This window comes from Aquarana catesbeiana, linkage group LG02, assembly GCF_042186555.1.
Source record: "Aquarana catesbeiana isolate 2022-GZ linkage group LG02, ASM4218655v1, whole genome shotgun sequence".
NCBI lineage: Eukaryota > Metazoa > Chordata > Amphibia > Anura > Ranidae > Aquarana > Aquarana catesbeiana.
In genome coordinates, this window is record NC_133325.1 from 326948091 (window position 1) to 327906224 (window position 958134).

A 958134-nucleotide genomic window follows, 5' to 3' on the forward strand; every position below is an offset into this window, starting at 1 on the left:
CCACCTTCCCAAAAAAAGGGCCAGGAAGGGGATGGTCACACAGGACGCATCCCTGCGCCTCATGCAAGAGGCCACCCGTTTTTTAAGGAGCCCCCCCGAAGCGGAAGAATCCTATGGCTGCTACTTAGCCAGCAGGCTTCTTCAGATGAATAGGGAGCAGCGCCTCATTTGTGAGCGCCTATTTGGGGAAACAATCCATAAGGGGCTGCAGGGCACGCTAACACAAAACACCCAACTACATGAGGCAGCCCCCCCTCCTCCTCCTCCTCCTCCTCCTCCTCCTGCCACAACTGAAACACCAGAGCCACAGCCTCAAAAGAAGGCTACAGGGAAGGCTGCAGGGCAGCGTGGAGGAAAGGCTGCAGGGAAGAGAAGAAAATGATGACCTGGGTTCAGTCTGGTCTGACAGAAGACGCAGGCTGTTGTAGGACCACAGTCTGGGGACATCTAGATCATCTGCTGGTGCTGTTGATCTCTGGGATTCTTGGACCAGATTGTGCTCCCTCTTATATGGACTCCGCAAGATCCCAATTTTCTGGTACACCGACTTTTTCCAGCGTTGACTTCCTCTTTATTTTATTTTGACCATGAATAAATGGATCATTTTTTGAGTTTAGCAAAAGACTTTTTATGTTTTTTCTTTGAAATCATTGATTTTACACACAATGTTAAATTAACAAGGGACAACAATCTCATTGAGTTAGAAAAAAAACACACCAAAAATACATTACTAATGTTAATAATGTTCAAGTGGTAAGTCTTGAAAATCCAAAAATTTACGTAACCAAAAACGGTGCTTTGGGTTAACTTTATCTAAAAACTAAAAAATAATCACTATAAAAAAAAAAAAAACAGAATAATGGGTTCTTTGTGGTAACTTTACAAACCTAAAAAAAAAAAAGGGGAAAAAGTATTATTAGTATGGAAACATTGTTTTTAAAATGCATACTATATCATTCATGAGATCAAAGAGAAAAAGAATCCAGAAATCAGTTTGGGAGAACTCTGATTATGAACAGCAAAACACCTTCGTTCTTTATAGAGCCTTCGTAAAGAAGAAATAAAATGCGCTGCATTCAACGATCCCAGATTTTGCAGCGTGATGAATGTGCTACCTACAATACGAACACTAGTTTTACTAGACCGAGTGCTTCCGTTTAGTTTTTGCTTATGAGCATGCGTCGTTTTTTTGTCCGTCGGACTAGCATACAGACGAGCGGACTTCGGGGTCCGTCGTACTTACGACGTAAAGATTTGAAGCATGCTTCAAATCTAAAGTCCGTCGGATTTGAGGCTAAAAAAGTCCGTTGAAAGTCCGGAGAAGCCCACACACGATCGGATTACCAGCCAGCTTTAGTCCGTCAGCGTCCGTTGGACTTTTGTAGACGAAAAGTCCGACCGTGTGTACGCGGCATTAGAAGCTTATGTCACACATCACCCACTCTTCTAACCACTTGAAGACAAAGCCCTTTCTGACACTTATTGTTTACATGAAAAAGTTTTTTTTTTTTTCAAAAAAATTACTTTGAACCCCCAAACATTATATATTTTTTTAAAGCAAATGCCCTACAGATTAAAATGGTGGGTGTTTCATTTTTTTTTTTCACACAGTAATTGCGCAGCGATTTTTCAAACGCATTTTTTGGGGAAAAAACACACTTTTTTAAATTTTAATGCACTAAAACACACTATATTGCCCAAATGTTTGATGAAATAAAAAAGATGATCTTAGGCCGAGTACATGGATACCAAACATGACATGCTTTAAAATTGCGCACAAACGTGCAGTGGCAACAAAATAAATACATGTTTAAAAGCCTTCAAAAGCCTTTACAGGTTACCACTTTAGATTTACAGAGGAGGTCTACTGGAAAAATTACTGCACTCGATCTGGCCTTCGCGGTGATACCTCACATGCATGGTGCAATTGCTGTTTACATATGACGCCAGACCGCCGCTTGCGTTCGCCTTAGCGCGAGAGCAGGGGGCGACAGGGGTGCTTTTTTTTTTTTCTTTATTATTTTTTTGCTTTTTTAATCTTACTTTTAAACTGTTCCTTTCATATTTTTTTTTTTAATCATTTTTATTGTTATCTCGGGGAATGTAAATATCCCCTATGATAGCAATAGGTAGTGACAGGTACTCTTTTTTGAAAAAATTGTGGTCTATTAGACCCTAGATCTCTCCTCTGCCCTCAAAGCATCTGACCACACCAAGATCGGTGTGATAAAATGCTTCCCCAATTTCCCAATGGCGCTATTTACATCCGGCGAAATCTAAGTCATGAAATACTCGTAGCTTCCGGTTTCTTAGGCCATAGAGATGTTTGGAGCCACTCTGGTCTCTGATCAGCTCTATGGTCAGCTGGCTGAATCACCGGCTGCATTCTCAGGTTCCCTGTTGAGACAGGAGAGCCAGAGAAAAACACGGAAGACGGTGGGGGTGGGGGGGGCATTCCCTCCCACGGCTTGTAAAGGCAGTCTAGAGGCTAATTAGCCACTAGGATTGCTTTTACATGAAAGCCGACCGCTGGCTGAAAAGAATGATACCAAGATGATACCTAAACCTGCAAGCATCATTCTGGTATAACCACTCAAAGTCGTGAATGGCGTACCTGAAGACAAAAAAATGGTTAACAATGGTTAACAATAAAGCACAGTAAACAGTAAAGTATAAATAATTACACACCTGAAAAACAAACATGATAAAACATAATAACAATAACAATAACAATAAAACATTGCAGAATAGAATACAGTAAAAAAGAGCAGAACAATAGAGAGAGAGAATAGAGAGAGAGAGAACAATAAAACGACAACTATTTTTTTTTTATTTCATATTTTTTTTTTTTTTTACACTTTTTTTGTAACTAACTTTTATAACGGTAACCGGTTCCAGGTTCGGGTCTCTCAAAATGCGATGGCATCTTGGGAGACCCTGTGAAAGTGTGCCTAGTCTGTGCAATGCTGTACTCTACGCTAATACTCAACTAGTGAATGGTAGCGTTCAAAACATTCACCAATGCAAAGACCAGGATTGTCAGGACAGGAGGGACAATAATAGCGGGTGTCACGCCTATATCCGCGCTTGCTGTAGACACAACATCTTTTTTGGGGGGTTCGTTGGGTAGGGGTACTCGGGAGGACATAAAGAAAATGCCTCTCATGCAGCCGACTGCATTTGGTTGGGGATGTGAATGGGGGAAGTACGGGCGCTGCAGAAGTGGTGGGTTCCCAATTAGGATTGGCGAATGCAGCAGGAAGGGCATTATGGGCACGACGGGCCTGTGTTTGTCTTTTTGGTGGCAGCGGGACACTACTTGTGCTTGCCACCTCACCAGCTTGAACTGCACTTATGGGACTCGCCACGTCACCACGTGTTACTGCAGTGCTGGTTTGACTACGACCGGGGTGTACTAGGCCGCTGGTGCTTGCCAGTTCCCCAAAACGCTACCAAAAAACTGTTAGCGATCGCAGGGATCAGGCCTGACTCTGCGAACGCTGCAGTTATGCGTTTAGTGTTTTGTAAGTGACAGTGATCAATCGATACTGCACTTGGGTGGGCTGGGCCGGGCGGAGGGGCAAAACGCAGGTGCTAGCAGGTATCTGGGCTGATCCCGCTAACACTGCGTTTTTGGGAACCCTAAACTGCTGGTGACGCTAGTATAGATCTGATCGGATCAGATATTGATGCGATCAGATACTATACCACTAAGGGAGGTGTACGGTGCGTGCGTGGGTGTTAGCGGTACTGGCGCTAACCTGACGCTGCCTGGGGCTGGTGCTTGCCAGTTCACCAAAACGCTACAAAAAAAACTGTTAGCGATCGCAGGGATCAGGCCTGACTCTGCGAACGCTGCAGTTATGCGTTTAGTGTTCTGTAAGTGACAGTGATCGATCGATACTGCACTTGGGTGCGCTGGGCTGGGCCGGGCGGAGGGGCAAAACGCAGGTGCTAGCAGGTATCTGGGCTGATCCCGCTAACACTGCGTTTTTGGGAACCCTAAACTGCTGGTGACGCTAGTATAGATCTGATCGGATCAGATATTGATCCGTTCAGATACTATACCACTAAGGGAGGTGTACGGTGCGTGCGTGGGTGTTAGCGGTACTGGCGCTAACCTGACGCTGCCTGGGGCTGGTGCTTGCCAGTTCACCAAAATGCTACCAAAAAAACTGTTAGCAATCGCAGGGATCAGGCCTGACTCTGCGAATGCTGCAGTTATGCGTTTAGTGCCTTGTAAGTGACAGCGATCGATCGATACTGCACTTGGGTGGGCTGGGCGGAGGGGCAAAACGCAGGTGCTAGCGGGTATCTGGGCTGATCCCGCTAACACTGCGTTTTTGGGAACCCTAAACTGCTGGGGACGCTAGTATAGATCTGATCGGATCAGATATTGATCCGATCAGATACTATACCACTAAGGGAGGCGCATGCTGTGTGCGTGGGTGTTAGCGGTACTGGCGCTAATCTGACGCTGCCTGGGGCGACGCATATCACCGCCGGGTGATCAGGGGGCTAAACCTTTATTCGGTAATAAACGGCGGGTGCCCTGACACTATAAAAAAAAAAAAAACTAACCAGCGTCAACCGTAACGGTTATACGGTGATCAGTGGTGAAAGGGTTAACTAGGGGGCAATCAAGGGGTTAAAACATTTATTAGGTAGTATATGGGGGTCCCTGTCGCTATAAAACGCTGACGGCGAACCTAAATATTTACCTCACTAACTAGCGTCACCAGCGACACTAATACAGCGATCAGAAAAATGATCGCTTAGCGACACTGGTGACAGGGGGTGATCAAGGGGTTAAAACTTTATTAGGGGGGGTTAGGGGGGTACCCTAGACCTACAGGGGGGTAACAGTAACTGTGCTAACACTGTAACTGTCACAAACTGACACAGCAGTAATCAGAAAAAAAAAAAAAAAAAAAAAACTGCTGGTGTCAGTTTGTGACAGGGGGGGGGATCGGGGGGCGATCGGGGGGGGGATCGGGGTGTAATGTGTGCCTGGCATGTTCTACTGTGTGTGTGTGTGTTAGTGCAGTCACTCACATGCCGTCTCTCCTCGGGCCGGAACGGAAACTACCGACCCAAGGGGAGAATACATCACTTCCTTTGCTGCTGTTTAGCATACAGCAGCAAAGGAGTGTTCCCATTGGCCGGCGGCGATCGCGAGGGGGGGGCCATGAACGGATGGCCTCCCCCTCGTCTCTGATCGCCGGGGGACAGAACGGGACCGCCTCGGGCGGCGGGGGGGGTCCGATCGGACCCCCCACCCGCGGAAGGCAAATCACGTACCCTGTACGTGATTTTGCCTGTCCGTGCCGCCTTGCCGACGTACATCGGCGTGAGGCGGTCGTCAAGTGGTTAATGTACACACAGCACCCCATATTGACAGAAAAACACAGATTTGTACTCGGAGTCAGCCTGTGATAGTGGAGAGTTAAACAAACCCAAAACAAAAAACATTGACCTGAGGTGTGCCGTGATCACGTGGTCAGTATGCCTAAAAGGGGGCATACCCAAGTATGAGAAGAGAAAGAAATCAATTGAAATAAAGAAAGGGGAATGGGTGGGTGGGGAACGAGCGCCAACGACCATGAAGGACAGAGGCAGAGGCGGGCCGGCTTTATGCAGCCTGACTCCGCCTACAAAAACAGGCTGACCTGCGGTCAGCCTTATACTTGTACTCGGAGTCAGCCTGTGATAGTGGAGAGTTAAACAAACCCAAAACAAAAAACATTGACCTGAGGTGTGCCGTGGTCACGTGGTCAGTATGCCTAAAAGGGGGCAAAAATAAAACAGTAGGATGAAAGTTAACAAAAGTTTATTGTACACTGAATCACATTTAATCAGCTAAATTGACAAAAGCCTGCGACATTTCCAAGACAGGATCTGGAATATACCTAGAAAAGCAATCTGACCTCCACCTGCCTAACTTCTTTATGATATGAGCAGGGACCCCCTGACGTGAAGCTGCAGAAGCTGCTCCTATCCTAAATGAATGACCAGAGTATGACTTTGGGTCCAAACCCAGGTTAGCCCAAAGAATACGACAATGTAGAGTGAATTGAGCTACAGAGAGGGGAGCACAAGGGAAAGGCAACAGAGGCCCATCCCTAGGTTTATCAGCCGTAGCCCTGACTAACTGATCTAATACTGATACCGGGCACCATGCCTTCCCAGTCTCAAAAAACCTAATGTCCGTACCGCCTCCTGTTTGCTGTGTCTTGCACGCATGTAAATGTAAACAAAAATAACCTGGGTGCCTGACCAACTGATTGGCTAGAAGTATGCGAGACCCTGTACCAGAATGCGCAAATTCCCCTGGCCTTAAAAACCCGAAAAAAGCCAGATAAATTGCTGCTTTAAGCACCAAGCTTGGTAAGCACCCAAAAGGTGATCTAGAGAGAATATCAGACATGTCCCGGAAAATGTGACCAGTTATGGGAAGTCTACTTAGCCTGCTAAGAGGCCTACCTTTCTGGATTCCTTTGAGGATGGCTCTGATAGGATGAGCTGAAAATATGGAGGGTCTATTAGGGTCTTCTAACAACATAAAGTGTTGAATACCAGCCAAATATGTCCTAATAGTACCATGGGCCAGTTTAAGTTGAGAGTGGCAAAAAGCGGTGAAAGCAAGTAGGTACTGGATATTGTAACTGTTTAAGCAAGGAAATTTTGCCTGGAAGGCCTGAAAGACCCTCCAAGCTGTGGCATAGGCCTTCCTGGTATTCAGAGATAAAGAACTGTTAATTAAATTAACCGCTTCAAGCCAATGAGAGTCTAGTCCATCACCAATTGTTGGAACTGCGGGGACGGTGTGGCGTAAGCGTCTGCGTCCGGGACCTGCTGAAAAAATAACGGGTAATTAAACCGGGACAAAGCATCGGCCGCTATATTATCAATACCATTAATGAATCTACCATTGATGTGAAAATTAAAATGAAGAGATAACCAAATGAGCCTACGAACAAATCTCATGATCAGCAAGGATCTGGATCTGCCACTACTGATAACCTCAGAGATTGCTTGATTATCAGTAGAAAAAACTACTGTCTGACCTGCCCATAAATGCCCCCATACCTGAGCGGCTGCCACTATGGGATACACTTCGAACAAAGCCGAAGTCTCAGTGAACCGAGGAATTGCCAAAACCTCGTCCGACCAAGATCCCGCTATCCAATGGGAACCAAAAATGGCTGCATAGCCCTTGGTGGCCGCTGCGTCTGTGAAAACTTGGGGAGAGGAATTAGACACAGCCGGGATAAACATAGCTACCCCATTCCAATGTAGCAGGAACTCATCCCACATCAGAAGGTCAGCCAGTGCAGCAGAATCCAGGAACACCTGAGCATCAGGGTTGGGGGCCGAAGGCAATAAAGCTAACAATCTAGATATAAAAGCTCTCCCCTGGGGAATGATCCTCATCGCAAAATTTAACATACCGAGAAGTGACTGTAATTCCACCCTGGTACAGACTCTGGAGACTGTAAACGCATGGATGCAATCTCTGATTCTCACCAGCTTATCTGTGGGAAGACTGGCCTGCATAGATTGCGAATCCAGCGTAATGCCCAGGAACATGAGTCTGGTAACTGGACCTTCCATCTTATTGACAGACAGCGGTATGTTAAGTGCCGAGAAAAGTGAAGTAAGTTTCCGCAGGTCAGAAGGGACTTGCTCACCACCTTCAATGAGGAGAAAATCGTCTAAATAATGGATCACCTTAAGACAATTCTCCCTGAACGTGAGAATCCAGTTAAGGGCCTGAGCAAAAACGTTGAACAACCAAGGGCTACTTCTAGACCCAAATGTAAGCTTGGTGGCAAAATAATAAACCCCTTTCCATTTGATACCATGCCATTGCCAAAGAGACGGCAGAATAGGCAGAAGTTTAAAAGCATCCGCAACATCTGCCTTGGACAACCAAGCTCCTGAGCCCACCTCAATAATGGACTGAATAGCTTGATCCACTGAAGCATATTTGAGAGAAAACTCTTCTGACGGGATCAAAGAGTTGAGGCTAGCAACATGCGAACAATGAGGAGCAGACAAGTCATAAATTAAACGTGGTTTATTTGAAAATTTCCCTCTAACAAGCCCCAGAGGGTTAACCCTCCATACCTGGAAGGGAGGGGAAGTAAAAGGCCCGATGACAAACCCCTTATCCAGTTCTGACTGTAATAGCAAATCTACCGCTTCAGTATCCACAGTAGATGACCTAAGGTTTTTACACTCATAACTATCAGAAGGTAAAGAGACAAACCCTGTGTGGAAACCCTCAGTGAAACCCCTGACTAAAAAATCGCTCCAAGAAGGTGACGGGTGAGCAGCTAAACACTCCTGCAAAAAAGGAACATTGATACGGCTTAGTCATGACGTTTTACTCTGTTTAAGTGAACAGGCTGACTTGGGGTGGGCCCTGAAACACCCAGTACAGATATGCAGCAACCGGCATTGACTAAAATTGCATACCCCAAGGTTGTAGTTATTGCAAATCTGGGATTTCCCCAAAAAATGAATAGGACGGCCTAACTTATCCAACGGGGCTGGATGACCAGAGGAAGGGAGCATCAAACCTGACCCCCTGGACGTACTGGGTACTGCAGGAACCTCCCAATTGGGGCACCAATATGCCGTGTGCGATGAAGATTGACAAGAAGCACATACCGGAGACCTGAGCCCGGCGAAATGCCGGCAAAACAACTCGGTATCCATGTTGCTCCAAACCGTCACCACCTGAAATTGCGCAAAACGGGCCGCAGCTTTAGCGGAAAAAGACCGGTGATAATCATAAAAATAGGACCCCCCCATACTTGTGGCCTAACTCAACCACCGTATACAGGTACAGGTCCAACTCTTCCCTCCTAAGTGGAGTAACAGAGCAGATTACATCTCTGTAGAGACTAAAGGCCAGGACAAACTCAGGGATAGACAACTTGCGACTAAGTCTGTGATTCCTGGTCTTCACAACCACCGAAACATCCCCACAAGCGTAGGACCTATTGTCCGCAACATCATGAGCAGCAATTAATAAAGATGCCAGGTTGACATCCTTCCCTTCAAGAATGTCCTTCCTAATATTAGCCGGAATAAAATGTGCTGGGTTAACAGAGGGAGCACACAAATTATTACCTGGACCAACCGAAACCGGCCCGGGTACCGAGGAGGACCCAGAATCAGCTAGAGCCACCGAGCCAGCTGCTGCTGCAGTAACCGGACTCGGCTGATTCTCTAAAACCTCCACCCTACTACGCAACTCGTGGCAAGACGTGGCCAGAGAACTGAGGGTAGTGTGGATCTCAGCCAAAGACGCAGCCACAGTCCGAAGGGTAACTTGCTCCGCACTTGAATCAGCTGTACGAGGGAACAGCAACCTAAAAAGCTGGGCTTTCCGAGCCGATGCTGGGTATGAAATTCCCCTGCGCTGGAGCTCTGCTATGAGTCTAGGAACAGTCCAGGTTCTGAGAGATTGTACGCTGCCGAGTTCCGACTCCCTTGCTGAAGAAGGCGAGATGGAAACGAAATCCCCAATATCAGCTGCTTGCGACATTATCTGTAACAACAAAATAAACTTGAGAAACCAAAACAAGTGACCCAAGACTTACCTGTGAACAAACCGCCCCCCCCCACACCCAACTAGAACCGACAGAGCATGCCGGCCATGGAGTTGAAACCGTAACCTCAGAACTGCACCGAATAATAGTGAAAGTATGTGATGCAGATGATAAGAAATTGACAGAAAAAGCTCTTCTCAGTACTGCATGAATTACCACGTGTCAAGTGACTGCAGTGGAATTGACAGAAAAGTGCGTGAATCTATACCAAAAAAAAAAAAAACTTGGAAGCAGCAGGTGATATGCAAGCCATTAACGTCCAAGAAATATCAGCTGCGTGAAAATAAAATAAAAAGGAAAGTATGAAAGAAAATGAGCATAAGAACGTGAAAACCATGCGATTACACCTGTCACGAGAATGCATACATCGCATGATGCTAACACATGATAAGAAAACATCAATACCACCAACAGGAAAAAACCCCAAACGCCTAAAAGCGAGACTGACCGTAAATACGAGTTGCACGAAAAACGTGTCCTGTATAAAAAACGAACCTTGCATAAGACAACGAAAATAGCATAAATGCATGCAAATTGCATACAGACACAACTTGCGTAAAATTACGTAAAAGAAACTAAATTGCATATATGAACGACAGCTTGCCATGAAACGTAATTACTAAAATGAAAAGAAAAATTGCAAAAAAAAAAAAAAAAAGCATAAATGAAAACTAAAAACCCTAAAATGAACGTAATTGCGTAAATTGCTTAAAAACGTACATTGCTTAAATAACGTAAAATTGCATAACATGACGAAAAATTGCTTACATAACGTAAATTGCTTAGTAACGTAATATTTAATAAACGTAAAATAGCTTAAAATAAACGGATTGCTTGAAACATAAACCCTTAAATAAACGTAAATCCCATAAAACGTGAATTGCTTAAAAGAAACGTAAAACTTCACCAGGAACGTAATAGCTTACTTGAAACGTAAATTTGCAAGAAAAAACATGCATTGTATGAATTAGACGTATCGCAGGAAACGACATAGTATGAACGACACGTATAAAACCTGGACTTGCGTAACATTGCAACATACGTGCCAGATAATGTACATGAATAAGCAAAACGAGACCCGCTAAAAATGAAAATAATACCCTATCATACATACCTGAACTGCCAGGGAGACACCAAACAGAATCCTGCCTTGCTGCAAAGTGGAAAAACTACTATAGAAGAAAAAATAGCCACGTGAGGTTTTCAATTAATAACATTTTTTTTTTTCAAACCTCTTGCCCAGAAAACCAGACACAGCAATCTATAAACATTAAACCGAGTGTCCCAGTGAAGCTGTCCGTCCTTCACCGCCCCCCTCCAGCCAGCTCCTGAATCTACAGTCATGACATGGAAACAGAGCTGCAAACCCCAAACCAGATCACCATACCTGCCATAATTTCATAAAAACAAATAATACAGTGTATGCCACATTCACCGCTACCCATCCACACAACCCCCCAGTGACACTACCCCGCGTGGGGTAACCAAGAAGGGAAGCCGAGACTCCCCTTACCTGCCCTTCTACCGACTGCGAGAGGACGCCGAGCTGAGACACGAGACCCGTTCCAAACCCGGAAGTGACGTCAGCGCCCGGGAATGACGCTGAACGAGCGCCAACGACCATGAAGGACAGAGGCAGAGGCGGGCCGGCTTTATGCAGCCTGACTCCGCCTACAAAAACAGGCTGACCTGCGGTCAGCCTTATACATGTTGACATTTTTGCAGATTTATTAAAAAAGAAAAACTGAAATATCACATGGTCCTAAGTATTCAGACCCTTTGCTCAGTATTTAGTAGAAGCACCCTTTTGATCTAATACAGCCATGAGTCTTTTTGGGAAAGATGCAACAAGTTTTTCACACCTGGATTTGGGGATCCTCTGCCATTCCTCCTTGCAGATCCTCTCCAGTTCTGTCAGGTTGGATGGTAAACGTTGGTGGACAGCCATTTTTAGGTCTCTCCAGAGATGCTCAATTGGGTTTAAGTCAGGGCTCTGGCTGGGCCATTCAAGAACAGTCACGGAGTTGTTGTGAAGCCACTGCTTCGTTATTTTAGCTGTGTGCTTAGGGTCATTGTCTTGTTGGAGGGTAAACCTTCGGCCGAGTCTGAGGTCCGGAGCATTCTGGAGAAGGTTTTCGTCCAGGATATCCCTGTACTTGGCCGCAATCTTTCCCTCGATTGCAACCAGTCGTCCTGTCCCTGCAGCTGAAAAGCACCCCCACAGCATGATGCTGCCACCACCATGCCTCACTGTTGGAACTGTATTGGACAGGTGATGAGCAGTCCACACATACCGCTTAGCATTAAGGCCAAAAAGTTCTATCTTGGTCTCATCAGACCAGAGAATCTTATTTCTCACCATCTTGGAGTCCTTCAGGTGTTTTTTTAGCAAACTCTATGCAGGCTTTCATGTGTCTTGCACTGAGGAGAGGCTTCCGTCGGGCCACTCTGCCATAAAGCTCTGACTGGTGGAGGGCTGCAGTGATGGTTGACTACAACTTTCTCCCATCTCCCAACTGCATCTCTAGAGCTAAGCCACAGTGATCTTTGGGTTCTTCTTTACCTCTCTCACTAAGGCTCTCCTCCCCTGATAGCTCAGTTTGGCCAGACGGCCAGCTCTAGGAAGGGTTCTGGTCCTCCCAAACAGCTTCCATTTAAGGATTATGGAGGCCACTGTGCTCTTAGGAACCTTGAGTGCAGCAGAAATTTTTTTGTAACCTTGGCCAGATCTGTGCCTTGCCACAATTCTGTCTCTGAGCTCTTCAGGCAGTTCATTTGACCTCATGATTCTCATTTGCTCTGACACAATTTTAGCAAAAGGCTGCAATATAACAAAGAGTAAAAAATTTAAGGGGGTCTGAATACTCACTGTAGAAGGGTCAATAGGGGCTTGGATAAATCAGCCCTCTTATATAAAAGGGTGAGGCCACAGCAGCATTAATGACAATGTGCTTTATAAGGGATAGGGAAAGCATAGGGGGTGATGCAGATAAACTATATACGGAGAGATAAGTGTAGGATTTTCAGCCACTGACAGGTCTGTTAAAGTAGATGTAAACCCCTACTGAATACCATGTAGGTAGCAAAATGCTGTGTACCTTTGTTACATCCTTTTGCTTGTGGGGAGATGCAGAGTGGTGTGGTGGCAGTAACTACACAGACTGTGGTTGTAAATAACAGACTTGTATTAATGCAGAATCCAATAACTCACAACAAACCCAGCAGGAAGGCACTCACAGCAAGTAACAACAGTATGTAGCAGAGCAGGTCTCAGATGTGCAGATAGCATCTGTCTTATTTATTTATTTTAGGTACTTATATAGCGCCGTCAATTTATGCAGCGCTTTACATATACATTGTACATTAACATCAGTCCCTACCCTCAAGAAGCTTACACTCTAAGGTCCCTAACTCACAGTCATACATAGTAGGGACAATTTAGACAGGATCCAATTAACCTACCAGCATGTCTTTGGAGTGTGGGAGGAAACCGAAGTACCCGGAAGAAACCCACGCAGGCACAGGGAGAACATGCAAACTCCAGGCAGGTAGTGTCATGGTTGGGATTGGAACCAGCAACCCTTCTTACTGCTAGGTGAAAGTGCTATCCACTACACCACTGTGCCACCCACAGACAAGCAGGAGATGATCAACAGGTGAGCCACTGTGAAACGATGAGTACTGGCAATTAACTGACAGCTGAGCAACCTGATCACAGAGAAGGAAGGACTGAGAACCCAGCCCTAACAGAACGCTCAATAGCCCCTTGGGGGAAGAGCTCTCCGGGAAGTACAGTTCCTGCTTTCCTTCCGGCCCACTTGGATGTAACCACTGCAGATTTCATAGACCCTAGCTTTACAGTCGTGTCTCTACCTGTCTCCCCTCCAAGCTATTCACAAAACACACAGCTCCAGGCTTTGGCTTTGTTTCATGAATGGCCAGAGACCCTAACACTGGGCCGGCTCTCCTGTGATAACCGTATCGGAGAAGTACTGATCCTCGAGGACACCGGTGCCTGTTCCAGTCTCTTTGCTGACCACTTCAGGACACTTCGAACTGTTCCTGCCCACATTGAGTTTCCCGTTATCCATGCTTGTTTGATCTGGTGTCGCTGACATCCAGATCCACTGGTTAAGAGTACCCATTTATTTTCTCCTGTGACATCTGCTGTCAACATTATACCTGGTGTTCCTGACTCCTTGCATTAAGATATCTTCGGTTTGATGTACTCCTGGCCCCTATATGAACCATTCTTTACCTGTGGTTTATTCATCACCCTTTAGGATTGATTCACTTAAGATTCATCACTCATTGGGACTTGTTTACTTGTTGATTGCATTTTTTTTTCATATGTTTATTCATATGTTTTTCACATTCTAACATATTTATTTACACAGCTTTTTCACACAGTTTTCACTAGCGCTAAATTTCTACTCACCTCCAGTAATTTTACTTGAGCAAGCGCCGCTCATGCACACTGGTGTGCTCCCTGGGGCGCACAGTGGCGCGATCTGCGGATTGTGGTGCTTGGTATCAGGCTGCTGTGAGCGGCCCAGATACCACACGATCGCTGTCCATGACATGACATCTAGTAAACAACAGTTATAAAAAAAAGACATTCATGGCATCATTGTTTAATACTGTGCATGGTACCTGGGCCAATCACAGCACCCTGTACCATGCAATATCTGTGGCAAATCACAGCATCACAATAGTAAAGAATGAGTTATGAATGAAAGCCATTCACAACAGTTCAAATGATTGCTGTTAGAGTGATCATCACTGTAACAAGCAATCACAGTGTAAAAAAAGAAATCTGTGATCACCTGTCACTGTCAGTAGTCAGTATCCCTGATCCCCACCACATCATATGATTATGCTGTACTACACTGATGACATTATGTAAAAAAAAATGTGGAGAAGAAGAAATGTTTAATTTCTTCATTTTCCAAACAATTGTGACAAATTGGGCTGTCTACTTTGCAAAAAGGGGTCATTGGGGGGTATTTGTACTGTCCTGACATTTTAGGGGCTCAAGAAATGAGATGTCAGGCTGTCAGTACATCAGGATTAACCACTTCAGCTTCAGAAGGATTTGAAATTCTATAAAATGCTTTTTAAATACTTAACGACCGGAACTATTTTCCCCCTTAATGACTAGGGCATTTTTTGTGATACAGCACTGCATCGCTTTAACTGACAATTGCGCGGTCGCGGGATGCTGTACCCGAAAAAAATTTACTTCCTTTTTTCCCACAAATAGAGCTTTCTTTTGGTGGTATTTGATCACCTCTGCGGTTTATATTTTTTGCACTGTAAACCAAAAAATTCCTTCATCAGTTTAGGCCAATATGTATTCTTATACATATTTTTGGTAAAAAAATTCGTAGTAAGCATATATTGATTGCTTTGAGCAAAAGGTAAAGCGTCTACAAAATAGGGGAAAGATTTATGGCATTTTAATAAATGTTTATTTTTTACTAGTACTGGCGGCGATTTGCGATTTTTAGCGGGACTGCAACATTGCGAAGGACAGATAGGACACTTTTGACACTTTTTTGGGGCCATTGACATTTATACAGAGATCAGTGCTATACAAATGCACTGATTACTATGTAAATGTCACTGGCAGAGAAAGGGTTAACACTAGGGGGCAATCAAGGGGTTAAATGTGTTCCCTCGTGTGTGTTTTTTAACTGTGGGGGCAGTTTACTGACTGGGGGACGAGATAGAACACTGTTCCTAATTAGTAGGAACAGACAATCTGTCTCTCCTCTCCTGTTGATGTCATAGACGACGAAACCGGTCAGGGTGTAACTATACGACTAATTAGAACCATGTGTACAAACCATTGAGATTCAGACCTGAGTGTTTGGAAATCGCGCTGCTTTGTATGGAAGTTATTGTAACACGACCTCTTTTGGATGTAACGTTCAGTTTTAAAGTTTCCCTCACTTTGATACTTTGTAAGTGTATCTCCTATAGGGGGATGTTTTTTGTTTAATAAAATTCATTAGTGTTTAACTGGATTACGCTATGGAGCTTTTTCTTATCTCTCCATGTGAATGAGCTTGTTAAGCAGAGGACCCGACCCACCCTGGCAGCAGCAAACCTATTGTGCATTATCTCGAGGAGAAGCCAGCAAGCACAATCTAAATAAAGCCGATTTTCCAGCTTGGTCTGGTAAGAAGTGAATTTATTAGGGGGTTTACCTCCAATCTTCGCTATTCTATCGGATGAATTTATGGGCTGCGTTTGTGCCAGTATATAAATGACTTTTTTGCGCTGAGTGAGATCTTCACTTAATAATTAACGAGGATTAAATACACTATTACACATTTGGAGTGAACTTCTACCTGAAGAGTATTAATTGTTATCTTATGGATTGAGTTTTTTGTTCTCCTTCCTTTATCAGCTGCACCTACAAATGTGACCTGTCAGCACACCGCAAGATATTGCTGGTTATGTAGCGCTGCCTACACAGAATTTAGGATTTGTGTTTGCTTTAATAATCCTTCTAACATACCTTACTGCAACACTGTGTTGCACATACTGTAAATCTATTCCCAGTGTAGCGCTACCCCCGTAGGAGCTGCTTGAATATTACACTGACAGTCCTCACTTCTTCATTGGCAGCCAGGCATAAGGTATTTTGTGCAACCAGGCACACACACACACTACACTCGATGTAGTCAATGACCAGTCTAGAGGTGTTGTTTTTGTAATTTTTTTTTGGAGAACTTGGATAGGGTAGGGGATTTTAGTAGGATACTCCGGAATAAAACTATATACAGTATAAATTTAGGACTCTAGCTGATCTAGAATTGAGCAGTAGGTGAAGTCCCTTGCTGATGAGCAGATGGCAGACTTCTCCTGTGTAGCAATGTAGAAATCAGCAGGATAGGTAGACAGAGCTCTTCAGGTACAAGCCAGTTACGGCAGACTGCTCGGCAGTTCAAAAGTAGTAGAACTGAGCAAAGTCCCATGCAGTAGCAGCAGTTGGGCAAGCTCTTCAGATCACTAGCCAGCGATCCCTTTTTGTTGGACCCTTGGCTGACTGTACTAACACACAGGGGTGGCCAAAAAGAACAGGCTTCTAGATCATTGGTCTGTATTCACTGGAGTTGCAAACAGATCCTCTCTGGCACGGCTCCCTCTTTCAGTCAGCTCTTCAGAAACACCAGGTTCACTCTTCTGTTTTGTTTTCGGCCCTCGGGTCAACAACCTAAGGCCTCGTGGCAGCAAGTGTCAGGGGTGGCAAGCCTGCCTCAACCTCGGCTGGTGCACTCCATCATCTAGGCACGGAAGGACCCAGAGATCACATGTTCTCTGAATATATAGGCCAATCCCAGGATGCTCAGGGGCACCTCTCCTGTAATTGGCTGAGACTGCTACATACTCATGCTGCCTGTTTGCCTAACTCCCACCAATGTTCTAGAAAGCTCTACTAGTTTCTAGGAGGCGGGCGGAGTCCGAGCAAACTCAACAGCACCAGAACACAGGAACAGCCTTAACTAACAAATTACAGCATTCTGTTAAGCAGATCTGCTAAAGATAGATTTGCCTCTAGCCCCACCGTTAGGTGAAAAACCAAATTGTACTAGTCTATTTACATCCGAGCAACTAAACTAGGAGGGTAACTACACCAGTAACGAGTTTGGCTTTTAATTCTCTTTCACTGGAGAAATGTACAAGCACTGAGAAAGGGCACGCAATTCTAGAGTTACAAGTAATTATTTAGCCACACATCTGACACCAAGGAAAACAAATAGCTGCATATTACTTGAAATAGAGAATATATTGAGGCTTTTAGGATGTGTTTCCAGTAGCAGCTAGATAAGGGAGAAAATCAAAAAAGTAAGAAAAGCCATGCTCAGCTTTCATGTACTGCTTTCTCTAACAACTCACCCATTGGAGCTTAATAGTTTAGAGTTTCAGGATAATACATATGCAGGAATGGTCTCTATGCCACTGTATAAAACAAATAGAGTAAATAAGCCATTATATTTGGTTTTCTTTGCACAAGCAACATTTTGTGCACATGCATGAAGCTAATCAAATTCACTCAACAAGGGCTTAAAATAACTAGCAATTATAAATCATAATAGTAATGAACCCTTAATTGAACAGAACATGCAGTAAAGTTACAGCTGCCATTTTATCTGAAATGTGCCTCACATCCTTGTATGCATGCACACTGTTTTAATTTCATAATTAATTTTACACGCTCTGTTGTGCTTCCCCATAGGCACACAAGAAAAAAGATCCGTGGACATGAAACTCAATAAACAGTTTTAATGCTGTAATTGAATCTCATGAAATGTGGTTATAGCAGCTGCAAGACGTACTGGTAGTGACCTTATCTCAACAAAACAGATAATACAATGCAGAAATAATGGAATATATACGGTTTGTTTTATCACGTGTGTGTTAGATAGGACTTTCTGCTTTCCCTCTCAAACTTTATTAGCTCGTCACAAGATCCTCCGATCAAATGTCAAAACGCAACATCAGCTCTAGTCCCAAAGGGCTTCTTATTCTCTTCTTACACTTTACACAAGTGTGCTATTGTGTCTCCTACATCTGGAACATGTACAAGTTAATGTGCATTAAGAGTTTATTATGCTTTTCTATTTACAAAAGTTCAATGAGTTCATGAATCATACTTGCTTTAACTCTTGCTCTGTTTTAAAATAATGCAGATTTCTGTTTGAGGCACTCAGATAATTGAATTTAAGCAACCTACCCAACCTTCTGAAAAATCAATGAAGGAACATTTTTTTTAATGTAAATGTATTCAAGCTAAAGAGACATGCTTCTAGCAAACCATGAACAATGCATGAACACTTTTTTGTGTATACCAATAGTCAATGGTCAAACGCAAAAAACAAAAAACAAAACAAAAAGTAAAAATTGCTTAAGCACTCTAGTGTTTTTTTTTACAACTATTCACCGTTATATTAGCACCTGAATATATGAAAATAATTAGAGGTTCCGCATGACATTTAGAGCTGAGTAAATATTTTAGTGATAAAATAGTACAGTCCGTAATGCAACTATACTAGAGGCACTGTTTTGGAAAATACCACTACAGTGGTGGTAAGTGGGGGGAAATGCCAACCATGTACATTGGTGGTCAATGAAATGTGCCCATTTGGTAGAGTGTTAAAAATGTCCCCCATTATTCACTGCTGGTCAATGAAAAATATCTCCTTTAACAGCAGGAGTAGAAGCCCCAAGGGGGGATTATTCAAGACACTGCAAACTCTACTTAGGCCAGGCTATCACAGCCGTTATGCCACTGGATGTTAACATAACTATTAAGAACACTATCTACAAGAAATCAGACCCCCCCCCAAACTCTGCAGTTTTCCTCTATGTGGTTGGCAGGGTTTAAACAGAAGGTAGTTTACATTTTTCACTGCTAATTACTAAGCAACAGTGAGATCAAATTAAAATAAAAACATACTACTTTTTTATACTCTATACCTTTTTGTTTTTTCTAAGAAGTATAATGTAACATCTAGGTCTTGCACGGTCAGGGTATTGGCCAGCAGTACAGCATTTGTATCTTGGAACTTCAATTTTACATCTTGTAATGTTTTCCAATTATCAACGTGATTCTAAACACACACTGTTTAATTTCCATTATCCCTTCAATTTCTGTATGTGGATGATGGCACTGTAATTATTTTAATAAAAAAACGAAAAAGTACCTTTTTCCTAATAGATATTCAGCTGTCACAAGACCAAGCTTTTTCCCAGCCTGTCTGCAGGGAAACATAAGCAGGAGGAGCTTCTAGTTATCTGCTACTGGTCACATGTTCGAAATAAAAATGAAAAAAAAAAATCCTGTGGAATACAGAGAAAAAAAATTGATATCAATAAACTGTTTTAAATCATCATACAAATATATATTCAAAATCAAAACTTTATTATTTTTTTGTAATAACATGGTGTAGGCAGATTTTTGTCATGCCCCTCCAGCCTGTGTCTTAGAATAAGAGGGAGGTGAAGCCTTAATCTACATGTAATATCTTGCCCCAATTGTGTTTAGCTGGTTAGTGGGCATGGAGGAGGAGGGAGGGAGTGGGCCTGTCATTTACCACTGTGTATACACCAACATGTGTGACTCTATAATCACATGGGCTGCTCAGATGTTCAGCATAGAAATCCACTGAAAACTGACCATGTGTAGAGCTGCCAACACTGCTCTGCAAAATCCCTAGCTGCATTGGGGACTTGGACAGAAGGGGGAGATAGAGGGCAGCAGGATCAACCAGGTTTTTTGCAGAATACAGAAAACAAATCTCATAGTGACTGAGTGCATACGAACAACATGTAATACGGCATTTACTGATAGTTTTTTATGATGTGGGTTTAGTGACCCTTTCAGATTCAACATTTATTTATTTAATTAAAGTCATATTATTGGGGTTTCTGAAAATAAGGAGAATAAGAAGTTAAAACCAAACCATCCGAGCGTCTCTGGGTGGAGACGTAAGTGTTTGCAGCTACATGGAGCACTACTTTAAAAAATATGTGGCCTACACATATTAATCCTTATATACATATAATTCTTATATTTCAATCAAGCAGCACCTTCCAAATGTATCTATCTTCATCCTTTTAGAACTTCAGGTAAACAAATAAATATTACTTAAAAATATTTTTGTGATCTGTATTACCTTCCAAAAATGTTGTAATTCTGTTCAGCTGATCTTGTGATAAAGGCACCACTGCCAGATAGCATGGTTAGGCTGATGGTCTTGCTTTTCTCATCTTCAATTATAATGTAACTTGGCCAGCGTGCCCAAGCTTGTGACTGGATCATGATGAAGAAGCAGCACACTGAATAAGTCATCCCTCTGCAATAGATTGCACTGTACAATAGAGCCATGCTACCTCTTCCCCTCATAGTCTTATGCCGCCTACACACGAGCGGACTTTACGGCAGACTTTGCCCAGCGGACGGGATTTCGTCGGACAATTCGATCGTGTGTGGGCTCCAGCGGACTTTGTTTGCTCAAAAGTTGGACGGACTTAGATTTGAAACATGTTTTAAATCAATCCGTCGAAATCGAGTCCGGTCGAAAAGTCCGCTCGTCTGTATTCTAGTTCGTCGGACAAAAAGCCACGCTAGGGCAGCTATTGGCTACTGGCTATGAACTTCCTTGTTTTAGTCCGGTCGTACGTCATCACGTACGAATTCGACGGACTTTGGTGGATTGTGTGTAGGCAAGTCCGTTCATTCAGAAAGTCCGTCGTAAAGTCTGTCGAAAAGTCCGCCGAGCAAAGTCTGCCGTAAAGTCCGCTCGTGTGTACGCGGCATTACTGATTATAGGTTGCAGGAGACTGATATCAGGTACAGGTATTTATAATAGTTTGATCATTAAAAATATGTTTCATTATTTTTTAGTTAATACAAAACTTTGCTTCCACTTCCAACATGGGCCCTCATGGGAAATCTCTGCACATTTAAAACTATTCTGCAGCCTCTTGGTTTCCCATGTCTTTGGCTGAAGTTTAGAGACTATGGTAATGGGAGTCTTTGCTCATAGTTACATATAGTTAGTCAGGTTGAAAAAAAGACACAAGTCCATCTAGCTAAACCATAAAAAATAAATAAATAAAATAAAAAATATCATGCAATCCCATATACCCAATCCTATACCCACACTTGATCCAGAGGAAGGCGAAAAAACTCCCAGAAAAGCAGGATCCAATTTGCTACAGCAGGGGAAATAATTCCTTTCTGATCCCAGAGAGGCAATTGGATTTTCCCTGGATCAACTTTATGTATAAATGTTAGTACTCAGTTATATTATGGACATTTAGGAATGAATCCATGCCTTTCTTAAAGCAATCTACTGAGCTTGCCAGAACCACCTCTGGAGGGAGTCTATTCCACATTTTCACAGCTCTTACTGTGAAGAAACGTTTCTGTATTTGGAGATGAAATCTCTTTTCCTCTAGATGTAAAGAGTGCCCCCTTGTCCTCAGTGTTGACTGTAAAGTGAATAACAACACCAAGTTCACTATATGGACCCCTTATATATATGAACATGTTGATCATATCCCCCCCTTAATCTCCTCTTTTCAAGAGTGAATACATTCAGTTCCTCTAATCTTTCCTCATAGCTGATCTCCTCCATGCCTCTTATCAGTTTGGTTGCCCTTCTCTGCACTTTCTCCAGTTCCCCGATATCATTTTTGAGAACTGGTGCCCAAAACTGAACTGCATATTCCAGATGAGGTCTTACTAATGATTTGTACAGGGGCAAAATGATATCTCTCTCTCTGGAGTCCATACCTCTCTTAATACAAGAAAGTACTTTGCTCGCTTTGGAAACCGCAGCTTGGCATTGCATGCTATTATTGAGCTTATGATCTACTAAAACCCCCAGATCCTTCTCCACCATTTATTCCCCCAGTTGTACTTCCCCTAGTATGTATGATGCATGCATATTCTTACCCCCAAGTGCATAACTTTACATTTATCAACATTAAACCTCATCTGCCACATAGTCGCCCAATTAGACAGTGAATTGAGGTCAGCTTGTAAATTGGAGACATCCTGTAAGGACGTTATTCCAATGCATAGCTTGGTGTCATCTGCAAAGACAGAAATGTTACTTTTGATCCCAGACCCAATATCATTTATAAAGATATTAAAAAGTAAGGGTCCCAGCACTGAACCTTGGGGTACACCACTGATAACCTTAGACCATTCAGAGTAAGAATCATTAACCACTACTCTCTGAATTCTGTCTTTTAGTCAGTTTTCTATCTATCCATTTACAAACTGATATTTCCAAGCCTGTAGACTTAACCTTACACGTGAGCCGTGTGTGTGGAACTGTATCGAACACTTTTGCAAAATCCAAGTATATCACGTCCACAGCCACCCCTCTGTCCAAGGGTTTACTTACCTCTTCATAAAAAGAAATCAGGTTTGTCTGACAACTTCTGTCTTTCATGAATCCATGCTGTCTGTTGCTTAAAATATTTTTTTTCCAGCAAGAACTCGTCTATGTGGTCTTTTATTAAACTCTACAGTATCTTCTTTGCTCGCTATTTTGTAAACCTGGACCTGAATTTTTGTAATAAGAGGAGCCAAACGTAGGATGGGGAAGTGTGAATGCCTCTGCCTTTATTATTTGAGGTTGAACTCAAACTAAAAGTGGTGAAAATGGGACTTTTTAAAAAATAAATTAAAATATTTAAAAATCTGTATTTTATTTAACAAACACACATTTCTAGTCCATGCCATTTCCTTCCCCTAGACCATGACACCTGGAGATATACAGATTTTGACTTCCATCAGTACTAGGCACCAGTGTTTTGAGAAGAGCATAGAGTCATACTGGCTTGTGCACCTGTGCATATACTGGGCTGGTATATTTGGGGAGAGAGGAAGATACACTTGAAAAAAAAAATCATCACTGCTCTTGTAAAATGACAGTAGTCAATGTGATACTAAATTTAAAGGTAAAGTGATTTTAAAAAATACATTTAACCAAAAAAGGGTCTTTTCTGTTTCTACAGTATGTTAAAATCATTAGTCATAACTAATGAGCACCAGAAGCCTATTACAGCTTATACCTTTACCACTAGGATTGCAGTGTATGTGTGTGTGTGTGTGTATGTGTTGGAAGGGGACACTGCATGTGAATTTTTACAAAAAATACCAGGGTTTAATTTTATTATACCACTATTAACATGCAGTGCGTAATGTGCATACTGTGTATAATCGCAAAATAAAATGTATGTATTGCAAGTAGTTCTAAGAAAAACCACAAGATGGCTCTTAAACCATCCATTTAGCCATCGCAACATATTTGTAATGACAGTGATTTCTGTCAAATTAGCTTTCTATAAGTGCTGCCATGAATTATCCAATGTAGAACCTCTGCATTATGTAGACGCCATAGACAAATCAAAGGCCATTTGTTTCAAATGAGGGCAGTGACTGTCGCACCTTACATTCACATTAGAATTGCTGCTCTAATAACCTGTATTATTTTTCTTCACTTTAATTGGCCCTACTTTTCATGAGCATTGTAAAATTATTTTTCATTTAAGTAAAAAAAAAGAAATGTTAGAACCTACTATTAACTATACCACTGGAGTTGTTTTTCCTTTTTCTGCATAAGTGACTCAGAAAATAGTAACCGTTAAACACTCAGCCAGTCTACATGAGTAGGTAGCAGGCTTAAAGTTGTCATAGTACAAGAACTCCCCTGTCATATCTTTTCATATCCATCAGCAAATAAAGTGGAATGCCAATAACATGACCTTGAACACCATTTAAACTAAATCCCCCTGGATTTTTTTGGCCAGTCTGGTGACATCACAGTGCATGTCCTTCCTCTTGGACTCAGCAGTGCATTTGTAACGCTGTGTGTGTCCTACTTAGCCCAGGAGTACTGTCAGCCCAGGCTGCATGATGATGTTCCACCAGGGGGTTTGTCATTGAAAGTACAGATCACGTTAAGTGAGTTGAATAATGGTGATTGTTGTTCAGCCCAAAGAGGACCAGTGCTGGATGGACGAAGACACAGAGGACAGCACTGGAGTATGGAGAGGGCAAGTACAGCTTGGCAACATATTTTTTATATGCAGGGGGAGTTGGGGACCCTTTAAAAAAATTATATTCTGGAGTTCTGCTCTAAAAAGGACTTAAACTGTTGAGTCTATGCCCAATAGAAGTCAGGAAGAGGGCAAAGTACTAATTGCTATTATTACCTTTGGGTTCCCTGCAACATATCTTTTGACTGTTACTGAATTGCAATGCCTTGTTCTCACTGTGTCACTGTGTGGAGGGGCCAAATTGGAAGATGAACAGAGCTGGGCTTAGGTCCACTTTAATAAATTCTTTTGCCATTGTATACATCACTAGACTGGACTAGAATGTAAGTGGGATGCAGTGCAGTGCGGTGGCAATAGCACACAGTCAAAGTGCAATGAAAAAACTCGTAATGAGATAATGCAAAGACAGTTCATAATAAACCCAATGGGAAGACAGTGCAACCGGGAACACATGTAGGGAGCAGGTTTTTAGCTGCACTGGCAGCACCTGTTGAGAGGGGCAGAATACGGCCTGGCCATGTCATGCTCAAGCAGCAAGATGTCCAGAGAAGTTGCGAGCCCTGCGCTTTTCCTCCTCATAAGGAACCTTTCCTTGCCGCTAGTTCTATCCCTACCAGGGAGGGAACCTGTCCCTACTCTACCCACTCCTGCCAGGCCTGAGAGCCAGGGTCTTAAATAGGCTCTGCCTGACTCAAGATGGCTGCAAGAGTCACATAGTGAGGCAGCATCCAATCTGATAGCTTCCCCAGTGACCCAAGAAGCCATAGAGGAACTATGTTCCTCTTGACTTCCTCTCCAGCTGCAAAGAGCTGCAGAAGAGCGTCACCCACAGTAGAGAAAATAGACTGCACCTGCGTACACCCCCACCCCCCCTATTTAACAGATGCTATCCTCAGCATCACAACAACATGGAAACAACAAATAACAATGGTTAAGGTAGAATAATAAACAGTTTAAAACAACATAGTCAGAATATCTTGCAGGCAGCTGACCACGGTTAGACCGCAAAGAGCACTGGCTCTCTTGAGTCTCTGTAGAGTCACTTGGCAAAGGTTCAATTGCAGACAGTGACTCAGGAGCCTCAAATGGCATCGGATCAGGCGCAGCTTCTATTTTTCTCTTCAACTGAGCCCAAGGTTGAATTTTCAGATGAGTCAGTACAGTCTGTGGTACTAGATGGGGTGAATGGGCTTTCCGGGCTACCAACTCCAATTTCATCAGGCTCGGGTCTGTAAGAGCCTGGAGACTTGAGCATCAGAGGTGGCAGAAACCAGTCAAGTGGTGCATCAAACCCCGGGGGAAGATCTGCTTAGTCAAACAAGAAAGCAGGGAGAAACAGCAGCGATTATCTGAGTGTAGTAAGTTAGTATAAGGTGCATAATTTACTTTAAAAAAGTTTGGCAACTCACAAAGGTAGGATAGATATAGGCATGTCACATACCATGGCCTCTCAGTACGATCCCAGTCCGTGTAGCTGGCGGTATGGGGCGCTGGTAAACTAACTTACTACACTCAGATGAGCACTGCTGTTTCTCCCTGCTTTCTTGTTTACAGAGCCATTTCCTCCTTGTCAGCTGGCTGCACATACTAAGAGTATAATCAGCATTAACTCTTTTAACCCCCTATTGTTGAACTTTGTATTGGACAATTTTTTATTCTTATTGTTATTGTTCTGACATTTTTTATTTGTGGTCTCAGTTGCCCATGTTCAATGGCCCTTACACTTTGACCCATTAGAGGTTTTTTAACTATCCACAAGCCTAACTTCTTTGCTTATATACTGTTGCTGGCGCTCCCCAGGTGCCACTGCACACTCCAAATATCCCTGCTGAGTCAAATGCCTCCTGGCAATCGGTAGGTTTCCTGGGGCAATTCCCACCCAGCAGACCAGGCATATTTAGACGTTCTTCACGGGGTCAGGCCCCTCTTAGACCAGATCATAGGCTGGGCTGCCCCACCACCCGGAATGGGGTGTGCTATAACTTTGGCTCCTGCTTGCTTCCTTGGGTGTGCTTGTTTAACATGTTCTTCAAATGTCTTAGAAAAGATGATGATATCATTGAGGCAAACTGGCACAGTCCCTAAGCTGAAGTCTCCAAAACATTCTATGCACGAAGGTAAAAAAACTTTCTGTCAGCCCCCCTCAGCCCCTCTAATACTTACCTGAGCCCCCTTTCGATCCAACGATGTCCATGAAAGCCTTGCCTCTCCGGGGACTCACACTCCTGATTGGCTTTTGGCAGCAGCGGGAGCCATTGGCTCCCATTGCTGTCAATCACAGCCAATGAGCAAATCAGGAGATGGAGGGGGTTGAGCTGTGGCTCCATGTGTGAATGGCTTGGATGCCCCCATAGCAAGATGCTAGCTGTGGGGGCACATGGCAGGAGGAAGGAGCCAGGAGGGCCAGCGTTGGACCCTAATAGAGAAGGATCAGGGGTACTCTGTGCAAAACCATTACACAGAGCAGGTAAGTATAATATGTTTGTTATTTAAAACAAAATACAAGACTTTAATATTGCTTTAGCTCATAGTATGTCTGCACTTTTTACAAAGTGGCTGAATTCCTGCAATTCAGCTTTAATCATCTTTTTTAATTAAATACTTAGCTTCAATTACCTGGGTTTATGTCAGGTTTACTTTAAGCCCACTCATGTTTTTACTGAATTTAAGAAAATAGTAAATCTAAGTCATTAAAAATACAGAAAGATAAAATACTATATGTTGCAAAGTCAGCAAATATTTCAGTATAAGCATCAGCACATGTGATACATTGATATTTTTTTATAGAGCTTTAAATAAGATTCAGTGTAGCAGATGTTCAAGTGTCACTCTATCCAAACTGATATTTATTTTCAATAGGTTTTATTAGGGAAAAAAAGTACATAAAACTATGACATTTGGTATAGTCTCCATACACTGGGTGAAAATTACACTGTATAAAGGTGTACAGAAAAACACGTTTTGATAAAAGGAGCAAAAAAACACGTTTTGATAAAAGGAGCAAATGGTTTTCTTTTTGCCTAAAACAATTTAAGTAGTAGAAAGGGAAGATGGCAGAGGTGGTTCAAGCATGAGTGGCTATAATACCGTCTTGGTATCTCATGAAGAATATTAGAACTCTAAAGCTCTGGCTTGCAGACCTATACCGCTATAATAATCCAGACAGGATAATCAGTTTTTAAGAAGGTTTCTTCAGAGATAGTTGTAATGCTAGAATTATTTTTGAAAGCATAATTAAGTTGACTTTCTGAATAACTGATTCTTATGGTTACAGTGGTTCTAAAGGCAGAAAATTTTTTACCTTAATGTATTCTTTTCTGCTCTCTCTCTCTCCTCATTGGCTTAGACACAGCAGCGGGAGCCACTGGAGCCAACTTGGGAGCATGGAAAGCATGAGTGCCCCTATAGCAAGCGGCTTGTTATGGGGACTCGCTGTGGGGGGGGGGAGCGCTGGCGAGAAGAGGAGGATCTGTGCAAAACCTGCACAGAGCAGGTAAGTATAACATGTTTGTTATTTAAAAAAAAATAAAAAAAAATATTTTTTTAGAATCACTTAAGTATTTGATAGCCACCTGGCATTATACGGATCCAGAAAGACATTGCCATGTGCTAGATCGGCCTGTAAACAATGATCTCATCCCTAGAAGTTTCTCACTACACAGTAATGCAGCAGGATCCCACTGGATGTTCTCTAGAGAGAATTGCAAAGAGAAGTATGGTTAACGTAACCCAGAGACCAAAAACTGTTCTACAAGTCCATCTAATACAGTTGGCTGTGGCTACATAAGATACCTTTTTTGTATCACCATCAAAGTTAGGCTTTGCAGGGCCATGAGACTTGATTTGAATTCCATCAGTTCAGGTTCTGTGCAATTTACCCTGAAACTGACTGGTTATTTGAAGAAAACACAGGTTGCCACAAAATAAACCTTTAGTAAATCAGCTACTAGAAAATGTCTTAATTAGCCCTATAAAAAACATGTTACCGATGTAAAATTCAAGCACATGACCTGTCAATGCAAGTAGAAATACCCAACATAAATCTCAGTTTATCTCATTAATTTTTTATTGAGCCACCAGTGAATCATCCAGTGAAATTAGAGAGTGGTTATAAACATGTCCAGTGAGAATGAGAGACAGACATCCTTCATGACTCCATATCAAATATTTAAGAACTGCGGCATACGGGACATTATAAAATAGAATGGTGTACATAATCGGCAGATCCCTAAAATTTGTTTGCAGTATTTCTGAGACTGACATATTTGTATAAAAAAACTATGATAAGACTAGACATGGGGTGGGTAGAAGGGAAAGATAGATATCCTGGTGCCACCACGATGTTCCCCCCGATAACAGGAACTCATTTCAAAGCAATCTGCTTCTTTGTCAACCTGTCAAAAAACTGGGCTACCTGCCTTGAAATAGAGCTGATCCAGGAGGGCGGGTCCAGTATGATCTCTGCAGCCATCCTGGGAAAAGATCACCGGGGAGATCAGCGCTTAAAAAATGATATATATTATTATACAGTCAGGTCCTTAACTATTGGGACATCGACATATTTCTCATCTTTTTGGCTTTATACATCACCACAATGGATTTAAAATGAAACGAACAAGATGTGATTTAACTGCAGACTTTCAGCTTTAATTTGAGGGTATTTACATCCAAATCAGGTGAACGGTGTCGGAATCACAACAGTTTGTATATGTGTATTCCCACTTTTTAAGGGACCAAAAGTAATGCGACAGATTAACAATCATCCATCAAACTTTCACTTTTTAATACTTGGTTGCAAATCCTTTGCAGTCAATTACAGCCTGAAATCTGGAAAGCATAGACATCACCAGATGCTGGGTTTCATCCCTGGTGATGCTCTGCCAGGCCTCTCCTGCAACTGTCTTCAGTTCCTGCTTGTTCTTGGGGCATTTTCCCTTCAGTTTTGTCTTCAGCATGCTCAATCGGATTCAGGTCAGGTGATTGAGTTGGCCATTGCATAACATTCCACTTCTTTCCCTTAAAAAACTCTTTGGTTGCTTTCGCAGTATGCTTCGGGTCATTGTCCATCTGCACTGTGAAGCACCGTCCAATGAGTTCTGAAGCATTTTGCTGAATATGAGCAGATAATATTGCCCGAAACACTTCAGAATTCATCCTGCTGCTTCTGTCAGCAGTCACATCAGCAATAAATACAAGAGAACCAGTTCCATTGGCAGCCATACATGCCCACGCCATGACACTACCACCACCATGCTTCACTGATGAGGTGGTATGCTGTGGATCATGAGCAGTTCCTTTCCTTCTCCATACTCTTCTCTTCCCATCACTCTGGTACAAGTTGATCTAGGTCTCATCTGTCCATAGGATGTTGCTCCAGAACTGTGAAGGCTTTTTTAGATGTTGTTTGGCAAACTCTAATCTGGCCTTCCCTTTTTTGAGGCTCACCAATGCTTTACATCTTGTGGTGAACCCCCTGTATTCATTCTGGTGAAGTCTTCTCTTGATTGTTGACTTTGACACACATACACCTACCTCCTGGAGAGTGTTCTTGATCTGGCCAACTGTTGTGAAGGGTGTTTTCTTCACCAGGGAAAGAATTCTTTGGTCATCCACCACAGTTGTTTTCCATGTCTTTTGGTGTTGCTGAGTTCACCGGTGCGTTCTTTCTTTTTAAGGATGTTCCAAACAATTGATTTGGCCACACCTAATGTTTTTGCTATCTCTCTGATGGATTTGTTTTGTTTTTTCAGCATAATGATGGCTTGCTTCACTGATAGTGACAGCTCTTTGGATCTCATATTGAGAGTTGACAGCAACAGATTCCAAATGCAAATAGCACACTTGAAATGAACTCTGGACCTTCTATCTGCTCCTTGTAAATGGGATAATGAGGGAATAACACACACCTGGCCATGGAACAGCTGAGCAGCCAATTGTCCCATTACTTTAGTTCCCTTAAAAAGTGGGAGGCACATATACAAACTGTTGTAATTCCAATACCATTCACCTGATTTGGATGTAAATACCCTCAAATTAAAGCTGAAAGTCTGCAGTTAAATCTTGTTTGTTTCATTTCAAATCCATTGTGGTTGTGTATAGAGCCAAAAAGATTACAATTGTGTCGATGTCCCAATATTTATGGACCTGACTGTATATTGTAAGGACAGACATCATGGTATATTAGCATATTCTACCGGGCTGTAGAAAACCATTACGGTGTTATAATATGTCTATCCACCGGGAGGAGCTGCACAGGTTCACAGAACATTTTTGCCAGCACCAAGGGGAACGGGGTATTTGGGTAAACCCTGTCATGGTAATTTAGCATGTTGAACAATATTTTACAATGTTTTGCAAAATCATTGTAATTTATATCATGTTTTAATAACTAGTAAATGAATAAATGATCCAAATTTAATCAGGTTGACAAAGAAGCAGATTGCTTTGAAATACGTTCCTGTTATCGGGGGAACACCATGGTGACAGCAGGAAACTTTCGACTGCAGATCACAGACCTTGCAGCAGCTCCATCCATCCCTGCCGGCAGTGTCATCTTCTCAAGCAGTCCATGCTATCCCCGGATGGTGGCCAAGGCGGGGATTCTGGCTTTTCCACGCCAGCAATCTGCTAAGTCTTTGCATCCCCTTTTTGAAGTTTGCGAGTGTATCCTTTTATCTCCTAATTTGTTCATTGCTGCACTATGAGGTGTGTGCTGTTCTCTGTCTCTCTCCCTATGAAAAAGAAAAAAATTGATTTAATTAAATAGGCCACAAAAAGCAATACAGGGGGTCCCCGACTTACGAACATCCGACTTACGAACGACCCCTACTTACGAACGGGGCCCGAATGACGTCACTGCTGGCCGAATCTTCCTCTCCTGAGCCTTTCCTCCGTTCCTGGCTTGGCTGCGGGTCCCCTTCGTCCTCCTGCCTGCCCATCCACAGGCCTGGTATGGTCCGGTGGCTTTCCAGGCTGCTGAAACTGCCCGTCGTGGCCGAGGCCTTGTGCGGCCTATGAAGCCTCCACGATCCCCGGTCTTTCCTATGCCGCTGCCCCGCGATGGTGCACCGCGGCCGGCCGCCCGGCCGGCCAGCCTGCCTGGCCTCTGATGGCTGCTTTCACCATCCATCTCCCTGCTGTGCCATACAGTGTACCTCTCTGCTGTACACAATAGTGAGAGGGGAGAGCTGTGCTCAGCTGCGATCCTGGACTCCTGTTTTGGAAGTAACAGGGTCAATAAAGAGAACCTGTCACCTCCAATTGCTATCACACAGGGAATTGTTTCCTCCTGTGTGATAGCAATAAAGTTAAGTGAAAAAAAAATTGATAAAAAAAATAAAAATAAGAAATACAGTAATAATTAAATTAATAAAATAAAATAAATAATTAAAAAATGTAAAGAATAAGAAAAATAATATTAAAAATAAGAAAATTATACAAAAATAAAAAAAAAGTAAACGACAAGCTACAAATAAATACAAATAAAAGAAAGTGTTTAAAAAGTAAAAAAATAAAAGAAACAAAACATATTTGAACTAACCATGCCGCCCCTGCCATCCGGTTGCCTTTCTCTGTTGATTTGGGTTTACATCCTGTCTCTGAGACTAGATTTGCACTTAAAAAAGGTACTGTTCCGACTTACAAACAAATTCGACTTAAGAACAAACCTACAGTCCCTATCCTGTTCGTAACCCGGGGACCCCCTGTATGGATATTTTATTCTAGCAGTAGTAAGGGTGTGGCCATGTCTGTCTTTATCACTACCTGTCATAAGAAAATGTTTGAATTAGGAAATGATCCATATATATATAATTTAGGATTAACTAACTGACTTAACTTGGCTGTATAGACGAACTTAAAAAGAAGAAGCATTTGATAAATTTTTTATTAGATACTTCCTTCCTTATTTTAACAATTCAGCCAAAATCTTTCCAGTGAAAATCAACTTAGCAATGCAATTTTGTGTTAAGAAATATATGATGCTCACAGTTTAATTATTTGCACTATTAACTTTGGAGGATAAAGCATTCTACTCACTGTGGTTGGATTAATTAGTGCATTAATCCTTGTGTTAGAAACATAGAGAGAGTCAGAACAACATGTTAATTATAGCACATAATATCTGGTTAATTGTATATTGGGTATTTATATTTTAATGAAAGATATTTCCTAAAACTATGAGGCATGATACTTGACATTGTTCCAACCTTTACACAAAGACTAATGTTTTCTATCAGGCGGACAAATTAGTGGATTAATTCGCTTGTAAAGATTTATGTATTACTGTATATGATTTATAGCATACCAGCACAAGCTAGTGCATTATACAGGCTTGAGTGGCTGTTTCTATCCTCTTTATGTAAAAGAGCGGATCACAAAAGACCAGTTTCCCATTTAAACTTTGCCTTCTATTAAAGTTAAAATACACCTGTGGACCTGGAACTATTTACAGTACATATTTTTAACAAAAAGTAAAATAGATTTAATCACTTCCTCAGGCCTTTTAATCTCTTAATGCCCTTGGGTCCTAGTATATTTTGTTGTTTTGGTGTTGTCTCGGCTCCCGATATTATACAATGTGTGGTCTGCTCTAACACTCCCCAGCCACTTTCCATGTTAGCCACCTCCCTTCAACTTATATCACAGGTGACCATTTCCCAACCTGCAGATGACAGACCCTACTCCAAAAGATATCACTACTAGTTACTCCCCCCCACCCGCTGATTGATATCCCTCTGTGACCACCTCACACCCTCCTGCTGACAGACCTCTCTCCCCAGCCTGTCCCCACACACCTTCTCACCTGCTGACCCGTGGATGGGGGAATCAATCCCGCAGTGTTATTGTGTTCTGCCAGTGGGGAGCCTTCCCAACCCACAGAATACAATGATCAGTATTGCTAACTATAGCTGGCAGCAGTGACTATTTTATGAAAAACCTGACAGGCTGGTTGTACTCAAGTCGATTAATAGAATGACTTGTGTACAACCAGCTAGCCCATACATAGATCGACTATAGCTGGTCTCTGCTTAATTGGCCCACTCAACCACTACGCAGTCCCTAAACATCCTTCCACAAACCTTTACATTTTTCCTTCCCAGATTCCTACATCCTCCTCACCTGTACATAGTGCCCACTGTCATACCCTCCACACTCCTGTCCTATGCATAGTGCCCACTGTCATACCCTCCACACTCCTGTCCTATACATAGTGCCCACTGTCATACTCTCCACACTCCTCTCTTGTACATACTGCTCACTGTCATACCCTCCACATTCCTCTCCTGTACATACTGCTTACTGTTATACCCTCCACTTTCCTCTCCTTTACATACTGCCCATGGTCATACCCTCCACACTCCTCTCCTGTAATACTGCCCACTGTCATACCCTCCATACTCCTCTCCTGTACATACTGCCCACTGTCATACCATTCACACTCCTCTCCTGTGCATACTGCTCGATGTCATACCCTCCATATTCCTCTCCTGTACATACTGCCTACTGTGATACCCTCCACACTCCTCTCCATACTGCCAACTGTCATACCCTCCACACTCCTCTCCTATACATAATGCCAACTATCTTTCTCTCCACACTCCTCTCCTGTACATACCACCCTCATAATACCTTCCACACTCCTCTCCTATACATACTGCCCTTATAATACCCTCCACTCTCCTCTTCTGTACATACTGCCCCCATCATACCCTCCACACTCCTCTCCTGTACATACTGCCCACTGGCATAACCTCCACACTCCTCTCCTGTACATACATAGTGCCCACTGTTATACCCTCTACATTCCTCTCCCTCACCTGCACATACTTTCCACTTTTATACCATCCATACTTCTCCCCTATGCCTCTTACACACAAAAACAGTTGTTTAAAATTATATTGAATATCCTCAATGTTACCAGCTATAGAATGGGCACACTTTTGTTCCATCTTCACCCTGTCTTCCTTCCGGGTTCTGTGCCTTCGGTCACTTGCCTGGGTGTGTTGCTGTCACTTCCACGCATGCTCATTCACATCCTCTCTCTCTAATCCCCCCTCTATCTCTCATCCTCCCTCCCTTACCCCTCACCCCTCTATCATCCCCTTTTTCTCTCTCTCTCATCCTCCCTCTCTCTATTTAATTTAATTTAATTTGTTATAACAAAAAATAGTTTGCATTTTTAATTATTATTTTTTTAATGATTTTTTTAAAATAAAAAGCCCCACCATAATCCTCAGCACCAGGCCCATGATGTTCTTAATCTGGCCCTGGTGAGCAGTAGGACACAGTGGAGCTGATAATGGTGCAGACTGCACACAGCAGGAAACAGGTTGCAGTGGAAAATGCAGCAAGCTGGATACAGCAAGTGGGTATTGCAGGCTGGAGCAGCAGGTAAGTTCTGCAGGTAGGTAGAGCAGGCTGGGCACTGCAGGTAGACACCAGGGTGGTTCAGAGCAGACAGGGTGAAGCAGGAAGTGTAGTCAGGGACAGATGCCAAGGTTGGTAAGCCAGTGGTCAGCAGACAGAAGAACAGAGACGTGGTCAGGCAAGCCAAAGTGATACACAGGACAGGAGACAAGAGCAGATTTGTGGGCAATCCGAAGTCAGAGCTGGGAGAGAGACAAGAGGTACCCAAGGGCAGGCCGGGTCAGTAACAAGAGATCAGAAGCATAAGAACACACACAGGAACACGGAGCAGGAAGCTTAAGACCAGTCAGCAATGTCCATGTGCTGCAGTCACTCTTTAAAAGGCTAGAGAGCGACAGGATCTGACAAGCATGCACACGTCTTCGACATGGCGAACGTGCATTCGCAATACGTGTGCTTTCGGACGGGCGCGATCATATTGGAAATTGGCCACTGTGCCAGGCCTATGGACAACTCTCCTCTGGCTAGTCTCCTGGTAATAACCCTCTTGCCAAAGGAAGCTGTAAGCTTAGACTGGAAAAAGTCAATTGTAGTGGCAAGATAGGAGTCCATCCAAAATGTAAGCACACGGGCAGGATAAAAGATTTAAGCAGAAAAGGGAAACATTTCCATTATTGAAGCTTATTAAAAGATGCTTTTAAGATGGTACCTGGTATCTACAAAAAATTTTTTGTATGTCCCAGCAGCCTACCCTAAGCACTTTAGTGGATGTGGTCAGGAAGGCACAAGCAACCATATTTGGGGGAATTTCTGGAGAGTTAAAAGATTTTGCATTCAAGTTCATAACTTTATTTACTCTTTACCTCAGACTAAGCTGATAAAAATCCCCCTGGTAAGCCGGGAGTGGCCGGAGGTTGAAGTATACCACAAGTGATGTGAGAACGGCGTCCAGACGCCATATTAGCTGTTTATGCCTGTTTTTTTAAATTTTAATGTAAGAGCCCAGCTTTACCTTCTAAATAAAATTTATTTATCGCTAACATAGTACACCATTGGAGCTTTATCTCTCCCATGCTTACCCATTTCGATCCCCCCCTTGCTGTGGGCACGAGATTACATGAGGACGTTGGTGTGGAGTACCCATTCAGGTTATATACTTAGTGGAATGCAGGATCCCCTGGTGGTGGATGTTAAAATAGGGGAATAGATTCCTGTATATGGTTTATGCTGACATTTCAAGATATTAAGGATATTACACTTAATGGAACGGAGGACCCCCTGGTGGTGGAAGTTGGAATAACGGAATACATCCCTGTTTATTACCTTATGCTGACATGTCAAGATATGGAGGTGAGGGTTCTGTGAGCTCATTTATGGGATTATAAACTTCTCGCCTGCCTACTGTGCAATTTATTCAAACATATTTTTGCATAATTTTTTTTTTTTGGACATTCATTGAAAAAATGTTTAATTAACCACTTGACGACCGCCTCACGCCGATGTACGTCGGCAAGGCGGCACGGACAGGCAAAATCACGTACAGGGTACGTGATTTGCCTTCCGCGGGTGGGGGGTCCGATCGGACCCCCCCCCGCCGCCCGAGGCGGTCCCGTTCTGTCCCCCGGCGATCAGAGACGAGGGGGAGGCCATCCGTTCGTGGCCCCCCCCTCGCGATCGCCGCCGGCCAATGGGAACACTCCTTTGCTGCTGTATGCTAAACAGCAGCAAAGGAAGTGATGTATTCTCCCCTCGGGTCGGTAGTTTCCGTTCCGGCCCGAGGAGAGACGGCATGTGAGTGACTGCACTAACACACACACACACAGTAGAACATACCCCCCCAATCACCCCCCCCCCCCGTCACAAACTGACACCAGCAGTTTTTTTTTTTTTTTTCTGATTACTGCTGTGTCAGTTTGTGACAGTTACAGTGTTAGCACAGTTACTGTTACCCCCCTGTAGGTCTAGGGTACCCCCCTAACCCCCCCTAATAAAGTTTTAACCCCTTGATCACCCCCTGTCACCAGTGTCGCTAAGCGATCATTTTTCTGATCGCTGTATTAGTGTCGCTGGTGACGCTAGTTAGTGAGGTAAATATTTAGGTTCGCCGTCAGCGTTTTATAGCGACAGGGACCCCCATATACTACCTAATAAATGTTTTAACCCCTTGATTGCCCCCTAGTTAACCCTTTCACCACTGATCACCGTATAACCGTTACGGTTGACGCTGGTTAGTTTGTTTTTTTTTTATAGTGTCAGGGCACCCGCCGTTTATTACCGAATAAAGGTTTAGCCCCCCGATCGCCCGGCGGTGATATGCGTCGCCCCAGGCAGCGTCAGATTAGCGCCAGTACCGCTAACACCCACGCACACAGCATGCGCCTCCCTTAGTGGTATAGTATCTGATCGGATCAATATCTGATCCGATCAGATCTATACTAGCGTCCCCAGCAGTTTAGGGTTCCCAAAAACGCAGTGTTAGCGGGATCAGCCCAGATACCTGCTAGCACCTGCGTTTTGCCCCTCCGCCCAGCCCACCCAAGTGCAGTATCGATCGATCGCTGTCACTTACAAGGCACTAAACGCATAACTGCAGCGTTCGCAGAGTCAGGCCTGATCCCTGCGATTGCTAACAGTTTTTTTGGTAGCGTTTTGGTGAACTGGCAAGCACCAGCCCCAGGCAGCGTCAGGTTAGCGCCAGTACCGCTAACACCCACGCACGCACCGTACACCTCCCTTAGTGGTATAGTATCTGATCGCATCAATATCTGATCCGATCAGATCTATACTAGCGTCACCAGCAGTTTAGGGTTCCCAAAAACGCAGTGTTAGCGGGATCAGCCCAGATACCTGCTAGCACCTGCGTTTTGCCCCTCCGCCCGGCCCAGCCCACCCAAGTGCAGTATCGATTGATCACTGTCACTTACAAAACACTAAACGCATAACTGCAGCGTTCGCAGAGTCAGGCCTGATCCCTGCGATCGCTAACAGTTTTTTGGTAGCGTTTTGGGGAACTGGCAAGCACCAGCGGCCTAGTACACCCCGGTCGTAGTCAAACCAGCACTGCAGTAACACGTGGTGACGTGGCGAGTCCCATAAGTGCAGTTCAAGCTGGTGAGGTGGCAAGCACAAGTAGTGTCCCGCTGCCATCAAAAAGACAAACACAGGCCCGTCGTGCCCATAATGCCCTTCCTGCTGCATTCGCCAATCCTAATTGGGAACCCACCACTTCTGCAGCGCCCGTACTTCCCCCATTCACATCCCCAACCAAATGCAGTCGGCTGCATGAGAGGCATTTTCTTTATGTCCTCCCGAGTACCCCTACCCAACGAACCCCCCCAAAAAAGATGTTGTGTCTACAGCAAGCGCTGATATAGGCGTGATACCCGCTATTATTGTCCCTCCTGTCCTGACAATCCTGGTCTTTGCATTGGTGAATGTTTTGAACGCTACCATTCACTAGTTGAGTATTAGCGTAGAGTACAGCATTGCACAGACTAGGCACACTTTCACAGGGTCTCCCAAGATGCCATCGCATTTTGAGAGACCCGAACCTGGAACCGGTTACCGTTATAAAAGTTAGTTACAAAAAAAGTGTAAAAAAAAAAAAAAAATATGAAATAAAAAAAAAATAGTTGTCGTTTTATTGTTCTCTCTCTCTCTATTCTCTCTCTCTATTGTTCTGCTCTTTTTTACTGTATTCTATTCTGCAATGTTTTATTGTTATTGTTATTATGTTTTATCATGTTTGTTTTTCAGGTGTGTAATTATTTATACTTTACTGTTTACTGTGCTTTATTGTTAACCATTGTTAACCATTTTTTTGTCTTCAGGTACGCCATTCACGACTTTGAGTGGTTATACCAGAATGATGCTTGCAGGTTTAGGTATCATCTTGGTATCATTCTTTTCAGCCAGCGGTCGGCTTTCATGTAAAAGTAATCCTAGTGGCTAATTAGCCTCCAGACTGCCTTTACAAGCCGTGGGAGGGAATGCCCCCCCCCACCCCCACCGTCTTCCGTGTTTTTCTCTGGCTCTCCTGTCTCAGCAGGGAACCTGAGAATGCAGCCGGTGATTCAGCCAGCTGACCATAGAGCTGATCAGAGACCAGAGTGGCTCCAAACATCTCTATGGCCTAAGAAACCGGAAGCTACGAGTATTTCATGACTTAGATTTCGCCGGATGTAAATAGCGCCATTGGGAAATTGGGGAAGCATTTTATCACACCGATCTTGGTGTGGTCAGATGCTTTGAGGGCAGAGGAGAGATCTAGGGTCTAATAGACCACAATTTTTTCAAAAAAGAGTACCTGTCACTACCTATTGCTATCATAGGGGATATTTACATTCCCCGAGATAACAATAAAAATGATTAAAAAAAAAATATGAAAGGAACAGTTTAAAACTAAGATTAAAAAAGCAAAAAAATAATAAAGAAAAAAAAAAAAAAAAAAAAAAGCACCCCTGTCGCCCCCTGCTCTCGCGCTAAGGCGAACGCAAGCGGCGGTCTGGCGTCATATGTAAACAGCAATTGCACCATGCATGTGAGGTATCACCGCGAAGGCCAGATCGAGTGCAGTAATTTTTCCAGTAGACCTCCTCTGTAAATCTAAAGTGGTAACCTGTAAAGGCTTTTGAAGGCTTTTAAACATGTATTTATTTTGTTGCCACTGCACGTTTGTGCGCAATTTTAAAGCATGTCATGTTTGGTATCCATGTACTCGGCCTAAGATCATCTTTTTTATTTCATCAAACATTTGGGCAATATAGTGTGTTTTAGTGCATTAAAATTTAAAAAAGTGTGTTTTTTCCCCAAAAAATGCGTTTGAAAAATCGCTGCGCAATTACTGTGTGAAAAAAAAAAATGAAACACCCACCATTTTAATCTGTAGGGCATTTGCTTTAAAAAAATATATAATGTTTGGGGGTTCAAAGTAATTTTTTTGCAAAAAAAAAAAACTTTTTCATGTAAACAATAAGTGTCAGAAAGGGCTTTGTCTTCAAGTGGTTAGAAGAGTGGGTGATGTGTGACATAAGCTTCTAAATGTTGTGCATAAAATGCCAGGACAGTTCAAACCCCCCCCAAATGACCCCATTTTGGAAAGTAGACACCCCAAGCTATTTGCTGAGAGGCATGTCGAGTCCATGGAATATTTTATATTGCGACACAAGTTGCGGGAAAGAGACAAATTTTTTTTTTTTTTTTTTTTTTTTGCACAAAGTTGTCACTAAATGATATATTGCTCAAACATGCCATGGGAATATGTGAAATTACACCCCAAAATACATTCTGCTGCTTCTCCTGAGTACGGGGATACCACATGTGTGAGACTTTTTGGGAGCCTAGCCGCGTACGGGACCCCGAAAACCAAGCACCGCCTTCAGGCTTTCTAAGGGCGTGAATTTTTGATTTCACTCTTCACTGCCTATCACAGTTTCGGAGGCCATGGAGTGCCCAGGTGGCACAAAACCCCCCCAAATGACCCCATTTTGGAAAGTAGACACCCCAAGCTATTTGCTGAGAGGTATAGTGAGTATTTTGCAGACCTCACTTTTTGTCACAAAGTTTTGAAAATTGAAAAAAGAAAAAAAAAAATGTTTTTTCTTGTCTTTCTTCATTTTCAAAAACAAATGAGAGCTGCAAAATACTCACCATGCCTCTCAGCAAATAGCTTGGGGTGTCTACTTTCCAAAATGGGGTCATTTGGGGGGGTTTTATGCCACCTGGGCATTCCATGGCCTCCAAAACTGTGATAGGCAGTAAAGAGTGAAATCAAAAATTTTCACCCTTAGAAATCCTGAAGGCAGTGATTGGTTTTCGGGGTCCCGTACGCGGCTAGGCTCCCAAAAAGTCCCACACATGTGGTATCCCCATACTCAGGAGAAGCAGCTAAATGTATTTTGGGGTGCAATTCCACATAGGTCCATGGCCTGTGTGAGCAATATATCATTTAGTGACAACTTTATGAAAAAAAAAAAAAAAAAAGTGTCACTTTCCCGCAACTTGTGTCAAAATATAAAATATTCCATGGACTCAATATGCCTCTCAGCAAATAGCTTGGGGTGTCTACTTTCCAAAATGGGGTCATTTTGGGGGGTTTTGTGCCACCTGGGCATTCCATGGCCTCCGAAACTGTGATAGGCAGTGAAGAGTGAAAGCAAAAATTTACACCCTTAGAAATCCTGAAGGCGGTGCTTGGTTTTCGGGGTCCCGTACGCGGCTAGGCTCCCAAAAAGTCCCACACATGTGGTATCCCCATACTCAGGAGAAGCAGCTGAATGTATTTTGGGGTGCAATTCCACATAGGCCCATGGCCTGTGTGAGCAATATATCATTTAGTGACAACTTTTTGTAAATATTTTTTTTTTTTTTGTCATTTTTCAATCACTTGGGACAAAAAAAATGAATATTCAATGGGCTCAACATGCCTCTCAGCAATTTCCTTGGGGTGTCTACTTTCCAAAATGGGGTCATTTGTGGGGGTTTTGTACTGCCCTGTCATTTTAGCACCTCAAGAAATGACATAGGCAGTCATAAACTAAAAGCTGTGTAAATTCCAGAAAATGTACCCTAGTTTGTAGACGCTATAACTTTTGAGCAAACCAATAAATATACGCTTATTGACATTTTTTTTACCAAAGACATGTGGCCGAATACATTTTGGCCTAAATGTATGACTAAAATTTAGTTTATTGGATTTTTTTTATAACAAAAAGTAGAAAATATCATTTTTTTTCAAAATTTTTGGTCTTTTTCCGTTTATAGCGCAAAAAATAAAAACCGCAGAGGTGATCAAATACCATCAAAAGAAAGCTCTATTTGTGGGAAGAAAAGGACGCAAATTTCGTTTGGGTACAGCATTGCATGACCGCGCAATTAGCAGTTAAAGCGACGCAGTGCCAAATTGGAAAAAGATCTCTGGTCCTTAGGCAGCATAATGGTCCGGGGCTCAAGTGGTTAAGAGGTTACCATCATATCGAATTTAATGCCCCTAGATTGATTTACCAACTTATGGACTAATCACTTTTGCACTCTTAAATATCCCATTTTATTGGACAATATTTACACAGTGTTTATTTATTGAGCACTTTTTGCACATTATTTCTGTAGCGCGGAATCACTATAGGATTGTTGCACTTCCTGACATGTCACTTTATGCAGGAATTGCTGTTCTGTAGTCTAAAAGCGGTATATCTATCTGTAGTGTGAGATCATCCAAGGCACTGATTCCTCTAGCTCTCGTTTCATGAGGTTTGGTTTTCCTGAGGACTTCCTGGAGATGAAGCTGTACCCAAGCATGCAAAGATCTCCTTGTTCCTGATTCATTCATTTTAGGGAACTGTGCTTCCACTGATAAATGGTGGAGGAATAATCAAGGTCTCCAGCTGCTTCCCGAATATTGCCCCAGTTGGGGGGCAGCTCTGACATGAGATAGCAAAGCCCTACTTCTCTACCAAGATGGGTGCCCCTACACAGGGACACTGCTTTACAAGTCATGGTAAGTCAGCAGGATCAGCTGCAGGGAGCCTACAGGCAATACTGTTGACTAGTCTTTTGCACTCTGCTTGCCTTGTTGGGCAAAGCTTCCACAGTTATCTTTAAAGTGTATATATGGTCAAAATGTAAAAATCATATATTAATTTCCACATTGTATTTCAATTATTTCAAACCTACTCGTATTAATCTTAACGATTTTGAAGTTTGTACACTAACTTTTGTGGAGACCCCCCACACATATACTTCCAGTGAGTAGACACTAGCATGTCACCGAATTCACACAGCCTGCCTTCTGAACTACAGAGGTGCTGAAAGGAGGAGTTCCAGGAGGTGGAATCAGTGTAGAAATTACAGCTTGCAGGCAGCAATGTACCATGGGATATGTAGTCCTTAGAGATTGAAAGCAAACAGCAGAGGGAAAGCTGCAAAGCATGCAGGGAATGCAGAAAGTTGTAGAAAGAGATAACCAGCAAACAGGCAGTACTTAAAGAATGAAAGGGGATTTTTCAAGTAAGCTTACATTGGATTGTCAAAAATAACTATTGTATGTATTACTATTACAATGCTGATGTTATGAAATGAAAATAAAATGTGTATGTTGCAACTATAGATTTTCTTTAAAGGAGAAGTAGGGCCAAAGCTTGTTTGGCCCTACTTCTCCTATTAATCACAGGAGTACAGTTCATTCTGCACTGTTACCCATTTTCAGCCGGCAGCAGGCTAAACCCCGCTGTCGGCTGACATCACTCAGCTGGCAGCTGGCTCGGCCTCTCAGCTGCACTGCTGGGTGACTGAGCCAGCTGCTCCTTCCCCTCCCCAGTCTTCTCTTTTAAAGTACATGTGAACCCTCATCTTGTAAAACAACCCATTCAGTTTAAAATAGAAATGAAAGGCAAAATGTTTGTGTATAGTTTCTATAACTGATTACATAATCTCTGTTCTCAGCTGTGTAAGGAGCTTTGAGAGGTGAAGAAAGAAGAAAGAGCAGCACACTGATCTTACCAGTTAATGGTCTTGGCCTTTGGAGGACAGACAGGCTGTTCTCCCAGCAGAGCCATAAAACTATCCATGCTCAGGAAGGATGTGCCCTCATGCCTAGTGTGGTCAGTTTGAAATAGGAAAGCAGAGGGACTTTCGGGATGAACAAGTATTTCACACAAGGGAAGAAATACAAAGAGAACAGGATACTTTTCAACACAAGTACATGGCACAACAGGCACGTACCAGGAATCTGAAATGTTGGGGTAACATAAACTTTAAGTGCAAGCAGACTAATCAAATCCAGCTTAAACAAAAACGTTGTTAAAGGGGTTATAAAGTCAGAAGGTTTTTTTATCTTAATGCATTGTATGCATTAAGATAAAAAAAAACCTGTGTGCAGCAGCCTCCCTCACCCAATCCCCCCCTAATACTTACCTGAGTCCAATCTCTGTCCAGCGATGTTCACGAGTGTCTCGACCGTCTGAGACTCTCCCCCGGATTGGATGAGACACAGCAGCCGCGCCAGTGGCTCCTCCTGCTGTCAATCAAAGTCAGTCAGCCAATCAGGAGAGAGAGGGTGCAGGCTGGGTCACAGCTCTGAATGGACACACGTAGCGGTGACTCGGTTTGGGTGCCCCCATAGCAAGCTGCTTGCTGTGGGGGTACTCAACAGGAGGGAGGAGCCAGGAGCACCAAAGAGGGACCCAGGAAGAGGAGGATCCAGGCTGCTCTGTGCAAAAGCACTACACAGAGGAGGTAAGTGTAACATGTTCGTTATTTTTATATATATATATATATATATATATATATATTAAATATATATATAAAAAAAACTTTACAATCACTTTAAAATGATATGAGCAGATAGCTTGCAATATCAGTATTAGTTAAAAGAAAGATCATACACAGGAGAATAAAGTTTAGAAATATTGAATCTACATACATTTTGCAGTATTTGTAACAAATAGGAGCATTTATGTGACAATTGCATGAACCTCATAACATATCCACCTATGAATTATGCAAAGAGTCAACAAGACTACTTGGCACAAGAACAGGTAGAGTAGGGCCTGTTATCTGTTATACCTAATTGTTAGAAACTAGAGTGGGTTTGAAGAAATGTTGAGTATAAATGAAACTGCAGTATTGGTCCTGGTGTTTGAAGGACCATGACTGAAAGAGGAAACACATACAATTCTATTTTCATTCATGCTGCTACTACATCTCTATAAAACTTTCCTGTATTGCAAAGAATTTTTCAATAATTTTTTTAATTATTTAAAGCCACCTCCCACATACAGAAAAAATGGTACTTATTAAACTTTCTAGTCATTCAAATGCAAGTGAATGCATGCTGACACATATCCTATACACGCTGCTCAGTGCCTAGAACTGCTCACAGGCATTCTAGGATTGACCAGGGCATATTTGCATGGAGTATTTACCTTCTTCACACTAGCATGAGTACCCTGCAGGTTCCCAGGTTTTCTTCCACACAAGAAATATAGGTAGGTTAAAGTGGTTGTAAACTCTTAATTTTACCCAGTGAAGAGACTGGCCTCAAGTGATACACAGAGATTAAACAAACCCTCCTACATAATTTGTACCGGTTTATCTGCAGTCTTCTCTTCTCTACATCTGTTCAAAGTGCCAAATTTATAAAGCTTATCTGAGCTGTCAGGAAAAAAGAGGGCGGAAAGCTGAAATTACACTCTGCAGAGCTCAGTGAGGAGAGGTCTGAGAGCTGATTGGAGGGAAGGGACACATCCCCTTTACACAGCAAATAGGAGCACAGCCGAGACTGTCAATCAGCTGGAAAATCCCTCCCCTGTCACCTTTTTTCTCTTGCTGCCAGGAACTTGTCAGAAGTGATTAATGCTGATAGCAGAGGAATGAGGCAGCAGACAGGAATTATACTTAGTGCTCTTAATTGAGACAAATATGCTTTGTTCATATTTCATGTCTGAAGTTTTCCAACCACTTTAATTTGATTTGAATAACTTACAAGGTGTTTGTGCTTAAGGGACTACTACAGCCAGGTGGTTAGATTGTGAGCTGCCTGGGAGACGTGAACAGTACAAAAAAAAATAAAAAATCTGACAACAAATAAACCTTTTTATGCTCAACTTTAAAAAAATCAAAACAGATTGCCTTTAGTTAAGGGATGTAGTAAAAGTTAGTTATTAGTCAAAAGTTATTAAAAAAGTACACTTAACACATACACTGTATTGTTCAAAGTATTGGGATACCTGCCATTACACACACATGAACTTTAATGGCATTCCAGTCTTAGTCCATAGGGTTCAATATTTAGTTGGCCCACCCTTTGCAGCTATAACAACTTCAACTCTTCTGGGAAGGCTGTCCACAAGATTTAGGAATGTGTCTATGGGAACGTTTACCCATTCTTCCAGAAGCGCATTTGTGAGGTCAGACACTGATGTGGACGAGAAAGCCTGGCTCACAGTCTCCGCTCTAATTCATCCAAAAGGTATTCTTTTGGGTTGAGGTCAGTCAAGTTCCTCCACCCTAGACTCACTCATCCGTGTCTTTATGGACCTTGCTTTGTGCATTGGTGCACAGTTGTGTTGGAACAGGAAGGGGCCATCCCCAAACGGTTCCCACAAGTTTGGGAGTATGAAATTGTCCAAAATGTCTTGGTATGCTGATACCTTAAGAGTTCCCTTTACAGAAGCTAAGGGGCCAAACCCAACCCCTGAAAAACAAACCCCACACCATAATCCCCCCTCCACCAAATGATTTGGACCAGTGCACAAAGCAATGTCCATAAAAACATGGATTAGGGAGTTTGGGATGGAAGAGAGTCCTGACCTCAACCCAATAGAACACCGTTGGGATGAATGAGAGTGGAGACTGCGAGCCAAGCCTTCTCATCCACATCAGTGCCTGACCTCACAAATGCGCTTCTGGAAGAATGGTCAAACATTACCATAGACACACTCCTAAACCTTGTGGACAGCTTTCCCAGAAGAGTTGAAGCTGTTATAGCTGCAAAGGGTGGGCCAACTCAATATTGAACCCTACGGACTAAGACTGGGGTGCCATTAAAGTAAGGTGCCCAAAATTTTAAAATGAACATATTTTTTTTATTGACAAATAGTAAACTATTTTATAAGCATATTTTCCTCAAATGATATATGCCGTGTTTATGGAATAATTGTTTGATATATATACGTTATTTCTCATATTTCATCCATGAGATTAAAAAAAGGTTAAGGCAGTACAGTGACAGTATACAGCAGGCTAGTTCAGTAAGTAGTGACAGTATACGGCAGTATACGGCAGGTTAGGGCAGTATATATCGACAGTATACGGCAGGTTAGATCAGTATATAGTGACAGTATACGGCAGGTTAGGGCAGTATGTATTGACAGTATATGGCAGGTTAGGGCAGTATGTAGTGACAGTATACGGCAGGTTAGGGCAGTATATAGCGACAGTAGGGCAGTGTAGGGTGAAACAGTGACAGGCTAGGTCTGTATGTAGTGACAGTGTGCTCAGTCACTTACAGCATGTCAGGTGATGGAAATTCCCGGGCTGCTGTGCTCTCTCCTCCTCATTCTTCTTTAGCTGCAGGATCAGCCTAAGGGAAGGAGTCTGCAGGAGGAGTGGAGGAGGCAGCCACACCACTACCCCGCCCACCAACTCCGGCTGCCTCGGGAGATAGTGAACATCCCCGAGGGACAGCCTAAGCTGATTAGACAACAGGGGAGTGTTACAGACATCCTGTCCCACACTACTGGACTCTCTGCTATTCCGATCGACTTTTTTACAAACTGCAAGGACAGGGAAGGTGCAGCCCCCCCCCCCCATGGACCTTGTTCCTGTTCATTAAGGGTATTGTACTGGCTTAAAAGTGGCCCTGCCTGACACCACCCCTGTAATACGGGGACAAATCCGGTGACAGATTTGTTCCGGGGAGAGTGTTCTCAGTCCGGGGACTGTCCCTGGAAATCGGGGACGTCTGGTCACCCTACATTAAAGTTAATGTGCGTGTAAAAGCAGGCGTCACAATACTTTTGACAATATAGTGTATGTTGGCAAGGGATGTTACCATTACAATGACTGCAGGGAATCTAGATGACATTTCTGACAAATAAAGGGGAAGCAACTGGGTGATTGGTCAGCAGGATTGCCACTGAGAACTCAACCACCAATCTGCGGGTAGGTTGACCCTTTCTTTCCTTGGTAACTCCAACTGAAGGTCACTTCTTTCCTGGCTGATAAGGAGAACAAGCGACAGTAGCCACAAACTCTTTTCCTTTGACCCAGAAGCATTAAATAAAACCAATAAAATAAAAAGGAGAGGAAAGAAAGGAAGGAGGGGGCGCATCAACACCACAAGGCCACAGCTTTAATTGCCATGGTCTTTACCTATGAAGACAGAAGTAGGAGTAAAAACCAAAACTCCAAGGTGGATATGAACAGAGCCAGAGCTATGGCAGAGAAATTCATTTAGGATGAACTGACCTTTTCTTTCCCCTGTACATTAATGAATGTTATTCTAACAAAAGTCAAAAAATAGATTTGGAAATTCAAAGTAATACTTCAAGTGCTGCCATAATTGCGTCTTGTGTGGCAGCCACTCACAAGTCAGTATATGGAGGGATGTGCGTCTCACTGATTTTCTATACTACTTTCTATTTTGATCACGCTGAACAAGCAACATTATGGCTGCTTTGATTATGTTTATTTTTTGAACTAAAGTTGTTTAACACTCATCAGCGCAGTTTGCCGCATGGAATTTATGCATGTAAATTACCTATGCTGATGTATATATTGAATGCAGAATGCCATTAAAAGGCAATTTCTCAGTAAAAGGAGCACATTTTGTAAAATTGCAATTTAATAAACTTAGTAAGACCTAAAAGGTTTAAACTAGCTTAAAATACACTCTGTCTAGTCTCTTATTTTTTTCTTCTGCGTGGGCTACTGTTTTATTCTACAGTACATTACTTTCTGAAAACCCTTAGCTAAATAATGCACGATACAAAAACACTAATCAGAAAAACAATGTGTAGATGCTAGTCAAAGTAAGCCATAGAGAACATTCCGGATAATTTAACTTTGCCTTTACAGAGGCATCTTTTACATGTTTTAGGACTGGGCGGCAGTTGATAAAGGGGTAAGATGGATGACTGACTTCCGATCGCCCAGCCAATTAAATTCAAAATGCTAACTACAACATACAAAGCCATTCACAACTCTGCCCCCAGCTACATCGCCAATCTTGTCTCCAAATATCACCCAAACTGTCCACTCTGCTCCTCTCAAGACCTCCTTCTCTCAAGCTCCCTTGTCCCCCCTCCCATGCTCGTCTCCAGGACTTCTCCAGAGCCTCTCCCATCCTCTGGAACTCTCTACCTCAATCTGTACGGCTATCTCCTACCCTGGCTGACTTCCGGAGATCCCTGAAAACCCATCTCTTCAGGGAAGCCTATCACGCCTCCAACTAATCTTCTACCACTTCTATCAGCTCATTCTCCACAGTTACAACCTTTTGTACTATTTGCACCACCCTATTAAATTGTAAGCTCTTCTGAGCATCTTGTATTTTATTGTATTGTAACTGTAGTTTCCCTTTTATATTGTAAAGTGCTGCTTAAACTGTTGGCGCTATATAAATCTGTATAATAATATTAATAATGACTCATTACGCCCCCTTTCACACTGGGGTGGTTCGAGCGTTAGTGGTAAAGCCAGAAGGGTTTAAAAAGGGGTTAAAAGGGCCCGCTTAGCACTGCTTTCAAAGAGTTTTTAAGATGTTTGAAAGCAGCGCCCATTTATTTCAATGGGCAGGGGCGGTGGAGGAGCTGTGTATACACCGCTCCCCCACCGCCCCACCGACTTTTTTTTCTGTCCTGCAAGCGCAGGAAGAAGAAGCAGTTTTCAGGCCCCTCTTTAGCGCAAAAATATCTGTAAAGCGCCTCAGTGTGAAAGGGGTCTACAAGCTAGAAACATCTTTTATTTTTTTGGCAACACGATTTTGCCTTTGCTACATGATAAATACAGATTTTAAGCTCCAATAGTTAAATTAGTTTAATACTTCAGTAAGGGGTATAGTTAGTGTGTATATGTATACCCAAACCTTGTTTGTACTTTAGCTTCGTAAAGAAAAGGGAAAGGTTAGAGCCCCTGTCAGGTTTTGGGGCTCCATTAGAGAGAGCCTCCAAAGGCAGTAAAACCTGGCAGGAGTTTTAATCCTTCCCCATTCTATCCAAAACAAGATACAATATGGTTTTAAATACACAATAAATAGCTATTAGCCTTTCACCCTTTGCATGCTTTAGACCTGGGGTCTCCAAACTTTCTAAGCAAAGGGCCGGTTTACTGTCCTTCAGACTTTAGGGGGGTCAGACTGTGGCCATTGGGAGTAGAAAATGTCCCAGCATCAGTGGGGAAAAATAATGCCCTATCATTTGATACAGTGGGAGTAATTGTGCCCCATTATTGGTGGAACTGTACTCCATCATTGAATTTATTAGGCTCCATTGTTGGCATCGTTGGGAGGAATTATGCCCCATCAGTGGTGTCATCGGAAGGAATTGTACCCATTCATAGGCATTAGTTGGGGGGAATTAAGCTCCATTGTTGGTATCAGTGGATGAAATAGCGCCCCAAGGGCCGGATAAAAGCATTCAAAGGACTACATCTGCCCCCCCGGGCCGCAGTTTGGAGACCACTGCTTTAGACACTAATATCACATGGCAGTTTTTTTTTTAATCCCCAGAACATACATGATCATGGTACAGGGTCATCAAGTTGGCATACAAAATGAAATGCTGCAAACCCAAGAAAGAATATTTAATACAAGCCTCTTAAGTAATCATCTATTTTGATTGCTTTTTCTTAGGTAAATATAAAATATTCCCTATAAATATTTTGTATTTTGAGCAAGTGGCTTGCTGTTGGGGGCACTGGCTGAAGAGGAGGAACCAAGAGCGCCAGTGCCTCCAATAGCAAGCTGCTTTCTCTGTGGGCACTGATGCATGCTTGCTCCTGAGCCCCGCTCTATGCATCCACAAGACACACAAAGCTGCAGATCGGCCCACCCCCCACCCCGCTCTCTCCTCATTGGCTCACTGGGTGTGATTGACAGTAGCAAGAGCCAACGGCTCCCGCTATTGTCTCAGCCAATTAGGAAGGAGAGACCCGCGGGGAAGCTCAGCTCTTGTGCACATCACTGGATTGAGAGGGAGATCAAGTGCATATTAGCGGAGGCTGGGGGGGGCGCTGAACACAGAAGGCGTTTTACCTTCATGCGTAGAATGCATGAAGGTAAAAAACCTTAAACCTTTAAAACCACTTTAATTTTTAATGCTTCCTTTGCATAGGGTATCAAGTTGACTTTTGTTCACTTTTGTCACATCAGGAAACCTGCCTTAAGAAATGCAATGTAGCCACTGCTAGAGTGAATGCATTTAGAAAGGAGATAGCTGCAAAGAGGTTACAGGAGATCGGAAGCACCGAGATGTAACAAAGAATGAAAAAAGTGAACCAAAAATACTTTAAAATAAAAGACATTTGTTTAATATTGCAGCAAGCTAACATTCATTCGGTTAGGGAGTATAGCTTTTAAAAAAATGTAAGCTACTACTGTAATTGCTCTTTCGTAAGTACATTCATTTTATAAAAGTTACCGATACTCTGTATGCAATATTTCACAGTGACTCTTGATTTTAGTCAGTAGGGGGCAACAGAGTATAGATGACGGAGCTTCTTTATTCTGTAAGTGCAACAAAAAAGACTGAAGATAACTTTTTGGAAATGTAAGTAAGCAGTCTTTTCTTGGATTTTCTATGTCTCAGCTTTCCTCATGTTGGCAATAAGGAACTTAAATTCGAAATGAAATATGAGAAACAAAGAATCAGGGGCATTCAAAAGCAAACTCAGCAGTAGCCGAGACTTCCAGTGACAGCTGTGTTTAGGATAACAGTTGGAGATGGTCACAGTCGTAACATGCTATGGCTTTTTTTATTTTATTATGTAAGTGTTCACAGACTGCTCCAGTTTATAGAAGCCTGGGAGGCTAGCACTCTTTGCCTGTTGGAACTGTATAATAAACAGGGCAATGGCTGCATGCCAAAACTATTAGTGTTGCAGAATTGCAGCAGAGAAAAATCAGGTCTCCTGTCCTGTTAGAATGTGCTGGGCTATGTGGCAGAGTGTGTCAATCCCTGGACTGGATGGACAGAAATACAAAATATTTAGCAGGTAAACAACTCCCATATATGTATCTACAGGAGATCAGCAGCACTGGGATGTAAAATAAAAAAAAATAGAATACAATACAACTGTTTAAGACCCACAGTAATTTAGCAAACCAAGTTTCAATCAGTTAGGACTTATATCTTTTTTTTAAATTTTGAAATAAGCAGCCTTTTGCTTGGAATTCGGCTTTTAGTTTAGAGTTGTAAGTGGTTATTCAGGCCTACCCTCTATTGGCTTTTTAACCTGCTCTAAAGGATGCAATACGGATATGTTTGTATCATGTAGTCTGCGGTAATTATACATAATGTTTAGACTACAGTAAAAGTTTGGGCATGGTTTCATAACTTTTGCTAATAAATCTCTTAGCTCATCTTCATGCTGCCAATGTGCTCCTTCATTAATTCTCTGTGGTGTCCAGAGAAGAAACATCTGGCATTGTGGATAGATACTTAAATGGCTGTGGGCATGCACGCTGCTACTGGAAGTAGAAGGAAGAAGACTGACAGATGATAAACAGAAGGGTCAACAAAAGAGAAGTACATGAGAGAGGATTGGCAGAGCAGTAGTACATGAGAGAGGATTGGCAGAAGAGAAGCACATGAGAGAGGATTGGCAGAAGAGAAGTACACGAGAGAGGATTGGCAGAAGAGAAGTACACGACAGAGGACTGGCAGAAGAGAAGTACATGAAAGAGGATTGGCAGAAGAGAAGTACACGAGAGAGGATTGGCAGAAGAGAAGCACATGACAGAGGACTGGCAGAAGAGAAGCACATGAGAGAGGATTGGCAGAAGAGAAGTACACGAGAGAGGATTGGCAGAAGAGAAGCACATGAGAGAGGATTGGCAGAACAGAAGTACATGAGGGAGGATTGGCAGAAGAGAAGTACACGAAAGTGGATTGGCAGAAGAGAAGTACACGAGAGAGGATTGGCAGAAGAGAAGCACATGAGAGAGGATTGGCAAAAGAGAAGTACACCAGAGAGGATTGGCAGAAGGGAAGTACATGACAGAGGATTGGCAGAAGAGAAGTACATGAGAGAGGATTGGCAGAAGTACATGAGAGAGGATTGGCAGAAGTACATGAGAGAGGATTGGCGAAAGAGAAGCACATGAGAGAGGACTGGCAGAAGAGAAGTACATGAGAGAGGATTGGCAGAAGAGAAGCACATGAGAGAGGATTGGCAAAAGAGAAGTACACGAGAGAGGATTGGCAGAAGAGAAGTACATAAGAGAGGATTGGCAGAAGAGAAGTACATGAGAGAGGATTGGCAGAAGTAAATGAGAGAGGATTGGCAGAAGTACATGAGAGAGGATTGGCAGAAGAGAAGTACATGAGAGAGGATTGGCAGAAGAGAAGTACATGAGAGAGGACTGGCAGAAGAGAAGTACATGAGAGAGGATTGGCAGAAGAGAAGCACATGCGAGAGGATCGGCAGAAGAGAAGTACATGAGAGAGGATTGGCAGAAGAGAAGTACATGAGAGAGGATTGGCAGAAGAGAAGTACATGAGAGAGGATTGACAGAAGAGAAGTACATGAGAGAGGATTGGCAGAAGAGAAGTACATGAGAGAGGATTGGCAGAAGAGAAGTACACGAGAGAGGATTGACAGAAGAGAATTACACGAGAGAGGATTGGCAGAAGAGAATTACACGAGAGAGGATTGGCAGAAGAGAAGTACATGAGAGAGGATTGGCAGAAGAGAAGTACATGAGAGAGGATTGGCAGAAGAGAGGTAGAGAGGAGAGGATTGGCAGAAGAGAGGTAGAGAGGAGAGGATTATCAAATGAAAAGTAGAAAGGCGAGGAATAACAGAAGAGAAGTACATGAGAGAGGACTGGCAAAAGAGAAGTACATGATAGAGGATTGGCAGAAGAGAAGTAGAGAGGAGAGAGGATAATCAAATGAAAAGTAGAAAGGCAAGGAATAATAGAAGAGAAGTACATGAGACATGATTGGCAAAAGAGAAGTACATGAGAGAGGATTAGCACAAGAGAAGTACATGAGATATGACTGGCAGAAGAGAAGTAGAGGGGAGAGAGGATTATCAAATGAAAAGTAGAAAGGCAAGGAATAACAGAAGAGAAGTACGTGAGAGAGGATTGGCAGAAGAGAAGTACATGAGAGAGGATTGGCAGAAGAGAAGTACATGAGACAAGATTGGCAGAAGAGAAGTACATGAGAGAGGATTGGCAGAAGAGAAGCACATGAGAGAGGATTGGCAGAAGAGAAGTACATGAGACAGGATTGGCAGAAAAGAAGTACATGAGAGAGGATTGGCAGAAGAGAAGTACATGAGAGATGATTGGCAGAAGAGAAGTACACGGGAGAGGATTGGTAGAAGAGAACTGGGATGTAAAATAAAGGGGAGGATTATCAAATGAAAAGTAGAAAGGCAAGGAATAACAGAAGAGAAGTACATGAGAGAGGATTGGCAGAAGAGAAGTACATGAGACAGGATTGGCAGAAGAGAAGTACATGAGAGAAGATTGGCAGAAGAGAAGTACATGAGAGAGGATTGGCAGAAGAGAAGTACACGAGAGAGGATTGGCAGAAGAGAAGTACATGAGAGAGGATTGGAAGAAGAGAAGTAGAGAGGAGAGAGGATTATCAAATGAAAAGTAGAAAGGGGAGGAATAACAGAAGAGAAGTAGGTGGGGGGCCCGGGGCTTACAGAAGAGAAGAAAAGGGAAGAGTATTGACAAAGAGAAGTAGTAGTTCTTTATAATTCAGTTTAAGGTGAATCTGAATCCATATGGAAAATGTTGCTGTTCTTAAGTTATCATTACACATTATAGAACACATTTATGTGCTTCTAAATATAGTAATTGTTCCATCTGAATATGATTAAAAGTACATTTCTGCCAGGTAGAGCAGGGATTAGACTTAAAACCTACGCTGACATAAATGATACACCACTTGACAGAAGAGAAGTAGAGAGGAAAGGGCTATCAAATGGGAAGTAAAGGGGTAGGGGTTGACAGAAGAGAACTAGAGGAGAAAAGACTGACAGAAGACAAGAGGAGAGAGGACTGACAGAAGAGAAGAGGAGAGAGGACTGACAGAAGAGAAGAGGAGAGAGGACTGACAGAAGAGAAGTAGAGGGAGAGGACTGACATAAGAGAAGTAGAGGGAGAGGACTGACAAAAGAGAAGTAGAGGGGGAGGGCTGACAGAAGAGAAGTAGAGGGGGAGGGCTGACAGAAGAGAAGTAGAGGGGGAGGGCTGACAGAAGAGAAGTAGAGGGGGAGGGCTGACAGGAGAGAAGTAGAGGGGGGGGGACTGACAGGAGAGAAGTAGAGGGGGAGGGCTGACAGGAGAGAAGTAGAGGGGGAGGGCTGACAGGAGAGAAGTAGAGGGGGGGACTGACAGGAGAGAAGTAGAGGGGGAGGGCTGACAGAAGAGAAGTAGAGGGGGAGGGCTGACAGGAGAGAAGTAGAGGGGGGGGGACTGACAGGAGAGAAGTAGAGGGGGAGGGCTGACAGGAGAGAAGTAGAGGGGGAGGGCTGACAGGAGAGAAGTAGAGGGGGGGACTGACAGGAGAGAAGTAGAGGGGGAGGGCTGACAGAAGAGAAGTAGAGGGGGAGGGCTGACAGGAGAGAAGTAGAGGGAGAGGACTGACAGGAGAGAAGTAGAGAGGGAGGACTGACAGGAGAGAAGTAGAGGGGGAGGGCTGACAGGAGAGAAGTAGAGGGGGAGGGCTGACAGGAGAGAAGTAGAGGGGGAGGGCTGACAGGAGAGAAGTAGAGGGGGAGGGCTGACAGGAGAGAAGTAGAGGGGGAGGGCTGACAGGAGAGAAGTAGAGGGGGAGGGCTGACAGGAGAGAAGTAGAGGGGGAGGGCTGACAGGAGAGAAGTAGAGGGGGAGGGCTGACAGGAGAGAAGTAGAGGGGGGGGGACTGACAGGAGAGAAGTAGAGGGGGAGGGCTGACAGGAGAGAAGTAGAGGGAGAGGGCTGACAGGAGAGAAGTAGAGGGGGAGGACTGACAGGAGAGAAGTAGAGGGGGAGGGCTGACAGGAGAGAAGTAGAGGGGGAGGGCTGACAGAAGAGAAGTAGAGGGGGAGGGCTGACAGAAGAGAAGTAGAGGGGGAGGACTGACAGGAGAGAAGTAGAGGGAGAGGACTGACAGGAGAGAAGTAGAGGGAGAGGACTGACAGGAGAGAAGTAGAGAGGGAGGACTGACAAGAGAGAAGTAGAGGGGGAGGGCTGACAGAAGAGAAGTAGAGGGGGAGGGCTGACAGGAGAGAAGTAGAGGGAGAGGACTGACAGGAGAGAAGTAGAGAGGGAGGACTGACAGGAGAGAAGTAGAGGGGGAGGGCTGACAGGAGAGAAGTAGAGGGGGAGGGCTGACAGGAGAGAAGTAGAGGGGGGGCTGACAGGAGAGAAGTAGAGGGGGAGGGCTGACAGGAGAGAAGTAGAGGGGGAGGGCTGACAGGAGAGAAGTAGAGGAAGAGGACTGACAGGAGAGAAGTAGAGGGGGAGGACTGACAGGAGAGAAGTAGAGGGGGAGGACTGACAGGAGAGAAGTAGAGGGGGAGGGCTGACAGGAGAGAAGTAGAGGGGGAGGGCTGACAGAAGAGAAGTAGAGGGGGAGGGCTGACAGAAGAGAAGTAGAGGGGGAGGACTGACAGGAGAGAAGTAGAGGGAGAGGACTGACAGGAGAGAAGTAGAGGGAGAGGACTGACAGGAGAGAAGTAGAGAGGGAGGACTGACAAGAGAGAAGTAGAGGGGGAGGGCTGACAGAAGAGAAGTAGAGGGGGAGGGCTGACAGGAGAGAAGTAGAGGGAGAGGACTGACAGGAGAGAAGTAGAGAGGGAGGACTGACAGGAGAGAAGTAGAGAGGGAGGGCTGACAGGAGAGAAGTAGAGGGGGAGGGCTGACAGGAGAGAAGTAGAGGGGGGGGCTGACAGGAGAGAAGTAGAGGGGGAGGGCTGACAGGAGAGAAGTAGAGGGGGAGGGCTGACAGGAGAGAAGTAGAGGAAGAGGACTGACAGGAGAGAAGTAGAGGGGGAGGACTGACAGGAGAGAAGTAGAGGGGGAGGGCTGACAGGAGAGAAGTAGAGGGGGAGGGCTGACAGGAGAGAAGTAGAGGGGGAGGGTGACAGGAGAGAAGTAGAGGAGGAGGACTGACAGGAGAGAAGTAGAGGGAGAGGACTGACAGGAGAGAAGTAGAGGGGGAGGGCTGACAGGAGAGAAGTAGAGGGAGAGGACTGACAGGAGAGAAGTAGAGGGGGAGGGCTGACAGGAGAGAAGTAGAGGGAGAGGACTGACAGGAGAGAAGTAGAGGGGGAGGGCTGACAGGAGAGAAGTAGAGGGGGAGGGTGACAGGACAGAAGTAGAGGAGGAGGACTGACAGGAGAGAAGTAGAGGGGGAGGGCTGACAGGAGAGAAGTAGAGGGGGAGGGCTGACAGGAGAGAAGTAGAGGGGGAGGGCTGACAGGAGAGAAGTAGAGGGAGAGGACTGACAGGAGAGAAGTAGAGGGGGAGGACTGACAGGAGAGAAGTAGAGGGGGAGGGCTGACAGGAGAGAAGTAGAGGGGGAGGGCTGACAGGAGAGAAGTAGAGGGGGAGGGCTGACAGGAGAGAAGTAGAGGGAGGGGACTGACAGGAGAGAAGTAGAGGGGGAGGACTGACAGGAGAGAAGTAGAGGGGGAGGACTGACAGGAGAGAAGTAGAGGGGGGGGGGCTGACAGGAGAGAAGTAGAGGGGGAGGGCTGACAGGAGAGAAGTAGAGGGGGAGGGCTGACAGGAGAGAAGTAGAGGGGGAGGGCTGACAGGAGAGAAGTAGAGGGAGGGGATTGACAGGAGAGAAGTAGAGGGGGAGGACTGACAGGAGAGAAGTAGAGGGGGAGGACTGACAGGAGAGAAGTAGAGGGGGAGGGCTGACAGGAGAGAAGTAGAGGGGGAGGGCTGACAGGAGAGAAGTAGAGGGGGAGGGCTGACAGGAGAGAAGTAGAGGGGGAGGGCTGACAGGAGAGAAGTAGAGGGGGAGGACTGACAGGAGAGAAGTAGAGGGGGAGGGCTGACAGGAGAGAAGTAGAGGGAGAGGACTGACAGGAGAGAAGTAGAGGGAGAGGACTGACAGGAGAGAAGTAGAGGGGGAGGGCTGACAGGAGAGAAGTAGAGGGGGAGGGCTGACAGGAGAGAAGTAGAGGGGGGGGACTGACAGGAGAGAAGTAGAGGGGGAGGGCTGACAGGAGAGAAGTAGAGGGAGAGGACTGACAGGAGAGAAGTAGAGGGGTAGGGCTGACAGGAGAGAAGTAGAGGGGGAGGGCTGACAGGAGAGAAGTAGAGGGGGAGGGCTGACAGGAGAGAAGTAGAGGAGAGAGGACTGGCAGAGAGAAGTAGAGGAGAGAGGACTGACAGAAGAGAAGTAGAGGAGAGAGGACTGACAGGAGAGAAGTAGAGGGGGAGGGCTGACAGGAGAGAAGTAGAGGGAGAGGACTGACAGGAGAGAAGTAGAGGGGGAGGGCTGGCCAGAGAGAAGTAGGGAGAGAAGACTGGCAGGAGAAAAGTAGAGGAGAGAGGACTGGCAGGAGAGAAGTAGAGGGGGAGGCCTGACAGAAGAGAAGTAGAGGGAGAGGACTGACAGGAGAGAAGTAGAGGCGAGAGGGCTGACAGAAGAGAAGTGGATGGGGGGAGGTGTTGGCAGGAGGAGAAGTAGATGGTATAGGACTTATAGAAAATAAGTATAAGGAAGAGGACTGGCAGTAGTGGGGAAAAGGAAAGAGAACTGACACGAGAGATGTAGAGTGAAGAGGACCAACAGAAGAGAAGTAGAGGAGAGTGGATTGACAGAAGAGAAGTAGAGGGGAGATGACCCAAAAATGAGAAGCAGAGAGGAATGACCCGGCAGAAGAGAAGTAGAGGGGAAAAGACTGACAGAAGAGATGTAGAAGCATCCTGGTGGAAGGAAGAGGACTGACAGAAGAGAAGTAGGGAGAGAGGACCGACAGAAAAGAAGTTGAAGAGAGAGGACTGACAGGAGAGAAGTAGGGGAGAGAGGATCGACAGAAGAGAAGTAGAAGAGAGAGGACAGAAAGAAGAGAAGTAGAGCTGAAAGGAGCGACAGAAGAGAGCAAGAGGAGGAAAAAAATGTCAGAGGAGTAGTAGAGGCGAGAGGACTAATATAAAATATATAGTGGGGAGAGGATGGACAAAAGAGAATGAACAGAAGAGTAAATGAGAGAGAATTGACAGAGGAGAAGTAAGGGGGAGAGGAATGACAAAAGAGAAGTAGAGGAGAAAGAAATGACAGAAAAGTAGAGGGGAGAGGACTGACACAGGAGAAGTAGAGAGGAAAGGAATGACAGAAGAGAAGTAGAGAGGAAAGGAATGACAGAAGAGAAGTAGAGAGGAAGGGAATGACAGTAGAGAAGTAGAGAGGAAAGGAATGACAGAAGAGAAGTAGAGAGGAAAGGAATGACAGAAGAGAAGTAGAGAGGAAAGGAATGACAGAAGAGAAGTAGAGAGGAAAGGAATGACAGAAGAGAAGTAGAGAGGAAAGGAATGACAGAAGAGAAGTAGAGAGGAAAGGAATGACAGAAGAGAAGTAGAGAGGAAAGGAATGACAGAAGAGAAGTAGAGAGGAAAGGAATGACAGAAGAGAAGTAGAGAGGAAAGGAATGACAGAAGAGAGGTAGAGAGGAAAGGAATGACAGAAGAGAAGTAGAGAGGAAAGGAATGACAGAAGAGAAGTAGAGAGGAACGGAATGCCAGAGGAGAAGTAGAGAGGAAAGGAATGACAGAAGAGAAGTAGTGAGGAAAGGAATGACAGAAAAGAAGTAGAGAGGAAAGGAATGACAGAAGAGAAGTAGAGAGGAAAGGAATGACAGAAGAGAAGTAGTGAGGAAAGGAATGACAGAAGAGAAGTAGAGAGGAAAGGAATGACAGAAAAGAAGTAGAGAGGAAAGGAATGACAGAAGAGAAGTAGTGAGGAAAGGAATGACAGAAAAGAAGTAGAGAAGAAAGGAATGACAGAAGAGAAGTAGAGAGGAAAGGAATAACAGAAGAGAAGTAGAGGAGATAAGAGAGGAAGAACAGAAGAGAAACAGAGGGAAAACAGAAGAGAAATGAAAATGAGAGGATCAACAGAAGAGATTTAGAAGCAACCTTTTGGATTAGAAAGGATTAACAGAAGAGAAGCAGCAGAGACAGGACTGACAGAAGACTGGAAAAGAAAAGACTAACAGAAGAGAAGCAGAGGGGGGGGAGGAGTGACAGAAGAGTGGAGGGGAGAGGACTGGCAGAAGTAGATTGAGGACTGACATAAGACTGGATGAGAAAAGACCAAAAGAAGAAGAGAGGAGATGAGTGACAGAAGAGGGGAGGGGAGAGGAGTGAATGAAGAGAAGTGGAAGAGAGAGGACTGACAGAAGACTGGAAGAGAAAAGACTAACAGAAAAGAAGTAGAGGATAGCGGACTGACAGAAGACTGGATGAGAAAAGACCAAGAGCAGAGAAGTAAAAATGAGAGGAGTGACAGAAGACTGGAAGAGAAAAGACTAAGAGCAGAGAAGTAAAAATGAGAGGAGTGACAGAAGACTGGAAGAGAAAAGACTAAGAGAAGAAAAGCAGAGGGGAGGGAGAGGTGTGAAAGTAGAGTGGAAGGAGAGGTGCAACATAAGAGTGGAAGGAAAGGAATGAAAGAAGAGTGGAGGGAGAGGAGTGACAGAAGAATGGAAGGAGAGGAGTGACAGAAGGGTGGAGGGGAGAGGAGCGACAGAGGAGTGAGAGAGGAATGACAGAGGAGTGGAAGGAGAGAAGTGACAGTGGAGTGGGAGAGGAGTAACAGAAGAGTGGAAGGAGAGGAGTGACAGAAGGGTGGAGGGGAGAGGAGGGACAGAGGAGTGACAGAAGAGTGGAAGGAGAGGAGTGACAGCAGAGTGGAAGGAGAGGAGTGGGAGAGGAATGACAGAAGAGTGGAGGGGAGAGGAGTGACAGAAGAGTGGAGGGAGAGGAGTGACAGAAGAGTGGAAGGAGAGGAGTGACAGAAGAGTAGAAGGAGAGGAGTGACAGAAGGGTGGAGGGGAGAGGAGGGACAGAGGAGTGGAGAGGAGTGACAGAAGAGTGGAAGGAGAAGAGTGGAGGGAGAGGAGTGACAGAAGAGTGGAGGGAGAGGAGTGAGAGAAGAGTGGAAGGAGAGGAGTGAGAGAAGGGTGGAGGGGAGAGGAGTGACAGAAGAGTGGAGGGAGAGGAGTGAGAGAAGAGTGGAAGGAGAGGAGTGGGAGAGGAGTGACAGAAGAGTGGAAGGAGAGGAGTGACAGAAGAGTGGAGGGAGAGGAGTGACAGAAGAGTGGAGGGAGAGGAGTGACAGAAGAGTGGAAGGAGAGGAGTGACAGAAGGGTGGAGGGGAGAGGAGTGACAGAAGACTGGAAGGAGAGGAGTGACAGAAGGGTGGAGGGGAGAGGAGGGACAGAGGAGTGGAGAGGAGTGAGAGAAGAGTGGAAGGAGAGGAGTGGGAGAGGAGTGACAGAAGAGTGGAAGGAGAGGAGTGACAGAAGAGTGGAGGGAGAGGAGTGACAGAAGAGTGGAAGGAGAGGAGTGATAGCAGAGTGGAAGGAGAGGAGTGGGAGAAGAGTAACAGAAGAGTGGAGGGAGAAGAGTGACAGAAGAGTGGAGGGAGAGGAGTGACAGAAGAGTGGAAGGAGAGGAGTGAGAGAAGGGTGGAGGGGAGAGGAGTGACAGAAGAGTGGAGGGAGAAAAGTGACAGAAGAGTGGAGGAAGAGGAGTGACAGAAGAGTGGAGGGAGAGGAGTGACAGAAGAGTGGAGGGAGAGGAGTGAGGGAAGAGTGGAGGGAGAGGAGTGAGAGAAGAGTGGAAGGAGCGGAGTGACAGAAGGGTTGAGGGCTGAGGAGTGACAGAAGAGTGGAGGGAGAAGGGTGAGAGAAGAGTGGAGGGAGAGGAGTGAGAGAAGAGTGGAAGGAGAGGAGTGAGAGAAGGGTTGAGGGCTGAGGAGTGACAGAAGAGTGGAGGGAGAAGGGTGAGAGGAGAGTGGAGGGAGAGGAGTGAGAGAAGAGTGGAAGGAGAGGAGTGAGAGAAGGGTGGAGGGGAGAGGAGTGACAGAAGAGTGGAGGGAGAGGAGTGACAGAAGGGTGGAGGGGAGAGGAGGGACAGAGGAGTGGAGAGGAGTGAGAGAAGAGTGGAAGGAGAGGAGTGGGAGAGGAGTGACAGAAGAGTGGAAGGAGAGGAGTGGGAGAAGAGTAACAGAAGAGTGGAGGGAGAAGAGTGACAGAAGAGTGGAGGGAGAGGAGTGAGAGAAGAGTGGAAGGAGAGGAGTGAGAGAAGAGTGGAAGGAGAGGAGTGACAGAAGGGTGGAGGGGAGAGGAGGGACAGAGGAGTGAGAGAAGAGTGGAAGGAGAGGAGTGGGAGAGGAGTGACAGAAGAGTGGAGGGAGAGGAGTGACAGAAGAGTGGAAGGAGAGGAGTGACAGCAGAGTGGAAGGAGAGGAGTGGGAGAAGAGTAACAGAAGAGTGGAGGGAGAAGAGTGACAGAAGAGTGGAGGGAGAGGAGTGAGAGAAGAGTGGAAGGAGAGGAGTGAGAGAAGAGTGGAAGAAGAGGAGTGACAGAAGGGTGGAGGGGAGAGGAGGGACAGAGGAGTGAGAGAAGTGTGGAAGGAGAGGAGTGGGAGAGGAGTGACAGAAGAGTGGAGGGAGAGGAGTGACAGAAGAGTGGAAGGAGAGGAGTGACAGCAGAGTGGAAGGAGAGGAGTGGGAGAAGAGTAACAGAAGAGTGGAGGGAGAAGAGTGACAGAAGAGTGGAGGGAGAGGAGTGAGAGAAGAGTGGAAGGAGAGGAGTGAGAGAAGAGTGGAAGGAGAGGAGTGACAGAAGGGTGGAGGGGAGAGGAGTGACAGAAGGGTGGAGGGGAGAGGAGTGACAGAAGAGTGGAGGGAGAGGAGTGAGAGAAGAGTGGAAGGAGAGGAGTGAGAGAAGGGTGGAGGGGAGAGGAGTGACAGAGGAGTGGAGAGGAGTGACAGAGGAGTGGAGAGGAGTGACACTGCTCCTCCTTCTCTTTCTCTCTCTCCCAGGGAGGGTGAGTAGTGTGATCAGGTTACACAGCTCACTATGGAGCAGCCAAGCAAGCTGCACACTGTACTAGCAGTAGAGGGGGTGAGGGACAGGTCAGAAGAAGAATCCCAGCCTCTGCCTGTTGTCTCTCTGTGGTCAGCCCTGCTATTCTGGTGATCCCAGACACTAGTACACGGACTTTCTCCCAGAAGGAGTCTCTATGGTATCCCTATAGAGTGGCATGGTGATGCCAGCTGTCTCTAGGAAGGCATGTGCTGCCATTTCTTGTAGTCTACACGTGAACTTGGACTCGATGAAGTTCCCTGGTGGTCGTGGTGTTGGGGAGAGGAGCCAAGTTGGGTTGTGAGTAGAGGAGGTCGGTGTGGTGATGGTGGTGGTCCCGGTTTAGGTTCCTCAGCTGGCTGTGTTGGCCAACCCCGCTGTTCTAGATGCTCCTCGGGGCGTCCTGGCTGTGCACCTCTAAAGGACCACAGAAAGCATCTAAAGGGGAGGAGGAGGAGAGGAGACGGGAGAGGAGACGGGAGAGGAGAGAAGAAGGAGAGGAGATGGATGAGTCGTCTCTATTGGATTTATTGGAGTGCTCGGTATGTCTGGAGAGACTGGACACCACGGCCCGGGTCCTTCCATGCCAGCACACCTTCTGCCGCCGTTGCCTGCAGAGTATAGTGAGCTCCAGGAACGAGCTGCGCTGCCCGGAGTGCCGCATCCTGGTGGAGTGTGGAGTGGATGATTTACCGGCCAATATCTTACTGGTCCGCCTGCTGGATGGCATACGACAGAGACCTCGGAGCACCCCCACCGGGAGTCCTACAGCGAGCAGTAACAACAGCAACAACTGCGGGAGCCCGGGGTGCTCTGCCACCGGGGGGAACACTACGACACCCCCACACCATGCTGCATGCACCCCGAGTCTGAGGGATCTGGCTGCTGCCAGTCAGAATGCCCTCCTGCTGGCCAAGGTACGTCAACTTTCCGGGACTGGGTGCACCTGTTCTGCTGATGGAATGCCAAGGCAGCTTGGGTGTCACAATTGCTGCTCGCCCAAACCTGCTATATATAGAGACTGCTAGGGGGGTATGACACTTTCTGGGGGGCTGCATGTCTGATCGCAGCACCCAGAAGCACCAATCAACTGGGCATAGGAACCAATCAGCTTCTAGCTCCTGCTTGTTCAGTTTACCTCTGGAAATGAAAGCTACAAGCTGATTGGTTGCTACACACAGCTATTCCAGTCTTAGTAAATCCCCCTCAACAGCTTTGAGTGATTTGGGCATAATATTGCTGATCCCCTGTGGCATATAGTTTCATTGGTGAGATGAAGCTGAAGTTTACATATGGCTATTTTTACATTCAGGTTGTACCAACATAAGTATGTATGTGCCGTTCCTGTGGGATCCCCATGGAAATCTCTGTAGTCCAGCTTGGGCCAACATAAGTACGGTATGTAACGTACCTGTGGGATCCCCATGAAAATCTCTGTAGTCCAGCTTGGGCCAACATATGTATGTAACGTACCTGTGGGATCCCCATGGAAATCTCTGTAGTCCAGTTTGGGCCAACATATGTATGTAACATACCTGTGAGATCTACATGGAAATCTCTGTAGTCCAGCTTGGGCCAACATATGTATGTAACATACCTGTGGGATCCCCATGCAAATCTATGTAGTCCAGCTTGGGCCAACATAAGTATGTATGTGCCATACCTGTGGGATCCCCATGGAAATCTCTGTAGTCCAGCTTGGGCCAATATAAGTATGTAACGTGCCTGTGGGATCCACATGGAAATCTCTGTAGTCCAGCTTTGGCCAACATATATATGTGCCATGCCTGTGGGATCCCCATGGAAATCTCTGTAGTCCAGCTTGGGCCAAAATATGTATGTAACGTACCTGTGGGATCCCCATGGGAATCTCTGTAGTCCAGCTTGGGCCAAAATATGTATGTAACGTACCTGTGGGATCCCCATGGGAATCTCTGTAGTCCAGCTTGGGCCAACATATGTATGTAACGTACCTGTGGGATCCCCATGGGAATCTCTGTAGTCCAGCTTGGGCCAACATATGTTTGTAATGTACCTGTGGGATCCCCATGGAAATCTCTGTAGTCCAGCTTGGGCCAACATATGTATGTAACATACCTGTGGGATCCCCATGGAAATCTCTGTAGTCCAGCTTGGGCCAACATATGTATGTAAAGTCAAAATGCCGGCAACTCTATTGCTTCTCCTTAAATCTTTATTAAGCACTAACAGCAGTCATCTAAACAACAACTAAAACGCTTCGGCAGGAGCCTTCCTCATAGCATACAGATTTACAATAAAATCAAGTTTATATAGAAAAGATATCCATTCCTCCAAGAAAGGGGGTGGTACAATTCAACTTAAAATCAATTAACAATTAAAATCATGTGAGGTTGGCAGAACCAGAGAAAAAGGGCAGGGAAAAATGGAAACACAGACTGAAAACTCTAGGGGAAAAAATTAACCGATTGTGGAATCAAATTGTATTATTTTAAAAACAAATTCACATCCATTCTACTGTTCATTCCACTAGGAAATCAAGTCCTCAATCTGTGTATCCACCACACCTCCCACTGAAGTAGGGTATGGTGTGTATCCCCCCCAACAGATCTTCTCACCGGTTCCAGACCGCAAAAAGAAAAAGACTCCAGATTACCATCATGAACTGTTCTAAAGTGTTTAGACACATTTGAAATATTTTTTGCATTGTTATTAAGAGTATCATTGTAATGCTCTGATATTCTAATACGTAGATTGCGAATAGTGCATCCCACATACTGTACTCTACCAGTACTGCAATCAATTAGGTAGACAATCATCTTTGAATTACAATTTATAAAACTGGATATGTTTTACCCGTTGAAAAAGAAATAACAGACTTGCCTTTTCTGTGTCTTTTACACTGTTTACAGGTGTTATAACCACAGGGATAAGAACCCACTGTTCCCAACCATGAAATGGAAGGGGTAGTGGAACGAAATAAAGAGGGGGGAAAGCATAGTACCTACAGTAGGAGCTTTCTTACTAGAAAAACTGCATCCCTGTATTAAAATATCATGCAAAGTTTTGTCCACATATAAGACAGGGAGGCAGTATTCAATGATAGAGACAATCAGGTTGTATTGTTGTGAATAAGTGGTCACAAAGTGAACTCCTCCCCTCCCATGGGACCGTTTCTTCTTTTACTGATGGAAGAGGAATTTCCAATCAGGTCTCTACACTCTCTATTTTCTGCCTCTATCTATCAAATGTCCCCCATATCCCCGTTCTCTCAACCTACTGGAAACAATGTTACATTCTTTAGCAAAATCCTTATGAGAGGAACAGTTTCTCCTTGCTCTAATGAACTCACCTGTTGGCAATGCCCGCACTGTATGCGCTGGGTGACAACTGGATGCTTGCAAGAGTGAGTTACCACATTGTTTCCTGTAGGTTTTGGTAGAGACCATTCCACTATCCACACATGAGCTTGGGTGAGTTTTTGTCTACATTACTTAATATGTATGTAACGTACCTGTGGGATCCCCATGGAAATCTCTGTAGTCCAGCTTGGGCCAACATATGTATGTAACTTACCTGTGGGATCCCCATGGAAATCTCTTTAGTCCAGCTTTGGCCAACATATGTATGTAACGTACTTGTGGGATCCCCATGGAAATCTCTGTAGTCCAGTTTGGGCCAACATATGTATGTAACATACCTGTGGGATCCCCATGCAAATCTCTGTAGTCCAGCTTGGGCCAACATAAGTATGTATGTGCCATACCTGTGGGATCCCCATGGAAATCTCTGTAGTCCAGCTTGGGTTAACATAAGTATGTATGTGCCATGCCTGTGGGATCCCCATGGAAATCTCTGTAGTCCAGCTTGGGCCAACATAAGTATGTATGTGCCATGCCTGTGGGGTCCCCATGGAAATCTCTGTAGTCCAGCTTGGGCCAACATAAGTATGTATGTTACATACCAGTGGGATCCTCATGGAAATCTCTGTAGTCCAGCTTGGGCCAACATAAGTATGTATGTGTCATACCTGTGGGATCCCCACATAAATCTCTGTAGTAGATACCACTACTCCAATGATCTCTGCTCGCTTCCAGTTTCTATGTCCTGCTCACTGAACACTACAGGTGACTCGCACTTGCTATTTAGGGAACACTTTGCATTTTCTCAATGAATGCAAAGTGTTCTCTGATTGGATGAGGGGGAGATCATGATCCCCCCTCATCTAATTAGAGAACACTTCATTGAGAAAATCCAAAGTGTTGCTCAAATAGCACCTGTGCAAAGTAAGCGACCTCTTGTGGTCAGTAAGCAGCAGGGCAACTGCTCGGCACAGGACCCGGAATTGGTGGAGTTTACTACAGTGATTTCCATGGGGATCACACAGGTATGGCACATACATATTTATGTTGGCCCAAGCTGAGCTACAGTGATTTACATTGGGATCCCACTGGTATGGCAAACACATACTTATGTTGGCCCAAGCTAGACTACAGTGATTTCCATGGGGATCACACAGGTATGGCACATACATTCTTATGTTAGCCAAAACTGGACTACAGTGATTTCCCTAGGGATGCCACAGGTATGGCACATTCATACTTATGTTTGTCCAAGGTGGACTACAGTGATTTCAATGGGGATCCTACAGGTATGACTCATACATACTTATGTTGGTCCAAGCTGAACTACAGTAATTTCCATGGCATACCCACCGGTATGGCACATTCATACTTATGTTGGTCCAAGCTGGACTACAACGATTTCCATGCGGATTCTACAGGTATGGCACATTCATACTTATTCTGGTCCAGGCTGGATTACAGTGATTTCCAGTTTCCACACGGATAGCACAGGTATGGTACTGTACTGTATATGCTTAGTTACATTGGCACCTAAAATTCAGCATTAAAGTATATATAAACCGAAGAACATTAATTCTACATATTGCAGCTCACTGGTCTATACTTAGTCCCCTGTTTTTTGTTTTTTTTGTTCACGCTTTTGTCCACCTGGCAAACCTTTCAGTAGCACACTTCCTGTCCAAGGTGACAACGCTCAGGCATTGTACTGTATCTATAGAGGAGCAGTGTTATCACCTTAGTCCGATCTCATGATTTGAATCAGAAACGCTTCCCCATCTCCATAACAGTGAAGAAGGTGTTCTGTAGTTACAGGAGACAATTGGGAAGGCTGAAAATATCATTTGATATTAAAGTTCAGTGCACAGGAAGTTACAAGGACATTTGAATTCTGGTGGGATCAGCGGGTATTTATCTATACTTGCAGAGAATGTACTTAGCCTGAAAACAATCTTTGGACTGGTAAGCTGCAGTATATTAAATGTTTGTTCTTGGGTTTAGATACACTTTAACTATTTAGCTAATACTGCAGGATTTTCTTCTTGGCAAGACAGAGTTAGTGTGTATTTGGGTCAATGACTCTCTGAAGAGTAACTGTACAAAGCTCTGCCAATTGTGAGGCTGATCAGTCAATCTAATGGTGTCCATATACGCTTTGATTTGTGCAATTTGAAACAACTGAATAGCCGTAACTTTCCTTCCGATTGCTTTAAGCTGGCCATAGATGATACAATGTTCCTTCCTGCAACCACCAATCAGTGTTGATAGGGAATCCCTCCCACGGAGCCATTGTGTTGTCCCGGCGGCTGGCGCAGGCAGCTGTCCCTACCGGGAGAACACAGTGATTTTGCTAGCAGCTATAGCCACTGGCAATAAATTCATCCTAAAAATCCGACATACTGGTTGTACCCAAATCAATCAATGGATCTTTTTGGGTACAATCAGCCTGCCCTTTAATGATTAAAATCTTTGACGGTCCCTGCTGAGCCAGCCGAGATTCTAACTGTCTATGGCTGGCTTTAGACTCAATTTAGGATTTGATCAAACTGAGTAGAACAGTGAAAGCAGAAAATTATTGATTGGATTGCATTGATCACCATACTGAGATGCTTTGTTCATTAATTCAATTTTTTTTTTTTATTAATCAGACTGTGAGATTGTATTGTGAAAATGTAGGTGTGATTAATACCTTACAATTGTATCTTCCAACTATCTAAATTCACTTCCCCTGTGTGTATCATATCTGTTAAATGGGTTATTTTTTCAAGAAAGATTGATCAGAAAAGAAAACAGTTATTTACTGAAGCATGTATAGCCATCATAAGGTGGTCACACATGCATCAATATCATTCAGTTGAAGAATTGTCGACCACACACCCTCTGTTCGATTAACTTAGTGAGCTTGTGGTTGATTATGCTGCTGGTAAGTTGATCAGTTGTGGTGGAATTTTATAGATAATTTCTGATCAATCAATTGAATATCTGTGTCAAATTGAATGATCATTTTCAATAGACTGACAATACAATGTATCAAAAACAACACAGTATGCGTTGTATCATTCAGGTGATTACATTTTGCACATAAACATTAAAGCTAATACTGACCTGATGAATAAGTCAAGCTGGTCTAACGCTAGGTGCATATAGACTATTTTTAATAGTGCAATCACACTACCACAATCACTAGAGATTAATCACTAGCAGTCACAATCAATCGCCATACATTTGGTACAAATTACTCCTTATAGAGTGAGGCACACAAGCTACAAGTAGTAGCTTGTAGTAGCGATTAATGGCACACATTTGGAGCAATGAGCAGTTATTAGTTGCTACTCTTTGCTATTAGTGTTCCTCACCCCATAGGGAGCCATTTGTTACATTTTTGTAGCAATCAATCACTACTACTAGCCATTAATCTCTAGTGATTTTACTGGTTCAATCCTAATACTAAAATCGTAATGTGCTTCTTGGCTTATTTTCATCCAAACTGAAATTCGATGTGTGCTGGAACGTTGAATTAGAGTACTTTGATATCATAGATCTCCTAATTGGAACAACTTTACTGCTACAAACCCTGACATCGTATGCATTGTGTTATTATTATTCAGGATTTTTTATAGCGCCAACAGTTTACAACATAAGAGCAGACAGTACAATTACAATACAATTTAGTACAGTAGGAGAGTATCAGAGGGCCCGGCTCATTAGAGCTTACAAGAGGCAGGGTCAAGAGATACAAAAGGTAATGACTGTGGGGGATGAGCTGATGGAGAAAATAAAAGTACATTTGTTAGGTGTGGGAGGTGTAGTCCTCTTTAATAAAGATGGGTTTTCAGGGATCGTCTAAAATTGGACTGAGTAGGAGATAGTTGGACAGATTGGGGTAGGGAGTTCCAGAGGATGGGAGAGGCTCTGGAGAAGTCCTGGAGGTGAGCATGGGAGGGGGAGGTGACAATGGAGCTAGAGAGCAGAAACATCTCCATGCCTGTACTGAAACGAACATGCTTAATATTTATGTTACTTTGGTGTAGGGACACTTGTGCATGTGATGACAGTTGTCCGTTTTTTCTATGGGATTATTGGACAGAAAGCCTATTGTGTTGGATATGTGGTCTCACCTTGATTTGAAATGTTTTCTGGTTTTATAAACATCCTGAAACTATTACATACATATTTACCTAACTCCAGCCAAAAAATTTTTATTTTTGTTTTGGAAAAAGAGGGATATTATATATTATAATAAGTACAAGAGTGTCATGTCATGTGTATTCCTATTTGAATCTTAGTGTGCTTTGTGTATTTTTTCCAGATCTGTGCAGTAATCCAGTGTGAAACGTTCCCTCTGTTCAGGAGCTTCCTATAATAATGACCTGAATCTGTTGGTCTCTCAACTTGTGCATGGTGACTGGTCTTGACTCCGCCACCTTCGGTAGTTTTCTGCAGGCAGCCTGTAGTGGGTGGGGCCTGCTGGGTTCCTCCCACAGCTTCGCTCTCTGCACAGGCTATGCACAGCGCAGCACATTTGTTAGACAATCTACTAGTGTATGGCCTGCTATAGGCATTGAAAATTAAAGATAGCGGCTAATTGGTTGCCATCTGCTCTTCATTCTGCCTGCTCCAGTTTTTATTTTTTAATTTATTTTTAAATTATTATTTTTAAGTTTTCAAAGAACAGAACAGAAAGTAGTGGACCACAGGCAAAAACATATCTCATATGTCTGCTCCAGTTTTGATAAATCCCCCCCACAGTATTTTTTATTAGATGTTTAGTATCATTTTTATGCAAGGCTGGCCATAAGCTGCTCGATTTCCTCTCATTGAGCCTATGACCCGAATGAGAGAAGATCAATCTTCTTCCCCATCCATGCTAATAGCATGGATAGAGGTATCGCCAGTGACATCTCAGTGTCCGTGGGTGCCTGAATTCAATGGTGCTGCCAAAAAGTGACGGCATCTGATAGGATGCAGAGCATTGTCTGAACGGTGCTTGTGCTGAGCAGTCGACCTCCTGTGTTCACAATACAGCAGGGCAGCCACTCAGCACATGACCTTGACCCAAGTGGAGAACCCTGGCCTAGCTGTGTAGCCTCCTGGGGCATTGGCAAGGTATGGTATATACTGTTACATTAGGCCAAGCTGGATGGATGTATCTATGTACAAGTTAGTCATACCTGGAGTTCCTCTTTAGGTCGACTTTTTGCTAGCCAGGTGGTGCTCACAGGGCCACACACAACTCAGATTCCAGCCAATTCTGCGGGAATGGCCCAAAATTTGAGCTGTCTATGGGAGCCTAATTGTGGCTCACTTGTTATTTATGATAGTGTCTCCTGAGCAGTCACTGGGTATTGATCACTGGTGTAGAGATTTGATCTCAGTTACCAATGAACTGCAGGGCCGAGCATGTGAAGATGTTGTCTAAAGCAACCAATTGGTTTCCAGCTGTTATTTTTCAACATCTGTTTTAGAAAGGAACAATCTGTTGAAATGGGCTACATTTCTTATTTCTAAATTTTTATACTGCAGAGCAGTGGTCCGGGGGCCAGATGCGGCCCTTTGCTTACCTTTATCCGGCCCTTGAGACACTTTTCCTCCAGCTGACGCAATTGATGAGGCACTATTTCTCATACTAAAACCAATGACAGGGCATTGTTTACTCCCACTGATGCTGGGGCAATTTCTACTCCCACTGGCCACAGTCCGGATCCCCTAAAGCCTGAAGGACAGTAAACTGGCCCTTTGTTTAGAGAGTTTGAAGACCCCTGTTGTAGAGAATCTATTCTCAAACAGGGTTCAATGGAATCCTAGGGTTCCTGCAGAGGTTGCTAGGGGTTCCTTGAGCTGTAGCTAATTTATCTCCAATTTGATGATGCCTATATAGTGCCAGGGTCAATGCCACTTGGCAGAACCAGCTGGAAGACACCAATGATCTTTTTAGCTATCTGTAAGGGTGGCATTCTAACCACTGGTGTAAAAGGGGCATTGTTCACATTGACCTCTACTGAATTGGTTTGAGCAAGAGTTCCCTAAGATTCATTTTCAGGGTTCCTCTTGGATAAAAAAGTTGTGAAAGGCTGCTGTAGGATTGCCCCATTTTATTGGTGCAGGTGTACCAGTATAATGCCATCTGTGAACTAAAAAAATGGTAAAATATAAAGAATAGCTCCAAGGTTGTGTTGTTATGTGTAGCAGTATGTGTACATTTTCCCAGTGTTGAGAACTCCTGTAGAAGCACAGTAACTTGCCTTCACACAATGACATTTGGGAGCTACCCTGTTACATCTGCTAACGACATACTTAACACATTCCACATGTTTCTCCCACTGACAAGTATATCTGAAATACAAAAATACATGCTCTGCATACTCAAAGAGTCACCCTGCATTGATATCTCTTTTTTATAGCTGACAGTTCCTGAACACATCTGTCACGTCAGGATAATTCCTCATTACCCAGTGCTGAACATGGCACAAAAACTATTGTCTCCTAAACTGTGAAATGGGGGTTTAACCAAGTCTACCTGTCATTTTTAGCCTGGAAAATCAAATTTGTTAGGCTGGATTCATGCTGTTGTGGTGTGTTAATGCACATTATATGCCATTTGTTAATGTGCATTTTGTTAATGAAGCCCTGTTCATTCGAATGGGCTGTCTAAAGCACCAAGGTGCACCAGAAAGCGTACATGGACTATCTCATGTAACACAGCACACCATAGTGTATTTCCGTGCATTATGGTGCAATACAGATGCGTTGGTAAGGTGCACAACAGTGAGCCAGTCAGTCAAGTTTAGGAAGCATAAGAATCCAGAAAAAATACACTTTAACTTATAACAAGATAAATACCTCAAAAAGGCACAACATATCATTTTTGCCTGGTTTCTGGGATTTTTCTTTCCTTTTCTTGTAGTTGCTGCGAGTTGCTGAAATATATATTTCGTATGTCAAAGTGCAATGTGAATAGCGAGGAACTCACAGTAACCAATCAACATTCATTTTTCACTGTTTTGACTGCCCTTAACTAATTTAACATGAAATCTGTTTGCCATGGGTCACTAATTTTGCTGCACTTTGCAGTGCCTTATGAAATCCACCAAATGACCTAAGATCTCTGCTGAAGGGTGATGTGTGGGCAGAGGCAGCCACAGAAGTGTTTTAGACTTAAAGCGGAACTAAGCTCTTCTCTACTTTACAGCCAAGAAAGCTGCCATCTGAGCCTTTGTTTAATTTACAGTTGTCATGGTGCTGCACATGTGATCAGTTATGACACCAGTCATTTGATGACTTTGGTTGAGAGCACAAGCAACTGTGACAGTTGTCAATCACGGCATGCCTTCAGTGGAACAGTTTTGGGAAACAGTTAAATCTATGGGTCTAGTTCCACTTTAAAGATTCGCCTTTTCAAATATGTACTGTGCAGTCAAGGGGCCACAGTAATGAAAAGAACATTGTCCAGCTTAGAAAAATCAAGCCTAGCTTACATGATGTACATGAAGGCCAGTCTCTGCTGCCCTACAGCCTGACCAGAAAACTTCCAGTTTTAAAGATCTGTCCTGTCCTGGCACCTGGGACACCTTAAAGTGGTGTTCCGGCCGAAATTATACTTTTTAAATGAAAATACCCCTATAATACACAAGCTTAATGTATTCTAGTAAAGTTAGTCTGTAAACTAAGGTCTGTTTTGTTAGTTTATAGCAGTAGTTTGTTATTTTATAAACTTACAGCAGGCTGTGGCCATCTTAAGTCTGGGCATCTGAAGCCAGACTGTATTTCTTCCTGGATCTCATCCTTGCAGATCTCGCACATGCTCAGTGCAGCACAAGCAGTGTAATAGGTTTCAGGTCAGGTTTCCATAGCAACGGCAGTGTCAGAGGAAGTTGCCGCCCCTTCCCAGAAGGCATTGCAAACAGGAAATGATGCGATGGGCCGCGGCCAGGGAGGAGGAAGTGAAAAATGAATACAGCAGATATACAGTAAGTGCCGGTTCACACAGGGGCGACTTGTCAGTTGACCTAGTCGCCTGACAAGTCGCCTCCTGTTCTGTACAATGGAACCGTTCTAATAGGAGCGACGCAAGTCGCTCCGACTTAGAAAAAGGTTCCTGTACTTCTTTTAGGGCGACTTGAGGCGACTTGCATAGACTTCTATACAGAAGTCGTTTTGCAAGTCGCCGTGGATGTCGTGTGCAGGTCGGTGAGGCGACCTGCAAGTCGTGCCTCCCCTAGTGTGAACCGAGCCTTAGTGCTGAGAATAAAAATTAAAAAAATATCCAATTCGTTTACAGTGCACAGTTTAGTGAGGGATGCTGAAGAGTTGTAAAAGTGGGTGGAACTCCACTTTAAGTGTTAAAGTTGAACTAAACCCTCCTATCCTTTTCAGCCAAGGAAGCTGCCACCTTGGCCTCCGTTGGATCTTCAATTGCCATGGTGCTACACATGTGATCAGTTGTAACTCAAGCCATTTGATGATTTGACAGTTTGGAAGAGAGCACAAACAAATGTGACAGTTATCAATCCTGGCATTCCAGAAATATAACAGTTTTTTTAAACTGTTAAATCAATGGGTTTAGTTCTGCTTAACCACTTCAGTTCTGGAAGGTTTTACCCCCTTCATGATCAGGCCATTCTTTGCTATGCGGCACTGTGCTTCTTTAACTGATAATTATGCGGTCATGCAACGCTGTACACAAATGAAATATTTTTTTCCACACAAATAGAGCTTTCGTTTGGTGTAATTCATCACCTCTGGGTTTTTTATATTTTATTTTATAAACAAGGATAGGGGGGCAGCGCCCGTGTGTCCACAGCAGACGCGCTGCCCCTGATATTGGTCGTTAGTGAAACTACCCCATAGGATAGCATGCAGGGGCATTTAGATGCATAAAAGAAAATGCCCCTAGGTGCAGCAAAATAAAATGTCCAGTGTGCATGAGGCCTAAAAATTATGCAGAATATGTATAGAGCAACAGGGAAGATACATGTGACATAACATGACTGATTTTGAAGCAGTAATTTGCAACAAAACAAAACAACTGAACTACAGCCAGTGAAAAGTCTGTGTTTCTGTAATTCCAACAATAGTTTAGTTGCTGAGCGACTTGTGTGTTTTTTTTTTTTTTTTTGCAACATTTGGAGTTATCTACCAACACTTTGCTTTTGTATACGTATGTACTGTAGCCTTCTACAAAAGCAATCATGTAGCACATCCCTGGTACAAAGTTGCTGGTGTGACAGCATGACGCCTAAAGGATATTATGGTCAAAACCTCTGTCGGCTTGTCAGTTTCTCTGTTTCTCTTGGTCATCCAAACATATAGAGAGGGTGAATCCCCCCAGAAATTGAAGGGTAATCCAACATTTTGGGGCTCATTCAAGCCAGCTGGGGGTGCATTGTGATCTGTATAATATGTCCCCGCTAGTGTGTATTATGTTGGAGCAGTGCAATGTGTTGGTACAATTTTCTTTATTTTTAACTTTATTGCAATGTCACAAAATGACATTTCATTCAACTCTATGCCCCGCAATGTGTCGGGCTGCAGTGCGGTGACAAGCCATGAGGTGAGTTCAGCTGCTTAGCATATGCTGCAATTTTTTTGCAGTGCATACCAACCCACATGTAAGTTATGACCAAAGCACCTAGAAAACAATTCTATGGGGTTGATTTACTAAAACTGGAGAGGGCAAAATCTGGTGCAGCTCTGCATAGATTCCAATCAGCTTCAGGTTTTTGTCAGAGCTTAATTAAACAAGCTGAAGTTAGAAGCTGATTGGCTACCATGCACAGCTGCAGCAGATTTTGCACTCTCCAGTTTTAGTAAATCAACCCCATTGACGTCTATGTGGCCTTGCAGTAAGGACCAGTTCACACCACAGAAGCACAGTCTGGATGCGTTCAGGATGCATTTTTTACCCTTTTTGTTTTGTTTTTTTTTCAAAGTTTCTTTGTTTTCTTTTTTTTCTGTAATGCTATCCATTGCACTGCAAAAAATGCAGCATGCTCAGTTTGCTGACTGTACTGGAACATACTGAAGTGGTGTGAACTTTGTCATTGAAATCCATGTAACCTACTGAGTTGCCACCTCATCCCTTTAATCCCGAACACATATTAATTACACAAGTTCTGTGGCTGATTAAGGTGGTAATTAAACTCACTTGGTGCCGTAACTGCATTAAATCAGCCTCAGAACCTGTGTAATTCATATGTGTTCCAGGTGGCAACTCTAACTGTACATACGTTTTTGATGAAAAAAAAAAACGCACTGGACTGCATGTGGTGTGACCTGACCCTGACTCTGTGTTGATCTATGCAGATTAATGCAGCTCAATGGACATAGTATGAAAGAACCTGTACAGGGGTCACTGGAGCAGGAATAGAGAGCAAATCTTCTAATGGGGGCACTTGTTTTGGTTACAACTGTCTACATGGGGATCTTCATTCCTTTCCTGTGGTGTCTCTGCCATAAGACAAGGGTTTTTTTTAAAAAAAAGTCAAAAGCACAAACACTTAAAAAAAGTTTTGGCTTTAGATATACATTGTACACTAAAGTAGAACTAAAGATGATTTCCCTAGAGGGTTTAGAACACCTTTCAGGTTTTTATTGCAGACTGCCTCCCCATTAGGTAGATGATTCCTCTCTGTATGTCCTGTTTACCATTATCACAGTAAGTGACAGTAAAAGAAAAACCCACATTTTGACTTATTCCCAGAACAGGAATACAGGAGAAATCTTCCAGTGGGAACACTGTTCAAGCGTGCCAATAGAGGAGGGAATGGTTAGAACTACTGTCATGTTTTTGTTGATGTTTGTGACCCAGTTGGGAAGCTTTCTGGCCATATGGTATCAGAAAGATGGTTTTAAATTAGAGCTAAAGGTAAAACTTTCTTTTTTAAATTCTGTATAGAGTAAGGGGGGGGGGGGGGGGGGGTTATAAGCCCTGTCAATTTTATTTTTGTAATTTGCATGCCATTGGGAATATTTTCCTTCATTTCCTGTCCCATAGCCAAAACAGGAAGCATTGCTTCTCACTTCCTGTTTTGGCTATGGGACATGAAGTGAAGGAAAATATTCCCAATGGCATGCAAATTATAAAAATAAAATTGACAGGGATTATAACCCTCCCTTACTCTATCCAGAATTTAAAAAAAAAAGTTTTACCTTTAGCTCTAATTTAAACCATCTTTCTGATACCATATGGCCAGAAAGCTTCCCAACTGGGTCACAAACATCAACAAAAACATGACAATGGTTTTAACCATTCCCTACTCTATTCAAAACTGACAAAAAATGGACTTTAATAGGGTTGCTGGTAGATGATATGTCTATTGTAAAGAATATGGTTATTTTTCATTACTTGGCTTTACTAAGATAAATTACAGGGGGACCTTGTGTACTACTTGCTCAGTGTCTCACGAGGCATGAATCCAATTTAAAGCTTTGTTCATAGCTTTCTTAATTTTTGTCCACTGACAATGATTTAAAACCTACATGCTGCTGGGTTTTGTGCATTACCTCAAAGCTACTGATTTAATTCATATTTTTAATATTTTTTTTTTGTATTCAAACATTTTATAGAGTCTGAACTTAGTTGACAATTTCAGAAAAACAATGCGTGCAATCCCATGTTTGCTATTGATAGTGCAAGCTGAAAACACGCCAAGCTAACTTTGCTTACAAGCATCTCGAATGTGCATCTATTTATAACTGTCGGTCAAAAGTGTGTCTCACCTGTTAATGAGCCGCTTTACAGAGGAATCATCTTCACTCTAGCATGTGTTTACTCCGATCCCCCCATTAGATTCATGAGAATTAAAAGAACCTTGGAAATTGCCCAGTGATTTTGTGTTTAAAGTGTGAGAATTGCTCCAAGTTCACAGCAGCCTACAGTGCTTAAAGTACTTACATATACCCAATGAAGTGACTGGCCTCAGGTGATACAGAGAGATAGATCAAATCCCCCTACATAAGTTTTACCTGTTTATTTAGTTCAGAAGTTACGCTCAGCTCTGAAAAGCAGGGGGCGGAGATCTGAAGTTGCACTTAGTGAGGAAAGCTCTGAGAGCAGGTTGGAGGGAAGGGACCCCCCCCGCCCCTTCACACAGCGCACAGGAACAGAGTTGAGGCTGTCAAACAGGCTGTGTGCTGGAGATCTCTTCCCTGTCACCTTTTTTCTCTTGGTGTCAGGAAAACTCAAAGGAAGTGACTCATGCTGCAGAGGAAGGAGGCAGCAGACAGAAATGACAGTGCTCTGGATTGAGACAAGTACACACTATAGAAGTATATGCTTTGTTCATATTTAATGTCTGAAGTTTACAACCACTTTAAAGTATAACGAAAGACACTATTTTTTTTAGGTTTGGATAGAGTGGAGAAGAAGTAGAATACCTGTCAGTTTTGAGTGCTGTCTGTGCCTCTGTTGGGGACAATCATTCTCTCTATTTGTCCTGTTTACCATTATCATCTAAAGTGAGAGGAAATCCGAAATTTATGGTTGTCACCTGAACAGGAATAGAAGAGAAATTTTCTAGCGGGGGGGCACTCCTTCTGGTGACAACCAGAGATTCCCTTACTTTGGTGGGATTTCCTCTAACTTCCTGTTTTGGCTATAGAGCTGACAGGGGTTCCTCCCTTACTCTGTTCAAATGAAATAAAAAGTTTTGCCTTCAGTTCTACTTCAAAGCTCAACTGAAACCTTCATATGCATTACTGTACTACAATTAGACTGCATGTATGGTTAATAGGCTGCATTATATGCATAATAAATATTCCCTTATTTAGTGTATTCCTACATGCTATTTGTTGCAGCAAGGGTTAAGGTATCTGTGAACGCACTCTATGCAAAGAGCCTTTTTGAGAAGTTTCCCAAAAAATAAATCTGGTACCTTTTTCTTTTCTTTTAATCCAGCAGTCACATGACTGCAAAGCCTCCTCCAGGTTGTATCCTGGGTTTGGAGGGAGGGGGCAGGATTGGAAGGAGGGTGGACTGTTAGTGATGTCTAAGGCTGGGTTCACACTGGTGCACTAGAGTTTGGGTGCAGCTCAATTCATGCACGTTTTACACACTGTGTTAGGTACACTCCCATTGACTTCTACTAGACTTTTGTGCATTTATAGACGATTGTGCATTTTGTAAAAGCACACCAAAGATGCAGCATGCAGGACTTTGATGTCTGTTCATGAAAATGCATGGTCTCATAGAAGTCAATGAGAGTGTACTTAAAACGGCATGTAAAGCTCACATAAATTGCACTGCACCCAGACTGCAGCGCATCGGTGTGAACCCAGCCTGACACAGTGGGGAGTACTTTCCTCACTACTTACCTTGCATTCCAGCAGTGTCATATACAAAAAGAGTCACGCTGACAGTTAGTTACTATTAGTGTGAAAACATAATTTATATATCATGTGCTAAACAGCCCAAGCATAGAATACAAAAGGGTGCTGCACAAATTCATTGTTAAAAGTAAAGCCCTCCTCATATGTGACCCAGGTTGGAATACATGCAGTCACCATCCATCACCATGTGCAAAGTCTGCAGAAGACACCACCACCTTGGAATGGTAAAATTTCCTGCTTAATGGCTAGAATAGACTTTTACTCTAGAAAGGTCAAAGCGCTTTTGGCTAAATACCCAGCCAGGGCCTCACAAAGATGTTCCTGCGGGGTTCCCTTGGGCCAAGGTAGAGATCATCCAACCACACTCTCCATTGTATCATACCCAAAAATACAAGATGCCCCACATAGTGTACAAACTTAACGATAATTTATTAAAATGTAGAATCACACTTACATCAATGTAGAAATAACACGCTAAACAATCTCGCTGGCCGGCATAGAGAAAGCAACTTCCAGGAACCGAGGTACGCGATGACGTCAGCACGTCGCTCTGCCCAGGAGTGTGCCTCTTCTGCGCTCCAGACTGGGAGTGACACACTCATTGGGGAATTACTTACCCAGTCTGTGTACATCTTCTGCTGTCCACACCCATGTTGGCTGCAGCTGCATTAGGCAGGCTGTGGTTATCTAATGGGTCACAGTCTTATTGCAGCAGCAGTGCTGGCCAAGGGGCATGTCTTTAAATCTGACTACAGAGACACAGGGACTGTGCCTACACATGGCGTGCCTGTATCTCTAGTTAGATGCAAACTGACCACGACAGCACAGATGTGCTTCCATACTTAGCGTGCCCAATTTTAAAACAGTATTTGAGAGGGACTGACAGAATCCCCAGTTATTTGTATCTGAAGCACATACTAAAACACAAGAGGCTACTCTTTGCAGCAAAGACATACAATAATAGACACATATGTGCTATATTAATTTTAACGGTAACATACACTTTAAAATTTCCTGTGCACGCTGGATAGTCAGACCACTGCTCCCACACGCAAAAATCATGCAGAATGCCAGCGGTCTGGCACACCCACCTGCACGCACTGCCAATCAACTGTACTCAAGCTCAATGATCACTGGAAGCAGTGTGCAGGGGAGGAGTGTCAGACCGCCGGAGACCAGAACACCCTCTAGCGAGGTGCTAGCATAGGGTATTTTTCAGCACTTTGTATGTAAAATGACACAGAAAGGAGAGCATGGTTATCGTTGTATATGCAGCCTGACTTTGTTACTGCACAAACAGTACCCACTAAGGCTGGCCATAGATTATACCATTTTCTTTCCTTCAACCATGGGTTGAAGAAAAGAAAATTGCCTGATTCCCCCATTAACACAGTCAGTTGATGGGGGAATCCCTCCTGCTGCCATTTTGTATTCTGATAGCAAGAGGTATTCTAGCCTTCAGAATACATTGATCACTGCTGGCGGCTATAGCCGGCGGTGGTCATACAAAAGAAAAAGCTGACTGGCTGGTTGTACTGTGGATGATCAATGGATCATCTTCACTTAGACTAGCCTGCCCATAGATGGATTGAAGTGTGACCGGATGCTGCTGAGCTGGCCGAATTTCGATTCCTCTATGGTCGGCCTTAGTTTTTAATCTGGACAGGCGTACATGATAGCAGTCTTTGTTCTTTAATAGGGATGTCTTTGCATTTATTCCTCAACAATAGTCTTATCTTGGGTTAATAATAGCTTTTAGCTTGAACTGGTGTCTGCTAATATCTGAAAAGCCAGGAACAGGCTTGGCTGCTGAAGCCTAGCAAAATTGTCAAGATCAGGCGATGATAATCTTGTGTATGTGGGTAATCTAAAAACGTACCATGTGTATGCACTTGTGGTAGAGGAGCTGCTTCTGTGACTGATAAATGCCTTGTATATTCTTCTTATTGACAAGAAGCACTTTCAAGGCCGTACATTTCCTCTGCCATTTTCCTTGCCTTATAATGTAAAAGCTATAATAACTCGCTATTTTCACCTGATGTAGCAATTTTTCTGCCATAAAATCTTAATGCTTTTTATATACTCTTTATTTATATCTAGTACTGCGGGAGATGTTGCTGCTTTATAAATCAGTAATTATAATGTCCAGCAATGATATTTTCATAAAGTTTCATGTTACATTTTTATGGGAAGAGAAATAGCCTACATTACATTCTCAGAGCACTAAGTGTCATTTACCAGGGCTGATATTAGAAGAGGATCCTGTTAGAAACAGCTGTTAAAGATAATATTGTTACTTTCTCTGTGAATCGGATGGTTTATATACTTACCATTTTACTAGATATCTAAGTTCTTCTTGGCATTGTGATTATCCGCTGAGTGGATGTTTAGCTGGATGTCTAGTTTGATAGTTATGAGACCTGAAGTGCCCTGCTTTCATTAAAGGTCTAGTGTTGCAGGCACTATACAGTGTGACAAGGGCGCCATATTTATCATCTGTGCTGATACTTTTAAGGGGGACAATTTGAATACAGTTTTGGAGTTCTCAGCAGTTCTCACCCATGCAGGGTGAGAGGTTCTGGTTAGAAAGGGGTAAACTGATTTACATTCTTCCCAAGATCGTTATGTCCTAATACGGGATCCTGGAACTCGGAGGCTCGGAGAGACTTTGGGTGTGAAAGTGCCCGATTTACAGGGACTTTGGTTCTGAAAGGGTTAGTCCACCTGTAGGAGAGGCCTGAAAAGGAGCAGGAAGCATTCAGCAGGTGTCTGTTGTCAACCCATAACATAAAGTGCTTGAATAAGGACTCCCATGGCAGGATCACCAAACATTATTTTAATGAAATCTGCACACTTTGAAAATAATGTGTTATATGAGTTTTAGTGATTGGTTTATATCTCCTTTTTATGATTTGGAAACTTTTATGAAAGTGTATATGTCTTTGTGCACATATAATTGCTATACTGAAGACGAATTGAGAGTTGCAGTGCCTCATCAGTTCTCCTCCTCCTCTTGTGTTGTGAGCTGTTGACTGATGTCATCCTGTGTATTAAAACCGAATTCTAATAATATTGCTATGAGCTACTCTTGGGAAGTAAGTTAAATGCGCTGTGCCTTATGGCAACAGCAGTGCCTGTCGTAAACTTATCAGAGATGATGAATGTGACAGGAAAATAGTATGTTATGCATACCATAAATATATGCACAAATGTATGCCTCTGTACAGAAAAAATATGTATAGCAAAGGAACGCACAGTAACCCTAATGCCCTGTACACACGATCGGACATTGATCAGACATTCGGACAACAAAATCCATCAGATTTTTTCAGACGGATGTTGGCTCAAACTAGTCTTGCATACACATCGTTCTGAATGCGGTGACGTAAAACACGTACGTCGGGACTATAAACGGGCCAGTAGCCAATAGCTTTTGTCTCTCAATTTATTCTGAGCATGCATGGCACTTCGTGCGTCGGATTTGTGTACACACGATTGGAATTTAAACGATCGGATTTTGTTGTCGGAAAATTTTATATCCTGCTCTCAAACTTTGTGTGTCGGAAATTCCGACGGAAAAAGTCCGATGGAGCCCACACACGATTGGAATTTCCGACAACACAATCTGATCGCACTTTTTCCATCGGAAAATCCGATCATGTGTACAGGGCTTTTTCACACTATTGGGGAAATTCAGTAAAACACCACAACAGTTTTCTGGTGTGATGTCTATTTAAAATGGTCTATGCCAGATTAAAAAAATCTTTATCAGTCATTTCGGTAGCTTTACCGACAGGTATGACAGGTTCAGATCGTTCTTAATAATGCCACTTTTACAAAGTGGCTCTATTAATGTACAAAATCATTATTATTACCAAAAATTAATTACCTCCAGTCCATGGATAACAAGACTGGAGCTACTCCAAGTTGGTGTACAGAGACAGGCAGAGTGCCTGTCCCTGTACGCAGTGTAGTGGAGCAGAATATATATCACTGCTACCTCCTCCCTGTCACTGGTTAATAAGGATAAGGACGCTGTTAGCTTCACAGCCAAAGGCCTCCTAGTAACCAGTGAAGGTGCAGTGGGTGCAGCCTGAGGGGGAACTAGTTCCCCATAAGATCTGCTCTTGCCTTTTAGTTGACAGCAGGCAGTGGGAAGATTCTGTAGCTAATAGCAGGCTGTTTATTGGTTAAATATTTGCCCACTGCCTGTTTTCAATCACAAGGGGAGCAGACCTGAGGGGGAACTAGTGTCTGGGAATCCTGATCAAGCTCCACCACCCCAGGTACAAAAGTAAGCACAGTTGCACCGAAGAAGGAGTGTCCATATGGTAAAATTTTGTGGTTTATTATACAGGTTGGTGTGAGCATAGCCTTACAGCTGTATATCTTAACAAGTGCTCTCTTTAATTGGGCATTTTTGCTTGTACTGACGCATCAGCTGTTTCTTTGCAATAAAAGCCGCTAAGTTTGTTTCCTGAACTTGAAGCATGTCATTGTAGTGCATAAACTCAGCAATGAGTTTAGTAAAATTTTAAAGGTCAAGGTATATACTGTATCTTATAAACAAGTATAAAGAGTCTGTCCCTTAAACCAATAATTTTTGTAAATGTATTTATATTTTCACTATTACGTAATCCCTGTGTTTGGGTTTCCTCTGGGTACCCTGGATTCCTCCCACACTCCAAGACATACTGCTAGATTAATTGACTCCTCTATAAATTGGTCCATGGAATGTGTGTACAAACCAGCTATGCACATGTGTTATCACATCCCTAGTCAAGCAATGGGGAAGGCTTGAGGAAAGGCCTGGTGACCTACCTCATAAATTTGACAAGAACATTTTATGGAAAAAGCTTTCAAGCGTATAAGACAAGGCGCCCAGAGACCTGACCCATAGAGCTGCCAAGAGTCGGATATGACTGAACAGATATATACATACAAAATGTGCTCACTTGTTGTACGTGTTCTACATGGTAGGTGTTTTGGAATGGGTTAAAATGTGTGCGGTTATAAAATGAAAGAGCCTGACTGGGGAACTTCAAGTAATAAGTAATTGTTTGCAATATTAAAACACAGCAAGATATGAATTCCTAAATACATGCAAAATAAAACTCAAAAGACATTTTAGTATAAAAGTGTTCCATTTTGAATTAAAACATAAAGAGTTATCAATATTTATCTATTAAAGGACTGAGAAAAAAAGGTTCACAGTCCTAGTGTAAAAACGACCAACCTAGGCAAGCCAGGAGAAGTGGAGCTCTATGTGAACAACATGGAACACTTTACTAAATGTTTGTAAATGTGTGTGAATAAGTCAGTTAAATCATTTAGGTAAGTACTGATCCTCATGGCGACCGGCTGTATTCTAGCTGGCTCCCTACTTATTTTGCTCACTGAAATTTATCCAAACCTGCTCTAATGTGTACTTTTTTTTTATAAACACTTGGACTCTAATTTAATATAGAGTTAATAATCCCATTGCTCACCTCAAATACCCACATCTCTCTTAAACCAGACATGGTATTTGAATTGAACAAAGCTCGGGGTGAAAATTGCTTGTTCGGTGAATTTCCCCCTTTTGCTGGCTCCATCTATTTCCTAGTGAATTGATTGGGTTCAGTTCACAAGATAATACATCTTCAGCTCAATTATTCTTTCACAGAAGTAAAGAGCACTTCAAGGAAGATCAGAACTGTCCAAGTAGATAGTATACCAATGACTGCATAAAAACTACGCAGAGAAACAGCTTCACTAAAGAGTCCACCAGTCACACCTGAGCAGAGCAATTTTCAGAATGTTTTTATTAGAGTATTTTTGAGCATTTTTGCAAGTATATATATATGAGCATTTTACTGTATTATAAGAGTTTTACATGTGTATTCAAGCTTCGGTTGTTTTTGTTTTAGCCAATGGAAAGCACTAGGGGGCAGAGATCAGTTAATATAGGTTAAAAAATGCTGAAATACACTTGAAAAACATTTGAATAAAGTGTTTTCAGGCATTCCCTTTGAAGTCTATAAAGCCAAAAATGCTCAATTCTGCATGAAAAGTAGCTCATGTACTTTTTTGAGCGACAGGCATCCAGCTACAAGCAACTGGGTGCTCAGATGTGAACAGGGGCTATTGAAGGCAGTGGGATTTGGCTTGTTGAGCATATTGGAGCTTTAAAAAGCAAGCTACAAAACGCTCAGGTGTGAATGGAGCCTAAATGATAGACTCAGTAGACCTTGAGATAATTATCCAAGAGGACTGATGTCTTAAAGTTAGACTCCAGGCAGATATATGTATTGATTAAAACTTCATGAAATGTATTCTTAAATGCCACTAGAGTATGTGCCTAAGTGGAGCGTGTACATTTGCCTTGATATTGGTCTTTTGTAATGCAACATTCTGCTGCAGTCTATATGTGCTGACAAGCAACATGCTGACAAGAGGAGAGAAGAGTGTTGACCTTATCACTCAAGTCAGTGAGCCTGGGTGTATTTTGCCCTAGCTAGACCAAGCTGGGCTGCTAGGCTTTAACTGTATTCCATCTATATAACTGTATTTTTTTCCAGCTGTCAACATGGTCAGAAATCTAAAGTAGACACCTGACTGATTGATTGATTAGTTAGTGTATTAGTTACCCATTGTGATATAGGGCATGTATAGTTCATTAGTAGATATGTTTAGTGACATCCATGCCACTCTGATTCTGGTTTATGATCAGGATTTTGTGTTGTTTTTATAGTTTGCTTGTATTGTGTTTGTTATTATTTGGGGTGGTGTTAGAGAAAGTGGTATATTATTTTATATTTGGTAGTTCGATTGTCTGTTATTTTAATCTGTGTTATTTATTCTAAATTGTATTTTAATTGTATGGATGTTTTATTTGTAGTGTAGTTTTAATTTTGTTTATTTGGTGCTAATGGCTGTTATTGGTAATTTTGTTGTGTTTTTGCATCTTGTTTAGTTTATTGTTGTGATCTTGTGTTGTCTTTGTTAAGTGTGTCTGTGTTGTAACAATTTCCCAACTTTCCTTTGGGATTATTAAAGTGTAGCGGTTGGCTACCACTAGTTACTAACATCCACCAAATAACCCTGATGCTAGACCCCCATCTATCACATCTGAGACAATGAGCAGTCATTTGTGTAGTTTTGTTGTATTTATTTAGCACTCACTCCTGCAGAATATCATTCCTCTAGATTCCTCGCTTCTCATACAAATCCTCCACTGAAAAACTGTTAGATTCCTGTTGCTTCACTTTCAGTAAGACAAGAAGGTATCACTCTGAATAACCCCAGCTTGCTGGCTGCAATTTGTTACTGTAATAAAGTCTCCCCGGTGGCTCAGTGAATTTGGTAGCTACACAATCTCTTGGATGATATTACCAGAATGCTTTACCAGGCCAGAGATACTCGTTACCTCTCCCCAGTGGCCTAGCACATGGTAATAAGCGGACTACTGTTCCCAGCCCGTCCATGACTGAAAATGCTGCGTTTCCCGGCCACAGCATTCTGCACTACTCTCAACAATTCTCCTTTTGCTTCTTTCACACTGACCTTCTCCAAAGGGCAAGCTCTGTGTTCCCCGTTCACAGAACTTTGTTCTACTCTCCTCGGTCCTACTGTTGCTTCTCCTTCACCGATCTTCTCCTGTGTGAAAATCCTGTGTTGCCCGGTCACAGCAGCTTGACACCAACTCCATAGTGAAGATCTTTATCCAGGAATACATCCTAGCAGCTCCTCTATCCCTCCTCCACGCTCGGTGCACCCCCCCACTTGGGGACGCTCTGCAGCAGCTACCTACAACTCCATTCTCCTTTTCCTGCACCGTCAGAACTCCCTCAGCAGGATGTGACCCCAGCTTATATGGGAGGCCTGCCCCCTGCCAATACCGAATGGTAATTGGTCAGAGCTCCTCACATGAGCTGCCTGCCACTCAAATCTCAGGTCCAACCCCTGTTCCAGAACAATCTTCCTGAAAGCAGGAGAGGAGCCCCTGAGTGAAAGCACAGGTGGTCACACCCACCACTACACTAAACACTCCCAATCTCAAATCAAAACAAACAGGCCTAACCCAAAGCACAGGCCTGTCTAAATTTGCCTACACTGATATCTTAACCCAGAAAAATCTTATTCTAGCACCTACCTTATGGTAGAGGGTGCTACAAAAGTATTCTGTATTCTGTGAACTCTGGTTTTAAAGGCTTGCCAGTCCACTTTTATTGAAAAAGGAAAAAAGTTCATATGTCGGGTTGTCTATGCAGGGGTTTTTCACCAGCAAACAGTCAACAGAAAAATGCTGAACCACCTGGCTCCCTTGTCAGCAGCACTGCTGCTTCTGGTACCTCAGGCCCAGCTCTCTGGCTCTGCTGGCATACTCAGCCTTAATTACAGCACCTCATTGCACGGGCCCACTCCTGGCCTCTAGATAGGGGTTCTCCTGACACCCCAGGCTCTCTCACTCTTCCGGGACTTACAGAATTCCTCCAGCCCCCTGGACTCCCTAGTTACCTCAGCTCTCTCAGTCTTGCAGGCTCCCTCAGCTGTCCCAACTCTCCCAGCCCTGTGGATAGGAAATCTCTTCAATATGGAGTTCTGTCATCCAAGTGGATCCCCTCTCCTGGCTGGAGCAAACACCTACAGTATCTCACAAAAGTGAGTACACCCCTCACATTTTTGTAAATATTTTATTATTTCTTTTCATGTGACAACACTGAAGAAATTACACTTTGCTACAATGTAAAGTAGTGAGTGTACAGCTTGTATAACAGTGTAAATGTGCTTTCCTCTCAAAATAACTCAACACGCAGCCATTAATGTCTAAACCGCTGGCAACAAAACTGAGTATACCCTCTGTGAATATGTCCAAATTGTGCCCAATTAGCCATTTGCCCACCCCGGTGTCATCTAACTCGTTAGTGTTACAAGGTCTCAGGTGTGAATGGGGAGAAGGTGTGTTAAATTTGGTGTTAACAGGACAGGTTCCACTCAGAACAGGCCTCGCCATGGTCGACCAAAGGAGTTGAGTGCACGTGCTCAGCGTCATATACAGAGGTTGTCTTTGGGAAATAAATGTATGAGTGCTGCCAGCATTACTGCAGAGGTTGAAGGGGTGGGGGTCAGCCTGTCAGTGCTCAGACCAAATGCCGTACACTGCATCAAATTGGTCTGCATGGCTGTCGTCCCAGAAGGAAGCCTCTTCTAAAGATGATGCACAAGAAAGCCCGCAAACAGTTTGCTGAACACAAGCAGACTAAGGACATGGATTGCTGGAATCATGTCTTGTGGTCTGATGAGACCAAGATAAACTTATTTGGTTAAGATGGAGTCAAGCGTGTGGCGGCAATCAGGTGAGGAGTACAAAGACAAGTGTGTCTTGCCTACAGTCAAGCATGGTGGTGGGAGTGTCATGGTCTGGGGCTGCATGAGTGCTGTAGTTCATTGAGGGAACCATGAATGCCAACATGTACTGTGACATACTTGACATATCTTTAAATGGAAGGTGGAGGAGTGCAAGGTCTCTAACATCCACCAGCTCCGTGATGTCATCATGGAGGAGTAGAAGAGGACTCCAGTGGCAACCTGTGAAGCTCTGGTGAACTCCATGCCCAAGAGGGTTAAGGCAGTGCTGGAAAATAATGGTGGCCACACAAAATATTGACACTTTGTGCCCAATTTGGACATTTTCAATTAGGGAAGTACTCACTTTTGTTGCCAGCGTTTTAGACACTAATGGCTGTGTGTTGAGTTATTTTGAGGGGACAGCACATTTACACTGTTATACAAGCTGTACACTCACTACTTTACATTGTAGCAAAGTATAATTTCTTCAGTGTTGTCACATAAAAAGATATAATAAAATATTCAAAAAAAATGTGAGGGGTGTACTCACTTTTGTGAGATACTGTATATCTAAACACAGACCCTGACCTATGGCCAGCTCCTAACTTATGACAAGTGTGTACACCTGGACACACGCACCCTGTAGGTCCCCAGGAAGACCTGGACATAGGATTGAAGGCTTCGTCCCATCCAAGACACTTTGAAGCCTTGAAGCTTCAGGCCCCGATTTGGGATTAAAAAATGCTGAATGAGAATGCTGTAAAGACAATTTTTTCTGCTCACAAACAATGCTTTGGAGCTTCACACTCTGCCTTAACATGAAACCTGGGTGTTTTCTGCCTATTCTCACACAGTGGCAGGGCCTGGCACTGTCACACCATGTAAATGCCCCATTTGATTACTGACTGGTGATTTTGAGGCTGAATACGAAAACCACAGCTATACTTTTATACTATGCTCATCCAACCTAACCTTATACCTCTTACTGAGCTAACCTTAAACTAGCACCCCACAACCCCCAGCACAAATTCATTGTGTACTGAACCCTCATAGATAAGTATGAGGCTGTCCTTGATATTTAAACTGCTTTTTAAGATGGCCTTTACAATTTATGACATTTACATGTGCAGCTAGGGCTGAATAGGACTTTTGCCTAAGGGAAAGTAAGCATTGCAAGGACACAGTTTTGGTACATGGGTAAGTAAGAAGCTGGGGTGGGGGTTGTTAGTGCAGGTTAGTTCTGGAATGGTGGAGAATGGATTAGAGGAGTTTAGTATAAAAGCACAGTTGTTCCTTAAAGTGTTACTAAACCCAAAACAGTAAAACCAGTCTGTATATGTAGTAAAGCATGCTTGGTATACTCACTGTGGAACCTAAGGGGTTAATCCTCCGCATTGTGTAAAAAGACTGTTTGATCCTGTCTTCTCTGATCCTCCCCTTTTCTTGTACTGTCCAGTCTTGGGGGCGCTCTGCACATGCTCGGTTTGTTGTGTATTGCTAGAGAGGTTTTTTTTTTGGGAGAGTACATGTGATCAACACAGGGCCAATCAGCAGGAGTCATGCAGCCTCATAGGACAGTCAGAGGAGAATGAAAACTCTTCCCACAAGTTGTAACCAGACACTGATAGAAGTCACAAGACTGCTATATACTGCTGATGAGAAAAGGTATTTAGCAGTTTATATTTACTAAAATAATTGCATTTCCATGTTCTGTGTACTGTGGAAGACCAGATATAGTGAATACAGGGTCCTGGGTTTAGTAACACTTTAAAGCTGAACCCCAGGCAAGAAGTTTAAAAAAAATGCCTAAAACCATCCCTAGTTCTGGCTTTCCCTCTTATAATCACACTTCTACTGCATGGTGGATTATGGTAGCCTAATACTGCATACAATTCAGACATTAAGACTAGTTGTATTAAATAAATACATTTACAGAAACTTTCATGAATAGACAACTGTAATAAATGATGGTTTCTCAGTCTTAAGTCCAGCTTTGACTTACTTGGCAGTATTACTCACAATACCTCTGATGAGCATGTCTGCATTTGTAACATTATTTAACTTAATAGCTGAATTTCTGTTTAATGCCTCTAAAATATTTGTATATATGTTAGACGTATATGTGCCTTGTGAAATAAAATGTGTCTCTATATAAAAAAAAATGCAAAGCTGATAAAACAAATACAATCTTTTGGTTAGTTTTGTAATTTATTTTGCAGGAAAAAATAAAATATTTGAAATGCCTAGGACTGCTGGTTTGTTGAAGACCCAGTTGGCTGCTTCTGATAAATGTCCTCCTGGAATTCATATGATTGAATAGTTGGTGACTACACTGTGAAGCCTTAAAGAATATTTGGCTTGGTTGCTATTGCTTGACCTTCTGTGAGTCTGGACCGCTCTCATCAATCAGAACAAATCTCTCCAGTAGAGGAAAATAGAATACAAGCAAACATTTTTGTTTTCTGGAGATGAATTAAGGTTTTTTTCTTTCTTCATTGCTTCTGTGTTTCTTTCTGTTGAAGTGATGCTAATGAATTGCTTGGTTCAGAAGCCTCTTAATGAGCTTTGGAACTTGTGTTTTCAAATAGCCGCATGAAACAACATCCATGGCCAGAATAGCTAGAATGTGCATTTCTGATCAGCTCAGTGTCAGAAGATCACAAACCCAGAGCTCCTGCGAACAGGGCAGTGTAGATAATTCATACATATCATTCCTTCATGGAGCAAGGCTATACAAACTCTGCAGGCTACCACAGTTGATTGAAGCTCAGCATTTTCCTAAGAGGAAATTGAGTCTGGGTAGACAATCCCCTTTGGAAAATGTGTTTAAAGATCTAGGTCAGCTGCAAGCTCTTTGTCATTGGGAAGATAAGTGTAGTTTGATACCATCGCTATGGGAAGAAGAGGGTTAACGGATAACATCAGCCTGTCTGCCAGATACAGATGGCAAAACCCATGCAGTGTACTATAATAAAAGCAACATACCGGGGTAGAGATTGAAATGCATGCTTCAGCTTCCCGGAGATGTATTTGGTCCTGCAAGCTTTATACTCGTGAGAAGATGTTTATTATGATGTGAAGTGTAGGGATGCACAGCTGACCATGCATTAAGGTCACTTCTAGGAAATGGAAATGAATGTGTCATGCTTACTGTAATGTTACTTTGTCTTTGTTACCTTGTTTTACGATATTGATTTGTGTGGTTAGTAAATTGTCAGTGCTTCAATGAAGTTATAGATTGACCTGAGTTCAAGATTAGAACTCCCCTTCGATGAAAGTTGCCAGTGTAAAATATACTTGGCAGAAATCAATAGCGTCTGGCTTTCAAGAGGAGGTTCAGACAAGTTAGAGTACAGTCTGTGTTAATGTTGTGTATTGAATCCACTGCTGTACCAAGTTGTATATGGAACGGGCTTTATTAATAGTCAGATTTGTTTTTCTTTCATTTCCTGTCCATAATAGGCCATGCAAAGTTAAAAATGAGACTTTAGAATACAACCTTGGTACGTACTAAAACAGAATGTTTTTATAAAAACTTATAATATTCTAAATTAACAAAAAGTTGAGAAATTGGTTCCTTAATTGAATTCAGTTTATAAGAAGATTCAATAAAAGACCTTTATTGTTTTTGGCCTAATCATGTTGGAATGAAGATGATAGTGCAGAAATCAGATTAGCTTTAAATAAATAAATATATAAAACTTAGTAGGGTCTTTGAAAGAAAATCACATTAGTACCCAATTCTTGATGAATGTATAATGTAAACAATTTAGGGAAAGTGCAATATCACAGCCTCTGTTGAAGTTTTGAAAATATTTCCTATACGGTATATATTCCTGTAGCGGGTATTAGCTCTACTTCTAGTGGGAGAAATGAATTACATTTTTTTATAGTTTCAAAGTACTGTATAATTAAAGGCATTTTATTTAGTTTTGTGCCCCTGTTAGGGAGATTCACTCTCTCTATTTGTCCTGTTTACCATTTTCATTAAAAGTGAAAGTAAAAGAAAATTCCAAGCTTTGGGTTGTCCCCAGAAAAGCAGTAGAGGGGAAATCTTCCAATTGGGACACTAGTTCTGGTGAGCTGGAGGTCCTCAAGAAATTCCTTTAATTTTGGGGATTTCCTTTCACTTCCTGTTTAACTATGGGACAGGAAGTGAAGGGAAATCTCCGCAATGAGACACAGATGGTGAAAAAAAAAATCTAACAGGGGTATAACCCTCTTTTACACTATCCAAAATGAGAAAAAAAGTTTTGCCTATAGTTTTGTTTGAACTCTGCTTCATGTGCTCCATTTGAAGCCCTATTCATTTTCAGTAATGGGCAAAAGGAAGTACCTGCAAGTAGAGGGCCTGGTCAAATGACTGAACAATATCATGTGACCAATCCAGTGGCGAACTGACAACTCATGGGGCAATAGGAGATTATGGGGCTCCCAGGCACACAGTATACACACACACAGTATACACACACACAGTATACACATACATGTACACACAGTATACACAGACATGTTTCTATTGGCTGAGAAGGTACTGGAGAAGTGGGGCAGCTATAATCTTGGGATTTTTAGACCAAAAGAATGTCGGTAAGGGACATTTCAGAGACAGATGTGTAAAAAAAAGCACAGATTTTTACATACTGTCCCTGGTTTTACTGAGGCTGGTAACCCTGATGGGGTCCCCTAGTGGCTCAGGGCCCTCGGACAGTGTCCTAGTGGCTCAATGGTCAGTCCGCCCCTGGACCAATCTCTCCTATCACAAAGTGTTCTGCACAACGTTTTGCATAGAGCACTTTGAGGGATACTACAGGCTCAGTGCTGTGGACTGCATTTAATGAATGCTTTGATAAATGTAGGTGCAGTGTGGAGTAAACACTGATATGTCCAGTGGAGCATGAACAGTGATACTCGTTCTCCACTTTAAATAGGCCCCTAAGTGACCCATGTTGGGTACAGTGCAGTAGCCTATAAGATGTTATCTTAATTGATTGGTGATCAGCTTTATGGGAACCCCAAATGTTTGAAGAGCTGTGGCTTGCAATAGAATGCAATATCTTGAATGGTATAGCCAATAGCAGGGGTACCCCAAAAGTTCATTGTGGAATCCTGGCTCATGATCGTCCTGAAAATTGTGCACATCTGCCTTGAATAACACACAAATCCCTGAGCAGGAATGTCATTGCAACGTTAAAGGAATAATAAAAATAAAAAGAGATGGAAGAAGAAAAATATCTGCAGATTTTGTTAAGTTTGTTTTATGACATCTGCTTTCAATTAGTCATCTCAATGAATGGAGTGTTGGTTTTTCAAACTATTCCAAGTACTGTCATCCTGGGATATTTTTAATATGTCTGGATTCTACTTTGGCACTATGTCTAGAAGCATCACATTGGAATGCATGAACAATCCTTTATTGGATAAGTATTGTTTAGAGCTGTTTTCTTCATCTCTGTAGAACTCTCTCTGGGACCTGTTCGAGTAAGTTTAAATGTGACAGAAAAATGAACGTGTTCTGAATCACAATATGCATAACAATATGATTTGGCAGTAAAATGATGGACATATGGCTTTAGAATTCATTAACATATATTAACTTAATAGGTTTGGATATTAATGTATACAAAGTTAAAGCAGATCTTGCATGGAAATATTACTGCCCCCCCCCAAGCACCAAATAAAAAGCACTAACTAAAAGTTGATAACACCCTAAGGTTTAGAAATGTAGAATTAAAAGGTAAAAAATATTCATCTTAAAGCCTGGCTCAGGTCTGCTTCCTCTAGTTACCAGTGATGTCACTTTGTAATAATGCATTATTGTGCGATGTAGAGTATTCTAATTTATGGTAATCCTTTGGGTGGTTTTAACCTTTAGTTAGTGCTTTGTTTTCCCTAGAAAGGTGGAGGGAAGGGTCATTAATAAATGCATCTTGCATTTTCATGCAAGGGTGGCTTTAAGTAGAATATGTGATTTGACTCAAATGGCTAAGCAGTTAAGTGGAATTATAAAGCCCAGTCATAAAGTGGGTGAAATAGAATTTTTATTAGTAAAGCGTTTAGTAATCAACTTCAGTTAGATAAGTCAGTGAATATTATTTTCACTCATGATCTACCAATATTTTATGTATCAGAGCAATAAGGACCAGGCCACATCTGTTAAGAGTTGCAGGATAACGTTGCTATGCTGCACTCTTAGTTCTTTCTTATGTAAAAATGCAAGTTTAACTAATATTTGAAGTAGGACTTCTTTCCTTCATGCCGCGTTCTGTTATGTGCAAGCTGTTATTTTGCAGCATTCATTCTCTCCCCTACCCAGCTTTATACTGTAGGCCCAAACAGGGCTGATCCCCCTCAACGTGGTAATTGATGCAGCTTTCCCCTAGTGGAAAACCCTACCAACCCGTATCCAGGTTGTGTTCCTTATATCCATAGCTTGCCTTGCTTCATTGTAAAGTTTTTGTAAAGCTAAAACATTTTTAGTTTTGGATAGAGTATTTTTTTTTTAATTTGCTGCTCCCCTGTGGAGATTTCTATTTACATTTTGACACAGCACAAGTAAGAAGAAATCTCTTAAAACTAGATATCCCCTCTTAGTTGAGATCAGAACAGGTTTGCCATTGGAAGATTTCTCTTTACATCCTTTTTCTGTGACATGTTTTGGATTTTCCATCACTTTCTGTAAGGGTGCAGTGGTCACCAGGACCAATAGCGAGGGTAATCTCCCCAGCGGGGACAAAGACAGCAATTAAAGGTCGACAAGGCCTGGCCGAATTTTGATCCATGTGTGGGTAGGGTGGTTGTACAGAAGTCAATCAACTTCTGCACATCCGCCTTGTTGGAAAATTTCTACTATAGATGGCGGTGCTGATCAGTGTATTCTGATGGTGGGGAACTCTCCCTACTGTCAAAATACAAGAACACCATCCACATTGAATTTTGGATGAGCGAAGCAAACCATTTTTTTTCATTCAACGCGCTGGTTGGATGAAATAATAAAATCATCTATGGGTTTGTCTAACCTTTTCATATTTCATCCAAAACTAACAGCTTGTTCAGACAAACTATAAACCAAAGGCAGGAGCATTGCTTTGATATCAGTATGCAGTTTCCCAAGTATTGGCAAGCATGAAAGTTCCAGTCATTCAGCATAATGAAATGCTGCCTACACATGCTAAAAGAGGCGATCGCACCAAAGCTGCATATGTAGTCAAATGTGGTAATTATCAAACTGGATTTGTCAGCCTTTTCAAATGTTAAAACAGAAAGTCATGCCTAAGAGCAAGCAGCACTTTACATTATTACCCTTCATTTTGAACACTCTAGATCAGTGGTTCTCAACCCTGTCCTCAAGGCCATGTTTTGTGAATTTCTCTTAGTTAAAATAGGTGTCCAAAATACCAAGCCATTGACTCTGATTTAAAGCACCTGTGCAAGATAAAAGAAAACCTGCAAACATGGCCTTGTTGGGGGTACTTGAGGACAGGGTTGAGAACCACTGCTCAAGAACACTCTAGATCTTAAAGTATTACTAAACCCACAACACTAAAATCAGTCTGTATATGCAATAAAGCATGCTTGTTATACTCACTGTGGAACCTAAGGGGCTAATCCTCTGCATTGTGTAAAAGGACTGTTTGATCCTATATGCACAGATCGTCCCATGCTCCTACAAGCTTTAACCAGGCACTGATAGAAGTCACACAACTGCTATATAATGCTGATAAGAAAAGGTATTTAGCAGTTTATATTTACCAAAATAATTGCATTTCCATGTTCTGTGTACTGTGGGGACCAGATATAGTGAATGCAGGGTCCTGGGTTTAGTAACACTTTAAATGGTGCTGTTATTCCTGTTTTCTACATGGCCTTTGATTCTAGCCAAATAAAACAAAGATCAAGCATTCACAGTTTCTGAGCACTGACCTCTGTATTCACTTAGAGACAGATTTTCTAGCACAGTAGAACTTCAGACTTTTTTTTTTTATTTAGTTGGTTCACGCTAGTGTGATGCATTGTTGAGGCGATTTGAAGTGCGATTATGTAGTGTGAATTGTGAGCAATTTTGACACAATTATACCCTTGTGCAATTTTGATGAGATTTCATCCCTAGTCAAGCCCCTGCTGATGCTGATTTGTCTGTAAGGAGAGTTGAAGGTTAAAAAACACATTAAATCGCTTTCCAAACATATACATGAGAATTCTGTGCAATTTCTTTGAACTCTATGGGGCCTAAAATGCACTGTAATCGCACCAAAGTAGCACAGGAACCTTTTTCAAAGCTCAGCTGCATTGATGTGAATGGGCACCATTGAAAATAATGTAATTTCCATTGTCATGCGATTCTCTACGACTCACACTAACCTGTTGGATTTTTCATTGTCCTGTGATGAGATGTCATATATCAAGGACTTGAAAATGTTTTATGCACCTGCTGGTTTGTGAGTATAATACTTACTGATTTTTTAACAATAAAATATATTTTTTGAGGATAATGCGCCCTCTGCTTTGTTCTATGGTTTCAGTGTATCAGAGACATCCCCGGTCTTGAGAGGGCAGCAAGGTGTGGCATGTCCATAATAGCCAGGATGGGAATATAGGCAACTACCATCTCTGGGGACCACTCTCAGGAGGTTGTGCACTTATTTTCAGTTTGTACTCCCACTAGTATGAACCAGGTCCTAGCGCAAGGAAGGGTTATTGTTAATGTTGGGGAGATTCCCACCACAACCTGTCCTGGTGACACACCAAGTAAGAAAATCTGAAAAGGAACATAGACAAGAAAGAAAACTTGATAGAGCTAACCTTTTGCCACACTGCTAATACAGTATTTTAATGCTTTGTATTCATTGCAAAGATTCTTCACTTCCTACCCGTGTGACACAAAAAGAAGTGAATGGAGTTTTCCACAGCAGGGACACAGAAATAAAATCATGGAAGGGTAACTGTTCTCCATTCTAAACATTTAAAAAAGAAGGTTTTGGCTGAGCTTCTTTAATAAAGGGACTTTCTAGAATTTCTATGAAAAGCCTGCTGAATCAGGATACAATGGATTGTATACAACTGGGTTTAAAGGATATCCTCCCTTTCTCCTAAATACCCCCCCTTACATTATTATTATTATTATTATTATACAGGATTTATATAGTGCCAACAGTTTGCGCAGCGCTTTACAACATTGGGGAAGACAGTACAATTACAATACAAATCAATACAGGAGGGATCAGAGGGCCCTGCTCGTGAGAGCTTACAATATAGATGCATCTGTCCCCACTCACCTCCATGGTATGGCCCACTGGGCTCTGCCCAATTTCTTTTTTCATGCTGGCTCTGTATCTTCCGCACATGCAACCTCTATTTTTCCATGTAGAAAAACCTCCATCGTTGGGATAAAAGATAGATAGCTTTTCCATAGAAATGAATGAAGATTTCAGAGAACATTTGTGCAAGAGGATCCTTCTGCTTAGTGTGGGCCATATAGTGAAGATCTCACAGGAGGGACACAAGTCAGACAGATAAGGAAATAAAAAGGAAAACCGTACTAACAGTACTGTTAGGCATCATGCACACGGGCGTAGAAATATACTCCAAATATGCTGCCAGAAGATTGTAAAAATATGCCTTTAATCTCACGTATTTAAGTGCATGTATGCATGTATTTATGTGCGTTTATGCACCTTTATGCGCATTTACCAGCATATGGCATTTAGAAGTGTATGAGCATAAACTCATTCTATTGCTAGAACAGTGGTCTCCAAACTGCGGCCCAGGGGCCGGATGTGGCCCTTTGCTTGCCTTTATCTGGCCCTTGGGGCACTATTCCACCCAACTGACACCAATGATGGGGCACCATTCCCTCTACTGCTACTGACACTATCAATGGAGTACTATTCTCCTCATTGATATCAAGAATGGGTCAATATTTCTCTCATTAAAACCAATGATTGGGCACTGATGCCAGGGCATTTTCTTCTCTCACTGGGCACAGTCCGGCCCCCTAAAGCCTGAAGGACAGTAAACTGGTCCTTTTCTTAGAAAGTTTGGAGACCCCTGACCTAGAATATTCACTTTATTATACTAGAATAAATGTACGAGCATACTCTCATGTTTATGCAGGTTTAGGTGAATTTATGCACATGCATTTGTAAATTATTCTTATCCCTCTCCAAGTTTTTTATCTTTTTTATGCCTCTAAACACTGCATCCAAATACGGCATAAACACCCGCATGTTCATGGCCACATTACATAACATGTAGCATGTGTTCAGATGTCGAGTAAAAATATAGAGTCGAAAAATACATTTAGTGAACTTCTGACTAGTATAGTAGCATTGTTAATAGCATTGCTTTAAGCTGCCCAGAGGTGGAATTGAAATTTGGCCAGATCAGCAGGCACCGACCGAATTTCGATTCATGTGGGCACTGTGGTTGTACAGAAGTTGAGCCACCTATCGACTTCTGTTCAACCACCCTTATTTGATCAGCTATAGCCTGCAGTGCTAATCAGTGCATTCTTACGGCGGAGAAGTCTCCCCGTCTATCAGAATACAAAGACACAACGGCGAGGATTCCCCTATCCACCTCAAATGTGTGGATAGGTAAATTGGGCCGTTTTTTTTAAACCCTTTGGTTGAACTAAAAAAAAAAAAGACTCATCTCTGGCCAGCTTTACTATATTACTGACTGATTTTACCTTCTGTGTGCATTTTTTTTAAGCAAAGTACAAAATGTATTGACTAGCTCTACAACCCATTAAAGCATAGTGGTAATAGTACATACAATTCTTTTCTTAGAACATCATGCAGTGAACTGCTACTGTATAAAAAGTAAATAAAAACTGTCAAAATATAATTGCCATTATGCTTGCTTCGAAAAAAAAAATATGAAACATCATGATCATTGTTATTTTTGCAGTAAGATTTATGTATGTCTGAAATGAGCCAGACTTGAAAGAATTTGTAGAAGCACCCACATACGTGCGTCAACTTTCTATATCAACACAGCAAAGTCAATGTAAAATCGATAACTACAATGGAGGTCATTTCATTCAAGTTCTTACAAAAGAGTTTGCAGTAAATGCAAGGAAACAAACATAACTTTGTTGATCTTGTTTATAATGAGACAGACAGCTTAGATTATTTTTTTTATGCGAGTTATAGTCTTATTGCTTAGAATACACACCACTCAGCTCTGTGGATTTTGAAGGAAGCTTTGCACAAACATTTCTGATTTAAAGTAGAAAAACTGCTAAAAGCTACTTTTCTAATAATAAAAAAAAAAAAATCAGAAATGTTTGTGCAAAGTAGCTTTTAGCAGTTTTTCTACTTTCTCTGCTGGTTTTGTTAGGACCGGGGTTGTGTCAAAAGAGCCAACTCGCCAAAATCTCCAATTACGTCACTTCTGGTGACTCTCCAGCAGCAGTAATTGCAGACTTCGACGACTTGCCTGTTTTCGCAGCGGCAGCGTATACACTATGGTATGCGATATAATGAGTGGACATTGTTAGTCTGCCCGCTAGTAACCAACAACATGGCCGCCTCCGAGGCAGCGACAACTTTCTTACTCCTTAGCCGGTGTTCCGTGAAAACAGTAGTACCGTAGTATATACTTTGAAAACAGCCAAGTCGTTGTGTACCATAGTATATACTGTGAAAACAGCCATGTCGTCGTGTACCGTAGTGTATACTGTGAAAACAGCCATGTCGTCGTGTACCATAGTGTATACTGTGAAATCAGCCAAGTCGTCGTGTACCGTAGGATATACTGTGAAAACAGCCAAGTTGTCATGTACCGTAGTATATACTGTGAAAACAGCCATGTCATCGTGTACCGTAGTGTATACTGTGAAATCAGCCAAGTCGTCGTGTACCGCAGGATATACTGTGAAAACAGCCATGTTGTCGTGTACCATAGTGTATACTGTGAAATCAGCCAAGTCGTCGTGTACCATAGGATATACTGTGAAAACAGCCATGTCGTCATGTACCGTAGTATATACTTTGAAAACAGCCATGTCGTCATGTACCGTAGTATATACTTTGAAAACAGCCATGTCGTCGTTTACCATAGTGTATACTGTGAAAACAGCCATGTCGTCGTGTACCATAGTGTATACTGTGAAAACAGCCATGTCGTCGTGTACCATAGTGTATACTGTGAAAACAGCCATGTCGTCGTGTACCATAGTGTATACTGTGAAAACAGCCATGTCGTCGTGTACCATAGTTTATACTGTGAAAACAGCCATGTCGTCGTGTACCATAGTGTATACTGTGAAAACAGCCATGTCGTCGTGTACCATAGTGTATACTGTGAAAACAGCCATGTCGTCGTGTACCATAGTTTATACTGTGAAAACAGCCATGTCGTCGTGTACCGTAGTGTATACTGTGAAAACAGCCATGTCGTCGTGTACCATAGTTTATACTGTGAAAACAGCCATGTCGTCGTGTACCATAGTGTATACTGTGAAAACAGCCATGTCGTCGTGTACCATAGTGTATACTGTGAAAACAGCCAGGTCGTCGTGTACCATAGTGTATACTGTGAAAACAGCCATGTCGTCGTGTACCATAGTTTATACTGTGAAAACAGCCATGTCGTCGTGTACCGTAGTGTATACTGTGAAAACAGCCATGTCGTCGTGTACCATAGTGTATACTGTGAAAACAGCCATGTCGTCGTGTACCATAGTTTATACTGTGAAAACAGCCATGTCGTCGTGTACCGTAGTGTATACTGTGAAAACAGCCATGTCGTCGTGTACCATAGTGTATACTGTGAAAACAGCCATGTCGTCGTGTACCGTAGTATATACTGTGAAAACGGTCATGTCATCGTGTACCGTAGTGTATACTGTGAAATCAGCCAAGTCGTCGTGTACCGTAGGATATACTGTGAAAACAGCCATGTTGTCGTGTACCCTAGTGTATACTGTCAAATCAGCCAAGTCGTCGTGTACCGTAGGATATACTGTGAAAACAGCCATGTCGTCATGTACCATAGTGTATACTGTGAAAACAGCCATGTCGTCGTGTACCATAGTGTATACTGTGAAAACAGCCATGTCGTCGTGTACCGTAGTATATACTGTGAAAACAGCCATGTCGTCGTGTACCGTAGTATATACTGTGAAAACAGCCAAGTTGCCGTGTACCATAGTATATACTGTGAAAACAGCCAAGTCGTCGTGTATCGTAGTATATACTGTGAAACAGCCAAGTCGTCGTGTACCATAGTATATACTGTGAAAACAGCCAAGTCGTGGTGGTGGTCACTGCTAAAAATATGCACTGTCACTGTACTAATGACACTGGCTAGGAAGGAGTTAAACATCTAGGGCGATCGAGGGGTTAACTGTGTGCCTAGCCAGTGTTTGTGTACTGTATGTGCTGCTTTTACTAGGGGAAGTGATGGATTTTATTCCCTGCTTTGCAGGAAAAGGAAATTCATTACTCCCCCCCCCCGTCAGAACAGAGCTCTGTATTGTTTACATAGGCAGAGCCCCAATCTGTGTCACTGCCTGACGATCAGCGGGTGCCGGCGGGCATCCATTGTGATCAAAAGCCATTTGAATTAGGGCAACATCTTCATATTACCACGCTGAGGGGTCCAAGTGTGACACTGTTGCAAAAATAATTGTCAGAATAAATTATTTACCTGCAAAGAAGAAACAAAATTCTTACCTTTCGTGCTGCCTACAAAATGCTGATCCAGTGAAGAGTGTTGATCTCCTTTGTCTCCTGTTGCTTTCTATGGTTGCTCCTGCTGCACATATGTCACTAAGAGACGAAGTAGCGATGTAGGAGTCAGATGGAGGAACCATTGTGTACAGCAGGGGACACGGGAGAGTGACACCCCTAAAAAGTCAATGTCTACATAGATTTTGGGGGACAATTTCTCTGGAAATTTGGAAGAGGTAAGTATTTAATTTCTTCTTTCCGTGTAAACCTTTTTATTAGAATTTATTTTGTGATAGAATTGGTTTAAAAATAATTTTCAGCTAAACCCATGCATTGCCTGTGCAACATAGAGATTTTTTTAAGATTTGACTATATTTGTAGTTCTTTATCCATGCTTAATAGACCAACATCACAAACAGTAAATGTGAGGGACAATTCAGAATTCTGAGCTGTTTCCAGAACAGGAATAGGGTGGAAATCTTTCAATAAGGGATTCATTAAGTGGAGAGAGAGAGAGTTTATTGGACCTTCTGTTTTGTCAACAGAACAGGAAGTGAAGGGAAATCTCATCAATGGGAGACAGATGACCAAAAATATATCAATTTCACTGTCTTGCCTTTAGTAAATATCTGCTCTGTGTCTCTTTCCTGAACTTCTGAGTAAGGGAATGTGCTTACTGAGGAAAGGAGTAGGAGTAGGGAGCAGGGGATTGACTTGCCATTCTAGGCTTAGGGGATAGCTGTGTCAATGTATGCATACCAGGAGTGTGCATATAAGGGTGGCTCCATGGGACCCTGTAAGACAGTGGTCATCAACCCTGTCCTCAGGACCCACTAACAGGCCAGGTTTGCAAGATAACTGAAATACATCACAGATGATATCATTTGCTGCTCAGTGATTTGCAGTATTCTAGTCTGCATCTCCCCAAGGTAATACATAAAACCTGGCCTGTTAGTGGGTCCTGAGGACAGGGTTGATGATCACTGCTGTAAGACAAGGGTAGGCAAGCTCAGCACTGCAGCTGTGGTAAGACTGCAAATTCTATCATGCCTCTAGGCCTTGGCGGCGACCTGCCGCATATTTGCGTGCGTTAGTGCAAATAGCAATGTGCCAAGACCATGCGCCCTGTGTACTCCCAGCACAGGAAACTCCTGATCACTGCCCGCCCTGCCTCCTGGCATCTAAAACCCCTTAGGGGGCCGGCTCCAAGGGGTTAAAATAGAAATAAAAGGCAAAACATCGGCATATAGATATAAAAAACGTGAATACTGTTTTTCCCCTGTTTTATAAGAGTGATCACTCTCTAAGCTCTCTGTGCAGCTGAGAACAGAGAGCTGGGGGAAGGGAAGCAGCAGCACACTGGTCACGCCAGTGAATGGCTGTGCGGGGGGGGGGGGATGTCAACACAAGTCTGATCATTGGAAGAGAGCACAATGAGTTCTCAACACAGCTAGAGAATGGACTATGCTTTGCTCTCATGCCTAGTGTAGTCAGTTTATAATAGGAAAGCAGAGGCATTGATACGAACACAACATACTTTCTCATACAAGTACATGGTACAGCAGGCACCTATCAGGAACATGAGATGTTGGGTTTACATGCTCTTTAAGTGAGAAACATATATGAAAATTATTTTGCACAATTGACACCCCAAAAATGATTTGTAGAGCTCTAGAGATACAGTATATATTTAAGTAATTTTAATGTGTATTGGAATCCTTTACTTAATATAATTCTGTTGTATGTCATTATCTAATTATCTAATATTTCATCTTCTAGTAATTTTCTTAATTTGTTATCATTTATTAAAGGCAGTGTGTTACAGAGCTTTACTCGCTGCAGAGAAGGAAAGAAGATCTGGGGAAGATTCTTGTTTATATATACATTATTATGAGCTGCGCTAGAGTCCCAGTCATTGCTAATATGATTATTAACATCTTTAAACGATCGTTTGTCATGATAAATATGCTGAAATACACAGAAACTGTCTTAGACACAAGCAATTCATTAAATATTCAATTAACAATCTCTGGCTTTACTTGGCCTGCTAATCCCCAGCACAGCGCATTCATAATTAATCTGTTACTTTGTAAACAGAACTGACCGCTTTTAGTCACGATTAGTCACATTCAGTGTAGCATTTGCAGATTTACATGGCAACACTTTCCATCAGTTAAAATGTGTACTAGCCGATCCCTTTACTATAAATAAATATAAGCAATCGAGTGATTTAAAAAGAGATTTTAATTGCACATAATGGACAAATAATGGGACGTTTCAGGAACTAAGATTTGTCAAATGAAGGTGGTATACTGGGAAGTGATATATATTACAACAACGAAAGGAGTAATCTGCAATTCCATAAAGGAATACTACTAACTAAAATTTGGATAACATAATATGATGCACAGTAAAGGTATATAAATAACTATATTAACTATAATACATAAATATGCATTTATAAAAAATCTATTATACCTTGCAAACAGAAAAAAATAATATTTACACTAATCTATTGGAGCAGCTTGTGGTTCATTAGCTTTTTTGGGACTTTATATTTTGCAAAAGTTGGGATACCTCAGACTGGTCATCTTTTTATTTGGGTGGCTAATTATTTTACTCCTCTTTTTCCATTTTTATCATATTTGCCCCCCCCTTCTGTGCATCCATTCTGTACCATGTAGTAGGGTGTTGCATTAAAAGTGCCCCTTGTTGTATTCCTGTATACCCCCGAGGTATCATGAAAATACATTTATGGTGGCTATACAAACCAAAAAATGATCACCATTTCAGCACATTACCCATTCAAATAGGGCTGGGGTTAGAGGTGAGATACCAAGCAGCTACTTGGGGTTCCTTTCCTGTCTATTTATGCAGAGTTTGAGGGCCTGAACGTATTATGTTCTGGCACCTGGTACACAGTCTGGGATGCAGCTAGAGTAAGTAAAAGGCTTTGGAGGTTTGATCATGCCTGAAGAAGGACCCGGTATTGACGTCACCCGTCATCCAGGAGTGTGTCCGAGTCTACTGGGAGCCACCAGCAGTTCGGAAGGTCCGGTTCCACATGCACCAGCTGCACGGCATCCAGCTCCAGAGTGGAAGTACACTTTTGCATACCAAACGTTTTCATGCTTTTATCTTGTAAGCTGCTTTCTTATCACTGGAATGAAGATCTTTTACTGCTACACTCAGATGGCGCTGCTCTCCTATCTCCCCTTGGAGATTTGATTGGTGTTTATATGCGTTTATAAAATCCCAGTCACATCTCAAATATGTCAATCTAAACGCCACATTGAGAGAACCGTCTCCTTGGTTGTAGGATGTGAGGTCTTGGGGAATCTTGTATGAACCTCACCAAGCCACCAATGGGCTCTATTGATACCAGTGTTAATGTTGACCTCAGATTTTGATTTAGCATAAGTCAAGTCATACACAGTTCGAATCAACTGAACCATTTAGGATTCGAACCGGTAATGGGCAGGCTGAACGTACCAAGTTGATTGATCAACTTGGGTACAACCAGCCTGCAGGATTCTCTTGTGATTATTGCTAGCGGCTGCTATAGCTGCTAGCAATAATCACTGTGTTCTCTCAGCGGGAATGGCTTCCCCTGCCCGTCCCCCTACTGGGAGAAGACAATTTCTGATTCCCCTGTCCACACTGTCTGTGTTGAGGGGAGAATCGTGCAAATTTCTTTCCTGTAACAGCGTGTATAGCCAGCCTTAGTCATAGTCTTTTGACTAAAATGCCATTTTAGTTCTATTCAAATTTTAGTCATCAGAATTGTTTTAGTTTTAGTTGTATTTTAGTCGAATGTCCAGCACATTTTAGTTTACTAAAATTGATTGTTTTTTTTAAATTGTAATGAATTGTTTAGGCATTCTCTAGAATTTCCAAACTCATTATATACTCCCAGAGTAAAAATCTAATAACATGTTATTTCTTATGGTATTAAGGTTTGAACATGCACTACAGACACAGATTTTGATATATAACGTCTTTATAAATAAAACCAAGTTTTATAAACAAACAAAAATATTGCTTTCTGACAAACAGAAGTGCAAGTTTAAAATATAAGAAAAAAAAAACTGTAACCTCTATTGGCTATACTGTCATTTCACATATTACCTGAAGATATTACCAACATCAAAAATTAAGAAAAAAAAAAGAAAACCCTATTTTTTTCTTTCATCAGCTTAGTAGATGCCCCCTACTAATTCTTATGTGGCAGTACAGTGTTAATTTTGACACCCAATTTAGATTTAGTTTAGTTATAGTCTTTTGACTACAATACCATTTTAGTTTTAATCGTATTTTAGTCATCTGAATTGTTTTAGTTTTAGCCTGGGTTCACACTAGATGCCATGCGAATTCACAGCGAATTCGCTGCAGATTCGGTGCTGCCTCTAAATCGCAACCTGTCCATACAAACCAATTGCGGAGTGTATGTTAAGTTAACGACACCCCGCAATCGGTTTGCAAAATGCAGCGCGATTTGGAGTAGCGGATCGCATGGGTGTGAACACCATTGCGATCCGATTCTGGTGGGGACAAAAAAAGAGCTCTACACCAGTTTGGTGCAAATGCAGTGCGATATGAGACATACAAATCCATGGCTCATATCACACCCCAGAAACACTGCATGCAATTCGCACAGGTATGAGCTGTGATTCTTGTGCAAATTACATGCAGTGTTTTGCACCGCAGCAATGTGAACCTGGGCTTAGTCATATTTTAGTCAACTAAAAAAGTGTTCATTTCGTCTATGAATATATTTTTCTTGACTAAATTCTTACTGATTAATACATTATAGTGCTTTTATCTTCTGCCCCAACAGGCTAGAATTATGTATGTGTGTATTCACACGCAAACTACAGATGTTGAGTGGTCTTTTTCATCATTAAAGTATTTCAGATCTTGTCTAAGAAATGTAACTCTGAATCTTATTCAAACGGATTTGCTCTTCTCAGTTTTAATCAACAAATTGATGTAAAACCACAAGTTGTGGTAGACCAATTTAGTGTAATGCTAAGGTGCACTAAATTCTTATTCTAGCTGCAATGGTGTGGACATAATTGACTATGATGTGGTTGTATAGCATCTTACGCTGTGTGTTGTCATATTACCGATGTCCTAAAACAATTAAGTACTTGCTTGTGAAAACATAGCATATACTTTTTAAATTGCTTTTGTGTATTGCTAATGCACAGGTCTGTACAAGCAAAGGTTTTAACCCCCTCCTCCACTCAGCCCCTTGCAATTAACTTTTGCATACATCATTGCTCACTGGATATGCAAAGAACGTATGCCTTCTTGTATACCATATAGCACAATAAAATAAGACACCTTCCCAGAAAAATAAAGACGCAAGTTATTTTGTTCCAGATCTTTGAAAGGAAAAGTATAAAAATCGAATGCAAATGTCAGCATGTAAAGATGATGTTACCAAGCTATTTCGAAATCTACTCTCTAGTTCAACAAATTATTCATTTAAAAGAAGAAGCCAGAACAGCGGGCACAAACTGTGAACTGCTGTGACTGCAAAGACATTGTTTAGCTCATACACTTATTCCATCAGCTCTCTTACTCAATCAATGTCATGCACAGCCTAAAATAGCAGTGCTAGCACCCTGTACTCCTGTACCTCGGCTCAGTTCATCCTGAACTGAAGCTACAAAGATATGAAAGTATATACAGTAGATGTGACACAGCACTCTGTGAGATAATAAGCATTATTTCTTGCCTTGGGCAGACGGCGACTAATGGTGCACAAGTAAGTCTTTTCAATTTTGCTGATAGTAGTGTTTTCAACTTTTACACTATTAATGGGTTAGTATGATTAAATTTTTGTCTATCTATCTATCTATCTATCTATCTATCTATCTATCTATCTATCTATCTATCTATCTATCTCTATCTATCTATCTATCTATCTATCTATCTATCTATCTATCTATCTATCTATCTATCTATCTATCTATCAAACCAATGCAACCAACGTGCAACCGTTTTAAAAAAGAAGATGTCATTGGTGGCCATATTGTTCATCCTTGGTCTTTGGGTATTAAAAGTGAAGTATGTTTTTTTTTTTTTTTTTAATTGGCCCATCATACTTACCTAGGTGGATGCAGCATCGGACCGATGTCCCCCGCTGTCTCTTCACTGAGAATGGAGCCACCGAGCACCGCCGATGGTTCGGTACTCCCACCTCCCCGAGCGGAGAGCTGCTGCCTGTCAATCAGCAGCTCTCTTGCTCTGCTTCTCCACGCTAACTGGAACGCTGAGCTGTGGAGGGGCGGGGACCCGCTATCTCAGCCTCTCAGCGGCTCGCTGAGAGGCTGAGACTGCCATCAGTCCAGGTACCTGGCAGATCCAGACTTCTGAAGTTGGGATGACGCTGTGCCTGAACTGATTCTGGTGACGTTAGCAGAGAGCGGACTTCAGACCGCTTTCTGCTGAAAAAGGGGTCACAGGAGTGCAAAACGGATTGCACTCCTGTGACCCTTAGGAGAAGCCCAGCCAAACGAGCTCAGGCTGGACTTTAAATAATAACAGGCTGTCCATGATCTCGTATAACACATACACAAGTTCAGGCGAGATTTCCCTGGAAAGCACTGGTGACATGGTGCACGTGTGAGGCCAGGGCTACATAACCAGTGTTTTAGGGAAACCTAGAAGACGTAAAAAAATGTAAGTTTAATAAAAAGCATTTAACAAATGGCGTTTATGATGCAGTGATGCATTCACCATCAGTGTGTCTGTTTGGGGGTAAAGGTCTGCTTAAACCTTTTTGTCAAAATGGATCTGTGCTTGTCCCAAGCATGTTCAGGTTTCCTTATGTTGACTGTCTCGCTATGTCTGATGGAAGTCTGTTCCAAGCATTTAAAACCTTCCCGCTGCTGCCTCCAGGCACATTAAAGTGATAGTAAAGCCTCTTTTTTTTTTTCTTTAAAATAACAAACCTGTAATACTTATCTGCTCAATGCAGTGGTTTTGCAGAGAGCAGCCCAGATCCTCCCCTTCTTGGGTACCACGCCTGCGCTTCTGGCTCCTCTCTCCTGCCTAGTGCACCCACAGAAAGCAGCTTTCTGTGGGGGCACCCAAACAAGCGTGGCCTCTCAGCGTTAAACCCCACCCGCCGAGAGGCTGCATATATGTGTACCATCGTCGGGAAGAGGTTAACTATTATTTGGTAAAATAATACTTTCGAAGATTAGATTCTTAGATTTTTAGGATTTTAACTTTGCTCCTGCTAATTTGAGGTCATGTTTCCATGTTCTTGATCTTGCCTTTATATTGAAAATAATGCCCTCCTGAACATTATCTACACATCATTTTCATTCTTTACATGGATGTAGCTGCTTTTCATCTGACAATTTTCTGTCTGGCTTCTTCGATTTTTTTAATCAAAGAATGTCAGAGCTTCCCACAAATTTTGGTGGGTTCATCAGGAATTGGCTGAAATACACATACTGTATGACCAGCCTAAGGCTCCTTACACATGGGACCGGCTCTGTTGGAGTCCGCTTGCTCAGCGGGTAATCTATTCGCTGATCCCTGCTGACCAGGCGAATGGCTGGTCTGTGTCCACTCCGCTTATGCAGAGCAGACACAGCCCGCTCTCCTTTATGGTTGGTCGGATGTAAACAGACCACCTGTTCATTTACACCCGACTGCCATCCAATCCGCCAGATGGATAGGGAATGGACCCCCATCCGTCTTTTTTTAGTGGATAGGAAATGGACCCCCATCCGTCTTTTTTTAGTGGATAGGGAATGGACCCCCATCCGTCTTTTTTTAGTGGATAGGGAATGGATCCCCATCCGTCTTTTTTTAGTGGATAGGAAATGGACCCCCATCCGTCTTTTTTTAGTGGATAGGGAATGGACCCCCATCCGTCTTTTTTTAGTGGATAGGGAATGGACCCCCATCAGTCTGTTTTTAGTGGATCGGATGTTGGTGGGTGTCAACGGCACATGTCCCTTGACACCAGCCACTCCATAGAGGAGACTAGATAATCCAATCGGGTCTGCCTAAAAAACTGACAGGTGGACCCAATCGGTCTTCCCTTGTGAAAGGGCCTTAAGGTACATCTTATACTTCAAGCACTGATAAGACCTTAGAACTGAAATGAAAAGTTGTTCAACTACATTATTTAAGGTATTTTTTTTTCTGAACATACAAAAGCAAAGATCATTTAGTGTCACAACAACATTTTAAATAAAATTCCATTCATTGAACTGCTCTACAAAATAATGTTAAATATGATCTCATTTAACAGCTGTAAATACAAGCAGTGTTGGTTTCATTGAATTGTTTGCCCCCCGATTCAGCTCCATTATTAGCTGAATTGCATGCCATGCTGAGCAATGTAAATGTGATAAAGCATTTCTAAAGTAGATCTAAGCTCAAAGTGAAGGACTTTTAGGTTGGGTAAAGCTCATTGTATCATAAACAATAGCAATGTTTTCATAAATACTGTTTTCATGCTTTCATTTTTTGCTATTGATCTTTTCCTTTTCAAGAAGTATCTAAACAAGGACCTTTATGGTAGGTATCTATTGATGACAGTTGCAGATTCAAAATATTAAAAAACAGCCATGTTAAAAGAGAAGTATGTTTTCTTTTTTGCTTTTCATACTTACATAGGTGGATGCAGCTTTAGACCGATGCTGCATCTGTCCCCGGCCGTCTCTGCATTGAGAACCAAGCCACCAAACATCACCGATGGCTAGATTCTCTCACCTCCCTGAGCAGAGAGCTGCTGCCTGTCAATCAGCAGCTCTCCTGCTCTGCTCCTCCACGCTAACTGGAGCACTGAGCCCTCCTGCTCTGCACCCGTGCTCATTAGCTGAGCTGTGGAAGGGCGGGGAGCGGCCATCTCATCGGCTCGCCATCAGTCCAGGCACCTGGCGGATCCAGACTCCCATTGTCAGGATGACGCGCTGCTTTGACTGATGGCAGTGACATCAGCAGAGAGCGGACTTCAGACTGCTCTCCGCTGAAAACAGATCACAGGAGTGCAAAACTGATTGAACTCCTGTGACCCAGAGGAGAAGCCCAGCCTAAAAAGCTCAGGCTGGACTTCTCCTTTAAAGCTTTATGACATTTTAGTGATTCGCTTTAGAATTACTTTGATATTGGTCTCTAACGTGCATTTGAAAAGGACTTTTAATGATGGCACTGACCACAAGCTTTCATTAGGCTGCATAATCACACATTTTATGGATACACATAGCAAAGGGAAGACATTGCAGCTCCTTCATAACCTAAAACTTTGATCAGTGGCAGTGGGGAGTAGAGCTGCTTACCAAAATATGAGACATTGTTTGGAAAAATATAAGCAAATTTACTGTTTTAAGCATGATTACAGATTGTATTACCTTACAATGACTATCAAAATGGAAAATTAGGGTACTTGTGCTTTTTTTTTCCTTTTTTCCAAAACTATTTTTATACATTTCCAGTTTTACAGAGCTTACTTGTAAGTGTGTTTTTGGCATTGGTCATGCAGTGGTATCTACATTGTGCAAGACTACTCATTGGGAGCTTCTTTGGCTTCCTTGGTGGGCTTTCCATTTGTACGTGTACCCAGAAATAACCCCATATTCCCCCTACTTCTGGGAAAGCAAACCTATGTCTTCATATAGGGATATATTAGCCACTGGAGAAATAATTGTGCCATGCTTGATCCTGAGGTTTTCCTGGGCAATGTGTTTACTTTTAGTTTTAGCTGTATGCAGCCATGTTATTGATTGTTATTGTATCCATGTACCTTCCATTGCTATTGAAATAAATAGGAAGGTGGTTTTTGAATTCCCCCTATTTAAATTATAACTACCGTATTTATCGGCATATAACACACACAGGCATGTAACATGCACCCCAATTTTAAGAGTGAAGTTTAAGGAAAAAATGTTTTCACAGCCCCCTTTACAGTACACAGTCCCCCTCCCCAGTACACAGCCCCCCATCCAGTACACAGCCCTCATCCAGTATACAGCCCCCCTCCCCAGTATACAGCCCCCCATCCAGTATACAGCCCCCCTCCCCAGTACACAGCCCCCCATCCAGTACACAGCCCTCATCCAGTATACAGCTCCCCTCCCCAGTATACAGCCCCCCATCTAGTATACAGCCCCCCTCCCCAGTATACAGCCCCCATCCAGTACACAGCTCCCCTCCCCAGTATACAGCCCCCCATCCAGTATACAGCCCCCCTCCCCAGTATACAGCTCCCATCCAGTACACAGCCCCCCTCCCCAGTATTCTTCCCCCCATCCAGTATACTGCCCCTGTCCCCCTGCACTCCCAGGAGACCCCCAGTCTCCTGGGACAGCGCTGCCAGCATTATCTACAGTTAAAGTGAATGTAAACCCCAATTTTTTTTTTTTTTTAATATATCATACTGTAGAGAATAAGATTTCCTATCATTTGAGCCCAGTCTTGCCACACAGAGTTAATCCAGCTCTGAGCAATCCCCTTTTATTGTTCAGTGAGAGAAATCTTCACAAAAACTTTGTCAAATTCCTCTCCCTTGCTGTGAGTGACGGGTGATTTACATATCTCGTGCACTAGCCTAAGACATGCATTGTTTTTTAATTCCCACCCCTAATCCTTTCTTCAGCAGCTCTGCAAGGATTGGCTGTTCCACACCTCAGCATGTGGTTACTTTCCTGTCTTTTCACTGGATGTTAGAGATCATAGCAGAAGTTCAGCAGAAATTCAGTGTTAGAAATAAACAGGAGAAAATGCATATTGACAAGGGGAGTGTAGAGGTGGGCGGGGAGTCTACTGACATCACGACTCCACCCACCGAGCTCCAGACAACAGACCCACCCACAGAATATGCAGTTTTTCAGCTCTCATAACTAGAGGTCGACCGATATGGGTTTTTCTCTGGCCGATGCCAAAATATAGAAATCGCGGTGGCCGATGGCCGATATGTGATGCCGATTTTTTTGGGCCAATATATTAGGCCGATTTTTTTTTTTTTCCTTCATCTCATAAAATCTAACAGTTAGACCCCTTTCACACTGGGGCGTTTTTCAGGCGCTTTTGGGCTAAAAATAGCGCCTGTAAAGTGCCTGAAAAAAACGGCTCCCCTGCAGTCTCAGTGTGATATCCCAAGTGCTTTCACACTGAGGCGATGCGCTGGCAGGATGTTAAAAAAAAGTCCTGCAAGCAGCATCTTTGGAGTGGTGTATACCGCTGCTCCACCACTCCTGCCCATTGAAATGAATGCGCACCGCTGCCGAAGCGCCTGCAAAGCGTTTCGGCAGTGGCGCTTCAGGGGTGCATTTAACCCCTTCCTCGGCTGTTAGCTGGGTTATAAGCGCCCTGCTAGCAGCCGAATAGCGCCTCTAAAATGATGGTAAAGCACTGCTAAAACTAGCAGAGTTTTACTGTCAATGCATGCCCGCTCCAGAGTGAAAGCAACCTTAATTGATACAAAAAATGTTTTACATTTAAACATTTATTAAACAAAACAAACCTCCAATCAGTTCACTTGTATGTATAATTTAGATTAAAAAAAAAAAAAAAAAAAAAAAAACTATATCTTAAATATTAAATACACAAAAACAGTTAATCAAAACTTTTGGATGAAAAAAATGGGCTAACTTTACTGCTTAGCTTTTTTTTTAAATTTATTAGTGTATTTTTTCAAAAAATATTGTGTTTAAAAGACCGCTGCGCAAATACCATGTGACATAAAATATTGCAACAACCGCTATTTTATTCCCTAGGGTCTCTGCTAATATATATATATTTTATATATATATATATATATATATATATATATATATATATATATATAATGTTTGGGGGTTCTAAGTGATTTTCTAGCAGAAAATACAGGATTTTTACTTGTAAGCAACAAATGTCAGAAAAGATTTAGTCTTTAAATGGTTAAACTGAGAACTTCTACACACTGAGTTTAGTCCATTCATAAGTGTATCACTTCAGGTTCTTTTTATCAGATTTGGCAGGCTGCCCAGAGGAGGAGAGAATTGCTTCACAGAAGATTTCAGGCAACTTGTATTGACTTCTATTACAGAAGTCATTTGCAAGTCCGCTGATATCGGCCTTTTTTATCAGCACAATCGGCCGATGCCGATTAAGTAAAAAACACCAAATATCGGCCGATATATCGGTCAACCTCTACTCATAACAGACAGAGGGGAGACATTTGACAGGTAAAGATACATGCAGGAGGCATGTATATCCTTATAGATAACCCCTATGGCAATAGTTTAGAAAGGATGACATTGGGTTTACATCCACTTTAAGAAAAAAATCACTGCCAGCCTCTTCCACACTGCTCCTCCTGTGTCACTCATATTGTAAAATGAAGCTTCTATATACCTCAATAGCTCTGTTTTTCCCACTGACCTGGTCACATGACTGCTCTCACTGACGTTACATAGATGGTCATGTGACCACTCTCCTCCTCCAATCTAAAGCTAAAGCTAGGAGGAGGAGGAGCGGAGGAGGAGAGCAGCCCAAAAAAATGAGCTATTGAGATATTTACAAGCTTTGTTTTATAATGACACTGACACAGGAGGAGCGCTGTAGGAGAAGGGGCTGGCAAGTGATTTTTTTTATCAACTTTAGATTATGCAGGCAGCGCTGTCCCAGGGCCAGGAGAGGCGGGGAGGCCGGCCTGACACCCCCCCAATGGGTGGCTCCTGGGGCGGACTGCCCGATCCCTGCTCCCTGTTGATAAAACATAGTATCGGCGTATAACACACAGGCACTGCTTGTGCTCTCAGGGGAAAAAAGTGTGTGTTATACGCCTATAAATACAGTATGTATTATCTTGTCTGTTCCTATAATTAGCTAGTCTATCAAAGCTCTGATAACATTAATGATGATGATATGATACCAATATTATCTATAAAAATAAACACAATGCTCAAAGAAGCAGAGTCTTATTTATTTACAAAGAAAGTAGAACACTAACATAAAATCCAAGAATAGTAATACGGAGCAAAAAAAAAAAAAAAAAAAAAAAGATCAGAGATGATATGGTACGTAATCTTTCTTCAGTGTTCTGTATGTTGGCTGGGCTCCAGGAGAAAAAGAAATGATAGCTTTCATTGCTGGCCTGCACATTTTAACCACTTCAGCCCGAATAGGTTTTACCCACTTCCTGACCAGGCCATTTTTTGCGATACGGCACTGCGTTGCTTTAACTGACAATTGCGCAGTCGTGTGACGCTGTCCCCAAACAAAATTCATGTACTTTTTTCCTACAAATAGAGCTTTCTTTTGGTGGTATTTGATCACCTCTGTGGTTTTTATTTTTTGCGCTATAACCAAAAAAAGAGCAGCAATTTTGAATAAAAAAAATATTCCTTACTTTCTGCTATAAAACATTACCAATAAAAACATTTTAAAAATCAAATTTCTTCATCAGTTTAGGCCAATATGCAGTCTGCTACATATTTTTGGTAAAAAAAAATCCCAATAAGCGTTTATTGATTGGTTTGCACAAAAATTATCGCGTCCACAAACTATGGGTTAGATTTATGGCATTTTTTTTTTAACTAATAATGGCGGGGGTCAGTGATTTTTTTAGCAGGACTGAGACATTGTGGCAGACAAATCTGACCCTAAGTGACACTTTTTGGGGACCAGTGACACTAATACATTAATCAATGCTAAAAAAATACACCAATCCCGGTATAAATGACACTGGCAGGGAAGAGGTTAACACTAGGGAGCAATCAAGGGGTTTAGTGTGTCCTAGGGATGTGCTTTCTAACTGTGCGTGTGGGAGAGAGCGGCAGCGGTGCTCTGGTGGCGCACGCCCCCTGCACCGCGTGCACAAAATCATGTACAGCTACGTGATTTCGCGCAGTGGGGCCGCCCTGCCGCAGTATATGTACAGTGGCCGGTACGGAAGTGGTTAGAGCACACTCAGACACAACCCACACAAGCACTCTGCCCATCCGTGTAGTCCTCTGTCCAATGAGCAAAAAGGAAGTAAACTTTCAGGAAGTCTGTTGCTGTCCTTGATGACCACCAGATGACATTGCTATATTGCCATCGAGCCCTTGACCCAGGTCAGCATCACAGCCTACATCTGGTGCCTTTGATTTTCTGGTTGAAAGTGAGGCAATTAGGCACTGTAATCTTCACATCACCAGGAGGTCCAAGCTCATGCTCTCTTATTCCCATACCCCATCACATGGGGGTATGCGTGATTCCTCTCCCACATGAAGTGCACCCTTCTGCTATGCACACCCTGCTGGGTAATCTTGCTCTGCTTGCATTCAAAGGCTAACTCCAGCCTTATCCAGATGGCTTCAGTATAACCAGGTCTCAACAGTCCAGAAACATCTGATATTAAAAACATGTTCACTTCCAACATCTATCAAAAAACAATTCATTGGTGGTCATTGGGAAAGATGCCCCTTACATTGGTGGCCAGAAGGAAGAATTCCCTCTCCCTTTACAGTGGTGGTCAGAATTCCACCCATAATGATAGCTAAAAAAACCCTTGGGTATATGCAGCCTTTCTGCCAAGTGGCGTTGGCTCCAGAACTATGCAGGCACCAATTAAATAGGAGGTCAAACAGCCACAGATTAAGGAACCCCTACTAACCTCTGGAGGAACCCTGGTTGAGAATGGCTGGCTTACACTGTTGCTGTACAGCCAGATAGCTGTGTTACCAGACAAAACATTGTTTCAAATCTTGTATCGTGTATCTTTCTTAATAGGTTTAAAAAACCAAGCAAAATTAGTTTTGTTTAACATTAATATTTTCATAGCCATCACATAAAATATGTAATAATGGGGGCATGGCTCATTTTATTTTGTTCTGTTGGGAATGTCAGATAAGTTTTCAGAAATTCTCAGAGGCCTAGCAGCTTTAGGATACGCCTGTCTGTCTGCCCTGGTCCTTTGAGAGCTGGTACAGTAATTTAGGTGTTTCTTCATGGCTGTCCATTAGCCCCTGCTGTCATGGCTTCTCTAATTGCTTTCATAATCACTGCTGTGCAGCATAAAGCTTCGGATTTCAAATGGTCTACAACTAAGGGCACATTTCCATTGAATTCATTATAAATTGAAGGAAATGTGCATTTGGATCAGCTTCCTTAATTCAGTCTACATGGTAGCTTCATTTTTCATACCACCCTTTTGCAAACATTTGGTTGCATGCTGACTGTATTGACAGCAGGAGATTGAATTGAAGGTTTAGTAAATAAAGTCTCAGGAAATTAAAAATGTGCAAATGTGGCAAATGTAATGTTTTCAGCTCTGGATATCTGGAGATCATACGTGAAACTTTAGAACAGAACACCCACGTTGTACTAACCAGAGAAGCAGGGGAGGTGAACTTGGACATGTGCAAGTGTCCAAAACTAACAGAACTGTCTGTACATTCTATACGGCGAAAGAGACAGGCTGCCCTGTCTGTCCGGTAACAAGAACTACAAACAAACATGACTTTTGAACTAACAGTGGTATATGGGAATTCTGACAAGTGCTTGTGCTGTGTGCAGTACATACAGGACAATAGAATAATTACAATATAATGCAACAATAACAATATAGTTAAGATGAGTATACATGTTGAGTTTTTTTTGTTCGACCAGGGGGTTGAATGAAAAAAACTTGCAGTTTCTCGCATCCTCGCAAATAATGTGGATGCAGGGATCCTGTATTCCTCCAGCAGAACACACAGATCAGCACTGCAGTCATTGACTGCAGCGGCTAATCTAAAGGTGGTTTTCCAGCAGGACCATTTGACAGAACCCAGGGTAATGACTTGCTTCTGTTGAATTGAGAGGGGTACACACGTATTGAAATTTGTCTGGTTCCTGCTGAACTGGCCAACTTCAGTAAGTGCTTTGTAAACCAGGCTAAACCAACTCAAATACAGGACTGTAAACTAGGCTAAAGCTGGCCAAACATAGATCGAAATTCGGCCAGTTCAGCGGGGACCGGACAAATTTTGATCCGTGTGTGGCCACTGCGGTGGAACAGAAATCACTCTACTGATCTACTTCTGTCCAACTGTCCTATTTGATATAAATCAGCACCGCAGGCAATAGGCAGAAGTGCTGATCTATGTATTTTGACAGTAGGGGAGTCACCCCTCTATCAGAATACAATAATGCAGCGGGGAGGATTCCCCCAACGCGTTACACATGGATGATTAATATTTGCCCTTTTATCTAGCTTTATCTACTTTATCTGTGTCTGACTCTTCAACATGGGTGTCAGGAGTCAGAGGTCACCTGAAATCTAACAGTCACTATCTTTTTTAACATTCCCATTAAATGCTGAGCTTTGTAATTCATTACTGTTCAATGTTATTGTGTTCCTTCATGAACTGGGGGACATTTTTTATGTCATATATTAACATGCTTTGCATTAAGGAAGCCCATTCACCATAAAAGGTGCATGTACCACTTTTGGCAGCGCACCACAACACGTTGCCATGTGTTGCACTGCAACACATAGTCTGTTGGCAAGGTATGTTGGGGTGCTCTTTAGAATGAATGGCACCACATTGGATATTCAAATTAAAACGTGACTTCATCTTATTTACTAAGCTAAATAAATGTACACTTTGCTAAGCGAACAGTCTCTATTTATTTAGTAAACCAGCCCCAGTATGTGAGGCCAGGCTAGTGATAGGCCAACAACTGATAGCGGTTGACAGCAATAATTTATTTTACAGATAAGACAGGATTTGACTTAGTTCACACTATTGGGTGTGCATTTGCACACAAATGGGTTGCTGTGGCCACAAGAAACGTGGGTAAAGAAGTCCTGAAACTTTTTCTAAAAGTGAACCATGCGGTTTCACACAAGTGAAAAAGTAACATATTTTCCGATGCGTGGGGGTGCCATTGAGAATGAATGGCATCCCAGCACGTTTGCTAATGAGCAGCGCGTTTTGCCTGTGTGTCGCGAATGTGCTGATTATGCATGTGTTCTCAACCCACACAAATGTGAACCTACACATATAACTAAATATTGAGATACATGCTTTTGGCTAATCATGGCTGGTTCTCTGTAAAGGGTTATGATAGTAAGCATTCCCTGAGCCCAGCAGTGTGATGCTGTTTATTTATCGCATTATTATCTATTTTGCATTGCTTTGACTCATCATTGATTAAAAAATGTATTATTGTTGGTGGATTATAGAAGAACATTGGCATGCATAGTTTAGCATGAATACACTAATAAAAGCTGATATGTGATTGGTTATACAGGTTTCTTAACACCTGTTCACTTTGCACCAGTTTATAATAAGGCCAGTTGATCAGAACTGATACATGTCTACAAATAATATACATAGGGGAATACTGCATCCTTATCAACACTTCCCATGCAGTCATAAAACTGTTTTCTGTGAGAGAGCTAATAAATTTGATTTGCCTACGGCAAGTACAGGCACCAGTGAATCTTTGCTCCAAACTAAATATAAATCGAATAAATCCAATGCCTTTGGCAATTAAAATTATATCCACATGAGCATTTTTCTTGAATGGTTAATATGAAGACAATGCGTATCAAAGTGACTTTGTTTGGCTGGCTCATTAAAAGAATAAATTATTGCACAATCCATTTCATTTGTTAACGGCTAACAGGTGCGTTTATGAAATGTGCCAAGACGTTTTTTGTTTTTTTTCCTTTGATTGGCCAAGAATGCATATTGGATATCTTACAGCTCACATTCTAAAATGAATTAAACAGCTGCAGATAGCACGTGAAATTGTGTTGGTATTCCACATTCCTTCTCGGAGTTAGTGTAGACTTTACTGTTTGCATGTGCTGTGATTGTTGATGACAGTTTAGAACTACACTGCCTTGCAAAAGTATTCACCCCCTTGGCATTTTTCGTGTTTTGTTGCCTCACAACCTGGAATTAACATGGATTGTTTGAGGATTTGCATCATTTAATTTACAGAACATGCCCACAACTTTGAAAATTTTTTTTTATTGTGAAGCAAACAACAAATAGGACACAATAACAGAAAAAGTCAATGTGCATAACTATTCACCCCCCTAAAGTCAATACTTTGTAGAGCCACCTTTTGCGCATATCACAGCTCCAAGTCGCTTTGGATAAGTCTCTATGAGCTTGCCACATATTACCACTGGGATTTTTGCCCATTCCTCCTTGCAAGACTGCTCCAGCTCCTTCAAGTTGGATGGTTTGCGCTTGTGAACAGTAATCTTTAAGTCGGACCACAGATTTTCTATTGGATTGAGGTCTGGGCTTTGAATAGGCCATTCCAACACATTTCCATGTTTCCCCTTAAACCACCCTAGTGTTGCTTTAGCAGTGTGTTTGGGGTCATTGTCCTGCTGGAAGGTAATCCTCCGTCCTAGCCTCAAATCACACACAGAGTGGTACAGGTTTTGCTCAAGAATATCCCTGTATTTAGCACCATACATCTTTCCCTCAACTCTGACCAGTTTCCCAGTCCCGACTGCTGAAAAACATCCCCACAGCATGATGCTGGCACCACCATGTTTCACTGTGGGGATGGTGTTCTTTGGGTGATGTGATGTGTTGGGTTTGCTCCAGACATAGCGTTTTCTTTGATGGCCAAAAAGTTCAATTTTAGTCTCATCAGACCAGAGCACCTTCCTCCATACATTTTGGGAGTCTCCCACATGCCTTTTCTCAAACTCAAAACATGCCATTTAGTTTTTTGCTGAAATGGCTTTCTTCTGGCCATAAAGCCCAACTCTATGGAGCGTACAGCTTATTTTCGTCCTATGTACAGATACTCCAGTCTCTTCTGTGGAATTCTGCAGCTCCTCCAGGGTTACCTTAGGTCTCTGTGCTGCCTCTGTGATTAATGCCCTCCTTGCCCGATCCGTGAGTTTTGGTGTGCAGCCTTCTCTTGGCAGGTTTGCTGTTGTGCCATGTTCTTTCCATTTGGTTACGATAGATTTGATGGTGCTCCTAGGGATCATCAAAGATTTGTATATTTTTTTATAACCTAACTCTGACTTGTACTTCTCAACAACATTGTCCCTTACTTGTTTGGTGAGTTCCTTGGTCTTTATGGCAGTGTTTGGTTAGTGGTGCCTCTTGCTTACGTGTTGCAGCCTCTGGGGCCTTTCAAAACAGTGTGTATATGTAATGACAGATCATGTGACACTTATACCCTGTACACGCGGTCGGATTTTCCGACGGAAAATGTGTGATAGGACCTTGTTGTCGGAAATTCCGACCGTGTGTGGGCTCCATCACACATTTTCCATCGGAATTTCCGACACACGAAGTTTGAGAGCTCGCTATAAAATTTTCCAACAACAAAATCCATTGTCAGAAATTCCGATTGTGTGTACACAAATCCAAGAGCACAAAGTGCCATGCATGCTCAGAATAAATTAAGAGATGAAAGCTATTGGCTACTGCCCCGTTTATAGTCCGTATGTGTTTTACGTCACTGCGTTTAGAACGATCGGATTTTCTGACAACTTTGTGTGACCGTGTGTATGCAAGACAAGTTTGAGCCAACATCCGTCAGAAAAAATACATGGATTTTGTTGTCGGAATGTCCGATCAATGTCCGACCGTGTGTACAGGGCATTAGAATGCACACAGGTGGACATCATTTCACTAATTATGTGACTTCTGAAGGTAATTGGTTGCACCAGAGCTTTTTATGGTTGTCATAACAAAGGGGGTGAATACATAACGCACATGCCAATTATCAGTTTTTTATTTCTGAAAAATAGTTTTATGTATATATTTTTCTAATTTTACGTCACCAACTTAGACTATTGTGTTCTGATCCATCACATATAATTCAGATTAAAAAAACAATGAACTAAAGGCTGTAATGTAGCAAAATAGGTAAAAAACCAAGGGGGGCAAATACTTTTGCAAGGCACTATATGTAAATTTGCAAAGTTGGACCTACTGTACAAGGTTCTAGGGCAGCTACAATGTATGGTAGATAGATTGTTGTCAGAAGAAGAGAAAAAACGCAAATCCATCTGATTTCAATTTACTATTGTACAAAACTGCTCATACAGGTAAGGATCAGGCTTCTTTCCCGCCTTTACTGAAAAACTTTGAAATGATCCCTTGCAGTGGGGTTGTACCACATTACAAAGGTTATTTGCTTGTTTAGGTATATGGGACATAGAAAAGAAGATCTACTTACTTACTCCTCCACTCCCCACGCTGATAGACCGGTCCCCATGGTATCCTCTCTCCCATGTTTCAGCGGCATAAAGTACTGATGTCATTACCACCAGTGTCCATATCACTACATTTTAGGTCAGTGATGGCGAACCTTGGCACCCCAGATGTTTTGCAACTACATTTCCCATGATACTCAACTACACTGCAGATTGCATGAGCATCATGGGAAATGTAGTTCCAAAACATCTGGGGTGCCAAGGTCGCCATCACTGTTTTTGGTGATAATGTGGAGATACAGTTCACTGCTGGAGCATGGGGAAGTTCCATCTACCGGTTAAGTGCAAAAACTCTCCCCAGACTAAACAAGTCGTTAACTCTTGCAGTGTGGCCGCAGACCCACTGCAGGGATAACTTTTAAGTTTTCTTTGGACTTTATACTTGGGCAGTCCACTCACCTGTAAGATCTTGACTTTCATCACATCTGTCAAGTGCCAACAGTGGGATCATGTCTGGGAAAACATGACTATGTACATAGTTAGCTGCAATTATCACGCAATCAGATCTGTTGGGAACATTTAGAAATGTTAATTGTGTTTAAGCAGCACCTCCTGAGCCTACAGTCTCATAGCTGTATATCTGCAATGTGAGATCTAAGGCCTCTGACTGCTGGTCTTTGAAGTGAGGTTTGGTAAAGTCACTACTGTGTTGCTTATTGCTTTTCTACTTGAAGGTGCTGTCAAGTGGAAGTAAAGCCCTGCCTGTTTTAGCACAGCTTCCACAGTTTATTTCTTCTTCAGGTTACCAAAAAATGATATCACAGTATGGACATTTTATCACCCTATACTCAGGACAGACACTAGAAAAATCCAAACTTATTTAAGCAGCAACTGGCTTGTATATAGGCATAACTGGTCTGTCATTTGTAACTCATTGAGTAGTTCTTATACATCCGGGTTTGCATGTTAGACCAGTCTTCTCAACCTTGTAACTCTAGAGTAACCCTTGCTAAAACCAATTCATTTGTAGCCAGTGGGAAGAATGTCTCCCTTATGCCCCGTACACACGGTCGGACTTTGTTCGGACATTCCGACAACAAAATCCTAGGATTTTTTCCGACGGATGTTGGCTCAACCTTGTCTTGCATACACATGGTCACACAAAGTTGTCGGAAAATCCGATCGTTCTAAACGCGGTGACGTAAAACACGTACGTCGGGACTATAAACAGGGCAGTGGCCAATAGCTTTCATCTCGTTATTTATTCTGAGCATGCGTGGCACTTTGTCCGTCGGATTTGTGTACACACGATCGGAATTTCCGACAACGGATTTTGTTGTCGGAAAATGTTATATCCTGCTCTCCAACTTTGTGTGTCGGAAAATCTGATGGAAAATGTGTGATGGAGCCTACACACGGTCGGAATTTCCGACAACAAGGTCCTATCACACATTTTCCGTCGGAAAATCCGACCGTGTGTATGGGGCATTACAGTGGTGGACAGAATGCCACTCATACAGACAGCTAAATAAATGATTGGTGTCATGCAGCAGGCTCTGCCAAGTGGTGTTGGGCCCCAGAACTATGCGGGCACCATCAGGTGGGAGGTTAGTCAGCCATGGCTCAGGGAACCCATAGTAAACTCTGGAGGAAGCCTAGAATTCAACAGAACCTTGTTTAAGAATGGCTGTGTTAGACAAATCATTGTCCACATCTTACATAGTTAGTGGTAATTAGTAGCCACATGTAGCATTTAATTGCATATCCTTGCAATAAATAAATTATATCCATTGCCATCTAGTGGTAACAGCTTATATGCCAACAGTGACCCTATTCTTGTTTTCTTCTAGGTCTGCATACACATGGGCATCTTTTGTGGTCACCCCTAAGCCAACTGTAAATATGTGCCACTCTAAAATGTCAGTTTTACTGGATGTCAGTTCTCAGACCCCCCTCCTCTTTCTGCTCATAGGCAGTATTATTATTATCATTTGGTAAATGCAGTTATATACAGTACATATTTCCTGAAGCCAATACTGGATGTATATTTGCGCTATATTTATCCCTCAATATTTTATTGTTTTGCTTTGATAACTACACTGTTTCTGAGCTGATGGTCTAATCTACTGTATAGCAGCAAAGGTACCCTTTTTTATGTCACCCTGTTTCAAGTACCTCTTGTAATATGTGAAGCTGTCTAATTGATTGCTACAGATACTACATTTTGCATTTCACTTTGCACTGCTTAGTTGAATAAGCCTATTATTGTTAAGTTCTTTAATTAAGACGAAAATTCCAAAAATGTACTCAAAAGCTGGTATTTGTTACAGGATGAGTAGATGACGTCTACCCATAGGTCAAAGTTAGGCACTGCTGGCCTGAACCATTTAATTTTTTTTTTTTTTTAATTAACAGAGAATTTGACCTTGCTATTACATTTATGAAAACATGTCTGACTGTCTTAATCTAGCTGAGCTATGTATCTGACTTGTAATTCAGACAGCACGCAGGCCTGCCTAATGTTGTTTTCATTATTGCAGTTTCCTCGTTCTGTCTCCCCTCATTTCATTACATCAGTTCAGAACCTCTGTTTGTTTCACTCCCTGCCAACACGTTCCATTCCTTCACTGTCTATGACATCATTTCTTCCTGAAAGAACCAAGGAGTAGGAACAAATCTTAGGATCAAAGTGAACAAATATGCCCGAATGTTTTCACATTGTAAATATGGCTTTTTAGTGTATATGGCTGTCATAACGTACATATTACTTCTTCCTTACTTAGTTAAAATGGTATTAGAGCTTTTTTTTTTTTTTTTTTTTTTTTATAACAAACATGTTACTTACCTGCTCGCTGCCATTTTTTTCCCCACAAATAGAGCTTTCTTTTGGTGGTATTTATTCACACTGCGTTTGTTTTTTTTTGCGCTATAAACAAAAAAAAGACCGACAATTAAAAAAAAAATAAAACATTTTTACTTTCTGCTATAAAACATATCCAATAAAAAAAAAATTAAAAATCAAATTTCTTGATAAATTTAGGCCAATATGTACTCTGTTACGTTTTCGGTAAAAAAAAAATCCCATTAGGTGTATATTGATTGGTTTGTGCAAAAGTTATAGCAACTAAAAACTATGGGCTATATACTGGAATTTTTATTTATTTTTACCAGTAATGGCGGCGATAAGTGACTTATAGAGGAACTGCGATATTGCGGCAGACAATTGGAAACTAGGGCTACTTTCACACTGAGGCGCTTTACAGCGCCTGCAAATAGCGCCTGCAAAGCGCCTGTAAAGCGCCTCTCCTCCCACTCCAGTGGGAAAGCCCGAGGGCTTTCCCACTGGAGTGGTGAGCTGGCAGGACGCTCCAAAAAGTCCTGCAAGCAGCATCTTTGAGGCGCTGTAGAAGCGGTGTATACGCCACTCCTAAAGCACCCCTGCCCATTGAAATCAATGGGCAGCGCTGCCGAAGCATTGGCAAAGCGTCGCCGAAGCGATGGCAAAGCGCCGCTTTGCGGGCACTTTGCGGGCACTTTGCGGGTGCTTTTAACCCTAAGTGACCCTGCTTTACAGTGTCCGTGCGGCCTTATGTACATAGGCCGCACTGAAAGTTCTCTGGCTAAAGAGGTCTCTGAACACATATATAATATCTTGATTGGATTCAAGGATTGCAGTGTGTCGCTACATTTCAGACGCAAACACAATAGAGATCCTTCGGGCCTTTTATTTTGGGGCATAGAGAAATTGAGCCCCTCATGGAGAGGTTCAAATATGGTCAGAGAGATATCCAAGAGTGAAACCAGATGGATATATCTCACCAAAACTCTACAACCCAGTGGGTTGAACGTTGAACTCGATCTAAGTTGTTTTATAAGTGACTATTAGTCTAGTTCACGGTATTGTGAATGGGGCATTCTTAGAACGTTTGTTGTAAGATATCTATTCGGTTCTTTGTTCAGGACTACCAGGGTGTAACAGGATGAGTATATGATAACCAGTTTGCACAATTAATACTAATGTTAATCCAATTAATAGATAGACATAAGGCATTACTATTTTTTTTTCTGGTTATTTTACTTACAACTAATTTTCCATTATAAAGCTCGTCTTCTTTCCTCGAAAAACATGCTCAAATAATTTTGCGTTTGGATGAGGGACCATTTCCTTTTGATCATTATTTATCAGTGGTGCTGTAGTGTCCAACCCTGTAAGGTTAACTTTGAGCCGATTTATATGTGTTTTTTCTGCTTTAAAGTTATTTGGATTCATATATTTATATATTCATATCGTTTTGATGTTAGGAATGGTAAATTTGCTATAACTAAGTGCACAGATTATTAGACGTAACAATTAATTAAATGCAAGTTTATGTAGATGTCGATGTAGTACTGACCAGCGTTAATATTTTAAATTTGTTTAGGTAATCAATGCAATTACATACATATTTTATAATTTTTATATTTTGGATTTATGTATGTTTATTATCTGCATTCTGGCGGTGTGTGGGGGTGTCGGTGCAGGACATTCCCCGTAATTCCGCTTTGCAGCCCTGATCGTCTCTGGTGAGAACCGCTGAGCACCTGACCCTGAGCTTCAAAGGGGTTAAGGTGTAACATAGAGAGGCTATAAATCTGCAAGTCCGTGCTGTGCGGCCACGCCTATTGATAAAGACGGAATGACAAAATGCGTCTAGGCGTGACCACATGGCTTGCTGCATCTGTTACCTGTCACCATCTCCTCCCGGGAATCACTGCGGACTATCAGATCTCAACGAGTGGTGAGAGAATATCGAGACACAGTATACAGTGCTATATGTTCACATATAATGCGATTCTTTTATATTTGTTTGTAAGTGCATAGGGTTAATGGGGTTGTCTTCCTGCTTGTGATCGAATGGGCAAACGTACCCAAAAAGGCTATATTTTAATATAAATCCGGTGAGTGCAATTCCTAAGGGGGTGGAGTCACGTGGTGCGGCGAAGGTGTAATCCCCACACAGCTGACGTTTGCCAACACGAACTGTTGTTCAAACACTTCCTGATAAGACTCTGCCTGTGTTTTTATTTGTATTTTTTGGAAATGTTTCAGAACATGATATATTCCCAGTATGTTATACTATATGTTTGGACTTTTTTGGCTCATGTTTTATTAAGAGCCCTGCCTATGTAAACAAGGCAGAGCTCTGTCCTGTCAGTGGGGAAGTAATAGATTTTCTTTCCCTGCAAAGCAGGGAATCCCCTTGTAAAAGCACCTCCTACAGTACACCAAAACACTGGCTAGGCACACATTTAACCCCTTGATTGCCCTAGATGTTTAATCCCTTCCCAGCCAGTGTCATTAATACAGTGACAGTGCATATTTTAGCACTGATCACTGTATTAGTGTCACTGGTTCCGACAAAGTGTCAAAAGTGTCAGTAAGGGCACTTTCACACTGGGTCGGCAGGCCTTGGCGGCAAAGCGCCGCTATTTTTAGCGGAGATGTATCATCATTTTTGCGGCAAAGTGGCCCCGTTTACTCTGGATTATAGGCAGGGCTCTGTCCTCTGTAAATTCATGATGATTGCCGGTTGCTGGTGGTAATCCAGTGGTGGTCACCTGGTGATCGACATCTAGTGTGTTTAATCACATCATGGCCGGTCGCAGGCGCCCCTTACCCGGAAGTGTCAGATCACATACTAGGTACGTAATCTGGTGCAGCCGAGCCACCGTATAACTAGGTTATATGGTCAACAAGCGGTTAAGCTGGGTATACACTAGTAAAATTTCACTTAACATTTTTTGTTGTAAGAATGTTAGTTTATTTTTCTCGAATGTACGAATTTCTAAGGCCCCTTTCACACATGCGGACCGTATGTCCGTATTTCATCCATCCGTTTTCGGATGAAATACGGACATACATGCATCCCTATGGGATAGCGGGTGTCAGCGGATGTACATCCGCTAACACCCGATGTCGTCCGCCTTCGCTCTTGTCCGATTCTGCGGACGGAAGAAAATCCTATTTTTCTATCCGTCTGCAGAGCGGATTGGAGGAACACGGACAGACGGTCCGTGTTCCTCCGATCCCCCATAGGGGAGAGTGGAGATCTGACAGGGCGGTCCCTGCACAGTGTGCGGGTCCCGCCCTGTCATCTGCCTGCTCAGCTGGGGAAAGCGGAGCGATCCCCGCTGAGCAGCGGATAAACACGGGGCGGATCAACACAGATCCGTCCCGTGTGAAAGGGGCCTAACAGTGTATGTGGGTTTCATTTGGTAAAATCCATTCATTCCCAAATCAAATGTTAAAAGCAAATGAAATCTTGAACTACTTTCTAATGACAATCGAATGTCCTGAGAACTTTCTCCGAATTTCCATACAAATTCCGTACAATTCTACTGCTGTATACCTAGTTTTAGTTTTGGCAGCCTGTGTACCTAACCAATCCAGTCAAAATAAAGAATATTCATCCAAACAAAAACCGCAGCACCTGAGAGACTTTGTCTAGCAACAGATTCTCAATGCCATATGCACAAATTACTACTCAGCGTGACTTATTTCATTAGATATGAACCAGGGAAGAAGTCTCAGGATGCAGCTTGAGCTGTCTCTGTTTTGTTTCTACATGAGTTGTACTATCAGCAGATTGTAGACATCTCCCATTTCATGGACAGTAGATTGTAGGGTTACCTGGTTGTACTGATCGATTTTGGCTGCCGTTATTTTTATTTTAGGATGAATTCTGATATAGCTGTCAACAAAATAGCAAAGGCTAGTCGTTAGCTCTTAGTTTATATTATTTGCCATTTGTTTATAGCATTCCTTTGTATCATTGTGTCACCAAAACTTTTTTTGATGAGTTATGTGTTTATAAAGTGAAAACCAGCCTACGCTCAGCACAGAGCTACTACATGTGTTTAGGATTTTAATGCTAAATGGTGTAAATAACTTTCTGTCTTTCTGTGTACACAATAGTCAGCAGTCATGCAAGGCATTCAGACTCAGTTTATAAAATGAATGTTATATTTCGGTAAGAGGCTTAGTGTTAGGCATCCATTTACACCCTGGTGCCAAAAGAATGATTAGAAGGCTCCATACTCACATTTATTTAGGACAGAATTCTCACAAAGGAGCTGCAGTCCAAGGATACGATCACACTCCATTAAGGGGTTAAAAGGTACTCAAACCCTAAAAGAAACTTTAATAAATAGATCCCTATAATAAAATGGTGTGTTATTTTAATCGTAGTAGAAGTCATGAGGGTAAGGAGGGGGATTTACTAAAATTGGAGCACACAGTATCTGGTGCAGCTCTGCATAGTATCCAATTAGCGTCCAGGTTTTATTGTAAAAGCTGAATTGAAGAAGCTGAAATTAGAAGCTGATTGGTTACTATGCACAGGTGCACCAGATTCTTTGTGCACCAGTATTAGTAAAGACCTCCCTTACCCCTATGAAATACAACAGTCTATTGAAATGTTGCAGCCTATTTAATTTTCATCTGAACGCCTTTTTTTATGGGGAGGGCACCCACCTGGCTTTATACTACAAGATATCATTAAAGGTATATGCCGGTTCCAGGGGTCACTCTCTAACCTCTTGTATAATCTAGAAATCTAATGCTATCCATATATATTATATATTTTAGATTTCCATCTTTATGTATATAATCATCCCTGCCTGACAAGATTTGGTTGGGTAAATAAGTTGGTTCCTTTCAGATAGATTCAGAAGATATTGGATGTATAGCTCTATGTAGGTATATTTGATTTACATTTAATGATGTTCGCCCTATGTGTTGGCATTATATGACTCTGAATGGCAATCAGCGAAATGTGTTGACCAGCAGATGAAATACCCACTCCTCCAGGTTCTTAATGTGAAATACGAATATACCAATAGGTGGTGTTTGTATAGTGGTCCCAAGCGGGACCTATGTATCATATTATTATACCTTTGGTTTTATCCAGTTAGTTACGCATTATTGTTTTAAAATGTGTTTAATAAGAATTGATATTTTTTTTATCATTGGATTCTATCTCATGTGGGTGCCAGTGAAGTCCAGTATTAACAGGACTGGTTCCTGAAAATTGCACATGTACTACCTATTTTGGATGCGGCACAGGTGGAGGTCTTCCTATTCTTTACCCCCCCCATAGTAATTACCTGCCGATTATGCCATTTTCTTTTGTGTCTTTGGACTTCCTTTGATAAGGTGAGAACGCTAAACACAGGCTACTAATGCTGTAGCATTTGCACCCTCAGATGCCTACTGCAGCTGTGGAGCTGAAGGAAACTTTGCCTACGCACAATGTGCCTGCAAGGTTTTGTTGTTAGTTTGTGCTTCAAGGATGCCCAGGCCACAAAGTCATGGAGCCTCCAGTAACTTCACCAGTAGTGTTAAGCCCCTTGCGGCTTCCCCAACTCCACAGTTCACAACCCTGCAGACATGAAAAGCATGACATAGCGGTCATGTTTAGCTTACAATTTATTCACATGGGAGTAGAGGTCTGCACACAAAAAAAAAATGGCCGTATTTCTGTACCCAGGAGTCACAGATGTTGCACAAATCAATGACAGACAAACAGGTGTACACTGATAAATGCGTGTATGATCACATACATGCGTTTCAGTAAGGATGTGTCCCCGGAATCAGGCAGTTTGCATCTAGGGCAGTTAATCCATCACTGTATGCATGTAAACACTCTGTGCTGTTACACCCATACATCTGCAGCCTATCATTTATTTGTATAGGCAGCTGTGACTCCCAGGCACAGAAAGATGGCCATTTTTTTACAGTGTAGCGACCCCTGCGTCCATGTGAATGAATCATAAAGGGTAAGTGAACTTTCCCTTTTTGCCATGAAAAAATCCTAACCCACCCTAGCTTCCCACAGCTGCATATTTACTTTCATTGAGCCGTGACCTCCAGTGTTTGCTTATATCTACTTTCACTCTCCTGGCTGCTCCTGTGTATTACCGCCCCATAGACTTCTATGTGTTCCAAGACAAGGGAACATTGTCCCATAGAAGTCTGTGGGGCTGTAATGTGCAGGCGCAACCAAGATGTAAACAAACATCGGAGGCTACAACCATTGGATCAAGGTAGGTATACATCTGTGGAGAGGGAGGGCGGGGGGAGGTTAGGTCAGGGCAAAGGCAAAAAAAGGATACTTGCACTTATCCTTTAAGTGTTGGGGGGGATGGGCTTACAGCTTGTTTTAAGGGTTAGTTAAGTGTTCAGGTAGGTTAGTGCTTTATGTGGTAAAATCAGGGATTTTTTTTGCTGGAACCTGGGGGAACGCAGTTTCGGCACCACCAGCAATACATGTATGTAATGGCTAGGAGTGCTGGAGTATGCTGGAGGGACTATTAATGCTGGCTAAAGGAGGATCTATGGTTCCTGGTGGGGATCTATTTTTGTGTGGATGTCTATTGTTGCTGGTGGGGGTCTTATGGTGCTGGGGTTGGCTATTGTTGCTGGGCAGGATCTTCTGTTAAGGGAGTGGTCTATTGTTGCTGGCTCCTAGAGGGTCTGTTGATGATGGCTGCTGAAAGATCTGTTGTTGCTGCTGTGGTCTATTGTTGCTGAGGTGGTATTTTGTTGCGGGGGGTCAATTGTTTCTGTGGGGGAAGTCTAATGTTGTGTGGGGGATATATTGTTGCTGAGGTGGGGCCTATCATTGCTGGGGGGGGTCTATTGTTGCAGGGGGGTCTATTGTTGCCCACTGCAGGGGATATATTTTACTGCCTTTAGTATTATTGTTAACAAAATCTGTGCAAATCACTTAGTAGCACAAAATGATACTTGGTTCTGTATTCTCTAAAAGGGGCGGTACTGGGAGGTTGGATAGGAGGTGGAACCAACGAATGGTGCTCAGAGGTGGGTAGGGAGCAGAAACCAAGGGTGGCTGAGAAGGGGGTGTTCCTAGACCTATTCTGTGGGAAAAAAAGCCCTGAGTAGAGTGATTTATTATATGTACAGTATGCATTCATCAGTGTGCTTTATTGTAGGCAGTAGCCATTCATTCACAATGAATTTCAGTGTTAGGAGCTTTCAGCTGGCCATAGATAAATTGAAACTCAGCCAGTTTAGCGAGGACTGGTTGAATTTTGAGCCATCTATGGCCATTCCCGCTCTACATAAGTCAATCTAACAATTGAATTCTGTTGATTAGGAATGTTGGAAATTTTTTACTTGATCAGAAGCTGCAGCCAATCGCCTGCATCACAGTGTATTCTGACAGTGAAGAGTCCCCAATGACAGAATACAATAGCACAGGAGGATTCCTTCACCCAGCCCGCTTGTGTGGATAATGGAATCCATTCACTTTTTTTTGAAAAACAAAATCAATATCTATGGCCAGCCGTAGTCCTAAAGAGGAAGTAAACGCTGCCTCTTTTTTTGTTTTTTTTTGTTTCCTGACCTGCAAAGTAATGGCACATGGTATGCATCGCATGCTAGCACATTATGTCAAACGTACCTGCAAACAAAGCCCTCGTCACTGCTGAAGGCCACATCCATCTTCGCCCGTCTTCCTTCTGGGTCTGGGGACTCCGGCTGTGTCGGAGTCCGTGGCTGTGCCGGAGCCGTGTGACGTCACTCCCGTGCATGCGCATGGGAACCGCCGGTCACGGCACAGGAATCTGAAGGTACAGCATGGGGGGCTGTTCCTTCAGATGACATCATAGGCGGCATATACAGTAAATATCTCCTAAACAGTGCAAGTTTAGGAGATAATTACAGTTCCTACAGGTAAGCCTTATTATAAGCTTACCTATAGGTTCAAACAATCCATGGAAGTTTACTACCTCTTTTAGTACCAGCACCAGTCAGTACTGAAAAAAAAGCATCATATTGAGTAACTTGCAGGACAAGAAATAACATTTTTTCTTCTTGTCTGAATATTTTGGTTTCAAAGAAAGCTTGTCTTTTCTTCTTCGTGTAATCAGCTTTTTCTGTTTAGTTTCTATCACCTGATATGTCATTGTGACATTCTTCACCTCCCCACGTATATAGAATAGCATGATGTGGCAATTGTGGTATATTCTGCACATTTGAACAAGTTTTTCTTTGTTAAAATGTTTGCAAAGCCAAAACTTTATTTTTTTTTTATAGTTTTGAATGGAATGGGTAAGGGTTAAAACCCCTAGTAACCGTTCTCTTTGGTACAAAAAGAGATTGGAAATCTCAGACTTTGGAGTTGTCACAGGAGCTGGAACGGGAGGGGAGAGTAAATCTTATAATGGGAACACCTGTCCAGTGACAACTATCTAAGAAGGGATTTACTCTGGCTTTGGAGCGATTTGCTCAGTGCCATGCCTTTTGATAATGCTTGGCACCCTGTGTTACAGCATCATTGTGCATTTTGCTATATTAAAATGTAGTGTAGCGCACTGAAAAAATGCAGTGAATTCTAAAATACAATAAAGGCAATCATATCTTAGATTGTAAGTTCTAACGAGCAGTGCCCTCTGATTCCTTTTGTATTGAATTGTATTGTAACTGTAATGTCTGCCTTAATTTTCTAAAGAGCTGTGCAAACTGTTGGCGCTATATAAATCCTGTATAATATTTCTTAACGGCTTACAGAGCACATAGAAATATTCACATTACCCAAAGCTTAGGGTGGAAGACATTCTAATGTCTTAGGGCTTGTTCACAACAGCCGCTGGTGTGTGGTGCGGTGGGGTTGAGATCAGCCCATTGATGATTCAGATGCACTGAGCTCGGTGCAACGCACCATTTTCTTTTTTTTAAAATAACTTTTATGAGATGTCACACAGACATCTCATAAAGTTCAATTGCCTGCCATGCAGTACGAGGCAGTGGATTGCCTCGCACTGCGCTGCACCATGTCTGCGTCACACCTCAACGTAGTGGCGAAAACTGGGCACAAAAGAGCCAAGCCATTTTGCCTTGTTTATGCAGTGGGACTGCGCTGGAATAGCCACCAAACACAGTCCTACTGCTAGTGGTGTGAAAATACACAAATACACACTGTAGGGCTGGTTATGTTAGAAACCAATTCATTTATATTTTTACCATGTGACAAAACTGGAGCTTCTAGAGGAATCCCATTTAAACATGGAAAGAACATGCACAGGGCATGCTGTTGTAACCACGTTAAAAGAAGCAGAAACAGAGAGGTTGACTATTATAACCAACAAAATGGCCACATTGCACAGTAATCACTTTTCCCCTGTGATTTGGCTGATGCACTGTATATGTTTAAAAGGGCACTTACAGGAGAAGTGTTGCATAATCATTAGGGTTGGTAATGATGAAAATGTGACCCTTTCTATCTACTGAATTTATAAAACTTTGTCACAGACATATGATATGCAGTGAAGGAAACTGAAGGACATCTGGCATCGGTAGCATGAAAGCATTTGCTTCCTTCTTTTTACTGTTCTAACTGCAAGAAACATCTCAAGAGCTTATAAAAATGGATGATGAAGAGGTTTATTTCAGCTACTCCTCAAGTGCTTGAAGTGTCATGATTAGCACTATACGTTTTGCCTGCTTATGATAACCAAGGTTAGCTTGATTGAAATTTGAATTAAATTGCTATAGGCAAAAAAAATTGTGATAACAAAACCCTCTGAGCTGCTTTATATTTTAATTCAAGTTTATATCTCAAATGGTAAGTGTGAGCTAAAGGATTCAAAGTGCAGTAGTTCCAGATTAGCTAACTTGTAATTGCCCTTTACCTTAATCTGTAATGGTTGAATGGACCAAACATTATACACAGAACATTTGTATAAAGCCTACCTGCTACACACCACAAACACAACCTCACAATACAGCTATACCACTAATTCAGCTCATCAACTTAAAGGGTTAGTCCACCCAAAACATATTTTTAGTATGTGGAGGAGAGTTAAACCTTCCATGTCTAGTGGTCTGTGTGGCCTTTTGCAACCATTGAGAGGGTCTTGATTTCATTTTGGCGTTTTCATTTATATTAAGCAAATACAAAAGAAAAAGTGGACAACCCCACAGTGGGTAAGAACACTTTCCCTCTTGCAACAGTGGTTGAGTGTAGCCTGGTGCTTCAGAGGGAGACTGCACATGTGCTAAATTTAGGAGGGCCCAAGCCTTTATACCTGTGGTGCTGGGAGCGTGCTCAAAATGGTCAGTCATCTAGACCAGGGCTCAACATTTCAAGTCCTGAGCTACTAGCCAGGCCTTAAGAGCTACTCTCCACCAGTTGCCCCACCCAACCCCACCCCTAATTCCACCCTTAAACGTGCCCTCATAAATGATCTCATGAAATGACACTGTTAAATATTTTATGCAGAATAAAGTTACAAAAATACATTTTAACAACAGCAACTTTAACAGTATTAGCATAAAGTATGTTTCATTGATCTGTGATAAATAACATAAGGATAAAATATGATTGGCTACTATAGGCACTGTATACATCATTACTGGCTTGTTAGGTAAATATTTTAATGCTATATTAAATATAGCATTAAAAAATGTAAAACCAGTCAATGACACTTTTACTGATTTAGGATTCAGAGAGACTTACAGTTGAGCACAGGACAGGGGAGCGGGAGCTGCCAAAGTTAATTTTCCTATAAACAAGCTGGTGATTGGTTGCTCGATGGTCCGAGCAACCAATCACCAGCTTGCTAATAGGAAAAGTTCACTTTGGCAGCTCCCGCCCAACTCCTCTCCCTGCCCTGCCCCCACCTCATCTAGGTGTTTGCTGACTCCCGCTGTATGCCAGGCCCTGCTAAGAGAATGACCCGGGGCGGAGGCTGGGAAGAGAGTCAGCTCCTGTTTAACCCTGTCTGCTGGCAGCGTGATCCTCCCCCCCTCCCCCCCCAATGTGGCTTCACACTCGTCCTCAACTTATTTCCACTTAACTATTGCAAGCAGATGAGTGGAAATTTTGAGGGCTAATCTAGACAGTATAAAGGGAGGGTCGTGGAGTCTTTGGGGACATGTTTGGGAGAGGCTAAAAAATGGCCCGGTGGTATGCCATTGAAAAGAAACATAATTTATCAAACTAAGCAATGTTTAGTAATGTATGGGGGACACAGGAGTGCATGAGCAGTTTTATTGTAAAGATGAACCTTTGAATAAAGCAAATGCATGAGGTCCACGTGAATGAGAGTGTCCACAGCTACATGTCCTATAGAAAGAAATTCATGTTCTGACTCAATCTTTGCTGTAATTGTACAAGCATAGGGCTGTAGGGACTCCCATAACTTGTGAGCCAAGCCAAAATCAATGATTATTTTATAAGTGAAAGTGTGGGGCTCGATGCTGCTTTGCTGACATGATGTGGATCCAGCTGACACAGGTTAAGACCATTTCTGTAAAAATGCCTGTGGCCATAACATCACAGTGGTAAAATTAAGCATGGATCTGCAAGTATCACACTGGCATGTGCCCTTATAATAACTGTGAATCTGCTAGAAGACTGGAAGTACTTACAGCAGGGAACCTGTTTACTGATGTATTTTTCAGGGACAAGAAATTATGTAATAATACAGTGAATGCTTCACTAGAATTGAAGGGATTTAGCTCAGCTCTGTAGATTTTCTGACTCTTTTTGGAATTAAGAAGTCTACCAAGGGCTGTTTTGAAGGAGAGTACTGGCATCAGGAGGCCCATAACTGTTTGCAGCTGTGTTTATTTTCTTGGATTTTGACTTTTCTTGGCTGAAATCCATTGCTGAGAAATGAAATACTTAAAGATGCAGTTCATTTCCTACAGGCTTCCATACAAAATGAGGTCACTCTGGTATTTATTAATAGGGAGCATTGGTTTAATGGTTCCTATAACTGTAAAAAGATATTTCAATATATTAATACATTTTATCATCAGATATCATGAATACAAAATAAAATTTCAGTTTCAATTTGCTCTGGAGGGTAGCCCACTTTGTAAATGTGAGAGCTGGTTGCTGTCCAAATCCTGCAAAAGTGTTACACGACATAGGTAAGTATAAGGAAATGCAGGGTCACAGGAAAGGCAGTCAGGGCCATGCCCAGCTAACCAATCCGAAAGCTTCCTTCCTTGCATTTCCAGGCTCACAAACCTCCCACCCACATCCTCATGGTGCCGGATGCCCTTTTATAACCAACACCCATGTTTTGCAGTCTTCATTTCCCACCTGGGTTTCATTTTCAATGCAATTTAACATTGAGGGTGTCCTTGGGGAAGCAAAGAAAATCAGTGGCATAGAGCAGCCTAAATGTAGCAGTTCATGTTGGCTGGGTGGGATATGGGGACTAGGAAAGGCAGAAGTGTGTGTTGATCCATTTGGCTTGGTACAACTGGCAGTTGGGGATTGCTAACAATGCCTGCAAGGTGTCCAAACTGAAGCTCCGAATTTAGTTTTAGAACAAACCTTGCCATTGCTTGTAGGTATCTTCAAGCCCCCCATATTTGAACAGTTGGAAGAAACTTCCTGTAAACAAGTTAATATTCTGTTAGATTATTTAAAGTTAATCTAAGTTAATTTAAATTAAAGTTATATAACGTTAATTTAATGTCTGAGCATGTACATGATACACAAATCCCAAATAATGTTTATTCTGGTCAGGATTTTGTATAGCTGTTTTTTTTGTTTTTTGTTTTTTGTTTTTTTAGATCATATTTGCAGAGCTTTAAGAACTCCACTGAGAGCACGGTTAGGATGGAGAACAATTAAACATTTAGTAACATCCATGGCTCAGCTCGGAAGATTTTCTACTTTAAAAGTCCCCCTCCAAAGATGTACTTTATTTACTTTTTCTGCCCAAGAATGAATGTGCGATTTTCTGTTTGGATGAATCTGAATGCAAATTTACAAAATATTTTCCTTATGCCAAATCACTTCAAACCAATCTGAAAGCCAGTATTGAGGATAAAATAATTTTGGATATGAGGATCACCTAATATGTGAAATGTACTTGAACCTTTCAGTATAAGAAAATATGCGCTTTGAATATAAAGTATGACATTGAAGGCTATCTCACAGGTTCTTCATGCTTATAAGGCTTTCAACACACATAAAGGGATTTTTATTCTGAATTGGGTCTAGCTTAAAAATGCTTTCCTTGTCAGTGTGACTTGCTGGCAGAATCATTTAGAAAGAATATGCCTTTAACTTCACACACAGTCAAATATGGCATTGCTTTTCATTTACTTTTGGGCCGTTCACTTGGGTGTATGGATCCTCTTTGGCGTATGAAGCCACCACTTGAGTGAATCACTTTCCCTGGCAAATTTTGGTTGGTTTCAACCGATTGCCGACCAGCCGCTAAAGTTATACTGCAGCAGAATGGCACGGGCAGGCAAATCACTGTCATGTTACGTCGGCTCCTAAGGCGGCCACTAGGGGCGCACGCGTGCCGCCGGAGGCGCACGCTGCTCACCCCAGGAGCTGATGTGAGTGCGTGACTGCCGGGCTCCTGCGATCGCTCGTAACACAGCAAGAACTGGAATCTCTTTGTGTAAATACAGAGATCCCGGTTCTCTGAGGGGAGAAGTGACAGATTGTCTGTTCATACAGAGTATGAACAGCGATCTTTCATCGCCGCTAGTCAGTCCCCTCCCCCCTTCAGTTAGAACACACAATAGGGAACACATTAACCCCTTGATCGCCCCTTAGGGGTTAACCCCTTCACTGCCAGTGACATTTTTACAGTAATCAATGAATTTTTATAGCACTGATCGCTGTATTAATGCCAATGGTTCCAAAAATGTGTCAAAATTGTCCGATGTGTCCGCCATAATAGTAGTAAAAAAAAAAAAAAAAACAATAAAAATGCTATAAATCTATGCCCTATTTTGTAGACCCTATAACTTTTACAAAAAATAGAAAAATACATATCGGCCTAAACTGAGAAAAAATTTGCTTTTTTTAAAAAAAATGGGGATATTTATTATAGCAAAAAGTTCAAAATATTGTGGGTTTTTTTTCAAAATTGTCGCTCTTTTTTTGTTTATCGCACAAAAAATAAAAACCACAGAGGTGATCAAATACCACCAAAAGAAAGCTCTATTTGTGGGAAAAAAAGGACATCAATTTTGTTTGGGTACAACGTCGCAAGACCGCGCAATTGTCAGTTAAAGCGACGCAGTGCAATTGCAAAAAGTGCTCTGGTCAGAAAGGGGGTAAAATCTTCCAGGGCTGAAGCGGTTAAGCTAATCAATCAGCTTATCAGTAGCTAAATTTATTTGTTATTGGTTTAATTCTCTCTCAGCTAATAGGCACAGCAAAATAATCACCTTTTAGCCATGGGAAACTTAGAGAAGAGCTCATAGTCAAAATATGCAACACCGGTCAGCCTTCTGGGTGGCTCCTTCATTGGCCATTTGTCTGTCTATCAGGTTTATCAGATAGGCAGCCCAACAACCAAATACAGGAGGACATGTTGACAATGCTGCTGTTAGGCTCGGTTCACACTGCTGCGCTGTAAATTTGTTCTGTTTTTTGTCCTGTGTGAGGTGCGAATTTACAGCAAGTTTACTGCGATTTTACCACGAATTTCAGGAGTTGGACATAGCTGCGATTGATGTTCTAGCCAATGGAATTATAATGTAAAAAAAAAAAAAAAAGGTGTTAACTTCCTGTGTACTTCCTGGTTTTTGTGGATAGTAGTGTGGTGGAATTCGCACATATGTGAACCATCAATGTGATTCAAGAACGATTTACACTGATGTCTATGGAGACTAAATTCGCAACGCAGTAAACCCGCACAAGACCCTTTTTTTTAATCGCATCGCATTCGTAGAGGAATCGCAATGCATGTATGTGAATGACCGTCATTGAAAACAATGACTTTAGGGATGACATGGGAATTTAAAGTGTTTTTGACGCATCGCATTCGGTATGAAATGCAAGACCATGGCTTAGTGTTGCCATTCTGGAGCAGGAAGTGCTTTTACTGCCACAATTTCCTGATAAGAAACTCTGCAACAGATTCACAAAAAACTATTTGCTTAAGAAAACTGTATATAAAATGAGACATGATGCCAAACATAGTGAAAAATAGATTTAGGGCTTACAGAAAATATACTTTAACCTCTGTCCTCGGTGTAGGAAATGTACTGGTGTCACATTTGACAAGTAATTGCAGTGTGTGTGAAATTCACTTTCCCTTTAAAGCATGGTGTAATTCAGACTGTTTACTCAAATTATGGTACAAAAATGGATTTGCTTGATATCAGACTGACATTACATACTCCGGTGAGAATAGTTGCTAAGTAATTAGCATGGCAATGATAGGGATTCAGCTAATTGCATGGGAAGCAGCCAGACCTCATAATCCTGGAAATTCCTGGAATATTACACCTACGGCATTGCTTGCAGTAGCCATAGACCATGTTTGAGTGGGGTGAATGTACAAAAAAAAAAAAACAGTCTTGTGTTTTTAAACAAAGTTTAAAATAAAATGTGAATCAAAATGAACACGTCAGGCAAGATGCAGACTGACAGAGTGCAGAAATCACTCTTTAAATGCATGCTACCATTGCAAATAGCCATACCGAGTAAATAGCCATGGAAAATGAACAGTTTGCCACTATTTATTTAAATATTCAACACTCAGACAGCTGGTCGTTAACTGCCTAGAAGCTTCTTTGTGCTTGCATACAATTATTTAACGTGACAATAGATGGGAAGAATGTATTATTTCAATGTAACATTGTGTCTTTTGCAGGTAGTGAACTGCTGTCCAAATGCAATGTCCAAATGTTCTTTTGCAAGTGACATTTTTTCTTTAGAGACATGTATTTTTCTAATAGCTAAAAATATTCCTGCTTTGAGAAGTCTTTGATGGTTCGTTACAGAGTTTATCTTTGAGTATGTTCATTATTACTGTTTTCTGGAAATTATTTCTTTGAAAAGTGGTAGGTAGTCTTACTTGCAACAAAGTTTTAGCACATGAATTGGGCTTTAGACAACTGGTAAGGTGAATAAATAGGCTGCTAATATGCAGTCAATATCATGTCAGGCACAGAGGTCTATTTAAAAAATTAGATTTGCGAGCTTTTTATCATTCGCGCAAACGTAACAAATAATACATGAAATGTTTGTAACTTGTGTATGTTAGTTTCTATTTGTAACCTTACGCCGGGCAAATGTAAGAACATTCAACCAGCAGGGGAAATATGAGGAAGACCTCCGCACTGTGTACAGTCTATGGAGAATTCTGTGTGAATGGCCAAAGGAATCTCCAGCTGCAATGTGAAGTGAAACATTTAGTAGCAGTATTACCACCACTGCTAAATGTGATAGCTTCCTGCTCAGGGCTATGGGTTGTTAGGGAGCTGGCACCAGCAGGCGTGACTTATCACAGCTTGGCACATTCAGCTGTGAGCGGAATGTAAACAAGATGATAATGTAAAAAAAATGGCCCGAGGAGCCTCCTCAAAATTCATATTGGGCCCTTTGAGTTTGGAAAGCATTAAAGGGGGAATCCCACTCAAAATGAAAGAGAAAAAGCATGGGGTACCTCCGATATCCATACCAAACCCTTATCGGAGGACATCAGGAGGCTGTCGTATTTAGGCTTTATGTGAACTACAGCTCCTAAACTTGAGTTTAGGATCTTTTGGCTTTTTTTGCCAAAGCTTCTAAACTAAAAAGCCAATGTGTCCATGTACACGTATGCCCTCTACACACGATAGGATTTTCCGACAACAAAATCCATGTTTTTTTTCCGACGAATGTTGGCTCAAACTTGTCTTGCATACACACGGTCACACAAAGTTGGTCGGAAATTCCGAACGTCAAGAACGTGGTGACGTACAACACATACGACGAGCCTAGAAAAACTAAGTTCAATAGCCAGTGCTGCTCTTCTGCTTGATTCCGAGCATGCGTGGCACTTTGTGCGTCGGAATTTTGTATACACGATCAGAATTTCCGACAACAGATTTTGTTGTCGGAAAATTAGAGAACCAGCGCTCAAATTCTGTGTGATGGAAATTCCTATGGAAAATGTGTAATGGAGCCTACACACGGTCAGAATTTCCGACAACGAGGTCCTATCACATATTCTCCATAGGAAAATCCTATTGTGTGTACATGGGCAATAGGGGTTGATTTACTAAAACTGGAGCACTCAGAATCTGGTGCAGCCATGCATGGTAGCCAATCAGCTTCTAGCCTCAGCTTGTTCAATTAAGCTTTGGCAATAAATCCTGGAAGCTGATTGGTTTCTATGCAGAACTGAGCCTGATTTTGCACTCTCCAGCTTTAGTAAATAAACTCCATAGGTTTTTACCAGAGTTTAGGAGCTGCTGCGGTTATGGGAGCTTCAACCTCCCTCTCCTGAACACAGAAGAATCATGTTCAGGATAGGAACGTTTTGAACACCGGCTGCCGGAAAACGCAAACTGCAGTAAAATTGCGGCACAACTTTGCAGCGTTGTACATCTTCCTGTGGCCGGGGGTCAAAGAAGGTAGTGTGTACATGAAGGCTTAGTAATAATACTGCTAAAAACTGCTAATTGTTTCACTTCGCATTGTTGCTGGAGGTTTGACCGGCTGAACAACCATTAGTTTGGCGCAGTAATCTTCATAGACTGTACTTAGTGCAGAGGTTTGCCTGGTGTTATTTCTCCTTCTGGTTGAATGTTCTTAGCCTATAGTCTTAGGCTATTTTCTCTATTGGTGAATGTTCTTTAACTCTTGTGTTCAAGTGTTCTTGTGGCTATTTTTCTCTTAGGATTGAATGTTAGGGAATGTTACATTTGTTCGGCTAAAAACAACAAATAGAATCTGACGTTACGTTTGCAAGTGATTTTTTTTATAAATTGACCCAATAACATATACTACATTGCCAATGGTTCCCTTAGTCACTAACTAAAGGTCCTAGAGTTCAGACTATTCAACTAAAGAGAAAAGGTTAAGATCATTTCACCAGTTTATCTAATTGAGTGAATTCCTCGCAGATCAGGAATCCAGCTAAGGCTCATTAATCTTCTCATTGGTAACTGAACAAATTTGTTTATTGTTTGCACATTTCCTACATTTTTCAATATGTTCTATTTTTTTCTTGATTCATCTGTTGGAAATGTTTGGTTTCCTCTGTTAGTAAAATCCGCATCTATAAGAAACCTGGGGGAAATAAATATATATTTTGTCCTTTTTGGAATATGTTCTCTGTAGAAAAGAGGCGAGAGAACCGATGTGAGGGTTGAACATCTCCACATGAGCAAAGTGGTGGAAATGACTAAGGAAGACTTTCATTTGAATGAATGTAGCTTGCATAATGATTTTTCCATGAAGATATGAACAGCAGGTTGAGCGGAATAGAGAGATGGTAGGGATGCTCTGTAGTCATTTAAACAACATAATGAAACAGCAGGAGGATGTGAGGACTTTCAGAGTTCCCAGAGAACCCAATGTCTGGTCCAGTTAAAATCAGCCTCACTTGTGCGCCACTTACTATTCAAAATTGAAGTCACCACAAAATTGCTGCTATCAAAGGCAATTTACATTGCAAAATATTTCTCCATAGCTCTCATTTGCTGACCTCTGGCAGCTTGTTACCGCTTATTTTCCGCTGGCATTCTTCCTAAAAAGACACTAGCTCCAGTGCTGTCATTAGTCAGAGTGGTTACATTTTGTGATTGGGACTTTTTTCCAACATGTCATTTCAGATAAAACACACAAAGTAACATCACTGCTGGGAGTAGATATCATCAATAAAATGGAATATTCTACTTCTATAGGCAAGCTGTGTCACGGAGTCTCAGCTGAATCACCCAGAATATTTATGAGCTATTTACATCTTATTGTGCTGCAGTTTTCAACACTGTATTGAAGCTGGTTGTCATAAAATTAAATATACAATGTGCAATAAGGAACAAAAACACAACGGGTTGAAATTCTTTGCATTGAATGCAAAGAAAAGATAGTTCTTGTTGTCCTCCTCTTAAATATATTTAATTGTTCCAGCTTATTCCAGGGGTGCTTTTACAATATAAATGGGCTCCAGCAGTGTAGTGCAGTATCTAATCTTACTAAATTAGTAGCCATGTTACTCATCCGCTAATATCCACCTCTGAGTGGTCATGAGGTACCCTCCTCAGTGTTCATGAACGTGAGGAAGATCCAAGAGCTTCACACTTGCATTCCTTTAGTGGTCATTGACTGCCAAGAGATATAATTTCATCTATGTGATAAATAGAGGCTGATCCACGTGCATTTGGCACTTGCTGCTGAACAGTCCTGTACAGACATATGACGTGCCAAGCACAAATCTGTGTTCATCATGGAGATGATCTGATGTCTGCTGAAAGCCCATGCCAACCGTTACAGTCAGCATAGTACTGGAGTTTTATGGATTCTGAACCTTCACATTCGTTTAAGAGCACCTTTAGAAATGCAATGGCTGCTTAGAGCATAATTCTACCTTTTTCCTCCTTTAGAGTAGAGTCACATAATAGCTTTACATGTCTTCCATGTCATATAATCTTGACAAGATTATAACACATTCCATGTTACACAAGATAGGAGCGTTCTCCACGCCTTCTCCGGTAACCATTGTGCACATTATTTATGTTTGCTTATTGCAGTTTAGAAACGGTAAATACATGGAAGTAACTGTGCAGATAAAAATATAATATTTTTTTATTGGACACATGGCAACAAGCGTGGTTCTGGCGTTCAAAACAGAAAAATGGAATTGTGCTTTAACCATATCACACCTGGAGACATTTATTAATGTTTCGCTCACATGACACGAATATATTATGATACCCAATGTTTGGTAAAAAATAAAGGATGTGTTTGCAAGTATACATCAATAGAAAGGTCCTTTTAAAAAGTGTCGAATCTCCAGTCATCAAAAGTACAAGAGGCAGAATTTTTGAGGCACCAGGAATCATACATAAAATAATATCACTCTTATTTTGGTACAAAGATTAAAATTGTCAAGTTAATAAGCAATCCATAGACATAGATGAGAGAAAATTCAGACCTCAAAATGCAAGTATTTTCTGTCACCCACCAAACTTTACCATAATGCCCCATACACACGGTCGGATTTTCCGATGGAAAATGTGTAATAGGACCTTGTTGTCGGAAATTCCGACCGTGTGTAGGCTCCATCACACATTTTCCATCGGAATTTCCGACACACAAAGTTTGAGAGCAGGATATAAAATTTTCCGACAACAAAATCCGTTGTCAGAAATTCCGATTGTGTGTACACAAATCCAACGCACAAAGTGCCACGCATGCTCAGAATAAATAAAGAGATGAAAGCTATTGGCCACTGCTACTGTTTATAGTCCCGACGTACGTGTTTTACGTCACCGCGTTTAGAACGATCAGATTTTCCGACAACTTTGTGTGACCGTGTGTATGCAAGACAAGTTTGAGCCAACATCCGTAGGAAAAAATCCATGGATTTTGTTGTTGGAATGTCCGAACAAAGTCCGACCGTGTGTACGGGGCATTAAGGTGTTCACATAATGGTTATGGCAGACACCATCAACGCAACATGTTTTTCCTGAATCTACAAATTCCATCTCATAAGGAGCTTAGAAGATTAATACATTTAATAGAACATAAGAAAATCAAATTTACATAAAATACATTTCACATCTCTCTCTGCCTGCAATTAAAATACAGAAGACTATCGGCTCCCCCTAGAGGCAGGGGGCAGAAGGAGGAAACACTACCCTAAAGCCTGGGACATCCCAGGCAGGCCAAATAATGTTTCCTTGCAATATGATTTCTCTCCCAGGGTAACTGAAATAGGTAACCATCAGGTTCTAATGTTTTTAAAGTAGTATCTGATTGCATTGAGTAAATGAATTTCAGATGTGTGCTCAAAACTGCTTGCGCTAATGAAATGGTGAAAGACTACCCAAAGTTGTTCGTATGCAGGGCTTTAAAAGCCTTTACAGCTAAAGTTAGGCATGAATGATAGCCCTAGAATTATTGCTCTCACTCCAACGTTAGCGGCAATACTTTACATGTGTGGTGCAATAACTGTTTATATACACATGCACGCCCTTTTTGTGTTTGCACTCCTGTGTGCAGTGATGGGGTTGCAATGAAAATGCTTTGGTTATTTTTATTTATTTTATTATAATGTACATTTTTAAAAACTTTTTTATTTAGCTTTATTGCTATCAAAAAGGGGCTAATAAGCCCCCTATGTGATAGTATTGGCAAGAGACAGGTTCTCTTTTGGAAACATCAGTGGTCTATGCCCTTTGCAGGACTGTGCTTGAACGGCTGTTCACCTGGCATTTCAGCTTGAATTCTAACAGCTTTGAACCTGGAAATTTGCAGAGCTGAACTCTTCAGAGAAGATCTGGGGTGCAGCACTACAAGGGACCATGAAAGGGATCTCCTTTACATGAAAGCTAGGTGCTGGCTAAAAAAACAGTGCCAAGCTTATGGCTGCTGCTGTAGCCTTGAGCTTGCTTTAACCATTGATGTCTAGGCTGTTTATAAAATACCCCGTTAATGGAAAGTGAATAAAAAGATTTTGTCAGGAATAAAGGTATACATTGCAGATAACTAGTGGTGGCTGCACATATCTGCAGCAGTCTCCAAATTTTGCAGTTTATGCCGGGCCACTTTTCAAGTGGTGTCAGAGTTTACCACTTCCACCAGTCCCCACACATTTCCGTTGGCCCATCACTATGGTTGGCTACTTTGCTGTCTTAAAAAAAATGCACAGGTAAGGGTGGGTAGCAAGGCTGCAGCAAGGACCTGTCACAGCAACCATATATTCGGCCATACTGCAAGCTTTTGTTGGCCTCTGCAGGTATGTGCAGCCACCTTTGGCACTTTATATTTGCAGCCTTATTTGTTTTCCTGACAGCTTTTCATTCAAGCTGAACTTCTGGTTGATATAAAAGACCCAAGTTTTTATATGCTTTAGTGCATTGTGCATTAGGTGCCATTTAAAATGAATGGCATTACATTTGCTCTATTCTTTGCAAAATAAATAAATAGAGCTTTGGCATTAAAAAATGCATACTTTCTTTAAATAAAGTCATAACTTGCCTCAATGTAGTCTTGGGTGGGGACCTCAAGTTTTGCCTAATTAAACCAAAGTTTCCAACAGGCTTTTCTAATGTTCTCAGGTATTATATTGTGGTAAAGTAATATTTAATCAGGTTTTTTTTTTTTAATTTGAATGATTTAGAGAATGTATAATTGTAATAGCCAGTGCAGCATAGGGCCTATTTATCATGTAAGATTAAAGTGGTAGTAAAGGCTGAAGATTTTTTACCTTTATGCATTCTATGCATGAAGTTAAAAATCTTCTGTGTGCTGCTCCCCCCTACAGCTCCTCTAATACTCACCTGAGCCCCCTCTCGATCCAGCGATGTGCACGGGAGCCTCAGCTGTCCCGGGTCTCTCTCTCCTCAATGGCTCAGACAGCAGCTTAAGCCATTGGCTCCCACTGCTGTCAGTCACACCACGGGCTCGCTATTGGGAGCACTGGTCAAGGGGAGGAGCCAGGAGTGCCAGTGGGTGATCCGAGAAGAATAGGATTGGGGCTGCTCTGTGCAAAACCATTGCACAGAGCAGGTAACTATGCATGCAGTGCAACTAGCACTACAACATATCCAAAGCTGGGGTTCCTAGCACCAAGTGGCCCCGAGATACGGGGCCCCAAAGTCGGTTCTGAAAATGTCATTCTCTGCTGCAGAAAAGTGCTTGACATTTTCCGAACCGATTTTGGGGCCCTGTATCTCAGGGCCCCACCAAATTTGGGGTTCCTAGCACTAAGTGGCCCCGAGATACGGGGCCCCAAATTCGGTCAACTGTGTCCATGTGCAGCAGTGTCATTTCAGGATTCTTTGGGTCCAGAGACCCCAAATTTTGGCTGCAGCTAGGGGGCATCTAGGAACCCTTAACTACCAAGTTTGAAGTTCGGGGGGCCTATGACTGCAAATGGGCACAGTGAGGCTGCAAATGGGCATTGCTGACCCTCTTTTCCACTTACAGTAGCTGCGAATTTCTCACCCTAGGCTTATAGTCAAGTCAATAAGTTTTGCCTGTTTTTTTGTGGTAAAATTAGGTGCCTCGGCTTATATTCAGGTGGGCTTATACTCGAGTATATACGGTAATTACACCCGCAGGAGTTCGCAGAAGGCAATGTGAACTGCCTGCGGGAGAGATGCGATGCAGGAACCAGCGCAATTACAGCACTGGTTCCTGCATCGCATCTCTCCCGCATCAGTGGGAACCTAGGCTCAGAGTGATCAGTTGACCCAGAATTTCGCGTTCCGGGTCCCTATTGTTAGTACAAAGTGAGATAAGAAAATATGCTGAGCCATGTTAAAAAAGCCCAGTCTTGTGGGGCCGCACATTTGTGTTACATCAGCGTGAAGGGGTTAAAAACACAAACAAAGAAACCTTTAATATCACTTTAAAATCGCAATTTGTTCATTTATTTTCTGTTAGATTGGCGTTGTTGTCTGCAGTATGAATAGTAGGGCCGCGCATTTGGCAAATAGTAAGCTCCTGCAGTATTTTCATGCATGCCTGAGGCTCACATTCCAGCCACATTTGAGTTGGCAGTATATCCCTTCTATTTCCAGAGTCTATCCAAAATTAAACTGATCTTGAGTACAGCTTCAATAATATTTAGTTGGGTGAGTTCAGTGGCTGCAATCACAAATATCTATGCGAACGCTTCACGTAATCCTTAGATCTATTGCCTCACTCTCCTCAGCTTACAGCACATCTTTATTGTTTTTCAGGAAGAAAGGCAGTAGATTGCTGTTGCTCTGATTGCAGCTTTGGGGTTAGTGCACAAAAAGCTCAGTTTATTGCTTCATAACGTAATCATTTTGGGATGGCGTAGAACATTTTATTGACAGCACAAATAGCTCTATTAGATCACATCAGTTATTTTGATTTGTAGTAAGTATTGGCTGTGAGACTTATGTACGACAGTGTTTGACAATAAAAGAAAAGAAGACTAAAAATGAACATGCTAAGGTAACTAGGCCCGAAGGTGCAGCTCACTCCATGTCCATGAGGCTGCATTGGTACCTAGATGCTATCTCCTGTGTTACAGCAATGGAGGGGGCCTCTGCACATCATTATTGTACTTGTATTCAGCTTTCACTATAAGCTTCCTCATGCACAGGGACATGATATGCAAGCACAGTGTAAAAATATCATTATTCTACCTATGACGTCTTCATTTTCTACTCTGCATGTGGAGTGTACTCCAGATTGCCGATCACAGATAAAGTGAGGTTTTATTTTCAGGTTTTTTAAAATAAAATATGAGGGGGGAAGTCGGTCCTTATGGCTGTTACCTGACAGAAATTAGGTTTCTGTTTAGTACTGAAGGCTGTCATGGCCCAGCATCTACTGTATACACGGTGCTAGTTCTGAAGCAGAACAAACCCCATGCAGCAATTTTAGGTAACCTTTTCACATGTCTGTTCTAAAATTAAAAGGAATAAGGCAATTTTATCTTGCTTTTATGTGTTAGAGCTTATTTACATGCTCAAAATACTGACGCTTATCAAACGTGCCTATATCGTTAATGCACGTTAATAGGTGCGGTTGATAAGCATTTAATGAGCATTAAAAAAGCTCCCCCAAATGCTAGGTAGAGGCAGCAGCACAGGACACAGAGCATCCAGGTAATAAACCCATTGAGCACCAAAGCTAGGTTGATTTTCACTCTACTACTAAAACTAACGCCAGGGTTATTTTCCTCATACAAATCAATAGCGTTAGGACCTCTTGTTCCTCCCGCTGACTACTAAAGCTGGATGATTTTCTACTTTTATTGACACCAACATCAGAGCAAATTTTGTCCCATTGACCATCAACAGTAGAGCATTTGATCCTTCCATTGACCACCAATGCTAGGGCATTTGTCTTCCCCCAGAGTATATAATGTTCAATACAGCTTATAGGATGGAGTGGTCAGTAACCTTGCATGCTATATGCTTTGTTGTCCATTACATAGTCCTGACCAATGCACTCTACACTGTTGCTTACATACGCTGGGCACTGTAAGCTGTGCTGTACTTTTCATATTCCTGATTAAGGTGTTTATTGTCTCAACAGTTGCTAATTACCAAATAGTATCTAGCTGTTGTACTGACATTATTTTTTAGGATAGGCTTGAACAAAGTGTTAGTTGTCTATCTATATTCTGTGTTAGAAGAGCAAATTTAGGGGAAGGGTTTTTATTTTCAAATAAAAATGCCAGGACATTAGAACACACACATTTCTTTGAATGAAGAAAAATGACAATATTATGGTGGTTAAGGTAATACCCCTAAAAGTAACCTACTGCTGCCATGTTTTGCTGTGACGTCATCGAGACACTGCTCACTGTTCTGGGTTCAGCCAGCACGTCTCTCGATGATGCCGCACTAGGCCCGCCCCCTCCTCTTTTACTGATTTAAAGGCTTTGCCTACTGGGATATGTGACCTCACAGGAGAAACAGGGCACATCTATCGCCTAGGCAAACATTGACTATTTTCAATCCTTATGCTGCGAGCATTGGTAAATATACAGGAAAGTGTATTATATTTTTTTGTTTTAAACTTTTTGTTTTTTTTTTTATGTTTCTTCCGTTACTTCCTGGTTTCCAAGCTTAGGCAAATGATATAATACAACCCAAGAGTCTTCAGAAGGAAATGAGGGGTTTTGTCAGCCAAGCACACCCTCCTGTCTACATGTCGTAAATGCTACATAAATCATCTGCCCTTATGCCTCTTTCACACATGCGTCCGATGACATCCGCCACTCCATAGAGAATGCCGTGTCCAATCAGGTCCGTCTGAAAAACTGACAGGAGGACCTGATCGGACCCGTCATTCTCTATGGAGTGACGGATGTCAGCAGACACATGTCCACTGACACCAGCTGCCATTCGATCCAATCCTGTCTGCCAAAAACAGACGGATGGTGGTCCTATTTTTGGATCAGATGGCATCTGATGGAAATGGACAGGCGATCAGTTTCCATCCGATTTCCTCATAGAGGAGAGTGGGACTGTGTCCGTGTGAGCAGACACGAACCTGTCATCCACCTGCTCAGCGGGGTTCAGCGGAGAGATCTCCCGCTGAGCAAAAAGATTGTTTCGTGGAGGCACCCATGTGAAAGGGGCCTAACGCAAGGTGGTCATGGCCAGAAATGCTAGGGGTGTTTTTCAAAGTGATTTCTCAGCAAAATAAAGCAGAGAGACATGGAATAATGGGTGAGTTTGCTTTGAATATTAAAAAATGTATTAAATAGTGTTTTTGGTTTGTGCTGCTCAGGTGCAGTGTGGTTATTATTATTGGTTATTATTATTATTATTATATAGGATTTATATAGTGCCAACAGTCTGCGCAGCACTTTACAACATGAGGGCAGATAGTAGTTCTACTTTACTAAGCCTGCAACCATCCAGTCATCAATAGGGAAATAGGAGATTCCACTGAACATGATTAGATGTTCACACATTTTTTTGGACCGATAGTGCAGATTTATTGGAGTGACAAAAACGATCACATATATATACCCACACTATGCTGAGATTTCGATTCCACAGACTATTGTGCAAAAGCCTTATTATTCTTTTAAGATTATCCCAAAATAGCAAATTATTGATCAAATGGAGGAAAATACTTTGTCATGCTCAACACACAAAACATAAAAAATTGTATAAAGGAGGATTTTAAAAGTGGTTCTACAGCCTTAAGATTTTCACATTAAAGAAGTTGTAAAGGCAAAAGGTTTTTTATCGTAATGAATTCTATGCTTTAAGATAAAAAACCTTCTGTGTGCAGCAGCCCCCCTAGCACCCCCCTAATTACCTACCTGAGCCCCTTCTCTCTCCAGTGATGTCCACGATCCCCTCAGCCATCCAGGACACTCCTCCTGATTGGCTGAGACAGAGCATAGGCGCCATTGGCTCCCATGGCTGTCAATCAAAGTCAGTCAGCCAATCAGGGGCCAGGTCAGGGCACCATGTCTGAATGGATACATGGAGCTATGACTCAGCTTGGGTGCGTCCTGTAGCAAGCTGCTGGCTGAGGGGCACTTAAAGGAGGGAGGGGCTAGGAGCAGTGAAGAGGGACCTGAGAAGAGGAGGATCCAGGCTGCTCTATGCAAAACCAACTGCACAGAGGAGGTAAGTATAACAATATTTGTTATTAAAAAAAAAAAACAAGCCTTTACAATCACTTTATATGCATTAGGGTGAAATACCCAGACCCCCCCCCCTTTTCCTTACCTGAGCCCATCCGACCCAGCGATGTGCACAAGCGCATTGGCTCCCTTCGCTGTCTCTTTCCTCATTGGACAAATTGATACCAGTGGAAGCGATTGGCTCCTGCTACTGTCCCGCTGTCTGTGCCAATGGACACAGCAGCTGGACTCAGAAGCGAGCCTGCACTGGTGCCCCCAGGGAAAGCGGCTTTCCGTGGGGGCACCCGATGAAGAGGAGAAGCCAGAAGCGCCAGCGGGGGACCCCAGAAGAAGAGGACTGGGGCTGCTCTGTGCAAAACCATTGCACAGATCTAGTAAGTATAGGCATGATTGTTAGTTAAAAAAAAAAACATGAAGCTTTATAACCACTTTAGAGATTAATTGACATTTGCCAGCATTTGCCCTATGCACTCGCCACTAGAAGGAATAGAATGATGATAAATCATTTTGAATTTAGGCACAGGTATATGCTTGTATTCATGCTTGGTATTTTTATATGCTGTGTGTCTTCTAGGGCTAACTTCACTGTTTTTGCTTAGTTGTTTTCTTGAATACACCCAATATGTGGCAAACTGAACTGTTTGTCCTAGTTTTGATAGGAACAGAACATCTTCATTCTAATAACATTTTCTACCATTTTTGCTGCTATATTAGGCACACTGCATAAATAATGGTTTTATGTGCCCATAGTGTATTGGTAGAAAGAGATAGTGGGAGCCTGCTTCTCTTTGCCACTGCAACTGTGTATAATAAGGAAATAGTTACAGTAAGGAGAAAGTAGTGGATGACCTCAGCACAGCCAGTCAGCATGCTACTAAATCACCTTGCAGCTTGCTTCATTACTGGCTGGAATTTGATGGATTACTGGTTTTATCTCCAAGATCCTCTTGTGGGACATTTGAAGACTTTGATGAATGAGAGTTGGAGGTTTCAAAAAGGAACACATATATTTCTAAGCAAAATATATTATACTGCAAATGTGATTTGTAATAAGTCTGGATATTGCTCTATTTGGTTCAGTGACTTGCATCATAATTCTGCATTCCAGCTCTATTTGAAACGGAATGTTATAATGACAGATTACTTCTTTTTTATGAACTGCATGTTTTGCAGATTTTTATTTATTTAAAGAACCTGGGTGCGTTGACAGGTTGTTGTTCGCTGTTAAAGTATTTCCTGTTGTATATTAGTTTTCTGCATAGTGCTTAATGGGGTATGTGCTACTAAAAAGCTCTCTTGTCTTTATTTATATTAATACATTTAATACAAATTCACCTAATTTTATATATGTGGCTGACAGTTGACAATACAGTTAGGCTCAATTTTTCTAAAGCATTGTGTTTTTAAATCTTGACTTTGCTAGATACGCCTGCCTTTTATCCCCCTGACTTACATAACAAATCAGATATTCAGTGATAGGATATCTTATGGATTTGCTTCATGTGTTCCACACAAGATTATCTAACTTCCAAAAAAACGGTAATAGCACTGTAAGCTGTGCATTGAAAAGAAGTGTCATAAAAATCAATCACAACACAAAACTAGATCACCAAGACCAGTTTCTTTGGAGAAAGCTGAAGAAGCTGGAGCCCAATATGTACAAGAAAACCTGGTTAGAACTAATGGAGAGGAGACATCAGAATACCTTCATGAGAGGGTAGAATAGGCTGAAGGTAGTTGGAGAACAACACCGACAATGGTATGAGGAAGTGCCTGTGCTTGGGCAAACATTTTCGATTGAAGACAGTAGGTTTTGCAAATGTAAGGCTTGGACAGTTGTTTCCAATCAGGCATTCGGCAATCTGAAATACAAACCTTTATTATATTGCCCAAACAAAAAAAGGGGACATTTTTATTTTTGACTGGAATTCCACTCCTAACTTATGTAGGTTGCTCAAATTTTACATGTTGGTAGAGTAAACCTTCCAAAAAAGGGCACTACCTAACGTAGTCTCTATCACAAGTGATGCATTTGCGCCATCATTGAACCCAACTATTGAATCCTCTTTGAAAAAATGTAGGTGTGCACTGTTGTATCCACTTCTTTTCTGCCACTATAACCTCATCGATGTCATCAAATTGTTGTCCCCAAACAAAGTCCTTCATTGGACTGGACAAGTGAAAGTCAGAAGTCGCTAAATCTGGGCTGTATGGTGGATGGGTGACCACTGATGAGCCGAATTTGGCAATCACCTGATTTGTTGCCAAAGTTGTGTGTGTTTGCACATAGTCATGGTGCATGTGGATAATTTGCAGATTCTTGTTTGGTCTTTTCCTCTTAATGGCTTCTCTAAGCTTCTTAAGTATCTTAATGTACTGTTTGCTGGTCAAGGTATGGCCACGCTCTGGAAAATCAAGAAGGACACTCTTTTCATCCCAAAAAACAGTCACCATGACTTTCTGTGTTGACCGCTGACAACTTTTTAGGCCTTAGGGTAGAAGTGTGACACCATTTGGTGGACTGATTCTTCATTTGTGGATCATAAAAACCCGCTCCAGTGGGGATTTGTCACTTCCGGGTCCCTATGTGATTACCCATTAAGGCCCATCACCGAGAGTGAGGCGTGGATCACAAGTCATACATGGATAAATGTCAGTGCAACTTTTATATGCTTACTTTTTAACATCAAATAAAGACTTACTATAACATAAAGTCCTTCTCTGTGTCTCTGGTGGATAATATCCCTATATCTCCAGCCTTATCCTGAGGGATTATTAGAGTGGAGGGATGCAAGCCCAGAAACCAATCTGGTCTCCCAAAAGCGTATTTTGACCTTCTGAAAAAGGGTTCAAACACCTCTGGTGAGTTGCCATCTACCGCATGAGCACCTGCCTAGAAGCACTTTCTTATTTTTGGTGTTGAATATTGTCACATTGAATTTTATGTTTTGCATTTTTTTTCCATTTCTTTTTTTTTTTTTGATACACTATGGGGTTGATTTACTAAAGGAAAATCCACTTTGCACTACAAGCGCACTGCAAGTGCACTTTAAAGTGCACTGAAAGTGCACTTGGAAGTGCAGTCGCTGTAGATCTGAGGGGAAGATCTGAATTGAGGGGAAGCTCTACTGATTTTATCATCCAATTATGTGCAAGCTAACATGCTGTTTTTTATTTTCCTTGCATGTCCCCCTTAGATCTACAGCGACAGCACTTCCAAGTACACGTTTAAGTGCACTTGTAGTGCAAAGTGGATTTGCCTTTAGTAAATCAACCCCTATGTGTAAATTATTCGTCATCTATTCATCACCTATTCATCAGATGTATACTTGCACAAGAGCTATATATGTTTGCTTATGATGCCATATTGCAAGGGTGCCCAACCTTTTGAAGAGCGAGGGCCACTTAAGCGACTTGGTAACTGGTCACGGGCCACAATGAGTGGAGCGGGCGGATGACAGGTTTATGTCCACTCTGCATATGCAGAACAGACACCGACACAGCCTGCTCTACTTTATGAGCCTTCTGATCTGCCCAGATAGAAGGGGGCGGATTCCCCCTTCTGTTTTCTTTTTTAGCAGATCGGATTGGAGGTAGGTGGGTGTAAATGGCCACAAGTCTGTTTACATCTGCAGGTTCCATAGAGGGGAACGCAGGGTCCGATTGGGTCAGACCGATCGTGTCAAAGGGGCAACCCGCGATCTGGGCTTTCCAACCCACCATCACAGAACAGGAGGTCGCAAGCCACATCAGAGGGCTCTGCGAGCCAAATGTGGCCCCCGGGCCACTGCTTGGGCACCCCAGCCATATTGTAAACACCAACACCTTTACTGATTGTTGTTTACACACCCGGAATCTAGCAGTTCAAAAGCTTTAAAAAGAGCAAACCCTAACTAGTCTGATTAGAGTACTAGGGATATAAATCTCTAAAATTTTTAATTTCAAAATGTATAAAAATATATAATATTTAAATATCACAAGAGAGCTTCATATTTCTCACAGTTTTATTAATACCATAAATGATTAACAATTGTCCCAAATGCAAAAACATATGCAGACAGTGGTGCTTTAATAACATAACCACTGCCCACTGGCAAGGTCCAACTCCTTCAAAAAGAGCCAGGAAAAAAATTACTTTGAAGATTTCAAAAAATCAGTGTGCAAAATGTATTAGGAATGTGACTAGTCACAGTATACTTGATGGTATAATAAATTCCACATGTACATCTGTATATTGGTTTTCCTTTTGTTTTATGAAAAAAGGGGGCTATGACTTTTACTCCATCAATAGCATGTGTCACTGTTTTCAGTGATTAACACAGTTCATACAGAACCATCTCAGATGTAGAGCATTTACTATTTATTTGGCAGTAAATTCCTGAATGGCTTTCAATCTCGTTTGCTCACTATAAGCAAAATTTGAGCAGTAGTACTATATATAAGATTCCCTCCTGGGGTTATAATATTCATACTTATGAGTACCTATGCGGTGGCTACGAATGTGGTATAGTAAAATGGGATTTTTAAATATTCATTCAAAGTCCATAACATGTGGAGTAGCTGGGTGTCATTCTTTCCAAAAGCATCTCAGTCATTTATAGTGGTGCTCAATGTCATCTTAAAGCTGAAATTTAGTATATATATTTTTTGAAATATAGCACCATTCATATTAGTTATGTTTCATGGTGTGTATATCCATAACCTGCAGGCAAATGATTCTGGTTAATAAAATAATCTCTGCTGTGCATCCTTCAGAGCTGCTGGAAACGGCCCTAAGTAGCTGTCCTCCGACCCTGTGAGAGTTAACAGCAGCCACTGCTTCTGAGGAAAGTTGGGCTGCTTGCTCGGTTCTTTCTGTCCTCCTCACCATACATATTGCCCATATAACTACTCTCACACAATGCATCATGTATTGTAAATGAAGGAGGAACAGTTAAATGTCAGAATCTCCCGTGCCCATCGACAGAATGAGGTGCCATGTGGGACAATGAAAGTAAGAGTTCTGTGATTGGTGGAGAATGCAGAAGGGGGCTGTTAACTCAGGGCAATATTTAAGAGCTGTGAAGAAGACACAGCAGGGAAGATTTTTACCAAAAACAGCAGCCTGCGGTTAATGGGGTACACACCATTACAGATAAAAAGAGCAAAGTGCGCAGAGTAAGTGTAGTGGGCATGTAGACTTTTTTTTTAAGGAAGACAATTAGCATAAAGCAAGACAAATTATGCTTATCGTGGTACTCAGAAGGATTCACAGCTAGGGAGGACACCAAGGAAACTGTCACAATGGATACCCTGGATATAGTCTAAATGGTACCTGCAATAGCTAAGAGAGACAGCAAGGGGGCGTCAATCTAAGTGCAGCAAAGTGGAGAGGTGGACACAACACACAATGTTTGGCAACTCACAGTGTGTGGAAGATCTCATGCAGGAGGAGGCACCCAGAATCCCAAGATGGAGCTGCTGCTGCAAGGAGTTGAGTGTGGTATCCAGGGTGCCAAGGCAGCCTCAGGAAACGGGAAGCAGCACGTGTGGATCAATGGAGCACAATCCATGAGATCATCAACACTGTGAGTTGCCAATTATTGTGTCCACCTCTCCACCTCTAACGGAATTACACTATGTGGCCTCCCTTGTGTTTTCCTTGATATATGGCGGCATGCCATTTCTGTAATTGAGCTGGCTGTCCTCGATGGGTCCTGTGAGTGGTGTGGATCTAGCAGGCTGAGACATCCTCATTACATAAGCATTAGTGACCTCCTATGATCTAAAGCAGTGGTTCTCAGCCCTGTCCTTAAGTATCTCCAACATGCCTTGTTTGCAGGTTTTCCTTTATCTTGCACAGGTGCTTTAAAACAGAGTCAATGGCTTGGTATTTTGGACAGCTATTTTATCTAAGAGGAATTCCAAAAACATGACCTGTTGGGGGTACTTGAGGACAGGGTTGAGAACCACTGATCTAGAGGTCTATTCTTTTGGTAAGGAGTTTGTACACTTGATGTTTTGTGAAAGATTGAGGTGGCACTCTGGAACTGAATTGGAGCTCAGTAGAGCACAGCACTCTTTATGGACCTTTGTTTTGCACTTTATATTTGGGAAACCATTGCAGCATGGCACTTTAAGAATATTGTGTTGCACTTTTGTAATTTTGTGTTACAATTTATATTCACAAATGTACTTTTTACACTTTTCACATAAAAGATAGATGTTCACATTTATTTTATGTTGCTTATTTAGATGGTCTGATATTTAAAGGGACAGCGCACCTGTTTTTTTCACAATTAGCACCTCCGAAAACGGGAATATTAGCTATATGTGGAATGATCCTGCAACTGTTTATAAAGATAATAGCTATGCTGTACTTTTAGTTTGGCTTCTGTTGTTCTATTTTCTCCACTGTATGTTGAATTTATATGTTATATGAAAGAATAGATGCCTTATCTTCATTATCTTCATGTGTATAGGTTTCTTAACCATCTGGCACAAGAGATATAGGTCATTAAGAGGACTATTGATATTCTTTCATGTGTGATTTCTTAATTCTGATCCATGCACTGATATGTTCCAAGATATAATTAGGACTAATTGTGCTACAGGATCTCTTTCACTGGAGAAAAAAATACAAGAATTACATCAAACATAACAAAAATAATTAGAAAAAAAAGGAAAGAGGTCTGACTTTTTGCAAAACCACCATAGGATGTGACCTAAGGTGACAGGAACTTATGCCGCATACACATGAGCGGACTTTTCAGCATCAAAGGTCCGACGGTCTTTCCGACGGGCTTTCGACGGAGTTATGACGGACTTTTGAACGACCGGACTTGCCCACACACGAACGGACTAAAGTCGTTCGAAAGTCAGTTGGTTTGAACGTGATGACGTACGAAGGGACTAGAATGAGGAAGTTCATAGCCAGTAGCCAATAGCTGCCCTTAAGTCCTTTTTCGTCCGTCGGACTAGTATACAGACAAATGGATTTTTCGACCGGACTCGAGTCCGTCGGAAAGATTTGAAACATGTTCCAAATCTAAAGTCCGTCTGACAGAAAAAGTCAGCTGAAGGTCCAATGCAGCCCACACACGGTCGGATTGTCCGGCGGATTCGTTCTGTCGGACCAGTCTGGTCGAAAAGTCCAGTTGTGTGTACACGGCATTAGAGGTGGCACATACATCTACAGCTTACTGTATATTTTTGTTTGCCTTGTTTTAGCCAGTGGAAGTCTAGGTATTGAGACTTGGACAGGCGAGAAATTGCTTGGAAAATGCATGTTACACACATTTCCAGGCATTTTTCTGTCCTTTTTTGAGGCACTCCCATTGAAGTCTATAGGGGCCAAAAATATGTGATTTTGCCCCAAGCTCATGTACTTTTTTGAGCTTCAAACAACAAGCTTTCTTGTGGTTGTAAACCGCAAACATGAAATATGAACAAAACACATCCCTCTATAGTGTGTACTTGTCTCAATTAAGAACACTAAGAGCCATTTCTGTCTGCTGCATCGTTCCTTCTGACAAGTTTTCCTGACACCAACAGAAAAATGGTGACATGGAAGGGACCTCCAACAGAGTGATAGCTTCAGCTCTATTCCTGTGAGTTGTGTGGAGGGGCGTGTGTCGCTTCCCTCCAATCAGCTCTCAGAACTGTCCTCAGTGCGTTTTGCAGAGTGCGGCTTCAGCTCCCCACTCTCTTTTTTCGGAACTCTTAGACAAGCTGCATAAATTTGACAGTTTGAATGGCTGTAGAGAGGAGAAGACTGCAGATAAACAGGTACAACTTATATAGGGGTTTTTGTTTCACATCTGTCTATCAACTGAGGCCTCGGTTTACACCGTGTGGCAATGACATCTGAGTTTGTTAATATGCTACTAAGGATAATTTAACTAGACACCTGTAGTAGGAGGAACAGAATCAGAAAAATAGTTATCGGCTATTTTTCCTTTTTCGCTCTTACTCCTGTTTATTTAGAACAAGCAGTGAATATTAGTTATGGTCATAAGCACTGCTCTATGCACACTACACATCCCATAGTCCATCCCAGGAGTGAGCAAGAGAGGGTGGTTACAATCTTACATATAGTAAAACCATGGAAAATTAGGAAATCGGACCAGAGCAACAACAAAGGTATTTCTTGAGTTAAAGTGGTTCTAACAGCTAAAGGTTTTTTTTACCTTTGTGCATGAAGTTAAAAAAGCCTTCTGTGTGAAGCGACCCCCCCAGCCCCACCAAATCCTTATCTGAGCTTCCTCCGATCCAGCGATGTTCACGATAGCCTCGGCTGTCCCAGGAGACAGCAGCGGGAGCCCATTGATAGCGCCTCGGCTGTCCCGGGAGACAGCAGCGGGAGCCCATTTATAGCGCCTCGGCTGTCCCGGGAGACAGCAGCGGGAGCCCATTGATAGCGCCTCGGCTGTCCTGGGAGACAGCAGTGGGAGCCCACTGATAGCGCCTCGGCTGTCCCGAGAGACAGCAGCGGGAGCCCATTGATAGCGCCTCGGCTGTCCCGTGAGACAGCAGCGGGAGCCCATTGATAGCGTCTCGGCTGTCCCAGGAGACAGCAGCGGGAGCCCATTGATAGCGCCTTGGCTGTCCCGGTAGACAGCAGCGGGAGCCCATTGATAGCGCCTCGGCTGTCCTGGTAGACAGCAGCGGGAGCCCATTGATAGCGCCTCGGCTGTCCCGGTAGACAGCAGCGACCCCCCCAGCCCCACCAAATCCTTATCTGAGCTTCCTCCGATCCAGCGATGTTCACGATAGCCTCGGCTGTCCCGGGAGACAGCAGCGGAGCCCATTAATAGCGCCTCGGCTGTCCCGGGAGACAGCAGTGGGAGCCCACTGATAGCGCCTCGGCTGTCCCGGTAGACAGCAGTGGGAGCCCATTGATAGCGCCTCGGCTGTCCGGTAGACAGCAGCGGGAACCCATTTATAGCGCCTTGGCTGTCCCGTGAGACAGCAGAGGGAGCCCATTCATAGCGCCTCGGCTGTACCGGGAGACAGCAGCGACCCCCCCAGCCCCACCAAATCCTTATCTGAGCTTCCTCCGATCCAGCGATGTTCACGATAGCCTCGGCTGTCCCGGGAGACAGCAGCGGGAGCCCATTGATAGCGCCTCGGCTGTCCCGGGAGACAGCAGTGGGAGCCCACTGATAGCGCCTCGGCTGTCCTGGTAGACAGCAGCGGGAGCCCATTGATAGCGCCTCGGCTGTCCCGGTAGACAGCAGCAGGAGCCCATTTATAGGGTCTTGGCTGTCCCGTGAAACAGCAGAGGGAGCCCATTCATAGCGCCTCGGCTGTTCCGGGAGACAGCAGTGGGAGCCCATTCATAGCGCCTTGGCTGTCCCGGGAGACAGCAGTGGGAGCCCATTCATAGCGCCTTGGCTGTCCCGGGAGATGGCAGCGGGAGCCCATTCATAGCACCTTCGTTGTCCCGGGAGACAGCAGTGGAAGCCCACTGATATCGCCTCGGCTGTCCCGGGAGACAGCAGTGGGAGCCCATTGATAGCGCCTTGGCTGTCCTGGGAGACAGCAGCGGGAGCCCATTCATAGCGCCTCGGCTGTCCCGGGAGACTGCAGCGGGAGCCCACTGATATTGCCTCGGCTGTCCCAGGAGACAGCAGCGGGAGCCCACTGATATTGCCTCGGCTGTCCTGGGAGACAGCAGTGGGAGCCCACTGATAGCACCTTGGCTGTCCCGGGAGACAGCAGCGCGAGCCCGATGGCTCCCACTGCTGTCACAGCCCGTGAAGCAAGTGAGGGGAGAGCAGGGGGGCGGGGCCGGGCCACGGATCTATGTGTCTTATAGACAAATGGAGTGAGCACACAGCAGTGCCCCCGGGGCAAATGGCTTTCTCTGGGGGGCACTGCTCGAGGGGGAGAAGCCAGGAGCACCGGTGGGGGACCCGAAAAGAAGAGGATCGGAACTGCTCTGTGTAAAACCACTGCACAGAGCAGGTAAGTATAACATGTTTGTTATTTAAAAAAAAAAAACACACATGATGGATGCTTGATACTTTTAAAACATGTATCTTGAAAATATTATCTTATTATATTATATTATTATATTATGATTTTTGTTTGAAGTTCTGCTTTTATTACCGTAGAATCAGACATGTGCACTGTGTGGTATTTTATTTGAATTATAAGAGCGACATTAGAAGCCATCTAGAGCCTCATAGGCTCCGTTTTCACCTTTCTTCTCTAGGGGGCTAACATCTTGAATTTTAATACAGAAGTGAAGAAGGAGTGAAGGATTTCTGGCTGGCCTGCCAATGCGGGTCACAAGGGAAGGAGGCAAGGGTTTAGTAGAAACTTCTAGCATGCAGATGAGCTGCCTGCTGTTCTCAGCAGGTGGACCTGGCTGACCTGCTGCGCTCAGCTGACACTGTGTGACCTTATGGGAAAAGAATCATTTCTCTGCAACTGTTCCCATTTCCAATCCCTTATTAACCCCTGCAGCTCACTTAGCTTCGGATTGCAGCCCTGGGTTTTCTAGTGCTGATGGATGCTGCTGAAAGCACTAAGCAGCGGGTAATTGGAGTGCTCTGGGCATCTCCCTTGCCAATGCTTCTCTTTACATGTTATTGGAATGAAATTATTGTTACTTCTCACTCAAAACAGAATCAGTGTTAGGTGTGGAAAAACATCAGGTTTCTTTTAAAACTGTTAGAAGCCTTTTGTAAAAATAGATAAAATAATTGTTTTTATCACTGCACCGTGCCCCCTAAATTTCTTCTGTTTTCTTTCCAGTTTTAATTTTAAAAAATGGCCACAAAAAAAAAAGTGCTGTGAAATTGCAGTGTATAAACAGAGAGAGACTCTTTAACAAGTTCCCACCCGTGCTATAGCCAAAAGATGGCTACAGCGTGGGCTTACTTTGCCAGCGCCAGGAGAGGAGAACCAATAACCAGCTTGTGTGAAAGAGATATCTGCACCAGGGATCAAAATTGAGCTACTAGCCAGGCCTAAGGGTTATTCACCACCAGTTGCCCCATCCAACCCCTACCCTGCCTCGCCCTTAATTCCACCCCTAAACACGCCCTCATAAGTTATCTCATGAAATTACACTGTTACATTACAAAAATAAAAAATTAACAACAACTTTATCAGTGCCCATCAATGCAGCCTCATCGGTGCCCATGAATGCAGCCTATCAGTGCCCATCAGTGCAGCCTATCAGTGCCGCCCCATCACTGCCCATCAGTGCAGCCTCATCATTGTTACATACATGGTAGGTGAGGTTGAAAAAAGACACAAGTCCATCAAGTCCAACCTATGCGTGTGATTATATGTCAGTATTACATTGTATATCCCTGTATGTTGCGGTCGTTCAGGTGCTTATCTAATAGTTTTTGAAACTATCAATGCTCCCCACTGAGACCACCGCTTGTGGAAGGGAATTCCACATCCTTGCCGCTCTTACAGTAAAGAGCCCTCTACGTAGTTTAAGATTAAACCTCTTTTCTTCTAAATGAGTGGCCACGTGTCTTGTTAAACTCCCTTCCGCAAAAAAGTTTTACCCCTATTGTGGGGTCACCAGTTCGGTATTTGTAAATTGAAATCATATCCCCTCTCAAGCGTCTCTTCTCCAGAGAGAATAAGTTCAGTGCTCGTAACCTTTCTTCATAACTAATATCTTCCAGACCCTTTATTAGTTTTGTTGCCCTTCTTTGTACTCGCTCCATTTTCAGTACATCCTTCCTGAGGACTGGCGCCCTGAACTGGACAGCATACTCCAGGTGCGGTCAGACCAGAGTCTTGTAGAGTGGGAGAATTATTGTTTTATCTCTGGAGTTGATCCCCTTTTTAATGCACGCCAATATTCTGTTTGCTTTGCTAGCAGCAGATTGGCACTGCATGCCCATCAATGCAGCCTTACCAGTGGCCATCAATGCAGCCTCATTAGTGCCCATCAATGCAGCCTCATTAGTGCCCATCAGTGCAGCCTCATCAGTACCCATTATTGCAGCCTCCTTCAGTGCCCATCAATGCAGCCTCATCAGTGCAGACTGATCAGTGCCCATCAATGCAGCCTCACCAATGCCCATCAATGCAGAGTCACTAGTACCCATCAGTGCAGCCTCATAAGGACCCATCAATGCAGCCTCACCAGTGCCCATCAATGCAGCCTCACCAGTGCCCATCAATGCAGCCTCACCAGTGCCCATAAGTGCCCATCAATGCAGCCTCATCAGTGCCCATAAGTGCCCATCAATGCAGCCTCACCAGTGCCCATCAGCACAGCCTGACCAATGCACATGGATCAGAGAGAGAAGAGCCGACCAGATCATCACACAGAGCGCGAATCGCCCGGTGTGATAGCTTTTATTTCTATTTCCCGGTGCTCACAGTCACAAAAAGTCCTGCTTCCTGGATCGGCTCCTATGATAGACATCACATGTCCCAGAATTGGACCTGTGTTCTGTCTATTAAAGGAGCTTGGCCAGGAGATGGGAACTTGTGTGAATGCGGCCGCCAGGCAAAACAAATCAAAGATGTCCCAGCAAGCGAACCCTGCTCTGTGTGATGATCTCCTCTCCTCTCTCATCCCCAGTTCCTGGGAGAACGGCCCTATTCAACCCCTCCTACTGGCGGCACTCACCCTCCCCCCTCCGAGGCAGCCACACACACACTCGCCCTCAAGATTTTTCCACTCGCCAAATGCGAGCAGGCAATTTTGAGGGCTGATCTACAATGATAATCAGATTATCAGTCTAGTCCCAACAGTGCCCACCAGTGCTGCCAATCAGTGTCCACCAATGCCTCCTCATCAGTGTCACCTATCAGTGCTACCTATCAGTGCCCATCAGTGCCTCCTTCTAGTGTCTATCAGTGCCACCTATCAGTGCCCATCAGAGCCACCTATTAGTGCCCATTTGTGCCACCTATTAGTGCCGCCTATCAGTGCCCATCTGTGCAGCCTATCAGTGCCCATCAGTGCAGCCTCATCCCTGCACATCAGTGAAGGGGAAAAGTCACCTATTTGCAAAATTGTATAACAAAATATGAAAATCTTTTATTTATTTTTTTCCAGACGTTGTTTTGCAAAAAATTTAAAACCCAGTGGTTATTTATTCACGCCAAAAAAAGCTCTATTTGTGTAAAGAAAATAGAAAAACTTCATATGGGTACAGTGTAGCATGACCGTGCAATTGTCATTCAAAGTGTGACATTGCTGAAAGGTGAAAATTGGCTTGGGCAGGAAGGGGGTAAAAGTGCCCAGTAGGCAAGTGGTTAAAGTGGACCTTTCCCCACTTTCCACTAAAAATCACATCAGTATGCAGCTCTGCACACGGATATGCGATGGTCTTATAGGGATTTGTTAAATTCAAGATTTTAGCAGTTATGTACCTTCAATGTAATTCTGCTTCCTGGTTTCTTGAGGCATAGGTGATGTAGCTGTGACCTCACCAATGCCCACTGGAAAGGCCATGTCACCAGTACTTTCTAGAGAGATTTTGTCTCTAAACTGCTAGATCTTACAAGATTTTACGTATTTCATTTCATTCCTTGCAAATTCTTAGAAAATCCACATGAAGAGTTTTTTTTTTTATTGTTTATATGTTGCATTGTTTTGGAAAATTGAGCACTGCGTAATGTAATTCTGCTTATGTTGCTGCAGCCATAGCAATACATAAACAATAACAACAGTGACAGATCTCCCACTGTGCATGCACATGATCTGGCACTGACATCATCGGTGGCTGGCAGCAAACAAGCGCTAGAAGAAGCTGGCCGCCAGTGACATCTACGAGGCAAGATGGTGGTGCGAGCTTGGAGGAGGAAGAGAAGAGGTGCATTAGCCTGCAGCAATTCAGTGGCATAGTGAGCAAGCAATCATTAAATGTGTTTAATTTGCAATAACAATTATAGTACTGGTGGCTGTTTTAAATGAGTGGGCAGAGAGATAGGTCTGCTTTAATAAAATGTATATAAGGATATAAGACCTATTCTAGGGACAACTAGTCACATCCACATCTCTGAGTAATATTGGAGAAAATAGTTATGAGAACCCACTCTCCTATCAGGTAATGGGACTTTAAAGGACGTGTAGTTGTCACTGAGGTGAGCACACTAATATATAATGATAAAAATTCATTTTATTATACATTACATCAATAGCATAAAAAATGATATTTAAAATTTAATAGATTTTTCCTGCGATGCTGTGGGTCACACAAAGCTAATATTTTGTAATTGGTTAGCACCTAATACATGTCACATTTATTTTGATAAAGCAAATGAATCGTATGTAAATATGACTATATTGATGTTTTTGTAATCTGATTGACAAATCTAGATACATGTAGAGCTGCCCAGAAGAAGCAGACTTATGATATCTGCCAAATGCGTCGGCACACTCCATTCACGAGCTTTTTTCAAGTTTTAATAGTATCTAAGTATTGTCATTGGCAATTGCCATATGAAACTTAGTGTTCTTGTCAATTTTTATGCTATGGATGTAATGTATATAAAAAATTTATTTTTATCATTATATATTTGTGTACTCACCTCAGTGACGACTACACGTCCTTTAAAGTCCTATTACCCGATAGAGAGTGGGTCCTCATAACAATTTTATCCAGGTCTGCTTTAATAGATGTGTAACAGCAAAAACCTAAATAATTATGTCCCTTTGATAATTTTATTTTTTTTTCTGCATCCTTTTACTGAAAATATATCATGCTTTTCAACATAATAAATCTGAAAAGTGTTTATAAATATGGAATATATAAACATTATTTACATTTGATTATTTAAACCGTTGTTATTTGGAACGAGGGCAAAGTAACTGGATAATTTTAGACATGTTAAAACTAAAAAATGAAGATCACTAATTTTCCCCTTAAAGCAAAAGGTTTTTGATAATCTCTTTAACCTCAGTGGGGAGATTTCCTGTCACTTTTTGAACCTGTGACACCAAGACAAGAACCTAAGGAGAACAGGGGTCACTGGCAGTGGCGGCTGGTTCTAAACTTTGGAGAGGGGGGGGTTTGCGGCAAACAACCCCCCCCCCCCCGGTCTGCAGTCACCCCTCCACAGTAGCAGCACCGTGGCTTCCTCGGCTTCTCCTCCCATCCAACCCAATCCACCTCCTGTCCTGATTGGCCGGGAGGAAAAGCCAGAAGACAATAGCGAATATTGATTCGCTAGTGTCACAAGTTGGTGAGTGCTGCGCCCTGAGCCCAACCTTTTTCAAGCCAATTATAGCCTCAGGCTCTAATCATGTGGCTTGGAAAAAAAAAACTCATAGAAACATAGGAGTCCGGCGCCCCCCATGCATCCCCGCATGCAATCTAGGGGGGCGGCTCCCCTGCGCCCCTTATGGACTGGCCGCTCCTTGGCACTGGAACAGGAAGGCACACATAGCAATACAAACATGGCTGATATTCTCAGCTTGACCCACTGGGTTTCACCCTCTTTCCAAAACAATGAAAAAAGTTCTATCTGGTATTGAACTTTAACAAACTCATATCCTTTGGACTAAATAAAACAAACTGAAAAATATGAAAGAATAAATAGATAAGACTTATGAATAACATTTACAAATGCACAGTTCATATTTTTCAGAACTAAAGCTGTTTAAGGCAGAGCTGTGCTTATGAGGAATGATAATTTCCAGGGCACAACTGACTTCCTGTCTGGCAAGATCAGCCTCTTTTCATTCCCTCCATAGACTGAAATGGCTGATAATGTGCAGTATTTAAAAAGACTCAGCTATATAAACAACAGGGTTAAAAGTGAGATTTTATAGCAATAATATATTCTATTATATTAAAAGACACAGAGAACCACTGGCTTTCCTCAGATAAGTAATTATGGATAATATTTACAGACATCCATATATCCATATATAAAACAGCTTTGCTGGAAAGGAAGTGAATGTGATTTGTGGAATCTGTTTCAACATACCTCAATAGATTTACTAAAACGTTCTGCAAAACTTCATTTATGTCTGTCAATATTACTCGAAGGTCTGTTATTTTTCAGCTTGTGTTTTAATGTTTTTTTAAAGCCCAACACCACCTTTGCGATTAAATAAAAATAGTAGCCCACCAGGCTGGCTGTTCTACATGCGAGAGCGTCTTCCAACCCACTTCCCGTGAGCATAAGCCATTATGGATGGGGTTGCAACCTCATGCGTCAAGTAGAATATTCCCATTGCACACACTCCTGGAGATGGCTTGATACAAGTGGGTGCTGTAGCAACTGCCAGCTGGGACTCAATAGCTACACAAGTTAAAGCATACACCACACACACCACAGATCTTCAAAATAATGTTGCAAAATGTATTAAAGGGATAACATCACAACATTTTGGGGCCACACAGGACCCATTCATCATGCATGTCATGCTGGCCTGGACTCCCTGTAGTACCACACAGAACAGCACTCACATGCCATTATGTGAATGACTCTCTGTCCAGGAGTAAGTTTCGTCCACTCAAGATGCTGGAAAAGAAAAAGAAAAAAAAAAAAAAACGTATTCAGTACATTGCTGCAAGTAAGGCACATTTCCCATATTTATCCCTCTAAAAGTGCTACAACTACAAAAAAGTACCCATCGATCTGCCAGAAATCCTCTTATCTCCTATTTGAGCTGCACTGAAATCCCAACCAGCCTTATCAGCCCTGCCTGCTGGACTACAGTACTCCTTCTACCCCTCACCCCTGTATGCCCTTCTCCACATGTATATGTAGCACTCACTCCTGAAGGAGCTGCACTTTAAGGTCCCTAGGGTTTTTTCCCGTAGTTGTACCCACAGCCAGACACACAGTCACTCCTTTGGCTCAATGAACAGTCTAGGGCAGTGATGGTGAACCCTGGCTCCCCAGATGTTTTGGAACTACATTTCCCACAATGTTCAACTACACTGCAGAGTGCATGAGCATCATGGGAAATGTAGTTCCATTGGGGTGCCAAGGTTCGCCATTACTGGTCTAGAGGTATGCTTTTCTGATGCTTTATTGCAGAACTTGAACCTGGATAGGAGTGCAGTAACTCTGGTAGCAATTTGAGGACACTAATCTTCCTCCTATTATTGTGAGCAGAGCCCTTGCACAGGCATTTTGTGGACTGAGTTACACCAGGACACCAGGTACAATGTGCCCTTTCGAGCAACTACGAGGGATAGCAGCTGCACACAGTCTCAGGGATCTCTCACTCCAGTCTGTACTCACTAATGTCCTTGGATAGTTGGAAGCCTCTTTTCAATATCCCCCAGACACCTTTTGCCAGTGATACTAGACTAGATCCCCAGAAGAAAGTCCCTCAGTCAGCTCCGGTAACTTTCAACAGAATAGGGCCTACTGTTAGTGTAGCTGGGACCTCAGTAAACAGCAGACTCATGGCAAGACTGCCCATAAGGGGAGCAGCCCTCCAGGCTGGGATCTCCCCTTCTGGGAAAAGAACCCCTCTGCTTCTAGTCTCAGAGTTTTTATTCTCCTTCCCAGCCACCATCTGGACACCTTTTCCCAGGGATTGGCCAGGGCTGCAAAAATTTTCAGCTGCTGATTTGATTTTTCCTTATTCAATGGACATTTTCCAGCATTTACCCTTTCTATTAACCAGAGTTCTGACAGTTTGCAGCATTGGAAGTGAATCCTGGCACACGCAGAGAGTATGCAAATGAGAATTATGTGTAAAATCCAGACAAAGATTTGCCGATTTGAAGATTTGGATGTCCAGATGTTGGGCAAATAATAGCAACCTGGCTCATTGGGGTGAATGTGTTTTATAAATGTGGCAAATCCTCTGATCTGTGCTCAGTGACAACAAAGTAGCGAGCAATCAGCAGATCAATCATTTGCCTCTTTAAAACCAAGCCCCAATGTATTAAAATGAAAAATATAATAGGAAATCTATTATACATCTCTGGCTGATGTTATGCAATCATTTGTATTCAGGCATTATTGTAGCCACTGTGACATTTTTCCTTTACAAGCTCTTTGTAGCAAGCTAAAATCCAATGGATTAATTAAGTTCTTGTGACTTGTGTAGTGTTAATAAATCCACTGTGCTCCGGCAGCATGAAAGAGTCTGCCAATGAATGTATAAGTAATGGTAGTCGGTATAGGAAGTCTTGAGCAGATTGGCAGTCTTTGTATATTTTAACACTGCAGTGGCTGGCATCCAGTGTTCATTTCAACTTTAATGCACTTTGATGGGGTTTTAACTGCATTTTCTCTGATAAGATGAGGTGAGGTGCTAGAGAAATTCAATAAACTGGTCTGCGAACAAATAGATTTATAAATGTGTCAAATGCACTACCTGTGGAGCTCTAAGAAGCTAGAAGACAAAGCGATGTGGATTTGCAGTCTGCAATTAGAGCCATTTCCTTTGCTGTTTAACATATGGCGATTCTTGTAATGCACAGTAAAGAAGCACTTTCCTAAAACTGCGTCTCACAAGGGAGTGACGGCTCCCACACATTGTTATCAACATCGTCTGGACTTGCTTTCTTCATATTATGCCTTCTCTATTGTAGACGTTTCCACCAATATAATATTCTATATTCCCTCATTCCCTGTAATCTGAATGAGAAGAAATTTGTAATGAGAAAAAATCCCTTCAAAGTGAAGGGAATTCCCATCTTAGAGAGTTGTCACTGGACAATGGCCACCAGGAAAAATCCAGGAAAGAGGTGAATCGCCTCAATAGGGATACCGATGAAAACTTGACAGATGGGTCTAACCTTTCCCACCTTGTTATGTTTACATACACTCCCCGGCCACTTTATTAGGTGCACCTGTTCAATTGCTTGGTAACACAAATTGCTAATCAGCCAATCACATGGCAGCAACTCAATATGACTTGCTGAAGTTCAAACTGAGCATCAGAATGGGGAAGAAAGGGGATTTAAGTGACTTTTAACCTGGCATGGTTGTTGGTGGCAGACAGACTGGTCTGAGTATTTCAAAAACTGCTGATCTACTGGGATTTTCACACACAACCATCTCTAGGTTTTACAGAGAAAAAGAGAAAATATCCGGTGAGCGTCAGTTGTGTGGATGAAAATGCCTTGTTGATGTCAGAGGAGAATGGGCAGACTGGTTCGATGATAGAAAGGCAACAGTAACTCAACCACTTATTACAACTAATGTATGCAGAATACCATCTCTGACTGCACAACACATCGAACCTTGAAGCAGATGGGTTACAGCAGCACAAGACCACACCAGGTGCCACTCCTGTCAGCTACAAATGGGAAACTGAGTCGCACAGGCTCCCCAAAATTGGACAAGAGAAAATTGGAAAAACGTTGCTTGGTCTGATGAGTTTAGATTTCAGCTGTGACATTCAGATGGTAGAGAGAATTTGGCATAAACAACATGAAAGCATGGATCCATCCTGCCTTGTATCAACGGTTCAGGCTGGTGGTGGTGTAATGATGTGGGGGATATTTTATTGGCACACTTTAGACCCCTTAGTACCTTTTGAGCATCGTTTAAATGCCATGGCCTACCTGAGTATTGTTGCTGACCATGTTCATCCCTTTATGAATACAGTTTACCCATCTTCTGATGGCTCCTTCCAGCAAGATAATGCACCATGTCACAAAGCTCAAATCATCTCACCAGTGGTTTCTTGAACATGAAAATGAGTTCACTGTACTCCAATGGCCTCCACAGTCACCAGATCTCATGGATGGGCAGCCAACAAATCTGCAGCAACTGCAAGATTAAAGCAGTTCTGAAGGCAAAAGAGAGTCCAGCCTGGTACTAGCAAGGTGTACCTAATAAAGTGGCCAGAAAGTGTATACTTTAACCACTTCCAGCCCAAGGAGGTCATATGACATCTTTGACTTTCAGTGGGGATATCAGAATAATACCTGCAGCTACAGGCATCATTTAGATATCATCTTTTAGAGTCAGCGATTCTGTGCACTGTAAGAACAATCAGTACCAGTTCTTACAGGTGCCGCCCTCTGCTGCTTCTCCGGGCTCGTCCGTGTCATTGGCGACCCGGAGAAAGAATCCACCACCGCTGTACGATCATCATAGAGATTTCTGGTGACCAGATGGTCCCCAGTCATCTCTCTGACCGTCGGAGGCCCGGGTGCGACGTTATGATGTCACGCCCGGCCGGTGAAAGTAAACTGAGATCTGGAAAGAAAAAGATCGGTCATTTTTTTTTTATTTATCTCAATCTTTCCAGCCTGGAGGAAAGCTGTAGGGTCTTATAGACCTCACATCTCTCCATAAAGAGGACCTGTCACTCACCATTCCTATTAAAAGGGATGTTTACATTTGTTGTAATAGGAATAAAAGTGATACAAAAAAAAGAAAAGAAAGAAAGAGAAAGTGTAAAAAAAATTTAAGTAAAATAAACAATAATAAAAAAAAAAAAAATGAAAGCGCCCCCATCCCCGTGTACTAACGTACAAAAGCAAGCGCTCACGTATATCGAGCCCGCATATGTAAACGCCGTTCAAATCACACATGTGAGGTATTGCCACGTGCGTTAGGGCAAGAGCAACAATTCTAGCCAAAGATCTCCTCTGTAACTCTAAACTGGTAACCTGTAAAAAATTGTAATGCGTCGCCTATGGAGATTTTTAAGTACCAAAGTTTGGCGCCATTCCACAAGTGTGCGCAATTTTAAAGCGTGACATGTTGGGTATCTGTTTACTCGGCATAACATTGTCTTTCACATTGTACAAAAAAATTGGGCTAACTTTACTGTTTCGTTATTTTTTAATTCATGAAACAGTTTTTTAAAAAAGCGTTTGAAAAATTGTTGCGCAAATACCGTATGACGTAAAAAGTTGCAGCAACTGCCATTTTATTCCCTAGGGTGTCTGCTAAAAAAAAAAATATATATATATATATATATATATATATATATATATATATATATATATATATATAATATTTGGGGGTTCTGAGTAATTTTCTAGCAAACAAATGATGATTTTTACATGTAGGAGAGGAGTGCCAGAATAGGTCTGGTATGGAAGTGGTTAATGTTTTCTACTGTACACTAGTTTTATGTGGTTCCTGTGGTCACTCATAAAATGATTACTTACTACTATTATCAATGTGTATAAGAGCCATCAATGCATCATTCATCAGTGTTTTATGTACAATGGAATTGCTGAATAGAAATGTATGATCTACATTTTTTTTTTTTTACAGCTGAAATATTGTACACATTACCGTTGTGGAAAATATGCCTTGAGAATGTTTGTATGCTAATCTAGGATTGCCTCATTGATATGCTCTATATAATCAATACATAAGAAAGCTTTTCTGTCTAACTGATCTGTAAACTGCACTTTAATGTGTTCTATGTGAAGAGTAATGGGTAGCATGTGTATACATTCTGTAGGTTTACCAGAAATCAAAATCTTTAAGTAGCATTTTTATTGATAAATTAACTATTATCCATATAAACATTAGGAACTCCAAGCAATCAATTATATCCATATAATGAATCTATAAACAATCTAACAATGAAGGGTTCAAACTCATTTTTTTTCTGCTTACATTTTGCCTTCTCTGGTCCTTCCTTTCCACCCTCATGAACAATAAAACTTTTCCTTTTTTATTACATACATTACTTTAGGCATAGTGATGTCATCACTGGGTCCTTGTGCTTTTTTACGCAAAGCAGACAAATCATGGCTGGTGTGAGGGACAGGCAGGATTCTTTACCCAGCTGTCTAAAAATGTCACTGCACCCTGCCTCGGTGCACTCTGCCTTGATGGGTGGAGGAGTAGCAATTTCTGGGCAGGCGGCGTTTACATGCAAACCAGCCTACGTAACTCCCACATTTGATGCTGAGCCTTCATGATTGAAAAAAACTGAAATCTAATGTACAGTATCTCACAAAAGAGAGTACACCCCTCACATTTTTGTAAATATTTTATCATACCTTTTCATGTGACAACACTGAAGAAATTACACTTTGTTACAATGTAAAGTAGTGAGTGTACAGCTTTTATAACAGTGTAAATTTGCTCTCCCCTCAAAATAACTCAACACACAGCCATTAATGTTTGACTCGCTGGCAACAAAAGTGAGTACACCCCTAAGTGAAAATGTCCAAATTGGGCCCAAAGTGTCAATATTTTATGTGGCCACCATTATTTTCCAGCACTGCCTTAAACCTCTTGGGCATGGAGTTCACCAGAGCTTCACAGGTTGCCACTGAAGTCCTCTTCCACTCCTCCATGATGACATCACAACATCACAGAGCTGGTGGATGTTAGAGACCTTGCGCTCCTCCACCCTCTGTTTGAGGATGCCCCACAGATACTCAATAGGGTTTAGGTCTGGAGACATGTTTGGCCAGTCCATCACCTTTACCCTCAGCTTCTTTAGCAAGGCAGTGGTCGTCTTGGAGGTGTGTGTTGGGGTTGTTATCATGTTGGAATGCTGCCCTGCAGCCCAGTCTCTGGAGGGATCATGCTCTTCTTCAGTATGTCACAGTACATCTTGGCATTCATGGTTCCCTCAGTGAACTGTAGCTCCCCAGTGCCGGCAGCACTCATACAGCCCCAGACCATGACACTCCCACCACCATGCTTGACTGTTGGCAAGACACACTTGTCTTTGTTCTCCTCATCTGGTTGCCGCCACACACGCTTGATGCCATCTGAACCAAATAGGTTTATCTTGGTCTCATCAGACCACAAGACATGGTTCCAGTAATCCATGTCCTTAGTCTGCTTGTCTTCAGCAAACTGTTTGCGGGCTTTCTTGTGCATCATCTGTAGAAGAGGCTTCCTTTTGGGACAACAGCCATGCAGACAAATTTGATGCAGTGTGCAGCGTATGGTCTGAGCATTAACAGGCTGAACCTCCCTTCAACCTCTGCAGCAATGCTGGCAGCACTCATACCTCTATTTCCCAAAGACACCCTCTAGCTATGACGCTGAGCACGTGCACTCAACTTCTTTGTTCGACCATGGCGAGGCCCGTTCTGAGTGGAACCTATCCTGTTAACCCGCTGTAGGGTCTTGGCCACCGTGCTGCAGCTCAGTTTCAGGGTCTTGGCAATCTTCTTATAGCCTAGGCCATCTTTATGTAGAGTAATAGTTCTTTTTTTCAGATCCTCAGAGAGTTCTTTGCCATGAGGTGCCATGTTGAACTTCCAGTGACCAGTATGAGAGAGTGAGAGCGATAACACCAAATTTAACACACCTGCTCCCTATTCACACCTGAGACCTTGTAACACTAACGAGTCATATGACACTGGGGAGGGAAAATGGCTAATTGGGCCCAATTGGGACATTTTCACTTATGCCGCGTACACACGGTCGGACTTTACGGCAGACTTTGTCCGGCGGACTTTTCGACGGACTTTACGACGGACTTTCTGAATGAACGGACTTGCCTACACACAATCCACCAAAGTCCGTCGAATTCGTACGTGATGACGTACGACCGGACTAAAACAAGGAAGTTCATAGCCAGTAGCCAATAGCTGCCCTAGCGTGGCTTTTTGTCCGTCGAACTAGCATACAGACGAGCGGACTTTTCGACCGGACTCGATTTCGACGGATTGATTTAAAATATGTTTCAAATCTAAGTCCGTCCAACTTTTGAGAAAACAAAGTCCGCTGGAGCCCACACACGATCGAATTGTCGGACGAAATCCCGTCCGCCTTGCAAAGTCTGCCGTAAAGTCCGCTCGTGTGTACGCAGCATTAGGCTACTTTCACACTGAGGCAGTTTTCAGGCATTTAGCGCCTGAAAATTGCATCTCATGCCTCCCCAGTGTAAAAGCCTTAGTGCTTTCACAATGGGGCGGTGCCCTTGCGGGACAGGAAAAGAGTTCTGCAAGCAGCATCTTTGGGGCGGACTTGCACATTGGAATTAATGGGCAGCGCTACCGAAGCACCTGAAAAGCACTTCATAAGTGCCGCAACACAGGCGCTAATAACGACGGCAAAGCGATGCTAACCGCTAACAGACCCGCCGCCCCAGTGTGAAAGTACCCTTAGGGGTGTACTCACTTTTGTTGCCAGCTGTTTAGACATTAATGGCTGTGTGTTGAGTTATTTTGAGGGAACAGCACATTTACACTGTTATGCTAAGCTCACTGTTAAGCTGTACACTCACTACTTTACATTGTAGCAAAGTGTCATTTCTTCAGTGTTGTCACATGAAAAGGTATAATAAAATATTTACAAAAATGTGAGGGGTGTACACATTTTGGTGAGTTACTGTACTTCTGAGTTCTGGGGAAGCATGTGATTCATCCTGCTTACCATAATGCCACACAATGCATAAAGATTAAATTAATCTATGGAAAAAAAAATCTTGCAGGGATGCCTGTCCTCTTCCTGTCTTCCCGTCTTTGAATTTCCAGTGCTGCAATGGTTATTATCTTTTGGGTCTTTAGGCAGGACAGCAGTATAGATGGTCTAACCGGGACCATCTGTACTGCTGAATACGGCAAAGAATCCTGTTACTCATCAGACACTCCCCCATTCTCAGATTGTGTTACATGCGGTGTAATCAATGAAATATTTTTTCTCAATGGAAGAGCAGGTCCCTGTCGGACCATCTGTACTACTGTTCTGCCTGAAGACCTAAAACTATTAACCGTTGCAACGAGACCATGTGGCGTGCCCAGGATGCTGCAAAGTGATTGTGTTTAAACTGTGCTGGATATTGGATATACTGTAGGTAAAATTCAGTATAAACTTACTCACAGTCCACCCTGCAGTCCTTGTACCCACAAAATACAATAAAGAATATGTAAACCCAACATTTCATATTGCTGATATGTGCCTGCTGTACCATATACTTGTATGAAAAAGTATTCTCTTCTCTCTGTATTGCTTCCTTTGTGTAACATGCCTGGTGTTCCTGCCAGTCCCTCTGCTTTTCAATCGAAAACGGATCACTCTAGGCATGAGAGTACCGTGTGGTCAGTTTTCTGGCTGTGCTGGGAGAACTCAGCCTTCTCTCCTCCAATGATCAGACCTGTCCCCCCCCCCCTGCACCACCATTCACTGGGAAGACCAATGTACTGCTGTTTCTCCTCCCCTAGCTCTTTGAGCTCCTTATGGAGCTGAGGACAGAGGGTATGTGATCACTTATAAAAAAGGGGAAAAAAGGTAAACCACTACAGTAGATAAATTTTGACTTTGGATTAGGGAATGATAGTTGGTTGGTGGGAAAGCTGTTTCTATACCTTACCTATACCTTTTTAAATAACAAACATGTTGGTGCAAAACAATGGTTTTGTACAGAGAAGCCCGATCCTCTTCCTCTCAGGCCCACCACCGGTGCTCCTAGCTCCCCCCCTACGAGTACCCACCATAGCAAACCACTTGCTATGAGGGCACTGGTACCTGGCCCTTAGACATAGACACATGGATCATGGCTCCGCCCTGCTCCCTCCTCACTGGCTGTGATTGAGAGCATTGGGAGCCAATGTCTCCCGCTGCTATCTCTGAGCCTCTGAGGAGGGAGAGAGCGCAGAGAGACACTGCTCTTGTGCACATCACTGGATCAAAATCAAGCTCAGGTAAGTATGAGGAGAGGGGAGCTGCGCTCAAAATATTTTTATCTTAATGCAGAGAATGCATTAAGGTAAAAAAACTTCACCCTTTAGAACCACTTTAACTGCACAGGGCACATTATTTCCAGTTATATCATTACAAACGTCCCTACAAGCATAGCATATAGACACGCAGAAAGATATACAATCTATTGTTTGCAGAACAGCAAAATGTGGCTCTTAAATCAATCCATATGAAGGAAACGTAAAATGAGCAATTAGGAGAGATTGGATTTGCCAGCTGGATGCATTACAAGGCTTTCCACCAATTGTCTCTGCCTACAGCAACTGTTCACTTTCACTGTAATGAGAAACATGTATGAAACTGTGACTTCTCCAAACTTTTATCTGTATGCCTGTTAAGTGTTATGATGTGTAATGCCTGGGTTCAGAACATTTTATTGGATTTGCTTTGTCAGTTTTGGTCTAATATATTTTTGTGAATACATTCATTCATAATTAAATTAAAAGCGATTGGCTAATTAAACACTCAATATGATGTTACAACACTAAATATGTATTATATCCAGCAGTGCTACATCCCTTAACAGTGCTTCCATGTAAGCTCAGTCAAGCAGAACAAGCCATATATAGTTGGCCCAATTGGAAGCAATCCATTCCAATCATATCATTCTTTGGATTTTTAGTGTCATTGGAGCATTTAAGCATAGTCAGCTACCCACACAAGTCAACATGTTTATGTTCCTGACCCAAGTATTATTATTATTACTATTATACAGGATTTATATAGTGCCAACAGTTTATGCAGGACTTTACAATATAAGTAACCCATTTTTTATCTGGCACAGCCACATGAGCTGTGTTATTTATTTATTTATTTTTTTATTAAGGTCATTTTTATCTATATAAAAAGACAAAAAAACAAGCATACGTTTATACATCAAACATTTACTCTTTCCCCCCACCCCACCAACATTTAACACACCCCCCCTACATATACATAATACACTTTAGTTCACCCTTTAATTTTTATCTCTAAGTTATTCTAATATATCCATTTGTCACAATTCAAACAGCAAAATAAAAAAAATAAAAAAACGAGGAAGAGAAAAAAAAAAAAGGGAGCCACAAAAAACAATTTTTGATGTCTGTAGGAGACGGGACCCCTTTACCCTTAATTCTGTAACATTTCTCCTCTCGTCCAACTTTACCAGATTTTTTTAAACAATGAGCTGTGTTATTAGCCCGGGTATTGTTTTTTGGAACTTTAAACTGTGAACAAAAAGGACCACCGGCCATACAAATTTCTACACCTGGTATAATAAAAGTATATGGGAAATGTGAGAACGAAAATGGGAGTTTAAAGGTGCAAAAATAATCAAATTGGAAACAATAACAATTTCATATTTTTATTTAAAGAGACATAATTAAAATTAGTTATATTCAAAACCAGCACATAGAAATCATGCGGTCGCAGTACAAAAGTTGGTTGCCCCTATATGTTTCGCCATTATCATGGAGAAACAAATCCTGCAGGTATCAGACAGGGTGAACTGCAGGATTTGATTTTTTGGGTTAAAGGGTTCAATTGGATCTTCCCTGTCGTAATGGTATCACCTTGATGTAGAGGAAAGGAATCTGGTTACTTTTGATGAAGGAATTTTTTAGATGGCATAGTCCTTCTTAAGTTTAACATAGAAATGAAAGGCAAAACATTTTTGTATAGATATAAAAAACCTTTTGCCATTTTTTATAAGTGATCACATTCCCTCTCTTCTCAGCTGCATAAGTGCTGGGGGAGGAGAAGCAATAGCACACGGAGATTCCCAGTGAATGGTGGTGCAGGTGGGGACAAGTCGGATCATGGGAGGAGAGAAGGCTGAGTTCTCCCAGCGCAGGCAGAAAATTGACCACACGGTGCTCTCATGCCTAGAGTGATCAGTTTTCGATCGAAAAGCAGGGCGGAGCCATGATCTGTGTGTCTATGGACACACAGAGCCACCTCGGGAGAGGGCCAGGTACCAGTGCCCTCATAGCAAGCCGCTTGCTATGGTGGGTACTCATAGGGGGAGCTAGGAGCACCAGTGGTGGGCCTGAGAAGAAGAGGATCGGGCTGCTCTGTACAAAACCATTGTTTTGCACCAACCTGTTTGTTATTTAAAAAGGTATAGGTAAGTTATAGAAACAGCTTTTCCACCAACCAACTATCATTCCCTAATCCAAAGTCAAAATTTCTCTACTGTAGTGGTTTAACTTTTTTCCCCTTTTTTATAAGTGACCACATATCCTCTGTTCTCAGCTCCATAAGGAGCTCAGGGTAGGAGAAACAGCATCACTCTGGTCTTCCCAGTGAATGGTGGTGCAGGGGGGGGACCAAGTCTGATCATTGGAGGAGAGAAGGCTGAGTTCTCCCAGCACAGGCAGCAAACTGACCACACGTGCTCTCATGCCTAGAGTGATCAGTTTATCGATCGAAAAGCAGAGGGACTGGCAGGAACACCAGGCATTTTACACAAAGGAAGCAATACAGAGAGAAGAGAATACTTTTTCATACAAGTACATTGTACAGTAGGCACATATCAGAAATATCAGGAGAAGCAGTAGCACACTGAGCTTCCCAGTGAATGGCTGTGCAGGAGGGGCGTGTCAGGACAAGTCTGATCATTGGAGGAGAGCACACTGATTTCCCAGCAGAGCTAGAGAACTGACCATGGTGTGTCCTCTTGCTTAGTGTGGTCGGTTTTTATTAGGAAAGTAGAGGGACTGTCAGGAACACCAAGGATTTCACGCAAAGAAAGCAATACAAAGAGAACAGGATACTTTCTCATACAAGTACATGGTACAGCAGGCACATATCAGGAATATGAAGTGTTGGGGTAACAAACGCTTTAAAGATAAACAAATGACCCTGCATGATGATACATTTTTAGAAATGTAAAAAAAAAAAAAAAAAAAAAAAAAGATCCTGTGCCATAGGAAGCACCTGTCCAAGGAGCTCATTATTGTCTTCTACTTTGTCAGAAATGTTCCTGTCATTGTAAACGGTGCTTAAAGTTACGTTAATCACTTGCTTTAAACAGGATATCAAATAAAATCAACACTGTTGCCAAAATATTATTTAAAAAGTTAAAATGATGCTAAGGGCACTTTCACACTGGGGCGGGGGGAGTCGGCGGTAAAGCACCGCTATTTTTAGTGTCGCTTTACCGTCATTTTTTTTGTGGTGCTTTTTGCCTGCTTTTAACCCCTGCTAGCGGCCGAAAAAGGATTAAAATTGCCTGCAAAGCGCCGCGGCAGCGCTGGCCATTGATTTCAATGGCAGGGGCATCTTAGGAGCGGTGTATTCACTGCTCTGGCAATGCCCCAAAGATGCTGCTTGCAGGACTTTTTTTCCCATCCTGCAAGCGTACCTCTCCAGTGTGGAAGGACTCGGGCTCTCACACTGGAGAGGCAGGGGAGGCGTAGTTTTGTAGTGCTCAGATATTTATCCTATTGAGTCAGCTACTGAGGCTAGTGCTTGATCGTGTTGAAGTAAGTCAGTACCTGCTAGATAAGGTGAGACTGCTACCATTTTAAAACAGCACAAGGACAAATAAATGCTAAACTGTTTTAAACTGGGATTGAGAATGCAAGTGGTTACATTTTGCTTCCTAAGCCATTCCTTTAGGCCGGGATCACACTACTGTGCTGCGGTAACGCACATTACTGCAATGAGCAAAAAGGAACTTTGGCATGTTGCTTGCTATTCATTCTTAATAGCACCCAATTGCACTTGCATTGCACTGTACAACACACAGCGCATTAGATAACCCATACAAATGAATGGGCTGCCCTATTTCAACACATTTTAACATGCATGTGTTACCGCAGCATACAGACTTAAAGCATTTCTTACCCCAAAACTTCATATTCCTGATATGTGCCTGCTGCACCATTTACTTGTATGAGAAAAATATCCTGGTCTGTTTGTATTGCTTCCTTTATGTGAAATTCCTGGTGTTCCTGCCAGTCCTTTTGCTCTCCTATAAAAAAAAACTGACCACACTAAGCAGGAGAGCACACTGTGGTCAGTTCTCTAGCTATGCTGGGAACTCAGCCTGCTCTCCTCCAATGATCGGACTGAACCCCCCCCCGCATAGCCATTCACTGGGAAGCTCAGTGTCCTGCTGCTTCTCCTCCCCCAGCTCTAATACAGCTGAGAACAGAAATTATGTGGTCACTTAAAAAAAAAAAACATTATAAATACCTTTTTCCCCTTTATCTATAAAAAAATGTTTTGCCATTAATTTCTATTTTAAACTGAATGTATTGTTTTACAAGGTGATCACTTATAATCACTTTCCGATCCCCTACAAGTATAGACATGGACTATAGAATAAGGAAAGAGGATATGTTTATTTTCTTTCTTATCCTGTAATTCTTTCCTTTCTTATTCTACCATTCAAAATAATAATCAATGAAAATAAGAGGATAAAGCAGTTCACACACAATGTTCTCTTATAAAAATAACAGAGCATTTGACATATGTGCTGTTATACAATGTTACCAATGCACCTGCAAAAAAGGCAAATAGTGAAATAGTGTTGAAAATCATGAAATCCCTCTTGGCATTCTTTTTTCTCCGAGAACGTTGTGATTGCGTTGATGTTGTGCCAAGCTTCCCTCTCTGCAGAGCATTGTAACACAGTCAGAGACAGGCTGCCCTTGGTGGGCCTATTCATAGACAGTTTACTAAACCTGACAGCATCCTTCCACCTATTTCCATGTGTTCACCTGTTTTGTCAAAACCTGGACCAATGTAACTATGTAAAAATATACCATACCTGGAATTCTTCTTTAGGATTCTGTTAGGCAGGCCATATGTAGTTGTATCTTTCTCAAAGAATGATGGCTGGTTAGAGGTCTGTCAGTGCTTGCTAAGATAACTGAACTTTCAGTACCCACTGTGACTTATCTTCAAGGATAAACTAACATCTTGATTCTGCATATATGCAATTAGTAGACAGGTTTCTTAAAGGATAGGTTCACCTTTGGTAACATGTTACACCTGTATTTAGGGTGTAACATGTTACCAAAGAGCATCTGCCTGTGCCCCTCCGACCCCTGCTGTGACAGCAGGTGGGGGATCTTCTCTCCGCACATGCTGTCACAATTTAAAAGGAGCATGGCCATGCGTGGCTCTGCCCACACGGCCATCTGTGAATGAATGAACTACAACTACCATCGCCGCAGACAGCTTGTAGTTCTCAATGAACTGTGAGGGCGCTCCTGAGAGTTTGCGTAGTTCAGTGATCTTTCTTCTCTCCAGTAATTGCCTGCTTGTACAGAAGGTACAGACGGACAGCTATACTGAGATTGTGTGGGTGCAATACCCTGCAGTCACCAGAAAAACAAATAAATAAATGCACATTTTTTACCTGCAAAAAAAGTGTATTTTTTTTGTATTATTATTTATTATTATTATTTTTTAAAGGTGAATTTAGCCTTTTAGGAGAGAATAGAAAGATTAACAGAAATCTTTGCAAATTGTCATTATTGCTCAAGAGATAATCTCAATATTATCTGATTATTATAAGACAGTCATTCTCTTCTAGAGAAGAGAGGTTGCTGGGGGTTGCTTGAGCTGTGGTTGATTAACCTTCCATTTAATGATGCTTGCATAATTTTGAGGTCAGTGTCACTTGACAAGAGCCAGTAGCATGGCACCAATAATCTTTTAGGTGTCTGTAATGGGGACACCATTCAGACCACCGCTGATCTTCAATTAATGGCTTTTATCAGGGGTTCCCTGACATCTGAAAATTATTTCAAGGGTTTCTCTGGAGAAAACAAGTTGAGAAAGGCCTTTGTAAGGGATTTAGAAATTGGTTGCACCAATTGCGGAACTCAGTAGAGGTACTGTATGGTAGCCCATAGTTCTCAGAGAAATCTATCATCTTTGTTTTTATAAACAACAGCCTTTTCCATGTTTGGTGCATTGAAAGCTGTTTGGAGTAAGCCCATTTTTAAAAGTACTAGATATAGCATCACAGCTGCTCAAAAACATATACATTTCTGTTAGTATTATTAGCGCTGATGGAACCGGCTGGGAACCTGATCACAGAAGATGGTAAAAAGATAATAAAGTAAGGCATGGGCTATAATAGTGGGAGACGTCTATGTTTATAAATTGTCTTCCCCCACCTATCTGACAAACTGCAAAAGCCTTGCAGCCAATATGTCAGAACACCATTCCATCTCATATGCACATTGTCAGTATCAGTTCACCCAGTATTTGTCCTTGTTATAGGTTTCCATGCAACCGTTCACCAGTTCATATAATCACTCTCAATACACTGCTGTCATACATTATCTGTCCAGTATAATTCTCAGGCATCTTTTATCCATACAATACATGTGTTTTTGGCACTTAATGCTGAACTCTAGACAGATGTAAACATCCACCAGTTAATCTAGTTAAGAATTCTTTGTAATGTTAAAATCTGTAGTATTTATTTGTTCAATATGTTTATTTGTTTTATGGTCTTAGCAATCTTTGTTACCATCATATTGGCATGCAACAGGGGAATGGGGTCATGGATGGCGGGGAGTCTCCCTTGGTGTGTCTCGTGGGGGACCAAGACTTCTGGAAGAGCAAGCTGGGGAAATAGCAGGGCTTGGATAGAGGTAACATCATGAGGTAAGGGAGAAAGGAAAAAGAAGAAAACAGGGAAAGGGATAGGGAAGGGAAATGTTTCTCCCATAGATGCGCCTCAGTTCAGAGGCCCAAAACGCCCCCATTTAAAATTCTGCAGAATGTTGCTCAAGGGTACCAGATTCTATTTTCTTATGAAGCATGACTAAGTGAACATAACCAATGGGAGAGTGTGTGATTTATAGGCTTTATCAATTGTTTGTTTAGCTGTAGTTAAAACATGGAAAAAGTCAGTTAAATTGAGACTTGGAGAGGCCTGGAGGCTTAAGGTGAAGAAGTACATATTGAGTCAGGATAGGCTCCGTGAAGATCATTAGTTCTAACATCATCTAAAATATTCCTCCCCACAATTGCTAGGTTACTGTGCACGACCACCTTATGTGGAAAAAGGTTCCTTCTAATTGACTACAACCTCTAAAACAGTTGGCTGTGCAGGTACATAATGGACAATTCAAGTCGCCACTTGTTGGGGACCTTGATTGGTCTTGACTGTGAGAACAGGATTTCATTGTGCCTAAATTTGAGGCTAACCTTGTGCATCTAAGTATGTCACCAGATCTGCTGCCCGTTTCTGAATGTACTTAGGGAGCTGTTGAGAAGAGGGAGTTAACAGCACGGTGTACTAAATCTATAGTACTTTTGTACATACTTTTGGCAAAAGTACTTGAATCAGTATTTTAGTCTTCTATAATCCCCTACAGCAGCAGTCAGACAGGAAGGTGCTCTGTAGGACTGTCAGACTGTATTACCTTGCATATTGTTGTGCGTTTTTAACACTGTGAGACTCCTAAAGGGAGGAGAAAGTAGAGTGATAAATTCATGAGTATACTGCTACTGCTTAACTATCAACTTACACTTTACTGCTCATTCACTCTGACAAGCTGTCTAATGTCTGATAGAATCTACTACTTCTTCAATCGCATTAACCCCCTTCATACCGAAGGGAACCTCAGCCTAGGTCTGGGCAACCTCCTTTTGCACAGAGAGAAAATATTATTCTCTTTAAAAATCATGCAGTCTTTTTCTGGTTGCTAGAGTATTTAAGTTGTCAATGTTTTGTATGTTCAACCATGACCTTGACTTTTTTTTTTTTTTATTGCACAGGGCTATCCACCATTGTTTACTTTGCCCTCATTTATTTACCTTTTTCAATGCTTTATCTTTTTTTATATTTTTCCAGGGTCAGCATTTTTATTTTCCATTCTTGCCCCCTCTTACATGCTTAATTAAAGGTCCCAGACATGTTAAGAGTTTCTTTATTAGTCTCATTTGTCAGTCTCATCTTTCTCTGCCTATCCTGTCAGTTTTGCACATCTTCCTCCATCCTGTCAGCCTCTAAATATCTGTTATGCTCGTCACTCTTGTGTCCTGGCTCGTCCCATTTATCAGTCTTGAGGCTCTCCAACCATACAATTTTTCCTCTTGTTCTTTCCTGATAATCTTTTTTTGTTGGCCGTGTCTTTCTTCTTCCCGTGTATCAGTTTTGTCCTCCTATTTTCCTTATGTTTATTGGGTTAGTATACTAAAGACAAATAGGCTGGGTCGTTACACTTTGCGTGGGAATTTTCCCCAGAGCTTAGTGAATGCGGTGAAATTTCACTTTGCAAAGAATACTCAATCACCTGCATTTTTACTTGTATGATTGGATGATGGAGGTTAGCAGCCTCATTCATTAAAGCTGGCCAAAGATATTTTTTTTTTGTTCTGCCAAATGGCTGATAAAAAAAACAAAAAACTGATTCCTCCATCCATACAAGCGAGGAGGATGGAGGACTCCCCCCTGCTGGGGCATTGTATTGTGACAGCGAGACTATCATGTGCTCTAAAGGGACGGCATACCCATGCTGTCCCTTCAGAGCTCCGTGCCGGAGCCGAAATCACTGCGACTCCGACCATTCATACATCCAGAGTCTGTGAACCCGGAAGGAAGACCGGGTGAAGATAGCTGCTCAAGGGATCGGTGACAGCGCTGCGTTGGAGGGATCCACTTTACAAGTAGGTCTGTCATAATGTAGTCACAAAAAAGTGCAGCGCTCTCCTTCAATAAAGTGCATTCAAATTACAGTGCATAAATAAATATCTGAAAACAGTGTAAAAATCATATATATATAATACATTTACGCAAGTCCATCTTTTCTTTTAAACATACCTACAGTCCATAAATAAATGATTCAATATCCATGAAAAAAAGTGCGGTCCCATAAAACAGAAACTCTTCAGTAATTGCCTCTGATCACCACAGTGCCCTTCACCCCACCTATGGGTGTCTTCTCATCTGCTTGAATGGACCTCACTAATTACAGGAGGTCTATATGCACTTTGCAGTGTTATAAGTGGCACTGCTCCCACTGGCTGTACACTCCAAGTCTTTGGCTCTCAGCAGCTCTCAGCATGGTGTCAAAGCGAGGTGCAGTGCATACTAGTAGTACATTATGACTTAACCCTGCTGGGGGGCCTGCTTATTTTTTATTTCAGTGGAGGTTTTCTACTGCTATAAAGAGGAACTTTAGCCCCCTGCAATTTTTGTTTTGAATCCCCTTGTACCTGTTATGCAGAGTTGTCCTTAAATCCCTTACTCACCTTGCCCAGCAGACCCAGCATTGTCCTGCTGCAATCCACTATTCAGGTGTCACAGCTTGGGTTCCATGCTGCCATCTTGATATTCCTTGGCTGGCTGCTACTTTCAGGTTCAGGCAGTTGGCTCATGATGATGTGTTAAGCCCCACCCACTGACTGCTCTGTGTCCTACTCCTGAGACTTCCTAGGATATATGGCCTGGTATCTCAGGAGGCGAAGGAAGCAGGGACACATTATTCTTGGCTAGAAAAGAAGTGGTGGGGGTGGGCTGGCAAAAAAATTAAAAAAGTAAACAAAATAAAAACAATTAATCACCCTTTTATACTGCGTTGGGAGAAGAGAGGTGCAAGGAAAAACAGTGACTCTAGTGCAGGGGTCTCAAAACTTTCTAATCAAAGGGCCAGTTTACTGTCTGCAGACTTCAGGGGAGTGGACTGTGGCTATCAGTGGTAAGCAAGCCTTCACACTCTAGAGCAGTGGTCTCCAAACTGTGGCCTGGGGGCCGGATGCAGCCCTTTGCTTTCCTTTATCTGAACCTTGGGGAACTATTCCTCCCATTGACACCAGCGATGGGGCACTATTTTTCCCACTGACACCAATGCCTCTTTGACATTAGGGGGAGGAATAGTGCCCCATCATTGAATAATAGAGAGATGATGTTGCGCTGTCAAGTATCAAAGTGCCAATTGAAATTAAATAAATAAGGGTATAAGCATCCAATACATCAATAAATTAAAAATAAAAACTCAAATCAACATGTTCGTGACAGCATTAACATGTGCAGTGATAAGTAAACCATCCAGATGAATACACAACAGTGTTAAAAAAGTCAGTGAAATTCCAATTAAACAAATGAGAAGAACATTGTGACATAAATAACTATAAAGTCCAAGTGTAGACACAGGTCTAGTGACTGCAGTAGGTGAATTATCATTTCCAAAATAGGTGAGTGATGTTTAATCCTGGTGGTGGTTGGTGACACCTCAGTGCTCTCTAGCAGCTCACCTCACTGCAGTAAGATAACAGCATTAAAGTAGGCAGATCTTTCTCTAGGTGTCACGTCCTTTTTTTTCTCACAAATAGAGCTTTCTTTTGGTGGTATTTGATCATCTCTGCGATTTTTATTTTTTACGCCATAAACAAAATAAGAGCGACAATTTTGAAAAAAATGCATTATTTTTTACATTTTGCTATAATAATTATCCCCAAAAAATATATAAAAAAAATTGTTTTTCCTCAGTTTAGGCTGATCCGTATTCTTCTACATATTTTTGGTAAAAAAAATCGCAATAAGCGTTTATTGATTTGTTTGCGCAAAAGTTATTGCGTTTACAAAATAGGGGATAGTTTTATGGCATTTTTATTCATTTTTTTTTTTTACTAGTAATGGCAGCAATCAGCGATTTTTATTGTGACTGCGACGTTATGGCGGACATGTTGGACATTTTTGACACATTTTTGGGACCATTGTCATTTATACAGCAATCAGTGCTATAAAAATGCATTGATTCCTGTATAAATGACATTGGCAGTGAAGGGGTTAACCACTAGGGGACGGGGAGGGGTTAAATCAGTACTAGGGGCGTGTTTCTAACTGTAGGGGGGTTGGGCTGTGTGTGTCACTACACTGATCTCTGCTCCCGATGACAGGGAGCAGTGATCAGTGACACTTGTCACTAGGCAGAACGGGGAGATGCTGTTTACATCAGAATCTCCCCATTCGTCCTCTCCGTGAGGCGATCGCGGGTATCCCCACGGCGATCGAGTCCTCGGGACCTGCGACCAGTCTCACGGAGCTCGCGGTAGGCACGTACGTTACTTTGCGCAGCCGTGCCATTCTGCCGACATATATGTACAGGAGCCGGTCGGGAACCCGTTAAAAAAGTAAAACAGATATTGATCCACGAGCGCTGAGCTTGTCCTCCTGCATCACTTCCGGTATACCTGTAGCCCAATCCCAACACGTATCGTCAAACCATGTGACTTCATCAGGGGAATGCCCCATCATTAGTGTCAGTGGGAAAAATAGTGCCCCATCGCTGGTGTCAATGGGAGGAATCGTTCCCCAAGGTCCAAATAAAGGCAAGCAAAGGGTCGCATTCGGGCCACAGTTTGGAGACCACTGCTCTAGAGTGTGAAGGCTTGCTTACCTTCATGGTATTTGTATTTTCTCCATATATTCTAAAACTGTACATCTAAAAAAATTGGCTTATTGTGTCCCGTACGTCCAAATGATGTCCTCTATAGTGTTTGCAGGACTGTGTATTTAAGTGACATAATGTTGTTTAATTGGCCTTAGCTGTTTTATTTCATAGATAGTGTTTAGTTCTTTAATCCCAGATACAGATGTACTTCTTCAAAGAATGCATTTCATAATTTATGCACATACATTATTTACTAGAGAAATGTAACATACAAACATATGAAACATATGTCACTCCTAACAGCACTTGCTGTGGATATATGCCTGGCTAAATTACTGAGGCAAAAACGCACTTAATCACACAAGAGTGAAGTCAAAATGTGCACCTAAAGCACCCTTCTGTTTTATAATGGAAGCCATTGCAGTGTCTGAGATTAGCTTCAATTCTTTTGACTTACTTACAAAAAAGAAATGCTTACTCAAAAATAGTTTATTACAGAGTGAGAACTCAATGTGGAAAAAAGGTTACATTCACTTGACATCTGCTATGGTGTATATATTAGACATCAGGGAAGCTTTTAAGCAAATATGGTTTTGTGCCTCCTGATTACTGAAACACGCAGAAGTGATTTACATTGCCTCTAGTGTATATTTTGTCAGTCTCACCTGAAGATGAGTGGTTGGTTTCTATGGAAACAGTGTGAAGAAGGAATGTACACCAAGCACACTGTGCCTTCATCATGCTGTCACAGGCACACATAGAACAATGGCAAGTTACTGAGCAGATTAGCCATTTCATTCTACAGTGGTGTAACTTTCAATGCTATCACATCAGCTGTGCTTTTATGATCTTTTAGGGTGATTACTTCCAAATTCATTTTTTTAAAGTGGAGCATGACGGTTGACATGAGTCAAATATACGCTGGAGCACAGAGAATGATACTCCAAACTTTAAATTGTGTGGAAAAGTTGGTTAAGTATTTAGGGAAGGAGTTTTTTTTCTGAAGCATTTGTGTGGTTTTCAAAACCAAGAGGAAACCATGGCTAACTCATTTTTTGCAAAATGGCTAAGTTCCACGTTAATGAGCTTTCATGGTCCCCAATGACCTGTATAGCTGCAGGCACTGTGGAGCAGTTTAGCCTCAAAGTTCATAGCAGAAGCACTTAAGTCATTATCTCACAGGAAGCTCAGCTTACCCTTTGAGGATAAGAAAATGTCCAAAACTGCTGAGAATTTCCATAGCCTGGACATAGATTTATTTTGAAGACATACCTTATACTGAAGCTCTTACAGTTTAACACCACAGTGTTAATGGCATTTTGCAAATCATTGCGTAACATTTACCACAGTTCATGCATTGAAGAATATGTGATGATTTACTATTACATTAATTGTGTTTTATTGAACTCAAGGAATAAAATAGATAATTGAAATAAATCTAAGACATTTAACTAGCTTCCATGAGGACAGTTTGCGTTCTAAATGGCCACAGAGAAAAAGTTCACATCCCATAGTGTCAGTATCTTTATATGAACAAAGTCCTAAGCATCAACACATTACATCAGTAACAACATATGCAACAATATTTGATATAGGAATGAATGTTGGGACGATGATATATTCTGTACGCGTTTTACAGACCAATGGTCGTCTTCATCAGGGCGACAAAGGAGGTGCGTAAAGGAGGTACAGCATTGGTCATCAAAAAATTTTTTTACTAAAATCTTATGTGCGAATTCACGTGTGCAGCATTGCAAATGTCTGCAAGGAGGGTCCAAAGGGGGTAACAGGGGGCACTGTTCAAAACCATGCTCTAGGCTAGATGTTAAACATGAGGGCAGGAACACCTAAATAGGTTAAAAAAAAATAATGCAGGAGGCAGTAGGTGCACTCAACAGGACTTACAGCTGGAGGAATTTTCCAACATAGTTTAATCAATGTCAATATTTAGGCAGGATACAGTCCGCCTTTCTCAAGATGAGGGCAGGAGCACCTAGGTAGGTTCAAAGAAATCATAAATGGTAACCAAAAAAAACGGGGGAAATCTTCAAAAGCAAACTGGTCTACTATGATTTAAGGTTCAGTTGGTCACCCCTGTTTGCTTAACTGAGACTGATCATGGCTTCAAAGAACTCCTTACTAGGCTCCTGTATCCCCCTAAAGTAAGCAGCCAATGCAGGTAGCATAAAAAGCACATTGAAAAGTTAACCCTACCATCCTAATTCTTTTGCCCCTTTATTATACTTACTGGTCTTGGAGAAATTAATGCATAGGCTTCTTTTGGCTGCCAAAAGGCAAGACATGGCCACTTGAACTCAAGTGAAGGAGTTTAGGGGTCTGACTTTCAAGTACAACTGACCAGTCATTGACTATTTCTGAGTTCTGATTTTTCTCTTCAGCTGAGATTACATGGCTAATTTCTAGGATAGTCCATTGGAGTCCATTAAAGGTTTTTTTTCCTGTTAATATTTTTAGCAGACCGAATGGTCAGGATGAGAGGCTATGTTCATTTTATAAGTTCACTTTAAGGCAGTTCATATCTTATAGCAGTACTCACTGAATTTGTAAAGAGTTCATGGCTTTTTAATGCTCTTGTTTATGCATACAGATTATAAGCAAATGGAAGGCTGCATTAATCATGAAATCAGTGACTGAATGAATTCCGCTGCTGTAGTTTCTAGTGTTTAGAGGTGTCACAGTGGGAGCGGGAAACGGGGTATCATTGCCAATAACCTCAGAGAAGAAATTCCATAACCTGCCGAGCAGAAAAGGTCAAACTCATTTTTGCAAACAGGAGTCATGTTTAACCGTGCATTGCAGAACTCAGCTTCATTACTAGTAATTAATCCTCAAGGTTCTTGAATGTCAGTTCAGGGAGGCCATAGCATAACACAGGTAGGCTATGAAAAGTAATTGGTATTTTCCTTTGCTGCTTGTGACCTAATTGAGAATCAGCCCCTCCCTCCCATTTTCTCTAAAGTATTCATAGTTAGGTACACAAGCAGAAGTGGATGAGTTTGATGAATAAAATTAATGTTATGGATAAACATAGATGGGCTGTATTACAGTTTCCTTATTAAATAGTAAAACATTTTTGTGTTTTTTTTATGAGGCAGTCTAATGTGTTAGCAGAACCGAATCCTACATGGAATGATATCTGCACTAAATTATGTGGTACTAGATTGTAAAATAAGTGTTCTCTTTACCTATTGCAAAGATGATTTTTTTTTTTTTAATATTATGGCATAGACTTTTTTTTAAAAGGAAGTTTACACATTGTTTTTTTGTGTGGCTTATTATTATTATTATTGTTATACAGGATTTATATAGCGCCAACAGTTTGTACAACACTTTACAATATAAAGGGAGGCAGTACATTACAATATAGATGAATACAGAAGGATTAGGAGGGCCCTGCTTGTGAGATTTACACTTTAAAAAAGGTGGGCGAGGTGATGCAGAAAGTAATAGCTGTGGGGGAATGAGCTGATGGAGGTGGCCGACATACACCTCCATCAGGTGTACAATTAGTTTGTGACCTTTTTTTTAAAGGAAGTTTCTTTTGCTTTTTCGTGTAGGTTACAGTAATCTATGTTAACCTTATCTCTAGCAAGGATGTAATAATATGTGTGGATGCAGAATGCAGTCTGATTAGCCTATCTCTATGATGCATATAGTCTAGAATAATAATGAGCTTGAATGACTATTATATGCAATTATCACAGTATTTGGGATCGGTTGTTTTACAATTGTAGTATATTTTAGTATAGTCTGCTACTGTATGGATCAATGTTGTCTAATTTTAACTGAATGAAATAAATGTTATTTTTCTACTAAATGCTGTGCCTCAAAAGTCCCATAATTATACTCTAAATATAGTTTTGATGGATCAAATTCAGGGATGTGGCATATAAATTAAATTATCCTTTTTGATTGGTTTAGTTCAGGTAAGTTCAGTTTAAATCAGTTTGCACTTCAGTTCAGTTTACATCAGTTCAGTTCAGTTTACATCAGTCTACATCTGTTTTTGCATTCATTCTTAGTTGTTGTAGAGACCACTTAGAAGTGATAGACGTATATACAAAAAATGTTTCTTGCCTAAAAACGTTTTGTCAGATATGATGTCATCAGGGGTACCCCTGATGACGTCATATCTGACGAAATGATCGTTGGGACGCTACGCACACACGCTCTGCGCATGTGCGATCGTCCTCACATGTTAATGTGATTTTTTTATCTGTTTGGAATTCCAATTTTATCTATTTCAATCCGTTGATTGGTTTGTGGGTCATTTCGTTTACATGCAGCATTGCATTATCCTACATTAAAACACTTTAAAGGCATTATTGCACTATTGGAGTCTTTTTATTTGCATATTTTAATATTAGTACTCTGGCATTGATGCTATTGGATTGGATTTGACTACCGCTCGGCATCTGTGGAGGTCTCCGGTGGGGGACGCCCTAGACATCAGGACATCTCTCCAACGGATCTCAGATCCAACAAGCGTTTTGTGACCCTCTTGAACAAGGGTGGTCACTGGCTTTCCGGTAAGCCTCTTGTCTCTCTGTAGTGATGGGTTTCACGTGGTCACGTTTTAGATTTTATGCTTCACGCTTCGCAAGTGATTTGTATTCAATGCATGTGATTGACTACATTGAATGCATGTCACAAGGATTTCTCCTAACGGACTTAAATCACCTATGAGCTTTTGCATATGTGTACAGTTTGTCTTTATTATTTTTGCACTTTATTTATTACTGGATTCACATTTAGGCCCCTTTCACATGTGCAGATCCGCCTGTCAGTTTTTTCAGGCGGATCTGAACGGGCGCTCCATGCACCTCTATGGAGCGTCGGATGTCAGCGATGACATGTCCGCTGACATCCGATCCGATCCAGTCCGCAAAATCCAGATGGATGCAAACCCTAATTTGCATCCGTCTGGCGGATCGGATGAAAACGGACAGGCGGTCTGTAATCATCCGATCCCCCCATAGGGGAGAGCGGAGCTCTGACAGATCCGTCCCTGCACAGAGTGCAGAGGAGGACTTGTCATCCGCCAGCTCAGCGGGGATCAACAGAGCGATCCCGGCTGAGCAAGCGGAGGAGTAAAAATGGATCCACACGTGTGAAAGGGGCCTTAATGTGTTCTTGTTTTGCACTGTGTTGATTTTATATGAATATTGTACAACAGTCACGGTTAGTATTTGCACATTTACACTTTATTTTTGGTACACACATATATGTATCATTTGATTAACTGTATAATGTTGTCATGCCTGTGAACAAAATGGGCATGATCAAGTATATTGTCATTTCAAAAATATCTCCACCAATAATAGATTTCTGTGCAGGTAGAGATGACAGCTGTAGAGTGTTAGCAGTCAGAGGTGATAGTGATTGATCTGTTCATTACTATTCATGGAAGGGTGTCTGAAAATTGTCACTTAACCACGATTGATTCATTGTGGTAATTGTTCATCTCTTCATGCTCAATTTACACCTGGGGCAAAGCAAGCAAGCGCTCGATGACTGAGTGAATTCATGCCACATTCCTACTTTGCACCACTAGTAATCTGAAGGTTTATGGTTTACTGCTTCAAGAATCAGAAAGCACTCCAGGTACATGCTACCATTTGTTTCTGACGTGTCTTTGTAGATGATGACTACAGTTTAATGGCCGTTTGCTCTGCAAAACACGACAGCAATTATGTATATAAATATTTGCATTAACCTAGGTGACAGTAGGCATGGAAGACTGTCTGTCTGGACCACTGATGCCTGCGGCATGACCAAAGCACTAGGGTAAAATGTTGTCATTGTAGCATGAAGGTTACTTGACTGCAGCATGAAACCTTTCCTAAGAGAAATGTACACTACCATTGCTGACTGCTCATTCCACAAATGCTAGCTGCCTGACTTTCATCCTGACACTTTTGCTTCAATAGTGTGTCGCTTAACCCAGAACAAGTATGCAGATAATGAGATCTGACTTTCCTGTGTGTCGATTACCTCGTCCCCTGCTGCACTTTGTGGCTCTTCTGAACTATTGAGGGAAGAGGGAATCAAGAAAATGATATACCCAAAAGTGTCAGGACACTGTAGTGACATAGTGGTCAGCAGATTATACCAATGAGCAAAGTAGAGAACCAGGAAAGTGTCAGGAGATAGTAGTGACATACTGTAGTAGCTGGCAGATCATACCAATGACTGCAGTGGGGGGGCCAGGAAATCAATACTCATACGTATCAGTTTCTGAATAGTCTCCAGGCCGTGGTTTCTCTTCAGTGCTACAGAGATTGACAGTTTTGGCCACAGGAGAGGAAAGCATTTACTATCTTTGCAGAATTAACTTGGTTTGTGCCTTTATAATAGAGACAGAGTTACTTTAAAGTGGTTGTAAACCCTTACATATACCCAGTGAAGTCACAGGCCTCAGGTGATGCAGAGATGAAACAAATCCTCCTACATAAGTTGTACCTGTTTACCTGGGGTATTCTCTTCTCTACATATGTTCAAAGCCCAGAATTTATAAAGCTTGGGGCCGGGGGTTAAAACGGAATTCCACCCAAAAGTGTAAGCTCCGCTTACCTGCCTCCCCCCCCCCTCTGGTGCCACATTTGGCACCCTTCAGGGGGGATGGTTTTGACAGGTACCTGTCCCCACTTCTGAGAGATCTTGCTGCAGCGAGATCACTCGGATGTTTGGCATCCTTCCTCTGCCACCGGGCCATTCAGAAAGTGCAGCGCGCTTTGCGTATTCACATTAGTGAGCCGGCTGTCAAGCTGAAAGTCTTCACTGCCGGATTCCCTTACCACGAATGGCGGAGGCAGCACCCGAGAGCCGATGGAAACATCAGCTGGGGTGCCGACATTGCTGGATTCCAGGATAGGCAAGTGTCCTAATATTGAAAATCAGCAACTACAGTATGTGTAACTGCTGACCTTTAATTTTTTTCTGGGGGGAGGGGGAAGAACTCCGCTTCAAGGTTACACTCATTGAGGAGAGGTCTGAAAGCTGATTGATTGTAGGGAAGGGATGCACCTCCCTTCACACAGCACACAGGAACAAAGATGAGGCTGTCAATCTGCTGGAGATCAGTCCCCTGCCACCTTTTTCCCCTTGGTGTCAGGAAAACCTGTCAGAAGTGACTTATGCTGATAGCAGAAGAACAGAGCAGCAGACAGAAATGACACATATTTTTAAAGCAGTAGTAAAGTACCGCAAGTACCGTCATAATGTGCTAGTATGGTACTAGCACATTATGAAAGACACACTTGTAAAACAAAGCCCTCTAGTGGCACACTGTCACTGCTGACAGGGCTTCCATCTTCACCCGGTCTTCCTTTCAGGATGGGGCGCTCTGGCTATTTGAATTATGTAATTCCTGCACATTCACACGGGAGCCACAATCACGGCACACCACTCTATTCAATATGCTGTCCCTTCCAGAGCACAGAGTACATGAGTCGGTGATATCACTGGCTGCAAAGCAAGTGAATATCTCCTAAACGGTGCACGTTATTCATTTTATCTACAGGTAAGCTTTAATATAAGCTTACCTGTAGGTAAAAGTTGCAAAGCATAGTTTACTACCACTTTAACTGAGACAAGTACACAGTATAGAGGGATATAGTTTGTTCATACCTGTTTATGTCTGAGGTTTACAACCACTTTGAAAAAGGGCTAGCTAAAGTGTGCCCATTTATTGACCTAGATGAATATAAAATAAGGGTGCGTCACTATTGTAGAGTGAAGGATTGTGCCTTGGTAGTGCGTAAAGAAGTGCACGCTATTACAGCGGCTGGGTGTAAAGAACCTGGTTCAATGGTGGCGAGAGAAGAAGTATTTGTCATTGTCCTGGTGGAGTGAGAAGTGCGCAGTGGTTCAGTGGTGGCAAGAGACGTGTCCATAGCTATAGTGGCAGAGAGTGAGCTAGTATGTGTCAGTTCAGTGGCTGTGAGAGAATTTCATGATGGTGCAGTGGCATTGAGTAATGAATTATGCAGTGGCGGCTCGTGGTTTTTTTGTTTGGGGGGGGGGGTGGCAAACAACCCTTCCTTCCCCCGCGTCACCTCAAAGCCCCCTCTGCTCCCTGTCTGCCGGTCAGTCCACTTATCCAATCTAGGTGGCGGGCATCAGGCAGCGGGGGAGGATCGGGCAGCAGCGGACATCAAGGAGCTGCGGGGATCGGGGGATCGGTAGACATCAGGCTGCGGCAGGCTTTGGGTAGCAGCTCCTGTGTCTTCTCCTCCTCCCTTCACCTAGCTTCTGCCATGCGTCTCCTTCCCTCCTCCTAGGCGTCCTTTTTGTCCTTTCAGCCAAGAGGGTATCAGAGGAGGATCAGTGTTGCAACAGAGAATATTCATTTGCTTTTGTTACACCTGGGTGGACTTGTAGCTAGTGTTAATTTCGTCTAAAACATTGTAGTCGACTAAATGAATACTATTTTAGTTAATTAAATATGACTAAAATGGGACTAAAGCTAAAATGCCATTTTAGTCAAAAGACTAAGACTAAAACAAATTTGAAATTTGACTTCAAAATTAACACTGGTCTGCGTTGCATGTTCATACCTCAATACCATAAATAATAACATATTCGATTTTTCACTCCAGCAGTATATAAAGAGTTTGGAAATTGTAAAGAAATGTTTAACTAATGCATTACAATTTAATTACACACATTAGATTTTTACATTAAAAAACTCATTTTAGTCGACTAAAATGTACTGGAGATTTATGCCGCGTACACACAGTCGGAATTTCTGACAACAAATGTTCAATGTGAGCTTGTTGTTGGAAATTCTGACCATGTGTAGGCTCCATCGGACATTTGTTGTCGGAATTTCCAACAACAAAAATCTCAAATTTTCCGACAAAATCTGTTGTCGTAAATTCCGATTGGCTGTACACAATTCCGATGCAAAAAATTCCACGCATGCTCGGAATCAAGTAGAAAAGCCGTACTGGCTATTGAACTTCATTTTTTTCGGCTCGTCATATGTGTTGTATGTCACCACGTTCTTGGCGATCGGAATTTATGACAACATTTGTGTGACCGTGTGTATGCAAGACAAGTTTGAGCCAACATTCATCGGAAATAAATCCATGGATTTTGTTGTTGGAATGTCCGATCGTGTGTACATTAGTCGACTAAACATGACTAAAACTAAAACTATTGTAGAAGACTAGAGGTCGACCAATATGGGTTTTCCTCTGGCCGATGCCGATATTTAGAAATCACGGTGGCCGATGGCCGATATATGATGCCGATTTTTTTTGGGCCGATATATTTGGCCGATTTTTTTTTTTCTTTTTTTTTTTTCCCTTCATCTCATAAAATCTAACAGTTAGACCCCTTTCACACTGGGGCGTTTTTCATGCGCTTTTGGGCTAAAAATAGCGCCTGTAAAGTGCCTGTAAAACGGCTCCCCTGCAGTTACTCGGGCTTTCACACTGAGGTGATGCGCTGGCAGGATGTTAAAAAAAAAGTCCTGCAAGCGGCATCTTTGGAGTGGTGTATACCGCTGCTCCACCACTCCTGCCCATTGAAATGAATGCGCACCGCTGTCGAAGCGCCTGCAAAGTGTTTCGGCAGCGGCACTTCAGCCGCGCATTTAACCCCTTCCTCGATGGGTTATAAGTGCCCCGCTAGTAGCCGAATAGCGCCGCTAAAATGACAGTAAAGCGCCGCTAAAACTAGCAGCATTTTACCATCAACGCATGCCCGCTCCAGTGTGAAAGCAACCTTAAGGGCCCTTTCACACTGGGGCGGGGGCGGCGGTAAAGCACTGCTATTGTAAGCGCCGCTATACCGGCGGTATAACCGCGCTGTCCCATTGATTTCAGTGGGCAGGAGCGGTGAAGGAGCAGTATATACTCTGCTCCTTCACCGCTCCGAAGATGCTGCTAGCAGGACTTTTTTTCCTGTCCTGCTAGTGCACCGCTCCAGTGTGAAAGCCCTCAGGGCTTTCACACTGGAGACAAAGCAGCGGCACTTTCAGGTCGGTTTACAGGCGCTATTATTAGCGCAATAGCGCCTGCAAACCGCCCCAGTGTGAAAGGGCCCTAAGTAATAAGTGATACAGAAAATTTCTTACATTTATTAAACAAAACAAACCTCCAATCAGTTCACTGGTATGTATAATTTAGATAACAAAAAAAAACTATATCTTAAATATTAAATACACAAAAACAGGTAATCAAAACTTTTGGATGAAAAAAATGGGCTAACTTTACTGCTTAGTTTTTTTTATTCATTAGTGTATTTTTTTAAAAAAAAATTGCGTTTGAAAGACCGCTGCGCAAATACCGTGTGACATAAAATATTGCAACAACCGCTATTTTATTCCCTAGGGTCTCTGCTAAAAAAATATATATATATAATGTTTGGGGGGTTCTAAGTGATTTTCTAGCAGAAAATACTGGATTTTTACCTGTAAGCAACAAATGTCAGAAAAGATTTAGTCTTGTTTAAATGGTTAAACTGAGAACTCCTCCACACAGAGTTCAGCTCATTGATAAAAGAACCTGAAGAGATACAATGTTTCTTCTTATCAGATTTGGCAGGCTGCCCAGAGGAGGAGAGAAGAAAACTTCAGGCAACTTGCATTGACTTCTATTACAGAAGTCATTTGCAAGACACCCTGAAGTTATAATCTGCCTTTTTTATCAGCACAATCCACCAATGCCGATTAAGTAAAAAACACCAAATATCGGCCGATATATGGGTTGACCTCTGTAGAAGACTAAAACTAAAATGCCATTTTAGTCCTAATGCCGCGTACACACGAGCGGAATTTCTGTCAGAAAAACCATCCAAGTTTTTTCTGATGGGAATTCCGCTCGTGTGTACACGGCATTAGGACTAAAATGGCTTGCCTTGCATACACACGGTCACACAAAAGTTCTCTGAACTTTCGACCGTCAAGAATGCGGTGACGTACAACACTACGATGAGCCGAGAAAATGAAGTTCAATGCTTCCAAGCATGCGTTGAATTGTTTCCGAGGCAGCATTGATTTTTTGCACGTCCGAGTTACATACAGACAAACGCATTTTTGGTTAGGAACTTTTTCTGACCGAAAAATAAAGAACATGCTCCCATCTTTTGCTGCCGGGAATTCTGCCAGCAAATGTTCGATGGAGCATACACACGGTCGGAATATCTGACCAAAAGCTCACATCCAACAGAATTTCTGATCGTGTATATGGGGCATAAGGCTTATACCCCGTACACACGATTGGATTTTCTGACAACAAATGTTGGATTTGAGCTTGTTGGCTAAAAGTCTGACCGTATGTATGCTCCACAGAACATTTGTTGGCGGACTTTCCAGCAACAAATGTTGGCTAGCAGGTCCTCAAATTTTCCGCCAACAAAACTTTATTGTCGGAATTTCCGATTGTGTGTACATAAGTCCGACGCACAAAAGTTCACACATGCCCGGAATCAAGCAGAAGGAGCTGTACTGGCTATTAAACTTTATTTTGCTCGGCTCGTTGTACATCTTGTACATCACCACATTCCCACATTTGTAATTGTTAGCCAACATTTGTGCGATTGTATGAATAAAACAAGGGGTGGTGGCGCTTCCTAGTTTGGGTAAGGGTGCCAGGTGTGAGAAAAAGAAAATTAATTTATAATATTAGTACTTAGTGACCTATGAATACGTGACTGGTAAGCAGGCTACTATTCACTTAACAAAGTGATCCTGCCAAAAACATGACTCATCTTAAAATTAGTGAGTGTCTTCTATTGGTAAATATGTTTTAATGTACAAATCTCCAAATATATACTGAATAACTAGCTCCAAAGTGCCCGTGCTATATATTAGTTCTGGTATATACCAAAATAGGACCTATACCCTTAATTATAAAAAAGGAAATATATATGTACATTGAGCATATGTGCAGAAAAATAATAATATAAACAAACATATAATTGTACATAAAAGCTTAGTAGTGGTCCATAATAAAATGTAGAACCCCCCACGGGGTTAAAATCCCAAATTAGTAAGTGCAATTATTCCAACAAATCTTGATGCGTGTAGCTAATAGTTCATCAGGTAAAATGAATCTCCATTCATAACCGTTGACGTAAACACAGTGACTGTGAATGTTCAAAAAATTCAGTGGCTGTAGGTGTTCAGACAATTCCACTTGTGACTTCGTGCTCCCCCTCAAGTATCCCCACTCACCAGATCCCCTCGCCCCCACAGGGGCACTGCGCTTATCTTTAGGCCCACCAAGGTTGCTCCACTGAACTCATCCAAGGGTCTGGGGTAATTCACCTTCCTGCAGGTATTATCTCTATGGTTGGCTCCTCACAGAGGGAAAGAAGAGATATAGGCTCCCATAGTGTAGTAAAAACGCTGAGTTTTATTTAAGACACAACAACTTGATCCAAAGCAATAGCAGTTTTTAAAATAAAATATAAAAATAATCTGTATATATTAAAAAATCCTGGATAGCCTAAGCGTAGCTCACAAATTGCACATAGTGCCACTATGGTTTGATGGGCAACCAGTGCAGAGTGTATCGGCTAAACGGCAAAAAACGCTAAGGAAAAGTTTGTGGAATCAGCAAAGGCTCGCTGCGTTCCACCTGCGTTCCAGCTGCCTCTACCAGGAAGTGACGTAGCGACGCTGAGGACGTCTATGACGAAACGCGTACGACGGCGCCACGCACGCTACGTCACTTCCTGGTAGAGGCAGCTGGAACGCAGGTGGAACGCAGCGAGCCTTTGCTGATTCCACAAACTTTTCCTTAGCGTTTTTTGCCGTTTAGCCGATACACTCTGCACTGGTTGCCCATCAAACCATAGTGGCACTATGTGCAATTTGTGAGCTACGCTTAGGCTATCCAGGATTTTTTAATATATACAGATTATTTTTATATTTTATTTTAAAAACTGCTATTGCTTTGGATCAAGTTGTTGTGTCTTAAATAAAACTCAGCGTTTTTACTACACTATGGGAGCCTATATCTCTTCTTTCCCTCTGTGAGGAGCCAACCATAGAGATAATACCTGCAGGAAGGTGAATTACCCCAGACCCTTGGATGAGTTCGGTGGAGCAACCTTGGTGGGCCTAAAGATAAGCGCAGTGCCCCTGTGGGGGCGAGGGGATCTGGTGAGTGGGGATACTTGAGGGGGAGCACGAAGTCACAAGTGGAATTGTCTGAACATCTACAGCCACTGAATTTTTTGAACATTCACAGTCACTGTGTTTACGTCAACGGTTATGAATGGAGATTCATTTTACCTGATGAACTATTAGCTACACGCATCAAGATTTGTTGGAATAATTGCACTTACTAATTTGGGATTTTAACCCCGTGGGGGGTTCTACATTTTATTATGGACCACTACTAAGCTTTTATGTACAATTATATGTTTGTTTATATTATTATTTTTCTGCACATATGCTCAATGTACATATATATTTCCTTTTTTATAATTAAGGGTATAGGTCCTATTTTGGTATATACCAGAACTAATATATAGCACGGGCACTTTGGAGCTAGTTATTCAGTATATATTTGGAGATTTGCACATTAAAACATATTTACCAATAGAAGACACTCACTAATTTTAAGATGAGTCATGTTTTTGGCAGGATCACTTTGTTAAGTGAATAGTAGCCTGCTTACCAGTCACGTATTCATAGGTCACTAAGTACTAATATTATAAATTAATTTTCTTTTTCTCACACCTGGCACCCTTACCCAAACTAGGAAGCGCCACCACCCCTTGTTTTATTCATACAATCTGTGGTTATAGACCCCTGGGGGGACTATATTAGGGAAGGCAGCATACCGAGACAGATCCGTAAGCGCGATCATTTATTTCCTTTATTTGTGTGATTGTGTATATGCAAGACAAGTTGGAGCCAACAACCTTCGAACAAAATTCCACGGTTTTGTTGACGGAAAGTCTGATCGTGTGTACGGGGCACAAGACTAAAACTAAATAGAAATTTTCTGCCAAAATTAACACTGCTTGTAGCGCAATGCTCTGCGCCACAAGCCCACCCTATTTTGAAGCCTATTAGAGCCTCTGTCTATAATCAGGTGCTTCAAAAAAAAAAAAAAAAACACCCCGCCGCTGTAATTCAGGTGCCCGGCGTCCTTAAAGGGGCCGGACGCATGAATAGGGGGTGGCGGCAGCGATGGATAGAGCATCACATCACCGCATCGCTAGAAGGTGGAGGGGGTGGCAGCCCTGGATAGAGGGGGTGGCGCTCGGGCCCCCCTAATGGACAAGCCATCACTGGAATTATGTGTTAGCGCAGCAGTGGCTAGAGAAGAAGTACGTGTGCGTGCAAAGTGTGCATTGGTAAAGTGTCAGTAAGTAAAGAAATGCGAATCATTGCAGTGATGGCGAGAAATAAATGTGCATTATTGCAGCAGTGTCAGGAGACGTACAGGTCTGTGAAGTGGGGATGAGAAAAGTACATTACAGAGCGATGGTCGGTGAGAGAAGAGGCGCCCGTCCATGCTGTAGTATTGAGGGAAGTATTTGCTGGTACAGCAGTGATGAGAGAAGAAGTGCGCGATGAAGCAGCAGTAGTGAAAGAAGAAGTGTGCATCAATGCAGTGAAAAATTGCAAGTCAGTGCAGTAGTGGCGAGATAAGAAGTGCGTGATGGCGCAACAGTGCCACGAACCTAAATCGGTGCATTGATGGCGAGAGAATTAGGGCTGAACCAATGAATCGATTAATCGACAATTAATCGATTATGAAATTAATTTCTAAATCGATTAATCGGGCAGTACCATAATGGAGTTAAAAAAAAGACAAAAAATTAGCCCTTTATAGTACAAAAAGAGCAAATAATCGCTACTGTAAATATTACTTTCACTGTTCAACAGTAAAAAAAATGGAACCCCTTACAGTAGCGATTATTTGCTCTTTTTGTACTGTAAAGGCCTAATTTTATTTTTTTACCCCGATTATGTTACTAAACGTCTTAGGCCTAGATCACACCTATGTGTTTTTAGTGCTTTTTGCAGAAACCCACTACAGTTTATATAACATGGTTTCCTATGGGACACTTTAACATCTATGCTTTTTTCAGCTGCTGTGTATTTGGAAAGGGTCAAGGACTTTTTTCAAACTATTTTTTTAAACTTTGCATAATAACTAAATTATACACCGACACTTTTTTTTATGGTTATTAACTGATTAATCGAAACAATAATCGGCCAACTAATTGATTATGAAAATAATCGTTAGTTGCAGCCCTAGAGAGAACTGGAACTGAATGCAATGGTTGTGAGAAAAGAGGTGCATATCATACAGCGAGTGAATTCAGAACAAACAGGAGCCATTTAATCTTCACAACAACACTGCAAATAGAATTTTCAAAATGAGGAGGCGCCAGTGTCATCCTTTGTGTTTGTCTCAGTACAGATTTCCTTTAAATGTACACTTCAGTGAGATATAGAGAGCACAGCCTGCTTTCTTCATTTTTTTTTCATGCAGGCAGAGTTGTAATGCACCAGTCCACTCCAATCCCTTTATTCTGCAATCTAATGATCTTGAAACATACTTGCTAATGATGCTCGAGCATCCCATCTGCTACACAGTAAAAAAAAGAAATACCAGTACTTAGAACTTTGTCACAGCCGTCGTTTAGGTTTAGACCTGTTTGAGTGTGATTGGTGATGGAGGTAGCAGAAACAGAGGGCCTTACACAGCATAGACTTCAGGAATCTAAAAACCTTCTGCTCCTCCTGCTGAGCTTGTTAGTTTAAAAATATCTAGGTACAGTGGGTTAAAGATTACCAGATAAAAGTAAATCTCTTTATTTTAGCATAGTTGTAGAACTTACTTGACAGCATTAGTTAATGACTTTAGGGCTCATTCACACTATGTGTAGTGACTGGCATTTTCCTTCTATAAGGACTATAAGGACTCATTAAAAATAATTGTTTTCTATTTGTCTTGTTTACACCACGACTGGTTGTGATGTTAAAAAATCCAGACATGCCGCACAACACCAAAGCTCTGTTGCATTAGATAGATGTGAATGATGGATAAATATTATAATAAAGACATAAATGACATAGACATTTCAATAAAGTTTGAAACAAAAAAAAGTAAACAGTGCCTTGCGCTGTTACATTGCAAGGCACTTCTCCCCACCATTGGCTTAGAATAGGTACCGCCTGCATGCTAAATTGGATTGTTTTAGCGTGCAGCCATTTGTGAACAGGCCCTTATTGCTTTCTTCTTCTTCTTGCCAAGAAATGTTTTTTTTTAATGGTCTTTACAAATAAAGAGTTGTGATTTTTTGCACTTAAATGATTTACGCGGCCTAAGGGCTCATTCACATGGTGCTCAGCCCTGTACAGCATGAAGAGCTCATTGTTTACTTTTCTGTCCTAGCATTGAGCTGCATGCAGACAACCCAAATTAGTGAACAGACATGCATTGGTTGTACGAACTTGCCTACACAGCCAAGTCTGACAAGTACACAGGGGCAGGTCAAGGCTCAGGCTGTATGAACTCACCTGCGCAGCCAAGTTTGACAAGTGCACAGAGACAGGTGCATGGCCCAGGCTGTACGAACTCACCTGCACAGCCAAGTTTGACAAGTACGCAGAGGCAGGTGCATGGCCCAGGCTGTACGAACTCACCTGCACAGCCAAGTTTGACAAGTACGCAGAGGCAGGTGCATGGCCCAGGCTGTACGAACTCACCTGCACAGCCAAGTTTGACAAGTGCGCAGGGACAAGTGCATGGCCCAGGCTGTACGAACTCACCTGCACAGCCAAGTTTGGCAAGTACGCATGGACAGTTCAGGACCCAGGCTATACGAACTCACCCACACAGCCAAGTTTGACAAGTACGCAGAGACAGGTGCATGGCCTAGGCTGTACAAACTCACCTTCACAGCCAAGTTTGACAAGTACGCAGGGGCAGGTGCATGGCCTAGGATGCACAGACTCTGCGGCAGGGTCTGTGCACCCGTCCCTGCATACCTGTCAGAGTCGGCTGTGCAGGTGAATCAGTACAACTAGTGTGTGTGAGGGTATGGGGGTACCTGTTCGGGCGGAGCACACTCATCAATGCCTGGGACAAGGTGGGGACCATGTTCATGTGCGAATAAAACATTATGGGGGTTGCCCGGCATAAAAATGGGCCTTATGCAGTGTGCAGTAATTCGTTACACAGTGTCCCTCTGTAAAAATGCTGTCCTGTGTCTCTACACACTTTAGCTTGATGTATGTTGCATTTAGGAGGGATACTGCTGAGCCCATACCCCCTCCACCAGTCCAGCGTACCTCTGCCACCTCAATCCAAGTCACAGAATGGGGTCCCGCTGTGCACATAGCACAAACCTCATTCATGCACTTGTTAATGCCTTCACTCTCCCATACTATGCGGCTAAACTATGAGTCTCCGTAACGTGGGTTCGGTCCTGATACCTTCACAGCACCGAATGCTGGGGAGCAGGGCCTGGCACCAGCATAAGGCATTTGCCAGGAGAGGGGGGCACTAACGCAGGGCCAGGGTCCCTCAAGAATTGCTTATGGTGGCATCGGCTGTGTTTACACATTTACCTATCTAATCACAACTCAGCAGACACGGCGCATACCGCATACCGCATTTGACGGGCATACCTGCCTCCACTGTCACTAATGTCCACTTGCTCTCCTGCCCCTACTCCTCCTCCTTCTCTCTCCGAGATAAAGGGCAGATGATTGCCAACACACCAGCTTCTCTGCCTCCAGCCCCCACCATGAGCAAGCCCCTCCTACCAGAGCGGTGAAAGGCCGCTCTTGGGAGAAAACTACTATACCTGCAGTGTTGCTTTTTGGGTGAAGCAGCTGAAAATATCAGGCAGATGACAAGCACGTGTGACCTCATAAGTTTAAGCAGACGGTGGGTGCTCTGTCTTGCGATGGTACACTGAAATCAGTGCAAACAGGTTGCAGGGAATCTGCGCGTTTATCACGGCACAATTTTATTGGACTTTTTGTATAAAATGTATGTTTTATGCATATTATTTATTGTGCTAGAACTTTGGAATGTACATATCAGAGTTGCCAGCATTCCCCTTTAAATCAGGGTGCCCAGAGCACTCTTTTATCAGAGTTCTTCCTTACAGTGTAAAGGGGAATTCTGCAGATTCTAAAGAAAGGGCTCATTCAGACACATTCATTCAGTCCCGTCCTCCATGCAGAGCTGCTGTCTGCTGTGTGTCTATTCATCTTGGAGCTGTGCGTAGGCAGCCCATAGAGGTGGATGCAGGCGCAGCAGCTGCTTTCAGATCCGTGCATCTGTTCCTGTGCACATATCAAATTTTGGCATGCAATTTTGTCCATGCAGCCTCTGCGTCTGCATCCACTTCAATGAGCTGCCTGCACGCAGCTTCAAGGTGGATGTATACACAGCAGACAGCGGCTCAGTATGGAGGACTGGTCTGAATAAGCACTAAGGGGGACTCTGATGCAAAGTTGGAACTCTGCAGACTCTGATGTAAGGTGGGCTCTGGGAGCCTTCATTGTAAGACGGGAATGTTGGGGACTTTGATGTAAAGGGAAATTGTATTGTAGAGGAGAAGCTGCTGCAGGAGGACGCTTAAGGGGGGGGTTGGGGGTATGGGGGGGCACCAAAATGTACCTTCACCTGTGTAGACATAAATCATTGCACCGGCCCTGCTGGAGAGGGAGCCAGATCACTGACCCCCACGCTACTGGAGATCATGCCAAGTACCCCGCTTTATGACCGGCTGCAATGTACTTTGCACTAGTTCTTGTTTACCCATAGCAACTGCATTGCTCCTCCTGCTGGTTTTGCTGAGTATACTTTTCGCAGTGGCATACTTCATATTCCACTTGTGCTTCACTAGCCCTTGTTTTTTCATAAGCCAGAAACCATCATACACCCCTTTAAATGACTTCAGACCAGGCTTAAAATGGTTAATTCACTTTTACTATACATTTGCGGCAAAGTCCAACAGGTACATTCTAAATTTCTAAAGAAACAATCCCTATCTAACTCAACAAGGCAGCCCAGATGTATCTCAACAAGGTAGTAGTCCATTATTGGCATCCTCCAAAGGTTGTCAGTTCTCCAGGCTCCTGGTGCCTTCCGATGGACTGCTGGGGGCAGCTGCTCCATGTCAGTTTGGCATCTCCAGGAACAGGGATAAGAAAAAGTCCCCGAACCTGGCCTTCCCCTTATATTTATATCAAAGGGCAGATAGGCAGGGTCCAAAAAGCCGAGGTGCAGACCATTAACCCCATTCCCCAGCCTGGGCCAGCCAACTACCTAAGTAACATACTGTAGGCAACTTACCTACACATGTTTGTTCACTAAGAGTGCTAGGACAGAAAACAATGGTCTCTTCACACTATCCAGGGCCGAGCACCGTGTGAATAATATATTTAAGTATGAGCCACCTACCAAATGATAATAAAAAAGTGACAACAAACACAACTTTCATAGACATTGGATTCTAAGTTTGGGCCCTGCCTTTGAACTGGGGAATTGATTGTGTTTCTGCTGGTAGGTGTATGATCTCCTGTCAGAATGCACTACAATTGCTGTCGGTTAGCTGAGACATGTAAACAACATATCTGCAGGCACGCTTTGTAATGACACAGTTTTGCAGCTCTGCAGGTCTGAACTTAATTGGAGCAGCTGTGAAGGGGTTACTCAAGCTGTTCATGTATTGACAGACTGAGCTGAGCATGTGCACTTTATTTTATTTATATATTGATGCGGCTCAGTCTACGCTTCACAATTAAAAAAATACATTACAGCCACAGTAAAGAAGTGTTGGATAAACACATAGCAGAGGAAAATCTTCAAAGAGAAATGTGTATGAGCTAAACTAAGAGCTATCATTGTATAGGGGGAGAAGTATGGTGCTTTCCAAAAGTCTTTCAATAAAAGTAAGGCTATTGTATGTCCCACTTACTCAATGGCCATGCTTTTTTTAAATAAAATAAACCTTTAGTTTTATAATTTCTTACATTTTTATTTCTTCATCATATATCGTATATATGGCAGACAGTATAACTAAATGCATAATCCTGGAAATTCTTTGGTGGGCAAGGGACTTTGTGGCTGTAAGTACAACAAGACTGGTGTCATTTGCAGTATGTTTTATATTGTTCCACAATGTACTATTCAAAATTTGTATCCGTGTAACAATGTAGTGCTTAGCTTTGTATCAGTCTGCTTCCTGTACATTGTCATTGGATACCTTTATGTTGCTCATTGGTAATCAGAAACCTTTTTCCTTTTTATTACATTCCATTTATTTATCAGTTCTGCCACTTGCCCCTCTTAGCCAATCTTTTCTTCTGTAACAAGTGTGGGATGAGGAGTACAGGGCTCAGCATAAATGAGTACACCCCTTTTGAAAAGTAAGATTTTTATCAATATGTCAATGAACATAAGAACAATTTCCAAAATTTTGACAAAACTGAGCTTTATAGAACATTTGTTTAGCTCATTACATGAAAGTAAGGTTAATAATATAACACTTTTACTCAAATTAGTTGATGCAAAAATGAATAGACCGCACAACAAAAAATACTACATCTAGTATTTTGACCTCTGTGATTTGTAAGGACAGCACCGAGTCTTCTAGGCATGGAATGAACAAGTTGGCGACATATTGCAACATCTATCTTTTTACATTCTTCAAGAATGACTGCTTTTAGAGCCTGGATGCTGGATGGAGAGTGATGCTTGACTTGTCTCTTCAGAATTCCCCATAGGTGTTCGATGGGGTTCAGATCAGGAGACATACTTGGCCACTGAAACACTTTCACCCTGTTCTTCCTCAGAAATGCAACAGTGGCTTTAGATGTGTGTTTTGGATCATTGTCATGTTGGAAAAGTGCATGGCGACCAAGGGTATGGAGTGATGGTAGCACCTACTCTTTCAAGCAGTACATCTGTGAATTCATAATACCATCAATGAAATTCAGCTCCCCGACACCAGCAGGACTCATGCAGCCCCACAGAAGGACACTGCCACCACCATGTTTCACTGTAGGCACCATGCATTTTCTTTGTACTCCTCACCTTTGCGATACCATACAGTTTTGAAGCCATCAGTTCCAAAAATATTTATCTTGGTCTCATCACTCCGGAGTACAGAGTGACAGTAGTCTTCTTCTTTTTCAGCATGGGCCCTGGCAAATCCTTTGTGGCTGACACCCATGCATGTCATTCCTCTGCAGCATATGCCATATTGTGTCACGGGAAACAATTACCCCAGTTTGGCTTTCTACTTCTTTAGCTAACTGCTAACCCTTCTCATCAGAAGGCACTCTTGTCGAGGTGTTAACTTCTGTGGATGGCCTGGATGTCTGTGAGGTGGTTGCAGTTCCATCTTTGTTAACCTTTTGTATCACTTTTGCTACAGTATTCTGACTGTTAAGTAAAGCTTTGCTGATCTTCTTGTAGCCTTGACCTTTCTTGTGTAAAGAAATTATTTACTTTCTAATGCTGCGTACACACGAGCGGACTTTACGGCAGACTTTGCCCGGCGGACGGGATTTGGTCGGACAATTCGATCGTGTGTGGGCTCCAGCGGACTTTGTTTTCTCAAAAGTTGGACGGACTTAGATTTGAAACATGTTTTAAATTAATCCGTCGAAATCGAGTCCGGTCGGAAAGTCCGCCGTCTGTATGCTAGTTTGGTGGACATAAAGCCACGCTAGGGCAGCTATTGGCTACTGGCTATGAACTTCCTTGTTTTAGTCCGGTCGTACGTCATCACGTACGAATTCAACGGACTTTGGTGGATTGTGTGTAGGCAAGTCCGTTCATTCAGAAAGTCCGTCGTAAAGTACGTCGAAAAGTCCGCCGGGCAAAGTCTGCCGTAAAGTCCGCTCATGTGTACGCGGCATTTGGCTTTGTGACATTTCTCTTCCATGTGGTGCCATTGCTGACAGCATGAAAAGGGAAAGGGGTTTTCTTTGTTAAGTAACGCCCTATTATAATCAACTGTCTGCTGGACACCTGTTTAATGAATAATTAGACTCACCTGTAGTTGAATTTTTGTTAATTAGGATTTTGTTGCCCAAAATGTAGCTTTGCTCCTAAGACTTTCATTGGGGTGTATTCATTTTTGCAACATGTCCCTTGTCCAATGGCCCACATTTGTGGGAGTATTTTGTAGTATATTGTTCCTTGGAAAATGTTAATTTTGAAAGGAAAGTAAAGGTTTTCTGACAAATATGTTGGGGTGTACTCATTTCTGCTGAGCACTGTATATACACAATAAGAATTGTAGTGACTTTATATTTATTAGACTTTGGCCTCATGTACATGGACACAAAAAACACTACTTTCAGGGGCGCTTTGCATTTTTTTTTTACACTTCTGAACACACCTGCATGTTAGCTAATGTGCCCATGCACATGCAGGAGTTTGAGCATGTTTTCATGTGCAGACGTTCAGAAGAGAAAAAAAAAGGCCAGTCACGTGTTCCTGGAAAAAGTTTTCACTTTTTTTTAAACATTAATGCGCCTGTACATGTGTAAATGTGCGTGTTAACGTATACTAGTGGCTAGAATGCTTGAGTATTCCAGCCAATGCAAGTATTTATGCATTTATGTATTTATTTATGCTCAAATACTTCTAAACATCTAAATGAGGTTAGAGGCATTTAAAGGCACTTCTGCCAGCAAAAATGTGTGCATAAGGCCTTACACAGTGTTGAAAATGGCACATTCATTTTCAGATTTTGCAAATTTGCATGTTTTTTGGCAAGGGTCGGCTCCGGGTGCTTAGAGGGAGTTCTCATTTTATGAGTAGTGATTAGCTGAACTGAGTCTCTCTTGAGAAGAGGAGAGGGGGGATATGATCAACATGTACAAATACAAAAGTGGTCCATATAGTGAATTCAGTGTAGAGTTAAGCCTCGTACACACAATCGGATTCACCGACAGGAAATGTGTGATGACAGGCTGTTGGTGGAAAATCCGACCGTGTGTATGCTCCATCGGACAATTGTCAGATTTTCCACGGACAAATGTTGGATAGCAGGTTTTAAAATTTTCCACAGACAAATGTCTGTTGTCAGATTTTCCAGGCGTCTGTACACAAGTCCGTCAGACAAAAGTCCAAAGTACAAACACGCATGCTCAGAAGCAAGGATGAGCCAGAAGCGGTCGGTCCTCTAAACTAGCGCTCATAATGGAGAATTAACATTTGTGACGTGGCAAATTATGAAATCTCGAAATGCAGTGCACAATTCTCTTCTTCTTTGATGGGATAATAATAAAGCTGCTTTGCTGGTGATACTGATGGAGTTATTGCAAACAAATTTTCAAAGGCTTTTTTTCTAGTGATATCAAGAATAATATTATTATGCTTTTTATTTTTTTTTTATTTTGGCAAGTTAACACAACACCATTATCCTGTAGTTTTAAAGATCAAAGATACAACTATGTTGGTGTCCCTTGTCAATTTTACATGGTATTTTTTAAAATGTAACTGCCTACTCCCAAACTGTCATTTTGATGTAAAACACATAGCCAAGTATTATTCTCCACAATTTTTTTATTGTGCATTAAAAAAAGAGAACAAATACAATTAGACATGCTATCTGCCAATAGAACTTAACCAAAAAGTGCATTCTATGCATCCAAAAATAAAGAAAATATAACAAATCAAATCATTATTCAACCAAAAAAAATGTCAAAGCAATAACTCCAAGGCCAATAATAAATAACACGTTATCTCCTCCAATTCCGTATCATGGCTGGTTGACGAACGGCTGTTCAGAAATGAAATGAAAAGCGCGAACTGAAAAGTGTGAAATGAAAAGTGCGAAATGAAAAGTGCGAAAAGAAAAGCGCAAATCAACACTCATCAAACTTCTACTAACATGAAATTAGCAGAAGGAGCTCAAAGGGTGGCGCTAAAGAGCTGAAAAACAACGTAGTACGTCATTACGTTCGTATTTGTTGGCCAACAATTGAGTGGCCGTGTGTATGCAAGACAAGTTGGGGCTAACGCCCTTCGGACAAAAGTCCACGGTTTTGTTGGTCAACAATCCGATCGTGTGTACGAGGCTTTATTCACCTTAAGGTTATCACAGAGGACAAGGGGGCACTCTTTACGTCTGGAGGAAAAGAGATTTCATCTCCAAAATACGGAAGGGCTTCTTCATAGTACGAGCTGTAAAAATGTGGAATATACTCCCTCGAGAGCTGGTTCTGGCAAGCTCAGAAGATTGTTTAAAAAAAAGGCCTGGGTTTTTTCCTAAATGCACACAATATAACTGGAAACAAATATTTATAGTTAAAGTTGATCCAGGGGGTATCCGATTGCCTGTTGAGGCATCACAAAGGAATTTTTTTGTCCCCTGCTGGAGCAAATTCGATCATGCTTTATTGTTGTTTTTTTTTTATAAGTATTTTTATTTTTCCTGTGATCTACAGCAGTTTTTTCTATATAAAATGTATTGTCATTTTAATTATAGGCTGATATATTGAAGGTATTTCGTTTATGTCAGGACCCATCATTCACATCTATAATATCTAAGTGGGGTCAAAATTATGCACATAGAATACGAGTATAGCTGTTATCATTTTTTTCTAATGGAAAACAGCTGTTTAAAAATACAAGATTTAAATTACATATGCATTTCCTGAAATGTAATCATGGTGTAAATGAAGAGCCCCCTGTATGTCCCTCACTTAGCCATATGTTCTGCTTTTAGTACGTCTAGCTTTTTTCTATGTGCTGGGCAGTCCCCATGTAATGAAGAAATCTGGCACATTGTACAATATAGTCAGACACACTTCACTGTCCAGTGGGATATGCAGCCCTGGTAATTACAGGGCTGAAAGCAACAGACATGTGTAACATTAGACAGCCTTTCAGAAGCAGTCACTACTGGCTACAACGTGGAATGTTGCTGTTTGTCTCTTTGAAGTTAGCATTCAAAGGAGAAAACTCCAATCCCAAGATGCCCCAAATTTCTGATACACTGCCAGTTTGTTGTATTAGGTCTGCTATATCAGTCTGGTATGTCTTCTCTTAAACAACTGGGACGCAAAACCAAATTCAGCGTCTATGTGAATATGGAAAACATTTAAAAGCTTAAAGCGGAACTACGCTGCATCTAAGCATCACAGACCAAAAACACTATTTAATTCATTTTTAAAGGCAAAAGTCAGCCCTATTTAGGGTGGAATATGTAACATGTTCCCGCTCCTGACGCCACTCCCCCCCACCCGCCCCCTCCCCAGTGTGACAGCCGATGAGGTATCTTCTTCCTGCACCTGCTGTCACAATTGAAAAACAGAGCAGCTGTCCGGGGCTCCGCCCACACAGCTGTGCCATTCATTCACAGTTTCCTGTGAATAAATTAACTACAAGTACCATCAGCCACTATGGCACACAGCATTGATGAGCGCCCTTGTAGTTCATTCACAAGTCCTGCAGCTTTGATATTGACAGCCTGTATAGAAGTATGGGCAGAAATCTGCAGGGCTTCTCTGCAGAAGCCTGACATTGCACCCCTGATCCACTAATCACAGGCACAATACTTTCCAGGCAGTTATTTTTTTTCTAAGAAGGTGACCTTTACTTTAATATTCAAAGCAAACTCACCCATCCATCCATGTCTTCATGCATTATTTTGCTGAAAAATCACTCCCCCCCCGCTAGCATTTCTGGCTATGGTCATCTTGAGTAAGGGCAGATGATTCATGTAGCATTCACTTCCTGGAATTCATCTGCCCTTAGCTCAGAAAATCCCTCCTTCCCTCCTGAAGACTACTGGGATGTATGACATAATTTGCCTAGGCCTGGAAACAACTGAAGAAATGTTAAAAAAAAAAAAAAAAAAAAAGCTTAAAACAAGTAAATAAAATTTAGAAGAGGATTGAGTGGGACTTTAAATGAGGTAATGATACAGTCATTTGCCTCCATTCCGAAATTTGTATATTAAAAAAGAGAGCAGAAAAGGGCAGGACTTTAAATGAAGTATGTGCAGGATAGGCGCACCCATCCCCGTAGCCTTTTGTTTTTGCTGGTGGCTGCTTGTTGGATGTGTTTTTTATGTGCCCTATTGGTCACATTTAGTTTTATGTCACCTGCCCTTTCGTTTCCCTTATTCCCTTACCATTTTCACACATTAAATGTTAAACATCCTCAATTTAATACTTCACTATTTTACAGCCATTACCGGCCATTAACCTTATGTCTACACATCAATCTCTGCCTGATGCCTGCCCACCCTGGGGGCATCTTGTTTTGGCTACCCGCCATGGAGCACCCCATCTCAGTCCCCATGGGGGGAGCAATCCCCATGATTGGGGGCTTGTGTGGCCCGACGTCCTGGCCGGCAGTACATGGATATCCCATAAGTACCAACTGGGACTCTGATTCCTGCTCCCAGTTTTTTTATGTGTGTGGATGCATTGGATCAATTTGAAATTTATCTATGTCTTTGCCGACACAACACACGTATGCTCCTGATGAGCGACAAGAAATCGTGAAACGCGTAGAGCCAACAGATAACGTGTTCCAAATATGTGTCCCAACAGCATTTTTCATACTGTATCAACTGTTTTCTGCTTGGGTACTGTATTTCTTGTCCATTTCTCTTTACGTTTATTTATCGTATGGACTGCTTTGAACCATATATTGTTTTTACCCTATACAAGAAAGCTGTTCAATTGTAATTTCATATATTTTCCTGTCCTTTCCCATTATTAGTTGGAATAACTCTAACCAAGCTGGTATTTATCTATGTTTATATTTATGAATTTTTCTGAAGAATATAAAGTAGCTATTTATGAATCAATTATGTGAATATATAATGTACTAGAGATATGTCCACTACTAAAATAATCAGACCCCTATCCCGCACATACTTCATTTAAAATCCTGCCCTTTTCTGCTCTCTTTTTAAATACGTAAATAAAATACTCTTTTCTATCTATTTACTAATGCTAGCAGCATAAGGATTAAAAATAATCAATGTTGATTGAGAGTGAAGTTACCCTTTATATTTTCCTTTAATGTTGCAACAAACTGTGTTGTAAGCTGCAATCTTAAATACTGTCAAGTGTGCAATAAAAAAGTAAGCTGTTAAATGTTATTTTGTGTTAAAGCATGATACTTAGTGTAAGATCAAACTATATATGTGATTCCCATGTAAAATAGTGTCTGATCTCGGGTGGGTTTCAGGTCAAAGTTGCCTAATTTTTAAATTCTCATTTGACCAATTGCATTCCTTGCCAAGGATCTAAACTTAAAATAAGCACGAAAGACATTATACATATTTGAAAAATGCACAAATGAGAACCAGCTATAATGAATTGTACCAAAACCTGTCATGCAGCAAACAAACTGAATCATGCACACAGCCACTACATATGTAACTGCATTGGGCAGATGCACAAATTCATTGAGCTAGCTTATAGAAGAACATACCAAAGAACCATTTTGCAAACTGCAGCAGGAACAGAATTTCTATGAAAAAAACCCTCAAAAGTAAATAACAATAAACCCTCTTTTTGTAATATAAATCTATTATTGTACAGATCAGTAGTATAATCCAAGCTTGATACAGGAGCAATAACTAAGGTTATACCATTTGCACTAGTTCACTGCCTAAAGCTGCGTACACACGACCAGAATGTTGGACAGAAAAAGTCTGACGGAAGCTTTTCATCGTATATTCCGATCGTGTGTATGCCTCATCGGACTTTTTTTTCGAAAATTCTGACGGACCTAGAAATGGAACAAGTTCTAAATATTTCAGACGGAACCAATTCCTATCGGGAAAACCGCTCGTCTGTATGCTGTTCCGACAGACCAAAAATGACGCATGCTCTGAAGCAAGTACGAGACGGAAGCTATTGGCTACTGGCTATTGAACTTCCTTTTTCTAGTCCCGTCATACGTGCTGTACGTCACTGCGTTCTGGACAGTCAGACTTTGGGTTGACCGTGTGTAGGAAAGACCGCTTAAGTGGAATTCCGTCAGAGTTCCATCGGAGAAACCTTCGGAGTTTATGCCGGCGGCAAAACCGGTCGTGTGTACAGGGCATAACAACCCTCATGCATCCCAAACGCGGCATAACTTTTGTAAAAATTGAACCCAAAAGCACAGTTTCTCATAGTAGTGCCAAACTAATTCTAATTCATTAGGGGATGTCCTAGAAAGCAAGCGTTAAAGTATATCTAAACTAGAATAACAAAAATGTAATGTTTTTGCAGATTACCAATCTATAAATGTGGTGGTTGCATTAGTTTTCCATGGGTTAGGTCCCTTCCACGTGGGGCAGACTCCGTTGGAGTCTGCTGATCTCCACTGTGCAGACAGATGGCTGGTCCATGTCCGCTCCATCTCTGCAGAGAAGACACGACCCGCTCTCCTCTGTGGACGGTCGCATGTTAATGGACCGCCTGTTCGTTTACACCTGACTGCCATCCAATCCGATCTGCCAGATGAATGGGAAATGGATCCCCATCTGTTTGTTTTTAGTGATAGGATTGGATCGGATGTCGGAGGGTGTAAAGGGACACATGTCAGTTCACATCCCGCCGCTCCATAGAGGAGACTGGAGGGTCTGATCAGGTCCAACTGAAAGACTGACAGGCAGACCCAATCAGTCCATTATTGTGAAAGGGCTCTAAGGTAGGCACCTTTGGACAGCACCTTTGTCAGTCTGGGGAGAGGGTAGTGTTGGATGCACTAGCAGATTTAGATGGAGTTGACTAACAAATTAAAGCTGAACCCCCTCATAACGCGTAACTAAAGGCAAAACTTTTTTGTTGTTGTTTTGGATAGAGTGGAGAGGGATTAGAATACCTGACCGTTTTTATTGCTGTCTGTACCCTGTTTAGGAGATTCACACTATTTGTCCTGTTTATTATCGAGAGTAAAAGTAAAAGAAAGTCTCAAATATTGGGTTGACATCAGAACACTAATAGGGAAAATCTTACTATGGGGACACTAGTTCTGTTCACACACCCTGAGTGATTCCCTCACTTTGCAGGGATTTCTTCTCACTTCCTCTTTTGGCTATGGGACAGGAAATGAAAGGAAATCTGCCCAATGGGACACAGATGAAAAAAAATAAACAGTTGCGGTTATAACCCTATAAAACTGCCCCTATAGTTCGACTTTTAGCGATTACAGCAACAATATATTCCCATTGTGATAAAAGTTTTATAAATGTAACTATTATTGACCATCGTAAGAACCCCTGTTGATTTTAAATGGTTTGCCTCCACTCTCTAATTTTTGTTAGACAGTTTAGTCTGTTTAAAGAGGAGGTCTAGCCCACCACCCCCAAAAATTAAAAGTCAGTAGCTACAAACACTGTAGCTGCTGACTTTTACTATTAGGGCACTTACCTGTCCAGACATCCAGTGGTGTCCTCACCTAAATCGGCTCTGGAGTGCTGGCGCCTCCATCTTGACTAAGGGAAACCAGCAGTGAAGCCTTGCAGCTTCACAGCCAGTGTCCTACTGCGCATGCATGAATCGGACTGCGCTTTGTGAATGGGCCAGGGGAGGGCACCTGGAGGTGGGAGCGGGTACTTGTCAAAACCAGGTGCCCACTTCCCCCAAAAGGTGCCAAATGTGGCAGCAGAGGGGGGAGGAGGAGGCAGGCAAGTAGAGCTTCCCCTTTTGGGTGGAGCTCTGCTTTAAGGAAGTTAAAAAATATCAGATTGACTGGCTGGATCATTAGGTGAGGTTGTTGAATCAAACAGGACAAGGGAGCTACCCTTAGGAATAAGGTCTTGTTCACATGAGGTGTATCTGTACGTATCTCTTGCGAGGGCCGCGTTTGCCCGCTTCAGGATGCACAGGTGTTTTTGAATCTCTGAACAGGCAGGCCCATTGATGGCTATTGGGAGGCAGCAGTCGCTGCTCCCAATTTGTGACCTGTGCAGAGTGTGTTTTTGGGGCCTTGCACCCGCACCTACACGGATGTCAGATTGGGAGCAGCAACTGTGTCCATACAGTCACTGCATCCCAACAGACATCAATAGGACTAATTTGACATGCATAGAGCCTGTGCATCCCCGTGGAGGTAAACATGGGCCTTACATGGGGCATGCATTGATATGCCCTATGTGAACAAAGGCAACAGAGTGCTTGTGTAGAGCATGTATTTGTAGATGGAATAGACTTTAAAATTGAACAATCTTAAATGAATGCTAATTGCAGGTTATGTAAGGTGAGGTTCATGTGTAGTGTTCCTGATTGCAGGATTTATTTTTATTTTTCAAACTGCCTTTGTTATTTTTTAGTCATCCATAAAACTGTGTGGGTGGAAAGATAAGACAAACAATTGATCCCAAACGTGTTTGGTTTTGTTATTCACATCTCAAGTTTTCACGTAATGTTGCTGTAATTATGTAACCAATTGCTGAAGTTTACCATTTATTTTTCTTGCATTCGGTGCCCAGGAATGAACTGACATATTTTAAAGTGGTCGTAAACCCTTACATATACCAAGTGAAGTGACAAGCCTTAGGTGATACACAAATATGAAGCAAATGCTCCTACATAAGTTGTACACGTTTATCTGCAACCATTTGTTCTGTACAGCCTTCTACAAGACACAGATGAAAGGGATTTTCTTAGCAGCAGAAAGCAGGGGGCGGGGATCTGACATCACACACACTGCAGTGCTGAGTGTAAAATGAGAGCTGATTGGAGGAAAGTAATACACACCCCTCTTCACAGGCTCAGAGAAACATACACATCTGAGTGTATGAGGCATCTGCTGTGTGCTGGAGGGGGGGCATCTCACAGGAGGCTGAGGTGTCAGCTTCATCTATTAGGTGTGAGCCATGCAGATAGCAGAGAGAGGAGAGATCAGAGAGGCATCGGACTAGGTGCAATTCTGCAGTTTGAAAAGGAAAGGTCATTTTAATTATATTACATTGCAATGTGTCTTGTGTAGCAATTGTATATTCTATATCAAGGGTGTCAAACTCAATTTCAATTTATCATATTTAAAGTGGAGTTCCGCCCTCCCCTCCCCTCCAAAAATCCAAAAATTAAAAGCCAGCAGCTACATATACTATAGCTGCTGACTTTTAATATTAGGACACTTACCTGTTGTGGAGTCTAGTGATGTCGGCACCCCAGCTGACGTTTCCATCAGCTCTCGGATTCTGACACCGCCATTGCCGGTAAGTGAACACGACAGAAAAGCATTGTGGCTTCATGGCCGGGTCCCTAGTGCGCATGCGTGAAGTGCACTGCTCTCTCTTACTGGACTGGAGGCAGGGAAGGAAAAGGGAGGAGGAAGGAGTCAGACCTCTGACAAACCTTGCTGTAGCAAGGTCCAGCGGAAGTGGGTACAGGGTACCTGTCAAAAACAGGTACCCCTCCCCCCAAAAGGTGCCAAATGTGGCACCGGAGGGGGGGAGGAGACAGATCAGCGGAAGTTCCACTTTTGGGATAATTGCCTCTGCATTTGATTATCACTGGTTTTAGTAATAACTGAAAGTAGAACTATAGGCAAATTTTTTTTTTTTCAATTTGGATAGAGTAGCGATGGGTCATAACCACTGTGAGATTGTTTTTTGTCATCTCTGTCCCATTGGGGAGATCTCCCTTCACTTCCTGTCCAATAGCCAAAAACGGAAGTGGAGATTACTGCAAATTAAGGAAATCAGTTGGGGACCCCCAGGTCACCAGAACTAGTGTCCCCAATGGGAAGATTTCCCCTCTATTACTTTTCTGGGGGCAACCGAAAATGTGGAACTTTCTCTTACTTTCACTTTCAATGATAATAGGACAAATAAAGAGGTGGAATCTCTCTTATGGGGACACAGACAGCAATAAAAACTGACAGCTGTTCTAATCCCTCTCCACTATGTTCAAAACTAAAGAAAATGTTTTGCCTTTAGTTGTACTTTAAGCTGTGAAGGGCACGTGCAGACTGGCAGGGAACCCTCTCACACTACAAGTCTGAAAAGGAGGGTCGCACACCGCTGGGGTCATCCACAAGAGACTTTATTAAAGGCTCCTCAGATGACATGGTTCTGTCATGGTGTTCTATCTGAGCAGTCTCCAATAAAGTTTCTTGTGGATATTACAAGCAGTGTGTGACCCTCCTATTCAACTGGCATCGAATTGTATTATTTTCTTGTATTAATTATAAGCAGATGCCCAAACCACCCATCCCCCTGTACATCAGATTTCAAGATGTTGTCAGGAAGAAGCTGGGGGTGGAGCTGGGAAGCAGAAAGTGCAGGGTCTGGAGGAGGGCTGGCATCAGTTGCCAGAGCCTGCTGAATGTTGAGACCAGGGGAGGCGGAGACGAGGGGGTGCTATGGCTGCAGAGTGAGGCACGGGATCTGAAGGAGGAATTCTGTCCTCCTCTCTGCTGCCAACTTCTGAGGGAGCGGGGTGTGGGGGTGTGGGAAAGAGATGAGCCTCTCTGCGGCTGCATGGAGAAGCGCAGGATCTGGCAAGGGAGTTCTCTCCACCTCTCTGTTGCTGACTGCTAAGACAAGGTCGGGAAGGAGATCAAGGGGTGTTGCAGCTGCAGGAGAGGTGTGAGGACCGCATGAAATGGCCTGGAAGGCTGGATCCGGCCTGCAGGCCTAGTGTTTGACACATGTGTTCCATATGTTTATTCTATTTTTTTTGTGTGCTATATTTGTTTTTCCACAAAAGCGGAGTTACCCTTTAAACAAGATCTGTGTATATTTCCTGTAGCAACCAGTAATTGTTTCCCTTTTGTTTACTTAAAGTGCTATTAAAACCTTAAGACCTCAGTACTTTAAGTACATGTAAACCTAATATTTCATATACCTGAGATATGTCTGTTGTACCATGTACTTGTATGAAAAACTATCCTGTTCTGTTTATATTGCTTACTTTGTGTGAAATCCCCGGTTCCTGCCAGTCTCTCTGTTTTATTATTAAAAACACCCCACACTAAGCAGGAGAACACACAGTGATCAGTTCTCTGGCTGTGCTGAGAACTCAGCCTGCTTTCCTCCAATGATCAAATTGTCCTGACGCTCCCCCCAGCGCAGCCTTTCACTGGGAAGCTCAGTGTGATGATGTTTCTCCTCCCTCAGCTCATATGCAGCTGAGAACAGGGGGAATGTGATTACTTATAAAAAAGGGGAAAAAAATGCCTTTTTTTTATATCTACAGTATACACAAATGCTCTGCCTTTCATTTCTATTTTAAACTGAACAGGTTGTTTTACAAGGAGAGGGTTTACAATCACTTAAACTTGTTTGCAGGTCTGCTTTTTCTTTAATGCAGTGGCTGCTTTCAAATCCACAGTATAAAATTCCTTCCTCCCTGGTTCATGTCTTTGGGTTGCTCCCCGCCTTTACAGGGACCCTGTGGATTTACCTTTGAGTGCACGCAGGCTTTGTGGATGAGTTTCCTTACATCATAGAAGCTCATAGCCCAGCAACAAAACAGTCCCCTAACCCCCTTCCTGTCTATCAGCAGCTGGAGTCTGCGCTGTCCCTGCTGTACTGTGCATGTGAAAGGTATAGGGGGAAGCAACTCTGCGGACCTGTGAGCGGGGAGGGTAAATAAATGTTTGGACACAGATATAAGGAAAAAAAATGTACTGAGTGATGTTGCAATGCTTGACATTAAGCAGTACATTTATACTTGCACAGGATTTAATTATGATATGTATAGGACTTTTTTAATTTTAGAATAGTGGGAATGGTTTAAATCCTTGTCAGTTTATTTATTTTTATTTTTTTTACATTCATTTTTATTAAGAAGTTTTCAAGATATAAACAAAGTATACAATTGTATAAAATATACAAAAAATGAAGAAATGGTCACAGCAAACGTCTGGCAAATCTGCCATAAACATTAACAAAATACATCAGGTAACGAGTTCAATTGGGTTCAACATACGAAGATAAAAAGCAACCAATTAGAGAAAGAGATGCTTGAGGTATGTTGCAGGAGAAAATAGGTTTAAGGTAAACTGACATAACATAAAGTAAAGTGAAGATAAAATAAATGAAATGAAATAAAATAAAAAGTAATATAAAATAAAGTTGAGATGGACTTTTTCAAGTTATCAAGTGGTTAAAGGATGATAAATAATGATAGGGTAGTTATGTCAGTTTACTTTTTTATTGTACATATCCTGTTATTTTTATTATTTTGTTATTTGTTTTTTTTTTTTGTCATGAAGATAGAAGAGGACATGAGATGAAATCACCATGAAATGACATGGGATTGTAGGTTGCACACTTACATTGACTAAACATAGTATTAAATATAAAAAAATACACGACACAATAAAATTTGGTGTCTAAAATGGCCACGGCACCTTTAGTGGTATTTAAATTGAAATCTATTAAAACTGTATTCAAATATCAATAAGAGAATAAATATATCTTCAAAAATGTAAACAAACTTTAAACTCGCTCGGTCATAGAACTCGAACTATAAATTAATAATTCATAAAACAAAGTCCCCCCTTGATTCAAGGGTGACATAACCACATAATGGTGCCAGCGACAGGGTGGGAGGGAGGGGGCTCGCCAAGCCGATCCAGGACAGCTGCAAGCGGATCTGTCAAGCGGGGCCTTTTTATAGAACCATACACGTGCGTAAAAACGTGTTTCCCGCCTAAAAGCCTCGTGACAGGTGTTTTTTTTTTTTTTTTAAATATAGAATTTAAAACTTTATTAAAAAACGTGGCAGCCACAATCCCATGTTGTGGACTCTTAATTTGTGCCCACTTGTCAGTCACTCTGTGACAGTGGTTACCAGGAGAAATAGAGGGGCGCACTTCTTTAGTGGGGACACAGGTAGCAATAAATACTTGACAGGGGTTCTCATTTTTTACCACCTCTTCCAAAACTAAAAACAGTTTTTGACATACACTTTAACTCTTGCAGATAGTATTAAAGAAAGGAGATTCCAAGTTTATGAAAATGGGTAAATTGGGGAGAATGGTTTATGGCAACGATTAGGCTTTTCAATTTAATTTTTAAGAAACTGAAACAAAGGAACAGACTTGTTGCCATAGACATCATGTCCAATTGTTCTGCGTTTTTTTGGGGGTTTTTTTCTTCCCAGGTTTGATCAAGCAAGTCTGGAAAGTTTTTTCAGACACTTCTTACATCAGGCCCAGCAAGTTTTATTTATAGAAACTAAAATTGGGGAAAAAAATATGTATCCTTTTATATTGTGACTAGAAACATAACTGGAACCTGATTAGTCTTTTCTATCCTTTATATTTTATACATCAATCTCAGTGTTTTCTAATTGAATTTATGCTAGACAGTGATATTATTTGGGGAACCAGAGAATCAATGTGATATATTTCCAAATGTGAACCAGGCAGATTGTTAAAGGTGGATCTTTTTTATCCAATAAACAGCAGTGTTGATAAATATAGATTCCACGCGGTGCATTATTGCTGTATAGCAACAGCAAATTCTTTTAAATAGAATCAATTTTCCCACATTATAAATGATCGGAAAACACATTTGTACAAATGTATCTTACTCTATTCTCTGATAGACCATCGCATTTATTAGACCTAAATTATTAATCTGCCTTTTTCAAATGCTTGTGCAGTTTACCATAATCAGGAGGATATTAAACTGTCTCAGCCTTTTATCTTGTATCAATAAACGTGAATTGTAGTCTTCTGCTTTGTGAAGTTTACATAATCACTAAATATTTTCTAAAAGCATCACTGTTAATTCATCCAAAACTGACATGGCAGCTTGAAGTGGGAATGCAATATCAATAATGTGTGCTAGAAGAATCAGAATTTCAAACAAATAATTGCTAGCTAGCTTGAGCAAATAAAAACCTATAGCAGAGACTTCTTCTCTGGTTGTCCAACTTATGCGTCCACATGCTCATCCTCCATGCTGAAGATTTTTTTCTTAGCTGGCTGTAGAAATATGAATGAGAATACCTACAGATGCTTATCACAGCTTACAAAGGACAAGCCATGAGGTTATCATCTGATATTGATCGCAGAAAGGCTGGCAAATCTAAATTCAGCAAAGCAATTGCGAGTGACATAAGTGTAATGTTTTAATAACTTGTACAAACCTGCTTCTGTTTTTTCAACAGAGTTCTTTGAGGTTCTGTTCAGTCTTCAAGAGCAGTCAGTCATTGGCACCGCTAGGCCTCAGCTATAGGGTGGTATTTGGAAAATGTTCTTTACTTGGTCAGAGGAAGGCAGTTGCCAAGGGATCTCTAAATTGATGGTGACCATGACTTTAAAGTGACCGATCACTGAAATCACAGTGAAAATATGATCATGGAGAAGAATGTCTTTAATAAATGGTATATGTGGTTTGGGATGCATGAGGGTTGTTATGCCACGTACACACGACCGGTTTTGCCGCCAGAATAAACTCCAAAGGTTTCTCCAATGGAACTCTGACGGAATTCCATTCAAGTGGTCTTGCCTATACACGGTCAAACCAAAGTCTGACCAAAGTCCAACCATCCAGAACACGGTGACGTACAGCACGTGCGACGGGACTAGAAAAAGGAAGTTCAATAGCCAGTAGCCAATAGCTTCCGTCTCGTACTTGCTTCAGAGCATGCATCATTTTTGGTCCGTCGGAACAGCATACAGACGAGCGGTTTTCCCGATAAGAATTGGTTTGGTCGAAAATATTTAGAACATGTTCCATTTCTAGGTCCGTCAGAATTTTCGAAAGACAAAGTCTGATGTAGCCCACACACGATCGGAATATCCGATGAAATGATTCCGTCGGACCTTTAATGCTGGAAAGTCCGTTTGTGTGTACGTGGCATAAGACCACTGTTGCATTTCTTTTTCTGTTGGACATTCTGCTCGTGTGTGCGTGGCTTAAGACATAAGTCCAGTTGCCTCTAGAAAAGGAAAAATATAGGTAGAGACCTGTCAACGTTTTAATATCCAGTCCTTTGTCATTCAATTTAAGGTAAATCTGGAGCTGTATGGAAAATTTTGCTGCTTATTAGTTATTATTACACCTCATAGAACAGATTTATATGCTTCTTAATATAGTTACTTATTTGACCCAACTGAAAATGAAAGTACATTTCTACCAGGTAGAGCAGGTTATTAGACTTAAAAGCTGCCCTGACATACATTATACATCAGCCAACATTTCTGTGAACACAGCAGGACATATATTTGCTATAGATAGTAGAACGATGATGTTCATGCATTTGCACCATGGACTGTTTAGCCGAGACCGTGGCAGAATACCAAGATTGCGGCACATTTTCCTTTATTACATTTACTAAGATTGGCTGTCTGGAAGCTGAGCACCCCATCAGAGGTCAGAGCAGGACACTAGTACTCTAATATACGCCATCCCTAGAGTTTTGCTTATACCAACTGTGGATTCTGAAGCAATGAATTTGAAACAAATTCTAACCAATATATATATATATATTTCAGTATTACTATTTGCAGTGCACTAAGAAGTTTCAGTGTGCTTTTTCTAGCGGTTTTCAGCACTTTGGTGTGAACTAAGACTAGAAGAGAATTTTATAAAAATGCATGTAGATAGATAGATAGATAGATAGATAGATAGATAGATAGATAGATAGATAGATAGACCTTTAACTTTTCTGTAAAGTAACCCCTAATAACTGAATTTGTCACTGATGTTAACTAACTGAAAAAGAATTGTGAAGTTGTTGCTGTGGGTTGGTATACTTTACATGTTTCTATGCACCTTACTTTATAAACTTTCTTGCGAGACCAGGGATCTTTCAGGGTATTATAGTTTATCTTGCATTAAAGACTAGTTATGCCCAGAACTAATATTCTAGTTTTTGATAGGTATCAGTTTACTGAACTTAAAATACTTCACAGGCTTCAGTTGTTGTTTGTCCCCTTAGAAGATTTGCATCTTAGTTCCTACCCACAAGGCCAGAGCAAAGGCATCACCTTCTCAGAGCTGGACTTCCAAGCTATAATGAGTTTTGAGTGCGGCACCATCATTTGGCTTCATAATGTCCATTGTATTTGGGCAGAAATTCTGGGCAGAATATCTTGACACTAGAGTCCATGCAGTCAGACCCAAGCAGTCAGCATGGAATTCCACTTTAGCAAGAACCACACTAAACTACAATTAGAATTTAGGTGATGTTGGCCTTTAAAGTAAACTTGTCATCATGTCTGTAAGGTTTTAGGCCTCACTCACACCATAGTGCAGAGACGTTAGTTTTTCTGCACGCGTTCTGCAATTACACAAAAAAAAAACCAAAAACAAGTGTTCTCTATGTGCCCTGTTCACACCACAACACTGGTATCACGTGCAGATTTTTTCTGTGCAGGAACATGCAACGTGTATGCAGATTTCTGTATGGGGAAAAAAAATAACAACATGAAATCAATATTATATATAATATATGAACAGGGCACAAAACTGACATGCTTGAAAACTGATGTCAACGTGCATAAAAACTCACTGAACCGCGCATGAAAACTGAGGTAAACGGATGTCTGTGTGGTTTTCCCATCAGTTCCCATCAGTTTTCATGCACATAAGATGTGCACGAGCACTTAATCTATCTAGGTCATAGTAAAGCTAACTGTTTGCTACACCTGATGTCATTCGATACAGTGTAAATTGGTAGTAAAATTTAGACACGTAATAGCCATGCGTCTCTCTGCATTTGTCGTGGAAGCTGAAAAACCAGGGCACACAATTTTTTTAATTCAAATCATTAAAACGCGCATAAAAACTGATGTAAACTTATGTAAACTGATGTCTATGCAAGTGAAATCTGTGCAGTTTTCCCATCGGTTTTCATGCACATATGGTGTGAATGAGCCCTAGTTCAGTGCGAGTGCAGATCAATGGGGAGTGGGGAGGGAGGAGAATTACAATCAGGCATGGTTCAGTTTACCTACCCTGTTTGCCCGAAAATAAGACCTAGCGTGATTGTCGGTGATGGCTGCAATATAAGCCCTACCCCCAAATAAGCCCTACCCTGTTTCCCCGAAAATAAACCCTACCCTGAAAATAAGACCTACAAGGACTTTAACTAGGGCTTATTTGGGGGGTAGGGCTTATATTGCAACCATCACCAACAATCACGCTAGGTCTTATTTTTGGGGAAACAGGGTAGTCCCAGTGCAAGTCTAGGCCACTCTTGTGTTTCTACTAGTACTAGTCCATGGTGAGCCATGTGATAGGCATATGCCAACATAAAGCCATGGATAGGTTGTTATTGGGTATTAGGTACTCAGGAGGAGATCTGATAGTATGTGGGGAGTTCTGACTGCATTTCCTTTCTGATGCTAATTTACACTATAGGATGTATAGCAGAAATACATTAAGAAAATGGTTGTTTCATGTAAACAAAATTAAAACAATAGATAAAGCAAATAATATAACTCGCTTTGAAAACACAGGAAAGATGATTGGATCAAAACGAACGCTGATAAATAATAAATCACTTTACCTTCAAGTATTGTGAAATGGTTTAATTATAGATCCCTCAATTAGATTAGCTGTATTACATTCCGTAATTAAAACTGTATCCAAAAAGCTGCTTTAAAAAGAAGAAACACAAGCATCTCCTGAAATGTATTGCTTAATTACATATGACAGAGTGTTTTCTAAATTTTAACAACCATATAATGAACAACAAGTGTTGTGAAGAAAGCAAGAAGCTATATACATACTTGATTTACATGCATTGTGTACCTGTTTCTAAGTGCTACTCCACCTTTACTTCTGCAACAAACACTTGATTTACATACTTGATTTACATGCATTCTGTACCTGTTTCTAAGTGCTACTCCACCTTTACTTCTGCAACAGTCTGGATAATGGATTAAGTTATTCTGCTTGCCTATCAACATTTCTTGTTAAAAATGATAGCCTTCCACTTTACATTGGCCATAACTCAATGAGTACAGCCACATGTACAGTGTTTTTGAAGATTCTCCCCAAACGCTCAGACTGTGATAGCAATTGGCTGGCCAAAAATGTCAAAAGTCCCATGCTATTGTACATAATGTAGAGTTTACAGTATCTCTATTAAGTCTTGCCAAGATATCTAGAGGTATGAATTCTAGCTAGCCAGGGCAAAAGGGAACACTAAAAATATGATGGGAAGATATGTATTGTATTGCCGATCTAAATTAAACTGGATACATATAAGCACAACATTGTGAGCTTCAGTTTATTCATAATGATGGACTAAAACATGAAAAATGTATATCATCTTTGACCAAGTTGAATTCAAAACATAGTAATAAAATTAGGCTGGTGTCTTCAAAGTTCTCAGAGTTCTTATCCTGTGACTCCATTGCTGTAGATCAGGTGACTGTTGAACTAGCTAACTTAAGAACTGGAGAGTCTTTGGACTGCTGTCTTGAAGATGTTTGCAGAACTTTTATTTAACCCTTCTATACTTTACAAAAAAATGTGGTTTTTTTTGGCATTGCCCCTATTGGGGGGATTTCCACAACTTCCTGTCCTGAGGGGAAGTAAAGGGCAATCTCTCCAGAAAGGATACAGATGGCAAAAAAATGACAGTTTCTAACATTCCCATTCCTAAGTTTTGGTTGGAGTGTGGCCTTAAACATGCTCCTGCATTAGTAAGCTTGTACTGTATGAACATGGCTCTATGACTATTGCAGGTTACTTTCCATTCCTTGCAGCATCTAAGCAGAGCGGTATTCGTTTTGTCATTGTTTGCAGCTTCAGCACTGTTTTGCAAGTCTTTATTTTGGAAATTTTTTGTTGGTTCAAGGAGAACAGTTCTCAATACTCCTCCAATTTGCATCTGTCCAGATGTAATATTTGTATCTGAGATAGATCTGTTATGTAGATGGAGGTTCTTGTATTTAAAAGAAAATCCCACTCTCATTAAAAATTTCATATAGCATATGAAATTGTTACACAAGGCAAACTATAATTACATTTTTTTTATTTAACAGAATAGTTCAATGTTATTAAAAATTAACTTTCCGCTCAGATCTGCAGCCGCTGTAAATTTCTAAAACTGTCCAAGCATGCTTTACAACATGACAACCCAGAGGTGTTCTGCACAGTTTTGATGTACATAATGCCTTCAGAAAAGTACTTTACTGCTTCTGTAATTGGGTGACTGATTTTCTTAGAAGTGTGCACTAAGATACAGGCACATTTTTGGGCATCTTCTGTTATAGGAATTTCATTTTTTTGTGAGATACTCTGTAAGAATGTTATACTAAAAGGATGCAGGTGATACAGAATTCCTAATTAGAACACTGGGAGTGCACCATGTGATTATAATGAATACAGACCCTCACATTCAGGAATCAACCTGGAAATGATTTGGTGAAACAAACAATAAACAAAAGTGGAGTTACATTTTAACTTTCCATGAAATTTAGACTGCCTAAAATACTTTTTCAAGTTTTATTGTGCAAAAAACAAACTTTATATAAGACTATACATGCTTTTGCCCACCACTGTATGCCAGTTTTCAGACCTGACAATCAGACTGTCTGGCTGGTTAGAAGTCATAAACTGAAGTCATATGTATTTGTCTGCTGGTAATAAGATGATTCTAATATTACAGTATGTAACTGAGTAATGTTTTTTGTATTAATAAACCATAAGAATTGGAAGTCCAGGTCCACAAAATGAAATTGAAGTATCCATACCTTCTTTTGATTATCTGTTTATTATGCTTATAAACTAATAAAAATTATTGGAAAAGAAAGCTGGCCATAGATGAACTGATTTTCTTTCCTGCAACCATGGGAAGCTGCCCCGGCCAGGAGAACACAATGATTATTCCTAGTGGCTATAGTAGCTGCCAGCAATAATCGCATGTACAATCCAACAGGCTGGTTGTACCCAAGTTGATAGATCGATCAACTTTGGCACATATAGCCTGCCCATACATTGTTTGTATTTCGTCCGGTTCCTACTGAACCACCTATGTCTGACTTCAAAGGATTGACTAAACTGTGAAAAAAGAATGGATGAATAAAGTGACAAAAAGCCCAGTTGTAAGTTATTTGAAGAAAGGGCAGGCATGCCAAAACTTTTGGTAATATAGTATATATATCTATATCTATAGATATATATCTATATATCTTGTGGCAGAGCAAGGCTCTGTCACTATGAAAATGGGGTTAAAGTGGACACAGAGTCTGCATATTGTCTGAGTGCAGAGCTACAGAGTGTAGGTTTGAGGTGGAGAGAACTGCTCTGGCAGTTTTCTCCAGGTTTTGCTAGTTCCTTATGGGGCTCTGTAGTTTGGAGATCCTTCAGAGTCTTGGGTGGGACGGGATCTCCAACCCTGTGTCCGGGTCTTGTGGACAGCCAGCAGGGTGTGTGCCCAGGTGCACACAGCCCATATAACGAGGGACTGGTGAGAGCAGAAAGGGTGGAGGAAGGTGAAGTTGGAGCAGTGGCTGCTAGTAACTGTCTCTGTGTGAGAACAGATGCTGTGTGCGTTGAAGGGCTTCAAAGCTATGTGCGTCCAAGGAGCCAGATGCTGTGTGCGTTGAAGGGCTTCAAAGCTATGTGCGTCCAAGGAGCCAGATGCTGTGTGCGTTGAAGGGCTTCAAAGCTGTGTGCGTCCAGGGAGCCAGAAGCTGTGTGCATTGAAGGGCTGTAAAGCTGTGTGCGTCAAAGGAGCCAGAAGCTGTGTGCATTGAAGCTCTTGAAACTGTGTGTGACCAAGGAGCCTAAGACTGTGTGCATCCAAGCAGCTTGTTTGAGGGGCCTGTTCCCTATAGCAGCAATACTGCTGAAGAGTAGCCAGGTGGGCTAGCATTTTCATTTGGATTTTCTATTGTATTTACTTGCTGAAGCTTGGACCCCTGCGTGGGATTCCTGGATGGACTTTTGTTGTTTTTTCCTTTAATAAACGTGGGCTACCAGGCCCTTAACTATAAATGCCTCTCTGATGTGGACTCACTGCACTAAAACGCATCTATCCACTTGAGCTGAACAATCCCCAATGTCACAATCTATAGATATAGATATATCTATATCTATAGATGTATAGATATATATATATATATATATATATATATATATATCTATGTATATCTATATATACAGTATCTCACAAAAGTGAGTACATCCCTCGCATTTTTACAAATATTTTATTATATCTTTTCATGTGACAACACTGAAGAAATAAATGACACTTTTGTTACAATGTAAAGTAGTGAGTGTACAGCTTGTATAACAGTGTACATTTAGTGTCCCCTCAAAATAACTCAACACAGCCATTAATGTCTAAACCGCTGGCAACAAAAGTGAGTACACCCCTAAGTGAAAATGTCCAAATTGGGCCCAAAGTGTCAATATTTTGTGTAGCCACCATTATTTTCCAGCACTGCCTTAACCCTCTTGGACATGGATTTCACCAGAGCTTCACAGGTTGCCACTGGAGTCCTCTTCCACTCCTCCATGACGACATCACAGAGTTGGTGGATGTTAGATACCTTGCGTTCCTCCAGCTTCCGTTTGAGGATGCCCCACAGATGCTCAATAGGGTTTAGGTCTGGAGACATGTTTGGCCAGTCCATCACCTTTACCCCCAGCTTCTTTAGCAAGGCAGTGGTGATCTTGGAGGTGTGTTTGGTGTCGTTATCATGTTGGAATACCGCCCTGCGGCCCAGTCTCCAAAGGGAGAGGATCATGCTCTGCTTCAGTATGTCACAGTACATGTTGACATTCATGGTTCCCTTAATGAACTGTAGCTCCCCAGTGTCGGCAGCACTCATGTAGCCCCAGACCATGACACTCTCACCTCCATGCTTGGCTGTAGGCAAGACACACTTGTCTTTGTACTCCTCACCTGGTTACTGCCACACACGTTTGACACCATCTGAACCAAATAAGTTTATCTTGGTCTCATCATGGTTCCAGTAATCCATGTCCTTAGTCTGCTTGTCTTCAGCAAACTGTTTGCGGGCTTTCTTCTGCATCATCTTTAGAAGAGGCTTCCTTCTGGGACGACAGCCATGCAGACCAATTTGATGCAGTGTGCGGCGTATGGTCTGAGCACTGACAGGCTAACCCCCCACCCCATTAACCTCTGCAGCAATCCTGGCAGCACTCATACCTCTATTTCCCAAGGTCAACCTCTGGATATGATGCTGAGGACGTGCACTCAACTTCTTTGATTGACCATGGTGAGGCCTGTTCTGAGTGGAACCCGTCCTGTTAAACCACTGTATGGTCTCGGCCACCATGCTGTAGCTCAGTTTCAGGGTTTTGGCAATCTTCTTATAGCCTAGGCCATCTTTATGTAGAGCAATAATTCTTTTTTTCAGATCCTCAGAGAGTTTTTTGCTATGAGGTGCCATGTTGAACTTCCAGTGACCAGTATGAGAGAGTGAGAGCGATAACACCAAATTTAACACACCTGCTCCTCATTCACACCTGAGACCTTGTAACACTAACGAGTCACATGACACCGGGGAGGGAAAATGGCTAATTGGGCCCAGTTTGGACATTTTTTACTTAGGGGTGTAATCACTTTTGTTGCCAGCTGTTTAGACATTAATGGCTGTGTGTTGAGTTATTTTGAGGGGACAGCAAATTTACACTGTTATACAAGCTGTACACTCACTACTTTACATTGTAGCAAAGTGTAATTTCTTCAGTGTTCAAACAAAGATTCGGGGGGCACACCCTAAAAAATGCATTAAAGATGGTGCAGCCATAAGACCATACAGACAGAAAAAAAGATTACAGCGCACACATACAAAAATGACATTTAACCCCTGCAAGGCTATTTAAAAACATCTGAGCATATTCAGAAAATAAGGGGATTTAGTTACACCATATGGCCCTATAGTGCTAAGCTCACTACTACTTCAAAGTACCCCAATATCAGTGGGTCCTACGCTATCCATAGAAGATCCTGCTTCTCTGAACCATGGGAGAAATACACTCCTCTATATGGGAGAACTAAAAGGATTCTTCAGTGTTGTCACATGAAAAGATATAATAAAATATTTACAAGAATGTGTGGGGTGTACTCACTTTCTCTCTCTCTCTCTCTCTCTCTCTCTCTCTCTCTCTCTCTCTCTCTCTCTCTCTCTCTCTATATATATATATATATATATATATATATATATATATATATATATATATATACATATATACATATGTACATATACATACTAGAACTTTCACACAAACCAATTAATATACACGTATTGAATTATTATTATTATTTTTTTTTTTTTTAACAAAGACATGTAGCAGAAAACATTTGGCCTAAATTTATGAAAAAAAGTTGATTTTTTTGGATACGTTTTATAACAGAAATTTGAAAATATTGTTTTTTTTTTCAAAAATGTTGGTCTTGTTTTGTTTAGGAAGCAAAAAATAAAAATACCACCAACAGAAAGCTCTATTTGTGTGGAAACATCATATAAATGTAATTTGCGTACTGTGTTACATGACTGAGCAATTACCAGTTAAAGTAGCGCAGTGCTGAACAGCAAAAAATGCCCTGGTCATGAAGGGGGTAAAACCTTTTGGAAATCAAGTGGTCAAGTGTTTCATAAAAAGGTAAGCAACAGCAAGACATATGTAACTAGAAGGATGTAAAGTGTCTATAAAATAATGTATTACCAGTTTTCAAATAGCTGTGTTCTTCTGTCCATTACAGTAGAGTTAATTACTGTGCCTTTAAGACAATGGGATATTGTACAACACCATCTAAGCTATTTTCCAGGGCACTGCAAAACTGTTTTCAAGCTGCAGGACTATTTAATAATTAAAAGGGGTGATTTATCTTTGTGACATACTATCCATTTATTTACTCTACCATATGTGCGGATTTGTACAAGGTTCTTTGGGCACAGCCAGAGACTTCTACGGAGATTAGAGGGTTGACAACAGTCAGCAAATGCCGCCTAACAAAACGTAGGAATGCAACATATGGATGAAAAGCATAGAAAATGATTTTATCCTTCGATGCAACCAATGAATTTTGCTTTCTGACTTTGACAGTATTTGTAAAGGGGAAATCTAATGTGCTTGCTGTACAGAGAAAGAGACACAAAAAAAAAAAAAGATTCTAATTTCAGTATAATGCCTCATTCACATTAGCACATTTTAGGTGTGGTGTAGTAAAAAAAAACCTGCTTGCTGCATCTTTGATGAGCTTTCACCAAAACCCACGTTACAGAGCGTTCAATGGTAATGCATGTAAAGAGCACCTAAAATGCTACACACCTAAAACTTACACACATAATCTACAAAGGTGTGCTATATAAAGCTAAATCCATCCATAATGAGGTAAAAAATGTAATCATTAGCCACAAAATCCGCAATACATCAGTAAAGTCTACTACATCCAATTGAAGAACTCCTTGTATGCATTGAAAAAATACAAGCATTCTATGAATGGTGGTAGTGCTGAGCAAGCAATCCCTAGAGTGCAGAAGAGAAGTCACTCACACAAAACCTGAGAAGGACCTGAAAGATTGCAACTTTCTCTGTAGCGTCTGTACTGACTTCTACAATCATTTTCAGTTTCCCCAAAGGCCCATCGCGTATGAGCTTTGCATACTCACGTTGTGCCAAGCTGGACAAATGTAAGTATGCAATATAGATAATTCCTGGGGTTCAGCTTTAACACCTAATACAGTTAAAAACAAGAGAACTCACATTCTGATTGCCTCTAGCATTCTCATATCGGATCTGAATCATGACAAGGGTAGTTCACATAACCTACCACCATACTCAAAATTGTACCTTGCCACCCCCCTATATCTTTAATAATGACACCAAAACTGTGTTGGAGTTAAATGTCCGGTTCGACCTTTTATTAAACCAAAAACCATAATTAAACATAAAACATTTGTAAATACTCCAGCTCAAAGATGAATAACTGGTTGCAGATCCTTGACGACCGCATCTCCCACAACTTTGGAATCTGTGGTACCACTAAGTTAGGTTCTGTCCCCAGCTGTCAAACACTGCCTCGAGGACTACCCTAACTGATCACAGACCCCTACCACCTTAACTACCCGCTCAGTCTAGACTGAACCAGACCAACCGGGAGGAGTCCATACCTGAGATGGGTCCCACCATTTCATCAACTACCTCATGCTGTATACCTTCGTAAAGGACCCCAACCGCCAGCGACCATCTTCTTCCAGAACTGTAAACAGACCTCTCCACCAGGGCGGGAGGGAGGGACGTTCCTCCTACAATTTCCAATCTGTAAGTGACGCCCCTTCGCTCCTCCCCTTAACTACTATCTATCCGGCACCTCCCCATCACCCCATAGTTCGTCCAATCAGGTAAGAGCCTATTTAGACTTTTATAACCAGCCCCATAACTTTAACCTGTTATAGCCTGTTAGTTGCTTCCACCCTGTCATGTATGTCCTTTGCTTACATTTTATTCCAGCTCCGTATATGTCTGTACTATTGTAATATACAGTATTTCACTGTGAGGAATTTCTCTTTCAACTTCTGAGCAATGTGTGCTTTCGGGATAGTGATAATGTGGAAAAAAAAATATTGTCCCAGCTAAATCAAGTGATTCTGAGGCCTTGGAGACGAGAACATAAGTGAGTTTCCACTAACTTGTAATGAGGCAGTCATAGAGTTTTGTTGGGTTCCGGTCTATGTGATGGGGATTTAGCACATATTGGTTGATATACACCTAATTAACATTAGGTCTATGATGTTAATGGAACATTAAATGACGCCATGGGGTTCATTTACTAAAACTGGGGAATGCAAAATCTAGTGCAGCTGTGCATGGTAGCCAATCAGCTTCTATCTTAATCTTGTTCAATTAAGCTTTGGCTAAAAAAAAAAACTGGAAGCTGATTGGTTTCTATGCAAAGCTGCACCAGATTTTGTGCTCTCTGTTTTTAGTAAATTAACCCTGAAGACTCCACTGCATATAATTTTGGAAGAGATTGCATTTCAACTTTTGGGAAGGACTTTGTTTCATTAAGTGAGCTACTTTTAATAGATACAATATTACCAAAAGTATTGGGACACCTGCCTTTACACGCACATGAACTTTAATGGCATCCCAGTCTTAGTCTGTAGAGTTCAATATTGAGTTGGCCCAACCTTTGCAGCTATAACAGCTTCAACTCTTCTGGGAAGACTGTCCACAAGGTTTAGGAGTGTGTCTATGGTAATGTTTGACCATTCTTCCAGAAGCGCATTTGTGAGGTCAGGCACTGATGTGGACAAGAAGGCCTGGCTCACAGTCTCCACTCTAATTCATTCCAAAGATGTTCTATCGGGTTGAGATCAGGACTCTGTGCAGGCCAGTCGAGTTCCTTAGACCCAAATTCATTTATCTATGTCTTTATGGACCTTGCTTTGTGCACTGGTGCGCAGTCATGTTGGAATAGGAACGGGCCATCCCCAAATAATTCCCACAAAGTTGGGAGCATGAAATTGTCCAAAATGTCTTGGTATGCTGACGTATTAAGAGTTCCCTTCACTGGAATTAAGGGGCCAAGCCCAACCCCTGAGAAACAACCCCACACCATAATCACCCCTCCACCAAATGATTTGGACCAGTGCACAAATCAAGGTCCATAAAGACATGGATGAGCGAGTTTGGGGTGGAGCAACTTGACTGGCCTGACCTCAACCTGATAGAACACCTTTGGGATGAATTAGAGTGGAGACTGCGAGCCAAGCCTTCTCGTCCACATCAGTGCCTGACCTCACAAATGCGCTTCTGGAAGAATGATCAAACATTGCCATAGACACACTCCTAAACCTTGTGGACAGCCTTCCCAGAAGATTTGAAGCTGTTATAGCTGTAAAGGGTGGGCCAACTGAATATTGAACCGTACGCACTGAGACTGGGATGCCATTAACCTCCCTGGCAGTATGATTATTTCGGATTTTAGGTGCTGAAAGCGGTACAATTATTTGACATGGAAATTTGGCGTTTTATATTGTAGGTCTGTAATTCTTAACAATAACACACTTAAATCTGTCCAAACCAGAGTCTAGTAGATATCCCGGGTATGATAAAGTTTGAAACACAAAAACATAAATTATAATATAATAAATAAAAATAAATAATTAAAAAAAATAAAAATAAATAGTAATAAAATAAATTTCCCCACAATTCACTATTGCTCAATTCTGCAAATGTTCTAATTTACTATCGCTGTTTTCTAGCTGGTCTAAAGCCACTTTTGACGTAAAGGGACACTTTTTGGTTGCTATGGACAATCTCCAGTTTCCAGGCAGAAAGAACAGTATATATAACACAAAACTGCATGCAGGGCATGGGCCAAAGCATTGGGGACAAAAGAGATGTGAAATCATTTCATACAGTACTGTAATCTGTAAGATTACAGTACTGTATGTGTTATGATTTTGACATTTTTTTGAATTTGCCGCCAGGCTCCGTCCCCGTGCGTTGCGACGCTCGCAGGGAACGGAGCCTGGGAAGGAGAGGCTTCGGGGGAGGACAGAGCCCACGGACACTGCGGGGGACATCGCAGGATCCCGGGGACAAGGTAAGTAAAGCCACACCAGGATCCTGTGATGTAATCCCGAGTGTGGCTCGGGGTTACCGCTAATGGTCCTGATTTTTAACCCCGAGCCACACTCGGGAAAACCGCCAGGGAGGTTAAAGTTCATGTGCGTGTAAAGGCAGGCGTCCCAATACTTTTGGTAATATAGTGTATATGGTTGTGACTATGTCATACTTGTACCTCCACCTAAAATGGTTCTTATATATTATAAAATGTCTTTTGGTTGTTCAGAAATATGAACATGAGGTCATTCTTTGGAAATGTTAGCTTTTCTTTAGTTAATCAGGAATTTATAGTGTTTTTTAGAGAAAAACAAGAAATGCGCTCATCTCAGCAGTTGTGGGAGAAGAGCCAGGCGAGGGTGCTGAACAGACTCTTGGCACATAAGTGGAAGACAGAAATGGCTATACTATATAGCAGACAGTCAGGTTTTATGTTTGAGCCTCAGAAGAGGGGAGATGTGTAATTGTATATGTTCTGACATGTGCATTATTTTGGCCTAATCTGAAAAGCATTTGCAGATGTTGTTTTATTATGACACCACTATTTAATATAAAATTGGGGTTGTACAGACAATTTCTTGGCACGCTAAGGCTTCAGTGATATACAGTATTGTTACTTCTGATTGCTTGATTAATCCTTGTAAATATCCATGGAACAGCTGCATAATGCTCAGCTAAAACATTATTTCATTGGAGTTTACAAGATTATTTAATGTCATATGCAAGGGTGAGCGGTAATCAATTATACATTAGTATTGAGTATCTTAAATAGGTCAGTGAAACCAATCATATCTCACCTTTATTGATTTCAGAGTAGACAGGCTGATGAAAGCTATTTTTTGATTGGTTGTTGTGCATTACTATGGACTTTTATTTTAGAATTTCTTTTTTAAATGCATGCTGAATGCTTTTAAATGGCCTGAATGGAGGACCTGGCAACCCAGAAATATGTATAAAATCCTTGGAATAGCGGTGTGGTTTTATTTTGTCCTACAGATTTTCCTGCAGTCGCTGCACTTTGTCTTATTGAAACATCAGTCCACGAAGGCAATCTCCTGTAGACAGGCAGTAAGCAGCTTATCTGTACTCTGTACAGTAGAGCAATAAATAGCAGTGTACTCACACCAACCACTGTCTAGAGGAGAAACCTCAACCATTTCAACAAACAGCTTGCAAAAACATTTGTAATTAGCATTGGTGATGATGATTACAGTAACATGCCTGCTGCACACCACGGGGAATTCTTCTCTCCCAGACCGTCTTGCAGTTTTCTATCTTTCACAATGTCGTGAGAACGGGTTGAGAAAAGTGAGCTCTCGCAAAGGCTGCAGCCCATTCCCTTTGACCACTAACAGCTATGTGGTGTGTCCCCATTGCTTAGTGATTTATTGGAAATGTTTTATTCTCCCCAGAGAATATTGTGTGCCCTGTGGATTGTAAAACAATGTATAGACTAAAATAACAGGCATTCCGTTCATTTATCAAAGGCAAACAGGCTGCTCACTTTGCAAGGGAATTTACCATAGCTTAGTGAATGTGGGGAAATACATGTTTCAATGCAAAGTGAAAATTCCCTTGCACAGCTTATTTTCCTTTAGTAAATTATTCCTAGTAAGCAGTAATTGTCAAATACAAAAATGAAGCTTTGATGTATAAATATTGTAGAACTTGCAATTTCTTAAAAAAAAAAACAAACCACTACAGTTTGAAGCCTTTTGGTTGGTTACGTTTGTGAACTGATAGGATGAATAAAATAGAGGATGTACTTGAGTATATTTGGTTCTGTACTCTGCCTCATAACCCCAGGAATAGCTACAGCCCTTCTGGCACACCTAGATAGTAGAGCTGCACGATTCTGGCCAAAATGAAAATCACAATATTTTTGCTTAGAATAAAAAGATTCTCTAACGATTCTCGCGACATAAAATCTTTCACACTATACAAAAAAAAGGGCTAACTTTACTGGTTAGATTTTTTTTTTTTTAATTCATTAAAGTAATAAAAAATAAAAAAATTGCACTTGAAAGACCGCTGCACAAATACAGTGCGACATAAAATATTGCAACAACCACCATTTTATTCTCTAGGGTGTATACTAAAAAAATATATATGTTTGGGGGTTTTAAGTAAGTTTCTAGCAAAAAAAAAAATGATTTTAACTTGAAACCAACAAATCAGAGAACAAATCAAGTCAGAAAAAGGTTTAGTGTTTAAGTGGTTAAACTTTTTTCACTTACACAGGAAGTCTATTCCATTGGCAAATTGTTACAATGTTTATACTTAAGTTCAACTGATAAAGAATGTTTTGATTCTTGGCAGACTGCCCAGTTTTTCTCTTCCTTTCCTTTGAGGGCTTTGGCTTCAGAAGAGCAGAGAGAATTCTTTGCATAGAAAGAATTGCGAAACACTTTAGTCAAGATCGCGATAACGATTCTTGATGATTAATCACGATAACGATTCTTGATGATTAATCACGATAACGATTCTTGACGATTAATCATGATAACGATTCTTGACGATTAATTGTGCAGCTCTACTAGATAGCAATATTACTGCAAACACGATAGTAAAAAGAAACACAGGCAGTATTGAACCAGAAGTCTGTTATTACTGAACACTTTCTTTTGGCACAACTATATTACTATATTGCACAACTCCCCAAAAACACCATACCAACAGTGAAGTTTGGAGGTGGGAACATCAGGGTGTGGGACTGTTTTTCAGCATACGGTACTGGCAAATTCCATATTGTTGAAAGAAGGATGAATAGAAAAATGTACCAAGACATTCTTGATAAAAATCTGCTGCCATCTATCAGGATGATGGAGATGAAACAAGGGTAGACATTTCAGCAAGACAATGATGACAAACACAAAGCCAAGGAAACTCTCAATTGGTTTCAAAGAAAGAAAATAAAGCTGCTAGAATGGCCCAGCCAATCACCTGACCTAAATCCAATATAAAATATATGGAAAGAACTAAAGATCAGAGTTCATAGAAGTGACAATATAGTAACATGTCATATAACATATGTAACTCAAATAGATCAACTGTGTCTTACTAAAAAAAAGATTTACACAATATGATCTGGCTATTTTCAGGGATCTCCTTAAAGCGAATAACCCTGAAAGCAGAGATCACCACACAAATAACAACAGATTGCAGTATGATAAGAACACTTCAACAGATTAACCACCAACTCTAATTAACCAGTTACCAACCGGCCCATAGCCGAATGACGGCTGCAGGGCGGTTGGATAACTCTGGGTGGACGTACTATGACGTCCTCCCAGAATTCCCCTCTCGCGCGCCCCCTGGGGCACGCACCTGAACACATCTGTGACCTGGACTCGGCGCATCACGGATCCCGGTAAATGGCCGCTGATCGCGGCCGTTTACCATGTGATCGCGCCGTCAAATGACGGCGCGATCACATGTAAACAGACCGGCGTCATCTGATGACGCCGGTTCCTCTCCTCCCCTCCTGTGTACCGATCGGTACACAGTGAGCGGGGAGGGGGATGGATGGATGTCTGCAGCGCTGTGGGCTGTATGTGTAGTGCCCACAGCGCTGCACAGAGACATCCATCCATCCATGCTCAGCCATCCCTAATGCTCTGCAATGCTGTGCAATACTCTGCAATACCCCCACAATACTCTGCAATACCCCCACAATACTCTGCAATACCCCCACAATACTCTGCAATGCTGTGCAATACTCTGCAATGCTGTGCAATACTCTGCAATACCCCCACAATACTCTGCAATGCTGTGCAATACTCTGCAATGCCCCCACAATACTCTGCAATGCTGTGCAATACTCTGCAATGCCCCCACAATACTCTGCAATGCCCCCGCCATACTCTGCCATGCCCCCGCCATACTCTGCCATGCCCCCACCATACCCCGCCATACTCCGCAATACCCCGCCATACTCCGCAATACCCCGCCATACTCCGCCATACCCCGCCATACTCCTTCATACCCCGCCATACTCCGCAATACTCCGCCATACTCCGCCATACTCCGCCATACCCCGCCATACCCCGCCATACTCCGCCATACCCCGCCATACCCCGCCATACTCCGCAATACCCCGCCATACCCCGCCATACTCCGCCATACCCCGCCATACCCTGCCATGCTGAGCCATGCTCAGCTGTACTCGCCCTCTGTATGTGGCCAGGCTGTGGAAGTCTCACACATGGGGTATCGCCGTACTCAGGAGGAGCAGGAGAATCTATTTTGGGGTGTCATTTTTGGTATGTACATGTTATGTGGTAGAAATATTGTATAAATGGACAACTTTGTGTTAAAAAAAAAAAAAGCGTTTTAACCACTTCCCGCCCGCCGGCCGTCATACAACGTCCTTGACTTTGTGCGGGGATATCTGAATGATGGTTGCAGCTACAGGCATCATTCAGATATCAGCTTTTTCAGCCGGCGATTCCCTACACCATGAGAATGATCATAGCAGCTGTTCCACTGCTTGATCGTTCTTACGGGAGGCGAGAGGGGACGTCCCCCCTTCCCGCCGCCTTGCGGTGCTTCTACCGACTCACTGCTATGATCGAAGCCAGGATCTTTTTTTTTTTTTTTTTTTTTAATTTCAGGCTTCCCAGCCTAGAGGTGAGATGTGGGGTCTTATTGACCCCATATCTCACTGTAAAGAGGACCTGTCATGCCATATTCCTATTACAAGGATGTTTATATTCCTTGTAATAGGAATAAAAGTGGTCAAAATTTTTTTTTTTTTTGGAAAAAAGCATCAAACTAAAATAAATAAAGTAAAATGAACAATAAAAAAAAAAAAAAAAAATTTTAAAGCGCCCCTGTCCCTGTGTGCTCGCATGCAGAAGCGAAAGCATACGTAAGTCCCGCCCACATATGAAAACGGTGTTCAAACCACACATGTGAGGTATCGCTGCGATCGGTAGAGTGAGAGCAATAATTTTGGCCCTAGACCTCCTCTGTAACTCAAAACATGTAACCAGTAAAAAATTTTAAAGCGTCGCCTATGGGGATTTTTGAGTAGCAAAGTTTGGCGCCATTCCACAAGCGCGTGCAATTTTGAAGGGTGACATGTTGGGTATCTATTTACTCGGCGTAACTTCATCTTTCACATTATGCAAAAACATTGGGCTAACTTTACTGTTTTGGTTTTTGTAAAGCACAAAACAGTTTTTTTTCCAAAAAAAACGCGTTAAAAAAATTGCTACACAAATACCGTGCGAGATAAAAAGTTGCAACGACCGCCATTGTATTCTCTAGGGTCTTTGCTAAAAAAACATATATAATGTTTTGGGGTTCTAAGTAATTTTCTAGCTAATAAATGATGATTTTTACATGTAGGAGAGAAATGTCAGAATTGGCCTGGGTGCTCCAGAACGCCTGAAGGTGCTCCCCTGCATGTTGGGCCTCTGTATGTGGCCACGCTGTGTAAAAGTCTCACACATGTGGTATCACCATACTCAGGAGTAATAGCAGAATGTGTTTTGTGGTGTAATTTGTGGTATGCATATGCGGTCTGTGAGAAATACCCTGCTAATATGACAATTTTGTGGAAAAAAAAAAAAGTAAAAAAAAAACTTTGATTTTGCAAAGAATTGTGGGAAAAAATGACAACTTCAAAAAACTCACCATGCATCTTTCTAAATACCTTGGAATGTCTTCTTTCCAAACAGGGGTCATTTGGGGGGTATTTGTACTTTTCTGGCATGTTAGGGTCTCAAGAAATGAGATAGGCCGTCAGTAATTCAGGTGTGATCAATTTTCAGATATTCGCACCATAGCTTTTGGACTCTATAACTTTCAAAAAGACCAAATAATATCCACCGATTTGGGTTATTTTTACCAAAGATATGTAGCGGTATAAATTTTGGCCAAAATATATGAAGAAAAATTACTAATTTGCAAAATATTATAACAGAAATGAAGAAAAATTTATTTTTTTACAGATTTTTCGGTCTTTTTTCTTTTACGGCGCAAAAAATAAAGAACCCAGCAGTGATTAAATACCACCAAAAGAAAGCTCTATTTGTGTGAAAAAAAGGACAAAAATTTCATAAAGATACAGTGTTGCATGACTGAGTAATTGTCATTCAAAATGTGAGAGCACCAAAAGCTGAAAATTGGTCTGGTTAGGAAGGGGGTTTAAGTGCCCAGTTGTCAAGTGGTTAAAGGGGTTATAAAGGCTTGTGTTTTTTCACCGTAATGCATCCTATGCATTACGGTGAAAAAAGACCTTACAGTCACCGCCCCCCTAGCCCCCCGTTTTACTTACCTGAGCCCTGAATTTCCATCGACGCGTCCCCGCCGTCCCTCTCTCCACGGGTTCTCAGCTCTTGATTGGATAGATTGATAGCAGCGCAGCCTTCAGCTCCTGCTGCTGTCAATCAATTCCAATAACACGGACGCCAGGGGGCGGAGCCGAGTCCTGCATTCGGCCTCTATGGACGCCGAATGCTGGACTTGGGAGCGCGCCGGCAAGGTAACCCCCTCAGGAGAGCGCTTCTCCAAGGGGGTTATATAATGCAGGGAGAAGCCGCAAGAGCTGCCAAGGGACCCCAGAAATTGATGTTCGGGGCCACTCTGTGCAAAACAAGCTGCACGGTGGAGGTAAGAATGACATGTTTGTTATTTTAAGAAAAATAAAAAACGATCCTTTAGTATCACTTTAAGATGGGCTCTGAGTCCAGGCAGGAGGAGGGCAGTGGAGTGACCCCTTCTTATGTCAGACCTCTCCCTTCTGTCCTCAACAGTCCCAAAAAAACATTTAAACACAGTGTTTAGTTCAATAATGTATCTTAACCTATAAGTTGTATTAACCCGCTCGTTTTGTAAATAGATTCCTGGATAAAAAGTATGAGCATTTATGGCACCAATTTAATCCCTTGGGATATGTTGTAGTTTCTCAGAAGAAATGAAGGCCATATATCTTCAATTAGCTCTTTGTTGGTGCACATGGAGTCCTGTTTGGCAGAGTGAACAAGGTATATATATTTGAAGATGTTCTGGCAGGCAGAGGTGACGTGCAGTATGCTGGCAGTATCCAGGAAAGCAAAGTGGATACTGTAACTACTCAGCAGTGTATAAGTGTAACACAGATTCTACAAGTAGGCAGCGTTATCTCCATGCAGTATCTTTTGTTTGTATCCGTAAGATGGGCAAGTGTCCGCTCACCAAACCTGCGACCAAGGCCCAAAGGAGAGATGTCCCGGAATAGGTTCCTCAGGTTGCCTGACTGGCTACCTAACCACTGGAACACACTGCGACGTCTGTGGAGATGCGCCTGGAGATGCACCCGGGTCCTTCTCTTGGTGAGATGTCCGCGACCTGACTGTGGAGCTGTGGCGGGAGACAGTCACACCAACCCTGGATGGCAGCACCTCTCTCCTGCGTTTGGTCTTCTCCTCACCTCATGGTCTTTGCCCTTCTCCCAAGCAGCCTTGTGGTGTGGACATGCTGGGCTGTGTAGTTCTGCCCCCAGAGATTGCCAATATAAAGGAATAGTAGTGGTAATAAAAGCACTTGTGGGTTTAACCACTCTTGGTTTTTTGTACAATTCTCCTTTTAAGGGGGGCGTGGCAAGGGGTGTGCCCTATGCCTGCATAGTTTTGCTGATAAGTGTCCCTCAGTCCCATCTCAAAAAGTTTGGAGGTATGGTTACTGTGGAGGAGTGCGGGGTGTAGCAAGATGGCGATGACTAAATGACACATTCTGACGAGTCGCCTAATCTGATGAAACACCTGCTCTGTCCTTCAATTACCTGAAAGCCATTGCACTCCCTGACTGGAGGTTTGTGGAAGCTATGCCTAGGGACCAGGGACATGTGTTGGTGCATGGTATATGAAGAAAGTGTTACATTATGTGCTGGGGCAGGTCTACCAATTGACTTATTCAAAAGAAAAATAGCTGTGAGGGATAACAAAAATTCTGTCTGTAGTTTCTGTAAGTGCTTTTTCCCCTCATCATAATCTTCTTTTGGTGCATAGTATAAGATAAATTTGATTCATATGTTTGCACAGAGCTAGCACTCTTCTTTTTGCTTCATGCTTGAATTATGATAGAAAACACATGACGACATGCCGCTGCATTTCTGTAATATTTATGTGTTTAATTTGAACAACGGTATATGTAATTCATTCGCTCGGGGAGACAGTTCTGTCTTACATACATTTTTCCTGCTGATGTTTGAAACCATTGTTAATTAGATGCAGGTAATAGCCTGCACATTTATCTCTATAAATGTAAATTGTTAGGGCAATAAGTTAGTTCAGAGGGTCAGCGGTACATGGGTTTGCTGTGTAAAAATGAAAAGTTAGTCTGAACTTTATTAATTCATTAGAAATTCCCATGACACTGTATTATTAAATATGTTTCTGTTCTAAGTGTAATAGGTTGTTTCACAGAATTATGTGTGCTGGAGATTTCCGGTGCCGGAGGATTTTTAAAACACAGCAAATAAATTAGACTAAAAATGTATAAGTGGGTGGTGCTGCGCTAATCCTAAATAAAGACTAAAAACCTAAAGTATATGAGTAAATAGATTGTGATCAAACTTTACATCACAAAAATAAAATCAATATAGGTGGTAGATGGCAATGGCCAGAAAAAAAGTGAAATAGTAATTGAAATGTATCATAAAAGTGAAAACGTGTACATAAACACCATAAATATATAGTATATCACCATAACACTTAATTCACTAATAATAAGTGGAATAAAAACTTCTTAATGAAGTGCAGATAAAAATAGAGCATGTGATTGACAATGTGTGCAAAAATAAGCAATAAATAAAGTGACAATGTGCAGCAGTGTATCCAAATAAATACAGCATGGATCTCAAAACAAGTTGAAAACATGCATCATACAGCGTGCAAAACTACATCCAAACAAATTCAACAAAGATAATCCCAAAATAACATTCAAAGTGCTTCACCAGAAAAGTCCATCAATTAATTTAAAAAAGTGACAGCAACGTCCTAACATGCAATTGTTGCAATTAAGGTGCTCAGAATGGATCACATCATGTGCATCTTCGTGTACACACACACAAGTGGGTAATGGCCCCTTACCTTGAGGTAATAGGGCAAAAGCATATGGCCAATAAGCCTTTAGTGATGTCCACCTATGGGCTCCAGCGCATCCCTCACCATCCTAGGTCCGGGGTATGGTTCCCTCAGGTGTAAGGCAAGGGAGTATATAAGGTGACAAAGCAAGAAGGATCCCAATAGTGTGATTCCATTTTGGTAAAATAGTAGCTTTTATTTAAATAATATGGTACTCACATAAAAGTTGAATACACAGCGGTACAATCCAACGAGCGGCGAGCTCGTGAGCCTCTAGCAGTATGTGCAGCCTGTCCCGTCCCTACGCGTGACGTCACACCACACGTGACTTCATCAGGGGATCCCCTGACTATTGGGATCCTTCTTGCTTTGTCACCTTATATACTCCCTTGCCTTACACCTGAGGGAACCATACCCCGGACCTAGGATGGTAAGGGATGCGCTGGAGCCCATAGGTGGACATCACTAAAGGCTTATTGGCCATATGCTTTTGCCCTATTACCTCAAGGTAAGGGGCCATTACCCACTTGTGTGTGTGTACACGAAGATGCACATGATGTGATCCATTCTGAGCACCTTAATTGCAACGATTGCATGTTAGGACGTTGCTGTCACTTTTTTAAATTAATTGATGGACTTTTCTGGTGAAGCACTTTGAATGTTATTTTGGGATTATCTTTGTTGAATTTGTTTGGATGTAGTTTTGCACGCTGTGTGATGCATGTTTTCAACTTGTTTTGAGATCCATGCTGTATTTATTTGGATACACTGCTGCACATTGTCACTTTATTTATTGCTTATTTTTGCACACATTGTCAATCACATGCTCTATTTTTATCTGCACTTCATTAAGAAGTTTTTATTCCACTTATTATTAGTGAATTAAGTGTTATGGTGATATACTATATATTTATGGTGTTTATGTACACGTTTTCACTTTTATGATACATTTCAATTATTATTTCACTTTTTTTCTGGCCATTGCCATCTACCACCTATATTGATTTTATTTTTGTGATGTAAAGTTTGATCACAATCTATTTACTCATATACTTTAGGTTTTTAGTCTTTATTTAGGATTAGCGCAGCACCACCCACTTATATTTAATTACTTCTAAGGTCTGGTGTGTACCTGATTCGGTGCAAGCAGCTTTTCCGCTTCTAGATAATTTTCATACCTGATAGCGCGGGAATAACTTCACTAATATAAAAATGACTATAGACATTAGATGGAGTGTGGACATACAAGCAGAACCTGACCACTGAAGTAAAGCTATTTATTAAAGTGGTTGTAAACTCAGACTTTTTTTTACCTTCATGCATTATATGGGTAAAAAAAAAAGGTAAACAGACCTTCTCAGTGCACCCCCCCCCCCCAGTTTCCCTTATATTTACCTGAGTCCAATCTCAATCCAGCGATGTGCACGAGAGCTGAGGCTCTCTCTCGGCTTTCTCACTCCTCATTGGCTTAGAGACAGCAGCAGGCCCCTGCTGGTGTCAATCACAGCCAGTGAGGAGGGAGCAGGGGATGTGTCTGACCTGTGCACGAGTGCCCCATAGCAAGCGGCTTGCTAGGGTGGGCATTCAACAGAGAAGGGGGGGAGCCAGGAGCTCCTGAAGGGGACCAGAGAAGAGGAGGATAGGGCTGTTCTGTGCAAAGCCAACTGCACAGAGTATAACATGTTTTTTAACCCAAATAAAAAACAAACATACGTTTAGTATCACTTTAAGGGTCAGTCAGCCATCTTTACCAATTTTGTGTTGAACGCTTCATTTTTCCGTGTACACCAGTTAACTGTTTGGAGCCTGTTTACAAAGATGTGGTTCCAAACGGCTAAAAACACTGATGAAATACAAGGGATATAAGGGAGCCCTTTTGCCTGCCAAAGGATTTTATATTTCTGTATATCCCGTTCTGACATATACTTTCTTCTGACACATCACACAGCTTTGTCTGGAAAGTAATGAGACCTGTTTTTTTCTCTGTTGCAGTTCAGTAACACTTGCAGGTCTCCTTCTCTCTCCAGCCTGTGACTGGACAGTGAAAAGAGAAGCAGCACACTGATGAGCTGATGTCTCAGTCACATCCTATCAGCATGGTTCTTGCACTGCAGCACAGACCTTCAGTCTGAGCTTCTTTGTAATGGACTGTGAAAGGCTAATACCGGGCCAAATTCAGGTACTTAGATTGCATACATTTAAACAAACATGTAATGATGTAATAATCAATACAGAGTTGCATTTATCTGTGTCTCTTATATGTGGTGCCTGACATTCAGCTTTAAAGTGTTTGTTACCCTAGCAAAATTTTTTTTATCCTGTTCCCTTAAAGCATGTTGTACAGCACAGTGCTTTTGCTGTGTAATTTGGCCCCCTGTATCACCTGAAATACCTGGTTGATCCTGCCTGGTTCTGCCCTCCCCTTTGTAAAGTGACCACGGTTTATCATGGCTGCTGAGCCCTGACACCATCTCTCCTGTCCTCCTCTGTTCTCCTCTCCCCCCTCCCCTCCCCTCCCCTCCCTGCCTGTCAGCTCATGACAGTGCCACTCCCACTGCTATAAAACGATTGTACTATCATGCTATCCCCTCTGGAAAATAAGGACGTGTGCCGCACAGTATGTGTTTTATAAAAAAGATGTCGATTCTACCTGATTATGGCCCCTTCAGTGCTCACTGGAACATTCAGAAGTTTAGAAATCCTTTTGTAACCAATGCCATTAGTATGTTTTGTAACAATAAGGTTATGAAGATCTTGAAAGAGCTCTTTGCTTTTACCCATCATGAGATGTTTCTTGTGTGACACCTTGGTAATGAGACACCTTTTTATAGGCCATCAGTTCAGACTGAACCAGCTGATATTAATTTACACTGACAAGGGTCAGGATAGCTTTCTAATTACTGAGAGATATCAACTGGTGTTTTGACTTTCCATGCCTTTTTGCACCTCCCTTTCTTCATGTGTTCAATACTTTTTCTTTGTGTCACTCCATTTTATAACACATAACTTAATTTCTTTGTATGTATGGATTGCATGGGTTGTTACCGACGTGTGCTGAAAATTTCATGTCACTAGCACCTTTAGAAATATATTTACTTAGAAAAATGTTGACGTGTTCAATACTTATTTTACCTGCTGAATCAACTTCTAGAATGATACACCTAATATCATTATTTTAGCTATTTCTATTAAACTGATATTAAACCCTCAGTTTTTAAGCACTTTCAGCAGCTGATTTAATCAGTTGCTGAGTATGCAGCTTCTTCATCTTATAATCCATGCTTATGTTCCAGTTTAAGCTGGTGTTGTGGTCACTACCAAAGGTTTCCTGTTTCAGGGAGGCTCCTTTCTCTTGCTGAGCCCTATAGAGCAACCCTTGCATGCCGGGGGCTAGAGTTGTGTCCCCCTACACTCCGTACATCAATAGAAACACATAGCCCCAAAGCCTAGGATGGTAAGGCACTTCCCTGCTTTCCTCCTCCTTCTCCCCACTTCCATCTCAAAGCTAACAGACTGGCTGGAGACTGCACTGCCCACTGTTAAACCTTTCCTGTGAAGACAGGAAGCTCAGGGAAGTGGCACTGAGAGAGCAGGAGCCAGCAGCATTGAAAGTTGTAAACTTCAAGTTACTGAATAGGAATTTTAACAAATAGTTTACTGGTGAATGTCTGTTTTGCTGTGCTCAATGCATTAACAGAAAAAAATGCTGAGAGTTTAAAACTACTTCAAAGTTAAATGTCATTTGAAATTTTGCTGACCTTGTATTACATGACTTGCTATAATAAATAAATGAAACATTTGGCCACATCACTGCTGTTGTGCTCTGTGTAGGTGTATTCTTGTGATTGTTTTTAATCTCTTCTGTGCAGCCAAGTTTATTAGGCAATTAATAGACATTAGTGAACATCTGCCAAGTCTAAAAGCACGTGTTACTTTAAAATAAATCTTTCTTCATACTGTGGTTGTTAATGCTGATCCCCTTCTGAAAATGTTACTGTCATTAATACTTGGAGATACTTACCCAAAACAAATATGCAGATTAGGAAAATTAGAAGTTATTGTCATGGACTGGGGTACTGAGCAGGGCCAGACGCCATTGGCTCTCGCTGCTGTCAGTCAAATGCTGTGACGACCAATCGGGGGAGCGGGGCTGAGCCGTCAGCTCTGTGTCAATAGATGCAGACAGGGCGGTGCGGGAGCAAGCACGCACGGGTGCCCCCATGGAATGCACCTTTCCATGTGGGCACTTGCCAAAGAGGAGGAGACTGGAGAGCCGCTAGGGGACCCCAGAAGAAGAGGATCAGGGCTGCTCTGTGCGAAACCGTTGCACAGAGCAGATAAATATAACATGTTTGTTATTATTTTAAAAAAAAGGAAGCTTTAATGTCGCTTCATGCGCAAAAAAAAAACTGTTTATTCATTTTTTTATTCAATATCCTCAGATAGACAGCACATAGAATTGTACTTAAGAAAGTTACAGAAAATAGAAGTTACATTGTAAGACATACAAATACAAACAGTATTGGAAAAAAAAGGATAACATTTACAGGGCTTGGATAGAAAATGAGAACCATATCATCCACATAGATGGGGCTCCTCAGTTAGGATGAAGATTTGTTTGCAGATCTACATTTTTATATTTTGGAGTTCAAAGTGAGTTGCCAACTTACTCATATTACCCAATAGGATGGAAAAGGCTGGCCGTTGCATCTTACTCAATTAGGACAGGTATAATTTTAAATATCAACTACTCACAACTGTTGTGGGCTATGTATTACAGATCTGAAAGAGAGTTTATTTTAGCCTCATGCGCATGGATTTTTTTAGGCTGCAGTGAAAAATCCATGAGTTTTTCAGCTTTTTTCCATGCCCAGGGAGCTGCAGGTGACACATACATCTGGCAATAGAAGTGAATGCCTATATGTGGCTGTACTCAGGTATACATAGATGAGTATTGACCTAAACACATGCATGCACATATGATGTATTCCCTGAATTTAGGAGTACAGAGGAATTCATTATATGCACATGAGCATGTTTGCGCGAAAGCATTGCCATATACCCAAGTACAACCATGTACAGTTATTTACATTTATGGCTAACTGCAAAAACCCCATGTGGCTTCAAAGGCACAAGAACTGTCCGTATTTTATGGTTCTTCAAACATTCATGTTCATGAAGCCTTATGGTTTTAGCTGTTGTTATGCCATGTCTAGACACCAAACACAGACATTAAATTAATTGTTTTTTTCTGAACAAGGCTCCCGCCGAAACGCGTTAGACCTCACCGTTTTGTACATGGTTATATTGGAATAAACATTATCAAGACTTTTTCTCCACAAGTGCCAGCTCCATGATGCTTTGATTTAGTTTGTTTCTGTTTGGGCTGTTAAAAGGACATCCTAAGCCAGAGCACCTGGACTGGGTGTGCCATTTACTATCCTCCTAGCAGCTGCACTGATAAAGAGCAGTGTTTTCCCTGAGCTATAAACACAGACATTAGGCCAAGCAGAACTAGTACCAAGGTAAAATGCTATGTTTGGAATCTAGAATGTAAACCGTAAATACTGAAATTTTGGTGGGCCAGGAATTCCTCCTAATGACCACAAGTGCAAGGAGAATTCTTCCCAGTAAGCACCACATGAGTTGTAAATGCAGTAGTTAATAGCAAAGTTATTTTAAAGGTCTCTGTGTTTTCAAAAAAAGGTAAAAAGCTGCTTCAGGTGTTGGGGATGGGGTTAAAAATTTTTGGCTCATTCTAGGGATTGGGGAAATGTTAGTTACTCAGATAGGGAAACGGTTAGGTGTGAGGGAATACTTTTGTTTAAAGGCTGTGTATGCAAACCCAGTTTTTGTTTGATTTATGGTCATCATTTATGGAGCCATATTAAACATTGCAAATTCAAATATATCACAATTAAATAAATCTATGTATTTTTATAAAATTCTTTAAACGTTCTTACACTTAGAGCAAACAGTGATTGAATTATAATTCATAACCTCCTACAGCTTCCAATAGACACCCAAATCTATCTCTCTACTCCACACCTCACCCCTCCAGTCTCCTCTCGCATTACTAACTCACTAACTGACATTTCAACCACTTTCTTACACAAGATCTCTCTAAAATCGAGCTGATAATATTCCCCCCACGCGTGCCCCCCTCCTTGACTTTTTCATCAAGATCAATAAAGCCACTTTCAGTCCCTCCCCTCACGCCCGGGTACTAGGTGTAATCCTAGACTCTGACCTGTCCTTTGTGCCCCAAATCACATTGTTGTCAAAGCTTATAGACTTCACCTCTGTAACATCTCTAAAACTAGCCCCTTTTTAACTAATAAAACCACCAAGCTATTCATTCACTCCCTTGTTATCTCCCTCCTTGACTATTGCAACTCCTTTATTATAGGTCTACTTTTCCATAGGCTATATCTTCTTCAGTCTTTCATGGACGCTGCTGCCAGGCTCATCTACCTTACCAGCTGTTCAGTGTCCACCACCCCTCTCTGCCAATCCCTCCACTGGCTTCCAATTGCCCAGTGAATTCAATTCAGAATACTAACAACAACATACAAAGCCATTCACAACTCTGTCCCCAAGCTACATCACCAATCTTGTCTCCAAATATCACCCAAACTGTCCTCTCTGCTCCACTCAAGACCTCCTTCTCTCAAGCTCCCTTGTCTCCCCTCCCATGCTCGTCTCCAGGACTTCTCCAGAGCCTCTGCCATCCTCTGGAACTCTCTACCTCAATCTGTCCGGCTATCTATTACTCTGGCTGCCTTTCGGTGATCCCTGAAAACTCATCTCTTCAGAGAAGCCTATCACGCCTCCAACTAACTGAACTTTTATCACTTCCATCAGCTCACCCCTCCCGTTATAACCTTTTGTACCACTTTCCCCACCTTATTAGATTGTAGCTTCTAATGAGCAGGGTCTTCTCAACCCTCTTGTACTTTATTGTATTGTAACTGTACTGTCTCCCTTTATATTGTAAAGCGCTGAGCAAACTGTTGATGCTTTATAAATGCTGTATAATAATACTAATAATGTTTTTGCCCTGTACTGCCCTGCACAGCAGTACTAAGATAGGCAGGGTCAACACACTGATTAAATAATTACAGAACAAGAGACTCACCCTGCCTGGAGGGGAATCAAAAAGGGACACAATCACTCATCTACCATTCCATCAAGGTCGAGATGGGTCAACATACCAAAAAGTAGCAATGTGTCAAAAAATTGGGAAGACATGCCTGAGATGGTCTTATAAAGTGACAAGAAGTTCTGAAGAAGCTTGCCGAGTTTGTGGGCGGGTGAAAATATGTCGACCAGGGGATGCACCAACCACGGCCCATGAAGCACTTCTCTCTATCTTGATAGAACACACAGAACTAGGACCCAGAAACTTATGTAGCCAGCTACCTGACTGTCCATACGCACACGGAACCAGCCAGGTGGAGCGTGACAGTGGAGCTCTAATCCGAGCATGGTATTGACTGGTGAGACACTTCAAGTGGAGTCGGGATTTACTGTAAGCTGGAAGAAGCACAACTGTAAGTCAGTCGGTGACTTTTTACATTTCTTTATCCAGCCGCCAAATGCATTGATTATGGATTCCTGGCTCTGTGCCACACCGCAACCACCTTATGCTTGCTGGCCCCATATCAGATGATTATATTGCTATCCAAGCTTAGACTGGTTTGAGCCTGGTGATACCTGACACGTCTTGAACTGATCACCCGTACATTTGTTTGATAGATAACTCTGATACAACTAATGCTGGCCATACACTATACGGCCGAAATTCAGTCATTTAGACCGTTTGTTCGTTTTTCGATCGATAATCATTTGGACGTTTTTGAGCCGGAAAAACGAAGGACAAGTTTGGAAGTTTTCTGCCGAACGAACGATAAATTGAAAGGTTAATGTGTTTCCCCTCTGCACTAGGTATTTGTAAAAAAAAGAACAAAAAATGTATTTGTCCACTGATCAATTTATCGGTCATTACATGATAGCACTATCGTTTGCGCTCACGGCCGAACGTTAGTTTTTCAAAAATGGGTTCGGCCGATTTTTCGTATAGTGTATGGCCAGCATAAGTTTGTGATCGCTGTTCCTGTGACTGAGATTCCTGGATGAATAGTCTGACTCCCAATGCCCCAGTTGCAACGAGGGGATATCTTCATTATTAAACATGAGTGTCTCATACTCATAAAAAAGTGGGGTTGATTCTACTGTTCCTGTTAGCCTATCCACAGCTGGGGTAGTTACTGTCCAACAAGGATACAATCATGGTGTATACTTAAATTCAACAGTTGTTGATTTTTACTGCTCCATTGAGCTGATCACCTGTTTTATACCTTGAACAGATAGAGTACTTTTTACCCCTCGATACATTGTAGTGATTGAAGTAGCCCTAGTGTGTGCTTATTTTTAACATATAACAATGTTGTTATAGTGGTGATTGGTGGAGGTTTATATTTTTGTTGCTGTTGATACATTGTTTGAGTCCAATAAACGTGTACTTTTTTTGCAATTGCATATCGCCTGGGGTCACTTTATATCAGCATCTCAGGGATGTCTTCCCAATTTTTTGACTCAACACACTAATTACAGGAGAAGAAAGCACAGGGATGATGGCCCCATTCATGTGCCAGAGTTACATTATTGTCAATTGTAGGCTGGCATGGGTCCTGGACCAGGCTGCATTGTGGAATTATGTTGTAGCATTCAGGGAGCTCCAAGATCTGGCCTTGCTGATTGACAGGGGAAATAGATCACAAAAATGTCAGAACAGAATGTGAAGTCTGTGTTAAGTTATTTGCCTGGAGTTCAGTTTTAAGTTATTACATGGTGGCCTAACTATTACACAGTGTAAAGCTGTCTCCCTAGACACCAGTGTACAGTGTAAAGCTTTTATCCATCATTTTGTTTTACTGCGCCAATGAATTGTTTTGTCCAGGCAGTGTACAAAGAAAGCTCTTAAACTGTTGATTTTTACAGTATTATAAGTGCCACCAACTTCCAGTATGCACACATCTTCTAAAATCATTGTAAAAGGAACTTCTCAGATTATCCCATGTATAATCTCCAGCTGATATGTCATCCATAGCCTTCTGAAGGCAAATGTAAAGTTCAAAGAGCGGCTATGATTACTTTGCATTTAAAGTATAAGCCTGTGATGAATGATCAGTATACACAACAGAATATATCTTTGATGTCCACCATATGGTTCAAACTAACCCCAGTAATCTAGTCCAGGAGCCGCTGGTTATACTGTAACCTCAAGTGTCTGTGTCTGCTTTCTTAAACCCCAGTCATAAGTGTGCCATTGTCTGAGTCACAAAAATGTGTCTTTTAACATGAATTTCTGTTTACTGTTGTCAAATCATTTAGAAGGATCTATCTGGTTGGTAAGCAGCTACCCCAGTTTGTACAAAGTCACTGTTATTTTCCTACTTTAATAATAAAGCCCACTGTCTTACATTGTACAGGCTGGGGTCAGAAAGGTGATATTTCATAGCTCCCATGAGTTTAATGAATACGAGATAGCTGAAGACGTTTATTCAGCATGAGCAGGCGGTATTCTTATTGTTCTCCGCAGACACTGCTGGGCCGCTCTACAGTCTGAGTCATTGCTGTAATAGCACAAACTGTATCTAAAATAGAAAAAAGGGAAATTATAAGATAGAATTATCATTTGATTATCAGTAAAACTCTGCACAACAGTTCATATTGGCTTTGGGCAAACTAGCCTACTGTCCATTTTGGCAGTTTGAGTGCCATGAGATGAGTTTCTGGCCCTGAAATTGCTATAGTAAATAACTGTACAGTAGTTACTGTTGGTGCAGCAGCTACTGTTGAGAAATGGAAGAAAGTTATGACAGTCATTTTAGCTTATAGTCAGTAGAAGCTTTCTCTATTCATAGTTCCAGAGTGCCACAATGACTGCAGCCTACAGGGAGAGTTCAGTGCTGTACTAAATCTAAAAGCAGCTGATTTCAGAGGCTGATGTGTAGGTATGCTGAGAACAATGATGAAAAAGTAGAAGATGGTGCGCACACGCTCAGACAGGCAATCCTTCTGTTACAATTGTGTGTTTGATCTTCTATAAGTAAAACATCTGATCCATGTTTTATATGTAAGCTTATAGATTTCATTTCTTTTTACTAAGTACTTAGCTTGCCTTAAAAAAGGCAAAAAAGACAATAGGCACCAATTTTTCCTAACAATCCTAATTTATTGGTGGTACTTAGTACGCCTGGGAAACAATATCACCCTATCCTATTATTACCCATTTTTACCAGCCAGGTGGCATCCCTACTGGGACATGATCATTGGCAAAATATAGTTACGCATATCAAACAGTTCCTCCTGTCTTTATTTAGAACATCCTGATCAGTTACTAATAGAATCATGTGGATTGTACACTGCTATTGTGCCTAAATACATTTCTATAAGCAGAAGCTTTGGGTTGCTGGCGATTTCTTTTACTATGATCAGTTACTAATGGTTCCTGACTAATTGCTATGGGCTACTGCAGTTTGCACATTGCCCGATGACTACCAAAAGTGTGCTTGTGTTGAAGACCAGGCAATGTTAGCGATATTACAATGTACAAATAGTGCTAAGGAAACAAATTACCAGGCAGTAGGGGAGCAAAGCATATCAATGTGTACAGTATGTGCAGGAGAAGAGTGCAAAGAGTAGGACAGTGGGCACTATGTGCAGGGGAGGAGTGTGCAGGGTATGACAGTGGGCAGAATATGCATTAGAGAAGTGTCCTGGTTATGACAGTGAGCAGGGGAGAAGTCTACCGTGTATGGCACTGGACGGTATATGCAGGGGAGGAATCTACAGTTTATGAAACTGGGCAGTATATGCAGGGGAGGAATCTGCAGTGTATGACACTGGGCAGTATTGGTAGGGGGGGAATTTGCAGTGTATGACACTGGGTAGTATATAAAGGGGAGGAATCCACAGTATATGGCACTGGGCAGTATATGAAGGGAAGGAATCCACAGTATATGGCACTGGGCAGTATATGAAGGGGAGGAATCCACAGTATATGGCACTGGGCAGTATATGAAGGGGAGGAATCCACAGTATATGGCACTGTGTAGTATGTTTATGAAGGGGAGGAATCCACAGTATATGGCACTGTGTATTATGTGCAGAGGAGGAATCCACAGTGTATGACACTGGGCAGTATATGAAGGGAAGGAATCCACAGTATATGGCACTGGGAAGTATATGAAGGGGAGGAATCCACAGTGTATGGCACTGTGTATTATGTGCAGAGGAGGAATCCACAGTATATGACACTGGGCAGTATATGAAGGGAAGGAATCCACAGTATATGGCACTGGGAAGTATATGAAGGGGAGGAATCCACAGTATATGGCACTGGGCAGTATATGAAGGGAAGGAATCCACAGTATATGGCACTGGGAAGTATATGAAGGGGAGGAATCCACAGTATATGGCACTGGGCAGTATATGAAGGGGAGGAATCCACAGTATATGGCACTGGGCAGTATATGAAGGGGACTAATCCACAGTATATGGCACTGTGTAGTATGTTTATGAAGGGGAGGAATCCACAGTATATGGCACTGTGTAGTATGTTTATGAAGGGGAGGAATCCACAGTATATGGCACTGTGTAGTATGTGCAGGGGAGGAATCCACAGTGTATGACACTGGGCAGTATATGAAGGGAAGGAATCCACAGTATATGGCACTGGGAAGTATATGAAGGGGAGGAATCCACAGTATATGGCACTGGGCAGTATATGAAGGGGAGGAATCCACAGTATATGGCACTGGGCAGTATATGAAGGGGACTAATCCACAGTATATGGCACTGTGTAGTATGTTTATGAAGGGGAGGAATCCACAGTATATGGCACTGTGTAGTATGTTTATGAAGGGGAGGAATCCACAGTATATGGCACTGTGTAGTATGTGCAGGGGAGGAATCCACAGTATATGGCACTGTGTAGTATGTGCAGGGGAGGAATCCACAGTGTATGACACTGGGCAGTATATGAAGGGAAGGAATCCACAGTATATGGCACTGGGCAGTATATGAAGGGGAGGAATCCACAGTATATGGCACTGGGCAGTATATGAAGGGGAGGAATCCACAGTATATGGCACTGGGCAGTATATGAAGGGGAGGAATCCACAGTATATGGCACTGGGCAGTATATGAAGGGGAGGAATCCACAGTATGTGGCACTGGGCAGTATAGGAAGGGGAGGAATCCACAGTATATGGCACTGGGCAGTATACGAAGGGGAGGAATCCACAGTATATGGCACTGGGCAGTATATGAAGGGGAGGAATCCACAGTATATGGCACTGGGCAGTATATGAAGGGGACGAATCCACAGTATATGGCACTGTGTAGTATGTTTATGAAGGGGAGGAATCCACAGTGTATGACACTGGGCAGTATATGCAGGGAAGAAAGCCACAGTGCATGACACTGGGCAGTATGTGCAGGGGATGAGTCCACAGTGTCGTCAACATGCCAACTGAATGTGTGAGGACCTCTGTGAGCTTATTCTTATTCATTTTAATTTTTATCATTAATTTTAATTTTTATTCATTAGGTCCCATTCTTATTCTAATCACTTTCCCTCCACCATCCACCCCCACTCCATCCACGCGGTGTATGTATCTTAAAGAGTTAGAGTGCCACCTTAATGGATCCTAAGATGGCGTTTTGTGTGGCCTGAGGAAGGAGCACGTATGCTCCGAACGTGAAGCCACCGCCTCCTCTCACCCTGCACCCGGAAGTGACATCCTCTCCGATCTCCCCTGTGTTCCCCGCTGTTGCCAGAGGCTGCGAATGCTGGATTCCACCTGCACGAGTTGTCAGCTGCACTCCAGAGACACAGACTTTCAGGAGAAAACCACACCCGAATCCTGCTGCAGGATTACTACTACAATGCTTGTGTTCATGCTCCTTTTCTGAGTATTTTTACTTTTGCCTTATCATTAAATGGTTTACTCATATTGCACTTAGAGGCACTGTGTTTATTTCCATTATTATAGGGGGAATACAACCACTTTAACTACTATATCACCAGTGGTGTATTTTGATATTGTACTGCCCTAGGCAAGACTAAAATCGGGTGCCCCCATCTAAATTGATCCCATCCCAGCCACTTTAAAATTGCGCATGCCCGTGCATCTGTGACAACTGACGTACATTTTACTATCCATAGGTGACGCTTTAAAAGCCTTTACAGGTTACTACTTTAGATTTACAGAAGAGGTCTGGTGTTAGATTTACTGCCCATGATCTGACATTTGCAGTAATACCTCACATATTGCATGCATGCGGGACCGACACACACTTTCGCCTTTGTGTGCGAGCATAGGAGGACGGGGGCACTTGAATTTTTTGGTTTTTAAATTATTAATTTATTTTTATTTTTTTTATCTTTACACTTACTTTCATTTTTTTTGTAATTATTTTTATTGCTGTCACAAGGAATGTAAACATCCTTGTGGCAGCAATAGGCATGTGACAGGCACTCTTTATGGAGAGATCTAGGGTCTAAAAGACCCCAAATCCCTCCTCTGTAATTAAAAGCATTCAAAACACCAATATCTGTGTTTTTAAATAGCCTTTTAAAATTGGTGCCGATGGTTTCTGAGCAAACCGGGAGTGCTATCATGTCATCAATTCTGGTTTACCGTTACAAACGGCCGACCAAATCCGATCCTGGCTTTCCTTGGCTGTCCAGCCAGCCAGCGGACCCGCCTGCTGGTCGCTTGGGTCTCCCGATGGGAAGCTAGCAAGCCACTCCGATTGCTATTACAAGAGAGCTGACCGCCGGCTCTAAAAAACGATGCCTATCATCCCAGTACAGGCGCCGCCCCCCTGAAAAATGCCACCCAAGGCAAACGCCTTATTTGCCTCCCGGTAGATACACCCCTTTATATCACAAATGTATTTCTTGTACAATAGCTTGCCTGTCCATCATCAGTTGTACTAGAGAATCATAAGCATCAAACATACAGTAAGAATTATGTAGAGTTCAGTGTGTATGATGTAAAAATATACTTCATTTAAAATACTCAATCTATCCATATCAAATTAAGTAACTTTTATGTAGGGAGTTATTTAACATTTGTTAGTTATTACCAGACGTTTGATTAACCACAAAATACCTAATCCACCCATTTTCAGTTAAAAAAAAAAATGTGCAATGTGAAACTTTTATAAGCATTCTTCTTTTTTGTTCAGTGTTCATACTGTAAATTGCCAATATGTGGTCAACATGAGGGTTTTAACCAGAATTTCAGGCTAACGTTTTTCCTTATTGTTGTCTGACCATTGAATTGTCATGACAATGTCATTGCTATTATACATGCGCTATACCATTTTTAACATGTAGGCCCAGTCTGAAATAAGCAGTCTAAAAATGTGAGCATAAATATTTATATTCTGCAGTGTGAGATTGCCTAAGGCACTGCTGCTTCTGATTAGTCCCAGGAGATTTAGAGTAAGATTTTGTGATGTCACTATTATTTGGCTTGCTGTTCTCCTTGCTAGATAGGAAGCTGTACTTGTGGACCTGCAGACAAGTATCCCTCCTCTTCTTTTTTTTTTTGTGTATCTGTACTTTCTGAACCGCTCCTGCTGCAGCTTGATTATTTCACCATCAGACATCAGAGCACCAGTAATCGGAGGGGGCAGCTTTAGCAAGTCATGAAAATGAACTGAAGTTTTTCTACTTGCATGGGAAAGACTATAGATGGCTAGTTTCTGATTGGTTTCTACACTATATTACCAAAAGTATTGTGACACCTGCCTTTACAAGCACATGAACTTTAATGGCATTCCAGTCTTAGTCTGTAGGGTTTAATATTAAGTTGGCCCACCCTTTGCAGCTATAACGGCTTCAACTCTTCTAGGAAGGCTATCCACAAGGTTTAGGAGTGTGTCTATGGGAATGTTTGACCATTCTTCCAGAAGAGCATTTATGAGGTCAGGCTCTGATGTGGACGAGAAGGCCTGGCTGGCAGTCTCCGCTCTAATTCATCTCAAAGGTGTTCTGTCGGGTTGAGGTCAGGACTCTGTGCAGGCCAGTCAAGTTCCTCCACCTCAAACTCACTCATCCATGTCTTTATGGACCTTGCTTTGTGTTTGGCATGTATACCAAATGTCCCCTTATTAAAAGTTTGGGAATAACATGCTTTTGGTTTCTGGATTATATCTTGTTAAAACGAGTGTGAAACCTTTTGATCTTTAGATAGAATATATAGCAATTTACACTACAGTAGTGCTGCTTTCATTTTGTACTTATCAGAGAGAAGCTGCAGGTTAAGTAACATAATATTTCTCGAATTGTGCATTTTGATCTCTTGAACCAAACTCTTAGATCTTTAAATATTGAAGAGTATCATTTATTTTTCTGAAATCTGAAACATTGATTTCCCCCTCCCCGAACAGCAGTTCTATAATAATCAACAGAGAACATTTTGATTGCCTCGATAATTAATTACACCATGTTCTTTATAGTGCAAACAATAATTACACAGACTAATTAAAAGGGAACTGATGTTTAAAAATAAATATTTTTTACGTGTCTTGCATTAGTTAGAAAGTTATTTAAAAAAAAAAACATGCCAACTGACATAAAGATTTATGTAAGATTTCATTCTTTGACATCTTGCACTCTTGTGGATCCTGTTCAATACTCATGGTTTTTAAGTGTATAAGAAGCCTGTGATCAAAATTACATAGCTGCCAAATCCAGATGTCATCATGTCCACTCTAGCATGCAGACATCACAACTCCAGCCATGCCTGGCCAGGTTCCTGTCACATTGAGCTCCGAACACTTGTTTGCATTGTCTTTATGGACCAAATAAGATTCTTGGTGTCGATTTGTTAGCTAGATAGAATGTTTAAGGAAACCCCCATATAACTCACTGGGGCTGATTTACCAAAGAAAATATGCCTATACAACAACTATGTACTTGCAAAATCGAAGAAGAGTATCCATTTTTTAAAACCTTATGCACCATACACACGATCGGACTTTCCGACGGAAAATGTGCGATCGGAGCGTGTTGTCGTAAATTCCGACCATGTGTAGGCTCCATCGGACTTTTTCCATCGGAATTTCCGACACACAAAGTTTGAGAGCTGGATCTAAAATTTTCCGACAACAAAATCCGTTGTTGTAAATTCTGATCATGTGTAGACAATTCCGACGCACAAAGTTCCACGCATGCTCGGAATGAAGCAGAAGAGCCGCACTGGCTATTGAACTTCATTTTTCTCGGCTTGTCGCACATGTGGTACGTCACCGCGTTCTTGACGTTCGGAATTTCCGACCAACTTTGTGTGACCGTGTGTATGCAAGACAAGTTTGAGCCAACATCGGTCGGAAAAAATCAGTCGGAATGTCAGATCGTGTGTACGGGGCATAAGTGTGTGAGAGGGAGTGGGAGGAACTGGGTGCAAAAGCAGGTAAAGATCCGCTTTAAGATTTTTTTGGAGCTGCTTGCACCTTTAATACCTTAGGAAGCAATCATTTTGGTTGCCACATAATTGTCTTTTGCTTTTTTTTTAGGGCAGATCCTTACACACAGCGCAGCGTACCTTATCGGCATATAGGGCACAAAAACTGCCTTATTTCAATGATCAATGCAATCAGGGGCCTTGATGTATTCATTGCATTTTGGCAGATAGGTTAAAAAATGATGTTTGCTGGGGTGGGAACATCTGCAAGCTCATTTGAACCTGCAGCTCAAGCGTGCTGATTTGTTCATGATTTCTTCATGCTATCATACATTTTATGTTAGTAAGTCATACCCACTCTAAATGTGAATTTTATTTTGGCATTCTTTTAAATATCAACTGACCAAATAACATGCTGACTTCCTATTTTATATCATTTGATCTACAAGGGGATATTTCATAATTGACACTGTTGTGGGAGTGCCATTGCTTTAACGTTTCATTTAAATAAAAAAGTTTTAGAATTTTAACACGTGTTGCTTGTTGTTTAATAAAAAAAAGGTATTTAATATATTTTGATATATCTGTTGCCATTCTAATGTCTAATATTTGCTCTCTTTTGATATGTTAAAAATACAAAGTAAAGTGTTTTGTTTAATAAGTGCAAACCTAGGAAGAAATATTGTGGGCTCCTAATGACTTGTGCTTCTAGACTGTGCTGACTCTGTGTCCAGTTGAACTACAGAACACCTCACCCTTGTTATGGAGCAGAGGGGGAGATGTTCAGTGGCCCTTCCCTAAAGTGACATTAATCTCCTTTATATACAGTATACTGGATGAATGATGGTACTCTAACACAGGAACTGTTACTGGCAGGATCAGCAGTTAAAAATAAAGCCTTAAAAAGCAAAACATTCAAGGGCAGGTAAGCTGCTTTTCGCCAAGAGGAATGGGCATCTTTACCATTTGAGAAGATAAAGAGCCTCATCCATAAATACCATAAAAGACTTCAAGCTGTCATTCATGTTAAAGGGGGCAATACACGGTATTAAGAACTGGGGTGTGTAAACTTTTGATCAGGGTCATTTGAGTAGTTTCTGTTATCATTGTAATTTAAAAATTTATGAGCACAACTGTATATTAAGTAACCACCCATGCCAATTAGCAGTGATGGGAGTAAGTCACACATGTGCAAGTCACAAGCAAGTCTCAAGTCTTAACCTTCAAGTCACAAGCAAGTCCCAAGTTACTGTGGCGAAAAGCAAGCAAGTCGAGTCCCTGCTAGAAGTCAAGCAAGTCAAGTCAAGTCATTTATTTTGGTCAAGTCACAAATTAAGTCAAAATACTGATCTACCCCGAAGCCGGGACTCGGGGGGAGCTTTCTTTTGTGGGGGGGGGGGGGGGGGGGGGCTTTTGCCTAGGCCAAGACACAGCACTGGTGGTGCCAAGTCATTGCAAGTCAAATAGCCCAAGTCAAAGTCAAGTCGCAAGTCATTAGTGACAAGTCAAAGTCAAGTCGAGTCATTTATTTAATTTTGTCAAGCAAGTCGCAAGTCCTCAAACAGGTGACTCGAGTCTGACTCGAGTCAAGTCATGTGACTCGAGTCCCCCACCTCTGCCAATTAGACACCTTGTGATGTGTTTATGCAGCTGCAATCTCATACCTTAAAGGCTAATTGCAGAAAAAATATAAACACTAGATAGCGCTTGCCAGCAAAGACAATGTGAAAAAACAATATCAATAAATAAAACTTTTTTATATATAATAAACGTCAATATACTGTATAGTATGTGCTCAGTCCATAATCAAAAGAAAATAGTGAAACTCCTTAAAAGGATCCAATGTAATAAAAGTCTGTAGAAAGTGAAGAAAGTGCTTGTATCTTGACAGCAAGATCACCCTTTTACTGATATTTCACCATGTGTCCATATAGAACAATCCGGAATCACCAGAATGCAAGAAAACAAAAGAAAAGTCAGCCGCACTTTGTGGTCACCAAAGCGCAGCTGGTGGATTCCCAATAGGTTGTACACACATTGCCTGTATGTTTTTTGGCAAACGTTTTTTATGTAAGTGATTTTAATGAATGAATAAGCGGTTTTCAGACTATGAGAGGATTCTTCTTCTCTTTTTAATTTCTTTGCCATCTGAGCCCTTGGGAAATTCAGTAGGTCTATCTATCAGCCAGGAAAAGATATCTATGGAAGGTGCCAGCTAGGTGGTACGATCCTGTCCTTTGGTGACCACAAAGGTCGACAAACTTTTCTTGTTATAAAACAAGGGGGTCATTGTATTCTGGTGAGTGCAGATTGTTCTATATGAGCATGTGGTGAAATAATCAGTAAAAGGGTAATCTTGGTGTCAAAATACAAGCACTTTCTTCACTTTCTATGGATTTTTATTTCTGTTTGGATCTTGTTAAGGAGTCACTCTATTTTCTTTTGATTATGGACTGAGCACATATGTATATCAATATTTATCATACATAAAATAGTTCTACATAGTTAGATTGAAAAAAGACACCAGTCCATCCAGTTCAACCATAAAAAATAAATAAATAAATAAAATAAAATAAAAAATATCATACAATCCCATATACCCACAGTTGATCCAGAGGAAGGCGAAAAAACACAGAAAAGCATGATCTAATTTGCTACAGCTGGGGAAAAAATTCCTTCTTGATCCCAGAGAGGCAATCAGATTTTCCATGGATCAACTTTACCTATAAATGTTAGTAACCAGTTATATTATGTAAATTCAGGAAAGAATCCAGGCCTTTCATAAAGCAATCTACTGAGTTGGCCAGAACCTCTGGAGGGAGTCTATTCCACATTTTCAAAGCTCTTACTGTGAAGAAACCTTTTTGTATTTGGAGATGAAATCTCTTTTCCTCTAGGGGTAAAGAGTGCCCCCTTGTCCTCTGTGATGACCTTAAAGTGAATAACTCAACACCAAGTTCACTATATGGACCCCTTATATATTTGAACATGTTGATCATATCCCCCCTTAATCTCCTCATCTCAAGAGAGAATAAATTCAGTTCCTCTAATCTTTCCTCATAGCTGAGCTCCTCTATGCCTCTTATCAGTTTGGTTGCCCTTCTCTGCACTTTCTCCAGTTCCCAGTTATCCTTTTCTATTTATTGATATTGTTTTTTCACATTGTTTTTGCTTCAATTTCAATGGACTTTTATTACTGTCTGGATCCTGTTAAGGAGTTGCACTATTACTTATACTGATGTTTATTTTACAGTATATAAAGCTGTTTTATTTATTGATATTGTTTTTTCACATTGTTTTTGCTGACAGGAACTGTCTAGTGTTTATATATTTTAAGCTGCAATATATTTATTTGTTATTTCCAGTTTAGATATGTTTGATATTGATTTAAATACCAACAGATTTAGGCCACCCTCACATCTATACAGTGTGCATTAATGTATGCACCTTATATAATATGTTAATGTATATTAGTGTTCATTTAAATTGGCTGCCAGCACACCACAATGCATATAAAATTGTGTCTGCGCCATTTTAGCTGTTATCATGCGTTATGGTGTACTGCACTGTAGTTGTAATTCTTTAGTGTTTTTTTTGTTTGTTTGATTGGGTCTCTTATGTGTGCACCAGGTTGCTGTCAGTGGGGTTTTGTTATATGCCATTCTCTTTTTTATAGTAAATTTGTTTTTTGTTTTTTGTGTGAAATCATTACATTCATGATCTAATTTTGCATAAATATTTAATCCTCAAGTAGTCTATGGTTTTCAAGGTCCCCTAGGGAGCTGTGGAAGGCAATTATAGTAGGCTGTAGTATTTGTATGTTATGTATCATAGAGATTGAAATATCTGAATTTCTCTCTTGCATTAATTTGCTTCCAAGTTAACCAAGATTTATCATATCTAAGTGTAGCGTAATACAATTCCCGATGGGTCTGTGTCTTTGTTGTTAATAATAGATTTCTTTTATTTCTACATATTAAAGTTGCAGGTGAAATTGAAATATGATAACATCAGCTGTCTCACCATAATTCAATAGTTTATCACCTGTCTCGCTCTTGCTTGCATTTTTTGAAATATAGAAGCATGAATTAATTATGATTTTCAGGTTTCTGATAAGATTTTTTTCTCTAATGTTAGAAAGATGTTTTCAAACATTCCTTGTACGCAGCGTGATAACTGTGTTTTTATAATATCATTTTGTAGTATATTTGAGTCATCTGCATAAATGCCTTGGGTGTTCTGCACCATTTAGCATTTCTTTATGCATTAATTCAACCAGCAATGGCGTAGAAATAAGGCATTATACTGAAATTGGCACTTCCATCATGAGCAGTTCAAACACAACAATATTATTTAACCTTTTCAGTTCTGGCTTCCTAACTTTTTGTGCTTCTTGGTGGTTCATCCAGTCTTCATATTTTTCATATGCATCATTAAACTGAGCATTACACATACAAATATTGCAACATTTAATTAGAACCTATTAATATCCCTGCTTTGCTATGTAGATGACAATCACAGACCCAATTTACAAATTCAAATGCTCTAGGTCAGCATTGGGACTGACAATGAAACCAGAATCATTCAGGGATGAGAACTTCTGGGCTTGCATTATATAGAAGAAGAATGTGCTTTGGACTGTGAGCTAGTCAATTGAAGAACAATAACCTGCTTCCTTTTGAGTTTAGTCACCAAGGCACCAAAACGTTGGCTACTGTCAATATACACTGTAAATAATTTAGCTACAATTAGGTAAAATATGATAAAATATCAGGTCATGGATCTGCACCTTAGGTTACATCACATTCTCACAGCTGTGTTGCTTAAAGCAGGACTTTACCAATAACAACTTGATAAAAAATAATATTCTTTAGCAATCAACATACATTCCACATTAATAATTATTCTACCAAAATTAGTGTGTGCTGTAAATTTCATCCAGCATTGCTTCTGTTTCTTCTTGCTGGAGGCTGCCATTTTTCTGAAGCTCTGAGCAGCAATAAATCTTTCGGCTGTCAAGAGAGTGGCCTGTACAAATTTGGCACAGTACCTAAAAATGGAGAGCAACTAAGCATTTGCAGAGCAGAGTGAGACAGCATTATATGGGATTTTAAACTGTATAGGCACTTATTTTTAATGATTTACATAGATATACCTGAAAAAGGGGCCAGCATGAGGTGCTCTAGCAGGATTTAATTTTCGGACAAACGTTCCACTTTAAATAATAGATTTGACTGGAATCTCACATTGGAAGGCATTACATTTTCTATAATGTCGACCTGGCATCCAGATCTTAAAGGAGGACTTTGATGTCTGCTGGTTTCAATCCCTGGCCCACATTTTTATAGGTTGTTATGTTTTTTACTATACATATTTATAACTGAGTATTGTGTTTGTCTGGTCTGTTTCTACATTGATAGTGTAAATTCTTGGTAAAAGTTCTAACACAAGATAATATAATAGGATATGCTAAGATAAGTTTCTGTCTACACTTCACACATAGTTGTTCCTAGGCTTCTTGGCTCACCCTACCCCTTTGGCTTGTAAAACCCCATTAGTATTCTTAAAAAAACAAATTTGGAATTGTGCAGCTACCCTTCAATCCTTTGATTCAGCTATGACAGATGCCTTCTCAACTAAGTAATTTCTCAGAATGTTATACACTTAAAAACCATTGGCCATGCTATTATATTTGTTTATAGTGTCTACACCGTGTAGTACTCTCTACCTGTGCGGCGTGCCTGTAACAGAGACATGTTCCCAATTAAATTCTATGCTTTGCTTATTTCTCCTCCCTTACCCCACATCCACACTGCTGTCTGACTTAAGGAATGTCTTTTTAATTGTCCCAGCAGTGATTGGACCTCAGAGTAAAATGCAGGTTTTCCACTGGGGTACCTATTAACATAAGAAGTATACAAGCATCTTTGAGTCTGTCACACTCCTTTCTAGGTTTTCATGAACATTTGTCTCATTGCTTACATAGCATGCCATCGGGCAGTGCGTTTTTTTTTGTTTGTTTTTTTACCTGTTTAGAAAAACTGACAATTACTTAATTTTTTTTTTTTTAAATCAACTAATTTTTATTAGATTTTTTCACATTTTACAACAAAAAAAAGAAAAAAAAAGGAAAAGTACTTATAACATTACCATCACATTATCCCACCCAACAACAGTGCAAAAAAACAAAACAAAAAACACACATGCCCTCCCTATCTGCGTTTATCAAACCCTAATTCAATTCCCTCCTTCACATTATCCCAAGATGGTACATATTTTATATATATTCATTTCGCTCCAGTATTATATTTCTTTGTTAATTTTCCATGTCATTAATATACTCATCTGAATGCTCAACCAGATTAGACACTAACCACCAATGCCAGATCTTTTCAAATTTCTTAGGACATCTCTTATGTTTATAAGTCAGTTCCTCTTGCTTTAAATTAAGATTAGTTGTTTTAATCCATTGATCTGTCATTGGTGGACAGTTTGATATCCATTTTTGCAAAATAAATTTACGTGCCATATACATAGTTTTCAGCCACATCATGTGCACTCCAACTGGGAGAGTATCTTCGGGTATAACCCCTAGCAATGCTATTTTTGGATCAGACTGTACATGTGTAGAGCACAAGGAATTCAAAATATCAAATATGGACTCCCAGTAGCGGTGCAATTTGGGGCATCGCCACAGCATATGTATAAGTGTACCTGTACCATTTGTGCATCTTGGGCAGCTGGGTGTATTTGCTTTACCCCAGGAATACAGTTTTAAAGGAGTATAGTGAGCTCTATGGATGATAAATAGTTGAGTCAAACACTGTGCGGGGGATAAGGATACCTTAAATACATTTTTCAAGACTTGCCCCTATTCCTTATCACTAAGTGTCTCTAGATCTCTACGCCACCGTCCTAAGCTTCCCTCTTGTGAATTGATTCTAGTTATCATTTGAATAGAAGAATATATCTTTCCCATTAGTCCCTGTTTAGCATGTCTTGTAGTAACTGCCAAAGATAAAATTAATGAAGCATTATATTTTAATAAAAAGGTATTTGCTTGGGTCTGCAAGGCCAGCCGTAACTGTAATTATTGAAAAATAATTTATTGGACAAATTATATTTCGCTACCAATTTATCAAATGATTGCATTATCATAAAGTTTTCTAAGAAACAGAATACTTGCCTTTTTCCACAAATCAAAACGTTTAAGTTTCGCCACTTCAGACAGTTGTAGATTATTCCATATGGGCTTATATTGTGTATAACCCTCATAATAAGTTTCTTGTTGAACAGTGGTCCAAATCCTATGTACCAAACAGAATGTAGGATATCTATGTTTATTATAAAAATGGTAAGAAACTATTGACCGAACTAGTGGATCTATCGGCAATTGAAAAAAATATAATTTGTTGTATGGGATCCTCACAATCTATAGTATTCCATCCATTTAATTGCTGACAATTACTTTTAATAGCGTTGTGCTTAAAAGGCTGCGTGCTATACTACAACTGTGTATTAAACATATATTCTAACTCATACATGTAAATTGGAATTTTTTTGTGTGTTCATAGATATACGGTAAATTATATACTGGTTGAATTTCCCCCCTGAAAATTGCCGTGTGTGTAGATAGTATTTGCAGAATACACAAGTAGTACCATAAACTAAAGTATTAAACAAGTAAACAAACAAATAGCGCAGGTTACATGGTTAATGTCATATGCAGATGTTGCTATAGGAATGTCCTTTTGAGCGTTGCGCTCTTTGTGAGATGCAAACAGTCTATAGATAGGGCAGCCTTTTGATGGGAGGTGAAGCCACTCCAGATATGCAAAGGAAAATATCTAATCCAACGCAGATTATAGAAATGGATGCTTCTATTCCATTAGATAAATCTAGTCATGAAAAAACCCTAAACACTACTGATACTGTTATCATACCCAGTGCAGATAGTACTAAACCCTTTTCCAGAACCCTACCCTCCACCCGATCAGCATCAGACATCTCTCCTATCCATTTCCAATCTGCTTCACAAATCACAAACAATATACCCATTACCTTTGGCTCCCTCAGCACAATAGATAATTCACCTTTTTTATCCGTAAACCCCTCTCCAGCCATACAATTAAAAAGAAAATTCACCGGAGAGGCTGCAGAGGGGGCAGAAACAGAAACAGAAATAGAAGCACAAGCATCCAACAACCGGAAACGGTCAAAATCTTCAATCTGTCCCAACATATCCTATCCCCAGCCGAAGTCTCCTTGCTAAACCGTGGCCTAAATTTCTCTCCATCCAATAGACCAGACCCGTTTATCCTGTTCAAAGATTTGAATAGATACATCAGAAATCTAACATTGCAGAGATTTTTCCAAATCAAAAATGCAAAAGAAAACAAAACCAAAAATAATACCAATAGTCTTTGCCTGATAAATACTATAGATCCCTCATTAGAAACCCAAGAATTCAATTTTGATACAGAAATGATCGAGATGCTTGAGCATCTCTATCACGACGACTCACTTACAGGATTAGACCTTTTTACTCAACATCTTCACACCTCTCCACCAGTACAACATTCTGGATTAAAACCCAAATCAATCTTCTACCCATATCAATCAAAAGGCCCACACCTCACCACATTCTATAATATGGTATTCTCAGACCTAAAAAAGATGTGTGGTCAAGGTGAAACAAGTTCCACCACCCTTGGCAGTCTCACTACAAAAGAAAAACTGGCCCTAAAAGCACTAACAGATAATACCAATCTAATCATAAAAACTGCTGACAAAGGTGGTGGAATCGTAATCCAAAACAGATCAGATTACATAAAAGAAGCAGAACGTTTACTTGCAGATAGCTCTACCTACCAAAAGTTACGGTCTGATCCACTACCAGAATTCCAAAATGATATAAATCTTCTCATCAATGGAGCTATTCTATCAGACATCATTGATAAGAATGAGGCATCCTTCCTACGGAAGGATTATTACCGCACCCCATACTTTTACCACATACCCAAGGTTCATAAAGACCTGACCAATCCCCCAGGAAGGCCCATAATCGCTGCCATGGACAGCATCACGTCTGGCCTATCCAAATATATTGATCACCATCTACAGCCCCTAGCTCAGGGACTGCAGTCATACATCCGAGATGGTACCCATCTATTAGACCTATTGAAACCATACAGATGGGAGGATCAATATATTTGGTTATCACTAGACGTGAATTCATTGTACACGTCTATTCCTCACACCTTTGGAATATTAGCCCTCAATCATTTTCTATCCCAAGACCCATATATGAGCAACAAACAGGCAACGTTTATCTTAGATTGTGCTAAATATTGTTTAACCCACAATTATTTTTCCTTCAACGAACAGTATTATCTACAAATCCAGGGGACAGCTATGGGGGCCAACTTTGCGCCCTCATATGCTAATTTAGCAATGGGACTATGGGAACACGGATATATCTGGCAAAACAATCCGTTCCTCAGGCATCTTATTTTTTACGGTCGTTACATAGACGACATTATTATTATTTGGGATGGTCCAGCTGATGTCGTTAACCAGTTTGTGGCCCACTGCAATAATAATCCACATGGTCTGAGTTTCACTCATGTCATGGACAAAGAGAGATTAGCTTTTCTTGACCTTGACCTTTTTCACGTTGGCAATGAAATACACGCAAGGAACTTCTTCAAACCTACGGCAGGAAATTCCTTGCTGCATTACAAAAGTTGCCACTATGAAAAATGGAAAAATAATATCCCTAAAGGGCAATTTTGCCGATTACGGAGAAACTGTACACAAACCTCTGACTATATAGATCAAAGCCGTCTACTAAGAAAAAAACTTAAAGACAAAGGGTATCCAGAGTCATTGGTTGACCAAGCGCAAAAACAATATTTGCAACCCACACCTGCTACCAAACATCAAAACGAAAACACATCAAATCCATCAGGACGTTTTATTACTAGGTTTCACACAAAATTCTCCAAAATGGAAGCAATATTTAGAAAACATTGGCCCATCCTCCTTGAGGACCCATATCTCAAACCAGTCCTACCTAATTACCCCAAAATCACTTACAAAAAAGCCCCCAATATAAAAAACCAAATAGCACCTAGCAAACTAAAGACCATCAAAAAAACCGCACCATCACAGGCCCACATGATTCCTCTTAAAGGCATGTTCCAATGTAGAAAAACCATGTGCAAAACGTGTATGTTTGTAAAACATGGTAAAAAACAATTCACTACTAAAGGGAAAACCTATTTACTTGACAATTTTTATAATTGTGGTTCGGAGTTTGTAGTTTATGGCCTAAGTTGCCCATGCAATCTTATCTATGTGGGGCGCACGATACGCCCACTTAGGCAAAGATTCGGGGAACATAGAAGAAAGATAGAAGGCGGGAGGGACAAACATAGTGTCCCCCGCCACTTCTGTGAACACCACGCTAATTCCACTGAAGGTCTTGAAGTATGGGTTATTGAACAAATGCCAAAAAATTTACCCATAGCTGAAAGATTTCACAGATTATGTGAAAGAGAAACTTTCTGGATTTATTCTTTGGACGTTCTAAATCCCGGTGGAATCAACGAAGAAATAGAGATATCCACCATCCTTTAATAACACTGACCTAGAGTGAATATGAACACATATATATGAAGTAAGAATCCTGCCACAACCCTGCCATATATCTAATAGGCCCTCCCATTAGCAGTTGAGGCTCATCTTAATATAAAGTACCACCTTTTTTATATATAGTTTTTATATATATTTAGTACATATATATATATATGCTCTAATTTTAATTTATTTTAATTTATTTTAAATTAATGTTAATTAATTTCTTTTATTAATTAATTTTTATTATCAATTTATATTAGTAATATTTCATCAGATAGTGCCATTGTGCATAAATGTGCCCATAACCCCATTACTATCTATTTGCATATATTGCACATATACATGGGTATTTAGTCCATTTAGTTAATTACACAATATTTAGCCCAACGTGACTACAGTTATTTTATATAGTGTATGTATTAATAATGGCCATAAGTAGTGATAGCATGCATAACAATATTATCTTACACATATTAATATCTTATACCTACAATAAGTAGGCACACAATTACCTAAATTGCAATGCTAACATACAGTTCTTTCCGTTTGGCCCTTTTTGTAACATTACCTGTATTCCCTATGCAATTACCATTATATCCACTAGGTGGCGGTGCCACTAGAGCACTTAAATAGGCTGCAGTTTCTTGTATTCCCTAGCTTGAGAAAGGAGCGCGCCCGAGTGCGCATGCTCTGAAACGCGTCGCCTTACGGCAGTACAGCACATACTCTGGATGTGCGTTCCAGCGTCCCAGCCTCCCAATTGACTACTCGGCGGTGCCCAAGCCTCGTTTTGGATCTTTACTGATACCGGAAACTTCTACCACACGGACCAGCCGTCAGCAATAGAGGAATAAGACTGTGGACATAGGAGGACGCAATCCTGTTTGGCTATACTGAACTCCCCATGCCGGACTATCTAAGTTTTTAATGTGAGTGTTTTTAATGCATATATTCCATTAAATATACAGTTTTACTAAGAGGCGCCTTTCCTGTTGTTTTTCCATAAACTAAAGTATATGCTTCATATTCCAGCCTTGTGTGTTTCTTACAGCTTCTTGGTAATGCAGACTATAGTCAGAAAAGAAAGCACAGTTATCGTTGACTTTATAGAATCAATAAATGCAAACATAATTAACTGAACTGCGGTCCATTAACTTTATGGGCACCACAAGACATTCTTATATATAAAAGTGCAAACTTTATTAATGCACAATCAAATCTTAAAACAATTTAAAGTATAAATAAAGTAGCATCCTTTACCCTATGTCAATTAGGTTGGTAGCCCTGATCATGTATCATGGTATAATCACAAAAGACAGATAATCAAGATCATAAAGTATACAATATGCTGTAGATAGTAGAGGGCTCCACCACTCATTCAACATCTCTTCTAACAGGCTTCTCATACCCATCTATATGTAACAATTGAAAAGGGTGTGCTTAGATGTGGGCCTCTGGCAAGCCTGGAATTCAGCCTTTGGAAGGAAAATCACAAGAGTCAAGTTTCCATATTGTTGATCTTCTCAGGCTCAGCCACTTCTAAAATAAATGGCATACAAAGCTCTGTTTACAAAGGACACATCAGTGACCTAAGTGTGTCTCACCAATGCTTTCTTTTACACTGAGGCATCCTCTTTCTTGTTACAATTCAAAAATAACAAAGGACACCAAAGTGAGGTGCCTCACATGTTTCCTTGGTTCAACAGCTCTCATATTTGGCTGGCAACCATTCAACTGTATTCCCTATATCGCAGGGATAGAGAGGGTAGAAAAGGGGTAGGGGTATGCCTGTATATCAAAAATGATATACAAGTGAATGTGAGAGACGACATCACTAAGGGAGCAAGGGAGGAGGTGGAATCTCTATGGGTAGCGATACAAAGGGAGGAAACTAAGGGGACAGTAATACTGGGAGTATGCTATAGGGCCCCTAATAATAGGGAGGAGGGGAAGAGGGCACTCCTATCACAATTTGTGTTAGCGGCAAGGATGGGAGGTGTCATTATAATGGGGGATTTTAATTATCCAGACATAGACTGGGTGGAAGGAACAGCACACTCAGCTAAAGCTTGCCATTTCCCAAATGTCTTGCAGGACAGTTTTATGGGTCAGATGGTAAATGCACCAACTAGAAACAAAGCGTTACTAGACCTACTGATTACCAACAATACAGAACTGATCGCGGATGTGAAAATACGGGGCAATTTAGGAAACAGCGATCACAGGTCCATTAGTTTCAGTATAAATCACACAAATAAGAAACATAAGGGAAACACATAGACACTGAATTTCAAAAGAACCAACTTCCCTAAACTACGATCCTTGCTGGAAGATACTAAATAGGATAAAATATTAGGAACAAAGAACACGGAGGAAAAATGGGTATGTTTTAAGCGCATATTAGATAAGGGTATTAGCCAGTGCATCCCAATATGAAATAAATTTAAAAGGGCTAATAAAAGTCCTGGGTGGCTTAACTCCAATGTAAAAATGCATATAAAAGCAAAGGAGAAGGCCTTCAAAAAATACAAGGCTGAGGGATCATCAGCAGCATTCCAACTTTACAAGGAATGCAAAAAGAAATGTAAGGGTGCAATCAGGGCAACTAAGATAGAATATAAAAGGTACATGAAAGTGGAGGAGTAAAAAAAAAATCCAAAGAAATTCTTTAAGTATATAAATAGTAAGAAAGGGAGGTCAGATCATATTGGTCCCATAAAGAATGATGAAGATATTGAATTTCTTCTTCTTCTCAGTCTTCACGAGGGAAACGGGGGGCTTCAGTAACCAAAACTGCAATGTTTATCCTGATGACACGTCACAGAAAGCACCCTCATGGCTAACGGAGGATAGAATTAGAAATAGACTTGAAAAGCGTAACACTAAGAAGTCACCAGGACTGGTGTGGCTTTACTTACCTTGTCCCCAGGATCCTGCGATGTCCCCCGCTGTGTCTGCGGGCTCTGTCCTCCTCCGAAGCCTCTCCGAAGGCTCCGTTCCCTGCGAGCAGCGTGACACACGGGGGCGGAGCCTGGCGGCAAATTCGAAAAATTGTAAAAACATAACACATACAGTACTGTAATCTTACAGATTACAGTACTGTATGAAATTATTTCACATCCCTTTTTTCCCCAGTGCTTTGTCCTATGCCCTGCATGCAGTTTTATGTTATAAATACTGTTCTTTCTGCCTGGAAACTGGAGATTGTCCATAGCAACCAAAAAGTGTCCCTTTACATCAAAAGTGGCTTTAGACCAGCTAGAAAACAGCGATAGTAAATTAGAACACTTGCAGAATTGAGCGATAGTGAATCGTGGGGAAATTTATTTTATTATTATTATTATTTTTTTATTTTTTTTTTATTTATTATATTATAATTTATGTTTTTGTGTTTCAAATTTTATCATACCCGGGATATCTACTAGACTCTTGTTTGGACAGATTTAAGTGTGTTATTGTTAAGAATTACAGACCTACAATATAAAACGCCAAATTTCCATGCAAAATAATTGTACCGCTTTCAGCACCTAAAATCCGAAATAATCATACCGCCAGAGAGGTTAAGGAACCCAGTCAAGTAATTGCCAGACCATTGTTCCTAATATTTACAAACAGTCTACTGACTGGAATGGTACCAGCTGTTTGGAGAAAAGCCAATGTTGCACCAATATTTAAAAAAGGGCCAAGATACATCCCTGGGAATTACAGATCAGTTATCCTAACATCAATAGTATGCAAGCTCTTGGAGGGGATGATAAGGAACTATATACAAGATTTTAGTAATGACGACAGTATCATTAGCAGTAATCAGCATGGATTCATGAAGAATCGTTCTTGCCAAACCAATCTATTATGTAACCGGAGCAATCTGCGCTAACCCCAAAACCCTACAACAATATTGAAAAAAATATTTAAACAAAATAAAAATAGTGACAAAAAGTGCTGCAACCCAAGAAAACTTGAATATCTAGTTTTATCAAATAGTTAAACCAATTTATTAACCTTCTATGAGGAGGTGAGCTGCCATCTAGATAAAGGAAGGCCCGTAGACGTGGTGTATCTATTTGGATTTTGCAAAAGCATTTGACACAGTTCCCCATAAACGTTTACTGTACAAAGTAAGGTCTGTTGGCATGGACCATAGGGTGAGTACATGGAATAAAAACTGGCTACAGGGGCAAGTTCAGAGGGTGGTGATAAATGGGTAGTACTCTGAATGGTCCAGTGTGGAAAGCGGGGTCCCCCAGGGTTCTGTCCTGGGACCAATCCTATTTATTTTATTCATAAAAGACCTGGAGGATGGGATAAACAGCTCAATCTCAGTATTTGCGGATGATACTAAGCTAAGCAGGGCAATGATTTCTCCACAGGATGTGGAAACCTTGCAAGAAGATCTGAACACATTAATGCATTTGGGTGGCAAAAATACAAATGCAATCTACTCACTAGGGGAGAACCTTTGGGGGGAATCTAGGATGGAAAAGGACCTGGGGGTCCTAGTAGATGATAGGCTCAGCAATGGCATGCAATACCAAGCTGCTGCAAACAAAGCAAACAGAATATTGGCATGCAGTAAAAACAGGATTAACTCCAGTTCTCAGGAAGGATGTGCTGGAACTGGAGAGAGCCCAGAGATGGGTAACAAAGCTAATAAAGGGACTGAAGGACCTTAGTTATGAGGAAAGGTTATGAGCACTGAACTTATTCTCTCTGGAGAAGAGACGATTGAGAGGGGATATGATTTCAATGTACAAATACCGTACTGGTGACACCACAATAGGGATAAAAATTTTCTGCGAAAGGGAATTTAATAAGACGGGGCCATTCACTAAAATTAGAAGAAAACTCGTTTAACCTTAAACTGCGTAGAGGGTTCTTTATCGTAAGAGCGGTAAGGATGTGGAATTCTCTTCCACAGGTAGTGGTTTCAGCGGGGAGTATTGATAATTTAAAAACTTATTAGATAAGCACGTAAACGACCACAACATACAGCGATATACAATGTAATACTGACATAAAAACACACACATAGATTGGACTTGATGGACTTGTGTCTTTTTTCAACCTCACCTACTATGTAACTATGTCATGCAGAAACAGTTGCTCTTGTCTGTCTAGTTAAATCTGTCCAGGATAAAAAGAGATGCCAGTTAGCAAAATTCATATTAAAAATATGAAAAATATTTTCTGCTTACTAATTTGAAAGGTGAATTAGGAATGTAGCAGTATCATGAAAACAAACTACTGTACTTGTTAATAGACAAGTTTAACATATTCCTTGCATTTATATACTGCAAAAATGTTATGCAGTGTTTTACAGTGTGCCTAAAACCATTCATGTCAGTCCTTGCTCCAAAAGAGAATAAAAGTTATTGCACCTGCCACACTCTAAGGCCTCATGCACATGGGCAGAAATAAATGATGCTTTTAGAAGCATTTTGTTTGTTTATGCCTCTGAACACAGCTCTATGTTAGCCAAAGTGTCCATGTACATCAGGCATGTCCAAAGTCCGGCCCGTGTTCCAGTTTCAAATGGCCCGCCTGGTAATTTGGACATGTATATCTTTTGTGACCCCCAACGAAACCCCGAGCGCCGGGGGCCACAAAAGATATTAATGCTGGCTGCCTTGGAGGGGACAGGGAGGGGGCGGGATGAGTGCAGTACATACAGGTGAATTTCCTGTTTACACGGCGACCTCTGTAATAAGAAGTTTCGTCTCCTGCGCTGCCATTGGACAACTGATCTCTCCATCATTGGAGGCAGGCCTTTGTATTAAAGAGGTCACTGAGAAAACACATTCTCCTGTATGTAATGTGTTGGCACTCGTCCCGCCCCCCTCCCTATCCCCTCTGAAGCTGCAGATGGCAATGGTGAGTCTGCATTCATGTCAATGGGGGTGCTGCATTCATGGCAATGGGGGTTCTGCATTCATGGCAATGGGGGTGCTGCATTCATGGCAATGGTGGGGCTGCATTCATGACAATGGGGATGCTGCATTAGTGGCAATGGTGGGGCTGCATTCATGGCAGTCGTGAGTCTGCATTCATGGCAATGGTGGGGCTTCATTCATGGCAATGGTGAGGCTGCATTCATGGCAATAGGGGTGCTGCATTCATGGCAATGGTGGGGCTGCATTTATGGCAATGGTGGGGCTGTATTCATGGTAATGTGGGTGCTGCATTCATGGAAATGGTGAGTCTGCATTCATGGCAATGGTGAGTCTGCATTGATGGCAATGGTGAGTCTGCATCCATGGCAATGGTGGGGCTGCATTCATGGCAATGGTTAGTCTGCATTGATGGCAATGGTGAGTCTGCATTCATGGCAATAGAGAGGCTGCATTCATGGCAATGGTGAGTCTGCATTGATGGCAATGGTGAGTCTGCATTCATGGCAATGGTGAGGCTGCATTCATGGCAATGGTGAGTCTGCATTCATTGCAATAGTGGGGCTGCATTCATGGCACTGATTAGGCTGCATTGATGGGCACTGACCCTTATTTAGCTTCACAGTTCTTTATTTAAAATGTAAGTTTTATTCCTGAAGCTTCCCTCTTAAAGTGAAGGTGCGTGTTATACACCGATAAATACGGTATATCCAAATAATACGCCCAAGCTCATGTCTTCACCACACACAGCCTCAAAGGCAAGAGAATTCTTGTTGAGCCGTGTATTAGTGCTCGGACAAACACACTTAGACCAACTTTTAATGGTTCAAAGAATGTCAGGCAAAATGATTGGCCCTCACGCATGTTCACTTCATCAAATCTGGCCCTCTATGAAAAAAGTTTGGACACCCCTGATGTATATTGTTGTGTTCAGATTCATATTTTAGAGCAGGGAATAAAAAAATCCCTAAACTCGCATTCAGAGAAAAGCGTATTGGCATAATTTATGCATATGCATGCATATACACATGCATATTTCTAATTTCTAGTGGCTACATAAAATTAATATTCTAAGCACTAGAATAAAGTTACAGGCATAACCACATGTAAATATGTGCCATGCCAAGCAGTTTTTACGCTGATTTTTTCTGCCAGCTCCTGACAGACAGATCTAGGGTAAATAAGATTATTTTAACACACCTATGTGTAAACAGCCCTGTAGTCACAGACATTACACAATCTAACACCAGTTAGGTTACGTAGCTAACTTTATTTGTGGATTGTGGGAGGAAGCCAGGGGACTAAAAGTTAATCCTAGAAAACATTGGGATTTCTTACATACCACCTTTAGATAGTGCCCCTGGAGAGATTTGAAATCAGGATGTACCTCTGCAAGATATGAACCTACTTATCCAAATATTGGTTGTCTTATAAAAATGTTAGTACAAATCACACATGAAATCATACTTATTCAAAACAATGTCATAGACCGTGGACATAAAGGTCATTTTTTCCTGTTATCTATCTAGGAACACTTCACCCTAGATAAAGTTTGGCAATGCAGTCCTCTCAGGGTTCATCCTTTGGCAGGAAACTGACATTGGTCAGATTTCAAGAGACAAGTCACAGGAAATAACTCATTGATTGAAACACTTGGTGCAAATATTTATGTGCCTCTTAAACCGCGATTCTCAGGGAAGGATGCCAGGAAAGAAATGTTTCTATTGCATGACAATTAATCTTCCAGCAAATGCATTACATGCTGTTCAGCTCTTAGAAAGGGTTCTAGTGACATCATAAATAATTGTAATGTGTGTAAATCTAAAGAAAAAAAGCCCGTTGACTGCCAGTGGAAATATTGTTTTCTGTATGCTGTTTCCCTAACAGCATTGTAGTTAAACTTGATGTGTCCATGCATGTCCATACAGTTTTATATAGCTATATAGCTTTAACATTATGGCAACTGACAGGTAAAGTGAATAACATTGATTATCTGTGACAATGGCATCTGAAAGTGGGTTGGATATATTTGGCAGCAAGTAAATATGTTGTCCTTGAAGTATTGAAACCAGTAAAAATGGACAAGCATAAGGATTTGAGCGATTTTGACAAGAGACAGATTGTAATGGCTAGACGACTGGGTCAGAACATCACCAAAATTGCAGCTCTTGTGGGATGTTTTCGGTCTGCAGTGATCAGGACCAAAGAGGGAAAACCGGCAAATCAGCGGCAGGGTTATGGACAGCCAAGGCTTATTGATGTATGTGGGGAGCGAAGTCAGACCTGTGTAGCCCAATCCAATATAAGAGCTACTGTGCTGTGCACTTTGTTGCGTATGGGGCTGCTTAGCCACAGACTGGTCAGGGTGCCCATGCTGACCTGTGTCCATAGCCAAAAGCGCCTACAATGGGCGCAAGAGCGTCAGAACTGGACCATGGAGCAATGGAAGAAGGCATCTTTGAGGTGATCACCAAATTCTCCAGATCTCAATCCCATTGAGCAGCCATTGGATGCACTGGAAAAACAAGTGTGATCTGTGGAGGCCCCACATCACAACTTACATGACTTTAAGGATCTGTTACTGATGGCTTGTTGCCAGATACCACAGCATTCCTTCAGAGGGCTAGTGGAGTCTGTGTCTTGAAAATCAGGGTTGTTTTGGTGGCAAAAGGGGGACCTACTCATTATTAGATGGGTGGTCATGTTATGGTGGATGATCATAATGTTATGGCTGATCAGTGCATGCCTTACACAGTATATTAAAGGAGTCTTTGATCCTACCTGGTAACTTTTAGAACTCCATCAAATAATGCATGAGGGAACAGGGCTAATAACAGTGAAGGCCCCTTGAGCCCTTATGGAAAGGGAGCACTGACTGATGGAGTCATGGAACAGCAAGTTGGTGTGGACATAAATGTTACTCCAAGGTATAAATGTTACTCCAAGGTGATTGGCTACTTCACGGGGTGATGAGGCGCACCCTGAACTCTGTTAAAAGTTTATGTTGAGGCAGACATTGCTAACCAGAGGATGTTCAGCTTCAGAAGCCATGCTGGTCCATCCACCCAGTTTAAGAATGATTGCCACAGATTATTTGGTCATTTAACCTTGCCAGTATTTATTGTTGCCCTCAAGTGGACATTGGGCCAGTTTAATGCCTATCTGGCACTCATGATAGAGACAGGCTGTTTAGACTAGGTCAATTTACTGTTTATGTGTACTCACAGTATAAATATAACTGACATCGGTTAAATTGTTACCTTAGAGTTTAATAAACCTGTGGCCTTGTCCTTTCCAATGTAATATGTCTACATATCTTCTTTGGGCAAGGCTAATGGTTACGGTAATTTTGGCTTTAACCCCATGCTTCTCAGCAGCCATGCAATGTAAACTAGGGCCATTATGGGGGGGTTGCAATTGACCCAGCATTGACAATAAGTATACAAAAAGCTGACAATATATAGACCACAGATGTTTAGTTTGGCAAAACATGGACAACAAATGGAGAATCAGTACATGCGAGGGTAACAAAAGGGTAATCATTACAATATGTAGTCACTGAGACCCGATCAAACCCAGAACACCGCTTGAAGCGCCACCAAAGTGGCCCAGTTGATTGAAACCCCGCCATGTGCTGCCTTTCCAATGGCCCGTCCCTATCACCAACTTCGTTCAACCCGCTCCTGTCGGAGCCACTGTACTAACATTCTGACGTTAGTGCAGCGATCTCCCCTGCTTAGCTATTGTGTTCTGACAGGAGAACAACCCCCCGACAGAACACTCAGATCAGCGCTCTCAGCTGATCAGGAGCCAGTTGGCCGCTGGTTTTCCAGCATGCTCATCTGAAAGAAGCCGGCCAAATGACCGGCTTCGGTTGGACTGGCTGACATACACCGAGCCCAAATTTCGGCTGGTTTTTATTGGACCGACCGATGTCTCCCGACATTCGGCCCATGTGTACTAGGCATTACTGTCCATATCTGGTATTCTGTGCTCAATAAAAAAACATCCATGTTTCCAGTCTTTCAGTCAATAGTTGCAGTGAATCTTGCCCTGCTCACTGTGAGCTTATATTCTAATCAGATCACTGTTAGTGTTTCAGAAGTCAGTAGATAAGGTGTGTTGAAGGCATTTAATGATACATAGTGCTTAAACACTGTGCTGTCATACAAAATAAAAATAATGTATTGTTCAGCCAGCACAGTGTACAGTGTCATAAAATGCCTATCTCTGTTCCAGTAATGTCATAGCACAATTTACATGCATTTCGCCTCTGTCTTCTAACCCACAAGTACCAGATGGCCCCATTGATATTATATACTGCCTGTGTAGAACTAGTACCACTAAACTGGCTTGTCTTCTGTCAAAATAGTTCACAATCTAAATATTACATGATAGCATGGGGTAGGGTTAGAACCTCTGTCAGGATGTTGCTGCTGTCTGCATTTAGTACATTTGCCCGCACTTCTTCTTCAGGTCTCGGGTGTCAAACAGAAGAGTAAGTAAGTGACAATGTTCTCAGTGGGGATCATACTGCAGTAAAAATCTGAAGATGATCAGTCCCTTTATCAATGTCTCCAGAATTTTAAAAAAATGTAAGTAAAATAAAAACTTGTTTTGGCTAGAACATGGCTTTAAGCTGTTATTCTGAGTTTACAGGAACCTACCACGAGTTATGCACATTTGTCACTGGTTTAGAAGCAGTGGATTTTTGTTTTAGATATTGGGCAATATACTACAAATAGCAGTTAGGTACAATGACCAGTCAAAAATGTTTAATCAAGCTACTGAAAAATGTAGCTTACAAAATGAGGTCTGTTGGCATCGACGATAGTGTATGTACCTGGATAAAAAATTGGTTACAGGGGCGTGGCCAAAGAGTGGCGATAAATAGCATAGCATCTGAATGCTCTGGGGTTATTAGCAGGGTTCCCCAGGGCTCTGTCCTGGCACCAATTCTGTTTAACTTGTTCATAAACATTAAAAAAGTTTGCTATAAACAGTCAGTATACTGCTGTCCACTACAGAAAAATACGACAAGATATGGGAAGTCTGAAAGACCTATAAAAACCTACACATCCCCATTAGTAGTACACAATCATTCTACTACTAAATAGCTCTCTGATGCCTAAAAGACCACCCCTCCTTCTTCTTTCTTTTCCCTTTCCTTCCTCCTTTTACATTACATGTGAACACCAGGGGATTGTCTGTCACTGACAATACTGCCATTCTAATGCCCCATACACACGGTCGGATTTTCCGATGGAAAATGTCCGATCGGAACGTGTTGTCGGAAATTCCGACCATGTGTGAGCTCCATCGGACATTTTCCATCGGATTTTCCGACACACAAAGTTGGAGAGCAGGAGATAAAATTTTCCGACAACAAAATCCGTTATCGGAAATTCCGATCGTGTGTACACAAATCCGACGGACAAAGTGCCACGCATGCTCAGAATAAATAAAGAGATGAAAGCTATTGGCCACTGCCCCGTTTATAGCCCCGATGTACGTGTTTTACGTCACCGCGTTTAGAACGATCAGATTTTCCGACAACTTTGTGTGACCGTGTGTATGCAAGACAAGTTTGAGCCAACATCCGTCGGAAAAAATCCTAGGATTTTGTTGTCGGAATGTCCGAACAAAGTCCGACCGTGTGTATGGGGCATAATTCTGGTAAACTTTAGCATCTTGTAGTCCAGTCAACACATAAGTTTAACAGGTGCACTGACTACTCTTACCAACTTCTTACCTTCCTATCGTGTATCTCCATATTATTCAAGAATTAGTTTGGGACAGGGACTAAGTGGGGCACATAAGGTGTCAAATCTACCTACTGGATATTGAATGTTTTTATGTTTCCTATATTTTGTATTATGAACCAGTGGCAAATTCTCTCTCACCTTGACACAGTCTGATACCACTAGGGGTGTCGGGACGAGGAAGAAAGAACGCAGTTGTAGGTAGGTCGATCAACACGAACCCCACAAGTTTCCTTCACCACTTGGTGTTCTATGCCTTCCTGTGTTAAAGTTTCGTATGTATAACAGACATCCATTCAGATATCTCTTGATTAATGCTTTTGTCTTTCATTGCAAAATCTCAATAAAAATATTGTAATATAAAAAAGTTTGTTATAAATAGTTGAATCTCGGTATATGATGACAATGCGAAGCTAAGCAGGGCAATAACTTCACAACAGGATATTGAAACTTTACAAGACCTCAATAAAATGGAAGGGTGGGCAGCTTAATGGGAAATGAGGTTCACTAAAGGAAAATGTAAAGTGATGCAAAATATGAATGCAGGCTACATGCTGGGTGGAGATCCCCTTGGGCAATCAATGATGGAGGGTCCTAGTTAAAGTGATTGTAAAGTCTCGTTTTTTTTTTTTTCTATAAGAATAAAAAACATGTTATACTTACCTGCTCTGTTTCAGTGGGTTTGCATAGAGCAGCCCAGATCCTCCTCTTCTCAGGTCCTCCTGGTCCCTCCCTCCTGTTGAGTGCCCCCACAGCAAGCCATTTGCTATGGGAGCACCTGAGCCGAGCTGCAGCTCTATGTGTCCGTTCAGACACGGAGCTGCGGTTCGGCCCTGCTGTGTCTCAGCCAAGTTCGGCACCACTGCTGTGTCTCAGCCAATCAGGAGGGAGAGTCCCGCATGACTGAGACACTCATGGACATCACTGGACAGAGATGGGGCTCAGGTATGTATTGGGGGGGCCGAGGGGGGGTGCTGCACACAGAAGGCTTTTTAACTTAATGCATAGAATGCATTAAGATAAAAAACCTTCTGACTTTACAAACCCCTTTAATGACAGATTCAGCAATAGCATGCAATGCCAAGCTGCAGCAAGCAAGGCCAGCAGAATATTAGCATGCATTAAAAAAGGGATTCACTTAAGAGACAAATCTATAATTTACCACTTTACAAAACTCTGGTTTGGCTGCCATGTTGAATAAGCTGTCGAGTTCTGGTCGCCAGTTCTTAGGAAGGATGTGCTGGAACTGGAGACAGTCCAGAAAACAGCAAACTAATAAGGGGGCTGGAGGACCTCAGTTATGAGGAAAGACTTCACACATTAAGTTTGTTTTCCCTGAAAAAGAGATGCTTAAGAGGAGATATGATCACAATATATAAATGTATAAATTGTGATTCTAGCATAGAGAGAAAACTGTTCAATCTCAGGTTTCTGAAGAAGACACGTGGTCACTCAATGAAGCTGGATGAGAAGCAGTTTAACCTCAAACTGCGTGAGGGGTTCTTTACTGTTAGAATGGAACTCCCTTCCACAGTCGGTGGTGTCAGGGGGAAGTGTCAACTGTTTCAAAAAACTGTTAGATAGGCATCTAAGCATACACAACATACAGAGATATGGAAAGTATTGGAGACATAAGTGCATACACCAAGTACACAGGTTGAACTGGATGAATCTGATGTCTTTATTCAACCTTACCAACTATGTAACTATGTAAAAAATGGGAGTGGGAGTTACAGGGGTTTTGAGGAGCATTCACAAGTACAATAACATTGTATAGAGGTTTTCAAATTCTCTCTTATTGTGTAGTGGCAGCTTGAGCCCTGCAATGTTTGCAGTCTAAACAGTACTGCTCCCCCTGAGTGCTGGCTTGACCACACAATTTACAGCTCGATTAGAATGGGTAAGTTACCAGTCTGCCTGTTAAAAACTGGACTTTTAAAATAGGAAAAAGGTCAAAACACAGTTATCATTTTCCAGAAAAGGTGGCAACTTTAAGTCAGACAGTACAAACTCCTTTAGATTTACCAACAACTATGTAGTGTGATGACGTCTGACAGAATGTGAAGTAGCCTCTCTGGTGGTATTCCCGAGTGTGGCTCAGGGTTAAATTTCAGCACCATTAGCGGTAACCCCGAGCCACACTCGGGATTACATCTCAAGATCCTGACGCACAAGGGCGAAGCCTGGCGGCAAATTCAAAAAAGTGAAAATTCATAATACATACAGTACACTATAATCTTACAGATTACATTACTGTATGAAATCATTTCACATCCCTTTTGTCCCCAGTGCTTTGGCCCATGCCCTGCATGCAGTTTTATAAGATATATACTGTTCTTTCTGCCTGGAAACTTGAGATTGTCCATAGCAAACAAAAAGTGTTCCTTCACATCAAAAGTGGTTTTAAACCAGCTAGAAAATAGCGATAGTAAATTAGAACACTTGCAGATTTGAGTGATAGTGAATCGTGGGGAAATATATTTTATTATTATTATATTATTATTTTTTATAATTATTTATATTTATTTATTATATTATAATTTATGATTTTGTGTTTCAAACTTCATCATACCCTGGATATCTATTAGACTCTTGGTGGATAGATTTAAGTGTGTTATTGCTAAGAATTACAGGCCTACAATATAAAAAGCCAAATTTCTATGCAAAATAATTGTACCACTTTGAGACGCAAAAATCTGGCATAATCATACCGCCAGGGAGGTTAATGGCACTGTGTCTGTGCACTTTGCACTTAATTGTTGGAGATTGTACAATTAAATGGTAACGTGCCTGTTGGACTTTAGCCATACCAGTATTCAGACTGGCTGCCATAGCCTTCTGTTCCTGCAGTTTCCTATTTTACAGTAATGCTTTTGAAAGTTGAGTACATTTCATTTTCAAGATTTCAGTCTGTACTTCAATAGAAAGATCCCCTACCTGCTCTGCAATTGCTCCTTTAATTCCCCGAAGAACTAAAGATTATGTTTGCTTGAAGCATATCATCTCCTACAATGTTACTAGAGACTTAAACCAAGAGCAACAAGAATATAACATCATTCAGTGTTTTTCTCCAAACCCCAGAAAGACCTGACATGTCGAGCTAAGCGGTGACCTGGTAATAAAAGGCCAAATGATGAGCCGTAGGAGCCTTAATAGTGAGGTTTGCAGGTCTCTAGAGCACTTCGCAGGAGGAATGCTCAAAGTACTGTTCACCTTTCCAGCACTTAAAAACCACTCTCACTTGCTATTTGAAGCAGCAAAAATATTTAATAGAGTATAGCAAAACTGAAATATGATAAAGGGCTTCAAATCTGACCTTGTTTTTTCTGCGTTGAGCTTTCACCTGTAGCAAGTGAACAGAACCTGTATCTTGAGTCGTCTCATCAGAGGTATCAGAGATATTTTGCCCACCTAACAGGTAACACTATGAAAATCCTAAGCCTTGTATTATATCAATTTATTAACCTTGCATATTTTAAGATAATGTCATCTACTTAGCCAAAAATTACTTATTACTTTTGTCATGCTGGTTTCAGTAGTGACATTTGTAGATTTTGTAGATATACAGTATATATATATATATATATATAGATATATATATATATCTATATATATATATATATATATATATATCTATATATATATGGATATATATAGATATATATATATATAGATATATATAGTTCGGTATATATCTGTGCTGACCAAAAAGAATGTTGTGTAAAATGCATTGCAAGTAGAGCATTCATACATTTTAATAGCATGCTATTAAAAATATTCCAGGCAGGCTGCCTTCATTGTTGTGGCAGCATTGAATGATGACCCATTATAAGGCAGGTGCTGGAGAAAAATGTGTGCTTACTATTCCTAGCTTTTCCCATGAATATGAAAACAAAGGAAAATTGACATCAACTTGTGAGAAGTGGCCTTTCTACATTCAACCCAATTTACTTACCTGTAGCAGACGCTGAAACAAATTTGACACCAAACAAAATGTTCAGTTCCATGGGTTGTACCGGTTCATCAATTTGCCTGTAAATAGAAATGGAAGGGACAACTGTGACTAAAATGTTACACTTTAGATTTCAGACCCTGCAGAGTTAACAAAACTATTTCCTATGGGGTACCGACTCCTATGATTACCTTGGAAATGAATGTATGACGTGTGTCACACATGAACAGCATTGGATAACTACTAAGTGCATAATGTTCAAAGCCACGGCAGCTCATGCATTTCTATTCACAAAACAATGTATTGATATTAATTTGAAGCAGATAAACATACAGTAGCACTTAAAATCTGCTTCATTTATTAGTTCATTTATTAGTTCATTTATTAGTTCATTTATTAGTTCATTTTGCATATGTTAAGGATTCCAACTAAATCCACTTTCTGCTAGTTTTAATCAAATCAATTAGTGGGCTATCCTTATTTTAATAAACTATGCATAGATAAGCATGCATATATTAACTAAATTCACAATTAAATTTCCACTCCTGTTAAAGTTGAAATATAAAGTGATTCTAAAGGTTGTTTAAAAAAAAAAAGTTATACTTACCTGCTCTGTGCAATGGTTTTGCACAGAGCAGCCCCGATCCTCTTGTTTTTGGGTCCCCCCCCCCCCAATGGCTCCCTCTGCTGCGTGAGTCAGTGAAGTGAGAGAGACCCAGGAGAGCCGCTGCTCTCATGTACATCACTGGATTAAGTTGGGGCTCAGGTATTTTAAGGGGGGTGGGCTGCATCCAGAAGGTTTTTAAAGTGGAGGGCCACCCTAAAAAAAAAAAAAATACATTAACATTCTTAAAAAGAATATAAAAAAAAACATTTGAAAAAAAAAAAATTTCACTCACCAGAAAACCCCTGTTGCTAGGCAGTCTTCCTAATCTGCCTCTTCCTATTCCGCGGTGCTGTTTCTTCAATTCCTCCTCCTCGTTGAGTGGCTCCGTTGCCTTCTGGGACATGTGTGTGTCCCAGGGAACAACGGGGCCATTCACAAAGCGATGCGCGGCTCGCGCATGTAGGAAACGGGCAGTGAAGCTGCAAGCCTGTTTCCCTTACTTAGGATGGCGGTGCCGGCAGCCGATCCGATGGATGTATCGGCCTTGGGGGGGGCCGACATCGTGGGCTCACTGGACAGGTAAGTGTATTTATTAAAAGTCAGCAGCTACAGTGTTTGTAGCTGCTGACTTAAAAAAAAAAAATTAAAAATGGCCGGAACACCCCTTCAACCTTATGCATAGAATGCATTAAGGTAAAAAAAAACGTCTGCCTTTAGAACCACTTTAAAGTATATGTGAAACCTTATGCCCCGTGCACACGATCAGACTTTCTGACAACAAAACCGTGGATTTTTGTTCGAAGGTTGTTGGCTCCAACTTGTCTTGCATACACACTGTCACACAAATGTTGACCAACAATTACGAATGTAGTGACGTACAAGACGTAATACGTGGTTTTTCAGCTCTTCAGCGCCACCCTTTGGGCTCCTTCTGCTAATTTTGTGTTAGTAGAAGTTTAGTGAGTGTTGATTTGCGCTTTTCTTTTTGCGTTTTTCATTTAGCGCTATTATTATTATTCTTGATATCCTTTGAAAAAAAAAAGCCTTTGAAAATTTGTTTGCAATAACTCCATCAGTATCACCAGCAAAGCAGCTTCATTATTATCCCATTAAAGAAGAAGAGAATGTGGGCTGCATTTGGAGATTTCATAATTTGCCATTACGAACGCTAGTTTACAAGACCGACCGCTTCTGTTTCTGAGCATGCGTGAACTTTTGTGGGACGGACTTGTGTACACACGATCGGAAATTCCGACAACAACGTTTTGTTGGCGGAAAATTTGAGAACCTGCCATCCAACATTTGTTGGCGGAAAGCCCGCCAACAAATGTTCGATGGAGCATACACTGGAGCTGTGGGGAAGGCTGCGGGGGGGTCAGCAGGAGGCAGAGAGGGAGCAGTACACTAATCTTCCCAGTAAAGAGCTGTGCACAAATGTGGCCATTGAAAGACAGAAAGGCTGTGCTCCCAGCACAGCCAGAAAACCAGCCACACTGGGATGGATGAACATCCATGTCTTGAAATAGGAAAGCAGAGGGATCAATATCACCAGGCATCTCACATAAAGGAAGCAATACAAAGAGAACAGGATACTTTTTAACACAAGTAAATGGTACAATAGACACATATCAGTCAGGAGTATGAAATGTTGGGGTACCATACACTTTAAAGCGGACCTTCAGTCATTTTTTCATCTTTCCATCTAATAAATCTTCAGCCCTTGTTGTTTTAACTTTGGATAGTAAAACATTTTTTTTTCTGCCATTAATACCTTATACCGTCAACTTCCTGTTTCTTGTTTGGTCATTAGCCTAGGCTTATGACATCATGCACAGCTCTCTCTCACTCTCCTGAAAGTTTGCCAGCAAGGGAGGGGGGATGAGTCATAAGAGGGCCAATGAGAGCTACAGAACTAGAGGTGTCCCTCTGTGTAAATCCAGAGAGTGAACAGGCAGCAGCTTCACCTGCCCACAGTTAAAATGGATGCAGCCAGACTTAGTGGAAGGAGATTTCTGCAGCATATTTTGCAAGTACAGAATCACAGTATATATAAAATAATATGCAAAGTGATTAGAGGGAAGCTTCAGAATGGCAAAGATGTTTTTATTACAAATTATGTGAGCAGACTGCAGTTCCTCTTTAAGCATTGGGATACACACATTGAGCACAATCTACCTGCTGGGTTGTCCAGTATTTCATTTTGACATAGCTGTAGTACACCTTTCCTAACTTTTTTCACGCGTGGGGGTGACATTCAGAATGTATGACAGCCTGACAGCCCTGCGCACTTTCACGCATTAGCGCATTTTCACTGCATGTGGTTGCAGGTGCGGGATTACCGCATCCACAGCCACATGCATAGGTGTGAACCTAGCCTAAAGCTTGAGATTTTTTTCTCACCCCCTGTTAAGACTCAAATCTGCTATGGGAATTGCATTGTTGTTTATGATGCAGGAAGCAGAGAGAGCAAAGCTAGCAATGCACAACTGGAATTTCAGCTGATTCCTGCTGTATTGGCTAACATTCCAGCTGTGTCTGGCCCTGTTGGGGCACCATCTGGCTGGACAAGCTTCGATTTGAATAATCAAAGGAGCCGGGGGAGAATTGTTGGGCAAACAGTGACTGGATCCCATCAGATGCAGTCACTGTTCAGGTCTGCAGCTGCCTGCATACAATGGATGGCAGTGCAGATTCCTTTACTATTTAGCATGTATGGATAAATCTACATGTACATGGCTAGCATTAGATATGCCGCACACTCCCACCTGTACTGTACCATACACTCTTACTGTACTGTGTGCTTATAGCTGCAGGTGTGATTAGAGGGAACTTAGTTTAAAGTGTATTTGTAGCCTAAACATTTCTATGTATTATAGATAAATTAGAGTACATAAGAGATGGAAGCCCTGCCAGATTTGTTTTTTGCTGTGTGGGTTTGATGGGGGAAATGTCCCTTTACTTCCTGTTGCAAATACAGGAAGTGGGAAGAAATGATAGAAAATCTTCTTTTAGACAGTAGTCAATGTCACCAAATTCTCCTAATGCCGCGTACACGCGATCGGGATTTTGGTCGGAAAAAGATGTGATGGCTTTTGCAACGGTATTCCGCTCAAGCTTGCCTTGCATACACAGGGTCACACAAACGCTGAATACAACGACAAGCCGCGAAAATGAAGTTCAATGCTTCCGAGCATGCGTCGAATTGTTTCCGAGCATGCGTAGAAATTTTTCATGTCGGATATGCTACAGATGATCGCATTTTTGGGTAGGAACTATTTCAGACCGAAAAATTGAGAACCTGCTCTCAATCTTTTGCTGGCTGGAATTCAGCCAGCAAAAGTCCGATGGAGCATACACACGGTCGCATTTTCCGACCAAAAGCTCTCGTCAGTCTTTTGCTGGCTGAATTTCCGATCGTGTGTACACGGCATTAGTTTCTGTTCTGATGTTAACCTAAAAGTTTATATTTTACAGCTCTTTCTAATCCAATGACAGGGGTCTCCAGTAAAACTAGAGATGGAAAATCTTCCTATCCCAGACATGGACAGCAAAAAAAAAAAAAACAGTCCATCCAAAAATAAAAAAAAACAATTGTGGCTTTAAACACATTTTAATGTAAATGGAGTAAGATTTCTGATTTTAGTATAACAATCAATAAAATATAATGTGACGATATATAAAAAATGTGAAACAAATCAAAAATGTCAAAAGATAAGCTAAGAGTATCTCTTGACACTTTTGATTTGTTTCACATTTTTTATATATTGTCACATTATATTTTATTGATTGTTAATGTGGCAAACCCACATCTTTTTTGCCAGCAGCATTCTTGATCTACCAGTGCAGTCATTTTTGATTTTCTGATTTTAGCATAGTTATAGAAAAAAATAGTAGACATTATTAGTAGTGTATTCATCAACTGGAATTGCCCTTTGACGTGTCTATAAATCCAAAATAAAAATGTAATATTTTTACTAGGCTTTGGTGTGGGGGCTGCATTCATTTTCTTTTTTTCAAGCTTCCTTTGCTTTATTTTCATCTGGTGATCCTGCGACTAACAAACTTCCTGTCCCTGGGTGGCTCGTCGTTGTAACCCTAGAAAAAAACACTATGCCAAAAGAGTTTGGTATAGAAAGTGCCAAAACGTAGAGCCTTAGAGATATGGGGGGTTATTTACTAAAGGCAAATCCACCTTGCACTACAAGTGCACTTGAAAGTGCAGTCGCTGTAGATCTGAGGGGGACATGCAAGGAAAATAAAAAAACAGCATTTTAGCTTGCACATGATTGGATGGTGAAATCAGCAGAGCTTCCCCTCATTTCAGAGCTTCCCCTCAGATCTACAGCGATTTACAGCGACTGCCCTTACAAGTGCACTTTCAAGTGTACTTGCAGTGCACTTGTAGTGCTGAGTGGCTTTGCCATTAGTAAATCAACCCCATAGTGTCTGAAAAAATAAAATAAAATTATCAAAAATGAGAATTTATTCCAAAAAATATATATACAATTCATGAAATCATCGATCCTCCACCTCAAATTTAGCATATTTCCTTGCAGCAGTGTATTTACATGGTCTCCATTGCAGATGCATATGAAGTGTTCAGACGTTTTGGTTGTTTGTTTGTCCTGTTCATCCCCAGACAACGTTGTCTATGGATGGTGATTGGTGGAGGATCGATGATTTTATGAATTGTACTTGGTTCATTGCATACATATTTTTTGTAATAAATTCAAATTTTTGATAATTGAATTTTATTTTTTCAGACACTATGGGGTTGATTTACTAAAGGCAAATCCACTTTGCACTGCAAGTGCACTTCAAGTTCACTGCAGATCTGAGGGGAAGATCTGAAATGAGGGGAAGCTCTGCTGATTTTATCATTCAATCATGTACAAGCAAAAATGCTGTTTTTTATTTTCCTTGCATGTCCCCCTCAGATCTACAGCAACTGCACTTCCAAGTGCACTTTTAGTGCAAAGTGAATTTGCCTTTAGTAAATAAACCCCTATATTTCAAAGGCTATACATTGTGGCACGTTTCTATACCTATCTTCTTTTGGCATAGCGTTTTTTTTCTATGTTATTTAGCCACTGAGCACCACCTCTGTATATATGGGGTGAGTGGATGAGTGCCTGGCGGTAATACCATTTAATTTGATTGGTTCGGTTTCCAAATCTCTTTATGTTCTTATGGTTGTAACCAGGCGCATTACTAGGTGTACAAAAGATCTGGGGCTGGAGCCCATAGCAGCGTAGTAAAGAAAGTCATACGCTTGGGCGGGCATACACATGTATATACAGTAATATACTTGTGTGTGATATATATCCCCAGAAAGCCCCCCCCTTACATCAGGGTCCCCAGAGAGCCCCCCTTACATCAGGATCCCCAGAGAGCCCCCCCTTACATCAGGGTCCTCAGAGAGCCTCCCACTTGCATCAGAGTTCCCAGAGAGCCTCCCCTTAAATCAGGGTCTCCAGAGAGCCTCCCCCTTAAAATCAGGGTCCCCAGAGAGCCCCCCACTTACATCAGCCTCCCTTCCCCTTGGGGACCCCTGCAGAGACTCGGGGCTATGGGCCCCAGATAGATTCGGGGCTATAGCCCCAAAAGCCACCCCCTAGCAACGCCCCTGGTTGTAACCCTAAGCTGCTCTCCTGATATGGGCTAAAACATGTCCGCATCTCTTTGTTTTCATGACATGGACGACAGTGACCTGGTAGTTTACAGAGGATAGCTAGGAAGGAAGATATGCCTCAGTGCAGCACACAGCAAGTGACAAGGACACTGCATTTCTGGCAAGATCAGCGGGAATTTTCTATATTTGCTGAGGTGATTGTAGCCGTAATTAGTGCACTTGCAACAGAAACAATTGAACACTGTCTGTAATCATTTTTTTTATTTGCACTAACATACAATTTTTCAGGACAAGCTTTTGGGGGATGTCCCCTTCTTCAAGGTCCAAGCAGTACGAATTGATAAAAGTTAAAACTTTTGTCAATTCGTACTGCTTGGACCTTGAAGAAGGGGACATCCCCCGAAAGCTTGTCCTGAAAAATTGTATGTTAGTGCAAATAAAAAAAATTATTAAGGATAGTACTCAATTCTTTCTGTATTTGCTGAAAATTTTCTTAGCTTAAAAAAACGAATGCAGCCACCGCAAATAATTACTGTAAGCTGCAACATATTGCCTTTTTGTTCTTGGGCCTAATTATCCTTTGCCAGATAGAATAATACCCATATACTGTGTGTATTTCAATTTGCATTTAGCTGTTTACTTGGATTTCAGCTAAAGCATCAGTTTTCTTTTTGTGGCACTTTACTTATACTATGTAGAAAAAAAAAATCCTGAAGGCCTGTGGTGTTTTTAAGGTAATAATAGCAGCTGTTTTTATTTTGTTACAGGTTGTAGAGAGCTGTGTTTAATATGCACAGTTTTCACAGTAGCAATGAAAGCTTTTCATTTGATAGTGACAGGTTCCTTACACCATACTAGGAGTTGTTAAAAGGATCACTTATCTTTCTTTGCACATTGTGCAATTAGACCTGTTAATACGCCATCACTCTACATTGAGGGTCATGCTAACTCTGCAGAGTACATGATTTCAGCGCTGAAAGTGATTGTTTAGGCATTGCACCCTAAAAAATACTCCACATGTATTACACCGGAGTGAAAGGCACAAATCAGTATTGCAAAGTCTTTATAAATTGGTTACGTTATGTTCAAAATACATTCTAGTCGATATTTTTAAATGTAAAAAAATAAGGCAAAGCAATGTTTTCTGGAAATTGTAGCACTTTTGACCTAAGCATTTACTATATTACCAATAGTATTGGGACACCTGTCTTTACACACACATGAACTTTAATGGCATCCCGGTCTTAGTCTGTAGGGTTCAATATTGAGTTGGCCCACCCTTTGCAGCTATAACAGCTTCAACTCTTCTGGGAAGGCTGTCCACAAGGCCTAGGAGTGTGTCTATGGGAATGTTTGACCATTCTTCCAGAAGAGCATTTGTGAGATCAAGACAAGAAGGCCTGGCTCAAAGTCTCCGCTCTAATTCATCTCAAAGGTGTTCTATCAGGTTGAGGTCAGGACTCTTTGCAGACCAGTCAAGTTCCTCCACCCCAAACTCTCTCATCCATGTCTTTATAGACCTTGCTTTGTTTGAGCTGACCCATTCGGGTATGTTTCCATCACACATGTATGGACGATATCCTTGGGCTGGGATAATAGAGTTACATAGTAGGTGAGGTTGAAAAAAGACACAAGTCCATCAAGTCCAACCTATGTGTGTGATTATATGTTAGTATTACATTGTATATCCCTGTATGTTTTGGTTGTTCAGGTGCTTATCTAATAGTTTTTTTAAACTATCGATGCTCCCTGCTGAGACCACCGCCTGTGGAAGGGAATTCCACATCCTTGCCGCTCTTACAGTAAAGAACCCTTTACGTAGTTTAAGGTTAAACCTCTTTCCTTCTAATTTTAATGAGTGGCCACATGTCTTGTTAAACTCCCTTCCGCGAAAAAGTTTTATCCCTATTGTGGGGTCACCAGTATGGTATTTGTAAATTGAAATCATATCCCCTCTCAAGCGTCTCTTCTCCAGATAGAATAAGTTCAGTGCCCGCAACCTTTCCTCATAACTAATATCCTCCAGACCCTTTATTAGCTTTGTTGCCCTTCTCTGTACTCGCTCCATTTCCAGTACATCCTTCCTGAGGACTGGTGCCCAGAACTGGACAGCATACTCCAGGTGCGGCCGGACCAGAGTCTTGTAGAGTTGGAGAATTATCGTTTTATCTCTGGAATTAATCCCCTTTTTAATACATGCCAATATTCTGTTTGCTTTGTTAGCAGCAGCTTGGCATTGCATGCCATTGCTGAGCCTATCATCTGTTGTTTGATTCCCCCATTTCCTGCAGCTGGCATCTACCTAAAAATGTTTAAAAGTCTATGGCTGTAATTATTGAGTTTAATTCAATTTGCTGAATAACTCCATCGGCTTTTAAAAAGCTGTGTATTGTATAAACTTTCTTGACTAAAATCCTTTTGAGACCTAAATCTTCCCATATGTTTTGGGATTAGTATCCCCGAATCATTCAAAGAGTATTTACATTCCAGCGAGCAATATGACAATAATAAATATCAGTCTGATTTTGTGTAGCTTATGGTGCATATTTTCCAAATCTGTGTACAGAAAAATTGACCTTTTCTTGAAATAAAGAAAATTAAACCAAGCTCAACATCATCTCACGCTGACAGATTTTATTAACAGACACTGCTATGGAATTTTTTTATTTTTTTTTTGTATTTAAGACTTTTAGTTGTTCATTAGCATCATAGTGTTCTTAAACTTTTGGAATGTGGTCTCCTGGATCATCTAATAGAATACTAAAGGACTCTATTTAGGAGCTATCCTATCACTTTTTTTCATGGTGACAGCAATCCAGAGAGGAAGTGAAAAAACATCTACAACAGGGACACAGGCATAAATTATTGTTGTTTTATTAGAGTGGGCTAGACCCCCTGTCAGTTTTATATTGAGTGTCCCTGTTACAGACTTTAACTCCCCCCCCTGTCTGGTTAGGTTGTCTGCAAGTGCCGGAAAATCTTTCTAACAGAGCTCCAGATAGGAGTAAAACCCAAAAGAGGCTCCAAGCCGTCTACACTCTATCCAAAACTGCCTGTAGTTATTCAGCAATGTTGCCCTTCACAGTCCATATCACTGTGAAAGGGAGATTTTCCTTTAAGAGATGATCACACATCTAAAAGCCATTTCTTTTCGAATGCGTATTAGGGCTCATTTACCCCTGTGGTCAATGGCTGACGAAAACATGTAGCTGATCCATATTTTTTCAACCCCCCCTAAGCTACAACGTGACCTATTCAAGTGAACAGGGCCGTGCTACAACTGACCTGCAACCACATGCAATGTATCTGGTGGTGTGTAATTGACAGGGTTAATACAGGTGGTGAGGAGATGAACTATAACCTCCTCACTGCTTGTAAATGCCTCTAAAAAAAAAAAAAATCCACCATGGATCACTTTTCAGAGAAGCAGCAAAGTCTGCCGCATGTGTAAACTAAAGCACACGGGTCAAATATTGGCTACAATCAGCCGGTACAGTACAAACCAGCTGATTGGGGATATTGCTGCACTAACATCGCTTGTGTTGGTACACTGGGTTGAACGAAAAAAAAATGTATAGTGCGTCCCAGGATTAAGCTTTAAAGTGCACCTGTGGCCAGACCCTTCCAGCAGTAACTCTGCATCCTTCCAACCTTTTAATCTCTAATGTAAACAGAGAGCAAGTGCTCTGAGAGGGGGAGCTGGGTAAGCTTAGCTGCTTTGAGAAGAACTTGATTTCAGTGCTTCTGCTGTAAATCTGTTGATGAATTGCAGTTACGTAGAAAGGTCAGTAAGATGTAGGTTCTAAGGAGCGGGGCCTTCTGATTCCTACTGTATTAAAGTGTATTGCATTTGTACTACCCTCAAGTTGTAAAGCGCTACATAAACTGTTGGTGCTATATAAATCCTGTATAATAATAATAATAATAATAATAGTGTTTTAACGCCCATTTAGTGCTGCCTATATTTAAGGTTTACTTAACCTCCCTGGCGGTATGATTATTTCAGATTTTTGATGCTGAAAGCGGTACAATTATTTTGCATAGAAATTTGGTGTTTTATATTGTAGGCCTGTAATTCTTAGGAATAACTCACTTAAATCTGTCCAAACAAGAGTCTAAAGACACACCAGTAGTAAAATTGCGCTTGCTCTAAATTGTGAGCCGCTAACACAGCAAAGAGAATAATTGCCAAATAAACCAAATAAAAACCAAAACGTGTAGCGCTAAGTAAATAATGCACCTTCAATAAACAAATAATGAGGTGAATATCCAGTGTTCTAAACACAAAAAATTGTCAGAAAAGAAAACAAATAAAGGACCATCAATAGATTGAAAGATAAAGTCCATACACATAGGGACTCTAATGATCACCACCTGTGAAGAATGTGTAAAATGCCATCACCAACATGTAGCTTTATGAAAAATGTTCAGAGGATAATGCACAGCTGGTTCTATAATAGTCCAACATATATATGTGTTGAATGATATATGGATGGACCAACTCTATGCATCACACCGCAGTGTCTTCAAGAGAATGTGCAATTCCCGCAGCCAGTGAAGGTGGAGGCTTACCGGAGGGTTTGAACCCAAGACAGTATATACTGTAAGGGTCAAACCGGCTTGTATTGCTCACTGGCAATAGGGGGAAGACCTTGACAACCTGGAGATGAAGGGATCCCAGGGGGCTTCATAGACGTGTCTTCTCCAAATATAATGATGAATCTCCCAACATATGGCGGGAGGAGACTTAGAGAAGAGCCGCCAGAACCGCTTTCTAGTCTAGTAGACATCTCGGGTATGATACATTTTGAAACACAAAATCATAAATTATAATATAATAAATAATTATAAATAATTATACCAAATAATAATATAATAATAATAAAATGTATTCAATAATGTAATCAAATCAAAAACACTGAAATTTGCTCAGTTGCAGAATTGTCGCTGTCATTACTTTCAGTGTTTGATGACGGATCTCCTCACAAATCACTATCACTCAATTCTGCAAGTGTTCTAATTTACTATCGCTGTTTTCTAGCTGGTCTAAAACCACTTTTGATGTAAAGGGACAGTTTTGGTTGCTATGGACAATCTCCAGTTTCTAGGCAGAAAGAACAGTTTTTATAATATAAAACTGCATTCAGGGCACTGGACAAACCACTAGGGACAAAGGGGATGTGAAATAATTTCATACAGTAATGTAATCTGTAAGATACAGTATACTGTATGTATTGTGTGTGTTTCACTTTTTGAATTTGGCACCGTTCTCCGTCCCCGTGCGTCGCAACGCTCGCAGGGAACGGAACTCGGCTCCGAGATGAATCGAGCAGAGGACGAGCCGCTCACACTGCGGGGGAGAGATTGCAGGATCCAGGGGAAAAGGTAAGTAAGCTCTTCCTGGATCCTGAGATGTAATCCCAAGTCTGGCTCGGGGATACCGCTTTTGGTTCTGAAATTCCACCCCGAGCCAGACTCGGGAATACAACCAGGGAGGTTAATCGGTGTGTATAAGGTATATCATTGACGACCCTTACCTTGACACTATTAGTGGAGAGTCAAGAAGCTGACAATAGACAAAGTAGGTACACTATATTACCAAAAGTATTGGGACGCCTGCCTTTACAAGCACATAAACTTTAATGGCATCCCAGTCTTAGTCCGTAGGGTTCAATATTGAGTTGGCTCACCCTTTGCAGCTATAACAGCTTCAACTCTTCTGGGAAGACTGTCCACGAGGTTTAGGAGTGTGTCTATGGAAATGTTTGATCATTCTTCTAGAAGTGCGTTTGTGAGGTTAGGCACTGATGTTGGACGAGAAGGCCTGGCTTGCAGTCTCCATTCTAATTCATCCCAAAAGTGTTCTATCAGGTTGAGGTCAGGACTCTGTACAGGCCAGTCAAGTTCCTCCACCCCAAACTCGCTCTTCCATGTCTTTTTGGACCTTGTTTGTGCACTGGTGCACAGTCATGTTGGAACAGTAAGGGGCCATCCCCAAACTGTTCCCACGAAGTTGGGATCATGAAATTGTCCAAAATATCTTGGTATGCTGTCGCCTTAAGTGTTCCCTTTACTAGAACTAAGAGGCCAAGCCCAACCCCTGAAAAACAACCCCACAACATAATCCCCTCTCCACCAAATGATTTGGACCAGTGCACAAAGCAAGGTCGAGTGCTGTGCACGTCTGCAGCAGCTCTTCTCCCTTATCCCTGCTCTCATAGGCTTGGCTGAGAGCAGCAAGAGCCAATGGCTCCCGTTGCAATCAATCATACCCTGTCAGCAGAGAGCGAGGGCGGGGCAGAGCCAAGCTGTGTGTCTGAATAGACGCAAGCAGCCCATTTTAGGATTGAACACGCATGAGTGCTCTCATAGGAAGCTCCTTTCTATGATGCACTCGGTGGTAAGGAACAGCCAAAAACGCCAGCAAGGCACCCCAAAAGAGGAGGATCAGGGTTGCTCTGTGCAAAACCATTGCACAGAACAAGTAAGTATGACATGTTTATTATTTTTAAAAAATAAAAACCAAACCTTTACAATCATTTTATCATCCAAATTTTTAGGACAAGGTCCAAGCAGTGCTAATACAAAGTTTTAGCAAAGTAAGACCATTTCTCAGGGGAAAAACACTTGACATGGACAGTACTTAAAGTATCATGGACAGTACTCAGTTGTTTCTGTTGCAAGTCCACTAATGCAATTACAATCACCTCAAGTATAATTTGGATAAAACCCAATAATTGCATTCAAATGTTGAGAGAGCTTTCTTTGAATTACAAATCGTTTGCTAGGTAAAAAAAATCCAAATATATTTGTTCAGCTGTTTGCTGAGGTTCAGCTACACATTATTGCTAAAGTGCATGTACTAATGGATAATAAAAATGGTAAAGTTATAACAAGGAAAAAGTCCATATCCTTGTGTGACAACTTTTGGTTTATTTGATTGAGGCTATATAGATAGTTCTTCTGTCAGAACAAAGCTTATAGTAATGTGAATTTTATAGGAATGAATGGAAGTGCAGGGTACACTCTTTGGCCCAGCCAAGAAGATTTTGACAGTCAGCTGTGCAATATGATATGTTAAGTGATATTGCACTTGATTGGCAACAAGTGATTATAATACTGGGGAGGTGAGTTGCTGGTGTTGGCAAGGCCACCATATAAGTGTAACTGCACCATAGCTGAAGTTAAATTCTAGGCACTATAAAGCAAACCTCCCCCCTCAGAACTCCCTGAAATGTAGGTTTTAAGCTGACCCCTGGCAAGTGACTCGGGCTCACTCAGAGTACCAGTTGGCCTTCACTAAAGTTCCTGATTGTGGAGATGGACCAGAAATCCTAGTGGTGCCTGGTTTTCTTTGCAGCAAACTGCCACTAGGTCATGGTGCTCAGGATCACCCCACCAAAGAGTTGCTGCGACAAAAGGTCTATATATATATATATATATATATATATATATATATATATATATATATATATATATATATATAAAATATACAATGATTTTTTAAAAATATTTTCGTTGTTGTGGGTTTTAGGTCTGGTGGCTCAGTGTGGTTCACCGTGGTCAGCAGTGGTATCATATGCACGCTGTGCCTCATTGGGTTGTGCTTGAGCCACTCTTGGACCTGCATTTTACAAAATCATATATAATCAGGTGGGTAGCCCTGGGATAGACAGGCTGAGGAAGAAGCTTGAAGCTTTGAAATGCATCCCTGTATCCTACTGAGCATGTGAACATTGGCTTTGTCCAGTGACCTCCACTTCCCGGGCTGTTGATGGGTAACAGTGTTCATTCAGTGATAGTGGCATTATTCCATCACAAGTGCGCTTTGACATGGTTGCCGTTGGCCAAGGTAGGGGTCCTGGTTCACACTTCATTTCTCCCAGCTTCCAGGTGAGTTATGCCTAGCGCATGCCATTTTACGAGTGCCATTTTATCCATTTAATGAATGCTTTCTGCCTAATATACTACACTATGGGGTTTTGTGCTCTTGCCTTTCCTTTTGTTTTTCCCTGTGAAAGCTGGAAATCACTGTATTAGGCAGTGCTACCACAGTGATCTCCACTAGGTTCCTGGGACATCACTGTCCCTCCTCTCCACATCATCCAATCTGAGAATGCTTTACATTCTTTGAGAAAATGCAAACTGTTCTCTGCATGGTGCCTGTGCCGAGCGAATGACCTCCTGTGTTCACTATGCAGGGGGGCAGCCGCTGTAGTAGTGGTGCCTACTAAAGTGATGTTCAATTTCAGACGGGATCAGTGAGATATGGAACTTATATACCTACGTTGGTCCAAGCTGCCCAAGGTTTACTTTAAAAAGGTAACAGTGTAAGCATAACACTGATTTTATTTAGAAGTAAATGTGAAGACTTTTTTGTTTTATAACTGTTCCTGAATTCATAGACGTCCACCCACACCCAGACTTTCAAATACAAATTAACATTAAACACAGCTTACTGTGCACAGATGGAAGAACCACAAAGCAATAAACTGATAGTAGTATGCAGGGTGGTTGGTTTACATAAGGGATAGAAAAGTATTCAAACATATGTACATCATAAGGGATTTATATAATTGTATACTATACTACTACTATAGAATACTATTACAGAATCCATGTCCAATAAAAAAAACAGACAAGAAGGACTAACTTTCAATGATTGTACAAATCTTGGCATGCAGAGCTTAAATAATAAAGTTAAGAGACTTAAATTGCATTTCCACATTTGCAGCCAAACAGGGATAACACCTACTTTAAAAGTTACCCAATCTCATAGCATACTATTTTTAAGATTTCTACTTAGCATTTTATATGCTCCTTTCTGATAACTCACACACTGGAAATCCTATTTAGTTCTCTTTGTTTATAAGGGGGCAGTGGAGTTGTGTTTGCCATAATTAAACATGCCTGTACTGTGCTGTCAGATCTCATTATCAGTTTCAAATTGGATTTGAAGATCTAGAAGTTGGACTTTTTTGTTGCATGTTAATGAGAGAATACTCAGCCTGTCTTTAAAGCGGGATTCCTTCCCTGAAAAAAATAAACAAAAGTCAGCAGCTATGAACACAGTAGCTGCTGACTTTAAATAAGTACTTACCTGCCCTGGGTGCCCGCAATGTCGGCCGCCTGAGGCTGACCCGTCCCTCGGCTCTCAGGTCCCGGCACCACCATCGTAAGTAAGGGAAACAGGCAGTGGAGCCTTGCGGCTTCACTGCCAGTTTCCTAGTGCGCACCGGCGCTCTGTGAATGGCCCCGTGGTGTTCTGGTAACACACACAGTTCCCAGAAGACAACGGGGCTGCTCACCGAGGAGCAGAACACGCTGCGGAATAGGAAGAGGCAGATTAGGAAGACTGCCTAGCAACAAGGGTTTTGGTAAGTTTAAAAAAAAAATTTTCAAATGTTTTTTTTTATTTTTTTAGGATTTTTGGCCCTCCACTTTAACCTATTTATTGGTACAGATTCACCCTGTGCTTGTTTAGAAATTCTTGCAGTCTGCCAAGACACCTTCTCTCAAGAAACGTCTAAAAAGTAAGAAACATTTTAACCCCTTCCTGCCGACATCTCCCAGCACTTTAAGGGTTCTAAATGCCAGGAGCCAGAGACAGGCATTCAGGTCATGTGACTGCCGTGATTGGTTCTTAGATCAGTCACATGATCAGAAAGCTCCTGATTGCAAGTATGCATCGGGAGCTTTCCAGTGTCCGCTGGTGACTGTACCAGAAGCACGCAGGGTGCGCTCTATCAGCACAGTTTCATGTTCACACAAGACCTCATATATGCGGCAGCTTGGCGTAAAGGCCCACTCTCTTATGCCACGTACACACGAGCGGACTTTTCGACCGGACTGGTCTGACGGACCAAGTCCGGCGGACAATCCGACCGTGTGTGGGCTTCATCGGACCTGTAGCAGACTTTTTCAGTCGAAAATCTGACGGACTTTAGATTTGGAACACGTTACAAATCTTTACGTCGGAACTCTGCCGGACCCAGTTCCTATTGAAAAGTCCGCTCATCTGTATGCTAGTCCGATGGACAAAAAACGACGCTGGGGCAGCTGTTGGCTACTGGCTATCAACTTCCTTATTTTAGTCTGGTGTATGTCATCACGTACGAATCCGTCGGACTTTGGTGTGATTGTGTGTAGGCAAGTCTGTTCATTCGGAAAGTCCATTGGAAGTCCGTTGAAAGTCCGTCGGACCAATCCGTTCCAGAAGTCCGCTCGTGTGTACGCGGCATAAGAGGCCGCATATGTGTGTTTGGCCGGCGGCAAGAGGTTAAGGTATGCTGTGAAAATAGGAACAAATAATGTTTTTTTTTTCAAATTTGACTGCAAAAGTTGAAATACTATTTAAAGCTCAACTCCAGTAAATTATCCTTTTAGTTATGGATAACGCATAAGAGGGTTAACTCGCTATTGAAGGTTTTTTTATGTATCCTTATTAAGGAAATTTCACCTTAATTACTGTTTGACAAGTGTCACACAGAACAGGAAGTTAAAGGAAATCTCCCCAACTGGTAGACAGGCAGCAATACAAAACCCCATTTTGAAGAATTGGAAAGGGTTAGAGCCTCTGCCAGGATGATATTACTGTCTGTGTTCATATTAGGGATCAGGGATGAGCTTCGAGTTCGAGTCGAACTCATGTTCTACTCGAACATTGGCTGTTCGCAAGTTCGCCGAACAGCGAACAATTTGGGGTGTTCGCGGCAAATTCGAATGCCGCGGAACACCCTTTAAAAGTCTATGGGAGAAATCAAAAGTGCTAATTTTAAAGGCTTATATGCAAGTTATTGTCATAAAAAGTGTTTGGGGACCCGGGTCCTGCCCCAGGAGACATGGATCAATGCAAAAAAAAGTTTTAAAAACGGACGTTTTTTCAGGAACAGTGATTTTATTAATGCTTAAAGTCAAACAATAAAAGTGTAATATCCCTTTAAATGTCGTACCTGGGGGGTGTCTATAGTATGCCTGTAAAGGGGCGCATGTTTCCTGTGTTTAGAACAGTCTGACAGCAAAATGACATTTGGAAGGAAAAAACTCATTTAAAACTACCCGCGGCTATTGCATTGCCGACGATACACATAGAAGTTCATTGATAAAAACGGCATGGGAATTCCCCACAGGGCAACCCCGAACCAAAATAAAAAAAAAAAAATGATGTGGGGGTCCCCCTAAATTCCATACAAGGCCCTTCAGGTCTGGTATGGATATTAAGGGGAACCCCAGCCAAAATTTAAAAAAAAAATTGACGTGGGGTTCCCCCTAAATTCCATACCAGACCCTTCAGGTCTGGTATGGATTTTAAGGGGAACCCCGCGCCAAAAAAAAAAAAAAAAACGGCGTGGGGTCCCCCCAAAAATCCATACCAGACCCTTATCCGAGCACGCAACCTGGCAGGCCGCAGGAAAAGAGGGGGGGACGAGAGTGCGGCCCCCCCCCCCTCCTGAACCGTACCAGGCCACATGCCCTCAACATTGGGAGGGTGCTTTGGGGTAGCCCCCCAAAACACCTTGTCCCCATGTTGATGAAGACAAGGGCCTCATCCCCACAACCCTGGCCGGTGGTTGTGGGGGTCTGCGGGCGGGGGGCTTATCGGAATCTGAAAGCCCCCTTTAACAAGGGGACCCCCAGATCCCGGCCCCCCCCCCTGTGTGAAATGGTAAGGGGGTACTTACCCCTACCATTTCACTAAAAAACTAAACTAAACTAAACTAAACTAAAAAAGAGACAGTTTTTGACAATTCCTTTATTTAAATGCTTCTTCTTTCTTCCTTCATCTTCTTCTTCTTCTGGTTCTTCTGGCTCTTCTGGTTCTTCCTCCGGCGTTCTCGTCCAGCATCTTCTCCGCGGCGTCTTCTATCTTCTTCTCCTCGGGCCGCTCCGCACCCATGGCATGGGGGGGGGGGGGGCTCCCGCTCTTCTCTTCATCTTCTTCTCTTCTTCATCTTCTTCTTCATCTTCTTCTTCTCTTCTTCCTTCTTCTGTTCTTCATGTCTTCTCCGGGCCGCTCCGCAGCCATGCTGGCATGGAGGGAGGCTCCCGCTGTGTGACGGCGTCTCTTCGTCTGACGGTTCTTAAATAACGGGGGGTGGGGCCATCCGGTGACCCCGCCCCCCTCTGACGCACGGTGACTTGAGGGACTTCCCTGTGACGTCACGGGGAATGCCACAGGGAAGTCCCGTCATGTCACCGTGCGTCAGAGGGGGGCGGGGTCACCGGGTGGCCCCGCCCCCCGTTATTTAAGAACCGTCAGACGAAGAGACGCCGTCACACAGCGGGAGCCTCCCTCCATGCCACAGCATGGCTGCGGAGCGGCCCGGAGAAGACATGAAGAACAGAAGAAGGAAGAAGAGAAGAAGAAGAAGAAGATGAAGAAGAAGATGAAGAAGAGAAGAAGATGAAGAGAAGAGCGGGAGCCTCCCCCCCATGCCATGGGTGCGGAGCGGCCCGAGGAGAAGAAGATAGAAGACGCCGCGGAGAAGATGCTGGACGAGAACGCCGGAGGAAGAACCAGAAGAGCCAGAAGAACCAGAAGAAGAAGAAGATGAAGGAAGAAAGAAGAAGCATTTAAATAAAGGAATTGTCAAAAACTGTCTCTTGTCATTTTTTAACATTTTTGACAGTTTTTTAGTGAAATGGTAGGGGTAAGTACCCCCTTACCATTTCACACAGGGGGGGGGCCGGGATCTGGGGGTCCCCTTGTTAAAGGGGGCTTCCAGATTCCGATAAGCCCCCCGCCCGCAGACCCCCACAACCACCGGCCAGGGTTGTGGGGATGAGGCCCTTGTCTTCATCAACATGGGGACAAGGTGTTTTGGGGGGCTACCCCAAAGCACCCTCCCAATGTTGAGGGCATGTGGCCTGGTACGGTTCAGGAGGGGGGGGGGGGCCGCACTCTCGTCCCCCCCTCTTTTCCTGCGGCCTGCCAGGTTGCGTGCTCGGATAAGGGTCTGGTATGGATTTTTAGGGGGACCCCACGCCGTTTTTTTTTTTTTTTTTTTTGGCGCGGGGTTCCCCTTAAAATCTATACCAGACCTGAAGGGTCTGGTATGGAATTTAGGGGGAACCCCACGTCAATTTTTTTTTTAAATTTTGGCTGGGGTTCCCCTTAATATCCATACCAGACCTGAAGGGCCTTGTATGGAATTTAGGGGGACTCCCACATCATTTTTTTTTTTTAATTTTGGTTCGGTGTTGCCCTGTGGGGAATTCCCATGCCGTTTTTATCAATGAACTTCTATGTGTATTGTCGGCAATGCAATAGCCGCGGTAGTTTTAAATGTGTTTTTTCCTTCAAAATGTCATTTTGCTGTCAGACTGTTCTAAACACGGGAAACATGCGCCCCTTTACAGGCATACTATAGACACCCCCCAGGTACGAAATTTAAAGGGATATTACACTTTTATTGTTTGACTTTAAGCATTATTAAAATCACTGCTCCTGAAAAAACGGCCGTTTTTAAAACTTTTTTTTGCATTGATTCATGTCCCCTGGGGCAGGACCCAGGTCCCCAAACACTTTTATTGACAATAACTTGCATATTAGCCTTTAAAATTAGAACTTTTGATTATTCATGTTCGTGTCCCATAGACTTTAACGGTGTTCGCGTGTTCGAACGAATTTTTTTCCTGTTTGCATGTTCTGGTGCGAACCGAACAGGGGGGTGTTCGGCTCATCCCTATTAGGGATATTGACCTTCACTTCCTATCCGAGATACGGGTGTTAAGCAGAATTGGGTGTAAAGGAAAATCCTGTTAAAGCATACAGAGGCAACAATAAAAACCTGACTGTGGATCTACCTCATAAATGTCCAGATAAGATATTTTTATAGGTATGACATTGCTGGTGTTAAATTATAATTTATTTATAGGTTGAGTGTGAGTTAAAGAGTGATATAGAGGCCTATTTATAAAATGAAGGTGAATATTACATGCATGCTTTCTTTACAGCAACCAGTCATGTGCTTGCTGTAATTCTTATGTTGCTATTCAAAAATTGAGAGCTGGAATCTACAGGTTGTCCTTCTATTATTTTGATAATCAGTCCCATCATAGTGAATACTATTGGAATAGGAGTAAAAGCAATTATTTGGTTTTAGGCTCTCCCAATATTGGTTCAAATAAATGTATTCATGTGTCATTCCGATTTACAATGTAAAGAGGATGAGATCAATGTCCTTAATTGTACAATTTGGCCACCTGCGTTGGGTTGGGAAATGCAATTAGAGCATTGCAGCAGGGTGTATTGATCTGGGTTGGAGCGAAACTCACCAAGTTGGTGTCGTGGTGGTTTGGAGTGATACATATGTTTTAAAGAACGTTTGCACTTTCCAGTAAGTCATCATCTTTAACATAGAATATGCGACAATCATTTGCAAAACAGAAAAATGTTCAATTTTTGGATGATTTTCGTTTTGTTTATTTGTCAGTAGTCATGAAACTATAGCTGTCTTTAAACTCTCTTTATAACAGACTAATAGGTCCACCAATATAGCAAGGTACAGTTTATATCATTGATTGGGTAAACACATTGGAAATGGTTAATTTTGGTAATATTTTATTAATTAATGCTGCGTACACACGGTCGGAATTTCCGACAGAAAAAGTCTGATGGGAGCTTTTGGTCGGATAATCCAACCGTGTGTATGCCCCATCTGACTTTTTCTGTCGGCATTTCCGACGGACTTAGATAGAGAACATGCTCTAAATTTTTCCGTCGGAAATGCCGACGGAGCTTGTCCCGTTGGCAAGTCCGACCGCGTGTACGCGGCATAAGAAGAAGCACACTCCCATACCACATATCCTAAAACATGGAAATTTAAACCGTAAGACTTTTGTTGAGAAAAAACATTCCCCTCTGGGTGATTTATGTACATTGCAAGGATTTTAACACACTTTGCTGCAGATACCTACCTTTTTGTTATTCTGAAGAAATCGCTGTTTGTTCCTCTGTGCCCCTGTGCTGAGTGAGCCTAATGGGAGTGGTTTTATAATTATCAACCAGCTGATGCAGAATCAGGTCTGCATCCCTTTAGACGTGATTTTCTATTTGTAGTATCTTACCAAAAATTAAATTTTTGTTGCAGGGGATGCCAAAATCTGACTTAGTGCAGACCGCTGGAAAATCAATGAAACAATCACACAAGCAGGAAATTATGTTTCTGGGGGCTGTTCTGTACACATTCTGTGTACTGAACACCTCCAAGTAACCATATTACATTGCACTTTACAGAAAAGGACAGAGCTGCAGATTGAAAAAGGGTCATTTTTAATAACATTTAATTACAATTTCACTTGTGTCGCAATTGTATATGCTATAATATTTGATTATTTTTTATTTGCTATTTTTTTTCCCCATGAAAGTGGAGTTACCCTTTAAATAAAATTGAGCTTGAATGGGTAAAGCAGAAAGCATTCAAAAGTTGGCATAGGTTGCAGGCATGGAAAGCAATTGAAGTGCGATTGTGGTTGATTTACTAAAGGCAAATAGGCTGTTCATTTTGCAAGAAAATTTTTTAATGCAGGGGAATTTTCCCCTAGCTTAATGAATGAGGTGAAGCTCTAATGATTTCAACATTCAGTCATTGTTCATTGATCATGGATGATACAGCCAACCCCATGAGTAAGTCGTGATGACGAAATGCGCCTGGACGTGGCTGTACGGCAATCAGTTGTGATGTTTGACGCAATACCGGAGGTGACGTTATGAGGTTTACGATCTTGTGTGGGTGAGATACAGATCACACACGCTGGGTCTGCTATGACCATATCATGCCAGTACTTGCTGCTGCAAGTGGATACATACATGCTTTTACTTACTGTATTTATTGGCGTATAACACACACTTTTTCACTCTGAAAATCGGGTGCATATAGTGTGTGCGTGTTCTACGCCGATACTTCAATTTTAGCTGCCTCGGAGGGGACAGGGAGCGGGGCGGGACGAGCGCAGTCAGATTACATACAGTCAGAATCTCCTGTTTACTTGGTGGCCTCTGTAATAGGAAGTCCCGTCTCCTGGGCCACCATTGGACCAGTGTTCTATCTAGCATAGGAGATTATTACTGTATGTAATCTGTCGGCGCTCGTCCCGCCCCCCCTGTCCCTTTTAGGCTGCAGATGGACATCGATCAGGCTGCACTGATAGCAATGTTGAGGCTGCTGCATTGAACGCAATGGTGAGGCTGCTGCATTGATGGCATATGTGAGGCTGCTCCATTGATGGCAATGGTGAGGCTGCTGCATTGATGGCAATGGTGAGGCTACTGCGTTGATGGCAATGGTGAGGCTGCTGCATTGATGGCAATGGTGTGGCTACTGCATTGATGGCAATGGTGAGGCTGCTGCATTGATGGCAATGGTGAGGCTGCTGCATTGATGGCAATGGTGAGGCTGCTGCATTGATGGCAATGGTGAGGCTGCTGCGTTGATGGCAATGGTGAGGCTACTGCATTGATGGCAATGGTGAGGCTACTGCATTGATGGCAATGGTGAGGCTGCTGCATTGATAGTAATGGTGAGGCTGCTGCATTGATGGCAGTGGTGAGGCTGCTGCATTAAGGCAGTGGTGAGGCTGCTGCATTGATGGCAGTGGTGAGGCTGCTGCATTGATGGCAGTGGTGAGGCTGCTGCATTGATGGCAATGGTGAGGCTGCTGCATTGATGGCAATGGTGAGGCTACTGCATTGATGGTAATGGCGAGGCTGCTGCATTGATGGCAATGGCGATGCTGCTGCATTGATGGCAATGGTGATGCTGCTGCATTGATGGCACTTGTGAGGCTGTAGATGGGCATTGATCAGGCTGCATTGATGGCAAGGGTGAGGCTGCAGATGGGCACTGACCTTTATTTTGCTTCAAAGTTCCTTATTTAAAATTTAAGTTTTTTTTCCTGAAACTTCCCTCTTAAAATTAATGTGCGTGTTATACGCCGATAAATACAGTATTTGCTTTCATGTGAGTGCAATGTTTGAAAATGTTTATTTAATTTGATAAATTTACCACCACATTACTGCACTATTGGAGCACTTTGTTTTATTATATGTGGAGAGTTTATGACATCGGATTCACGATTGGATATTGGTGGATGTTCACTGCCGCGTACACACGACCGGACTTTCCGGCAGAAAATGTCCGACAGAATCATTTCATCGGATATTCCGATCATGTGTGGGCTTCATCGGACTTTTTTTTTCAAAAATTCTGATGGACCTAGAAACCGAACATGTTTTAAATCTTTCCGACGGAATCAATTCCTATCGGGAAAACCGTTCCTCTGTATGCTGTTCCAACGGACCAAAAACGACGTAAGGGCAGCTATTGGCTACTGGCTATTGAACTTCCTTTTTCTAGTCCCGTCGTACGTCATCGTGTTCTAAACGAACTGACTTTGGTGTGATCGTGTGTAGGCAAGTCCGTTTCAGTGGAACTCAGTCGGAAAGACCATCAGAGTTTATTCTGACGGAAAAACCGGTCGTGTGTACGCGTCATTACTCTGTGAGGGTTGATGCTGATTTGCCGAGCATGGGAGCGCCAGGCATGTTCATCTGGTGAGTGCATATCCAGAGGGGAGTGGAATCACCAAGTGCACGTGGTGTGGTGGAATAATACAAGAACATTTATTGCTGGAGACATGATGTCTTACATGATCATATTGTTATACATTACATTTTTGGTATCATCAGTTTATCAGTTACTGGGTGTTATATTATTATTTGAGTCATTAAGCGCTACTATTTACCTGTATTTGTTATATGGTACATTTTTTTCACATTGTTGATTCATCGTTCGATCAAGTGCAAGCAAAATGACATTATTTTTAAATTCCCTTGCATGTGAATAGGTATTGTTTGCATCACCGCAATCCCCCTGCAAAGTGAACTCCCTATTTGCCTTTAGTAAATCAACCCCTTTCCGTCTATATGGCAACAGTTGCATTGTGTTCATTAGGTAGGTGTCTCTAAAACAGCGATCCTTCTGTTCCCTGGAACGAAGACAAAGGATCAGATGCTGGATCTGCTTTTGCCTTGTCTAGGCAATTTTGAACTGCAGTTGTCACACCTTCTATTCTTTCACAGTTATTGTCAGCCTTGTAATTCATTTTTAAAATCAAGCTTGTTCGGTAAAGCCTTTTGTCAATAAAGGTAAAGCTGAAATTCTTGACGTCAGATGACTGAAATATAAATTTTTATTGATTGCTAAGGGTATGCACTTTACTTTTTTGCTTACGGAATAAGCTACAGAGTCAGCTGAAGTTCATCATTTATGGCAGGACATTTGGTCAGAGACGATCCCTTGGAATGGTTATGTTATTAGAGGCTGTATAGTATGAAGTTTGTCCTCAGTGATCTCATGTACGTCTACATCCTTTTTTCATTAGCACATTTCTTGCCTGTCTGTGTTCTGATTACTGCAAACTCATTGAACTACCTTGTTGTCTGTATGTTTATCCATCATTGCTTTCCAGCTAATGGTAATAGTGCGGTATATGGCATGGATCAGGCTGTACTGATCGAAGACAAGCTCTGAGCTGGCTCCTGACAGTACAAAATGACTGATTGTCACTTTTACATGTCAAAGTGAGGGAAGAGACTCATTTTTCCCACTGACTCAAAGGTTGCCATGATGTTCTCAGATGTTCTCAGACGTGACAGCTCTAGCAGTAGATTTGCTTATTTAAAGGATGGGGTAGATTTGTTTTTTTTAGGACAGCCACCAGGTAATTTGACAGTGTGTGTTCTTTCAGTATTATTAGAGAAAGAAAGGTAAATAACAGCAAAAAAAAATTTAAAAAATGACCAATTATTTTTGCTATGTTCCAGTTCACCCAGGGCAGAATTCAATCTACATAAATCAATAGGAATGATCAATCAATGATCTGATCACTGCACAGTATATTGCTTTCGTCTCATAATCCTGTGACCTTGAAATTTCCTTCACTTTGATGCCGCAAGATAAATTATGCTTTGGTACAGTGTGCACCCATCTTTATGGGTAAGGTGAACTACTAGGGGCATTATTTATTACAGGTACTTATACAGTGCCGTCTATTTATGCAGCACTTTACATATACACTCACCAGCTACTTTATTAGGTACACCTTGGTAGTACCTGGTTGGACCCCCTTTTGCCTTCAAAACTGCCTTAATTCTTTATGGCATAGATTCAACAAGGTGTTGGAAACGTTCCTCAGAGATTTTGGTCCATATTGACATGAGAGCATCACACAGTTACTACAGATTTGTCGACTGCCCATCCATGATGCGAATCTCCCTGTAATGACACCCCGAGTATGAAATGGGTTAGAGTCATTTAGGACATTCCATACCCAAACACAAAGGCAGCTACAGAACATTTCAATCAGCCGAAAAAGGAACCCACACAAATAATTCTCCCCCAAATACGAGACAAGATGCTTTGTCTTGAGGTTCAAGCAGGAATGAATCTTTATTTTGAGATCTCACACAAATATATACCGCAGGATGAAAATACAACCTGTAAGCAGACGCCTAATTAACATGAGCTAATTATCTAATCCTTTAGACAGCCTAGGTGACTCAGGGACATGACCTTTAGGACAGACTTCATGTCTCCTAGTTCACCAACTATACAATACACATTATCATACATCTCAATACAATTGCAGGGTTAATTAGCACACTGGATGAAAAGACTCTTTAGAAGCTGTGACAAGTCATACTAGACTAATTTACATTATAGCAGACACAGACAGATAGGTGGCTGGAATTGACATCAGCATCTCCTCACAGTATGTGTCCCAACAGTATGAATCAGTCACTATTTGTAATATGGCATATCCAGGGTCCCTAGAGTCTGTGCGTCTTGGGGAACATGGACCCGAATCTAAAGTAACTCCACCTCAAGGGTCCCCAGGCATACAGCTCACAACGAGCACCGTTCCCCCAAATGCCAGGGCCCATAATCGGTCAGCAAGAGGCTAGTATTCAGTCCCCTCCAAAAGCCTCTGTCCCGGCTAGGTCTGTCACACCCCCATTCCACCACATTCCAAAGGTACTCTATTGGACTGAGATCTGGTGACTGTGGAGGCCATTGGAGTAGAGTGACCTCATTGTCATGTTCAAGAAACCACTGGGGAGATGATTTGAGCTTTGTGACATGGTGCATTATCCTGCTGGAAGGAGCCATCAGAAGATGGGTACGCTGTAGTCATAAAGAGATGAACATAGTCAGCAACAATACTCAGGTAGGTCGTGGCATGCACAATTGGTACTAAGGGGCCCAAAGTGTGCCAAGAAAATTTGCCCCACACCATTACACCACCACCAGCCTGAACCGTTGCTACAAGGCAGGATGGATCCATGCTTTCATGTTGTTTATACCAAATTCTGACCCTACCATCTGAATGTTGCAGCTGAAATTAAGATTCCTCAGACCAGGCAATATTTTTCCAATCTTCTATTGTTCAATCTTGGTGAGCCTGAGCAAATTGTAGCCTCAGTTTTCAGTTCTTAGCTGACAGAAATGGCACCCGGTGTGGTCTTCTGCTGCTGTAGCCTATCTGCTTCAAGGTTCAATGTGTTGTGCATTCAGAGATGGTATTCCGCATACCTTATTTGTAACGAGTGGTTATTTGAGTTATTGTTGCCTTTCTATCATTTTGTCTGCCCATTTTCCTCTGATCTCTGACATCAACAAGGCATTTTCGTCCACACAACTTCCGCTCACTGGATCTTTTTTATTTTTTCAGACCATTCTCTGTAAACCCTAGAGATGGTTGTGCGTAAAAATCCCAGTAGATCAGCCTGTCTGGCACCTACAACCATGCCACATTCAAAGTCACTTAAACCCCCTTTCTTCCCTATTCTGATGCTCGGTTTGAACTTCAGCAAGTCGTCTTCACCATGTCTAGATGCCTAAATGCATTGAGTTGCTGCCGTGTGATAGGCTGAATAGCAATTTGTGTTACCAAGCAATTGATCAGGTGTACCTAATAAAGAGGCCAGTGATTGTATATTGTACATCAGTCCCTTCCCTCAAGGAGCTTACAATCTAAGGTCCCTAACTCACATTCATACTAGGGCCAGTTTAAACAGGGGCCATTTAACCTTGCAGCATGTCTTTGAAGTGTTGGAGAAAACCGCATTGACAAGGGATTATAATTGGTGTCATACTTTGTGAGGAGTTGGGTAGATCTGTACAGTTTAGCTAAAGGTTTTATAGATATGCAATGTATAGTGCATTATTTAAAAAAAAAACAGTATTTTGTTAATAATCATTTTAAACTGTCCATTCCAAAGAGTTCAAGCATATCTATGGTCAAAATGTCAAATCATAGATTCAGTTCAACATTGTATTTTATTTATTTGTAGTCTACTCCTTTGATCTGAACAATCTTGGGAAATGTATAAACTTACTTTGTGAAGATCATCACACATTTACTTCCTTGAATCCTGTGAGTAGGTACCGCTGTGTCACATATTTCACAGAGCCTGCTTCTAAACTACAGAGGTGCAGAGAGGAGGAGTTTCAGGAGGCGGTACAGGAATCATGGCTTATATGCAGCAAGGTACTATGGGATATGTAGTCCTTAGAAACAGAAAGTAAACAGCAGAGGATAAGCTGGAAAGCATGAAGCATGTTGTGAAAAGAGAAGGCCAGCAGACAAGCAGCAATCACAACATGAAAGGAGGTTTTTCAAGTAAGCTTATATTGGATTGTCAAAAATAACCAATGTTTGTATTGCTATTATGATGCTGATGTTATAAAATAAAAGTGTATGCTGTGACTTTAGAACTCCTTTAAGCCATCACATGATCTCTGAAGGGAAAGATCAGTCTGTCAATCAGAGATTATGTGACTTGCCTTTTAGGCCACAGCAGGATCGAGCAGAGGTATACTGCATAAAAAGTAGGCACAGATGAAAAAAAATTCAGCTGCTCAGTGAGGACTGGCCAAATTTCCAACCATTTATAGCCATTCCCACTTGACAGAAATTGACCTAATGATCGAATTCTGTTGAACGGGACCATTGGAAAACTTTCATTCAATCGGTGGCTGCAGCCAATCCGCTGCAACTCTGATCAGTGTATTCTGAATCTGCATTTTCTGACTTTAAAGCTAGACCCCAGACATAACCTTTTCTATACTTTTGTAGCATTTAGAGATATAACAATGAGAACTTATTGTTTTCCAAACAACATACAAACCCATAGTGACAAAAAGAACCCCTGACACCAGCTCAAAATCCTGTTGCGTCATCTGAGGACATCATCGTTCAGATAGGCTGAAGGACTTTGCACATTTTACAGCAAACATACAAGATCTTTACTGAAAGAAATGTGGGGTGTGCTCAGGTGGATTTAATTTAAATCAAGTCAATTTTAATCACGATTTAAATCACTAGTAAAAAGGCTTGATTTAAATCAACTCGATTTAAATCATAATTTTTAAAGAGCAACTGTCATCTCTGTCCTGCAGCAGCTCCTCCTCTGTTGTCTCACCAACATTCCTATTCACTTAAATGCAGTGACACAACAAGGTGAGTGGATGCCCGCTAACAGGCGCTGCCATGATGGATCTGAAATGACAGGTGCTCTTTAAATGTAAGGACTCGTTCTTACTGGTAGTTAGAATCTTTAATATTTACAAACAAAATGAAGGTTTCCTATTTAGAATAATAAGCTGTCAGGTTAGTAAAACAGTGATATCAGAACAATCAGATTCAATCATACAGTTTGTAGTGTACATAGATTTGCAAAACAATGGGATAAAGGAATATTCCTGAACTTTGTTTTATCTCATGGTTACTGTAAAATTGTGTAAATGCATCAATGCAGTGCATGTTATCTCAGCTTGCAGAGCTTGGATTTATTGAATGAGTTTACTAAAAAATGTAAATATTGCAGAACATACAGCCTCGTGATACATAACTAAGCTCCATTTTCATGCTGAATAAACTAAATTATTAACGAATCTTAAATAGAAAACTATCTATAGATAGATTTTTACTCCAAAAGCATTTTATTAAAATAAATTTGATAAAAAAAAAAAAAAAAATCTGATTTAAATCAAAAAGATCTGATTTAAATAGATCAGTTCAACCCTATGTGATAACTATTAAAACCCATATGTGAAATTCAATTTTTTAATCACAATGGGGTTGACTTACTAACACTGGAGAGTGTAATATCTGGTGTAGCTGTGCATGGTAGCCAATCAGCTTCTAACTTCAGCTTCTTCAATTAAGCTTTGACAATGAAACTTGAAAGCTGATTGGTTTCTATGCACAACTGCACCAGATTTTGCACTGTCCAGTTTTAGTAACTCAAACTCCATGTGTTGCTGCTCACACTGAAATGTGCTTCTCGTATCTAACAATGTAAATCCAACAAAAAGTGCAGTGCAACATATAAGCTTGCATGTATCCCCATGTAACCATGTCTGGTATCAAGTATCATCTTCTGCAATATACCAATATATCATATACTGTATACTATACATACTCAAAGCAACACTTAAAAATGTAAATATGTATCAGCTCTGTTGCATGTAACATATATGTACTCCAACAATACACGGATGTGTAGTACATATTTGTTACATGTAAAAGAACTGATATATATTTTAATATTTAAGTATTGATATGAGTATGTATATATGATATATTGGTATATTGCAGAAGGTGATACTTGCTAGTAGACATGGTTATGTAGGTTTATATGTTGCACTGCACTTTTTTGTTGGAAAACTCCTGACCTGCATTGCATTGCATTGCTTTTTCTGGGCTCAAAAAGTATTAGATGCATTGGATCATTGTGACTGGCAGGCAACTAGCATATCCAGAAGAAGATCATAAACAGGAGACATTTATCTTGGCTTTGGATGCCTTTAAATTCATGTAATTAATTATACATGGGGATGGCATCTAGTGGCTGTGGAGTTAGCAGTGGTGGTGCGTCCATGAGGGTGCACAGGCACCGCCTCCTCTCTCCTGCCACCCCCTCTAGCACCGATAGATAGATTCATGCATTGCATGAATCTATCTATGGCCGCCGCTGCCACCCCTTATTCAGGCGCCCTGCCCCTTTTCTGGCGCCGGGCACCTGAATTACAGCGGCGGAGGGGGTGTTTTTGAAGCACCTGATTTGAGCCATAGGCTCTAATAGGCGTTAAAAAAGGTGACCTGTGAGCGCCACAGGCGCTCGCAAGTCACTCAGCTCAGCTGGGTCAGCTGTGTTAGAAAAGTGAATAAATATTTGCTTTCCTAATACTAAAATGCTTGGATCTGTTACCCGTCACCTGATTGGCTGAAACCATAGGTGCTGTGATTGGACGCCTACAGGCATCCAATAGCAGAGGAGGGAAAGAGAGGATGGGAGAAGACATCAAGGAGCATCGAGGAGCTGTCCCACGAGACAGGGTAAGTGCAGACGGCAGGCAGGGGGGCACACTGGCAACATTAAATTTGGCACACTGGCAGCATTTGATATGGCACAGTGGAAGCATTTGATGGGGCACAGTGGCAGCATTTGATGGGGCACAGTGGCAGCATTTGATGGCACAGTGGGAGCATTTGATGGCACAGTGGCTGTGTTTGATGGTACAGTGGCAGCAATTGATGGGCACAGTGGCTGCATTTGAAGGCACAGTGGCTGCGTTTGATGGTACAGTAGCTGCATTTGATGGTACAGTGGCTGCGTTTGATGGCACAGTGGCGGCAATTGATGGGCACAGTGGCTGCATTTGATGGTACAGTGGCAGCAATTGATGGGCACAGTGGCTGCGTTTGATGGCACAGTGGCTGCGTTTAATGGCACAGTGGCGGCAATTGATGGGCACAGTGGCTGCGTTTGATGGCACAGTGGCTGCGTTTAATGGCACAGTGGCGGCAATTGATGGGCACAGCGGCTGTGTTTGATGGCACAACAGTGGCTGCGTTTAATGGCACAGTGGCGGCAATTGATGGGCACAGTAGCTGCATTTGATGGCACAGTGGCTGCATTTGATGGCACAGCGGCTGCATTTGATGGTACAGTGGCTGCGTTTGATGGCACAGTGGCGGCATTTGATGGGCACAGTGGCTGCGTTTGATGGTACAGTGGCGGCAATTGATGGGCACAGTGGCTGCGTTTGATGGCACAGTGGCTGCGATTGATGGTGCAGTGAGGCTGAAATTGATGGGGTTTTTTTCAGAATTTTTCAGTTTGTGCCCCCCAAAAATTTTGAGCACCATCCACCACTGGTAGTTGAGAATGAGAAGTCATGGCAAATCTTGTAATTTTCTGTTGATAATGCATTCTTAGACTCCAGCATCTGGTAGGGTGGTCATTTTTTCTGTATACCTATAGACATATACAGTTTACATTCTACCCAAGCTCCCCTCTCCAATTCACATACATACACCCATTTAAGTGGGATCATGCTCCTTCGCGTTTGTCTTCAGAGTTGCATGATAATGTAGAGTATCCAAACAAAAAGTCACATTCCTCTGATCTGAATCAGTGAACCAAAGCTCTAGGAAAAACAAAATCCAGTGCAATGTTACAGTCATCAAACAATCTGTTTCTTTTGAAAGCCTACCAATCTGTGCTACACAACAGCTTTAGCGTCCGTCTCTGCAAGTAGCATACATTTAGAATTGTAGCAGTAGACACGCAGAGGCAACTTTACTTTGAAGATCACATTGAATTTATCCATTCTCTTAGTATATTTCCATTATTTCCATAAGTTTGTTCTGTATGTATTACAGCTGTTGACATGGAAAAGATAACATTTCAGCATGTGAACCACTAGAGGCTGAGTTATGTAACATTATACAAAACTCTAATTTTCTCAAGATGTTTTGGTAGATGAATTTGTTAAGCTCTTATGTCAGATGAATATCTACCGTAACAAATCTATAGACTAGCAGCAGCGTGTTTGTATTCAGTCCATGCATATTTTCCCACTCAGTGACCCTGGTCGGAGAGATAGGAGCATCAGGTGTCTACAATGTATATTGGTTCCTCTGACTACTGTAATTCAATTATGTCCACAAGAGAGCAGTTGTAGAAACTGGATAGAAGACAAATTGATGTCATACGGTTCTGACTCTCTTCTTGGCTGAAAATATAAAATTGGTATTTGAACACTGCCTTTGGTAGATGGAAGTAAACGAAAGAGTTAATGGTAGCAGATGGCAGTAAAGCTACAGAAAAAAAAATATAACATGGCCAAAATGAATACATTTTTGGAATCTTAATGCATGTGTCAAAAAAGCAGATGCAAGCCCTTGCATTTAGCAAAGTGGAAGAGATTACAGCTTGTCTTTGAGCCCATACCTATGAATAAATTGACAAATATATTGTAGGCTTATCTGATTTGGTTGGCAAACCTTGACTGCATTCTTTTGTGATCTTGGGTTTGGCTGCAGGCTCTCAATTGGTGTTAAATTGTATTGAAGTAGCTGGCATTATAAAACCTTATAGGTTTTTTTTTCAAGCTGTCACATGTGATGAAAATATATAATTCTAGAAGAAACGAATCGCTGTCATTGTGATGTCATTTAAAAGACATATACTAAACCCATTCTCTTTTCTTTTGGCCAAGGCTGAAATACATTTTTTACCCAACATCCCTGGTATGATTATGAAAGTGCCTTTGTATTGTTTGGGGAACACTCAGTTGAGGATTGTGCTGAAACAATACATTCATTTCTGGATACTGAGCGGATGTCTCTCTGGATGCGAAGAGGATATAAAAGAATGAGCTAAAAGACTGCAAATCATTTATTCTGTTTGAAAATAGGCTTGAAAGCCTAAGCCAGGTTTTATGTTGCTGCTTAGGCGAATGCATTTTTAGTAATCTCTTGAGTTTCAAAAAAAATTATCAAAAAAAAAAAAAAGGAACATTTTACTTGATAACCAAGATATTCAGAATAATATGCTCATGTATATTATATATGTGGCACAATCAAACTGAACCACGAAAAGGGCATTGAGTAAAGTGCAATGGCTCACAGCAACCAGCGGAGCACCAGACTTCAGGAAACACAGATAGGGTGTTATGGCTGATTGCACTTTTGATACAATAATACCTCTTTGCATTTGTTTGTTGATTAATCCTTTATGTGTGGCCACATTAGATGTCACAGTATTCTAAAAAGGTAGGTAAATGAGTTTTTTTTTTTTTATCTTTCTAAATATAACTTGTGTTCTCTCATTTAACAATGGTTTCAGATTATGTAATTAATCACTTGCTGTGCTCAGTCTTATGGCATCTTTAGAATCATTCATCTGAATTTAGCCACTGGGATTTGGTGACTTTAGCTCCAATGGTACATGTAGGCAGAATTGACTTTGCTAGACAAGCATGGGTCTGTAATTTTATTTTCCCTATTGTTTTTTTATTGTAGTATTCTTAGTTAAGGTCTGCATTTAAAATAAATAAAAAAAAAAAAATAGAGGTTTTGTAGATTGTCAAAATACCATATAATCAGTCATTTATTCTTGTTTTATTGTTTACATGCAGCTTTAAACTGTTTGTAAAGGCTGAAGTTTTTTTACTTGCATGAAGGTAAAAAACCTTCAGTGTGCAGCATTCCCCCACAGATCACCCCTAATACTTACCTGAGCCTGATCTTCTTTCAACGATGTGCAGGGGAGCCTCGGATCTCTGAGGGCTCTCCCTCCTCTTTAGCTAAGACAGCAGCAGGAGCTCACAGCCAGCGAGCCAATGAGGAGAGAGGGGGCGGGACAGAGCCACGGCTCTATGTGTGAATGAACACACAATGCTGCGGCTTAGGAATGAGACTGCTAGGGTGCCCACATTGCAAGCTGCTTGCTGTGGGGGCACTTGGCAGAAGGGAGGGGCCTGGAGCACCGGTGGGGGACCTGAGAAGAGAATTATTGGGGCTGCTCTGTGCAAAACCACTGCACAGAGCAGGTAAGTATAACATGTTTGTTAATACTTACCTGAGCCCCATCTTCTTCCAATGATGAGCGCGGGAGCCTCAGCTCTCTGGGGGCTCTCCCTTCTCATTGGCTAAGACAGCAGCAGGAGCTCACAGCCAGTGGGCCAATAAGGAGAGAGGGGCAGGGCAGAAAAAAAAAGGATTTTTTTTTACTTTAATATCACTTCAATATATTCCACATTGCTTCATAGAGTACATTCAAGTCAGTCCCTGACCATGTGAAGTTTACAGGCCACAAGATTTTTTGCACACATTCCATGGAAAGCATTTGGGTGGAATCTAGTTAACCTGCCAGTATGTATTTATTGGGTAAGGGGACACCCTAGCACCCAAAGAAAACCAGGGAAAACATACATTAGGCTCTGTTCATAAAACTAAAACACAAGTATAAAACCTTATTTTCAAAAAGTGTAAGTCATTTCAGTCCAATGCGATTTCAAAATTACAGTCACATGGCTAAAAAAAAAACCCCACACTCTTATCCTTGGGTACTTAAGATAAAGTCTGTGTGGTTAGTGCCCTTATGCCCTGTACAAACGATTGGACATTGATCAGACATTCCAACAACAAAATCCATGGATTTTTTCAGACGGATGTTGGCTCAAACTTGTCTTGCATACACACGGTCGCACAAAGTTGTCGGAAAATCCAATCGGTCCGAACGCGGTGATGTAAAACACGTACGTCAGCACTATAAACAGGGCAGTAGCCAATAGCTTTTGTCTCTTAATTTATTCTGAGCATGAGTGGCACTTTGTGCTTTGGATTTGTGTACACACGATCGGAATTTAACCGATCGGATTTTGTTGTCTGAAAATTTTATAGCCTGCTCTCAAACTTTGTGTGTCAGAAATTCCAACAGAAAAAGTCCGATGGAGCCAACACACGGTCGGCATTTCCGACAACAGAGTTTAGAGTCAGTAGTTTTGTTTAGAGTCAGTACCCACAAATCATCAGTGATAGGTAACAAAAAATGTAAAGAATTTTAGTTTTTGGTTGCTCACGTTACACTTTAGAAATGAAAAAAAAAAAAGCATATGTGCGGGTTTAAAACACTGTAATACATGATATCACATATTGTTTTCCAGGACAATTTCCGTCCTAAAAAATACCTTCTTACAATTGTCTGCTGCGTGGTAATTCTCACATCGAATTTCAATTATACTCAGGAATTAAATCCTCAGAGAGTTAAAACCAGACAGAGTTTGAAATATTGCTGTAGGAAAGTTCAAGCAATCCCGTTAACCAATCTAATTTGTATTCAAATGTATAACCTGGTTTTAAATGGCACCTATGCAATTTAATATTCATTTCTTTTGTTCTGTTTCACAAAAGACCAGAGCGTATCAAGAGATGAAACATTCGTTTTCAGTTTTGGAATAGCAGTTTATACTGGTTTTAGCAACACTGACATTCACAGTGGATTTGGCTGTACTTCTAGAATAATGAATAGGATTTACGTGATTAACATTCAGCTGCTTTTCATCAATTATTTGGTGAATAATACTTATCTAGCACATTTCTATTGTTTTGCAGTTTGTAGAACCTCAAATCAATATTATATTAACAGTTCAAATATTGTTTTTAAATTGCATTGCATTGTAATTTGCGCTGCACAGCTACACTGTTATTATTTTTATTGCAGATTTTTTTTTACTATTTTTAAATCATAGCAATACTGGGATTTTTTTCATCTAGCTGTAGCCCATCTGCCTTGCTTTGACAACTTGTAAAGTTCGTATTTCATAGCCATAGAACAGGCTGAAAAATGCACGAAAAATACATTTGTAGTGCTATCCTCATAGGAGCCATTGGTTATGATGGGCCCTCTGTTCTTTGCCTTGACTGCAAAAAAGAACTTCAGCCCCTCTGACACACTAGGTTTAGTGTACAAATCATGCAATACCACAGAAATTCACTGAAAGTTATATCCGGTAAATGTAATAATACCATTTCCAAGAAACAGGCACTGAACCAGTTAGTAAAAGCAAACTTAATATAGGGGGTTATTTACTAAAGGAAAATCCAGTTTGCACTGCAAGTGCAATTGGAAGTAAAGTCTCTGTAGATCTGAGGGGGACATGCAAGGAAAATAAAAAACAGCATTTTAGCTTGCACATGATTGGATGATAAAATCAGCAGAGCTTCCCCTCATTTCAGATCTACCCCTCAGATTTACAGCGACTGCACTTCCAAGTGCACTTGTAGTGCAAAGTGGATTTGCCTTTCATAAATAACCCCCATAGTGTCACCTGATATAGTTGGCAAAGAGGCAAGCATGAACATGGATTAACAATTGATGTCAGGAAAACTGATCAGTGACATGTGCAGATGAAAAATGAAGCAGCAGACAGAAATTACACTTAGGGGTTGATTTACTAAAGGCAAATAGACTGTGCACTTTGCAGAGTGCAGTTGCCCTCTGCAAGTGCAATTGCTCCAGAACTTAGTAAATGAGGTAAGGCTTGACTTTGCAAAGAGTACCCATTCCTGTGCAAGGAAAATTAAAAAAACTGCATTTTTGCTTGCACATGATCGGATGATGGAAGTCAGCAGAGCTTCTGCTCATTTACTAAGCTCTGGAGCAACTGCTCTTGCAGAGGGCAACTGCACTTTGCAAAGTGCACAGTCTTTTTCCCTTTAGTAAATCAACCCCTTAGTGCTCTGGATTGAGACAAGTACACACTATGGAGGGATATGCTTTGTTCATATTTCATGTCTGAGGTTTACAACCACTTGATGTTCACACAATCAATTGTGTAAAGATTCACTTCAACTATCCATTCATGTGCAGATGAAATAAGTAGTGGGGAATCTCTGGTCATATGATTGGATAATTGAAGTGAATTTTCTCCAGTTCCATAGTAAATTAGCGCTATTTCATCTATCATTGTTATTACATTTTATGTGGCAGTTTACAAAGGTTTTGTGGTACTCTGGAAACCAGTATGCATTGTGTTGTAAATGAGTTTATTGACAGGCTATCTTCAATTTTATAGCTGAGTCTTTGTTTATTTGCAGTAACAAATGTACAGACATATCAAATATACTGTATAAAAGATACAAAAGACACATCATCAGAGCTAGTCAGAGATAGTAATCAGATGCATGCTATGGAAGTAAAATTAGAAAATAATATCCTTATTCTGTGTTGTACAGGGTAAATACATGTGTCTTTATAAACCTCTTTAGGCTGGGTTCATACAATACTGTGGTTGTGAAGTGCATCAAAAGCACACACTCTTTTTCACATAAACATGTGCTGCATCGGCAAGGTACATTGGGGTGCCATTTAGTGAATAGCATCACATTGCACTTTCAAAAGTAGCGTACAGTGCTGGCTATTGCTATAACGTGAATGGGAATGCGTACCTTCCTACAACACTACAGTGTGAACAAGGCCTTAAGCCAGAAATAGAGGTTTGAATCCTGCTGATCCTGCTAAACCTGTGGTTTCAAAAATTAAATTTACTCCATCTATGGAGTCAGATCAGTATTAACCACTTTAGCTGCTTTTGTACCTGTACCTCTGTTGTCATCGATGGAATTGATTGATTTTCTACATTAAAGGCGTTTAATTGGAGTGTGGCTGTCCAGACATTTCCTTTTTACCATTACATGTGCAGAGCCAGCACTCACGGCCTTCACTTCAAGGAGGGTGTAACCACAAGTCCACCACCTTGAGCGGTAAACTTTTTAAGTATTAATCGCTTGGCGACTGCCCCACATACAAGCACACGGGGGCCGACACAGGGAGGGGAATTAGTGATGGATTACAATTGCAGAACTCTTCCTCCAGCAGCTGAAAGCTGGTCTCTCCCCCTCTCCCTGCTGCTAGCTTTTATATGCTGAGAAAGAGACAGTGGTATCTCACCAATCCCCCTACCAGCGCTGGCTCTAATGTTAGCTCTGCTCCTGAGTTTGTTATCTCTGTAACTTTGTTTTTCTCCCTCTGTCTCTCTGATCCCAAAGCTCCAACTGCCCAGCCTATATTTTTTTTTTTATTTCATCCCAATTTTTATTTTATTTAATAACTCAGTTTTGTCTTTTAGATTTAGCAGAGATTCTGTGAGTTACCGGTATGTTGCATTTGTGTCTGCTAATAATAATTTTATTGTATTTTAGCGGAATATATCTTTACTATTTTACTTGGGGGGGGGGGGGCTGTCAGGTTGTCTGTATGGGGCCCTGTGATTTCTTTCAGCAGTCCTGACTGCGAAGCAGCGACTACTCTGGGCAGAATGACAAAACTGTATGTTATTCTGCCCTTCTGGGTCTGGCGACCCGCTCCCGCTCCCGCTGTGATTGGATACAGCAGGAGACAATCAGTGGGTCCGCCAGGACCCGCTAATCATTCCCGACAGAGGCAGAACAGCGATCTGCCTATGTAAACAAGCCAAATCGGCATTCTCTGACAAGGGAAGACAGAGATCCTGTGTCTCTGCTAAGCAGGAACACGGATTTCTGCCTCCCCACAGTTAAAGCGCCCCCCACACAGTTAGAAAGCACCCTCTAGGAACACATTTAACCCTTTGATCACCCCTGATGTTAACCTCTTTCCCTGCCAGTGTCATTAATACAGTAACATTGCATATTTTTTAGCACTGATCACTGTATTGGTGTCACTGGTCCCCAAAAAAGTATCAAAAGTGTCACTTAGTATCCAATGTGTCCGCCGCAATGTCGCAGTCCGGCTATAAGTCGCTGATCACCACCATTACTAGTGAAAAAAAAATTACATAAAAATGTCCCATAGTTGATACTTATCAAAATTAAAGATCAATTATTCGAAATCTGAAGCCCTAAATGTCTCTCTCCCAGACACGATTCTTGAACAGACTAAAACCAACTCCACATTTAGATGGAAACCCTCAGCTCTCAAGTATTTAGGGACTTGGTTAACGCCCCAATTACAGTCCGTTTTCAAGAAAAAGTATACTTCACTCCTCAGGAGCTGCGAGAGGAATCTTACTGGCTGGAATTTAGGCTACTTTTCGTAGTTTGGCAGGGCAGCGATCATCAAGATGGTGATATTGCCTAGATTCCTTTACCTTATGTGTACTTTATCAGTAAAAATACCACAGAAATTTTTTAAAGCACTGAGTTCCGTCGTTCTGAGGTTCCTCTGGCAGCACAAGAAACCTAGGATAAAATTGGCTAAATTGACACAACCCAAGGAACTAGGAGGGATTGGGCTTCCGAACTTCAAACACTACTACTACGCATCCCATATAGCTAGGGTGATTGACTGGCACTGCCACGCACATGCGAAAGACTGGGTCTCGTTGGAAGCAGACCTAAGCCCAATTCCACTCACATTCTCGCTCTGGATCCCGCGGAATAAATACCCACGCGTTCTAAAGAGACATCCCCTCACAGGAACCACCCTAGAGATATTCCATAACCTAGCCAAGCAAAAAGATGTTACCACACTTCCCAGTCCATTAACACCACTGAAGGACAACCCTGACTTTACACCAGGTGAACAAAACACAACACTACAATCCTCAATGGACAAGAACCCCCTACTTGCAGGAGACTGCTTTCAGGGTGATACATTCAAAGACTGGCTATCTATCAAATCTGAAAGGATTTTTTTCCTCTTACGCCAATGGACATATTTCCAAATTCGAAGCTACCTAGGCAAATTTAAGAGTTCACGAGACATAAGCAGACCCCTAACTGGTTTGGAGTCGATCTGCCATGGCAAATCCCCACTTGACAGGGCCACTTCAGTTGCCTATACTTGGCTACAGTACCTGAAGAGTCTGGAGGCGGACACACACAGGAGGAGGTGGTCGGAGGACCTGAAAGAGATCATATCAGAGAAACAATGGAGGTATGCATGCATATTGGCACATAAATGCTCTATGAACACAAGACAACAAGAAACGAGTTGATGCACTGGTACCATACACCTGACAGGCTTCATGACTGGGATAACCAAAAATCTGAGATATGCTGGAGGTGTCAACAAGAAATAGGAACTCTGATACATGTGTGGTGGAACTGCAAACTGATTACAGGTTATTGGACTGAAGTCCAGAACTTAATTAAATTAATCACAGAAACTACACTAAATTTGAATGCGGCATGCTGCTTATTACATATATCTAGTTTTTCACTTAGAAGGTATAAGCATTCTCTGACCAAACACCTGCTTAATGCAGCCAAATCACTGATCCCTCTGCACTGGAACTCTTCCAGGGTGCCCTCTATCCCGGAATGGTTGCATAGAATACGAGATATATGTGAGATGGAGGACACCTTGGCCCAGGACAGGGGTACTGTGGAAAGATTCAACAAGACCTGGCAGCCATGGTTCAGCTTCAAATACTCTAAAACTTACAAAAATAGGTACTTCAAGAGATAAGAATGCATAATATAAGACGTTACTACAAATACTCAGTTGTTTATGATGATAGACAATGTCAGTTTACTGCAAAGAGGTCTAACAGATCTTTAATATGCTTAAACTTGAATTTTTACGGATCATTTACACTAAACGTAACAACAATGTACACTACACAGTTGCAATTGTTTATAATAGACACTTAGGCCACTTTCTGCTTACGTAAGATGTATTGAAAAACATGTGCAGTTGCATCTGTGATTCAAGAAATGTGCATTTTGTAACTTTCATTATCTTTCAAAAAAACTGGCACTGTAAATATCAGGAAATATATTGGGGACTGTGGGAGAAAGAGATGATTAGAGGAGACAGGATTGAAAAGCATTTTTACACAATGTAGAGGATTAACCCCTTAGGTTCCACAGTGAGTATAACAAGCATGCTTTACTGCATATACAGACGGATTTTACTGTTGTGGGTTTAGTAACACTTTAAAGTGATACTAAAGTTTTTTTTATTATTATTAAAATAAAAAAGATGCAATACTTACCTGCTCTGTGCAACAATATGGCACAGAACAGTCTCTTACCTACTCTTTGGAAGTCCCCCGCCGGAGCTGTTCACTTCTCCTTTCTCCGAATGTCTCCTTAGCAAATTGAGTGCCAAGGGGCCACCCATGTGTGCTCCCAAGTCAGGCTGTTCGCATCCATAGGCATACACAGCACTGGTAAGCCACAACCCTGCTTCCTACTCAGAAGAGTTTGACTGAGAGCAGTAGGAACCTATGGCTTCTGCTAGTCTCAGTGTCTTCTATGAGACCAGGAAGAGAAGAGATCGGTGCTGCAGTTGGGACATCACTGGAGTGGTGGGAGGAATCAGGGGTTTATGCCCTGTACACACGAGCGGAATGTCAGACAGAAAATGTCCGACGGAAGCTTTTCATCGTCTATTCCGATTGTGTGCAGGCCTCATCAGACTTCTTTTTTCAAAAATCCTGATGGACCTAGAAATAGAACATGCGCTAAATATTTCCAATGGAACCAATTCCTATCGGGAAAACCGCTCGTCTGTATGCTGTTCCGACGAACCAAAAATGACGCTTGCTCTGAAGCAAGTATGAGACGGAAACTATTGGCTACCGGCTATTGAACTTCCTTTTTCTAGACCTGTCGTAAGTGCTGTACGTCACCGCGTTCTGGACGGTCGGACTTTGGATTGACCGTGTGTAGGCAAGACCGCTTGAATGGAATTCCGTCTGAGTTCTGTTGGAGAAACCTTCGGAGTTTATTCTGATGGCTAAACCGGTCTTGTGTATGCAGCATAAGGGATGAGGGTGGGTAGGATAGGTAATGAGGAGTCTTTTTTACCTTAAAGCAGAGAATGAATAATGGTAAAAAAAAAACATTTTGACTTTAGAACCACTGAAAGGAAAATGAGTATAAAGAATGGCTGTAACATTTTATAACAGCCACGCCTGCTACAAACAAATAGCATCATGGTGTTTCTAATGGCACAGCAACATTAAACAATATAGTGGCTTATGTTTATATATTGTGTCTATCTCATCTCTGTTACCAGTAATGGCGCAGAGAGCATAATTGGTGCACTTCTTCTAACAGGTCTCATGGGGTAGCTAAGTGCAATGCCTCATTACTGATAGCTCTATCAGCATGCAAAATCTAGCATTTCTTTCAGTTATCATAGAAGAAACATTCTAATGCCCCCCGTGATTCCTGCTGCAGGTGAGTTGGAGGAGAAGTAGTTTAAACTAAGAATTCAGACCCCTGGTGGGTACAAGCGAGTTTTTTGAGATCACTGTTTCTGCCTGTTTTGTAATCATTGCATAAAAGTCTTATAAGTGAGACTTCCGTAATGTTGTGTAAAATGAAATGATCAGTTACTCAAAACTGACATCCAGCTTTGCTTGACTGCTGGTGGGCTGAATCACCTGCTGCTTTCTAGAATCTCAGTGGGAATAAAAAGCCTGTGTATATAGTCTTTTAAAATAACTTCATTTATCTTTTTTCTGAAATAAAGATTCAGAACCACTAGGTTGATTTTAAAAAATTCTGAGTGATGTAGAGCAGAACTCCTGGCTATAGCAACCAACTGGTTTGCAGGTGCCTTCGTTCTATGCATTTTTGGAGAATACAAGCAAACTAATATAGAACAACTTTACCAATGCTTTCTTCTACCTTCTGTATTGAAAGGCTTTTTTTTTGCTGTTTCCTCTATACTTGTATTTTTAGTCTGCATGTGTGGGTGTTGTATAATATAATTTGCACCCTATTTACCTGTGTTAGTACAGTAGGTTTGTATTATTTAGTTAAAGTGTTACTAAACCCCCAATAGTAAAATCATACTGTATATACAGTAAAGCATGCCTGTTATACTCACTGTTGAACCTAAGGGGTTAATCCTCTACATTGTGTAAAAAAGCTGTTTGATCCTGTCTTCTCTGATCCTCTCCTTCTTCCACAGTCCCCAATCCATCTGCTGATAGAACAGAGCCTCGGGGACAAGCTGTACATTTGTGTGTATTGCTAAAGAGTTTTTTTTTTTCTTGGAAGAGTGTATGTGATCAACACAGGGCCAATCAGCACTGTCCAGACAGAGGGTCAGGGTCCTGCAGCCTCATAGGACAATCAGGGGAGAATGAAAACTCCTACAAGCTTTAAACAGACACTGATAGAAGTCACAAGACTGCTCTAATTGCTAATGAGAAAAGGTATTTAGCAGTTTATATTGACTAAAATAATTGCATTTCCATGTTCTCTGTACTGCAGGAGACCATATATAGAAAATGCAGGGTCCTGGGTTTAGTAACACTTTAAAGTAGTCTATTTGCAGTATAGTTTAAAAAGCCAATTGAAATAACCATTTTTCTATCAATTTATTATAAGATGTGATTAGTATAATAGAAAAGCATGTGACACTTATGTTATATGGTTTACTCTTTTCAGTCTGTCTATTGTCACTTTGTTGCAGTTGTGTGATTCCTGTTATTCCAGGCTAATGCATTAAACTGAAGTTGCTCAGCATGCAGTGAGCACAATGTTCTCCATTATTTTATTTATTTCAGGTACTTATATAGCGCTGTCAATTTACGCAGCGCTTTACATATACATTGTACATTCACATCAGTCCCTACCCTCAAGGAGCTTACAATCTAAGGTCCCTAACTCACATTCATACATACTAGGGACAATTTAGACAGGATCAATTAACCTACCAGCATGTCTTTGGAGTGTGGGAGGAAACCGGAGTACCCGGAGGAAACCCACGCAGACACAGGGAGAACATGCAAACTCCAGGCAGGTAGTGTCGTGGTTGAGGATTCGAACCAGTGACCCTTCTTACTGCTAGGTGAGAGTGCTACCACCACACCACTGTGCCGCCCATTACATCTCAAATTAATAAATGAAAATGTTCATCTAGGTAAAACTTTTTTTTTTAAATTTTGAATTCATAAGAAATGGTTAGAACCATTGTCTTTGTCCCAATGTTGACATTTCCCTTCCGTTCCTGTCCAGAAACACAACAGGAAGTGAGTGAAAATCTTTTCAAAGTAAAGGGAAATCCCTGTTTTGGTATTTGTCACTGGAGCAGGCGCTTACCTCCATATGTGTGTCTGTGGCAGAGTTTTATATTTTCCCACCACTTCTGCCAAGGTGGCAATCATTACAAAAAATAAAAATGACAGGGTACACCCTGCCCCCAGCAGGAAGAAAGGCAGCATTAAATTCCTGGCAGTGTTCATAAAGCTACCCAACTCTATCCAAAACTGATAAAATAAAAAGTGTTGGGCCAGGACTAATTAACTAATAACAGTACCCGAGGGAATAATAGGTGCAGTGGAAACAAGATTCAGATATTTGAAATAACAAATTGCAGCTGTAATTTATAACGTTTTTATGTACACTATATTAACAACCACATCGTAAGAAGAAATGGCTTTTTTAGGAAAACTTTCTCTTTGAATCTCTAAAGTTGGTTAAAAAAATAAAAGTTGTTTTTATGTACCGGTAATTAAGAATTTTCCTTCTACAGCTCTTCCTTTTACCCACACTAGTAATAATTGCTATCTGCATGCAGTACTTGTTTCATTATTAATGCAATTCCTTGTTAAATGATAAAAGAGGAACATTTGCATAAAGAATACATATACTTTCAGTGCCAATTTTTTTAATTCTTTTCTGTCCCAGCCGCCTGCTTAAAAAAAGCCAATCACAATTGCAGTGTGTTATCTTCTCTTCCTGCAGAAGCTGCTCACGTCCACCACAAGAGGGAGATGAAGAGGAGACAGGAGACAAACTTTATATTGGAATAAATGAGCAATGTTTTTCTTGTCTTCCCTTTAACTCCCTCTAACAGAACAATTGTTGTACAGTACATTATAGATACCATTTGTAGGTATAATTCACATTTCATAGCAATACAAAAAGCATGATAGTATATGTAAAATAAGTGCAATTTACAAGTTTCCTTGATGCTATATATATTTCAAGTACCGTCCGAGTATTTTATCTGCGTTTTAATAACATTTGTAAGGTTTGTAGAGGACACAAAGTACTTCAAAACATAAAAAAATCTCTTGGTAGAATAGATTATGGTTTTCAAAGCTTGACATGATTTGATAAATAGTACATCCCTGCAACCCCTGGCACAAGCAAGAGAAAAATGGTTACAGCCAATGAATCTATATACAGCGTATATTCTTGAAGCATTTGATTCATGGCAGAAGGTTGCGTGACACTATTCATTACAGCAGTCTTCTTCCAAAATAAATGACCATAGGGAAATAGTGTTAGGTAGTTAGTGCACCAATTCTGCCAAACTACCTGTGACATCTAATGGTAAGCATTTAGGCAATATATTTTACTTTTCAAGTTCATGATCTACAATTCCAAGTATGTAAATCCATAGGATGTGTTAGTAACTCTTTTATGATATACATGAACAAATGGCTGATGAAGAAATGATTTTAGGAAAAAAATTTACCTAAATTTCACTGTACTTTTATGAGCTCCAAAAAAACAAAAAAAAACATAGCGTGAGCCTCCCAATAATCATGCAGATAAAAGCAAACCGAGTGAGGAAATCTGTGATTTTGACAAAAAAACAAAAATAAGAAAATGTAAATTTGTTATATTTTGTTTGTTTATTTGTGAATAATATATATATATATATATATATATATATATATATATATCACATGTACCATATAAACCATGGGTGCACAACCTATGGCCCTCCAGCTGTTGTGAAAAACTACAAGTCCCATGAGGCAATGCATGACACCCACAGGCAGAGGCATTATGGAAACTGTAGTTCTGTGACAGCTGGAGGGCTGCAGCACCCATGATGCCAACAGTCAAAAGGCAAATAATATACTTTAATGTATTAAGGAAACTGCTGATAAAGTCTTTCCCTTCCTTCCTAAACCAATAAACTTGAAATAACCTAACATGATTTACTAAATTGATTGATAAAGCAGATGAGTGCCTTTGAGTATGTGCAGAAATACTGAAGCTTCTATTTGCATTCAGTTGGTTGCTTAGAGCAACAAGAATGCTACAAAGAATTTTGAGGTCCCTGGAAGCCAATTAGATGGATTTGTCTTTCGTAAACCATTCCCATTTGTGCTACTGATGTAGAGTAGAAATAATCTTTAAAATTGGCAATTAGGCTACTAATGATTACTTGCGATGATTATGACGGGTGAAACTAAATTGATGAAGAATATATATCATGAGCTTCTAGCCTGCTTTTTTCATATATCTCAAACTGACAGTTGGGCAATAATATCAATAAAATATAAATGAAGGAATGGCATCCAGACATGCCACGTCTTTAGTAATTAGTATGAGCTTCTGTAGACATAGCAGAAGTGCCAGATAAAACCACTTACAGTATTCCTTGTTATTGCACACTTTGCCCTACGTTGCAAGTCAGATGCTTTGTCAGATGCTTGGTGGCGCACCATTTCCAGTTGTTCTTAATATTTTTATACTTATACACACAGAGGAATGCATATCTCTGTTAATAAGTCAGATGGCAGTATATATAATGAAATGTAAAATATGTTGAATTTTGCATACCTTTTAAGAATGCAAAACTGTAAGATATAATTATTCAAAAATAATTGGCAGACACGTAATGTGCTCTGAAAGTATGTGCACTCAAATGAAAAATATGACAGTATATGCAGTGAAATGTAAAATGTATGGATTTTTGTATTTTTTAAAAGTTTATAATAAGGTCATTCAATATAATTGTGAGACACAATATAAAAATGTTCAGTGAAAATCTGTGTAACCTGCAGTATGGTCTGATGATATCACTTCTTTGTCTTAAGCATTCCCTATATTTTCTTCCTGCTGAAATCCTAAGGTTTCAAGCCAAAGTAGGCTTTTTTGAGGCTCCCTGATAAAAAAAAGGTGTTAGCTCACATGAAAGAAGGTATAAGGGCTTCCTGATTGTTTTGGGGTACTCATAAGGGGGCACCCTGTTAGTCAGAAACTGGCTCAGATGAGGAGATGTTTGCTTGTTTTACGCTATGCATTTGCTGTACAAAGCCCTTCTGCATTGAATGTGTGATCTGCTTTGCAGGAAGAAGCTGCTTAGACTGTTTTTGGGTACCTCTGGCAAATGCATGGTTTACTGCTGCCAATACCAATTGAGCTTGTTCCTTTTATAAGTTGATACTCAGCTGTGAGCAAAAGAATCACAGAAATGGTTGAATGAAACAGAGTAGCTTGTAAAACAGCTTTTATTAGCAAACACTAACAAGCGCCAGGTTAATCAACTACTTCAAGAGGTGAACCACCCAACAGATGCAATAGCCCATTAGGCCTCCTTAGAGTTAACCTGTTTCTACAACAGTAGATACAGGCCCGGTCAGAAAGACAGATGGTTGTAAAATAGTTAGTATTCATACCTCGACAGCTGTTATGAAAATTGTCCTTGGAGGATGATGTTGAAGCCTACCTCTGCATCTTTGAGAGAGTTGTGGATAGCAATGACAGAGCAGCAGAATTCAGTTCAAGGCAGCAAGATCAGAGTCTGTGTAACAAACCAATGTTATAATCTAGAAAAATTATATTGGTAATAATTTGACACTGGGATAAGCTACAAGCTGCCCACAATGATCTGGCTGTATGATCTAGTCATGAATTATACATAAGATGAGCCAAAGACTCGTTGCAGAAGTGTCTAGAACATGACTTTAGACTTGTGTTTGAGGAGATCTGGAGATATTTGACCACTAGGTGTTAAATAAAATGGACAATAATATGTGTTTTCTTGTTAAACTCTTTGCCATACCCTAGACAATGTTAGATGGCTTTCAGAATAATAAATTACAATTTGAAGTTTCTGAAGCCTATATTTTGGTCCTTATGTAGTCAGAAATTGCAACAAAGTGAAAAAGACATATGGGCTTTACAGTGCCAACCATAACCCCAGAAAAAGAAGAGAAGTGAACAATTGCTTAAAAGCACAACATTTTATTACATCACATGTTAAAAGGTTATTAAAACATCATATGCAATTATATGAACAAAACAATCAGTTCCCTGATAGGGCACTAATCTGTCTTGCCCAAAGTAACATGTACATATATTGTACTGTATATCATATAATTATACAGCAGACAAGGCCAGAGATACAGGAAGAAGTGTAACGGTCTCGGTGAGTTTCACAACTTGATTGCTTCATCAGGAGACTTTAATCTGCCAGGGAGTGAATTACAGATTGAATTATTACAAATATAAACATCCATTGACAGATTAGCCCATAAGCATCTAGGCACTTCATACTGACATAAGGAAACACCTATCAGCCATGTATGGACAACACTGCATCTGATGAGGGAATATCCCGAACAGCCCAGACAAAAAAAAAGAAGAGATTGTATACTAAAACTGGTGCACTCAGAACTGCGTCCAGCTGTGGATAGGAGCCAATCAGCTTCTAACTTCAGCTTGTTCAATTAAGCTTTGACAATAAAACCTAGAAGCTGATTGGTCTCTATGCAGAGCTACACCAGATTTTGCATGCTTCCATTTGAATAAATCCCCCATGTGTGTTTTTATAGATTGGTGTCTTTATAAATTGCCTTAATCCCTTTGTTTGCCTCTGTTGCTTTCGTACAGGTTAAATCATCAAAAGTTAAAACCAGCATAAACTTTAGGTATAGACACTTTGGAGGAGATTTTCTAAAACTGGTGTGCACAGAATCTGCATGCATAGTAACCAACCAGCTTCCAGTTTTTTTGTCAAAGCTTAAGTGAACAAGCTGAAGTTAGAAGCTGATTGGTTACTATTCACAGCCGCACTAGATTCTGTGTGCACTAGTTAAAGTAAATCTTCCCCCTTTTTGTAAGGATCTTCCTATGTAGTACCTTCAGTATCTGTTTTCTAAATAAGGAAGACTAGTAGGTAGAGATACTGTATGCAACAGAAAATATAAATATGTATAAGATCCTCAAAGCTCTTTTAAAGATTTAGGTCACTTTGTGTAAGACAGATCTGGATGTTTCCCTGAAGGACAAAAAGTTAAATTAATTATACACAAGTACTTTTCATTATAAGTTATTTAGACATTAGGATTTTGCCATGATACTCTTGCATAATTGTGTCATGATATTTGTATAAATCATATAGTAATTATGAACTTTGTGATATTTCTATAATGTTGCAAATTATACAAACTGGAGGTTGTGCATCGTCCCATTCATTCATTCATTCATTCTTCTTTCTTAACTTGAACAGGCAGTTATTTCTAAAGTGACCTTTATTTGTCTTACAGTAAGTTTCATCAAGACCACCTCAGAGAATGAGTTTAATTATTTATTTTTTACTTGATTTCTTGAAATATTGAGTTTATTATTCCTAATCTAAGGGTCTTGCATGCACTAAAGCCACGTACACACGATTGGATTTTCTGACAGGAAATGTGTGATGACAGGCTGTTGGCGGAAAATCCGACCGTTTTTACACTTTTTACACGTTTTTACACTGCAATTGTTGTCAGATTTTCCTCGGACAAATGTTGGATGGCAGGCTTTAAAATTTTCCGTGGACAAATGTCTGTTGTCGGATTTTCCAAGAGTGTGTACACAAGTCCGTTGGACAAAAGTCCAAAGTACAAAGACGCATTCTCGGAAGCAAGGACGAGCTGAAAGCGGTCTGTCTTGTAAACTATTGTTCGTAATGGAGAATTAACATTCGTGACATGGAAAATTATGAAATCTCGAAATGCAGAGCACATTATCTTCTTCTTTATTTGATGGGATAATAATGAAGCTGATTTGCTGGTGATACTGATGGAGTTATGGCAAACGTATTTTAAAAGGCTTTTATTTTCTAGTGATATCAAGAATAAAATTATTATGCTATTCTTTTTTTTTTTTGGGCAAGTTACCACAACACCATTATCCCCATTTTTAAGATCAAAGATACAACTATGTTGGTGTTCCTTGTCAATTTTACATTGTATTTTTTTAAATGTAACTGCCTACTCCCAAAATGTCATTTGAAGTAAAAAAAGAAAACAAATAAAATTAGACATGCTATCTGCCAATAGAAATTAACCAAAAAGTGCATTCTTTGCATCCAAAAATATAGAAAATATACCAAATCAAATCATTATTCAACCAAAAAATAAAATAAAAGCCTCATGCATGTGTCCTGCTTCTTAATATAGGGGGTCAACAATGCCAAGAGTTGGTGAAAGCAGGGGTCCGTCATCCGGAGATAATTCCGAAAAACATCTGGATTATTCTCCTGGAACTCCCCCAGCAAAGGCATATGATATAATTGGTCACGATTAATAAAGCAACCAATTTTTGGTCCAAGAAATCCTCCTCCTCCTGTTCCTGGACTGGACTTGGGTCAAAGCAATAACTCCAATGCCAATAATAAATAACACATTATCTCCTCTGATTCCGCAACATGTCTGGTTGATGGACGGCTGTTCAGAAACAAACTGAAAAGCAAGAAATGAAAAGCGCAAACTGAAAAGCGCTAAATGAAAAGCGTAAAATGAAAAGCGCGAATCAACACTCACTAAACTTCTACTAACTCGAAATTAGCAGAAGGAGCCAAAAGGGTGGCGCTAAAGAGCTGAAAAAACACGTAGTACATCACTACGTTCGTGTTTGTTGGCTGACAATTCCTTGCCGTTTGTATGCAAGACAAAATCCAGGCACACGCCTTCGGACAAAAGACCGAGGATTTGTCTGCGGAAAATACGATCGTATGTACGAGGGTTTACACTGGTCAGTATACAATACACAACATATTATTTGCATCAAATGTGTTTTACTGCATGGATATCTGTCAAAATGGCACCTTCACTGGCGACTGCCTGGATGGCGCCTTTACCAGGATGGTGCTTTAACCAGCATGGACCCTTTTACAGTAATGTGCAAGGTTCCTAAACAGAGGTACTCAAGAAGTGTAGACCAGCAGTAGAGTCTCAGGAGAGTGCAGAACACCAGAATGGAGAGGGACTGGAAGCCAGAACTGCAGAGCACAGCCCTCGCTGGATCTCTGTCTGGACAGGAGAACACCAGATAGCAGAGTACTGGAACAAATGGCTGGATATTGGGTGGAGTCAAGGTGGGCAGTGAACACATATAAGCAGGATCCAAGCTGGAGGTTAGGGCAGGTGGCAGACTTTCTTAACCAGAATACAAGCCAAAGGTCAGGGTAAGCAGTAAACATAGACAACCAGGATACAAGCTGGAGGTCAGGGCAGGCAGCAGAAACAGATAACCAGGTTTCAGCAGGCAGCGAAAACCAAAAGACAAGCTGCTGTTGGTACACGGAAATCACACTGGAGGAGGGCAGAAGAGCTCATTGGGAAGGGAGTTGGGAAGGCAAATCAGGCAAATCAGGAGATGAGTTGCGCTAACTGGCTACAGCCATAGGGGGAAACATGTACTGACTGAATGCAGCTAGTGGCTGTGGTTGGAAAAATTAACCCTTTTTTTAAAATTTATAAAATTTGTTGATTGGTTGCATACATGCTTAAAAATCTCTGGGAATTATGTGATGGAGTTTTATACCATCTGCACCCCCTCCCCCCCAACCTATTATGTTAACATTTTCACCCACATCTTGCCCAGGTATAGGAAATAATGCTGTGATTGTTTTAGCACTAGTGGATATTGGGTCATGATTGGCTGTTGGTTGCATTGGATACAAATGTACATCTATAGTTCCAGTTTGGTGCCTGTTATTTAGGTATATTCAGTGTTATTTTTTTAATTTCCTGTGATATACAGTCAGGTCCATAAATATTGGGACATCGACACAATTCTAATCTTTTTGGCTCTATACACCACCACAATGGATTTGAAATGAAACAAACAAGATGTGCTTTAACTGAAGACTTTCAGCTTTAATTTGAGGGTATTTACATCCAAATCAGGTGAACGATGTAGGAATTACAACAGTTTGTATGTGTGCCTCCCACTTTTTAAGGAACCAGAAGTAATGGGATGCCTGGCTGCTAAGCCGTTCCATGGCCAGGTGTGTGTTATTCCCTCATTATCCCATTTACAAGGAGCAGATAAAAAGTCCAGAGTTCATTTCAAGTGTGCTATTTGCATTTGGAATCTGTTGCTGTCAACACTCAATATGAGATCCAAAGAGCTGTCACTATCAGTGAAGCAAGCCATCATTAGGCTGAAAAAACAAAACAAACCCATCAGAGAGACAGCAGAAACATTAGGTGTGGCCAAATCAACTGTTTGGAACATCCTTAAAAAGAAAGAATGCACCGGTGAGCTCAGCAACACCAAAAGACCCGGAAGACCATGGAAAACAACTGTGGTGGATGACTGAAGAATTCTTTCTCTGGTGAAGAAAACACCCTTCACAACAGTTGGCCAGATCAAGAACACTCTCCAGGAGGTAGGTGTATGTGTGTCAAAGTTAACAATCAAGAGAAGACTTCACCAGAGTGAATACAGAGGGTTCACCACAAGATGTAAACCATTGGTGAGCCTCAAAAACAGGAAGGGCAGATTAGAATTTGCCAAACAACATCTAAAAATGGCTTCACAGTTCTGGGACAACATCCTATGGACAGATGAGACCAAGATCAACTTGTACCAGAATGATGGGAAGAGAAGAGTATGGAGAAGGAAAGGAACTGCTCATGATCCAAAGCATACCACCTCATCAGGGAAGCATGGTGGTGGTAGTATCAAGGTGTGGGCATGTATGGCTGCCAATGGAACTGGTTCTCTTGTATTTATTGATGATGTGACTGCTGACAAAAGCAGCAGGATGAATTCTGAAGTGTTTCGGACAATATTATCTGCTCATATTCAGCAAAATGCTTCAGAACTCATTGGGCGGCGCTTCACAGTGCAGATGGACAATGACCCGAAGCATACTATGAAAGCAACCAAAGAGTTTTTTTAAGGGAAAGAAGTGGAATGTTATGCAATGGCCAAGTCAATCACCTGACCTGAATCCGATTGAGCATGAATTTCACTTGCTGAAGACAAAACTGAAGGGAAAATGCCCCAAGAACAAGCAGGAACTGAAGACAGTTGCAGTAGAGGCCTGGCAGAGCATCACCAGGAATGAAACCCAGCGTCTGGTGATGTCTATGCGTTCCAGACTTCAGGCTGTAATTGATTGCAAAGGATTTGCAACCAAGTATTAAAAAGTGAAAGTTTGATGGATGATTGTTAATCTGTCGCATTACTTTTGGTCCCTTAAAAAGTGGGAGGCGCATATACAAACTGTTGTAATTCCTACACCGTTCACCTGATTTGGATGTAAATACCCTCAAATTAAAGCTGAAAGTCTGCAGTTAAAGCACATCTTGTTCGTTACATTTCAAATCCATTGTAGTGGTGAATAGAGCCAAAAAGATTAGAATTGTGTCGATGTCCCAATATTTATGGACCTGACTGTATGTTTTTTAAGCAACCTTTATCTGTTAGCAATATCCTATGTATGGCTCTAACTGCCCACTGTACTCAATAGTTATGTCTATTCTGTGCTGGGATTATCATGGATGTACCTCCCTGCTTTTGCATAGCATGTTCTCCCCTCTTGTTTCAAGCTGTCGCATAAATAGAGCTTCAGCTTGATTCACTGAACTTTTAACTCTGATATAAATACAGTCTGACCATAGTGATGGCAAATAAGCACCATTTTGCCCTTCGCTGTCAGCAGGAGGCTGAGTTATGCACGACATATAACTTGCTGATGAAAGGGTCTTGCAGGGCAAATTAGCTGCTGGTTTAGGTTAGAACCCATGAATCCTCTGAATATCACCTCTTGTGCTTCATCTTAGAAAAAGATGAGCTGCTATCAATGCTATGCAGCTGCTCAGATTAAAACAAGAAACCTATTACTGCTTATTGATTCTCTTACAGCTAGAACGTGAACTCCTGTTCAGGTTGTTCTTTTCAGTGGATTACAAGCTGTTAAAGGCTTACTAAATACAGTATAGCTGCCACTTTAAAGTTATAAATGCTTGATTGCTTGTGATGATGATTGAATTCGATACAGAAAAAAGCCTTGAACCCCTAGTATTTAATATGATGGAGAATCCAGTCACAATTTTATTTTTAACTTAGTTCTGTTCCTCCGTGAATTATTATTCCTTATACAATTTTTCCCTCACTGTTTTCCTCTCTTTTTTTCCTCCTTCATTTTTTACCTATTATCAGTACCTATTTACTTAAAATAAGCACAATTTTGCACTGTCATTATTGTGATAATGACAATCATTATGCAAATAAAACAGATATTTATGAACAATAAAAGTCCATTCATGTGATCCACAAAACTTAGTAATAATTGAAGTGAAAAAGAAGATCCAAAACACCAAAAAGTCCCTGTTGTGAAAGAAAATAGTGATGTCCTTCCAAATCAACTTCAGGTGTTAAACCTTGTGCTCCCCAGGGGTAATTAAAGTGTAAGTTCACCTTTACAGAAAAATCTGTATGGTGAACTTACACAGGACCCCCACCTCACCCCCCCAAGTCCTGCTGGCCTGAATGGCGGTAATCGCCCGTTCTGAGCCCCCGTATAGCCGCCTCATGGCTCAGGGACTTAGAAATCCTCTCAGCTTTTTCCTCTTCTTCCTCCCAGCTGAGAGGATGGGCTACTCGGCTTCTGATTGGTCGCGCTGCCCATGTGATGGTGCTGACCAATTAGAATGCTGCTAAACGTACCTCCTGTCGAGTACATTTAGGAGATTAAGTTCTGGGGATTTCTAAGTCCGTGAGGCGGCTATACCAGCGTTCAGAGTGATTACCGCCATTTAGGTCAGCGGGACTGGGGGGGGGGACAAGGTGGTCCTGTCCTGTGTAAGTTCACCTTACAGATTTTTCTGTAAAGGTGAACCTACCCTTTAAAGCAAAGTTATCCTCTTACCAGATATCACGACCTTTCATGACCGTCACTGCTATTCCTTGGTTCGCCGATGTACGTTTCGTTCAACAGAACATTATCAACAGGCAGTTGATAATGTTCTGTTGATGTTCTGTTGAATGAAACGTATGTTGGCGAAGCAAAGAATAGCGGTGACGGTCTCAGTACACGAGCAGAGAGTGGGACTGATGTATATTCCGATATGCCTGTATACTAATCCTTGTTGTAAGTAGAATTTTGATAAAACTCGTACTTGTGCTTTTAACTGGATGTTGCGATAAGAGGTGTTTCCTCTTTTTCCTGACATATGGCTTAATTGGATCTGAGGCTTGTGGGAGATCGATAGACACAATATTGGCGTTCCCTATAATAGGTAGAAAAGCTGAGCTGGATATACCTGTAGTAAGGGGTAACAACTCACTGATGCATTTATCGGCCTTGAAAGGTCATGATATCTGGTAAGAGGATACCTTTAGTTTAATTAACTCCTGGGGAGTACAAGGTTTAATAACTGCAGTTGATTTGGAAGGACTTTTTGGTGTTTTGGATCTTCTTTTTCACTTCAATTAGCGCTAAGTTTTGTGGATCACATGAATGGACTTGTTCAATAAATATCTGTTTTATTTGCATATTGATTTTCATTATCACAACAATAACAGCGCAACATTTTGCTTATTTTATTTGTTTTATGGTGTGTACATACATATGAGTGCAGCTGTTGGGTCATATATTTACATTCATTGAATCACTGAGCGCATAATTTTATCCTTTATACACCTATTTACTTAAAATGCAACTGTTCTTGGCCTCTGTTTGTTGAGCTTGGGAGACCAAATCTAGTAGTACTTTTGTATGACGTTCAGCGGCAAAAAAAAGTTTAAATTCAAAGTAGATGTAAACACTAACTGAATAACATTTTGTTTGCTAAAACACCTTTGTTGCATCTCAGTGCTGATTTATCTACTTTAGCTTCTTTGCAGCCATTTTCCTGTGTACATACATTCAGTCCAACAATATAGCATTTCTCATGACTGATTACCTGATGGCGATAACAGTTGTCTATGCCTGTGTAATGTGTGTTAAAATGGCTACATGTGGTCTTCATTGGAATCATGTTTAACTAGGTGACAATGCAGGAGCTTAGTTGGGAGACCAAAACAGAGCATTGTCACACAGATGTAAAAAGGTTGCAAATTACATGAAACATGATGTGATGGTAATCTTGAAAGGACAAGTATTAAGAAACAGTAGTACATTGCATACATTTTAGGCTGGCAATAGATGGGGAGATGTTTTATCAAGTAGGTGCAGAAATATGTGCCCACCCGTGGACACCAAATTATTTTCTCTCTGGCCTTTTCCAGTGGATGAATTTGGCACACCTATGGGGAAATACTTTCTCTTTTTACACATAGAAAGGGAGATTTTCCAAACCAATAAATTGTATGTACAATAACTAGCACTTCCAGTGCTTGAAATTACCTAATATCACCCTCTAGGGAACCCCTATATGGTCTAATTATAGCCTTATCATTGCAATTGATGCTTAGACTGGGCGCATTACATGCAGAGATCGTTCTCTGCCTGTTCACCATTACTCATTAATAGTGTACAGATGGTGTATTCTTCACATGTCCAATTTTATGCTGTAGCTTTACAATATATAGTTAGCTTTTATCTTTTTTTGATTCTGCCTTTCAAGAAGGAATGTGCCAGACCCAATTGCTTTTCTTTATCACTCACTTTGATGACTTTGAAACTAATTAGTCAGCATTGATGGAATTGTTTATTAGAAAGCCCCTGCGCTGATGATTAAAACCTTGCTTGAGATCATCTGAAATGAAAGGATAATTCCTCTGTAGCCACCTAGCACAGAAGGGAGTTAGATAAATAACTGCACTGGTGTTACCAAAACCCTGTTTGAGATGTGTTTGCATCTATAAATCAGTCATTCTATTAAGAATTATTAACCATCAATGTTTAACGGAAATAATTTTTTTTTGCTGTTGTATTAAAGTAACAGAGTATTTCAAACTTTTTGCCCCTTACTATCTTGCTTCATTTATTAAATACACTTAAACTAATCACATTTTAAAAATTGTTTTATTTATTTCAGGTACTTATATAGCGCTGTCAATTTTGCGTAGTGCTTTACATATGAATTATACATTCACATCAGTCCCTGCCCTCAAAGAGCTTACAAGCTAAGGTCCCTAACTCACATTCATACAAACACTAGGGCCAATTTAGATGGGAGCCAATTAACCCACCAGCATGTCTTTGGAGTGTGGGAGGAAACCCATGCAGACACAGGGAGAACATTCAAACCTCATGCAGGTAGTGCCATGGTTGGGATTCAAACCATTGACCCTAGTGGTGCTAGGCAAAAGAGCTAACCACTCAGCCACTGTGCTGCCCATCTGCATTTGCATTCAGGCAGAGCCCTGGATTGGCTGGTTGTGCCTAGATAGCACCTATTAACAGTGCCTGCATGACCCACTATGATGGTTGCAGCCAAAGAAAACCCATAAGAGCTCATAACTATTACTCAACTGTGCTTAATAGATAAGGTTATATAACAATGGAAGGGTTCATGAAACATGTAAGGGTTACATTAAAATTTTCCTTTTATTATGTATGCTGTACTGTTTCTGTTTGGTACACGAGGTAAACTTAAATTTTCAGAACTGTTTTGCCAAGTACTAGATGAAGGTGAATAAAGCACGAGACCAGATGGCTTGGATTCATATGTCCTCAAAGAGTTGAGCTCTGTTATTTTAAAACCATAGGTTCTAATTTATAAAGACCCTTTAATGGCTGGCTAGGTACCATTAGATTGGTGCAAGGCCAATGTGATGCATATATTTAAAAAATGTATCAAAGTCTTTACCAAGTAATTATAAGTAAGTATACAGTAGACTGGTTAGTTTTAGTTCTATAGTCGGGAAGATACTTGAGAGTTTGATAAAAGACCACATAGAAAAGTTTTGCTAGAAAATATTGTAAGCAATAGACAGCATGGATTCATACAATGTAAAAGACCAAAGTTGTCAAACAATTCTGATTTCTTTTTATGAAGAGGTAAGCAAAAAAGTGGCTAGTGAGATAGTATATTTGGATTTTGCACAAGTGTTTGACACAGTTTCCCACACATGACTAATGTGTAAGGTATAGTTTACAGGCTTCGAAAATTAGGTTTGTAAATGGATAGAAAAATATGTATTCAGAGAGTGGCGATTCATGATTCATACTTTGAATGGTCTAAGGTTATTTATAACCTTGGTGTACCCCAAGGTTCAGTGTTGGGACCCTTACTTTTTGGTTACATATTTTAAAATACTCTCCAGTTTGGGACAAAAAGTACAATTTCAGTTTTTGTAGATGACATAAAGCTATGTAGTGGAATAACATCCTTACACATCTCCAACTTACAAGCCAACCTCAATGCACTATTTATTGGGTAACCATGTGGTAAATGGTTTAATGTTGATAAATGTAAAGTTATTCACTTGCGGTCTAAAAACAAACATGTGTCCTATATTCTAGAAGGAGTAAAACTGGGGAATCAGTGGTCATGAAGGATCGAGGTATTCTGGCAGATCATAAATTTAAAGTATTGCTAAAATCAGAACCCTGCATTCACTATATCTGGTCTTCTTCAGTACACAAAACATGCAAAAATATTTCAGTGAATATCAACTGCTAAATACCTTTTCTCATCAGCAGTATATAGCAATCTTGTGACTTCTATCAGTTCCAGGTGAAGCTTGTAGGAAGGGTTTTCATACTGCACTGATCTGTGCTATCAGGATGCAGCACCCCTGACCCTCTGTCTGGGCAGTGCTGATCGCCATGTAAAAATAAGAGGTCCATGTAGTGAACTTGGTGTCAAATTATTCACTTAAGGATCATTACAAAAGACAATGGGCACACTTTACATAGTTACATAGTAGGTGAGGTTGAAAAAAGACACGAGTCCATCAAGTCCAACCTATGTGTGTGATTATATGTCAGTATTACCTTGTATATCCCTGTATGTTGTGGTTGTCCAGGTGCTTATCTAATAGTTTCTTGAAACTATCGATGCCCCCCATTGAGACCACCGCCTGTGGAAGGGAATTCCACATCCTTGTCACTCTTACAGTAAAGAACCCTCTACGTAGTTTAAGGTTAAACCTCTTTTCTTCTCATTTTAATGAGTGGCCACGTCTCTTGTTAAACTCCCTTCCATGAAAACGTTTTATCCCTATTGTGGGGTCACCAGTATGGTATTTGTAAATTGAAATTATATCCCCTCTCAAGCGTCTTTTCTCCAGAGTGAATAAGTTCAGTGCTCGCAACCTTTCCTCATAACTAATATCCTCCAGACCCTTTATTAGCTTTGTTGCCCTTCTTTGTACTCGCTCCATTTCCAGTACATCCTTCCTGAGGACTGGTGCCCAGAACTGGACAGCATACTCTAGGTGCAGCCAGACCAGAGTCTTGTAGAGTGGGAGAATTATCGCTTTATCTCTGGAATTAATCCCCTTTTTTAATACATGCCAATATACTGTTTGCTTTGTTAGCAGCAGCTTGGCATTGCATGTCATTGCTGAGCCTATCATCTACTAGGACCCCCAGGTCCCTTTCCATCCTAGATTCCCCCAGAGGATCTCCCCCCCAGTGTATAGACTGCATTCATATTTTTGCCACCCAAATGCATTATTTTACATTCTACAGTCTCGAGGAAAATACATTTAACCTCCACATATGGAAATGCTTCTTCACAGTAAGAGCCGTGAAAAGAGCTCATGTGCAAGTTCTCAGGGCAACCCTTGATTCCTATTTTAGGTGTTATTCTTTTTTAAAGAAAAAAAACTGTGCGGATAGTTTAGAATTTTTCTTTTCGAGCAAGCAACAGAGTACCATATTTTGATGTACTAGTGATCATAGCAGTACTTTTGGTGAGAATAGACTGTGATACACACAAGCTTCTACTTGAACACTCTGTTTAAGCTGCTGACATAAACTTAGAACATTACTCTGAATTCAGCCTCAGTCTTGAAAACTAAAATTGATTTAATGTGTTTCATGAATCATCTTGTTCTGTCATAAACTGTGATTTGAACTGTAATTTGTGTATCTATGAAAAACTTTGAGGCTAACATGCCTGGGGCATACCCTAGATATAGTGGTATAACTCATTCATTTTATTCATTTCTTTTCAAAACTCAAAAGGTTTATTGGGATCAAAGAAAATATGAACTGCAAATTGACTTGCTCTGTATGGATGCTTGATGATTGCTTGAATGCTTGATGAATATACTAGTCAGTAAAAAGCTTTAGCAAAATGAAAAAAAAAAACCCAGAAAACTAAAAGTGAGCAAATATATTGTTGCCAGCAACCAGTAAGATTGCAGTTCTTATTTTCTTATGGCTGTTGAATTAATCTTTGGTCAATTGTTTGCTTTACAATGATCTGGCATTTTGTCACTAAAGTAATCCCAAAAAAATTGGAGATTTACTAAAACTGATGCACACAGAATCTGGTGCAGCTCTGCATAGTGACCAATCAGCTTCGAGTTTTTATTGTCAAAGCTTAAGCGAACAAGCTGAAGTTAGAATCTGATTGCCTACTGTATCATGCACGGCTGCACCAGATTCTGTGTGCACCAGCTTTAGTAAATCTTCCCCTTTGTGTGATATGGGTATATGAAATAATTAACTTGCAAGTCCATAACCCCGGACACTTGCATTGGATCAAGTGGTAAAGGTTTGCATCTTATTTCATGGCTTTTGTTGCCCCATTTTCTATGCCCCCATTGTATCTCAAAGCATGTCTTTAAGCTGAACATCCAGTTTCACTTTCTGCAGTAGATTTTTCATATACTCCTCTGAACAATTCACCAGGGGGCTATTGACAGTATTGCTGGCACATTGATAGATTCTCCATAGAAATATATTCAGAATGCATTCCAGAGAAGGAATACAGGCAGTTCTCCCCAGGGGTCACCAGGAAGTGTGAGGAAAAATTTCCCAATGGGGACAAAGACACTAATTAAAACCAGAGGACTTAAAGCGGTAGTAAAGCCAGCTTTGTGATTTTTACCTACAGGTAAGCCTATAATAAGGCTTACTTGTAGGTAAAATTTACACTGCATGCAACTTTAGAAGTCAGCGGTGCATGTGCTCTGAAGGTCCGGCTTACCATGTCGGAACTTCAAAGCTTCTTGCCTGAACCAAGGGCTCCCGCGTGCATGTGTGGGAGTTACGTCATCATGCCTCCGCACTCACAGCGCCAGAGCCCGTGATCCCGGAAGAAAGGATAGGAAAAGATGTCAGCCCTCTCAGCGGTGACCGGGTAACCTAAAGTACCTTTTTCAGCCGTAATGAAGTTTTTTGAGAAAAATTCTGGACAGCCGCACTCCAAAAATTAGCCTTTATTTGTTAAAAGGAATCAAAAAATACATGCCACAGCAGAAGGGACTTTTAACAAATAAAGGCTAATTTTTGTAGTGCGGCTGTCCAGAATTTTTCTCAAAAAACTTCATTGCTATATGCATTGCCAGCACCTGTGGCTTCCAAATAGGAGGAGAGGTTCATTTCAATCTGACCTGCCTGGAGCGGTGACATCCCTTTCTCTGTTGTCTCTACCTTTTTCAGCGGTACCTTTGTCTTGCACTAGGTTTACAACCGCTTTACCTGTTACGTTTTTCTTTAATCCACTACCTTAACAAAGGCATGTATTTGTGAGTGCTTTTATTCATGAGCTTAGTTCAGAATAAGTTTAGTATTAAGAAAATGAACACCCCCCCCTCCCATTCAAGTAACCTACTTGGTATTAGAAGTACCACTAAATTAATACAAAAAGATAGACATATTTTAGAATCTTAAAAGCCATTGCTATACTCTTAGGTGTGTGGGCATCTATGTCTGTGTCCAATATGTGGGTGTATATTTCATCATTTGGGGTATGCCTTTGCATTGAACCAATTAACTGCCTTTTGCATGATTGAAATATACAAAACCAATGTGTTTTCTGCTCTGGGCCTTCCTAGTATGTGCAACTCCAACCCATTATTAGGCAAGATTGTTGATTTAAACAACCAACCTGTTGGTGTGATGCAAACAATGTACTCCTTGAATGATGGCAAAAAAACAAAAGTTTTGCTATAGTAGTAGTTTCATAATGAGTTCAGATAATCCTTTATATGCTTTGAATATAAAATGCTGCAACTGAATTGTTTCAAATGAAAATAATTACAGCACCAGGAGAAAATGTTTCTTATATAATAGCAGAACATTGAAATTGCAGCCTCAGTTCATATATTTGTATATTTATTCCACTTAATCGGCTCTTCATTTTAATCACTTTGCTTTGTTAAGCTCTTAGTGAAGAACACGATGTTTCTCACTTAAAAAATAAGTAGTGCTATTAGCAAGCTGAGGGCTGCCAAAGTCAGTGTCTTAATAGCAACATCATTTGAGCTTTAACAGGTTCAGACAAGTCCAGTGTTCTACTTTGGGTTTGTTATTGGTCATGTACATGTTTTTTTTAATAGAATAGAGTTTATGTGAACTTTTATAATGTATCATGTGATGGCCTAGCATGCTGTTATATTTGTTTTTTTAATTTTCGTGTATGCTGGTTTTAATTGCATAATCCTTCTTTATGTTTTTCTGAAATTAGAATACCATAAGCTTTAAGGAGATTTATTGAAAAGAAACAAAAAAGCTCTCTAGGAGCTAATTACTCAGAGCAAGCTCTTTCTTCCCAAGGCCTCACAATTCATGTGCCCATATGAAAGATCTCATGTTTGTTTGTCTTTGTATAGGTAATGGTCCTCATAGAATAATGTAACTGATGAATGGAATCTCTTGCATAGCAACAGTGGCGGTGAGATAGGCACACCTAGTGGAGTAGTCTTCCGCTGTCTATTTCAGTAGGCTACCTGCATGGAATCATGATGGTTTTACAACAAGAGAGCTAGTATCAAAAACAAATCCCGGAGTACATTGCAGACATATATCTGCTGTCTCTGAAAATATTTCTCAATATGACAAAGGTGGTTTGGAGATCTGCAGTGTGAAATCTGTTCTCCCTTCTTCAATAAATCATCCTGACACCAGTACGGAGCACAGTAAATCTATTCACAGGAGGTATTGCCAGGGGCAGTCACACTTCTGCACAAAGTGCTTTTGGATTACAAAGAATTCTGTATTAATGACCTAGCCCATACTGAGAGTTTAATCAGCAGCTCCCACTCCACAGATATGTGAGCTCAGAAGAGCATGTCTTTGTCAGGCTGGCTGGTGACAGTTAATAATACCTACTGCTTATATACCACAGATGTATCCGTCACTCATCATTTGAACAGTTTTTATTCACTACGCAAACTGCGTAGGATTTCTTGGAGCGAAAATTAAATGTTGTATCAACAAGTACTTTGACATGCAATGGTTCATTAATCCATGCAATATAATTCTGATGATTCCAAAGAAAAGGCCACTCGTCCATGGCGCTATGAACATTCACATTGCATCAATAAGGAATCTGAGATCTGAGCGCTAAGTACTGTGGATGACTGGACTTTCCTTGCATTATTGGTATATACTGACTGACTTTGTTAATCGCAAACAATCCATGGTCTGCAAATGTAGTGAGGCAAATAAACTCTCAGAAACTGGCTTTTAATGATTATCTTTTTAATACAGCAACATGCATTTTTATCTAATTCTTCTTGAAATAGGGCACTTCAAAGTATTTAGCTCTCTTTACCTTTTTCTTTTAATAACACCTAACCCCAGCTCCATTGTTTAGTCAGCACTGGGTGTGCAATCTAACCAATCTAGTATGTGTCAGAATTGCTGGGATGTCTAAAGCCGGCCATACATGGTTTGAATCTTGGCCGGTCAAGCAGGAACCATTAATGGAACATGACTGCTGAGGCACAATGGGCTTAGGTCCCACTTGACGTAACACCAAGGGATCAAATCCCCCACCACCCTTGCCCTTTACTCCATTAAATAAGACACTTACACCCATTAGGTTGGAAAGGGCAAGGCCACAGTTTTATTCAATTCCAACACATAACATGTGAACATATTTAACCAGTGCCAGTCACAGTCATACTGTGAGCACTTGACCAAAGAGGGAAGTGGGGCCTTTCCTTACCATAAGTGCTGGACAGACAGCCTACTTCCAATTTTCCATCAAGGGCATAGCCCAATACAGGAACTTTAACTGCTGGCAAGGTCAAGAAAACCGCAGCAAGCTGTGACATACCAAACTTAGGAAAAAAGGGGCGGGAGGGAGCTCTTCCAGCGACTCTTCCGAAAGACCCAGAATTCCCTGGGGCACACATTCCCTGAGCTCAGGCCCATCGCATCCAAATGTCCCAACCAATCGTTCCCCTTGTCACGCACCTAGCCATGCCCCCATCAGTCAAGGCTCTCTTTCCCTAGGGAGGGGCTCAGGAGGCCTTAAGAACCATTAATGGGCAGACTGAATGTACCAAGTTGATCAAATGATCAACTTGGGTAGAACCAGCCTGCCGGATTCTCTTGCGATTATCGCTAGCAGCTGCTATAGCCACTGGCAAAAAATCACTGTCTTCTCCCAGCAGAGACAGCTTCCCCTACCCACCTCCCCATCGGGAGAGTACAAATGCTCAGCGGGAGGGATTCCCCTGCTAACCCTGTTGACATGGTTGCAGGAAAGAAATTCACACCGTGTATGGCCAAATTAAGGCTGGCCACACCTATTTTTTTTTCATTCAGCCTGTGAGCTGATTAATAAAAATCTAACAGATTCCTCCATTGACTATACAGTTCAGGTGGACTAATCTCTTTTGCAGCAGCTGTCAGACTACCCAAACAGCAGATGCATCTGATTAGATGAAGCTGCTGCTCAGCCTAAAATTTCCCATCCTGCTCCTTCAGTTTTTCACTTGAAGGATGTCAGGTGGGAGGGGGCTGACAGAGCCACCCATGTAGTGAATTTTGGCTACTATATCAGGAACCAGCTGAAATTCAATCAGCGTATAGCCAGTTTAGGAGGACTTGTTGGATGTTGAGAATTTTTTTTTTGAAGCTATATTCAAATATAATAAGAAACCTTCTTTTACATTCTACGAATGGACCATAAAAAGAACAGTTTTCATTTGGTTTCCATAAAATTTATCAGCAAGAATCTAGAATGGTCAACCTTATTTGATCAATCTTATTAATTTTTATCAAACACCCTCACTTCTCCTTAAATGCCCTTGCATCACAATATTGGTGATAAGATTCCTTGAGCAACCCAAATTGTGTATGGCTAGTTTATGGTGGCATTTGCATTCCTGCAGAGAAATTAAACTGTATTTTCTTGAAAACAGTTAGGCTATACATTAATGTTGGCCTTGTGTTTTTGGCAACAGAAGCTTGGCAACCTACCAATCTTCTACTGTAGGTGTTGTAGGCTGTTACAAATCAACTGAAACACAATGTAAGGCCTGGCTCAAACCTTTGCACACTTTACTGCAAAACATGGTATCACGCCATCCACATGTTAGTGTGCTGCCGTGCCATTTATTTTAAATGGCATCCCTACACACTAAAGCAGTGTTTCTCAACCTTTTTCAGTCAAGGCACCATTTAAAATTCTACACAATTTCAAGGCATCCCATTCTAAAATGTAAAAAACGTAACTAATAGTTTTACGTAACACAGGAACAGCCACACACAGCACACTCAGTGTTAGGGATTATTTATTCTTTCAAAGCAAATACACCTTTGCACACTGGTACTGACTAGTATCCCAATGTTTCTCTTCTCCGTCAGTTTCTCACTCAGCTAATGTGACCCCAGTGCTGATGGAGAAGGGCAGGGGAGCGGGCAAACCAAGCATGCTGTGCAGGCACCCAACATGCTCCTTATCGACTGATGACATCATTGGTTTGTAGGATGCCATTAGCTAAGCTAAAAGGCTGTAAAGGTGCAGAATGAAAACCTGTGGCTTTGTGTAACTAAAAGGAAAGCTTGATCCACCTGCTGATTGGTATACATTTTTGGACAATTTTTAGTCATTTTGGGCACCCTGGTTGAAAAAGACCGCACTAATACAACTCACCTGTGTTGCAGTACAATGCAATACACCGTAAAGCATTACTGTGCATTGTGGTGTGTTGCAGTGCTAAAAAAGGTTCACATTCTGGTGCATTAACAGACAGCAAAGTATGAACCTGGACTCAGTGTCTTTGTTGTACTTTTTAAGGATGGCTTACTTGACAGTACATGCAGCTATGAAGGTTAATGAGGGCTTGTTTTAACGCTCTTTTGATGCTTGAGACTTTAAGTTACAGGTGGGAATTTCCACAGCAACATTTTCACAGCATATATACTGAATTAATGTAGCTGTTTCAGCAGGAAAATATGTTTGTTGTAATAAATGATCAGGAAGGCACTTTGAAGCCTTATCATTAAATAAGGATAACTGGCATTGGAGTAAAAACAACACAGAGATTACCAGTAAGCAGTCATATAAATTCTCATCCTTAAAGGCTGCTTAGGTTACAGAGTGCATCATGCGGACACCATTTCCCAGCATACGGCCTGCTTCAAAATCTATTTTGTTTATTAAAAAGATAATTATAAGCAAAAGTCAAAGAATAAATGCAATATGTATTTCTTTACTCTCTTCTTCTCTGCTGGAATATTGTTTTTTATTGCTGTATCATATCACTTTAGTTCCTGAAGAATGTTTTACATTATATTGTAGTATGCAGACTGGAATTTCCTGAGAACACTGTGAAATAATAACAGATACTATAATATTAAAACACCAGTAAATCTGTGTGCTTAAGTAGCTTATTCTTGACATGACAATTGTTCATCTGCTTCTACCTGTTTTATTATAGCCAATGTTTCTATAGGCATATGAGTTTCATATACTGAGCTATTACGATGCCTGGACCCACAGCAACAATTTGTTTCATTTAACATTTTTTTCCCCTCAAATCACCATAATCATTTTACTGCAAATCAAGAATTATTTTGCACCTAAGGTTGACCATATTTTTCTGCCTTTGTCCGCTTTCTGTATTTTCTCTCAATGTTTCGTTACTTTCCCTGTCTCATGTATTTGTGTTTGTAGTCATACTACTAAGGAGAGTTCTGGGATAAAATGTGGGCTGTGTCCTTTGCAATCCATCAGAAATGAAGTAAGGAGGGCTAACAACATTAGGATTTCAGAGCTGTGTTGTCGGGTCATAAAGGAAAGTAGGAGAATACTATATTTCCGACACATCAACAGTTTTTTTCTGCACGTAACCACTTGACCTCCGGAAGATTTTCCTCCCTTCATGACCAGGCCATTTTTTGTGATACGTTACTGCGTTATTTTAACTGACAAAGTCACGGTTATGCAAAGCTGTACCCAAGTAAACATTTTTTTCACACAAATAGAGCTTTCTTTTGGTGGCATTTGATCACCACTGGTTTTTATTTTTTGTGCTATAAACGAAAATTAAAAAAAAAAAAACAATATTTTTTACTTTCTGCTATAAAACATATCCAATAAACAAAATGAAAAAACTGTAATTTCTTCATACATTTGGACCAATATGTATTCTGCTACATATTTTTTTTATTTTTTTTTACCTTGACTGGTTTGCACAAAGTTATAGCATCTACAAACTATGGGATATATACTGAAATTTGTATTTATTTATTTAATACTACATTGACATTTTTTGGGAACCAGTGACATTAATACAGGGATCAGTGCTAAAAATATGCACTGTCACTGTATTAATGACACTGGCTGGAAAGGGGTTATACATCTAGGGTGATCAAAGGGTTAAATGTGTGCCTAACCAGTGTTTTGGTGTATTGTATGTGGCACTTTTACTAAGGGAAGGAATGGACTTTAATTCCTGCTTTACGGGGAATGAAAAAACATTATTTCCCTGCTGACAGGACATGGCTCTGCCTTGTTTACATAGGCGGATCCCTGTGCTGTGTGTCTTCCCGGCAATTGGCAGGTGCCTGCGGCCATCCATTGGAGGGCACCTGCTGATCGACATCTGCTGTGTTTAATCACAGCAAAGCCAAGTTGCCAGCGGCACACCCTAACCAGATATGCCGGATCACGTACCTAGTTCGTGATCTGGTGCAGGAGAGCAGTCTTATATGTAAGTTATACGGTTGGCAAGCAGTTAAAGTATAACTAGGTGGAGTAGCAAGAGATTAGAACCAATGGAAGTTTTTTTGGCTGCCTGTGTCCTTGCTAGGAAGATTCCTCCTCTCTATTTATTCTGTTTACCAAATGTCAAAGTGAAAGAAAAACATCCAAGAATTTCCTTTCCAGAGAGATGTCCTTGCACTTCCTGCTGTGGCCATGAGACAGGAAGTGAAAGGAAATCTCCCCAATGGGATGGCAAGAAAACTGATTGGGGTTAAAACCCTATCCAGAATGAAAAAACGTTTTGATTGTAGTTCAACTTTAAAGATATAAAGCATGGGGAATGTGCATGTGTTCTAGAGATGTACTCAATGTTTTTTTACTTTTATTTTGCCTTGAAATACGCTTTAAGAAGAGGGAGATGTAACAGCATCCTTAGTAGCACCAACTCTTGAAAAATGTAGGAATGGTATTTATATATAGAGCAAAGAGATGTGATGCAATTGCAGTGTAGATAGCAAAGCACAGCCCAGCTAGTTTAGAGAGCACTAAACTCAACAAGCAACCCTTTGGTAAATACTATACCTAATGTTGATTCTTGACTTTTTGCTTTATATTATGATAAGTTATTATCTGATTCTGGAGTAGCTGTCTAAAATCTCACAATAAGCTTTAATATATTTTCAAAAGACATTTTACAATATATTTTCAATTTTTAAATATACATTCTGAAACATGTAAAAAGTATATCTATTTCCCCACTATATAGTGCTTGAAATATGACAGGTTAATATTATGCGGTCAAACTAAGATCAGAGTTTTTTGGTCAACATTGTCCTTGCAGCACATTCATCTATTATCAAAGAAAGGCACAGAGAAAGTTACATGAGTAATGAAGGATGAGGCAGAATAGTAAGACTGTGCCTGAAGGAGGAGCACATGTCAGCAGATTCACGCTTTAAAGTGTCTGTTAATCACTGGAAAAACCGCATGTGTCAGGAAATTACAATTAATGAGCTGCCTCTGATAAATCAAGGAAGATAAAAATACATGACTGGGTTAACTTAAGGCTTAGACAAAAACATTATTATTGACAGCGGCTCTCTATATACATTATTGATGTAGTTGCTTGATTGTTTTTTATTTTAGCACATTTATAAACCAGATTAATTCCTCTAGGCAGCCAGATTATTTGTTTTATTGTGACAATCCTATATGTCCATATCTCTGAATGAAATGCTAAATTGATCCATGAGTTCACCTGTAAATCAAGGCCTTTATATCTCCCATTGGTGTTGCTGTCCAAGGTACTGAACTGAATAATTCTGTATGTTTTCTATTCAAATATTCTGCAAAATACAAAATAACTTGTCACATGTTTTTAAAGTTCTTATTATTTGTAAACATGATTCTTTTTTGTGTTTATTTTCTTAGAATGTTATATTTTTATATATTATGCGTTTCCATACCCTGAAGATAGTAATATGATTTATTAAAGTTAATATTCATATGATAAAACAATGAGCTCATGTTTCCAACTTTTGTAACTTTTTTTTTTTTTTTAATGATTTTATTCAGGGTTACTCATGCATGAAAAAAGATCGACACTGAATATTTTATACATTAAAACAATATGCTGTATAATAACAAAGACAACAAAGTTTCAATACAAAGTGTAAAAAAAGTGTCATGTGTTAACAAAACAATTTGGATGTAAGTAAAGAAAACAAAAAAGGGGACGAGGTTGGAAACTTGATATAAAAGAAGAGCTGTGAGCCCTGTGAGAGTGTCAATGCAGACTCAATAAGCTAATAAATATGCAGTTATGAAGAACCTATAGGAACTGGCTGGAAAAACAATTCCCATAGGTTAGATAGTGTATATAAAACAGACTCAATAAGCTAACAACTATAGAATTATGGGGAACCTATAGGAATTGGCTATAACACCAGTGCTCATAGGTTACCTATTATATATAATGCAGACTCAATGAGCTAAGAAATATAGAATTATGTGGAACGTATAGGAATTGTATGCTAATATATAACCAAAAAAAGTCTAATGCCCCGTACACACACAGACTTTCCGACAACAAATCCATGGATTTTTGTTTGAAGGTTGTTGGCTCCAACTTGTTTTGCATACACACAGTCACACAAATGTTGACCAACAATTACGAACGTGGGAACGTGGTGACGTACAAGACGTTCGACGAGCCAATAAAAAGGAAGTTGAATAGTCATGTGATATCTCCTTTACGAATGCTAGTTTTACAAGACTGAGCTCTTCCGGCTTGTACTTGATTCCGAGTATGCGTAAACTTTTGTGAGACGGACTTGTGTACACACGATCGGAAAGTCTGCCACCAAAGTTTTGTTGGCGGAAAATTTGAGAACCCGCTAGCCAACATTTGTTGGCGGAAAGTCTGCCAAAAAATGTTTGATGGAACATTCACACGGTCGGACTTTTAGCCAACAAGCTCACATCCAACATTTCTCATCGGAAAACGTAGTGTAAGGAATTGGTGGTAAATGTAAATACATTATTTGTGATCTTAAAAGGTGCTTCTAAGACAAATTTGATTTAAAATATTTTAAACAAACTTTTAGACTACAATGCACAAATGAATTGAAAACTGCAAACATTCTAGCGCTGCAGTCAACAACTTGAAAATGGACTCTATAGTCTGAAATGTGTAGCAGTTACTGTGTTGCTTTTACATTTGCTGTACACAGCAGGGGACACATAACCTCAGCTCTGTATGTTTTTCTATGTCAGTGTGTAGAGGGGGGTGTATTCCTTTCCTCCACTTAGCTACCAGATATCAGGGAACTCTGTGCTCTAGCTTTGCAGTGTGTGTGTGTGCTGTTATATACCCACCTCCTGTAATCTGCTGCAGAGAGAAATTCTTTGATCTGTGTGTTTTAGAAGGCTGTACAGGAAAAATGGCTGCAAATAGATAGGTACAACTTATGTAGGAGGATTTGTTTCATCTCTGTGTTTCACCTGAGGCCAGTCATTTGTATAATAAGAGTTTACATCCACTTTAAACATACTTGTCTGCAGGTCAGAATTCTATATGACACCATAACTATTCAGTTCAGGTCCTGGTAGAAGCTGGTTACCACATACACTAAAAGCACTTTAGATGTGCCAGTCAGTATTAGTGAAGCATTTACCTATATTTTTGACAAAGCTGAGAAGATGAGGAAGCTTGCGTGTTATCGGGACCAAGTCAAGCAGTGTGAGGCTTACCTATACAACCATCCACACATCATTTTGCTAACACATAAAGTGTATAACAGATTATTCCATACCCCCACTCAGCCTGTCAGTGCAATTTGGCTGGATTCTCTTTGTTTCTATATCTACACAGGGGGGTTTATTTACTAAGGGCAAATATACTGTGCACTGACGTGCAGTCGCTGTAGATCTGAGGGGGACTTGCAAGGAAAATTTAAAAAAAAACAGCATTTTTTGCTTACACACAATTGAATGATAGAAAACAGCAGAGCTTCCCCAAATTTCAGATCTTCCCCTCAGATCTACAGCGACTGCACTTCCAAGTGCACTGGCAGTGCATAGTGGATTTGCCTTTGGTAAATAAACCCCAATGTGTGCATTTTTGCTTGTGAAAGAATGTGCTGGGTACATACAGTTCACCTACTATGGCTTCAGGCACCTAGAACTGCTCTGGTAGCAGAAAAAGTGAACCGTTTTCAGTTCTAGAGGTAGTTACACAAAGGGGTTGATTTACTAAAGGCAAATTGACTGTACACTCTACAAGAGCAGTTGCTTCATAGCTTAGTAAATGTTCAGAAGCTCTGCTGATTTCCATCCTCCAATCATGCAAGCAAAAATGCTGTTTTTTTTATTCTCCTTGCATATGATTGGGTATGCTTTGCCAACTGACGTTTTACCTCATTTACTGAGCTCTGGAGCAGTTGTACTTGCAGAGTGCAACTGCACTTTGCAAAGTGCCCAGTTAGTTGCCTTTGTCTCTTTTGTCCTTCTTTCACCCTGCCTTGGAGTGCCATGTGTTGTTAAAATGTCTGATCTTGTTATTATAATACTATAATAGTAGTATTAAAGTGTAACTAAAGGCAAAACCTTTGTTTTTGTTTTGGGTAGAATGGAGGGGGATTAGAACACCCATCTGTTTTTATTGCTCTCTAGGCCCCCATTAGGGAGATTCACTCTCTCTATTTTTCCTGTGTACCATTATCATCGAAAGTGAAAGTTAAAAAACATTCCCAAATTTTGGGTTAACACTGAAAGAATAATAGAAGGGAAATCGTCCAGTGGGGATAGTTCTAATGAACCCTGGTGTAACCACAGGATTCCCTCAATTTGGAAGGCTTGTATCTCACCTTCTGTTTTGGCTATTGGGCAGTACATGAAGCAAAACTTTGCTTTTTCTACATTTGTCTATTATCTGCATAGGCAGTTTTTTGGTAAAGGTGAACTAACCAATTAAGTTTAGTCAGTTTACTGAAGTAGTAAAAGGAAGGCACCAGACAGATGGCTTAGGAGGGCACAGAAGTATTAAAATACTATAAGTAGACTTGCAGATACTATGAGGCTGCTATACTAAAACAATTGAGAATGTTCATTCAAAAAAGTGATTATTCACTTCAATTATGCAGATACCTGTGGATGAAATGAATAAAGGTGAATTTGCTTTTCACATGCTTGGATTAATGAATTGAGTCTTTACTCTTTTTAAAGTGGAAGTAAACTTCCAACATTAAATTTTACCTATAGGTAAGCCTATAATAAGAAAATTTGATTGGCAATCACTGCCCTAAACCAATAAATAGTGAAAAAGCAGCTAACACTCAAACAAACAAAGTCCAAACAGAATATAAAAATACAGTGTAGCGCTAAAAACATTAAGGTTATAGTGTACTGAAACCATAACAAATGTGTAAATTATGGAACAATATTCATTGTGATAAACTAGTGAAGGAAAAAACGTGAAACTTAAATGTCCATAGAAATACAGTGATGATTCTTTACTCAAAAGTGATGGTGAACATCATACGATTAGCAGTAAGACTATGTAGATGAAAGAAACGATCCTCTGTCATAAGGCAATAGATGGATATTCTTACCAGATGTGGTGGACCCGCTTACAGGCGGTAGTGGGTCAATCGAGCTTGTGTGGGCCGAATGCCTCACAATGTAGATCTAGATGGAGAAAGGATCACCCCCAGCAGGATACACTCGGACTTTGCCCATGCTACGCATGCTCCTCATATTGCTCTTTTGATTTTATTTTTACACTTTTTTATGTACTCATTGAACTTTGATGTACCGCCATTTTAAATAAACCTTTCTGGTTTGACCTGCACCATATGGAGCCTTTTCCCTCTTTTCTCCTTTTTTGCCCTGGTTGGTTGAGCCTCCTTTACATATTCTGACATTCTGAGGGTCAGTACATTGAGTGAAGATTTGGTGTCACTACTGGAGAATCACCAGGATCCAGGTATTGTGCCAAGATTGTCATCACTGAAGTCCGAGTGTATCCTGCTGGGGGTGATCCCTTTTCCATCTAGATCTACATTGTGAGGCATTCGGCCCACACAAGCTCAATTGACCCACTACCGCTGGTAAGCGGGTCCATCACATCTGGTAAGAGTATCCATCAATCGCCTCATGACAGAGGATCGTTTATTTCATCCACATAGCCTTACTGCTAATCACATGTTGTTCACCATCACTTTTGAGTGAAGAATCATCACTGTATTTTTATGGACATTTAAGTTTCACGTTTTTTCCTTCACTAGTTTATCACAGTGAATATTGTTGCATAATTTACACATTTACAATAAGGAAAAGCAAACAGGGTCACTTATCCAGCGCTCAAGATAAGAAGTAAATTAAACTAAGCAGCTGCTATAGTCAAATATAACATTAAGGAGAAAGCAAAAAAGTTCCAAAGAGATTAAGCTGGAAAGAACCTATCTCTTTGGAACTTTTTTGCTTTCGCCTTAATATAATTTACACATTTGTTATGGTTTCAGTACACTATAACCTTAATGTTTTTAGCGCTACACTGTATTTTTATAAGCCTATAATAAGGCTTACCTATAGGTAGTGTAAATATCTCCTAAACATGCACCGTTAAAGAGATCTTTAGTGTACATGCAGCCAATGACATCACTGGCGCATGCGCTCTGAAGAAATGACTGCACGGCTATTCCTTCAGAGCCCTATGCCAAGGACGGCAGCTCCCACACACATGTGCGGGAGTGACGTTATCGTGGCTCCAGACAATCACAGAGCTGGAGTCTGTGAACTCAGAAGCAAGGCGAGTGAAGATGAAAGTGGCCTCGCTGGAATGCTTAGTTTTCAGGTAGGTTTCACATAATGTGCTAATATTTATTGTGCAGGTAAGCAAAAAAAAAAGTCCAACAGAAGATTTTCAACTGTTAGGAAAAATATGTGAATAGTAAATTTTGGTGCTGCTGCCTCTTTCCTGCAGCCCTAAGGATAGGCATACACATAGGCCATAAGTGTCTTGAGATAATAATGGCCCTGGGTGCTTGAATATTATCTCACAATGCCTTTGCTTCATTTTATTTGTACGATTTGAAATGCTGCAGGAAACATTTACTGTGCATGTTATTATGGTTTCTTAAATAACATTATATGTGCTTGTATAATATATGCACTTGTTCCTTACTCTGATTATTATACCTTGTTTTTCCCATTCTGTAAACCACTTTTTACTCTGTGAGAACATAACTGTCAGAATATTTTTCAGTAGTGATCTAAAGAGGCACATTATGTTTGATATATGATATTTATTAGTTCATGCAGTTACACGAAGCACAGTGGGGTACGCTTGTTATGGTTGCTTTTCTACCACAGCATGAGGCCATCATTGTCCTATTATTTTAGTAATAGGAGAAAATTACAAAAGAGTAAAGTTAAAAATATATAGATTTAACTAGTTCAGGCAATGTACATGGGAAGGGGGTTCAAAACTCATTTGCTTTTTGGTGTAGGGAAATTCTGTAATTAAACCCATTTCAGTGTTCATCGATAAAAAAAAAATTATATATAATAATAAGAAAAGGCTTTAAATATATACATATTGAGATTAAAACAGAACTGGACTGGCCTGTTAAAAGGAAACTATAATGATTTGGGGTTATGACCTTCTAATTTCATTGCTTTTTGACTCGTAATGGACCGAGCAGGCGGGAGGAGGTATGCATCATTTCTTTAGTTTGTTCAGTTGTGTGTGTATCTGTGAGCTTGTGCCATTGAGCTCTGTGAACAACAGGCTTTTTCAGCAAAGCAGCTAAGATTACCATAACAAAAAACACAATCACCATAGCAACAAATAAAGAAACTAAATACAAAAGCACTATCCATATCCCTTAACACCCATGATGCCCCAACCAACTTCTATGGTTGGGATAGAGTGACTTTATGATGAGCACAATATCTCCACAAGTCTGGGGACTTTGCAAACTTGGTGCTTTTTGGGTTTCCTTCCACAGTCCAAAAACAAACTAATACACAAATTTGCTTTAGCGTGTTTTTGCTTTTACTGAGACAGGGAATCAGAAGTGTTTTTGATTGAGAGCCTGTTGTGAATAGTCTATGAAAAAAAAAAATCTGTTTTAATGTGGGCCAAAATAACAAAATTACAAAACCTAAAAAAGACTGAGGTTTTAAGGATTATAGCATGTTTTGAAGGAATTTTAATCATTTGAAAAGCTCTTTCAGATAAGACATGGCAGAGAATAATGATGTACTGTAACCTTTAGCAATCACATATCAGTTGTAAGTCATCCTTGTTCTGTAGCCAGATCATAGAAAGATGAGTAATGATATATTGTTATGTGTTATAGCACATATCATTATTAAGTACCCATAACAACAGTGCTTTTCTTACTGTCGTCTCATATTTTTTTCAGCTTATTATTTTCTTCCAAGTTGTACCCTGAGATCTTACACATATTCTCTAAATTGAAAAGCACAAATGTGTGAATGTGTTAAGCATATTTCTTGCATTTCCATCTGATTCAAGTTTCACATACACCAATATAGTGCAGAGTCCTGCATGTTCTTCTGCACCTGAAGTTTTACATTTTGCATAAAAAAGCAAAGACATATGTCCGTGCTGATTAGCACACCTTGTTTAGATTGTACTAGTATCCGAGTTACATTTATATACAGGGAGAACTTATCAACAATCCATCCTCCTGCCACTGAAACTCTTCCCAAAGCCTGTAGAGAAGGCTCCATCTTGCTTATTTCTTGTTTGATGTTTACTCCAAGAGAAACTAAGCTCAATTTAAACATTAACAGCTGAAATTAATGGTACTGCATGGCATAGATGGGCACATAATTGGCATGTGTGAACTTTTCACAACTATAACGTGCAAGCAAAAAAAAAAATACTTATGATGATTTTGGTGCATGAAATTATTAATGAAACAGGTTTATTTGAAAAAGTATGTGGCAAAAATAAGACGTGCACTCATTTCACCCTCATTTCGGGCTGATAGGCTAACAACATGTAACTTCACTACACGGCTCTTCTACGGCAGCCAGTGGCTACCATTGCGCAGGTACACTACTGAGCAAAAAGAAATCATCAGGCGGCATTTTATTAATGTGCAGGGATTGCGGTGATAAGAAGCCCATCTTATTCCCTAATTAGCCCCACTTCCTTTGAACTCTTTCATGCCATGGGACATTCCCTATATTTCAATTATGTATATTTAACTTTTCAGTAAATAGCTAAGCTACTAGCAGTCTTAAAACATGCAGTATATATACCCACTTTTTAGATTTTTGGATAGGGTAGGAAGAATTTAAATCCCTGTCATGTTCATATTGTTATCTGTGTTCCCGCTTGGTAAATTTACGCTCTCTGATGGTCTTGTGATCATTGTCACTGAGACAAAAACTGATGGGTAATCCAAAATGTTACAATTGTCACTAGAACAAGAGCTGAGGGCAAGAGTTGGGAAAATGTTCCAAAGGAAATGCCTGCTTTGGTCACATATGGTATCTCACAAAAGTGAGTACACCCCTCACATTTTTTGTAAATATTTTATTATATGTTTTCATATGACAACACTAAAGAAATTACACTTTGCTACAGTGTAAAGTAGTGAGTGTACAGCTTAACAGTGAGCTTAGCATAACAGTGTAAATTTGCTGTCCCCTCAAAATAACTCAACACACAGCCATTAATGTCTAAACCACTGGCAACAAAAGTGAAAATGTCCAAATTGGGCCCAAAGTGTCAATATTTTGTGTGGCCACCATTATTTTCCAGCACTACCTTAACCCTCTTGGTCATGGAGATCACCAGAGCTTCACAGGTTGCCACTGAAGTCCTCTTCCACTCCTCCATGACGACACCATCTTCCGTTTGAGGATACCCCACAGAGGCTTAATAGGGTTTAGGTCTGGAGACATGCTTGGCCAGTCTATCACCTTTACACTTCTTTAGCCAGACAGTGGTCATCTTAGAGGTGTGTTTGGTGTCGTTATCATGTTGGAATACTGCCCTGTGGCTAAGTCTCTGAAGGGAGGGGAACATGCTCTGTTTCAGTATGTCACAGTACATGTTGGCATTCATGGCTCCCTCAATGAACTCTTGCCCCCCAGTGCCCCAGACCATGACACTCTCACCACCATGCTTGACTGTAGGCAAGACACACTTGTCTTTGTACTCCTCACCTGGTTGCCGCCACACACGATTGACACCATCTAAACCAAATAAGTATATCTTGATCTCATTAGACTACAGGACATGGTTCCAGTAATCCATGTCTTTATTCTGCTTGTCTTCAGCAAACTGTTTGCGGGCTTTCTTGTGCATCATCTTTAGAAGAGGCTTCCTTCTGGGACGACAGCCATGCAGACCAATTTGATGCAGTGTGCGGCGTATGGTCTGAGCACTGACAGGCTGACCCCCCACCCCTTCAACTTCTGCAGCAATGCTGGCAGCACTCATGCGTCTATTTCCCAATGACAACCTCTGGATATGACGCTGAGCATGTGCACTCAACTTCTTTGGTCGACCATGGCAAGGCCTGTTCTGAGTGGAACTTGTCCTGGTAAACTGCTGTATGGTCTTGCCAACCGTGCTGCAGCTCAGTTTCAGGGTCTTGGAAATCTTCTTATAGCCTAGGCCATCTTTATGTAGAGCAACAATTATTTTTTTCAGATCATCAGAGAGTTCTTTGCCATGAGGTGCCATGTTGAACTTCCAATGACCAGTATAAGAGAGTGGGAGTGATAACACCAAGCTTAACACACTTGCTCCCCATTCACACCTGAGACCTACTAATGAGTCACATGACACCGGGAAGGGAAAATGGCTAATTGGGCCCAATTTGGACATTTTCGCTCAGGGGTGTAATCACTTCTGTTGCCAGCAGTTTAGACATTAATGGCTGTGTGTTTAGTTATTTTGAGGGGACAGCAAATTTACACTGTTATACAAGCTGTACAGTCACTACTTTACATTGTAGCAAAGTGTCCTTTCTTCCATGTTGTCACATGAAAAGTTATAATAAAATATTGACAAAAATGTGAGGGATGTATTCACTTTTGTGAGATACTGTATGTCTAAGATCCCTTCCACACGGGGTAGGCTCCATTGGAGTCCACCTGCTCGACAGGGAATTTGTCCGCTATCCCTGCTATGCAGGTGGATGGCTAATCCATGTAAGCTCTGCTTATGCAGAGTGGATACAGAATGCAAAGTGGACACAGACAGCCCGCTCTCCTCTATGGGTGGTCGGATGTAAATTTGCCACCTGTCCATTTACACCCGACTGCTATACGATCCACCAGACGGATGGGGAACAGATCCCCAGCCGTCTTGTTATAGCAGACAGGACACATGTCCATTAACACCTGTCGCTCCATAGAGGGCAATGGATGGTCCAAGCGGGTAGACCTAAAAAACTAACAGGTGGACCCAACCGTTCTGCCCGTGTGAAAGGGGCATTAGGGGGAAATTCTCCTCACTCTGTAGAGAATACATTTGAGTCCCAAACTTGGATTAAACATGTTGCAAATGAGTGTCAGAAAAGCATCAGAATTCCTTTTCTCCTCGTTCCAGGTCAGTGACTTAGAAAGTATTAAAACCTGAATCATAAGCATGACAACCAGGGAAAGAACATTTGGAAGAGGAGAAGGCAGCAGTGGTAGCCTACATAATTGTCTCATGAAAAGTGCACTTTAAATGAACCAGATTGTTAAATTTAGAGTCAAATGGTTAATCCAAAATAGAAATCCTTGCTTGGCCAGCTGACTCGATATAACTTAAAATTGCCCACCCAACTGGAATCACATTGTCTTGCAACTGGAATAGTCCTAATAAATGTTGGTGAAAAAGGCTCCACTGAATTACAGATAAAGTGGCAGCAAACTTTCTCCCCAGCAGATACCTACAGTTAAAAACCTTGAAGACAAAAATATAGACATTGCCTTAGTTTTTCTAAGGTACAGTTTCCAGGGCTGTCATTCTGACCCCTGTTCGCTCTGGTGCAGCCTACACATTTAAAGTCCATCTCCACTTTACAACCTAAGCCAAGTTAGCACCCAACCCCCCCCCCATCTTGCAACTGTGTTTCTTTAAAATTCTGTTAACATATACCTTCAGATGTCTTTCTCCCCACAGCATGTTTGGTCCCAAGTTCTACAAAGAATGGTGCGTTTATAGTGATGTCAGGGCTCTGCTTTTTGTCATTCCTCTGTGAATCCAGGCTGGCAAATTAACTCATCCAAAGGTGGCAAGTATATGACAGCCCAGGTACACAGGGAGGGGATTGACTGAGACATCTTGGGACCTAGAATAATTGGGCAGCCAGTTTCTAAAGAGGGCAGAAAGAAGGTGAATATTGCAGCATAAATTATGGTGTGGTTTCTAATGCATAGAGGGGGCAAAGACATTTGTTCTTTACATTCAGCAAAGACCTTCAACAGTATTGGTGCAATTAGTGAAGTATACATTCTGTACCATTCACCAGGTAGGCCATTCGGTCCTAGTGTTTTACTACTGGGGAACAAGCAAATTGCTTCTTTTATTTCCTCAGTAGTAAAATCTTTGTCCAAAAATTCAAGATCTTCCTGCGAGAGAGTGGGTAGATGTAAGGATTGCAGAAACTCCTTAAGCCGTTCTTCAGGCCAGCCAGGGACTGCCCTGTATAGGTTTTCATAGAAGGATCTGAATTCTTTTAGAATTAGTTTGGGATCAGAGATCACCTGGCCATCTGAACAACAAATCTCTGACACTACTGTCTGCATTTTAGAGTCAGCAACTAGATTCACCAGGAGTTTGCTGTTTTTGTCTCCAGACTCAAAGATCCGCCCAGCCAGTGAATTTAGATCCAAGTGTGCAGTCGAACCGAGATGCAGAGACAATGCTCTTCTTGCCTCAGCTAGCTGGCTGAAGTGATCCAAAGTCGGGGAGCCAGAAGAAGCCTCTGCAGCCGAGGTCTCTCCCTCCTCAAGTACCTGCACCTGAGAGGACATTTCAGAGCGAACCGCTTTGATAGCTAAAATGTACTCTCCTCTGGTATTGGCCTTAAAGGCTTCCCAGACTACATGCGTCGAGGCTGAATCCTCGTGGAGCTCCCAATATTGTTGTAGTTTAGGAGAGACCATCTCCCCAACCTTAGGGTCCTGTGACCATTTAGGTGCTAAGTGCCAACAGTTTTGACCTTTGGTGTCCAACAACTCCAACGTGACCTCAAGAGGGGCATGGTCAGAGAGGCCCCTTACTTCTGCCAGGGCACAGGTATTGCCAAAGACCAGGTCAATCCTGGAGCCTGATTTGTGAGTGGTGGAGTGAAAGGAGTAAGCTCTAGAAGTTTGGTGCTTCCATCTCCAAATTTCAGTATAGATAAAGGCTTGTGCCCATTGAAGTAAATCAGGTGCATACACTCTATTTGGGTTGGACGAGTCCAGAGACGGATCCAACATAGAATTGAAGTCTCCAGTTATATATAGGGAGAGGGAACATATACATTCACCAGAGAATATACCACTGCTTTAATCTTTAATAGGGATGAGCTTCGAGTTCGAGTCATACTCATGTTTGACTCGAACATCGTTTGTTCGCCAGTTTGCCGAGCAGCAAGCAATTTGGGGTGTTCGCGGCAAATTCGAAAGCTGCAGAACACCCTTTAAAAGTCTATGGGAGAAACCAAAAGTGCTAATTTTAAAGGCTTATATGCATGGTATTGTCAGGGGAAACATGCGACCCTTTACAGGCATACTATAGACACCCCCCAGGTACGAAATTTAAAGGAATATTACACTTTTATTGTTTCACTTTAAGCATTATTAAAATCACTGCTCCCGAAAAAAATGGCTGTTTTTAAAACTTTTTTTTGCATTGATCCATGTCCCCTGGGGCAGGACCCAGGTCCCCAAACACTTTTTATGACAATAACTTGCATATAACCCTTTAAATTAGCACTTTTGATTATTCCTTTTTCGAGTCCCATAGACTTTAACGGTGTTCGCACAAATTTTTTGCCTGTTCGCATGTTCTGGTGCAAACCAAACAGGGAGGTGTTCGGCTCATCCCTAATCTCTAATAAAAGAATTATGAATCAACCTTCTGGGTCAGTCTTTAGATGCAGGACCTTATATGCAAGAGATTTGTTTAATAAGATGGCCACTGCCCTTGCATAACTGGAATAGGTTGCATGAAAATGATTGCTATACCCAGGGTCTATGAAGCTCCAGGATCTTATTGCCCAGAAGATGTCTCCTGCAGGAACAAAATATGGGGCCTGTGACTATTTAAATATTTAAACATCAAACAACAACATCAACTTGTCATTTAGACCCCGTACATTCCATGAGATAAGTTTTAGTTCCATAAGAGCAGTAACGTATGATGATATAGCATAATAATACATATTTGTGGAGGCTCAGCACCCTTGGGGACCGAGGGGAAATACAAAAAATAATGGCTCTGAGCAAGGTGAGTACTAACATAACACTGGACATAGAACACATCATCCAGTGGATATAGAGCGTACAAAAAAATAAACATTAAACTGCAAACTCTCTACTGACCATGGAGTACCCCCCCCAAAAAATATGGACAGTTTAATACCCAAAACCTGAACTCCATCTCTTCTTTGGCAGCAAGATTCAACCAGAATCCATCCTGGAAGAAAACTACTCAAGCAGGGGGCGAGGAAGTCTTGCAGTGTAGAATAACAAACCGGTGTCACAGTGCTAGAACTCCTGATATGAACGAAGGCAACTTGGATCCAGTTAATGGTTAAATGGTTAATGTAAAGCACAGGAGACATAGAGGGCAGGTCGACCACCAGTGTGAGTTGGTAAGTGGTTTACCCCCAACCATATAACTCCTGCCCGTGTTTATAAAAAATAGAAAAATAACAAGAATAACAAGAGGGAACAAGAAAAAATAGTTCCTCCATCAGGACAGGCAGATAGCATGTATCTACTCGGGCACCATGCGGTAGCAGAAAATGGAAGGGAACCGCAATGGAAAGAGGGGCAAGAAGGGCTTATCGCAATCTGGCAAGCCAGGCATCCGCTTCATCAGGAGTATCAAAAAATGTAACAGTACCTTCATGTTGCACCCACAGACGACGAGGGGATAGCATGCTGTATTTAAGGTTGCAGTCACGAAGGCGGTGATGGACATCATTGAAGGTTTTACGTTTCTTCCGGAGTTCTTGGGAGAAATCCGGAAACAGCATTATCTTAGCATTCCCATGTTGGAGATTCGGGTGTTTCGGGGCTTCAGACAGGATACGGCTGCAATCACAATAATTTCGGAAACGGACTAGGAAGGGGTGTGGTGGGGCCCCTGGTATTTGGGGGCCCATAGGCACACGATCAGCCCCCTCGGAAAGATCCAACACCTGCACATTATTGTGACGCATTTGATTTACAGCATCATCCACTTTGTTCAGCAGATATTTGACCGATTGCTGCAGCTCAGTAATCATACCAGTCTGTTGTTCTGTGCGGTTCTCCACATTTGAAACACGTGTCTCCAATTCCTTCATGTGGCCTCTTATATTTTCCAGGTCATTCCTGATGAGGTTACATTCCTCTGATAAATGGTCAGTGCTGACTAATAATGATGTCCTGCTCTGCTCTATAGCTGCCAGGATGAGAGGTGTATCCGGCGGTGTCGGCACCTGCACCACTGCGGAAGCAGAGCCCATTGCGGTGTCCCCCTCCATCTCTGTGAGCAGAGCGTGCAGTCTGTTAAGCAAGATGGAGTCGGTACACGAGGGGAGGGCTGGAGCCACGCCTGTCTGTGGCTGTGATGTGTTGGAGGATCACCGTTTAGGTGCCAGGTAACCGCTCCTCCTCAAGGTAAGGATCTCCGCTCACCCACAGTGCCAAAGAGGCTGATTATCTGGCACTAATCCATAGGATAAACTCAGGATGGCAGGAGCTCAGCACAGGCACGTCTGCTCAGGTCTTCATCAAGTCACCCCCCACTACCGCAATATTGGACACATCAATATCTGGTTCCATGGATGTAGCATTCGAAAGACAAAAACAGAACATTCCATAGCCCAACTCACCAACCAGTCTGCCAACTGACCAAATTAACCTGTCCAACAGTCTGCGTTAAAAACAGGGGTTTAGTTAGCACGCATTTGCAAACGCATGCATAAGCTGCAAGGCCTCTTCACGGCACCCTGCGTATGCTTGCAGTCCTAACACTACTGAATTTATAAGCGTCTCTACAATGGAAGCACATGCATTAAATGGCTAGATGAGGGGCAGGTGGGCCTGGAGGCAGCCCAATCCCCTTTAAAGGAACAGGAGCACACTGGGGTGCCTCCAGGCCCACCTGCTCTCATTTATCCATTTAATGCATGTGCTTCCATTGTGGAGACGCTTATAAATTTAGTAGAGTTAGGACTGCAAGCATATACAGGGTGCCGTGAAGAGGCCTTGCAGCTTATGCATGCGTTTGCAAATGCGTGCTAACTAAACCCCTGTTTTTAACGCAGACTGTTGGACAGGTTAATTTGGTCAGTTGGCAGACTGGTTGGTGAGTTGAGCTATGGAATGTTCTGTGTTTGTCTTTCATGTGATAGCCCTTCCATGTGCTCCTTGCTGTGAAGGCCAGTTATAGGTAGGGGCAGGGACCATTTCTTTGTTAATGTAGTAGCATTCTCAATGAATTCTCAAAGTGCTCTTTAGATATTTTGGTTCTAATTTTGCCTATCATGTGATTCATCCTTGAAAATAGTTGCACACAAATATATGTGCTGCTGAAAACTGATGACATGAATAAGGTGTGATTGTGAAAAGTGGGAGATTTTTTTGGGGGAACATACAAATTTATAAAGTCCAGGAAATGAGACACTGAGAATTTTTTTTTCGGCCGCATGTTTTTCGCTAAGTGTAAATGCATTTTTACAAAGAACTCTAAAAAAAATTAACATTTTTAAGTAAGCTTCCGATTTTGTGCTGGGCCTCATTCATAGCCATCTTGGGCTGAATGCGGCCCACAGCCCACAGGTGGAACCCCCCTGCATTAAAGGCTAACTCTTTTAGAACATGTATTTAATATTTTCATGTATACTAAGCAACCTAGTAAACATAGCCTCTTACTGCTGCCTTTTATTTCCCTGGGCTTTGAGAAAGAATGACCATTTCCATTTGAACCATCATGCATAGTAGTTTGGTTTTGTGATACATTCTCTTTAAAGAATGCTGATCCCTTAATCCTTTAATTCTCTTTTCTTTAACATTTCCTATGTAGCCTCTCTTTCAAGGATACATATATGAAAACCCTGCATTTTATGGTCTGCATTTATTTTTTATTCACATGTATATCTTCAGTGTGTTGAGTGTTGTGCAAATTATTACTTTTAGGCAGTGAAACTCATTAAGGTGGCTAATAAAGATACATCTACAGTTGGAACAAAACATTTCTTAGTTGTATTTGCTGCCTTTATTGCTGCATGTTCATTACTTAAAGCTTTGCAAATCACTAACGTTGATTAAAACAGCAAGAAACATACAAAAGCTTCATGTCTGTGAAATAAGATAGAGAGAGAAGAACCCATAAGATTTAATGCCCAAGATAAAGTATGACACTCATCATTCACAGACGTTGTGGAATTCAATTTACAGCACATTAGTACAAGGTGAAGGTGCTCGCCCCATTCACAGGAGCATTGACAGAAGCTAGAGTAGAAATGAGAGAGAGGATTCCTGGGACAGACTATATGATCTGTGAAATTACACCTACCTTGCATCATCAGCACTTTCTGAAAGTACAGTCATTTCCTTTTTACACAGTGATAAAGCTTGTATTTTGTTTTCATGCAGTTCTTATTAAATCTATTACACAAAATACAATAGTCACACTATGTATGTGTTACCAGTTCATAATGAAACTCCAATAACTACACTTGCCGTGTTTGTTAGACTTTTTGCATTGGTGGCATTTCTTAAGCTTCATTTATTGTTAGTGCTTTGTGTCTCAGAAAATCCATTTCCTTACAAAAGTGCATTTTATGTTCTTTTATTTACAATTTTTGAGTAAAAAGGCTGGTGTAGTTTTAGAATCAATCACAAACAAATAATAAATAAGGGGCTGGAAAGCTCAAAACTTCTATTTCTGCAGTAAAGTACGGTAAAGCTACCAATCTTGAAGAAGACTCCTATAGTTATCACCACAGCTTGCCTCAGATATTCTTTTAATTTAGACATGCATGCTAGCTACTGGGTGCTGCAGACTGAAGCTGTGAAATCTGCTAAAAATTGCTTGAGCATGCATTTTTAAAGGGATGCCAGGGATGTGTTCTTTTATGTAATGGCCAGGAATAAAATGATTGATGGCAAGGAAAGCTAATAGCTGTGAGAGGTGGACAATGACAATAGGGATTAGGAGGAGCATGGATTGATTGAGAATTGAATATGTTCAAATAAATGGAGATGAGCTCAAGATGGCTTCTGCAACTTCAATGGCTTATATTGTGGAGATGCAAGTTTTTTGAAGGAATTGGGAATAATCAGGTTCAGCACAGGAGAGGACTTGCTTTAACCACTTCAATACCAGGCACTTTGACACCTTCCCACCCAGGCCAATTTTCAGCTTTCAGCGCTGACGCAATTTTAATGACAATTGCGCGGTCATGCTACACAGTACCCAAACAAATTTTTTATCATTTTGTTCCCACAAATAGAGCTTTCTTTTGGTGGTATTTGATCACCTCTGCGGTTTTTATTTTTTGCGCAACAAATAATAAAAAACTGGAAATTTTGAAAAAAAAACCAAGTTTTTCTTAGTTTCTGTTAAAATGTTTTGTAAATAAGTAAGTTTTCTTCTTCAATGACGGGCACTGATATGGCTGCACTGATGGGCACTGATACCGCAGCACTGATGGGCACCGATGAGGTGGCACCAATGAGGTGGCACTGATGCGGTGGCACTGAAGGGCACTAATGATGGGCACTGATAGGCGGCACTGATGGGCACTGATAGGTGGCACTGGTATGTGGCACTGATGGGCACTCACAGATGGCACCGATGGGCACTCATAGGCGGCACTGATGGGCACTCATAGGTGGCATTGATTGGTACTTATGGGTGGCACTCCGCTGGAGGCTCTTTACCACACTGCTCCACCGATCGCAGCGATGCGCGCCCCCGCGGGCACGCAGCGGCATGTTATCCTGCTGGACGTCATATGACGCCCAGTCAGGATAACAGAAGTGGTTAAAGTGGAATTGTAGTCAAATGGGCTTACGATGGGGTATTCTGTTTCGGGTGTCCCTCCTCTACACTGAAACCACCACTGGAAGCTGGTCATGTGGTCGGAGCAGATCAGCTACAGGAAAGGTAAGTATACACATCTTTTCTTTTACAGGGTAGATAGAATAGTCTTAGAATGGAGGTGGGAGTAGATTTAGCCTTAGAATTTGACTGATATTACACTTCAAATCAAGTTAGAGCCTGGCAAAGCATCAGAAAGGAGGAATCCCAGTCTTTGGTAATGTCCATGGGTTCCAGACTTCATGCAGTCATTGCCATTAAAGGATTCTCAACAAAATATTAAAAAATTAACATTTTATTTATGATTATATTCATTCAAATTTGCGACCCTGAAAATGAGGGGACTGTTTAAAAATGGTTGCAATTCCTAAAATTTGTACTTGATATTTATGTTTAACCCCTTGAATTAAAGCTGAAACTCTGCACTTCAAATTCATTTGGATTGTTTCGTTTTAATTTTTGGTGGCATACAGAGCCAAAAGTATAAAAATTGTGCCTGTGACCAAATGTATATGAACCAGACTGTATATTTTGTACATTCACGTTAGTGCCTGCCCTCAAGGAGCTTACAATCTAAGGTCCCTAACTCACATTCATACATACACATACTAGCGCCAATTTTGAGAAGAGACAATTAACCTACCAGCATGTCTTTGGAGTGTGGAAAGAAATTTTAAAAGCATTCAATTACAATATGACTTGTGTAGCAATAGTATATGCTATATTTTATTATTGTGCTATTTTTTTTTGTTTTTTTTTGTTTCATGAAAGTGGAACCCCTTGAATATACATTCCATTCATTTTGGCTTGCTGGTTTGAGTTTGACATGCCTGTAAATGTAAACCCTCTCATCACCAATTCTGTATACACTAATTCTGTCTACTGTCATATCATGTTTGACAAATGTGAAAGCCCAGAATGACAATTTATTCTTATTGACTGAATATTCTTTTTATCAAAGAAAAACATTTTTTTTTTTAAATGAGCATCTCGTTTTATCCTTGAATTGAGCTAAATCTAGTTAAACATCAATGTATATTAAAACTGAGCGCATTCAAGCATTAACCTATGGCAGAAGGATTCTTAACCCGCAAGGCATGAGTGAAAATCAATGCCCTCAATTACTAAAGACCATGTTCTGCAGAGAGCTCTGGTATTGTTAATCTATGGCTCAGAACAATGAGATTTGGTGAGCATGTTATGGATATATAAAAGAATTTAACAAGCCAACTTGACCTATGAAATTTAAAGAAATGTTTCCTATTCTTTAGTCTTATCAGTTAAGGACTAACATACTTTTAGAACAATAAACCTGGTGCTACATCCTTTTCATAGTTATAGACAAAAGAATAGTTAGGTTTATAAAGCACTGTCACATGAGCAAATCATTTTCTTGTTGAATAAAATAGTTTTCCCTTTATTTTATTCTGTAGTGTGCACCCCAGTGCCAGCTAAACATCACAGTTTTATTGCAGTGTCAATGGCGGAATATGCCAGCACTCAGTGCAGTGGTACTGCTGCTTGTAGTTTATCTGGGGAACATGCAGGAAAAAGTGATGACAACTAAAATGTTGCATGAAAATGAATCTTTAACCACTTGTCGTCTGACCCAGAGCAGTTTTACTGCTACAGGGCAGCTCTCCTGTGCAGAATCACATATACATGATTCTGCACTTCCGCCTGCAGGGGATGTGCGTGCACCGTCAGTGGGCCCCTTCTGCTGTGAACATTCACAGCAGAAGCCGAACTGCGGGTGCCAAGCAATCAATATCCTCCGGCACCCGCTGATCATCGGTGATACAAACAGAACTGAGATTTTCCTATGTAAACAAGGCAGATCTCTGTTCTGAGCAGGGGGAAGGGATGGATTTTGTGTTCCTGCAAAGCAAAGAATACAATCCATCTCTTGCCTTAGTAAAAGCACCTAACACAGTACAAAAAAACACTGGCTAGGCACACAGTTAACCCTTTGATCCCCCTAGATGTTTAACCCGTTCCCAGCCAGTGTCATTAGTACAGTGACATTGCATATTTTTAACACTGATCACTGTATTAGTAGTGTCACTGGTTCCTGCAAAGTATCAAAAGTTTAAGTGCCAGATTGCCTGCCGCAAAATTGCAGTCCCGCTATAAGCTTCTGATCACCACCATTACTAGTATTAAGTTATAATAATTACTAGTATTTAAGTTATATAAATACAGTATCTCACAAAAGTGAGTACACCCCTCGCATTTCTGTAAATATTTTATTATATCTTTTCATGTGACAACACTAAAGAAATGACACTTTGCTACAATATAAAGTAGTGAGTGTACAGCTTGTATAACAGTGTAAATTTGCTGCCCCCTCAAAATAACTCAACACACAGCCATTAATGTCTAAACCGCTGGCAACAAAAGTGAGTACACCCCTAAGTGAAAATGTCCAAATTGGGCCCAAAGTGTCAATATTTTGTGTGGCCACAATTATTTTCCAGCACTGCCTTAACCCTCTTGGGCATGGAGTTCACCAGAGCTTCACAGGTTGCCACTGGAGTCCTTTTTCACTCCTCCATGATGACATCACGGAGCTGGTGGATGTTAGAGATCTTGCACTCCTCCACCTTCCATTTGAGGATGCCCCACAGAAGCTCAATAGGGTTTAGGTCTGGAGACATGCTTGGACAGTCCATCATCTTTCCCATCTGCTCATTTAGCAAGATAGTGGTCGTCTTGGAGGTGTGTTTGGGGTCGTTATCATGTTGGAATACTGCCCTCCGGCCCAGTTTCCGAAGGGAAGGGATCATGCTCTGCTTTAGTATGTCACAGTGCATGTTAGCATTCATGGTTCCCTCAATAAACTGTAGCTCCCCAGTGCCAGCAGCACTCATGCAGCTCCAGACCATGACACTCCCACCACCATGCTTGACTGTAGGCAAGACACACTTGTCTTTGTACTCCTCATCTGGTTGCCACCACGCACGCTTGACACCATGTGAACCAAATAAGTTTATCTTGGTCTCATCAGACCACAGGACATGGTTCCAGTAATCCATGTCCTTAGTCTGCTTGTCTTCAGCAAACTGTTTGCGGGCTTTCTTGTGCATCATCTTTAGAATAGGCTTCTTTCTGGGATGATAGCCATGCCGACCAATTTGATGCAGTGTGCGTCGTATGGTCTGAGAACTGACAGGCTGATCCCCCACCCCTTCAACCTCTGCAGCAGTGCTGGCAGCTCTCATATGTCTATTTCCCAAAGACAACTTCTGTATATGATGCTGAGCATGTGCACTCAACTTCTTTGGTCGACCATGGCGAGGCCTGTTCTGAGTGGAACCTGTCATGTTAAACTGCTGTCTGGTCTTGGCCACCGAGCTGCAGCTCAGTTTCAGGGTCTTGGCTATCTTCTAATAGCCTAGGCCATCTTTATGTCAAGCAACAATCCTTTTTTTCAGATCCCCAGAGAGTTCTTGCCATGAAGTGCCATGGTGAACTTCCAGTGACCAGTATGAGAGACTGAGAGCGATAACACCAAATTTAACACACCTGCTCCGCATTCACATCTGAGACCTTGTAACACTAACAAGTCACATGACACCGGGGAGGGAAAATGACTAATTGGACCTAAACTGGACATTTTCACTTAGAGGTGTACTCACTTTTGTTGCCAGTTAGACATTATTGGCTGTGTGTTATTTTGAGAGGACAGCAAATTTACACTGTTATACAAGCTGTACACTCACTACTTCACATTGGAGCAAAGTGTCTTAGTGTCTTAGTCATACTAAAGTAACTTAGTATGGTATCGCAAAAAATGTAGTCATGAAGAGGGGTAAATCTTATATTAAGCCAAAGGGGGGGTTTACTAAAACTGGTGCACACAGAATCTGGTGCAGCTGTGCATAGTAACCAATCAGCTTCTAACTTCAGCTTGTTCAATTAAGCTTTTACAATAAGCCCTTGTTCACACTGAACGTGAGTTTGAAATCGAATTCAGCTGAACTCGCACAATTTCAAACCCGCAAATTCAGTGTGAGTTTGGGGGCGATTTGAAAGTTCATGCACAGATGTCTATTGAAATTGCCCCTGAAGCCGCCAAAAGTAGTGCAGGAACCACTTTTGAAAATCGTTGCGGCGCTGCAAAGTCATTGGGACAGTGCCGTTGCCAGCAATAGGCTGCGCTTTGGCATGCGATTTGACATGTCAAATCGCATGTCAATTCACGCCGATGTGAATGGGGGGCCAAAACCTAGAAGATGAATGGTTACTATGCACAGCTGCACCAGATTCTGTGTGCACCAGCTTTAGTTAATCTCCCCCCTGTTATTAATGATAATAATGTGTGACAACTCATAGCACTACTGGGATTTCAGTTACTATACAAAATGTTATGTACTTTATTAAACAAGCCCATGTGTGTACCTGTACTAAATATTTACTGGCTGGCAGTAAAATTGTGTCTGACAATGGTGTGGGAAAATGATTATTGTAAATATGTCATTGGAGTAGCAGTGTCAGATTTTCCATGGATCATTAGTGTATTTCAGATAATTCCTTATTGTATGATGTGATGTGAGCAGAAAGATAAGCATAACATCATGGTCACCGGGTGTAGGGACCCCTTCCATTTATTCTGTATTTTATATATTCATACCAGATGAAAAAATATATTCTGGAGTCACCAAATAATAATCTCCTAGCTAATGTGTGCAAGTCATGATGAGAGTAAAAAATTGTAATCTAAAATCTTGTGTATGGCTAAGGCAGTAAATAGCTTAAAATAGTCAAATTGATATCACATCCCATATAGTGTAAACAAGTTACTGGCTAGAATAATCATATGCTCTACTATATCTACAAATCTGAAAAACAAAGAAATTTAATTAAGAACATTACAATGTGATGATAAATCAATTGTCAGTTGGTTGCCACAGGCTTAATCCTGTTTCAGTGCTGATTATCCTACTGTTCATCCACCGTATTGTTTTGAGTTATTGCCGAAGCTTGACAACATAAAGGAGTTTATAATAAATTATCCTACAAGAGAGTGTTTGCATTAACTTGGGTTGAATCACTTTCGGCAAGTGTCACTGATTTAGTTTTGAGCATGATAATTACATGCCAGTATTTGAACTATTATGTTCTGGGAGTCAACCAGCACGTAGATTCAAAAGAAAAATCTGGGTAATGTTATGACAAACTTGATATTGTAAAGTAGGACAGTAGAAAGCCCCACTAAGCTGTATGTGATACACCTTCACTTCAGCATTTCATTAGCCATCAGAGGTGGGAGTGGGTGCATATGCAGCATGGGTACCATCGACTCCCAATGATCTTAAAAATGAGTAAGCGCAGAGTTAAAATAATTCTTAGTCATAATTAGAAATTTAAATTGCTTGCCATTATAATCTACTAAGATGTTCGAGAACCAAGTTTTTTCTTTAAATATAGCTATTTTAATTTGTTTTAAAATGAACTCATACTCCATTTAAAACTTTCCAAAATAAATATCCCTCCTAAGACCAGACACTGCTGGCTGCTGATACCGTTATTAACCAATAAGGTATCCTATGTACCTAACCAATAAGGTATCCTATGCACCTGTGGTTTTTATTTTTTGGTCATGCTCCAGGCCACATGTTGATTGCAGTTGATTGCATCCATTCTTCGATGATTCTGAGGTCTGGTTGACCTGGACATAACCACCCTTCATTGGTCCATTTACTTGTCACATGACTAGGAGCGGGACGCATTATCCGTGAACCCGGAAGTTAGATTCCACTAGGTGCTAACAGGATTTTTTATTCGAGAAGTTTTTTCACTATTGAATTCATGCACCTGGAAATATACAAATCACAACATGAATTTGGGAGTTTTCTTGTTTGACTCCACTACCCACAATCTGTTATTAAGATGTCTGTGAAGACTACTGCTCCAGCTGTTCCATCTTAGTGTTAAGTAGAGCTGGATCGTCATGTGCAGTGGGCGTCTACAAATCCTCCAATCAAATTCACTTTATGCGTGTATATATATCTGGTGAGTGCGATTTCAACAGGGAGTGGAACACAATCACATTTGGTGTGGTGGAAGATATATACATTTTTTATTGTTCTGATTTAAGAAGATTTTTTTCTGCATATGGACCTCATCACTATGCATGGACTTTGTGCTTGATTCATTTCTGGACACTTCCACACGTGGAGATTTCGTATATAATTTTTTCTGATAATAATTATTAGACACTATGTTTTACTCATGGATTAACATATGCAGCGCCACTGTTTTTTCTTTAAAACACTTTATTGATTCATTTATTTATATTTAAGTTGGCAGCTTTTAGGGGTTAGTATTATTTTGTTCATGAGCGCAGTGGTGACACATTGAGTTCAGGAGCGCGGGAGTTGTGTATCAGTTATTTATGTATCTCTTGTACCTGAAATTCTCAGCTGCATGACTAAGCTTTACCAACTTTTATTGTCCTGTCCAGTGAGATCAACCTTGTTGGATGATGAGATGGTCTTAGTGGATTGTGGAAGTTGGCAGAGCTTAGTCAATAAATCAAGTCCCCGCTAATGAAATTAAACCTAACCAGAGGAGAGTACACAAGAGGCTGTTCTGGCTTATAAAGATATTAGCAGGTATTTTTTGGTATCTGAACATAGGCATATTTTTTCCTTTAAAAAGTCAAAATGAGGTACAGGTGTACTTTAAACATGAATATGTAAATACTGAATACACTTTACACACATTGATATGTCCCAAACTGGCTCAGCGGGGGTGGTGGCCTTCGACTCCGTGGAGTGGGGGTACCTTTAGGAAGTCCTCTCTAAATTTGGATTTGGCCCTAGTTTAAATCCTGTCTAGAGATGCTATATGCTAATCTGCGAGTGAGAATTTGTACTAACAGCACCCTATCAACTCTTTTTCCCTGGGGCGGCGTGGAACACGACAGGGGTGCCCATTGTCCCCTGGACTATTTGCCCTAGCTCTAGAACCCCTGGCTATCCTCATAAGAGCACATAGGGGGTTGAGGGGTATATAAGAGCAGATAGGAGGGTGAGGGGTATATCTGTGAGTTCAATAGAAGAATATGCAGACAACACCCTACTTTACCTTGAAGATGCTTCATTATTTCTGCACTCCACACTGGCCCTGTTTGTTCAATTTAGCCGGTACTCAGGTATCTGTATAAATTGGGACAAGTCCATTCTGTTCCCACTGCACCCCTCAGTCTCTCGTGCTGATACCCATCCTCCCCTCCAGTGGGTGGATGGGTTCACGTACCTGGGGATTAAGGTGACTGGCAAAATGGATGAATATGTAGAGAAAAATATACACCTATACAACCTTAGGACACAACTTACTGCCAAACGTGCAGAGTGGCGTACTCTCCCATTGACCCTTGTGGGTTGGGTCAACTTACTAAAGGTGATGTATCTACCCAAATTTTTTTTATTCTTTTCGGAATACTCCCTCACATATCCCTAAAACTTTTTTGGGGAGGCTGGAGGGAGTGATGGGGGCGGGGAGACCGCCCAGAGTGGCGAAGCGCATACTGTACCTTCTCTTGCCTGGAGGGGGATTGGCACTCTAGAACTTCCACTATACACTATACTACTGGGGGGCTGTCCTTGTTACGGTGCGGTGGTGGTTCTCTCAGCCTAAACAGAATCCGGCGGTTATCTTAGAGGCAGGTATTCTGGGATCCTATGCAGAGCAGAGTAACTTGGTGTTTCAGGGAGTTAGGGCACACCCCTCTTTGATGGCTTTCATGAAGACTACAATAAAGGTTTGTCAGGATGCTAGGGCGATCTACAGGAAACCCTCTCATGTATTTCCTCCTAACACACCCCTTTGGGGAAAACCAATGCTCCCACACATGAATACTGTCCCTGACCCCTCCATGTCGGCCAAGAAGGGGATCACTACTTTAAAGCATGTGATTCTGAATGGTAGACTCATGTCCTTCCAGGAACTGAGGAGATTTTACTCACTTCCTGGATCCTTTCAGTTTAGGTACTGGCTATTGAGACATGCCTTTGGGGCACAGTTCGTAGAACTGGTGGTCCTTGAGTCATATTCCATTGAACGCCTCCTAACCTTTGGAGTGATGGGGAGACCCTTATCTTCCCTCTACTCATACCTGATGGTGTCTTACGACACCAAACCGTCACGCTCTCTGGATAAATGGAAGATGTATATTCCAAACCTAGATGATGACATTTGGGAGGATTGTGTGTCCTCCTTTATTCCCTCTATGATAGCAGCCAAAGACATATTCATACAATTCAAGTTTCTCCACAGGGTCTACTACACCCCACAGAGATTGTCCCGTATATACCCTCAGATGGAGCCGACATGCCCTTGATGTACACGAGAAATAGGCTCTTTCTGGCATATGGTCTGTCGTGCTGTAAACTTCGTCCATACTGGGAGGCAGTAGCCATGTCTTTGAGTGACCTGTTTGGCACAAATGTACCACTGGACCCTCTGGTTATGCTATTGGGTCATTTGGAGGAGGTAGAGGGGGACAGATATACTAAGCTCTGTATAACCTTCTGTCTGTTTTGCGCCATAAGGGAAATACTTTTAAGGTGGAAATCAGTGGAACCTCCCACCCCTGCCTCATGGCGACAATCGATGAATGCAGTACTGTCCTTATATAGACTCACGTATGAAAGCAGATAGTGTCCAGGTAACTTTGATAAGGTCTGGTCTGGCTGGATATATGCATGTGGATCGCATAATTAGGTTGGGAGGTTCTCCTTTTCCTCAGCCCTCCCTCCTCCTCCCCTCCCTTCAGAGATTCTCTGTGCGGTGGGACTCTTCCCCATCTCTTCCTCCCCCCCCCCCCACCACTGATTTCCAGCCTTTCGGGGTTTATTTGCTGGTCATAAGGAATTGGGATACTGTTCAATTTTTGTGAGATAGGACATGCTCCCTTTTACCATGGTTAGATGTTCTTTAAGTCCTGTATGGTTTGTTCTTTGGGGATTGCATCCCCTATGGGAATAAATGTTGTTGGTGAATATTTTGTCATGTACTGTGTTGTCTTCAGCCACATCTCTTGTATTGCTGATTTGTTTATAAAAAATTCTGTTAAAAAAAAAATGAATACACATCTGGTACTCGCAGCAAGCTTTCATAATACAACTATCTTCTACTACTATCTTGTAAGAGAGTTCTGCACCATGTGGTTCTAGAGTTTCAAAACGAGAAAATGGCATTACTGTGGCACAAGCTTGTAAGCCAAGGCTTGTTGGTGTATGTATGAAAAGGAATCGGGGATTTCTAAATGCTGTTGTAAAGGCTGTTTTTTTTGTTTTGTTTTTCATTAAAATAAAAAAGTTGTACTCGCCTGCTCTGTTCAATGGTTTTATTTAGAGCAGCCCCAAACCTCCTCTTCTAGGGGCCCCCACTGGTGATCTTGGCTCCATTTCTTCGGTTTCCACCCCCAGAGCAAGTATTTGCTATGGGGGCAGTAGTGCAATCTTGCTCTCGAGCCAGGCTGTGTGCATCTATTGATGTGCACAGCGTGGCTTGACCTCAGTGTCCTGTTCTCTGCTCACAGCATTTGACTGACAGCAGTGTGAGCCAAGATTGTGGGAGCATGGGGCGAAGAGTGGAGACCAGGAGATGGGCACAGAGCTGGATCAATACAGGACTCAAATAAGTATTTAGAGGGGGAGAAGGGCACAGCAAGTAGCAAAACTTTTTTTTTACCTTAAAGCGGAGTAAACTTAACCCTTAATAACCAGGCCATTTTTTGTGACACGGCACTGCGTTACTTTAACTGACAATTGCGCAGTCATGCAACGCTGTACCCAAATAAAATTGATGTCCTTCTATTCCCAAAAATAGAGCTTTCTTTTGGTGGTATTTGATCACCTCTGCATTTTGTTTTTTTGCATTGTAAATAAAAAAATAGTGACAATTTTGAAAAAAAAAAATATTTTTTACTTTCTGCTATAAAACACACCCAATAAAAAAAATGTAAAAAAAATTGAATTTCTTCATCAATTTAGGCCAATATGTATTCTGCTACATATGTTTGGTAAAAAAATCCCAGCAAGCGTATATTGATTGGTTTGCACAAAAGCTATAGTGTCTACAAACTATGGGATATATTTATGGCATTTTTTTTTTTAATAGAAATGGCAGCGATCAGCTATTTTTAGTGGGACTGCGACATTACGGCTGACAAATCGGACACCTAACTGACACTTTTATCACTTTTTTCGGAACCAGTGACATTATGGCAGTGATCAGTGCTAAAAATATGCACTGGTACTGTACTAATGCCACTGGCAGGGAAGGGGTTAACACGAAAGGGTTACATTTGTCCCTAGGAGGTGCTTGCTAACTGTGTGGGGGATGGTCTGACTGGATGAAGACAGAGATCGATGTTCCTGCTTGTCAGGAACACAATACCTCTATCTTCTTCCCTATCAGAATGACAATCTTTTATTTAGCTTTCAGAAAATAATAAATAGGCTTCAATAAATTGCAAATATAAATTCAATGTCTGATTGTTACAAATTCTATAACTAATAGGAATGAAAAGTTATCTAAGATATTGGAAATTACTTAAGGGCTTTAAAAACTAGACCTCTCTGCCAAGGTTGCCAGCTCTACCACCCTCTTTCATGGAGTTACACTTGATTCTGCATTAGTTAAAGTCAATTAAAAATCATAATATGGGGTACGAGACCTCTTGTACTTGCTATAACAAGTGACCAAAGATCGGATGTACAAGTAAAGAATGAAACTATTATAAAAAAAATAAAACCTTCAGTGATCTTACCCTAGTAAAACCTACCAAAAACTGAAAAAACTTTCTGAGAGGACTGATTCCATAATGTTTTATACAAAGTGTACATTATGCATAAAAAATGTTACTTTATGATGTAACTTTTTCCCAGTGTGACAAGCTAGCTACAGTTCTAATGAGGCTGTCTTTAACGTGATATTCTCTTTCTTTGCCAGAATATTTCTCAGTTGCCATGTGGAAGAGCGCTGTATACCTATGAAGGAAAGGAACCTGGGGATCTGAAGTTCAACAAGGGTGACATCATTATTCTGAGACGGAAGGTGGATGAGAACTGGTATCATGGAGAGTTAAATGGAAACCGTGGATTCTTCCCTGCCAGCTACATCCAGTGCATCAAACCACTTAACCAGCCTCCTCCACAAGGAAAAGCACTTTATGACTTTGAGATCAAGGATAAAGATCAAGATAAAGATTGTTTAACATTCACCAAGGTATGGAAATTAGTTTTATGGGTATTTGACAAGTATACTATATTATACTGACTTCAACATACAAGTTCTATACTCAGTGCTAAGATTTATAAAGTTATTTGTACCAGATCAATTTCAAAACTTCTTGGTTAATATTACTTTAAATCAGGTTAAACAGCACTGACTATATGCAGGCATCCAAGGTGCTTGCTCCAAATCCTCTTGTGTAAGACAGGAAAGCCTCCCCATCTCATAAGGGTTACATTATCGGTGTCTGTGCTGTCATTGGTTGGGGGAAGGTACAGTAGGAACCAGGGAATAGCTTTGTAGAGAATGCAAGACCTCAGTTACAGTTTGCTTGCAGGATAAGAGGCTCTCTGTAGATTATTTAAAGGTTAAAGAAGTACTAGCAGTCACCTTGATAGGGCTGTAGAAAAGAGCTTGTGTACATTTTTTAAACTTTGGTAACCCAGACAGGTCCACTTTAAATGATGTGTATGAAAACATACACTACATTGTCAAAGGTTTTGGGACACCTGCCTTTACACGCACATGAACTTTAATGGTATCTCAGTCTTAGTCCGTAGGGTTCAATATTGAGTTGGCCCACTCTTTGCAGATATCACATCTTCAACTCTGTTGGGAAGGCTGTCCACAAGGTTTAGGAGTATATCTATGGGAATGTTTGACCATTCTTCCAGAAGCGCATTTGTGAGGTCAGGTACTGATGTTGGACGAGAAGGGCTGGCTCGCAGTCTCCATTCTAATTCATCCCAATGGGGTTAAGGTCATGACTCTGTGTAGGCCAGTAAAGTTCCTTCACCCCAAGCTCACTCATTCATGTCTTTATGGACCTTGTTTGTGCACTGGTGCACAGTCATGTTGGAACAGAAAGGGGTCATCTGCATACTGTTCCCACAAAGTTGTGAGTAAGAAATTGTCCAAAGTGTCTTGGTATGTTGACACCTTAGGAGTTCACTTCACTGGAACTTAGGGGCCAAGCCCAATCCCCCAAAAACAACCCCCCACCATAATCCCCCCTCCACCAAATGATTTGGAACAGTGCACTAAGCAAGGTCCATAAAGACATGGATAAGCGAGTTTGGGGAGGAGGAACTTGACTGGCCTGCACAGAGGCCTGATCTCAACCCGATAGAACATCTTTGGAATGAATTAGAGTGGAGACTGCAAGCCAGGCCTTCTTGGCCACATCAGTGCCTAACCTCACAAATGCGCTTCTGGAAGAATGGTCAAACATTCCCATAGACACACTACTAAACCTTGTGGACAGACTTCCCAGAAGAGGTGAAGCTGTTATAGCTGCAAATGGTGGGCCAACTCAATATTGAACCCTAAGGACTAGGATGCCATTAAAGTTTATGTGCGTGTAAAGGCAGGTGTCCCAATACTTTTGACAATATAATGTAGTTGTGGATATGCATTTACAGTTTTTGTTTTTTTTAACTAAATATTACAATCTGCAAGTTACATAATTAAAACTGAAAGCTGAAAAAAGTGTTATCTGGGACAACACATTGCAACCGAAAAAAACAGAAAAAATTATTTTTAGTTTTAGTTGGACACATGGCACTGTGTGGGCACAAATAGGGTGAAGCAGGACACCAGGTTAATGGCAACAAGGCATTTCTCGTGAACATAGTGCCGATTATACTACAGCTATTCCTAGACAGAATTAAGAAATACTGGGCAGGTAGACTTTTTCTATAGGACTGAACACTACACTGTGCACACAGAATTGGGGATAACTTGCCGCCCTATTAGATAAGGGAGTAGAAGTAGGCTCTCAGTGCTGAACAGTTTATGAATATCGATAAACTACCCCAGGGTGTTAAAAGGGAAACAAGGCACAGTAATTGGTCCAACTAGCTATGCCTTTTTTTTACCAGTGTTGTTGACCAATGAAAAGTGAGAACTCTATAATTTAGCTTAAAGAAAGTTTATCGCTTTTAGCAGAACTGAAAAGGAATGTACGGAGAATAGGTGTCTCTTTGAATCATAATTTCAATAGATATAGCCAATTGACATCCTGCATGGAAGATGTATAAGGCTAGGAACAGACTAAAATATTGTTGAAAATACCAGAAGGAGATTGAGTAACATAAAGGCAAGCAGCAAAAAAAAAAAGCAGAGTAGAGCATTGTACATTGCAGAGCAAAGACAAGGTGAGATCAGACGCTTTAGTGACAAATCTCATCTTGGAAGGTCAGCCTCAGTACAATGAACAGGCCAGAAGTTTAATTGGGGAAAACTTTCAAAAGCTGAGCTGCTGATCAAGTGAATCTGAAAGACAAGCCAGAGACCAGATAGAATTAAATAAAACGACTAGTATGTGACTGTAAAAAAAAGAATTCTGAGGAAAAAAAAAACATCAATTGTAGGCAATTCTTTAGCAAAAGCATAAATACCGAGAAACAAGACTAAAGGTTATACGTAAATATGGTTAAATTTAGCTTGTCCTTCAAATAACTGCATCTATTGGTGCAACGCTTTATTTTATGTGCTCTAATGGAAAAAGTTACTGTAAGATTGGGTTTATTTAAGTAGAGTGTCTGTCTGGTAACACTGTATATATAATCTTGCCTAGCCTAGTAAATGCCAGATGTATCCGTGTATACAATCTACACTAAGGCTGTATACATCCCCATATTTATGTTATAACACATGGCAGACCAATATTATAAATTACTAGAAAAGCTATTGCATGCTACAGTTCTCAAAGGCCACATATCGACCAGGATTTTTATGGACACACGATCGCTTGGTTTAGTGGCAAACTGATTAATCTCTGTAAACCTAAAACATTGGAAAGATTGTGGCCCTTTTGAGGACAGGAGTTACCGCAGCACCAGAGGCGGCTCTAGGCTTTGTGAGGCCTTAGGCAAAACTTAGACATGAGGCCCCACTCACGCTCATAACGGGAAAATTAATTCAAGCGATACAAATTAACTGTGTGTAACAGATAAAGTGCGCAACAAAAAATCAATTAATTAAATGGAAAAAATTGAATAAAAAAACTCCCTGCATTTATAAAAATGCAAAACGTGATATAGCCATATAATTGAGGTACAATATTAACGTGTAGATTGTAGTCCACAGAGTGCTTCAATTGGTGCAAATAAAAGTGCCGGACATTCAGTAGATCAATCAGTTGTTCTGTTCAGCAAAAAACAAATCAATCAGCGCCGCTTACCGGAATTGTTGGATCTCAAATTATAGAGATCAGAAGGGCACACACAGGGGGGAATCACTCAGCCGAGGAAAGCACATCCACAGACTCATCTAGCAACGGGATCCTCTCTCCTATAGCGAACGCTCCAATAATGCGATATTCCTCACAGGTAAGGCAGACCTGATGCATTTCCCCATACATATGCGTCGGGTGGAGCTACAGGTCTTGACGTCACCACGCATCAACTGGCTGGCTTGAGCCGCGGCTGTTTTGAAATGTACTGAAGACCGTTATTTGGATGTTAGTGCCTATGATTGTGAATACATCTTTTTAAAGTGGAGTACTGCACCATGAAGACTCATCTTTTTATCTTATGGAATACCCCACGGTTGGAGATTACTTGGAGAAAAGTTTTCTGCCTTATCTGTTAGGAATATTGCATTATTGCAGAGTTGGCACTTTAGGAGAGAGGATCCCGTTACTGGATGAGTCTATGGATGTGCTTTCCTCGGCTGAATGATCCCCCCTGTGTGTGCCCTTCTGATCTCTATAATTTGCGATCCAACAATTTCGGTAAGTGGCACTGATTGATTTGTTTTTTGATGAACAGAACAATTGATGGATCTACTGAATGTCTGGCACTTTTATTTGCACCAATTGAAGCACTTTATGGACTACAATCTAAACGTTAATATTGTACCTTAATTATATGGCTATATCACATGTTTTGCATTTTTATATATATATAGGGAGTTTTTTATTCAATTTTTTCCAATTAATACATTTTTGATTGCGCACTTTATCTGTTATACATATCTACCAGCTGAATATTGGGGGGATGGAGAATAAAATAAAGAAAGAAGGGGGGGAGAGAAAGAAAGAAAGAAAGAAAGAAAGAAAGAAAGAAAGAAAGAAAGAAAGAAAGAAAGAAAGAAAGAAAGAAAGAAAGAAAGAAAGAAAGAAAGAAAGGAAGGAAGAAAGAAAGAAAAAAAGGAAGGAAGGAAGGAAGGAAGGAAGGAAGGAAGGAAGGAAGGAAGGAAGGAAGAAAGAAAGAAAGAAAGAAAGAAAGAAAGAAAGAAAGAAAGAAAGAAAGAAAGAAAGAAAGAAAGGAAGGAAGGAAGAAAGGAAGGAAGAAAGGAAGAAAGGAAGAAAGGAGAAAGAAAGAAAGGAAGATGGAGAAAGAAAGAAAGGAAGATGGAGAGAGTGGGATGGAAGGAGAAAGAAAGAAAGGAAGATGGAGACAAAGAGAGAGAGAGTGGGATGGAAGGAGAAAGAAAGAAAGGAAGATGGAGACAAAGAGAGAGAGAGTGGGATGGAAGGAGAAAGAAAGAAAGGAAGATGGAGAAAGAAAGAAACAAAGAGAGAGAGAGTGGGATGGAAGGAGAAAGAAAGAAAGGGGGAGCAGGAGGACACAGCACGGGGGGGGTGGTAAATGGACACAATACAGGGGCAGGATACAGTACAGGGGGACCAGAAGAGCACAGTACAGGGGGTAGGTAAGTGGACACGGTACATGGGGCAGGAGGGTACAGTACAGGGGGGAGCAGGAGGGCACAGTACATGGGTTGGTAAGTGGGCACAGTACAGGGGGCAGGAGGGTACAGTATAGGTGCAGTATTGAATAATACAGATATGGTCTCCTCAAGCAGAGCTGCGCAGGGAAGCTGCTCTCACAGATTCTACCTGTCACTGGGCTAAATCTACAACTGGAATGACAACTCCCCCTGTACCTTCCCCTCCAGAGTTTCTGGCTTTCTTCCGGCACTTTGCAGGGGTTAAGGAAGGACCCTGAGGTGAAGCATCTTATTACTGCTGCTGCTTATGTGGGTGGCATGTGTACTGCTCCCAGGGCTGCTGATAGGGCAGTACAACCGGCCCTGTTGTACCGGCCCCAGCCACATCAGCTCCACAAGGGGGCCCAGCAGTTCATTTCTGCATGTTAAAGGAAATAGGACTTTCTAAACTTTTCCCAAACTTTTAATTGCTTGGGGGTGTATGTACATTTTCCTGGGCCCCATGAGGTCAACAGAGGGTCCCAGAAGGTGAGTGCAAGGGATGGACTTTTTCTTCATTTTCGGGGGGTGCATGTGTATGCTATAGTCCTGCGGTTGCTCTGTTACCTGCTGCCCCCTGCCTTCCCTGGTGGAAGGATACAGTAATACTTCGCTCAACTCCCTCCTCTCATCCTCAGATGCTGAGACTTGTGTGAGGTGACAGGCGGCTCAGCAGCTGACAGGGAGCAGCAGGAGGACAGCGTGGCTGCACTGGACACAGGCAGTGAAGAAGAAAGGATAGAGCCCTCATTGTGTCCTATAATCACACAGGCAGCACAGTCAGCAGGTGCCTTGTCACAGTGTGTCACGTGGCTGCTGGGGGTGCCGACTTTATTAAGCTATGGCTGTACGGAGTGTTACAAACTGTAACAGTACAGCCATAACAAAGTCAGCACCAAGAGCCATGTGACACACTGTGACAGGGCACCTGCTGACTGTGCTGCTTGTGTGATTTTTATTCTGATGATCATAGGACACAATGAGATGCTACTTTACAATTGCGTTTGGGGGTGGGGGGATGTTGTAGTAAACAAGTGCAACTGAACTGCTTTTTTACCACCCCCACCCACCAACACTCCCCTTTAACCGCTTCCCACCCAGCGATGCACTGATACGTCGCTGGATTGGAAGGGTAAAATCTTGGTTATCGCTGCAGTAATGATCACAATATTTTTAGCTACAGTGATTTTGCACAAAGTGTAAGTATTCCTAGTGGCTAAGAAGTCACTGGAATACTTTTATAGGTTGCGGAAGGAGGTCCCTCCCCCCTCCCACCATGACCTTTACCGGGCTCCCCCAAGCGATCGGGAACTCCGGTAAGAATGCGACCACAGCATTCGGTTCCTGGGACACACTGATGTTGTTCCTCTCACTGTGTGACATCATTTCCCGGTTTCTATCTTATGTAACCAAGCCGTTACCAGTTTGAACAAGCATCTGATCATACTGATTTTTGTTTGATCAGATGCATTGGAGACCAGAGGAGAGACATGGGGTATAAGAGATGCCAGAAGTCTCCATAAGACCCCTTTCACACCAAGGCGTTTTTGCAGTGTTTTAGTGCTAAAAATAACGCTATTAAAACGCTCATAAAACGCTCCCCACGCATCTCAATGGACCCTTTCACATTGAGGCGTTGCGCTGGCGGGGCGTTGAGAAAAGTCCTGCAAGCAGCATCTTTGGAGCAGCTTTTGGGCGTTGAAAAAAGCGCTTCAAAAACGCCCCTCTCCATTGAAATGAATTGAAAAACGCCTGAATAGCGCCTATAATCCGCCCTGAGCTGTAGAAAATTCACATGATCTCACAAAAAGGTAAACATGCAAGCAGAAAAGAGAGCATCTACAACAGGACTGAACTTGTGGAAAGGTCAGAATGATTAAACAGACCAAAGTGGCAAAAAAACAAAAAAGCCCCCATTCCCTCATGCTCTTGCTCAGTTGCAAATGTGCACGTTGGTCCCGCAAGCATATGTAAATGATGACAAACCTGCATTTTGTTTTGAGGCGGGGTCAGGGGTTGGCTCGAGGGTGGGGTTGAAGGGGGCCCCATCAGGTAGGCTGTACATAATTTCTAACAGCAGCCCTGAATGCGCCAATCAAATGGGATGAATAGGAGAGGAGGGTCAGCAGGGATTGGCCCAGTACACATCCTGCTTACACTAGCAGCAGTAGTAAGATGTTCTGCCTCAGGGTTCTTTCTTAGGAGTGGGGGTGGGGCTAGGGACCATGGGGTAGAGGAGAAAGAGGAGAGGTGGAGAAAGAAAGAAAGAAAGAAAAAAGGGAGGGGTGGAGAAAGAAAGAAAGAAAGAGGGGGATGGAGGAAAAAAGAAAGAGAGAGGGATAGAGAAAGTCAGAATGAAAGAGAAAAAAAGAAGGAAAAAGTAAGCAAGAAAGAGGGGGATGGAGGGAGAAAGAAAGAGAGAGGGATAGAGAAAGTCAAAATGAAAGAGAGAGGGATGGAGGAAGTCAGAATGAAAGAGAGAGGGATGGAGGAAGTCAGAATGAAAGAGAGAGGGATGGAGGAAGTCAGAATGAAAGAGAGAGGGATGGAGGAAGTCAGAATGAAAGAGAGAGGGATGGAGGAAGTCAGAATGAAAGAGAGAGGGATGGAGGAAGTCAGAATGAAAGAGAGAGGAATGGAGGAAGGCAGGGCACCCCTTACATCGGTGTATTCCCTGGGAGGCAGGAGGGACAGGGTGGATGGATGGATCAGACTCCATCATTCCTTTTTGGTTGCTGGGATTGAAACTACATGCCCACACATTTACTTCTTCAGAACATTGCTGGGGAGTGTGGGTGGGGCAGACACACGAGGAGAGGACATGAGGAGGAGGAGCAGAAGCAGCTCTCTCTCCTCTCCTGTCTGTTTGTGTGGGCGGGGGGGTTGGGAAGGGGGGAGAACTGGCAGCTCTGGCTCTGCTGAACGGCTGCTGGGCTGAGATCTAGGGCTGTCGATGAGCTCTGATCACCCAGTAAACTCTTCCCACTCGCAGCCTGTTTTCTGTCCCTGTAGCAGGAAGTAGAGTCTGCACTGTGCTAATGGCGGGGGATCTCTGCTGCTAGCAGAGGCGGCTCTTTAATTAGGCAAACTAGGCGTCCACAAGGCCCCTGTGAGCGTGACCGCCTAATTAAAGAGCCGCCTCTGTGCAGCACTGCTGCTAAATACTGTAAAAAGTTCCAGAAATGGGCAAATAAAAGCATGGGTAGCCAGTTTTTGATGTAAGCACTAATAGGGCTTGATTTACTAAAGACAAATAGACTGCACACTTTGCACTCTACTGTGCACTCTACAAGTGAAGTTGCTCCAGAGCTTAGTAAGTGAGGTAAAGTTTTATTTCACTAAAAGTACTCAATCACGTGCAAGGAAAAAGAAAAAACTGCACTTTTGTTTGCACATGATTGGATGATGGAAGTCAGCAGAGCTTTTGCTCATTTACTGATCTCTGGAGCAACTGCTCTTGCAGAGTGCATGGGGAAAAGATACTCTTTAGCCCAGGTTCACACTGAGCTGCAGGAATGAAGCCGCGTGAGTTCAGCTGAACTCGCACAATTTCAAACATGTCAAATGCCAAATCGCATTTCAAAACGCTCCAGTGTGAACCAGGGCTTAGGGGCCTTTGTTGTAGTTACAATGAACAAAGACAATTACAAAACACCTACTTTGATCTTCTGATTGAAATGAAGCTAATGTTCTTTTCAGGGGAACGTTGATCAAAACTATATTTGTATAGCAGTAGATGGATATTTCTTAATTACTACAGCTAGATTTTATGTTGTACTCCTTTTAATGAGAATCCATATTTCAATGAGGCAAAATAAAATAAAATAACACATTTATTATTGAGTATTCAGCTCAGCTGAGTCATCAACCAAATGGCCTTCCCAAGACAGATGTAAAAAGCTAACATGAGTTTCCCATTTTCCACGTGTGGTTACCAGACTTATCCTGATGGCATTGGAATTAAACCCACATAATAGAATCTCTCCCAGAAAATAGGTTTTCCTAAATAGCAGTACTGTGCATGTTATTGGGCAAGAGAGCACAACAAATGGGAAAGCAATTACTAAACCCATTTGCAGTCTAGGACATGATGAATCATTTTAGTGAGAACTTACCTTACGCATTGAGATTGTATTGCATGTTTTCTGCTCTAATTTTATGATGTTTAGTTTATACACACGGGCAGATTGAAAAAAAATGGCTAGCGGTAAAAAATAAAACATCCAGGGATTTCAAGTAATTAGTGAAAAGGGTACTTGTAACTTATTTACCAATGAATTGATGTAATTTTTACTCTAGTCTACAAACTGTAGTTCTTCATAGGTTAGTCAGGTTTAAAAAAGACACAAGTCCATCTAGTTCAACCAATAAAAAAAAAAAAACTCCGTATTTAAAGGTAACATGACAGAATATAAATACACATAGTAAAGCAAAGACGGGAATAAAGCTTCAAAAATTATTTATAATCAAAAACCTGGCAAACACCAGTTTTCAAAATCACACCCTGATAGATTCTTGCTTTTTTTTTTTAAATGAGTCCAATACTTTTTCTCATCACATATCTGATTTTGCAGAACCTGCAAGCTTTTAATTTGAGACAACTTTGAGACACAATCCTGTTTATGGCAGGCTTGGTTCTGTTTTTGATACATTCCAAATCTTCGCTCCATTTTTTTTTAACTCCAGGTCTCACTATGTAGTCTCTGTGACACCTGTTATGTTTTCTCATGCATGGTCAGAAATGACAGTGATCCTCTGTTTGTCATAGTAAAGTGTGATATATACCGTTATATGAAATAAATTGCAAACAGAACACAGCTCATTATTTGCTGCTAAAGGATTAACTCCACTTTTTTGGCAGGTATTATAGGGTGTATCAAATTTATTATATTGCGAGCTAGACTTTTTGGGGGGGAGGGCCTTGTGTTTTCAAAAAAGCCCATTATTTTTTTTTTTGTTCAATAATTTTTTTATAAATTTTTCCCAAGTAATTTTTGTTTCCAAAAAATAAAGTATGGTTAGTTATATTGCAGAACATGAGTTATTTGACTTTGTACAACATATGCCATCAATGGGAAATACTTGAACTAAGCAGTAACAACTACAGTAATTCTGTAAAGCAATGCAAAGAATAGAGAGTCAACATACGACGTGGTTCCAAAAAGAAAAAGAGAGATGAGGGTAGAGGGTAGAGGGAAGAGAGGAGAGGGTTAGCTTGTCAATTCCATGCCTTCTTCACTACCAACATAGGAAGAAAGTAAAGAGAGAGATAAGGGGAAAGGGGTGGGGCGAGGGGAGTTGTACTGTATATGGGACAGAAGAGCAGTGGGACCCAAGTGGCTAAAAGGTGTCAATAATCATAGGGTTAATGAGCCAGCGCAAAAATTAGGTGGATAATAAGACACTATCTATGGCTCCCAAACCTTCTGGATTTTTGCCATTGTATCAGTTTGTTTAGCAGTGAACCTTTTAGAAAGCCAATTATTTTAATGTTTAGTTTTTTTTATGTGACTTTCTCATTTTTCTCTTTTTGCTCTTACATTTCTCCATTGTTGAAAATCAGGGAAATGTGTAATTCACTATAGTCACTCAGACTTCTTGATTAGAGACTCTTGATATAACAGCGTAGATAGTGCATTTTTCCCATTGAGTCAGTCTTGATTGACACATGAATTGAGAGAGATGAACTGTAAAGCACAACTATTATGTAGTGCAACAAAGTGGGAAGCAGAGTCTGATTATGTAATGGGCAGTCATGTATTTCCACATGAACATATATAATTACCACGTAAGCATAGAAGTTTTTTTACATCTTTACTGCACATTGATAAAATTGTTCGCATAGCACTCATCTCTTTCAACCGCATATCTAAAAATGTAAATACTCCCCCAGTTATAAATGAATTTTAACTCTGGACAACTGGGTTGACTCACACAAACACATTGATGTTATGTGACGTCATATCGTAACACCATGCACTGTTTAATGCGTTCATTTAGAATGGCACCACATTGCACAAGCAAAGTAGCCTGCAATGCACCCCTGCTGCAGCACACCACAACAATAATGCTGCAGGGATGTTTTTTCTCCTGTTACTGTGCAATGGCAGCCCATTTGGAATGAGACAGTTGTGTTAAATCAAAGCACACTAGCTCTCGAAATAACAGGTGTACAGTAGTGCACCTCAATGGAAACACATGTGTAAAGGGGCCTTTAAAGAAGAATTCCAGGTATGGATATTTTATACATCGTTACATTGGTCCAGCTTGCAACTATGCATTTACCATACCTGATCAATGGCCACTTGGCATGGGTGCCATTCAGAGAATGTTTTGGATTTTCTGAATGTATGCAAAGTGTTCTCTGATTGGAACATGGGAAGTGGTGCGGTGGTGATGTTGTGCTCTCAACCCTGTCCAATCAGAGAATGATTTGCATTCATTTGGAAACGGCAAAGCATTCTCTGAATGGCACCCATGCCGAGTTACCAACCTCCTATGTTCACAATGCAGCAGGACAGCCACTCAACATGGGATCCAGAAGCAAGTGGAGATCATTGGAGTAGCACTGTCTACTTCAGTGATTTCCAGGTTCCAAGCTTGACCAATGTAACTACAGTATCTCACAAAAGTGGGTAAACCCCTTACATTTTTTTAAATCAAACAAGGTTTTATTGATCAACTGGGGCATACATAATATGTTTGCGGTAACACATGAACATGGTAACAGTACATTCATTGTTGTAAGTTCCGTACTTGTGATACTGGGTATAAAATACTTGTCATGTGGGGATATTCAGAGTATATACATTTGACACATGTAACCATACATCTAAAAATAGATCACCCTGTACCCATTTAGTTACGTTAGACACAGGTAGCAGATTCTTGTAGCCAACGATCCCATATTTTATTGTACTTGGTCGGGCAACCTCTATTAATATATATGCATTTCTTGTATGGTAATGTATTATTCACCTCCACCTTCCATTCCACCATTTTAGGAGGTAGGAGGCACTTGTCTCATCCATTTTTTTGGCAATAACCTTTCTTGCTGCGAAAAGTGTTTCATGTAGAAATGTTTTGGTGTATTTATCAATTGTATCTGGTATTATACCTAGGAGACATTGTTTTGGGTCTAGGGCTAAGGGTGATCCCATTGTGTCATGTAGAAATGTCACTATTTGTTCCCACAGGCCTTAAATCTTAGGGCACGTCCAGATCAAGTGAAAGAACGTGCCCGTCTCCCTCCCACACATCTGACATGTGGTGGGTTGTGTGCGTTTATATCTTGCCACTCGAAGGGGTGTAAGATATGCCCTGTGAAGTATGTAGAGCTGCGACAAGCGGTCTGATAATTTAGGGGACACAGTTTTGCAGGACTCCAATGCCTCCCCAAACCCCTTACATTTTTGTAAATATTTTATTATATCTTTTCATGTGACAACACTGAAGAAATGACACTTTGCTACAATGTAAAGTAGTGAGTGTACAGCTTGTATAATAGTGTAAATTTGCTGTCCCCTCAAAATAACTCAACACAGCCATTAATGTCTAAACCAATGGCAACAAAAGTGAGTACACCCCTAAGTGAAAATATCCAAAGTGGGCCCAATTAGCCATTTTCTAACACCGATACTTTTGCGGTGTGATTTGAGCCCATACAAAATAAATGGGCTCAAATCCCACTGCTAAGTATCGCAGGTGATTTCAACAGGAATGCAGCGACTTCCTGACCGAATTACATGCAGTTTCCCGCACCGCCCCTATGTGAACCCAGGGTTGTCATAGTGACTTCAGCCTGGGTTCACACATGAGCGTTGTGGGAAACTGCATGCGATTTAGGCAGGAATCAAATCGCATGTGATCCTTTGCAGTGCAAAGCCCATTCATTTTGTATGGGCTCAAATCGCACCACAAAGGTATCGGTACTCATTATTGGTACTCGTACTTGCTGGTAAAAAATTATATCGGTGCAAACCTAATATAAGTACCAAAAAGTGGGGGTTAACACCCCTATTAATTAGTACAAAAAAAATCACACACACAATAAAAAAAAATTTCGACTGTTGGATCTCAACAAGTTATGGATAGGAAAGAATCCATAAAGGGTAACTCCACTTTTGTGGGAAAAAAATAGCAAATAAATAAATATATATATCGTATACAATTGAATGTTATTAAAATGACCTTTCCATTTCCATCTGCTGCACTGTAATTATCTGTAAAATTCAATGTAACATGGCAACCTTGAGGCCTGAACTTCCCCAGAAAAGCATTTCCTACTTGTGTGATTGGCTCACTGATTCTCCCAGAAGTCTGTACCAAGATGCAAGTCAGATTATAGGCATCCTCTGCAACAGACAAACTCATTTTTGGTGAGATGCTCCCAAAGGGTTAATCACTTCTGAAGGGATTCAGACCCAGCAACTTTTCACATTAGAACATCAGCTGATTAATAATGAAGAAAGCCATTCCCATTCGAATTCACTTTGCAAAGTGACATAACCAAACAAACAGCTTTTTCTTCAGAGCAGAAACAGATAGGAATTTACACCAAAGCTTGTTAACAATCCTAGCAATGTAGGGGATTGTCTTTTTCTACTCCACTCAGCAAAAGTGGAGTTACTCCATATATATATATATATATATATATATATATATATATACACATATATATATATATATATATATATATATATATATACATGTATATATATATGTTGAAGTGTAGAGGAGAACCGCACACAGCTTTCAATCTAGTGCCAGCAAACAGGTCCTCCCACCGACCTTGTATATATAAGAATAAAGTTCCAAAGGTTGCTGCACTTAAAAATTTGTTGCTTTATTCCATCAAATCTTTGGAAAAAGATTACAAAGCAAGTAATCTTGCAGTCGTTACAATCATCTGTTCAGACAAAGGTTACGTTTCGGGCTGATTTGTTCGCGCCCTTCCCTAGATCAGTCAGAACAGATCTGTGTTCTTTTTCCAAAGATTTGATGGAATAAAGCAACAAATTTTTAAGTGCAGCAACCTTTGGAACTTTATATATATATATATATATATATATATATATATATATATATATATATATACATACATACACACACACACTATATTTTCAAAAGTATTGGGATGCCTGGCTTTACAGTGCCCAAAGCAAGGTCCATAAAGACATGGATAAGCAAGTTTGGGGTGGAGGAACTTGACTGGCGTGCACAGAGTCCTGACCTCAACCCGATAGAACACCTTTGGGATGAATTATGCCCCGTACACAAGGTCGGACTTTGTTTGGACATTCCGGCAACAAAATCCATGGATTTTTTCTGACGGATGTTGGCTCAAACTTGTCTTGCATACACATGGTCACACAAAGTTGTCGGAAAATCCGATCGTTCTAAACACGGTGACGTAAAACACGTACGTCAGGACTATAAACGGGGCAGTGGCCAATAGCTTTCATTTCTTTATTTATTCTGAGCATGCGTGGCACTTCGTCTGTCGGATTTGTGTACACACGATCGGAATTTCCGACAACGGATTTTGTTGTCGGAAAATTTTATATCCTGCTCTCAAACTTTGTGTGTCGGAAAATCCGATGGAAAATGTGTGATGGAGCCTACACACGGTCGGAATTTCCGACAACAAGGTCCTATCACACATTTTCTGTTGGAAAATCCGACCGTGTGTACGGGGCATTAGAGCGGAGACTGCGAGCCAGACCTTCTCATCCAACATCAGTGCCTGACCTCACAAATGTGCTTCTGGAAGAATGATCAAACATTCCCATAGACACATTCCTAAACCTTGTGGACAGCCTTCCCAGAAGAGTTAAAGCTGTTATAGCTGCAAAGGGTGGGCCATCTCAATATTGAACCCTACAGACTTATGCCCCGTACACACAGTCGGATTTTCCGATGGAAAATGTGTGATAGGACCTTGTTGTCGGAAATTCCGACCGTGTGTTGGCTCCATCACACATTTTCCATCGGATTTTCCGACACACAAAGTTTGAGAGCAGGCTATAAAATTTTCCGACAACAAAATCCATTGGATCGTGTGTACACAAATCCGACACACAAAGTGCCACGCATGCTCAGAATAAATAAAGAGATGAAAGCTATTGGCTACTGCCCCGTTTATAGTCCCGACGTACATGTTTTACGTCACCGTGTTCAGAATGATCGGATTTTCCGACAACTTTGTGTGACCGTGTGTATGCAAGACAAGTTTGAGCCAACATCCGTTGGAAAAAAACATGGATTTTGTTGTCGGAATGTCCGATCAGTGTCCGACCGTGTGTACAGGGCGTAAGACTGGGATAATATAGTGTGTGGGTATATCATGTTTATCACTATGAATTATATTTCTCTAGACTTGGACTTCTGTCGTTCTGGTCCTTTCAGACATCTGACTGGTATTATTTGATCACCAGTGGTAGAATCTCGCTATGACATCTGCATATCATTTCTGACATGATAGATTTATCGCGTACCAAGAAGGAAAAATAATGCAAGAAATCTAGAGGAGTACATTACTTTTTAAAGTAGGTCACTTGCAGAGAGACCAGAAATCCCACTGAGGAAAGAGCTCCAAGTGAAATACAGAAAAGATATTGAAAAATAGTGGAAGCAGGCTCAGAGCTGCAGTGTATAAAAGGCGTCCGTCCTCAGTCTGCCAGGCAGTCCTCTGCCTTTGATTACCGAGCAGTGGGTGGCTATTGAATGTTATTTCCTAAACTACAAGCAAAGTGGGTTAATATGGAGCTTGTCATGTCACTCTCATCACTCCATACAGTGAGATGAAAAGAGACCTTCTCCTGTGACCTCACACACTGCAGCTCAACTCTATTGTGCACCGCTGAGCGCCGGCATGTGTGCTGGTGGAGCACGTTTGGCAAACTTACTTTAGTTATAGCTATTCCCGCAGACACATTTTTGTCGTTTAAGCTTTAGATAGCCTTATTGTTGGGGAGATTAATCATATTTCTTTTTTCTTTTCCTTTTATATTACTATATAAAGCGGCACAGCAGTGATGGCAAAGGGTCCTTTTGGGAAGAGCAATGTCATTTTTACACGATCATTTCGTTCTGCCCTCTGGGCGTACAATGTATATCCTCAAATAGAAGCTATTAGTGGCAGATTTTATTCTGTAAACATACCGACAAGGGAGAGCATGAGGGATTGCCAGACTAACAGCTGCTGAATGATGCTGCTGGGTTCTTGGTTACACCCCTGTCATGTTAATTCAATCATTATGAAATATGGCGTGTAAATGTTTATTTTCTCAACCTTTGCCAAGGGACTGCTTTATACAAAGTACATTAACTAGGCCAATATTGATGGAAAAGGAAAATAGCTGTATAGTTTTAAAATGTGTGGGAGAAGTTTAGTAAACCCATCGCTGTTAAATCTGAGCCAAAACCATGGCAGACTATTTTATTCTGATTAATATATGCTGTACAATGTAAAGTTTTTATTGTAACTAGAAACCATAGGTCTTTCCTATCAGTGCTGAGATGTAGGATATTTTATGTATTCGCCTAATATTTAACCGCGTCAGCCTCGGAAGATATTACCCCCTTCCTGACCCGAGCACTTTTTGCGATTCGGCACTGCGTTGCTTTAACTGACAATTGCGCGGTCGTGCGAAGTTGCACCCAAACACAATTGTCGTCCTTTTTTCCCTACGAAAGGAGCTTTCTTTTGATGGTATTTGATCACCTCTAAGGTTTTTATTTTTTGTGTTATAAACAAATGTATATTTGTTATATGGATCCATTGAGGCTTTTATGGAATTGTATTTTATATTTTTTTTCAATACATTTTTGTATTAATTAATGATCTCTGTGTTACTGTGCCCACAAAGTCCAAAGTCCCATCTCCCTTTTTTCTCTCTATAAAAAAAAAAGAGCGATAATTTTGAAAAAAAAACGCAATATTTTTTACTTTTTGCTATAATAAATATCCCCCAAAAATATATAAAAAAAACTATTTTTTTCCTCAGTTTAGGCCGATATGTATTCTGCTACATATTTTTGGTAAAAAAAAAATCGCAATAAGCATATATTGATTGGTTTGCGCAAAAGGTATAGCGTCTACAAAATAGGGGATAGTTTTATGGCATTGTTATTATTATTATTTTTTTACTAGTAATGGCAGTGATCTGCAATTTTTATTAGATATGTGCGCCGTCAATAAACTTGTTTAATTTCTTTCCAATCCATTTCGTATTAGGATTAATTCGAATTTTCGTTTGTTAACTCTTCGTAACAATTACGCATGTTCGTTATGATGAATTTATCATTATGAGGGGCTCCCACCATCCCTGTGCTGACTTCCTGGGTTTTTAACTTTTAGGTTTGTTAACTTTTCGTAACAATTACAAATGTTCGTTATGATGACTTTATTGTGAGGGGCTCCCACCATCCCTGTGCTGTGCTGACTTCCTGGGTTTTTTAACTTCATCCTAACGAATAATTGTAATTAACGAACATTCTCGTTTCCGTTGTAACGGAATTTGGATTCGAAATTCGTAAACAAAATTTTGTATTTCATACAGAATTCGGAAGCATAGCAATTCGTATTTTGGATCCTCCTGAATGTATGAATTTACGGAAATTCGTACGAATTTTCGATTCGTACGAAACTAATCGCACATGTCTAATTTTTATCGGGACTGCAACATTATGGCGGACACGTCGGATAATTTTGACACATTTTTGGGACCATTGCCATTTATATAGTGATCAATGTATGGCTCCCACCATCCCTGTGCTGTGCTGACTTCCTGGGTTTTTTAACTTCATCATAATGAATAATCGTAATTAACGAACATTCTCGTTTCCATTGTAACGGAATTTGGATCCGAAATTCGTAAACGTCGGACAATTTTGACACATTTTTGGGACCATTGGCATTTATACAGCGATCAATGCTATAAAAATGCACTGATTACTGTAAAAATGTCACTGGCAGAGAAGGGGTTAACATTAGGGGGCAATCAAGGGGTTAAGTGTGTTCCCTAGTGTGTGTTTGAACAGAAGGAGGGATGGGACTGTATGGGGGAGATGACGAGATGACAGATCGCTGTTCATACGCTGTATCAACAGACGATCTGTCTCTTCTGCCCTCAGAGAACCGGAAGCTGTGTGTTTACACACACAGATCCCAGTTCTCGGTGTGCCACGAGCATTCACGGGAGCCCGGCAGTGATCACGACCGCCAGGCACTCGCATCGGCTGGGCGGGCGAGCAGGGGGTGCGCGCGCCCCTAGTGGCCAAAAAAGGAAGCGACGTAACATGACGGCGATTCACGCAGCCTAGCCATGTTTCCACAGTCCAACTGCGGCAGCTGGTCGGCTAAAGGTTAAAACAGAATAAAGAAAAAAATGTATATTTGTTTTGTTTTATTTAAATTGGCTTTAGGGGTCTAAACAGCAAAGTAGTAAAGTATATACCTGTACAGTGGGTAAAATAAGTATTGAACACGTCACCATTTTTCTAGGTACATGTATTTCTAAAGGTGCTATTGCCGTGAAATGTTCATCACATGTCGGTTTCAACCCATACAATCCATACATACAAAGAAACCAAAACAAATACGTTCAGAAATTAGGTTATGTGTAATAAATTGGAATGACACAGGGAAAAGGTATTGAACACTAACTAAAATGCATTTAATACTTCGTACAAAATCCTTTGTTGGTAATGACAGCTTCAAGACGCCTCCTGTATGGAGAAACTAGGTGCATGCATTGCTCAGTCAGTCAATTAGTTGTGATTTTGGCACATTCTTCCACACAGTCTTCAAATCTTGAAGGTAGGTCTCTTCTATGAACTCTGATCTTTAGTTCTTTCCATAGATTTTCTATTGGAGGTAAGTAGGGTGATTTGCTGGGCCATTCTAGCAGCTTTATTTTCTTTCTTTGAAACCAATTGAGAGTTTCCTTGGCTTTGTATTTGGGATCATTGTCTTGCTGAAATGTCCACCCTAATTTCATCTTCATCATCCTGGTAGATGGCAGCAAATTTTGATCAAGAATGTCTTGGTACATTTTTCCATTCATTCTTCCTTTAATGACGTGACGCCAGTACCGTATGCTGAAAAAGAGCCCCACCACAGAATAATGTTCTTACCTTCAAACTTCACTGTTGGTATGGGGGGTGTTTTGGGGGTAATGTGTAGTGCTATTTGACCTTTAAACATGATGTGTATTATGGCATCCAAAGAGTTTGTCTCATCTGACCATATTCTCTCAGTATTTCACAGGCTTGCATAAATGTTGTGCGGCAAACTTTAAACAAGCTTCAACATGCTTTTTCTTTCAGCAATGGAGTCTTGTGTGGTGAGCGTGCATACAGGCCATGGCGGTTGAGTGCATTACTTATTGTTTTCTTTAAAACAATTGTACCTGCTAATTCCAGACTTTTCTGAAGCTCTCCACAAGTTGTCCTTAACCCTTGGACAACTCTTCTGATAATTCTTTTTACTTCTCTGTCAAAAATCTTGTGAGGAGCACCTGGTCATGGACGATTTATGGTGAAATTATGTTCTTTCCACTTCCGGATTATTGCCCCAACAGTGCTCACTGGAACATTCAGAAGTTTTGAAATGCTTCTGTAATCAATGCCATCAGTATGTTTTGCAATAATAAGGCTGTGAAGGTCTTGCGACACCTCTTTGCTTTTACCCATCATGAGATGTTTCTTGTGTGACACCTTGGTAATGAGACACATAATGAGACACCTCTTTAGGCCATCAGTTGAAACTGAACCAGCTAATATTAATTTGCACTGACAAGAGGTGGGATTGGTTTCTAATTACTGATCGATTTCAGCTGGTGTCTTGGCTTTCCATGTCCTTTTGCACCTCCCTTTCTTCGTGTATTTAATACTTTTTCCCTGTGTCATTCTATTTTATTACTCATAACTTAATGTCTGAATGTATTTGTTTTGGTTTCTTTGTACATATGGATTGCATTGGTTGTTACTGACATGTGGTGAAAATTACACGTCAATAGCACCTATAGCATATATTTACAGAGATAAACACTTATGTTACTTGCTGTATGTAAAGATATAAAGAGTGTAAGTTAAAGTATTCACAAATTTGCTAGGGATTTATTTAAGGTTCATTCACTTAGATGGCTCTATTGTCCTCTCTTCTGTTCTACAAAATGCAAGTGAATGAATACAGAATCACAATACTGGTTACTGGGGTTAAAAAACAATTCTCAGCAGCCACACAGATTTATAGCCAATAGTATGTATATTTCACTTCTGACTCTCTGACTCTCTGCAATTCATGTTTGGTCCACAGTTCAAACAATCAACCTATCATAGAATGGAATTTGGTTCAATAATAAATTGAAAGGATTTGATTTACTAAAGGCAAGTAGGCTGTTTACTTTGCAAGAAACACATTTTTTTGCAATTTTCACCACGTTCACTAAGCTAAGGAAAAATTCCTTTGCAAAGTGAACAGCCTGTTTGTTATTAGTAAATCAACTCCAAAGAATTATATATACATACATGGCTGGTCCCATATATAGTAGATGTATAACTACAATTGATACCCAGAAATAAGGTTTTTAAAACACATTAACGGCCAGCTCGTACCACGGACAGAAACAGGATCACATGGTACTACTAACGAACTGCATTTGTAACCTGCACTTGGGGTGTCGCTAAGTTAACATTGACACCCTCTGCGGAACGCAAATGCAGTGCATTTTGAATGCGGTGAGGGAAATGTGCACCTCGTTCTGGTGTGAACTATCCTTAATAACATCATTTTTGTCATTCAGATCTCCTTTAACACCCCTGGCGGTATTCCCGGCAGTAGTCTGGCTCGGGGTGGATTTTCAGTACCAAAAGCGGTAGCCAGACTCGGGATCGCATCGCAGAATCCATGTAGAGGTTACTTACCTTGTCCCCTGGATCCTGCGATGTCTCCCCATTGCGACGCACGGGGACGGAGTTCGGCAACAAATTCAAAAAGTAAAAAACACAGTATAGATACAGTATACTGTAATCTTACAGATTACAGTACTGTATCAAATAATTACACGTCCCCTTTGTCTCTAGTGGTCTGCCCAGTGTCCTGCATGCAGTTTTATATTATATATACTGTTCTTTCTGCCTGGAAACTGGTGATTGTCCATAGCAACCAAAAAGTGTCCCTTTATGTCAAAAGTGCTTTTAGACCAGTTAGAAAACAGAGATAATAAATTTAGATCACTTGCAGAATTGAGTGATAGCGATTTGTGGGGAAATTCGTCGTCAAACACTCAAAGTAATGACAGCGACAATTCTGCAACTGAGCAAATTTCAGTGTTTTTATTTTGATTACATTATTAATAATTTTTATTATTATTATATTATTATTTCTTATAATTATTTATAGTTATTTATTATATTAGAATTTTTGATTACATTTTTCAAACTTTATCATACCCGGGATGTCTACTAGACTCTTGTTTCAACAGATTTAAATGAGTTATTCCTAAGAATTACAGGCCTATAATATAAAACGCCAAATTTCCATGCAAAATAATTGTACTTCTTTCAGCATCAAAAATCTGAAATAATCATACCGCCAGGGAGGTTAAGGGACAGTTCATACCAGAACGTTGTGCGGAAAACCCATGTCCCATATGACTTTCCGTCACTACCTTCAAAGTCCACTGCACTTGAGAAATGCAGCAGATGTCAGTGTTAAAGACAATACATATGCAAGTCTCCTTTCCCTGCATTAGATTGCATGATAACAGTAGCATTTGTTTTGTTTTCTTTCGGTTCCATTTATTAAGTAAATCAGTTTGCTTAGTCATATTCATTATGTTAGAGTGATTCGCTTTTGAAATTTGTTTTGTATGTTCGGATTAATCTCACATATTCGTTGTTCTGAATTGATTTGTATTTTCGTAAGTTATTTGGTAAGATTGGCTATATTCACTTTAACATGTTAAGTCATTATTTTGGGAGATTGCTTATGTACTCTGAGCCATAACTGCTAGTCCACCTGTGTAATATTGCCTTGTGGTTACGGGCCCCCCAGGCTACCTATCACCAACCATAAGGGAATATTACACAGGTGATTTTTCTCATATATTCCCACCTAATGCAAAAATGAATTATATTACAAAATGTTATTCACCTTTTTTCATGATTTTTGGATCATTGGATTTTTGGATTTTTGCAATGGAATAGTCGCGTTGGCCATACAAAAAATCAGATCTCAAGTTCAGGACAACTGGACAACCAGTTTGCTAATTTGTTTAAAAAAAAACAAAATTCTTTTAAAAAATGGTATAATGTTGTGAATAAAGATATGTGAAAAATGATTTTATAACTATTTGGTCAAGTGGTTATTAAACCTAAGGTACATGGAAAGTCCTAGACAATTTTTTATTTTTATACTTACTGTATTTATTGTAATATGTTTCCATTCCATATGTAGTGCATTTTTTTTTATAATAATGGAAAATATTAATGCAAAATAAAAGCGAATGGATATGAAGCAATTTAGGTCCTTTCATATGTTGTCTCGTTATTTTGGATGTTTCAAACATTAACCAAAGCCCCAAACTATCGCATCATGTTATCCGAATGAAACAAATGAATATGAACACATTTGTTGTGTTATAATTTATTTCAGAATAATTGAAAGTTGTTACTATTGTGATTCAGAGATTCGGATACATCCAAATCTCTGAATAATGTAAATCTCGCCCAAATTTTGACTTGTCACGAAATGAATTGCACATGTCTACTGAAATCTCACTGCACCCAGATAACGTGAATCGCACAGGAACGCACAGCACGTTCCTGTGCAATTCATGAGTGTGAAATGGCCCTAAATGTATAACCAAAAAAAAAGATAATAGATTCTGTTTAAGAGATCCCTACAATTGTATTTTTTCTGATGTTTTCTAGGATGAAATTCTGACTGTGATTAGACGTGTTGATGATAACTGGGCAGAAGGAATGTTGGGAGACAAGATTGGCATTTTTCCCATTCTGTATGTAGAGGTAAGAGAATGACCGTTATTACTGCATGTCCCTCTGGTTTGGGGACAAGCAAAGTCAGACTGAACAAGAATGCTTAAACTTCCATCATGGATACCAGTGTTGAATGAGAGTATCAAATTGTGAGCATTGTATGGAGCTTGAGCAAAATGAATGCTGCTTTAGTCTTTACACTTTTCCTTTACTCATTAGAAACATCACAGGACCAATTTGTTCTATGAGGTAGTGTGAGAAATTCAGACAGAAACAGCTGAGAACATCCAAGAGTTTTACTCCCTACATTCTGTTTTCTAACTCTCTCCTCCATTGCCTTGCTTTTTTGACCGGTGGCTGTGTGCTTAACTACTGAATGCAAGGAGAAGTATTGTGACACATATCACTTGCCCTTCTTCATGCCATCAGTGTGCTGTGTCTACAAAAGCTAGGTGTTCTACCTGTTCCATTTGATTTGGATTTGTTGTCAGCTGCATACATTGAGACTGTCAGGACTGCAGGTGGCTGTAACAACACCATAGGGGTTTCTATGGATGGTATAAACAGAAAGGACCTCTTAGCTTTATACAAGATAAAATGATCATTCTTCAATCCTCTATAAAATTCCAACTTTTATTGATTTCAGACCAAATAATTTACAGGATGTGAAATTATATATGACAATCAAATTCAATATATGGGGTCACCTTGCTGCCTGACAGATGAATCTGTATACCGCTACTATTGCTTGTCATCTCTTAAATCAGACAGCATACTTTAAACAATACACTATATTAGAGGGAGCATAACTTTTTCTTCTTCTGCAGCATATATAATCATCCTAACCAAGCTTGAACAACAAATATTCCTTTATTTACTTGTATATTAGCACTTTTTATGCTCTTGGGATGTGCACCATTCAATACACATACCTGATGCTGCAAGCTTCATGAAGCCATCCGTGGGATATATTGGTCTAGCATATTATCAGAGAAAATTTATCATACTGTGTTTCCAAAGATACTAGAGGACAAGAAAATAATTTGCTTGTCATGGCTTTTCCATCAAGATATTCATGAAAAAATGTGTTCAGAATTTACAAAAACTAACAAGGAGTAAATTGCTTTAATAGATCATTGCAGTAATTCCTGCTGAAGTTATAGCAAAAGCTTGAGAACATACTTATTTGACAAATGAATTATTGTTGCTGCGGTAGACGGATTTCATCATTAACTTTTAAGATGATCACCTCTCTTCTATGAGTCGTTTTCTGCACCAAGGTCTGTGTGCTGTTACATCTCAAAGTAAGACCAGTAGTTCTTGGCATAGATACCTCAGCCACTAGACTAGTTAAGCGAGGTTCTGCAAGGATTCATTTATTCATAGGTATTAGGTTAGGGGTTTAAAATTAGGATAGGTTAAGTAGGCATGTCAAATGTAACAGTGGGTCAAAATGAATGGAATTCTTCAAAGGGGCCAAATTATGTTGGAAGAAAAGAATGGTTGCACACCACAGGGTTTGAAGAAGCACTGAGGTCAGTGTGAAACGCACCCAGCACCTCCTGGGTTCAGACACTCTGTCTTTGTTGGCTGTTTATTGCTATGTTTTTTAAATAAAATCATTGTTACGTTCCTGTGGTGTGCAGCCATTCTTTTCTTCCTATTGATCATCGTGGTGGGCCGTGGCTTGCACCCAGCGCATTCAGACTGTAGTGAGTGCTCACCTGGAGCGGCGTCTTCCTTGTTTGAATCTTCTGCCAGATTATGTCCACTGGGGGGGGGGGGCAAACCTACTTAACCCCATGAATATATATATATATATATATATATATATATATATATATATATACTGTATATATATATATCCCATATACAGTGGGGCAAAAAAGTATTTAGTCAGCCACCAATTGTTCAAGTTCTCCCACTTAAAAAGAGAGGCCTGTAATTGTCATCATAGGTATACCTCAACTATGAGAGACAAAATGTGGAAACAAATCCAGACAATCACATCTGTCTGATTTTTGAAAGAATTTACAAATTATGGTGGAAAATAAGTATTTGGTCACCTACAAACAAGCAAGATTTCTGGCTCTCACAGACCTGAATCTTCTTCTTTAAGAGGCTCCTCTGTCCTCCACTCATTACCTGTATTAATGGCACCTGTTTGAACTTGTTATCAGTATAAAAGACACCTGTCCACAACCTCAAACAGTCACACTCCAAACTCCACTATGGTGAAGACCAAAGAGCTGTCGAAGGACACCAGAAACAAAATTGTAGACCCGCACCAGGCTGGGAATCTGCAAAAGGCAAGCAGCTTGGTGTGAAGAAATCAACTGTGGGAGCAATAATTAGAAAATGAGACATACAAGACCACTGATAGTCTCCCTCGATTTGGGGCTCCATGCAAGATCCTACTCCGTGGGGTCAAAATGATCACAAGAATGGTGAGCTAAAATCCCAGAACCACACGGGGGGAACCTAGTGAATGACCTGCAGAGAGCTGGGACCAACGTAACAAAGGCTACCATCCGTAACACACTACGCCACCAGGGACTCAGATCCTGCAGTGCCAGACGTGTCCCCTTGCTTAAGTCAGTACTTGTCCGGGCCCATCTGAGGTTTGCTAGAGAGCATTTGGATGATCCAGAAGAGGATTGGGAGAATGTCATATGGTCAGATGAAACCAAAGCAGAACTGTTTGGTAGAAACACAACTCGTCGTCTTTGGAGGAGAGAGAATGCTGAGTTGCAACCAAAGAACACCATACCTACTGTGAAGCATGGGGGTAGCAATATCATGCTTTGGGGCTGTTTCTCTGCAAAGGGAACAGGACGACTGATCCATGTACATAAAAGAATGAATGGGGCTATGTATCATGAGATTTTGAGTGCAAACCTCCTCCCATCAGCAAGGGCATTGAAGATGAAACGTGGCTGGGTCTTTCAGCATGACAATGATCCCAAACACACTGCCCGGGATATATAACAAAGTATTGAGATGAACTTTTGATATTGACCAAATACTTTTTTTCCACCATAATTGGCAAATAAATTCTTCCAAAAATCAGACAATGTGATTGTCTGGATTTGTTTACATATTTTGTCTCTCATAGTTGAGGTATACCTATGATGACATTTACAGGCCTCTCTCATCTTTTTAAGTGGGAGAACTTGCACAATTGATGGCTGACTAAATACTTTTTTGCCCCACTGTATATCATTATAGTAGGAATCAAGTTTACAACTACAAAGGCGCTTCAAAACATTTACCGAAGTACAAAGCTCTGGGTTTTTCTTTAGGGATTAAAATATGTAGGGAGGTGATCCAGCTCTCTGGGGAAAGAGTGGGTGGATCCGGTGAAATTATTTTTTGGTTAAAGGTGAATATCTACTTTAAAGTGGTTGCAAACCTCAGGCATGAAAAATGAACACATCCAACAGTACAGGGCTGGACTGGGACAAAAGTTTGGCCCTGAACTTCACCCAGACCAGCCTTTAATTTTGCAAACATGCACAACTCACCTCTTTTATTATTTCACTTATTCTCCTCTGTATTTTTCTCCTCCGTTCCTTCTCACATCACTGCGTGGGGGGGGGGGTAGTGAACGGTGTCAGTATGGCAGTAGACGGTGTCTAGTTTTTAATTTTTATTATTTTATCTATTATTCTTTACAATTTTGTTGTTTATTACTTTTTTTTAAATAATTTTTAAATATTTTTTCCCACAGTGCTTCTGGGGAAGGGGGTGGGGGGGTATAGGGTAGTGAGTGGTGTCAGTAGGTTTTTATTTTTATGTATTTCTTTTTTTACAAATTAATTTGTATTACATTTTTTTCACAATGCTTTTTGGGGGGAGGGGGGTCGGGGCAGTGGACAGTGTCAGTAGGGCGGGGGGGGGAGTGGTGTCAGTAGTTTATTATTTTTTACATCTCCCCTCTGAGACAGAGAAAGGGACTGAGGACACTAATTCTGCTGTCTCAGAATTGAAGATGAATGAACAGGAGACATTGGCTCCTCTTCATTCATAAACTGATGTAGAGTTTACTCTGCTCAGTTATCAAAAGACACAGGAGTGATCGCTTTGTGTCCAATTGAGAAAAGGAAGGGGCCAGTAAATGACATATTTACCAGCCCCTTCCTCCGCTCTGTATCCTGACACATTCCCCCAGCAGCCGGCGGGAGAGGAGCGGAGGGGAGCCAGCTTCTGGGGGGAGGAGGACAGGGGACCGGAGGAGCGGCCAGAGCACACGGGGTGGAGAAGGAGGACAGGGGACTGGAGGAGCGGCAGGAGCACCCTGGGGGCAGAGGAGGAGGACATGGAAGAGGAGGACACGGGGAACAGCCGGGGATGATTGGCACGGCGGAAAGTGCGCAGCCATTACTTTGACAGGCTCAGGTTGTCACTGAAACCAGCCCACTGAGCCATCGGCCCACCAGAAGACTCCCGGTAGTCCCGAATGCCAGTACATGCCTGTTCCACTATAGTGTGTACTCACCTGAATCCAAAACACAGTGTCTGGTTCCTCTCTGATCTGGTATGCATGATTCACTCCTAATAGATTAAGCTGAAACCTCAGCCTCCTGGAAGACATGCCCGCCCCTCTCCCCTCCAGAAAACACAGCAAATGACCTATACCTTCATCTCTGTATGTTTCTCTGAATCTTTGAAGAGGGGATGTCACTTTCCTCCAGTCATCTCTCAGATTACCCTCAGCTCCATGATCTAGCTCTGAAGTGCTTGTGATGTCAAATCCATGACCTTAGCTTTCTGCTGCTGAGAAAAAATCCTTTCATCTGTGTGTTGTAGAAGGCTGTACAGGACAGTTGGCTGCAGATAAACAGGTACAACTTTTGTAGTAGGATTTGTCTCATCTTGTATATCACTTGGGGCCTGTAACTTCACTGGCTATATGTAAGGGTTTGCAACCACTTTAACTGCTTCGGCAAAGGTTAAAATAAAAGTTAGATTGTCACAAGACAAGTTCACTATAACCGACCATAAAAACTGAGGGGAAAAAATTGCTGAAGCATTATGCAGATCTCAACTTTTTCTGTAAAAATCAACATTGTACAAATTTCAGCCCACCCTGCTTCTTAAGTGTGCGGATGACTCACAAGGTGGCAGGGATAGGGGAAAAGCTTGATGTTTGTGGGCTGTTCCTCAACGTTAAAAGCTTATATCTCTGGATCTACTGATTTTATGTGTCCTGCAGTCCCTCTACAGTCTGTCTTTGTCCACATGCATTACAGTGAAAACAGGCTGCATGTGTTTTTTTTCACAGGGAATAGTTCCTGATTGTAGCTGGCTTTTCACAAGCTTGTATTTAAAGTTCCATGAAAATAAAAGGTTCACTCTGTTTGAAGCCTCCCACTCCCAAAATCAAATGACCTGCAAGGGTAATTCAAATTAAAACTTATGACAAAAAAAAAGAAAAAAAATACTTATCAAGTGAGAATATACCTTATTTTCTATTGGCTGGGGTCTTTTCCACTTTTTTTAGATTGTACATTTTAGCTTGGGGTGATTAGAGCACATCAGGCAATTGTTACTGACAGTCTGTTCAAGAGCTGCCTTGTTTTAGCATCTCACTGCATCCTTTGAAAAAAAATGTAAAAACACTGTGCATCCAAAGCACTGCACACATCACACCAGGTGAATTGCAATCCCCTGCCCCATCCCTATATACTCAAAAAGCATTTGATCATTTCTTACTTAAACATAAATAAATAAATGTATTGATTTATCAGTAACATCTTCACTGGGTGTTTGGTAGTTCTCTGTGATCTAAGTCTGATCCATTTTAGTTTCAACAGTGTTTATTCTAGTTTTCACAGTACAGTGAGTAAAAGACCTTGGCATTATTTTTAACAGTATACAGTTTTCATAGTTCGTGAAACATACAGCATAGGCAAGGACAATCTGCCTCCTGCACTTTGGAGGCCAGATACCAAATTTCCTGGTGTCAACATTGCCTTATCTACATTGTAGGTTTTTGATCTATAAAACAAACTATTCGGTGGACTATCCTTGAGCTTTACACTATACTCTGTATCCCTATGTCATCGTCATAGTATGGGCCCCAGAGCATGCCTCCCCCACGTCAGGAGACACATGCCCCCCCAACAGTCAGTCGGGGATGCCCCGTCCCCCGAGCCTTGGAGGGACGCAGGCCAGGCCCCACAATACCAGGGTCCCGAAAGAGAAGAAAAGGATAGAATATGAGAGGAAAGGAGGAGGGGATCAGAGAGTTTAAGAGGCAGGATCAGTGGAGGAAAGGAGGGAGGGGGGAGGGAGGACTCCACGCTCCATACTATGTCATTTAGGGAAAGTCGTAGTCAGTGATTGTCCGGGGATCATTCGTTAAGTATCCGATTCATGGGTCCCATACTTTATTAAACAACTTCATTTTATTCTGCATAATTGCCGTCAGTCTTTCATTTAGCATGAGCCAAGAAAGTTTATGTTCAAGTTGATCAAATGGTGTGGCTGCTGATTTCCAGTTCTTAGCTATTGTGGTTTTGGCCGATATGACTATGAATGTAAGAAGCTGTCTATGAGTTTTGGAGGCTTCCTCTACCTTGCTACCCAAGAGTGCATGCCTCGGGGATCTGGTCAGGTTGGTCTGGTTGAGAGTATAAATGAAGTTATAAACCCTGATCCAGAATCTCTCTACCTTGGGACATTGCCACCATATATGGTATGCTGTCACTTTCTGACCGCAGCCCCAAAAGCACTTAAAAGAAGCCCCAGGAAAAAAATCGGCCAGTCTAGCCGTTACCAAATACCACCTCAGTAAAACTTTGTAATTTGCTTCTATAATTGAGGTGTTGATGAGTGATCTAGAAGCTGTCATTGCTATCAAGTGCCATTCTTCGAGGTCCAGAGTTTCTTGAAAGTCTTGTTCCCATTGAGTCATATAGGTCAATTTTACTGAGACATACGTTAAAATAGTATAAATTGTGGATATGTGACCCCTAATTTTATCATATTGTAGACACGTGTTCCATAGGAGTCATAGTCACGAGGTCATCTTTGCGTGATAGGGTTTGCATATAATGGTGTATTTGGGTGTACCTATAGAGTTCAGAGTTCAGTAATTGGTGTTTTTCTATCAGCAATCTTTTGGATAGCATACCTTTTTGATCACAAAGATCTGCAAACCGTATAAAGCCCTTATTGGACCACCATTCAAAAGCAGGGGGGTGAGGCCTGGGGTGAACTCTCCATTTCTCAAAAGGGGAACTAGTGGATTGTGGGGCAATTTGGATTTCTCAACAGTCTGTCCCAAATGTCTAATGACAAGGAGAGAGAGGGGCATAAAATCGTTGGCCTCTCTTTCAACGGAAACCACATAATATGAGAAATTGGTTTGGGATGACAGGAATAAGATTACATGGTCATCCATAGTGCCTGGGGTTGCTGGGAGTGAAATTTAGTAAGTTGGGCAAGATGGGCCGTATAGAAATATTTCTTCAGATCAGGCAGTCCGAGACCCCCCTTCTGTTTTGGTGTGAACAGTGTACACTTGTTCACCCTGGGCCTCTTGTCTCCCCATATAAACTTAAGAATCTTTTTTTGGAATGTCATCAGGTCAGATCTGACAAGCGCCACTGGTATAGTACAAGTACAAGTACAAGATTTTTGGAAGAATATAAATTTTTATTGAGTGTAGTCTGCCGAGCCACGATGGAGGGTGGATTTGCCATCTGGCTAGGTCCACTGTCAAACTTCTATACAGTGCAGGGTAATTGTGCGAGCATAAGGTATGTAAGGAAGGGGTCAATTGTATACCTAAGTAAGGTAGAGCTTCCGGCTCCCAATGAAATTGGTAGGATTGTTCGAGTGCTTTCTGGGTGGAACTCTGCAAAGAGATATTCAATGCCCTTGATTTATCATGGTTGATTTTAAGGCCTGAGATGCCTGAAAACTGTTTCAGAATTGCATATAGGTTGGGGAGGGAGGTGATAGGTGAAGACAGAACCATCAAGATATCGTCAGCAAAAAGTATGCACTTATGCTCCCTGTCTCCACATTCTATGCCCTTAACATCTGGACAGGAGTGGATCTTTATTGCCAGTGGTTCTATTGCAAGAACGAATACCAGTGGAGATAAAGGGCACCCCTGCAGAGTTCCCCTTCGAATATCCAGGGATCAGGAGGTGTACCCCTGAGCATCAAAGATGCCGTTGGTGTGTCATATAGTGTTCAAAGGAGAGCCAGAAATCACTCGCCAAACCCAAAGTGGGATAAAACATTGAATGGATAATCCCAGGATAGGGAGTCAAACGCTTTATGGATGTCCAACAATAGCAACATGCCCTGTCTAAGTCCTTTGTGGTCCCAGTCAGAATGAATGGCTGAGATTATGTTTATGATTTTGAGGGTCTGATCTGATGCCTGGTGGTTAGAGAAAAAGCCCGCCTGATCTAGATGAATGTATTGTGGAAGAAAAGAGTTTAATCTATGGGCGAGTACTTTTGTCATTATTTTTAAATCCACCTTTATCAGAGAGATTGGACAGTAATTAGAGCACTCTCCATGATCCTTTCCCGGTTTCGGTATAACATGGATGTATGCTGCGTTTTCATGCTTAAGGATGTTGCTCCCCTCTCTCAGGTCATTAAAATAGGAGCACCGATGGGGGATTAGTATTTCTTGATATTTCCTATAATAATGACCTGATAAGCCATCAGGGCCTGGGGTCTTAGAGGGATGTATAGTTTTTATGGCCATTCTTATCTCTGATTCCGTGAATTCTTATCTATCTTATGACTATACAGATAATTATCTAAGCATAACTTTGAACTGAACAGGAAATGTACAACGGGGACGACAGTGGCGGATCCACTGCCAGCAACAGGTGTTATCTAACTGGAAGAACTTTATCAACCCCTGTATAGGGAGAAGTAGAGTCATGCTAGATTCAGATGATTGGGGAAGATCTTCTAGCCGGAAATGTTTTTCGGTCTTGCCACAGTGCGGAAAGAGGACGATTTACTTGGCGGGAGGGGGAGGCAGTTTGGGAGTCCCGTGTGATGATCCCCAGTTCCAGTAACAAATCTTCACCATCTTGGAATGTAGAAAAGGAGTAGGATCTACCCTTGTATGAGAATGACAATTTAAATGGGAATGCCCATCTGTACTTTATCTGTCGGTTCAAGAGCTGTTGCAGTAAATGCTTCATGTTCCTCCATTTTTGTACTGTAGATGGGGCTAGATCTGTGAAAAGCTGGATAGGTGCTCCAAATAGTGACTAATCCGGTCTATTGCGTGCAGCAAACATCAACTTCTCCTTTATGCGGTAATAGTCCGGCTTTACTATTATGTCGCGTGGTAGGCCATCCGACCTGAGGGCAGTTAAGGCGTGATGGATTCTATCAATTTCCATTTGGTGCGCATTTATGTCAGGAATCAGTTCTTTCATCAGCTCCCTCATGGCTCTGTCTAAATCAGTGGAAGTTCTGGAAGTCTCCTTATGTGCACATTGTACCTGCAAAACTAGTTTTCCAGATCCTCAATTTTAGTATAGGCCTCCTCTAATCTGCCCTGGAGATCAGTAATCATGGTGGAATTCTGCTTAACCTTGATGACTGTGCTGTCCATCTTGGACTCAATCATCTCAAACCTTTCTCCTATGCCCTGAATGTCATGTTTGAGATCAGTGGTAATTATGGAACATGCTTTAGATAGTTCTTGCTGCAGCATTGCAGAAAAACATGCTAGCAGCACAGCATCTCCAGTATAGGGTGTAGGTTGGGGTGCAGGCAGCTCTCTAACAGGGCTGGATTGTCTGAAGATTAGATCTGTCATCTCTGCCACGTTTCTATCCATGGAGGACACCGGGGAGTCTACAGGCTCTTAAATGTCCCTGTATGTGACAGGTGATGGGGGCTGCGATAAGGACTCACCCTGTTGTTCTGCATCCAGGTCCCCAGAGGATTGAGTTGAGAAGGGGTCCCTGATATGGTCAGGCTGGGTCCGTTTGGCTGCCTTCTTCTGCAACCTGGATGTATCTGAGCTCGGGCCGTTCCCGCGCCATCTTGAACTGAGGCTTCTGGCCGGGCCCCGCCGCTCCATTCTGGCTTTTCTGCTTATACAGCCTTCTTTTGGGCTGACCCGTTGCCCGCCGTTGCATTACTGACTAGGGATGTGTTCCAGTCAAGCCGAGTGTTCGTTACCGTGGGTAGCACTGTTTATAGCTGCTTTGGGCCGACGTTGGGCCGACGTTTATAGCTGCTTTGAGCACGTCTGTTCCGAGTCAGCGCGCATGCGCTCTTAGTCTCATTCATTTTAATAAAACTCAGCTTCTCAGTCATAAATTCCACCTGCTGCACCACAGGTCTTCTCTGACATGACACGTTCAGCAGGACAGACTGGTACCTCAAGTGCATATTGAGTCACCTGCAGCCAGCGGTACATCCTTCACACCTAGTAGTCATTATCACTTGTAAGCGTTTTAGATACCTTTTTTATTTTTAGGCTGCCCCTGACCTGGTTAAGCAAACATATTTCGCCTCCTCCACATGACAGTGTTCAAATCAGTGTCACATAGGAGATTTTACAAGTTTCCCTCAATAAAAGGAAGAACTGCTCTGTTGCAGCAGTGGAGCAGGGAGATGACGAGGTAGAGTGGATTGAGCTTTTGTTGCTGGAGGGCTATATGGAAACACTCTAGAGAGTTTGCAAAATGCCAGTGTCCCTTTACATGTATAATTTATTTGCACATCTGTTCATTGGTCATTATTAAAATTATTAGTAAAATTTCCTTTACAATCTACATATGTAAAAAAAGTAGTCAGGGACCCATTTTCCCCAACTGTATTTTATCGTATTTACCCTAATGAAAAAGGTTCTACAGTGAGTTATAGAGGGCTTAAATGTTAATGCCATAACTTGCTTAATTCTAAGACAGCAGCATATGCTGATTATATACTTTTATTTCTTACACATCTCATCTCTGCTGCAAATGTTTAAAATTGTGCATTCAATGATGTAAATTAAATGTATCCAAAGCAGGAGATGTGTATATAAATACCCCTCAGATATATATATATATATATATATTTAATAAGCCTTTGGATCTTATAAATTACATTTCATTCCCCTTCTCAAAAATGTTAAAGGTTTATTGGATGTCAGATACACCCTGTACAGGTTTCAATGTGTTGGCACAACATAAAACTAAGATTATTGATTATAAAATCGATGACTGCTTTTCATCTACACCTAATTATTGGCACCTAGAAAGAGTATGAAAAGTATGTTATTGAGTTATAAACTCTGGCAGAACTTGAATGATAATGCAGTCTTTACAAAGTAACTACTTAGGGGTGCCTACACATACATATAGCAGGCTTCACTGCTTCTGCTATGCCTAAACATCAGGCCTCTCTGAAGAGGAAAAGCTTAAACTCTTAAACTCTTCTGATGGGATACTTCACTGACCAAAAGGAATGTATAAAAGTTTTTGTTTTTTTCAAAAACAAAAAACAGGATTTTGCCTTACACATGATAACCCCATAAACATTTGATGTCACTGGGTCAACTTTTCATTTAAATACAGAATATACAAAAAAGGTGATCGTATGATGTTTCTAAGAAATTACTTATTATAATAAATAAACTTAGTTTTCTTTGCTTGCCATAGTGCATGCAGTTGAGTTCGCTGTTGGATGCTGTCCTAACAGTCAGTAGGATTTAGCTGGTAAGGCAAAGAAGAGTTCTTAAAGAGAAGCAGCCCATGGAAACCAGTCATGGGGCTTCTTTCTGAATATCACAGTAAACGGACATCTGGTTGCTTTTGGTTGCTGTAACCTCCACATCATAACTGGCCTATGAACTTAGTTAAGTCATTCTAATAGCAGTATCAGTGTAATATATTTAGAGCAATTGCAAATTAAAAATGAAACAGGATTTTCGTCTAAGATGCTCATACAAGATCAGCAACCACAGGAACGTAGGCATTCCTACAGATTCTTTATCACCAAATGCTATCTTGTGACCAGGTATCTTTTTTTTAATATATGTAGGTAGTTGGATTTATTATTCTATGCTTAATCTGGAGTCACACAAGCAATACATTTAACGTTGGAAAATACCTTGTATAACCAGCAGCAAATCTAATCATCATGAAAAATTTAAATGCCAATGCATTTAAAATATGCTACAGTATCATTGAAATATAACGTTTTTTCTCATTATCTGAAATCAATACTTTTTCTACATTTTCACATAGTACCCAGTAAATATTTAATTTGTTTTAAAATTAATTCAGTAGTGAGATACATCACGACAACTTGTATAATAACAATTTCTATTGAATATCACTTTTTCAGCTTTTTATATTTTCTCCTGTCTCATGAATCACCATGCTTCTGAGGTTCACAGAGTTACTAAAGGAGTAATGTATTTATAATGGATTTTGTTCCCTTCAAATAGCCTGTCCAGTTCCAGGGATTTAAAAGAAAACGACATTGTAATCATTTAGTGTATCAGCCCCAGGGTCTCCTATGCCCTATGTCTTTAGTTAGTGTTAATCACCAAAACTACCATTTCATCAAAATGTCTATGAAAATCCATTCTGTTCAATATACCTCAAACTGTCATGTATGTTGTTGAGGAAAAAAAAAAACACTTGTAGATTGTGAAACAAGTCCTCGGGCACAATGACCCTGGTTCATGGTTGCTGTAGTCTTTCAAGGATATATCCACCTCTACATTGTCTCTCTAGAATTAGAATTGTCTGTAATAACTGTCAGTCAGTGAGAGCACTGCTGGCAATTTCAGGTGTCACAAGACTTGATTCTTTTAGCACAGATAATACATTTAGGGCTGGACATGATAGATGTGGTAATTGCAGTTTAATGTTCAATGGTTTCTCTTGTTAGAAATTTGGAGACAAGCAACGATACCCAGCAATCCTTCTTACTAGTATCAATTTTTATTGCTCTGAAATGAGAATTTTCCTTTTCAATAATTTTTCTTGCTTTCGCAAGTCATAGAAGAGTGATGCAATTGCTTTAATAAAGCCGAAAGGAGCAACCCAAAGATATTGATAAGTAAGGTACCTCCAGTTACACCTGCTATGACTTTATGTGACTGTTGTCCCATTCTCTTTTGTGCTATAGGCTTGTACATACTGTATAGGCAGAAGAGGCAAGATGGCAGCTTTTCACTGTGTGATTCCACACATTTTTCTTTTGCTATCATTAGAAAATATATTGTCATCTTATACATTTTTTCTTTACATATTTTTTCCAAGCTTCTTAACCAGTTTATGTTCAATAAAACAAGAAAAGGTTTTATGCAAAAAAGGGGATATTGTTGGCTCCAGTGATGGAGATTTGTTCCTTCTTGCCACACATACCGATTACATCCATAGAGTTAATTAAAATGATAATAAAGGATATATATATATATATTTTTTTTTTTTCCTTTAAAATAAAAATTGTATTATACTTACCTGCTCTGTTTAGTGGTATTGCACAGAATGGTCGCTTACCTTCTCTTTTTCAGTCCCTCCAGCGACGTTCCCTCCTTCTACTTCCAAGTGCCCCCTCAAAAAGTGCATTGTTAAGTGGGCACCCGTGTGGGCGTGCACCTGAGCTGGGCTGTGTACATCCATAGACACACACAAAGCACAGTTAAGCCATGTCCGCACCCTCCTCACAGGAGTTTTACTGACAGCAGCAGGAGCCTATGGCTCCCACTGCTTACAGTTTCCTGTGATACCAGGAAGTGGAGGAGCGGTCCTGTACCTGGAACAGTGGTGAATTGGTGAGAGGAGCCATGTAAGTGTCTAGGGGTGGGGGGAGAACAGATAGAGGGGCATTTTTTTATGCTAATGTATAGAATGGGTTAAGGTAAATAATGAGTAGACTTTAGAACCACTTTCTAAAAAAAGTCAAAAGTCATTAAACTGAGATGCAATCCTGCTGCTTTTGTTTCAATCAAAACAATTATAGGTGAAAATTCTTTAATACCAAAACATCATGAGCAACCAGTAAAGTAAATCACTGGTCATATTTTACATAGTTATGATAATATTCCAGGCTTCATAGGAATAAGTATCTGTTATTGTATGCACAACATTGGCTTGCCACCTTCTACATAGATCAACATACATATTTTGTGATATGGGTCTTATTGAAGAATAAATAATGCAGCTGTTTGCAGCTCATGTATTTAAAGAAAATAACTAAAGCTGTGCTATGTGGACCTCTTCTCTAGATGAACCTTGGAAATCCTGGTTGCAAATACGATTATGATTGCTAGTGCACACTTTAGAACCCACGGAGTGCTAGGCAGCAGTGAAATAAGACCCATGATATTGTATGAGCCTCATTTACTTGAAGTCCGTAATTTACCAATGGTTTCTTTTGGAGGAATCGCATTGCATTATTTTTTTTCTCTAGGCTAGGTTAAATTTTAGTTTGTATGTGTGTATATATATATAATTTATATATATATACACAGTATAATGTATATAAATGTGTATATATATATATATATATATATATAGTTGTGGGCACCCTCATATTTACCCCAAGTGAGTGTATATACCGTTTTTATGACAAATGACTATTGACGAACTATAAAAGCTGGTTTAAGTGATGTCCTTTGCTCTATTTTGTTAATAGAACATCACTTAAACAATCAATATTTCCCAACACTCCAGTCAGAATAAGCCAGATATCACAAAATATTTGACATTGTCTACTTCTTGCCAGCTACAGTAGGTTAGAACATAATATTTCAAAAGAAGCCAAAGCTTTAAAATATAGAGTAGTATGACATTAAATTATGTGAAGATACACTCATGTGAGAAATAAAAAATATGTTTTACAGGTTCTTACATCCCAACTTTTTCTACTCTCCTATAGCAGGTGTGGAATATATTTGTTGATGATAAATTATTCTTTCTCAGAATGTATATGGTAATGGAAATATTTTTCACTTCTAGTACCCAGGATACTTTTGCAACTACTTAATTACTCTAGAGCTTTGATTCCAATGAGTACTGAACAATAGTGCAAAGAAAGACTTTATTAAAGTAGGATTTGGTTGTTAATTGCTTTGAGCAAAAGTGGACCAATTAGCCCACCGGAAGCCCTTTTATTGAGCAACCCTAATCTACCAGTGTGTTCTTTCTTCATAAACCTGCACAAAAATTCATATAATAAACAGAAAAGTATGGGAACACTCTCCGTCTCTATAGATGTTGGTATGTTACTGCATGCTGACAATCTTTAAAACTTCTACTTAGGTATCTTCAGTGTAGGTTTTATTAAACAGAAACTGAAGTTCAAATCATAGAAATACTGTACACTATGGTAGTACTAATAAACTCTGCATTTACTGTTATTTTCTCAACTAACAGCTCAATGACAAAGGCGATTTGCAATGACATCTGGTATGTTCAGTGAAAACTAAAATTTTTATTTTATTTTTTTCTTCCATTTGATGACACAGTGAGAATACTAACTAGAAAACACATATTGTTTAATGGTTTTCTGGCATTATTTCTTCATGAAAAGGGAAAACCTCTTCACCTGTAAACCATTGTAAATTTATCTGAGCCTGGAGCTGTATTGTGGTGAAAATTGTGACTTTGGGGAAAATTTGTGGTCTTGTTTTTTGTTTTTTTTGTTTAATTGCAAATCGATGGCAAATACAAAATGTCAAACAGTACGTCAAAGTACAGGGTGAGCAGGGAATACATAGTAAGAAATGTGATATTAGCATGTGGTACAATCAACATTAAGTAGTCATATATCGCAGAACAGATGATAAATCACCATATTCAACAATATATGAGCAAAAATCAATGGAGAGCAGGAAGTTGTCACATTTATATAAAACGTAAGAAGGGAATAGAAGCCGAGGAATAAGGGAGCAATAGAAAAGGAAAAAGAGTAAGATATGGAAAGGGGAAGAGGGGTATAGGAAAGCTGATCGCCTGCGATTGTTTTCGTCTGAGGAAGACATCTATACAACAGAACGTTAACTGAGTAAATACTGTATAAGTGTATATGTTATGGACCGTAAATTATATCAAGGTACATATTAGAAGATTTGAACTTGAACCAGCAGGCCCATATCTTGGAGTGTTTGGTAATAGTACCCCTAGCAATATGTGTCAGTTCCTCTAAGAGACATATTTCAACTACTTTATGAAGCCATTGACATAATGTGGGAACCGTTTTTTTTGTCCCCAAAAGGCAGGGATAAGGATTTTAGATGCGTTCACTAGGTGGGGTATTATTGATCTCCTATATTGGCATATTGGTTTGGTTGTACAATGGAATAAAATTGACCAGGGGTCATAAGAGGTGTTAACCCCTTCTTAAACAGAGATCGTTTGAATCACATCTTGCCAAAATGAGCAGTTAAATGGGCAATCCCACCAGATGTGGCCATGCGGGACACAACTGCCAGAATTTCTCCCAGCACTGAGGTGAAATGGATGAGAACATGGCATGAAGCTTAGCTGGAGTAAGGTGCCAATATGTGAGAAGTTTACTATTTGCCTCTTGGAATCTAGAGGAGAGGGACAAGACATGTGAAAGTTGCAGAATTTTATCCTTATGTTTATTCTTAAGGTTAGATCGTAGATCCATTTCCCAGTGTGAGAGATAAGATGGGTAGGATGGACCTTGTAGGGAAAGAAGGGCCTTGCAGAACCGTGAAACACAAAGTAATGGTGGATCCAGAGGTTTGAGTGTGACCTCCATGGGAGTCAAATCCTGGAGGGTGGCCTTGTTTTTTGCACATGCAGAAAGCATATGGTTGTAACAAATTCAAGCAGTACAATCTGTACGGCTTAGCATTATCATGGGTGTGCAGGGGATACTATGTTGTTCCCGAAAGGAGAAAAACCCATTCGTTTTGGACAGAGTAGAAAAAGAGCAGAAATTCAGTAAAATTTTTATTTATAGTTTGTGGAGGTTTCACCTCACTTTCTCTCAACACAAAAAGTGATGGGAAATCACTTCAGCAAGCACAAAACAGAAATAAAATCACATTTTGTGTGTGTTTTCCTTACTGTTTGTGTCTTCTCATCACAGTGACAAGCATTGCACTTCTGTTACAGGGAAAGGAAGTAATGTGAAACCTCACAGGCAGCAATGAAAATTTGATAGAAGTGTTTATTCGCTGCAAACCCTGTAAATCTAAAATTTAAAAAAAAAGCTGCTTTGGCAGTTGGGCTTTAGGGAATTTCATTGTAAATAAAGCAGTCCTTTGCCACCCACTAGTCCAGAAATTATAAAATGTTTTTTTTTCAGTCTGCCCATTTCACCCACATAAAGTCTGTCTAATCTTAACAGCAAACATGTAATATATAGCAGCTTACCATTGCTAGGTTATAGTGTCTGAGTTAATTTTTTTCAGGATTGTTCCCTTTCTTTTTACCTTGTGATCCTGTCAGTAACACACTTCTTGTCCAAGGACAACACTCACTCACTGTACTGCATCTATGGAAGAACAAATATTGTCAGACAGGAAGTACATTAGGACTAGTGAACAAATCCTCCTCCTTACTATAACATATGTGGGAGTTGTTCTGTAGTGGTCTGGAATCAGGCTCAGAGGTCAGTGGCTGTAGCAGTATAAAGGTTCACTCAGTAGTCAGTTGAATTAACACACAAGTAGATCCCCCTGGTGGATGACGTGGGCTCACCCAAGGTGCGGGGTCTAAGCACTAGCCAGGATTCACCAGAGCTCCTGATAGTGGAGATGAATTTCACTGCAAGCTAATGCCAGGTGGTGGAACTCTGGATTTCCTCAGCAGGAATAGGAAAAGCGGGTGTCAGGCAGTGGATGAAGCAGAGAGTAAACAATCAAAACATAGTCGATGATCATGCTAAAAGGTCAGTAATGAGTGGTAGCTGGATGGGATCAGGCAGAATTGTAACAGAACAAGGGTGCACACACCGCTTCAGGCAAAAAATGGACACACTTGATCCAAGGTGCTAATCCCGGCTCATCACCGTAGGCAATATCAAGAAGAGAAGAAAAGATTGATCGCACACTGGAATCCAAAAGATGCTGCAGAAATTTCTTTATAAAGATAAAAATTTATAAAGAAATTTCTACAGCATCTTTTGGATTCAAGTGTGCAGTCAATCTTTTCTTCTCTTCTAGGCAGAATTGTAGTTGGACAAGCAAAAAAGTGCAGTAACAAGTAGTAGCTGGATGGGATCAGGTGAAACCCTGGTCAATGAAAAAGCCAAGGGTCGATAATAATTTGTAGCAAAGATAAGGACAACATCAGGTGTGCAAAAGAGCAAGATATCAATACTGAAAAGAGCACAACAAACTGGCAAACAGAAAGGGCAGATATATTACTGGGAGGAGCAAAAGTTCAAGGTTTACCAGGAAAAAAAATACATAGCAAGGTTGTTCAAGGAATGAGACAGGGAGCTGTCCAGCATCTTACGTGGCACAGTTAGAAGAGCCACAGCCAGACACTGTAGAGGTGCCAGGTTCAGATATAGATCCTGACAAAAGGAAACAATGCTGTCTGGTAAGAGTGCAGGATAGACAGAGAACACAAAAGATTTTTGACATGACCAACAGGTATTTTTTGCACTTATCAAACAGATATAACAATGGTATCCTTAAAAAAAACAAAAAAAAAACAACAAAATAATAACCAATAAGGTTTACATACACTTTAAGTTCAGTAGCATAGTCAAGTATAGTAGTTCCAGCTATGCAGAAGTTTGGTGCTTTAATAATATTTAATGTGCCTTTCATATGTAGACTAAGCAATGAGTCCAATCATTTCAGTCATTCAGAATCAAAATCTGTTTGATGGAAAATGCAGCCTATTTATTTTTTCAAAATGCCTACCTCTATTATATAAAACAAAAATCGGGTTACTATAGATGTAATATATTATTGGTAGCATTACATAAGCATCACCACTATGGCCTGATAACATACTGTTTAGTGATCCATCTACATTGTATTTCATACATTGTACATGTCATACATTGTATATAATTAACAATTCTATAGCTGACAATACTTCAGCAGGAATTATATTTACCAGTCTTTTGAAAAGATACTATGATGGAGTTGAAGAAATCTAGCATTTACATTGCTCAGCACTTGACGTTAGTGACATAATTGAGCTTATCAACCACTACTCCAAAATAAGTGAGTCTTTTATTGACTTGTCAGACAATAACTCTGTGATTACTTGTTCAAACTGTCTTTTACCAAAGGTCATTTTAGCAAATGTCAATTTAAAGGCTCATTTTATCTCTGAAGTGCTCTACTGCTAGAAATATACAGACGTTGCATTCATTCTGCCACTGTGGTTTTTGTTGATGAGTCTGTGTAGTGAGGGGTTAAAAAGGCTTAGTTGGCTTTTAAGAGCATTTATAGCCCCCCAGTAATTTTAGTCAAAGTTGTGCAATTATTGGGGACAAGCAGTACTTTATTGATTCCAGGAATGACTTTTTCATATTAAGCAAAGTTTTCATGAAGTTTGAAGGGGATTATAGTCAAAGGCAGGCATGTTTTTTGTAGGAATAAAATCGTATGTCCAACCATTACCCAAAGAAGTTACCCCCCCTCCCCAAACACACACACAGCTGAGATGGCTCCAGCATTATTTTTTTCTTTTACCTTGTTTCTGTAAAGTGAAACAGATTCTTTTCTCTCTGGAATATTACCAAGCTTTTCAAATTCTTGCAGAGTCAGGTGCTGGGAGGTCAGTTTTTATCAATGTAGGCATGTCCCCATAACTACATTTTTCAGGAACCCTTTCTTTAAACAGGGCATGAGGGGGCTTTGGAAGTCAAGGCATCAGCATTGTTTTGCTGGGAAAGAAATCAGCGCATGCATTTAGAGTAGAACTGAGAGGGGTAAAGGAATAGGAGGAGTTCTGTAGTTTTGCAAGCCAGCAGGCAAGGTGGGCAACGTTGGTTGAGATTTCAGCACAGCAAAGGCACTGGGATTGATTTATTAAAGGAAATCAGACTTGTGGGGGTTATTTACGAGTGGCAAATCTACTTTGCACTACAAGTGCACTGCAAGTGCACTGAAAGTACACTTGGAAGTGCAGTCACTATAGATCTAAGGGCAAGATCTGAAATGAGGGGAAGCTCTGCTGATTTTATCATCCAGTCATGTGCAAGCTAAAATGATGTTTTTTATTTTCCTTGCATGTCCTCCTCAGATCTACAGCGACTGCACTTCCAAATGCACATTCGGTGCACTTTCAACCCCCTGTGTGTTTTGCAAAGTCCAATTGCACTCTGCAAGAGCAGTTGCTCCAGGGCTTAGTAAATAATCGGGAGATCTGCAGGCTTCCATCATCAATCATGTGCAAGCAAAGTGCATTCTTTTTTACTTTACTTGCACATTATTGGGTACTCTTTGCAAATTGAAGCTTTACCTAATGTACTAAGCTCTGGAGCAAATGCACTTGCAGGGTGCAACTGCACTTTACAAAGTGCACAATCTATTTGGCCTTTAGTAAATTAACTTCACTGAGTTGTCAGCCCAAACAGAAATTTTGGAGCATGTGTATTTCTGGCAAATCTACAGGTATTTTAATATACCTTTTAAGGATAAAATATGAGGAAATGTGCATGTGTTGGAGAGCTGTACAGAATATACCTGTGTATTTTTTGCCTTTTCATATATTTTAAGATAACCACATTCAACTTGGATGACCCAATGTTAACCGGATTTGCTCTAAAACCCCTTTCACACGGAGGCATTTTTCAGGCGATACAGTGCTAAAAATAGCGCCTGTAAAGCACCTGAAAAAAGTGCCGAGTGCTTTCACACTGGGGCGCTGCGCTGGCAGGGCGTCACAAAAAGTACTGCCAGCAGCTTCTTTGCAGTGGTGTAGGAGCAGTGAATACACCTCTCCTGCCCATTGAAAACAATGGGGCAGCGCCGTGATACCGCCGGCAAAGCGACGTTACAGCGGCATTTTGCGGGCGTATTTAACCTCTTTTCAGGCACTAGCGGGGGGTTAAAACCGCCCTGCTAGCGACCAAATAGTGCCGCTAAAATGCCGGTAAAGCAGCTCTAAAAATAGTTCTGCTTTACCGCTGACGACCGGGGCGGCTCAGTGTGAAAGGGGTCTTACATTTGAAATTACTTGAACCACTGTCTAGTAGTGGACACTTTGAACATTTTTCATTACCTGTACTCACTAGGTGAGATATTTTGAGTTCTGTGACCCACACATCTCAGAAACAAAGTCCAGAAAACATATCAAACTAGTTTATTCAAGGCAACTATAATTTACTGGTAAATACATGATTATGCCTTCCTTGGCAGTGAAACATTATAATAAAGATAATTAAGACATCGATGCAACTATTTTGAAAGTTTATAAGTAGGTTCTTATGTTAGGTATTGAACTGCTTATTTTTCTGCTTTAAAAATCATGTAATATTGTGGCTATGTAAGCTTTAGTAGGGAAGACAGCGATCAAGCGTGCAAAACCCTGTTAATGTCTCTGTCCATATGCTCCAGGCTACAAATCTGTCAGTAGGAAAGGTCATTGTTTGTTGCAGTATAAAGTGAGATAGCAAATGTTAGTGGAATAAATAGTAATAGAAATCATTAACTGACACAGATAACCTGAATCTGTATCTTGTCTCTTCTAGGCTAAGGCTAAACTGCTGGCTGCAGAACACATGCAGATTATTTGTAGGATGATTTTTGTTTTAGTTTCTGACAATAATTGCTGCATGTATTGATTACCTCTGGATAGTTCCTAACTCTTTAATCATTGGGCATGGTAGAAGATGGGGTTGTTTAAGGACTACGTCAATGCTTGTATAATTCTTTTGTGTCTAGGCAGATCTGGATAGTTGGTACTTGCCTAGATAATTCAACGTTTTCAGCTGCATATTAGACTGCCTGCAGCTAAGAATGATAAGTCCTAAGTGATGTGATCTGCTTATACAGTATGCAATAAAGCAAGCCCCTCCTCCCCAAGCTTTGCTTTTTATGTCCCAGCCAATAGTGCACAAAATTAAATAAAGACTGGAGTGTGGTGCAGCTGCTCAGAGCCTTGGCTTGAACATAAAAAGCAAAGTTTGGGGCAGGGGCTTGCTTTATTCTCTAATCATATTTCCTTCTTATATTAATCTTTTGATAAACATATACGTTATGGGCAAGTTAGAATTTAAAGCCAATTTGGTCATTGCATTCTAAACAGGGGAATACTGTAAAGAATTCAGTTGACTTTCAGGCCCCTTTAAACAGGGAGAGTGTGGGTTTTTCAAGGATTGCGAAAAATTCTTTTTTGGAAGACAATTTCATCAAAAAAAAGCTTGGTGTGTTCTTAAAGCGATTTACCCCCTTCCTGACGAGGCATTTTTTGCGATACGGCACTGCGTTGCTTTAACTGACAGTTACGCGGTCGTGCGACGCTGTACCCAAACAAAATTGATGTCTTTTTTTTCCCACAAATAGAGCTTTCTTTTGGTGGAATTTGATCACCTCTGCGGTTTTAATTTTTTGAGCTATAAACAAAAAGAGCGACAATTTTTAAAAAAACACAATATTTTTTACTTCTTTCTATAATAAATATCCAATTTTTAAAAAAAAAAACTAATTTTTTCCTGAGTTTAGGCCGATGCGTTTTTCTACATATTTTGGGTAAAAAAAAATCGCAATAAGCGTATATTTATTGGTTTGCGCAAAAGTTATACAAAATATGTTATCGATTTATGGCATTTTTATTGTTTTTTATTTTTTACTAGTAATGTCGGTGATCTGCGATTTTTATCGGGATTGCGACATTGTGGCGGACACTTTTGACACTTTTTTGAAATAGCCACTGATTACTGTATAAATGTCACTGGCAGGGAAGGGGTTAACACTAGGGGGTGATTAAGGGGTTAAATGTGTTCCCTCACTGTGTGTTCTAACTGTGGGGGGAAGGGACTGATCAGTGTTTCTATATACTAGGAACACACAATGTGTCTCCTCCCCCCTGACAGAATATGGATTTGTGTGTTTACGCACACATATCCCTGTTCCTGCTCTGTCAGGAGTGATCGCAGGTCCTGCACGGACATCACGGCTGCCGGGCACGTGCATCGGCTCCTCGGTGATGCGGTGGGCGCGCGCCCCCTATACCCCTTAAAGTGGCCGCCGTACAGCTACAGCGATTTGCGCAGGGGAGTCATTCTGCCGCCGTCAAACGATGACAGGTGGTCGACATGTGGTTAAAGTAATTTTTTTAACGAACATGTTATACTAACCTGCTCTGTGCAGTGGTTTTGTATAGAGCAGCCCTGATCCTCCACTTCTCGGGTCCCCCACCGGTGCTTCTGGCCCCTCCATCCTGCCAAGTCCCCTCAGAACAAGCAGCTTGCAATAAGGGCACCCGAATAGGCTCACTCCTGAGCCATGGCTCTGCGTGTCCATTCACACACAGAGCCATGGCTCAGACCCGCCCCTCTCTCTCCTCATTGGCTTACTGGCTGTGATTGACAATTCACTGCTGTCTTAGCCAATGAGGAAGGTGCGTCCCCGGAGACCTGAGGAAGATTGTGCTGAGGTGAGTATTGGGGGGGGGGGGGCTGCTGCGCACCTTTACCAACACTTAAAAAACAATATATGCATTACCTTGTTATGATATCTAATGACAAAATTATTGCTGGATAAACAGGTCCATAGTAGAATTTTAAAATTTGCTTTGGGCCAAAGGGGGTGAACAGGTGTGAGAGGGGAAGTTGATAAACACACACAAAAAAATAATCGGAATGTCTTGCTACTAACTTTTGATTTTTGGGAAAATGAGGGCGACATTGTGTTCAGGAACACTTACCCATTCTCAGACCTCACTGGCATCACAGTTATGGGTTGTTGGGACTTTGTATGAAGCACAGCTAATGGATTTGAGACAAATATGCATAGAATAATAAGGATAACAAGATAAACAACGATAACACCTTAACAATTTATTGTACATAATGACAACATAATTCACAATATAATGATGATAATTGCATAAATATAATAAAATCATTCCAATTCATAATGAACATAGTTATGTTATTAGTGATAATAAGATCTATATTGGGACAAATAATGCAGAGTGAGCAGATGGTCTGCACCAATACTTAATTGCTAATTGGGGACTACACTATCATGTGATTTTGATATTGATCAATATGGACTTTTATTATCACCAATAACATAACTATCTTCATTATGAATTGGAATGATTTTATTATATTTATGCAATTGTCACTATCATATTGTGAATTATGTTGTCATTATGTTCAATAAATTGTTAAGGTGTTACCGTTGTTTATCTTGTTATCCTTATTATTCTACGCATATTTGTCTCAAATCCATTAACATGTGATTGCATATTCAATTCCCTTAGCTGTGCTTCATACAAAGTCCCAACAACCCCCCTCTTGTAATATATAACAGGGATGGAGGCAGATGAACCTACCCACTCATCACCTCATTGAAAGCGGAGTTCCACCCGTTTTTTTAGTTTATTAAACGTCAGCAGCTACAAAAAGCATAGCTGCTGACCTTTAATAAACACACACTTATCTGTCCCACAGTCCAGCGAAGCGGCCACCTGGAGTCTCGCTCCTCTCCCCCTCCTCTCCTTGGCACCTCCATTAATACTGTGGGCACCCGGCCGTGACAGCTTACGGCTTCATGGCCGGGTGCACACTGCATGTTCGCGAGTCGTGTTGCGCTCTGCTATTGGCCAGCCAATCTTCTGGGACCTGTGTTGTGTCCCAGAAGATCGCTGGCAGGGAGGGGCCGCCTAGGACGAGAGAAGGAGTTGCCTAGGCAGCTGAGAACCGGAAGGAGGAAGTGGGACAGGAAGTTCCCCTAAAAAGAGGGTACACCCCCCAAAAAAATGATATGCCAAATGTGGCATGTCAGGGGGCGAGGAGTGCTTAAAGCGGAAGTTCCACTTTTGGGTGGAACTCCGCTTTAAAGTCCCAACCCTCTTTCCCCCTTCTTTTCAGTCATCACAGTTGTGAAAGTAGTTTTTTTTAGTGTAGTAAGTGGATAACACATTTGTGTGAAAATTTTGCCACCAAACTAGTCCATAAAACAGGCCGGAATTTACAGTGCCTTGAAAAAGTTTTCATACCCCTTGACATTTTACACATTTTGTCATGTTACAACCAAAAACGTAAATGTATTTTATTGGGATTTTACGTGACAGACTAACACAAAGTGGCACATAATTGTGAAGTGGAATGAAAATGATAAATGGTTTTCAACAATTTTTACAAATAAATATCTAAAAAGTGTGGCGTGCATTTATATTCAGCCCCCTTTACCCTGATACCCCTAACTAAAATCTAGTGGAACCAATTGCCTTCAGAAGTCAGCTAATTAGTAAATAGAGTCCACCTGTGTGTCATTTCATCTCAGTTTAAATACAACTGTTCTGTGAAGCCCTCAGAGGTTGGTATAGAACCTTAGTGAACAAACAGCATCATGAAGGCCAAGGAACACACCAGAGATATTAGGGATACAGTTGTGGAGAAGTTTAAAGCAGTTTAAAGTTTAAAGCAGGGTTAGGTTATAAAAAAAAAAAATCTCAAGCTTTGAACACCTCACTGAGCACTGTTCAATCCATCATCCGCAAATGGAGAGAGTATGGCACAACTGCAAACCTACCAAGACATGGCCGTCCACCTAAACTGACAAGGAGAGCATTATTCTGAGAAGCAGCCAAGAGGCCCATGGTTACTCTGGAGGAGCTGCATAGATCCACAGCTCAGGTGGGAGGATCTGTCCACAGGACAACTATTAGTCATGCACTCCACAAATCTGGCCTTTATGGAAGAGTGACAAGAGTGAAAGAGAGCCATAAAAGTTCCCATTTGCAGTTTGTGAGAAGCTATGTGGAGGACACAACAAACATGTGGAAGAAGGTGCTCTGGTCAGATGAGAACAAAATTTAACTTTTTGGCCTAAAAGCAAAACACTATGTGTGGCAGAAAACTAACACTGCACATCACCCTGAACACACCATCCCTACCGTGAAACATGGTGGGGGCAGCATCATGTTGTGGGGATGCTTTTCTTTAGCAGGGACAGGGAAGCTGGTCAGAGATGATGGGAAGATGGATTGAGCCAAATACAGGGCAATATTAGAAGAAAACCTGTTGGAGTCTGCAAAAGACTTGAGACTGGGGCAGAGGTTCAACTTCCAGCAGGACAACGACCATAAACATACAGCCAGAGCTACAATGGAATGGTTTAGATCAAAGCATATTCATGTGTTAGAATGGCCCAGTCAAAGTCCAGACCTAAATTCAATTGAGAATCTGTGGCAAGACTTGAAAAATGCTGTTCACAGACTCTCTCCATCCAATCTGACAGAGCTTGAGCTATTTTGCAAAGAAGAAGGGGCAAAAATTTAACTCTCTAGATGTGCAAAGCTAGTATACCCAAAAAGACTTGCAGCTGTAATTGCAGAGAAAGGTGGTTCTACAAAGTATTGACACAGGGGGGCTGAATACAAATACACGCCACACTTTTCAAATATTTATTTGTAAAAAAATTTGAAAACCACTTATCATTTTCCTTCCACTTCACAATTATGTGCCACTTTGTGTTGGTCTATCACATAAAATCACAATGAAATACATTTAGTTTTTCGGTTGTAACATGACAAAATGTGGAAAATTTCAAGGGGTATGAATACTCTTTCAAGGCACTGTAAATGACAGAAGCTCACACACCAAGGCTGCAGTAGATAATAATAATATGTTTTATTTTAAGACCTAAACATCTTCAATCTATCACTTTAAAGTTTTTTTAGAATAGTTCTTTAAAAAAATGTTAACATATTTATACACCCTTAAAGAGGTATTAAATCCAAAAGCAAACATTTATTATATTGCAGCTCACCAATTCTTAGATGTTATCCTGCATTCATTTTATTTTTATGGCTTTCTTTCTTCTATTTCCACCTGGTAATCCAGCCATTAAGTCTTGTTTTTCAACAGAACAAGTTGTCCTGCAGAGGTAGCAGTTAAGAGTGTTGAGACAAACCATTTAAGGCCCGGTTCACACTGGTGAAACACGAAAGCGGAAGTGCGACTTTCGATCCGACTTTGCCTTGCAACTTCGGTCCGACTTCCATGCCACTTTAATGAACGGGATCTGATTTTGATCCGACTTTGAGATGAGTGCTACTTGTTCTTTGACCAATCAAAACAATTCCTTTGGTTCTAGTATGGATGAAACCTCATGCAAGATTTATCAAAAATGGTGTGGGGTATTTTGGGGGCATTTGGGGGGACCCCATGGCATTTTTTATATAAATTTGGCATGAAGTTTCATCTATACCAGCTCCTTTGGGCCTGATATGGATTATGAAAGGGAACCCCATGTCAAAATAAAAAAAACAGGGTGGGGTCCCCCCCAAAATCCATACCAGACCCTTATCCGAGCATACAGACCGACAGGTCAGGAAAGGGGGAAAAAAGTGAGCGGCCCCTCCTCCTTAGCCATACAAGGCCACATGCCCCCCACCTCAAAGCACCTTGTCCAGATGGGGACAAGGGCCTCTTCCCCACATCCCTGGCCAGTGGTTGTGGGAGTCTGCAGGCAGTGGGCTTATCAGAATCTTGAAGCCCCCATTAAGAAAGGGATCCTCCCAGATCCTGGCCCCGTCCCCCATGTTAATTAATATGACTAAAAAATGCTCCTCCTACTGTTCTGTCAGGACCCCACCTCCTTGTGATGTAACCCCCCTGCCCCAAAGCACCCACCCCCAGCATGTTGAGGGCATGTGGCCTGATATTGTTCTTGGGGGCACTCACTTGTCCCCCCTTTTCTGACCTGCTGGGCTGCATGCTTGGATAAGGGTCTGGTATGGATTTTGGGGGGGCACCACAATGTTTTTTCTATTTTTGGCGTGGGGTTTCCCCTCAAAATTCACACCAGACAGAAGGGTCTGGTATGGTCTTGGGGGGGAACCCCACACCTTTTTTTTATATTTTGAGTGGGGTTCACCCTCAAGATTCATACCAGACCCAAAGGGCCTGGTATGTATTGTGGGGGGGGACCCCACGCCTTTTTTTTGTGAGTTTGTATTGCTAACATTCCACACACTTGACCTCGGACAACATGTCGCATGCTACAAGTCGGATCAGTTAAGATGGTGATCTGACTTGGATGCAAATTCCATTCAATTCCATGGGCTGAAATCGCACCCAAGTCGGACCAAAGTAGTGCAAGAACTTTTTCCAAAATCAGACCCACACAACTCGGACCAGTTAAGACAGCTCTCATAGGGAACTGTTGTCTTTTACATGTCATGCGACATGTACTCTCAAAGTCGAAACGCATGTCGCTCCAGTGTGAACCAGACCTAACACTATCAGGAGTATTTGCCATGATCAGCTTTTTTTTTTTTTTTTTTATTCATGTAAAATCTTTATCCCCCCAAAAAAAACTGCACTCTAATACAGTAGATGTGTAACTGGCCAGATCACCAGGTGAAATCAGAGGGAAAAAAGCTTAAAAAAATAATTAATGCAGCCAGTACATCTAAGGATTGGTAAGCTGCACTGTATTACATTTTTGTTTTTGGGTTTAATACTGCTTTAATACTATAAGTGAAATTATATGTGACAGTTTAAATATTATCCAGCTGTCATGTTAAACTCCCCGTGCACAAATAAGTGATTTTGTTATTTCAGTCTTTAAGGTTTTGGAGCCTTAATATATGAAATGGACAGAATCCAAACTTTAAAAATGCTTTACAGATCATAAAGTGTATATGACATCTTGGGGAAATGTCAGCTCAGGACTTAATCTAACAACAATTTTATTATTCTAAATACAATTTCCAGGGACATTTTAATACTTGGCAGGTGTATCTACACATGTCACTTATAGCACTGGCTTGGAAGAAATGGTGTATTTTATATTTACTCTACCAAAAAATGTGATTTGCAGATTTGCTAATAAATCACTATATTGTGTTTTATTATAATCCAGATTATACAAGGGGACATTTTAGGATAAATTTTATAATGTATGTGTAATGTAAGTTTCTATTAGCTGCCTTTTGCTTTAAGGACAATCGGCCAAAAGAGTTAAGCAATCCTCCAGCTGCAGTGGGAAGTAAAGTATTTAGCTGTGATATTTCTACTAAATGTGACAACTTCCTGATCAGGGTTCCTGGTTGTTAGGGAGCTGACACTCATCTGTGTTCTAGCAACTCATCCCCACCTGGCACATCCAGCTGTCAGCAAAGGGATGAGGATAGTGTAAGAAAAAAACAACATTGGATTCCCCATAAATCCATACCAGACACTTCAGGTTTGGTATGCATTTTAAAGGGGCACTCGATGAAAAAAGACTACCTGTCATGCCATCTTTCTTTTCTAGGCTTGAGCAAAATATTCAGGTGCATACCTTTAAGCCTCTTCTCGTATACCCTGAATCGCAGTGTGGTCTAATTTAAAAATGTTGACACCTCCAAGCATCGTGAAGAGATGGTGATGGTTCACCGCCTACTGCATTTTTAGCTGCCCCATCACGATAATGAGTGGCCCTGTTGCCCAGTATGAAAGCATGTGAAAGAAGGGGATAGGCAAGCTCTCAATACAGGTAATAAGTATACAAAATATGCATTTGAAAAAAACTCTACAATTCAAGGATCATGTAGGACGTAGAAGGAAAGCTAAAAGTATGTGCAGCCCTCACTTGGTTGTCTTCATTTTATTGTTGAGATTCTAGTTAGTAGGTTGTTGTTACTGTAAGGTAGACTTGTGTTTAGCTCACACAAAAGGGATATATTAAATAGTTATAGAAACTGGTGAGCTGAGGTCCCTGTTAGCTTCTATTTAGTTTTATGCCCCGTACACACGGTCGGACTTTGTTCGGACATTCCGACAACAAAATCCTAGGATTTTTTCAGACGGATGTTGGCTCAAACTTGTCTTGCATACACACGGTCACACAAAGTTGTCGAAAATCCGATCGTTCTAAACACGGTGACGTAAAACACGTACGTCGGGACTATAAACGGGGCAGTGGCCAATAGCTTACATCTCTTTATTTATTCTGAGCATGCGTGGCACTTTGTCCGTCGGATTTGTGTACACACGATCGGAATTTCCGACAACGGATTTTGTTGTTGGAAAATTTTATAGCCTGCTCTCAAACTTTGTGTGTCGGAAAATCCGATGGAAAATGTGTGATGGAGCCTACACACGGTCGGAATTTCCGACAACAAGGTCCTATCACACATTTTCCGTCGGAAAATCCGATCGTGTGTACGGGGCATGAGGGTCTCCAATGTTAAGATATTCTTGTCATAGCTGTTAACTTTGCGCTTTTGGGTTAGCTGCACTAATTATAATGGCTTTAACCGCAATGAGGAGTATAGCACAGAGGTGTTTTTTAAAATATTTTTATAGTGTATGTATAGCCACAAGTTTTTTTTTTGTTTATAGTTTTAGGTTGTGATAAAATGATAAAACACCTGTCAGATTTCTATTGCTCAGTTTGAGCTGGTAAAATCCTATATTTTAAAATTGTAACAGAAACTGAAGGCAAGTAGAAATCTTCAAATGAAGATACCTGTTTCATGACTGCTATGATTTCCTCCTAACTTTGAAAATATTTTCTCTTACTTCCTTTTGTGTTTCTGGGATAAAAAGTGAAGGCAAATCTCCCCTACAAGACAGGGATATATAATTAATTATCAAAATTACACTTTTATCATGGCGTATCTAACACCTGGGGACGGACATTTTTCAACAACCCATTCCCCCCTGTCCCCCAACACACACACAAATAACTTAAGGAACAAAGCGGCATATGCAAATTTCACTAACAATGAGAGGGGCTTAAAGGGTCATTGTTAAATAAAACCTGAGTCTACTCACTGTATACTAAGCACACATATGCAACAGTACTTTTACCTATACTCTCACAAGGCAGAGAGTGCTAGGCTCATGACTGCGTAAGGCAACTGCACAGACCACAATCAAAAATTACTCCCTCCTTCCAGTAAAAATCCCCCAACCCCCAAGCCCATTTATTGCAAAGTACAAATCTCAAACAACAGACCTAATCTCCCCCAAGTACAGATCTTCTTCTATAACCCCTAATCCCTACCACCTTAGTATAAACCCCCCATCACAGCCTAACCCTTCAGTGTAGGTCCCCTCAGTAAAGAACATGGTCAATGGAGACTGCCCTCGGCCTAACTGCTCAGTCCAGACCCCTCTCCCCCTCCAGTACAGAACCCTTTAGTGTAAGTCTTCTTCAGTAGAATCTCCCTCCCCTGCCCAGCTGATTGCCTCAAAACAGAATCCTATCAGGTCCACCTGTCAGTTTTTCAGGAGGACCTGATTGGATGGCCCATTCACCCCTATGGACTGACATGAGTCCGTTTACACCCACTTACCTCTGACCTTATCAGGTCCACTAAAAACAAGCGTAAGGAGATCCATCCTTCTTTGTTTAGGCTGATTGGATCGGAGGGCAGTTGGGTGTAAACGGGCAGTGAAGTCCGTTTACACCTAGCTGTCCAGAGTGCAGGGGCTCTGTCTGTTTCCGCTCTGCAAAAACAGAGTGGGCATGGACCTGTCATCTGCCTGCTCTGCACTGATCAGCAGACAGATCCCCTGCTCATCAAAACGGTGTCCTGCCCATGTGAAAGGGGCCTAACCCTTCAGTACCGACACTCCCCCAGTATTTTGTTAAGCGCTGCGCAAACTGTTGGCGCTATATAAAACCTGTATAATAATAATAAAGACCAACCCTCCCAGCCTAACCCCCTCAGTACAGATACCCCTCCGTATAGACCTGCCCTCCCAGCCAAACCCCCTCAGTGCAGACACACTAAGTACAGACCACCCTCCAAGTCTAAACCCCCAGTACAGACTCCTTTTTAGTGTAGATCTCCTTACCAATCAGTGGAAGTTCAAAGTGAGAAATGTCCTCTCCTCGGCTGTATCATATGACTGGGGGTTATTTGCGAAAGGCAAATCCATTTTGCACTGCAAGTGCACTTGAAAGTGCACTTGGAAGTGCAGTCGCTCTAAATCTAAGGGGTAGATCTGAAATAAGTTTAAGCTCTGCTGATTTTATCATCCAATCATGTGCAAGCTAAAATGCTGTTTTTTATTTTCCTCGCATGTCCCCCTTAGATCTACAGCGACTTTACTTCCACGTGCACTTTCAGTGCACTTGTAGTGCACTTGCAGTGCAAAGTGGATTTTCCTTTAGTAAATAACCCCCAGTGTCTACAGTATGATATTAGCACTACAGCACTGCTTCTGCCTATCTGACAGCTACATAAATAAAATGATATTGGGCAGGAAGCTAGCACCCCCAGAGTGCCATTGTGGAGTGTTCAGGTGTTCTGTCAATCTGAATGGACACAGCCAGTGCATTCAATTTGACATCCGTGTAGGTGTAGGTGCATACCCCTGAACTCACACTTGCTGCATTCGACACCCACACCCACGTCAAACTGGGAGCAGCAACTGCAGCCTCTGCATCCCAATTGACATGAATGGGAACACCTGTGCATATCATGCTCCTAAACACAGCCCTCATTTGGGCCTACACTTCAGTACGCCACAGGTGAATGAGGCCTTAGTGGGAATTTGACAGGAATTTTATAAGTTATGTCGTGTTTAATCTTCACTAATAATAATTTATTATATTTTTAGTGAAAACAGCAATTTGATAAACATTCAAAGAATTATTGAAGGGCCTAAAAAATCATCTATTTGAATATACTGGGGAACAGATTGACCTGGGGGGAATTATACTGGAGGACAGACTGACCTGGAGGGGAACCCTCTGGTTGAACAAGAAAAAACTAACCTTCTATGGACAGCTTAACAGGCTCCTGCACTATATATACTATACTGTACATCACATACTCCTGCACCATATACACTATTTTGTACATAACACACTTTTGCACTATATACACTATAATGTACATTACAGACACCTGCACTATATACATTATATTGTATATTATAGACTCATGCACTATATATGCTGTATTGTATGTTACAGACTCCTACACTATATTGTACATCACATACTCCTGCACTATATACTGTTCAATATATTGTCCATGACACATTCCTGCACTATATACACTATAATGTATATTACGGACTCCTGCACTGTATACACTATATTGCACATTAAAGACTCTTGCACTATATACACTATATTTTACATTACACAATCCTGCACTATGTACACTATATTGTACAATGCATGCTCCTGCACTATATACACTATATTGCGCATCACATACAGTACATCTGACCAAAGTGTTCATTTTCTCAACAGTTGCTGGTAGTTAAGCAGTCCCTGACTATTTTAAGGAAGTTCTTCTGTAAGGTAGGCTCAGACAAAATGTTAGATCTCTGTCAGTATTCAGTGTACACAAAATCATATGTAATGCAAGAGTTTTATTTTTATTTTGAATTATTGTATTGAGTTTTATTTACAACGTACATGTCTGTCAGACTTTTATATCTGCCACAGCAATCTAAGCATATTTTATGGGTACAAGAGGGCTTTTGTTTTACTTAACCACTCCCCTTAAGCTCCTCCCAATGTTACCACAATTTTGCCACACCCACTGGCTGCTATGACACTTGGTGTGCCCAAAGGTGCTCCAGGTCTTTTGCAATCCTAGCAATGCCCCTGGTGCAATAATAACCATGCCTACTCTTCACTGTGGCACACTAAGCACAACACATTTTTTTCATCAAGCAGTGGGGCCCAATTTATGATCTTGTACACAAGCCTACTGATTTCAGAAGTCACCCCGTCTCAGTGTATTGTTGGGCTTGAAAGGAACAGGGATACAATATTTGTTAAAGATCCTTCTGAGTTTTTCCAACACTCCATCTACATATAGGACTATTATATTACTCCATACGTTCTGTGCCTCCCATCTGTTCAGTGGTCCCACGTCTTTGCTGCAGTTTGTTGTTACAACCACAGCCTGATATTACAGAGTTTGTGTTCACCAAAAAGCTTGTATTTCTGTTGTTCTAATATTGACTAACATATCTTTCATATACTTGAACCAATGACTTGGTGTTATTCCCCTGAAGGAGTTCACAGTTCTTTTCTCCATCTATTCCATGTACAGGTTAGTGACAATGGGAGATACAGGTGATTCGATAGCACAGCTATGTTTCTGTCTGTAGAAGTTATCCTTGTACATGAAATTGGTGGTGTTGAGCTGCTTCCAAAAGTCTTGTCTTATTTCATATTTCCTTTACTTGGTATATAAGTGTAAAGGTATGTGACATCAAAGGACACCATTATCTCTTCTGGCTCTAACTTCAATCCATGCACCTTGTTGACAAGTTCTTGTCAAGAGAAGAGTTTTGAATTTGGTGTATTGTGTTGCCATTTAAGGGTGATAGGTTAGTAGCCAGATACCTAACAATGTTATATATGAGAGAGTTAATGCTGGTCATTCTTAGATGGGCACCTTTTTGTGCATCTTAAAGCGGAGTTCCACCCAGAAATGGAACTTCTGCTGTTCGGATTCCTCCCCCCTCTGGTGTCACATTTGGCACCTGTCAGGGGGATCAGATACCTGTCAAATCCAGGTATCTGCTCCCACTTCTGAGGAAAATGTGCAGCGATCTACACAATGCCTGTCAAATCCCCCCCCCCCCCCACTGTCTTCTGGGTGACACACAGGTCCCAGAAGACAGTAGGGACCAATCAGAATGTGCAGCTCACAAATGCGCAGTAGGAAACCAGGAGTGAAGCCAAAAGTCTTCACTGCCTGGTTCCCTTACCAGGAATGGTGGTGGCAGCACCCGAGATTCGACCTGAAGATCAGCTGGCGTGCCGACAACCTGGGCTCCCTGGACAGGTAAGTGTCCTTATATTAAAAGTCAGCAGCTACAGTATTTGTAGCTGCTGACTTTAAAAAAAAAATTTTCGCCGGCGGAACTCCGCTTTAAGAAGTCTGTACAGGCATGTTGTAGCTTCCCTGGGGCAGAAACAGTGGTACAATGTCTGATCAATGGCTTTTCTTGCTGTTGTAAATAGTCCATCACTTTTTTCCCATAACAGCTTCTTAAGTGAATCATAAGCCTTGGCATCATTGAGAAGAGTGCTAACATCTTTCATTGTCTGCTGCCAGGATTGTAATTCTTGGATCCCTACTAAGGAATTTAAGAGTCCTTTGCTTTAGTGGGTCAATTTGGAAGGTAGTGCTCTGACATTGGACAGGACCACCGAGTCCCTCAGATGAAGTTTTTCAGCCTCCTTTACCAATATGTGGTTGGGCCCTACAGTTTTTTTCTTGTTTTTTTTTTTTTTTTAACCTTGATCAATATAGTGTACCTGAAATGCAAGAATTAAAGATTTTAGAGTAAGAGTTAGATAACAAATCAGTTTCAGCTGTGTAAAAGCAGAATAAAGCTAAAATAAAAACATCAAATGTTATAGAAGTCCATAATTCTTTATTGTCGATATTAATTTGATGACCAAAAAATTTGTGGTAGCTATCCAGTGGCCAAATGTGGTATTTCCCTTTTTGTTAATTGAAAAGCATTTGTCCAGCACAGAAAATAGCCTAATAATCTTAATTTTTTTTTTTGTCCCATTCGCACAGAACAAATATTCATATACAGCGTACTTTCACTGGGCATAAGTGTATGGTATAACTGAGCAAATACAGTAAAAAAACAATTGTAAAGGACATGTGGATGCTTGATGTTAAATATGACAGACTCTAAAAGTTGTATAAATTCATTCTTTTGACTGCCTTTAGGTTTTTAGGACACAATAAAGCTATCTTTCTAGCTCTGTATTTATGAGCAATACACAGTGTATTGTGTGATTAATGGCTAAAATGGGACGTATAACGTTCTTGGTTGCTATTTCAGCTTCTCTGTGTGCTTTTTCATTTGTGTTATTTAGTTAGTGAATGATGAAACAATTTTTTTAGCACATGCTGTTCCAGTATAAAACATTTTTTCATTCCCGCGATACAGATGAAATCATTGCCAAGATAAAGTACAGAATTGTTCACTACAAAAGTGCAGATAAAATATGCCAATATCTCGGTAAGTGCTGACAGTTTAAAAGATAACAAAAGACATATTTTAGATATCAATTGTCATAAGTTTATGTGGGCCCTTTATGTCACCAGTGTCAGGCATAGGTACTTCAGAGGCTCACAAAGGAGTGTCCTGCATTTTGCCAATGACCCCAGCAAGGAAGTGAAGATTTCAGTGTGAGACAGTCCTAGGTCCTGGTTCCTGTCACTAGGGGTAAGAAGAAATAGATGCACCATATCCATGAACCAGTCAAGCATTAAAATCTAGAAAGGTCTAATATGCTAGTTCAAAAAAAGAGATCTTTAGAAAAGTCATCAGGAGAAACACGAGGAAATAAAAATGAAAACCGTATTTTAGATTGACAGGTAACTTCATCAACTAAACAGTGATATGTTTGGACAGGTATTAAATTTAAGTCACCTCAGGGCACAGAACACTAATAATTGATACAAGTGAACAATCACTTCCCCACTAACCCAGAGGAGAGCCGTTTGAGAAATATGGTCGAGCTAGTTGTGCTACCTGCATAGCATAGTAATGTATAGTAATATTAGGAACCTCAAGGCCTTGTTACAATCTATGTTAATTTATCAAAATGTGTGCTTCTCTAGGTACTCTAAGTCCAAAGTAATAATTTTCAAAGCCAAGACATTTTAATTATGTTAATCCAACCTAACCCTGTAATGTGATACTTGCTAAAAGACTGCAAAAGACACTTTGAATGACATAAGAATGGATGATGCTACTTGAAGTACAAGAAGATTAAAGTATATTTTTTTTAGATAGAAAGTTAAAACCCTTCTCAGGTTTATATTGTTTTCTATCTTCTCTGAGAAGATTCACCCTTCACATTTGTCCTAGTGACCATTGAGCCTGGTGTAGAAAGTGATGTTATATAAATGAAAAATAATAATTGAAACGCAGTTCATGACTTTAAAGGCACAACCAAACCAAGTAAGAAAAAATATTAAACTTTATTGAGACACAAAAAAAGTTTGAAACTATTCAGGTTGAAAACCGTGTAGCATGTGTCAATAAGGGTGGTGGTGCAGATACAAAACTGTTTGATTATCCACTTCAGCCCCGGAAGGATTTACCCCCTTCCTGACCAGAGCACTTTTTACAATTTGGCACTGCGTCGCTTTAACTGCTAATTGCGCGGTCATGCAATGCTGTACCCAAACGAAATTTGCGTCCTTTTCTTCCCACAAATAGAGCTTTCTTTTGATGGTATTTGATCACCTCTGCCGTTTTTATTTTTTGCGCTATAAACGGAAAAAGACCGAAAATTTTGAAAAAAAAATGATATTTTCTACTTTTTGTTATAAAAAAAATCCAATAAACTCAATTTTAGTCATACATTTAGGCCAAAATGTATTCGGCCACATGTCTTTGGTAAAAAAAATGTCAATAAGTGTATATTTATTAGTTTGCGCAAAAGTTATAGCGTCTACAAACTAGGGTACATTTTCTGGAATTTACACAGATTTTAGTTTATGACTGCCTATGTCATTTCTTGAGGTGGTAAAATGGCAGGGCAGTACAACCCCCCCCCCCCCCCCCCAAATGACCCCATTTTGGAAAGTAGACACCCCAAGGAAATTGCTGAGAGGCATGTTGAGCTCATTGAATATCAATTTTTTTTGTCCCAAGTGATTGAATAATGACAAAAAAAAAAAAAAATTAAAAAAAGTTGTCACTAAATGATATATTGCTCACACAGGCCATGGGCATATGTGGAATTGCACCCCAAAATACATTCAGCTGCATCTCCTGAGTACGGGGATACCACATGTGTGGGACTTTTTGGGAGCCTAGCCGCGCACGGGGCCCCGAAAACCAATCACAGCCTTCAGGATTTCTAAGGGCGTAAATTTTTTATTTCACTCCTCACTACCTATCACAGTTTTGAAGGCCATAAAATGCCCAGATGGCACAACCCTCCCCAAATGACCCCATTTTGGAAAGTATACACCCCAAGCTATTTGCTGAGAGGCATGTTGAGTCCATGGAATATTTTATATTTTGACACAAGTTGCGGGAAAGTGACAATTTTTTTTTTTTTTTTTGCACAAAGTTGTCACTAAATGATATATTGCTCACACAGGCCATGGGCATATGTGGAATTGCACCCCAAAATACATTTAGCTTCTTCTCCTGAGTATGGGGATACCACATGTGTGGGACTTTTTGCGAGTCTAGCGTACGGGGCCCCGAAAACCAATCTCTGCCTTCAGGATTTCTAAGGGTGTAAATTTTTGATTTCACTCTTCACTGCCTATCAGAGGCCATGGAATGCCCAGGTGGCACAAACCCCCCCCAAATGACCCCATTTTGGAAAGTAGACACCCCAAGCTACTTGCTGAGAGGCATGGTGAGTATTTTGCAGCTCTCATTTGTTTTTGAAAATGAAGAAAGACAAGAAAAAACATTTTTTTTTCTTTTTTCAATTTTCAAAACTTTGTGACAAAAAGTGAGGTTTGCAAAATACTCACTATACCTCTCAGCAAATAGCTTGGGGTGTCTACTTTCCAAAATAGGGTCATTTGGGGGGGGGGGGGGGGTTCTGCCACCTGGGCATTCCATTGCCTCCGAAACTGTGATAGGCAGTGAAGAGTGAAATTAAAAATTTGCGCCCTTAGAAAGCCTGAAGGCGGTGCTTGGTTTTCGGGGTCCCGTACGCGGCTAGGCTCCCAAAAAGTCTCACACATGTGGTATCCCCGTACTCAGGAGAAGCAACAGAATGTATTTTGGGGTGTAATTTCACATATTCCCATGGCATGTTTGAGCAATATATCATTTAGTGACAACTTTGTGCAAAAAAAAAAAAAATTTGTCTCTTTTCCGCAACTTGTGTCACAATATAAAATATTCCATGGACTCGACATGCCTCTCAGCAAATAGCTTGGGGTGTCTACTTTCCAAAATGGGGTCATTTGGGGGGGTTTTGAACTGTCCTGGCATTTTATGCACAACATTTAGAAGCTTATGTCACACATCACCCACTCTTCTAACCACTTGAAGACAAAGCCCTTTCTGACACTTTTTGTTTACATGAAAAAATTATTTTTTTTTGCAAGAAAATTACTTTGAACCCCCAAACATTATATATTTTTTTAAAGCAAATGCCCTACAGATTAAAATGGTGGGTGTTTCATTTTTTTTTTCACACAGTATTTGCGCAGCGATTTTTCAAACGCATTTTTTGGGGAAAAAACACACTTTTTTAAATTTTAATGCACTAAAACACACTATATTGCCCAAATGTTTGATGAAATAAAAAAGATGATCTTAGGCCAAGTACATAGATACCAAACATGACATTCTTTAAAATTGCGCACAAACGTGCAGTGGCAACAAAATGAATACATTTTTAAAAGCCTTTAAAAGCCTTTACAGGTTACCACTTTAGATTTACAGAGGAGGTCTACTGCTAAAATTACTGCCCTCGATCTGACCTTCGTGGTGATACCTCACATGCATGGTGCAATTGCTGTTTACATTTGACGCCAAACCAACGCTTGCGTTCGCCTTAGCGCAAGAGTAGGGGGGGACAGGGGTGCTTTTTTTTTTTCTTTTTTTTTCTTTATTATTTTTTTGCTTTTTTATCTTATTTTTAAACTGTTCCTTTCTTTTTTTTTTTTTTACTCATTTTTATTGTTATCTCAGGGAATGTAAATATCCCCTATGATAGCAATAGGTAGTGACAGGTACTCTTTTTTGAAAAAATTGGGGTCTATTAGACCTTAGATCTCTCCTCTGCCCTCAAAGCATCTGACCACACCAAGATCGGTGTGATAAAATGCTTTCCCAATTTCCCAATGGCGCTGTTTACATCCGGCGAAATCTAAGTCATGAAATGCTCGTAGCTTCCGGTTTCTTAGGCCATAGAGATGTTTGGAGCCACTCTGGTCTATGATCAGCTCTATGGTCAGCTGGCTGAACCACCGGCTGCATTCTCAGGTTCCCTGTTGAGACAGGAGAGCTAGAGAAAAACACGGAAGACGGTGGGGGGGCATTCCCTCCCACTGCTTGTAAAAGCAGTCTAGAGGCTAATTAGCTGCTAGGATTGCTTTTACATGAAAGCCAACCGCTGGCTGAAAAGAATGATACCAAGATAATACCTAAACCTGCAGGCATCATTCTGGTATAACCTCTCAAAGTCGTGAATGGCGTACCTGAAGACTTAAAAATGGTTAACAATAAAACACAGTAGACATTTTTATCTTATATATTTTTTTTTTTACACTTTTTTTTGTAACTAACTTTTATAACTGTAACCGGTTCCAGGTTCGGGTCTCTCAAAATGCGATGGCATCTTGGGAGACCCTGTGAAAGTGTTCCTAGTCTGTGCAATGCTGTACCCTACGCTAATACTCAACTAATGCATGGTAGCGTTCAAAACATTCACCAATGCAAAGACCAGGATTGTCAGGACAGGAGGGACAATAATAGCGGGTGTCACGCCTATATCCGCGCTTGCTGCAGACACAACATCTTTTTTGGGGGGGTTAGTTGGGTAGGGGTACTCGGGAGGACATAAAGAAAATGCCTCTCATGCAACCGACTGCATTTGGTTGGGGATGTGAATGGGGGAAGTACGGGCGCTGCAGAAGTGGTGGGTTCCCAATTAGGATTGGCGAATGCTGCAGGAAGGGCACTATGGGCACGACGGGCCTGTGTTTGTCTTCTTGGTGGCAGCGGGAAACTACTTGTGCTTTCCACCTCACCAGCTTGAACTGCACTTATGGGACTCGCCACGTCACCAAGTGTTACTGCAGTGCTGGTTTGACTACGACCAGGGTGTACTAGGCCGCTGGTGCTTGCCAGTTCACCAAAATGCTACCAAAAAAACTGTTAGCGATCGCAGGGATCAGGCCTGACTCTGCGAACGCTGCAGTTATGTGTTTAGTGTTTTGTAAGTGACAGTGATCGATCGATACTGCACTTGGGTGGGCTGGGCTGGGCGGAGGGGCAAAACGCAGGTGCTAGCAGGTATCTGGGCTGATCCCGCTAACACTGCATTTTTGGGAACCCTAAACTGCTGGGGACACTACTATAGATCTGATTGGATCAGATATTGATCCGTTCAGATACTACACCACTAAGGGAGGTGTACGGTGCGTGCGTGGGTGTTAGCGGTACTGGCACTAACCTGACGCTGCTTGGGGCTGGTGCTTGCCAGTTCACCAAAACGCTACCAAAAAAACTGTTAGCGATCGCAGGGATCAGGCCTGACTCTGCGAACGCTGCAGTTATGCATTTAGTGTTTTGTAAGTGACAGTGATCGATCGATACTGCACTTGGGTGGGCTGGGCCGGGCGGAGGGGCAAAACGCAGGTGCTAGCAGGTATCTGGGCTGATCCCGCTAACAATGCGTTTTTGGGAACCCTAAACTGCTGTGGATGCTAGTACAGATCTGATCGGATCAGATATTGATCCGATCAGATACTATACCACTAAGGGAGGCGTATGCTGCGTGCGTGGGTGTTAGCGGTACTGGCGCTAATCTGACACTGCCTGGGGCGACGCATATCACCGCCGGGTGATCAGGGGGCTAAACCTTTATTAGGTAATAAACGACGGGTGCCCTAACACTATAAAAAATAAACGAACTAACCAGCGTCACCCGTAACGGTTATACGGTGATCAGTGGTGAAAGGGTTAACTAGAGGGCAATCAAGGGGTTAAAACATTTATTAGGTAGTATATGGGGGTCCCTGACGCTATAAAACGCTGACGGCGAACCTAAATATTTACCTCCCTAACTAGCGTCACCAGCGACACTAATACAGCGATCAGAAAAATGATCGCTTAGCGACACTGGCGACGGGGGGTGATCAAGGGGTTAAAACTTTATTAGGGGGGGTTAGGGGGGTATCCTAGACCTAAAGGGGGCTAACCCTAACTGCCCTAACACACTAACTGTCACAAACTGACACCATGCAGTAATCAGAAAAAAAAAAAACTGCTTGGTGTCAGTATGACGGGGGGGGGGGGTAATCGGGGGGGATCGGGGGTGTAATGTATGCCTGGCATGTTCTACTGTGATGTGTAGTGTTGTGCAACTCACATTACAGTCTTCTCTCCTCGGCGCCGGAACGGAAAATGCCGAGCTGAGGAGAGATGACATCATTTCCTCTGCCTCTGTGTACAATACAGAGGCAGGGAAATGATTTGATTGGCCAGGAGCAATCGCGAGGGGGGGGGCCACGAATGGATGGCCTCCCCCTCACCACCGATCGTTGGGGAGGATTTGCCGACCGCCGCAGGCACCGGGGGGGGGGGGTCCGATCGGACCCCCCACCCGCGGGCAGGCAAGTACGTACCTGTAAGTCCTTTTGCCTGCCCGTGCCATTCTGCTGACGTACATCGTCGTGCGGTGGTCAGCAACTGGTTAAAGATACAAATTGGTACCCTGAGTCTTGCGGCTTAGGCATTTTGCATTGGTCCTCGACCTGGGTCAGTGGATCATGGTTTGTTAATAGTCTGTACTTTATGACACGTCTTTTTCTGTGCTTTCATGCAAATTCTGCATTGTGTCTAATGTATCCCCTGCATGGGAATTTCATAACTGTTGTTTCTTTATATAACAATAAAAATAATTGTACCAGGAAAATACAAATTGGTAGAGGGTTCCACCACCCCTTCACATAAAGCTCAGCTTGTTTTACATATGTTTCTTCTTCAGGAGCCACAGGGTGCTAACATAGAAATGTACAGTATGTCACACAAAGAACTGCACACAAAAGGCCAAGGTCCATATAATATCAAACATCAGGTAAATGTGTAATTAATCTATATGTAGTTATGGGGAGTAGACCTCATAATGGATTCAACTATTCCCAAGCAAGTGGTGAATACAGCCCACCCCCTGGAGGCCACAGTTGTATGGCAAAATGAGGGAAAAAAAAGGAGAAAAGGGGACTAAACAATCCTGAAAAGTCTTTCTAGACACTAGTTCTCAATATAGGAGACCACCAGAAGCATAGCTAGGGACAGGCCATAGGTAGAGCTTGATTAAAAGGATCTCAATAGAGTCCCCTTCCTGTAGAGTTCCCTCACCAAAACCTGAACGGTTTTAAGCTTTTATTGTGGCTCAATAAAGTTTTGTATTTTATCTTACTCAGTTTGGTTGTGCCTATAAAGTCCATGAACTGTGGTTCAATTATTATTTTTCAGTTAAATATATAGAATATCTTGGGATGTGCCACTGTTGTATGATCAGGGGTAAGTGTCCATTGTGCCTCCCAGTGGTTCCACATTTGATTTGTTTCCAATTCTTTAGAAGGTAATAGGAAATCCACAAATACATTTGTAGGAACAGAGCGTATGTTTCTTAGAAGGCAGATTTCCCTTCACTGAGAAGGGATTATGTCTTACTTCCCTGTTTTATCTCTGGGACAGGAAGTTTTAAAGGGTAAGTTCACCTTTTTCTGATAAAAAGTGTGCATTTATTTTTATAAGGAGCCTAAAGAGCATTGCACCCGCGATCAGCAGATCACGTGTGCAATCTCAGGCTCCTACAGACTCTCAGCACAGCTGTCTGCTCATGCCTCATGCGGACAGGCAGTTACCTGAGAGCAGGAAGAATCAATGAACTGCTAGAGCGCTTACCAGCACCCTCATAGTTCATTGAGAACTACAAGCCGTCAGCTGCAATGGCTGATGGTACTTGTAGGCATTCATTCACAGAAAACTGTGAATGAATGACGTGGACTTGTGGGCGGATGCACGGCTGTGCTGTTTTCCAATTATGACAGTGGGCACGGGGAGTGGATCCCCTTCCTGCTGTCACAAAGAGGGGGGATCATGGGGGAGAGGCTGCAGATGCTGGAACATTTTACATGTTCCACACTAAAAATGGGTGGAGCATGTAACATATTCCAAAGGTGAACTTATCCTTTAATCACCTCAATACCGGACACTTTCACCACCTTCCTGCCTAGGTCATTTTTCAGATTCAGTGCTGTCACACTTTGAATGGCAAATACTCAGTCATGCAACAATGTGCCCAAATTATATTTTTATCATTTTTTTGGTGACAGATATAGCTTGTTTTTGATGCTATTTATTCACCACTGTTTTTTTTTTTTTTTTTTTTTTGCTATACAACTAAAAAAAAACCCACATGATTTATTTTGTCATAACATTTTGCAAATACATAATCTTCCCTCATAAATATAGGGGAAAATGTATTCTGCTACATTTCTTTGGTAACGATAACCCAGATCAGTGTATATTATTTAGTCTTTGTGAAAGTCTACAAACTATGGTATATACTGTATATTTTATAATTGATTAGTCCTGATGTACTGACTGCCCTTCTCATTTCTTGAGTATTTTGAAGTTGTCATTTTTTTGTCACAATTTTTTTGGAATATTAAGAACATTTATAAAAAGTTGCCTATTTAACTAGGTTTTTCTCCCACACAGCATAGTCATACTGAGAATTACACCCTAAAACACATTATTCTATGCTTCTCCAGTATGGGGATTAGGGATGAGCCAAACACCCCCCCTGTTCGGTTCGCACCAGAACATGCGAACAGGCAAAAAATTTGTTCGAACACGTGAACACCGTTAAAGTCTATGGGACACGAACATGAATAATCAAAAGTGCTAATTTTAAAGGCTTATATGCAAGTTATTGTCATAAAAAGTGTTTGGGGACCTGGGTCCTGCCCCAGGGGACATGGATAAATGCAAAAAAAGTTTTAAAAACTGCCATTTTTTATAATGCTTAAAGTGAAACAATAAAAGTGTAATATCCCTTTAAATTTCATACCTGGGGGGTGTCTATAGTATGCCTGTAAAGGGGTGCATGTTTCCCGTGTTTAGAACAGTCTGACAGCAAAATTACATTTCAAAGGAAAAAAAGTCATTTAAAACTACTCGTGGCTATTAATGCATTGCCGGTCCGACAATACACATAGAAGTTCATTGATAAAAACGGCATGGGAATTCCCCACAGGGGAACCCTGAACCAAAATTTAAAAAAAAAATAACGTGGGGGGTCCCCCTAAATTCCATACCAGGCCCTTCAAATCACTGCTCCCGAAAAAACGGCCGTGTTTAAAACTTTTTTTTGCATTGATCCATGTCCCCTGGGGCAGGACCCAGGTCCCCAAACACTTTTTATGACAATACCATGAATATAAGCCTTTAAAATTAGCACTTTTGATTTCTCCCATAGACTTTTAAAGGGTGTTCAGCGGCATTCGAATTTGCCGCGAACACCCCAAATTGTTCGCTGTTCGGCGAACTTGCGAACAGCCTATGTTCGAGTCAAACATGAGTTCAACTCGAACTCCAAGCTCATCCCTAATGGGGATGCCATACAGACTTTTTCCTAGCCGAGATGAATAACAGGGCCCAAAATCCAAGGAGCACCTTTGGGATTTCAAGGAGCATAAATTATACATACATTACAAATATACTTTCCTTACTACTTATCATATTTTTGGAGACCCTGGACAGTGGAAACACCCACAACAGTTCCCATTTTGGAAAGCAAATACTCCAAAGTATTTTCTGAAAGGCATAGTGAGTCTTTTGAAAATGTAATTTTTTCCCACAAGTTTTTGGAAAACGCAGAAAGAAAATGAAAATGTATTTCTTTTTATACAACAATTTACTATTTCTGTTATCCTGACAACTTGGCAAAATAGTAGACTGAAGATATAAATCAGATACCAGACATGAATCATTAGTGTAGGAAATACAATTCTTCGCATGTGGCTTTAACTAGATACTATACAATGTATGGTAGCAACTGTGCAGTGAGTGTGTACTGCTTGATGGACTTAGAGCCCATTCACACTATGTACTGTTACCTGGGTTTTTACCTGTTTTTCTTTTGTAAAAATGCAGAAAACTGCATTGACACACAGAAAACAATTGTTTTCTGGGTCATGTTCAGATCAATATGCAGTGTTACACTGTGTTTCAGATCGGTGCGATATTGTGCAACATGTTTGCATAATCTCGCACTACTCTGCTTGGTCCTACATGTAACTGAACAAAAGCGCCCTGCACCCCACTTCTGTGCAGTTATATAAATGACGTGTCAAATTTTACATGTCAAATAAAGTTAATTTTAAAATGTGCATCACTCCGCCCTTGCAGCACTGCTTTACAGCCCAAATTGCAATTTGTAATTTGTGTTCTTTTTTCTGCTCCTTGGCTCCAAGAACAACCTCAGCCCCTCTGACACACCTGGATGAATGAAATTTTACTGCAAGCACTTATAAGAACACGACCGTTTAGTGGTAAATTAACTCTGCCAAGGTAACTTAGAATAGTGTTCTGTACCACTAGACTGAGATTAACTTATGAATCAGCATAGTCAGAAATAAACAATGCATGTAAGTATTAACTGCAATATGAATACTTATACTATAACTAGTCTAGAGTGCACTCCAGGAAAATGGCTAGGATATGGTGCAATATCCACTAAAAGGTACCTCTCAGCATAAGCAATAGATGAAGGGCTCTGTGGAGAAGCCGTAAAGTAATAGTCTTTAGTCCTAACTCTTCAGCCGGCTAGCGTTATGGCCCAGTTATACTGTTGGCGCACGTGAGAATAGTCCCAGTCAAGCCTTCAGGCAGCAGTAAAGCTACTAGATGGCTGTATTTTCAGTTTCTAAAGGGATCAGTCCCTCTAACAGCAGATAGTAAATACCCATAGCAGGAGCTCACCAGTCCCAGCGATTTTGCAGCTCATCATCCAGTTACACATAGCAATTGGTCAACTTTCCAACGAGCGTACTCTGGCTGTCGGCTACCCCTGAACTCAGCGCTCCAGATTACGCTTAGGCCACCGATATACAGCAGTGGTGCTGCACGTTGGACAGCAATGTGCACTCTCTGGTCTCCCTTATGGCAAGAGGAAGCTGTGTCCTGTACAGCCTGAGAAAATACAGCTCTTTCCAATCCTCCTGGCAATCTCTCTTTGGGAAATGCAGTTAAAAATCTCTTGATTACAGTGAAGTCTCTCTCCTCTGGACTACAGTTCCCACAGGAACAGCTCAGCAGCTCCCTCCACTTCCTGATATAGTTGTTGACCAGTCCAGCACCACAGAGCAGCAACCACAGAGAGCAGCTGCAGCCAGTGTCTTTCACTCTCCATTCTTACCCAAGCACCTAGCTACATGCACAAACATCCCCTCTAATTTTTTTTTTATTTATTTCTGCACTTATCTTAAAATCTGTGTTGTTTTGCTAAAAAATTATAAATTTTCTGAAAGCAGAAAGCTAAAAAATAAAGTGGTGTCAGTAAAAATTTTTGTTGCACGATATTTGTACAACTGTTTATCAGATCTTTATTCTTAGGAAAAATACAACAGAATGAATTTTAGCGCTTATAGGCACAAAGCACAACATGATACCCAATTTTTTTGTCAAATATATAACATGGGGTTTCACTGAGCAAATAGATACCAAGCATGTCAAGTCTTAAAATTGCATGCCTCCATGAAATGGCAAAAAAATGACAATATCCCAAATTGTGTATAGGTGATACTTTAAAACTATTTTCAGGTTACACACTTATGTCCTGTACACATGGTCGGACATTGATCAGACATTACGACAACAAAATCCATGGATTTTTTCAGACGGATGTTGGCTCAAACTTGTCTTTCATACACATGGTCACACAAAGTTATTGGAAAATCCAAATGTTCTGAACGTGGTGACGTAAAACACGTACATCGGGACTATAAACCGGGCAGTAGCCAATAGCTTTCGTCTCTTACTTTATTCTGAGCATGCGTGGCACTTTGTGCGTCGGATTTGTGTACACACGATCGGAATTTCCGATAACGGATTTCGTTGTCGGAAAATTTTATAGCAAGCTCTCAATTCCTATGGAAAATGTGTGATGGAGCCTATACACGGTCGGAATTTCCGACAACAAGGTCCTATCACACATTTTCCATCGGAAAATCCGACCGTGTGTACAGGGCAAAAGAGTTAACAGTCAATGATGGCCCTAGAATTATTTCTCTCATTCCATCATTTGTGCTTACCTAACATGCTTTGTGCAGTCACTGTTTTTGTACTCTTACGCATTTACATTTTTGTGTGGGGTGACAAAGCTGTAACATTTTGAATTTAATTTTTTTGCCACTTTTTCATTTAATGTTATTGCTATCATAAAGGGGCTAACAAAGACTATGCTTGATCAACTTTTTTACCCAGCATTTGTACCCAGGATTCTGACAGCTGTGAACTGGGAAATGCTTAGAGCTGGATGCTTATGGATTCTTTAATCTCAGAACAGATCAAGGAATTCATAGCAGATCGGGGACTTCAGAGTCCCATGATGATGATGGGGCAGTTCCATAGCCTCCTGAATCACTTGTGAACTTTTTTTAACCCCTTTAGTTCCAGGGCATTTATAAATGGCCTTAGGACTGCAAACAGCTAAAATAAGATTTCTTCCAAAGGAGGACTTTCCTATTTTCTAAACTTAGCTCTTGCTGTTCATCTCCTGTGCTTATTGTTTAATACTGTGAAACGAATAGTGCAGGGACCCATGTATAGTGTATATGCATGTATGAGCCTTGAGACATAATAAAGTGTGTGGTCTGGAAGTTGTTATTTATTGCTGTTCTATGGGGTGTATTTTTCTGTTCGACTTTGAATGGTGGAAAGCTCTGTCCTTTGTCTGCAAAGATGAATAGTTCATAATATTTTGGAGATTAATTTTCCTTAACCTAGTTTACAGTCATTAATTAGCCATGTGTGCAGGATAAGGATGAACTTTATATTGCCCTATGCACATTTCGTCTGTGCTTTCTTGTGTCAGTTGGAAAGGCTTAATAATAATAAAACACAAGGGCTGCATTCAATGGCACACCCAAGCTTTCTGCATGTTCTAGTAATTTGAAATTTGGACTATATATGTTCTATAAGTATGGAATTATCGTTTGTTGGGTAGTTTGCTCCCTGTCTTTTTTTAATCTTTATTTTCTTGTTGACTTCTTGTGCTCATTTAAGCCAGTCATAGATGGATTGAATCTCAGCCAGTTGAGCAGGGATTGACTTGGGCACAAGAAATATGTTGGATTTGTAGTATATGATTATTGGCAGCAGCCATAGCCTCTAGCAGTAATCACTGTGTTCCCCCGGAAGGGACAGCTATCCGAGGCTCTATATTCTGTAAACATTTTAGTATATGTATCATAGATAAGAAAAATACATGTTTTAACATGTTGCCTTTAAAGTATTGCTAAAAAGATATTCAAGTTTCTTACTGCAAGGATTTCAGATATGTAATCATACATAGGCTTTCCATAGTGCACATTTTACTTTAAATCAATATTAAATATGAGACTAGTACATATGAGATGATGAATCAGCTCTCACTGTGGTAGAAATTGTATTGATTTACAAAAGACCTGTTTTCTTAGAATTATAGGTAATAATAAGTGCACAATAAATCTATAGGCTTTCTAGTGGCTACACCAGTTTAACGTAGAACTACATTCTATCCTGCTCCTGTTTTTTTGTAGAAATAATTTTACAAACACTTTTACCTGGTAGCATAGATTAGCACCAATTGAATGCACCATTTTATGAAATGGCAAGGCATCAAAACCCTCATTTATGCATCTGAGAATAGAAATGCCCCAATATGTGATTCCTTATAGTTACCACATTCACCCTTTACAGTTTGGGAGATGGAAAGGAAGAATCTGAGTTTGCTATGTGCTAGCACAGACGGTTTCAGACTGTACATATTCTATCAGAAGAACTCCAAAATCAAAAGTCCAAAATCAAAATCCCCTTTAAAAATACTGTATGTATTGAACTTCTCAATACTTTAGTTATTTGTAGTATTTGTAAATCTATTACTTGCTTGAATAATAAATGGAGACATGGAAGTCTGAGGTTTTGGCAACATCCTATAGCTATGTAAAGGCAAGATACACAATTTAGATACCCATCTACCCAACAGATCCAGTGTTGTCCTGCTGAGATCCACTTCTCTGCTGTCACCGCCCGAGTTCCGTGCTGCCATTTTCTTCTGTGATGTCCTTGGGAAGCTGCCATCTATTTCAGGGTTCAGGTAATGATGCACCATTAGGCTCACTCCCCTCCTCCTTTTATGAATGGTAGACTATGGGTGTTATTTACGAAAGGCAAATCCACTTTGCACTACAAGTGCACTGCAAGTGCACTTGGAAGTGCAGTCACTTTAGATCTGAGGGAAGATCTGAAATGAGGGAAAGCTCTGCTGATTTTATCATCCAATCATGTGCAAGCTAAAATTATGTTTTTTTATTTTCCTTGCATGTCTCCCTCAGATCTACAGCGACTGCACTTCCAGTGCACTTTCAAGTGCACTTGTAGTGCAAAGTGGATTTGCCTTTCATAAAGAACCCCCTATGTCTCCTAGGATTTGGCATGCATATCTCAGAAAGCGCATCATTTGCCTAGGTGAGAATAGAGCAATGGGGAGCAGGACCAAAATCTCTAAAATGAAAAAAAAGGTTAAAACAAAGAAAGACAGAGATATTTGTATAGTGGAATAAAGGAGGGTTGAAGAGGAGGGAAGTTTTTTTTCAAGGTGAAGATCCACAGCAGTAGAACAGGAGTTCAGGTCCCATAAATGAGACTACTGCTACACACACAATGACCTATTGCAGTCAAATCTTTATCATTAATACGGCATTCACATGCCTGGCTCATCATTTCTGATCTAAGTTTTCAAGATTACAGTGGGTGCTAATTTTGGAACCACAGTTTAAATTATCATAAGTGTCACAAATCATTTGTAAACTCAATAGCTAAATGTTTTCTATACAAAACATTTCTGGACCATCTTCACTTTTTACTGGGGTGGGTTGCTGCAAAAATTGAGTACGGAGGAGAATCTTATAGTAGCATGTTCTAGGATTGCTGTGGAACAGATTTGGTCTGTACTTAAGCCTTCTTGTTGCAAGATAAATATACACTTAAGCGATTAGGCTGCAGCAATGGTGTATTTGTGTTTTTTGCGCATTTTACTTGCGGTTTTAGCTGTGGTCCCATTGGCCTTCTTAGAAGGTTGCACGTTTTTGGCACCTTTTCTCAAAGCGAACCAAAAGTCATGCATGCTACATCTTTGGTGCACTAGAAATAGAAAGTCTGTGGGACTGCAGCTAAAACTGTTGGGTGCTTGAAAACCACAGCGCAGCAGTGTGAAGCCAGTCTAAGTACAGTATATGTATAATCTTTTGACTGTATATAAAGCTTACATCTTGTCCCTGCAATTCTTCTAGCCCCTGTCTGCTCCCCAGAGCCTTCAGAAAATGTCCACTGTAATCAATCATTTACATGGCTAATGGTGTTGCCCAATCCCAGTCTGGATCTACAGTGTTTACTTTTTTATCCTAGCATTTGTCTTTAGTCTAGCTCAGTCAAGTATTGTTCAGTTTAATCCAACATTTTACCCATGTGTTGCAGGTTAGTTTAGATTTTTGTCTGACATGGTCATGTTTTGTCATAGTCTTGATCTGACTTCCTGTCTTCTCTAGACAAAAACTAGAATCATATCCCAGTGCATTGCTTCCTGTTTCCCTTGACGGGCAGTTTGTAATTTGTGGCTTATGCCATTATTTTCTACCTGTTTGATGTTATTGTTTTGAATGTATTTGTCTGCATGTTGTCTATGTGCTTTAGAGTGGTCAAGTATCAACTAAATAAGCAGCTGCTGTCAGACCTTACTTTTTCCTGACTCCTCCATACCTATGCAATCCCACATTCTATGTATATACACGTGTTGAGGAAACTGGCGCTTAACAATTACAAGTCACTGGAGAACAAAGCTACGTAGATTGAGACTATCCAAACACTGTTCATTGAGCCTCAGTCTTTCAAAGTTATCGTTGGTAGTATACACGCAGCCCAAATATCTACACATTTTCTTGTTATAGCAGATAACCTAATAGTGCACATCTAATGTGCTCAAGTGTCTTAGCATAATGATTCCCAACTCTGTTGCTCATGTACCCTCAACAGACCATGTTTTCAGAATATGGTAAATCTAGCACATTTGATTTAACTTGTGTCACTGCATCGATAGTTTCATCAGCTGTGACTACTGGTGGAAATCCTTGGTTATTATGTATTATTTTCTCTAAATTACTTTGACCTTGATTCAAGATTGTATGTGTTTGAGGTCCTGTCTCCTAATATCCATCCCTGTATCTGAGGTATTGTTGTAGGACAGCAAAACACTATGTTAGCTGTGTTTTCTGCATAGAAAGTTAATGCACATATCCCCCCATTAAAATCAATCACTTCAGAATAACCACAAATGAGTACTACATGACTGATAAGAAGAATCAGCTCAGTCACAAGCAACTAAAAAAAATACCTTGCCTTAAAATGCCTTGCCCTCCGCTCTGCCCTCCCCCCACACGCTCACTGGAGCGCTGAGCTGTGGAGGGGGTGGTGAGTGGCTGTATCAGGCTCTTAGCGGCTCGCTGAGAGGCTGGGACGGGTATCAGTCCAGGCACCTGGCGGATCCAGACTTTATTGTTGTGATGACGCGGTGCCTGGACTGATTTCTGTGACGTCAGCAGAGAGTGGACTTCGGCTTGCTCTCTGCTGAAAACGGGTCACAGGAGTGCAAAACCAATTGCACTCCTGTGACCCATAGGAGAAGCCCAGCCAAACAAGCTTAGGCTGGACTTCTCCTTTAAGTTGGAGAAGGGCAAGTCCAAAGCTGTATTGAACTTTTCCAAATGTAACAAGTAACCAGTGCTTGTCACAGTTATACTGTGAGAACATGAAAACCATAAACTGACATAGGCTAAGAGGCCTGTCCTTATCATGTCAGACAGGCATTAGACTGATCCTAAATTCAAATAAAGGGCATAACCCATTAAAGCAATGTAAAGCAATTCTAAGGTAAATTTTTCAATTAAAATAAAAAAATGTTATACTTACCTGTGCTGTACAATGGCATTGCACACACATAGCGTGGCCCAGCCCTTCCCCTCCACTCCCTTCTCACACTACTTGACTGACAGCAGCAGAAGCCAATCGTTTCTGCTGCTGCCTCATTCCCTGTGAGTAGAGGGAGAGAGGACAGAAGAGATGCAGCTATGCACAGCGCTGGATCGATTGAGGACTCAGGTAAGCATTTAGGGCGGGGGAGCACAGCAAACTATACATTTTTTTTTACCTTAATAGAGGGAATGCATTAAGGTAAAAAAATCGCTTTAGAACCACTTTAATTGCTGGTAAGGTCCAACCACCAATTAAACTGTGACAAATTATCACAGAGTGGGTGAGTGGGCAGACAACTCTTCCGAAGGCTGAATTTCTCCAGGCCTTAGTGTAGTCTTTTTCTAGAGTTTGGGCTCCGTCCCTTCACCTCACATCCTTGTAGCCAATACAGATGGAGCCACTTAACTTTCCTACATTAGGTCAACTTTCACTGCATAGCCATGTTTCTATTAGTCAAGGATCCCTCTCGATAAGGGGTTTGAGGGGCCTTCATTCTCAATGTCACACTAGCATGGAGGAGAGCAGTAAATTTTTAATAAAGTCATGCTGCTGTTAGCATTTTTGAAAGCTGATCGTTCTCCTCTGCTCATTTGACAGAGGTAGAAATCCCCAAGGACAAGAAAAGCGTGTAGTACTGCCTGCTTGGCAGAGACACAGAGTGGTATGTCAATCACCACACTATATATAGTTATTGTCAGTCTGTTAAAGGATCAGCCTAGCCAATATTGATATTTCAGCTTTTGGTAAATGCTGTAGAGTAAAACAGTTGGGTGTTAAAACAGGGAGATTTTGCTAATGAAGTACAAAAAAGCTATGCGTTGGCTGCCCGTAGCTAAAATATCACTTTTAGGTGCACTGACCCTATACACATTTGAGTCTTAAAGGGCACACTATAATGAATAGGATATTTATCTATTTATTTATGTTGCATCTCTGGCAGCAGGGGCGTTGCTAGGTCTGCAAAGGATCAGGGGCTAGAGCCCATAGCAGCGGTCACCAACCTTTTTACAGGCCTTGGGGGGGGGGGGGCACGCCGGCGGTAAGCAATTTTTCGTGGGCAAAGGCAGGTGTTGGCGTTTCAGTCATCATGGCACCATGGTTGATATGGTGTCAGGGTGATCGAAGCGCATTGTTTCTATTGTTACATTCTAATACATAATGAAGTGGTTCAACTCACCATAATGCAGAATCAATGGGAGCCCTGGGCGTATCACTTGCCATATCTCCTGCTACCAGATGCATCATGTCACTTGCCACCATCGCCTGTCACCAGATGTGGATTGTCACTTGCCACATCACCTGCCACCATTTGCAGATTGCCACGTCGCCTGCCACCATTTGCAGATTGTCACTTGCCACGTCACCTGCCACTAGATGTGGGTTGTCACTTGCCAACTGATGTGGTTTGACACCATCAAATGTGCATTGTCGCTGCATTAGTGGCAGGCTGGCAGCACTGGTCCATTTAGTGAGGGCAGGAGAGCGGAGATGCGAGGCGAGCAGTGAGAGATGATGTAATCTCTCTGCTCCCTGCCGCACATCGCTCCCACATTGACATTGGCACATTGGCTGTGAGGGCGGAAGAGTGGTGGAGCAGGCGGAGAGAGATGATGTCATCTCTGCTCGTCCGCCTGCTCAAGTCTCTCCTCCACCTCTAATGCAGCCTGCCAGCCACAGCCTTGAACCTGTGGCATACCTCACAACTTTTGAACTTCAGAATGAGGGACGCTTGAGGGAGGAAGAGACCGGCGGCACGCTATGCGAACATGCTACGCGCACTACAGCATAAGTGGGTGTGGTCAAACTTAACAGTGGGAGGGGCTTAATGGGCATGGTTAAACAAAAGGTTAATGCAAAGTTGACCTGGGCCCCCCCCACTACCACCTGCCACTTCCACCGCATGTCAAGATACTCCGCGTGGCTAAAGAATCATTTCAGATCTTTATTTACATATTGAGAGAATCATTCAAAAGAACTTGGAGGAACAGTATGTCAAAATGTGGACAGTTTCTCCAAAATCTTTTGACTACTCTGGAGCAGGGGTAGGCAACAGATCAATCTGAACAAAATGAAAAAGATCACCGGGGTTTGCCTCCCTTTTTTTTTTTAGAAATTACCCAGCAAGGCCTAAAATAGGGAAAAAATATAATAAAACAAAATGTCGCAGTTAAAATATAAACTTAGCCTACCATAAAAGTGGACAGTGTCAGAATGGGAGTGAACAGTGTCAGTAGAGCAGTGGACGGTGTCAGTAGAGCAGTGGACGGTGTCAGTAGAGCAGTGGACGGTGTCAGTAGAACAGTGGATGGTGTCAGTGGGGCAGAGGATGGTGCCAGTAGGGCAGAGGATGGTGCCAGTAGGGCAGAGAATGGTGTCAGGGCAGAGGATGGTGCCAGTAGGGCAGAGTTTGAAGGTAGGCAAGTGTACACGGACACAAATCCGTTTACATCTGCCGCTCCTTAGAAGTGAATGGAGGGTCAGATTGGGTCCACCTGAAAGACAGGCAGACCCAATTGGACTGATCGTATGAAAGGGGCCTAAGGCTGCTTTCACACTGATGCACTGTGATTCACACCGTGGGTGCAGCGCAGTGTACCTGTGGCTTTCCTGCAGGTAGATAGAATTCCATTATATACTGCAGGTGTGATGGATGCACTTTGTGACAGCGCACCAAACCTGCAGGTAATAACAGAAGTCTGCACCTGTGGAGCAGTTTGAAAGAAGCCCAGTGTAGAAAACAGACATGTCCATTGCTGTTTGCTGTTTGATTTTATAAAAAACTGACCTCAATCTTCATGGCTGCTGCTGTCCTCCAGGGTGGGTATGGCTGGCAGCTGCTGCTGTCCTCCAGGGCGGGTATGGCTGGCGGCAGCTGCTGCTGTCCTCCTGGGCAGGTATGGCTGGCGGCAGTTGCTGCTGCTGTCCTCCAGGGCGGATATGGCTGGCGGCGGCTGCTGTCCCCAAGGCAGTTATACCCACCCTGGGGAACAGCAAGCCAGCCAGCTATACCCGCATGTAGCCCGCGGGCCAGCGGCTGAGCACCCCTGACATAATGTGACAAGGAAGTGGAACAGTCCCCTGGAGCATGGGCCCAGCACTATGCCATTATGTCCACAGGGGTCCCGCTGCTGCCTGCACACTACAAGTTCCAGCATGTTCAGAACTTATCCCTTTCACATGCTGGCTCCTGTCATACCAGGGGGAATCCAGGGAAGTCTCCGTCCTCCTCCAGCCCTGTCAGTTTCCTGGACAGTAGAATGTACTCAGTCGCCCTCATCCTGTGCTCTCACCATAAACATGCTTGCTTGTAGGATCGGCTGCACCCGCTTAGAGAGCACTTCCCCCGGCCAGATCCCCCCATTACTGAGGACAGGTTGGGGATGAGAGGGAAATAACGAGGCCAGGAGAGATCAGCAGGGAATGAATTGGAGCGAAAGGTGAGGGGAGGAGACCAGCGAGGAGATGGGACCAGCTCACGGAGGGGGCGGGATCAACTCACAGAGGGGCGGGGCCAACTAACAAAGGGGTGGGGTCAACTTGCGGGTGGGTCAACTTGTGGAGGGGTGGGGCCAACTAACGGAGGTGCATGGATAGGGAGAACAGGGAGTTTAGAGGTAGCGTCATTCTAAGCAAGAGAACGGCCCCTTAGCAGATGACCCGCCTCCTCCACTCAGCAGCATTCCAACGGCACCTTACAGGGGAGGGGAGTGGTCTGTCCTATAACATACCGGCCCCTCATGCGAGCCCTCTGCCCACACACAGCAGTGACATAAAAACAAATGTAACAGGGAGCCACACACCCCCCCTGAAGCATAGGCGGGGTCACAGTTGCAACTCCACACGCTACACCCATGACCCTGACCCTCTGCAACTTTGTCCCGGCTAGCAATGTAGGATTGCCGGCTCTGCACTGCTTGGATGACAGAGGGGTGGTTCTGGGTAGCAGTCCCGCCCATACCCGACATCGCACTCTCGATTTGACAAGTGAAGTCTTACTTCCTGACTACACAGTGTACATCCAGCTAGCTTGTCCACCAATCCCTGGCTGTGCTGGATGATCACACTGCTGCAGGTCCTACTGAGCCAGAACCTGCAGCAAGAGACTCGGGGCTATGGGCTCCAGATTCGGGACTCCAGCCTCGATAGACACCCCCTGGCAACGCCTATGTCTGGCAGTATACTTTGATTATAACTGCAAGCACTGGTGATGTGTCCACTTAGTGGACATACCTACAGCCATACAAAATCCTGTGATTAGACTGGTCTAGAATACAAGATCAACAGATAAGAAATATTGGGAACTAATAATTGCATCAACCTTTGATCGTGTCTTTATGTTTTTCTGAAAGGCATTCTCTAATGAAAAATATGTTTCAAGTAATTAGTTGTAGCAATTAAAATTGTATGGAACATGTATAGGTTATAGAATGTAAAGGTTATTTTTGTATTCAATCTCTTTTTATTAATTTTTTACACAATTTATACAAATACATATACATTCATATACCTTACTTTATAACTATAAATAACATCCTGTGTCACTGACAAAGGGCAATATTTCCTTATATTGGTATCCATCTTCCCTTTCTATATCCTTCCTTTTTAATAACAAATTCATTGACCTTGGCACTGCGTCTGTTTATCTGTTCTAATCTGTGTATCCGTTTTTCAGATAATGTGTTATTTTTTTCTGCTTCCGCATAAAGCCTTTAAGTTGCTTTCAGCTGAAAAGGACAGAAACAAGCAACAAGATGCAAGATGACAGCAATTTAACTTATATTCTTTTTTCTTCCCCTTAATGTCCCCCTTCTACACTCAGCTGAACAAGACAGCCAAACAACTCATTGAGAAGGACAAGACAAGCATATCTACAGCACCAGGCTATGAGGTCCCTATCTCACTTGATGCCAGCATGGTAGTCAGGGTGACCTCAAGTCCTCCTTTAAGCAGTACCGGAGCTGTCAGTGCTAACCAGAGGCATGTGGACATCAAGAAGAATGCCAAGAAACGACACTCCTTCACAGCCCTGAGTATGACGCACAAATCCTCCCATGCCATGAATAACAGGCATTCCATGGAAATTAGTGCTCCAGTATTGATCAGTTCTAGTGATCCGCGCGCTGCTGCCAGAATCGGAGGCGGGGCTCAACTTTCATCCAGTGCTCCAGTCCAGGTAACTGTTTGTACAGTAGCCACATGAGGGCAATAGTTGGAATAGAGCGCCCATGTAGATGGCATCTGATGAAACTGAGCTCATCAGTCATGCTCTAAGCTGGTGAACTTTGTGATGACATGTATGCTTCAATACATGTGCCCACAATGGCCATTGTCTACATGCTGCTTTGACTTTTCATTTCAATGTCTACTAATCCTAAATCTGACAATTCTAATTTTCTAATCTGTACTAAATTTGTGTTGCCCTCATTTTGACAGCATACCTAGGATCACACTACATGTGGCCAGATTTATAGTGCAGGAGAGAAGAGTGTCTGTATTTCCCATTGCAACCTATCAAATTCCAATTCTTGTTTTTTAACTCCCCCTAGAAGAAAGGCAGCTGAAATCTGATTGTCTGCTCTGGGCAACACAGATACTTTTTCTTACTTCTTTTTTTATAAATCAGCCATAGTATACTGTAGATGCACCTTGTTATTCATGGCTTTTGGAAGGTTAGTTGGCATGATATTTAAAAATTATTGTTCACATATTAACATGCTCAGTAATTTGATGTTTATTATCCTAATCTCCAAATAAATCAGGCTTTACATTTCTAAGTAGTTTATATCTAACCTTTCATGTCTTCATCCCAATTACAAACATACTAAAAGCAGTTTTGAATGTCACTAACTCCTTTATTTCCCTAACCTTTTGCTTTTGAAAGTGCAACTGGACCGTTAATACTGATCTTTTTCTAACAAACTCACAGCAAATACCTGCTTCCATCTGCAACCTAACAATTTTGCTGTGAGAAAAGCTGATGTTTTTTTTTAAATTCCTAAAAATGTCATTATATTTAAATACTGTTTGAAATAATTCACAGACTGTAATGTCAGGGTATTGTCTGACAGGAGATGTCCATGGTTGAACCTTTCTAATGTCCGCTATTCCCCATGGTATTAATGATGTCTGGTCTCAGATGGTACATAGTGCTTCTATTTCATTCACACTTCACTATTACTGACAGATGCACAGAAGGGTGAAGGGTTACATTTATTCCTCAGGCATTTCATGAATATTGAGGCCTTCTTACTTCTCACTCTAGTTACATTGTGTCAGTCAGATTATCCTATCAAGACATCTGGAGCCATGCAATACTAGTAAGCTGTGTGCTTGGTCATTGTTTAACCACATATGTATGATTGTACGTTTCAATATTTTGTGCTTTTACACACACCTTTCTAAAAAAACTAATGGCTTACATTTATATCAGGGCAAAATTTAAACCGGAAGTCTGGTCAAAACCTAACCTGCTCCCACCTCCATTCTAAAACCTATACTAACCACTCTGTATACTTACCTAATCTAAGGGTGCTCTGATACAGTCACATGATTTCCCTAGTTCCGTGCTTCTGAGGAGAGAGCAGCAACAATGGCTGCAGAGCCTGCGTGGTGACGTCACCCATAGATGGGTTGTTGGCTGTCCCTCCTCTCCCCTAAAGCTGGCACTGGGAGCCGATCACATGACCTTAGATTAGGTAAATATACACATCTTTCCTTTACAGGGTAGTTAGTATAGGGCTTAGAATGGCAGTGGGAGCAGGTTTAGTTTAGCTTAGTTAGGTTTTGACTGAACTTCCACAATAACATCATTTTTACTGCTATTTAATCTAGATCAGTTCAGCTGAATCTATACCATAATGTTTAACTAAAGGCAACTAAAGACTTTTTTTTGTTTGTTTTGGATAGGGATGGAGAGGTATTAGCACACCTGTCAGTTTTTATTGCTGTCTGTGCTCCTCTTAGCAAGATTTGTCTCTATTTGTCCTGTTTACTGTTCTCAGCAGAATTAAAAGTGAAAGAACATCCCATAGAGGGGAAATCTATTAATGGGGACACTCGTTCTGGTGACCTTGGTGGCAACCAGGGATACTCTCACTTTGGAGGGATTTCCTCTCACTTCCTGTTGTAGCTACAGTACAGGGGGTGATGAGAAATCTCCCCAGATGATACAGATGGCAAAACAAACTTGACAGCAGTTGTAACCCCTGTTTACTATATCCCAAATTAAACAAAACGTTTTGCATTTAGTTCTGTTTTAATGAAATTTTACCTTTGTTTTACATGCAATTTTATGGCTGAGGTTTGTACAGAAGCTCCTTTTCAGTCTTTAGCTGGCTACAGAGCTGCTGCATTAATTGGACATACATATACAGCTACAAATTACTCATGTGCTGTGGACATCAGCTATATTTTAAATTAAGGAAAGCTACTGTAATTTATAATTCTTAGGCAGCTCAGAATACTGCTTATCTGTTTTTGATCTAGCCTTGAGAAACTGTTCTCATGCAAGAGTGCCTCTTGGAAAGTTGTTAGGAGGATGTGCTTGTTTTAGAGAACAATATATCTGCAAGCTTTTGTACAGTGTATATACATTTTCTCTGTGCTGCTTTCTAGGGTTGGAAAATGTAATTGCTATTATTATTGATATTGTTATTACTACTTAATCGCGTAATACATTTTTTACATATGTGGTGAAATTTAAAGACCATCTTTAAATAATTGGTATATATGGATTGTATGAGATAACTCGAACATATAAAGTTATAATTTCATCATTACAGGGATGGTGATAAAAGGTCGCTGATAAAACAGTATTCCTATTTTTCAAGTTTTTGGTATAAGACATTTACCAGTAAATCATTGTTCTATGAATTGCTTTTTTTTTTAGTTTCAATTGTTGGTATATGCTTATGAAATACAGGTATATAAAGATGTTTGGAGCACTGAAATTTCTCTTTCCTAAATCATTTTAATCATGCCTTAGATGTTAAATACCTGTCAGGCAAAACAATCTGTTCATTAGGTGTAGCAAAATAAAAAGCAGTCATAGTTTCCTTAATATTTACTCAAGCAGCTGAATGCACATATGTAGTGAGGTCGCTTTTTATCCCACTTGCATGGACATCTTGAGTTTAAGCATGTGAGGTATTTTAATATGTGGCAAGCAATTTACCTAGGTAACTGTGCAAATTGCATCTGACATCTCAAACGTGAGCAGAGAGAAAGAGGCTGAAAAGGAGGAGGAGGCTTTTCAAAGTACAAGTCACATTAATTCAGCAAATGCATCAATACATCTGTTCTGTGTGATATCTTTTAATGGAATAACGACATTGACAAGCTCTACTGAGCTAATCTCCTTTTAGCAGGGCAGAGATATGCTTCCAATTTTAAATACTCTTTACCTGGTGTGAGAACAACAAATACTTGGATGGTAAAAAAAAAAAAAATAACTTTAATTTTGACATTACATAAAATTGTAGTACCCGTTGGGGGGGTTGTCCTTGGTAGAAGAAGGCTTGAAATGAGATTATAGAGGCTGCCTGAGGTGGGGAACTTACAATGTGATGTTAGGTATTTGAAAAAGTAAGTGTGTTCTGGATTTGGAATTCATGGATATAAGACTAAGTAGTTATATCAAGTGCCTCTGTAAGATAATAGATAAGCATACTTTTAATACCCTATTGAATACATGGCTATATATATTGATGCACTGGTGAGATATACTTCTTTCTAATTGTTGAGACAACCTTGGAGAAACTGGCGTGAAATGTTGTCTAATAAATAGCTTTGCTAGCCAATGTAAGCTAATTTGTCTATTGAGAAATGTAAATAGGGAAACAAGTAGTGCATCAGGGCTGGTTAATCGAAGGACAAGTGCTGAATTTGAAGGAAACCTGTAGTGAGAGGAACACCAGAGCTACCAGTTGCATATCTGTCTCTGACATTAGTATATTCTGAAGCAATGACCTAAAGCAAGCATGAAGTTTTAAAAAAATCATACAGAAAGCAGACTGTATACTGTGCTTGTTCCAGGTCGGTACATAGAAAGTATAAAGTAATTGAAAAAATATGATAGGCAGACAATTTTAAATTATTTTTATACTTATTTGTTTTAAATAAAATGTCTTCCTAGTCAAGGTTTCTATTTATAGGCATATTTCAAGTGAACAAAAAATTTTTTTCCCAATTTCCATTGTTTTCCTATTGTTTACTATTTTACCTATTACTTTTCACTTTTCATCCAACTTTCAACAAATGTGCATGTATTCATTGTGTTCATGTGTGGTCCTAGCAACACCTGAATTGGAGGATGGTTACATCTTTTGAATTAAAGAGGTCTTAAGATTTCTCATTACCACCTAGTGGGCAAAGTGGTATTAGTTTATTTTTCTCAATATTTATGCACATTGGGTTTATCTAAAAAAGGAGATAGCATTTATTAAAAATTCCCTCTATTGTCTTTGGATTTGGATGGACCTTTAATTTAAGACGGAAATCAGGCCACAAATGTTTTTGTTTGAAGTCTAAAGCAGGCAAGAGTTAGAAGAAAAGAAAAGGTCTGCTGCTGTCAGTACTCAATGAGCATCCCTTTTCATCCTGTCCCAATACCACACAATACATTTGGACAAACTCGCCCAATGGGGACACATAAAGCAATACTGTATAAACTTGCCAGATGTTCTAGTCCTTTCAAACATTGTACAAATTAACAAATGCATTCTGTGCTTAGTTTTTCTTTAAAGCAACCCTTTTGGTATGTCACAAAGACTGCAAAGCTGATTTCACCCTGTAAAACAAGAAGACTTACGTTTCCACCAGGCAGTGACTCCAGTTTTCAAGTCCCTGCAGAGGTATGGCCACTTTGATATCTGACATGTCCGGGTGTGTCAATACCAGGTCTCCCAACACAAGCTGTGGCTCCCCCCGCCAACCCATATGCCACTAAATGTCACAGAAATGATTTCCAAGGTGTATTGACCCATCTTAAATGCTAGCAGTGATTTTAGAGAAAACTGCTTTCTTGGTAACCATGCATTAGCTCTGAATCCCCATTGACCCACCAACATTATTGGGAGACATTTAGTTATTACAAGCACCAACCGTTTTGTATTCTCCATGAATATACCTTCTGCATAAGTAACAGTAAACTCTGTCCAGGAAAAATGTGCTTTAAATATGTTAAGGTTAATTGGTTTAATGTTTTTTATATCCTGCAAAGTGTCTAGCTAGACTACCCAAAAGGAGATTTAATTTGTATTTGGAGCTTTCATCTGGCCTTTATTTGAAATAAGGCTGCTGTGAAAGTATGCATGCTGAATATTTTTCTGGAAGCCACCTTAATTTATATATACCGGTAATTCATTCACACTAAGCAGATAGAAGGCCTTAAAGAGATTATGCCCCATTAAGCTGTATTAGTTTCCTTAGCTGGTTTAAGATCAGCTTCTACACTGTGAATGAAAGATCAGCTTGTGTCACCCTACTGGTCTCTATAGTGACAGTAACTGTTACACTCCATTAGGTGAACATTATGTGTGCAAGCATCTTCTGTTCGGCTTGTTTGTTGCTTGCTTCCATAGAATGGCTTACAAAATATACCAATGCAATTTGCTACTACTGGATTTTTAAAAAGCCATGGAAAATATTTGTATTTATATTCTTTATAGAGAAACTATAGTATATTTGTAGTGAGTACATATTTTGATCTAAATTTTTTTTACCACTGACTAAAGGTAATTTTTGATGGTGTTTTCACCACTTTCAATGCTTGTTAATTCCATTGTTGCATTTTGCATGTTGAGCTGTAGATTTTTCCTTTTATTGGTATGAGTATGAGGTATGAGTAAGTATGAGGCTTTTTGTACAGCATACCAGCTTAAGGACTGTTGAGATAAAGCACTTAACTGAGTGTTCGTTTTAGCCTTTCTGAGCACATTGCTAGGCTTGCATTGACAGGGAATAATAAAGTACAATCACCATGCAGCTGTACTAAGCAGAAGGAACATTGTATGATTAAACACAGCTTCCTGAATACACAAACCTAGGAACTCTGTAATGTGGGAAGCTGTAATATTACCCAATCTTCTCTTGTGTATTAATCTACCACTTATGATTGTAAAGGATTACATTTTATTCTTTAAAAATGTTATATTCATCTGCTCTGTGCAGTTTTTCTTTAGAACAGCCCCAATCCTCCTCTTCTCAGGTCCCCCACTGGTGCTCCTGGCTCCCCCCCTCCCACTAAATGCCCACCATAGCAAGCTGCTTACATAGATACATAGAGCATGTCTCCGCCCCGCCCCCACTCCTTCCTCATTTGGTCAATGGCTCCTGCTGCTGTCTCTGAGCCAGTGAGGAAGGAGAGAATGGAGAGAGTCTCTGCTCTCATGCACAGCACTGGTTTGATACTGGTCTCAGGTAGGTTAAATGGGACTCTGGGGGGGAAGGGGGGGGTAGCTGCATGCAGAAGGTTTTTTACCTTAATGTATAGAATTTATTAAGGTAAAACCTTCAGCCTTTACAACCACTTTTAGCTCATTTACTTCTTGGAGCGACAGGCATTTTGCTACAGGTAAAACTCATGTCAACAGGTGCCAATAAAAGAATGGGATTGCTTGTTGAGTGTCTTTGAGCTTTGAGCTACAAAATGTTTCGGTGTGAATGAGGCCTAAATCCTTATACTCAGAGACATTTTGTAGACTTCCTATACTACAAGTGATTGTTATGCTATCTCTTTTCCATAAGTACTAACAGTACATGTAGACATATGAAGGCTTCTAGGTGTAGCTTGACTTTTCCTAGGTCACTGTGTCATGATAGTGCAGTCAGAGATTTGGTGTAATGGCCTTGCTACTAGTATTTTCAATAGGAGTTCAGCAATGGCAGCCTGCACATTTTTGTTTGAAAAGGTTCACTTTAACACAGGATTATGTAGGCAGATGAATCAAGTGATATTTTAGGGTTGATTTACTAGAGACAAAGCAGCTGTTTACTGAGCAAAGTAAGTGTTGACTTGGAAAGTGTGTGTTCACTTTACAATGCGAATTATAGTAGATAAGGTGAACTCACAATACTCAATCACGTATGAATGAAATTAAACAAGTAGGATTTTTGCTAGCAAATGATTGTTCAATTAAAGTGAATACAGCCCTATCTATTTATTTTCGGCTCAGTGAATATTAATTTTGCTAAGTAAACAATCGCTGCATCATTAGTAATTTATCCCCCATTTCTAAATGTTTCATGATTGCTTTCCAAGTTACTATACTAGTAGAAGTTTAGTTGTTGAGAGACATTATGGGGGAAGTGTTTGAGTCATCTCCTCTACCTAGGCAGTGTATTGCTCCTTAAAATGCAATCATGCTCTTTAAGCATACCATATTTTCTGCTCCAATTGACTCTTTGGTAAAACCAGACCAAGGGAGGACTGGGAGACACCATTGGACACCGTTGGTACCTTTGATATAGTTTAATCTCCAGCCAAATGGTAAATGAGTGAATAAAATTACTGAATAGTTTATTGGTGAACTGTATATGTAAAATTTTAGTGTCAACAAACAGTGTATTATCATACATGTACCTGACTTTAACTTCAGCCAACTGGTGGGGGTTCATAATGTGCCACTCAAAAAACAGTTATGTTTCCTAGCAATCAGGAAATCCAATAAAGATGAGGCCATTTTATAATCATTTGAAGAGCTAATGACAATGCTGATGTTCAAAATGCAGCAAAGCGGAAAATGATTTTTAGACATTGCTGGCATGAGAATAAGACAAAAGTGTGGAAAATCATGAAAAAGGCTATTTTAGTTCTTTATTTTAATTCCACTTGACTAGGCAAGCTAGAAAAGACTGATTATTTCCTAATGCATATTTAGACTGCTATAGTAAAGTAAAGAGTGCGATACAAAAACTCACAGGAACCCATATTTAACAACCACTGAGCAAAGTACAGTAACCCATCTGAACCAATAGATAAAGCTTAACTCTACGCACAGCTAAATACACAAATGACATGCATATATGGGAGCAATTTTACCGGCCAAAGGATTTTTAATTTTATCCAGCATTGACATTCCCATAGCCCTGACACACTTGGACTGGGCAGAAGATCTTAAAGTGATACTAAAGTCTTGTTTTTTTTTTAAAAAAATAACAAACGTGTTATACTTACCTGCTCTGTGCAATGGTTTATGCACACAGCAGCCCAGATCCTCCTTTTCTCTGGTCCCTCATTGGAGCTCCTGGCCCCTCCCTTCTGCCAAGTGTGAACACAGCAAGCAGCTTGCTATGGGGGGCACCTAAGCTGAGCCGCTGTTCAGACCCATACCCTTTCTCTTCTCATTGGCTAACTGACTTTGATTGACAGCAGCGTGAGCCAATGGCGCCCCGCTGCTGTCTCAGCTAATGAGACTGAGATTGAACTGAGACTCTCATGCAACATCGCTGGATGAAGATGGGGCTCAGGTAAGTATTAGATCATACTGTGCAGTGGTCTTGCACAGAGCAGCCCCGATCCTCCTTTTCTCGAGTCTCCCGCTGGCGCTCTGGGCACCTCCCCCTTGCTGAGTGCCCCTATAATAGCAAGCTGCTTTCTGTGGGGGCAGTCATGCATGCTCGCTCCTGAGCTGGCTCTTTTGCCTCATTTCCACTGAGCGGATCGGTTCGGGTCGGTACAGTTTGAATGGCCTAGAATGGTCCGGTCTATTCTGGTGAGCGTTTCCACTGCAAGTGGGACCACAAGGGGCCATAAAGGGTTTAGAAAAAATGCCTCAGCATAGCACAGCAGAGGGTTTTCTGTCAGCCAATCAGTGGAATGTATCGTAGCTCCGCCCTAACCGAACCCTTCCATTTTCTATGGCCCCACATCTGAAGCAGGACCCTGAATGGAACGGTTCGGTTCGGTTGTATGGGCCGCTTTCATAATGGAAACACCCAAAATAGCGTACCGAACCGAACCGATCCGCTCAGTGGAAACAAGGCATTTGTGTCCATAAGACACAGAGAGCATGGCTCAGCCCTGCCCCGGCCCCCACTCCCGCCTCACTGGCTGTGAATGACAGCAGCGGGAGCCAATTGCTTCTGCTGCTGCATCTCAGCCAATGAGGAGGGAGTGTCCCGGACAGCTGAGACTCTCGTGCAACATTGCTGGATCAAGATGGCGCTTAGGTAAGTATTAGAGGGATGATAGGGCTGCTGCAAACAGAAGGTGTTTTACCTTAATGCATAGAATGCATTACGATAATAAAACCTTCTGACTTTAGAACCACTTTAACTTTCTGTGCAATAGTTAAGTAACTATGGCTCTCCCCCCAGTCTGGGAGTGGGAAGTGAAAGAAAAACGTTAAAGAAAGAAACAATTACAAGATGAGAGAAAGAAGCAGATTTTTTTTTTCTTTTTTTGCTGCAAAAAGTTTAATTAACTTTCTGTCTGAACCTTGGACGTTTAACGGAAAACTTGTTCCTCAAAAGCACAAACAATAAACTGAATTTCAAAAACACATTCCATTTAGTTTCTTTAGTAGAGTACTCTTTAAAAAGTTCCTTAGAAATCACAAAGAACAAAAGTAAACCTTTTTTTGACTAGAAGAAAAGAATTATATGCTTTAAAATGCTTCTTCTTATGCTTGAACTATGTCACCGTTTTTTTTCACATCTTATAAACCCTAAAGTAACAAGTGCCAAAAAACAAAGATATTAAGAACAGAACATGGCACTACATTCTAAAAAAGTATCAGACATTATATACCTTATTTATCGGTATATAACACACACTTTTTTCCTCTTTGCCTGCGTGTTATACGCCAATACTATGTTTTACCAACAGGGGGTGGCCGGCCGCCCTGGCCCTGGGACAGCGCTGCCTGCATAGTCTAAAGTTGAGAAAAAATCACTTGCCAGCCCCTTTTCCTACACCGCTCCTCCTGTGTCAATGTCATTGTAAAAACGAAGCTTGTAAATATCTCAATAGTTTAGTTTTTTCTGGCTGCTCTCCTCCTCCCACTCCTCCTCTGAGTGTAGCTTTAGATTGGAGGAGGAGAGTGGTCACATGACCATCTATGTAATGTCAGAGGAGAGCAGTCATGTGACCAAGTCAGTAAAACTGAGCTTTTGAGGTATATGGAAGCTTCGTTTTACAATATGAGTGACATAGGAGGAGCAGTGTGGAAGGGGCTGGCAGTGATTTTTCCTTAACTGTAGAGTATGCTGGCAGTGCTGTCCCAGGAGACTGGGGGTCTCCTGGGAGTGCAGGGGGGCTGTGTACTGGATGGGGGGCTGTATACTGGATGGGGGCTGTGCTCTGTGCAGGGGGAGGGGGCTGTATACTGGATGGGGGGCTGTGTACTGGATGGAGGGGCTGTGTACTGGGGAGGGGGCTGTATACTGGATGGGGGGCTGTGTACAGTGCAGGGGGAGGGGGGCTGTATACTGGATGGGGGTTGTAAACTGTGCAGGGGGAGGGAGCTGTGTACTGGGGAGGGGGGCTGTATACTGGATGGGGGCTATGTACTATGCAGGAGGAGGGGAGCTGTGTACTGGATGGGGCTATGTACTATGCAGGGGCAGGGGGCTGTGTACTGGATGGGGGCTGTGTACTGTACAAGGGGAGGGGGCTGTGTACTGGATGGGGGGCTGTGTACTGTGCAGGGGGAGGGGGCTGTATACTGGATGGGGGCTGTGTACAGTGCAGGGGGAGGGGGGCTCTGTACTGGATGGGGGGCTGTATACTGGATGGGGCTATGTACTATGCAGGGGGAGCGGGGCTGTGTACTGGATGGGGGCTATGTGGGAGGCTGTGTACTGGATGGGGGTTGTGTACTGCGCAGGGGAGGGGGGCTGTGTACTGGATAGGGACTGTGTACTGTGCAGGGGGAGGGGGGTTGTATACTGGATGGGGGCTGTGTACTGTGCAGGGGGAGGGGGGCTGTATACTGGATGGGAGCTGTGTGCTGTGCAGAGGGAGGGGGGCTGTATACTGGATGGGGGCCATCTACTGTGCAGGGGGGAGGGGTCTGTGTACTGGGGAGGGGGGCTGCGTACTGTGCAGGGGGAGGGAGATTGTGTACTGTAAAGGGAGCTGTGAAAACATTTTTTCCTTAAACTTCCCTCCTAAAATTTGGGTGCGTGTTATACGCCTGTGTGTGTTATAAGTCGATAAATATGGTAATTACCATCAGGCAGAAAATCTTCAGGGAGTGAGAGCAGGAGTTGGGTTGGCTATTCTTTTCCACTAATAAAGTGTTCAGGCTATTACTTCCTGTAAACTCTACAGAGAGATTGCCACTAAGGACAGCAGGAAAATATCACACACCTGATGTTCCCTTTAAAAGTGTAAGGCCCCTTTTACATATGCGGACTGTTCATTTCATCAGTTCAGTCACGTCAAAACGGATGAAGTATTCATCCGTTTTTCATCAGCTGCTCATCAGTATTTCATCAGCTGCTCGTCCTTTTCTCAACAGTTTTTTTTTTTTACATCCACTACCAATGCAAAAACAGATGGAAAACAGACTGTTTGTTAGTTTACATCTGCTTTGTCCGATCCGTTTCCCTCACGGAAGAAAAATAGAGCTTTAATCTGTTTCAAAAAACCGATGTTGACAGAAGCTGTAATAATCATCCATTTACATCCGTTTTTCCATAGAGATGCATTAATGTCCGTTTTTCATCCTTCAACAGATTAATGAAAAACGGACAAACGGTCTGCGTGTGTGAAAGGGGCCTTACTTTTTCTTCTTCTGGGCTGCAGGAATCTCTGGAAAAAACAGCTTTGTAACTTTCATAATTATGGCCAGAGACATTCCTCCAACATATGCTTTCATGGAGACTGCACCTCTAAAGAGGGATGTTTGTATTAATTGATATAAAAGTTTGCCAAGCACATGGCGAAAGAGAGGACGTAGTAAGGTGAAATGTTAAATTGGTGATTTAATGGGACAATAGGCAGCAGTACCCTTAGAAGAAATAATAAAAACACCACATCTTTGGATAAAGATTGGCCGCAGCCATTTTATTATTGGCTTAAATAACAAATAAAATGTTTAATAATTTAATCAAATATAATTTAACACGCAAACCAGCTGAGCCACTATGGCTCAATCTGGGACATTCAAAAAGTGAAATATACCCCCAAGTTTCCAACAAATACTTTATTTAAACATATAAATCCCCAAAAAACACAGCCATTACAGCTCAGGTTATATAAAACTGTCTCCCTTAACTTAAGGTGACACTACCACATAGGGATGAGCCGAACATCCCCCTGGTTCGGTTCGCATCCAGAACATGTGATCAGGCAAAAAATTAATTTGAACACATAAACAACGTTAAAGTCTATGGGACATGAACATGCATAATCAAAAGTGCTAATTTTAAAGGCTTATATGCAAGTTATTGTCATAAAAAGTGTTTGGGGACCTGGGTCCTGCCCCAGGGGACATGGATCAATGCAAAAAGAAGTTTTAAAAACGGATGTTTTTTCGGGAGCAGTGATTTTAATAATGCTTAAAGTGAAACAATAAAAGTGTAATATTCCTTTAAATTTCGTACCTGGGGGGTGTCTATAGTATGCCTGTATAGGGGTGCATGTTTCCCGTGTTTAGAACAGTCTGACAGCAAAATGACATTTCTAAAGGGAAAAAAAGTCATGTAAAACTACTATCGCCACTATCACTACTACCTGGGGGGTGTCTATAGTATGCCTGTAGAGGGGCACATGTTTCCCATGTTTAGAACAGTCTGACAGCAAAATGACATTTCTAAAGGAAAAAAAGTCATGTAAAACTACTATCGCTACTATCACTACTAACTACTGTAAAACTACTATCGCTAGCACCGGCTATAATGAATTGTCGGTCCGGCAATACACATAAAAGTTCATTGATAAAAATGGCATGACATTCCCCCACAGGGGAACCCCGAACCAAAATGTAAAAAAAAAATGCGTAGGGGTCACCCTAAATTCCATACCAGGCCCTTCAGGTCTGGTATGGATATTAAGGGAAACCCCACGCCAAAATTAAAAAAAAAATGGCATGGGGTCCCCCTCAAAATCCATACCAGACCCTTCAGGTCTGGCACAGATTGTAAGGGGAACCCCGCGCCAAATTTTTTTTAAAAAATGGCGTGAGGTCCCCCCAAAGATCCATACCAGACCCTTATCCAAGCACACAACCTGGCAAAGGAAAAGAGGGGGGACGAGAGAGCGCCCCCCCTCCTGAACCGTACCGGGCCACATGCCCTCAACATTGGGAGGGTGCTTTAGGGTAGCCCCCCAAAGCACCTTGTCCCCATGTGGATGGGGAGAAGGGCCTCATCCCCACAACCCTTGCCTGGTGGTTGTGGGGGTCTGCGGGCGGGGGGCTTATCGGAATCTGGAAGCCCCCTTTGACAAGGGGACCCCCAGATCCTGGCCCCCCCTGTGTGAATTGGTAATGGGGTACAAATGTTCCCCACCATTTCATAAAGTGTCAGAAAGCTTAAAAAACACAAGAGACAGTTTTTGACAAGTCCTTTATTAATTTCTTCTTCTTCCATCGTCTTTCTTCTGGTCTTCCTTTGGTGTTCTTCTTCTTCCTCCATCTTCTTCTTCTCCATCTTCTTCTTCCTTCGCTCTTCTCATCCCGCATCTTCCTCCGGCTTCTTCTCCACTCCGTCCGCACGATCCGCCTCAGTGGGAGTCTTCCGCAGTGTGACGCTTCGGTTCTTCTGACACTTCTTATATAACGGAGGGCGGGGCCACCCGGTGAACCCGCCCTTCTCTGACGCACAGGGACTTCAGGGGACTTCCCTGTGGCTTTCCCCATGTTGTCAGAGGGGGCGGGGTCACCCGTTTACGTAACCGGATGGCCCCACCCTCCGTTATATAAGAAGTGTCAGAAGAACCGAAGCGTCACGCGACGGAAGACTCCCACTGAGGCGGATCGTGCGGACGGAGCAGAGAAGAAGCCGGAGGAAGATGCAGGATGAGAAGAGCGGAGGAAGTAGAAGATGGAGAAGAAGAAGATGGAGAAGAAGAAGATGGAGGAAGAAGAACACCAAAAGAAGACCAGAAAAAGAAGATGGAAGAAGAGGAAATTAATAAAGGACTTGTCAAAAACCGTCTCTTGTGTTTTTTAACCTTTTTGACACTTTTTTTGTGAAATGGTGGGCCATTACCAATTCACACGGGGGGACCAGGATCTGGGGGTCCCCTTGTTAAAGGGAGCTTCCAGATTCCGATAAGCCCCCTGCCCGCAGACCCCCACAACCACCAGGCAAGGGTTGTGGGGATGAGGCCCTTCTCTCCATCAACATGGGGACAAGGTGCTTTGGGGGGCTACCTCAAAGTACCCTTCCAATGTTGAGGGCATGTGGCCTGGTATGGTTCAGGAGGGTGGGGCACTCTCTCGTCCCCCCCTCTTTTCCTGCGGCCTGCCAGGTTGCGTGCTCGGCTAAGGGTCGGCTCGGCTAAGGCTCGGCTAAGGGTAAAAAATTTTGGTGCGGGGTTCCCCTTAAAATCCACGCTACACCCATGCCATGCCTGCTCTCTGTTTGGCCCCTGGTGGGGTCCCATCTGACTCCGCCCCTCCAGCTCCCTGGTGAGGCATTTGCTGCCGCCGTCTTGGAGCTGCACACCTGTTAGCCATGGTCAAGCTCAGGGCTGAGTATGGGGACCCATAACCCCTCCTACCCTGTGCCTTTATAATCAATACTGTGCCATATTGCCAAATATATACTTTTTTTTCATCCTAGGTACATTGTTACACACATCCACCCCTGAAGAGCGAGCTGGATCTTGCGAAACTAGTCGGATAGTATGATGTTCCTGTATTATGACTGCCATTACATCTATGTACCAATATCTCTTGTTTATGTATCTTTTTTTAATTGGCAACTGTTGGTGTTATCTATGCATGTAAACAATTTTACTTGAATAAACCTTATACTGTATTTACTACTGCTATGTTTACTGGCGGAAACGTTACCCACTTCATTTAAAGTCCCGGGGCGAATCCTTTGTTTTCTTCATGAATTTAGGCCAATATGTATTCTGCTACATATTTTTGGTTAAAAAAAAATCCCAATAAGCGTGTATTGATTTGTTAATGCAAAAGTTATAGCGTCTACAAATTATGGGATTAATTTTTTTTTTTTTACTAGTAATGGTGGTGATCAGTGACTTATAGTGGGACTGTGATATTCCAGCGGACATTCTGACACTAACTGACACTTTTGACACTTTTTGGGGACCAGTGACACTAATACAATGATCAGTGCTAAATATATGCACTGTCACCATAGGTGTGTGCAGCCTATTGCATTAGGGTGTGCACCTCAACACATATACCTGTGTATATATACTGCCGGTGTCAGTAGAGCTGTGGACAATGTCTGTAGGGCAGAGGTAAGTGTTAGTAGTTGTTTTGGTTTTTTTTCGAATTATTTTTTAACATTTTTTTTAATTATTATTATTTTTAACAATTTAATTTTTTTAATTATTTTTTTTTCCAATTCTTTTCTTCTGGAGCCCCAATAGGGGGGCTTTGGTAAAATATCACGGGTCATCCACAGCACACAAAGCGATTAAGGGTGTGCCCAGGCACACCTGGCACACCCTGTGTGCACGCCTATGACTGTCACTATACTAATGACACCGGCTGGGAAGGGGTTAACATCAGGGGCAATCAAAGGGTTAACTGTGTGTGTATCCAGTGTTTTACTACACTGTGGAAGGTGCTTTTACTAGGGGAAGAGATGAAATGTATTCCCTGCTTGGCAGGGACACAAATTTCATCACTTTCCTCCTGTCTGCCTTGTTTACATAGGCGTCCTGCCTCTCTGCTCGATAAACAGTGGGTGGTGGCGGACATCGAATCACGGTACCTGCTGCTTGGCTCTCGCTGTATGTGATCCGGTGCAGAGGTTCCGCCCTGTAGCAGTAAAACTGCTATAGGGTGGACCTTAATTGGTTAAAAAAGTATACCTTTTGTTGTCTGTTTAATATCCTCCAAAAACTTGTACACATTTTAGAAATGTTCAACATTTCTGGAGATATTCCTTCTGTGTTTTGCTGAGAAAGTTAAGGCAATATGTTTTTTGAAGATACAGTGATCTACAGTCAACTAGACACAGAGATGGATCTTTGACAGGAACAAATGTACAAGATTTTTGTTCTACTTTTAAGTGTAATGTGAAACCTCAGGGTAGTTTCCTGAAAAACATGAATCTGATGTAAGGATCATAAATAACTGCACCCCTGGATACATAATGCAAAGCTATTGTGCGTGAAAGCTTAATAGCTTCAGCCCACAGGAGTGGATATCAGAGGAAGAAAGACAAAACAGCAGATAGCTAGCCTGGACGACATTATTTTCTTTAAAAGTGCCTTTACAGGTGATGTTTAAAACAACCTAAAAAAGGAGAACAAAAACAGGATTAAGGCTTAGACTAGACTTATTTCTTGTACTACAACGTAGAGCTAAGAAATTTCACTTCAAAAAATGGTCAGGTAGTCACATGTGAGGTAGTAACCAAAGAATATTTTGTTGACTGAAAACAAATAGGTTAGAAAAAAAAGGAATTTCTGTACCAATGATCGTTGCTTACATAATACTATGAACAGCCAAGTTGAATACATTATAGATAAACGGTAAACCCCTTCTGATTGAGAAATCATTTATTTCTTTTTTGCCTTTGACAAAATATCTCATGGGATCATTTATTAGAACAAAGGTAGAGATAACAAAGCAACTCCTATAAGTAAGCACATCAGTTATCTAATTTTGTGTGACAGGAATGTATTGCACAGAAATTGAATATTGCAGAGTTTCTTGGTAAGGGCTTTTCTTTCTTGTCCATCCCATTTTGTGCTTTTACAAACATCTACATTTTGGAATTCACCAGGTCTTGTGCTGCTAAGAAATCCAATCCTCTACTCCAAAATAGTGATATGAAAATAAGATTCCAAAATTGATTACGACCCTTTTACTCCCTAGCGCTTGTAATGCCCACCCCCCCTTTCCCACCCTGAGAAAGGCTCATCTGTAGTAGTCATTAAGCCTAGGAAGACAGAAAGACTATACTGTATATGGATCAGAGTGTGGAGATGGGAAATTCAAAAGGGTGCTGCAATTACCTTCACACTTTGGGAGCACTTGTCGCATGACGTGTTTAAATCAATGGTTCCCTATGAGAGCCATCTTAACTTGTCTGACACAAGTCGGTCCGACTTTGAAAAAGGTTCCTGCACTACTTTGGTCTGACTTGGGCATGATTTCAGCCCATTGATTTGAATGTAAGTTGCATCCAAGTCGGATCATCGTCTTAACTGATCAGACTTGTGGCATGCGACCTGTGCTCTGAGGCAAAATTAAAAAAAAATGGTGTGGGGTTCCCTCCAATATCCATACCAGACCCTTATCCAAACATGCAGCCCCCCAGGTCAGGAAAGAGGAGGGGGGCGAGTGGGCCCCCCCCGGACCATACCAGGCCACATGCCCTCAATATGGGGGCATGGGTGCTTTGGGGTATGGGGGGGCTCTGCACTTTCCACCCTAAAGCACCTTGTCCCCATGTGGACAAGGAGGGGGGGGGCGCTCACTTCCCCCCCTTTCCTGACCTGCAGGACTGCTTGCTCGGATAAGGGTCTGGTATGGATTGTGGGGGGAACACCACACCATTTCTTTTTTAAATTTTGGCATGGGGGTCCCCCCTCAAGATTCATACCAGACCCAAAGGGCCTGGTATTGTCAGATCCCAGTCTTTGAAGTCGCATGGAAGTTGGACATAAAGTCATAGGACAAAGTCGGATCGGAAGTCATCTGACTTCTGTGTCGGAGCAGCGTGAACCTGGCCTTAATGACCTAAAGGCAAATCCATAGAGAAAATAATAGGCGCATATGATCTCCTATAATTAAGAGATCCATAAGAACTTGTAAGTGGCAGTTTGTGTGGAGGTGGAAGGCAGCCTCTTTTCCTTTTATCACTACTCTCGGGTGTTGTGTGTGATATCTGCACGGAGGAGATCAACAATCTGAATGGACTATCAATCATTCACTATTTGATTTGTCATATATTGCACGGTCTTATTTACATAAGGTCACAGTATTTTATTTGTCACTTTTTTAGTTCACAGTGAGGCTTGATATTGGAAAATTATTTAAAATATGACTGCAGAGTGCACATCACAGAACTAAATTTCTGATAGGATCAACTTGCCATGTTTGTACTTATTACAAAATACTTTTAATTATATATTTAATAGACCAAAGTAGAGAAAATAATTATAAATGTAATAGACCAAAGGAGAGGAAATAAGAGAAGTCTATTATTACAATTTGCATATACTTTAAGCTTTATTGTTTAATATTGGATGAATAAAGCCATTATGTTTGTGAACCATGAATAACAGACTTACACAGCCCTCTCTTTGGAAATGGTTATTTCCCCTCCTTTAACATTAACTTTAAAATTCCACCAATTAACATAGAATCAAACTCACCTCTGGCATGAACAGCTGTGTATGAGGCAAACCAACATGTATGCAATAACAAATTCATTGGAACACACTAGAGTTGTTTTGAATGCCAGGTGCATAAAGTCATAAGCTACAGAGTATTTATTTAAATGAACTCTTGATGCATTGAACTTAGCTGGAGGTTGTCGTTTCAAGATATTATTTGCCCATCTGGCTCCCACTCTTTTTGCCTCTCTCACTTGAAGTATATGATAATTCCACCTTTTCAGATTAACATTTCAGCTGATTCAAGAGAAGGACCTTAGGTCAGAATTAAATTCAAGCTTGTCATCAACTTAATTAGCTACAGAGGCAAAACTCCCACCAAGCTTACTCACAGATTCTGAAGTAAATTACTCTGTCACAAGAAATACTAGTATACCAAGACAACCAGGAAGGAAATAGGCTTAGATTTTTTCTTGCCTACTGTAACATCAATAAATAGCACTTTTGATTATTTTATCATACCTTTTAAGAGAGGAAGAAGCGGAAAACAAGAGTTGCATAAATTTACAAAAAATCCGTGCAGGTGGATCTGCTACAGCCATCCTAACAACCCCTCCGCGCTGCTTAAAGAGGAGGTCCAGCCTCCTTCAGAAAAAAATTAAAGTCAGCAGCTACAAATACTGTAGCTGCTTACTTTTAATATTAGGATCCCGTGATGTCAGCACCCCAGCCGATTTTTTCCATTGGCTCTTGGGTACTGCCGCCACCATTGCTTCTAAGGGAAACCAGCAATGAAGCCTTGCGACTTCACAGCTGGTTTCCTATTCCGCATGCGTGAATCGCGCTGCTCTTTCTGAATGGCTGTGCGGCGTGGGAAGGAGGAGGAGGCCAAATTTCTGGGTGATTTTGCTGTGGCGAGATCACCCAGAGGTGGGAGCAGGTCCCTGTCAAAAACAGACACCCGCTTCCACCTGAAAGTTGCCACATGTGGCACGGGGGGGGGTGGGGGTGATAAGCGGAGCTTACACTTTTGGGTTGAGCTCCGCATTAAGTAGTGCTTGCTGTGTTGTACCATTGTGAGATGATCTCCTTTGGCTCTCAGCAAGTACTCTGTTGCCAGGGTCAGCCTTCTAGTTGAAATAAAATTATATAACTACGGTGACATTTGGCTGTAGTTAACAAATTACCAAGCTTTGTATGCAGGCAGTATGTCACAGGTATAATCAATAACATGCTGAATATTGTTTTGGTTGGAGAGCCACCACCATTGGCTCAATCTTTGGCCAGTTGACTTGGAGAGCCACAGGATAGTTGTATATTGTACTGGGTCTGCCCCCCCTTGCCTCTCTATCAAAGCACAGCTGCATGAATAGGAACTCTAGTTTCCATTTACTGCAAAATTCCAATGGAAAAAATGGTGCTGCCCCTTGGTGCTGTCAACTGGACTTGTTGCCTGTTGCTGCAGGAGTAACAGGTAGACACTGCAGAGTATAAGTATTTGCTACCCAGATGGGCCAGTTAGAAGGAAGATGAAGAAATGATATACATGTGAAGTCATAGGACAGATATATTCTTGAATACTAGTTTTAGCTGCTGCAATTTTATAGAAGAGCCATTTTACATATTATCAAGCCGTAATGATCCTGTGTTCCTGAAGCAATTAAACATATGTAGCTCTGTGATGATATAGGAAGAAGCTCATAAAATTGTAGCTGATACTAGACTAGTATGTGTGAATTAATCAGTTCCATGAAATAATACTAATAAAAAATACATGTTGGCCTTAAATGAGAAATGGATTCATCAGACCAGAACTGGTACCAGATTGTCATATTGGTGGAATTTCTTTACTTATTTATAGGATTTCATGGAACAGGTTCCAATTGATCATAATGTTTTCAAGCCGGCAGAACAAAATAGAGAACATTAGTACACTGCTGATGTTGGCAAATCTCATTTCAGCTTTTATTTATAGATACAAAAGATGTTAAAAATCAAAGAGAACATTGTAAGTTGATTTCATACAACCAAAGTATTTCTAACTATGGAAGAAACAAATCTTGAATTCAAAGAGAAGTGTGTAAATAAATTAGGACCATGCAAATTTTATGATGTTGACGAACAGATCAAACACAGATTATATCAGTAAAATGATCTAAACTACACAGACTTGAAAGAGGATACATTCAATCTCAATATATTACCACAATGTTTAAAAGTGACATTTACAGAAGCTTTTTAATTTATTTTTTTATATGCCTATGTTCCAAAGAATATAAGCATATCTGCGCTAAGCAGAGCTTTCTGACTCATGCCCCATATGTTTCTATTACTAATAGGATGAAGGTTAGCACTTTGCTTTCTTAAACCATGTGCAACCAATATGTATCTACTATTATAAGTGTTGAATAGGGAACACTTTCTTGGTGTTCTTCATTCAACTGATCATGTTACCATGCATTGTATGTAAAGCCTAAACTTTTTTTGTACTGGATCAAGTAAGGAATGTTAAAATCCCCAGTGATTTTTTTTTTTTTAAATTTGTTGTCTGTGTCCAGTTGTTGAGATTTTCCTTCAGGCAACACAGGAAGTAAGAGGAAATCTCATGAAAGATCTCCTGACACTAAGGAGTCACATCACATGACAGTTGTCACCAAAATAGGTTTATACATTTGTACATTTTCTACATTCACCCTCAGTTTCTTTTCCTGTGACAACAAAAACATTTTGGATAAATGGTCCAGGGCCAATGATTATCCAGACAAATGTTGAGGGCTTAAATTTCTCCGTTAAAGACACAGACAGCAATAAAAACTGACAGATTTTCGAACTCTTTCCCATTCTATTCAAAACTAAAACAAAGAACCAAAGATTCCCCTGGAAGCGGGACTTTAAAGGCACTAGACACAAGTATAGTGAAATAGATATAAAATATGTAATTTTATTAAACACACATCAATATAAACATTTTCATGGAATGTATAAGACAGAAGTGACTGAAGATGTACAAACTGGTAGATGAAAAGATGACAGCATAAGATGATCTCCACCCAACGTGTTTCAGAGTTACATTACAGCTCCTTCATCAGGGATAAAGGAGTGTGAAATGGTTTGTCTCACTGCACGCTCCTCTACAAACCATTTCACACTGCTTGACAGTATCCCCTTTGAATAGCAGTCATCACGGGGGTTCTATCCTAGCAATGGATGTATGAGCGCAAGCACTTTTTAATTACTCTCACAGGATCTTGTCCCTTAGGTCTCAGTGAATTCTGGTTTCCCTCTTATGAGGTGAGCATTTGGCAATGCTCCTTTAGAACTACGACTTCATTACTCACTATACAACTTGTGATATTTATGAGTTTGGACTAGATAAGCAGGAGCTCTTGAGACTGTGTCTTTCTTTTTAATACAATGTGGAATGTTGAAATGTGCATTTTGAAAGTGGCTACACTGGGTATCTCCTTTACCCCTGATGAAGGAGCTGTAATGTAACTCTGAAACGTGTTGGGTGGAGATCATCTTATGTTGTCATCTTTTCATCTACCAGTTTGTGCATCTTCAGTCACTTCTTATACGGCTTATACATTCCATGAAAATGTTTTTATTGACGTGTGTTTAATAAAATTACATTTTTTGAATCTATTTCACTATACTTGTGTCTAGTGTCTTTAAAGTCCGGCTTCCAGGGGAATCTTTGGTTCTTTAATTATCTAGGGATGTGGTACTACATGGAGCTAATCACTGAAGCCCTTTAAAAAGATAACAAAGTTTTGCTTTACATACACTTTAACCAGTTGCTGACAGCCCTATAGCACTTTTAGTGCTATAGGGTGGCCGTGCTGCGCAGGATCACGTATTTATACGTGATTCTGCATTTCTGAGTATCGGCCACGAGTGTGCGCTATGGGAGGCTCGCTCCCACTGTGATTCTAAAGAGTAGGAGCTGATCGGCTTGTCCTGTGGAGCCGATGTCCACTGGCACCAACTGATCATTTAAGACCCGGGAAGAACAGCGATCTGTAAACAAGGCAAATTGCCATTCTGTCAGTAAGGAAGGCATTGATCCTGTGTTCCTGCAAAGCAGGGACACACATATATGCTTTCCCTTAGTACAAGCACTCCCCCCACTACAGTAAAACATTATTTGGGTAAAGTTTTGCATAACTGCGTAATTGTCAGTTAAAGTAACACAGTATCGTATAGCAAGAAATGGCCTGGTCACGAAGGGGGGGTAAATCTTCTGGAGCTGCAGTGGTTAATCAAATTTTTACAGAATTGTACACATTGATATGTTTGCCATGGACTGAGGAATTAATGTCTCCAATATGGCTGCTATTTTCCAGTGCAGTACTGTATATGCTTCAAGTAATGCATGTCCATTAACCTGGACGTATATTTCTGCAAACCCTTTCCTCAGAATTTAGTAAATGACTGCAGCTGCATGAACGGCATGGAGTATAAAAAGTAGATGTAATCATGATTGCAGATAGTGTACATATATTTTAGACATCTTGCCATTGCAATTATCTTTATCTTTCCTTTTTTTATTATTACTATCAGTTTCTGTCCAGGCACTTGACATGCATGTTCATTCCAGATCATTGACTCAAAAAGTAGTAAAGAAAGGATAAAGATTACTTCCCATGGGTTTGCATCTTCAAGGCAGCTTTGTCCATCCTTACATGTTCTACAGTCAGTCTTGTCCTCTTTACTAAACCATCTGACAGAGCTGTGTTTAAATGTCACCCTGCCCTAGGAACACCTGATTGATGACACTTATTTGTACAAGCTGCACATGTGTGTAAACTTAAAGATGAAGAAAAGCCCTAATGCTTTGAATGGGACACTTCAACCTAACCAATCATTAAGCTTCCTGGTATGCTCTAAAAGCTGAAAATTTTTTTTAGTCATTGTTACTCCCATCACACATAATCCCACTGCACTGGTAAACACAGTGCGCCCGATGGGTGAGTACATCATCTTCTTATTCAAGAGAATGCATGCGAAAGAAAGGGGAGATGAGAGGGGGGACTAAGTGGGGCAGAGCAGAGCAGGCTGGCTGGGAGAACTGAAACTGACTACTGGAAGAACTGGGACCGACATTGGCACACGGAAATAGCAGTGAGCCGTTGTGCAAGCCAATCATTGTTGGTCCAAGAGAGGAGGGGTCCTGAAAGGCTTGATTAGATAGTTTTTTCTAATCAACCGTGTAGAAAACTAAGAAAGAAGTGGATAATACAGAAGAGAATATCAGTAAGCACACAAATCTGTGGGAGATTATCATTCTTGCCTGGAACTTCACTTCAAATGTTTTAATGGGGATGACTTGTGGTCTGCTTGATATGCAGTAATACCTTTTACCTTTAACATTGGTTGAACTGGATGGACCTGTGTCTTTTTCCAACCAGACTAACTATGTAACTATGCAACTGTACAGATCCAGATCACCAAACAAAAAATGGAAAAATGGCTTCCCTGAACTATAAAGAGTCTTCTGGTCTCTCTAAAAAATCCCCTCTACCCCCTATCCCATCAGTTCTATTACTGTATGTAGCTGCATATGTCAAAATCTGTATAGAAGAGGAAACCTAAAAGAGGAAAATGTATTGCAGTTGTGTGTTATAGTTATATAACTTATAGTTATTATGGATATATTAGTTATAGAGTGGGTGGACACACTGTAAACCACAGAGGCAAATAAAAGTGGAAGTAGACCTGGAATCATGTGTAAAGCCATATTTTTTGGATTGTTTTGGATAGAGAATGGTTAAGACAGTTCCTTTTTTTTTTTTTTGCCTCTGGCAGGTTCCTTCCCTTCCTCTCCCAGATACACAGCTAAAAGTGTGAGGTGGTCTCCTCAAAGCAGACAGCTGTCACCAGAACATTTAGGAACATTTTGGATTTTGGTTTCGTGTCACTTTAAAATCTTTACCCCAAGAAAAAAATCATAACTGTTTTTGTAACTGCTCAAAATGTGTTAGCTGGAGTTAGACTTTATTAGTCAGTATATAATGTTCATCTAAATCTACTAGTCTATCTAACACTACCTTCTCTACAGGTTGATAATTTTGCTGTCTAAGGGTGAGTATGTGCTCCTCCATAGATACAGTAGAACAGTGAGTGTAGCCATGCTAAGACAGGAATTGTCATACCAGGAGAAAACTAATGACATGACATCTAAAGACTGATAAGCTGCAACATATTACATTTTTGTTTCTGGGTATATACAGTATGTCACAAAATTGAGTACACTCCTCACATTTTTGTATTTTGTATCATGCTCTACTTCAGTATGCCACAGTACGTGTTGGCATTCATGGTTCCCTCAATGAACTGTAGCTCCCCAGTACCAGCAGCACTCATGCAACCCCAGACCATGACACTCCCACCACCATGCTTGACTCCAGGCAAGACACACATGTCTTTGTACTCCTCACCTGGTTGCCGCCACACACACTTGACACCATCAGAACCAAATAAGTTTATCTTGGTCTCATCAGACCACAGGACATGGTCCCAGTAATCCATGTCCTTAGTCTGCTTGGCTTCAGCAAACTGTTTGTGGGCTTTCTTGTGAATCATCTTTAGAAAAGGCTTCCTTCTGGGATGACAGCCATGCAAACCAATTTGATGCAGTGTGCGGCGTATGGTCTGAGCACTGACAGGCTGACCCCCCACCCCTTCAACCTCTGCAGCAAAGCTGGCAGCACTCATTCGTCTATTTCCCAAAGACAACCTCTAAATATGACGCTGAGCACGTGCACTCAACCTCTTTGGTCGACTATGGCGAGGCCTGTTCTAAGTATAACCTGTCCTGTTAAACCACTGTATGTTCTTGGCCACCGTGCTGCAGCTCAGTTTCAGGTTCTTGGCAAACATCTTATAGCCTAGGCCATCCTTATGTAGAGCAACAATTATTTTTTTCAGATCCTCAGAGAGTTCCTTACCATGAGGTACCATGTTGAACTTCCAGTGACCAGTATGAGAGAGTGAGAGCGATAACACCAAATTTAACACACCTGCGTTCCATTCACACCTGAGATGATCTTGTAGCACCAATGAGTCAAATGACACCGGGGGGGGGGGGGGGGATCGTGGCTAATTGGGCCCAATTTGGACATTTTCACTTAGAGATGTATTCACTTTTGTTGCCAGCGGTTTAGACATTAGTGGCTTTGTGTTGTGTTATTTTGAGGGGACAGCAAATTTACACTGTTATACAAGCTGTACACTCATTGCTTTACATTGTAGCAAAGTGTCATTTCTTCAGTGTTGTCACATGAAAAGATAGAATAAAATATTTACAAAAATGGGAGGGGTGTACTCACTTTTGTGAGATACTGTATATACTTAAAGGTTTAATTCACCTTTACCAAATAACTGCCTAAGCAGATACGAGGCATCTGTAGATAAAAACGAACTGTAAAGTTTTGTCCAAAGTTGAATATAGTGAATAATCGCTCACTGTGCCGGTAAAAGTAAGCAGTAACTCTAAGCTTCTCTTAGCAATGTCCTTAACAATGTCTTAGACGTTTTCCAGTCAGGCTTCAGGAGGTATCTAAATGGCCTACATCTATATCAACGGCATTATTCAACTTTCATTTTATTCAAAGCTGCACAACTTGTTTTATCTACAGACTTTCCTTATCTGCTTAGGCAGAATTTTGGTAAAAGTGAACTACGCTTTGGAATACTGTAAATACCCTCATGATACTTGAAAAAGTACCGGTTGAGAAATGTATGTTTCTTGGATAAAAATGCATATTTTTTGGTCCATTCCCTTTATGCTCCTCCACACACAGAAGCCAATTTTGAGGACGCTACTGCACTTTTGTGTAGTTACTATGCATCCATGGTGTGTGTATTAAATTGGAAGGGGAACCTCTTCATATATGTACACAGACTGGGCATGTCTGTCGAGACACTTGCATAGTAAGGAAGGAAGATAAAAGAGCTGTCAATCAAGAGGCGTGTTGTCTTTGTAGAACGTTGCTGGGAATCAGGAGGATACACTTGAACCCTCTGGATCTCAGTTTGTACAGCACACAGAAGCATGGGATAAAAAAAAGACACACTTTGGAAATTAGGCGGTTGGGATATTCCCTCCCACCTCCAAAAAAAAAGCAAGGCATCTTCTTTAAGGGCTATTCCTGTTATAAGAAAATGTTGAACTCATTGGGGCAATCAGCAGGTGGAAGCAGAGGGCATTCTTTCGTTCCTCCAATCGCTGATCATTGGACATGCCTGTTACTGGCTGGTACACCTAATTACCACATGGAATTGAAGGTCAGAACTGTGCATGTCATTTGGCTCTGTACTGGCAAAAATGTTATCAACATGAATCACATTGAACAGTGCAACTGATATATTTTAAGTGGCAGATTGGTCAGGATTGCCTATTTTACAGCCAGATGAGCATAATTGTGCAATGTCTGCCATGGTTTGGTCTGCTGCTGGTTAATAATGACAAAAAAAAAAAAAAAAACACGACCTTGGCATTTGCATTGCTGTGTGTATGAAATAATATAGGAGACTTGACCAGCTCAAGTGCAAATCTGAGCCTACCTTCACCCCCAACAGAAAACAGCTTCACATGTATTTCTCCAACTCTCATCTCACTAGATTTGCTGTATTAACTTTTTATCCATTACAGAGTCCTAAATTATTATTGGGCTTGGCATCATTTTGCTTTTGTAGCAATCACATAGTCAAAATAATCAGTCTGAATAGCCTGGATATTGAGCCTAATCGTGCTTTATTGCTTCAATTAAACAGTTTATGCCATGAGCACTTAAAATGAGGAATACTAACACAACATTATTTTGCCTTATAAATAAAGAATAGCAACAGTGTGTGTATTTACGGAACTGCTTACCCCAATCATAGTATTATTATTAATGAATTAATTATCTAATTAACAATTTATGCGGTTCCCTAGTGGCACAATATTGCACACAATGGGCCGGATTTGAAAAATATGTGCATACGCTGGCGGATTGTGTGCAAACAAGGAAACTTTATGCTTACAGAATATACTGTGCACATAAAAGTGCATGCACATGCTAAAGCATATTTACATGGAATTTACTAACAAGTATAAGATACTATGGAATATGATCTCCAGTGATCAAATACATGCCAACTAAGCTGTGGCTTACTTATTTTTCTTGCTGTTGTAAGCATTTTTAAATGCGAATACTATGTAGGAATAAAACCATGTAAAGTACTCACAGCTGTCATTACAGAACACTCCAAAGGCCCACCCCCCCCTTTATTTTTTTAAGGGATGTGGAGTACTATTCAGTGTAGAGGATTCCGTATGCTGGTGCTTTGAGATTCCAGTGATGGTGCATAGAGATTCCAATGATAATTACCTATACAAATGCTGCCATGCTGCCTTTTTCTATAGCAGCATAGTATTTTTTATGACTGTATTATGCCATTGAGTTGTGCATTTCTTTACTTAGCAATTACAATATTTTTTTTTTCAATTCTCATTTGTGAATAACACCTACTCCCTCTAATATGAAGATAAGGAGAACAGAAGATGTTCTGTTGTCTAAATTAGAAGTGCAGCATAGGTTCTTCCACTGTCCCTCCATAGATAAAGTACGGTAAGTGAGTTACCCTAGGGGAGGGAAATGTGTGTTGCTGGCAGAATTACCAGATTAAAAAAAAGAAAAAAAAAACCTAAACAGATGAAAACTAATGCCGCAACATCTAGGGAATAGTAAGCTACAATAAAAAAAAAAAAAAAACTTTGCACTTTGCTACAATGTAAAGTAGTGAGTGTACAGGTTATATAACAGTGTAAATTTACTGTCCCCTCATAATAACTCAACACACAGCCATTTAGTGTTTAAACCGCTGGCAAAAAAAGTGAGCACACCCCTAAGTGAAAATGTCCAAATTGGGCCCAAAGTATCAATATTTTGTGTGGCCACCATTATTTTCCAGCACTGCCTTAACCCTCTTGGGCATGGAGTTCACCAGAGCTTCACAGGTTGCCACTGGAATCCTCCTTCATTCCTCCATGATGACATCATGGAGCTGGTGGATGTTAGAGACCTTGCGCTCCTCCACCTTCCATTTGAGGATGCCCCACAGATGCTCAATAGGGTTTAGGTCTGGAGACAAGCTTGGCCAGTCCATCACCTTTACCCGCAGCTTCTTTATAGCAAGGCAGTGGTTGTCTTGGAGGTATGTTTGGGCTCGTTATCATGTTGGAATACTGCCCTGCGTGCCGTCTCCTTAGGGAGGGGATCATGCTCTGCTTCAGTATGTCACAGTACATGTTGGCATTCATGGTTCCCTCAATGAACTGTAGCTCCCCAGTGCCGGCAGCACTCATGCTGCCCCAGACCATGACACTCCCACCATCATGCGCTGACACCAGCTTGACACCATCTGAACAAAATAAGTTTATCTTAGTCTCATCCATCCACAGGACATGGTTCCAGTAATCCATTTCCTTAGTCTGCTTGTCTTCAGCAAACTGTTTGCGGGCTTTCTTGTGCATCATTTTTAGAAGAGGCTTCCTTCTGGGATGACAGCCATACAGACCAATTTGATGCAGTGTGCGGAGTGTGGTTTGAGCACTGACAGGCTGACCCCCCACCCCTTCAACCTCTGCAGCAATGCTGGCAGCATTCATACTCCTATTTCCCAAAGACAACCTCTGGATATTATGGTGAGCACGTGAGGTCAACTTCTTTGGTTGACGATGGCAAGGCCTGTTCTGAGTGGAACCTGTCTTGTTAAACCGCTGTATGGTCTTGGCCACCGACCTGCAGCTCAGTTTAAGAGTCTTGGCAGTCTTCTTATAGCCTAGGCCATCTTTATGTAGAGTAACCATTTTTTTTTTCAGATCCTCAGAGAATTCTTTGCCATGAGGTGCCATGTTGAACTTCCAGTGACCAGTATGAGAGAGTGAGAGTGATTACACCAAATTTAACACACCTGCTCCCCATTCACACATGAGACCTTGTAACACTAACAAATCACATGACACCGTGGAGGGAAAATAGCTAATTGGGCCCAATTTGGACATTTTCACTTAGGGGTGTACTCACTTTTGTTGCCAGCGGTTTAGACATTAATGGCTCTGTGTTGACTTATTTTGGGGGGACAACAAATTTACACTGTTATACAAGCTGTACACTCACTACTTTACATTGTAGAAAAGTGTCATTTCTTCAGTGTTGTCACATGAAAAGATATAATAAAATTTTAGCAAAAATGTGAGGGGTGTACTCAATTTTGTGAGATACTATATATATATATATATATATATATATATATATATATATATATATATATAAAATATATTTGTTTTGGATTTAAACATGCTTTAAATCTCAATTGCCATGGGAAATGTCGATCCAATGGTTTATTCACCTCCAAAACAGAAATAGAATTTAGGAAGATTTTCCAGCAATCCATAATGAGAATACAGCCAGTAACTGACTCATTAAGCTAGATCAATTCAATATCGAAAAGCTTTATTAAATGAGATTTAACCTCAAACATAGAAGGAAGAGAACTTTTATTCCAATGTATTAGCATCAATCTCTTACCTATAATTAAGATGTAATTGATTAAAGTTGGTTTATTTATAGATGAGCAATGGGAACTTCCAGTACAGTTCCAATGCAACAAGAGCAAAAAAAAAATATTAGGGTATTCAGGAATATTCATTTTAAACATTAAATTAATGTATCTAGCCTTTCAGAGAGAGAAGTATAAATGGGAGTTTTAAGGTGCAATTTAATCAAATTGAGAATGTAATGGAAATTTGTAAGTTCTGTATATAATTGTATTGTATTTTGTATGTATTGCACACTGCCCTCACTGTGCACACGGCACTAATAATGTTTTCAGTACATGTTTACATTCTTTTGAGTCCTGATTAGAATAAGCCTGCCTATGTAACGCCCCTTGTTACGATAAACCTACAATTGTAATATTAATGTGATACCTACGTAATCATGTGCATAAAAACCTTCAATTGCATCATAATAAAGCAGAACAGTAATTTGGAAAGATGCTGAGCGTATCTTTTGTGTCTGTTCCCTACTGCAGTAGTTATTATTAATTTGGAACCACTAATCAATATGAGGATAGGAGTTGCCTATCATCAATTTAACTGAGTCAAGAACAAAATCAAATTCAAATTAAAATATATTATATTAAAACCAACATGAAAGAATTCATATGGTCGTTGTACAAAAGTTTCTCTACTCTACATGTTTCACCACATTATGGCTTCCTCAGGAGCTCTTGCAAGACTTTATATACAGTATCACCCAAATGTAAGCTCAACTCCAGAGGACTATCAAGACCTCCAGACAGGCATCCCAGGAAAGTATCAGTGTGTCATATATATTGTTCTCAAGTTGATGTATATTAACCACATGCCGACCAGCGCACGACGATGTACGTCGGCACAATGGCACGGCTGGGCAAATGGGCGTACTGGTACGTCCCCTTTAAATCGTGGCATTGTGGGCGTGCGCCCCTGCCACATACTCTGTGACCGCGCCTGCGGGTCCCGCGGTGGCAGAACAGGGAGATGCAAACAAAGCAGATGTAAACAAAGCATTTCCCTGTTCTGCCTAGCAACATGACAGGGATCTACTGCTCCCTGTCATCGGGAGCAGTGATCTCTGTCATGTTGTAGTGAGCCCATCCCCCCTACAGTTGGAACACATCCAGGGAACACACTTAACCCCTTGATTGCCCCCTAGTGTTTAACCCCTTCCCTGCCAGTGTAATTTATACAGTAATCAGTGGCTATTTGCAGCTCTGATCTCTGTATAAATGACAGTGGTCCCAAAATAGTGTCAAAAGTGTCCGATCTGTCCGCCATAATGTCGCAGTCCCGCTAAAAATTGCAGATCTCCACCATTACTAGTAAAAAAAAAAAAATAATAATAAAAATGCCATAAATCTATCCTCTATTTTGTAGACACTATAACTTTTGCGCAAACCAATCAATATACGCTTATTGCGATTTTTCTTACCAAAAATATGTAGAAGAATACATATCGGCCTAAACTGAGAAAGAAATTTGTTTTTTTATATATTTTTTGGGGATATTTATTATAACAAAAAGTAAAAAATATTGCTTTTTATTCAAAATTGTTGCTCTTTTTTTGTTTATAGCGCAAAAAATAACCGCAGAGGTGATCAAATACCACCAAAAGAAAGCTCTATTTGTGGGGAAAAAAAGGATGTCAATTTTGTTTGGGTGCAATGTTGCACAACCGCGCAATTGTCAGTTAAAGCGACACAGTGCTGTATCTCAAAAAGTGCTCTAGTCAGGAAGGGGGTAAATCCTTTTGGGGCTGAAGTAGTTAAATAAAATTCATCAATTTGATTTTGTTCTCAATTTGATTAATTTGCACCTTAATACTCCCATTTCTACTTCTCTCTGTTTCTATTATGGGGAGGTGGTGCATGTGAATAAGATCTCCTATCCTTGGTTAAATCTATTTTTCTAATGTAACTGCCCATTTTTTTCAACCATATAGCATGTGCTAAATTTGTGTTGAAGAAGGTTTCACCTTTTTAAAAGAGATATTGAAATTTATAAATGATGATCCTTCCAGAACTCAATAGTTATAAGGTTATTAAAAATAGAAATGCTTTATTTGAATGCCTAAACAGAAAATGGATATATTTAATTCCCTAGACCACTTTAGTGAGGCTTGCTTATAAGGACATACTGTATGTTCTGAAAACATATATTGTATAATCTGTGTACACTGTAATTCAAACTTTACCCAAAGTAATAAAATAAATCTTGCAATCTAAGTCATTAAATTAAAAACTCTATTTTTATTATCATATGCAATGGATACAATTATACCTAATTTAAAAAATCAGAATTCAGTATGCTACTTCATAAAGTGAAAGATTTCATAGAGTAGAGTCCAGATTTTCATGTAATAAAAAGTAAATATACCACCTGTTACATGTTGATAAACTTAAAGTAGAAGGAAAGGCTTAAACTCATCCTTTGGCAATAATATACTCCAATAAAATTAAAGCGTTATGCGTTATGTTTAAAATGTTTAAATATTTTTTTTGTACTATGTTTGCTCCCGTCATATGACTGCAAAGCCCATCACTTTTTTTTTCAGGCAACATGGCTGTTGGGTGTGTCCACTACGTTCTAGTGGCGTCATTTCCAGCAGTGACATACCTAATTGGCAGACGTGAACATTGAGGACTAGGGCTCTCACTTCCGGAAGTGACGTACCCATGTGCCTGGTGCGCTTCCATAGCAATAGGATGCCAGGCTGAATGGCTGGGGGCTGGGCTATGTTCTAATGATTACACCCACAACCGTTGAAAGAAGTGTCTGTAAGTGAGGTACAGCTCAGGAGATTGCTAATTGTCTAGGTTAGACTGTTGTCTCTAATATAGACAATCAGTAATTATAAAAATGAATAATATACAAGTTTTAGCTCCTAAACATACTAAGCAAGGCCAGAATTAGATTTTTAACTGGAATTCCAGTTTACATAATGAAAAAAAATATTAAAATCCAGTTCACTGATAATTTGGCAGTTAAATCAATCAGCACCATGGAGGACAAAATCTGTTGAATTTGTTCTTTTCATGAATATTTAGAGGTAAAAATTACCAAAACAATTAATTTTTTTATGTTGCATAATCAGGCATGTAATAAGTTACCAGAACAAAAAACGGAAAATTTATTATCAAATAGTTACCGTAAATTTCCTTTTCTGATGGACTCCATGGCAGACTACGTGTGGGTTAACCCCGCCTCCTCTCCAAGGCATTTCCCCATTCTGTCTAGTGACATGACAGAGATCACTGCTCTCTGTCATTGGGAGCAGTGATCGCTGTCATGTGAGTAGTAGTCCATCCCCCCCAGTTAGAATCACTCCCTAGGACACACTTAACCCCTTGATCGCCCCCTAGTGTTTAACCCCTTCCCTGCCAGTGTCATTTACACAATAATCAGTGTATTTTTATAGCACTGATCGCTGTATAAATGGCAATGGTCCCAAAATAGTGTCAAAAGTGTCCGATGTGTCCGCCATAATGTCACAGTCACGATACAAATTGCAGATCGCTGCCATTACTACTAAAAAAAAAATTATAAAAATGCTATAAAACTATCCCCTATTTTGTAGACGCTATAACTTTTGCGCAAACCAATCAATATACGCTTATTGTGATTTTTTTTTTACCAAAAATATGTAGAAGAATACATATTGGTCTAAACTGAGGAAAAAATTTGTTTTTTTATATATTATTGGGGATATTTATTATAGCAAAAAGTAAAAAATACTGCTTTTTTTTCAAAATTGTTGCTCTTTTTTTGTTTATAGCGCAAAAAATAAAAACCGCAGAGGTGATCAAATACCAACAAAAGAAAGCTCTATTTGTGGGGAAAAAAAAGACATCAATTTTCTTTGGGTGCAAAGTCGCATGACTGCGCAATTGTCAGTTAAAGGGACACAGTGCTGCATCACAAAAAGTGCTCTGGTCAGGAAGGGGGTAAATCCTTCCAGGGCTGAAGTGGTTAAACCAAAGTTCACAGCGGATAGAGAAGCAGGTTCTATGCAATAGTGTGACATAAAGGTATTATTGGAGGCCCACGAGGCCGCTTTGCAAATTACATCAGGAGCCACATGCCGGACTGCTGCCCATGAAGCCGCCAAACCCCTGGTAGAGTGTGCTGTCACCGCCTCTGCAGGAGCTCGCTTCCCCTTGTTGCTGCCAGAGTGTAGAACAAAGAGGTAGTTGAAGCATCTAAAGGAGGAAGTAACTCGCAGGTATTCCATCAGCATTTCGCCTACATCCAGAGGTTGAACACTAAAGAGACTTTCGGGTTTGAGCCGAGCATAGGGATGAGGACTACCCGGTCCGAGAAGAAAGTCAGGAATGGTTCTTCATGACCCAAGGACCCAATCTCAGAAACTCTTTTAGCCAAAGTGATCGCTACTAGAAAGGCAACTCTTGCAGAAAGGTCTTTAATAGAAAGTGGGGCAGATCCCTCGGTGCTTAGTCTGGACAGTGAGTCGAGGACACAGGGAAGATCCCATTTGGGGAATCTTGGTCTTCTTTGGGGCCTGAGTCTTGTTGCCCCATGGAAAATCTGCCGAGTTAGAGGGTGAACAGCCCATGATGTTCCAGAGAAGGCCGACAAGGCAGAGACTTGGACCCTGAGAGAGCTGATAGACAGAGACAGATCTAGGCAGGGGCCGGATTGAACGAAGCTGAGGATGTCCTGGATTCCTGAAAGATCTGCCCGTAGAGGATGAGAATTTGACAAACTTGGCCCAAATTCTTTCATAGACTTTGTTCGTGCTCGCCCTTCTCAAGCCCATGAGGGTGGAAATTACTCCTGAGGTGCACCCGAGAGATTCCAACCTTTTCCTCTCAAGAACCAGACCATCAGTCTCAGTAATGCCGGACAAGGGTGCAGGACTGTCCCCTGAGAAAGAAGGTCCGGTCTGAGCGGAAGAGGCACCGAGTCCCGGAAGCTGAGCTGGGTCAGGAGGGGAAACCATGACCTGTTCGGCCAGTAAGGCGCTATCACCACCACCTTGACCGCTTGAAGCCTCCGTAAGAACCTGAGGATGATTGGAAGCAGGGGAAAGGCGTATGCCCTGTTGAAGCTCCACTGATCTGTCAGGGCATCTATTCCAAAGGCCTGGCTGCAACGGCCCCAAGTGTAATACTTCCTGATTTTTACGTTTTTTGAAGGGGATGCAAATAGGTCTGGTTCAGGATTGACTCCCAAGGACAGGATCCACTCGAACGTCTGCACATGAAGTGACCACTCGTTGTCCAACTGTGTGCGAGACAGAAAGTCTGCTTGGATGTTCTGGACTCCAGGGATGAAGACCGCTGAAATATTGGCCAGATTTTTCTGAGCCCAGGACATGGTGGGCTCGACTTCTTGGAGCAGAGTAGAGCTCTAAGTCCCCCCTTGCCTCTTTACATAGGAGACCGTTGTGGTGTTGTCCATCCTCAGTAAAACTGACTCCCCCTTCAGGAGATGAGTGAAGGATTGGAGGGCACAGCAGGCTGCCTGTAATTCCAGGACATTTGAGCCCGGGTTGTGAAGACGGGCATCCCACTTGCCTTGAGCAAGTTCTGACCTGCAAAGGGCTCCCCAACCAGCACCGCTGGCATCAGTCGTGACCGTGACCCGTGAGACGGGAGCGATGGAGTGGCAGGTGAGCAGATTTCTACGCTGAAGCCACCAGAAGAGGCTGTTCCTCATTACTGAAGTTTAAATGGACTGATTGTCCTCCCACGAATTCCATTCACGAAGAAACCCTGTCTGAAAAGGGCGTAACCTTCACAGAGACCACTTGACCATGGGGGTCGTAGAGACCATTGTGCCGATAATCTTTAGGCATTGCGAGGCCTTTAGATGTGAGGAGCTCAAAGCTCGTGAGATTCTTCCTCGAATGACTGGGACCTTTTCCACTGGGAGAGAGATGGTACTTTTCACCGTGTCGAACTGGGCCCCTTAGTATATCAGGTGCTGGACTGGATGCAGATGGCTTTTTTCCAGGTTTAGGTGCCACCCGAAGTCGATCAGTGTGGCGATAACCAGCTCCCTGTGGACTAACAATTGCTCCTTGTCTTGAGCCAGTAAAAGGAGGTAGTCGAGATAATAGTACAGACGTATCCCTTTTGTGCTGCTGAGGGCCACTGCAGCCAGAAGACCTTTCAAGAAGACTCGAGGTGAAGTTGTCAGCCCAAAATGGAGGCAGGGCAACTGTAGATGTTTTCGCCCTACTTGATAACTGAGGTATTTGTGGAATTCCTCTGCCACAGGCACGTGGAAATAAGCATCTTTTAAGTCGATTGAGATTAGCCAATCGCCTGGTTTCACAGCTTGCTGGATGGTCAGCAGAGTCTCTATTTTGAATCTCTCGTACTTTATAAACTTGTTTAAGTATGTTAGATCTATCACGGGGTGCCATGAACCATTTTTCTTCTGCACCAGGAAGAGAGGGGAGTACACCCCTTGGAACTTTTTGCCTTTCGGGACAGGAACCACGGCCTCCTGTACTATCAGTGACTCCACATAGGACAGTAACACCTGTTTCTTTTCTTCTGACTGTGGAAGCAGAGTGGAAATAAATCTGGGGGAGGGGTACTAGTGAAGGACCATGTGTGGCCTGTGGAGACTGTCTTGATGGTCCAGTAATCCAAGATTGAGGCCACCCAGACGTGCCGCAAGAGAATCAGCCGTGCCCCCACCTGACCCACCTGGGCGGCCCAATCTCAAAATGGCTTAGCCAGCTCTCGTCCGCTGGACGCCTGGCTCTTATCGGGCTTCTGGAAGGATGTCTGTCTTCTGCTCCAATTCCTTCTGACGTCTCGGCAGGTGGATAAGGTCGATTGATGCCTCCCCCAAGAAGGCCACTGCCAACTTCAGCTCCTGGATTGCCGAGCCCCTGGCCAGTTCTTCTGAGACTCCTCTGAGCACGGAGTCTACATTCTCTGTTCAGACCTCCATGGCCTTGGACATGACCACAAGGGCCAAAGCGGATTTGCAAACCATCCCGGCTGACCCGTAAATCCTTTTAAGGTCTTGGTCTATTCTTCTCTCAAGCCCATCTTTGAAGGATACCGCATCTTCCAGGGGAAGAGTGACGTGTTTAACTAGTCGCATCAAAGCCATGTCTACGAGGGGAGCGTTTTCCAGATATTTCACTTCCTTAGCTTTGAAGGGGTATAATCTGGAAGTTTTACTTAACATAGAGGTCTTCTTATCTCCCTTGCTCCATTCCTCATCAATAATATCCTTTAATTCAGAAAGGAGTGGAAAATTGGAACGTTCTTTCCCCAGATGTTTAAAGAATTTTCTCTGCTTAGTCAGGGGAGTAGAAGAATCTTCCCCCAGGGCCTCTTTGACCACTTTAATTAGTGGGGAAGTCAAAGCCTCTGACAAACTCATCTCCCTCCATCTCGCTGTGCGAGGAATCAGGGGAGGAATCATAAGGCTGGGATGGGCTCGGATCCTCCTGAGACTCGTCAGCCAGGGAGCCAGATAGTGTGGTGGACTGGCTCTGCGTGTAAGTTGCACCACCCACTTGACTAGCTACTCCATTTGCCGGCTTTCAGCTTCTTTTTCCCGGACCGCCTTGGCATAACAAGGATCGCATAAGGATTTGCCTTCCGGGACTCGGGTCCCACAACCCCAGCAGGTTCTGCGATCAGAGCGGCTGTCATGGTGGTGGTCGTGGTGTTTGGAGGAGGAATGGGAACATCTCCTCTGTTGGGAGGAGGAATGGGAGCACCTCCTCTGCTGTTGGGTCCTAGACGGAGAGTCACGTCTGGACTGGGATGAAGAAGGTGTGCGTTGTGGCCTGGCAAGGTCCCTATCGTCTTGGACAGTAAGCTAATGGTCTGACCTAGAAGGGCTAAAAAGGGAGAAGGGGAAAACATGATGTTAGGGAATCAGTCCATTTCCACGTGGACCTGGCCCCCCCTTCTCATGCCCCGCATACCTAGAACGTGAGGGCTGGCTGCACGGAGGAGGAATACAGATAGCAGTGCAGCCGCCCCTTTAAGAGGCATCCACCCCCCCTCCCATTGAACCATGGCCCCAGGCCGAAGCTTACCTTGACCTGGGAGCCTGGCGCCTGGAGAAGCTGATACAAACTGTCCACAGTATTCCTCAGTTTGATAGGGCTCACAGGGATTCAAATATGCCCCCTGAATGACGTCACCGCCGCACCCGGACTGCACCTGTGCAGAGCTGACCCGCTGTAGAGTGCCTGCGCGGCCACCGGGTCCCCGACTGCACTGCGCATGCGCGAAACCAAGCCTTGGCTTTGCCCGAGGATCACGCATGCGCCGTATTGAGCCAGAGCCACGACCCAGAAGAGGAGCCAAATCCTTGCACAATAGAGGAACAAAAAAAACAAAAAAGAAAAAAAGCAAGGCACATGAGGGGGAGACAGACAGGGGCATTTACATACAGAAACTGCTGCCATGGAGGATCTTAAGACCTGCCAGCTGATCCACTGCGCCCGGGCAAACAAAGGCTGTCCCCACCACAGGACACAGGGGCCTGGAGCCACACACCCGCCGATGGCTGGGCCCTGGGCTGTCTTGATACTGCTAGAAGGTATGCCGGGCATCAATCCTTGATCGATTTGGACTTCGGTAAACGTAAGTGCATAGCTTGTAGGTCCAAAGAGGAGGAGGACAAAAAAGGAATGCAGTCTCTAGTGGTGAGCTCAAATTTATGGGAGTGGGGTCCTATAGCATTGGAGAGGAGGCGGGGTTAACCCACACGTAGTCTGCCATGGAGTTTGTCATTAAAGTTGTATTTTTTTTATTTATTTTTAAAAAGTAGCATTATGTAGCTCCTGCAGGGAATTTGATAAGGGGTAGAAAAAAAAATCTTTTTGGAAGATGTGGTCACTGCAGGTAGCACCAATAGGCATCTAGTCTGGGCAAGGAACAGTAAATAAAATATAATATCGAAATTTACTGTGTATGCACAAGCAATAGGTGTATGTACACTGTCTCCCACATGGTAACTTTCTCATCCCAAGTGGAACAATGTGATACAGTGGCGTGGCATGCACAGGGTGGCTCCTAGAGGACAGATTGCTGTCTTGAGAACATCTGCGTATAGCTGTGTGCTATAAGGCTTTTCACAGTCTGTCCTTTCTTGCCTGCTGAAACTTTTGTAGCTCCACTAGATGAATCAACTGATAAATCAGAGAAGTAGTTGATGTTTCTCTGCCTAAGCATAAATGTGAAAGAATTTTCAACTGAAAAAACAGAGACAATGCACAAGAACAATTCCTGGTGTTTATTTTCTATAATCACTCTTGCTATTCAGCTGGGTCTTGTAGCAGCCATTTTTTCTGTTTTCTCAGTAGTTACATCACTAGTCTGCTATGCCAGCAAATAAGAACTAGTCTGCTAATACCTTAATACTTTGTTATAAGTTCCAGAGCTGTAGTTGTCCATATGCTTGTTCTGCTGACACTACTTTCTCCTTCACTCATGTGCGCTGATGTGGCTGCACAGATGGGCACTAATAGGCTGCACTGATGGGCACTGATAGGTTGCACTGACGGGCACTGATGAAGCTGTACTGATGGGTACTGATAAGCACTGATGAGGCTGCACTGATGGGCACTGTCACGTACCTGACGGTAGAGCCTGATATGCAGAGGACGGCCTCTCTTACACCTCTGAATCGAGGCCCCCTGGTAGAGCAGACAGGAGGCGCAGGAGTGCAGAGTTGCACGAGTGCCAGGTGGATCGCACACAGTGAAGCCAGGACAGCTGCAGGAGGGATGGTAGTTCAGTAGGATTCTTCAAGCAGAAGAGAAGGCAGGTACAGGCAGGCCGGGTCGTACACTGGAGGGCACGTGAGGAGCAGATGCGAAGGCAGAAGCGTAGTCAGGATACAGGCCGGATCGGTGATGGGCTGGCAGCAAGGTAGCAGAGGGAGCAGGCAGATACGGACTCAAACAAGCCAGGTCAGGTACAGGCAGGAAGCAGGAACGTCAGAGGCAAGCCGGGTCGGTTAACAGGAACAGGTATCAGCTACAAGGCAACGGGAACGCTGTAGAGCAGACAGCACTGAGTCTGGAAACTGGCTGAGCTTAAATAGCCTGTTTGGGCGCCAAAAGCTGTCACAGGGTGCGTGCGTGCACACCAATTGCATTCTGACAGAGGCAGAGGTAAAGGGTTGTCTTCTTCGGCAGCCATCTTGGGTGCTGGCATGCCCTTCCTGACAGGCACTGATGAGGCTGCACCAATGGGCACTAATATTCTGCACTGATGGACACAGATTGGCACTGATGGGGCTGCACTGATAAACATAATGTAAATGACCTCTGTCACAGGAAAGCTGGTTATCGGACTTTGTTTCCTCAAACACTGACAGCTCTGAGGAAGGAAAATGCTGATAACTGACATTTGTTTAAATGGTATCAACTGTGCTTGGACACAGCTGATCACATGGTAAAGAGCCAATATCATTCGCTCTTTACCCTGATTGATGTTGTGTTGTGTCTGAGGGACACAGGTCTCTACTGATTGCCGTGCTGCAAAACCCTGGGGGTGCACATGAGGGGAGCGACTGGGAGGACATCATATGATGTCCACCTGAAAGAAGGAGCGTCCTGCCTGGCCGTCAATCTGCTATAGGTCGGGCAGGAACTGGATAATAAAAAAAGAAAGCATAATTACATGGGCAGTTACAAGCATGACTCCCACAGGCAGAGGCATGATGGCACCTGTGCAAACAGAAAAATCTGTGCTACTACCCATACAACACAATGATGGCATAGCTCCCAGGGGCTTGATCCACAGTTACTGGCTGAGTAGAATGATGTAGGAAGGATGATCCACACACCGGTTGTTGCTCTTAAAGAATCTTCATTTTACTGAAAAGCCACAGTGTGCAAACGCAGATAAAATCAGTTGACACGTTTCAGTCTATGAGGCCTTAGTCATAACCCATAACCTTATGACTAAGGCCTCATAGGCTGAAACGTGTCAACTGTTTGTACACTGTGGATTTTCAATAAAATGAAGATTCTTTAAGAGCAACAACCGGTGTGCGGATCATCCTTCCTACATGATGGCACTTGTAGTTCCGCAACAGCTGGAAAGCGGGGCAGGGTTTATGATCATGTGACCACCGTGATCGGCTGTCACATGATCGGAAAGCTCTCGATTGCAAGTAACGTAGGTCACGCACTCTGCACAGCTGCATTTACAATACGGTACGCAAATATGCAGCTGCTCGGCGTTAAGATCCACCTGCCAAGAGGCCTCATATTTGCATACTGTCGGCATGAAGAGGCTAAAATAGTTGCTGTATCAGTTATTTGATAAGTAGTAGCAGTAGTAAGTACTTATTGGCAAATGCATATCTAAATTTGATTGTGAATCTGTAAGTATTTGAGTGTGATCTGTAAGTATTTGTCTGGGTACTTCTACTATCTAAAACATTATCAGACTAATTTAACAGCTAAACAGTAGGCAAATACCGCAGTAGTGATTGACCTGTGTTTTGCAAAAAAAAAAAAACAGCCCTTTGACAGTGTTTCCCAGACCCTGAATAATTTACTATGCAAACACCAGCTTTTTAAAAGCCAGTCTTTGCATAGGCTTTGACAGACCTTCTGCCTTCACCCAAATTGATCAAAACTGACAATTTACTTTTTAGGCATCTACCACTACATTGTTGAAATGTTCAGAAAGCATGGCTTCTCCCAGTACCCTAAAAGTTAAGCAGTTTATGGGGGCTAAGGTGCTGCTGGCAGAAGTTGTTTCTTTCACCAAACAACAAAGTATAGTATCTCACAAAAGTGAGTACACCCTTCACATTTTTGTAAATTTTTTATTATATCTTTTCATGTAACAACACTGAAGAAATTACACTTTGCTACAATGTAAAGTAGTAAGTGTACAGCTTGTGTAAATTTGCTGTCCCCTCAAAATAACTCAATACACAGCTATTAATCTAAACTATCAGTCTAAACTGCTGGAAACAAGAGTGAGTACACCCCTAAGTGAAAATGTCCAAATCGGGCCCAAAGTGTCAATATTTTGTGCGGCCACCATTATTTTCCAGCACTGCCTTATCCTTCTTGCACATGGAGTTCGCCAGAGCTTCACAGGTTGCCACTGGAGTCCTCTTCCACTCCTCCATGACTACATCACGTAGCTGGTGGATGTTAGAGACCCTGCGCTCCTCCACCTTCCATTTGAGGATGCCCCACAGATGCTCAATAGGGTTTAGGTCTGGAGACATGCTTGGCCAGTCCATCACCTTTACCCTCAGCTTCTTTAGCAAGCCAGTGGTCGTCCTGAAGGTGTGTTTGGGGTCGTTATCATGTTGGAATACTGCCCTGTGGCCCAGTCTCCGAAAGGAGGGGATTGTGCTCTGCTTCAGTATGTCACAGTACATGTTGTTGGCATTCATGGTTCCCTCAATGAACTGTAGCTCCCCAGTGCCGGCAGCACTCATGCAGCTCTAGACCATGACACTCCCACCACCATGCTTGACTGTAGGAAAGACACACCTGTCTTTGTACTCCTCAACCTGGTTGCCGCCACACACGCTTGACACCATCTGAACCAAATACGTTTATCTTGGTCTCATCAGACCACAGGACATGGTTCCAGTAATCCATGTCCTTAGTCTGCTTGTCTTCAGCAAACTGTTTGCGGACTTTCTTGTGCATTATCATTAGAAGAGGCTTCCTTCTGGGACGACAGCCATGCAGACCAATTTGATGCAGTGTGCGGCGTATGGTCTGAGCACTTACAGGCTGACCCTCTACCCCTTCAACCTCTGCAGCAATACTGGCAGCACTCATACGTCTATTTCCCAAAGACAACCTCTGGATATGACGGTGAGCATGTGCAGTCAACTTCTTTGGTCGACCATGGCAAGGCCTGTTCTGAGTGAAACCTTTCCTGTGCAGCTCAGTTTCAGGGTCTTGCCAATCTTTTTATAGCCCAGGCCATCTTTATGTAGAGAAACATATAACCATTAACAGATCCTCAGAGAGTTCTTTGCCATGTTGAACTCCCAGTGACCAGTATGAGAGAGTGAGAGCGATAACACCAAATTTAACGCACCTGCTCCCCATTCACACCTGAGACTTTTTAACACTAATGAGTCACATGACACCGGGGAGGGAAAATGGCTAATTTGGCCCAATTTGGACATTTTCACTTAGGGGTGTACTCACTTTTGTTGCCAGTGGTTTAGACATTAATGGCTGTGTGTTGAGTTATTTTGAGGGGAAAGGAAATCTACACTGTTATACAAGCTGTACACTCACTACTTTACATTGTAGCAAAGTGTCATTTCTTCAGTGTTGTCACATGAAAAGATATAATAAAATATTTACAAAAATGTGAGGGGTGTACTCACTTTTGTGAGATACTGTAAGTATTGTTGTTTGTTTTTTTTAGGGTCCATTTACTTGGTCACAGTGCATTAATACATGTGCGTTATGTCACGCATTAATGTTCATTGCACTAAGGCAGCCTGCTGATAAGAATGGGCCGCCAACTACCCTAATGTGTTTTAAACCAGATTAATCTTTTTTTTTGCAACACAATGCACTATTGTGCAGGGCAGCGTGCTGTGGAATGCTGCATGCAGGTGTATCACCTTAGTACATTAGGGTGTCATTCAAAAAGAATGGCATAGCAATGCAGTATCAAGTGTTGCCTGTTTTTCCGCAGATTGCAGTAACATGCACATTACATTAAAATGGAGCGTTGGTGTAATTTGGCTCCCCAATTATTTTTTTTCTTTACTTCTAGACAGATATGCTTTAGATATTGCATAATTTAACCATGTATATATAACAGTACTGTACTATCAAATGATCTGGCAAACAGCTTCCAAACAATTGTTCAAATCTGAAATTTAACACAATCAAAATAGACCTTGAAGTTGGTTGTCCTTCAGTAAAAAAATATTTTAGTGATTTTAAATTTGACCAATTGTTTGGAAGCTGTTTGCCAGATCATTTGATAGTACAGTACTGTTATATATACATGGTTAAATTATGCAATATCTAAAGCATTCTAGGTTTTCAGTAATTTAAAAGAACCAACAGAAAACTCTCCTCTATTCACCTGTCTATAATTTCCAGTTTTACTGTCTTCTATACTCTGTCCCTTGTTAACTACTAGACTCTGTTTTGACACTTGATCTGTTTATAAGAAAGAGGAATTCACAATGAGCCACTAAAAAGGCAGAAGAAATTGAGAATAATGGCAGCTTGCACTAAGCTAGCAAACGCCTGTCAATGACTGTGGGGAAAAATAGGTACAAAATAATGGCATCTGTTACATAGTTACATAGTTGGAGAGGTTGAAAAAAGGCACAAGTCCATCAAGTCCAACCTGTGTGTGTTATATATGTTATATGTTAATAGTACATTGAATACCCCTGTATGTTGTGGTCGTTAAGGTGCATATCTAATAGTTTTTTGAAATTATCGATGCTCCCCACTATAACTACTGCTTGTGGAAGAGAATTCCACATCCTTACCACTCTAACAGTAAAGAACCCTCTACGCAGTTTAAGCTTTAACCGCTTCTCTTCTAATTTTAGTGAATGGCTTTTTAAATTCCCTTGCGCTGAAGAGTTTTATCACTATTGTGGGGTCACCAGTACAGTATTTGTACATTGAAATCATATTCCCTCTCAAGTGTCCCTTCTCCAGGGAGAATAAGTTTGGTGCTCGCAGTCTTTCCCCATAGCTGAGATCCTCCAGGCCCTTTATTAGCTTTGTGGCCCTTCTCTGGACCCTCTCCAGCTCCAGCACATCCCTCCTGAGGACTGGTGCCCAGAACTGGACGGCATACTCCAGGTGCGGCCCGGACCAGAGTCTTGTAAAGTGGGAGAATTATCTTTTTATCTCTGGAGTGAATCCCCTTTTTAATGCATGCCAATATTCTGTTGGCTTTGCTTGCAGCACCCTGGCATTACATGCCATTGCTGAGCCTGTCATCTACTAGGACCCCCAGGTCCTTTTTCATCCTAGATTCCCCCAGAGGTTCTCCCCCTAGTGAGTAAATTGCATTCATATTTTTGGCACCCAAATGCATTATTTTACATTTTTCAACATTAAACCTCATTTGCCATGTAGTTGCTCACCCCATTAATTTGTTTAGATCTTGCAAGGTTTCCACATCCTGCGTAGAAGTTATTGCCCTGCTTTGCTTAGTATCGTCCGCAAATACTGAAATTGAGCTGTCTATCCCATACTCCAGATCGTTGATGAATACATTAAATAGGATTGGTCCCAGGACAGAATCCTGGGGGAACCCGCTTTCTACACCAGACAATTCTGAGTACTCACCATTTATCACCACCCTCTGTACTTGCCCTCATAGCCAGTTTTCAATCCATGTACCCACCCTTTGGTCAATGCTGACAGACCTTAGTTTGTACATTAAACGTTTTTGGGGAACTGTATCGAATGCCTTTGCAAAATCCAGACATCACGTCTACAGGCCTACCTTTATCTAGATGGCAGCTCACCTCCTCATAGAAGGTTAATAGTTTGGTTTAGCAAGAAAGATTCTTCATTAAAACCATGCTGATTACTGCTAATAATACCATTTTTATTACTAAAATCTTGTATATAATCCCTTATCATCCCCTCCAAGAGCTTGCAAACTATTGATATTAGGTTAACTGGTCTATAGTTCCCAGGGATATATCTTGGTCCTTAAATATTGGTGCTACATTGGCTTTTCTCCAATCAGCTGGTACCATTCCAGTCAACAGACTGTTCGTTAAAATTAGGAACAATGGTCTGGCAATCACTTGACTGAGTTCCATAAGGACCCTCGGGTGTAAGCCATCTGATCCCTTGACTTATTAATGTTAAGTTTCTCAAGTCTATTTCTAATTCTATCCTCTGTTAACCATGAGGGTGCTTCCTGTGCCATGTCATGAGGATAAACATTGCAGTCTTGGTTACTGAATCCCCCCCTTTTCCCTCGTGAAGACTGAGGAGACGAATAAATTCAAAACCTTCGTCATCTCTCCATCTTTTGTAACCAGATTGTCTTCATCATTCTTTATGGAGCCCATATGTTCCTTATCTTACTATTTATATACTTAAAGAATTTCTTGGGGTTTTTCTTACTCTCCTCCGATATGTGCCTTTCGTGTTCTATCTTAGCCGCCCTGATTACACCCTTACATTTCTTATTACATTTATTGTAAAGTTGGAATACTGATGATGACCCCTCAGCCTTGTATTGTTTAAAGGCCTTCTCCTTTGCTTTTATATGCATTATTAAGTTGAAGTAAAGCCACATAGGACTTTTATTAGCTCTTTAAAATGTATTTCCCATTGGGATGCACTGGCCAATACCTTTATTCAATATGCTCTTAAAGCACTCCCATTTTTCCTCTGTGTTCTTTGTTCCTAGTATTTTAAATCCATTTAATATCTTCTAGCAAGTTTAGGGAAGTTGGCTCTTTTGAAAATCAGTGTCTTTGTATTACCCTTGTGTGATTTTTTTTGTGTGATTTATGCTATTTGTGTGATTTTAGCTGAAACAAATTGACCTGTGATCGCTGTTTCCTAAGTTGCCCCCCTAGCTCCACGTCCACGATCAGGTCTGTATTGTTAGTAATCAGTAGGTCGAGTATTGCATTGTTTCTTGTTGGTGCATTTACCATCTGACCCATGAAATTGTCCTGCAAGACATTTAGGAACTGGCGAGCTTTAGCCAAATGCACGGTTCCTTACGCCCAGTCTATGTCTGGATGCTTAAAATCCCCCATTATAATGACACTTCCCATCCTTTCTGCCATTCCAAACTGTGATAGGAAATCTGCCTCCCCCTCCTCCCTCTGGTTAGGGGGCCTATAGCATAATCCTAGTATTACTTTGCCCCTTGGTTTCCTCCCTTTAAAGCTTTACCCATAAGGATTTCACCTCCTCCTTGCTCCATTAGGGATGTCGTTCCTCACATTCACTTGTACATCATTGTTGTACATCATTCTTGGTATTCCCTATATCTCTGCGATATAGGGAATACCCTTGAATGGTTGCCAGCCAATCATGGGAGCTGTTAAACCAAGCCTCTGAAATTCCCACAAAATTTAAATCCTTCTTATACAACAGCAGCTCTAGTTCTCCCATCTTGTCAGCCAGATATCCTGGCATTAGTGAACAAGCCTCGTAGTTTTGATTGGTCGCGTGCTATCTCCTTGTTGGTTGTTCTGAGGCTGCAATTAGGACTTATTAATTTACTTTCCTTGGGTTTAGGTGCTTTAGTCAACCTACCTACTAATGCCCCCAATACTACCCTGTGAACTTTGTTCCGCACTGGCTATCTCTATGTCTGGACCCTCCCCTCCGTCGCCTAGTTTAAATGCCCCTGTATTTGTCCTGAAAATGATAATAGGGGAAAAGAAAATGCACTGCTTCCAATAGTGGTAAAGGCTCTGAAATATTTATGTACTGATTTAGAAATTAAAAAGCCATGGGACTATTGGTGAAGGCACAGAAGTTTCTACAGTCCTTTTATACTGTAGTTTTAATTGGGAATATTATTGCCTAGTAAACAATATAAAAAGGCAAAGGTGAGGCCAAGAGAGATCTAAGACAGCTTGTTGGTGCTCATCGGAAATCATCTCAGAGTGAAAATGGAGGCTGTAGTGGGAACTGTTGCTAAAACTGCCAAAACCGAATGTCAGCTATATGCATATCAACCAGGTCACTGTAAACTTCAAACAACTACTTCATGTGTTCTGACCTTTTAAGACATTGCAGATTTTGGCACTACCCATCCTCACTTCCCTTATTCATACCTATAATACTTGAATTTTGATTATTGGATTAATGGAACTTGATGGTGAATGTACCGTGATTTAAAAAAAAAATCAAGCTTCATTATTAAATGATTTGTTGAGTGCAGCAATGTTATAAAATAGTACAATTATAACCTGCTAAAGACATGCCATGTTTATGATAACCCTTGTGCATTCCACTACTTATACATGCAGCTCAGGCTCCTACGATATTTTATTGTATCGGTGTACAACTTTTCTAAGCTTTTTATAGAGTGGTTTAGGGATTGGAACCTCTGTCAGGTTTTCACTGCTGTCTGGGGAAGACTTGACTTCCTCTCCTAGTGACAAGGTTCACAACCTTCTCACCAGGCCAGAAAGTCAGGTAAATCTCCAACAGGGAGATTTAAGATGAGGCTAGGACACCTTTTGTATGTTTTATTCCTGCTTGTGTCCTGCTGCAGATTTTCCATTATGCCCCGTACACACGGTCTGATTTTCCGACGGAAAATGTGTGATAGGACCTTGTTGTCGGAAATTCCGACCGTGTGTTGGCTCCATCACACATTTTCCATAGGAATTTCCGACACACAAAGTTTGAGAGCAGGCTATAACATTTTCCGACAACAAAATCCGTTGTCGGAATTTCCGATCGTGTGTACACAAATCTGAAGCACAAAGTGCCACGCATGCTCAGAATAAATAAAGAGATGAAAGCTATTGGCTACTGCCCCGTTTAGAGTCCCGACATGCGTGTTTTACATCACCGCGTTCAGAACGATCGGATTTTCTGACAACTTTGTATGACCGTGTGTATGCAAGACAAGTTTGAGCCAACATCTGTCGGAAAAAATCCTAGGATTTTGTTGTCGGAATGTCCGATCAATGTCCGACCGTGTGTATGGGGCATCAGTGTTATTACCAGGGTAGTAAATGAAAAGTAATCATCCGCAGGAGACCTCAGACAGCAATAAAAAACCTCCTCCCCTAATCAAAATGGAAAAAATAGTTTGTGCATTAGGTACAATTTAAATAATAAAAATGCTCAGACAGTTGAATTGATGTACTATTAGGTTGCTTTTGAAATAATATAGTAATTGTTAAAATACCGCCCCATTGGAATTTAAGTTAAGTCTAATTCCTAATGAAGGGATACATCGGAATGCCTCAAGTAATCTGGAGGGCCCAAGTTTAGGTTAGATAACACATTGAGCAAAACCATGTTGTTTTACCCTGAAAACATATCTATAATTTTTAGAATTGTTATGCCACTTAACTTCCAATTTGTTTTGGACTGCCGAGTTGAAATAACAACATCCAAAAAGTGAAATGCTTTGTGACAGAGAGAATATTTGTGCCATAGAAATGCTTTGCCAGGCACAGTTCTATGAAACATTAAAAAGTGATTGCCTATGTCTTTGTTTTATTGAGCATGGAAATTACTGAACTGAATCTCAAAGGTCATTAGAAATTTACCAAGTCATATTTTGTTATGGAGCAGCCTTTCCTCAAGCCGTGAGCCAGCCCTGTCTGCATCATTTATATAGCGAAAAAAATTAATAAATAAGCAAGAGCACAAGATAAGATGTAAGTAAGCATCGTAGACATAGAAGTACATTTCTCTCTGAATTAATGAAACTGGCAGTGGCCTGCGGTGAGACAGTTCCAGATTTGCTTTGAAGTTAGAATAGAGATTTCAGGCTGGTGATTTTATTGATGATAGCAACACTCAGCTTATTGCTGAAGCAATTACTTCTAGTGTGCTACTGGAATTGCTGCTGTGTCTTGCACTTGCACACTTATCACTTTAGCCATCAGAAACCTCATTTGGGAAAAAGATGCATTAAAGGTAGATGTGTTTTAAAGCAGTCCTGGAACAACATATAGCTGTATTACCTGTTTGGCAGAAATCACAGAAGATGCAGGCAGAACTCAATCTCTTTTATGGTCAAATCACCGTGCTAAAGTTCGACACTCAGAATTATGTAATAACTTTCAATACTGACTTGCTTTAGGGATGACATACAGTTTAAACTTTTAACACACAAGGAAGAGATGGCAGGCAAAAGAAATCTCTGCCCTTTGTGATCCCTAAAGGGGGAAGTTATTTAGAATCATAACTTCTGATATTCTTAAATGATAAGCAAGCACGGATATCACTTGGATATGGAAATCCTTTTCAGCCCTTTCCAACCTCATTGTGTTTCTCAGTTTGTAGCGCTTTAAAAAGCTTCTGCCTACCAAATACTTTCTGCTATGGGTTGGTTAATCTCAAGTACCTCTTGACATTTTTAGAATCCCTAAAATATTTTTTTAAAGCGGTAGTAAACCATAGCCTTAAAAAAAAACAAAAAAACCCTGCAAGGCAATGTTATAATGTGCTAGTATGCATTGCATACTAGCACTTAATGTGAAACTTACGTGAGAAGAAAACCCTCCAGCGGTGCTCTCTCTCCGCTGACAGGGCTTTCATCTTCACACGGTCTTCCTTCCAGTTGGCAGGCTCCAATCCTTTAATTGGACGAGCCATGATGACGTCACTCCCGTGCATGCATGTGGGAGCTGCTGTTCACGGCACAGGGCTCTGAAGGAACAGCATGGGTATGCCGTTCCTGAAGAGTGCATGTGCCGGTGATGTCACCAGTGGCTTTGCAAGTAAATATCTCCTACATGGTGCACGAGATATTTACTGTATCTATAGGTAAGACTTATTACAGGCTTAAAATCAACCAAGGGAGTTTACTCCCACTTTAAATAGATTAGTAGTGAATTATTGCTATTGTATCATTTTTACTGCAGAACCACAACAACTTGTATTGCCTAGTGGCAAAAGCAGCAAGCTTTCTCCTGTCTCCTATACAAAACCATGGGAAGAACTTCCACTCAATTCACCTTTACAGAGTTGTGTCTAATCTACCATAACTAGGTTCATCTGGTTTTTCTCACTGCATACTGTCATATGGTCCCCCGTTGCACTTAATGTTCATGGTTTCTCCATGTAGCAGATTTCCTGCGCAACATGGTCAGTGTTACTTCTGTTTATACTGAATAGAATTTTTATAGGACAACTTAACCAAAATCTGTAGAACAGCTTTGAGTGGGTGTTAAAAGTTTTATTCATCTTTTGGCCTTATACTGTATCTCTACAGAATATTCCAATGGTGGAAAAGTCCACACAGTAGTTTGTTTCTCTGTCCCCTTCCAGCCGTAGCACCATTATAAAAGTTCTTCTCCCTTTGCAGTACTTTCCAGTGCTTTGTTTATTCTACATTATGGAAAATCGATTGAGGGAATGCAACACCATTTGGCATTGTAACCATGGGCAGGAATTCTGTGGAGTACATCTCACAACTAGAATCCCTAGAAGTTATAGCAGGCCAGCACTGGATTCAACTTCTTGGCAACCACAAAACCAAAATATTATATTTGCGTTGACTCAGCTTTAAATAACAGAACAGTCTATAAACTTGCCAGATTATAAATTAGCAAAAAGTGTTACACAAAACACAATGTTTCTTTGAATAATAACCTCACATCTACTGTTAAAATTGTTACAGTTTTCCTTATTATTAAAGTGCAAGGGAGAGATAGAGTTAGGGATAGATTTAACCCCTGTTAGGTTGTTGCTTAAAGCAGTGCACATCTCCAAGGTTGAGGGGGAAAAGGAGGTGTTCAGAAACTTACAGAAGGTGTTACAAGGAGGCAGAAAAACGCAGTAAGAAACTATTTCATGGAAAATTATTTACAGGGCCATTAAGCAGTGTATAAGAGTGGATTATTTGTGGAGAATAAGGATATTGTTTAGTGTCACTTTAAACATTACTGCCTGGTAATTAAAAAAAGGAGCAGCACACTGATGAGGCCATAGCTGCCCCCCAATTTTTTTCCAGTTAGCATGTTCACAAAGAGCACTTTGCAAAGCAATAGAGCCCTCATAGGGCTGTTCCTCTCTTAGGGCTCTTTCACATGGGTGGACTCTGCCAGCAGACCCACCTGCTCAGTGGAGGATCTGTCAGCTAAACCCCGCTGAGCAGGCAGATGACAGGTCCATGTCTGCTGCACCGATACAGAGCAGACACAGCCCACTTTCCTCTATGGGCAAGCTGGTCCGTTTACATCCGACCACCCATAGAGGAAAGCGGGCTGTCCGCTTATCCCCCCGCTGAGCAGCCATATGACAGTTGCGCTTCGCTGCTGCAGAGCAGACAGCCGCTTTCTTCTTTGGGCAGTTGGATGTAAATGCACCACCTGTCTGTTTACATCTGACTGTCATCCGATCCGATCTGCCAGACAGATGGGGAACCTCTGTTTTTAGGGAATAGGATCTGATGTCGGTGGGTGTAAATGGATACATGTCTGTTTACACCAGCCGCTCCATAGGGGGCAATGGATGGTCTGATAGGGTCTGCCTGAAAAACTGACAGGCGGACCAATCTGTCTGGCCGTGTGAAAGGGGCCTTATCCAGTACCAAGTTCCACAGGGCAGTATATTAAAGTAGGCTGATATAAAGACAAATGTATGCGCATGCTCGTAATATGTAAAAATTCTTCTATTTTTTTGAAGATTACATAACTAAATTAAATGGTATTTTGTATATCTCCGGAGAGTTCAGCTTTTTTCATTGTAAGTTCTGAGACTCTTGGGCTACTGAAATCCCTTCCCTGATTTTTCTTATGCAGAGTAGCAGCTGCTTATCTCAGCTTGCAGACCATGTCAGCCACTGCAGCATTAATAAGTGAACATCAGTGTCATTATTACATCCTGGTGACTTCATAGAGAGGGTGATGAGTGTTTCTATCAGTCTTCTGGGACTAGATTGCATTTTTTTTCATGCCTTTTTACTTTTTTATGGAGTAGATGACTTGCACATAATGAATGCTTGCAGTTCTAGTTATCATCATTCAAGATGTCATCTACACTAATTGCAGGTTAATATCATTAAATATGTAATAGTCCTTTGAATTTTCTGGCTGACTTTGCATTTACTGTCTGACCCTGAAACAAGCATCATAAATAAACCCACTTCTATACCGAACAATCATGGTGATGATACAGTATAAGTAAGTGTAACAAGGTTAAGAGGGGTTAAATACAAGGGCACAACCAATACACACACACTCTGTCCTGCTAACACACCAAAACTTTACATAGATTATTCCGTTTTCATGATAGAGTTGACTCATTGCAACTGGCACGAACATTTCTACAGATCTGTAGGGCAGAATTTCTGTTTAGCCATGGTCTAGGCTGGTAAATCTGCTAGGGTTTTTATACACCCACCTATACAATATGGTGCTGAGTCTGTACACCTAAAATCTTCTAGCAGAATAGAAAAACAACTATCATTACTCTTCTAGTTCTAGGTGTACTAACCAGTAGACTAACTGTCTCTTTTTATCTTTCCCTCTCTAGTGTGGCTATGACAGCTCTGCCTATTAGTGTGCTGGTGCATAAAGGCTAGCCAGTTCTTGGAGAAGTGGGGGACAGAATAGGACAGGTGAAAAAGTGAGGGGGGGGGGGTCTTTCTAACGAGAGCAGTAAAACATATTAGTAGGATGAGGTTGGGTTAGAATGTCTGCTAAGGTGCTTAGTATCATGTAGTAACTCTGTAGTGACTCACACAGGTAACATAGGGAGGAGCAGGGACGGACTGGGCCCCCAGGCAATCAGAGATTATGGGGCCACACAGTATACACACACACAGTATACAATCACACAGTATATACATACATTTACACACAGTATACACAGACAGATTTAAAAAAAACACAGATTCATACATACTGTCCCTGGTTTTACTGTGGCTGGCAACACTGATGGGGCCCCCTGGTGGCCCAGGGCCCTCGAGCAGTGCCCGAGTGGCTCAATGGTCAGTCTGCCCCTGGGGAGGAGAGATCTGAGAGAAATTACACTCTTTGGACTGAGGGAAGTATGCACTATAGAGGGATATGACCTGTTCATTTTTCATTTCAGAGGTTTACAAACATTTTAAATGTAAAAGAGAGTGTGCATTGATCATACCGTTGAATAGAAATGTGTATGGCTAGCTTCAGGGAGAAATCTCTTCATTTCCTATCAATGTGATTGGTGTCCTACAAAACCGAAAATTTGTGGAAATACCCCAAAGGTATCAGTAACAAACTGCAAGGGTTCAAGCTGTCCCTCACACTATTCAAACAATAATAATAATAAAAAAAGCTGTGCATCTTTTCTATTATGCCAGAAAAACACTTACATTTTTCCATCTTAGCCTAATATTTCAATATTTATTTTACTAAGTCCCCTTTCACACTTGTGTGACTTGTCCTGCAACTTGGGACTGCAAGTCGTACCCAATGATTTCCAATGAGTACCACTCGTATCTATGGGACTTCAAGTCGCACCGACTTTAAAGTAGTCCCTGTACTACTTTGGTCTGATTTTGATGCAAATTGAGGTCCATAGACCTCAAGTTTACAAAGGCATTCCCTGAAATTGTGGCAATATCACGTCAAATTCACGGCCGCAAAATCGCAGTAAAATCGCGGCAAAATTGCGCAACTTTCAAGTCATGGTAGTATGAAAGGGGCCTAAACAAAAATGCATGCTGTCATGGGAGGACTAAAGCCAAGTCATTAGGTAAATTAGTATTCCGGAGCTTTATATTAAAGATTAGTAATAATGATCATTTTTAACTTTTACCTCATTCATGCTCTTTCAGGTCACAGATTGAAAAGCACAACATTAATTTTCTCATAGAATATTTAGCAATAGATACTGTATGGGTTTGCAAAGTACCATAATGCGTGTTTATAGCCCTCTCTATTCAGCTGTACATATCAGCTGGGAATGCTTTATGTGCTGTCTGAAGCTTTGCAGATGCTGGAAGATGGCTTTGAGAATTGGGAATATATGCTGTAATACTTTATCTTCTAGGGTGTAGTTTTTTTCCTTTCTTCTAATAAATCAAACTTGGTCTGTACATCCTTTGTAAGCCTAACTTACATACAAGTTGCACTTGCATGTTGTAATTAAAGTGGAAGAAAAGGTTAACTCTAACTATTGTCATAAACATTCCCTTCCCCCTCCTCCTACCTATCTTGCATACCCTGTACAAAAAAGATCTTTGTACCTGCCAATTTTTATCACAGTCATGTGATCCAGTAGCTCCATCTCCCCTGTGTGAGTGACCAGCTGCTGAAGTGGAGAAAGAAGAGCACCTACAATGGCTGGGCCATGGGAGCCTATGGGTAAACTCATGGCTCTGGGAATTCACAGTTGTTATTAAGGTGTCCGTTTATGAAGCAGTGATCAGCGGTGATCCCGAGGATCACCGCTGATCACAGTCCATAAACAGTTTATGAAACAGTGATAATCGGGGGAGAACATGTTTGAACTTGTTCTCCCGCCGATTATCTCTACACACGGAGAATTCTCATGAATGACACAGTAAGGGCCAGTTTATGAAGCGGTGATCTCACCGCTTCACTGGCGATCTGAGTCAAAATTCACACTCCCAGGTTCACCAGCTCAGAGGTGGTGAATCGGGGAGTGAAGAGGAAATCTGGGGGGATCTGAGGGGGAAGGAGGAAGATTTTTAACTTCCTTATGCCTCGTTCAGACCCCCCAACACTGTTAGCATGTCCCCCTGTCATATTTATGTGTATACATATATATACATATATACATATAATGTGTATATGTATATATATATAATGTGTGTGTATATACATGTATATAGAATGTGTGTGTGTGTATACATATGTATATAATGTAGGGGGACTCATTATTAATCGTCCGTGTATTGAGCGGTGATAATTTATCACTGCTTAATAAACTGACATCTCTGTATTTCTGGTGCTGTAATCTCGTAAAGTCTCACGAGATTCCAGTATCAGGGGCCGTTCTCCACTGTTTGAAGCATTTGTAGATCTCTTCACTCCTCCGAAGGTGAAGCGATCTACAAAGCTTCATAAACAGGCACACAGAGGAGAAAGATCTTCACTGTGAATGCCGGAGAACGAAGCAGTGAATACATTTCACTGCTTCATAAACGGACACCAAAGCGTTCCCTTATGTAGGGGAGTGAAAGCTGCTGAATCACATGACTGGATCGGACTGGATTAAAAAAAAGGTAAGTACACAGATCTTTTTTTTTATATAGGGTATGCATGATAGATAAACGGGGAGGGGGGGGGGCATTTTTAGGAATAGTTATAGTTAGTCTTTACCACCACTTTAAGATTTTAAAAATCTAGCAAAACTACTTATTCATGCAATTATGTGCAAGTGTTTCTTTATTGCTTTCCAAGTGACCAAGTTTTTCTTTAGGATTTACATATACCTGTGCATATTTTTTTTATAATTTTTCAATTCTGCAAACCAATTATTTCCACTTGCTTTTTCTGTTCCACTTTATAGTAAAGTTGAACCACTTATAAAAAGCTTTCTTTTAACACCTTCAGTTTTCTGGGGGTCAACGATGATAATTGGTTTTAATGTAATTGAAAGCTAATTTTTTTAGGCAAACAAATTGATTCAGAGTATAGTCTCACTTCATTTAAATGCAATTTTACTTCACTTGAATTTAGTATGCACAATCATTATCTTCTTCTTCACCAAGGTTTATTTTTTTTTTAAAAATATGCACAGGTATATGTAAATCCTAAAGAAAAACTTGGTCACTTGGAAAGCAATAAAGAAACATTTGCACATAATTGTATAAATAAGTCATTTTGCTAGATTTTTAAAAGGGCCTGTTTACAAAAGTGGGCACACATTATGGTGTGTATAATGAGCGTGTGCTGATGTGCATGTGCACCTAGAGTGCAAGGTGCTGTAACAATCCATTGCAGTGTTTACTTTTTAAACTGTATTTAACACTAATGCCCCGTACACACGATTGGACATTTCGATAACAAAATCCATGGATTTTTTCCGACGGATGTTGGCTGAAACTTGTCTTGCATACACACGTTTATTCAAATCTTGTCGGAAATTCCGAATGCCAAGAACACAGCGAAGTACAACACGTATGACGAGCCGAGAAAAATTAAGTTCAATAGCCAGTGCAGCTCTTCTGCTTGATTCAGAGCATGCGTGGAACTTTGTGCGTCAGAATTGTGTACACACGATCGGAATTTACGACAACGAATTTTGTTGTCGGAAAATGTGAGATTCCAGATCTCAAATTATGTGTGACGGAAATTCTGATGGAAAATGTCCGATGGGGCCTACACACGGTCGAAATTTGTGACAACAAGCTACCATCGAACATTTTCCGTTGGAAAATCCGACCGTGTGTACGGGGCATAACAGAAAAAACAGTATTTTAATGTACACCAACATGTTGTGATGCACTGCCATTGCTTTGACATGCTGCATTTGTATGCAATAAAGACCAAGGCATCTAGCTGATCAACACGGCTCAGCACACTTATGCCCCGTACACACGGTCGGACATTGATCGGACATTCCGACAACAAAATCCATGGATTTTTTTCGACGGATGTTGGCGCAAACTTGTTTTGCATACACACGGTCACACAAAGTTGTCGGAAAATCCGATGGTTCTGAACGCGGTGACGTAAAATACGTACGTCGGGACTATAAACGGGGCAGTAGCCAATAGCTTTCGTCTCTTAATTTATTCTGAGCATGCGTGGCACTTTGTGTGTCGGATTTGTGTACATACGATCGTAATTTCCGACAACGGATTTTGTTGTCGGAAGATTTTATAGCAAGCTCTCAAACTTTGTGTGTCGGCAATTCCGATGGAAAATGTGTGATGGAGCCCACACATGGTCGGAATTTCCGACAACAAGGTCCTATCACACATTTTCCATCGGAAAATCCGACCGTGTGCACAGGGCATTAGTGTGAATGAACCCTAAAGGAGTAAAGTCTGTTCATTTAGCAAAATAACAATGAGAGTTGGAAGGTACATTCTACTTACAGGTGCTACTCGAAAAATTTGAATATCGTGCAAAAGTTCATTTATTTCACTAATGCAACTTAAAAGGTGAAACTAATATATGAGATAGATTCATTACATGCAAAGCAAGATAGTTCAAGCCATGATTTGTCATACTTGTGATGATTATGGCTTACAGCTCATGAAAACCCCAAATCCACAATCTCAGAAAATTAGAATATTACATGCAATCAATAAAACAAGGATTGTATATAGAACAATATCAGACCTCTGAAAAGTATAAGCATGCATATGTGCTCAGTACTTGGTTTGAGCCCTTTTGCAGCAATTACTGCCTCAATGTGACGTGGCATGGAAGCTATCAGCCTGTGGCACTGCTGAGGTGTTATGGAAGACCAGGATGCCTTAATAGCAGCTTTCAGCTCTTCTGCATTGTTTGGTCTCATGTCTCTCATCTTTCTCTTGGCAATGCCCCATAGATTTTCTATGGGGTTCAGGTCAGGTGAGTTTTCTGGCCAATCAAGCATAGTAATCACACGGTCATTGAACCAGGTTTTGGTGCTTTTGGCAGTGTGGGGAGGTGCCAAGTCCTGCTGGAAAATGAAGTCAACATCCCCATAGAGCTCCTCTGCGGAAAGAAGCATGAAGTGCTCCAAAATCTCCTGGTAGATGGCTACGTTGACCCTGGACTTAATGAAGCACAGTGGACCAACACCAGCAGATGACATGGCTCCCCAAATCAACACAGACTGTGGAAACTTCACACTGGACTTCAGTCATCTTGCAGTGTGTGCCTCTCCATTCTTCCTCCATACTCTGGGTCCTTGGTTTCCAAATGAGATGCAAAATTTCATAAGAAAAGAGGACTTTGGACCACTGAGCAACAGACCACGACTGTCTTTCTTTAGCCCACGTAAGACGCTTCTGACGTTTTTTGTTGTTCAGGAGTGGCTTGACAAGAGGAATACAACATTTGACGCCTGTGCCCAGGATCCGTCTGTGTGTGGTGGCTCTTGATGCACTGACTCCAGCCTCAGTCCACTCCTTGTGAAAGTCTCCAACACTTTTGAATGGCCTTTTCCTGACAATCCTCTCCAGGCTGCAGTCATCCCTGCTGCTTGTGCACCTTTTTCTTCCAAACTTTTCCCTTCCACATAACTTTCTATTAATGTGCTTTGATACAGTACTTTGGGAACATCCAACTTCTTTTGCAATTACCCTTTGAGGCTTTCCCTCCTTATGGAGTGTGCCAATGATGGTTTTCTGCACAACTGTCAGGTCAGCAGTCTTTCCCATGATTGTGATTCCTACTGAACCAGACTGAGAGACCATTTAAAGGCTCAGGAACCCTTTGCTGGTGTTATGGCTTAATTAGCTGATTAGAGTGGGACACTTTGAGCCTAGAATATTGCACCTTTTCACAATATTCTAATTTTCTGAGATTGTGGATTTGGGGTTTGGGAGCTGTAAGCCATAATCATCACAATTATGACAAATCACAGCTTGAACTATCTTGCTTTGCATGTAGTGAGTCTATCTCATATATTAGTTTCACCTTTTAAGTTGCATTAGTGAAATAAATGAACTTTTGTACGATATTCTAATTTTTTGAGTATCACCTGTAAGTAGAATGTACCTTCCAACTCTCTTTTCCTTTGTTTCATCTCTCAAATGCATGTTTTCTTCTGCTATTCTTAAACTTCCTGTTATAGGGTGGCTATGTTTGTTCTCCATTCCCCCTTGTGTGTGTAAGAATGTAGCCACCTTTTCCCTGAGATGGACTATACATCTATGTGCAGACACATTCAGCTCTACAGGATTTGTAGTACGTATAGAGCAGAGCATGTGACCTGAAATAGCTGCACTGCACACGCTACACAAGTAGTGATGGGGTGCATCAACGGAGGATCAGTTGCATGCACAGGACAACAAAGAAGCCTAAGAACAATGATAAAAGCATTGCCATGGTATACTGTGCTTGATGTTTTAGAACAATTGATGTAAAAATAAAATAGTTTAAAGTCACTTTAATAAATCTGTTTAAGCCGTGTTGACTTTATTTACCAATCACGTAAAAAAGGAAATCTTTTTGCACACAAATGGTGGATCAGAGTGAACTCAGCTTCCTCTTCTTTATTAAACTCATAAAACATTCAGTTTTTTGTTAGAACATGAATATTTAATTAAAATAAACACAGTTTCCTCTTATTTATTAAGCTCCGTGTATAGTCACTATGGGGTTGATCTACTAAAGGCACATGGGCTGTTCACTTTTCATGGTAAGTTGCACTCTGCAAGAGAATTTTCCCCAGAGCTTTGTAAATGTGGTGAAGTTCTGCTGACTTCCATCATCCAGTCAAGTGAAAGCAAAAATGCAGTTTTTTTTTCCATTTCACATGATTGTGCAAAGTGAAATTTCACAACATTCATCAAGCTCTGGGGAAATTTCCTTGCAAAGTGCAACTTCCCTTGCAACGTGAACAGCCATTTTGACTTTAGTAAATTAACCCCTATAAATTTCCACCAGTACATAAAATTCCAGGAGTAGGAACTGTTGAAACATATTTGTAATGTTCATAATTTCTTTGTGTAGCAAAAATATTTTATTGGTATACTTGTACTCTCTTACTATATAGTAACATAAGAAGTGGTAAAAAAAAATAAAGGCCCTAAAACAATTATTATTCTACAAATGTTTCAATTTTTATTTGTCTTTTTAAAATATACAAAAATCTGATTAGTTGAAGTGGTTTTTAACTCATTACCTAGAAGAGACATCTAGATAAGATTGACTTCCAGTCCACCTCGGGACCCCTATCTGCAGAGTAGTGAAGCGGACACACTAATGAGGTGTTTGACTGCTTTCCATTTAAGTTCCAGGAGAGAAGCTTTACAGTACCTGCAGAGAAGTTGTTAACAAGCTGACGTCCCTTGTGGCAACATGGGATTGCTGGAGTTTCTAAAGAGAGCTCGGAGTCATGCTGATATGTGTCTTGCATTGCAGTGACAAATTGGCAGATCAACCCCCCTCTGCCGCAGAAAGGAGCAGACAATTTTCTACATGTCCACAGCAATAATGGCCATTCATTCAGAGTGATATTGCATCTGAATGAGGGCTTAAACATCTTGGTTATATTTTTTCTACCTAGGTGATGCTTTACATGCAGGGAACGCACTGTGCTACTCTACTGCTCTCACTATTGATATAGTTTTATTGATTATGATGCAAATGTAATGAGCCCTACTTGGCACATGTACATAGACTGCCTAAAAGCACATTACATTTTTGCTTGGTCTCTTTCCAGTGCCTGTTTTGCAATATGTCCTTTAAACAGAAAAATCATATCTATATGCCTCTTTCTACCCTATGTGAGGGGTAGACCCATTTTCAGTGACATACAAAACACTTCAGAAATTGTTAGTTTTTCTAGAAGTAAGAACTAGCATTATAAAAGCGTAACTTCACTTTTGTTGAGAAAAAAAAATCTCCCCTGGTGATCTATGTACATTGCAAGGATTATAGCAAATGTTGTTGCAGATTCCTACCTTTTGTTTTTCTGAAGAAAACACTGTGTGTTCCTCTGTGCCTTTGTGATGAGTAGGTCTAATGGGAGTGGTTTCATAATTATCAGTCAGCTGTGTGCCTGCAGAGCACTAATGAGGAAAGCTTCTGGGCTTGCATCCTTTTAGACGTGTTCCTTTCGAAAGTATCTCACCAAAAATGACATTTTTGTTGCAGGGGATGCCTGAAATCTGACCTGTATTTTAGGCAGACTTTTGGGAAAATTGGTGAGCCAATCACACAAGCAGGAAATTATGTTTCTAGGGAGTGTACTAGGTTTCTAGGTGTACAGAACAACTCCAGGTAGCCAAATTACATTGCATTTTCAGAAAATTACAGCAGTTGCAGATTGAAAAGTTAAGGTAATTTTTAATAATATTCAATTACAATATGATTTGTGTCACAATTGTATACACTATAATATTTTTTCATTATTAGCTTTTTTTGCCCCACAAAAGTGGAGTTACCGTTTAACAATTTGATTTGTAAGCGAGAAAGGTTTATTGAATGGCTTGCTATGGCTCTATCTATGACATAATATTTATGTGCTAAAATGATATAACTTTAAAAGACTGACACAGAAAAAAGCTGTAAAATACAAGATTTTTTATAACCTTTCTGTATACTCCACAGTGCCATACGTATAGGTTATTGCATAAAGCTGTCTCACTTATCCATTGTCTCTAAAGGCCCTCTAAAATATAATTGTGAAACCATTGACAGTTGAGCTCCATCATGTTAAATGTCAGAGGTGAATGTCTGTTCCAGTAAATTGTTCTATATAGTGTTTCAGGCTCGGTTCACACTGGAACCCACTGCGGATCGCACAAGAGTGCCGTGCGTCCCTGCTCCCCATTTCAGGGACAAATCAGGGCCAATTCTATGCCTGAATTCGGCCCTGAAACTGAGCCAAAGACGCACAGCGTTTCTGTGCAGTGCGCTCCGCAGCCGCAACGAAGATATGTGAACCGGCTCCATAGGGAACCAGTCACATTCTCCTGCTATGAGAATTAGAAGGGGGGAAACCCGCATCTAATTCGCATAGGTGTGAACCAAGCCTAAAGGGTAACTTCACTTTTGTGGGGAAAAAAAATAGCAAATAACTAAAAAATAATTTAGTGTATGCGACACAAATCATATAGTAATTGAATGTTATTAAAAATTACCTTTCCTTTTCAATCTGCAGCTGCGGTCATTTTCTGAAAATGTAATGTAATATGGCTACCTAGACTTTTTCTGTACACAGAATGTGTACTGACCACCCTCAAAAACATAATTTCCTGCTTGTGTGATTGGCTCAACAATTTTTCCAGATGTCTGCCTAAGATACAAGTCAGATTTCAGGCATCCCCTGCAACAAAAATTTAATTTTTGGTGAGATACTTTCAATAAAAGCACGTCTAAAGGGATGCAGACCCTGCAGATTTCCTCATTAGTGTTCTGCAGCTGCACATCTGACTGATAATTATGAAACCACTCCCATTAGACCCATTCAGTACAGAGGCACAGAGTAACAAGAAGTGATTTCTTCAGAATAACAAACGGTAGAAATCTACAACAAAGTTTGTTATAATCCTTGCAATATACATCGATCACCCGAAGGGGAATGTTTTTTTTCTCAACAAAAGTGGAGTTTAGCTTTAAAGTTAATGCCTGGTGTGAAACGCGTCAGCGGCTGTACAGTTAGTCTGTACCCATTTGTGATGCTTTGATATCCATTTTTATTCAACAAAGGTGAGTTTTTTGGAGTGCGGCTCCAGCGATTCATTTTTCCTAACATTTGCTTTACAGTTAGATTCTGTAGGAAGTGTTGCCACCTTCTAGTTAAGAGCTGTTACACTGTATGCAAATGTATACATAACAAGCCATTTTCTTTCATTAAAACTGTGGTTATCTGGCCATTTAATTTTAGAAAATACGGATGACGTCCTCTTTTTGTTCACAATTTATAGCAAAAGCTGATTCAATGATGGTAATAGTAAAGTATGTGGGTTCAGTCAACGCAAAACAATAAATATAAATGAATCCGAAATACAAGCTGCTGTACACTAAAGGTCAATATATGGTAATCCTTTGAACAAATGGTAAAAAGAAAACAGTGCAGCACTAATGATACAATAATAAACAAAGATGTTAATACGTTTTAAAAAGTCCCCTTTGATGAAAGGAAATAAGATAAGAGTTGAATGATAAGTTCTCCTCAGCAGTGATAAGGGTGCTCATAAAAATTCAAATGGTGCATCTTTATCAGTGCTTCCTCCACCATTAAGCCAAACCGCTCACCTCACTTTCTGGACTCCTGAATTAATAGATGGGTCTAAAAGACATTCACTGCTAGAGTAGTTACAAATGAAAATGAATAGCCAGGTGATTGGAATACTCTACCAGACCACTTCAGACAGCCGCACGTTGTCACTCTTATAATCAATATGCCGGACCGTGGTACCATAGAAAATCAACAAAAAATATATAGTGCACACTTGGCTAAAACATACTTGCTTTATTCATAAAAACGGGTACTCACAAATGTAGCACTGTTAACCCAGTGCCAAGATGAATGACACATGGTCGTTTCATCAAACATGGATAATTTCATCAGAAAATGGATAAGGTGGCTGCAGTGATGTCACAAAGTCCTCTCGTACGCGTATCGTCCCTGGGCGGGACTTCCTCAGCGATAATCATTCGTGACAACGTGCGGCTGTCTGAAGTGGTTTGGTATTGTATTCCAATCACCTGGCTATTCATTTTCATCTGTAACTACCCTAGCGGTGAATGTCTTTTAGACCCATCTGTTAATTCAGGGGTCCAGAGAGTGAGGGGAGCGGTTTGGCTTAATGGTGGAGGAAGCACTGTCAAAGATGCACCATTTGAATTTTTATGAGCACCCTTATCACCGCCGATGAGAACTTATCTATCAACTTTTCTCATCTTATTTCCTTTTATCAAAGGGGACTTTTTAAAACTTATTAACATCTTTGTTTATTATTGTATGATTAGCGCTGCACTGTTTTGTTTTTTACAATGATGGTATTAGAGAGCGTTTTTTTTTTATCATTCATGATTACCTATCAGAGTTTTATTTGATTCAGGACAATTCGAATGCCCGTCTACAAAAAGTAGATGTATTTATGATTCACAGAGTATATTATCTCAAGGAGTATGTTAAAAAATAATTAGCAGTTCCAAGAATTTCAGTTAGTGTTAGGCACATTATTTCGAAAAAATAACTACAGTATATATATATGGCAGGAGGACCAAAATGCATATTTTGTATATACTGTATTTTTTTCATTTAAAAATTGTAAAATTGATTCTGAAACATACCTTTCATGTGCTTTATTGAAACACTTACATTGCCACATACACATAAGTCTCTAATTGTTTTCTAACCCGCAACAGTTGAGTAAAGCTATATGTATCCCCATAACATACAGTATGACTATGTATTGAAATGAAACATTTCTTCAAGTCATGGATTTACATTGTATTTAGTGAATGGTTTTATATTGCGTACTTATTAAACACATTTAATAACCTGATCATGTTTAAAATCAAAATAATTGTCTTTCACACTAAAATTAAATATTTTTTTTTGGTCTTTTTTGTACTTTACTCATAGGAAATACAGTTTATATTTTCTGGCAGTATATATTTATGTGTGCTGTTTCATTTACTCTCTTTATGCAGGATTCTGCAACATTTGGTACTTCGGCTGGAGCAGGAGCTTCAAGTCCCAAGACAAGTACACTTAATGGAGAACAAGGGACCTCAGCAAAGGTTCAATTACCTCTTAATGTGTAAGTTACAGCACAAAAGCTTTGAAAAGATCCATAGAAATAGGGATGATGTACAATGGAATAGGTATAGCTGAGCTGAATGAATAAATTAGCTGAGGGTTCATATATGATCGGAGGCACAGGTAAGAGGATGAAAGGCATTTTAATTATTTAAAAATTTTCCTTGTGTACAAATATCACAATATTTGTAGTCTGTAAATGCCACTTACAGCTCTGTGACTATTTACAGTTTCAAAGGATGTGCACATTTTTTTCCATATTGTACACTGCTGCATCTACTTCAATTGCATTTTCTGATGTTGCTACCTATATGTTTGTACTCCTTCCACTCAATGCAGCTGTCAGGGCTCATCCTCTAGACTTCCAGGAATGTTAATTCTCTGCCATACATCAGTGAGGCACAACTTTGGGGGTTAATTGCCTAAAGGAGTGGGATTGATATAATAAATATGAACTGATTTCACTACATCAGTTTCAATCATTATTTTTGTTAACTGCAAACATTACCTGAAAAGTCAAAATATCTTTTTTTTTTTTTTTATATTTCAATCTTTTTTTTAATTTTTTTTATTTTGTTGAACCTTTTTTTTTTTTTACAAAAAATAGGATGGGATTCCCCCAAGCTTCTACATAGAGGGATAACAACCCATATAGGAAAACATAATAGTGCATGCAAACCATAAGAATACATTTAAAGTGGAAGTCCATGCTAAAACTAGAATCCCTGCATCTATAGACACCCATGATCTAACACTAACCTATCTGGCCCTGTAAAGAGAAAATCTGTATACATACCTTTTCTGAAGGTGAGCTATGGAGGGGGGTGCAGAGGAGACATCTGACAACGGAAGCCCCATAGTAACTCTGGGTGACATCACTCCCTATTCATTTCACAGACGTTGTCGGCCGTATCCTCTGAAGATTTTCTGCCACTGGAGATCAGGTCGGATTGGCTTCAGAAAACATATTTATACTCATTTTTTCTTTACAGGGCCAGAAAGGTTAGTGTCAGATCATGGGTATCTATAGATGCAGGGTTTTTGGTTTTTAGCATGGACTTTAAATCACTTTAAATCAAAAGTCACACTGGCACAACAGATGCATACAGTTGTAGCAGAGGCAAATACATTTTTAGGTGTCTTGTATGGCCTTGGATCAGTAAGAGCCTATGACCATGTCATTCTAAAACATATAAATGTTTTTATTCCTCTCTTACATCTGTCTAGTTAATAATACCCTTTAAAAATGCACAAATGTGTTATTAACTAAAAGTAAAGTGCAAAGTAAAAATAAGCATTTGTCCTTGCAAAACTAGTAAGATTTTGTTCTTTTTTTGACTGACATTTTAATTAACATCAAGTCAGTTGGTTAGTAAGCATGTAAGAAGAAGGTGTGACATGATGGTACAGGAAGCTGACTACACGAAAATAGATTTCTTAAAGGTTTAAGCTGAATTCCAGGCAAACAGTTAAAAACAGAGTATGTGGACTGTTTTAGCTGCCAAAAGATTTATTATTTTGTTCAGCCAGTCTTGTGATTGAGCCATTGCAATCTGACCCCTGCCCTTCAACATATTAGGATTGGGAGGACCTATCAGGAGCATAAGCTTCTGGATCATAAGGGCACATGCACAACTCTTTACAATAATAAGATTGCAGTCTCCAAAGAGAATTATACACTATATAAACATGAAGTAGTCAGTCAAAGAGCAAGTATTTTCCTGCTTAAGGCCCGTACACAGGATCAGAAAATCGGACAGAAAATATCGCTTTTGACGTGACTGTACGATAATCTGATCATTGGTACACAGCTTTCAGAGATGATCACAACAGTTCATCTGATATTATCCTAAGGGACAAACATGAAAAATTTTCTCATACAATATGTACGATTTTGGTTTTACGGTTTCCAGACTGCCTCACGCAGATATACTGCGGCAGAAGGGCACGTACAGGCAGAATCACATACCTGTATGTTGCCCTTTAAGAGGCGGGTTGCGGGCACTTCGTGAGCGCGATCGCGGGTCCTGCGGACTCGATGTCCGTGGGGATACCCGCAATCGTCTCACGGAGAGGAAGAACGGGGAAATGCTGATGTAAACAAGCATTTCCCCGTTCTGCCTTCTGCCTAATGACACTGTCACTGATCACAGCTCCCTGTAATCGGGAGCAGTGATCAGTGTTGTGTCACACACAGCCCCTCCCCCCAACAGTTAGAATCACTCCCTAGGACACACTTGACCCCTTCACTGCCCCCTAGTGGTTAACCCCTTCACTGCCAGTCACATTTACACAGTAATCAATGCATTTTTAATTGCACCGATCGCTGTATAAATGTAAATGGTCCCAAAATCACGCCAAAAGTGTCCGATCTGTCCACCATAATGTCGCAGTCAGGATAAAAATCGCTGATTACCGCCATTACCAATAAAAAAAAATATTAATAAAAATGCCACAAAACTATCCCTTATTTTGTAAACGTTATAACTTTTGCGCAAACCAATCAATAAACGCTTATTGTGATTTTTTTTACCAAAAATATGTAGAAGAATATGTATCGGCCTAAACTGAGGGGAAAAAAAGTTTTTTTATATTTTTTTTATATATTATAGCAAAAAGTAAAAAATAACGTGTTTTTTTCAAAATTGCCGCTATTTTTTTGTTTATAGCGCAAAAAATAAAAACTGCAGAGGTGATCAAATACCACCAAAGAAAGCTCTATTTGTGGGAAAAAAAAGGACATCAATTTTGTTTGGGAGCCACGTCGCACGACTGCGCAATTATCAGTTAAAGCGGCACAGAGCCGAATCGCAAAAAGTGCTCTGGTCTTTGGCCAGCCAAATAGTCCGTGGCTTAAGTGGTTAATTAATACAGTTTTCCTCCAAAAATACAATACTAATATAATATAACACATTACATCGCTTTGTTTGATAATCTTATTGTGTGTACCAGGCTTTACGTGCAGTTGTTCATAGGATAAACAATGATAGAAGTACAAACCTATGGAACACATCACTGAGATAACTAGACTCTGCCACTACACTCATGCTTGCAAGCACCATTTTGATGTTCTGATGACATTTGGAGATAATGGGTTGCAGAAGGTGCAGCCTTGACCCCTCTGCATGCACCCCTAAAGGTTGCAGGGGGTCAAGGCTGCCCCTCTAAAGAATATAGAGCATTGTTCCTCCTTCCTTTGTGGTGCTGGGACTATTAATGCAGGTGTGGCCCACTGCTTTAGAATGAAGAAGTAAAACTGAGGTACTGCAAAATGCAAGAATTGGCACTGGAATGCAGTGCAGGTAAGTGTGTTAAACAGGCACATATCAAGCCTAGGTTAAAATGCAGATAGTTGTCATGTGAAACACATTGAATATGATATTAACAAAGACTCAGAGAAACAATGATACAGACAAGGCTACACAACTTTTTCTGACCATTGCCATTAACACCCTGAGGGCAACATATTAAAACTGCAGCAGAAAAGGCTGATGCCCATAGCAACCCGTTAGCTTTTTCATTTTCATTCCTGACAATAAAAGTGACATGTAAACTGGTTGTTTTGGGCACCAGTTTAGTTCTAGCTTGGATTACAGCACATCAAGTTAAAATAACATCTAGTTGTCCCTGTGTTTCTGTTCTCACTGATTCATAGTGGCTTTTATTTTTAGAATTTGTGTTTAGTGAGCTAAAGTTAGTTCAATGTACAGTATCTACAGTATACCATAAATAAACATTTACCAAGGGTGTAAACATTTAGCGATTATTCACACCAAATCAGTTAAGCTACGTTGATCTGCAAAGAGCAACACAGGCTCATCCTCAGGGTACATAGAAACAAATGTTTTCTGGATGCCCTGTTTATACCACAGTTCTGCGTAAAGGTGAGTTTTGGTACACTGTGAAATAATGCAGACAAGCTGCATTTTTTACATCACACCTCATGTCAGTGCTTCTCACCACATCGAAGCTCCGCTGTGGTGCATATACACTATATTGTCAAAAGTATTGGGACACCTGCCTTTACACGCACATGAACTTTAATGGCATCCCAGTCTTAGTCTGTAGGGTTCAATATTGAGTTGGCCCACCCTTTGCAGCTATAACAGCTTCCACTCTTCTGGGAAAGCTGTCCACAATGTTGGACGATTCTTCCAGAAGCGCATTTGTGAGGTCAGGCACTGATGTGGACGAGAAGGCTTAGCTCGCAATCTCCGCTCTTATTCATCCCAAAGGTGTTCTATCAGGTTGAGGTCAAGTCCTCCACCCAAAACTCACTCATCCATGTCTTTATGGACCTTGCTTTGTACACTGGTGCACAGTCATGTTGGAAAAGGAAGGGGCCGTCTCATCCCCAAACTGTTCCCACAAAGTTGGGAGCATGAAATTGTCCAAAATGTCTTGGTATGCTGGCGCCTTAAGAGTACCCTTCACTGGAACTAAGAGGCAAAGCCCAACCCCTGAAAAATAACCCCACACCATAATCCCCCTCCACCAAATGATTTGGACCAGTGCACAAATCAAGGTCCATAAAGACATGGATGAGCGAGTTTGGGGTGGAGGAACTTGACTGGCCTGCACAGAGTCCTGACCTCAACCTGATAAAACACCTTTGGGATGAATTAGGGTGGAGACTGTTAACCAGGCCTTCTCGTTCAACATCAGCGCCTGACTGATGCAAGAATGGTCAAACATTCCCATAGACACACTCCTAAACCTTGTGGACAGCCTTCCCAGAAGAGTTGAAGCTGTTATAGCTGCAAAGGGTGAGCCAACTCAATATTGAACCAGGGCTGTCTTTAAGGTATGGCAAAAGGGGCAGCTGCCCAGGGCCCTGTCATTGTTGTGGGGCCCAAAACAGCTACCTCATACGTGCCAAATATTCCCGTTTAAATCCCCTCATTCCTTGAGGTTTTAGTACCATGCTGTGTCCTGATATCTCAGTTTGAAGTTCTGTTACTAATTCTGCCCAGCTCTGCCCTATTGTTGTGTACAGATGACTCACCTGCAGACCCTGTGTTTACATGTAAAAACCGGCATTGATATGTAAATAGCAGCAGTAATTATATGTAAATAAGGGCGGACCGGCAGCATTCATATGTACATAGAGGCAGTATTCATATGTATATCATGCCCCCCCTGAGGTTACAGCCACCATCACCTATACTGAATGCTGCCCACTGGGGAGATAAAGGAGCATACTTGAAAGTCCTGCCTATGACTCTGGTCATCAGCCTGTTCTGCTTAAGCAAATTAGTGATGGGGGGGGAGTAGTGTGGTGTGTGCAGAGGTAGGCAGAGAAGGAATTACAGTTTGAGGTGCAGAGGTGAGCAAGAAAGGGATGTATGGAGGTAAGGAAGGTGGGTGCAAAGATGAGTAGAGGAGGCAGGTAGAGTTAAAGTGGAGGGGGATTGGAGTGGAGAGGATGGGGGAGGTTTGGGGTGCAGAGGTTAGCAGGGGTTTTAGGATTGCAAGGGTGTACTGACAGGGTGGATAAAGATGTAGGTCACATGTAGGGCAGCCCATTCATTTCAGTGGGCTGCTCTATGCGCTACACATGCGGAAGAAAGTCCCAAACCCTTTTTCAAAATCACACGGTGCCAAGACAAATGTCAGCAGATACGTGAGAATGTCATTAACGATTAATGGCACTGCTGTGTATCTGCTAAAAGGCAGCATGTTTCTGTGGTGTCAGGAAAGTGATTTTGCATACGTTCCCGACACACACACAAATGTGAATGCAGGCTAAATGTCTCAGTTACATTTGTGGTCAGTGTAAATCTTCTCATTACATTGGTGCTTGGTGTAGAATCCTTTCATTCACACTAGTGGCCAGTATGAAGGTCCCCCTTACATTGGTGGTCAGTGTAAATCCCTCCTTACATTGGTGGTTACTGTGAATGCTTCTATTACATTAGTGGTCAGTGTAAATCCCCATTACATTGGTGGCCAGTGTTGAAACTCCTCTTTATATTTGTAGTCGGTAAAAAAAAAATCAGCATTACCATTGATCGAAGCAAGAGCAAAACTGCATGGGGGGGGGGGGGCAATAATTTTTTTGCCCAGGGTCCAATCAATATTAAAGACAGCACTGTATTGAACCCTACAGACTAAGACTGGGATGCCATAAAGTTCATGTGCGTGTAAAGGCAGACGTCCCAATACTTTTGACAATATAATGTATACATTAATGAAATGTCATTTGCTATATTTCAATTAAAGAAAAGGTAAACAGTTATTTGTGTAGCAAAAACAGAATGCACCTCCCCTCACTGCTGCTTTATAATGGACACTAGCCCACATGCTATACCAGCCCTTTAGCAGGCAGTAGAAAGCAGAATTGCATGCACAATAATATATACTATATTGCTTTGTTTTTGTTTTTTTACTCATTTGATCTTCTACCTTGTAGTTAAATGCACATTTAAATAACACTTACTGTTTCCAATTGTGAAGACTTGACTGAGAGTAATTAACCTGGGTTATTCCATTAGGTTAAATTGAAACCAGCTTTGCCTTTGTCATCTAGTTGCTCACTAACATTAATAGTTAAATCATTTTTAATTAAATAATACAATACAATTTGTGCATCGTCAATGCTGCAATTGAGACAACAGGGTCATAAGAGTGAAGGATGGAAGTGTTTTCTTCTTTTATGTTCCAGTACATCAGGTATGACTCGTTACCAGCATCCATTCCTACAGTCATAGAGGAGAAAAATAATGTGAAGGATTTAATTAGGTTATAGTGTAGGATAGCAACATAATTATGATAGCAGGGGAGATAGTATGGGAAAAGAATGGTATCTAAGAAGTCCAGTCACCTGTGCAAAATTTAAGCACATACTTGAAAGAAGAAGCTACATATGGGAACATTACATTTGAGAAGTATATCCTTTTATGCTATTTATTCATTCATCCAGTCTTTTCATCATAATGCCTTTACAGCATGATGAAGGAGAATAAACACATTAAAATGTTGTTATAATTGGAAATCCATATTTAGATATAATGAATAGGGATGAGCCGAACACCCCCCGGTTCAGTTCGCAGCAGAACATGCGAACAGGCAAAAAATTTGGCAGAACACACGAACACCGTTAAAGTCTATGGGACACGAACATGAATAATCAAAAGTGCTCATTTTAAAGGCTTATATGCTTATATAAGTTATTGTCATAAAAAGTGTTTGGGGACCTGGGTCCTGCCCCAGGGGACATGTATCAATGCAAAATTTTATTTTAAAAACAGACGTTTTTTCGGGAGCAGTGATTTTTTTTTAATGCTTAAAGTGAAACAATAAAAATGAAATATTAATTTAAATATCTGCCTGGGGGTGTCTATAGTATGCCTGTGGCACATTTTTCCCATGTTTAAAGCAGTACCACAGCAAAATGACATTTCTAAAGAAAAAATTGTCATTTAAAACCGTGGCTGTAATGAATTGTCTGGTCTCAGCAATATAGATAAAACAAGCAATATAGATATATAGATAAAGCATAGGATCCACCTCCCCCAGTCCATTACCAGGCCCTTTGGGTTTGGTATGAATATTAAGGGGAACCCTGAACCTTAATTAAAAAAAAAATTGCGTAGGGGTCCCCCTAAAATCCATACCAGGCCCTTCGGGTCTGATATGGAAAGTAAGGGGAGCCCTGCGCCAAATATAAAAAAAATGGCATAGGGGTCCCCCCAAAATCCATACCAGACCCTTATCCGAGCACACAACCTGGCAAGCCAGCAGGAAATTAGGGGGGGACGAGAGAGCGCCCCCCCTCCTGAACCGTACCAGGCCACATGCCCTCAACATGGGGAGGGTGTTTTGGGGTGGCCCCCCAAAGCACCTTGTCCCCATGTTGATGGGGACAAGGGCCTCATCCCCACAACCCTTGCCCCGTGGTTGTGGGGGTCTGCGGGTGGGGGGCTTATCGGAATCTGGAAGCCCCCTTTAACAAGGGGACCCCCAGATCCGGCCTCCCGCCTGTGTGAATTGGTAACGGGGTACAAATGTACCCCTATCATTTCACAAAAAAAGTGTCAAAATGGTAAAAAAGAAAAGAGACAGCTTGGGACAAGTCCTTTATTAAAAAATAAAAAAATAAAAATGTCCCAGTGTAAGTTCACGCTGCCCGATGGACCAAAAATGTTTTTTAAAAAGCAGCAACTGATAAGCCTGCATGGGAGGCTCCTGCTGACTGACGCGTCTTTGCTGTGACAGCTCTTATGTAAATGAGGGCGGGACCACCCAGTGATGTTACCGGGTGATCCCGCCCCCTCTGATGCCACGGGGGCTTCCCCGTGGCGTCAGAGGGGGGCGGGGTCAACTGTTTACGTCACCAGGTAGCCCGGCCCCCCTCTGACGCCTCCTCCATCCATTTGCTCTTGCTAGAGACTTGCCACGCAAATTTGCTACAAATTGGAAAAGGGGCAACTAGAACTTGTGCTTCAAGTGCTCTGCAAGTGTACAACTTGCTAGTGAAAATGTGCAGCTAGTTAACAGACTTACAATTCAACACTGCCTCAAATTTGTGGAAAGTTATCCTTGCTACCAGAGTATGGGTAATTCTGAAGAGACAAGTTGAGCATCACTCTCCATCCAGCATCCAGGCTCTCAAAGCAGTCGTTCTTGAAAAATGGAAAAAGATAGATGTTGCAATATGTCGCCAACTTGTTCATTTCATGCCTAGACGACTTGCTGTCCTTACAAATTATGGAGGTCAAAATAATAGATGTAGTCGTTTTTGTTGTGGGGGTATTCATTTCTGCATCAAATAATTTGAGTAAAACTGAAGATTTTGTAATCTAAGTTATATTACTAATCTTACTTTCATGTAATGGAGCTAAACAAATGTTCTATATAACTCAGTGTTGTCAACATTTTGGAAATTGTTCTTGTGTTGAGATATTGATTATTGATATTGATTAAAATCTTACTTTTCAAAAGGGGTGTACTCATTTATGCTGAGTACTGTACATACACATATCAAAACCTGACCCAAAGAAAGTAATGAGATATTTTTGCACATGCTGTATAATTTATTATGTCAAAACTATTGATTGTTTATTTTTATTAACAGGTATTTGTGATACTGTATGCATTCATTGAAATAACTAAAATTTTAAAAGAGAATTTCAATTGGTGCTCTTGTTTTTCGTTTCTTGCACTATTTAGAAGTTTGGCCTTTCCCTGAGCTGAAATTTGATAGGGCAAAACACAAGACACCAGTATCAATACCTAAGCATCTCATACTGCACATTCATTTTAGGGAGAATACTTATTCATATATTTCTCTACACTGATCCATTATGTAGATGGCTCAATGTAGACAAGTGTTTTAGACTTGGGAGACACATTGGTTTATTTTAATAAGAATGTCTATGTTTATACTTGCCTTATAGATTTATATCAGAATATTAAGTCTATTCAATCTCTATACAGATATTTAGCCCTATATGCTTACAAGCCCCAGAAGAATGATGAGCTGGAGTTGCGTAAGGGAGAAATGTACAGAGTCATAGAAAAATGCCAAGATGGCTGGTTCAAAGGCACATCCCTTCGGACTGGCACATCTGGAGTTTTCCCAGGCAATTACGTTACCCCAGTTTCTAGGTAAGTCAATTTCTATTTCCACCATATAATAACAGCAATTTGCATCGAATGTCACAAGATGTCCTTTAATAATTCCAAAGAAGCTCTGCTGCTTGTTATTATCATTCTGTAATAACTGACATACGGTCCTTAACAAAATGATCAAAGAATAGGGTGTAAACTTGGGTCATTAATAGGCCTTTAACCACTTGACATCCGCACTATGGCCGAATGACAGCTACAGCGCGGACCTGTCATACGATGCCTCCCCTGTGCACGCACCATGCGCATGCCCCACAGGGTGCGTGCCGGACGTGCTGTGATCACCGAGTCACTGAGACTCGGGTGATCACCTATACGAGTAAGGGGCCGGTCCCAGCCCCTTACCATGTGATCAGCTGTCAGCCAATGACAGCTGATCACAAGATGTAAACAAAAGATTGGTAATCTTTTTTTTTTTCTACTCACGCTGATAGCGTGAGTAGAAAAAAGAGTCGATCACCGGCTCAGATGCGAGGGACATCGGTCCCGAAGTGGAAGAGGCACATCTGCCTCATCTGTGCCACCTAACAGTGCCCACAGTGCCACCTATCAGTGCCCACAGTGCCACCTATCAATGCCCACAAGTGCCACCTATCAATGCCCACAAGTACCAGCTATCAATGCCCACCAGTAGTGCCAATCAGTGCCACCTAGCAGTACTGCCTATCAGTTTAACTGATCAGTGCCCATTATTGCCACCCATCAGTGCCCATCACTGCCACCCATCAGTGCCCATCACTGCCGCCTATCAGTGCCCATCAGTGCTGCCTCATCAGCATACATCAATGAAGGAGAAAAATTACCTGTTTTAAATTTTTTATAACAAAATATAAAAAAATATATATATTTTTTTTTTAATTCAGTCTTTTTACATTTTTTTAACAAAAAATAAAAACCGCTGAGGTGATCAAATACCACCAAAAGAAAGCTCTATTTGTGGGGAAAAAATGATAAAAATGTAATTTGGGTACAGTGTTGTATGACCGCGCAATTGTCATTCAACATGCGTCAGCGCTGAAAGCTGAAAATTGGTCTGAATAGGAGGGGGGTTTAAGTGCCCAGTAAGCAAGTGGTTAATGTATGACATTCCTTATAATGGTGTAGATGTCATTGAAAGTTACAAAAAAAAAAAAAAATATGAAAACCTTTGAGAGAAAAATTAAATGACAATTTATGCCACATGTTTCTCAAACATTTTGAAAGAGTGCAAAGAAGGTGCAAAAAAAAAGTCTTTAGTGCAGTCTTGCGTGTTGCGTGTTTAATTCCAGAGTTTCCCCCTGTATATTACACCACATGCTGTAATGGTTGCACACTGCAGCCACCAGATGTCAATGACTCCCTTACTTTACAGTAAGAAGAGTCAACAAGGCTTGTACAGTGCCTTGCAAAAGTATTCACCCCCTTGGTTTTTTACCTATTTTGTTACATTACAGTCTTTAGTTCAATGTTTTTTTAATCTGAATTATATGCGATGGATCAGAACACAATAGTCTAAGTTGGTGAAGTAAAATTAGAAAAATATATACATGAAACTATTTTTCAGAAATAAAAACCAGATAATTGGCATGTGCGTATGTATTCACCCCCTTTGTTATGAAGCCCATAAAAAGCTATGGTGCAGCCAATTACCTTCAGAAGTCACATAATTAGTGAAATGATGTCCACCTGTGTGCAATCTAAGTGTCACATGATCTGTCATTACATATATACACCTTTTTGAAAGGCCCCAGAGGCTGCAACACCTAAGCAAGAGGCACCACTAATCAAACACTGTCATGAAGACCAAGGAACTCTTCAAACAAGTAAGGGACAATGTTGTTGAGAAGTACAAGTCAGGGTTAGGTTATAAAAAAATATCCAAATCTTTGATGATCCCTAGGAGCACCATCAAATCTATCATAACCAAATGGAAAGAACATGGCACAACAGCAAACCTGCCAAGAGACAGCCGCACACCAAAACTCACGGACCAGGCAAGGAGGGCATTAATCAGAGAGGCAGCACATAGACCTAAGGTAACCCTAGAGGAGCTGCAGAGTTCCACAGCAGAGACTGGAGTATCTGTACATAGGACGACAGTAAGCCGTACGCTCCATAGAGTTGGGCTTTATGGCAGAGTGGCCGGAAGAAAGCCATTACTTTCAGCAAAAAACAAAATGGCACGTTTTGAGTTTGCGAAAAGGCATGTGGGAGACTCCCAAAATGTATGGAGGAAGGTGCTCTGGTCTGATGAGACTAAAATTGAACTTTTTGGCCATCAAAGAAAATGCTATGTCTGGCACAAACCCAACACATCACATCACCCAAAGAACACCATCCACGCTGTGAAACATGGTGGTGGCAGCATCATGCTGTGGGGATGTTTTTCAGCAGTCGGGACTGGGAAACTGGTCAGAGTTGAGGGAAAGATGGATGGTGCTAAATGCAGGGATATTCTTGAGCAAAACCTATACCACTCTTTGTGTGATTTGAGGCTAGGACGGTGGTTCACCTTCCAGCAGGACAATGACCCCATACACACTGCTAAAGCAACACTTGAGTGGTTTAAGGAGAAACATGTAAATGTGTTGGAATGGCCTAGTCAAAGGCCAGACCTCAATCCAATAGAAAATCTGAGGTCAGACTTAAAGATTGCTGTTCACAAGCGTAAACCATCCAACTTGAAGGAGCTAGAGCAGTTTTGCAACGAGGAATGGGCAAAAATCCCAGTGGTAAGATGTGGCAAGCTCATAGAGACTTATGCAAAGTGACTTGGAGCTGTGATAGCCGCAAAAGGTGACTCTACAAAGTATTGACTTTAGGGGGGTGAACAGTTATGAACATTGACTTTTTCTGATTTTTTGTTATATTTGTTGTTTGCTTCAAAATAAAAAATAAAAACATCTTCAAAGTTGTGGGCATGTTCTGTAAATTAAATGATGCAAATCCTCAAACAATCCATGTTAATTCCAGGTTGTGAGGCAACAAAACACGAAAAATGCCAAGGGGGTGAATACTTTTTCAAGGCACTATATATATATATATATATATATATATATATATATATATATATATATATATATATACTCTGCATTTAGCATAGACTATATATTCAGTGTTTACTCGATATTCAGTCAGTGCAGGCAGTGTATATATATATATATATATATATATATACATATATATTGTCAGCGAAATTTGGTTGTACGCAAAGCACACAGCCAAATCTCCTGTTTCTAATCATAATAACAATTTTGTCTAATGATATAAATGCATCTCACCTTTTGATCGTATGTCTTTCCTCTGGTGTAGCTCATCCTCTGGTGTGTGCCTCATGCTCACAAATAATCACATCCTCATTCTCCAAGTTCCAAAAAACACACTGCAGCCAGCCTCCCTCAGCTGTCTGAGTGAGCCACTTTATTAGCATATCAATAGCAAGTCACAAAGCTTGAGGGTTCGGCCTCCAACAGCCAATAACACCTCTTACAAAGCTTGTGACCTCACAGGATATGACCTCACAGGATATCAATGACCATATAAGGATTTAACAACACAGGAAAATGCAACAACCAATGAACAATGACTATAGGAGTCTTATGGATGTGTCCTTCCACTGCAGCCACAAACAAAATGGCGCCTTTAACACATGAAATTTAGTTGTTGATCCTGCCAAAATCGAGATTTCTTAATAAAAACCTAAATGATTCTACTGGAACTGGATTTCAGTACAAAACCAGAGATATTTTGCTCGAGACTAAAATCAGCAGACACAAAAAGGCAGTTGCTGCAATCGAAAATCGGTCCATGGCAAAATGGTGAATGAAACCCGGACTACAGAAAAATGGCCGACATTAACAAATGACAAGACAAACCAGGATTTCTTAGACAATACACTCTATTTGACTCTGAGAGTTAGAACTCCCCCATGCTATTACCTAGAAACCTGAGACCCCCACAGGGTGTAAACAGCTCCTATTGTGCTGTCCCAACAATGCATGGGCACTTGGATATGCGACAGGCATTTCAACTTAAAACCAATATTCAATACAGAAAATGCAATAGTTTCCTTGAAAAGTATGTAAACAGTACAAAAATAGAATTCACAAAATGGTGCCTAGAAGCCAGATTGTAGCTTAAAGCACATGGCTTTGCACACACAGAGGAATACACAATGGAGCAGCTTCCCCTACAGGAAGGCTCACAGGTCTTCAAAATGGCCGCCGATGCACATGGTGACCACAACAAAGGCCAAACCCCAACAAAATGGCGCATTTTCCCGCCAAAACTGACCAAGATGGATAAACATTTCAAAGTTCACACACAAAGGAAAAGAAAATGGCCGACCATAGTCACATGGTAGACAACAACAAGAGAACAAAAGGAAGTAGCAGACAGAAAACATTTTCCTGCCAAAACCAAAAATTTCTCCCCAAAATATTACACATTTGAGATACTAAATGAATGCTTAGACAAACATTTAAAAGTGTTAAAGTTACAAAAAACACAACTTAGGAACACATGCTATCCAATGAAACAACCAAGCCACATTACCCACAATTACACGGCTGAAACATACACTCAAACTCAGTTCACATCAGTTTTCACAGGAACAAGACACAGAGATACAGACAGTGAATGCTTGTATGTCTGTTCAGAACATTATAGTTCCCTTCCCCCAGGGCGTAACCCCTTTCAACACAAACACAACAATGCCTGCCCCTTCACTAAACTCATGGCATCTTTACAACCAGGTTCAGCTACTTACAAAACTACTCAGCCACACACACACATTGCAGGCTGCAAATAATAATACATTTCTATTTCTCATATGCATTACAAACTTGTTACACAGCATCAGTCACACACACACACACAGGCACACACCAGACATATGATCAAACTTCCAGCATTATTTCAAAAGATGAAAAATTTGTTCTTTTCGCGAAGCAGACCCTCCCCAACACATCTTAATGATCCGATTCTGAAGGAGGTTCTGTTCACTCCTATGTTCTGGCTCGCCATTCTGTCAGCGAAATTTGGTTGTACGCAAAGCACACAGCCAAATCTCCTGTTTCTAATCATAATAACAATTTTGTCTAATGATATAAATGCATCTCACCTTTTGATCATATGTCTTTCCTCTGGTGTAGCTCATCCTCTGGTGTGTGCCTCATGCTCACAAATAATCACATCCTCATTCTCCAAGTTCCAAAAAACACACTGCCACTTTATTAGCATATCAATAGCAAGTCCCAAAGCTTGAGGGTTCGGCCTCCAACAGCCAATAACACCTCTTACAAAGCTTGTGACCTCACAGGATATGACCTCACAGGATATCAATGACCATATAAGGATTTAACAACACAGGAAAATGCAACAACCAATGAACAATGACTATAGGAGTCTTATGGGTGTGTCTGAGCAGAGACAAGGTGCATGTATGTTTTTAGAAGCCACATGGCTTTCAAATATTAACCCTGTCTCCAACCAGAACAACCCAAAAGACTCCCGTATTTCCGTTGATAGAAATCCCTATTATACATTGTTCCAGAGAACAATGTATACCTGGATTATTCTACTGTCTTTGTGGACGAGAGATTATCGGCAGGCGTACACTCATTGGGCCACAAATGTGTTGATCAGGCACACAGGGGCAACATGAGAGCACATTTGTTAAACCGATAATGTCTTTGCAGAGCGAACACACCCCCACCAGATGATCGTTCTGTGCATCGCACAGGGGCCCTTAGCCGTCCCCACTTCGCAAACATTTCTCTACATCCCCAAAGAGCTTTTCACTACCAAACAGGTCTCAACCAGCATTGGTCTGCCCCAGTCAGCTCTTTAGAGCGGGCTACGATTGAACACACACTGGGAGACTTATGACAATACATTAATATAACATTTTCCACAACAATATATATATATATATATATATATATATATACATATATGTATATATATATATATATAAATATATATATATATATATATATATATATATATATATATATATATATATACTGTATATATATATACACACGGTCTATATATCTAATATCTAATACAGTGTGTACAATTTCTACTACACTTCTGGTACACAATTTAGTGCAGCCATAGTACAGTTTCTAATACAGTGCAGGCGGTGTACACAGTATCTAATGTGTGTACAGTTTCTACTACACTTCTGGTGGTGTACACAATACACAATACAGTGCAGCCATAGTACAGTTTCTACTACTTTTCTGGTGGTGTACACAGTATCTAATACAGTGTGTACAGTTTCTACTACACGTCTGGTGGTGTACATAGTACACAGTACAGTGCAGCTGTAGAACAGTTCCTAATACAGTGCAGGCGGAATACACAGTATCTAATACAATGTGTACAGTTTCTAATACACTTCAGGCAGTGTACACAGTATCTAATATAGTATAGTGTGGTGTTGCAAAACAAAAAATGCATCATATCCGGAAGGCCACCAAGGAGAGGCAGATGATCACAGGCCACTAAAAGAGGGCAAGCAGCCTCTGTGTCTACAGTCAACAGTGGTGGTTGTGGACATGGTGCATCCTCTGCAGGTGGCCGTGGGGCACGCTTGTCCCTTCTTTCTGCTGTGGCCATGTTATTGAACCACAACATGCAGAAGAGTTGGTGGAGTGGATAACAAAGCCGTCCTCATCCTCCTCATGCTTTGTCATCCAGGCTCAGAGTAGTTTACCTTCCAACGCAGCTGCCAAAGAGGCCTATTCCACTGGCTCCTTTTTCACAGTCACTCCTTCTGTAGCCCCACCATCATGCACAGAGGAGTCCCCAGAATTATTCGACCACATTGTCGGATACATGCTGCTGGAGGATGTGCAGCGATTTGAAGGCTCTGGTGTTGGTTCCCAGGTTGAGGAAGGGAGTAATGTGAGCCTAGAAAGAGGGGGTGCCACAGAAGGACAAGAAACTGGCAGTCATGTTACCCCAGCTGCAGCATACTGCCAAGTTTGCTCCAGTGACGAGGAGGGAGGGGATGATGAGGTCACTGACTGTACTTGGGTGCCTGCGAGAAGAGAGGAGGAGGCACAACTCCAACGAGGCAGGATGTCCTCTAGGGGGCAGCTTAAGGGCAGCCACCCTATTGCATCACACCGCAGAGCTCCGCAGGTGCAGGGTGCTGCTGATTCCCGGCTGACTTTTAAAAGTTCCTTGGTGTGGGCCTTTTTCGACACGTGTTCAGCAGATTGCACCGTTGCTGTTTGCAACCTATGTCTGAAGCGGATCAAGCATGGCCAGAACAGTAGCCGCTTGGGCACCACATGCTTGACTAGACATATGACTACCTGCCATAAAGTCCGTTGGCAACAGCACTTGAAAGACCCACATCAAAGAAAAAGGCGGAGTTCTCCTTGCTCCTCATCTGGGATCTCCAACCCTACTATACCTCCAGTCCTCTCAAAAACCTGCACTAAGAGGAATGAAGGTATAACAATAGGTGTCCCAAGTACGTCAATCTGCTAGGAGTACACCACCATCTGATTTTAGCAGGCAAATTCCCCTACCCCAGTTGCTAAACCGTAAAAATAAATTTGGTCCCAGCCATCCACATACTCAGCGTCTAAATGTTAGCTTGGTCAAATTGCTAGCACTGCAACTGCTGCCTTTTCAACTGGTAGACTCTGCCCCCTTTCGTGAATTTGTGGAATGTGCTGTACCTCAGTGGCAGGTTCCAAAACGCCCTTTCTTTTCATGGAAGGCCATTCTGGCTCTCTACCGGCATGTGGAAGGCAATGTTTTGGCCTTGTTGGACAGGGCGGTCAGCAGTAAGGTTTATATTACCTCTGACTCATGATCCAGCAGACTTGGGCAGGAACGTTACCTTTCGTTCACAGCACACTGGGTAACTCTGCTGGCAGCTGGGAAGGGTGCAGGACAGGGTTCAGTGTTGTTGGAGCTTGTTCCGCCACCACGCCTCCAAAATGTTAGTGGTAATTCTGCCACAGCTCTCTCCTCCACCCCCTCCTCTTCTTCTTCCTCTATGGCCTCTTCTGCAGACTTGTCCTCTGAAACAGCGGTGCTCCGTAAGCGTTCAAGGGGCTACGCAAGAAGTCAGGCCAAAAGATGCCATGCGGTGCTTGAGTTGGTCTGCCTAGGGGACAGGAGCCATACTGGGGCAGAGATTTCGCTAGCTCTGTAGGGGCAGGCTCAGAGGTGGTTGACGCCATGCCAGCTTTAGCCAGGACTGGTTGTATGCGACAATGGCACCAACCTTCTTTCCACCCTCCAACAGGAACACTTGACCCATGTTCTATGTTTGGCACACGTCCTGAATGTGGTGGTGCAGTGGTTCTTGAGCAGGTACCCAGGCTTTATAGGATCTCCTGAGGTAGGCCAGAAAAGTCTGCGGTCATTTCCGCTGGTCATACAATGCCAGTGCTCGGCTGGCTGACATTAAAAGGGAATGCAACCTGCCACCAACCGCCTCATTTGTGACATGCCCACCAGGTGGAACTCAATGTCGGCAATGCTGCAGTGGCTTCACACACAGCAGAGGGACATCAATGAGTACCTGTGTGAGTATGGCACCAGGACAGGGCCAGGGGAGCTTGGCTTCTTTTTGCCACACCAGTGGCTACTGATCAAGGATACATGCACTGTCTTGTCACCATTGGAGGAGGCCACAAGGATGGTGAGCAGGAACAATGCATGCATTAGTGACACTGTCCCTCTAGTCTTCCTGCTGGAGCACACATTTTGTGGGATCATGGACAGGGCACTTGAAGCAGAACAGAGGGAGGAAGAGGAGGACTTCCTTACCTCTCAAGGCCCTATTTATCCAAATAGCATTCCTACGGGCCCGCAAAACACACAGGAAGAAGAGGAGGAGGAATGTGTCAACATGAATGTAGAGGATAACACTCAGCAGCAGTCTTCAAGGGATGGTTTTCAGTCCCCAGAAACCCAAAGAGTTGTACTTGGATAGGAGGAGGTAGTTACAGATCATGTGATCCTTAGTGACCCAGAGAACTCAGAATCAAATGCTTCTGCAAACTTAAACTGCATGGCCTCCCTGATTCTGCAAAACCTGCGAAAGGACCCTAGGATTTGTGATATCAAGGAGAGGGATCATTACTGGCTGGCAACCCTTCTTGATCCACGTTACAAGGGTAAGGTTGCAGAACTCATCCTGCCTTCGCAGAGGGAGCAGAGGATGAAACATCTTCAGGAGGCCTTGAAGAAAGGTTTGTGCAATGAATTTCCAGACCCTGGGAGGTTACAATTTCCTGGTTCTGGACAACATGTTACTGAGGCTTCGTTCAGTCAGAGGAAGAGCGGTGGAGAAGGTGGCCGGCTGACCGATGCCTTTAAACAATTTTTCAGTCCTCAGTGCCAAGGTCTGATTGGTTCAAGCAACCATCACCAGTGTCTGCATTACATGGTGCAGGAATATCTAGGGGCAAAAGCAGACTTGGAGACCTTTCCAACAGAACATTCACTGGGTTACTGGGTCTTGAGGATGAACCACTGGCCAGAACTTGCTCAATATGCAATTGAGCTACTGGCCTGTCCTGCATCCAGCATGCTTTCTGAATGCACATTAAGTGCTGCTGGATGGTTTGTAATTGATCAAAGAGTACGCCTGTCCACAGACTCTGTTGATAAGCTCACATTCATAAAAATGAATCAGTCTTGGATCAGCAGCTATGAAGCACCTGATGCTGATGTAACTGATTGAATTTGTTATGGATGTGGGATCCCTTGAAGACTGCCTATGCTGACTATCCTATTCCTCCTTAATCTTGATGATGCTAGGTTCCAACAATATTTTTGGTGTAGGGCACCACCACCACCCAAGGCCCAATTTTTCTGCCACTGTTTAACAGGGGCATGTAACTGCAATTTTTGATCTAATATTTCAAAGCAGGTGTCCAGTCCTGCGCCCAACAAGAGTATCTGTGAGGGGTTACAGTGTTGTGGCACCACCATCACCACCCCCCAAGGCCCAGTTTTCTGCCCCTGTTTAACAGGGGCATGTAATTACAATTTTTGATGTGATATTTCACAGCAGTGCCTGTTCCTGTGCCCAACAAGAGTATCTGTGAGGGGTTACAGGGTTGTGGCACCACCACCACCGCCCAAGGCCAAATTTTTCTGCCCCTGTTTAACAGGGGCATGTAATTACAATTCTTAATATAATATTTCACAGCAGGGCCTGTTCCTGTGCCCAACAAGAGTTATGCCCCGTACACACGGTTGGATTTTCCGATGGAAAATGTGTGATAGGACCTTGTTGTCGGAAATTCCGACCGTGTGTAGGCTCCATCACACATTTTCCATCGTATTTTCCGACACACAAAGTTTGAGAGCAGGCTATAAAATTTTCCGACAACAAAATCCGTTGTCGGAATTTCCGATCGTGTGTACACAAATCCGATGCACAAAGTGCCACGCATGCTCAGAATAAATAAAGAGATGAAAGCTATTGGCTACTGCCCCGTTTATAGTCCCGACGTACGTGTTTTACGTCACCACGTTCAGAATGATCGGATTTTCCGACAACTTTGTGTGAGCGTGTGTATGCAAGACAAGTTTGAGCCAACATCCGTCGGAAAAAATTCTAGGATTTTGTTGTCGGAATGTCCGATCAATGTCCGACCGTGTGTACGGGGCATAACTGTGGGGGCTTACAGTGTTCTGGTACCACCAACACCTAAGGCACAATTTTCTGCAGAGTATATAGGGCAGGCCGTATAGTATACTGTATATACTGCTGTTCAGAGTATATAGTGCCTGGGGGACCCCTGAAGGGCCTGATATGGATTTTGGGGGTGACATCCACCCCATTTTTTTTGGTATTTTTATCTATATTACCGTGATCCGACAATACATTACAGCCACGAGCAGTTTTAAATTACATTATTTCCTTTAGAAATGTAATTTTATGGTGGCACTGTTATAAACATGGGAAAGATGCGCTACTTTGCAGGCATACTATGGACACCCCCCAGGCATGATATTTAACCACTTGCTTACTGGGCACTTAAACCCCCCTCCTGTCCAGACCAATTTTCAGCTTTCAGCGCTGATGCACTTTGAATGACAATTGCGCGGTCATGCTACACTGTACTAAATGAAATTTTTATCATTTTGTCCCACAAATAGAGCTTTCTTTTGGTGGTATTTGATCACCTCTGCAGTTTTTATTTTTTGTTAAAAAATTTTTAAAAAGACCGAATTAAAAAAAAATAATAATATTTTTTTTATATTTTGTTATAAAATTTTGCAAACAGTTAATTTTTCTCCTTCATTGATGTACGCTGATGAGGCGGCACTGATGGGCACCGATAGGTGGCAGTGATGGGCACTGATGGGTGGCAGTGATGGGCACTGATGGGTAGCAATAATGGGCACTGATCGGCACTGGTTGGTTACACTGATAGGTGGCACTGATTGGCACCACTGGTGGGCATAGATAGGTGGCACTTGTGGGCATTGATAGGTGGCACTCATGGGCATTGATAGGTGGCACTGGTGGGCACTGTGGGCACTGGCAGGTGGAAATGGCAGGTACTGGTACTGGTGGCACAGATGAAGCAGAATTGCCTCTTCGCGACCGATGTCCCTTGCACATAAGCCGGTGATCGGCTTTTTTTCTCCTCACACTGTCAGCGGGAGGAGAAAAAAAAAAGATTACCAAGCTTTTGTTTACATCATGTGATTAGCTGTCATTGACTGACAGCTGATCACGTGGTAAGGGGCCGGGATTGGCCCCTTACTCGGATCTGTGATCAGCCGAGTCTCAGTGACTCGGTGATCACAGCGCGCAAGGCGCGTGCAAAGGGGAGGCCGTCATATGACGGCCTCTCGTAAATTCAGGTCTGCGCTGTGGCCGTCATTCGGCTATAGCACGGACGCTAAGAGGTTAAAGGAATATTTCTTTTTTATTGTTTCACTTTAAGCATTATTAAAATCACTGCTCCCGAAAAAAATGCCCATTTTTTAAACTTTTTTTTGCATTGATACATGTCCCCTGGGGCAGGACCCGGGTTCCCAAACACTTTTTTATGGCAATAACTTGCATATAAACCTTTAAAATGAGCACTTTTGATTTTTCACGTTCACATCCCATAGGCTTTAACGGTGTTCGTACAATTTTTTTGCCTTGTTCGCATGTTCTGCTGTGAACTGAACCGGGGGTGTTCAGCTCATCCCTATGGATGATACACCACTGTATAGCGCTTGTCACTGATCTTGTGCTTGCCTAAATTCAGCTATGTTTACAACACAGTTATTTGGTGATCCATCACAAACAGAACTGTGACCCAATGTGGGTACCAGCTCATAGTTTAACAAACAGTGGCCTATATCACTAATTGTGAAAATTACATTGTAATGATCTAAGTTGACTGCAGGAGAATATTTTTATCAGTTGAAGAAATTTTGTGTGCTGCCCCAGCTCATTCTTCATATGTGGACATACAGTATGAATGAAGAGCTGTATTAAGGACCAGAGGCCCCTATCCACGACCGCCCTGTCTATCCATGCACCCAGCCCCTTTCAGGATGCTGGATGCATGAATTCCAATGGGGTTGGAATGTTTTTTTGAAGCACCTGATTAGAGCCAGATGCTTTAATAGGCTTCAAAATAGGGTGGGCTCAGGGGGGCGGGGGGGGGGGGCAGAGCATTGCGCTACGAGCCCACCCAGGTGTGTTACAATAGCGAATTAATATTTGCTATTGAAACACTAATATTCCTCCCGGCCAATGAGGAAGCAGGTATGAGACCCGTTTCCCGATTGGCTGAAAAGAGAAGCATCCTGATTGTCCGCCGAGGAGTAGGGAGAAAATGAAAGCAACGGAGAGCAGGGGAAGCCCGGGAGAAGCACTACCTGCCAATAGATGGGGTAAGTGCTCTGGAAACAGCTGACCGACCGACGGGGGGGGGGGGGATGAGGTGATGGCACTGTTTGCTGCTGCCCCCCCCCCAAAAAGAGATTTACCATCGGTCGCCACTGTTAAGGACTGAGAGAAGACATTGCTTTGAATAATCCTTTGAATCCCATAGCCTGCGCACCTGTGTGGATCGTGTTTAGTGTGAAAACAACAATCAGATATAACTTCATCTAGCTATTTTGTGATTCAAAAAATATGAGAACTCCACAGAAGCTCTTTTCATACATGCTGTTGCCACTTACAGACTTATTTAACAACAGAAAGAGCTGAAACAACAGAAATTAAATGTTAGGATTTGGATCACCTGCTGATGGCACTGTGGTTCCCAGAGCTGAAGAGTGCAGTTCTAGTGGCCACCAGTGGGTGTCTCCCAGCAGCCAGCAGATCCTAGTAACTAGGCTCCACCTGATGCTGGTTGCTGGAAAGTTAGCCATATACCTGCCTGCTGATCCCTGCCGTATCCTATACTTTGTATCTGGTAGCCTGTACTCAGTCCTAGTCCTGCTCATGTCCTGTTTATGCCAGCTTCCTTCCAACTTGTATATAACATATATAGTTCAGTTGTTGGTTTCATTTTGCTTGACTGCCATGTTTACTTTTCACTTTTGCTTTGCTTATAGTCTATTGAAGTTGGATTGGTGTTGCGTGCATTATTAAACTTATTGTGATCATACTCAGTCTGATTCCAGTTTGCTAAATACAGCTACACTAAACTGGTCATCTCTGCTGTCATTGGATGCCTGCACTCGGTATTCCTTAGATTAACGTTCATGGACTACAGTGAATTCAAATTGAAATGTTTGATGTGATTTACTGCATGTTACACATGATTATAGCTTGCTGCATTACATTGTTAACCACTTCCCGCCCGCCCTATAGCGGATTGACGTCTGGGAAGTGGTTCTGTTATCCTGACTGGACGTCATATGACGTCCAGCAGGATAACATGCCGCAGCGCGCCCCCGGGGGCGCGCATCGCAGCGATCAGTGGAGCGGTGTGTCAGCCTGACACACCGATACACCGATCTTGGTAAAGAGCCACCGGCGGAGGCTCTTTACCACGTGATCAGCCGTGTCCAATCACGGCTGATCACGCTGTCAATGGGAAGAGCCGTTGATCGGCTCTTCCTCACTCGCGTCTGACAGACGCGAGTAGAGGAGAGCCGATCGGCGGCTCTCCTGGCAGGGGGGTCTGCACTGATTGTTTATCAGCGCAGCCCCCCCTCAGATCACCACACTGGACCACCAGGGATCACCACTAGGACCACCAGGGAAGGGGCAACATGGATGGCCAGGTATGTACCCCATGGCCATCCACATGTGCCCAATCTGTGCCAATCAGTGCCCACAAATGGGCACTGATTGGCACCATTATGTCACTGATCTGCCCAGCAATGCCCAGATCTGCCCAGCAATGTTTTATCAGTGCCACCTGTCATTGCCCATCGGTGCCACCTGTCATTGCCCATTGGTGCCATCTGTCAGTGCCCATCTGTGCCCATCATTGCCCACCTATCAGTGCCCATCAGTGCCACACATCAGTGCCACCCATAAGTACCCATCAGTGCCACCCATATGTACCAATCAATGCCACCTACAAGTGCCCATCAGTGCCGCCTATGAGTGCCCATCGATGCCACCTATGAGTGCCCATCAGTGCTGCATACCAGTGCCACCTATCAGTGCCCATCAGTGCCACCTATCAGTGCCGCCTATCAGTGCCCATCATCAGTGCCCATTAGTGCCACCTCATCAGTGCCACCTCATTGGTGCCCATCAGTGCCGCCGTATCAGTGCCCATCAGTGCAGCCATATCAGTGCCCATCATTGAAGGAGAAAACGTACTTATTTACAAAAAAATTTTAACAGAAACAAAAAAAACTTGTTTTTTTTCGAAATTTTCGGTCTTTTTTTATTTGTTGCGCAAAAAATAAAAACCGCAGAGGTGATCAAATACCACCAAAAGAAAGCTCTATTTGTGGGAACAAAATGATAAAAAATTTGTTTGGGTACAGTGTCGCATGACCGCGCAATTGTCATTCAAATTGCGACAGCACTGAAAGGTGAAAATTGGCCTTGGCGGGAAGGTGTCTAAGTGCCTGGTATTGAAGTGGTTAAACAGGCCCAGTTGTCATCTCCATTTGCAGGAACATTGACCTGCTGTATGACTGCAAGAGTTGAACAAACTTCTCTTTTCTTCACAGATGAGGTCATATTTTCATGATATATGAAAATGTGATGATATGATTTCTGTATATATACACATCTTTTTTTTTATGCTTATGTATTTGTTTTGTTTTCTTTGGCAATAAACGCTTCATACTATCATTATATTCATTTTAGTATCAATGGGACCATTTCTCGTTAGGTAAAGAAGAATTTATAGTTGTCAAAATGCTTAACACTTTGAGAAGGGTTTGCAGTTTATATTCTTTCACTTTCATCACATTTTGGCAGTATCAACCTGCAAATGCCAGTGGATTATCTTTATTTGCTTGTTTAGTATTTCAGAACTGTCTTATCTAGTTTATGTGTTTGTAATGGCATTGGGTTACTATAGAAACAGATTGTCCTGTGGGATTTATATTATTATATGCATTTTTTCACAGTTGGTACTAGTAAAAACATGGCAAACAAAATTAATTCCAAGGGGCCAGTTTATCACTAGCACTGTTATTATGTACAATTGCTGCAATTTTACATCTCAAGTACAGTTTCAATATTACAGGCTTGAATATCACATATATCAATGTTTTTAGTAACCCAAAACTTACTGTAGTACATTCCGTGTGTGTGTTTTAAAGTTAAAACAATGCACTGCTTTCATCAGTTGCTATCGTTTTACTTGCCACAAAGAGGACTTAATGAGTCCCCTATATTGTCAATAGAAAAGGCAGCAAGCTTGCTGACCTAATACCCTTAAAGGGAACTGCTGGTTTGACCTGACTGATTCACTCAGGGGTCCACCGCATGAGGTGAGCAGCCATTTCCCTTGATGGTGGAGGTTGTCACAAAAGTCACCTTATATCATTGACTTATCACTCATCTCACTGGATATTCGCTGGTGTTCTTTCAATCAACATATTTTTTTATGAAGAAGATTATGGACTGTTTTTGTGTCAATTTTATCTATTTGTTCTTATCATAGTTTTGTTTTATTGGTTGCGCTGTACTGCCTTTTCTATTGACAATTTGGGGATTTGATCATTTTACCCTCAGTATTTCAGCTGCTATATTAGGTTTTTTATGTTGCGCTGGTTGATTTCTCTTTATTTATTCCCCTATATTGGCAAAAAGGGGTTCCATCTTTCTACATGATGTAAAGCACTACAAACTCCTTTGCAGCATATACAGGAAAGGGTAATCCTTCACTGTTTGCTGCCTGGCACTGAGTGCAGAAACACATTTCCGTGTATGAGCTGTTGCTGTCACATGATCCTGAATGTCACACCATGTTCTACAGTGACTGCATTGAATAATGATTACATGCTGTGTTCTGGACAGCAGTCATTAAAGGCGTACTCACACAACTTTTTCTCAGTTACTCTGGTACCCAAGGCAAAAAAAGTGTATGTATTATTATTTTTATTATTATTATTCAAGATTTATATAGCACTAACAGTTTGCGCAGAGCTTTACAATCTAAAGGGAGACAGTACAGTCAAAATACAATAGAATACAAGAGGGTTAAGAGGACCCTGCTCATAATCTAGTACGGTAGGACAAGTGGTACAAAACTTCATAACTGTGGGGGAAGAGCTTGATGGAAGAGTTAAAAGTTCTGTTCTTAATTGGCAGCGTGATAGGATAGAAGAAAAGGATGACCGTAGTAGTTGAAAGGGAACAGTATCCAATTGGTTAGGCGGGCATCTGAGAAAGTTTTGGTAACCTATTTAGTGGTAGCTGGTTCAAAATAAGAAAGTGATGAATGTGCTGTTAGACAGGGTATGTTAATTAGAGAAGATAGCTGTACCATGAAAGTGTACTTGCAATATGCATCAATCTTGTTTTTGAAGTGATTGGCAATCTCTTGGGCAGTGAGTGAGTTAGCGGGTAGAGAGGGTGGGGCACAAAGCAGAGTTAAAAGTAGAGAAGAGCTGATAAGGACTGGGTGACAAGGTATTATTAAGAATGAATAGTAGGTTTGTTTGGCAGAATGGAGGCAAAAATTGTATTTTAGGAGGGCAGATTTGTATAAGTGGAGGTCCTGCAGTGATTTGGTTTTACACCACAGTCACTTAAGAACATGGCTATTTCTCTTGAGATTTCTGGTGTTGTGTCGTGTAGAACTTTGTTCTATCCTTATAGGTCATCTCTGCCCACTACTGTTTGACAATGTAGCTAACAAGGAGACAAATATGTAATGAGCATATATTGATAGTGCTTGTCTCTGGCACCAGACACTTGCCCAAGGCACATGCCGTCACTAGGATTGCAGTGGGAGGAGGTTATGAGATAGTTTGCCAGTGAAAAAAACTCTTTCCAAGCACAGCTATGGACAGCTATGAAAATGGTCAATGTCAATAATGCCAATGTTACCAACAACAGGTGCACTCACTGAACACAGGAGGTGGCAGAGACTGTACTCTGACTGAGCTTACCATCAGCAACACCCACAAATAGACTTCTGGCAGCGAATAGCTGACAGGCAGAAATGCAAGAACTAAATAAGAGGTTTTCTTTGCAATCCATTAGAATTTAACTAGAGAGGCAAAGAGAGGTATTTCTATATGAATGTATGGACCCGTATATAACTTTTTTAATGCTAAAAAGAGGAAACACTCTTTTCTGTACACTTTGTGTGTATGTTTATTGATATCCCTGCATCAGACATTTGTATTGCTTCTCTAGCTTGCTAGATGGTATGTGGCATGTGAACATGATCACTTTTAAGGCACAGATTTTATGGGTTTTTTTGTGTGCCAGCACTTGTATTATTATACAGGATTTATACAGCTCCAACAATTTGCACAGTACTTTATGAAAAAAAAAAGGAGATACAGTTATGTTGTGGATTTTCTTTGGAGGTACAGCTACAGCTACATATCCTTAGTTAGTCAGTGAGACCTAATTGGAAGACACCAAGTATGGGAGATCAGACAGAGACACCAAATGTATGCTGGAACTGTCCCAATTTATTGTATGATAGACATGGGTATTTATAATAGAAAGGGTGCAAGTCATGTAGTCTTTTGATCATTGATCATATGGCGGTGGCAATTGTCAGATGTTGGTGACGATTGATGATAATTTAGGAGACTTCTGGACTTTCCAATATTGTAATCTTATTTTCTTATTTTATACATTCATGCTATAATATCTCAAGATTTGGCATAGATCCTTTGTGGTCACGGGTTTTGACCATCCGGTGAAATAATCTCATGTAGGTAAATGAAAAAATAAAAAAAATAATTCTAGCAAAAAAAGCATCTTATAATGATAGGGAACAAGTAGAGTCTCAGAGGTAGCACAGAAGGGCTACTTTCCAACAAGTGGTAATTCCTTGCTGTTCAATGCTCTTTGACTATACCCTTTATGTTTCTAACATGTTACTGGAGTCCTAAAGTGATTGTTAACTCTCCTTTTTTTTCTATTAAAATAACAAACATGTTATACTCACCTGTCCTCTGCAGTGGTTTTGCGCAGAGCAGCCCGGATCCTCCTTTTCTCGGGTCCCTGGCCGGAGCTCCTGGCCCCTCCCTTCTGTTGAGTGTCCCCACAGCAAACAGCTTGCTGTGAGGGCACCTGAGCCGAGCTGTAGCTCCATGTATCCATTCAGACGCTGAGTTGCAGTCGGTCTAACACCGTCCGCGGGCTGGGCCCTGCCTCCTCTCTCTCCTGATTGGCTAACTGAGTGTCAGGGCTGGGTTCAGCTCTTCCTTCTCAAAGCTGGCAGCTCAGCTGTTGGCTAATTGCCAGCTCATATCGATCCACAGTGACTCACCTGTTGATGATATCCTGCTCATCAGTCCAGATGATCTCTGCCTTCGCCTTGGTCACATCTCTACAGATACTCTCCTGTGTTCCTGTTAAAGACTTGTTTGGCTGACATTCCTTCTGGCTCCAGATCCTGCTTGCTGTTCTACTACGCTCTTCTCTGGCTCCCTGACGTTTTGGCTTGTCTGACTATCCGTTCCGGTTCTTGAACTCTGGCTATGTTTTGACTACTCCTCCTTCTCCTAGTTTCTTAAAGAGCAATTCATGTCAACAGGCTGTTATTACATTCCAATAAATCCTGGAGCTGTACTAAAATCAAAGAATCCACTTAATTCACCTTAAATAGGACCTCCCACCTATTTGTCTAAATTGTAAAAAGCTTTTATTGATTTAATGAACTTTATGTTTTTAAATATACTATCCTTGCATCATGTTGTGCCAGTAAAGTCCACTTTTTTGGAACTGTAACGGAACGTCCCACACTCCGCTTGAGTGTTTCCGCCAGTATATCGCTTCCTAAGTTCTGAAACGCGAGACCAATGGATCTGGCTATAGTAAGCCCCAAGAACCAGACAACACCAGTCTTGGAGTACATCAGAAATTGCCTGCTTTATTTGAGATCTCACACAAAGAATGACACTACAAACTGTAACCAGAAACCTAATTAACATGAGTTAATTAACTAATCATTTAGACAGCCTAAGTGACTCCAAGGCATGACCTTTCAGGACAGACTTGCTGTCTTTTAGCTCAAAAGACACAATCAACATTATCATAAATGCTTTTTTACCGTTATCATAAATATAAACACAGCAAACCTTCTCACAATAGCAGAAGCTAATTACAATTAACAATACAAACAGTGATCTCCCCCCTCCTCAGCCTATTAGGCAACAAACTATAGTAGGAGTAGACTCTCCGGCTCCTACCCGGTTCTAGAGGCCTGTGATCAGCTCTTTATATATATATTCTGGGAGATATTGTGGATAATTATTACTGTTATATTTAAGTAACCACCTTCTCATTGTCCATTAAACAGCTGTACATCATTTTTCTCATTCACCCTGTGCCCCTAGAGGACACAGGGTGACTTAGACATAGGAGGTGCATGGGGAGCTGAAACAAGGGTTTCCCAACCTTTTCAAGGGATTTTGGGTTCCACAGTCCCTCCCGTCACAGGATATATATAAAGTTTTGGATGTGGCACAGTAAAAGTCCCTGTTTTTTTTGCAAAGCACATTACATTAAAAAAGACGCACTTCTTAGTCCATGTAGTCTGTCAATGTCTTTTGGATTCTGATCTATTGAAAGCCAACTCTTACTTCCTAACTTTCATGGCTGACCCCACTGGTGATGTGCTACTAGATTCTATGTATGCATATGCCGTCATCCAGCTCTCTGTCATTTTATTTACTTACCATTGTGCGATAACGTTAGTGCAAGGTTGCACTATGATGCAATGGCAATCTGGTGCTACCTTGAACTTACATGTCTTAGAACTTCTGGGATATGTGATGTGAATATCAAAGGAGGCTGAGGGCGGACAAGGATATGTCACTTTTGACAAGCGAAAAAGGAGGTAATGCGAGGGTGAGTTGAAAATATAGAGTATTTAGCAAAAAATAAAGGGAAAAGCTCTGCTTTTTTGTAATATTGTAATACTAAGAGGGCAATATGATAAAGATAAAAAAAACATATGAAAGCTCTGCTTTAATCTGAATTTGGTGTAATCCATGTAACCAGACCCTATGGCGCGCTTTATGTGTTTAACGAGTGTGTACTGAAATCTGTATTGTGTAACTTCTCATCTTGCTCTGCTTCCTATGTAACCAATCACATTCAAACTTCCAGCAGGTTTGTATATGGATTTTGGCTGTGAAAAACAGTGCCAAAAGGCTTTTGTATATGTGAGGGGCAGCAAGGAAACTACACTGAAAAGCACTGTTGCTTTCCTGTGCCACAAGCAGGCTTTCTCAGATCTTCAGATGTCTGTCAAACGGGGTGGACAGAACTGGCGCACTACAGCTATTATATAAAAACAAAAAACAAAAAAGTAAGTAGATGCTATGCTCTCTATATATATCTCAGGTTTAATTTTCAAATCTGACTAAAATCGCTTTCACCACAAGGACCCTTAAATTACATTGACTGTCTGCTAGCTATATGCTTGATTATTCAGAGCCAAGCATGTCTGCTAATTCATTTTGCTTGATTTTACAAGTAATGTTTGGGAAAAAAAAAAAAAAAAAAAAAAAATATATATATATATATATATATATATATATATATATATATATATATATATATATATATATATATATATATACATATATATACTATAATATAACTTATAAAATAACTTAACACCCAGCCATTCATGTCTAAACCTCTGGCAACAAAAGTGAGTACACCCTAAAGTGAAAATTTCCAAACTGGGCCCAAAGTGTCAATATTTTGTGAGGCCACCATTAACCTCCAGCACTGCCTTAACCCTCTTGGGCATGGAGTTCACCAGAGCTTCAAAGGTTGCCGCTGGAGTCCTTTTCCACTCCTCCATGATGACATTACGGAGCTAGTGGATGTTAGAGAGCTTGTGCTCCTCCACTTTCCATTTGAGGATGCCCCACAGATGCTCAATAGGGTTTAGGTCTGGAGACATGCTTGCCCAGTCCATCACTTTTACCCTCAGCTTCTTTAGCAAGGCAGTGGTTGTCTTGGAGGTATGTTTGGGGTTGTTATCATGTTGGAATACTGCCCTATGACCCTGTCTCATAAGGGAGGGGATCATGCTCTGCTTCAATATGTCACAGTACATGTTGGCATTCATGGTTCCCTCAATGAATTGTAGCTCCCCAGTGCTAGCAGCACTCATGCAACCCCAGACCGTGCATCTATTTCCCAAAGACAACCTCTGGATATGACTCTGAGCATGTGCACTCAACTTCTTTGGTCAACCATGGCGAGGCCTGTTCTGAGTGGAACCCGTCCTGTTAAACCGCTGTATGGTCTTGGCCACCGTGCTGCAGCTTAGTTTCAGGGTCTTGGCAATCTTCTTATAGCCTAGGCCATCTTTATGTAGAGCAACAATTCTTTTTTTCAGATCCTCAGAGAGTTCTTTGCCATGAGGTGCCATGTTGAACTTTTAGTGACCAGTGCGAGAAAGTGAGAGCGATAACACCAAATTTAACACCTGAGGCCTTGTAACACTAACGAGTCACATGACACTGTGGAGAAAACGTTTGACCTCTGTCATTGCCAACAAAAGATATATAACAAAGTATTGAGATGAACTTTTGATATTGACCAAATACTTATTTTCCACCATAATAAATTCTTTCAAAAATCAGACAATGTGATTGTCTGGATTTGTTTCCACATTTTGTCTCTCATAGTTGAGGTATACCTATGAAGACAATTACAGGCCTCTCTCATCTTTTTAAGTGGGAGAACTTGCACAATTGGTGTCTGACTAAATACTTTTTTGCCCCACTGTATATATATATATCTATATATATATCTATATATATAGATATATATATATATATATCTATATATATATATATTGGATATAAAAAAGTCTGCACACCTGTTGAAATGTCAGGTTTCTGTGATGTAAAAAAATAAGACAAAGATAAATCATTTCAGAACCTTTTCCACCTTTAAAGCACAGTAAATAAAGGTGCACAGCTCTCTCTCTTACTCTTGTGAGAGTTTGCCAGGAAGGTAGGGGGAATGAGTCATAAGAGGGCCAATGAGAGCTGAAGGGCTGCAGAGCTGGAGGTGTGCTTCTGATTGCTGTGTAAATCTAGGAAGTGATCAGGCAGCAGCTTCAGCAGCCCACAGTTAAAATGGATGCAGCCAGACTCAGTGGAGGGAGATTTCTGCAGCATATTTGGCACATACAGAATCACAGTATGTATAAAGTAATATGCAAAGTGGTTGGAGGGAAGCTTTAGAATGGCAAAGATGTTTTTTTTTTTTTTTTTTTACAAATTATGTGAGCAGACTGCAGTTCCCCTTTAATGTGACAGGGTTGACAGATACCACTTTTTTAAGACTGAGTACAAGTACAGATGCTTTTTTTCAAGTACCCGCCAATACCGATACTTTTTTTTACCACCTCAATACAGGCCACTTACACCCACTTCCTGCCCAGGCCATTTTTCAGCTTTCAGCACTGTCACACTTTGAATGACAATTGCGCGGTCATGCTACACTGTAATCATGTGAAATTGTTATCATTTTCTTCACACAAATAGAGCTTTCTTTTGGTGGTATTTAATTACTTCTGGGTTTTTTATTTTTTCCTAAAAAAAAAAAAAAAAAAAAACAAACATTTTGAAGAAAAAAAAAAAGGTTTTCTTAGTTTCTGTCAGTAAATAAGTAATTTTTCTCCTTCACTGATGGGTGCTGATGAGGCAGCACTGATGGGCACTGATAAGCTGCATTGATGGGCACTGATGAGGTGGCACTTATGGGCACTGATTAGGTGGCACGAATATGCTGCACTTATGGGCACTGATAGGTGGCACTAATATGTGGCACTGATAGGCGGCACGGATGGGTGGCACTGGTGGGCACTGGGCACAGATAGGTGGCACTGATGGGCACAAATAGGCCGCACTGGTGTTCACAGATAGGCGGCACTGGTGGGCACAGATAGGTAGCATGGATAGGCGGCACTGATGGGCACTGATGGACAGCACTGATGGGCATTGATGGGTGGCATTGATGGGCAGCACTTATAGCCAGCATTGACTGGCATCACGAATGGCCACTGTTTGCTTGCACTTGTGGGCACTGATTGCTGGCACTTGTGGGCATTGATTGCTAGCAGTGGTGGGCACTCATTGCTGGCACTGGTGGGCACTTAATTGTAATCAGGGCACTGATGATCAGTGCCCTGATTACATACCTAGATGTCCCCTGTGAGGAGATGCTGCTGGTCGGCTCTTCTCTCTTCACACTCTGTCAGTGTGAGGCGAAGAGCGCCGATTACCGGCATCTCCGTGTTTACATGTGACCAGCTGTGATTGGACTCAGCCAATCACATAGTTAAAGAGCCGCGGCTCTTTACAGGGATCAGGGTTGCGCTGTATCCTAGCAACATGGTGCGATCTCCATGCTGCATGCCCCCGGTGGCGTGCAAGAGCGGTCGTTCTGGGAAGCCGTCATATGACCTCCACTCAGGTCACTGGACCTGGAGCATATATATACTCGTGCAAATGCCTGGTATCTGCAACGATATTGATATAGTAAAACCTTGGATTGCAAGCATAATTCATCCAGGAAACATGCTTACAATCCAAAGCACTATTACATCAAAGCAAATTTCCCTATAAGAAATAATTTAATCTCAGATGATTCTTTCCACAACCATTTATTCATAAGTCCTTCGGGTTATAGTCTATATAAAAAGATTATAGCAATGTGATAGATTGTGTAAAAAATGTCCATCCACAAATGGCAGCCTCCACAAGGGGATTAGAAGCAAAATCCAGCAGGAACTACAGAGTATAAAAAAGAAGAGAGGCGCCAAAGGTACAACATTTAGCAACTCACATGGTTGATGATTTAAACAGGCACATCTAAGTATGCAGGCATCCGAGTAAAGCTGTCCACATAGACCATCCTCTGCACCGCCGGCTACCACTGCTGCCAGTCTGCAGTCATGACTGGGAAGACTACCCTGCAGTAGAGTGATCTGAAAGCGAGGCTTGAAGGGCTCATGGAGTGCATTGTGGAAGGGATGAAATCGATGGCGGTGCAGAGGACGGTCTATGTGGACAGCTTTACCGGGGATTTCTGCATACTTAGATGTGTCTGTTTTGATTATCAACCATGTGAGTTTCTAAATGCTGTACCTTCATTAAATGTAACCATATTGCTACACTAAGAGGCGTCTCTTTTCTCTTTTATACCCAGTTGAGACATGACGCTAATTGTATATCAAGACATTGCTTGTATATCAAGTCAAAACTTATTACAAAAATGTGCTTGTCTTGCAAAACGCTCTCAAACCAAGTTACTCTCAATCCAAGGTTTTACTGTAATAGTATTGGTATCGGTGCAACCCTAAATATGAACTATAAGCTGTACAACTCAATTGAAAGACAAAATGAAATCTTTGGGGGGGTAAAAATAAAAAACTAAAGTGTGATTGCATAAGTGTGCACACCCTCTTATAACTGGGGATGTAGCTGTGTTCAAAATTAAGCAATCACATTGCCATCATTTAAAGTGCCTCTTATTAACCCCAAATAAAGTTTAGCTGTTTTAGTAGATCTTTCCTGACATTTTCTTAGTCGCATCCTACATCAAAAGCCATGGTCCGCATAGAGCTTTCAAAGCATCAGAGGGATCTCATTGTTAAAAGGTATCAGTCAGGAGAAGGGTACAAAAGAATTTCCAAGGCATTAGATATACCATGGAACACAGTGAAGACAGTCATCATCAAGTGGAGAAAATATGGCACAACAGTGGCATTAACAAGACTTGGAGCCTTTTCATATGAAGAAAAACATCCAAGCCCGCTAAATTTTGCAAAAACACATCTGAAGTCTCCCAAAAGCATGTTGGAATATGTGTCATGGTCTGAAGAAACCAAGATTGAACTTTTTGGCCATAATTCCAAAAGATATGTTTGGCGCAAAAACACACCTCACATCACCAAAAGAGCATCATAACCACAGTGAAGCATAGTGGTGGCAGCATCATGCGTTGGGGCTGTTTTTCTTCATCTGGAACAGGGGCCTTAGTCAAGGTGGAGGGAATTATGAACAGTTCCAAATACCAGTCAATATTGGCTCAAAACCTTCAGGCTTCTGCTAGAAAGCTGAACATGAAGAGGAACTTCATCTTTCAGCATGACAACGACCCAAAGCATACATCCAAATCAAAGAAGGAATGGCTTCTCCAGAAGAAGATTAAAGTTATGAAGTGGCCCAGCCAGAGCCCAGACCTGAATCCGATTGAAAATCTGTGGGATGATCTGAAGAGGGCTGTGCACAGGAGATGCCCTCGCAATCTGACAGATTTGGAGTGTTTTTGCAAAGAAGAGCGGGCAAATATTGCCAAGCCAAGATGTGCCATGCTGATAGACTCATACCCCAAAAGACTGAGTGCTGTAATAAAATCAAAAGGTGCTTCAAAGTATTAGTTTAAGGGTGTGCACACATATGCAACCATATTATTTTAGTGTTTTATTTTTACTTTCCTCCACCTAAAAGATTTCAGTTTGTTGTTCAACTGAGTTGTACAGTTTATAGGTCACAATAAATGTGGAAAAAGTTCTGAAATGATTTATCTTTGTCTCATTTGTTTACAACTCAGACATGTGACATTTTAACAGGAGTGTCTAGGCTTTTTAGATCCACTGGCTTCAGTGTCACTACTGGTAGTATGAGGTGATACCTGGACCCTATAGAGGTTGCACAGGAAGTCCAACTTCTCCAGGATGGCACATCAATACGTGCCATTGCCAAAAGGTTTGCTGTGTCTCCCAGTACAGTCTCAAGAGCATTGAAGAGATTTCAGGAGGCAGGCAGTTACTTTAGAAGAGCTGGACAGGGCTGTAGAAGGTCTTTAACTCTCAATCAGAAACAGACTTCATGAGAGTGGCCTGAAGGCCCAATGTCCTCTACTGGGCCCTGTGCTCACTGCCCGGCACCGTTGAGCTAGATTGGCATTTGCCATTGAACACCAGAATTAGCAGGTCCACCACTGGCGCCCTGTGCATTTCACAGATGAGAGCAGGTTCACCCTGAGAACATGTGACAGACGTAAAAGGGTCTGGAGTATGCTGCCTGTAACATTGTTCAGCATGGCCGGTTTGGTGGTGGGTCAGTGATGGTCTGGAGAGGCATATCCATGGAGGGACGCACAGACCGTTACAGGCTAGATAATAGCACCCTGACTGCAATTATGTACAGGGATGAAATCCTTGGACCCATTGTCAGACCCTACGTTGGTACACTGGTTCCTGGGTTCCTCCTGGTACACGAAAATGCCCGGCCTCATGTGGCGAGAGTATGTAGCCAGTTCCTGGAGGATGAAGGAATTGACACCATTGAATTTCCCCCACGCTCGCCTGACCTGAATCCAGTAGAACACCTCTGGGACATTATGTTTCAGTCCATCTGACACCGCCGGGTTGCACCTAGCACCTCAGTCTGTTCAGGAGCTCAGTGATGCCCTGCCCTGGTCCAGATCTGGGAGGAAATTCCCCGGGACACTATCCGTCATCTCATTAGGAGCATGCCTGGATTTCAGGCATATGTGCAAGCATGTGGGGGCCTTACAAACTACCAAGATTAACCAAGAGTACCAAAGAGTACCATTTTGAGTTGCTGCAGTTAAATTTCAGTAAAATAGACTAGCCTGCTGCATAATTTTTTAACTTTGGTTTTTCGGGGTGTCTTTGAATTCAGCCCTCTGTAAGTTTATCATTTTCATTTCCATCAAATGACGTGGCATCCTTTTGTTCCTAACACATTACACATTACCCAGTCCATATCAGTATAGATATCCAGCATGATATTTTTCCTCATTGAGATCTGATGTGTTTTTAAAGTGTTCCTTTAATTTTTTTGAGCAGTGTATGTATGTGTCTATATATATATATATATATTTACTTGCTTATAAAATCAGACTTGGTTGCAGTTTTTATTTTAATTAGGATATAATGACATATACTTTCATAATGTGCATCTGGCTTACCACTGTGAGCAAACCGCTTCATTTGCATACAAACTGCTTGAAACGTTGGGCATCCCAACTACAGTACCTCTGCTAATTTTAGAGGTATGTAGTTTGTCTTATATATAGCTGGAGGTATTTTATGCAAACTGTTTTTTCTTTGTAACAATATGCTGTGTAAAATAAAGCATTATTTTATTAATTCTACCCTAATTCAGAACTTACTTTAAAGTGAATGGATAAAAGTCTTATGATTGTATATCATGTATCTTTATACCATTAGCTTTTAAACCATTAATACTTTTTGAGTCTGGACAAAACATTTTTTTTACATTTATGTATAAAAGGTTTAGAGACCAAATGCAAATGTATTTGGATTTGCTGGCAAGGGGAGGACTGGAATTTTATGATTTTTTTTTTACCCCAGGCCAGTACCTGTAAAATACATGGGCTGGTGGCCCTCAGTTGATATGCATCATCATTTAAACTTTAATTTCAGTTAGACCTACAGTTAGTGACCCAGTTTATTATTTACTTGTTCGCTGTTGAGACCTGTAATCACAGTATCTGGAAGATATCATGTGACTGCTGAAAGCCACAAAGGAAGCTGATTTTGATGGATGGGTTACAATAATGCATGACTTTTAGGAACAGACGCTTTTCTACATGCTCACCAATTAATGCAGCATTATGGCACACTTTGCATGGTACACTTTCTTTAGCCCACAAAAAACAGTTCCTATCATGAAAGGTCCGTTGGTTGTGTTTACCCCCCAAGCTAAAGTCCTCCTCTGTTACCAACCCAACCCCTTCTAACCTTGCTGGAACACAAAACCCAAGTGCAAAATGTGACAGTGTATTAACGTGTTTGCTGACAAATGCCAGAAGTCTGCTAACCAAAAGATGAGAGTTGGAAGCTTTGGTGCATGAAGAAAACTATGATTGCATTGGTATTGCTGAATCTTGGCTTCATTCTTCACGAGTGGGCTATTTATATTCCTGGCTAGAATAAAACAACAAGGTGGAGGTGTTTATCTCTATGTGAGAAGTGATATCAAAGAGTGTGAAAGAGGACCTTTTTGTTGGAGAGTGTGATGAGGCTGAAGCATTATGAGTTGAACTGTATATCGGTGTGCACACACTTCAAAGTTATGTTATAAAGTTTGTTAAAGTCCAACTGGTGTTAATGAGAAGGTGGAGACTCAGCTCCTTGCACAGATAGAAAGGGCAAGGAGGGCTGGGACAGTGATAATAATGGGGGTTTTTAATTACCCTGAAATTGACTGGCACGGCTCGAACAGTGAAAGGGTGGAAATTTATAAACCTATTACAAGAACGTTTTATGGTACAGTTCATAGAGGTCCCAACTAGAAATTATGCTGTGCTGGAGCTGTTAATCTCAAACCATGTAGACCTTATTACTATTGTTCAATTAAAAGAACTTATGGGTAGCAAACATACTGCACAATGTATTTCCATGGGCAATATGTTTAAAAGGCTAAAAACAAAACCTATGTGGCTCACATCCAAATTTAAAATAGCTATAAATAATAAGAAAAGAACATTTAAAAAAATATATACAGTATCTCACAAAAGTGAGTACACCCCTCACATTTTTGTAAATATTTTATCATATCTTTTCATGTGACAACACTGAAGAAATGCCACTTTGTAATGTAAAGTAGTGAGTGTGCAGCTTGTATAACAAAATAACACACAACCATTAATGTCTAAACGGCTGGCAACAAAAGTGAGTAAATGAAATTGTCCAAATTGGGCCCAAAGTGTCAATATTTTGTGTGGCCACCATTAGTTTCCAGCACTGCCTTAACCCTCTTGGGCATAGAGTTCACCAGCGCTTCACAGATTACCACTGGAGTCCTCTTCCACTCCTCCATGACGACATCACAGAGCTGGTGGATGTTAGAGACCTTGCACTCCTCCTCCTTCCATTTAAGGATGCCCTACAGATGCTCAATAAGGTTTAGTTCTGAAGATATGCTTGGCCAATCTATCACCTTTACCCTCTGCTTTTTTAGCAAGGCAGTGGTCGTCTTGGAGGTGTGTCTGGGGTCATTATCATTTTGGAATACTGCCCTGCGGCCCAGTCTCCGAAGGGAGGAGATCATGCTCTGCTTCAGTATGTCACAGTACATGTTGGCATTCATGGTTCCCTCAATGAACTGTAGCTCCCCAGTGCCGGCAGCACTCATGCAGCCCCAGACCATGACACTCCCACCACCATGCTTGACTGTAGGCAAGACACACTTGTCTTTGTACTCCTCACCTGGTTGCTGCCACACACGCTTGACCAAATAAATTTATCTTGGTCTCATCAGACCACAGAACATGGTTCCAGTAATCCCTGGCCTTAGTCTACTTGTCTTCAGCAAACTGTTTGCAGGCTTTCTTGTGCATTATCTTTAGAAGAGGCTTCCTTCTTGGATGACAGCCATGCAGACCAATGTGATGCAGCATGCGGTGTATGGTCTGAGCACTGACAGGCTGACCCCCCACCCCTTCAACCTCTGCAGCAATGCTGGCAGCACTCATACGTCTATTTCCCAAAGACAACCTCCGGATATGACGCTGAGCATGTGCACTCAACTTCTTTGGTCGACCATGGTGAGGCATATTCTGAGTGGAACCTGTCCTGTTAAACCGTTGTATGGTCTTGGCCACCGTGCTGCAGCTCAGTTTCAGAGTCTTGGCAATCTTCTTATAGCCTAAGCCATCTTTATGTTTGAGCAACAATTATTTTTTCAGATCCTCAGAGAGTTCTTTGCCATAAGGTGCCATGTTGAACTTCCAGTGACCAGTATGAGCGAGTGAGAGCGATAACACCAAATTTAACACACCTGCTCCCCATTCACACCTGAGACCTTGTAACACTAATGAGTCACATGATGCCGAGGAGGGAAAATGGCTAATTGGGCCCAATTTGGACATTTTCACTTAGGGGAGTACTCACTTTTGTTGCCAGCAGTTTAGACATTAATGGCTGTGAGTTGGGTTATTTTGAGGGGACAGCAAATTTACACTGTTATACAAGCTGTACACTCACTACTTTACATTGTAGCAAAGTGTAATTTCTTCAGTGTTGTCACATGAAAAGATAATAAAACGTTTAAAAAAATGTGAGGGGTGTACTCACTTTTGTGAGATACTGTATATATATATATATATATATATATATATATATATATATATATATATATATAATTGAAGGAATACAATCATCATTTCAAAGTTACAAAGATCATAACAAAATATGTAAAAAGGAAATCAAGGCTGCAAAAATGTAAATCTAACCTCAGATTGCAAAAGAGGGTAGAACAAGCCCCCCAAAATTCTTCAAATATATTAACAGTAAAAAGGTCAAGTCTGAGCATGTAGGCCCTTTACTAGATAATTTTGAGTTGGCTATTGGAGGCATCTGTGGAAACAAAAGAAAATGGGGTAGCTCACGTCCTTAATGGGGATAGTATTCTGATAACCCCACATGGTCCATAATGACTCAAAACTGACATGGTCCAGAAACATTTAGACAGAATAAGGGGGAATAAAGCTCACAGACCAGATGGCTTACACTCAAGGGTCCTAAAAGAGTTGAGCTCTGTTATACCTAAGCCATTTTTTCTGTTTTTTAGAGACTCTTTAATGACTGGCATGGTACGACTCGATTGACGTAAAGACAATGTGATACCTATATTTAAAAAGGGATGAAAGTTAGACCAGTTAGTTTAATTTTTAAAGTTAGGAAGATACTTGACAGTTTATTAAAAGACCACATAGAGGAATTTTGCTAAAAATGAATAGTTCAAGCAATAGTGAGCATGGATTCATGAAAGTCTGAAGTTGACAAACAAATCTGATTTCTTTTTATGAGGAAATAAGCAAAAACTTAGACAAAGGAGTGGCTGTGAATATAGTATACTTGGATTTTGCCACACATGGCTAATGTGTAAGATAATGCCTACAGGTTTAGAAAATTCAGTTTGTAGAAGGATCGAAAACTAGCTTAAAGACAGTATTCAGAAAGTAGTGATTAATGATTCATATGAATAGTCTAACTTTATTAGTGGTGTACCCCAGGGGTTGCTTTTTAACATATTTATAAATGTTATAGGGTCTGGGATTAAAAGTAGTATTTCAGTGTTTGCAGATGACACCAAGTCACAGAGTGGAATTATGTCTTTACAGGATGTCTCCAACTTACAAGCCGACCTTAATACACTATCTAAAGTGGTTGTATAGGTTCGTTTTTTTTTTTTAAAATAACAAACATGTTATACTTACCTCCACTGTGCAGTTCGTTTTGCAAAGAGTGGCCCCAATCCTGCTGTTCTGGGGTCCCAGGGCGGCTGTCTCGGCTCCTCCCCACAATAGATAACCCCCTTGGGAAGCTCTCTCCCGAGGGGGTTACCTTGCGGGGGCGCTCCCGTCCCATACACTCTGCGTCCATAGACACAGAATGTATGTCTCGGTCCCGCCCCCTGGCAGCCGCATCATTTGGATTTGATTGACAGCAGCGTGAGCCAATGGCTGCACTGCTATCAATCTATCCAATGAAGAGCCGAGAAGACTGGGCCAAGAAGAGCCGAGAAGCCAGCGTGTTCTCGATGCTGGACTTTCGAGGGCTCAGGTAAGTAAACCGGGGGCTGGGGGGCCTGTAACCATCAGATGTTTTTTCACCTTATTGCATAGGATGCATTAAAGTGAAAAAAACGGAAAGTTTACAATCCCTTTAACCACTTGATGACGGGGCCATAGCCAAATGATGGCTACAACGCGGTGGGCTAGTTCTTGGAGGGCATACTATGACATCATCTCAAACTTGCGTTTTCTGGAAGTGTCCATGATCATTGGGTACCCTAGACTCAGCGCATCATGGATCGGGGTAAAGGGCTCTTTAACAAAAATCGAACTGGGGGAAAGAAGACCCCCCAGAGAAAGGAAGTCATGGGCATACCAAGTTGCTTATCAAGGGAATTTTATTATTGCACAATTAATGAAAACAAGAATACAAAAACTAGTTACCCACCACCAGCACCTAGACTAATATTAAAATAAGGCAACATTGTCTGTATAAAAACAGCTGCGTCACGTATACATCAAGCACACACACCATGTACACCCAAGTAAATAAGCGGTTAGATAGGCATGTAAGTCCTGGTGGCTAGCACCATCACTATACGTGCATATCCTATCACTATTAACCATCAAGCCCCCAGCTGGGGGATAAAGAGGTATTATATTGGGAATCCACACACTTGAGAAGTAGACCCTATAAAGAGCGATACCACTGGGTTAGCTTAGTTGACTCTTATTCCACTGGTGATAAACACTGTATAGAGGGTGGCATATAGCCACAAGCAGTCAGTAATTCAGGTTTTCAGCTTAAGGCCAAGCCGTATAAGCAAGGGTAACCCAGTGTAAAGTTTATTTAACTAGGACAGTGGGTAAAGCTCATCTGCAGGTCAGGACAGAGGTATTGTGTAAAGATGTAAACAGTTACAGCACCAATGGTCCGCTCACCCCACCGTTGTGGACAATAGTCTCTAATAGCTGGCAGGTGTCCCAGGTGTCTCCATAAGATGCCGTCTATAAGGGGATCTTGCACTGCACAGATCCTGTAATGCAGGGTGCTTGATTACCACACAGAAGTCAGGGAGTTCCACAGTATACATCTACAGTATACATCTGCTGATACCGCTGTAGTGATGTAATGTTGTGAAGCTGTCTAGGCACGCCATCCTGATATCTCAGCTGGAGATAGCTCCCACTATCCTCAATGTGTGGTGCGCTTGCACTGACGTGACACGGTGCATCATCCGTGACGTATATCATGTCACTGCCGTGGTGTCTTTGCCGACATGTTTCACCCAATCACGTGGGTTTTTTCAAGGATGGGAGGGATCAGAAGCAGTCGTCTATTTATATGCTTTTTCCACGTCTTCTTTACATTTGCTTATAAGCGCTGCCCCCTCCCTCCCAATAATCAGTTGAGTTATTTGAACACAGCATCAGCCACTTGCCCCTTGATGATGTCCAGCCATTACTAGATTCAGATGTTGGTTCTGAGGTTGAGGATGACAGGAACATGGGCCTAGAGAGAGGGGATAACACTGATAGACAAATTGGCATTCATGTTCCCCCAGCCACAGCGTATTGCCAAGTTATCTCCAGTGGTAATGATGATGATGGAGGAGATGGAGATGATGATGATGATGATGATGTGGTCACTGATGCGACTTGGGTGCCAGATAGAGCAGAGGAGGAAACTGAAGGTGAGGGGTCACAACCCCAAGGAGGCTGACATCAAGAAAGAGTAGAGAGAAGCCACCCTATTCCATCACATGCTGCAGCTGTTATCTCCCGGCCCACTCCCCAAAGCTCATCTGTCTGGGCCTTTTTCAGCACATCTGCAGCAGATCGCACTGTTGCTATCTGCAAGCTGTGTCTCAGGCACATCAGACGTGACAAAAACACCAGCCATGTGGGTACCACATGTTTAACAAGGCATTTAACGTCCAACCACTCAGCCCATTGGCAAGAGCACCCAAAAGCCACACAAAAGGGGCACAAATCTGTCCCTCCTGCTCCCCCTCCTTACCCACTTCAGTCTGCCCCTGCTATACTGAGTCATTGCCTCTCAGCAGCCTCCACTGACAGGGATGATGGTATAGCACAGGTTGTCCCAGGTCCTAGCAGCACATCTGCCAGCAGCACACTACCAGCTGTAGACTGTAGCCAGCAAATTTCTCTGCACCATCTGCTGCAGCGGAAAAAAAAATACAGTCCCTGCCACCCACATGCCCAGCATCTAAATGCAAGCTTATCAAAGCTGTTGGCTCTCCAACTTCTGCCTTTCAGCCTGGTGGATTCTGCCCCCTTCCGTGAATTTGCACAATGTGCTGTACCACAATGGCAGGTTACCAGTTGCTACTACTTTTCATGTAAGGCTGTTCCATCTCTCTACCATCACGTAGAAGTGAATGTTCTGGCATCATTGGGCAAAATCCACCTTACTGTTGACACGTGGTCCAGCAAGCATGGACAGGGACGATACATATTTCGTCCACAGCACACTGGGTAACGCTGCTTGCAACTCAAAAGGATGCAGGTCAGGGCTCTGTGCTGCAGCTTGTTGCGCCCCATGTCTCCATATAACTGGTGGTGATGATGCCAGACCTGTGAGTTCTACCCCCACCTCCTCCTCCACCACCTCCATGCCCTCCTCTGCAGAATTGTCCTATGAACATCAGGTACCCCCTAAGCGTTCAAAGGGCTATTCTCAGAGTCAGGCTAAAAGGGGCCATGCAGTGCTTCAGTTGGTGTGTTTAGAGGACAGAAACCACACCAGAGCAGAGATTCTTGCAGCTCTGCAGGGACAGGCCCAGAGGTGGTTCACACCACGCCAGCTGGAGCCAGGAATGGTGGTGTGCGATAATGGTTCAAACCTCCTGTCTGCCTTTAGACAGGGAAAGTTGACACGTGCCATGCCTGGCACATGTCCTCAATTTGGTGGTGCAAATTTTCGGTCTTTTTTTAGTTATGGCGCAAAAAATAAAAAACCCAATGGTGATTAAATACTACCAAAAGAACGCTCTCTTTGTGTGAAAAAAGGACAAACATTTCATATGGGTTCAGTGTTGGATCACTGAGTAATTGTCATTCAAAATGTGAGAGCACTGAAAGCTGAAAATTGGCCTGGTTAGGAAGGGGGTATAAGTGCCCAGTGGGCAAGTGGCTAATTGGGCAACTACTGTATGTGACAAATTAAGTTTAATGTTGATAAATGTAAAGTTATGCACTTGGTGGCTAAAAACCTGCATGCATCATACATACTAGAAGAACAGCTGAGGGAGTCAGTGGTGGAGAAGGCTCTGAGTGTTCTGGTAGATCATAGACTTAATAATAACATGCAATGTGAAGCTGCAGTTTCTAAAGGTAGCAAAACACTTTCTTGTATTAAAAGAGGTATAGCCTCCAGAGAGAGAGAGGGAGACATCATTTTGTCCCTGTACAAATAATTAAAGAGGAATTCCCACCCCTCCATTATTTTTTTTGCCCCTCCCCTTACCTGATGCTGAGCTGGCCACACTTCAGATATTCACCCACACAGAGGATCCCACGTTATCCTGCTGGGATCCTCTTCTCTGCAGCCACAGCTGGGTCCAGCACCACCATGTTTATCTGTGACATCATCGGGAGGCTGCACAGGATCTTCCAGTTTCTGGTGCAGCCTACTGGTGATGTGCCATTAGACCCACCCCCCTCCTCTGTTGGTAAATGGGGTGACATGTGGGACTCCCAGTTCCTCCTGTTTTATGTACGTCAAATATCCCAGAAGGCGCCTGGGGCACTGACCTCATTCACCTAGCCGAATTAAGGAAAGGGGAGGGGCCGAAAGGAAACTTTAAAAAACAGTTAAAAGAAAACGAAAAAAGAACCCAATAAAGGTGCAAATGATAAATGTGGGCAGGATGCAGCGGAGATAAGTCATCAGAAGATCCACTTTAATAGGAACTCATCTGGAATATGCAGTTACAAAAAAAAAAGATATCAGAGAACTGAAGAAAGTGCAAAGAAGTGCAACCAAACTGATAAGAGGCATGAGGTGCTCCGCTATGAAAAAAGACTCTTGAGAAGAGGTGATTAAGGAGGATATGAGCAACATATATAAATACTGTACATAAATGGTCCATATAGTGAACTTGGTGTAGAGTTATGAATGTTCAGGTCATTACAGAGGACAAGGGGGCACTCTTTACATCTGGAGGAAAACAGAGTTAACCTTCACATAAGAAAAGGCTTCTTCATTGTAATAGGGCGTACACACGGTCGGACATTCCGACAACAAAATCCATGGATTTTTTCCGACGGATGTTGGCTCAAACTTGTCTTGCATACACACGGTCACACAAAGTTGTCGGAAAATCCGACCGTGTGTACGGGGCATAAGAGCTGTGAAAATGTGGAATAGACTCTCTTATCCACTTCAGCCCCAGAAGATTTTACCCCCTTCCTGACCAAAGCACTTTTTGCGATTCGGCACTGCGTCGCTTTAACTGACTTCAATTGCGCGGTTGTGGGCAAAAAACAGCGGTTTTTTGCCCACATATAAAGCTTTCTTTTGGTGGTATTTGTTCGCCTCTGCGACAATTTTGAAAAAAACGCAGTATTTATTAGTTTTTGCTATAATAAATATCCCCCAAAAATATGTAAAAAAACTATTTTTTTCCTCAGTTTAGGCCGATATGTACTCTTCTACATATTTTTGGTAAAAAAAAAAAAACGCAATAAGCGTATATTGATTGGTTTGCGCAAAGTTTATAGCATCTACAAAATAGGGGATAGTTTTATGGCATTTTTATTTTTAATTTTTTTTTATTAGTAATGGCGGCGATCTTTTTATCGGGACTGCGACATTATGGCAGACACATCGGATATTTTTTACACATTTTTGGGACCATTGTAATTTATACAGCAATCAGTGCTATACAAATGCATTGATTCCTTTGTAAATGACACTGGCAGTAAAGGGGTTAACCACTAGGGGGCAGTGAAGGGGTTAAGTGTGTCCTAGGGAGTGATTCTAACTGTGAGGGGGAGTGGCTTGAACACACACAGGACAGTGATCACTTCTCTCGATCACAGAGAGCAGTAGATCACTCTCCTGTCACTAGGCAGAACGGGGAATGCTTTGTTTGTTTATCTCCCCATTCTTCCTCTCCGTGGCACAATCGCGGGCACCCAGTGGACATCGAGTCAGCGAGATCCGCGGTCACGTTCAGAGACCGCAGCAGAGCGCGCACCTCCGGCGGCGCGCTCGCGACACCGCTTCTTAAAGGGGACGTACCTGTACGCCCTTTTGCCTGCCAGTGCCATTGTGCCGACGTACATCAGCGTGCACTGGTCGGCAAGCGGTTAAGAACTTGTTCTGGCCAACTCAGCTGATTGTTTTAACTGCTTAGGGACCAGCCGCTGTTGTTATACGTTGCTACTTTGATGTTAAATACTGTTGCTATGACAGCAGCTAGCTGCCAAAACCCTGGTATTTTTAAAAATGTCGGACTGTCCTCTTTCAGATAAAAGTAGTCTCAGTGGCAGATTCGGCACAAGATCACTTTTATCGGTGGCGGGAGGGGGGTTCCTGCCCGCCGCGCTCCGGTCGTCTCCGCCGCTTACCTCTTGGCTCCATAGCATTGGAGGGTGGAAGCGACATCAAACGTCACTTCCGCCCAATGCTCGTAAAGGGGAATTTTTTATTTATTTTTTTTCAAATTACATTTAATTTTTTTTATTGCATTTTAGTGTAAATATGAGATCTGAGGTCTTTTTGACCCCAGATCTCATATTTAAGAGGTCCTGCCATGCTTTTTTTTCTATTACAAGGGATGTTTACATTTCCTTTAATAAAAATTTTTTTTTTTTTAAAGGACAGTGTCAAAATAAAAAAAATAAAAAGTAAAATAAATAAGAAAAAATAAAAATTAAAGTGCACCGTTCTACTGAGCTCATACACAGAAACGAATGCGTATGTAAATTGTGCCCGCATATGAAAACGGTGGTCAAACCACACATGTGAGGTATGGCCACGATCGTTAGAGGGAGAGCAATAATTCTAGCCCTAGACCTCCTCTGTAACTCAAAACTGGTAACCTGTAGAAACTTTTAAATGTCGCCTATGGAGATTTTTAAGGGGGAAAAGTTTGTAGCCATTCCACGAGCGGGCGCAATTTTGAAGCGTGACATGTTGGGTATCAATTTACTCGGTGTAACATTATCTTTCACAATATAGAAAAAATTGGGCTAACTTTACTGTTGTCTTATTTTAATTTTAATTTAATTTATAAAGTGTATTTTTTCCCCAAAAAAGTGTGCTTGTAAGACTGCTGCGCAAATATGGTGTGACATAAAGTATTGCAAATACCGCCATTTTATTCTCTAGAGTGTCTGAAAATATATATATATATATATACATATATATATAATGTTTGGGGGTTCTAAGTAATTTTCTAGCAGAGAAAATGATTTTAACTTGTTAACACCGAGTCTGAAAAATAGGCCCGGTCCTTAAGTGATTAAAAAAGCTGGATGCACAGTGACTTGAAAAAGTATTTATACCATTGAAACTTTCCACATTTTGTGATGTTACCACCAAAAAGGTAAATGTATTTTATTGAGATTTTTATGTGATAGACCAACACAAAGTGGCACATAATTGTGAAGTGGAAGGAAAATGATAAATGGTTAATTTTGTTTTTAACAAATAAATATGTGAAAAGTGTGGTGTGCATTTGTATTTAGCCTCCTTTACTCTGATACCCCTAACTAAAATCTAGTGGAACCAATTGCCTTCAGAAGTCACTGAATTCGTAAATAGAGCCCACCTGTGTGTAATTTAATCTCTGTATAAATATGGCTGTTGTGTGAAGCCCTCAGAGGTTTGTTAGAGAACCTTAGTGAACAAACAGCATCATGGAGGCCAGGAACACACCAGACAGGTCAGGAATAAAGTTATGGAGAAATTTAAAGCAGGGTTAGGTTATAAAAACATATTCCAAGCTTTGTAGATCCCACAGAGCACTGTTTAATCCATCATCCAAAAATGAAAAGAGTATGGCACAACTACAAGCCTACCAAGACATGGCCGTCCACCTAAACTGACAGGCCAGGTAAGGAGAGCATTAATCAGAGAAGCATCCAAAAGACCCATGGTAACTCTGGAGGGGCTGCAGAGATCCACAGCTCAGGTGGGAGAATCTGTCCACAGGACAACTATTAGTCATGCACTCCACAAATCTGGCCTTTATTGTTTAAAGAAAGCCATAAGAAGTCCTGTCTGCAGTTTGCGAGAAGCCATGTGGGGACACAAAAAGCATGTGGAAGAAGGTGCTCTGGTCAGATGAGACCAAAATTGAATTTTTTGGTCTAAAAGCAAAACGCTATGTGTGGCGGGAAACTAACACGGCACATAACCCTGAACACACCATCCACACCGTAAAACATGGTGGTGGCAGCATCATGTTGTGGGGATGCTTTTCTTCAGCAGGCACAGGGAAGCTGAGTTGATGGGAAGATAGATGGAGCCAAATACAGGGCAATCTTAAAAGAAAACCTGTTATGCCGCGTACACACAAATGGTTTTGCAGTCGGAATAAACTCTGAAGGTTTCTCCGACGGAACTCCGACGGAATTCCATTCAAGCGGTCTTGCCTACACACGGTCAACCCAAAGTCCAACCAAAGTCCGACCGTCCAGCACGCGGTGACGTACAACACTTACGACGGGACTAGAAAAAGGAAGTTCAATAGCCAGTAGCCAATAGTTTCCGTCTCGTACTTGCTTCACAGCATGCATCGTTTTTGGTCCGTCGGAACAGCATACAGACGATCGGTTTTCCAGATAGGAATTGGTTGCGTCGGAAATATTTAGAACATGTTCCATTTCTAGGTCCGTCAGAAATTTCGAAAAAAAGAAGTCCGATGAGGCCTACACTTGATCGGAATAGACGATGAAAAGCTTCCGTCTGACTTTTTCTGTCGGACATTCCGCTCGTGTGTACAGGGCATTAGAGTTTGCAAAAGACTTGAGACTGGGGTGGAGGTTCACATTCCAGCAGGACAATGACCCTAAACATACAGCCAGAGCTACAGTGGAATGGCTTAGGTCAAAGCATATTTATGTGTTAGAATGGCCCAGTCAAAGTCCAGACCTAAATCCAATTGGGAATCTGTGGCAAGACTTAAAAAATTGCTGTTCACAGACACTCTCCATCCAATCTGAAAGAGCTTGAGCTGTTTTTTAAAGAATAATGGACATAAATGTCACTTTCTAGATGTGCAAATCTGGTAGAGACATACCCAAAAAAACTTGCAGCTGTAATTGCAGCGAAAAGGTGGTTCTACAAAGTATTGGGCTGAATACAAATGCACTCCACACTTTGCACATATTTATTTGTAAAAAAAAATGAAAACCATTTATCATTTTCCTTCCACTTCACAATTATGGGCTACTTTGTGTTGGTATATCATATACAATCCCAATACAATCCATATACAATTTTGGTTGTAACATGAAAAATGTGGAAAATTTCAAGGGGCATGAATACTTTTTCAAGGTATGTATTCCTAAATGCACAAAATATAACTGGATACTAATTTTTAGAGGTAATAACACAAGGGGTAGTTGATCCAGGGAAAACTTGATTGCCTCCTGGGGTATAAGAAATGATTTTGTTACCCCACTAGAGCAAATTGGACCATGCTTTACTTATGTTTTTGCCTTCCTCTGGATCAAGTATGGGTACTATATAATATAACTGGATACTAATTTTTAGAGGTAATAACACAAGGGGTAGTTGATCCAGGGAAAACTTGATTGCCTCCTGGGGTATCAGAAATGATTTTGTTACCCCACTAGAGCAAATTGGACCATGCTTTACTTATGTTTTTGCCTTCCTCTGGATCAAGTATGGGTATAGGCCAGTGTATATGGAGGTTTTCTATTAGTGTTCTTTTTAAGGTTGAACTATATGGACTAGTGTCTTTATGTGACTATACAACTTGAGCTCAAAAATCTGATTAATTTGATAGTAAATTATATCACTTTTATTACTATCATATTTGCAAATGAATTCAAATCTATTGATATATGTTAATCAATAACTTCAGAGGTAGACACAAAGGTCATCTTGCACAGAAACCAATTAGATTTGCTTTGATGTCCAGTAGCTGAGTCAAACAAATAAAAGACACATTTCTGCATCAGTGTTTCCATATAAATTGAATGCAGACTGCTTTGGGTTAAATGTTTGTCAGATAAATACTAAAATCCTTTATTTTCCTTAAATTACTAAAATAACAATTTCCCTCAGAAGATTCCCTGTAGCTCTTCTCTAGAATTTTGGTGTAACGTACAATCAAAAATAAATGAAAATATAAACATGTAATAGGATTAAAGCTATGGAAAACAGCTTATACTGTATGGCAGGGGATATAATAATATGTTGTAGAATAAAGCTTGCATGAAGGGGAACTCAAATTGAATACATTAACAGTATATCTTCTTGCATAAATGAGGGCCTACATGTTAGAACAAGATGGAAATATATTAAACTAACCAGCTCTGCACAGAATAGGCTATGTGTTTTATCATGGAACAGTATTTAATGGAAGTCTTCATTTAAAACATTACATCAAAATTCTTCTCATATTTTCTTGTTTGTGCATAAGTCATGTAGTAAAAAGTAGACTACTTACATCTACAAATCATAAAATCTCTCTTTATTAACACAGCTGGGTAATGTAATTGTTTATAATCAGGTATATCAGAGAAGAAATCTACTGGCTATGGATATATAGAATAGTAAATCTTGTAATACTTATACTCGTATTATTTCATGGTCTTCGATAGTATCCCAACCAGCTCACACATTAACCATACATTTATTATGCAAAAAGCTATCCAGTTGTGTGTCTGTAATAAGGAATTTGATGGTGAAAGTGGAAATTTGTGATAATTTGCAAGTGACTGTATGTATAGCCAAACCATTTAATTTATTACTGTGTATATGCAGCCTGACCGTATTACAGTAATCAATTAAGAAGGTGTTTAGCACAAGTGGACAGCTGTAACTGCACTCAGATATTAAGCCCCTTGGTTCAAACAAATTGTATCTCATGACGGAACTTCAGAGTATTACCTCCATTTCTGTCCACTTGATTGGCTAGCTGAGATGGCACTTCCACTTTTCTATACGTTCTCAGTGCAGTCTACAGAGAAATAAGGAACCTAAGTAATACTCCTGCTTTTTTTTGTGAGTGCATATTTTTTGCTGTTATATTTCTTAGTGTGCATATTTATTTGTTTCCCTGGTACAGGATGCCTGCTGGACTTCTCCAGGCACGAAATTGCGCTATGGGAGTCCCGATAGCAAGCAGAAGTTCTCCACACTCTTCACATTCATCCTCTGCTGGACTAACAAACTGCACAAATGTTGTCAGGCCAATGCTCCCTATTACTGTACCTCATCAGTCTCCAACATCCTCTCATAACAGCTCCTCTAAGATGTCTGCCCAGCAATCTGCCAACCAGTCACGAATCGCTATGCACATGGGTAAGTGCACTATATCACTGGTCACAAAATATTGTTATATAATAAAAGCAAGGTAAAAGCAAGGATTTTTAAAGGTCAGTAAATCATATCAACATAGAGCTAACAGTGCATAATCAATATTAATATACATAACATAAATAATAGAGCAAACACGCAATGTGTAACAAAAAAAAAAAAAAGTTCAGGTGAATAAGTCTCACAAGTGACTTCTTATGAATTCAGTCAGTTCATTCAGGTACCTCAGCAGTGTTCACACAGCGAACAGGATTGTGTATCAGTACACCTCCCATTGGTGCCCACACACTTCTTACCAGATAAACAGATCCCCAAATAGAGATCAGTATATGCCCCAAATAGAGATCAGTATACGCCTGGCTGCTTCACAGCTATAAGGAATTCCGCTGTCACATTTACACAGTAATCCTTAGGGTGACAATCTCAGCAGAGATATTAAAAAGAATGAACGAATCCCATAGTGTAGCAGTAAAAACAATTAATACATTTATTTAAAAATGCATTTACAGTGAGAGGAAACAGATCAGCACATGAAACATAGACCAGCATAGCTGCATTCCACTTCGGCATGCACAGTGATGTCACATATCAGGCCCCGCTCAATGCGTTTCTCCCGAACAGGCATTGTCATGGGAACAGAGCCACAGATGGCTGCAGATAGACAGGTACAACTTATGTAATCTTGTTATTTCACTGGATTTGCAACAGGGTTTTTTTATACTTTATAGTGCTACAGCCTTTAATTAATTGTAAATTAGATTATATATTACTGATCTACACAAAATAGTCAATAATATTAATGCGGGGAAAAAAACTATGTATATAATTTTGCAAGTAACATAAAAGCCACAATTGCAAGCATCACCCCTTTTGTTGTGAAACCTATACAAATGATCTTTCAATGCCAAGAGATTTCACATAGTTAGTTAAATTGTATCACTCTGTGTACCTTGGTCTGAAAATGAATACCCTTTTCTCTGGAAGGTCCCAAGGTTTGTTAGAAAGCATTACTAATTACCAATTCTAGAAAAGCTCCAATCTTATATTATTTTGAAAAACATCCTAAACTTTACAAAACTCTTATATCCCCAATAAACCAGTTAATAAACAATACAATGAACACTGGTCAGAGAAACAAAAGAGGCACCTTCAAAGTTTCATTGTTTTGCTAAGAGAAACTATGCATAGGACAACTATAACCTGGATTCTCAATAAAGCTGGACTTTACAAAATAGTGACAAGATGAAAGCAATTGTTGAAATCGTCTCATATCAAATTCCACTTGGAGTTTGACATAATGAATCAGGTTATCCATCCAGATGAGGCCAAAAAGTAAACTTCTAGCCTTAGCCAAATGCATGGGCTTAAAAGACGTGTGTTGGAAGGCCAACCATGCTAATTACCCGAGAAATACCATCTCCATAATAATCCATATGGGGTTCCATATTGCAGTGGGGGTATGCTTTTCCAGCAGGGACTGGGAAACATGAAAGGATTCAGGGTAAGTTAGATGGAATCAAATACAGGGCTGTCTTTTTCAATCTGCAAGAGACCAGAGACCTAGACAGAAATGAATCTTTCTTTAGGGTTAAAGACCATAAAAGTTACAATTTCACCTGAGCAAGCGTAGCGGACTTTAAAAGTTGCTTTTCACCAGCAGTTCCCAATCAGAGCTAAGGCAGCGTTACCAAGGAGAGTGGCTAAATATTGCCAGATCCTTATATGCAGAACTTGTAGGCATACCCCAAAGCTGTCCTTTTTTTCTTCTTTTTTCCTTTTTTGTGTGATTGCAATAAAATAATTCCAGGTTTAAATTGTTAAGTATGTTGTAAAAACCAAGTAAACATCCAAATTAAATCCATTTTAATTCCAGGCTGTAACATTAAAACAAACAAAAAGTCCAAAATGTTGTATTTGTGTTTTAAACATTAGGGAATTCAGGGTTTCACTTTCTCCTGTTATAATCACATAAGTCACTAATTTGAAGTTTGTATGTACAGAGCACCAGCAGGTAAGAATCAGCAACATTTGCTAAAATCTTGACGCTTTATATAAATGACATGAAAGAGACTTTTTTTTAAATTCAAACAGAGTTTCACTTTATAGACTAACTGAGGAGGCAGACAGCCTTTCCCTCCTTCTAAGCTCTTCCTAGGTTTAAAATGGCTTGAAATGAAACCTTGTCAAACCAAATATATAGATTAGACACTGATATAGAGACCAGATTTTTTCAGCATTTTCCAAGAGAAACGTGTACAGCTGTGATTTTACTTGATCTGCAGCCAGGATTTTTCTTCAAAGAGCCAACTACAGCATGCCAGCTTCTTGTATCGTGTAAATAATGCCAGAGGTTCAGTAATCATGTTGTTCACTTTCATCATTATCAAATGTCTCAGAATTGTATGGCCAGCTCCAGGTTTAGGAGTTATTTGTAAAAACAGCATAACTGGAAGGAATTCGGTTTTTGCTTTGTACAGTGGATGGAAATCCAACTAGTTATTCTAATTAAAAAAAAAATCTAATGTATACAAAAAATAAATAATGATATTATAAGTGAATGGTGAATACACCAGGATGATGTAGGGGACCAAGGAACAGCAAGATAACATTGCAAATAGCATCTCAATGTTTGCACATAGATTTTGATTTAAATAAACAAAAGGGTTGGCCTATCCCAAATTAAACACTTAGGCTGGGTTCAGACTGGTGTGATACAACAGCTGTCCTACTTTGGATCCGACTTTGCCCTGCGACTTGAAGCCGACATGCGTCCGAATTTCAATGAATGGGTATCCGACTTGGATCCCCGCCAATACCAGGCACTGTGTTTGGTATGAATCTTGAGGGAGAACTCCACGCCAAATTTTAAATAAAAAAAGGCATGGGTTCCCCCTCCAAGAGCATACCAGGCCCTTCGGTCTGGTATGGATCTTAAGGGGAACCCACTACGCCGAAAAAACGGCGTGGGGGTCCCCCCCAAAATCCATACCAGACCCTTATCCGAGCACGCAGCCCGGCCGGTCAGGAAAAGGGGTGGGGACAAGCGCCCCCCCTTCCTGAACCGTACCAGGCTGCATGCCCTCAACATGGGGGGGTGGGTGCTTTGGGGCAGGGGGGTGCCCTTCGGCCCCCCACCCCAAAGCACCTTGTCCCCATGTTGATGAGGACAAGGGCCTCTTCCCGACAACCCTGACCATTGGTTGTCGGGGTCTGCAGGTGGGGGGCTTATCGGAATCCGGGAGCCCCCTTTAATAAGAGTGCCCCCAGATCCCATCCCCCCACCCTATGTGAATGAGTATGGGGTACATTGTACCCCTACCCATTCACCTAGGAAAAAAGTGTCAATAAAAAAAACACACTAGACAGGTTTTTAAAGTAATTTATTAGGCAGCTCCAGGGGTCTTCTTCCGACTTCAGGGGTCTCTTCCTTCTTCTCCGTGCTCTCCGGCCTCTTCTCCACCCTCTCTGGTTCTTCTCCCGCTCTCCGGTATCTTCTGCCGGGCTCCTCCACTATCTTCTGCTCTTTTGCCGGCTCTTTTGCTAGCGGTGGCCCGGTCTTCTGTGCCGTCTTCTTCCCTCTTCTCTTCTTCCGATGTTGACACGACAGTCTCTCCCACTGTAATGCCATGTGCGCCGTCTGCAACGACTTATATAGGGATGGGGGCGTGGTCACCAGGTGATGTCACCCGGTGATCCCGCCCTTATGACGTCACAGTCCCATCATGCCCCTGGACTGTGACGTCATGAGGGGCAAGACGGTGATCCGACTTCAGTGATAGTCAATGGGCTGAAGTAGAATCAAAGTCGGACCAAAGTAGTACAGGGAGCATTTTAAAAGTCGGACCGACTTGTGTCAGACCAGTTAGGACAGCTCCCATATGGAAACATTGATTTTCACACGTCATGCGACATGAGCTCCCAATGTCGGAGCGTTTGTCGGACTAGTGTGAACCCAGCCTCAAAATAAAGCTTTTATATTACATGTGGTTGCTGTTTAACTCTAAATTGACCAACTTCATATCAAATATTCTTATGTATGGCTAGCTCAAGAAATTTGGTTTAAAGTCTTATTTTGTATACAGTCATTTTGTACTGTTAAATGGTTATCATTCTGTATTAGAAACAAATGGTGAACATTTAGACCATTTTGTTTGGTCTCTTGCACAGAGGTATTTTATATGCATCCTAAAAGATGCCTTTTCCTGCCTGGTGTTCTCACATTCAATACAGCACACATTTGCCTCTGCGATGAATGCAGACTGTAGTACACACACCATGTAAGAAATACAAGTACATAAATGCATTGACTGTACAGTCTTGCAAGCCTCATAGTGTTGTTCTCTGTGTATGTGCATTACAGCCTTTTCCAGACTATTATGCAGATGTAAGTGAAAAAAAAGGAAGACTTGGACCATACAATATATCGAAAATGCAAACATGTAGGGCAAAAAGAATCTCTGATTGGTGTAGGAGTCTGTTCATGACCCTAGTTGGTGTGAGGAGGTGTTGGGGTTGGACAGCCATTAGCGGCATTGTAGTGTCTGGCAATTAGTCCAGTGCATTGGAGCACTTAAAAAGATAGTGCCTATGATGGTCTCTAATGAAGAACACATGGCACTCATTAACAAGGTGCATGAGGAGCCTAGGAATCAAAGAATGCTGCAGTGAGAGGCAAGCATAAAATAGGCAGCTGGAGCTAAATAAGTTAGCCATCAACTATAAAATGCATCAGTGAGAGAGCACAGAACACTGGGGCAGAAGTGCTGCCAGAAAACGTGGTGCAAAAAACAGCCTTTGTCATGGGTTACAAGGGCAAATTGGGACATTCTGTGAAAATATGTCAAGCATGTCTGCTAGTTTGGAGCACTGCTACAGAGAATGATCAATAGAAGGAGCTGACTCTGTTAGAAAGTTGCCAGACAGTGTTTGAGATAAGGAGCTAATATTTGAAATACAGACTTTGTTTTGTTGGTCTGTAGTACATTTGTCAACATCACCTCTTGTGTCCATGCCATTTCTCCACAGAAGGGTGTGATTCATAACACACATGTGGGGTAAGGAGGTGAGGTCAGTTAGAGAAGGGCCAAAGTAAGCCGCTTATGACCAGACCGCACCAAACATTGGGATTTTGTGGGGAAGTTCTCTGTAGAGATTCTTTGTGAAAGAGCCCTATGAGTCAGACCACAGAACAACTTACTTTAAGTGTTTGAGGACTTTTGCATTATGTACTTTACATACATATAGATAAAATTTAGCAAACATATTCCTATGTGTAATACTGCTTCGGCTTATGTGTTTTTTTTACTCTATTACCTTCTAGCACACTCATCAGCACAACCCCAAGAACGTCCCACAGCTACTGTATCACCTTTAAGGACTCAAAATTCTCCATCACGACTCCCAGCTAGCCCAAACAGGCTACAATCCAATGTCTCTCCACAACATATGCATCAACAACAGCAGGCATCTGTACAGACTTCCCCTGCAATCCACTGTGCCAGAGCAATCATTCCTCTAACATCAGCTGCAGCTGCCATCACACCCCCAAATGTTACTGCTGCCAACATTAATGGTGATGCTGTCAATGGACAAGTCAACTGCCTGCCTACTGGAAGCCCATCCAATACAGGCTGCAAAGCAGACGAGAGGAAGACTGAAAAAGTAAGCTTGTTTTTGATAGATGGATATAATAATACGTTGTACAAAGTATTATATATTGTACATTGTACCAAAGAAGATCCAGTCTGAAACTTTGCAAGCCTCCATCTTTAAGTTTTTGGCAAAGCTAAGGTGTAGTGCTGGAAGTAGCAGGTTAAGCAAATGTTATATATTTGGTACATTTATGGGAAAATCTCTTCTACCAGACACCAATGATGATTTGGTCATAAGCGCCTTTCAGACAATAACGTTTTGAAAAATTTTCACTATTTCTTCTACGTCTATAAAGTTCAAAAGAAATGTGAAAGAGAGCCATCAACATTAAACTGGAACAACCACCCATAAACAAGGTTGGAAGCCTTTGACACTGTATACCACCCACATACTGTGTAATCTGGTTTTGATATCTCTACCCTGTCAATTTGACAACAATTCACACTTTTAAGCTGGCCATACATGGATCGAAATTCGGACGGTCCAGCAGATACCGGTTGAATTTCCATCAATGTATGTGCAGGCTGGTTGTACACAAGTTGATCGATGAATCAACTTGTGTACTGCCAGGCTGTGGGGTTTTTGCCGCGTGATCAGTGCCACTGGCTATAGCCAGCAAAAATGATCATTGTTGTCTCAAGGCGGGAATGTCTTCCCACTGTCAGAATACAATAGCTCAAGAGGAAGGATTCCAACATCCATATCGAATGTGTGGATTGGGGAATTGGCTCATTTTTTTTAATGAAAAAAAAAAAAGAATCATGTATTCATGACTAAAACAGTTAACATGTCTCACAGATCTCATGGCACCATGGTGATTAAGCACTTGACATCTGGGCCCTTCCTAACCAGACCGATTTTCATTTTTTTTAGTTTTCGGTGCTCTCACACTTTGAATGACAATTACTCAGTCATGCAACACTGTACTCATATGACATTTTTGTCCTTTTTTCACACAAATAGAGCTTTCTTTTAGTGGCATTTAAACACCGATGGGATTTTTTGCGCTATAAATGAAAAAAGACCGAAAATTCTGTAAAAAAAATTACATTTTTCTTTGTGTTATAAATTTTGCCAACTAAGAATTTTTATTCATAAATTTTGGCCAAATTTTATACTGCTACATATCTTTGGTAAAAATAATCCAAATCAGTGTACAGTCAGGTCCATAAATATTGGGACATCGACACAATTCTAATCTTTTTGGCTCTATACACCACCATAATGGATTTGAAATGAAACGAACAAGATGTACTTTAACTGCAGACTTTCAGCTTTAATTTGAGGGTATATACATCCAAATCAGGTGAACGATGTAGGAATTACAACAGTTTGTATATGTGCCTCCCTCTTTTTATTTGATCTGTGTGAAAGTTATAGAGTCCACAAGCTATGGTGCAGATCACTGAAAATTGATCACACCTGAAGTACTGACGGCCTAGCTCATTTCTTGAGACCCTAACAAGCCAGCACAGTACAAATACCCCCCAAATGACCTTTTTGGAAAATAAAGATGTAAAAAATGGTACACTCACATTTTAAGGTGCCTATGCTTGGCACCCAGTGTGATCAGCATGTGTAATGATAAGGAAAACCTGGCCGGTCTCCGTTAGGACGCTGCTGGTTTGCAGTAAGCAAAGGATAGTTTTTCAGGGTGAATATGTGGTCGCGATCACATATCCGCCCTGAAAAACTACATCTTTATTTTAATGAACAAATGTTTTTTCACTATGGGAGCCTCCCTCTGCCATTTCACTTCCCCTATCTCTGGAGGACCATTTCAAGTCTAGCTGATGTGCATATACCATCTAGGGGTCACATTATCCCCATAAAGCGCAAGTGATCATTCTAGCGATAGATGGTCCATTCATAAGGGTGAGTGCACATCCATGTGGGGCACCTGCATCTGCACATTGAATTGGAGCACCTTTTATCTGATTAATGCATGAGCACTTTACTTCACCACGAAGTGGGACTGGGCCTGTTCATTTATATAATTGTGATGTATAATTGTGATTGTATTGCAATTTCAATGGTCTGTAAGTTTGTAATTTGCACTAGCTGAGTGCAGTGTTCAACTCTTTTTACTACCTCAACATAACAGGCACAAGTCATGCTGTAAAAACAATAAGGGAGCTTTATTTCTTGTATAATTAAGTGCCCAACATTTCTAAACACTTTGCTTCCCTTTTAATGCAACTTCTGAAAGTTCTGGGTGTGTCAGGCATCTTCACCTTGTCCGTCCTCAGCTGTCCCCCTCTCTACAGGTCACCGGAGCTCCCTGCTGCTGCAGTTACTTATAAAAAGGCAGCATCAGTAAGTGTTCATTTACTATTATGTGGCACGGAATATGTATGCTATGTTTTAGGTAGTGACAGTGTCTCTTTAAACTGCAAGATTCACAGCAGAGTTATAAAAAAAAAAAAAACATCTTACCTGTCAACACTGAGCTCACTTGACATTATTGATTATAACTCTTAATTAGGCAGAGAGGAGGCATGTGGTTTCTTGGTATCCATCTGTGCATGATGTTCTTGGATTCCTAACTCATACCTTTCCGCCTTTGCTGACCTTCAGTTACAAGCTCTCAGTTTTTAGATAATGTGTATAATATACATTATTGTCTAAAGGCAGGAAACATTATAAAGATTTAAAGTGGGTTATAGCCCACCTGGCATTTTGTTTGCCATAAAGTTTCAGCAAGAGCCAGCTGGTTTATAGTGTTTAATGTTAATTTTATACATCTTTGTTTTTACAATTAGATGAGTTTTGCTGCAGTGCAGCAATTTACCAACTTTTCTGATTCATCTTAAATGATGCTTTCATGAATTTATTTTTTTGTATGATATCCATATGCTAATTTCATGGTCCCATACAAATTACACCTGTATATTTGAAGGCTTTTAATTTTGTACAACCAAAATTACTTAATCAACATCATCACTTTTTTAAGGGTCTTGGCTAGAAACCATATGATAAGGCTTAATTAAATTGCCTTTTAGGATGAAGAAGACATATGGCCGTGCACTTTTCAATTTGGGACAAATTAAAAAAAGCACAAGGACACTTGTCATGAAAGAAGAACAGAGGCTGCTATTGCTCTCCTTTTCCTTTTGGAAGTGCTAGTTACTTGGCCATCATGCTGACCCTCTATCTTTAATACTTTAAGCACTTACTAGGAACACATATGCAGTTAAGGTCTTTTTCACTCTGCAAACCTGTTTGCGGGTCAATAACTTAGGCTGGATTCACACCTATGCATTTATAGTGCTTTTTTGCAATTTGCAGATTTGCATTACAGAACATGTTCCAAAGGAAACCATGTTAAATGGGCTGTAGTGCAAATCTGCAAAATGCAAAAAGCACTAAAAATGTATAGGTGTGAATCCAGCCTTAGACTGTACTGAAGCTAGAGGGACAGCCTAAGCCTTTGGGTAAGTAGCCTTTTCAGTAGATCAGCAATGCAATGACATTCTCATGAAATGTCTACCTTATTAATGACAAGCAGGGCCGGATTTACATCTCAGGAGCCTATAAGCAGAGAATTCTGAAGCCATCCCCCCAAAAAAAGACAGTATGACTGACTTTTTTTTCTTAATAAATTACTGCAAAGGTATAGGAAATACAACATTTCAGTAGAAAACACACGATTTTAGGGCAAACAAATGCAATAATCGTATCGTAAAAGCAAACCCTGTTGCTGTTAAAATAAATAAATCAGTGCTGCAGCTGAATGGCGTACCTGCAAAGCAAACAATGGTAACAATAAATCACAGTGTCAATAAAACATTAACTCAATAAAACAACTTTTTTTATTGGAATCTGTGCCAAAAAAAGAGTAAAAAAATATGCCGAAGCATAGGGGCAATCTGCCCCTAATGTCCACCACTGCCGTATCGTGAGAGGAAACCCTGTTGCTGTCAAAATAAATAAATTTGTGCTGCAGCTGAATGGCGTACCAGCAAAGCAAAAAATGGTTAACAATAAAACAGAGTAACAGTAAAGTATAACAGTAGAATGACATACCTGCAAAGCAAACCTGATAAAAGACAGTAACAATAGAACATTACAGTATACCTTAAAATACAGTAAAACAGAGCAGAACAATAGAGAGAGAAGAAAAATTAAAACAACAACTATTTTGGGATTTTTTATTTTATACATTTTAAAAAAAATTACTTAGTTTTTTTTTTTATTTCTTTTTTTTTACACTTTTATTATAGCTTTGGATGTTCCAGCTTAGGGTTTTTCAAAATGCGATGGCCATCTAACATCTTTTGAGACCCTGTGTGAATATGTGCCGTAGGACTGTGCCATGCTGTAGCCTATGCTAATACTCCACTAGTGTGCGGTACCGACGGGAACAGTCTCCGATGCAGAGACCAGGTTGGTCAGGACAGGAGGGACAATAATAGCGGGTGTCACGCCTATGTCTGTGTTTTCTACAGACATGACATCTTCTTTGGGGTGCTCTTTGGGTAGGGGTACCAGGGAGGACATCCAAAAAATGCCTCTCATGAAGCCGGCTCACTGCATTTGGATTTGGAAATTGGGCCACAGCACCTTCTGGATACAGAAGGGCTGTGATGATCTTTTCCTGGAATTTTAGGAAGGATCCAGTTCGTCCAGATGCTTTGTATACTACATAAGCGTTGAACAGAGTCAATTGGAATAGGTATACAGCCAATTTTTTATACCAGTGTCTGGCCTTACAGGCATTAAAGTACGGCGCCATCATCTGGTCATTGAAGTCCAGCCCCTCCCATTTTAAGGTTGTATTCGTGGACACAGAGGGGCTTCTCAACAACACCAGTCGCTGTTGTAATTTGGACTGTTGTGTCTGTGTTAATGGAAGACAGAACGAAAACGTTCCGTTTGTCCTTCCATCTGACAGCAAGCAATTTGTTGCACCTCAAGCAGGTTCTCTCCACTGTCTAAATCGGGTATCTACAAGCCATTGGGGGAAGCCCCAGCAATTAGATCACACGGTGCCACGTGCGCCAGTTTGTATTCGAAAGAGGTGTCTAAAAAGTGGCACGCTTGTATAAAAACTGTCCACATATGGATGTGTACCCCTTTACAAACAAGGGTGACACCAAGTCCCAAACAATCTTGCCGGTGCCCCCTATGTAGTCTGGGCAGTTGGGGGCTCCATGCTTCTATCTTTTCCCTCGTAAACCAGGAAACTATATGTATAGCCTATGGCCCTGTCACAGAGCTTATTCATCTTGACCCCATATGTGGCACGCTTGCTGGGGAGAAACTGTTTGAAGACAAGGCGGCCAGAAAACTTAATCAGGGACTCATCAATGCAGACATCTTGATTTGGGATAAACAAGGCTGCAAATTGTTGTTTGAAGTGGTTTACGAGGGGCCAAATTTTGTGGAGCCAATAATAGTCAGGGTCACCCCGAGGATGACAGAGTTTATTGTCGTTGAAGTGCATGAACCGCAAGATTTGCTCGTATCGAGTCCTGGCCATGGCAGCAGAGAACAGGGGGATATGGTGAATTGGGTCAGTGGAACCGGATGACCGCAACTCACTCTTTTCAGTAATGCCTATGAGCAGGGATAGCCCCAGAAAGGTCTTAAATTCGGGAATCATTATAGGTTTCCAGCCAAATTCTCTGGTGAGGGTCAAATTTGGATTTGCAGTGATAAATTGACAACTTATAAATTGCTTTGGTCCACAATAGATCTGTACGGATCTTTCATGAAAAACATAAAAGTCAAGAGAAGTAAAATCCACTGTTTCCACCTGAATTTCAGGTTGGCCAGTGAATTTTGGAAGTATGGGCGCTGCAGAAATGGTGGGCTGCCAATCAGGATTTGCAAGCACAACAGGAAGTGCACTATGGGCTCTACAGGCCTGTGTTGGAATTCTCAGTGACTGTGAGGCACTACTTGTGCTAGCCACCGCACCAGCTTGAACTGCACTCATGGGACTCGCCACGTCACCAAGTGATACTGCAGTTCTGGTTTGTCGAAGACCAGGGTGTACTAGGCCGCTGGTTCTTGCCAGTTCACCAGAAGGTTGAGCGGCACTAGTACTGGCTCTCTGCTGCATAGGAGAACCATGCGGTTGTTGCACCTCAGCAACAGAAGAACGGGGTCGGGTACGCCTAACCTTAGCAGGGACCACTACTCTGTCATCAGAGCTATCTGTCAGGGTGCCGCAGCTCTCTACAGGTTCATATAGTGAGCCTGAATCAGACTGTGATTCTGACAGTGAGGCTTTCCCTGCACTCTCATCTCAGTATCCTATAGGCCTCTTCACTAGTGTACCTTGCGTTTGACATTTTGGCCACTAAATTTACAGGTACAGCTAGTGTGATTCACAGGTAAAAAAAAGCACCTGGCTGTCAGAGACTGCTTGAATTGCTACAAAAAAATTGAACTGTTAGTTCTAGCAGGGACCAGGCGTGACTCTACTAACGCTGCAGTTTTGTGTGCTGTGTTTTGTAAAGTGACAGTGATCTATCGATACTGCACATGAGTGGTCTGGGCCGAGGGGCTAAATGCAGGTGCTGGCAGGTGTCTGTGCTGATCCTGCTAACGCTGCATTTTTGGGAACACTATACTATTGGGGGCGCTAGTATAGATCTGATCAAAGATATTGATCCGTTCAGACACTATTCTAGTAATGGAGCATAGTTGCCAACATTGTAAAAAAAAAATGTGGGACATTTTTGTGGCTGTAGGTGGAGCCGTACAATAATTAGGGGGCGGGGCATTCGTTTGTAGGCGTGGCTTACGGAAAATGTACAAATGCGGCGCACAAAGCGCGTCGCGGCGAAAAATGGGTGTGGTTTACGTGACATAGTGGGCGTGGCTTAAATGGGCGTGGCTCAAGAGGGTGCGGTTAGAGTCTGAGATGAATGAGGGATGCAGAGGGGGAGGGATGAAGAGGGGGAGAGGGGGAAAGGGGGAAAGGGGGGGAAAGGGGGAGAGGGAAATGACGGGACAGCAGCCCCAGATCCTAAACAATAAAAATGTGTGTATTCTAGAAAGTTTAACAATCAGCAGATAAAGATACTCCAAACACCTGGTGTTAGCACTTCAATCATCCCGGCACCATGGTTGTTATGGTGTCAGGATGATTGAAGTGCATTATTTCTATTATTAATATAAAATGAAATCATTCAACTCACCATAATGCAGAATCAGTGGGATCCCTGAGCGTGTCACCTGCCACGTCGCCTGCCACCAGCCGTCTGTCCTTGCGTCAGATGTCCCAGCAGAGTTCGTCCTTGCATCAGGTGCCCCCAGCGGAGCCCCCCCTTACATCGGATGTCCCCAGCGGAGCCCCCCTTCACATCAGATGTCCCCAGCGGAGCCCCCCCTCACATCAGATGTCCCCAGCGGAGCCCCCCTCACACCAGGAGTCCCCAGCGGAGCCCCCCTCACACCAGGAGTCCCCGGCGGAGCCCACCCTCACACCAGGAGTCCCCAGCGGAGCCCCCCTCACACCAGGAGTCCCCGGCGGAGCCCACCCTCACACCAGGAGTCCCCGGCGGAGCTCCCCCTCACATCGTGTCCCCAGCGGAGCCCCCCTCACATCAGGTGTCCCCGGCGGAGCCCCCCCTCACATCAGATGTCCCCAGCGGAGCCCCCCTCACATCAGGAATCCCCAGCGGAGCTCCCCCTCACACCAGGAGTCCCCGGCGGAGCCCCCCTCACATCAGGTGTCCCCGGCGGAGCCCCCCTCACATCAGGTGTCCTCAGTGGAGCCCCCCTCACATCAGGTGTCCCCAGTGGAGCTCCCCCTTACATCAGGTGTTTCCGGCGGAGCCCCCCCTCACATCAGGAGTCCCCGGTGGAGCCCTCCTCACATCAGGTGTCCCCAGTGGAGCCCCCCCTCACATCAGGTGTCCCCAGTGGAGCTCCCCCTTACATCAGGTGTTCCCGGCGGAGCCCCCCTCACATCAGGAGTCCCTGGCAGAGCCCCCCCTCACACCAGGAGTCCCTGGCAGAGCCCCCCTCACATCAGGTGTCCCCGGCGGAGCCCCCCTCACATCAGGTGTCCCCAGTGGAGCCCCCCTCACATCAGGTGTCCCCAGTGTAGCCCCCCCTCACACGAGGAGTCCCTGGCGGAGCCCCCCCTCACATCAGGTGTCCCCAATGGAGCCCCCCTTGCATCAGGAGTCCCACAGCGGTGTGCCCCCCCACCTCAGAGGTGTCCTCCGCATGGCTAGAACCCCCGCCCCTTTCCATTTTAGACTGGCAGCGGGGCGGGGGGGTAGGCGGGGCGAGGCAGAGTGGGGCGGGGGGTGGGCGAGGCGAGGCGGGGCGGAGCGGGGTGAGGCGGAGCAGGGCGGAGGGTGGGCGGCGACGCAGGAGCTCCGTCTCCCCCCAGCCGTCTTCCTAAAATGTCTACAGAAAAATGGCGGCCGGCGGAGACAATGTCTCCACCAGCCGCGGACCACTAGCGGCGGCAGCGGCGGCAGCTGCGGAAGCAAATTCGTGAAGAACCGGATTTCTCGGGACATTTACCGGGACGCCACAAATCCGGGAATGGCGTCTAAGTCCTGGGAATGTCCCGGGAAATCCAGGACAGTTGGCAAGTATGATGGAGGTGTATGGTGGAGGTGTATGGTGTGTGTGTGTGTTTGTGTGTGTGTATGTTAGTGTTACTGGCAATCAAAGGTTTAAAATCTGACACAGTCTGGGATTGACGCTACCACTAACTGATGCTAACTCTAACTGATGTCATTAGGGAATTTATGGGGGTACCCTAAACCTACCTGGGCCTATCACTAACTACCATTAACACTAACGCTGTTTAGTGTCACAAGTGACACCAACACAGTGATCAGTGAAAAATCTAAAAACTGCACATGGTGACACTGTGACAGGTTGTGAAAGGGTTAATGGGGGGGGGGGGCAATTAGGGGGGATCATGGGATTAATAGTATGCCTACGTGTCCTGGTGTCAGTGTAGTGCTTGGTGCACTCAATGTAGATGTCTTCTCCTCACTTGCTGGAACAGAAAAGGGCTCCAAGAGGGGAAATTACATCACTTCCTCTGCCTGTGTTTACATTACACAGGCAGAGGAGGCTTTTCATTCGCCAGAACTGATCAGCAGGTCCAGAGGTCCAGGCCAGAAATCATTGGCCTGGACCTGGGGATTGATTGCTTCTGTAGTGAATCCCATCGCCGCGGGGGCAAGTGCACACGCCCCCCACCTGCGGGCGCGAGTGACATACGGGTATGTCGGCTCGCTCAGCTGAGCCACCTTGCCGCAGTATATCTGCAGAAGGTGGTCTGCAAGTGGTTAAAGTGATATTAAAGGCTTTTTTTTTAATTTAAAAAGCAGCCCAGATCCACCAACTTCTGAGGTCCCCTGCTGGCGATCCTGGCCCCTCCTTCCTGCCCATTGCCCCCAGAGCAAGCAGCTTGCAATAGGGGCACGCAAGCACACTTGATCCCGAGCTACAGCTCTGCGTATTCATTCACATACAGTGCCGCGGCTCGGCCCCACCCCGCCTCATCTCTCTCCTCATTGACTCACTGGCTATGATTGAAAGTAGCGGGAGCCAATGGCTCTGCGGCTGTCTCAGCTTTCAAGGAGGGAGAGAGCGTACCACAATTACTGGTGGCTAACAGAAAGATCCCGATCGATGCTTGCGATTGGGAGCATTCCAATGATGTGACCGTTGTGACAGCCAATCACTGCAGTCACATGATCATAAACCCCGCCATGCCTCCAGGCATCCTAAACCCCTTAAAGGGCTGGGAGGTGCAAAATTCAGCATAATTGGTACAACAGAGCATACACCTAAATATAACGTTATATAAAATTAAAAAACATAGCCCTTCCATGGGCTTATGATATTGACATCTGTCATCAATGGTTGTGCTGCTCAGGTAATTTTTCTGGTCTGTATAGAGTCTCCACTCTTTATTTTACTGGTCATATTTTTTAGTAAGAGGTAAAAGTAAAAGCAGGCAGTAGTGCTAAAAATACCCATTTTAAATTTATACTGAAATATGCGGTCAGCAGCACAGTGCAAACCTCAGCAGATATTTACACAGAGATCAGAAAATATATCGCTTCCTTTTGGAGGAAATAAAAATATGCCTACACAAAGCATCGGAATGTATAATACAATTTTAGATGTTATATTCAAATATTTCTTGACCTTAAAGGCATTTTAAATGGTAATCTAGAATATTCTGATTTTTATATTCTGTTTGTGACTTGATTTTTGTGAAAGGGTTTTGTTGTTCAGGGAAATGGTTGAACTAACAGCTATTAACATACATTTATTGTAGTAATAGTGGCTATATAAAGTACAGTATTGAGTGTTTCACAACCATTTCTAGTCATATGCCCCATACACACGGTCGGACATTGATTGGACATTCCGACAACAAAATCCTAGGATTTTTTTCAGACGGATGTTGGCTCAAACTTGTCTTGCATACACACGGTCACACAAAGTTATCGGAAAATCCGATCATTCTGAACGCGGTGACGTAAAACACGTACGTCGGGACTATAAACGGGGCAGTAGCCAATAGCTTTTATCTCTTTATTTATTCTGAGCATGCGTGGTAATTTGTGCGTCGGATTTGTGTACACACGATCGGAAATTCCGACAACAGATTTTGTTGTCGGAAAATTTTATAGCAAGCTCTCAAACTTTATGTGTCGGAAAATCCAGTGGAAAATGTGTGATGGAGCCTACACACGGTCGGAATTTCCGACAACAAGGTCCTATCACACATTTTCCGTCGGAAAATCCGACCGTGTGTACGGGGCATAACAGTATAATCCAGATAAGGCCAAAAAAAAATGTTTTAAGTAGGTGCTGCCGTTCTTTAAAACTCTTCATGCTGTCACGTGGTAAATACTAGCTATTTTATTAATGAACATGGATTGCAGTCAGGACCATATTACCAAAGCAAGAGTAACTGCCATTATACCAAAGGCAAATTAAGACAATGTGGCAAAAACCATGATTAGTTGATTGTCATTAGACTAAAACTCTGTCATGCTATAGATTCAATGCTGGTTTTACACAAAATGGGACCTTGGGTAGAATGGACTTCTTATGAATGGGCACTTTAATACTGATGCATCATCATTTTTAATAATAATAATAATAAAAAGTATTCTGTTCCTTTAAAGCATGAATAGCAGCACACTGCTTGTGCTGTGTAATTTGGCCTCCTGTATTACCTGAAATACCTGGCTGAGCCTGCCAGTTTCTGCCCTTCTCCCTGTAAACTGACCATGGTATATCATGGCTGATGAGCCCTGACACAGTGCTGAGTTTACGTGCCTCCATCATCCGCAGCACTGTTCTCTGCTCTCCTGTGTCTCCTCTGTCCTCCTCCCCCCTCCCCTCCCTGCCTGTCAGCTCCGCCCACTCCACAATCCTCCCCTCTTGCTCTAAAAAGAACAATGTTTTCCTATTATAGTTCCCTCTGTTATATAACATTAAGCTCCCCAGTGGATGTAATTTATAAAAATATGCTGTATAATAGCTTATTTTCACGTGAGCCACTCACGTGACTGCCCGCTGGTCTCCTGCTCTCTTCTCCTGGTCCCGGCTGATGTCAGCAGGGCATACCCATCACTGACCCCCCCCCCCCCCGTGGCTATCAGATCAGGGGAAGAGACCAGCGGACAGTCATGTGAGTGCAGAGCAGTGCTCGGATATAAACTATTATACAGCATATTTTTATAAATTACATCCACTGAGGAGCTTAATGTTATATAACAGAGGAAACTGTAATTGGAAAACAATTGGCTTAACAAACACTTTAATACTTTCTTTCAAGTAATCTTAGGTCCTTAATTTATTGCTGTGTCACTGGAGCAATGGTACCAGAGGCAGGAGACATATGTTGAGAGCCATAATTAACCCGTTACCGGAACAACAATGCTCAACACAACAAATCTCTAAACCCCCGAAAATTTAGTCTTACTAGATGACATGCACAAATAATTCTTGCTCCTTGTCTCTTCTTTGCATCATAAGTGACTGTTCCTGTCTCTTGATCAGAATCAGAGCATAAGCACCAAATACATACAGTGCCTTGAAAAAATATTCATACCCCTTGAAATTTTCCACATTTTGTCATGTTACAACCAAAAACCTAAATGTATTTTATCGGGATTTTCGGTGATAGACCAACACAAAGTGGCACATAATTGTGAAGTGGAAGGAAAATAATAAATGGTGTTTAAATATGGCGTGCATATTAAATATGGCGTGCATTTGTATTCAGCTCCCCTGAATCAATACTTTGTAGAACCACCTTTCACTGCAATTATAGCTGCAAGTCTTTTTTGTGGGGATGTCTCTACAAGCTTTGTACATCTAGAGAGTGACATTTTTGCCCATTCTTCTTTGCAAATTAGCTCAAGCTCTGTCAGATTGGATAGAGGGCGTCTGTGAACAGCAATTTTCAAGTCAATTTTAGGTCTGGACTGTGACTGGGCCATTCTAACACATGAATATGCTTTGATCTAAACCAGTGGTCATCAAACCTGTCCTCAGGACCCACTAACAGGCCAGGTTTTATGTATTACCTTGGGGAGATGCAGACTAGAATACTGCAATCACTGAGCAGCAAATGATATCATCTGTGATGTATTTCAGTTATCTTGCAAACCTGGCCTGTTAGTGGGTCCTGAGGACAGGAGTTGATGACCACTGATTCAAACCATTCCATTGTAGCTCTGGCTGTATGTTTAGGGTCGTTGTCCTGCTGGAAGGAGAACCTCCGCCCCAGTCTCAAGTCTTTTGCAGACTCTAATGCCCTGTATACACGGTCGGATTTTGTGAAGGAAAATGTGTGATAGGACCTTGTTGTCGGAAATTCTCCATCGGAATTTCCGACACACAAAGTTTGAGAGCTTCTTATAAAATTTTCCGCCAACAAAATCCGTTGTCGGAAATTCCGATCGTGTGTACACAAATCCGTCGCACAAAGTGCCACGCATGCTCAGAATGAATTAAGAGACAAAAGCTATTGGCTACTGCCCTGTTTATAGTCCCGACGTACGTGTTTTACGTCACCGCGTTCAGAACGATCGGATTTTCCGACAACTTTGTGTGACTGTGTGTATGCAAGACAAGTTTGAGCCAACATCCGTGGGAAAAAAACATGGATTTTGTTGTCGGAATGTCCGATCAATGTCCGACCGTGTGTACAGGGCGTAACAGGTTTTCTTCTAAGATTGCCCTGTATTTGGCTCCATCTATCTTCCCATCATCTCTGACCAGCTTCCCTGTCCCTGCTGAAGAAAAGCATCCCCACAACATGATGCTGCCACCACCATGTTTCACGATGGGGATGGTGTATTCAGGATGATGTGCAGTGTTAGTTTTCCGCCACATATCCCTGACCTGTCTGGTGTGTTTCTTGGCCTTCATGATGCTGTTTGTTTACTAATGTTCTCTAACAAACCTCTGAGGTCCTCACAGAACAACTGTATTTATACTGAGATTAAATGACACACAGGTGGACTCTAATTACTAATTAGGTGACTTCTGAAGGCAATTGGTTCTACTACATTATAAGTAGGGGTATCAGAGTAAAGGGGGCTGAATACAAATGCACGCCACACTTTTCAGATATTTATTTGTAAAAAAAATGAAAACCTTTTTTCATTTTCCTTCTACTTTACAGTTATTTGTCACTTTGTGATGGTCTACCACATAAAATCCCAATAAAATATATTTACATTTTTGGTTGTAACATGACAACATGTGGAAAATTTCAAGGGGTATGAATGATTTTTTAAGGCACTGTAGGTTGCAAATGAAAGATAAAGGAATGCTGCTGCAGGAAACTGCAAGAGAGGAACTGAACAGCACTTGTAATGGCTTTTAAAGGGCAGTAGTGGGTACAAAATATCTCTTGACCAGCTGCAGGATGGAATTTCTTTGGTAGCAACTGAGTAACGTCATGCATTCCAAAACACAGAAGAGAGAAGTAGGACATAAATTATATTGCTATTAACAATGTCTTTGCTAGTTTCTCCACATGGTATCGATTTAAGCCCTGTATAGGAGGAACAGCTGTGCTGTGTGACAGGAGCCGTGCCTGTCTGGTAAAGGAGCCACAGCTGTGCTGTGTGGAAGGAGCCATACCTCTTATATGTTCTAGGTTAGCAGTGTAACTATGGTATACTACTAGACACAATAGGATAAGGTTACAAAAATCAATAGATTTTTTTGAGGTATCTATATGAGACAGATATTTAAAACTGTAGGTTTTATTTACAATTGCAGTCCAAAACATCATCACTTAAAACAATGCATATTCAATCTGATTACTGAGTGTTCTCATACATAAATATACACTCACCAGTCATTTTATTAGGTACACCTGTTCAATTGCTTGGCAACACAAATTGCTAATCGGCCAATCACATGGCAGCAACTGAATGCATTCAGCCATCTAGACGTGGTGAAAACGACTTACTGGAGTTCAAACCGAGCATCGGAAGGGGGAAGAAAGGGAATTTAAGTAACTATGAATGTGGCATGGTTGTGGGTGCCAGAGTGGCTGGTCTGAGTATTTCAAAAACTGCTGATCTACTGGGATTTTCACTCACAACCATCTCTAGAGTTTACAGAGAATGGTCCGAATAAGAGAAAATATCCAGTGAGCGGCAGTTGTGTGGACGAAAATGCCTTGTTGATGTCAGAGGTCAGAGGAGAATGGGCAGACTGGTTGGAGATGATAGAAAGGCAACGGTAATTCAAATAACCACTCGTTACAACCAAGGTATGCAGAATACTATCTCTGAATACACAACACATCAAACCTTGAAGCAGATGGGCTACAGCAGCAGAAGACCACATCGGGTGCCACTCCGGTCAGCTAAGAACAAGAAACTGAGGCTACAAATCACACAGGCTCACCAAAACTGAACAATAGAAGATTGGAAAAACATTGCCTGATCTGATGAGTTTCGATTTCAGCTGCGACATTCAGATGGTAGGGTCAGAAATTGGTGCAAACAACATGAAAGCATGGATCCATCCTGCTTTGCAACAACAGTTTAGGCTGGTGGTAGTGTAATGATGTGGGGGATATTTTCTTGGAACCCTTTGGGCCCCTAAGTATCAATTGAGCATCATTTAAATGCCACGGCCTACCTGAGCATTGTTGATGATCATGTTCATTCCTTTATGACTACAGTGTACCCATCTTCTGATGGCTACTTCCAGCAGGATAATGTCACAAAACTCAAATCATCTCAAACTGGTTTCTTGAACATGACAATGGGTTCACTGTACTCCAATGGCCTCCACAGTCACCAGATCTCAGTCCAATAGAGCACCTTTGGGATGTGGTGGAATGGGCATCATGGATGTGCAGCCGACAAATCTACAGCAACTGCATGTCAATGTGGACCAAAATCTCTGAGGAATGTTTCCAACATCTTGTTGAATGTATGCCATGAAGGATTAAAGCAGTTCTGAAGGCAAAAGGGGGTCCACCCTGTACTACCAAGGTGTACCTAATTAAGTGGCTGGTGGATGTATACAGTATGTCCCACATACTGCCTGGAGGTGTTTTTACAAGTTACTGTATATAACATGTCAAATCAACTGTTTCCCACATGTTCTACCAGTTCTGCCAACAATTCTTACAGACAGATGTCAGTTAGAACCAGGGGCGTTGCTAGGTCTACAAAAGATCTGGGGCTAGAGCCCATAGCAGCGTAGTAAAGAAAGTAAAGAAAGTCATGCGCTTGGGTGAGCATACACATGTATATACAGTAATATACGTGTGTGTGTATATATATACCCAGAGAGCCCCCCACTTACATCAGGGTCCCCAGAGAGCCCCCTTACATCAGGGTCCCCAGAGAGCCCCCCTTATATCAGGTTCCCCAGAGAGCCTCCTCCTTACATCAGAGTCCTCAGAGAGCCTCCCCCTTTCATCAGGGTACCCAGAGGGCCCCCCATTTACATTAGGGTTCCCAGAGAGCCCCCCTTACATTAGGGTCCCTAGAGAGCCTCTCCCTTGCATCAGGGTCCCCAGAGAGCCTCCCCTCCCCTTGGGGACCCCTGCAGAGACTCGGGGCTATTGGCCCCAGATTCGGGGCTATAGCCCCAAAAGCCACCCCCTAGCAATGCCCCTGGTTAGAACTATAACATGTTTCGCAGATAATTTCTGCTTCTTCAGACAGAAGTGAAATCAGTAATGTTTGCATACATGTATCTATATTACATATTTAAGTATTGTCTATATATTAGTTTTCACATGATATTACCTTATATAGAGAGCATATAACACTTAATATGAGCCTATATCGATCCCCTGGGACTGCAGGAGATCATGTGAAGCTGAACCTTTGAACCTCTATGAGATCCTGAAAGGCATAGCTCTATATGGAGCAATCAAATGAATCTACTGTATGTTATTATCAAATCACCTCAGTCAACCGTATGCATACAGTCCATTTACGTCAAAGATATAGTCATTATTCCATACTCCTCCTACATGTACAGTGAGGGAAAAAAGTATTCGATCCCCTGCTGATTTTGTATGTTTGCCCACTGACAAAGAAATGATCAGTCTATAATGTTAATGGTAGGTTTATTGAGTGAGAGACAAAATATCAACAAAAATATCCAGAAAAATGCATTTCAAAAAGGTTATAATCTGACTTGCATTTTAATGAGTGAAATAAGCATTTGATCCCTATCAATCAGCAAGCACTTTCTTAACCACTTCCGGACCGCCCGCCGTCGTTTTTCGTCACTACTTTGAAGAGGAATACCGTTGTTATGGTAGCAGCTAGCTACCATAACCCCGGTATCCCCCTTCCAGAGCGGGCGGTCCGCTTCAAGATAAAAGTGGTCTCTGCGGCGGACTCGCCACAAGATCACTTTTATCGGCAGAGGGAGAGGCCCCCCCCCCTCCTGCCGCTCTCCGGTGCCCTCCGCCGCTTATTGGAGCCGTCGGTAGCAGCGTAGGTGATCGGATCCTCTCCGTAGCCCGATATGGAGATGAGTGGTGGGAAGATGGCCCCCACACGTCTCCATATCTTTGCAGGGAGGAAGTGATGTTTTGCTCTTAAAGGGACATTTTTTTAAATTTTAAATGATATTAAATTTTTTTTTTTTATTGAATTTAATGTAAATATGAGATCTGAGGTCTTTTTGACCCCAGATCTCATATTAAAGAGGTCCTGTCATGCTCTTTTTCTATTACAAGGGATGTTTACATTCCTTGTAATAGGAATAAAAGTGACCCATTTTTTTAAAGAACAGTGTAAAAATCAAAAATAAAAGGTAAAATAAAGAAGAAAAAAAAAAATTTTTTAAACGCCCCGTCCCACCGAGCTTGCGTGCAGAAGCGAAAACATACTTGAGCAGCGCCCGCATATCAAAACTGTGTTCAAACCACACATGTGAGGTATCTTCGTGATCGTTAGAGCGAGAGCAATAATTCTATCCCCAGATTTCCTTTGTAACTCAAAATGTGCAACCTGTAGAATTTTTTAAATGTCACCTATGGAAATTTTTAAGGGTAAAAGTTTGTCGACATTCCACGAGCAGGCGCAACTTTGAAGTGTGACATGTTGGGTATCAATTTTTTTTCGGCGTAACATTATCTTTCACAGTATAAAAATTAATTGGGCTAACTTTACTGTGGTATTATTTTTTAATTCTAAAAAGATTTTTTCCAAAAAAAGTGCGCTTGTAAGACCACTGCACAAATATGGTGTGTCAAAAAGTATTGCAACGACCACCATTTTATTCTCTAGGAAGTTAGAAAAAATATATATAATGTTTGGGGGTTCTAAGTAATTTTCTAGCAAAAAAAAACTGTTTTTAACTTTTAAACACCAAATCTCAGAAAGAGGCTCGGTCCTTAAGTGGTTAAAGGTAGTACTCCTACTATACATTATACAGGTAACTATGTTACCTGTATAAAAGACACCTGTCCACAGAAGCAATCAATCAATTAATCAGATTCCAATCTCTCCACCTTGGCCAAGGATGTCAGGGACAAGATTGTAGACCTACACAAGGCTAGAATGGGCTACAAGACCATCGCCAAACAGCTTGGTAAGAGGGTGACATCAGTTGGTGTGATTGTTCGCAAATGGAAGAAACACTTTTGTGTTAACTGTCAATCTCCCTCAGTTTGGGGCTTCATGCAAGGTCTTGCCTCGTGGAATTTCAGAGATCATGATAACAGTTAGGAATCAGCCCAGAACTACACGGGAGACTCTTGCCAATGATCTCAAGGCAACTGGGACCATAGTCACCAAGAAAACAACTGGTAACACACTACGCCATGAAGGACTGAAATCCTGCAGCGCCCGCAAGGTCCCCCTGCTCAAGAAAGCACATGTACAGGCCCATCTGAAGTTTGCTAATGAACAGCTAAATGATTCAGAGTGAAAGTGTTTTGGTCAGATGAGACCAAAATCAATCTCTTTGGCATCAACTCAACTCGCCGTGTTTGGAGGAGGAGGAATGCTGCCTATGACCCCAAGAACACCATTCCCACCGTCAAACATGAAGTTGGAAACTTTATGATTTGGGGGTGTTTTTCTGCTAAGGGGACAGGACAACTTCACCGCATTAAAGGGATGTTGGAAAGGGCCATGCACCGTCAAATCTTGGGTAAGAACCTCCTTCCCTCAGCCAGGACATTGAAAATGGGTCATGGATGGGTATTCCAGCATGACTATGACCCAAGACACACGGACAAAGCAAAAAAAGGAGTGGCTCAAGAAGAAGCACATTAAGGTCTGGCTAGTGGCCTAGCCACTCTCCAGACCTTATTCCCATAGAAAATTTATGGAGGGAGCTGAAGGTTTGAGTTACCAAATGTCAGCCTGGAAACCTTAATGACTTGGAGAGGATCTGCAAAGAGGAGTGGGACAAAATCCCTCCTGAGATGTGTGCAAACCTGGTGGCCAACTACAAGAAACGTCTGACCTCTGTGATTGCCAACAAGGGTTTTGCCACCAAGTGACTAAGTCATGTTTTGCGAAGGGGTCAAATACTTATCTTACTCAGTAAAACACAAATCAATTATAACTTATAACTTAAAAATGCATTTTTCTGGATTTTTTTGTTGTTATTCTGTCTCTCACCATTAAAATAAACCTACCATTAAAATTATAGACTGAACATTTCTTTGTCAGTGGGCAAATTTACAAAATCAGCAGGGGAACAAATACTTTTTTCCCTCACTGTATAGCAGTATTTCAAGCTACTACAGATGTCAAATATTCTCCCCCAGACAATAGAGGCTGCCCCCTCCAGCAACGGAGTTTGATCACTTGCATGCCACCCTGTGTACTGTGTAACCACTGCCTCTGGTAAATGTGTCTGCCTATTAATCAGTGGGGGTAGGTGCACAGTAATCAGAATTGCCTTCTCAATTAATTCCTACAAACAATAAAAAAAGATCTCTCTTCGGGGACTGTAGTTCTTCAAGGCAGTTGGTGATTTACTTCTTACATTCATTCATGTTTACTGCAATCGTGCTGTTAAATTCAAAGTCTGACATTGCTTTAGGGGTAAAATGCAAACCAGTCTTGTCCACAGCAGTGTCTTTCATTATCTTACAAGTTGTACTTGGTAAACTGCAATGCCTTGAACTCCATATCTGCCAGGAAGGTCGGCAGCTTGTTTTGTTTCTAGGCAATCAATGACATTTGTATCTGATGAACCCTAAAATTTAAAATCTTACTACAGAAAGTAAAATTTGAAATCTGTTAAGCTGGATTCTTTACAATCCTATACTGTACATCATGTTGTAACATTAAATTTGTATCTGGTTATTTTTATATGCTCTTATTCAATGTATGTAGTTATGTTCTGTGATAGTTTGACGACAACCTATTGCTGCCACTAGATGTGGTAATTTTCAGCAATTTCTACGCCTTGCAGTTCAACTCATAAATCTTATGATTCCAATCTTTGGATATACCTTTTTACACCTGGAAGCATATATTTCTCCCATGGATTATTCCTGATTGGTTTGCTATAAATAATGTACTTCTAACTTCCTGTTTGGGTTGACAATACAATGCATTGGTTGCAGTGAAATTCCAACCAGCCTTGTCAGCACTACTTTTTGGATGACAGAATTCCACCTATCTCCCACCTCTCTCTGTCCCACTCCACATGCATGGATTTATTTACTTGCAAAACAACGCTGTTGCTTACACGCCCTGTGCAGGGAAAGGGATCCTTGCAGCTGTAGTCCTCGGGGCATCCTGTATGTATGTCTTATGAAACTTTTTTTTTAAATTATTTTTATTGTTCTTAAAAGGTATACAAAACAGGGTATCCAAGATACCAAAAAACAGAAAGATATATAAATATATGCTTTTGAAATACATCCTAGGAGAGATCCCAGCATGACCATACCACCTTTACTGAATACCTACAACAATGTTAACTTATTGACCAAATCCACCCACAAGGGACAGTCATTCTGATTCACTACAGTATTACTTTAAGAGCTGGGGATCATACCCATCTCCTGACGTAGGCAACTAACCGTGCTCATGTACAGCTAAGCCAACCTCATGTAAGTGTGGATGAGTTGAAAAGCCAACCATCCCACACCTTCTGACATTTTTTGTGACAGCCCCTATTTTGGTAAGTGGTTTTATAAAATGGCAATGCCTTGTTAATTAAAACCTTCCAGTAAGTCAGAGAAGGGGCCTCAGCTTTTTTTTCCAATAAAAAAGAATCGTCTTACGTGCGTAAAAAGTAATGCCCCGTACACACGGTCGGATTTTCCGACATAAAGTGTGTGATAGGACCTTGTTGTCGGAAATTCCGACCGTGTGTAGGCTCCATCACACATTTTCAAAATTTTCCAACAACAAAATCCGTTGTCGGAAATTCCGATCGTGTGTACACAAATCCGACGGACAAAGTGCCACGCATGCTCAGAATAAATAAAGAGATGAAAGCTATTGGCCACTGCCCGGTTTATAGTCCCGACGTACGTGTTTTACGTCACCGCGTTTAGAACGATCGGATTTTCCGACAACTTTGTGTGACCGTGTGTATGCAAGACAAGTTTGAGCCAACATCCGTCGGAAAAAATACTAGGATTTTGTTGTCGGAATGTCCGAACAAAGTCCGACCGTGTGTACGGGGCATAATAGAGAGTAAAGTTCTCTGCACCCTGAGAGATGCTAATTCTTCCACCAGACCATGTAAACACACAGCAATAGTCAACAGCATAAGAAGAGCTGTAATATCTTCAAGGGCGCAAACCACTGTCTGCCAGAAAAGCTGTATTAGTGGGCATTGCCAGAAAATCTGCTCAAAATCTGCTGGGGAATGCTGGCAAGGCCAACAGTCTGAAGCATAAATTTTGACAAGTCTGGCTGGAGTATAATAAATTTGATGCAAAATTTTTGTATTTGATGAGGTGGTCCCTGGACACTAAATACTTAAAAGGGTATTCCCACATATCGTCCAAGTCATTACCTTGAAAGACATCCACCATTCCCTGCACTTCTCGATGGATTTTGGTCTGACTGTAAACTATTTTTATGTCATATAAAACTTAGCTAGCTTAAATTTCTTAGAGGTGGTGGCTGCATTCATTTTCATTTTTCAGACTGAGAACATTTTCAACAAGTATTAAAAATACCCGTTGATCTTGCCAGAAGGTTATGTACTTGTTTCTTCCTGTGAGCTGAACTGAAAGCACAATGAAAGTGTAAATGTAAATGACTAATCCCCCCCCCCAAAACTTGTGAAGAATATGAAGATAGGCAGACATGTGTCAAGTCCAGCATGGGTGAAAACATGGCTCCCCCCATAGATACAGTGAAGTAGCCACCGAGGGACAGAAAGTGTGCTATTGGGATGATGAAAATAGGGGAAACAGAAGCTTGAATAAAGAAAACGAATGCAGCAACGGCATTTAGGGACTTATAACTACAAGATTTTATATTTTTTGTGTTTAGATACATTTTAAAAGCATTACTAACCATGCAAGATGAATAAAAAAAAAAGTTCCTTGGGATCCATTAACATGTTGTGCGTTAACATAACCAGTATATTAAAAACTAATGTGCTACCAGGGCACCAAAATGTCCAGAAAATCAGACTTGCCACCAGATTCCTAAGGCACAGCAACACATTATGGTACAACTCTCTGCTATGCATGTGTGTTGTCTTAGTACTTTGGGGTGCAATTCAAAATAAATGACATTGCAAAGGAACAATGCATATAAAGTGCCTTCAGTATTTTGATTGTGGAGCTCCATCCAACAGACACCTGCTGCCTATGGACACTAGACACTAACACAATAGTAACAATGGTAATTGAGAGCTAAATTTGCCAGCAGCTCTTTCTTTTATAACGATTATAATTGCTTTTGGTTGGTAATAATAGCAAAAAATACCTCAAGGAAATAGGCTCCTTTCTGCACTAAGCTGCATTTGTTTTGTTTATAGAATTATCATTTTGTACTATATTTTTAAATCCTATGGTTTCCTAGAAATGATTGCTGTTGTTTAGTAATTTTTAGCAGCCAAAGTTTTATAGTGATTTTTTTCTGCTATCATGATCATGATTGATGAAGTTAAATCATTTTGTTTATTGTTGGAATGGTGGTATAGCAAATGAATGTAAATAATGTTACAATAGTTTTCCCATTGCACAGCTACCAAATTTATTTTCACTTTGTACATTTGTACACATACTATACACATACTATACAGCTAATCATATTTGCTTGTTTTTATCATGTTATGATTATTATAATGCAAAGTAAATGATCCAAAGTTGCTTACATTACCTGTGAAAGAGTGATGTCTCTTTTTAAAGGTAATTTAACTTTTTCTAAAAGTGTCTTCTTTCTTTTTTAAGTCAGGTATATAATAAACAAGGCATTGAAATATTTTTGAAATTTTATATGTAGTCAGGTGGAGCTTTTAACTCCTTGGGGGTTATTTACGAAAGGCAAAACCACTTTGCACTGCAAGTGCACTTGAAATCGCACTGAAAGTGCACTTGGAAGTGCAGTCGCTCTAAATCTAAGGGGTAGATCTGAAATGAGAGGAAGCTCTGCTGATTTTATCATCCAATCATATGCAAGCTAAAATGCTATTTTTTATTTTCCTTGAATGTCCTCGGATCTACAGCGACTGCACTTCCAAGTGCACTTTCAGTGCAAAGTGGATTTTCCTTTACAGTAGTACATAACCCCTTTATTGAAAAAACGTGCCAAAGTTGAGGGAGGACAAAGAGGGGTTGATTTACTAAAGGCAAATAGACTGTGCTCTTAGCAAAGTGCAGTTGCACTCTGCAAGTGCAGTCACTCCAGAGATTAGTAAATAAGGTAAGGTTTTAATCTACAAAGAATACCCATGTGAAAAAAAAAAAAAACAGCATTTTTGCTTGCACATGATTGGATGATGCTCATTTACTAGGCTCTGAAGCAACTGTTCTTGCAGCATGCACAGTCTGTTTGCCTTTAGTAAATCAACCCCATAGAGCTCTCATGTATGTAAACCTCAAGCATGCTGTTGAATCAGGTCAAGCTGTCCTATTTCTTGTTATATGTAATAGACATTTTCATATTTATCTATTAACCCCTTCGCCCTTAAGGGTAAAACAAATGTAAATGCCTATGCCCAATTTTGTGACTTTAACATGTGTTAGTAAAACTACTTTGTGCATCCAGATGAGATATACCTTGTTTTTTCAGGACAAATTGGGCTTTCATTTGGTGGTAAATAATGGATATCTCCTGCTTTTTCTTATTATCAAAGGAAAACTGGCCCAAAATAGTAAAAAAAAAAAAAAAAAGATATTTTTTTTTAAATTTAGCTGCATATTTCTTTGTACTACCATAACCTACCAGCAAAGAACAACCTAAAATAAATTCTCCTGCTCCTGACAATCGCAGCAATTCCACATATGTGTATGTTAGGTGTTGTATGTACACATTGTACAGGCCAAATCAATTTTGCACATTTTGCTTTTTTATATCCTACCTAAAACACACTGACACTGACACTAACTGACACTAATACTAATTAAAAAAAAATTCTGTCCCCCCCCAAAAAAAAATGACTGAACCTGACCTTTGACCCTGACCTTGACCCAAACACTAACCCTGGCACTGATCTAGATCGAACCTTGATCTAGGTATTTTTTTGCATTTTTTATTATCATTATCATTATTATTATTATTTACTTAATTTATTTAAAAAAAAAATTCTGTGCAAGGACAGAGAGAGATGCAATGAGGGTTATTTACGAAAGGCAAATCCACTTTGCACTGCAAGTGCACTTGGAAGTGCAGTCCATCTAAATCTAAGGGGTAGATCTGAAATGAGGGGAAGCTCTGGTAATTTTATCATCCAATCATGTGCAAGCTTAAATGCTGTTTTTTATTTTCCTTGCATGTCCCCCTCAGATCTACAATGACTGCACTTCTAAGTGCACTTGCAGTGCAAAGTGTATTTGCCTTTAGTAAATAACCCCCAATGTATTTCTCTCTTCCATTCACAGAAAAAGAAAACAGGGGGGCGGGCTTTAGTGATTGATCACTGTGATAGCCAATCAGAGGCTATCACAGTGATCAGGTGACCCGGAACCGGGAGTTCCAGGTCCCAATCGTTAGTACGGTGAGAGGTACGCAAAAGAGCAAAGGAGGTACATAAATATGCAGCCCTATGGCAAAAAGCCCAGTCCAGTAGGGCCGCATATTTGTGTGATGTCGGCCTGAAGGGGTTAAAGGAGAACTTTAAGGAACAGCTAAATACACAATTGATATACATATATGCAAAATAATTTGTTTTAAAGGATTGATAAATCTGTTCAACCAGTCCTGTACTTTACATGTTCTTGACATACTGCATAGCCAGTTCTTATGTCAGCTCTCTGTGTAATGGACAGATGCTGATACTGGTTGTTGCAACAGAGATATAACCTCCTTGGCCATATTGTAAATCACAAGACTGTACAGAATTTCAAATCCTTTGTCAGGTAAACATTTAAAATAACTTTGTCTATTTAGCTGTCTACCTGGAATGCTAATTAAATTAAAAAAAAAAATCCTTATTAAAAAAGATCCATTGTATGAAATGACTTCTGTATAATGTCAACTGGTGTGTGTTCACTAATGTATAATAAGAACTATTCCCTGGGGTTTAACTGGAAATGCTTTATGCCATTGTTTTCATTTCTACAGCATTACTGCAGCTGTATTAGAATGTGTGTGCATCATACATGCAGTAATTAATTATGACAGGGCACATATGTTGTATACTGTTACTAATTTCTGTGATTACTTAAGAGCATATGGTGAATGAGGGCAGTGCATTAAGATCTATTTCACTAAACAAAATTGAACACAAAATATTGCTTGACAATTATGACTTGTAGGTCCTGTTAATACATATGTAACATATCCAATGAAGCTACTGACAAAGTGCCTGAAGGTTGCATTTTCCCACAGTGCTGGTTGTTTTCCAGTTGGCTACCAAATGATTCATGCTTCAATCATGTTGTCATGTGCCTTGGCTTCACCTGCTGCAAATGTCACTTCTGATGAATGGTCAGTCTGACAGCTGCCAAGTGTTATGATAAAATAGATTGGAGATTTTTGTAAAAAAATGTATTCCTCTATACTTTTCTTTCATCTTTGCTGTCTACAATCTTTTATAATTTTCAGCTTGTAACACATCAGCTACACCAGATAAAAGAAAATGCTTGTTGAAGGGCGTGTAAACAACAAAGGGTCATTCAACCCAAACCTGATCTTTCAGTTCTGGGTAGGTGCTGGTGAATTCAATGAACACTGGCTTTTTGCTATTGCTTGGGGATTTTGGTGGAGAGATTGATTTCCACCTACCAGATCAAATTTCTTTCATGCTCCCTGCAATTGTGGGAAGTTTAGTAGAAAGAGCAACATTTTGTAGTAGCGTGAACAAAACCAGGAACTTTGACAAGAAAGTCATACCAAAAAGGTATGCTAGAGTTTAAAGAGTCCAGCTAGTTATCTTGTAACAAAAACTGAAACGTTGAAGACACTTTCAAGTCATTAATCTGAGCATTTCTATCTCTTGGAATAGGTGGGTTAATACCAAATGGATGCATTCATTTCAGCATAATTAAAATTTGCTCTAGTTTTTTTTTTTCAGTAGCTTACCACTCCAGTCATTACAGATTGAATTAAACGAATCACAAAGGTTACTGACCTATGTCTAACATAGGAAACAGAATGCCCTTGAGTAGATATAAATACTAGAAATATATACGCTTCATTTACTTTGTGGTCAGAAACATAAGTGAATGTTGAAGCTATTATGTAGATGCCTGAGGATAAATGATAATTACATTTGTAAAATAATGTGCATGGTTTAATAATCCACTCACCCCTTACTGTGATGTATGACTGCAGAAATAAAAACAGATTCATTTTTTCATATTCACCTGCACCTACCCGTGCCTAGGTAGAGTTTACCTCTAGGAAAGAAAATTTTTATATTACTTGTCATTAGTTCAGCTAAGTTTCTTCCAATTCTGGATATGTTAGAAGGCTGGCCGGAGGCTAGCCTGCATTTGTAGGAGGAGTCTGGGGGGGTATATATCGCTCCTCCTCTGTCGGATCCCTTGTCGGCTCATTTTCTGGTTCCCACCTTCCCGGTTCCCCTTCATTTTCATAATTTTTTTTCACATCTCATTCATTTCTGGTACATTTATTCAGGGTATGCCTTCTTTTAGACGTACTGACCAGCTAGGCGAAGGCACACCTCAGGTCTTATAGTTAGTTTGGTAGTTAGGGTTATTGCATTTCCAAGTGAAGACTCTGACTACAAACTATGTATAGATGACTGCTGGAGATGCTAAAACTCATAGTTGTATGTCAGATACTACTGTCAGCTTTGATCTTCCCTCCCTGCTGTTCTGAGTTCCTGTGCTTGTACAGTCAAGGATTGTGTTGTTTACTCCCCCCAAATCCATTCATACAATGTATTCCTTTCACACAATGCAAGGTATGCTATGACTGGACAAGGGGGAGGAGAGGCCCATGAATAACAAGACCACTCCTTCTTTGCTCCTTTTCTCTATCGAGTGAGGCACCTTCCTTGGTTTTAGCCTTGGAGATTTCAACATAGTTATGCACAATTTTATGTGCCAGATTGCAACTTTCATTTTTGACACTGACCACAGAGGCGATAAGCATACCTCATTGCCTTTTCCTGCAGAATAATTGTCTAACGTGCCTGTAGCCTTAGCAGCCTTTGAGCCTTAAGCTATGGAAACTTTATCTGATGAAGAATTTCATAAATCTTTTCAGATGATGTTGTCCCTGAGGAGTCGCAGGTACCCACTATAATCCCCAAGTTTAGAGAGACCATTTCCACTCTTGTTGATGTGGTGCTTGCCAGTTTAAAAATTGAGTAGCAGCCTGTAGCTTCCACCAGTGCTGCCACCTGCCTAGGGTCCCTTAGAAGCCCCAAGACTACTAAAAGTTTTCTCAGGGACTCATATACAGACACCGGGATATTCCTGGTAAATTGTTTAAATATTTCACAGTCCAATACTGACTTGAATAGGAATGTATTAAGAAGTGGGCAATTTCCACCATTGGTCCTGCAGTATCCTGTCTTTATAAAGTACTGATGATTCTTGTAGAGGATGTACCAGTATTTGAGGAACCCATGGATAAAAAATTGTAGAATCTTTCAAAAAACGTGTTTTATCTGGCAGGCCCTGCCTTTCAACTGCCCGTGGCAAAAATGTTAATCTGTCTAGCCTTACGGTAATTGACCAAACTTGTGAGAAGGGATCCAGCTTCTACCCACACTGACCTCCAATTTATTAAGCTTTTAGATCTCATGCTGGTAGCCCTGAACTACTGCGTAAATGGGTATGACAGTTTTTTAACCTGCATGAAGCACATTACCTTTACCAAAGCAAATGCTTTTTGAAGGGAATGTAAACAAGAAGTTTCATTCCACCCAAACCTGATCTTTCGGTTAGAAGTAGATGCTGGTGACTTCAATCAACACAGGCTTTTTGCAATTTGCAACATTTCGTAGTAAGGTTAACAAAGCCAGGAACTTTGACAAAAAATAATATTGCCCTTTGAATCTATCAGCGATATTACTCTTTCCACTCTTACAATACTCATAAGATTGCATTCTTTGTTGCCTTCACCTCTGCAGGGCATCTGTCTGAACTGGCGGCTTTGTCCTCTAGAAAACCTTTTCTGGTCCTACACAAGTTATAGGGTAGTGTTGATGCCTAGAACCTCCTTCCTTCCTAAGGTGGTTTAAGGCTTTGCCTCAACCAGGACATTGTGCTTCAATCCCTCTGTACAAGATCTTACATCATTGTTTGAATGTAGTTTGAGCTGTGCATGTTTACCTCTTAACTGTCGCTGTTATTGGAAAGTCTAACTTTCTGTTTGTCGTCGCTTATGGTCCCTGCAAAGGTGAACCAGCTTCTTGTTCACCATTTTTTAGTGGCTCAGGCAGACCATTAACTAAACTTATGGTCTTAAGATTTGGGTTACACCCTTTCCTGTTAAGGTGAACTCTACTCTACTTTTCAGCATCAGTCAACTGCTTAAAAGATTTGCAAGGATGCAACCTGGTCTTTTGTTCACACATTTCCTAAGTTTTACTATGTGCAGACCTCATCTGATGCTGGTGTTGGACGTACGGTTCTCCAGGCAGCTCTTGGAGCTGCAGACACTCCTGCATAACTTGTTTTTATGGAGGGGGGGGAGTGTTACATAGTGGTCCTGTTATAGTTTTGTTTTGCTGTTTTGAGACCCCTCAGCTGGAGCACTTTTGGATGTCCAAATTGTCTCAGAAACCTGTGTCCTTCAATGAATGAAAAAAAACCCTGAATTTTTGTACTCACTGTAAAATCCTTTCCTTGGAGTTCAGTGAGGGTCACTGGCCCCACCGTTTTATGGTTTTGCTCTCTGTACTGCTCGGTACTTCTGTATTACAAAACTGGGTCACTGTTATTTTTTTTGGCAGTGTCCAAATCCTCCTGTAGGTGGCAGTATCGTAATTTTCTCTGACTTCGGTGTACCTCAATGAACTACCACAATCAAATTACTGTGTGCTGTGTTTCCTCCTGCTGATCCTTTGTCACTACAGGACACACACAATATCTCATAAAAGTGAGTACACTCCTCACATTTTTTTAAAATATTTTATTATATCTTTTCATGTTACAACACTGAAGAAATGACACTTTTCTACAATATAAAGTAGTGAGTGTACTGCTTGTATTACAGTATAAATTTGCTGTCCCCTCAAAATAACTCAACACACAGCCATTAATGTCTAAACCGCTGGAAACAAAAGTGAGTACACCCCTAAGGAAAAATGTCCAAATTGGGCCCAAAGTTTCAATATTTTGTGTGGCCACCATTATTTTCCAGCACTGCCTTAACCCTCTTGGGAATGAAGTTCACCAGAGCTTCACATGTTGCCACTGGAGCCCTCTTCCACTCCTCCATGACAACATCATGGAGCCGGTGGATGTTATAGACCTTGCGCTCTTTTACCTTCCATTTGAGAATGCCCCGCAGATGCTCAATAGGGTTTAGGTCTGGAGACATGCTTGGCCAGTCCATCTCCTTTACCCTCAACTTCTTTTTAGCAAGGCAATAGTCGTCTTGGAGGTGTGTTTGAGGTCGTTATCATGTTGGAATACTGCTCTGCGGCCCTTTCTCGAAGGGAGGGGATCATGCTATGCTCCAGTATGTCACAGTACATGTAGGCATTCATGGTTCCCTCAATGAACTATAGCTCCCTAGTGCAGGCAGCACTCATGCAGCCTCAGACCATGACACTCCCACAACCATGCTTGGCTGTAGGCAAGACACACTTGTCTTTGTACTCCTCACCTGGTTGCCGCTACACACGCTTGACGCCATCTGAACAAATAAGTTTATCTTGGTCTCACCAGCCCAATGGACATGGTTCCAGTAATCCATGTCCTTAGTCTGCTTGTTTTCAGTAAACTGTTTACGGGCTTTCTTGTGCATCATCTTTAGAAGAGGCTTCCTTCTGGGACAACAGTCATGCAGACAAATTTGATGCATTGTGCAGTGTATGGTCTGAGCACTGACAGGCTGATCCCCCCCACCCCTTCAACCTCCTGCAGAAATGCTAGCAGCACACATAAGTCTATTTTCCAAGACAACCTCTGGATATGACGCTGAGCACGTGCACTCAACTTCTTTGGGCGAACATAGTGAGGCCTGTTTCCTGTTTTTTGTTAAACTGCTGTATGGTCTTGGCCACTGTGCTCAATTTGAAGGTCTTGGAAATCTTCTTATAGCCTAGGCCATATTTATGTAGAGCAATAATTCATTTTTTTAGATCCACTGAGAGTTCTTTGCCATGAGGTGCCATGTTGAACTTCCAGTGACCAGTATGAGAGAGTGAGAGCGATAAAACCAAATTTCACACCAGCTCCCCATTCACACCTGAGACCTTGTAACACTAATGCCCCGTACACACAATCGGACATTGATTGGATATTCCGACAACAAAATTCATGGATTTTTTCCAACGGATGTTAGCTCAAACTTGTCTTGCATACACACAGTCACACAAAGTGTGCTGACTCCCCATCCCTTCAACCTCTGCAGCAATGCTGGCAGCACTCATGCGTCAGTTTCCCAAAGACAACCTCTGGATATGACGCGGAGCACGTGCACTCAACTTCTTTGGTCGACCATGTAGAGGCCTGTTCTGAGTGGAACCTGTCCTGTTAAACCGCTGTACAGTCTTGGCCACTGTGCTGCAGCTCAGTTTCAGGGTGTTGGCAAACTTCTTATAGCATTGGCCATCTTTATGTAGAGCACCAATTCTTTTTTTCAGATCCTCAGAGTTCTTTGCCATAAGGTGCCATGTTGAACTTCCAGTGGCCAGTATGAGAGAGTGAGAGTGATAACACCAAATTTAACACCCCAGCTCCCCATTCACACCTGAGACTTTTTAACACTAACGAGTCACATGACACCGGGGAGGGAAAATGGCTAATTGGGCCCAATTTGGACATTTTCACTTAGGGGTGTACTCACTTTTGTTGCCAGCGGTTTATACATTAATGGCACATGTGTTGCGTTATTTTGAGGGGACAGCAAATTTACACTGTTATACAAGCTGTACACTCACTACTTTACATTGTAGCAAAGTGTAATTTCTTCAGTGTTGTCACATGAAAAAATATAATAAAATATTTACTAAAAATTTGAGGGGTGTACTCACTTTTGTGCGATACTGTGTGTATATGTGTCTATGTGTCTATATATATATATATATATATATATATATATATATAAATATATATATATATATACGACTTTCACTTACAGTTTTGTAGACCCAACAGAAAGTGAGAAGAAATCCCTCCAAAGTGATGCAAATTTATCTTGGTCAATTGTAAATAAAATGTTCCCCCCTTAGGAAGATTTACTCTCCTTCCCCTGTTCAGTTTGGGTGACAACAGTAAATCTCTGCATTGGGGACAGAGACACCAATAAAAATATAACAGAGATTCTAGCCATTTCCCCACACTATAAAAAGCTAAAAAAAAAGTTTTAGCTTTAGATGACAGATATAATAGCCATTCAATTTGCTATTGTTGGTCTATGATTTTATACAGACCTCAAACAAAACACTGGAAGCTAACTGTTATGGTTTTTAAAGCATGCAACTTTTTTCCCTGATGTATTATGTTACTTATATCTCCATACAACTATAATTAAAGTTGTTGTTGCCCCTAATTGAAAATATTACTGTTGTTTTGCTTGTTTTTTTCAGTGGTCAAATGACTGCTACCTTTCTGCTTCATACTAGGTATTGAAGTGGCTGTGGGTGGGTTTTAGCAGGGGGGGGGTGGAAATTACACTTCTGCTAACTTTTGCAAGTACCAGGGACTTTAATTACTGTTAAGCTTTGAGGTTGATTTACAAAAACTGAAGAGTGCAAAATCTGGTGCAGCTGTGCATGGTAGCCACTCAGCTTCTAAGTTCAGCTTGTTCAATTAAGCTGTGACTAAAAACTTGGAAGGTGATTGGTTTATATGCAGAGCTGCACCAGATTTTGCACTCTCCAGTTTCAGCAGATCAACCCCTTTCTCTAGTTCTAGAAGTAAACATAGGGGTAGGACTAGGACTGGTAAGGCAGCTGCAGGTGTGACCTGCCACTTTCTTAGTAGTGATAATGCTGGGCACTGGGAGAAGAGACAGTATTACATGGACAACTGTAGTCTAATAGACTTGGCAAGGAGGAGAAGGTGACAATACTGTGGTTATTTTAAATACACAGAGTATTTTTACTTTCGCTCAGTAAGTGGTCTGTAGTTTATTGAAGTGACAGAATCAACAAAAATGAACAAGGAGAATAAGGAGAAAAAGGGACTTTGGAACTGGATGCTGAAAGATGAGGATAACTTTAGGTTGTATAACCAAAACCTTGTTTGTTTTGGATAGTGGGGAAGGGTTTAAACCCCTGCCTGTTCAGTCTTTGCTGTATGTGTACCATTAGGGAAATTTCTCTTCACATCCTGTACCAGTAAGTTAGAAGAAATCTCCCAAAGTGAGATAAATTTCCCTCTTAGAAGATTGCAACTATTGGAAGATTTCCCCTTACTGTTTGTTCTTGGGGCAACACAAAAATGTTGGATTTCCCCTCTTTTCTCTTTGATAATATTCATCAGGACAAACAGAGTAATGGATCTTCCCAATAGGAACACAGACAGTGATTTCAACTTGACAAGGCTCTAACCCTTTTCCCCTGCCATCTAAAATTGCTGAACAAATTCTTAGTTGACTTAGTAAACATACAGTACCTCCTGATCAGCTAATTGATTAGCAGTGTTGCAGTGATTACCAGATATCACTATCTGCAGCAGAGGGCGGTATAGCAGCAGCCAGCAGACATTCAGCACACTATTGCTGCCTTAAAGCGGGGGTCCACCTATCTATCGTTTTTTTTTTTTTGAGTTCATTCACAAACTTTTCTTCTCAGCATTACATACTCACATATTGTGTGTAATATGTCCGCCTGTGTCAGATTTCGTCGGAAAGAATAACTTATATTATTCACTGCAGGCGGTTTCCATCTTCATTGTGGGCATTTGAAGCCCACAAGCATTTATTTCCTGGATGTGGTGAATGCTGTGCTCCCAGCATTCACCGCTCGTTCCCGCACATGCTCAGTGGCATCCTGGGAAGCCTGAGACTAGCTCCCAGGAGTCTGGGAGAGGCTAGAAACACGCCTACTCCCACGGGAGGAGAACCAGGAAGTGCAAAGAAGAATAGAAAAACAAAAGGTAATTACGGCGATTTAAATTTTTTTAAATGGCATGTCAGCATCTAGGCAAGGAAGAGAATACATACAGATATTGTTCAAAATTTGGGTGGAACCCCGCTTTAAGCCGCGTACACACGAGCGTAATGTTCGACAGAAAAAGCCAGACGGAAGCTTTTCATCGTCTATTCCGATCGTGTGTGTGCCTCATTGGACTTTTTTTTTTTTTTTGAAAATTCTGACAGACCTAGAAATAGAACATGTTCTAAATATTTCCGACGGAAGCAATTCCTATCGGGAAAACCGATCGTCTGTATGCTGTTCCAATGGACCAAAAACAACTCATGCTCTGAAGCAAGTACGAGGCGGAAGCTATGGCTACTGGCTATTGAACTTCCTTTTTCTAGTCCCGTCGTACGTGCTGTACATCACCTCATTCTGGACGGTCAGACTTTGATCGTACTCTGGTTTGACCGTGTGTAGGCAAGACCGCTTGAATGGAATTCCATCGGAGTTCCGTCAGAGAAACCTTCGGAGTTTATTCCGACGGCAAAACCGATCATGTGTACGCAGCATTTTAATGCCTGTTTTCTTTTGCTTACTTTTTATTTATTTTTGCAGAGTTGCTATTTTACATTGCCAGACTATGCCCCAACCGTGAGACGTTTCTCAATAGGTGATAGGCAAGTTTGACAGGCAGTGCTGCCTATAAAACCCTGCAGCCCAAGTTAAAAATACTGTGGCCACAAAGCATTGCGGCCATGGCATGTGCACAGTCCTGTCAAGCTGTAGTATTAGAATTTGCATGAGTGCCTGGATGGTGGTAAAGCTGCCCTTAGTGAAAGCTTTGCTGCATCATTTTTCACCAGAAATTTTACTGTTACTTTAAACCAAATATTCAAATAGTCGCACTAAAAATTGCACAAAACAATATGTGAATAAAAGATACGTATTGTGACAGGTTATGAACAATCACATTAAAATAATGTAAATGATATGTAAAAAATTATTAAGAAAATTGTGAAAAAAAGTTTGTGTCATTATAAATAGAAAAGTTCACGTGTTCACATATTGTTTTTTGCAATTATTAGCACGACTATTTGAATATTTTGATTTGCACTGTTTTTATCACATGGTTAGTCATTGCTGTTATTCACCTATTATAGACTTTAGCGCAGTTTCTGAATTAGACTTTAAACCAGATGCATCCAATAAATTTAATGAAGAAAAGCCTAGGAATGTTTTATTCTTTTATTTTCCCTTTGACACATTTATTTTTATTACCAGCCTTTCTAATTTTTCACTTCACTCTGACATCACATTTTTTCATTTTGACTGTTTATGAACCATTTAATGCAGTGCACAAGAAAAGAAAATCCCCCTTCATTGGAACCACACATATGTAAATTAGAAAATATAATTTATCGGATTACATAAAATCGTTTGATCATGAGATGACTGCAAGTTTAAAAACGAGGATTATACACAAATATACAAAAATTGAAAAATGAAAAACAAAATATGACAGGTTACATGGTTTGCATGACAAAAAAGATTATTGTTACTCTCCGGTGAGTAACAACAATCTTTGCCTACAAAGTCCCAATGAAGGGGGATTTTCTTTTCTTGATGTACAATTAGGGATGTGGCAGCAACACACTGGTCTGACATGGTGAAACCCTCTTTCTTGCTTTAATGCAGTGTACCACAATGCAAAATGGTGCATGGGTGTTTTTGAAATGTGATGCATTGCCAGGCCAACTCATTTAAATAGGCTGTCTTAACACCGTGTATTTTAATGTTTGAATAAATACACATTCATTAACGCACTACACTGCAAATGTGTAAATGGACCATAAATATTGTGGTTTGGTTACAACACAACCTATTCATGTGGTCAACATAGGAAGTCCGCTCATGCAGCCGGTTTACATTGCTAAAACAGGTCAAGTGGCTGGTAATATTTAGTGGTTGCTGAATGTATTGATTTTACACCCCCATTGTTCTTTAATTTATGTAATTTCTGAACAGTACTTGTCAAACAAGGTATTGTTGACATCCAATGAATGACTTTATTTCTTAAATCACCCAGCCTGTTCTTTTATACTGTATGCTTAAAGATATATTTTAATACATTTTTCAATCAAATAACGTTATTCAAATAGCTGAAAGGCTCTTAAGTACATTCACAGCTGCATAGGCACAGTGAATTAAAGTATAACACACATGAAGCACTGAGTGCTGGCTCAGGAGCACTTGTTAAATTCCACGACTCAGGTTCCTAAAGTATATTGTCATTTCCTTTATTCTTTTTGACTGGAAAATATTTTAATGTTAGAAATTATAGGAATATAATAGATGAACAGATTATTTCAGCAGGCATTACTAACACTGATAATTGCATTTTGACAAATGAAAATGAATAATAAATGCAAAATGAGTAGGTGTTTCCATTCAGTAATATAGTTCTAGAGGACTAGAAAGCGTACCTGTCTTTTACAGTAATTCTCCTTACCCGACAGATGGATTTTTTCATGCTTTTATTTCGCTAATAGCATTGGGATTGGAAATTAAAACCTTTAAATGAAGACTGTTCAATGTAATATATGTGGAACAATTAAAGTATATCTAAAGTCCATTTTTTTTTTTTTCATTTTGGACAGGGAATGGGTAACCCCCTGCCAGTTTTTCTTTCTTCCATCCCTGCCCATTTCTCCAAAGTGAGGAAAATTATTAATGCAACTTAGGCACCTATTGTAAGTTAGTATCAAAGATCACCATTATTAGGGGTCAACAGTTTATGGAATCTGATGTGAGAAATGCTAGATGATAAAGGTGGCCGTAGCTGTCAATACTGGTTGATTCTTTACTCAACATGTATGCACTTCAGATGCAGCATGTAGACTCTAAGGTCTCATGAACCTCAGCCCAGAAAGTCACATAATTACTACTTATATTTACTGTGTAATGATTTTTTAGAACTGCCAGTGCAGAGAGTGTTGAGAATGAAAGTTGCAGAGCCCAGAGCCTTTGTTTCCAAGGTCTCCTGTAGGTAAGACATAGTCCATTTAGTTCTGTCTCCTACTGCGACACAGTTGCCATTGCTACTCAGAATTACATGTCTATGACATTCAGTTCGTTGGTATCACATTTTAACTCTTCCTATTCCAGACTATGTTATTAGAAAATGGATTTTACTGTTTACAAAAAGAACAAAATGAATAAAAGTTACATAAAAATATGACTAAATTGATAATTCCTAGTAGAATCTTAAATAAAAAAGAAAGTCATTATTAAAAATGTTTTTCTGTTAAAAAAAAGGTGATTTTTTTTTTTTTGCTTTTCCCACGATTGGATGATTTAAGTGATTATTCTTTACTGTGTGAAGATGCTCAACTCCTTTAGTAATTAAGCCTAATTTTATTTGTTTTTATATAACTGGAGATTGTTTTTTTCCCTTAACTGGATCCAATAGCATTAATTTATTTTTTATTTATTTATTTTAGGTACTTATATAGCGCCGTCAATTTAGGCAGCGCTTTACATATACATTGTACATTCACACCAGTCCCTACCCTCAAGGAGCTTACAATCTAAGGTCCCTTACTCACATTCATACATACTAGGGACAATTTAGACAGGATCCAATTAGCCTACCAGCATGACTTTGGAGTTAATGGATGAATGGATAAATAATATACGATTGGTGTCCTCTGACATAAAAAGGGACATAAAACAAAATAAATATTCACATAAATCATGATGAATTACCAAGGCCTAAGGCACAAAGGGGTGTAGCAGGACAGATGTACAGTAGCATGGTTGCAATAAGTGGGCTTATCATTTATCACATTTTAAACATTGTTTAGTACCATAGATACAATTCCATATGAAATTATATTGAATTGTTGCTGACTTGTTGTTGAATAAGGACCCATTCACACCAGCCTGCACATATGCTTTGTGTAGGGGCAGTGCATTGTGTTGTTACAACGCATCCCACTTTTAACTTTTTTTAACTTTATTGAAGTGTCACAGAATGACTCTATTCACAGCAGCGAGTTGGGACACATTGTGGTGCATTATAACACGTTGTGCGTTGCGCTGTGTAAAAATGCTGACTTGGTGCACTTTTACACAATGCACCTGAATGGTGTTAACAGGGTACATAGAAAACAATTGTGTCCTTGTGTTGAGCCTGAGTTGATTAATGCAGTTCAATACAGTTTAAAGCAGAATTAGAATTTAAAGCGGATTTTTGCCACTTAATTTGGTCATGTAAAGAGGTAATGGGTTAATGGAGTCAGGTTAAAAGACAATTAATTAAAAGACAGGTGCTATGTACTCCAGAAATTTGTTTGCTGGAGTTGTTGAATGATGAAGAATGGTCGAGATATGTAAAGATCTTTTTGCAAAAAATGCTCTTTCAAGCTTGTAAACAGATTGCTATGAGATGCAAGTTACAACTCCCTCTATTAAAGAATGGATGGATGCAGTTAATCATATTATATCATCCGTCTACGACCAGCTTGCCCATAGACGGATGGAAATTCAGCTAGTTCCTGCTGAGCTGGCTGGATTTCAATCCATCTATGGCTAGCTTTAGTCAGCTAATGTTTATAAGATTTGATTTTCATTTAGTTTTTTCACTTACTGATAGTTGCTTAAGGGAGACATACATAACAATTTAATTTGGTAGCATAAACTACAGAAGGGCTGATTTGTTAATAAAGAAAAATATGTTATCTTTCAGAGAGAGAAGAAAGGTGGGCTGCTGAAGCTGCTGGCTGGAGCCTCTGCAAAAAAAAAGGCCCGTTCTCCCCCATCTATCTCGCCAACACACGACCCCCAAGCTATTGTTGAAGGTGTGATACAAGGAGCAGTAGGACTTGAGTTTTCTTTGACCAACCACGGAAGAGCTGGGTCATGTCCTATTGAAAGTGAAATGCAAGGAGCAATGGGAATGCATCCACTACACAGGAAAACGGGTTCTTTAGATCTTAATTTTTCAATTTCTTCTCCAGTAAGGCAACCAGCTTGTGCAATGGTGGCTGTCCGACCTGAACCGAAATCCTTATCTAGAGAGAGGTAAGGTTTTCTTTAAAACGAAAAAAATTACTGTAAAAAACTTTAGCAACTAAATGTCCAAATTATATGCATGGCATGTGTTCTACTTTTGATCTACCTTGTAATATTATGCATTTATTAGTGGTGTTTATTGAAAAATTTATATTTAAGCATCTGAACAAAGAATACACATTTATTGGCCTGCTCAGTAGATGAATTACATAATAGGAGTACCAGAGGAAATAAAGCATCCTATTACAGATAAAACCATTCCCACAGAAAGTAGCTACATACAGGGACAGCTTTTCATTTGGACCACTTTGACAGTTTTTTACAGGAGCTTATGGTCTGCAGCTACACCTTTTGCCACTTGTATGGGTTCTGTGCACATTGAAATCTAACTCAGACTGGGTCACAGAGAATGGATATGCAGAGATTGACTATCCATGATAGCTGGTCTGTTAGCTAGTCCTAGCTCACCATTTAATTTAACAAAAATATAAAAAGGGTGTACCACCCTACCTAGCATTAATGATATATGAGTTTGTACAAGCTTGTATTGGTATAAATAAATATTAACTACAGTCTGCTGTAAACTGAAAAAAGGAGTCACACAGGAACTTTGCTTACTCAATTTTAACCCTGGCTTATGTCATTTTAGGTAATTTGTTCTTAAAGCGGAACTACACTGCAGCTGAGAACCACAAATCGAAAAAGCTATTTAATTCATTTTTAATATTCAAAGCAAACTCACCCACCCATCTCCATGCTTTATTTTGCTGAGAAATTACTTTGAAAACCATCCCCTAGCATTTCTGGCAGTGGCCATCTTAAGTAAGGGCAGATGATTCATGTAGCATTTACTTATTGGAATCCATTTTCCCTTAGCTTAGGCTTGTAGGCAGGAATGTCTGCTTAGCTGAGAAAGCCCCTCTTACCCTCCTGAAGACTCCTGGGATGTATGACATAATTTGGCTAGGCATGGAAACCAGGAAGTAACTGAAGAAATGTAAAAAATGTTAAAACTAATAATATAATATTCTTTCTTTTTCTATTTATTAATGCAAGCAGCATAAGGATTAAAAATAGCATTGACAGAGAGTGAAATTCCACTTTAAAGAGTTTAGATTCATCAGGCAAAATAATACAATGATTTGAGTGATGAAAGAGTTGGGGGGTAATTATTTTCTGTGATGGTTTTTTTATTCCTCCAAAAGGGCCCTTTTACCATTTCACCTTGAGGGGATATATAGTAGATAACTAACCTGCTCCCACCAAGGACAGACAGGCTACACAGAATCCCCTCCAACATTCTTAAACCTCCTCCTGGGGCACCAAGGAGCTGTGTTTTAGTATTGTAATTTCTGTGCTTTTGTGGACCCCTCCTCATGCCCTCAGACAAGCATACGGACTAGTATCAGTATAATAGGGGACCTCAAACTTGCTGACTTGTTATAGAGGTGCAAGCTTGTATGCCCTGGGGGGCATTAAAAAATCTTCAGAACAAAAAACTGGCATATTAGTGGACTAGCAGCCTTGGCGAACCAGATAATAAAGACTTAACTACTTATTGATAAGAAGGATTAGGGAATAGGATTGGGACTTTACATGAGGCATGTGGATGTATGTAATAATATATATATATATAAAGTATAGGTACACTGGATGTCACAATCCCCTAGGGTCAATTCATGATAGCAATTGTGGCAAACATGATTGGGCAATAGAATAAAGAATTTATGATATAAGAAATATAATCATAAAAAATCAACATAGTTGATATAGTAATAATACACTTAATAAATAATGGATTGCTAGACATGATTTGTGACAAACAATAAATGAAGATCATAACAGAAATACATTTTATATACAAATGATAAATACATAATTCACATAATTAATACAGATAATGAACATGATGGTTGGTTATAATTTATTGGAGTAAGCTTGGTTTGGCATCCCTGGATGAACACTCAACACATTTCATGGCCTGTTGCCAATCGTCAGGAGTTGGATGCATGGTTTGAACTACACAGTAATGGGATAAATAATGAGTTTAATAGCTGATTGTGCATTTTACCCTAAAGGTGAAGGAAAGGACAATTTCTTTACTACTTACAAAGCAGCCCATAAGATGCAATAAGCTCCAAAGGTGGGGTGGGACGGTGGTCTGATGCGAGTAATCCCTCCCGGGGCTGCGACAGGAAGTCCCCAAATAAGGACCAAGGGGAAAATACAGCCTGTACAAGGTGTAATGCATGCTGTAAGCGGAAAATGGCATCTGCCAAATTCTGTGTAACAGAGGTGAAAGGAAAGAAAAAAATGAGTGAATACAATAGTGTTAAGAAATAATAAACAATATTAAATAAATAAAGAATGATGAGTAACATACTGTATATAATCGAGTATAAGCCGAGTTTTTCAGCACTTTTTTTGTGCTGAAAGTGCCCCCCTCGGCTTATACTCGAGTCAAGCACTTTTCTGGTGCAAAGAATGACATTTTCCAAACCGAATTTGGGGCCCAGTATCTCGGGGCCACTTTGTGCTAGGAACCCCAAATTTGGTGTGCAAACCCAGTGGAACTAGCACTACAACATATCCTAGAAAAGTGGCCCTGAGATATGGGGCCTAAAAATTGGTTCAGAAAATGTCATTCTCTGCTGCAGAAAAGTGCTTGACATTTTCCAAACCAACTTTGGGGCCCCGTATCTCGGGGCTACTTAGTGCTAAGAATCCCAGCTTTGAATATGTTGTAGTGCTAGTTCCATTGGGTTTGTACACCAAGTTTGGTGGTTTTTAGCACCAAGTGGCCCCGAGATACTGGGCCCCAAAGTCAGTCAACTGTGTCCATCTGCAGCAATGTCATTTCGGGACCCTTTGGATCCAGAGACCCCAAATTTTGGCTGCAGCTAGGGGGCATCTAGGAACCCTTAACTACCGAGTTTGAAGTTCGGGGACCTATGGCTGCAAATGGGCACAGTGAGGCATGCAAATGGGCATTGTTGACTCTCTTTTCCACTTACAGTAGCTGCTTTCTCACCCTAGGCTTATACTGGAGTCAATAAGTTTTCCCAGTTTTTTGTGGTAAAATTAGCTGCTTATATTTGGGTCGACTTATACTCAAGTATATATGGTAATAGTGTGTGAGGTGAATGGTGGAATATGTGAATGAGTAGAAATTATACACACATCTAGGAATGGATGTGGTTAGTGGAAGTAATAACATGGATGTGAATAAGAATAAGTGAGTTTATATGTGTGTGTAGATGTATGTGAGTGTGTATGAATGTATGTTAAGTGTGGGTGTGTGTGTATATGTATTAATGTTTGGATGTGAAATGTGTGAGAGTATATATGTGTAAATTAAGTGTGTTTTTGTGTATGTGTGTGTGTGTGTGTGTGTGTGTGTGTGTGTGTGTGTGTGTGTGTGTGTGTGTGTGTGTGTGTATGTGTGTAGTGGTATGTGAGGTGGGAGAGAGGAAAGAGGGCGAAAGAGGTCCCCTCTTACCTGTGCTAGAGAGAAGTTCGGCATGAGAGGTGTGTTCCTCAGAGTGAAGGGTAGTGAAGTGAGACGCCAGCTCGCTCCAGGCTGAAGGACCCCTGGTTGTGCGTGTGTCCCCGCCAACGTCATGTATACCACATGATGGCAAGTGGGAGGGGCCAACAGGGCCGAACCAGCAATGCGAGCAACGCCGGCAGGCGCACGCCCTCCTCCGCCAGAACATGTCATATTACACATTGTAATATATTTAGATAGAAATAGCAGGTTTAAATCGTTTGGGAACCTCTGTTTGCTGTAAAGTCAATTTGTATTCTATACTATGAATTCTGTATAAGGAGACATACTGAGCTATACTGTTCTTTTAATTTTGGCATTTGTACATATCTCACTGGAGGTGCCCAGCTTCATCCATCCCTTTAGCTTGACAATAACTTCCTTACTAGCTCTACAAATGACCAAAATGGAATAACAGATTCGCCCCCCATACACATCACTACAAAGTTCACTGATTTCAAGCAAGATTTGCAATACTGTTTGCTAACTTTAGCTACCTATTTTTTTGCAAGTCAATTCATATTAAAGCAGAACTGAAGTTCCGCTGTCACAAACAGTGGGTAGGAAGGCTTTTTATTGAAAAACAGACTTGCAATGTCTATTCTGCAATAAAATACATCCACCTGCCTCTTTGGTGCCTTTTTTGGTTACATGAGCTGAGCTGCATATGCGCAGATCAGCTTGCATCGCTGGCCCTGTCTTTGTGTGCCAGAATGATGTCATCCCACGCTGGCCAATGAAGACTGGCATCCAGGAGAAGATGCTTGCACTGGCTATTAGCAGGTTATTGAATCATGCACTTGGAAGCTTGTTGTATGCAGAGAATACTTTACTTTCATGGAGGATGTCTTTATCATGTCTTATAGAAAACAGGACAATACAAGTACACACTTAGATACAGACGATACATCCTGTGATTACATTACCACAGAAAATACACACTATAATACTGCATTGCCACCCACTGGTATAGATAGGTATAATGCATATATATAATTCACATTATAAAGCAACTATACATTACATGTTGTTCTTCCAACACTCCTTCTCAACAGCATGTGTTTTGTCAAATTATATTCAGCTTCTTCTGGATATAACTATGATATTCCTTCAACGAAGGCTTGGTGAGTGCATCAGCAGTCATCTCCTCTGACAGGCAGTATTGAATGTCAATAACACCTTGTTCTTGATTGTCCCTCAGTAGGTGATACTTGACATTGATGTGTTTGGCCCTAGGATTGACCCTTTCTGATTGCGTAAGCTTTATATATCCCTGGTTGTCTCCAAAAATGGCAATTGATTTTGACGTGTCCATTCCAATGTCCACAAAAAGTTGACAAATCCATATTGCTTCTTGACAAGCGCGTGCTGCTGCAATGTACTCTGCTTCAGTTGAAGATAGAGTGACATTTGTTTGCTTTCGACTAGATGAACTTATGGTTCCTTACTCATACTGGAAAATGAATCCACTTGTGGATTTGTAGTCTGTGCAGTCCCTGGGCCAATCAGCATCCACATATCCTACCAGTTTTGGATTGGATGTTGCTGGTAACCGTAACTTCATCTGTATTGTTCCTTTGAGGTACTGCATCACTCTTTTTACTGCATTCTGGTCATGCTGATTGGGAGATGAGACTTTCCTGCATAGTATGCCCACTGCTATGGTTTTGTCACAGTGGCAAAATATAGCAGCTTACATGTCATTGTTGGGTAGCAAGTTTTATGCTTCATTGCTCTTTTGATAGCCTGCATCTTGCATATGGAACTGTTCCAAGATTTCAGAGATTTTCTGAGAAGATAACTTCAATCTTCTCTCTCTATTTGGATTCCCAGATAGTAGCTATAGTTCCCAAGTTCTTTGATTTTAAAATTTTCTTTCAGCTTGTGAACTGTCTGATTGCAACCCCCCTCTTGTTCAAAATAAGTTATAATGTCATCAACATAGATAAGGATGTATATCCATCTGTCTTGATTCTTGGAGTAGAGACAGGGGTCTGCTTTACCTCTTGAGAATCCCTCTCTGGTAAGTTACATAGTTACATAGTTAGTCAGGTTGAAAAAAGACACAAGTCCATCCAGTTCAACCTTAAAAACAATAAATAAATAAAAAAATATTGTACAATCCATGAGATTGTAGGCCACACACCCGCCCCTTACCATAACCAAAGCCAGTTCTGCTAAATTATAATGAAACATACACCATATTGGCAAATAATTGGTCGCAACACCTTTATTGGTTTAAATATTAAACATAAATTCTTTCTTTATTCAATAACTTTAATTTACACCAAATAAAATACACTGCCCAGTTATCAGAACTCGAGCATCAACCAAACCACAGTTTTTATATAACAAAAAACATCCCCCCTGAGATCCATGGTGATCCTACCACATAAGAGGTGCACGCGACAGGGGAGGGAGGGAGTTCTTCTGGTACTGCTCCGGTCCAGAGGGGAAAAGGAAATAAGCCCCACTGCCAGTTCCTTTTATAGACACTGGCAGGCTTCCAGAACCATCTCAGTGATCCAATTGGTCCCTTGATACCTGTAAAGTAATAATTTAACCACTTTAAGACCAGCCTCGTTTTGGATTTTAGGTGTTTACATGTTTAAAACAGGTTTTTCTGCTAGAAAATTACTTAGAACCCCCAAACATTATATATGGTTTTTCTTCTAACACCCTAGAGAATACAATGGCGGTCATTGCAATACTTTTTTTTGCACCGTATTTGCGCAGCGGTCTTATAAGCGTACTTTTTTTGGAAAAAATTCACTTTTTTGAATAAAAAAATAAAACAACAGTAAAGTTATCCCAATTTTTTTTTATATTGTGAAATATAATGTTACGCCGAGTAAATTGATACCCAACATGTCATGCTTGAAAATTGCGCCCGCTCGTGGAATGGCGTCAAACTTTTACCCTCAAAAATCTCCATAGGCGACGTTTAAAAAATTCTACGGGTTGCATATTTTGCGCTACAGAGGAGGTCTAGGGCTAGAATTATTGCTCTCGCTCTACCGGTCATGGCGATACCTCACATGTGTGGTTTGACCACCGTTTTCATATGCGGGCGCTACTCGCATATGCGTTTGCTTCTGCGGGCGAGCTCGTCGGGACAGGGGGGTTTTAAACATTTTTTTTTTATTTTTATTATTTATTTTACAATATTTTATTTATTTTTACACTTTAAAAAAAAAAAAAAAAATTGTGTCACTTTTATTTCTATTACAAGGAATGTAAACATCCCTTGTAATAGAAAAAAGCATGGCAGGACCTCTTAAATATGAGATCTGGGGTCAAAAAGACCTCAGATCTCATATTTACACTAAAATGCAAAAAAAAAAAAAAAAAAAAAAAAAAAGTCATTTAGAAAAATGACATTTGAAAAAATATGCCTTTAAGAGGCGTGGACGGAAGTGACGTTTTGACGTCGCTTCCGCCCAGCAGTGTCATGGAGACGAGTGAGCGCCATCTTGGCCTCACTCGTCTCTATACACACCACGGCAGAGGACGCGATCGCCTCCGCCGCTACCGACGGCTCCGGTAAGCGGCGGGAGGGGGGGGCCCTCTCCCGCCACCGATAAAAGTGATCTCGCGGCGAATCTGCCGCAGGGACCACTTTTATCTGAAAGCCGGCCGCCGCACGAAAACGGGAATACTGAGGTTATGGCAGCTAGCTGCTGCCATAACAACGATATCCCCGTTCAAACTTAGGACGTACATAGTCGTGCGGCAGTCGGGAAGTGGTTAAAGAGACAGTATCCCTATAACTTTAACCCTTATTGACCAGATTAAATATAAAAGTATGGGTGCTGGCCACAATCTCATGCAGGTGGGCCCCGAATTTGTGCCCCCCCTTTTATATGAGATTGTAGGCCACACACCCGCCCCTTACCATAACCAAACCCAGTTCTGCTAAATTATAATGAAACATACACCATATTGGCAAATAATTGGCCGCGGCACCTTTATTGGTTTAAATATTAAACATAAATTCTTTCTTTATTCAATAACTTTAATTTACACCAAATAAAATACACTGCCCAGTTATCAGAACTCGAGCATCAACCAAACCACAGTTTTTATATAACAAAAAACATCCCCACCAGCCGGGCTTGGAATCAAGTCCGGCCCACCACCGCGGCCATCTCAATCCCCGATTGTACACCTAAATTAAACAAATCAACACCCATGTCCGAGAGGTGAACCCCATCAGCCCTGTAAAACCCGGGAATCCCTCCCTCCAAATCTATGTGCCTATAAGACAAACCGCCAATACTAGGCATGAATTTTTCCATGGCTCTATTCACCCTTTTTCTCATTCTTTCCATCACTCTCTTCTGTGGCGAAGACAGCCAAGAAAGACGTGAGATTATCTCCGAAAACACGATAGTCGTGCCCGGAGAAGTCAACATAAATCGGTGAAGATCCCTTCTGATCAGAAACAACAAATCCAATGTTCTAATGTTTCCTAAATCTTTACCCCCAACGTGGAGCACTAAACTGGAAGGCGGGGGCCACACCAGAAATAATCTGGTTAAATGAAAATAGAATTGATGCCATTGAAGGCCTCGCACACCCTTCCAAAACAACTCAAAGGATTCAGGCGGAAGTGACAAGTTTGTGGAATATTTTCGTTGAGCCGCTCTTTTCCGCATGTATATGTATAAAAGAATGTCTCAGAATTCATACTGTGCGATTTAAGTCTAGAAAATCAAATAAACAAATTAGGTCTTACATACAGTTTGAAACACTTAGATTTCCACCTCCCCAATTCCTTAATGGCCACTTCATCCATACCTTCTCTAGCAGCTTCGGACGCTGCGCCTATTCTAAAAGAATGGGAAGAGAACCTGAAGCCATGGAAACCCATTATGCCCAAACAATTTTTAAACACGAAATTAAATTGATATTGTGACATTGGAACTGAGTTACAATGAATAAGGAAATGACCGGTAACCCGGGGCCTGACCTTCAGGAATTGTTGTACTGCAGAAACCAGGCAAACCGACTTTTCATCATGTTCCCATAAGGTAATCCATGTACCCTTCCCGCATTGATCTGTCTTAGAACGCCGCAGCCATATATGTACTGCTGAGTGTACTAAATGTACTTGCTCAGAAAGGAGGCCCAAGCTGCCAAATCTGGAGCCCGGCACAAGCTCTGAGATGCGAAGAGCACCAAAAAATCCTAACACAAAAGCTGTTCTGAACAGCAATGCTTCATACACAGAATAGCAGACCGTTGATGTAGCTGCACAAAGGCCACTAAGCATGGTGAGCGAAATCGTCCTTCTGCTATCCGGAACATAATTCTTTCTCTTGTATCCTTTAATTGCCTGTTTCACCGAAAAATAGGACAGCAGGACGGCAGGCCCCTCAAACGACAGAAAAAGGAAATCCCAGCTAAGGACTTCAACAAATGGCTGCCCGAATAACCTTGCTGCATTAGGGTAGAAATGAAAGCCAGAATCCCTACTTCCGACGGCCTGTCGCCACTCAGTCCTGCTGAGTTTGCAAAGGATAACCAATTCCTCCATGCAGCAGAGTAGCCGGCCCAAGTCCTAGGAGCCACTGATCCTTGGATAGCCTCCGATGCCAATGTCAAATCAACGTCCACACGTGCTCCGGACACCTGGTGCCTACTTTGTCTGCCTCTGGCATCAATTGCCGAAAACGGTCCATCTGAAACCGGGATAATGAATCAGCTATAACATTCAACTTCCCAGGAGTATGTTTAGCCTTCAACCAAATATTGTATTGGAGGCACAATAAAACTAGATGACGTAGTACCTTAATAACCCACAATGAGCTGGAAGAAAGGCAGTTTACTACAAAAAGAACCCCTTTGTTGTCCGTTTCGACCAAGATCCGTCTGTTTGCAAAATAAACACCCCACAGCTCGATTGCTACCAAAATTGGAAACAATTCCAAAAGCACAATGTTTCTCGTAGCATTCTGACTTACCCAAGACTGTGGCCAAGCCGCACAACACCAATGAGATTCCCAGATAGCCGCAAAACCTTTCGAGCCAGCTGCATCAGTGAATAAACGAAAATCCGCCGCGAACACAAAATAATGCTGAAACAAAGACAGACCGTTAGATGAATCCAAAAATGTTGCCCAAACTCGTAAATCCTCCTTCAGGGAGTTAGTCAACCTGACATGGGCAAATGGAGACTTAAGGCCAGAACAAGCAAGATAAAGCCGTCGTGAAAAAATTCGGCCTACCGGCATGATTCTACATGCACAGGCCAAATTACCCAATAAGGACTGCAATTCCTTCAACAGAACTTTTTTCTTCCGCAAAATTTGGGTCAACAAAAATCTCAACTTTTCCAACTGCGCCACAGGCAAACTAAATTCCATTCGAACAGTATCAATGTGAATACCAAGGAACTCCAAAGCTGATGACGGAGCACACGTCTTCTCTTCTGCCAACAGAACTCCGAAATCAAGTGAAATAGACCAAAACAACTGCAACAATTCTGCACAAAGTGTACCATCCGCCGGACCTATAAACAAAAAATCGTCAAGGTAGTGCACCAAGCTGTCAGCTCCTGACTGAAAACAGACCACCCAATGAAGGAAGATAGAAAAAACTTCAAAGTATGAACATGACAATGAGCATCCCATTGGAAGGCATTTGTTGAAAAAATAACAATCCTCGAAATGCATACCTAGAGAACTAAAAGCAACCAGAGAAATTGGCAGCAGATGGAAGGCTGATTGTATGTCAGCTTTGGCCATCAAGGCCCCTTGGCCACAAGCCCTTATTCTCTCGATGGCCTCATTGAACGTTGCATATTTCACTGAACACAATGCCTCATCAATTTCATCATTAAGCGATTTTCCCTTCGGGAATGACAGATGATGAATCAATCAAAACGCATGGGGCTCCTTCTTTGGAACTACCCCCAGTGGGGATATGCGAAAATTCCGAAAAGGCGGATCCCAGAAGGGGCCTTCTATACGCCCCTCAGCAATCTCTTTCCACAACTTATCTCTAACCACCTCCGGAAAACTTTCAACCGACTTCAGGTTATCCATCACCTCACACCCGTCTCCCAAAAAGGGGGGGTAATGGAAAGCCCTGGGAAAATCCCTCAATGAGCAATTGGGCCTTCGCCTTGTCTGGGTATTTGGCCAGCCATGATCGCATTTTTTCCAGCCTCACTGGAGTGCAGGTTCTTTGGAAAAATATCTTTCTGCATGTTGCCCGCACCCGTGGAAGCGGCTTTCTTGAAGCATTTATTTGCCGGATGGGCTCCAGCACAAAAGGCACATTCATGCCGATACTTGCAGGAAGTATTAAACCGACACTGATTCTCATTGAATGCAAAGCAACAGCCTTTTCTATAAGCTGCTTGAGCAGGAGTAACCGCACTAATTCTTGGCGCAACCTGCTTTTGGGGCAAAATCAAGTTCAGCCATAGGTCCACATCTTTCATGCCCCACCGGAGCGACGGGTGAATAGCGAGCTTCTGACGAAAAGATTCATCATAAAAATACCACCCCAGGCCCCCAAAATTTTTATAGGCCTCCAAAATGTGGTCCAGATGCTGGAAAAGACCTTCACACAATTCCGGGCGCTTCTCCGCCGCTACACCAGCATAAATGCAATACGCTTGCAGCCAATTGTGAAAAGATCTAGGTGCAGTTCTACGCCTGTCATCCTCCTGCTTTTCATCCCTTCTTCAGATTTAAATGTAAAATCTTTTTAGTGGGGAAGAAGTGACAAAATATCCACGAAATCTCCCCGCCAAATTTTCTCTTTCACAGTTGAACTTAAATGGTAACCCAGGGGGGAAATTTCACAAGGCATAACATCTTTCATACAGGCTTCTGGTATACAATTCCTATCCCTTTCTCCCTGAGCTGTGTGATAAGCATGTTCACTATTCTGTAAAGTCCTGACCAGAGGAGAGATAACTGGAGAAGAATGGAGAACAGAAAAAACGCTGGAAACAGCAGCAGGGGCTGGGATGGGTAAAGCAAAAGAAGTAGCAGCAGAGACAGGGTTAACCACAGGAGAGAAAGATTTAATCAAAGCAGACAGAGAATCAACTAATACCAATAAAGTTTGAAACTGCTGACACTCACCAGACACATTTGGCTGCCCTGTATTCTGCTGAGCCATGCCTTCAAGAAGTACATCAGTACCTGAGCCCTGCGCTCTCACATGCAGCATGCCATCTTCTGTCTCCTCTTCCAGACATACTTCTTCCTGCAGCTGCTCCTGCCTGACATCCAGATGGAGGGGGGGGCCATGGGGAGGACGCCCTCCCCCTTGTCTTCTGTGCTGCGGGCTGTGTGGCTGTGCCCCGCTGACCGCTATTCCCTGGCGACCGAGACCCAGTTCGCCTCTTCTTGGTCGTTCGGCGTCCGCGACCTGGCCCGCCGCCGCCATCTTCCTCCGGCTCCTTGCTGCGATGCAGGGACACAGCTCCCCCCCGCTGCCGGGCTGAAACGAACAGGTGGCATGCAGCGGCGCTATCTCTCCCTGGTGACCGGCTCATCCACCCACTGGCCTGTGCTTCTCCGCTGCGGACGTCCCTCCTCCGCCGAGACACTGCCAGCTGGTCCTTCTTCTTCAGCATTACTTTCCTCAGATAATGCCAAACAACGGTGAATCCATGCTTCCCCCCCTGCGTTCCCAGCTTTCTCAATGAATTGCCTGACCAGGGTCTCCATTTCAGCAGGTAAGCTCATGGTAATATCAATGCTCTTCTGGCTGCAACCAGCTGAATTCTGGAGTTCTTCTGGTACTGCTCCGGTCCAAAGGGGAAAAGGAAATAAGCCCCACTGCTGGTTCCTTTTATAGACACTGGCAGGCTTCCAGAACCATCTCAGTGGTCCAGTTGGTCCCTTGATACCTGTAAAGTAATAATTTAAAGAGACAGTATCCCAATAACTTTAACCCTAATTAACCAGATTAAATATAAAAGTATGGGTGCTGGCCACAATCTCATGCAGGTGGGCCCCGAATTTGTGCCCCCCCTTTTATAATATACCCAATTTTATACCCTCAGTTGATCCAGAGGAAGGCAAAAAACCCCAGCAGAGCATGCTCCAATTTGCTACAGCAGAGGCAATCAGATTTTCCCTGGATCAATTTTACCTATAAATGTTAGTACCCAGTTATATTATGTACATTTAGGAAAGTATCCAGGCCTTTCTTAAAGCAATCTACTGAGCTGGCCAGAACCACCTCTGGAGGAAGTCTATTCCACATTTTCACAGCTCTTACTGTGAAGAAACCTTTGCGTATTTGGAGATGAAATATCTTTTCCTCTAGATGCAAAGAGTGCCCCCGTGTCCTCTGGATTGACCATAAAGAGAATAACTCAACACCAAGTTCACTATATGGACCCCTTATATATTTGAACATGTTGATCATATCCCCCCTTATTCTCCTCTTCTCAAGAGTGAATATATTCAGTTCCTCTAATCTTTCCTCATAGCTGAGCTCCTCCATGCCTCTTATCAGTTTGGTTGCCCTTCTCTGCACTTTCTCCACTTCCCCGATATCCTTTTTGAGAACTGGTAAACAAAACTGAACTGCATATTCCAGATGAGGTCTTACTAATGATTTGAACAGGGGCAAAATTATCTCTCTCTCTCTCTCTCTGGAGTCCATACCTTTCCTAATACAAGAAAGGACTTTGCTCGCTTTGGAAACCGCAGCTTGGCATTGCATGCTATTATTGAGCTTATGATCTACCAAACCCCCCAGATCCTTCTCCACCACGAATTCCCCCAGTTGTACTCCCCCTAGTATGTATGATGCATGCATATTCTTAGCCCCCAAGTGCATAACTTTACATTTCTTAACATTAAACCTCATCTGCCACATAGTTGCCCAATTAGACAGTGCATTGAGGTTGGCTTGTAAATTGGAAACATCCTGTAAGTACGTTATTCCACTGCATAGCTTGGTGTCATCTGCAAAGGCGGAAATGTTACTTTTGATCCCAGACCCAATATCAATTATAAAGATATTAAAAAGTAAGGGTCCCAGCACTGAACCTTGGGGTACACCACTGATAACCTTAGACCATTCAGAGTAAGAATCATTAACCACTACTCTCTGAATTCTGTCTTTTAGCCAGTTTTCTATCCATTTACAAGTACTGTTCACTTTCTCATTCTACATTCTTGCAGATTGCTTAAGACCATAGATGCTCTTCTGAAGTTTACACACAAGGTTGTCTCCTTGCTCAAACCCTGGTGGTTGCTCCATGTAGAGATCTTCCTTAATGTCTCCATATAGGAAAGCAGTTTTAACGTCTAGGTGTTTCACTTGCATGCCCTACCCAGCTGCAACACTAATGCCCCGTACACACGGTCGGATTTTCCGATGGAAAATGTCCGATCGGAGCGTGTTGTCGGAAATTCCGACCGTGTGTGGGCTCCATCGGACATTTTCCATCGGATTTTCCGACACACAAAGTTGGAGAGCAGGAGATAAAATTTTCCGACAACAAAATCCGTTGTCGGAAATTCCGATCGTGTGTACACAAATCCGACGAACAAAGTGCCACGCATGCTCAGAATAAATAAAGAGATGAAAGCTATTGGCCATTGCCCCGTTTATAGTCCCGACGTACGTGTTTTACGTCACCGCGTTCAGAATGATCGGATTTTCCGACAACTTTGTGTGACCGTGTGTATGCAAGACAAGTTTAAGCCAACATCCATTGGAAAAAATCCTAGGATTTTGTTGTCGGAATTTCCGAACAAAGTCCGACCGTGTGTACGCCCTATAAGAATCGCTCTGGTGGTGGAGTGTTTTACGACGGGAGCAGATTTTTCATCGTAATCTTTACCGAATTTCTGGGAATAACCCTTGGCAACTTGTCTTTATATTTGTGGATATTCCCTTCTGCACCTGACTTTACTTTGAAAGTCCACTTACTTCCTATATTTTTGCGGTTAGGAGGGAGCTCTGTGAGTGTCCAGGTTTTATTTTCTTGAAGTGACTTGAATTCTTCTTCTGCTGCCTTTCTCCATTTATTGGCTTCACATTTTGGCAGTTTTTCTATGTTTTCCCGGGATATTGGTTCGAGTATGCTGTGTGTTTTGACAGTGTATGACAGCTTGTGGGGTGGTATCACCTTTGTAGTCCGAGTGGATCTTCTGATTTCAGACAGTTCAGCAGGATCTTGTGGGGAACTTGATTTAGGCATTGTGAGTTCCACCTCTTGTTCTGACTCCTGCACAGGTTTCGCTTTGGTCTACATTTTCTTCTAGTTTGCTTGGCATATTGGCCATTCACTTCACAGCTTTCAGGGATCAGTGTTTCTGGTGATGGGCTCTCATCAAAATAAACACTATGGCTTATTATCACTTTGTCAGCCTTGGGGTGTAGGATTCTGTAAGTCTCTTAGTTTGATCACTGTAGCCTGCTAGAATGCCCTCTATGGCTCTGTTCTCCAGCTTGGATTGCTTCTCACTTGGAATATAGGCATATGCTTTATATTCAAACACTCTGATGTGCCCTATGCTGGGATTTGATCCATGCCACATTTCGAATGGAGTACTTTTAATGGCTCTTGAGGGTAGTCTGTTCTGTAGGTAGGTTGCAGTCATGACTGCTTCCCCCCAGTACTTGTGAGGTAGGTTGGCATCCGACAACATGCACCGGGCCATTTCTATAAGAGTGCGATTTTTCCTTTCTGCTACATCATTTGTTCAGGAGTGTATGGTGTGGTTGTCTCATGTACTATTCCTTGTCTCTTCAGATCATTGGCGGTGCATCCATAGAGGGCGCAGGAGCGCCGCCCCCTCTCTCCTGCACCCGTCAATCTTCAATAGATAGATTCATTGTATGAATCTATCTATTGTCGCCACTGCTGCCCCCTATTCAGATTGCCCGGCCCCTTGTCGGGCACCGGGCATCTGAATTACAGCGGCGGGGGTGTTTTGGAAGTGCCTGATGAGAGCCGTCGGCTCTAATAGGTGTCCTGATTAGAGCTGTGGGCTCTAATAGGCTTCCAAATTGGTAAACAGCGGGTGCACTGCTGTGCGTTTGCTGCTTACGTAGTGCTGTGCTAGGGAATCGCTTCCCTAACACTGACCCTCCTCTCAGCCAATCAGGTGCACCGGGTCTGGTTACCTGTCACCTGATTGGCTGAAACGACAGGTGCTGTGATTGGACGTCAGGCGTCCAATCATAGCAGAAGAGGATGGGAGAAGACAGCGATGACTCGAAGGGGGCGTGGAGGACAGCGCTGACCCAAGACAGGTAAGTGCCAGGCGGGAGGGCACACTGGCAGAAATTGATGGGGCAAAATGGTGGTATTGATGGGGCAAACTGGTGGCAATTGATGAGGCACACTGGCGGCAATTGATGGGGCACACTGGCAGCAATTGATGGTTACAGTAGCTGCGTTTGATGGCACAGTGGCTGCGTTTGATGGCACAGTGGCTGCGTTTGATGGCACAGTGGTGGAAATTTATGGTTGCAGTGGCTGCATTTGATGGCACAGTGGCTTTGTTTGATGGCACAGTGGCTTAGTTTGATGGCACAGTGGCTTAGTTTGATGGCACAGTGGCTGCATTTGATGGCACAGTGGCTGCGTTTGATGGCACAGTGGCTGCAATTGATAGGCACAGTAGCTGCGTTTGATGGGTATAGTGAGGCTGCAATTGATGTTTTTTTTTTTCAGTTTGTTTGCACCCCCCTAAAAATTTTGAGCACCAGCCGCCACTGCTTCAGATATGAGGCCACTTCCTTGCTTATGTATTCTCCTCCATTGTCGGTGCGTATTATTCCTGGTTTGCATTGGAATTTGTTGCTAGACATTGCAACAAACTCTTGAAGTTTCTCTGATGTTTCATTCTTATGTTTCATCAGATAAGTAGTTGTGTACCTGGAATAGTCATCAATGAAAGTCGGTAAATATCTGTTCCCGCCTGACTGAGAATTTTCACTGGACTGCATACATCATTGTGTATGAGCTGCAGGGGGTGGGTCATTTTTCTTTGAGATGCCTTTGGAAGGGGAGCACATGTGGCTTTTGCTTCAATACAGCATTTGCCTGTCATGAGCACTTTGAAAGGCGTTATTGTTAAATCTTCTGATAAGCCTCTCTTTATAATGTCCTGTATAGCTTCTGGACTTCTGTGTCCCAGCCACTTGTGCCATAAATGAATACATTTGCTGTGTAGTTCATTAGAGACTACATTGGCTTGCTGGTCTGTGGTGATGAGCCTGTATAGGTGATCATCCAGTTTTCCTTTTGCGAGGAATCGCTTATTATTATGAATTGTGTATTCATCACCCTGGAACTTAACCATGAGACTGTTGTTTACAAGACTTTTCACAGATAGAAGGCTGCCTTCTAGTTCTGTACCATACAGTGCTTTCTTTACAAGGATACTGTGGTGAAATCCTTGTGGTGTATTGCAGTTCAGGAAGCCCTGGCCTTTATCTTCGGCAGTGATGCTTTTCCCGTTTGCTAGGAAAACGTTGTCTTTTGCACTGTAATCAATGTTTGTGAAGAAGGTCTCATTGCTAGGCATGTGGCTTGTCGCACCTGAGTCTATGCACCAGCCTCGTGGCTTACCGCTTTGTGTTACTTTAAAGGTGCCACTCCATGATGTGCCTGCAGTTTTCTTTGTGGCTGCTTTGATTCTTTCTTTTGTGGATAGCTTTAGCTTTCGCTGCTTGGCTTTCCTGATAGAACAGTCATTTTTTAAGTGACCTGTGATCTTTTTACAGCGAAAACAAGCTCTGCTTTCTTTGTTGTGCTTTATGCCTTTGTTCATCTTAAGAACTTTGTCATCATGGTGCATATTTTCTTTCCTTCTGTCATATTCATCAATTAATTTCCCTTTGACATATTCCAGTGTCAGTTCCAGCTATGGTCTAGTTTCTAAAGCGTTAATGAGAGCAGTATATGTCTCTGGAAGGCTGCAGAGGAGCAGGGCAACAATATGATTATCTTTAATATCCTCTCCGATGACACGCAGCTGCTCTATGATCTCTAGCATAGCATTCACGTGGTCACACATTTGCTGGCCTTCTTGTAGTCTCATCTTGTACAACTTTCTTAGCAAAAATAGCTTGCTGTTGAGACTTGCACGCTCGTGCAGTTTTTGTAATAAACTGGAATGAATATTTTGGCTGTTCTTATGTGGCTAAGCTGGTCATCTTCCACTGATAAGCTTATGGTTGCTTTTACCTGCCTATCTCTTCTGTCCCATTCCTCCGTCTCTCCGTTTGTGGGTCTGTCTGTATTCAGCACTTGCCACAAGTCATCCTTGCTAAGAAACATTTCCTGTTTAAACTTTCGCAGTTGTTAATTGGCATTGTTCCGCCTTGATATTACAAACTTCACATCTGAACTGCCTGCCATCTTTCAGCTGCTTGCATAGAGTATTCACAGACTCACTGTACTCACTGAGTATTCTTTCCAGTGCCCCTGGGTGCTGCTGGGTGCGCTGGGGTATCCTCTCCAATGCCTGGGTGCTTGGGCCCATAACCTATTAGCAGGTTATTCAATCATGCGCTCGGAAGCTTGTTGTATGCAGAGAATACTTTATTTCTCATGAAGGATGTCTTTATCATGTGTTACAGGAAACAGGACAATACAAGTACACACTTAGATACAGAAGGTAAATCCTGTGATTATATTACCACAGAGAAAACACATTATAATACTGCAGTGCTGCCTACTGGTATAGATAGGTAAAATGCATATATATAGTTCACATTATAAAGCAACTTTACATTACATGTTGTTGTTTTTCCAACACTGGCAAGGGACCGGAACCGTTGAAGGAAAGGTAACTATAACTCCCTTTAGTTCCACTTTAATATTAAAAAACCTTCTTCCCTCTCTCCTAAATGAAATAAAACAAAAAATATTAATCATAATCAACCATCCTATGGTTGGTAGCGGCATGTATAATATGAAATAGCATTGAGCTACAACACATTGCTTCACATTTGGTTTGAACAAAGCCAAGGTGCTTGTTCTGTTGTCAGTGGTACCCAATTATGGTCCCTGAGTTTTTTAAGTTGGCAAGCTACTCTACCTTTTAGCCCCTTTCCTAAACTGATTTATCAGCCCAATAACCTTCAATGTAGCCTAGCAACTTTAAAAAAAATTAAAGACAACTATTTTCAACCACTTTTAGAAAATGTATAATACAAGCTTTACAAAAAAAAAAAAAAAAAATATTTTTAATGTATATATTTAACTCCTTGAAAATAAAATTGTCTTAAAATATATCTTCCCCCTCTTAAAGACTACACGGAAGAAAATTGAATGTCTTTTTGTACACAGCAAAGAGCCATTTTCTTTTTGCTTTATGGAAATGTAAAAATTATATTTAGGAAAAAAATGATTTCACAAGTAATGTGTAAAATCTCATTGTGAGCTAAAATTAGTACGTTAAAATGTGATTTAGTCCTTTGAGCGTCTGGCCATAGATGTGATTTTATGCTGTCAATGTAGAATGATTACTCTTTTCATTCACTTGGAAAGATAGTGCTGGGCCCTAAAATCATCTCAGTTGATTCACATTTACTGCTCTCCTCATATGTATTCATGGCACGTTCACACTTTCTGGCTAAACTAATAAACTCATCTACAGCACACAATGATTTTCTTAAACTAATTTTACTTTTTATCACCGCAAGCTGACATCTGGAAAGCAGGGGCTTGTGGAGGTGGCATAGAGTGTGACTGGAGCCTTGGCTTTATTAGAAATAGAAATAGTTTTCAATTAACATATCTTCAAAACCATGCACCGCAGACAATGTAAGTTAAGAAAAAATATAAATGAACTAAATGAAAGCCTTAATGTTTGAGGCATTTTGGGATGAATGTTAAAGGGTCAGTTTACCCAATAGTGATACATTAGTTATATCTGCAACCTGGTGGGCCGAGTCAGTCCCTGGCTTCTTATATGTCCTTGGCACTTCATAAAAACCCAAAAGCAAAAATGGTACCCCCTCATTATGGTCACAGCAGGTATGCAGACCCAGAGGCTCACAAGATCAAACCAACAGAGCGATATAAGAGACTCAGGTAATTTCTGTCTCCAGCAAGTGGAAAAACTAAAATATCAGTGGTGGACTGACCTTTAAAAGAAGACGTTCTATTTAATCGTTAGATTTATCTAACCCCCTTTTTGAATCTCTTGATTAAATGATAAAGATGCCATGTCTTGCAGGCTGCAGCATTAAGGCGTCATGCACACTGGGCATCAAAAATGTCACTTTAAGCCAGCCTTGAAGGCCTTAATAAGTATTTAATTATTATAATATAGAGCCACTTTTGCAAATAGAGGCATTTAGAAGAGTTGGGCAAACACTCAGTGTTCCTATATGTTATCAGCCATTGTAATTGAAAGCTTTTCTCAGTCAGTGTTTTTTTCTGTGTTGGTGGGCAAATAGATGAATTAGTCATTTTTATCTTCTAAAGAACTTTCAGTCTCAAAGACATAAATGGAATATAGAGTTACCTTTTCTAAATAAGGGGAAGTCCTCTTACCGTAATCTTCCAGTTGGAAGATTCACCCTATCCTCCTATTCAGGTAACAATTGAAATGTTTTGGATTTTCCATCACTTTATGTCCCAGGGACAATTGTCACTGGGGCAAAAAAAAGCTGGTTAATTTTCCTGGCATAGACACAGGCAGTGATAAAAGCTTAACAGGGGTTTTAAGGCCTCTATTCCCTGTCCAAAATTAAAAAGGCTTTGGCTTTATATGCCATTTAAATGATTGATATAAAAAAAATAAATGCAAATACCATTATTTTAATAGAACCAACTGCAAGCAATGCTTGCTTTCGTTTATGCAGTATTATGTTGTACAACAAAAAAATATTCTTCTCAGCCGCCCAATGTAACACTCCTTCATGTCCCAAACCCATGAAAGCAATGTTTGCTCCACTGCTAATTAAGATCCCTGAGCTGCCCCACATGTGATGTGAAGGAGTGTCACATGGGGCAGCTTTCTGAGGAAAGAATCTGAAGCATGCACAGAACAGAAGTGACAACACAAAAGCAAGCAAATAGCAATAGTGTTGACACTTATTATAGGGAACTGGCAGGATCACCAGGTATTTACAGCCACAGCACCACTTAAAAAAATAACAAAAAAAACTAAAGCACACATAATTAGATATTATACTGGTAAATGTTTTGATTAAATTTCAAGTTTAGGGGTTTAATATTACTGTAACAATATCTAATACTACGTTTAATGGGCTAATACATGGCAACAGGGGACAATAATACTTTAGTACGTATTACTGAGTTTTTAGCATGCAACTAGCTGTTCTTCTCAGACCTATTCATGATTTCCTCTAGTATAATATTTTTACTAGATTAATATGTGTGGTTGTTGCCTTTTTACCTGCAGGTCATGGTTTGTCACAAAATAAAAAATGTAGAATCTTTGTATGTAACCATAAGATAAACCACATATGCATGTTAAATAAAAGTGACATGTTCAATGAAAGCAACACATAGAGCGTGTTACTGAAATGCCACAAAACTGTTATTTGCATACTTCACTGGTCTGTTCCATTCAGCGCGTTTTACTATCCCATAATCCAACTGTTTTCTGTTATGAAAAAGCACTGATGCAAATTAGAACTGTATTTGGAAACTGTTAACTGTTGCAGGTTCAAACTGTTTAGCAAAATATGGAACAATAATTTGAATCTGTATCTAGACTGTAAGCAGTAGATGTAGCTACAAGTGAAATAATGTTAATATATGCCTGACATTATTAAATGCATAAATATATGAGGAAAATTATCTGTAGAAATAATTTTTCCTCTGTTCTTTTTTTCACAAATTATGGGGACATCTTTAAAATATCCTATATTCAAGAAAATCAGGAGACCTTTTAAAAAATGAACCCCTTCTCTCTGTTTGGATATATATTAGCAGTCAAGATCTCCATTCTTTATAATTTAAAATTCAACAGTATTGCCTGCCTGCTAATTTACCATGACTTGTTCTGCACACTGCCTGTTTGTGAAGGCAGTCATTTTGGTGAAGGCAAGACTTTTGTTTGTCATGTCAGAGCCTCCAGCAGGGAGAACATTGAGCAAAATGCACTCCAAATCTCCTGAAAGTCAATGGCAGCAGTACCTTAGATTTCACACTGCAGCTTTGAGGCTCTAGGCACAGGATTTGTAGGCAGAATGACATACCGTAGCAGGAGATGTAATCATTATTATTTTTTTTTTGGGGGGGGGGGGGGGATTTATATGTTTTATAAGCTGCTTTTTTTATATCTGTGTACAATTTTTGTTTTACAGATAACCAATACATGATAAATGTTTCCCAGTGAACCATTAACTATATAAGAGGTTGGCCATCTAAATAGTAAAAAAATAATCCTGGAACATTTTTTTTTCGGCACTGGTTTGTTTTTGTTAGCTAGCAAATCGTAAGGAGACCTAGCAGTCAACTATATAATTAAACATTATATACAACGTAACTACACACTACACATCCTAAATGTATTTGTGATGGAACCATCTAGCATCCAGCTTGTGTGCTTCCATCAAGATATAACTTTCTCCAGCCTGGAACCAGGAACCAGATATTATACTGTAGCTGACCGTCCAAGACTAGCCGACAATAGCTTAGAAGCAAACTGGACTTCACTTTATTGAAAAGTCACACAGAATTCGTATACCACACAACTTCAAGTAGGGCAAGATCACATTACCCTAATAATACAAACTGTAAACAGAATATAATTAACATAGCTAAGGAACAGCCAATATACGTATAATGCAAATACACATCTAGCAACCGATAGCTGACAGTGATTTCATTAACATGAACAAATTAACAGCTAGCCACTCAGATAGTCCGGTGCCCACAACCCTGAATACATAGTACATTACACATTGTTATAAGCATAAACACGTAACATCCCACAATGGTTCCATTACAAGGTAAAGTGGACACAATGGGAGAAAGTCACTTAACACATAACACCTTAAACAGATTATATCAGGAGATCCCCAGCATCAGGTTGCTTGAGTTGATTATATTAACATCTGCTCTGAGTCTCACAGTCTGAAGCAGTCATTGCTTGTTTGAGGCATAGAGACCCCAAATATGTATATGGATCTGTGTGTTTTGGGGAAGAATGGACTTGAATTCGAAGCAAGACCACTCCAAGGGTCCCCCAGGCACACACCTCCCAAAGAGTAGTGTTACCTTAAAAGCCAGGGCCCATAGTCAGTAGGCAAGGGGCCATCCTGCAGTCCTCTCCAAAAGCCCCTGTCCTTGTTGGGTCTGTCACAGTATTATCATGGTCTACCCGTGAAGTGTGTAATTACTTCACCTGATTATCAACACCTTGTCTACTCTATTAGACTACTAAAATGTACTTAGAATATTTTCCTCTACCCAGCTTTATACAATTGACTAAAGACCTCTGGTGCGCATGTGCAGCAAGACCAGTATAACCTTATTACTCCAGCCAGGTTAATAATTTTTTTTTTTGCAGAGGGTCAAACAAAAAAAAAAACAGATTCCCTCATCCACACAAGAGAGGAACCCTCCCCTCTGTGTCACTGTATTCTGACAGTGAGACTCCTCTACTGTCAGAATGTACCGATAAGTGGTTGCAGCCAGCTAATCAAAATACATTTTCCAACATTTCCATTCCATAGAATTGAATAATTAGGTTGACTTCAGTCAAACAGGATTGGCCATAGATGGATCAAAATGTGTCTGGTTCCTGCTGAATTGGCCAAATTTCAATCCATCTATGGGCACCATTTGATGGGGTTTAGGTGCAGCAGGGGTCTGGTGCGTCTCTGTTCTATATTTCAGGAACTAATCAGGGACAAATTTTTGCCTGGATTCGGCCCGGAAACGGAGCCAAAGACGCACAGCTTTCCTGTGCAAGTCGCTCAGCAGCCGCAACAGAGATATGTAAACCGGCTCCATAGAGAGCCGGTCCCAATCTCCTGTCATGCGAATTGGATGCGGGTAAAGCCGCATCCAATTCACATAGGTGTAGACCCAGCCTTAAAGCAAGTTTTAGAAAAGTCCATATCAACATAAAATAAAAATCAGAGAAATAAAGACCCCAAATTGACACCATTTGAAACAAAAGCTCACTAAAAAATAACAAATAACAGTTTGCTTTGGATGGTAAGTCAGCTAAAAGTGACCACTGCCCTCAAATCAACTGCACACTAAATGTAAAGATAAAATAATAAGAAGACCCAAAAAGGCAGCACAAATAGCTAGCATTAAAAAGTAAAGCACAATTTTCTTACTCTAATCTCTCTTTGCACCTCCTTTTTATAGTGAGAGGCTGGTTTATCCAAAAGCTGCCATTTAACACTTCTAAGGTTACTGGCCATGGTAAAAAAAAAATGTGCACTGCATTAGAGTTAAAAATAAATGTACCTGTGTGATTTCATACCAGAACCACACATTTCAAACCTGCAGAATCTGCAAGGAACCTAGGGCAGTGGAGAAACTGAACCTAATCCCTGGGCTAAAACATTATACATTAAATCAAGCCCAAAAACACTAAAAACTGATCTCTCACATACTTCTAGGTGACTGTTTACTAATAGTGCTAAATGGCAAAAACATGGGAACTTGGAATTACAGTGGTCTATTGATGATATATAAACGTTGGAGCTACAAATGGCTCAAGCAAATTGTACTTTGTAAAAGAAATGATGTCTGGAAATTCAAGAACATATTCCAGATTCCAGCAATCATTTCATGCCAAGCTTTTGCTGTTTATTAAAGGCATAATTATTTACTAGTTTTACTTCTGCCGTCTGTCTTCTTTCATTTGTGTCTGCTCTTCTTTCTCCTTCTTACACTTTATTCATTTTGTCTTCATGAAACATCATGCATGACTGAAAATTTTTTACATTTTCAAAGAAAACATGAATCCTATAGAAAAGCAATGTATTAATTGAATCTGCATATCATGATTTACAAAATGCTGTATCCTTTCAAATATCCCTGATATATATATATATATATATATATATATATATATATATATATATATATATATACTGTACCTGGCATTGTTAAATGTCACACAGGTGACACCAATCATGTAAAAGCAAGCCTAACACTTAGACCCCTTTCACACCGGGGCGCTTTTCAGGCATTTTAATGCTAAAACTAGCCCCTGAAAAGCGCCTCTTATGCCTCCCCAATGCGAAAGCCTGAGTGCTTTCACACTGGGGCGGTGCACTTGCAGGACGGGAAAAAAAGTCCTGCAAGCAGCATCTTTGGAGCACCGCTCCCGCACCGCCCCTGCCATTGAAATCAATGGGCAGCGCTGACGAAGCGCCTGCAAAGTGCTTTAGCAGCGCCGCAACACGGGTGCTTTTAACCCTTTCCTCGGCCGCTAGCGGTGCTTTATCGCTAATGCCGCCCCAGTGTGAAAGTAGCCTTAGAGCTGGTTCACACTTAAATCTCACAGGAATGTGGTCTGTGTTCTTGCACAATTCCTGTGCTATTCAGTGCAGTTCTGGGCTGAAATCACACTGGATTGCACCAAAAGTAGTACTTGCAAGCCTTTTCAAAAATGCACTGCGCCAAATTGCATGGTACTACGGCATCGTGCGATCCGTTGCAGGAAAACATTTGAGATCTGTGTTTAGGGTGTAGTTACAAATACATTAACACCAGCAGCAGATCACACACCCACTGCGTTTTGAAGGAGGTGCAGAAAACTCCCACCACATTCTGGTGTAAACAAGCCCTTAACGTGTAAGTTCACCTTTACAGAAAATCTGTAAGGTGAACTTACTCTGGACCCCCTCCCGGTCCCAGTGATCACCTGCTAGGAGACATCGTGTCGCCACTTCAACAGCCTGGGGATTTGAAATCCCAGTGGCTTTCCCTTTTCTTCTCCCCCGCTGACCAATAAGAATGCCTCCTATACGTAGGTACGTTTAGGAGATTAAGCCACGGGGATTTCAAATCCCCCGAACCAGTGAAGCGGCAATCCAATGTCTCCTAGCAGGTGATCGCCGGCCTCAGGTACAGTGGGACCGGGGGGGATAGGGAGGGGGTCCAGTGTAAGTTCATCTTACAGATTTTCTGTAAAGGTGAACTTACCCTTTAAAGAAACAATTGAAAAACTGTCATTATAAATGGGACACCTTATAGCACTGTCCTTTTTAAAACCAACACTGATCATAATATTTGCATTTTGTGGTCCCTGGTTCCTTCCAGAATCCTCACACTAACCCCCAAATTTCAGGTTACTCTTTTCTTCTTCCATACTGTAAAAGGAAAATCAGATTAGTGCAGTGGGGCAATATAATACAAGCACCAGTTAAAGATTCAAAATGGAGTCCAGGTAATGCAAAGACATGATACACCCCTAAATATTCAGAACACAGTCCAGGTAATGCACAGATATGAAAGGGCATGCTACATCTTATAAAAATACATAAAGACTAGATTGTGTATTACAGTATACCTGTTTTATTGAAATGTCCAAGTATGCATCTATATGGTTTATGCACAAATGATTGCTGTGTGTTTCAGATATCGAGTGGTTGTGCCATACCCACCTCAAAGTGAAGCAGAAATTGAGCTGAAAGAAGGAGACATTGTTTTTGTTCACAAGAAACGAGAAGATGGCTGGTATAAAGGCACATTACAGAGAAATGGAAGGACAGGGCTTTTTCCTGGAAGCTTTGTAGAAAGTTTCTGAAGCCTTCAATGATTTTTTTTATATTGAAAAGCATATGAGTAATGTAATGTGGAAAATAAATAGTGGATTATGATGTCCATGGCACAAAAGAATAAGCACAAGACATCAAAACATAAGGAACCCCGATAAATATGAGTTGTCATTTTGACTTCCAAAGATACCATTGGACCCCTCTATCTTAAAATGTAAAAGAAGATCTTGAATTTGATGTCCTTCATTGAGAAATCGTTGATTTGAACATTCAGTGATATGTTGGAGTAGTGCCTTCCACTTGGAACCACAATTTGAGAAGATGTACATTTTAATCTTGTTTGATCATTGTGATGTATAGAATATAAATGAAATTACTTTAAAGTGAATCTTTTATTATATGCTAACTTATTTGTATACACTGCAGTGTTCTTATTACTTGCCTATGCAAGAGAATTAAGCAACGTAGAAGGGCCAGCAGGCATCAAACATTAATCAATCAACTGAAGTAGTGGAAACATGAATTGACCAACAACTGGTTTTATCCACAATTACTCTATAGTAGGAATATATGCACAATGAAGGGCACAAGTTTGTAGCGATCAAAAAAGATATTTTACCAATCTATTAAATACTGGTCTTTCTTTTATCACTATAGTGATGGTTTGATTATGATTGTTAAAATGTATGTTTACATGTTGCTTTAAAATGTTCATTTTTGAACATTTATGGCTACTTTGAAATTATTGTGTTACATTTTAAACTTTTTTCTCAGTTATCAATTATTTTGCTGAGAAATGTTTACACGTATATAGAAATGGCCACTTTTTACCCACAGTGCAACAGAAAAGACACACAACACACAAAGACATTTGTGAAAAAGCACAACAGTGGGGTTAAAGAACAATTGTACTTTTAGTGTAGTTTTCCCTTGGGTAAATCCCCAGCTCACTCAGTGCAGTCTACTTAGTCAAACCTTTCTCTTCATGTGTGGCCCTGTTTGTTACTTTAGAGTCATGAAAAAAAAAACATCTTGGCTGGATCCTCTTCACACTGCGCGCCACAGCCTTTTTTTTTCTTTGGATTAACCATACTCATGGTGGCCTCCAGCATTTATACAAAAAGGACCTGGCAGAGATGTTTTCCTTTCAAAGGCTGTGTGGCATCGGCAGAACCACACCATGAAGATCATGCGTGAGTGCAGTGCTGTCTAAGGGGTACTTAAAGGACAACTGTACTAAAAGCAAAAACAAACTTTTAAACATTAGTGTCTATTGGAAGTTTGTGATCTTTATTCAAATCTTCCATATTTCAGATTCATATATTTATCTATATATTATTTGTTTACGAAGATGGTTATCTGGAATAAGTTCTGTTATATATACCCGAAATAAAACGTGTACTAGTAAAAAGAACACTGCACGTACCTATGTGGAAAACATTTGTGTACAGATTGTAAAGTTGTGTCGGAGTATTGTCCTTGTCATGAGCTAGTATGGATTCTGAAGTGGTATTACAAAAATTGGATACCAGGCTATAGGTCTACATTCACTCAATGCCAGTATATAATAATGACCAGCAAAAAAAAAAACAAAAAACATAGGCTTCTTGGGACATGTTAGTGCAATAATTTTGAAAACACAAATCATTAGCAACTAATAAAATTAACATGAAGCAGTGAGGTTTATTAAAGACGGCCTTACAATGGAAGATGTTACAGTTAAAATGGCAAGCGGTAAAGGATCTGTTTCTGTATTGCTGGATTGCACTCCTGAGATCCTTATTTCCCTTATTCAACCAACATTCAGATGTGTTGCAATCACGGCATGACAGTAATCATTCCCTTTTCTGTGAATAAAAGTAACAATTGCTGAATGACCTCATATTCCACCATAGTGAATATTCTTTTGTGCAATAATAACCACTCGCAAGTTCTCATTAAACCTTATGTGCCCAGCTCTCACAAATGATGCCAGAATTGATCTAAATACTTGGAAATATCTTGCCTTGTACAACAAGTCTAAAAACTGAACATATAGGTCTTTGATTACACTTTGTATCTTCAATGTTGAGCCAAAAAGCAATGTAACCTTAGCAGCATCAAAGTAATGTATAAGGCAAGTTGCACTGAAATGTGACTTCCCAAAATTAAAGAAATATTGTAATGTGCTCCCTATGCCATGTTCCCTAGGATTATTAGAAGAAAGGTCCAGAAAGCATGACATCACTGTTCGGTATAGAAATACATCACAAGGGTTGATTTACCGAAGGCAAATATGCTGTTCAGGGAATTTTCATTTTGCAGGGTACTTAGCTCAGTAAATGTGGGGAAAATTTACTTTGCAAAGAATACCCAATCATTTAGCCCCCTCCTCCCATTGACATTTTTACAAAATCGGTTTTGTGTAGACCCCATCTCAACGCCCTACTTCTACGGTAGGTATTTGTGAAACTAAGTAATATTAGATTTATCGATCAATTTATAACCAGCAAAATTTACTACGGGGAGAAGAAAAAGTGATTACAAAAATTGATTAATCAAATTCACTAGTCCTCAGGTTTGTTAGAAAGCAAGAGAACTAACGTAAAACCTACTTGTTAATTTATAAAGTACATATATTTACAGTATATTGTTTTTTTCTATATGCTCTGCAGCTTCCCTGAGTACGCCTGGTCTTCTGGTTAGTTGGTGTAAAGTTTATCAAGGACTAGCATTATCTAATTGCCCTAATGTAGTCTAGAGGAAGTCTCTTTCCAAAATTACTTACCTATGGTTGCAACTGAGACTTCTGCTGTTATTATGATTTTGGAAGCAAGTTTTATCTTTTATACAGTATATTTTTGCTAGCCAGTAAAACTGAGAGTTTGGAAATGTTTGTTTGTTTTGTGTGGCAAAGGTGGCACATCATTTTTAAATCACCAAATCCATTTAGATGGCTTAGAATAACAGTGGCTTAAAAAAACTTTGAACCCCATAATTTGGACACGTGGTTAACTTGCACAAAATGAGGGGTATTTTACTACTTTAAAAGGGACTCTTTATCTTGTTATGTTTTATTCTTTTAAGGCTAGAGTGTCGTTATTTAGTGAACGCCATGAAAATTGCACACTCAGTGATTTCTCAGTTGTATTTGTTTCAAGTTGTTTATTTTTGCAGAGATTCTGTGTCATAGTAAACATTGTGAGGAAATGTCAGTTCTCTAGTGTCCCTTTGAAGTTAACTGTTTACCTACAATGCATGGAAATAATGAAATAATGTTTTTAGACCATGGATGTGATACTTGTGGGTTGGAGGATTGAACTTACAATGCAAACATAATTAGACAGAAGCCCCATATCATGCTGTTTGCACACAGTAACATTGTTCTAATTGTAGTACCATCAATATGGAAAACACTTTGAGAAATGCATAAGCTTTTCAGCATAAAATTGACCGTTGCAAATTCATTCTGGCAATATAAAAAATGACTATGTTATTAAATTATAAACTATGCTGTGACTATTGCAAATGCATATTCATTTATTTCTTTGTAGCAAATGACATTGTAAAGTTCTTGACATAGTCCCATTTTGTCTAGCATAATGTCGAGGGGCATGTAGTAACTGTTGTCCTGCCTGAAATATGAAAGTGCCTTGTCATATGACCTTGACTTACAGCACATAAACAGACTTGAATAAATAACACACCTTTGTTTCCACAACCAAAAGTTGCTGTAGTGGAACTACACACAGCTCATCTGAAATATTGTACTACATTTTATTAATGTGCCATACTTATCGTACTTAGGAGCACCTTTCTATCACACAAACCTCCCCCTTTTGTTGCAGTTGCTGCAGAAAGCTTTCTAGCCAAGACATTCATAAGACATTTGTGAACTGGAAGGTACGAACATCAGTCTTTTACCCTTACTAAAGCAGCCCATACATGATTCATTTTCTTTTCCCATTCAACCAGCGGACTGAACAGGAATAAAATGAGCCAATTTCCCCATCCACATGGAATCCTCCCACTATGTTACTGTATTCTGCTTGTGGGGAGCCTTTCCTACTGGCAAAATACAATAATCAGTGTTGCCCGGCTACAGCCAGTTGCAATGATTGTTCCGGAAAAATCCCAGCAGGCTGGTTGTACACAAGTCGATCAATAGATCGACTTGTGTACAAGCAGCTAGCCCATACATGGATCGTAAATTGGTCAGTACCTGCTGAACCGGCTATATTTTGATCCATGTATGGCCAGCTTAAGGCAAAAGAAAGGGTAAATTGTGCTTCCTCCCAAATGAGGACGGTAATGCTAAGTTGAGCATCAGCCTACATAATATACTATATAATATATTAAAAGTACATTTCACAAAGCCTGAAACATTGGATCATATGCTAACAAAACTTTATTGTTGGTTTAGCAATGAAGACAGTGAAGCTAGATATCACTTAAATAAAATATGTTTAAATACGTTAAAATACACCGAAGTAAAAAAATGCACAAGTAAAAAAAAAAGTTATCACAAGTTATGGTAATAGTACATACCAGGTGTCTATGTAAAAAGAAAGGCATTTTGAACACCTATAGGTGTTCACTGGAATAAAGTCGCAAAAGGTGCACATTAGAATAAAGTCCCTTAAAATATTTTGCTACATGCTCCTCATTTCAATCTAAATATACTTAGTTACTCCAGATAGAGATGCATGAAGGTATAACTGCCACAGGTTGCACACTGCCAGGTAGTCTGCTGCAGCCACTTTTAACCTGGGATGCGCCAGCAATGGGGTTTAATGGACCGACTCCTATGTGTCTTCCACAATAGCACTATGGGTTTATTTACGAAAGGAAAATCCACTTTGCACTGCAAGTGCACTTGGAAGTAAAGTCGCTGTAGATCTGAGGGGGACATGCAAGGAAAATAAAAAACAACATTTTAGCTTGCACATGATTGGATAATAAAATCAGCAGAGCTTCTACTCATTTCAGATCTACCCCTTAGATTTAGAGTGACTGCAATTCCAAGTGCACTTGCAGTGCAAAGTTGATTTGCCTTTCGTAAATGACCCCCAATATACAATATGGAATGAAGTGCATAAGCATGTTGTTGAGAGCTCTGTTAAGTATTGCTATAAAACGCACCTCTGTATCAATCGATTCACCACAGGGTTAAGTATTGTACATTGAGTGCTGGGGAATTCATGCATGTAAGTAGGTGGTCCGGTCACAGTCTATAGTCTGAATGTATGGCTCTGCAACCATACAACCATTTTAAAGCGAGATGAATGGTCGTAAATGGTCGGTGCTATATATTGCAAGTACCAATAATAAATAAAGCCCATGGAGATATAAAAAGCCAGTATGCCATTTACCAAATTTCACTTGCACAGACTGTGTATTTTATATAGTAATATATTTTAAAATAAAGAAACCATATACAGTATCAGTAATAGTTCCTCTATCCCACTGGTCATATTACAAATTAAAACATTGGACAGGTTTAAGAAGTTTTATATCTTATACATGTTTGTGAATGTTTTGAACAACACCTATATTTGGAGTTATTATTAACAGTCATAAATATATCCTTTAAATATGTGTTGGCTGGTCACATTCTTTGCACCAGAGTTGCGATATCTACAACTTCTATGTAATGTGGATTGCTAATCACTTTGACAAACTAAATATACTGGCACTAGTAGTTCCCCAGAAGCTCGTATCTGCTGGTGTAGTTGGGTACTATTTATTGTATGTGGTCTACAACTCCCATTGTCTTGGAACAGACTCATTTATAGTGTTCACTAATACCATTCATTGGCAGAATTTTCTACTGATTTAATGAATGAGAGTTATTTAAAGTTGTCACGATACATACTTCCATAAATGAGAAAACTGCCAGCATGTCAGAAGTGGTAAGTGTGTAATTAGCGTTGATTGCTATACCTGAAAAAATCAAATATACAATAGACTCTGATTTTAATCCAAGGGATAGAACAAAGCAACCGATAATCTATAGACTCTGCTGTGCGGTAAAACTTGAGGTGCATAAACTGTAATCAAACCATAAGCACATCAGCAGCTTGCATACCATAGAAACAGAATATATAATTTTACAGACGCATGGATTTTTTTTTAACTTTAACTCTAACTCTTTAGTTATGAAAAGCTTTAGTGGTGTATAACTTTCTTAAAAAAGGCATGTGCTGCCCAATACAACCAATCTTGTTCTTTAATCTTTGTGGTTCATAAAATAAGGAATCTGGTTGCTAGGGAAATGACAGACAGTTCTTTTAGACACATTCAGTAATAGGTTCTCTGGGATAGTTCTGGTTTGAAACCAATGCAAGGCATCATATAATCATAGTATGTTCTAAAAAGTGACAACATAAATCCTTGACAATTTTTATAAGCCACCCACGCTTGCTAAGCTCATGATAAATTACAAAACACTTCTTGATCATTATTTTCTGTATTGTAGATACAATTTCCTTTAATAAATCCAGAGTATGGAAAATCAGCATTTGCTTTTTTTTTTTTTTTCGTCCAGAACTAATTTGTAGGAAAATGTTATAAAGAGATTTGTTGTAAAATACAGTGTTGTTTTTTTGTAACATTGGCACTGAATGAAAACACAGTTGTAGGCAACTGTTACTTCCTATGCAGTAATTTGTCATTAACCTGGGTATATACTAACCTCAGTGGTTGTGTAAAGGATCAGTTGCATTGATTGGAAACCTAAGGCCATTATGTATGTACTGTAGATCTCCAGGGACTAATCCCATGATGATAACAGTTGGAAAAACATGACAGGATTCCAAATGCTGAATGTTTTTTTTGTTGTCTTTTAACCTTGTACTCACTAACTGTGGTGGATGAGATTAAATCCCCTCAGAAGTGGATAGAATGTATCCAATCTAACTGTAGGATTTAGTTATCTCACCATACCTACAAGTGATCATTACAGTGAAGATAGCTGTTAACGTACATTGACAGCATTGTGAGCACTGCATAGCCAAAGCTTACTTACAAAAGAAGGTACTTCCAGAGGGGCAGTTCACACTATGCACAATACAAAATTCCGTAGCATTCAACCATGTAAGTCAAATAAGGGGGTACAATTAGAACCTATTTTTTATATTTTAATAAAAACAGTGTTATATGCATGTGCAAACACAGGTGGAAGCCACATACCCTGCAAGTCACCTCTGAAAGAGTCATCCTGTTAATCTACTGAGCAATATATAAATCCAGAGTATGTGTCCCTCTACTATAAGGAGGATAAGGTAACCTCCAGAAAACCTTTATTTATTGTTATACAGGTTCCTGTGCTGGTGCCTGGTAGATCGGTAGGCTGTCAGTTTACTGAGTCCTGAGCATCTGTGGCTTCTATTTTTATTTCCTAGGGCATATTTGACTAGCAGGGGCAAATGTTGTGTCATTTTGTACAGTGCAACCACAACTAGGTCAGCCTGATATATTGGCTGAAATTTTAGACTGTGCCTACCCTTTTCACCCAACACAAGAGCAACACACACACAGCACAGATACTTATTAAGACTGGAACCCTAATTAAGGTAGCAGCTTTGCCCCTCCCACCCTATCACTTCCATTAACATTGAATAATGATTGCAGTATAAGCAGAGAAGCCTACAACACCAACTGCCTACAGGTTCAAGAGATTTGAGAGAAATTTATTCTCATTCTATAATAAAAACCCTAACATGAGATATGGTGTAGCCCCATAGCTCATAAAAAACATCCCATATTACATGTAAAAACATGAGTTACCACCTAAAAACATACACATAATAAGGAAAACACACTCCCCTTCCCTTTGTTGTGCAGTTACAGGCAGGTTGCACAGCGTTGACCAATTGTGCTATCATCCTGGTTCATAAAGAGTTTAAAGAAAAAAGTCCACCATCCAAAGTGAAAAAAAAAATAAGCTGAAGTGTATGTTCAAACTCTCTGAAGTGCAGATCACCTCACTTTAGGCAACCGCACCACCGTGTTCCTTCACCACATGCTTTATAAGCACACTTGCTGAAGAAACTTGACCCTCTTACTCAAGGAAGTCAATAAGAGGTGGTGCAGCACAGCTGTCCTCCTATTCCGGTCTCAGCTAGTTATTCTCCCAGGCTCCAAGTTGCCCATGAAAATAAAGCCAAGAAATCTACATATTGTAAAACCATATTCAGTAGAGGTGCTCACAAAACAATAAGATTCAGTGCCAGTAACAATGACGTCATCACGCACTCTGGAGTTCAGAAGTGGCCTGTTGTAACTCTGAGACTGGATCTTTTATTGTTAATGGCACTGAAACTTTTATTTTTGTAAGTACTGTTACTATTTTAATAAAAATTGGATATATGGTTTTACACTATGTGGATTCCTTGGCTTTATTTTCAAGGGCAACATTGAGCATGTGAGAATAACTAGTTGAGACCAAAATAGGAGGATGGCTGTTCTGCATCACAAAAGATGCTTTATACACAAGCTTTTACTGACTTTTCTGAGTAAGAGGGTCAAGTTATGTTTATGAAGCCTGTGGTGAAGGAACACGGTGGTGTGGTGGGATAATCTGCACTTTAGAGAGAGTAAGATATAATTCAGTTTATTTATTTGTATTCACTTTGGATGGTGGACATTTTTTACTTTTAAGTCTTTATGAACTGTGATTTGATTTTGCACTTGGCGACTTACATTTGGATGATTTTTAAGCACAGCACTTGTACTCTTTGTTTTACCAATGTAAATCTATTGGTGTATATGTGTTAAAATGGAACCCTGGGTAAACTGCATTTTAATTTTGTAATTTTGGCAAGTACATCATGTTAAATATGCCTTGTCTGGAGGTCTGCCTTAATCGTGTTGTTAATAGGTTGTAATTGACCTTCATACATCAGGCTCATGTGATATTTATTTAAGCCTAACAAAAAATGTGAACCCGTGTTGACATTTTGTAATTCTTAAGATCTTGAGCTGTTAGGTGTGAAGGTCCCTAGCACTTACTAGTAAAAAAAATGAAGTAAAAACACAAATGAGCAAAGGGGAGCAAAATAATTAATTATGGACTAATGCAAAACTTGTAATTAATTGGGGCAGAAAATACTGACTGTCAAAAGCTGTGCTTCAGTATTCATTTTGTTCATTAGTCTTCCCTCTGATATCAGAACCCCACACTGGACAGTTTATGAATCAAGCTGTTTATACATTTAGTGTGTAAAAGCTCTTAACATTGGTCTGGAAATAAAAAATGACTGCCTTTCTAGTATTTAATTAATTGTCTTCCTGACAGTTTTAAAAGTGACAGCTGAAATTGGGGTCATTTGCTAATTACATGCATTTCATTACTTTAAAGGTTTTGGATAACTGTTTTAGTTCCTGTCTATAACATTTTGTGGTTAAACACATAACTGGATAAAACTGCAGCCAGTTAAAGCTCATGTTCTTTCCTAGGTTGATACAGTTCTTTATAATGGTTTACTATCTCACACATTTTTATTTTAATGTGCAAGTTTCAAGGTTAGTAATAAAACATTTTCAGGGTACACACATCTATAAATGCTACTTGTAGGCATATATAATTAGTTCAGCCTTACATTTTATTACATGCATGGTGAACCACAGAGATTTTTCATCATTCTGGATAAAAAAAAAAAAGTTGGTGGTAAAAGCTTGGTGGAGAATGGGCACATGAATACCGTATATGTCATGTGCAGTACGATAGCAGACATGTAATGCCGTGTACACATGGGCGGACTTTTCGACCAGACTGGTCCGACAGAACGAATCGGTCGGACAATCCAACCATGTGTGGGCTTCATCGGACCTTCAGTGGACTTTTTCTGTGGAAAATCAGACAGACTTTAGATTTGGAACATGTTTCAAATCTTTCCGCCGGAACTCCGCCAGACCCAGTTCCTATCAAGAAATCTGCTCGTCTGTATGCTAGTCAGACGGACGAAAACCGACGCTAGGGCAGCTATTGGCTACTGGCTATGAACTTCCTTATTTTAGTTCGGTCGTACGTCATTACGTACAAATCCATCGGACTTTGGTGTGATCATGTGTAGGCAAGTCCGCTCATTAGAAAGTCCATCGAAAGTCCATCGTAACTCCGTTGAAAGAACGTCAGAAAGACCGTCGGACCTTTGATGCCGAAAAGTCCGCCCGTGTGTACACGGCATAACTGTTTTTCCAGTAAAAAAAACTCTATGAATTTCTTTAAATAATGCCTAATCTATATATATATAAATATACATCATTCACAGTTCAACTGTAACTTTTTATATAATGCACCTTTTGCAGTCAAATTTTGTGTTTTTCACCCAGGTTTAAAGCTGCACTCCAAGTAAAGCACTAAGGCACAGTTTAAATAAAGATCTTTGTGCTGTTTTAGCTGCAAAAAGATTTCAAATCCTGTTCCTGACAACTTTCTCAAACAGCCGATTCCTTGTGCTGCAGAACACAGCCTTAACTTGCTGGCAATAAAGTGAAGGAGCGTTCTGAGTCCAGCAATGCAGGGGACACTGGGAAGTTGATGGACACCAGGAAGTTGGAAGACTAATTCAGGTAATTGCATTGGCTAAATTTAAAATATTTTAACTGATCTTTTTTTGGCTTTAAACATTTCTACATATACCGGAAATACTGATACAGTAGCCAATGTAATTTCTGTTAGGTGCAATACAAGCCAGCTAACAAGCATCATTACAGTACATGATAATAAAATAAAATAAAAATCCCATTATGTGGATTTTAGGAAACTTTTAGTTTTTCAGTAAAAGCAAACCAGACAGATATAAAATGTATGAAGCTCTGTATGATTATAGCCTTAAATGTGCTTCAAAATGCAAGCAGTGTAAGAACCTGAATTGGATTTGGTATTAGAATCATACAGAGCTCAGACTGGATAAGCAGCACAAGGAGCACATTAGTTATACTGCAGTGCAAGGAGCGTGTTAAAAAAAAAAGAGAACAGAGTGAAAAAAAGATGAGCTGTTTCTCTTTTCACAGTACAGTGGCAGTGTGGGGTGGGAATAAGTGTTACTAAATTGCAGCAGAGAAAAATTGGTTGTCCTTCCCTACCATATAGAGCTTTATTATAGCAGAGCTGTGTAAAGTTGGCCATTGATGGATTGAAATTCTGTCAGTTCAGCAAGGACCGTCCAAATCTTGATCCATACGAATGCCTTTCCCATTCGAGAGGAATCAGTGGGGTCTGCTAGAAAATTTGCGTTTGATCCTTGCATGTAGCCAGTCGACTGCAGCACTGATCAGTGTATTCTGACAGTGGAAGAGTCCTTGCTGTCAGAATACAATAGTACAGTGGGAAGAATGCTTTCATTCATCTGGATTGTGTGGATGGGGGATTCCCTTTTTTTTTCTAAAAATCCCAGCTTAAATCCCAGAACTGAAAGGACAGTACTACAAATCCTTTGGCAGGTAAAAAGCTCCCTTTCATCTGTGTATTTCGTTTTTTTACCTGGAGTTCAGCTTTAAGCACAAAACCTAGCAAACCAATGTGGATTCTAACATTGTTGTCTTTCCATATGTAAATGTCTGTCTTGAAGGGAAAACTTGATATGGGGGTTCAATAATGAAATCCTTGCCACAGATCCAGTAATAATGCTACCAGCTACGTCATCAGACTCATTTGTAAGACTATGATTTTGTTGTTGCACAACCACAGCCTGATACTCTGAATAATCATATTCATGTCATGCCCTCGTTGCTAAATTCAATTATTTAGAAATACATTTTCTACTCTTATAATCATTGTAGACCATTTGCATCATGGACTATAGCAGCATTTCCAGCTTTCCATGAAATGAAACAATGTAAAACATATTGTGAAGCGTTAAATGTTCAAATTCATTTGTGCCAATAATAAAAGCGGTGACAGTTTTAATATGGTGCATCTTGTAATGATTTCTATTATTTGTGGTACTATGAAGGCTTGTGAAGAATATCCCGGCAGGTTCATTTTTGTACAAAGCAGAATCTGATGTACTGGAAACTGTGTATGATTCTTTGTATTTTGCACAAATCTGAAATGTTTCTACTAAGTATGAATGTTAACAATGTATATGGAAAATACCAGCTCCATCTGGTTATTGGTAAATCATGAGAGTGTGTTTTGTTCTTCAAATAAACAAAGTATTACAATGTTTTTACTTGAAGTATTATCTTGATTTACTGTACTGACTTGGGATAAACAATAAATGGTGTTGAGTAATTCAGGTGAGTACCAATACATTATAACAGATTTGTATATGATTTGATGTTTGATGTTAAAGCGAAGTTCCAGCCTAAATTACAATGGTTGCAATTACAGATGATCGCACCCCCATTCATTTTTTTTGGATCCTTTTTTTTTTTTGTCATTTTCTACCTTTTCTGTAGTCTAAGCCTACACCTCAGTCCAACCTCGCATGGCGAGGTACGCCATATCCGCTTTTCCATTGGCTCCTGGGATAAATGTGTCATCAATCCCAGGAGTCAATGGGCATCCCCCGCTGCTAGCATTGCGTTATTTTGCAAGAGCAAAATCCTGGAAGAGACTCAGGATGGCTGCATGCTGAATCTGGAGTTTCTAGTAAGTAATTAAAGAGGAACTAAGACCAGAAGCAGTACAATAGACAACACATGCCGATGTATAATCTGCAAGCGGTGACTGTCATGGGGGTTATTTAAAAAGAAAAAGAAAACATCCGGAACACCACTATAACTGTGATGGCACAAAAATGGCAAATGTTTGTGATTTATAAGCTCATCTACTATATGATGTAGTCTTGATATCTTTCTGCAGTAATCTCCATTTTAATTGGAGTGTATGAATGTATAATACCTAATGAATAAACCTTTTAATTTTGTAATATATATACTTCAGCTCAATGAAAGTGGAGTGGGCTGGCTGATATACCAAGGCACAGAGTAGTGTGAAACATTCTGTATCACATAAGATGGATTCATTGGATGATGTGATTGTTTTAGATTGATGAAAGGTGAAAGCTGTTTTGTTGCTACAAGTAATTGCACATTGTTCCATCCATATCCTTTAGCAGAAGACTGATGTGGGAAGATTTACTTTGGCTGTGAGTACTTTTAGCTATGGCGTGTAACGTATACTTGTAAATTTTCTGACTATAGACTAATGGGCTATCTGGTTTATACACTGGTCACACCATGCATATATTACCTTAAAGTGGAACTATGCTCACCCATTCTCCTGTGCTGTTAACCTCTGGAGTTCCCTATCTGCCGCTGACACCTTCAGCCTGGTGGTTTCTAGTTATTGATCCCCAGCCATTTCCATTGGCTGGACAAAGATGATGTCACTCCTGCACACGCGTGGAAGTTTCGTCTGTCAACTTTGCCAAAAGTCTTAAGGCCCGTACACATGATTCGAAAATCGTATGAAAAATACCGCTTTCGAATCGATCGTACGATAACTGATCACGACAGTTTGTCCGATATTATCCGATCAGACAAGCATGAACATTTTCCTCATACGATACCAGATCGTACGATTTTCATTTAGTCAGTACAGTTGTCATCTGAAAATACAATACAAATACACCACAACACATGACATCACGTCTGAATTTTTTTTCTGTCGTATGAGCATTTTCGTGAGTTTAGTAACTTATTAAATTTCTACTTGCCACTAGCAAGTGAAAAAAGTTCATACAACCTGTCGTCTGATTTTCGGATCGTGTGTACAGGGCATTACTCTGAGCTGCGCATGAGCATCTCAATGTACAGTGTAAACAAGCAGGTAACTAACTTTAATGCAGAAGAGACATGCATAATCTGCATTAAAAATCCTGCTTGTTTACATTTTTATAGGTAAAGTTCCACTTTTCTTGGATTTTTAAATAAAACTAGTTCACTGGGTCTATTACTCCTAAAAGGACATGTTTACTCTTGATTTTGAAAGCCTCACACAGAGATAACATGGATATGTAGTACTAGGTACAATGCCAATCCTGGGAGCTAGCAGACTATGGAGTATTATGCTTTTTAATGGATTTTGGAAACATGGAAACAGTGAAACACCACCCAGCCAAGCATAGACTGCAATGCTGTGAACTACATGATGTGATCAGAGATCTTGATTTGGGTAAATGTTTTTCTTGGGTTGGGTAGCAGGTGTCAGTTAGAGCTTTTTTTTGGAAGTGCACTTCCCCATCCATGGTTTTCACATTTTAAGTTCCAATACAGAGTAACATCATGCAGCATAACTTAAAGAGGAACTGCAGTCTGCTCACATAATTTGTAGTAAAAACATCTTTGCCATTCTGAAGCTTCCCTCCAACCACTTTGCATATTATTTAATATATACTGTGATTCTGTATTTGCCAAATATGCTGCAGAAATCTCCTTCCACGAAGTCTGGCTGCATCCATTTTAACTGTGGGCAGCTGAAGCTGCTGCCTGTTCACTTCCTGGATTTACACAGACACACACCTCCAGCTCTGCAGCTCTCATTGGCCCTCGTATGACTCACCCTCCTCCCTTCCTGGCAAACTCTCACAAGAGTGAGAGAGAGCTGTGCATGATGTCATAAGCCTAGGCTAATGACCAGACAAGAAACAGGAAGTGGGCTGTATAAGGTATTTACTGGCAGCAAAAAAATGTTTTACTATCCAAAGTTAAAACAACAAGGGCAGAAGATTTAGTAGATGGAAAGTTGAAAATGACTGAAGTTCCACTTTAAGCTTTCAAACCTTTCCAGAATATATTGCGCATTTAAATATACACAGCAAACAGCAATGTTTCCATCCTTTATTTCATTTTAAATTGATAGGAGATTGAGCTGTTTGCCTTTTAAATAGTTAAAACAATGGTGTGAATAGGTTACAAAGCGCAGAGGAAACCAGTGAATATAGCCTTACAGATATATACACAAGCAATCAACCCTAAATGATCTATTTAACATAGTGTAAGCATATAACAATGATATACACAATTATTATTTGGTTTTAAATTAGGGACTTCAATCAGCTCTGTTTGAAGGATGCTTCTGGACAAGATGAAGTTTTTTCTTGATAAGGGCACATACATCAACTGCCTCTTCTTCTTTTTATCTTCATCTTCACATTTCAAACACAGTTTATTGTTGTTATTGGATCACACCTTCTGCATGAGAAATAATAAAAATGCCATATGGGTACAGTGTTGCATGATTGCTCCTGGGCAAGAAGGGGGTGAAGGTACCCAGTTTTGAATTGGTTAAACTCTTTAATTTCTAAATGGTTGCTAAAAATTGTGTTCCATATCTCTGAAAAAAAAAAAAAAATGGCCATGGCAACATATTCTGCTTTTAACCCCTTGACGCTGGCCATACACAAATATGAAGTATCTCGGCGCCTGGTCCTTAGCACTGAAGGGCTGCATATTTGCGTGAATTGCTGCCAGTATATCTGTGCTGAGAGTGATCGCGCTGCATGCTGCCAGTACAGTTACCGTGGACTTACTGAAAGCAAAGAGAGTTCAGGAGTTTTCGGACCACCTGACCACCAACCACGGTGGTCACGTGATCTTAAGCCACGCCCCCGCCTGGCATCATAAACCCCTTAAAGAGCCGGGAGGAGCCGGCGCTAAGAGTTTAAATGTTTGCAGCATAATATAGGAAAAGTCAGCAACTAGAAACTTGATACTCATTTATGAAAGACAAACACACATCTCTAACTAGCATTTCTTAGCAGCTTTGAGGGCCTTTTTTCAGAAAAGGTCAAAATAGCTCCCCATATCGTACATGGGAGACAAAAATTCCCTTTTAACCCTGGCGATCTTTTAGGCGATCAGACGTTGTTCCTGGATAAGCTGTAATGTTCTGTTAATCTGTTAAACAGATTAAGCAATGTGTCCTTGCCAATCTGTTTAAAACAGGTGTAAGAAAATTTCATATCAAGGCCTATTCTCCCCCAAGCCATAAGGAAATGCTCAGATGAAAGTCTACTCTAATTCAGCCGTCATCAGGAAATCATCTGCGTCTTCCTTGTATTCTTGGTTTCTGGTCTGCCTCCTAATGTTTTTAACCTTAAAAGTGTAAAAGCAAAAAATCATTGCAGGGTGTCCACTGTTGCTGTGTAATACTCTCAAGCAAAAGCACAGATGTCCAGCAGAAATAATACATTTGGATCTCTCTCCATGCTGTCCTGGAAACACTGGCCTGCTGCTGGTCAATCTGAACAGCATTGCACTCTTTAGGTATGCGTCCCAGTCTATGACAACAAAAATATATGGTGTGACTGAAATTACCATTCCGAGCTACTTGGAACATGGAAATGCAATTGTTTTAGTAAGTATATACTGCTAAATACCCTTTGTCATCAGCAGTATTTAGCAGTCTTATGATTTCTATCAGTGTCTGGTTAAATCTTGTAGGAGGAGTTTTCATACTGCACTGACTGTCCTATCAGGATGCAGGACCCCTGACCCTCTGTCTGGACAATGCTGATTGGCCCTGTGCTGATCACATGCACACAAAAAAAAACTCTAGCAATATACACCAAACTGAGCATGTGCAGCCTGACTTCAGTGACTCTGTCTTATCCGGACATGTTATGGAGACAATGCAAGAAGAGGAGGATCTGTGCATACAGGATCAAACAACCTTTTTACACAATGCAGAGGATTAACCCCTTGGATTCCAAAGGGAGTATAACAAGCATGCTTTACTGCATATACAGACTGATTTTACTGTTGTGGATTTAGTGACACTTTAAGTAAGCCAGTCCACATCAGGCTCCTGGAACTCATAGGCCTTGCTTTTCTATTGTCTGATACTGCATGGCCATCACTATGTGAACTGATTAGATTCACAGCTGTCTGCCTATGGGACATAACCATGGCATTTTTTTCTACCTCTACTTACTGGCTTCCAGCTTTTGTTCATTGTTAAAGAATCAACAGATTTGTTCACAAGGAATGCATACTACTCATTCAAATTTTCAGCCTTGTTTGCAGTGGGCTGAACACATTTTGAAGTGACGGCAATTTGGGCATTTAATGTTCTACTTTCCAGATCTACAGCCTAGCTAGAGGTATCCTGCAAAAACATTTGGAAGCCACCACGATAACTCTCTTTCCAAACCTCTCTTTCCAACATCTCTAGCCCAAACAGGCAGTTTGCATCCTTTGTGCTCAAATAAATGAAAATGTAAGACAAAAAAGCCCCTAATAATAAGGACAAAAAAGGTAGCAATGGGGTTGAATAACCAAAGAGCTAGCAAATAGAATTAAAGTGTGGTTACCTAATCAATTCTCTTCAATCCCTTTGCAGTTTGTCAGTTTTCCATATCCTTTCCTTATAGCAGCTTTAGCTACCTGCTGTGGAGGTACTTCAGGTACACTGCGGGGCTTTAAGGCTTTATACCGGGATTGCATCATCCCGGTATTGGGGTTTTTTTTGCCCGATAGAGAATTTTTATGCAAAAGCAATCCTAGTGGCTAAATAGCTGCTGGATTGCTTTTACAAGCCTTCTCCCACCTTCCGGGGCTCTTCCGTCACACAGGGAAACCCGGGACTGCAGCCAGCTGACCATAGATGATTGGGGAGCGGAATAGCCGTGATCATCTCTATGGTCTAAGAAACCGGAAGCGACGAGTATTTCTTCTGGATTTGCCAAATGTAAGTAAACTTTTACTGGTATGGAAAAAGCACCTGATTATACCAAAAGCTTTTAAGGGCAGACGAGTGATTTGGAGTCTAAGAGGACCTGTCAATGCCTATAGCTATCACAAGTGATGTTTACATTCCTAGTGATACCAATAAAAGTAATCAAAAAATAAAAAGTACGGTGTAAAAATAAAATGAAGTAAATAATAAAATAAAAAAATATTAAAGCACCCCTGTCCCCCCATTCTCATGTGCAAAGGTGAACATACGCGTCAGTCCCGAATCAGTACGTAAACAGTGATAGCACCACACATGAGATATCACCAAGAACATCATATTGAGAGCAATTATTCTAGCACCAGACCTCCTGTTTAATTCTAAAGAGGTAAACTGTAAAGGCTTTTAAAGCATTGCCTATGGATAATATAATGTAAGTAGTCTGTCACCGTTCCACGGGCATGGACAATTTTAAAGCATGACATGTTCAGCATCTAATTACTCAGCATAACATAATCTTTTATATTTTACCAAACAATTGGGTCTTATATTGTGTTTTTGTGCACTAACATTTATTAAAGTGTATTTAAAAAAAACTAAAATTGTGTTTGAAAAACCAATGCACAAATACTGTGCGACATAAAAAATTGGAACCCCCGCCATTTTATTCTCTAGGGCCTCTTCTTTAAAAATAATGTAATGATTGGGTGTTTTAAGTAATTTTCTAGCAAGAAATATTGATTTTTACATGTATGACAGAAGTGTCAGTCTTCAAGTGGTTTCGATCAACACTATGGTTGCTCTGTCCCCCCCCCCCTTTTTATAGTGAGGGGGACTGTCTTATTCAAAAGCCCATTTATTGGCACTTCTCAGCGTGCTAGCTCTGTATTATAGGCCATGCAGTGCATTCTGGTTTAACCGCTTAGCGGCCACCCCACGTACATTTACTGTGGCAGGGGGGTCGCTTTGTGCCAGATCACGTACCTAGTAGTGATCGTTCAGGAGAAAGGCAGAGGGGAATGTGCTAATCCTGTGTTCCTGCTGAGTAGGCCTAAATTGATGAAGAAATTCGATTTTTACATTTTTTTTATTGAGAATGTTTAAATAGCAGAAAGTACAAAATATTGTTTTTCTTTTCAAAATTAAAAAATACAAATCGCAGAGGTGATCAAATACCACCAAAAGAAAGCTCTATTTGTGGGAAAAAAGAACATCAATTTTATTTGGGTACAGCGTCACACGCCAGTGCAATGGTCAGTTAAAGTAACGCAGTGCCATATTGCAAAAAATGGCTTGGTCATTAAGGGGGGGTAAACCTTTCAGAGCTGAAGTGGTTAAAAAAAAGTGGTCTGGTGAAGATGGCACATAAACCAATAGAATGAATCCAAACTGTGTCTAATCAGCTGAAAGTTAAGAGTGTTTTTTTTTTTTAAACTTACAGATATTGTATTTTCACTATTGGAAGGTATTCTTCTTGGTTACAGGATAGCTATAGCTGGAGACAGCTGCTTAAACAAGGGCAGAAAAATTATTTACCCATACATCTAGTTTTTTTTATACAATAAGCTGTTTAGCTTCCCTGTAAGAAGCAGCTGAGGTTGGCTGCTCTTCCTTTCTTCATTTTTCAGCTTTGTGCCAGCAGTGGTGTGCTGTGAAACAAGTTTTCCATTGCAAGGATATTCTTTAAGCCTGTCTCTATATTGTTTGCTTCACAGACAACGTGCATATTTATGGGATGAAATTGCTTAATGTTCCTCTAAATGTGCTCAGTCTCAGCAGGAGGGGGGTCAGCATTAATGCTTCAAATAAATCGTACCCAGGACATAAAGTCTCTCAGCCAGAAAATGTTCTCTCTCTCTTTGCTTCCTGCAGAGCACTTTCCTCAACACATTTTGTCAGGTTTTTTTTCCTCTGACTATTTTAATCCAATTCTAAAAAATGTATTAATTATCACATCAAAGAAATTACAAACTTATTGCAAAGAGATAATTAAATGTCCAGGATGGTAAATAAACATGTTAATAGATAGCAGTGGTAGCCACGGGGGTTAAAGAATGAGCTGAACCTCTGAAATTGGTTATCATTTAAAAGATAGACTGTAGATGGAAATACACCACCCCAAGCGCTAGTAACAGAAAAACAGCTCAAACACATTGTCCTAGCTAGTAAAAGCAGTTAATGCAATGCTCAGAATCAGTGTAAGTCCTTTACAGGCTTATGATAAAATCCACAGTAGGTGCTCTGGCTCCGATGCTCTCTCTCACACCAGTACAGACATAATCACAAAGAATAGAGCCGACAACTCCAAACGTCCTTGGTGCTTCTTTATTGGTGTGTAGCTGTCTCCCCGACTTTCAAATCCTGATGGTGACCCCCAGACCCAGGGAGAACTGACATTCCTCCTCAGGCTGCATGCTACTAGGCATATTGGGTGTGGTGCAAGATGTAAAGATTGGGCGCCAGTCACTTTTTGTAAAAATGAACAAAGAGATTTTATTTCTCTTAACAGGAATAGTGGGAGAGAGGGTTAGGGCACAGGACACCCTTAGGCAAATGCAAAAGCAATTAGGGCAAACTCCACAGACAAAAATAGAACTAGGCAGACAGCAATACAGATAAAGGGCCTTTAAGCTGAATGTAGCAATCTGAATCTTGTAGCAACTGCTGTCTCCTATAGCAACAACTTCTCTCACAGTATCCTACTGTAGATCTTCCAGTTTAACTCACATTATCCCCCCGTAGATCTTCCAGCTTAACTCACAGTATCCCACTGCAGATCCTCAAGCCCAGCTCGTCGTCTCTTACTAGACTTCTTGGACTCTCAGCTATCTGCAGGATCCCTCAAGCTTTACCCACAGCTAACCGCTGTACTTATCTTCAAGCTTTACTTACAGCTACCCACTGTCTTCCTGGATGAGTCTCCACTGAAGCTTTCCCACTTACTTCACCGTCCCCGGCTAGTGAAGTGTCTGCTCTGGTACTCCTTCAGAACTTCATCCCTTCCAAAACTTGCCTCTGGCAACAGGAGTGGTTGTCCCTTTGTGACAACTGCTTCTCCTTTACCTCCGGCAACAATCAGGCTCCCCTCAGGCTGAGCCTCTAACACACCCAGGGTTTGGGCTTAACCTTTGCTGCTCCTCCTTTGCGGAACCCTGAACTACTGGATAAGCCTTACATAGACCTACAGCCAGTGTCACTCATGGATAGGCCTCAGGCTTCAGGCCTCAGGCTTCAGGACTAGCAACCAGGAGTTACTCGACACACACCCACCCAGGCCGCAGCCCCAAGTGGGAAGAACCCTGATCACCTGACTCCTCCCGAATAAATAGCCTATCCCAGCATGCACAGTGGCCAAAGAAACTCCTGTTGATTGGCTGAGACAACTTATTTACCCATCACTTGAATTCACCATAATCCATCATCCTAGTGCCAAAGGCAACGATGCCACCTATTGACAGATGAGAGAGATTACCAATTAAACTCAGACTTACTACAGAAATCAGTGGATCAAACTATCAATAGTTACCAGGCTAGTTACCACCTAGCACATCTAGATTTATTTACTCCCTGTTTAGGACCAGGGTGCTACAATCTCCCTCTGCCAAAGAAACTACGTCTCGGAGTTTGCAAAAAAAAACACCATATACTTTCAGTCCTGAGAGTGGATGTCCTGGCAAAAAGTGGATAGGGAGGGATAAGGGGAAGGACACACATTTAGTAACAAAAGTGGGTGAACATAACAGATGTACAATTACAAGTAATGCTTCACATGGGAACAAACAAAGATGAGACTGTATTTGCAATTATGCATGCCACACAATAGCAGTAAAAAAAATGCAATGAGTAATAATCCTGTATCCTAACTAGTAATCTATCTAATATTTACATGATAAAACAATTAAAGATAACAACACTGTACACGGTGAAGATCCTGTCTCTTCTCAGCTGAGGAAGACGCGAAGGATGCAGGAACACCTGAAAGACATTAGGTTATGCAACATGGAAAATATGACATCCTAGCAATACTCTACAATAAAATCTACCATTCTAGCAATGTTAGTGAAAATAAACCTTATATACATTGGTGAAGTTTTTTGTATACCCTCAGCCGAGAGCAACAAAAAGGGGTGTAAGGTAAACACAGTAATATATCCTAATATATGTACACAATCTTAGCAAATAACTGTTCCTGAAAATATTTACAAGTGTTAACAGGGCCCCACTCCCTTGAGAGTGACACAATTTTTCCAAAGCATTTTTAGCATATCTAAGAAAAAGAGATGTCACTTAGCAACCTACACTAGAATATTTGAAAGTAAGAACTTAAGACTCACTCAGAGTGGCACGCTCACGCCATCTAGTGGTAGGTGATGAAAGAACAGTCAACAACATTTAAGTCCATGAGATTCAGATTGGAGGTAAGAGACTTGCCCCTTTGCCAAAGCACAGTCTACCTTACTAAATAACTTAACTAAACATCCCATTGTCCTTGGAGCCCCAAAGTCCAATAGGCACTTTCCTTCAACTGCAACAAACATGGTCAACGAACTTTCCATTAAGCTCCCTTTTTCTCAGGGACAAGCACTGGAACTGTGTGCATGGCTCTTTTAAAAACAAGCACTTTTAGCCATACAGATATGCAAGGGATGTAATCATAAAGAGCTTTTCCATCTTCCGGAGCAACAAGGTCCCCTTGCACTTTAAACATATCTCAGCCTTTCTTTAACACAGCCGGGGACTGAGATCACTTTTCCTCACAAGTGAAGAGCAAGACATGCTGACAATCCAGGTCAGCAGATCAGGATATCACTTTGCAGAGTGAGGCATACTGACAATTCCAGGGCACAGGCCAGTATGTTACCACTTATGGCAACCCCTGCGACTGCTGGTATCAGGAACACAATCCAGCAGCGACAGCGCAAGCTGACGTGTCCCCACTTCAACATATTTCAAATGCAGAATAGCTTTCTGTGGAACTAACACAGTCAGACTGAGCAGATGACCCATTAGTTGTAATATAGTGCTGCACATCTGCTTGATTTGGTCTACAAAGAACAACACAGTCTGGGTAGATATGGCGACCATTGTCCCAGTTTGAAAAACATTTTTATACTTCTCGGCATGTCGGGGTGACAAGTTTCTTATATCACAGTGAGCATGAATTTTCAGATACTCCCGGATAACAACATCAACCCACTGTGTTCGTTTGGATTGGATTTCAGCTTCCAGACTTTCTGGCACATATAGGTATAAGTAGTCATACTCCTCAGCCACTTTTCTCATGACAATTCTTTGCAACTTAGACAATCTTGGCAATAGTTTAGTTTAGGATCCCCACATCCGGGTAACACTTGTGTATCTAAGGCACACTTGACACGATAGCCTGCAATTTTGTCAGGCTTTTAAGACATACTTGTAAGTAGAGAGGACCTTTGCCCCATGACATCAGGGGTTTTGGCACAGTGAACCCACCGCTCCTCTTCCAAAGAACTTGCAGGGCAAAGAACAGGTGATGCAGATGCTGACAACTCAGGCCCAACACCGGAGGTTTGAATAGTGGAGAGAACTTCCTCCTCTGCAGACTCACACTGCTGCTTAGCATCACTTTCTGACCACCACTCAGGCAGAACACATTATCGGGAGACAGTCCAGATATCCGATCGGACAGAATGTCGGAGTCTGACTCGGTTGAAAGCTCTTCAGCTGGGAGCAAGTTACGCTTTGAACTTGTAGCAGCGGACTTCCCAAACTCTGTTTCCTTAGTGGCTACAGGTTTAACACTCCTCACTGGCACAGTGCCTTCTCTCACATCAGGCTTACCCAACTCAATTGTCTTCTCCCTGGGAGGTTCCACCATCAAGGATCGTTGGTGGCCCCGACCTCGACCATGGGAGATCACTGGGTTGCCTGTCCTTGGAGCTGTCACAATAGCTGAAGGAGCAGCCACTTCAGCATGCAGGGTGACAGTAGCAGTGTTTACAGGAACTTCTGTAACAGGAATAGTGACACACTTGTCCCAATTCACTTGTAGCACCCATGGCGGTAAGGCTGACGAGACTACCTCTAGTAGTGGTTCTCCACAGTGCCTACAGGTAATCCAGGGATGAACATTGGTAGCTAGGGCGGAACACTTTGCACACAACAGCCCAATTGCTTCATATGTACAACATGACCTGATATAGAACACCAAAGAAAGGGTTACAATGGTAAGGAATGGATCATACTAGAGTGTATATAAAAAATATTTATTGGTAAGGCAAGAAATGCCAAAATGTAAAGTAATCAGAAAAAAAATAACACAAGCTGTCACAGCAGTGCTCTGTGACACATAAAATAAACACCAATCAAATCGTAAACATGAAAATGACATACAACATAAAACATAAAAAGATCCATCATGTTGCAACATGCAGATGGGATGTGTGGCGAATATTCGCCTGACAAGTAACAATTAAACAGTTAAATCCTGCATAGGAAAAAACATACCATCTGTGTGTGGCCTCAGGAAAGGGGATGGGGGAAGGGAACAAGAAGAGGGGAGTGGGAAGGGAAAGGAGAGGGCAAGGGGGGAACCAGCTGGTAAAAATTGATAATGGCAGGAGCTTGGATGGCTCAAGTTGAATTATTGATGGAGGGGGAAAAAAAATCAAGCTTAAGTGTGGAACAGAGGAATCCAAAAAATCCTGTAGTGCTGAAGTCATAGGTATGAAACTGCACACAATTGCATGAAACTTATTGTTGATAATTTAAATCCTGGTATTCAGATATGGTATACTTATTGGTTGTGCTTGACAAGAAAAGTTCCTCTGGAAAAAAGATGCACTTGTATCATTGCTGGGATGTTAGCCATAATAGGTCAAAATACCATCAGAGTGATATTTGACAGGTGATAACATAAACGGCCTCAGAAGTAGGTGAATTGCATGTTATGTGTGAGCAGATCGGGGCAGTGAGCTTCCTGTTGTAGGTATGTATTCAACATTCATGTGGGGGGGGTACATTACCGTTCCCATGCAGTGGATGTCCACTAAGGAAAGTCTCCCCCTTACCCGGTCCACATATATCCTTTAGCGGTATCACCAAAAGCCCACCAAGTAGAGGTGAACAAGTCCCCTAGCTCCGATACGCCATGCAGCGTCTCCCGTCTCTTTCACTCAACCAGCTGGACCGACACTACAGGGGCTTGCGTAGGTGGCATCACATGACGCTCATGACATCAACGTGTTTCGCTAGGGAAAGTAGCGTAGCTTCATCTGGACGATGATTGGACGGCAGTCATCACTCCCTTATAACAGTCATTTCTTCATGATGGTGCCGCCCATCCAAGGAAATTTTTTTTTAAAGGGACATGCATCATGCTTTGTAGTTTAGTGTTGGTGATCTTCATTTAGCCAGGAGGGGTAAAGTAAGGAATAATCTGTTAAAGTCATAATTAGCTTTCTGTTTCATTATTCACCATTTGCGTGAGGGAAAGAAAGAAAGAAGAGGGGAAGGGGAGGAGAAAAGGAATAAAAAGGGAGGGGGGCAACCAAAATAACCTTAATTGGCACTTAATACAGGCAGGCAACTATCTATCTACACAGAGATAGGAATCAGATCACCCGTATAGCGGGTTAAAAATCATTATTACTAAGTCAAATGTAATTTAGAAAGATTAATTTCAAGACAAGAAAAAAATTGAGTATTATTAACGCTCCAGGAAAACCTGGAGGTTTAGCTCTGTATTCAAGCCTACTGACACGAGGGACATTAACCTGTATATCCACCATTTTCCTTTTTAGAGGAGTATACAGTCAAAGTCACCTCTTCTAGTAGGTAATTTAAGGACTAAGATCCCTTTCACTTTCATGCCCACAGTACATCCTCCATGGCAGGAAGCAAAGTGTTTACCTAGGGGTTTTTTAGGGTCCTTCTCATTGATTTCCCTCAGATGTTCCCCAATTCTGATTTTTAGAGGTCTTTTTGTTTTCCTTGTAAAGATTTTTGGACAAGGGCAAGTAATCATATAGATCACTCTCATTGTGGAACAATTGATTAGATCCCTAATCTCATAATTATTTTGTCCTAATGCATCCTGGAAAGTATTAGTTCTATCCACATAGGGGCATGACCGACCAGCAACCTTCTTTTTAACCTTGCAAATTCAGCCATGGAGTAACCGTGCTCATGGAATCTCCCATATATGTCAATTTCCTCCTTCCTGAATTCACTAGTTTTGGTACAGTTTCTTTTTATCCTTAAGAACTAGCACACTGGGATACCATTCTTCAGCCAGGGGGGATGATGACTGTCTGCTTTTAAAAGAGTATTAGCTGCAGTCTCTTTGCAGAATGTGTGAGTGCACAGTTGTCCTTGTTCAATGGCTATCCAAAGGTCAAGGATGTAGATCTGCGTACGGTCAAAGATATAGGTCAGATGTATATTACGTTTATTTTTGTTGAGTTGGTCAACAGATTTATGTAAAGCTTCTATATCACCTCTCCATACTACCAGTACGTCATCGATGTACCTTAACCATCTATGTACATGTTCCTGGTACATCGACAAGGTTAAGACATCCTTCCTCTTATTTGTTGGTAATTCTGTGTAGAGAATTGGAAGAAATTGTTGGATAATGCAAAATCCAGCAATTCTACCAAAAACATTTTGTGGACCAAGTTGTGGGTAATGAAAGTCTAGGAAGGTCTCAACTGCCTGTATTCCACAGGTTTCAGGGATTGAGGTGTAGAGAGATTCCAAATCAATACGTGTCAGCCACACCTCATCCCCAACCTGTAGGTCAGCAATTTTTGATAGCATGTGTCGGGTATCTTGGACATATGAATTTACCTCTTTTACCATGTCCTTTAAAAGGGAATCCAAGTAACCACCCATTTTCTCAAGATATGATTGGTCTGCCTGGTGGATTCTGCAGGCTTTTATGTACCTTTGGTATAATGTAAAAGGTGGGCACATTGAACTCCCTCACAAGCAGGTGCTCATATTCACGATGGCTAAGGAGGCCAACCTCTTTCGCATTTCTTAGTTTTTGATTTAGCTGTCGTACTACTTCAGGGAATGGGTTGTGATCTAATCTCATATATGTTAAGGGGTAATTTAGTAGACGTTCCGCAGGTACTATCCTGTCTCTAAGGCTTCTTGGTACTATTCTGTGTTCAATGTAGGTCTCCAGAGAAGACACATCCCACTTCCTATTCAGGTGTCTAGTTAACAGCTTGTTATATTCTTTAAATTTACTTTTAGTTTTCTCCCCCTGATTTGCTATTTGAGATGTGTCTCTCTGGAATGCTGCTCTAATTTCTTGGTCAATGTCTTCCCCAAGTACAAAAGCCATCCCTAATGCAGGGATGTATATAAATAAAAGAGAAACACCAGTAGAAAAGGATAAAAAGGTTATACTGTATCACATGAAAACTAAACAAAAAGAATGGGTGTATCAAAAATTCATCCACCCTAATGGAATGGTCACTCGTAGATCACTCGCCATGTAGGGTGTGGTTACCGTAGCCAAAACTACATATGCACACCATGACCTGGTATAGAACACCGGGAAAAGGTTTACAATGGTAACAAATGGATCATACTAGAGTGTATCTAAAAAATATTTATTGGTAAGGCAAGAAATGCCAAAATGTTATCAGCCAAAATAACACAGCTTCACAGTAACACAAGCTGTCACAGCAGTGCTCAGTGACACATGAAATAAACACCAATGAAATCATAAACATGAACATGACTTACAACATAAAACATAAAATGATCTGTCTGGACGCCATGTAACAACATGCAGATGGAATGTGTGGTGAAAATTTGCCTAGCAAGTAACAATTAAACAGTTAAATCCTCCATAGGGGAAAGCATACCATCTGTGTGTGGCCCCAGGGAAGGGGAAAGGGAGAAGAGAACAAGGAGAGAGGAGCAGGAAGGGAAAGGAGAGGGAAAGGGGGGAACAGCTGGTAACCCCTGATGAAGTAACGGGGCATGGCGATACGTGGCGTGACTAATCAACAGGCTACCGGAAGTGACGCAGGAGTACGAGCTTGCCACTCGTGGAGTGTACGTTTGTTTTTTTCACTGAAAAGTGAGTGATTCAATAGCTGTTTTTAAACAATAAATCGTTTGTACATTATCACACTATTGGAGCATGCTTTCTTATGCTACATAGCTGAGGATACCATTGGGGAGGGATTTCCAGGGAGCACCATTCATTATAAAGATCCTTAAGGTGGATACACTTCTGTAGGACCCCTTTTAACAAGTGGAGACGCACGGATCCTAAAGGGAGAGCCATCCATCCTATGATGTTACCTTAAAGCAGTAGGGTGAGAGGCTTGTGAGCACAGAGGTGTCACTATAACAGGAAGAAAAAGGCACCAGTCATTCTATTTACCAACTCCACTTTTTGCACACTAAGGGGGAGCTGTACTAAAACTGGAGAGTGAAAAATCTGGTGCAGCTCTTCATAGAAACCAATCAGCTTCCAGGTTTTATCGTCAAAGTTTAATTGAAGAAGCTGAAATTAGAAGCTGATTGGCTACCATGCACAGCTGCACCAGTGCTCCATCTTTAGTAAATCAACCCCTCAGTGTCTGTTTGTTGAACGTTTATTTATTGATGTTTGCATTTGTTTGGTAAATCACATCTATCACTTCACTTTTATGATGTTGGTGAATGCACTATTTGTATGTTAAGTACGGCACTTGGCACTTTATTCAGGGAGATCTGACATTCCTCCTTAGGGTGTAGGTTACTAGGCATAGTGAGTGAGGTGCAAGATGGAAAGATTGGGTTCCAGTCACTTTTAGTCAAAATGAACAAAGAAATTTTATTTCTCTTAACAGGAACGGTGGGAGAGAGGGTTAGGGCACAGGACACCCTTAGGCAAATGTAATAGCAATTAAGGCAAACTCCGTAGACAAAAATAGAAACTAGGCAGACAGCAATACAAATAAAGGGACTTTAAGCTGAATGCAGCAATCTGTATCTTGTAGCAACTGCTGTCTCCTATAGCAACAACTTCTCTCAAAGTATCCTCCTGTAGATCTTCCAGCTTAACTCACAGTATCCCACTGTAGATGCTCAAGTCCAGCTCACTGTCTCTCACTAGACTTCTTGGACTCTCAGCTACCTCCTGGATCCCTCAAGCTTCACCCACAGCTAACCGCTGTACTTATCTTCAAACTATACTTACAGCTACCCACCGTATTCCTTCAAGCTTTACTCACAGCTACCTGGATGAGTCTCCACTGAAGCTTTCCCACTTACTTCACCTTCCCTGGCTAGTGAAGCGTCTGCTCTGGTACTCCTTCAGAACTTCATCCCTTCCAAAACTTGCCTCTGGCAACAGGAGTGGTCATCCATTTGTGGCAACTGCTTCTCCTTTACCTCTGGCAACGATCAGGCTCCCCTCAGACTGAGCCTCTAACACACACGTTCCGCCTCAGGCTTCGGGCTTAACCTTTGCTGCTCCTCCTTCACGGAACCCTGAACTACTGGATAAACGTTATGTAGACCTAGCAGCCAGTATGACTCCTGGATAGGCCTCAGGCTTCATGCCTATCAACCAGGAGTTACTTGACACACACCCACCCAGGCCGCAGCCCCAAGTGGGAAGAACCCTGATCACCTGACTCCTCCCAAAATCTCAGCATGCACCACGGCCAAAGAAACTCCTGCTGATTGGCTGAGACAACTTATTTACCCATCACCTGAATTCACTGTAATCCATCATCCTAGTGCCAAAGGCAACAGTGCCACCTATTAACAGAAGAGAGAGACTACCAATTAAACTCAGACTTAGGACAGAAATCAGTGGATCAAACTATCAAAACTGCTTTTTGTAGTTCTTCAACACTGAGCTCCCAGTCTCTCACTAGACCCTCTGATTCACTGACTCCCTTGAGCTCCTCCAATCTTTGCGGTGGCATCTCCCTCAAGCGTCACCCACGCTTACCCGCTGGGTCCCTAGCTTGGCATGCCAGATACTTCTCAAGCTTCACCCCTGCTGACTGGCTCGGTCCCTGGCTTGACACACAAGGCTTCTCTGCAAGCATCACCTCTGCTGGTTGGGTCCCTGACTTGATCACCGCCTGAAGTTTCCTGATTCTCCACCGTGCCAGTTCAGTGAGAACACTGCTCCGGTACTTGCTTCAGTTACTCACTGTGGTCCCTGGTAAAGATGGTTGGTCCCTTAGTTGTGACAGCTCCCCTTCTACCTCCGACCACGACAGGTTCTCCGGCTGGCAGAACCGTCACTTTCGGTTGGACTGCAAGCTGCAATCCCAACCCTGCACTGCCCTCTTACTTCTTGATAGGCCCTCACACAGCCTGGCAGCCAGATGCCCCCAGGATAGGCCCAATTTATGGCCTAGCAGCCCGGGGCATACGACACACATACACCCAGACTGCCATCCAGGTGGCACAGAATGTAGATCACCTGACTCCACCCAAATATATAGGTGCTCCCAGCAGGCCAAGGGATTCAAGAAAACCCTTGCCCATTGGCTGAGATACCCCATATACCCATAACCTGACCTTGGGCTGCCCTTCTCATATCTAGTACCACCAAGTAACCGGCCACCTAGTGGTAGAAGAGAAAAGTGCAACAAGGCCAAACTTAGGGAGAAATCAATGGATCTCTATCAATCAACCAGGATAACTACTCCTGGCAAGTAAATTTGTGAGGAGCTCCCTACCTAAGCTACAGGGTGCTACAGGTGTAAAACAATTCAGTTTGAACTATGGGCATTAAATTAGAAAATGTTCCCTTGCTAAATACAGCACTTTTGTCTAGGGGATATTGCAAAAGTATATATACTGTATATACATATTGTAACAGGATGAGACTGTGAGCACAATACACAGCTTACTTCCATTATACTGTAATTAGGAGGTGTCCAGATGGGCTGGTGTGGAGTACAGCTACAGCAAGTGCCTGCTTACAGCTTGAGTGAGCACAGAGGCATGCAAGGGGGCGAAAGCACAGCTCACATCAGGAGCTGGGTCTGCCTGCAGTTATCATGACAGGGAGGAGTAGGAGACCTGGGCTGTCAACTATGAATCTGATACTATTACACCCCCTAGCAAGAACCACTGACATCCACCAGAAACCAAGCTCTGGTCTAGTGAGTGAGAGTTTGCAGCTGCTTCCTCGAGCCCTCTCCCTGCTGTCTGCCTTTACCTGGTTCCTTCCTCCCCCCCTCCTTGCATATCACTCAGCCCCCATTCCATGGAGGACTATAGCTGAAAAAAAAATCTGAAGCCCCCCAGCAAGTGGTTGAGGATTCGTATTTTACTGTCCCCCCTATCCTGGCACCCCAAGGTGGTTGCCTAACCCGCCTTATGCTGCCGCTGGCCCTGTTGGTGCAAACAAACTATATAAAGTCAGATCCAGATCAGGACACATTGGAGATTAACTCCTAGCAGTTGTGCCCCCCACTCTTCTCCGAAATTGATACAGAATAACATGTCAAGAGGATTATGTAAAGCTCAACTTACAGTTGTGTCTCTGCCCCTCTCCCTAACATTATATATATTGCTGGACCATCATCCTTTGCTATTCCACTTGGGAGTATAGAGGATCAGAGCACTGGCGCATGCACGTGTGTGTGTGTGTGTGTACATATATATTGTAACATGAGGGATCATTAGCCTTAGTGGTAGATGCAGTTTCAAGTTAGTCATGGTAGTCAGGAACTATATTTGAGGGCCTGGCAGCCCATCTTTATTTAAAAGGCAAAAAAAAACCAAAGCAAAAGTCCAACACAGTGGCGGCTGGTGAAGTTTTAAGATGGGGGGCAGGCCCCGCCCACCATTTTTGACCCCTCCCACTTCTCATAAGCCCCACATCTTATATAATCCACCAACTCTGTCATCTGTAGTACATCATATACCAAACTGTACATTATACCCCCGGCTCTGTACATCATATACCAGGCTCTACATTATACACAGATATGACTCTGCACATCATATTCCAGGCTGTACATTATACACAGGGCTCTATACATCATATACCAGGGCTCTGTACACCATATACCAGGCTCTACATTATACACCGGGCTGTACATTATACAAAGGGCTCTGCACATATACACATATGTACATTATACACAGGGCTCTGTATATCATATATCAGGCTCTACATTATACACCGGGCTCTGCATATCATATACCAGGCTGTACATTATACACAGGGCTCTGTACATCATATACCAGGCTCTACATTATACACCGGGCTCTGTACATCATATACAAGGCTCTACATTATACACGGGAGCATACTGAGGTGTTTGTGTAGCAAGTTTAATAGCTGTTGAGCAACTTTAATATTGGTGGAGAAACTGTAATATTTGTGGTATTGGCGTGTGCAGCTTATTGCATAATGGTGTGCACCCCAGAGCATACACACACATGGCTGTATATCAGCAGAACAGTTGATGGCGTCAGTAGAGCAGAGATTGGTGTGAATAGTTATGTTATTTTCTACAATTTTATTTTTTTAATTAGTTTTTACAATACCTGATCAGTTTCTGCACTGACTGCATGGTGTGAACTAGAGCCATTGAAATACATGGAAAACACTGTGCATGCATTTTGTGCAGAAAAAAAGCACATGGAACTGCATCTGGTGTGAACTGGCCCTGAGTCTGCAAAAGACTTGAGACTGGGGTGGAGGTTTACCTTCCAACAGGACAATGACCCTAAACATACAGCCAGAGCTACAGTGGAATGGTTTGGATCAAAGAATATTCATGTGTTAGAATGGCCTAGTCAAAGTCTAGACCTAAATCCAATTGAGAATCCGTGGCAAAACCTGAGGAAATTTCTGTTCCCTGATGCTCTCTGGCAGAGCTTGAGCTATTTTGCAAAGAAGAATGGGCAAAAATGTTACTCTCTAGATGTGCAAAGCTGGTAGAGACATACCCAAAAAGAATTGCAGCTGTTAACTCAGGGGGGCTGAATACAAAAGCATGCCACACTTTTCAGATATTTAGAACATTTTGAAAATCATTTATCATTTTCCTTCAACATCACAATTACGTGCCACTTTGTGTGGGTCTATTACATAAAATTCCAATAAAATACATTAACATTTTTGGTTGTAACATGACAAAATGTGGTAAATTTCAAGGGGTATGAATACTTTTTCAAGGCACTGTACATATGTGTGCAGGACTTACATGCGTGTTCTCATTTCCATGTGAGCACGGGGGGACAGGGGAGCTTTAAATAAATATATTTTATTATTTATTTTATTTATCTCCTCTGGTCTCCAAAGCATCTGATCAAACCAAGATCAGTTTGATCAGATGTTGTACAAGCCGATAACTGTTTATCAACAAACAAACTGAAACCAGAAGTGATGAAACCCTTGTTGCTTCTGGTTTCTAACATCACAGAAGAGGGGCGGGAACTTCTGTTCTTGCCACACTTTTGAGTGAATGCGACCAAACCAGATGCATCATTACAGGTTCCCCAATGGAACAGGAGACCCAAGTAAAGGCAGCAGTGGGGGGGACCCCTTTTACCACCTGTAAAAGTGATCTAGCAACTGTATAGCTGTTTGGATCACTTTTTTTCATTTTTAATAGAAAGAGAATCATCAGCCCAAAAAAAAAAAAAAATCAACACAAGGCCGTATATACAGTATACGTATGGTGGTATTGAGGTGGTTAATGTAACACAAAACCATGAGTTAGGCTTCAACTTTGTATATCTCTGGGATCTGTTAGTGTAGCTGATATAGTGGCCTCAGATAAGGTTATGTAATCCTTAGAAATGAATTAGAGGTTTTAAAATGTACCTGTTTCATGGGGGCAAAATGTATGCAGTAGTGGCAAATGTTCAGTACCATTAGGTGAAAACGTAAGAAATTTGAAAACCCATACATTCCCAGGAAAATCATAAGTAGTAGTAGTAGTAAATTCAGGACCCCCAATTCTTCAGTAAAGTTACAAATAAAATAAGACTCACGCTGAATATATTTTTATATATAGTTAGGTCCACATGTATTTGGACACAGTTTTTCAGGTATTTACCAAAACATTTTCCTTGTCAAAAGAAGTTTATTGAGTATACAATATTATAAAGATACATAAAGTAAGTTTACAAGGATCTATAAAGTAAGCTCATTGTTTTACAGTAGGGTTTATATAGGTAAATATCATGAAATTTCAAATATTAAACATTGGGTTCACGTAAACCTAAATTAAAAATATATATCATTTCCTTAGTTACTTTTGTAGGTATTTAAATGATTTATACCTACTATACATATTGTTTACAGGTAGAGTGTATATAGGTCAAATAAATTCTGATAATGAGCTTTAATCGTAAGGTGGAGAAAAGGAAAGAGAAAGAAGAAAATGGGTAGAAAGGTAGAGGTATGGTCCACAAGGTTGTCCCGCTCGTCAGTTTATTATTCTTTTTAGTTCTCTTTGAAGCCTTAGAATGGGTGTCTCTGTAAGTCATTTAATCTGTTACCATGGCAACAGGACAGAGTCATTGAAGTTTGACAGGAACTGTTGTTTTATCCAAGGATGCCAAAGTTTTTCAAATTTTGGAATTTGATTTTGATCGATGGCTACCATCTTAGCATGGGACATTGTATTATTCATTCTGTGAATTGTTTCTGCTAGTACCAATGTAGGAGATTTCCATGCCTTGGCCACTGTTTGTTTTGCAGCCGTTATCAGTTGGATCATAAGTTTGAATTGAGAGAGTGTTAACCATTCCGGTTTTAGATTAAGTAAAGTTATATATGGATCTGGTTGTATTATTTTTTAAAATATTTTAGATGCAATCACGAAGACTTCCTTCCAGAAGGTTTGGATTACTGGGCACGTCCACCATATGTGTAAATGTGTGCCTATTTCTGGGCATCCTCGAAAACAAAGAGCTGAGGTATTAGGTGAATATTTTGCCACTCTAGCGGGTACAAGGTACCAGCGAGTTAGGACTTTATAATTTGTCTCCAGTGCTAAGATGTTGGGTGAAGATGACTTAGATGTGAGCCATATGTTAGACCAGTCCGTGTCTTCTAAAGTTCGTCCCAGGTCCTCCTCCCACCTCTGAACGTAAAAGGGTCTATTAAGATTTGCTACTCCATATAATTGATTATAAAGTGATGAAATTGTACCTTTAGCAAATGGATCTTTTGTACAGATTGATTCAAAAATGGATAATTGGGATAATGGTGTATCCCCCTTTAGGAATGGTGTATAGAAATTTTTGATTTGGAGATATCTAAATATCTCAGAGTTTGGTAGATCATATTTTTCTCTAAGCGATGGGAATGAAAGGAATGATTTAGATGCTATGAAGTCATTTAGTGTCTGAATGCCTGATGTTGTCCAAGCTTTAAAAGAATTTGGGTAGATCCATGCCGGATAAAAGGCCGGATTTCTGATAAAAGAAAGGAGAGGATTGTGTGGAGATTGTAACTGATATTTGGTTTTTAGTTTATCCCAGAGAGATAAGAAGTGTTTAGTTATGGGATTATGAATTTTAAAGCGGTCTTTAGGATCAAGCCATAATAAGTTTGATATTAATAGAGGGTCATTTTCTGAAGCCTCTATAAATACCCATAATGGGATTTCCTGTTTTGCATGGTATTTGGACAGACTGGCCAAATGTGCTGCTCTGTAGTAGTTAGTAAAATTAGGGTATCCCAGGCCTCCTTTATTTTTGGGAAGATGTAGAGTGTGTATAGGTATACGTGGTTTAGAAGAGCCCCATATAAACGAAGTTGCTCTTTTTTGTACTATTCTCAAAAAATAGGAAGGAATTGGAATAGGGAGGACTCTGAATAGATAAAGCAATTTGGGTAGAATAGTCATTTTGATTGCATTAATCTTCCCTATCCAGGATAAAGGAAGTTGCGACCATTGTTTTATTAGATTTGTGATCTGTCTTAATACAGGAGGATAATTGGTTGAGAATAAGTCAGAATGAGATGCTGTTAAATGAATTCCAAGATATGGGATTGATTTTTCTGCCCATGTGAATGGTTGTGCAGCCCTAGCCGGGATCAATTCCATGTTTGTGAGTGAAATATTAAGCACTAGGCATTTCTTAGGATTAATCATAAGGCCGGATAGGGCTGCAAATCCATCAAGAGCTGGTATTAAGTTAGGACCAGAGACCTGTGGTGATGATAGAAAAAGTAATATATCGTCTGCAAATATACATAATTTGTGTGTAATACCTCCTACTTCAATGCCAGTTATAGTTTGGTTTGTTCTGATGTATTGGGCCATGGGTTCGAGTATAAGGGCAAATAATAAGGGAGATAATGGGCAACCCTGTCGGGTACCTCTTTCGATATTAAAGGCATCAGATTTGTATCCAGCATATTTTATATAGGCTTTGGGTTTATTATATAATGCTTTGATCCATGTTAAAAAGTGGGGTCCAAAACCCCATTTTTGTAATGAATATTGCATATATTGCCAGGATACTGTGTCAAATGCCCTCTTAACATCGAGAGATAGAAAACATAAAGGGATTTTCCGTTTTTTAGCAATATGTGCCAATAACACTGCCCTGCTTATATTATCGCCTGCCTGTCTATTTGGCATGAAGCCTACTTGATCTCTATGTATTAATTTTCCTATAATGCTATTGAGGCGTTTTGCTATTATTTTTGCTAATAATTTAATATCAAGGTTTAACAGAGAGATAGGCCGATAATTCACACAGGAAGTATCATCAGAAAGGGGTTTTGGGATCATACAAACAATTGCCATTAGTGTTTCTTGCCGAAAAGAATGTCCATCTAGAAGTTTGTTAAAAGTTTCAGTGAGAATGGGAGAGAGTATTTCTGAGAATGTTTTATAGTATAAAGCCGAGTAGCCGTCTGGGCCTGGTCTTTTGTTAAGTTTTAGGTCTTTTATGGCGTTAGCAACTTCATCTATAGTTATAGGCTCATCCAAACTGCTTTTTTGATTCTGAGATAACTCAGGTAAGGTTATTTTTGAGAAGAAGGATTCAGCCTCTGTAGGATTAAATTCATTGTTTGTCTTGTATAAAGTTGCGAGATGTGAGTGAAATTTATGGACTATTTTAACTGGATTACAAGTATAAACATTTTTTGATAATTTCAAACGTATTGGTTTGAAAGATTTGTTAGTTGAATTTAATGCCCGAGCCAAATATGTACCTGGTTTGTTTGTATTCATGTTGAAATTGTGTTTGGAGCGTTTGAGGGATTTGTCAACTGACTCAGTGAGAAATAGATCGTATTCCAATCTAGATTTTTCCAGATGAGATTTTGTACTCTGAGATGGATTATCTTGGAATGATATGTAGGCTGCATTAAAATTGAGTTCTAGTTTTTTTGCTAGATTTTTGCGTTCCCGTTTAAATAGTGCCATTTGTCTTTGTATTGTACCACGCAAGACAGGCTTATGAGCTTCCCACAGTGTTATTGGGGAGATGTCTGTTGTATTATTAATTGATATGTATTCCTTTAAAGCTTGTTCAATGGCCATCTGATGTAGTGGGTGTTTGAGCATTATGTCTGGTAAGTACCACGTTGGGTCATGCGCTTTTGGTATGGCTGAGGCTATAGTAGTGTATACTGCATTATGGTCAGACCACGGAATCGGAATTATATCTGATGCAATAATTTCTGGTAGCATTCCTATTGTTAGAAAAATATGATCTATTCTGGTGAAGGTTTGATGAGGGTGCGAGAAATAAGTGAATTTCTTTTTCATTGGGTTACTTTCTCTCCACGAATCTACCAGATTGTATTTGGAAAGAAGTTGAGAAAAAGGTAATCTAGAGGTTATTTTGGATGGTGTAAAAGGTGATTTATCTAGAAATGGGAGGAGGACCTGGTTCGAATCCCCACACATTATCACTGTTCCTATTTTGTGTGTATTAATCACTTGTAATATATGTGAGAGGAATGGTGTAGGTTGTTTGTTAGGAGCGTAGTAGGAAATCACCGTGATTGCTGTATCCATTATATAACCCATGAGTATCAGGTATCTACCTTCTGGGTCTTTAATTTCTGATGATAAGGTGAATGGTGTGGATCGGTGAAATGCAATTAGAGTTCCCCTTTGCTTGGTACAGGCAGAAGCCGTGTAAATTTGTTGATAAAAAGGAGAAATATATTTTGGAGTAGAATCTTTGGTGAAGTGTGTTTCTTGGAGGCATACTATGTGAGCCTTCTTGTTATGGAAAGTACGGAAGGCTTTGGTCCTTTTTTGAGGGACATTTATTCCCTGAACATTCAGGGAAAGTATATTCAGTGGTGCCATGGCAACAGATCAAATAGTTTTGACTTACTTTTTGTTATGCAGAGCTGACTGCGCAGATCAACCTGTGTGGACTGAAGAGATGAAAAGATAGAAAAGAAACCAGTGAATTCTGGAGTAAAGAGTAAACAAAAAACATATGAGATTAGATGATACATTGTATAAATTATTTTTTGCAAGTAATCACAATTTATCCGTGAAAGAGAATAAATATCTCTCTCAGGGGAATAAGTGCCTTTGTCACACTCCCACATAATATGGTTGGGAGAATGAGGAGGGCTAATGGGGGTACACGGATCTTCCGCTTACAGGAGAGAAGTGCTATGTCAGAAGACATCAAAATGATGTTTCATTAATTGGAGTGCAGAATATAGTTTTTGTTGAAATTATTTATTCCAGGGTGGTTGTATATGGTTAGTCTTGCCCTAGGCTAAATAATTCAGCTAGAAAGGTACTGTTAATAACTTTGGTATTGATGAAGATAGTTTGAATTATTTTGGGATTTTAACCCTTTTAGAGTAAACAATTACATATTTTATTCATATGTAACTGTTTAGATATGTTAACTCATAAAATTGAGGTTGTATTGCTTCAGATTAGAATAAACAAAAACATAATTCTAGGAACTAGTTAGGTAATAATATATTTGTTTTAAGAAAAGAAAGAAAAAGCTTCCATTACTTCTGGATTATTGAACATATTTGTCCTAAAAAGTAATAAATCTATTGTTATTACCTGATAATATATAACTGAACAAGAATTTCCTTATTTCACTTATATATTCTAAGGCTATATGAATCAGAAGTAATAAGAAATATAACTGGAATGTAACATGATCCCACACAGTGTGTGACTATCAGAATGCAGTTACATTCAGTTATAAATACAGGTTTTTTATAGAGAACCATCTCTTAGTATAATAAATGAAGAGATATCAGGAATTAGGATGTCAGTCCATTGAATCTTCTTGGTCCATGGATGATGTGGCATAACGGCCTCTTTTGTGAGAATGATGATTCCCATTTTGTTCTGAAATTTTCTGGGTGCTGTCTGAAGGTGAAGATGATGCCATTCTTCTGCGTGTGGGAGAGTTGCTGCTTGTGGGTTCTGTCAGATTTAATTTTAAAAGGGTTTGTTGTAGTTCATCTGCTGATCTGCTTCTGTAAATTGTACCTTGGTGGTTAAATCTGACTGAAAAGGGGAAGCCCCATTGATACATAATGTTGTGGCGTTGCAGTTCCATTAGTTGGGGTTTCATGGATCGTCTTTTAGTAATAGTAAGTTGGGATAGGTCAGCAAAAATTTGATAATTGTGTCCTTGAAAATTAAGTTCCTTTTTTTCTCTTGCAGCAATTAGTATTTGTTCTTTCGTTCTGTAATAATGAAATTTTGTGATTATATCACATGGGGGTCCATCTTTCTTTTTGGCTGTGAGGGCTCTGTGTACTCTGTCCAGTTCTAAACGTTCAATAGGGATATCTGGCTTTAGTTCTTGTAATAGAGCAGTAATAGTAGATTGCAGGTCTGTCACAGTTTCAGGTATTCCCCTTATGCGCAAGTTTGAACGTCTGGCTCTATTTTCGTAATCTTCGAGCTTAGTTTGAAGTATTAAATTCTCTTCTTTTAATTGTTCCAATTCTGTTATATTTTCTTGGGTTGTAATTTCAATTTCATCCATTTTTATTTCTAAGGCTGCGGTGCGGTTTCCCAGCTCTCTTATTTTTTTGGTTAGGCTTTTTGTTATTTGGTCTGAGGTTTGTTTTAAAGCCTTATGAAGCATCTTTTCAAATTGTAATAATATTACTGGAGATGCTGAGGAGGCTTGTGGAGAAGTTTGTGAGAGGATTTGTTCTGTATCTGACTCAAATGGAGAGTCTTGCTGTGACATTTTCTGTCTGTGAGAGCGCCCTGATGCTGTATCTTGTGAGGTGACTGGAGCTGCTTCAGCTGCAGTGAGTGCCTGTGAGCTCTTTGTGAGGTGATTTTTATTTCTGCCACGGTTTCCTCCCAGTACCATATTTCCTGCCCAAACTTTCACAGTTTGTTCCCAGGGGCAAAAAGGTTCAAATGGATACCTTTTGAGCCTGCAGGCTCCGCTTTGTCCTTCTCTTCTCTCCTCAGCGATGTGGAGCTCTAACAATGCATGTCTGCTCCGTTAGGCTCCGCCCCTACCAAAACATTTTCAAGCTATCGTTATATCATGGATACGGTCTGAAAGTGCACACTCTCAGGTTTAATTTGAGAGTATGTACATCCAAATCGGAGGAAGGGTTTAGGAATTACAGCTCTTAAGAATAGCCATCCCCTCTTTTTCGAGGGACCAAAAGTAATAGGACAATTGAATCAAAAGCTGTTTCATGGCCAGGTGTGGGCTACTCCTTCATTATTTCTTAATCAATTAAGCAGGTAAAAGGTCTAGAGTTGATTATAAGTGTGGTATTTGCTTTTGGAATCTATTGCTGTGAACCTACATCATGCGTTTAAAGGAGCTGTCCATGCAAGTGAAACAGGCTATTGTAGGGCTTCAAAAACAAATCCATCAAAGAGATAGCAGCAACATTAGGAGTGGCCAAATCCACAGTTTGGTACATTATGAGGAAGGAAGAACACATTGGTGAGCTCAGCAACATAAAAAGGCCTGGATGTCCACGGAAGACAACAGTGGTGGACAATCGCAGGATCCTCCCCTTGGTAAGGAAAAACCCATTCACAACATCTAGACAAGTGAAGGACACTCTCCAGAAGGTGGGCGTGTCATTGTCAAAGTCTACAATCGAGAGAAGACTTTCAGGAGAGCAAATGCAGAGCCTGAAGAATAGAAAAGCCAGATTAGACTTTGCCAAAAAACATCTAAAAAAGCCAGACCAGTTCTAGAAAAGCATTCTTTGGACAGATGAAACTAAGATTAATCTGTACCAGAATGACGGGAAGAAAAAAGTGTGGAGAAGGCTTGGAACAGCTCATGATCCAAAGCACACAACATCATCTGTAAAACATGGTGGAGGCAGTGTGATGGCATGGGCATGCATGGCTTCAAGTGGCACTGGGTCATTGGTGCTTATAGATGATGTGACAGAAGACAGAAGCAGCCAGATGAATTCTGCAGTGTTTAAAGATATACGGTCAGCCCAGATTCACCCAAATGCAGCAAAGTTGATTGGACGGCGCTTCACAGTACAGATAGACAATGATCCAAAACGCACTGCAGAAGCAACCCAGGAGCTTTTGAAGGAAAAGAAGTGGAATATTCTGCAATGGCTGAGTCAATCACCTGATCTCAACCCAATTGAGCATGCATTTCACTTGCTGAAGGCATAACTATAGGCAGTAAGACCCACAAACAAAAAACAACTGAAGACAGCTGCAGTTAGAGCCTGGCAAAGCATCAGAAAGGAGGAAACCCAGTCTTTGGTAATGTCCATGGGTTCCAGACTTGATGCAGTAATTGCCAGTAAAGGATTCTCAACAAAATATTAAAAATGAACATTTTATTTATGGTATTTATTTGTCCAATTACATTTGAGCCCCTGAAAATTAGGAGACTGTGTATAAAATGGTTGCAGTTTCTACAATTTGTACTTGATATTTATGTTCAACCCCTTGCATTAAAGCTGAAAGCCTGCACTTCAATTTCTGGTGGCATACAGAGCCAAAAGTCTGAAAATTGTGCCTGTGTTCAAATATATATGGACCTAACTGTATATTATAAAAGCATTGATTCCATTTACCTCCAGATAATTGTAATTCTTTATTTCTTAAGGTAGTAAAGACTGCAATGGTACACATAACTAAAATAAGAGCTTGTACCATTAAAATTGTCTCTTAAGCTATTTTTTTCAGTTATGTGTCATATGCAATAGGCAAGGTTTTCCGAGGTCGTGATTTCCCTTTTCATACAGTCAGGGACAAGACAACAATTAAAAAAGGAAAAAGCAAAAATCTTTTAATATGCATAATTTCAGTGGAGAGAATAGAGCCGTCACACCTTTGTTCAGAAGCAAACTGAATCAGTAACCAGAAGGACATATGAGTCAAATAAAAGTCACTGGCATCAGCCAATTCAGCCGTAATGGTTATGAAAGCAAACCTGTCCACTTAATGTGCCTGATGCTGTTGACCTTTACAAATGGTTTTTATTATAACCTATACACATTGGGGATTATTATTACTCCCAAGAACATTTTGATGTTGACTCTGATTAGAAGAATTTCTGTCTAGTAGCAGAGGTCAGTTTAAACATTAAGGATCCGGGTGCTATTGCTTTTCTTCCTTTGTTTCACTTTTTTAGTTCTCAGCATGGACTAGTCCTCTAAAATCACAGTTGCATGGGAATTATATGTGTAAATGTATAGATTAAGTAGATTCAGAAGCATGCATTATACAGAAGGTTAATGGACCTGCAAACTGTTTGCAATAGACAGTAGATGCCAGTCAATAAATATGCAAACGTAAAGTGGTATTAAACCCAAAAACAAACATTTATTATATTGCAACTTACCAATTCTTAGATGTGATGGCTGCATTCGTTTTCTTTATAGGCTTCCTTTCCTTTATTTTCACCTAGTAATCTGGCCAGTAAGTGTGTTGATTTTCAACAGAACAAGATGTCCTGTAGACAGAGCAGTTAGGTGTTGAGACAAATGATTTGCCACTGACAGGGGTGCTTACAATGGTCAGCTTTTATTCATTTATGTAAAAACTTTATCCAAAAAGGAACAAAACTGTTGCTGTAACTGCTTGTAAATTGTGAGCTGGAGTTCGGCTTCAATTTGTTTACTGTATTTAAATCTGCTAATGAGTTTAACACAACCTTAACCCTAGAATGACAATGTTGCTGAAACAAAAAGAGGGGTTTGGGACTTTAAATGAGGTGTGTGAGATCACACATCTCCATCCCTATATCTATATGCAAAAAAGAGAGGGTTTGGGACTTTAAATGAGGTAGGTCTAGCTTGGCTAAAAGAGGAGTCAATGTAAGAAGACATGATTTATTCAATACATTAAAAACATGACATAGCAAAATGAGTACATGCATAGTAAAACAAGCATATCAATCACATATTATTAACCAGCTATTCATGAAAACAATCATAGCAACTTTGTCCATCACATAGGATCACTTGAAAAGCAACATGGTGGGGTAACTTGAGAGTGGATGAAATAAAAATCATCTAAAAAGAAAATGGTGCATTAAAATTAGCCCGAAGCACGTTTTCGTGGTTTCCTACCACATCATCAGGGGCGAGTGCACCAATGTCTGTAAAAAAAAGCATAAAAAAAACAGTGGTACAATGTTACACCCAAACACGAGGGAGACTATACATGTAAAGGAGGGGAGAAATGAACTAATCCCACTACTTACATGTCAACTAATGCCCCGTACACACGATCGGAAATGCCGCCAGCAAAACTCTGATGAGAGCTTTTGGTCGGAAATTGCGACTGTGTGTATGCTCCATCGGACTTTTGCTGGCGGAATTCCCGCTAGCAAAAGATTGAGCGATGAATACTCCACCGCTCAGGTAGAATTAGGCTGATAGGCAAGTGAGCAAATTCAGATCCTCCAAAGGAAAAGAGCCCCAGGTGCTGGCTAATGCTGAGACGAGCAAAAGTAGACGAAGTAATCTGGATGGCCGCACACCGGAGCTATGAGTAAGCACTTTTCATGAGTGTGAAACGCGTCAAAAGATTTCTGTACGTTCCTGCTGTAGTGTCTTGTACATTCCATGTTCCAGTTTTTATCAATAAAGGCACTTGTTATCTTGTCCGGTGTGCGGCCATCCAGATTACTTCGTCTACTTTTGCAGGCAAAAGATTGAGAGCAGGTTCTCTATTTTTCATAGGAAAAAGTTCCTATCCGAAAAGGCGTTCGTCTGTATGCAATTCCGACGCGCAAAAAAACACGCATGCTTGGAAACAATTCGATGCATGCTCGGAAGCATTGAACTTCATTTTCTCAGCTCGTCGTAGTGTTGTACGTTACCGTGTTCTTGACAGTCGAAAGTTCAGAGAACTTTTGTGTGACCGTGTGTATGCAAGCCAAGCTTGAGCGAAAATTCCATCGGAAAAACCATCCAAGATTTTTCTGACGGAAATTCCGCTCGTGTGTATGGGGCATTAGTCTAAACCATGTGACTATGAAAACTGGTGGCTGCTTTAAATGTTCATCCCGGGAGCTGAGGAAGGGGCCTGCAGAAAGGCCGGATGCACATCATGATCCCCAGAGGAAAGGAAGCAAGTGATCAAAAAGAAAACCATTTTGTCTCCAATGCTGTAAAAGTGAGTAAATAAGGTAGACTGTGAATACATGAAGGTACAGGATGTCACAAAAGTGAGTACACCCCTCACGTTTTTGTAAATATTTTATTATATCTTTTCATATGACACAACTGAAGAAATGACACTTTGCTACAATGTAAAGTAGTGAGTGTACAACTTGTACAGTGTAAATTTGCTGTTCCCTCAAACTAACTCCAAAATGAAATGAAAATGTCCAAATTGGGTCCAAAGTGTCAATATTTTGTGTGGCCACCATTATTTTGCAGCACTGCCTTAACCCTCTTGGGCATGTTCACCAGAGCTTCACAGGTTGCCACTGGAGTCATCTTCTACACCTCCATGACGACATCATGGAGCTGGTGGATGTTAGAGACCTTGCGCTCATCTATCTTCTTTTTGAGAATGCCCCACAGATGCTCAATAAGGGTTAAGGTCTGGAGACATGCTTGGCCAGTCCATCACCTTTACCCTCAGCTTCTTCAGCAAGACAGTGGTCCTCCTGGAGGTGTGTTTGGGGTCGTTATCATGTTGGAATACTGCCCTGCGGCCCAGTCTCCTAAGGAAGGAGATCATGCTCTTCTTCAGTATGTCACAGTGCATGTTGGCATTCATAGTTCCCTCAATGAACCGTAGCTCACTAGTGCCGACAGCACTCATGCAGCCCCAGACAATGACACTCCCACCACCATGGTTGACTGTAGGCAAGACACACTTGTCTTTGTACTCCTCACCTGGTTGCTGCCACACACGCTCAACGCCATCTGAACCAAATAAGTTTATCTTAGTCTCATCAGACCACAGGACATGGTTCCAGTAATCCATGTCCTCAGTCTGCTTGTCTTCAGCAAACTGTTTGCGGCCTTTCTTGTGCATCATCTTTAGAAGAGACTTCCTTCTGGGACAACAGTCATGCAGACCAATTTAATGCACTGACAGGCTGATCCCCCCACCCCTTCAACCTCCTGCAGAAATGATAGCAGCACACATAAGTCTATTTCCCAAAGACAACCTCTGGATATGACGCTGAGCATGTGCACTCAACTTCTTTGGTCGACCATGGTGAGGCCTGTTTCGAGTGGAACCTGTTTTGTTAAACTGCTGTATGGTCTTGGCCACTGTGCTCAATTTGAAGGTCTTGGAAATCTTCTTATAGCCTAGGCCATATTTATATAGAGCAACAATTCCTTTTTTTTAGATCCTCTGAGAGTTCTTTGCCATGAGGTGCCATGTTGAACTTCCAGTGACCAGTATGAGAGAGTGAGAGCGATAAAACCAAATTTCACACCAGCTCACCATTCACACCTGAGACCTTGTAACACTAATGCCCCGTACACACAATCGGACATTGATTGGATATTCCGACAACAAAATCCATCCAATTTTCTGACGGATGTTGGCTCAAACTTGTCTTGCATACACACAGTCAACAAAGTTGGTCGGAAATTGCGAACATCAAGAACGTGGTGGCGTACAACACATATAACGAGCTGAGAAAAATGAAGTTCAATAGCCAGTGCGGCTCTTCTGCTTGATTCCGAGCATGCGTGGAACTTTGTGCATTGGAATTGTGTACACACGATCGGAATTTCCGACAACGGATTTTGTTGTCGGAAAATTTGAGATCCAGATCTCAATTTTCCAATGGAAATTCCAATGGAAAATGTCCGATGGAGCCTACACACGGTCGGAATTTCCGACAAAAAGCTCCCATCGAACATTAAACATGTTAAAAAGTATTGAACAGTAACTGGAGCCCAACACCAAGATGAAAAGTAGGTACAAATGAAGTGTGAAAATAGTGGAATATAGGCCCACTGCGCATCGGCTCCAGGCCTCCCCAGGCCATGCACACGGCGCCCCCTCTGGGCAGCCTGGTGCTGGCATGAGTGGGATTTCAATCGTGGCCAGCACATGGGGAGAGCCCCATTGAGAATGTCATATGTGATGAAACGCGCATGAGGAGGTAACATGCTGAAGTTAACACGCCATCTCGTGAGAAGGACGTGAGTTTGTATTTGTAGCCGGACGGCTTAGTTTTTTATGAGATTTTAAAGATATATAAATGTAGGTGTAAAATTTTTAATTGACCCATTAAATCGTGTTGTAGACAATATTACGCTATGGTCTACTTTATATCTTTTTTGGGCTGATTACTGATGCACAATCCACGGAGTTGCGGATCATATGATAAATCATCTGGGTATCTATCAGTTTATACCATCCTGGGGTCTCCTGCTGAGCAAAGGCCTGGGCTGGGTGAAAATCCTATGCTTATCCCTGTGGGTTGTCTGGTAAGCATGTTCTCTGTGTGGTGGCGATTCACTTGTCTACATTAAAACATCACTGGGGTGTTCCATGTGCAACACAGTGTCACGCTATGGTCCGTGTTATTTTTTCTTTTTTGGGCTGATTGTCAAATTACCTCCTACGGAGCCACGGATCTATGCTACCCAATTGAGGGTTACATCAACTTGTACGCAGAATCCTGATCATGAAAAGCAAAGGCCTGGGCTGGGTTAAAGCCATCTGCCCTAATTTGCTTGCTATCTGGTAAGCATGTTTTCTATGAGGTGGTGGGATATATATCTGTGATTGCATCAGTGTGCTGTTTTCCTTTGAAGTTTTTTCAACCACATACAAACATTGGAACTGTTATTCCCTGCAATTGGATATATGAACTGTAATTAACGTGATTTTTCTCCTTCCCACATGGGGAAATGCGTCTCACTTTTTAACACTACTATATACCTTTTATATATTCACAGTCTACCTAATTTACTCACTTTTGCAGTATTGGAGCCAAAATGGATTTCTTTTGATCACTACTTCCTTTCCTCTGGGGATCATGATGTGCGTCCGGCTTTCCTGCGGGCCCCTTCCTCAGCTCCCAGGATGAGCATTTTAAGCAGCCACCAGTTTTCATGTTCACATGGTTTAGACTTAGTTGACATGTAAGTGCTCAGTGGGATTAGTTCATTTCTCCCCTCTCATTCCATACTCTCCCTCGTGTTTGTGTGTAACATTGAACCACATCGTTTTATTCATGCTTTTTTACAGACATTGGTGCACTCACCCCTGATGATGTGGTAGAAAACCATGAAACGTATGTCAGGCTAATTTTGATGCACCATTTTCTTTTTAGATGGTTTTTACTTCATCCACTCCCAAGTTCCCCCACCATGTTGCTTTTCAAGGGATCCTATATGATGGACAACTGTCTTATACCCCAATATGTCATCTCTAAGTTGCTATGATTGTTTTCATGAATATCTGGTTAATAATATGTGATTGATATGCTTGTTTTACTATACATGTACTCATTTTGCTATGTCATGTTTTTAATGTATTGAATAAATCATGTCTTATGCCGCGTACACACGACCGGTTTAGCCGTCGTAATAAACTCCGACGGAATTCCATTCAAGCGCCTACACACGGAGAACCCAAAGCCCGACCAAAGTCCGACCGTTCAGAACGCAGTGACGTATAACACTTACAATGGGACTAGAAAAAGGAAGTTCAATAGCCAGTAGCCAATAGCTTCCGTCTCGTACTTGCTTCAGAGCATGCGTCTTTTTAGGTCCATCGGACCAGCATACAGACGATCGGTTTTCCCGATAGGAACTGGGTCCGTCGGAAAGATTTAGAACATGTTCCATTTCTAGGTCCGTCAGATTTTTAGAAAAAAAGAGTCAGATGAGGCATACACATGATCGGTATATACGATGAAAAGCTTCCGTTGGACTATTTCTGTTGGAAATTCCGCTCGTGTGTACTCGGCATTACATTGACTCATCTTTTAGCCATGCTAGATTTATCTAATTTAAAGCCCCAAACCCTCTTTTTTGACAATGTTGCTGTCCAAAGTGCCTTTGTAGCTCCTTCACCCAGGGTGTAGTGGCCAGATGATCAGGTGAAAACAGAGGTCAAAAACCTAAACAAATCAAATAAAACCAAACCGATTAAATGATTGGCAAGCTGCAATTTCTTTTCTTTTTTTGTTTTCAATACAGTGGAGAGGTATTAGAACACCTGTCAATTTTTTTGCTGTCTGTGCCCTCATTAGGGAGATTTCTTTATCATTGAAAGTGAAAGTAAAAAATCCCAAATTGTGGAGTAATAGAGGGGAAATCTTCCAATGGGGACACTAGTTCTGGTGACCTGGGGACCCCCCAGAGATTCCTTACTTTCCAGAGATTTCCTCTCATGCCTGTTTTGGCTATGGGACAGGAAGTGAAGTTAAATTACCCCAATGAGACAAAGATGGTTAAAATAAACCTTACAGGGGTTATAACCAGTGGTGTTGGGAGGAGGGGCCTGAGGGAGGCTGGAGCCCCGTGTGGGCCCCCAAAAAGCCCCAGGCCTGAGGCATTCACAATTCTATTATCAGTCTGATCTGATGCCGAGCGCGGCCAAGTGACATAGCAAGTCCCGCCCTCTGTAGCCTGGTCCAGTGCCGGGACCACGGGACGTGTGACGTCCATCATAGGTGCTGCAGGCTCCAGCATTACAATGCGGCCATGTCAAGCACTATGAGATCCCCGCTCGGGCGGGCAGCTCTCCTGTCCTGGTTCTGGCTGCTTGCTGTCTACTGGGATGGGCACGCCGCACACTATGGCTGAGCTGCAAGAGGAGGTCATCTGAAGTCTGATGTGTAATGTTCAGGTAGGTCAGTGTGTGTCAGTGTGGGTCAGGTAGGTCAGTGTAATGATAATGATCAGTGTGTGTCAGGTAGGTCAGTGTGTGGCTGGTAGGTCAGTGTGGGTCAGGTAGGTCAGTGTAAAGGTCAGTGTGGGTCAGGTAGGTCAGTGTGGGCTAGGTAGGTCAGTATGGGTCAGTGTAATGATTAGTGTGTGTCAGTGTAATGATCAGTGTGTGTCAGTGTGGGTCAGTGTAATGATCAGTGTGCGTCAGGTAGGTCAGTGTAATGATCAGTGTGTATCAGGTAGGTCAGTGTGTGTCAGGTAGGTCAGCGTGTGTGGCTGGTAGCCGGTAGGTCAGTGTGGGTCATGTGGGTCAGGTAGGTCAGTATGGGTCAGTGTAATGATCAGTGTGTGTCAGGTAGGTCAGTGTGGGTCAGTGTAATCATCAGTGTGTGTCAGGTAGGTTAGTGTGGGTCAGTGTAATGATTAGTGTGTCAGATAGGTCAGTGTGTGTCTGGTAGGTCAGTGTGTGTCAGGTAGGTCAGTGTAATGGTCAGTGTAATGGTTAATGTGGGTCAGGTAGGTCAGTGTATTGGTCAGTGTGTGTCAGGTAGGTTAGTGTAATGGTCAGTGTGGGTCAGGTAGGTCAAAGCAATGGTCAGTGTGTGTCGGGTAGGTCAGTGTAATGATCAGTGTGTCAGGTAGGTCTGTGTAATGGTCAGTGTGGGTTAGGTAGGTCAGTGTGGGTCAGTGTAATGATCAGTGTGTCAGGTAGGTCAGTGTAATGGTCAGTGTGTGTCAGGTGGGTCAGGTAGGTCAGTGTAATGGTCAGTGTGGGTCAGGTAGGTCAGTTAATGGTCAGCATTGATGGGCACTGGTAAGCCAGGCAGCAACTAGCAAATGAGCTTACCCCCCCACCTTGCCACACAACATCCCCCCCGATGCCGGGCTCGGACTTCGGACAGAAGCCCCTGGTCTTTTTCCCATCTAGCAACGCCCCTGGTTATAACCATCCCTTACTGTATACAAAATGAAATTTGCCTATGAATCTACTTGTGTCCCCACACCCTCATAGCTCTCAACTGTCCCTGATTTTGAGGGACTGTCCCTCATTTGGAACAAAGTCCCTCTGTCCCTCTTTCCTTCTATTTTGTCCCTCATTTTGGTCTGATATATCAGTTGTAGTTTTAGTTTAAAAAAGCACCACTTGTCCATCAAAAAGTATTTTACACTGCTAAACCTTTCATCCAATTTCTAAATTGCTGCACTTGTAAATGTCAAAAGCCAATACAAAGAAATAGTAGTTATATAAAAGCACTTATAGGTTTAATCAACCATTTTTCTGTACAATTCTCCTTTATGGGGGGCGTGGCAGAGAGGTGTGTCCTATGCCTACATACTTTTACTAATAGGTGTCCCTCATTCCCATCTCAAAAAAATGGGAGAAATGCACCCTATGTGCAGCCTATCCAGTTAACTACTGACTTACCTCCCTGTTCCTCCCTAATACTGTAGCTGTAGGTAGTGTGAAGTAAATAATTCTCAAGGAACTCAACAGAGAATCTGAAGTTGCTTTTCAGTCAGTTTCAAACACCTTACAGCACCTGCTGTTTTATGTTAGAAGGTTTGTAGAGTACCAAATTTCTGCCTCCATAGAAAACAAGGGGTTAAGAGATGTGGTTTTAATGCCTCTGTTGAAAAATTTGAAGATGAATTTCTCCACAATGCCTACAGCTACGGGTGGAGTTGATGTAAGTGGACTAGTTTTAGAATGCATTTATAGTTGTGTGCAGTGTCTGGTCACAGGTTCACTTTAAGTATTAGAAACATATATGACTAGCGCAGATTAATTAATGAGCTTAAAAACCTCAAAAAAGTACATCACAACCACTACTGTGCTACAATAGCATAATTAAAGCAAACAATAAAAATGATCCCCACATAAAAAAAAATATATAGTGAAAAATTTATACATAGATACCTGTACAAACTGAAAAAAATTTAATGGCCCCACAATATGTGAATTATTTAGAAAAAAATATTTACAAAATCACAATAAATGTACTTTTGTGCATAAATCCCCAAGTGAGACATCTATAAATAATAATCTTACATAACTGTACAGTGGTGCTCCAATAAACTTCAACAAAATCTTGCGTGAGGAAAGTGCTCCAAAGCAAAATCTTGCACCGCAGTGTACCACCACCTCACACACTGGCCCCTCACCTCACATTTAGACCTATGTAATGGTAAGGTCTAAAAACGCTTGTCCCAGTATTGGGTATGGGTCCACAGATATCCTCATCCCCACTGGTATGGCGTATGAACTCTCTTTAAATGGCAGAACTCCCATCAACACAAATGTGCTTAGCTGCACCACCTGTGAGTATTTTATTTTACATGTATTTTATTATTTGGTAAGCATGGAGTAATTGTTGTTTTTTTAATTAACAGTTGCGTCTCCAGCTTTCATATTTAGGGGGGCACATGGGGGGACAGGGACAAAAGTAGGGGGGCCAACTGTAAAACACAATAATAAATATATTTTTATATATCACTTTATATATCCTGACAATGGGTATAAAATGCATACAAATATACAATATTAAGCCCTGTACTCCTGCAACAATGCCCCAATACATACAATAAAAATCAAAGGAGAAAGTTACCTGCTCACTATCCCAAATCCCTCTGCCTATATAAATAAATGGATGTGTTTTTAGTATCGCTCCAGTGGCCATTAAAGTGCAAGCTCACCTGCCCCCTCGTCCTGTCTGTCTTCCTCTGTGGCTTTGTGTCCACCATGCAGCCTTGTGCCCAGTGCCCACCAATGCAGCCTTGTGCCCAGTGCCCACCAATGCAGCCTTGTGTCCACCATGCAGCTTTGTGCCCACCGATACAGCCTTGTGCCCACCAATGCAGCCTTGGGCCCACCAATGCATATTTGTTTCCACCATGCAGCCTTGTGCCCAGTGCCCACCATGCAGCCTTGTGCCCACCGCGCAGCGCTCAATTGCCGGGAGGGCGTCCCTGGATGTCCTCCTGTTTACTTCCTCTCTGCGCGCCACCGCGGGCGCGCATCGGGGAAATTCTGTGCTGGCTGTGTCCCTTGTCCCAATCACAGCGGCCATTTAGCACTCGATCGGAGCTTCCAAAGGGAAATGATCTCAAATGTAAACATAAGAGATCATCTCTCATTGCCGACTCTCCCTCCTCAAACAGAGACCGCGTGTGAGGAAGGAGAGTGACCTGTGCTGCAAATCTGTGAGTGCCAACCATTTAGGAGTGATTACAGTGAAAACACAGTAACATCAGAGCCCAAATAGTGCCCATACAGTGCCACATCAGTGCCATTAGTGCTACAGTGCTCATCACTGTTAGTGTCACAGTGCCATCTGTCATCAGTGCCATCTATCAGTGCCATCTATCAGTGTCATCAGTGCCATCTGTCAGTGCCATCTGTCATCAGTGCCATCAGTCATCAGTGCCACCTGTCAGTGTCACCTGCCACATCAGTGCCACCTGTCAGTGTCACCTGCCACATCAGTGCCATGTGTCATCAGTGCCACATCAGTGCCACGTGTCATCAGTGCCACGTGTTATCAGTGCCACGTATCAGTGCCATGTATTAGTGTCATCTGCCAGTGTCACGTGTCATCAGTGCCACGTATCAGTGCCATCTGTCACCAGTGCCACATCAGTGTCACGTGTCATCAGTGCCACGTATCAGTGCCATCTGTCACCAGTGCCATATCAGTGTCACCTGTCATCAGTGCCACGTATCAAGGACATTTATCATCACCAAGAATGTCTAAAAGATTATTTTCAGCCGAGGAGGTGTACAATATTCTTGCGGCCGAGGAGAGCAACGGGGAGCTCTCTACTTCGGATTCCTCCTCATATTCAGATTATGAGTGTGACGTTGACTAGGAGCCTGTCCTAAGCAGTGGAACACTGACAGCCTCAGAGGAGGATGATAGTCCGCCCGCAAGACGAATATGTTCTGGTGAGGAGGCAGTGCCATCCAACAGCACCGCATTGCCATCCACCAGCACCACAGTGCCATCCACCAGCACCGCAGTATCTCGGCAAAGGCCACGTACCAGTGGGGTGTCATCTCAGTCCCAAAGGGTTTGGTCCTATGCCAGACTTCCCTATTCCCTTCAGAACCCCTTGTGGCTTCCTCCTAATTCAGGAGAAGCTATCATTCCCCCTTTCACTGCCCAGCCACAAGTCCAGGTGGACACAGAAAATTTTTCCCCAATTGATTTTTTCCATTTAATTTTTACTGAGGACATGCTAGCATCAATTGTGGCCCAGTGCAACCTGTATGCACAACAATTCATAGCATGTAATCCAACATCCTATTATGCCCGTCCTTACGAGTGGAGGAGTTTAAAATTTTTTGGGCCTCACATTGTGTATGGGACTAACCAAAAAAAAATGTATTAGGTTCATATTGCTCAACCCTCCCCATGCCCATCTTTTCCTCAGTAATACCCAGAACCAGATATCTCATGATTAGGGCTGAGCTGAACGCGTGAACACCGTTAAAGTCTATAGGACACAAATGCGAATAATCAAAAGTGCTAATTTTAAAGGCTTATATACAAGTTATTGTCATAAAAAGTGTTTGGGGTCCTGCCCCAGGGGACATGGATCAATGCAAAAAAAAATTTAAAAACGGCCGTTTTTTCGGGAGCAGTGATTTTAACAATGCTTAAAGTGAAACAATAAAAGTGTAATATCCCTTTAAATTTTGTACCTGGGGGGTGTCTATAGTATGCCTGTAAAGGGGCGCATGTTTCCCGTGTTTAGAACAGCCTGACAGCAAAATGACATTTCAAAGGAAAAAAGTAATTTTTGCCGGTCCGACAATGCACATAGAAGTTCATTGATAAAAACGGCATGGGAATTCCCCACAGGGGAACCCCGAACCAAAATTAAAAAAAAAAAAAAATGACGTGGGGGGTCCCCCTAAATTCCATACCAGGCCCTTCAGGTCTGGTATGGATATTAAGGGGAACCCCGGCCAAAATTAAAAAAAAAAAAAATGACGTGGGGGTCCCCCTAAATTCCATACCAGGCCCTTCAGGTCTGGTATGGATATTAAGGGGAACCCCGGCCAAAATTTTAAAAAAAAATGGCGTAGGGTCCCGCTCAAAATCTATACCAGACCCTTCAGGTCTGGTGTGGATTTTAAGGGGAACCCCGTGCCAAAATGAAAAAAAAAAAAACGGTGTGAGGTCCCTCTAAAAATCCATACCAGACCCTTATCCGAGCACTCAACCTGGCAGGCCGCAGGAAAAGAGGGGGGGACGAGAGAGCGCCCCCCCTGAACCGTACCAGGCCACATGCCCTCAACATTTAGAGGGTGCTTTGGGGTAGCCCCCCAAAACACCATGTCCCCATGTTGATGAGGACAAGGGCCTCATCCCCACAACACTGGCCGTTGGTTGTGGGGGTCTGCGGGTGGGGCGCTTATCGGAATCTGGAAGCCCCCTTTAACAAGGGGACCCCCAGATCCCGGCCCTCCCCCCTGTGTGAAATGGTAAGGGGGTACTGTACCCCTACCATTTCACTAAAAAACTGTCAAAAATGTTAAAAATGACAAGAGACAGTTTTTGACAATTCCTTTATTTAAATGCTTCTTCTTTCTTCTTTCTTTTTTCTTCTATCTTCCTTCATCTTCCTTCTTCTGGTTCTTCTGGTTCTTCTGGTTCTTCTGGTTCTTCCTCCGGTGTTCTCATCCAGCATCTTCCTCCGCGGCGTCGGCGTCTTCTTCCCTTCTTCTCCTCAGGCCGCTCCGCATCCATGATGGCATGGAGGGAGGCTCCCGCTCTTCTTTTCATCTTCTTCTCTTCATCTTCTTCTCCAATGCTACCCCAAAGCACCCTCCCAATGTTGAGGGCATGTGGTCTGGTATGGTTCGGGGGGGGCACGCTCTCCCCCCCTCTTTTCCTGCGGCCTGCCAGGTTGCGTGTTCGGATAAGGGTCTGGTATGGATTTTTGGGGGGATCCCACGCCATTTTTTTAAAAAATTTTGGCCGGGGTTCATCTTAATATCCATACCAGACCTGAAGGGCCTGGTATGGAATTTAGGGGGACCCCCCACATCATTTTTTTTAAATTTTGGCCGGGGTTCCCCTTAATATCCATACCAGACCTGAAGGGCCTGGTATGGAATTTAGGGGGACCCCCCCCACGTCATTTTTTTTTTTTAAATTTTGGTTCGGGGTTCCCCTGTGGGGAATTCCCATGCCGTTTTTATCAATGAACTTTTATGTGTATTGTCGGACCGGCAATTCATTAATAGCCGCGAGTAGTTTAAATTACTTTTTTCCTTTGAAATGTAATTTTGCTGTCAGACTGTTCTAAACACGGGAAACATGCGCCCCTTTACAGGCATACTATAGACACCCCCTAGGTACGAAATTTAAAGGGATATTACACTTTTATTGTTTCACTTTAAGCATTATTAAAATCACTGCTCCCGAAAAAACAGCAGTTTTTAAAACTTTTTTTTGCATTGATCCATGTCCCCTGGGGCAGGACCCAGGTCCCCAAACACTTTTTATGACAATACCAATGAATATAAGCCTTTAAAATTAGCACTTTTGATTTCTCCCATAGACTTTTAAAGGGTGTTCTACGGCATTCGAATTTGCCACAAACACCCCAAATTGTTAGCCGGTCGGCGAACTTGTGAACAGCCCATGTTCGAGTTGAACATGAGTTCGACTCAAACTCGAAGCTCATCCCTACTCATGATTATGAGTTTCCTACACTATAATAATAATACCCAGTGTCCTCCCCGAAATAACCCAAATTTTGACAAGCTTTATAAAATTCGGCCACTACTAAATTATTTTTCTGAAATCTTCCCCCAGTGTTTACCCTAGACCAACACATATGCGTGAATGAGTCCCTTGTCAAATTTTCTGGCAGGCTGGGCATAAAACAATTTATTCCCACCAAAAGGGCCCGCTATGGGGTGAAGCTTTATAAATTGTGCGACCGAGCCACAGGGTATACTTATGCCTTCATGGTATACGAAGGGAAGGACACCCAGCTGCATCCCCCTAATTGCCCAGACTACATCAGATCAAGCGGGAAAGTCGTTTGGGAACTCATAAACCCACTCCTGGAGAAAGGCTACATTTTCTATGTGGACAACATTTTTATACTAGTTTGCCCCTGTTCCGCAACCTTCACAGAAAGAACACTCCAGCATGTGGCACCATAAGGACGAACCAGAGGGGCTTTGCTCAAAGCCTTGTCAACAAGAAGCTAAGAAGAGGGGAGACGGCGAGTTTACGGAATGAGGAAACTCTGGCTGTGAAGTGGAGGGACAGAAGGGATGTCTACGTGCTTTCTTTGATCCACAACAATACATTCATTGAGATCACCAGGAGGAATGGCCCAATCCAAAAACCAACATGTATCCATAAATACATTATGTTCATGGGGGGTGCCGACTTCAACGACCAAATGCTTGAACTTTACCTTGCCACAAGACGAACATACGAGTGGTATAAAAAAGTTACAATTTGTTTGTTTAATTTGGCCATATACAACAGCTATGTTATCTATCACAAATCCACTGAAAGCCCCAAATCCCTCCGTGGCTACCAGGAGGAAATCACCACTGCCCTTGTATGCCCACCATAAAACATTTGATCCGCTGTGATTAGCAGACTCTCCGAATGCCACTTTCCCGATAAAATCCCTCCCAGACCAACAGGCCAGAAACGATAGAAAAAATGCCGGGTGTGCACCAGAGGAGGAGTTAGAAGAGACACCACTTATTATTGTCCCCAATGTCCTTCCCAACCAGGCCTCTGCATAGTTGACTGTTTCCGCCGTTACCATAATTCACTAAATTATTAGTGATGTATGGTAAACGTAACCCTCACTTCCTGCCATTTACCTTCACACCCCTTATGCCTCTACTTGCTGTGCAACTGACCCTGGCTTGTTATTCGACCACGCTTCTGCCTACCGATTCTGTTCATACCTCTGCCTGATCTGGAACTGACCCTGGCTTGTTATTCGACCACACTTCTGCCTACTGATTCTGTACATACCTCTGCCTGATCTGGAACTGACCCTGGACTGTTTGACCATGTTTTTTGCCTGCCTCTTGGACTGATCTTGTACCCTGCCACTGGACTAGTGAGATTCATAACACAGGGGTCTCACATACAGTATGCAAGGGGCTCCAGAATTGTTTTTCTGGATGAAGAAAACATTTTTTTTGTTTTCTCATTCCTAGATTAGGGTCTGGAGACTCGAGGCTTCAAAGAGATTTGGGTAGGAGAAGCCTCTACCGTGTCCCCATTCTGTCCTGAATGAGGCTCTACTTCTGCCTGATGCCTGTAGGACCTATGTCATCATGCCTCTGCCTGTCACATGAACTGACCACACCACATGGACCATGTTCCTGCCTACTACCAGGACCAATATTTTAGCACTGCTGACAATCTCTGCCTGCACGGACCCTGGACTGTGTCACAGATCAGCTGCGGAGCTGATCTGTGTCTCACCTTTACTGCTGTAGGCTGGCTGGCACCTGTTGTTCCACTAGCTTGTGTTCAGCTCTGCTGCACTCTGCAGCTATGGGTGTCGCTGGCTTCACCTGTTGCTTAATATATGATTCCTTCCTGCTACTTCCTGTCCAGCCCCTCATGTGCTTCTCTATTTTAAATCTCAAACCAGTTCTGATTTCTTGAGCAACATTTGTTTCTGAGCTCCCTTCGTGTAACCTGCCTTAACCTGACCTCTCGTGAACTGATCTCTTGTATACCGACTCGGCTTGTTCTGATTACGTTGTCTGCAGCCCGCCCTGACCTTGGCTCGCTATCCAGGTCTCCTTTGCTTCATCCATCCATCCTTGTCTGACAGTGTCTTCTGGTACTTCCCTAGCGAGCAGGGTGAACCCGGGGGTCGTGACCTGGGGTCAGCACGCAGCTAAGCCCAAGCCCTCATGCGGGGGTCCCTGGCAGAATATCAGCTGGCTCTTAGACTCCATGCCCTGGGGGATCCCGTGTCACCTGCTCGCCTGTGGGTTCACTGTAAGTAGTACCGTGACAATTTGCTCAAGCTATGAGCGCCTCTGAGAATCGGCCACTGACCGAGGATCAAATGCAACATCTAGTTTAGCACCAAAGTCGCATATATCATCTCTCTCCTCTCCGGTGATGCGCTAGCTTGTGCCTCCCCTCTCTGGGAATCACACGATTCAATCACCTCCGACCTCCAGCTCTTTTTGGATGCATTCCGGAAAACTATTGATGAGTCCGGCAGAGTGTCTTTGGCTGCTGGGGCCCTCCTTCATATTCGTCAGCAAGGAAGGACAGTCGGCCAATACGCAGTTCAATTCCGTACCCTGGCCGCTAAACTCCAATGAAATAATGAGGCCCTTACTGCTACCTTCTGGCAAGGCCTATCTGAGCGTGTCAAGGATGAACTCTCTGGACGCACCATTCCTACCACATTGAATGATTAAATTACATTGAGCATTCAAATAGACATTCGCTTCCAGGAGCGGGCCCTGGAGAAATCCAGATCCAGTCATTCCCCTGCTGGCCGTCCAGCTCAGGTAGTCCAAAGACCTGTGGAACTCTCTCCATCTTCAACCTCTCACACGTGGGAAGATACCTATGCAGCTTGGGCGAACTCGCCTCACTCCAAAGGAACGTGCCCGACGCATGGGATTGGGCTTGTGCCTTTATTGTGGCGATAAAGGACATCTTTTGAACTCCTGTCCAGTCCGTCCGGGAAACTCCAGGGTCTAGGTCACTCGGAGGGAGGTGATCTAGATTGATCCTTTAATTTTGTCTGCTTCCCTCGTTTCACCCTTCCCGTGACTATCCACTGGGCTCAAAATGCCTATCAACTCTCTGCATACGTGGACTCTGGTGCTGCCGGGAATTTAATTGAACAATCTTTAGCTTCCGAATTGGGCATTGCCTTTGTTGCCTTGGCTATACCCCTCTCCGTGACCGCAGTAGATGGCTCCTTTTTGCCTATGAGCCCCATCCGGTTTTAAACCCCTCCTATTGTCTTATGCATTGGGGGTTTGCGTGGTGAGGAGATCTCTTTCCTAATTCTGCCTAAATCCTCCAGTCCCATCATCCTGGGCCTTCCTTGGTTGCAGAAACACTCCCCACATCTTGACTGGAATTCTGGACAAGTATTGGCTTGGGGTCCTCCGTGTCAGCAATGATGTATTTCCAAGGTGCTACCTCCTCCTTCCATTCTTCTGGCTGAGACTCCACAACTCCCATGTTGCCTTCCTAATATCAGTCTTTCCGAGATGTTTTCTGCAAAAAGTCCGCTGATCGCCTTCCTCCTCACAGAGACTAGCAGTCTTCCAAAATTTGGTTAATGAGATCTTCCGCGACCTTCTGTATGTCTGTGTTATTGTATATCTGGATGATATTCTTATTTTCTCACCAGACTTACTTACCCATCGTCTTCAAGTGAAAGCTGTGCTACAGCGTGTATGGGACAACTGTCTATATGCAAAATTGGAGAAATGTCTATTTGAACAAACACAAGTTTCTGGGCTACATAATCTCATAACAGGTCCTCCTCATGGACCCAGCCAAACTTCAGGCCATCTCTGAGTGGCCCCAGCCCTCTGGTCTTAAAGCTACCCAACGCTTTTTGGGCTTCACCAATTACTATCGCCAGTTCATTCGTAACTTCGTAACTACTCCACCTTGGTGGCCCCTATTACATCTCTCACCTGCAAGGGTGTCAATGCCCGTCTCTGGTCCCCTGAAGCCATTGATGCTTTCCTCAAACTCAAGGCAGCCTTCCTCTCCGCCCCAATTGTCCTACGTTCGGACATTATGAAACTCTTTTCTTTGGAGGTTGATGCCTCTTCTGCAGGAGTCAGTGCCGTCCTACTCCAAGCTCAGAAGGGCTCAGCCTTCGGATTCTTTTCCAAGAAGTTTTCTGATGCGGAGAAGAACTATACCATTGGGGACCATGAGCTACTCACTATTAAACTAGCTCTTCAAGAATGGCAACATCTTCTAGAGGGTTCTCCCGATTGTATTACCATCTATACTGATCATAAAAATCTGCAGTATTTACAATCCGAGAAACGTTGAACCCACGTCAAGCTCGCTGGGCCCTCTTTTTCACCGGCTTCAACTTTAACATTACTTTTCGTCCAAGTGCCAGAATCCTTCGAGACGATGATTTGTCCAGGTCGTTTGATGTCAACTATTCTGAGAATCACCTAGATCCTGGTCCCATCATCCCTCTGCATCATTTTCTAGCCACTACTCTGCTCTGGTCTACGCAGCCTCCTCCAGGTAAAACTTTTGTAGTTCCCGCACTTTGTCCCAAACTCCTTGCTTGGGCACATGACTCCAAGTTCTCTGGACATCCTGGCATACCTTGTACTTGTGACCTTCTTCAGCGTCATTACTGGTGACCTTCTCTTCGTAAGGATGTCAAGGAATACGTTCAAGCTTATATGGTTTGTGTACTATCCAAATCTTCCATGTCCGCCCCTGCTGGGTTGCTTTTGCCCTTACCAGTTCCCAATATACCTTGGTGTTGTATTTCCTTGGATTTTATCTCAGATCTGCCCCCCTCAACTGGTTCTACAGTCATCTGGCTAGTGGTGGATCGGTTCTCCAAAATGTGTCACTTGATTACTATCCCAGGCCTACCTTCTGCTCCCAGTCTTGCCACAACTTTAATCAAGGAGATCTTTCATCTTCATGGGATGCCTTCACATATCGTCTCTGACAGAGGAGTTCAATTTACTGCTCGGTTTTGGAGAGCCTTGGCCAGCTCCTTTGGGATTAAATTGGATTTTTCATCTGCCTTTCTTTCCCAGTCCAATGGGCAAACAGAACGCGTCAATCAAAATGTAGAATGTTTTCTCCGTGCCTTCATCACAGCCCACCAAGATGACTGGGTGGACCTTTTGCCCTGGGCAGAGTTTGCCTTAAACCATCACTCCAATGCCAGTTCTGGCAAATCTCCCTTCTTAACTGTTTACGGACAGCATCCATGTTCCCTTTCCTGTTCCCATTTCTCCTCTTGTCCCAGCAGCAGCTGAAACCCAAAGGTCCTTCAACTCAATCTGGAAGGAAGTCTGAGAATCTTCGTCTAGCTGCTTCCAGGCATAAAACGGCAGCAGATCGTCATCGCCGTCCGGCTCCTAAATTCCTGCCTGGCGATAGAGTTTGGCTCTCTACCAAACATATCCGACTCCAGGTGCCCTCAATTAAATTTGCCCCTCGCTTCATTGGTCCATTTCCTTTTCTCGGTCAGATCAATCCAGTTGCTTTCTAGCTCCGTCTGCCCTCTCATCTCAGGATTCCCAACGCCTTCCATGTCTCCCTGCTCAGGCCACTGGTCCTCAATCGCTTCTCTCACCCTTCTTCTCACCCGCTCCTGTGGCTGATACTACGGATCAGTATGAGATTAAAGAAATATTGGACTTCAAGTACTCCCGAGGGAGGCTACTCTATCTGATTGATTAGTTGATTGGAACGGTTATGGTCCGGAGGAGAGGTCTTGGGTTCCTGCCACCGATGTCTCAGCCCCACGTTTGGTGACTAGATTCCATTGGAAATTTCCCTCCAACCAGCCCCCAGACATGTAGGAGGACCTCGTAAGAGGGGGAGTACTGTCACAAATCAGCTGCGGAGCTGATCTGTGTCTCACCTTTACTGTTGTAGGCCAGCTGGCACCTGTTGTTCCACTAGTTTGTGTTCAGCTCTGCTGCACTCTGCAGCTATGGGTGTCGCCAGCTTCACCTGTTGCTTAATATATGATTCCTTCCTGCTACTTCCTGTCCAGCCCCTCATGTGCTTCTCTATTTAAATCCATCTCAGACCAGTTCTGGTTGCTTGAGCAACATTTGTTTCTGAGCTCCCTTCATGTAACCTGCCTTAACCTGACCTCTCATGAACTGAACTCTTGTGTACCCACTCGGCTTTTTCTGATTACGTTGTCTGCAGCCCGCCCTTACTTTGGCTCGCTATCCGGCTCTCCTTTGCTTCATCCATCCATCCTTGTCTGACAGTGTCTTCTGGTACTTCCCTAGCGAGCAGGGTGAACCCGGGGGTCGTGACCTGGGGTCAGCACGCAGCTAAGCCCAAACCCTCGTGAGGGGGGGTCCCTGGCAGAATATCAGCTGTCCCTTAGACTCCACGCCCTGGGGGATCCCGTGTCACCTGCTCGCCTGTGGGCTCACTGTAAGTAGCAGTGACAGACTGTATATAGAAAGTATCCCTGTCTGCTGCCTGTACTGACTATGGACAGTATTCCTGCCTGATGCCTGGGCAATTGCGTTCGCTTTTGCTGACCAAGTCCCTGCCTGCTGCCTGGACTAGTGCTATCCTCCTGTGGACAACTGCGCTACTAAAACCACAGATAATCTTTTGTTTACCCTTTGCTCAGCAGAATGTATTTTGGGGTGTAATTCTTGGTATGTACATGCTATGTGTCCCTAGAACACCTGACGGTGTTCCTTGTATGTGGTGAGGCTGTGTAAAAGTCCCACACATGTGGTATCACTATACTCAGGAGGAGTAGCAGAATGTATTTTGGGGTGTAATTTTTGCTATGTACATGCTATGTGTTGGAAATATCTTATAAATGGACAACCTTGTGTAAAAAAAATGCGTTTTTATTTTTTTCGCATATTTTCCAAAAACTTCTGGAAAAAAATGAACCGTTCAAAAGACTCATTATGTCTTACAGATTATACGTTGGGGTGTTAGCTTTCCACAATGGGGTAATTTTGTGGGCGTTTCCATTGTCCTCGTGCTCCATGGCCTTCAAAACTGTAATAGGTTGTTGAGAAATGAGATGTGTAATTTATGCTCCTAAAACCCTTGAAGGTGCTATTTCAATATTGGGCCTCTGTATGTGGCCAGGCTGTGTAAAAGTCTCACACATGTGGTATCGCCATACTCAGGAGGAGTAGCAGAATGTATTTTGGGGTGTAATTTTTGCTATGTACATGCTATGTGTTGAAAATATCTTATAAATTGACAACTTTGTATAAAAAAAGTTTTAATTTTTTTCGCACATTTTTCAAAAACTTCTGGAAAAAAATGAATGCTCAAAAGACTCATTATACCTCATAGATTATACGTTGGGGTGTTAGCTTTCCAAAATGGGGTCACTTTGTGGGCGTTTCCATTGTCCTGGTGCTCCAGGGCCTTCAAAAGTGTAATAGGTAGTCAACAAGTTAGATGTGTCATTTATGCTTCTGATGGTGCTCCCTGCATGTTGGGCCTGTCTATGTGGCCAGGCTGTGAAAAAGTCCCACACATGTGGTATCTCCATACTTAGGAGTAGCAGAATGTATTTTGGGGCGTCATTTGTGGTATACACATGCCATGTGAGAGAAATAACCTATTACAATGACAATTTTATGGGAAAAAAGGAATCTTCATTTTTAAAAGAATTGTGGGAAAAAATGACAACATCAAAAACCTCACCATGCATCTTATTAAAAACCTTGGAATGTCTACTTTAAAAAAGGGGTCATTTGGGGGGTATTTGTACTTTCCTGGCTTGTTCGGGTCGCAAGAAATGAGATAAGCCACCAGTACATCAGATATGATCAATTTTTTATGATTTGCACCACAGCTTGTAGACTCTATAACTTTCACACAGACCAAATAATATCCACAAATTTGGGTTATTTTTACCAAAGATATGTAGCAGTATAAATTGTGGCTAAAATTTATGAAGAAAAATTAATAATTTGCAAAATGTTATCACAGAAACTAAGAAAATTTTGTTTTTTTTTTCAAAATTTTCGGTCTTTTTTCATTTATAGCACAAAAAATAAAAAACCCAGAGGTGATCAAATACCACCAAAAGATAGCTCTATTTGTATGAAAAAAAGGAAAAAAATTAATTTGATTACAGTATTACATGACTGAGTAATTGTCATTCAAAGTGTGAGAGCACTGAAAGCTTAAAATTGGTCTGGTCAGGAGGGGGGGTTTAAGTGCTCAGTAGGCAAGTGGTTAATGAGCTTGATGATTGGTATACTGTAAGTGGTACCTCAAATACTGAAAAAAGCCCATTGCCATAGAGTCCATGCTGCTGGTCATTATGGAAGATTTTCAGTTGATAGTCCTGCTATGCCTACTGTGGAAGTTCAGCTTCGGGCATATGAGGAGTTCAAAAATAATGGCATACACAGCCCCAATTGGCCTTATAACAGGCAGTGCTCCACAGTCTGTTACTCCTTTAAGGCAAATCCAGCTGGCACATACCAGAAACAAAAGACGAAAGTTCGCACAAGTGGTTAAGATCAGAACATTTATTAGAATAAAAAAAGTCTGCTTACATCATAAAATACTCCAATGTGCACCAGAAAGCATTCACAGCCAGAGTGAAGAAGCTAGACTGACAGGTGGAGCAAAAGCAGTGTGGCAGGCAGGCTGTGCGTTTCAGGGAAAAAGGGATGTGTGTCCCTGAAATGCGTAGCCTGCCTGCCACACTGCTTTCTCCCCACTCCATATCAGAGCATTGCTTGATTCCACAGATACCACTCGTTTGGCATTGGAGAGGCTCAGAGTGGTCCGTGCCTGATCTTGCAGACAACTCTTGACACCTGTCAGCCCAGCTTCCATGCTTTAATTGTGAAATCTACCTGGTGCACATCGAACCATTTTACCATGTGACAAATACAGAGGATGACTCGCCGGAGGTGTACGTTGGTCTGTGCAGGGAGTCTAGCAGGTGCCGCGGGAGTGTGCTTGGTGTTCCCGCGGACTTGATGTCTGCCGGCGACCCACGATTGCGGTGTACAGAAGTAGAACGGGGAACTGCCTATGTAAACAAGGCAATTCCCTGTTCTGCCCAGTGACATGTCAGAGATCTTCTGTTCCCAGTCATCGATCTCTATCATGTCCTAGGTAGCCCATCCCCCCTATAGTTAAAACACAACCAGGGAACACAGTTAACCTAGTGTTAACTCCTTCCCTGCCAGTGACATTTATACAGTAATTGGTGGCTATTTGTAGCTCCGATCGCTGTATAAATGTCACTGATCCCAAAAAAGTGTCAAACGTGTCCAATCTGTCCACCTCAATGTCGCAGTCCCGCTAAAAATCGCAGATCGACGCCATTACTAGCAGTGCCGTAGATCAGTGTTTCTCAACTCCAGTCCTCAAGGCGCCCCAACAGGTCATGGTTTCAGGATTTCCCTCAGATGAAACAGCTGTGGTAATTACTAAGGCAGTGAAACTGATCAAATCACCTGTGCGAAATAATGGAGATCCTGAAAACATGACCTGTTGGGGCGCCTTGAGGACTGGAGTTGAGAAACCCTGCCGTAGATAGCACATCTGGCACCCAGGGCTGGGCATTTTTTTGCACCCCCCCTCCCCCCATGAAAAATGGTATGTGACAACATAGTGGCACCACACCAAAATTGTGGGAGTGGTCAGATTGCATCAACAGTGGGAGGGGCTTAAAGGGCCATATGCTTTCATGACTGTGCCACAAGCGAGTATGCAACAGACAGTGCAAACCTCAGTACACTAATTTTAATAAAATAAAACTGTTTTATTGCATATCCTTTACTACACACAGCTAACCTTAAAGTGATATTAAAGTCTTGCTTTTTGTTTTGTTTTCTAAATAATAGACATGTTAATCTTACCTGCTCTGTGTAATAGTTTTGCACAGAACAGCTTGGCTCCTCCTCTTCTCGGGTACCTCGCCAGAACCCGTCTCCTCCCTCTTTCTGGGTGCCCCAACAGCAAGCAGCTTGTTATGGGGGCACCCAAGCAGGCATGCTCCCGAGCCACTGCTCTGTGTGTCCATTTACACACGGAGCCATGGCTCAACCCTGCTCCCTCCGTCTTCTGATTGGCTCACTGGCTGAGACTGACAGCAGTGGTAGCCAATGGCTCCCGCTGCTGCCAAAAGCCATTCAGGAGTGTGAGTCTCCAGACAGTCAAGGCTCTCGTGGACATCGCTGGATCGAAAGGGGGGCTCAGGTAAGAATTAGGTGGGGCTGGGGGGCTGCTGCACACAGAAGGTTTTTTTACCTTCCTGCATAGAATGCATGAAGATTAGAAACCTTGTGCCTTTACAACCACTTTAACAAAGAATGTGCAGTACTTAGAATGCAGTAGTCAGGAGTAAGAAATGTAAAACACAGTAAGGGGAATTTATCAAAACTGGTGCAGTCAGAATCTGGAACAGCTGCACATGGCAACCAATCAACTTCTATCTTTAGCTTGTTCTGAAAATGGGTAACAGGAGTGCAAAACAATCTGCGTTGATGTGATCAACAGGAGAAGTACAACCAAACAGGCTTTGGCTGTATTTCTCCTTTATTAAATCTATCACACAACCTGTCTCTCTGCTCCTGTTTGGCATTACTTCCGACGATTGATAAATTTCCTGATTTATGTTGTGAACTCACCCTCTGGGGCCCAGGCAGGCTCTTCCTCAGTCCAGGCTTTAAATCCAGGCTCTTTTTCCCTGAAGCTGGAAGGTCCTTTAGGCAGCCTCTTTCCTACTCTAGAGGGCCTCCACGATCCCCTTCTCATAGTCCAGGGCCTCCAGACCCCTGTTGCCCTAGTCCAGGGCCTCCAGACACCCCCTCTCCTAATCTGGAACCTCCAGGCACCCCCTCACCTAGTCCAGTATCTCCCTTGTACCCCCCTTATGCAGGATCCTTTGCCACACCAACCACCATTTCCTATCTAATGGCCTCCTCTGCACCCACCCCCCCCAGTCCAGGGCCTCGTCTGCACCGCCCCAGTCCAGTACCTCCTCTGCATCCCCCAAGTCTAGGGTCTCCTCTGCACCCCCCCAGGTCAGGGCCTTCTCTGCACCCCCCCAACCCATTACTCCTATGCATCCCCCAAGTTCAGGGCCTCCTCTGCACCCCCCATGTCAGGGCCTACTCTGTACTCCCAGCCCAGGGCCTCCTCTGCACTCCCCAGCCCAAGGCCTCCTTTGCACCCCCATCAGCCCAGGGCCTCCACGGCATCCTCCAGTCCAGGACCTCCTCTAACCCCCCCAGTCCTGGGCCTTCTCTGTGCCCCCCAGCTCAGGGCCTCCTCCACACCCCCCCCATTTCCAGGGCCTCCTCGGCACCGCCCCCAGTCCAGGGCCTTATTTGAAGCTTCCCCTTCTCTGGGATGCCTCACGTAGAAAAAACATAGGCTGTTTGGACACTAGACAGGACTAGGAGGGAGACCTGCCTGCCCATTACACTTGATTGTGCGGCAGTGACACCCTTAGAGCAGCGGTTCCCAGTGCGGGTGGGGGCAGCACCCCCCCGGATGCATCACCCGGGGCAGGTCCCCCCCTGCCCCCCCTTAGTTTCGGCCCTGATTACTAGTACAAAAATAAAATAAAAATGCCATAAATCTATTCCCTATTTTGTAGACACTAAAACCTTTGCACAAACCAATCAATATATGCTTATTGCGATTTTTGTTTTTTACCAAAAATATGTAGAATACATATTGGCCTAAACTGATGAAGAAATTTGTTTTTTGTTTTTTTTTTTTAAATTTGGGATATTTATTATATATAAAGTAAAAAATATTGTTATATTGTTTTCTTTTTTCAAAATTGTCGGTCTTTTTTTGTTTATAGCGCAAAAAATAAAAACCGCAGAAGTGATGAAATATCACCAAAAAAAAAAGCTAAATTTGTGTGGAAAAAAAGGACAATTTTGTTTTGGTACAAGGTTGCATGACCACGCAATTGTCAGTTAAAGCGATGCAGTGTCGTATCACAAAAAAAGGGCCTGGTCATTAAGGGGGCAAATACTATAGATGCTGACTTTTAATATATGGACAATTACCTGTCCAGGGAGCCCGCGATGTCGGCACCCCAGACGATTTTTGGATCGGCTGTCGGGTGCTGCCACCGCCATCTTTACTAAGGGAAACCTACTGTGCATGTGCGGAGTGCACTCTTCTTTCTAATTGGCCCTGGCCATGGAGGAAGGAAGAGGGGGGCCAAACTTCCTAGGGACAGCACCGCAGCACCGTCTCCCGGAAGTGGGGACAGGAACCTGTCAAAAATAGGTCCCCAAATGTGGCACCGGAGGGGGGGAAGAAGCATATAAGTGGAGGTTCCACTTTTGGGTGGAACTCCACTTTAACGGGGGCACAGGCAGCACTAAAAACTGACAGGGGTTCTAATCCATCTTCAGTCTATCCAAATTACCTGATCTTAACCATCTTTTGTCACTTTTTAAAGTGGTTGTAAAGTTAACAGTTTTTTTACATCAATGCATTCTCTGCATTAAACTTCTTCTAAACCCAGGACCCTGCATTCACTATATCTGGTCTCCCACAGTACACAGAACCTGGAAATGCAATAATTTTAGTAAATATCTAAACTGCTAAATACCTTTTCTCATCAGCAGTATATAGCAGTCTTGTGACTTCTATGAGTGTCTGGTTAAAGCTTGAAGGAGGAGTTTTCATTCTACTCTGACTGTCCTATGAGGATGCATGACCCCTGACCTTCTGTCTGGACAGTGCTGATTACATGCATCCTCCCAAGAAAACAAAACTCTCTAGCAATACACACCAAACTGAGCATGTACAGTATGTCACCTATGCTCTGTTCTAAAAGCAAATAACAATAGAAAGAAAAGGGCGCACCAACCTAGTGCATTACCTCAAAACATTTTATTTCAAGATAAAAACAGCAATAAATATACTCACATACGTGCATTGTGTAAACGCATAACATAGCAAGTGGAATCGACTGCCTGAATGTCTATTCAAGTCAATTGGTACTGCTGGAAGACCAGGAGGCGTCTGAAAATTACTAACGTGTTTCAAGGGCGAACCCTCTTCATCAGAGCCAGGATAGTGAAATTAAATCTATCAGCAAATAGATTGGGGGTTTAGTAACACTTTAGGAAAAACCCTTTTCATAGGAGCTACCCCTGTCCCCTCAAATTTACCTGAGCCCCATTTCCAACCAGCACATCTGCAGCAGCTCTTCTTCCCTCCCCCCTGTCTCTCTTGGCTGAGAGCAGCAGGAGCCACTGGCCGAAGCACTTACATGGGACCCCAGAAAGAGGGGGAACTGGGGCTGCTCAGTGCAAAACCATTGTAAAAAGAAAAAGCTTTAAAATCACTTTAAAGTGATAGCAAAGCTTTGTTTTTTTTGTTTTTTTTTTTTCTTTAAAATAACAAACATGTTATACTTACCTGCTCTGTGCAGTGGTTTTACACAGAGCAGCTTAGATCCTTCTCTTCTTGGGGGCCCCACGCCGGCACTCCTGGCTCCTGTTGGGTGCCCCCACAACAAGCAGCTTGCTGTGGGGGCACCCAAACAGGCGCGCTCCCAACATGCAGCTCTGTGTGTCCATTGTGTGCCCTGTCCCCTCTGTCTTCTGATTGGCTCACTGACTGTAATTGCCAATGGCTCCCGCTGCTGCTAAAAGCCAATTAGGAGTGTGAGTCCCCAAAAAGGCAAGACTCTTATGGACATTGCAGGACTGAGAGGGGGCTCAGGTAAGTATTAGAGGGGCTGGGGGCTGCTGCACACAGTAGGATTTTTACCTTCATGCATAGAATGCATGAAGGTAAAAAAAAACCTTGTGCCTTTGCAAGCACTTTAAGCATTCACTGATATAAAACAGATGATGGATGTTACTGCCAAATGTCAGTGAATGATTATGTAATCCTGCTCATTACAGCAAACTAGGTATGTAAAGAAACCCGTTGAAGCTAGTTTCAATATTCATAGAAGCTACACAGGTGGTGTATTTGTAACATTCAATAGATGATATCAACTGTAATTGTTTCTGAAGATAGACATTGGCTAAGTATCAGAAACAGTTATTTTCCTGTGTGGGAATTTAATGGTTATAAAGCACATAGGCACTTAAGTGCGTGATGATCATTTGAACAACAGCAAATATTATATCTTTTGTTGTACTAGAAGTAGACACTTATGTCTGCTGAGCTTTAAAACAGTCAAGTTGAAGCAGCTGTAGGCAGGTTCTGCAGCTGCAAGCATACTATCATTGTGTCTATGGTGTGGCATTTTGTTGTAGGAAGTTGTTGCCAATACTAGAGGGAGAGGGTTTGTTGGAGCTTGTTGGAGCCTAGTACAAAGAGAACTTTTAAGACTTCTCTTTCATCGGTGCAACCAGGATGCTCTCTCTTGCACAGGCTGATGACTGGAATAACTTGAGGCTCACATACTGAAACTGCTGCAAAACTCATCATTCTCATCAACAGGGAACCACAGTATTATCCCTAGACAGTGTCAGAGCATCTTTCATTTAATTTCCCACAATTCAACAGTTTCAGGTTCTTTCAAAAGACTACATGAAGCATTGTACACTCTTAAGGCCCGTACACACGATCTGACTTTTTGATAACAAACATGCAAATTAGCTGGTTTAAGGCAACATCCGACTGTGTGTACGCTCCATTGGACAAACTTTTTCGGTTTTCATCAGACAAATGTTGGCTGTGCGAATAGACAAACTTGGCGGCAACAAAAATCCAATGGAGCAAAGTCCTATCGTGTGTACACAAAACCATTGGACTTTAGTCCAAAGTACAAACACGCATGCTCGGAAGCAAGGACCAGCCGGAAGCGGTGGGTCTTGTAAAACTAGCGTTCATAATGGAGATAGCACATTCATGACATGCCAAATTATGAAATTTCTAAATGCAGCACACATTCTCTTCTTCTTTCTAATGGCTTATTAATAAAGCTGCTTTGCTGGTGATACTGATGGAGTACTAACAAACATATTTACAAAGGATTTGTTTTCTAGTGATATCAATAAATTTGTTTTTCCTTTTTTTTGGCAAGTTAGCACAACCCATCCCATAGTGGTTTTGAAGCTCAAAGCTCCAACTCATTTGTGTCCCTTGCTCCTAATTTTAGAAATGTACCTGCTTACTCCCAAACTGTCATTAGAAGTTAAACACATAATTTCTATTTTTAGTGAAATTTTATATTTTTAGAAGTAAGCACAAGAATGCCATATCAAAATCAAGAGGAAGGCAGAAATGGATCAACTGGTGGAATTGGTGAAGCCTCTGTAATTCAGGGCAGACATACATTTTGTGAAGAGCTAAATTGGGAACCTGAGGAGTGCATACAATAGGGGGCACAAGAAGGTCATGGACTCCAAGAGATTGTGAGCAGCAGCAGATGGCACATATGTCTCCAGGCTGTGGTACTACAACAGGCTGTGTTTTTTGGCAGACCAGACCAAACCACGCACATCGCTCTCCACACTTCTTTACACATTAGCTGAGGCCATTTTGTTTATTGTGCATTCACAACATAAATACAATTAATACATTTGTAGACATATTCTCTGTCATCCAAATTCGAAATTATAAACCAAAAGAGCAAATGATACACAGAAAAATAAAAAAGTATAACCTAGAAAATCATACTCAAATAAAAACTACAACATTCTAAATTAGTAGCCCCTAAACTCCCCAGACCACTGGCCTTGTTGTGGATCCTGGGGCTGATTTGGCCACTGACCACCATGCTGCTGAGGTGGGTGGGCTTGCTGAGGTGGGTAGGTTTGCTGAGGTGGGCAGGTTGCTGGGGTGGGTAGGTTTGCTGGGGTGGGTAGGCTTGTTGTGGAGGAGGTGGAGGTGTGTGGTCCAAATAACACACATGTGATTTTGTGGTTAGCTCTTGTTTCCTGGCCTTGCTGAGGAGCTGGATGATTATCCCTTCACACAGCTCCCTTTGATCCACGTCAATCTCGCGGAGCTTATTAGTTGTAAAACAGCCAACCCTAGTTAGGAAGTCAGCTGTGGCCTCATCCAGGTGGTGGCTCTTCCTATCCCTTTTGTTAGGAGGGTGCAGGGGAGGGATTTTGCACTCAGTTGTCTGGCTGCTGGGCCCGGCCTCTTCTTGGCTCAAAAGTTCCTGTGTGTGAAAAACCAACATCATTTAAATTTTTGATCATCAATCACAAACACTTTTCAGCTCATGACTTTTTCATTTGGAATGTGTCCAAATAGTAAAGACTATCATTCTGACTCCAGCATTTCTCATTCTTGTGCTAATCCTTTTTGGCCACTACTGTTTATTAATATGGAACTCACTTTTTTAACACAACAAATTATTATCCATACTAACATCTAATTAACATCATTGTATTTTTTTCATCCAAGCTTTTAAACAATGCTATACCTGGGTCAAGCTGAGCTCCTTCTCCTCTTCATCCTGTGTAGGATCAGGCTCAGTATCGGTGGCCTCAGCTGATGTGGAGGGTAGTGTGGAGAGAGATCTGCGTGTTGTAGTTTGATCAGACAAAAATTGGAGGCTGTTGAAATACCACAGCTTGGGTACATAGACATCTTCAGCTGCTGCTACTGATTTTTTGGATTCTTCTATCTTCTTTCGTTCCCTGTTATACATGCTTCTGAGGCCCCCAATTTTGGACTTTATCAAACTGTAGGTTGCTCTGGGGTGCACAGTCTTCGCAAATTCCACCAGTTTCTCAGTTGCTGCCATCCTCTTGCTTTTATTGCAATAATGCTTATGTTTGACTTGCCACAGACAGGTGAGCTCCCTGTGTTTTTCTATAAATTGGCTAAGGAATTTGTGTGAATTCAAACCTGACTTCATCATTTTGGTGCCAAGTTTCAGATGGCTGCAAAACAGAACACAAGACAAACCATAATGGGTGGCATATAGCTCATAATCTGGTCACAATATAGGCCTTTATGTAAGCAGTAGGGATGGGCTGTCTGTTCAGGTCAAACATGATTTTGACTTGAACATTGGCTATTCACTCGTTCGCCGAATAGCAAATAGTTTGGGGTGTTCTCGGCAAATTCGAAAGCCACGGAACACCCTTTAAAAGTCTATGAGAGAATTCTAAAGTGATAATTTTCAAGGTTAATATGCAAGTTATTGCCCTAAAAAGTGTTTGGGGACCTGGGTCCTGTATCAATGCCAAAGATCGTTTTAAAAACTGCCGTTTATTCGGGAGCAGTGATTTTAATAATGCTTAAAGTGAAACAATAAAAGTGAAATATTCCTTTGAATTTCGTACCTGGGGGGGTGTCTATAGTATGCCTGTAAAGTTTTTCCCGTGTTTACAACAGTCCGAGAGCAAAATTACATTTCTAAAGGAAAAGAAAGTAATTTCAAAGTACTAGCGGTAGCGACAGAATTTCGAAACGTACCTTTTTTCTTTTCGTGGCTACTTCCGGCTTGCGTTCGTCTTACGCCTATTCGGAACATCACTACGTCCATTACATCGCACGCTCGTTCTGGATTGATATACACTGCACATATGTGAAACCTCCGCTCTGCGAGCATCATAATGCTGGGCCGTGACCAGATTACATATTCTGCAATGCACCTTTGATGTTTGACGTTCGGGTCCCATTGACTCTAATGGGGTTCGTTATTTAGGTCAGTTTTCATCAGATATTCCAATCGTGTGTGGGCCTACGTACGGAACGCATCTTAGATTGATATAGACTGAGCATGCGTGAGACTCCGCCCATGTCGCCCGCCCCTGACGTTTTTTTTTTGAGAATATTCCCTGCCCCTTCTCTCTTCGGTGCACAGTAGGAGCAAAATGGCAGAGATACAGGTGTTTGTAAATTGGTTATCTAGTGAGGAGGTAAGCCTGGAGCCACAAATGTCCCGATCCAGGAGGAGGATGAGATTTAAGGCCACCAACATGGCCTTTGATGAAATGGTGGACATGGTGGAGATCTTGCGCAGTGAGGACTATGATGGGAAACATGGTCCGTACATGGTCCGTACACCCATCCCAATTTGTGAAAGGACAAAATCATGACTACAGCTGTGAAGACTCTGGAGCACAAGTTTGGGGTACAACAGTTCAAAGACCAATTAAGGAAGCGCTGGCCCGACATTAAACTGAGGGAGCCGGATCAGTATCGCAAAATAAAGAAGGTGATTCAAAAAAGTAAGTACTTGTCGTGTGTTCCTATTATGATTATTAACTTGCATGCTGCTCCATGTGCTTTTCTTTACCGTTGCAGAGGGCTTAATCATTTACCAATAAATACGATTTATTTAGCTGATACAGGGTTATGACTACATTTTGGTCATGCAATTTTGTCTTATTGAAAGAAGTTTAAGGCATTGTTGTCTAGATGTCTTTGAAATTTGAATGAATTGCAAACTTGATTCAGTGGAATGTAAGGAGAGGACACTCAGCAGCTATTCACACATCTGGACTCAGGAGCACTAATGTGGGACATCAGAGAACATTTTTTAGGGTAACCCACACAGGTACTCCAGTGGATACTTGGGGTGTCTCCATGTGTGAAACTTTGCCAAAAAAGGTACGTATTGCAGTTTGGTTAAAAGGGAATTTTTATCATGTCTTCAACTTGGATCTCTTCCCAAACAGACAATTGTAATGTACACCACTTTGAAGCAATGTTTCCTATTACTATTTCTGGAATATCTGTGTGCTAAGTATACCTTTTGTTTCATTCTCATAGGGGAGAAAAGACTCAGACAACAGGATCCCAGGGACCCTCGACCTCGCCAGCCTGAATGGGAAGCAAGCCCAAGCCCCCCCCCAGGATGTGGAGGAAGGAGAGGTGGAGGAAGTGCCCCCCGAGGATGTGGAGTAAGGAGAGGTGGAGGAAGTGGGCGACATGGGCACCGCACCAGGTGAGGGTCTGACACCCCAGCTTCAGATAATCTATGTATGCCTGCATATTTATATATTATAAATTTATTATTTATTTATAAATACATGTTTTGTCAACAATTTTAGGTGATGTGCTGGTTGTGGAAGAGGAAGTGGCGGAACCTTCTATTAGTAGGGCCAGCGCCCAAACCCTCATCCAATAAATTAGGAAGTGGAATGGGGAAATAGACGTGATGAGAAATCACCTTAACATTATGCAACAGGACATGAAGAACATGATGGATGTTTTGGGGAGAATATAATCCCTTCAGCCTTCAGTTTTTAGACGTTGAACTTTGTAAGTTCTAGAACTGAGTATGTTATTTTTTAAAACATGGCTGTTTCTTCTAAAAAAAAAAAAAATGTATATATTTGAGGGTAAAAACAACAAAAAAAAAATTTTTCTAAACGCACATGTGATGTAACAGTTGACATCGCCCCCTCTGACATCACGGGGAATGCCACAGAGAAGTCCCCGTCAAGTACCCATGCATCAGAGGGGGTGGGGTCACTGGGTGGCCCCGTCCTCCATTATTTAAGAACCGTCAGAAGACGAGAAGCGTCACACAGCGGGAGCCTCCCATCATGGATGCGGAGCGGCCCGAGAAGAAGAAGGGAAGAAGACGCCGCGGAGGAAGATAGAAGGAGGAAGATAGAAGGAGGAAGATAGAAGGAGGAAGATAGAAGGAGGAAGATAGAAGGAGGAAGATAGAAGGAGGAAGATAGAAGGAGGAAGATAGAAGGAAGAAGATAGAAGGAAGAAGATAGAAGGAAGAAGATGGAAAAAATAAGACTTTAAATAAAGGAATTGTCAAAAACTGTCTCTTGTCATTTTTAAAATTTTTGACAGTTTTTTTGTGAAATGGTACCATTTCACACAGGGGGGGGCGGGATCTGGGGGTCCCCTTGTTAAAGGGGGCATCCAGATTCCGATAATCCCCCCACCCGCAGACCCCCACAACCACCGGGCAAGGGTTGTGGGGATGAGGCCCTTGTCCCCATCAACATGGGGACAAGGTGCTTTGGGGGGCTACCCCAAAGCACCCTCCCAATGTTGAGGGCATGTGGCCTGGTACGGTTCAGGAGGGGGGCCACTATCTCGTCCCCCCTCTTTTCCTGCGGCCTGCCAGGTTGCATGCTTAAATAAAGGTCTGGTATGGATTTTTGGGGGGACCCCACGCCTTTTTTAAAAAAATTTTGGCGCGGGGTTCCCCTTAAAATCCATACCAGACCTGAAGGGTCTGGTATAGATTTTGAGGGGGACCCCCACGCCATTTTTTTTTTTTATTTGGCTGGGGTTCCCCTTAATATCCATACCAGATCTGAAGGGCCTGGTATGGAATTTAGGGGGACCCCCACGCCATTTTTTTTTTAAATTTTGGTTCGGGGTTCCCTGTGAACTTTTATGTGTATTGTCGGACCGAAAATTCATTAATAGCTGCGAGTAGTTTTAAATGACTTTTTTTCCTTTGAAATGTCATTTTGCTGTCAGACTGTTCTAAACACGGGAAGCATGCGCCCCTTTACAGGCATACTATAGACACCCCCCAGGTACGAAATGTAAAGGAATATTACACTTTTATTGTTTCATTTTAAGCATTATTAAAATCACTGCTCCCGAAAAAATGGCCGTTTTTAAAACTTTTTTTGAATTGATCCATGTCCCCTGAGGCAGGACCCAGGTCCCCAAACACTTTTTTTTGACAATAACTTGCATATAAGCCTTTAAAATTAGCACTTTTGATTATTCATGTTCGAGTCCCATAAACACTATAATGGTGTTCGCGTGTTCCAATTTTTTCTGGTGCAAACTGAACAGGGGGGTGTTCGGCTCATCCCTAGCACAGAGTAAAAATTTTGAAATACAACAATGTGTGGCTTCTTATTTTAACGCTCAATACCAGTATATTTGTTAAGTTGGTGTAGTTACATTGACAGTGTACTCTAAAATGTGTCTAGCCAAGCCACAGCACAACATAATATTTAGCTCAAGGCGAGATTGTCGCCTCATATTGCACATCAGGTTGTTTTGCACCAGTGGCAAAAATGACAAAGATCAAGGCTATTTGAAAACCTAGTAAACACAGACAACAGTAGTTCAAATGAAATAGTATTTTATGAATAAGTCAAATATTTACTCATTATCAAGTACATTTTGCTGCCAAGGCACTGCCCCTCTACCTACAAAGTAGTCCATATACTGTTCCCGGACAAGACTGGCATTCTGGGAGGCAAAACCAGCATGCATATTTTCACAGCCTCTTCAGCTGGTCGGGAAAAAGAAGGCTCATCTGTTTTCCCCGAGGCAATGTAGCTGGTAGCATTCCTCCTTAAAAAATTATGTAGGATGCAGCAGCACAACACCACATGGTTGATTTTATACTCTGCCAAGTTTATGGCAGTTAAAAATAGCCTAAATCTACTTGAAAGGATGCCAAAGGCATTTTCAATAACCCTTCTGGCATGAGAGAGCCAATAATTAAAAATGTGTTGTTCTGGGGTGAGGTTCCTCATTGTAAAGGGCCCTTTATAATTAAAAAAATGATCCTGAGTTGGGTAGTGGGACTGTCCTCACATGCTTGCCATCAATGGCACCCCCACAGTTGGGGAAATTCCACAAATTGGCAAACTATGCCCCCACATCCTGCCATTGCTGGGTACTTGAAGGAAACTGTGGAGTCAAACAAAGAAAAAAGAATTAATACTTGAGCACATAAAATTGCAACCATATTTGACACAAACATTGTTGTGCAACATAATATTATAACATTTAAATGTGTATTTACAAAAAAAGGGTAAGTTATAATTATATGCTCCCTCACCCCCTCTGGTGGCACATTCTAAAAATGTTAGGGGGGGGGGGAGATGAATGTTTTGGACAGGTAAACCTCTACACTTCCATGAGAGCTAAATGCATTAAAAATTAAGGTTAATTTGGTCAGCCCCTCCATCTTTACAAGATTGGCAGGCCAGTGGACAGGTAAGAAGTGGCATAATCCAAAAATAAGAATACACACTGTCCAAATCTATACACATTTTGACATACATCGGACAAAATAAGAATGTTTGTTAATTATGATTATTTGTTATGATGAAGTTAAAAACCCAGAAAGTCAGCACAGCACAGGGATGGTGGTAGCCACTCATAATGAGCAAAGCACAGGGATGGTGGTAGCCACTCATAATGATAAATCAGAATGATAAATTCATCATAACGAAATAAGATTGGGACACATTTTTGGGGGTGTTTAGGGTAAAAAAAAACATTGTTAAGTTACTAGGCTAGGTGGATATAGGCCCAGGGCAGCATGCTGTGGAGGTTAGTGAAGGAATATATGCATGTAGGCCACAAAAAAGGTTACAGCATGCATGAGGACAAAGAGGACATTCATTCACACAGCATATTACAAAAATGGGAAGGATGGAATGCTAAAAATATAAAATACATTAGAAAACATGAAGGTGATATTAAAGCAAAAAAACTTACATGAATATAATCCTTCTGCAGGACTTGGATCATGGCACTACATGTCTCGGGAATAATGACTCCTAGAGCCTGGGGAGAGATACCAGTAGTAAACTTTATATCCTGGAGACTTCTCTCTGTCGCCAAGTAACGCAAGGTGGCTATGAGCCTTTGCTCTGCTGGAATAGCATCCCTCATGCAGGTGTCCTGCTTCATAATATAGGGGGACAGCAAGGACAATAGTTGCTGAACGCAGGAGTCTGTCATACGGAGATAATTACAAAAATCATTTGGATTATTCTCCTGCTAAGTAACCAAGTTTGGCCCAAACACTCCTCATCCTACTACTCCGATTATTCCTGGACCGGGCTAGAGTCACAGCAAGAACTCCAAGCCCATAAATAGCATGCTCTCTCGTCGAATTGCACAACATGGCTGGTTGACCAACGAACGGTCAGAAACGAACAGGAAAACTGTGAATCGGCACTGACCAAACGTCTACTAACACGAGATTAGCAGAAGGAGCCCGAAGGCTGACGCCGGAGGATTGAACTTCCTCTTTTGAAGTATTGTCAGTACGTTGTAACGTCACTACGTTCGTGTTTGTTGCCGAAAAAGTCCTGCCGTGTGTATGTTTAATAAGTTAACGGCCAATGCCCTTTGTACAAAAATCCACGAGAAAGTTTGTACAAAGTCCGATCGTGTGTATGAGGCTTTAAGGTGCTCTTATGCCGTGTACACACAACCGGACTTTTTGACCAGACTGGTCCGACGGAACAAATTCGTCGGACAATCTGACCGTTTGTGGGCTTCATCGGACCTTCAGCGGACTTTTTCTGTCGAAAATCAGACAGACTTTAGATTTGGAACATGTTTCAAATCTTTCCGACAGACTCGAGTCCGGTCGAAAAATCAGTTCGTCTGTATGCTAGTCGGACGGACAAAAAAGAATGCTAGGGCAGCTATTGGCTACTGGCTATGAACTTCCCTATTCTAGTCCCTTTGTACGTCATCACGTTCAAACCAACGGACTTTCGAATGGACTTTAGTCGTAACTCGTAACTCCGCCGAAAGTCCGTCGGAAAGACCATCGGACCTTTGATGCTGAAAAGTCTGCTCGTGTGTACGCGGCATTAGGTTTCTCCTGAGCTCAAAGACATTACATGCAAAGAGAGGGGCCTATATAGATCCTAAAGGTAGTACCTGACTCAGGAGAAACGGCAAACTTTTCACTCTTCAACCCACCTAGCCATCTGACATATGTGAGCAGTTCATATTTTATCAACTGTTTTCCATATGAAAACTGAAGTTTTTTAAAATTATTTTTATCTTTAATCACTTCAGCCCCGGAAGGATTTACCCCCTTCCTGACGAGAGCATTTTTTGCGATTCTGCACTGCGTCGCTTTAGCTGACAATTGCGCAGTCACGTGACATTGTACCCAAACAAAATTGACGTCCTTTTTTTCCCACAAATAGAACTTTCTTTTTGTTGTATTTGATCACCTCTGCGGTTTTTATTTTTTGCACTATAAACAATAAAAGACCGATAATTTTGAAAAAAAGCAATATCTTTTACTTTTTACTATAATAAATATCCCCCAAAAATATATAAAAACAAAACAAATTTCTACCACAGTTTAGGCCTATATGTATTCTTCTACATATTTTTGGAATAAGTGTATATTGATTGGTTTGCGCAAAAGTTATAGCGTCTACAAAATAGGGGATAGATTTATGGCATTTTTATTATTAATTTTTTTTTTTTACTAGTAAGGGCGATTTTTATTGGGACTGCAATATTGCGGCAGACAGATCGGACACTTTTGACACTATTTTGGAAACACTGACATTTATACAGCAATCGGAGCTAAAAATAGCCACTGATTACTGTATAAATGACTCTAGCAGGTAAGGGGTTAAACACTAGAGATCAAGGGGTTAAGTGTGTCCTAGAGAGTGATTCTAACTGTGGGGGGATGGATTTACCACTGACATGACAACGATCACTGCTCCCGATGACAGGGAGCAGTAGCTCCCTGTCATGTTGCTAGGCAGAACAGGGAAATGCCTTGTTTACATAGGCATCTCCCCGTTCTGCCTGTCCTCACCGCAATCGCAGGCCGCCGGCAAACAGAGTTTGTGGGACCCACGGGCGCGCCGCGGGAGCGTGCCCGCAGGTCCCGCGAACTAGGCGGCAAATTCAAAGGTATGTACGGGTACGCCCTTTTGCCTTTCCCTGCCATTTTGTGATGTAAATCTACGGCGGCGGTCGGCAAGTGGTTAATAAATGTGTGGGACAATGAACTAGGCTGGTGCGCCCACTATTCTTTCCATTTTCTAGAAATTTCAAAGACACCCCCAGTCTTGGAGGGCAGCAAAGCCTGATGAAATACCCCTAGTGAAGTGGACCACCACTCCCACCTGAGCCTGCTTGTAACCCTGTCACAAATATCAGAAAGTTTTATTTGTAGGAAATAATTCAAAAATGAATTATTAAAACATTATACAGCTTTATTGATTACTCATATAAAATATCCATGATCTGAGAGAAAATGTTATGATAAAGCAGACAGGTTTGTAATTTGTGCAGCTCCTACACCAATCCTATACAGCCAATCAAAACATATATTAAATGTAAAAAAACAGTATTGTAAATGTATATCAGCCAACTATATACAATTGTGACCAAATTTCAACAATATATCTTTTTAAGTACCTTCTTATTAAAATATTATGGATTATGTGCAAACCGTGTCTCTGCCCCCGAGACCACCTTTTTTTTTTTTAAAGCCAATTAGAGCCTAAAACTCTAATCATGTGCTTCAAACCCCCCCCCCCATTGAAATCCATGCGTCTGGTGCCCTGCATGTAGATTAGGGCCCGAGCGCATGGATTAGGGGGCAGCGCCCCTAATGGACGGAGCGCCACTGGCTACAAAGTTAATACACCCAGATTTGTGCCCTTATTTTAAAGAAAAATTACATTTATTACCAGGTGAGTCCATTAAATTTTGAAAATTATAGTCACATGGTTAAATAATCCACTTTAGCTCCAGAAAATTTTGCCCACTTTATGACCAGGCCATTTTTGTTATTTAGCACTGCGCTACTTTAAAGTGGATGTAAACCCTCTCCTATACCCAGTGAAGTGAACAACCTCAGATGATACACAGAGATGAAACAAATCTCCCTACATAAGTTTTACATGTATATCTGCTGTCTTCAGCTTTCTATATTCTTTAGAAAGTGCACATCGTGTTAGAAAATTTTTTACCTGTTTCGGCAGTGGGAGTGGAGTCTGGGCATACGCTGTGTGTGAGCTGATTGGAGGAAAGGCACACACCACCCCTCCACATAGGCAAAGGAATGAAGCCAAAAAGATAAATTGATTTTTTTTTTTTCCTGTAAAACTGAAAGTCACTGGCTGCCTTGCCAGTCCTCTGCTTTCAGTACTTTCTGAGCCACTGGTCCAGTATGCAACAAATAAAGTCAAAGGGCTATTTCACACAGGCTTTGCTCAGCAGGGGATCGATCCATTGATCTCCACTGAGCAGGCGGATGACAGGTCCATCTTCGCTCTCTGTGCAGAGACGGACTTGTCAGAATCTCGTTCTCCTCTACGGGGATATGGGATGAAAATGGACCGCCTGTCCATTTTCATCCGATCTGATCCGCCAGACGGATTGAAAATAGGGTCTCCATCCATCTGGATTTCATGGACAGGATCGGATCGGAAATCGGCGGATGACAGCGGACATGTCACCGCTGACCTCCGCCGCTCCATAGAGGTGCATGAAGCATCCAATCAGGCCCACCTGAAAAACTGACAGGCAGACCTGATCAGAAAGTCTGTGTGAAAGGAGCCAAAGTGAATTAAATAATCTTCTCCCGTAGAAATAAAAAATAAATAAAGTGCGCTAATTATATGAAAATACACACATAGATGTGAATACATGTGGGTGGTAGTAAAAACCACAATCTACTGAGAGCAAGTAAATGACTCCATGAGTGGTAAAAATATATAAGTGCAAAACATAAAAACTCAAATAAAAAGAAGAAACAAAAAATGTGTACATGTGAAATACAATGATATTAATAGCGTGAAAATCTGAAAATCAAACAAACTCAGTCCATGGGTTCAAATATAAAAAGTTCATCAGTGAAAAAAGCTTCCATCCACTATACAGCTCAGCAGCAACTAATCCCCCTATGAGTGGATTGACAAGGGAGAGAGATGTGCAGGATGGTGCAAATCCACTGGCGGTGACTCCAATAAGTGAGAAAGTGATAAAGGTGGACTCTTACCCTCCGTGTTGGCCCCCTCCTTGGCAGGGTCTATCAGGCATGCAGATTTTTGCCCTCTGCAGGGACCATGTAATGAGAAGATCTCCCCAGCAGCTGTTAGGAATGTTGTCTCCGATCCGGGCTGGTCCAAGTGAAACGCCTGGAGAGGGGGGAAGGAAAGCTTTCTTGCTCCCAGTGTGGCAAAGGAAAAAACAAAAGAGCAGAGCTCCAATAGTGTAAAAAGTTTCAGAATTTATTAAATAAAACTACAGACCGCAACGGAGAGTGCATGCTCCGTGAGGTGAAAATACAATTAAAAACAAGCCGGCATATAAAAATCGTAATAACCCGTGCATAACATGGGGCAATCGTGACGGCTTACAACGTAGCCACGCCCTACATGTTTCGTCATTAGTATGTATGTGTCACCGGCGCAAAACCAATATTTACCGATTACTTTAATAGTGATTGCCTTAGCTGCTGCATCCAAAAAACTTCTCATAGAAATAGATTACAGATGCTGTGTGTGTGAATGCGCTGCTCCCATCTAAATACGCTTATATCCTATCCATAAAGTGCAAACTTATTCCATATACAACATGGATCCATATAGGATCATTACATTAGAAAATATATCAAAAATTATATCAAAAAAAAAAAAAAAAAAAAAAATCCAAAAATTCAACAGTTCAATGATGTGTGTCACATTTGTGGCAAAGTCTCCCAGTGATGTATTCAAATCTTCTATCAATTGCCGTGATTGGCGTGCTCTTGTGCTAATTCAATGTACTAGTGACTTAGTGCTCCACCACCACCTGTGAGATTGGCCACTCACCAGATGTTTCTTTAAAACTACACCTTTTATTCATGTTTTATTCATGTTTTATGAGGAATACTAAGGTCCAATCATAACTGTTGAAGAAGTTTCCCTTTGAGTGGAGTGATTATCCCTATGAATGAACCAAAGGTGTAGTTTTAAAGAAACATCTGGTGAGTGGCCAATCTCACAGGTGGTGGTGGAGCACTAAGTCACTAGTACATTGAATTAGCACAAGAGCACGCCAATCACGGCAATTGATAGAAGATTTGAATACATCACTGGGAGACTTTGCCACAAATGTGACACACATCATTGAACTGTTGAATTTTTGGATTTTTTTTTTTTTTTGATATAATTTTTGATATATTTTCTAATGTAATGATCCTATGTTTCGTCATTAGTAGACGTCTTCAAAGGGGCACGGGCTACGTGTTAAGCCATCCCCTATATAGTATAACAGTGCACACCAAGCCTCATTTTCACCTCCACTCTCAGGGGAGGGAAAACCCAAGCCTCTACCTGGTGCTCCTCAGTGAATGGATGTTGCCAAGGTGACACATAGGACTGAAACTAAACAAAACTTCAGCCCCTCCCAGCAGAGCCAATCTCTCGCGCCATCTGGAGGAAGAAGCCCAGTATTACTAGACAATTAATATGTCTTACAGATGCTAATTTGGAACGTAAAACTGACAGCAGAAAGGAGAAAATCACTGAATCTCACAAAGAGGCAAGATGTGATGGAAAAAATTGTAAGTATATATGGAAATACAACGTTCATCTCCGTAAATAAAACCACATTGAAAAAACACATGTATGAAAAAAAATATATATATGTATTAAAGTCACACCGTAATAAATGGAGGCCCATCCATGAACGTGAAGAGCACTCGGTATCACAATGATGCGACTAAATCATTATAATGTATAATATCTAAACATATCACTATGCTCCCAAAAAAAAAAAAAAAAATTGTGAATGGATAAAGAGATAAAAAAAGTGAATGGATGAAAAAAAAAAAAAATTGAAAAATAACAAAAATGAAAAACATGTATACAAAAGAAGGGAAGAAAGGAAAGGAAGCACAGGGCCCAAAGCATCACCTATGAGTTGTCAATGAACGCATTCAACTCAATATCAACATTTAGGCCTAAAGGTCTGAGGGAACGGATCTTATAAATCCACTCCATCTCGAGTTTAGAGATGGCCCGTCTTTTAGATCCCCCTCTCCATGGGAGTTTGAGTTTATCAATGCCCATGAACAAAGTGCCGCTAGGGTCTTTTTTGTGTTTGTCTAAATAATGTTTGGAGACTGGGTGGCCCAAAAAACCCCTTCTAATATTTCCAATATGTTCCCCCAGTCTAACTTTTAATGATCGGACCGTGCGGCCCACATAGTGGAGCCCACAAGGGCAAGTGAGTAGGTAAACCACATGGGTGGTTGAACATGTGATAAAAGATTTAATATGGAAATTAAGCGGGGAATTATTGGTAATGAATTGACACACCTTTCTCTCCGTTAAAGCATTAATAGCACAAACCTCGCAATTTTTACATTTGAAATAGCCTGTCATATGTTGAAAGAACATAGGTTTATGAACCGGAGGGTCACATGCAGCAGATACCACCCGTGAACTGATTGAGGGGGCACCCCTAAAGACCAACTGGGGTCTGTCAGGAAGGGATGGTCCAAGCACGGGATCATTCTTAATAATGTGCCAGTGTTTGTTCAACATCCTCCTGACAGAAAAGTGCTGGCAGGAGTATCTTGTGATCAAGGGACAGACCAGCTGACAGTCCCTCTGTGCCCTGGTTTTATCAGCCAGAAGAGCGTCCCTGTCCAGTGATACAACCTGATTGAGTTTTTCAGTCAGAAACTGCACTTCATACCCCTTCTCTATAAATCTGTCCGTCAAAACCTTAGACTGAGCAAGAAAGTCAGTATTGGTAGAACAATTCCTTTTCAGTCGGATGTACTGACTTTTAGGGACAGAGTCCAGCCAAGCTTTATGATGGCAGCTGTCCCTCGGGATAAACGAATTGCGGTCAGTGACCTTGAAATAGGTAGAGGTAAGTAGAGAGTTATTTTCACCTCGTATCTCCAGATCCAGAAAGTGTATTTTTTCCTGGCTGGCCTCATATTTAAAGGATATACCCCTCTCGTTGGAATTGAGTCCATCCATAAAGGAACAGAGAGAGTCATAGGAGCCATCCCATAGGAGGAGGACGTCATCTATGTACCTGGCCCACAGGACCAATTCCGGTCTCCGGTGGGCATAGATGACGTCCTCCTCCCATTTCCCCATAAAAAGGTTCGCCAAGCTGGGGGCAAATTTAGCCCCCATGTCTACCCCCTTAGTCTGGAGATAAAACTGTTTATTATGCCAAAAGAAATTATGTGTAGTGGCATATTCTAAAAGCTCCATAATAAAACGTTTTTGCTTCTTGGGTAGGGAGGCATCCTTATCAAGGAAAAATTTCACCGATTTAATACCCCAGTAATGGGGGATGCTAGTGTATAGAGAAGTGACATCGGCAGTCACAAGCCAATGCCCTTCTCTATAATTACTAGTCTTGAGTAGATTGATGGTATGTCTAGTGTCCTTGATATATGCTGGCAGAAGTTGTACAAGTGGTTGGAGGAAATTGTCAATGTACTTACCTGCCCTGGAAGTAATGGAATCTATTCCACTAATGATGGGACGACCCGGAGGGTGAATTGGGTCTTTGTGGACCTTGGGCAGGTAGTACATGACTGGGATTCTTGACGCAACCGGGATGAGAAAAGATTTCTCCTTCTTGTTTATAATGCCAGATTGAAAACCATTATCCACAATCCTTTCCAATTCTTTTTTGAAACGGATTCTGGGATCCGACTTAAGGGGTTGGTAGGTGTCCCTGTCTCCAACAAGTCTCTCCAATTCGTGAAGATAATCTGACTTGTCAAGGACCACTATACCCCCCCTTTGTCGGCTGGCTTTATAACAAGGTCCCTACGTTCACAAAGTGAATCCAGGCCCAACTGTAACTCTCTCGTCATTTTCATTTTCTGAACCTTCAAACGATCGAGATCCCTCAAAAGAACATCCCTGAAGACTCTCAAAGAGGCAGATAAGCCACCCGGAGGGTTAAATAGGGACGCGTTGGCTAGGCCAGACTGTCTGATGGTGTTGAGACCAACAGTTTGGGGGGCAATGGGGTTGGACAGCATATATCTCTTGATGTTCAATTTCCTAATATACTTATGTATGTCCATATAGGTTTCAAATTTATTAAGTGTTTTGGGCGGTACAAACTTGAGTCCTTTGTCTAAAATTGAAATTTCTGTTTCAGTTAGAGGTGTTTTGCTCAGGTTAAAAATACCCCTACCGCTTACACCCGCTTTCTTTTTGCCCCTTGATTTCCTCCCCCCTCGGACTCCTCTCTTTTTTCTATGGGTCCTAGATGGTTTTGATGGGCTCTGGGAAAACCCCAATGCTGGGGTTGAGGATATTGGCCCTGTCTCTGTCTATAGGGAGATTGCCAGCCACCTCCCTCTCTAATCTGAGAAGGGGGGGGTTGGTGCCAGTATGGTCGATCATTCTGTGAACCTCTACCTGGAGTACGTGGTCCAGAATGATAACCTGCTCTGTACCCATGATGGTCATAGTTATCGTGGCGATACCCCTCATCCCTCAAGCTCTGAAAGCGATTCTGCGTGGACATAGGGTATCTAGAGGGGTAGTCGTCCGTATAAGCTCTCCTAGGGGAGTCATAACTATAGGGGAAGTCTCCAAAACCCTGTGAGTGATATTCCTGATTATGTTGATTGTACTCACTGGGTTTATGATTTTTGGGTCCCTTTTTGTGGTTTTTACCGGTTTCCTTCTGCGGCCTAGAACGTGGTTTAGGCTGAGGGGGTTTACCTTGTCTAACCGGAGATCGGTGGGAGGCCCTCCTAGAGGCTGAAGGTTGTTGTGTCTGTGTTGAGGGAGGACGTCGCTGATATCCCTCAGACTACACAGACATCTCTTCCCCACCAGGGGCAGAGGGACATCCAGTCACCTCAGACGTTTCAGCTGCAATCTTACTCTGCCAGACAAAAACAGAACCTGCCTTATAGTCCCCCACATCACGGCAAAATTTTTTCTTTTTTTTAATCTTTTGTTCAGTTTCCTCTTTTTCCAATATTTTCCTAAGATTCATAGATTTTTCCTTATATTCCTCGCTATCTTTGAAGGGAGATAATTTTTCTTTGATTATTTTAATCTCACTGTCAAGTCGAGCGAGTTTATCATTTTTTTTCTTAATCAGGAACTGAAGGAGTTTTCCTCCAGCTTCATTAAAAAACTGGAACCAGTCTTGAAAGTCAGTCTCTCCTTTTTGGGGGCTGACTTCCCATCTAAGACTCCTTGGGACCATTGAGTCCGTAACATATTGTGCCAAGAACAGAATGTCCCATTGGGTATGTATTTCTGACACCATGAGATTTTTCAATCTCATGAACATACCACTAATATCACTCACTGGTGCATCGCCAGTTTCAAAGATACCATCTTTAGCGATGACCCGCGAGGAACGGTAATCAAAAACGTCCATTCTAAATTCTGGACGTATGTATTTATAGGGGAATCCAAATATACAAAATCAAGGAAATATATAATGGTTTCCCAAGGGAAGGAGAGAGAGGCCTGACACCCAAAGAAGGAAGTTCCTATCCAAAGAGCTCCAATCCCTATTGTAAATGTCTAGACTAAGTCCCACCCCAACAACTAAATGGGGTAAACACTGCACACGCTAGGAAGGAGAAAACAGAACCTCAACCCTCCATGCACAGAAACCCAAGTATCAGAAGTAGATAGTGTTACTAAATCTGGAATGCCAGGGCAATAAAGAAAGACAAATTAGAAAATTGAAAAGCTAGCTCCAGCTGCAAGTTAAGCTGATATTGGTATAACAAGGTTCAAAAATAAAAATAAAAACTGCGCTGCAGAGCAAAAAAGGTCAAAGGTAAAAGCTGCACACAAAATACACCAATATCTGTGTATACCATGAAAAATAAAAAATAAATAAAGTGCGCTAATTATATGAAAATACACACATAGATGTGAATACATGTGGGTGGTAGTAAAAACCACAATCTACTGAGTGCAAGTAAATGACTCCATGAGTGGTAAAAATATATAAGTGCAAAACATAAAAACTCAAATAAAAAGAAGAAACAAAAAATGTGTACATGTGAAATACAATGACATTAATAGCGTGAAAATCTGAAAATCAAACAAACTCAGTTCATGGGTTCAAATATAAAAAGTTCATCAGTGAAAAAAAGCTTCCATCCACTATACAGCTCAGCAGCAACTAATCCCCCTATGAGTGGATTGACAAGGGAGAGAGATGTGCAGGATGGTGCAAATCCACTGGCGGTGACTCCAATAAGTGAGAAAGTGATAAAGGTGGACTCTTACCCTCCGTGTTGGACCCCCTCCTTGGCAGGGTCTATCAGGCATGCAGATTTTTGCCCTCTGCAGGGACCATGTAATGAGAAGATCTCCCCAGCAGCTGTTAGGAATGTTGTCTCCGATCCGGGCTGGTCCAAGTGAAACGCCTGGAGAGGGGGGAAGGAAAGCTCTCTTGCTCCCAGTGTGGCAAAGGAAAAAACAAAAGAGCAGAGCTCCAATAGTGTAAAAAGTTTCAGAATTTATTAAATAAAACTACAGACCGCAACGGAGAGTGCACGCTCCGTGAGGTGAAAATACAATTAAAAACAAGCCGGCATATAAAAATCGTAATAACCCGTGCATAACATGGGGCAATCGTGACGGCTTACAACGTAGCCATGCCCTACATGTTTCGTCATTAGTAGACGTCTTCAAAGGGGCACGGGCTACGTGTTAAGCCATCCCCTATATAGTATAACAGTGCACACCAAGCCTCATTTTCACCTCCACTCTCAGGGGAGGGAAAACCCAAGCCTCTACCTGGTGCTCCTCAGTGAATGGATGTTGCCAAGGTGACACATAGGACTGAAACTAAACAAAACTTCAGCCCCTCCCAGCAGAGCCAATCTCTCGCGCCATCTGGAGGAAGAAGCCCAGTATTACTAGACAATTAATATGTCTTACAGATGCTAATTTGGAACGTAAAACTGACAGAGCAGAAAGGAGAAAATCACTGAATCTCACAAAGAGGCAAGATGTGATGGAAAAAATTGTAAGTATATATGGAAATGTACGGAAAAGAAACAACGTTCATCTCCGTAAATAAAACCACATTGAAAAAACACATGTATGAAAAAAAAATATAAATATGTATTAAAGTCACACCGTAATAAATGGAGGCCCATCCATGAACGTGAAGAGCACTCGGTATCACAATGATGCGACTAAATCATTATAATGTATAATATCTAAACATATCACTATGCTCCCAAAAAAAAAAAAAAAATTGTGAATGGATGAAGAGATAAAAAAAGTGAATGGATGGAGAAAAAAAGAAAAAAAGAAAAAAAAAATTGTGAATGGATGAAGAGATAAAAAAGTGAATGGATGAAGAAAAAAAAAAATTGTGAATGGATGAAGAGATAAGAAAAGTGAATAGATGAGAAAAAAAAATTGTGAATGGATGAAAAAATAAAAGTGAATGGATGAGAAAAAAAAATTGTGAATGGATGAAGAGATAAGAAAAGTGAATAGATGAGAAAAAAAATTGTGAATGGATGAAGAGATAAAAAAAGTGAATGGATGAAGAAAAAAAAAATTGTGAATGGATGAAGAGATAAGAAAAGTGAATAGATGAGAAAAAAAAAATTGTGAATGGATAAAGAGATAAAAAAAGTGAATGGATGAAAAAAAAAAAATTGAAAAATAACAAAAATGAAAAACATGTATACAAAAGAAGGGAAGAAAGGAAAGGAAGCACAGGGCCCAAAGCATCACCTATGAGTTGTCAATGAACGCATTCAACTCAATATCAACATTTAGGCCTAGAAATAACAGAATCAGTGGCAGCTCACAGAATTTTTCCAGAACTTAAAATATTCTGCCTTTGCCAACCATGATTTGAGAGAATAATTTGATTATTATTGTATTATTTTAATGATTACTGTATAAATGTCACTGGCAGGGAAGCGGTTAACACTAGGGGGCAATCAAGGAGTTATATGTGTTCCCTAGATGTGTTCTAACTGTGGAGGGATGTGGCTGACTAAAGGAGTACTTAGTAGGAACACACAATCTGTCTCCTCTCCCCTGACAGAACCAGGATTTGTGTGTTTACACACACAGATCCCAGTCCTCGCTCTGTCATGAGCGATCGCGGGTGACCGGCAGTCATTGCACCTGCTGGGCACGCACATCGGCTCTGGGACACGCTGCGGGCATGTGCCTGCTACAGCGTCTTGAAGAGCCGACGTACAGCTTGCACAGGGGAGCCATCCTGTATAACTGTGGCGGCTGGTCGGGAAGGGGTTTATATACAGTATCTCACAAAAGTTAGTACACCCCTCACATTTTGTAAATATTTTATTATATATTATTATGTGACAACACTGAAGAAATTACACTTTGCTACAATGTAAAGTAGTGAGTGTACAGCTTGTATAACAGTGTACATCAACAAACAGCCATTAATGTCTAAACCGCTGGCAACAAAAGTGAGTACACTCCTAAGTGAAAATATCCAAATTGGGCCCAATTAGCAATTTTCCCTCCCCGGTGTCATGTCTCAGGTGTGAATGGGGAGCAGGTGTGATAAATTTGGTGTTATCGCTCTCACTGTCTCATACTAGTGACTAGGGATGAGCCGAACACCCCCCTGTTCGGTTCGCACCAGAACATGCGAGCAGGAAAAAAGTTCGTTCGAACATGCGAACACCGTTAAAGTCTATGGGACACGAACATGAATAATCAAAAGTGCTAATTTTAAAGGCTTATATGAAAGTTATTGTCATAAAAAGTGTTTGGGGACCTGGGTCCTGCCCCAGGGGACATGGATCAATGCAAAAAAAAGTTTTAAAAACGGCCGTTTTTTCAGGAGCAGTGATTTTAATAATGCTTAAAGTCAAACAATAAAAGTGTAATATCCCTTTAAATTTCGTACCTGGGGGGTGTCTATAGTATGCCTGTAAAGGGGCGCATGTTTCCTGTGTTTAGAACAGTCTGACAGCAAAATGACATTTTGAAGGAAAAAACTCATTTAAAACTACTCGCGGCTATTGCATTGCCGACAATACACATAGAAGTTGATTGATAAAAACGGCATGGGAATTCCCCAAAGGGGAACCCCGAACCAAAATAAAAAAAAAAAAAAAATGACGTGGGAGTCCTCCTAAATTCCATACCAGGCCCTTCAGGTCTGGTATGGATATTAAGGGGAACCCCGGCCAAAATTAAAAAAAAAAAAATGACGTGGGGTTCCCCCAAAAATCAATACCAGACCCTTATCCGAGCACGCAACCTGGCAGGCCGCAGGAAAAGAGGGGGGACGAGAGTGCGGCCCCCCCTCCCTCCTGAACCGTACCAGGCCACATGCCCTCAACATTGGGAGGGTGCTTTGGGGTAGCCCCCCAAAACACCTTGTCCCCATGTTGATGAGGACAAGGGCCTCATCCCCACAACCCTGGCCGGTGGTTGTGGGGGTCTGTGGGCGGGGGGCTTATCGGAATCTGGAAGCCCCCTTTAACAAGGTGACCCCCAGATCCCGGCCCCCCCCCTGTGTGAAATGGTAAGGGGGTACATAAGTACCCCTACCATTTCACGAAGAAAGTGTCAAAAATGTTAAAAATGACAAGAGACAGTTTTTGACAATTCCTTTATTTAAATGCTTCTTCTTTCTTCTATCTTCCTTCATCTTCTGGTTCTTCTGGTTCTTCTGGCTCTTCTGGTTCTTCCTCCGGCGTTCTCGTCCAGCATCTCCTCCGCGGCGTCTTCTGTCTTCTTCTCCTCGGGCCGCTCCGCACCCATGGCAGGGGGGGGAGGCTCCCGCTCTTCTCTTCTTCATTTTCTTCTCCGGGCCGCTCCGCAATCCATGCTGGCATGGAGGGAGGCTCCCGCTGTGTGACGGCGCTCCTCGTCTGACAGTTCTTAAATAACGGGGGGGGGGGGGGCCACCCGGTGACCCCACCCCCCTCTGACGCACGGTGACTTGACGGGACTTCCCTGTGGCATTCCCCGTGACGTCACAGGGAAGTCCCGTCAAGTCACCGTGCGTCAGAGGGGGGCGGGGTCACCGGGTGCCCCCCCCCCCGTTATTTAAGAACTGTCAGACGAGGAGCGCCGTCACACAGCGGGAGCCTCCCTCCATGCCAGCATGGATTGCGGAGCGGCCCGGAGAAGAAAAGAAGAAAAGAAGAAGAGAAGAAGAGAAGAAAAGAAGGAGAAGAGCGGGAGCCTCCCCCCCCATGCCATGGGTGCGGAGCGGCCCGAGGAGAAGAAGATAGAAGACGCCGCGGAGGAGATGCTGGACGAGAACGCCGGAGGAAGAACCAGAAGAACCAGAAGATGAAGGAAGATAGAAGAAAGAAGAAGCATTTAAATAAAGGAATTGTCAAAAACTGTCTCTTGTCATTTTTAACATTTTTGACACTTTTTTCGTGAAATGGTAGGGGTACTTATGTACCCCCTTACCATTTCACACAGGGGGGGGGCCAGGATCTGGGGGTCACCTTGTTAAAGGGGGCTTCCAGATTCCGATAAGCCCTCCGCCCGCAGACCCCAACAACCACCGGCCAGGGTTGTGGGGATGAGGCCCTTGTCCTCATCAACATGGGGACAAGGTGTTTTGGGGGGCTACCCCAAAGCACCCTCCCAATGTTGAGGGCATGTGGCCTGGTACGGTTCAGGAGGGAGGGGGGGCCGCACTCTCGTCCCCCCCTCTTTTCCTGCGGCCTGCCAGGTTGCGTGCTCGGATAAGGGTCTGGTATGGATTTTTGGGGGGACCCCACGCCGTTTTTTTTTTTTTTTTTTGGCGCGGGGTTCCCCTTAAAATCCATACCAGACCTGAAGGGTCTGGTATGGAATTTAGGGGGAACCCCACGTCATTTTTTTTTTTTAATTTTGGCCGGGGTTCCCCTTAATATCCATACCAGACCTGAAGGGCCTGGTATGGAATTTAGGGGGACTCCCACGTCATTTTCTTTTTTTAATTTTGGTTCGGGGTTCCCCTTTGGGGAATTCCCATGCCGTTTTTATCAATGAACTTCTATGTGTATTGTCGGCAATGCAATAGCCGCGAGTAGTTTTAAATGAGTTTTTTCCTTCAAAATGTCATTTTGCTGTCAAACTGTTCTAAACACAGGAAACATGCGCCCCTTTACAGGCACACTATAGACACCCCCCAGGTACGAAATTTAAAGGGATATTACACTTTTATTGATTGACTTTAAGCATTATTAAAATCACTGCTCCTGAAAAAACGGCCGTTTTTAAAACTTTTTTTTGCATTGATCCATGTCCCCTGGGGCAGGACCCAGGTCCCCAAACACTTTTTATGACAATAACTTGCATATTAGCCTTTAAAATTAGCACTTTTGATTTCTCCCATAGACTTTTAAAGGGTGTTCCGCGGCATTCGAATTTGCCGCGAACACCCCAAATTGTTCGCTGTTCGGTGAACTTGCGAACAGCCAATGTTCGAGTCGAACATGAGTTCGACTCGAACTCGAAGCTCATCCCTACTAGTGACTGGAAGTTCAACATGGCCCCTCATGTCAAGTAACTCTCTGAGGATCTGAAAAAAAGAATTGTTGCTATACATAAAGATGGCCTTGGCTATAAGCAGATTTTCAAGACCCTGAAACTGAGCTGCAGGTTTAGCAGGACAGGTTCCACTCAGAACAGGCTTCACCATGGTCGACCAAAGTAGTTGAGTGTACGTGCTCAGCGTCATATCCAGAGGTTGTCTTTGGGAAATAGACGTATGAGTGCTGCCAGCATAGTTGCAGAGGTTGAAGGGGTTTGGGGTCAGCCTGTCAGTGCTCATACTATACGCAGCACACTGCATCAAATTGGTCTGCATGGTTGTTGCCCCAGAAGGAAGTCTCTTCTAAAGATAATGCACAAGAAAGTCAGCAAACAGTTTGCTGAAGACAAGCAGACTAATGCCCCGTACACACGGTCGGACATTGATCGGACATTCCGACAACAAAATCCTAGTATTTGTTCCGACGGATGTTGGCTCAAACTTATCTTGCATACACACGGTCACACAAAGTTGTCGGAAAATCCGATCATTCTGAACGCGGTGACGTAAAACACATACGTCGGGACTATAAACGGGGCAGTAGCCAATAGCTTTCATCTCTTTATTTATTCTGAGCATGCGTGGCACTTTGTGCGTCGGATTTGTGTACACACGATCGGAAATTCTGACAACGGATTTTATAGCCTGCTCTCAAACTTTGTGTGTCGGAAAATCCGATGGAAAACGTGTGATGGAGCCTACACACAGTTGGAATTTCCGACAACAAGGTCCTATTACACATTTTCCGTCGGAAAATCCGACCGTGTGTACGGGGCATAAGGGCGTGGATTACTGGAACCATGTCCTCTGGTCTGATGAGACCAAGATAAACCTCTTTGGTTCAGATGGTGTCAAGCGTGTGGGGTGGCAACCAGATGAGGAGTACAAAGACAAGTGTGTCTTGCCTACAGTCAAACATGGTGGTGGGAGTATCATGGTCTGGGGATGCATGAGTGCTGCCAGCACTGGGAAGCTACAGTTCATTGAGGGAACCATGAATGCCAGCATGTACTGTGACATACTGAAGCAGAGCATGATCCCCTCCCTAAAGGCGATGGACTGGCCAAGCAACCTAAACCCTATTGAGCATCTGTGGGGCATCCTCAAATGGAAGGTGGAGGAGCGCAAGGTCTCTAACATCCACTAGCTCTGTGATGTTGTCATGGAGGAGTGGAATAGGACTCTAGTGGCAACCTGTGAAGCTCTGGTGAACTCCATGCCCAAGAGGGTTAAGGCAGTGCTGGAAAATAATGGTGGTCATTTCTTCAGTGTTTTCACATGAAAAGCTATAATAAAATATTTACAAAAATGTGAGAGGTATACTCACTTTTGTGAGATACTGTATATAACAATAGAGATCGTTCAGGACTAGAAGGTTCCCAATGATCTCTATGGTATAGGAAACCGGAAGCGACAAGCATTTTAGTTACTTCCGGTTTCCCAGATGTAAACATTGCCATTTTTAAATTGGTAAAGCCTCTGATCACACTGATCTTGGTGTGATCAGATGCTTATAAGAACAGAGGAGACATTAGACAACAGATCTCTCCATAAAGAGTACCTGCCACTGCATATTGCTGTCACAAGGATTGTTTACATTCCTTGTGACAGCAATAAAAGTGATCCAAAAAATAAACAAATAATCAGTGTTAAAAAAAAAAAAAAAGAATAATAAAATAAAATACATTTTTAAAGTGCTGCCGTACCCCTGTGCTCGTGCATATTCCAGCAGGCTAATTCAGCAAAAAGCAATGAAGGTGAATAAATGAACCACAAGTCCCAGTTGTTTATATAGCAGACAAATACATATTATTGTAATTTATTAATCTATCCATAGATTAGAGGCTGAATTAATGGTCATACACTAAAGGGAATGGTGCTGCAGGAGAAAATCAGCATGGCTCCAATGGAGGCTGTGGGGCAAAAAAAGTGCATCGGGGCCTGCATTTGGCACTTGCAGATGGAGAATGAAAGGAAGACTTGGGTGGATGCCCCCCCCCTCCCATTAATTGCCCTGACCTGCTACTTCCCCACTCATGGTTGGAATGCAAGACCAGAGCTCAGGTCACATCACAAATATAAGCAAAACAAAACAGAACAATGGCATTGTGTGATTAGCACGGTAAACATTACAATTTGATTATCAGTAAAAGTAGCAGGAAGAACCCAGGATGGCTTACATTTGAAATGGCTTACAAATATTACCAGATTCACACTGTATTCACGGCTCCATATAGCTTCCTATCTCTGATCCTGTTGGCTAAATGGAAAATGAAGTACAGACAAAATATTGAAGAGAAAATGCAATAGATAAGTTAAGATGAGATAAGATTTATTGTCATTGTAGAAAACAAATTCGAAATGAAATAACATGTCAGTGGCAGTGGCCACACAAGCCGCTGCGATCATGCACACTACCATGAGTGGCGGTGCACATAATCAAGAGCTGACGGGCTGCCGAAAAACCTGACTACCCTTCACCTTCTGCACCTTTGTTAGAGACCAAAAAGGTCATCCCTTACCTCCATGCAGGTACTGCATCTCAGAAAAGGTTATATTGCTTTACAAAAATAAAAAATAAACAGATACAGAAGTAGATTTTTGATGCCCAATCTATTTTCTTAGATAACTACTTTGGCTCTAAACATATAAGGTTTCCTGAGACCTAATACAGATACTGCTGTGCTGCATAAAACTTCCTTGAAAATCTTTAGAATTGACTGCACTGTGCCATGTTAGAAGGCTGGAGTAGATCATTTCATGGAAAAATGTCAACACCTCATTTTATTATACAGAGTTCACTGTTAATGGTAAAGTGCTAAATCATTAAATTTTGTGAACTGCATTCATTGCAAATGTCCCTGTGTCATCAACTAAGTTAACTTCACTCTTGATTTAAATCAGATGATTCCATAATAGCAAAATAAACAAGACCATGTAGCTGCAAACTCATTGCTATGGAGAATATGAAATCAAACTACACTGTTCACACAATGTTAGTCACTTCTGAATTATTCAGTAGGTGAAACAATTTTATTCCAGTGTTTGAAAAAAGAATATTGGAGTTTACTTAACTAAGAGCTTTAGAATTTAGATATTATTAAAAATCTCAAACATACAGTATGTTGCCTCCTAAATCTGGCTCCAGTAGGCCTGTTTGGCTGGTTATGCAATCATTTGCAGTAAATTACAGGTCCTAGACCAAACATTTGCATACAAAAACTGTAAAGCAGCAATAGTTGTGAAAAGCAGTATTTTTTTGTTGCACTTATTGAACAAAACACTTTCAACGGTATACAAAATAGATGTAATCTCCGCGCTCAGGATAGCACAAGGTTGCAACCTCCCCTATTCGGTTCGCCACAGGATTAGACACAAAGCAAATTGGGGTAATTGGCGCTACCTTCCTAGCTGTCACGTGGGGGTGAATACACCAAGTGTGTATGAATAAATAAATATAACTCCCTATAAAAAACAATAAAGGGGAGAACAAAGGAAGGGTGCCCCCAATAGTGCAAACGACATGCAATTATATCAATATAAGTGACATATAAACAAACCAGGATATGAATAACCTAGTGAACATAATACGTGTGCAATAAAATGTGTAAATAAATTATTAAAATATAGACCAAGTGATGTTTTTTACAGTGTTAGAGCCGGGAATCCTCAAAAGGCTTCTCCAAAAATGTTTGTATATAATACGCACAAAAAAATTTTTTGTATATATACAAAACAACAAGTCCCAAGTGTGGCAAAATCCCAGATTGAAATAAAAAAAAAAAGATACCGTGATAAAAATAAAAATATATATAAAAAAGAATATATTAGTGCAAAAAGTTTATGGTGAAGCTCCAAAATGGCCAAATGTCCAGAAGCATTCAGGTGACTTTTCTATCTACGCCCTTTATTATAGTTTTACCAGGTAATATCTGGTATTGTTCATACTGTATTACCTCATTTTACCACTGGGGACCGGCATATGGACATCTTATACTGCATTACCTTAGCCCACCACTTGGGACTTGTGTATTGATGTCATCCTTTTATAGTTTTGCATTCATATGTATGACTGTTTTTATTCCCATATATGCTGTTTAAGATGTTCTTTCTACCCCTATTTGATATTCTATCAAGCGAGCGAGATGCAGGAGTCCTTTATCTAAATTTCACCTGCCTCTACTTGCGGGATGATGCCGCTAATATGCGTGCGCATTCAACACATAAGCCACATAGGGATTCATTTGATATGCACGCCCCCTGATGGCAACCACAGTTGCTATTTGTTAGGTCTGTGGGAGGGGGAGGAGCCCTGCATGATCGCTCGCTATATTAGATCTCAGATGGAGGAGGGTAGAACCGCCTTTGATAATGTCCAATGACGAAACGCGTAAGGCGGGGCTACGCTCTTACGTCACCTCATTCATGGAAGTAGGGGGCTGGAACGCAGCTGACATGCACGCTGTGAACTGGACAGCCCTACATTTTACTACATTATTGTGACAGACCTAGCCGGGACAGAGGCTGTTGGAGAGGACTGAATGCAAGGCCATACTTACCATTGTAACTATTTCTTGTTGATGGAAAGCTTTTATTATCTTTTGGTTTTAAATTTATTTTAAATAAATACTCTTATACTACACTATGGGAGCCTTATCTCTATGAGGATCCATCCCTGATAAAATCTTTGAAATAAGTGACCGGTGAAACCCCTCTGGATGCCCTTGTGGGGTGGACAGCATTGCGGAGACCGTACAAATTACCACAATTTGGAGACGGACCAAGAGTGAAGCCACCAAGGGACATTATCCAAAGCTACCCTGAATGCCTATTACTCCTGTAGGGGTATAGGGAGCTGGTGAGTGGGGACCCATCAGGGGGAACACATGAGTCACTTGGTGTCAGGAGACTAGTAGACCAGACTGTGTGGACTGCACAGAGATAACCCAAACTGCATGTAAGTGAATAAATAATATTGATTAAAATAGGTGATAATTCAGAAAATACAAACAGTGCAAAACCAACACAACAAACCCACTACAAACAACAATATATACAGCAAAGGGGCAATACCGGAATCACGGATGTCAGCCAGGCCAGGGTCATACACAGCAGGTCAGCAGGAACAAGGGATATACCAAAAACATAAACGTTTAGCCAAGCCTAGGTCATACACAGGAGATAAGCAACTGAACAAGGGCAGGTTGGGAAAGGGAGATAATGGATGGGATAGGATACAGGCTCAGGAGCAGGAGCAGGTTCAGGTTCAAGTTCCGATACAGGAGATACAGGTTTACAGGATACAGGATACAGGATACGGGATAACAGGTCAGGGTGCAAGTAAGAAAGATACCAAGGCGAGCATGTGAGGGCTTGCCAGGTATTTATAGGACTGACTATAATTGACTTCAAGTCACACCTGAGCGCAGGGAGTGTTGTCTGCTCCATACTGCCAGGATCCATCCGCTGGTGGACTTCGGTACTGCGGCCAAAAGATGAAATGACACCAGCAGGGAAATATTCCCCTGACAGTTCAACACTGCCAGGAGACACCTGCTGGTGGACCCCAGTACTGCATGCCAAACGATATATCTTACCAGCGGATGGACCCTTTCCTGACAGTACCCCTCCCTAAAGGAGTGGCCTCCGGACGCTCCAACTAGTCTTAATTGTCCATAGTCTATGGCATCAGGCAGAATGGTGGAAGAAGGCATTTCAGACTGGTCGCCAGGCACATCCGGGCAGACAGCTGGCGTGTCAGAGTCATTGAGCTAGGCAGTGGACAGGAACAAACCAAGCTGGGCAGCAGACAGGAACAAACCAAGCTGGGCAGCAGACAGGAACAAACCAAGCTGGGCAGCAGACAGGAACAAACCAAGCTGGGCAACAGGCTCCGGGTCATCGAGCTGGGCGGCAGGCTCCGGGTCATCGAGCTGGACGGCAGGCTCCGGGTCATCGAGCTGGACGGCAGGCTCCGGGTCATCGAGCTGGACGGCAGGCTCCGGGTCATCGAGCTGGACGGCAGGCTCCGGGTCATCGAGCTGGACGGCAGGCTCCGGGTCATCGAGCTGGACGGCAGGCTCCGGGTCATCGAGCTGGACGGCAGGCTCCAGGTCATCGAGCTGGACGGCAGGCTCCGGGTCATCGAGCTGGACGGCAGGCTCCGGGTCATCGAGCTGGACGGCAGGCTCCGGGTCATCGAGCTGGACGGCAGGCTCCGGGTCATCGAGCTGGACGGCAGGCTCCGGGTCATCGAGCTGGACAGCAGGCTCCGGGTCATCGAGCTGGACAGCAGGCTCCGGGTCATCGAGCTGGACAGCAGGCTCCGGGTCATCGAGCTGGACGGCAGGCTCCGGGTCATCGAGCTGGACAGCAGGCTCCGGGTCATCGAGCTGGACAGCAGGCTCCGGGTCATCGAGCTGGACAGCAGGCTCCGGGTCATCGAGCTGGACAGCAGGCTCCGGGTCATCGAGCTGGACAGCAGGCTCCGGGTCATCGAGCTGGGCAACAGGCTTCGGGTCATCGAGCTGGGCAACAGGCTTCGGGTCATCGAGCTGGGCAACAGGCTCCGGGTCATCGAGCTGGGAAGCAGGCTCCGGGTCATCAAGCTGGGAAGCAGGCTCCGGGTCATCAAGCTGGGAAGCAGGCTCCGGGTCATCAAGCTGGGAAGCAGGCTCCGGGTCATCAAGCTGGGCAACAGGCTCCGGGTCATCGAGCTGGGCAGCAGGCTCCGGGTCATTGAGCTGGGCGGCAGTCTCTGAGCATTAGGCCGAACAGCGAGTACTGTAAGGGCAGGCCGGATTACAGGCACTGGCTCAGCAAGCTGGGTAACGGACCCCGGCCCAGTGGGCTGGGTAACAGGCCCCGACTCAGCGAGCTGGACACCGGGCACTGGTTCGGCAAACCGGATAACGAGTACTGGCTTGACAGGCAAAGTGACGGACTTCGGTTTAGCAGACTGGGTGTCAGGAAATGTTCCATCCACTGGTAATATCTGTTATTTGGCATGCAGTACTGAGGTCCACCAGCAGGTGTCTCCTGGCAGTTTGGAACTGTCAGGAGAGCTTTTCCCTGTTAATGTTATGTCATCTTTGGGCCGCAGTACTGGCGTCCACCAGCGGATGGATCCTGGCAGTATGGAGCAGGTATTCCCCTCTGCAGACAGGTGTCACCTGACATTAATTAGCAGAGCTGCAGTATAAATACCCGGCAATTGCACACTTATGTTGCCCTGGTATTGTCCTTGAGCCCTGAACTGTTATCCTGATCCTGTAGTATGATCCTGAACCCTGATTCCTGGAACCTGTTGATCCTGTTTCCTGTCCGTTACCTGAACCCTGGACTCTGAGCCATGTACCTGACCCGTCCCTCCTGTGATCCATCCATCATCTCTTGTCCTGTTTATCTCCCTTCCCAGCTACTGATTCCGTGTTTATGACCCCGGCCTGGCTTAACTACAATTCTGGTACTCCCTCTTGCTGCATATGCTGGTTGGTTTTACATCACTGATTGTTTGGTTGTTCACTTGTATTTGTGGTGTGTTCACATATGCATTTTCCTTAAATAAACTTACTTTCACCTATTTATGTCTGGTTCACTCTGTTGTAGTCACACAGTTCTGGTCACATCTGGTTATGACAGAATACCAGGGCCATCCCTGACCAGAAGTGGCTGCACAGGGGAACCATTTTGATTCAATTGGTTGCAAACATGAATGCCGATGAGGTTATTTATTTTTCTCTGCTGACATCTGAAAGTGGTGATTATTGTCGCAAGGCTTTGAAAGGATGGTCTAGTGACCAGTTGTTTGCCACTATACGTTTGGCTCACTCACTGGTTGATCAGGGTTATATATTGTTTGGGGAGGTGCAGCCTTTGACCAAGATCTATACTGAGCTGGCCCTGCCCTGTATTCCAGAAGGCCATGATGATTTCACTCCTCCTTTAGATATGAATCAGGTTGTATTCCTAGTGTCGCTTTTTGAAGATGATTCCGCCGATTTTTGTGAGCACTACTCAGCCTGTTCCCCACAGGTAATTGCTGAGTGCATTGTGTCTGCTCAGTCTTTTGTTAGACAGAGAGATTTAAAAGCACAGTTTGTACAACCTATACTTTCAGCATGGTCTGACATGAAGCAAGCAGTTCCAGCCAAACAAACCACCTCTGCCACCAAACACCAGCCTACCCAAATGTATGTTTCTCCATCACCCGTGTCAACCGCAGTTGCAGCTCAGTATACGCTGCTGCCAACCAAATATTCATATCCAGTCTCTGCTCCCTGTACCTATCCTGTATTCAACCCACCTGCCTCTTCTCAGCTGCCTACAGACCCACAGGTACTTCCTCCAGCTACTGTTACCTTTTCTCTGCCATATCCCAATCCTCCTTTCCAGTCTGCTGTACCCCTCACCTACAGAGCTTCAGTGGCTAAGCCAAAGAAAAAAACAAAAGTTTTTTCCAACCAAGACGATCCTGCCAGTAACACAACCTGCCTCCGCACCAGCTAATCCAACCCAGTCTGACATCCCAGTGACGTGCCTACCTTCCAGTCAGGTGTGTCCGCCTTCCAGCCTGACGTCTCGGCGCCTGCCTTCCAGCCTGATGTCTCGGCGCCTGCCTTCCAGCCTGGCGTCTCGGCGCCTGCCTTCCAGCCTGGCGTCTCGGCGCCTGCCTTCCAGCCTGGCGTCTCGGCGCCTGCCTTCCAGCCTGGCGTCTCGGCGCCTGCCTTCCAGCCTGACGTCTCGGCGCCTGCCTTCCAGCTTGATGTCACCACTTTCCAGTCTGATGTCTCGGTGCCTGCCTTCCAACCTGATGTACCTGCCTCCCAGCCTGACGTGCCTACCTTCCAGTCAGGTGTGTCCGCCTTCCAGCCTGATGTCTCGGTGCCTGCCTTCCAGCCTGACGTGCCTACCTTCCAGTCAGGTGTGTCCGCCTTCCAGCCTGACGTCTCGGCGCCTGCCTTCCAGCCTGACGTCTCGGTGCCTGCCTACCAGCCTGACGTCTCGGTGCCTGCCTTCCAGCCTGACGTGCCTACCTTCCAGTCAGGTGTGTCAGCCTTCCAGCCTGACGTCTCGGCGCCTGCCTTCCAGCCCGACGTCTCGGTGCCTGCCTACCAGCCTGATGTCTCGGTGCCTGCCTACCAGCCTGATGTCTCGGTGCCTGCCTTCCAGCTTGATGTCTCCACTTTCCAGTCTGATGTCTCGGTGCCTACCTTCCAGTCAGATGTGTCCGCCTTCCAGCCTGACGTCTCGGTGCCTGCCTACCAGCCTGACGTCTCGGTGCCTGCCTACCAGCCTGACGTCTCGGTGCCTGCCTACCAGCCTGACGTCTCGGTGCCTGGACAGTAGTCACTGAAGCGTCAGACTGGAACATGGGCACTGAGATGTCAGGCTGAGCAGCAGGCACTGGGACCTCAAACTGGACAGCGGGCACAGGCATTGGCACAACAGGCTAAGTAGAAGATACTGGCGCATCAGGCTGGACAGCAGACAGAAGATCGTCAAACTGGGAAGCGGGCACATCAGACTGGAATACTGATAGCAAAACTTTAGGCTGGAACATGGACACAAGGTCATCAGACCGGTCAGCGGGCACTGGAACGTCAGACTGGGTAGCGGCACTGGAACGTCAGACTGGGTAGCGGGCACTGGAACGTCAGACTGGGTAGCGGGCACTGGAACGTCAGACTGGGTAGCGGGCACTGGAACGTCAGACTGGGTAGCGGGCACTGGAACGTCAGACGGGGTAGCGGGCACTGGAACGTCAGACGGGGTAGCGGGCACTGGAACGTCAGACGGGGTAGCGGGCACTGGATCGTCAGACGGGGTAGCGGGCACTGGATCGTCAGACGGGGTAGCGGGCACTGGATCGTCAGGCTGGGTAGCGGGCACTGGATCGTCAGGCTGGGTAGCGGGCACTGGGACGTCAGGCTGGGTAGTGGGCACTGGGACGTCAGGCTGGGTAGTGGGCACTGGGACGTCAGGCTGGGTAGTGGGCACTGGGACGTCAGGCTGGGTAGCGGGCACTGGGACGTCAGGCTGGAAGGTAGGCACATCAGATTGGAAGATGAGAACATCAGATTGGGGCACAGGGACTTTAGGCGGAGCTACTGGCTGGATAGCAGGCAGAGGTTTGGCAGAATCAGGTTTAGCTGGCCCGCAAGCAGACTGAAGTGGGTTGGTTGGTGTGGAAGCAAGTTGGGTTACTGGCAGGATCGTGTGGGTAGGAAAGAACTTTTGTTTCTTTTTTGGTTTAGCCCGTGCAGTTTTGTATGTAGGTGCAGGGCTGTAAGAAAAGAAAGTAGCTGGGCAGAAGGAAGACCAAGGAACTGTAGCTGGAGGAGGTTTTTGTGGGACTGTTACAGGTGGAGGAGAAGAGACAGGTGGATTGAAGGCAGGATAGGTTCTACACTGGGAGACTGGGTAGTAGTATTTGGTAGGGGGCTGATTAAACTGGGCTGTAGCTGAGGTTGCCATAGGCGACGGGGAGATAGATTTTTGGGAAGGCAGATGATTAATGGCAGGGCTGGAATATTGTGGCTTAGCTAAAGACAGATCTGACCATGCCTGCAGCACAGGTTGAACAAACTCTGATTCACACACAGCCTGACTAACCAGAGATTGTACTGAATAAATGCAATCGGATAACACCTGCTGGGAACAAGCGGAATAATGTTCATCAAAGAAAGCCGGATCATCCTCTAACAACCATACCAGGGATTCAACCTGGTCACAACTGAAAGGAGGGGAGAAATCGTCACTACCTTCGGGAACACATGACAAGGCTGACTTTGTACATAATTGGATCAAAGGCTGAACATCCTCAAATAACGCATGACCCTGATCTACTAGTAAATGGGCAGATTGGATCGTTTCCAGCAGTTGGTCACGGGTCCAATCTTTAAGAGTCTGACGGCAATATTCATTATCCTCTGCCGCCAGCAGAGAATAATAGACAATTTCATCAAAGTCCATCTTTTGCACGCCCACCGTACCAGGACGGTTTCTCAGTGCAGCCACGTCTGGTCAGGGATGGCCTTGGTATACTGTCAGGAGACTAGTAGACCAGACAGTGTGGACTGCACAGAGATAACCCAAACTGCATGTAAGTGAATAAATAATATTTATTAAAATAGGTGATAATTCAGAAAATACAAACAGTGCAAAACCAACAAAACAAACCCACTACAAACAACAATATATACAGCAAAGGGGCAATACCGGAATCACGGATGTCAGCCAGGCCAGGGTCATACACAGCAGGTCAGCAGGAACAAGGGATATACCAGAAACATAAACGTTTAGCCAAGCCAAGGTCATACACAGAGATAAGCAACTGAACAAGGGCAGGTTGGGAAAGGGAGATAATGGATGGGATAGGATACAGGCTCAGGAGCAGGAGCAGGTTCAGATTCAAGTTCAAGTTCAAGTTCCGATACAGGTTTACAGGATACGGGATAACAGGTCAGGGTGCAAGGAAGAAAGATACCAAGGCGAGCATGTGAGGGCTTGCCGGATATTTATAGGATTGACTATAATTGACTTCAAGTCACACCTGAGCGCAGGGAGTGTTGTCTGCTCCATACTGCCAGGATCCATCCGCTGGTGGATGTCGGTACTGCAGCCAAAAGATGAAATGACACCAGCAGGGAAATATTCCCCTGACAGTTCAACACTGCCAGGAGACACCTGCTGGTGGACCCCAGTACTGCATGCCAAACGATATATCTTACCAGCGGATGGACCCTTTCCTGACAGTACCCCTCCCTAAAGGAGTGGCCTCCGGATGCTCCAACTAGTCTTAATTGTCCATAGTCTATGGCATCAGGCAGAATGGTGGAAGAAGGCATTTCAGGCTGGTCGCCAGGCACATCCGGGCAGACAGCTGGCGTGTCAGAGTCATTGAGCTAGGCAGTGGACAGGAACAAACCAAGCTGGGCAGCAGACAGGAACAAACCAAGCTTACCTGCCGAGCACAAAAGTCACCTGAATGCTTCTGGACATTTGGCCATTTTGGAGCTTCCCCATAAACTTTTTATATATATATTTTTATTTTTATCACAGTATATTATGTTTTTTTTTATATCAATCTGGGATTTTGCCACACTTGGGACTTGTTGTTTTGTATATATACAAAAAAAATTTGTGTGCGTATTATATACAAAAAATTTTTGAGATTATTTGAAGCCTTTTGAGGATTCCCGGCTCTAACACTGTAAAAACATCACTTGGTCTATATTTTAATAATTTATTTACACATTTTATTGCATACGTATTATGTTCACTAGGTTATTAATATCCTGGTTTGTTTATATGTCACTTATATTGATATAATTGCATGTTGTGTGCACTATTGGGGGCACCCCTCCTTTGTTCTCCCCTTTGTTGTTTTTTTATAGGGAGTTATATTTATTTATTCATACACACTTGGTGTATTCACCCCCACGTGACAGCTAGGAAGGTAGCACCAATTACCCCAATTTGCTTTGTGTCTAATCCTTGTAACTTTCAATGGTATATTTAACAGACCAAAGGTAGTAGAGTCAAGACACTCATTGTTAGGGTTTACATACACTTAAAGTACCTGCAAGCATCTTTCAATATTTAAGTGCACTGGGACCTCTAATTCAAGGTTATTCTGACATGTAAATACCACTATTGGGAAGGAAAGCCAAGGACTGATACACTCCTACTACATTTAGCATGTTTCAAAGCATGGAAGGTGGAATCAGTAACTGCTGGTAGGTAGGAATTTGTATATCAAAATTGTTGTTTCTATTTAACAATACCCAATCTTGGTGGGGTAGATCTCAGCACAGGACAAGAAGCTGTTAGAACTATTTTGGCAGCTAATAAAGTATCTCTAGGATCTGTAGGGGTAAAGTTAATTTTAGAGGTTATGTTGCGGCTACTTTTAGGAGTAGGACTCAAGGGTGAGGAGGTTAAAGTCAGCCTGTGAGGACAGGTATATTGGGGCTGCTGTGTCTGCCTTCACCACCTAGTAAATCATATACCTAGAACTGAGAACTAACAATACTGGTTCCTTGATGAAGAAAACCAACTATTTTAATAATTAGTAGTTCCCTAAGTTGGGTGCGAACTGCATCGCATGCAAACTTTCTGGGGATGCTCGTGCCACCTGACATTTCTTTTTTTGGTGCAGCACTGGGCTACACACAAATATGTCAGGCAGCCCCAGCACCACCAGCGAGTTTGCACCCAGTGCTTCAGTACCGGCAGGCAGTCAAGAGATAGAAGAAGCCTTCTTTCCTACTCAGCTTATTTGACAGAGCAGAGAAGAGAACATTCCCTCAATCTGAGATCCCGCTGTATATGGTGTTCTGGTGAGTGAGAAAGGGGGAAAATCTGTACAGAGGGATCTTTACCTGGGGGAGAAGGGGGAATGGAGAGTGTCTATATTGAGGAGTCGGTATTGGGAAGAGGGAAGTCTGTAAAATGGGTGAAGTGCCTCTATACTGAAGGGTTGGGCTGGGAGGTTGAATTTAGGAATGTTAAGGGGGTCAGTCTGAATTGAGGAGTTTGGGCTGCTGGGAGTGTTTGTACTGAGGGGTTTGTACTGGGAGGGTCTGTCTGTACTGTGGGGTCTGCACTGGGGGGGTCAGTTTGTGCTGATGGGTCTTTGCTGGGAGGGTCAGTCTGTGCTGAGGGGGTCTGCGCTGGGGTGGTCAGTCTGTGCTGAGGGGTCTTTGCAGGGGTTTGTGCTGAGAGGCCTGTGCATGGTGGGTCAGTCTGTGCTGAGGGGTCTATGCTGCAGGGGTTATTATGTACTTAAGGGTCTGTTTTGAGGGGTCAGTTTGTGCTGGGGGGGTGGTCTGTACTCAAAAGGTCTGTGCTGGATCGGAATCTGTACTGAGGGGTATGTGCTGGGGTGGGGTGTATCTGTACTGAGGGGTTTGTGCTGAGGGGATCTGTACTAAGGGGGGTGACTGAGAAGGGGGATTTAGAGATGTAAGGGGAGATCTGTACTGTGTACTCTGTAAAGTAGCCTTTGTGTTTCACACCCCTGACTCCGGAGTTATAGACACTTAGGGGAATTTATCAATAGTGATACAGGTGCATGGAAATCAATAAACTTATAGCTTTCATTTTCAAAGTTTAACCACTTCCCGGAAGGATTTCCCCCCTAATGACCAGGCCATTTTTTGCCATACGGCACTGATGGCGCTTTACCTGACAATTGCACGGTCGTGTGCAGCTGTGCCCAAACAAAATTGATGGGTTTTTTCCCCACAAATAGAGCTTTCATTTGGTGGTATTTGATCACTTCTGCGGTTTTTATTTTTTGCTCTAGCGTAAATTTTGAAAAAAAAACACAATATTTCTTGCTTTCTGCTATAATAAATATCCCCCCCCCCCCCCCCCCAAAAAAAAAATCTCTTCATCAGTTTAGGCCAATATGTATTCTTCTACATATTTTTGGTAAAAAAAAATCACAATAAGCGTATATTGCTTGGTTTTCGCAAAAGTTATAGCGTCTACAAAATAGAGAATAGATTTATGGCATTTTTATTATTATTATTTTTTTTTTTTTTGTACTAGTAATTGTGTCGGACAGATTTGACACTTTTTTGGGACCATTGACATGTATACAGCAATCAGAGCTAAAAAATAGCCACTGATTACTGTATAAATGTCATTGGCAGGGATGGGGTTAACACTAGGGGGCGATCAAGGTATTAAATGTGTGTCCTAGGGAGTGTTTCTATCTGTGAGGGGATGTGACTGCCTGGAGGGGGAGACCGTGGTAAAATATATATAAATACAGCGCTCACAAACAAAAACCCATAGTGAGTGATAACAAAAAACATAAAGTCCATGCAAAACTATGGAGGTGCTTCACAAATGGTGTGTAAAAATGCAGGGAATGCTTCACATCTGGTGTGCAGAAAGTGCAGAGAAAATGTTGCAGAAACAATTTTCAGGTGTACCAAGACACCCCCCACATGTGTCCCCACTCACCAAATCACAATGACACCCAGCTTTTCAGTCTGGGAGTCAGTAAAGGCTTGTAACGATATCCAAATAATGTTGCAGGATGGCAGGTTCACTCATGAGATGATAAACGATCCTTCAACGTTAATACTCAGCCATACAAAAACAGGTACCCAAAAGGAAAGAAAAAGGGGGGACCAATAGTGAAGTATGCTAGGATTGAAAATTTATTGCATATAAAAGGCTATACTTACAAAAGTGAGTTAAAATCAGGCATTGAAACAATCAGAGGATGCAGCAAACACCATTAACAGCATTCCCACGAGATAGGATATGACGTCAGAACCGGAAGTGTGTCACGTCAATGCATTTCGCCCTCCCACAGGGCGTCATCAAAGGACCTTTGATGCAAACCAATCTATATACGCTTATTGTGATTTTTTTTTTTTTTTTTACCAAAAATATGTAGAAGAATACATATCGGCCTAAAGTGAGGAAGAAATTTGTTTTTTACATTTTTTTTGGGTGGATATTTATTATAGCAAAAAGTAAAAAAAAAAACGTTTTTTTTCAAAAAATTTTTTTGTTTATTGCGCAAAATAAAAACTGCAGAGGTAATCAAATACCACCAAAAGAAAGCTCTATTTGTCAGGAAAAAAGGCCGTACACTTTGTTTGGGTACAGCGTTGCACGACAGCGCAATTGTCAGTTAAAGCAATGCAGTGCTGTATCGCAAAAAGTGGCCTTGTCCTTCTGGTCCTTAAATAGTTTAAAATGATACTAAACAGAGAAGTGTAATGTCGCGTACACACGGCCGGACTTTCCAACAGAAAAAGTCTGATGGGAGCTTTTGGTCAGATAATCCGACCGTGTGTATGCCCCACTCAGATATAGAACATGTTCTAAATCTTCCCGTCGGAAATGCCAACGAAGTTTAGCCCGTTCGCAAGTCCGGCTGTGTGTACGTGGCATTAATTGCCAAAATTCATTCACATAAATCATTTATATCATGCCACTGTATCTTGTTTTGTTTTTTAGATTGTGTAAGCACCTTATTCCTGCAGCAATGTTTGATCACGTGATATTTCCCTGTTCTTTGGTATTTGCAGGAAAAGATCTTTCGAAGGGACTTCTATTACTGCAGCATGAGTCAGTGTCTGGCTGGCCCTGATAGGGGCTGTGCCAGTCACATGACTAAAAAAAATTGTTTCAGAAGAGCAATTTAAATTTAGGTTATAAATGTAAAACTGTTTTACAGCTCCCAATAATTCTTTATTGAACATCAAATGTGTATAATTTGTGCATTAATATAGTGTAGGCAGAGTCAAAGATGATTGACACTACTAATCTGTAAAGACAGCATCTGCATCCAAGGCTCCTTTTTTACTTTACTGGTATTAGCAATTACATTTGATATATGTAATACTGATTTATAATAAAACAAAGCTTTTTTGTGAGTATTTTTTGTTAGCTTTTTAGTGAATGTAATCATTCAGCATACTAGATCTGCCCACATAGAGTTTACCAATAGGAGGACATGGAGGAGGAAGGAGAGACTAGTGTCATCCACCACTGTGTATATGCCCCAAAGTTTTTTTTTACTTTTGCATATCATACTTACCTGCTCTGCAACAGTTTGACACAGAGCAGCCCCCAAACCTCCTCACCTGTGGTCCTCTGCCAGCATTCCTGGCTTCTGCTTCCTTCTGAGTGCTCCCTTTTCAAGCCACTTGCTTTAGGAGCAGTTTTGCAGGCTTGCTTCCGAACCAGGCTTCGTGCGTCCATTGACACACAGCGTGGCTCGACCCAGCCCCCCGCTCCCTCCTCATAGGATTTGATTGACAGCAGCAAGAGCCAACAGCTCCCACTGCTGCCTCTAAATCCAGTGGGGAGAAGGAGAGAGAGAGAGAGAACAGCGCTGCTGTTCTCGGGCACAGTGCTGGATCGAGATCAGGCCCATGTAAGTATTTCGTTTCTCACCCTCATCTGGGTGAGAAACTGATCGCAGAAGATTTTTGACCTCAATGCCGGTTCGTGCTCCCCCAACTGCCCCGCTCCTTCTTGGGCTTTCCTGTTTGTATGACCCCCTCCTGCTCCCAGGTGCTCCAGGGCATTGGAGTTTCCCAATCATGGTTGGAGTCCAGATCCTCATCCAGACTATGATGCCACTGCCTAAGGTCAGTCACTGGCTAAACAAGGCACATATGTTACTGCCATCTTGTGGTAGAAAAGGAGTTCTGCAAACAGTAACGTTACCACCTGTTACATTTCAAAAAGTCTTTTATTTTTTTTGTCTTTTAAAAATAGCATGTCATAAGCTGGTGTTAAAGTATTGTGAATTGTGACATATTTCTTTTTATTTTGCATGATTAAAAGACTGCAGTGCTATCTAACAAGTATCTGTACAAATATGTTACAAATCAGAAAAAAAATAAAATAAAATGACTAATGCACTGCCAAAAATCCTACTACTTGAAACAACCAGTGATCCAGCTGCTGCAATCACTCTAAATGTGTATTCATCACATCTAATAGAAATAACAATATAATAAATGCGTTTCCTCCACAGCCCCCCTCCCTGTATACCACTCTCCTCCACAGCCCCCCCTCCCCGTATACCACTCTCCTCCACAGCCCCCCTCCCCATATACCACTCTCCTCCACAGCCCCCTTCCCCATATACCACTCTCCTCCACAGCCCCCCTCCCTGTATACCACTCTCCTCCACAGCCCCCCCTCCCCATATACCACTCTCCTCCACAGTCCCCCTCCCCATACTCCACTCTCCTCCACAGCCCCCCTCCCCATATACCACTCTCCTCCACAGCCCCCCTCCCTGTATACCAGTCTCCTCCACAGCCCCCCTCCCTGTATTCCACTCTCCTCCACAGCCCTCCTCCACAGCCCCCCTCCCTGTATACCACTTTCTCCCCCCCCCCACTCCCTCTAGCAGCGATACTCTGCAGCCAGCACTGGAACTAGCAGTGCAGGGAGCCCAGTCTGCACTTCAGCGCCAGGCTTTGAACAGGAGAATCTGGATGCCGCACACCGGATAAAGTTGAAAAATTGTCTTTATTATAAAAAATTGGATCATCAACAATACAAGACAATCAGGCAAATCGTACAGGCTCATCTGACGCGTTTCGCACTCTAGAGTGAGCTATGAGTAAGCACTCAATCTAGACTGCGAAACGCGTCAGCTGAGCCTGTACGATTTGCCTGACTGTCTTGTATTTTTGATGATCCAATTTTTATAATAAAGACAATTTTTCAACTTTATCCGGTGTGCGGCATCCAGATTCTCCTGTTCAAAGCCTTGCTCTATCTTGCATTTAGCCAGCACCTGGGACTCTTCACCTCTGAAGGATTTACATCAACCACACACCTGGGATCAGGTCTACCTGAGCGGTTAAACACTCTCCTTGTTTCGATTGCACTTCAGCGCCGCCGCCTCGTATACCTGAGCTGAAGACGGTGAGCGCAGTCATCTTGGAAGCGGCAGCATTTTCTCACCGAGTCCAAATTGAACTTCAAGCAACCTGGGGGTGAAGGTTGGGGCTGGGAAGAGAGTTCTCTTTGCTTTCTTTGGCAGTCCGTCTGGCAGCACAGCTTAAGTGCTCACTCCTCACTGCCGCATTTAGCCAGCATGGTGCCCCCTACTGATGTGCGCTCTGCCAACAATGATTCTTTCTTTTACCAAAAAGTATGTGACAAATCCCGTTGCTAAGTGAACAAATGACATGAGAAACCTATGATGGTATGCATCTCAGTGCTGCAAATCATGTTCTCGTGCTATGTGCACCACCATGCAGTGCTATAGGGTGGACTTGTACCTGCTGTATAGACCTATAGATTATAATAGGTCTAGAATCACAAAGACAAAGAGCCACCAAGCAATCCAGAGTCCTCACATTTTGTACACCTCAGCTGTATCCTCTATCTCCACTCCAGTTTCATACAACTGTTGCTTCTAGGGGTTCTCTCAAAAGAAGCTTTGGTGCAATGAAGTGATTTTCTCCCACAGTTGCTTGGATGTTGTTTATTGGGGGACGTTTATGTTTTCAGAGCGAATGCCAGCTAGTTCAAAACTTTTTGCAAAGTACAATACCACCACCTGACAAGTCATGAAGCCAGAGGACAGGGATCACATTTGATGTGCATGAATGAGACCTTCTAATAGCCTTATCTGTCCCAAGTCAGTGACTCAAAGTATGGATGTCAGAGGATCAGCTGCACAATGAATCTAGCTTTATCATTCTATGTGTAGCACCCTCTAGTTAGATAGGTGCTAGAGTGATGATTTTCTAGCAGAGTAGGCCAATTTAGGCAGGCCTAGCTAGTGGCTAGGCCTGTTTGTTTTCATTATGGGCTGGGAGTGGCCTAGGGCTGGGCTGGGTGACTCACAGGTAGCATCACTGTCACCTGCTTCTTCCTTCTAGAAAGTGCTGGAAGGAGAGGAGGGGAGGAGAGGTGGAGCTGCCTGGTGTATCTTGAGGAGCCTTAACCAATCCCCAATATGGATTGGCAGGGGGCAGGCCTCCTTAAATACCTGGGGTCAGCACAGCGGGGGGGGGAGTTGTCTGGTAGAAGAGCTGGACTGATAGAGTGTGGAGGCTGTCGGGGCCCACAGGGAGCTCCCCAGTCTGGGGGGTGATCCTGGGCCAGGGCTCAGCTGCATCCAGGAGGAGTGAAGAGATCCTGGAAAGAGGCACATGAGAGAGCGGAGAGAGGACAGGGAGAGGACACTGCTAAGAGTCTCCAGGGAGAACTGGTCGCAGCCAGGAAGGCTGGTGAGTGAGCACAGTCGGGAGGACTGGGGAGGCATGCCTGAGAGAACTGGGAGATTGCAGTTTGAGATGGGTGCAGAATCAGAAGAGAGGACTGTGGGAAGGGCAGTGGTTCCTGCCCGCAAAAGGCAGTTCACTGAGGCCTGACTAAGTTAGTTGTCAGGCCCAACCATGCGGTGCTAGCTCATCTGGAGGAGTAACAATCTGCAGCAAGAGAAGTGCTAGTGGAGTAACAGTCTGCAGCAAGTAAAATGCTGGAGGAGTAATGGTGGGCAGCAAGTGAAGTGCTGGAGGAGGGAAGGATAAGAGGTCTGAAGCAGGTCTTGTGCTGGAGAGAAGACAGTAGTGTATATAGCAGTCCCAAGCAAGTTTACACTGAATATTTCTGGGCATCCCATAATTCCCAATTTCCCATCCAAGCTCATCCCCTCAATAAGAAAACAAAAACGAAGCTATGGACTGTTCTCTGAGTGACTGAGAGATAGATGTCTGGCTGGGCAGGGTGACAGGTGGACTACTACATTCAGCAACCCTTACGGGGGCATGGCTACATATGTATTTCTTCCATGATAGATTCCAAAAATGAATAGTTGCTATAGATTTCTGGGACATACTACCATCCTTAGAACTTACACAGCTAAAGCATATGATGAACAAATTGTCTTTTAAATGCTAATATTGTTTGTTTAGATGTAACTAGGGATGAGCCCGATGTTTGAGTCGAACGTAAGTTCGACTCGAACACCAGGTTTTCACCTGTTCACCGAATAGGGAACAATTTGGGGTGTTCGTGGCAAATTCGAAAGCTGCGGAACACCCTTTAAAAGTCTATGGGAGAAATCAAAAGTGCTAATTTTAAAGGCTTATATGCAAGTTATTGTCATAAAAAGTGTTTGGGGACCTGGGTCCTGCCCCAGGGAACATGTATCAATGCAAAAAAAAGTTTTAAAAATGGCTGTTTTTTCGGGAGCAGTGATTTTAATAATGCTTAAAGTGAAACAATAAAAGTGAAATATTCCTTTAAATTTCGTACCTGGGGGGTGTCTATAGTATGCCTATAAAGTGGCGCATGTTTCCCGTGTTTACAACAGTCCCTGCACAAAATGACATTTCTAAAGGAAAAAAAGTAATTTAAAAGTACTCGCGGCTATAATGAATTGTCGGTCCCAGCAATACACATAAAAGTCATTGGAAAAAAAGGCATGGGATTCCCCCACAGTCCATTACCAGGCCCTTTGGGTCTGGTATGAATATTAAGGGGAACCCTGCGCCAAAATTAAAAAACGGGGAAACATGCGCCACTTTACAGGCATACTATAGACACCCCCCAGGTACAAAATTTAAAGGGATATTTCACTTTTATTGTTTCACTTTAAGCATTATTAAAATCACTGCTCCTGAAAAAACTGACGTTTTTAAAACTTTTTTTTGCATTGACACATGTCCCCTGGGGCAGGACCCAGATCCCCAAACACTTTTTATGACAATAACTTGCATATAAGCCTTTAAAATTAGCACTTTTGATTATTCATGTTCGTGTCCCATAGACTTTAACGGTGTTCGTGTGTTCGAACAAATTTTTTGCCTGTTCCCATGTTTTGCTGCGAACCGAACCAGGGGGTGTTCGGCTCATCCCTAGATGTGAAAAATAGGGAAAAGAAATTGCCCTAAGATAAATGTTAAATGGAGCTGTATCCGAAGCACAGCCCCCCAAAAGCTGCAATTTTCATGTAAACATAAATACAAGAAAACAATCAGAAAAAAACAAAACAGAATCGCGATCAAAAATTGATATCAATAATCAAAATAAATCTCATACATTCATCTATTAATAATGAACGTCAAGGGTACGTTTAAATGGAGACCCAAACATCTACATGTGCATATACAAATTGGTGATAAGACCATTAATAAATGCGTGCTTTGTAGATAAATTGTGGTACACAAATGTGAATATGAGTCAATGGTTCATGAAAAAATCCCATAAAAAATGTGATATATAAAAAATCAGTGAATAAAAATTATTAATAAATAAAGATAAACATCTACAGACAAGACAGCAAAAAAACACCCGTGCAAAAATATATGAATGAAAAGGCCAGAAAAGAATGAAAAGATGCAAGCTGAATATCATCGGAAAGATGTTGAGTAAAGGTTTTAGTCGAATCCACCACCAAAACAACAGAAATGGACTCTTACCAGAGCTCCATGATCCCCCATAACAGAGGATCTAGGAATGCATGTATAAAGGTACTGGATGGCTTCAGGATAAACAGGAAACCTCAATATCGGGCAGTCCCCTCCCGACCAATCAGATCACGTTGAAACTCCTGTGTGGTCTGACGTGGAGAAAATCCGATGCTGGTGGCCGTGTGTATAAGATGGAGACTGAGAAGCTGTTCAACCATCTGGAACCAGCTCTTAACCCCTTCCCGCCGACCGTACGCAGATATGCGTACTCGGCTTTCGGGGGTTATACCGGGATGATGCCCGCAGCTGCAGGCATCATCCCGGTACCGCTGTTTAGAGCCGGCGATTGGCTACCCGTGTATAACAACCAATGCGGCTAAAAGCCGCTCGGCTGTTATACCGGAGCAGCGGAAGGGGACGTCCCCCCCCTCCCGCCGCCTCCCGCCGCCTCCCGCCGCTCTTACCGGGCCTCGCGGTCGATCCGGAGGCTCGGTGACCAATCCGATGCCTCCAGCGGCTCTGGGCGGGCTGGAACGAAGCTGTGGGCGGCTTCGTTCCAGCCTTCAAATTGTAAACGCGGAAGCGACGTCATGACGTCACTTCCCGTTTACTCGGCTGCCAATGGCGCCGGTTTTTAAAAAGTACACAGTATTCAGAATCGCTGTTTTCGGCGATCTGAATGCTTTGAAGTGTAAAGGGGGGATGAGGGATCTTTTAGACCCCCGATCTCTCCATAAAAAGTACCTGTCACCACCTATTACTGTCACAAGGGATGTTTACATTCCTTGTGACAGCAATAAAAGTCATCAAAACATTTTTTTTTTTAAATACAATTTATGAATTTAAAAATAAATAAAATAAATAAGAAAAAAAAAAAGTTTTTAAAGCGCCCCCGTCCCTGCGAGCTCGCACAGCGAAGAAAACGCATACGGAAGTCGCGCCGGCATATGTAAACGGTGTTCAAATCACACATGTGACATATCGCCGCGATCGCCAGAGCGAGAGCAATAATTCTAGCACTAGACCTCCTCTGTAACTCTAACCTGGTAACCGTAAAGAAAATTTAAAGCGTCGCATATGGAAATTCTTAGGTACCGTAGTTTGTCGCCATTCCACGAGTGTGTGCAATTATAAAGCGTGACATGTTTGGTATCTATTTACTCGGCGTAACATCATCTTTCACATTATACAAAAAAATTGGGGTAAATTTACTGTTTTGATTTTTTAAAATTCATGAAAGTGTCCCTTTTCCAAAAATTTGCGTTTAAAACACCGCTGCACAAATACCGTGTGATATACAATATTGCAACAATCTCCATTTTATTCTCTAGATTCTCTGCTAAAAAAATATACATAATGTTTGGGGGTTCTAAGTAATTTTCTAGCAAAAAATACGGATTTTAACTTGTAAACACCAAATTTCAAAAATAGGCTTAGTCATGAAAGGGTTTAAGGGTGTTTTTTTGCTGTCTTGTCTGTAGATGTTTATCTTTATTTATTAATAATTTTTATTCACTGATTTTTTATATATCAAATTTTTTATGGGATTTTTTCATGAACCATTGACTCATATTCACATTTGTGTTCCTACAATTTATCCACAAAGCACGCATTTGTTAATGGTCTTATCACCAATTTGTATATGCACATGTAGATGTTTGGGTCTCCATTTAAACGTACCCTTGACGTTCATTATTAATAGATGAATGTATGAGATTTATTTTGATTATTGATATCAATTTTTGATAGCGCGATTCTGTTTTTTTTTCTCATCCCTAGATGTAACTAAAGTGTCTACCACATTGTTAGTTATTATAGGTCATGTTTTAATGAGACAGCACACTCAGCAATGATAACATGCAGTTACCCAGAGTCGCTAATTAGCTTTCATATTTACTGTAGTCAGATCAGCTAAAATGTATGCCCTGACAAAACTTTCTGTAGATTTGTTTAGGTTTTTATACAAGTTATAACAAGGAAGAAAAGCAAAACTGGGAAGAGGGAAAAAGGGATACAACTGATAAAATATAGATGTGTAGAAGACACAGCATGCAAGGTTATAAGATGATACTGGAGAATCTACAAACATTTGGGAATTTGAATGGTCAGAGCAGCCTTTCTGAACTTTTTTATCCTACAAGAACACTTGATGTAATTTTTAGGTCTGCGTGAACCCCTGCTAAAACCAATTCAATGGAGGAAGATGAGTGGGAAAAAAGTCCCTAATCCCCCAGTCACACCGGGGAACCGTGCAACTTTTCATGCGTTTCAAATCGCATGACAAGTCGCACCCTATTGTCCGCATTGGAAGCACTGATTTTGAAAGTAGTTCCTGCACTACTTTTTTCAAATTCAGATGTGACTTCCATAGATATCTGTGCATGAAGTCGCACAGATGTCTTCCAAGTCGCACCTGGAATAGCACTGAAATGCTACTTTCAAATTGTGCTACTTCTAATGAAGTAGTACGATTTCAATGTATCGATCGGTGTGACCGGGGTGTTAGGGTTCAATTACACTTGCTTCGACTACAACACACATTAAAGTGCCTATTACTTCAATATGCTTTTAAGATGTGTTGTTGATGCTTCTGCGATGCTTTGGTGATGCTTTGATGATGTTTTGGTGATGCTTTTCTGAAGCTTTAATGAAGCTTGGCAGATGCTCTGTGTGTGTGTGGATATCTCATACCTGCAATTTCTTCAAAACAAACAGAAGCTAAAGCTGAACTAAAGCCTCTCAAAAGCTGCAGGTGCTTCAAGCAAGCTTTGTTATAGAGTTCTATGAATGCGTTAAAGATGCTTTGAAGCACCACTAAAGCGACATGGGGTATAATTTTTTAAGTGGAGCAAACACAATGTGTGAACAGGATTGTAAGCTAACCATTTTATTTAGTGACAGGAGCTTTGATTGGCACTTTATTGTGTGTTGAAGTCGAAGCAAGTGTAAATGAGCCCTAAAAGCCTTTCAAAAGCTGCAGGTTCTGTAAGTGAGCTTTGTCATAGACTTCTATGTAGGCTTTGAAGATGCTTTGAAGTGCCACCAAAGTGACATAGTTACATAGTTACAGTGGCGGGACAAGGTCATCCAGTGCCCAGGGCGAAGTTTGCAAATTGCGCCCCCCCCCCTGCCAATGGAGGTGAGATTGGGGCCAATGTATGTGGAGTTTAAAATTGATGCACAAATATGGGGCTAACAGTGGCAAAGACAAAAATGTCTTTGCGTCAGTGGTATCACTAAAAAGAAAAAATGGCCTTCCATTCATGGTGCAACGAAAGGAAAAAAAATTGACATCCCCAGTGGTTCGCAGATGTCAGCGTGAACCAGTCTGCGATGAACCGTCACTGAATTTTTAGGGTTTCCCGCATCACACTAGTGTGAACTGGGACTGAGGGAGGAAGGGGCCTGAAAGGGCTTGATACCATGTGTGTCTATAAGGGCAGGACTTAGGGTGGTGGGGGCCCCTGGGCTTGAGTCACTTTCGGGCCCTACCTCCTATACATTACTTTAAATAGAACAAAATGTTGACTGGTACCGTAGACAGTGTTACATGTTAAAAAAATTTAATAATCTATTTATATGACCACTGATTGAAGCTTGAAAAACTTTTTTTCCAATAAATAAATAATGATTTAAAAAATTCAAAGTGATCATGTGTTTATTGCAATACACAAATGTCTTGGTCAGTATGAGAATAAAACACTTATTTACCTGGAAAACATATTGAAAAACAAACAAATACCTTGTAAGGCAGCCCGGGAAAGACAGATACTACACTTAGGCAGGCTCCTCCGCTCCAGGCAGCTCCTGTCACGGTCACATCGGCTCTGAGTCTGAGACTCCGAGTCCAACGTGACTGACTCAATGACATCACTTGACAGACGCCAGGCGGCCCAGGCACTAGCAACGAGTGCAGGGTTGTCAAGCCAACGGCGCAGCTCCACCCACCTCCAGGCTCCTCCTGGTCCATCCTGCGTAATTACACATTAGAGTCTCTCTCTCTGCGCTGCTGATCGGCTGATGAGACAGAGAGAGAGACTCGGGCAGAGCAGCGCTGCAGCCAAGTGAGGAGGAGTGTGAGTCACTGCTGTTTCATCCGATCTAGTTGAAGATATATGAAGATATTTAAAACGTAAATGGGTGGGGCCCCCTATTGGGCGGGGCCAATGGGCTTGAGCCCAGTCAAGCCCAATGGTAAGTCCGGCCCTGGTGTCTATCATTGCTGGTGTTTGACAGGTGGTGAGGGGGTAATATTACCTCCTCACTGCCTGTTTTTAACCCTCAAAATGTTGACCCACTGTGCATGCAAACGCAAGCATTGCGCATATCAGGGCAGCCCCATGGTGACATGCTGTTTAAATTTTAAAATGTGTACAGCCCCTAGTAGCTCCCCCCCCCCCCACTTGATTATGTGAACGAGGCCTAAGAGCTAATTTGCAATTGTTGTTGGGTGATAACAGGCAATTGGATCCAGATTTTACCACCCCCTCAGTTGCTACGGCAGCTGTATAGGGGTATACGCATTCTGCAGCCACTATGCTTTGCATTCAAGCAAACATGATCTCCCCATCATGATCAGTGGTCAGTATAGCCAAATGAATGTGACCCATTTAAGTGCAGCCCATGTTGACACGACAGAATCTGCTAAGGGACCATTAGGGCTGGTTCACATTAGTGCAATGCCAGACATCGCATGTGATTCACACTGCATTGCTGTGCAGATCACATGTGATGTCTGTGCAATGTGAATTCAGCCAAACTGTATGGCTGAATTCACGTCGCATTCATATCAAACTTGTGCAGGACCTTTTTTTTTGTCTGCACCAGAATTGGATCGCATGGGTGTTCACACTTATGCGATCTGATTCTGCAAATCGTGCTGCGTATTGCAAACTGATTGCAGGGTGTCATTAACTTAGCATACACTGCGTAATCAGTTTGCATGAACAGGTTGGCGAATTAGATGTGGTGCGGATTTGCAGCAAATTCTCACTGCTACTAGTGTGAACTGGCCCCTGGGTAATAACATTTGAATTATAAATAGAGAAATTAGTGGAATCAGGGATAAGGAAAGAGTGAAAACATGAAGGAGGTGGAGTAATAAGGGCCTGTTCAGCATGTCTGCATTTTATCGCTTCTGGACTGTATTGGATTGGAAACGGGGCACAAAGAAACAATTGTATTCTATATATGCCATTGCAGTGACTGGCTTTTCCAGTGTGAAAATAAGCCAGTTATTGCAGTAGAGTGAATGAGCCCCTGCAGTGTTAATAAGGAACAGAGTAAATAGCTGCAGAGAATGTGCAAGGTAAATGGTGGTCAGAGGACAGGCTCAGAATAGGAAAAGCTAAAAAGTAAGCTGTAATGGAAAGGCTGCCTGTAGCATGTCCAGCGCTGATCAGAGGTTTGCTGTGAGGAGAGCAGAGATCATAAGAAAAACAGAAGAGATAAGGTGAATGAGGAGATGGGCAGGAAGATTGGTGTAAGGAGAGTCTAATTGCAGGATTGTACTGGGAGAAATAAGCAGACAGAGGGAGGGGGGATGAAAGGGGTGAAATGATCAGAGGAGCAAAGTGAAAGTAACTTCTCTTAGGCCTCTTTCACACGGATGATCCGTATGTCCGTTTTTCATCCATCCGTTTTCGGATGAAAAACGGACATACAGTCATCCCTATGGAGCGTCGGATGTCAGCGGTGACATGTCCGCTGACATCCGACCCCGCTCCGATCCGAAAAGTGTAACGGAGGAAAAACCTACTTTTTCCTCCGTTTTCGGATCGGATCGGATGACGACGGACACTACGGACCGTCATCATCCGATCCCCCCATAGGGGAGAGCGGCGCTCTGACAGGTCCGTCGCTGCACAGTGTGCAGCGATGCACCTGTCATCTTCCTGCTCAGCGGGGATCGGCGGAGCGATCCCCGCTGAGCCAGCGTGTGTTCACGGGGCGGATCATGACTGATCTGCCCCGTGTGAAAGAGGCCTTAAACAAACACCGGGAAGGAGAGCAAGACAATGCAGTTAACCCATAGTTGAAGCGGCTAGAACAGAGCAGGAGGAGAATGACAGCCACTTCCGTCTGCCAGGCAGGAGAATCATCTGATGCTCCCAGCGCCCCCTTTTCACACAAATTAACACTGCGCTCAGGGCAAGTGCCCTCTCTGCCCACCCCTTGTACCGGCACTGCATAGTTACATAGAATGTGAGGTTGAAAAGACACAAGTCCATCAAGTCCAACCTATGTGTGTGATTATGTCAGTATTACCTTGTATATGCCTGTATGTTGTGGTCGTTCAGGTGCTTATCTAATAGTTTTTTGAAACTATCGATGCCCCCCCGTGAGACCACGGCCTGTGGAAGGAAATTCCACATCCTGGCCACTCCTACAGTAAAGAACCCTCTACGTAGTTTATGGTTAAACCTCTTTTCTTCTAATTTTAATGGGTGGCCACGAGTCTTGTTAAACTCCCTGCTGCGAAAAAGTTTTATCCCTATTGTGGGGTCACCAGTACGGTATTTGTAAATTGAAATCATATCCCCTCTCAAGCGTCTCTTCTCCAGAGAGAATAAGTTCAGTGCTTGCAACCTTTCTTCATAACTAATATCCTCCAGACCCTTTATTAGCTTTGTTGCCCTTCTTTGTACTCGCTCCATTTCCAGTACATCCTTCCTGAGGACGGGTGCCCAGAACTGAACAGTATACCCTAGGTGCAGCCGGACCAGAGTCTTGTAGAGTGGGAGAATTATCGCTTTATCCCTGGAGTTAATCCCTTTTTTAATGCATGCCAATATTCTGTTAGCTTTGTTAGCAGCAGCTTGGCATTGCATGCCATTGCTGAGCCTATCATCTACTAGGACCCCCAGGTTCTTTTCCATCCTAGATTCTCCCAGGGGTTCTCCCGCTAGTGTATAGATTGCATTCATATTTTTGCCACCCAAATGCATTATTTTACATTTTTCTACAATAAACCTCATTTGCCATGTAGTTGCCCACCCCATTCCTTTGTTCAGATCTTCTTGCAAGGTTTCCACATCATGTGAAGAAGTTATTGCCCTGCTTAGCTTAGTATCGTCCGCAAATACAGAGATTTGTTTACCCCATCCCCCAGGTTGTTTATGAATAAATTAAACAGGATTGGTCCCAGCACAGATCCCTGTGGGACCCCACTACCCACCCCTGACCATTTTGAATATTCCCCATTTATCACCACCCTCTGAACTCGCCCTTGTAGCCAGGTTTCAATCCATGTACTAACCCTATTGTCCATGCCAACGGACCTTATTTTGTACAGTAAACGTTTATGGGGAACTGTGTCAAATGCTTTTGCAAAATCCAGATACACCACATCTACAGGCCTTCCTTTATCTAGATGGCAACTCACTTCCTCATAGAAGGTTAATAGATTGGTTTGGCAAGAATGATTCTTCATGAATCTGTACTGATTACTGCTAATGATACTGTTTTCTTTACTAAAATCTTGTATATAGTCCCTTTATCATCCCCTCCAAGAGCTTGCATACTATTGATGTTAGGCTAACTGGTCTGTAATTCAAGCTCCTGTCACTAAATAACATGGTTACCTTACAGTCCTGTTTACACCTTGTATTTGCTTTACTTTGCTTTGCTTCAAAAGTTATACCACATGTCACTTTAGTGGTGCTTCAAAGTGTCTTCAAAGCCCCCATATAAGTCTACGCCAAAGCTCACTTACAGCACCTGCAGCTTTTGTGAGGCTTTTAGGGCTCATTTACACTTGCTCAGGCTTCAACACACATTAAAATGCCTACCGCTTCAACATGTTTTTTTGCCGTGTTTTTTTTTTATTCGGTGGTGCTTTGATGATGCTGCGGTGGTCCTTTGATGATGCTTTGGTGGTGGTTTGATGATGCTTCTATGGTGCTTTTTTGAAGCTTTAATGATGCTTGGCAGATACTCTGTGTGTGTTGATATCTTATACCTGCAATACCTCTAAATAAACTTTGTCATTGACTTCTATGGAGGCTTTGAAGACACTTTGAAGACACTTTGAAGCACCAATAAAGCGACATGGTGTATAATTTTTGAAGCAAAGCAAACACAATGCATGAACAGGACTGTAAGCTAACCATTTTATTTAGTGACAGGTGCTTTGATTGGCATTGAGAGTGCTTTAAAAGCACGCGTTCAATGCCATGTTTTGAAGCAAGTGTAAACAAGCCCCTATTCAACTTTTGCTTTGCTTTGTTTTGGAATCATTATGGTATGAGATATCAATACAGACACAAGGCATCTGCCAAGCGTCATTAAAGCTCTAAAAAAGCATCACAGAAGCACCACTGAAGCATCGTAGAACCATCACAGAAGCATCAAAAACACATCAAAATAGCATGTTGAAGCAGAAGGCGCTTTAATGTGTGTTGAAGTCAAAGCAAGTGTAAATGAGCCCTTACAGGCAGTTATTCGTTGGTGACTGGTGCACTTAAGCTGGCAAAAGTGGTGTTGACCCTGGAACTATCCAAGCACCATCAAATGGGAAGCCAATTGGCCACAGCTCAAAGAACCCCTGGCAACTACTGGAGAAAACTTAGGATTATATGGAATACTGGTTGAGAATGGTTAGGGTATGTTAGGGCCATGTGTGCAAAGAACAGAACATTTTCATTTTGCACATGGTAAAAGGTGATGTCCAGATCCTTCTCCCATTTCTTGAGGTATGTGGGGAAGAAGTTGTCTCATCAGTTTGGGCACAATGCTTCAAAGGGTGAGGTGGTATAAAATGAGAGCCCACCTTTGAGTAAAAAGAAAGTGACAGATATACATTGATCTCCAGAGTGGTGGGGATGGGGTGGTCATGGTTTGGATACCAAATAGTATTCCTGTGCAAAATTTTGGAGGCGAGTCTGGTGTGATTGCGTAAGTGGTCAGAATCATCACTGCAGGAATTGCAGGTGGAAGTGAGAGGTAATTACTAATGGGTTCAGAGATATCACTGAAGGGGTTCTCAGCAGGCAGACCACATTCAGGGTTGTCTTGATCAGGTGTGTGATTTTAACACCATGGGAGTATCCTTTCCGAGCTAAGGTACATTTTGAAGAGATATTTTGGCAAAGGCTTTGTTTAGTTTTATCATTTTTTCAGCACTGAAGGTAACAATGTATTCTATGGGCTTTATGGGCCCATAACAATGTGAACTTGTAACAAATTCATATAATGGTTCATTATAAGCACTGGATCCTAAATTCTCTTTCTAACTTGCATTCAGACTTCTGAAGGTGGTCAAACACAGACAAAACATCGCCTATTCAAGATCTAATTTTCCATTACTCTGAGTATGTATAGAACTTTTGCCAGTTCCCTTCTTGATTCTTATCTGCTTTGATACTGATTAATGCAACAGAAAATATAGTTGCATTGGGCTGGGGCTACCAGTTACCAGAAAGTGAACTCACAAAGCTATTACACAGTATCCTTAGTTTCAAAAAGTGACAGTTATTTTTAGTTGAGTCCAATGAAGTTTGAAAGTTACAGTCACATCGTTGAAAACCTTAGGATGGTGTTTTGAATTGAAGCTAATGTGATATATTTATTTTCACCTTGCATGATCAGAAGCTTGCAGTTCTACCTAATAATAATTTGGACAAATATGTGTAAAAATCAGGCTGCCTGAGTGCGAGCCAGTTTAGGCTAATCAATGTGTACACTAAGAAACCTGCTATGTGAAAAGTATGTAGGCTGCCACCATTTGATGTTTTCACCTGGCTGTCTTGCTAATTCTCTAATTTCAGTAATTTCTGAGCATTTAAATGTTTTGAAAATGTGACTTGTTAGAATATGTTAGGTCTTGATGTGCAAATAACAGAATATGTTACTTTAGCATACAAGAAAAGGTTGTGTCCAGATCCTTTTCACATCTCCCATAAAAATGTAGCAAAATAATCCCATATAGTTTTGAGAGAGACCATATGAATGTGATTGGAGTAAGATATAAGAGTCAGGGAGTTTATTCATTTTTGGAATACTGTTTTGAACAAACCAGGAGAGGAAAATAGAGTTTCTCGTCTCATCACGCTAAAAAGGAGGGAAAGTTAGTGGGGAAGATAATCTCAATGACAGGGGAAAAAAATGGATGGGTAGCCAATTTAAATGGGAAGTATGTGGTTAAATGTTGAACATGGTATGGAATGTTAACATTGAGAGTTTCTGATTTTTTTTTAAAGATTAATCTTAAAATATGAAAATTAGAAAGGGTTAATTAAATAGTTTTTAAAATAGTTTCTGAATTCCAAAGCAGATTTGTAAAAGAGGTATCAGGCTAGATAATGAAAAATAGCAGGTCATATGCAATACAAACTACCTCAAGTACGTCCACTGTGGATCTTTTATGTTAATGTTGGCTCTAATAGTTTAATACAATAAGAGAATAAAGATCAAGGGTTAAAAAGGGAAACCCTGTCTCATTCCATTGGTTATAGGGAAGGAGTCATAGAGTATCTTGACTGAGACTGAAAGGGTGCAGAACATAGCATTACTCATTTTCCTCATGTTTATACCGATACAGCTCAAGGTTGCTTTGGGAAACATCCAGTTTTCCCAATCTAATGCCTTTTTTGGCAGTGGTTGAGAGAAATACAATTGGGATTTTACTGCCATGGACTATGTGGATAACAAGGTAGGAAGGTAGATCTGGTAGTGTTGTCTTTGGCTTCTCTGTTGGGGAAGAAGCCTGTTTGGTCAAGGTGGATAAGACATTGGATTATTGGTAAACTAGTCAAACACGAATTTGGTAAAGAGTTTTGGGTTTACCTTTAGAATTAGGATGGAAGGATAGTTATCATTAGTCTTTACTGCCATATAGTATTAAAGTAATAAGACCTTTTGTGTATCGAGTAGGAACTTGCGTTCCTGAATGAGATAGTTGTAGGCCTCAAGAAATGGTGCGTCAGAAGGTGCTGAAACATTTTGTAATATATCAGGGTAAAACCATTTGGACCTGGGGCTTTGTGGGCTTTAGAAGCTTTCAAAACTCCACGTGATTTGTCTTTGGTGATGGGGGCATTTGAGAATTGTATTTCTGTTGATAACAGGTATTTGATTCCTGAGCAAGAAAGGCATAGATCTACATCCTGTGGGGATAGGTGTGATATTTGTGAGGCAGGTATATGAGAAATGTTACAAAGTGGGGTACTGCACAGTGTTTCTTGAGTATTTATTGTGCTGCTTTGCTCATTTATCTTGCAAAATAATAAAGGTCAAAGATGAGTTTCCCAAAGGGCTCTGACCAATGTTTTGCCTGTTTTGTTACCATATTTAAAAAAAGGACATCTTATGCCGTGTACACACAAGCGGAATTTCCGACAGAAAGAGTGCGATGGGAGCTTTTCATTGTATATTCTGACCGTGTGTATGCCCCATCTGACTTTTTCTGTTGAAAATTCAGATGGATTTAGATAGAGAACATGTTCTATATTTTTCCGACAGAAGAAATTACTATTGGAAAAACCTCTCGTCTGTATGCTGTTCCGACACACCAAAAACGACGCATGCTCCGAAGCAAGTAGGAGACGGAAGCTATTAGCTACTGGCTATTGAACTTCCGTTTTCTAGTCCCGTCGTACATGTTGTACGTCACCGCATTCTGGACGGTCGGAATTTGGTGTGTATGCAAGACAGCTTGAGCGGAATTCCATCGGAACTCCGCCATAAAAACCTTCAGAGTTTATTCCGACGGCAAAACCGGTTGTGTGTACAGGGCATTAGTCCTTGTTTGTTATTCTTTAAATTTAAAGAGACAAGTTTGGTCGGGAGCGGGGGCACTACAGTTTCACCACTGTAGTGTGCTGGAGTCTTCTTATATAAGGTTTCTGGTTCATAAATGCGGCATGGTAACTTCAAAATCTTTTTGATCCTTTCAGCTTTAAATTGTGCAACTTAAAGTGGAGTTCCACTCAAAAGTGGAACTTCTGCTTTTCTGTCTCCCCCCTCCGGTGCCACATTTGGCACCTTTTAGAGGGTAGGGGGAACGGGTACCTGTTTTTGACAGGTACTGTTCCCTAATTCTGGGAGACAGGCCGCGGCTGGACCATATAAATTAAATTTAAATTATGAATTTCTTTTTTTCTCGTACTGTCAGTGTCCCTGATCAGCACCACACCAGTTATATAATAATGCTGTACAGCACTGGTGACACTATGTGAAAAAAAAAAAAAAAATTGTGACTTTTTTTTTTTTAATTTCTTAATTTTCCAGAAAATAATAAAAAAAAAATCATTGGACTCTGTATTTTCCAAATAGTGGGCGGCACAGTGGTGTAGTGGTAGCACTCTCGCCTAGCAATAAGAAGGGTCACTGGTTCGAATCCCAACCACGACACTACCTGCTTGGAGTTTGCATGTTCTCCCTGTGCCTGCGTGGGTTTCCTCCGGGTACTCCGGTTTCCTCCCACACTCCAAAGACATGCTGGTAGGTTAATTAGATCCTGTCTAAATTGTCCCTAGTATGTATGAATGTGAGTTAGGGACCTTAGATTGTAAGCTCCTTGAGGGTAGGGACTGATGTGAATGTACAATGTATATGTAAAGCGCTGCGTAAATTGATGGCGCTATATAAGTACCTGAAATAAATAAATAAATAAATAAATAGAGGTCATTTGGGGGATATTTGTACTGTCCTGGCATTTTCAGGCCTCAAGAAATGAGTACATCAGTGTTGATCAATCATTCAGATATATACCATAGTTTGTGGACTCTATAGCTTTCACCAAGACTAATTAATATACACTGATTTGGGTTATTTTCACCAAAGACATGTAGCAGAATAGAAAAAAGGAGAATATTACTGCGCTGTCAAAAAGAATTGTTGACAAATAATAAATAAGCAGCAACTTCCATCAATCAATTATTGATTGCTCAGCGGAGATCAACGGAGAGATCTCCCGCTGAGCCGGCGAACTGAGGCGGGCTCCGTGGAAGCAGAGTCCACCTCGTGTGAATGAGGCTTTACAGCTCACAGTGCTTGTCAGAGCAAATGAGAATCATGAGGTCAAAGGAACTGCCTGAAGAGCTCAGAGACAGAATTGTGGCAAGGCACAGATCTGGCCAAGGTTACAAAAAAATTTCTGCTGCACTTAAGGTTCCTAAGAGCACAGTGTCCTCCATAATCCTTAAATGGAAGACGTTTGGGACGACCAGAACCCTTCCTAGAGCTGGCCGTCTGGCCAAACCGAGCTATTGGGGGAGAAGAGCCTTAGTGAGAGAGGTAAAGAAGAATCCAAAGATCACTGCGGCTGAGCTCCAGAGATGCAGTCGGGAGATGGGAGAAAGTTGTAGAAAGTCAACCATCACTGCAGCCCTCCACCAGTCGGGGCTTCATGGCAGAGTGGCCCGATGGAAGTCTCTCCTCAGTGCAAGACAGATGAAAGCCCGCATGGAGTTTGCTAAAAAACACCTGAAGGACTCCAAGATGGTGAGGAATAAGATTCTTTGGTCTGATAAGACCAAGATAGAACTTTTTGGCCTTAGTTCTAAGCGGTATGTGTGGAGAAAACCAGGCACTGCTCATCACCTGTCCAATACAGTCCCAAAAGTGAAGCATGGTGGTGGCAGCATCATGCTGTGGGGGTGTTTTTCAGCTGCAGGGACAGGACGACTGGTTGCAATCAAGGGAAAGATGAATGCGGCCAAGTACAGGGATATCCTGGACCAAAACCTTCTCCAGAGTGCTCAGGACCTCAGGCTGGGCCAAAGGTTTACCTTCCCACAAGACAATGACCCTAAGCACACAGCTAAAATAACGAAGGAGTGGCTTCACAACAACTCCATGACTGTTCATGAATGGCCCAGCCAGAGCCCTGACTTAAACCCAATTGAGCATCTCTGGAGAGATCTAAAAATCAACAAACGTTAGTATGGGACCTGGAGCTCTTGATGAGAGCCCAGTTTCTCTGCTGGGAGTGTGCTGTACAGCACAAACACATGTACTCATATATGTGGGCTCATGGAAGAAGACTCTCTTCAATGAGGCCGCATACATGTGTACAGTCAGTGGCAAAGGTTAAGGTAGGACCTGTTAGCAGTTTTAAAGATAATAATTAGCTTGATGACTGGTTTTGCCCTATGAAAGGTTGTTCTTAGGCACTTTGGGAATTAATTTAGAAACTACCTATATATAAAAGGTTTATAAAAAAATTATTAATTGTGTAAATTATTTCAACCAAAAAGCCTTTGTTAAAGTTTTAATTTCTAACCTCTACACCTATATACCAAAGTGCATATTACATTGAAAAATCATTAGAATAAACTAAACATAAACTAGAATTTAATGTGAGTTCATCAAAACTCACATGAAAAATGAATAAAAATAAATAAAAGTGAAAAACAGCCTTAAATTAATGATATAGATAAATAAATTCAATCTGTAGTGCTAATTGCTCATAAACCAATCCAAAGTGACTTGTGCAAATTCCTGTGCAACACAGCATGAGGTGACGTTCGCGCTCCCCTTCAGTTCCCCACTCACCAGATTTCCATACCCCTGCAGGGGTAGAACGCATAAAGTGGGGTTCTTTATCTGGAGCCGTCTTCCTCCTTGTTGGATCCGACCCTAGGATGTCCTGAACCTGTGTTCCTGCTAGGGATGACCAATGGTAAACATAGCTGCCAGTTCCTGTGATGGTTGTTTTTTTTGTGGCGTTTCAAGCCCTTGGGGTATCCTCATATAAATGGAAGAGACGAGCACTATTAGTGAAGGCCCATAAAAGATTTTCCAAATTTATTGAATAAAAACAGTGTAGCAAGGCCTCTTGCTGGGAAGGTATTGCAATGACACAATACAAAAGAAATCTTGTTCAGCGTGCGTTCCACTGGACCGAACGCCACAAACTGGAAGTGACGTGGGTGCATGCTAGGCTCTGACTTACGCATTTCGTGATAGGATGTCGTCTGATGCGGTGCCATCTTGGTACACCTCACGTCTTAAATACTGGATGGGTGTGCAGGGCCCAACCCCCCCGTAATTAGGTGGTGGGGCTATAAATTACTATTCACAACACCAATGGCCAAATGGGGTATTGCTTCCTGCATATCCCATTGTACATCTAGCCAATATAGGTGGATAGATTCCCACTTACAATCCTATAAGTTACTATACACACCCCCCGTGGCCGAATAGGGTAATGCCTCCTGCACATCCACCCATCATCACACAACCCAGATATTACATAGTAATAGATAAAAAGTAAAAGATAAAATATGCAAAAATACATGTAAAATTGCAGATAACAGTGTTTAGGCTTATGCATCAATATGCTAATCAGAGGAAATAGAATTAACACATTGATAAATCCCAAGGGATATATGTGTGTATATGACTCCCAGAGGGATTCTAAAATTCTTTCCAGGAGGCCCTATGCAGCAGGGTCTTTACACAAAAACGCCTCAGAGTTGTACATAATTGCCCTATTTAGGCCCTAGATTTTTTAATGGCATGCTATGATGGAAATTAAAAAAGGGGGTAGATGTAAAAGTGGTAATTCACCCGCATGCTTATTTTATTTTACTGACATAGGTTTCCCCAGACCCAGATAAACAATCTGGGTCCGGTGGAATCCATAATAAACCTATACATATATTACCTTAAACCAGATATCACATATATACATACAAGTTTAATGATAGTAGCTCCTCATAACTGAAGACCTCCAGTCCCCATATTATTATTTGTTGCCTTTCTCTGGACCCTCTCCAGTTCCAGCACATCTTTCTTGAGGACTGGTGACCAGAACTGGACAGCATACTCAAGATGAACCAAAGTTTTGTGAATTGGTAGAATTATAGTCTTGTCTCTTGGGTAAATACCCTATTTAATGCACACTAATATTATGCTAGCTTTGTTTGCTGCAGCTTGGCATTACTGAGGTTGTGATCTATTAGGACCCCCCCCAATCCTTTTCCAACCTTGATTCCTCCAGCCCCTAGCAAATAATTTGCATTCAGATTTTTAGTCTCCAAATGCAATACTTTACATTTTTTTGATATTAAACCTTATTTGCCATGTAGTTGCCTACCCCTTTATTTTATCAAGGTCTCCTTGTAAGGTTTCTATATCCTACTATAAAATGATTACTCTGCTTAGTTTGGTATCATCAGCGAGCACTGAGATTGAACTATTTATACAAACCTCTATATCATTTGATATGGACATATTAAACATACTCCCGGACATACTCCAGGACAGAGCCTTGGAGTACTCTGCTTGCAACTGCAGAATATACGCTATTTATCACCACCCTTTGGTTTTCCATCCAGATATGTACACCATTGTCAATGCCAACATACCTTAATTTGTACATTAAAGTGTTCATGGGGAACTGTATCAAATGCTTTGATGAAATCCAGATGCACCACATCTGTAGGCATTCCTATATCCAGATTACAGTTTACTTCCTCATAGAATGTTAACAGGTTGGTCTGGCATGAACGATCCTTCATGAATCCATAATGATTCTGATTACTACCAATAATACCCTTTTCATCAGCAAGTTCTTGGATATGGTCCCTTATCTTCTCCTCCAATAGTTTACATACTGCTGATGTTAGGCTGACTGATCTATAGTTTCCAGGTATGTTTCTTGGCTCTTTTTTGAATATTGGCACCACATTAGCTTTTCACCAATCTGCTGGTACCATTCCAGTTTCTAAGCTGTCTTTTAAGATTATGAATAATGGCTTGGTTACTTTTTTCAAGTCTTTTTTTCACTTTTTTTCTAGCTTCTATTAGCCACAAGGGGTGCATTCTGTGTTATGTTACTAACAATATAGTCTTTGTAAAAACTGAGATGAATATATTTAATACAGTTGCCTTTTCCTTGGGTAACTAGCTTCCCCTGATTATCCTTTATGGGGCCAAATGCTCTGACTTCACTTTTTTTCTATATTTAAAAATTTGGGGGAGATATTTGTTACTCTTCTCTGCTATGTGTCTCTCATAGGCTATTTTAGTTGCCTTGATCACGCTCTTACATTTCTTTTTCTATTCCTTGAAAAATTCCCTGCCGGTGTATCCAGGAGCCCTAGTCTGTTGTGCGTCCAGAAGAATGGCATATGGTGTCTGCCTAGAAAGGTAGGTAATGATGAAGCTAGTAGGTAGGTAGCCACCCAGCTAAGAATTGACCTCAAATGTATCACGCACCTGAAGCTTGGTGTACAGGGTGCTAGGAATGGTTCCTGGAAGGAATATATATTTTCCTACTATTTGTGTTGTGGTCCCTTTAAAGGGGAGCTCAAGAGACATTTTTAGTACTCAGGGGTTCACACCCATGCAGGGTGAAGGGTTTCAGAGTAGTCTGTTCAGAGAAATTTTCAGTGCTCTCTGGATTGATAGATATTTGAGTGGGACAGAACCTCCAACTTATTACAGGAAATTTGGTCCTGAAAGGGTTAACCAAAGTGCATCAGAGTCCTGAAAAGGAAGTGGAAACAGTAGCACCTGTCTGTGAGGGAGAAAGCAGAACACCCCTGAATGAGCAGGGTAGACTAGCTTGGGAGTGAGACACAGTTTCTTAATTTTGGAGACCTCCATTTTGCCTCAGAGGCAGGAAGGAATTTTTAAAACCCTATGATGGGATGCATGTGACTGGAAATAAGCAAAACCTTTAATTTTATACAAAAAATTGATGGACTATTTTTGTTTGTTTTTCCTCGCTGAGGACAAAACTAGTTTCTGTTTTTCCAAGTAAAAGGACTGTTTGCTTTTACCAACATGCTCGGCTAATGATCTCAGGCTCCAGATTCACACTAGATACATTCCAATCAAAGTCCCAATAGGTGGTGAAGTACAAGAGTGTGGCAGAAAAGGTCCAGGAGAATCGAAAATGTGGCATCATCAAAATCAAGTTTTCTTTAACCAGGATGGTCCCTTTTTTGGACAAAGAAGTGTGCTCTACAGAATACACCTGAGGCTTCCCAGGAGGCCTTGGGTCAGCGCATTTTGTCCAGTTCTTGTGGAGAGAAGGGATCCTATTCCAGCAGGGTGTTTAGGATACTGGTTACTGTAGCACGGAAATCAGAACCCACTGTGGCTTCAGGAATTCCACGCATTCCAATGTTATTGCTCCTGCTACATGCTCTCAATCATCCACTTTCAGTTGCAGAAGTGCCCTTTTTCTTTTTTGTTGCTGTGTGGTTTCAAACTTCTGCAGCCATTCTCCCAGCATCTTGTGATTTCCAGGAAGGACTCCCTGGAGTCCAGGTATCAGAGCCTGGACTTGAACCTAGGATCTCTGCTATGTCTGGTAATGACTCTGCTCGCTGAACTACTGGAGATGCTGGACAGCACCCTGTCTGATCCATTGGACAACTCTGCCTTGTGCCTTGACTTCTGCTGAACCTTGAACGCTTTACTCCTCCCATGAACTTCCTATGTTAATCCATGTCTCTGCAATTCCTGTTTGCCACTTGTTTGCTTGTTTACTGACTACGCTTCTGTTTGATCCTTACCTGATTATCCGCTACTGGACCCCGACTTGCTCGAGTCCTGGTGGGGCGATCCTGAGGACCGCAACCTGGTACTAACATGCAGCAAAATGCATCCCTACCATTAGGAGCTCTGTTGAACACCGGTTATTACTTAGACTCCACACCTCAGGCGAGCCTGCATCATCTGCCAGAGTGACTGCCTGTGTACCTATCCTGCTGGTCGGTGGTAGTCCCCCAACTGCTATAATAACTGGTCTTTAAACCTGACCCCCTGATCGTGACACCAGGTTTGAGACTGTGTGGCGTTCCTTCTCCAGTTCCAGTTGTAGGGCACTCTATGTGGCTGGTAAGGTAGTCTATATTAAGTTTGGAGAGTGGAGAGTATATGTAGAATCTCCTGAAAGTCATTACCCTGGGTTGAAGGAAATAAAATTGCTTGATTCTCACATCAACACCATCAGAGTTGATGGAGGAAATTTCCGCCTGTTGCGCTATTGAATTCTGACAGAGGGCAGTTTCCCTGCTGTCAGAATACAATGATCACTGTTGGAAGCTATAGCCATCGGCAGTGATCGTATGGAAAAAAACAGATAGGAAGTTTGTACTGAACTCAATTGATAGATCAACTTCAGTACAACCAGCCTGCCCATAGTGGATTGAAATTCAGCTGGTTCCTGCTGAACTGCACACATTTCAATCCGTCTATGCCTGGCTTTAGGATGCAACTATACAGCCCTCCCACCGTGAGATTTTTACTACTATTCAGAACTTTGTTAGAGAGATTTTCCCTCACCTACCCTCACCATCACAACAGTTTCACCATACAGGAAGCGGGGGGAAAAATATACAACAGTGACACAGACATCAATAAATAAAAAAAAACTTTGGCTGGACATACACCTTAGGAAATGATCTTTGCACAGTATCATCGCTGTTTGCATTACTTTACTAAATAAGTCTGATAGATTCCATCTCACATGCACATGGAATATAATTCATTTTGATAGAATCAAACATTCCACCTGCTAAATAAAGCAATATATTTAAATACCAGATTTAATCACAGAGATATCTATGATACTGTGAAATGTCTTTATTTTATGCTACATATTACTCCCTGCTGTAGGGTCACATAAAATTTAGAGAACAAAACAATGCTTTATCACATGTAATACATCTCAACACTTTGTCAAGTCTCACCAAGGACTGACTGTAGTCTGGCAATCCCGGTCTCTGCACTTTTAATTAATTTTACCTAGTGACCTTTACTTAATAAAAACATCAAAGAAAAATGTAGACTGGCTATACTGTTCTTTTTTTGTACATTTAGTGGTGTCTGTATTTAATTTAAAAAAAAATGTTTTTATGTGCCTGTAAAAGAAATTTAAAAAATATATATTTAGAATTGTAAAGATAACAATTGCCAATAAATTGACAACAACTGTTTGTTTAAAAAAATATTACCTATGCAAGTATGTATTCTTAAAGTGGAGTTCCACCCACTTTTACAACTCTTCAGCATCCCTCACTAAACTGTGCACTGTAAACGAATTGGAAATTTAAAATTTTTTTTTCCCAGCACCTACTGTATATCTGCTGTATTCATTTTGCACTTCCTCCTCCCTGGCCGTGGCCCATCGCATCATTTCCTGTTTGCAATGCCTTCCGGGAAGGGGCGGCAACTTCCTCTGACACTGCCGTTGCTATGGAAACCTGACCTGAAACCTATTACACTGCTTGTGCTGCACTGAGCATGTGCGGGATCTGCAAGGATGAGATACAGGAAGAAATACAGTCTGGCTTCAGATGGCCACACTTAAGACGGCCACGACCTGCTGTAAGTTTATAAAATAACAAACTACTGCTATAAACTAACAAAACAGACCTTAGTTCACAGACTAACTTTACTAGAATACATTAAGCTTGTGTATTATAGGGGTATTTTTATTTAAAAAGTATAATTTCGGCCGAAACACCACTTTAACTCAGAAAGGTACCTTTTATTGCTCTAAATGCTTTTATTTATTTTTTGCTGCTGTGATCTGACTTCTTGTTAGAGGCATCCGTTATCCATGGTTTCACTGTACGTAGGAACATAGCCACACTCTCTTGCTCCCTATTGGAATGGGCTAAGGACTGTGGGCTATGGGATTTGTAGTGTGCATAGAGCAGTGCACATGACTGGAATGCATTTGAATGCTGATCCTCTCACAGAGGATGTTACAAGGAGGTATAAAAACAGAAAAACTCAGAGTAACAAATGAGTTAATGAAAAATAGATTAGAACGCCATTAAAGCGGTTCTCCAGGCTCCTTCAGAAAACCTTAAAAGTCAGCAGCTGTCAAAACCAGGTACCTGCGCCCCCCCCCCCCCCCCCGAAAGGTGCCAAATGTGGCAGAGGAGGAGGGGAGGAGGCAAACATGTGGAGCTTCCTATTTGGCTTCCTATTTGGGTGGAGCTCCGCATTAAGTAGTGGGTGTGTCTGGAAGATTTTTCTAAAACAAGGATATTGCTTACCGTAACTTTAATATGTAATGTTTTATATTTAGCATGTTCCAACTCATGACCTAAAAATTGTTTTGACAGCATAAAAAAACAGAGAAAACTAATTATCGGCATTGCATAGCGAGAGATGCAATACATTTACAGTTCCAATTATTTTACTCTAGGAACCTACATATATCTATCAAATTAATATTAATATTAATGCAGGGGGTCACAGAGAAAACAGGAAACATTATTATGTTCTTTAAAATGATTTACTCTCTAATAGCATAGAACATGGAACCTGAATTTCAACAATTATATATGTTGAGTTTAATATGTAAGGCAACAAATTACTCTGAGAAGCTAATATATCAGAGAACCAGGGAGGAGAAGAGAGAAAAAAAGAGTAGAAAAGAGAAAAACGGGAGAGAAACCAAGAGAAGATGGCTCACTCAAATGTTGATTTTCAGACTGAAACTAAAAAAAAATGTCTTTCAGCTATTTAATTTCTACAGTTATGACAGGCAGATATCTCCCCAAAAATGACAGGGCTGGAAGATGTGTGTCTGTCATTTGTAGTGCAGAGTCCTTCTTCTATTTCTCATATGACTCAACAGAAGGCCTGAAGCTACACATTCCCTCTATGGCTGATTGCACAAAAATGAAAAACCCTCTGTAAGCAAAAACAAGTACTTCCAATGCTGGAATTGTCAGTTAGCTCCTAGAAGTCTCTCTCAACATCCCAATATCAAGCTGGACTGACACCATATCCCTTGTCAGCCCTCCTGGGACTTTACCTATTTCATTATTCCAACAAATACTAATTTGGAGTTTAAAAATAGACAAGAAAACAGTAGAGAATGTAAGGAAGTGGGCATTTAAGTGGTGATTCCCTGATGATAATTTATAAAGCATACACATAAATTCGTAAAAACAAACGTTTATTGAAATATACACAGAAGATACATATCCAAATACATAAAGGGGGCTAACAAAGAGTCCCCTATATCTATAAAATTACCACATGTGTAACAAAACCATCAAATAGTATAATAAAAAAAGTTGTCACAGCATAATGTCAACTGAGTGTTGTATGCAGTGGCGGGACAAGGTATTCCAGTGCCCAGGGTGAATATGCCAAAATGCACCCCCCCCCCCCCCCCCCCGGTCAGCAGAGCAGGGTCGGAGCTAGTAGAAGCATTTGCAGCACACAAAAACATATGATGGTTGTAGAGTGCACCAGTATTACTATTTACATTTGTGGTTGGTCATCACAATAATCACAAAGCACACAGCCAATTAGATTGCTTTGATGGCACCTTGGTTCGCAGCCAATAATAAGTAACCTGGCTGCCCAGGGGTGATCTCTAAAGATTGTAAATGGTGCTCTAGAACTAGGTAAAGCTGATCTTGGTCCTGCTTGAAAACCTCCTTTGATCTGCGGGCTGCAGCGCTGATCATTGTATTCTGACAGTGGAGGAGTCCTGCTGTCAGAGTACAATAGCACAGAGGGGGGGATTCCTCCATCCACCTTGTTTTGTGTGGATGCAGGGATCTGTTCGACCTGCTGGAAAAGAAAAAAAATAGCGTGTACTAGGGTTGCACTGGTATCTTTTCTGATACTAAGCATTTGCAAGAGTACTTGTACTAGTGCAAGTGCTCCAGTATCTAAAACCAATACTTTCCGTTCGATTGGCACTCATACAAAATTAATGGGCTCAAATCCCACTGTAAAGAATCGCACGTGATTTGAACAGGAATGTGGTGCGCAGTGGTGTACCTATGGGGCGGGGGGGGGGGCGGTCCGCCCTGGGTGCCACACATTTGGGGGGGTGTCAGGCCAGCTATCAGAGCTGGGACATGGCAGTGGTGGATGCAAGAGGTGCTCTCTGCTCTGTAGCTATGCTGACTTTCTTTTGTGTGAGTCGGCTGCTCTGTCATTGAGCTCACATAGAGACTCTATACCGTCACCTCTGACTGCTTCATGTATGTGTGCCTCTCGTGTTACTGCCAGTAATGTATTTTCACAGGGACATGTGGAATCAAGACCTGGGACAAGGAACACCACCTTACAAGTGGGGGCTGTGAGTACAAGTGAAGGGAGGAGGCTGTTTGTGTACAGGGGGGGCAAAGCTGTGTGTGTGTTTACAGATGTGTGGGGGGGCCTGAGGGGGGGCAGCTGAGTGTGTACAGGTGTGGGGGGGCAGCTGAGTGTGTACAGGTGTGTATGGGGGGGGCAGCTGAGTGTGTACAGGTGTGTATGGGGGGGGGGCAGCTGAGTGTGTACAGGTGTTTGGGGGGGCAGCTGAGTGTGTACAGGTGTGTGGGTGGGGTGCAGCTGAGTGTGTACAGGTGTGGGGGGGCAGCTGAGTGTGTACAGGTGTGTGGGGGGGCAGCTGAGTGTGTACAGGTGTGTGTGTGGGGGGGCAGCTGAGTGCGTACAGGTGTGTGTCGGGGGGCAGCTGAGTGTGTACAGGTGTGTGTGGGGGGCAGCTGAGTGTGTACAGGTGTGTGGGGGGGCAGCTGAGTGTATACAGGTGTGGGGGGGCAGCTGAGTGTGTAAAGGTGTGTGTGGGGGGGCAGCTGAGTGTGTACAGGTGTGGGGGGGCAGCTTAGTATGTACAGGTGTGTGAGGGGACAGCTGAGTGTATACAGGTGTGTGGGGGGGGCAGCTGAGTGTGTACAGGTGTGTGGGAGGGCAGCTGAGTGTGTACAGGTGTGTGGGGGGGCAGCTCAGTGTGTACAGGTGTGGGGGGGCAGCTGAGTGTGTACAGGTGTGTGTGTGGGGGCAACTGAGTGTGTACAGGTGTGTGTGTGAGGGGGCAGCTCTGAGTTTGTACAGGCATGTGGGGAGGGCAGCTGAGTGTGTACAGGTGTGTGAAGGGGGCAGCTGAGTGTGTACAGGTGTGTGTGTGGGGGGGCAACTTAGTGTGTACAGGTGTGTGTGTGAGGGGGCAGCTCTGAGTTTGTACAGGGGTGTGGGGGGGGGCAGCTGAGTGTGTACAGGTGTGTGTGTGTGTGTCGGGTGGGGGGGAAGGTGAGTGTGTACAGGTGTGTGAGGGAGCAGATGAGTGTGTGCAGGTGTGAAGGGACAGCTGAGTGTGTACAAGTGTGTGTGTGGGGGGCAACTGAGTGTGTACAGATGTGTGTGTGAGGGGGCAGCTCTGAGTTTGTACAGGGGTGTGGGGGGGCAGCTGAGTGTGTACAGGTGTGTGGGGGGCAGCTGAGTGTGTACATGTGTGTGTGGGGGGGGCAACTTAGTGTGTACAGGTGTGTGAGGGGGCAGCTCTGAGTTTGTACAGGGGTGTGGGGGGGCAGCTGAGTGTGTACAGGTGTGTGGGGGGGCAGCTGAGTGTGTACAGCTGTGTGAGGGGCAGCTGATTGTGTGCAGGTGTGAAGGGGGAGCTGAGTGTGTACAGGTGTGAGGGGGCAGCTGAGTGTGTACACAAGTGTGTGTATGTGTGGGGGGTGGCAGGTGAGTGTGTACAGGTGTGAGGGGGCAGCTGAGTGTGTACACATGTGTACAGGGGGAAGCTTAGTGTGTACAGGTGAGAGGGGGCCAGCTGAGTGTGTACACATGTATGTGTGGGGGGGGGGCAGCTGAGTGTGTACAGGTGTGAGGGTGGGCAGCTGAGTTTGTACACGTGTATGTGGGGGGGCAGCCGAGTGTGTACACGTGTGTGTGTGTGGGGGAGCAGCTGAATGAGTACACACGTGTGTGTGGGGAGGCAGCAGAGTGTGTACACGTGTGTATGGGGGGACAGCTGAGTGTGTACAGGTGTGTGTGTGAGGGGGCAGCTCTGAGTTTGTACAGGGGTGTGGGGGGGGGGCAGCTGAGTGTGTACAGGTGTGTGGGGGGGCAGCTGAGTGTGTACAGCTGTGTGAGGGGCAGCTGATTGTGTGCAGGTGTGAAGGGGCAGCTGTGTGTGTACAGGTGTGAGGTGGCAGCTGAGTGTGTAAGTGTGTGTGTGTGTGGGGGGGTGGCAGGTGAGTGTGTACAGGTGTGAGGGGGCAGCTGAGTGTGTACACATGTGTATAGGGGGGAAGCTTAGTGTGTACAGGTGAGAGGGGGCCAGCTGAGTGTGTACACATGTATGTGTGTGTGTGGGGGCAGCTGAGTGTGTACAGGTGTGAGGGTGGGCAGCTGAGTGTGTACACATGTATGTGTGTGTGTGTGGGCAGCCGAGTGTGTACATGTGTGTGTGTGGGGGGGGGCAGCTGAATGTGTACACATGTGTGTGGGGGGGCAGCTGAGTGTGTACACGTGTGTGTGTGGGGGGGCAGCTGAGTGTGTACAGGTGTGAGGGGGCAGCTGAGTGTGTACAGGTGTGTAGCGGGGGGGACAGCTGAGTGTGTACAGGTGTGAGGAGGGGCAGCTGAGTGTGTACAGGTGTGAGGGTGGGCAGCTGAGTGTGTACACATGTATGTGTGTGTGTGTGGGCAGCCGAGTGTGTACATGTGTGTGTGTGGGGGGGGCAGCTGAATGTGTACACATGTGTGTGGGGGGGCAGCTGAGTGTGTACACGTGTGTGTGGGGGGGGGGGGGGGCAGCTGTGTGTACACATGTGTGTGGAGGGGGCTGAGTGTGTACATGTGTGTGTGTGGGGGGGACAGCTGAGTGTGTACAGGTGTGAGGAGGGACAGCTGAGTTTGTACAGGTGTGGGGGGGGCAGCTGAGTGTGTACAGGTGTGGGGGGGGCAGCTGAGTGTGTACAGGTGTTTGGGGGGCAGCTGAGTGTGTACAGCTGTGTGAGGGGGCAGCTGAGTGTGTACAGCTGTGTGAGGGGGAAGCTGAATGTATACAGGTGTGTAGGGGGGCAGCTGAGTGTGTACAAGTGTGGGGGGGGGGCAGCTGAGTGTGAACAGATGTGTGAGGAAGCAGCTGAATGTGTGCAGGTGTGAAGGGGCAGCTGAGTGTGTACATGTGTGTTTGTGTGTGTGTCGGGTGGGGGGGCAGGTGAGTGTGTACAGGTGTGTGAGGGAGCAGATGAGTGTGTGCAGGTGTGGAGGGAGGGACAGCTGAGTTTGTACAGGTGTGAGGGGGGACAGCTGAGTGTGTACAGGTGTGAGGGGGCAGCTGAGTGTGTGCAGGTGTGTGGGGGGCAACTGAGTGTGTACAGGTGTGAGGGGGCAGCTGAGAGTGTACAGGTGTGAGGGGGGACAGCTGAGTGTGTACAGGTGTGAGGGGGGACAGCTGAGTGTGTACAGGTGTGTGGAGGGGCAGCGGAGTGTGTACAGGTGTGTGTGTGGGGGGGCAACTGAGTGTGTACAGGTGTGTGTGTGTGTGAGGGGGCAGCTCTGAGTTTGTACAGGCATGTGGGGGGGCAGCTGAGTGTGTACAGGTGTGTGGGGGGGCAGCTGAGTGTGTACAGGTGTGTGTGTGGGGGGGGCAACTGAGTGTGTACAGGTGTGTTTGTGAGGGGGCAGCTCTGAGTTTGTACAGGGGTGTGGGGGGGCATCTGAGTGTGTACAGGTGTTTGGGGGGCAGCTGAGTGTGTACAGCTGTGTGAGGGGCAGCTGATTGTGTGCAGGTGTGAAGGGGGAGCTGAGTGTGTACAGGTGTGAGGGGGCAGCTGAGTGTGTACACAAGTGTGTGTGTGGGGGGGGTGGCAGCTGAGTGTGTACACATGTGTATAGGGGGGAAGCTTAGTGTGTACAGGTGAGAGGGGGCCAGCTGAGTGTGTACATATGTATGTGTGTGTGGGGGGCAGCTGAATGTGTACACATGTGTGTGGGGGGCAGCTGAGTGTGTACACATGTGTGTGGGGGCAACTGAGTGTGAACACGTGTGTGTGTGGGGGGGCAGCTGAGTGTGTACAGGTGTGAGGGGGTAGCTGAGTGTGTACAGGTGTGTAGCGGGGCAGCTGAGTGTGTACACATGTGTGTGGAGGGGGCTGAGTGTGTACATGTGTGTGTGTGTGTGTGTGGGGGGGACAGCTGAGTGTGTACAGGTGTGAGGAGGGACAGCTGAGTTTGTACAGGTGTGTGGGGGGAAATCTGAGTGTGTACAGGTGTGGGTGGGGGGGCAGCTGAGTGTGTACAGGTGTGTGGGGGGGCAGCTGAGTGTGTACAGGTGTTTGGGGGGCAGCTGAGTGTGTACAGCTGTGTGAGGGGGCAGCTGAGTGTGTACAGCTGTGTGAGGGGGAAGCTGAATGTATACAGGTGTGTAGGGGGGCAGCTGAGTGTGTACAGGTGTGTGTGTGGGGGGGCAGCTGAGTGTGAACAGATGTGTGAGGAAGCAGCTGAATGTGTGCAGGTGTGAAGGGGCAGCTGAGTGTGTACATGTGTGTGTGTGTGTCGGGTGGGGGGGCAGGTGAGTGTGTACAGGTGTGTGAGGGAGCAGATGAGTGTGTGCAGGTGTGGAGGGAGGGACAGCTGAGTTTGTACAGGTGTGAGGGGGGACAGCTGAGTGTGTACAGGTGTGAGGGGGCAGCTGAGTGTGTGCAGGTGTGTGGGGGGCAGCTGAGTGTGTACAGGTGTGTGGGGGGCAGCTGAGTGTGTACAGGTGTGAGGGGGCATCTGAGTGTGTACAGGTGTGAGGGGGGACAGCTGAGTGTGTACAGGTGTGTGGGGGGGCAGCTGAGTGTGTACAGGTGTGTGTGGGGGGGGGCAACTGAGTGTGTACAGGTGTGTGTGTGTGAGGGGGCAGCTCTGAGTTTGTACAGGCATGTGGGGGGGGCAGCTGAGTGTGTACAGGTGTGTGGGGGGGCAGCTGAGTGTGTACAGGTGTGTGTGTGGGGGGGGCAACTGAGTGTGTACAGGTGTGTTTTTGAGGGGGCAGCTCTGAGTTTGTACAGGGGTGTGGGGGGGCATCTGAGTGTGTACAGGTGTGTGGGGGGCAGCTGAGTGTGTACAGCTGTGTGAGGGGCAGCTGATTGTGTGCAGGTGTGAAGGGGGAGCTGAGTGTGTACAGGTGTGAGAGGGCAGCTGAGTGTGTACACAAGTGTGTGTGTGTGGGGGGGGGTGGCAGCTGAGTGTGTACACATGTGTATAGGGGGAAGCTTAGTGTGTACAGGTGAGAGGGGGCCAGCTGAGTGTGTACACATGTATGTGTGTGTGGGGGGCAGCTGAGTGTGTACAGGTGTGAGGGTGGGCAGCTGAGTTTGCAAACGTGTATGTGGGGGGGGGCAGCCGAGTGTGTACACGTGTGTGTGTGGGGGGGGGGGCAGCTGAATGTGTACACACATGTGTGTGGGGAGGCAGCAGAGTGTGTACACATGTGTGGGGGGGAGCTGAGTGTGTACAGGTGTGAGGGGGGACAGCTGAGTGTGTACAGGTGTGTGGGGGGCAGCTGAGTGTGTACAGGTGTGAGGGGGCAGCTGAGTGTGTAGAGGTGTGAGGGGGGACAGCTGAGTGTGTACAGGTGTGAGGGGGGACAGCTGAGTGTGTACAGGTGTGTGAGGGGGGCAGCTGAGTGTGTACAGGTGTGTGTGGGGGGGGGCAACTGAGTGTGTACAGGTGTGTGTGTGTGAGGGGGCAGCTCTGAGTTTGTACAGGCATGTGGGGGGGCAGCTGAGTGTGTACAGGTGTGTGGGGGGGCAGCTGAGTGTGTACAGGTGTGTGTGTGGGGGGGGGGGGGCAACTGAGTGTGTACAGGTGTGTTTGTGAGGGGGCAGCTCTGAGTTTGTACAGGGGTGTGGGGGGGCATCTGAGTGTGTACAGGTGTGTGGGGGGCAGCTGAGTGTGTACAGCTGTGTGAGGGGCAGCTGATTGTGTGCAGATGTGAAGGGGGAGCTGAGTGTGTACAGATGTGAGGGGGCAGCTGAGTGTGTACACAAGTGTGTGTGTGTGGGGGGGGGGGTGGCAGCTGAGTGTGTACACATGTGTATAGGGGGGAAGCTTAGTGTGTACAGGTGAGAGGGGGCCAGCTGAGTGTGTACACATGTATGTGTGTGTGGGGGGCAGCTGAGTGTGTACAGGTGTGAGGGTGGGCAGCTGAGTTTGAAAACGTGTATGGGGGGGGCAGCCGAGTGTGTACACGTGTGTGTGTGGGGGGGGGGCAGCTGAATGTGTACACACACATGTGTGTGGGGAGGCAGCAGAGTGTGTACACATGTGTGTGGGGGAGCTGAGTGTGTACAGGTGTGAGGGGGCAGCTGAGTGTGTACAGGTGAGAGGGGGGCAGCTGAGTGTGTACAGGTGTGTAGCGGGGCAGCTGTGTGTGTACACATGTGTGTGTGGGGGGGGCTAAGTGTGTACATGTGTGTGTGTGGGGGGACAGCTGAGTGTGTACAGGTGTGAGGAGGGACAGCTGAGTGTGTACAGGTGTGTGTGGGGGCAGCTGAGTGTGTACAGGTGTGTGAGAGGGCAGCTAAGTGTGTACAGGTGTGTGGGGGGGCAGCTGAGTGTGAATAGGTGTGTGAGGGGGCAGCTGAATGTGTGCAGGTGTGAAGGGGCAGCTGAATGTGTACACGTGTGTGTGTGTGTTGGCCGGGTGGGGGGGCAGGTGAGTGTGTACAGGTGTGTGAGGGAGCTGATGAGTGTGTGCAGGTGTGAAGGGACAGCTGAGTGTGTACAGGTGTGTGTGTGGGGGGGGGGGGCAGCTGAGTGGGTACAGTTGTGTGTGTGAGGGGGCAGCTCTGAGTTTGTACAGGGGTGTGGGGGGGGGAGCTGAGTGTGTACAGCTGTGTGAGGGCAGCTGATTGTGTGCAGGTGTGAAGGGGCAGCTGAGTGTGTACAGGTGTGAGGTGGCAGCTGAGTGTGTACACAAGTGTGTGTGTGGGGGGGGGTGGCAGGTGAGCGTGTACAGGTGTGAGGGGGCATCTGAGTGTGTACACATGTGTATAGGGGGGAAGCTTAGTGTGTACATGTGAGAGGGGGCCAGCTGAGTGTGTACACATGTATGTGTGTGTGTGGGGGCAGCTGAGTGTGTACAGGTGTGTATGGGGGGGGGCAGCTCAGTGTGTACAGGTGTGGGGGGGCAGCTGAGTGTGTACAGGTGTGTGTGTGGGGGCAACTGAGTGTGTACAGGTGTGTGTGTGAGGGGGCAGCTCTGAGTTTGTACAGGCATGTGGGGAGGGCAGCTGAGTGTGTACAGGTGTGTGAAGGGGGCAGCTGAGTGTGTACAGGTGTGTGTGTGGGGGGGCAACTTAGTGTGTACAGGTGTGTGTGTGAGGGGGCAGCTCTGAGTTTGTACAGGGGTGTGGGGGGGGGCAGCTGAGTGTGTACAGGTGTGTGTGTGTGTGTCGGGTGGGGGGGAAGGTGAGTGTGTACAGGTGTGTGAGGGAGCAGATGAGTGTGTGCAGGTGTGAAGGGACAGCTGAGTGCGTACAAGTGTGTGTGTGGGGGGCAACTGAGTGTGTACAGATGTGTGTGTGAGGGGGCAGCTCTGAGTTTGTACAGGGGTGTGGGGGGGCAGCTGAGTGTGTACAGGTGTGTGGGGGGCAGCTGAGTGTGTACATGTGTGTGTGGGGGGGGCAACTTAGTGTGTACAGGTGTGTGAGGGGGCAGCTCTGAGTTTGTACAGGGGTGTGGGGGGGCAGCTGAGTGTGTACAGGTGTGTGGGGGGGCAGCTGAGTGTGTACAGCTGTGTGAGGGGCAGCTGATTGTGTGCAGGTGTGAAGGGGGAGCTGAGTGTGTACAGGTGTGAGGGGGCAGCTGAGTGTGTACACAAGTGTGTGTATGTGTGGGGGGTGGCAGGTGAGTGTGTACAGGTGTGAGGGGGCAGCTGAGTGTGTACACATGTGTACAGGGGGAAGCTTAGTGTGTACAGGTGAGAGGGGGCCAGCTGAGTGTGTACACATGTATGTGTGGGGGGGGGGGCAGCTGAGTGTGTACAGGTGTGAGGGTGGGCAGCTGAGTGTGTACAGGTGTGAGGGTGGGCAGCTGAGTTTGTACACGTGTATGTGGGGGGGCAGCCGAGTGTGTACACGTGTGTGTGTGTGGGGGAGCAGCTGAATGAGTACACACGTGTGTGTGGGGAGGCAGCAGAGTGTGTACACGTGTGTATGGGGGGACAGCTGAGTGTGTACAGGTGTGTGTGTGAGGGGGCAGCTCTGAGTTTGTACAGGGGTGTGGGGGGGGGCAGCTGAGTGTGTACAGGTGTGTGTGGGGGCAGCTGAGTGTGTACAGGTGTGTGAGAGGGCAGCTAAGTGTGTACAGGTGTGTGGGGGGGCAGCTGAGTGTGAATAGGTGTGTGAGGGGGCAGCTGAATGTGTGCAGGTGTGAAGGGGCAGCTGAATGTGTACACGTGTGTGTGTGTGTCGGCCGGGTGGGGGGGCAGGTGAGTGTGTACAGGTGTGTGAGGGAGCTGATGAGTGTGTGCAGGTGTGAAGGGACAGCTGAGTGTGTACAGGTGTGTGTGTGGGGGGGGGGGGCAGCTGAGTGGGTACAGTTGTGTGTGTGAGGGGGCAGCTCTGAGTTTGTACAGGGGTGTGGGGGGGGAGCTGAGTGTGTACAGCTGTGTGAGGGCAGCTGATTGTGTGCAGGTGTGAAGGGGCAGCTGAGTGTGTACAGGTGTGAGGTGGCAGCTGAGTGTGTACACAAGTGTGTGTGTGGGGGGGGTGGCAGGTGAGCGTGTACAGGTGTGAGGGGGCATCTGAGTGTGTACACATGTGTATAGGGGGGAAGCTTAGTGTGTACATGTGAGAGGGGGCCAGCTGAGTGTGTACACATGTATGTGTGTGTGTGGGGGCAGCTGAGTGTGTACAGGTGTGTATGGGGGGGGGGCAGCTCAGTGTGTACAGGTGTGGGGGGGCAGCTGAGTGTGTACAGGTGTGTGTGTGGGGGCAACTGAGTGTGTACAGGTGTGTGTGTGAGGGGGCAGCTCTGAGTTTGTACAGGCATGTGGGGAGGGCAGCTGAGTGTGTACAGGTGTGTGAAGGGGGCAGCTGAGTGTGTACAGGTGTGTGTGTGGGGGGGCAACTTAGTGTGTACAGGTGTGTGTGTGAGGGGGCAGCTCTGAGTTTGTACAGGGGTGTGGGGGGGGGCAGCTGAGTGTGTACAGGTGTGTGTGTGTGTGTCGGGTGGGGGGGAAGGTGAGTGTGTACAGGTGTGTGAGGGAGCAGATGAGTGTGTGCAGGTGTGAAGGGACAGCTGAGTGTGTACAAGTGTGTGTGTGGGGGGCAACTGAGTGTGTACAGATGTGTGTGTGAGGGGGCAGCTCTGAGTTTGTACAGGGGTGTGGGGGGGCAGCTGAGTGTGTACAGGTGTGTGGGGGGCAGCTGAGTGTGTACATGTGTGTGTGGGGGGGGCAACTTAGTGTGTACAGGTGTGTGAGGGGGCAGCTCTGAGTTTGTACAGGGGTGTGGGGGGGCAGCTGAGTGTGTACAGGTGTGTGGGGGGGGGCAGCTGAGTGTGTACAGCTGTGTGAGGGGCAGCTGATTGTGTGCAGGTGTGAAGGGGGAGCTGAGTGTGTACAGGTGTGAGGGGGCAGCTGAGTGTGTACACAAGTGTGTGTATGTGTGGGGGGTGGCAGGTGAGTGTGTACATGTGTGAGGGGGCAGCTGAGTGTGTACACATGTGTACAGGGGGAAGCTTAGTGTGTACAGGTGAGAGGGGGCCAGCTGAGTGTGTACACATGTATGTGTGGGGGGGGGGCAGCTGAGTGTGTACAGGTGTGAGGGTGGGCAGCTGAGTTTGTACACGTGTATGTGGGGGGGCAGCCGAGTGTGTACACGTGTGTGTGTGTGGGGGAGCAGCTGAATGAGTACACACGTGTGTGTGGGGAGGCAGCAGAGTGTGTACACGTGTGTATGGGGGGACAGCTGAGTGTGTACAGGTGTGTGTGTGAGGGGGCAGCTCTGAGTTTGTACAGGGGTGTGGGGGGGGGGCAGCTGAGTGTGTACAGGTGTGTGGGGGGGCAGCTGAGTGTGTACAGCTGTGTGAGGGGCAGCTGATTGTGTGCAGGTGTGAAGGGGCAGCTGTGTGTGTACAGGTGTGAGGTGGCAGCTGAGTGTGTAAGTGTGTGTGTGTGTGGGGGGGTGGCAGGTGAGTGTGTACAGGTGTGAGGGGGCAGCTGAGTGTGTACACATGTGTATAGGGGGGAAGCTTAGTGTGTACAGGTGAGAGGGGGCCAGCTGAGTGTGTACACATGTATGTGTGTGTGTGGGGGCAGCTGAGTGTGTACAGGTGTGAGGGTGGGCAGCTGAGTGTGTACACATGTATGTGTGTGTGTGTGGGCAGCCGAGTGTGTACATGTGTGTGTGTGGGGGGGGGCAGCTGAATGTGTACACATGTGTGTGGGGGGGCAGCTGAGTGTGTACACGTGTGTGTGTGGGGGGGCAGCTGAGTGTGTACAGGTGTGAGGGGTCAGCTGAGTGTGTACAGGTGTGTAGCGGGGGGGACAGCTGAGTGTGTACAGGTGTGAGGAGGGGCAGCTGAGTGTGTACAGGTGTGAGGGTGGGCAGCTGAGTGTGTACACATGTATGTGTGTGTGTGTGGGCAGCCGAGTGTGTACATGTGTGTGTGTGGGGGGGCAGCTGAATGTGTACACATGTGTGTGGGGGGGCAGCTGAGTGTGTACACGTGTGTGTGGGGGGGGCAGCTGTGTGTACACATGTGTGTGGAGGGGGCTGAGTGTGTACATGTGTGTGTGTGGGGGGGACAGCTGAGTGTGTACAGGTGTGAGGAGGGACAGCTGAGTTTGTACAGGTGTGGGGGGGGGGAAGCTGAGTGCGTACAGGTGTGGGGGGGGGCAGCTGAGTGTGTACAGGTGTTTGGGGGGCAGCTGAGTGTGTACAGCTGTGTGAGGGGGCAGCTGAGTGTGTACAGCTGTGTGAGGGGGAAGCTGAATGTATACAGGTGTGTAGGGGGGCAGCTGAGTGTGTACAAGTGTGGGGGGGGGGCAGCTGAGTGTGAACAGATGTGTGAGGAAGCAGCTGAATGTGTGCAGGTGTGAAGGGGCAGCTGAGTGTGTACATGTGTGTTTGTGTGTGTGTCGGGTGGGGGGGCAGGTGAGTGTGTACAGGTGTGTGAGGGAGCAGATGAGTGTGTGCAGGTGTGGAGGGAGGGACAGCTGAGTTTGTACAGGTGTGAGGGGGGACAGCTGAGTGTGTACAGGTGTGAGGGGGCAGCTGAGTGTGTGCAGGTGTGTGGGGGGCAACTGAGTGTGTACAGGTGTGAGGGGGCAGCTGAGAGTGTACAGGTGTGAGGGGGGACAGCTGAGTGTGTACAGGTGTGAGGGGGGACAGCTGAGTGTGTACAGGTGTGTGGGGGGGCAGCGGAGTGTGTACAGGTGTGTGTGTGGGGGGGGCAACTGAGTGTGTACAGGTGTGTGTGTGTGTGAGGGGGCAGCTCTGAGTTTGTACAGGGGTGTGGGGGGGCAGCTGAGTGTGTACAGGTGTGTGGGGGGGCAGCTGAGTGTGTACAGGTGTGTGTGTGGGGGGGGGCAACTGAGTGTGTACAGGTGTGTTTGTGAGGGGGCAGCTCTGAGTTTGTACAGGGGTGTGGGGGGGCATCTGAGTGTGTACAGGTGTTTGGGGGGCAGCTGAGTGTGTACAGCTGTGTGAGGGGCAGCTGATTGTGTGCAGGTGTGAAGGGGGAGCTGAGTGTGTACAGGTGTGAGGGGGCAGCTGAGTGTGTACACAAGTGTGTGTGTGGGGGGGGTGGCAGCTGAGTGTGTACACATGTGTATAGGGGGGAAGCTTAGTGTGTACAGGTGAGAGGGGGCCAGCTGAGTGTGTACATATGTATGTGTGTGTGGGGGGCAGCTGAATGTGTACACATGTGTGTGGGGGGCAGCTGAGTGTGTACACATGTGTGTGGGGGCAACTGAGTGTGAACACGTGTGTGTGTGGGGGGGCAGCTGAGTGTGTACAGGTGTGAGGGGGTAGCTGAGTGTGTACAGGTGTGTAGCGGGGCAGCTGAGTGTGTACACATGTGTGTGGAGGGGGCTGAGTGTGTACATGTGTGTGTGTGTGGGGGGGGGGGCAGCTGAGTGTGTACAGGTGTGAGGAGGGACAGCTGAGTTTGTACAGGTGTGTGGGGGGAAATCTGAGTGTGTACAGGTGTGGGTGGGGGGGCAGCTGAGTGTGTACAGGTGTGTGGGGGGGCAGCTGAGTGTGTACAGGTGTTTGGGGGGCAGCTGAGTGTGTACAGCTGTGTGAGGGGGCAGCTGAGTGTGTACAGCTGTGTGAGGGGGAAGCTGAATGTATACAGGTGTGTAGGGGGGCAGCTGAGTGTGTACAGGTGTGTGTGTGGGGGGGCAGCTGAGTGTGAACAGATGTGTGAGGAAGCAGCTGAATGTGTGCAGGTGTGAAGGGGCAGCTGAGTGTGTACATGTGTGTGTGTGTGTCGGGTGGGGGGGCAGGTGAGTGTGTACAGGTGTGTGAGGGAGCAGATGAGTGTGTGCAGGTGTGGAGGGAGGGACAGCTGAGTTTGTACAGGTGTGAGGGGGGACAGCTGAGTGTGTACAGGTGTGAGGGGGCAGCTGAGTGTGTGCAGGTGTGTGGGGGGCAGCTGAGTGTGTACAGGTGTGTGGGGGGCAGCTGAGTGTGTACAGGTGTGAGGGGGCAGCTGAGTGTGTACAGGTGTGAGGGGGGACAGCTGAGTGTGTACAGGTGTGAGGGGGGACAGCTGAGTGTGTACAGGTGTGTGTGGGGGGGGGGCAACTGAGTGTGTACAGGTGTGTGTGTGTGAGGGGGCAGCTCTGAGTTTGTACAGGCATGTGGGGGGGCAGCTGAGTGTGTACAGGTGTGTGGGGGGGCAGCTGAGTGTGTACAGGTGTGTGTGTGGGGGGGGCAACTGAGTGTGTACAGGTGTGTTTTTGAGGGGGCAGCTCTGAGTTTGTACAGGGGTGTGGGGGGGCATCTGAGTGTGTACAGGTGTGTGGGGGGCAGCTGAGTGTGTACAGCTGTGTGAGGGGCAGCTGATTGTGTGCAGGTGTGAAGGGGGAGCTGAGTGTGTACAGGTGTGAGAGGGCAGCTGAGTGTGTACACAAGTGTGTGTGTGTGGGGGGGGTGGCAGCTGAGTGTGTACACATGTGTATAGGGGGAAGCTTAGTGTGTACAGGTGAGAGGGGGCCAGCTGAGTGTGTACACATGTATGTGTGTGTGGGGGGCAGCTGAGTGTGTACAGGTGTGAGGGTGGGCAGCTGAGTTTGCAAACGTGTATGTGGGGGGGGGCAGCCGAGTGTGTACACGTGTGTGTGTGTGGGGGGGCAGCTGAATGTGTACACACATGTGTGTGGGGAGGCAGCAGAGTGTGTACACATGTGTGGGGGGGAGCTGAGTGTGTACAGGTGTGAGGGGGGACAGCTGAGTGTGTACAGGTGTGTGGGGGGCAGCTGAGTGTGTACAGGTGTGAGGGGGCAGCTGAGTGTGTAGAGGTGTGAGGGGGGACAGCTGAGTGTGTACAGGTGTGAGGGGGGACAGCTGAGTGTGTACAGGTGTGTGAGGGGGGCAGCTGAGTGTGTACAGGTGTGTGTGGGGGGGGCAACTGAGTGTGTACAGGTGTGTGTGTGTGAGGGGGCAGCTCTGAGTTTGTACAGGCATGTGGGGGGGCAGCTGAGTGTGTACAGGTGTGTGGGGGGGCAGCTGAGTGTGTACAGGTGTGTGTGTGGGGGGGGGGGCAACTGAGTGTGTACAGGTGTGTTTGTGAGGGGGCAGCTCTGAGTTTGTACAGGGGTGTGGGGGGGCATCTGAGTGTGTACAGGTGTGTGGGGGGCAGCTGAGTGTGTACAGCTGTGTGAGGGGCAGCTGATTGTGTGCAGATGTGAAGGGGGAGCTGAGTGTGTACAGATGTGAGGGGGCAGCTGAGTGTGTACACAAGTGTGTGTGTGTGGGGGGGGGTGGCAGCTGAGTGTGTACACATGTGTATAGGGGGGAAGCTTAGTGTGTACAGGTGAGAGGGGGCCAGCTGAGTGTGTACACATGTATGTGTGTGTGGGGGGCAGCTGAGTGTGTACAGGTGTGAGGGTGGGCAGCTGAGTTTGAAAACGTGTATGGGGGGGGCAGCCAAGTGTGTACACGTGTGTGTGTGGGGGGGGGCAGCTGAATGTGTACACACACATGTGTGTGGGGAGGCAGCAGAGTGTGTACACATGTGTGTGGGGGAGCTGAGTGTGTACAGGTGTGAGGGGGCAGCTGAGTGTGTACAGGTGAGAGGGGGGCAGCTGAGTGTGTACAGGTGTGTAGCGGGGCAGCTGTGTGTGTACACATGTGTGTGTGGGGGGGGCTAAGTGTGTACATGTGTGTGTGTGGGGGGACAGCTGAGTGTGTACAGGTGTGAGGAGGGACAGCTGAGTGTGTACAGGTGTGTGTGGGGGCAGCTGAGTGTGTACAGGTGTGTGAGAGGGCAGCTAAGTGTGTACAGGTGTGTGGGGGGGCAGCTGAGTGTGAATAGGTGTGTGAGGGGGCAGCTGAATGTGTGCAGGTGTGAAGGGGCAGCTGAATGTGTACACGTGTGTGTGTGTGTCGGCCGGGTGGGGGGGCAGGTGAGTGTGTACAGGTGTGTGAGGGAGCTGATGAGTGTGTGCAGGTGTGAAGGGACAGCTGAGTGTGTACAGGTGTGTGTGTGGGGGGGGGGGGGCAGCTGAGTGGGTACAGTTGTGTGTGTGAGGGGGCAGCTCTGAGTTTGTACAGGGGTGTGGGGGGGGGAGCTGAGTGTGTACAGCTGTGTGAGGGCAGCTGATTGTGTGCAGGTGTGAAGGGGCAGCTGAGTGTGTACAGGTGTGAGGTGGCAGCTGAGTGTGTACACAAGTGTGTGTGTGGGGGGGGTGGCAGGTGAGCGTGTACAGGTGTGAGGGGGCATCTGAGTGTGTACACATGTGTATAGGGGGGAAGCTTAGTGTGTACATGTGAGAGGGGGCCAGCTGAGTGTGTACACATGTATGTGTGTGTGTGGGGGCAGCTGAGTGTGTACAGGTGTGAGGGTGGGCAGCTGAGTTTGTACACGTGTGTGTGTGTGTGTGGGGGCAGCCGAGTGTGTACACATGTGTGTGTGGGGGGGCAGCTGAATGTGTACACATGTGTGTGTGTGTGTGTGGGGGCAGCTGAGTGTGTACACGTGTGTGTATGTAGGGGGGGCAGCTGAGTGTGTACACAAGTGTGGGGGGGCAGCTGAGTGTGTACACGTGTGTGTGTGGGGGGTGGGCAGCTGAGTGTGTACACATGTGTGTGGGGGCAACTGAGTGTGAACACGTGTGTGTGTGTGGGGGGGTCAGCTGAGTGTGTACAGGTGTGAGGGGGCAGCTGAGTGTGTACAGGTGTGTAGCGGGGCAGCTGAGTGTGTACACATGTGTGTGGAGGGGGCTGAGTGTGTACATGTGTGTGTGTGTGTGGGGGGGGACAGCTGAGTGTGTACAGGTTTTGAGGAGGGACAGCTGAGTGTGTACAGATGTGTGTGGGGGGGGTCAGCTGAGTGTGTACAGGTGTGAGGAGGGACAGCTGAGTTTGTACAGGTGTGTGGGAGGAAAGCTGAGTGTGTACAGGTGTGAGGAGGGACAGCTGAGTTTGTACAGGTGTGTGGGAGGAAAGCTGAGTGTGTACAGGTGTGGGTGGGGGGGCAGCTGAGTGTGTACAAGTGTGGGGGGGCAGCTGAGTGTGTACAGCTGTGTGAGGGGGAAGCTGAATGTATACAGGTGTGTAGGGGGACAGCTGAGTGTGTACAGGTGTGGGGGGGCAGCTGAGTGTGAACAGGTGTGTGAGGGAGCAGCTGAATGTGTGCAGGTGTGAAGGGGCAGCTGAGTGTGTACAGGTGTGTGTGGGGGGGCAGCTGAGTGTGTACATGTGTGTGTATGTGTCGGGTGGGGGGCAGGTGAGTGTGTACAGGTGTGTGAGGGAGCAGATGAGTGTGTGCAGGTGTGAAGGGACAGCTGAGTGTGTACAGGTGTGTGTGGGGGTGCAACTGAGTGTGTACAGGTGTGGAGGGAGGGACAGCTGAGTGTGTACAGGTGTGAGGGGGGACAGCTGAGTTTGTACAGGTGTGAGGGGGGTCAGCTGAGTGTGTACAGGTGTGAGGAGGGACAGCTGAGTTTGTACAGGTGTGAGGGGGGACAGCTGAGTGTGTACAGGTGTGAGGGGGACAGCTGAGTGTGTGCAGGTGTGTGGGGGGGCAGCTGAGTGTGTACAGGTGTGAGGGGGGACAGCTGAGTGTGTACAGGTGTGAGGGGGGTCAGCTGAGTGTGTACAGGTGTGAGGGGGGGCAGCTGAGTGTGTACAGGTGTGTGTGGGGGCAGCTGAGTGTGTGGGGGGGCAGCTCTGAGTTTGTACAGGGGTGTGGGGGGGGGGCAGCTGAGTGTGTACAGGTGTGTGGGGGGGCAGCTGAGTGTGTACAGCTGTGTGAGGGGCAGCTGATTGTGTGCAGGTGTGAAGGGGGAGCAGAGTGTGTACAGGTGTGAGGGGGCAGCTGAGTGTGTACACAAGTGTGTGTGGGGGGTGGCAGATGAGTGTGTACAGGTGTGAGGGGGCAGCTGAGTGTGTACACATGTGTATAGGGGGGAAGCTTAGTGTGTACAGATGAGAGGGGGCCAGCTGAGTGTGTACACATGTATGTGTGTGTGGGGGGGCAGCGAGTGTGTACAGGTGTGAGGGTGGGCAGCTGAGTTTGTACACGTGTATGTGGGGGGGGCAGCCGAGTGTGTACACGTGTGTGTGGGGGGGGCAGCTGAATGTGTACACACATGTTTGTGGGGAGGCAGCAGAGTGTGTACACGTGTGTGGGGGGGCAGCTGAGTGTGTGCACATGTGTGTGGGGGCAACTGAGTGTGAACACGTGTGTGGGGGGGGGGCAGCTGAATGTGTACAGGTGTGAGGGGGCAGCTGAGTGTGTACAGGTGAGAGGGGGGCAGCTGAGTGTGTACAGATGTGTAGCGGGGCAGCTGTGTGTGTACACATGTGTGTGTGGGGGGGGCTAAGTGTGTACATGTGTGTGTATGTAGGGGGGGCAGCTGAGTGTGTACACATGTGTGGGGGGGCAGCTGAGTGTGTACACGTGTGTGTGTGGGGGGTGGGCAGCTGAGTGTGTACACATGTGTGTGGGGGCAACTGAGTGTGAACACGTGTGTGTGTGTGTGGGGGGGGCAGCTGAGTATGTACAGGTGTGAGGGGGCAGCTGAGTGTATACAGGTGTGTAGCAGGGCAGCTGAGTGTGTACACATGTGTGTGGAGGGGGCTGAGTGTGTACATGTGTGTGTGTGTGTGTGGGGGGGACAGCTGAGTGTGTACAGGTGTGAGGAGGGACAGCTGAGTGTGTACAGATGTTTGTGGGGGGGGGGGTCAGCTGAGTGTGTACAGGTGTGAGGAGGGACAGCTGAGTTTGTACAGGTGTGTGGGAGGAAAGCTGAGTGTGTACAGGTGTGGGTGGGGGGGGCAGCTGAGTGTGTACAAGTGTGGGGGGGCAGCTGAGTGTGTACAGCTGTGTGAGGGAGCAGTTGAATGTGTGCAGGTGTGAAGGGGCAGCTGAGTGTGTACAGGTGTGTGGGGGGGCAGCTGAGTGTGTACATGTGTGTGTATGTGTCGGGTGGGGGGCAGGTGAGTGTGTACAGGTGTGTGAGGGAGCAGATGAGTGTGTGCAGGTGTGAAGGGACAGCTGAGTGTGTACAGGTGTGTGTGTGGGGGTGCAACTGAGTGTGTACAGGTGTGGAGGGAGGGACAGCTGAGTGTGTACAGGTGTGAGGGGGGACAGCTGAGTTTGTACAGGTGTGAGGGGGGTCAGCTGAGTGTGTACAGGTGTGAGGGGGGTCAGCTGAGTGTGTACAGGTGTGAGGGGGGACAGCTGAGTTTGTACAGGTGTGAGGGGGGACAGCTGAGTGTGTACAGGTGTGAGGGGGGACAGCTGAGTGTGTGCAGGTGTGTGGGGGGGCAGCTGAGTGTGTACAGGTGTGAGGGGGGACAGCTGAGTGTGTACAGGTGTGAGGGGGACAGCTGAGTGTGTACAGGTGTGAGGGGGCAGCTGAGTGTGTACAGGTGTGAGGGGGGGCAGCTGAGTGTGTACAGGTGTGTGGGGGGGCAGCTGAGTGTGTACAGGTGTGTGTGTGGGGGGGGGCAGCTCTGAGTTTGTACAGGGGTGTGGGGGGGGCAGCTGAGTGTGTACAGGTGTGTGGGGGGGCAGCTGAGTGTGTACAGCTGTGTGAGGGGCAGCTGATTGTGTGCAGGTGTGAAGGGGGAGCTGAGTGTGTACAGGTGTGAGGGGGCAGCTGAGTGTGTACACAAGTGTGTGTGTGTGTGGGGGGGGTGGCAGATGAAAGTGTACAGGTGTGAGGGGGCAGCTGAGTGTGTACACATGTGTATAGGGGGGAAGCTTCATGTGTACAGATGAGAGGGGGCCAGCTGAGTGTGTACACATGTATGTGTGTGTGGGGGGGCAGCGAGTGTGTACAGGTGTGAGGGTGGGCAGCTGAGTTTGTACACGTGTATGTGGGGGGGCAGCCGAGTGTGTACACGTGTGTGTGTGGGGGGGCAGCTGAATGTGTACACACGTGTTTGTGGGGAGGCAGCAGAGTGTGTACACGTGTGTGGGGGGGCAGCTGAGTGTGTGCACATGTGTGTGGGGGCAACTGAGTGTGAACACGTGTGTGTGGGGGGGGCAGCTGAGTGTGTACAGGTGTGAGGGGGAATCTGAGTGTGTACAGGTGAGAGGGGGGCAGCTGAGTGTGTACAGGTGTGTAGCGGGGCAGCTGTGTGTGTACACATGTGTGTGTGTGGGGGGCTAAGTGTGTACATGTGTGTGTGTGGGAGGACAGCTGAGTGTGTACAGGTGTGAGGAGGGACAGCTGAGTGTGTACAGGTGTGTGTGTGGGGGGGGGGGGCAGCTGAGTGTGTACAGGTGTGAGGATGGACAGCTGAGTGTGTACAGGTGTGGAGGGAGGGACAGCTGAGTGTGTACAGGTGTGGGTGGGTTAGCTGAGTGTGTACAGGTGTGAGGGGGACAGCTGAGTTTGTACAGGTGTGAGGGGGGACAGCTGAGTGTGTGCAGGTGTGAGGGGGCAACTGAGTGTGTACAGGTGTGTGGGGGGGGCAGCTGAGTGTGTACAGGTGTGAGGGGGACAGCTGAGTTTGTACAGGTGTGAGGGGGGACAGCTGAGTGTGTGCAGGTGTGAGGGGGCAACTGAGTGTGAACACGTGTGTGTGGGGGGGGGCAGCTGAGTGTGTACAGGTGTGAGGGGGAAGCTGAGTGTGTACAGGTGAGAGGGGGGCAGCTGAGTGTGTACAGGTGTGTAGCGGGGCAGCTGTGTGTGTACACATGTGTGTGTGTGGGGGGCTAAGTGTGTACATGTGTGTGTGTGGGAGGACAGCTGAGTGTGTACAGGTGTGAGGAGGGACAGCTGAGTGTGTACAGGTGTGTGTGTGGGGGGGGGCAGCTGAGTGTGTACAGGTGTGAGGAGGGACAGCTGAGTGTGTACAGGTGTGGAGGGAGGGACAGCTGAGTGTGTACAGGTGTGGGTGGGTTAGCTGAGTGTGTACAGGTGTGAGGGGGACAGCTGAGTTTGTACAGGTGTGAGGGGGGACAGCTGAGTGTGTGCAGGTGTGAGGGGGCAACTGAGTGTGTACAGGTGTGTGGGGGGGGCAGCTGAGTGTGTACAGGTGTGAGGGGGGACAGCTGAGTGTATACAGGTGTGAGGGGGGACAGCTGAGTGTGTACAGGTGTGAGGGGGGACAGCTGAGTGTGTACAGGTGTGAGGAGGGACAGTTGAGTGTGTACAGGTGTGGAGGGAGGGACATCTGAGTGTGTACAGGTGTGGCTGGGTCAGCTGAGTGTGTACAGGTGTGAGGGGGGACAGCTGAGTGTGTACAGGTGTGAGGGGGGACAGCTGAGTGTGTACAGGTGTGAGGGGGCAGCTGAGTGTGTGCAGGTGTGTGTGGGGGCAGCTGAGTGTGTACAGGTGTGAGGGGGGACAGCTGAGTGTGTACAGGTGTGAGGGGGGACAGCTGAGTGTGTACAGGTGTGGGAGGGTCAGTTGAGTGTGTACAGGTGTGAGGGGGGACAGCTGAGTGTGTACAGGTGTGGGAGGGTCAGTTGAGTGTGTACAGGTGTGGAGGGGGGACAGCTGCTTGTGTACAGGTGTGGAGGGGGGACAGCTGAGTGTGTACAGGTGTGAGGGGACAGCTGAGTGTGTACAGGTGTGAGGGGGAACAGCTGAGTGTGTACAGGTGTGAGGGGTGACAGCTGAGTGTGTACAGGTGTAAGGGGGGGACAGCTGAGTGTGTACAGGTGTGAGGGGGGACAGCTGAGTGTGTACAGGTGTGAGGGGGGACAGCTGAGTGTGTACAGGTGTGAGGGGGGACAGCTGAGTGTGTACAGGTGTGAGGGGGGACAGCTGAGTGTGTACAGGTGTGAGGGGGGACAGCTGAGTGTGTGCAGGTGTGGGGGGGACAGCTGAGTGTGTACAGGTGTGAGGAGGGACAGCTGAGTGTGTGCAGGTGTGAGGGGGGGGGGCAGCTGAGTGTGTACAGTTGTGAGGGGGGACAGCTGAGTGTGTGCAGGTGTTAGGGAAATAATTCCCCGTCTCAGACCGTCCTCGGGCATCAAGGTAATATTTATTGCATATGCAAGAGAAATGAATTGCATTACATGCTCATGCTGTCATCGTCATTTCTGAAGAGAATACTGTGGTACATGTCTTTTTTATAAGCCCTGGACACCCCCCTTTCCTGTCTTAAAATGCCCAGTCTCATGTATTTTCAACTTTATTCTGGACACAACAGGAAAGGTGGAAGTGTCTGTTACAGACTGTTATCTTCATCTAACAATGGTTACAGGATACTGACTTGAAAACTCCCCAAGTCAACACAAAAATACAGGATATATGCAAAACTGCAGATCTAGGCATACTATATTGCAGAGTCTATATATTGCTGACTCCATATTATCACTAGTCTATAGTTTATTTCTAAGCCATGATAAACAAAATGGCGTCTTTCATAACTGACATTTAAAGTATAATTTCTCTAACATCTCCCCCCTTTTATACTCATAATGTCAATAATTCAAATATCCAGGGTTTTTTTATTTTTTTTACCAGGTATTATCATTTAGACAGATGAGTCCTTAGCGAGAGTTGTAAATTCATCATCAGGTTCCCAGTATAGTTCCGTGTCGCTCTGGAGGACCATAGTTTTTGTTAAAGATGTGTCAATCAGTCTTTGAAGAATTCCCCTAATACAGGGAATACAGTAACATCCACACAATGTAAGAACTGCGGCTGCAATGACAATAGAGATAAGCAAACTTTCACCCCATTTACCAAACCATTTTTCGAAAAGTCCTGTCAGGGGGTTCTGTACACCAGAGTTCTCAGCTAATTCTTCGGATAGCATTTGTAGGCCTTGTAAGGCTTTGGTAATACTTCCATCAGGTGCCGTATTGTTTGGAATAAAAGTGCAGCAGAAGGTGCCGAACATTTTGCATACCCCGTCCCTTTCTGCCAGCAACATATCCAACGCTATACGGTTCTGCCACGCTGTCAAAGAGGTGGCGTCCAATTGTGCTGCTATGCCTTTGATAGCATCTCTGGTGTAATTCACAAACCTCTGCTGGTTGTAGTAGATGTAGTTTATCCAGTCGACGTTCTTGTTGGGCTGGACCCATATGAAGAGTGAGGTGAGTCCTGCTGTTATTTGATCCTGCGCTTTAATTTCATCTGGAACTCCTCGTGGAACACCTATTTCGTCTATATACACTCGGTTGTCAAATGATCCTTGTGGTGTTTCTTGCTTAATTCGTTTAAAAAAGTATTTACCTGGTAGTTTCATGGATTTATCACTCATAGGAACTATATAAAAGGGAAGCAGCAATCGGGTAAGGGCACAACTACCCTTCCATCTAGGTGGCAGTCTGGGCCTTAGTCTCTTATCTCCACACAAACACCAAACATCAGCCAATTGCCGTTTTTGTTCCTGAAACCATTTTAGTTGGTATTTAATGTCCGTAGTACGGGTTGTAATTGCACAGAATTCAGGGGATAGGGTGCCAACATTTGTACCATTACTGTCATTGTTAGAGAAACAAGTAAAATTTCCTGGTAATGCTTGTACTGATGGGGGTATACTTTGCATTTTAGTCTTAGGGTAGCTCTTTTTCTCATTTACACATTCTGACCCAGTTCTATTTTATGAAAACATTCTTATTATTCAAGTCAAGTCTATTTCCTTTTTAGGGAGAGGAACGGTGGCTAGTTGTGGAATATAATAAGGTTTACAATACAACATTTCATACGGTGTTAGTCCTTTAGCAGTAGGGGTAATTCTTATACTCAACAATGCCATTGGCAAACACTAACCCCATTTATTTTTCCCTGTTTCCTCCAACAATTTTCTTAGTTTACTCTTTAAGGTACCATTGTCTCTCTCCACTGTGCCCACAGATTGTGGGTGGTAGACACAGTGGTTTTTTTAGGTCAATATTGTACCATTTACCAATTTGTTGTATTGTTCGGTTTACAAAATGGGAGCCGTTGTCACTGTAAATCACAGAGGGGATCCCATGAAATGGAATCACCTCTTTAATAAGTACTTTGGCTACTGACTGCCCATTTGGGTGTGTCAGGAAAAGCTTCCGCCCACTTTATAAACAACAATAATCATAAAATCCATGCATATCGTGTGAAAGGGATAAGAGGGTTGTGGGAAATGACCTCTTAAGGGTCTTAGGGCACCTTGAGCATGGTATCTGGTACAAAGCGGACATGTGAGGCAAAAATTTCTAGAGTCGTTCGTAAACCCATATGTTGTGAACACCTTGTTGATCACCTGTACCATCCCTCTTTTTGAGATATGGGCTTGCCCATGGATCAATAACGCAGCATATCTAAATAGTGATGTAGGTAAGATGGGTTTACCTTCTGTACTGGTATATATACCATTGACCAGCGTTGTCCCTTTTAGATAACCACTTTTGTTTTTCACCTGCCGGTGATGTTTTCTGCATTTCTGATAACCATGTTTTATTAATAGCTTTCCGTACCTCATCATTTTCTTGAGGACCTGTATAGTATATGTGTGTTTTTTTTTTTTGCGGTCTTGTAGTAGCTTCCCTTGCGGTCTTTGTCTGTTAGTGCATTCTCTAGAGTAATTGGATCTGTTTCCTTTCTGTGTGCTGTACATTTACAAATAGCCACTTGTGTTGGTTTCTGTACATTTTCTAGAAGGGCCAGGATAAGATCTCCATGTGAGATTGGTTTACCTGTGGACGTAATCATACCCCTATTTTTCCATTGTTGGGCAAATATGTGTATAGTAGAAAAAGCGTATTGGCTGTCTGTATAAATATTTATTTTCTTCCCTTCCCCTAGACTACAGGCCCTGAATAGGGCAAAAATTTCAGCTTGTTGTGTAGAGTAGGAACTGGGAAGGGGTCTGGCTTCAATGACCTGGTCATGTGTTACTATAGCGTATGCTGTTTGATGTACCCCTTTATCGTCCTTTTTACAAGACCCATCAACACAAAAGGTAATGTCAGCATCTAGAAAGGGAACATCAGTGAGAACCCACAATGAGGTGCTTTACCTTCGTAAATGCATCCTCTGCTTGCACATTCCACTGAATGGAATCTTTTTCAGCCATTAGTGAACCATAGATGAGATCAGAAAGAGGCGCCACCTCCGTAGCATAATTTGCTATCCATGCTCTACAGACATTTGCCATACCAAGAAATGACATCAATTCTTTTTTGGTATGTGATTTGGGGACTTGAAGGATGGCCTCTTTTCGGATCTCATGCAAAAGTCTACCTTCTTGAGATAAAATGTAACCCAGGTATTTCACCTTTTCTTTCCACAGTTGTAATTTGTCTTTGCTAACCTTTTGACCTTGGTCTGCAAGGAAATGCATCAGAACCATGGTAATTTTACATACATTTCTACCAGAATGTCATCCACATACAAGAGGATTTAACTCCCACTGGGAGGTACAAACCGAGACAAATTATTGGACATTCTTTGTGAGAAGGTAGTTGGACTTTCACAATATCCCTGGGATAACCTAGTGTATGTGTACCTTTTTTTTTTTTTTTTTCCGTGTACATAAATGCAACCCAGAACTGACTGTCTTTGTGTAAGGGAATGGAAAAGAAGGATTACTGTTATCGATAACATAAAATACCTTGTTCTCTGGGTAGAGCTCGTTCAGGAGGACATGCATGTCTGGGACCACCGGGGCCCTTGGTAATACGGCCCTATTGACTGCCTGTAAATCCTGCACGAGTCTCCACCCATCTTTCTCTCCCTTATGCCTCCTATACCTCTGAATCCCTCTGGATTTTAGTTTCTCATCTGTCAGTTGGACCCAGTTCGTGATAAATTCTCCTAGCTCATGCCATGATACCTTGGAATTCTGGGTGACCGAAACACAAGGTACAGTATCCTGCCTGTATATTTGCAGAATAGGCTGTGGTAGGAGACAAGTAGCCACGCTATTTCCTTCCTTATCACAGTACAGGCATTTTAAGAGAACTTCAGTGTTAGTGAGACTCATTAACTGTTTCTCATAGGACTTATCGGGCCCAGAGGTCTTTTTGTAATACATGGTGCAATAGAGGTTTGTCTGGACCTTATACCTTTTCCTCACAGATTCTTTGTCAATTATTTCTGCCAGGGTTTTGGGTATATTTAATCCCTCAGTTTGCAAATTCCAGGCTGTACCAGTATCAGGGCTCATTATCCACGGCTGTGATTTGTTTTTCACACAGCCGATGGGCTTTGAGACCTCCCTCCACTGGTACTAAAGAAATATCAAGAGCGTGCAACATGTCTCTACCCAACAAATTAACATGACATTTAGTCAAAATTACAATTTACACTGATCCTTTTTACCTGTCTGTGGATCTTCCACAGTAAGGCCTTCAGACATGACCTCCTGGTGCATCAACCCATTTTGCAGATTCTACATATACTACACCTTTTTTCTTTACCTTTTTCATATCCAGCGGGTGTATTAGGGTCCTACAAGCCCCAGTATCACAGAGAAATGTTAGCCATCTACCCTTCACAACCAAGGTTATTTCTGACTTGACTTTAGCATGCAAACAAGTTTCAACAGAGCACACATCCAAAATTTCAGATTCTTTCTCATCATTTTCTTCTTTCTGCAGACATACCAACATCTTCTAGTCATGCTTCTTCCTCTCTGTTTGACCTACATTCTTTTGCCAAATGACCTCTTTTATCTCACAGGAAACACTCCCCCCTCTTCTTTTTCCCCTCATAATCTTGAATGCGGGGCCTTGTTCAGGTGTTTCCCATCCTTCTGTTCTCCTTCTCAATTACATACACATCATTACCTTCACCTGCCATAAGCACTTTCCCTTTCTTTATTCTCTTTTTTGATTGGAAGTGCCGTTCAGCATGCCTCGCATACTCAATCAGCTCCTGAAGTCTGCAGATCCTATGGTTGATCATGTGTTTGGTAACAAACTTGATATAGGGGCAAGCAGCCCCTTCAAGATTGCATCCTTTAGCTGTTGCTCATATGGGCTATCGTTTACTTGATTTACTGGGACTTCTATTCCTGAGTGATTATTGAAAATCTCCCTCATCCTAACAATGAAATTATCCACTGTTTCCTCTTCTCCCTGCACACACTGATTTATAATGGACCAGTCGGCTCGACATATCCATCTATTCTCTATCCTTGTTATAAGAGCATTTCTCCTGTTTTCTAGTGCTGCATCACCATGAGGCAACACAACTCCCTGATTGTTTATTCCACTCCAATCTCCCACTACATGATACCAGTCGGGACCCAGGATCTGTCTGATGACCTGCTCTATTTCCCTCCCATTAAGATGATAGTTAGCAATCATTCCCATGATACCATCCCTGATTTGAGCTATGTTGACCTTGGGATGTGGTACCCCTTCAGTAGTTTTTTTAACATCCTCGGGGGTCCAGGGGCGATAGACCATCATAGTGTTGGGGACTACTATACCTCCTACATTTTGTCCTGCCCTAGGTTTGGGAACTTCAATTAGTGGAAACTCTTCCTCTCCACATTCTGTTTGTTCCCCTGCTGAGGGGGATATCAATTGGTTCACCAGGTCCCCGAAAAATTTTGTAACAGTTGCTGTAAAGGGGGTCCCTTGTGGACTCCTCTGGACAGCAAGAGTCATCTTGAGAGGGGGTTTAGCTGCAGCCATAGGAGAATCGGTTGCATCTGCGGGTGACCCAGGTGACCACGGGGGAACAACAAACAGTGGAGAGTCAGGTTGCATTTGGTTTGTTACGTTTTGTTCAGTCAATACTTGCTGAACTAAACTTCAGAGGACGGTCATATTATTGTCCTCCTCTTTGTTCAAAAACATAGTCTTTTTATGGTTTTCTGAATTTAACCTATGGTTAGCCTCCTCAAACCATTTCTTTGCCTGGGGAAGGCCTAATTTCTTCTGTTTTCTTATTTTTGTGCCGGCATAATTTTTAAGCTTTCTACACAGTATTACACAACAATCCCTATTTAAAAATGCATCAAAATCATACTTTGTTTTCAAACATTTTAGGAAATGTCACATTCTCTTTGTCTAGACTACACATATACTTAACATCTTCATTCATACCAACAGATTTTCCATGGATCATACCTACTTTGTTTATCGTGCATACGGAGCTCTTTTTTTGTTAATGTCTTCTCACAATGACACAACACACGCACACAGTATCTTATCACTTGCAATCACTCACAGACTTTCTAGTCATGATATATCACTTCTAGATTACTGATCTTGTGTATTGCTAAAACACTGGTGTCTTAGAGAATTACAGAATTACGAGGAGACTGAGTTCTCCTGCCTGTTCTTTCATCGTTACTTGAAACTTCACTAATTTGTAGAGAGCATTTACAGAATTACAAGGAGACTAAATTCTCCTGACTGTTCTTTCATCCTATCAAAACATTTAATATTTCAGTCATTGATCCAAGGGTATTTATGTGCCTGCTCAGGATTAATACAACATATGAGGCTGGCATGAACACTGCGGTCCGCCAAATGTCCTCTGTTTGTTACGTGGAAATCTATCAGGCCACACCCTTGTATCAACGGGGGGTTCTTTAGTTTTTTTTTATCTGGGAGTATTTTTGATCCAAGGGTATTTATATGCCTGGAAATCTATCAGGCCACACCCTTGTATCAATGGGGGGTTCTTTAGGTTTTGATCTAGGAGTATTTATGTGTCCCCATGGGAATTTTTGCAGTTTACAAGGCTGTCAAACCGACAAATTTCCTTTATCTGCACCCGGATATTAGTATGGGACCATACCCCTATATCAAATGACAATTAACCAGAAGAAACAAACAAGAACACACAAGAGAGAACACCCGCAGTGCTCGACTGCCGCCAGGTCGCCCTGAGCGCGTCTTCCCAAAACGCGGGCTAGTCACTAGGTCTGCCCATCCAGGATGGCCACAGACGGATCTATACGGGGAATACGTGACCACTTATTTCCCCTCAACAAGAGTAAAGCAGATAGGACAGAAACAGATAAACATTCGATCAATCTCTATATTGTATGTATGTATTCAAATTCCTTATTCATCAAATTCCTAATCAAGTCTAACACAAAAAGGTTAATAATAAAATAAAAATTAAAATCTTACCTTGTCCCGAGAGCAGTCTCTTGTGCTGATCCGGTAAGTCGCTGCCCGGGAGGCACTAGTTCAGCGGACCGGCCTCTTTTTAACGTCTAATTTAAGACGGAGGACTTACAGTTTTGCCGTACGGTCATCGGTCACTGAGTTGGCCAGTGCGTCTCGGGGGAATTGGACTTCCGGCTCGAAGGACCAAATTGTTAGGGAAATAATTCCCCGTCTCAGACCGTCCTCGGGCATCAAGGTAATATTTATTGCATATGCAAGAGAAATGAATTGCATTACATGTTCATGCTATCATCGTCATTTCTGAAGAGAATACTGTGGTACATGTCTTTTTTATAAGCCCTGGACACCCCCCTTTCCTGTCTTAAAATGCCCAGTCTCATGTATTTTCAACTTTATTCTGGACACAACAGGAAAGGTGGAAGTGTCTGTTACAGACTGTTATCTTCATCTAACAATGGTTACAGGATACTGACTTGAAAACTCCCCAAGTCAACACAAAAATACAGGATATATGCAAAACTGCAGATCTAGGCATATTATATTGCTGAGTCTATATATTGCTGACTCCATATTATCACTAGTCTATAGTTTATTTCTAAGCCATGATAAACAAAATGGCGTCTTTCATAACTGACATTTAAAGTATAATTTCTCTAACAGCAGGTGTGAGGGGGACAGCTGAGTGTGTGCAGGTGTGAGGGGGACAGCTGAGTGTGTGCAGGTGTGAGGGGGGACAGCTGAGTGTGTACAGGTGTGAGGAGGGACAGCTGAGTGTGTACAGGTGTGGGGGGGTCAGCTGAGTGTGAACATGTGTGGAGGGAGGGACAGCTGAGTGTGTACAGGTGTGGGGGGGGTCAGCTAAGTGTGTGCAGGTGTGAGGGGGGACAGCTGAGTGTGTACAGGTGTGAGGGGGGACAGCTGAGTGTGTACAGGTGTGAGGGGGCAGCTGAGTGTGTGCAGGTGTGTGGGGGGGCAGCTGAGTGTGTTTAGGTGTGGGGGGGGTCAGCTGAGTGTGTACAGGTGTGAGGGGGGACAGCTGATTGTGTACAGGTGTCAGGGGGTCAGCTGAGTGTGTACAGGTGTGAGGGGGGACAGCTGAGTGTGTACAGGTGTGGGGGGGTCAGCTGAGTGTGTACAGGTGTGAGGGGGGACAGCTGATTGTGTACAGGTGTGTAGGGGGACAGCTGAGTGTGTACAGGCGTGAGGAGGGACAGCTGAGTGTGTACAGGCGTGAGGAGGGACAGCTGAGTGTGTACAGGTGTGAGGGGTGACAGCTGAGTGTGTACAGGTGTGTGTGGGGCAGCTGAGTGTGTACAGGTGTGTGTGGGGGGGCAGCTGAGTGTGTACAGGTGTGAGGGGTGACAGCTGAGTGTGTACAGGTGTGAGGAGGGACAGCTGAGTGTGTACAGGTGTGAGGGAGGACAGCTGAGTGTGTACAGGTGTGAGGGGGGACAGCTGAGTGTGTTCAGGTGTGAGGAGGGACAGCTGAGTGTGTACAGGTGTGAGGGGGAAAAGCTGAGTGTGTACAGGTGTGAGGGGGGGCAGCCGAGTGTGTACAGGTGTGAGGAGGGACAGCCGAGTGTGTACAGGTGTGTGGGGGGTCAGCTGAGTGTGTATAGGTGTGAGGGGGGACAACTGAGTGTGTATAGGTGTGTGGGGGGGGGTCAGCTGAGTGTGTACAAGTGTGGGGGGGACAGCTGAGTGTGTACAGGTGTGAGGGGGGACAGCTGAGTGTGTACAGGTGTGGGGGGGGCAGCTGAGTGTGTACAGGTGTGAGGGGGGACAGCTGAGTGTGTACAGGTGTGGGGGGGTCAACTGAGTGTGTACAGGTGTGAGGAGGGACAGCTGAGTGTGTTTAGGTGTGTGGGGGGGTCAGCTGAGTGTGTACAGTTGTGAGGGGGACAGCTGAGTGTGTATAGGTGTGAGGGGGGACAGCCGAGTGTGTACAGGTGTGTAGGGGGGACAGCCGAGTGTGTACAGGTGTGTAGGGGGGACAGCCGAGTGTGTACAGGTGTGTAGGGGGGACAGCCGAGTGTGCACAGGTGTGTAGGGGGGACAGCCGAGTGTGTACAGGTGTGTAGGGGGGACAGCCGAGTGTGTACAGGTGTGTAGGGGGGACAGCCGAGTGTGTACAGGTGTGTAGGGGAGAGCCGAGTGTGTACAGATGTGTAGGGGGGAAGCCGAGTGTGTACAGGTGTGTAGGGGCGACAGCCGAGTGTGTACAGGTGTGTAGGGGGGACAGCCGAGTGTGTACAGGTGTGTAGGGGGGACAGCCGAGTGTGTACAGGTGTGTAGGGGGGACAGCCGAGTGTGTACAGGTGTGTAGGGGGGACAGCCGAGTGTGTACAGGTGTGTAGGGGGGACAGCCGAGCGTGTACAGGTGTGTAGGGGGGACAGCCGAGCGTGTACAGGTGTGTAGGGGGGACAGCCGAGCGTGTACAGGTGTGTAGGGGGGACAGCCGAGCGTGTACAGGTGTGTAGGGGGGACAGCCGAGCGTGTACAGGTGTGTAGGGGGGACAGCCGAGCGTGTACAGGTGTGTAGGGGGGACAGCCGAGCGTGTACAGGTGTGTAGGGGGGACAGCCGAGTGTGTACAGGTGTGTAGGGGGGACAGCCGAGTGTGTACAGGTGTGTAGGGGGGCAGCTGAGTGTGTACAGGTGTGTAGGGGGGCAGCTGGGTGTGTACAGATGTGTAGGGGGGCAGCTGAGTGTCTACAGGTGTGAGGGGACTGAGTGCGTACAAGTATGTGGGTGGGCTGAGTGTTTACAGGCATGATCCGTGAGGGGGGTGAAAGATGGGGGGGGTGCCAGATATAGGATCAACCCCTAGTAATGCTTTAGGTATGCCCCTAGAAGTGCGATTCCTGTCTAAATCACATGCGGTTTCCCACACTGCTCCTGTGTGAACCCAGACATGTCATAGTGACTTCAGCCTGGGCTTATACAGGAGTGGTGTGGGAAACCACATGTGATTCAGACAAGAATCAAACCACATTCCTGTTCAAATCACATGTGATTCTTTACAGTGCGATTTGTGTACAATTTCTGCACAATCTCGTTTAGATTTACCAAAGCTTTGTCATATATGGACAAACCTATACAATTCATTTAAGTAGTATCCAGTCAGGCAGGCCTTTGTACTACATAGTTGGTGGTAGATCCAAAAGTATTGTACAATCAGATTGTATAACGTATGGAAAGCTGGAGGCTGGACCTAGATGGATCAGTTTTTTTTTTTATCATTCAGTGTCTGATCGAAAAAAGCTGAGTGGATCCCCCCAATCCACATAACTAAGGTGGATGAGGGAATCCTTTCCACTGAGACATCTATGTCAGTGCTGCAAATCTAAGGAAACATTTCTGCTGGTTTCAGAGAAGTTGATCATTAAATTGACTTCTCTTTAGCAAGAATGACTATAGAAGGATTGAAATTCATCCGGTCTTTGCTGAACCAGTTGAATTTCCAGCCATCATTGGCCAGCTTTAGTAGCTCCTGTTGTTTTCTTATGCCTGAGGAGCTCACTAAGCCTCCATGTACAGGAGTTTTTTAGGGCCCATTCACATGTGTTGCAGACATGTGTGTCCTGTGCAGGTCTCTCTTTTATCAGCCCAGGGATGTAGGGGCATTGTGTGTATCCCTGTGCCAGCGTCCCATTCACTTCTGTTGGAACCCGCACCTGAATGTCATATTAGGATACAGAGGCTGTGTCCATGCAGCCTCATGTCCCAGTAGATCTGAATGGGGTGCTGACACTGGGATGCGCACAACACCTATGTACCCTGTTCTGATAAAAGACAGCCCTGCATGGGAGATGCATGTTTGCACCCCTTGTGAATGGGCCCTTACTAAAAATAGAATCTGAAATAACAGTTGTCTCCACAGTGATATGAAGCCTGAAAGTATGTTACTGTTACCTGTTAGCTGAGTAGTTAGAGGCAGCCTCAGCAGCACAGAGACAGAGAAGAGAACACCACTCGAATTGGCTGTGCAGGTAGAGAGGAGGGGGTCTGAGGGAAGGGCACAGGAGGGAAGGGGGTCACTATACAGAGGAGGAATAGGCTCTGAGATCGTCTAGCGCAGGGAGAGATTACAGGAGGTTAAGAGGGGAGGGGCGGAGGGGGTGTTCTCCCACAGACATCGGGACAGTGTGAGCAGGAGTGATAGAAATAACTGGAGAGGGAGGAGAGAAGCCGCTGTCCAAGAGCAGGAAAGTTGTATGCATGTAGACTAAATCAGGAAAACACTGATAGCTGATGCCTTGCCAACCTCATGTGCCCCGCCCGCTCCACTCTACTGTTGCTGAAAGACTAGTAAAGTGCACTTTGCAGGCAGGGGGCGGGTGTAGTGCTACGATCTACATGCAGAGATAAAGACGCTCTCTGCCTGTGTTACATTCTACAGCATATTCCATTCTGTACCTGGCAAACTGTGCCCTCTTCTCACATTAAATCATCCGGCTCAGGGCAGATGCCCCTCCTGCCCACCCCTAGTACCAGCCCTGGTTGTATGGAGCTTGCCAACATGTTTCCCGGCGCAATGGCTGCTTCCTCAAGGCTTCATTCCATAGAGTATAACTCCACACCTAGGCTGTGTATAGACAAATATAAACAATATCAACATACAAAGTTATACATAAAGCTATATAACCCTCAATAGATAGGGGCAGGTTGGCTTTGGGGACTTTCAAGCTGGACTACAGGTTCCTCGGGAGACCTGGATATTTATTGTTTCTGTACCCTCCACATATGGGAGGTATTTCCATGCATTTTGCATTTATGTGAGACATCTTTACCCTTTATTTGTGTAATTGGTGGGCGATATATATATATATATATATATATATATATATATATATATATATATATATATCAATATTGGTAAGCATTGTTGGCTGGATGTCTGTTTCTCTGGTCTAGTCCACAATGGGTGGGTGATTTATCCAAGGTACTGATATGTATATTTATTTGTTATTAGAATAAGGATCGTTTGACTGAGCCATTGGATGATATGCACTTGTTGCAGGGATTACCTAACTTCTGAGTGAATTTTTAGTGGCTCATCATATCCAGGTGGATCATGTGTGTTTTTTACAACACAGCAGTGAGTTTGATGTGATCTTTTTTTTTTTACACATGCATAGTGCTTTATTCCGGTATAGATATGGGATTCTTTAAATATAATGCGCTCTTTTCCTTTATTCTTCCAAGGTTTGGGGATAAATACCATGTATCCTCTGATTAACTGGGTTTCCTTCCCTGTATGTTGGTGGCTAACTGGATGTTTTTTTTCTTTGGTCTCCCCTTAGCTCGGACGCGCAGATATTTTTGAGGTACACTTTTAGACTCTGAGTGCCATGGTATTTTTTATATTGATTGAATGACACAATACGATTATCATCTGATACATTTCACATATTTTCATAATGATTACATCAGGGAAGAGACAATTTCATATAATGTTTTTTTCTCCTGCCACGTGTTTCACTCACTGCCTATCTGCTTCTTTATAAGTATTATATTAAGTATAAGATCACCTGACACCCAGTAAACAGTGTCCTTATTTCACAATGCAGACTATATGAAATAATAAGGTGTCTTGCCCAGGCTCTCACAAGTCAAATTGGACTGTTAGAAACTGGGCTGTTTATGGTCAGGCTAAGCTAGTGTCTGAAACAGAACAGAAAGAGGATACATCCCAAATACCCAAAATGTATTTTTACAAACCAAAATCCTAGAAAAATCTTAAAGACAGAATGTTATATACATGCTCTCAACTTTTTCCAAACAAGGTTTGGAGACCCGGATGCCGCGATTAGTATAGTTAAGAATCAAGTATACCCATTATGTGTATTTGAAGATATTGGTGACCACAAGGCTACCTTTTTCCTTTCACTGTATAAAGTGAACATTGAAAAGGCCTGTAGGTGACCCAAATAAGGTGCAAAATATTTTACTCAGGTTAACAGGTTACATTGCAAGCACTGCTCAGTGACTTAACAGTGAATGGAGGTATTCATTTTATATTAAGCCCCACCCACATAACAATGGAAACAGCAGAAATGCAGATAATATTACATATGGGATTTGCAATGATGCTTGTCTGGGGTCATTTTAACTGGTATATTTCTAAGAAAAATAGGTGAGCAAGTATGAAGCATCCAAGTTTTTCTTCTCTGTAATGAAAACATTGCAAATTAAACAATGAGTTAACATATTTTTGCTTCTTAGTTTGCTTGGAAATTATCATTCTTACCAACTAGCAAAATGTAAATGATCATTATCAGTAATAATATTAAATTTGGAGACCTGTTATCAGTTTCTCCAGTTGTTCTCTGTGTTTGTTTTCTTTTGTTTCCATTCTGCTCTTTTCTTACTTCTAACATTCAGAAGGCTCTGCTTCTGGAAATTAAATTTTGCAGATAGTGGCTTGTTTTATTAAGATTTTTTTTTTTTTTTTACCACATAATTGTCTTGGACCTGCCTTAATGAAAATGTAATTTGACTGGTTCTGTGTTAAATAACAATCAGGTTTGCTTTGACAAAGACAGAAAGTGTCTTATTCAAAAGTTGGCACGGAACAATCTAAATGCTAATGTGAGAAATTTGGGAGAAATAGTGGTGCTATAAACATTTGTGTTAACGCTTTATTTTTAAGTGATTTTTATAGTATCCCTCGGCCATCTCTGGCAAAATACAAAAGTATGTCCTATTCATTATTACTGTTTCTAGCTTGGTTACACCCTTTAAATCCTACTTGCACACTGCTATACTGATACTAAGTTCTATGAAACTGACACAGCTGAGCCATGGTAACATCACAAAACATTTTAGGAGCCAGAACACACATAGGTGAGGTAAAGGGACGGAGTGACTCCTACCTCTCCTGCCTCTGCATCGGCTTTGGCAGTCTGCAAGACCAGTTGTCAAACTGATAGTTTAGCCATGACAACTCTGCTCTATTTCTGGGGGATACACAGAGTGTAGGAGACCATTACCAAAGTGACAGAGCAGCCCTCTTGATTACTCTGAGAGATCTGGTTTCCCAGTGTGGACAGGTGGGGGTGGGAGAGCTAAGGGGAGAGGGGTAAGTGTGACGCTCATAGGAGCTGGTTAGCCAACCCCTCCTCTGTCCTCATCTTTCAGGTCCACTACCTATAAGCTAGAAGGTACATTTCCTGGTGTGGTTGTCAGTGAAACAAAGGCCCTGAGTGTGGACCTTAACGTACAGGTTTAAGGGGGTAGGAACATTACACAAGAATGTGGTGTTTGAAAATGTAGCCAGCAGAACCAGGTCTTTGGGAACTTCAAGGGGTTATCCTACAATATAACAATCAGCTCTTCCATTTCTGCTATTCTGTGGAGTTTAAAAAAGGCTCTAAGTGTTGGAGCTCGACTGAAACCCCAGGACATGAGGATGGCGAGTTTGGCACCATTCACCATATACATTGCCATTTGTCAAGGATTTAAGATACGATTTAGGCATAGAGGAATGGTGTAAGAGGAACTGGACTGGGATAAAATTGAACATGTAAGTAGAGACTAGAGAAATCAGACAGTGGATTCCATTCCAAAAGGGTTGGAGGGCTGGGCATGACTACCAAATATTAAACAGTGTATCTAGTTTAGTGTCACACTTCCAACATAAGTTGTAGGTGGAGAGGAAGAATGTGTGCAGTAGTCTATACCAGTTTGTGATTTTAGTCACAACATAGGATTTAGTGCAATTAGTCTTTAGGTTGAAAGAGACTGAAACATAGCAAAGTCTTCCAGCAGGTTTAGGAGAGTAGCATGAGGGTCGCATAAGAAAATAAATCTTTTATCTGTGAACACGGCAAGCTTTAACCCTTTTGCTGCCAGGCCCTACGCTCCAACCTTAAACTTAGCTGGCCAGACCATTTTTTTCAATTTTTCCATTGCTTTATTATTTTTTACCTTATAGCTTTCAGAGTTTGCAAGATATATTTTCTGAAAGCATATGACCAGTAGAATAAAAAAAAGGTTAAGGCCCTTTGATATTTGCGCAAAAGTTTATCAAAAGAATGTTTTTGCTAAAAATACACTAAAATCATTATTAGCAGACAAAAACAAAGCAAAGTTTACAAAATTCCTGCTAAATATAAAAGCTTAACCTGTATTGAGTTAATAAATAACAAATATATGTAAATTTTAATATTGCACCTTTTTGCGAAATAGTGAAAATGGTTTTTCATTTTTCACTTACATAGTTACATAGTAGGTGAGGTTGAAAAAAGACACAAGTCCATCAAGTCCAACCCATGTGTGTGATTATATGTCAGTATTACCTTGTATATCCCTGTATGTTGTGGTCGTTCAGGTGCTTATCTAAAGGTTTTTTGAAACTATCGATCCCCCCCCCCCCCGCTGAGACCACCGCCTGTGGAAGGGAATTCCACATTCTGGCCGCTCTTACACTAAAGAATCCTCTACGTAGTTTAAGGTAAAACCTCTTTTCTTCTAATTTTAATTAGTGGCCACGAGTCTTGTTAAACTCCCTTCTGCGAAAACGTTTTATCCCTATAGTGGGGTCACCAGTGTGGTATTTGTATATTGAAATAATATCCCTCTCTCAAGCATCACTTCTCCAGAGAGAATAAGTTCAGTGCTTGCAACCTTTCCTCATAACTAACATCCTCCAGACCCTTTATTAGCTTTGTTACCTTTGTACTCGCTCCATTTCCAGTACATCCTTCCTGAGGACTGGTGCCCAGAACTGGACAGCATACTCTAGGTGCGGCCGGACCAGAGTCTTGTAGAGCTGGAGAATTATCATTTTATCTCTGGAGTTGATCCCCTTTTTAATGCATGGCAATATTATGTTTGCTTTGTTAGCAGCAGCTTGGCATTGCATGCCATTGCTGAGCCTATCATCTACTAGGACCCCCAGGTCCTTTTCCATCCTAGATCCTTACAGCTTTCATAGTTTGTAAAAGACCCCAAAACCATGTATTTTCTAAAAGCCCGTGGCCTGTAGAATAAAAAGAAGGTGCTACTAATTTTTATGGCTCTGCAATATTCACAGAAATGTTTATCAAAACAATATTTTCGCTAAAAATACTATATAAGGGCTTGTGGTGCTTGCGCCTTGACAGCACTTCAGTCCATGTTTGGATGATCAGTCACCCTCTAGCCCCTGAGTGTGCCAGGAAGTCCTTGCTCTGTCAACAAAAGACACGTTCTGTCAAATCTTACTGTCTGAGGGAATGGCAATTTCAATCCCAGCATGTGAGATTTTAAGACAGGGACTATTTTTGCTCAGAGGCTTGCCTATTCCCATCTGCACTTCCTGTCATGTCCAGGGGGCAACACACTCAACCAGGAGTATGTAGACTTTGTAGGCTCACTGTAACAAGACACCAGGAATAATTGTAGACAACATGGTCCTCCACTAAAGCTGTCCTGGGACACTGTGGTGTGAAGCTTGCTTCTTTATTCTGTTAATTTTTGGCCTTAAAGTTTCTTTTGGCTAAGAACTATGATTGAAACCTTACCTGTTTCTGCATCCCACCCTTTTTTGTAGCTAGTTATTACCCAGACATATGCTGTCATGGAGTCTGTCAGGAAAAAATAACCTTTCCTATTAAATATATACCATCATTTTTCTTACTTGATAGATGGCAGCATGTGTACCCTCCCAGTGTCATGAGTAGACTAGGTACAGGACAAGATCTCTGGTTCTGCCTCAAAGTTTATGGAAGTGGGGTCCTATGGGGTAGGAGCGAGGGTGCCGGAGACTATCAGGAAAGGAAAATTACAGTATTTGATAGAAAATTTTCCATTATGTTACATTTTCCCACCAACTTGCTAGCAATATTAAAGTCACTATTTTACTATATTCATGCCAGTGACCAACAATGTAAAAAGTACTATGTTACATTCATGCTCCAGTTCAAATCAAGGTATATGGCACTATGGTACATTTTTCACCCCACTGACAGCAATATGTAAGGTACTATGTTATATTGTTTATTCCATTGATCATCAAAGAAAAGCCAATAAGTTTCCTCTGTCTTGCTAACCAATGGAAACTAATTGTAAAAAACACAAAATTACATTCCACTTCCAACTGACTACAATATTTTTGGCTTTGATACAGGTTACATTATGCTGTTTGTACACCTTCCATAATTTCTGGGCTGATGCACTATTTACAGTATTGTAGCCTAACAGTGGTTCCTTAATTAGAAACTATTCTGATTTTCACTCTCTACCTGTACAATATTTTTCCTCCTTTGTCACAAGCGAAATACAATCATTTTTTTTGCAATTAAAGATAGAGCCTGTCTGCACTATCACATTTTGAATTCATTTCAAGAAAAGAATTAGATTACGTGCAGGAAATCTGTATAATTTTTAGATTATGTGTAAAAAAATTGTTATTTATTTGAATGTTTTTGGCTGTATTGTGGAATAGGCCAACTCTGCCAAAAAATTGCTTCCTGCTAATAAAGATGAGATTCTCTGTGGAAAATCTATATAGTTGTTATACTTTGTCTCTGCACAATTACAGTCTAATTTCATATTTACTGAATAAATCTGCATGCTCTCTCCATTAGAAATAGCAGTCTAAATTGTTTTAAAAGCAGGGGATGCAATTCTGTAAAATAAGTCTGCAAAATTTAAAAGAAAAATTGTCATAGCCAGATGCAATCTGGCTGCTCAATCCCTCAAAAATTGCAAACTATTCAAAAAGGCGTGTTTGGAATCACTAACATTTTTCTGTACTAAATTTAAATTAAAAATATATATTTTTTTAATTCTAGGTATAATCTTCTGACTGTCTATAACAAACAATTTGGCAATACATAACATAATTACATAGTTACATACATAGTTACATAGTTTAGTTAAAAAAAAGACACAAGTGCATCTAGTTCAACCAATAAAAGAAAAAAAATGATATACAATCCTATATACACAATCCTATACCCACAGTCGATACAGAAGAAGGCAAAAAACCCCAGCAAAGCATAATCCAATTTGCTCCAGCAGGGGAAAAAAAATCCCTTCCTGATCCCCCAAGAGGCAATCGGATAGTCCCTGGATCAACTTTACCTATAAATGTTAGTAACCAGTTATATTACATACATTTAGGAAAGAATCCAAGCCTTTTTTTAAAGCAATCTACGGAGCTGGCCAGAACCAGCTTTTGAGGGAGTCTATTCCACATTTTCACAACTCTTATGCCCTGTGCACATGGTCGGACTTTCCGACGGAATGTGTGCGATCTGAGCTTGTTGTCGGAAATTCCGACTGTGTGTGGGCTCCATCGGACTTTTTCCATTGGGATTTCTGACACACAAAGTTTGAGAGCAGGCTATAAAATTTTCCGACAACAAAATCCGTTCACGTAAATTCCGACCGTGTGTGGACAATTCCGACGCACAAAGTGCCACGCATGCTCAGAATAAATTAGGAGACGAAAGCTATTGGCTACTGCCCCATTTATAGTCCCGACGTATGTGTTTTACGTCACCGCGTTCAGAACGATCGGATTTTCTGACAACTTTGTGCGACTGTGTGTATGCAAGACAAGTTTGACCCAACATCTGTCGGAAAAAATCCATGGATTTTGTTGTCGGAATGTCTGATCGATGTCCGATCAATGTCCGATCATGTGTACAGGGCATTACTGTGAAGAATCCTTTCCGTTTTTGGAGATTAAATCTTTTTCTATCCAGATGTAAAGAGTGCCCCCTTGTCCTCTGTGATGACCTTAAAGTAAATAACTCATCACCAGATTCACTATATGGACCACTTATGTATTTATACATGTTGATCATATTCCCTCTTAATCTCCTCTTCTCAAGAGAAAATAATCTCAGTTCCTCTAATCTTTCCTCATAGCTGAGTTCCTCCATGCCTCTTTTCAGTTTGGTTTCCCTTCTCTGCACTTTCTTCGGTTCCCTGATATCCTTTTTGTGAACTGGTGCCCAAAACTAAACTGCATATTCCAGATGAGGTCTTACTAATGATTTATACAGGGGCAAAATGATATCTCTCTCTCTCTCTGGAGTCCATACCTCTCTTAATACATGAAAGGATTTTGCTCGCTTTGGAAACTGCAGCTTGGCATTGCATGCTAATATTAAGCTTATGATCTACCAAAACCCCCAGATCCTTCTCCACCATTGATGCCCCCAGTTGTACTCCCCCTAGTATGTATGATGCATGCATATTCTTAGCCCCCAAGTGCATAACCTTACATTTATCAACATTTAAACCTCATCTGTCACATAGTCGCCCAATTAGACAGTGCATTGAGGTCAGCTTGTAAATTGGAGACATCCTGTAAGGATGTTATTCCACTGCATAGTTTGGTGTCATCTGCAAAGACTGAACTGGTATTTTAATCCCAGACCCTATAACATTTATAAATAAGGTTAACCACTTCCCGCCCGGTCTATAGCAAAATGACGGCCGGGCGGTTGTTTAGTTATCCTGACTAGGCGTCATATGACGTCCTGTCAGGATGTGCCGATTGTGAGGCCATGCAGCGGGTCGATCTGTCATGGCCGTGTCCATGGGACACAGTTAATGACCAATCCAAGTACGGCTCACTTCTGGTACCATGTGACCACCGTAATGAATCACTGCAGTACACATGACAGTTGTACGCAATGGATGGCTTCCTTTCAAGCCATCTAATGTGCAACAGTGATTAAAGCTGAAAATTGGCCTGGGCAGGAAGGTGGTTAAAGCTGGGCTGTAAATATGTATTTTTATCCCCTTTTCTGTTTATGAAAAAAAACACAGATTTCTTTAAATTCTAAGATGCATTTAGCTTACTCTTTGACTTACATATAGCAGCCAGTGGAGGATTAAGGTGGTCATGGGCCCCTAGGCTACTTTTTGTGTGGCCCCTTCCTAAGCATGCTTTACCAGAAAATAAATTATTTAGTGTCATGTGTAAAAGGGTAGACCTATATTACACGCCTCAAGTGCAACTCTCAGGTCTACAGCCCAAACACATTCAGACATGAGCCTACTATAAGCAATGCCACGGTATGGTAACAGATTTTACCTTTCTAAACCAACAGTTAGGCCAAAAACGTCTGCAGCAGCTCCTGTTTAACTGAGGCAAAATCACAACATCCTGACAGAGACCAATCGAAACGATGTGTAATATTCCAATAAAATAAAAGCCATACAAATACCATAAACAGCAGCAGCAACACATAAAAGATCAACAGCAGAACAATCATACATATTTCTACCTTTAGAAGTTTTTCTTCCTTGTTTTTCTAACAGAGAAGTCCTTAATGAGACAGGTAAAATCCAATTTGCGCAGAATGTCACTTTCAATTGACATCAAAGACAGGTGATTCAGTCTGTTTTGGCCCATAGTAGATCTCAGTCTATTTTTAACTAGTCCCAGTTTTGAAAAAGAGCGATCCCCGCTGGTATTGGTTACAGGCAAAGTCATAAACAGTCGGAGTGCTATATCAACGTTTGGAAACACTGATTGTAGTTTCTGTCCTCTTATAAGTTGTAGAAGTGACCTTGCTGAGGTGTCTTCCTTTTCCTGCACAGTACACAGACCCCCTGCACATAACACAGCCCCCTTTCCCTGCACAATACACAGACCCCTTTCCCTGCACAGTACACAGACATCTGCATAGTACACAGACCCCTTTGCCTGCATATCACACAGGCCTCTTTCATTATAAAGCCTCCTGCACTCCCAGGAGACCCCCAGAATACTCGAAAGTTGGGAAAACATCACTGCCAACCCTTTCTCATACACCGCTCCTCCTGTGTCACTCATTGTAAATCAAAGTTTCTAAATACCTCAATTAACACCATTCTTTGTGACTCGGTCATGTGACTGCTCTCCTCTGCTGTTTCATTGACGGTCATATGACCGCTCTCCTCCTGCAATCAAAAGCTACACTTGGGAAGGGGGTGGAGCGGGAGAAGGAGAGCGGCCAGACAGAGCGGCTTTACTTGAGATATTAAGAGACTTCCATTTACATTGAGAGTGACACACGAGGAGCTGTGCATGAGAAAAGGCTGGCAGTAATGTTTTCTCATCTTTAAAGTATGCTGGCAGCGCTGTCCCAGGGCCAGGAGAGGAGGTACAGCTGGCCTGACACTCCCCCAATGGGTGGCACCCAGGATGGACCGCCCGATCTCCGCCCCCTGTTGGTAAAAAAACATTTATCGGCGTATTCGTATAACACGCAGGCATGGTTTTTATTCTACATATACATAAATATATGTAGCACTAACTCTCGGTGGAGCTGCTGGTTTAAAGCGGGCTTGTTACCTTCACTCTCGATACCTCTGTTTCACCGGCACCGGGTCTAGGGTTCCGTTGAGTTTACCTCTGGACGATATAAACACCAAACACTTGAGTAGGTTTTCCAATGCTTTAATGAACAAATAAAGGAAGTAGCAGGAAAGAGGCAGAAGGAAAGCTGCAGGGAAGCTCAAATACCTTTCCTTAGTATTCTTTAGAACATTCTTAGTAATTGAACACTTGTAGTTGAATGCGCTCCCCTTGTGGGATTCAATCTTTGCCCGCCTGGTTAGACCTCTCTCACTTGTCTAGCAGCCAGTACGTAGCACGAACAAAAGTCTCTGCCACAGACTTGTTTGAAATAAAACCCGTATGATCCTCTGCCACAGGATGTATTGGTTTGCGATGAATGTCAGACACAGTACCTGAACCTTTAAATCAACCCAGCAGTACTATGCAGTAAGACTACTTCAGGATACATCCTCCAACCGAGTCACCAGGCCCCTCTCCAGACCAGCACTCTGCATGATCCTTCCATGACGGGTCCCCCCCGGGATCTCCTCGGTTGTCCAGCTTCTTCACTCGGGATAGACAGCTCAGGACCATTCCTCTGCTGCTGTGGTAGGCCCCAGACAGGCTTCTGGGCCCACCCACATGCCGCAGCGACGTGGGCCTCCGGAACGGAGGACCACGAGGTGGTACTCCTAACACATACCTGTCGGCCAGGAGGGCCAGCAGGTGGCTGAAAATGAACCCCAGAACATGGCGTCTGTCCCATAAATACCCTCTCCCAGAATGCAACTCGGAGGACCACCTCCACCGAGTTATCTCCGGGACAGAGGAGCACTCATACGCTTCAACACGTTGCTTTTCCAACACTGGCCCATGGTGACAACGACACCAACCGGCACAGTGTGGAACTACACGCAACGTCAGCCAAGCTGGAACAGAGGCAAATATAACTTCCTATGATAAGTAGCCCACTAAATTTACCTATCAGCGGTAGATTAAAATCTACCAGCGCTACATATATATAAATTAATAAAAATATCATGGCCAATCGGGGGCCCTTGCACACGTGGGGCCCTAGGCTGCAGCCTAGACCAGCCTGTGCATTAATCCACCCCTGATAGCAGCTTTCAAAAACAACCTTCAAATCTGGTGCTGTTACAATTTATCATCTCCCCTCAGTTTTAGAAAACAAAAAACATTCTTATTTCCAGCTGCAGTCTACATGATCTCTTCCTCATAAATAGTGGCCTGCGAGAAAAAAAAGTAAAACTGGGTTGCAAATCTGTGAAACTTGTGCTTCTTCAATCTGTAGAAAGGCAACCCAATTGTTCATTCCGAAATGCATTCAGTTTTCTCTCTCCCTCATAATTTGCAGTCTATCCAATTAAGGCTTCAAATGTGTGGTTCAAATCTATATGATGTTAATCTTTTCAATAAAAAACAAAAAGGAACCTAATTATTTTATTTCCAGATGCAATATTATTTACTATTTATAAATATACTATTTATAATGTAGCGATATTATAATAAAATAATATGCCCGCTTAATTGCTCAGAAATTGCAGCCTGTCCAAAAAGGCTTAATAACTGTGGTGCAAATGAGTGATTTTTTTTTTCTGCGTTTCAAATGTTTCTGTTTTGAGCCCATCCATGCTCCATCCATGGCTCATCCGTGTCCATCCATGGCTCATCCGTGTCCATCCATGGCTCATCTGTGCCCATCCATGGCTCATCCATACTCATCCGTGCCCATCCATGGCTCATCTGTGCCCATCCATGACTCATTCATGCCCATCTGTGCCCATCCATGGCTCATCTGTGCCCATCCATGGCTCATCCGTGCTCATCCATGGCTCATCTGTGCTCATCCATGGCTCATCCCTGCCCATCCATGGCTCATCTGTGCCCATCCATGGCTCATCTGTGCTCATCCATGCTTATCCATGCTCATCTGTGCCCATCCATGGCTCATCTGTGCCCATCCATGGCTCATCCATGCTCTTCCGTAATCATCCATGACTCATCCATGGCTTATCTGTGCTCATCCATGACTCATCCCTGCTCATCCTTGCCCATTCATGGCTCATCTGTGCCCATCCATGGCTCATCCATGCTTATCCATGCTCATCTGTGCCCATCCATGGCTCACCTGTGCCCATACATGGCTCATCCATGCTCTTCCGTGTTCATCCATGGCCCATACATGGCTCATCAATGGCTCATCCATGACTCATCCATGCCCATCCTTGGCCAGACTGTGTAAAAGTCTCACACCTGTGGTATCACCATACTCAGGAGGAGTAGCAGAATGTGTTTTGGGGTGTAGTTGCAAGTATGCATGTGATGTCTGTGGGATATAACCTGTTAATATGACAATTTTGTGAAAAAAGAAAGAAAAAAAATCTTCATTTTGCAAAGAATTGTGGGAAAAAAATTACAACTTCAAAAACCTCACCATGCCTCATACTAAATACCTTGGAATGTCTACTTTCCAAAAAGTGGTCATTTGGAGGGGTATTTGTACTGTCCTGACTTGTTAGAGCCCTTTCTCACTGACAGCGTAGGGGAGTCGGCAGTAAAGCGCTGCTAGTTTTAGAGGCGCTTTTCGGCCGCTAGCAGATCGCTTTTAACCCCCGCTAGCAGCCGAATAAAGGGTTAAAAGCGCTGGCAAAGCGTCGCTGCCGAGGTGCTTTGCAGGTGCTTTGGTGGCCCTGCCCATTGATTTCAATGGGCAAGGACGCTTTAGGAGCGGTGTATACACCGCTCATCAGTGTATGCTATAGACCAGGGGCGTAACTAGCACCATAGCCACCCATGTGGGCGCTATGGGTCCCGCAGCTGAGTGGGGCCCAGTGAGGATAAGAGCACTGCCGGCACAGTCTCCAAGCCAGGGGAAGAGAGAGGAAAGGAAGAGGCGAGCTGTCCGCATCAGCAGAGAGCTGAATTGTCCGATGTAAGAGCTTTCATTAGAACTTCCAGTGTTCCCGGGGCTCACGTCACATAGCTCCACCTTTTGGCCCGGTGCCTTTGATAGACAGAACGCCGATCCAATGTGGGACATGTGACGTCATCAAAGGCATTGGGCCATGAGGTGGGGCTATGTGATGATGAGCCCCGGGAAGACAGGAAATTCAAATGAAAGCTATTACAGCAGGCAATCCCGCTCTCTGCTGATCCGGGTGGCTTGCCTCTTCCTCTGCATAGGTGGGGCTGTATGGGGCACAGGCAGACCAGGCTGTATTGGGCACAGGTCATGCTGTATGGGGCACAGATCACGCTGTATTGGGCACAGGTCACGCTGTATTGGGCACAGGTCACGCTGCATTGGGCACAGGTCACGCTGTTTGTGGCACAGGTCACGCTGCATTGACACTAGGGCAGCTGTGGGGGGGGGCTGTTTGCAGGGGGGCCCCATACAACATTTTGCTATGGGGCCCTGCTATTTCTAGTTACGCCCCTGCTATAGGCCCACTAACCTGAGGGAGGAGGGGGAGACGGATTAGCAGCAAGAATGGGAAGTGTCATTATAATGGGGGATTTTAATTATCCAGACATAGAATGGGTGGAAGGAACAGCACATAAGGCTCACCAGTTCCTAAATGTCTTTCAAGACAATTTTATGGGTCAGATGGTAGATGCACCAACTAGAAATAAAGCATTACTAGACCTACTGATTACCAACAATACAGAGCTGATCACGGATGTGGAAATAAGGGGCAATTTAGGAAACGGCAATCACAGGTCAATTAGCTTCAGTATAAATCACACAAATAGGAAACATAAGGGGAATACAAAGACATTGAATTTTAAAAGAGCAAACTTCCCTAAACTACAAACCTTGCTAGAAGATATAAATTGGGATAAAATCTTAGGAAAAAAGAACACGAAGGATTAAGGGGTTTGCTTTAAGAGCATATTAAATAAGGGCATTAGCCAGTGCATCCCATAGAGAAATGCATTTAAAAGTTTGAACAAAAGTCCTGGATGGCTTAACTCCAATGTAAAAATGCATATAAAAGCAAGAAGAAGGCCTTCAAAAAATACAAGGCTGAGGGATCATCATCAGCATTCAGACTTTACGAAGAATGCAACAAGAAATGTAAAGATGCAATTAGGGCGGCTAGGATAGAACACAAAAGACACATAGCAGAGGAGATCAAATAAAATCCCACAAAATTATTTAAAGATATAAACAGTAAAAAAGAGAGGACAGACCATATTGGCCCCAGAAAGAATGAGGAAGGAAATCTGGTTACAAAGGATGGGGAGATGGCAAAGGTATTGAATTTATTCTTCTCCTCAGTCTTCAGGAGGGAATCAGGGGGCTTCAGTAACCAAAACTGCAGTGTTTATCCTCATGACACATCACACAAAGCACCCTCATGGCTAACAGAGGACAGAATTAGAAATAGACTTGGAAAACTTAACATTAATAAGTAACCAGATGGCTTGCACCTGAGGGTCCTTAGGGAACTCAGTCAAGTAATTTCCGGACCATTGTTCCTAATTTTTACTGACAGTCTACTGACTGGAATGGTACCAGCTGATTGGAGAAAAGCCAATGTAGCGCCAATATTTAAAAAAGGGCCCAAATCCATTCCTGGGAATTACAGACCCGTTAGCTTAACATCAATAGTATGTAAGCTCTTGGAGGGGATGATAAGGGACTATATACAAGATTTTAGTAATGAAAACGGTATCATTAGCAGTAATCAGCATGGATTCATGAAGAATCGTGCTTGCCAAACTAATCTATTAACATTCTATGAGGAGGTGAGCTGCCATCTAGATAAAGGAAGGCCCGTAGATGTGGTATATCTGGATTTTGCAAAAGTATTTGACACAGTTCCCCATAAACCTTTACTGTACAAAGTAAGGTCCGTTGGCATGGACCATAGTGTGAGTACATGGATTGAAAACTGGTTACAAAGCCGAGTTCAGAGGGTGGTGATAAATGGGGAGTACTCAGAATGGTCAGGGGTGGAAAGTGGGGTCCCCCAGGGTTCTGTGCTGGGACCAATCCTATTTAATTTGTTCACAAACAACCTGAAGGACGGGGTAAACAGTTCAATCTTTGTATTTGCGGACTATACTAAGCTAAGCAGAGCAATAACTTCTCCACAAGATGTGGAAACCTTGCAAAAAGATCTGAACAAATTAATGGGGTGGGCAACTACATAGCAAATCTGGTTTAATGTGGAAAAATGTAAAATAATGCATTTGGGTGGCAAAAATATGAATGCAAACTACTCACTGGGGGGAGAACCTCAGGGGGAATCAAGGATAGAAAAGGACCTTGGGGTCCTAGTAGATGATAGGCTCAGCAATGGCACGCAATGCTAAGCTGCTGCTTACAAAACAAACAGAATATTGGCATGCATTAAAAAGGGGCTTAACTCCAGAGATAAAGTGATAATTCTCCCATTCTACAAGACTCTGGTCCAGCCTCTCCTGGAGTCTGCTGTCCAGTTCTGGGCACCAGTCTTCAGGAAGGATGTACTGGAAATGGAGCGAGTACAGAGAAGGGCAACAAAGCTAATAAAGGGTCTGGAGGATATTAGTTATGAGGGAAGGTTACGAGCACTGAACTTATTCTCTCTGAAGAAGAGATTCTTGAGAGGGAATATGATCTCAATTTACAAATACCATACTGGTGACCCCACAATAGGGGTAAAACTTTTCCATGGAAGGGAGTTTGATAAGACACGTGGCCACTTGTTAAGATTAGAAGAAAAGACGTTTAACCTCAGACCACGTAGAGGGTTATTTACTGTAAGAGCGGCAAGGATGTGGAATTCCCTTCCACAGGAGGTGGTTTCAGCAGGGAGCATCGATAGTTTCAAAAAACTATTAGATAAGCACCTGAACGACCACAACATACAGGGATATGTAATACTGACATATAATCACACACATAAGTTGTACTTAATGGACTTGTGTCTTTTTTCAACCTCACCTACTATGTAACTATGTATTTAAAGCTCCATGCACCATGCAATCTGATTGCACAGTCTCCTTTGGGTCTGCCATTGGATATGTGTTACAGGGGCTGTCAGGTTGGATGCAGATTGATTGGATAGATTGGATGTGATATGATGAATCTGGGAGAGATTGTGCAGAGATTGTGTAATGTATGGCCACCTCATGTGTGGTTTGAGATTTTATGTATAATAATTTGTACTATGCACTTGTAGCACCTTGCTGTTTAGGCAGGGTTGCTTTAAATGTATTTGCAAAGCGATCATTGCCTTGGCCAATTGTTAGGAGGTCAATTGATTTCGCCTAATTCTGGAATGTCTCCACTTCTCTCTTCTGTCACTAGATGGCCAGGTATCTGGTGACATTAGATAAGACAAGGGCATTGCAAGGACAGATTAGGAATGAATGGAGTGTCTCAGCCAATGGGCAGGGATTTTCTTGGGTCCCTTGGCCTGCTGGGAGAACCTATTTATTTGGGTGGAGTCAGGTGATCGGGGTTCTGTGCCACCTAGACGGCTGTCTGGGTAGACGTGTGTTGTATTCCCCCCGGGCTGCTAGTCCACAAACCTAAGGCTTATCCCGGGGACATCTGGCTGCTAGGCTGTCTGAGGGCCTATCCAGAAGCAGGAAAGCAGAGTAGGGTTGGGACTGAGGGCTTGTAGTCCAACCAGAAGTAACGGTTCCGCCAGCTGGGGAACTAGTTGTGGTTGGAGGTGGAGGGGAAGCTGTCGCTGCTAAGGGACCCTCCACCTTGCTACCGGAGATCACTGTGAGTAAGCTGAGGCCAGGGAAAACTTCAGGAAATGCCAAGTCAGGGACCCTGCTGGACAGCAGAGATGACGCTTGTGGAGTGCCAAGCCAGGGACCTAACGTGACAGCTGGGTGAAGCTTGAAGAGTATCTGTGAGTGCCAAGCCAGGGACCCAGCAGGGAAGCAGGGGTGACTCTTGGGGAAGATACTGAGTGGTACAGTGAAAGAGCTCAGGGGATCCAGGGGCTAGTGGATCTGAAGACTAGTGAGAGAGACTGGGAGCTTGTTGAGTGAAGACCCACAGTGAGTGAGTGTGGGGTAAAGAGAACTGTTCCTGTTGCAGATAGTTGAATACCTATACTGTTAGTAACAGCTAAAACATTGTTGCCCTAGGCAACAGCGGTCCTACCTATACAGAAGTGGTGTCTGGCTGGAGGCCTTCACTCTACACTGAAGAATGTCAGCTGTCCCTAACTCTGGGGGTCACCATTAGGCCTCAGGGGCCTTGGGACTTTGCTACACACTTTAAAATGATTAATTTCAGTAAGAATTCAAGTTTTTTATTTTTGGTTGATATAGTGACACTCAGGGGGGAGAGGTTGGCTGCTGCACAGTAACATGTTACATCCTATATACAGATGTAACACGTAGATGGTAAAAAGGTGAACTTATCCTTTAGGTTTTAAAACTTAAGTTCAGCTAAAACTAAAGACAGAAGAATCAGCATAAGGGACATACGTAACTTATAGTTAGCATGATATGTCCCTTGTCTGGATTCCTCTGCTTTCAGTCGAATTTTTGCCAGTTTGGTCCCATTATCTGTTCTGTGCCTTGACTCCAATAACAAAGAATCCAATGCACTCTTTGACTCCAAGAACAACCTCAGCCCCTCTGGCACACCTGGTTGAGTGAAAGTTACCGCATGCCCTTATAGGAAGTGTGGATACCTTTAACTTGACTGTGAATTTGCATCAGGAAACAGATGCAAGACTGTTTAGTATTAAATGAACTCAATGTATTGGTAAGGGTTAAAGTAAATGGTGGTTTGAGCATAGATGAGCATACAGAGGGTAAGTTCAGATACAGTCTGCTAGACAGTATAATGACTTTTTCAAAGTAACTTAGAATAAAGTTCTGTACTACTAGACTGGAATTAACTCATAAATCAGCTAAATCAGCAATAGACAATGCATAAGCATTAACTGCAATGTGAATAATACTATAACTAGTCTAAAGTGCACTCTTGGAGGATAGCTAGGATATGGTGCAAAGCCCTCTGATAGGTACCTCTTTGCAAAGGCAATAAGCAAAGGTCTCTGTGTAGCAACTGTACAGGGACAGTCTTTAGTCCTAACTCTTCAGCTGTCTAGCTTTGGGGCCCAATTGTACTGTTGGTGCACATGAGAATAGTTCCAGTCAAGCCTGCAGGCAGTAATAAGGCTACTAGATGGTTCTATGGGCAGGTCCTAAAGGCTCTCTAGCAGCAGGCAGTAAACCCCCACAGCAACAGCTCACCAGTCCCATTGATATTGCAGCTAACCATCCGGTCACACACACACAGCAATTAGTCCACTTTCTGCTCTGCACCCTGTGCTGTCAGCACACCTGGACTCAACACTCCATATCCCTCTCAGGCTGCCGTCTTACAGCAGTGGTGCTGCACATTGGACAGCGATGTGCACTCTCTGGGCTCCATCATGGCAAAAGGAAGCCATGTACTGTACAAGAGAAGAGAAAATGCAGCTCTTTCCCTTCCCCCTAGCAATCTTTCTCTGAGAAATGCATATAAAAGAGTCTCTCTTTTCTGAACCATAGTTCCCACAGTGCAGCACTGCCTGACTTAATCTATTGAGCTCTTCCTGCTCAGCAGCTCCGTCCTCTCACTGATACAGCTTTTCACAAGTTCAGCACCGCAGGGTAGCAGCCATGGAAAGCAGCTGCAGCCAGTGTCTCTCACTCTTAATTCTTAGCCAAGCATCTGGCTACATTATTGCATTGTCATGTTTATTGCAGTTCCAAAACTATGTATTCTTTACCTATACAGCTACAGGATATGTTTTCTGTATGCATGTGGTAAAGCAAAGCATAGAATTTTAATCTTTTTTTAAACCAGTTTAAAACCTATTTTGAATTTGTATAGACCTGGACTGTGGCCAATAATAAATAATAATAATAAAAGACCTGTAGTGAAAATGCTAAAGTAATGCACAGAGCAGCTTTGCAGCTTTGATAAACAATACAGCTAGAACAATATGCAATCAGTCATACATAAACAAAATAAACCTCAATATAATAATATATGTGTACATGCATTGTCAGTGTTTATTTTCATAACATAAATTTTCCAGTCTGTAATAGCTTTTTGCCAGGAAGAATGTGAACCCCAAGTCTTCTTTCTAAATCCTGTCTGAGTGGTTGTTTTAGAAGAGGCCCATGCATAGGAATAGCAATGAGCATTAGTCATATCCTTTGTAATTCTGCTTATTAACCATATATGTTCTTTAAAAATGTTTCATTATAGCGTTTTTATAACAATTGTGTTTCGATAAATTATGTGATACAGCCGTTACCTTATAACTAAGTGGATTTTAATACATATGAAAAAGGTAAATAATGGACTTTAAGGGGTCTATTGTTTAATGTTTACCCAGGATTCACACACTTTTCCAGCTGAATCTGAATACTAACAATATGTGGGCCTTGGGTGAAAACATTTATTAAAAAATCCCTAAATGTATATCCATCCATGTTTTTGTTTTTCTTTTAGTTCTGAGTGGGGAAGGGTTAAAGTTCCTTTAGTGATCAGTATCCAGATAGAGAGAGAATTACCTTCACTTCCTGTGCCACAACCTGCAAAAATTCATATGGGAAGATGGTAAGAGCTGTGCCTCACAAGATATCTGGAGGCTGCCATGAGTATGACTTCTAATGGGAATAAATGGGGATATGATGAGCATGTGCAGGATGAAGATAACCCAGTGGGGATGATTTTGGAACAAAGGTTATGTGTCTCTTGGCAGGGTGAAATGGGAAGGTATGTGTAGCACCTTCTAGTTTGCTAGAAGTGATAGTCTTGTTTTTTTGGTAGAGTAGGTAAATTTCTGGTCAGCATTTGCTCCATAAGACGCATAGACATTTTCCTCCATTTTTTTTTGGGGGGGGGGGTGCGTCTTACAGATTGAAAAATACGGTACATTCAAGGCATGCTGTGAATGACAGCTGTCACATTTGCTTGTGCTTTCAACCAAACTATCAAACTATCAAATGGCTGGTACCATAGATGTTCATTTGCGAAACCATGGCAACTGCAAAGTGACTGATGTTTATCTTTTATTCTCTAAAAAGAATGAATGGACCTAGGAACATATTGACAAAAAAATGTGCTTGGGGCATTCACAGTGTGCCCTTTTAGTTGTGTGCCCTTTTAAGCAGTTAATGTGGCATTCACCAAACATTAAATGTAGGCAAATCAATCCAATCACTGTAAATTTAAACGTATACACCAGGAAGATACACTTGCAGTGAATGTTTGGTGAATGTCACATTCACTGCAATAGAAATATACCCCATAGTGTTACATACGCATATAAAACTATACAAATCTGCATGGATATACTTTGCAGCAACCATGCAACTACTGTACGTGAAAGTCCTATAAAATGGTATTTAGGGGTAAACATTACAATAAAAGCATTACATATGCATATAAAAGTTTTGGAGTGAATTTTATCCAAAGTCATACATTTGTTTGACCTGACTTGCACCTCTGCACTTCGCACAATACCAGTTGTATTTTGGAAGTTTTTATGTAGTGCTTGTATATAAAGAAAGGCTAAGCAGCCAAATCATTTATATCCACATCTGCCTCAACAGAGTGCAGATTTGTTCTCACACTCTACTGGGACTACAACATCCTGCTGATCTGGGGATAACATCACACTCTGAGTCTGTATCTTATTCCAGGGATTAAAATAGCTACAGCTATCCTAGCACTTTCATCATTTGCTCTTGTCAGGCTACCACTGTGATTTAATTAGTGGACGACACTATGATCAGACATGTTTGTAGCCTAACAGACACGCATTAAATTAATAGTATTTTCATTCCCCACTGTGTAGATTCATGGACATATGCAGAATTTTATTGCACATTTCTCTACATTGTAATGTAACACAGAGAATTCCAGCAGGTGTTCTACAGAGAATGAAAAGTATGTTATGCCTAATTTTAAGGTTTTCTGCATATGTATTGGGCATTGTTGTCTGTTAAATAACGTGCAAAAAAATTGAAGTGGGACTCTGAGCAATTGTAAAATATTAACCTAGTTTGGACACAGAAGGTTTGATAAAAATACGTGATGCGTCTCATTTTAAGAGATATTGAAGGCGTTTCAGATCTTTGGGAGTGTGATGAGATTACCCCTGGATTACCATGCACTGGTGTCAGGTGAGGCTTGCAGTGCTTCTCAGCCTTTGTCATTGGCGTGAAGTTGCTGTTGGCTATTTTGCAGCAACTGTGTAAAACATTTAGACTGAAAATGTGCTGCCAGGAAGAAAGCCAGTGAATGGGGGTAATTGGGGAGGGTAGGGTAGGGTAGAAAAACAGAAAGCAAGCATAGGCTATTTATCTAACAAAATGCAGTCCTATCAAAGTTTATGGAGGAGGATTTGCTGTCACTTCCTCCTCCTCAGATGAATTACACATGTAGCACCCTGATGTTTAGGCAGGGTTGCTCATAAATTTACCTGCCTTGGCTATTTGCTAGGGATCAAATGATTTACCCTAAGTCTGGAAATGCTACACTTCTCCCTTCTATCGCTCTGTGGCCAGGTAACTGGCAACATTAGATAAGACAAGGGCAATGCAAAGACAGATTAGGAGTATATGAGATGTCTCAGCCAATAGGCAGGGGTTTCTTAAATCCCCTTGGCCTGCTGGGAAGATCTATATATTTAGGTGGAGTCAGGTGATCGGGGTTCTGTGCCACCTGGACGGCTGTCTGGATTGACGTGTGTTGTGCTAGCCCCGGGCTGCTAGGACAGAGTCTGAGGCCTATCCTGTCCTAGCTGCTACACTGTCTGAGGCATATCCAGAAGCAAGAGAGCAGTGTAGGGTTGGGATTGCAGCTTGCAATCCAACCAGAAGTGAAGGTTCTGCCGGCCAGAGTACCTGTCATGATCGGTGGTAGAGGGGAAGCTGTCGCCACTAAGGGACCAACCACCTTATTACCAGGGACCACAGTAAGTAGTTGAAGCAAGTACCCAGCCAGCGGAAGGGAACGCTTGAAGAACAGCTTTGTGTGCCAAGCCAGGGACTGAGCAGGCCAATGGGGTGACACTTGAGGTGTATCTGTGACTGCCAAGCTAGGGACCCAGCAGGGAAGCGGGGATGACGCTTGTGGAAGATACTCAGTGGGGAGGTTGGAAGAGCTCACGGGATCCAGTGGCAGTGGATCAGCAAGTCTAGTGAGAGACTGGGAGCTCAGGGGAGTGACGATCTACAGGAAGTGATTGGGGAAGTACAGAAGTTCGTTACAACTTGTGTTAGAAACTGTTATAAGACTGTGCCATAGGAGACAACGGTCCTACACATGCAGATATTTTGTCCTGCCAGATGCTTTTCCCTGCATGTCTGTCAACCTATAGAAGTCTCAGAGTCTGCTAATTAACATTGCAACCACTCAAGAGTGTCCTGGTCCTAAACCCTCTCTCCCACAGTTCTGTTCAAGAGAAAATAAATCTCTTTGCATTCAAGAAGTGTCAAGCGCCCATGAATCTACCCTGCATTACACCCACCATGCCTTGTAACCCACTCTACACAGAAGGATGTCAGCTGTCCCTAACTCTGGAGGTTCCTATTAGACCAGGGGACCCGAGACCTTGCTAGACACATTATGGAGGAAATGTGGTGTTGTGTGACTTCCTGGCCACAGGATAGTCAAACACCTTGACACGGGTTTACAGTGTTGTGGTTTCTTCATTCACCACAGAAATGACCCCTGTATTTTATCTGTAAGAAAATAGCACTTGGGGCTCGTGCTCATGGGCGTATTGGGAGATATAACGTGAAATACAGCTGTATTTCACCACACATTACAGGATACAGCTCTACGGAGGTACAGTATATGCAGGTCTGAGCGTAAACATGCTTGTATGTAAAGTCTGAATCCAGGGCATTAGTCCATAAGTATTTGTATATATACACTCAGATCTGCATATACCTGTGCACATACCTGTCCAGCTTTTCCTTGTAATTCATTTGCTCAATATGTACGCAATGCCTATGGCCCTCGGGTGTCAAAACATACCTGTCCATCATGTTATATGTCCCAATACAACCCTATGCATAAGCACTAAGCCTACTCACATGTAATGCTTATTCTTCCATTCATTTCTTTTGAATAAAGACACCAGTCCATCCAGCTCAACCTGTGGTGTGTGTGCATGTGTTTATTTCATTAGTAAACCTTATATATCCCTGTGTGTTGCAATTGTTAAGGTGCCCAGCTAATAGTTTTTTTTTAAGCAAATGACGTCCCCTGCTAACACCACTGCTTGTGGAAGAGAATTCCACATCCTCACTGCTCTAAGTAAAGAACCCTCTATGCAGTTTAAGGTTAAACCACTTCTCTTCCAGTTTAAGTGAATGGCTACGTGTCTTCTCCCTCCCACTGAAAAGTTTTTTCCCTATGCTAAGGTCACCAGTAAGGTATTTGTAAATCGCTATCATATCTCCTCTCAAGCGTCTCCTCTCCAGAGACCCATTACACTGTGTTGCCAGCTATCAGTTGGTAGGTAACCACATACTGCAAGTCTCCTCCCCTTTTGCCATTGCTGTCGGCCATTAAATTATGCTTACAGTGCTCCCTACCTGTGTCACTTGTTGTCTCTGCAGTCTCTCATTGATCCCGCCGTCTCCCATTAAATATGTGGCTTTGTCTCTAGGAGAGTGGCTTTGATTGCCACGCTACCTACTTTTAGATTTCCTGGTTTTGTACTGCCTGTCAACAGAGGTGTGTCAGATGGTGTAAAAAGAACAGGGTTTTGGCTTGTCAATTGGCCACTCAAGCCTGTGCATTGCAATCTGGTAGGCTATCCCTTACCTAGAAGCAAAAGGTATTGTGAGAGCTGCCATCAAGCAACTGAACGGCGAGGCAGCACAGCAAAGCTGAGCATGTATATTGTATAATGGGATGAGGGGCTGGTAAGAATCTAACACTTTTAAAGATAATCCTTTAGGGCAAAGTCACAATGTGTTTTGAAAGCATAGGTAAACTTGTGGATTAACTGTGGATTTAGGGTTCTAAGTATGCATTTTTTTGTATGTACATGTGCATTTTTATGTAATTATGTAGTTTTAAAGCCCAAATAAACTTACAGTTTAAATCACCTAAATGCATTGCAGGTGCATCAAAACAAACAGTGTGCAACATTTTTAGTTTATTAGTTTTCCTTAAAAAGTAGCCACAGCTTGAGTAGAAAAACCTGTCCCCTGACAGCATGCTGGAGAAAAACCCTTTTGCTTTTTGTGTGATAGCAGTACTTTTTCTGCAGAGGTCTGACACATTCCTTAACCTCTTCCGTCCGCCGGCCGTCAAATGACGGCTATTGCTAGGACACAACGCGACCCCGATCTGTGTAAAGAGCCACGGCTGCGGCTCTTTAACCATGCGATCGGCTGTGTCTAATCACAGCTGGTCACATGTAAACACAGAGATGTCGGTAATCGGCATTCCCTGTCTCACATTGACAGAGTGTGAGGAGAGTAGAGCCGATCAGCGGCATCTCCTCATAGAGGACATCTAGGGATGTAATCAGGGCACTGATCACTAGTACCCTGATTACAATTAAGTGCCAGCAATGCCACTGCCAGCAATCAGTGCCAACCAGTGCCCACAATTGGCACCAATCTGTGCCCACAAATGCCAGCAATCAGTGCCCATCAGTGATGCTAGTCAGTGCTGGCTATCAGTGCTGCCCATCAGTGCCGCCTATCCATGCTGCCCATCTGTGCCCACCAGTGCCGCCTATCTGTGCCCAGTGCCCACCAGTGCCACCCATCAGTGCTGCCTATCAGTGCTCATCAGAGCCACATATCAGTGCCACCTATCAGAGCCCATAAGTGCGGCATATTAGTGCCTCCTCATCAGTGCCACCAAATCAGTGCCCATAAGTGCTGCCTCATCAGTGCCCATAAGTGCCGCCTCATCAGTGCCCATAAGTGCCACCTCATCAGTGCCCATCAGTGCTGCCTCATCAGCACCCATCAGTGCTGCCTCATCAGCGCCTATCATTGAAGGAGAAAAATTACTTATTTACAAAATTTACTGACAATAACGAAGACATTTTTTTTTCCAAAATTTTTGGTCTTTTTTTATTTTTTTTAGGAAAAAATAAAAAACCCAGGAGTGATTAAATACCACCAAAGAAAGCTCTATTTGTGTGAATAAAATGATAAACATTTCACATAGTTACAGTGTAGCATGACCACGCACTTGTCATTCAAAGTGTGACAGCGCTGAAAGCTGAAAAATGGCCTGGGCAGGAAGGGGGTGTAAGTTCCCTGTATTGAGGTGGTTAAAGAGTCAGCCCTTTAATGCTGAAATCCTCAAAACATATGATTCCTGCTCATGCGTGATGAGCTGTGTTTCTAACTCAGCAGAGGGTGTGGCACACATCTGTACAGAGACCACTGCCTTCTAATAGAGTTCAACTACAGGATATTGGCAAGGGACCATTTATTTTTTTAACTCAGGTTGTGGCTGCTTTAAATAACCTAACCACTTCAGCCCCGGAAGAATTTACCCCCTTACTGACCAGAGCATTTTTTGCGATACGGCACTGCGCGCCTTTAACTGACAATTGCGTGGTCGTGTGATGTTGCACCCAAACAAAATTGACGTCCTTTTTTTCCCACAAATAGCGCTTTCTTTTGGTGGTATTTTAATCTTTTTTTTAGTCTTTTTGATGGTATTTGATCACCTCTACGCTATAAACAAAAAAAGAGCGACAATTTAAAAAAAAACTATATTTTTAACTTTTTGCTATAATAAATATCCCTCAAAAATATATAAAAAACAATTTTTTTCCTCAGTTTAGGCCAATTTGTATTCTTCTACATATTTTTGGTAAAGAAAATCGCAATAAGCGTATATTGATCGGCTTGCACAAAAGTTATAGCGTCTACAAAATAGGGGATAGATTTATGGCATATTTATTATTCTTTTTTTTTTATTAGTAATGGCGGCGCTCAGTGATTTTTATCATGACTGAGACATTGCTGCGGACAGATCGGGCACTTTTGACACTATTTTGACCATTGACATTTACACTGCGATCAGTGCTATAAAAATGAACTGATTACTGTGTAAATGTCACTGGCAGGGAAGGGGTTAAACACTGGAGGCGATCAAGGGGTTAAATGTGTTCCCTCAGTGTGTTCTAACTGTAGGGGGGATGGGCTTACTAGAACATGACAGAGATCACTGCTCCCGTTCACTGGGAGCAGTAGATCCCTGTCACAATTGTGGGCTACCAGCGGACATCGAGTCCGCGGGCACGTTCCCGGGGTGCGCAGCAAGCACGTGCCCGCTAGCCCGCGATTTAAAGGCAATGTACGGGTATGCCCATTTGCGCAGCCGTGCCATTCTGCCAACATATATCGTTGTGCGATGGGCGGCAATCGGTTAAAGTGTTACTAAACCCAGGATCCTGACTTCACTATATCTGATCTCCCACAGTACACAGAACATGGAAATTCAATTATTTTAGCAAATATAAACTTCTAAGTACCTTTTCTCATCAGCAGTATATAAGAGTCTTATGACTTCTTATGACTATGACTATGCCAAGCACTGGTTAAATCTTTTAGGAGGAGCTTTCATTCTCCTCTGACTTTCCTATGAGGCTGCATGGGGGACCCCTGATACTCTGTCTGGACAGTGCTGATTGGCCCTGTGATGATCACATGCACCCTCCCTAAAAAAAAAAAAAAAAAACTCTCTAGCAATACACACCAAACTGAGCATGTGTAGAGTTCCTTTTAGGGCTCTGTGCTATCAGGAGATGGATTGGTGACAGTGGAAGAAGGCGAGGATCAGAGAAGACAGGATCAAACAGGCGTTTTACACAATGTGCAGGGTTAACCCCTAAGGTTCCACAGTGGGTGTAACAAGCATACTTTACTGCATATACAGACTGATTTTACTGTTGTTGGTTTATTAACACTTTAAGGACATTGCACACCATGGGAGGTATTTACGAAAGGCAAATCCACTTTGCCTTTCAAAGTGAAAGTGCACTGAAAGTACACTTGAAAGTGCAGTCGCTGTAAATCTGAGGGGTAGATCTGAAATGAGGGGAAGCTCTGCTGATTTTATCATCCAATCGTGTGCAAGCTAAAATGCTGTTTTTTCTCGTTCAGTATTTGTATTGAAATTTTTCCTTCAAATATACAAAGTAACAGTGTAACAATTATCCCTGCCCGAGAGCCAACATAGTCCTCGGTAGAGACTGACAAACATAAAATGAGATAGAAACAGTAAATGTTTACAGTACATTGGTGAAAAATTACCTTCCATAAGGCCGAAATTTTACCATAATCCTGGGCATGTTGAGTTATGTTAACCTTTAAGTGTTCTGTAGCAGGGCTGGACTGGGAATAAAAACCAGCCATGGAAAAAAATTCATACCAGCATTATTATATCAGGCATACAGCATAACGTCATTATTTTCTTGTTTGTGAAAGGGAAAACCATGCATTTTAAAGCACATTCGAAGAAGACAGATATGAAAGCATATAGGGCTTTATATATATATATATATATATATATATATATATATATATATGTGAATTCTAGTTAAAAGTGGTAAAAGTGTTCAATCATCAAGGGGGACCCCAGGAACTCTGGGAATGTGTGTGGGGGGGAGACGACGGACTCTATTGACCAGAGACCACCTTCCGCAGAGTGAAAACACCAAAGTAAGGGGGGTGGGTTACTGATATAAGGGGGAAACCTTTATATCAATACCCCATTACATTATTGTATTCACTCCCCCCTTACATCAGTGACCCCCCTCAGACTGGCCTGGCGGCACTGTCACTGACCTCCTCTCTGGTGCACCATGCTGGGGTTCAGTCAGTTGGCTCCAGCTTGGTTGGCTCTGGTTTTATCCTATAGTCTCCTCTCCACAGTCCACACACATCTGACTTCTTCCATGACTGCCATCCCAGCGGCACTCCCAATCTTGACTCCTCTCCAGACTCCCCCTCAGAGACTGCAGACATGATATAAGACAAGAGATGGTCAGAGGTTGCGGACATGATACAAGAGATGGTTAGAGACTGCAGACATGATACAGGAGGTGTCAGAGGTTGCGGGAATGATACAAGAGATGGTCAGAGACTGCAGACATGATACAGGAGGTGTCAGAGATTGCAGGAATGATACAAGAGATGGTCAGAGACTGCAGACATGATACAAGAGATCAATGCAGCCTCACCACTGCTCATCAAATGCAGCCTCACCACTGCTCATCAAATGCAGCCTCTCTGTGCTCATCAAATGCAGCTTCACTGAGCCCATCATATGCAGCCTCACTATGTCCATCAAATTCAGCTTTACGGTGCCCATGAATACAGCCTCACTGTACCCATCAATACACTCTCACTGTGCCCATCATTGCAGACTCACTGTGCCCATCATTGCAGCCTCACTGTGCCCATCATTGCAGCCTCACTGTGCCCATTATTGCAGCCTCATTGTGCCCATTATTTCAGCCTTACTGTGCCCATCATTGCAGCCTCACTGTGCCCATGAATGCAGCCTTACTGTGCCCATCATATGCAGCCTCACTATGCCCATCAAATGCAGCTTTACGGTGCCCATGAATACAGTCTCACTGTGCCCATCAATACACTATCACTGTGCCCATCATTGCAGCCTCACTGTGCCCATCATTGCAGCCTCATTGTGCCCATGAATTCAGCCTCACTGCCCATGTATGCAGCCTCACTGTGCCCATAAATGCAGCCTCACTGTGCCCATGTATGCAGCCTCACCGTGCCCATGTATGCAGCCTCACTGTGCCTATGAATGCAGCCTCACTGTGCCCATGAATGCAGCCTCACTGTGCCCATGTATGTAGCCTCACTGTGCCCATGTATGCAGCCTCACTGCTCATTTATGCAGCCTCACTGTGCCCATTAATGCAGCCTCACTGTACCAATAAATGCAGCCTCACTGTGCCCATGTATGCAGCCTCACTGTGCCCATGTAAGCAGCCTCACTGCCTATTTATGCAGCCTCACTGTGCCTAATGAATTCAGCCTCACTGTGCACATTATTTCAGCCTCACTGTGCCCATGTATGCAGCCTCACTGACCATATATGCATCCTCACTGTGCCCATGAATGCAGCCTCACTGACCATGTATGCAGCCTTACTGTGCCCATCTATGCAGCCTCACTGTGCCCATCAATGCAGCCTCACTGTGCCCATGTATGCAGCCTCACTGACCATGTATGCAGCCTCACTGTGCCCATGAATGCAGCCTTGCTGTGCCCATGAATGCAGCCTCACCGTGCCCATGTATGCAGCCTCACTGTGCCCATGTATGCAGCCTCACCGTGCCCATGTATGCAGCCTCACCGTGCCCATGTATGCAGCGTCACTGAACATGTATGCAGCCTCACCATGCCCATGTATGCAGCCTCACTGCTCATTTATGCAGCCTCACTGTGCCCATGAATGCAGCCTCACTGTACCAATAAATGCAGCCTCACTGTGCCCATGTATGCAGCCTCACTGTGCCCATGTAAGCAGCCTCACTGCCCATTTATGCAGCCTCACTGTGCCTAATGAATTCAGCCTCACTGTGCACATTATTTCAGCCTCACTGTGCCCATGTATGCAGCCTCACTGACCATATATGCTTTCTCACTGTGCCCATGAATGCAGCCTCACTGACCATGTATGCAGCCTTACTGTGCCCATCTATGCAGCCTCACTGTGCCCATCAATGCAGCCTCACTGTGCCCATGTATGCAGCCTCACTGACCATGTATGCAGCCTCACTGTGCCCATGAATGCAGCCTTGCTGTGCCCATGAATGCAGCGTCACTGAACATGTATGCAGCCTCACCATGCCCATGTATGCAGCTTCACCGTGCCCATTAATGCACCACTGTGCCCATCTATGCAGCCTCATCATGTCCATGTATGCAGCCTCACTGACCATGTATGCAGCCTCACCTTGCCCATTTATGCAGCCTCACCGTGCCCATAAATGCAGCCTCACTGACCATGTATGCAGCCTCACTGTGCCCATGTATGCAGCGTCACTGTGCACATGATTGCAGCCTCCCCATGTTCATGTATGCAGCCTCACTGTGCCCAGGTATGCAGCCTCACTGACCATGTATGCAGCCTCACTGTGCCCATGTATGCAGCATCACCGTGCCCATGTATGCAGCATCGCCATGCCCATGTATGCAGCCTCGCCATGCCCATGTATGCAGCCTCGCCGTGCCCATGTATGCAGCCTCGCCGTGCCCATGAATGCAGCCTCGCCATGCCCATGTATGCAACCTCGCCGTGCCCATGCCTTGTATGCAGCCTCACCGTGCCCATGTATGCAGCCTCACTGCCCATCAAACTCACCATTGCCAGGCTGAATCACACACACAGCGGGCATCTCCCGCTGTGTGTGAGGGAGCTGGGTCTGTGTTCGGCGGCGCAGTGCTGTAACAAGGTCCCACCTCCTAGGCCATCTCGGAGTGTTCCGCCTATCAGAGATGCCAGCTGTGTGTGACACACAAGAAAAGGAGGAGAGAGGGAGGAAAGGAGGGCAGCGCAGCCACAGATCAAAGCAGCCCAAGGGCAGGCGGCCTACAGGTAAATTCCCCGTATCCGGGTAGGCCAGTCCGGCCCTGTTCTGTAGTATATTTGGATCAAGTTATAGCCGGTGGAGGAGCAGCTTTGTTTCCATTCCGGTTGGCTCCAGGGATCTCATACCTGCCACTCCTAAGGGATCACGCTGTGGCCTGTACAATCTCCCCTTAGCTTGACCTGGTCCTCTGGTCCTGACACCCACCCCCCCTCCCCCTCCCCAACCCCTTCTATTTATCTGGAGTATGTTTTACCATCCTTGTAACTTTGCCGAGGATGTCATTGGTGATGAATGGTAATTTTGGCCCATTAAAGTTTTCTAGTGGTATTCTCTGAACTAAAAACAACTGTTCCGGAGTTAATTAAACTGTGCCCCACAGGATAGCCTCTAATAGGGTAACTCATAGCCGTAAGAGGAAATAAGAAGGACAGAATGATAGAGTATCGATATTACCTCATTAGAAGGAAGGAAAAAGAAGAAGCTAGTCATCCAGGTTAGTCTTCATGGGAAGTTATATGACCCGGGTATAGGGGAACTTTGATGTACAATGCCCAGGGTTCCCAAGTTGTTTCAAACCTAGGTACCCTGCCTAGAAGTTTCGCAGCAATTTGTTTCTGGGTCATGAGCCAAGATATCTTGCGTTTCATGGACACTAATGAGACCTTGTTCTTTTTCCACGTCCCTGCTACTGTAAGTTTTGCTCCTAGAAGCATAAAAAATATCAGGTTTTGGATGTGTTTGGGAGTGTTGTCTATTCTGTGGTTTAACAGTGCGATAGTGGGGTTCTGGGGAATTCCAGTTCCAGTGACCTTCCTTACTAGATGGAAAAACCTATTCCAGAAGCCTCTGATGCGTGGACAGGTCCACCAGATATGGTGCATAGTACCCACCTGTTTACATTCCCTGAAACATAAGGGGGAGGCATCTGGGTAGATTCTAGCCAGTCTAGAGGGAACATAATACCATCTAGTGAAAATCTTTACGTTTGCCTCAGTTAGACCTGTATTTAGGATACCTTAATATGACTTTTGAAAGTAGAGGTGCCATTTATCCGGGTCCAGTTTTAAGTCTAGGTCAGATTCCCAAGCTTGGGCATAGGGAGGTGAGCTGTGCTTGTTAGCCAAGGAGGCATATATGATCGAAATCCCACCTCTCTGATCCATGAGGTTGGAGCACCATAGTTCGTATGATGTTGGTTTTTGTGGGATAGGTTTGTCTTTCCATAGTGTTTTTTAAAAAATTCTTCATCTGAGAGAATCTAAACTTCTCCGTGTTTGGCATCTCCAGTTTATTGGAGCAGTTCGTCAGTGTGAGTGGGCCCGCTGTGGTGAAGAAGGGACCTATTCTGAACATTCCTTTGTTTAACCATCATTTGAAGGCTACAATGTTCAATCCTGGTATAAAGTTCTGATTGTGGAAGATATGGGCTAGTGGTTTAATGTTAGAGACCAGCGATTTCTGCTTGTGAGATGTGTCGCAAATCACCAGAGAATGTGAGAGGCTTGGAGCTAGTATGGGGGTCTTTGTTTTGGGGGGCACCACATCAAGTAGTCTATTGTGTGGAGAGGGACTGCCTGTCTCTCTATGGACAGCCAGTCCAGTTTGGGGCCCTTTGACTACACGGATGAGATCTGGGTCAATAGAGCCGCCTGATAATACCACCATGATTTGGGAGTCCTAAACCCCCCTGAGTTTTGAGTCGGAAGAGGACCTCTTTTGAGAAACAGTGTCCTTGCTTCCCCCAGATAAAGTGTATAATGTTTGATTGAAATTTGGTAATAATTTTTTTGTGGATGGGGAGTGAATGGAAGAGATATAGTATATGCAGCATCAGGATCATCTTAACCGCATTGACCCTGCCCAGCCAGGATAGACCACACTTAGACCAGACTTTTAGATCTCCTTATAGTTTTTTGAACAAGGGGGGGTAGTTTGTTGCAAAGAGTTTGTCTATCCTGTTGGGGAGTGTAATACCCAGGTATGGTATGGAGTTCTTAGCCCAGGGGAAAGGGAAATTGAGTTTTAGTTGATCAACCCGGTGTTGTGGGACAGATATATTAAGTGCCATGAATTTGGATTAAATTAACTTTGAGGCCCGAAAGTTTCCAAAGTCTTTGAGAGTTCTTCATAAATTGGGGGTGGAGATTAACGGGGACTTGACAAAGAGCAGCATATGGTCCACAAATAGCGCACATTTATGTTCTTGGGGGCCGCAACTTACCTCTTTAATGTCCGGGTTGGATCTAATGGCCATTGCTAGTGTTTCGCTTGCAATTGCGAATATGAGTGCCTTTATGGATGTTGAAGCCGTCAGAGTAGTGTCCCATAAGCCAGATTTATGCACTCGGAGAGGAATAGAGAGAATAAATAATTTCCAAGAAGTTGGGACTAAATCCCCACCTTCTCAGGATGTCAAAGAGATAAGGCCAGGAGACCAAATCAAAGGCTTTCTGTAGATCAATGCAGGCTAGAAAGCCTTCTTGCGGGGTCCCTCCATCCCAATTTGAGTGCAATATCAAGATAATATCTATAGCTCTTCTAACTTGGTCCAGGCCTTGTCTCCCTGGGATGAAGCCCACCTGATCTTTATGGACATACTTCGCAATAAAGTTAGGCAGTCTGATCGCCATGATTTTTGTCATTATTTTAATGTCATTTATGAGGGAGATTGGGAGATAATGGCCAACCCCTCTTCCATCTTTCTCTGGTTTGGGGATAACAGAAATAAAGGCTTTGTTTAAATCTTTATCCATTGGCATCCCCCCCTTCAGTGGATTATAAAATTGTGTCAGGTAGGGGGCTAGAGTAGATCCAATCTTTTTATAGTAACCACCTGAGAATCCTTCCGGGCCTGGAGCTGAACCTTGTTTCAGAGATTTTATGACCCGTAGAACTTTATGACCATTACGAACAAGTTATCGCTAATGAAAGACAGAGCCCTGTCAGTGTACCAACCATGTAAAATATAAGAGGAGCCTTCTCCCTGAGGATCCATGACTACAGCAGGAGGTCCATTAAACCAAGGACTCCCCTGCTGTCGACACTAGACTCTCCTTCAACAGTTGCAGTATCCCATTTGTACATTTGCTGATGACTTCCTGCGGGTCCCCACCTTGCTAAGGGTTTTTGCCATACCTTTCCCCAGTGGGGTAGGGCTAGAAGTTTTAACCCCTCCAACCCCGTCCCATTATCTGAGGCTCTGGTATATCCTGAACTTCGGGTGACCAGTGTCTCTGGGAGTGTTGGAGAAATTTACACATGCCCCTCCGACATATGTGGGAGGCTCGGTGGGGATGATAGAGTAGGATTAGTAAATGTGATTAGGTGGGCCAGAGCCGAGAGGTAGTTATCACATCCTATTCGTCATGGCCGCAGGGGTTGAAGTTCAGTGGGAGGAGATTCAATATGGAAAGGGAAAAGTTTTCCTAAAGAAGGTTCGTTGTACTTTTGGGGCGACACGGTTGGAAACCTCTTTCAATTGCTGCTTTTGCCAGACAGGGTTTAATGGGCTAGGTGGTTAGGGGTATTTCGTGGAAGGGGGTCCTCTGGTGGTAGTCGGTTGTGGGATTTCCTGGGTGATGATCCCCAGACGTGTTAGCAGATGTTCTCCTTCCCCGAATGATGAGAAGCCATAGCGTTTATTCTGGTAGGAGAAATGCAGGCGCAAAGGGAAGGCCCATCTGTACATAATTTCTTTATTGCATTAAAACCTGGAGTAGTGGTTTCAGAGCACGCCTTTTTTTGAACTGTGTAAGGGGAAAGATCAGTAAAAATCTGGACTTGGTGACCTTGGATAATAGTTTGTCCGAGGTCCTAGATGCTTTCATTACCCCCTCTTTGACTGCATAAAAGTGGGGCTTTACGATTATGTCCCTGGGTAGACCATCTTTACGTGGGGGTTGTAGGGCCCTATGTGCTCTGTCCAACTCCAACCTGTGCTCTGGAATTTCGGGTATTAGGTCCCTAAGTAGGGATCGTACTGCTGTTGGAACATCCTTCACTGTTTCCTGGAGCCCCCAAATTCTAAAATTATATTGTCTCGACCTATTTTCAAGGTCATCTATTTTGTATAGGGCCATCTATAGCTGGTCCTGGAGGTCCTGGATCCTGGCAGTGTTCTGTTTTTTTTTTTTTTTTTTGGTGGTGTTCTGGTTAATCCTTCCAGCAGCCTGGTCAGATTTCTTTTCCACCATTTCTATCCTGCACCTATTTGCTGCAAATCAGCATGTATAGATGAGGTGATCTGGGTGGCTGTTTGAGCCAAGCCTTTGGTGAGCATAGTAGAGAAGGCAGACATCATAGCAGTCAAGTCTGCGGAGGAGTGAGGGGAGAATCGTGGCCCGTTTGGACAGTCATCTGGGAAGGTTAGAAAGCCACTCATGGGAGTCATATGCAATCCTCCCAGGGTTCTGTCTATTAGTGACTCTGTGGAAGTGGGAGATAGTGAGGCCATGTGTGGATTACTCACTGTGCTGTTTCCCTGTGTGGCATCTGGTGCTGGATCAGTGACCTGGTCTGTGATTGATTCCTCCTGCTCCGGAGCTATGCCTCGTGGAGTCGCGGTCGCCATTTTGGAGGGTCCAGGCTGCTGTATAGCAGCTTCTACCTGGCAGGAGAGATTCCTTCTTGCCGAGCCCACGTACATTGGGTGATTCCCTGGGCTACCCCGGGTCGGATGGCGGTGGGCTTGTCTGTGTGCTCTGTCGGCTATGGCTTTGCTCAGGAGACCGAAACGGTGTGGAGCGCTGTGGCTATGCGGCCATCTTTGTGAGCTTCGTGCATGCAACTAAAATGCTGTGTTTTTTATTTTCCTTGCATGTCCCCCTCTGATCTACAGCGACTGCACTTTCAAGTGTACTTGTAGTGCAAAGTGGATTTTCCTTTCGTAAATAACCCCCATGTGTTTTAATGAACTTGGACTGTATTTATCTAATTTAAATAGATAATTCACTTGGGCTTTAAGCAGTGGTGTATCCAGGGTATGGCAGATATGGCAAATGCCAGGGGTGCCATATGAAGAGGGCACCCATGAGTGGCTGAGCAGCAAGGCACTTGCGCATAGGCGTGCGCACAAGGTGTGTCGGGGCCTGGGTTTGCCTGGATGCACACCCTAATCAACCAGGGCGTCATGGATTTTTTCTTGCAAAGCTGCCAAAAATCTATTCCAGCATCTCAATGGAAACTCATACACTGGACAGGAGCAGCCGGGATCCTGCAGGGGGAGGGGAAGAAGTGCCCGGCGGACACTGAGGGCACCCCAGCCCTGGACGACTTTACCAAGAACTCAGGTTATGCTGAGGAAGAAGCAGCTGAAGAAGAGGGATTCTGGCAGTGAACTCAGTCCAGTCCTGCCCTCTCCCCCTTTAGAGCCTGACCGGCAACCTGTCACATCACACTGCACAGTGTTGAGGTGTCAGTGAAGAATTATGGGACATCGGCACTGGATCAGAGATGGAAGCTCCATGATCGTCCGATGAGCATGTTGTTTATGTACAAACGGCCGACCAGGACCAGAACTTGCAAGAGACCAACCTCAAAGTCAGCCACAGTAAGAGAAACAACAACCTGAGGAGCAGGAGGAGGGGGGGCTGGGTGAGGGGGGAATTCTGAGCATTCTTCGTGATTACTGTGTGTTGTGTGTGATATGAGGGCCAGTGCCAGAATAAGACACAGTGCCCTGCACATGAGAGACAGGACAGTGTACAGTGTACATATAGCAAGTCTATTCTGTGTGGCTTTCAAGAAAGTGGACTTTCAAATGCTGAGATGTACTGTAAAAAAAAAAAAAAATATATATATATATATATATGTGTATATATATATATATATATATAAAGTAGAAATGCAATATCTTTACAATTTTTGTGAGATAACTTTGTGATCAGTGATGTGCACCTGCTGTATATTCCTGGTCCAGCAAAAGGCATGACATTTTGTTTGAGCTGCCCTTCACCATTGACATGCAGGAATATGTAGGGGCTCGTTCACATGTGCATTTGAGAGGTGGTGAGGAGGCCTTGTATCACCTCCACACTTTGTGCTTTAACCTCTTGAGCTCCATACTGCATGCAGTTTTGGAGAGCTTGCAGAGCGCCGCCATTCATTTGAATTTGTCACTGTCAGTGGGTACTACACCAGCTAAAAGCAACAGGAGGTGTAATTGTAGTTGTAATTTTTATGTAGTGCCAATCCATAATTTGTTAATTGAAAGATTAAAGAGCTTGACTTGTGGTTTTGTTAGCTGTTTTTTTTGTTAGGGTTATCGGAAAGATGGGTTTCAAAGGTTCTGACAGTGGCACAGTTTCAGTGCTTGCCATAGGCGCCATTTTCACTAGATGCGCCTCTGGCTTTAAGCCTTGTTTTAGTCTCCAGCAAAAAAAAAAGACAATGTGCAATAGTATAACCATAAATATGTTCTCAAATTAATATTAAACATGGTACAGACTACAGCAATGAAAAGCAATAGGCTGCATTTTCAGCTTTAAACAAGTGTCAAGGGAGCATTCCATTTTAAGTTTTGAAAGTCTCAGGAAGAGGTGGAGCATTCAGCATGACATCTACAAAGAAAGTTAATCACCTGAGATAGGATAGATGTGGAAAGTGTAGGCAAGAAAAGCAAACAGAAACATAAGAGTCAATGGTAGATTAAAACCTAATGATCTGTGCAGTCTGCTCATTTTCCAAAAAAGACTTTGTTACTTTTTTAAAAAATAGCTGACATTTTTCGCTGTCAATAGACATCAGTATTAATTGGAATGTAAGGCATGGCAACAACCTTATTTTATCCATTTAGCAGAGTAGGATAAAGTGGCCATATTTAAAACATTGCATACACAGACATTGCTATTGTATTGTTATTGACCCAACTAAAATAAGAATGGTCTGTGAAGTTCATGCCAACTAATCAAGTAACAATTTTATGGACATTCTTGGACTCGTATATCACCAATTTAAAAAAAAACATATTTACAAAAAATAAAAACTACTGTAGCCCAAAGGTACTTTCTAAATTTAACTGCTTTACTATGGTTTTTAATTGGAAAGAAAAAGTATGCTAAATTTCAACTATACAAGCAAAAAAGATAAAATGACTAAAATCTTTAATACTGACATCTATTCAAAGTTTGATAACTAAAGCTTCATAATTTTCCTCCATTAAAATCCTGAAAATTGAATTCATGGATTGAATAAAAATCTCTCTTAATTTGTTTCATAAGATAGGGACAGTCATTGTGTCGGACAAAGATAAAATGGAGGCTAGGTTAATCTTCCCACTGCCTTGCTTGAAAAAAGGAAGATTAAGGTGACAACTTAGAAGGTATTTTTCATAAAGCTTTTAATGGGAGAATTAGAAGGTGCAATTCAATTATGTACTGTACAATAGACTCAAGATATTGAATGAGAATGTCTTCTGTTTCATTGAACTAAGCTTTATTAAATGTAACCATCTTACTAGTATTGGCTGAAAGTAGGTTTGTTTTTCTTGTTCATTAAATATTTTTTTTAAATCTGACTTTTTAATTACAAAACTAATAATAATAGCAACACTTTCCTGGTGTATTAAAGGGACATGCTTGATATTTGCTTATATTGAAAAAAAAAATTCTATAATCGATTTCCTCATTGTTGGCTGAACAATCGAAGAAAGCAATGAGGGTTTGCAGAGCATGTTTGTGCTTTTTGATGAATGACAGTATAGGAAACACAAATGTCTGGGATGGGACAGCAATAATGCCTGTCCTTGTAAATCCAGACTAAATGTCCACGTCTAAAGAATAGAGCATACCACCAGCAGTTACTTGTAGAGGAAACCTAATTTTATTCTATGGGAAAAAATATATTAAAAGAGGCTAAAAACTTCATTAGTGATAGTGTTCCCAACACTATCACTAATGGACTTTTTAGCTTGCTATATGTTCAACAATATATGTTTTTTTTTGCAGTGATATATGTTCATGATTTTGGTTCATGAAATATTCACTTGTATATGCTTAGTGCTGTCTTTTATATATTTTTTCCAACTTTTTTGTGACTTGTTCACCTTCAAGGGGCAGCTTCATTTGCATATTCCTCATTCATAGGGCGCCAATTCTAGGTATCCAATCACTTTACACATAATGTTATTCTATAACTATTTCAATACCGGCAGGGATTTTTTCCTCAGAGAATAGGTGCAGGAACTCGCCCTCCCCGGCCAACTCCCTGCCCCACCTATGCCCCCAACCACGCCCCAATCCCACCCCTAGCCACACCTATCTTAGAGCAGAGAAGTACAGTGGTGCCAAATAATGGTAAGAGGGTAAGGCTCAAAACTGTGTACCGCACAAGGTGCATCGTTCAGGAATGTGTAACACACAAGTTACTGGACTCAGGTATACCACACAGGGCTCAGGAGTGTGTATTGTGCACTGGTGAGAAGTGTGTATTACAAAGGGTGCAGAAAAAAATCAGCAAAAGGGGCAGTACACATGCCATTGGCTGTGATGCTTTGTATAGCAGTGGGGGTCATTACTATAGCGCCAAAATGCGATCCCACTGCACATGAAAATAGCACCCAATTAAGACTTCAACTGGGTGGACATGCAAATGGAAAATCGTGCTATTGCCAGCGAACATGCCTGTCAAATCGGCGTATGCAGAAATAAATGAAGTCAATGGGACTCGATCCTGCAAAATCAAAAGTCCTCATTGAAGGCTTATATGAAAGTTATTTGCCATAAAAAGTGTATGGGAACCCAGGTACTGCCCCAGGGGACATGTATTAATGCAAAAAAAAGTTTTTAAAACGATTGTTTTTTCAGGAGCAGTGATTTATATAATGCTTAAAGTGAAAAAATAAAAATGAAATATTCCTTTAAATATCATGTATTGGGGGGGCGTAGCCGGATGTGATCGGGGCAGCACACGTCTCTGAGGAGCTCCATATATCCTGATCGATTCCTCCGATAAAAAGTGAATCTCCCTGCATTTAACCAATACCAACATCTGGGGGAAGGTGAGTGGACTCCGATCATGCATTCCTCGGCATCCAAAAAGACACAGAAGCAGCTGCATGCTCGGCGAAGGAGACAGGGAAAGACTCCGCCCCCGCCATCTTGCCTGTGAGGGAGCCTGAACAGCGCGCCAAGCACAGGATGGCAAACATGGCACCGCCCGGGAGCCTGAAAGAGCCGAACGCTGAGCAAGAGGCTGCGGAAGAACAAATGCTGGCGGTAGATACGGAGGCAATAACCCGCCCAATTCTAGAAACCATTAACCAGAGTAAGTCGAAGCTCATGGGGCGCATAGACCATTTATCATCCGAATGCACCTTGATGAGACACGACCTGGACAAAATCAGGGGCAGGCTCACCACAGTGGAGGACAGGGTCTCAGGGGTGGAGGACACTTCACACACGCAAGGTGCACATCTAGCTGAACTCCGGGACCAGGTGAAGTCCCTGCAACATAGGGCAGATGATGCAGAAGACCGCCAAAGGAGGAACAATATTAGGGTGGTGGGCCTGCCAGAAGGTGCTGAGGGGGAAAAGTCTACCCATTTTGCTGAGGCCCTGTTTAAACAACTGCTTTCCCTGGAGGATTTACCCCCCCACTTATGTGGTAGAGAGAGCTCACAGGGTCCCTACAGGATGAAGACCCCCTGGTGCATATCCCAGACCTTTCCTGGTACGTTTCCTGAACTATAGGGACAGGGATATGATCCTTGCAAAATCAAGAAGAATCCAAGACTTGAAATATGAAAACACGCGCCTTATGTTGTTCCCGGATTTTTCAGCAGCCACGCAGCAGAGACGCCGCTCGTTCAATGATGTACGCAGGAGACTTCGGGAAAGAGAGGTGCAATACAGTATGTTATACCCGAGTAAACTACGAGTACAATATAAGGGCACAGTGAAGTTCTTTGAAAATCCTACGGAGGCCTGCGAATGGATGGATAAGGAACTGGCTTAAAGCTCCGGGAACAAGGAGATGGATCGAATCAACAAGTAAGGTAAAGCTACTTTTTCTAAAAGTTGCACCAGTTGGTGCGGGTTAATATGTTTCTAATTACCCAGGCCCTGCAATAATGAAACTGGGCAACTGTTTGGCCAGTGAATTGCTGTTGAATGACTATCACGGGGTCGAATATACGCGTGCACAGATTTCATTACTAAGAGCCTTTGAGGATTGGACACAGGGCAAGAACAAATCCTGGACAAGGAAAATCTAGTGGAAGTCACAGAGTCCCTGAACAGGAGTACATCACCTGGCATGCAGCTGCGTCAACTATTTGAATTGGCTAGCAGCAAGGTGTAACTGTACAAGGAGCCAACATTTCAAGCTTTAAATCGCTTAGCTTTCATTGAAATAGCTGACTGATCACGTGGGAGGATTAATCAATGTTTCTTGACTTTCCGATGAGAATGCAGGATCACAAGGGGAAGACCACCACTCCCCTAAAGTTCCTAGAAGTTTGCAGGTCAATAGAGGAGTTATTGGTCTTGAGCCTTTTTTTGCTCAGGAGTCTCCCTCCTTCACCACAGATTTCTCTTCTCTTTTTTTTGCTTTTAATTGTCATAGTGATTTTTTCTTTTTTCTTTTATTTTCTGCATAATACAAAGATCCTCCGAAAGTTCACTTACTTGTGTTTTATGAAGCAAAGGGTAACAGAGACCAACAATCAGAAAGTCTGCCGAACTTTGATTAATGCGGTTGGAACTCTCCATCAGGATTGGTTCGTGTTTTTGGGGAAAAGCTACATACCGGACCTTTTTTGTTTTTTGGTTTTTGTATTCTGGTTTACCCTTTTTTACAGGGAATTTTTTTTTTGATGTTTCTGGTATAATAGCAGGGGGGGGGAAGTCACTTGTCACGGCTCACAAAACTGAAGCCAACGTAATAACCATTGATGTAGAATGTGTACTAGAATGTATGGTGGTCAAGGAAAGGGTGAAGCTAATCTCGCCAGAAAGCGGTGAGGCAAATCATTACAGAAGTAATAACAATGGCGGATAAACTAAAAATGGTGTCTTGGAATGTCAGAGGCATGAATAATAAATTTAAAAGGGCCTCGATATTTCAATTCCTCAAAAAATCCAAACCACACATAATTCTTTTGCAGGAAACACACTTGGATGGCAATAGGGTTATGTCCCTGCGCAAACCGTGGATACAGAGGGCTTTACACCTCCACGTATTCTACCTTTGCCAGAGGAGTGTCCATTTTAATAAGCAAATCGATCCCGTGCACTATACATAGGGTCATTACTGATCCAGGGGGAAGGTTTGTGGCGGTTGTGATAACTATATATCATTGTCAAATCCTGTTGGTAAATGTCTACATACCCCCCCTTTCAAGGCCAATTATTATTTGATATGCTAACTAGGCTAGCCCAATATTTACATATACCTGCCCTTTTTTTGGGAGATTTCAACGCAATTCTAGACGCGGCCTTGGACTCTTCCAATTTAAGCAGAGGTAGCTCGGCTGACTTGAACGGATGGGCCTCTGTGGCTGGGATGGTTAAGCTTTGGAGATGGAAACACCCCAAGGCAAAGGAATACTCCCATATATCACTGTCACATGGGTCATCGGCCAGGATTGACCTGGCTTTTGGTAACACTCGAATTTTACAATATATAAGCGATGTTGAATATTTGGCGGGAGGTCTGTCGGATCATAATCCTCTATCGCTAACTTTATCCTTTGCCATGGGTGCGACAAAGGGAGGGTGGCGACTTTCGCCCAGTTGGTTACAACATGAACAGGTTGGGGCTCAACTGGCGGAAGTGATAAAAACTTATTGGTCCACTAATACTGACTCGGCAGAGCCACCAGTAGTATGGGACGCCTTCAAGGCGGTAGTAAGAGGAGAATGCATCTCAGCCATCAAGACAGCCAGAGTAAATGATAATGAAACTTTAAATACATTAAAACAGAAAGAGAGGGAGTGTGCAAAAAAGCAGGCAGAGGCCCCCACAAAGGTCGCATATGAGGCTCATCTGGAGGCTAGGAGGGAGTTATCACTGCATATTAAAGGGCTGACAAGAACAGAATTAAATAGAAATACACACACGATATTCGCTGAAGGCGACAAAAATGGGAAACTTTTGGCAATGCTAGTGGCAGATTATCACCCAGTGGCACATATACCAGCTATAAGAGACAAGGGGGGCACACTAGTCACTGACCCGTCTTTGATTATGAAGGAATTCATTGATTTCTTCTTGACACTATATACCCCAATTCCACAAAAGGACACAGCAGAACTAGACTTGCTATTTTCTAAATTGAATATACCAAGATTAACGGTAGAAGACTGTAATACATTAGATGCTAAAATAACAGTTAAGGAGGTTCAGAAGGCAATTTTTGCCTTCCCCCCAAACAAGGCCTGATGGCTTTCCGGCCGACTTTTACAAGGCGCATGTGGATCAATTGGCCGAAAGATTCAACTGGCTACTAGAACATAGTATTGAAAACTCTTCCCTGCCAATTTCCATGCTTGAGGCCTACATGATCCTCCTGCCCAAACCAGGGAAGGACCCGACAGAGTGTGCCTCGTACCGCCCCATAGCACTACTAAACTCAGACCTTAAAATTTTAACTAAAATACTGACTTCTAGATTAGCTCTAGTCATTCAGACGGTGGTAAATATAGATCAGATTGGGTTTATGCCAGGAAAATCGACTGATACTAACCTAAGAAGACTTTTCACTCACATACAACTTCCACGGACAGATGAGGATACTAGGATAGTAATATCAATAGATATAGAAAAAGCCTTCAACACGGTTGATTGGGCGTTTATGTCTAAGGTCCTAGAGGCAATGGGTTTTGGGGCACAATTTAGAAGATGGATTTCCATGCTGTATAGAAACCCCAAGGTGGCTATCAGAATGGGATCAAGGATATCTGATTTCTTTGCGGTGGGCAGGGGCACAAGACAAGGATGCCCGTTGTCACCTTTCTTGTTTGCCCTGGTTATGGAGCCCCTGGCCATCACATTGAGAACCTCTGGAGAAGTGCGGGCAATCAGAGTAGGTACAATTCATGAAACACTAGCTTTATACGCGGATGACATGCTCCTGTTTCTAAGTGACCCCGTAGCCTCGTTAGAGGCAGTACTAAAGATTCTAAATGAATTTGGGGAGTTATTTGGGTTGAAAGTAAACTGGAGCAAGTCGTCTATACTTCCACTAGATACCAAAGCTAGGGAAAAAGCAAAATCAGGAATACCTTTGCAATGGGTAACATCACTCAAGTACCTGGGGGTGAAAATTACGACAAATATACAGGACTATATCCCTCTGAACTTACTTCCCCTATTGACCCTTCTCAAACAAAAAGTGCTTGCTTGGAGCAAATTACCTCTTTCGCTTATAGGTAGAATCAGCCTACTTAAGATGAAGTTCCTACCAGTACTACTTTACTTCATACGCCACTGCCCAGTTTGGATACCCAAAACATATTTCAAACAAATTGAAGGAATTATAGGTTCCTTCCTTTGGGCTCCCAAGCCCCCTAGGATAGGAACCAAAGTATCACAAGAACCTTGTGACCAGGGAGGAATGGCGCTGCCGGACTGGCACAAATACTATCTGGCAGGCCAGATGGTGTTTGCCCGGAGATGGTTAGTGTCAGATGACGGGGACTCTGCCACTGTATTAGAAGCGGCACATTTGGGAGCCTATGAAAGCCTAAGACTGGTGCTGTTTCGTGGTACCAAAACTGACCTAACTTTGACTATGACTATGAAAGCTACTATTAAGGCCTGGGAAACGGCGGTGAGGTTGGTGTCACCCAGTTATGAGGGTCTTTCCCCATCAACCCCAATTTGGATGAACCACACTTTACCTCATTTTTATAACTTACCGGATCCAGGGATTTGGGCGGTTAAGGGAGTAAAAACACTCAAAGATATCACAACATATGGGGAACTTATGACATTCTCTCAGTTACAGTCAAGACACGAACTGCCCAATTCATACCTATTTCGTTTCTTCCAGATTAGACGCGCATTTCAAAATCAATTTAGAGAGTTGAGGGTGGCATCGCTGCCTTCCGCCCTCGAATCCCTACTGTCAGCAGAGGATTTGAGCGAGGTCCTCTCGGTGACGTACAAAGAATTTTTCAAATTGACACCAAAAGCAATAACAAAATGTTGAACCAAATGGGAAATGGAGGTTCCAGAACTACAGGGGGAGGACTGGGATGACCTTTGGAATCAACCGTTCAGACATCTAGTATCAGCTAGAGACAGACTAATACAATTCAAGTTCTTACATAGAAGTTACTATACGCCAGCCAGGCTGGCCAGGATCTATGGTGGCGCATCGGCTGAATGTTGGAAGTGCTCTGCATCCCCGACCGATGCGGAACATATTTTTTGGCTATGTTCACATATACAATGTTATTGGAAAGAGATTATAACATGCATATCAGAACTCATATCGGTACCTATACCAATGACAATTAAGGTGTGCCTATTGGGTCTGGTGGACGAGGTGGTTCCAAAACGAGCCATGAGAACGCTACTCACTATTTTATTGTTTTACGGAAAAAAGGCCATTCTGCTTAAATGGAAAAATGCCAAAGCTCCTGACGTAAACCTCTGGAAAAATCTGGTGAATTCAATGCTACCCCATTATAAATATACATATGAAGCAAGGGGATGTTTCAAAAAATTTGATAAAATATGGAAAGTATGGTATGAATCAGACACCACGGTGGGTTAGATATGGTTGACATAGTTGTCAGTAAGATAATCAAAAGGTAATGGGAAAGACATGAGGGTGTAGGCATAAAGTAGTTTGGTAAGATACAGAATGGTAGTAATATGAATAATAATAAAGATTGCTAATTCTATAACCCTCTATGTGTGATCACCAAAAACATGGTTATATAAACAAAGAAGGAAGACTAGATGCCATAGGGTTTATGTTGTACAATATGACTTGTGAGCTGTGACAAGGGGGGGGGGGGTATTTTAGTAGAATGTTTGCATAGGCCCTGCGTGGCCAGTTGTTGCACTGGGAATTGTGCTATGTTGGCAGATTCTCAGGATATGTATATCAAAATTTTTCAATAAAAAGAAATTAAAAAAAAAAAAAAAATATCATGTATTGGGGCCCCCTTAGTCTGCCTGTAAAGTGGCACATCTATGCGGTGTTTAGAACAGTGCCACAGCAAAATGACATATCTAAAGGAAAAAAATGTATTTAAACTTGCTCGCAGCAGTAATGTATCACCGGCTCCCGTCAATATAGATTAAAAATCAGTGAAAAAAACACCAAAATGTAAAAAAAAAATTACGTAGGGTCCCCCCCAAAACCCATACCAGAGCTTTATCGAAGCATGCAGCCTGGGTGACAGGATGGGGAGGGACGAGCGAGCAACCCCCCCATCTCCTGAACCATACCAGGCCACATGCCTTCAACATTGGAAGGGTGCTTTGGGGTCCCCCAAAGCACCTTGTCCCCATGTTGATGGGGACAAGAGCCTCTTCTCAAAACCCTTTCCATTGATTGTCGGGGTCTGCGGGTGGGAGCTTATCAGAATCTGGAAGCCCCCTTTAACAAGGGGACCCCCAGATTCCGGTCCCCCTATGTGAATGGGTAGGGGTACATTGTACCCCTACCTATTCACCAAAAAAGTAGTGTAATGTGACAAAAGGCAATAGCCAGTTTTTGACAAGTCCTTTATTAAAAATGTCTTCCTCCAGTCCTCCTCCGGCTTCTTCTTCCCTGCTTCTTCCTCTGGTTTTCTCCTTCTTCCTCCGGTCTTCCTCCTTCTTCCTTTGGCCTTCCTCTGGCTTCTTTTTCCTCCTTCTTCATCCGCATCTGCTGCCGCCGACGACCTGCTGAAGATTTGAAAAATGATTCAATGATGCGATGGGGCGGATGACGTCATTCAGAGACTCCGCCCCTTGTGACTTCACTGCCCGGGGCATGATGGGTCCATGATGCCACAAGAGGGTGGGGTCTCTGGGTGATGCCATCCTGGGGCCACGCCTCATAGTTATATATGTCATGTGCGCCATGGAAGCGGACAGATCGGCAGGCCGCAGAGGAGGGTCATTTTTGGATCTTCAGCGGGTTGGTGGCGGGAAGAAGAAGACCGGAAAAAGAAGCCTGAGGAAGACCGAAGGAAGAAGGAGAAGACCAGAGAAAGAAGCGGTGAAGGAGAAGCCAGAGGAGGACCGCGGGAGTAGTATTCTAGTTATCGAGCTGTGCTGTAGCTGTCATTCGGCTATGGCGTGGTCCTTAACTGGTTAATAAAGGACTATTGTCTTTTGTCATATTACACTACTTTTTTTTACGATGTACCCCTACTCATTCACATATGGGGGTGGGATCTGGGGGCCCCCTTGTTCCAGATTCTGAAAAGTCCCTCACCTGCAGACCCTGACAACCAATGGCCAGGGTTGTCAGGAAGAGGCTCTTGTCCCCATCAACATGGGGACAAGGTTCTTTGAGGGGCACCAAAGGCACCCTCCCCATGTTGAGGGCATGTGGCCTGGTACGGTTCAGGAGGGGGGTGCGTTCACTCGTCCCCCCTATCCTGACCTCCAGGCTGCATGCTTAGATAAGGGTCTGGTATGGATTTTGGGGGGACCCTACACCATTTTTTTTAACTTTGGTGTTGAGTTACCCTTAAAATCCATACCAGACCCAAAGAGCCTGTTATGGACTTGGGGGGGACCCCACACCAAATTTTTTGTAAACAATAGTTTTTGGGGTATTTTTTCTTAACTACTTGCCGCCCGCGCTATAGCCAATCCTGACCCCTTACCACGTGATCAGCTGTCAGACAATGACGGCTGATCATGTGATGTAAACAGAAGCTCGGTAATTGGTATCTTTTTTTCATCACGCTGTCAGCATGAGGGGGAAAAAAAGACAATCTCCGGCTTCTGTCAAAGGGACATCGGTCCCTTACACAGGATGCGGCGGCTGCATTTTCTGTGCCCACCAGTGTCAGCTGCCAGTGCCCACTGTGCTACCTACCAGTGCCACCTATCAGTACCCACCAGTGCCAACTATCAGTGCTCACCAGTGCCACCTACGAGTGCCCACAGTGCCACCTACCAGTGCCCACAGTGCCACCCATCAATGCCCACCACTGCTGCCAATCAATGTCCATCAGTGTCTCATAATCAGTGCCACAGATCAGTTCTGCCTATCAGTATTACCTACCAGTGCCCATCAGTGCCACCCATCAGTGATCATCAGTGCCCATCAGTGCCACCTATCGGTGCCACTTATCAGTGCCACCTATCAGTGCTCTTCAGGGCCACCTATCAGTGCCCTTCAGTGCCACCCATCAGTGCCACCCATCAGTGCCACCTATCAGTGCCGCCTCATCAGTGCTTATCAGTGCCACCTTTTTTGTTTTATTTAGCAAAAAATAAAAAATCCAGCAGCAATTAAAAAACACCAAAAGAATCTGTGTGAAAAAAAAATGAATTTGGGTAAACTGTAGCATAACCGTGCAATTGTCATTCAAAGAGTGACAGCGCTGAAAATTTGTCTGGGCAGGAATTTAGGGATTTAAGTGCAGAGTAAGCAAGTGGTTAATTGAGAATCCACATTTAGTTGACATATTTCATGGCTTACCTAGTCCACAAAATAATTAGTAGAGCCCTGAGGTTCAGACTTGTAGCAGGATTTTTTTGTTTTTTAGTTTTTTGGGGGGTTTTCTTTCCCCTCCCCCATTACACGTTATACTCAAGGACTTGCACAACCTAATACTTTTGTATGCAACTATATTTAATACAGATTTGAAGGGGTATGAATTGTTTGTACTCCTAAAATTTCAATTTCGAGTTTGCAAGAATCAAACTTAAAGTGGGGTTCCACCCAAAAAAACAAAAATACATAAAAAATCCTAAAAAACAAAACAAAAAAACATTTGGATTTTTTTTTTTAACTTACCTCTAAATGCCTGTTGCTAGGGGGTCCCTCGTAGTCTGCCCCTTCCAGTGCCTGGGCTGGTGACATCACTTCCCCCTCGGCACAGGAAGGGCTCCGCTCTGCTCCCTCCCTCCTGTCAATCATCTGGGACCCATTACAGGTCCCAGGTGACTAAGCGACCAATCACGGCGTGGCGCTGCTTGCGCATGCGCAGTGGGTGCCAGGCTGTGAAGCCACAGCCCGGCGCCTACAGTTGCAATTCCGGCGCCGCTGAACGGAGGGGGAGACGAGCGGGGCTTAGATCCCCCGCATCGCTGGACCCTGGGACAGGTAAGTGTCCAATTAAAAGTCAGCAGCTGCAGTATTTGTAGCTGCTGACTTTTATTTTTTTTTTTTTTTCATGGCCCCCTGGGTGGAACTCCTCTTTAAAGCAAAAAACAGTCAACTTTTTGTTTCAACATTAGTATAAATATTTGGTACGTGAATCTACTTGGGCAAAAAAAAAATGGAAATGATACTCCAGCATTTGACAATATAGTTAGAAGTGCCCTTCTCAAAAGAGCTTACAGTCTACAAAAGTATGACACTAAAAATTAGACACATTAAACAAATCACATTAGAAAAGCAGGGATACAAATCAAGCTAACAACAAGCATGACTAACCTTTTTTGTGATCAGAAGTCCTCACCCCAAACCCCAAACAAGTTACATGGCAGAATTATCATAAGCAAAAACAGACAAAATTAATACAAAAGCCAAAAAGGCAGCGCACAATCTACATTGACACACACAGCAGGAATTAATTAGTAGGAAACTTCCTTTTCATCTTAAACATTACATAGAAGTTGTAAGTCTAATGCCCCGTACACATGGTCGGATTTTCCGACGGAAAATGTGTGATAGGACCTTGTTGTCGGAAATTCCGACTGTGTGTGGGCTCCATCACACATTTTCCATCGGATTTTCCGACACACAAAGTTTGAGAGCAGGATATAAAATTTTCCAACAACAAAATCCGTTGTCGGAAATTCCAATCGTGTGTACACAAATCCGACGGACAAAGTGCCACGCATGCTCAGAATAAATAAAGAGATGAAAGCTATTGGCTACTGCCCCGTTTATAGTCCCGACGTACGTGTTTTACGTCACCGCGTTTAGAATGATCGGATTTTCCGACAACTTTGTGTGACCGTGTGTATGCAAGACAAGTTTGAGCCAACATCCGTCGGAAAAAATCCTAGGATTTTGTTGTCGGAATGTCCGAACAAAGTCTGACCGTGTGTGTACAGGGCATAACATGTGAGATTTAGAAGCAATCATCAAACAACAGCAATATGTGTGAAAATCTCGTGTTAATTATAAGTGTAGACTGCTGCACTTTTACCACTCCTTGGATACAAGGAGATAATGGAAAAAAATGTAAAAATGTAAAAGGTTGTGCTGTCTCATAAACAAAGAAAACTCTTATCAAAAAATATAACAAACGCAGTGGGGGTTATTTACTAAAGGAAAATCCACTTTGCACTGCAAGTGCACATGCAAGGAAAATAAAAAACAGCATTTTAGCTTGCATATGATTGGATGATAAAATCAGCAGAGCTTCCACTGATTTCAGATCTACCCCTTAGATTTAGAGCGACTGCACTTCCAAGTGCACTTTCAAGTGCACTTGGAAGTGCAAATTGGATTTGCCTTTCGTAAATAACCCCCAGTGTATCAACTGGTGATAAATAAAGAGTTCAGTAAACAAGTGTCCATGTGTATCAAAAATTATTTCATTGGTATTCCACCAACTGGATGTGCAATCCACCTTTCTCAGTGATAATAAAGTATAACAATCCAAATTAAAATGGCCTCTTACCAACTCACGATTATCTCTAGATTATAAGAGGTCATCAAACGCATGAGGTAAGTAAATGCCCAATGCCTGGCCACATCCTCTGTGTGTCTCCCAACCTCCAAGATGGATGGATCGATCTGACAGCTCCCGGCTCAATGCCCCCACACCGCTCACTCTGGACTTTGACTCCACACTGAAAGTGTACTCCACAGTGTTCCAGCACAGCTTGCCTCACTCAGGGTGATCACTGTGCTTCACTCAGTGTGTGCAGGATAAGAGAACACAGAAAGAAGGCTCATCGCATAGTATGTAAAAACAGGGGGGTTATTTAAGCTAAAATATGCATTTACAACAGAGATAATAATATTAGGCAGTATAGAGAGGATGATCCAGCATGGAGATCACCAACAAATGTGGATGCTCATCATGTCACAGCTCTCGTCTCCTTCCACAGTCCTATCAGAGGACAAACTGAAGGTGCTTGACAAAGGACTTAAGTTTGCCCCGGTGTGCAGTTTTATTAGATTTCAAATTTATATTAGTCTGCAAAAGTTTATTAGAACTCTGAACATTAAACGGTGTTTCCTCTCTAAACCTGGTGAAATACTCTTCCAACCTAGCCTTGGGGTTCCCTCTGGTGTCCATTCAAATTTGGCTAACAAATCAATATTTAATCCTCCTAAAGGTGATAATAGACATATTGAAGTTTTTAAAAATATGGTTACAAGAGATTTGGAAGGAATGAAAGTTAAAAAGGTCAAGGATCCCTCTTACCTCAAAAAAGGAATTAGCACTTTAGAAAAAAATAAAAATGTGGTCCCATGGATAAGGGGGGAGGTTTAGTGGTTATGAGCAAGACTTTTTTATAAAAATGAAATGGAGCGATTACTGGCAGACCGAAATACTTACCAAGTTCTCAGTAATGACCCTGTGTTCCTTTTTAAAGGGGAGCTACAAAAGCTTATTCATTATGGTAAAATTAATGGTGTTTTAAATAAAAGAGAGGCTATGTACTTAGACCCTAGTGCTTGCAGAAGACCAGTTGTGTATTTTTTATGCCAAAAATACACAAGAATGCCCAGAGTCCCCCGGGTAGACCGATAGTCAACGGTATAGACTCAGTCTCAGCACTTTTAGGTCACTACATTGACTTCTTTTTGAAACCTTTAGTGTCAGCAACTTCAGTATATCTGAAGGATACCATGCATGTTATCCAGATTTTGGAAACAGTACCGGGCAATAATAATAGTCTTTTGGTGACTGCAGATGTCAGTTCTCTTTACAGCATTATTGGACACCAGGATGCACTGACATCTGTTAAGTGGGCCTTGGTCAAATCAGATCTTTCTTATTTACATAAAACATTCCCATTGAAATCACTAGAATTCTGTCTAGCCAACAATTATTTTTGGTACGATGGAAAATTCTTTCTTCAGACCCTTGGAGTTGCCACGGGCGCCCGGTTTGCTCCAAGTGTAGCAAACCTGTTCATGGCGCTATGGGAGGATGAAACAATTTTTTGCAATCAGCCTGCACAGCTGATATGCTACCAAAGATACATTGATGATTTGATCATGTTATGGGAGGGAGATCTTGTCAGCCTGCAGCTGTTCATGTCTAAGCTCAATGGTAATACTAAAAATATTAGTCTCTCCTGGAATGCCGATGCTTCCTGCATGACATTCCTGGATTTAGAGATTTTCAGAGATGGAAGCTCTTTTAAGATACGTAATTTTTTTAAACCGACTGACAGAAATGGCTTCATCCTTTTAGATAGTTGCCACCATAAATCATGGCTGTGCAATATACCAAGAGGACTGTTCATTCGCCTATGGCGTAACTGTACTCTTGAATCTGACTATTATGCGCAGTCTAATGTGTTGGCTGAACGATTTTTTCAGAAAGGTTATCAGAAGGAACAGATTATTATTGAGATGCAAAATACCAGGAATCTGGATCGAACCCAGTTAGTGGCAGATTCTAACAAAAATTTAAATGAAAGACAGAACAAGTTTAAATATAAAATGATATTGGATTATAATATCCATCATAAAAAATTTGAAAAAATTATTATGAAACATTGGGAAATCTTAAAAAAGGATAGAGTTTTAGGTACAGGGTTACCCTCACATCCGAGATTTATTTACAGATGGGCCCCTACCCTCAGAGATGTTGTAGTCCCAGGTGTTGTAGACCCTCCTGTAGTTAAGGATAATAGAATATTTTCTTTTCTGTCCGGATTTTATGCTTGCGGAAAACGTCCTGCGTGCAGGCAATGTAAGCATAATTTAAAAAATACTATGGGTGTCGTGTACATGCTGGCGTGCGATTGTGGACTCCAGTATGTGGGGAGGACTTCTAGACCCTTAGGAGTTCGTATTTCTGAGCATGTTAATAATATCAAAAGAGGTTTGAGGTCACATAGCGTTTCAAAACATTTTAGAAATTTTCATAATAGGGATCCCAAATGTCTCAGATTTTGGGGGTTGGAGAAGGTAAGTAAACATTGGAGGGGAGGAAATTTCATACACCATTTAAGTCAGCGGTAATCCTTCTGGATCCATGAGACACAGGTTTTGGTTCCGGGAGGGTTAAACGTTGAATTTGATTTGAACTGTTTTATTTCTGATAAATAAATATTAAGTTTGATGTTTTTTAGTGTATTTTTTATTTACATTTTTGATGTTTTGTTATACTCATGTCTTTTATTGTAAAGAAATGGCCGCTGATATTTAAACGTCCTATTACTTATTTTTTTTTTAGGTATTATGTAGGGCTATTAGGGATAAAGTGGAGACTTGTAATGGACAACCCTTATCCCTGTTTAGTCGTTATATATAAGTATTTTATACATTCTTTATTTTACAAGCCATTGTCCCCATTCAAGATCGCAACGGACGATCAGAACTTCCGGCTTTCCGCGATCTCCATGGAGACCAGCCGTCTATTTAAGCATTTGGGTGATGTGATAGCCCCGCCTTCGCTGACAAAGTCCCGTAGGATGTAACGCGTACGGGGAGGAACTATTTTACGGACGTCACCCGCTGCCATTTCTGACTTTGGAGTATAGTGTTTTTAATCTCATATTGGCTTTTTTTTTTTTAATTTTTTTTAATTTTTTTGCCCTCTGATTCCTCCTGTATTGAATTGTATTGTACTTGTACTGTCTGCCCTAATGTTGTAAAGCGCTGCGTAAACTGTCGGCGCTATATAAATCCTGTATAATAATAATAATAATATTAATTATTCATGAAGGATTTTTACTGTGGAACATTTTTCCTTTTTTTTTTTTTCTCTTAAATAATCTTTATTAACATCTCTTAACTTTACATACACCATGTTAAAAACAACCGCAAATTCAAGTATACATACTCTGTTGGAAAAGAGACCGTACGACCCTCAACCGTTCCCCTCCATACCCTATTACACCTACATATCCTATCTAGCAGCTAACCTCATGTGGTACCCTAGGACGGCAGGTAGTTATTTTCCCCCATACCCTCCCATCTTCCCCTTGCTTCCATCCCTCCCCAAACCAGGGCCTCCCTTTTATACCTGACATCCTAAGCTTACTAACCAGGGGTTCCACATCTTTTTAAATTTTTTAAGGCTCCCTCTTCTGATATATATAGGGCTCTCCCCTTCCATATTACGTCGTTTATTGTTTTAACCCACTCATCAACTGCCGGGGGGAGGGCTGATTGCCATCTCTGCATAATAAGCTTCCGAGCTTGGTATAAGCATCTTAAAACCGCTATCCTGACCGTTGTCTCCTCCAGACTCCATACCCTATATCCAAGGATGCAGAGTCTGACATCTGCCTCTAAAAGAATCCCCCACTTGTCTCTAATATAGCCCACAACCCCCAACCAGTACCGTACCAGTTTAGGGCACCTCCATACCATATGTATCAGATCACCCTCCTCCCCACATCTGGGGCACTTGGCATCGGGTCTTACACCAAAACGGAATAGTTTTTTTGGGGTGTAGTATGCTCTATATAGCAACATTAGGTGGGAGAGTCTCTGTGCAGGTGAAACTGAAACCTCCTGCCCTACCTCCAGAACTTCCCTCCATTGTGTATCAGTTCATTTTCCCAGATCCTTCTCCCACCCCTCCCTGCAGCCAAGATGCTCTGGACTAACGATGGCTTCCTTGCATAATTGCGTGTATATTCTAGAGATAAAGCCCTTCATCTGCCCGGGTCTAATCACTCTCTGTAGCAGTACAGCATCTGTCCAAACTAGGGGACCTACCCTAAATTGTGCCTCCAGGGCCGCTCTCATTTGTAAATACCTAAAAAATGTTTGTTTTGGGATATTGTATTCTTTTTGGAGGTCCTCAAAGGTTTTTAGTACGTTCCCTCGATACAGTTGGGCCAACCTATTTATACCCCACCTCACCCATTCCTTAAATTCCCCCATAGCCACAATCTCCTGTAGGTTTCTGTTGTGCCAGAGGGGAGCGAGTTCTGTAAACCCGGCATATCCCATTAAGGTCTTAGTTGCTTTCCAAACTCCTATTATTAACTTGGTTGTGGGACCGCTACCCGGTAATGAGTCTGCCTCCAGTGCCTCCACTACGGTTTTATGGGGTGCTTCCAGAGTTAACAAACCTCTATCAGCATAACCCCCCCCTATATGCTGTAACTGTGCCGCCAATAAGTAGCACCTCGGATGTGGGAGAGCTATTCCTCCTTCTTTAACTGGCAGCTGTAGGTTCTGCAGGCTGATCCTGGCCTTCCCTCTCCTCCACAACAGTTCTCTAAAGAGTGAGTCTATCTTTTTAAACCACTTTTTATTCACCCACACTGGCGAATTGTGTAACAAGTACAACAGTTGGGGCAACCAAACCATCTTAATTAAGTTGCCCCTTCCTGCTACGGATAGGGGCAGCCGACTCCAGATGTCAATTTTACGCTCGAATTTACCCAGTAATGGAACTAGATTATCTACAACGTACTGATTGGGATCTTTTGACATATTTATACCCAGGTAACGAATCGTTGAAACTACTTTTAGGCATGGAATTCCCAATAGGTCCTGGCCCTTGGGTGTATCTAATGGCAATAGCGCAGACTTCCTCCAGTTCACCACCAGTCCTGACACTTTGCCAAACTTGTCCATTATATCCATTACCTGCCTGAGAGAGCCTTCCGTATCCCCCAGAAATAATAAAACATCGTCGGCATACAGGGCAATCCTTTCCTCTCCTATACTTCTTATGAACCCCTCGATCTTTGAGCTGGACCTTATATGAATTGCTAGTGGCTCCATGGCGAGGGCAAAAAGCAGGGGGGACAGGGGACACCCCTGTCTTGTTCCCCTTTCTAAGCATATTTTCCCTGAAAGGTCTTTATTGACCCTAACCCTTGCACTTGGGCCCCTATACAATATTTTTTATCCACCTTCTGAAAACCGGACCCAAGCCAAACTCCTCCAGCACCCGCCAGAGATAGGGCCACTCCAAACTATCAAAGGCCTTGGTTATGTCCAGCGATAATACCGCTCTTGATCCCATATTCTCTGTCGGGGTCTGAAGGTTCAAGTAAGCCCTCCTGATGTTCATGCTCGTGTTTCTATGAGAAATGAATCCCGTCTGGTCCTGGTGAATAAGTTTATGCATGACTTTATTAAGCCTGGTAGCCAACACCCTTGCCAAGATCTTGGCATCTGTACACAGCAGGGATATAGGCCTATATGCCGACGGGTCCAGTGGGTCACCCCCTTCTTTATGAAGCAGGATAATATCTGTTTCAGACATCGAAACAGGCAAACATCCTCCCTGTAAAGCCCAGTTCAGTGTTTTCAGTAATTCTGGTAGGAGAATCTTCCCATACTGCTTATAGGTTTCTACCGGGAGACCATCCGGTCCTGGAGATTTTTGATTTGCCATCCCGTTTACAGCCTGTTGCACTTCAGCTAGAGTAATTGGCGCATCTATACCGACTCTATCCTCTTCAGTAACCGTTGGGACCCTTATATCCTTAAAGAAATTTTCCATGTCCTTCTCCTCGACGATCCCTTGTGACCTATACAGCCTCTCATAGTATTTCTCGAATACACCTGTGATTTCTGAACTCTGAGAGGATATCTCACCCTTTGAGGTCCTGATTGCCGGGATCGCCGAGGAGGAGGAGTTGGTTTTTACCAGGAAGGCCAGCATACGTCCCACATTTTCCCCTTCCCCAAAGGTCCGTTGTTTCTGGAAAAGTTGTTTGTTTTCACCCCTCTTCAGGACTGCCGCTCTGTAGGACTCCTGTTTTTCCTCCCACCATTTCTGCTTCTCTGGAGTAGGGTCTTCTATAAATTGCTTCTCTGCTATCTCCAGTTCCCTCCTGATTCCTTCCTCCCACTCCCTCGCCCTCTTTTTAATTCCTGCCACCCCCTGGATTAAAATACCCCTGAGAAATGCCTTTAGTGTGTCCCATTGTACACCCACTGTATTTGAGCCTTCATTAGATTTTAAGAAATTTTCTAACTTTATTATTATCCTCTCTGGTTCCCCCATTAGCTCCAGCCAATATGGGCTTAGTTTCCAAAACTTTCTGGCCTCCCTGACCCCTATGCCCACTGAAGCCACCAACAGGGAATGATCCGAGATCCCTCTTGGATAATATACTACATCCTTTATTAATGGTACTGCCTCCACGTTCCCCAGAATCATATCAATTCTGGAGAAGGTGGAGTGGGAGGCAGAGAAGCAGGAATACTGCCTTACTCCGGGGTTCCGAGCCCTCCAAATGTCCAGTAGACCTGCCTCCTCTAAAAATTGGCCCAACCGGCCCCCTGCTAAACTCTCTGTTTGGGCTCTCGGCGGGTATCTGTCCAGCTCTCTATTCAGCACCTCGTTAAAGTCCCCTAATACCATCACCGGGGTGTCTGTTTTATCCAACATAAAATCCAGCAAGTTGTATAACACTTCCAATTTAAAAGGTGGGGGGATATAAATATTGGCAATGACATACATTCTATTTTCAATAGAGCAATACAAAAAAACATAGCGACCTAGACTATCTATCCTGGTCTGCCTGCAGGAGAACATCACATTCCTTGTTACCAGTATACTCACCCCCCTAGAGTAAGAGGAGTAAACCGAATGGTATTGGGCCTGAAACCTCCTACTTGGTAAACGAGTCAACGTGTCCTTTATCAGGTGTGTCTCCTGCAGGCAGACCAACCCCACCCCTCCCAGCTCCAAATATAAAAAAATGGCAGCCCTCTTATTTGGGTTCCCCATCCCCCAGACGTTCCAGGAGCCTATTTTAAGGACCCTAGACTGCATCAGACAGGCAACAGACGAGAGCTGGCCTCTAAGGAACCAGAACTAATGGGCGCCTTAAACTTGGCACGGTATCTTATACCAGAGAGTGACACTTTCTTACCCGTTATAACTCCCACAAAACCCATAAAATAGCTAAAGTAGAAATCCTCTATTAACACCATATTGTGCACTACACGTACATAAAAGGAGAAGAGAAGAAAAGAAAAAAAAAAAAAAAAAAAACATGTTCCCATAATTACCCCCCATACTTTATAGCCCATAGGGTTTTCATACTATTATATTCCATTCCAGTAAGTGCTCTAAGTATCCCCTTTCTCATAGTGTTTTGATTTACCACACATGTGCTTAATCCTACCTCCCCCCTCCCCCCTCTCCCCCTAGCTGCCCTCCCAAGTGCTATGTGCATTTTAATTACTCTTAGAAATAATTTTACAACCCTTCTCCCACTCCACCCCCCACCACCTCTCCCCCCCCCCACCAGACCCCCCCCAACCCTCCCACCCCCCCACCAATCCCCCCCCACAACCCTCCCACCCCTCCCCCCCCACTCTTCCACCCCCCCCTCCCCCACCTTACCAGGCTTGCCCCTGGGGCTCTATTCGTGACCTCCTCATATATTCCTTCCAACATAACCCTTCCTAACGTTCCCCCCCCACCCTCCACCTCTGGCAACCACATGTGCAAAATTTTAAATATAGTATCCTCCATATCCCCCATTCCTACTCTACCATACACCCTCATTTTACTCTCTATACCAAGTCCATATCGCTTCCCATAGTCCATATCTTCTTATCTTCCTATCACGCATCCTAAGACTCTGGGCTCCTTTCTTTGGGCTTCAGTCTCTGTTTGTTTTCTTCATACCAGCGGGTTACCCCCACCGGGGAGTCAAAAAAGAGAACCTCTCCATTTGCCTCAACCCGTAGTCTGGCTGGATACAGTAAGGCATACTTGAGCTCAAATTTTTGTAAGGTGCGTTTGATCTCCACAAAACCTTCCCTGCGTCTCTGCAGCTCCGGTGAAAAGTCCGCAAAAAATGAAACCTTTACTCCGTTGAAAAAAATAAGCCCCTTCTCTCTGGCTTTACGCAATAAAGTTATCTTGTCACAGTGGTTCAGGAATTTCATTAATAAGGACCTGGGGCGCCCTCCATGGAGCGGAGCCCTGAAGGGGACCCGGTGGGCTCTCTCAATTGCAAACTGTGGGGAAAATGCATCCCTTCCAAATGTTTCTGTAAACCACCCTTCCAAAAAAGCGATGGGACTCTGCCCTTCACATCTCTCTGGGAGACCCACTATTCTTATATTGTCCCTTCTCAGGCGGTTTTCCATTTCATCCATTTTTTCATTAATTCTACTAAGTTGTTCCTTCATAGATTTAACATCTTGTTGTAGGGGAAAGACATCATCCTCCACTTGGCTCACTCTTCCCTCCAAGCCAGTTATTCTATCTACTGCTTTTTGTAACTCCTGCTTTATTATTAGTAATTCATCTTTAACCTCTTTAATTTGGCAGCTTAGCCCCTCCACTGATGCCTTGCAAGAATTGATTGCCTGTAAAACTTCCCTCAGGGTGGGTTCTGCCTCTGCGACGAAGATAGTTGTTGGTGGTGGTAAATTAACTTTTTCCCCTGCCCCTGTTTCTTTATTAATATTCTGGTTTTTATGCCCTGCTCCCGCTGCGGTTGAGGATGCCTGACCTTGACTTTTCCTATCCCCGGTGGCCTTGGGTTGCGATGATTGCCCGTTCTTAGTGGGGGTCTGTTCAGGGGCATGTGCAAACCTCTCCAATTTTGCTGCCGCTGCTGCCGCCTGGTTCCCCTTCTCCTTTGCTGATCGTAGTGACTGGGGCCCTAAACTCTCCATGTTGACTGGCTCCTCCCCTCTCCTCCTTGACATTGCCGTTATTGCCTCTATGAGCCCGGGAGCCCAACACTACCAGAAGGGAACAGATCGAGCGCGGGAGAAGCCGGGTAGCAGCAGGGAGAAAAAAAAAAAAAAAAAGTTAACCGGGGTTGCACAAGCAGGTACTGTCTCTTTAATGCAGGGAGCTAATTACAACCCTGCAGTCTCCACTCAGTCTCCACTCAGCCAGGGTACATGTTCAGCATTTTAAGAGTTTAATATACTGGTCAGATATGTCACAGCTGCCCGTTCACTTCTCCGTCCCCCTGTTACAATACAGGGTAACAACCTTCTGCCTTTCAGCCAGGTACAATGAACTGTGCTTAATTGAGAGGGATAGAACCCTCATTCAAGTCCCGCTCACCTACTCCAGACTCCAAAGTCCCAGGACCCAGCGTCCAGCTCCTTACCGGTCTCTGCGGTGTATCATGAGCCGTTTGACATCAGCATTGGTTCACCACCGGCTTTCAGATCCCCTCTCCTCCTCTCTCGCCGCTCCGCAACGGTACACTGAGAGCCGCTCCGCCAGCTTCCGGGAACGCAGGCGCAGTACCTGCCGAGGCTCCAGTGAGAGCGTCACAGCGCAGCACAGCTGACTAGCACTAGTGACCGGCACCGGCTTCTCCGTCTTCCTCGTCTGCTGCCCTGCACGGCCACACCGGAACCCAGACACCGGCCACCCCACCACGACAGCCGGCCAAGCGCTCCAACATACCGACGCTGGTAGGTAGACAATGGGGCAGACCACTCACTCCACACCGCACTCCTTCCACACCCACATCCGGTCACGCCCCCATATTGGCTTTACATACAGCGCTACTCAGTGCCACTGCCTCACGAGATTTGTAACTCATGATTGATTTTTAATAAACTACCAGCTACATCGCTAGCCTAGTCTCTAAATACCAACCTACTCGTTCTCTTCGTTCCTCTCAAGACCTTCTGTTCTCTAGCTCCCTCATCACCTCCTCCCATGCTCGCCTCAGGGACTTTTCCAAAGCCTCTCCAATCCTATGGAATGCCTTACCCCAATCTGTCCGCTTAACTCCTACTCTATTAGCTTTTAGACGATCCCTCAAAACCCTTCTCTTCAGAGAAACCTACCCTACCCACACCTAACAACTGTTTTTTAATTTTCTCCATCAGCTCACCCCCCACAGTTATTACCTTTTGTTTCCACTTGACCCTTCCTTCTAGATTGTAAGCTCTCTGATTCCTCCTGTATTGATTTGTATTGTAAGTGTACTGTCTGCCCTCATGTTGTAAAGCGCTGCGCAAACTGTTGGTGCTATATAAATCCTGTTTATTAATAATAATAATAATAATAATAAACGTTTTAACGGAGAGCACTTAGATCGTTTTAATTTTCTTCTATATTTGACCTGGATGATTTGGTTTCCACTGCTGTGCTGGCGATTTACCTTCATCCCATTGGGGACACAAGTGTGTTTGACCTTCTGTTCATTCAGGGGTCCACCTTATCTGGTAAGAGCATTTGTTTGCTGGTGGAGGGCCTGTTACTCAGAATATTCGGTGGATTTGAATTTATCTTCCCACAAGGTGTCCTTTACTTCATTCTGGGACTTCTATTAGTTCTATTTACTTGTATATGGACTTTCTTTCAGTATTGTGCTGCACTAATTTTATTTTTTATAAGAGTGTGCAAATCACAATGTGTGCAGAAGGTGTAATGTAGACCACCTTATGAAGTATATGAAGAATTAAGCATATTCCCTGGTCCACTGTTCACGACTGAACACCACATCAACTGATTACCATTGAAACCCTCTTCCTGCAATGTTCACCTCTGCACCCCCTGCACCCATCTTTTACCACTGTTCACTTCTGCTACCCTCCTCCACCACTGCCCACCTCAGCACCCCTAATCCACCACTGATCATCTCTTTTTCCCTATTTTATTACTGCTCACCTCTGCATCCCTATTCCCACACTGCTCACCTCTACCCCAGGTAGCAAGCAGTTGTGTTGCAAGTTTGAAAATGACTTGCTAAGCTATTGCTAGACTTGCCACATTGCATGACTACAGGTAAACTTTCTTTGCAAACATTCTGCAAGTCTGCTGCAAGTGCTGGTTCAGTTAGTTATATTGTGCAATAGTCATCTCACCACAGGGGTCCCTGTGGCTGAATTTTCATGCTGTAGACTTGCAGAGTTCTTGCTGTAGACTCATCATTGCAACTTAGCTCTTGCTAGAGACTTGCCATGTAAATTTGCTACAAATTGGAAAAGTGTCAGCTAGAAATTGTGCTTCAAGTGCTCTGGAAGTGTACAACTTGCCAGTGAAAATGTGCAGCAAGTTAACAGACTTACAATTCAACACTGCCACAAATTTGTGGCAAGTTATTCTTGCTATCTGGAACACCACCTTTCAACAGCTATTCAACTCTGTATCCCTCTTCCACATGCACACCACTGCACCGCTTTTCCACAACTGCTCACCCCTGCATCCCTCTTTCACAAATGCTCACATCTGTACCATTCTACCACAGCTGCTCATCTCTCCACCTAATGAAAACTTTTTCCACAACTTCTCACATTTACACCTCCTGCACCTCTGTTCCACAAGTGCTCACTTCTGTACAATTCTTTCACAAATCACAACTGCTTACCTTTGCACCTTATGGCCCTATGCCTAGATTGATGCTATTGGGTTCCCTGGGGCACAAGGCAATGAGAGGCCAAGCTCTATGATCTTGAGGGAGAGTATCCAGAATCCCATGACGGTCTTGCTGATTCCAGGACACTTGGCAACTAAGCAAGGAGATGGATTTACTGTTTAGGCACCACAGCATACTCTATTGACATATGTTAAGTTGCTGAGGAACTGCAGGTTCCAGCTGGCTCCACTGATGTGTCTTTTTGTTCTGTAGAAGTTCCATCACACTAGCCTTCTCCAGTACATGTATAATTTAAAGTCTGAATACACTATATTTGTATTTCTCCTTGCTTGGTAAACCTGCAATTTCCAGCTGTATTTCCTGCACCTGTATAACTTCAAGACTCAACGTGTATGTCTTTTGGCCTTATGGAAAAACACCTACCATTATATTTTCATTGTCTTTACTCTAAAACAGGGGTCTCCAAACTACAACCCGTGGGCCACATCCGACCCGCTACAAATTTTATCTGACCTGCAGCTAGGGTCAGTGGCATATCTTCAAAGTGGAGTGATGGAGGATTAAGGTTAGCAGAGGCTGTCTATAGTCTCCGCTTCTGATGTAAGGTAGGACTCTGATGGGGCACTTGATGTAAGGGGAGGACTCATAAGGCAGACACTGTTGTAAGTGAGGCCTCGATAGGGACCCTAATGTAAGAGGAGACTCTGATGGGGGACCTTAATGTAAGGGGGACTCTAATGGGGAACCTGATGTATGGGCAATCCTGATGGGTCTTTTTTTTACATCCCACAATTATTTGTAATATATACAATATGGACCTCATGTTGAAAAGATTGGAGGCCTACTCTAGAACTGCAAGAACAAGCATACTATACTTGCATTTCTTCAAGTATCCACAATTCCAAATCATGTCCATTAAAGCACAATTACCATTTAAAATACTTTTTTAAATATTACAAAATGTATAATGCACAGTTTTTCAGTTTTTCTCTCCAAGTTTTGATAACTATTTAGTAAGAACAACAATATGCTACTTTTTTTGCTTTTCTTGCTTTTATGAGAGCACAGTGGAAAATAATAGATTCAGTGTGTAGGAATCTGTATTGTTTAAGAAAAATTATTCAACTGGAATAAACACGTTGCTTTTATCAAATAGTTTGAGTAAATACTTAACACCGGATGTCAACTGTCTGCATGTCATCTAGCTATAAACATACATAGCCATTTCCCAGTGGGGATCCATGTCACTAACAATCAGATACATGAGGAAGAATTTAAAGATGAGTACTTGTGTATGGTCACTCCTCTTATGTATGACATTTCTGAAGAGATAAAATGCCTCTTTCCATAATACAAAAGGGATTTCCTTGACTGTATTGTCTGAGACCGTGCTGCCATTGGTGTAATGCTGAAAAGTATAAAGTTGGGTGAAGATTCACGGTTGGTGTGTATGAAGTAGCATAGTGTGGACTTGTTTATTATAAGCTAAACATATTCACAGAAGCAACACATTGTAGACTCTCTTGATCATAAATTGATTTTACATTCACTGGAAAATATTTCTTTACATATGATTTATTGTGGTATTTAAATGCTGCACTGAGATACTTATGTATGGTATAGTTTTTTCATACGTCAAGTAAATTTGTTTTTGCTTTGTTGTATCAAATTTGGCATATATTGGTTGGTTTAGAGTTACTGAGCACATAATAATTGGTGTAATTTTCACATATTTAAAGAAAAAAGTAGTGCAGCATCCCTTATTATAACAATTCTTGTTATTTCTTTGCTGGAACACAATTTGATGTCTGCAGATACCTGTATCACAGGGTTTACTTTATATTCTTGGTAGGAGGTGGCACAGGAGTATTATATTATTTTAGTTCAATCTAATAATATAACGAATGAAAACAGAACTTCCGAAAATACAAATCGATTTTGGAACAACAAATTTATAAAAATAACAAATATGTAACACTATGCATTGTTACTGAGAATGCAAAACTCTATTTATCCACAAGATGGGAGCATTTAATACCTACACTTTGCCATAGCCCTAATTCAAGTACTCAGAGCATTCTGGGAGCTGTAGGCTGGAAGCAGGACTTTCCACACAGCAGAGCAGAGCTGAAGTCAAACTACAAAACCAATAAGCAACCATCATAGGGGGGCACACTATAAAAGAAAAAGCCCAGGAAGACACAGAAGGAGTTGGAGAGAGAGATGTCTCAGAGGAAAGGAGTGTGTGCATGACTGTGTAAAGCTATGCTGTGCCGTTTCATCCAGGGCAGGTTAAGCAAAATTGACAGAATTGCCGGCTGAACCGAAGATGAGACTGATGAGCCAAACGCCAATGCATGAGGACTGTTCTGAGAAGACCCTTCAGCTGCATTTGTGCATGTGCCTCAACCGCCACTGCCGCATCTCCAGTTAAGGGGGGCCTCCACTGTACGACAACATGGGTGACATCACCCTGCCTTGTGCTCCAACATAAAGGACCCCCAACTAAGTCAGCAGAAGTCTAAATCATAGGACTAGTTTGTCACCAACGGTCTGGTTGCAGCACTGGAGTGCAGGTGATCTAAAAGAATTTTTAGGCTTAAATCTAGCCTGAGCTAGCCTGTCATTCTTTTGTTCGCCACCTAAATCTCACGTAGGGAGTGATATCCCAGTCAGAGAGTTATTGTTTATACTCTCACTCCTGCAGGACATAGTAACCCCCACTTTAAAAGGTATCTGAGCTAACTGAACTGCATTGTTATAGCGTTGACTCATTGTGTTCAGCTGTGAACCTTTTGAACTGCTGTATTGCTTTACCATTCTATTTCTAACAATTCAACCTGTTTATTTTATCACAGCTAGTGTGAGTGCTAGGAGGCCCCGGTGAAGGTATACTGGTGGTGTCAGTAGGGGTGAGGCTTTGTCTAGGGCCAGGAAAAGAGCAGAGGACCCAAATCTATTAGTGACTCCTTTGGGGTTAGCTCTACAAATATATTTCTGAAAAAAAAAATCTAGTATAAAATTATGTTGAAATTAAATGATTTACTTAATGGATGAAACCAAAACAAAACTAATTTTTTCATCATGCACATCCCCAGCCTTGAGCCTTTATATTCAATAAGAAGGGAATGTCCACACAAGAAATATATTTTCCAAACTTTACTGTAGCTTGCAAAGATGGATGTAGTAATTAAATATAAAATTGACATACTGATAGAACTCTTTGGCATATGCTACCATATACAAGAGCAGCCACTCAGGCACAGAATGCCACAGAATGCCAGCTCATAACTATTAACTATTAAGCTATCTTCCCTTTACTCTGCTTGGGAGCACCACAGTACTGGGGCCAACCTCCATGTGTACTAGACCACAGCATTCTGCTTTTGTCAAACTGAGATTAACAAGGTGCTTTTTTGTAGTATACTAGTCTCTCTCTCTCTCTCTCTCTCTGTACATCCCATACCATAACTCTGCCCAGCCAGGCACAGATGTTACTCTCTCTCCCAGGTGTGCTAGTATTCATGTCACAAAACACTTAGCCTGGCCTAACAGGCCTTTTGCATCCCGCTCATGGTTCGCAGTCAACAGTTATAGAATCAGGGTGACTACAGTTGTTCCTACTGGGTGTTGGGTGATCTTACTTAGGGCTTCAGTCCTGTTAAGAGCTGTTGGCAGTGGCTGACTACATGCCGGACAGACTAGTCATTTGACACTCTCAGGGTCGGAATGGTGTCTTAAATGCGGGGTACTGGGGAGTACAGACTGGTGCCACTGAAAGGAAATAGTCTTACTGTATGTGCAGGGGCAGAGAGAGTACAGACCTGTTTCTGTTTTTTGTGTACCCAGAGAGCTGAGAGACTGAGCCACTGATAGTCGCTGTATAATGGGACCAAAGCTGTGCAGACCTGCGAGCAGTGTGTGCCTACACCATAGAAGAGTCAGTGAGGACCTGAGGAGAGAACCGAGCCTTGCAAGTACCTGATCATGAAAACTGAGCCACCGGGGACCTGATTCCTGGGAACAAGTATTCTTATCCCGTCACTGTCAGCAGTTTATTGCCAGTAGAGACCATTAATATTTAGCAGCCCAACAGTCATTCAGTGCGTGCAGTTTTAAAGAGACACTAATACGTGCACCATCGTACAGGTCCCAAAATTAGCCGGCTTAAGAGCGCAATTTAGGTGCCCGGTATGATACAAACACCTTCCAGGGGTACCTCATTCAGGGACACCTACATGTACCCACATCCAGGGGTATAATAACAGAGTGCATTCTGGAACACTTTTTTTGATTGGTTATTGCAGAGAGTTACTGTGAGACTTTTAATTGCCATATTACAGTCTAGGATTTACTTTATTTAGTGATCTAGGAACTATTTCCTGTGTGCTAATATAATGTTTGGTATATTAATACTCAAATTACAACTAGGTGTGTCAGAGTGGATGGAGCAGTTTGCAGAGTAACAGCAGAACAGAGAACCCATCATAACAAGTGGCTCCTGAGGGAATAAGCATTACATAAAACTGCCTGCATCTTATGCTTTAGTTTGACTCAGATATTTTTAAAGAAATGCAAAAATAAGAATGCACCAGCAACAAATAAACAATTATGCCACCTTGAGGAAAGCTCCCTCTGCAGCATTTATCTCCCTGAAAATAATAAATGACTCTGCTCTAGAATGGTGTAAAGATTCAGCAAACATTTTGGTGAAAAAAATAAATAGAAAGTCTCTATAAAGAGCGAAGAAATCTATTAGTTTTTTTGTTGAAATATGGAATAAATGAGCAGCTGTTTAAATACATGAAGGTGTTCAAATCAATATTTCCAATGAAAAATTGTAATATAATGATTTGAATCTTGTACAAGTATGTAAGGAAGAACTTCAAATATCCTAATAAATGTAGTCTGTTGATGCCCCCCAGTGGTAGATCTTTGTAGTGCATGACAGCTACAGCTGTTAAAGGAAGCCTGTACTATGATCAAACTCCTTCTGAAAATGTTATTTGCCTGGCAGTCTCTGTCCTCAGATTTAGAACATGCATGTAAATAGTGAAGTCAGATAAATATCATAAATTGTTATCTGCATCTTCTCTATGTCTGAGAAAGTATTTGCTTTTGAAGCTTTTGGATCAGCCTAGTGATCAAGCAACTAGAATTTTCAAAAAGGAGAGGTCAACAATGGCAGCCTAATTTTTTTTTTAAAGGTATCCTTTAGCAATTAAAATATGGGTACAGCCATTGTCAACCCACTTCTGAAAATGCTAGTTGCCTGACTTACAGAGTGCCTGACATGCACACACTCAAAATCAAGCATATAACTGCAATGCACAAGAAAAGCACATATTTTTTTGTAGGCACGCTGTGGTGCCATTAATCGTTAATGGCAACCCAATGTCATAGCTCCCAACTGTCCCTGATTTTGAAGGACTGTCCCTGATTTGGAACAAAGACCCTCTATCCCTCTTTCCTCCACATTTATCCCTCATTTTGGTCTCATCTATATAGTTCTATATAAAATGTACTATTTATCTTTTTATAGTATTTTCCAGTGTTAAACCTTTCATCCAATGCTGCGTTTGTAAATTTCAAAAGCCAATATAAAAGAATAGTAGTGGTAAAAAAAAAAAAAAAAAGCACTTGCGGGTTTAACTAATCTTTTTTTTTTTTTTTTGTAAAAGTCTCCTTTAAGGGGGTGTGGCAGGGGGTGTGTCCTGTGCCTACATACATTTGCTAATAGGTGTCCCCCGTTCCCATCTCAAAAAGTTGGGGAGTATGCCAATGTACCTTGCTAAAGTGCTTGAGAAATTGAGCTGCAAAATATACGGTATTACCTTCTGCAATCAGGCTTAACCTGACTTTGATAGCAGCTATAGTATAAATACCCGGCAAGTGCACACACACCTTGCCCTGGTATTGTCCTTGTGCTCTGACCTGCAACCTGTTTACCTGTTATCCTGATTCTGAACCCTGATTCCTGATTCCTGTATCCCGTATCCTGTATCCTGAACCTGTTGTATCTGTTCCTGCATCCCTGGATCTTTGCCCTGCAGCCTGATCCCTTCCATCTTGTTCCCTGTCTGTTTACTCCTGGCCCCCCATCTACTGATCTCCTGTTTATGACCCTGGCCTGGCTTGACTACGATTCTGGTACTCCCTTTTGCTACATATACTGGTTGGTTTATTATCACTGTTTGGTTGTTTGGTTTGTTCACTCTGTTTGTATTGGTGGTGTGTTTACATTTATATGCATTTACTTTAATAAACTTACTTTCACCTATTTATGTCTGGTTCACTCTGTTGCAGTCCACACAGTTCTGGTCACATCTGGTTTATGAGAGAATACCAGGGCCATCCCTGACCGGAAGTGGCTGCACAGGGGAACCATTTTGATTTAGTTTGGTTGCAAACATGAATGCTGATGAGGTTATTTATTTTTCTCTGCTGGCATCTGAAAGTGGTGATTATTGCCACCAGGCTTTGAAAGGATGGTCTAGTGACCAGTTGTTTGCAACTATACGTTTGGCTCACTCCCTGGTTGATCAGGGTTATATATTGTTTGGGGAGGTGCAGCCTTTGATCAAGAACTGTACTGAGCTGGCCCTGCCCTGTATTCCTGTATTCCAGAGGGCCTTGATGATTTCACTCCTCCTTTTAATATGAATCAGGTTGTATCCCTAGTATGGCTTTTTGAAGATATTCCCCACATGTGATTGCTGAGTGCATTGTGTCTGCTCAGTCTTTTGTTAGACAGGGAGATTTAAAACCACAGTTTGTACAACCTATACTTTCAGCATGGTCTGACATGATGCAATCATCCCCAGCCAAACAAACCACCTCTGCCATTAGACACCAGCCTACCCAAATGTATGTTTCCCCATCACCCATGTCAACCTCAGTTGCAGCCCAGTATACGCTGCTCCCAACCAAATACTCATATCTGGTCTCTGCTCCCTGTACCTATCCTGCATTCAACCCACCTGCCTCTTCTCAGCTGCCTACAAACCCACAAGAACTTCCCCCAGCTACTGCTACCTCTTCTCTGCCATATCCCAATCCTCCTTTCCAGTCTGCTGCACCCCTCACCTACAGAGCTTCAGTGGCTAAGCCAAAGAAAAAACAAAAGTTTTTCCCAACAAAATGATCCTGCCATTAACCCAACCTGCCTCCACACCCACCAATCTGTTCCAGCTTGAAGTTCCAGTGCCAGAGTTCCAGCCCGAAGTGCCAGTGTTCCAGCCTGCCATGCCTATGTTCCAGCCCGCCGTGCCAGTGTTCCAGCCTGCCATGCCAGTGTTCCAGCCCGAGGTGCCAGTGTTCCGGCCCGAGGTGCCAGTGTTCCAGCCTGAGGAGCCAGAGCCAGCGTTCCAGTCTGAAGAGCCAGAGCCAGCGTTCCAGTCTGAAGAACCAGAGCCAGCGTTCCAGCCTGACGTTCCGGTGTCTGTTTCCCAGTCTGAGGTTGCGGTGCCCATTTCCCGGTCTGAGGTTGTGATGCCCGTTTCCCAGTCTGAGGGTGCGTTGCCCGTTTCCTGGCCTGCGGAGCCTGCTGCCCAGCCTGATGTGTTCCTGTCTGCTGCCCAGCCTGATGTGTTCCTGTCTGCTGCCCAGTCTGATGAGCCTCTGTCTGCTGCCCAGCCAGATGTGTTCCCGTCTGCTGCCCAGCCGAATGTGTTCCTGTCTGCTGCCCAGCCTGATGTGTTCCTGTCTGCTGCCCAGTCTGATGAGCCTCTGTCTGCTGCTCAGCTGGATGTGTTCCCGTCTGCTGCCCAGCCAGATGTGTTCCTGTCTGCTGCCCAGCCTGATGTGTTCCTGTCTGCTGCCCAGCCTGATGAGCCTCTGTCTGCTGCCCAGCCTGATGAGCCTCTGTCTGCTGCCCAGCCTGATATGTCTCTATCTGCTGCCCAGCCTAATGTGTTCCTGTCTGCTGCCCAGCCTGATGTGTTCCTGTCTGCTGTCCAGTCTGATGAGCCTCTGTCTCCTGCCCAGCCTGATGAGTCTCTGTCTGCTGCCCAGCCTGATGTGTCCCTATCTGCTGCCCAGCCTGATGTGTCCCTATCTGCTGGTCTGCCTGATGTGTTCCTGTCTGCTGTCCAGTCTGATGAGCCTCTGTCTTCTGCCCAGCCCGATGAGCCTCTGTCTGCTGCCCAGCCTGATGAGCCTCTGTCTGCTGCCCAGCCTGATGTGTTCCTGTCTGCTGCCCAGCCTGATGTGCCACTGCCTGCTACCCAGCCTGATGAGCCTCTGTCTGCTGCCCAGCCTGATGTGTTCCTGTCTGCTGCCCAGCCTGATGTGTTCCTGTCTGCCGTCCAGCCTGATGTGTCCCTATCTGCTGCCCAGCCTGATGTGTTCCTGTCTGCTGCCCAGCCTGATGTGTTTCTGTCTGCTGTCCAGTCTGATGAGCCTCTGTCTTCTGCCCAGCCTGATGAGTCTCTGTCTGCTGCCCAGCCCAATGAGCCTCTGCTGCCCAGCCTGATGTGTTCCTGTCTGCTGCCCAGCCTGATGTGCCAGTGTCTGCTACCCAGCCTGATGAGCCTCTGTCTGCTGCCCAGCCTGATGTGTTCCTGTCTGCTGCCCAGCCTGATGAGCCTCTGTCTGCTGCCCAGCCCGATGAGCCTCTGTCTGCTGCACAGCCTGATGTGTTCCTGTCTGCTGCCCAGCCTGATGTGCCACTGTCTGCTACCCAGCCTGATGAGCCTCTGTCTGCTACCCAGCCTGATGAGTCTCTATCTGATGCCCAGCCTTATGTGTTCCTGTCTGCTGCCCAGCCTGATGTGTTCCTGTCTACTGCCCAGCCTGATGTGTTCCTGTCTGCTGTCCAATCTGATGAGCCTCTGTCTTCTGCCCAGCCTGATGAGCCTTTGTCTGCTGCCCAGCCTGATGAGCCTCTGTCTGCTGCCCAGCCTGATGAGCCTCTGTCTGCTGCCCAGCCTGATGTGTTCCTGTCTGCTGCCCAGCCTGATGTGCCACTGTCTGCTACCCAGCCTGATGAGCGTCTGTCTGCTGCCCAGCCTGATGTGTTCCTGTCCGCTGCCCAGCTTGATGTGCCCATGCCTGCTGCCCAGCTTGAAGTGCCCATGCCTGCTGCCCAGCTTGAAGTGCCCGTGCCTGCTGCCCAGCTTGATGTGCCTGTTGCCCCGCTTGATGTGCCTGTGCCTGCTACCCCCCTAGATGTGCCTGTGCCTGCTGGCCATCCTGATGTGCCTGTGCCCAGCTTGATGTGCCTGTGCCCACTGCTCAGCTTGATGTGACTGTGCCCGCTGCCCAGCTTGATGTGCCCGTGCCCGCTGCCCAGCTTGATGTGCCCATGCCTGCTGCCCATCTTGATGTGCCCATGCCTGCTGCCCAGCTTGATTTGTCTGCTGCCCAACTTGATGTGCCTGCTGCTCAGCTTGATGTGCCCGTGCCTGCTGCCCAGCTTGATGTGCCCATGCCTGCTGCCCAGCTTGATGTGCTCATACCTGCTGCCCAGCTTGAAGTGCCTGTGCACGCTGCCCAACTTGAAGTGCCTGTGCCCGCTGCCCAGCTTGAAGTGCCCATGCCCGCTGCCCAGCTTGAAGTGCCTGTGCCTGCTGCCCAGCTTGATTTGCCTGCTGCCCAGCTTGATGTGCCTGTTGCCCAGCTTGATGTGCCCATGCCTGCTGCCCTGCTTGATGTGTGCCTGCTGCCCTGCTTGATGTGCCTGCTGCCCTGCTTGATGTGCCTGCTGCCCTGCTTGATGTGCCTGTTGCCCAGCTCGATGTGCCTGCTACTCAGCTTGAGGTTCCTGTGCCTGCTATCCAGCTTGATGCACTTATTGCCCAACCTGATGTGACTTTGCCCACTGCCTGGCTTGACGCCATGGACTTTCCCTAGCAACGGGGGAGGTACTGTCAGGAAAGGTTCCCTCCGCTGGTAATATCGATCATCTGGCGTGCAGTACTGAGGCCCACCAGCAGGTGTCTCCTGGCAGTTTGGAGCTGTCAGAAGAGCTTTTCCCTGCTGGTATTATGTCATCTATGAACCGCAGTACTGGCGTCCACCAGCGGAGGGATTCTGGCAGTGTGGAGCAGGTATTACCTTCTGCAATCAGGCTTCACCTGACTTTGATAGCAGCTACAGGCCCGGATTTACTCCCTTTGCCGCCCCAAGGCCGGGTCCTTCAATGCCGCCCCCCCCCCCACACACACACACACACACCACCATTCTTGTCCTTTATCGATGACTGCTACAATAGAACAGTTAAAAACATATCTCCACACACGAGAACACTGAAAATAACTGACTTTAATTGTACAGACTAAAAATACTTCAGGGTAAGCGCGCGAAGGGTAAGGATTTTTTGCGGGCAATTTTTCAGGGCAATGGCTGGTGTTAGTGCTTCAATCATCCCCGGCACCATGGTTGTTATGGTGTCAGGATGAATGAAACACATTATTTCTATCATTACATTGTAATGTAAAATGAAATAGTTCAACTCACCATAATGCAGAACCATTGGGAGCCCTGAGCGTGTCACTTGCCACTATGCCTGCCACCAGATGGGGATGTCACTTGCCATGCTGCCTGCCACCAGATGGGGATGTCACTTGCCACGCTGCCACCAGATGGGGATGTCACTTGCCACGCTGCCTGCCACCAGATTGAGATGTCACTAGCCACGCTGCCTGCCACCAGATGGAGATGTCACTTGCCACGCTGCCTGCCACCAGATGGAGATGTCACTTGCCACCAGATGGAGATGTCACTAGCCACGCTGCCTGCCACCAGATGGAGATGTCACTTGCCACGCTGCCTGCCACCAGATGGGGATGTCACTTGCCACTATGTCTGCCACCAGATGGGGATGTCACTTGCCACACTGCCACCAGATGGAGATGTCACTAGCCACGCTGCCTGCCACCAGACTGAGATGTCACGTGCCACGCTGCCTGCCACCAGATGGAGACGTCACTTACCACGCTGCCTGCCTGCCACCAGATGGAGATGTCACTTGCCACGCTGCCACCAGATGGAGATGTCACTTGCCACGCTGCCACCAGATGGAGATGTCACTTGCCACGCTGCCACCAGATGGAGATGTCACTTGCCACGCTGCCACCAGATGGAGATGTCACTTGCCACACTGCCACCAGATGGAGATGTCACTTGCCACACTGCCACCAGATGGAGATGTCACTTGCCACGCTGCCACACTATGGAGATGTCACTTGCCACACTATGGAGATGTCACTTGCCACACTGCCACCCTATGGAGATGTCACTTGTCACGCTGCCTGGCTGCCACCAGATGGAGGAGGGTGGAACAGCGGTGCGGGTAATGAGAGATGTCATCTCTCTCCCCCGCCGCCGCACCGCTGACATTACTCCTCGATCTTTTCAAAAATGGCGCTGGGCAGCGTAATCACGCTACTGCGCATGCGCCGCCCAGCCGAGCACGTACGAGCTTTCCCGAGCCCGGCCGGCTTCGGAACGGCGCATGCGCAGTAGTGTGCAGCTCGCGGCCATCATTTCTAAGGGCACCGGTGCCCTTAATCGACTCAACGGGCAGCCTGAAGGGGGGGGCGGCCGCGAAGTCACCGCAGGAGCAGTGCCGCCCCTGCACCACTGCCGCCCCGAGGCCTGGCCTCGGTAGCCTTGTGGCAAATCCGGCCCTGAGCAGCTATAGTATAAATACCCAGTAAGTGCACACACACCTTGCCCTGGTATTGTCCTTGTGCCCTGACCTGCAGCCTGTTTACCTGTTATCCTGATTCTGAACCCTGATTCCTGATTCCTGTATCCCGTATCCTGTATCCTGAACCTGTTGTATCTGTTCCTGTATCCTTGGATCTTTTCCCTGCAGCCTGATCCCTTCCATCTTGTTCCCTGTCTGTTTACTCCTGGCCCCCCATCTACTGATCTTGTGTTTATGACCCTGGCCTGGCTTGACTACGATTCTGGTACTCCCTTTTGCTACATATGCTGGTTGGTTTATTATCACTGTTTGGTTGTTTGGTTTGTTCACTCTGTTTGTATTAGTGGTGTGTTCACATTTATATGCATTTACTTTAATAAACTTACTTTCAGCTATTTATGTCTAGTTCACTCTGTCGCAGTCACACAGTTCTGGTCACATCTGGTTTATGACAAACAGGCATATGAAACTGAGAAATCGGGAGCAGGGACCCCAAATCCGAGCTCTCCAAGGGAGAGGTGCAAGCGGACTATCTCGGTACAAATAACAGGGAGTAAACAACAGAAATAATAAACAAGTATATAAAACACAATTTTATTTATACAAAAGGTCAAAGGGATATATAATACAAACTGTATATAAAAAAATGCACAGATGACATGGAATTTCAATTTCTACTAGTTTCGCGGGAAACGCGCTTCATCAGGAACTGTATCTGTGAAAAATACAATACAATAGGATATAAATATTTTCATAGTAAAAGGGGATGAAAGGGATAATACCAAAACATGAAAAGGAGGGGAGGGGGGATTTTAATTTTGAGAGGATAAGAATGATTAGTAAACATGTAAGGGAGGGGCTGCTTACCCATGCTGAAGTGCAAACAGAACTCAGGCTCAACCCGGCGGGGTCTCCTGCGACGACTGGGGAAGACACAATGAGGCCGCAAGGAGACGGACCTCTGCATGAATAAGGGATGAAGGGATGTGTATATAAGTATAGCAAATACATATATATCTATGGTACAAACAGTAGAAGTGAGTGAGCGGAACATCAAAAAGCAGTAATGAAGAAGACCACAGAAAAGTACAGAAGGGAACCAATATCAAAGATCCTATTTAAGGGGGTGAGGAAAAGAATGTGGTATGACGAAAAGAGTAAGAAGGGTGATGATGATAGACATCAAGGAAAATCATTCAGAGAAACCGAGCAGTGATTGGGTGGTAGCAATAAACTGGGTGACAAAATACACAGGAATTGCAAAAGTGCAAGGAGAATGTGACTGGATGGATGTGTGAGAAGCAGCTGGGGAGGAGAGCAGAAAAATGTGGAACCAGGGGAAGGCACGAGGACCAAGGTTCATGCAGGTGATAAAAAATGAAGGTTAAAACAAAAAATGTACCTGTGCTATGTAATATAAATAAGAGGGTCCGGATGTAGAGTTATATAAGTTGACCAGCAGATGGATAATGATCCAAAAGAACCGGTAGATGTAAACTGGGGTACAGGCGCCCCAGTTTACATCTACCGGTTCTGGTCAACTTATATAACTCTACATCCGGACCCTCTTATTTATATTACATGGCACAGGTACATTTTTTGTTTCAACCTTCATTTTTTATCACCTGCATGAACCTTGGTCCTCGTGCCTTCCCCTGGTTCCACCTTTTTCTGCTCTCCTCCCCAGCTGCTTCTCACACATCCATCCAGTCACATTCTCTTTGCACTTTTGCAATTCCTGTGTATTTTGTCACCCAGTTTATTGCTACCACCCAATCACTGCTCGGTTTCCCTGGATGATTTTCCTTGCTGTCTATCATCATCACCCTTCTTATTCTTTTCGTCATACCACATTCTTTTCCTCACCCCCTTAACTAGGATCTTTGGTATTGGTTCCCTACTGTACTTTTCTGTGGTCTTCTTCATTACTGCTTTTTGATGTTCCGATCACTCACTTCTACTGTTTGGACCATAGATATATATGTATTTGCTATACTTATATACACATCCCTTCATCCCTTATTCATGCAGAGGTTCGTCTCCTTGCGGCCTCATTGTGTCTTCCCCAGTCGCCGCGGGAGACTCCGCAGGGTTGAGCCTGAGTTCTGTTTGCACTTCAGCATGGGTAAGCAGCCCCCCCCCTTACCTGTTTACTAATCATTCTGATGCCACGTACACACGGTCAGACTTTACGGCAGACTTTGCCCGGCGGACTTTTCGACGTACTTTACGTTGGACTTCCTGAATGAACGGACTTGCCTACACACAATCCACCAAAGTCTGTCGAATTCGTACGTGATGACGTACGACCGGACTAAAACAAGGAAGTTCATAGCCAGTAGCCAATAGCTGCCCTAGCATGGCTTTTTGTCCGTCGAACTAGCATACAGACGAGCGGACTTTTCGACCGGACTCGATTTCGACGGATTAATTTAAAACATGTTTCAAATCTAAGTCCGTCCAACTTTTGAGAAAACAAAGTCCGCTGGAGCCCACACACGATTGAATTGTCTGACGAAATCCAGTCCGCCGGGCAAAGTCTGCCGTAAAGTCCGCTCGTGGGTACGCGGCATTATCCTCTCAAAATTAAACCCCCCCCCCTCCCCTCCTTTTCATGTTTTGATATTATCCCTTTCATCCCCTTTTACTATGAAAATATTTATATCCCATTGTATTGTATTTTTCACAGATACATTTCCTGATGAGGCACGTTTCCCGCAAAACTAGTTGAAATTGAAATTCCATGTCATCTGTGCATTTTTTTATATACAGTTTGTATTATATATCCCTTTGACCTTTTGTATAAATAAAATTGTGTTTTATATACTTGTTTATTATTTCTGTTGTTTACCCCCTGTTATTTGTACCAAGATAGTCCGCTTGCACCTCCCCCTTGGAGAGCTCGGATTTGGGGTCCCTGCTCCCGATTTCTTGGTTTCAATTGAATTCGGATTATGGTACTTTTTTACATTATATTTCTTTCGATATGTGAGGCCAGCTAATACCTTACAAGCAGGCACATATCAGGAATATGAAGTGTTGGGGTAACAAACGCTTTAAGTAACACCCAAAGTTTAGGGGTCAAGATTAGGCAATGCCCAGAGTTCAAGGGGTCAGGATTAAGTAACACACAGCTTTCAGGGCATGTTAGGAAATGGGGGTGTGAATGTGTGGGTGTGGCTACAAATTATGGTGTGGTTTTGTGAACCAGGTCAGTAGGGTGCCCCTGGATTTCATTTTGAAAATGTGCTAACCTTAGTGTAGGTGCAGATCTGAAATATCTCCAAAAAAGTTGTTTAAAACAATGTAAATTACTAGGAAAGGAACCTCTTATTGGGATTTTTTTAGGGCATGAAAAACGTCATATATAAAATCAAATTTGAACTTTATTAATATAGGTAAAAAGATAATCAATATACAGCATAAAAAACAAATGATGCAGTTACAGTATGTGTGCAAATAGATACCCTGAAATAACCATGTATTCCTGTCCACCCTGAATTGGGGAGACAGTATTAGCCAACGTGTTTCGAAAATTGATATGTTAAATTTTTCTTCGTCAGGGCTCCATGATTAGCATAAGCAGTTATCTACAATAAAAAAGACAGCATTAAGCAACTGATCCACAAACATAAACATAGTACATACTGAATATAGTGAATGTTATCACTAACCCATTTGGGTAGAGGAGATTAGGCCAGTGACCGCATCTGTAAGTTAAACAAAGATTTAATGAAGTAATATTAAGACTCATGTAAACAATGAACTGAATGATAAGTAGATAGTAAATTAATAAATAAAAATTAGAATGTTTTTAGTGCTGGCTGCAGTGGTGTGCCTATAATAAGGCTTACTTGTAGGTAAAATAAGTAACTCCTAAACTTGCACAGGCTTATTATGCCATTATGCCATTGCCTTGCAGGGTTTTTTGGGGTTTTTTTGCAACGTCCGCAGTTTACAACCGCTTTAATGACATTGGCTGTATGTTGGGGTTGTTGTCCTGCTACAGAATAAATCTGGGGTCAATCACACACCTCCCTGATGGTATGGCATGAGTGGTAAGTATCTGCCTGTATTTCTCGGCATTGAGGACACCATTGTTCCTGACCAAATCTCCAACTCCATTTGCAGAAATGCAGCACCAAACTTGCAAGGAACCTCCACCTTCACTGTGACCTACAGACACTCATTATTGTACCGCTCACCAGCCCTAGGTAAACAACCTGCCTCCTGCTACAGCCAAATATTTCAAAATTTGGACTCGACAGTTCAAAGCAGCTGCAGCCATTTTTCTGCACCCCCGTTCCTGTGTTTTTTTTCATGCACGAACATTTTTTTCAGGTAATCCATCAAGGAAGTCAAGGAATAAAACCTTCTGGCCCCCAGTTACTTTGTTATATCATATAAACACTGGGGGTATAGAGATGAAAAAAAAAAAATACATATTGTCAGCCATGATGGGAAAAAGGGTCAGAGCAGAGGGGGAAAATATTCTATATTCTTCACTTACAGTGTAATGATACTGCACTGGACTGCTGTAGATTAAACTGAAAAAAATAAGTTATAGGATCTAGGACCTGGGCAACGTGTTGAAAAGTCCTGCAATACATGAATGTGGGGCTGAGATGTGCTATTCTGATTGTTCTATTCATCAACCCCTCCTTTACCCTGGTTATCTGGCTAGATTTTATATCATTGTATTGCAGGTTTTTGTTCCCATGTGGAAAGTCATTAACTAAGGTAATTGGAAAAGCAATGATGACTTTCATAGAAAAATCCTAAAATGAGCATATTTATAGATTTTAATGAGCAAACAGGGCAGAAAATGTTTAATAATAGTTTCTCAGAAGTAAGGCCTCTTTCTCACGGGCGGCTGTTCTGCCGCTGTTAAAAGCATGTTTTGTTATTTTAAAATTCCAAGACTCCAGGCACAGAGATCACTTGCAGTTGTACATTGCGATTAGCTGTGTTTACCCGTGTCTGCGTTTAGCTGCGTTGGAACATTCGTGCCATTACCGTCAGTTATGTGCAGATAGCTGCAATAAATCGGTCCTGGATGCAGTCAAATTTATTTTTTCTAACTGCACAAAACCCCATGTAACGATACCGTTGCTAAATGCAGTGTGTGAATGGGGCCATAGGAAAGCATTGTTTGAGTTTAGCTGCGGTAGATAACTTGTTCTATCGGCAGCTAATAGCTGAATTCTATCTGCCCGTGTGAAGTTCTGTCCAAATGTTACAAGTGAGTCATAATATCAGAAGATCAGTATCTGTTGCATGTAAATAGGAAGTGGCTAATTAAGTCACAGTCTTGGGTCATAAGCTTGTGTGGACAGGTTTGCAATACACATCATGAGAATTTGCCTTAAAGAGATGAACAGTCATTTGTATGACTGTAAGGGTGCACTCACACTGGGGTCAGTTAACCTGAACTGCACACAAGTTCAATTCTCCCTCCTCCCCACTCCCCCACTGGTCTGCACTCACACTGAACTAAAGGAAGTGTTCTCGGGAACACTTATAGGTTCTCCAAGGCACGCTCCTTTGCTAACCAGATCAGTGTAATTCCACTTTTGTGAACAACAATCTCTTCTGGGTGATTAATCTACATTTCAGTGTTTTTAAAGCCTAAGTTTAGTTAAAAAAATAAATAAATAAAAAATAAGCAAAGGGAACATTACCCTTGTGCTGCTTCCTCCTAGCTTAGGTGAAATCTTCCTCCTCTGATGCCCCCTCCACCATTAATTTCTAGTGTGGTGGGGCTGAATAGAACTAAGGGAGCTGTGACAGGCACTCATCAAGAATACTGCCTGCCCTTTTTGCCCAGCAACTACATTCATAGAAGCTGTACTATAGCTTCTATGAATTCTATGGTTCTGGTTTATTATAATTAGCTGATGCACTCACAAGGCTTGCATCCCTTTAGATATAGTTAACCCTTAGGCAATATCTCACCAAAACTTACATTTTTTTTTTTTGCAGAGGATGCCTAAAATCTGACTTGTATCTTAGTACGGATTCCTAGGACAAGGGTCTCCAATCTTTCTAAACAAAGCACCAGTTTACTGTCTTTTAGGCTTTAGGGGCTGGACTGTGGCCATTGGAAATAGACAATGTCCCAGCATCAGTGGGAGTAAACAAATGCTCCATCTTTGGTGTCAATGAGAAGAATCATGCCCCATCGTTGATGTCATTGGGAGGAACTGTGCCCCATCGTTGATGTTATTGGGAGGAACTGTGCCCCATCGTTGATGTTATTAGGAGGAACTGTGGCCCAACGTTGGTGTCATTGGAAGGAACTGTGCTCAATAATTGGTTTCTTTAGGAGGAATTGTTCCCCTTCTTTGGTGTCATTAAAAAGAATTGTGCACCTTTATTGGTGTCAGTGGGGAGAATGATGCCTCCATTTTGGTAACAGAGGATGAAATATTGAATCAAGGGCCGGATAAAAGCAAGCAAAGGGCCGCATTTAGCTCCGGGCTACTGTTCTAGGAAAATCAGTAGGCCAATCACACAAGCAGGAAATTACATTTCTGGGGGCATTCTGTACAACAACAGTGTTGCCATATGCATTGAATTTTACAGAAACTTACATTGGCTGCAGATGTTGCTGGTATTCACACACAGCAAGTTTACATGCAGTTTTGACTGCATTTATTTTTTTCAGTCTCCTTTTCTTTTATTTTTACCTGGTAATCCTGCAAATAAAATGCTTCTTGACCCTGGGTGGGCATGGTCAAATGTATCTACAGAGGAGTCCTTGCCACTTAGGCTAGACAACTAACATGCCTGCTTCTGTTCATACATTGGGGATGAAGGATTTAGTAGTTCACATAAAAAAGGTAACTTTTTTGTTTTCGGGTCAGGTCACAGGAAGTTGTCACACTGTATTTCTGTCAAGATCAACAGGTACTTTCTGTACTTGCTGAAAGTATTCTTAGCCTGGAAAACAATAAATGCAGCCAGCACATCTGAGGATTTGTAAGCTGCACTATATTATATTTGTATTCTTGGGTTTAGTTATGCTTCAAATAAAAACACAGGTGCATCACAATTTAATGTTTGTGTTCCTTTAAAATGGTAAAGTCTTGAGTGACAATAAATAGTTAACTTCACTTTAGATTTAACTGCACACTTTATCACCAATTATTGTAGGTAATTACCCTTCTCAAAAATGCAGCAGAACAATATCTGAGTGCAACCATTATGAAATGCTTATGTAAATTGCTCTGAATAATTAAGAGGAAAGCATCTGCCTTGAAATTTTGTTTTTATGTTTTCCTACATATTTATAAATTGCCAGCCACAACATCAGTACTCGTTGTAGCAAAGGTTTAATCTCAGGACAATTTAACAATGCAGGTACAATGTATAGGATTCCAATTTGATTTGATGGTTATGATGTAATATTATATGCTTATTTGCATTTAATACCTTGTTTGTTGGTTATATTCAGAGCTTATGCTTTGCTCATAACCAGGGCTGTGTTTGGCTTCCCCTTTCTCTAAGTACATATGGATAATGATGCTGTTATGTAGACACCAACTTTCTTGTTGCCAAACCTGAGCAGTTTTTTTAAAAAGTAATGCCGCGTACACACGATCGGAAATTCCGCCAGCAAAAGACTGATGAGAGCTTTTGGTCGGAAAATGCGACCGTGTGTATGCTCCATCGGACTTTTGCTGGCCGAATTCCAGCCAGCAAAAGACTGAGAGCAGGTTCTCAATTTTTCGGTTGGAAAAAGTTCCTATCCGAAAATGCGATCATCTGTAGAAATTCTGACACACAAAATTCCTACGCATGCTCGGAAACAATTTGACGCATGCTGGAAGCATTGAGCTTCATTTTCTCGGCTCGTCGTAGTGTTGTACATCACCACGTTCTTGACGGTTGAAAGTTCAGAGAACTTTTGTGTGACCGTGTGTAAGCAAGGCAAGCTTGAGCGGAATCCCGTCGGAAAAGCCATCATATCTTTTTCCGACCAAAATCCCGATTGTATGTACGCGGCATTAGTATATGAAGGTCATAAGTGAATTACATTTTGCTAAAACGCTGTATACCATAGACAATTGCCATTTTGTTTAACTTTTTCACCTTTTTTCTTTTCTTTCACACAGGCAGCCAGGGGGGTGGTAAAAACAAGCTGTTGATCTGCATTTTTACTGACTCCTAATCATCCACCTACAAGCAGAAATTGTGCCACTCGGGTCCACACACTTTGCTGTGTTTGCAATGCTTGAATTCACTGAGTATCTATTTTAATGCTACATGCAGAGTTTAACAAGCACCACCGCCTGTCACAATCTTCTATGTAATGAATTGACTGTGCCACAATCAGAGGCAAATCTAGGGGGGTTCTAGGGTGAGCTTTGCCCCCCCCCCCCCCCCAGCTTTCAGTGCCCTTCCAGGACCAGTGGCAAATTATGATGTTCCTTGTCACACACTGCACACAATGTAATTGAAATTTTGTCAGCAGCAGCAGTATCTTTACTCCAGGGAGTTTCTGTTCAGGCTGGGTGCTGGGGTCGGGTGCACTGTGCTGTGCCTATCCTGTTACTTATGTAGCACCCTGAATTTAGGCAGGGTTGCTCCTCACAAATTTACTTGCAGGAATAATTATCCTGGTTGATTGTTAGAGATCTATTGATTTCTCCCTATGTTTGGCCTTGTTGAACTTTTCTTTTCTACCACTAGGTGGCCAGGTACCTGGTGGTACTAGATAAGAGAAGGGCAATGCAAAGTCAGATTATGGGTATATGGGGCATCTTAGCCAATGAGCAGGGGTTTTCTTGAATCCCTTGGCCCGCTGGGAGAGCCTATATATATGGGTGGAGTCAGGTGATCAGTGTTTTGTGACACCTGGACGACTGTCTGGGTGGACGTGTGTTGTACTGCCCGGGCTGCTAGGCCAGAGATTGGGCCTATCCTGGACACATCTGGCTGCTAGACTGTCTGAGGACCTAACCAGAAGCAAGAGAGCAGTGCAGGGTTGGGACTGCGGCTTGCACTCCAACCGAAAGTGATGGTTCTGCCGGCCGGGGAACCTGTCATGGTCAAAGGTAGAGGGGAAGCTGTCACCAGTAAGGGACTATCCGCCTAATTACCAGGGACCTTAGTGAGTAACTGAAGCAAGTACCGGAGCAGCATTCTCACCAACCGGGGATGGTGAAGAATCGGGAAACTTCAGTGGGTATCACGCCAGGGACCCAGCCAGCGGAGGTGATGCTTTGACCCAGCTAGCGGAGGAGTAGCCTTGTGTGTCAAGCCAGGGACAGAGCAGGCCAGTGGGGTGAAGCTTGAGAGGTATCTAGAGTGCCAAGCTAGGGACCCAGCAGAAAGGTGGGGGTGATGCTTGAGGAAGATACCACTGTGAAGATTGAAGGAGCTCAAGGGAGTCAGTGGCAGTGAATCAGTGGGTCTAGTGAGAGACTGGGAGCTCAGTGTGCTGAAGAACTACAAGGAGAGATTGCAGTGAAAGTGAAAGAACTGTTATGCTTTGTGTTAGGAACTGTTAAAGACTGTTGCCATAGGAGACAGCATTCCTGCACATGCAGATGTGGCGTCTTGCTGGATGCCTTTCCCTGCATGGCTGTCCTCCTATTGAAGTCTCTGAGTCTGCCAATTAATCTTGCAACTATCTAAGGGTGTCCTGGCCCTAACCCTCTCTCCCCCAAAAAAGTTTGTCAAGAGAAATAAACGTTCTTTAGCATTCAAGAAGTGTTTGGCACCCAATAACTTTAACTACTCTGCACCCACCATGCCTCACAACCCACTACATACAGAAGGATGTCAGCTATCCCTGGCCCTGGAGGTTCTCATGAGATCAAAGGAGGCCTGGGACCTTGCTACATTTGGCGCCCAACATGGGGCTAAGGCGTTATCTCTGCAGCCATCGCCCTTAGCAACCAGCCTCAGCTTTATCGGGATTTTGTCTTGCTCTGTGGGAAGGTGGCAAGTAACCTTTACACTTCTAATGGACTGTGTTGTCGTGTGTACTATCATTGTGGGGAAGAACCAAGTCTCACTACTGAGGGGAGAGGATCAGCCTGGTCTTTTTACACTTCCCGCCAGCGCTGTGAGGGTTAATACAGATTCCAAAATGGACTCCGGTACAGTTTTGGCACACCGCAGCATGAAGCAGGCGGTGTGCCAAACAGTGCCGGGACAAGGTCATTTGGTGCCCAGGGCGAAGATGGCAAACTGCGCCCCCCCCCCCCCCCCCCAAACACACACACAATATTTTCGAGCCCGCAGCACAGCATTGGAGCTGATTATGGCAGTCAGTAATTGCTTAACCTGCTATCCTCTAGCCTGCAGAGGCAGTATTAGGGCTAGAGGATAGCAGGTTAGGCAGTTCCTAATGGCTCAGTCCCTCGGATCAGTAAAGGATAATGGCCGACAGGCCCTCTTACCAGACCCAGGGAAACTGCCGCAGTGATCCTTCCAGATAGATGTTTGCTCACTCTGTGTTTCCCAGGGGCGACTCTGGTCAGTAGTGTAGCATGTCTGTACCCTGGTAGTGGCTCAGTGTGGCTCTCTCTGGTGGTTCTGGTTAGCAGCATGACTCTCTCTGGTGGTTCTGGTTAGCAGTGTGGCTCTGGTTAGCAGTGTGGCTCTCTGGTGGCGCTGGTTAGCAGCGTGACTCTCTCTGGTGGCGCTGGTTAGCAGCGTGGCTCTCTCTGGTGGTGCTGGTTGGCAGCGTGCCTCTCTCTAGTGGTGCTGGTTGGCAGCGTGCCTCTCTCTGGTGGCGCTGGTTGGCAGCATGGCTCTCTCTGGTGGCGCTGGTTGGCAGCGTGGCTCTCTCTGCTGGCGCTGGTTGGCAGCGTGGCTCTCTCTGGTGGCGCTGGTTGGCAGCGTGGCTCTCTCTGGTGGCGCTGGTTGGCAGCGTGGCTCTCTCTGGTGGCGCTGGTTGGCAGCGTGGCTCTCTCTGGTGGCGCTGGTTGGCAGCGTGGCTCTCTCTGGTGGTGCTGGTTGGCAGCGTGGCTCTCTCTGGTGGCGCTGGTTAGCAGCGTGGCTCACTCTGGTTAGCAGCATGGCTCTCTGTTTGGCTTCCCTAGGTACACTCCTTTCTCTCTGTTTCTGTCTTTTGGAGCAGTTAAAGTATAGCACTCATTCCCCCAGCTTGTTTCTGGGTTCCGGGCTCTCTCTCTCTTTTTTTCCCCCAGCAGATTGCATGCTGGGAGCTGTAGTCTTTTCCCTGTGGAGAGCAATGGGTCGCTGTGATTGGCCCTGTGTTGTGGCCAATGGGATGGGGAAAAGAGCGGCAGGAAGCTGGGCAGCGAACCTAATGAGAGAGCTGCTATCTCTCCTCCCGCACTGCTGACAGGAGAAAGGGGGGGCGAGTGGGGGAAACATTCTGACATCCCGCAGCTCGCCTCTTCCCTGTCACGCCGCCACAATCAGAGCTTCACTGACGGGGGGTGGAGGGAGGGGGGCTTGACAGCACCCACTAAAATTGCCAGCTTTCTTTATGGCGTCACCCAGGTGCGGTCGCCCCCACCCCCATCCCCATAGCAACGCCACGCCACGCCACTGCTCCTATCCCGCCTCCGGCCAGCCTCTCGGTGTGTGACGCTGGGCAGGGAATACCAAGTGCCTGTCAGGGGGAGTATCTCCTCTGACAGGTGAGTAAATAAGTGAAGCGCTGATCTGTTCTAGGCTTGTGCCGGGTGCAGGAGCGCACTCGGCACATATTTACAGGTGTAGGTATTAGCGGCTGGTGCGTCCAGACAATTTTAGAAGCACACAGCCAGCATTTCACATGCGCCCCCTTTCCTCCAGTAAATAGTTCCGCCCAGGGCATCCGCCCCTTCCGCCCCCCCCTTGTACCGGCCCTGGTGCCAAATGTTCTCTGTTCCTAGAGAACATTTGCACCAATCCGTTGGTAGGGGGAGGAGTTCCCGCTGTGCAGAGGAGGATAAGGAAGTGCTGCCAAGTCTGTCTGATTGTGGGGTGGAGAGAAAGATGGCGCAGTTTGTAGGAGATATGGCGGATTGGAAGCAATATGCTCCGGGTGTTTGTTTTGGTCCGAGCGATACGAAACCTCTCCTGACTGACACCTGAGTGTGGTATACACCGAAGGGTAAGCTTGCCCTGTATATAGCTGGAGGTCCTCTTTTTTTTCTGTATACAGCTGGAGGCTATGAGGCTCTGGGACTGATCTGTGGAGGGTGTTCTGGCCTAACCATGCAGATGAGGCCTTGGATCGTCTGTGGACGCTGCAGAAAATACTTGTTTGAGGTTGTCTCCCCAACTCAACCTCCACGGATCCTGCAGGTGGATTGGGACAGGAACGTCACTATCCCGGCTGGAAGTGATATCCAGAGCCCACCTTCCATCACCGGAGTTGTGCAGGAGGCTGCTGCCCTTGCCTCAGTGACTGTCCCAGGACCCAGCGCACCGATCGCTCCTTGAGGCCGCGGTCGGGCCCAACTGCTCACTCTGACGTCCAAACAAAACATTAACACATTGGGGGTTATTTACTAAAGGAAAATCCACTTTGCACTACAAGTGCAAAGTGCACTTGAAATTGCACTGAAAGTGCACTTGGAAGTGCAATCGCTCTAGAGCCGAGGGGGGCATGCAAGGAAAATAAAAAAACAGCATTTTAGCTTGCACATGATTGGATGATAAAATCAGCAGAGCTTCCCCTGCTGATTGCACTTTGCACTTGTAGTTTGCACTTGTAGTGCAAAGTGGATTTGCCTATCGTAATCACAAAATGTGGTTTAATTAATTCTCTATGAAAAATAAATATGCGCCGTGCAAATTTTTTGTATTTCCTTTTTAAAGCAAGTACATTATCTGACTCACTTCCCACAGATTTTTATGTGAAACTAGCAAGCCAAACACACAAAAACATCTAGAGCTTGCTATTGGAGGAACGGCTTGATGTTAGATTTAAATACCAGCTGATGTGTATTGTATTGATTAAACATTATTTATAGCGTGGTATCTAGTGACAGGTTTATGCCCCAAAGTACGTTTAGTACGAAACATGTTGGGTACATAGCCTGCTAACCTCGATATACCACGCTCTTTTATTACTGTTTGTGAGCACGCTTATACACTTCATTAAGTGATGCAATTGTACATTTTTTAAGCATTTTACTACAATAAACCTTTTATACCGGAGTGATCTGCTCTATGTGGAGGCCTTTCTATTTTTTCTCCTTGTGATACATTCCGCTGCGTGGATGAGGTAATATACCTTGTTTTGGAAACCGGATGATACCTGTTCCATATGGAATTCCCTGGACACTGAGGTGGTCATGCTACATCTGGTCCACATCGATCCTGGTTGGAAGATTTATTGTGAGGGATTGTTTCATGCCTGATTAACTCACCATCGTATGATGTGTGGGTCCACACCTGGTGGTAAGAGTACCCATTACCTTCTTTACTATTTGATGCACATCTGCTGTTTTTCTGTGTGAAGTTACACTTATCATCTGTGCCTTTAACCACTTCCCGACCGGCGCACGCTGATGTATGTCGGCAGAATGGCACGGCTGGGTAAATGGGCGTATAGGTAAGTCCCATTGAATTTCCCGCCGTGCCATTGCGTGCACGCTGGCCGGGAGCTCCATGAGTGGGGTCGCGGGCCCGCTGACTCGATCGCCGCGGGGCTACCCACGATCGCCTCACGGAGAGGACGAACGGGGAGATGCTGTTTACATCAGCATCTCCCCGTTCGTCCTCTCCGTGAGGCGATCGTGGGTAGCCCCGCGGCGATCGAGTCAGCGGGCCCGCGACCCCACTCATGGAGCTCCCGGCCAGTGCGCACGCAATGGCACGGCGGGAAATGCCTAGTTATGCCTAGTAACAGTGTCACTGATCTCTGCTCCCTGTCATCGGGAGCTGAGATCAGTGACGTGTCACAGCTAACCCATCCCCCCTACAGTTAGGAAACACTCCCTAGTACTGACTTAACTCCTCCCCGCCTCCTAGTGGTTAACCCCTTCACTGCCAGTGTCATTTACATAGGAATCAGTGCATTTTTATAGCACTGATTGCTGTATAAATGACAATGGTCCCAAATATGTGTCAAAAATGTCCGATGTGTCTGCCATAATGTCGCAGTCACAATAAAAATTGAATCGCTGATCGCCGCCATTACTAGTAAAAAAAAAAATATTAATAAAAATTCCATAAAACTATCCCCTATTTTGTAAACGCTATAACTTTTGCGCAAACCAATCAATAAACCCTTATTGCGATTTTTTTTAACTAAAAATATGTAGAAGAATACGTATCGGCCTAAACTGAGGAAAAAAAATATTTTTTAAAATTATTTTTTGGGTACATTTATTATAGCAAAAAGTAAAAAAATAATGCATTTTTTTCAAAATTGTCGCTATTTTTTTGTTTATAGCGCAAAAAAATAAAAACCGCAGAGGTGATCAAATACCACCAAAAGAAAGCTCTATTTGTGGGAAAAAAAGGACGTCAATTTTGTTTGGGAGCGCAATTGTCAGTTAAAGCGACGCAGTGCCGAGTCGCAAAAAACGCACTGGTCAGGAAGGGGGTAAATTCTTCCGGGGCTGAAGTGGTTAAGGAAGATTACACCGTGTTCCTTCTCCCTATACAAGAGACTATACTGATTCTATTGTCACTTCCTATATGAACCATATTGAGGTTTCATGATAGGTTCACCTGTTGAGGAGACCTACCCTGATCAAATCAATATTTCATACATATTCATTGGATGGACATTAATGCATTGGTTTATGTATAAGACTGTGATAAGTTCTTATGAAACCCCCTCTCCTTTGTATTGTTGCACACAATTTAATATATTCACAATATAAAAATTTGTTTTCACGTACACCATTAGTGAGTGTTCTTCCCTAAGAAGTGTCCTTCTGCTGTAGATTTATTGTTGCATACAATATTACTGCACACAATGTATTGTTTATTATATATTCACAATATAAATATTTGTTTTCACGTACACTATTAGTGAATATTCTTCCTCAAGAAGTGTCCTTCTGATTTATTCTGTTAGTGCTGCATTTTTTCCCTTTCACTGTTTCTCAGTTATTATCATTGTTGATGCTGGCTGCTGTTATTGGTCGTTGTTTATAGGTAGCGCAACTTTGTTAAATTTTTTTAAACACACACAAAAAAAAAAAACGTGACAAATTTCAGTGTCAAGCTGGGTGTGCCATGATACATTCATTAGTCAGATGGTCAGGGTTGCATTCAAACAGATAATGCTACAATTTTTGTTACCTTGTTCCTTTTTCATGTTTGCCATTGCTTTCCATTAGCTTCTGTGCACTTTTTTTTTTTACTGTTGCTTTACAGGCTTTATCTGAGCAGGAGCTCTGTTTGGCAATGGAATTGAACTACATACTAAAATATACACCAAGTTAAGGGTTCAAAAGTCAGATATTCTTTTCAGGAAATATTTAAATAAAGCAGTTATAAAAAGTACTAAATTTAAAGTGATAGTAAAGTCTTTAAAAAAAAAATGTCCCCCTGCAAGTAAATATCATAATGTGATAGAATGCACTGCATATTAGCACATTACGACAGACTTACCTGTAAATGGGATCCCTCCAGCAGCACGCTGTCCCCACCGATAGGGCTTCCATCTTCACCCAGTCTTCCTTCTGGGGACGGGAGTCACAGCCGCGACACAGCACTCTGGATTGACAGCACAATCAGTGTACCCTTAATTCAGAGCACAATGCGCATGTGTCATGACATCACAGGCTGCAGAAATTGTGAATATCTCCTAAATGTTGCATGTTTAGGAGGTGTTCATTGTGCCTAGCTTTATTTTAAGCTTGCATGTAGGTAAAAGTGGTGCTTACTATCGCTTTAAAGCTATATGCATTTCGATGTTTGGGATCATTAGGATTCCATGCAAGCAGGGCCGGACTGGCCTACCGGGATACTGGGAGATTTCCCGGTAGGCCGCCTGAGTTGCGGCTGCAGTGCTCCCCTCTCTCCTGCTCCTGTGTGTCACGGAGCTGGCTGGGTCTGTGTTCGGCGGCAGCACTGTAACACGGTCCCGCCCCCCTAGACCGGCTTGTGTGATAGTAGATAGAATTAGTGTTCCGTCTATAACCCGAGCCGGTCTAGGGGGGCGGGACCGTGTTACAGCGCCGCAGACGAACACAGACCCAGCCAGCTCCGTGATCCACATGAGTAGATGCCCGTACAGTCCGCCCTGTGTGCCTGGATAGGAGGATCGGTGGGGGGCCGCATATAGAGGAAATGAGCTTTCTATATTCCTCCATGCAGCCGCTGAATACTTGCAGGAGGGAGAGAATCAAGTATTCAGCGGCTGCATGGAGGAATATAGAAAGCTCATTTCCTCTATATGCGGCCCCCCGCCGATCCTCCTATCCAACTTCTTTTACTGGCCCCCCCCAGTTCTCCTTGTGCTTCCTGGCTCCCCCTCATGCTCTCCTCCCCTCACCACACTCTCCAGCCCCCCCTCACAGTTCTCTCCACCCCTGGTTTTTCTGCCCCCCCTGCTCTCCAGCTCTCCCCATCCTACTCAAGCCACCATCCCAGTGCTCTTCACTCCCCCAGTGCTCTCCAGCTCTCCCCATCACTCTCCAGCCCCCACCCCAGTGCTCTCCGCCCCCCACAATGCTCTCCAGCCCCCCATTCTCCGCACCCCTGTTCTTTTGGTCCCCCCCGGTGCTCTCAAGCTCCACCCATCGCTCTCCAGCCCCCCCGTGCTCTTTGCCCCCCGTGCTCTCCACCCCTGTTTTTTTTGGCTCCCCCTCCAGTGCTCTCAAGCTTCCCCCCCAGCACTCTCCGCTCCCCACCCCTGTACTCTCCACTCCCCCCTGCATTTTGCCCCCACCCATGTGCTCTTCAACCCCCGCCAGTGCTCTCCAGTCCCCCGTGCTTTCCACCCCTGTTCTTTCTGGCCCCCACTGGTGCTTTCAAGCTCCCCCCATTGCTCTCCACTCCCCCCTGCTCTTTGTACCCCCCAGTGCTCTCCACCCCTGTTTTTCTGCCCCTCCCCCAGTGCTCTTCGCCACCCCACACTCTTAGCCCCCACAGTGCTCTCCACCTCTGTTCTTTTTGGACCCCCAGTGCTCTCAAGTCCCCCCCAGCGCTCTCCGCTCCCCATCCCTGTGATCTCCACTCCCCCCTACTCTTTGCCCCCACCCATGTGCTCTCCAACCCCGCCAGTACTCTCTGCTCCCCCTTCTTTCCAGCTCCCACCCAGTGCTCTCCACTTCCCCAGGACCAGAGGACAGGCTGACTGGGGCCGGAAAATGAGGATGGCTGAAGGTGCAGGTGGCCAGGAACCACTCCATCTCACAGCAAACAGATCCTCTGGAAGGAGCACTGTCCCCATCCAAAACAAGAACAGACCCTGCCTGCTGCTGACCATCATGGATATCCTGCTGGCATGCAAGGTACCGTACCAAGCATCAATAACACACCTTCCCACAGACAGGGACTGCTGACTGGGCCATGGGGCAAAGGAGGGGCTGCAATGATGGGCACAGTGAAGCTGCATTCCTGGGCACAGTGAGACTGCATTCATGGCACAGTAAAGCTGCATATGATGGGCACAGTGAGGCTGCATTGATGGGCACAGTGAGGCTGCATTGATGGGCACAGTGAGACTGCAATGATGGGCACAGTGAGGCTGCAATGATGGGCACAGTGAGGCTGCAATGATGGGCACAGTGAGGCTGCAATGGTGGGCACAGTGAGACCGCATTCATGGGCACAGTGAGACTGCATTCACGGGCAGAGTAAAGCTGCATTTGATGAGCACAGTGAAGCTGCATTTGATGAGCACAGTGAGGCTGCATTGATGGGCACAGTGAGGCTGCATTGATGGGCACAGTGAGGCTGCATTGATGGGCACAGTGAGGCTGCATTTGATGGGCTCTGGTGAGGCTGCATTTGATGGGCACTGGTGAGGCTGCATTGAGCTCCTGTATCATGTCTGCAGTCTCTGACCATCTCCTGTATCATGTCTGCAGTCTCTGAGGGAGTCTGCAGAGGAGTCAAGAGTGGGAGCACCGCCAGGATGGGGGTCATGGGAGAAGTCAGACAAGTGTGGACTGTGGAAAGGAGACTATAGGATAAAACCAGAGCCACCAAGCTGCAGCCGACTGACTGAGCCCTACATGGTGCACCTGAGAGGAGGTCAGTGACAGCACCGCTAGGCCAGTCTGAAGGGGGGGTCACTGATGTAAGGGGGGAGTGAATACGATAATGTAAGGGGGCACCGATATAAAGCACAGCCTTATATCAGTAACCAACCCCCCCTTACCTTAGTGTATTCTTTCTGCGGAAGGTGGTTCCCCCTCCCACGTTCTGAGTGCCTGGGGTCCCCCTTGATGATTGATCACTTACCACTTTTAACTGGAATTTGCTTATATATATATATATATATATATATATATATATATATATATAAAGCCCTCTGTGATTTCATATCTGTCTTATCTATATATAATACACTCTTCAAATGTGCATTTTATGGTTTTCCTTTTCATGAACAAGAAATCAATGACGTTATGCTGTTGCGCTGGTTTATTAATGGTGGTATAATAATGCTGTGGGGCTGGTATGAAATTTTTTCCAGGGCTGGATGTTATTCCCAGTCCGGCCCTGCATACAAGTACTGACTGGACTACTAGAACCAGCCTGCGATTAATGCCCCAAACATGGTCTGATTATTGGTAGGTGTTTTCCTGCAAGTCACTTCTACAGAGTTATAATTGTGTGCAAGGCATTGCACCAAAGTATGCATCTATCTGGTAGAAAAGTCACTGGAGTATGCATTTACCAATTATGAAAATCCTCATGAGAGGAAATTTATTGGTAACCACATCTTCTTGGTAGACAATACTTTGAAAAACAAGGTTTCTTGGTAGGCTCACAAAGAAACGCATCTGTCTGACAGTCCATTAGAATACCCATATGTATGGTGAATTAGTTCACAGTGAACTAATAGGCAATACACAAGGAAACAGCTGGTTGTAAGTATCCAATGACAATTTATGTATGTTGAATACCATAATAGCCATGACTGACTGATTGGTCTGAGAAGATAGATTGATCTCATAGGTTAGAGAACCTTGCCAGTCAACACTGTTTTCCCTAAACTGATCTAGATCTAAATAAAATATATATTAACCTAGTGCTGTCATATGGGGTGAATGCAGTTATTCGTAGGTTAGGCACTGCTGCCTGTTTTGTGTGTTATTAGAACTCACATCTACCTGAGACAGGCAAGGCAGTGCTATGCAAGATACTTATCCAGGAAGGAAGTTTATCAAGATATACTTGCAACTGGAAGTCAATTCATTGATGCATGGACATGCCATACTATCCTTGCAGGAAAACACATCTGTTTTACAAGGCGCAAGCAGTACATTTTGCAGGCTTAAACAAAGGTAGTACATTTATTTTTTATGTAAAAAATGTCTGATGTCTTAAAAAATTACTTGCAGGCAATTCATCCCCTGCTTCAATGTTTATTTGAGTTGGAAAAAGAGAGAACCCCCTTCCTCTGTTGAGTTACATGCAAGAAATAAAGATGTCAAAGACTTGGAATCCTTAACTAATACCCTTGAGAAACACAATAAAGTCTGGGAGCTCTGGCATCATATTGAAGACCCACCATGATGGCACCTTCTGGAAAGCTATCACTTCCTCCTTCCCGGGGGGGGGGTCCGTGTTTTGGAGAGTGGTGAGTTCTGCATGTTCTGCATTTCTTTTTTTTTCTTTCTATTTCTCTTATTTCTTACTACTTTTACTCTTTATCTTGTAACACATTGTTGTAGAGATGGATATAACATCTGTGTTGACATTGATATAGATGGAGTCTTTGAACAAGTATACTTTTATTGTTCTGTGTTCTACCTTTATGTTTGTAAATGTTATGCTGTCATAATCCCTCTAATAGGGAACCTGCTGCTTCGTGAGTCACCCTGAATGGCAATCTCTGAAGAGAAAGCCCCTTTTTCCATCTGTTCTGCTTGCTGGTTTATTGACTTCCAGATATTGTTCTGAATGTAATCTACCTGTGCGGTATATTGCTTTATGTTTCATGTAGAATGTCATATAAAGTGCTTTCTATTGGATTGAAAAATCCAATAAAAATTGTACATTAAAAGAAAATATGTCTGACATGTACAGTAACATACTGTACTCACTCTCAGTCTGGGTCCACTTGAGGCTCAACCATGATCAACCACTCCCTACTGCTTCTCCTATTCCCATATCAAGATCACAAGTGAGTGGATGGAACCACCTTGAAAGGAGTTCATTGTAATTTAGCAGTTAGAAAGTAATTCAGGCACTGCACACAGCTTTGCGCTTAGGTAGTTCTTTCATTCATTCCAAATCAGATATCACTCTATAAACAGGCAGGTCATAAAAACCCCAAAACAATATTTGTGTGCAACCACATGCTTTCTTGGGGAAAATGTAAAACAACTTCAACATCTAATCACTCTTTTATCCTCAAGGATGTTGATAAATTAGAATATGCATCTGCCTGGCAGTAAAGCAGTAAGGCTTATAGCAGTTACCAGCATGTGGGATAAAACAGAAGAAAAAATTTGATCAAAACCAAATAGCTTACATATACAGTGTATAAAACTTAGGAGGTCCAAAATGGGCGTGACCATGTGCTAACACACAAAATGTCTAACTTTCACATAAAAAAGGTTCACCCAATAATGCTTGTCCATTAATTTGCACTATGAGCAAGTGGGTATTTTGGCATTTTGCACAGTAGTGTAGGGGCTGGCCAGAGAGGAAACACTTTGATGCAGTTAGCTATCCCGGATAAGTATTTTAATATATGCAACCAAGAATCCCTGATTTGTTGCAAATGTTTGCTATAAATATATAAGGGTCTCAAAAAGTGTGCAGAGGGTTTATTTGGAATACAGTATTCGATTTCACATCTGCTTGGCAAACAATACACTTGAAAAACATTTATCCTTTTATAGACAGAACACTAAAATACCACTCCTCAGCATAGTTTTTCATTTTACAAGGCAGCATCTACAATGGAATGGACTAATAACAAAGGTCTATATAAAAATAGACTTACATTGTTAACTTCTCCTTATAAAAATGCTAATTCACTGCCTGTTAAATGAATCCATTGGTTTCAGTAGTTTCTGCTTGGTTAACCTACTGTATATATATATTTTTTAGACAGTTCTTTTTAAACCACAACCATAATGAAAAAGCAGAAATGGGTTTAAGGGGTTAAATATTGCAAACAAATGCATAGGTTAAATAGTTTCTTTACTTTGTAATTTTTATTTTGAAACATGTTGTGCAAACTGTTGGTTAGATGTGTTGCAAAGAAAGTGTTTCAACAATGGACATTAAGTATATCTAATAGAAAAATAGGAACAGTGATAACCATTAGTATGGAGGTGGATAAAAACATTTAACATATCTTTTTCAAATGACAGGTATTGAAAAGGTGGCATTTGTATTTACCATTCTTTCCGCTACACTTATCTTCACGACAAATGGTTACACATGGATCTAAACAACAGCAAAATGTGAACTTCACATGGACACAGCATAAAACAATGTTAAAAAAGAGAACTAGATAAAAAAATTTAAAAAAAACATGCAAGGTACTTACCAGGCAGTTGTTCATGTTTATTATACTAGTTTAATGTATTTTAAGATGTATTTTATTAAAATATATATTTTTTAAATCTTATGAATACATTTTACAGATACTTTATCTGTCTGGCTTACTTTATCATTAATTCCAGGACTTTGCTTTCAACAGTCAACAGTTGCTACCAGTATCTCCAAAGCTGGCCATACATGCTGGGGGCTGTATGACAAAATGCTGGGCTGAATGAGAAAAATCCATAGTTTCGACCATTCACACTAAACAAAAGTAGCGCATGTTCCCCGTGTTTATAACATTACCACAGCAAAATTACATTTCTAAGGGAAAAAATGTCATTTAAAAGGGCTTGCGGCTGTAATGTATTGATCCCAGCAATAGAGGTACAAATTTGAAAAAAACAGTATGTGCCCCCCCCCCCAGTCCATTACCAGGCCCTTTGGGTCTGGTATGAATATTAAGAGGAACCCCGCACCAAAATATTTTTTAAAAAATTGCGTGGGGGTCCCCCCAAAATCCATACCAGACCCCCAGATCCCGCCCCCTATGTGAATGGGTATCGGTACATTGTACCCCTACACATTCACCAAAAAAAGTGTCAAAAAAAGCAAAAATTACAGTAGACAGTTTGGGACAAGTCCTTTATTAAAATAAAAAAAGTCCCGCGATGTCCATTTATTTTTGATCACCGCACCGAAGACCCGAGAAAAAAAAAGGGAAAAATTCCACCTCAATGGGAGACTCCCAACGACTGCAGCCTTTTTGCACTGACAGCTCTTATATAACTGAGGGCTGGGCCACCTGGTGATGTAAGCGGGTGACCCCGCCCCCTTCTGACATCATGTGACGCCATGTAACGTCAGAGGGGGCGGGGTCATCCGTTTACATCACCGGGTGGCCCCGTCCTCAGCTATATAACAGCTGTCAATGCAAAAAGACTGCAGTCGCAGGGACGCCTCCCATTGATGTAGAGTTTTATCGTTCTTTTTATTTTTTCTCGGTCTGACGCCGCTGTGATTAAAGATAAATGGACATCGAGGGACTTTTTTTTTTAATAAAGGACTTGTCCCAAACTGTCTCCTGTCATTTTTAATTTTTTGACACTTTTTTTGGTGAATGTGTAGGGGTACAATGTACCTGATACAAATTCAAATGGGGGGGCTGGGATCTGGGGGCCCCCTTGTTAAAGGGGGCTTCCAGATTCCGATAAGCCCCCCGCCTGCAGACCCCCACAACCACCGGGCAAAGGTTGTGGGGAAGGGGACCCCAAAACACCCTCCCCATGTTGAGGGCATGTGGCCTGGTACAGTTCAGGAGGGGGGCTCTCTTGTCTCCCCCCCTTTTCCTGTGGCCTGCCAGGTTGCGTGTTGAATAAGGGTCTGGTATGGATTTTGGGGGGACTACACACCACTTTTTTTTATTTTGGCACGGGGTTCCCCTTAATATTCATACCAGACTTGAAGGGCCTGATAATGGACTGGGGGGGAAGTCACACTGTTTTTTCAATGATTTTTATCTATATTGCCAGGATTCGGCAATACAATACAGCTGCAAGCAGTTTTAAATGACATTTTTTCCTTTACAAATGTAATTTTGCGGCTCTCATTCATAAAACTGTGTACAGCCACTATACTTATGTTTGTCTCGAACATCGGGCTCATTCCTAATGTCTATATATAGTTACAAAGTTGGTAAGGTTGAATCAAGACAACAATCCATCCAGTTCAACCTGTGTAGGTGTGTGTGTAAAAAAATAATTTCATATAATCCCTAATATTGTTTTTGCTAAGATACACATCCAAGAGTATTTTAAAACTATCCATACTTCCTGCTAACACCACCGATTGTTGAAGAGAGTTCCACATGCTTACCTGCCCTGACAGTGAAAAAACCCCTATGCAGCTTAAAGTGGATGTAAACGCACTCTCATCATTTCTAAATTACTTCCATAGTGCTGATCTATAAGGATATAGAGTACATGCCTCCTGCGTGTATCTTTACCTTTCAAATATCTCCCCTTTAGCTGTTTGGAGCCCTGCAATACTCCGGATTCTGTGGGCAGGTATGTTGTCCAAGGTTTGGTGGGTGGAGTCATGATGTCAGTAGTCTCCTTGCCCACCTCTACACTCCCCTTGGCCAGCCATCAGTATTTCTTACACTGAATTTCTGCTGATCTCGTGGATTATGCCCCATGATCACTAACATCCAGTCAAAACCCAGGACAGTCACCACATGACTTCAGCATGCCCAATCATGCTGAGATGTGAAGCAGCCAATCCTGAGAGAGCCAGAGAAGAAAGAAGGGGGATGTGAACTACACAGAATGCCTCTCTCACACTGGTGCAGGAGATAAGGAAATTACTTGTCACTCACAGCAAGGGGTAAGAAACTGACACCTATTTCTCTGTGTCTGTTTTTATCTTACTGAAGAAAGATAGGAGGATTGCTCAGAGCTGGATTAACTCTTCGTGGCAAGACTGGGCTCAGATGAAATAACATCTCTGCTGTAACAGATATGAGTCTTAATTTTAAAAAAAAAAGTGGGTTTACATCCACTTCCCTTCCAGTCTCATCGTGTGGCCCTGTGTCCTCTTACACTCCCTGCAACTGAAAAGTTTCATACTTATGCTGGGATCACCATTGCGATATTTGTATATCGCTGTCATATCTCCTCTCAAGCGTCTCTTCCCCAGGGAGAATAAATTTAGCACTTGTCGTTCCTCATAATTGAGGTCCTCCAGTCCCCATATTAATTTAGTTGCCCTTCTCTGGACCCTCTCCAGCTCCAGCACATTCTTTCTGAGGATTGGTGACCCGAACTGGACAGAAAACTCCAGATGCGGCCGAATCAGAGTTTTATAAAGTGGCAGAATAATAATTTTATCTCTGAAGTAAATCCCCTTTTTAATGCATGCTAATATTCTGCTGGCTTTGGTAGCCGCAGCTTGACACTGCATGCTATTAACCCCTTCCCGACCAGCCGCCGCAATTGAACTGCGGCAGGTTGGCTCCCCTGGGCGAAACTACTCGCGCATGCTGGAGCCGATACAAGTGCCCGGCGGGCGCGATGACCGCCGTGGAGCCTGCGATTGCTAGTGACAGAGCGAGAACCAGGATCTGTGTGTTTAAACACACAGATCCCGGTTCTCTCAGGGGAGAGGAGACAGATTGTGTGTTCATACCAAGTATGAACATCGATCTCTTTCCTCCCCTAGTCAGTCCCATCCCTCCCACAGTTAGAACACATACTAGGGAATACAGTTAACCCCTTGATCGCCCCCTAGTGTTAACCTCTTCCCTGCCAGTGACATTTATACAGTAATCAGTGCCTTTTTTTAGCACTGATCGCTGTATAATTGTCAATGGTCCCAAAAATGTGTCAAAAGTGCCCAATTTGTCCGCTGCAATATCGCAGATCACTGCCATTACTAGTAAAAAAAATAATAATAAAAAATGCCATAAATCTATTCACTATTTTGTAGACGCTATAACTTTTGCGCAAACCAATCAATATACGCTTATTGCAATTTTTTACCCAAAATATGTAGAAGAATACATATCGGCCTAAGCTGAGGAAAAAATTTGTTTTTTTTAAATTAGGATATTTATTATAGCAAAACATAAAAGATATTGTGTTTTTTTCAAAATTGTCGCTATTCTTTTGTTTATAGCACAAAAAATAAAAACCGCAGAGGTGATCAAATACCACCAAAAAAAAGCTCCCTGGAGGGAGAGGGGAAGACAGAGGAACCCGCGCTGCCCAGAGAACCGACCCAGCAGATTAGATGACGCAGGTATTGCAGCCAATCCCCAGATGATGTCTGCTAGTGACGAAACGCATAGGGAGGAGCCTGCATCATCACGCTTTCCTCTTCGGAGGTGAAGGTTTGGTAGCGGACAGCGAGCGAAGGAAGCCTCGGGAGATGCCAACGTTCGGATCCACTGTCATGCTTGCATGTGATCACGCCTATTCAGCTGCTTTTTTGGAAGTGCAAGTCTTTTTGAGCTTAATAAAATTTACTCAAATGCTACACTATGGGAGCCCTCTCTGCTTTTATATTTTGAGTGACACCGATTGATACAGATTCAGCAGCCCTGGATGTCCTATAGGTTTTTGGGAAACTGAATTCCCTGGGCTCGGGGAGACCAACTTATTGATCTTTTCAGCTGGTAAGGAGAATACTTACTCACCTCGGGTGTTCCGTCTCACTGGATGAGGGATTCTTTTTCACCATTTGTTGGCTGCATCATTCACTGGCTAATTTTCCTTTTTGCAAGATCAATGGGACTTATGTAGTTTTCATCACACATGTTTTATATGTTTTCACTAATGATTATCAGGTTCACATCATTTTAATTATCCTAAGATATGTATATTTGGAGTGTATTTACTCATGGCTGAGGAGTATATTTTCACTTGTTTATGTGAATACACCTATTATATATTTGATGCATTTATTTTATTTTATATTCTTATTTTAATTGGTATAATACTAGGTGATTCAATATTCACAATATATATTTAATGGCACACTAGAACACAGAATATTATTTTTGGAGTTAATACCCCACCTTAGTTTTCTGTTTTCAGCTTGTTTTCACCATTTCACTATGTTAATATTATTTTTGGTGAGATTTTTTTTCATTCAATGATTTTAGCGCTGCACTAATTTATATTATATGATTTTGTGTTTTGTATTGTAAACTCTTGGTGCTGGCTGCTTTTCTTTTTTGATTCAATTTATATTTAAGTATTTTTTTTTAGTGCAGCGTTTGGCCATCTGGCCTTTTTTATCTATTAATATGATGTAGGTGGAGTCAAAGATGATTGACACTAGCTTCCACTTTTTTCAGGCGGTATCTGCATCCAAGGCTCTTTTTTTACTTTACAGGTGTTTGCGATTACATTTGATATATTTAACCACTTGCCCACTAGGCACTTATACCCCCTTGCTTAACCAGACCAATTTTCAGCTTTCGGTACTCTCACATTTTGAATGACAATTACTCAGTCATGCAACACTGTAACCATATGAAATTTGTGTCCTTTTTTCACACAAATAGAGCTTTCTTTTGGTGGTATTTGATCACCTCTGGGTTTTTTTATTTTTTGCTCTATAAATTATAATACTATATATTATATAATTATAATAATATAATACATTCTTCTACTTCTCCTGAGTAAGGCAATACCACATGCGTGAGACTTTTTCACAGCCTGACCACATACAGAGGCCCAACATACAAGGAGCACTGTCGGGCGTTCTAGGAGCATAAATTACACTTGATATATTTAACCACTTGCCCACTAGGCACTTATACCCCCTTGCTTAACCAGACCAATTTTCAGCTTTCGGTACTCTCACATTTTGAATGACAATTACTCAGTCATGCAACACTGTAACCATATGAAATTTGTGTCCTTTTTTCACACAAATAGAGCTTTCTTTTGGTGGTATTTGATCACCTCTGGGTTTTTTTATTTTTTGCTCTATAAATTATAATACTATATATTATATAATTATAATACTATAATACATTCTTCTATTTCTCCTGAGTAAGGCAATACCACATGCGTGAGACTTTTTCACAGCCTGACCACATACAGAGGCCCAACATACAAGGAGCACTGTCGGGCGTTCTAGGAGCATAAATTACACATCTAATTTCTTGACTACCTCTCACACTTTTGAATGCCCTGGAGAACCAGAACATTGGAAGCGCTCAAAAAGTTACCCCATTTTGAAAAGTAAACACCCCAACACATAATCTATGACATAATGAGTGTTTTTTTTAACAAGTGTTTGGAAAACATGGAAAGAAAATAAAAACATATTTTTTTTACACAAAGTTGTCAATGTATAAGATATTTTTAACACATAGCATGTACATAGCAAAAATTACACCTCAAAATACATTCTGCTACTCCTCCTGAGTATGGCGATACCACATGTGAGACTTTTACACAGCCAGGACACATACAGAGGCCCAACATGCAGGGAGCACTGTTAGTTGTTCTAGGGGCATACAATTTCCTACCTATTACACTTTTGTGAGGTACTGATGGGCACTATAGTGGCATGGATGTGGCACAGATGAGTACTGATGTGGTATGGATGTGGTAGGGATGAGCACTGATCTGGCATGGATGTGGCACAGATGAGCACTGATGTGGCATGAACATGACACTGATAAGTATTGATGTGACATGGACAAGGCACGGATGAGCCCTGATGTGGCATGGACATGGCATGGATGAGTACTGATGTAGCATGGATGTGGCACGGATGAGTACCGATGTGGCACGGATGAGTACTGAAGTGGCATGGATGAGCATGAATGAGGCATGCCTGGGCATGGATGAGCATGGCTGGTTATGCATGAGCATGGTTGGGCATGGATGAGCACAGATGAGCAGGGCTGGGCATGGATGAGCACAACTGGGCATGGATGAGTTTGGATGAGCATGGCTGGGCACAGATGAGCATGGTTGGGCACGGATGAGCATGGCTGGCCACGGATGAGCATGACTGAGCACGGATGAGCATGGCTGGGCATGGATGAGCACAGCTGGGCACGGATGAGCATGGCTGGGCACGCATGAGCACGGATGAGCATGGCTGGGCACAGGTGATTACAGCTGGACATGAATGAGCACAGCTAGGCATGGATGAGCACAGCTGGGCATGGATGAGCACAGATGAGCACGGATGGGCATGGATGAGCATGGCTGGGCACGAATGAGCATGGCTGGGCACAGATGAGCATGGCTGGGCATAAATGAGGCATGGATGAGGCTGAATGGGCATAAATTAGGCATGGATGAGGCTGAAAGGGCATAAATGAGGCATGGATGAGACTGCATGGGCATAAATGAGACATGGATGAGGCTGAATGGGCACAGATCTGCGCTGTGGGCACTTCACATCAAGCCCATAGCGCTGCTGCACCCGGGTTCCTCCTCTCCTCACTAGGGATGAGCTTCGAGTTCGAGTCAAACCCATGTTCGACTCAAACATCGCCTGTTCGATTGTTCGTCGAATTGCGAACATTATGGCCGTTCAAGCCAAATTTGAGTGGCGTGTCACGGCCCATAATTCACTGTGGCAGCGCAGTGCATTGCTGGCTGATGATTGGCCAAGCATGCACCATGACCCGCATGCTTGGCCAATCACAGCGTCGTCTGTACAGGGAGCCATAATTGGCCAAAGCCAGGGTGGCTTTGGCCAATTATGGCTCAGGGGATTTAGTACACGCCCCACACTATATAAGGCCGCCTGCGTGGTGGCCTTGTGTAGTGTGTTGCGGCGGCAGAGAGAGATAGACAGAGACAGTGTCATTTGATTTAAGTTAGATAGAGTAGGCAGGCGAGTCAGTTAGCTGCACTTACAGTGTACCACAGGCAGGCAGCTGCAGTATTTACAGTTAGTGTACTGTGTCCTCTGCACAGTGTGCACCTAAAGCTACCTGAAGACAATTGCTAGTGTTCTGATCCTATTAATACCACAGGTAGGCAGCTGCAGTATTTACAGTTAGTGTACTGTGTCCTCTGCAAAGTGTGCACCTAAAGCTACCTGAAGACAATTGCTGTTCTTCTGATCCTATTAGTACCACAGGCAGGCAGCTGCAGTATTTACAGTTAGTGTACTGTGTCCTCTGCAAAGTGTGCACCTAAAGCTACCTGAAGACAATTGCTGGTGTTCTGATCCTATTAATAACACAGGCAGGCAGCTGCAGTATTTACAGTTAGTGTACTGTGTCCCCTGCACAGTGTGCACCTAAAGCTACCTGAAGACAATTGCTGGTGTTCTTCTGATCCTATTAGTACCACAGGCAGGCAGCTGCAGTATTTACAGTTAGTGTACTGTGTTCTCTGCACAGTGTGTGCCTAAAACTACCTGAAGACAATTGCTGGTGTTCTGATTCTATTAATACCACAGGCAGGCAGCTGCAGTATTTACAGTTTGTGTACTGTGTCCTCTGCACAGTGTGCACCTAAAGCTACCTGAAGACAATTGCTGGTGTTCTGATCCTATTAATACCACAGGCAGGCAGCTGCAGTATTTACAGTTAGAGTACTTTGTCCTCTGCACTGTGTGCACCTAAAGCTACCTGAAGACAAGTGCTAGTGTTCTGATCCTATTAATACCACAGGTAGGCAGCTGCAGTATTTACAGTTAGTGTACTGTGTCCTCTGCACAGTGTGCACCTAAAGCTACCTGAAGACAATTGCTGGTGTTCTTCTGATCCTATTAGTACCACAGGCAGGCACCTGCAGTATTTACAGATAGTGTACTCTGTCCTCTGCACAGTGTGCACCTAAAAGTACCTGAAGACAATTGCTGTTCTTCTGATCCTATTAGTACCACAGGCAGGCAGCTGCAGTATTTACAGTTAGTGTACTGTGTCCTCTGCAAAGTGTGCACCTAAAGCTACCTGAAGACAATTGCTGGTGTTCTGATCCTATTAATAACACAGGCAGGCAGCTGCAGTATTTACAGTTAGTGTACTGTGTCCCCTGCACAGTGTGCACCTAAAGCTACCTGAAGACAATTGCTGGTGTTCTTCTGATCCTATTAATACCACAGGCAGGCAGCTGCAGTATTTACAGTTAGTGTACTGTGTCCTCTGCACAGTGTGCACCTAAAGCTACCAGAAGACAATTGCTGGTGTTCTGATCCTATTAATACCACAGGCAGGCAGCTGCAGTATTTACAGTTAGTATACTGTGTCCTCTGCACAGTGTGCACCTAAAGCTACCTGAAGACAATTGCTGGTGTTCTTTTGATCCTATTAGTACCACACAGGCAGGCAGTTTCAATATTTACAGTTAGTGTACTGTGTCCCCTGCACAGTGTGCACCTAAAGCTACCTGAAGACAATTGCTGGTGTTATGATCCTATTAATACCACAGGCAGGCAGCTGCAGTATTTACAGTTAGTGTACAGTGTCCTCTGCACAGTGTGCACCTAAAGCTACCTGAAGACAATTGCTGGTGTTCTCATATTAATAATACTACAAGCAGGCAGTTAATTCTGCTAGCTGCAGTATAATCAGTATATATAGGGAGGGGATGATGAGGAAGTCACTGACTCCACGTGGGTGCCTGATAGGAGAGAGGAGGAGGCACATCTCAAATGAGGCAGGATGCCCTCCAGGGGCCAGCTTAAGGGCAGCACACCGACTGCATCACACCGCAGAGCTCCGCATGTGCAGGGCGCTGCTGTTTCTGCACGTTATTCCGAAAGTTCTTTGGTGTGGGCCTTTTTTGAGACAAGTGCATCAGATCACACCGCTGCTATTTGCAACATATGTCTCAAGCGTATCTTGCGTGGCCAAAACATCACCCGCTTGGGCACCACATGCTTGACCAGACATATGTTGACCTGCTATGCAGTTCGTTGGCAAGCGTACCTAAAACACCCACACCAAGGAACAAAGCGGACCTCTCCTTGCTCCTCATCAGCTGGGATCTCCAACCCCACTATACCTTCAGTCCTCTCTGAAACCTGCACTGAGAGGAATGAAGGTGTAGAATTAGGTGTGTCACGGCTAAGTACTTGGGGGCAATCTGCTATCGGTAGCTCTGCAGGGGCAGGTTCAGAGGTGGTTGACGCCACGCCATCTTAAGCCAGGAATGGTGGTTTGCGACAATGGCACCAACCTCCTCTCCACCCTCCGACAGGGACAACTGACCCATGTGCCCTGTTTGGCTCATGTCCTTAACTTGGTGGTGCAGCGGTTCTTGGGCAGGTACCCGGGCTTACAGGATGTCCTGAGGCGGGCCAGGAGAGTCTGTGTGCATTTCCGCAGGTCATATAATGCCAGTGCTCAGCTGGCTGACCTCCAAAAGGAATTTAACCTGCCCAAGAACTGCCTAATCTGTGACATGCCCACCAGGTGGAACTCAATGTTGGCCATGGTGCAGCGGCTGCACATGCAGCAGAGGGCCATCAATGAGTACCTATGCGACTATGGCACCAGGACAGGGTCAGGGGAGCTAGTTTTTTTTCCCCACGTCAGTGGGCTATGATCAGGGATGCATGCACTGTCCTGTCACCATTTGAGGAGGCCATGAGGATGGTGAGCAGTGACAGTGCATGCATCAGTGACACTGTCCCTCTTGTCCACCTGTTGGAGCACACGCTGTGTGGAATAATGGACAGGGCACTTGAGGCAGAACAGAGGGAGGAAGAGGAGGTCTTCCTTACCTCTCAAGGCCCCCTTTATACAGGCAGTGTTCCTACATGCCCGCCAATAACACAGGAAGAGGACAAGAAGGAGGAGCAGGAGGACTGTCAGCATGGAGGTGGAGCCTGGCACTCAGCATCAGCAGCAGTCTTCAAGGGATCATTTACAGTCCAAAGAAACCCATGGACTTGTACGTGGCTAGGAGGAGGTGGCTGCGGATCATGCCGTCCTTAGTGACCCAGAGGGCTCTGCACCGAATGCCTGAGCAAACCTGCGCTGCATGGCCTTCCTGATCCTGCAAAGCCTGCGGAAGGATCCTCATATTCGTGGTATCAAGGGGAGGGATCATTACTGGCTGGCAACCCTCCTTGATCCACGTTACAATGGTAAGGTCGCGGACCTTATCTTGCCATCACAGAGGGAGCAGAGGATGAAACATCTTCAGGAGGCCTTGCAGAAAGGTTTGTGCAACGCGTTTCCAGAGCCCGGGAGGTCAGTCACAGAAGGAGCAGTGGAGAAGGTGGCCATCTGACCGATGCGTTCAGACAATTTTTTAGTCCGCAGCCCCAAGGTATGATGGGTTCCAGCAACCATCGCCAGTGTCTGATTCACATGGTGCAGGAATACTTAGGGGCAAGATCAGACTTGGACACCTTTCCCACCGAAAATCCTCTGGGTTACTGGGTCTTGAGGATGGATCACTGGCCAGAGCTTGCACAGTATGCAATTGAGCTACTGGCCTATCCTGCATCCAGCGTTCTTTCAGAACACACATTCAGTGGTTCTGGAGACTTTGTAACTGATCATAGGGTGCGCCTGTCCACCGAATCGGTCGATCAGCTGACCTTCATAAAAATGAATCAGTCTTGGATCACCAGCTACCAAGCACCTGATGCTGATGTAACCAAATATTTTTTTTTTTTATGTGATATCCCTTCAAGACTGCCTATGCTGATGCTAAGTGACTATCCTGTTATGCTGAGTGACAATCCTCTTCCTCCTCAATTTTCATGCTGATAGCTTGTAAGAACATTTTTGGTTCTGGGCACCGCCACCAGTGGCTAAGGCCCAATTTTTCTGCCCCTGTTTAACAGGGGCATGTAATTACACTTTTTGATACAATACTTTGCAGCAGGGCTCATTCCTGCGCTCCAACTAGAGTATCTGTGAGGGGTTGCAGTGTTGTGGCACCAGCACCAGTGCCCAAGGCCCAATTTTTCAGCCCCTGTTTAACAGGGGCGTATAATTACAATATTTGATGCAATACTTTGCAGCAGGGCTCATTCCTGCGCTCCAACTATAGTATCTGTGAGGGGTTGCAGTGTTGTGGCAGCAGTGCCTAAGGCCCAATTTTTCTGCCCCTGTTTAACAGGGGCATGTAATTACAATTTTTGATGAAATAATTTGCAGCAGGGCTCATTCCTATGCTCCAACTAGAGTATCTGTGAGGGGTTGCAGTGTTGCAGTGTTGTGGCACCAGCACCAGTGCCCAATTTTTCAACCCCTGTTTAACAGGGGCGTATAATTACAATTTTTTATGCAATACGTTGCAGCAGGGCTCATTCCTGCGCTCCAACTATTGCATCTGTGAGGGGTTGCAGTGTTGTGGCCCAGTGCCTAAGGACCAATTTTTCTGCCCCTGTTCAACAGGAACATGTAATTACAATTCTTGATCTAATATTTTCACAGCAGGGCCCATTCCTGCGCCCACCAAGAGTAACTGTGAGGGCTTACAGTGTTGTGGCAACACCACCACCACCACCAAAGGCCCAATTTTTCTGACCCTGTTCAACAGGTGCATGTAATTACAATTCTTGATATAATATTTCACAGCAGGGCCCATTCCAGTGCCACCAGGAGTAACTGTGAGGACTTACAGTGTTGTGACACCAGCACCACCACCACCACCAAAGGCTCAATTTTTCTACCACTATTCAACAATGGCATGTAATTACAATTCTTGATCTAATATTTCACAGCAGGGCCCGTTCCTGCGCCCACCAAGAGTAACTGTGAGGGCTTACAGTGTTGTGGCAACACCAACACCTAAGGCCCCAATTTCTGCAGAGTATATAGGGCAGGCCCCTACTTTCAAACATCCAACTTACAAACGACTCCTACTTGCAAATGGAAGGAGACAACAGGAAGTGAGATGAAATCTACCCCTAGGAAGGGAAATTCTCTCCTGTAAGAGTTAATATGGGAAAAACATGTGTCCTCTGCACTGATGCTTTATCACCAATCCTTGTTTCACTAAAAACCCCAAATTTTCAAAAAACATTTGTCATTGGGACAGAAAGTGAGGTGAAATCTTCTGAAGAGGTGCACAGACAGCAAAACAAATGTTACAGGGGTGATAACCCTTCCCTATGTTTTCCAAAAAGCTTAAAAATTGATTTTTTGGCTGGAGCTACACTTTAAAAATGTACCAGTTCAAAATTACAAACAGATTCTACTTAACAACAAACCTACAGTCCCTGTCTTGTTTGCACCGCCTGTACTACTGTTCAGAGTATATAGGGCCTGGGGGCCCCACGCCTTTCCTTTTTTAATTTGGGTGCGGGGTTCCCCTTAATATCCATACAAGACCCAAAGGGCCTGGTAATGGACTGGGGGGGTTGTACCCATGCCGTTTGTCTCACTGATTTTTATCCATATTGCCGGGACCCGACATTACATTAAAGCCGCAAGCAGTTTTAAATGACTTTTATTCCTTTACAAACGTCATTTTGTGCAGGGACTGTTCTAAGCACGGGAAACATGCGCCACTACAGGCATACTATAGACACCCCCCAGGTACGATATTTAAAGGAATATTTCACTTTTTTTTTTGCTTTAAGCATCATTAAAATCACTGCTCCCGAAAACTTTTAAAACTTTTTTTTGCATTGATACATGTCCCCTGGGGCAGGACCGGGGTCCCCAAACCCTTTTTAGGACAATAACTTGCATATTAGCCTTTAAAATTAGCACTTTTGATTTTGAACGTTCGAGTCCCATAGACTTTAACGGGGTTCCAAAGTTCGCGCAAACTTTCGGTCCGTTCGCAGGTTCTGATGCGAACTGAACAGGGGGGTGTTCGGCTCATCCCTACTCCTCACACACCGAGAGGGAGGAGCTGAACCAGACATGAGGCTGGCATGTTTACAAGTGATCGCTCCGTCATTGGATGGAACAATCACATGGTAAAGGGCCGCTGTCATTGGCCCTTTACACCGATCCGTGATGCCTGGGACTTCCATGTGCATGCCCCAGGGGGTGTGCGGGAAGCGCGAGTTTGGAGGACGTACCTGGAAGCCCTCCCAGAACTAGGCGACCGCACTGTAGCTGTCTTCTGGCTATGGCCCGGTCAGCAAGTAGTGAATACAGATGTATATTAAAACTAAGCTTTTGTATATATATATATATATATATATATATATATACATATATACTGTACATTGGCGTGTTTACTTTCCAAAATGGGGTAATTTGGTTTTTTATCTATTTTGTTACATTACAGCCTTTAGTTCAATGTTTTTTTAATCTGAATTATATGTGATGGATCAGAACACAATAGTCTAAGTTGGTGAAGTAAAATTAGAAAAATAAAACTATTTTTCAGAAATAAAAAAATTATAATTGGCATGTGCGTATGTATTCACTCCCTTTGTTATGAAACCCATAAAAAGCTCTGGTGCAACTAATTACCTTCAAATAGACTGTACAGACTAAGACCCCTTTCACACTGGGGAGGTTTTCAGGCGCTTTAGCGCTAGAAATGGCCTCTGCTAAGCGCCTGAAAACCGCTTCTCATTCTGTCACGTACCTGGTTGGTGAGCCTGGCGTGTAGAGGGAGGCCTCTCGTACAGCTCCGGCTCGAGGACCATGGTGAGACAGCAGCCACTGGAGCATGGTGGGGTAAGAGCGTCTAGGATCAGTCCAGAAGTCTGTGCCGATAGTAGACAAGAACCCACAGGCAGGAAGCCAGGCTTGGCTGGTAGCAGGCAGATGAGGCAGCAGACAGGCTGGCAGACTTGGCTGATGACAGGCTGTGGATGCACAAACAGGAGGCAGGAACCTGGAGTTGCTGAGCTGGACTGAAGGAGCTGTAGTAGGCTGGAGGAGCTGGAAGCAGGGTCAGGCAATTTATTGTTTCTTTTTGTTTTACTCTGGATCAACTGTGGGTATAGATTTGTTTTTATGGATGTTTTCTATTTATATATTTTTTCTATTGGTTGAACTAGATGGACTTGTGTCTTTTTTTGAACCCAACTAACTATTTGTTTTAAGTAACTATGTAGCTTCAGGGGAAATCCATTCAGAGAACACCATCTAGCATTTAGTAAGCCTACACATGTTGACATCTGCCAGATAACTCTGCACAGGTGAATGTCTATTGCTGTTCCCTGCAGCATTACCATGATAGCATAGAAAAAAAATGTGTATATTGATTGTGTGCCAGTCCATTGTTTTCTGTTTATCAGCATGCTAGCCAAAACATACATATGTGCTGCTGACACAACTTACATGAGCAGATATGACAGTCAGTAAGAATCAACGTTTCTGTACCACACATGGCTCTTTCATCAAGGTATGATAGGCCTATCTATGAACTTCCCTACTTTATGAGTTTTAATTACTACATAAATAAGACAAAAAAAAGTAAGGAGGAAGTGGCAAATATATTTATCTTAGATTATGTAGAGGAACTTGAATTTATTGCTCTAAACATACTGTATGCTTCTGTTGTAAGTTAGAGAGGGTAGTGTTCAATTCTGTGTATAACTCTTTTGCTGCCAGAGCCATTTAAAAAAAAAAATTGTGCACACTTATAAAAAGGCACATTTTGAAAATGCACTTAAAATCCCAAAACATTTAATATTTTCTGAGAGCAGAGACCCAGTAGAATAAGATGGTGGTAGTTGCAATTTTTATGTAAAATTATTTATGTGCTACTGTTTTTCAAATCTATATTTTCAGAAACAGAATATAATCCCTGTTTTCTTTAAAATATAACAAGAGATTGCACTGAGTAAAGATACCAAATATGTCAAGCTATCAATTTAGACTTAACCAACAATGATGGCCATAGAATTACTCAATTAGAAATGTAAAGCAGTGACCTCACTTTTATGTGAAATCCAGAAGCGAGGAGTAAAGGTATAAACAATCCCCCAGCTGCTATAGTGTCCCTCTAGCAAAAGTATTAAAGTGTATCTTTGGGGAAAATCTTTTTTTTTATTTTGGTTAAATTGGGGAAACGTTAGGCCCTCTATGAATTTTTTTATTGCTGCCTGTGTCCTCATTGGGTAGATCCACCACCATATTTGTACAGGTGACCATTGCCACAGAGAAGGATAGTAAGGAAAGAAGGAAAGTAATAACATTTTTAGAAGTGTCCCTAGAACAAGAGGTGAGGGAAAAATCTTCCAATGGGGGACACCTATTCCTGAAACAACTGTCTATGAGGTTGTTGCAACTTTCTGTTGCATCTCTGTCACAGGACGTGAATGTGAAATTCCCCAGTGATAAACAAACAGCGAAAAAAATAACTGTCTGGGGTTTAAACCCTTTACTACTCTATCCAAAATGTTTTGTCTATACATACGCTTTAAAGCGGAGCTCCACCCAAAAGGGGAAGCTCTGCTTGTTCGCACCCTCCACTGCCACATTTGGCACTTTTTGAGGGGAGGGGGGAGCAAGTACCTGCTTTTGACAGGTACCCGCTCCCACTTCCAGGTAAGATCACAGCGGCAATCTTTAAATATGTCCGGCCCCTCCTCCTTCTCCCCCCGCTGCCTTCTGGGACACAGGTCCTAGAAGATGGTGGGACCATTCAGAAAGTGCAGCATGACTCGCAAATGCACAGTAGGAAACCTAAAGGCTTCACTGCCGGTTTCCCTTAGTGAAGATACCGGCAGCAGCACCTGAAGCAGATTGAAGAAGTGCCGACATTGCTGGATCCCTGGACAGGTCCTTAAGGTAAAAGACAGCAGCTACAATATTTGTAGCTGCTGATTTTAATGTTTTCTTTTTCTGGGGAGACTAGTGCTCCTCTTTAAGCTGCACAGGTGATAATAAACTCATGCAAGTGAGATTAAACTACTTACTGGCAGTTATGTTGTTAGGCTAGAGCTTTGCAGGAGAATTTTTTTTACTAGCAAATTACTAGCAAATAACTGCTAGGACTATAAATTAATCACTAAAAAGATAGAACTAATGACTTACTATAGCATAAGATACACAAAAGGCATGCAGTAGAATATTTTGCACTTGAATGGAGCATTGTAATTGAAGGCATTGATTGAGGGAAATTGATGTCTCCAACTCTCCACCCCTGGTACAGCCATTATAGACTACAATTAGCAAACAGTACATATTTTCTATAACAGAGCAGGCATGCAATAAACCTAATATAAACAAGTAAAGAGAATTATTTTATTTAGTTTACATGGTAAAACTGCTCAATAAATCTGATTTACAAAAGAGTAGACAAGTATATGAAAATGTTCTTTATACATATGCATAACCAGTGATAGTCATGCTTCATAATATGCTTTATAATGCATAATAAAAGCTAAAAATGCAAATACCCATTATTTAAGCAATGGACATTTTCTTTCCAAAGATAATTTGAGAAATATATATATAAGTATACAAAAAAGGAACATATTAAAACTAAAAAGCAAAAATGATGGCACTTTAAATTTGCATGCTGTATTTAAACAATATAAAATGCATTTGTATTGAAAATACTAAGCTGTAAGGTGATTTTAAATGACTTAGCAGGGACCCATTTGCTATTGTTACATGTCTCCAAATCCATCCTTGCATGAACCTTAATAAATATTTAAACATATTGGGCACCAAGATCCCTTGGAACTACACAGTTGCTTTTAGATTCACACTGCACCGTACATAGGAATATATGCATTGCAATAATGAACATTGCGTGGGTTTTGGCATGCATTGTGCTGCAGTTTTAAAGGATTCCCCTTTCAGTGGGCTTAAATAAGCTCACATAAGGAAACCGTATGCAGAGTGCTGCATGCAGGAGATTTTCCAAACAGGCGCAATGTAGCATGCCTTGCTATTCCTATAATTTTGTATAAATGCACACATAAAAATCACATGAGAGCATATTTATAAAAAGAGGTAAATTCCCATGATTAAATTCTTGATATATATACATACTGGTTTGTGTATGTCCTGACCATAATATACAAAGTAAATATATACAAACTATGCCATCTCTTTAGATGTTCATTTTATGTCATAAAATACCAATTTTTCCTCACCTTTATGATATATATATATATGTTTTGTAAATTATATGTTTTCATTGAAGTGAAATAACCTGTAGTTGCAATGACTCTTAGTTAATTTAATGTCATGTGTGTTTCATTAAAGACCTGTGTTTTAAAACTTCAAGAGTAGGAATGAGGCTTGGTTTCACCATTACCATGGGTCTCAAAAAGGTTGCAGATTTACGGAGCAACCTACAATGCAATGCATAGCCTTTGCCTCCAGTCAACTGAGTCACAAGAACCAATAAATGAAGGAATGGATAAACCAAGCCCCTTTAAAAAAGTGTGGACTCACAGTAGCTATAGTGTCAGTGTTTGTTGGAGCTATTAGGAAGAGCTGACAGTTGTGTGTAGGAAGAGATACTTCTTTTTATTTTTATGTTATTTAGGCATTGGTATATAGTATGTCCCTCATGGAAGTGCTTGACTTCCCATGCCTTTTGTTTGACAACAGCTTGCTAACTAGCCGTACAAATGGCCAGAATTGAATAACAAGATTTGCTCCCCACAGATTTTAGGGGGGGGGGGTCAACACAAAGTTCACAACTATACCTCTGAGGATGGCTTGTTTATGAATTGAACACATGCGGATTCACTCATTCCTACTCAAGAGTTGCAGTACTTAAAGGGGTTGTAAACTTTCTGTTTTTTTAACTTTAATGCATCCTATGCATTAAGGTGAAAAAACATCTGATAGTTACAGGCCCCCCAGCCCCCCGGTTTACATACTTGAGCTCTCAAAAGTCCTGTGTCGAGAACGCGCTGGCTTCTCAGTTCTTCTCGGCCCGGTCTTCTCGGCTCTTCATTGGATAGATTGATAGCAGCGCAGCCATTGGTTCGCGCTGCTGTCAATCAAATCCAAATGACGCAGCCCCAGGGGGCGGGACCAAGACATACACTCTGTGTCTATGGACGCAGAGTGTATGAGACGGGAGCGCGCCTGCAAGGTAACCCCCTCGGGAGAGAGCTTCCCGAGGGGGTTAGCTATTGCGGGGAGGAGCCGAGAGAGCCGCCGTGAGACCCCAGAACAGGAGGATCGGGGCCATTCTGTGCAAAACGAGCTGCACAGTGGAGGTAAGTATGACATGTTTGTTATTTTTTTAAAATAAAAAATTAACCTTTACAACCCCTTTAATTGTGAGTCAAAAATAAAGTCCATCTGCAACTTTTGAAATCATATTTTAAATCCAGTTTGCCTTTCCACTGCTTTGACTTAATGTTCTCAAAAATGTGGAAATCACAAGCCACGTATTGAAGTATTATATGTAGCACAAAGGAACAGTATATTGAAAAGCAATAAGATTGTAAAATGATCATGTGACTGTACATTTGAACCACTGCAAGCCACTACTAATTCTGACAATTTTGGCATTAGGTTTCGGTTTTCACTCTACCCTATACAAATATTCCAAATACCCATTAGCAGGACTGAGCTCTGGATATGTCCTGTATAATGGTGCGGTCTTCTGAAATGAATGAATCAGACATTTTTCAAGTGGGCTTTAAAATATTACATGTTTTTTTTTCTGCTGATAAACCAAGGCAGAAAAGGCATTGGAAATGATTTACTAAAGACAAATAGGCTGTTTGCTTTTCAAGGGAATTTTCCCAGAGCTTAATGAAAGAACACCCAATTACGTACAAGAAAAATAAAAATAATGTCATTTTTGCCTGCTCGTGATTGGATGATGGAAGTTAGCAGAGCTTTACTTTATGTATTAAACTCAGGGGAAATGTCCCTTGCAAAATGCAACTTCCTTTGCAAAGTGAATAGTCTATTTGACTTTAGTAAATCAAGCCAATGACTCATCCTAATTGCCTTGCCACTCTTACGCAGGAAGAATATAAACTTTTGAAAGAGGGTCAGGGATGAGAAAATAGTATCAGCTACATTATGAAGAAAGTAATATGTTTGTATTTCAACTGTACAGTTTTTCAGCTGGAGAATACCACAAAGCTGGGTGCAGGTGAGCCGGCGATGGGAGGGGGGAGATTAGACACAGAGGATGGCAGACAGGTCTGTGATGTACAAAGTAGGTACCAGTCAGTGCCAAGGACTGCACCACCCTCTGCACACAGCCATTCCTCTGCCAGTCTACTGTACTGTGAAATGGCAGCCTGGCATCACCTACCTCGGCATGAGCTGAGCTACATGCTGGTATTGCGGACTAGAAATGTGGACAGATAGAAAGATAGATGTTTTACATTGTTACATTTTTATTCACATTTCTACTGTCTGCAACTATGTATCTATGTATGTATGTATGTATCTATCTGTCTATCTATTATCTATCTACATGGGCGGAGCTCGAGGGGTCATAGGGGTCACAACGGCAACTCTGCCCATGCTCCAGGGGGTCCGTGCAGCCTCCCTGTCACATTAGATTTTACACTGTGACTCTGGGGAAAAGCACTTGCCACGTCACCCTGTGTAGGTAATTCAGTTAACTCAGAGGACCCAGGCAGGCCTGACAGAGAGGGACCTGCCCAGGCCTGTCCTGGGCTATCGGATTTTCCAGTTTTACCTTCACAGGGCGATGGGGTAAGCCCTTTCCCCCAGTGGTGCACTCTTTGCTTAGTCCCCCTGCCCAGCCTACTACAATCCCTCCCTCCCAGCCCTTCTCAACCCTGCTTAATCCTGCTAAACCGTGCACGTGCACACAAGGTGGGGGCAGGCAGGCCACACTCTGAGCTGCTGGGTGAAAGTGGCAGGCTTGTATGTGAATCTGGAAGTCACAGGACCAGCTTATCCTAAGTGGGGCCCAAGTTGGGCCCTCTGAGTTTCCTTTTTTACATACAAGACCACTATGGTTGGTAGTGGTCAGGGCCCCAGGTCAACTTTTGCATTGGGACCCACAAGGTTCAAGCTATGCCTCTGATTTTATATGAAGGATTATTTAAGTATGTTACACAAAGATATCAAGCTAAAATATGTGTAAAATCTCGTGCTTAATATAAGTGAAGATTGCTGCACTTTTACCACTCCTTGGATACAAGGAGATGATGAAAAAACGTGAAAATATAAAAGATTGCGCTGTCTCATAAATAAAGAAAAATTCTTATTAAAGAATTATAACAAACACAGGGGTTATTTACGAAAGGCAAATCCACTTTGCACTACAAGTGCAAACTACAAGTGCAAAGTGCACTTGAAATTGCACTGAAAGTGCACTTGGAAGTGCAGTCGCTGTAGATCCGAGGGGGACATACAAGGAAAATAAAAAACAGTATTTTACCTTGCACACGATTGGATAATAAAATCAGCAACGCTTCCCCTCATTTCAGATCTACCCCTCAGATTTACAGCGACTGTACTTCCAAGTGCACTTTCAGTGCAATTTCAAGTGCACTTTGCACTTGTAGTTTGCACTTGTAGTGCAAAGTGGATTTGCCTTTCATAAATAACCCCCACAGTGTCTCAACATTTGATTAATAAAGAAAAGAGTTCAATAAAACAAGTGTCCATGTGCATCAAAAAATATTTCAATTGTATTCCACCAACTGAATGTGCTATACACTGTTCCCAGTGATAATATAATACATTAATCCACATGAAGATTAAATTTGCCTCTTACCAAATCACGATGATCTCTAGATTATAGGAGATAAGCTAACGCATGAGGTAAGTAAATGCCCAATGCCTGGCCACTTCCTCTGTGTGTCTCCTGACTTCCGAGATGCATGGATCCACTGTGTTTGTTATAATTCTTTGATAAGAGTTTTTCTTTATTTATGAGACAGCGCTATCTTTTTCTATTTTCACGTGTTTTTTTTTAAGATATCAAGCTGTCTTATTTTATTTTTTTGTGAGAATATTATAAAAAAAATCTGCATCTGTTTTGTACATTCTCAGCCTTACATCCAAACGCTTAGAGCAGTGTTTCTCAACCAAGGTGCCATGGTGTAGAGGAACCTCTGACATGATGGAGGACCTATGATGTGAAGGGTGCTCTGAAGTAATGGGGGGACCTCAGATGTGATGGGGAAACTCATGATGGGAAGGTGGACTTCTGATGTGAAGGAAATTTAATGAAGGTGGTTGTGTGTTTTGTCCCAGGTTTAGGTTTCTCAATGATAAGTAACTTTTACATTTTTTACATTTTAGACTGAGGTGCCTTGAGATTTTGCATACTTTTAAGGGGTGTCACGACTGAAAAAGGGTTGAGAAACACTAGCTTAGATAGTTTTAACTTGATTTGCATGTAATTAAAATGCATCATCAAAGCCTGAAAATGCCAGCCTCTAATCTGTAACAGGCCCATAATGTGTGTTACATATTATTTTATTTTATAATTTTGAATGGCTGCACCCACCAAATGTTTTAATCTTTGCTCCAACATTGTTCCTATCACAGCTCAGTGCTGGCTAATTTCAATATTGCTATCAGTATTGCTGGATACTATACACTGTGCTCTTAAATGTAAGATCGGTGTGTTCTTCATATAGAGCCAAAAAAATAACATTTGTTTTCCTTTGACAGATTCATATTGAAAATGTACAAGTTTAAGTTTAGAAGTTTTCCTTGTTGAAGATGAAGTGTATGCCTCTGGGGTCCACACTGGAGTTTCCAATGCACAGGCCACTGAGGGTTTCGGCAAGACTTTCAGGTCCACACAGAAAGACACCCACTCTGGAGCTTGGGAGCAAAAAAAAAAAAAAAAACTTATATTGTTTTGTACAAGGTTGAACAGTTGATTAGTGACTCTACAGTGGATATTAGACAGTATATGTAGTTGGACGTACACTCAAAACCTGGCATCTGAAAAAGACAATCATTCTATAAACAAGTTTGCCTGGATCTCCCATGTGGGCATATGTACGTCCATGCTGGTGGGAGATCAACCAGACACCTGCAGCACCGGATTCATCTTTAAAAGAGAAGCATGGGTTTGTTTTTATATTCATACTTACCATGGTGGATGGAGCATCAGACCAATGCTGCAGCTGTCCCCCGCTGTCTCTGCACTGAGAACCGAGCCATCGAACATCGCCGATGGCTCAGTTCTCACAGATCTCCAAGAGGAAGTCTGACTGTCAGTTAGCGTCTCTCCTCTCTGCTCCTCCACGCTCACTGGAACGATGAACTGTGGATGAGCGGGGGGAGAAGCTGTCTCAGCGGCTCGCTGAGATGCTGAGATTGCCATCAATCAAGGCAGCTGGTGGATCCAGACTTGGAAGTCGGGATGACGCGCTGCCTCGACTGATGGCAGTGACGTCAGCAGAGAGCGGGCTTCAGACTGATCTCCGCTGAAAACGGGTCACAGGAGTGCAAAATGAATTGCATTCCTGTGACCCATAGGAGAAGCCCAGCCTAAAAAGCTCAGGCTGGACTTCTCCTTTAACAAACAATAGCAATGAAAAATAGTCTAACAAAGCTGATTGCCAAGAGTGGGTGACCACAGTTGCCTGTGGCTCTCCACAAAAATGTTTAGATTTGGTAATGAACCTCTTACAGCATTTCTAAACTCAAAAATAAAAGTTTAATATATTGCAGCTTATCGATAATTACTGTAAAAGTGGCTTCTGCAATTGTTTTCTTTTTTTAAGCTTTTTTACTTTATTTTTATATGGTGATTCAGCCAGTAACACACTTCTTGTCTTAGGGTGACTATACTCTTTGAAGGAGCAATGGAGCCACCCTGAGATAGAAGTACTGTCAGCCTGTGGACAGGGTAGTGTTAGAGTCAGTAGAAAATTTATGTCGAATTCACTAATGAAATAAAGCCAAACTCCAGCTAACACTTTCTAAACAGTTACAGCAACAGTTTTTTTTTTTTTTTAGGATAAAGGTTTTACTTTAAAGAGGGATTCCGGCCAGCTTTTTTTTTTTTTTTAAGTCAGCAGCTACAAACACTGTAGCTGCTGACTTTAAATAAGTAGACTTACCTGTCTTGGGTGCCCGTGATGTCGGCCGCCCGAGGCCGACCCGTCCCTCGGCTCTCAGGTCCCGGCACCGCCATCCTAAGTAAGGGAAACAGGCAGTGGAGCCTTGCGGCTTCACTGCCAGTTTCCTACTGCGTAGGACCCTTGGTGGAGGTTCACATTGATGGTGATACAACGAATACAATCTTATCTTATTACTGCACCCTTTCCTTGCCAACTGAGGGATCCCCCTTCTGCAAGTGGGCAGCTTTTGATCTCCTCAGACTAAGATATACTTTTTGGGATTTTGCCTCATGCGTTTTATTTATGTACGTTTAATATGTACATTTTATGTGTATACATCTGACCTGTATTGAGCGCTGCACTGCTATATTTTGTATATGTCTTTTTAGGTTTTGTATATTGACCTACAGTGTCCAGCTGCTGAGCTTTAGTAATTAGGTTTTGCGCTGTCTGTTTCTTCTGTTTAAGTAAAACCTCCTATAGTTTTCATCCAAGGAAGCTGCCATCTAGGTCTCTGTTTAATCTTCAACTGCCATGATACTGCACATGTGATCAGTTATGACACCAGTATGATTTCACAGTTTGGATGATTTCACAGTTTCGCACATCTAATGTGACAATTACATTACCAGCACGTGCCGGTAATGTTATTTTTTTTAAGTTTTATATTGATGAGTTTATTTCCACTTTAACTGCCATAGTGAACATAGTGACAGAGAACCACACTGATTGCTTCCTGATCGTTACTCTGATATCCACCTATCAGTGACTGCACAAAACTAGCAATGCACACAGTTCTCAGCTACAATATCGATAGTCTCACATCATGGAGAGCAACTGCATGTCTGAGATCATTGATATAAAGACTGCAGGCATCTAGTGATCATGGGAAGCAAAAACTGGATAAATTATTCAGCCTGCTTGCATCCAACCAAAATGGAAATGTTAGTTTAGTTTACCTTACTGTTTTGTAAGTCATGCTAGATAGAATAGTTTGAATCCAAAATACTGTCCACATACTTGAGTAAGTAATGAGACAAAGTAGTGAGACTTACCTTGAATGTGCGCTGGCAATGTTCTTAAATTCATTTTCCCAGTTGGGTCTTCCATACAAGGTCTTTTGCTTAAGACCAGTGATCACATCCTTCTCTTGATCATGGTGCAATGAGAATGCAGTGGCCTTAAGATCAAAAAATATTCCCGTTAATTACAATAAGATTAAAATTTGTGAAAAGTGGCCCATATCCAAATTTAAGGATGAGGGGCAAAGATGAAAATTAGGAGCAGACTAATATTTTATTCTGTGGATTTTTGCTTATGTGCAAGTTAAAATAAATTGTACAAAGTTTTAATAATCTGTGGTCATGGGGAAATTCAGCCCTGTGGAGTATATAGAACTGCACACACTGGTTTCATTTGTAAAGGAATCTTGGCCCTATTAAACAAAAATAAAAATGGATAGACCCTGTGAAAATATAAGCTTTATACTTTACTTTCTATTGGGGTCGGTATGGTATATCTTCACTCTAATGAACAGCTCTGGGCACTGCTGCTTATTGACACTTCTGGGGGTGTGTCCAATACAGTGTCCCCTACTGAGCATTTTGGTTCCTAACACTGGCTGTCTACTTTGTTAGTACTGATGTAGGGGTCAACAGTAGGAACCACAACACCCTGGGGGACACAAATGACACAGAAGTGTTGGATAGTTATTATGGTGCCTAAATAGTGCTAAACTTGGTATAGCTCAAAGTACAGGTGTGCATTAGGGATGAGCCGTACACCCACCGGTTCGGTTCGCACCAGAACCTGCAAACGGACCGAAAATTTGCGTGAACTTTAGAACCCCATTGAAGTCTATGGGACTCGAACGTTTGAAATCAAAAGTGATCATTTTAAAGGCTAATTTGCATGGTATTGTCCTAAAAAGAGGACCCGGGTCCTGCCCCAGGGGACATGTATCAATGCAAAAAAAAAGTTTTAAAAATGGCTGTTTTTTTTGGGAGCAGTGATTTTAATGATGCTTAAAAAAAAAGTGAAATATTCCTTTAAATATCGTACCTGGGGGGTGTATGCTTGTAAAGTGGCACATGTTTCCCGTGCTTAGAACAGTCCCTGCACAAAATGACATTTTTAAAGGAATAAAAGTCATTTAAAACTGCTTACGGCTTTAATGTAATGTCCGGTCCCGGTAATGTGGATGAAAATCCGTGAGACAAATGGCATGGGTACCCCCCCCCGTCCATTACCAGGCCCTTTGGGTCTTGTTTGGATATTAAGGGGAACCCCACACCCAAATTAAAAATAGGAAAGGCGTGGGGCCCCAGGCCCTCTGAACAGCAGTATACAGGCAGTGCAAACAAGACAGGGACTGTAGGTTTGTTGTTATGTAGAATCTATTTGTAATTTTGAACTGGTACATTTTTAAAGTGTAGCTCCAGCCAAAAAATCTATTCTTAAGCTTCTTGGAAAACATAGGGAAGGGTTATCACCCCTGTGACATTTGTTTTGCTGTCTGTGCTCCTCTTCAGAAGATTTTACCTCACTTTCTGTCCCAATGACAAATGTTTTTTGACAATTTGGGTTTTTTATTGAAACAAGGATTGGTGATAAAGCATCAGTGGAAAGGAGACATATTTTCACATATTAACACTTACAGGAGAGAATTTCCCTTCCTAGGGGTAGATTTCATCTCACTTCCTGTTGTCTCCTTCCGTTTGCAAGTAGGAGTTGTTTGTAAGTTGGATGTTTGAAAGTAGGGGCTGCCCTATATACTCTGCAGAAATTGGGGCCTTAGGTGTTGGTATTGCCACAACACTGTAAGCCCTCACAGTTACTCTTGGTGGGCGCAGGAACGGGCTCTGCTGTGAAATATTAGATCAAGAACTGTAATTACATGCCCCTGTTGAACAGGGTCAGAAAAATTGGGCCTTTGGTGGTGGTGCTGGTGCCACAACACTGTAAGTCCTCACAGTTACTCTTGGTGGGCGCAGAAATGGGCCCTGCTGTGAAATATTAGATCAAGAATTGTAATTACAGTTCGCTGTTGAACAGGGGCAGAAAAATTGGGCCTTAGGCACTGGTGCCACAACACTGCAACCCCTCACGGATACTATAGTTGGAGCACAGGAATGAGCCTCCTGTAAAATATTGCATCAAAAATTGTAATTACACGCCCCTGCTAAACAGGGGGTGAAAAATTGGGCCTTAGGCACTGGTACTGGTGCCACAACACTGCAACTCCTCACAGATACTCTAGTTGGAGCGCAGGAACGAGCCCTGCTGCAAAGTATTGCATCAAAAATTGTAATTACAAGCCCCTGTTAAACAGGGGCTGAAAAATTGGGCCTTAGTCACTGATGCTGGTGCCACAACACTGCAACCCCTCACAAATACTCTAGTTGAGTGCAGCAACGAACCCTCCTTGTAAAATATTGCATCAAAAATTGTAATTACACGCCCCTGTTAAACAGGGGCTGAAAAATTGGGCCTTAGCCACTGGTGGTGGCGCCCAGAACCAAAAATATTCTTACAAGCTATCAGCATGATCATTGAGGAGGAAGAGGATAGTCACACAGCATAACAGGATAGTCACTCAGCATCAGCATAGGCAGTCTTGAAGGGATCTGACATTTCAAAAAAAATTATTAGGTTACATCAGCATCAGGTGCTTGGTAGCTGGTGGTGATCCAAGATTGATTCATTTTTATGAAGGTCAGTGGATTGACCGAGTCGGTGGACAGGCGCACCCTGTGATCGGTTACAAAACCTCCAGCAGCACTGAATGTGCGTTCCGAAAGAACGCTGGATGCAGGTCAGGCCAGTAGCTCAATTGCATACTGTGCAAGCTCTGGCCAGTGATCCATCCTCAAGACCCAGTAACCCAGAGGATTTTCGGTGGGAAAGGTGTCCAAGTCAGATCTTGCCCTTAGGTATTCCTGCACCATGTAAAACAGACGCTGGCGATGGTTGCTGGAACCGATCATACCTTGGGGCTGCAGACTAAAAAATTGTCTGAACGCATCGGTCTGACGGCCACCTTCTCCACCGCTCCTTCTTTGACTGACCGAAGCCTCAGCAACACGTTGTCCAGGAACCGGAGTTTGTAACCTTCCAGTCTCTGGGAACGCCTTGCACAGACCTTTCTGCAAGGCCTCCCAAAGATGTTTCATCCTCTGCTCTCTCTGTGACAGCGAGATAAGGTCCGCAACCTTACCCTTGGAACGTAGATCAAGGAGGGTTGCCAGCCAGTATTGATCCCTCTCCTTGATACCACGAATACGAGGATCCTTCCACAGGCTTTGCAGGATCAGGGAGGCCATGCAGCGTAGGTTTGCTGAGGCATTCAGTCCGGAGTCCTCTGGGTCACTAAGGACGACATGATCCGCAGCCACCTCCTCCCAGCCACGTACAAGTCCATGGGTTTCTTGGGACTGTAAATGATCCCTTAAAGACTGCTGCTGATGCTGAGTGCCAGGCTCCACCTCCATGCTGACACAATCCTCCTCTTCCTCCTCCTCCTCCTCCTCAGCCTCTTCCTGTGTGATCAGCGGGCATGCAGGAACACTGTCTGGATAAAGGGGTCCTTGAGAGCTAAGGAAGTCCTCCTCTTCTTGCCTCTGTTCTGCCTCAAGTGCCCTGTCCATTATTCCACGCAGCGTGTGCTCCAACAGGTGGACAAGGGGGATAGTGTCACTGATGCATGCACTGTCACTGGTCACCATCCTCATGGCCTCCTCAAATGGTGACAGGACAGTGCATGCATCCCTGATCATGGCCCACTGGCGTTGGGAAAAAAAACAAGCTCTCCTGACCCTGTTCTGGTGCCATAGTCCTACAGGTACTCATTGATGGCCCTCTGCTGTGTGTGCAGCAGCTGCAGCATGGCCAATGTTGAGTTCCACCTGGTGGGCATGTCACAGATTAGGCGGTTCTTGGGCAGGTTAAATTCCTTTTGGAGGTCAGCCATCCGAGCGCTGGCATTATATGACCGGCGGAAATGCATACAGGACATCCTGTAAGCCCGGGTACCTGCCCAAGAGCCGCTGCACTACCAAGTTAAGGACGTGAGCCAAACAGGGCACATGGGTCATTTGTCCCTGTCAGAGGGCGGAGAGGAGGATGGTGCCATTGTCGCAAACCACCATTCCTGCCTTAAGTTGGCGTGGCATCAACCACCTCTGAACCTGCCCCTGCGGAGCTGACAGAACCTCTGCCCCAGTGTGGCTCCTGTCCCCCAAGCACACCAGCTCAAGCACCGCATGGCATCTTTTGTCCTGCGTAGTTGCGTAGCCCCTTAAACGCCTACGGAACACCGCTGGTTCCGGGGACAAAGCACAGGAAGAGGCCATGGAGGAAGAAGAAGAGGAGGGGGTGGAGGAGAGAGGTGTGTCAGAATCAACGGTAGTAGAATTTTGGAGGCGTGGTCGTGGAACAACCTCCAACACTACTGCACCTTGTCCTGCATCCTTCCCAGCTACCAGCAGAGTCACCCAATGCGCTGTGAAACTTAGGTAACGTTCCTGTCCATGCCTGCTGGACCATGAGTCAGCTGTAATATGCACCTTACCACTGACCGTCCTGTCCAACAAGGCATGGACATTGCCTTCCACATGCCAGTAGAGAGCCGGAATCGCCTTCCGTGAGAAAAAGTGGCGTTTGGGTACCTGCCACCTAGGAACCGCACATTCCACAAACCCACGGAAGGGGGCAGAGTCTACCAACTGAAAAGGTAGCAGTTGAAGTGCTAGCAATTTTGCCAAGCTAGCATTCAACTGGGCATGTGGATGGCTGTGAGTGAACTTCTTTCAGCGGTGCAGCAGCTGGGGCAGGGAAATTTGCCTGGTACAATCTGACGTTGGTGTACCGATAGCAGATTGCCCACAAGTACTTGGCTGTGACACACCTAATTCTACACCTTCATTCCTCTCAGTGCAGGTCTCAGAGAGGACTGAAGGTGTAGTGGGGTTGGAGATCTCAGCTGATGAGGAGCAAGGAGAGGTCCTCTTTGTTCTTTGGTGTGGGTCTTTTAGGTACGCTTGCCAACGAACTGCATGACAGGTCAACATATGTCTGGTCAAGCATGTGGTGCTCAAGCGGGAGATGTTTTGGCCACGCGAGATACGCTTGAGACATATGTCGCAAATAGCAGTGGTGCGATCTGATGCACTTGTCTCAAAAAAGGCCCACACCAAAGAACTTTTGGAATAACGCGCAGAGACAGCAGCGCCCTGCACATACGGAGCTTTGCAGTGTGATGCAGTCAGTGTGCTGCCCTTACGCTGGCCCCTGGAGGGCATCCTGCCTCGTTGGTGATGTGCCTCCTCCTCTCTCCTATCAGGCACCCACGTTGAGTCAGTGACCTCATCATCACCTCCCTCCTCATCACTGGAGCAAACCTGGCAGTATGCTGCAGCAGGGGCAACATGACTGCCAGATTGCTGTCTTTCTTGGGCACCCCCTCTGTCTGGGCTCACGTTACTGCCTTCCTCTAGCTGAGTACCATCATCGGAGCCTTCAAAACGCTGGGCATCCTCCTGGAGCATGTACCCAACACTGTGGTCAAACAGTTCAGGGAACTCCTCAGGAGGACATGGTGGGGCTAGGGAAGGAGTGACTGATTCCATTGAACCGAGGGAAGAGGCTGGGTTGGCAGCTGCTTTGCCAGACAAAGTACCCTGAGCATGGGTCAGAGAGGATGAGGAGGATGAGGACGCCTTGGTCATCCACTCGACCAAGTCTTCCACATGTTGCGGCTCAACACGGCCAGCTGCCGAAAAAAAGGCCAAGCGTGTCCCACGGCCACGTGCTGAGGAGGATGCACCGTGTCCACGACCAGAACTGTTGCCTCTAGACACAGAGCCTGCTTGCCCTCTTTTATTGGCTTGTGACTGTCTGCCTCTCCTTGTTGGCCTTCCAGACATACTAATGGACTGCAGTGAGATGTAGCTGCACTGAGCTGGGATATATATATATATATATATATACTGATACTGCAGCTAGCAAAATCAACTGCCTGCCTGTAGTATTATTAGTATGAGAACACCACCAATCTTCTACAGGTAGCTTTAGCTGAACACTGTGCAGAGGTCGCATTACACTAACTTGTAGCTTTAGCTGAACACTGTGCAGAGGTCGCACTACACTAATGTTTAAATAATGTAGCTGCCTGCGGTAGTGATAGGATCAGGAAAACACCACCAACCTTCTACAGGTAGCTTTAGCTGAACACTGTGCAGAGGAAGCACTACACTAACGTTTAAATAATGTAGCTGCCTGCGGTAGTGATAGGATCAGGAAAACACCACCAACCTTCTACAGGTAGCTTTAGCTGAACACTGTGCAGAGGAAGCACTACACTAACGTTTAAATAATGTAGCTGCCTGCGGTAGTGATAGGATCAGGAAAACACCACCAACCTTCTACAGGTAGCTTTAGCTGAACACTGTGCAGAAGTCGCACTACACTAACTTGTAGCTTTAGCTGAACACTGTGCAGAGGTCGCATTATACTAACTCGTAGCTATAGCTGAACACTGTGCAGAGGACGCACTACACTAACGTTTAAATAATGTAGCTGCCTGCGGTAGTGATAGGATCAGGAAAACCCCACCAACCTTCTACAGGTAGCTTTAGCTGAACACTGTGCAGAGGACGCACTACACTCAATTTTAAATAATGTAGATGCCTGCGGTAGTGGTAGGATCAGGAAAACACCAGCAACCTTCTACAGGTAGCTTTAGCTGAACACTGTGCAGAGGTCGCACTACACTAACGTGTAAATAATGTAGCTGCCTGCGGTAGTGATAGGATCAGGAAAACACCACCAACCTTCTACAGGTAGCTTTAGCTGAACACTGTGCAGAGGTCGCACTACACTAACTTGTAGCTTTAGCTGAACACTGTGCAGAGGTCGCACTACACTAACCTGTAGCTTTAGCTGAACACTGTGCAGAGGTCGCACTACACTAACTTGTAGCTTTAGCTGAACACTGTGCACAGGTCGCACTACACTAACTTGTAGCTTTAGCTGAACACTGTGCAGATGACGCACTACACTAAATTGTAAATAATGTAGCTGCCTGCGGTAGTGATAGGATCAGAAAAACACCACCAATCTTCTACAGGTAGCTTTAGCTGAACACTGTGCAGAGGTCGCACTACACTAACTTGTAGCTTTAGCTGAACACTGTGCAGAGGTCGCACTACACTAACTTGTAGCTTTAGCTGAACACTGTGCAGAGGTCGCACTACACTAACTCATAGCGCTAGCTAAACACTGTGCAGAGGACGCACTACACTAACGTTTAAATAATGTAGGTGCCTGCGGTAGTGATAAGATCAGGAAAACACCACCAACCTTCTACAGGTAGCTTTAGCTGAACACTGTGCAGAGGTCACACTACACTAACTTGTAGCTTTAGCTGAACACTGTGCAGAGGTCGCACTACACTAACTTGTAGCTTTAGCTGAACACTGTGCAGGGGAAGCACTACACTAACTTGTAAATAATGTAGCTGCCTGCGGTAGTGATAGGATCAGAAAAACACCACCAATCTTCTACAGGTAGCTTTAGCTGAACACTGTGCAGAGGTTGCACTACACTATCTTGTAGCTTTAGCTGAACACTGTGCAGAGGATGCACTACACTAATGTTTAACTACTTCAATACAGGGCACTTAGACACCTTCCTGCCCAGACCAATTTTCAGCTTTCAGCGCTGTCGCAGTTTGAATGACAATTGCGCGGTCATCCAACACTGTACCCAAACTAAATTTTTTATCATTTTGTTCCCACAAATAGAGCTTTCTTTTGGTGGTATTTGATCACCTCTGCGTTTTTTATTTTTTGCGAAACAGATAGAAAAAGACCGAAAATTCTGAAAAAAATAAAAGTTTTGCTTTTGTTTTTGTTTAAAAATTTTGTAAATAAGTAAGTTTTCTCCTTCACTGATGGGCACTGATAAGGCGGCATTGACGGGCACTGATAAGGCGGCAGCAATGAGGTGGCACCAATGAGCGGGCACTGACGGGCACTGACGATGGGCACTGATATGCGGCACTGATGGGCACTGGTAGGCGGCACTGATGGGTGGTACTGATATGCAGCACTGATGGGCATTGATAGGCGGCACTGATGGGCACTTATGGGTGGCACTGGGTGGCACTGGTGGGCACTGATGGGCACTGTTAGACAACACCTATGGGCACTGAAAGGCTGCACAGATGGGTTCTTATGGGTGGCAGTGATGGGCACTGATAGGCGGCACTGCTGGGCACTGATAGGCGGCACTGATGAGCACTGATACGTGGCACTGATGGGCACTGATACGTGGCACTGATGGGCACTGATACGCGGCACTGATGGGCATCCCTGGTGGCACTGGCAGTGGTAGGCATGGGAGTGGGCACTGATTGGCAGCTGCCTGGGCATTGATTGGCAGCTGCCTTTGCACAGATCAGTATTTCCCTGGGGGTCTAGGGGGCATACCTGGTGGTCCAGTGTGGCTGGTTTCCCTGGTGGTCCTGGGCGGCTTCCCTGGTGGTCCTGGGTAGGATCCGAGGGGGGCTGTGCTGATAAACAATCAGCACAGACCCCCCCTGTCAGGAGAGCAGCCGATCGGCTCTCCTCTACTCGCGTCTGTCAGACGCGAGTGAGGAAAAGCCGATCACCGGCTCTTCCTATTTACATCGTGATCAGCCGTGATTGGACACGGCTGATCACGTGGTAAAGAGTCTCCGTCAGAGACTCTTTCCCTAGATCGGTGTTGCGGGGTGTCAGACTGACACCCCGCAAAAACGATCGCCGCGATGCGCGCCCCCGGGGGCACGCAGCGGCTCAATATCCTGAGGACGCCATATGACGTCCAGTCAGGGTATTGAAACCACTTTGCCGACGTCATTCTGCTATATGGCGGGCGGCAAGTGGTTAAATAATGTAGCTGCCTGCGGTAGTGATAGGATCAGGAAAACACCACCAACGTTCTACAGGTAGCTTTAGCTGAACACTGTGCAGAGGACGCACTACACTAACTTGTAAATAATGTAGCTGCCTGTGGTAGTGATAGGATCAGGAAAACACCACCAACCTTCTACAGGTAGCTTTAGCTGAACACTGTGCAGAGGATGCACTACACTAACTTGTAAATAATGTAGCTGCCTGCGGTAGTGATAGGATCAGGAAAACATCACCAACCTTCTACAGGTAGCTTTAGCTGAACACTGTGCAGAGGTCGCACTACACTAACTTGTAGCTTTAGCTGAACACTGTGCAGAGGTCGCACTACACTAACTCGTAGCTTTAGCTGAACACTGTGCTGAGGACGCACTACACTAACATTTAAATAATGTAGCTGCCTGCGGTAGTGATAGGATCAGGAAAACACCACCAACCTTCTACAGGTAGCTTTAGCTTGAACACTGTGCAGAGGTCGCACTACGCTAACTTGTAGCTTTAGCTGAACACTGTGCAGAGGTCGCACTACACTAACTTGTAGCTTTAGCTGAACACTGTGCAGAGGTCGCACTACACTAACTTGTAGCTTTAGCTGAACACTGTGCACAGGTCGCACTACACTAACTTGTAGCTTTAGCTGAACACTGTGCAGAGATCGCACTACACTAACTTGTAGCTTTAGCTGAACACTGTGCTGAGGTCGCACTACACTAACTTGTAGCTTTAGCTGAACACTGTGCAGAGGTCACTCTACACTAACTTGTAAATAATGTAGCTGCCTGCGGTAGTGATAGGATCAGAAAAACACCACCAATCTTCTACAGGTAGCTTTTGCTGAACACTGTGCAGAGGACACACTACACTAACTGTAAATACTGTAGCTGCCTGACTGTGGTACTAATAGGATCAGAAGAACACCAGCAATTTTCTTCAGGTAGCTGTAAATACTGTAACAACACCTGCCTGCCTCTCAGTAGGAAGAGAATAACAAGAACAGATCTAGCTAAACTTAATAAAGTGCATATATATATATATATATATATATATATATATATATATATATATATACACACACACAACACCTGGGATGCATATATATACACAATACACTGTAAGTGCAGCTAACTGACTGACTGTCCTGCCTAATCTATCTAACTTAAATCAAATGACACTTTCTCTCTGTCTCTGTCTCTCAACGCCGAAACACACTACACAGGGCCGCCGTGCAGGTGGCCTTATATAGTGTGGGGCGTGTACTAAACCCCCTGAGACATAATTGGCCAAAGCCACCCTGGCTTTGGCCAATTACAGCTCTCTGTACAGACGGCGCTGTGATTGACCAAGCATGCGGGTCATAGTGCATGCTTGACCAATCATCAGCCAGCAATGCACTGCGATGCCGCAGTGAATTATGGGCTGTGATGCGCCACTCGAATTTGGCGCGAACGGCCCATATCGTTCGCAATTCGGCAAACAACCGAACAGATGACCGAACAAGGGTTCGACTCCAACACGAAGCTCATCCCTAGTGTGCATACAAAAACACATGAAAAAAAGAGTGGTTACATATATAAACACTCAAAAGGCTTGATTTACTGAAGGCAAATAGACTGTGCACTTTGTAAGCGCAGTTGTGCTCTGCAAGGGAATTTGCTCCAGAGGTTACTAAATGAGGGAAAGCTCTGCTGACTTCCACCATCCAGTCATGTGCAAGCAAAAATATTGGGGTCTTTTTTGTTTTGTTTTCCTTGCAAGTGATTAGATATTCTTTGCAAAGTGAGGCTTCCCCTCATTTACTAAGTTTTAGAGCAAATTAACTTGCGAAGTGCACAGTCTATTTGCCTTTAGTAAATCAACCCAATGTTTTGTTTCAATTTAAGTTAGCACTTACTTTCTATGGAAAATTGTGTTGCTCTACTCTAAATAATTCCCAGGCTACTCAGTCTGACCCAGTCATTTGAATGGCATACTATACAATTTTGAAGAGTAAGAGGAGTAAGAGTAAGAAAAAT

At 42.3% G+C, this 958134-nt stretch overlaps 2 protein-coding genes across 4 annotated transcripts in view; one reads left to right on the forward strand and one right to left on the reverse strand.

Annotated features, from left to right (window-relative positions):
* Nucleotides 1–62246: 62246 nt before the first annotated feature.
* SH3RF3 (SH3 domain containing ring finger 3) lies at nt 62247–669141 on the forward strand. Of its 3 annotated transcripts, XM_073614818.1 has the most exons (10): nt 62247–63275; nt 388267–388542; nt 411205–411300; nt 469183–469536; nt 534308–534417; nt 543855–544025; nt 586494–586729; nt 592065–592405; nt 630438–630772; nt 656848–669141. In XM_073614818.1, the coding sequence occupies exons 1-10, from the start codon at nt 62745–62747 to the stop codon at nt 657014–657016; spliced, it is 2619 nt and encodes an 872-aa protein (XP_073470919.1). In that variant the 5' UTR covers nt 62247–62744; the 3' UTR covers nt 657017–669141. The 3 variants fall into 3 exon arrangements, with proteins under 3 accessions (XP_073470919.1, XP_073470920.1, XP_073470921.1); XM_073614819.1 differs by lacking the exon at nt 543855–544025; XM_073614820.1 differs by lacking the exon at nt 469183–469536 and having other exon boundaries at nt 62251–63275.
* A 270259-nt stretch (nt 669142–939400) lies between these two features.
* CYBB (cytochrome b-245 beta chain) overlaps nt 939401–958134 on the reverse strand; it is a gene marked incomplete in the record, with an annotated part of 63887 nt that continues 45153 nt past the window's right edge. Inside the window, 2 exon segments of the mRNA XM_073614821.1 lie at nt 939401–944919; nt 947225–947349. Coding sequence (XP_073470922.1) covers nt 944793–944919; nt 947225–947349 — 252 coding nt within the window.

Excerpts from the sequence above, each read along its gene's own strand:
- SH3RF3 (XM_073614818.1), top strand. The coding sequence starts at position 62,745 with ATGCTCCTCGGGGCGTCCTGGCTGTGCACCTCTAAAGGACCACAGAAA. Across the intron at positions 411,301-469,182 it reads TTCCCATTCTGTATGTAGAG|CTGAACAAGACAGCCAAACA; the intron begins GTAAGAGAATGA and ends TTCTACACTCAG. Across the intron at positions 586,730-592,064 it reads ACGAATCGCTATGCACATGG|CACACTCATCAGCACAACCC; the intron begins GTAAGTGCACTA and ends ATTACCTTCTAG.